The sequence below is a fragment of the Peromyscus californicus genome, unplaced genomic scaffold, assembly GCF_007827085.1.
Source record: "Peromyscus californicus insignis strain IS unplaced genomic scaffold, ASM782708v3 Scaffold_15__1_contigs__length_86483966, whole genome shotgun sequence".
Taxonomy (NCBI): domain Eukaryota; kingdom Metazoa; phylum Chordata; class Mammalia; order Rodentia; family Cricetidae; genus Peromyscus; species Peromyscus californicus.
In genome coordinates, this window is record NW_026294447.1 from 76,608,114 (window position 1) to 77,761,546 (window position 1,153,433).

General features: G+C 40.1%; 7 protein-coding genes, 4 long non-coding RNA genes and 1 pseudogene across 42 annotated transcripts; 7 read left to right on the forward strand and 5 right to left on the reverse strand.

Moving 5' to 3' along the window:
• Nucleotides 1–39,284: 39,284 nt before the first annotated feature.
• On the forward strand, nt 39,285–58,613 carry Plek2 (pleckstrin 2). Its single transcript, XM_052739496.1, has 9 exons — nt 39,285–39,690; nt 45,040–45,204; nt 48,557–48,738; nt 49,933–50,024; nt 50,321–50,508; nt 50,735–50,836; nt 52,146–52,229; nt 54,048–54,126; nt 54,751–58,613. Exons 1-9 carry the CDS (start codon nt 39,649–39,651, stop codon nt 54,876–54,878), a joined length of 1,062 nt encoding a protein of 353 aa, XP_052595456.1. The 5' UTR covers nt 39,285–39,648; the 3' UTR covers nt 54,879–58,613.
• Nucleotides 58,614–58,732: 119 nt separating this feature from the next.
• On the reverse strand, nt 58,733–84,899 carry Eif2s1 (eukaryotic translation initiation factor 2 subunit alpha). Its single transcript, XM_052739497.1, has 8 exons — nt 84,537–84,899; nt 79,705–79,946; nt 71,704–71,783; nt 69,111–69,262; nt 64,092–64,198; nt 62,737–62,834; nt 60,678–60,821; nt 58,733–59,266 (listed from the first exon to the last, which is right to left on the reverse strand). Exons 2-8 carry the CDS (start codon nt 79,943–79,945, stop codon nt 59,141–59,143), a joined length of 948 nt encoding a protein of 315 aa, XP_052595457.1. The 5' UTR covers nt 79,946; nt 84,537–84,899; the 3' UTR covers nt 58,733–59,140.
• Nucleotides 84,900–85,157: 258 nt separating this feature from the next.
• Nucleotides 85,158–100,412, forward strand: Atp6v1d (ATPase H+ transporting V1 subunit D). 2 transcript variants are annotated; one of them, XM_052739498.1, is made up of 9 exons: nt 85,158–85,317; nt 89,692–89,809; nt 93,086–93,165; nt 94,429–94,496; nt 95,018–95,062; nt 96,319–96,422; nt 96,921–96,987; nt 98,279–98,357; nt 99,796–100,412. In XM_052739498.1, exons 1-9 carry the CDS (start codon nt 85,277–85,279, stop codon nt 99,935–99,937), a joined length of 744 nt encoding a protein of 247 aa, XP_052595458.1. In that variant the 5' UTR covers nt 85,158–85,276; the 3' UTR covers nt 99,938–100,412. The 2 variants fall into 2 exon arrangements, with proteins under 2 accessions (XP_052595458.1, XP_052595459.1); XM_052739499.1 differs by lacking the exon at nt 85,158–85,317 and adding an exon at nt 85,680–85,825.
• Nucleotides 100,413–103,328: 2,916 nt separating this feature from the next.
• Nucleotides 103,329–182,721, reverse strand: Pals1 (protein associated with LIN7 1, MAGUK p55 family member). Of its 6 annotated transcripts, none has more exons than XM_052739491.1 (17): nt 182,562–182,721; nt 153,622–153,765; nt 147,939–148,020; nt 144,956–145,480; nt 130,636–130,844; nt 124,689–124,766; nt 124,271–124,417; nt 121,386–121,547; nt 119,783–119,860; nt 117,935–118,118; nt 116,972–117,043; nt 116,415–116,486; nt 114,164–114,331; nt 113,180–113,382; nt 111,539–111,649; nt 106,310–106,482; nt 103,329–104,581 (listed from the first exon to the last, which is right to left on the reverse strand). In XM_052739491.1, exons 4-17 carry the CDS (start codon nt 145,320–145,322, stop codon nt 104,557–104,559), a joined length of 2,049 nt encoding a protein of 682 aa, XP_052595451.1. In that variant the 5' UTR covers nt 145,323–145,480; nt 147,939–148,020; nt 153,622–153,765; nt 182,562–182,721; the 3' UTR covers nt 103,329–104,556. The 6 variants fall into 6 exon arrangements, with proteins under 6 accessions (XP_052595451.1, XP_052595454.1, XP_052595455.1 ...); XM_052739494.1 differs by having other exon boundaries at nt 144,956–145,243; nt 182,562–182,720; XM_052739495.1 differs by lacking the exon at nt 153,622–153,765 and adding an exon at nt 170,960–171,074 and having other exon boundaries at nt 144,956–145,243; nt 182,562–182,720.
• A 510-nt stretch (nt 182,722–183,231) lies between these two features.
• LOC128110570 (uncharacterized) lies at nt 183,232–199,290 on the forward strand. The gene is made up of 3 exons (XR_008218256.1): nt 183,232–183,493; nt 183,822–184,196; nt 198,927–199,290. It is a non-coding gene; the product is annotated as an uncharacterized LOC128110570 (long non-coding RNA).
• A 129-nt stretch (nt 199,291–199,419) lies between these two features.
• Nucleotides 199,420–219,672, reverse strand: Garin2 (golgi associated RAB2 interactor family member 2). Of its 3 annotated transcripts, none has more exons than XM_052738238.1 (6): nt 219,523–219,672; nt 217,587–217,786; nt 215,076–215,622; nt 210,442–210,680; nt 202,383–202,411; nt 199,420–199,519 (listed from the first exon to the last, which is right to left on the reverse strand). In XM_052738238.1, the coding sequence occupies exons 1-6, from the start codon at nt 219,670–219,672 to the stop codon at nt 199,455–199,457; spliced, it is 1,230 nt and encodes a 409-aa protein (XP_052594198.1). In that variant the 3' UTR covers nt 199,420–199,454. The 3 variants fall into 3 exon arrangements, with proteins under 3 accessions (XP_052594198.1, XP_052594197.1, XP_052594199.1); XM_052738237.1 differs by having other exon boundaries at nt 215,067–215,622; XM_052738239.1 differs by lacking the exon at nt 217,587–217,786 and having other exon boundaries at nt 219,523–219,581.
• A 19,192-nt stretch (nt 219,673–238,864) lies between these two features.
• Gphn (gephyrin) lies at nt 238,865–655,193 on the reverse strand. Of its 20 annotated transcripts, XM_052739501.1 has the most exons (27): nt 654,975–655,193; nt 571,779–571,857; nt 531,681–531,738; nt 499,766–499,858; nt 483,618–483,656; nt 462,716–462,810; nt 439,334–439,400; nt 435,195–435,467; nt 433,428–433,535; nt 420,790–420,924; nt 404,808–404,864; nt 393,411–393,452; nt 365,807–365,869; nt 363,502–363,544; nt 336,916–337,053; nt 325,324–325,416; nt 308,862–308,917; nt 301,823–301,942; nt 299,656–299,714; nt 298,681–298,834; nt 286,791–286,912; nt 270,704–270,791; nt 257,480–257,553; nt 252,327–252,391; nt 243,244–243,347; nt 240,868–240,964; nt 238,865–239,854 (listed from the first exon to the last, which is right to left on the reverse strand). In XM_052739501.1, the coding sequence occupies exons 1-27, from the start codon at nt 655,036–655,038 to the stop codon at nt 239,721–239,723; spliced, it is 2,520 nt and encodes an 839-aa protein (XP_052595461.1). In that variant the 5' UTR covers nt 655,039–655,193; the 3' UTR covers nt 238,865–239,720. The 20 variants fall into 20 exon arrangements, with proteins under 20 accessions (XP_052595461.1, XP_052595462.1, XP_052595464.1 ...); XM_052739502.1 differs by lacking the exon at nt 483,618–483,656; XM_052739504.1 differs by lacking the exon at nt 404,808–404,864.
• Nucleotides 527,178–527,857, forward strand: LOC128110594 (ephrin type-A receptor 7-like; annotated as a pseudogene).
• A 13,161-nt stretch (nt 655,194–668,354) lies between the features above and the next one.
• Ccdc196 (coiled-coil domain containing 196) lies at nt 668,355–691,114 on the reverse strand. Its single transcript, XM_052739523.1, has 9 exons — nt 686,185–691,114; nt 684,880–684,976; nt 684,140–684,190; nt 683,338–683,415; nt 683,074–683,157; nt 682,314–682,373; nt 681,806–681,947; nt 675,933–675,988; nt 668,355–675,635 (listed from the first exon to the last, which is right to left on the reverse strand). Exons 1-9 carry the CDS (start codon nt 686,418–686,420, stop codon nt 675,513–675,515), a joined length of 927 nt encoding a protein of 308 aa, XP_052595483.1. The 5' UTR covers nt 686,421–691,114; the 3' UTR covers nt 668,355–675,512.
• On the forward strand, nt 691,111–716,151 carry LOC128111186 (uncharacterized). 2 transcript variants are annotated; one of them, XR_008218515.1, is made up of 4 exons: nt 691,111–699,983; nt 702,037–702,203; nt 708,762–709,005; nt 711,502–716,151. It is a non-coding gene; the product is annotated as an uncharacterized LOC128111186 (long non-coding RNA). The 2 variants fall into 2 exon arrangements; XR_008218516.1 differs by having other exon boundaries at nt 691,111–699,795.
• Nucleotides 716,152–788,426: 72,275 nt separating this feature from the next.
• Nucleotides 788,427–918,270, forward strand: LOC128111187 (uncharacterized). Of its 4 annotated transcripts, XR_008218518.1 has the most exons (11): nt 788,427–788,696; nt 808,623–809,525; nt 812,916–812,990; nt 813,373–813,438; nt 816,193–816,257; nt 856,753–856,866; nt 858,963–859,091; nt 861,563–861,718; nt 867,707–867,866; nt 900,184–900,426; nt 918,026–918,270. It is a non-coding gene; the product is annotated as an uncharacterized LOC128111187 (long non-coding RNA). The 4 variants fall into 4 exon arrangements; XR_008218517.1 differs by lacking the exon at nt 918,026–918,270 and having other exon boundaries at nt 900,184–901,126; XR_008218519.1 differs by lacking the exons at nt 788,427–788,696; nt 918,026–918,270 and adding an exon at nt 806,966–808,258 and having other exon boundaries at nt 900,184–901,126.
• Nucleotides 918,271–954,721: 36,451 nt separating this feature from the next.
• On the forward strand, nt 954,722–959,359 carry LOC128110571 (uncharacterized). Its single transcript, XR_008218257.1, has 2 exons — nt 954,722–957,278; nt 958,447–959,359. It is a non-coding gene; the product is annotated as an uncharacterized LOC128110571 (long non-coding RNA).
• The last annotated feature ends 194,074 nt before the right edge of the window (nt 959,360–1,153,433 follow it).

The following is a 1,153,433-nucleotide window of genomic DNA, read 5'->3' on the forward strand; positions in this document are numbered from 1 at the left end:
ATGGTCTGAGTTCTGTGATTCTAAGAAATATCTGTCAGTTCCTCCAGCCATGTAGATGGGTCTTCTTGTCAGCTAAAGCATCCGGAGGAAGTGGACTGGCAAAGGACAATAAGAACAATCTCAGGGGAGCCAACTGCACCCCATTCCTCTTCCTGTCAAAGTCCAGGGTGATTACAAACAAGGGACAGAGTCTTCTTTGACATGGCACACTCTACATTTACTTCTATTTTAAAATTTTCATTTTCATTTGTGTGTATGTGTGCTACCCTGTTAGAGGGTGTGCCCCAGACCATGCACCTCTCACTGACCGTGACTGTCATTTTGGGGTGTCCTATGGAACCATCCACCATGCCCTTTGTGATCTCTACCTTCAGATGCAGAAACTCAGATGCAGGTGCCCATGGAGGCCAGAAGAGGGCATCGGATCCTCTGCAGCTGGAGTTACAGGGGGTTGTGAACTTCTCAACTTAGATTCTAGAAACTGAAGTCTGATCTCAGGCGGTGGTGGCGCACGCCTTCAATCCCAGCACTTGGGAGGCAGAGGCAGGCGGATCTCTGTGAGTTTGAGGCCAGCCTGGTCTACGCAGTGAGTTCAGGACAGCCAGGGATACACAGAAAGAAACCCTGTCCAAAGAGAGAGAGAGAGAGACAGAGAGACAGAGACAGAGAGAGACAGACAGAGAGAGAGAGAGAGAGAGAGAGAGAGAGAGAGAGAGAGAGAGAGAGAGAGAGAGAGCAAGAACTCTTAACCACTGAGTCATCCATCCCTCCAGCCCTTTGTTTCTATGTCTTAGTTGGAAGAAATAGCTTCATGCTTCAGAGAACCAACAGCCTTATCAACTCTTTGCTACCCACTGGCTGCAGCCTTTGTTATATTTCATCACATGCTATCCACCCCTCTCCCCTGAGGCCATGTTCCTGGTCAAGCGCACATTCATTCTTCCAAGCCCTGCTCAAAAGCTCCTTCCTCTGAGCAAGCATTCCTCTTCCATCCAGAGCTCTGTGAGAAGCACAAGGCGCTGAGTAGTTAAGAGAGCTGCTTGTTTACAGGGCTGTTTCCCTGGTGACGCCCGCACCCAATTGTTTATCTTTACCCCATGATAGGGTAGCTGGCCTATGAGCAGTAAATATTTGAATCCTGGTCTACAGGAGACAGAGATCAGCCTGATTAGACAAAGAAGAGGACAGGACACAGGAAGACTGGAGGGGAGGCAGGCAGTGCCTGGATAGTCACCCTTGTCAGAAAAAGCTATTTCCTTACCCTTTGTTCGGGCCTGCCTGCTTGGCCTCTCTATGATCAGGCCATCCCCGACGGCACACACACATATTTCTATTCATAGACAAAACTCAAAATGATGACTCCAAAATAACTTCTTCAAGGTCATGGAAACACCATCTCCCATCCCCAGAACTAGGAGGTAGACTCTGGCTCAAGGAGAGGGGTATGCTGAAAAATGTTAGCAGGTCCCATTATGACTTGGATCTTAAGGCAGGGGTCTTGGGAATTTGTGTCTTTGTGGCTCCATTTCTTCATAAACAGTATTCATTCATTAAAACAGCATTCATTCATTCATTCATTCATTCATTCATTCATTCATTGTGTGTGCATGTTATGCAGCAGGGGGAGGGACATCGAGGCCACAGCACAGCATCATGTGTAAGTCATTTCTCTTCTTCCACCCTTATGTGGGTGTGGGGAATCAAACTCCTCCATCAGCTGCTCCACGAACTTTACCTGCTAAGCCACCATGCTAGCTCCTACAAAAATATTTTAGGATTTTATTATTTTCATTGTTGTAAAGGCAAACGCTCCAAGTGTTATTCATTCTTATATGTTCATTATTGTCATAAGTCATTCTCCTTTGTTCTCACTTGTGCATGTGTGGCATACACATGTGTGTGCAGGTATAGCACAAGCCTGCCCAGATGCATTGCCTGTGTGTGTATTCATGGAGGCCAGAGGCCACTTTGGGTGTGTTACTCTGTTGCTTGACCCCTTTTGTTTTAGGTTTTGTTTTTGAGACAAGGTCTCTTGCTGAACCTGAACCTTGCTGCGTCTGTGTTGTGGAATATTTAACTAGGCAAAGATGTGTTATATTTATTTGTGTTGCAGACTATGACTTTAACTATGTGAAGATGTGTTACATTTGTTTCTGCTTCCATTGTTAACGATGTAAAGATGTGTTACATTTGTTTCTGCTGCTTTTGTTTGATTATGTAAAGATGTGTTGCTGTTTCACCTTGCCTGCCTAAGGCACCTGATTGGTCTAATAAAGAGCTGAACAGCCAATAGCTGGGCAGGAGAGGGATAGGTGGGGCTGGTGGGCAGAGAGAATAAGTAGAAGAAGAGGGACGAGAAGAAAGGGAAGAAGAAGGGAAGAGAGAATGGAGGAGAAAGAGAGGGGCATGCCTGGGGCCAGAAGTCAGGCAGCTGCCAGCTACCCGTGGAGACAGCAGGAAAGTAAGATATACAGGCAGGAAGGAAGGAAGGAAGGAAGGAAGGAAGGAAGGAAGGAAGGAAGGAAGGAAGGAAGGAAAGGCAAAAAATCCTAAGACAAAATGTAGATAAAGAGAAACAGATTAAGAGAAGACCCAGCATTCATAATTAATAAGTCTCCATGTCATAATTTGGGAGCTGGTTGGTGGTCCCAAAAGAAAAAGCCTGGTACACTTCCGTTAGACTGGCTGGATAGTAGGCCCCCTAAGATCCACCCATCTCTGCTCACCAGGGCTGGGGTTACAGACAGGTGCTGCCACACCCAGCCTTTATGTGGGTCCTGGAGATTGAGTGCAGATCCTTGTGCCTGCACAGCAAACCCTTTACCTATGAAACAGCTCTCAAACCCTGGTTTTAGGTTTGGTTTGGGTTTGGTTTTTTGAGAAAGAGACTCAAATTGTTCAGGCTAGCCTTGAACTCCTAATAGTCTGGCCCCCACCATCCCGATTGTTAACATAAAGGCTTGGGCCACCGCACTGGGTTAATTAGTGCTGATGACTGTATCCAGGCCTTCATGTATGGTAGGCAAGCACTCTGCCAACTGAGCTACACCTCAAGTCATTGTGGGGGGGGGGAGCTTAAATTCCCTGTGCAAGCCAGGCTGGTTGGTCTCAAACCCCTGTCTTGGCTTCTGAGTGCTAGGATTGCAGGTATGCACTACCACACCTAGCTTTCCTTCTAATAGTCGTGTGTGCAAGCACATGTGTGTGCTTGCATGTGAAGGCCAGAGGCTGACATCAGGTATCTTCCTCAATCACCATTCATCATATTTTTTTGAAGAAAAGAATTCTCTGAATTCACTAGACTGGATGATCAGTAAGCCCCGGAGATCGCCTTGTCTCCGCCTCCCCGGGGCTGGGATTCCAGGCATACTCTGCTGTACCTGGCTTTTTTTTTTTTTTTTTTTTTTTTTTTTGAGACAGGCTCTTTCTATGTAGTCCTGGATATGATGGGCTTTACGTGCGTTCTGTGTAAGGGAGGCTGGTCCCTTTGAAGTTGGTACAGGACATAGCCAGACACTAAGTTCTTACCACAAAGGAGATTTATTACCCTGGAGGGGCAAGTGGCAGGGGTGGGGGGGTGCTGCAAAGAAAACAAAGCAAGAAAGGGTGTTTCTGCAGGAGTGGGTTTTTAAGGAGGAAAAGGGGGAGTCTGTGCTTGGGTGAGCTGGTAAGTCCTGATTGGAAGCTAAATAATGAATTTTGATGGTTGGAACTTGATGTTTTGTCTCAGGAATTAGTCAGTGGCCAAATAAGGGAATGGACCTTGGAGGCTAGCTTTAGGAATGTAATCTAATGGCTTTTAGCAAGGCAGAGGGAGTGGGGAGAAGGGCAAGGCCTGCCAGAACCATGTCTGCCGTCTTGGGCCTGCTGGAGCTCTTCCTTCCCACCTTTTGATTATTGGGTCGTTAGGTATTGAGTAAGTGGGCATCATTCTCCCTGGCTGCTTCCTGCTGACACTGGGGCTTCGTTGTTAGGGACCCAAGGAATCTGGAATGTAGGTCAAAGTCAGGAAGAACAGGCTATGCCATTCAATGTCCAGGTTCTGTGGGACCATCATCTAAGGCTAGGAGAATGTAGTCTGTGAGGCTGGACCAGGATGTAGATTCCAAGGAAACAGCTGGGGCTGGTGAGTCGTTGAAGCAGTCTATAGTTGATTTGGAATCTACTAGAACAGATAGAGACAGAGGTAAAGTTAAGGAGCTTAGGGGAAGGTTTTTATCTTTGATGTACATGTGAAGCTTTTAGGCTTATGGTCCTGGTAGTTGGGAAGAGGAGTCCTAAGACCAGGGAAGGAGGGAGAGATCCCAGGGAATGGGGGAGAGGTCCCACCTTCAGGAATAGGCAGGTGGGGAAATAGGCTGGTGGCTGACAAGAGTACTTATCTGGAGGCTGTTTCAGAGTTCTTGAGAGGAGCCAGGGACATTTAGATTGACTATTTATTTAGGTTAATTGGGGAACAGCTGTCGTCTGAAAGCAGGGTCTGGTTGTGTTGAGAAGAATACAATTTGAGAGACTTCTGTTGCATCAGAATAGGCTTTCCTGGGATGTCCAGGTGGGTTCTGAAATTGAGATATCTTAGGAACACAGATGATTGGGGAGGCTCTTGGCAAACAGTGAGAGGGACGGTCTGTAACAGATTTTGGGGTTGGTGTCGAAAGGTTGAGAGAACTTGGCTTTGGTTGTCAAATGAGAGCTTGGATGATCAAGGGGGACAAGTTGTCAGTGGCGGGGGTGGGATATTGGCAACTGAGGTATGGCCAGTGAGAGGGACTGAAGCTAATGGGGTGGGGGCGGAGCGTTGAAAGGAGTCATTAAAAGAGGGATTAGTGAAGTTGGAAAGAGAGTTTGTTGGATGACCTCGACCCAAGTAAGGGTTTAGCCATGAAAGTGTGTGTGTGTACGCGCGTGTGTGCGTGCATGCGTGCGTGCGTGCGTGTGTGTGTGTGTGTGTGTGTGTGTGTGTGTGTGTGTGTGTGTGTCAGAGAGGAGATGGCTTGGGTTTAATTCTGTCTTGTAATTGGGAATGAGGGAGTCACTCCGTGTTTGATGCCTGAGGACACCTGGACAGTTAATGAATTTTGGGGAGACAGTTGGTAGTAGATGTTTGGCAATCACTTGGGCAGGGAATAAGGGACAAAGACAGGAGATGGAGAACAAGGGAGAAGAGAATGGGAACAAGGGAGAGGGGACAGGGATATTTGTTCCAGAGGGACAAAGGACTGCCTCTGGATAGAGAGAAGACAGACGTGACCCATAGGAAAATGGCGGTTTATAAAGGGAAAAGGGAAAGCCCATGTTAGGACGAGTTGGTTTGTTTGGATAGGGCATGTTAACTAGGTGAGCCAAAGGGGGCTCTGATTGCTGGACTTCAACAGCTGGACCTTGGTGGTCAGCCTCATGGGGGAAGTGGCCAAATAAGGGGATGGACCTTGGGGGCTAGCTTTAGGAATGCGATCTAACGGTTTTTAGCAAGGGCCTGGGAAGGAGAGTGGGTGTCATGTTTGCCAAGCTCGGGCCTCCTGGAGCCCTTCATTCTGGGGATAGGGTTTCAGTTCCTTGTGCTGGGACTTCACTAAGTGGCCATCTCTCCAGCCCTTTCCGAGCAATTTTAAAAGAAATTATAATTTAAAATTTAAAAATATTTTTGTAGATCTGCCTATGTTCATCAAAAAAAAAAAAAACAGACTTAACAGGGTGGAGATAACATGTCTCATGTTTATACAGAGGCTGAAAAACCCTGTGATCTGCATTTGGCAAGCTGGTGACCCTAGAGAGTCATTTTCTAAGTTCCAATCAGAGATAAATGTCGCAGGGGAGCCTCCTCATACCTTACCCCTCCTTTCTCTTTTACTTTTCTTTCTTTCTTTTTTTTTCTTTTTTCAGGCTGCTAACAGATTTGATAAGACCTACCCACAATTCACTTTGTCAGTATCCTGGTTCAGATATAATCTCATTCAGAAACACTCTCATAGATACTCAGAATGATGTACTCATTGAATCATCACGGAGCTCTGGACTGTCTGTCCTGAGCCTGTTGGAGAAGTTCTCCCCGGGTGTGTGGGAGTAAAATGGGTATAAGGTCCTTTCTGTGGAGTTACCTCTGTATAAGTGGGACCCACGGAAGACATGACTGAGACACAGTGATCCTCTGGTTCTGCAGTTTGGATGCTGAATGTTCTCCAACAGCTCATGTAGTCAAGGCTGGGTCCCCACGATGGCACTGTAGAGAAGTGGTGGTGCCTGTCTTTGGGACACAAGAGAAGGGACACTCCCCCTTCTTCCTTTTGTCTTTCCTTCAGAATGAGAATCTACTGTGAAACCACACACCCAGGCCCTTTTCTTCTTTTTTGCTTCTTAGCACGAACAATTCCGCATTCTTGCCAGGCTGCATTGACTCAAAGGGGCTCAAAGCCTTGGGAGCCAATAGATCATGGGCTACACTTCGAAACGAAATGAAAACAAAAGGCAAAAAACCTATATTCTCTCTCTCCATTTGTTCCATATGTGTGTGTATGTATGTGTATATGTGTGTGTGTGTGTGTGTGTGTATACATATACATATATAATGTGTTATGCTTGTGTGTGTGTGTGTGTGTGTGCGCGCGCGCATGCTAGCACACAGACATTGAGAAGTCAGAGAACATTTCCACGGGCTTCTCTTCTTCCATGTGAATTCCAGGAATCAAACTCACATCTTCAGACTTGATGTGGAGTATCCTTACCTACCGAACCATCCCATCTGTTTCGTTTTTTGGAGACAACTTCTCAGTCTGTAGCTCTGGCTGATCTGAAACTCATTATGTAGCCCACAGTCGTGGCAATCCTTTCTCACACTCCCTAGTGCCAGGATTACTGGCACGTGCTACCACACCCAGATGAACCTTTTCTTGGTAATAAGTTGACTATCTGTAGTATTCATTATACTAATGGAAAGCTAAGGAAACACATGGGTTCTCAGAGCAGGAACCTGAGTTTAGAAGTTCATTTTAATCTGTAGTGGGTAGAAATGGGAAAGAGAGTGGGGGAGCCTCGGAGGACTGACTTAGTCTGCCCCATGTCACAAATTCTTTGTCCCTTGCTGAGGATCTTACCAAATGTATCTAGAGATAAAATTTACCTGGGAGAGATTTGGAAGAATAGTGCTTTCTCTAAGACAGAACAACACAAACTTGGCTCTAGGTCTTTTAGATTGACCCACAACAGTAAATACAATGGAACATTCCTTTTCAATGGAGTTTTTTTTTTTTTAATTTAAAATTGCTCATCCTAGCCAGAGAGATGGTTCAGTATGTAAAAGCGTTTTCTGCACAAGCCTGGTGACCGGAATCTGACCCCTGAAACCCGTGCCAAAAGCTGGATGTGGGCTGCAGAGGTGGCTCAGAGGTTCAGAGCACTGGCTGCTCTTCCAGAGGACCTGGGTTGGGTTCCCAGCACCCACCCTGCAGCTAAAACCCGTATGTAACTCCAGTCCTAGGGAGGAGATCTGATGGCTTCTTCAGGCTTCTGCAGACACTGCACACACATGGCGCCCATACATACATGTAGGCAAAACACCATACATACAAGAAAAAAAAAGATTTTTTTAAGGGCCGGACGTTGTAACTTGCATCTGTAATCCCAGCACTCCTGTGGTGAGATGGGAGGTGGAGACAGGAGAATTGTCTCCTATGGGCCAGCTAACCTGTAGTACACATCACAGCCCCACACACAAGAAAGCCCTTGCCTTGACAGGGTGGAAGGTGAGAACAGGTCTGAACACACACATAGACTCACTAAGATAAAAGATATAACATTGCCCACCTTGAGGTGGGACTCACCTGTAGTGTCCACGACTCAGAGACTGACACAAGAGAATCACTTGTGTCCAAGAGTTTGGTGCCAGGCCAGGTAAGATAGTGAAGACTTTGTCTCTTAAAAAACATTTTGAAAAGTAATTATTAATTAAAATGTTTCTCTAAGTTTTGCAGTCTACTCCAGATTATATTCAGATTTATTTTCCTCAAATGGAAGCTGATGTTTTCTTTTCATCCTTGTGGCTTCTGTATTCTTGCAATAATGGCCTCTAGCTGGGAAAATGGATTAGGAGCAAGGCCAGCTCCAAGGTTCTTTGTGAGGGGCTAATGGCACCGCAACTAACCGTTAGGAACGATGTCTGCTGTCTTCCTCCGGTTCCGCTGCCTCCTGCCCATCAGCCAGGCAGATGGGTAGGAAAGGAACGCATTTGCTCAGTGTGCCAGACTAAAGGGAAATAGAACCAGGACTGTACCAGGGAAAACCATGGTGCTTCCCCTGACCTAGCACCGTCCCATCTTGGGACAGAATTTCAAAGCCACATTTTAGTGTTATACCCACCTGAGTATTAGAATCACACACTGTGAGCCTAAGATACCTTCTTCTCCAAATCAAGGAGGTTTGATCTTTGAGAAAACACCCAGTTACTCGGCTTCCAACAAGCCTCACCTCCTGTCGCTTATTTTTAGTTCTTGGGGTACGTGCTGATCAGCAACAGAATAAAGAAAATGCAGATGCTTCCCACAATTACTCAGCTAATAAGATACAGCTGAAAGGCTGCCAGGACAGTGTGTTCTGATAATGGTTGCTAGGGAGGGTGCCCCACCCCCCAAGCAGCAGGAGAGATCGGTTGGACCTGGGTCACTTAGACACTCTGTGCAGGTGTATCCTGAGAGACACTGTGAGTCAGAATAAAACGAGGCAAAGACTGACTCCTAGGTTCAGGAGAGGAGTATGCATGCGTGTGTGTGTGTGTGTGTGTGTGTGTGTGTGTGTGTGTGTGTGTGTGTGTGTTACTGCTATGAATAAAGAGGTGGGGAGCCCAGCTATGGAGTCTTGCTGTTTTTCTGTTTTGAGACATGAACTCCCTGTGTAACTAAGGCTGACCTCAGACTCACGATCCTCCTGCCTCATCCTCCCCAGCACTGGGAATACCAGTGTATGTTAACATGTCAGGTTTCTGATTGTAACATTGGATGATTTTTTTTGATGTTGTTGGCTGGTTGGTTGGTTTGAGACAGGGTCTCACTCTGCCACCCCGGCTGTCCCGGAGCTCACTCTGTAGATCAAGCTGGCCTCAGATTCACAGAGGTCTACCTGCCTCCAACTCCCAAGTTTGTTGGAGGTTTTGAACCACATAGGGGAGACTCTGGTCCTGCGTGCCTCTGTTTCTAGGAGACTGATGGGAACCCAGGGCTTTGTTTTGTGTATTTCTGCCAAGAATCTCTCTTTTCAGTTGAAAGTCTTGACTTTTCCCTTTGCTTGAGGCTGTTTGAGTTGGGTTTCAATCACTTGCAAATGAAAGAGGCCCGAAGAAGCTAGGGAGGATTCTAGTCAAAGAGCCTGTGCTGGAAGTCAGGGCCCTAGGTGGGGGTCCCCCTTCTCAATAACCTAGGTTTGGTTCTAGGCTTCTGGATTTGGTAAGTCGTATCTTCTCTCTGGGCTCAGTTTCCCATTTGTAGACAGAGTTTTAAATTTCACTGATCAAAATAAATTATTATAATTTATTATGAATAGCCACAGCACCAACAATTCTCACCCCTAATTTATAAAAGAAAGGGTATCTGTTCTTGGTTGTTCGATTTGTTTTGACACAAGTATCACAACATTGCCTAGGCTGGTCTTGAACCCTTGAAGCTCAAGCTTTCATCTTGCCTCAGCCTCCTGCGTAGCTGAAATTATAGGCACATGTCACTGCACCAGGCAGAGAGAAGCTATTTTAACACCAGAAGTATAAAAGGACAAAATTTCAAAACTGAATAAATTCATATCTAAAAAGGGGTGGCATGCACTTGTAATCCCTGCACTCAGAAGGCTGAGGCAGGAGGATTTTGAGTTTGAGGCTATGTAGTGAGCTCCTGTTTCAAAACACCACTGACGACAGAAGACAGACGTGGTGTCTTGACCCGTGATCACGGCACCTGGGAGGCTGGGGCAAGAAGGACACAAGGTTGAGTCTGGGCTGCACCGTGAGCTCCAGGCCCGTCAGAGCTCCGTAGTAAGATACACTGTGGCCAAACAAACAAGCTTGTAGAGTAAGAGTGTATGCTGCACAAAATGAGGGCCTGAATTCAAGTCTACGGAACCCACATAAAAATCAAGTGGCGTCACTCGTGCCTGTAACCCCAGCCCTGAGGGGGTCTAGAGAAAGAACTGCTGGGCCTGTGCCAGTCTAGCTCCAGGTTCTGTGAGGGACCCCATCTCAAGTGAGGGGTGACAGAGAAAGTCCCTTCTCTGACCTCCACAGACATGCTGGCAGTCAGGTTCACACACACACACACACACACACACACACACACACACACACACACACACACACACACCAAGAAAACCACTAAAAACAAAAAGAAAAGCACCAAACAAATATATTCTAAAAGAAGAAAACCCAATTACATTACATTTCTCTCCTCTGTGCCCAGACAGGAGGAATGTCAACACAGACTGGTCCTGCTCTGATGTCTGATGCTTGGAAACATAAATCTCAAGAATGCCCAGGTCTGGGCTCACACTCCACTGTGGTCCAGTTCATCGTTCAGCTTTGCCTCTTTATCTGAAACTGGCAGCCTGTGAATTATCATTAGTCCTGCCTGGACCCATCCAGTTTGTCCTGGACTTCCCACACCCTGAAGATGCCAGAGAATAAGTCTGGGCTTTGGTTGGGGCAGATAGACCAAGCCTTCTTACCCCAGATCCTGTGGCTTCTAGCCCGCTCTAGGGACTGATGCTTAGCACCTGTCTCTTGTAGTCCTAGGAGTTCAGTGACAGCAGCCAGGCAGTAGTGGCGCACGCCTTTAATCCCAGCACTGGAGAGACAGAGGCAGGTGGATCTCTGTGAGTTCAAGGCCAGCCTGGTCTACAGAGGGAGTTCTGGGACAGCCAGGGCTATACAGAGAAACCCTGTCTCAAACAACAACAAGAGGTCAGTGACATCTCCTGTGTGCCCTGATGATCCTTATAGAGGGCACTTCAGCTCTCAAGCTTGACCTCTCTGGGACCCTCCCAAAGGTCCCACAGAAGTGATTATTATTTCCTAGGGATGTAACTAACCTGTCCAAGGCTACATAGTTGACACCCCAAGTGAGATCTCCCTGGCTCTTAAGCCCTAATCCTCACCCTTGTAAAGAAAGAACGGATTTGTGTCCCGTTTTGCCATTCTGCTGAGGCAGGAGGATTGTGAGTTTGAGGCCATCCTTCTCAGAGAAAGGAAGTCATGAGCTCAAACTGTCCAGGAACCGACCTGCATCCAGCCCCAATTCACCGCTTCCAGGTCATCATCACCCAGCCCTAGCTCATTCTAGAAGCTGACCCACAAGCATTGGAAAGAGAATCTGGGAAAAAGGAGATTACGAATGAATGAGACTAAACATGTGTCTCCTGAACCAAAGCATCCTATCCTGAATCCCAGTGCCAACATGGCTCAAAGAGACCTCTGGTGAGATGCTTGGCAGAGAATTGAGAGCTGGGCTGGGTGGGAGCAGCCTGGATTCAGGGCAGATGGCCCTAAAAGGCAAATCATCTTCTTGGTATTATCTCTCAAAGCTGACTCTGGACTCCTGGGCTCAACCACAGTCTGTTTCCTCAGACTATAAAATCAGGTTTTAGGGGCTGGCTGGAAAGGAGAGTAAGATAACAAATTCCTTGACTTTGAATCGGAAGGAGCCTGAAGACAAGCTAACACTGCCCTCATCCCCATTTCCTTGTAACCCCGTCCCCACTAGCTCTTCTCACTAAAAATAGCAGCGCCCCCATTCCCCCCTCTTCCTCATTCCCTGCCTGTTGGGAAGTCGTCCAGGTAAATTCCTGAGTGTGTCTAGGGTCCCTTTACCTACTCCTCCTCCACCAGCAAATACAAGCCAGTGCTCTCTCCTACAAGCCCTCTTGCCTCCCAAGTCTGTTCCTCATAGCTTCTTCTCAGACCTGAAGCCACATGGACAATTTAAACCCGATCGTATCATTTGCTCAAACCCTCTAATAACGTCTCACTTGACTCAGACAAAAATAAGAATCACACTATGCATGGTGGTACACACTGCAATTCCAGCACTTGGAGGGAGTGGCAGACCGATTGGGCCAGCCTTGGTGACCCTGTCTCAAAAAAAAAAAAAAAAAAAGCCTTACCTTGGTCACCTGCTCTGTACCCTCCAACCATCTCATACCGAGGGCCTCCTTCCTAACTCCCTGAATTGCAACCCCAAAGAACTTGAGGCCCCCGAATAAACCTCTACTCAGGTCACTTCCCCTCTTGGTCCTTCCTGTCACCCAAAATCTGCCCCAGAGGCCTTCCCTGGCCGACTCCTAAAGCCAAATCCCGCTTGCTTCCCATCAAGCACCTGCCTCCGTCTTTCTGAACACCCATGACAATTTGGTGATGTCCCTTCATGACTTTGGTTGCTTGTTGATTTTTTTTTTTGTCTCCTCTGCAATTTGTCATTTCCCTGAGTTGATCTGTTCACAACTGTAGCTCCCCAGCACAATGTCTGGCACACTATGGGCACTCAAGAAATCCTTGGGAATGAAAGACGCAAGTCACCGTAGACCTCTGGGCTGGGGGTCTTCTCTGCATCGCTCCCTTCTGCTCTCTGCCTCCAGAAGGCAGGTCCTTGGAAGGGAGCTGGGAAGATGTCAGATTGGCTGGTTTCTAACCCTGTAAGAAGGGTTGGGGGGGGCGGTGGGAGGGGCGGCGGGGGCGGGGAAGGGTGGCTGAAGGTGGCAGTGGGATAATGCCAGCTTCTGAGAGGAGGCTGGGAACAATGGCAACTCCCAAGTACCCACTCGGGTGCTCCCAAAGCCACTTTGCCTAGCCTGTTCTCCCTCATAGAAAAGGGGCTCCCTTGGATGGGCCATGCAAAGTTGCTAAGACTGTGCACCCAGAGGGAGCAGCTGGGAGGACCACCGGGGAAAGGTGGGAGTCTATATCTCGGACGGGAAACACACTGTTTCAGAAGAAGCCTGTGTATCTACCTCAGGGTCACCGAGCATCAAAAACAGGACTTGGGGCGTATATTTGAGTCAGGCCTGGCTACCACAAGGTCCCTTACTGAATCCCTGGTAGGGAGTAGACACTACTCCCACACGAGGGCGAGCGCCTATCGGTCTGGCTTTCTGGGCATTGGCCCAGCCTTCTTGGGGGAGGCTGACCACCCTTGGCTGGAAAGTAGTAGTGTGTGACACCCCCAGGTCCTGGCAAGAAGCCCCAAGACTCTGGGCAAGAATGGGTCTATAGTTTCCAGGGAGTCTTCTGTGAGCGGCAGAGCTCCGGTGGTACATCTGGGCCCCAGGGATCAGTGTGCAGGAAAGGAAGCCCCCTGGGAGCCAGAGAGGCTCAGAAGAGCATTAGTAACTGGGCTCCGTCTCCCTCCCCTGCAAAAGCAGCCACTTATTCAGGCTGCTAAGTCTTCTCTAATGGTTTGTTTGTTTCCCTGTATACAGTGAAAAAAAAAATGTGTGATCAACAAACTTGGTAAATGGGCACACCCCCGTTCCCCCCACCCCCACCCCCATCCCCCCTTAGTGGTGCCTCCATTGACAAGGCTAAGGTCACAGTGGGGTGATGCTTCTTCAATGCCACCCAGACCGTGAACAGTAATGTGACTATTAGTCACTTGAAGCCTGGGGTCTTGAGATAAAAGGGAAGGGTGGCATCCAAGCAGAGATGGCTAGAATCCCACAGACTCTCTGTAGGTGTTAATTCTTCAAGGGACCCTCCCGGGCTTTTGACAAAAACAAACAAAAAACCTTGTATGATTTCCTGTACCTCAGGCTCAGGGAACAGTGTGGACGAGAGGGGTGGGAAGACTGTAAGAGCCAGAGGGAGTCCGCTGTGACTGTGTCTCCTTGGAGTATCAGAAGCTACAGCCAGGAAGTCTCACCAACGTGACTGCCTAAATGTGAGCTGAGCAGGGAGGGCACCAATAGACACGCCAAATGGACGGGGAAAGACCCTGAGGCCTCAGCCCGACACAGTGGACTACAGGCAGCTACAGAATGCTGTAGAGTGGGAGAAACAGGCTTCCCCAGGGAAGGGCAGGCCAATCGGTTATCTAGTATCCAACAGTATACAGAGTGAGTTTATATTTAGGACTGTGTGTGTGTGTGCGTGCGTGTGTGTGCGTGAGTGTGTGTGCGTGCGTGTGTGTGTGTGTATGTGTGTGTGTGTGTGTATATGTGTGCGTGTGTGTGTGTGTATGTGTGTGTACATATATGCATGTGACAATTACTGAAAGAGGCCATGAATTTCAAAGAGAACAAGGATGGGTATATGGGAGGTTTAGAGGGAGGGAAGGGAAAGGAGAAATGTAATAATAATAATAATAATAATAATAATAATAATAATAATAATAATAAACCCTGGTATGACCATTCTGAAATTTGAGAGGGCTTGTAGAACTAAATGCAACATTGTGACTATGCAGTGACTGTGGCCACTGTATCCTGTTAGGGGCATCTCATAGAGGGGTTGCTGCTGCCCCTGGGTCTGGAATGTTCTCTGCATCCTCACTATCCATCTTTTTATTTCTGTGGAATCCCTTTTCAGTCCTGCAAAGGCTTTTGTGTCTGTGGTTTGCTTGGAGTCCAGTGGCCCTGCAACCTGCACGCAGTAATGGATCGTCTGGGCTGATGATAAAATGAACGTTCCCGGGCTCTCTTTAAAGATTCTTATTGATGAGTCTTGGAGGCTTGAGTCTTTATTCCCAAGAACATCTCAGTGTTTCTGAGCTATCTACCCAGTCCCACCTCTTTTTTTTTTTTTTTGGTTTTTCGAGACAGGGTTTCTCTGGGTAGCTTTGCGCCTTTCCTGGAACTCGCTTTGTAGACCAGGCTGGCCTCGAACTCACAGAGATCCACCTGCCTCTGCCTCCCGAGTGCTGGGATTAAAGGCGTGCGCCACCACCGCCCAGCTAGCCCCACCTCTTTTAACAGGGTTCCAAGGCTGGCCTACAACTCTCCATCCTCCTGCCTCAACTCCTTAGACTCCATGCAAACAGCTAGTTTCTGAATTGTTTGTTTTTAACTTAAGTAATACTGTGATAGGCACTTTGTAGCGATGACTCCCGCCTCTTACGTCACTTTCTTTGGCCATATCTGTGGAAATGAGACTGCAATCAAAGGGTAGAAACGGTGTTTTAGGTTTTGTGATAGTAGCATCCAGGAAATCTGCACTACCAAACATGAAATTGTATCACTTGAATGGATTTTACTTCGTTTTGAGACAGGATCTTTTGCATAGCACAGGCTGGCCTTGAACTCCTGATCCCCCTACCTCCACCTCTTGAGTGTTGGGGTCATGGCCATACACCACTATGCTTGGCTAAAATTGGTTTCTGTTCTGTTTGAGATGGAGTTTCGTGTATCGCAGCCTGCCTTTGAACTCACTATGTAGCCAAGGCTGGCCTTTAACTCCTGATCACCCTGGGGCAGGGTGGGAGTGGGAGGTAGAAGTAGAGGGCTGGTTATTGAGACGATGTTTTACTACACAGACCAGGCTGGTTTTAAACTCACAGAGATCTGCTTCCCAGGTGCTGAGATTAAAAATGTGCTCTGCTAGACTGGCCTTAAATTGATTTTATAACAATGTAAGAGTTGAAGCAGGAGAATGAAGAGTGGGAGGCTAGCCTGGGATGCATAGTGAAGCTCTGTCTCAAAAATAAAGAGTGGGGGAATGGCACAGGGGAGATGGTTCAGGACCCCCCCGTGGCCCACCTGTAATTCCAGTCTCAGAAGTGAGAGGCAGGTTCCCCCAGAACACACTAGCCAGCAAGATTAGTCACACTGGCAGAGAATGAAATGGAGGAATAATTGAAGGTGATTCCCCATATCAACACTGGGCCTCCACATGCAGCACACCTCTCCACACACACACACACACACACACACACACACACACACACACACACACACACGAAAACAAATCACAGACAAGCTATCTAGACTGCAAGTTCAAGGTCTGCAGTGAAGTTCCTCATTGTCCTATTTATGTGTGTGAACTATTCCTTTGGTCCTTATCAAAACGGATCAGGATTCTGGCTTTTTTTTTTTTTTTTAACTTGGGGCAGCTCCTCGGTTATTTTGGGCAGAATGCTTTATTTGCTGCATGTGTTTCTCTCCCATCTGTGGCTTTCGGTTCCCTGTTTGCTTTATTGCATTTGGTGGCACAAAAAGGCTTTTAAGAACAGATTTAGATCCGGCCCTCCTGCTTCTGATGTCTGCTGCAGGGATAGTTAAAATGCTTTCTCCCGGCACAGCTGAACGTCATCTGCATCTCCATTTCTTCCTCTGGCTTCTTAGGGCCCGTTTGGAGTATACTACGATGCGTGATATGGAAAAGGTGGAGCCAAGCCGATGGTGAGTCGTTGCGGATGTCCCACTGTTTGCTGAAGAGCGACACTTTCTTGCGCTGTTGTGTCCAGGCTTATTCGTAGTAAGCCAAGTCCTTAAATAACAAATCTGTCTTAACGGAGTCTCTGTTAGTCCCCTCACTTTTCTTTGTTTTTAAGACAAGGCCTCACTGTGTATCAGTGGCTGGCCTCGAACTCACAAAGATCAATCTGACTCTGCCTCCCAAATGCTGGGATTAAAGGTGTGCGCCACCACACTCGACTGTCTTTTCTTATTTTTGTCCTGGTAAAATATAGTGATTGGGGCTGGAGAGATGGCTCAGAGGTTAAGAGCACTGGCTGCTCTTGCAGAGGTCCTGAGTTCAATTCCCAGCAACCACATGGTGGCTCACAACCATCTATAATGAAATATGGTGCCCTCTTCTGGCCTGCAGATATACATGCAGGCAGAACAGTGTATACATAATAAATAAATAAATAAATATAAAAAAAATATAGTGATTGATTATTTTAAGTTCGTCAGCACATTTCTTTTCCCTCCAAAGGTATTTTTTTGAGCTGGACATGGTAGCACATGCCTGTACTGATAAGGCTGATGAGGGGTGGATTACAAGTTCCTGTCAGGATGGGCTACATTGTGAGGCCCTGTCTCAAACAACAACAAAACCTTAAAAAACAAACAAACAAACAAACAAACAAACAACCTTTCCCTTTCAGACTCCAAACAAATTTTAACATTTATATAATTTATATAATGCATCTCATTTTGCCGTCCCCCCCCCCCCCCAATTTAGTCTTACTATTTGACTTTGCAATTAGAATCAAAGAGGCTGGAGAGATGGCTCACCGGTTAAAAGCAGGTACCACTTTCACAGAGGCGTAGAGTTTGGTTCTCAGTATCCATGCCAGGATGCTCACAACTGCCTGTAACTCTAAGATACAGGGGGATCCCGGGGCTCTGGCCTTCAGGGGCACTTGCACTCATGTGTGCATGCTCACACAGACATACACTCACACACATAATTAAAAATAAAAAATTTTGGCCGGGCCTGGGGGTGGTGGCGCGCGCCTCTAATCCCAGCACTCGAGAGGCAGAGGCAGGTGGATCTCTGTGAGTTCGAGGCCAGCCTGTTCTACAGAGTGAGTTCCAGGACAGCCAAGGCTACACAGAGGAACCCTGTCTTGAAAAAACAAAGAACAACAACAAGAAGATTTTTTAAAAATCAGAATCAAGATGTAGCCCTTAATCAATCAGGTTTTCCTGTACTCTTCCCATTTAATTTTTTCTTTGAATAAATATATTTTACTCCGAAATCAGTTCCTTCCCAGCTGCCTACTTTATTTTCTGAGTTGCTATTTGGAATAAGCCAACTCTCTTCCTTTTTTTTTTCTTTCCCCTAGACCACCCTCATTCTCATGCTTACTAAAATAAGAGCATTTTGACCCAAAAGCCATGTGGCTAAAATGATACATTTCCGCCCTCCTGACCCAGCAAATGTCGTCTCTTGGCACCAGCCAGCAGACGTCTTTGAACTGTTCCCTGGACACAGCTGCCTTTCTCTCTCTTCCCTCCCTGTAAATGGGCAGAATTATCTTTGCCCTGCCTTCCTGGGTTAGGACATTCCTCATTCACAAAAAGACTCGGAACATTCCAGAAGTAGTGTCTCTATTTAACGTATGAAACAGGAAGATACAGTGTACTTAATTGAATGGTGTCTCCTCAACATTCATGCCCACCAGAATATCAGAACGTGACTGATTTCAAAATGGGGCCCTTGCAAGCAGAATCAATGGAAATGAGGTCATACTTGGATGGGGACGGACCCTACATCCCATGACTGTTGTCTTTATAACAGAGAAAACAGAGGCAGAGAGTGGAAGAGATGTGTCCACAAACCAAGACATCTGGACATTGCCAACATCCTCCAGAAGCTGGGAGAGAGACTCGGGACAGGTTCACTTCCAGCTCTGGGGACACCCTGAGTCCTCAAGTGTGAGAATGCACAAGTCTCCCATGTAGAGGGCAGCTGTAGGGCTCCAGTTCACCCTGGACTGCTTCCTGACTTCCTGAGCCTCTTCATTACTGGTCTGTCATCCTTGGATCAGCTGAGACAGGGGAGGGGTGTCTGTGTAAGCCTGCCCCAGCTGAGACAGGGGAGGGGTGTCTGTGTAAGCCTGCCCCAGCTGAGACAGAGGAGGGGTGTCTGTGTAAGCCGGCCTACAGCAGAGCATGAGTAGTCCCCTCAGGAATGCAAACATCAAGGCAGGATGAGATTTCTCCTGTTTCATGACAAATCTGTCCTTGTAGCAGGACTATTTACAGCCCCTTCGGGTTTTAAATACCCAGGGCTCTGTCATCAAGGGACAGAGTGGGTCATAATTCCAAAGTTTCAGACCACCAGGCTTTCAATCTTGGCCCCACCGTTTTTTAGAGGCCTAATTCTGGACAAGTCACTAACCATTTTGAAGCCTCATCTGTAAAGGGAGACAACCATCATTTATACCCAGTGTATCTTAGGGAGTTGATGGTGGGATCCAGTGAGATGATTTACGGAAAAAACACTGTTCGAACTGTGAACCTCTGGGTGGATATTACCAATCACTGGTGGTTGCCCATGAACCAGGAGGGACAGTGTGAAGGTGGGGGACGTATGCATCTCATTCTGTATCCTTCTTGTTTGATGTGTCGGCTCTGGGCCTTTTGATTGTTTAAGAAGTATTTTATTATTTTAATTATGTATATGTATGTACACACGACCTCAGGGGCCCCTGAAGGCATTGAGTCCCCTGGAGCTGGAGTTACAGAGAGTTCTGGGCTACCCAAGTTGGGTGCTAGGAACTGAATTTGGGTCCTTTGAAAGAGCAGTGCCAACTGTAAACTCATGAGCGTTCTCTCCAGTCCCTATTTTCTTATTTTTATTTTTATGAGTGCTGGGGATCAAATTCAGGGCTTCCCATGTGATAGGCATCATGTCCTGCTACTGAATCACATTCCCAGTCCAGCTCTATGCCTTTACTGAAAAAAAATGTATGAAATAAAAATATATTTTAAAGTTTTTTTAAAAATTGTGTGTGTGTGTGTGTGTGTGTGACCAACAAAAGCCAAAAGAGGTTGTCAGATACCCTCGAACTAGAGTCCCAGGTGGTTGTGAGCTGCCTGGTGTGGGTCCACTGGAAGAACAGCAAGTGCTTTTATACACCGAGTCATCTCTCCAGCCCCTGGAAATATTTTAGGGGCTAGGGATTTAACTCAGTTGTTACAGGGCTTGCCTGGAATGCACAAAGGTTTCTCCAGCACAGTATAAACTGCACATGGTGGCACACGCCTGTAATCCTAGCTAGCAGCCAGGAGGTGAAGGCAGGAGGGTCTGACGTCCAAGGGCATCTCAAGTTTGAGGCAGCTTGGGGTACATGAAACCCTGTCTTTAAGAAAATGATTTTTAAAAACATTCAATGAAGAACTGAAGGTAAATAAAACCTTCTGCCCTCGTTCCGAGGGTCCCGGTCACTGAAAGGGAAATCAAGGGCTTACTGCTGGTTGCTGGCGTGTATCGGCTCTCACACAGACGTTAGATACAATCATCGTTGATACTGTTGTGAGTGGAACGTTCTGCCTTGAGTTCAGCGTCAGCCTGGTGGAGTTCCGTGGGTATGAACAAGTTATTTCATCTCTGTGGGTTCTACTTTATCAAAAATGAAATGATGGGTCTTGAGCCTTAACATTTCTTCCAATGTTGTGATCCTGTCACCCCTTTGACTCCAATGAGGCAATTCCACTTGCCATGGAGACCGACATTAAGGTCTTTAGATGATGCCGGGCAGTGGTGGCTCACGCCTTTAATCCCAGCACTCGGGAGGCAGAGGCAGGAGGATTTCTGTGAGTTTGAGGCCAGCCTGGTCTACAGAGTGAGTTCCAGGACAGTCAGAGCTACACAGAGAAGTCTTGTCTTGAAAAACAAAAAACAAACAAATAAAAAGGTCTTTAGATGAGGGCTAGAGAGTTGGCTCAATGGTGAAAAGTAATTGTTGCTCTTGCTGAGGACCTGGGTTCAATTCCTAGCACCCACATTGCAGCTCACAACCCTCTGTAACTCTAGACACTAGGCACATGTGGTGCACATACATACATAAATACATACATACATACATGCATATATGCAGGCAAAACTTACATACATAAAATAATAAGAGAAACATATCTTTTTAAAAAAAGTATCGATTTGTTTTGTCTTAAGATCACTATATGAGGAGCCTGGCTGCCCAAAGGACATAAGATTGCCGGTCCACCTCTCAGGTAGCAGTGGGAAGGGATACAGGAACTCACAAACACAGAATGACAGACACCCAACCTTTAAAGGAGAAGGGGACAGGCCTCAAGCTTGAGCTTGGAAAGACAGGACTCAGCTGAATAAACCAAGTTTCCGTCGCTGACTCGGTCCGCTGGCGGAAGGAGGTTGGAGGGTAGATCAAAATGCAGTTCTCTGAAGAGGCAGTGTGCATGCTGCTTAGAGAAGCCAAGCTGAGGAGCCAGGCGAGTTTGAACTTTGCCCCTGCCGTGTAGTGTCCACGTGACTTTAGTCAAAGTATTTCAGCCTCATTCATGCGACCGTCACAGCAATAGCACCCCCTAGGGGATTTTCTTGAATATTAAATGCGTATAAGTACTAGGCACCAGGCACAGGCTAAAGAGCATGTTTTGGCATGTGGTAAAGGTCCTCCCAAAACAGCGGGGAGGGAACATGGCATAATCAGTGTCTGTGTGTGCATGCATGACTCTGTCTTGACCCTGTAACAGACCGCCCAATTAGAATGTATGCTACCATATAAGGGGGATAAAGGGGCTAAAATGGATAAGGGAACTAACAAAAGGTATAGAAAGCTACGGCCTGCCTGCCGTGCCTGGGGCTCAGCCTTCGGATGTAAATCCACTGAGCCAAAGCCAGCACAAAAAAAATGCTGCTTCCTGGCAGGAAGCTTTTTATCCCGTTCCTCTGTTTGAAAATTCCACAACCGACTATACATTTCAGATTACATATTTTTATTCTTTTTTTCTTTGCATCCTTACACACAGGCACGTGTTTGTGTTTGCACGTGCACGGGCAAATGTGTATGGTATGCATTTGGAGGTCCAAAGTTGATTTCAGAAACCATTCTCGATTTCTCTCCTACCTTACTCAGTGAGGCAGGGTCTCTCAGCCAAACCCAGAGCGAGTTGATATGGATCATCTCTCTCGCCATGTTGCTCTGGAGGTCCCTTGGGTTTGAGGCTGGATTATAGATGGGCCACCTTGCTCAACCAGAATTAGTTATGAGAGTCTGAATTCTGGTCTTCACCCTTAAATGACCAGTGTTTAATCACTGAGCCATCTCCCCAGACCCCCCCCCCCCCCCCCCGGTGTATTATGATCTTAAGGAGCAAGATGCAGCCCTGGGCTTGGCGCATTGAGGACACCTTGTGTATGTGGGTAGATAACGTCTCAAATGTTCTAGAAGCAGTCAGAGGTACCTCGTCTTGGTTGGAGGCCAATAGGACAGCCCTAAGCTCCTATGAACACCTCCTGGGGAGTCAGGGAAACGTGTGAAAGAGACTTCCAGCAATGGGCCCACCACGGGCAGAAAATATGATCCTCTAGCTGCTCTGCAACCCAAACCTGGTTCTCTAGAAACGATGTTTAGACCTCTATTCTTCAGGATCAGATCCCCTCCAGTCTGAGGACACCTGTAAGAGTTAAGTTAGCCACTGGCTCCTTGAAGAAATGCTTTTTTTTTTTTCAGATTAGGCAATATTTTAATAGAACCTGGGGGCTAAGAACTAAAATTGGCTGGCAAAGGTAAATCCTAAAATCAAGTTCTTGTAGGGTCCTGTGCAGCAGATAGGGAGCTGCAGTTGTGTCTTGATTTACTGTGGGAACCCTGGGGAGAAAGGAAGGGGCACAGAACCGAGGTTTGGGCTCCTGCTTGGATCCCCTGAACCTGCTGCAGGAGCATTGTCTATGGTCATGGCATCCTCAGCCCTTTGCAGCCAAGGACCTTATTGGCCAGTGACCATTTCAACTACATGGGGCTTGGCTGCCCCCTAGTGGCCATTCTGAGAAATTTTTTCAAAATTGGCCACAGTGCTTTGTGAGCTTGTTGGGTACCTGCCCTTCCCCTTCGTTCCTCTCCCTTCCCCTAATCTTTTCTTTCCACTTTCTTCTTTCTCCTTTCTCTGACACCTTCCTCTGTTTCATTTCTTTACTACTGTCACTTTTACCATAGTTAATTTTTAGCTCATGGTGTCATAGTAATACATTTTAAGTGTATTATTGGCTATTGTAGGCCAGTCTGGTCTACATAGAAAGTTCCAGGCCAACCAGTGCTATATAACGAGACTCCGGCTCAAAAATATAAATAAATAAATAAATAAATAAATAAATAGATAGATAGATAGATAAACAAATAAATAGATAGATAAGTAGATAAATAAGTAAGTAAATAAATAAATGGGTAAAAAAATAAATGGATAGATAGATAGATAGATAGATAGATAGATAGATAGATAGATAGATAGATAAATTACAAATTGTGGTGGCTCGTGCCTTTGGTCCCAGCACTTGGGAGGCAGAGGCAGGGGGACTTCTGAGTTAGTGGCCAGCCTGGTCTACACAGAGAAATCCTGTCTCAAAAAAACCACCACCACCACCACCAACAAAGGTAGTAGAGGAAATGCAGTAAGGATGTCAATGTATGGAAAAGCCACCACACGGATGAGTGTCAGCAGAGACACTAGGGTTTAGGGGAGAAGAAAGTTCAATCTGAAACTTTGGAAATGAAAAACTCAATGAAGGGCCCGTGAAATGGCTCCGTGAGTAAAGGCAGATGTGTGGGACCTACGTGGTGGAAGGTGAGGACTGAGTCCTGCAAGCTGTCTCCTGACCTTCTGGACCCCACAAGAACAAGTCTGCCATGACTTGCGCCCTCCCCGCCAGAAAAAAAACAACAAATTAATGTGATATCAAAACCAAACTGTAGCCGGGCGATGGTGGCACACGCCTTTAATCCCAGCACTCGGGAGGCAGAGCCAGGCGGATCTCTGTGAGTTCGAGGCCAGCCTGGGCTACCAAGTGAGTTCCAGGAAAAGGCACAAAGCTACACAGAGAAACCCTGTCTCGAAAAAACCAAAAAAAACAAAAACAAAAACAAAAACAAAAAAAAAACCAAACTGACTAACCAAACCAAAGCGACAGTGGAGAATACTCAGGGAGGTGGCTCAGCCTGCCGAGACGGGAATGCACCAAAGTCTGAGGCCAGCTTGTTCTACCTAGTAAAGTTTGGGCCAGCCTGGTCCTACTGTGAGACCCTGTCTTGTGAAAACAATCAATAACAGCAACAAAAACAACAGACAATGCCACCAATAGATTAAATCAAACAGAAGAAAGAATACCAAGGGCAAGGTTGAGGGAATGCTATATTTTAATGTCAATAAAGAAAAAAAAATCACTAACTCAAGCTTGACCACATTTCTTATTTGTTTTGCCTTTTTTTTTTTTTCAAAACAGGGTCTCACTATGTAGCTCTGGCTGTCCTGGAACTCATTAGACCAGGCTGGACTTGAACTCACAGAGATCCACCTGCCTCTGCCTCCCAAATGCTGGAATTAAAGGTGTGCACCACTATGCCCAGATGCTACTACTTCTTCTTCTTCTTCTTCTTCTTCTTCTTCTTCTTCTTCTTCTTCTTCTTCTTCTTCTTCTCTTTCTTCTCCTTCTTCTTCTCTTTCTTCTTCTTGTTCTTGTTCTCTTTTCTTTCTTTCTTTCTTTTTCTTTTTCTTTTTTTTGCTTTTTTCTTTTTCTTTTTTTTTGAGATGGACTCAAGTAGCTCAGATTGGCCTTGAACTCAATGTGTATATGAGGATGACTTTGAATGCTCTGGGAAACTTCCACTGTCAGGGATTTTGGTCACAGTGATAGAAAAGTAACCAGTACATTGCACAGTATTATTATTATTATTATTATTATTATTATTATTATTACTATTACTATTATTATCATCATCATTATTATTACTGTTAGATTGATTTTTAGCTGTGTGCATGCATGTGATGTGGGAGGTATGTGTGCATGAGCGCAGGTGCCTGTGGAGGTCAGGAGACACTGTCAGAGCTCCTGAAGGTGGAGGCGCAGGTGGTTATGAGCCACCAGGTGTGGATGCTGGGAATCAAACTCAGGGCCTCTGTAAGAGAGTCTGAGCTCTCGACCACTGAGCCACCTCTCCAGACTTTGTTTCCACCATCAAGATGGTGACTCATCTGGAGAGATGGCTTTGCAGTTGAGATCACTCGCTGGTTTTGCAGAAAACCTGAGTTCTGTTCCCAGCACCCATATGGCAGTTCACAACCATTAGTAACTCTAGTTCCGGGTGTTCAAAACCCTCTTCTGGCATCCAAAGGCATCAGACATGCATGTGGGCCACAGACATACAAGTAGGCAAACACTCTTTCTTATACATAACATAAGACAGGCAGATCTCTATGAGTTCAAGGCCAGCCTGGTCTACACAGCAAGTTCCACATCGGCCAGACCTGCATAGTGAGACTGTTTCAAATGTTGTTTTTGTTTTTTATTCATTATGTACGTATGTGTATATCTGTATGTGGGTTTGTGTAGGTGAGTGCAGTGCTCATGGAGGCCAGAAGAGGGTGTCAGATACCTGGATCTGAAGTTACAGGTGGATGTGGTTGATGTGGGTGCCAGGAACAGAATTCAGGTCTTCAGCAAGAGTAGTATATGCTCTTAACCACTTAGCCATCTCTCCAGCCACTGGGAACTCTAACAACTAAAATAATAATAATGGCATTAATTTAAAACCTGCATTTTTCCTGCTATCAATTTCCTTATAAGTTACACAGCTATTCCATTCATTCAGAATTCAGGATCTGCCAGCTAACTCACCAAGCACGGGCTCAGAAATCAGGTGAACAAAAGAAAGCCGGGAGAAGCTGTGTTTGGGATTCTTTTACGTGATGGTCCAGATTCACTCAGGCGAGAAAGGCAGGAGAGACCGGGACAAAGTGCATCACACCCACATGTCCAGAGGCAGGAAGAGCAGCATGCCACATCATACAGAGCCTCACAGGAGAGGACCCCCGGTGGTCAGGAAGCCTGGGACATGAGGAAGGAGACTTAGCCCATGGTCTTTAGTGAGTTTTGTATGGGAAAGTTCGGACAGGTAGGGGGAACAGTCTGGGATTGTCCATGAGAGGCTCTAAGATTTAGGGGTGATCCCTAGTTGGCTGGCACCTGGCCCTAGGATGTCTAAGGGATGATTAAGGCACAAGAGTATTGTCTCCTGGGGTGTACAGGCCTGATAGGAGAGAGATGCCCCTGGATTGGTTAGCGTGCATATCAAAGGTATGCTCCTTGCTATTTCTAAGAACTGGCTATCTCCAAACGAGGCAGTCTCTTCCCACGCAGGGCCTCTCGTGCTGGGCAATCATCTACCACTGTGCTACAAGTCTGGTCCTCCAACTAGGTTTTGGCGAGGTAGTTCACCAGTGTGCAGGTGTACATGTGTGTGCATGTGGAGGTCAAAGGCCAACCTCATGTGTTGCTCAGGGGCCATCCACCTTTTTATTAAGACAGGGTCTCTCTGGCCTGGAACTCATCAAGTAGGCTAGGCTGGGATTCCCAAGGATCCACACGCCTCTGTCTCCTCAGGGTTGGAATTACAAGTGTGTTCCACCACAACTGGGTCTTGGGGATCAAACTCAGGCCCTTGTATTTGTAAGCCAAGCACTTTGCTGATGGCTAGCCCCTCCAGCCAGGCTTGGTTCTTAAGGATTTAAAAATATTGCACAGAAAACCATGCACATGACTAGAATGCTTCCCACATCTCCAGTAGATGCCGCCTGTCCTTAGGTTAAGCCCTGTTTTAAAAATCTGGGTTATTTGTTAGGGTCTATCAGATGGTTAACAGTCTGGAATAGCTGCTAGAGGTGGGCACACTGAAAAGCAATGAAATGTAGCAATAAGGGAAGAGATACAAAAACCACTCAAAAACAACCCAGACTGGAACTCCACAAGGCACGAAAGGATGAGTCTATTTCAGAGGTCAGGTGTGAAGGGACACCTCTGCCGCTCCCATGTCATTTCAAGAGCTTCCCAAAGGCTCAGACCATATCTTCAGAAGCCAGCCAGGTGAATCACTCAGTGGTCACAGTGTTATCCCTGTGGGGCCTCCTGGAGGCCATCAGCAAGCCTGGAACGGTTTTCTCTTATCTTTGTGTGTGTGGTATAATGCATGTGTGAATGCACGTATCTGTGTATGCAGAGGCCAGTGTGTGAAAGCACGTACCTGTGTATGCAGAGGCCAGTGTGTGAAAGCACGTACCTGTGTATGCAGAGGCCAGTGTGTGAAAGCACGTACCTGTGTATGCAGAGGCCAGTGTGTGAATGCACGTACCTGTGTATGCAGAGACCAGTGTGTGAAAGCACGTACCTGTGTATGCAGAGGCCAGTGTGTGAATGCACGTACCTGTGTATGCAGAGGCCAGTGTAGGACTTGTGAGGGGTGAGGGGTCCACCTCCGTCACTCTCCACCTTAGTCTCCTGGGACAAGGTCTTCCTGAACCCAGAGCTTGGGGGCCAGGAAGCTCCAGTGATCTCCCTATCTACCTCCCCCAGCACTGGGGATACAGGCATTCATGCCCGGCTTTTTACACAGTTGCTGGGAATTTTCACTCAGGTCCCCAGGTTATACGGTGTTCTGGTTTGATTTTTGTTCCTGTGATAGAACACTGGCCAACAACAACCCGGGGAAGGAAAGGTTTTATTTGATCTTACAGTTCCAGGTCACGGTCTATCACAGAGGGAAGTTGGGCAGGAACTCAGGGCAGAAACTGAAGCACCGGGTGGAAGAATGCTACTTCCTAACCTGCTCCCCATGGCTTGCTCAGCTTGCTTTTTTATATGGTGCCCACGGGTGGCACTGCCAGTAGCGGGCACCCTTAAAAACAGACTCCGTGCCGGGCGGTGGTGGCGCACGCTTTTAATCCCAGCACTTGGGAGGCAGAGGCAGGCGGATCTTTGTGAGTTCAAGGCCAGCCTGGTCTAGATGAGCGAGATCCAGGAAAGGCGCAAAGCTGCACAGAGAAACCCTGTCTCGAAAAACCTAAAAAAAAAAAAAAAACAGACTCCTTTACTAATACACCTTCAAGATGCCATTTTATTTTTTATTTTTTTGTTTGTTTTGGTTTTGTTTGTTTGTTGTTTGTTTTTGTTTTTTCGAGACAGGGTTTCTCTGTGTAGTTTTGGTACCTGTCCTGGATCTCACTCTGTAGACCAGGCTGGCCTCGAACTCACAGAGATCCGCCTGCCTCTGCCTCCCGAGTGCTGGGATTAAAGGCTTGTCCCACCACGCCCGGCCTCAAGATGCCATTTTAATTTCAGGGAAAAATTTATGGTGTGAACTAAGCATGCCTGGAGGCATTCCTGCCTGCTCAACAACTTGATGAAGCTCACACTGGGTTCTTAGAATCCCACGTGCTTTGAAAGGTACCATGCCTTTGTTAGTTTTTTATTTTTGTGGTATTGTTGTTTGTTGTTGGTTTTTTGTTGTTGTTGTTGTTGTTATTATAGGGCTTCAGAATAAAGCCCAGCTTCCTTCTGCCTCAGCCTCTCAAGTGCTGGCGTGACAGGCCAGAGCCACTATACAGCCTTTAGAGCTTGGCTTCCCGAGACTTGAAATTGAAGTAAATTTGAACCAGGAGCATGCATCTTCAATTTATCTCGGGGCCTACAAATGATGCAATTGGTTCAGGATTCAAGGTGTCCTCTTTTATCTTATCTTTAATTGAATTTACGTATTTATGTGGGGGGGCGGTCAGAGGACAACTTGCAGGTCCTGGGGATCCAACTCAGGCAGTCAGGCTGGGTGGCTAGCGCCTATATCAGCTGCTGAGTCTCAGCTGTCTCTCCTCTTTTGGAGGAGGGGAATAACTTGTCAATTGAAGGTGTAGTCCAGCCTGACTTAGGCAGCAAGCCGTAAGTGATGAAGAGCTTGTTAAAAATGCAAAGTGGCTGGGCATGACTGAACACTCCTTTAATCCCAGTACTTGGGAGGCAGAGGCAGAAGTATCTCTGTGAGTTCCAGGCCAGCCTGGTCTACATCTACATTGTGAGTTCCTGGTCAGTCAGGACTATACAGTTAGACCCCCTCCCCCTCCTCCACAAAAAATGCAGAGTCCTTCCTGGGGCTAGAGACATGATTCAACCTCTGCTCTAATGCTCTTTCATAAATAATTTTTTTTAAATGCAAAATCAGAGCAGTAGTGATCACTCAGTGTTTAAGAGCACTTGGCTGATGAAGTCTATGGTCCACGCTGTAGCTGTCTGTTAGGGACTGGAAAGCTTCTTTTGAAGTGGTATCGATGACTGTAGACTCATAGTTGAAAATGAGAGACATTGGAGGCTTCTGGGGCAACCTCTTCCCTCTACACACACACACACACACACACACACACACAAAATAAATAGTCCAGACAGGAAGCCATTGAAAAGAGTCCTGTGATAAAGATGCTGAAGTGTACCTCTTCACAGTTGATGGCTTTTGACAGAGGTGAGGGAGAGCTCTACCATCTTGAAGGGGCTGGCCACTGGGAGCTTGACCATGCTCCAAAAGTATATGAGCAACAGAAATCGGCCTTGTGTGAGAGTCAAAATTATGTTTTAAGTTTTAACTACTGTGCTTAAAAGAGCCATAAGACAAAAGTGCCTCTAACCTGTAAGCCCCTTGCTCAAGGAGAGATACTTCCTGAAGTAGTGGAGGCCTTTGTTTATGTTTTCACTCCCTAAGAACAAGTTTGTTTGACCCAACTGCACCAGATGTGCTTGATCACATGTGGGCGGGAGGTTTACAGGCAGGAAATACATCAGGATATATGCTTGTCCCTGATTGAACCTGATGAATTTGCCTTTATAAGCCTCTGCAAAATGTGACTCATTTTCTAGGAACACCAGAATGGACCCGGCCAGAGTCCATCATCCTGGCCAGTATTTAATTAAAACATGTTTCAAGTTTGGCTTAAAATTGTGGTAGTGGCCTTATTCTCACCTGATGGGACTAACATTTTCTGGAGGTCCCAGCGAGATTCAGACAACCCACCCAAATTCTAAAACTGGATCGTCTTGCTGAAATTCCAGGGCTGAGGGGCTGCCTCAGGAGGCACATGCCTTGAGACATTCCAAGGCTCTCTAAGGCTGCCTCCCATTTATCAGAGTGAACTGCTGTGCTGAGCAAGCATCTATGGAGGCTTTCTGGTGAGACATAGTCTGGTTCTGTTCTATGGGACCCTGATCTGGGATGTGGAGGGGATTGGATGGGACCCCAATATTCTCCTGTCTAGGGCAAATAGTGAGACATCACCTGCCTGCCTGGTTCTGATTGGTTGGAAAATTTTGTCTGTTTTTTGTGTGTGAATGGATCTATGTTTTCTGGTGTGTGAATAAGTTTTTTGTTGCAAACATGGGAACCCAGACTGATATGGGTCAGACTCAGTTGAATGTATGGTGGCCACCACATGTTTTGTTTCTGACTCGTCTTGAGTGTGTGAGTTTTCTGTGTTCTGTGTTTCTTTTTCTTTTCTTTTTTTTAAAAAAGATTTATTTATTATGTACACAGTGTCCTGCCTGCATTCCTGCACACCAGAAGAGGACGCCAGATCTCATTACAGATGGTTGTGAGCCACTGTGTGGTTGCTGGGAGTTGAACTCAGGACCTCTGGAAGAGAAGCCAGGGCTCTTAACCTCTGAGCCATCTCTCCAGCCCGTGTTCTGTATTTCTTAGTTATATTTTTGCTGTCTCTGCTGCCACCAGCCACCAGCTGCCACCACTACCATGGCTGCTTTTATGGTAAGGGGTCAGAATTGATCTCTGAGCTCCTTTTGGTCACTGGATTCAGGCCAGCAGGGATTCGAATATCTTTTGGGTGTGGATAATATTAAAGTTGTTTTATGCTGTTCTACCTTATTGGAAAGCTGGCTCTAGAGTTGAGTTATGGCTCTCCCTTCTCTCAATCAAAGCATATTTAAAAGTTTCCTCTATGTCCTGGGTTAAGGGATCCCCTGGACACTGTGACAGGGAGAAGAGAGCAAAGCAAAACAGCCAAAAAAGTTAAACTTGATTTATGTGAACATTCTGTACCTCAAGACTGATAAGTTTATTGGATATGGTTAAAAAATCTATAAAATCTGTGAAAAAGGTTAATTTAAAGCTCAACACTGGGTTGATAGGTAAAAATTTATGCATAGGTAATCTTAAAGGAACCATGTGGTGTGACTCCATCTGGGGATATAAACAACATGTGGCCTGTCATCACCTGAGCAGCTGTCTTCCATCAGAATGGAAGCAGCCATGTGGCAGCCATCTTTGTTAGGGTTGAAGAAGACAGATGTCATGTAACTTTAGCACCATCTCGATTAAAGGTGGCCAACCAAGAAGGCAACAACAGGTCTTGAAGATACTTTGGATTAGGATGGACTTTTGTATGGTAATTACTGTCCTAAAAACAAGGTTTATACAAGATAGAATTTAAAAACAATTCTTGTTTTATGAGGTATTAAAGCTATACTCCCATGCTTCCGTATACAAGAATGAACCTTGCTCTGGCAGCCAAACTTTGTAAGAGTCACCCAAGCTGGATGGTGGTGGCACACACCTTTATCCCAGTGCTTAGGAGGCAGAGGCAGGTAGATCTCTGTGAGTTCAAGGCCATCCTGGTGTACAGAGCAAGTTCCAGGACATCCAGGGCTGTTACACAGAGAAACTCTGTCTCAAAAAAAAAAGTCACCCAGATGATATTGTTTTTAAAACATGAAGGGGTCATTGAGAACAGCTAAGGTTGGCTGGAATTCCTAAAGAGAGCCCAGGAGAAAGTACCCTAGCAGTTTTGGAGATGCTGGTGCCATATGATAGTCTCCAGAAACACCAGCAGCAATGAGATGGAGCTGGCTGAGACCTAGAAGGCAGGCTGCGTATGCTATCATGGGTGGGGCCAGAGAGGTGACCCAAGCTCCTTGGGAAAATCGAAAAGGATTGTGAATGAATTACAGATATTGAGCACTGAATTGTTTGCACTGTGTGAGTTTGGTCTTACCTTGTCCAGATTATGGCTGTGCCCTGTCTTTTCCCTCTTGAGAGAAAATAGGTACTTTATTTTTTGATGTTGCAGGAACACACAGTTGAGAGATTTTAAACTTTTTTTAAGAGGAAATTTTGGGGCTTTACAGAAAATTTAAATTAACAAATTGGATTTTTTTTAAAGGAACAACTTTTAAAATATTTAAATGTATAAGACTATGGGACATTTTTTTTTTTTTTTTTTTTTTTTTGGTTTTTCGAGACAGGGTTTCTCTGTGTAGCTTTGCGCCTTTCCTGGAACTCACTTGGTAGTCCAGGCTGGCCTCGAACTCACAGAGATCCGCCTGGCTCTGCCTCCCGAGTGCTGGGATTAAAGGCGTGCGCCACCACCATTTTAAGTTCATAAAATGTTTTCTATTATTAATATGTGATCTTAAAACTAACTAACTAGCCGGGCGGTGGTGGGGCACGCCTTTAATCCCAGCACTCGGGAGGCAGAGGCCGGCGGATCTCTGTGAGTTCGAGGCCAGCCTGGGCTACTGAGCGAGTTCCAGGAAAGGCGCAAAGCTACACAGAGAAACCCTGTCTCGAAAAACCAAAAAAAAAAAAAAAAAAAAAAAAAAGAGCAACACATTTTGGCCGGGTGGTGGTGGCGCACGCCTTTAATCCCAGCACTCAGGAGGCAGAGGCAGGCAGATCTCTGTGAGTTCGAGGCCAGCCTGGGCTACAGAGTGAGTTCCAGGAAAGGCGCAAAGCTACACAGAGAAACCCTGTCTCAAAAAAACAAAACAAACAAACAAAAAAACAAAAACACCACAGGAGATTCCCAAATAATCAATAAAAATATCATGTTGGGGGGAAGAAAAGAGCACTTGGCTGCTCTTACAGAGAACGCAGGTTCGGTGGCCAGCAGCCACATCAGAGGGCTCTCAACTATCCATAGGTTCGGTTCTAGGGAATCTGAGGCCCTCTGGCCTCCCTGGGCTCCAGGCATGCATGTGGTACACATACCCACATGCAAGGTACATAAATATAACTCAAAAGTAAATCCATCTTTAAAAAATAACTATTCTGCCTAGCGGCAGTGGCGCACGCCTTTAATCCCAGCACTCACGAGGCAGAGCCAGGCGGATCTCTGTGAGTTCGAGACCAGCCTGGTCTGCAGAGCGAGTTCCAGGACAGGCACCAAAACTACACAGAGAAACCCTGTCTTGAAAAACCAAAAACAAACAAACAAACAAACAAAAACCTCAAAAAACAAACAAAAAAACTATTCTTTAAAAATAAAATAAAGCAAAACCACCGGCTCAGCGGAGTTGACTGTACACTGTACCAAGATCAGATCCCGACAGCCTACAGTCTGTCGTTTGCTTATTCCATTTTTGCATTCACTAGAAACATACCCTTCCTTGCCTTCCATAAGCCTTAACCTTAATTTCTGATCTTCAAATGTGAAGACAGTATTATTACCTTCACTAGAGGATCCTCAGGTTTAAGAACAGAGTGGGCAGGCATCCTGCAGGAATTCAAAGGCACCGACTTGGCTTTTGACATTCCACTACTAGTCAAGGCTGGGACTGCAGAGGCTGGCCAAGCAAGGTTGAGTGGGTGCAACATTTAAGGAGGCGCACACTCTCAGGGCCAGATCCTGTCCCTGCGTGATTCCGAGGCATGCGCCTCCTTAAAATTTGCGTCTGCAACTCCTAATTTGCTTTTCTGCAGGGGAGTTTGGGTTGTCTCAATTATCAAGCCCTGGAGGACTCCAGCCGTCTGCCCTCTGGCTCAGCAGCAACCAGCCCTGGAAGCATCAGACTCGCCCTGGGAATTTCTAGTCGGAGCAACCGGGTTGAAGGGAACACAGAGTGGGCGTGATGGCTGCGCATCAGAGTTCAGCTTCTTAGCTTTGCTGTTGAGCCTGGTTGGGGCTGCCTTCACCGGGCGTTTAATTTCCCCAGCAAACTGCTCCACCTAGCAACAGGCAGCCTCTCCCAAGGGTGGGGCTTGCTGTGCCAGGAGCGCCCTCAGGACACTTACCTGCCAGCCTCAGGGTGCAGGTGGAAGGCCTAGCTGGACTTTCTGGCCGCCCCAAGCCAGTCAGAGCCCCGGGGAAGGGCAGAGACCCTGACCCAGAGGTTCCTTGTAGGGCTTCTCAGCCCACCTCGGGGACTGATCTTCAGCTGGGATTAAAAGGTGGTGGCGCACGCCTTTAATCCCAGCACTCGGGAGGCAGAGCCAGGTGGATCTCTGTGAGTTCGAGTCCCAGGAAAGGCGCAAAGCTACACAGAGAAACCCTGTCTCGAAAAACCAAAAAAAAAAACAAAAAAAACAAAAAAAACAAAAAAAAAAAAAAAGCCTCTTCCTGGGGAGGCCTGGGCTAGTAAGGGAATTTCCAGGTTCCCCGGGGCCAGCTCACCTTCGGGATCGCCTGGATTTAACTTTTTCTCTTCCTTGAATAGTTTCCATCTAGGGTTGTAGGAGAGATTTAGAATGAGGCTTACCTTATCTGGGACTCAGAATCTCCCTGCTAGTTTTCCACAAAGTAGAAAAAAAGCCCGAACCTGCAGGGGTGTGGCTTGGTGAGCGGGCAGAGCCTTTAAGTGAAGAGGAAGCCCCCTTTCTTGGGAGGAGGCAACACTATGTGAGGTGAGGCACTTGGCCCTTGACTCTGACAGCCCAGCCAGGGTCTCTTTTGTGCAGCACACAATCTTCTTGTTCTAAGCGATGGGAGCCGGAGGTCCCGGTAAGAGCCCTACAGTTCGGAGGCCCGCGGAGCAGCTGGGAGCAGAGGCTTGCACAGTGTTGAGCACCGGACACCATATCCACTCCTTTCTGCCCTGCAGTTTCCTAGACATCCCCAGACCACGAATATGTCCCCACCCCCGTCCCTTTACCCCACACAAAATAAACACAAGGAAAACCCAATTTCCAGGAATAACAGTTAGGGAAGGGAGGGAAGGGGGAAAGGGAGGGAAACCGGCATGAGAGGCAAGGAGGGGCCCTTATCACTCTCCAACAGGTCGGGTCCTGCCTGCATACAGGGCTGAGTCATCATCCTGCTCCACCCAAAACCTTATAGTCCATACGTGAATGGCTCTCAGAAGCCTGAGTTCTCTAGAGGGTAGGCAGGGTTGATATCATCCCCCCCCCTCCCGGCAGGAACCGGGGAATCTGGGCTCTGGCCCTTGCAGAAGGCTTGCTGAGCATCTAGACACTAGATGCTAGAGAGATGCAGTTTCCTGAAGAACCAGGGTGGAAGGGGTCAGCTGGGCTGGAGAGAGGAGTGTGGCAATAGCTTTTACGAAGTGACACTTGTTGGGTCCACTCTGATGACAAGGGCAAAGTCTATGAATTGCTCATAGCATGTCCCACTTGGCACTTCTGACATAGTGTGAGTCTGTTAATGAATGAGTGAAATAAAGATGAATATTCGCTGACTTACAGTGGAGTTCTATCTCTATAAACTACTATAAAGTGAAAATATGTTTAACACTGTGGGACGTCACAGCTCAGCAGTCCTGGCCATCCCTCCCCTTCCTGGTGGCTGGGTGACTGAGTGTCCACATTGTGCCTTGTCCACATTAAAAGAGTGTCAGAGAGGTGACGATTCGTACCTGTAACACTTGAGAGACTGAGGCAGGAAAATCTTGAGTTTGAGCCAACCTGGGGTACATAGCATGTCTGAAATTGGTTTGAACCACATAGTGAGATCTTGTCTCAAAAAAAAAAAAGATTACATCATTAGTCTGGGAAGAGAAAAAATTTAAAATAAAAAAATCTATATTCCTATATTGAACTGTTTTTGAACCAATTTCTTTCATCTTTGCCTGTTTGTTTGCTGTTTGTTTGTTTTGCTTTTCAAGACAGGGTTTCTCTGTATAGCCCTGGCTGTCCTTGAGCTCCCTCTGTAGACCAGGCTAGGCTGGTCTTGAACTCAGAGAGCTACCTGCCTCTGTTTTCCAAGTGCGGGGACTAAAGGCACTCCCCAGCACTGCCCAGATTATTTGTCCTTTCTTATTATTTATGTCACTAAGTGACAGTCATCATGTGTTTTGCACCCATGACTGACAAGGGTAAAGTGTGAGCTGCTCACAGCACTTGGTGCTTTGGACTTCTGACATATTCAGAGTGAGTCTCCTGCTATTAATGAACGGATGAATGATGCTGGATGAAAGAATATCAATACTCCCTGATTTACAACGGCCTGCTGCTATTGTTATTGTTATTATTGTAGTGCTGGCGGCCAAACCCAGGGACTGAACTCAACTTATAAGTGCTTTTGGGTGCAACATAGGCTCTAGGATGCCATATGGTTGGTACACCTGTCTGGGACTTCCCTGGCCCAGGCTTCTTCTATTTCTCAGTCACATCCAGGGAGAGTTGCTTTAGGAAGCTGGGGTTCATCCTGACAGATGGCACAGCCTATGCCTCTGGTTCATGAGGAAATCAGCAGTTTCCCCCCCAAAAAAACTGTATTTGATGTTTGATGTGGATGCCATGATGCTGGAGTGGACACCATGATGCTGGTGTGGACACAGAACTGCTGGTGTGGACACTGTGATGCTGGAGTGGACACCATGATGCTGGTGTGGACACAGAACTGCTGGTGTGGACACTGTGATGCTGGAGTGGACACCATGATGCTGGTGTGGACACCATGATGCTGGTGTGGACACAGAACTGCTGGAGTGGACACCATGATGCTGGTGTGGACACAGAACTGCTGGAGTGGACACCATGATGCTGGAGTGGACACCATGATGCTGGTGTGGACACCATGATGCTGGAGTGGACACCATGATGCTGGAGTGGACACCGTGATGCTGGAGTGGACACCATGATGCTGGTGTGGACACCATGATGCTGGAGTGGACACCATGATGCTGGTGTGGACACAGAACTGCTGGTGTGGACACCATAATGCTGGTGTGGACACCATGATGCTGGAGTGGACACCATGATGCTGGTGTGGACACCATGATGCTGGAGTGGACACCATGATGTTGGTGTGGACACCATGATGCTGGTGTGGACACAGAACTGCTGGTGTGGACACAGAACTTCTGTGGGGAGATCACAGGGTACATGTCTGGAAAAGCAGCTTGGTAATGAGTATGGAGGATTTAGCACATGTCTATAATCCCAGCACCCAGGAAGCTGAAGCAGAAGAATCTTTTTTGTTTGTTTGTTTGTTTGTTTTTTGAGACAGGGTTTCTCTGTAGCTTTGGAGCCTGTCCTGGAACTTGCTCTGTAGACCAGGCTGGGCTTGAACTCACAGATATCCACCTGTCTCAGCCTCCCCAGTGCTGGGATTAAAGCCACCAACCTCCAGCTGAAGCAAGAGAATCTTAAGTGCAAGACCAGCCTGGGTTAGACAATGAAACCCTGTCTCTCCTGGCCCCTGCCCCCACCAAAAGTAACATACACATTAAAAAAAAAGAGAGAGAGAGAGAGCTAAACCAACCAATATGGAAATGATTAAATATGTCATGACACAGTCATAATGAATTTGATGTAACTATTGAAGTCATCCTTTTGAATCATTTTAGTGATTTGTTAAGATGCGTGTTGACTATTGGAAGTAAAAAGGTCAGGGTTCAAAGTGTCTACACGGTGCAGCCTTGCTGGAGGAGGCATTGCTATCTTTGAGATTTGGATGGCCTCAGCTCACTCCAGCTCTTCCTTTCTGCTTTGTGCTTGCAATTAAGGACGAGATTGCTCCGCTTCCTTATTCCTTTGGAACTGTAAGCGTAAATAAACTCTTTCTTCTGTAAGTCTTAGTATTTTATCACAGCAATAGAAAAGTTACTAACACAGAGGGCTTCATTGTTTAGCCCAGGCTGGCCTGCAGCTCACTATGTAGATCAGGCTGGCCTCCAACTCATGGAATTCCTGCTTCCACCTCCAGAGTGCTAGAATTATGGTGTACATCACCACACTGGCCTGTAGGAACAGAATTTTTTTTATTTTTTAGACTTATTTATTTTATATGTATCAATATTTTGCCTGCATGTACATATGTGTACCATGTGCATGCCTAGTACCCATGGAAATCAGAAGAGGGCATTGGATCCTCTGGAACTGGAGTCATGGATGGTTGTGAGCCACTGTGTAGGTTCTGGGGACTGTACCTGGGTCATCCACAAGAGCAACAAGTGTTCTTAACAGCTGAGCTGTCTATCTCCTCAGTCCTCAGGAACAGTATTTTAAAGTCCTTTCTGCTTCTGTAGCCTTGATTTCTGATGCGGGCCACTCCTGAGAGAGATGCCCCTGTATCTGCTAAGGGCTAGCCTTGCAACACACCGCTCTGTTGGTTTGGATTCGGGCCCTTCCTTGTCACTATGTGGATGAAGACCTCAGACAAATTATTTTGTTTCTCAGGGTGTGTGTGTGTGTGTGTGTGTGTGTGTGTGTGGTTTATAAAACACAGTATCTGGGTTAGATGATGTCTAGTAGTAGATGGTCATTCTGACAAACTCATTAAGCCAATGTGTTCATTGTGAATAAGACTCTACTGTATGTAAACAAAAGATTCTTATCCAAAGCCAAAGGAATGACTCTCTAATGGTAGAATTCACATCAGGCAGAGTCATCACACACAAATACTGACCTAACAGCTTTCTCTAGCACTAATACCTTGGAGGCATTATCTTACCTTTCCAAACAGAAAGGTGTTCGCCTGGAAGATGAAGACCTGTTCCTGAGTCTGGAGGTTCCTTCCTCGCCCCGCCTCCTCCCCAGTCCAAGCTGTCACTGCTATGGGCTTTCTTCTGTCCCCCTCCGTTCTCCTCCCTGTGGGTGAGCTGGGCTTATGTCATCGTGGTTCCCTGGGAGGCTGGTGGCGCAGTCACCACAGATTGGGGAAGGCAGGGGAGTGACTCATGCTGAAGGTCCAATGAATCAGACAGGGTGAGCCCGGGCAGGGGCTTCCCTCCAAGGAAGTGCAGAGGCCTTCGTTGTGCTGGGGAGAAAGGACCAACCTTGCCCCTTTCAGAGAACTCACTGAGGAACCCGTTTTCCAAACAAAAGGCCCTGTCTAAGCTCCAAGAAGGAGGAGCTGGCAGAAGCTCAGGATCAGACTTCCCCAGCCCTGGGTTTGAGCCCTGCTGGGGTTCCAAAGCAAATGTACTTCAAATGCCCTGAGGCTGTGAGGCCTTCAGTTTCCTGGAAAAAATAATATTTGCCTCCTGGAGTTGGGATATTGCAAATGAAACTAGCACTATTATTGAATACAGAACGGAAACCCTGTTGCCTTTGGATTCAAAACCTAGGAAGCTTTTGCCTGGTAACACAATAGTGTGGTCCCTGCCAGGTCTCCTGGCTGTAACGGTGAGGTGAAGGTCTGTTACAGACCCACAGAGGTACTAGCTGGGCCGAGTCCAACACAGGGACCCTAGGGTGGGTTGGGAGCCAGCTTGAAGGGCACCACAGTTCCCTCTTCTAGTCAGGCAGTCTCTTTCCTCCTAGACACCCCAGGGCCTTTCTCCTGCCTAGCGCGCCCTTCCCTCTTCAGAGTAAAAGAAGGAACATCAGGCATTCTAAGCCGATCATCACTATTTGTAATTTACTTTTGTTTCGGGTGCCAACAGGGAGTAGTAGGACCCTGTTAATGCTCTCAGGATATTTTGTTTTTCATCATAGGCATTAATTTTTACTTGAAAATATTGCATTAAAATATGACTTATACGGATGACTGAGTTATTTTGTACGCTCTTGAAACTCATCCCGGACTACTAAAATTTTTGGTTCTCCGATTTTTTTTTTCTTTCTTCCAGATGAGGATGGTGTGATGTGGAGTGTGTTTTGGGAACAGGACCCCGTAGACTGTACCAGCTGCCTTAAACTTGTTATTCTCCTGCCCTCTTAGCCCAATTCCACCCTATCTACACACTCCCCTGCCTCTGTTTCCTCCGCGCTCAGGGATGGCTCCCAGGTCTAGACACCGGTCCAGGGTCATTTCCTTGGGCGATCACCGCGGGTCGCGCGGGGTGGGGCTGGCAGGGCTGGCAGGCTGGGCACCTCGCGTGGGAAGGTCGGTGTAGAAGTCCCGACCGGGACAGACTTCCTGCCCGCGGGGCCCGAGGCTCTGGCACTGGCTCCGCGCCAGGGGGCGTCCCCGGGCGGGAGCGGCTTCCTGGGCGCGGGCAGCGCAGCCGGCGGATCGCGGGGACAGCTCACCTGGACCGGCGACATGGAGGACGGCGTGCTCAAGGAGGGCTTCCTCGTGAAGAGGGTGAGTGCGCTCCTGCCTCGCGCCCGCGTGGCCGTGGGGACTGCGGGGCGGGCGGTGGCTGGACGCGCGCGGACGAGCCTGGCTCCCGCTGGCCAGCCGGCCTGGTCCGCAAAGTCGGATCCCGCTTGGTTAGTGTGGTTCGGGGCTGGCTCTCGCGTGGACCCCTTAAAACAACTGACCGGGACGACTCAGGACGAGGCCAGGGGCAGGACCCGAGGTTAGCATGCTCAACCCTCGGTTCAGTCCAGTCCATAGCAACACACACACACACACACACACACACACACACACACACCCCAAACGCCTTATTAAAATATCGTAAAAGGTGTGGGGTGCAGGGTGGAGAGAGGATAGTTAAAGGGTACTTTTGGAAAGAAGGAATGACTGCTAACACTCTGTGGCAGAAGGTTAACCATGGTTGGCTGCAATTAAGAGTGTATTCTGAAATAGCTAAGAGGATTTTTGAATGATTCCCACACCAAGAAAACAATAGTAAATGTTTGAGATGATGGATGTGCCGGTTACTCTGATGCGATCGTTGCATACCGTACCTGTTATGATTGACATCACAATGTATGTACCCTATGAATATGCACATTCCCGTGTCAGTTAAAACGTAGTACGATATTGAAACAAAAAGCACCATGGATATGCCGTGTAGTTTGCAAGCTGGGAGGGAAGCAGCACCCCTCCTCGTGTGTGTGCGTGTGCGTGTGCGTGTGCGTGTGCGTGTGTGTGTGTGTGTGTTACCACTTAGCTGTCTGTCTTGTTATATCCTTCATCAGTCCTGCAGGATTGGCACCAGACGGCCTTTGCTATCACTTAGAGATGAGGAGAATGAGCAAGATGGAAGAGCTTGCTTAGAGTATTAGAGGGGACATGAATTCCGTCCTTAGTCCTTCCCCCGCCACCCACGTTGAAGAGTCCAACCCAGGGACTCTGGGACTCCCAGGCTGCCTAGGATCAAGGCCGAAAGTGAATAAAAGAAACTGGAGGGGAAACTTTTAGGGTTCAGTGGTATGACACTGCCTAGCCTGCAGGAAACCTTGGGTTTGATCCCTAACATCTAAAAACAATTTAACATTGATGTCAACACTGAACATTTATATTAGTATAATGGCCTAGCATACAGATACAAATCTGAGGCCGAGCCCCTGGGCTGTTCTGGGCTTACAGCCTTAGGAAGTAGGGTGAGGAAGGGTAGACGCTGTTCTCCTCACTGGCTCACCTGGTCACACCAGCCCCATAGCCCTGAAGGCTCAAGTCCCTTCCATAGTCTGTTTATACTTGGTATTGTTTCGAAGTGTGTGATACAGAAAGACAAGGTGTGCTTTGTTCAAAGCTATAAGCAAGGAAGACAGGAAGCTGATGCCAGATCAGTGGTCAGGCTGGTGTCCGTCTGTCCAGAATTCCATGCTCACTTTTTGTCTTTGTCCTTTAAATGTGAGATGGTTCATCCAGGTCAGAGTGCAAACCTGGGGGTGGGGGGAACTTCTGTCTCCCACTGTACTGCAGCCTGTGAGGTGACTGAGCCGGTGTGATGGGGGGGGTTGGCTGGTGATTGCTAGACAGTGGCAGGGGCCTGTGGAGGAGCGGCGTCACCTCCAGGTCAAATCCTCAGACAGGGTTTGTGGGCCTCTGCCTATTCCTGGGGTTACCTACGTGACTCCCCACTACCACTACGCTGTGGCGATAAGAGGACATGGAGGAGGAGTGCCCTGGTCTTCTGGGAGGCCTGGTTTAGAATCCGGAGAATCGGCACAGGGCAAGGCTGAGGCACCGATGCTCTTTCCAGCCCAATCCTGAGGCAAGTGGAAGTCACACTTGTTCCTGCCCAGTGAGGAAGCTGGCCCAAGACCCCTACTATGGTCACCAGCTGCTTCCACTGCCATGTAAACCCACTTTCCTCTCAAGTGGCTGCAGCAGTCCTGGCGCCCACTGGGGCAGTTACAGCGTCATGGTGGCCCTGGGTGGTTTAGGAGGGTTCACAGCTCTGGGATGGGGAAGGCTCGAGCTGGAAGCGAGATCTTAGACCAGCCATCTCCTCCTGGAAGGCTTAGCTGGAGGCAAGCAGGGGCATGATGGGTTTGGCTCCTAATCCTGCCCAAACAAGAAAGAACCAAACTCAAGGCAAAACACAGGGCCCTTGCCAGGCCTGGCTCTCAGAGGAGAGGAGCAGCTGAGTGGGGGTGGGGGTGGGGGTGGGGTGGAGGAATAGAGCTCTCTGGTGAGGAGAGTTGAAACATGGGTGCTGCTGCCAGCCGTGGATCTTGAGCAACATGTTGGCCTAGAGATACCAACTGCAGGACTCCAGGACTCCATCTCAAGGAAATTCAGTAAAAACCTTATCAATTTTGAGACAGGGTCTTATATAGTCTACTGTAGCCTCAAACTCTCTATGTATTTAAGGATGACCTTGAACTCTTTGATCTGCCTGCCTCCACCTCCCAAGTCCTGGTGTATAGGCATGTGCCATCATGTTCGGTTTATTCAGAGCTGAGGATTCAGTCTGGCTCGGCAAGCCCTCTACCAACTGAACTACATCCCAGCCCAACAAAATATTTTTTATGTTTGAAATATTCTAGAAGCCTGGTGTAGTGGCTCACACTTATATTTCAGCACTTGGGAGACTGAGAGAGGAGGATCCTTAGTTGGAGACTAGCCCAGGCTACATGGAGAGACCCTGTCTCAAATAAACAAATAACACAGTCAATCAACCAGACACTCCTGGAAGCTACCTATACATTTCCTGAGATAAATGATTACTTAAAGCATTGTTATACAGATGTAAAAATGCTTATGGTATTAAGTCTTCTTTCAAGACAGGGTTTCTCTGTGTAGCCCTGGCTGTCCTGGAACTTGCTCTGCAGACCAGGCTGGCCTTGAACTCCCAGAGATCTGCCTGCCTCTGCCTCTGGAGTGCTGGGATTAACAGCTACCACGCCTGGCTGTTTCCTCATCATTAAAGTTAGGGAGTACAGTATCTCCTTAAAGAGTGTCTCCAGCTGTTACATTCTGTGCTTCCTTAGTACAACCCTGAGATGCTGGCCCCCACCTCATGAGGTCCCTCCTGTCCGCTAAAGGAGCTGGCCTCGGCCCCAATCAGTGGCTTACAGACAAGAGGCCTGAAGAGAGAGGCTTCTCCATGCGTGGGGACCAGTGCCAAGGTGGAGGGGTTGGGGCTGGGTTTATTTGGACCTAGACTCACTTTGCCTGTGTGCACTGAGGCTTATCTATAGAGCGGGAACCCTGATGGTTTTCTTCGTGGTCTGAGATTATTCCAGAGGCCTCCTGGTGAGGTTCCCACCGCAGTCTTATGGTTTCATTCACTTGATCCAGCATACTGTGGTCAGAATGATTGTTTCGTTGAGGCAGGGTCTCACTGAGTAGCCTCAAATTTATGATCCTCCTGTCTCAGGTGCAATTACAGATTAATGTCCCACTAAGCCTGACCAGAGTGACTAATGATTGATTGATTTTTAGACAGTCTCTATTCCAGGCTGGCTTTGAACTCACTATGTAGCTGAGGATGGCTTTAAACTTCTGAATCCTCCTTCCTCCACCCCAGCACAGACTTGTGCCACCAGGCCTAGCTTATGTGGTGCTGGGGATTGAACCAAGGACTTTATTTGTGTTAGGCAAGCACTATCCCAGCTGGGTCGCATCCCCAACTCTAGAGTGACCTTTTCAACCTAAGACCCCGAACTTGTTATGCTTCTGCTTAAAATTCCTCATGGCCTGAATGTCAAACTGTGACGTAGAATAGGAGACCTTTACCTACCAGGAACCCATCACTTCCTCATCCCTGCCCAGCCGGACCCAGTGCCCAAGTCATGTAGGGCCATGGAGGTGCTCCCAAAGAGGAAGCAGTGCAATGGTTTTGGTGCTGGGACGAACACCTAAGACCTCACGAGGACTAGGCAAGGGCTCCACCGCCAGGCTACATCCCAAGCCCGACCGTGGTTTCGTGCTCACTCTCGCCTGCCTGCCTGCCTTCCTCATCTGCCCAACCTAAATAGCTCATCAAGATTTTTTGCCTATTTGAATTTAATTTTTTTTTTACCATTATAAAAATAACACATCCTTTCTGGGTAGTATAATACATGCCCACAATCCCAGAACTCAGAATGCTGAGGCTGGAGGATCACAGGTCCAAATCTAGCCTGGGCAAGACCCTGCTGTCCTTCCAAAACAAAACCAGAATGTTTTAGAGAGTACAATGCAATGGTGGAGTGCTTGCATCTCCGAGACGCTGGGTTGATTTCCACCACCACACACCCACAAAAGAATCATTTATGATAATTTTTAGAATTATATTATGAGGAGCTGGGGATATAGTAAGTTCACAGAGTACTCACCTTGCACACGTGATGTCTTGGATTCAGTCCCTAGCTATATACATATGCACACACACTACATTTTCTTTTTAAAATTTTATTTATTTTTGGAGACAGGGACCTGGCTGGCCTGGGATGCTCTAGGTAGACCAGGCTGGTTTTAAACTCACAGAGATCTGCCTGTCTGCTTCAGGAGAGCTGGGATTAAAGCTGTGCACTATCTTGCCTGGGGCAGGAGAATCACAAGTTCCAGGCCAGCCTGGATTACACAGTTAGACCTTGTCTAAGTACATACATACATACATACCCTGTCTAAATACATATATATATATATATATATATATATATATATATATATATACATATATACATACCCTGTCTAAATACATACATACATACCCTGTCTACATACATACATACATAATACCCTGTCTAAATGCATACATACATACATACCTTGTCTAAATGCACACATACATACCCTGTCTACATACATACATATATACTTACATACCCTGTCTAAATGCATACATACAGACATGTATATATGCACACAGACATAGTAAAGGTGGAAAGACTGTATGGAATTAGCAAGTGTTAACAATGGCTGTCTTGTACTAAAAGAAGTACAGGTGAATGATCTTTCTTTATATTTTGCAGTTTCTCTCAAGCTTTTTGAACTGGTTCTGGGATGTATAGCTCAGAGGCAAAACACTTGTCTCTCATGCCAGAGGGCCTGGGTTTGATCATACCACTGGTTGGGGAGATTTATAGACAAGCAAAGGCCAATAGCAAATAAAAGCTCAAGGTCAAAGGCTTTTGCTTCCAACTCAGAAGAGATGAGCGAAGGAGAGCCCGACAAAATCCCTGCTCCCCCCCCCCCCTTCACCGAACATTGTCTCTCAGCCCACGCTGCTCCCCCAAGCCATGGGCTTCCTCTCCGTGGTGCAGTATCCTCCCCTGCATCACCTCACCACCGGGATTTCCTGTCTGTCTGTCTGTCTGTCCATAGGGGCACATTGTCCACAACTGGAAGGCACGATGGTTTATCCTTCGGCAGAACACGCTCCTGTATTACAAGCTGGAAGGTGGCCGGCGAGTGACCCCACCCAAGGGAAGGATCCTTCTGGACGGCTGCACCATCACCTGCCCCTGCCTGGAGTATGAAAACCGGCCGGTACGTGAGCATCCTGAGGCCTGGCCCCCCGAGCTAGCCACCTTGCCCCTTCGTTATCATTGAATGATTTGGGTTCAAATCCTGGCTGTCTCACGAACAGGGCAAATAGTTAAACCTCTTTCAGCTCTCATTCATCATCTGTAAAAATGGGGATAAAATAATTATGTGACAATGTTCCACATGTGGTGGTGCGGGTTGAGAAAGTGACGATCTGTTAAAAACACCCGGAGTTCTAGGAGGCAGGCACTCATTCAAAACAAAACCAGAAACTAAAAATTAACAGGAGCAGAGACTGGAAGGAGACACTGGATGTTAGCAACGGTGGTCTCTGAGAGCAGAGGTATAGGTGAGCTTTTCTTTACTCTTTGCAGTTTCCTTCAAGATCTATGACCATAATTTAGGGGGCATAAAATGTGAGAAAATATGCTGCCTTGGGGTTCAGTATGATGGCTTACAATCCTTGAGGGGTGTATGTTCCAGAAGTGATGGATGGCTTTGACCCTACATCAGAAAAAAAAAAAAAAAGTCAGGGTCCAGGTGTGGTGGCTTAATCCCAGCACTTGGGAGACAGAGAGGCAGGCTCTTGTGAGTTCAAGACCAACCTTGTCTATATAATGAGTTCCAGGGTAGCCAGGGCTGCCGGTGTACCCTTTCTATAAAAAAAAAAAATCAATAAATAAGGAGAGAGGGAGGAAGGGAGGGAGGGAGGGAGGGAGGGAGGGAGAGAGAGAGAGAGAGAGAGAGAGAGAGAGAGAGAGAGAGAGAGAGAGAGAAATTAATGGAGCCAAGAGGTGGCTTAGCTGTTGACAGCATTTACTGCTCTTGTAGAAATTTGGTTCGTAGCCTTCCTATCAGACAGCACATAACTGCTGTAACTCTAGTACCTGTAAGTACAGTTCCAGGGCATCTAGTGCCCTCTGGCCTCTATAGGCACCTACGAGCATGTGGTGCACATAAACACACACACACACACACACACACACACACACACACACACACACACACACACTGGGGGGGCCCGGGGGAAGGAGACAGAGACAGAGAGAGACATCTATTTTTTAAATACAGGGGCTGGGAATGTACTACTCAGTGGTAGACACTTGTCAAGGGTTCTACTCACCAGCAACACATGGTGATGGAAAACATCTGGAGTCCCAGATGCTGCTGTAAATATGAGCTGCAGAGGAGGGCACTGCTGTGGTTGCCTAGGTCAAGTACAGCCTCAGGAATAGAGATCCTGGGGGTGAAGGCCTGCCAATGTGGCCAGAAGGGAACACTCACTGACGGAGTGACCGGAGGTTGTCTGGGACCAGATGGAGGTAATGGGGAGCTACTGAAGGTTCTGAGTGAGAGAAGGGGCTGCTAAAAATCTTTTCAGATGCTGGGCATCATAGTAGCTCACACTTGTAATTCCAACACTCAGGAGGCTGAGGCTGGAAGAGTGTCAGAGCTCAGGAATTTAAGGACAGCCTAGACAACATAGTGAGATGCTATCTCAAACAGGCAACAAAGGAAATAATTCGGCCAAAACTGGGCATGGAGTTGGGTAGTGCACACTTTTAACTCCAGCACTTGGGAGGCAGAGGCAGGAGGATCTCTGTGAGTTCGAGGCCAGCCTGGTCTATAGAGTAAGTTCCAGGATGGCCAGGGCTACACAGAGAAACTTCGTCTTGGAAAACCAAAAATAAATAAAGAAAAACTTTGGATATGGGGTAGAGAAAGTTGACTTTATTTCAGAGACTTATAATACTGGTATATGTAAATGACCTCACTCTCCAAAAGACTGATACAACATCTAGGTACATACAGATAGCTTATGTTTGTTGAATTAATCTCAGACAAAGAAGAAAGATTGACAGATATGTCAGATGGTTCTGAAGAGGAAATCCTGGTGTCTTCAGTGGTACTGTGGGTATCAGTGAATGAAGCCGTGAACTCATAGGTTACATTCTCAGTCTGGTGCCCCTTAGTACTCGTTAGGAAGAATGGGGAGTCTTGTCACTTATATGAGCATTTGTAGTATTTGCTTGGTTATTTTGGGTTGAAAAGGATTGAGAACAACCAACAGGTTCTGTAGGAGCAAGTCATAAAATATGTGTGTGTGTCTGTGTGTGTGTGTGTGTGTGTGTATGTACGCGCTACTGAGTGTGTTTGGGTGTCACTTATCATTTCTAGTCTCTCTTGAAACTCTTTTCATTAAAACGGTGAACTGCAGCTGGACAGTAATGAGTTCAAATCAATCTTCCATGATGCCGGTGAGCGGATGCTAACTTGGTGCAGTGTCTCCCTAATATTCCTTGGGACAGCAAGTCAGCCATGACTTACTTTCATGTTTTCTATTGCTTTAAATGAAAGATATTTATAAATTTATATTTATGTATAAATATAAAGACATATTTATAAGTCGAAAGCAAAACCAGCTGTTTGTGAACATGCTGGTGACCACGGTCAGAATGAACGTGTCTTAGAGAGGCCCCTGGCTGGGATCCCCATCACTGAAGGCGAACACTGCGGAGGCAGTGGGTCTAATCTGCTCATAACATTTAATAGTGCCAACATGTGCCATTCCGCAGTTGGTGTAAGAAAGCCTCCAGGTGTCCAGCTAGAGGATAGAGAAGTGGCCCACGAGACTGGCCACTGTGTCATCGGCGGCTCAGAGCCCTCGCACTCAGAGGTTGTCGGGAGTGCGGTACTTCTCTCTCCGCCCAGTCCTGGAGCAGAACGTTCCATCCTGGGTGGGGGTCTCTGAGAATGCTGACCCAGGGCTGAGCATGCAGCAGAGGGCAAATCTTTGGGGAAGGAGTCGAAACTGTGTCACATGAAGAACGAGTGGATGGCTTGGTGGTGTTTGGACTAGAGACAGGGACGGAGTGGGGCTTTGCTAGCATTCCTGTAGGGGTAGAAGGCAGCGTCATATTCTTACAGGTGGAGAGGCTGCAGCTCAGCGAGGTTCCCGAGGTTGCCTGGCATTCCTAGCTAAGTGGCAGAGCTGAGGTTTGTGTGGCAGCTCCATCTGACTGCAGAGCCTGGGAGATTCCCTCTTCAGAGGGGCTGTGATAGGAAGTGAGGCTGTGCATCTGGAAGGAGGAGTCAGAGCCACAGTGTTGGGAACCACTCTGCATTGTCTGTGCAGAAGGGAAAGGCTGCTTTAGGAGGCCATGAGCTCCTTGTCTCGGGTATATCCAAATCAATCTGTACAGCCCCACCTGCTGAGGGTGAGCAGGGCTGGGCATCAGGCATCCCTGGATACATGGCCCCCGGCATCCTCTCTGGCCCTATCATTCCTGCGGCCAGCATTCCCTTGCCCAGTTCTCCTCTGAGTATTAGTTTGTCTGGTTGTCTCTTCTCACAGCTCCTCATTAAGCTGAAGACCCGAACTTCCACTGAGTACTTCCTGGAGGCCTGTTCTCGAGAGGAGAGGGACTCCTGGGCCTTTGAGATAACGGGAGCTATCCACGCAGGACAGCCGGGGAAGGTCCAGCAACTCCACACACAGAAAAACTCCTTCAAGTTGCCCCCCCACATCAGCCTGCAGTGAGTGCTCCACCTGCCCGCCCCTGACTCTGTCTGGCCTCCCTACGGCCTTGCCTGTCTGTTTAGTGGCGCGGTGTTGGGGGGGGGCACCCTATGGTACAACACAGGTTTGGCTAGTCCACCTTTGTGCTTCAGGGCCAACGGTTTGCTCTATCCTGCTTATGTGGGTTGACTGCCTGGAACTTGCCATGTTCAATGCCTCGCTCCTATGTAACTTTTAGGGCCTCTACCAAGTCATAATACCTCAGTGAACGAAGTAAAGACCACCATTGCATTTTAGGAGGAGTGCTTGGAAGTATGTGACAGGTCTCATTTGCAGTTCAGTGGCAGGTAATGGCTGCCTTATTGATTGAAGGGATTCCTCATTCAACCATCTAAGAAATCATTGAGTACCTCGCAGATATGTACAATTATTATGTGTTAACTTTAAAAAGAAAAGGGAGACATTTATTGAGTGCCTATTGAATATCATGCATTGTGCCTGGTGCTCAGTGGAGGTAAGCGGTAATAAACAAGGTCTCAAGGGCCGTTCACCCCAGGGACATACATAGAGATCTTTCATTGGTGTCAGCAATTGTCACATCAGGCAGAGGGAAGGCCAGTCAGTGGTGTTGGTGATACTGTGCCACAGAGATGTATGAAAGGTGTTTCCATCATGGAAATGCCCCATAGCCTCCCAGGCAGCCGCACTGTTACGGCCATCCTAGATGGGATGCGAGTCTGTTCCTGAACTCATACAGCTCCACACCAGCCTCTGAAGTCCAGTGTGTGCACCGTCAACACAGCTGTTAAGCCAGGGTGAGTGCAGGCAGGAGCAGCCGATAGGGTGGATTCAGAAAGGGGAGCTACAGAGCTGGAGGAGTTCAGACGACGTGGAGCAGATCGTGGTGAGCTGCGAGGGTTCCTGTACACTCTGGGTTTTAAGCGGTCACAATTGTTTAGCTTTATGTCCACAGTAATAGTTGCCCAGTGTGGAAATAGTTGAACATTTAGATGACCAAGAAGAGGAGTGTCTGAAAACCATGGGCATTGGATTTTGATTTATAACAAAAGCCCATTTCCGTGGTGTGTGTCTCATCATCTGTCCCTCGCTTTACATCATGAACTGTCTTCGTGGTTTATCTCACGATTCTTGGGGCCTCCCTGGAGCAGACAGTGTGAGCAGGGGCCCTTCTTTGCCTTCCTTCTGTGCAGTCGAATCGTGGACAAGATGCATGACAGCAGTAGTGGAATCCGGCCGTGTCCCAACATGGAGCAGGGGAGTACCTACAAGAAGACCTTCCTGGGTGAGCCTGTCTGTCCCCTGGCCAGGTTGGAGACCAGGCACATGGTGACTGGAGCTCATCCAATTGCTTAACCAGCTTCTCACGGGGACAGAGCTGTCTCCTAGGAAGTGGGATAGCCTGTGAGGGCCACCTGTGGGTATGGCTACAGCTCTGCGCATTGGATGTGAGCATCAGGCTGCTCTTAGGTCGAACCTGAGGCTTCTCAGGAGGTCAAGGTCAATGAGGTACTGACCAAGCCCCCTGAGTAGGCTAGCTACCCCATGGTCTGACAGGTGCTTGCCCTTGTGCTAACACAGGCTCCTCCTTGGTGGACTGGCTCATCTCCAGCAGCTTCGCAGCCAGCCGTCTGGAGGGAGTGACCCTGGCCTCCATGCTCATGGAAGAGAACTTCCTCAGGCCGGTAGGGGTCCGGAGCATGGGAGCTATTCGCTCTGGGGATCTGGCCGAGCAGTTTCTGGATGACTCCACAGCCCTGTACACTTTTGTAAGTTAGAGGTTGGGCTCTTCTTGCCACTAGGGGAGAGGGAAGGGAGTGGCTAGGGTGGGAGTTGGGAGTCTGGAGCCCTAGGGAAGGCCCAGAGTATGGGGGACAGTTTCATCCCGAGGAGACAAGCGACTTTGGTGTTGAGGAATTCTCTTTGCTTTGCAGCCACCATGGCCTGGGCCTGGGGTTCCTTTGTAAGAAGCCCTTGTCTTTCTCTTTCCACTAGGCTGAAAGCTACAAGAGGAAGGTAAGCCCCAAGGAAGAGGTCAGTCTCAGCACCATGGAGTTAAGTGGCACGGTGGTCAAACAAGGTTACCTATCCAAGCAGGTATGGCTGCCTCGAGCAGGGGGCAATGTATAGTTGTCACACTTGAAGGAGGCAGGAATGAGCCCAGAGGATGCTGGAGTACATTATTAGCAGGATCCACAGAAACAGGACCTCCCCTCCCCAGCCACAAGAGGCAAATCAAAGCCCCACCCATGCTCGTTCTCACATACACGTACCAGACCCCAGAACTGTTTTGAAAACATACGCACACAAGTAACTGTCACATTAAAAAGAAACTTCTATATTATTGCCCGGTTTCATATTCGTCGCCTGCCTGGTGAACATTAGGATCCATCTGCTCTTATTTACCTTAGAGGCAATGGTCTACCTCAAGGGTCTGCTGCTGCTGGGCCTGACAGGGACACTGACTGAGGGAAGAACTGAGGTCCCCACAGGAATGGAAGAGGGGATGAGGGAGACCCTAGATGCTAAGGAAGGTTTATGATCTCGGGTGTACGTTCAGATAAGTTTCTTTCACACTCTGCTGCACACACAGATTAATACCTGACTATTTAGATTTTACCATATACTGTATCATAGACTGTAACTGATCCTGTTTCTGATTTAGAATGTTACATTGGTTTCCTCTGTGTGTACACATAAAATGCACAAATATACATGTAGCTATAGGGTTGTTTTTGGACCAAATTGATCCTTAAAATGTTGGTGACCTCGGGTGCAATGTGACCTGTGAACTGATGATCCAGTTGACATTTGTCCTGTCCTCCTTTAAAATTAATTAAAAATTATACAATATTATTAGAAATATTTTTGTGCAAATGGGTGTTTTGTCTGCGTGTATGTGTATGCAATACCTATAGAGACCAGAAGAGGGAATCTTCTGGAACTGGTGTTACAGATGGTTGTGAGCCACCATGTGGGTGCTGGGAACTGAACCTGTGTCCTCTTCAAGAGCAGCAAATGCTCTTAACCAATGAGCCACCTCTCCAGCCCACTCACCTCTTTGTTGCTGAGCATTGAACTCAGGGTCTTGTGGTTGCTTGGTTAACAACCCTACCACTGAGCCGCAGCCTCCGCCCCTTAGTCCGTTCGTTCCTGAGTGTTGGGGTGAGGTGTCCCCTTTCTGTCGGTGCTGACTCGTAGCTCTCTGTCAACTAATGTGCTGTTTTTGCTGAGGCGCCACTAAGCAGGGATCGTGTCACTGTAATCCTTGAGTTTTCTTGCAAACTGTCCTTAGAATGTAGTCCCATTGGAGCGGCCTAGCTTGTTGGGGTTTTGTGAAATGGATACATGGAAAAGGGCAGGAAATGTAGAGCTGTGACCAACATGAATCCTTTCCTTCCTACAGGGGCATAAGAGGAAAAACTGGAAGGTGCGCCGATTTGTTCTGAGGAAGGACCCAGCTTTCCTGCATTACTATGACCCTTCCAAAGTGAGTGACCCATGCATGACCCTTCCAAAGTGAGTGACCCATGACCCTTCCAATGTGAGTGAACCATGACCCTTCCAAAGTGAGTGACCCATGACCCTTCCAAAGTGAGTGACCCATGACCCTTCCAAAGTGAGTGACCCATGACCCTTCCAAAGTGAGTGACCCATGACCCTTCCAAAGTGAGTGACCCATGACCCTTGGGGCTGTGCTGCTTCCAGAGTCTGAAGCCGAGTGGGCAGCTGCTGGGTGCCCTCTCTCACATCCCCCATGGTTCCTTGCAGGCCGCACTGCTCTGTCGTGTAGTTGTCTGCCCAGGGGAGGGTCTTCTGGGCCCACTTCCTCTGAGAGGGAGGACCTTCATTATGCTGAGAAAAAGCACCTTTTACTTTCCCCAAAGCCTGCTCTGTGGGCAAGGGGAGTGAGGGAGACTCCAACACGGTGCTCCCAGCCTCTTTACCCCTTTTCATCCAACTAGCCTACAAATTCTGTCTCCCCCAACTTCCTGTTTTCACATAAAAAAATTTCTTTTTATTGTATTTAGTTTACACATTACTTTTTGAGCCAAGAGTTGCTGCTCCACGTTTCTGATAAATACCACCTCATACCGAGTCAATATAATTCTAATCAAGAGAAAAATGGCTCTCTAGGTGGGGTGTTCAGCCTTGTCTTTGATATGAATTTCAGTCGGGACCCCTCAGCCTCATGGAGGAACCCCCTCATTCCCTGCAAAGCACAAAGAGGTTTAAGGCCTAGGCAGAGGGCTGAAAGGAGAGCTGATTGGGGGACCAGACCCTTGGGCCTCCAAAAGGCACCCATTGACCTCTCTGTGGGTCCTAGTGGTGTTGCTACCATGGCCAAATCCTTCTTTATTTTATTTTTAAAGACAGCGTATCACATAGCCCTGGCTGGCCTCGAACTCACTATATAGCCAAGGATGAACTTGAAGGCTGGGATTACAGGCATGTGCCGTCATCCCAGATTGAACCCAAAACTCTGTGTAGGCTAAACAAGCATGCTAACAAACTGAGCTGCAGCCCCAGCCACACAAATCCTTTCTAAAACTTGGGAAATATCAACAAATGTATGAGCACATTTTGCATTTAACTCTTTATTTATCTAACCTCAACTACTTTGTGCCCTTGATGAGTCCAGGGCCTTTTGCTATTCATTTGCTCCCACACTTTGCTTTTAACCCTTCTGTTGCTGGGCTAAATCTATCCCAGTACCCAAGACCTGCTTCTCAAGGCCAATTCAGTCCCTGCTTGAGACTGCCTGCTGTAGATTCCTGCAGTGCTGGGCCTCTTCTTACTGGTATCTAAGTCAACACTTCTGCATTGTTACTCAACTGCTTTAGTTTTCCTTTGCTGGAGCCACATTTAGTAGTGATTAACAGAAGGAACCAAGGGCTGAGGCTCCCGGTGTGTGAGGTTGCTCTTTAACCATCCAGATATCATAAAGCCATCCTGTTTCATGCTAAGCACATGATTAGAGACTTACATAACAATGTCCAATGTGCGGGGAAAACCCATCATAACCGTATATTGTTGACAAAGGTTAAGGGAGCCAGTGCAGACTTCTGGTAGAGTGTCAGATGAGACTGTTGTTCAACTCTGCCAGACCTGGTAATTTGGTGACAGTGCTGCTGCTGGCCATGAACCAGGCCCAAACTGCCTCACTGGTACAAGTTACTTGCCCAAGTTCAGCCACATCTATTCAGACAATTTGGAGTGGTTTTAGACATGGTCTGGCGGGTCAGTTACAGAAGAGGATATGTCTTCTTTTTTTGTATGTTCATGGAATCAATCTCTTCCTCCACAGGAAGAGAACAGGCCAGTAGGTGGGTTTTCTCTTCGTGGGTCCCTTGTGTCTGCTCTGGAGGATAATGGTGTTCCTACTGGTAAGGTACAGCTTCAGCTCTGGCCTAAAGATCTCTGGGACCTTCATCTGCATGTCATTAATACCTCTGAGGGGCAAGGTGGGGGGAGCCTGAGCTCTGAGAATCAAGTGGGCCTTTCCTCAATGAGATCATGGTATGATTTTTGAAGTCCATTTTAAAAACAAAGGAAAGCACGATATGGAATGAATGTTCTTGTGTTTTAAGAATACAACTGAATAAGCCTTATTTTTTATATTCTGTTTCTGTGCTGATGGCCCATAAGCTTCCACCTAAGTTATAGCTAAGAGCCACAGTGTTTTCATGTTAATAACATGCTTTTATTTTCTATTTACACTGATTTTACAGTCCCCAGTAGGAAGGTCATATCATTTCTATCTTGTGGATGTAGCAATTGAGGCTCAAAGTCAATTCGAAGCAATTTTTTTTAAAAAAACATAAATGGGATTCTTTGATGTAAATGAAACTGTAGGTCTATGGGTAACACAGAGGCAGGCAAGCAAGCAAGCTGCAAATGTTTGGAATAACCACTGGTAGGCCATATGGTTGTAGGGAGTAGAAATACTCGATGCTCAGCTTCAAGCTGGAAGTTGACACGGATATTCAATACTTTTTTCCCCTTTGTAGGAGTTAAAGGGAATGTCCAAGGAAACCTCTTCAAAGTGATTACGAAGGATGACACACACTATTATATCCAGGCCAGCAGCAAGGCTGAGCGAGCGGAGTGGATTGAAGCTATCAAGAAGCTAACATGACCTAAGGGAACAAACAGGACCAGAGTCCTCATTCATATCAGCTGATACAGATGGGACTTCATGGAGAACTGGAGTACCAGACAGACATTGGGCTTAGGATATGGCTCAGTGGTAGAGGACCTGCCTGAGGCCCTAGTTCAATTCTTGGAAAAGACTTTAACATTATCCATTTTGTACTGCTTTGGAGTGAGACTGCTCAAGATGGTTCCTCAAATGACAATGGTGGCAAGACTTCCTTCCGTCTTCTGATTACCAACCTGAAAAAACTGGAATCGCTGTTAGGTGACAGCATCTTGACTTTTGCTCTTCAAGACAGAAATCTAGGCAGTGGTGGCACAAGCCTTTAATCCCAACACTTGCCAGGCAGAGGCAGGTGGATCTCTGTGAGTTCAAGGCCAGCCTGGCCTGCAGAGTGAGTTCCAGGACAGCCAGGGCTACACAGAGAAACCCTGTCTCGAAAAGCCGCGCACACACACACACACACACACATACACACAGAGAAATCTGGCTTTGGGGACTATAGTAGTATGTATCCCTTTGTTGGAACACTAACCTGGGCTTTGCTATATTGAATACTCTAGTCTCAAGATACTCTCTTAAGCGATTTCAACAACTCACATTTCTGGAATTAATAAAAAACTGACATGTGTTTTATAGTTCTTGTGCAGTTTTATGTCCCCACAGGTTTACTCCCTCTAAGGTCCTATGTATTACAGAAAATTATGGGAAAACCTCAAGTGACCTGTCACTAGGATGACATGTCTCACTTTGAAGTGGGGACGCTGGCAAACTGCTGACTGTTGGCTTTGCAGAGAAAGACAGCAAATAACACAAGTCACACAGGTCACAGACTCGCCTGAAGAAATTTGTCACAGACATTAAAAAAAAAAAAGCATAAATACAGCTTTTCTATACAAAATGGACATTTAGAAAGATGTGGAGCAGGAGCCCTCTAAACAACAAAGATACAAATGGCAAAAGTTAAATCAAGGCATAAGACTGATCTGAAAATGAACATTAACTGAAATAAGTGAACTTCCCCATTTGGAAGGTTAACCTCTAGTGAAAAGTCTGTATCATACAGTGTTTTTATAAACATTTTTATTAAGTTTATACAGTGATCTGGCACAAGTTATGGCTAGCATTCTTGCCAAGGACAATGGCTTGGACTTTGATAAAATACATAACTTACATTTAAGGGGAATGGATATTTCTAAAGTGCCTAAGTAAAAACTTCTCTTAAAATAGATTTCCTCTTAATGTCTGGAATCCCTGACCCTGAATAGCCAGGAATCCCAAGAGCATGTTTTCCCTTTATCCTTACTTTGTAAGAGACTGCCTTTTCAAGCACCAGTTCTTTCCTTTGGCATCTTTCCAGGTTGAATGAACCCAGAATTGCTTTTAGGATATTGACAGGTGCTTATTTGAATTAAGCTGCATTTGGTTTGATAGCTTTCTGCTTCCAAACTGACACAGCCCTACTTCCCAGGCCTACGGGTGAGACAAGGATTCTCAAGGGTTCTGAAACAGGTAATGTCAGCTCCAGACACAGCAGTAAAGCTGGCAAGGTACTACAACTTCTTTCATCCCTACTCACGTTAATTGTTCTTGATGCAGAACAAAAACAAAGACCAAAAAAAAAAAAAAAAAAAAAAAAAAAAAAAGGCTGGTGTATGCAGCTGAATGGTAACTTCTGCTCAGTGGTGCAGAGATTGGCACATCTCCGCAGCTCATTAAGAACTTGAACATCTCCAAAAAACAAACCCAAAACCCTAAAACTTGAACATACTCATGAGAATTGGTGTTTGACTATAAAACTGATATAAAGGCAGTTTCAATGTTTCTTTTTAGTCAGTTTCAACTGACTAATGTAGGAAGCTTCAATATTGCTCATTTTGTTGTATGGATTAATGACTGTATGACTGTAATCAAAGGCAGATGAGGGAAAACAGAACGGTTAGTATTTTTCATGTAAAGGCTTTGGTGGGGAAAAAAATCAAGATATGGTAAGTTGTTCTCTTCGTTGTCCATTCTGTTCAGTCTCCCATGGCTGGGTAAGTATTCCAGGCCTCACATATCTTAGTTCGTTCTTTCCATCATGGTGCTAATGAAGGACTGACCTTTCCCCTGGCTAGGGTCACCATTTTACACAATTGTAGGACGTATCCAAAGAGCCCAGATGGGATCACAATCATCATGGAGCCCAGCTATATTTAATGTTTGGTTTTGAGACAGAGTTTCTCTGTGTAGTCTTCTGTTCTAGACCTTGTTCTATAGAAGACCAGGCTGGTCTAGGGGTACGCTACCATGCCTGGCTTAATTTTTTTTTTTTAAATATAAAAATTTTCAGTAAACAATTGCCAGGAAAAGGGCACTTGCTATATTTGATAATACATTTTTTCTTCTGTGGTTAATGGGGATTGATCCCAGGGTCTTGACATGCTAGGAACACACTAGGCTAACTCAACTATATTCCTAAATCATTAGAGCAGTTGCCCAAACTGGTCTCTAATTTGTAGTATTCCTGTGTCTCTGAAACAGCTGAGATTATAGCTGTCACTGAAGCTTTGATAATATACCTCCATGTGACAGTCTTACTATGCAGTCTTGGATGGCCTGTAACTTGATATATAGACCAGCCAGGCTTTCAACTCAGAGATCTGCCTGAGTTTAATCTCTGCTGGGATTAAAGGTGAACACTACCATACTTGGCCCTAAACTTGTTTCTTGATGCTTTTAGAGCAGAGGTTCTCAACCTGTGGGTTGTGACCCCTTTGAGGGTCAAATGGCTCTTTCATGAGGGTTGTCCAAGACCATCGAAAACCAGAAATATTTTCATTATGATTCATAACAGTAACAAACCTACAGTTATGAAGTAGCAATAAAAATAATGCCAGTAACATGGTAATGCCCACTGGCAAGCACAATTCCTTGGAAATGGGTTACCTGAGGTTAGACCATTAGATTTAAAAAGCTAATAAATAGACTACTATGTTGAACAAAGGGACAAACTTTCATAAGTGGCAAAGTATCTCCCCAACATTAATTTCCAATCCTTTTGAGACACAGGTCTGCAATGGTTGCCCAAGCTGATCAATGATTCTAGGCTCAAGGACTCTTTCCACCTCAGCTTTCCAAGTACTAGAGTCATAAGCACATGCTACCGTACCCAACTCTAGAGCCCTTACTATTTAGTCTAGGCCTAGATTGACTAGGTTTTTAAGTTTGCCTACAGATAATAAATAGTACAAGTATCCTAAGACCAGCATGCCAAACTAAATGATTTCTACATTTGACTACTGTAGCTGTAACTTCATGTGTTACTTGTGAAACTTGTTTTGCACGTCAACCTTTAAAGTTAACTAGTCTGTGAAGGTAAAAATAGGAACATTAAAAAAAGTTTGTGTTAAATCAGATCCTGGTATATATAAAAAGATCTAGGTAGCACCTAGCAGATAAAGAGGAAAATGTCCCCTTCGGTTGGGTGATGCTGTTCAAAGAAACTACATCAAAGCAGCAGCACTTTACAAAAACCCTTAGCATTATGAATTTAAGGTAAGTAGTTTAGTATGTACCAAAGGGAATAGGTGTGATGACTTCTCTCATACAAGTTGTCATTGGTCTCAAACAGGTTAACAGCCACGTAATTCTTTAATTGAATTTCAAGATTGTTCTCTACTCAGGACCAAATTCACTATGGTTAAATTTCCAACTGCTTTACTATACTTTTTTTTTCAGAGTCTTACTGCAAAGGTCACTTATTACTTGCCCTTTTACTTCTCACATAGAAAGATAATCAGGGTCTGAGCATTCAGACTGGCTTTCACTGCTGACAAGAAGGAAGAAGCCTAAAGTTAAATATCCCAGAAATTTATTTGAATTTTCTTGAATACATTTTATATAGAAAGTTTGGACTGTTTATGTTGGGTGCCCCTGGTAAATCTCACGGAGGCACTGAACCATAATAGTGCCAATCCAGAGACATCAAAATGGAAACCGAAAGCCCCATTTTAGGACTGCTCTTTAAGATCTGTCTCCGGTCAAATCAAGCCACTCCCTTAAAAATGCGTGAGGTGTTAGAGCATCTACGTGAAAACAGCTGACATGAGGGAGGGCATTTAGATTCTTGTGTTGAATACTTAAATACTTGGAAATAAAAATATTCAGCTTTGAAGTTTTCAATACTGGAAAACTTTCAAGTCTAGGGTTTACAGCCAGGAAGGCTGCATCATATTCCTTAAATTGGACTGATTTCCACAAGGCTAGTCTTCAGCTTTGGCCTCCATTTCTTCTGCATCATCATCTCCATCTACTTCTGCATTTTCTCTCTCAAGCCGTTCCAGCTGCCTTGCAAGTTCAGTCTCATCTGTATCTGTGACCACTTTGGGCTGTGGAAGAGGCATAATTTCAAAATGAAATAAACAGCAGAGCAGATTGGATTTCAATAGTATCACTCTTAAAGTTTAAAATTTAACTTTATGTCTACTAATTTAGTCATACCCTTGTTGACTTACCAGTGAATAAGTTCTATTAGCTGAAAGTTGAAGTACAAGACAAGATGGTACAAGGAAAGAGTGCACACTCCAGTGGAATAGTACTTTCTGTCATTTTAATAAGCTAAACTGAAAACATGAATTCAGTGATCACAGCAGAGAACTACCATTGTTCTGTTTTTTTTTTTTTTTTTAAAATAGATATTCTGGGCTCAAGATAAATTATTATTCTTCCTCAGAGAAGGATTCATTCTAGACACACAGATAAACAGCATATGGATATTAGGTTCTATTTATATTGAGATGAGGGAAGACAAGATTACTCTGTTTGAGACAGGGCCTCCTTATATACATGAAGCCTCCTCCTGCTTCTGCCTCCCAGTGTTGAAATTAGGTTTGCATCACTATGCCTAGCAAATTTTGCACTGTCTGTTTTTCTCCCTGAGGGGGAAAACCCTAATACCACTGGCTCAAACGTCTGTCCAACTATATGACAGTCTAGTGCTAATAGTTCTTATTACCAACAAAACCCCTTTTAGGAATACTCGGTATCAATGATGACTTTATTATACTTAATACTTTTTTATTTCCAACTATATCTGACTGGGCAGGTAGCCTCAGGATGCTGACAAGGTTGGCTCTGAACTTTAGGCAATCATCCTGGTCTCAGTTTCCCATTATAATCAACTCATCTGATACAACAAGAACGCCTTTACTTATTTATGTGTGTGGGAATGCAGGCCATGGTGTGCTTTTGAAGTTGAGAAGACAACTCTTGGGAGTTAGTTTTCTTCTTCTAACAAATTCTGGTCATCAATCAGGCTTGGCAGCAAGGGCCTTTTACCTGCTGAGCCATTTTGCGGCCCACATGTGACATTTTAAAGAGCACAAAGAGGCTGAAAAGGTAGCTGAGTGGGTGAAGTGCTTTCTGCACAGGTATGAGGACCAATGTTCAAACCCTAGCAGGCACACAAAGGGCGGGACACAGTGCTGTGTATCTGTAACCTAGAGCGAGGAGAGTGAAGACAGGTGGATCCTGAGCTCCAGGTTCAGTGAGTCTCACCGAACAGCACAGAGGATGTCTGACACTGACCTCCGGCCTTCCTATGCGCACCCATGGGTCAGCATATCTGGGCACACACTAAAAAGAAAATTAAATAAATAGGCAGTCATCAGGGAGTGCAAGGCTAGCCTCCACTACACAGTGAGCTAGAGACCAGCCTGGACTACATGGGATCCTGTATCAAGAGCAAAAAACAAAGCAAAAGCATTAAGAACAAAGTGAAAACTAAGCTACCAATCTCACCTTCATCTGCACATTGAACACACCCCTTTTCTCCTCGATCTTCTCTTTGATGACTGCCATAGCCTGATTGAGAACAGAGAGGCCTTCTGTTCTCTCCAGGGTCGTCGTCGTCATCACATACCGGGGTGGAGCTATGAGGTTAATCTAAAGGAGAAAGACAGAAATAAAGCGATGAATATACATACCCAGACATTCACCAATTGTTTTATTCATTTGCTGCATGAAGGAATCATCTCAACTTGCCTCCCACTTTTCTAGATCAGTTTATTAATACAGTCTCTTATTTTTATCTCATTGAGTTGATAAAAAAATACTCTAATGAAAGCAATTTATGGGAGAAAGGATTTATTTTAGCTCATACAATTTAAAGCACAGTCCATCATGGTGGAAAGTCAAGGCAGTGGGAATCTGAAGCAGTTAGTCATGCTATGTCTGAAGCCAGAAGACAGAAATGAATGCATGCACCCAGCTAGCTCTTCAGTTCCCTCTCCATTTATACAGTCATGATACAATTCAGAGAATGGTGTCATCCACAGTGGGTGGGTCAGTGTACCTCAACTGACACAATTAAACCAATCCTGCACAGACATGCCAGACGGATTCTAAATCTGTCAAGCTGTAAACTAACACCAACCATCATATACAGCAACAGACTATTGATACAATGATCTAATCCAGTTCATAGAAATAGTTCATTGCAATACTGAATATGAAGAATTGTAACTATTGAGTGTTATGGGTGACTGTCATCAGAATAATGAGTAATTGGGGTTGGAAAGATGGTTCAGTGGTTAAGTGCACTTGTTACTCTTGCAGAGGGTCCAAGTTTGGTTCTCAGCATCCACACAGCAACTCACAACCATCTGCAACTTCAGTTCTAGAAGATCTGATGCCCTCTTCTGGTCTCTGTGGGCACCAGGCATGGATACAGTACATATATACAGGCAAACACACATAAAATAAAAATAATAAATATTTTTTCCCCCTTTCAAGACAAAGTCTCACACTATGTAGACGAGGCTGGCCTTGAACTCACAGATCTGCTTCCCAAGTACTAGGATTAAAGGTGTGTGCCACCATGCCTGATAATAAATAAATCTTAAACAAAGAAATTCTGAGTAACGACTATCCAGTTAGGCAAACTTCATCAAAGCTGAATGTATGTTGCTGAGGAAATGTTACCCTTCTCAAGGTATAAACAATCTGGGCACTGCAACTCCTTACTGTAAAGAAGACTGAATACTGCTGGTCCACTCACAATAGGAACCCATCCCCCTTCACTGTCATGGTAGTACCAACAAAAGCCATAGTTGCAAACTGACCAGAAACATCACCAAGAGACTCGTCAACTCGGAGAGGGGGAAAAAGGTTTTAAAAATGAGGTAAGACTGACAGATTTTTGCACACCTCCCACCCCCACCCCCGTTTTTTAACTTATGTGTCTGTTGGGGCTGGAGAGATGGCTCAGTGGTTAAGAGTTCTGGCCACTCTTCCAAAGGACCCAGGTTCAATCCCCAGCACCCACACGGCAGTTTACAATTGTCTGTAATTCCAGTTCCAGGGGATCCAACACCCTCACACAGACAACAGGCAAAATCCCAGTTTACATTAAACAAAAAAAAAAACCCAACAACTTTAAATTCTGTGTCCGTGTCTACCATGTGTGTGGTATATGGGTACCTGAGGTGTCAGATCCTCTAGGGCTGGAACTCAACTCAGATCTTTTGCAAGAGCAGTAGCTCTTAACCTCTAAGGTAGTTCTCTAATCCCCATGCTACCTTTTTTTTTTTTTTTTTTTTTTTTTGGTGTTGGAAATTAAACTCTGGGCACTGAATATGCCAGGCTAGCACTTTACCACTGAGAGCTGTAATTTCCTATCCAGTAAGACCAACTAAGAGAGACAGAGAGAGACAGAGAGGGAGAGACAGACAGACAGACAAGACAAGACAAGAAAAAAGAAAGAGATTGGGAATATAACTCAGTGGCCCTGGGTTCAACTGCCAGCACACAAGTCAACTGCAAGGTTCTGATGAGCAGGGTGGGATAAAATGCATCTTACCTTGATGGGCATGGTTTCTGTAGAACAATTCAAACCTGCTCTCAGGGCTTCTTTTACAGCATCAATTCCCTCATAACCATAGCAAGCTACTTCAATATCTAAAATTACAAAAATTCAAAAGCTAGCACCAGTAATGACCATAAGGAAAGATAAAAGAACCAGAGATGTTGAAGTTATACAGGTATAGATACTTATGACATTAACCTCAATTAGAAATATATTTTCACAGCTGAAAATATCTGTCTATGGCTAGGTAAGTGGTCAGACCCCTGTGATCTCAGCTAGGGAAACTGAGGCAGGATCATTTTACAAAAGACAAAGATACTTATCAAACACTGTGACAGCAAAATGTCTAGATCTGTTTGGAAACTGCAACTCATTTGGCCCCGCAATTCTTTTTTACTTTATTACACTTAATTATCGTGTGTGTACAAATGCACACACAGTTGTGTGGAGGTCTGAGAGGATAACATGGGGGAGGGTCTCTCTTTCCACTATGTAGGTCCTGGGTTTCAACTCAGGTTGTTGGGCTTGTTGGCAAGTAGCTTTACTTGCTGAGCCAGCAAATCTTTTAGAACACCTGTATATATGAGTAAGTATACATTTTTGTAATTGTGAAAGTTAATAAAATCGGTATGTTTCCTAAGAGGAAATGTTAACATCTATGCACTTTTATTGGGGGCTAATGCTAGCTAGGGCTTCACAAATGCTAAGAATGTGCTCCACCCTGATTTTTATACCTCTAACCCTTTGACCAGTGGTTCTCAATTTTCCTAACCCTGCAACCCTTTAATATAGTTCCTCATGTTGTTGTGACGCCCAACCACAAAATTTTGTTCCTACTTTATAACTAATTTTGCTACTGTTATGAATCATAAACATCTGATATGCAGGATATCTGATATTCAAACCCTGTGAAAGGATCACTCAACCCGTCAGAGGGGTCGCGACCCACAGAATTACTGCCTTAGACACATGATCTTGTATCTGAACAGGAAGAATATCTGAAAATATTCCAGATGATTGACATAGGGTCAATACAGAGGCATGGAAGGATATCACTGTCCTGTCGAAATATTATAAGTTGTATACCAAGGCGAAATATTAGTTCTTTTTGTTAAAGGGCTAAATTAAGGTTAGTTGAACTTCCAGGACTGTTTTCATTTGTGCCAATACATTTTATGCTTTTGTGGAAGTAATTTCTTGGGCGATGGGTATGAGATTGTTGTTACAAAAGAAAAATATTTAGAAAAATTTGTAGTTGTTGATGTAGCAACACATATTTTGGTAAGTCTTATTACTTAACAGCTTGTTTAGGCACGTACAACAGTTAAAGTCATTTAAAAGCCATTTACCTGCTCGAATTTTGACAGCTTGTGGGGTCAAACGCCTATTGATATTGTTAATGAGTACTTCTCGTTCATTTTCATTCAAATCTAAACTATCCAAGATAGATGGATCTCTGAGGAAAAAAAATAAAACAAGAAATGTCAAGGCAATATTACTAATAACGGTGAAACCAAACACCTGACTACAGAATACTACAAATAACAATAAAGCATGAGTTTCAGCATAGAAGTTGAAATCTTGATTTTGCACACAATTTTAACTATGTGTTCTTTTTCTCTTCCGAAATGTGTAAATTGAGGATGAACAGTGTGTCACAGAACTGCTTTATTAAATGAAGGAATGCAGGTAAAGCACTTAGTATATGACAAACAGAAAACACCCTGATTATCAAAACGAACTTTGGCTAAAATAAGCAATTTAATACCTTTCAATATGAATCTGACATTCTATTGTAATTAAGTATTTTTGTGTTATTAGAACTCTATTTCAAGGACTTAGAATCTAGCTTGGAAAGAACAAGTATTTGGGCAGCAGGACAGGAAGGTATACTGCCAGTTAGTGAGGTTGGGAAGGACTTCATGCAGAAATCAGCATTTCATCTGATCCTCCCAAGTGTCTAAGACCTGGATCATTACATCAGGTAAGGGCTTAGCTAACACTGGTAATAAATGGAAGAGAGAAAGAATAAGAGAGAGCTGGGTGGTGGTGGTGCATGCCTTTAATCCCAGCACTCCTGTCTTGACACCCCCCACTACCACCACCCCATAAGGGTAACTAGAAGAACAGTAGACCCTAACAAGCACAGGCAGAATGTCACAGAAAGTTATAATATGCAAAAAAGGTCTAACATGAGCAAGCAGCCAAACTAATAACATGGGGACTTAATGAAAAGTGATAGAATCTGTATATAGGGGACTTTTCATTTAGCTTGCACAAAGTAACAAGACAAATCGAAAGAGAGTTACATTCTCATACTGAATTCACAGACTGACATTTACAATCAAGAAACACACAAAGCTGTTGACTGACTTCATCAATAAGGAGGGGCATGTAAATGAATTAGGGCAAAAAGAAAAAGAATCTGACATATATACCAAATGATGGTTAAGATGAGGGAAAACAGCAATATCTACTTATACAGTCGCTAAGGGAATATAAACTATAGAACCAATTTGGAGTGTAATTTGGCAAAACCAAACAGATGTAAATATGTTTGTACATATTTATAAATCTAGAAACCTTCAAAGGTAAATATACATTCATTTATTCACAACACTGTTTGAAAAATTGGACAAAAGGAGAAATTAAATCTCTTAATAGAGGAACATAGAGTGCATAGTCCCAAAATGAAATGATACACAGATTATGAGGAAGTAGGTACATCTTCAATATGGAAAAATCTTATTCAACCTTATAAGGCAAAATGTCACTTGAGAGGTAAAACAATGGATTAAAGTTTACATATACAACTTATCCTACTTGTATTTTATGGACTTGCAAAATCTTGTGCTGTGGAATATTAGTTGAAGATGTGTTTCATATGCTGTGGAACATTTGTTTAATAATGCACAGATGTGTTGTACTTATTCTTTTATGCGTATTTGTTTAACTCTGTGAAGCTGTGCTACTTTGCCTCTCTAAAACATCTGATTGTTCTAATAAAGAGCTGAATGGCCAATAGCAAGGCAGGAGAAAGAATAGATGGGGCTGGCAGGCAGAGAGAATAAATAGAAGGAGAAATCTGGAAGGAGGAGACCAAGGAGCGAGGAAGGAGAGAAGGACCCCAGGGGCCAGCCACCCAGCTACACAGCCAGCCCTGGAGTAAGAAACAAAGGTATATAGAAAGGTAAAAGCCCATAGGCAAAAGATAGATGGGATAATTTAAGTGGAGAAAAACTGACTAGAAACAAGCCAAGCTAAGGCTTTGCATTCATAAATAAGAATAAGGGCTGGAAAGATGGCTCAGAGGTTAAGAGCACATGCTGCTTTTCCAGAGGTCCTGAGTTCAATTCCCAGCAACCACATGGCGGCTCACAATCATTTATAATGAGATCTGGTGCCCTCTTCTGGCCTGCATGCATATATGCAGACAGAACATTGTATACATAATAAATAAATCTTTAAAAAAAATAAAAATAAATAAATAAATAAGAATAAGCCTCCATATGATGATTTGGGAGCTGGGTGTCAGGGCCTCCCAAAGAGCAAAGAGCCAAAAGAGTAAAAAAAAATAACAATTATAATCTTTGGACTAGAAATAGTTTGCATTTTTCCAAGATTTTGGAGTATTTATCTATACAAATGAAGTATCTCTGAGAGGAGAGCCCGGTCTAAATGTGAAATTCATTTACAACTGTTTGTACCTCATACAGACACATTAAAGAACATTATTTATAAGCATCTTTAGCGTGTCTGCATTTTAACCATCATTTGTCACAGGTCAGGCATATATGTGGCATAATGTTAGTACGCAAACTTTCAGATTTTGTAATTTTTTTGTGCTTCTAGATTAGAGATGCTCAAAATGTATATTGTAAAACTGTGAAAATAACATACAATTATTAATGTTGCGGAATATTTGTACACTGTGTGAAAATGTGTTGCTGTGATTGGTGTAATAAAAAACTGAAAGGCCAATAGCTGGGCAGGAAAGGATAGGTGCAATTTCTGAGGACAGAAAAGAGGAGGAGGAGAAGGAATCTAGACGCATAGAGAGCCACCAGTGAGACATGGACATACAGAATGAAGGAGAGGTAAAAAGCCACGTAATAGACTGTAGATTAATAGAAACAGGTTAATGTAAGTTATAAGAGCTAATGGGACAAGCCTAAGCTAAAGGGCAAGCTTTCATAATTAATGTGAGGTCTCTGGGTCATCATGTGTAAGCTGGCAGCAGAAGAAAAAGCTGACCACAAACGACTTCAGGATGGCACTTACTACTGATGAGGGAGGAGACTGGATATGGAGAGAGAGGAAAAACATTGTTTCCAGTTACTTCAGAAATCCACTTTTTTGGTTTTTCAAGACAGGGTTTCTCTGTGTAACAACCCTAGCTGTCCTGTAATTCACTTTGTGAACCAGGCTGGCCTTGAACTCAGAGATCCTCCTGGCTCTGTCTCTGAGTGCTGGGATTAAAGCCATGCACCACCACAGTAGGCTAGAAATGTAGTTTCTTAATTAAAAGAAATAAGGTGAAGCACACATGGAAGAGTCAGTATTAATTAAAACTGGACAACTGCTACCTGAGTGATGAAGTGAAAGAACATTGTTAAGAGAAGGCAACTAAAATACAACTAAGACTTAGTGGTAATGGAGAATGCTAGAAAAACAAATGCAAGACGTTAACAAGGCCAGGTGGTAATGGTTTGCCATTAGCATACATACTGACTAGACTGTGGCTGAGTAATTGTGTGGTATATGTTTGTGCCTTGGATTCTATATCCCATATAAAAACCCCCAAAACTATTGACTAAGGAACACAGAGTAGAAGGATAAATAGCACTGAAGAGTGAACAGTATAAGAGCTGGATGGAGACAGTATGCCTGGGCTTAAATACTGGTGACACAAACTTTGGAATGTGTGACCTTGAACAAACTGACATCTGCCTCAGTTTCTTCAATTATAACACAAGGACAAGACCACATACATCATAGGATGCTAGGATTATGGAATTGCAGCTATTATTTTTCTCTTCTCTCTTACAACATCTCACACATACAGAGTCACACCAGGAAATTTGGTATGCTGGGGATTATGACAGGCCTAGTCTTCCTGTCTCATTCAAAGGGCTGGGAAAACCAGCTGTCAGCAGAACAGGGGCTGGGAATGAACAGTGGGGAGAGTTCATGCAGCATTATCATTTATGAAGGAACAGGAGGAAAAGATGTAGAGACAGCAAGCAGGGACAAGTAGATGGTTACTAGAGAGGGCATGATGCTGCCTACAAGAGATTCAAGGGAAAGATGAGAAGTAGTATTTTGACTTAAATGGAGAAAACTAGAATATTTTTAGGATAAAGGCAGAAATTAATAAAGAAAAAGGCTGAAGATCCAAGCAAAGGAGCTTTCAGAGTTAGTAGGCTATAGGGTTGGTCTGAGCTGAAAGGGCATGAAGCCCAGGAGCACAGGAGAAATGTGTTCAAATGGTCTGGAAGAAGATGGGTAGAGAGAAGATCACCAAGAGTCAGTGACTAGGAGGGTTTCTGAGGAAGAACACTGAGAAACTCTAAAACAGCCACCACAAAAACAGGGAGAGGAAATGGCCAAGAGCAGAGATGTGGGGCAGCATGAAGACACAGCTGAGCTGAGACCCTGAACACACAGATACCAAATGACTACTTTTTCTAGCAGTAGTCAGTAATCGACAATTGCAGAGAAGTTGGGAGTTATTAGCTGAAGACTGGATATAAGAGAAGGAGAAACAGAGCAAAAGCTCTACTACTGGCAAGAAAGTTATTGAAATGATATCTCATGAAGATTGCATGTTAGCTGACAAAGTCAGGAAAGGAAAGGCTACAGACACAAAGAAAAACAGGTTTGGAACCAGAGCCTAATATGTAAGAATTTAAGAAGAAATACAGTAGGACCCCAGTGAAAGACCAAAATCTATGAACTACAGTTTTTTAAAGGCAAAGCTAACCTAGTTTAAAAGGTCCATTGTGAGGCCACACAGAAGGTAAGCTAATGGGGCATGCGATGAAGGTCCAAACACTGCACTAAGCAAGAGGCTGTACTGTTTTGGATGAGACGTCCACATTGGTCCTGAAATCATCCAGACAATGACTTGGAAATGGAAATTTACAAGGAAGAAGTATGAGATGAAACCAAGTAAATACGGCATATGGAAACTATACTGGACCAGATAGGATAGGCCCACATCACAGGCCTTCTATATAGAAGTATTTTTAAAGCTAACTTTGACAAGGACCTAATATATGGGTGTTGTATGACTAGATGCTAGGTAATCAACCTGTGTGTTAATACTTAGCAGGTGAGACATAAAGGCAGAATCAAGGTGTTCTTACGAGACTGCATGCTTAAAGGCATCGTAAGCACCATATCCAGGTTTTTTGTACTTGTCATCAAAGACCCAGGCAGTCCTCTGGAACAGGCTTTCCAGTTGCTCATCCTTGGTATATTCTAGTACTTCAGCAACATGGCGAAGAATGCTATAAACCTAGGTACAAAATGAAGAACTCAGTATTTGAAAATTAGAGAGCCAAAGAAGAGGCACTGTTATATTTTAGCAGAAAATGTAATTTTACTCCAATAATTCCTGAACAATAGCATCTCTAACTGTAAGTTCTTTCTCCATAAAGAAATATTCACTACTTCATAATAATTAACTGAAGTGAGTATAACAAGTAGAAATATGACACAACTTAGGGCATTCAAACAAATTAACATCTCTGAATTTGTTTCACTTGCAACAAGGCACTTAGTATCTTTCCTTACTAAGAGAGCTCTTGCATAGATCAAGTATATACAAAACTACACTGTTATAAGGAGAAAACTGTTATGAGAGCATAGAACCAATTGAGATTTTAATATTTCTTTTGCTGTTATCATTTAATAATTATCCTTCCATTTACTTACCCATCAATCTCCCTAAAAAATACAAATTTAGAGAAAAATATCTAAGTTGTTATTTCACGAGCTAGGAAGATGGCTCTGTGAGTGGGTAGAGATGCCTATATCTCATAAAACAACAGCATAAACAAGAGTATGTTAACAGGCTGATAAAATGAAATGAGCAGTTTAGGACCCTTTCTTAGTCAGTTTTGAAGTGAACTATGTTAAGAGGGACGACCAGAGTCCAATCCCCAGAACCCACATGGCAGAAGCAGAGACTTGGTCCCCACAAGTGTCCTCTAACCTCTACATGTGTACCATGGCACACACACACACAAACACTAAAACAAACAAACAAGCAAATGTAATAAAAAAAAAGTTAGCCGGGCGGTGGTGGCGCACGCCTTTAATCCCAGCACTCGGGAGGCAGAACCAGGCGGATCTCTGTGAGTTCGAGGCCAGCCTGGGCTACCAAGTGAGTTCCAGGAAAGGCGCAAAGCTACACAGAGAAACCCTGTCTCGAAAAACCAAAAAAAAAAAAAAAAAAAAAAAAAGTTTATATTTCACTTCAAAACTGACTAAGAAAGGGTCCTAAACTGCTCATTTCATTTTATCAGCCCAGGAACATACTCTTGTTTATGCTTAGCTTCCCATTTGGTAGGACTATAGGTGCACAACACTGTTCCAGGCAAATACTCAATCTGACAGTGTCCTAATGAGACCAGAAACATGCTAATTTCCTAGAGCAGTGCTTTACAAACAGGACCAAGCTAACACCTTTTTTTCTTTCTTTTTTTTTTTTTTGGTTTTTCGAGACAGGGTTTCTCTGTGTAGTTTTGGAGTCTATCCTGGAACTCACTTTGTAGACCAGACTGGCCCCAGAACTCACAGAGATCAGCCTACCTCTGCCTCCTGAGCATTGGGATTAAAGGCGTGCACTATCACTGCACTATCACTGCCTGGCTACACCTTTATTTCTTTGACAATATAAAGAATCAAACACAGGGCCTTCTCCATCCTCTTACCTCTCAACTACAATCCTAGTCTCTCATTTTGAGACACGGTGGTATTACGTAGATCAAGCTGACTACAAACTCCTATGCTGATTTCAAATGTTGGGAATAAAGGCATGTACCACTATACCTGACTTGAAATTCTACATTTCTAATATGTAGTCTCGTAATGCCAAAGGGGTTAGCCCTGAATGACAAGTTTTACTGAAAAGAGGTTTTACCAAAAAAAAAAAAAAAAGCATTTATTTCACATGCTTCAGATGTATAAACACATAAAATGAAAGGAGAGATCTGGATCATGGTCTGATGGACTAGGGATCTTTATTTATTTTACTGGGCATCTTAGTTTCTTTTCTGTTGCGGGGATAAAATCCGCCAACAAAGGCAACATAAGGGAGAGAGGTTTATTTGGCTCCCAACACCAGGGAAGTCAGAGGCAGATGAGAAAACCGGTCACATTCGCAGTCAACAGTAGAGTATGAATCAGTGTATGCACGCAGGCTAGTGCTTAGCTTGCCCTCTCTACTTCGTACAGGCCAGGATCTCCCGCCAGGAAATGGTCCCACTCACAAATAAGACAGATCTTCCCACATGAATTAACCTTAACCAAGACATTCCCTCACAGGTGCACCTGAGGCCTGCTTTTCAGGTGTCAAACTATGATGTTGTATTAACCAAAATTAAAACTTTTTATTCAAACATTGTCTTGGTATTTTATTTTGCGGATAGGAACCCACACAGCAGAAAAGAACAAAGCACTAAAAAAAGCAAAGAAACCAGAAACAATGTCATTAAAAACAGAGATTTAGGGGCTGGAAAGACTGCTTACTTGGCAGGAGCACCACTGGTCTTGTAGAAGACCTAGGTTCAATTCTCAGCACTCACAACTATTTAAAACTCCAGTTCCAGAGTATCTGATACCCTCTTCTGACCTCCTTGAGTACCAGACACAACCATAGTGCATACACATACATGTAGGCAAAACACTCATATACATAAAATAAATAAAGCTTAACAAAGAGAATCAACTCACAGTTTTGGATTTTGTGAATTTGTCTTCACATTTGATTGCTTCCTCTGGAGAAACTCTTCTTTTTGACAAATCAATATATCCTGTATGAAAATATTTTAAAATAAATTTTATTTGTTCAAGTGTAAACATATGATTAGAAACAATTTTATAAGCAAATGTATCTGACTGAGAAGCTTACAATTATCCCCATTAAAACCATATTGATAAAATACTGCTATAAGATGAGAAATTTAGATAAAATTTCAGAAACAAAATTTTTTTTTTTTGGTTTTTCGAGACAGGGTTTCTCTGTGTAGCTTTGCGCCTTTCCTGGATCTCACTCTGTAGACCAGGCTGGCCTCGAACTCACAGAGATCCACCTGGCTCTGCCTCCCGAGTGCTGGGATTAAAGGCGTGCGCCACCACCGCCCAGCTTTATTTTTTAATGTTTTAATCTAAGAAATTGCAGCAAAAAGTTATAAAAATTTACTTTTATGCCTTCTTCTAAAAGTGCTAGTTTCAATTTGATGTAGGTCTATGATTTTAGGTTATTTTTTAAAGGTAGTATTTATGAATCATGCTTCATATTTTTTAGCATATGGCCATCCAATTGTCTCAGGATTATTATTTTTTAAATTATTTATTTTTATTGTACGTGCCTTGGTGTTTTGCTTACATCTATGACTGTATGAGGGTGTCAGATCCCCTGGCGGTAGTTACAGGCAGTTGTAAGCTGCCATATGGGTGCTGGGAATCGAACCCAGGTCCTCTAGAATAACCAGTACTCTTAACTGCAGAGCCATCTCTCCAGTCCCAGCATTATTTTTAAAAAGACAATGTTTCTACCACTCAGTTGCTTTTGTAACCTTGCTGATAACCGAATGCATAAATAAGAGCACATATAATTTTGAATGTTAAAACAGATTGCCTCTCCGTCCTGGGGTTAAAGGTGTGTGCCACCATGCCTGGCTCCATTTGATCCTGCCTTACTACTTTATACACCGTTATATACATAAGTCTTTTCTTTTCCTGACACCCCTAACTCCACTCATTCCTGGTGCTGGAGCTCAAACCCAAAGCATCATATTATAGGCAAGGCCCTTCCATTGAGGTATACGCCCAGACTCTCTCATTTTCTCTTCAATTAAAAACCTAATCATTTTAGGTCTTTAATCTTTTTAACATAAGCAATAACATTTATAAAATCTCCCTGCAGCCTTAATACATGGGTGCTCAATTTAGCAAATGTTTGCTTTCTCCTCTCAAGATACAATGATAATGATTCAAACAAATTTCAATATGATAAGAGAACATATGATTTCAACCCTCTTAAATTTACTCAAAGCTCTATTATGGCCCAACTTATTATTTTAGTGAGTTTGACATGCAATCTGAAACAAATGTATATTCCATTTTTTGTGGGTATAGTGTTCTATAAATTGTTCAACTTTTATAATGCATTCCCCCCCAACCCTTTTCTTTTGGTTTTTCGAGATAGGGTTTCTGTGTGGCCCTGGCTGTCCTGGAACTCACTGAGATCTGGCTGCCTCTGCTTCCCAAGGGCTGGGATTAAAGGTGTGGGGCACCACTGTGCAGCCTGATATAGCTCTTAAATTAACTAGTCAAAAGTTATCTAAACCTCTAACTATAATTATATATTCATCTACTTTAAATTTTTACTTCACATCACTAATATCTATTGGGCACATATATATAGATGACTATTTGTAGTTGTTGTTGGTTTTTTTTTTTTTAAAACTCTTTGGGGGCCTGCCATCCAGCTCCCAAATAAATACAAGAAGACTTACCCTTAAAAAAAAAAAGATTTATTTATTACATATACAAGTGTTCTGCCTGCATATATCCCTGCAGGCCAGAGAGGGCACCAGATCTCATTACAGATGGTTGTGAGCCACCATGTATTTGCCGGGAATTGAACTCAGGACCTCTGGAAGAAGAGCCAATGCTCCTAACCTCTGAGCCATCTCTCCAGCCTTAACTTGGCTTGTTTCTAGTTAGCTTTTCTAACTTAAATAATCCCGCTTTTTTTTAAACTATGGGCTATTCTATATATCTTTCTTTGCTTCTTACTCTGTGGCTGGCTGTGTGGTTGGTTGGCTGGCCCCTGGCATCCTCCTGTCCTTTCCTTGCTCTTCCCCCTTGCTCTTCTCTTCCCTAGATTTCTCCTCCTATTTATTCTCTCCACATGCCAGCCCTGCCTATCCTTTCTTCTGCCTAGCTATTGGCTGTCCAGATCTTTATTAGACCAATCAGGTGTTTTAGGCAGGTAAAGTAACACGTTAACTTTACAGAATTAAACAAATGCAACATAAAAGAATGCAACACATCTTTGCACCATTAAATATTCCACAGCACAGATGAACGTAACGCATCTTCAACTCATATTCCACTGTGTGTCTTAATCATTACAAAATGTCCCTGCTTAATTCTCGCTTACTGTATCTGTTATTAACAGATATTCTAGTGTTACTATGTCAGCATAGCATCTCTCTTACATCTATGATCCATCCACCCATCCATCCATCCATGAGACAGGTCTTACTTAATATACTAGGCTGGATGCACCAACATGCCTGGCTCCATCTGCTTATTTTCAGTAAAGTATGTCTCCTGTAGACAGTATTACTGTTCGGTCTTGCTTTTTAAATCTAGCCTACGAATCTTTGCCTTTTAATTGGAATATGTGTTTGACTTATATTTAGTATAATTATTAATGTTAACAGGATTCAGATCTATACTTCAAAGTATTTGCTTTCCTTTTCTCCAACTTGGTTTTCATTTTTCTCCTGTCTTCTAAGTAAACTTAGTATAGTCAAGAATTTTTTTTTTAGAAGTACTTTTTAATTTTATTTGTATGGGTACTGTGCCTATGTGTGTATGTGCATGTCTGGTGCTCTAAGGCCAGAAGAGGGTGTTGGATCTCCTGGAACTGGAGGTACAGATGGTTGTTAGTCACTATGTGGGTGTTGGGAATTCAATCTAGGTCCTCTAGAAGAGCAGCCAGTGACTGCTAAGCCTTCTCTCCAGCCCCTATCACCAGCTTTTTAAAAACTACAATACAATTACATCATTTTGTCCCATCCCTTTCTTCCCTTTAACCCCTTCCATGTATCCTACCTGTGTGTTCTCTCTCAGATACAGTCTCTTTTTCTTTGTTGTTGCACACATACACATATTTCTAAGTATATAAACACAACCTGTTCAGTCTGTAAAATGTTACTTGTATGTATATGATTCCAGGTCTGACTACCTGGTATTAGATAGCCTTAGAAGAGAACCTACCACCACTACTTTATTAAATTAGCATAATTCTTAACTACATTGTAAGTACATTGTAAGTATTTATACTTATACCCACAGATAAGTGTAGTTCTCATCTATCAATGGCCTTTTGCTGAGTCTTTTTATTTTTAGTGGTTGTTTCAAGAATTACAATATACATCCTGCTTATTGTCAGTAGACCAGACTGGCCCCCAATTCAAGAGATCCACCTACCCCTGCCTCCCAAGTGCTGGGATTATAGGTACGCCACCAACACCCTATTTTTTGTTTGTTTGTTTTTGAGACAGAGTCTGTGTAGTCTGACAGTCTTGGAACTAACTCTGTAGACTAGATTGGCCTCAAACTGAGATCTGCCTACTTCTGCCTCCTGAGAATTAAAGATATGGACCACCATACATGTACCTATGTATTCTTGATGTTCTTCTCATACTTGTGGTCTCAATAACTTGAGTGAGAAAGACTTTCTGAGGGCCAGCCAATTCTTAGAAGAGTTAGCAATGGGTTTGTATTATATAAACTACTCAATCTGGAATCTACATATTTTTACAAAGTATATCAATATTGTACTTACCCTTTATCAAGTCAGAAGGAATTAGATAAATTACTGGCAACCCTTTTATCCCAACTCCTTCCAGGATTATTCAAACTGGCCAGGTAGGTCTGTTAGTCACTGCATGCTGCCAGAATCTAAGAGCATACTGGAAGGTGGGTATGGTAGGTAGCTCATGTCTATAACCTCAGTAGGGAGGCAGGATTATGAATTTGAGGCCAACCTAGGCTAATATAATAAGATGCCGCTTGCTCCCTGCCATCACTACCAAAAACAAAGCCAAATAACTATGCTAGTTTACTCTTGTGGCTCCTTCTGCTGCCTCTCTCAAACTAGGGCTTGCCCAAGTTGCCATGCATATCATGACATGCCTTCCTTTGGGAATCTTAAGAAAAATCTCCTTTGAAGATACTGTTCTTCTCGAGTTATCACTCAGTGACTTTCATAAATTTACATCTTTAATGGTAAAAATAAGACAAGCAACTAAATGCATTGTAAAGAAATTAAGAGAAAGGGGAAAAAGAGCATTTTAAAATTAAATTCATTTGAGGGACCACAAGACTAGTCTAGAGTATTACTATTTCCTTAATGCAGTTCTATCTGGCAATAAATTCCTAGTTTCTCATCACATGAAAACATCTCCATTTTTGACTTTCATTGTTTGGTATTATTTATTACTGGATACACAATTCTAACTTGACTTTTTTTGTTCTTTCCAAGGCCTGACATCTATTAGTGACTTCTGAGTATACCAGAGTACTTTGTATCTCCACCCCTACATACTATGTACTTTTTTTTGTGCGTGTGTCCCCACAATGTCTGGGTGTGCTGATGTGCAGTTTTACTACTATTTATACGATAAAAACCCATGGGTCTTTTCCAGTCTGTAAACTCAGGGTTGGATTTTAAACATTTATTTTGGGTGGGGGGCATCTCACTATAACCTAGGCAGGCAAGGGCCTAACGTTTTTTTTTTTTAAAATACACTTTCCGCCCCTCTCCTTGTCTACTGGTATAGTACTTCTGATACTAGATGGTTGCTGATGTTCTATCTGTATTCTTTTCCCCAATATTTTCAGTCCTTTAGATTGGCTAATTTCAGTGTTTACCAATGTTTTGTCATCTTCAATCTTTTAGCCTATCCAGTGAATTTTTCATTTCTAGAATTTCAGTAAGTAATTTATAAAGACTTCCTAATTTCTTTTTTAAGATTTCCTTTTGTCCATTCTTTAAAAGAGTATTTTCCTAATGTGTTTGGGTAGCTTAACAATCATTTTAAACATTCTTGTTACCGAATTTTAACTTGGATTACCTCTAGATCAGCCCTTAGAAACTACTCCTTGGCCTTGTTTTGTTTTCTTGCCCCCCAAAGGGGTCATGACCCACAGGTTGTTCTATACTCCCGCTCTATTCTTGATCATTATCATCATTTTTTATTTGCTGTGTCTATCTAGGGCTTTCTGTGGTTAAACCAAGTTTTATAGCAGGATCTTAGGTGCTGAACTTGAAGCATCTTCAGTATGCACTTGGGGAAAAGACACAAAGACAGAAAAGTGATCCAGCACAGCTCCTTTCTTCCAAGTGTGGACTTTCAGTTTTGGACAGATTTTGATTTCACCTTGTCATACACAGTTAATTTTTACACATGTCTGGAGTTTACAGCTGTTGGTAAAAGTCTTGTCCAACAGGATCTAACATTCTCATATTAAAAACAGATCTCCTTGGTGGGCATGGCAGTGCACACCTTTAATACTAACCAGCACTCCAGAGACAGAGGCAAGCAGATCCCTGAGTTCGAAACCAGCCTGGTGTACAGAAAAAGTTCCAGGACAGTCAGAGCTACACAGAGAAACCCTGTGTTGGAAAACAAAACAAAACAAAAAATCAAAACATAAAAAGATGTCCTGGGCTGTAGAGATGGCTTAGTGGTTAAGAGTACTAGCTTCTCTTTTAGAGGACCTGGGTTTGATTCCCTGCATACCCATGACTGCTCACAACTGTCTGTAACTCCAGTTCCGGGGTATTCAATGCCCTATTCTGGTGTCTGAGGGCATGGGCAGGCAGGTGGTGCACAGGCATACATGTAGGCAAAACACCCATACACATAAAAAGTAAACAAATAAAAATGAAACAAAACCCTCTACAGGCTCTTTTGTACTTTGCTTTTATCCTTACCTCGGAGTCCTTCCCACATTAGAACAGTCAGATCTCATTCTAAATAAAAATGCCAACATAGTTAACCAATCTACATTTTAATTGCTTGTTTTAAATTAACACAGTGCAAAAAGGTTCTGCCATAGAAATAATTTTACATATATCTATTGTATTTTTCTGAAATATCCTTCTTGATGGCATCTGAAAATACACCTAATTCCTTTGCAGGTGTCTTATGTAATAAAGAATTACAAAACAAGGCAGTATTTGGCTCTGTTTTGGAGCAGCGATGTGAAGACTTAAAGCTGAGAATGTGCTAGCAAACTCAATGGTAGGGGAGATTAAAAAAACAAGTCTAGTCATCAGAGGTATGCAGTTGTTTATTCCTGACAGTAATCAGCTGACCTGAAACTAACACCTAATGAATTACAGTGAGTTTGCTAAAGCCAGTACCTATTTAATAGTACTGTATGATTTACATGGAATCCAAAAAAAAGATGAGTAAAAAAGAAAATGGATATTCATTCAGCACTGTCTGAAAGATTTTGCAGGATCTACAGGTGGGGGGATGACACAAACATTCTAACTGCCAGAGATACTGGAGTTTAGTTGTGTGTATGTATGTATGTATGTATGTATGTATGTATGTATGTATGTATGCATGCACACAGCATAATTCTTTTCCAAAGCTTATACAAAATATTCCTAAAATCGCCTGGAGGAAGTGGCACAAGTCTTTAATCATAGCACTCAGGAGGCAGAGGCAGGCAGATCTCTGTGAATTCAAGACCAGCTTGATTTACAAAGTTGAGTTCCAGGACAGCTAATGCTGTTACTCAGAGAAACCCTGTCTCGAAAAATAAATAAATACAAATTCCTAAAACCCATTCACTTTTATCTCACATCTATGTTTACCCAGTTATCTCACTGCTAGTTTAGTTTTAAATCAAGAAAAAACCATTAGTAGACATTCAAGTCTACTAATAATGAAGGGCTTCCTATCAGGCATTGCAGACAGGTTTTGCCCTTTCTTCCTCTCCCTTGCTAAACCATTAGATTACCTTCCTAAAGCTTGCCCCCAAGGTCTAGTCCCTTATTTGGCCACCAACTCATTCCTAGACAAAGGTCTAGTAATCAAAACTCACTATTTGACTAACCTGTCCAATCAGGACTTAACAACTCATCTTAACACAGATTTGTTCTTTTTCTCCTTAAAAACCTACTCCTGCAAAAACACCCGCTGTCTGCCTTTGCCCTATCCAGAGGTGCAGCCCCTCACCCCTAATAAACCTCTGTGCTGAGAGCTTGCTGTCTGTGTGTTCTGAGCAGACTCCTCCCAAGGGCCTCCCTTACAAATACAGATGAGTTAACTACTACTCTAGGGTTCTTTCTTTTGGATTATAATGACTTAATTACCAAAATTCTTATAAATACTGAAAAATTTCAAGTTATTTGGCCACAAAACTAACTCTGGAATGTACTTATTAAACTACTACTACAGTAAAAGTTTTTTTACTTAGCTAATTGGTACCCTCTAAAGATGTTTTATTTAAAATTTTAGACAAATGAAACTAGGCTTGTGCATATGCAGATGTGGGTATGTTCATGTGATTGCATGTGTGCCTACACATGTATGCTACATGTGAGTCAAGGCTATAGGAGAATCTCGGGAGTGGTTTGATTTTGAGATTGGTCTCTTGATGGCCAGGAACTCAGTAAGTTCAGCTGGCTGGTCACGAATCCCCAGATTTTTCATCAACCCAGGGTTGGGATTACCAGCCTGTGCCTTCAAACCTAGCCTTTTGTTCTGGGACTGAGCTCACCCTCCCCAAGCTTGCATATCAAGCACTTACTTGACTGGTTATCTCCCCAGCCCTTCAACAACTTTGCAAGTAAAAGAATTTTAGTAGTTTAATGACAGTGTATTTTAAAATATATACTTTTAAACAAGTTTTTCAAACAGGGAGCATTGTAGTTTTGCAATTCATATTTCTTAGCTATTTTTTCTCACTTACCCTTTTCTTTGTCCACTCTAATGACAACTACACACTCATTTCTGCCAATGCGGATCAGTTTGTTTATAGAACGGATACGTCTTCTGGACAATTCACTAAGAAGAATCATGCCTTCAATGTTATTGTATTCCAACAAGCTGACGTAAGCTCCCATTTCAGCAATGGATCTTACATTCACCATCACTACATCTTCCACCTCAGGGAATTTGTGTTGATAAAATCTACAACTTAGACCCGGCATTCTGCAATTTAAACAAACAAATACATAAATAAATAAAGTGAATTTTGTAGACTTTGACAATGGAAGAACACAACAAAGGAAAATAGACACTAGTCTCCTCATCTCTTTAAACATCAGAAAATGGACAGATACCCAGGAACCAAATTTTAGTTTTTATTTGCTCCATAGTTTTGCAATGCTTAGATAATCACTTTCAGAGAAACCATAAAAAATAATGACTATCTATAAAGTGCTGTGAGAGCTAAGGATTAAAGGAATATGTCAAGAGTAAAACACTATTTTAATATTACCACTTAAGTAGGACATCGTGGTGCATACCTGTAATTCCAAAGTTCTGGAGGTTGAGCCAGAAGGATCACAAGTTTGAAGATAGCCTGGTCTATACAGCTAGATGCTATCTTAAAGCAAAAAGCAAAGCAAAAACAACCCCCAAACACAGTAAACCAGCACCCATCATTTAAGAACTATCACAGACCAGGAGGCATCACTATAACACGATTTCTAACATTACTTAAGCTACTCTTTCTCCAAGTCAGCTCAGATGGCATCCCCTACCACACAGCATACAAAGGGAAGACTACTCCTTAATCAATATGGTAAATGTTACAACCAGTCCTTTTGTATGCTGCAGACTGAGCTAAGTTCCTATTTACTCAAGTAGCAAATCCTTTCTTACTTGCCTCTCATGAACTGCACCCCTAGTCTATTATCACTGTAGCAAAAACTACAGAATCACAACCTAAAAATTTATTAAGGGGCTGGAGAGATGGCTCAGTGGTTGAGAGCAAATGCAGGTTCGGTTTCTAGCACTCTGCTCACAACCATCTGTAACTACAGTTCAAGGGAATCTGATGTCCTCTTCTGGCCCCTGTGGGCACTTCAAGCACACAACACCCATGGCACACGCCTTTAATCCCAGCACTTGGGACGCAGAGGCAGATGGATCACTGTGAGTTCAAGAACAGCCAAAACTACACAGAGAAACCCTATCTCTGTTTTTAAAACAAGTAATTAGTCCACAGTCATTATAATTTTTAAGTTGTATTAGTCTCCAACAGTTCGAGACACTAGGGTCTTGCCTATGCTAGGGAAGTACTTCACTACCAAGCTCTACCCCAGTTCTTCTATTTTTATTCTGTTAACAAATATGCCTAATCTTGAGAAGAGCTCTATAAATCTCTACAGTTCAAGTGTCTTTTAATCTCCATCCATTAACAATATTCAAAATGATTCCCTTTGATCCACCCAATTTCCAGCACCATCTCTTTAGTGACCCACATGCTGAAATTCCTACCAGTTAGCACTATACTTTAAAAAGGAAGTCCTCAGACTTTAATTGTAGCTGAGGACTTTTATGTTTTCCTACTAATCATAACCTACTTACTGTGTCAGAGCTCAGAAGACAGGTAGCAAATAGCACCTGAAGGCCTAAGGAACTCATTGTGAAATTTTAGTGACTTACTTCCTTGTTAATTGGGACTAATGCATCAACAGAATTAGATACTCAGCCATGTTTAGGGTCACATGCCTTTAATCCCAGCACCCAGAAGGCAGAGGCAGGCAGATTTCTAAGTTTGAGACCAGCTTGGTCTACAGAGTGAGCTTCAGGACAGCCAGGGTTATACAGAGAAACCCTGTCTCAAAAAACCAACCAACCAACCAACCAACCAACTAACCAACCAAACAACCAACCAACCAAGAATGAGACTTTCCACCCAGCATATGGAACAACAAAGTTCTGTCCCGGTAGGGTCTGAAAACTACTACCTGACATGCATATTTCTACTAACAACTGGGAACATGTATGTGGGACTTACACATGCTTATATCAGGTAGGGCTATTATTACATGATCCTAGTTCACTGCCTAGCTCTTTGAGGTTTGAGGTATCACTTTCTCTCTAGTTCTCCCTATTTGTAGATAAGGAAATGGAGGGGCGGGATGAGCAACTTGCTCCTTTATATATTGATATGCAGTGAAAGTCAAGATTTGAGCCTATTAAATTTTGAACCAGTCTGTGCTCTTAAAATCTGGATACGTTATTAAGAAATATCACAACTAGAAACATCTAACATAAACGAAAAGCAATACTGATATACATATTCCGTGTTAGAAACACACCACAACTTAGGCTAAACTATCAGGACAGAACTAACAGTACTGTTTAGCACACAAAAGTAACGTGTGCCAGGCTCATTCTCTTGCAGCTCCACAAAACAGGGATTTAGTAAACAAAAGAAATCCGACACTCAGCTAGAATTACCCATTTGGAAACAGTTGTTTCATTTTTAAACAGTGCTTCTCTTAAGGGTGGGGGTGCAAAAGTTTTCAAATACCTGTATATGGCGAACTTGAGAATTAAACAGACTTTCAATGAATAAATGTGGAACAATTTTAGGAGATTTAATTGCTGCTAATCATATTTATTCAGCAAATTTCCCCCAAATAGTAAAGGTGATGCTTTGACTTAACCTGCTGGTTGAAGAATACAAGCAGCAGGGTAAGAGGACACAGAAGGGAGACACAGCTGCTATGTTAGAAGGCACAAATCTTTTTCCCCCCAGAAGTAAATAATGGAACACTGCTAATGCTACATTACTTACAGTAGAAAGAAAGTAGCCTGAAACTACAAAGGAATTCCTGTCATATTGGCTGACACTTTATGAAATGCTAGTAACTGTTTAAAAACAATTTTTAAAAGCCCATTCTTATTCTGTCAATGAAACAGAAATCAAGCATTTATTCAGTCCTTTCCATAATTTTCAAAGTATTCTGACTTTTTCATTTCACAATTTTGGGTAGTCACTACTAAGTACCAAACAATATGGACACAAAAACCTTCCCTAGGGAATTAAGTACTAGTGGGAAAACAAACTAGGACTGCAAGGCGCTACGAAAAACGCACAGAGAAGGGATTAACAGGAAACCAAGGAACATAAATATTAAAAGACTTCAATAATTCAAGGACAAATACATAAGTACTAAAACCACAGACTTCCTCTGTGTAACAGCCCTCCCTAGGTGTCCTGAAACTCACTTTGTAGACCAGGCTGGCCTCGAACTCACAAAGATCCGCCTGCCGCTGCCTCCTGAGGGCAGGCAAACCCAAGTCTTTTAACACTAAATCTGATGTGTCTTTTATCCACAAAGTCTCAATATATCACAGTATGATAATTCTGATTGATAAGCGTTCTCCCCCCTTCCGCTTTTAGACAGTTTCACTGTGCAGTTCTGGCTGGCCTCTAGCTCCCAGAGCGCCTGCCTCTGCATCCCGAGTGCTGGATTCCAGACGTGTGCACCACGACACCCCTCAAACTCAAGATCCCACTTCTGCCTTTAGAGTACGTAGGATTACAGGCACACACCACCGCACAGGCAGTGATGTTGTTCTGATGTTCAAAAAAAAAAAAAAAAAAAAAAAGCCACTTTTCCAAAGATATTACCCAAATTCGAAGTTAATTTCAAATACCTTCCATTATCAGTACTTTGCCCCTGTCAACAGTAGGTTCGACTTCTAGAACCAGTTAATAATCACATCACCATAGCAGATACAGGAAATAAACCTTCCAAAATAAGGTGTACTGTGTCGGGGAAAGGTCTGTTCTAAACCTTTAACACTACAACTACACCTTCTGAGGATCAGCGCCTGCCATCTGGCGTCATATGCACTGAAAAAAAGTACAAGTTCATGAAAGTAACTGACACTTCTGAGGAACTGTCGAGCTTCCCCCCTCCCACCCCAACTTAAGGAGGAGAAAAAACAAGACTTCTCGGACGCACCCCTTTTTTTTTTTTTCAAGAAACAATGTTTCTTCCGTAAAAAAAATTGAAGCATACTAGATTTCGTGTTTGTGTGTGTGTGTGTGTGTGGGGGGGATTATTAAGGAGCCCCAAGAGTGTGAACACACATTTAACTCTAAAGTTTCCCTAAATGTTAGGCTTTCAGCTTCCATAATTAAAAAGATCCCAGTGCTATTCTCTCAGTAGCTCGAACAGGGCCTAACATCATGAGTTTCAATTGCAGGGATGATTCACTCTACCGAAATGCACAACCAGAGCGAAAACTTAATGCTCTTCAACCTTAATGGTCACATTCTGGACTATCTGGGACCTGCTTTTTTTTAACTTAAACATGGTGGTCTAGCCTACTGGTTCTTTGGCGAAAACTTGGGTCTCCACTGAGTCGGGGGAAAAGTTTTGGCAGTGTCCTGGGGCGGGGGAGGGGGGGAGCCCAAATTCTCAGGCCGGGTAAAAAGCAGAGCGCTCGATCGTGCTGAGCCGGGGTGGGGTGTCGGAGCGTTCTCCAGAGGCCTCCCCACCACAAGGCGTCTTTTCTTTAAGGAGGCTGTAAAACCCCTTCACCGGGTGCCTCCGCCCGTACAACCACGTTTCCGGCTCCCAGGACCAGACCCCGGACTGGCGAGAAGACCTAGGGAGTAAGCGGCCGGCTGTGGCGACGGGGTCCGGACACTTCCCGCGCAAGGACGGGAAAGGGGGGCTGATAGCCCGGGCCTAGCCTCGCTCGACCACTCCTGTCACCGGACATAACTGAAGCGAATTCCCGGGGAAAGCGAGCTGCGGGGCCAGTCACCTGCGCTGTACGTGTCAATCCCGGACTGGGGTCCCACGCCGTGCTCCTTAGTGCCGACGAAGAGACTCTCGGTACACCAGCACCGGACGCCGAACCTCCTCAGCGTGCGCTTCGCTCAACCCAGCGCGCATGCGGACCCACCGCCCACTGCGCAAGCGCCGAGAGAGAAGGCCCTTCGTTACCACTAACCATAGAGTCTTGGTCCTCCCAATGTGAGCGGCGTGAGCCGCAGGACGGCCGGAAAAGTACGTTTCCTTGGTTCTTGGTAGACTGGGCGGAGGGAACTTGGCAAGGTTTAAAGGAAGGGGTAAGATTCTGTTTCTGGCTCCAGAATGGATTACTTTAAGTTTTCGTCAACCAAGAGATGGCGCTGTGACGGATGGTGGGACGCTGAGGAAGAGGAGGGGCGTGATCTTCGGATCCGTCACTCAGACCAGGCTGCGAGCTGCCTCGGCGAGCGGCCGGCGGGCGGCGAGGTGAAGGGATCCGGAATTCCGGGCTCGGCGCGCCTCCACATCCGGGCATTCCTCAAGTCCGGCCCTCTCCTCCCTCTCAAGTCCTCAGGCCTGTAGGAACCGGAAGTGGGGACCGGTATCCCTGTAGCCTCCCTAGCAACGCGAGAGGGTCAGGTGACACCATCAGCTGACTCCGGCGGAGGAAGGCGCCCTGGTAGCCAGTTGTGGAGGTGCAGCAGTCACGATTGCCCTGCCGGGGGCCCGCGCCCAACAGTCACCGTCAGAATGTCGGGCAAAGACCGGATTGAAATCTTCCCTTCGCGAATGTAAGTGAGAGAAATAGGACAAGTGACATCGGGCTCCGGAACCCCTTCCCGGAGCGCATTCCTGCGTACCTTTGGCCACCAGCGAGCTTCCTTGTTTTTGGGGACCGGGGTCTGCCCATGAGTTCAGAGCGAGGCTTCCTTAGGGCCCCCTCACCTCTTCCTTCTGAGCGGACAGACTAGGGGGAAAGTGGTTCCAGTCTCAACGAAAAGGAGTCCGCCTGCTGGCTTTTTTTTGGAGGTCTGATGTCATTATACTCATTTTTTCCTCCCCGCACACCCTCTGAGCTGCACACACAGTTTACATAACTGAGCCGTCGCCATCTCCGCCTCCCAGGCCTCATCAGTGCCGAGGGGGTGAGATGTAGACGTTAAAAGGTGGCTTTGACCCAAGCTCTCAGACGGAAGTTATGTGATGAGAAGCATGTAGACGGCCCCTAAGCCAAAGTGGCCCTACCGCAGCTGTCGGTTTTCATCTTGGATCCCGTCAAATGTCACCTGCTGTGGGAAGGTAGACCTGCGCTTCTGAAGCACTCCTTCAGCCTCGTGATAACCGTACTTTTTTCTACCTCTAGCCGTCACTCATGACGTCGTCACGTGGATATGTTTGGTGGGATCTTTCTCTCCCACCAATCTCTCTATGGGCTGTCTTCTGGATGATGGAGGCATCTTTAAATGCATAGCAGGTCCTCAAAAATGTTCCTTGAACCCTCGCCCTGGGACCGGCTCAGTTGCAGGGTGCCTTTCTGTGTTGGCCTACATCTTTGTCAGGGGAAATGACGTTTGTAAAGGAAAATTTGAAGTTTTCTCAAATATGCATAATAACTTGTGGAGAGTAAAGATTGCTCTTATTTGTGCTCTTTTGCCCCTTAGGAAGGAAACCAGTTTTTACTCTGATATTTAGGTCTTTTCATTGAGGTCCTGTTTTGGGGTGGGTGGAGTATGTGTGTGATGCTGTATTATTTTCCTTAGCCTATCTTTTTTTTTTTTTCTCCTCACAGAACTCGAGGACTCTTTAAATAGTCATATTTAAATCCCCGACTGAATTTCTGTCTCTGCCAGAATGTGTGTAGTTCTGAATGAATGAAAAAGAGTTTTGATTATTTTTTAAAGGACTTTTTAGCTGTCACCTCACTGACCTTGAACTGACAGACTGTACTAACCGTACAGATGGGCAAGCTGTGGAAGAGATGCAGTGCCTGTGAAGTAAATAAAGATCCAGACTTCCCCAGCGCCGTCTCGAACTCAGCATGCTATGACCCCATCCAGACTTCACCGAGACACCAAATTCCAACACGGCTTCTGGAAACAGAAGGCTATGCCCCTAGGATGGCCCCAGTCCTCCCCTCATCCCGATTAAAGTGCCGCTGAGTAGTAGTAACCCAGTGGCAGAGCTCTTGCCTAGCATACACAAGGCCCTGGGCTGAATCCCCCAGCACCTCAAAAGTGAAAATCACCATGCCTGCCCGAAACAAGTGAAACTCAAAGCCGACAGAAGAATTAAGTACTTGTTTTAGCTAACACCTGGTCCTAGACCTCATTTCCACAGAACATTTATTAAAAAGGGTTTGTTTTTTTTACAGTTGGATATATATTTTGTATAACTCATAAATGTGTCAGGGACCTGAGAGAGCCCTTCTTTGAAAGGTCATCAGCCAGAAGGATGGCTTCTCTGTGTCTCTGTATCTGGGAGGCTAGACTCCTAATTTGTTTAATTGTCAGCAAGCAGACGCAGCTGACCCAGCCACAGGTTGGACTCACCATCCCTTAGTGATTTTCATTTTTCTGGCTCTGCTTGGGTCTTACTCATCCTTTTAAAACGCCCAGGCATGTCTGCATGAACCAGAATGGAGCTCACTTTTTTTTTTTTTTTTTTTTTTTGCCTTGCTGTCAGTGGTCTCACTGTTTTTAAATAATGTCTGGCCATATTTAATCACTATTCATAACGCTGATATGTTCTTATTTTCCTTGGAGCATTTAAATTAGGACTAGGAGGTGAAAATGGGCTTCTTTTGGGCTTAGGCAAGAAAAATGATAGGCATGTAAGGGTGAAAACTTACTTGAGAGCACTGGGCCTGCTGGGCGAGAGGAAGTCAGGTGTAGGAAGTACATGTTTTTCCCGCAGCCTGACAGCGGGCTCTTTGTCATACAGTCAGATGTCTCTGATTCAGCAGGAGACACAGTCACTGTTTTAGCTGAAGGTCACACTTCTTGTTGCTTTGCTTTTTGGTAGGGCCGAGCAGCTCTGAAACAGAAAAGAACAAGTCTAACAGCCATGGTCTAGATCACACAGGACTGGTTTTGGTTCCACTTGCATACTCTTGGTGCTGTTGCCCTGTGGAATGTTGCCTTCATTCAGGTATCACCAGAGAAAAGGAAACAAGTTTAGGTGGAAGCAGAGGATGTGGCTCAGCCATATGGTAGAGCACTTGGCCAACATGCACAATGCCCTGACTTTCAGCCACCAGCACCACATATGCCTGAAGCCCAACACTCAAGAAGCAGAGGCAGGGGTTCAAAACCAGCCTGAGATACATAAGACCCTGTCTCAAGGTGGAAAAAAAAAGGAGGGGGGACACAAAAACTAGTTAATAGAACTCAGGTAAATTCTAGGTTCTTATAAATGTTCAGGCAAATCACCCTTTTTTCTTTCTCTTTTTAAAAAAATTCTGTGGCATGGTCTCATGTGTCCCAGGCTAGTCTCTAACTCATCTATCCCAGGCTGGCCTTCAACTTCCAATCTTCTTGCCTCTACCTCCCCAGTGCTGGGATTACAGGTGTTCACCACTCCATCTCCAGCTCTAGTTACTCTCCAGTCTCACTAACTGAAAACCAGAGGTGCAGTCATCCAGAGGGAACTTGAGTTTTAGCTTATCAATCGGTCCATCCATGAGCTCCAAATTGGCAGGAATCTGCAGTGCTAGGAGCAACCTAAATTTTATCCAACTTTCTCTCCCCACTCTGTGTGTGTGTGTGTGTGTGTGTGTGTGTGTGTGTGTGTGTGTGTGTGTGTGTGTGTGTTACATGCGTGTTGCATGCAAGCTTGTGGGTACATGGGCCTGTGGAGGTCCGAACAGGATGTCTAATGTCTTATTCTGTTGCTTTCCTCCACTTTGCCTTGAGAGAGTCTCACTGGAAGTTTGTGGTTTGGGCTAGGCTGACTGATCAGGGAGCTCTCAGCATCTGTCTGTCTCTGTCTACCAGTGTTGGGGTTCCAGGCACATGCAGGCATGCGTGGCTGTCTACCTGGGTACTGGATCCTTATGCTCGAATAGCAAGTGCTCTTACACATTGACTCATCTCCCCAGCCCCTCATCCAATCTTTTGACTCTTAATTCTGGTATTTAGTGTCAACAGTGCAGAATGTTCTGTGTACACATTGGTGTGGGTGGCTCTTGTTTAGCTGGAAACTGAAGCGGCTTCACTGGACTCAACCTCTGGCGAGGCTGCTCTCTGCAGTCCCCCACTGCTAACTACCTGTCAGATGGAGAACTGGTCAGGTGCTGCAACTGAACAGCTTTCAGAGGGAGGCAGTGTGGAATTGGGGTCTGGTGAACCTAGCTTTGAGCCACCTTTTGAGTCTTGGGCAAGTCACGGGAATCAAATCCAGTTCAAATTCCCACCTGCTTGTTCTTCAGTGAGAAGCTGTGGGGAAATTGCTCTACTTTTCTGAGCCCCACTGTCCTAAAGTTAATGTCTAAGGTTTTCTCCATTTGTAGAATTACCTGTTACCTTAACCTCTTAGTGGAAGTTTTTAGTAATCAAAGGATTTGCCCACAGATTCACTAATACATGCTGTTTTGCTGTTGTGTCTGGATTGAGCAGTCTGTTGAGAGATTATATTACCGAAACACTTTTTTTCACTATTTAATTTTGTCATGTGACAACTAAAACAGCAATATCACTTTCCACTATTACTTTACTTTGGTGTTGGAACTTCTGGTGAGGAAAACATGCAGTAAGTTTAGGAGGCTTCATTCAGAGGTTAGCTTGCCACTTACAGGTCTTACATATGCATTTGTTACTGGACACACTTAAAAATTCATTCACAAATGATAATAGGGTCTTGGTTTATGACAGGGAAGCACTTGAATACCACGCAGTAATAGAAGTGTAATGTAATGCATCATTGTGGATAGAGTCTAGAATGTACCATAAAATGTAGCAGTAAAAAAGTAAGCTTATGTTTTTCCCAAGCCTCATGTCCTGAAGAAAGCCATTTCTTGTTTCTGTGAGTCCTTTGTGGATCTGTTCTTTGCACCTGAATGAGCACATTCATTTCTTTGTTCTCGTGAGATGGCATATAAATCTGCTGTGGAGGTATTTTTTGTGTCTTTTAAGTGGTGACAGTACGTGTTTGCATTTTTTTTTTTTTAGGGCTCAGACCATCATGAAGGCTCGATTAAAAGGAGCACAGACTGGTCGCAACCTCTTGAAGAAGAAATCTGATGCCTTAACCCTTCGATTTCGACAGATCCTGAAGAAGATAATAGAGGTAGAGTAAGCTTGCTTGGTGCAGGGTATCTATTTAATGTATGGCTAAGGACAATCAAGTATGACTTCAGCACTTACATTCCCTCCCCCCTCCCCCTTTCTTTCTGGTGGTGGGGATTGAGCATAGAGCCTCACGTGTGCTAAATACACACCTTATTTACCACTGAGGTAAATATCTACTTCCTGATTTTTCTTTAAGTCAATTTTTCTCCTTTCAAAAATAATAATCCTTTATAGTAGGTGTAATAATAGAGAATAGCTGGCACATGTACACAGAGAGATTTAAGTTGCCAAGAATCATTTTAACACCTAAACTCTGTCATAGGTCTGCAGAACCACGGGATCTGATCTGTGCCTTGCCTGCCTCTTTGACCTCATGTGGAGTGCTCTTCCTAATGCCCCCTTCCAGGGCCTTTTCATTCTGTTGTATGACTAAAGTGCTTTTATCTTAGTCCTTTTAAAATTGAGATAGCCCAGGATGGTCTCGAACTCACGGCAGTTCTTCTGCCTCAGTCTCTCAGTGCTGGGATCACAGGCATAAGGCGTAGTATCTGGCTCCCTAGAACTTCTTTTGACTGGCTTCTCTGGTCATTGTGATCTCAGAGAGGCCATTGCTGATCATCCAGTCTGAAGTGGCTACTGTTTTCACTTGGGTCACATCTCCTCCTCACTTTAGTCTTACGCCAGTACAGACAACTGCATGGTGGTTTCTCACCTGATGGTGTCACTCCTACTAGAGAATTGAAATTCCAGGGAGTAAGGACTTGGTCTTTTCGGTACTCTAGTTCCAGTGCCTGAACTAGTGCCAGCACATAGTAGGTTCTGTTCAGTGGTTATCTTGGGCAAATGGTGGGTGACTTACACAGAATAGTGTGTCAACAATACAGATTCATTCTCAAAACTGAAGATTCTTTTGCTAGGTCTCTTCTTGCCTCCAGCAACCCTGTTTCTCATTTCCCTGAGTTAGTTTTAGACACTTTCTAAATATGTATTTGTTTATTGTAGTTTATGTGTGTGTGTCTGCCACACATGTGAGCACATGCCACAGCATGTGTGTGGCGGTCAGAGGACCGCATCAGGAGTTGGTTCTTGCCTTCCATCTTGTTGAGGCAGTGTCTCCTAGTATCTGCTGCTGACCTGTGTACTCCAAACTATATGACCAAATGATTCTTCTGGCCCCGCCAACTGTCTCACGATAGGAGTGCTGGCATCACAGATGTGTGCCACTGTGTTTTTTTTGTTTTTTTTTTTTTTTTTTGAGGCAGAGTCTCACTCTGTAATTCTGGCTGGCCTAGAACTCTTGATGTAAACCAGCCTGACCTTGAATTCAGAGAGATCTGCCTGCTTCTACTTCCCGAGCACTGGAATTAAAGGTGTGCACCGCCATGCCTAGCCCATCTGGCTTTCCCATGGGTTCTGGGGATCAAGACAAGTCATCAGGTGCTTTTTACCCTCTGAGCTGTCTCTCTGACCCGTGTTTGTAAAGAGTATTCCCAGAGTATTATGTGCATACACATGGATTTTTAAAGTAACAGTAGTATTAAATTCTGAAGTGTTTTTGCCTTGCTCCCCACTCCCCTGCTCCATGACACAACACAGCTTTACATATCAGTACATAAATCTGTCTTATTATAATACCTGAATGGTATTCTTTTGAGAATAATGGAATAATGATGTGGCTGTTGTCCAATGTTTAGTCTTTTTTTTTTTTTTTTTTTTTTTTTTGGAGACAGGTTTTCTCTGTGTAGTTTTGGTGCCTATCCTAGAACTAGCTCTGTGGACCAGGCTGGCCTGGAACTCACAGAGGTCCTCCTGCCTCTGCCTCCTGAGTGCTGGTGAATTTCTTCCCTTTTCATTTGAAAAAGGTCATTATACATTCTAGTAAATGTATAAAACACTAAAAATATTTCCTTCATATCTGTAAACTAAAGGACAACTGAGCTCTCTTTTGACTCTCTTAGATTTGGACCTGTGGACTTAAAATTGCTAGGCAAGTGCTCTTCCACTGAACTACGCCCCCTGCTCCTGAATTAAAAAAATAAAGAAAATGATTAAAAATCCTTTTTATTTTGTTCAGTACTAAGTTTAGCCCTCTGTCTCCCCTCACCCTGCTTTTAGACAGGGTGTCACTTACAGGTCAGTTGGAGGCTGGCCTTTACTTCAGCCCTCCTGCTTCCGTCTTCCAGCACTGGGATTCTGTGTGAACCACTGGGCCTGGGACTCCTTGTAGATCTGAATTATATAAGGCTTAGAAAGGCTTAAAAGGGCTAGGGAAATAGTTTTATTTTGTTACTTTATTGCTACTTATTTATTTTGAGAGAGAGTCTTACTTTTTTGCCCAGTTTGCCCCTGAATTCATGGGCTCAAGCAATCCTCTGGACTTGATTAATCTTCTGAATAATTGTGACTACAGGTTCATAACACTACACCTGGCTTGCTGGCTGCCAGCCTGGCTCCAGTTCCAATAAGAGACCCTGTGTCAAGCAAGTAAGATAGAGTCATAGAGCAGAACCACCAATACCCTTCTGCACATACATCTGACGTGTGTGTGTGTGTGTGTGTGTGTGTGAGAGAGAGAGAGAGAGAGAGAGAGAGAGAGAGAGAGAGAGAGAGAGAGAGAGAGAGAGAGAGAGAGAGAGAGAGAGGAGAGAGAGAATAAAAGTCCTGTTGAATATGCATTGATCTCCATTTTAGGGATGGGTGGAGGCATGTTGTAAGATAGGAATTTGTCATTTTGTGAATGGATGGACAGTTGAATGGTCTTTTTATTATAATAAATTCTCACATAGACCTGGGCTTGTTTCTGAGTACTCTGTTCTGATTCTTCTCTGTTCCACACCAGATATGTTTCCTTATTTTAACAGATTTTTAATATTTGTTCAGCTAATTTCCTACCCATATTACCCAGTTTCTCTTTTCTTAAAAAAAAAAAAAATGGCTATTCCCAAGCATTTCAGCTGATTCTGAAGTCTATATGCCAGTGGGGTTTTGAACGCTAAGAGAATTCAGAAGATTAATTTGAGCACATCGACATGGACTTATTCAAGAAGAGTGGAGCCTCACTAGATTCACTTTTCTGTTTGTCAGTGAGTTTATTTTAATTTTCAAGCTCATGGTTTCCTAACATTAACAGGGACTTGACCAAAACTGTTCAAAACTTGAGCTTTGTATTTTCTCATTATTAAATCAGTTTTTGATGCTGATACTTTATATAAAATGCCGACTGTTGAAGGAACCAATTCTGGTATGATGTTGTTGTTGGTTTATGCTTTCTCAGACTAAAATGCTGATGGGTGAAGTGATGAGAGAAGCTGCCTTTTCATTGGCTGAGGCCAAGTTCACAGCAGGGGACTTCAGGTAAGATGACAGGACAGGGTGTTTCCAGTTCATAATTTCCTAACGTTTTCATAAAGAATGTATGAACATTAAAGACAAAGGCTGCAGTTGTTAGGAATACTTCTAACATCCTAACCTTAGCCCCACTGCCTGTTACCCTCCAAATGTGTCTTGTTTATAGTGGCAAGTGCAGAATACTTGCTGTTTTGAAGCCTGTTTTCATTTTACATTGTGTCCTAAACATTTTCCCATTTCACAGGTTTGTCTTCGGAAGAAGTCTTATAACCTATTAACCTTTTCTTCTACTGCCAGATCTTTGAGTTGAATGCTAGATTTTTGAAATCTGAGGGAATGAACTGTGAACATTTCATACATACTTACTTTTGTTTCTAGGATACATTGTTTGAGATTGAAATCCATTCAAAATGGAGAGCTTTTGGCTTTGGTCATGTCATAGCTTAACAAAGCACACAAACTGGCTTGCAAGTGGATTATGCCCATTTAGTTCCTCACGATCCCCTAAGTAACTGTGCAGATAAGCGGGTGTTACTCATACTTTGAAGGAAAGTATTTCTGAGAGTCCATGGCTAGTTAGGGACAGAGGTGGACCTTGTTTTCTGGACTTTCTAGTTTCCTTGTCTAGTGACATGGGCCCCACTTACTGTAGGAGCTTTTCCTGCCAGGAAGGCCTTATGCCCGAGGGCCATAAGGCCAGCTGAGTTGAGCAGCAGGTCTTACTGTCTGCCAGTGCTGGTAGGATAATATAATGGGCTGTTCTTACGTTCCCAGCAGAAGGGGAACATTAGTAGAGTGTATCTTATGTGGTTATGGGGAAATTCTCTTTTTTGGTAACAGATGGTGAGTTGGATGACATCAGAACAATGTTAGGATAAAGACTGGGAAATAGCAGCTTAGCCAGCTGAAGAGCAAACCTAGAAGGAAAGAGTTTTCTTCAGTGTTCTGCTAGGAGTACACCCTCTAAAGTCACATACCCACTTGTGACTGAAACACAGCCGTCCACATACTAACTTGGTTGTCCTATGGCTAGGGATTTAGCTGTTCTTTGTTCTGCACTCTCTGAGGGCCTCTGCTGGCACTAGTGAGTTTTCTGTTGTTGAGTAAAGATGACTACCAATACATAAGGTGACTTAGAGTGACTTTTTACTCCTGGTTTCAATGCTGTTGATTTATTTCTTCAAACAAGAATAAATAAAGCTCTTTTTTCTTCTCTCTTTCCTTCTTCCTTCCTTCCTTTCTTTCTCTCTGTCTCTTTCTTTTCCCCAGCACCACAGTTATCCAAAATGTAAATAAAGCACAGGTGAAGATCCGTGCAAAGAAAGATAATGTAGCAGGTAAGTGACCAGCCCTGAGAGTCCCTGCAGGGGTAAAGGTGACATTTACAGCTAATCAGCTGCACGACAACATCTTAATGTCCCAGTTTCTCTTAAATAAGAACAGCTTGATGGCATGTTAAGACCTTAGCTTGCCTAGTACTCAGGATAATTTGACTTTTGAGTAGAAGCAAACTCTTGAGAAGACAAATTCTTAAATACAGTACTTGAAGCCATTTACAGTTCCAGACGTAATCTCTTGGTTTTTAGTATTTGGTTTAGTATTTGGTACTTAGTGTAGAAAGCAGCACAGCTTCCAGGAGGCAGAGGCTAACTGATCTCAAAGTTCCAGGTCAGCCTGTTCTACAAGTGAAACCTTGTCTTACGAAAGAAAAAAGAAAAAAAAAAGAAAGAAAGAAAAGCTGCCTGGGCTACATAGGCTATTCTAGAAGAGCCAGAATCCATCCAAGGACGGGGAAATAGAAGAAAAACCAAGTCCGGTTTGTTTGGGAATCCACATCTTCATTGTTTTCATTTAACAGGTGTTACCCTACCAGTGTTTGAACATTACCATGAAGGAACTGACAGTAAGTGTGGACATCTTATGATGTATAATTTTAACTGAGAAATACAGTTGGTCGTCATTTGCCATTTAAAAACATGAGACTTTGTCTTTTATTACCAGTTCACTAGTAATAAAACCCAGACTTTGGTGTTGTCTCTTTGGTTAAACTGTATTCACCATGGATTATTTATAATTTCTGGTGTGTGTCTTTTAAAAGTAGAATAAGATCTTATATTCTGTGGTGCATTCTGAATGCTGGATCTTTCTAGACAGTTTTAGCTCACTTCAAGCTTTTTGGAATTGTTCCTTTCCTAATTTGGCAGCATTTGTGAGGATAAGTAACACTGTTTAGTCTTCCTCCAAGTGATGAAGTAGTTAACCTTATCCCATATAAAATTACTTTTTCTTCTGCCTTGCCTGTCTGATTGGTTCATGAACTTGCTCATTGAATTGTGCAGAATGTTAATTGTGGCTCACATAAAGGAATAGTCATCTGTACAGAAAGTTTCCATGTAGTAATGGCATTGACCACTATTAGCTAATTCATCAAGCTTGTGAAGTGGTTCAGTTTGGTGATGTAGCTCTGTGGTAAAGCGTTGTCTAGTGTGTTTAGTTTTGGATTCTATCCCCAACACACACACACACACACACACACACACACACACACACACACACACACACTTCTTACCCAAGTTCTGTTTAGTATTTATAGAACGTTGTCATCTAAGCATACAGCCATTACCATCTCAATCAGACAAGCTGTGGTAACCTGCAAGAGACCCTGAAGATGGGCTTGTTGACCTTCCTCAGAGAGAAGGTAGGGTCATGAGATCCTTAGCTGAGAGTCTAGTCATTCCCTCAGGCATTTCGTTCTAGCTGCACATGGTCTCTGGGGGTGATAGAGAACACTGAAGACTAACTAAAGGGGAGCCTAAACTATGCAGCTAGAGGGAAGTTAACTATGCTAGGAGGAGACTTCCCTGTGAGGCAACTTTTGGGGTCACCACATCCCTATAATATAAGCCCAATAAACTCACAAGTTCACCAGGCTAGACTGAAGTGGAATTGTTAGCTTGGTCTGTCACTGGTGCCCTGTTGGGTGAGCAGACACCTGTTCATGTGGGCCTGGAATGGGTATTTTGTGTTTGGCAGTTGCATTTAATAGGAGTTAAGTGTGTTTGTCTTTCCATGTTTGTTATTATTCTGAATTGTCTTCCTTTTGGGAATTTATGATTATTTGCTCCCTAATTAAAAATGTTGTCTGACTGGCTCTTTCAGGCTATGAACTGACTGGCTTAGCCAGAGGTGGGGAACAGCTGGCTAAGCTAAAGAGGAATTATGCCAAAGCAGTGGAACTACTGGTGGAACTGGCTTCACTGCAGGTGCGTGGCGGCTAGAACTCTCCAGTGTGGCCTCTGATAGTCACTGGGCAATGTCAGGGCTTGTGGTGGAGCACACTCAACTCAGCTGAGCCTGGTGAAACAAGCCTGTGATCTGACCGCTGGAGTGGTGGCTTCTGCTCACCCGCCTCTGCTCTTTGTTAATAAAGTGCAGAGTGTTGTTAATAACCACTTCGTTAATAAAGTGGTGCGCCTGCACTCCGCTAGATGGGAACAGCAGTGGTTGGTACTGGAGCTAATGCACATGAAACATGGTCCGTGTATGTGGCCAGTCACTGCATATCTAGGTTAGGAGTGAATGAATGCTTCTCCATGGAAGCAGCACTCATTCTATAGAAACCTCACGTGAATTCTGTTTTTAAGGCAGGCTGCAAAGTTAGTTGAATGTTTTCTGTAAGTGCAGTCTGAGTCGGGTCAAGAGAACAGGCATGACCGATTATGGAGATGTGCGCTTGTTAATAATTTGTCCTTTTATTTTAGACTTCCTTTGTTACTCTGGATGAAGCCATCAAGATAACCAACAGGCGTGTAAATGCCATTGAACATGGTGAGTCCAAGCTGCTGGGAAGCACTTTGTTCATCCCCCCCCCTACCCCGCCCCGCCCACTTGTTAGGTAGCTGCTAGTACTCAGGCCCAGCATTCCAGGTTGAGAGGTGAGATGTGCCCCTGCCACAATGTAGACAGAAATGTGTCTGGCAGTACGAAAACACGGGTGCATCCTGAGGGAGTTCCAGATCTTGGAATGCTTGTACACTTCTGCTTATTCATGCAGTTAGTAAAGTTCTGTTCCTTACGAGCCTCAGTGCTTTCTTAACTTCTGTCCATTGGGGGATGATAACTGTTGTGTTTTTTTTTTTTTTTTAAACACATTAAATCTTTAAATCTCCCCGTTAGGCTATTCTTGTTTCATTTTGCTACATTTATTTTCTATCTTTTATGCCACTATTTTAAAAATAAACCATGTTAAAATGTTCATGGCTGAAAAACTCAGTTTCCATGAAAGAAATGTTTATTCAGCCTTAGGTAGGAGAGGAGCAAAGAAATCCCTTCAGCTGGTGCCCTGACAGTATTAGCTCATCTGAAACTGTGTATGGCCACATTACTTGGTGGTGCCTTTGTCCAGGCTAGGCAAGTGTTGTACCACTGAGCTACACCATCCCCAGAAACACAGTTCTTGTCTGCTTTCCAGTGTCAGTCTTTGTCTCTGAACTTCCATCAAAACACAATGGGTAAGGTTAATAGTTCTCAACTTCAGGAGGATAAGAACATTCTGTGGAAAGCAGAGCTGAATGACATACAGAATGGTCCCAGCATTCTCTCCTTTCATTTTCAACTATGGTGTTAGCCAGGTGGTGGTGGCACACGCCTTTAATCCCAGCACTCGGGAGGCAGAGGCAGGGGGATCTCTGTGAGTTCGAGGCCAGCCTGGTCTACAGAGTGAGTTCCAGGAAAGGCGCAAAACTACACAGAGAAACCGTCTCGGAAAACAACAACAACAAAAACCCCAAACAAACCATGGTGTTCTAGTGTATTTAAGCTAATATCTGGCTTATTGTGACCTGTTCAGGTAGACTTAGTAGTATTCAGCATTAGATCTGTTTGGGCCCAGTCTTGCTATCTGTATGTAGAAAGGATCCTGGAAGGACACATGCCAAAACAATGACAACGTGATTTTATTTGCCTGGATTACATCTCTTTTTTAATTCTTTTCCAAATTCTCTTCATTAAGTATACATTATTTCTACAATTAGAAAATAATAAGTACTGTACAGCTAAATATTGGTAATTTTTTGAAAGGGCATTTAAGTTCTCACATATGTGTATTTTTAAACTCTAGTTATCATTCCCCGGATTGAACGCACCCTTGCCTATATCATCACAGAGCTGGATGAGAGAGAGCGAGAAGAATTCTATAGGTTTGTTGGTTTTTTTCCCCATACACTAGTCTCAGTTTGCTTAGTGACTAATTTACTTAACATTCTTTTGAATAAGCAGTTTATTTTATTCTGTTAAATAAAAACAAGAAATAAATGTTGGGCATATGGTGCTTATAATCCCAGAACTCAGAAGGCAAGACTATGCTTAAGGCTAGCCTGGGCTATATCAGAATATATACTAAAGACAGTAAGACTGAAAGAAGAAATAACAGTTGTCCCCGTTACCTGCATCTTGGTCTTCCATTTCAGTTTACTGTGGTTAACTGCAGTCCACAAATATTAAATGGAAGGGGAAAGACCTAGTATGTAGTATGTTTTCAGTTGTGTGCTCTTCAAGTAGCGTGAGAGGTGGAGGTGCTGTGCTATCGATGAAGCATCATTTCAGCTAACACACCCACCCTGTACACCCACCACCTGCCATCAGTCCCTTGGTAGCTGTCATGTTACGGTGGCTCTTGTGTTCACAGAGGCTCTGTCTCCTTTAAGGAAAGAGGTGAAAGTTTTTGACTTAAGGAAAAATTTGTTAATCCCTCACTGTACTTAATTTTTAGATTAAACTTTATCGATTTTTCACACTTGCCTTAGTATACAGAGACAGAGCTGAGGCACTAAGGGCTGACTGTGCATGAAGGAGGCATACTATACAACATGGTTTCAGATCTATGGGTCTTATAGAGTCTCCACTGCAGAGTGAGACGACTGTATTCCCAAAGGCTGTGGAGATCGGTGTCATGTTCTGCACATAGATCAAACATGACAGCTCCAAAAATTAATGCCTTTCAGAAAAACTAGAAGATAATTCTTTAAAACAAAAAGAGTGATTGGGTTGGATGTCTCCTATGTAAAACCCAAGATGAGAAATGAATCAAGCTAGCCACTCCATTCAGCGCACATTGAATACGTGCAGGTTGATATAAAATACTTGGGCATTCCCCACTAAAGAATCACACCACTAGAGAATTAGCACAGTATATGGTGAGGAAAAACATGCCCACAGCTTGTTCATGGAGATTAGAGCAGGAGTGGCAAATATTAACCAAAGGGGCCATGCTCTAAGTTTGCAGAAGTAGAGGGTGGGTGAGAGGAGTGTTTAGGAGCATGCGTGAAGCAGCTCAGTGTGATGCAGAATTGTAGTTACCATTCGTGTTCAGGGTTGTAGTGATACAAAAATTTTGAAAACAGAATGCTCAGAATCTGTCCCATTACAGGATGGATTTCAAGTTTTACTTAATGTCGGCTAGGGTGTCTGCAATCAGGTATTAATAGGCTCTTCCCTCCGACATGTTAAGATGGCTTTTAAATGACAGAAAAAGAAAGCCAGACTCTAGTTTTCCTGGGTGTACTGCCTAGTTACAGAACCTGAAGACGTTCACGTTCCTTGGCACTGAAACAGCACTCAGAAGTCTCCTTCCTGCAGGCTAAAGAAAATACAGGAGAAGAAAAAGATTATCAAGGAAAAATTCGAGAAGGAGTTGGAGCAGCGGCGAGCAGCTGGAGAAGTGATGGAACCTGCCAACCTGCTGGCTGAGGAGAAGGACGAGGACCTGCTGTTTGAGTAACAGCCCTTCGCCCCCTTCAGACCCAGCTCCGTTTTAGCTCAGTGTGTAGGTTTGGAATGTGTGGGTATTTATTTTGGCATAACAATTTCCCTGGCTGTAGGATTAAGGATGCCCTGTGAGACCATTTCTCCTGCACCAGAATTCAGCAGCCACTTGTCACAGTTGAATGAGACTGTACAACATGCTCAGCAGCTTACATCATTTCCTCTGTGAGAGTGTCCTACAATCCTATTTAAGTAGTTTCATTGGTACTTGCAAACATTCATGGTCTCAGCCAACTGCTGTGAGCAGCCTTCGTTCCTACTCACTTGCAAACCTTGGCGCTGTTGTCCGAGAGTTCGAAGCCACTGTTGTGTTACTGTGGTCTCCTCAGCTCTACATCTATTTTTGTTTGCACGATAAGTCTGCCTGTAATGGAAGCAGTTCTGCCCATTTCAATGTGACTTATGAACAGAGTAAAATGATTTAAAAAACATGTTGTTTCTTTTTCTTTTTACTAAGAATAGTGGTTATGTCCTTGTTTCAGATCAGTGACCTTATTGCCACTCACAGCTTTTATCCCTATCTCAGTGTGTTACTAGGTTTATTTGAGATAGTTAATGCATTTTGGAGTAAGTAACTGCCAGTGCTAAGCAGGCTTCCTAACACATCTCTCCTAAGAATGATACTAATCCCTACTTTGGACTAACCAGATAACTTTGGATGTTTTAGAAACAATAGCATTTTGCTGTCTTTTATGAAGATGAGATGCCGAAGTGGACAGACCAGGGAGTGCCTTGAGTTTTCAGTACTGTTTGATTTGGCATGACTGTCTGTGATTACTCACACTGTAATGCAACCAGTTTCAGGCATTCTGGGCTTGACTGGGCATGACACAGTTATGGGAGTGACACTAGCATTAATATATTATGATAACTGCTATCACAAGGTAGACTTGTAAAGATGTTAAATGATTATGGAAACATTTAGGACTCTTTGCCAGGCACTTACTGTTTTGTGTGTTTATGTTCTCAAAATAACCAACCATATTAAGGTTTTTTTTTTAAGTGGTACTAGGGAGTGGCCCATGGCCTCATGATAAGCAAGCATTTACATTAAGTCACATCCCCAGTCCAAAAATACATTGTTTTAGCTCATTCCATGGAATAAAAATTGAGACACATTGGCGCTTGAGTAATTGCTTTTAAGTAAAAAGGCTGGAAAGTGATGATGGTGAATCCAGAATTTAACCCAAGTAGTGTAACTTCAGTTATATAAAGAATCATATTTATTATGTGTATAGGTACGTAGAGGTGGAGGACTGTGTACCACAGTTCACACAAGTCAGTTTTCCCTTTGACCATGTGGGTCCCAGGATGGAACTCAGTAATCTTTATCCATTGAACCATCTCACTGACTCTACCTTCAGAGGTTCACACTTAACCTTTTGTCTGTTTTGATGTGTGATGTACATGTTTGTATGTGCATGTGGAGGCCAGAGGACGCCCTTGGGAGCTATTCCTTAAGACCTGCCTTTTTTTTTTTTTTGAGAGCCCTACTGGCTTGGCTCTTGCCCAATAGGCTAGACTAGCAGGCTAGCAAGCCTCGCCTCTGTTCTCCAATGCTGGACTTATAAGTATGCACTACCATGCTGCTTTTTTTCTACTTGGGTTCTTGGCAGGGTATTGAACTTAGATCCTCTTGGCAAACCCTTCAGTAATCTCCCAGTCTCTATCTTTTTTATCCTTGTCTCTTCTATATTTAAAATTCTAAGTATTCAAGAGCAAGATAGCCTGTCTCAGAGGAGCTGATTTGTAGGAAACCAGATGTGGCTTATAGGAGAAAATGTCAGGTTCAGAATCAGTTTAGTAGCCAAGTTCACAGTAGGTGGCATTGAACTGTTCAGCAATCAACTTCCCAGTATCTTGGTGAGGTATAAACTGTACCATTTCAGTTCTGCATATGGAGAAATTGAGCAGCTGATATAGGTCAAATCGCATAGGTGGAAATAAATACGAGTCAAGCGAGACTTATTACAGAGGCATAATCCTTGAGCACTCAGCACTGCTCTTAGTTTGAAAAGCATCACATTTGGTGATTTTATTTTTACAGATTTGGTGATTTTATTTTTAAGGAAATCCATTCACTTGAAAGCATTGGACCAAAGGAATTTAAATTTCTCATGTAGTGTCATTAAAGCTCTGGTACTTACTGGGCTTGCCTCAACTGTCCAGATTGACAGGTGAGTTCCTTTTGAAATAGTGTCTTGTATGTTCCAGGGTGGTCTAGAACTCCTGAGAGCGGGGATTATGGGCATGCATCATCACATTCAGCTAAAACTTCAGATGACTTTATGGCTTCACATTAAAAAGTCAAGATTAAACAGTGGGTAAATGTTGTTGGGTTTCGCTAGGAGTGGGCTGACCCAAGGGGAAAGACCAATAGAAAAGAAAGATGGGAGTACATCAGGTTGTGCTGTGGGATGTTCTGTATGGCAAATGTGTTGCTCTGATTGGTTAGTAAATAAAACACTGATTGGCCAGTAGCCAGGCAGGAGGAAGTATAGGCGGGACAAGGAGGAGAAGAATTCTGGGAAGTAGAAGGCTGGGTCAGAGTCACTGCCAGCCTCCGCCATGACAAGCAGCATGTGAAGATGCCGGTAAGCCACGAGCCATGTGGCAAGGTATAGATTTATGGAAATGGATTAATTTAAGCTATAAGAACAGTTAGCAAGAAGCCTGCCACGGCCATACAGTTTGTAAGCAATATAAGTCTCTGTGTTTACTTGGTTGGGTCTGAGCAGCTGTGGAACTGGCGGGTGACAGATTTGTCCTGACTGTGGGCAAGATAGGAAAACTCTAGCTACAAGGTTGCATATATGTAGTATAACTTTTTATGATTTGTAATCTTTGGGAGGTAAACAGTAGGAGAATGAAGTATGTGCCAACAACTAGAAATTCTCAAATCCCTGGCTGCCCTAGAGTGAATTTGCCTATTATACACCTCTTCTCTCTGAAAAGTTTTGTTTTTGCAGCTGTAAGCTGGCTATTTTCAACAGTTTTAGGTTAAAGGCTAGGTCTGGTAGTGCACGCCTTTAATCTCAGCACTTGGGAGGCAGACACAGGTGGATCTCTGGGTTCGAGGCCAGCCTGGTCTATAGAGGGAGTTCCAGGATAGCCAGGACTCTGTGGAGAGACCCTGTCTCAAAGAACAAAGTTTCTTGTTTGTTCCAACAATAAAGAAATAGACTGACCATCTATGCAATTAAAGGACAACCCACGACAAATGGCACTGTGATTTGTATTCCACTCAGACTCCAGCAGTGTTGCTTCTGACAAACCCTTGGAAGAGGAGTGGTCTGGATGTGTACAAACCTTGGCTAGGACCATAATAAAAGAAAGTATTTAACAGCTTTTATGATTTGAAACATAGTTTTACCTTTTATTTTTACAATACAGTGTGCAGTATGACATCTCAAGATAACGAGTGGAGGACAAGACAGTCCTAAGGGAGGTCAACAACGAATGTCAGAGTGATTACCTTCATGAAGGAGAAATCCCTGGTTAATATTTTACACATTCACAAAAATTACATTCAAATCATTCCTTGTCAATATTTACTCCTTAGGCCACGAGAGAAAGAAAACAATCTGGACCAGTCTAAATACTAATGTCCTATTTGTTCTGACATCGGAAAATTTAAGAAATGTTTTGGTTTCCCAAGGACATGTCATTAGCTGATACTATCTACTTTTGTTTCTGAGACAGGGTCTCATGTGGCTGATGGTAACAGTGAGCTGCTGATCCTTCTGCTTCCACTCCCCCAAGTGCTGGGTTTCTGTAGTGGCTGGGGATCTAGCCAGGGCTTTGTGCATGCTAGGCAAAACTCTATCAACTGAGCTATGTTTCTGCCAACCACAATACAGTTTCCAATCAACCACAGAGGGATGGGAAATCAAATTGGCCTTAATACCGGACAATTATATGTATAACACAGCTTTTGTTTGTTTGTTTGTTTTTGTTAGCATAGCTTAACTTTTCACTCTGTTTAGGGACTATGTTGAGCATTAGTACATTCATAATCACTAGGATTTAGGAAAGTTCAGGACATATACTATCCATCTGTGGATATGAGTAAAGAGAACTACAGGATCTCACTGACCTTGAAAATCACAGTCTAAAGTCTGCATGGTGGCATGGCACGTGCCTAAGGATAGGCTCTGCCGGTGAAGGTCATGTGTTTGAGTCTTGATAGCACATGGCCCCATTGTCCCCAGTGGCACTGACACTACTTAAAACTTTACTCAAATCCAATAATATTTTTTGTCTTTTTCTTTTCTTTCTTTCCTTTTGGAGACAGAGTCTCATGTAGCTCAGGCCAGCCTTGAACTCTAGATCTTCCTGCCGGGGTTACAGGTGTGCACCAAGTCTCTGTCAGTCGGTATGCAGATCACAAAGCTCTACTGACCACTGACTACCCTTTCATTCCCGAGGAGAAAACACAGTGGAAAACTGAAAAGATTTCATCTTTTCAGTGCTGAGTATCAATTGACCTTCAATGCTGACAAGGATGTGGACTTTGCATTTTTCTTGCTGTAAACTGGAAGTGTTCAGATTTGAAACTGTACAGCATTCCTTCCTTCAACCCAAGAATGTTCCTTTATTCCTAAGGAAAATCATTTAAAAAATATTTCTAAATAGACACGCTTGCCAGTCAACTACAAAAGGCATGCAAAAACTGAACATAAAAAGACATCACAAACTCTGATTTGTTCCACTAAGATTATCTAGAAGAGAAATCAGACACGTAAACGGCACTGACAGACATCAACAACTGCTGGTGCTAGGTGACAATTCAGTATCATTCCAGTGTTTAGCTTTGGGAACATGACCTGCTGCAGCTAAATAAAATCAAGACATTCACATTGTCACACATTACACTTTGCTTATAGGCTTAAGAAGACTACAACTTAACTTTCCATGCAGATTTGTAGACACTGCATTTTAAAGCTGTAGCTGTAGAAACAGTACAAAAATCCTATTAGTGTCAACATTTAAGATTTAGCAAGCTGTTGTATACCAGTCACAAGGCAGACCTTGTTAGGACAAAAACTTGTCTATACATGCTTAAATAAACTTTCCTCCAATGTCCTTTTCTAAAATGCTCGATGACTTTTAAGTCTTCCATCTGATCTCAAAGTTAGTTGTCATGGTATTCCCTCAGTGTATATGTGTATAAAATTGTATTCCAATGTTGAAGGCAGCTATTTATTAGTCTATTAAATATTAGTATACAGTACAGCAGATTTCCAGTTTGATACTTACATACATAGCACAGTCATAGGTAAAATTCTGTACTCTGATATAAAAATGCAGAAACTGTCAAATGTATTATATCTTTCCATGGAAATAAAAAACTATTTCCATCACAAGGAAGAAACTTCAATGGTCAACACAGTTTATATGAATTCTTGAATCAGAGAAAGGAATCAAGGCTATCAAATCACCACAATTTACTAAAAGAATTTAGAAAATTCTATCTTTAAAAATGTCAGCATCTTTTGTATACTTTTAACTACACTAGAGGCTGCTGAGTGTGCATTTTCATCCACGAAGTCTGAACTAAAAAGTTGGTTCTTCTCTTTTTATTTTTGGTTTTTTGAGACAGGATTTCTTTGTGTAGCCCTGGCTGTCCTGGAACTCACTCTGTAGACCAGGCTGGCCTTGAAATCAGAGATCCACCTGCCTCTGCCTCCTGAGTGCTGGGATTTAAAAGCATGCCCTGCCATGCCCAGCGAAGTTGGTACTTCTGATGGAATGTTTTTTTAGAATGATAAGACATAAAATAAACTTTAAAAGTCGCTCCAAACTAAAGCGGCATTTTTTTCTTTTTAAGAGAAATATTTCTGATGACTAAATCAGTCGTTTAAGAAAATACTGTTATTCCTAGTGCTCAGAAGCACAGTCCCTTCTCCCAATAATCTCACAAAGTCATTTAAGTTAAGTGTTAAATAATGTTAATATTTGTAACTCTGTGAGACATGGAATATTATGTATATACATACCAGTTTTGTCACTGACATCTGACTGAGAAACAGTCAGGAAGGTGAAAACAAAAGGTTTCACCAGGATAAATCAGAAATGCTCTGAAGAAAGTTTCCATTTTAAATCTCCAAACAAGCCAAGGATCCCTAAAGCCATGCACAGGAAGTAAGAGTGTTGTGTACAAACTGCCTAAGGGACCTTTCTCACTAGTTTAAGAGATCTACAGATGGGTCAGCTGCTTATTCTGCCTCCTTCTACCTTATCTCAGCATTGAAGCCATCTTCCTGTTGGTGGTTTGCCAAATAAAGTTCACCATGATGACACAGACTAGAATAGCTGTTTCCTTCACCTTAGCCAAGTAGATGGCACCCACTGAGGTTCAGTGTCCAGTTTGTTAATGAGCCTAAGCAGTTCCTGATAGGCTTTATCAAGATCTGAATTCACAATCGCAGTGTCAAAGTAGTGGCCATTGTTTTGTTCCATCTCCCTAGTCTTCTCAATGATCTCCCTTAACTCTTCAGGCTGCAAAGAAAAAAAGAAAGACTGTGAGGCCACACAGAATACACAGTGAGTCAGGAGTGTCACTATATGGCTTCCTCTGTCTGTGGCAGACCCCAGAGCTCCTTTCTGACCCTTCTCTTGGATCACCTTGGCATCAGTATCTCCAGAATTGTGTTTGAATCCTGGCGTATAGCACTTTCGTTTTCATTTATTTCCATTTTATCTTTATGTTTGAAGAACATGGGCAATTACTTTGAATTCCCTAAAAACTTTCCATTTTCAAACATTTTAGAGCATAATAACCTTTATCTAAAAGTAAAGTAACATTGGGGGCTGGAGAGATGGCTCAGCAGTTAAAACACTACTTTTTCTTACAGAGGACCCAGGTTCGGTTCCCAACACTCACATGACAGAGTTCACAACCATCGGTAACTCTGACCTCCTAAGGGACTGTAGGCATGTGCTGCAGACATAAATGCAGGTAAAACACCCATACACATAAAAATAAATAAACTTTAAAAAATAATAGTAATAGTAATATCTTGTATAATATGGAGTCAAGCTTTCTGACTAGACTAAGTACCTCTAATACATTCTTCACAAGAGCATTTACTTCTGCTGGGCCTGGTGGCACGCAACTTTAATGCCGGCACTCAGGAGGCAGAGGCAGGGGAGTCTGAAGGCATCTTGGTCTACATAGTTCCAAACCACCCAGGGCTACACAGTGAGACCCTGTTTCGAAGACAACAATAAAAGTGCCTTTAAGTGTGTGGCAAATTTAGGCAGAATTAACATGGGAAAAGAAAAGGATTAATACATTGGGTTATCTTTTGCTAAGAAAATCTTGTATCAGTCCAAGATTTAATAACATACTGGGGGAGGTATTCCACTTACTACACTTTAAAACTCTGTTTTTAATGTACAAAAGATTCCCCCTCCTCTCTTTTGAGACAGGATCTGACTATGTATCCCCAGGCTGGCCTTGAATTCTTGGCCTTCCTACTTCTAGTGTGGGATAACAAGTGTATACCGCCACACTGGGCTCTCCTAAGGGCAGTTTTTTATTTTTTATTTAACTTTCTTCTCCTCCAACTCCGTGCCAAGCTATATGGCTCTGGTTGTCCTGGAATTCCCTATGTGAACCAGGCAGGTATGGAACTCACAGAGATCCGCCTACCTTTGCCTCCAGAGTGCTGGGATTAAAGGTGTGTGCTGCCAAAACTGTGCTTGGCCCTACAAAGGACAGTTTAAGATGCAAAAGAACATCCCACTAGAGTTTGGGAAACAATATAAAACAGGTTATTTTAAAATACTGAGTAAAGAATGATATTTAGTGGAAGTAAGCCAGTGGGAAGGCTATAAGGAAAAATTATCCAGAGCCCTACAACAATCAGGCTCACAGTCAAGAAATGGAAACTACCTAACCACACTTGTCAATCAAGACCAGATGTTGAAGTATCACTGTATTGGGCCTACAATCACTGTACTGGGCCCACAAAATGACTTCCACTCAACTGCAAGAGAAAAACAGAAAAAGCATGGCAACTCTTCCATGGCTATTTGGTTTCTATTTTGAAATGCTGTGATTGGGTACTCAAGATGCTTTGTTTACAACAGACTTATAACCAAACACTATGACATTCTTATAAAACCTGTCTACTCAAAGCTTGAGATTAGTTGTTAACAAACTAAAGCATTACTTCATCTTTTTATCATTTACTACCATATATCTGAATTTCTTATTCAAATTATAACCCATGACTCAGATAAAATGTTCTACCTGAAAATTGTATGAACTGAAAAAAATTAACTGTTCATCAAAACCTGACATCCATCACCTCATCCCATCTCCTCTCAAGCCCCTTCCCCAAACCCAGGACAGGTTCCACAACTGTAAGTACAAGACGTTCCACCAGGGGTTTACATTTGGAACCGAGTAAGCAACACTGTCACTAAGACTTGTGTTTACCCACTAGTTATATCATGTGATAAAGTACTGTAAGACTGGTCTACATAGTTTCAAGTCACCAAGGACTACACAGTGAGACCCTGTCTCCAAGACAACATACATACATACATACATACAAATGTAAGTGGAATAAAAAGGCAACCATATATACCACCCTCCAGTCAGCAAGTACAGAGCAGACACTTACAAGCATGGGTATTAAGAGTGGGTGATAGGCCATAAAATAAAATTCAACACATTTCAAAAGATTGACATCTCTTGGGGTCCATTCTCTGATAATGATGGAACTGTAATTCAGTAATGCATTCTTTAAAAATCACCAAATGGGTAAAAATTAACATATTTCTAAATAACCCATGAGTTAAAGATAAAAATGACAGCAGAAAGTAGAAAATATTCTATCAAAATGATAACAAAAATACATCAAAAGTTATCGGGTACAGCTAACAAGTTGCTTACAAATGCCTCCATTTGAAAAGAGGAAAGGCTTAAAAATGATGTAAGGTTTCATCTTCAGAAGTTAGAGCACGTGTGAATGAAAGTCAAAGTGAAGGGGAACTGACTTCAATAGAAAAGAGAAGACAGACTCTCTCGGGCTTTCTACAGGGTTTTGGTAATTTTGTTCAATTTTGACGGCAGTTTCTAATCAATTACTCAACTTCTACAGAAAAGCCTGATGAGACTGTTTTTCCCCTGCCTTGGGAAAGTTAACAGTTTTCTTGAGATACAATTCATGCACCATACAATTTACCAATTTAAAATATACAATTCCATAGTTTTCAGTATGGTTGTAGAGTTTTGCATTAATACCATAATCAATTTCAGAACAATTTTTTCACCCCCACTTGTGGTTTGAATGAGAAAGGCTCATATTTTTGAATGCTTGGTCTCTGGTTGGTAGAACTATTTAAGGAAGGATTAGGAGGTGTAGCCTTGTTGGAGAAGGTGTGCCATTGGGGCTGGGCTTTGGGGGTTCAAAAGCTCACACTAGGCCTAGTCTCTGTCTGACTCCAATGAAAACTCTCAGCTACTGCTCCAGCACCATGCCTGTCTGCCATGCTCCCCACCCCACTGTATGGTCATAGACTCACCCTCTGAAACTGTAAGTGAGCCCCCAATGAAATGTTTTAAGTTGCCTTGGTCATGGTTTCTCTACACAGCCATAGAACAGTAACTGAGACACCACCTAAAAATATTTATAAGCTTGTAGCCATTAACCTTTTTCGCCCATGCCTTAGCAATTACTAATTTATGTCATGTATCCACAGATTGTCTGTTCGGGACATCTCATATGTATGGAATCATATAACCTGTGGTCTAGTGAGTCTGAGTTTCTTCAATTAGCACAGCATTTTTAAGTTTTCCCCTTGTTGCATTATGCACCAGTACTTCTTTCTTCTGTATTGTCTGCTTTTCAAGACATAACAGTAAAGGTACAGGAATCAAAATAGTATGGAATCAGTCTAAGTGCAGAAGAGAATCCAGAAATAAAAGTGCCAGCACAGTGACTCAGCAGGTAAATGAGCTTACTTACCCAGAACCCAGTTAAAGGCAGGAGAATCAACCCCACAAGGCTGTCCTTGGACCTCTACATGTGTCCTGTGGCACCCACCCATCATGCACATACATACACATACCAAATACCATAGGAAAGACAGAGTTCCCAACAAAGATTGTTGGAACAATTTGATATCCATGTTATTTCAAAAACAAAATAAAACTTCCCTGTCACATCACACTATGATTAATTTAACCAAAACACATAAGCTAAAACTAGGAATATTTAAGAAGAAAACATAGGATAATATCTTTACAATTTTTTAGACATGTCTAAAATTCACCAACTATAAGAAAATGAAAAAGTGAACTTCATTAGAATTAAACATTTCTCTGGCAGGGTATTATGGCACATGGCTATACTCCCAGAACTTGTGAGGCAGAGAAAGACAAGAGGTTTCATATTGTTATGAGCTACATAGCAAGATCCTGTTTTAAAACCAAACCAAACCAAACTTATTTCTCATCACTAAATTATAAAAAAAAAAAAAAAAAAAAGACAGCTGGATGTGGACGTGGGTGTAAGCCTTTAATCCCAACACTCAGGAAGCACAAGTAGATGGGTCTCTATGAGTTCAAGGCCACCTGGTCTACACAGCAAGTTTCAGGCTATTGAAACCCATCTTGAAAACAAAGAAACAAAGGACCAAAACAACAAAAAGTACACAAGATGTGGAGAAAATCACTGAAATGTATATGTGTGTAAGGGGTACCAACACAGCTCGGGGGCAATGTGCTCACTACACCAGCTTGGCAACCTCAGTTCAATTCCTGGGACCCAGGTAAAGGTAGAGGGAGAGGAACAATGCCACAAAGTTGACCTCTGACCTTGACATCCACATCACAGCACACAAGCACCCATTTACACAAATGTACACATACATATACACAGTCAAAAATACTAAATGAATACAAAAAACAACCCAACCTTTGAAAAATGACAAGGCTTGAGGTCTTCACAGAAGAGCATGCTCAAATGCCTACATGAGATTTTCATTACTCATCAGGAAAATGCAGATGAAAACCATATATAACATGGACTCCATCAACACATTCAGCAAATATCTAAAATAATTTAAACCTTTGTTCCCTTTCTGTTCCAGATCATGTTGGAAAATGAAGAGAAGAAAAACCAAAACAAAGCTCGGGTAAAAAAAAGACAATTCTGGAAACCTGAAAATGTGGACTAGCTAAGGAGAAAAGTGGGTGATTGCCAAGGGTTTGCTGAGACCTTTCAACAGGGAGGAAGCAGCAATATGATCCCCTTGGAAATGTCAGACCTTTTGGGAGAGTACACAAGTTTTAAGGAGTTCTGGAGGTTCTCATAGGTCTGGGGTTAGCAGAAGGGATAGGGGAGACAGGAGCAGCCCTCTGATTTGGACAGCTGCCATGGTCCAGCCAGCTGCAGCGGCAGCAGTTTTGGGGCAAGTGATATAGAAAGAATAATCAGCTTCATAGCTGATGCTGATACAGCTTCTCAACTCCAGGAGGTAAGATGAGGGAGGTTCCAGTTGGCGTCAGTGGAATGATACGGCACCGTGACAAGTTTACCTTTGGATTCTTGCCTTCTTTGGCTAGCAATGCCCGAAGTCTTTCTTGTGAAGGGGGTGCAATGAAAATGATATATGGTTTCAAATCCGAATTCCGGAGGGTCTTCAAAGACTGTAGAGAGATTTGGGCTTTAGAAATAACTCCCATCATTGAACTACTTCTCCATAATATACAGTGTTAAGATGTCTATAAATATTTCCAAGCATTTTATCATAAATCCTAACATTCTGAGATAGTATCTTCATTCACTGTAAAAGTATATAAATACAAATTCACATATATTATGTAAGCCTAGTATTCTATATACTGAAATAGAGGTAAAAGACATTGAAGGGATTGCAACTGTATAATAAATCACGTGGATTATAATAACCACATTAAAATTCATTTTTGAGGAATCAGAATCTGGGCAGTTGCCTTTCTAGGTGAAGATATTAAAAAGCAAAACCAGAGAGAAAAACTTCCTATACACAGGCCAAAGAGACCCAAGACAAGGCAGATGGTATGCAGTCAGACACTGGACTCACACTGTTCTATCACTGCATTGCTGTGCACGTCAAGTTGAATACTCTAACAAGCAGTATTATACAGACATGCCCTTTCTTATGTGAAGAAACATTAATATGCTAAACTATTTTAAGTCTTATGGTAATATCTGTTAATCCAAATAAAGAATTCCAAAAGAAATTTCAAAGTTTCCTTAGCCCGGTGGTGGTGGTGGTGCATGCCTTTAATCCCAGCACTCGGGAGGCAGAGCCAGGCGGATCTTTGTGAGTTCGAGGCCACAAAGTTCGAACAAAGTTCGAGGCCTGGTCTACAGAGCGAGATCCAGGACAGGCAACAAAACTATACAGAGAAACCCTGTCTCGGAAAAAAACCAAAAAAAAAAAAAAAAAAAAAAAAAAAAAAAACCCAAAAAGTTTCCTTAAATAAAATGTTTATGATTGAAATAGCACAAACCTAGTGCCTCTGCCCTCTAAAAACCCAAACCCAAAACGAACAAACAAAAAACTAATTACTATCTTAGGAAGCCATTGAAGAGTCAACTTCTGTCTGTGTAAATCTACTTAATGCCTACTGATGCTGTGGCTTGAGTTGGTATCAGCAACAGACTCAGCTACATTAATTAAAGTTCTATGTTAAAGCTGAATCATTTATAAAAAGTAAAACATTTCCATAGCAAACACAATCTTTAAAACCCCAAATTTTGAAGGTAGCATTTAAAATGTAAATCTAAGAAGCATTGGCTGGTAATTTTAAGTGTGGGTTATTCTATCAAATAGGTGAATCTAAGGTCCTCTTACTCAGATAATACTGAGTCTTGACTGGGACATGTGTGGCCTTTAAAACTAAGGTTAACCTTTGAATTTTCTAATTTTTCTCAGATCAGAAAAGGTAGTTTCTAGAGACTTAAAGTATAGTCAGTACCAGAGTTAACTATATTTTTAAGTTTCAAAACTATGCACATGTTGAAAGTGACAGAGATTTAGTGACAAATTTGATTTTAGAAAATGAATGGAAAATTGCACGAGAACTTAAATCATAGTCATTCTTGGACCCAAATATAGTTTTTTTTTTCTAGGTTACTTAATAAAATATGCCCTTCAAGTTTAACACTCTAAAACACAATTCTAGCTTTACCTGTGTTCGAAGACTTAAAAGACAGATTTTGCCAGAGTTGATGACTTGTCGTACAGAATCTATGCTGGTTCCATACAGATTTTTCTCAAATTCACCATGCTCAATGAACTTGCCAGCTGCTATATCTGCCTCAAACGCTTGCCGTGACACAAAGTGGTAGTCTCTACCAGCTACTTCGTGGTCCCGTCTATTCCGAGTTGTATCTAAACAAACACAATTAGATAAAAATCATAAACACAAGGGGCTGGACAGAGGGCAGTTAACAGTATAGTCTGGCCTTTCCGTAAGACCTGAGTTCGGTTCCTAACACTCACATCAGGTGGCCCATAGTTCCAGGGTAAATGGAGCCCTCTTCTGCTCACCACAGGCAAATGCACTAACATGCACACACCCCTTCCCCAACATACATAGAAATAAAATAAATCTTTAATAATATTAATAATATGAGTCAGTGTGGAGAGGAGATAAACCCAGGAAGAATTTTTATTTTATAACACATATTATGAAATAATGAGGAAATGTTAAGGGCCTGTGTGTTTAGCACTGTTCCTATGGAGACATGAACAAAAACAATTTACAGTGTCTTAACAGTTAACCTTAGTTACCTTGATCCATTTTGTTTATACTGTAAAACACCACCAACTCACCTCTTCTTAAAGTTTATTTCAGTAAGAGTAGGTACTATGTAATCTGACATTTCTTTTCAGAAATTAGGCCTAAATCGCTATCTTCAACATCAGTTTAAGAATGAAGAATTGAGTTTCCCATGAAATAGGAAAATGGGCCTAAACTAAAATTTATTTAGAAAATCTCCCAGTGCCATACACTCAGGACAATTTTAATTCCTCAAGACCTACCTTTAATAAAAACTTGCCAACAGGTTAGGTTAAAAAAAACTTCCTCTTTCATTGACAACACTCTTTCACTAAATGTCACTGAGATTCTGAGGAGAGCACAGGAAAATGGGAATGTGTCCAGACTTACGAGGGACTGCAGATGCAAAGCGGTCCTTTTCTTTGTTCATGAGTCTCTGACGCAGCTCATTCTGGCCACAGTTCTGGGGACCAATCAAGATAATAGGTCTTTTCCTATTTGCTGGCTGATGGTAAAGTGACATCTCCTCATACGTTAAGATCTCTTCATTGTCATAATCTTTGGGAAAGAAAGAGAAGAATTTCAGCTATAACTAATACCATGTCATAAAGATATGCTTTCTTACATAGAATAGCTAAGTTTTGTTCGTGCTGTTGTGTGTTTGTTTCTGAGGCAGGAGCTTACTCTGTAGTCCAGGCTAGCTTCAAACTTGTGGTGATCCTCTTGCCTCAACCTCCCAAGTTCTGGGATTACAGGTGTTTAAGCCACCCTGTCTGATTTAAAAGTTACTAGTTTGCAGTGACTACTGTACCAGAGGGGACTGTAGGGATAAGCTTATGGGATATGTGTCATTTTCACAGACTCCTCTTATTAGGGCTCCTTTTAGGATCAGCTATAATGGAGAGCAAGCATGGACAAACATCTGCATACCGTGGCTACCACCAGTATATCTGAGAGTGCTAGAATGCTTTCCTGTAGGTACACAAGTTAAAAATACATTATACTTCTACTACTAACGCTTTAATCCAGAATCATGACTCAAAATACAAACTGTAAGGAGTGGGGTGACATCCTAAAAACCCAAGATACACATGAAGCCAAAGCCATCAAGTCAGAACAAATGCAGGCAATTAGCAGCCAGCATGAGGACGAGGCACCAGGAAGTTCCATGAGGGAGGGAACCTTTTAAGTCTTGCTCATGTCCAGCATAGATTTGGGGCTCAGACTGTTTAAATTCCAACTCAACTGTTTAATTAGCTGTAACAATTTAAACAAACAGAAACTTTAATATCTGAACTTGAATCTCTTAGTCTTCAACCTCAAGAAATTTGCTGTGAGATGAAAGTACATCATTTATTGCTATAGAGCACAGCAGGTACTTCAAGTAACAATGACAACTGCTTCTTTTCTCAGTCACTTTTCTTCTGAGCTTCTTCTAATGTGTACAGTCACGTTGGTGACATTCTGATTTCCAGACTTAGTCTCGTCTACATCTGGGGGCTTCGGTCTAGAAGCTCTAGAGCTGTACTTATCACCTTGAGTCTGTTTTAAGAAATAAAATAAGAGGTGCTGGGATGTGGCTCAACAGTGGAATACTTGCCTCACAGAAAGAGAGATCGGGAGTGGAGGCAGAAAGAAAAGAAAATAAAGAAAACAGGGCTCATCCCCACTTAGATCTGCAATGTACTAGCAAACAAAGATATTAATCAGTTTTAGCCAGTAAGATAAAAAATTTATTGACTCTTCTTAGTTACATAATATACCAAGCATAAAGGATACTTGCTTTAGAAAACAATTATTAAAGCTGATTGAATTTTAGATTCAGTATCATATAGAATATCTAATAATCTACTGTGGTGGTGGTGGTGGTACACACTTTTAATCCCAGCACTGAGCAAGCAAAGGCAGGCATCTCTGTTGAGTTCTAGGCCAGCCTGGTCTACAGAGCAAGTTCCAGAAGAGCCAGGGCTACACAGAGAAACCCTGTCTCAAAACACAAATAAACAAGAATACCTAATAATCCTAAGTTTTTCTTTAGGTGTTTAGTTTATGCTTCATATTCTTGAGAAATAAGCGGTGCAGCTTTTAAAGTAGTGCTTCTGACTTATTCCTTGGTTTTTCTAATGTGGACCAAAGCAGGGCTGAGGAATTTAAATGCAATGAAGACCAATCACAAAGGTAATGAGTCCAGAAAACAAGCAAAGGAGAAAAATCACAGGTGGTGGTGACAGCTGACCTAGATTGTAGGCGCCCCAAGTCAGGGCCATAACTGTCAGTCAGTACAGAAAACTGCTGTCCCTGGGAACAGAAACCCAGTGTTAACTGAGTTCAGCATTTTCAGAGATGTTATGACTTTATAACTTCTAATCTTAGCAATCTGTCAAGATAAAAAAAAAACATTCCTGTGTGCCGGCCTTAGCCAGTAAGCAGTGTGCTCTGTAGAATGAGTTGCTTTTGTGACTTAAGATACCGTAGACAAACTTCCTATTTTACTTCAAACACATTTTTTTTAAAAAGAAAATTGTTAGAGACAAGTAATAGTTTTGTAAAAACTTTAAGGAAAAAAAAAACCTACAGGAAACAATTGAATATTACAAATGTTATAAATACAACTCCTGCTATACCTGAGATTAGAACTTACCATCATTTTTATTGGCGTTATATAAAACCTTTTTCCTCTTCTTTTTGTTCTTCTTTGCACACCACAGTTTTCCTGTTGATTAATTAAAAATAGTTATAAATACAGTATTTATTTCCTTAAACAATAATATTTCAAACTGATCTAAGATTTAACACATACTGTTCACAGAACTATTTTTCATTTGTCATTTTCTATTAATTACACACTGTAGACAGATGTCTAATATTTTCATCTTTTCTTACATCTAAAGATAATGAGTTTTGGCCAGGTGGCAGTGGTGCACGCCTTTAATCCCAGCACTTGGGAGGCACAGCCAGGCGGATCTTTGTGAGTTCGAGGCCAGCCTGGTCTACAGAGAGTGTTCCAGGACAGGCACCAAAAACTACACAGAGAAACCCTGTCTCGGGAGAAAAAAATAAGATAATGAGTTTTGCCTCTAATACTCCTTTAATGCATACTCCTTTCTTTCTTGATAATTCTAGTGTGTATATTCAACATGGTTCCAGATGAAAACCCAAGACTCTTAATTTTATTAATACCAAATGTAAGTCTCTAACCTGATTTCTCTGGCTCCTTATCTTCTTCTATGGTTTGCTTCATGGCTTCCCTTTGCTGCTGAAAGCTTTTCCCTTAATAACACAAAGAGAAAGAACAGTGAAACATTTAAGATAAAAGGATAAAAATATTTTTAATCAAAGAGAAAACATTAGAAGTAATTTTTCATACTGCCTTCCAAACCCTTCTGCCAACACAAGAATAATTCCAGCTAAGATATATAGCCTACAAATGTCCTTTAAAAAAAAAAAAAGGTTTATTTTTAATTATGTGGGGGGAGGGCGCAGGGGAGGTGTGCAACGTGGATACTGGAGACCAAATCTGGGTCCTTTCAAAGAGCAGTATGCACTCTTAATTGGGTGTTGCTGAGTCATCTTTCTGCTCCAAGCCTGCAAATGTTTAAGTTTTGACCCAGCTTATCAATCTAATCATATGTATTATTTATTTATTACATATTATTAAAAGATAAATAATCGACAAATATCAGAAAACCTAATAGTTGAACTTTAAATAAAGTTTCAATGAACATTACTATATATAAAGTACCATGCTGGGACAGATAATGCTTCTGCTCACTGAGGATTATCTCAAATCAGACATATAATTCTAGACATTAACTTTCGAAGTAATATGCAGTAGGCATTCTTCATTTTCTGCTTCTAAGACACCATCAACATACATATTCATTGGCATTTATTATTCATAATTTCTCCTTTTGTTTTCATGTATGTGTGATAATGATTTCATTTCTATCTTTATTACCAATGATACAGACAAGTAGAAAAGATTTTAATGTAAGAGGTTTTCAAGGTGACTAACCTTCATATTCTCAGATCTCTGTCTTCAAGTAAATTAGGGAAGGAGATGGTACAGATTATGATTCTAGGCCTCTGTATAGCTAAATACATGTCCGACCACTGGGCTGTGCCCTCAGTCCTTCAAATGCTTTCAATCTTGTCTCTTACCTGGAACAAGTCCAGCTAGAGGCTGATTGTCTTCATCCCCCTCTCTATAGGCCTGCCACCAATTCGGATCTTCTTGACTGATCACATGAAGTATATCTCCTTTTTGAAAAGACAGACCTAACTCTCGACATGGAACATAAGGGTCATCTGAAGGGTCATAGTCAAAATGAGCTTTTACATGGATCTGAAACATAAAAAGGGTAAAAATAGAGCAAGAATAAATAAAATGGTAAAGCATAATATCTAGAACAAACGTAACATGTGTTACAGCAGTGCAGAGAAATGAACTAAAAGGGCATTTAGTTAAGTAACAATACTTTAGGGTAGGATTGATTCACTTAAGCTCATCTGTTGATACCTCTGTAGACTACAAAGAAATAGAAGACTATTCAAGCTGGGTTATTGTTAACAGCTAACAAAGGGCAAGGTAAGCAGAATAGGAACAATCTGACCTGTGAAAACAGTGGTCCTCAGTAAGGTATGCAGCTTCTAAAGCACCACTATGAGAAAAGGCAGATTAATCTCACCAGGTCCCATGGAAGTGTCCATTTCCCTGGGGCTGTCATGGCTGGCAGGCTTCATGATCGGTAAAACTGCGCCTTAGTGGCTCAGTGTTTCTTTTAAAAGTGCATATAACTAGCACGTTCCACACTGCTAAATTATCTAAATCAGGATGGTCAACTGGGAAAAATATCCTTACCATATTTGACCCAAATCTATGCAATCCATTTATAGAAAATAAAATACAAAGAACTAGTGTTTCTAGAAATGAGGACAATGTTTATGTTGGGCATAAGGTGGACTACAAGGCGAATAGTGGCTAAAGGGGATACAAGGTTGGGATTTTTGATGCAGATGACATTGTGGTTCTTTAATTGGGTGTTATCTGCAAATACAGTAAAGATCCTTTGTCCAATTTGCAAGTGGGGTCTGTTTACCTAAGAGGGTTCCCTAGGGAACCTTCTATTCTTGATATGAAAACAGACATTTGATGTAATCATATGCTACACAACTTATGCGTTTAGTAAATTCAGAGGCAGGCTAACCATCGATAGTGGTAGACTATTTTAACTCTCCTGCACTCAATACTGATGAGGGACTATTCCTGTTCTCTCCCTATTCCCCAATCGCACATCTAAGGAACCACTGATAAATTTCTGTTTCTATGGATTTACCTATTTTTGGATAGTATATAAATGAACCAGTAAAGCCTTTTGACTGGCATAAGTTTTCCAAGTTCATCTTTGTTGTAGCATATACTCACACTTTAGCCCCCTTTTTTTTTTAATCAAATAGTATCTCAGTGTACAAACAAACTACACTATATTTTCTGATATTGCTGGTAGCTATTTTTAAGTTTTTTTTTTTAACTTTTTGGCTCTTACAAATAATACTTGCATGAATATTCATGTGCAAGTTGTTCTATGAATATATGTTTCTAATTATCTTCAATATATACTTAATAGAAATTGTTGGGTTGTACAGTAATCAAGTGTATCATTTAATAGAGCTGAGTTAAACATTTAACATGCAGCAATACACTAAAGTAATGAGTTACATATATTTGTAAAAGTACCTTTCTCCTCAATTTTACTGAGCTAAAGTCAATTATAACTGTAAACATCAATGTCAAGAATAACAAAAATTCTGAGACTGAAGTATGTTGTATATTTTACTTTTAAAAAGTTCAGAGTTTACTACATTTTAAATGTTGATATTTTATACTTATTTTAATAAAATCACCCAATTGCTCTGTTTTTACTTATCACTCTATATTCAGTGAAGTTTCTGATACAGAAAAGTAGACGTCAAGGAACAATAAATAATAAATATTTAAAAGTTACTTACTACAGTTTCTTTAGCAGGAGGAGGCTTGATCTGTTGACTAGGAATCAGAACAAATGTCAAAGTACCATGCATATCAGACTGTAACAGAAAGGTTAAACTACTTTAGAAATCTTTATGAAAATCATTCCACTATCTTATGATTACACTCCCTAAACAGGATGATCCCAGTCCTCCCGGAAAACATTTTCCATTCTCAGATGCTGTCTTTCCCAGATTTAGTCTTTCTGTTCTACTGTTTACTGTATTGGGTTGTACAGCTAGGTTCATAATTACTGCTCAGTACAGAACTAGCTGTTTTCAGACATACCCAGCCTAGACAGCAATCACCACAAATTTTGGTCATAACAAAACAGGGAACAATGCTCAACCTAAGACACTCACCAATGAAATGGGCTACCAGTGACACCCAATGACACTTTGCTCTATCAGAGCAATGGGCTAAGATTTGGTGGAAATGAAGATATGGATATTTTCTAGCTTTTACAATAGATATCAGCAGGCAGTAGACATACTGTAACAACTGATGCTAAATAATTAAGAATATAAACACTGTTTGTCTCTGGGAGTACTGGCTGATGCTTCTAATGCCAGCACTTAGGAAACCATGGGAGGAGAATCACCAAAAAGGTCAGTCTAGGCTACACAGTGAGTTTTACCTCAGCCTAGATTAAGAGTGATACCTTATCTCCAAAGAGAAAAATCATAATTTGTACTTCTGTACAATATGATCAAAAATTCTCAAAAAGACAATTATTCTGAGTGTGGCAGCAAATGACTTTAATCCCAGTACTCAGGAGGCATGGATAGGTGCATTTCTGTGAGTTTGAGGCCAGTCTAGTTTACATAGTGAGTTCCAGGACAGCCAGAATTTCATATGAAATGAATGAATGAATGAATGAATGAATGGGGGAGGGAGGGAGGGAGGAAGAAAGAGAAAGCAAGAAAAAAGAAAAAAAAGAAAGAGAACGAGAAAAAGATGGTTCATCAACTAAGATCACTTGTAGCTCTTGCAGAGAATTTGGGTCTGATTTCCAGTACCCATAGGGTGGCTCACAACCATATGTAACTCTAGTTCCAGGGGATCTAATGCCTTTTCAGAATTTCTCAGGTATCAGGCATGTACATGGAGCCATACATACATGAAAACAAAACACTTATACACATAAAATAAATAAATCTTAAAAAATTGTTTTTATAAAGGTAATTAGAAGTGAGTACCTGATTATACTAGCACTGCCTAATAGATATGTGCTGTGGCCATCTCTCAAAATGACAGCCATTAACTACACAATAAGTCTTGGTCAATTGTAGCTAGTGAGAATGAGAAACTGAATTTTAATTTAATTCACCAGGCATGCACAGGGTGTACAGACACGCATAAAATAAAAACAAGTTTTTAAAAAATAATAAAAGGAAAAATAAAGTTGTTATAATAAAGTGCAAACAAACCCAAACCCAAAAATAAAATAACAGAAATTGACAAATACTGTAAAGTTAGGCTAAAGACTATCTTATACTCAGTGCTCTGAAATAATCCTTTCTAAGTTTAATAACAAGACAGGTTTTCAAAGGAATCGATTATTACTCTACAGTCTGAACGTACCAACAAGTCAAAAACCTCATTGACATCTTTCCCCCGAATTTCAATGCCGTTGATCTCCAGAACTTCATCGCCTTCATGTAGGAGTCCACTCTTCTCTGCGGCTCCTCCTTTCACTATCCGGCTGATGATGACAGAGTCCATTTCATTACGAACTGTAGCACCCTAAAAACACCCAACATCTAATTTAAACATAAAAATGTAATTTTTGTTAAGCACTTCACTTTTAAATTCTATTTATTTAATCTAATAAAACTAGCCTTTAATTTATCTTGAGGATAAATTTACTCACATTCCAACAGTAATAACTGTAATTACACATGAAAGCAAAGCATCCCCCCAAACATTTCCTGCTTCAGAAATACTTTATTCATTAAAATTCTGAAATCACACAGATTTCTGGAGCATATAATAACAGAAAATGTACTCAGTGTTTAAAGACATAAAATGGTAATTGTTTTCTTCTGGATCCTATTCCAACAACTAGAAAACATCTAGGCATAATTAATAAACACAGTGCCTAACTATAAAGAATTTCTTAAAATTCAAAATACAATTATGGGATAAATAGCAATATGGTTAATTATGCAAATGTTAAAAAACAGCTGCAGCCATCTCACATTAAAATGTATTAAATACTAATATCTATTATACAAATTTGAAGAACAGTGAAAAAATATACACTTAAAAGCTAGAAATGTAAGATACAAGATAAAACTTATTTTCTGGGGCTCAGTGGTTAATAGCCCTCGCTGTTCCTTCAAAGGACCTCAGTTTTGTTCCCAGCACCCACACTGGACAGCTCACAAACCCCTGTAACTCCAAAACCAATTCCTTTTCCTGGCATCTTCATGTACCTGCATGTATGTGGTACACATACATACACTCTAGCATATACACATACACACAATAATTTTCTTAAGAATTTACTTTAACATTGTCATAACTTTCCTTTTTATTCTCCTGGAAGGAACTAGTTACATAAACTGCTTATACATTCTTTTTAAAGATTATTTTTATTACTCTATTTGTGTATTTGTGTGTGCACGCTCGTTTGTGCACGCCCCAGAAGTCCTAAATATAACACCAGCAGCACAAACACTGAGCACAACAATTAATAAATGGGACCTCTTGAAACTGAGAAGCTTTCGTAGGGCAAAAGACACGATCAATAAGACAAAAAGACAGCCTACAGAATGGGAAAAGATCTTCACCAACCCCACATCTGACAGAGGGCTGATCGCCAGAATATATAAAGAACTCAAGAAACTAGACATCAAAATACTGAACAATCCAATTAAAAAATGGGCGACAGAGCTAAACAGAGAATTCTCAAAAGAAGAATCACAAATGGCTGAAGGACATTTAAAGACATGCTCAACATCCTTAATCATCAGAGAAATGCAAATCAAAACGACACTGAGATACCACCTTACACCTGTCAGAATGGCTACGATAAAAAACACTAATGACGCCGGGCGGTGGTGGCGCACGCCTTTAATCCCAGCACTCGGGAGGCAGAGCCAGGCGGATCTCTGTGAGTTCGAGGCCAGCCTGGACTACCAAGTGAGTTCCAGGAAAGGCGCAAAGCTACACAGAGAAACCCTGTCTCGAAAAACCAAAAAAAAAAAAAAAAAAAAAAAAAAAAAAAAAAAACCAAAAAAAAAACACTAATGACAGTCTATGCTGGAGAGGATGTGGAGCAAAGGGAACACTCCTCCATTGTTGGTGGGAGTGCAAACGTGTACAACCACTGTGGAAATCAGTATGGCAGTTTCTCAGAAAATTGGGAATCTATCTACCTCAAGACCCAGCCATACCACTCTTGGGCATATACCCAAGGAATGCTCAATAATACCACAAAGATACATGCTCAACTATGTTCATAGCAGCACTATTCGTAATAGCCAGAACCTGGAAACAACATAGATGCCCATCAGCTGAAGAATGGATTAAGAAAATGTGGTACATATACACAATGGGGTACTACTCAGCAGAGAAAAACAATGACAGCATGAAATTTGCAGGCAAATGGATGAAACTAGAAAATATCATCCTGAGTGAGGTAACCCAAACCCAGAAGAACAAACATGGTATGTACTCACTCATAAGTGGATTCTAGACATAAAGCAAAGAATAATCAGACCGCAACCCAGAGAACCAGGAAGGCCATATAGCAGGGGGGACCCTAGGATGACTGAGGCTTATAGTAAGTTTTGGTTTTATTCAATTACTGGGCAAGCCTCAATTAAACATTTCACTATTAGGATAAGAATTTATACTATATCAAGCTGATAATAGAAAAATAAATAAATAAATAAAATATTTTTATTACTCTATTTGCGTGTGTATGTTGTATTTGTGTGTGCACACTCGTTTGTGCACGCCCCAGAAGTCCTCAGTCACTCTTATATTTGGAGACAAGGTCACTAAACCCAGAGCTGACTGATTTGGCTAGGCTGATGGCTAGGTTCCAGAGAAGTCTGCTTGTCTCTGAGAGAGTTGGGATCACAGACACATGCCATCATCTTGGCTCTCCAGGTCCTTATGCTTGGATATGAAGCATGTTCTAATTAAGCCATCTACCTAGCTCCCAAAGATTAGATTTTCTAGCTGTAGTTGTAAAGAGCAAGTTGGAAGAAAATTAGTTATCTCTTCTTGATCCTCGATAGGTATTTTATAAGCTATTATTTTCATTATATCATGAATGAGAAAAGGTAATGAAATTTGTTTTGCAACCAGTAAGGGTTTTGAGCAAGAGCATATTAGAACTCCAATAAATTAACCCACAAAGAGAAAACTCCAGGAACATAACAGGATCTTCAGCTGTGCACCATATGAGACCTTTGTATAGAAAAACATCTCAGATCAGATATGGGAACACTTACCAATGGAATATCACGAGCCTTTTCTATACGAACTATTTTTACAGTTTCTCCTCCATACTGGCCGATACTTTCATAAACTCTCTCATCTGTAATGGGCTCTAGCTGCATTTCCTGCTCAGCAACCTTATCATGGGCCAGTAACAGTGCCTGTTTCAAAGAAACCCACAATATTTTAAGGAAGAACACAACTGTAGTAAGACTTAGTTCTCTCATACACATAGTATTATGACCAAGTCCTTAAGGGCTTAAAATGCAAGATAATCATGCAGGAATTTTTGCCCAGTTTTAAAATAAGCTATTTAAAAACATGATTTGGATAGTTTTACATATGAAAATGTATAACCAACAATAATTACTTTGCAGTGAGGTTACAAACACAAATATTAGAAACATATACAATGTTCTGTGCTTTCTTTACCTGAATATGTGGAGCATTTAACAAAGCAGTTAATTCTTGTCCTTCCTTCTGATGGACTGGCTTTAAGACAGTTTGTACCTAAGAAATTAAAAAAAAATTTCTGATTCATAGGAATTAACAGCAGCATCTATATAATGTAGTACTTTCATTTTTTTTTAAAGATTTATTTATTATGTATACAGCATGTATGACTTCAGGCCAGAAGAGGGCACCAGATCTCATTACAGATGGTTGTGAGCCACCATGTGGTTGCTCAGAATTGAACTCAGGACCTCTGGAAGAGCAGTCAGTGCTCTTAACCTCTGAGCCATCTCTCCAGCCCAGTATTTTCATTTTTAAGTGAGAATCAAAATGGCAAAAAGTACTTATTGTGAAGAAAAACACTAAACAAATATATGAATAAAAAACCCTTTCCCACAGATCTTTCGATTTTGTTATGGGTAAAAAATTACATTTTTGAAAGCATTCTCCAAATATGGTACTTCCATCTACAAATGAGCCATTTCAATTTCCAAAGCTTCTCCCAACATAGCATAAAGTACATTAAGGATGGCATGACAGAATACCTGCTTACCAGTTAGTTACCACGCTACTTTTAGAGATTTTAAAGTCTATGTGTTTTTGAGACAGGGTTTCTCTGTGTAGTTTTGGTGCCTGTCCTGGATCTCGCTCTGTAGACCAGGCTGGCCTTGAACTCACAGAGATCCGCCTGGCTCTGCCTCCCGAGTGCTGGGATTAAAGGGGTGCGCCACCACGGCCTGGCTAAGTCCTATGTTTTAAGAACTACATAAAAAATCTGAGATGTCAATTTAAAGTTATAGACTTATAAGATAAACGTAGTGACGTTGGACAAAGTGTTCTTAAGATAAACTCCCACAGTCATGATACATTTTTGAGGCTCCTGTGTCTTAGGCAGGCTGACCTCCATCATGTGAGGCTCTTCAAAGACTGACTAGATGCTCTCAATCTGTGTCTGCATTTGTGTTCTGTCTTTCCTGACAATGCTGGATGGCTTAATTTCCCATAGGCATTGTCTACTTTCCTGTCCTTTGCAGAGAACCAGCTTCTAATGTAATGATCATCTATTCTTCCTATTAAGAAATTTAATTAGTCTTTCCTATTGCCTTGGTTTCTAGTTACTTGAACTAAAAATTAAGTCCACTTATTTGCAATTCAATCTTTTACCAATGAATACTGAGGTAGGTATGTTTCTCTGTACATTACTTTCTCTCAAAGATTTTATTGTATGTTCTTACTGTTTATGCCTCTTTTTTGCCTTTGTACCTCCAAACCCCACAGCCACTCCAAAATGGTACACTGCAACAACGTGGACTACAAACCAAAATTTTCACTATTAGTGAAATTATAAGAGTAATCAATGATTAGAGCAGGAATTCTATATCCTTTACAGCTATTTAATTAGCAATTCTCCAATTAAACCTATGAGATGATAAGATGAGGACCAATTTTACCACAATAAGCATAGCAAAGCAGTGAGAAGAGCTGGAGAGGTGGCTCCACAGTTGAGAGCGCTGGCTATTCTTGTAAAGGACTGGAGTTTGATTTCCAGCACCCAAAGCAGGCAGGTCACAACCACCTGTAACTCCAGATCAAGGGGATCGGATGCCTTCCTCTGGTCCCTGCAAGCACCCACATATACACGTGTACATACACATACACACACACACACGCCCAAAATACTGTGATAGTGCTGGGTGTGGTGGTGCATGCTTAATTCTCCTCACTCCACAGGCAGGAGGGAGGATTCCTGTGAGTTCCAGGTAGGCCAGGGCTAACCAGTGAAATACTGCCTAACAAACAAAGTCCCAAAAACTACCCTGTCCCCAGTTTTGGTACCTAGAAACTACAAGACAGTGCTTTCCTTTTGAAACTTCATGAAAACTACTACACTAAGTTAACTTAAAATTTATAATCCCTGACCAAAAAACCTTTTGACTGCTGGAGAAAGCAACTCTGGGAGAGAAAGACAGTTTTGAATTCATAATGTATCAAAACTTTATAAAAGCTACAAATCAAGTCAATAATAATATTCTATGTGCAACACTGCTTTCCCCTGTTTCTACTTTTAAGTCAGTTCCTAAACATCTCTGAAATTTTTCTTAAAAAAAAAAAAAAAAAAAAAAAAAAAAAAAAAAAAAAAAAAAAAAAAAACCTAGGCTGGGCAGTAGTGGCACACACCTCTGATCCCAGCATTCAAGAGGCAGAGGCATTCAGATCTCTGTGAGGGAGTTCAAGGCCAGCCTGTTGTACAAAATGAGTTCCAGGACAGTCAGGACTGTTACACAGAGAAACCCTGTCTCGGAAAACTAAAAACAAAAAAACAAAACAAACAAAAACCTAGAACTCTGATAAATACCCCTTCCTCTACCAGCAAGCCCAGATATTATCTTTTCTAGTGTCAGTACACATCATCAGCTGCATTTACAAGGCTAAAGGAATTGAAGGACTATTTTCATATGTTACTGGTCCCTTCCCACCAACCTATAATCAGAAATATTAAAAACTCAAAACTGCAAATCTTTTACAGTGAAAATATCTGACCAAATAGTAAAGACAGAGAAATGGCCAATAACTGTGCAAAAATAGTCAGCAATCATGATGGAAATGCAAATTAAAACAAGACACCACCACACCACATATCTGAGGATCAGTAACCAGAAAGTTGGCAAGATGGTTCAGTGGGTAGGTAAAGACACTTTCCACCAACCTGACAACCCAAGTTCAATTCTCAGAATCCACATGGAGGAAGAGGAAACTGACCCCTCAAGGTTCTGCTCTGAGCTCCACATTCACACTCCACAATAAACAAAACCATGTAAACATAAATTTAAAATGAATCAGTAACAGGAAACAAATCTCTCTCAACAGGTTGAAGTGACTAAACAGTGTGGGATAGCCACACAATGGAATACTACTCAGAAAACATTACGAACTACGGAGGCTGGAACTTGGGTGAGTGGTAATGTGCCTACCATGTGTGAAGTGTTGGGTTCAACTTGATACATGCACAAGAGATGAACCTCAAGATCATACTGAGCAGAGGACCCAGACAACTGTCATGGTTTGATGTGGAATTATCCCACAGGCTCATGCTGTTGAACATGTGATCCTCAAGTGGGGGTGCTGTTTTGTGAGGCAGTGGGCTGCTGATGGTTTCTGTGTGTATGTGTTATGGGTTATAGCCAGCTGTCCTACATTCCTTCTGCCACAATGAGCTACCTCAATGTTTCACCTTCTTAACCAGGATAAGCTATGTCCTCCTGAATCCTGTGAGCCCAAACATATCTATTGAAACTGCTTCTTGTCAGGTACTTAGCACACTGACAAGAAAAATAACTAATGAAGACACAAAAGAATAAATACTGTCTATTTATTTGACATGTTCATAAATGGCAGATTAGTAAAGCAGGAAGCAGATTAGCTATGACAAAGGGGCAAAAGAGTAGAAGGGGTGATTACTGTCTGTTCTGGCCTTGAGTGAGCTCTGTGGATGGTGGATGTTTTTTTTAGTAACTTGCTGGCAGGTGGTAGATTGCACAGGTGTAAACACAGATATTTACACTGAACCAACCACAAAACACCAGTTTTTAATAAATGCAAACTATATCTCAATAAAACTGGACATACACACAGCACCGAGGACACACCAGCACTCTATGTATACAGTTACTCCTCAGTATCACGCAGAATTAGTTACAGGAACTCTTGTTCCATACCCAAATCCATAGTCACTTGAGTTTCTTCTACAAAAAGGCAGAGTATCTGCGTGTAACTAACATACTTTTCCATCCATATACTTTAAATTTTTCCCCTAGTAATAATATTGTGTAGGGAATAACAAGGAAAAAAAAGTCTGTGTTCAGTACAGATTTAAATTCTTGTAGCAAACTAGGCTGAATCTGAGGATGTACAGCCCAATGACACAGAGGGGCAATTATACATCCTTTTTGTTTGTTTTTGTACAGTGCTTTAGGACTGAATTCAGGGCCTCACACATGCTAGGCAAGCACTCAAGCACTGAGCTCTATCCTCAGCCCTGGTGGATAACTCTACACTTACTTTTACCAAAATGAGATCATGCTGTTCAAACTGGATCAGAATATTGGATAACTATTTTGATTTGATTTTCAATTATAAAACAGAAAACGACCACTGTCATCCTCACTGCCTCTTTCTCAGCCACTTACAGGATCGAGTCTAAGAACTTTAGCATTAAGTATCCCCTGATTCTTGCCTTGTTCCCAGCCCTGGCATTACTCATGGCCTTAGGGTCCACCATTAAACCACTGTTGCACACATATGCCACACTGTCTTCCCACAATCCCTGTGCTCAGGCTAACACACACACACACACACATGCACGCACCAGTATTTCAAAATAAAAAAAAAAATCAAATTCTATTTCCTGATATGTTGACTTACACTTTACTCACAGATGTTTTTTGGATAAGCAAAAGTTTATTTCATGAAATTCAAGTTACCAATCTTTTCTTTAAAAAAAGGATAACAACCACAAAATTTGCTTGTTTATTAATGTCTAAGAATTAGGTTATCAAAGATTGAATCTGGATCTTAATATTTTCAATTTTTCGAAGTCTTTATTACTTACCACTTAGTAGTAAATGTTAACTGAGGTTTTGTTCACTTTCTTTACGGCAATGCTAGAGATGGAATCGAGGGCCCTCTACCACTGAGGGCCATCTCCAGCCCTTCAATGATACATATAAAATATTTAATTTTTAATATATTTATTTTCTCTGTGTGTGTGCATATGTGGGTGCATGCATGCGATGGCACACATGTGATCAGAGGTCAAATTGTAGGAGTTGAATCTTTCAACCATGTTTGTTCCAGAGATCAAAGTCAGGATATTAGGCTTGGTGGAACATGTCTTTACCTGCTGAGCCATTTCACCAGCCCTGAACATACATTTCAGTTATTAAAAACCAAAGAGTACTACTACGTTTTGTTGTTGTTTTTTTGGGTTTTTTTTTTTTTAGAAATTGTACTTGCTCCCAGTCCCTTTTCTGTATTTTATGCAGACTCAAAGAAGTACATTTTATTTGATGTTTTCAGAATTATTTTTTGTAAGATTAAAATAACCTGCAATTTTATAATAATGACAGAATGTATACTGTCCCGAAATCAGAGCTTATTCGTAATGCTTTAAAATCTTCAATGTGAAAGATGCTTGGGGACATATTAAACACTGAACATCAACTAGCATTTGAACCTAGAATTTAAAAGCAATATGTTAACAAAAGAAACTTTTTTAAGCAGTAGAACTGGATAATATGGGCTGGAGAGATGGTCAGTGATTAGGGCAGGGGCTCCTCTTCCAGGGAACTTGGGTTTAATTGCCAGTGCCCAGATGGCAGCTAATAACTGCCTGTAACTTTAATCCCAGGGGACCAGACACCTTCTTCTGGCCTCTATGGGCATTTCATTCATGGGGTGCACAGACATACATGCTGGTGAAACATATGAACATATAAAATAAATAAAAATTAATAATCTGCAACATTTGTACTATTTTCATAAGAAAAATCCCCCAATTATCAGTAATGTATCTTCAAGAGTTAAATATTTATAATCCCTGATTATTAGGGATTATTTTATCTGAATTTATAATATATAATGAATGGTTAAATAAAACCATACTGAATGCATTAAAGTTGAAACATTTGCTACCATCTATACTTATTTTATGTATAAAATTAACTCTTCCTGATCAGTATTAACTAGGTTATAAATACTTTCAGAACATAATGCATGCAGCAATTTTTTCTCATTTCCCATTGCAGTATCTTAGCAGGTAACCACTATCAATTACCTCAGACAATAATCACATCAGCCTTGCCAACAGTCTGCTTCACTGTGACTAATCACTACCCTGTGGATGTCAACAAGATGTTTAGACACGTACCTCTTGTACAAGGTCTTGTACATTGGAGATAAGAGGAAATGGAGGACTGGCCTTGTTCATGTGCACTGTGACAGCATTGTGTATCTTGAACGCATTCTGAAAGTCTTTGTTTTGTACAAGTTGTAAAAGCAGTGAAATATCCTCCTGGCTCTGAGAATCAACCAAAGTGTGTTGGATATGTTTAAGTGAAGAAAATAAGTCTTCAACTTCTAGTAGGAAAAGGAAAGTTGTCCCAAAATTAATTGTTTTGGTTTAAATTCAACACATGTTTTAAGATAAAATTCCTTGAACCAGTAAAACTCTGTCTTTAGGGTAAAAATAGTTTGTATAGTTTTAAGTGTCAATCATTGTTATTTTAATAACACTATATAAAACTGTTAAAGTATAAAACATAATAACTTGCATTTTAAGAAAGCATTTTAATTGGAAAGATACATTCTTACTATAAAATAAATGAGGGAATACAATATTAAAGTTGAAAATATCAATAATCTCACTATCTAGAAATATTTCACCTTTTAGCATAACAGTACATTGTAACTGCTTTCCCACATCACTATTTTTAAAAGAACATTACAAGTAATGGGTCCATCATATTTTACATGGCTAAAGAACAACTTATAATAATTACATTAAAGTTCAACATTTAGGATGCTTCCATTTTAACTATCATAAGCAATAAGAAGTACTTCAGTACAAAAAAAATCATTGCTGCATATAAATTTGTCTGAGATTCTGTTAAGATGATTTCTAGAAACCATTACTGGAAAGATGGCTTAGTGGTTAAGAGTACTCATTGGCTGCTCTTCCTGAGGACCCAGGTTTGATCCTCAAGCACCCACATTGCAGCTCCTAACTGTAACTCAAGTTCCAGAGGATCCAACACTATTCAGGCCTTTGAAGACACCAGGTTTGTAGATGTGTACAGACACACACACAGGTAAAATATCCATACATATAAAACAAATAAACGAAAAAAATTTAATTTCCAGAAATAGAACTTTTACTTAAGATTCTCACATTTTAAAAGCCAAACTCAGCCGGGCGGTGGTGGCGCACGCCTTTAATCCCAGCACTCGGGAGGCAGAGGCAGGCGGATCTTTGTGAGTTCAAGGCCAGCCTGGTCTACAGAGGGAGATCCAGGAAAGGCACAAAGCTACACAGAGAAACCCTGTCTCGAAAAACCAAAAAAAAAAAAAAAAAAAAGCCAAACTCAGCCTGTCAGTGGTGGGCCATGCCTTTAATCCCAGCATCTGGGAGGCTGAGACTGTGGGTCTTTGTGAGTTTCAGGACAGTTAGGACTATTACACAGCAAAACCCTGTCTTGAAAATAAACAAACAAACAATCAAACTCATCTCAATGAGTTTTTGCTAATTTATATTATATTAGTAATGTCATTACCATTATTCAATATTATTTGCAAAACTGACTTAATAGGGAGAATGAAGTGTATTCATATTACCAACACCTTAGGGTTTCTACTGCTGTGATAACACCATGATCAACAGCCTTTTGTGGAGGACAGGGTTTATTTCATCTTACACTTCCAGGGAACAGTCTGTCCCTGAGGGAGGTCAGGGCAGGAATGCAAGCAGGGCAGGAACCTGAAGGGAGGGGCTGAGGCAGAGGTCATGGAGGAACACTGCTTCTTGGCCTGCTCCCTGTGCCTTGCTCAGCCTGCTTTCTTTTTTTTTTTTTTTTTTTTTTTTTTTTGGTTTTGTTTTTTGGTTTTTTCGAGACAGGGTTTCTCTGTGTAGCTTTTCACCTTTCCTGGATCTCGCTCTGTAGCCCAGGCTGGCCTCAAACTCACAGAGATCCGCCTGGCTCTGCCTCCTGAGTGCTGGGATTAAAGGCGTGCGCCACCACTGCCCGGCTCTCAGCCTGCTTTCTCACACACTCCAGGACCAACGGCACTGCAGTGGCACCACTCAAAATGGGCTGGGCCCTCCCACATAGATCACCACTTAAGAAAATGTCCCACAGACTTGCCTCCAGGCCAGTCTTATGGGGCCATTTTCTCAATGTGGTTCCCTCCTCTCAGATAACTAGCTTGCACCAGGTTGACAAAACAAAGCAAACTAGCCATCACAAACAACTACTTTTGTTGTCTTCAAAACTAATGAATGTGTGTGTCTCCTAAAAGGTGAAAGTTTCTGGTCTGTGTGTGTGTGTTCTGTGCCTGCTGGTATGCACACACAGCACACTCCTTTTTCCAGTTACAGACCTGACCCAAATGCTTAAGAACCATTAGCAGTTTCTCCCCTGTCCCCCAATAGGGTTTTTTGTGGGAGGGAGAGTATTAAAATGAAAATGCTTTAAAAATTTTTACTTTCAAAATTACTCACAATCTTTGGCATATGTTCCATTCTCTTTTTCTTATTTTTCTAAAATGAAAAGTCCCTTTGTGATTTTGACAAAAACTAAGTTTGTAAATGAATCTGGCAAAAACATATAGTGGACACTGTTACAGTCACATGGGGAAATGCCTTAACTCTTGTTAGTTCTGAAGAGAAATTACCAACTTTCATTCCTTCATTTTGTATGCCACCATTTTAATAGCAGTTAAATTTTAAAAATTTACACTTATTTTTGTGTGTGGGTGTGCGTGTGCAATGCATGTGTGTGGAGGTCAGAGGACAAGTTGCAGGCATCAATTCTTGCCTTCCATTGTGCAGGTTGAACTCTGGCTGTCTGACTTGTGGGAAGTACCTTTACCACTGAGTTAAACTTTAGACAGGCTCTAAAAGCACTTCAGTTGATTCCTGGAGCTTCTTATCTATCCCTCCCAAATCAAAAGAGCCCTAGTGACCCTTGTTTTTTGGTGTGTGTGTGTGTGTGTGTGTGTGTGTGTGTGTGTGTGTGTGTGTGTGTGCCTCTGCATGTGCACACACAAACCCCTCATGAAGTACACAGCACAATGAGAAATTACATGGTTATCAACATTTTAAAATGATTCAAAACTGGGAAAAACTACAATGACCTAGGAAATTGTTCCAGAGCTATGGAAGGAAGACTTGAAGAGAGACAGAGCTTAGGCACAAACTATTGTTATATTTACAAGAGTAGATAAGAATATGGAATTTAAGATTCTACCAAATTCTAAGAGGTGACCATATTAATAACTTTAAAGTAACTTTAGAGCAATACAGGAAAACATTTAATAACTTAAAAGAAAAAATACGAAATCTACAAAGCAGTTAAGATAATTGTCCACAATCTTAAGGGAACTACAGATACTTCCCAAAGTGGAGGGAGTCTTATTAAAAATGTTAATAACTTAACTGTTGAAAGAGGCTCAGGGGGTTTGTCTGGGAAATGAGACAAGTGAGGAGCCTCGGGCCTCACTGGTGACTGAAACCAGTAAGCAACCTACTGCAGAAGGGAACTGCTTCTCAGGGTCTCTGCAACTCCAGGGAGAATGAAATTATTTTAAGACAAAAAGTTGCTGGAAAATCTCTCCTGAACACTAAAGCTACTTAAAAATGACATACTAATAGTATATATATATATATATATATATATACATATATATATATTAGATATATATAATATATATATTAAATTATCTATATTTTCACCTATTTTTCATAATTACTGGCATTACTTCATACCATATAGCTTTTCCAGGTTTTTTTTCAAGGCAGATCTAACCATATAGTGACACTGTTAATTTTTGTAATTGAAATACTAATTATTCATCAGAATAAATCCCTAGGGTAAGCTTACAGAGAGTAGAAACACTTAGGACTTTGATACACATTGCCAAACTGCCTCCCAGATCTGTACCAACTTATACTGCCATAAGCAATGACTGTGAGTTTCTGCTTTCAAACAAACCAAATTAAGGATTGCTGATCTTTATTCTTTGGTGAACGCATTTCTACAAGACATGGCCATTTGCATTTCTTTTTTCCATTAATTTATCCTTAACAGCTGGAATTTCACTGGTTACATTGATATTGCTGCAGTCTTAAGTGGAACATACTGAACTTAATTTCATTGCTATATTGGAGTAATAGCTTTTAGTCCAAAGTATCTACAAAAATAACTGAAGAGGAGAGTGGGAGATGGCTCATAGTAGGAAGCATTGCTGCACAAATTCTGGTCACCAGCATCCACTGCTCATGTCGGCCCTGTGGAGGCAAGGTTCCCGGGGCACTTGGCAGGCTCTGGGTTTAGTCAGTTCTCAATCATCTTGATATGATTTTCAGCCTTATTTTGATCTCCAATGAAAAATTTTAATTTCATTACATTGGAACTTGAAATTGGCTCTGCAGTTAAGAGCTCTGGCTGCTCTTCCAGAGGACTCAGGTTCTATTCCCAGCACCCACATGAAAGTTCACAACCACCTGTAATTGCAGTTCCAGGGGATTTGATGGTCTTCTTCTGGCATGCATGTGGTAAACAAACATACATGTAGGCAAAACATTCATATACATTCACATTTTTTCTATTTACTTTGTGTACGTGTGTGTGCACACGCATGCACGTGCATGCACACATGCATGTAGGTAGCTGTAGGGACAACTTGAAGGAGTTGGTGCTCTCCTTCTACTACATGGGCCCTAGGGATATAATTTAAGGTGATTATCAGGCTCAGCAGCAAGCATCTTTACCCTGCTGGCCTCCTCACCAGCCCCCAAAATTCTTACTTTCAAAGATTAGACTATTTAGTCGTAAATTAAAAAAAAAAAAAAAAGCTTTGTTCTGAACAGCAGACCATATTTAAAGGCCAATATGCTATGTGCTATTTCAGGATAGTTCATTTCTTACCCACTAAAGAAAGCTCCCTCCACTGATGGCTACACTTGTAAATTAAATCTACGTAAGTTCTTCAACAGTAAACAAGGCCAGAGGAAATTCCAAACCATCCTATCTATCAGACAGGACAAACTCAGTCCTGACACACACGCATGCTCTTCTGAAACTACAATGAAGCCGGGGTTAGGCCGTGCTCAGTGGGGAGCTCTGGCAATCAACGCACTTAACATCTACTAGACCAGCTCCGTCTTTAGCACCGTAAAACAAAGCAAAGCAAAACAAAACCCAAGACACAGAGGCAAAAGAGAAACAAGACAGGGACAGCATAAGACTTCCTTCATCCTCACCACACAGACAATGGACAAGGAAAAAGAACCCTGGACAGAGAAAACAGGTGGAAGAACACAGGGCTAGACAGAGACTGGCATGAGGGCGAAGCAGGGAGCGGACAAAGGGCGTCCCGAGGCAGAGAGGTGGGGGACAGTCTACAGTGTGGAGGCAGAGGTAACATGGCAAGTCTGGCTTTGGTAATAAATTCTGGGGGGGGGGGGGGGGGTCACAACTTTCCTATAAAGCATTTCTTCATATCTAGATTAAATTCCTCACTGGTACAGTGTTTAGTTCTTTCTTACTTGATTCGCAGTAGAAATTATTTTAAGTTCCCACTATCACATCTACTATGTCATGTGATTTAAGTGTTGATTACATATGCTAACAGAAATCAAGGATATTGGCTTTGGGATATAATTAAAAACAAAAGCACAGGTCCTTAAATTCACCTCTTGACGTTTTTCCAGTCTTGGCTTGCTCCCAAGAATAGAAAACAGAAAGAAGACTATAAGACAGGCAATGGGATCGGGCATGAGGGCACAACCTTACAGTTGTAGTGCTTAGAGGTGGGAGGCAGAAGCATCAGTTAGAACTCAGCACGGTCTACATAGGGAGTTTCAGACCAGTCTGGGCTTTATAAGGAGACTTTCTCAAAAACTAATGAACTAAAAATAGGTAATAAGAAGCAAGAATCTATTTTCTAGTACCTAAGAATCTGGACAAGCATCTGGGAACACTTTTAAATTTACATTTATTTATATGCATGTCTTCTCTGTGTGGCTATGCACACATCTGTGTTGGTGCTTGTGGAGGCCAAGAGACATCAGGTTCCCCTGGAGCTAGAGCTACAGGCATGTTGGTGCAAGGAACCAAACCTGGGTCCTTAGCAAAAAGAACCGTATGCTCTCTCAACCGAGAATCATCTCTCCAGTCCCCAGACTTTTTTGACTAGAACTGGGAACAGAACTAGGGTAATTGCTAAACTTACCTACAGAAGCTAAAGACCTCCATCTCTAGAGCTGTTTCACAGTACGAGACAGCCGTATTCTGTGAGTTAATCTCACTGTTACTTAGTGCTTCCACTTAGCCATAAGTAGACAATCTAGCAGTTTACCCCAGCATTGAGTCCCAGGGATCAAAGCCAAAGCCTGGCTCACTCTCAGCAGGCACTGCACTGCGCTCACTGGACTGCGCTCACTGCACTGCGGTCACACTCTTACCCTCTTTTCTCTTTGTAAACTCAATAACAGAAAATGTAGATCTTTGAACTTTGATTTTCAGTGGACTAGGTCAGTATGAATTTGTTTCAAATAATCAGAAACTTAAGAAATATCCTGAACAGTAATTACTCATTAAGCTAAATTTAAAAAACCCTAGAGACAGGGTTTTAACACAGTAATAAAACACTGCTTGCCTAGAATGTGCCAGGCTTTGGTTAAGTTACTAACAGTGCAACAAATAAAAACAGTAACAAAAAACTCCAAATATGCCGGGCGGTGGTGGCGCATGCCTTTAGTCCCAGCACTCGGGAGGCAGAGCCAGGCGGATCTCTGTGAGTTCGAGGCCAGCCTGGTCTCCAAAGCGAGTTCCAGGAAAGGCGCAAAGCTACACAGAGAAACCCTGTCTCGAAAAACCAAAAAAAAAAAAAAAAAAAAAAAAAAACTCCAAATACAAGTATACCACTTGCTTACATACAGCCTTCCATTTGGGCCTCAAGAAAACCTTAATACGAAAGGTTTAGAAAAATAAATAACTTGTCCAAAGTCAATAGTAATTAAGTGACAATAAAAATAACTTAAAATCAAGTGTGGGCCTGAGTTTTGTGCACCAAATGCATGCAGGAGTCACTGAAGGTCAGGAGAAGGCATCAGATCCTCTGGAAATGGAGATACAGGTGGTTTTGACACCCCCTCCCCATTGTGGGCCTCTGCAAGTGCAGTAAGTTCTCTTAACTATTGAGCCATCTCTCCTGCCCCTGGAAGCATTTAACATGCCATAAAAGGAAGAAGCAAGTCTTCGCAAGAAAGGAAAAAGTTAAAAACTAGTATTACCTAATAACAGAATCAAATTTTAGGTATGTGTAAAAAAGTTTGAATGATGTAGCACTGAATCACTTTTAGTAAAATTACATTGAAGAACCAAAATTTATAGGAGTATGTACATATCAAATGAATTCCTAAATCTTTAGGGAAGCTCTGATTTTAGCAATCCCACTCAGAAACTTTTCAAATGGTCTCAACACTTCAAACAAAGCTATTTTCAAGTGGTTTATCACTTCATTTGCAGGAAGAAACAAATGTCAATGAAGGTATGGCTAATACAGTTTGTTTAGAAGGACCTGTAGCAGGCTAAGCAGACATCTGATGGTGAAAATAGGCGGGCAGTGGTGGCGCACGCCTTTATCTCAGCAATCGGGAGGCAGAGGCAGGCGAATCTCTGTGAGTTCGAGGCCAGCCTGGTCTACAGAGTGAGTTCCAGGAAAGGCGCAAAGCTACACAGAGAAACCCTGTCTCGAAAAACCAAAAAAAAAAAAAAAACAAACCAAAAAAAAAAAAAACAACCTCACAAGAAAGATAATGTAAAAAAGATTCATTGGCCCTAACATTTTGCTAGCTTTAAAGAAACTTATTTTTAAAAGCTTATTAGAGTAGGACAAAATTGTAGTCTCACGATCAATACAAAAATTGATCAAAAGATAGTTTATATTAGAAATGTGCAGGAGCTGTGTTACTCTGATTTCATTCTTGATTCACCCTTGCTTTCTTCACTTTTTTCTTTTCTTCAACATTAAAATATCTGGTATAAATCAGAAGGTTCGAACCACAAAACTCAAGAGTTTCCTACACAACTGTCCAACAACTCACTGTGTGTGTGTGTGTGTGTGTGTGTGTGTGTGTGTGTGTGTGTGTGTGTGTCCTTTCCTGCTGCCTCTTCAAGGATGCATTAATTACACAGACATGTATGTAACAGAAAGTAGTTTTCTCTAGCTAATTTCCTTTACTCTGCCTACTTGTTCACAACGCTGGCCCCAAATTATATAACTATTAATACAAAACAGAAGCTGAAATACATAACCTAGAAATATCTGAGAATTACTTGATTTTATCTCCTACTGTAATCTACACTTTTTTCAGGATTCGTCTTACAAGATAGTTTGCTCTGATGATGAATGAGAAAAATTTATTTTATTTGTAATAAAGCAAGGTTTTGAATGTATGTCAATTTTAAGGAAATCTTAATAAATTAAAATTCTTACAACTTGTAACAGTATTATTTACTAGATTCTGACTGCTTTGAAAAAAATTCAATTTATCCCTTCTGAGTATTTTCTATATCAACTCCCTTTTTTGAGTCTTTATTATTATACATTACAAATTTACAAATACTTTCATTAAAAATAACCTTTCTGATCACGTTTTAAATTCTTATAGAATATTTTGTCTACTCACAGATAAATGATGTATCGTTTGGAAACTGAAGGTGTCTTCTCAGAGAAATAAACTGGCTGCCCCATCCTTCCCTCACTTAAAACAACACTGCTGTTTCTGGCTGTGAAGGCTGACGCCATCTCCTATCATGTGTGTTTAATTAAAATACTGACAAGTAGACACTTAATTTTTAAGGGAGTATTTCTGTTGTAGTCTGATGTGTTAGCAGATTATTAGCAGAGAAAAAAATTTGGTAAACACTATTACACTTCTTTAGAAATATTTTTCAGTTCTTGCACAAAATGATGAGTTTCATTATGATTTATTAAATCTTCCGAGAAATACATTACTAATACCTGGCACTATATTTCAATTTACTTTAAACAGCCTTAAGTTCAAAGTCCACAATGAAGGTATTAATGAAAACCACAGTGGATTATAAATTGGAAGAAAGAATAGTTCTTTTAAACCTGTAGGAAAGCGAGTTATGGAATCCATGAGCAGGAACAGAGAAAAGCAGGGAATGTTGCTTAGTGGTGAGGGGAGAAAAGAGGAGTCGAAAGCAGAGGAGGAAGAGGATAAAGAGAGGGAGAGGAGGATTGGAAACTCACTAGAAAGGCTGAGACAGGAGGATAACTTGAACCCAAGAAATGTGAGACCAATTTGAGCAATGTAGTGAGAAAAAAGGATATGAAAAATCAAAAAACAAATAATAAAACTAGAAATTATTTTACTTTTTGTGTGAAAACACAACATTACATTTTCCCTAAACTAACCTAGCTTAAGCTATATACATTGTGTAAACTGTCTGATTCTAAGTAGTACACATGGACAAATGCATTAAGATTTTAAACTAATAACAGATCAATCCAGACTACATGAGGGAGAAGGAAAAAGGGAGAGATGGTGAGAAATGAGGGGTAAGCAAGAATAAATTGGGAATGACTCTCAGTGGGAAAAGTATTAAAATTTTTTCATTTAAGTGTACTAAATACATAATTTTCCCACTGTAATTACGTCTGAAGGCATACAGACTTGACTATCTCTGAACACATTGTTGGAATAAATCTGGAACAAACTCTGTCAGATCCTGACCAAGGAACTTCCCCTTCCCTTACAACTTGCTGAAACCCCCACCCCATGTTGAAACTCCAGCCCCTTCTCCCTCACCACCTAACTCAGTCCCCCCATCTGCATCCTGAAAGCTGCATCACAGTAGCTCCTGGTAGGCAGGGCAAGGCAGTTTTGAAAGATAAAATGACCTTGTCTGGACAACAATTCCAGGAGGTAGAGACTGAAAAAGCCCCCTGCAGCTGCACTTAACTTCCCATTCCTAAAACCCCTAAACAAACTCCAAGTACTCCCTTCCCTCTTTGCAGAACACTCCTCCACATATATCGAGGTCTGTCCTTCCCTGGTTCAAACAGTCCTTTCTGCTGAGGTCAAACTGGTCACTTTCTGACTTCTGTCTCTTTAAGCTGCCCCAGAAGTCTAACATACATTATCTATGATTTTTTAAAACAGAAGCATGAACATCTGAAATAGGCGTTCTAAAAAAAATTACCAAAGAAAAGTAAATGAGATAGAATAGAAACTGCTCCATATCTGAAATAAAAAGACTCATGGAAGTACAAATGTAGCATATATATGATGCTTGTGGGCAAATTAGGGTTAGCATGAGCCCTGGCCCGGTGCATGAAGTGCAGGTTAGACAGATATCACGCTCTATCTAAACCACTACTTGCTGCAGTAGCAACTCCAGATCTGGCAAACTCAAATTGGACCCTCCCAGGTATTAGCTTGATATCTTTATCAAGTGTGATGTGACTGAGATTCGACAGTTGCTCCTTTTGTTATTTTGTTTGAGACCACGTCTCATCATGCTGCCCTGGCTGGTCTGGAACTCACAATCTTCTCACATTCGTTCCCCAGTAGCTAGGATTACATGTGTGCACTGGTACTGGCTACTTCCTTCATCTCTGAAACAGAGATAACAGAGATATTCTTAACAGGATTGTTATAGGAACGGTGTTTGCTAAGGTACCTAGGCTGCAGGGTTCAATCGGCATGGGAATGGCAGAATGACGACAATGACCGGGGGGGGGGGGGGGGGGAACATGCCTTGTATCACATCTAAAAACCAGGAACCACAAGAAACAGCACCAGCTCTAAAGAAAGCACAAATTAACGTGCAGGGCAACATTTCTCAAAATGACTTCTACTGGCTTCTAACACAGCTCTGAAAGTGTTGGTGTATGCAGGAACAAAATTCATTGATTAAATATTCTAAGTGTGGGAATACACATCTGCCATCATTCATCAATCTCATTAGATCTACACTGCCAGCTAACATTATAAAGGCTTAAAGAAATTCTTTATGAGAAGGCTTTTAACCTAATATTTTCATGTTTTTTGGACTCTTTTGCATATAAACTGTATCCTAGATCCAGGTTTTCAGTTTTTGTCAAGCAATAGAATTTAGAGATGATAAGTTGATCCCACATGAGCAGTTCCTGTTTGTCTTACTGATAGTCATAAAAAAATAGATTTTAAGATGTAGTTATCATTTTCATTATTATTTAACTTTGCCTTCCAGTAGTTTGATTAAAAAAAATTGAGTTAATAGGAAAGATGAAAATATCAACTCACTTTCCAGCATAAAGCCTGTAGTAATCATTTGTGCTGGTTAGTTTCTGTCCACCTGACCCAAAATTAGACATACTTGGGAAGACGGACTCTCTACTGAGGAACTGCATCTTTTCAGACTGGCCTGTGGGCATGTCAGGGAGTTATTTTCTTGAATACCGACTGATGTGGGAGGGTGCAGACCATTGTGGGCAGTGCCACTCCTAGGCAGGTGGTCCTGGGCTACTGTATAAGAGTAAGCTAAGCAAGTCACATAGATCATGCCAATGAGTAGCTTTCCACCATGCTCCTACCCTAACTTCCCTCAATGAGGAACTCTGATTCTCCCTAAGTCACTTTCAGTCACTGTGTCTATCACAGAACAGGAAGCAAAGGAGACCACGAGCAGTACAGGAGTGCAGTATTTCTGTGACAGACCTGACCATGATGTGTTTGCAAGAACTGTGGCGAGAACTGGAACCTAGGGCTGGTAAAGCCTTTAGTGCTTAGAGCTTAACAGGCTGTTCTGTTAACAGCCTGGAAGAGAAGATGATCAAGGGAAATGCAGACAACGGAAGACCAGGATGCAAAGAGAAGTTTGAGAGTCTCTCACAGATTTTATTAGGGCTTTCCTATGATATTTTCAAATTAAGAATCTCTAGCTTCTGGTTGCTGAGGTTGAAGAATCATCAGTGAATTCTAATAGACCAGCATCACTAAAGTGAAATGTTTGCTTAGGCAGGACAATCGATACTAGTTAGCAGAGGTTGAAAAATAAACTGTGATTAACAAGAGACCAGCAACACTGTGTGTCGATATATTGTGTACCCTAATAAACTTAAATACCACATGAGCATGTCCTTGAGGAGCCAAGGACAGAGCAAGCCACTAGATTAGACCCAGAGGCCAGGCAGTGGTGGCACACACCTTTAATCCCAGTACTGGGAAGCACACACGCCTTTAATCTCAGGAAGTGATGTCTGGGCAGAGAAAGGTATATAAGGCGTGAGGAAACAGAAACTCACTCTCTTGAGGCTGAAGATTTGGTAGAGGTAAGAACTAGTGGCTGGCTGTTCTGCTTCTCTGATCTTTCGGCTTTCACCCTAGTATCTGGCTTTGGGTTTTTATTATAAGACCTCTTAAGATTCGTGTTACAACACTGAGGAGAAATTTTTTAGCAACTATTTCCTCCAGGAGAACACAATGAAGCTGTGGTCCCCGCCAAGGCTGCATCTCAAGATGGCAGATGAAACTGGCAATGTGAAAGTCTCCCACACAGTTTGTGCCGACTGGTTTTTGATAGCAAAAATTTCAGAACTGAAGAGGTCATGAAGACAAGCTGAGGCCTGGCACCTTGTGGCAGGGTGGGAATCCCTGAGAGGACGAGAGGCCACTGGTGAAGATGTAGCCTTCACTGCAGTAGAGACTCCAGAATATTGGGAGATGACAATACCATGGGCTAACCACCAACGATGGTAGTATGGTGGAGTGAAGCCAACTAAGCCTATGACACAAGCTGTGTTTTGCAGACAGCAGAGCTAAGAGGCTGAGCTGCCCAAGCCCTTTGGTACTTAGAAGATCATAATTGAGTCCCAGATATTGGACACTGAGCCATTTACACTACTGGGATTTTGCTTTGATTTGATTATAACTGTTCAATGGTTCTTCCCTTTTGAAATAAGAAAGTATATAACTTGTTTTTTTATTTTTTAAGGCTTATTTTTATTATTTTAATTATGTGTACGAATGTGGGGAGTATGTGTACATGAATGCAAGTGCCCAAACAGGTCAGTGGTATGAGATCCCCCTGGAGCTAGGTTTATAGCAGTTGTGAGCCACCTGAGTGAGTCCTGGGAATTGAAGTCTGGAAGAGCAGTATGTGCTCCTAACAACTGAGCCATCTCTCTAGTCCCGTGTTTTGTTTTTAGAGGAGCACACAGTAAGAGATTTTGGATTTTTAAGAATTTGGGCTTTTAAATTGCAGAATTTTTAAAACACTGTGGAAATTTTAAAAGTTATAGACTGTCTTATACTGTGATATTAATATTAACACGATACATTGGGGACAAGTAAGAAAGGAACAGCTATGGTTTAATAGTGATGTATTTGTATATCATGTTGGCAAAGGGTCAGTTGTGCTGGTTTACATTAATTTGACATAAACCTAGACTTATCTGAGAAGAATCTAAGTTGAGGAATTACCTGTCATATTGGCCTATAGGCATGGCTTGGGTCATTTTCTTGACTAATGGCTGATGTGAGGGGGCAGACTATGGTGGGCAGTACCACTGGTTATATGGCATATTCATAAGAATTGCAATAGTCGCTCCAAATTGAGGGAATGTTTGCTTTAGGAAGGAAGGGGAGGCTCGTGAGCCTCATGAAGTAAACAAAAAGGCACATGTCAGAGAGAACAGGAACTTACAATCTCATTCTTCAGGGCCCCTTCCCAGCAGTGAAAAAGAGAAGTGAACAATTACTGGGGGCAGAGGGGAGACTCTGGCCAACTAAACTGGCTGAAAAAGAAATTCAGACTGTCAAGCTGTCAGCTGCATAGAGAGAGTGAAGTTTGCAGTTTTGGGGAGCTGCTACCCACATTGGTATAGGCTTTCTGGTGCTGAGCTGCTTTTACATTATCCTTGCTCCTTGTAAGTAACCCTTTACCCAAAGTCCAGTTAGTACCCCCAATAAAAAACACATTGGCTCACCAAATTGGACATTGGTGCAACCATTACTTTGGTCAGTCCTGGCTCCTTTTCTGGGATGAATAGACATGTATTACATCTCCCCAGGAAAAGTCTGTGAAACAACAGTCATCCTGGGTAGTTAAAAAAGGCAATTTGAGGAAGCAAGTCACGGGCAAGCTAGGAGGCAGCTTTCCTCTATGGTTCCTGCCCTGACTTCGCTCAATAACCGACTGTAACTGGGACATGCAAGCCAAAGAAATCATCCCTCCCCAGGTTGCTTTCGGTTGTGATGTCTATCCCAGCAACAGCAAGCAAACTAGAACAATATTCAAACCAACGCTTTTGTTCTGAGTACAAAGAACTGATCCTAGCCTTTAATTCAACTTCCATTACTTACATTCTCTTAAAGCTGGCCCTTCTCATACACATTTTGTGATGGTATAAGTAAACCAAAGCAAAACAAAACATGCTGTGCTATTTTTACTTACCTAATATTTTCACAGCATAGTGAGGACTTTCTAAAACAATTCCTTCTTCTGTGTCAAATATAGGGTTATCTATTCCAGTCTTTGGAGGAATTTGAGCTAGTTTCTTCAGTCTCATGGAAGAGTTTAGGTCAAGTTCTTGCTTTTTCCCTTCTTCCTCACGCCTGCGTCTCATATCCTCCTGCTGCTGCCGAATCCTCTCCAGCTGTGCACTTCTTCGCACAGGCATCATCCTGGTGCCCAAATCTCCAGGGCAGTCAACAGCCATCTCTCGGTGCTTCTGATGTTCCTCTGGTGATGCAAGATCAAGATTTTTTATTCCGATGGCTGATTCCTCTGTTACATGCCCATTCATATATGATGTTGTCATGGTTATCTATAAACACCTGTACCACCTTTTAGATATCAATTTTTCCCATAAAGCCAATTCTTTTAATTCTGTAGTATAAAATCCATGTTACTTCAAAGAAAAAAAATAACTTCTCATATCACATAATAACGCTATGAAAATGTATCCATGAGGGAAATCTAAGAGGAAAGATGAAGGGAAAAGTATAAGAATTACAATATAAAAACAAACTTTACATAGCCCATTTCCCATTTCTATACAATACAGAAACTATATACTAAGTTCTTAATGTAGTTTACAATGCAAATTAAGGCCATGAATTCCCTTCATTTTACAGATAATGTTGAGGACATCAAGGTATTTTTTTAAAAAGTTGCCCCTCCAGAATATGAGGGGTAACTATTCAATTTACAAGTTAAGAAAACCAATTTACTGTAAAGTTTAGCAGAGTGAGAAAGTAAAACGGTTTGCTTATTAATTCTGTAGAGAATAGATGCTTTGGATATAAGGAGATATTTCAACAGTCACTTTAAACATCTCAATCTTATGATTAATTAACACACACAGGATTAGTCAACTCTGTGAACTACAGCCATGTAAATGGCTAACTTGAAATACAGAAAGTGTTTTTAGGTAAAATTCATTTTTTAAGTGGGTTTTGTAATAAAGATGATGCTCCAAAACAATAAGGCTTATCAGTGAACCTATCTAAGGACAAAACTACATAGGTTAGAAAAGGACTATGTAGAACATCAGTTTTTATAACTGGTGATATTTTATAAAGAAAATTAAAATTAACTTTGTAAGGACTCATTTAGAGAAAATGGTAGTTTCTGTACCATTAAACCAAAGACATATAGCAAAAGGAGCACATAGACCAGAAAACTGAATTTTCATTTTGGCTCGATTATATTTCCCAGCTTGTTGTTTAGAGACAGTTTCCCTATGAACCTCAGAGGCACTTAGAAAATTTACTCACAGAACTTTTTTTTAGTTTTAAAAAAGATAATGTATACAAGTTACAATATAAATATGTGTGCTATTAGTATTAACTTGATTCTATCTTAAGAGTCCTCCAACATAAATTAAACTAGAAAAAGTTTATTCAATGGTACTAGGTTTTAATCAAGCCACTTAGGCATAAATACACAGGATGTTTATGTGTGCAGACCCACACATTAAATTTAATTAGCTTCTTCTGCCCAGGCTTTAAAAATATTGACAATAATGAGCCTTCTACCTCCTTGAGTTGAGCATCATTTCAGCAAATATGTTTAGAGTACAATGCTGACTGAGTAAAATCCAGGTTTTTAGACAGTATTCCTAATTCCAATCAATCTTCTTTCAAATGTCATTACAGTGAAACAGGGGAAAAAGGCAAACTACTTAATACAAATAAACAGCTATACAGGCTCCAGGAGAACTGCTAAGATCAACAACCAGGAAAACAGATACAAATGACAGGAACTACTAAAATTGTATTTTTATAAGAATGACAGATTATCCTCCATCAAACTTTAAGTCTCTTTATTTATAAGCATGTGACCTATATATAAGCACCATATTTACCATTATGTTGCCTTCTGTTCCATGAAAATTAGAGCTATTTAATTTATATTAGGTGATCTTTAAACTTTGTGTTAATTATAAAAAGGAATAAATTAGAGACAGCTTACTTAATGTTTTCATTATAAGCAAGCAGAAATTTGCGTAGGAGTTACTATAGTGCTATGGTTAATTTTAATTTTAAAAACCTAGGAGTTTACATATTTCCAAAAATGAACTCTTAGTTTTTTAACTTGTAATTATTGGATATTTTAAAATGTATGTATATTCACTACATTGAATCATGAAAGAGAATTATAAATCACACATCTGGATCAGAATTCTCATCATTAGACTATTATTAATCCACTTAACACTCCATTTTAGCTATTTCTCCTAAGTGTCCAGTTTAGTGAGAGAGAAAAAAACTAAATGCTTATTTTCCTCTGGTTCTCCTCATCAGATTCCAAATGTATCAGAGAACAGATTATGTCTTATTTTTACATCTCCAGTACTTAGCATAATACATGTGATAGAGGAAATGTCCAAGAAATACTTGTACAACTAAACTCAGAGTATCGTAAGTTTGAAGAGGGTGCAGACATCTAAAACAGAGTAACAAGAAACAAAGAAAATCTAAGGGTACAGTTCTTTGTGCTGCACTCTGAAGTACAACTATCCATACACAAGCAGGGTTGTGGAGAGAAATGGAAATCACATGACCAAATGATAGAGATGGAGGAAACCAAAACTCAATACCAAGAAACAACCATTTGTGCCAAAGCTGGGGAGCAAAGCAGGTTACTGGGAAACCAGTTTCTTACATAATCGTGAGCTTTCGGTAGAGAGACAGGCAAGACAGAACTCACATGCATGACTATGTTCACTGCCTACCTAGAGTCTAACCCCTCCCTTCCAGTTCATCTTTCCTTCTCTTTTCTAGCATGTAACACCCTTTGACCAGCAGCTGGAAAGTCTCATTTTAAGTGATCAGCATTCCTCTGACATTTTAAGAGGCTGGACTATGTTTCCATAGAAACAGCTTTGTCAGCTAATACAGGACTTAGGCCAAAAATAGTGAAAAGAACTTACATTATGCAAACTGAAAAACCTTGTCTTCTATCCGTTTCTCTACTCTTGCTTTTTCTCCAAAATTCAGGTTAGCTTTCTTATTCTGAAAAACAGAAAAAGGAGATAATTAACTAAGCATGAAAGTATGCAACTAACCAAGTGTTATACAATGTTTTCTGGGCAAGTGAAAAGAAAAGGGTAATTCAGCATGATATTCTTTTTGCAGATAGTTAGGTGTTTTTTTTTTTTTTGCAAAGTTACACACACACATACATATATATATATATAAATAAAAACTATATAATTTTTTTGAACACCACTATCATCCCAGTCACTAAGAGACATCAATTAAAATCAATGTTATTATATATTAGTGTAAACATAACATGCTGATCATGGTGGTAAATGTCTGTAAGGCCAGTGCTTGGGGAGTACTAAGACAAGTGGATTCTTGGAGCTTATTGGCCAGCCAACTCAGCCAAAATAATGAGCTCCAGGTTCAGTGATAGATACTGTTTCAAAAAATAGGGTAAAGAGGGGTTGAGGAGCTTACACATGCACATGTATATGTGCATACCCACACAAACACATATATATACCACACATACACACATACACCAGAAAAAAAAAGCTAGTTATAAAAGCCCATATACTGTACAATTCTATTTATTGTCTAGAACTGGTAAGCCTATAAAGACAGAAGTAAATAGGTTGCTTAGGATTTTGGTGGGAAGGTAGGCAAGAGAATTTTAACTGAGGTCTCGAAAAACCAAAAAAAAAAAAAAAGTTTAGAGTAAAAACCCAATAAAGATCTCAAAGAGGGGCTGGAGAGATGGCTCAGAGGTAAAGAACACTGGCTGCTCTTCCAGAGGTCTTGAGTTCAATTCTCAGGAACCACAAGGTGGCTCACAACCATGTGTAATGAGATCTGGCGCCCTCTTCTGGTGTGCAGACATACATACATTCTGGCAGAACACTATTCAAAATAAATAAATCAATCTTATAAATAAATAAATAAAAACTGACAAAAAAAATCTTAAAGAGGACTAAGAGTAACATATATCTTAAAGCCATAAAAATCTTCAGCCTTTGAGGACAGAAAATAGTAAGATTCTTGACACTCAGCAGGATATCAGTAAGATGATGTCATCTATTTAGAAGATCTATTTATCTTTTTCTGATATGAACTTTCAAGGATTTAGCAGTTTTTACATTACTGAATGAAATTATACATCAAACACATCTGAACTCAAAGACTTAAGTTTACGAGTGCCTTCTCTCCTCCTATGATTGTGGGTCATACAACTGCCTTGTTATAAAAATAAAATAATACAGACCAAGTAGATAGGAAAAATACTGCTACATTTATAATTTATAAAACTCAACCTAAAAATTGGTTAAAGACTTCAATATTAAGATCAGAAACTCAAAGTTACTAGTGTTAAACATGGGTTGGGGGATGGGAGATTATACACTTAGTCACAGTGATTTTTTTTGAGGGACTCATCCAAAGGCACAAGCAACAAAAACAAAAACAAATACTATCCAACTAAAAAGGTTGGTACAGCAAAGGGAACAAATGACAGAAGGCCCCTTCCAATGGAGAGACAACATCTGCACACCATGAATCAAGAAAAGTGAGTATCCAAAATGTATAAGGAGCTTAACTAATCTACACTAAGAAAAATGCAAGAAAAACACAATTAAGGGGCTAGAGAGCCGGTACAATGGGTAAATATGCAAGCATGAGGGACTGATGCAATCCTCAGCACCCACATGAAGGCCAAGCACTGCTTTGCACATCTGTATTCCAGCTTGGGTGGATGGAGGTAGGGCCCAGAGACAGGGGTTCAATGGCCTGCCAGTCTACCTGAAAAGATGAGCTCCAGGTTCAGTGAAAGACCCTTCAAACTAAGTGGGGGAGGGGTAACAAAGACACATACATCAGCTCACACACATGCAAACATGCACATACACATGCATTGTACACAAACATTTTTAATTAAAAAGAGAGACCAAAAAGAGAAAATGAAACACATACACAATACTATTTGGCTTTGAAAAAAAAAAACTTTAGCCATTTTTATAAATATGGTATCAAAGAATATTATGCCAAGTGACAAAAGCTGTGCACAAAGACAAACACTACATGCCCTCACCTAGATGTAAAGGAATAAGACAGACATTTAGGAAGAAGCAAAGAATAGATGGCAGTTAGAGGGGAAAGGGAGAGGGGATGACAACATCTAAGGACACAAAATCTCAGACAGGAGAGCAGGAGAGCAATACCTGAGATACACTAAATAGTACAGTGAATGCAGTGAACAAAGAAGTCTTACACATTCAAAATTGCTAAGATAAAACATTTCAAATGTTTCACAACAGATCCTTTAACTTTGTGATAGTGGATGATCCCAGGACCATTCAAACAAGAGGAGGAGAGGGAACTTTTAAGTATTTGAGGTGATGTCCATATTATTTAGCTTGATCACTCCATTCTGTATTCAATAATCATAATGGCTACTTTGTGTCCCCAAAGCACATGCCATTATAAACTATAAATTTAATAATTTAAAGCAAACAGTAGTGTTTAAAAAATTCATTCTCAGGGAACTGTGTTATCAGAGAACTGAAAGAACATATGGCAGATAAGCAGCAAACAGCAGAGTCCAGCTTCTCAGTGACTTAGGATGGAAACAGCCAGAAAACTGAGGTGGGCAATAGAAGGAATGCTCTGTATGGACTTCAAAGGGGCGCCTGAGGTCCAGGAGTTCAGCAGAGTCTGGTGTTAACTCAACTCTGGAAATAAATCAAGTTAATCTGTTGAGGGTAAACTTAGAGCCAAGGGAACTTGAGTTTGGTGCTACTTGGTATCAGCCACAAGGAAAATCAAGTCATTCCAACCCACTCTGATGCTGACCACTCCCAATGGTGGGCCACACACAGAGAAAAAGGGAATATCCCAGCTTTTGCCTTTTCCAGGGAGCTCACAGTCAAAGAAAACACAGAAAAAAGTGTAGACTGACAGAGGCAGAGAACAGGCACTTGTGCCTGCAAAATCATTTATGCAGAAACAATACATTTTTTGTTAAAACCTGCCTCTCCTCTTTTAGAATTTGCTGGTAGGTACATAAGTTCATAATTTCACTACATGTGTATGTACATATACACATTGTTATATATACATGCACACTTCCTGGACTTTGTTGTTACTTACTTTTTTTAATAGTAAAGTTCTTTTATCCGTTCCTTCTTCCTCCAACACATTTACTATATATGCATATTTATTTTTCAGGGTTTTGCTGTTAATTTTTCTCTTCTTAGTTCTTTTATCCATTCCATCTTTCATTTTCCCCCTACTTTCTAAAATTACAACCTTGTTTCTCCTGCCCTCTCCCTTTTTCACATTTTGAATACTGAACTTTCTCTTGCTTTTCACTTTCCATTTCTTCTGTTAATTGTTGCTTTCCTTTACATCCTTAAAGTTCTCAGTTTTTATTATGACCGCACAATTCCTGCTGTTGTTCGAGCTGTAGATGCTACAGCTGGTTCTTGTTTTTACTTTATTTCTGTGTTCATTGTTATTCGTTACTAGTCCTACTACTTGTTTCCTGGAGATGAGTTCAAGCACAACATTTGCGTACACTATAGAAATGCTGTTGCTGAACTATACCCATAGCTCAGCTAAGAAATAGCAACAAGTTGCTCTGTACACAACTTACGCTTGCTCAAAAGTCAGAGAATACTTTAACTCAAAAGAATAGTGGAGATAAAACCTCCATTTAGGGCTGGGGAGATGGCTTAGTGGGTAAGAAAGAGTACTTGCAGCACAGCACAAGGACCTGACTTCAGATCTTAGACACCTACATAAAAGCTAGGTATGGCTGCGTGTGCTGCAACCCCAGGGAGGGGAAGCATGGAGAGGGTCACTGGGTTCCCTGGGACAGACAAACAACCAAGCTCCAGGTGTAGTGAAAAAGGAATGAAGGTAGAGTGACAGTGAGCAGGACATGTGGTGTTCTCCTCCAGCCTCCACACATGTGCATTGCATACCGCAAACAAAACAAATGCATGGTAGTGACTAGGCTCAAAGCAGGCATAATTAGGACTGCCTGGAGATGGTGTTTTTCACAATTGTTTTATTGTACACACAGTTTTCTACTTTGTTTATACAAACAAAATGATTAAATGTGGAAAACAAAAACTTGTAATATTTTCCTGCCATCATTCCTCAGTGTAAGTATCAAATTAGAATATCCCTGGATTGTATTGTGTTAGTATATCTGATTTTAAAAACTGCTGTTTGGAGCCAGACGGTGGTGGTGCATGCCTTTAATCCCAGCATTCAGGAGGCAGAGCCAGGCGGATCTCTGTGAGTTTGCGGCCAGCCTGGTCTATAGCGCAAGTTCCAGGATAGGCTCCAAAAGCTACACAGAGAAACCCTGTCTGGAAAAACCAAAAATAAATAAATAAATAAATAGATTAAATAAAATAAAAATAAAAAAAAACCCTGCTGTTTGGGATCTGAAAAGATAGATGGCTGTGTGGTTACAAGTACTGGCCGCTCTTGCAGAGGATCCAGGTTCTATTTCCAGCACCCACACCCAGTTCAACGCTAGCCACAGGGAACAGATGTCCTCTCTGACTTCCACAGGCACAGCATGCAAGGAGTGTCCAGAAACACGTGCAGGTGGAACACCCACACAAATAAAATAAAGGTTAAAATACAAACAAAACACAATTTGCTGTATGAATTGCTAACTTAGCGTCAAAAGAAATCGAGTGGTAGCTCAGTTGTTAAGAGCACACACAGAGGACTAAGCTCAGTTCCCAGCACCCACGTCAGGCAGCTCACAACCACCTCTAACTCCAGATCCAATGGATCTGATGCGCTCTCTGGCATTCACAGGCACCAACACACATCATATACAAATAAATAATACAGGAAATCACCTAATTAATTTTGGTTTGAGAATAGGATATAATTTCTATTTGTAAAAAGGCTCTAAATATACTTCTACCACTTTGTACTCTGAGTTTATGTAAAAGTGGCATTTTCAGAATTAGTGATTATAAAGTCAAAATATTGCATGCACATGGTTGCACATCACATACATGCTGGTAAAACATTCACACACATTTTTTTTTTTAAATTTATTTATCTATTTATTATGTGTACAGCATATGTGACTGCAGGCCAGAAGAGGGCACCAGATCTCATTACAGGTGGTTGTGAGCCACCATGTGGTTGCTGGGAATTGAACTCAGGACCTCTGGAAGAGCAGCCAGTGCTCTTAACCTCTGAGCCATCTCTCCAGCCCCCATTCACACACATTTTTAAATCTAAAAAGAATTAAAAATATAAAGCCAAAATATTGGTCAGTTCTGAAAATTGCTAAACATGTCCTACATCCTACAGTATAAATATTCGGCCAAGATTTCATTCTTGGGGCTTGTGAGTCGGCAAGTTTCAGACCAGCCTGGTTAGGAATGCTTACTGTTTCTGCTGGGGACAGGAGTTGGATACCCAGCACCCAAGTTTGGTGGCTCACAACTGCCTGTAACTTAAACTCCAGGGGATCTGATACCTCTGGCCTCCACAGGAATGTGCACTCACAGATATATACCAAGACACTGATACATACACATACATATACACAAAAAGGAAATTTTTTAAAAAAGATTTACTTTTTTTTTTACTTACACTAAAAGTAAGTAATTCAGGGCTGGAGAGATGGCACAGCAGTTAAGAGCACTGGCTGCTCTTCTAGAGGTCCTGAGTTCAATTCCCAGCACCCACATGGTGTCTCACAACCATCTGTGATGAGATCTGGCACCCTCTTCTGGCCTGCAGGCATATATGCAGACAGAACAATGAATACATAACAAAAATCTTTTAAAAAGAAAAAAAAGTAAGTAATTCATCTCCTTTGTCTTTAATAAATGGTAAAATTATATGTATATTCAAGAATTATTTTCTAAATAAACTTCCTAAATAAACTTTTCTAAATAAAAGTTTATGATTTATTGCCAGTAAATGTTTAATTTGTATACCTATCTTATATACTTACATGTTGAGGAATGGCAGTAGGAAAGCATTAAGGTCTTTGTTGTTTTCTACAATTAAACTACTATGTTCCTTCAAGGGCAAAACCTTTTGTATGTACAGTAAGAACACTACAATATATAACAACAGTCTCAAGTCTGAGCTAAGGTGCTTTAGGTGGTGTTCATTAATGTTGTGAGGTATGTTGGCATACAGTATTATATGTTTACATCTAAGACTGCAGTGAAGACACACAATGCAATACAGGCCAGCCCTGCTGGGAACACCTTGAATTTATCATTTGATTTTGAATTAACTGTTGGTCACTGCACTTTCTGAGAGGACCTACTGTTGCCAAATCTTTCATGAACCTTCCCATTCATAACTTCAAATGGGGTTGTAACCCACAGTATTAAGAAGATGGCGAGTAGACTATGTGAAGTTTTAGCCAGAGCAGTAAGGTTAGAGTGAGAGAAAAGGGGTTACAAATAGGAAACGTTAAGTTACCCCATTGGGAAAAGCATGACTCTGCATTTAGAGGACACTAAAAATTATGCCCAAAGACTTTAAGACCTACATAAGTAGGACACAGAAATCAACATAAAAAAATCAACAGTTTTCTTACACATATATAAGGTCTTTGCCAAGAGAGAAATCAGGAAGAGAAACTCATTCATACTAGTATCAGCAGTAAAGTACCTCGGAATAAACTTAAGGACTTAAAAGACCTATACAATGAAATGTATAAAACAATGAAGAAACTGAAGCCACCAGAGATGAAGACATCCCATGTTCATAAATTGGCAGAATTAATGTTTAAATGGTCACCTGCCCCCTCAATAAATAAATAAAAATGTATTTTTAAATGTTACAATAAAAATATTTTATATAATATATGCTAATAAGTTTAAAAATTATTCCCAAATATCAACCCAGCTCTTTCAAAGCAATATTGGATGCCAGTTCTTAAATTTTTAAAAAATTTTGTGTATATGTTTTGTCTCCAGGTATATCTGTGCATCACAGTCACAGAGTATCCATGGAAGCCAGAAGAGGGCATTAGATCCCCTGGAGCGGAAGCTCAGGCAATTGTCAGCTGCCATGTGGGTGCTGGGAATGGAACCCAGGTCCTCTAAAAGAGCAGCTAGCACTCCTAACTGTTGACCATCTCTTCAGCCCTGGATGCCAGTTCTTAATCAGTGGTTATTCTGACTGCCAACACCCACTGCTGTAGGGAAATTTAAAGACACACAGTCACAATTTTGACAGTAAACAGCTACCAGGTGGGCATGGTTGTGCATGCCTTTATTTGCAGTGCTCAGAGACAGAAGCAGACGGGTCTCTGTGAGTTCCAGGCCAGCCTAGGCTACATAGTAAGACTTGGTCTCAAAACAAACAACAGTGCTACTAGCGTCTGCTCCACTGCTCCACTCAGGCCAAATGCTTAATGTGCTCACAACAAAAAAATTACCTAATTCAAAATGTCAATAACGCCAAAGTTGAAAAACTCAAGAGTTAAATGCTGGGATATTAACTAATATTCTCTAATATAAACTCAAAATTGAGGCATTCACACATCAAATAAAATTCAGTAAATTTCTCATACATTAAAAAGTATGTTAACCCAGCACTCAGGAGGCAGAGGCAGGTGGATCTCTGTGAGTTCGAGGCCAGCCTAGTCTACAGAGCAAGTTCCAGGACAGGCTCTAAAGCTGCAGAGAAACCCTGTCTCAAAAAACCAAAAAAGTATGTTAAAATAGCTAAGTTTCCTATTGAAACACTAAGTGGAGCATTTTTAACTTACGGTGTTTCAATGCATTGTTTTTTAAGAACTATAGGTTTTCAAATACCTATAAATGCTGAGACTGGCTGAAAAAAAGATCCTCGAATATTTAATCCATTGTTTTCTAAAATGTTCAAGAAAGGACTTCTATATTTGTTTTTCAGCACAGTGGACTGAACACAGGGCCTCATATATACTAGGCAACTAACTCCTCTACCACTGAGCCCTACTTTGCTTTCTGAAGCTTAGTTCCTCACTTGTCACTTGGGACATTAACAGTACTTGAATTTGTAGTATTATTTAAGGACTAACTGTATTTAAAGTACATGGTACAGTGGTCATCAGAGAGAATGTCAATAAATGTTAGTCATGGCCACTAATTATGCCTGTTTTTAGCTTTTTCCTTCTTTGAGTCTTTTCCTTTCCTTTGAAGACAGTCTTGATATGCAGCCCAGGTTAGTCTCAAACTTACTAAACTCCTGCCTCAGTCTCCTTAGTGTTGAAATTCCACACATGTGCGAACATGCCTAGTTGGACCAATCACTTAATTTATTATTTTTGTTTGGTCTTTCCATCTCGATTATAAGCAACAGATGGGTATAGAGGGCATGAGGCCCTTGTGTTTACAGAGAAGCACTAGGGAAACCAGGAATGTTAAACAACGGTTGTCTCTTCAAAGGAAGAAATATATAACCTGTTTACCACCCAGAAGGCTGGAAATGGATGTGGTTAATAGCCTGGTGACTTGTGCCATCTGCAGGACTAAGCTACATCTGACTCCTCCAAGGCCCTTATGTTTACCCTAGACTCTTCCTCCCTAGACATTTATTTTGAGCATTGTTTCTCAGTCAATAGAACCTACCCTTACAAGAGATGTCACATGTACTTTACAAAGGATACAGAGTGGTTGATAGCCTGGTGACCTCTGAGCTATCTATATGGCCATGCCACACCTGGTTCCCCAGACTTTTGTTTATATCAGTCATTCTCCCTAGACTCTTATTTTTTAAAAAAATTGTTTCTCAGTCAACAGAATCCATATTTATGGAAGAAGTCATATGTACTTTGAAGAGTATCAGTGTAATCTTGTCTTAAGTTTTGTTGTACACACAGATGGAGTTAATTATTAGGAAACTTTTCTCAAAATTGTGTTATGCTTAAATATGCCTAAAATAAACTGCTTGGGGTCAGACTCTAGAAGTTTGAACCAACACTGGCTACTGAGTCATGCTGAGCCAGATTTCCTTCTTGCCTCATACAGATGACACTCTGCTGGCCCTGGTGGTCAGAGACACCACCCTGGCCCCCGCCACCAACACAGAGATGGGGAATGCATACATTTTATTTCTGAAATTGTGTTCCTTATTTAGACCTCAATACACAAGGTAAAGCAGTAATTTTATTCAGCAGTAATTTTAATTTCTCTCTGCTCTATACGTACTCTGCCAATGACTATTACCTTGTAGACCTTTTCTTTTTAAAATCTCTGTCACAGGGCTTCAGAGATGGCTCAGCATTAAGAACACCTGTTGCGAAGACTGGAGAGCTGGCTCAGCAGTTAAGAGCACTGGCTGCTCTTCCAGAGTCCTGAGTCCAATTCCCAGTACCCACATGGTGGCTCACAACCATTTGTAATGGGATCTGATTCCCTCTCCTGGTGCTCATGAAGACAGGTCACTCACATACATAAAATAAATAAATATTAAAAAAAAAAAAAAAAGAACACTGTGGCTCTTCCAGAAGTCCTCCATTTGATTCCCAGCACACACATGCTGCTTCAACCTCCAGTCCAGGGGATTCAATGCCCTCTTCTGACCTCTGTAGGTACCAAGAACACATGTGGTGGTGTATGTACAGGCCAAATATTTAAATTTAAAATAAAATAAATAAATCTAATAAAAATTAAAATGTCATTATTTATATAATTTTGACTAGCAACTTGAATTTTTCTGGGCTTTCTTTTGTCTTTTATTTAAACAAAATAGAGGAAAAACAAATGAACAAAAAAGGAATGAAACTGATCAGTCTTTGTTTTTTTAGGTAGCTTCTCACTGTTTCCCAGGCTGACCTGAACTAATAGGCTCAAGTGATCTCCTTGCCCCTATTCCTCCTTTGTATACAGTTCCATATCCATTATATTATTGTCTTAGTTAGGATTTCTATTGCTGTGATGAAACACCATGATCAAAAAGCAAGTTGGGGAGGAAAGGGTTTATTAGGCTCACACTTCAGCACTGCTGTTCATCACTGAAGGAAGTCAGGATAGGAACTCAAACAGGACAGGATCCTAGAGGCAGGAGCTGATGCAGAGGCCATGGAGTAGTACTGCTTACTGGCTTGCTCCTCGTGGCTTGCTCAGCCCTCCTTCTTACAGAACCCAGGACCAGCAGCCCAGGGATGGCACCATTCACCATGAACTGGGTCCTCCCTCATTGATCACTAAATGAGAAAGTGTCTTACAGCTGGATCTCACTGAGGCATTTCCTCAACTGAGGCTCTTTCCTCTCTGATGACTCTAGCGTGTGCCAAGTCGACACACAAAATTGGTCAGTACAGTTATCTTACAATTCTTGTATGGCAATTCAAATGGAATTCTGATCCTTATTTTATACAAAGCACAAAGCAGTGCAACTATCTAAGTGGAGGGACCTCTCTCTCTCTCTCTCTCTCTCTCTCTCTCTCTCTCTCTCTCTCTCTCTCTCTCTCCCCTCTCCTCCCTCTCCCTCTCCCTCTCTCAAGATTTATTTATGGGCTGGAGAGATGGCTCAGCCGTTAAAGGCTAGGCTCACAACCAAAAATACAAGATTTATTTATTTATTTTACGTGTATTGGTGTTTTGCCTGCATCTGTGTGAAGGTGTCAGATCCCCTGGAACTGGAGTTACAGACAGTTAGTTGTGAGCTGCCACGTGGATGCTGAGAATTGAACCTGGATCCTCTGGACGAACAGCCAGTGCTCCCAGCTGCTGAGCCAACTCTCCAGCCCCTACTCCACATCTCTTACTGCTGCCCAAACCACTTGGACTGAAGGCCAGGGCTGAGTAGATAGCTTCCTCTACCTTCTGTGTGTTTATTAAAATAAAAACAAACAAACAAACAAAAAACAAAGTAAGAGTTTTAGCACACTGTTAATTGTTGGATAAGGCACTATAAGTTATAACAGACTTGTTGTATCTTAAACATTTACATCTTACATTTAGATTACTTAAAATTTTTATTATGGGGGGGGCAGGGTGCATACCACACCCAGTGGAGGTCCTAAAACAACTATGGAGTGCTTCTTTCCATCCTTACATGGGCTCCAGAAAAGCATTCAGACACCAGATTTGTGCAGTGACTACTTCTGAGCTACCTGGCTGGCCCAAAATGTTTTCTAAAGTACATTGCAAGTGCATTTCTTAATTTTAGCTCCACAAATTCCCTAAAAAGTAGGCAAATCACACATCTCCTTCCCAAATATGCAGGCATTAAATAGTTAAATCATATAACTAGAAATAAAGAGAGAGAAACTAAAACCCAAACAGGTAAACATTCCTGTGGATTCACAGTGCTATTTCTGAAATACGGTACCTACCATGCAGACTACATGCTTCTGTGAAAATCACATAATCACACTACTCTGCAGCCTTTAAAATATGGTCAGAGAAAATTAACATGTTACCTTAACTTACTGCTTCATACTTTAGATTTGTTAATGGATCACAATTTTACTCCACTACCCAACTGCAGTAACATTTATTGCTCAATAAAAAGTTCCTAAAAAGTGCACTAATAAAGGTGCAGAGGGGGTCCTGGGGAGAACTGTTAGAAATGTGATTTCTCCCCTACTATCCATGAAAAGTCAAACTAGGCTACCAATATTCCAGTTTCCAAGGATCTTACATTAAAAAAAATTACTCTCTCTCCTATCATCTCCAATTTCAACATGCACTGCCAGGGAGAGCCACTTGTCTTAACCAGACAAACTTCAATAATAGAATATTAACTCACAGCTCTAAAAATACGCTAAAGATGTAACAGACCAGCCTCTGCTCGACAAACTAGCTATCCCCTTGTGGTAAAATTTACGCAGCTTGAAAATCATACCTGTAATATTTCTAAATGTAACTAGTTATATCACTTTTAAGTTCATGACATTTCACACATATACCAGCTCCTCTCTTCCCATGGCACTCTCCACTGTCTCCTGCATGGGTTTTTCTGAGCTCCTTAATTCCACCTCTGTCTTGCTTTTTGTGGATCACTTCTCACAGTGATGCCAGATTAACTTTCCTGAAAGAATCCCTATTACCATGACAGTGCTCCTTTACAAGTTTTTGTTGCCTCTTTCCTTTTTAAAGCTACTGTTTACTGAGGGTTAACTATGCAACATTCACTCACTGGGCTCAGTCCGAGGCATGCATAATCTATTTAAACTTCACAGCAGACTCCTTATTACTGGTGTGCCTTACTTTAGCAAGGTACAAAATTTGTCTGTGTCTTAAGTCTGTTTGATTCCAGGGCACTTTACCAATTATCCTGTAGGACACCTTTGAAGTTCCTTAGCCTGACACTTTGATGACTTCTTTTGACTTGTCCCCACTTTATTTCTTCCTCCCCTAGCTCCCAGATCAAACTAATATTTCCCATGTAATCCTTATAACTTTCCACCTCCACATCACCAACATATTGTTTCTTACACCCACAGAAACAATTACTGCTTAATTTTTCAATCTGTTAAGTTTTCCTCTCCACTGAAAGTCTTATGAGAAATCTTCCCTAAACTCACCTGTTCTCTTCCAAACCTTCCCCTCTAAGGCACTTAATCCATGCCTGTAAGGAGCCATGCATTTTCTACTTCGAAATCAGAATATTTATTGTCACATTAAACCAAGCAGATTTCAAGCTCTGTCATGGAGTTAATGTCTAATTTGTATCTGATGAGCTCATACTATGTGCAATATAATAATCCTCCTTGGGTACATTATGGAGCTTCTTTGAAACTGCTTTCCAGTTTCAATGAACAAGAGTAGAATGTAGTAAAAACCAGAGGAAGGAAAGACTATTCACAAAACTTGTAGAATTTTATGTTGTCCTAATTAAAGAAGATAACAATGTCCTCTATTATGGACCTAATTAATTGTCCTAATTGTTTTGTTTTACTATTATTGTTAATTTCTACTGTCCCTAATTTATGAATTCAACTTTACTATAAGGATGTTTACATATAAGAAAAAAAACTCAGTATTTACAGGGCTTGGTCCTACACTCAACTTCTGCAGGCATCACTGGAGATACTAGCATATATGTTCCATAAGAATAAGGGAGACTATATATACTGTGCTACATACCAATAAGTAATCTTTTGAATGAGTATCTTTGGCTTGAAAGAACTACTTTTATTTGGGAGGAAGATAGTCTTACTATGAATATCCTCATTCATAATTTTACAAATATAAGTAAATCCACGTGGACTGCCAGCAAATGGTAAGATGGCCCTTAAACCTGAAATTCATTTTAAGGACAGACTACCATTTATCAAAATCATGCCTATGAGGTTAAGTTATGACCATTCTTCACTGAATATATATATTTTCCTTTAAAGTAATGAGGAGTGATGCTCAGTACCACAGGAGTAAAAGTAATAAGGAAAAATGGTTATTTTTAATATCTCTCCCGAGGACATTGTTTCCAAGACAAGAACTATATATTCTGGTAGAAGAACACAGAAATATCAGATCAAAAAGCCTTAAGGTCTAAAAATATTAACAAAATCCAGATGTTTCTAAAGTGACAGGAATTAGAGTAACATCCAAGAGACTGTTAAGTATTCATGAGTAACTCTATTCCCCACACTCCTTCTTAAAAGGCAGTCCATTATTTTGACTTGCATTCACATTGGCCTAAAGTAAAAACTACAGCAAACATAAACAGTTTATGCAGAGAATTAAAGTGGAGCTATGGGGACAGTCAACAGTAGCATGCATGACTAGCATACGCAGGTCTCACAGCTCCCAGCAAAGATTATATATACTTTATACAAACAGAGAACACAAACAGGATGCCATGTATGACAATGATAAAAGTTAAAAGCAATCAAACCAATTTTTAATAAAGGGAAAAACAAAATAATATGAACTTTGTTGCTGTTGTTGTTCCAAGACAGTCTCTTTGTAACTCTGGCTGTCCTAAAACTTGCCATGTAAGCCAGGCATGGTGGTGCACGCCTTTAAATCCCAGCACTCGGGAGGCAGAGGCAGGTGGATCTCTGTGAGTTCAAGGCCAGCCTGGTCTACAAAGCGAGTTCCAGGACATCAAGGGATGTTACACAGAGAAAACCTGTCTCCAAAAACCAAAACTTGCTATGTAGAGTAGAGATCTACCTGCTTCTGCCTCCTGAGTGCTGAGATTAAAGGTGTGCACTACCACACCTGGCCATGAACTATTTGTTATTAAAGACTTAATACAAGGCAGCTGTCTGAAACCATGCAAATTTATGCATCCATGCCTACTCTTGTACTTATCCTAGTCAAAATATTACCAATACTGCGAGAATAGCTCAAGCCCCAGAAGGACCTATTAATAGTTGATTTAATGATCAAGTATTTCCTTTTTATATTAGTAATTCTGAACTATATCAAATAATGGTTTCATTATGACATTTTCATACATGTATACAATGTACTTCTACCACCCCCATTCTAATCAAGTCTTTTAAAAAAAGGGCTTTACTTTTATGACTCTTGCCTGCACTATGTATATGTATTGAGTGTCTACCTAGGGCCCATGGAGTCTAGAAGACAGCATCAGATACCCTGGAACTGGAGTTACACGTTTATGAGCCACTGTGTGGTTGCTGAGGCTTGACCTGGGTCCTCTAGGAAAAGGAGCTAGTTCTCGTAACCTCTGAGCCATTTTTTCAGCTCCTATAATCAAGTTTTAAAGCACATTTTCTGTACTATTTACCTTGTCACTACTATGTCCTACCTGCAGGCCATCTAGATGGCTTGGGGGTAAAGTACTTACTGTCAGCCTGACGACCTAACTGGAGTTCCATCCCCAGAACTCACATGGTGGAAGGAGAGAACTCCCACAAGTTGTCCTCTGACCTCCACATGCATGCAATGGCATGTGTGCAGCCCAAAGAGGTTATCAGATACCCAATGGCTAGAGTTATAGACAGCTGTGAGCCACTAAGTAGGTGCTGGCAACCAAACCCAGGTCTTCTGGAAGAGCAGCCAGTGTTCTTAACCAAGAGCCAACAACTTTCCTGTCCCAGTAGTATTTTTAAAGGCTTACTCTCATGGTTATTTTAGGGGGTTTTTGTTTGGTTTTGTTTTTGTTTTTCCTACCCAGATTCACTCTCTTCCATTTACTCCAGGTTCTAGAAGGCTGACTCCATTATCTTATGTTTTCTTGTTCTCCAATATTGCACACCGTTGCCAGTAAGAATTACCTACCAGAAACAAGCCAAGAATGGTTGGGTTCTTTACTTCCCCAGCTTCCTCCTGTGGTCAAACAACGGTTGCACTCCATTCAGGCCACAGTTCTCCAGTAGCCCCCCTACTTCTGCTACAATCGTAGGTAAATCCTCGTAACTAGTTCCTTTGTTCCTTCAGAGCTATAGTCAACAGACTTTCGGCTGTTGCTATGCTTGAGGTGTTTCACCATTCCTTCTTTGTGAACTTGCATTCAATTTTCTTCTATTCCTGGGCTTGATTTTGCAATCCATTGCATGGATACTAATAGAAATCTCTTCTGTGGGTGTACAGCAATCAGAGCCATTATTAACTCTTCAAATCCTCACATCTTTTCCTTCATCTATGCTCCTCTGAGTGTTCTCCAAAAGCTTTCTGAGAAAGGATACCTGGGGATACATTTTATGAGACCTTGACTGACTTGGTACTAAAGTAGATCACATCCTAGAGATTTTTTTTTGCTTCTTTGGCTCCACTATGACTTCACAGCCTCTTCCAAGAACTCCCTGGCATATGCTAGACAAGAGCTCTGTAAGTATTACAGCTTGATGGAAAGGTATCCTGGCAGTCAGGAACAAAGGAATACCACAAAGTCACACCTCAAAACAAACTTCACATTTATTGGGAGGGAAAAAACCAGGAGGGTGGCTTCCTCTACTCAGGTGAGAAACAGAAAGGAATTTAACATAAGGCAGGGTTTATATAGTTTCTTGGGGAGAGGGGCAGAACCTTTCAGGGTGAAGCTTTCCAGAGTGGGGATTGGTGGGATTTCAAGTCCAGAGCTTAGGCTTTTTTACTCATAGGGTTGAGGCAGGGTCTAGTTGATAGGGTAGTAGAGTGTTCTGTGGGTGGAACCTGGCAGCTGGAGGTCCTCAGGGGAGATGCCTGTCCACTCATGTGCTTCCTGAGCCTTCAGGGGTTTACAAAGGGAGTATCTGCCCATGGTAGCTAGAGTTGGCTTGAATAGTCAACAAGCTACACTGTGGTACACTGAACTACATTTTCAGCTTCCAGTGACTTTTGGCTTTTTGTTGTTTGTTCCATGGAAATATTTATAGTGAGAATAACCCTTTTTCCCAACAATGTGAGTAAAAAAGTGATGTAAGTAGAGAGGAGGCACTGGAGATGGGAGAAGGCAGTGGGGGAGGGGATAAACAAGAATACAAACAAAGGAAGTATGGAGTGCATGTATGAAAATGTCATTATGAAACCCATTTCTTTGTCTGCTAACTTAAAAAATAAATTAAGGGGGGCTAGAAGGCTGGTTTTGTAGTTCAGAGTGCTTCGTGCTCTTCCATAGGATCCAAGTTTGGTTACCAGCGCCCCTATCAGGCAATTCCTACAACTACAACTCTAGGGGATACAAGGCCCTTTTCTGGCCTCCATGGGCACCAACATACACATGGCATACACTCACACAAACAGTATACACATAAAGAAAAATAAGAAATCTTTTAAAAATTAGTTTTAAAAAGGTGACATAAATATGTAAAAAGTTTTACTTTCCTATAGTTTCTGTATTGTTGGTATAACTGCCAATAATGTTCAGTGTTGTGAACTATATATCAAAATAGACTATGTATTGGTGATGCTACTTAATATTTTTTGAAGGGAAATTTCTACCAAGAAGTAAAATAACTGATTTATTAATTCATTTAGAAATCATTCCTATATAACATATTTCTTAATAAGAATAGCCACTGTAACATTGTAACTTTAAGAGACAATAATCCACCAATAGGAAATTGAATAAATTATAAAAACAACTATAAATTATAGAAAAATCTATAAAATGGGATACCACCAAATTTTAAGTTATAATTTTATAGCTACTTGTCACAGGCAGACACTAAACACTTGAAATATGACCAGAATAACTGTGGAACAAAATTTTAAATTTAATTTTAATTAATTTAATAATTGATATTATAAAACTTTTAAATATTCAGGAACAATTCGGGTATATTATTCTACTTTTTAAAACTGTGAATTTAGTAAAATTTAAATGCAAGTCAACCACAGTCGTGCCTCACTTAATGAGGGAAATAGGTTCTAATAAGTAAATCATTAGGCAGATTATTGCAATGTAAACACCAGAGAGCAGACACACAACTCATTTTAGGCCAATTCAATGTGGATCATGCTGATGCTGTTGTTAAAAGACCGCACACTGTTTTACTGTAAATGTGTTTTTGTAAATAAAGGAATGCACACTAAAATTATTAAAGTATAGTATAGTTTAGCAATCATTTCCTCATTTATGTGACTACATTGCTATATGCTTTTCTATGGCTGGGACTGTAGTATGTCTGTCTATACCAGCATCACCACAAACACATAGTAAGTTGTACTGTGTTTAGTATCACTAGATGACATCAATTCTTCAGCTCCAATATTAATGTTACAGGACCATTATCTCCTATATGGTCTTCTGCTAACCAAAATATTGTCATATAGTTCATGAGTGCTACTGATGAAAAATTATTAATCTAATTGAGATGCACTATCAGTATAAAATACAAACTGGATTTCAAAGACTTGTTATTTTAAAAGATTTAAACTATCTTTAATATTTTTATATTTAATACATACTGAGATAGTTATAATTTTGGTATACTATATAAGACTACATATTAATTTTCTTTCTGCCTCCCTCCCTGGGCTGACTACTCCTGAGCTACACCTCCAGATCTTTACTTTTGTTTAATTTGGGTATTTTAGCATGAAGCTCTATATGAAGTGATAAGATACAAAGGTGTATGAAAAAAGCAAGTTTCAAAATAGCATTTGTGTACCATCCACTCTTGCAAATACACCAAAATAGCTTATGAAGTTATTAACAAAAACTGGGAGAACATACATAACTTTTTTAGAAGATTTATTTTTATATGAATGAATGTTTTGCCTGAATATGTGTGTGTGTGTGTGTGTGTGTGTGTCTGTGTGTGTCTGTGTATGCCTGGTGCCTAAAAAGGACATCGAACCCCTTGGAACTAGAGTTACAGACAGTTGTAAGTCTGTGTAGGACAATGAATCCCTTGGAACTAGAGTTACAGACAGTTGTAAGTCTGTGTGTGTGTGTGTGTGTGTGTGTGTGTGTGTGTGTATGTGTGTGTGTGTGTGTGTCTGTGTGTCTGTGTATGCCTGATGCCTAAAAAGGACATCGAACCCCTTGGAACTAGAGTTACGGACAGTTGTAAGTCACTGGGTTCTTGGAATTGAATCTCTGTTGCCTTTATAATTTCAAAACTAGTATTACTTTCAAAAACAAGGATAGAGATTTTAAGTTTCAAGGGGGGCCACCAACACTTTAAAATGTATCAGGCTGGGGATGTGGCTTGCTGATAGAGCAATTTCCTACTACGTGTGAGGCTTTGGGTTTGACTCCCTGAACTGGAAGAAAAGGTCAGGTCCGTAACTTCTGACTGCATTCTCTTTTTTTTTTTTTTTTTTTTAATTTTTATTTTGCAATACAATTCAGTTCTACATATCAGCCACGGATTCCCTTGCTCTCCCCCCTCCCGTCCCCCTCACCTTCCCCCCCAACCCCCCCCCCCCCCAATTCCCATCTCCTCCAGGGCAAAGCCTTCCCCACAGACTGAGGTCAACCTGGTAGACTCAGTCCAGGTAGGTCTAGTCCCCTCCTCCCAGGCCGAGCCAAACAATCCTGCATAGGCCCCAGGTTTCAAACAGCCAACTCATGCAATGAGCACAGGACCCGGTCCCACTGCCTGGATGCCTCCCAAACAGATCAAGCCAATCAACTGTCTCACCCATTCGGAGGGCCTGATCCAGTGGGGACCCCTCAGCCATTGGTTCATAGTTCATGTGTTTCCATTCATTTGGCTATTTGTCCCTGTGCTTTATCCAACCTTGGTCTCAACAATTCTCGCTCTTAGAAACCCTCCTCATTCTCGCTAATTGGACTCCCAGAGCTCCACCCAGGGCCTAGTCATGGATCTCTGCATCCAGATCCCTCAGTAGTTGGATGAGGTTTCTAGCACAACAATTAGGGTGTTTGGCCATCCCATCACCAGAGTAGGTCAGTTCGGGCTGTCTCTCGACCATTGCCAGCAGTCTGTTGTGGGGGTATCTTTGTGGATTTCTGTGGGCCTCTCTAGCACTTTGCTTCTTCCTATTCTCATGTGGGCTTCATTTACCATGGTCTCCTATTCCTTGTTCTCCCTCTCTGTTGTTGATCCAGCTGGGATCTCCCGCTCCCCCAAGCTCTCTTTCCCTCGACCCTCGCCTTTCACTACCCCCACTCATGTCCAGGCTGTTCATGTAGATCTCATTCCATTTCTCTGTCATTGGGCGATCCCTGTGTCTTTCTTGGGGTCCTGTTTTCCAGATAGCCTCCCTGGTGATGTGAGTAGCAGACAAGTCATCCTTGTTTCATGTCTAGTATCCTGCTATGAGTGAGTACATACCATGTTTGTCTTTCTGAGTCTGGGTTACCTCACTCAGATGATTTTTTCTAGATCCATCCATTTGTCTACAAACCTCATGATGCATTCTCTTACCATATTAGTAACTCTCAATAACAAAGGACAGGGAAACAGCTCAACAGGTACAAGCACTTGCTATGCAAGCCTGATGACTTGAATTTGATCCTCGAAGTTTGGTGCAAGGAGAGAACCGGTAACTTTGAGGGGTCCTTTGACTTCCACAGGCATGCCACAGTACACACCCACCATACACACAATATACAACAATAATGGATTTTTAAAAATATGACGACAAATAGTCAGAGAATTCTAGTTATTAAACTCACATGGCTATTGCTTTGCCCTGAATGTATTCACTACAGATTCTCTCCACTCCCTCCAATCAATCACTGAGTGATTTATAGCTTCCTAGAGGAAAACATTTCAAAGGTCAATAAATCACTCAGTGTTAGAAGTTGAAATATCTTATAATGCAGTTTTAGAGACCTAAAACGTTATGTAAACATGGGTTAAGGGAAATGATTGATTGGAGGGAGTGGAGAGAATATGGCCAGGGAATGGTGGCGCATGCCTTCAATCCCAGCATTCAGGAGGCAGAGGTAAGCAGATCTCTGTGAGATCGAGGCCAGCCTGGTCTACAAAGCGAGTTCCAGGACAGCTAGGGCTGTTACACAGAGAAATTCTGTCTCGAAAACCAAAAAAGACTTTGATATTGAGTTCACAATCAAAGTTAACATTTAAGCAAATGGTAAAAGTAGGACTAAGTATATAGTGTGTTTCATTCTGAACCGATTTTCACAATATACTTCTTTTTTTTTTTTTTAGATTTTATGTGTATGGATGATTTTCCTGCATGCATGTATGTGGACTACATGTGTGCCTGGTGCCCATGGAGGTCAGGAGGCTTGGGTTCCCTGTAAGTTACAGATAGTTATGAGCCACCACATGAGTCCTGAGAACTGAACCCAGCTACTTTGCAAGAGCAGAAAGTACTCTTCACTACTGAGCCATCTCTCCAGCCCCACCGACACTCAACATCAAATGTATAGGTCTCCTTCTCAGACCCGGAGAAGATTCCTGGAGACCAATTCTTCAGACAGCAACAGAGAATCCTGTCATTCTCATCTACCTCCATCTGCCCGGGTATGCTGCAAATCTCAAGACTGCCTCCACTTCAGACTTAAGTCCTGGGCCTCTTGTACTTGTGACCATGAAGCTATTTATTATCCATGGCTTCCCATGATCCCTTCCCTGTATTCGAGCATTTGTTAGAATGGCTCAGGAACTTAAGAAGGCACTTGGCATACAATTTCTGGTTTACATAAAAGAATACAACTCCAGAGTATCCAAATGGGAGAGATGCCCAGGGCAAAGCCTGGAGGTAAAGGTTTGGTTCCTGTGTCGTCTTCAGGTGCACCACTCTCGTGACTTTGATACACACACCAAACCAGAACGCTATCATCAGAGTTTTTTAATGTAAGCTTTCTTTTCACAGCATGACTGATTTAATCACTGTCCACTGTGACTTCACTGCAACTTAGCTCCTCAGAGGTACAGAGGTAACTTCTAATCATGCCTTGATCTTTTTGGCAACCGGTTCCAACCTGAAGCTATTTAGGGGCCCAGGCAAGAAGTGCCTCATTGCAACAAAAGACACTCTTATCACCAAGGAAATTCCAAGGGATTGGAAAGCTCTGCTTCAGGACAGAGGACAAAGACCAAACACAATTCACATTACGTCATAGCCACATTAAGCACTAAGACACTCAGATAAAAGGTCATTGTATCTACCCAAGTAGAGCTTAATTAGTAATCTGCTCAAGATTCTTCATCTAATTCAAGTATATTTTAAATACTAAAGTTGAAGATGGCTTTCTTCAAAACTATTTTAATCTTACCAAAAAGAAGTAAGTCTTAAGCAGGCTACACTATAAACAAAGAAAAACCAGGGCTTAAAGTTAAAATGAATTCCTATCTTTGATATCATTTACAATGATTTTGGATAAAAATAATTTGAGTCTCAATTTCTTCATTTGCCACAGAGAGAATAATGATAAAAACTTGGAAATGTAGTTGGTAATATTTAAGGAACAGATCAAAGAATACCACTTGAATTAGGAGTTAGGGAAAAGCAAAAGGCAATGTGATTTAGTCACAGTATATATTTATAATACTGTAAAATAATATAAAAGAATAAAGTAAAAAAAAAGACGATTATTTTGGGGGGGGGCTAGAGATGAATCAGTGGTTAAAAGCACTGACTGATCTTTCAGAGGACCTAGGTTTAATTCCCAGCACCCACAGGGTGGCTTACAACCATCTGTCACTATAGTTCCAGGGGATTCAGTACCCTCCTCAGACCTCCAGGACACAGGTGCACAGACATACATGCAGGCAAAACACCACAGACACAAAAAAATTAAAAATAACTTTTTTCAAAAAGATGATTATTTTTATTAAATCTCCAAAAACCTACTAACTTCCCTTCGGCTAACTGTTAAGCATTTATTAATTTCTATTAAGTGAATCATTTTCAAAAATATTTTTTCAAGGCAGTGGTGGCGCACGCCTTTAATCCCAGCACTCAGGAGGCAGAGGCAAGTGGATCTCTGTGAGTCTGAGGCCAGCCTGGTCCACAGAGTGAGATCCAGGACAGCCAGGGCTGTTATATAGAGAAACCTGTCTTGGAAAACAAAAACCAAAAAAAAGTAAAAGTCCACAAATTTGTTATAAAGAAAGAATATATAAAGTCACTGAATACTGTTATAGTGTAACATATTAAAAACATCTGCTAGGGGGCTAGAGAGATGGTTCAGCAGTTAAGAGCACTGGCTGCTCTTCCAGAGGATCCAAGGTTCAATTCCCAGCACCCACGTGGCAGCTCACAACTGTCTGTAACTCCAGTCCCAAGGGATCTGGCACCCTTGCACAGACATATATGCAGGCAAAACACCAATGCACACAAAACAAAAATAAATAAATCTTTTTTAAAAAATTTGCTAATTGCAGGGGTATAGACAGTTCCTGTGGAATCAACAGTAAACCAAGGGAATTTTATTTATTTATTTATTCATTCATTCATATTTGGTGATAGTGGGCCCTTATGAATGCTAGGCACTGAGCCACATCCATAGCCACCTTCTTTCTACAGCCGTTTGAAGATTGAACCTTAAATATTCAGGTTTTGTGTAATTCCTATCAAGATGTACACAAAATACCTATGGAAGTCAACAAACTTATTTCAAAATAAATAGACTAAATCAGCCATAACAATTTTTATACAGAGTAAAGCTGGAAAACTCAGAATACCTATTGTAAGTAGCTCCAGTAGCCAGGACAGTGGAAAGCGAGAGCTCACAGACACGCTCCCACGGCAGTGGAAAGCGAGAGCTCACAGACACGCTCACAGATTATACAATGGTTTCTAGAAGAGACAAGAGGAAATAAATGGAGAAGAAAAAAATCTTTTCAACAAATGGATATAGAATCTCATACTTTACAACAAAATTTCACCGAAAAATGGATTATAAGCCTAAATCTAAAACATAAAACCATGAATCTTGATAAGGAAATACAGGAGAATTTTTTTATGACCTTGGGCTAGGCATAGTACTTAAACTGTAATATCAAAAATCCCTCCACAGCAGAGGTGGGCTGCAGAAGTGTTTCAGAGGTTAGGAACACTTCCTGCCCCTGCAGAAGACCCACATTCAGTTCCCAGCACCCATGCCAGGCAGCTCACAATGCCTGGAACTCCTGCTGCAGGAGATCCAACACTCTCTTCTGCCACAGTTCCAGCTGACTGGCACTGCACACATGTGGGTACACACATCTACACACAATTTAAAAAACAACAACAAAACTTTTTAAATTCCCAAGATCAAACTGGTAAAATGACCAGGCCTAACAAATGGAGTTCACTCTTTGAGGCCAACATGGCAGAGAGAATCAACTCCGAAAAGTTGTCTGTATTCCCCCACTGATTTTTTTTTTTGGGAGGGGGGTCGGAGAGGGTTTGCCTTAAAGGAGATGTGTGCAGGCAAAGTTCAAAGGACAAATCAACCACGCCCTTGTTTTTACAAGGTACAGTAATACTCTGCATAAAGACTTTCTAGTCAAGACAAACTACATTGAGACACTGATCCAAAAGATTATAATGGATCACATTCGTGCTGATGTTGGTGTAAACAAAACCTACTACATATAAAAGTAGAGTAAGTACAATTATGTGAACCATGTATACTTGACAACGACAACCAATTATACTGCTGGACAGTTTCTATTATTCACACTGCACTTTACCCATCATGCAGAATCTACTCAGGTTACTGGGAAGCAGTGTGCTGTGCTGAGATGGCAGCACAGACTGGATCAAGGTGTCATCGAGTGACTGACCTACGCCATCTAATGTGTGTAAGCACATTCTGTGATGTTCATACCATAAAAAAATTAATGATACACCACATTTCTCAGAATATATACCTGTCAGTAAGTGATGCACAAACCATAAAGTTTTACTGGAACATAGTCATGGCTGTTTGAATAACTACCTTTGGACTCTGAACAGCAGAAGTGAATACCTACAACAGGGACAAATGGCCCATGAAGCTTAAAATATTTACAGAAAGTAATCTTCCACTGTCTTAAGAGATCAAAAGACAATCTAAGAGGCCTCAAAGCCTTTATGTTTAGGGTCTTTCAAAGAATTATTAACTGAAAGGAATCGTAAACTTAAAAAAAAAACACAAAAGGCAAATGCTTGAATTCATGTTAAATGTTTGATAAACTCAAATTTTAAAATTTTGTTAAATTAAACAGCTCAATTATTACATTGCTGAAATATTAATCTTCATAATTAAACTATCTTCTCTAGTTTGACAGATGAAAAGCTTCACAACTGAAAATATATTTAATGAGGATGCAGGTTTTTCCATTCACCCTCATTTCGTAAAGGTATTAAGCTCAAAATCAAACCATCTGGAACTTTATATTTCACTTCACTTTTTAATGGACTCACTAGCAAGCAAGCAATTCACTCTGGCCAACCCACAAGTGGATGTGACATCTCAGGCATTTTAGTATACAGAAGTAATGGCTTTGTTTGTTTCTTTAAAGCCCTTAAGCTTTCACGATAAATAAAAACTCCAAATTAAATTGTCTTTTTTCAAAATAAATTCACCAGCTCCACATACATCCCTTGAATCCCAGCAGTCATGAGGCTGAAGTAGGAGGATATAGAGTTTGAGGCTAGCCTGGGCAATATTGTGAGAACCTGTCATCCATTTATATACATATACATATACATATACATATACATATACGTATATATGTGTATATACTAGACATACACACATATAACAAATTATATTATTGTAATGTTTTTACTATTTATATTGCACTTTTAATCATTATTTTAGAGTCTACTTGTACTTAAGCTATATATTCATCATACATGTAAAATTCACTGTCTTAAATGGACAGCTCTACACTTCTCACCAATAGAGAGAATCAAGATTTCCAGACCAATACTTTTCAAATTTTATTTCTCTGCACTGCAGCTACACCAGTCTTTTTTTAGTTCTTCAAATGAGCATTTGGTCCCCCTATGCTTCTAATCTTCCCTCTAGTAAACTGCTTCCTGAGTGTGAGGGTGTCTGGCTTTTTGAAACAAGGTTCACTCTATAGCTCAGGCCGTCCCAGAAATCACTAGTGGCCTCAAAGGCAATTCTCCTACCTCAACCTCCCAAGTGCTGGAATTACCGGCATGAGCCATCACATCTGACTTCAACAGAAGCTTTTCCTCAAACCATCCAGATCAAGTCCATCTACTCTGTATTCATATAAAACTCAGTTCCTTTCCTTCACAGTACATGGGAGCATAATTATAATTTTGTTCTGTCCTGCCTCCTCTTCTGAATAATTTACTGACCTATGGGAAGGGCAGGGAAATCAAGCCAAGCACTGGCTGTTTTCAATCACCAACACCTTTTTGTGTAGGTGAACTCTACCATTTCTCAGTCTCAGGTCTAAGTAATGTTAATGAAGAAACAGAGAGGCAACTTGCACATGGGACTAGGTATGTACTGGTTCTGACTGTGATGTAATCTGGGAGAGAGTACCTCATTTCTACTGCATTTCTCAGAACATATCCCTGTCATTAAGTGATGCATGAACCATAAAGTTTTACTTTAACAGTCATGTTCATTTGGGCAACTACCTTTGCCCTCTAACAAGAGAACTAATACCTATAACAGAGGTTCTTTGGTACCTATGGAAATTCTCAGGTGTGCAAACTGAACTTATTTATCTACCTTAAATTCTTACTTAAATGGCCTCATCCTTTATAGGCAACACAATTTCTTCCAAGGCATTTCTCTAGATTCCAGATCTAAGATATAAATTGTTAGACTTTCTTCTGTTTACGCTGGGATTTTTTTTCCCTAAATGAAAACTTTTACTTTGAAATTCATAAGCACGTGTAAGAAACTATACAGAGCTCCTACTCTTTATTTTTTCAACTATAGTGCAGCATCACATCCAATGCTCATCATCGTGTTGGTTAAGATCCCCGTCTTCATAAAGACCCTTGGCATAGCCCTTTGAGGATCACATCTATTCCCTACCACTCCTGTAGCCCCTGCATCCACTCTGAATTCTGACATTTCAGGTACGTTATGTAAGCGGAACCACAAGAAACTTCTTGAGATCCCCCACTAAGTAGTATCTGGAAGTTCATCCAGGTTATGCCATGTACTGATCTGATTCTTCTCACTGCTGAATAGTATTGTATGGAATGAGTGTACCAGTTTAATTTTTTCCCATTAAGAGATAGGGATTTTATTAGGAATTGAGCTTCTATCAACATCTGTGTAAAAAACAAAAACCACCAACCAAAGCCCCATAGCTCACTTTCTAAAGCCATTTTAACACGTCTAAATAAACCGAGTGTGAAGAATGCTTGATTACACAGTGACACACATACAATTGTCTTTGTTCATGTAGTAATTTTAAGGAAGAGTCCTTCAGTCTGCAACTCCATTTGGTGTCAAGCAATTTTACGTCAGGACTGAGGAGATGGCTTCGTTGATAAAGTACTTGCTGTGCAGGCATGAGAAGAGGACTAGTCCATCCCTGAACCCACAGGAAACCTAGCTGTGTGGCTCTCTTACTTGTAATCCCAGGACTCGGAAGGTAAGAAGATCCTTGGGTTCAGTGGCCAGTCAGCCTAGCTAATCACTGTGCCCCAGGCCACTGAGAGATGCAGTCTCAACAAACAAGGTGGACAGGTACTGCACAACACCAAAGGTTGATCTCTAAAATATACGCATACAAGCATAAGCACACATGTATACACAAAGAAATTTTAACATGCAAAACACACACAGTTGCTAAAAGAATCTTAATTCTCCTAATTTTATACAGTACCCTAATTTACCAAACCTTTAATTTTCTTTCCCTTTCTTTCTTGGCAGCACAAAAACTAAGTTATACCAGCTCCCCCCACCTCCACTCCCCCCCCCCCCCCGCCCTCCCTCAGTTTAAGATTTGTTAATATGCTTTAGTTTAAAAAAGAAACCCAGAATGATTTTTGTTTAAAATAATCCTAGAAGCATACAAGTCGAATTCAACACTGAAAAACTAGTATGAATCATGCTAACAGACTAAGAGGGGAAAAAAATTATGATCATCTCAATAGGTGCAAAAAAGTTATGACAAAATTCAACATCCATTCATGACAAAACAAGTAACTTCAATAACCTGGGAACACAAGAAAACGTTTTGCACTTAGTTCAAAGAATCCATAAAATGGCCTATATTTTAAAGGTGAATAAACAATAAACAAGACAAGGATATCCTCTTTTATCTATCCTATCCCAAACCACTGGGAATCCTAGCCAGTGAAGGCTTAAAAAAGTAGAAAGAAACGAAAAGAAAAACAGAATGTAAAGAAAATAAGAAGCATTCAGACTAAAATGAAAAAAAAAATTCTTTATGCTACAATTGTCTAATAAGAAAATCCCAACATATCAACCCCTACCCTAGAAGAATAGTGAGTCTAGAAAAAAAAATTCAGGGGCTAGAGATGGCTCAGCAGTTAATAGCATTTGCTGCTTTTGCAGAGGAAGCAGGTTCAATTACCAGCACCTACATGTGTGACTCACTGTCCATAACTCCAGTTACAGGGGATCTGCTGTTCTTTCTGACCTTACAAGGCATGCACTTGGTACAAAGACATACATTCAAGCCAAACACTCATACATATAAAATAAAATAAATAAATCTTTAAAAAAAAACTTTATTAAGTTGGAATGCAGAGCATGGCACCAAATACTTATAGTCCCAGCTACCTGGGAGACTGAGGCAGGAGGACCATTTGAACTCAGCATTTCAAGGTCAGGTGGTGGTACAATGATGCATGCCTATAATCCCCAGTATTTAAGAAGCTGAGGCAGGTTTTTTGAGTTCAAAACCACCCTGGACTACATAAAGAGACCGTGTATCAAAACATGTACAAAAACAAAATATAAAGTCAACCTCTACAAATTAGTTGGATTTCCATATATTAATCATAAATTAGAAACTAGTTTTAACTCCCAACTTGCCATCTACAATAGAACAAAAAGACTGAACTACTTAGGTACAGACCTAATAATCTGCAGGATCTATATGTTGAAAACCGTAAAACTCTCATGAACAAAATCAAATACCACAGTAAATGAGGAAAAACGCTGTATTATAAATACTAGACAGAGGCTCGGGATACAGTTTAGACGCTCTATTATAAATACTAGACACAGGTTCATAAATTACTAGACAAAGGGATACAGTTTAGTGGTAGAGCACTTGCCCAGATGCTCAAGACCCCAGTTTCAATCGGTAGCATCACAAAATTAAATATAAATTAAAAAATAACAAGACAGTATCATTAAGATCACAGGTAAACCAAACCCTATCAAAATATCAACATGATGTTTTTGTGGCTATCAATAACCTGGTCCTAGGCGTTACATGGGAAAGAAATGAAAGTAAAATAATCACAGCGAATCTGAAAAAGGATACTTGGAGTATCCACATTACCTTTGCTAAGACGTGTTTATTAAATAATCAAGACAAGGTATTATTAGTAAAAAGACAGACAAATAGATCAATAGAACGTATCAGTGTTGTATTGTTTTTGACAAAAACATGGAGCATTTCAATAAGAAGTCTTTCAAATGTCATGAACTTGTAACAAGACAAAGAAATGGGATGACTTGTATCTTTCACTTCATATTAAAAATTAATGCCCTGGAACACAAATCTAAGTGTGAAATATAAAAATATGTAACTTGTGGGAAAAGTAAAGAAGAATCTCAGTGAGTCTGGGTAAGGCGGACTTCCTCAGCTATACCAACAGCACAGCTCAGCTCCACAAAATAAACAACTGCTCATTTGGGCTTCATCAAAGCTACAATGTCAACACTTGAAAAGACAGTTATTAAGACGAAAAGGTTAACAGGTCAGGAGAAAACCTTCGCAAATTACTTATGTGACTATAAAGAACTATGGAAACTCGGGCTGGGGATGTGGCTCGGCAGTAAGGCACATGCCCAGCACAGGCGAGGCCTTCTGTCTGATTCTCTCAAGACTCAACAATGAGAAAATCTAAGTCTGGCAAGCTGGTGCATGCAATGGTCCCAGCTACTGGAGAGGCTAAGATAGGAAGATCACAACTTCAGGAACAATCTGGACAACAGAGTAAGACAATGTCTAAAAATACATAAATTTAAAAATAAATAAGTATATAAAATGGGCAAAGAATTTAGTTACTTCACAAAGAATACAAATAAGCACATGAAATAATTAGTTATAACCATTAGTTACAAGGGAACTGCAATTTTAAAAATACAATGACATACTATTATATGCCTATTGGAATGGCTAGAATGGAAAAGACTGATTATACCAAGTGCTGGTAAGGATATAAAACTGCAGGAACTCTCACACATGGCTGGCAGGAAAGCAAAGTGGTCCAGCTACTCTGAAGAGACTTTCACAAGTACAAAAGGTTCCCAGGCTGCTGCAACAAAGTACCACAAACACAAAGGCCTTTAAAGCAACACATCCTTACGAATTTTTAATTCTCTAAGTTAGAAGCCTGACACAGGTCTCCTGGGCTAAAATTAAGGTGTTATTAGAGCTGCTTTTTTTCTGCAGGTGCCAAAGGCTAATCCATTTTCTACCTTCTGGAAACCAAGCACATTCCTCTGCTCAGGGTTTCCTTTCTTCCATCTTGAAACACACCAGTTTTTTCATCTAGAAGCTGTCTCTACTGTTTCATCTTTTTTTCTGACTCCATCCTTCCTCTTTCTCCTTTTAAAGACTCATGATAATTAGGCCCACCTGAATAACCTCCATATGCTAATGACAGCTGATTAACAAATTAAACTGACATGTAACCAAATATATTCAGAAGATCTAACCATTAGAATATCTTCAAGGGCCATTATTCTGCCTACTGAAAGCTGTTCTGATTTTGCTGTTGTTTTGTTTCATTTTAAACACAGTTATGCTCACGTTTGCTCATGTGACCCAGGGTTCCCACTTGTAAGTACCCACCCCAGAGAAAGGAAAACAAAAAAACCTATCCACACAGAGTTATGCCAACTTTTAAAAAAATAACTTATGTGTCTGGGTGTTTTGCCTGTATGTATATCTGTGCAACATGTGCATACAGTGCCTGCAGAATCCAGAGGAAGGCATCAGATCCTCCGAAACTAGAATCACAGACAGTTGTGAGCTGCCATGTGGGTGTTGGAAATTGAACCTGGGTCCTCTGGAAGAACAACCAGTGCTCTTAACCACTGAACCATCTCTCTAGCCCATTATGACATTATAATCACAAGAAGTCTGAAAAAAAATGTCCTTCAGCTGGTGAATGGCTGAACAAATTGTGGTACATTCCTACAAGAGAATACCATGTTCAGCAATAAACTGGAAGGAACAGGACATGCTCAGCATGGATGGATTTCAGATCTATCAGGCTAAATAAAGAAAAGCAGAGGCAATGCTTGCTAGAGCACACAGACACTAATACTGGCAAGATAAAGATTGGCCTGGCACTTACACAAAGATGGTGTGCAAATGCATGGAGTAGTCCACACCTTTACACAGACTTCAAGACATGGCCTGTATAAGAAGAAAAAGATCCCTGGGCAGTGGTGGAGCACACCTCTGATCCCAGCACTCCGGAGGCAGAGGCCAGCCTGCTCCTCAAAGAGAGTTCCAGGACAGCCAGAGCTGTTACACAGAGAAACCCTGTCTCAAAACACAAAATAAGAAAACAGAAGGAGGAGGAGGAGGAGAAGGAAGACACTGACCACCACCCCAATAAAACAGTCAAAGGAGGCAAGAACAGAATGGAGGTAGTTAGTGAACTGAAAACCAAGGCTGGCATTGACAAAAGGTCTGAGGGGGATCTCCAGTTCAGACTTAGCTAGGTTTTCTAACAACACTCAACATCTTAAACTACCCCTCCCAAAGACCGAAGACTCCTCATGGCTTTGTGCTACACCATGGGTACAGTGGTTACATGGATCTTTCACAAGAGGATTTAATAAACTGTAAAAACTTCAAATGAATGGCAAAAAAAAGCTAGAGACTGTTATGATTAAAATGAAATGATATCTTAAAAAGAGAAATTATAGGTAGGGAAATCATTAGTTGCCATGGGTTAAGTTTGGGAGAAGGCTGACTTGTAAAAAGGACAGCACATGAAACTGTTCTGACTCTTGGCTATGCCAACATATAAAATTTTAATCTTTTTTTTTAAAGAAAGGAAACTAATACATAATTTCTCATCTAAATGGACAGAAAATTTAAAATCTGACAATGCTAATGGTGGGTAAAGATGAGAAATCACTTCCACTCAGAGACTAAATTGCAGGAATAAAAGTCATTTGCCCTTAAAGTATAATTTGGCTGCAACCAGTCAAAGTTAAAAATGTACATCAACCCATTATCAACAGTTCCCTTTACAGGTGGTATACATTTTGGATAACCACACATTTTTTTCAGAGACACAGAATATTCATTAAGCATTGTTTGAAATATTGAAAAAAAACCTTTAGATTAGGATGTGTTTTAAAAGAGGAAAAAAACAGGCAGAAGTGTGTGTGGGGGGGAACACAATAGCCCTGCTAGCTATTTCTATGATGTGGAGAAAGTAACTCACTAATTTATTTAACAATTAGATAGGTGAGGAGCTGGGTGTGGTGGCACATGCCTGTAATGCCAGCACTTGGGAGTCAAGGCAAGAAGAGAATCAGCTTGGGGCCAGTCTGCGTTATACCAGTAGGGCAGCTTGGGCTACATACAAAGCAAGATCCTGGGGAGGGAAAGGAGCCAGAATGTACAGTAAGGACAGCCTAAAAGATTGATACCAACTGAGAGTGTAACATTTAGTTCAAACTCATTGCCACTCCTTAGCACATTTCTACAAACTTCATTTTCTCGTCCCTGGAAAATGAAAAGTTTGGACTATATACAAAACAGGATTACTTCCAACCTAATGATCCTGTAATTTAGTAAGTGTATAATAAAAAAGTTACATTCTAAAACATGTATATCAAGGTACTACTTTTTCTAAACACTCTGAAATTAGGAAAACAACACAGAAATAAGACACATTAATGTACTGATACATATGTCAGACCAAATTTTTTGGTATCTCTGTGATGAGATTTTTTTTTCCAAAACATTTCCAACATATTGTTGATTGTAGCATACATGAAAATAACACATGAATTTTACCTGTGGAAAAATTACAGATGATAATCTCACAAATTCAACATAAAAGAATAGGCTAAATACTATCATCTTGAATTTTTTTTATAAGTCTGAATGTTGTGACAGTTAAGTATGTGTTAACTTGGGACAAATTTGAGTGTAGATGTTCATGTGAAGGTATTCTGTAGTTGTGACTAACATATATGATCAACTGACTTTAAGGAGATTATTCTCAATTATGTATTTTTTTTTGTAATTTATATGTTTCTACTCTGTGTGCATTAGTGTTTTGCCATTGTTTTTGGGGCCTCTGTAACTGGAGTTATAGACAGTTGTGAGCTGTCCTGTGGGTGCCGGGAATGGAACCCATGTCCTCTGGAAGAGCAGCCAGTGCTCTTAACTGCTGAGCCATCTCTTCAACCACAAGTCTGAGATTTTTAATCAGACCACAATACAGGGGGTTAGAGGGAGGGCTCAGCAGCTAAGAATCCATACTGCTCTGCAGAGGACCCAAGTTATGTTCCCAGCACCAACAATGGGAGGTTCCCAAGAGCCTGTAACTCCAGATCTAGGAGGAGCCAGTGCCTTTGGTGTCCACTGATACACGCACTCACATGTAAACACTACTCCCCAACACATATATAATTTGAAATAAAAAATTTTTTAAAAAATCACAATTCAGAAGAAGATATGGATAGATAAACCACTGTTATACTTTGGATAGCCCTCGGGTGGAATTATATTAAGCCTTCATCTATTTTAACATTCTAAAACAAATTTAGCACTATGAGTCTACCTTTACTTGCCAAATTCAAGGTGATGACTTTTAGTCATTCGTGGCAAAATCAATTTTAAAGATTATGCATCTCCTCATATTTTTGTCTGTTTTACCTACAAAGCTCTTTAAATTTTAATGGTAGCCTGTTATAACAGTTTAGAATAACTTTTAAAACAAGCAATCGTGTCCAAAGGAATCCCATAAAAAACAGTTCATATTCAAGAAAAGAGTATTTAGTAATTTTCATTACCACCAATACTTATACTTCAAAGACACTAACACATCACATAATTTGTCCATGTTGCAAAATTTAACAAGTTATTAATTTCTGGCATAATTTAAAAGGATAATTAGAATACTATCATTAAAGCATGATAGTGCCCTATTAAAACTAGAAGTATCTTTCACCTTGTCCGCTAAATCAAAACTTTAGGATTCTTGGTACAACTGGCTTTCCAAATCTAAATTCTTAAAACTCTAAAGACACAACTCACTACTTGTAAAAAAAAACAAAACAAAACAAACAAGCAAAAAAAAAAAAAAAAAAAAAAAAAAAAAAAAAAAAAACTCCTAGCTACTGCATCCACTTTTAAAGTGTCTTGGAAAACTTTTCGACCGAAACCTAAATTCCACACACATTACTGTGTGTCAGTCAGCTGGACAGAAGGTGAGAGCTACCCTTAGTAAGTTACATAATTTTGCCATAAAGATCGTTCTAAGCGGCTTTCCTTGAAAAGTGACTGACAACCACGTTACAGGCTTCAAAGTTCAACTCGCACCCTCCCTGCAAGTTCTAAGACAGCACGGCGGCGGACACCGGGTTTTCTCCAGCAGCGGTCACAAGGAAGCAGGAACTGTTTATCTCAAGAACGCGACGAGCAGCCCAACACCAGGAGCTGACTCAGGCACAGGGACGCTGGCTGCATTCCGTCTTCCCTGGGAAAGTGTTTCCCCGGCTGGTTCCCCGACCCGGCCCGGGGGTGGGGGGGGGGGAGTCCCGTTCCCCCCCCACCCCGCTTTACCCCCGGGGGACACGCCAACCCCGGGCCTGGCTGCAGCGAAGCGACTCCCTGCCGCGCCCCCCGCAACTCCGCCGGGGTGGCCGGCCCGCGACCGCGCCGAGCTGCGTCCCCGGCCCAGGGAGGGAAGCGACGACCGACCCCGCGCAGGCAGCGTTCCTCCCGGGGACACAAAAGGTTGGGGCTGGCACCACCGAGCCGGGGGGGGGGGCTCAGCCCGCTCGCCGTGCGGCGGGTCGGGGGGGAAGGGGAGGTGACGAGCCCCGCCGCCCCTCCCCCGCCGCGCTCCCGGGGACCTGTTGATTAAGATCGCCCACAGCCCCGCCGCCGCGGGTCCGCCCCTTACCTCCGCGCCCCGGCAGCAGCAGCAGCAGCAGCGGCGGCGGCGGCGGCGGCCGATCCGCTCGCCCTCGTCGCTCCTCCACGCGGCCCCAGCGACAACCCGTCCGGCGGGCCGCCCTCCTCCGAACACCGGAGAAAGACTCCAGAAACTCCGGATCCCACCCACCCGCGCACCCCCCGCCAACCTCGGAGCCCTCAGTCCCCGCCCCCTCCCCACCTCCAGCCTCCTCCGTCGCCGCCGTCGCCAGCCAGCTCCTCCGCGAGACCGCGCGAGACCGCGCACGCGCCCGCCCCCCTTCCCCCGCCCCCCCCCCCCCCGGGGAACCCTTGGCGCAGCCCCGCGCGCCTATCCCAGGCCGTTCCCGGCGCAGCCCCGCCCACGGCTGGAAACGGATCGCCCAATCCTGAGCCCCCGCGGAGACAGAGCCCGCTCATTGGTCCGCTCCGGCCTCCCGCCCCCGCCCCCGCCCCACCTCGGGCGCCCGGCCGCGCGCGCGCGCGCCTCGAACTGCGGAGCGCTCGCCCTAACGGCGGAGTTTCCTCCGCGGCCGGCCGCCTCAGCCCACCTCCTCCTCCTCGCCGGTGTGCGGGCGCCCTGCTGCCCCGAGACAGACCCGGGAGCGGCTAAGGCTCGACGCCCCCCACCCCCCGCCTCTCCCCAGCCCCACCCGCCCTTCTGCGCCCCGGGAGCAGACCTCTCCTGAAGAAAACCAGATTCCCTCTGAAGAGGAGATTCCTCTTGTCCTGTCAGGCACGTCAAAAATGCTCACACTCACTTCAGAAACAACCCGTGACGCCAACACCTGGTTGTTGTGTGAGTCCCACAGAACTGCCTGATTCTGTAGACGACTTGTTTCTGAAAACCAGGAAGGAGGGGTGCCCAGGGCCACAGCTGTTGTCACAGAATTCTCCGGGAGAGGATTGCGAGTTACATAGGTTAGTCTGTACCCAGCGCGAGACTGTGCTGTCAGGACGTGCCCATGCCACTATCTGGAAAGTGCTAGGACAGCGAGGCCGTGAGGAACTGGCTTCGGAGCACACAGAAATGTGTTCTATGCAGAAACCTCTTCTGTTGGGCCAAAATCCATTGCTTCAGCCTCTTGAGTTTTCTTCAGGGGCATAAGGTGTAGACAGCTCTCCCTCGATGCCTTCTTATATGCGAGTTTATTTCCTCCCACCGTGGTTTTTGAGCATCGTTCCCAATATCCTCAGGCCTCCCAATACCCTCCCATCTTTTCACATTCTTACCCTTTTCACCTTGTAGGTTGTGAGTGTCCTCAGGGAACACGAAGTCCTTTGAATTAAGCACACCATCAGTCCAGGTGCTCAACATCTTTTTGGAGCCCTTCCTGGATTATCAACCTCAAATCTTATTTGCATTCTGTTTAAGTATTTAAAGTTGCTTATTAGTGTTTTGTAAGACAGAGCCAAGGACAGAATGCTGTTACCACTAAAGACCTCGTTCCTTCTATCAAACATTCCTCGGTGGACTTTTGAGTACAGTACCGACAACTTCCACATTTATGTAACTGAACCGTCTTCTTAATTCATATTCTTCAAAAAAAAAAAAAGTGAGAATTTGTGGACTACAAGTAAACTGTCTCCAGAATTCCTAGAAACTGTTGGCCATGCACGAAAGGTTAGTGTGTGCTGACATTCTTTCTACATTTTTAAGTACATAAAACACAAAGTAACAAGCTTCTAGTTTCTAAAAACCTATTTTTTTTCCTCTTGGAAATGTTGACAATTTGGCTAGCTTACTCTTGTGGAGGCCACTCTGTGCATTGTAACGTGTTTGATAAAATATTTTCTGTCCATTAGAGATGTCTAGGCACATCCCCCTTTCCAACTGTGATAAAGACATTTACAGACATTGCCAAAGGGTAGGAGGCGAACTTCCTGTTATGGACCACTGATCTAGCTTTTCATACAAAAGGCCTCTACAGTGTTTTTTTTTTTTTTTTACAAAGATGGATATATTTTTATTTTGTGTATATGAGTGTTTACCTGCATTTATGTGTATGCACCACCTGCTTGCCTGGTGCTTGGTAAGGTCAGAAGAGATCTTTGGATTCCCTGACATTCAGGTTACCACTTACCTTTCCAGCCCCCTAGATAGTATCCTTTTTCATGCCTTCCAATAGCCTGGTCCAGGCAGTTTTCCAAAACATCTCCTCCCAAATGAACCCCCCTGCTAGGTACCTTGTCTTGCTTCCCTAGCTGCTCAGTTTCCCCTGGTGTAGGCTCCACTCTGATAAAATGATGGTCACTATTAGTGTGAAAGAGTAGAACAGCCGCTACTCTCAAAATATGGGAGGTTGCTTTATAAAGTACAAGAAAATTGTATTATTTTACCTCGTAAAGGAAGTTTCATTTTTAAAAAGAGAGGACTATGGAAACTATGAAATCTATTCGCTGGTGAATAAAACCTTTTTCAGAGCCCCCACATCACACTAATGACTGGCCTTGTGTGGAAAAAAAAAGGGAGGGGTAGCTGGAAGAGTGTGAAGTATAAAAATCGCAGGCAAAGTGATTGGAGTTCTATGATGTGATGTGGGGACAAACCTTGCTGGGCTTAAATTCCCTCATTTGTTTTTTTTTATTTTTTTTAAATCTTTTTTTTATATAAGATTTATTTATTATATATACAGCATGTATGACTACAGGCCAGAAGAGGGCACCAGATCTAATTAGAGATGGCTGTGAGCCACCATGTGGTTGCTGGGAATTGAACTCAGGACCTCTGGAAGAACAGCCAGTGCTCTTAACCTCTGAGCCATCTCTCCAGCCCAAATTCCCTCATTTGTAATATGATAGTTTTGTTTCCGATTTTATGACTGGTAGCTTCTGCAAGTGGAGTTTAATGGGTAGTGTGGGAGTTAAGACAATGTAACATTCATCCCCAAATGGGATAAACTAGGTCATCAGTCATTTATTTAAACTCCTGTTTGAAGAATTGTCCATCCTTGTCAGAATGCAGTGCAGCTGCTGAGTCGCCCTGGCAAATCTGTAACTAGACATTCTGGACGAATAGAGAAAGCCAAACTAAAATCTAGTGTAAGACAGAGAACAACCATAGTAAATATCCTTCCTCCTTCTTCAACTTGATGTATGCTTATGTTATCTGCCTATGTTAGATTAGTAAACTGCCATGCTATTTTAAATTTGGGGGAACATATTAACATCGTATTTTAGCCTCTTGTAAAAAGTCTAAAATCTAAAACCTCAGATTTCAAGATTCTACAATTTATCATTATCTTTGAAACCCTGAACCATGAACATTATCTCTTATTTTTGTGCTAGTAAAAGAGGAAAGAGGTTTCATAACTGAATTAGTTGCCTAAGGCCCCCTCCCCGCTTTTTTTTTTCTTTCCTACAACAGGCTCTCAATATATAGCCAAGTCTAGCCTTGAACCTGCAATCCTCAGCTAGTATTAGGAAGAAAAAAAAAAAAGCATGTGCCACCATAACTGCTTTTGCTTACTCATTTTTAATTGTATGAACTATATATAACGTAATTTAAAAGCAGAATGCTAAGTAAGACGGAAGTTGTAAAACAACAAATTTGTTTCTAAGCTAAGAATATGAAACAGTTGCTCTCATGTAGAAGGAAAGTTCCACTGTCTGTAGTTAGCATCAATTCATTCAGTTTAGGTCAGTATCGTTCAGTGAATTGTCCTTAAGTATTTCCTCTTTAGTTAAAAGTCTATTGAACACTCCCATGTAATAAGCATTGTGCTTTAGGAACTGCAGCAACTGCTGGTCTCTGTTCTAGAGAGTTCACAGTAAGTGGGAAGACTGACAAGTTACACGCAATACAGTAAGAAAGCGTGGCAAGTGAAATTAAGGGATCAAAGAGAGGGAAGGTTCGTGTCTAGAGGAGCTTTCTTTGCCAACTAACTGGGGGTATGTTGGGGACAGAGAGTAAACTGCAGTCTGAATACCTACAATAATGGGAAAGTAGGTAGGAGTCGAGATTATGATCAAATGTTGCAGAATTTGTTAGGTTGGAGGAATACGCTCAAGAGATCTACTGTACAAAAGAGTGACTATAGTTAATCTTCTATGGTATACCTGGAACAGTAAAATTCAAGGTTCTCACCACAAAAAAATATGCATGTGAGGAAATGTTAATTAGCTCAGTTTACCCATTCTATAAATATATATGTATTTGAAAACATGCTATCCATCACAAATATATGCCGTTTTCCTCAGTTAAATTTAAGATTAAAAACAGACAACGCACGAGTCACTTTCCACCATGTCTTACAGTACCTGAGAAAGAGGAAACGGCTTGTTGGGGCTCACAGTTTCAGGCCATGGCTAACTATTGCCCTGGCTTGTGGGTCCATACTCATGGATTCGGGAACATGTAGTGGAACAAAGCAGCTCACATCATGTAGGACAGGAGGCAGAGCAAGAGAAAGAGAGGACGAGGGCTCTGGAAACAAGGGATGCCCTTCAAAGGCGCATGCCCAGGGACGGACTTCTTCCAGGCCCCACCTCCTATTTAGCCTGCTAGCCTAATGTGTTCAACTGTGCTGTCTGTTCGATGCATTAAGCCGTTGACGAGGTCCACCTCTTTTCAGGGTTGGGATGTGAGAGGGACACTGAGGCAGATTGTTCTTTTGGGGTAAGAGATTTATTAGAAGAGCTATTAACGCTATGGACAGACAGACAACGCCATGGCAGGGTCTCTGAGAAGTCGGGCAGACAGCATAACTGGAGCTCTGAGGAGAGTCCCCCACACACACACGAGGCACAGTGGGAGTCCTTTCTTAGAGGTCTCAGAGGAAGAGGGAGGTTCATAGTACTACTTGCAGTTAGACTGTTTTTTGATTCTCTGGGGGCTGGGAGGGGAGGGATCGTGCATTCCAGGGAGGGAATTAGTGATGGTGAAGAGATAGGGGAAGTGGGGGAGGGCACATTTAGTTAAGGTATACCGGCTTGTCAGTAGCCTTCTGATGTCTGGCAGCCTGAGCATTTAAACTTTCTTGAGGAAGTGGGACTTGAATTAGGACATCTGCTTTTCTCCTGTTATCAGGGCACCTGGGGAGTCTGTTAGGGAGTTGAGGATTCACAGACAGGCTCTAGGTAGGGAGCTTGCCATTTCCTTTACAAGGTGGGTAAGAAAAGAGGCTACTGCAGGTAGGTGTGGCTTGATTAGCTCTTAGTTCTAAACCCAATACCTCCTCTATCCAATCATCCCTTAATTGTGCCCAAGCAGCTAGGGACCAAGACTTTACCATAGGACCCATTGAGGGGGACACATCATATTTAAAACACAACAGACATAAGCCGTTTGTCTAAATTTGAATGACAAGTATACAGAGAATAGAAGTCTGGGTTTATTATAAGAACAAAAATGAGAAATAATCCCAGTATAAGATGTTCAATATTTAGAATATAAGTCATCCGTCACACTTTCTTAGTGGCCCTGTGGCAAGCTGAGGACATTTAGCTAAATAAAGCATGCTCCATGAGAAATTTTATTCCGGAGAGAGGAAGTAGGTAAATTTGGAACTTTGAAATTTTTCTGATGAAGCTATCTATGGTCAAGACTGAGTTTCAAAAAAGCAAGTCAAGTCTGTTCTTAAAAGAGATTTGCAAAATTACATTTTTTTCCTCATCAATTTCCCAATCAAATTTGTTTCATTTGCATGAAAAATATCAGCTACTACTTTAGCTCATGCTAATATGTGAATGTCTATGAATAGGTCTGAGTAATACATGACCCGAGTCTTCTATTCGGAACTCATGTTTGATTAAAATTTAATACCATAACTGTTTCAAACAGTGTTTGTGTCTGGTGTGGTGGTGTGGTCTACACTTCACAGCTGTTTGGGAAGCCAAAGTAAAGGAGATCACTTGAACCCAGAAGTTAACACCTGGGAAAGGCAGAGAGACAAGCAAAACTCCAAACAATGCCCAGCTAGTTGGGGTAAGAGCATTCTTAGTTGGTGTGAGACTCTTGGTCCCATCTCCCCGCAGCAGGAATGTGATAACAGAGTTGGAACAAAAGCAACATGGAAATTAACATGTGAAAGAAGGCAGTTTTCTGGGAAAGACTGAAACCCCTTCCTTAGCCTGACATCTTCTTTGAATAAAGTCTGTGTGAAACAAAGCCCCAAAATACAAGCAGGAGGGAGCAGGGCAACAAAAGACAGCTGGCCAGATGCTTCTTGAACTCTTTCCTCTGCTGCCTAGTCTACTTGGTGCTTGGGGATGCCTTTTGCTTCCTTAGTAAATCTGTTCCACACCTAACTAAAAGGCAGGGCCTTTTCTCAGTCTGCTCCTGGTGGCTACAAAGATTCCACCTAACAGTGCTATGCTTTTCCCTTAAGGGCCAAGAAATTTCTCCTGGAGCTCCCTTTGAGTCAGTTTCTAAATTCTTTTGTTAATGAGACTAAGAATCCCAAAAGGGAACCCCAGTTTCCCTGGTAATAACCAAAACAAAGCCCAGTATTTGTCCATGCTTTGTCGTTGTTTCCAGTCTTAGCTACTTGGTTAAGGTTAGGTACTGGTGCATTTGGATCTTCATCTGGGGTTGATATTTTCTCCTCCATTTCTGTGTTTGTTTGGTTTTAATTATTTTATGACATTTTATGACTGATCATTAAGATCTTCAAGAGGAACTGGATGCCACATTAGCTGAATGCCTTGTTCCCTCACAGACCCCATGCCTAAATCTGTGACAGACGATTTTTAGGTGTCTGGTTTGCCCAGCCAGGTAGTATTTTGTCTTAGCCTTGGCATGCCAGTAATACTTTCTCTTGAACGTGGCTGGGTAGCCACCTCTGCATGTTGACTTCTGAAGGCGGTAGACCTTAAAGCCACAGTGGCAGCATGTATTGCGTCTGATTGCCATGCTTTCCAAACGATGACATCGCCCTTCTTCTTCCTGCTGCTGCTGCCAAGACCAAGGATTCTCAGCACTCTTTAAACACGGTTCTTCTCTTCCTGTCTCGTTGGCACGTCCTTTGTTATCTGTTTTGTCTCCTCCAATGGTAAGTTCTGGGGTGTCCTAGAGTTCTGACATAGAGCAGTTCACTTCTCTCTGAGTTTGAATCGCAGTTACACAACTCACCATCCAAGCAGAAGAAAGTCATTTAATTTCTCTGATATAAAATGAAAGTGAAAAGAATAGGTCTCTTCTATACCGGTAATGAAGATTAAATGAATTTATGTGACTAGTCTTTCTCTGTCCCACCTGCCAGCTCCCAAATAACCACTGGAGACTTCTTTTTATGAAAGCTTGGCCTTAGCTTAGGCTTGTTCCTAACTAGTTCTCATAACTTAAATGAACATGTCTTTTACTCTACGTTCTTTTATATGGCGGTTACCTTTACTCTGTATTGCTCATCCTGTTTCCTCTGCATCCGACTGGCAACTCTGCCTTTCTCCTTCCCCGAGACCTCTCTGTCCCCAGAAGTCCTATCTAACTTCTTCCCACCTCGCTATTGTCCATTCAGCTCTTTATTAAACCCATCACAGCAACACATCTTCACACAGTGTAAAGGAATATTCCACAACAAATTTATATATGTAAAATGCTTAGAGCAGTGCCCAGATACTGTGCATTATTTTTTGGTAGTTGGCTTCCTGTTTCTGTGTTACTGGGGGTCAAAAGACAAGGCTATGTGCGTAGGAAATTGCTCTACCATTGAACTACATCCCTGGCCCTATCATCATGTTGTTATTCAGTCTTGATGATTTTATCTGATCTCATGGCTTCAGATGCTATTTGAACACACTGAACTTGTAAACTTCAAATATGTGTAGTCTACAATACTACCCTAAAGCTGCAGATCGTTTATTCAATTGGCAGCTCAGCATCTTCAGTTGAAATTCTAACAAGCATTGAAAATTTAATGTGAAAATCATTTTTGTTTAGTTTCTATTTGTCCAGGCATTCTTTCACATGTACGTAAAATCCATCATGAGATTCTGTTATATCTACCTTCAGAAGATACTCAGCCCAAGCTAGGAAGACGGCTCAGGGGTAAAGGTGTTTACCACCAAGCTTGACACCCTGAGTTTGATCTCTGGGATACTTCTGGGAGAGGGAGAGAACCAGCTACCACAGAGTAGTCCCCTGACCGCCACACGTTCACTGCCACACATATGCAAGGGCAGCATGCACATGCACAATAAATAAATAAGTAAATACATTTATTTGAAAAAGGTATCTAGGTTCCAATCCTGGTGTTTCCAGTGTCCTCCAAACCACCATCCTTTGCTTGGATTACTACAAGTAGCCTCCTTCCCATCACTATTTCTCTTCTTGGTATAGCTGCCAGAAAGCTAAATAGTGATGAAGTCAAGCCACTGTGCTGCTCAGTTCCCTCTGGGTCAATATCATCTTTCTTTCCCTGACTCCAGCTCTTAACTACCGTTCCCCTTTCTCATTTCACATCAAACACAGCTCTGCTCCTGCTGCTTCTCCTGTTCCAACAGCTTCTGTTTCAAAGCCTTTGCATTTGATGTTTGCTGTGCTTGAAGTCATCTCCCCAAGACTGCTTCACTTCATTTAGGTCTTGTTTCAGATGTTCTCAGTGAGGTCTGTTACACATTGGATAAACAGCATCGTCTTCCGCACTCTATCTCCTAGTACTCCCTTTTTAGTATCCCTGCTACTCTGTTTTTCGTTATACTTATTCACCACCTGATGTACTGTATATTATCTTGTCTCCTCAAACTCGACTAGTAAGCTCTATAAAGACAAAGACTTTATTTTACTCATGATTATCTATTTTTAGATTTCTATACGTCTATTATAGTTCCTGATACATAGATAGTACTTAACAAATATTTACTGGATAGATGTGAATGAATGACGTAGACATGAGTAGGTAGAACAGAGATGATGAGTCAGAGACAAACCAGCTTTGTCATGTGTTTAGCCTGTGATTATCTCATTTCATAAAAAAATTCTACATGAGGGTGAGTGCTTCTGTTTCCTGTTTCTTCCATCCAAGTGGCGGGAGGTAGATAAGGGTAGACAGTGGTTAACTAAAGAAAACTGTTTGTCCTTTCCTACCTCGTTGCTGTGCTCCATGAGTTACTGTACTGTAGTTACTCTAGCGGCTATAATTCCTTATTTAATTGGTATAGCCAAGAATTAGAAACCAAAAAGTCGCTTCCCAAGACAGAACAGATGACGAATTACTTGCACTTAGCTTGAGCTCCAGAGCATCTGCGAGTTTCTGCCAAGCTACACTGTCTTGTTTCTAGTACACAGCAGCTGTAAAGGCTTACAGTGTGGAGTTTCGGTAGCTGTGCTAGTTCTGCTGTCATGAAATGGACGGGGGAAGTCAGGCCAGCTGTGAACTTCTGATGGGAATTCCACACCAGGTACAAGAAGCAAATCTACCCAGACCTTGTTCAAATCTGCCAGTGGACGGACGCTGATAGTAGACTTTACAAACTTCTCACAGGAAATCCTAACTTCCCAGGTGAGGGACTCCAGAAAAATTGCAATAGGTATTGACCCTCACTGGGGTTTTTAAGTGTGTCGGTGGAATGGGAGACCAGAAACATCCAAGTGGTTCCCTGGAGAGCTATTCCCAGAACCACCCAGGGAAAAGGACACCTTTTCCTCTTTCCAGAGTAATCTTTAGAGGAATGTTTCAAAGCATACTGGGGACTTTAAACTCTTTAAATCAAGTAGATGTAAACAGTGTGTAGCTCCTGCTGGGGCTTAACTAAACAAGTACTTGGAGAAAGCTTTTAGGCCTCCTGGCCCCTGGGTAACATTTTAAGCAAACACAGGAAAGCAGACAGTCTCTCAGCCCTTTCATCTCAGGTCAGGGCATCAAGAGTGGAGCACAACTTGGTACCAGCAGTGAAAATGCATTAACTCCCCACTCCTTCTAGACTATATATGTGTGTATGTATGTATGAATACACACAAATATTGATAAAATGCATGGATTTGCTTTACTGAAGACATGGACAGATAGCATTATTTCATAAAGCATCTGAAGTGTCCATATAAAATATAGACAAGTTCTGGCAGTAAAATTAGGGATCAATTTTGTGATTCACTATTGTACACAAATGTAATCTCTCCATTTGTGTGTGTCAGAAACCAGAAGCGAGTTTACTGGGCAGCTCTGGTTTATGGCTTCTCCTGAGGTTATAAATCAGGGTGGCAGCTGAGACAGTAGTCATCTGGAGGTAAACTGAGACTTCAGGGTGTCTTTCAAGATGGCTCACTCTCATGGCCATTTACTATAGGCATCATTTCCTGGTCTCTCTTTGGGTGGTGACAGCTGTCTCACCCCAGAACAAAGGATCCAGGGGAGTGACCAGAACAGAAACCATGGACCTTTTTATGATTTAATCTCCAAAGCCAGGCACTCAATCTCACCCATACTCAAGAGAAAGGGGTAGACTCTGCCCTTGAGGAAACATCAAGTATTTGTGACCATATTTGGGGGTTGTGGTTGGTTGGTCATCTGGCTTGATTTGTTTTGTATTTTTGTACTTGTTAGACATGATTTACCACTAAGCTACACACCCAGTCCTGAGGAATATTATTTTATCTGTGACCTTGAAACATTTTATTGCCCAGAGGACAACCACTGGGATTATATAGATAAAATCAAATACCAGCAGACCATTACCACAATCTACAATTTTGTCCATATTTATGTAAATAACTTATATCATCTGCTTCCATCCCAAGCTCCACCCAACTGTTGACTATAGTCTCCAAGAAAATCCTTACCATTCCTTTCTCATGAGTAGTACAGGAAATGGCACACTCCCATGACAAGATTACTTTACACCCACTGCTAAGCATTTTTGATATGGCACTCTCTTAAAAAGTATCCTAAGTCCAAATAAACATTTAAACCTCAAAATTCAAAACTCATGCCAGGCAGCTGTGGAGCACTCGGGAGGCAGAGCCAGGTGGATCTCTGTGAGTTCGAGGCCAGCCTGGTCTACAGAGTGAGTTCCAGGACAGGCACCAAAACTACATAGGGAAACCTTGTCTTGAAAAACAAAACAAAACAAACAAACAAAAAAAATTGAAAATCTTAGTTGCCTGTGTCTTAGATTTAGTCTCTAGATAGCTTCAGTAGGTTCCTTTGGCCCCAGTTTCCTTTCAGGAATTTTCTGTTGATTTGTTTCCAATCAACTGTTAGCTGTAGAGACTGTTTCCTAAGCTCCACATTTCTGATGATATGTTTAAAGGAATAAGAGTCCCCCAAATAAATCTCTTTCTTGAGACAGACTCTTTATACTGTACAATACATCCCTAGACTCACGTGATCCAAAGCTAGGACTTCACCACTACGCACACCCGTGATGAGGTTTAAAAAATATTTTGATAACATGCATGTGAGGGGTTTGCCTATATGTATGTCTGTGCACCACATGTGTGCCTGGTACCCGCAGAGGTCGTAAGAGGGTATTGGATCCCCCTGAGACTGGATTATGGATAGTTTTGAACCACCATGTGAATGCTGAGAATTGAACGAGCGTTTTCTGAAGGGCAGCAAGTGTTCTTATGTGTTGAGCCATCTCCCTATCCCCTCTGATAATTCTTATCTAATTCACACATAAAAGGAAAAGCAGCAAAAACTCCTTTGATTATAGAGTACATAGCGTTGGTAGCTCTTCACTCGCAGGCTATTGGGGAATGTGTTCCAAGCTGAAACCTCAGACTGGGAATCAACCCCTCCCTGCCATCGTGGGAGCATTTCCCGGAGTGGAGCAGGTAAACAAGCACTCTTTCTGTGTCACAAACCCCTGTGAGATAGCACAGTGAGATAACATTATTAAGAGCAAGAAGGTTTAGGTGTATGTGTACTTTGTTCTTTAAGACTTAGGGCCTCAGGCATGCTAGGCTCTACCACTGATTATATTTGTGTGTGTGTGTGTGTGTGTGTGTGTGTGTGTGTGTGTGTGTGTGTGTGCTTTCAGTCACTGTAACGAAATAAATGAAAACATAAACTTTAGCTCACAGTTTCAGTCTGTGGTTGCTTGAGGCCTGTGGTAGGACAACACGTTGTGATGAGAAAACACGTAAGGAAACGGATCATTTCCTGGTGGCCAGGAAGCAAAGAGAAGAGGAGGGGAATAGAGTCACAGTATCCTCTTGAAGGGCACATCCTATCTCAGTTACTTTTCTATTGCTGTGACAAACACCGTGATATTAGCAAAGAACGTATTTAATTGGGTGTATGGTTCCAGGGGGTTAGAGTCCATGATCATCATGGCGGGGAGCACGGCAGCAGGAAGGCAGGCCTGATGCTGGAGCAGTAGCTGAGAGCTTATGTTTGATCCACATGCAACAGGTGGGAGGCAGAGACAAAGAGCTAACTGGGAATGACTTGGTCTTTTGAAACCCCCAAGTCTGCCTCTAGTGACACACCTCCTCCAACAGGCCACACCTAATCCTTCCCAAACAATTCTACCAACTGGGGACCAAACATTCAAATATATGAGCTCGTGGGACCCATTCTCATTCAAACCACCACAACTCACAATGATCTAATTAATTTCCTTCCACTAAGCCCCACTATCTGAAAGCTAGGTACCTTCTAGTCATGCCAAAACTTGGGGCCAAGTCTTCAATACATGGGTATTTGGGGGCCATTCAAGATCCAAATTATAGAGCTTCATTATTTTAGTATATAATTATATTTTGACTTTAAAAACCAACTTGTCAAGGTATAACTTAAATGATTTTAAAAACATTTTAAAATATTTTTATTGAAAAATATATACATGGAAATAACAGTCACTTCAGTCAAAAGGATATTTCCATGTCTTCCAAAAGTTCCCTGTATATCTTTCCAGTCATTGCCCTCCTAGCCAACTGTGCCTCAGATAGCCACTGACCTAGCTCATAAGTGAGTTGTTTTCCAAATCGTCTTTCAAATCACATTGTGTATTCTTTTACCATCTGACTTCTTTCATTCAACATGTTTCTATGACTGCTGTGTTGAAGCATTTATTACTGGTTTGTTTCTTTTGCTTGCCAAGTGGTATTGCTGTATGGACATACCACAATTTGTTTAACTACTCATCTGTTGATGGGTAATTGGGTTGTTTCCAAGTTTTTTCTGTTATGAATAAACCACTATGATCATTCATGTATAAGCCTTGTTTTGAACTTATGTCTTGTTATGAACATGCTTTTCATTTTTCTTCCGTTATCTGATAAGAACGTCTTAGCTTTGTAAGAATCTTCTGAACTATTTTCTAAGGTGCCTGTACACCCATCTTTTGAAGGACTCTTATTAGTTAGTAATAGCCAATCATAGTTAAGACTGTCTTCCCTGATTTGTCACAGACAATCTATATCAAAGAAATAGTTTATAAAAGAGAAGTCATTTCCCACTTGCAAAGTGTTTATGTGTACTTCAGATGGTAGCACATCCCCAGTGACAGTCTCTTCTTGATTCTGTGGAAATCTTTTTCCTCATGTGGAGGTGGGAAAGAAATTCTTTCCCTCTTTGGAGCAGCAGGTAAAGGGAGACAAATCCCCTGGTTGGTGAGCCAAAAATGGGTAAAGGATTTTTCTCTTAAGGGGTACTGTTAAATGGAAATATACACGAGTGTGAATTACAATTTTCTTTTAGCTTGGCTCTATAGCTCCTCATGTTCAAATGCTATTTCTACCATTTTCTGGGTGTACCTTCAGCAAATATCCTCCAAGCTTCATTTTGTCATCTGTAACCAGGGGAGACCACAGTACTCTATGGATTTCTATGCAGATTAACTGTAGAATGATCAGCAGGTTTCAGAACGTAATGAAGTGTATGAGTGTATGCCTGCATGCATGTATATGTATGTGTACTGCATGCATGCCTGGTGCCCATGGAGGTCAGAATGGTGTCAGGTCCCCCAGAACTGAAGTCATAGATGGTTGTGAGTTGCTGTGTAGGTGCAGGGAACTGAACTCAGGTTCTCTGCAAGAGCAGCAAGTGCTCTGATCTGTGAAGCAATCTGTCCAGCCCCTAGATGAAAACTTTAAAAAAATACAAATCATTCTTCAGACAGGGATTGTCTATAGTTTCCTACTTTTCCTCTTTGGCTTTGGGGTTGTGGGCATTACAGTCAGGGTATTGTGCATGCCAGGATAGGCAAGTACTCTACCACTGACCTCCATGCCCAGCCTGTGGTTTCCTTTAAATGGAGTTTCTTAAAAATCTGGTTGAAGGCTGGGTGGTGGTGGCGCACACCTTTAATCCCAGCACTCAGGAGGCAGAGCCAGGCGGTCTCTGTGAGTTTGAGGCCAGCCTGGTCTACAGGTCGAGCTCCAGGACAGGCACCAAAACTGCAGAGAGAAACCTTGTCTCGAAAAACAAAAACAAACAAACAAAGAAACAAAAACAACAGCAACAAAAAAAACTGGTTGAAAATGACACTCAGTAAATTGTCACTTAGTATCATGTATTGCCAAATTATGAATTCAATGAATCCTATTTAACACCAAGTATTCACTAGAACACAGATATGCAAAGAACACAGTCTTCACCATCAGTGACCCCACAACATCCAAGGCAGGAAACGGAGGGGAGGGCCTAGTGTAACAGTGATGAAGTAAAGCCACAGAGAAGAGCAACTTTTCCTAAGAAGCCTAAACCAAAGACGCCTTAGAAACTGAGTTTATAAACTAAAATCCTTGTAATTTTCATAGCTCCTTAGCTTCTTTTAAAATACATATCCACAAACAGGAAAAAAAATCCACACCTAAAATAGGATTTTAGAAATTAGGTGGCATAGATTTGCATTCTGAGTGGTTAGTAGTAGCCTTTATTTCTGCCACATAAAAGATACTGCTGTTTTCCTCTTGAAGAGATCGCCTTTTTTCTGAGTTGGGCTTTGTTTTTAGTTTAGTAGTTTGTACTGATCTGACAAAAAACACAAAAGTCAGTTTATTTCAAAGGTCTGAAATGCAAAATGTATACTTACATACAAAATGTACTAAGAGGTTTTACTCCTAAGTGAAAGGCTAAAAATTAATACAAAGAAGCGAATAAAAGATAAAATTAGAACTGGAAAGATAACTTAGTTGTTAAGAGCACTTGCTGCTCTTGCATAGGACCTGGGTTCAGTTCCCAGCACCCACATGGTGGCTCATAATTGTATTATACATTAGATAGTACGATCTACTATACCATACTCCAGTTCCAGGGAATCTGATGCCTTCATCCAGCCTCCAAAGGTATGGACATAGTGCACATCCATGCAGGCAAAACACGCATACACATAAAATAAATAGGTCTAAAAATTAATATGAAGATGAAAAGTGAAACTCAGGGCTTGGGATGTAGATCAGCAGTAGAGGACTTTTGAGTAAGGCCCTGGGTTCATCTCCAAGTGCCACTAAAAATAAAAATGGTACTAAAAATAAAAATGATAAAACTATTTATAATGATGCTTTTCTTCATAACGGAAAAAACAGTAAAGATCTATGCACAGACAAGCTGTCTTAGGTACAGGTGCCTGCTGGTAAGCCTGACAACCGAGTCCAGTCCCCAGGACCTGCACAGTATACAGAGAGAATAACCCCATGTAGGGCAGCAGAGGGCAGTTCTCTTCCAGTGCCTCACCAAAGCCCCCTCTGTTCTGCCTCCTGCTGCTGTTGCCCTCTGGCCTATGAGAAGAGTCAAGAGAAGAAGCCACAAGCAACCCCTCCCTCCACTTCCATTCCCCTCTTTATGGGCAACTTCACCTCTTCTGTTGCCACAGTAGAAATAACGAGACGAGTGTTCAGAGTAAGGTATTAAAACTTTCTGAAGGTGCCATGTCTACCGTTTAAAGCTACAGCCTTAGCAGATTGCAGACTCACCTTTCGGTCATCCGACAGGCTTCTCCAGCGACTGTGACTTTTTCTGTTTTACTTGTCTTCTGTGCATTCCCCCTGAGAAAGGGGGAGACAGATGAGGTACCAGGTCGAGGAGATTAGAAGAGGATTTGACAGGAGGAGAGAGAGCCAGGAGGGACAAGGAGCCAGAGGGAGGGAGAGTGGAAGAGATATCATTGGAGGGAAGTAGGAGAGAGGAGGGCCAAAGACGAGAGAGAAGGGCACACAAGGAGAAAACTTAATTGGGTCTCAATTCCAACGATGTCCTAAGCACCTCGCCCAGGGTCTCTGTTCTGTCCACTGGAGCTCACTGGTGGTTCACAAACCTGGTCCCTCGGGGGCCTTCCTCCCTTGTCCTTTTAGTTCCGGTTTCACAAGCAGGGGATGAACGTGGCCGCTTTTAGAGTCTGATTTGTAATATTGAACAGGACAATGAAAACAGAAGCAGGCGGGTGGGAAGGAAACTGAGTATTTCATATATGATTTCCCTCTCATTTCTCAAACCTTTATCTTTGGTCTCTCTTTTTTTTTTCCATCTAGGAAAAATACTGTGGCATCATAGAAAAGTCTGGGCTCTCTACAAAGAAATCAGAAAAGGCTGGGGAGAATGAAGCCTTGAAAGGTAAGAAATGAAAAGTCAAGAAAGGAGAGAGATGGACTCGGGTCCGGAGCGACAGGTCTAGCTTGGGATCTGCCCTGTCATTCCCTGGCCTTGCTTATAGAAACAGTGCATTTGAAAGTGCCACTTTCCATAAAACTTTGTGCAGGAAGAAGAGAATGTAACCCCTTTCCACTGCAGAGGTGTATGGGAGGTGAATCAGATGTCTCTGTCCTCAACTAGCACTTCCTGGGAGCTGGGAGCGTGAGAATCAGACAACTTTGCACCACGATTTATTTTCCTTCTTTGGGCAGCACTATTATTCTGGCCTTACCTAGAAATGAGTATTACAGACACAATTTCGTGCAGCCTGAATTTAATAGCGTGGAGGTTTAGGGTGTGGTAGTCTTTGCTTTCCTGAGGTAAAGAGTATTCACAAGTGGTAAGAATGTGTGGGAGGGAAACACTAGTCAGAGGAGGGTGAAAAGGGGGAAAGAGATGCTCATCAGGGGGAAGACTGAAAAGCTGTACAAGCCTGCGAGAGGATGATGGGAGGACAGGGAGAGGAGAGGAGAAGGGAAGAAAACAAACAGGAAAACAGTTAATGCCACGCTGTGCACTGTGCCGTGCCTGGGATTCAGCAAGCTCCAAGTGGACTTGTGCTACTCCTCTGCGATGACCGTGGCTAGTCCCCAGTGTCCAAGACACCCACCCCACGTTGCCTGCTAGCCTTCCAGAAACGGGCTGTCAGCAGCCCCAAATTGCCAGCCTTTAGAAGAGTAACTGTCAAAATGCCCTCCTCAGCCCAACGACCCAGCCACACACACAGAGACAGGGTAAATGGCGTACTCATGTCACACAGGAAGGACCGTTAGAACCAAAGCCTGGGGCTCTGACTTAACATCAGTGGGCAATTGCCTCTCTTCGGCATCCTCCATATTCTCCCCCAAACTGTCATTCTTGTTCTTTGTCTCTGTTGTTCCTACACATCGATAGAATAATTCTCTGTGTGTGAGCACACACATGTGTGGTGGGTGTACATGTATGTGTGCACCTGTACACGTGTGGAGGCCAGAGGACAACCTTAGGTGTCTCCTCAGGACCCGTCCATCTTGGTTTCTGAGACATGGTTTCTCAGGGCCTGGGGCTTACAGACTCAGCTAAGCTGATCAGTGGCCCTCTAGGGTCCTCTGGTCTCTGCATAGTGCTGGTATTAGTAGTGTGCACTGCTATGCCCGGCTCTTTATGTGGGTTCTGGGGGTTGAACTCACATCCTCACGCTTCAGCCCTTCAGTGCTGACCTACCTATCTCTCCAGACCCCTCAATAAATCATCATTGTCACCGTCATCCCACCATCATTGGTAGTACACACTAACTGTATAGAATATGTAAGGGACTCTTTCTGACTACATATACACATCCTTGTTCGAATTCTGACTGCTTCTTACCTGTTCAAGACCATTTGGCACCCTCCACCTTGACTGACAGAGAGCTTCCTACCTGGCCTCTCTGTACCCAGCATCCTCTAGCTTCTCAGAGATTCAGTCAGTAGAGAACCGTTTTAAAACACAACAACAACTTTACCACTTCTCTGTCATTCAGTGGCTTCTCTTTGGCTAACACACAGTATTATGGCAGGTAACCTGCCTGCTATTTCTATCTAGCCTCTCCTGAGTCTGCCAAAGTGCTTCATATAGAGTACATAAGCATTACATGCTTGTGCAGTTGCAAACAAAATTGAGTTTGTACCAGAAGACGTAGTAGCGGAAATACTAGTCACATGTAAGATGAAGACAACTATATTAGTGCCCTGCATGAACTAGACACATCCATAGATGGCTAACGAATCCCTCGTACATTGCACTACCTCTATCTCTATGTTTAGTGACAGGTTAGTCATGATTATTAGCAGTCGGGCTGCCATTAGATGGAGCTTTGCCTTTAGCAAACAAGACAGTGTTTACTTTTACTGGGTAACTCTGGAGTTTTAGTTTGGCTCCTTTATAAAATATAGTTTGCAGTAGAAGTTGATAGGTAAAAAGTCTACAAACTAAAAGGTGTATCTTGTATTTTCTTTTTTAAAAGATTTATTTTTAATCATGTATATATATGTGTGCATGTCTGTGAAGGTATATACCATTTATGTGTGGGTGCCCATGGAGGCCAGAGGTGTCAGAGCTCCTATAGCTTGAGTCACAGACGGTTGTGAGCTGGCTAACCTGGGAGCTGGGAATCAACTGGGATCCTCTAAGAGAGTAATACACGTTGGTAACTACTGAGTCATCTCTCCAGCCCCTGTCTTGCATTTTCTTTATAGAAGTACATTTCTCTACAGTGTTCTCAGGTTCAACACTGTAGATTGGAATGCGGACCCCACGTTGTGGTGAAGCTCAACTGGTGTTTTGGATACTGATACCAATGAGAATATATAAAGACAAATCTCATTTGTGTAAAACTCTATACTATATTGGGCTGGAGAGGTTGCTCAGTGGTTAGAACACTGGCTGCTCTTTCCAGAGGATCTGGGTTCAGTTCCCAGCACTCACTTGATGGATAGCAACTGTTACTCCAGTTCCAGGGCATCTGATACCCAAATATGCATGCAGACAAAATACTCATACATATAAAATAAAATAAATCTTTTAAAAATGTTCTATCTACCCTATAATCTTCTTTTCCTTTCTTTTCTTTCCCTTTTTTTTTGTAGGACTCTTAAGTATGACCACAAATGTCTTCAGATAGTCTGTTTTTTTTGTATTATTTTTCCTCTCCACTTAAATCAAGTTAAATATTCCTCTGTGTTCTTTCCAGCATATTCTTTTCTGAGTGTGACATAGCTGAGGCTTATTCCAGCTCACGGGTTAGAGTGGTTTAGAGTCAGTAGTCAGCAGAGGGCAAGGCTTCCGTGTTGGCCTATTTGACAACCTCCTTGTCCAGGGTTTGTTGTTAGAAGTTAAAGATTCCTTAAGACATGGGGATGTGTTAAGAAGAAATCCCTGTACCCAGACATTAATGTTACTCCATAGTGAGGGTTAGGCTAAAGACATACATGGGAGAGCAGAGGAGCTGAGTGATTTTTAATTTACCAAAAATGTTCCCCATACAGATCTGCAAGGATGGGAGCTCGTCACCTTACTGCGGTGGGCTGGATTCTATCTGTAGAGCTTTCCTTAGAGTAGTTCATGCCTGATTAGACTCAGGGAACTGGGAGGTCAGAGTGACAGACACACCTGGGAGAATCCGAAGATGGGCTTGGAAGTCTCTCTCCAGGGTGGAGTGTTTAGATTGGGAAGGCATCAGAAAGTCCAGCTAGAACCCTTGTTCTACTGCTCTAAGAACCTGGCTGACTCCTCTACTGAAGAGCACAATAAAACATGTCTTGGAATTTGTTCCTTACCTGAATTGTTTGAATCATTCCTTGTACTCCTGTAAAAATAAACAACACGTTTCAAGGAGTTGCCACCGTGACCACAGATATTTAGAAAAGAATGGCTGGGTCTGAGATCACTAGTCATTTTTCAAATGCTTTGTGAGTAGTAATGCACCTTGCTAGCAAGCCTAGGTGTAGTGATTATGCCAAGGTAAGATTGTGTATTCACAGGTTATTCAACACGTAAAAGCCACAAAAGTCAGATTGTAGGTAATAGCATAAAGTCTGCTGGCATCTCCACCTGCCGCTGCTCAGCCTTCCCCTCCTGGAGTGCAAGAGTCTGTTGATTCCGCTGCCCACGTCATTGTAGAGGTGATTATGACTCATGCGAGGGGTCAGGCAGGTACATTGACTTCAGGGTCTACAGTGGGTCTTTCAGGATCTAAACTTAAAGCAGTAGTTCTCTGGAGTTTGCCAAAAAGGAGTCACATATATTCTGCCAATAGGTCAGATGACTTAGATTGAAGGCTGAGGCTAATGATAAAAACTGTCAAGAGACTGGGCAATACAAAGAGAATGTGCCTTACAAAATAGGTACAAATGAAGGCCAATTATCCCGGTCAAAGCAAAGGGTCACAGCAGCACTGTTCTCTTTGTATGTGAGGAGTGTAAATTTTTCAAGACTTGCTACAGTGGAGAAAAGCCTAGTTCCTTCATCTTTATCCCATATGGATTTAAATCGCTTACTTTGCATTTTAAACAGTAGTGACCAGAGAGGCAAAATACTCAGCAAGGCTGTGTTTGGCTTTTTAACACTTTTGCATCCTAAAGCCAACAATTATAAATTAGAAAGTATCCCTGAAATTAATGGTCTTAGGACAGAAAAATAACATGTAGAATATATTCATCAACCTCACCTTCCTGGCTAAATCTTAAAAATAGCCCTGGAATAAAGGTTAGGTGAATTCCATTCGGTCCTTAAAATATTACATCTTTCTTTCATAATTAACATCTCAGATTAGAGGCTAGCTACTAATTATGTTCCTGGTGCAAACAGGCAGCAAAAATATAAATATTTTTATATTTTTATAAATATTTCTGGTATACCAAAAAATATTCCCCATGCAAATATGTCCCCATGGGACAGAGCTCAAGAGCATTATTTAGAATAGCAATTTAGTTTTGTTTTTATTTCCTTATTTATTTCTTCCCAGTAGTTAGTAGATTAATGGCATAGGAAGCTAATGGGTAAAGCCTTAAAGAATTTAAATTTGCTAAATTATAGTATCCTTGCATCTTAAAATTCCATTACTTAGCTGCTTATGTAGGAATTCATATCATTTCTAATGATCATATAGTGAGGCTAACATAACCTAGCACATGCCGAGTGCTTTTCTTCCTGTTGTCTTTGTAAATTTTATTATTAAAAACAACAGCACAAACAAACCAAGGGGGCTGGTGAGATGTCTTCGAGGGTAAAAGCACTTGCTGCTAAGCCTGAAGACCTGTTTGATCCCCAGACCCACGTGGTGGAGGGAGAGAACCAGCTCCCACGAGTCGTCCTCTGACCGCCACACAGGCAGCCTCACACATTCGTTCCCCATCCTACCCCCACTAGTGAATAAACACAGTGTAAAAATTATTTAAAAATAAAACAAAAAATAATGCTGGGTGTGGTGGTATAGATCCTTGATCCAGAGACAGAGGTAGGTGGATCTTTCTTGAGTTCAGAGCTACATGGTCTACACAGCAAGTTCCAAGTTAGTCAAGTGTCTTAGGGTTTATTTTGCTGTGAAAAGACACTGTGATCACGGCAACTCTTACAAAGAAAATATTTAATTGGGGTGACTCGCTTACAGTTTCAGAGGTTCAGTCGATTATCATGGCAGGGAGCATGGCGGTGTGCAGGCAGACATGGTGCTGGCTACATCTTGACTTGCAGGCAACAGGAAGTCAACTGAGACACTGGGTGGTATCCTGAGCATAGGAAATCCCAAAATCTGTCCCCACGGTGACACACTTCCTCTAACAAGGCCATACCCACTCCCAACAAAGTCACACCTCCTAATAGTACCTCCCCTCCCGTTGAGATTATGGGGCCAATTATATTCAAACCACCACACCAGGATTACATAGTGGGACCCAATCTCAAACCAAACCAAACCAACCAACAAACAAAACTACCAGGACAAAACAGTTGAGGGCTTGGGATGTAGTTCAAGGTAGAGCACTTGCTAACATGTACAAGGCCTTAGGTTCAATCTCCTGAACTGAAGGAAAAAAGCAATTAAGAGCTAATATAGGGACGAGAGAGATGGGTCAGCAGTGTGCATTACTCTTCCTGAGGCCCTGAGGTCGGTGTACAACACTCCAGCTCCAAGGGAGCCAATGCCTTCTGCTAGCCTCCATGGCCGTTGCACTCACATGTGCATAACCCCACACACATACATGCCCAGAATTAACAATGTTTTTTAAAGAGCTAGTCTAATGCTGAGGGAACTTTAGAGCAATTAAATGATTCTTGTGAACGTATAACAAAGGCTACATGCTACATACACTCATCAAAACCTATAAAACTTTATACTATGAAGTATGAACCTTTATGTCATAAAATGTAAACTACAGCCATTTAATAACAACATATCAGCATTGGTACATGGATTATAACATGTCAAGTAAATGAGGAGACTGGGTGTGGAAGGGAAGTGGCAGTGGTTCTAGCTGCTTATTTATTCTATAAATTGAAAGCTGCACCACACAATAAAGCCTGTCAATCAATTGTTCTAGACACGCAACCGTTTTCATGGCAAAAAGGCAGAGAAAAGGGATGCCGATCTAACGGCCTCATGAGGTTAGAATTTAATTTATGGTGTTTGTGGACTATTAGTGGCTGGGAATAATTGTGTCATGAGATGGAGTAAAATAGAAGGGTGTCGTCAGAGTGCCAGGGCCTGACCACTGGTTATTTAGGACAGATCTGCTAAACTGGATGAGTTCATTTCGATCACTGAAGGAAGACACCCAGGGTTTTCTGTTAAGCCCACACTGGTGAATAGCAGTGGGTGCTCTGTTCCCCACCGGCTGGCACTGCTTCTCTCCTGCATCCTGTACCCCTGGCTTCCTTCTCTGTTGCTGACCAATGGTGTCTGTTTCTCTCCCTACTCTTCAGTATCTCTTTCTCCTGGTTATTGTTTGTTTTGTTTTAGGCTTTTCCCCCCTTTTTCCTCCAGCACACCAGGCTTACCAGCCGCCTTTCTGTAGTAAGTCCCAGGCCGAGCTGAGCTACATATTGGGACTTTGTGCTATAAATGAAAACAATTTAAAAGGTTAGGATTGTAGCTTGGTAGCAGAGTGTTTGCTCAGCAAGGAGAGCCTGGTTCAGTCCCCGAGAGTGGTAGACACAATGTGTCAGTGGTCGGGGACACTTATTTGTTCCAGCTGTTTCTCTGCCTCTAATAGGAAGTAGGAAATTTCCTGTGGACGATAATAACCAAAGTGAGCTGTAAGTATGTGTAGCTAGTTCCTAGTCTTGGAGATCCCTACAAGGAGACTTCTGAGTTTGAGTTGACAGTTTTTCCTTTGGGTATAAAATACACACACACACCCCTGTGCCCAAGCTAAACAAACAAATGCAATTGAAAAAAATTAAAAACTCAAATATTTAGTAAAGGTGCTAAGACACCTATACCCCGTATAAATGGAATTGTGAAGTCTTCAAGATGGGAAGCATCCCTCCATGGTCAAGTGCCCTGTTCATATGTGTGAGCCTCTTGGTTCAATCCTCAGCATTCCTTCCCCCAAAATTATCAGTACAAAGTTTAACATTTATAAAGTAGATTCAAACTGCTCTGAGCCCAAAAGAAGCATGGGAAAGCAAAAGTTAATGTTAGTCAAAGCGCTATTCTTTACCAACAAAAATCAGATGGAAGAATAATAAATTATTTTTAACACTGAAATAAGCTAGAAAAAAAAAGAAAATTATATCATTGCCCTAGTTACATAGGGGAGTTCATTTGTTGTTGTTGTTGTTGTTGTTCTTCTTCTTCTTGAAGCAACAAAAGTAATTTTCAGTGACAAAGTGTGATTCATTTGCTTGGTAATATTTACCTGGCCCCGTGTATGCATTAAGAACAAGGGATGAACAGTCAAAATAATCAAGTCCCTGTCATTTGAAGTGCTTTATTCCAGTGGAGGAGGCAGATCATAAACAAACAGGATGCATTGTACCAGCTCAGATGTGCTGTGGTTAAATGTGAGATGGTAGGAGCTACGGACGGAGACCGAGCAGTTATGTGAGGAAGTAGACGAGGAAAAGCGTGGAGGAGCACATTCGGGCAGAGAACTAAATCACCTAGGAAGCTCTGAGCAAACAGAGTTGCAAGCTGCCTAATAATTACAAACATCTGCCAAATAAACCATTTTAAACATACACACGTAATATGCTTATATACATATGAACAAAATGGGGAAAGAAAAATGGATAGTCTTTCTGAGTAACTGATGGAAATTCATAAGATTTCCAATTGAATTATCAAGACAGAAACAGTAATTGACTCCAGAAGACAGACACACACTTGAAAAGTATGCTTTGGGCCTGCAAGATGGCTCAGCCCTATTATTCACTTGCTACCAACCCCAATGACTTACTTCAGTTTGATCCTTGGGACCTACAAGATGGAAGGAGAGAATTTACTCCTACAGTGTCCTCTGACCTCTGTTCATGTGCATACTAACACAGGACAAACAAAGCCATGGAAACAGTTAGAAGAAAAAGTGAGGCAGTCACCAGTTACTCTCCTTGGACGTCTGTCACGCATGTGGTGGGGAGCTTCACTGCAGCCAGGGAATGGACCAGCTGTCCATCCACACAACAGATCATCATCCCTAGACTTGTAGAGATACACATCACAGAAACAGCCCAGAGAGGGAACTCATTTATTGGAACGTAGTGTTTTGTAGTTAAAACCTGCAGGTAGTCCACATGACCATGGACGAAGGGCTAATCAGGAAGCAGTCTGCTTTAGTGCACAGCGGATGTTCACCAGGGAAGTCAGGTGTACAGAGCCGAGCACTTACAAGCTAAAAGAGTAAAGTTCCAAAGACGAAGATACAGTGTGTGTGTGGGGGGTGTTAGTTTACAGCGGGGGGGGGGGGGGGAGCCACAGTTTGAACAGAACTGATGATTAAAGGAATTGATACTTGTTGTAGTTATTGATAGATACTGATTTTCTGTTTCAAAAGATTCCTTTTGTTTATTTTTTAAATTATGTATATGTGGGGGGAAGGGAGAGGGTTTGTGTACATGTGAATGCAGTTACCCTCAGAGTCTAGGAGAAGGCACTGGACAAGGTCTCACTATGTAGCCCTGGCTAGCCTCTATAGACCAGGCTGGCTACGAACTCACAAAGATCTGCATGTGTCTGTTTCCCACATGCAGATATGAAAGGTGTGCACTACTGTGCCTGGCAATTAAAAATGTTATTACACTTTTTATATTTCTTTATTACAGAACTTCTTATAGAGTATACATATATATTAATGGAAACATTCTTAATTTGTTTTCAATTTTAAGTAGAACACATCTAGAATTAACTTTTTAAATTAAGTTTTATTATTATTACTGTGTGTATATATGATGTGTGTGTGAGAGTATAAGATGTATGTATGAGTGTGGGCACACTTGTGCCACAGTGTGTGTGTGTATGTGTGTGTGTGTGTGAGAGAGAGAGAGAGAGAGAGAGAGAGAGAGGACACTTGCATCGTTGCTCTGGGAATCTAACTCAGGCTATCAGGCTTGGACAGCAAGCGCTTTTATTTGCTGAACCATCTCACTGACCCTAGAATTTCCTTATTTTAAAAAAATTATTAAGTGTAGTGGTGTTGCCTGTGGTCCTAACACTTAGGGCTGAGGTAGAAAGATCATAAAGTTCAAGACCAGCATGAGCTACCTTGTGAATTCGAGACCAGCCTGGGCTGTGTAGTAAGACTCAAAACAAAAACAAACGGGCTGTGTTTGAAGTAAGTAGCTTTATCGTGACACTGGGACACTCACTATCACATGGATGTTTTCTGTTACCAAGAATATAAATTTTCCAGTGTGGCCAAAATGTCGTGACCATTCTGCTCTCTGTTTGTGTGGCTAGTACTAAGCTTCCTCAGTTCTATACTAAGCTCGCTACGTTTTGCCTACCAAGACTCTAAGATATTAGAGATTTTAATCTTTATTGTCACAAGCAGGACTAACTCCGGGTGATCTTTATTGTGCTGTTTTTGTCTGGCTTAGAAAAAGCAAACTAGAGTTTTAAGAAATAAAAAATATTTTTTATAATTCTACAAGAAAAATGGCATAAACCAAAGATTATTCAGTTAAATAAAAAAAAAAAACTCACAGAGATTTGCCTGCCTCTGCCTCCTGAGTGCTGGGATTAAAGGTATGTGCCACCCTGTCTGGCTTATTTATTTTAAATTTACATGTATGTGTCAGTACCTGCACATATGTATGTACACCATGTGCATGCTTGGTACCACCAGATGCCAGAAGAGGATGTTGGATCTCCTGTAGCTGGATTTATAGGCAGTTATTTACTGCCCAGTGTGGGTGCTAGGAACCAAACCAGGGTCCTCTGTCAGAGCCCTAAGTGCTCTTAACTGCTGAGCCATCTCTCCAGCTCCTAATGTCTCCAAGTTTTACAGGAAAAAATTTTATAGACTTTCTCAATAACATTTTACTATTCTAGATGTGACACTTTTTTGTTTTGTTTTGATTTTGGAGACTGGCTTCTTTCTTTCTTTTCTTTTTCTTTCTTTCTTTTTTTTTTTTTTTTTTTTGGTTTTTCAAGACAGGGTCTCTCTGTGTAGTTTTGGTGCCTGTCCTAGATCTCATGCTGTAGACCAGGCTGTCCTTGAACTCACAGAAATCTGCCTGGCTCTGCCTCCTGAGTGCTGGGATTAAAGGCATGTGCCACCACCACCTGGCAATGTGACACTTAAGTTTTTAGTTTTCCTCTTTTTCAAAAAGTAGCCATTCTAATAGTTTACTACTTTGTCCTTTTTGAAAAAAAAAACAATGAATCTCTTTAAGACTTCAAATTACTTAATAAATTCTGGTTGATTTCATTCCTAAATTAATTTTTCTTATCCTATGTATGTGTGTACGGTATATATAATTTCTTCCCCCACTCTGTGCTGAAGATCAAACCCAGGGCCTTGTGTGTGCTAAGCAAGCAGTCCACCCCTGAGCTCCCTCATTTGTGTTTTTACTAACATAAGTTGTTTGTTTAAGGTAAGGCTGGTCTGGACCTAATGGGCTGAAGGGACTGTCCTGCCTTAGCCTCCAGAGTAGCTGGGACTACAGGTGTGGGCCTTCCAGCCTAATGTAAGCCTTCGATCTGGGCTCTTTCGAGTGTTGCCCTAGAGTGATGGTATTAACGTGCCCCTTTCTGCCACTGCAACATCCACGGACGTTCAGCTTCAGTCAGCACTGCAGCAGAAGGATTAAAATAATGAAAGTAGTTTTTGCATATTTTTGGAAGTACAGAGACGTGTAAGGGATAGAGGCTCTGTAGAAGACAATGTAGATAAGTATAGAGATAAAAATACCCACAATCAGCCGGGTGGTGGTGGCACACACCTTTAATCCCAGCACTCGGGAGGCAGAGCCAGGCGGATTTCTGTGAGTTCGAGGCCAGCCTGATCTACAGAGTGAGTTCCAGGACAGGCACCAAAACTACACAGAGAAACCCTGTCTCGAAAACCAAAACAACAACAATAAAAATACCCACAATCTTTCTAGATGTCAACACCCCAGCTCTAAAATGTGGGTCCTATGCTTCTCTTTATTTCCTAAAATGCATGCTTTTGGCATTCAGCCAACAGTCAGAATAGCAGCCGAGCAACATAAGAAGCTGGTATGGAAATAAAAATTAGCTAAGGCTGACCCAAATATGGATGTCTGAGAGGTTCCTGTATCATTGTTATCAGACTCTATCTGTCTGAGGATCTTCAGAGACAAATGCCTGAGTTACAGGGAAACCAGCATACATCCATTTACATAGTGCACATCCTAGAATTTCCCCATGCTACTGACCTGGATTCTGTAGCCTTGAGATCTGTGTTTGGAAGATCAGTCATCTTTCCTTCCAAGGTTTTATCACACGTTTCTTTGGATATATTTTCCTCACTTTTTACAGGAGTCAAAGTAGTCTGAAAACATTTCTCGCCTTGGAAAGTGAGTGTTAAGTTTGAGATGGTGACATGTTTGGGGGATTCTCTGAGCTGGTTCTTACTTTTCATGTCTTGTAGACACCCATGCTTCAGGACATTTTCCTAGGGAAATGACAAGCAAGAGCAAATCAGATAACGGAAGGACATCGTGCATAGACAGATTGTTTATGAAGTAGTTTCTAGTCATTTCATTCATACTTACTGAGTACTCATAGGTCTGGGGACAGGGAGTAAGGCATGGTGATGCACTGCTGTGAAGAAGAGCCTGGGCTGCTGTGGAGGCTGGTGTCACGGGAACCATGGTAGGCTCTGCTGCAGCCTAATGCCATTCATTCAGAGTCCATACACTAGTGTCACCTCACACAAGATGGTTAATGTTCAGTCACACACTTATCTTTAAGTTACAGGGTAAGGAAGGTTTTTTTGGAATACCTTGCCATCTACTCTCCAGGCAGGTTGCTCTTAGGAACATCTAATAGGCTATGGGGGCTTGGGGCTCATAATATTAATAATTCAATTTTTTCAAGAACTACAGCCTAATCTAAAGTGCAATTCTCTAAAGCCTCTCCTCTGCTTTTAATGGTTTTCCTATTACATACTACCATCTTCCTGTTACATACCACCTCTCCAGGTCTCTCATATCAGAATGTCTCATGTGGGCCTCAGTGCCATCAGTCAGCACACTCTTAACCCTGTGTCCCTGACCTTCCTCACATCTGCTCTTCTTCCTCCATGGCCACCACTGGTCCATTCTAGTGCTGTTGGCCTAGTGTACATGCCTGCAGTTCAGCACAGGGCAAGCTGAAGCTGGAGGATTGCAAAGTCAAGGACCGTCTGGGCTACTAGAGCAAGACCATATCTCAAAAACAACGAACAAACCAAACGCGACCTAGAGCATTTCCTTGGCAATAGAATCTTAGTTCCTAAAGAGAAACCTTCATTTTTTTTCTTATAATGACAGCAATGTGTATTTATTATAGACTATTTAAGACCAGAAAGGAGAGTCTGGTTAAGAACGCCAATTGCTCTTCTAGAGGACACAGGTTCGATTCCCAGCACCCACATGTGGTTCACAACTGTTTGTAATTCCAATCTCTGGAGATCCAATGCTCTTTTCTGGCCTCTGCAGGCCCTGCACACAGGTGGGGTATAGATATACATACAAGCAAAACATCCATACACATTAAAAAAAAAAATCCTCTGAGGAACGAGGTACAAGTTAGGAAATGTCTCCTTGTGTGGTGGCCCTGTCCAGAAACAATGGTTCCTCCCACACACTTATCTCCATCATACTTCCATTGGGGTCACTTTGAAATGGTCACCTACATTTCCATCTGACATTTTATCTTTTTCTTTCCTTTTCTTTTAATGGCACCGTGGGTTGAATCTCAGGCCACACCCACACTGTACTAGTCCTTCACTACTGCACTGTCTCCCTATCCCTTTTTCTACTTTTAACTTTGAGATAGGGTCTCAGCAAGTTCTCAGACTGGCCTAGAGCTCATTCTGTGGTCCACGCAGGCCTTGGACTCACAAGCTTCTGTTACGGGCTCTGGCCACCAGACCTGGCTAATTATCATCAGAATTTCCTGTCATTAAAAACTGTGAAAAACTATTTGAATATTTCCTATTTTAAAAGTACTTACCTATAGCATAGGAAAAAGAATTCTGAAGAGTAAATAAGGTATAAACTGCACATATTTTCTCAACGTAGAGACAAACTGTTATTCACAATACATGTAATTTCTTTTGTATGTGTGTTCAAGTACATGCCCATGTGTGTGCATGTATGTGCATGTGCTTGTGGAGGCCAGAAGTCCACATGGGCATCTTCGCTCTCTACCTCTCCATCTTATGTTTTGAGACACCATTTCTCAATGGGACTTGAGGCTCATCGACCAGGCTAGACTGCCTCCTCAGTGCTGGGATTTCCAGTGTGTGCCACTATGCCTAGCTTTTTATGCAGGTGCTGGGGATCAAACCCAGGTCCTCAGGCTTGCTGCGCAGGCACTTTACTAAAGGAGCCATCTCCCCAGGCCCTATTTTTCTCTCTTAGTGTGTATGCATCAATGGACTTTCATATCTAAGACATTTTTATATTTTTTAACTTAGTTGTATATAATAAACATCTTTTCAGGCCAAGAGACATTTTTTGAATAATTTTAACTAATTCATCTAATAGAGTGTTGCTATGACTTGACGTACTTTGGGAACCCCTGAACAAGATGACTATGTCACTTGCCCTCTGTACTTTTAAGTTTGCTTGGCTGTTCTTGGCAGGAGTTTCCAGTGGTTCTCAACTTGTAGGTTTTGACCCCTCAGGATCAAACAAACCCTTTCACCAGGGTCACATATCAGATATCCTGCATATCAAATATTAAATAGCAACAAAAGTAATTTCATGGTTGGGAGTCACCACAACATGAGGAACTGTATTAAAGGGTCCAGCATTAGGAATGTTGAGAACCACTGGTTTATGCTGGTATCATGCTTTCATTACTTTGCTATTATAGGCATGGTTTAGATATGGGATGAATAATGTCTTCCTTGTGTGTATAGTGCTATGGGCTGAACTCAAGGCCTTGTGTGCACCAAGCACATATGGTATCACTGATACAGCCCCATCCCATGATTCACATCTTTGGAGCTGGACTCTTCATTCCTGTTAGAGGGTATAAATATATATTTTTATTTCATGTGTGTTAGTGTTTTGCCTGCATGTATGTCTGTTTGAGAGTGTTGGATATCCTGGAACTGAAGTTACAGTTGTGAGCTGTCATGTGGATGCTGGGAATTGAACCTGGATCCTCTGGAAGAGCAGCCAGTGTTCTTAACTACTGAGCCACTTCTCCAGCCCTGGGGATAAATATCTTTAAAGTTCTTGGTTCATAATCATTTCAAGAATGTTTGGCCAGTTCTCACCCATACTGCAGATCTCTCCAAGCCCTCATACCTATACTCCCTACCAGTCACTGTTTTTACTCTGTTCATTGTCAGTTACATGGGTGAAATTAGGGAGGGGGCATCAGGTGGGGAAAGAGATGTTGATCAACTGGTATACCACTGTACACCCGGCAAGGAGAAACATGTCTTACCTGTTTCACAGCACAGTGAGTACAGACACAGATAGACAAGAGTTTTTAACTTTTTCTCCAATTGCTCATGAGTGGTTTTTTGTTTTGTTTTGTTTTTTTTTGCGAAATGTCTGTCCTCAATCATCATTTTTTTTTATACCGTGGATTTAGTGGAGATTTTTCACTAGCTGTCTTCAAACTGATCTCTACAAACCATCATGCTACCAGATTAATATATTTTTTAGATATTTTTTATTTTTATTTGTGTGTGCATGCGTGTGTGTGTGTGTGTGTATGTGTGTGTGTGTGTGTGTGTGTGTGTGTGTGTGTGTGTGTGTGTGTGTGCCTGTGCCATGTGTGGGCAGGTGCCTGTGGAGGCTAAAAGGGGCATCACATCCTCAGGAGGTAGAGTTGTAGGCAGTTGTGAGCTGAGGATGTGTGTTGGGAACTGAACTGGAGTCCTCTGGAAGAGCAGGAAGTGCTCTCTGTTGCTGAGCCATCTAGTCAACCCACTACATTGATATGTAAAATGATTGGGTCCTTAATTCAAAGTTTGCTAAGTCCCCACTTCCTAGTGACTTTCATAGTTCTCTGTGTGTGTGTGTTTTCTTTTTGTACTCTCTGATCTTTTCTAAAGTCAGTAACTTTTTTTTTTTTTTTTGGTTTTTTGAGACAGGGTTTCTCTGTGTAGCTTTGGTGCCTTTCCTGAAACTCGCTCTATAGCCCAGGTTGGCCTCGAACTCACAGAGTGCTGGTATTAAAGGCGTGTGCCACCACTGCCCGGCTGTCAGTAACTTTTTTATTTTCTTATTTCTTCCCTCACATTTTTTTATTGAAGGTTCATCCCATCCTCATATTCAAATAAAATAGCCATTATATTATATTAATACTTTCATTTGAGGTTGTTGTGTAGGTTCAGTAATTTAGCCAGTCAGATATGGAATACCCAGAAGGTTAAGATTCCCAGGTCTTCTGATTCTGACCCTGAAGTTCTTTCTGTCACCCCACTGCTCTTGATACTAGGGTAAGTTTGATATAAGGATGGTCACTACTTTGGGGAATATTTTATGACTTATCCTGGGCTCAGGGGGTGAGTCCTTTGCTAAAGTCATGCCAGTCAGAGTTGGTTCCATACCATTTTCTTTCTTTTTTTTAAGGTTTATTTATTTATTATGTATATAATGTTCTGCCTGCGTGTATGCCTGTAGTCCAGAGGGCACCAGATCTCATTACTGATGGTTGTGAGCAACCATGTGGTTGCTGGGAATTGAACTCAGGACTTCTGGAAGAGCAGCCAGTGCTCTTAACTTCTGAGCCATCTCTCCAGCCCTCTACAGCATTTTCATCAACAGTGTTAACTAAGAACTTGGTTACAGCTCCCATGCTTGGTCACTAAAGAGTGAAAGTCTCCTACAACACATACCTTTTCCTCTTGCTTGGCCTTTATTATGTCATCGTTTTCAAACACTATTGTGACCTCTGAGATGTTTGTGGCCTCTTTGGGTTCTTTGACGTCTTCTGTGACTTCTGTGACTTCTGTGACAATTCTTATATCTGGAACATCTCTGGCCCCATTTTCTGGAATATCAGTGACATCTGTGATATCGGTGACATCTGTATATTCTGAGAAGTCTGTGCTTTCGGTGGTGTTAGCAGAGTATATACGAGTGTGTGAGTGCGCGGCCTGCAGCTCTGCAAAAGCTGTGATGTCCATGATATCCATTGAGCTTGTGATGTCTGTGCTGTTTGTGATTTCCGAGAGGCTTGAGACCTCTGATACTCTGGAAGTTCTGGCTTTCTTCTGATTCAAGAGGGTGATGAGGTCCACCCACTGAGAAAATATAATATCCTGTTTATACACAGGAGCACAGAGCTGTAAATAGTAGGCTCGGCCACTTATCAGCTTTACTTTGAGTCGCATGTTCTTAGCACTGTGCACAGAAAGAGTCACAAACTGCAGAGGGAGAAACCTACAAACAAATGCAAATGTAATGTCATCTGAAGACCTAGTTGGAGACTTATAAAAAGACTTTTCCAGCTTGGAGAATTAGACAGTCAGTGGTCTTGTGTCCCAGATAGGTGTGGGCGGGAGCTCCTGAGAACCATCTCATTTTAATCATGCAACTAAGATTCTGATTTTACTAAATGATCAGAAGGTGCCTTATCATGAGAAACTCCCCATCCTAATTAATCCTGAAAAGTTGAGGCTTAGGGCTGGTGAGATGGCTCACCAGGCAAAGGTACCCACAGCCAAGCTTGATGACCTAAGTTCAATCCTTGGCACTCACATGGTAAAGGACAGAGTGATCCCACAAACTTGTCTTCCGACATTGGACTTATGGATGCATATGCATGCATGCACACATATGCACAAATAAAAAAATAAATGTAATCGAAGTTGAGGTTTAAACATCTAGCAGTTCAAATAAAAATTCCATTGAGATGTCATATTATCCCAGTCAGGATGCTCACTATCATTGAGATGTCATATTATCCCAGTTAGGATGCTCCCTGTCATTGAGATGTCATATTATCCCAGTCAGGATGCTCACTATCATTGAGATGTCATATTATCCCAGTCAGGATGCTCACTATCATGAAGACAAAAAGTGCTGATAAGGACACAGGGAGAAAATGGAAAGTATGATATGCTCTTGGTAGGAGGTAAGTTAGCGTAGCCACTATGGAAATCAGCTAAAACTAGAACTATCACATGATCCAGCAACACTGCTCCTGGTTGTGCACACCCAAAGGAATCCAAGTCATCATGCAATGGGGATACCTGTTTACTATGTCTTTCAGGGCACTGGTCACAACAGGCAAGTTATGGAATCAGACCAGGGACCATGAACAGATAGATAGATAGATAGATAGATAGATAGATAGATAGATAGATAGATAGAGGAAAAAAATATATATCCACAAAATGGAGCTTTATTCATTCATAAAGAATAATGAAATGTTACTTGCAGGAAAATGTCTGAAACCAGAGATCACGTTAAGTGAAATAAGCCAGATTCAGAAAGACAAAAGTAACAGTCTTCTCTCATGAGGAATCTGGATGTTTAAAAAGGTGGGGGGGGGGGAAATAAAGCACTTACTATATAAGCCTGATGGCTTGGTTTTGGACTCTCAGAACTCAGTACAAGCATCTACAATTCTAGCTTGCCCTTACTAGGGAAGGGTAGGTGGAGACAGGAAAATCACTGGAAGCTCCTGGACTAGCTAGTTTGGAGTGCACAGCAGTAAATAAGAGAGACCCTGTCTCTAGCAAGGTCGGAAGTTGATGACTGACACCTGAGGTTGTCCTCTGACCTCCTCATGTATGCCATGACACACATGCACCCATGTGTGCACGCACGCGCGCGCGCGCACACACATGCACACAATTACACAAACACAAAAGACATGAAAGTAAAAGGAGACTGTATGGGGTGAAGAAGAGGCCCAATGGGATGGGGTTGGGGACAAGGGAGGGTAAAGAAGGGTGACTATGGTCAAGGTACTTAATACACAGGTATGAAAATGTCATAACAAAACCCATTATTTTGTACAAAAATATGTAGTGATAAAAGTGCTTAAAAATGAGGCTGAAACTAAGCTATTTGCTCCAGATCATAGACCAAGTTAGTGGCTGAGATGAGGCCAAAATAAATTCTGATGGAAGTGAGACTATTGTGGAGAGGGAGAGCATGCTCTTGAGGCTTCAGTCCTCATTACTTTAGGTTTTTTTTTTTGTTTTTTTGTTTTTACTAATTGTCAGCTGTAATAAACCACTTTTTCTGGATGCTGTTAGAGACACCCCTGCATCATTTGAGAAAGCAATACACCTGAAGTGCCCCTTCGGAGCCCTGGCCACCAGCATTTCCACTTTCAGCTTTGTGGGTATATGGTGTTCTCTGAGAGATTACTGTCCTCCTGTCCTGTGACTCACCTGGTGAGCACCACCTTCTCTGCAGAGGGAGATGTCAGGAGGCTTTTAAAGAGGGGTTCTGATTCTTTTCGAGCCTCTGGTGTCAGATGTGCCAACAGCATCACATTGGGGGTCTTGAGGATGGGATTGGAAGAACAGATGCCTACGGTCACCCAGTTCGCTCCGTTATGCAGATAAATAGATTCACCTCTCCTATTGACCTGAATGCAGAGAACAGGAAAGGAGTTTCTTGATAAAAGGCATGGATCTAGCTAGCACCCTTGCTTGCTAGAGCAGTGTAAGGGAGGTCAGAGGACAAGGAGGGAGTGAGCCATGGTCCCTCCATTCCTTGACTTGTTCATGATTTGGAGATAGCAGAATGAATACCCACAGTCTCTGGTTTGTGGGGTCTCCTAGGGAGAACCAGTGCTCGAGACTGTGGTAACTATTAGTCCTTCAGGATGCTATGGAGCATGCGGCTGAGGGATTGACTTAGAAATGTAGCTGATAGTGTGTTAGCACAGTTAGCAGTTAGTCCAAGTGAGTGAGCGCTCTGGGTGTTAAGATGCTTGCTGTCCCCTTCCTCCTCCTTCCCCCAGTCACTTGAATTTCCAGAGTCAGGAATTTTGGAAGCTTGCTGCCAATGACCAACCAGGAAAAACTGGGCATCTTGGAGAGTATGACTGGAATGACATGGGACTGTGGCTAATATGTAGACCACAAACTTTCTCCTCCCCATGTGGGGCCAGGGCTATGCAATTAGAGTGTACAAGAGATAATATGAAAATGGCACAGGAAGAAAGGTGAAAATAAAAGATTACTAGCAGTAAAATGTAGATGAAAGCCAAAATCATTAAATTACGACATCACATGCTCCAGGGCATCATGTGTTCTTGGACATCACTGAAACATGTTCTGGAGACTTCACTCCTCCCCGTGGTACACTGGGCACAGAGAAGTCACACTAGTCATCCGCTATCAGTCAGAGAACACATTCATGAAGCACGAACTCTCCTTATCTTTGAAGTGGCTGTCACCTTCCTTGTCATACTCTATGGGATCAGCTGAGTGTGTTGGCTCCATGTTCAGCATCAGACACTGTCGTGACATTTCTGTGAGGGACAGGCATGGTTCACACTGCTGAGCCCATGTCTTTGCTGGAACAGTCTAATGTTGAGTGTTGAGAAGAAAGCCAGCACCACCCCCAGGGGCTGTGCAGCTTCATTCAGAAAACACGTGCATTCTTACACGAAAGAAGCTTTTGTCTCTGATACTATCTGACAGTTATGTTTCCCTCTGAGAACCAACAGATAAGATTTATTTTCATCCTTAGCACTTCCCAGGTTGTTGTTGATTGACTTGGGCACTAGGGACTGAACCCAGGGCTTTGTGCATGCTAGGCAAGGGCTCTACCTCGGAGCTCATCTCCAGCCTCAGATGTTTGTCTTTAAAATGCAGGTCTAGGGGCTAAAGAGATCGCTCAGCTGTTAAGAACTTGCCGCTCTTATAGAGAATCTGGGTTCAATTACCAGCATCCACATGGTGGCTCACAACCATAGGCACATCCGTGGTGCACAAATGCATGTAGGCAAGCCACTCATATACATAAAATATACAATTTTAAAAATTAAAATAAAACTCTGAGAAAGAAATTATTTGAATACCTTCCTTTGATAGTATGTTCTAAAAATCATTTTGTGTAACAAGATTATGTTAGCATGATAATTATGGTAGATTTTGGACAGAATTCTTGCCTTCGAGTTTGTTGGGAACATCTGAAGTGAATCTTCCTGTAACGTGAATTTTTCAGGCTATTTAAAGTTACAAAACTGTTCCCCTTAACATCACACTGTCCCCTCATCACATTTAAAAAGTTCTCTTCTCAACCTTTCACTGTCTTTGAGAAAATGAAATACGGGAGTTACTAGAACTAATTGAGAGTGCAAGTGTTATTTACCTGAATAAAATTGCTCTCCAGTATGGGAGGAGATACAAAAGAGCCATACTCTCCTGCATCCAATATATTCTTAAGATGCCCCAGATCAGGAGACTGTGGGAGCCAGAGAGAACCTCGCTCATCCACTGACTTCTTCTTCTTCCTCATCATGCTGACATGAACCATCAGAAAAGTGAGAGAATGGAAAACTAATGAATATACAAAGAAGGTCATAGTTACACTGTCTCTTTATGTTGAGTAAGTTTTTTTTTGTTTTTTTTTGTTTTTTTTTTTTTTTTTTTTCTTCGAGACAGGGTTTCTCTGTGTAGCTTTGCGCCTCTCCTGGAACTCACTTGGTAGCCCAGGCTGGCCTCGAACTCACAGAGATCCGCCTGGCTCTGCCTCCCGAGTGCTGGGATTAAAGGTGTGCGCCACCACCGCCCGGCTTGAGTAAGTTTTTAATCCAAGTCTGTAATATGTTTGACTCCACACAGGCATTATAGGCGCATATACATCAGCAATTTATGCTTTAGGGGGGGACAGACAGTAAGCAAGCAAACAGAAAAGTTGTCTGATAGTACAGGCACCAGTCATAAACAGGGATGGGTGTGTGATTGTCAATCCTTACTAGGGTGGGGAGGAAGGTAAGGAGACTTTTCAACACATGCCTTCTGTCCCAAACCATTATTTTCTACCTTTCCAATTAATTACTCATGGAGGGATCTCATGTCCTTTTGTGAAAGGATATCAAAACTGCATTAAACACCTTATACATGACTGAGCCTTAGCTTTTGTTAGGGAGGAAAATGGGATAGCTATCTAATCAATGACAGTTCACTCCCTGCTACATAACTCAGGCTCTCCTTCTCTGAAGACACTTCAACAGAAAACACTGATTCCATGCCACTGATTTCATCTTTTGTCTATCAAAAATGATTGTAGGAAGGGAAGGAACAGAATCCCAAAATTTGTGTACATATATTCAAGAGATTATTCTTTCTACTTAAACATGTTTTCTGTAAAGAATATATGCAAAAGGCCAAAAGCTAAAAGATACTAACCTTCACTGATCATTAAGGAAATGTCAGTCACAACTACAGTCATTCCTCAGAAACCCCCTTCCTTCAGAGTCTGAGAAGAGTGGTACATCCTAAGCATGCCTCAGTGCACTTCCTGTCAGGGCTGTGCCTCTCATAAGCACACAGCCCTGGGCATGGCAAGCTGTGCAATTCCATTTCTTAGCACAGTTTTCTCTGTCAGGCTTTCTACTGTTAGCAACGCAGTGGCTCCCTTTGTAGTTTCTTAAAATTTGTTCACAGAGAGGATAAAGTCAGTCAAGATGAGCAAGAGAGTGAAGAGATTGAACGACTGAGATAGCCCATCGAAGTTAACTACTGAGATACAGCCCCAGCACAGCAGTCCATAGAAGCCAAACTGTGAAAACAGTGAGGTTCTCAAAAAAGTAGATCCATAAAAGAAAACAAAAGCAAAGACAACCACCATCTTCCCTTAAAATAGAGATGGCGAGAAATAATCATTTAAAAATTAGTGCACCTATGGGGTAAGCAATAAAGATTTTGCATGCGCTATCTCATTTAATTATTTAATTTGGACTACACTCAGAGACCACACAGCTAAGGCTTAGAAAGGGAAAGTAACTTGGCCATCATACACAGTTTGTACCTGATAGACTAGGATTCAGACCCTCATATCTTGACTAGAGGATCACATGGCTGTTGCCCAAGTCACCCCTGTCCTTATGTGCTTGGAAATCGAGGTGTGGGGGCTGGCGAGAGTGAGAGAGCTTAGGTTAATGGGAGGAACGGAGAACAGGAGCACAGATCACAGAAAACGTCATCTCTTTTCCCTCCTGTTCCCTTCTCTTTCTAAACAATTTGGTCCTGATGCATTGGTGGGAGACAGAGAGGTCAGAAAGGAGGTGGGGATGCACCCCGAATAAAGTCCAAGGAAGGCAGAAGAGTTTCCTTTGCTCATGTCACCACCTGTCAGCTCAGGCTCTCATATCACTTCCCGTGTCTCCAATCTGGAGAGGTGGTCAGGGTTGTGGTGAGAGTGGCAAAAGGCATGGCAACCTGAGTTTCCGCCTCAGAACCCACGTGGTCGGAGAGAACCAACTCCTACTAGTTGTCCTCTGCCTTCCACAAACATAAATAAATAGGATAAAAATTTAAACTTTTATCATTGAATCACATGGAATCTCCAGGAGAAAGGAAGAACAGAGCTTGTAGAGAGTAGTAGGTAGAAGAGGAAGTGGAGAGACCTGGTCAAGGAAAGGAAAGTCCAAGAGCAATGTGACTGTGCAACTGTCCATGGTCTCATCTGTAAGGACCATCAAACCTTACCTCAAGGGCAAGCCACAATCCTGTGTTGGAAATGAAGTTTGGAACTTGCTGTGTGATGTTCTGTATGTTAAATGTATTGCTCTGATTGGTTAATAAATAAAACACTGATTGGCCAGGAGCCAGGCAGGAAGTATAGGTGGGACAAGGAGAGAGGAGAATTCTGGGAACAGGAAGGCTGAGTCAGAGAGAAGCTGCCAGCTGCCATGATGAGAAGCAGATGTTAAGATACCAGTAAGCCACGAGCCATGTGGCAACTTATAGACTAATAGAATGGGTTAATTTAATATGTAAGAACTAGGTAACAAGGAGCCTGCTGTGGCCATACAGTTTGTAAGCAATATAATAAGTCTCTGTGTGTTTACTTGGTTGGGTCTAAGCAGCTGCGGATTGGCGGGTGAGAGAGATTTGTCCTGACTGTGGGCCAGGCAGGACTGGAGAAAACTCCAGCTACAGGAACTCACTTCAGTTTGAACTTCTTCCTTTTCATGATGAAGCTTTTGTCAAAGAAACAAATACAGAAAGTAAGATATTATACAGAGGAAGCTAATTTCATTTCTATACCTTCTATTTCATATGTTGAGGTCTAAGCTTTAGAGTCTTTTAACTACGCCAGATGGGTTTTTATGGTTTGGATGTTTCGTGCCCTCAATGGGATCATGTGTTACAGACTTAAAGATTGGACCATGAGAGCTTCAGTGTAATCGACGGTTAATCTGCCAGTGGATTTATAATTTGATGGCATCACTGTGAAGTGGGGGCAACTTTCAGAAGCTGGGCCGACTACATGGAATAGATCCCAGGGGATGTGTTAGGGAGCTGTAGCTTGTCCTGGGGGTCTTCCTCTTTTTCTTTCTTGTTCTCTTTTTCCTTCTCCAACCACCATGAAAGGTGAGCATCTTTGCTCCATTCTGCTACCCTGTCTGGGTGTCATCAGAATGGGCTGTTGGAATCCAGTTGCTGCTGCTGTTCCTCATTCACCTTGGTCACTGCATGTGTAAGCATATGTATTATATGCTTATGTATGTGTGAGAAGGTATGCACATGTAACAGGGTTTCTCACTAAAGGTGGAGCTCATTGATTCAGCTATACCATCTGGCCAGCAAGCGTTAGAATCTTCCTGTCTGGCTCCCTGGCTCTGGGATTACCGGTACATGCCACTGGACCTGGCTTTTTACATGTGCTCTGGGGATCTGAACTCAGGTCTTCATGCTTATGTGTAAAGTACTTTACTTTACTTCCCAGCTTCCTCATCATGGTCTTATGTGATTGGAACCCAAACTAATAATTGGTCTGAAACTGCTTCTATGGCCAAGGAAGCTATAAGGTAAAGGAAGTAATACAGATTATGCTACTTAGATTGTACTTAACTGCTGTAGGCGGTCTTTTCTTTCTTGCCTGCCAGTTTCCAAATAACTGACACAGAGACTCAATATTAATTATACTCAGCCCAAAGCTCAGGCTTATTACTAACTAATTCTTACAACTTAAATTAACCTATTTATATTAACCTATATATTGCCACCTGGCTCATGGCTTTACCTGTCTTCCAGTATGTCTTGCTTCCTCTGCATCTCCTGGCGACTCCTCTGATTCTACCTTTCTTCTTTCCAGCATGCTCTCTGCCCCCAAACCCCTGCCTAGCTATGGGCCAGTCAGCTTTTTATTAACAATGAGAGCAATACATTTTCACTTTGTACAGAAGGATTATTCCACAGAAAACTGCTATTGAAATTTGTTCCTATGGTTACTTGAAGCTTTTTATTTATACCTTCTGTTAAGATTAAGAAAGCCCAATATGAAAGTATCAGAACTTATATCAGAGACTTGGAAGGTCTCAGAATGAGGTGGCTCATCTGTTAAAGATGCCGATGGCCTGAGTTGATTCCTGCGACCCACATGGTGGAAGGAGAGAATTGACACCCACAAGTTACCTTCTGACCCCTACATGCACTCCATGGCAGGTGTGTATGCACACACACACACACACACACACACACACACCCCACATTAAATAAATAAAACATTTTAAATGTGTAGATGATAGCACAGAAGAGCTACACATAGATTCAGGGCAGGAAAATTCAAAGTAAGCATTGGGTTGTATAAGTACCATTTTTCTTCTTTTTTTTAGTGGCTCATAGTACTTTATAATATCTTAGACTTCAGGAAATAAAGCACTCAATTCTTGCTCATTCAGAGCTGGATGACAGAGTACACATCTTTGAAACAAAACCACTCCAAGAAAGTGAAAACATCACTTGTTAGAGGTTATGTCTTATGTTTGCAGATACTTGCTAATCAGTAGATGCCACATTGCCGCTAGGATCAGGAATGTCCCTTCCCAGTGTGGTCACTGTGGCCTCTATGATACCCTTAATGTAAGAACAGAGGCTGTGTAGATGGCTCGATGGGGAAGTGTCCTTGCTATCCAATCCTAGCTGCTGTGTAAAAAGCTGGCCATGCGGTGCATACTTATAACCTCAGTGTTGGAGTCAGAGACAGGAAGATTTCCAGAGCTTGCTGGCTAGCCAGCCTAGCAAGCTTCTGGTTCAGTGAGAAATCCTGCCTTAAATGACAAGGCTGATAGAAATAGAGGAAGACACCTCACTTTCCCTCTAACCTCTGTGTGCATACATACACATAGGCATAGGCACCCATCCACCATGTGCATCACACACACACACACACACACACACACACACACACACACACACACCCCTAAAGTCAAAATGAAAAGTTATTTAAAAACAATCCCACTTGAGGGACGGGTATATCTAGAACTCAGGCCATAGAGAAAGAAGAGAGGAGAGGAGGGGAGGATGGGGAGGCAGCCACGAGTGAGTCTTGCCCTCCTTCATCTTTCTTGAGTCTTCAAACAAAAGGGAGGTCAGCTAAAGAGCAGAAAATGTGCCAGCCTCTTTTATCGTCTTTGATGTGAAGTGTTTTTGTTTTTGTTTTTGTTTTTTTTTTTGGTGTAAGTTTGTGCTGAAATTACTTTGACACTTTTAGGTTAGTTTATTGAACTTTGAGTAGATTTTTAAAATTTTATTTTATTCTAGTTTGTTTTTGTTTTGTTTTGCTTTTTCAAGACAGGGTGTCTCTGTGTAACAATCCTGGCTGTCCTGGATCTCACTCTGTAGATCAGACTGTTCTCGAACTCACAGAGATCTGCCTGCATCTGCCTTTCAAGTGCTGGGATTAAAGGCATGTGCCACTACCACCTGGCTTATTCTTAATTAAAATGTAATTTTAATTTCTTCCTTCTCCTCCCTCTAACCCTTCCCATGTCCCCCCACTCTCTCTCAAATTAGTGTCCTCTTTTTCTTTATTATTGTTACATGAATATGAAATACAAAATATGAATAAATATATAACTGCAACCCGTTCAGTTCATTTAGTGTTGCTTGTATGTATATGTCTAGGGCTGACCACATGGTACTGGATAACCAATTAGGGAGCTCATCTCTGGGGAAGACTATGTCTCCATTTCTCAGCAGTCATTAATTGCCTGTAGCTCTTCGTGTAGGGGTGGGGCTCCATGAGATTTCCCACAACCAGATTGTCATGTCCACTAGTATTGTCATAGTCTAGGTCTTGTTTAGAAAAACAAGATTTCATGGGTGTGGCTTCCCCGTCATTTCCAGAAGACATGATCTCATAGCTGCTAGGACATGGCAGATTTCCTGGTCTTCTGGTTCTTATATTCTTTCTACTCCCTCTTCCATGATGTTCCCTGAACATTAGGTGTAAGGGTTATGTTGTAGATGTATCAGTTGAGGTGGGGATGGGCACCCCATGACCAGTTGTACTCTCCATTTTGACCAGTTGTGGTTTTCTGCACTGGTCTCCATTCTGCTGAAAAAAAGCAACTTCTTGGATGAGTAAGAGCTACACTGATCTGTGGCTGTAAGGATAGGCATTTACAATGCAGTTCAGACTTACACTCACTTGGGAGAGTGGCAGCAGGTTCTTGAAGATCCACAACTTCACTAGCCCCGGGGAATGTGCTATGTTTCCAGTACCAGCCATGAGTTCCTTCCTGTTGATCAGGCCTTAAAGTCCAATTAGACAGCTGTTGATTTCCACCTAGACATTAGTGCCACTATGGCACCTTTAGGGCTAGCTTGCCATGCTGGTCATTGTTGTGGCTCCTAGGCATCACAACTGTGTAATACTATTGATTGTTTTCCTCCCTTGGAAGCTTATATATCTAGCACCTTCTGGCACTATGAAGGCTCGTCCTGGGGAGTGGGGGCTATTGGGTCAGGTCCAGCTCGAATCCTTGGAGTCCTGTATCCAAAAGTGCTTGGTGTGTTCAGCAATAGGGACTCACCTTCAACTTTTGGGAGGCAACCACAGGCAACAGCAATAGTCTATATCATTTTAGGAGAACCTTGGATTCCCCATCAACTGGTAAGGAGGTTATCATACCCAGTACTGGGGTTTTTGTTAGTCCATAGATCTTCTGGGGGTGCATTATCATCATGTATGACATGGCTTCATTTAATACACACACACACACACACACACACACACACACACACACACACTCCACACTTCCTCATGTATTGTAGATATTTTTAGGTAAATATGACTCCCTATGTTATTTTCAAACATCCCTAGTATTTTTAATACATTTAAAAATTTAGATTTCATATATATGAGTGTTTTGCCTACATGTATGCATATGCACCATGTGCATGTCTGATGCCTATAAAAGTCAGAAGAAGGCATTGGATTGATCTGCTGGAACTGGGGTTGTGAGGCACAATGTGAGTCCTGGCAGCTGAACCCAGGTCCTCTGCAAGAACAGTAAGAGCTCTTAACTACCAAGTCTCCAGCTAATATTTTGACTAGTGTTATTGCTAACTGTGATTTGATATTATTTGCAGCCTGGATTCTCCAACCTTTCCAGTATTTCTAATAAGATGATGGAGGATGGTCTGCAAAGGCAACTTTGGCCCCCTCCCCATGTGAAAACTTCAATGGTTCATTAAACCACTAAATTGATTATTTACTAGGCTTACTCACAATACCTGAAGATGTAGCGAGATTTTGGCCTCTAGTTTTACAAACAGGTCATTAATTACACGTATATATTAAAATTTCCCCATAACATTAAGTATTAAAAAGTGGCTAGGCAGGAAGTGTAGGCGGGACAAGGAGGAGAATAAAGCTGGGAAGTGGAAGGCTGAGTCAGAGAGACACTGCCAGCCGCCACGATGCAAACAGCATGTGAAGATGCCGGTAAGCCACGAGCCATGTGGCAAGGTATAGATTAATGGAAATGGATTAATTTAAGCTGTAAGAACAGTTAGCAAGAAGCCTGCCACGACCATATAGCTTGTAACCAATATAAGTCTCTGTGTTTACGTGGTCGGGTCTGAGCGGCTGTGGGACTGACAGGAGATAGAGATTTGTCCTGACTGTGGGCCAGGCAGGAAAACTCTAGCTACAAGTTACCAATCACAGTGTGGAGCTGTTTGGAGCATCATAATCTCTTTTAAGATGTTCCCAACATAATGGTGCCTTATGGTTAAATTGGTCACTAATAAGTTATTTTCTCTTAAAGGGAAGCCGATGGGTTCAGGGTACCACTCATGGGAGTGGTACCCTGACAGCTCAGGCATAGCCCTTTTCAAGGGCTATTGATTTTGGTGGTTCAAAATCATTTTGTTTTGTAGTTGGATGTGGTAGTGCAATCCTAGCAATACTGAGATGGATGCAGAAGGAACATGACCTGGTCAGCCTGGACTACAGGGAGACTTTGCTAAAACAACCAAAACCCTTCAGAGCAGTTCTAGTTTGTGTGGGATTAAATGTTAATGCGGCTTTGTTTTCAAGTTTGATTTTATTTTGTTGTTGTTGTTGAGGTATGGTCTCACTCCACTGCTAATCTCCTGAACTGATTAATGTATATATAATGTAACTCTAATGTATTTATGTTAGTAATGTGTACCTAAAACAGAAGCAGAGGTCATCGTGGTGCTTCATGGATGTGCAGACACATTTGTTCTTCTAGAGTTGTGTCTACTGTGGGGGGTGGTGCACGCCTGTAACCCCAGCACTTGGAAGGTGAGGCAGGAGATTCAGGAATGTAATGTCATTCTCAACCACATAACACGTTTGAGGTCAGTCAGGACTACACAAAACTGTCTCAAAAAACCCTAACTCCAACCAAAACCAAAACACAACATAGTTGTACATTTTCTGAATTATAGTTTATATTTTTCCAACAATTTATGGCTTTTCCTAATGTCCTGAGCATTGCATTAAACAGGCAAGAAAGAGGGCAGTATTGAAGGCCAGGACTTCTGCAGCACTGTGGCATTGTGAAGTCCCTAGCTCCTGTCATTAGCAGATCCTCTGCATGAGTGCTTCTCACCCTTCTTAACGCTGCAACCCTTTAATACAGTTCCTCATGTTGTGGGGACCCCAATCATATAATTATTTTTGTTGCTACTTCTAACTGTAATTTTGCTACTGTTAGGAGTTGTAATGTAAGTATTTTTGGAGATAGAGGATTGGCAGAGGGGTCATGACCCACAGGTTGAGAACCACTGCGCTACAGTCTTTGCTGTTTCTTTTCTGGTGCTTCCCCCCTCACATTTCTGTTTTCCAGTCTTGGTTGACTGGAGATTCCTTCAGAAGCTCGGTTCATCAGGCTGTACTTTTCTACAGAACTGCAGTATAATTTCCAGCTGAAAAGCATTGTTGGAAATGTTTAGTAAGAATGTTTCCATGTTAAATCCAATCACAGGCCAGAAGCCACTGCCAGGCATGTATCTGGGGCGACAGTGTGTCTTGGCATCAGCCAGGATGGAGCTGCTTCAGCTCTGTGGTACAGGGGTTCACTGTCGAGGGTGACCAAGCCCAGAAGGCTAAGGACAGCATGAGCATGGGTGTGTTCATGCTGTGCTGATGCTGTTTTCCTAGGAGTAAATGCAATCAGCTGGAACATTTGGAAATGTGGCAGCGTGGGTGTAAATGGAACAGTGCAGAGTGGGTGTGAGAGGCTTAGGAATCAGTGTGGAAGTGTGTTTTGGTTGGGTTTTCTGACTGCCTAATACAGGAAGATGCACATACATATTTAATGTCTGTGAACACTCTATACTCACCATTTCCAATGTGATCTTTTCCTTCCATTATTCTTCAAACATAGCAAAGTTGAAAGAATTCTATAGACCTGACATGCACATTCTCCTGTGATCTTTTTCTTTTATTGTATTATTTCTTGTATTTAGTTACACAATAGCTTTTAAATTGTAGCCTTTGTCTATCACTCATTAAAACTGCTCTTGATGATACCTGATGGCCTGGGACTCTTGACTGTCCCAATCCAGCCTCCTGGGTAGCTGGGACCAGATGTGTGCATCAGCAAACTCAGCCTCTGTCGTCTTTAACGCCCTACTAGGCGTATTTTTAGGCCATGCCCATCACTGTTTTAGTTTGTGATTTTGTTTGTAGCTCTGAGAAGTTCTGACTGCGGTGGCCTCTTCCTTCTCTGTGGTACTTCCCCCTCAGCTTTTCAGCTTTGAACATCAGACCCTGTATTCTGGATTTCCTCTTCCACTCGAATAATTACAAGTGAATCTTCTAATGAATTTATTCTATTCTCAGTCACCAATGGAAGAAAATTGGAATGGTGATTTAGATACTCATTTTTTTTTTTTTTTTTTCTGGAGCTGAGGACCGAACCCAGGGCCTCGCGCTTGCTAGGCAAGTGCCCAACCCCTTAGATACTCAAATTTAAAAGCAACCCAGAGAGCATGCTTTCATTTCAAATTTAAACTGTCAGTGAGGGTTGTGTGTGTTCAGTGTGTATGCAAGTGCATGTGCAAGTGTATACACACACACGCGCGCGTGCGTGTATGTGTGTGTGTGTGTGTGTGTGTGTGCATGTGTAGGCCAATTTTCAGATGCCATCTACTTTTTTGTGGGACAAAGTCTCTCATTGGCTCAGAACTTGCTAAGAAGGTGAGGCTGCTGGCCAGTGAGCCCCAGGGTTCCACTCATCTCCATCTTCTTAGTACTAGGGTTATAAACAGGCACTGCTGCATCCAGCTTAGTAAGATGTGGGCTCTAGGGATTGAACTCTGCTTCTACTGTATTAACTAAGCTATCTACACAGGCCCGGTGAGATTAATTTTAAGTCAAAGAAGTTCAGTCACCAACTATTAGGTCTCTTAAGGTTTTTTTTTTTTTTAAATGTTCTAGGTAGGGAACAAAAAAAATAAAGCCAGGGGAAGGAGGAAGCTGGGAAGAAAGACCCCCAAGCCTCCCATAGCCAGCATCAATCAGACTATCCATTCCCCTCATCCTCAGGCTCACATCCAGGCTGCTGTAACCAACACACACTTACGGAGAAGCAAGGCTGAAATAGGTCACTGGAGATCTCCTGGGTGTCGAACAGGAGGATTGTTTCCAAATAGCACGTCTCCGCTTCTCTTTTCACATTTCTTTAACAGAAGGTGTTGCTGTGTACTGGACAGCCAACTAAGCATTTGGTGAAAGGCTGCCTGGCATTGTTCTACTACTCCTGCATCACAATGTGCTGACATAGCTCTGAAGTAAGAAGGGAAGGAGCAGCTGAAAGATGAGGATTGGTGCCGGCATTCCTGAGAAGCCCAGACTTGTGGGTGGAAGTTCTGGGGCTTTTTAGAGGTGAAAAGCCATCTTGATGATGGTGGGGCTGGAAAAGATATAATAAAAATGGAAAAGACATCATTTGTCATTCAGTTGATAATGTATCATTCAGTTGCCCTATATTATGGTTTTCAGAAGCCTCAAAGGTATTTGGAGCCTCTGTGAAAAAAAAAGCTTCAAGTTGTGCATGGTGGCTCATACCTGTAATTCCAGTACTTATGAGGCAGAAGCAGGAGGATTGTAAGGAGTTTGAAGTAAGCCTAGGCTACACAGTAATTTTGAAGCCAGCCTGTACTATAGCCTGAGATCCTATCTAAAAAACAAAATAAAACAAAAACAATATAAACCAAACCAAAACCAAACTATTAAACAAACAAACAAAACAAAACAACTCCCATCCACACCAAAGCAAAACCAAGAAACAAGAAACTCCCAAGTGTCAAACAAAGGTAACATTCCTACAGGGCAACAGTGCTGAGGACCAGCTGAGGACCAGCTGAGGACCAGGTGTACAGCCTCACTATATTGCCTTTGCATCTCCATCTGCTGTATTCTGGACACATGCTAAGTGGGCATTCGGTAACTGTTGGGTGAATGGGTAAGTAATATCAATAAACACACACCATCCCCTCTGTCTTGAGAACATGGCAGAGTTGCTTGTCCTTGCCCTCTGTGTTGGGAGGTCCTCTGCATTCCATCATACTTTCATGTGTCTTGGTACCTTCTTTCCTGTTAGTGAGGATGATGAAGCACACAGAGGGATGCTAGCTGAGGACAGGCTAAGAGAGGAGCCACTACCTGGATGAATTAATTTCACTTGGGTCCCTATGTTCTATGTTTGAGATTCAAATGCTTGATTTTGGCAGGGTCCAAAAAGTATTTTGGTTTCTCAGAATAAACATGAAGTGTCTGTGTGATGCTATGATGAGAACCGTAACAGGCCCTGGAGACCAGGTGTGGATGTGTTGGCATCAGGAAGCCTCTCCAGAAGCAGAGGTGAAGACCATGCTCAGTTAGAATGTGTGAGGGCACAGGCTCTGGGAGCAGGGATTGCATCTGACTAGGAGTTTCCAGAAAAGAGCAGACCCTGTGGAGGCCCAAGCAGGTGCCCTGTTATTTTTGCCTTGGATGTTCTGTTGCATTTTTTTTTTTTAATGCTGAGTGCCATTTTCAGATGGATAATTTTTTTTCAGTAGGCTCTTGCTATGGAGTCCAGGTGGGCCTCACACTTGCAGCAGTTTGTTGCCTTGGCCTCCAGAGTGCTAGGATTACATGAATGTGCTACCATGCCTGACTCCGACGGACACATTTCTCCTCCATTCATAGCTCTAGTATGCCATCCATCCCTCACATAGCATGTTTATTTCATGATCACCACTTACCAACGATCCTGTTCAGGAAACATTTTGCATATATCTGATTTCTTCATTGTTGATGGCATTAATTTTGAAGCAGCTGGATGAAATCCTTTGGTATTACTTTAATGATTTTTGAGGTTAAAATATATCAAGATAAAACTGTGGATTAATGGTATGATTTGAATATTTACCTTTAGATATGACAGTTTTAACATGCACAAAGCATATGCACCTGGTCAAAGGAAGATGCGCAACCTGTCGGTTCTCTGCCTTTGCCCTTCATAAGATGGGCCTCTGCATGGGGTCTTCTCAACTGTGTTCTAAGCTTGGAATAGGGAAATTTCTTCCTATGTTCTGATGCTGGCTCCTGGTGAAGCTGTACAATGTTAGTTCTGTTGGTCAGTTTAGTGTTGAGCACCTGCTGCTGAAGGCGCCAACTGAGGCTGGGATACAAGATGAACAGAATCTGCCCTGAAAGAACTTACCATCAAGAGTGGCATGTGAGCCTTCAGGCCCGGGGAAGGGCTTGGACCTGCCTCTACTGACTGTACCAGGCTCTGCTGACTCCCCATGGGAGGCCTTACCTTCTTGTAGGAGGGAATGGAGGGTGGGTGGGTGGGGGAAGGCTGGTAGGAGGAGGGAAGAGGGAATCTGTGATTGGTTTGTAAAATGAAAAATAAAATTTCTTAAGAAATTAAAAAAAAAAGTGGCATGTGAACAGATTGATTCAATGGTGCCTGAAGGACTCTGGGAACATGGGTGAGGGGCACTTTGTTCAGTGTGATGCTTTAGGGATGTTTCCTGGAAGAGGTAATGCCTAAGCTAGAGCTGGCTTATTTCATTTAGCTTTTCCTGTTTTCTTTTTCTGTGGTGCAAGAGAGGCAACCTTGTGCATGGTAGACAAGTGCTCTGCCACTGAGCCACACTTCTAATCCCCACGAGAAATATTGAAAGAGTAATCAGTCTGGACAAAGAGAGAAGGCATCAGATGACTTGGATTTGAGGGAGCAACTGCTTACAAAATAGTCTGGTGTGTCAGAGAAAAAAACTGAAGTTGAGGAAGTGTTGTGGAGGGCTTTGAACGCTCTGGCCCCTGGGACCATCAGCTGTAGAGGTTTTCCTGTAAGGAAGTCTGTATAGGGAGATTTACAGTCTGGTTTGGCCACACCAATAGCAATGTAAAAGAAAGATTTGAGGAGAGCTGTTCCGCAAGCTGAGAACAAGGTGCTGGTGGAGGTAAAGAAAAGGAGGGGGCTAATTTGGGAACTGTGAGTAGAGTCAGAATTTGATGACTCACTGCATGTGTGGGGCTGAGAAAGCAGCAAGATGACTCAAGTTTGGACTCTGCAATTCTGGCTTCAATCCTGACTTTAACTAGGGAACAGAATACGAGGAGAGGACCAGGTATGGGAAACAGATGCACTGTTGGCAATAACCTTTGTCTAATATGATGCCTTGCATTCAGCTGGTGTTTACCTGACAGGCAGTGTCCTCAGGTGCCTTGGTTTTACATGCTGCAGGCAGGAGATGGATTGAGTACTAAGCCCCAAGCTTCGAACTGTGGTGGCAGTCAGCCTCATGTGGTGCTGGCTGTATTTCAGAATGCCCACCCCCCCCCACCCCCGCCCGTCCCTCTTGCATTGAGGGCTTCTTTCCTGAACTTGCATTCCTTTTCTCCTTTCTTGTCTGAAATGCTCCTCCCCCACCTGCTCACGTGGGGCTTATTTTCATGTTTCAGAAATAAGCTCAAATGTCACCTGTTTGGGGAATTGTCTGTCATTAGGTGAATAAGGCCCTGTCAGCTCCACATCTGCTTTGGCTGCTGCCCCCGTGGTGTGATGGAGCTCTCTCCAGCTGTCTTTGTCACAATAGGTGGCATTAGACGAGAAGGAACTTGGGAATTGGGAGGAGGGAGAAGGGACTTGTGTCTGTCCGTGTCGCCATGACAACGCCAACAGACTGTACTATTTGATATTTTATTTATTCTAACTTCTTGCACTCTCTAAATCTGCAGCTATGGGGGGTTCTCTCCCTGGAGTACCGAGCCCCGAAAGAGTCTAAAGTCGGAGTTTCTAGACCTGATCCCTTAAGCTCTCTAGAAGCTACCCCTAGCCCTAGTGTTTGTGGTTGTTTACTCTTGCCATTAGCCCTGATGTCTGCTTCTTTTGTGCCTTCCCAGGTCACCAACATCCAGTTTTTTGCTCTCCTTATGTCTCCTTGTGTATTACCAACTGATTTCTGCCTTTCATCAAAGGTCTGCATCTTGACTGCACAACAGAACCTGATTTAGGACTACACCCACTCTTTTAACCAACCACGGCCTTATCTATACTTTTTTCCTGTCTCAACCTTTGCCTTTGTTACTGGTTATCAGGAAGGTCTCATTAATCCTCAGATCCTTGGTGCCTACCATGGTGCCTGTCATCTTGTATGAACTTAGTTGATGTTTCTTAAATGAACTGGATTATTATAAAAGATTACATACATGAGCCAGGTGTGGTTGGCAAACATTTGTAATCCTAGTGCTCAGAGGCAGAAGCAGGAGGATTACTGCAAGCCTGAGGCTAGCCTGGTTTAATACTAAGTTCCCAACCAGTCAGTGCTACATAGTAAGACTGTGTTTTAAAAACAAATGGACAGAGATGGGCGGTGGTGGCCTCTAATCCCAGCACTCAGGAGACAGAGGCAGGCGGATCTCAGTGAGTTCGAGGTCAGCCTGGTCTACAGAACGAGTTTCAGGACAGGCTCCAAAGCTTGACACAGAAAAACCGTCTTGAAACAACAAAACAAATGGACAAAACAAAAACAAAGAAAAAGGCCAGAATTGAGCAATCCTTTTAATCTTTCAGCTTTAGGCTAATTTATCAGAGGACTCTGTAGCAATGTGATTCTCTCCAGAGTCAAGTACAGGACTTACTGAATGAAAAAGAGAAGTAAAAAGGAAAGGAAAGGACATGACTGCTCTGAGGTATGGAGGAGAAAGATTAGAGAGTGTTGGTAGAGGCAGGGACATCTGGGAGAGTCCAGAGTGGACAGGACCAGGCTTAGTTGTGCCATGCGGGGAGAAGGGGAGGGGAAGGGAGACGGGATAGCAGGGGACTAGGTGCTATAGCCAGGAGGCCCAAAGGTACAACATGTCTGGATTATATAGGGAAGAGTAGCCTAGTCCCCTAGACTGGAGATTTTAGGGTAGGGCAGGGTATGCTAGCCAGGAGGACCCTGTAACAGGTAGGGACTGAGGGATAGCCTGAAGGACCTGTTGGCTAGGTCTGCTTTGATATGTTAAATGGGCACCTCAGACATTTGTCCCAGGTTTGAAACCTAACACTTACTTCTAAGTGTATTAGAATACAGTTATTTTGTTTAGTTCTGGAATGGTCATCAATAGACTAACAGGGCAGTCTGCTTTGATTCTGTGTGGACATGCACCTCTACTTTCTATAACTCAGGGTGATAATGCTTACCTTGGTAATGTTTCTTGAAGATCACGAGTTGGTAACTGGTTAGAGCTGCAAAGTTTGTTTGTTAGCCAAGCATTTTAAAAATGGAAGTCATCCAAAGAATCCACTTGCAACATCACTTAACATTTACTTGGAAAACAATCTGTTTATGTTCTATTTTTCGTTGTGTGATATGGTTTACAAAACCAAAGTACAGAGCCCCCAAGTCTGGTTAACTTCTGTACAGCTATAAGAATCTGAAAGTAGCCGGGCGGTGGTAGCGCACACCTTTAATCCCAGCACTCGGGAGGCAGAGGCAGGAGGATCTCTGTGAGTTCGAGGCCAGCCTGGTCTACAAAGTGAGTTCCAGGAAAGGCGTAAAACTACAAAGAAACCCTGTCTCGAAAAACCAAAAAAAAAAAAAAAAAAAAAAAAAAGAATCTGAAAGTATTGTCTAGTATTTTACTAAAGTTTAGATTACCAAGACAAAGAAAACTTGAATATAATGTATATGTGTAACTCTTAGATAGTTTTGGCAAAATAAATGTGAATAGATTGACACCGACCAATAGATTAAGCAGATTAAAGTAGAACCATTTCATTACTGGACAACTTCCAGACTTCCCTGCAGCCAGTTCAAATGTCTTGTCTTCCTCATTTTCTAACTCTCAAAGAAAAATGGCTTTCTTCTCCAGTTTGATTTGGCTACTAGGGTCCTTAAACTCAGCCTTTCCTTCATTTCCCTCCTCCATTTAGAAATCTGCTACATTTTTTTTTTTTAATTTGTAGTCTTTTTTTTAAAAGATTTATTTATTTATTATGTATACAGTGCTCTGCTTGCAGGAATCCCTGCAGGCCAGAAGAGGGCGCCAGATCTCATTACAGATGGTTGTGAGCCACCATGTGGTTGCTGGGAATTGAACTCAGGACCTCTGGAAGAGCAGCCAGTGCTCTTAACCGCTGAGCCATCTCTCCAGCCTTGCTACATTTTTATTAGCTGTTTTTCTTTACTTCCACAGTGTCATTAGTTTGAAGTAGCATGTCTTCTCACATATAGGTTCCAAAGCATTTATATTCAATTTCTGTTTTTTAATGACTGTTATTTTCAATGTCACTATTGAAATTCTGCTCTTACAGCTCATAAGTGACTGCCTAGTTAATAAGTATTCTCTTTTTTTTTCAATTTCATTCATATTCTTGGGACTTCATTTTTGTTCCTTCTCTCTCCTTGAGATTCTCTGTCTTGGGTTGAGATGTTGTGTTCCTGTCTCTATCTTCTACAAATATTTTTCATTCCAGTCTTCCTCCAATACCCTGAGTCCCTGTCCACTTGGCTTGTTAATTCACCCTCATGGGTCATTTATGTGAATGAGTTCCTAAGTTGTATCCAGCCTGTACGTTTTTGAACTCCTAACCAGAACTTCTAAATGCTCCTCCACAAAATGTATTTTTCTGATTTTCTCATTAGTTGTCTAGTATTTTCTGAGTGAAGACATGGGCTCCTTTCTCCTTTCTCTGGCTTCCTCTCCAGAACTTGTATCAGTTATCAATCCTTCCCACGGTTCTCTCCAGCAGGGAGTTCACCTGTCCCTTTTCCTTATCAGCCCCTGTCCAGCACAGCCTCATCTCATCCAAGCTTGTGTCTTCTACTTCCCTCTAGTTTAACCAGATCTTCTTGTAGCTTCCAGAACATTCATCCTAAATGTGCAGCTCTGATCATACGTCCTTGATCAAGATTCTTTAATAGTTCTATCCCTAGAGTAAATCCAGATGCCTTCACTTGGTATTCAAGAACCTTACATTCTCAGTCTTACCCATGCTACTCCCCTGCTTGCCCCAATCTTTCAGCAACCCATTTCTATAGGACTCAAGCCATGGCTGCAGCTTTGCACCTTGTTCTTTTAGGTGCTAGCTGTGTGACTATGGTCACATTTCTGCCCTGGTTTCTCTATCTGTAATAGGAATCACAGGGGTGTTGTGAAAATAAACAGGAAGTGCTTTGAACAATGCCTGGCATACAATAAGTGCGACTTAATGTCTCGCTGCACCTGCTTACTAAGGCCTACACATGTGGGCCTCCATATGCCCTAAATCCTAAGGACTGGGACTAAGAGGGAGCTCGGGAGCTCTTTAACTAATACGGTATTGAGGTATTTGTCAGTTTCACACTCTGTCATACATTACGAAAGATACAATATAGTTCCATGTCCAGCTTTTGTTTTCTCCCTGGTGGAGTACAGGGGCAGCTACTTCATTTTATTCATTTCTGTGAGTAGTAGTATGGTATATTTTGGACCTCCACACATAGTAGGTGCTTATTTCTTAAATGAATGTAAAGAACTGTGTTTTCATTGGACCTCTATTAACTCTTTTCTTCAGCTGTACATACAGAAGAAAAACAATAGAACATTTCACTTTAACCTCCCAATATCAAATGTCATTAAAAGTACAAGCTTTGCCATTGTGATGTGTTACTTTGTTTCTTAGTATGTTTTACTAAGCATACTCTAGAACATAGTGTCTTCCTATTAACATCATTTGAAAAATACCTTGAAGTTCTTGTTAAAAGAAACATGCTGCAGGGCAGTGGTGGTGCACACCTTTAATCCCAGCACTCAGGAGGCAGAGGCAGGTGGATCTCTGAGTTCGAGGCCAGCCTGGTCTACAGAGTGAGTTCCAGGACAGGCTCCAAAGCTACACAGTGAAACTCTGCCTCGGAACCCCACCCCCACCCCCCGCAAAAAAAAAAAAAAGTAAAAAAAGAAGAAAAAGGAAAAAAAAAACATCCTCGCCAGGCGGTGATGGTGCACGCCTTTAATCCAGCACTTGGAGGCAGAGGCAGGCTGATCTCTGAGTTTGAGACCAGCCTGGTCTATAGAGCAACTTCTAGGCCAGCCAGGGCTACACAGAGAAACCCTGTCTCAAAAAACCAAACCCAACCAAACCAACCAACCAAAAACAAAAAAGGGGAGCCATCCTAGAGAGTGTTTCAAAGGGCACCAAACTGCCACATTTCTATTTTCTTTCAAACATGATTTAAAAATGTCTAATGTCAGCTATGGCGACACACACCCTCAATCCCATCATTTGGGTGGCAGAGGCAGATGAATCTTGTTCCACGACAACCAGGGCTATATAGTGAGACCCTGCCTCAAGAAACAAAACACCAAAATTCTAGGCACTCATCTGAAGTTTTGATTCATAACTTATTTTTTCCCTTCTCTTCAAAGAACTGTACATATCCAGAGTTGGTACGTAAGAGAAGAATATTTTTTCTAAGTACTAAAACATCTTTCCTTTAGCTGTGTGTACTGTTTATCCAGCCATTGCCAGGAAACCTGAGGACGGGCAGTTCTCTTCCTTACTGACAGTATTTTCTTAAACACCACAGCAGGAGACATGTTGCATCAGCCCACAGTTTAACTCTCCCACACTGAGAGAGTTAATTCTCCCACAGGCTATGGTAAGTATTCTTTTACTGAGGCAGAGTTCTGTCAGGGTAGAGTAACAATCTTCCCTTTCTAAATAACAAGGCCAGCACAATACATTTTTAAATAATGATCAAGGATTTTTTTTTTATTCATTAAGTTTTAGTATCATTACAGAAAATGTTATGGTACAGAGTTGTTTAACATTATTTTGTTTTTGCTCTTGATTTCCACTTGAATGCTGGTAACACTAATATCTGTACAAGATCAGTCTTTGATTTTATTTTTGTTCTGTACAATTTTAAATGTGTTGGTTAAAAAGGCTGTCAGCACTTAAGGAAGCATTTTCCCCCCAGTTTGTTTGTTCAAATAAAAGGTATCCAGTTACTGCCTGCGAGTACTGTGCCATGAGGCTGCTAGGGTGAGAACTTCCCTGGGTGCTCGGCAGGGATGGTTCTTGCGGCAGGGCGGGGCCTCCACGCAGTCACTCCTCTTTTGGCACGGTGCACATAAACACGAGATACATGATAAAGAACAAGCCAAAGCTCTCTGTAAAGCAGTTGTGAAGCATACTAAGAAGGGAAATCCAAGTGTTGCCTACACTAGTATAAAGAAGCAGACAGCCTTGATTAAGAGCATAAGTAGTTGTATTTAAAGATGAGGAAAACACAAGTTCTGCAGGCACCTACCGCTGTCTACTAAAAGCTATCGCTATCAGACCTAGCATTGAACACACAAAGCAATTGGCAAGAAAGGAAAATTTTGCTTTGATATAATCAGAATAGAGTTGTCTGTTAAGATTTATTCTTAGGTGTGTTTTTTTCTTTAAAAGGTATTTAAATTCATTTGAAATATAGTTCAAGATGTTGACTATACAGATCAACTTTTATCCAGATCAGAAAAACTAGCTGTGCCGTTGCATATTACAGGATACAGTCAATGATATGTGGACATGCATCAAAGCTTTCTCCTGTTGGTGAACATCATAGCCGTCCAATGACCATGACATCGACCACCTCGCCCTTGTGGAGTTCCACGTACTGCTCTGTCTTTGGAGGTAGCATCAATAATCCATTGGCACTGCGCATGCTCATCAGACGGCTGCTCATCTGATTACCTGGAATGAAATACTCTCATTACTGCAGCACAGGCATCAGGAAGTGCATGTGGAGAGGCCAGCAAATGGAGTGCAGGGCTCCAAGGAGAGAGATGATGAGTCTTCCCAGTACCTTTCCAGGTGAAATGTATGTCCTAGATCCTTCACCTTCTCATCAAAACTTTAAAAACAAGTATTAGATATTTTTTAAAGAATAAAATAGTACCTTATAGCCATTCAAAATGCCACAGAAATTCTCACTTCAGGGTAAATTTGTATTTGTATAAAAATAAATCCTTTTAGAAACTTAAGGATAGCAATAATAGCAGCTACCATTTAGGTGCTTCATGGACATTTTATGAACTCTCTTATTTAACTCTTGCAAGATGCAAAAGGTCTGAGGTACAGTGCCTAGGGTCTTGCTAACTCGGCTGGTGGCCACCGTGCATGCAGAACTCTGTGATGATGAAGGCTCCTGAACTGAGTCACTGGTAGTGGATGTTTGCAGTTGACACAGGGTCTTTTGTGGAGCTGGACCAAAACTTGGGCAAAATATGGCTAGAAAACTTGGGGAAAAGGTTTAAAGTTGAGAGCTTTATACTTCAGAGCTAGAACTCTGAATTATTGACACGACTTTATCCTTAAAATCTACCAGTATCTAGGGCATAATAGGGTCCATAAAGATCATCTTATACATTTGGCTCTCTTCTCACATTTCAGGGTAACACAGCTACTGTGCTCTCCTTTCCTACCCACCAGTCATGTTCAGAGGGCTGCTTGAACTAATAGATCAAAATCTGTAATTCTATTTGTATATTTCAAATATTTATCTAGAAAATATGGCTCAATGAAATAAGGAAACATTGTTTAAGAACAACTTATTTAATCTAACCTTTCAAAAAAAGAAGTACACAACAATTATTCATTTCATTATCGCCAAAGAAAAGACAAGATTGACAGAGTTGTTATTGTGGTTTGTTTTTCAGAATGAGTGCACAGGGACCTCTGTGGGTGTGCAGGTATGAATGACTGACCTGTACTCTGGGCCCAGGGCAGTGGTTCTTGGTGATGCCAAGTCAGTATACACCGGTGGTATTCTGGGCGAGGGTCCAGCTTTACATCACACGACAACTACAGCATAAAGAGGCAAAGAGATTTAACCTGGTCACCTAATCAGTTGTCAGAGCTTCAAAGAAATAGTGAGCCTGGACAGATAATGTCCTTGTCAGTCTACTATTTGTCATTTCTATCTTGTTTTAATGCAGAAGTCCAGAGGTTGACTGCTATGTAAAGAAGAAAGAATGCTAAGAAGCCAGTGTTCATAATGGGGCAAAAGACAGAAGAAAAAAGTAAGGTCTATTGTTATGGGTTATAATGATCCTGGACCTATGAAATGAGAAACTGAAGTAATATCTCAATATTGAAAGGAAAGGAGGTAGATTTAACAAACTAATTCAGTATTCATCCATCCATCAATATCATTGTAGATTTCATATGTGCTAGGCATTATTCACCTACCCACTTAGAGAACTATTTTCAACATACAAGGAAGAGGCTTTTTCATATTGCTTATATTTTTTTTTTGCTGGTAGCATAGCTTCCTATTTCTCCTAAATTATTCTGTGCTTCACTCTTAGTTTCTCTCTGTGAGTGTTCTCCAATTTTAAGGAAGAGTTGGTAGACGTTAAAATGAAATAAATGTAAGAATTCCTAAGAGCTCTGCAGTGTTGGATAAGCCATGTATCTCTTAGAACAACGTGGATTTTTCCTGCTTCCTCAGTTTAGCAAGAGTGAAAAAGTAAATTCTCCATTACTGGGTTGGCTGTGTGAGTCTGTTAGGACTTTGACTTTTTGATCTGACCATAATTCTTTTTCATTCATGCTAGCCTCCCTTCCTGTTCTCCTTTCTCCCTTCCTCTCCCTCCATCTCTCTGTTTCTTCCTTTGCTAACAATTCTAAGAGTATCTCCTTGTGATTACTGAAAGGAAGCTCCATTTGGGGGTAGGGGTGATTTGACACACAGGACACTATGCCTGGCTAGTTGATTTTAAATGATATTTTAGGGAAACAAGATGCTCTTATCTTCTTTCATTCACAAATCCCCAGTAATAAAAGTACCAGTGTTAAGACTGCTGATAGTCTAGATTTTAAAAAATGTTTTTATTTTATGTATATGTGTCCATGTGCACACGCAAGTGCCACAGGGTACAACAGGGGTCAGAGGACAACTTTTAGGAAGTCAGTTTTCTCCCTCCACCATGTGGGTCCCAGGGATTGAACTCAGGTTTCAGGATTGGCAGCAGGTGCCCTTACCTGCTGAGCTATCTTGCCAGTTGTCTTAGATGTTTTTATACTATGTATCCTGAATAATATTTTATTACTATTTCCTCTTCTGTGTTTTATTTTTTTTATTTCATGCACATTCATGTTTTGTCTGTGTGAAGGTATTGGATCCCTTGAAACTGGAGGTACAGGCAGTTATGAGCTGCTATGTGGGTGCTGGGAATCGAACCTGGGTTCTTTGGAAAACAGCCATTGTTCTTAAACAATGAGCCATCTCTCCAGCACCTCTTCTATGTTTTATATTCTTGTGGTCAACTAAGCATAGAACTGTGTCATATGTAAGTTACTTTAAAACTTCTGAAAAGTAATAGCTTGGTTCTATAGGTTACGATGTCAAGAAAGTCATTTGTTAGTAATACAGAAAATGTATAATTGTTGAGTGGTAAGTTAAATCAATAGTGTGGGTAGAGAAAGGACTCTTATTGTAGTATATAGCCCGGCCTGACTAATGCTTCTCCTCCTGAAAGGCCAGTCTTTTAGTCCTTTGATTGCGCTTTTTGAATTTTTTGAAGAGCAACTACATACCAACAAGCAGGTTAACTCCTGTCCTCTCTGAACTTCACTGGGGAGGCGATCTTACCTCTTACTCCACACAGTCGAGTGTGTGGTGCAGGCTGTTTTCTGTTTGCTGGTTCGTTCTTAGGACCCACTAGACATTTGAAGACTTGCTCTCTGGATTCTTTTAAGTACTTTTAAACTTTAAGACACTTTATTTTTTTTTATGTGTATATCTGTATGCCATGTATGTATACTGCCTGAGGAGAAGGCCAGAAGAGGGCATCAGATCCCCTGGGACTGGAGTAACAGACAGTTGTGAGCTGCCATGTGGGTGCTGGGAATTGTACCTAGGTCCTCTGGTAGAGCAGCCAGTACATTTGACGTCTGAGCTGTCTCTCTTTATGTTGGAGGGAAATAAAAGTAAATCTTCCCTTCTACTTTCCATCACAAAGGAAAGAATATTAATACATTTATGAGAAAACAAACATAAAATTCTAGGCATCTATTTTGGGCAGTTAGTAATTGTTATCAAGCTTCCATTTTGGTTTCTGGTCATTAGGAAACATTACCCTGGCTTTGATGATGGTTGGCCGAGGATCCAAGATACCCTGCATCTTTCTCAGTGCAGGTACAACAAAGAGGTTGCAGGTGACCACAGCTGATACAGGATTTCCTGAAAGTCAACCAAATAGTTATTTATATTACACCACATAAAGATTCATCAGATAATTATATCTGTCTATACAGTCAGGTATGATAGAACGTGATATAAGTGACTGACCATTAGTCTACTTATGAACCACTCTGAATCCAACAGAAGGACAGAACAGAGGGGCAGTTAACCACATGCTACAGTGTGTAAGAACTGAACCTTTTGGTCATCCATGAAAATACACAGAGGTTTGATACTCAGCTTTTAGATACCATTTCTGCTTTCCTGAGAGCCTTGTACTGAAAACCATTGCTAACCTTAGTGTGTGTGTGAGTATGTGAGTGTGTGTGTATGTGTGTGTGTGTGTGTGTGTGTGTGTGTGTGTGTTTGTGTGTATGTGTGTATACAGTTGTGGGTGGAGAGGTAGACACTGAACCCTGGGCTGCTTGTGTGTAAGGCACACATACTCTCACACTGAGTACCAACTAACTCAATTTTCATAAGTTTAAAAATTTTAATATATAATTCTTGTTATTTTTAAGCATTTCTACTATAGAAATGATACAAATAAAATATAGATATGAAATTTTATCTTTATACAGACACATCTTTAAATTTAAAATAGAGCACCAAATGACTCAAGCTGTAAAAGACTTGAAGATGAGTAAGATTATGGTGTGAACTGCAACTTCAGCTCCCACTAGGAAGCTCTATGCTCAGTGGATCTGAGGAACAGGGCCTTGGCGATTAAAGCTTAGGGGTGTGGGACTGGGCCCTCACGTAGTAGAGCTGGTGTCCTTGTAGAAAGCGGAAGAGGCAGCACAAGAACGCATGTCAGAGGCAAGGCCGTGGGACTCTGAAGGCAGCTGACTGCAAGCAGAGAGAAGGCACCAGAGACCAGCACTGCTGCCACCTTCCGTTTTGGATTTCTGGGCCTTAGAACTGTGAGGAAATCATTCCCATCTTTAAACTGTCCATCCTGGGGTGCACCTACGGCAGCGGAGCAGCTGGAGCAGACTGTGACGAACATCAAGTTCTTTAAAGTTATCTGGAGAATTTCAGAAATGTAGCTTTCCTCTCCAGGAGAAATCAATCTAGATAGGCTTTGTACTTCAAAGGGAAGGTGGTGGCTATGTTAAAAAAAAAATCACAGCACTACAAAGAAGAGATTCCTATGGTTTATGTGGTACCCTTAACTAACGCTCAAGCTGTACTCAAAGCCGGACAACTTTGACAAGCACCAAATGTTGTTTTGTTTTGATACAGTCTTGCCCTGGGATTTAAGGTAAACTCAGCCTTCCAGGTGCGGGGATTACAGTTGTGCACCACCAACCCTTATGAATCTGACTAAACTCATCCACAAAACTTCATGTTTCTCTTTAGCAAGGAGGCTGTGATTCTTCAGGCCCATTCTAGTTCTAAAATCCTATTTTTATTATACGATTGTATGCGATGATGTGGGTTGGTATTGGCAGTGGGGAACCAGCTGTCTTATTTTAGGTTCCTCCTGTCCTCAAGTGCTGCTAATTCTGTCCTCAAAGTGAGAGACAAGGGCCAAACTATCCAATTACCTGATTAAACCACACCTTCAATTCTCTTGTAGCAGCAGCTAAGAAGAGATTGTTTATCCTCTATCCACATATTTACACTGCACACAGAGTGGGATGGATGGTGACATTTCATGCATGCGTTTGATGTGATGTTCTCCCTCTCACTGCTCTCTCCTCTCCCTCCCTCCCCATTCCTGTTGTTCCCCTTCGTCTTGAAAAACAACTTTCTTCTTCTTTAAAGTCTTTTATTTATTTATTTATTTATTTATTTATTTATTTATTTATTTTGGTTTTTCGAGACAGGGTTTCTCTGTGTAGCTTTGCGCCTTTCCTGGAACTCACTTGGTAGCCCAGACTGGCCTCGAACTCACAGAGATCCACCTGGCTCTGCCTCCCGAGTGCTGGGATTAAAGGCGTGCGCCACCACCGCCCGGCTATTTTTTAAATCTAGATTCTGCACAGAGAAAATATATATTTGTCTCTCAGAATCAGGCTTATTTTACTTATCATAGTGATATGTAACATTATTATTTTCCTAAAAATGAAGTAATTTCATTTTTTGTGTTCAAATCCATTCCACTGTGTATCTATACCACATTTTCTGAATCCATTCACCTGTGGATGGACTTCAAGACTGGGCTCCCATGAATAGTGCTGTTATAGTGAATATGGCTGTGAAGAGATCTCTGTTTCTTTCTTTTTTTTTTTTTTTTTTTTTTTTTTTTTGTTTTTCGAGACAGGGTTTCTCTGTAGTTTTGCGCCTTTCCTGGAACTCACTTTGTAGACCAGGCTGGCCTCGAACTCACAGAGATCTGCCTGGCTCTGCCTCCCGAGTGCTGGGATTAAAGGCGTGCGCCACCACCGCCCAGCGAGATCTCTGTTTCATGCTGATTTAGATTCAGGGCTGTATGGTATTTCCATCTTCTAGTTTTCTCTCTCTCTCAGAACCTCCACTGATTTTCACAGTAGCTGAGCTAACTTATGTACTTGCTTATATTTGTTTATTTCCTTGATGATAGCCATTCTGACTGGGGTGAAAGGGAGTATCAATGCAATTTTAATTTGCATTTTCTGATGGCTAGGGATGCTGAATGTTTTCTTCCATTTATTTTGAGAATTGTCTGTGAAATTCATTCATCCATTTATTGATTTGATTACTCTGGCATTTTTTATTTATTTACATATTTAGGATCTCAATCCCCTGTCAGATGCTACTCTGTTGTGTCTTTTTGCCTTTTAATTTCATATAATCCCATATATCAATTCTTGTTATTAGTTCCTGTGTTACTGGAGTCCTATTTACAAGGTCCTTGCCTATGCCTCTGTCTTGAACTGTTTTCCATAGCAGTTTCAAAGTTCTGGGTCTTCCATTAAGGTTTCCATCTGTTGTGTACTGACCTGGACGGAGACCTAGTTTCATTCTCTATGTAGACACCCAATTTCCAGAACCGTTTGTTAAAGAGGCTCTTTTCCTCCAACATCTGTTTTTGGCACCTTTTGTCAAAATTCAGTTGACTGTCAGGGCTGAAGAGATGGCTCAGTGGTTAAGAGCACATACTTCTCTCCAGAGGACCCAAATTTGGTTCTGAGCGCCCATGACAGACAGTTCACAAGAGCCTGTATGTAATTCCAGCTCTGGGGGTCAGATCTTCTGGTCTCTGCGGGCATCTGCACTCATGTGTTTGTACGCACACACAGACACACTTGCGTATACATAATTAAAAACAATAGAATATTAAAAGAGTCAGTTGGCTGTAGCTCTATGGGTTTACTCTTGCAACCTCTATACTAGTCTACTGGTTTATGTGTCTGGGTTCTTTTGTCTTCTTTTTAATGTATATATAGAGTACATGTGTGTGTGTATGTATGCTCGTATGTTTGTGGGAGCACATATGTGCATTTATGTGTATGTGTGTAGGCCTGAGTTTGAGATCAGGAATCTTCTTTGGTCATTTTCCCACAGGGTTTCTTAATCAAACCCAGAGCTTGTTATATGGCTAGTCTCAATGGCTAGCATGCTCTGAAGATCTTGTCTCTGCCTCTGAGGATAGAATTACAGGCAAGTTGCCACATCTATCTGGCAATTACTAGGCTTTGGGAATCTGAACTCTGGTCTTGATTATGTGGCAAGTGCTTAAATTGCCAAGCCATTTTCCTAGCTTTGTGTATCTGTTTTTGATGCCAGGATGAGGCTGTTTTATTTACTATGGCTTTGTATTATAATTTGAAATCATGTATAATGTGATTATCTCCAGGATTGCTTTGGGTATTGGGGTTTCTATTTCCATTTGAATTTTAGGACTCTCATCCCCACATTCTATGAAGAATGTCATTGAAATTCTGATGAATTTGCATTAAATGTGTCGGTCATTTCAAGTAACATGGGTATTTCCACAATCTGCCAATCAATGAATACCCATGTTACTTGGGGTGTCTTTACATATGGGGTGTCTTTCTACCTTCCAGTGTCTTCATTTTCTTTCTTTGGTGTTCCAAAGTTTTCATTGTGGAGGTCTTTCACTGTTTTAGCTAGGCTTATTCTTAGTTTTTGTTTTATTTTTATCTGTGGAAACAATTGTGAATTTTTTCCCTTCTGATTTCTTTCCCAGCACATTCATTACAATACATAGAAAGTATAGATCTTTGTATCCTACTTTGCTGAATTTACCAGGTCGAAGAGTTTTCAGGTGGAGCCTTTAGGGTCTTTTAAGAATAAGATCATATCATCTGTAAACCAGGGTAATTTGATTTCCTTCTTTCCAATTTGTATCACTTTTCTTTCTTTCTCTTGCCTCTGCTCTGGCTAAAACTTCCAAGTGCTATAATGAGTAAAAGTGGATATCTTGCCTCATTCTGGATTTAAGGATGTAACTTTAGTTTTATCCCTTTTAGCATAATGTTGGCTATAGAACTATCACATGTTGACATTTTCCTTCATATTAGTTTCTTTATGGCTTTTCTCACAGTGGCTGGACCTTTGTTAAAGGCCTTTTCTGTATCTAGTCAGATAGTCACTAGAATGAAAGTTTTCACTCCATTCCTTAGTGGTCCTCCAAATTTCACCAGCATCTGTTTTCATTCACATTTTTATTATTTTGGGTCTTCCTTTTTTCTGGTTAGTTGGCTAAGAGTTTGAAAACTATATTTATATTTTCAAAGTATCAGTTTTTTGTTTTAAAGTTGATTCTTTCTTTGTATTTTTTTAGTCTTGCTTTTGGGTCTGGCTTGTTCTTATCCTAAGGCCTTGAGAAATATCATTAAGATCTTTATTTGAAACCACTTTAAATTAAATATATATTTAATTTAAGCACTTATAATCTATAAATATCCTTCCCAGAGGTGCCCTTGTTGTATTCTAAAGGTCTTTAAAGTTACATTTTCACTGGGTGGTGGTGGTGCATGCCTTTAATCCCAGCACTTGGGAGGAAGAGTCAAGTGGATTTCTGTGAGTTCCAGGACAGCCAGGACTGTTTCACAGAGAAATCATGTCTTAAAAAAACACAGACAAAAAAAAAAAGTTATGTTTTTCAGTTTCACTAGATTTTGAGACTGCATTTCTTCAATAACCCAATTGATCAATTAAGAATATACTATATTCCATTTTCTTGGGTCTGTATAGTTTCTCTTACTATTTATTTCAAGTTTTATTCTATTATGATATGGAAGAATAAATCATTTTAATTTTAAAGTTGGTTAAGACTTGCATTATAACTTAAAATATGAGTTATTTTGGAAAGTATTCCATGGAGCGCTGAGAAGACTGTGTATTCCACCACTGGATTGGACAGTCTGTAGACGTCTGCTACTTCCATTTGCTCTATGGTACAGTTTGCCTTTGAAGTTTCTTTGCTGACTTTTGTCTGAATGACCAGTCTATTGAAGAGAGTTGGGTATTTAAGTCATTACTATTCTATCTAGACCCCTTGTCTCTTTATGCCCAGGACCGTTTGTTTTATGAAACTGTATGCATCAAGCTTTGGTGTTAACAGATTGTTCTCTTTATTCACATGCGCTCATTTCCTTTCTCACTTTGTCTGATTTGGCTTGAAGTCTACTTTATCTCATTAGGCTGTAGGTTCTCTTGTTTGCTTTTGACTTCAATTTGTTTGGTGTTTTATTCTCTATTCTTTCACCTTCAATCTCTGTGTATCTTTTCCATTAAAATGTGATTCTTACAGATAGACAATAAACAATTTATGTGTATGCTGTGTGCTTGTAAGTAGCAGAGGCTGTCATTAAGAGGGCACTGGATCCCGAACAAGGATGTTAGGAACTGAATTCAGGTTCTTTGTGAGAGCAGCAAGAACTCTTAACTGCTGAGACACCTCTCTCGACGAGGACCTTGTTTTTTTTCTTTTTCCTGTTTTTTTTTTTTTTGTTTGTTTGTTTTAAAGACAGGGTTTCTCTGTGTAACAGCCCTAGCTGCCCTGGAACTTGCTTTGTAGACCAGGCTGGTCTCAAACTCAAAGATATTCTCCTTCCTGTGCCTCCTGAGTGCTCGGATTAAAGGTGTGCACCACCATACCTGGCTCTAGGACCTTGTATTTTAGTGTAATCAACTTGTGGACATCTTTTAGTTGGAGAGTTAAAACCATTTATGTTTAGATGGCTGAGGTGAACTTTTAAAAAAACTATAGATAGTTATAAGCAATATTAATAACTTCACCTGACAAGTGAGGTATCCAACAGAACAGCAGACATTCCCCTGACCTTGCTGCAGGGTCTTGTCAAATAGCCTAACCTGTCTTTGAACTTGTGATCATCTGCTTCAGCTTTCCAAGTGCTAGGATTACAAGGCCTGCATCACTACACTCCACACAACAATGGGTTTTTCTTCTTCTTTTTAAATGTGTGTGTGTGTGTGTGTGTGTGTGTGTGTGTGTGTGTGTGTGTGTAAGCTACATGTATTTGTAGGTGCCTTCAGAGGCCAGAAGAGGTCACTGGATCCATACAGAAGGTTGTTAGCTACCCAATGTGGGTGCTGGGAATCAAACCAAGGCATTTGTAAAAGCAGCAGCAAGTGTTCTTAACCACTGAGTCATCTCTCTAGTTTGACAGCAGATTCTCAGTGAGTATTAGTTACTTTTCCCTTACCTCAAAGTACATTACCAAATGATTATAAAATTGCTATACTACTTTAATTTTATAATTAGAAATATTTTTAATTTTTCATTTACTGTGTGTGTGAGCACACATGTGCATGCATGTCCTGTGTGAATGTGGAGGTCAGAGGACGAGTTTCAGGAGCTGGTCCTCTCCTTCAACCAAGTGGTCCCGGGGACTGAAATCAGGTCATCAGTGTTGGCAGCAGACACCTTTATCTGCTGAGCCATCTCACCAGCTACAATGTTTTAAAAATGTATTGTTTCCTAGAAGAAAAATAACTGGAAGGATTAATAATTAGTAAATTATGATTTCTGAGTAGTAGTTATGATAATGGATAACATTTCTTTATTCTTATCTATATTTCTAAGTTTCGATAAAGAAGGTTTATTTTATTTATTTATTTATTTATTTATTTTGAGATAGGGTTTCTCTGTGTAACAGTCCTGGCTGTCCTGGAACTCGCTCTGTAGACCATGCTGGCCTCATACTCACAGAGATCTGCCTGCCTCTGTCTCCTGAGTGCTAGAATTAAAGGCATATGTTACCACTGCCTGGCTCAAAGAAGGTTTAATTTTTAACTTAATTTATTTTTGTTTATTTTATTATGTGTGTATGTGTGTGTGCGCCATAGCACACATGTGAAGGTCACAGGACAGCTTTCTGGAGTTGGTTCTCTCTCTCCACCATGTGTATCCAGGGCACTGAACTCAGGTTATCAGTCTTGGTTGCAGGTACCTTAAGGCATTGAGCCATTTTAAAAAGTTAAAAATGATGATATGTGAAACTATTACTTTGGCTATAACTTGTTAAGATTGGTGAAAATCTTTAAGTACATGGTCTTCAAAAAAGCAGAAATACACTCTAGAAATTGAGAACTCTTGTAAGAGGAACACCTTTGCCATATGTAGGATCAGGATAAATGAGTTGTTGCTGCTGTCTTTGGTTCATTCAGGCTCAATGGAGGGTGTTTCCAATAAAAACAGTGATTTGAAGAGGGCTTTTAATTTTGTAGTTAATGTGAAACATTCATATATATTCAGAAATGGGTTCCCACAATAATGATGTTTGTTCTGGTATCACTGCTAGTCTAGTCTGTATGTTGAACCACATCTATGGAGAAAGCAGTCTCTTTTAGCAGACAAAATGAAGCTAGGAAGAGGAACTCATTTTTCATAAAATAGTTTTCAGAGTATCTGAGGGAATATTAAAGGTCCTAGGTTTAGTCGTATGCCACAGATATTTGAGGTTGCTTTACTTACATTTCGTCTTAATATTTTCTGTATGACACAAGTCTATTTTTATGCTTATGGATAGGGTTTAAAATGTTAAGACTTGAAATTCTTCTGCCTGCTTCTTTTTTATACATAATTCTATTTTGAGATTCACTGAATATAAAAAGCAAATAAATCTCCGAATCCCATGAGATTTGTGAGTCTGAAAGGATAAGTAGTTACTTTTCTGAAGAATTGGTGTTAACAAAATAGGGTCTTGAGCAGAACTATTACAGCATTTTATTTTTTAGGACTAGGTCTTTATAGCCAAGGCTGGCTTTGAACCTGTGGTGATCCTCCTGCATCAGCCTCACTAGAGTTGGAATTACAGGTATAATTAAAGGATAGTTTTAAAAAATAACAAGTAGATACATAAAGTTCTAAACCGATTTAAAAATTTTCAGGATTCATAAAGACTTAAGATGCATGGCTGCAAGTAATAAAAACTGAATTAGTAAGTTCTTAGAAACTGGACCCTTGGTTCTTCTACAGTCTGAACACTCAAGTTTCTGCCTGAGTGGGAGTTAGGTGGTGATGCTGATGTCAAACAGGTGACATGTGAACGCTTGGCTGAGGTGTACCAGGATCAGCAACTCTGTCTCCTTTCCCCAGGCCCTAATCATCCCAAGACCAGAAGCACAGCTGTGCTTGTTTGCATCCAGACAAGCAAGGTCTTGCTATGTAGCCCAGGCTGGCCTGATTTCAAGATCTTCTTGCCTCAGCCACCTGAGTGCTGCAATTAATATGTGTAGTCATACCTGCTACATGTGATCTAGTAGTTTCATGTTTGACAGTGTTTCTAGTTGTGAGATTGAATTAGACTGCCCATTTATATTTAGATATCATCTTAGGCTAAGGACTGTATCCTGGAAGAATGTTCTGGTCTGACGAGGTATTAGTCCTGTTCTATAGGTAAAAAACTAGCCTCAGAGAAGGTAAGTGACTTGCCAATTAGTAAGGCTATTCGCATTATAAATCAAGTGATGTTGATTAGAGACTGGCCATCTGAGAAGCCTAAATTTTTTTTGGTCATTTTTCTAGAAAATGGAGAAAATAATTTTAATGATTCTTACCTGGTAGTGCAAAAATAATTTTTCTTACACCGTCAATATCCAAAGTCGCAAATGTTGTTGGCAAGCTAGAAACAAAAAAGAGTATACTTGTTCGTGATTGCTAAGTAATGGAAGAGGTAGATCTGAGTGCTTTGATTTTCTTGTTGAGTGATTCATTTACCCTATAAAACTCTTTTGTTGACTTGCCTTTAAAACTTTCTACTCTGAAGTCAATTGCTTTAGTACCATGTGTTTCAAGTATTCAAACTTCCCAATTTTCCATACCTTACATTTTTTTCTTATTCTCAGTGACATAGGAACATATTCCAAATTCTGATGTTTTCAAATGTCCCCATCCCTCCACTCAATGATGTTGATAGTGTTTTTGTTGGAGATTTAAAACAGTTCTCTTGTCACAAGACTGATCTTTGTTCAAGATGAATTATCTCTGATCTTATTTTTAAAAATCTACTATTGTATTTTTGTGTATGAGTATTTTGCTGTATGTATGTATATATGTATGTATGTATGTATGTATGTATGCATGTATGTATGTGTGTATGTATGTGCACCACATGCATGCAATGACCGAGGAGGCATTGGATCCTCTGGAACTGAAAATATGGATGGCTGTGAGCCACCATGTGGGTGTTGGCAACTGAACCCAAGTCCCCTGCAAGAGCAGCCAGTGTTTTTAACCACAGAGTTGTCTCTACAGACCCTCTTATCTTTTAGAGATGACAGCAATAACTATTAAAAAACTTCCTACTTATCAAAGATGCTTTTGTACTATAAATAAACAAAACTCCATGGTTATAACAAAGCTAAAGCAATCTTTCTCAAGATTCTGACATCAGCTTTCATGGGAAATGCAAGAAGGGTGCGTGGTATGGAGTAGGCAGTTGAGAATAGCGATATCCCCCCACATTGTCACATAAAATTTTGGTTATTAAATATTAATCAAGCCTGAGTCATGCAAACTTCTCAGGGAACACTAAAACTTCCCAAGAGTAAAAAATTAGTTATTTTAAGCACTAAATGGTTTTATTTTTTGGGTCAATTTTATAGGTTGATCTTAAATTTTTTTTTAGCTTGTTTACTGTGGGAGTCTGTGTGTCACAACTAATGTATGGAGGTCAGAAGACCACTTGTGGGAGTGCATTCTCTCCTTCACCCATATGGGTCCTGGGGATCAAACTTAGGTTATCAGCCTTGGTAGCAAGTGCCTTTATCTCAATGGCTTCTTGGGTTGATGTTTAAAAACAGATCATTCAGTCAGGCACTGGTGGTGCACACCTTTAAGCCCAGCACTCAGGAGGCAGAGGCAGGTAGATCTCTGAGTCTGAGGCCAGCCTGGTCTACAGAGTGAGTTCCAGGACAACCAGGGCTGTTACACAGTGAAACCCTGTCTCAAAAGACCAAAAACCAAAACCAAAACAAAATAAACAAACAAACAAAAAAGACAAAAACCAACAAAAAAGCCCAGCTCATTTGCTCATTACTGTTTTTATAATATAGTAACAGTGCACTCTGGATAAGTTATAGCTACATTATCTGTTATAATACAGTGATGTCAGATTCTGATCATAAGGACACTGGGTTGTTTTATAAAGTGTAATTTCAAGTAGCTATGTTCCTGTGATTCTCACTTCTGTTCTTCCATACATGTAGAGTTCTATCATCAATAACGACAGGATCAATTATTGTTGTTTAAGGGTAACATTTATGTATCACACTCATTATTTCATTTAAGTCTCACAGCAATAGCAAAAGATGACATTTGTTGTAGTATCTGGTAGATGAGAAAAACCGAAACTAAGAGATATTAAAAATTTGGTTCAATCTTACTCAGCTACTAAGATTTTTGTAAAAATAAAGATTTTGAACCAATGTCATTTTAACTTTAAGGTTCATGTTGGAAGAAGTCAGCATGGAATAATCTATAATAGAGTTAGTACTTGGACTTTGGGACCTCTGTTTTTTTGTTTTTTTTTTCCTCCTTACTCCCTGATTCTTTGCTATGTACTAGAACAAGATTAGATTATAGATAGGCAACTCAGCAATGATTATTACTGTTTGACAAAAATAAGATCCCAGAAACATTCTTGAGAACAACTACACTTGCCATAGATGACCCATGGCAGATCTGGGTAATGTTTGGCTAAGTATTTTTTCCTTTATATTTTTAAGATCAATCTCTCTCTCCCTCCCTCCCTCCGTGTGTGTGTGTGTGTGTGTGTGTGTGTGTGTGTGTGTGTGTGTGTGTGTGTTGTATGCACATGGAGGCCAGAGGTTGGCAATGTCTTCTTCTATGCTAGTTGTTGAGGCAGGCTCTCACTAACATGTAGCTCACTGGCTGGCATCCTCCTGCCTCTGATTCCTGTTGACATATGATGTGGTGCTGAGGATCTCAGCTCAGGTCGCCATGCTGTGTGGCAAGCACTTTACTGACTGAGGCATCTCCCCAGTTGCCTGAGCATCTTTGTCTTTGAAACCAAAGACATAATTATATTTGGAAGGTACTGTATGTGGAAAGGGCAAAGCTAACTTACTTGATTTTGTTTCTTTTTGTTCCACCAGCAAGTAGAACAAATTACTTACAAGTTCTTCTTACATTTAGGTAAGTAGAAGATTCTGGCCAGCTAAAGGAAGACCACTTACATTTCCAAGCCACTCTGTTGTAGCAAAGCAGCTCATGGATAATTGTATTTAAAGACAATATCAAGTATAAGGGCACTTTAAATGTTCTTTTACACCCTAAGGAGGTAATTTCTCCAAAGGTATTCACTTAAGATCGTATTTACAACAGAACATTTTATCCTCAGCCATTACTATCACAAGGACCTTGTTGCTGGAAGTGTGTCGGAATCCAACACATACTGGTTATTCCGAAATCAGACTGAACAGAACTGATACTGATTGAGGTCCCAAAGTCAAAGGATTTTAGAGAAGAAGCCTGAGGAACTGAAGCACTCCTGAAGTGGAGAGTGGTAAACAATGAACTAAAGAGTACAAAAATCACCACTACAAGCTGTGTTTAACACTACAGACATCACAAATAATTTTCCACATCTGAAAACAAGTTATATCAGTTTCTTTCCCTCCAAAGGCAAAGATCAAATCTATGTTTGAGATCAGTGAGAAGCACATTGACATGCTTCGGGGATGTCTTCTGTGCTCTAATCAAATCACCACTGTCCAAAGGGACAGGGAAAGCTTAGCATTCAACACTAGCATATGAAAGGCTGGTGTTTACTTGTTTTGTGCCTGTGCATGTGCATGCCAGCCTGCATGTGCAAGTCAGAGGACAGCTGCAGGACTCAATTCTTTCTCTTCCCTTCTGACACATGGATTCTGGTGACTGAACTCTGGTCATCAGGCTTGTTGGCAAGTGCTTTTACCTACTAAGCCAGCTTGCTGGCCCAAAATGTTATTCTTAGTAGAATGATCCAAATCTCACAGTTTCAATAACAAAGGGGGTTTTCCAGCAATACATAGATTGGGGATACATTCAATAGCCATGTACAGAAATATACTGCCAAGAATCCTATAAAATTGAGGAGAACACCATAGGTTTAATCTTTTTTTAAAAAAATTTATTCCATTTTATGTGTATGAGTGTTTTGCTTGCATATATGTCTATTCACCATGTGCATGCCTTTTGTCTGCAGAGGCCAGAAGAAGGTGTTGGATTCTCCTGGAACCAGAGTTACAGATGGTTGTGAGCTGCCATGTAGGTGTTGGGAACCCAAGGTCCTCTGCAAGAACAGCATGTGCCCTTAATGGCTGAACCATTCTTCTATCCCCTTTAGGACTAATCCTAACTTTGTACTAAATGAGGTTAAATTATGAAGGCAAAGCCTAATCCCCTTGGGGATGCTGGGAGAGCAGGCTGATATTTGACTTTGGGGAACTGGGTTCAAAAATGTGCTTTATTTCCCAGTTTACTTACAACAATGTTAAGCTCCCACGCCACCTGGACATATGCCAACACACTCTTCCACACCCTGAAGTGTGAACAAGTACTCAGAGATACTGAGTACTGGGGATCTAAGAGGGCAGCTTTCCTGCTTGAAGACCAAATGTGTTTATTAACACTGATACTGGGCATTCTTTGAGGATTCACAGTCTATAGGACCTTCTCCCATCAGCTCTTTCTTGAGAGTTATTAGCTTTTAGAAAATGTGAAAATCTTCCTGTATGGTTATTTTATTTTCTTCTTGGAAAGGATGGGAAGTAATGTTAAAGACCTTTATGAAGTAGTTATGTGAAGCAATTGAGTCTGGACCTAGGTCTCTACTGGTATCAGATAGAGAAAATATGTTCAGATTACCAAGAAAGAATCGTTCTATCTACTAGACAAGTTCTATCTATATAGGAAAAGTGATCTAATTTTTCCAACAAGTCAATAATGCAAATAAAAAACAAAACCAAAATACCCCGAGATCACCACCACCACCACCACCCCCTCTACCACCACCATCACCCACTTCAACAGACCTCAAATGTAATAACAAAAGGTTAGAGATTTAATCACTAAGTGCAAAAAGAATGGACTTTACTTGAATCCTGAATTAGAAAAATTATTAAAAAGCACTCTTTCTCTTGACATTTAGGATACTTCGATATTGACTAGGATGTTAGCTAATAGGAAAAATTATTTATTTTGTTAGATAAGACTATTATTGTATTTATATAGGCCAGTGTTCTTATTCTTCTGATTTAAGAAAATGACATGATGTCTAGAATTAGCTTTAAAACAATCTAGCTCCACCACCCCACCAAGAGGTTGGGGAACTGATGAAGCAGATATAAATGCATGCTGGTGGTTTGGGTTCATTGTTCTTCTACTTCCCTGTGTATTTGAGAAATTTCATGCTAAACTGTTTTTAAAAAGAATGAAGGTGCAGGAGAAAGAGAGGGAAAGACACTAGACACGGTAATTAAAAAGGAAAAAGTTAGAAAATTGCTTTGCTTTGCTTATACCAAACTCATTGATTCATAAGACGAAATCGACTTCAAACTAAAACTGCACATATGAAAAGGATTCTAGTACTAAAACATTTAATTAAAATGGGTACCCCATAATAAAAAGTGTAAAACAGAGCATTTAAAACTTGATTAGTTAAAGCAATCCAAATAACCTGATATATTAGATAAAATTATTTTCATACCCTGGCTTCATAAAAACCCTGCCAAAATGGATCTGAGCATGAAGATCAATGTCCAGCACCTGCTTGAGATAGTCCTGCAAATACGAAAAACAGTTACTTTATTTTCAAACATTTTACTATTAGATGTCTAACATATTAATGAAAATAAAATTGATTTATGATTGAAATGAATATCGTTGCTATTCTAATGAAGCTGATATGCTTAACTAATCATTTCTCATTCATTCATTTACTCATTTAATAATTATTTTTGGGGTGCTTTTTGTATGTAGAGTATTAATTGAGGTTCAAGGGATATAACCCAAAGAAAAGTGCCATTCCTCCTGCCTCTCTAGAAGGTACATTGTAGAGTCAGAGGTGGTGCCATAATACCTGTAATTCCAGCACTTGAGAGGAGAAGGTAGGAGAATCACTTGGTCAAGGCCAGCCTGGGCTAGACAGTAACACTTAAAAAACACAAAGAAAGCCGGGCGGTGGTGGCGCACGCCTTTAATCCCAGCACTCGGGAGGCAGAGGCAGGTGGATCTCTGTGAGTTCGAGGCCAGCCTGGTCTCCAAAGCGAATTCCAGGAAAGGCGCAAAGCTACACAGAGAAACCCTGTCTCGAAAAAAAAACCAAAAAAAAAAAAAAAAAAAAAAAAACCACAAAGAAAATTATAATCTAGTAGAGGAAGCAAGATAATAACTAGAATAACCATAGTAATATTTTTACTGGATGGGTTTTTGTTACTGAGATAAAATTTTGTGACCAAGAAAGACCATAAATAAAGAAGTCTTAAGAAGTTATGCTTGAGCTGGGTAGTGGTGGCACTCGCCCAGCATTTGGAAGGCAGAGGTAGGTGCATCTCTGTGAGTTTGAGGCCAGTCTGGTCTACAGAGTGAGTTCTAGGACAGGCTCCAAGGCTACACAGAGAAACCTTGTCTCGAAAGACAAACAAAACAAAACAAGTTATGTTTGGTGTGGCAAGATACGCCCATGGTGACAACAGAGGTACTAACCAACCACTTTCTGATTAGATTTAAGCCATGTCTCACTGGAGGAAACACATTCCTGGTACTATAAATCTGGTTAACAACTTATGGTTGGGAGCTTACAGGCCCCATGGTGAACCTACTATTATCATTCTGCTAAGTGAATATAGTATAAAACTGTCCTCTAACTTCATATTACCCACAGATTAGAAGAGTTTCTTTGTGCAGTGAACACTAGTTAACACAGGAACTCAATACTGGTCAAAGTGCACAGAAGGATTGTCAATGCAATGCCCAGCAACAGATGGACCATCTATATCACACCCCCTTCCTAAGGCTCAGGGACCATTGCAGAAGTGGGGGCAGAAAGACTGTAAGAGCCAGAGTTTAGGAAGGACAGAGTGATACAGTGTCTTCTGCACATGACAGGACCAACGTACTCATGAACTCACAGGAGTTGTGGCAGCTTGCATAGGACTTGCGCTCTTAAGATCAAGCCAATCAACAGTCTGTCACAGAGTGGGGGTGGATTCATGATCCCACCCCTAACTGAGAAACTATAGACAACTGATGGTTTCTGGGGGAAGCTGAATGAGCTGAATCCTGGTAGGTCGACCATACTCCATCGATGTCCTACACTCATCCCTGCAAGAGTGAGATCCTTTGAGATGTGTCAGACCAACTCACTTTCTGTCTTCCCCCCCCCTTTTTTTAGGGGGTGGTGTCTTGAGACAGGGTTTCTCTGTGTAGCCCTGGCTGTCCTAAAACTTGCTCTGTAGACCAGGCTGGTCTTGAACTCAGAGATCCACTTCTGCCTTCTGAGTGCTGAGATTACAGGTGTGGGTCACCACCACCCAGTTCCAACTCACTTACTAATAATTCAGCATATTCTTGGTTTTTAGGATAAAACCTTGATTTTTATTAATTAACATATCCAAGAGTCCTGTATCTTCTAACACTCTTTTACACTCCTTTGTCTCCTTAGTCTTCATATCTACATGGTAAACACGGACCAACTAGGCATCTCTCTCCTTTACCTTCATTTTCAAAGGTTTCTGGATTTAAGTTCTCTGTTGGCAGTACATTCTTTCGAACTTTGGAAATGCTATGCTATTTTATTTTTTTCTGGGTTCTATCATTGATGTTTAAATAATTCCTGTTAGTTTTATCTTTACTTTTGAGGTAAAGTGCTCTGGTGATATTGCTCATTATCACTGGTTTAGTAGTTTTGCCAGAATTACCCAGGTGTGGTTTCTTTGTAGTTATCCTACTTTTGATTAGCAGAGCTCCTGGAAATCTCTGGCTTGTTTTTTGACTAGTTTTGAAACACCTCTGTCAAGGCTGGGGAGATGGTTTAGGCAGTGAATTGGCTGCTATGCACACTGGAGGAACTGACTTTGTGTCTTCCAGTACCCACCTAGAAAGCCAGGCTTAGTGGTACATGCTTCTAATTCTAGCTCTGGGGAGGCAGGCAGATCCTTGGAGCTTGCTGGCCAGTCAACCTAGTTAAACTGGTAAGCTCCAGGTTCAGTGAGATACCTTACCTAAAAACAAACCAACAAGAAAGACAGAGTGCAAGCGTGCACACACACAAGCACACACACACTTCTGCAATCTCTCTAAAATATAGTTTATGCTCACCTTCTCTTCTTGAACTTTACTTATAAATGCCAAGACTCTTTATCATATTTATTTCACCCTCTTCCACATTTTCTATTGTTTTCCTAAACTCTTTTATGGACTTCAATTTCTAAAGTTCTCATTTTTGTTATTTTTTCATAAATAGGTAACAGCTTTATAGAGTCATGTGAGACAATATAAGCATCAGTACCACTTGTATGCCTCTTTTATAAAATTTTCTTCTCTTCGATTTTAAGTCATTTTGCTAGAAAGCTCTGGATAATGATATATTCCTCCAGAAAAGATTTCTTTTAGCAACCAGTTGAAGTAAATTAGATTATTCTGCTTATCCAGGGACTGAAATAATTTTATACTGGGTTTTAGTTCCTCTAAAAGCTGATGTTTTGTTCTTGTTTCTAGAGCACTGCCCTCTTCAGGGTTTTAAACTAAAGTCTGAGATATTTTCCAGATACCCTCCTCCAGGGAAAACTTTGAATGCTTTTCTTTCCTTCTTTCCTTCTTTCCTTCCTTCCTTCCTTCCTCCCTTCCTTCCTTCCTTCCTTCCTTCCTTCCTTCCTTCCTTCCTTCCTTCCTTCCCTCCCTCCCTTCTTTTTTGAGACTGGGTCTCACCATGAAGCCCTGGTGGTTATGGAACTTGCTATATAGACCAGGCTCACCTGAAACTCAGAGATGTGCCTGCCTTTGCTTCCCAAGGGCTGGGTTAAAGGTGTGCACCACCATGCCTAACTAAACCTTGGTGTCTTAAGCATTATGAAGAAGTTGCTTTGCTCCATTAGCTTCTCAGTGACTCTTTTATGCTTGGTGTCTGGTCTTTTGTGCCACACTCCTGCTTCAACAACATACTGGGCTATTTGTGATTTTTTTTTTTGAGACAAGGTCCTGTTATCTATTTAGGCAGCCCAGGTTGGCTTTGAATTCAAGATCCTGCCTCAGCCTCCCCAGTGGTGGAATTACAGGCAACTGCTACTATACTTAGCTTCAGCAAACGTTTCCAAATGCTTATTAAGTATCAAGAATTCTGTGGGCTGAGGATATAATGGCCAGACATGGCCTTGAAACAAGGAAACTGTATTATATATTTTTACTAGATGAAAACAATCCTTCACAAGTAGATTAACAAAATAAATGCCATTTGTGGTGTATGCTACAATGGAACAACCAGGTACTGTGCAAGAGACTAGGAAGGTGGGCTAGAGAATTAGGAAAGGCCATTATAGAAGGGGTGGTGAGGTACTAACTAAGCCTTGTAGGACAAGAGGGATTCAGGCACACAAAATGTTGAGGAAAGAGGGAATTATGTCAGTTTGAAAGTAATTTTTCAAGGTTACTAAAAAAGCTAAAAATCTCAACTGATAGTAACTTAACTAGTAAACAATTGTCAGATACTTAGATAATTTCTATGTAAGATGTAATACTAAATCATTGATTGCTAACTATAGTTTTATTTTTAAGAATGTAATTTGCTTATTTTTATATGCTATGGAGAGGTCAAAACTTTATAAGTGATTTCATTTGCCTTGTTTTATAAAAACTATGCCTATACAAAATCTCAAATGTAATCATTTAGTTAATCTTAATGAACTTGTGTGTGTGTGAGTGTGTGTGTGTGTGTGTGTGTGTGTGTGTGTGTGTGTGTGTGTGTGTGTATGTGTGTTGGTAGTCATGCATGTGGATCCCAGAGGGTTGACTTAGGTATCTCCCTCAATTGCTCTCCACCTTTTAAGGTAATTCTTGAGAAAGAGAGAGAGAGAGGGGTGGGAGGAAGGTGGGTGCAAGCACATGTATGTACGTGATATCATGCTACTAGAAGCAAGGATTCTTACATGTTGAACAATCTCACTGGCCCCTTTCCATCTTATTATTAATTTTTTAAATTTTTTTTTGAGACAGGGTTTCTCTGTGTAACAGTCTTGGCTATACTGTAACTCACTCTGTAGACCAGACTGGCCTCGAACTCACAGAGATCCTGCCTCCTGAGTTCTGGGATTAAAGGCATGCACCACCACTGCCTGGCTTCCACCTTAGTTTTTCAGTGGGGTTTATCACTGACCCTGGAGCTCACTGCTGTGGGATCCTCTCCTCCTGTCTCTGCTCCACAGCTCTGGAATTACAGTGTATGCTGTTGCACTTTTACTTATGCTCTGCAGATCTGAATTCAGGTCCTTATGTCTTTGTTACAGGACCTTACTGATTGAGCTTCTCCTACCCACTGCATTTTTGATATTAAGTAATGTTTTCCTACAACACGAAAGTTATTTTCCTGTAATCTTCTTGTTTGGATTTATACTTATTTTGTTTCTGGCTAAAGAAACACAACAAAGAACAAAGATCCCTTACTTATGAGTGAGTGAAACATGTCCCAAACATTTTATTTATAAGCATTTTATTTATTTATATTAAAAAGATTCATTTACTTATATTTTACGTGTATGAATGTCTTGCTTGCATGTATATTTGTGTGCCTGGTGCCAGTGAAGGCCGGAGAGGGCATGGGAGCCTCTGGAATTAGTTACAGACTTTTGTGCGTCCCCATGTCGACAGGTGCTGTGACCCAAACCTGGACCCTCTAGAAGAGCAGCCACTTCTCTAATGCACACACAGAATCCCTCCAGCCCCTGTGCTCATTTTCAAATATTTTTTGTTGTTGGTTTGAAAAATTAGGTAACTTTCTAGCCTTCTAAAATTCAGTCTTAAATTTAAGAGAAAGAAAATTTTAGAATACCTTTACATTTAAAATTATCTCCAAAGTTCCTAGGGGGCCTCTAGAACACCAGTTTGGGTCTCGTATCTTATAAGAGATAGCGGAAACAGTTGGGCTTGTTTGATGTGCTGTTCTTTTAAGAGTTTCATGGGAGGAGCTGCCATGTCTGAGAAGAGATGCTCAGTTGGCCCTAGGTTAGATTCCTACAGGTAAATTGGTATTAACACAAATATATCAGCAACTGTGATAGTCAAGGCTTACACCAATTTGATTGGACTAATAGATGCCTAGGAACTTAGTTAAACATCTCGGGCAGTATCTATGATGTTGTTTCCACAAAGGATTCACTAAGTGAGAAAAATTGTGATTTGAAATTGAATATCATCAGAAAGAATAGAAGGGGAAAGGAGAAGGCTCAATGGTGTGGACACCTCTCTCTGCTTCCTGGCCACCCTGCTGTGAGCTGTTCTGTTCCATCAGGAACCTTTGGACATGATGGACTGAAGCCTCTGAAACAACAGTGTAAAAAAGCCTCTCCCTTACATTGTTTATATCAAGATATCAAGCAATTTATAAAAGTGATAAAAAGTGACCAATACTGTTTGCTTTACAGGAACTCTCTAGAGATTTGATAAATAAACTCTGTAATTTCACCACCAGAGGAAACATTGACCAAGACTTTTCAGGCTGGTCACAAAGTCACAGTTTTCCTGCTTTAGCCTCAAAAAGCTAGGATTAGGAGTATATATCATCACACCTGGCTGATCAAAAACTTTTATGAATTGTCTCCCCAAAAATGATTTCACAGTTCTGACAACTTGCCAGACTACCTTGCAGAAGAGACTGGAACTGAATTAATAATATGTCAGCGATGGGCAGGGCCATACCTTGATCAGGACCCCTTAGTTATGCATTTATCTTGTATTTAAACTTGAACTTCATATAAAGGTCTTGAACATAGATTTGGGGTTGGGAGGTTACTGGACCTGATTATTCTCAGTATGGCCATGTTATGTAAATCTCCTTTTTCTGCTTTTCACCAATGTTTGTTTCTTTATCTAGCCTACTGAAGATAGGTGACCGAACCTTGATTGTTAGGGTTGCCAGGGCCCAGACTCTGACCCTAGCAATTCCACTAACAGCTTTAGGAGATAAGGACAATGATCAGGTCCTGAGGTCCTGGGAATACTTTGGGATACCCTCTTCTTAAAATCTCTTTCCAGGTGAATTAAAGGTATAGTGTAAGCATCTTGACAGAGAGAGTAAAATAAAGAAAACCAGCTTTGTTTTCTTCTAAATAAAATCCTAAGACAGCTGACATCTTTGTTAGTATGAATAGATTAGATTCAGAAGTGTCCATCTTATGCTTACAACATTTGAGTTACAACTGCCAAGACTGTGTGCACTAAGCTTTCGCCTCTCTCGAGGTACTAGAAAAGACAATCCTTAGGTCTCCCCAATGGCATTATTCCACAATTAGCTACTTAGGAACTAAGATAAATTCTTAGTATAAAATAATCCCTGGAAATACATTTAACAATCCTGATTTTAGGGTGTGCTCTTGTGATATCGAGAGCAACTTCATAATGAAAAAATGCTGCAAATCCTATCTTATAGCACTCCCACAGTACAGATTCCAAACTCAGCCTTTGGATTTCACAAACTGTCTGTATAATACGCTTTACCTGGTAGAAAAGGCTTCTGGAAGACTTTGAAGAAGGACTTACAAAACTATTTTGTGTAGCAAGAATGCCTGCCTGCACTATTAACACCTTCCTTCTAGATATAACTTGAAATAATAGTCTTAGATCGAGAGTCTTTTTCTTCTATGGATTATGGAAACTGAAATTCTGTTCTCAAAGAGTGTAAAACTGAAGTTTGTGAATGGAAATTCAGGAGTTTTCTGTTCAGGTTACTGAGTTTGTTCTCAGAGACAACAGAATTCATAGACCAGAGTCAGGTTGCAAGTTTAGGCCATTTTTTAGCTGAAGGGGGCAGGGTTCAAGATCATATATACAATTACATATATCATACATAGTCTAGCTCCTAGAAAATATGAATTTTAAAGCCAAGGCAAGGTAGCTGTATGTATCACTTTTGAGTTGGAAGCAGAAGGCCCAGAAATCCAAGGTCATCCTTAGCTTTGTAGCAAGTACAAGGCTAGCCTGGGCTACATGAAACCTTGCCTGAAAAAGGAGGAAAATGCGAATTTTGATAAAACTGTTATGATGGCACTATTACTATAATTTTTCAAGTCATTACTATGACATATAAGAAAATTTAGGAAGAGGTAGACTGGCAAAACATTTCTAAAGTATTTTTGAGACAAAACAGATTTAATTATTATAGTAAGGAATATTTTGCTTTAATAACATTATTCACTGGGTCCAATAATTGTAAGTTAACATTTCATTAAGACATACAAACTTAGTGATATTACAATTCTTAATCTGAGACTTATATAGGGTTAAGATATACTATGTGCAAAATACTTAGTCATCTAAAATCATACATATGTATATATATATTTTTCATTGCAATTATCACTTATGCGTTGCATAAAGAAGGGCAAAAGGAATGCCCATCCTTTGTTTTTTCTTGTCAGGAGGGGAAGCTGAATTTTGGTTAAATTTAGAAAATATGATGGGCAACATAAACACCACCACCACCAACAACAAAATAACAGGAATTAACAATCACCAGTCACTAATCTCAATATCAATGGACTCATTTCACCAATAAAAAGACACAGGCTAACTGAACAGATAAGAAAACAAGATCCATCCTTCTGTTACATACAAGAAACACACCTCAACTTGAAAGACACATATTAACTCAGAGTAAAGGGTTGGAAAAAGATTTTCCAATCAAATGGACTGAAGAAGCAAGCTGGTGTAGCTATCCTACTAACTAACAAAATAGACTTCAAACCAAAATTAGTCAAAAGAGATGGAGAAGGACATTTAATATTCATCAAAGGAAAAATCCACCAAGATGATGTCTCAATTCTGAACATCTATGCCCCCAAAACAAGGGCACCCATATTTGTAAAAGAAACATTACTAAAGCTTAAATCACATACTGAACTACACACATTAATAGTGGGAGACTTCAATACCCCATTCACTCCAATGGATAGGTCATCCAGACATAAACTAAACAGAGAAATAATGGAGCTAACAGATGTTATGACTCAAATGGACCTAACAGATCTATAGAACTTTTTATCCAAACACCAAAAAATATACCTTCTTCTCTGTACCTCATGGAACCTTTTCCAAAGTTGACCACATACTTGGTCACAAAGCAAGTCCTAACAGATACAAAAAATTGAAATAACTCCCTGCAGGTTATCAGAATTCAGTGGATTAAAGTTGGAGTTCAACAACAACACAAACTATAGAAAGCCTACATCAATTAAATCACCACTGGGTCAAGGAAGAAATAAATTAAAGAATTCTAGAATCCAATGAAAATGAATGCACAGCATACTCAAACTTATGGGACATAATGAAAGTGGTGCTAAGAGGAAAGTTCATAGCACTAAGTGCCTTCATAAAGAATTTGGAGAAATTTCACATTAGTGACTTAACAGCACACCTGAAAGCTCTAGAACAAAAGCAAATGAGGAGTAGATGGCAGGAAATAATCAAATGGAGAGCTGAAATCAATAAAATAGAGACAAAAAGCACAATACAAAGAATGAAACAAAGAGTAGGTTCTTTGAGAAAAATCAACAAGATAGATAAACCAGAGAGAATATCCAAATTCACAAACTCAGAAATGAAAAGGGGGACATAACAACAGACACCGAGGAAATCCAGACAATCACTAGGTCATACTTCAAAAACCTGTACTTCACAAAATTGGAAAATCTAAAAGAAATGGACAAATTTCTTGATAGATACCACATATCAAAATTAAATCAAGATTAGATAAACAATTTAAACAGACTTATAACCCCTAAGAAAATAGAAGCAGTCATTAAAAGTCTACCAACCAAGAAAAGCCCAAGGCCAGATGGTTTCAGTGCAGAATTCTACCAGACTTTCAAAGAAGAGCTAATACCAGTACTCCTCAAATTATTCCACACAATAGAAACAGAAGGAACATTGCCAAATTCTTTTTATAAAGCAACAGTTAACCTGATAACCAGACCACACCAAGATTCAACAAAGAAAGAGAATTACAGACCAATTTCCCTTATGAGCATTGATGCAAAAATACTCAATAAAATGCTGGCAAACCAAATCCAAGAACACATCAAAAAGATCATCCACCATGATCAACTGGGCTTCATCCCAGAAATGCAGGGATGGTTCAACATATGAAAATATGTCAATGTAATCTACCATATAAACAAACAGAAAGAAAAAACACCCCACACGATCATCTCATTAGATGCTGAAAAAGCCTTTGACAATATCCAACACCCCTTCATGATAAAAGTCTTGGAGAGATCAGGGATACAAGGAACATACCTAAATATAATAAAAGCAATATACAGCAAGCTAACAGTCAGAATCAAATTAAATGGAGAGAAATTCAAAGCAATTCCACTAAAATCAGAAACAAGACAAGGCTGTCCACTCTCTCCATATCTGTTCAATATAGTACTTGATGTTCTAGCTAGATCAATAAAATCAATAAGGGAGATCAAGGGAATACAAATTGGAAATGAAGAAGTCAGACTTTCACTATTTGCAGATGAAATGAGAGTATACATAAATGACCCCAAAGATTCTACCACGTAACTCCTACAGCTGATAAACAACTTTTGTAAAGAGGCTCGATATGATTAACTTAAAAAAATCAGTAGCCCCCTATACACAAATGATAAAAACACCGAGAAAGAAATCAGGGAAACAACACTCTTATGATAGTCACAAACAATATAAAATATCTTGGTGTAACTCTAACCAAGCAAGTGACTGTATGGCAAGAACTTCAAGTCTTTGAATAAAGAAATTGGAGAAGATATCAGAAGATGGAAAGATCCCCCATGCTTATGGATTGGTAGGATTAACATAGTAAAATTGGCCATCTTACTGAAAGCAATCTACAAATTCAATACAATCCCCATCAAAATTTCAAAACAATTCTTTATAGATCTTGAAAGAATAATACTCAACTTCATATGGAAAAACAAAAAATCCAGGATAGCTAAAACACTCCTGTACAATAAAAGAACTACCAGAGATATCCTATCTCTGATCTCAAGATCTACTACAGAGCTATGGTAATAAGAACAGCATGGTATTGGCATAAAAACAGACACACTGATCAATGGAATCGAATCAAAGACCCAGACATAAATCCACACACTTATGGATACTTGCTTTTGACAAAGAAGCCAAAACTATATAATGGAGAAAAGAAAACATCTTCAACAAATGGTGCTGGCATGGATGTCAACATGCAGAAGAATGAAAACAGGTCCATATCTATCACCCTGCACTCAAATCCAAGTGGATCAAAGACCTCAACATAAACCCAGCTACACTGCATCTGATAGAAAAAAAGGGGGGAATAGCCTTGAACGCACTGGCACAGGAGACAACTTCCTGAACAGAACCCCAGGAGCATAGACACAGATTGACAATTAATAAATGGGACATCCTGAAACTGAAAAGCTTCCGTAAGGCAAAGCACACCGTCAATAGGACAAAATGGCAGCCTACAGAATGGGAAAAGATCTTCACCAACCCCACATCTGACAGAGGGCTCATCTCTAAAATATATAAAGAACTCAAGAAACTAGACATCAAAAACCAAATAATCCAATTAAAAAATGGGGTAGTGACCTAAACAGAGAATTCTCAACAGAAGAATCTCAAATGGCTGAGAAATACTTAAAGAAATGTTCTATCATCCCTAGCCATCAGGGAAATGCAAATCAAAATGATTCTGAGATATTATCTTACACCTGTCAGAATGTCTAAGATCAAAAACACAAGTGAAAGCTGATGTTGGAGAGGATGTGCAGCAAGGGGAACACTCCTCCACTGCTGGTAGGAGTGCAAACTTGTACAGCCACTTTGGAAATCCGAATGGTGGCTTTTCAGAAAATTGGGAATTGATCTATTTCAAGACCCAGTGATACCACTCTTGGGCATATACCCAAAGGACACTACATCCTACCACAAGAACACTTGCTCAACTATGTTCATAGCAGCTTTATTCATAATAGCCAGAAACTGGAAACAACTTAGATGTCCCTCAACTGAAGAATGGACAATGAAAATGTGGTACATATACACAATATGCTGAGTGCTACACAGCTATTAAAAACAATGACATCAGGAAATCTGAAAGCAAATGGATGAAACTAGAAGAAGTTATCCTCAGTGAGGTAACCCAGATTCAGAAAGACAAATATGGTATGTACTCACTCATAAGTGGATATTAACTGTAAAGTTAAGAATAACCATGCTACAATCCATATACCCAGAAGAGGTTAGGTAACAAGGAGGACCTAAGGTGGGGGGAATGCATGGATCTCCCAGGGAAGGGGAAATGGAGATCTCCAGTTTGAACTGAGGGTGGGTGGGCATGGAAACTTGAGGAATCAGGTTGTGGGGTAGTAGAGGGAGAAAGTGCTAAGAAAGAAGACTAGAAAGGGGAGCTTTAAGGAGTTGGGTAGAAGTCTGATCCAAGGGAAACTTCCACAAGTTTCCTATGGCCAAGTTGAGCTTGAGGAAGCCTGCTAAGGAGAGGGAAGAGGGATTATAGGAGCCAAGGGGTCAGGGACATTGCAGGAAAACTCATAGAAATCGCTAGCTTGGCTCATGGGAATTCACAGTCTCAACAAACAACTAGGGAGCCTGCACAGGACCAACCTAGGCCCTCTGCATATATGTGACAGTTGTGTACCTTGGTCTATATGTGGGACTCCTGGCAATGGGAGCAGGGCTGTCCCTGGTGCTTTGACTGGCTCTTGGGAACCTATTCCTCATGCTGGATTGCCTTGTCTAGCCTGAATACAGGGGGAGGTGCTTGGTCTTATGGCAACTTGATATGCCATGCTTTGCTGAAGACTGTGGGAGGCCTGCCCCTTTCTGAGAGAATATGGAGGAGGAGGGGTGGATTGGGAGGGGGTGGGTAGAAGGGAGGTGGAGGAGAGAGTGGGAAGAGAGGCTGTGGTTGGGATATAAAATAAATCAATAAAAATAAAAGAAACATAGTGGGTGAGATGGTTTCATCTGGGAGGTAATGTTCAAACTGAAGAAAGGTAGCTCTTTATCTTGGGCATAAATGTAACATAAAAAGGAAGTTCTAATGTTGTAAAAGTAAGTGAAAAAAACAAATGTCTCCAAGTAAAGAGCAAAAAGCATTCTACAATTTGTAGGATTTTCTAGGCTGCTCCTGATGTAAGCACCCTGACTTAGGTTTTTTTTTTTTTTTTTTTTTTTTTTAGAAAGACCAACACTTTCTGAAGCCTTCATTCTTTCAGCTTTGTGGGGTTCTGATTATGAATACTAGATGCCTACCTGGTTCTAGTGAGCATTAACTGTCAACTTGACACAGCCTAGAATCACCTGAAAAATGAGTTTCAACTGTCTTGATCAGGTTGATCTGTGGGCATGTCTGTGAGGGACTGTCTTAATTATTAATTGATGCAGCAGGGCCCACCCAAAGAGGGTACTATTCTCTGAATAGGTGGTCCTGAGCTTGCAAGCATGCCAGAAAGCAGCATTCCTTCATGGTTTCTGCTTCAAGCTCCTGTTTGAGTTCCTGCCCCCATTTCCCTGAATGATGGACCTGGAAGTGTAAGCCATTAAATTCTTTCTTTCTCTATGTTGCTTTGGACGAGAGTGTTCTATCACAGAAGCAGAAATCAAATCAAAACACTAAACCATAGTAGTGGACCATAGTAAAATCATTAAACTGACTAAATCTCATGAACCATACCTTTTCTCCCATCGATACACCTCCTGAGGTGATGATGACATCAGCACGGCTGATACCCTCATTCAAGGCATTGAGTAAGTCATCTGGGCTGGAAAAATACAGACAAATATGTTAACACACAAAGGAAATATACAGTGCTAACTGAAAACTAAATACTTTATAAGTCCTCTGAGTTTACATTATTGTATGATAATGAGTTCTGTGTGAAGTGGGAATGAAATGGGTCTCTACAATTAAGAGTGTAAGTATTAATGTGGAAAAAGGACCTTGTAAGATGCTGTTTTTTGGTTTGCCTACAAATATCCCATGTACTGAAATTCACATGTCCCTAGAATTCCTGGGCATGCAAGCTTAGTCACCCCAAAAAATTCTAGTTTGCAGAAGAAATTTCAAGAGATTTTGTCCCAAATTCTTACTACAATTCTTCTTGTTTTAAAGAAAATGCTCAATGGCTACTTTCTACTTGTGGATAGTAGATTAATAAAACTGTTGCATATCAGTCTGGAAATGTCATTTTGTCCAACATCACAGCTGGGCCCACCGCCAGGGTCCTGCCCTTCTCCATCTTCCTGTCTCCCCATCTCTGACTCTATTTGCTGTAGCACACTTCTGGTGACCAAAGATAATGGCTTAATAGATTTGGGTATGATAATAGCTAGAAGATTTATAATTTCATTTATGTTGCATGTTCCGCTGGATGGGTATTATGCCATTTCACAGGAAAAGAACGTGATACTGAGGGAGGGAAAGTTTTGTTAAAGTGAGACAGAACAGTAAGTGGCAGCTTTGGCTGTAACTACGGTTTCTAGAAGCTCATTAAGTGTTTGTTCCACCCCCTTCTAGGGAGAAATGATTGTATGGGTTTTATTTTGATGGGCATATGACATATAATAAAAGGGAGAGTCTCATGAGACTTGTTGTGTAAAAGTCTAAAAAACAGTATGTAAAAGACATAGGTGAAGATTTTTCTGGGAAGACTACCAACAGCTGCAGGTATGGATGTGTTAGTCTATCTATGGGAAGTGAATCAATATGACTCTGAATCCTAAAATCTGATGGAAACTAATTTTTGATTAGATATAGCTTACAGACTTGTTTACAAGCCATGGATTTACTTTCTTTTTAAGGCCTCATTTTAAATTTTAAAACATTTTCATCTTAGATTTAAGAAATGTTATTATTTTCCTATGTTTTATGTACTTCATAGTTTTTTCACCAGACTTTAAAAACTTCTTTTGTGTCTGCTTATGCATCCCTAACTAGTCTTGCACTCTCTATATAGCCTATACTGGCCTTTATCTCCCTACCACCAGTACTGAAATTACAGGCATTACTACCACACCCAGTTGACTTAAATTTTTCATTTTTTTTTTTTTTTGGTTTTTCGAGACAGGGTTTCTCTGTGTAGCTTTGCGCCTTTCCTGGAACTCGCTTTGGAGACCAGGCTGGCCTCGAACTCACAGAGATCCGCCTGGCTCTGCCTCCCGAGTGCTGGGATTAAAGGCGTGCGCCACCACCGCCCGGCTCATTTTTTTTTATTTTTGTGTGTACATGCATGTGCCATGGCCCGCAAATGAAGGTTAGAGAATAACTATGAGTCAGCTGACGTTTTGAAGATACAATTCAGTTTTAACAAAACAAAAACAAAAACAAAACAAAACAAAACTGAGTTTGCTTTTGAAGACTAAGATACTGATATAAATAATAAGAGGCAAATGGGATTAAAATAATAAACATTATAGTAGAAAGAAAAACTCCTGATTTCCTCAGTTTATTAAACACAGAGTAAAACAGATTAAAATTTTCAAGGATTAGACAATGTGGTGGTTTGAAAGAAACTGGCCCCCAAAGGGAATGGCACTATTAGAAGGTGTGGCCTTGTTGGAAGAAGTATGTCACTGTGGAAGCAGGTTTTGAGGTCTCATATATACTCAAGCCACACCCAGTGAGACAGTTCACTTCCTGTTGCCTGCACAAGATGTAGAATTCTTAGCTACCTCTTCAGTACCATGTCTGCCTGCACACCACCATGACCTACCATGATGATAATAGACTGAACCTGTGGATAGCAAGCCACTCAATTAAATGTTTTTCTTTATAAGAGTTGCTGTGGTCATTGTGTCTCTTCACAGAAATAGAAACCCTAAGACAGATAGTAAAATTGCAAAACATAATCTGAACTGATATTTAAGACATAATTCCTATATATAATCAACTGATGCTTGAGAAATAAAATTAATGACAAAAATACTTGTGTTTTTAAAAAAACTATATTTCCACACCCATGAGTTAATTTCAAAATGCTATTATGGAGGCAGGATAGGAGGGGGTACTGAGGTTGACAGACATAGTGAGATATTCAAGGTCCTGTTGTTTTCATTTTTAAGCTATTTTTCTAAGTGACCATAATATTGATATTGTGAAAGACACATTTTTCATAGTATACCTTCAGATGAAAGCTGTCATTATTTATCTCAATATGTAAATACATAAATCTTATTTGAATATGACAAATATTGAAGGGTCAAGTGTGATGGCTTATGCCTGTAATCTCAGCACTTAGGAGGCTGAAGCAGGAGGACTGTGTCAAGTTCTAGGCTACTCTGAGCTAGGGTGAGGTCCTGCTTCATCTTTCACTCCAGTAATTTCCCAAATACTGACGAAGGGAAAAGATCATACTTAAAACATGTGAAATATTTTCTCAACACTGTCACTAGAGGGATTGTTATATTAAGCAGATTGATTTTCCAATTTCCCTTTTTTCAGACATATTTTGTTTTGTTTGTTTTTTAAGACAGGGTTTCTCTGTGTAGCTCCAGTTGTGCTGGTTGCTCTGTAGACCAAGCTGGCCTTGAACTCAGAGATCCACCTGTCTCTGCCTCCTGAGTGCTGGGATTAAAGGTGTGCACCACCACCGCCTGGCCCCAGACACATATTTTAAAAAGACTATCATTTAAATCTTCCTTCATGTAGTGGGTAGCCATTCTAGCTTTGATCTGGAAGTTCCAACCCCCATTGAGGCTTCGGCAACTGTCACGCCTACAAGGCGGGGCCAAGAGAGGACCCTGAAGACCCGAGATCCGGATGGGCCAGCTCTCTCTGTTCCTGGACCCTGGACGGTGGACGTTGACCGAGCAGAGCTCCAGAGAACACCGCTGGACTGCGATACACCTTCCCCAGACCCTGCAACCTACCTATCCCTTCATTTGTAAGTTACGCCACTAATAAACTTTCCTTTTTTTTTTTTTTGGTTTTTCGAGCCAGGGTTTCTCTGTGTAGCTTTGCGCCTTTCCTGGATCCCGGTCTGTAGACCAGGCTTGCCTCGAACTCACAGAGATCCGCCTGCCTCTGCCTCCCGAGTGCTGGGATTAAAGGCGTGCGCCACCACCGCCCGGTTAAACTTTCCTTTTAACTACTGGAGTGGCCTTAATAATTTCACCAATACCTTCATGAATAACTGTAGTTTCAATTAAGCCTGTATGAAAATTACTTACCCTTCAAGAATAATTCTAAGTATTCATTTTGAATTGCTCACTTTCTACCCATTTTCTCTTAAATTACTGAGTACCTATCCACTATTCTTTTAGAGTACCAATGTTACATGAAAACAATCCAAAAGAGTTACTTTACATTCATAAGATTGTGTGTACCAGGTGACATAAATTACAGCCATTAACTGAAGGCTTAGTGCCTTAAGTCTAGAATCCAGTTTTAGATAAAAACTCATTACTTAGACGAACCTAAAGATATAGCTTTTTGTGTATGCATGTGGGTGGGGTGTTCCTCATTCTCTTTATCTGTAAAATGAGGACAATAACCTCAGTCCTTTCCATCACTTACATTCATTCACAATGATCTAAGCACTTGAGGCTAGCTGGAATCCAGTTCAGGCATAAAATGTACCACTTGTAAATTTATCCGTATATCTACTTAAAATATTAAGACTTTCCTATCTCGAAAGGCTGGGGACAACCATCCTTTACAGCTAAATAGTCCAGGAAACACAGAAGTCTTTCAGCACAGAAGACTGGTACAGCTTGCTGTTGGTGCTCTGCCAATTCAAGTGTTCAGGTTTCTGTGCCTGCATCACTTGGAATCCTCTTTCCTACTATCACTCCATGTCTATCAGTTCCAAATTGCTCTAGAAATTTCTTGAGTCCTGAGTGTGAAGAGGACCCTTAGAAAGGCAAAAGAAAATACCAAGAATAGCAATACCAAATGCAATAAGTCACAAAAATAGGTAGCAGATGGATAAGTGCAACACTGAAAACAGTTCCCAGGGAAATAAAAATGCTGGGAGACCAGGCAGTGTTAACGGTAACAACAACAACAACGGTGACAATATGCAAAACACTAATGGATATTCAATTACAGCAATAAAACAGTGTTCTAAAACAACAAACATGGCTGGGAAGTGTAGTTCAGTAGTAGAGCACTTGCCTATTATGTCCAAGGCCCAGCACTGTAAAAAGCAAAATTCCCAAGCCAAACTGAGAAAACCCAATGAGATAACCAGGATTGATGGCATATGCCTATAATCTCACAACTAGGGAGGTTAAATAGGACCACTGGATTTCAAGCCAGCATTGGAAACACACTGAAATCTTCCCACAAGAACACAAACCAAAGACACAAAATCTGTAACTTTTAAAATTTAAAATTTAGAGATGAAGATGAGAATACTCTTTGTTAAAGGCTCAGTTTGTGGCCTAGAAGATGATGTGGTAGAAACAGCTCTAGGCATTGTATAAATGTATACAAAGAAAGAAGGGGCTGGGGATTTAGCTCAGTGGTAGAGTGCTTGCCTAGCAAGTGCAAGGCCCTGGGTTCGGTCCTCAGCTCCAGAAAAAAAAGAAGAAGAAGAAGCACGGAAGAACTAACAAGAAACTCAGAGAACAAGACGCTGACAAAAGGGGAAAAGGAACAGACGGGGGGAAAAAGAGAAAGATTTAAGTTACTTTGAAAATAATGGGCACAGAAATTTAAAAGGCTTACAAAGTCCATTTAGAACTGATGAAAAAACATACGCCTGTGGTGGTATTGTGTTCCCCAAAATATTGTGCACTCTAATAAACTTATCTGGGGTCAGAGACAGAACAGCCACTAGATACAGAGGCTAGAAAATGGTGGCACTCACGCCTTTAATCCTAGCATTCCAGAGGTAGAAATCCCTCTGGATCTCTGTGAGTTCAAGGTCACACTGGAAACGGCCAGGCATGGTGACACACGCCTTTAATCCCAGGGAGTGGGAAAGTAGAAAGCAGAAAGGTATATAAGGTGTGAGGACCAGAAACTAGAGCATTTGGCTGGTTAAGCATTTGGCTGGTTAAGCTTTCAGGCTTCTAGTAGCAGTTCAGCTGAGAGCCATTCGGGTGAGGACACAGATGCTTCCAGTCTGAGGAAACAAGATCAGCTGAGAAGTTGGCCAGGTGAGGTTAGCTGTGGCTTGTTCTGTCTCTCTGATCTTCCACTTCACCCCAATACCTGGCCTCAGGCTTGATTTTATTAATAAGAACTTTTAAGATTCATGCTACATACGCCTAAGCAGGTTCTAGTAAAAATTTGGTAATTTCAATGACAATTTTAAAATCTCACTAGTATTCAGACATAAAGAATTAATTACTAACAAAGGAAAATACTTTGGCCTTAGATCTGTTTTCTATAATACCCTAAAATAGAAAATAAATAAGCATTACTGTATCTCTGAGAAGAAGATATGCAATGCCGGATCCTACACCAAGCCAGATGTCATTGACCAGTTGGGATGAAAAAAAAAAAAAAAAGTGAAAATGCAAATATTCAGATAAGAAACCATAAGTAATATTCTGGGAAAGTAGGGGGTGGGAGGAGGGAGGACAGGGGAATCTGTGGCTGATATGTAAAATTAAATTAATTATAAAATAAAAAAAGAAAAAATATTCTGGAAAAGTGACTGTAAATGAAAAAGCTAATTAGAAGAAGCCAGAATAGAGTTGAGTAGTGACTACATATCCATCTATTCATACACGTTCATGTCTACAAAATACATAGCTAAACTGAAATGGATAATGACTGAATAAACTTGAGAGTTATAATTATTGTTAAATATCAACTTAAGTTATAGAAATTTACTATAAAAGAAAATTTAGTAAATCTATAAAATTCAATGCATTTAATAAAACATCTCTCAGCATTACTTAAAAATTAAGAAGTCGAGGGGAGAATGGGAGAAGTAAGTCTTCTAAGGCTCTCCTCTGATTGGAATAGGTGTGCATGGAGGAAATGAGAGTGTTTGTAGGAGGCATCCAGTGTCTCCTTTTTATATAATAGTGAGTAAAATATATATGACTATGAGGATCACTCTCTGGAAGGAAAACAACAAAGGTACTAAAATGGCATAACTTCCAAAATAGTAAAGGATAAAAGAGAGTAAATGGCATCTGGAACCAGGCAACAATAGAGCCAGGAAAAGACAATAAAGTTGTATAAAAAGTAACAAAAGTTAAGAGGGAAGCAAAAACAAAATCCTAGTAATCATTTATGCAAACTCTCTACTAAAGCAAACAGAATAACATTTCAAGCATATGCAAGATAGAACTTTCAGTCTGAAGCTCAAATTCTATTTTATTGTTAATTATAAGGAAAATGCTTCACGAGATCAAAGACTGAAAACAGCTGGCAGACAATATCTCACAAGACAAATGTAAATAAGCAAAACTGCAGGCAGGTCAATGCTAACATCAAAGTTAAAACAAGAAAGGAGCAGGAGAGGCCTCAAGTTACAGTAAAAGCTGACAGCATATCTAACTAACTGCCCTATCACAAGTTCTTGTTTTATCCAGGCTCAGCGACTGCCCTGCCAAATCTGTGCACATGGTAGGCACTCAACAAACGTGCCAGATTAACCTTGGTTTTAAATCAATCTCTCTATAGTAGCTTTGGGAATAAACAATTATGATATCATAGCAAATAATAGTGTCTGAGAATGAAAGAGAACATACCACTTAATATTTTTAAGATGATAGATGACACTTTCTTTGAGAGGGAAATAAGTAATGTGAAATAGGATTGTGCATTCAAATCTATGGAAGGCCATTATCTCGAAGATGGAAGCAGCTTATTTTAGAAGAAACAGATTTGGCTCAGTGTCATGGAAATAAATCCACACTGTAATAATAATAGCATCTAAAAAGAAAATGTGCAGCCTCATAAGAAAGATTTTTCTTACTAAAATAAGCAAAACAAAACCATGATAACTAGCTGGAAGAGGTTTTCCTTAACATTCTCCATTGAGTAAAAGACTGGACTGGGTTGCATTAGGGGTTCCTTTTAGTTCTAAGATTCTGAGTCAGCCAAGTGTGGTGGCACACGCCTTTAATCCTTGCACTTGGAAGGCAGAGGCAGGTGACTCTCTGAGTTTGAGGCTAGCCTGGTCTACAGAGTGAGTTCCAGGACAGCCAGGGCTGCACAGAGAAAGTCTGTCTCAAAAACAAAACAAAACAAAACAAAACACAAACAAGCAAGCAAACAAAAACAGCCTCCCAACACACACACACACACACACACACACACACACACACACACACACACACACACACACACACACACAGACCATACATTCTGAGTCTATGAGAATATTGAAAATTATATAAACAATGACTATTTTCTCATCTAATATGTACTAGAATGCCCAGGTAGGTATGTGTGTTTGCAAGTGCATGAACACACGAGTGCATGTTGAGTGTGGAGACCTTAAGCTGATGCAGATGTCTCCCTCCATCACTCTCACTCTTCATATGGAGGAAGGGTATCTCAAACCCAGAGCTCACTGGTTGCCTAGTCTATAACTTGCCCTGCAGATAGCCTGATGGGATTACAAGTGGTCACCATACTTGTTCAGCCTTTACCTGGTTTCTAGAGCTAAGACTTGCAGTCTTCATGCTTGTTTGGCAAGCACTTTACCCCTTGAGCCACCTCCCCAGCCTCCTCTTACTTTGGAACACTGGAATCATTCACATATTTGAAATGGTGGTGGTGGTGGTGGGGATCTTTTCATTTACCTAGAGCCATGACAATCATCTTCAACTTTGGAGATGGCAACCAATATCAGCACCACTCTCTTTCAGTTCTAAAACTCTTGTTAAAGAAGCATAAAAATCAGGCTTTCCTTTACTTAGTTCCATCTAAAAAAATGTGCTATTTATGGTCATAAAATATTATGTGGTATTTTCTCTTCCTTTGTCAGACTGCATTATTTGCAGTATAATTGTTTAATTCCAAAGCTACTATGGAGAGATTGATTTCAAAGCATAGGTGGAAAAAAGATGCAAGAGAATATACCAAATACTCAAAATATACCTACCAGTAAATCAATGTGACAGAATTTCTGAAGACTGTATGTACTGAGCTGAAGGCCTCCTCCCTAAGGCCTAGCTTTCATGGTGCCTAAGGCACCATGGAATGGTCCAAAGGAGGGAGGCAACCACCAGACCTACCTAGCTATGACACCTATGAAACACATCAATGACCAACATCGCTTGATAACCCAAGAGGGCAATAATGACACACATACCTTGACTGTAACCAACAGCTCTCTAATTGGACTTGAGACCCATTCAAAAAGAGGGAAACCACGCCTAGTATTAGAAACCTAACTAAGCTGGGTGTGGTGGCGCACGCCTTTAATCCCAGCACTTGGGAGGCAGAGGCAGGCGGATCTCTGTGAGTTCCAGGCCAGCCTGGTCTCCAAAGCGAGTTCCAGGAAAGGCGCAAAGCTACACAGAGAAACCCTGTCTCGAAAAACAACAACAACAACAAAAAAAACCCCAAAAAAACAAAAAAAAAAAAGAAACCTAACTAAATTATTCAGTGCTAGTGAATTCATGGTTATTGGAGGAGAATCTACAATCACTAATTTACTAAACCATTATAATCCCTAACAACAATTTATAAATACTTGTCCTTATCCCCACAGATAAGTGTAGTCTTCACCCCTCATCAAGGAAACTTCTCTTTGCAGTTGATAGAGACCATTACAGAAAACACAATCAATCAAAATGCAGAGTTGTGGAGCCCAGTACCAAAGGATACATCGACACAACACTTCCACACCTATGTCTCAGGGAACATTGTGGAAGAGAGTGTTGAAAAACTGTAAGAGTCCAAACATCAGGGATTTTGCTGTGAGACTGTTTCCTAGTTCTATCAGAAGCTACACCCATCAAGTCTCCCCAGTGTGACTGCCCAAATGTGAGCTGAACAAGGACGACACCAAGGAGCATGCCAGAGTGAATGGAGAAAAGTTCACAAGGCCTCAACCTTAAACAAAGAACTACAGGCAACCGAATAAAACTGGGAGTAGATGTGGTATTCCCCAGAGAAGAGTACAATTGGTTGTCCAGAGCCAAAACGTCAGCCCTGAAAACATATATGCAAGTAACATTATACAGACCAAGCAGGTTAAATTTAGGAATATATGTGCGTATACATATATGCATGCAATAACAGTTAATGATAAAAAAGGCCATGAATTTGAAGGAGAGCAGAGAGGTAGATTGGAGGGTCTGGAGGGAGGAAAAGGAACAAACAAATGCTGTAATTATAATCTCAACCCTCCCCCAACTTCAAAGTGCTCAAAAAGCAAATTAATTTTTATTTAAAAATATTTAAATAACAACATCTGCTAATTAGTGCTAAATTATAATTTTCCTTGGTTATGATAAAAGATAAATTAGATATGAAACTTTAGACTGACAAATATAGGATAGATGATAGAATATTTTCTTTAATTTTGCCAAATACAAATAGACTAGATATTGTAACTGTAATTCTTGCTTGATAACTGTTTTGTTATATGTAATTTTACTATGTTAAAGTTAAAACCTTCCTTTGATTAGACAGAAAAGGGGAAGTACTGTGAGATGTCTTTCTGTATGTTGTGAATATGTGTTGCTCTGATTGGTTGAAAAATAAAGCTGCATTGGCCTATGGCAAGGTGGGAAATCTAAGCAGATATATGGAGAGAAGAAAGGAGAGGAGGGAGAGACGCTAGCTACCACTGAAGGAGAAGCAAGATGCCAGCAGACTGGTAAAGCCACGGAACATGTAGCAAAACATAGATTAATAGAAATGGGTTAATTTAAGATGAAATAGCTAGTTAGCAAGAAGCCTGCCATAGGCCATACAGTTTGTAAATAATATTAAGCTTCTGAGTAATTATTTTATAAGCGGCTGCAGGACTGCAGGCTGGGTAAAACCGTGGAGCCAGGCAGGACTGGAGAAAACTTCCGGCTACAAATTAGGTTTTTAAATTTGTTTTGTTTGTTAAATCAACAGCAAGTTGTATCATTTTAAGATGAATGAAGATGGCAGATTGTGGAAAGTTCTAGGTTTTGTGGGTAAAGAACAAACATAGTTAATAAATACCTAAACAATAAAAACAGTTTGGGGTATTTACTAATTTCTTCAAATAGCAAGGATAACTACAAGCACTTTCTGGGCACTAGTTCATATATGGCATAACATGTTACTGAACCAGTCATGGGAAAAAAAGAAAAGTAGGACATCTGTTTTGTCTGAGCTTGACTGGCTTCATACTCTGGAAGGGAACACAGGATTTGGGACCAATGATGTTAGGAATGAGGATAGAACGCCAAGGGAGAGCCATAGGAAAACATGTATTAGGAGAGTGAACACAGGAAGAAGAGCTTCAAAAGCCAAGAAAACAGAGATTACAAATGGAGGATAAGGTGGGGAAACAGCAGGATACAAAACTGTCATAAAGAGGCCTAACAGCTGTGTGTGTGTGTGTGTGTGTGTGTGTGTGTGTGTGTTTAAAAAAAACATACTATTTCAATAAGGTAATGTCCAAATGAACATTAATCAACACTGATAGCAATGTACTATTCTGTGCTATGCGCCTTTACCATTTCTCCTGATTTCTTTCTTTTTAATTCTATTTTTGAAATCTGAGTTTTAGAGCTGTAATGTTTGGAAGTATTTTTATTATTAGGCTATAATTCCTCAGTACTAAGATATACGTCTCTCTCACTTTTGTATCTTCAATAGCAATATACTTAAAGCTCACAGCGCATTCACTGAATTTATTGCATTATTGCTACTTTCTGTGACCCATGGACCAGTAGCTTTGGGCCAACCATAAGTTTGTTAGTGTTAGGTCCAATGGAAGCTCCACACCCCCAAACACTGGTGCCCATTCCCCTCTACCAAAGGAGCCATTTCCTTCTCACTGTCAGGAGGGATAAATGGCTATCTGCGGTGCCTACTGGCATACCAAAGCATATGCTAGCCTCCAGGCTCCCTCAGTGTCCGAGCTTTTCTCCCTTACCCTAAACTGTTCTAGCTCAGAAGCCCTGCCCTCCAGCTTCTCGTTCTTGTAACTTTGCTATTTCAGCTATGCTCTCTCTCTTCCTCTTCCTCTCCCGCTACTCCCTCCTCTATGACTAAGACCTGTCTGCTGGCCATGTTTAGTCTACTACTTTCTCTTCCTGCTCTGGACTCTTCCAGAAGCCTCTGGCTGTACTCTCCCTCATAGCTACAATAAAAACCTCCTCCTTAGCCATACCTTGGGGCAGTCATGTCCTCACTTTATACAGTTAGAAAGATGAAGTCTTAGCCCACTCCAGCTGATTCATTAAGACCAGGTAGCTTATATCCATATACAACACCTGTTTCCTGGGACTGACTAAACAGTCTCCCTCAGTCATTAGACCATCTGATACACTGCAGTCATTTTATTTTTCTAAAATAATGACTTACTCTATAACTTCTGCTGGTAAAACAAAACAAAACAAAACAAAACTGATTTGGGCAACTCTACCTTGATTGAAAAGCCTTTTAAAACCCAACCTCAAATATTTACCAAATTTATGTGTATTCTTTCTATCCCAATCTTTAGTTCTAATCAGTCTGGCCTATTATTGCAAACTTTATTTCCTATTTGGATTAACATATCATCTTTTCCTATCTAGATCCTACTAATCCTTCAAATTCTTTATAAAACTTGTTCTGACTACGTAAGCTTATAGTTGCTTCAGCTCGTCTGACATATTTTTATCACATCTTCAAAATCATAGCAAAGAGTTGGGTAAAATTAATCTCAAGAAATTTAGATTTCATTTCTGCCTCTGCACTAACTAGCTTTATAATGTCAGATAAATTCCTTAATATCTCTGGGTTTCAAAATTAGACTTTTTAAAGAAGAAAAAAACAAAACAAAACTCCAATGTATTGTATTCTATAAAGTGTGAGAAAAATATGGGAAATGTATTTTAATATAAACTTATTATTCGTAAATGAACATTCAAAAAATAAAGTTAACTCTCAGGTATTTGAAGTATTCCTCTTAAAATTCTCACTAACTCACCATATTTTTTTTAAACAAAAGGTACACAAAACAAAGGCCAACTTTATAGGCTGAAGAAATGGCTCCCCAGTCAAGACACTGGCTGCTCTTGCAGAGGATCCAAGTTTGGTTCCCAGCACCCACATGACAGCTCACAACTGCCTATTATTCCAGTCCTAGGGATCTGATGCCCTCTTTGGCCTCCACAGCAGTAGACATACATGCTGTACAGACATACATGCAGGCTAAACACCCACACAGATATAAAATAAATAAATAAATGGCAAACTTTAGCTCAATTCAATTTAAACAGTTCTAACAACGTACTCTTCTTGTTTATATTGACTGTAAAAATCAAGATAAATAACAAGAACAAGAGCTGGAAAGTATAATTCATACAGAATGTAAAAACCACACTCAAGCCTTTTTAAATGACAAGAATACAAGGATTATTTTCTACCCTTATCCACATAGCTTAGCACGGTTCTGTGCTTGAAAGCATTCCTGAGCTGTTTCTCACCCAGGGTTCCTCCCATGGCAACTTGTTTCCTTGCTGAGATTCTCTTAGAGGCTTCTGTATAACAATATTTGCTTTCATTAGAAAAGGGAATGCATAGCAAAAAGAATAAAGAGGCAACCTACACAGAATATCAGTAGCTGTACAGTAATGCACCTTGTTTCCCTTGCTAAATTCCCAGTGCAGATTTCCATTAGAATAGCAGTAAATTCTTTCCTCCCACATTCCACCTCTGAGTTCTAAACCATTCATTTTGGGCTTAATACAGCACTCTAAGACTGGAAAGGTCTATATTAGCAACACTCACTTAAACAACAACCCTGTTCTCAGTTTTATGAAGATATTGCTACCAAACAGAAGGATATATACTAGAAAGTGGCACATTTCTCTCCATTGCCTGTACAGGTTTCATAGTCTGTTGTTCTGTTTGCTGTTTTCAATGTATGCTGTGAGGTTAAGTTTAAAATCAATACTCCATTACCAAGAGATGTCTATGACACATTTAGTTATCAATACTCCATTACCAAGAGATGTCTATGACACATTTAGTAAGGACTTTACACAAGTAAACATCAGTGTTAGGTCACAGGCCCTCTCGCTGTCCCCCCACTCCCACAGCTCTCCAAGGCAGGCATTCTGCAGTGTCCTTGTCCTCTTCCCTCCTTGCAGCTGGAAACAAACTCAAGTTATAACTTGACTTTCAGTGCCTTGTGACTTCTGGCACGTAGGCTAGGTTACCTTGATATGGAGCTTTATTGTCCCACCCTGAAAATTCTCTTTGTTCTTAGACTCTGAAGGAATGACAGGTCTGTGTTCCTTGAGGGCCCTACCATGGCTGCCTGCATATGGCCTTGATGTTATCTTTCCTAATTGCTCTCCCACTTCAGGATCTCATCAGCCAGGAGCCTGAAAGTCTCCTAACATTCCTTTTTCACAAACCTGCTTTTTAAAAAGTCCTATCTATTAGTACACCAACATAACAGCCTTTTAAAGGTGTTTTGGCTTTTATAGTAAGATAATTTCAGTAATATAATATACCAAGTACCTAAGTACCTTAAAAAGAAAAAAGAAAATTAAAAACCCAAGCCAAAAAACCCAAAGCTGGCTGCTGTGGCCCAGACATTTGGGAAGCTGAGGTAGTATGGGCATACACATACACACACACACACACACACACACACACACACACACACACACGCATATACATACCCCATGAAAAAATATCACCAAACCAAAACAACACCAAAAAGTGCAACAATAAAAGTGAGGATAGGCTGGACGGTGGTGGCACACACCTGTAATTCCAGCACTTGGGAGGCAGAACCCAGCGGATCTCTGTGAGTTCAAGGCCAGCCTGGGCTACAGAGCGAGATCCAGGACAGGCACCAAAACAACACAGAGAGAAACCCTGTCTCAAAAAAACCAAAAAAAATCAAAACCAAACCAAACCAAACCAAACCAAAAAAACAAAAGTGAGGATAGATAGAATTATGGGCCAGAGGAGTACAATTTAGGCCTAAGATGCTTAATAATAATTAAAATGCTCCTTTAACCTTTACACATCTTCAAGAGTCCATTAATGCATTTGATGGCAGGGGCAGCACCACTCTTTAGAGGAAACTAAGACTGAATCTTCTGAGTCTGTCTCCTGGAGTTTTAGGTTTGCTCACTTTATCTTTGTGCTTTTTTGTTTGTTTGTTTTTGTTTGTTTGTTTTTCGAGACAGGGTTTCTCTGTGTAGCTTTGTGCCTTTCTTGGAACTCACTCTGTAGTCCAGGATGGCCTCGAACTCACAGAGATCCGCCTGCCTCTGCCTCCCGAGTGCTGGGATTAAAGGTGTGTGCCACTAATGCCAGATGAACACAAACAGTGAGGATTTTAAAAAGGAATGAAGTTTAAAGACACACACACACACACACACACACACACACACACACACACACACACAACACACACAATTCAGGAAAGAAGAACTTTAAAAAGTTCTCCATATAATGTCGATGTCTAAGGTTTGGACTGTGCCTACCTTTCGTCTAGGATAGGTTAACAGTATACCTACTAGAACATACCTTATAAAATGATAGGACAGAGCCTCTTCAAACACACTCATCTTAAAGAAAGGATCAATGAATAATGAACTTTCTCCAGTAACAAGGTAGTGATAAGGGAGACAGTGATACAGGTGACAGATACATGGTATCCATCACTCTGGTGGGTCTAGTTTTATCTTCTCTAGATTAATGTCTAGTATTATTAAAGCAGTGACACTTCTAGAGAATAGGAATCTGTGCCTTGTGAAAAGGTCTAAGTAGCAGTGTTGCTTACTATTTAGTAGTGGGATGCTCAGAAAACAGAGAGTTTTTTTTAAGATTATTCATTCATTCATTCATTTATTTATTTATTAATTAATTATGTATACAGTGTTCTGCCTGCATGCCAGAAGAGGGCACCAGATCTCATTACAGATAGTTGTGAGCCACCCTGTGGTTGCTGGGAACTGAACTCTGTCCTCTGAAAGAACAGCCAGTGCTCTTAACCACTGAGTCATCTCTCCAGCCTCATTATATATATTTATATCTATCTATCTATCTATCTATCTATCTATCTATCTATCTATCTATCTATCTAGAAGACAAAACACTGGAAACTGAAAGAAACATTTGGAGAATTTACTGAGATCTAAATTGATTTGGTAGGCAGGGGCAATGTGTTCTTAAAGATGGGCAGGGTTAGTTAATGCACCACCTCCTTTGCAACTAAATAGGTGAAGCTGGAAGAAATTTGGGTCACACAAGGACACACAATTAATACACAAGCCCATGGAAAACAAGTGTGCTTAAATGTCAAACAATCAGGTAAGACCAGTTTTGACAGTTTCTCTTAGGTTTCTCACCTCTATTCCCAATGTCTTTCTTGAAATAAAAGTGTGAAAAGCAATGACAACATCACCCTTATTTCTACTTGGTTAAAGCCAATTACATGAAAAAACATATCTCAATTTACCACACCACATCAAAGTAAAATATTTTTCCTTTTATAATACCCATTCTAAGAAAATATTTATTCCTAAAGTTCCTATGTACCTCATATAATCCTTAGGCTATGGAAGAATGTGACCAATGAAAATCATGCTGTTCAACCTGTATCTTTAGCATCAACTCCATCTACTCCAATAATCTAAATATTCATATTTCAGAATAATTACTCTTCAAAGAAAAATATACTTACTTGTCTCCCACAATTCCCAGGTTGATTGTGGGGTAACCATGTTCCTGAATTGTTGCTAGAAGTGTTGACCGATTGCTGTCTCGAATCTTTCCTGGTAAGAGGTCATCTTCAGGATTTAGCAGCTACAAAGCCAAAAAATCACCACTAATTATTTTCTTAGGTAATGTTGCCTATTCTAATGGAAGAAATTAGATGTGAATAAGCTAAGCATTTGGGCATCTATGATGGCATCTGGCATGTAGAAGTTATATGTTCAAACTTTGAATAAATATTTTAAGTAAAGGAGAATGTTAGCTGAACAGTGGGCAAGTTTCATACTAGCTTTGGCTATAATTCGGCAATAATGTCAAGGAGAAACTGGGCTTCCCTGGAAACTGATTATTATAAAACTATCTTTGGTCTGGCAATACTACCTTCCAATTCATCTTAAAATATTTTTTATGTGTATGGGTATTTTGCCTGAATGTATGTCTATGCACCATACATGTTCTTGGTGCCCACTGAGGCCCGAAGAAAGCATTGGATTCCCTGGAACTGGACTTACAGGTGTTTGTGAATTGCTGAATGGGTGCTGGGAGTCAAACCTGAGTCTTAGCCATTGAGCCATCTCTCCAACCCTCTCCCAATTTATCTGACAATGAGAATATCTGAATATTCTCAAGTCTGAAGAGAACAACCATTTGATTATTCTCTTTCAAGCTTTCTGGTATGTTTTCTGAAGTGGAATCAACAGTATTAAAAAAAAAAAACTTCTTTGAAAGGAACAGTTATTTTTTTGCCTGAGACACAAACTTAAACAAGGAACACTTTGCTATACCCATCCCAATTCCACTTCTCTGAGTTAATATCTACCAATGGTGTCTATGAAGAAAACTTACTTTATGTTAAGATGTTTCAGTAAGGAGTCAGCTTATTCAGTACAGTAAAACACCTTTGGATTCAGATTAAATGTAAATTACTCAAATTCTTTACCTTAATTTTCTCATTTATAAATGACTTCATTACAGCCACCCTGTAATGTACTTGTCAGAATTTAAGTAACAGTTTATGCAGATAAATGTGATTTATTATGTTATTGATTATATATCATTAATATCAATATATTACCAATACTATATTATATTACTATATAGTGTTAATAATATTAATGCATTATATTATGTTATTAATGATTCAATAAATGTGACTTTCTCTCCTAATGTAAGAGTGTCTACATTCCCTTTGGTTCTCATATTGTTACTCCTAGGGGGTAGTTCACACCATATTTGTTTACAGTGTGAACACAGACTCTTATGACTGCAAAATACTCAAGAAAAGGAGCCCTTAACCCACTACACACACACTGAAGATTACATGTACGTTACATTTTCAGAGCAGTGCTGATATAGAGAATTATCTGATCACAACCAGCCAAAGTATTGCACTCATAATTCTATAGAGGACATGACCGGCAGCTCTTCAACTCTTGTTAGTCAGACAAGTTGTTTTAAAAAGAAAACTGCACATTTATATTATTATTATTGGTGTTATGGTATTTTTTTGCCCCTGTTATATATATTTCTGAAAACAGTTCTAGAAATAAGAGACTACTTAGAGATAACTAGAGAACCAGTAGTTTGTAAAATTGACATAATGAAATAATGGTTGGTTAAAGGAGGGGGTAGATTTACAGTTCATTTAAAGTATTTTTAAAGAAGCATATAGAATTAAATGGAAATCTAAATATATGAGAATAAACCCACAATTTTCCTCTTTACAACTTAATCCCATTTTCTATTATATTTCCAGCCATGTCAGGAATGGTGCTTAAAACTTATTACAATTAAAATACAAAAGAGGAAAAAAATACAAAGTAAAACAAAATCTATTTTACCATCTCTTTCCTATCTACCACTTAAATTCCCATTTCTTATTTTTGATATCATCAATGGTGCTACTACTAACTTCTTAGCTTTTCAATACTCAGTTTTTTTTTAAAAGATTTATTTATTATGTACACAATATGCCTGTATGCCAGAAGAGGGCACCAGATCTCATTACAGATGGCTGTGAGCCACCATGTGGTTGCTGAGAATTGAACTTAGGATCTCTGGAAGAACAGCCAGTGCTCTTAACCTTTGAGCCATCTCTCCAGCATGATACTCAATTTTTGGATGTTTATTTTTCCCTTTGTAGTCTACTCTCTTACCAAAGACCTCAATGATTAAAACCTTTTTTCCTTTCCTTTCTTTCTTTTTTTGTTTTTTGAGACACAGTCTCATTATGCAGTCCAGCCGGGAACTTGCTATATGGACCAGGCTGGACCTGCCGCTGTCTCTCGAGTGCTGGGATGTGTGCCACCATATCTGGCTCCATTTTATTTCATCTCATTTTCATCAGTCTGCTACCAGCGTCTCCACAATTTCATATCAACAGCCCAAGTCTCCAGTTTTAGGCATTCAGTATATTCTATCTGAGTTTTTGTAAAGCCTTACAAGTGGGTGCCTTGCTAACAAACTTTCCTTCTGAGTAATGAAGCAGAAATATGAACTTGAAATGCTGTACTATTGCCTGTGTAATAGTTAAACTGTACCAAAGCACAGTGTGTAACTCAAACTATTGTAAGTGATAGTTCTGTTTTTTCTTTTTCTTTCTTTCTCTCTCTCTCTCTCTCTCTCTCTCTCTCTCTCTCTCTCTCTCTCTTTCTTAAAGACTTATTCATTTATCTGATATATGTGAGTGCTCCTCTTCATGTTTGCCTTTATGCTGGATGAGGGCATCAGGTCTGACTAGAGATGGTTGGGAGCCACATGTGGTTGCTGGGAACTAAACACAGGTCCTCTGGAAAAACAGCCAACTCTTAAGAGCTGAGCCATCTCTCCAGCCCAATGAAGTGACAGGTTTTTTTTTTTTTTTTTTTTTTTTTTTTTGAGACAGGGTTTCTCTGTGTAGCTTTGCGCCTTTCCTGGATCTCGCTCTGTAGACCAATCAGGCTGGCCTGGAACTCACAAAGATCCACCTGCCTCTGCCTCCCAAGTGCTGGGATTAAAGGTGTGCGCCACCACCGCCTGGGGAAGTGACAGTTTTAATACAAACATTTAGATCTCTGTACTCTGACATAGGATCATGGACACAGTGATTTAATTGTAGCCCCAAGTGGGCTAAAAGGTGAGAAAGATTGTTGCAGCAAGTCACCTGCTTTACAAATTCTTACCAGTCTCTTCTTGTTACTGTCCTCACTAACAGCTTCTTGAGAACCAACCAATAACCAACTCCAGTCCTCAAAATCATGTATGTACACTGTTGCAGCTGCTTCCTTTTGAGATACTGCTGAGATTTTGTAGTACAATAGAAAAGTATGTCATCTCAAAATATGCTATTTTGGTATACAGATGATTTTTGATCTGAAGGCAACTATGAAGCACCAAGTACAAGAGCTCTTTTAAGCCAGGTGTGGTGGTGCATACCTGTATTCCAGTGCTTGGGAGCTGGAGGCAAGATGATTAGGAGTTCAAAGTCATCCTCAGTCACACAGAGATTAGCTATATGAGACCTTGTCATGTAGCTAGCTATGTCAGCCAATAATATAGTTAATACGCCCACCCCCAAATACACACAAATAAATAAATAAGTAAATGCAATACATTAAAAGAAAGGCTTTAGGTCAGAAGTCTTGTCACTGAGGTGGTCTTATTGGTTATGCTGCACTTCTCTCAATTCTTAGTCTCTTTGCTCAGGGGATATAGCGGTTTAAATGTCTCCTCACAGCTTCATAGACATTTGGTCCATAGTTGGTAGTGCTGTCTGGGGCATCATGGAACCTTTTCAGAGGTTCAGTCTTGCTTGAGGAAATAAATCACTGGGGGCCAGCTTTTATAGACAGCCCCACTTCCCATCTTCTTTCTGTTTCCAGTGGGTAGATGGAAATGTGCTGAGCCAGCTTCTTGTTCCTGGGGACTGTTGGCGAGCCTTTCCTGCCATTACAGACTCTAGCCCTCTAGAACTGTATGCTAAAACAAACCCTTTCTTTCTCAAATTCCATTTGGTCACAGTATTTTATCACAGCAATAGAAATGTAACTAGTACAGAGGATTTCTCTGTGAAGATAAGTTCACTTACTTTGAATTATGATATTTATTGGTTGAGTTCCCAAATTTAGTTATTTTCTTTGTCATACAATAAGGTTCTTGGGGCATTTTGGTTATCTGATCAGACGTGTACTTTTCTTTTTCCCTTGGTGCAGAGCTGCTAGGGCATATATTTGATACTAATAGGCATCTTATCTACCAATTGGTTACATTTATGTCTCTAAGATATTTTTTATTAGTCTATAAGTCATGTATTTTATTTGATAACTGGACTGGAGGGAAATTTCTTCTTTATCCATTCTGACTGTTAATTTTTAGGGTCCAATGCTGAGAGTTCAACTTTTATGTTTAGATGATGAATTCATGCATTCACCAAATGATGAATGACCTGTTGATGTAACTCCAGCTTGTTTGGTCTTGTATTTATCTTTATAAAAGGTATTTTTTTTTTATCAAGGACAAATGCAGTACTTGGAGTACTTTTAACATGACTATAGTATTCACACAAAAATACTTTTAAGAACAAAGGGGGAAATACAATTTTAGATATTCAATGATTAGCATTTTTATTGTTATGTAAAGATTCAAAAGGAAATCTTGAAAGGTAAAAGTTCTTTTGTTAAATCCTCATGAAGAGACTCTCTGTCTTAATTTGTCTAAATGACAAATTGACTGAGTTTACCATAAGAGTCCTCCCTCTCTTCTCTTAAATCTTCAGAGATTTAATACTGTGGTCTTAGTGATTTCATCATGTGCCTCAGACTCACTTTCTCAAACACTGCAATGGCTTTGCCTGCATCTAAGGCTTGTGTGTAGGAGGAAGGCTATAACTTTTTGCAGTAGTCAGTAACTATTTTCATCTGCCCTGCAAGCAGCAGCTCTTTTATACACCTTCACTTTTCTTTCACCATTTTCTAGAAAAATTATTACTTGCTCAAACTCTAATTTGATGGTATATGCATACCCTAGAAAATCACATCCAGATCAACAGATTTCTCTACCCCCCGCAACCACACGCACAGAGTCAGATTATAATGGAATTTATTTTTATTGAAATAGCTTTTACTTATTGCTCTGAAAAAAAGGTAAAGTTAAGCTAACTCTCTTAGCTACTTGTTTATAAGATAAGACAAGACAATAAAGAGGAACATTTATAGCTTGTAAGCACAATTTAAGGAGTTTAAAAAATTGGTTTATGGTCTAGGGAGCTAGCTAGTTAGTAAAGTGCCTGAGTTTGGATCCCTAGCACCCATGTTAAACAAACAGACAAACAAACATGTCCCCTCAGCAAAAGCTTATAATCCCAGTGCTGGTTGAGCTCTAGCTTCAGTAAGAGAATAAAACACTTTTCTTTCTTTCTTTCTTTCTTTTTTTTTTTTAGAGGGAGAGAGGAAGGGAAAGGGAGAGAATGAGAAGTTGGGTGGGCAGGAAGGCAGGAGGGATCCAGGAGGAGTTGAGTGTGGGTAAAGAATATAATCAAAATACACTGTACAAGGAAAAAACACTTTCGGCAATATGAATGTGAGTAGCCAGGGCCACAACTTTAATTCCAGCACTTGGAGGGCAGGCAGATCTCTGTGAGTTCAAGGCCAGCCTGGTCTGCATAGTGAGTTCCAGGCCATCTAGAGCTACATAATGAGACCCAGTTTCAAAAACAAAAAACAAAACAAAACACCTAAACCAAAAAACAAATGAAAGAAAAGTATGTATATTTAATTTTGTTTAAAATGGTTAAGATAGTGAATTGTATTTTGAATGTTTCACTACAATAATTTTTTTAAAGTTAAAAAACGACTGAGGATACTGTTAAAAAGTAGTTTCATGGAATAGTGACACCGTTGTCAGGAAAGGCAATTAGGAGGAGGCATGTTTTGGTTAGGAAGGCAAAGATGGTGAATTAGAGGCGACAAAGATGGAAAAATCCAAAGAAAGCTGGAGATAGTGGCTTGATGTATTTATGTGGGGAGATGGTATCATCAAGAGCCCAAATCAGAAGACAAGCATAAAGGCTGGGAAGGGATAAAGATCAGCTGCCTTAAGTATAAAAGTGGCACCCCATCTCCTGGACTCCTACTTTCTAATTTCACGATCTTAAATACTATAGTTATGCTGGTAACTTTCAATGTATATCTTCATCTCAAATCTTTCTTTTACTATCACATTTCTAGTGGACTTTCTAATAGATACCTTAATTGTAGTATGTTCAAAACAGAAGTCCTAATTTCTACTGCCCAGCCTTTCTGAGTTGGGTAAATAGCGATCCTTAGACTTGCTTAGATAAAAACGTAGAGCTCATCTTGATTCCCAATTTTTTGATCTTCTACTTTAAATCACTTATCAAGCTCTGCCAATTTTATTTTCACAATATACTGTGGGTCTGGTATGTCTCACCATCTCCCCACTGCACTTCAGTGAAATTTTCTCAGTACATCTCATAGCCTACCTTTTCTTTGTCTCTCCTACATGCTGCACCGCTTAACAGAATGCAGCTAATGCCTTAAGACTCATTCTATTCACTTATGCGCTCTGCTATTCTCCACTGTTCCCAGTTGGGCATTGAGATTAAAATGGTGTAGGGTCTGTCACCTCTCCATCCTCATTTTCTTTTTACACACCTTCTACTTTTCTTACCGCCACATGGACCTTGCTATTCTTCAGCTATGATAAATATGTACCCTACCTCAGGAACTTCCTTTGGTTGTTCACCTGTCTAGAATAAACCACCCTCACATGGCATGTGCTGTGCATGCCAAATTCCACTTCAGCTGTCAGCCCTAATCACCCTATCTATAACAGAAGACTTTACCAATCAGGTCCAGACAAGAAAATAAAACTCATCTAGGCGTTTCCAGTAAAGGAGGTGGGAGAAGACTTTTAAATACAAGGCATTGCTTATAAATGTGTTGCAAAACTTGGAGGCATAAACAGAGAGAATGGTGTTACTAAAGACCAGTGACTGCAAAAAGCTGCCCTTGTGTTCAGAGCTGCTGGAAAGTGATGGGTCTAGAGTTAGGCTCCTGCTTCTGCTAATGCTTTCACCTCACTTCTACCTTCTACTGCCACGTGAATGCATTCAAACAGCAAAACCTAAGTAGAGGCTTAGAGTGCCTCATGCATGAAATCCCAGCACCCAGGAGACTGAGGCAGGAGGGCTAGAAACTTGAGACCAGTATGAACTACATAGTGAGACTATCTCAAAAACCTAAAAACCTAGCATTTAGACAAGAGCTGGAAAGAGCCTGGAACATTTAGTCTCCAGGCTTTCTCTCTCACTGCAGTAGCAGGGCTGGTGTTGGATAAGTGTCAACAGACAGTAGTCTGTGGCCAATCTATTATTTACCCTCTATTTCTATTGCTATTTGTGCCATTATCACTGTTTGCTTATTGACTACTTCCTAGTTAGAATCTCAACTGTGTATGAATAGGGAATCTGTCTTTCTGACCTATCACAGACCTCCTGTATCGGAACACTGCCTGTCACTAGTAGCATAGTAAGTGGGGAGGGGTTGGGAGTGGTGCACCACAGCAGAGAGAGGAATTTTAAAATTTATTTCAATGTTTTCTTACAGATATATAATGTATGTTGAACATATATTCCTCCCCCTGAAAAAAGACTGTTTATCACTGACATTGTTTAAAATAGCTACTTCATTTTTATTTAATAAAAAGCAAACTGACATTTACTCCATTTTATTACTGTTTTCTAATTTTCTATAGACAGTGCATTCTCTATTTCTGTTCCCATGGATATTTGTTAAAGATCAAATGTCAGCTCGTTACTAAGCAACAATTCTTTTGTTGTTGTTCTTTGTTTTTGAGACAGGGTCTCATGAAGTCCAGGATAGTTTTACTCCTCCCATGAAAAAAGTGATTTCTAGTACCATGTATGTGGACTGGAAGGTACCATATATACCTAGAGGGAAGTCTTAAAAACTTTGGGTTTCCATGTATAGTGACACTTGTACTAGATATTTATAGGCATCTTGGAGGTTCCCCAAGATTATTATTAAAAAAAAATACTGATTCCTACACAGAACAGGAAGTTTCTAGGCCAGGGTGGCTCCTGCAGTTCTTAGTATGAGTCTTATCTTCTTATGCCTGAGCTGTCACTTGCAGAATAAACAGTGTAGCTACAGAAGGTTATGAGGATTGCTAAGAGCATTGTTCTCCTGAGTAAGAAAGCTATCAATGTCTGATGGTGCCCTGTTTGATGCTGTTTCTTGTTCAATATATTTCTAAGAACACTGGTTCAAGCTTATTTTCTAAAAATTACTATTAAATTTAAGAGAGATTCTTACTGGCTGGCCTGGAACTCATTTCACAGGCCAGGCCAGCCCCGAACTTGTGGCAGTCCTCCTGTCTCTTCTTCCCAAGTACTGGGATTAAAGGCATGTGCCACCACATGGCCTGGATGTCCATGGGATTCACACATGCAAGAAAAATCCTCTACCAGTCAGCAATACCCCTCAGCCCTCGAATCCAAGTGTATACACATACACACACACACACACACACACACACACACACACACACACACACGTATATATTTACACAATGTCAGAGGTTAAGAATGTGTATTCTGCATAATGGGCATTAACGGCTTAGATGCAAGATTGTAAAACATCGGTAGTGAACTTCTGCCCTCTGGGGTTCTCCCATTGTGCTGTAAACCTGTATTTAAGACCTCCTCCCTCCTTCAATAAACGGCATTCGGCTTTAAAAAAAAAAGAGGGGAGGGGAAGCTGTGGTCGGGGTGTAAAATAAATGAAAAAATTTAATTAATAAAAAATAAAATTAAAAAAAAAGAATGTATACTTATAATCACATAATAGTACTGCCTAAATTTTAACCTGCATAGTTTACTGAAATAAATATCTAAACTATATATTCTGAGACATAGTTAATAATTCTATTTCCTTAATTTTATTAAGGCTATAGCTTCACACAACATTGGGAAGGTTTTATATAGCTACACAGATATTTTGTGTGACATTCTTAAATTTATTTATTTATTTATTTTATATGTATGGGTGTTTCGCCTGCATGTGTATCTATGAACCATGTGCATATAATACTTGTGGAGGCTAGAAGAGGGCATTGGATCCCCTGGAACTGGAGTTATAACAGTTGTGGGCTACTGTGTGGCTGCTGGGAAATAAACCTGGGTCCTCTGGAAGACGTCTAATGGTGGCAATCTCTCCAGCCCTTTGTACAATATTCCTTAGGTTGCCTAGAGCAACTGTCTTGCTTGTCTCTGTTTGAATGCATCCATATGGTATAACATTAGATTTAAGAAGTGTACACAGAGAAGTGCAAACGTTAATGGTTATGAGAGTCCATCTCACCCCACTCTGAATGGTACCGTGAAGAAAACGAGTGTCAACAACTGCTGTCGAGGAGGGAGGGGAGAAGAGCCCTTCTTCACTGTCCCTGGGATGGAAACTGCTGTCGAGGAGGGAGGGGAGAAGAGCCCTTCTTCACTGTCCCTGGGATGGGGACTGCTGTCGAGGAGGGAGGGGAGAAGAGCCCTTCTTCACTGTCCCTGGGATGGGGACTGGTGAAGCCACCACGGAAATCAGTGTGGAGGTTCTTCAAAACTGACAACAGAAGCGTGGGATTAGCAGAGGACCAAGTCAGCACACCACAGGCATACCTGCACAGCCAGCTGTTGTTGCTGTGCTCTTCATAAAAGCCAAGACATGGAGAGAGCCTCCATGTCCATCAGTGGATAAAGAGAATGTGGTACACAGACAGGATTTTCTTCAGACATAAATATGTTTATGTAGGTGGTAATAAATAAGAGCAAAGGCCAGGAGATTATGAAGAGGCCCATGAGCATGGGAAAAAAGAAGCTTTTAGAGAGAAGGGGGAAGGGAACAAAGTAGAAGGAGGAAGAATGAAAGAATAAAATGAGCACAGTAGGGAAAGCAGGGCTACGGAGTTTTTGGGAGTTGGAACAAGCATGGAGTCAACCAAAATGTAAAATGGATGAAAACAGTGTATGAGAACACATTCCTTGTAAGCTAAATAAAAAATCTGTATGGAAAAAAAGAAATCCTGATATTTGCAGGAAAGTAGATGGGACAGGGAATATTATGTTAAGTAAAAAAAGCCAGGTCCAGAAAGAAAACTACTGAATACTTACCTCATATGTGGAGAACAGATGTATGTTTATGTGCACACACATGTGTGTATGTGGGGGTCATTAAAGCAGAAAGAAGACCACGGGATGGAGGAAAAGACCCTCAGTGGGTTAAGGAAATGAAATACATTTGACACGAGGTCAGAAGGCAGGACTCTCTGGGGAGAGGAGAATGAGCAAAAGGGGGACAAATGACACAGGACAGTACAGTGGTGAGGGGATGAAAGAGAGCAAGGACAAAGGCACACAATGAAAACGCCACAGTGAGACCTAACGTGTCATAGGCTGACCTGAACTAATATTTAAGGGGAGCTTGCACTGAGACTGGACCGAGGATAGCCTTGTTACATTAACAGATAAGTGCAACTTCTTTCAGCATCTTTGAAAATAAATGGAGTTGTTTTTGTAGCTGTTATTGTTTTCTACTATCTAAGGATCTCAAGCCTTCAGAAGAGATATTATGTTTTATTTCTTTCTTTTACCACTGATTTCCTCTGTAAGGCTTGGCACATAGAAAACATGTTGAACTAAAGTACATAGTCATAAAAGTAGCTAAATTTGAATATGGGAGGGAGCAACAGCAACATAGAGAGTATAAAATTAGAAGCAAGAACCATGGTACCAGTTAGACACAGGGTTATTAAAACTATCACCGCCCTATCAAAATGACAAGAACATTTGTTTGAGGTCAGTGATAGTTTTTAGGGATGTTTGGTACATTTGTACCTAGGAAGATCTGGAATGCAGATTTAGCTTCCCATTAGCAGAATTAAAAAAAAAAAATCCAATTCTGTTCTTTTACTTTGAGAGATACACTTTCTAAAGACTTCAATACATTAAAAATAATGCTAATAAAAGGTTACTTTCAGAACAAAGAGTTTTTTTTTAAAAGTCCTATTACTCTTTAATAGTATAGTCCAAAGAAATTGCTAAAAATCTTGGTAGGATTTGATTCTGTAACTGAGTTTCTAGACTATTAATCCTTTCACATTCCCAATGTGACTATAGAGCTCCTGGACATTTTAACAACCTAGGCAAGAGAGCAGTCAGGAAGGTTTTCAAGAGTTCTCAGAAAAAGATTGGTTATCATCTCCTTTCCAAGCGAGGCCTGACTAACATGTAGATCCATTTTGAATAGCATACCACTAGAGATGCTTCATTTGAGACCCAAACAAACCCTCATACCAAATCAAATCAAAAAAAGATTATTAACCCCCTCTGGTGATTAGAATTTACAAAGAACTTTAACAAGAAGACAGGCTAGCCACGGTATCTATTTCATTCCCTTACTTCCTAGGATGGCTGGGCCAGCATTTCATAACAGGAGACACAAATCACGTTTCCATAGACTAAGTACAGTATGCAGTCTACAGCTTGCAGCTAACATTCTTTGTTTTTTATATGAGTGGGGAAAGGACATTGGCTATAATACTTCATTCTAAAAATGGAAGGGGATAATTTCTTAATATGTAGTTTCCAGTTTTACCTTATCTTTTGTACCTGAACTATGCCAAGGCCAACTTATTATTTCTCTGAAATGAAGTCCCATTGTTGAGAACCATAATCTACAATGTTCCATTTAATCTACAATGTTCCATTTATGACAGAAAACATGTCAGGAAGGGTTTTATCTTATAAGCTAGCTCTCCCCTTTATTTTATTTCTCTGATTATTTATTTACCTCATTCCCTGTTGACATGACAGCAACCACTGGAAACTTATTAACTTCCACCTCTGTGACACCCACAGTTGCAAGGAGACCAATCTCTGAAGGGCCCATATGGGTTCCTTTGGCCAAAACGCACTCCCCTCTTTTAATGTCATGGCCGATGGGTCTGAAAGTCAAAGCAGAACCATAAGCATTATGGCTAAGACTAACATTTTCTCAACTCAGAGGAAAACGTTAGTATCAGACAGAGGACACAATCAGGGGAGAAAAGAGTTCAGAAATGAGTCAGGAACTCAATAATAAAGAGATTCTAAAAATTCTGAGTTTCTAAAGTTCTATCACACCATAGAAGACAGAATAGGAATTATATTTATGATTGATAAAAGAACATGTTACATCTTATATTTTTATTTTTATTGTATTATACTTAAAATTACCAATTTCAACTGGGAGAAGCTTAGCTTTTTTACAAAGGGATGCTGGGCAAATTAGTATTGATAGAATTTATGTAAACACTTTCTAGTGTAACAAAAATAATTCAAATAATGCATAATATTTATTGTAGATGAGAAACCTCATCTTTACATGCAAGGAACAGCAAATTATTACATTATTAAGGGTAGTTGAGGAGGGTGTTACTATAAGCTACTTGTATAAATATTCAATCATTATTCCAATTTCTGGGTAATCTAGGGGTTGGGACTGAGTAATTTTGGGTTGGTTAGAGGTAGAGTTAACTGTGGGGAAATGAACTTACAACTTTACTTTTTCTCATGTTGATTTTGATAATTTTATTCATTTTTATTATTTTCATTTAAAAGGCAAGACAGAATGGGATGTAAAATTCAGAAAATTCATTTTGCCTCTTGTTAAAGCTTGAGAAAAAATAGCTACTTGATACAGCTGTGGGTTTATAATAGTCGTGTTCCCCTGAGTTTATGATCATGTAGAAACAGTGGGCTGTATATTATGTATATCTGAACTTACCGGATATCTTGGCCTGGCCGAGCCTGCACCAGAATTCGCACTTCAAGTTCTTCAGTACCCTATAATTAGAGCAGGTCGTATAATTTTAAATAATAGTCTAACAGAATTTCTGTCAACAGGAATGAGCTTCTCAGGTGCTTTAGCAGACAGGCTCAGAATATATACAAATACAGAGGAGCAGAAAACGATTTGCTAACTCTCCAAAAAAAAAAAAGTGTGAACTTTTAAAGAGAGCTCTTGAAAAATTAGGTTTGGTGCCAACAAATACCTAAATACTCTCTCCAATTTTCATTGTTTAAAAATACATCTTAGTTTCAGTGAAGGACTTATAGCATGTCAGTAGATTTCTGTAACCTCATGGTAACCATCAATTTTACACTCATGGGCTATAAGTAACACTGGGATACTGGAATTGTGTCTTGTCATCTCATAGTTGGAGGATGTGTGTGTTCTGGATTTCAATGCTTTGCAGGCTTCACTGATGCTAATACATCTCTGCTTGGACAGTTTTGAGAACAAGCAATGGGATCTTTATACCAAAGGTTGATTTTATACATGAGGCAGGATAAATCTCCAGAACAAGAAAGGTGGTCATCTCTTAGCCTGGCTGTATTTTACTATTTACTTAACCTATAAGAATATATATTATTTTACACCAGGTGGTGGTGGCACAGGCCTTTAATCCCAGCGATTGGGAGGCAGAGGCAGGTGGACCTCTGAGTTAGAGGCCAGCCTGGTCTATAGAGCAAATTCTATGACAGCAAGGGTTACACAGAGAAACCCTATCACACACACACACACACACACACACACACACACACACACACACACAAAAAAGTCAAAAAGAAAAAAAAAGTATATTTTTAAAAATTTCTGCTTCAGAATATGATTCCACAAAATGAGTATAATTACTGTAGTACAATAAAACTGTAGAAAATTATAACTTTCCTAGTTTTTTTCATGACTAATATAGTTTGCTTTAAAAAATTATATGTAGGAGTGCTTCGCCTGCATGTATGTATGTGTACGATGTGTGGGCTCAGACCAGGGTGCTGGATGCCCTGAAACTGGAGTTAGAGACAAGTGGGAACCACCATGTGTTTGCTGGGAACCAAACTTTGGTCCTCTGCAAAAAAAAAAAAAAAAAAAAAAAAAAAAAAAAAAAAAAAAAAGCAGGACTCTTGACCACTATCTCCAGCCTGTACTGCCTATATTTCCGTCAACCTGACCTAAGCTAGGGTGGTCTGGGAAGAGAAAAACCTCAACTGAGAAAACGCCTCCACCTATAGGCAAGCTTGGGAGGCATTTTCTTGATTAATGATTAATGTAGCGGGGCCCAGCTTACTGTGGGTGGGGCTACCCCTGGGCATGTGGAGCAAGCAGGCTGAGCAAGCCATGAGAAGCAAGCCAACACACAATGTTCCTCCATGGCCTCTGGTCCAGTTCCTGTCTCCAGGTTCCTGCTTTGAGTGCTGCCCTGGTACAGAAGGACTGTGACCTGTAAGCTGAAATAAATCCTTTTCTCTGCAAGCTGCTTCTGCATGGCGTTTATCACAGCAATAGTAACATAACCAGGACAAGTCCCACTAGTCTGGTTTTAGTAATTACTATTAGTTTCATTGAGAAAATTTCCTATTCAGATCCTGTATATGTCCTTGAGACAATGCAGAGGGAATTGACAGAAATTCAACATTTCCTGGCTTCTATTTGATGGAACAGAATTTCTCTCAATAGAAAACCAGTGGTAAAAGGGACATTTGGTTCGAGAACTTGGCCAAATGTTCCCTGTTAAAGCCCTTTATATTAAATTCATATCCCAACAACACCTTCACACTTTATCAGAAGTTAGTTTCAATGGCAAGAAGATATGTCAGCTGTTAATATCACTGTTCTTTTATTGTCCAGTAATTTGTTTGCATGTGAAAATTCTCATGTTAAGTACGGTTCAAATTCTACTGTAGTAATAGCATAAAAGTCCCTCCATGTCAGAAGATTTTCATTCTTTAAGGCAGTTTATTTACCGGAGACCTACCAACATATTACAACGTAAGATCCTCAAACCAAAATCACAACATTAACACACCCTAAACCAAAGGTTAATCTTATGAATGCTGAAGAAACTGAGTATGACTTGTAGTACTGCCACAGGAACCTGGGAGTGACATACATCATCTGATTCCCTGATAAGTTCAGTATCTTCCACTTGCACTACTGCATCAGCACCGCAGGGGATTGGAGCACCTGTTGTAACCCGCATCACTTGTCCTGGCATTACTGTCTGAGTTGGCTGGAAGTACAAACAGAAAAGAGAGTTGGTTATGTAGCTACTACACAGGAAAATCTTCAGGGGATATATCATTTGTAAGAAACAAACAATGAAAAGTCTTTTAGGTTTTCTTGTTTTGTTTTTGTTTTTCAAGGCAGGGTTTTCTCTGTGTAGTCCTGGTTGTCCTGGATCTCACTCTGTAGACCAGGACAGCCTCAAACTCACAGAGATTCTCCTGCTTCTGTCTCCTGAGTGCTGGGATTAGAGGCGTTTGCCACCACTGCCCACATGAAAAATATTACAATTTTATCACTTAGGGCCATATCCACAATGCAGCCACTCGTAAACAGCTGCATTCACACCCAAGAGTCTGCACCTTGATTTAAGCTGACTTTATTTGTACTTTAAGGTACTCTTTTGGAGCCCCGTTTTGAAGAACTGCCACTTACATTTGCCACTATTGCTTTTCATTCAAATAATATGAACTGTGTCAAGGTAAACTTATTTCAGAGTCTGTCAGAAAAAATTCTAAGTCATCGGAGATTACAAATGACAAATGTAAAAACCCATCATTTAGGTAATTTGCTGAAGTTCTGTTGTTTGACAAATATGGTACTTCATGAAGTAAAGTTTTTGGTCAAATAAAGGTGGTCAGGAAAGCCATTTTAATTATTTCTCTTGAATAATTTCCTAAAACATAGTATTTCACTTATCAGTTAATAAAAGTCTAATATGTAGACTTAAATCACTTAAAAACACCCCAAACATCCCAGTGTTTGTAATAATCTGTACTAAATATTGTTTTGAAATTTAAAAATAAAATTTTAATGTCTTAAGTTTAAAAATTTTAAAAATTACATCTATTTATTTTACATATGCGAGTCCACCACAACACACGTGTAGAAATAAGAGAACAATTTGTGAAGTTGGTTCCATTGCTTAAATTCTTGTACAGAAGTTGTGTGTAGGGTAGGACTTGCCTGGGAAATCTTCCAGAATGGACAATGCATGTATCTGCCTGAACCATCTGATAGGTTACACAGGCTTCAAGAGAGTCACTTTGTCAGAGGTCATGATTAAGGACAGAACAGAAAAAAGAATGCTTTAAACTACCCCTGTAAGAAAATCCTGAGACAATAGTAAAAAATGTTTAAGAATATTTTAGTTTTATTTATTTCATGTATGTGAGAGTTTTGCCTGTATGTATGTACGTACATACGTATGTATGTTCACCATGAGCAGGCCTAATGCCCCCAAAGGGCAGAAAAGGGCATTTGATGCCCTGGAATTAGAATTACAGTTGGGTATAAGCCTCTCTGTGGGTGCAGGGAACTGAGCCTGGGTATTCTGTAAGAGTAGCAAGTGCTCTTAATTGCTGAGCCATCTCTCTAGTCCCACGTCATGTGCTTCTTAACACACACACACACACACACACACACACACACACACACACACACACACAAAAATGCATATATGAATCTTAGACAATAGTTTAAGGAAAACTATCCCACTGTCAGAAGTATAAAGTACTTGATAAGAAGATCAATAAGTTAAAGTAAGAACATGTTTAAATGTTCTATATAAGACTTTATAGTAAAAAAAACCTTAAAAAGTTTTTCTATACTATTGATTAAAAAATACTACAAAGTAGCTAATAATCTCTGAACTCCTAAATTCACTCTAGGTAAACTATTAAATTTATTATATATTGTAGAATTTAAGTTCTACCAAGAGAAACATCTATTTACTTCTGGCTTGCCTCTGCAGATCACACCATTGTTTTGTAAGCTCTGTTCTGCCCAGAATGCTGACATAGCTCTATAGACTATTATAATCTGGTTCCCATCACTTTGGCCTCTGGATAAGGATTAGCCAGTGGAAAAGGAACACAAGAGATTAGAAGGTAGGAGGGAGGAGGAGCAGGGCTGTCATTCCCTTCCTTCTTGCTGCAGTTTGGTGGTGGTTAGGACATCTTCACTAACCGAAGGCCATGGCTCCTTTGGGGATCCTGCACCAGAGCTATGGATTTCTCCAAGTTGAGGTACTACTGTCTCCTTTTTCTCCTTTCAGCATGGAGGTAGTGATGGAATGTCACTGTAGCTAGTTTCTTGGTTTCTTACATCCTTCTGTGGTTCCTCTTAGTTCTGTCCATGTTTTGGAAACAATCCCACATTTGTCTTTATAACCTCTCCTTTTCCAGATATATTCTCTATTATCTCAAGGCCTAGGAAGTGGTTGGCATACAGTTGTCAGTCTAATAAATATTTCTAGAACAGAAAAGTGAATATGTATTATCTCATTATTACAAGAATTTCATGAAGTATGCATTGCTTATTGGTGTATACCTCCAGTGTTCTCCCTATTATTAGAGAAAGAGATATGTGTGGTAAGATCTAGCACAAGTTACATGCTTTAAACCCTTTTACTCTGCTAATTTCAATAAAAGGCATTCTAGTATTGTTCAGAATTGTTACATATTCACTTAAGTTTATACCAAAATAATACATGGGATTTAAAGTAAAAACTTAGGGCTACTTTCTTCTAAAAGCTCTGTTTTTCAATTGCAGATACCACTTTTAATCTGGGACATCTTTTTTTTTATTAATTCTTTGAGAATTTTGTACAGTATGTTTTGATCATATTCATACTCTTCCCCCATAAGTCTTCCCACATCAAACCTGATTTCACCCTCCCCATCGAATACAGTTTGTGTTATCTGACTACTCAGGCTATGGAGTCTGCCCTGAGTATGGCTGATATATCAGGATCACACCATTGATGAAAACTGACTTTACTCTCCCTCCCCAAGCAGCATTCAGATGCCAACAGCTCTTCAGCTAGGGGTGGGGTTTCACGCCCCCTACCCCACCCTGCTCCATGTTGGGGTTTTGTTTGGCCTGAGCTTGCGCAGGTGATTTTCACGTTGTCATAACTGCTGTGAGTTCTTACGTGCCTTGTGGGGTCTGGAAGAAGATGCTGTTTCCCAGGTCCTCCACTACCTCTGACTCTTATTATCTTTCCACCCTCCTCTGTCTAGATGCCAGAGATGTGAAGAGAGGAGTGTAATACAGGAATTATTGGAGACATATCTTAGTGATCATTTCATAGCATATTTGTTTTTGATAAAAAAAAAAAAGTGTTTTCATGTGAGATACATGTTTCAGTGCCCAAACTATCTTCTGGGCCTGTGGAACACTGATATTTCAAATAGGTCTACAGAGAACTCTTTGCTAAAAAATTTACATTAGAAAGTCAATTCTAATACAAATTTCAGGGCTATTGCTTCTTTTAAAATTTATTATCTTATTCTAGGTATTTTGTTTGCAAAGGCCAGAAGGCAGATAGATATCTTAGAATTGGAGGTACAGACAGTGGAAAACTGCTGTCTGGGTACTGGGAATCAAATCTAGGTCCTCTGGAAGAGCAGGCAGTGCTCTTAACCTCTGAGCCATCTCTCCAGCCTAGGCTACTGAATCTGAAGCTGAGCTGTGTTAACCTCAGTTTATCTGGACTCTATATACTACACCAGTAAACTTACTTTAAGTGCTATTGCCATTGAATCTCTAATTTTCTTTATTATTATTATTGTGTGTGTATGATGTGCCTGTGTGTGAACCAGGTAACAAGTAGATGTCAGAGGACAACTTTCAGGAGTTGGTTCTTTCTTTTGCTGTAAATTCTTGAGATCAAACTCAAGTTTGTCATGCTTGTGTGACAAGTGTTGTTACCAGCTAAGCCCTGGGTGGCCCTCTAATTTTCTCTATTTTTGGCTTAAATCAACCATATATAAATATATATATATACAATATATATATACACATAAATATATACATAAAATATATAAATATAATTTATTTATTTTTTGAGACAAAGTTTGTGTAGTCCTGGATGTCCTGGAACTCACTCTGTAGACCAGGCTGGGCTCAAACTCACACAGATCCACCTGTCTCTTCCTCCCAAGTGCTGGGATTAAAGGGGTGTGCCATCACTGCCTGGCTAACTCAAAATATTTTAATGTGGTTATTAAATAATTTTTAAAATATTTTTTATTTTCGATTTTTTTTTTTTTTGATTTAGGATATTGCTGTATTGTCTAGGCTAACCTCACAATTCTCCTGTACAATCTTGGTGAATGTTGGGACTGTATGTAGTAGTGCCACCAGCCCTGGCAAAAATCTGGCTGTTTTCTAAGATCATAAATTCTAAATGGTAGGAAAAAGATTCTTACCAGCTTACATTATATTAAACCCAATATTAAAGATATTACTGGATATATAAAAACTTATATATCTACTTAGATCAAACAATACAAATGTCATGTGAAGAAATCAATTACAAAGGTACATTCTAGTGATATATGACATATTTCCTTTAGTCTGTAAAGGTGAGCAGGTATTCTTTCTTATTAAATTGAAATTTCCTATGTGCTTCATATGCATATATACAGTAAAAAGTCAAAATCTTGGCTTTTTATTTTTGGAGGTACTGAGTCTTGTTCTTTGGGAATCTAATGACAATATTTTATAATAACATATTTTTTCTCTGAAAGCATCCAATGCTAATTGTAAGGACCAAACTATTAGTGATTTAAGGTTACATATTTTAAAGCACTAAGTGATTTTATAAATCAATGTCCTTGTGTATACAATGGCACCTCAATGCTCAATTGTAACCTGTGAATGAGCAATGCAGTTCTTGCAAGATATCTGAGATTGTTCTAAGTGTATGTTGTAGAATATTATTTTAAGGTGTGTTACTTTCGTTTATGTTGCACTTGTTTAACTCTTGTGAAGTGTGCCTGTCTAAAACACCTGATGGTCTAATAAAGAGCTGAACAGTCAATAGCAAGGCAGGAGAAAGGAGGACAGGCAGGGCTGGCAGGCAGGGAGAATATATAGAAGAAGAAATCTGGGAGGAGAAAAAAAGAAGTAGCCAGAGAAGGAGGAGGACACCACAGGTCAGCCACCCAGCTACACAGGCAGACACAGAGTAAGAGTGAAAGCAAGATTACAGAAATAAGAAAAGGAAAAAGCCCAGAGGCAAGAGGTAGAAGGGCTAATTTAACGTTAAGAAAAGCAGGTTAGAAATGAGTGAAGTGAAGGCCGGGCATTTATAAGTAACGTTAAGCCTCCATGTGTGATTCATCTGGGAGCTGGATGGTGGGCCCCCAAAAGAGAAAAAACAACCAACAACATTATGTATAACACATATTATAGATAAAGAATGATATTCTGAAGAAAAAGCTGCTTCCATGGACTAGTTTGAACTCATCCCATCAAGCCTTCTATGAGAACTTAAAAACTGAAGTTTCACAGTTCTTTTTATGCTCCTAGTTCTCTAGTTTAGTTAGAAGTAACTAACAAATAGGGTGTAAGAAGTTTAGAGACCCTTAATGTGCTATGTTGTGGCTAACATAAACCATCTGTAGTTCTCTGAGTAGTTTATGGAATTTTTGTTGTTGTTGTTCTTTTAAGGCCGGGTTTCAGTATCTACCTATCTACCTACCTACCTACCTACACACCCACCCACCCACCCATCCATCCATCCATCCATCCATCCATCCATCCATCCATCCATCCATCCATCCCTGGCTGACCTGGAATTTACTATGCTGCCCAGGTTGACTTTGACCTTGCAGTGACCCTCTAAGGTGCTGCAAATATAGGCATAATTTTGCCAGGCCAGGCACATCTGGACCTATACCGCTCTCTGCCTAGAGTGTTCCAATATTATCCTCCTAAGTATCTACTGTTGAAATGTTCAGTTCTCTTCTGCACTCTAATATGTTTGACTGACACCATTATTTCAATAACTAATATACTGTATGATATTTAGTTGTTTATGCTGACTCCTTAAGAGAAGAAATTATGTCTTAATGTAAGTTACATGCCAGAATTTAACACCTGCTAATCATGTCAGTGTGCTGGATAAAGGAATGCTGAGTAGACTCAATTAGGGGTCAGACAAGTATTTCTTGTACACTCATTTTGTGGCTTTACTATAAAAATGGATGCTTTTTACACTCATATCTGATATGTGCTAAGTGATCAAATAAAGTAAAAAAAAGTCAAAGGGAGTCACTGGGTAAAGTGTTTAATGTGCAAATGCGAGGACCCGAGTTTGAATTCCCAGAACCCATGAAAAAGCAAGCACAGTAGCATGTACCTGTAACCCCAGTGCTCCATGATGAGATAGGAAGTGAATATAAGAAAATTCCCAGAGGCTCAAAGGCTGAGTATCCTTGCACACACAGCAGTGAGTAACAAAGAAACTGTCTCAAACAAGGTGGGTATTGACATCTGAGGTTGTCTTCTGACTTGACTGTGTACCATAACATCATGTATGTACCCACACTCACACACAAATACACACACACACACACACACACACACACACACACACACAAAGGCCTACCTATTTTTTCCCTAAGTAGTATGTGAAAATAAAATAGCAATAAATAATTTAAAAATGTGTTAGTTTTGGTAAAAACTATTGCCATGTCTTCTTTTCTTTCTTGGTTTATCATGCACTTTTGTAAGTACCTAAAATAGACATGGGTTAAGGTACAAGTAGAGGGATGATGCCAACATTAGCCACCCTGGCTTCTTTACTTAAACATTGATGTACATGCTGTTCTAGCCAGAAAAATCAAAATTTGTAGGAAGAATCACTCAATCATAGGGCTAGAGAATACCTACAAGGTATGCCTGGGAGGATGTAACAAAACTATTTATTATACCACATATCGATAGATGGAGGGTTCTTTAACTAATGTTGGTTTTGTTGTTGTTCACATGGGACCTTTCTTTTATCCCTTTGATAGTCTTCTGACTAATCCTTCTTTAAGACTTCCACAATGCTGATATAGGAAACTTGGAATTGGACGCCCAAAGTCTGTGAAGCAGAAATCTGCAGTGTCTTTCAGGCTTATGAATCTCACCTGTTCACCAGCTTGGGATTCCCCAATGATGAAACGATCTCCTGGACCATCAGCAGCTGTGAGATGGAACAGAGCCAAGAATAAATATCAGCATGGACTTCAAGCAAGGAACAAGAATCTAGTATTGAGATTCTAAGATTTCATTAAAATTGTGTTCAGGAAAGTAGACTGTATTTCTGATTTCCTAAAGTAGACAATGTCCTTTCTACTACTGGTTTATCTTCGGTATCCAACAGATTCCAAGTATCAGCAGAAGTGGATCTATTTGTGCTCTTTCTTGACATCACTGGAGATGGTCTTCATGAGATGCCATCCTTTCCATACTTGTGCTTTCTAACATGATGTTCATTTGGCTTATTCTTTCAAATGGTATAACTTACCCATGTACTTGTAATAATAAGTGCACAGTCACGGATATATGAGCACATCACTTTACATATTCAAACTTCTCCAATTTGTTGTAACAGTTTTGTTTTTTTACTTCTTAACATTTTCTTATTTATTTAAAATAAAATCAGAAAATCAATGGATTAGAAATAATGCTGCTTATGAGCTGGAATAAACAAGCTTTACTGCATCATATTTTCCACTTAGTATTTTCAGTGCTGGAACTAGGGCCTTGCCATGCCAGGCAAGTGCTCTAACACTGAGTTACACTCCCATTTCTGGCTACTTATTTTCATTTTTAGGAATGAAAAGTATTTATTAATTTTTTTTTGAGACAGAATCTCATTGTATGGCTCTATGTGGGTGGGGATGGCTATGCAGATCAGGCTGGGCTTGAGTTTGAGGCAGCTCTCCTCCATCTGCCTTCCACTTACTGGGATTATAGACATGTACCACATGTGCCAGGTAAAATTACTTAAAAAATCTTTTGAGCATATATGTGCATTTGTGTGTGCAAATGCAAGCACATGTGTGGTATAGTGCAAATGTGGATCTCAGAGGACAGACAACCTTTCCTACTCCCTTATTTAAGACAGTGTCTCTGTCATTTTCTGGCTACATATGGTGGATTAACTGGTCCTTGAGCTTCTGTTTCTTCCTTCCATTCCCCTGTAGAAGCTTTAGGATTATGGACACTTATGCTTGATTTCTGAGGATATGAGCTCAGGTTCTCAAGCTTACTTGGCAAGCATGTTTACCTACTGAGCTTTTATCCTTAGCTCTTAAAGCCATTTATCTCAAATTGGAAAAAAAATCCCAGAACTAGGACTTAAACAAAACAAAACAAAATAAACTTTTCAGCTGGGCAGTGGTGGCACATGCCTTTAGTCTCAGCACTTGGGAGGCAGAGGCAGGCAGATCTCTGTGAGTTTGAGGTCAGCCTGGTCTACAGAGTGAGTTCCAAGACAGCCAGGGATACACAGAAACCCTGTCTCAAAAAACCAAAATCAACCAACCAACCAACCAACCAAACAAACAAACAAACAAACAACTTTTCTTGTTTAGTCTCATCCATTCCTTTTCCAGTGCCTGATATATATAGTAAAGTAATGACTGGGGAAAAAAATTCCTAAAGAATAGTATCTTTTCCTGATATATTATTTGGGTTTCAGATCAATACTACTGGCAATGCAAGGCCTATCTAATGAGTTTTAGGATCACTAATGTTATTTCCATGTCATTGATATAGCAAAGGGGGTTGAGGCCTATATATGGAAAAGATAACACATTATATATGAATATTTAATTATATTGGCAATAACAGTGACAACTAAACATCTTCCATTTTAAAGGAGAAATATGGACTCATTTTATTCTTTCCTCCCTTCTCTCCATTTTGCCCATCCCTTTGTAAGAGCAGTACAAGCTGTCCTGTAATTCAGCATGTAGCCCACACAGTTCTTGAACTTGTACTGTTCCTGTCTCCACCTTCAAAGAGTTAGGATTACAATCATGTATTATCATGCTTAGCTGTTTCTTAAGTACAAGGCAGTATTTTTTTCTAAAGGCTTACATAAAATATTGTTTATGAGTCACTTTTTTTTTCACAGTTGACTTTGTTACTTTGATGTAGCGAGGGACAAAAATTAATACTGGATCCCTTTTATTAGTACATGTTGTGTCTTGTCCTTTATAAATATTATCTCAGTGAATAAATTCTTGGAGTTTTATATTTTTTGGAAACCTATCATACTAAATTAGAAAAGTTTTCCTAAAATGCTATTTTTATAATGTCACTTTTATAGGTTCATTTAAAAAAAAAACAAACTTTCAACACCAGGAAATTTTAATGCAAATAGATGGAACTAGAAGAAAAATCATTCTGAGTGAGGTAACCCAGACCAAGAAAGACAGACATGGCATGTACTCACTCTTAACTGGATATTAGCTGTAAAATAAGGATAACCATGCTACAATCCACAGACCCAGAAAGGCTAGGTAACAAGGAGGGTTCATGGGGGGGATACCAAGATCTCCCTCAAAATGGGAAATGGAAGAGATTTTGTGAGTGGACTGAAGGCAGGTGAGGATGGGAACTTGAGGGATCAGGTTGAGGGGTAGACAGAGGGAGAGAGTATTGAAAGAGACTATTGGAAAGCGGGGAGGGGCATTTTGGGGTCAGGTAGAAACCTGGCAGAAGGGAATTTCCAAGGATGACCCCAACTAAGATTCCTAGCAATAGTGGATATGTAGTGTGAACTGGTCATCTCGTGACTAGGCAAGACTTCAAGTGGAGGGAGTGGGAAACCAACCCAGCCACAGAACCTTTGACCTATAATCTGTCCTGCTACAAGATATGCTGGGGTAAGGGTGGCCTAGAGGTGGAGGGAGTGGCCAACCAATGACTGGTATAGCCTAAAACCCATGCCACCCCTGACATTGCCTGGTGCACTAGAACCCACAGGCTGGCTGGCCCAGAGACCTAGGATAGAACCAAACATGATTAGAGGAAAAGTCAATGTAATGATGCCTAACGCTATTCTGCTATACACATAGAGTGGTGCCTAGCCCAATTGTCATCAGAGAGGCTTCATCCAGGTACTAATGGAAACAGATTCAGAGACCCACAGCCAAACCATTAGGTGGAGCTTGGGAAATCCTGCAGAATAGAGAGAGGAAGGATTGTAGGTGCCAGAGTGGTCAAGGACATCACAAGAAAACCTACAGAATCAACTAACCTGGGCTCATAGGGGCTCATAGAGACAGAACTGACAACCAGGGAGCCTGCATGGGACTGACCTAGGCACTCTGCATATATGTTACAGTTGTGTGGCTTGGTCTATTATGGGACTCCTAACAGTGGGAACAAGGGCTGTCTCCAACTCTTTTACTGCTTTTGGGATCTCATTCCTCATACTGGGTCACTTTGCCCAGGCTTAATACATGGGATGTGCCTAGTCTTACTGCAACTTGATATGCCATATTTTGTTGATGCTCATGGGAGACCTCCTCTTACCTAAACAGAATGGAGGAGGAGTGGATTGGGGGGTTGGGAACAGAAGGGGGGTAGGATGGAGGGCCTGGGAGAAGAGGAGGGAGAGGAAACTGCAACCGGGATGTAAAAGTAAATAAAATATAAAAACAATGTGCATACCAAAACACCCCTTTTAAACAATTTAAAACACAGGCAAAACCATTACTTCAAGAAATATCAACATTTTACTAATGTTAATATATCAAACAACTTATTTTTGCATTATTTTAAAGCAAATTACTTTTTATTGAAAAACCGATGAATCAATTATATTTTATAATTCCAGACTGTCAAATGTGAACGAGCTTCTTTTAATTATTTGATTATTTCTCTACTAGAGAAAATAATCATCTGCTTGTTTCCTCTCACAGCAATCAAAATTCCAATTCTCTTTCTTTCCTTTTTCTTTTTGCACAAGAGTGAAAGCATGGTTTGAAGTACTAGAGCAGAGCTGAATCTGAATCATGTTTCTGCCTATTACTAGATTCAGGACTTTCAGCAAAACTATTAAGCCTCTAAGCTTGCTAGTAAAGGTAAAGATAATCATGATATATATATAAATAGTCACCCCTTTAAGTCTTTCAGTAAATTCCTACCAAGTGTCTTCTACTCTCTGTGTCAAATTAAGTGCTGAGGACAGTGTAGAGAGTAAAATGACATTATTTCCATTTTAATGCTGTGCTAGACTGTTTCAAGTTTTTTTCAAACTCTGGATCCAAAATGGCAATGGAACATAATATTACCTTGTAAACATTTTGCTACTGGAAAAGAACAGAAAAACGTTATTTCATAGGTCAAGTGCAGTGGTATGTGACTGCAGTCTCAGTTGCTCCAGAGGCTTAAGTGGTATTGCCATTTGTGTGTCACAATTCAAGACCAGCCTAGGTAACACGGTGAGATACCTCTCTTGAAATCAAATACCCTTCCCCATAAAAGCAGTGGCAGAACATTTGCCTTGTATATTCAAGGTCCTACATTCAAGATCCAGCAGTTCAATAGGTATGCATTCATCATGCATAACTACTGTTTCATAAAACTTGTTTTTCCATCTACCTATACATACATATTCATATGTACTGTATACATTGTATGTGTATATAACATTGGCTTATGATGTATAACTTTCTTAATGTACTTCTTCTCATGCACAAATGTGGCCCAAAAAACCCAGCCATTGATATTAGGAGATGTAAAAATATTGATATTAGGAGAAGATATTAACCAGATAATCACATTAATGAACATATAAGCACAGATTAGAAAAATCTCTTTAAAGATTTTTTTTTGGGTGTGTGTGTGTGTGGGGGCCCGGCTCTAGCTACGTAGCTCAGGCTAGCCTTAAAATACAATTATTCTGCCTCATTCTCTGCCAGGCTTACAGACATGTACCACCACATATGGCTAGAAACATGCTTTTATGAGAGTATATAGTGAAAACTCCTGAGGTACTCAGGAAGGTCAGAAAAGCTTACTCAGACAAAAAGATTTATGATTTGAGTATGAAGGATAAGTAACAACTAAGTAAGTAGAGGGATGTTGTAGTCAGATGTTGTCCTGTGTCTCGCTCAGCCTGTGTTCAGGACAAATCCCTCCCACTCGTGTCCTGAAGCTGCTTAGTCCCAAGTAAACACACAGAGGCTTATATTGTTTACAAACTGGATGGCCTATGGCTCAAGCTTCGTCTAGGTAGCTCTTTTAACTTGACACATTTCTATTAATCTATGAGTTGCCATGTGGCCGTGGCTTACATGTATTTTCACATCTTGCTTCTCCTGGCTGTGCTGGCGTCTCTCTCCCCTTCTGCCTTTCGTCTTCCTGCCTCTCTCTTCAATTTCCCGCTTAGCTATAACCTGACTTGCCATAGGCCAAATGGCTTTATTTATCAACCAATCAGAGCAACACATATTCACAGCGTACAGAAAGACATCCCATAGCAGGGTGTGTGTGTGATTGTTGTGGAATATTTAACTATGCAAAGGTGTTGCATTTGTATAACTATGTAAAGGTGTTGCTGTTATATCTTCCCTGCCTAAGGCACCTGACTGGCCTAATAAAAAGCTGAATGGCCAATAGCAAGGAAGGAGGTATAGGTGGGACTTCCGGGGACCGAGAGAGTAAGTAGGGGGAAGAATTTAGGCTCATGAGAAGGGAAGAAAGAAAAAGAGATGTCAAGGGCCAGTCAGCCAGGAAAGTAGCACACACAGAATGAAAGAAAGGTTAAAAAGCCCTGAGGCAAAACATAGATAAATAGAAACAGGTAAAATTAAGTTAAAAGAGCTAATGAGACAAGCCTAAGTTAAGGACAAGCATTCATAATTAATATTAAGTCTCCATGTCTTTATTTGGGAGCTGATTGGTGGCTTAAAGAAAATTCCAGCTACACGTGATGAAGTGGAAATGCTCCATTATATGTGCAAAGGCCTCTAGCTCATGTGATCATTATATACCTCAAAGTATGTATTCTTCACCTACTTCGGTATAAACTGAAATAACTTAAGTACAACCTCTAAAAATATTTTCAGTTATTAGCTTACTTGTTCCAGAAAAATTTCTAGTGTTTGCCATATAATAGGTAAAAATGTTCAATATGTAAAATATTCAAAGTGTTCAATAACTGAATGTGTGGTTCTTAACAATCTTTTTAGAAAGATAATGTCATGAATGAACAGATAAATATTTTCTAACAGCAAGTTCCATATTTGTTATTCTTTTTATTTTCTTCTGGTCCATGCATACTTTCTTCAAAATCTGAATCAATATTCATATAACGAGAATGTCTAGAAAGATTGCTCTGATTGATTCTGTATAATTTATATTATATCACTCTGTCCTGTAGTGTCTAGTCACTCATTACTGATAATAAACATGTTAAAAGAATAAAGAAATGAATCTGGAGTTCTAATAATACTTAGGAGGGAAGTTTAAAAACTGACTTGTACTTATTAGTGTTATGCCTTGGAAATATCCTAAAATAGTTCCATAAATGTATATATTTGGTTTCTTCAGCTCCTTAGAAGTAGGGGGTCAATTCCTTTATTTATTCTTGTTATTATTCCTCATGTGTATACGTGTGGACACATGTGTTTATGTAAGTGCACATGCACATCTATGCTCTTGTGTGTGGAGGCCTGAGGTAGATTCTGAAGTGTTTCTCAGTTGTTCCCAGAGCTTATCTATAAGGCTGGTCTGGGAATCTAGCTTACTTTGGGGACCTCTGTCTCCACTTTCCAAGTGCTGGAATTATAGATGAGCTGCCATACCATCTAGAAGTTATGTGAGTTCTGGAGGTCTGAACTCTAGTCCTCACACTCACCTGGAAGGTGCTTTAACCATTGAACCATCTCTCTCCAGCCCTATTTCGTTTTGGAGATCCTGTGCTCTTCAATTTTCCTCCTTTTTTTGGCCCTCCCTGTCCATACACTCAAAAGGCCTACCTCATGGTTCTGTATTAACACTCCAAAGAAAAGTCATTGAATAATGAGAGACTGTTAATTGTGGTGATATCTGTGTACCCCAATAAAGTTTATCTGAGGATCATAGAAGTCAGGCTACGGTAGCACACGCCTTTTATCCTAGCATTTGGGAGGCAGAGATCCACCTAGATCTCTGTGAGTTCAAGGCCACACTGGGAACAGAGCCAGGTGTGGTGGTACACACCTTTAATCCCAGCAGTAATCATAAAGGTCTGGAGGTCTGTACAGACAGACAGGAGGTGATGTAGCTGGGTGGAGAGAGGAAGTGAGATTGTGGAACAGAAAGGCATATAGGTGTGGGTATATAGGAAGTAGGTCTCTTTTTGGAGACTGAGGCATCTGTAAGATGAGACTGGCTATGGCTTTTCCTGTTCCTCTGATCTCAGGTTTTTACCCCAATATTTGGCTCCAGGTTTTTTATTAGTAAGACTGTTTAGCAATTTGAGTTACAGTTAATCATCTGGAGTAATTCAAGGCAAGCCTGGTCAGTGTCAGAAAAGCATCTACAGAGTTATTTGATTCTAACCAGCAAGATCTTTTGTTATCTTGCAAAATGCATTAACATGGGAGAACTTGAACTATGTTCTCCATCTTTCTACCTGATAAATAAGTATAATGCCAGTCAAGGAGAGCTCAGTTAACCAATGATGTGGAGAGTTCTTGGTATCAACAGAAGTCAATCTTATTACTTTCCTTACACAGTGTTTCCAAAACCTTCCCATGTATCTAAATGACCTGGAGATCTTGTAAAAATAGATTCTGAAGCAGTGCATCTACAGGACAGTGTCAACAACGCTGGTCTGAGGAATGCTCTTTTTGGGGGACTGTGATGGTAGAGCAAATGAATACAGAAAAATTCAGAGTAAGAGAAAACTTAAGGAATAAAAACTAATGAAATCACAAACAACTTCACTGCACATCCAATGTAAGGCTTACTATTTCTTCTGGAGACAGAAAAAACAATTACCAGTCTATTGAACATGAAGACATTTATTTGAAGATATCCATTAGAAAGATCCGTTAAATGAGCTGTGATTCTTCAAGGAGAATACTATAAACTGGGTAGGAAAGAGAGGAATTAAAGGCATGGTGGCACATGAACACAGTCTGGAAAAAACGAACTACATATGGCATAGTATGCTATTAGAAAAGATGGACAGATTCTAAGGGTTTCTGTAAAGTTTTAGGATATTTTCTAACATATCTGACCTGTCTGCTAATGAGCTGCTGTAACTAATTCATAAAGTTGAGTTTCAGAACCCAGAAGTGCTCTCTCATCCTACTTCTTTTCCTAGCCTTTACTTTACTCCTCCTTTTCCACCCTACCCCCATCACCTGTCTGTTTGTTTTTGGAGACGCAGTATCACTCTGTAGTCAAAGCTGGCCTGTAACTCTCTATAGTCCAGGTTGGCTTTGAGCTCTTCAATCCTCCTGTCTCAGCCTCTCTTGTGCTAGGGATATAGCTAGCATCAACCAATCTGGATCCTCTCTGTTTTCTTAATATTCAGAAAACACTTTTATTTTTGTTATTCTTTTATTTGTGAATTTCTGGTTATGTCATTTGATAAAAAATTGATACCAGCAAATAACTAACTAGTCATTGTGGCATTTATATAGAAAATTTTCATCCTTAAATCATTTGCTGTAAAAGCATCCTTCACTTTATTTCTCTATGGTATATGATTTCTTCTTAAGCCTCTTGAAATACTGTTAGGCATTATTTTATTTTCAATAATAAGAAACTTCATCAAGCCATGTTAGTACAGAATAAACCAAAGCCTGTATAAATAGCACAATTTTCAGAGGTCCTAGGGAATAGCTTTGAGAAGGGAAGGAATAAGACAGAGAGATTCACAATTTGCTTTTCTTAAGAAACTCCACTAAGACTGAAAGCTAGGCACAGTAGTATTTATGTCCACACTAAGATGCAGACAGGACAGAGGGAGGTGAGAGAGACAGCAGGGAGGCTGTGACAGAAGAATTCATATGGCAATTATACTGGGTGATTAGATCACAAATAATTGTTTACAATTTAAAAATCTGCAGCCCTTTCCAATGAATAGCAGGAAGCATAGGGTAAGAATAGTTAAGTAGAAGATAATTTGTATTCTTTTCCAGGTGGTGGTGGGGAAATGTCCATTTATTGTTACCGTTGGGAAAGGAGATATTTAATTCCTTAAATAGAGTGTATTAACTGGCTTTTAGTTTTTTTGTTTTTTCCAAGATAGGGTTTCTCTGTGTAGCCCTGGCTATCCTGGAACTCACTCTAAAGACCAGGCTGGCCTTAAACTCAGAGATGCACCTACTTCTGCCTCCTGAGTGCTGGGATTAAAGGCTTGAGCCACTATGCCTGGCTGTTAACTGTTATTGATTTAACTAAAATTAATTATTCCAATTATGTGTCTGCTCACATGAGTACTAATCTCCGTATCTTATAGTTTTCCTTCTTTATCTAAAGTAGCCTATGGTAGAAAGCTATGATAGGCTATTAATGAGCTGAATAATCAAGTTATGGCCAAAGAAGATGAACACAGATAGAATGGTGATCCAGAAACAGCAGTCACTGAAGTGGCAAAGAGCCAATTCTGAACTAAAATGGCTGTGGATGTTTAATTTGTACACTTTAACCCACTGGATATGGGTTTGATCCATGAGATGTTAACAAGGACCAGGCAGTAAGAGAATGAATAGTTTTATAATGTTCTTTTTCATTTCCTATACTTTTACCTACACCTTTACTAAGTATGCAAGAAAACACTTTAAAAATTCACTTGGTAAACTACTCTGACAAATTATTTCAAAACTATTATATAGGGTTCTCAAAACAATCTTGGCTTGTTCAAAATAGTTCCTTTTTTCTTTTATAACACAATTCCAAAACAAGTTCTAAGGGGATACTGTAAGGATTTGGTCCTTAATTACGTCATCAGCCTTCGACGGCGTCCCAGCCTAAAAAGCGGGTGGGCGCTCCGTCTGCTCTTCTCTCTCACACACACTCTCTCTCTCTCACCCCCCCCCCCCCTTCCAATAAAGCTCTAAAAAGGTAACCATGGATATGAGTCTTTTAATCAGCATGCTCCTCCACCGGCATGGCCGCCCCGGGCGGTGACCAGCCACGAGGAGCAGCGCTGTGGCATAACCAACAGAAATGCTTTCTAGATTAAATTTTTTTTCTAGAAAGTTAAATTGGAGATTCTGAGATATTATTGTTTGTTTGTTTTTTTAACATGTAAGAAGAAATTGTGTAGTACCTCTACATGAAAACCATGAATACATCAAGAGAATGCTTAGCTTGATAAGGAAGAGGAGAGAAATAAAATTTCAAAAACTTATGGATCTGGAGATTTCGTTAACTTTTGAGGTCCAGACTCCTAGTTCCCTTCCCAGAGGCCCAGGAGAGACACTACTAATGAGGGGGTATCCTGCAGGAAAATAATCTAAGTACACTGTGCTCTTACATCCGTCCACTTTATTCCTCTAAGACGAAATTCTATCTACACAGCTTCAGTTCTGTTCTCACATTCAGCTCTTCTCTGTCCCCTTTCTTCCTGTCCTCTCATTGTCCTAGTCCCAACTAAACTCTTTTGCTCTCAACCTCATCTTCATCCTCTAATCCTCCATCCATATCATTCCTTCCTCTCCTACCCTCCTCACCCAATTCAATTCACCTACAATCTGCCAAAACTCTGCCTTGCCACTTCCTAGTCAGGTGGGGCAACTCTGCTGGGAGCTAGGAATTCTGCCTCAATACTTCACTGTACCTGGTATGCAAAGAACCCTTTAGTTCTGAGTCAAATGCTCTGGAATGCCACTTGGCCTGTGAGAGGAAGGTAGGTCTGAGCTTCATTTGCACAAGAAATAAAGCTATGCAACTTGCTGTCCCCCTAGGCAGTGTCTCCAGAAGGGTCTTTACTTTAAGTCAGGAGACAGTTTGCCATTATGGCCTTGGGTGCTCTGGAAGTAGTTCAGATTAATACACTGTTAGGAGTTCTTGGAAGCATACATAGCATACAAGAAAATTATTGCAGGAACCGTCTAATATATATACAAAAGCTAAAATATCACCAAGACTCCTTAAGCCATGGCTTGACCTTTGGAAAAGTCCTTGACCTTCCAAGTAGTAGCTTTTGTCATAGTAGCTGGATTCCATTAACATTTTCCTGTGGCTTGCAGCATGGAGAGAGGGCTCAGTCATTAAAAGCACTGGCTGCTTTCCAGTGGACCAGGATTTGAATTCCAGAACCCATAAGGCTGCTCACAACCCTCTGTAACTCTAGTCCCAGGGAACCCTATGCCCTCTTCAGGTCTTTTCCAGCATGCACATGGTACATAGCAGCCAAAACACCTGTACACATAAAAATAAATAAACTGATTAAAAAATTTAAAAAACATGAAGAATAAAAAAATCGTGTTGACCTTAGTTGTTAGAATGCCACTTTCAGGTTCTTTTCTCTTTTTAAAATCTTTCAAATTCTTTTTCTCCCAAATGTAATTTTAGGTTTATAAAGTTATATATATGCCTATTGTGTATCATTTTTTTGAGGTAGAGTTTTCTCTGTGTAGTCTTGGCTGTTCTGTAACTTGCTCTGTAGACCAAGCTGGCCTGGAAGTCACAGAGATTTGCCTGCCTCTGCCTCCGAGTGCTGGAATTAAAGGTGGCTTTTTAAAAAAATTTATTTATTTTTATTTTATGTGCATTGGTGTTTTGTCTGTACAAAACTGTCCGATTACCTGGAACTAGAGTTACAGACAGTTGTGAGCTGCCATGTGGGTGCTGGGAATTGAACCCAGGTCCTCTAGAAGAACAGCCAATGCTTTTAACCGCTAAGCTATCTCTCTGGCTTTTCTTGTTTTTTTGAAAGCTGTTTATACTCACTCTTCTTACCTTCTGAAAGTTTTTTTTTTGTTGTTGTTTTTTTGAGACAGGGTTTCTCTCTGTAGTTTTGGTGCCTGTCCTGGATCTCGCTCTGTAAACCAGGCTGGCCTCGAACTCACACAGGCTTTGAAAGTTTTTTGACACATGGTCTTGCTATGTAGCTCTGGCTGGTTCCTTCTCTACTATGACACCTAGACTGTCTCTGAACTCATGGTAATCTTCCTGCTGTATCCTCCTGGTGCCAGTGAACCACCAGCTTGTTCTACCTCTTGTTTTCTTAGTCTATATCTTGATTTTTCAACCCACATACCTAAATGTAAGTGTTCTTCGAACTGCTTTGGAGTTTTGTTCCACATGTTTCTGAAGCAAGTTTAGAGATCTAGAACACGCTAGAAACTTCTTTCCACTTAAAGAGTTAGCAGTGCTCATAAGGGCCACTGGTTGTTATTGGAAAGCCTAAGGTAAAAAACAGAGAAGAAACAGGGGAGAATAAAGGGAGGGGAGAGTGACTCAGTAGAAAGGGTTAGGAAGCCACAACACTGGCCTCAAGGGTAAGGGCTAGTGTGGATGTGTGCCTGTGTCTGTTTTTTCTGAACTGCAAAAGTAAGGATATGCAAACTGAAAAATTTAGCATGGTTCTAAGAACATGCCTCTTTGTCTACTGGAGACAGTTCTTGCTTCCATTAGAATGTACTTCAGTCACCCTCCTTTGAGATTAACCACACAATGGCTGCAGTATGTGCTGTATCTTTTTATATATCGTAGAGAACCAGCAACAACAGTTTGCCAGCAGGAATAACATGACTCAGCAGTTGCTAGGTAATTTCTTGGATGTCTTAAACTGTGAGATATCATTTGGGGTTTTTCTTGGTGAAATAACTAAAAAAGCAATCTTAAACAAAAGAATAAATAGGACATACAACTGTGATTTTATGCAAAATATCTTGAACAGATTCTACAGCAGTAGACAGGCTCTTTTATGGCTCATGTGGGCTAGCTAAATTTTTGGCAAGAAAAAAAGCTATGAGCTATAGTTTCTTTTTACTCAGCTGCTCCTGCTTCATGTAAACATCACAGAGAAACATTCTCTCTTGAGAATAGTTCCACTTCAGATAATTTATTTTCTCACTATCTCCTACTTTATACCCAAGAATGTAAAAACACTTTCTTGTTGCTAATATTTCACTCCTATAGTTCTCTGTTTTACTCCACAAATAAAAATCTTCTGTCATTTTATAGTAATTCTAGATGGCTATAAAGAGACCAAAACAGAATTTACCTCTTAGATGGAAATAAGTAATAAGGAGAACCCATGAAGCGATAATAAAGATAAATAATTTTCTGTCTGGACAATATTCATTTTCTTTTTTTTGGTTTTTCGAGACAGGGTTTCTCTGTGTAGCTTTGCGCCTTTCCTGGATCTCGCGCTGTAGACCAGGCTGGCCTCGAACTTACAGAGACCCGCCTGCCTCTGCCTCCAGAGTGCTGGGATTAAAGGCGTGTGCCACCACCGCCCGAATTTTCATAAACAGTACACAAAGATAAACTTGGAAGAAAAATACTGGTACCAAAAATGTTATTTATGCTTTGCCAATTTCAGAGACAGTCTAATCTAGTGAGAAACATTAAAGATAGATATCTTGAGATTCTATTAGTAAAAATTGTAAGAATAACAATTCAGATAAATGGTACCCCACTTTTTCTTTTCTTTCTTTCTTTTTTTTTTTTATATTTTGGGGACAAGGTATTTTCTGTAGCCCACACTGGCTCTGCACTAATGATCCTCCTGCTTCAGCTCCCAAATGCTGGGATTAGAGGCATGCACCGTTGTGCCTAGCTCTGACTGTCATCCTTTGGTCAGAGATGGTCTGGAAAAGTGTGTTTACAACAACAACAAAATAATAACAACAAAAGTAATATTTATCATTAAACATTAAGGAAACAATTTTTAAATGTTCTTTTTTTTGGTATGTTCTGGGTACTTTACTAAGGCTTTCCATAGTCTAATTGATTCTCACAACAATCTCTTAGAGTAATGTCATAGTTTTTGTCATTTCATAGATGAGAAAACAGGATAAAAAACTTTTGCATAATTTACTCAAAGTCATACAGAGGAAGGCAGTCCTGGAACCTAGATCACTTGGACTCTGTTCAAAGCCCATATACACAGCTTTAACCATTTTAAATGATGCCTCTAACATAAGAGATGGCACTGGAACATGGCAGAGATTAATGAATGTATTTAATTACAAGAAAAAGAAATATTATTTTAATGGACAGAAGGACAGAAGAGACAAAAACAAGATAATCCATAATTCATCATTTAAAAAGATTTGAATGGCTGTGTCCATATGTGATTCTATGAGGGAAATATGAACTTTAAATTAGATTTTTTTCATTGTTTAACTATTCATGTAGGCTGTAGTTCTTTGTAAGCACTACTAAACTTGGTATATTTTATTCTTTAAATACGAATGTTAGCTATCCAAATAACAGAATGTAAAGACTGCTAGAAGTATTTTAAAAATAATAATTGTGAGTAATAATATACTCAAAACTAATAGTAATTCTCATACACTTAATACATTCATTTCAAACACAGAAAACTTCTCTACTTCATCTGGATGCATTGTCACACAGGACATTTATTTCTAAATATTTTTCTCATTATGTTATAGTGAAACCCCATATGGAATTTCTGAAATTGTTATTCATCTGTATAGGTCTTGTTTACTTTTAGAAAAATTTAGATAATATTAATGCTGTCTAATGCTGATTTTTCTATTTACTTCATGACTGTCAAAATAGTTTTATAAAATAACTTCACACAAAAAATAATAATTTCAAAATTTCTGAAAATTCCTGGAATACTGGTTTATTGTCCCTTAATCTCAAAAAAACATGTCAGTAAAAGGTAAAAAATTTACATGATCTGAAGACCAAACAGGATGTCTTCATCAAACCCCTCCCCTCAGGGCTCAGGGAGCTATGTAAAAGAGGGGGGCAGAAAGATGGTAAGGGCCAGTGGGGATGGATGTCTCCAGGGAAACAGTATCTTCCAGACACAATGGGGCTGATATACATATAATCTCACAGAGAATGCACAAAACTTACACAAGTTCAAGCTAGATAGGATACTAGCACACAAGGAAGTGAACACAAACTCTCACCCCAAACCAAGAAGGTATTTGCAGTTAATGCCCTTTGTCAAGGGAACATCAGTTTTTCCCAGTGGAGTGCCACTGGGTATGCTAACTATACTACAGGGAAGACCCAATGCCCAGGGTAGTTGGCCAACACACAACAAACTCAATGGCTTTTTTGTGGTGTTTTGTTTCATCATTTTGTGTCTTACTGGTCTTTTGCTTATTTGTTTTGATTTTTATTTTTGTGGAATTTTTTTGGAAAGAGAGAGAAAAAGAATACAAAGTTGGTTGGGTAGGGAGGTGGGGAGGATCTGGGAGGAGTTGGGGGAGCAGAAAAATGATCAAAATTATTGTATGGAAAAATTAAATAAAAAATTTTAAAAAACTGCATTTTTAAACACCCCTGAAAAGCAAGGAAATGTTTTTAGACTAATTTTTATTTGAGTTAATAACCAATAACATAAAAATAATGGTTTGGGTTTTTTTGTTTGTATGTTTGTTTTGAGACAGGGTTTCTCCGTATAACAGCCCTGGCTGTCCTGGAACTCACTTTGTAGATCAGGCTGTCTTGAACTCACAGAGATCCGCCTGCCTCTGCGTCCCAAGTGCTAGGATTAAAGGTGTGCATCACCACTGCCCAGCTAATGTATTCTTTTTTGAAAATTGCTAAGAAAACAGATTTTGAGTATTTTCATTACAAGAAAAATTATGTGAGATAATTCATGTGCTAATTAGCTCAATGGAATCATATCACAGTGTATACCTATTTTAAAATATATCATACATAGAAAAACAAAGTAAAAAGTCAAGAGTTTTTAAGCAATTCAGCTACATTTTTATTTTCGGTTATTAGATCAGATTTTAGGCAAGCAACTGCTATTTAGTATTTGCTTTTAAGTTTTAGACAATTTTAGGCCACTCTGAGGGTGTGAGCTGCTAGTACCATCTGGGGTCTGGAGCTCTGAAATATGGCTTCTTCCAGAGAGAATTAGATGTTTCACTCATGCTTGTATTTCACCAAACTCTTTACTGATGTTTAAGTTTGAAGCAAGAGAAGAGACTTTCACATTTAATCCCTGTGTTTAATCTGTTCATTTTTCCTAAGATCATTTAAATATTTTTGATTAGAAAACACGGAAGAATTCTAGAACTAGGCTATATGCTTTCTGGTAAGAGGCTAAGAGTATAAGCTACAGTAGCAGCATTTTTGTTTTTGTGGTGTCAGAGAACCTAGGTCCTTGTACATGCTAGGTAGTTTTTCTGAGCCATACCCCTAGACAAGTAATGGTGTTTTAAATTTGATCTCTAGGTATGCATTTGTAATAAAGAATTTTCATAGGATTATATAATACTTTGATTGAAGAGCACTAATCAAGATTGTGTCAAAAATATACAGGTACAGATTAGCAAGCTTACTGGTGAGTGAAGTAATTTTGACAATTAATTGGGAATAGATATAATAGTAATCAGGTATGTGGATTGAGACAAAAATGTGGAAAAAATACAGTATGATTCTGAGGACACTTAAGAAAACTAACATATTTACCTCGAACAGCATAGCCATCTTTTACTGATGCTGGGAATGGGGGTAGGTTGTCTTTTGCATATACATCTTGAGCAAGGACTCGCCCCATTCCATCTGAAAGAAAACAAAGAAATGTGACTAATGGAGGCAATGGGTAAGCAATTAGTCATAAGATGGGCACAAGTGCTTCTGCCATATCTTGTAAATGGGCTCAGCCAGACGTTCTGATATCCATCTGAAGGAATAGTAGACAGAAAGAAGAGATGCATCCGAGTGCCTAAAAGATCACCTACGGTCAACTTCTAGTAATGGTTACAGTAATTATCTAAATACAAATTGCTATACAGTCAGAAAAGATGAGTTCAGAAGATACGTCATTAAACTCTCTGGGAACTCAAATATGATATTCTTCAAAAGGAAAGCCAATTTTAAAAATTTTCATATTCACTGACCCAGAAATTTCCATTTTAGTATTGTATCTTAAGAATTAAATTTATCTTCATGTAGATCTTTATCTCAGAGTTGCTTATATTAGTAAATATAGAAAGAAGCCAAAAGATCAATAATATATTTAAATAAACAGTGACATTCTTATATGTGACCAAAGTAATATTTATAAAAGAATATTCATGGGCAAATGAAAAATTCTTAAAAAGATATATTTTAAAACATGCAAAATTGTACATATACTATATAATTTAACATTACCATACAAATATTTATCAATAGAATGATGTACATGAAAATATAAAGGTTATAACTTCAAAATGTTAGTTATATCTTTTAGTCACTTTGTTTTATATATATATATATATATATATATATATATATTTTTTTTTTTTTTTTACAAATAAACATGCCACTCTTACAAGCATAAGCTTTATTTTCTGTCCTGAAAGGAGAAAGGTAAGAAAAGGAAAGGGCTTCCCAATCACTTTACTTGAATTTTAAAGTTTGATTTTGGCTTTATTAACCCAAGTGATTTAATGACAAGAAGTATATCAATAACGCATGGTGTAATTCAAATGGCTTCATGACCAACTCCCTAAAAAATAATAATAATAGTAATAATAATTATCATTATTTTGAGACAGGATTTCTCTGTGCAGCCCTGGCTGTCCTGGAACTTGTTCTATAGACCAGGCTGTCCTTAAACTCAGAGATCTGCCTGCCTCTGTCTCCTGAGTGCTGGGATTAAAGGTGTGCACCTTCATTACCTGGTATGGTGATATTTTAATTGTACTGAAATGTGATTTTATTTGTATGTTAATAAATAAAGTTGCCTGGGGGTCAGAGCTAATAGCAAGCCATAGCAGAAACTGGGTGGTGGTGGTGGTGCACACCTTTAATCCCAGCTCTTGGGAGGCAGAGCTAGGCGATCTCTGTGTGTTCAAGGATACAGTCAGCATGAACACACACGCCTTTAATCTTAATACCAACCATAGAAAACCTGGAGGTCTGTACAGACAGGCAGTGACAAGGAGGTCATGTGGTTGGGTTTACAACCAATGAGAAGGCAGAACAGAAAGTCTATAAAAAGGACAAACAGACAGGAAGTAGCTTTCTTGCTGAGAAGGACAGAAGCGACAGTGAAGGGTAAGGTTTTTAGTTCTTAGCTATTGCTCTGACCTCTTGGGCTTTCATCTTTGCATTGGCTCTGTGTTTCTTATTTAATAAGATGGTTACACCTACAGCCTGGCTCCCTAAATTCTTCAGTGAGAATCTGCCCTTAAAATCAAGACAAGTAACCTACAACCTGGCTCCCTAAATTCTTCAGTGAGAATCTGCCCTTAAAATCAAGACAAGTAACAGGATTTGATGGTCTGAAGCATTCTCATATTTTATAACACCCCACTGTTTCCACTGTGGTTTGACTTCAGCCATGAGGACCTATTGCTTTCCAGATTTAGGACCCAGAAGCACAGAGATTTTTTACTTTTGAACTCTAATCCATAGAGATACTGACTCTACTTTAGAGCACTGAACCTTGAATTTGAAGGGAGAACTTGGTAGATTTTAGCTTCATATATTTCCAGGTTGGATCTCTTCTGGATCTGTACTTTCCAAACAAGGAGAAGTGGTGAGACCATAGGTCTGATTCCTATTCACACATACTTGTTGTCTTTTGGAGGCAGGGGTGGGGGTGGGAAGTCAGGAGGTACAGTGTCTTCCTATGTATGTAGCCCAGGCTGCACTTGAACTCACTTTCCCCTGTTAATCTCTGAATGGCAGGACTATATGCACAAGCCACCAAGCCTTGCTATAATATCAGCTCCTAAATGAACCAGAAGATATAAGGTAGTCATTAATATTGAGCCAGGACTACAATTAACCTCCAGGAGCTGATCTGGCTTAATATAAGCTCTATAACAATTTATATACTAAGAGAATGTCTTTGCTGGAATCTTAAATATTAATTAATAATGGCCAATAATCAAAGTTAGCACAAGGGCTGCATTTTTTTCTGGCAGCTGGCCCTTAGCAGGTTCATTGACATCTAATAAATGTTTATTAACATTTTTAAGTTACTAAGTAGTATCACGTACAAGGTATCATTCAATCCCCCAAAAGCCAGTAATATGACCAGGTCAAAGTACAGAGAATAAGTATCTGTACTCAACCATAAACAGGACATCTATATCACAACTCCTCCCCATAAAGCTCAGGGGATATCATGGAAGAGGAGGAGGAACAAAGAACCAGAGGCTGGAGAGCTTCGGGTAGATTGTTTCCTGAACACAAGAGTGCTGACATAACTGCAGCACTCATGACCTCACAGCAGCTCTAGTTTGCATAGACATGCACAAGATGAAGCCAGTTAACATTCCAGCATGGAATAGGTAGGAGTTCACAAGGCCCTGCCCATAGTCCTGGAAGTCGGGGGCTTAGCACCTATTAGGCTGTCTGAAAGACTATTGACACAGACACCTACAGATCTCACAGTGGCTTAAAATGTCAGTGAATGAATTAACACAATGCTCGAGCAATCTGCTTTCTGGGATATGCTCACTTGTGCTGTAAGAAGACATTAAAAGCCGGCAGGTCAAAACCGAGTAGTCTCTTTAGGTTTTAACAGGAAACTCGTATCTGACTCAGCTTCCCACCTGATAACTGATTAACAAATTCCTTAGCAGCCTGAGTAATAGCATTTTATTTTTTAAACGTTTTAAAGATTCACTTATTTTACTTTATGTGTATGAAAGTTTTGCTTCCATGTACATAGGTTTACCATATGTTATCCCCTGGAACTGGGGATATGGATTGTTGTGAGCCACCACCTGAGGGCTGGGAATCCAAACCTGGTCGGTCCTCTGCAAGAGAACAAGAGCTCTTGGCCACCAGACCTTCTCTCCAGGCCTCTAGTAAGTATTAGTGCTTCAAAATGGGAATGACTGTTCTAAGTCTTCATAGATTAAAATGGCTGAAAAGGGACAAATGCGTGTGCAAAAATCCAAACAATTTCAACCCTGACTGTGAACACAGCACTCAAATGTGTTTTTTAAGGGTAAAAGCTTAATTATCTTGGAGGGAAACTTATTAAGACATGGGGTTTAAAGGGAAGTGAGAAATTTAGTTCTTTAGGGAATGTTATTAAGTTTAGAAAGTAAACAACTTAAAAGCTTTAGGAAGACCTTGGAATTGACCAGATCTACTGCCCCCCCCCCCCCCCCTTCTTTAAGCAGTATATAAGCAGAAGGGCTGCTGAGTCTCTCAGACCAATAGAGTGGCCTGAAAGAGACAGAGACCAACCAAGCTGCCTAGAAGAGACACAAGCCAGTTGGGCTGCTTGGAAGAAGCAGAGACCAACCAAACTTCCTGAAGACATTCTCCAACCTGTAAGCTGCCTCCAAATTGTGCAGTACTCTCCAGGTTCCCAGTTTTGTGAGCTGTCACCCATGCTGGGGTGGGCTTTTGATGATACAGTTATCTTTAAGTCATCTCCGTTCCTGTAAATGACCTCTTACCCATATTCCCATAAGTAACCACAATACAACTTTGGTGGTATCCCTACTTTGGTTTGTCTCTGGTTCCCTATATGGAACGAGGAGATGTTTGCTCACATCTCCCCAGAAACAATGCCATAGAACATCTTCCATAAGGGTATTTAATGTTGAGAATATTTTGAAAGCTTACGAGATTGTTATAGATGTATAAATCTCTATGTTTTGTTTGTTTTCATCACTTCTAATGCAATTGGGACACATACCCCGATTAAAACATTAGCCATGCCAGAGTGTACAAGCTGGGGACTCTTGGGAGTGTGAGAAGATGACCAGGCCAGGTGTGCCTAACAGAGGCTTCTTGTACATTAATAAGCGAACCTTCTAAAGGGAAGATAGCTCTTAGGAACATCTGACCCTTGACTTGGTCCAGTAATAACTTAAATGGAATAACAGATAATCTAAAATTCAAATGCCACCCTCCACTTGGCAGACTCTAATATTAGAAGACCTAGAAAGAAGCCAACCTAAAACTTAGCCTTTCTTTTGCCCCTTATGTTTCCCCCTTTCTTAAATGAGTTTTATTTTACTTTATGTGTATAGCTTTTTTTTGCCTATCTGTATGTCTGTATCCACTTACTTTTTTGGTAACCACTGAGGCCAGAGGAGGGTGTCAGATCTCCTGGCTCTGGAGTTATGGATTCGTGAGCTGCCACATGAGTGCTGGGAATTGAATCTGGGTTCTCTGGAAGTACAATGCTTTTGACTGCTGAATCAATTCGCCAGCCCCTCCCTGCTTTTTGCCCTTTGATGTTTCTTTTCCTTTATCTCTTTATTCCATTAATTTATGTTTCTATGTTTATTCTAGTATATTTTAACTTCTAGACTACATGAATTTTTCTATTTTTATTTATTTTATTTTTGAGATTATAATTACAACATTTTCCCTTCCTTTTCTTCCCCCCAAACTCCCTATATATCCCTCCCCACTCTATTTCAAATTCATAGATAATGATGCACCTTAAGATCTTAGAAGAACAAGAACCATGCAAACATAAAAGCAGTAGTTAGGCAGAAACAGTAGTAATCAGGGAAGAAATTAATTACATAGAGAATAAAGGGACAATACAAGGAAACAATATAACAAACAGTAGATTCTTTGAAAAAGCAAATAAACAAGAGAAAAAGTACAGTCAAACTAATAAAAACAAAGAGAAAGACCCACATCAATAAAATGGGCATAAGAAGAGAACATTTCAACAGATACCAATGAAAACAAAAGGATCACCAGGGAATTCTTCGAAAATCTATATTCTAAAGAGATGCTAAATCAGAAGAAATAGACAAACACCTAGACACATATGACCTGTGAAAATTAAATCAAACCCACATAAACAACTTGAAGAGATCTATGGGAAGGGTGGAGATAGAAGCAGATAGTACTAAAGAATCTTCCCCCAGAGAAACGCTCAGGACAAGATAGATGGAAGGCTGAATCCTATTAGACCTTTAAAGAAGGATCAGCACCAATGGCATTCAAACTATTGAGCAAAATAAAAAGGAAGAAACACTATAAACTCACTCTGGGAGGTCAGTATTACTTTGATACCTATACCAGGTAGGGGTAAAACAAAGAAAAAAAAAAGAAAGAAAGAAAGAAAGAAAGAAAACTATGAGTCAACTTCTCTAATGTATATAGATGCAAAAAATTCTCAATTTGAACAATATTTGTAACTGATTCAACAACACATTGAGAAGACAACCAGGACCAATTTGATTTTGATCCATGGATAAAATTATAGTTTAACATTCCTATATTAATACAGGTAGTACAGCATAAACATACAAAGGTTTGGAAATTACATGATAACCTGAATAGCTGTAACAATCATTCATTCATGATAAAAACCCTGAAGAAATTAGGAACAGAGGAACATACCTCAACATTTTCCTCTAAATTCAGTAATGAGACAAGGGTATTTACTTTCATCGTTTTATTCACTATAGTGCTCGAGTCTAAGCTAGAGTAACTGGTCAAGAAAAGGGAATATCAGGGATACAGAAAGGCAAGTAGGAAGTAAAAACATCTAAATTTTCAGATGATATGACTCTATACTTAAAGATGTTGCAGATTCTGCCAGAAAACTACAAGATCTGATTAACATCTTCAGCAAAGTAGTAAGATACAAAAAAAAATCATAATTAAAAATTGTTTTGTTCCTATACCAATAACCAACTTGTTGACAAAGAAACCAAGAAAAATTGTCTACACTCTAGCATAAAATTCCTAGCAAGAAAACTATCTGAATTGGAAGGGTTCCATAAGGAAAAACTTAAAACAGTGAATATAGAAACTGAAGAAGACATGAGAAGATGGAAAGACCCTCAGCTCAGAGACTAGAAAATGACTGTATTACAGAGTTGATGCAGTCCTCATCTGTATCATAATGTTATTCTTCATGAAAATAGAAAAACAATTCTAAAATCCATATGAGAGTACACACACATACACCTAAACCAACCCCCTAGACAAACAAACAAACAAACAAACCCCCAGTCCCAAACAAAACCAAAACCACTACCACTGCCACTACAACAACAAACCCCCAAATGACAATAGACAAAGCATGTTAGGCAAAAAGAACAGTTCTTCAAATTATACTATGGAACCATAGTTGCAAAACGAATACTGTACTGGTGAAAGACAGATATACAACTGATGGAATAGAACAGAGGACCAAAAAATAAACTTACAAACAGCTATAGCCATCTCCCTCCTCTTTTTACAAAGCTGCCAAAAACATACAGTGGAGAAAAAACAGCCTCCTCACATAAACGGTACTGGGAAAATGGGATATCCATATTTAGAGTAACAAAATTAGATTGTTCTCCCTCACCCTGTTTAAAAATCAATTCAAAATAGATCAAAGACCTTAACAAAAGTCTTGAACCTTCAAAACTGCTAGAAGAAATTAGGGAAAACATTTTGAGATAAAGGTATAGGCAAAGACTTTTAGGTAAGACTCCAAATTTAGAAATAACAGAAAGAATTCACAAATGGGACTGCATAAAATTATTTCTGTGAATGTATGTGTATTAGTGTGAGTAGATGCCACCTGTGTCCAGGTGCCTGGGTAAGCCTGCAGAAGGCACTGGATCCCCTGGAACTGTAGTTACAGGAGGTTGTGAGCGGCCTGATGTGTGTGGTGGGAATTAAACTTGGGTTCTCTGGAAGAACAGCAAGCACTCTTAACTAATGAGTAATCTTTCTTGTGCTGGGGCTGCATAAAATTAAAAATCTGTAAAGGAAAGGAAACATCAGCAGACTGAAGAGATGGTCTATAAAATCGAAGAAAATCTTTGTCAGTTATATAGATGATGAGATCAATGCATAGAACATACAAAGAACTAAAAAATTAAACACCAAAAGAAGTAATTCATCAATAAATAGGCAAGAAAAATGAAGAGAAAATGAAAACTACTCTGACATTCTATCTCACTCCAGTCTGAATGGCCATGATCAGGAAAACAAAGAACAAATGTTGTTAAGAATGAGGGGTGCAAATGTACAGTGATGTAGCAACTATGGAAATCAGCATTAAGGTTCCTTACAATCTAACATGTGATCCAGCTTTGTTACTCCTGGAGGTACACCCAAAGGAATTAAAGTGAGCACATCAGCAGGGATACTTGCACACCAGAGTGTACTGTGGCAACATATGGAACCAGCTTAGATGTTCATTAAGAGACAAACACATAAAGAAAATATGGCATGCAAACAAAATGGAGTTTTATAACGATGTAAAAATAATAAATTGCATCATTTTCAGGAAAAATGATAAAACGCAGTATCAACAGGATAAATGAGCTATTTTTAAATATCCAGACACAGATAGACAAATATTGCATATTTTTTCTTACATGTGGAATCAAGATTAAAAATACAACCACCCTCAATGTATTTATTCTATGAAAAAAAATAGTGACTAACTGAGAGGAGGAAGGGGTTTAAAGATAAGAAAGAGGGCAGAAGTAGACAAGAGGATGCAGTGGTGGGGTGAGACCAATTATCATATGCTTTCTCTTATGCAGACTCTAGACTGAACAGGATATATCTTAAATATATGAAAGCTCAGGGAAACTGGGAACAGGAAGATGAGGCTAGTGGGCAGCGGGCAAAGGATGGTTGATGGGAATCTGAACAAAGTACAATTATATATATTCTGAAACTGTCACAATAGAATCCATTATTCAATAGTCTGATATTTTGAAATGTTTACTGATGCAATTTGTGATAGTCCTGAAATTGTAACATTTAAAAACTGTCATACCTAATGTATGTGAGAGGCTACTGACATGCTGTGCTCACTCACAGCTGAGAAGACAGTCTTGACATATATATTTACTTGGCCAAATGACTATTGGTAGGAACAATGTTAAGATCAAGCACTGTGGAATGTCGTTCTATACACTGTGAATGTGTTGCTCTGATTGATAAATAAAATGCTGATTGGCCAGCGGCCAGGCAGGAAGTATAGGTGGGATAAGCAGACAAGGAGAATTCTGGGAAGAGGAAGGCTGAGTCAGGAGTCACCAGCCAGACACAGAGGAAGCAAGATGATAAGTCATAACTGAGAAAAGGTACCAAGCCACGTGGTTAAACATAGATAAGAATTATGGGTTAATTTAAGTGTAAAAGCTAGTCAGTAATAAGCCTGAGCTAATGGCCATACAGTTTGTAATTAATATAAGCCTCTGTGTGTTTATTTGGGTCTGAGAAGCTGTGGACTGGGCAGGATACAAGAAAACTTCCAACTACAACCAAGGATTGACACCTACCAGAAAAGAGGAATTATGTATAGATTTTAGTCTCTATATCATTTAAATAGCTTTTAAAATGAATTTAACATACTTACAACTGATTATTTATCAGACACTAAAACATTTCATATTTTCAATGATCTCATGGCTATTTTAATACAATTTCTTTTCCACCTCTTCCTTTGAAAGATTAGACAAAATTTTGGTTCATCGTAGATCTTATTTAAGTATTCATATGTATAGGCTTTGAAAGACTGAAGGATTTAGAGTAAAAATATCCTTTGGAAAATACTAGCACAATAATGACTTTATGGTTGATCCTGAAATCATGTATATGGAATAATACAATAAAGTTTCTATGCTTATGAAATAAATCATATAGCTCATTCAAAGTGTTAATAAGTTGTACATTTGTATTTTTCCATCTAAAGATGCTCATTACCTGCATATGGTAAGCCTAAAAGAATGTGAGTCAAAGATATAAGATAAGTGGAAGCTGCTTAAAACCTATTTTTGTCTATGGAGGGTCAAGACAAAGGAGCTAAAACATGGCACCTACTATTTCACTAATTTAAGGTCTTTAACATCATCTGTTATGCCAGCTACCATTATTGAGAGTATTTTAATGCTGGACCAGGAGAACTATTATGCAGCAAAAAAGAATGTAAGTTTTAATACCTTACTCCTATTCCTTTTCTGCTTTTGAGTCTGAGTTTCTGGGCAGAAAAATTAGGATGTTGTATAACTATTCTCTAATGTTCATTGCAGTTTAAATATGCCAGTGTTAAGATTCTATGAATAAAACTCTTAGACAATTATTTCTATGTGTGAGTATGTATGTGTGTCTGGAGACAAGAGGATAACGTTGGGTGGTATTCCTCAGAAGACATCCATCTTGTTTTTTGAGAAAGGGTTGCTCATGAGGACCTGAAGTTCACCAAATAGGGTAAGGTGGAATGGCAAGTGAGCCTCAGGGATCCCAGTGTCTCCATTTCCCCAACACTGGGTTCACAAGCATGTGCTAATATGCTTGGCATTTTACATGAGCGGTGGGAACTGACTACATATCCTCATGCTTGTATAGTAAGTACTTTACTGATGGAACTGTTACTCAAAACCTAAAATTAATTCTTTTGTATTGTTTCTGTCTTCATAAAAATAACTAAGAACTATATTTCATTTAGAAAATATCAAGTACAACTTTTGGGTAGGTGGGGTTTGATCACAGTACTTACTATTTATTAACTACATGTGCTCAGGAGCTTAGTCTGCTGGAAGTCAATGTCAAAAGACAACTTCTCAGGTTATTAGAAACGGAAATTGATTATAAACTTACTACAGTGGGGAACAACGCTGCTATAGTGTTAATACTGAATGTTCCCCAAAGGCCTAGGTCTACCCAGGGTGGCACTGTTAGGAGATGTCATGGACCTTCCAGAGCAGAGGCCTTGCAGGATACTTCGGTCACTGGGGAAGGTATGTTCACGAGGGGATTGTGGCCTCTAACCTCTTCCTTTTCTTTATACTTATTGTCTCCTGGCTCATGAGGGACATCGTTTGTTTTGTCACTAGCTCTTGCCATGATGTGAGGCCTCATTAAAGGCTCCAAGTCACAGGACCACTAGGTCATGAACTAGAATTTCTTAAAGAAAGATAGCTGGGCATGATGGTGCACCTTTAACCCCAGCACTAAGGAGTTCAAGGTCAGCCAGGTCTCCAAAGTGAGTTCCCATTCATCCAGGTACAAACAATGAGACCCTGCTTCAAAAAACCACCTCCACCTCTTCCACCTCCACCACCAATAGCAACAATGACAAAAAACAAAAAAAGACCAGACATTTTTTCTTTATAAGTTAATTATGTATTTTGTTATAGTGACTGAAAGTGACTAAGACAACTACATTTCCATTATTTTCATAAACTTTTCTGAAAATCAAAAAGCTAGGTAGAGCAGAAAACAGATCAAAGTGATTATTATTTAATAACCCAAGGATAAATTAGGTTATTTTGAGCTACAGACACTTCGCATCTTATGCTATATCCTAATAAAACATTGCAAGTTGAAAATATCATTAATGAAAAATGTATTTAAATGGGGACATGGTGGCATATGCTTGTAACCTTATCACCTGGGAGGCTATTGCTGGAGAATCACAGATTGAAAAGGCAGCCTAGGTTACATAGTGAGATGTTACCGAGAGAGAGAGATAGAGATAGATAGATAGATAAATAGAGATGCATTTGAAATCTAATCTAATCTAATCTAATCTAATCTAATCTAATCTAATGTACATCATAGCTCAGCAATATGATAAATGGTTTCTCTTGCTATGTGACTGACTAGGAACTACAGCCTCCTTCTGTACTCAGCTTTATAGGACAATGTCATACCACATATTACTAGTTGCAAACTATAAAAATGGACAATCTAAAATGTAGTTTTCTGGACATGTGGGATACCTTTATAAAGCTGGAAAATTAAGTCAGAAATGGTCTCTATGAATTTTCTACAACACACGGTTACAAGACATTAGTTATTTCTGATTCCTAAGAGAAAAAGCATCAGAAGGACTCAGAATTGTCTTATTTTTCTGATTTAGTAGTGCTGACAGCACCGTCTTTTGGGTAGAATTCTGGTATTTAGAATAAAAAACAGATGGCCTTTTCCTATTTTTATGAACCGAAAGCTATCTAGTATTTTATTCTGGTTATTAAGTCAATCATAGTTGAATAGAAAACAGGGACAGAAAGGAAGATTCAAATGCTGGCAATGGAGAGTAAGCATCTTCCTTTAGGATGCTGTACGAGTCTTTCTTGGAAGACAAAGGCCAATAGACAGATATGACAGTACCTCGGTAGTTGATGATTTCTGTACCAAGCACCGGAGTCATCTCCAGGACTGTAATGAAGGCTTTGTCCATAGATGTCAGAGGAAAAGGAGACATGCGATGTCTTCTAGCCACCTTGGTGATATCTACAGCACTGTGACCTAAACAGGAGACAATTAACTGAGAATAACACACGGGTACATTGATTAATAGGTAAGAATGACTTTAAACACCCAAACTTCCAATCTCGGGGTCCTGGTGAGACAATATTTCTCCTGTTTCTGACACATGATTGTAGAACATTAAATAATATTAGAAATGTGCCAAAACATTGTCAAATTTGCTAATATTGGCTGATCAATGAATGTTGACCATGGGTCAAGTAACTATTCTAGATTAACTGCTAATTCCATGTCAGGGAAGGTTCTGTTACAAGTCTTTACAGCTGAGTAAAGAAGCTTAGACAGGCTTTATATCTTCGCCTAAGTCACACAACCGGTAACAAAAGCACCAGGATATAAACCTTAGGTAGTTTTGGCTTCAGGGTTCATATCTTCAAGTATTGTACTGACCTTTAGATATTTAATGAACTAGTCAGCAAAACAAACTTATTTAAGATTCACTGGAATTGTTCCCTTTCCTGTAAAAAGTCATGGAAGATCACACGCAGCTGTCCACTCTTAGGTAACCTTATTTAGTCCCTCGGCATTCAGATCATACATTCAGGAAAACTGCTGATTTTGTATCTCTGATCTCAACCTCCACCCTCAACTTTACATTTGTATATTACCTAGGAGCTGGTAGATAATGTATTTTTCCAGGCTAGTAATCATCTGACATTACTTGAATATGTAATAGACAACCCAAACCTGAAATTTCTAAAATTAAGCTCTTATTTCTAACCTCTTTTACCACCCACAGGATGTTTTATTTCTCTTGTAATTCTCAACTCAGCCATTCATTTACCAGTTTAGTAACTGGGCCAAACAATGGAGACATCCTTGTCTTGTGTTTTGTCAGAACTCTAACTAAACTACCTTTAGAGTATACCTAGAATCTGACAATTGCTGACTACTTCCACTGCTACTACAGTACCTGGAACATCATTTATGTCCTGGTAAACTGATGGCCTCTTCCCTGTTCTCCTGATTCTTTCCTTGTTCCATTCCGTTTATTTACCACATAGTTAGTTATGTGATCCTAAGTTACAACATATTAATCTATGCTCACAACTCCCAAAGACTTTACATTTTACTTACATTAAAATCTTTGTTAGTGTCTATAAAGCCCAACATACCATCACTCTCTTTATTCTTGTCTTCTAACATTTTTGGTTTACTGTGCCCTAGTTACACTGGTTTCTTTCTTTCAGTGATCATGCCATGTCTCTCTCTTTAGGGCCCTTGTGCTTGCAATTTCTCTCTTGGACCATTTTCCTTCCAATATTACACTGGCACCTAGGCCTCATTTCTTTCAGTTTTTAGTATGTGTCACCTCATCAGAGAAGTTTTTGTGACTATTCTCTCTATAATGATACACGCCATCATTCTTTATTCCCATCCCTACTTTACTTCACACATAATACATAGATATTTATAGCCAAATATCTACCATACATACTTGCTGAGCTCATAGAATGACTCATTTGATGATGGAGACAATTTTGTGTATGTGTGTGTTTTCACGTGTGTGCAGAGTCATACAGGTAGGTGAACATGCATGTTTGTGTGTGCGGAGACTAGTGTCATTCCTTAGCCACTTATCCTGTTCTTTGTTTTAGAGGCAGGATCTTTCATTAGCCTGAGGATCACTAAGTAAGCCAGAGCTGGCTGGCTAGCAAGCTCCAGGGCACTACTGGGCTCAGCTTTTACATGTGGGTTCTAGGCATCAAACTTAAGTCTTTATGTTTGCAAGAAAATCTCTTTATCAACTGAACCATCTCCTGAGCCCCAAAGCAGACTTCTTTTACATCTTTTTTTTTTTTTTTCTGGAGCTGAGGACAGAACCCAGGGCCTTGTGCTTGCTAGAGCGATTAGTCGCTCTACCACTGAGTTAAATCCCCAACCCCCCCTTTTTTTCTCCTAAAGCAGACTTCTTGATCACTGCATCTTACCCTTGGAGTGCCAAAATGTATGGAGAACAAAGGAAAATGGAAAAGAGAAACTACAAGCCCTGCTGCTTGGGTCTCCTAAGTGGACTCACAGTTCCCTTCTTTCGTAGCCAGTTCTTGGCTGGATGAGGTCTGTGATGTAATTCTGGACAACAAGATGTCAGAAGAAATCTCTGGGAGAAGGTATTTTATTACAAATACTAAGATTAAAATAGACTGATCCTTCCAAAACAAGCTTTTGTCCTGTCTTCCATCTGGAACATGGAGGTATTGTAACCATTTTTCAACCATGAGTTTTAACTCTGCTGATAATTTTGAGCTGCTTGATAAACCTTCTATTGCTTGTCTCTGGACTTTCAATATGTGAAATAAATAAACTCTCATTTCTTTAAACTACTTTGTAATGATTATATATGTTCATCCCTCAGAAGACTATAGTTTCTGGTTGTTGTATCTTGCTAAATTTAGTGCATCTGCCACAACCCCAGCAGCTGCTCCAAATATGCTCACTGTATTGACTGAAAGGTACTATCACAAAGATTTCCAACCTATGAGTCAAGAGTCCCTCCTCACACACATAAAATTGCTTATAACATTTACTTTATGGACAATAAAAAAATTACAGAAATTTAAAGCTCGAGATGTTAGAAATTTTTAGTGATAAATTTGAATAATATTTTTTATTCACTATTATAGTTCAAAACTTAAAAGATTATGACTTATCACAGTTAAAATGTAAAATTAATTAATAACCTACTTTCATTGAGGTCTGAGCTTAGTCAATCAAATATTGTAAAATACTTATGGTCATAACCAGTATAAATGGAAAAAACGATAGTGACTTTCTCCTATTCAATCATAGAGATATGCAGATTTCAGCTTTGATCTTTTTGTGATTATATTACATATTATGTATAATCCTATAAAAGCTGTCCTTCTAAAATGTTTAGGTTTTGAGAAACTTATTATTTAGTCGTATAGCATTATTTGTTGAACACTATTTGCAACAATAAAAACATTTTAGACAGCAAATTTGACTATTACTGAAAACACACATCAATCAACACCCATTTATCAAGTGTACTTTACAAACCAGATACTCAAGGAGTTGGGATATGCAAAGTAACATGGACCCAGTCATGAAGAACACCATAGTTCAGCAGAAAGGGAAAGTATACAGTTAAGTGAAAGGGTAGTGAACTGTTAGATGGGTCTTTAACTACAAAGGTTGGTAGTTTCTCTCTCTCTCTCTCTCTCTCTCTCTCTCTCTCTCTCTCTCTCTCTCCCCCCTCCCTCCCTCACCCCCCCCTTGTTAGTTACAGTGTAGGCATCTACTACCCATGAGAAATCCCTCCAACTTCGAAAATACTATCTCTTTTATAACTTCTTTTGGCACTTGCCCTTCTCCATCTTATGCTACGTGTATTTAATATCTGTCTTACGATTGTTAGTGGATTATAAACATGAAAGCATAGCTTATCTTATTAATTTCTATATCCTTTGTCACTTTCAGAATAGTGCATCTATTAAATACTTGAGATGAGAATGAAAGCCAAATGTTTAAACAAAGTTCAAACTTGGCTATAAAGAGAAAAACAGTGCCTTCTGGTGATGTTTTACTTCTCTAAGTATAGAACATTTAAAAAATGGTTCGAGACCCATGGCCTGCAAGCCCTCTTTGTGCCTGAGCCACCTTTTCTGGATAAATGTAATTACCATTTGTCTTAGTTAGGGTTTCTATTGCTGTGATAAAACACCATGACCAAAAGGCAAGTTGGAGAGGCAAGGGTTTATTTGGCTTACACTTCAGCACTGCTGTTCATCACTGAGGGAAGTCAGAACAGGAATTCAAATAGAGCAGGATCCCAAAGGCATGAGCTGATGCAGAAGCCATGGAGGGGAGCTGCTTACTGGCTTGCTTCCCATGACTTGCTCAGTCCACCTTCTTATAGAACTCAGGACCAGCAGCCCAGGGATGGCACCATGCACCATGGGCTGGGTCCTCCCCCATGATCATTAAATGAGAAAATGCCCTACAGCTGGATCTCAAGGAGGCATTTCCTCACCTGAGGCTCCTTCCTCTGATGGCTAATTTGTGTCAAGTTGACACACAAAATCACCCAGTACACCACCACCTGTCAAAGAAGCCTCTCTTTACAGCAAATGGAGACTACCACAGAAAGTGACAACTAGACACAGTGCATCACGGGGAGCACAGACACAACGGATATATCTATAATACAGCTCCTGTATCTATAGCTCAGGGAACATCACAGAAGAGGGGTGGAAAGATTATAAGAGTCAGAATACCAGGAAGTCTGCAGTGAAACAGTTGTTCTAAAATGGTTGCATAAATAAGACTGGAACACTGGCAGTATTAATGGACATATTAATGTGGAAGGGGCAAAATTTCACAGGGGTTCCAACCCAGATTAAAAAAACAAAACAAAACCAGGCAACTAATGTGCTGGGAGAATAATTAACCTCTTCCCAAGAATAAGACTCCCTTATTGGTCACTCCATACAAAGGGGTCTGCCTTGAAACCATATATACACAAAAACCCAAATATGGACTCAGCAGGACGTATTTATATATTTGTGCACCCATACTTGCTTTTAACTAGGGAATCCACTCACAGCCAAGGAAGTACAGCAAAAACCGTGCCAGATGCTGCTGGCTTGATGGCTCACTGTCAAGCTCATGCTCATATAGCTCCCTTATACTGCCCAGACACATGGGCCTAGTGAATGGTCAGTGGGTTGGGACTTCTGATGTCAATTAATAATCAAGCACAGATTACCCACAGGCCAATACAATCCTCAATCTAGGCCCTCCTATCAGGTGTTTTCTATGCTGTGTCAAGTTGACAGAGTTGACTAAGACAAATAGAGGAAATTATTTTCTATAAGCCAATCTACTTTATGGTCCCAAATGAATTCTGATAGCTCCCTTACAAATGAATATTTGTAATTTGGTCTGAAAGAGAATCTCTGAAAAGCTATATTGAATTAACCCCTACTACAGAACAAAACAGACATGAAAAATCTAGTCTTACTAAAGAAATTAAAGTATTCAAGAGAATATTTATTGAACTTATAGTAAAAGTACTTGGTGATATATCATTATCATTGACAATTTGTAGGTTGGCTGGCTAATTCAGCGAAAGGAAACTACAAATTACCTTAGCATATGAGATCTTTTAGTGGGAATCAGGGACAAAACTGGAGGGGAAAGTCTAGACATTCCCCCTACTAGTAGTATCCTGAATTGAGCTAAGAGTGATAGCTTCAATTACCTCCCACCTCATTGATAAAATTCCTCAGCAATGATTGTAATTTTCTGAAATAGGTCTACAGAATTCTATTTATCTGAGGTGGTCACAATTAATGCTATAGTTTTCTCTATACTTTTAGATAGGTAAAATTTAACTGATTTCTTTTATACTTTTAAGTCCTGGCTGGATAGAATATTGACCATGTTAGTTAAGACTGCTCATGGCAAATGCTTAAAATCATGTTGAGATTTTCTATCATTCATGTAACAGTTATACTCACTGAAATGACTGCATAGGTACTTTCACACACAATAATAAATAAATTAATTATCTAAAAAGAATTTTTGCAAAAATGGCAAGAATTCACTCAGGGCAGTCATCATCAAAGACATGGCTAAATACTAAAGGTAATGTCTACAATATAAGAAGGCCTCTAATGGAGCAGAGATAATACAACGAAGGTTTCAGACAACAAAATGTTCACGCAGGTTCTTCTTGATTTAAATCAAAATCTTGGGAGGAAGTCTTGTTATTCATAATAATTAGTAAGAGTTTCCTATGTTGAGGTCTTTGATCCACTTGGACTTAAGTTTTGTGCATGGTAACAGATACGGATCTATTTGTAGTCTTCTACATCTTGACATCCAGTTATGCCAGCACCATTTGTTGAAGATGCTTTCTTTTTTCCACTGTACAGTTTTGGCTTCTTTGTCAAAAATTAGCTGTTCATATGTGTGCAGATTAATGTCAGGGTCTTCATTTCGATTCCATTGGTCCACATGTCAGTTTTTATGCCAGTACCAAGCTGTAAGAAAAATCCCCTAACTCTGATATTGAGATGTATCAGAACTGTGAGTTTGGATCTGAATCATGATTTTGACACAACTGTGTTTTCAGTACAGATTTGACTGGTTCTTGGTTGTGATGACAATCAAGAAACGCAGTCATGAATTATGTGGACTGCAGAAGACACTGGATCAAATATATCATTTTCTTTTTTCTTTCTTTCTTGAGAAAACATTTCCCAAACCACCAGGAGTTCAGCAGGGAGTTCCAAGAGGATCTGGGAAAGCAGAGAAGCCAAGGCCTCCTCTGTAGAGCCCATCTCCACTGTCCACTCACCGTCCTACTCCTGTCAGACAGCCATCCGTGGTGGCCTCACTCTAGGCTCAGGTAAAAATTCCACAGTTTCTAAAGGAATCTGATACATTCTCACAAGCCAAGCTGTCATGCCAGTGGATATGTTTTCATTTGGGTTTTTGTTGTTAATGTTTGAATGTGGAGAAAATGCTACAGGCAATCTGCATACTTCACAGAATAAAAACTTTGTGAGAAATCCCACTTCCAAAAAGTAAATTCATCAGATTCAGTCAACTTCTTGTTTTGAGAAAAAGTATTAAAGTCATAGTTTATAAAAATATATTATACTGTGATATATTTTTGGTTTGAAAGTTTTAGGTATTAGTAAATGGTACCCATTTCATAATCCTATTTCTCATAAATAATAATTATGTAATTATACATAATATATTATATATATACAAGAACTTCAAAAAATTGTTTTTTTCTTTTTCTTTTTGATGGGAGTCACAAGAGAATCTTGCTTGATAGCCCAAGCTAGCCTGACACTTACAGTAGTCCAAGTGAGTCTTTAGCTCCTGATCTTCTTGTCTCTCCCCACAAGTGCTGATCTATAACTACAGACATCGCTCCTGGCTTAAGGTTGTATTCTTTATACTGTTTTCATTCCTGGCTTTAATTTAGATAAATACCCATTGCTATTAAGAAAAAAAAAGAGTTTCCTAATCTACTTAAAGTATAAATTAATACTCTGGGATACACTGAGTCTTAGAAAGAGTCTTGCTTTGTCCTTGTTTATACCACAGCTTTCAGCATCACCTAGTGTTTGGAGTTAGAATCCCCTCTATTTCTATTTCCAGTCTCTTCCTGAAAAGCAGACGACCGAGAACAAGTTTTCTAGGAAATGTAACAAGCGCAGACAATAACATGTACACTCAATTTAAACAGTTAGGGTCTTGGGTATGTTGAAGAATGTGTGGTTCAGAGGTGGCAAGTATTTATTCTTTCAAACAAATTTTTCTAATCAAGAGAAGTTAGCTCCAAAATCCTAGGGAAAGAGTGGCAGAATTCATATACTCAGTATTCCAGGGCATTTAATTAATTAATTTTCCCAGCCTGATTAGTTTTCCCCTCCCTCCCTCCCTCCCTCCTTCCCTCCCTCCTATCCCCCAGTCCCTCCCCTCAAACCCCCCAACCACTCCTCCTCCTTTTCTTCAGTAAAGGGTAGGTCTCCCATGCATATCAGCCAGCCAGGGCATATCAAGTTGCCTTGTAAGACTAGGCACCTCCTCTCCTATCAAGGCTGGATGAGGCAATCTAGTAGGAGGAAAGGGTCCCAAAAGCAGGTAACAGAGTCAGAGACATCCTCTGCTCCCACTGTTAGGAATCCCTCATGAAGACCAAGCTACACAACTGTAGTATATGTGCAGATGGCCTGGGTCAGTCTCATTCAAGGTCTCTGGTTGGCATGGCAGTCCAGTCTCTGTGAGCCTCTATGAGCTCAGGTTAGTTGATTCTGTGGGTTTTCTTGTGGTGTCCCTGGCCCTTCTGGCTCCTAACATCAATGTTGCCGAAAATGTCAGCTCTATAACTTACATCAATGATTCATTATCATTCATAGGATACAGTTTCAATTCTTTACGATAGTACATAAAATTCTTCCTTTCTTCTTTTTTAGCTTCCCACTCATTGCTGCATTGCTTATAAAATTGGCAATATTGTGGATAAGTGAACACATAGTATCATTTTATATTTTCTTGCTGTAGTATGTAATGTTCTGTCTGCCTAGAATAATTTTTTCTCATTATTTTGTTTGTTTCCCTGGGAAATTACTATTCCTCCATCAAAATTTTTTTTTCAGTAAGGAAATATTTAAATAGTGACAAGAACATAGGAAAAAGATCTTAGAGCAAGCCTGCAAGGCTGCTTTTGACTAACCCTGGTACAACTTTATGGCAAAAATAAACAGATTTACTTAATAAAATGAAAATAATTCATGAACTGATAGTAATGTAAATAAAGAAATAATTTAAAAATTCTTCCTTGTAATTCCAACTGATAAAATAAGTCGAATGAGAAAAACCTACATTGGCAATCATTATGTTAATAACTGGTTCAGACAAAAATCATCAACAGATACTAAAACTAGAAGGGAAAAGCTTCAATAAAAACAAGGTATTTATACAGGCTAAAATATATCTCCATAATATCTCTTATTAAATACAAAGCCAAATATTATTTTTTAGTGAAAAAAACCTACTATCTACCACCTTTGCCTAGTGATCCTAAGTAGTATCATTAGTAATGGAATAAATATACACCATGGCCTCACTGACATGATTTGATACATTGAGAAGGACACATCTTATTTGAAGTATTCCTAAAAAACCACATAGCAATAAAGCACTTTGAAATATCAGAAAAATTAAATTTGAAGGTCATTATATCAAATAACTGGCCTATGCTCTTCAAAAATATTAAGGCCATGAAAGACAAAGAAAAACACGAGTAATTGTTCTAGATTAAAGGTGCCTAAGGGGACATGACTGTTAAATGCAATGCATGAATCTGGGTTGAATCCCAGATCAGAACAAAAGAATTATTCTTTTCCCCATTTGCTGTAAAGAACATTATTAGAGAAACTGGCAAAATTTAATTGGAATCAGATTATATAATAGTATTATGGTACTGTTAATTTCTTGATTTTCATAATTGTGCTGGAGTTATGCAAGACAATGTCTTATTTCTTTCCATCAACCTCATTTTACCCCTACTTCAAATGCACACTGAAGTAGGAATTAAAGAGGCATCATGTCTGCATTTTATTCACAAGCAGTTTAGTAAAGTATATGCACACTAACATACACAGATAAATGTGGCAACATTTAACTGTGGCAAAATATCGGTATCTGGGGAGTCTGGATGAAAAGAATGCAGAAATTCTTTATGATATTCTTGTAACATTTTCTTGAGTAGAGCCTCTGTTATGAAGCCAAAAATGTCCACACATTTTCCCTGTACTTAGAGGTACTATAAAACACTCTCTCAGTGTTTTCTTTGCATATTACATTAAGCACGTATCTCCATTTTATATTTATTTATATGTCTCTTTACCTAACTAGATTCTCAGGAAGAAAAATTCTCTTAAAATCAAGATACTGTGCACATAGCATAGTCTAGAGTATACCAACTGACAAAAGATGGCTATATAGATAAATAAACACTACATACAACTTTGAACATTATATATATATATATATTGGTTTTTCGAGACAGGATTTCTCTGTGTAGCTTTGTGCCTTTCCTGGAACTCACTCTGTAGCCCAGGCTGGTCTCGAACTCACAGAGATCTGCCTGTCTCTGCCTCCTGAATGCTGGGATTAAAGCTATGCGCCACCAGCGCCCTGCTAACTTTGAACATTACTGTAGTCATTAAATTTAGTGTTCTTTTTACCAGAATTAGAAAAATTTGATTTTCAAGAGCCAGTGGCACTGGGTATGAAGCTATAGCTGTAATTATAGCACTTGGGATATGTGGCCCAGTCATATCTGAATGGAATGGCAGAAGTCATAAAGCCAGCAAAGCTGGCTGACAAAGACCCAGCAGAGCTGAGCCCCATGATGGCTGCCATGCCACCTTTGGTTTTCATTTCCACTTGTTGCATACTTGAGGGACTTTTAATATTTGTACAATTTGGGGATATAGGATTGATGGAAAATTCCTTATGAATCATTTATGCCTTCTCCTAGGAATGCTGCTTCTAAGCTTCCCCAGGACAGTCCTGAACATACTATGCCCCCCCACTTTTAGGGAGATACCCTTATCTACTTGAAGGTCTTCCTTATGCATTGGAGGTTGTGACAATAAAGAAGTCAGAGGTCTCTTCATGAGGCTATGAGACATTCTTGAAACGCCTGTCCCTGTACTTACACAGGAACAAGATATTCAAAACAAAGTAAACTCAAAAAGGTCAACAAGATTCGGTGGGCTAGAGCAGTTGGCCACAGTTAGGATTACAAGCCTCTTCCCACTGTACACTCAGACAATTACGTGGCATACAACTCTGCCCTACATAGAGACATACTGATGAGCTAAGTATGGAGTGGAAAGATGATGAAAGTATGAGATGTCAGGGCCTCCCTCTCTTAGAAAAGTTAGCTCATGCAGAGCCACTATAATGTCATATTACCAAGGAACAAAAGAATGACAGATTTAGACATATAGACCAATTCCATAAAGATATAATAAATGTAAACACTGATTGTATTATGTCAGAATTTAAATAATAACTGAAGCAGCTTTGGCCTGAGGATTTTTCCTGGGCACTCTGACCACTAAGAGTTAATAATACATTGCTTGAGACATGGCAAAATGCCCAGGATAGTAGAAGATTTTGTTTTGGTCTAATGTCCTTGAACCAACCAAAGCTACCAGCCTGAGCACAGGCTGTTACATACCTCTAGATTATCAAAAATTGGATTATGGGGTTAATGAATAAGAATGATAACTCTGTTTATTAATGATGTCAAAACTTGAGGGAAAATGATTGGAAATGATAACTCTGTTCTGTCATAGTTTATTAATGATGACTAAAAGATGAGTAGAAGGAAGTGAAACACATGTCCAAAACCAAAAATGATATGATCTATGTTTTATAACATCATGAGTGTATCTCTGCTTACTAAATTCTATATAAATAAAGAAATACTCTGGCTGCTAGACAGTCAGGCTGCAAGATTCTCCCTACCATCATGGCCTGGCTCACTTCCTTCCCCAGCCGACTCCTTACATCCTCTGCAGGACCCATCCAGCGCCGGGAATGGCTCCCAGAAGATATGTATCTGGCCAGTCTGGGCTACATACTATATCTAATTTTGTCTTAAAAACCAACCAACCAACAACTATCCAACCAACCAACCAACAGAACAACAAAACAAAATACCAAAAAGCTAGCAAACATTTGTTAACAATAGGCTCAGAACTAGGTTTCTGCTCCTCTTTTATCTTCCTACCTGATTATGATTTTGATAATACATATGCCATTTTGATGTTAATCCATTAACATATTTTATAGTTATACCTTGTGCTTTTGTTTAATTTTTTTCCAAAATAAAAGTACTTTAAAAAAAGTTTTTGTGTACCAGTGTTTTGCCAGTCTGAATCTCTGTGTACCATGTGTGCACCTTGTACCTGCAGAGGCCAGAAGATGTCAGATCTCCTGGAACTAGAGTTAGAGATGGTTTTGAGCTGCCATGTGAGTGCTGAGAGCTGAACCCAGGTCCTCTGGAAAGTAGCTAGTGCTCTTGACCACTTAGCCATCTCCACAACCCCCAAATTACAAGTGCTATTAACTCTATCATTAAAGTATGACAATATTCAATATCAGCCAATATATTAACCTGAGCCCACTGTTGTATTTCTATATATTTTCAGATTCCTATTTCTGTATGCCTTCATGCTGCAGTCTACTGTCATTTTATTTCAACTTGAAGTACTTTCTTTAGCATTTCATATAAGCAAGATCTAGTGGTGATGACTTCCCTTGCTTTTGTTTATCTGGGAAAGTCTTTATTTCTCTTTCATTTTTGAAGGACAGTTTACAGGATAAAATATTCTTGGCTGAAAGATTTTGTTTTTTCTGTCACGTTTAAAATAATGTCTGAGCAAGTTCTGGTCTGTAAAGATCTCCTAATGTAGCTAATGACATTCTTATGGGAGCTCCTTTGAATGTGCTGAATTTTTGTTGATGTTTCTTTTTAGGTTTTGTGTTATGCTTGGCTTGTGACAATTTGAAAACAGCATGTCTTGATATGTGCCTCTTTGGATTTATCCTAGCTGTAGCCCTTTGAGCTTAGTGTATTCGAATGTACATTTCTTTACTTAGGTTTGGGATATTTTTGTCAAGATTTCTTCCAACGAATTCTGTCTCCTCCTCCCCTCTTTTCTTTGGTGTCTTTGTTTCTCTCTATTTTTTCCCTTCTTCTCTTTCCTCCTCTCTTTTCTCCAGACACATATTTAGATTGGTGGCATACCATAAAGTCCTTTGAATTTCTTCACTTCTTGTTTTCTGAACTCCAGAATTTCAATGATCTAAATATCTTTGTGTTTATTAGTTTGCTTGATCAAATCTGCTGCTGAGCCTTTAGAAAAAAATTTTGATTCAGTTGCTATATTTTTCAGCTCTAAAACTTGTTTTTATATGGTTTAAATCTCTATTGATACTCTAATTTTGTTCATGTACTATCTTTTAAATTTCAAATTGTTATCTTTTCTCTTTCAGATCAATCATCAAGCGTCTAAAAATAATTATTTTGGCCTTGGTCTATAGAGCTAGTTCCAGGACAGCTAGGGCTGTTACACAGAGAAACCCTGTTTCAAAAAACCAACCAACCAAAAAAAAATATTTTGGATTCCCTGTCACATAATCATATTCTTAGTTGGTTTCTGATTTTTTTGTCCTTTGATTGAGTCACCATATTGAGTTTCCATACTGCTTGTTATGCTCTGTGAGCCTTCCTCTTCTCCCCTACATTGAGTTTTATGCATTTGAGAAAATAGTCACACTTTCCACTCTTTACAGACTGGCTTTGTATGGGGAAATATCTTTTCCAATCAGCCTGGCCAGAGATTCCAGAAGGTAGGCTTCTAAAACCTGTTTTTGGGGATGTGTCTTTTCTGGGCCTTTGCATGCAATTTCCCAATCAAGAGCATTTATAGGTTTCTTTTCCTTTTCTTTCTTCTTCTTTTTTTTTTGTAGCTTGTAATTTGTTGATTTCTCTGATAATTACCTGCAAAACTGCAGGCTCTCTGATGCTGTAATGAGCCGCAGGATCTCCTCAGTATCCCTCATGCACCCCAAGTCCACCAGCTACCTGCCAGTACTACAATCAGGTAAGACAGAAAACAGTGCTTTGGGAACCCTTCCACAAAGTTTGAATACTAAATTCTCCATTCTTCTCCTCTTCTGAAGAAGCAGCCAAGAGTTAGGTTCCTCTTTCTGACTACTGTAAAAGGTGTTGGCATTGTGTGTGTGGCATGCTAGGCTTTCTAGTGGCCCAGTAAGCTTCCTCTATCCACCCTTGTTTACTGCACTCCCAGCCACCAAAATCCTGCTGGTTTTGTTAGTATAATGAGACAGAAAACATTCTTTGCGTATTCATCTGAAATGAGGAACACTGAATCCATGTTTTACTCTTTCCCAGCAAGGAGAAGCCACGCATCAGGTATTCTCTCCTGATCATGTTGAGCTGTGTCAGCTTGAGAGGAAAGGGTGTCAAGTAAAATGGACCAATTCTTACTTATTTCAATGCAGATGTCTTCAGCTTTGTACTTACATGGGATAATGAAATTTTCTTAACCTGTTTCCTGGAGTTCTCATAAAAGTCTGTATAATACTGTAAGGATAGTGTCTTTGTTGGACAGATGAGGATGGAATTTCCTATTCTATAATTTAGTAACGATGTCTTTTTTTCTATACCAACTACAATTTTGATAATGAAGAAAGTAAAAAGATTGTTACTCAAAGTAACGAGTGATAAAATAAAAAATGTGGTAATCTAAGAAAAGGAGCAGTGTGATTAAAATGAAATTAAAAACAAACATTGCTTAGGATATTAATGTTTGGTTTCACAAATAAGTAAAAATATTTGTGAACTTGATAGATGAGGTATATAAGGATATATTAAAGAACACTCATCAAGGAAAGTTGATTTATTTTGGAGATTAGGTGAGAAAATCGAGGACAGTGCTTAAATAGTACCTTAATAAATGCACTTAGCTGCTAATTACATTTAGTGATGCATAGGAAGACTGTGTTAGTGATGACAAGCATTTGTATAATCCAGTGAATGCCAATCAAGAACATAAGGGATTATATTGCTGTAGGAGAGAATTAAAATTTTTTTCTATTAAAAAAAAAAAAAAGAAGAAAACCAGGTGTGGTGTCCACTTTTACACCTTTAGTCCCAGTACTTAGGAGGCAGAGGTAGGCTAATCCCTGAGTTTGAGGCCAGCCTTGTTTATAGAGTAAGTTCCAGGATAGCCAGGGCTACACAGAGAAACCCTGTCTGGAAAAACAAAACAAAAATCCTAAAAATAAAAGCTATCTGAAGGTAGCACATTATTTAAAAGATTATTTAAAAGCCCTCTTTCCCATAACACAGGACAACAGCAGGATATCCAAGAGGAGTCCCAGTGAAGGACCAGCATTGATAGCATAGCAGAAACCAGAGGCCTTGAACCAGACCAGTGACTCTTTGCAATGAACACTTGCAAGTAAAGATATACGGACAAAAGGGTTTACTGTGTGACTCATTGTGTCACACTACAGCTTCCAAGATGAGATTAATTTTTTTCTTTTTTGTAAAAAATCTTTTTCTCCTAAATTTTATTTTATTTTGTTTTGGGGGAAGGAAGGTTGCAAGGGTAGAGGGTGGATGTGAAGAGTTGGGGAACTGAATGGGATCAAGATGGATGACGGGAAAGACACAAAGAATAAGTAAAAAGGAAGTTTAAAAACCCTTGTTTCCTGGGAATAATAAAAAAGAGAAAATTTCATTCTTTTTTTAATCAAGGTACAATAATATTACCTAAGAAACCTAATCTAGTTAGGGATAGGTGAACAGAAAAAGGCCAACATTGAAACATGAAATAAAGTACTTAAGAAAAATAGTGCTTGTTAACAAACATTGATTTAGGCATTGTTTCGTTTTCTTCTGCTGCTTCCATACTGGTTTCTTATTACATATTTTGTTGCCCTCATCTGTTCTGCCCACCCAAGGCCATTCCTCCATTAATTTGCTCACTCAAGTGTTCAGACCATTTATGGAGAAAGTCACTTCAGTACCACACTGTAACTAGGGTGGCACAACAGAAGGGAAGAGAGGACACGGCAGCAACGCACAGAAGGAACATTTTGCTCATGTTTGGGAGGTCACAGAAAGCCTTCGACAAGATAAGTAAGAGAGGGGAGATTACAATTTGGCAAAGAGGGAACCATCTGAAAATTGAAAGTTGGGTATGTCTGGTGACCAAATCAAGATAGAATGCTAGAGGTAAATTTAGAGGTAACTAGAAGCCTGTTTGTAAGCAATTTGAAGTTTAGCCTTTACTGCAAAATACTACAGGAATATGACAGGCATCGACACTTATAAAAAAGATAAAAATGATGACTGTAGGAAAAGGGATAAAAAATAAAGATTTTTGGTTTGGACAACTAGGTAGTTAAAACACCATTCCTATGATATCAGAAGAGCAAGTCGAGATTATGCATTTTGTTTTTGTCATGTTAAGTGAGCTATTTGTGGAATATCCAAGAAGAGATTTATAATAGGCAGCTAGAAATAGGAATATGAATTTTAGAAAAAAGATGTGGGTTGGGAGTTATAGATTTGGTTTATGTCAAAGCTTTGTGAAGAATGATCTTGCTATGTAGAATGCAGATTGAACAAGTCTAACAGGGAACTCAATATATAAAATGAATGCCCCCACCACTCCTAAAAGGACAAATCTTCAAAGGACTACAGTGAAAAAACACCCCAAAATCTTAAAGGAGTATTAGGAAAAAGAAATGCCAAGGTACGTAACTGTTCCAAGGAGGGAGTAGGTAAAAGATGCCCAACCTTGACCTGCTTTCACTTTCTCAGACCCTAACAGTAGTCCTTCTTGCAGCCATTTTCTTTTAAAATATTTTTTGATGTTTGTGTGTTTGTGCACGTGTGCGCGTGTGCACACAGAAACACAATTGCGGAATTGCTTATGTATGGAGATTAGAGGACAATTGTGGGAATGAGTTTCCTCCTCTCCAAACTCCTGTTTGGCTTGAGGGCAGGTGTTTTTTTATCTGGGAATTGTTCAAATCCTTCCTTAAGAATGAAGTCTGTGACTTGTAATATTTTAAATGCTAAGGTAATTTAATGTTGCAGGTGTATCACATAGATAATATTCAACAAACTAAATGGCAGTAGAGGTTTTCTAAGTATATTTAAATTTGATAACATAAAAATGCTGAAAAAAACAAAACCTTGACAGTTATATGTAGGTACTAAAAATAGGTGAAGGAGGAGAAAAAAGATAAATGAAATAATAGAAACATTTCAGCATATTTCAGTTCTGAAACACGTGACTATCTCCCCCTCCTCTCCAGACAGGGTTTCTCTGCATAGTCCTGGCTGCCTTGGAACTCACTTTGTAGCCCAGGCTGTCCTGGAACTCAGAGTGTCCTGTCTCTGCCTCCTGAGTGGTGGAATTAAAAGCCTATGCCACCACTGCCCGGCCACTTGACTATTTTTTATGTCTAAGGCAAAACAAAAAGAAGAATCAAAGAAACACTACCACCAAAGTAACACAGTAGTATTCTAGTAATCAACTGCCAAAATGTAAACATATGAATTGTTTGAAAAAATAATTAAATTGATAGTTTGGAGGAAGTTTAGCGAGCTAAAGGATAATGCATATAGACAATGAAATCAGAAAAACAATACATAAGCAAACTGAGAAGTGTAACAAGGAAATAAAAATCATAGAAAAAACTATGCATGAATTCTGGAACTGAAAAGATATAAAGGGTATAAAAATTTAATGAAGAGAATCAATAAGCAGATTTGATCGAACAGAGGAATCTTTGCACTACTGATCCCACTACACATTGTTTATATGTATTTGAGTGTCATATCATACCTCGTTGATTTGTATAATTATTATGAATAAAATAAAAGCATGTTAATAAAAAATGTAGTTTTTAGTTAGTTAATTAATTTTGATGTTTTATGGTGGTGCTGGGCTCAAACTCAGGACTGTATACTTTGCTACTGAGCAATATCTTCAAACTTCAAAAATAATTTCTGAACTTTAAGACAGGTCATTTGAAAACATCAAAGTCTATACACCTCAATACATTTAAACTGTTACTTCCAAATCCTTTTGTTGGTGTCAGCTTGGGCAGAGTACTAGGACAGAGCTCCATCTCAGAAAGCCAAATACACTATGATACCCTGTTGCTGGCTGTGTGATGACCTACTGTTGGACCCTTGTCAGGAGAATTAAGTAGAGAGACATCTGGTAGGAATCCATGAAATTTAAGGTAGATATCATACTAGATTTCTATATATATTTCTATATAATCATGGTGTTTTCGTAAAAGTATGTTGGACACATTTGTGTGATCCAAAGCAAATGACTCCATGTTAGGAAATGGAACTTCCCTCGGAACTTAGCTGCTGAAGCCCACTACATCATGAAAATATAAAAATATCTGAGATGTATAGGGAAGCTCATGTTAAGATCAAACAGAAGATAGACTAGAAGACTATTTTTAAGATGGCAAGACTACCCATAGCAATAGGTGAATTTACACCTTCACTGTTAAAACACCTCAGCTTTTCTTCCTCACCAGTAATGAAGTAATACTCAAATTCACATGGAATGGCAAGGGCCTCAATAGGTAATATATATTATTTAAAATAAGTATTTATGTTTACATTAAATATCTTTAAATAAAAATATATTTACCTGCACATCCATCAACATGCAAGCACCCATATATATCACCAATTTTTTCTTGCAACTTATTACAAAGTGACAGAATCAAAACAGTGTAGTACTAGCATAAGGATAGATATACCACCCATTAGGTATATGCTAAAAATAATTGAAACAAATATCTTTTCACATTATCATTATTTTAAAATGTATATCAATTGATCAATAAACAAACAAAATATAGTATAAAGTGGAATATAACAATGAATATAATATATATTTATATGTTAGCTATAACATTGATGAAGTTTAAATGAAGATAAATAAAGTCCAGACTTGACTCAGAATGAAAAAAGAAACCCACATTCTCTTTCACATAGAGATTCTAGCTTCTATTTTTTATATATGTATAAGTATGAGTGCGTAGAAGCCAGGAAAGTAAGAAAAGGCCCATGAGAGAAGAAAAGTCTTTTGGGAGTGAAGGATAGTAAAACACAGGTGATATGAAAATGGAGAATGCTAGGGAAGGAAAGGTTTAAGTGGGGATGGAGACATGGAACTGGGGAGAGGAGTAGGTGTGAAGAGCATCAACCATAGCCAAGAATGTATGATAAAGCTATAAAACACCCTTGTAGGCTAACTAAAAAATGCAATAAAAATGAGTTTAACAGAAGTACTGTATGTGGGTGTTTACTGTTCCCAGAAGACAGAGGCTATTAAGTAAAAATCCCAGTGCCAGGGTTGGACTACCACTTTAATGAGTTGTTGGTCAAGGAGGTCCTTCAGGCCTTCAAAACAACGTTGGCACTGCTCTTAATTGCTCTCTAGAACTGGATGGTAAGATCCTATTGCTGAAGACATCATAGGATTTGCTTATTAGACATGGAGAAATCAGGCTAGAACTGAGCTGGCTGTTTTGTCTCTGCTTACTAGCTTTCATACTGCCCAAAGATGCTATGAAGGCTACATGGGAGAGGAAAGTAAATCAACACTCTTATTCAGTTGTGCAACCTTCATACTACTGCTAATATGGAAGACAAAATATACCCACTTGTGCTATAGTGGCATGACTGTTAAGAAGGGCAACCAACTCTTTCTGATCAGATTTGAGGCCTGTTTCACAGAAGAAAATTCATGCCTGTTACTGTAAGCCTGGTTAAAAGCCCATGGTCTTGAGTTCATAGTTTTTAATGGGGAAGCTACCACTCTTGTTTTGCTAAGTGGATATGTGAGTCTATTGATTGCCTTCTAAATATTTATGTTTATCCTCAAAGATTAGTGCTGCTGTCAGTTTTGATCAGAGAGGCTTCCTTTTGCAGTAGTAGGTGTCAGTTACTGCATAGACTCTTTGCTGGTCAAAGTGCCAAGAATAAGTTACTGGTGAATGCTAAGGCCTAAATGGAGTATTTGTATTATTCCTTCAATGGCTGAAGGAAAATCTCAGAATACATGCTGCAAAGAACATAAAATCTGGAAACATGTGTAGAACACTATATTCTGAGCATGGTATGGCTCAGAACCCATAGTAGAAGTGATTATTTATACAAGAGCTGCACAAGATTGGCCCCATTAACACTCTGTTACAGGGTAGGGGTGAGGGACTCATAAAGCCCTACACCTCTTTGAAGATCTATGGGAAGTTAATGGTTGCTGTAGCTGAATCTTAAAAGTTCTTATTAATAAAATAAAACCTGAGCCAGGTATTAGGATGAGCACTGGAAGATCAGAGAGACACAACATGCCACAGCTAACCTCACCTGGCCAACTTCTCAGCTGATCTTGTTTCCTCAGACTGGATGCTTCTGTGTCCTCATCCCAATGGCTCTCAGCTGAACTGCTGCTCGAAAGCCTGAATGCTTAACCAGTCAAAAGCTTAACCAGCCAAATGCTTCTAGTTCCTGGTCCTTATATACCTTTCTGCTTTCTACCATCACTCCCTGGGATTAAAGGCTTGCTTTTTGGTATTAAAGGTGTGAGTCACCATGCTTGGCTGTATCCTTGAACAGATAGATTTCTGCCTCTGGAATGCTAGGATTAAAGGTGTGTGCTACCACTGCCTATCCTCTATGTTTAATATTGTGGCTGTCCTGTTCTCTGACCCCAGACTCATGCATGCACGAGTACTCCTACCCACTCATCCACTATCTCAAAGCTCTCTGCTGCACTCATAGAGTACAAAGTTTCTGTATCACTGTTATAAAATATATAACAAATGCAATCTGAAGGGAGATTTATGCCAGATCCTGGTTTACGAAGCTATAGTCTATCATGGTAGAGAAGGCATTGTGGCTGAGGAGTCATCCATGGCAATGGGGACTTGCAGCATAGTTTGTTACATCGTGATGGATCAGGAAACAGAGAGCTAGCGCTAGAAGCAGCCTTAGCTATAGCCCTTCTAGCTCTTCCCACATCTAGGCCCCTTTGCTACATGTTTCACAAACTGCCTGCATCCAAATACTAAGCTGATATATATTCAAATAGATCAGTCCATGAGGTCATTTCAGCCTCAAGCCATAACAATTTCTAAAGAGAAGTTATGATTTTGTCTTAAGTAACATCTATTGCCTATGATATGATTTATTTCAGGGAAGGAAATCTCTCATTACTAGCAGACTTTTAAAAAGTTTTAAAGCTTTTTCATGGTAGTAACTAAGAGATAATTAAGATGATTCCTGGTTTTAGTAGTTATTGCAGACAGTAGGGTCACAGATTTCTGATACTGCCATACTTCCACATGACTTAGATAGTTCTTGTATAACAGGGCAAGACAGTACAAAGGTTCCTCCATCTCGTTTTCTTGCTGAGGCCATTTCAGGTTTACCTAAAATTTGATCTTGATGGAGAATTTCATGAAAAACTACCCAACTCTATTCTAGGAACCAAAGGTCAGGATGTCTTAGCCAATTTATCTTAGCTTCTGTCAAACTGCCTGTTTGTACAGAGCCCTCTCCAGTTAAGGCTCATCTTAGCATCTGTTAAAACTGCTCACTTCTAGGAATCCCCTGTGCAGTTGCCTAGCCATTTGCCTGGGAATGGTTTCTGCCTTTAAAGATCCCATGTTTTGGACACTCAGGGATACATCTAGCTCCCCAAACACTTGGGTGTGGTCCCAGCCAGTTAGAATAAAGACTTTTAATTGACTGTAAATGAGTAGTAATCTCTGGTGGGCTATCAGGAACACTTGTAAATTAAATCTCTTTCCTGGTTACCAAAAACAAACATGGCTATGAATTAAAATTCAGTAAATTTTTATTCTGGGCCCATCTAATTATCACAAATTGCCACCCCTAGAATATGATCCTTTCCTTGGCAGTGGTGGCACATACCTTTAATTCCAGCACTCCCGGGAGGCAGAGGCAGGTGAATCTCAAGGTCAACCTGGTCTACAAAACAAGTTCCAGGACAATTAGGGCTGTTACACAGAGAAACCATGTCTTGAAAAACAAAAAAGAAAGGAATATGATCCTTTGTCTGAGGCAAAATCTATCCAGATAGCAAATGTTACTGAGTACATTAGAGTTTGTCAGTAAGATAAGCCATTTAATTTAATTTAATAAATGCACTGACATTATGCTTTTGGATTATTCCGTGATTTTGGAATGCTTTAGAAATAAGTTTTTTTGAACTCACACATGCAAAAAAACTTATGCAATTAAGAATAGCATTTTAAGTGCACTGGTGCTTCCTAAAGAAGTGGATATTACAAAGGGAGCCAAACAAAAGAAGGTACTAAGGATGCGAAAGGAAACATCAGATAGGTAGCACTCACTAAAATTAGAGCCTTATATCCCAACAGACTAAATATTTGGTTCAAGAGCAGTTCAAACCTGCTATCACAGAATGTCTATGATTAGCTCCAGAGACAGGAAAGATAACCCAGGAGAAATATGGATTAATTAATTTGTAATGTTGGCTATTTAATAGTAGTAAACAACCTTAAATGGATGTTGCAAAATTTTTACAAGAATTATTCATCACCATGGCTTTGATTTTTATGTTTGTGTCTTCTGTACAATTCACACTGAAATTTAATTACCAATGTAACAGTATTAACCAGGTGGGGGGTATTTTTGGAGGTAAATAAGCAATGAGGTATTCATGCTCAAGAAACCTAGGATCAGTGCTACCCATATGAGGTGAGTACTGCCACATGAGGTAACAGTGAAAGCAGTGTGTTCACAATGGTATGTTGGAAGCAGAGGCCAGGCACTCATTAGACACCAAATTTGCCTATAACTTGATCTTGGATTTTCCCATTTCCTAAAATGTAATAAATACAATTTTTCTTTTTGTAAATTATCCAGTCTTTGGTTGTTGGATTTTTAGGGAGGGAGGTGAGAGGAGGTTAGGTTTGAGAGAGGCTGAGATAAATTTTCCTTCAGGTGGGAGTTTTTATCAGCGAGTTATTAACACCTAAGACAAGATCGCACAGTGAGGTGGGCTTCTCAGGTAAGAGGTTTCCGTGTGTCAGACAGATTGAGATGTCTTAACAGTTTCTGAGAGAGAGGGGAAGTCCCATACCACAAGACAGCAGGCTTAGGTTGTATATGAATGGGGTAGAGAGTGACCAGGGGAGGGTGAGGGTTTAGCCCTTTGTGACTCTGTCACACCAGGCTGCTTGTTAGCTCTTTTAGCAATACATGAAGGGGAGAGTGAGACTTCAGTGTGCTTGTGTGTGTGTGTGTGCCTGTGACCTAATAGGTATTTTATTATAGCAGAACAAATGGATTAGGAAAGCTGCTGTGTCAGTTTTTTTCAAGCTTGACACAAGGTGGAATCATCTGGGAAGAGGGAACCTCACTGAGAAAATGCCATCAGATTGGGCTGTAGGAAAGTCTACAGGGACATTTTCTTGATTAATGACTGATTAGGGGTATACAAGAAGGATTAGTCACCCTGACTAAGGGAAACTCAGAAGAGTCACAAAAGAATCCTAACAAATGGTAGATGGTTTATGACACATGGTAGGTTGTTTATGTATGGAGAAAGATGTAAAAGGAACAGAGCAGTATTTAGTATTGAGAGAGTGAGTAACCATTAATAGCTTCTATATAGCTGCACTGTGGTACTACATGGTGAATAAGATGATGAGGGAGATAAGAACTGTTTAAATAAGGAATGGGAATATATTGTAGCTAAGTTCAGAGAAACAGGCCATAAAGATGGCCCAGTGGGTAAAGCACTTGCTGCCAAGACTGATGACCTGAGTTTGATCCTTGGGATTGACATGATGGAACAAGGGAACCAAATCCCGAGAGTTGTCTTCTGACTGCCACACCTGTGCCATGGTATTTATGTTCACACACATGTGTAGTGGGTAGCCATTCTAGCTTTGATCTGGAAGTTCCAACCCCCAGGCGCCTCCCTTGGCCCCGCCTTGTAGGCGTGACAGTTGCCGAAGTCTCAATGGGGGTTGGAACTTCCAGATCAAAGCTGGAATGGCTACCCACTACACACATGCACGTATGCATGCACGCACACACACACACACACACACACACACACACACTCACACACACCTCTCATAATGAAAAATTGAGTCTGGAGAAAGAACGGAGTGCTGAATTTTGGGTGAGGTCATGGGTATGAACTCGAGTTATCAGCATGGTATTATGAAGAAAGAACATAAGCTTACAGAAATTACAAAACTATGAAGTTATGATGTTGCATGGGCGCCATCTGGACCTGAAGAGGCACAAGTCCCATCTATATGAGTATTTTATCCAAAGAAAACAATAAAGAACACTTGGGCTACCATGATGTCTGTCTAGACTGATTATGAGCACAAATATAGTAAGACAGTAACTGAAATGTAACACTAAATTCTGTGGTAGATAGAAAACAAAGTTAAGGGAATTTGTTCTAAAAAAGTAACTGGTTTTTTTTTTGTTGTTGTTTGTTTCTAATCACCATAATTACTCCCAGTGGCCTATAATTTCAGGACTAGAAATTAGTGGAAATTATGCACTATAGATCATAAAATGTAATTTTAAAGTTCATTTGTCTATCTTGCTTTATTTTAGTGAACACTCAACTATCGTGTCTGACCCACAGGTTTCTCAAACTCAGGTCTTAGTGTTTATAAGATTTTACACCTCATTACTTAAAAGGCTCTCTCTGAGTCACAGATTGTGGAAAGTTGTGAAGGTTATGAAATCTACACATGTCTGTTTACATTTTAATATTTTTATTTACAATTTTTTTGTTTTTCTTTTTTAATTATATTTTTCATTTTATGTGTACATTTGTCTGTGTGAATGTGTCAGATCCCATGGAACTAGAATTACAGAGAATTGTGAGTTGCCGTGTGGGTGCTGGGACCACTGGAAGAGCAACCAGTGTTCTTCTGAGCCATCTCTCCAGCCGCTTGTTTAAATTTATTAATTAATTCATTTTGCAGTGCTGGAGATCGAACCTGGGGCTTCATGATCACTAGAGAAGCATTCTACCACTGAGCTACAATCCAGCTCTGCATTTATTTTTTATAGCATTATCTAAAGATCATGATCAAACAAATCCTCAAGGGTTTTGAGCGAAGTTAACAGACTCATAACACAGAAACAGGGAATATTTATATAAAATAAACACACACACATATACATACACACACTAACATATTTGATATTCTCAAATATGCCCCCTCCATTTTTTTTTCAAATTCTATACTCTGAGTTGATTTTGAACTCTCCATTCTGCTGCCTCAGCTTCCCTAGTGCTAGCATTACTGGTGAACAATTATGGCTTTGTGTAAGGCGGTGGGGATATATGTGTGTGCAGAGGCCATTGGTAGACATTGGGTGTCTTGCTTTATCACTCTCTCTAGCTTATTCCCTTGAGACAGGTTCTTTTTTTGAACCTGGAGTTTGTCTTCCCCTCACCTTTTGGCTAGCCTGCGTGGGTGCTTATGCAAGCTCCAGCAATCCTCTAGTCTCCATTTCCGACAGTGCTAAGTACAGCTGTGCACATGGTTATGACGTGCTCCCCCTCCCCCACTGAACTGTCTCTCCAGCCCCCCAGGTATGCTTTGGTTGTTAAATAACACTGACATTCTACTAGAGTATAAACCATCTCATTTACTAAAACTCCCATTAGTGTGGGTGTCTAGTAGACCTATTTAATTCTGGTCAACCTGTATATCTACTGAAAACCATTAGGAAGAAGATTGCGTGATGTCATTAAATTATTAAGAGACAGAAAAATAACACAACAATTAGCATTTATACAGCATTTTTCTCCGGGAGATTCCAACGTTTTTTGTTTTTTTCCTCCGGAGACATGTATTTTCTTTTTAATAGCCCTGGTTGTCCTGGAACTTACTTTGTAGACCAGGCTGGCCTAGAACTAACAAAGATCCACCTGCCTCTGCCTCCCAAGTGCTGGGATTAAAGTTGTGCACCATCATGCCTGGCTTGGATCCCAAAGCTTTAATGGGAAATATTTCAATAGGATTTCACTTTAAAGATACTAGTATAAAAAAAAAAAAAACAACTATTCACAGTTTCATTTTTTTTTTTTTTTTTTTTGGGTTTTTCAACACAGGGTTTCTCTGTGTAGCTTTGCGCCTTTCCTGGAACTCACTTGGTAGCCCAGGCTGGCCTTGAACTCACAGAGATCCGCCTGGCTCTGCCTCCCGAGTGCTGGGACTAAAGGCGTGCGCCACCACCGCCCGGCCTCTATTCTTGATCATTATCATCATTTTTTATTTGCTGTGTCTATCTAGGGCTTTCTGTGGTTAAACCAAGTTTTTTTTTTTTTTTTTTTTTTTTGGTTTTTCGAGACAGGGTTTCTCTGTGTAGCTTTGCGCCTTTCCTGGAACTCGCTTTGGAGACCAGGCTGGCCTCGAACTCACAGAGATCCGCCTGGCTCTGCCTCCCGAGTGCTGGGATTAAAGGCGTGCGCCACCACCGCCCAGCCCACAGTTTCATTTTTATCAAACAAGAAAATGAATATACAAAGTTCAGTGGCTTCCAAGTTAGTATTGTAGTGCTCAAACCAAATGAAAGCATTAAGGATTTTTTATTCATGGATCAGGGAACAATGTTCTATAACATTTTGCTTGTGAAGGTAAAATCTTTTGAAATTTTTTATTTACAAAATTATTGTTTATTACCTACACCTCACCCCTCTTTTGAGACATGGTCTCATGATGCAGCACAGACTGGTCCAAAACTTAGGATCTTCCTGCTTTATCTTTAATTGCTGGGACTACCATCAATCATGCCCAGCTTCCTTCTCCTCCTTTCTCTCTACTTCTCCATTTCCTGCTTTCATGGATTTATATTAGAGTTATTTTCATGTAATCTGTCATTAAATCATTATATTAGAGTTATTTTCATGTAATCTGTCATTAATTCACCTTTGGCAATGAGACCATAAAAAGGGGCAGGCTTCGCACCCTAAGGTCGTAGAGGAGCTCACTTTTACCCTAAGTCGAATGCATCAAATTCCATTCAGTTTGCAAAAATAATTAGATTCAGGGAAACATTTATTTATATTGATATTAAGAAAAATTTCAGATGGTAGATTTTGTAAACTTCATTCTTGATATAAACTTTTATTATTGCTCATCTTCATTTTTGTCATCAAAATGCCATTCCTAGCTCTCTATTCTGCTGAGCCACAATGTATATAGTTTGGTAGCCTACCTGAAACGGTGACTACTTACTGGCTCTGAGAATGTTCTCCTTGCTGCTGCACCTGGACTGGACCTGCAGAAAGAGCACACACTCAGTAATTTAGGGCTTATAACACGGACTGCCAGATAAGTATGCTTAATGGGCAAGCTCCTGAGGTTTAGGAGAAAAGGTTTTATTTATCTTGACTCACAACATGTTAGTAAAAGTCTATTACATTTTTCAGATATATTTAATTCACTTTTACTTAAAAAAAGAATGAGTTCCAGAAAAATATTTCAGGTACAATATTATAAATTGGACAAAGATAATACCCAAAGCAATTTATGTGTATTTGAGATCAGTCCAGGTGGCCCTCCATATCTGTGGTTTTCATATCTGCAGATTCAACACACTGTGGATCAGAAAAGAAAAGGAAAAAAAAAAGGAGGAGGAGAAGAAAACCAACAACACAAAACACCAGCACTATCACCTATATATGTACTGCACATGTGATCTTTAGTTCCTTGTCATTATTCTTTATGGAATACAATATAGCAATTATTTACATAGCATTCATATTGCATTAGATTATAAAATAGAGGTGAGGGTTGCAGATATGGCTCAATGGTAGAGCGCTTGCCTATTAAGCTAGAGACAATATAAAGTAAAGTATATGATTGGATGTACTGAGGCCGAATATAAGCAATATATGCCATTTTATTACTTGAGACTTGAATATCGTTGGGATTTGGTATCTATGGAGGTCTTGAAATGAACTTGTTACAGATATTGAAGGATGACTATATATGGAAAAAATTCAATACTGTATATTCATTTGTGAATATTAATCCTTACTCTAAAGGTATTTTGTGTATGTCTTGACTAGAATAATAATGAAACCCAAGTAAAATTAAAATTCTATTGTAGTGATTTTTATTATATATACGATAACAAGGAGAAAAAAGTTCTCATCTATAACATTTACCTTTGATGGTAGTAACTTTTGTAATGCTGATTATACTAATGTTTTATAATACTGGCTATGAAAGATGTTTCTACTGGAAATGAGTTAAATTTGACCCCTTTATTAACCAGTTTTAAGTATGCATATAATTTGTCAACTAGGGGCTCTTTATGCTTTATTGAAAAATTTAGGTTAAAGAGGCATATTTCTTTTGAAGTTTGCCAAATGGCTGTATTCAATGGTCATGCTGAATGGTAGTTATTAATTTCAGATATAACTTCATTCAAGGTCCACACCTCTTCCTCCCACTCCACAGCAGCTTGCCCCAAATGGATATATACACAACAAAGAACTTTCTGTAGCTTAACACAGTCTAATAATATATGAAACAGTTTATGAAAGGAATGTTGTAACTTAGGGTAGGTTATGGCTGTCCTTCCCTGAAAAAATAAACTGTTAATGTTAAAAGAAATAATAATAAAAATGCCATGAGCAGACAAGGGCAAACAAACAGCAAAAACCAAAGCAAATAAATCTAAACACACACACACACACACACACACACACACACACACACACAGAGCAAAACAAACAATTACAAATGTTAGTTATTCTCTTTTTGCCCAGATTGCTTAAGTAGTTTTAGGTATACTATAATGACTTTAACCCAGAATAAAACATTCTTTTATTCTTTTATTTACAAGTCTTATTGAAGAACAATTCTGGACCAAATGAGAAAGAAATTAGTGACTTAAATAAAATAAGACATGGAAGAAAACATGAGAACAAAGAAAAGAAAAAGCAGAGAGAGAGAGAGAGAGAGAGAGAGAGAGAGAGAGAGAGAGAGAGAGAGAGAGAGAGAGAGACAGAGACAGAGACAGAGACAGAGACACTGAGGAATTAAATCTGGAGGATAAAAAAGAAAGCATGGGCTTACAAAGGGAGACAATGTATAAATGAAGAATGTTCTACTATTTCTTATTGAAAATTCATATTCAAGAAGATAAGTGTAACTAATGAACTTTTTGCAAAATAAATAAGCAATTTGCATACCATGAAATGAAAACAAGTGTAACTCTACCACTACAGTCTTAACGGAGAAAAGAAACACACACCAACAGACAAATTAATAGACAAGCTTAATAAAGAGAGATACTACATTTGAAAAAGTGACTCAAAGAACACAAGAGAACGCTAAAAGCATGGGAAGAAATCTGGGAGAAAGAAGGAAAAGAAAGAGGAAATGTTCAAAGACAAAACAGCTCAAAGAAGTCAAATGGAAGTCAAGAAAGTCTTCAACAAGATGTGAAACAAGATGTGAAGGAGCCAAACCCATCGCGCAAAGCTATGTTTGCGAGTGGAAAGTAGCTCCTTGGGTCAGTAATAGTTACTCTTAAGTCGTAGCCTCTATTCCTCCAGAGTTCATCTTTAAGCCCTTCCAATCTAGAGTGGAGCTAGTGTATGGATAGAAACAAGAAATTTACAATGAACAGTGCAGTTCAGATGAGTAGTTCAAATCGTCTCATAAAATGTTCCAACAAATTTACACAGTGTCTATTATATACATTTGATCATGTATATATATAATGGGAATGGTAGTAAAGCACTCCCGGGTATTTTCTAACAAACCAAAAGCAAACAAAAATATCCTTCCTGCTTCTCAAAATGGCTTAAAGCTTACCAACACCCCCAGAATTGTTTATAATACGGATAAAGAAACCCACATTGGTTTTTTATACCTCAGTTTGGAACCACATATTTCAAAACAGATCTAGAGGAGACATTTGGAGAACGAAAATAATTCAGTTCTCTCAAATAGGACCCTTTATCAAGGTGTGCAAATTGCCAAAAGTAGTGTAATTAATGTTTCCCATTTATGTTACATTGGCTGTTGAACCAGATTTGAGAGAAATAATTTTAAAACCAGTGCTTAATAAGACTTTATTTAGTGATTTTGAATGTGTATAACTGGGGAAAGTAATTTTAAAACTTTACTGTTAGTGTATGTATGGAAAGATTCTATGCTACATAATGTCATATTTATAGTATTTATTTTTTATAAAATCTTAAATAAAGGCATTTATATAACAATATAATGGAATTTAATTTTAAAGATAAGTTAAGAGTATCAAATTTTATTTCATTTTATTTTGTTACTTGTTTAAACAACAGGGAAAAAAGAGGATGTGAAAAATTAATCTGAGATTATGGCATTACATTAAATTTCTAAGGGAAGAAAATGAAAGGTTAAATGAAAGCTATACTATTAGAGTCCTCATTATTTTATTCTGTTGTACCATGTTATTTTATTGCAATTAACAGCTGACTGATTTTACAGCATAGACAACTGATTCTCCCTTCCACAGGAATCAAAACAATGTAAGAACAGTGTATTTAATTAAAGTAAATGGAGGAAATGAAAAAAAATGAGACTTAACAGAAATACAGGTATTCACTTACTAATCAAGATATGAGACATTAAAAATTTATTTAGACATGGGTTTATATGTGAAATAGAATTTTTGCTTAAGATCACATTGCTTATTAATAAAAAGATGTAAAACAGAAACAAAAGAAGGACAACACATAATAAATGGTAAGGAGCAAAAAAAATGTCTTTTAAAAAAGCTGAGAAAATTTTAACAAGCAGCCACAATCTTTAGAGACAGATAAATTACTTACCTTATGCTTAGGTCATAACAAGAATAGCACAGTGTTTAAAGTCATCTCTTCATTATAGAAGGTACAATTGAAAGCCATAGGTTATAATAACATGAAATGCTACACAGAAATGAAGACTCTTCCAGTCCAACATGAAAAGCTAACTCTTTTGGGAGAAAATTTTAACTTACATTTAATGTAACATGAACAACTGAAGGTGTAAATGTCAAAACATATCAATAACATACAAATCTCACACCAATAAGGCAGAAACAGAAACAGCTCAATCACTCAGGACACAGAAGTTAAATAGGATTATAATTTGTGATACATAAGGGAAGGCACATCACTCTAATGGTGAAAGATGCATGCATAATCTATAACTACTCATTTATGTCCCCAGCCCCCAGCCCACTCATACATACAAAAAGGGTCCACTAACAATACAGGGAAAGAATGTAGTGCCAAGCTGTTATGAAGGAAGCAGTACACACGGAAGCACAGCAGTGGTCATGTGATTTGAGAGGTGTTCTTCCCCTAAAGCATCCCATCACCATGCTCATTTTAAAGAAGCCACAAAAAGATTCCCTTTCAATGCTGCAGTAGCTACGAGCCCCCAGCTTGAAGCTAGAGTGTGGAATTTTGATCACCGTTCCCTGCGATGTCAGGGGCTCTCCAATGGAAGCCAGATGTGGACAGCTAGTTAGTGAGAATATAAGTAAATGCAAACAACAAACAGCTCTTTCCTTCTGCATTTCATAGAAGGGAGGACTGAAACAAATCAAACCACACCCATGCCAAGTATAGGTTCTTAAATAACAATATTAGGATTCAAAATATTAAAATAAGGATATTTGATTGTAGGTGAACACTAATCCATTCTCACAAAACTACTGTTTTTCTTCTCACTAGGCTCATTCCTGTTCTTTCTCTTAGAAATGCTACAAAACATAGTTCACATGGAAAAAATTCTGAGCAGTTGGTCAGATGGGGTCAAAATCAAGAAGGCAATAAATCATCTTCTCTGATGAACATCAAGAAAATCATCTAAAATTTTAACTGGACAGTAATCACACTTTAAATTCAAAATTAAGATTCTGCATATCTGCTTAATTATATAATCTGATAAGTTATCTGGTTTGAAAAGAAACAATTTAAATTTTTATATTGTTTAAAAACAAAAAGTTTATTCACATAGAAACTAAATTTCCTATGGATTTTACTCTCAATAAATATTACTTCAAATATGGGTTATTCTTGTCAGTAGTAGGGTCTCATCAACTCATCAGAGGAAAAAAAAACCCCAAACCCCTCTGTTTTTCTATTATTAATGGTATTACTTCATCTGGTTTTTTTTTATGAGTGTGACATGAATTTTTAATTCATGGATGACTTTTCAATTTAGTTAGCAGATCTGTGACTGTTCAAAGATCAGGTACCATATTTTGTCATCTTATTCTTAACAGGTGAGAATAGTTTGACTTTTCCTTCAGCATGGCTTTAGCATTTTAGGTGGTGGGTTCTCCCATAATCTTAGTTTTCTCATGGGAAATATAAAGGTTTATTGTGGGGCTCAAAGGAAATGAAGAATGCATTACTAATTTGAAGCTATAGAGGGAAATGACTATCAGTAGTTGTTATGGTAGTGGATTCACTGACCGTTACAACATACTCTCTCACTATACACCCTTTTCCATCACACTTTCCTCACTAGCTCAGAATGGAAGCAAGTACGGGAGGAGGGGGAGGAAGCAAACAAATAAAACCCCCAACAAACACATGCTGTTTTAAGATTTCCAGTAGGGACTGGCCAGAACTTTTCAGAAGTGTCATGGCCATATGGCCACTTGTAAAAATGAGGCCATAGAATCAGGGCTGAAATAGTCTGAACTAGTTCTAGGAAATGCTTTGTATTTTGGTCTTTTAGACATCAGACAAGCTTCTGATCCAAACTCTCTTCATTCTTTAAGATTCAGCTTGGATTATATCAGTTATGAAAAATATTTTCCAAGTTCTTTAATCACAAATAATATTTTCTTCCTTTAAGTTTCTAATAATGCTGAGATACAATTTACCTAACAGTAATTACCAAATTCAGCAATTTAAAATATATAGCTTGATGATTTTTAATAAATTTACATGACTGTACTGTCATTAGCATAATCTAGACTTAGGTTTTCCTAAACTCTTGAAGTATCTCCTGATTCTTTATCAAGGATTTAACATAGTTCTTCATATTTAAATTACTGATAGGAATTCTCAAATAGAGTATATTCTTGGAGAAGCAGGATTATGACTATTTTTTTTAATATTTTCTACAACGTAAAATACAGTGTTTTGAACAAAGTAAAAACTTGCAAAATCTGAATGTTTAGTTTGTAGTAATCATTGTTCTTTTCAAATTCAGCAGACCAGAATTTTATTTTTATTAAGTACCATCACATTCATATGTGTAGTAGGTAAAACTATTTTATCAGTTTATAAGGCACTTTCACTCTTTTGGCCAGATGGAATTAATAGCAATGATATGAAAAACAAGTAGATTCTAGCTACCCCATGGAATGGTTTCAAGAATTTATAAAACTCATTACTATTGAGGTTAATCAAATAATGACATGTATGTGCAGTGCAATAACGGTTCTCTATACTGGGGGTGTCAGTCAGATTAAGTAAATTTCTTATTTTCTAAGAGAATAGGATGTTCTATTATTTCAAATGGTCACTAGAAGAGCAGAAATATATAGTTCTGACATGTGACAGTACTTTTAAACCCTAATTATTAAACTTATTAAGATTATTAAGAGTAATGTCTCTCTGAAAGTATGAACTTCTTTGAGAACCATTTACTCATAAAAATAACCTTTAAGATAAAGAGGAAATGGCCTCATTTGTAGTGACTCAGATTGTGTGCCTCTTTAGCTTACCCAGAAACAAAAGGAAAGTTTTGGTTTAAATAGCATTAAGTCAACAACTTTACAATATAAGATTCATAAGTCCTGTTGCCTTCTCAGTTCTTTCATAAACAGAGTATTGATCAAAAATGTGTTTTATCTTCTATGGTGGCATTCATCTATTACTTTATTGGAGTAAGTCTGGACGTAAGAATCTGGCTTACCTGAGACTACTGATGATTTGTGTTTAATTAGACTTGTGGAACTCTAAAACAGATTCAACTGAAGAATACAAACCATTTGGTCTGCTTAGGACTGGGAGGCAGCATAATAACGAGAAACATTATTTGAAGCTGAGTGGTTTCCTTTTCTTAGCTCTTTGACATTAGACATTTATCATTTGGAGCTTTTAATTTCCTCACATAAAAAATGAGGAAAATTAATTAGAATAACGTATGTAAACATGGAAAGAGAAGCACAACTCTGTTACTGTTCTGATACAGATTTTCAGTTTATAGGCTGTATGTAGGCAGACTCTGAAAAACATGAGAATTAAAAATATCCAACAGTTCATGCCATCACCCAAGTGACAAGAGATTGTAAGTTTTATTTTTTTAAATTAAAGCTTCATAAAAAGGTTGAATGAAAGTCTGAGATTAGTTGTGCAAGGATTAATCTAGTTCTGTGTTGGATGTCTTTAGTCAACTTATCTCCTCTCTATGGTCTTAATTTATTTATCTATAAAATTAAGATGTTTCTGGAGGTTTAAGTGAAGTCAATGTGATTTTTGAAGAACTCTAAAACATCTTACAAAGTCAGGGGTCCATTCCTCGGAATAAAGAAATAAAATTACATATCTTTCTGTTTATCAACCTGTATCTACTGTTTCCTTTCATTATGAGCTCAGGCAGCAAACCACAAAAATATTAAAATAAACTCATACTTCATGATGTGTCATCGTAAAATACCATTGATGTTCAACATCATTTCAAGTCATGGAAGTTACTAAACCTGGTCCTACAACTTGTTATTTAATAAATTTAAAAAGGCATTATTATATCACATTTAAAAATATTTTAAGATTTTCATTGATTTGTTCTTCTTGGCTATTTTAAATACAAAAAATATTTTCTGCAATGAAATCTGTATGCTTTGACAGAGTAGCAAGGGAAATGGTGGCAGAAGCAAGGCAAAAAAAATCACTAGAATAGATAATTTTTAAGCCTTTTTTATTTGTATGATTTTGTGGCTCTAAGAAAATTTCCCACTATCATTACCTTTAAAAATTTTATTTATGTATATATGTGTGTTTGTGGTGTGTATAGTCAATATGTGCTGTGCCCACAAAAGCTTGAAGAGGTGTTGGATGCCCTAGAGTGGAGTTGTAGTTGGTTGTGAGCCACTGGATATAGGTGCTGCGAACCAAACTCAGGTCCTCTAGAAGAACACCAAGTGCTCTTAACTTCTGAGTCAACTTTCCAGTCCCCATTCTTTGCTCCTTGTCAGATACTATATAAAAGGAGTACTTAAAAAAAAATGTATACACACAACACACACACACACACACACACACACACACACACACACACACACACACTCACACACACACACAATTGGTCATTGAATTAACCAATTGTCCATTTAACATTACTAACAAGAAATAAAAGAGAAAGTGGTTAATTTAAGAAGTTATAAAAAAACCCCTCAAAATTAAGAATTTCTGCTTCACATTTTTCCTTCTAGTTTAAGTGATGAATTAAATGGTATACTCATTTAACACTCATCACACTTAAAAGTTATCTAATCCCAGGTGAATTCTCTCTCTCTCTCTCACACACACACAAACGCAAACATGTGTGTGCACATGCACAGACTCACTTGCATCCATAACTAAGTCCTTGAAGTCTAACTCATTTGTTGATTATAGATGAAAAGAAGAATACTATCTATCAGCAATGTATAACATGAGTTTCTGTAGGCACAGAGTAATTTTTATATGTATAAATGTTTATAACTGCTTTTCAGGGAACAATCTGTAAATTTCCCAATTTAATACCAATTTTTTATTGTCTTAAATTCCATTGAACTTGCTTAAGTCCCAGGTTAAATGAAGAGTGTTTTTTCAGGATCGACTTCTAAATGAGGCTGGACATTCTGCTGGCTCCACAGACGGTGAAGTGAATTATAATCACTACAGAAAGCCAAAGCTGATTTATATTTGTTTATAAATAATCTGAGTTCTTTCTCTGTTATTAAAAAGACATGAAGGTACTATAGCACATACAGAGCATCCTTAAGAAGAAAAACCACATGAGAAAAAGTCCATGACTCAAGGAAATATGTATTTCATTAATGGAATATTTTAAAGTCTTTCCTAGACCACAGCTTTCATTCTAAACTCAAGTCATTCTCAATGACTTACAGAAATTGCAAATCTCAGATTGGTCTTTCCTTGCTATCAACACTTTTGATCTGTTGTTCTGAGAAATGTATTTCATTTTAATCTTGATGTATGTGTGCATATGTGTGCTCATGGAGGTCTGAGGAAAACCTAAAGTGTTGTTCTCTGTCTTCCATTTTGTTTGAGACAGGGCCTCTTGTTGTCTGCTGTTATATATGCTAGGCTAGCTGGCCTGAAAGCATCAGAGATTTTTCTGTCTCTGCCTTCCATCTTGCTGTAGGAGAGACTTGTGTTTGGCTTTACACAGGTTTTAGGGATCTGTTTTCAGATCCTCAAAGTTCTCCCGCAAGTATTTATCCACTCATTTATCTCCCAAGCTTTATTCTTAGAATTTTAATGTTGATCACAGTATAAAAAATACTAATTATAGCTGGGCAGCAGTGGTGCACGCCTTTAATCCCAGCACTTGGGAGGCGGATCTCTGTGAGTTTGAGGCCCTCCTGGTCTACAGAGCAAGATCCAGGACACGCACCAAAACTACACTGAGAAACCCTGTCTCAAAAAACCACCACCACCACCACCAATAAAAAACCAAAAAAAAAAAAAAAACCCCAAAAAACTAATTAGATCATGTATTATGGTACCAATGAAAATTTTTGACTAGTAAGGATTTCTGAGTATTTATGACATTGTAGCTCAATATTCAGTTAATAATTGTTTTGTAGAGTAACTTGTCTTTATTCTAGTGGTTAGAAGAAGGTATTACTATTGGTTTGAGGTTACATGATAAAAGTAGTGACAGAACTCAACCCTCTTGACTTTAAACTCAATAATCTATACACTAGTAGTTGAACCTTTCTCTAACTTAACAGGGGCAATCATTGCATTTCTAATCAGATCTCCTTGAGTTTCCACTGCCTTGGTTATTCTTAAAATATTTTACTTATTTATGGTGTCTGTGTCTCCCATATGTGCCCGTGAGTATTGGTTTTCTCCTTCCATCATGCAGGATCTGAGGAGTGAACTGGAGTCAGAAAATGCTTTAAGCTACTGAGCCACCTTGACAGTTTTGCCTTTTTTTCCTGGTTATTTTTCTTAACAATGAGAACTACAGAAAACAGGAGTGTTACAGAGGAATGGAAAAAAAACAAATCCTAAATAGCAGTTAAAGAATAGCACTATGGGGTCAAATTGATTGCATTTGAATTTTGGCTTTATCAGTTACACAATTAACACCATATACGTTACAATCTCTCTAGGTTTTTTGTTTTGTAATCTATAAAATGATTAGTAATAATAAGATCCATTTATACTCACAGGATACTTATAAAGAAAATGATAAATATATGTAAAACCCTTAGTTAGAAAAGCTGTTTCAAAATGGACACTATGTTGAGTGTTGGGCATCATTTTGTTGTTAACTACTGTTCGGATGCTATTCTGAGTGGATAATAAAAAAATGTAGATTAATTCTTTTGGTATTTTGACAGCTCTTGAAAGATCAAGTAAGGTTAATTAAAGCAAGTTTTGAGAAAGAAGTATTAAGAATTACTAATTTTAAAAAATGGATTTTAAAGAGACATAATCAGTAAGGTAAAAAAATCTCAATAATTGAACATAAAATCATGATTCATTTTCTGGCATCTCTGGAAGAAAGATATACATGTCTTCATTAAATATGAATTTATAGATACTCAGTTTCTGTTTAGATTTGATATACTTAGTTTTCATTTTTAAGTATTACTTATTTGTTTGCAAAATTAAGTGATATACCATGAAAGCACATAGCTAAATTGCTTACCTTTCTAAACCAATGGCTGCTAGATTTCAGTATTAGAAAAAAATGTAGCTTTTATTTCTCAAAATGCTTGACTAGCACTTAACAGGCACATGGAAAATGTACAAAATACAAAACAATGTCTACACCATATTTGTAAAGCAGCGATGATCTAGAAAATATGCAGGTGCTTCCTTTGTCAACTAGACAAGAGCCACGCTTTCTGAAGTCTTGTAGCACAGTGAGGGTGGTTCACTCTGCACTGTTAATCAAAACGTCTGAGACCATACAGAGTGAAAAGTAACCAATAGCATGGTGTTATTATAAAAAGTCCGATTTACATTATAACACGTCATTTTCAGTTTCTCCAAATGCACAAGCTAGGGTGTCTGGGCTAACTCAAACAGAATCAAATGGAGAAACCAACTGTTGTTCAAACTGCACCTCTACTGTACGGAGAAAACTGTGTCTAAAGTTAATTTTTCAAAAAAGGGTAAATCATGACTCATAAACATAAAATGAACATGTATCTAAGATTTTATCTAAAGTATTAATGTGAGAACCAGTAAGATTTTCAAACTGGTTCGAAAGAGAATTACACATACATATGCATGTAATTGCACAATGGTGCACACATAGAGAGGCACCACGAGGAATGTTAGTACTAAATTTACAGACAGATCAATAATAAAGCAAAATTTACATGTGGACACAATTTCCATTTCTGTAAGTTAGGATTTTTTGTACTCCTTGTCTACCAAAACTTAGTGTTGTGTAATAGTTGAGAAAAGGAAAGGAGAAGTACCACAGATGGTGCTCTAGATAGGACAGCCAGTATTCTTGTTGTCTGCTTTTGAACTCTGTCATAATTTTATCTGATATTTTTAAGGCTTGGGAACATTTATATTTATTACTGAATTCTAGTTGGAGAATGTCTCTTCCTGTATACCTTTGTTTTCTAAGACTGCATGCAGTTCCTTTTCTAGTTGCTTTAAATGGATGCATTTTTACTTTTTGGTAATATTAAAATGGTTTCTAATGTTTGCAAATGGAATGAATTTATAAAAATACATTAAAATTTTAATTTAAAATAAAATTTTAAAGACTTACTATATAACACTATTGGTATGTATGTGATGCTGGGGATTGAACTTTGGAACTTGTGCACGCTAAGCGGTCAGTCCCCTCAAACCACAACACACTTATTTTTTTATTTTTTAAATTACTTCTTTTATTTTTGAGAATATAATGACATCATGTCCCTCTTCCTTTTCCTCCCTCCAAATTCTTCCAGATACCTGTCCTTGCTCTTTTCCCTCATGACTGCTTCTTTTATTAAGTGTTGTTAAATACATTCCCTCATGACTGCTTCTTTTATTAAGTGTTGTTAAATACATGTATGTAAGCAAATATGTATACATACTAAACACACTCCTAAATCCACAATTACAACCTGCTTAGTCTGTACAGTGTAACTTGTACGTATATTTTCAAGGGTCGACCATTTGGTATTGGAGAACAAATTGGTGAGCTCTTCCCACCAAAGAAATAGGAAGACTATTTCTCCCACCCTCATCATTCCTTTTGTAGTTTTCTTTTGTATTCAAGTCCTCTGAAAACTCACTTTGAATAATTAACCTCAGCTTAATAAGATTCAGCCAAGGGAAAGTAAGAATGAAAATAATATTTCCTATGGGAAATACAAATGTTTGGCATAATCCAGACATTACACTTTTGAGTGAAGCTTCACTTTAGACACCGTATGTTAGAAAAGGAAAACTAAATGATCACAAGTAAGAAAAGGGACATTCCTTTGTCTACAGTATTGTTAAATATAGGTTTGTATGTAGTTTGAGCTGGTTCAGTACACTTCCATTCATTATCTTGCAAAATTGGCAATTATTTCATCTACACTGCTGGTTCTCCTCTCATGCTTGTGAAGAGTTCACATTTATAACTCATTCTCAGGATAAGCAAGATTAGATTACTTTAGATGTGAATGAATTTCAAATTTCAAATTAGTGTACACCATAGGTCCAAAGAAATATGCTTATCTGATCAGCCAAAGATCTATGTAATAACTTTTAAAGCATTAGTTCACATGGATAATACATTATTCATTTATTCAACAATATTTTTTGGTAGGGAGTAAAACATGACTAAGACCCACAAAGACCTTGCTATGTTGGAACTTACATTCTACTAAAAGAAGGGAGATAAGAGCACTTTAGACGATACAGGCTTATATATTTGAATGCTTGGTCACCAGGGAGTGGCACTATTAGGGTATGGCCTTTTTGGAGTAGGTGTGGCCTTGTTGGAGGAAGTGTGCCACTGGGGGTGAGCTTTGGAGTTTCAGAATCCCAAGCTAAGCCCCCAGAGTCTCTCTCTCTCTTCCTGCTACCTGCCAGCGTGAATGTAGAACTCTCAGCTACTTCTCCAGCACCATGTCTGTTTGTGTGCCACCATGCTTCTCCGCATGATGATAATGGACTAAACCTTTGAAACTGTAAGCCACCCCAATTAAATGGTTTTCTTTATAAGACATTGTGGTCATGGTGTCTCTTCACAGCAATAGAACACTAAGACAGTGGACAAGGATGACTTCTGAGTAAGCATCACTTCAGAGATGCAGTCAGATGAACATCTAGGGGAAGAACTAACAAGGCAGAGGGAACTGCTAGTGTCACGTAAGGATCAAGCAGTGTCTTGAATTACCATCTCATGAAGATTATTTTGAGAGCTAAACAAATTGAGGCAGAACAGTTGGTAGTATACCTGACATTTAGTAAAGGATAAATATTTATTGCTTTGATGGTAATAACTGGGATAATGATGGTAATAACTATAATATAGTATACCAACTAACAAAGTTGAGGCACTAGAATTATACTTCTCAATTCATTCTGGCCTAGAACTGTTTACAACTCCTTCCAAGCCAAGTAAGACTTGTAATTGGTCAGAAAGGCCAAAGATTGGTAACAGGAAGAAGCACGGGTGATAAGACTTAAACGTTTCAGCAACATGAGATTAACCATGTCTTTTGGAAAATATTTGGTATTTCAGAAAGATCGAAGAAGAAATTTCCAATAAAAAGAATATAAGGGCAGATGTTAAGCTCAGTTATAGAGCCTAGCATCCAAAAGGCTATGAGTTCTACCCTAGTATTGAAGAAATCTGGATGATTAGCATATGGGTTGTTTGTCATTATCTGTTCTTACTATGTATTTGAAATATTTCATTAAAATGGGAACAGAAAAGGTAAAGGGCCAATGAAAGGGCATTTAAATAGACTACCACTACCGAAAAACCTTTTAGCTTATATTTTTCTAACAAAATTTGGTACAATCTAAACATCTTTATATAGTCTTTATTCTACAAACAAACACAATGCCATGTATTTAGCTCATAGCTATAAAGATCCCTGTTCAGTGGTAGCAATAACTGAATAAATAATCTCAGATTATCTTAGTCTGTCCATGTATCTTGAACTTTTGAAACATAGATTTAAATTGAAAGATTGGTGAGGTTTTGGAAAACTTAAAATAATCAAGGATATAGAAATAACTGTAAGCTTCTACTCTTCAATGTATTTTGTTTGCTTCATCAAACACTGGGGAAGCTGAGAGTTATATGGCTCAATTACTGTACTTACCTTGATTTTTCTTTAAAATATTTTTGGTAAAAATTAAGAAAAGCTTGGTAATTCACAGTCTAGAAAAATGATTCAGAAATGTAAAAATTAGCCCTCCAATTCCAAATTATTTCCTTGTTTTCCATATTTTTAAAAATAAAATTAATGTGAAAGGGCAAATTAAAAGGTAAGATTGTTTTTCCTTCTCTACCTGGAAAAAAAGAACTTTGGTTTATTTTCTAGTAAAAAATGCATATATGAGGTAAGAGGAATGCTCACTAGAGCTCTAAAGGATGCTAATCATTTGACCATAAAAACAAAACTCCAATAAATGTTTACAATATGGAGGGCAATTATGAGGTTTATTAACTACCTTGGAACTATCATGGGTACAGAGACATATGTTTGATGTATTTTAAGTTGGATGATTTTGCTGTGAAATATTATAGTAATGCAACTAAAATCAGCCTTAATTTGATTCAAATAACTTCCACCAAATATGTCAGACAGTGGACAATGATAATTGACCCAACATTTCCTTAAAGAACTACTGTAGGTCTCACTATCATCTTCTTTTCTCTTTCCTACTCTTCAACACAAATACATTATTTGAGGGAATGGCTATTCTCACAAAGAAGTAGTACCAGGGGCAAACTTGGCAGCAACTAACTTTAGATTATTTGTACTGCTTTTATTTCAAAATTTCCTTTTTTCTCAACACTGTAGAAACTCATAATCTGCAGTTCAATACAGAGTTAAAGGGGCTGGATTACAATAGTGTTCTTTTCTTTCAGTTCATGTGTACACAGACGTGTCTTCCAAGAGCCATACTTTAGTCATGTATACTTCTCAGCAAGAATCCTTAAACATGACAGCTCAAAAAAAAAAAAATGGACTTAACTGTTGTTAAGTTGTCCAAGAGAGAAAAAATACTAGCAAGCTGACTTTGTATGACCCTAGGCAATACTAAATGCAGAACAGCATGGAAAATATCAAAAATAGTCCTTTCTTTTCTTATCCTGAGGGAGACTAAGAGATAGAATGAAGAAAATTATTAATATTATTGAAAACTATTGCTAAAAAAGTTACTATGACTCTGGATTCCATTCAGTGTTTCATGGAGTGTCAGTCTCTGAATGCCCTTAAGGTCTTTTAAAATGCACCCCTGCTCCAGAGGTTATTGCTTCTGCTTTTAAACTGTGTAATGGGAGTTAGAACAAGAGAACTACTCAAGTACTGAAGCAGTAAAGGGAGCAAAAGCTACAGCTAGTTTCCTTCCTTCAATATTTCCATCCTATATCCTTCTTTTTTCTCTTTACAACACTTTTCCTTTCCCTCCTTTTTCATTCTTTTCCCCTTGAAATGCAAAACACCTGATGCCAGCATACATAGTATTTTCTCTCTCCTCCAAATTATATGTGTGTATGTGTATCAACTATAATTCAAATCCAACTTTTTATTCATTATACTAATTTCATATAACTCTTGCTATGCTAAATAACTTTTTGCTTTCTCTAATTATTGTTACTGCAGTTTAAAAGATAGATTCGTAAATGATTCTTCAAAGAATGTATTGACCAATTCATAGTTACTTATATGCCATTAGAAAGTAATGACAGTCTGGTTTATCAAATTAGCTAGGCTGAGAAGTCAGTACAATGAAAAAAGCACATCCATGAATTACTCTGGCATCACATACACGTAACTATGTTATATTTTTTAAAAGTTAATGCTTCAGACATCATATACTTTTATGCTTATTTCTCCCATAGTTTGTTTCTAATGATAGATTACTAAGTAGAAAAACCTCTCATCTTTCTATTATTCATTATTAAAGTGAAAATAAAAATTGAAAATCTTTCCTCAAATAGATAAGAGCAAATCTTCAATAACAGGTATAGTATACTTAGGAATATTAAGACTATAGTATTTAAGATTAATCCACAGAAGTGAAAGGCACAGTTGTAAAAGACAGTAAGCATTTGTTAGGTTAACAAAAGTGGCTAAGGAAAGATTCAGTGTGGTTAAAATGGACCCCAAAGAACTCAAAATATGTACTTAGATTCAAATGTATGGACTTTACAAAAAGACAAAATTCATTTTCAAAAACTGTATTTCCTATGTATATGTGAATAATTCTAACCTATGACGACTCCCCTCCCCTTTCTTTTAGGGTCTCTTATAAAACTTAAATTAATTAAATAGTAATTAAGCAAAATTGAAGAAAGATTATAAAGGGTAAAGAGTTGCATTTTCAATAAGTTTTGTTTAAAAGAGTAATAGCATACTTAGCCTTTATCTCTTTTCAAAGTTGTCTATATTTGGAAAATTAATTAAATAAGCCTTATTAAGAACTTTAGAAAAATAGATACTATCTTGCTGTGGAATAATCCTTCTGTACTCTGTGTGAATATATGTTGCTATGTTTGGTTTAATAAACAAGCTGACTGGCCAATAGCTAAACAGGATAAAGTCGGATGGGAGAGCCAAAATGAGAATGAGGGGATGTGGAAGGGTGAAGTCAGGAGAGATGCCAGCCAGCTGCCAAGGAAGCAGGAGGTACAGAAAATGAGGTAACAAGCCATGAGCCATGTGGTAAAGCATAGATAAGAAAAATGTGTTAATTTAAATGTAAGAGTTAGGTAGTAACAAGCCTAAGCTATTGGCTGAGCATTTACAATTAATATAAGCCTCAGAGTGGTTATTTGGGACCAGGCAGTCTGGACAGGAAACTTGTGCCTATACTATCTAGATACTACACTATACAGTTACTGTACTATACTAAATAGAAATATGTGCCCTAAAGAAGTATTGTGAAATTTTAAGAGTTATATAGTAGGCTGAAAACTTTAATATTCTCCAGGAAAATCTGTAATTAGCAAATGCTTTTTGGGGCATTTTGATGAATTTTAAAATACATTCCTCATAACTATTTTGTCAACACAAGATCCACAAATGGTGAATTTTTTTAAGACATTAAAGCGTATATATTTATTTTATTTTTAATTATGTATATCTGTGTGAGAGTATGTGCATGTCTAGTGCAGGTGCCTAGTTGTCAGAGGCATTGGATCCCTTGGAGCTGAAGTTACTGGTGTTTGGAGGTTGCTTAATACAGGTGCTGGGAACCAAACTCAGGTCCTCTGAAAGAGCAGCAGCAAGCACTGTTAACTACTGAGCCATCTCACCACCACTGAGTTTTAATGTTTTTAATTCTAACTTAAAATAGCTTTAAATTTTAGATTATGGTTTTTAAAATGACAATAATTTACAAAATTCTTAAGTGGCATTCTGTATTTGATTTTTTTTTTTTTTTAAGACAGGGTTTCTCTGTGTAGCCCTGAGTGTCCTGGAACTCACTCTGTAGACCAGGCTGGTCTCGAACTCAGAGATCCACCTGCTTCTGCCTCCAAGTGCTAGGACTAAAGGTGTGCGCCACCACACCTGGCTCCATATTTAATTTTCCTAACATTCTCTATATATTTAATGGACAATATCTACATTGTAGGAAATATAATTAACAAATACTTCTGATTTATCAGTAGCCATAGCACAATTCAAAGCAGAAACCAAGAAAAAGTCACAATCAATTTAAAATTTAACATTCATTTATGCCATCAAAATCAATTAGACTTTTAAGCTCCAAACTTTTTTTTTTTTTGGTTAGAGCTTAAATAAATAATATACCAAACTTTGACACTTTGACATGCTAAGTGCTCATAATTAAATGAAATTGGAATACTTTAGATGCTGCCTTAGAATCAAGGTTTTTCTAATCATCTCATTTGCCATCCTGAGTGTGGAGCAGAGCTTTGACTCTGCAATTCCATAGCAGACTGAAAAGTGGTTTTCCAAAACATGTAAACATTTTGGACTGCCTCCCCCCCAAAACCTCAGTAACTCTGGAGAGAAATAACTCATACAAAGGAAGATTAAAAGTTCTCCAGCTACTTATACCAAGTATACCACTGAAGAGTAACATCACAGATACTCTGTATAAAACAACCTTTATTATTAGTGTGCAGTTCCTAGTCTCACCTTTCCAAATTGTTGCTACTTTCCCTAAGGGCCCAGAGAACCTTGTCAAAGACTTGTTACTTAGGTGCTAGTGAAGACATTCCACTTTCCTAAATTATTTGCTATTGTCTAAAATTATCTGTAGTATCCTTCTCTGTCACCCCATATGAAAAATGGGTACATTTCAGACATTGGCTGTCTTCCATACTTGTATGCTCCTGTGCATGTTAATAAATTTATATGCCCTTTCTCCGGTTAATCTTTCTGTTTTCAGTTTGTTTAAGGCCACTTAAAGAATTTCTTGGGTCAAGGGAAGAATTTCCTTTACCACCATATTTTAATCTACATCTGGCCATCTGATGAATTTTTTTTTTGTAGGAAGTAAAGTCTGCTCAGATGAAAATCATGATCCAACTCTTTTGAAAGTGTATCATCATGTTTTAACAATATTAAAAATCCTGCTCACCATTTGAATAATAAACTGGCTTTTGCATGAATCCCTTCTACTTCAGTAATTTCATGAGAACAACACATCAGCATAACTTACAAGTCAGTTCATTTCAATTGCAGAGATGAATAAATGGGGCAAAGACAAAGGCAGTGATGGAGGATATGTTCGACCACATGATCACAGGGCTGGCAAATCAGTACTCCTTTAAGTTGGTCATGTATTTGTTTTACTTTTCTCAACTGTCTCCAAGGCTTAAACAAGATACTAAGTATTTAATAAGTAGCACTTGATAAAAGAATACAAAAGGATTCAGAAAAATAAGTATGTACTATGAAGAAACATCAAGAAGTATTATAGAGGGCAGCTATGCTCACCACTATACCACCAATTAGAAAATGCCACACTATAGAGTTAATTAACTGTAGGCATAAACTCAATCCAGCTGGTATTTCATCTAACAAAAATTAGTTTGTGTTACGATGGTAGAAATTCTCATTTCATGTTTTGCTTCCTTCTCTCTTTACCTTCCACCACAATGAATATTATAAGGAAGAGAGCTGCCAGAGAACAAAACTATCCATCCTATAACCATTTAAACCGTGAGCAGGCTCGATTATACTAGAAGTTAAAACACATTTCCCCCCAAAATAGTGTTTCAAATAGCAGACAGGTTCCTGCATCAATCCATATGTCCATTTAACCCTAGATTCAGGTAAACTATGGTACATTTCAACTTTCTAAGAGTTATATAAACTTAAGAAAATGAAAACAGTATATATTATTTATACAAAATAATGTTTCAATGACAATACCAGTTGACAAGCAATTGTGGATGGGGAAAACTCTTACAAGGCTGCACCCATAGATCTTGAGCTACAGGCAATTAATGATTGCTGAGAAAGGGAGAATCAACCTTCCATGGGATGTGTCCCTTTATTGATTATCCAATACCAAGGGGTCAGTCTTAAAACATACACATATAAGCAACACTAAATGTACTCAGCATGTTATTTTTATATACATAAATATATATGTATGTATACATGTAACAATGAAAATTAAAGAGAAAAAAGAGGACATTTAGTTGGTTGTAGGTGGTGTGGTGTGAGGTGAATCTGGGAAGAGCAAATATGATCAAAATATTGTAAGAAATTATCAAAGAATCAATAAAAATATTGCATGAAAGCTTAAAAACAAGAGTTTTCTCCTTTAATATAATATACTTTAATCATAACTGCCCTCTTCATCAAGGATTATACAAACTGTTGAAAAGCAGCTTAGAATCTGGTACCATTTTAAAAGTCATCTTCAAGAGAAACTTCATGAGTCTTGCCCTATTTATAGTGACTCCCCATAAAGTCTCACATATAATGGTATTCAAAGCAATATAATAATGATAATAAATAGTACTATTCATATTAGTTACTGTTTGGAAGAAGTATGTATAAATAAATAACCTAAACACTATACCTGAGAGTAATTTTCGGGAAAAAGATAACAGAGAAAAACCAAACAGTTAAGATAGCTAAATGGCAGAATGAAAAGAAAGCCATGGGTTGTAAATAGATGCTCATATATTCTTACTTCACTTACTTTACAACGATTGGAAAAAAGAAGCAAGGGACGGTACAAGTACTGACAATGCTATGTCAGGTCAAGTTGAGAAAGACGTTCATAACACTGGTCTTTCAAATAAACCGAGGGCAAGGGAGAGGAAGAAAGAGAGGGAAGTGGGGACAGAGACAGAAGAGAGAGTTAGAGCGAGAGAGTGAGAGAGCAGGAGAGGGAGAGAGAAAGAGAGAGAGAGAAAGTGCGAGAGCACCCTGTAGCCCAGACTGGCGTCCAATTTGCTATCTAGACAAGAACGATCTTATACTTCTGATCTTCCCCTACCATTTCATGAAGCACAGGTACCTCACCACCACACCTTGTTTATGTGTTAGGACTGAAGTACTCAAGGCTTTATGCATGACAGGCAAACAATCTACTGACTGAGCTGTATCACCAGACTACTATTTAATTTTCCAGTCAGATTCTATTTACTATATATAAAAATTCCAGTTATTGTATATAAAACCCACTTCATTGTGTGACAAATTATCAGGCAACAAATCTGAATGAATTCCTTTGAGCTAAAAGTAACTTTAACTTTGTGCCTTTACTATAAATAGATAAGAATAGTTAATTGATTAAATCCGAATATTAGTTAATACAGAGAAGTATTAAACTATTCAGTTTTTAAAAAGATTGATTTACTTTTAAAAATTATGTCTAAGTCACACATCTGTGTGAGGATATATGCATGCGAGAGCAGGCAGAGGTTGGATGTTCAAGATCCCCTGGAGGTGGACTGGTAGAAGTAGTATACACTCTTAAGTCTCCAGCCACAAGCTCTTATAATTTTTACCATATAAAAAAAGTCCTGTCATTAAAATTTTACAGGGATAATAGGAATATTGTTTTACATCATGTGAAATAATAAGAACAGTAGCCGCAGAGCAGTCAACACAACAGAGCTAGTAAGGGCTGGGGTTTCAAGGCCCAGGTTAGGGTGCAAACTGAGCTCCAAACGAAAACTTAGCTCTGCATGTGTGCCTGAAGGCTGGAGGTAGATAGCAGGTCTCTTTCTCAATCCTTCCTCACTGAACCTGGAGCTCACTGCTTCTGCTAGGCTGACTGGTAAAGTAGCCTCAGGGAGGCCTCTGTCTCTGCTTGCATTGTGATAACAACAGACATGCCACACCAGAGCCTGCCTTTCACACAGGCCAGGGACACAAACTCAGGTACTTATGCTTGTGAGGCAAGCATTTTACTGGCTAAGCTCTTGTTCTAGCCCCAATTAACACTTTTAAAAACTAGGATGAATTAGTTTTCAGCAAGTTTACTTCAAAACTATGAGAAAAATTAATAACTGCCAAAGTATGAACATTTTTATAATATGGTAAGCAGCTAATTAAAAGGTTTTCTTCACACCCACACAAAAAATAGATGCAAAGTTTTAAAGCCCTGAAATAAAAACATACGCTCTCTCTCACATGCTCAAATCTTAAATACATGTGAGTTTAGGTTATTTTGACCTTAGCTCACTGAAGAAAAAGTCAATAAGGATAATTCCCAAAGAAAAAAGGGATGACTTTAAACAATAAATGCTGTTAATAACGGACCTGCTTAATATTTTTCTGTATCTTCTCAATTATGGAAGAGAAAAGTATTCAGCCACCTGGTCCCCAGCTAGCAAGTTCGTGGAACCTTTAAGAGACCGGGCTTAACTGGGGAAAAGGGTCTTGAAACATATAGAAGGCCCTTCTTTTGGTCTAGTTTCTGCTTGTGATCAACCCAGACATTAGCAAGTTGCTGACACAGCTGCAGATTGTTTCTACAGTTACACCTTCTTTATTACGACATACTGTATTGCCTCAAATGGTCAACCCTGAAATCCTACTTTCCTGAAGTTATTGTAGACAGGTATTTTATCATAGCAATGAGAAAAGTAACTAATACACCTAAGTTAGAAGGAAATGCTGTGAAAATAAAAAAGTGACTAGGAAAAAGTAATAATTTTACTTCCTGAAGTTAAAATCTAGGTTGTACATTTTATTGTACCCAAATGCACACCTTGTATGAAATAAATAAACAAAAATATGTTACTACAAATCAAAAAGATACTTTTGTGGATTCTAAAAAAATTGTACTAGAAGTAATAGTAAGCCCATGCTGCCAGTAAATCTATAGGTACAGATCAAGAAAATATGACCATGAGTTGCTCAGCATATTTAAAATTCTGGAACTTACAGAAGTTGTACAAACATGCACTGGCATTATTTCCTGATAGAGAACATAATGAGTTTAGTAAGAGAGGAGAAATGAAAGACAAAATGCTGACCTGTGGTTATAAAGAAATAGAACACAATGATGGCCATTCCACTGAGGAGTAAAAAATTTCTGATGTCAATTCTTTTAATAATTGCATGGAACAACTTAAAAAACAGCAAGTAGAAATGCATATCTTAACTAAATCTCCTTCTCACCTAAACTGCTTGCCAGCTAGTGCTGGTGTGTGTAAGGGTGGGAAGACCAATTCTACAATTTCTAAGATTCCCTTCCCACAACATCCAAAAGAATTATGGTTGAAAAGATACAAATAATCATATGCTATTATTTCAGGTCCGTCCCCTGCTCCCGCAATGGGCATGCTAGCCATCTAGATTACCATATGCTATAGGGAATTAAAAATGAATGTAAATCTTTGGGATATTTGACACTAACAGGCAATAGGGTATTTGGGACTGTTTAAACTCATGATACAGACATAATCTGTTTATTAAGGTCTTACTGTATGCTGGATGAAGAAAGGGAACAACCCAAAATAAGTTAAGTCAATGCCTTTACTTAACCTAGTTATATAACTTGATAGTGGAATGCATGGCATTACAAATAAAGTTAGGGAATAAGTCACATTCATTCAAACCACATCTCCTGTTTTTCCTAAAATGATCTGAAATTTAGAAACAGGTGCAGCAGAAAAGGAGCCAGCCCTGATCTCTAGCAGCTCAGAACACAATAAAGTGAAGTGAGCACACAGAAGTGCTATGATGAAAGTAGTATAATCAGCTAGGGATATGTAAAAAAATGGCTAGAATAGGGAACATCATCAGGAAAGGCTTCCGAGAGGTGGAATGTTTGAATAGGCTTTTTTGGTAGGGGATGGGGGAAGCAGGAGGGGTATTGCTTAGAGTAACAGAAATACTTAGTTTTGGATACTAAAAGTCCAAAATGAAGCTATTGGCCCATGATTCATTTTTAAAGCTATAGGAGAATTTAGTATATTCCTATGAGCACATTTTAAAGGATGCAAAGTAGGTCAACAGATGTTAGGGACCCTAGCAACTGGGAAATTTTTAGATATGGTTGAAGGTAAGTTTAGTCTATGAACAGGAGTGATAAAAGGAAAGGCTGATCAGGTGGGTAGAGGGCAATTTCTAGAGGTCATGGAAACTATTGGCCGATTTTAAATAGAGGAATGGTATAGTCACATCAACATTTAACATGTTAACTATAGCCAACAAGGTGAAGATGGATTTTTTGTAGAATAGACAAAGATAGGAAGGGAGCTAACTTGGGAGACTAATCTACCAATACAGACAAGAAACCCAAATATGTCATTGAAGGTAGTTCTAAAGAATGAGGTACAGGTTCCGGGGGGGTGAGGGGGCGGGGAAAGAGACAAAATCTGTTGGATTTTGATTAGTCATATTGGAGAAAAATAACTCTCAAGTTTTTACTCTGAATTATTGGGTAGTGCCACATATTGCTACAGTGGACACATGTGAAGACAGTCTAGCAGATCAAGATGATCACCAACAGGAAAAAAAAATAGAGAAAAAGCCCGATTTGTAGAAGAAAAAGTAATATAGGGCAAGACTATAAGCACAAGAGAAATTCCCTTGAGTGGCTGTCAAACAGAAGTTGTTAGATGAGGCTTTCTGGAAGAAGATGAACCTGAGCTATAAAGTGGAGGAGGGCATTTCTGGCAGACAAGTACTATAAATTATACAAAAAAGCCAAGAAGTAAGGAACATAGACATAAGAAGGTTTACCTTCATTGGAGTACTAACAGGGAGTAAACAGCTGACTGTTCTGGTTTGCCCAGGACTGAAGGATTCTTCTAAAATATTCAGTATTAAAATTGGATAGTCCAATATCCTATTCAAATGGAGAAGAGTTGGTACTAGAGAATATTAGAAAAATAAATTAGGCAAAGTATGGGTTTGAAAAGAGGAGCAGAGACACTTATCTCTGATAGTATCACTCTCCCTCATAGGTTAAAGACAGCTTCAACCATTCTTAGAACCTTCCAGTTGCTAGGGTTACTAAGATCTGTGAATTGCATCTGACCCTTTCTCTAATATCAATTTATATTACCTAACTAAATTATAGGCCCTTAAAACCTTGCTCCTAAGAAGAGATAGAATCTCCTCCAGAATTATTTGGAAGGTAACAGGTAGGCTTTGTAGATATTTTCGTCAAAGAACTGAGGGTAGTTATAGAAGGGTCCAGATTAGCTGGCATGAGAAAAAAGGGGATATGCCTAGGGAAACTAATGATTTGCTTTGATAACTCAAACCTATTATGATTAGGGCTTAGGTTAGGCCATTTATTTTAGAGAAGAAAAAGAAATGTGTGTTTACTTAACATTTACTAGGTTTAGGTACTATAGCAGATTTTACATGAATTAAAATTCTCCCTGAAACACCGAAGAGTTGATATAGTTGTTGATGCACATCTTTATTTCTCAAATATTCTTTAGTGTTTATGACATGTTGAGTATATTACTTGTCTCACCATGAATTGAAATTTCCCCCGCAAAAGGCACTTCCTCTTTACCTTTGTCTATTGGTTATTTGATGTACATACTTTTCTTATTTTGATGAAAACAATTAATAAATATCAATTTACTTCCAAAAATTCAAAAGGGAGTTAAACATCTCTTTAAAGTATTTATGTTCAGAGTAAGAAAAGAGAAAGAAAACACTGACTTATCCAGCTGATTGCTAATTCCTTTGGTTACTTTTAAGTTGTTGAATGATTACAGATTTCCTTCATTCAATTTGATAAACCAATGTGAGTGTTTAAAGCCAAAGTACTTTTGCTCATTTTATGTATGTTTTAAGAATATGAATTAAAATGATGGAAAAAATTAAAAGTGAGGCAAGACCAAAAAAACTTTTATAGTATCATGTCTAGTACTTTCAAAAGATATTGTTAGATACTATTAACAGATTCCTTCACAGCATATCATACTATCTCCAGTTTCATTACTACTGGGGAAAAATGTCATAAAAATAATACACCTAAGAATTAAAAGAGCCGAATACCATAGACTACTGTACTAAAACACATGGGTAAATAAAAATCAATTATAAGATTTTTCTTCTAAAAATATCTTATTTATTGTAGTTGTGTGTGTGTGTATACCCCCATGTACGCGCGCGTGCGCGCGCATACACACGTGCATGGTTGTCAGTAAGAGGATGACTTTTAGGTTATAAGGTTTGTACAGTAAATATTTTCACATACTGAGTCATTTCACCAGACCCAATTAAAAAGATATTCCATGTGAGATTTTTATAGAGTAGAAAAATCTGGGGCTGTCCAATTACAGTATATGATCTTTACTTTATGGCTACAGTTCTCTTTACTTTAGAGACAGTTTTTGATTTTGTGGTGTTTACAAAATGGTTCTTTAAAATTTTTCTACAGGAAATGCTATAGTATTTAAAGAATGGTCTTTTGCACCTTCTACAAAAAATTACTATTTGTATGTAATTTAACTGATACTTGTTTGCAAAAGCTTCTAAACGTTATTCAGTCAAGATTTGTTTTGCAATAACTGGTTTTCTGGGACATGTGTTAGAATTCAAAGGACAACTGTCAAGTTACGATTTAAGTAGCTGAAAGTTCTTAAACATTAAAAAGGCATATCATTAAATTTCAGTCTTTGTCTACTCAACAAGAAAGAAATAACCGAGCTTCAAAGTTTCCAACAAACTAAATCAACTTTGCTATGGACAAATCTGGCACATTAAAGAGGGTTTTAAAGAGTTCAATTGGACTATAAAAGCATAATAAGTTGAATGTTTATCTTTATTTTATTTTTAGATACTGTGTGTTATTATGATACAACTTCATTATATTCTTTTTTTGAGACAGCATCTTATTGTGCAGCTCTGGTTGTCTCAGAACTCATTATGCAGACTAGGTTGGCCTTGAACTCACAGAGATCCACTTCCCTTTGACTTCTGAATTCCGGTATTAAAGGTGTGAACTACCACATCTGGTATATTACTGTTTCTTAAATAGATCATAATGAATACCATTTCTACCAGGAAATAGTGCTTATTTGGCTCTTGTTTAAAATAAGAAAATTCTGAAGCAATATTTAAAAAAAATTATTATTTTATGAGTGTGTGTGTGTGTGTGTGTGTGTGTGTGTGTGTGTGTGTGTGTTTGTGTGTGTGTGTGAAGAGTGTGCCAGATTTCTTGGAGCTGGAAGTGCAGGTGGTCTAAATGGTCCAATATGGGTGCTTAGAATAAAACTCGTGTCCTCTGAAAGAGTACTCTTAATTGTTGAACCATCTCTCCAGCTCTGAAGCAATCTTTAAAAAAGTAAAAACAACAAAAACAATGCTGAAAATTTTGAGTATCAGAAATTTGGAAGTGAGTTCTTCCTTTCTGGGATATATTTTATTTATTTAATGTAAACAAAAGGGCCATGGAGTCATATTTGTAGAGCAGCTTCAGCCATCTGAGGTTATGGATTAATTTGTTCTTTACAACTCAGGGATAGGTTCATTTGAGCAACATTTAATATTTTAATCTTATGAATGGCATACAAGATAGTGATATACAACTGGTAAAGCCAATGTGCCTTATTAGGAGTTAGAAACTATTTCTTCAGAAATAGAGGTAAAGTGAAGATGATCTCATTGTGGGGGAATATTGAGCGATGGAAAGTCTGGCTACTTACACAGTTCTGCTCTAAAATAATCATTACTGTTTACAGTAGTCCTAAAAGAGGCTTCCATTTAAAAACTGATACATGAGAGCATTCCTTAAAAGTTTAATTAAGGTTTATGAAACAGCTACCAACGTTAGATTAAAGAAAACAATTATAGAAAGTATTTTTTGTGTAGGTGATTATCATGAATATTAGATCCCTATTTGTTCTTAAATTATTGGAATGAATATAAACACAACCTAGAGAGACCACAGAAGGATGGCAGAGAAGACTAGAGAAACCCTATCACAAATGACAAGTGAGAAACACACTTTGACCGTTAAGGAGAATCCACATGTCACAATGAAAGAAAAACAAACCCACATGGAGTCTGATTTCCTGTAAGAGCTGAACGTCATGGAGCAAAGACCACTGCATACACAAGTCTCCAGAGCCAGTTCTACATTCAAACCAGAGAGCCCTCCTGCACATATGCTGTCACAGAGAACGTTAAACCCTGATGGATGTTGTAGGCTGTGATTGGAGATGATGCCAATGGTAGCCTTCTTATACCCTCTCATGAGAAATGGAGAAGTGCCTAGATGAAGTGGCAGAAAGAAATGTGCTATATATTTGTTATACCGGGAATCATATGCCTGTGGTGTTAAGAAAAGGGCCTATAGAAACATGTAATGATGGGATGATATACACCTATGTTTTCAAAAAGTCCTTGTTGATAGCATAAATAGTTAATTTGTTTTTTAGTAATTACTTTTCCATAATGATTTTTCAAAGAGGAAAGTAATTTTTTTCATCTTCATGGAAGTAAATAACCAAGATCCTTAATAAGTACATCATTTCTAAGCTAACTTTGTGGGCCTAAATCTTCCATAGATATTGGCATGAATGTTTACTTATAAAAAGTATTTTATATAGCTTGAAGATCTTGATTAAAACTCCCTCAGCTTTTGGTGAAACCTCACTTATGATGATGATAGTGGCACAATACAAGGCCACAATATGTTTATGCTAAAGCTGTCACCATTATGCTTCAAGCATTATTTGCTCATTAAAACACCAAAATGACAAAGAAAAGTCAAATGAAGAATAAAGATGGCCTTGTAGTTCAGTTGTTCTGTAATCTTTCTTATTGGGAATTTCAAAGCTTTGCATTATTTTCATGGCACTTGTCCTGAGATCTTAATGAGTTATCTAAATTCTCTTTGTTGTATTCCAGTATGTTTTTAATATAACCAGGTTTGCAAATAACAGACAAAAATGATCTCTCTACAAAGTCAGTTATAAGAGAAAAAAGTCATTGACAGTCCTAAGTTAGGAATAAAAATTAAACTGGCTGGCTATACTTTATTGACCCAATAAATTAAACATTATTAGGATATGGATTTAGTCACATTATATTTTTTGAAACTTTCTCAAATTTGAAATCTAAAGATGCTAATTTGTTTTTCTGTACAAACAAATTGTTATTTTTAGATAGTGCCATTTTTTTAAAGGAATGGTATTATGTATAATATTCTTGTGATCAGAATTATATTGACAATACTGGTCTGCAAATAGTTATAGCAACTATATAAAGTAAATATGTGTAAATATGCTATAAAAACTGATACTTTAAATTTCACATGCTATTAATGTCCTTTTCTTTAGAGTCACATATTTTTTTCTTTACATCTGCTCAACCTTGTTCCCACTTTGGAATCCAGACTTAGCCCATTATATAATTAAGGCATGTCAATAATATTTTGGAAGTTTACTTTACAGAAATTAGAAAATCCAGTATGCTGTTGTTTAATACAACAGGTAGGGGAAATGAAACCCTAAGAAGACAAGAATATAAGTCTATTTTATATTATATATTTATTAAAAGAGCATGATTCTCATAATTAATATAATATAATTCTGTATGATAAGAACCTTAAGAAAAACACAAGTAACATAGAAACTATGTAATCCTATTTTTCTTTTTGTTTTCAAGACAGGGTTTTCTGTGTAGTTCTGGCTGTCCTGTAACTCATTTGAATTGAAGCCGAGCCTGGCCTTGAACTCAAAGACCCACCTGCCTCCAACTCTGAATGCTGGGATTAAAGGTACCCACCACCTGGCTAAGTATTTTTCTTTTTTTTAAAGATTTTAAAGAGGGAACAAATCTTTCATTTTAAATATACATAAATGAAATTTTTCTCAAACTTTCCCCCTATAATAGTCATTTCCGGAAGGTTTCCTATGTGTCTGGATAATGAGACGGGATCCTCACTAACTCAATTAAAATCTTCAGTATCAGTAACAAACACATCTATGTTCAAAGTAGAATCTTTTAATTTAGACAATATAAGCTTAAAAATAAATTACATTGTTCAGAGAAATTATTATGGAATAAGGTATTAATAATTAACAATCAAGTTGGCTATTTATGTGTTAGCTATTTCAGTGTGATACATGAGTACCGGAAGCCAAGTTATTTTGATAAGAGCGTAGTATAGAAATTTCCCCTAAAACTGGTAACTTTTCCCCTCTGATACCCTCATCCCTTTCAGCCAAGGGCAAAGTGCAAGGCAAAATAAATTAAGGCAAAAAAAAAAAAAAAAAAAAAAAGGGTGAGTGCGAGCATGTTATTGACCATGTAAAAAGACACGTGCAAAATATACCTCAGATACACTATAGGTAGATGAGCACGACGGAAGCCGAGCCTGGTTTTGCAGTGGAGAAAAGAAAACACTGTTAAAGAGGAAATGATAGAACAGTAAGGGTCTCAGAAAGTTTCCATGGCTTCATCACCAACAAATTTGCCATATGAATAGTAAAACCTGACAAGGGGACACAGCTTAAGACTCAAGTTATTTGAAAGAGAACCTCATGATTAAGAAACAAAGAAACCTCAAAATCCACCCCTCAGTTTGCTAAAGTACAAATATAGAGATGATACCCCTATTCAGACAGGTTGTGGTATGAACTTGCTGAGAAGATGCTCAATTAAGGGAGAAAGCAGAATACCAAACATTTTTCCTAAGGTGCCCCACTGATCTTAATTGGGTTGTATATCTACTGTACATCTTTATATTGTTCTATAAAAAGGGCAGGAAAGCCAGTTTAAGTAACCTGATATTCTTTCTTCTTATGCAATTTTCAGTATTAACGAACAACCCCCTTTTCTCTTAATACATGTCAGCAACACCATAAAAATATTATTTATATATATGGCCTTTCTCCACATTTATTTTTTATTTAAAATCATTGTTTTTACTCAAGGATTCCTCTGTGTGTGTGTTTTCCTCTCTCTCCCTATGTTTGGAGATAGAGTCTGGCTATCTGGTTCCAGCTGGGCTGGAACTGCCTATGCAGCCCAGGCTGGCTTCTACATGTAGTCCTTCTTCTTCAGCCATGCTATTTGAGGTGTGTGCCACCAACTACAGCTCACCAACGTTTTCAAATAGCTGTTATTACTGTTTCTTCTCCTGAAAACTGTGTTTCACCTGCACGCTTTCCCTGATCCAGCCCTGTCCCTGGCTATCACTGAGCTCCAGTGATCCTCCTGCTTCAGGCTCCAGAGTGGCCAGCACTGCAGCCCTATTATCACTCCAGGCTGACCTTTATAACTTTGAATTGGTGATGCTCTGGCTTGCTCTCAATTTCTTGGTTGTGATGCTAACATGCTAAATTTTGTTGCCTCGTCTTACACTAATTTTCACTATGCCATGTGAGCTGAAACAGCTACCAATGCATTTTCTAGTCACAAGTTCTGTGTGAAGTTTCAGAATACAAAGTAGAGAGTAGGGAACTGGAAAGGATGACAAAGAGGACAAATCAGAACCAACCTTATCAGATCTGCTACTTAACATATTTCTAGCACCTACAACAGCAGAACACAGTATGCGTTCATTATTTATTGAATTAAGAATATAAGAACTCTTTCCATCTATCATTAAAAAAAACTAAAGTAAATTTTTGAAACTTTTAAGTCCAGATCTTACTGATTTGGGATAAAACTACCAGTGTCATTGATGCTTTGAGGTAGTTTCTAAAATATGGTTAACTTTGTATATTAAGAAATGAAACATCTTTTCAACTTTGAGCACTAAATTCTCCTTAGCAAAATGATAGTTCTAAGAAAATCTTGCTTTGCATACTTATTTATTCTATTTAAAACAGTTTGAGAATCTTGCCTCTTTTTCACCCAGTTCCTATTTGCTGTTACAAGGAAAAATTATTTATCAAGCAGAGGTATCATTAGTATCTTATTTTTGGATTAAAGTCAATTTTTTTCCCCCAAGATGGGGTTTCTCTGTGTAGCCCTGTCTGTCCTGCAACTCAGAGATCTGCCTGCCTCTGCTTCCTGAGTGCTGTGATTAGAGGTGTGTGCCCCACTGCCTGGCTTAAAGTAAGTTTTGAGAGAGGCAAATCCATGATGAACTTTAAATATCTTAAAGATATGATACTTTTGTTTCAAATGTTTTAGACATTATAATATTTAAAGTTTTTATCTTTTGATTTAAAGCATGGGATAAATTAGAGCTTTCTTATTTTCATTACAAATGAAATTTCAGGAATAAGTTTTTCACATCAAAAAAATTCTAATAAACGTGAAAACTGGAAATTTTTGGATAGTATCCCTAAGACTAAATTACTGTCATCATTATTAAAGACTTGCCATATTTATGATAGATCATCTACCAAGATGTCATATACAATAGATAGGATTTTACTATAATTTATGTAAATGTCCACTAATCAAACAGGAGACACAGGCAGCTCAAACAATGTTTTATATATGAGGACTGACACTAATAATGTGCCTGAAGAAAGTAACTCTATATAAACAAATTGTCTGATTAGAAAGATCTATTGATTGCTCACTCATCTAAGGACTGATGCAGACATTTTTTTATATTACTAAGAGCTACATATTAAAGTATGATGTATTGCTTGATCATGTCTATCTATCTCATTTGATTTAAATTTCCTTTGAAAGACATGAAATTTTAGGTGAGTACAGTCAACTCAATAAATCTAAAAGTTGATCTTGTTATCTTTACTAAGATATAATGAGGCAATAAACATAAAATGTTTACAACAAAACACTCTAAAATATTTTTTAAAAGTTTAGAAGAATGAACTTTAGAGTTGCATCCCAAATTCTTTTTTTTTTGTTTGTTTGTTTTTTGTTTTTCAAGACAGGATTTCTCTGTATAGCTTTGCGCCTTTCCTGGAACTTGCTTTGTAGCCCCGGCTGGCCTCGAACTCACAGATATCCGCCTGGCTCTGCCTCCCGAGTGCTGGGATTAAAGGCGTGTGCCACCACATTCCAAATTCTTTTTTTTTTTTTTTTTTTGGTTTTTCGAGACAGGGTTTCTCTGTGTAGCTTTGCGCCACCACCGCCCGGCTCCAAATTCTTATAAGGTGCACCCTCAAAACAAATTTATAATCAATACTTCGTATGAGAGTATCCATATTTGAAGGCTTAACAGTAATTCTGTGGGCTTATCTGTGTGCATGTGTGTGAGTATGTTAGAAATATGTGAAGAGAGTAATTAAATAATGTAAAATTAAGAATAAAAACATAATGATAGATCATATAAGGTTATACTGTTTTCTTAAATGATTTTTTTATTATTTTTAATTATGTATATGTGCTCATGTGTGGGTGTGTGCACATGAGTACAGGTATCTATGAAGGCCAGAGGCATCTCATTCCCAGGAAATGTAGTTAAAGGCAATTGTTAGAAACCCAGTGTGAGTGCTGGGAATTAATGTAGGTCCTCTCTGAGAGCAATACTTAAATTAATCTTAACCTCTGGGCCATCTTTCCAGCCCCTTCTTTTAATTTTTTTTTTTTTTGGTTTTGTCTAAAATTTTTTATTTGGTTACAAATCTTTTTTTTTTGGTTTTTCAAGACAGGGTTTCTCTGTATAGCTTTGTGCTTTTCCTGGAACTCACTCTGTAGCCCAGGCTGGCCTTGAACTCAGAGATCCGCTTGCCTCTGCCTCCCCAGTGCTGGGATTAAAGGCATGCATCACCACCGTCCGGCTTGGTTACAAATCTTTTAATGTGTTTCCATGCATATGATCTGAAATCATTCTTTCAAAAATTAAACAGCTCTTCTTTTCTCAACTCTAAGGTAAAAGCATTACATTACAGATATACTGTGTTTATGCAATCTTGATACACTAGCCAGTTACAGGAGGACTCAGCAGAGTTTGGATGGAAAATGTCCAAGAGCAAACATTTTAGTTCTTTTGAGCCACATAATCTGCACTTCAACCACTTAAAGCACTGTTGTAGCTCGATGATTGAAGACCATATTCAGATGAATAGCCATTTCAATAAGTACTTATTTTAGAACATATTTACTCACATAATTTTCACATGAAATGTTAGTCTATCCCCCACATTTAAAAATAAAATCCGTAGTATGTGGTCCTATAAAAAAGTAGAATTTGACCCACAGAATGTAGTTTGCTAGGCTGTGAGTCACAGAACTCAATGAATATAGAAGTACAAAATCTCCCAATGATAATAGATACTAGTTTATAAAAACCATAATAAAGTAATTCAGAACTAAGGCTGGAATGGAAATACCACAGTAAAAGACCTCAAGAAAATACAGAAATCCAATTCATCACTTATATTGGCTCATTTAATACCAGCTCTATTTTAGAATGCAAGACATTAGATTACTAAACATTCAAACATCACTATCTAAAAAGTTTACTTCTTTATGATTTAATTCTGGTTCACTTTTAGCAACATCCTTGTGCCTTGACTGAATTTTTTCACTTTAAATATCATTCCTTTACTTACATCACCATGGTAAGCAATTACTGTGAATTATTATACTCCTTTTATTTTTATTATCTTTATCTTAGTTTAATTTATATTCTAATAATCTTTATGAGTCATATTCCCTGTTACTGTTTTCTAAAACCTTTAAAAATGAACAAATCTAGTTGAACATTAATTTATCATGATCCTATATAGAATATATACTATACAAAAACACAATTCTGGATGATGAATATTTTTATTCCTTTTCTTGCTTTTTCATATTTTTATTCCATAACCACGTGTCTAATATTCTAACTTCTTTCATATTCTTCTTGTTCTGATTGCTCTTCAACAAAGTAAGTTCACTGTAAATTTAGCTTGATTTATATTACACATACAAAGCATAGCTTTTGGTTATTTTATCTGGTTTTTCTATTTGTAAAACTGTCTGGCTGGGTCGTGGTAGCATACATCTTTGTCTCAGTACTCAGGAGGCAGAGGCAGGCAGATTTCTGTGAGTTCGAGGCTACTCTGGTCTATAGAGTGAGTTCTAGGACAGCTAGAGCTATACAGAAAAACCCTGTCTAAGAAAAACCAAAGCTGGGCGGGCGGTGGTGGCACACGCCTTTAATCCCAGTACTCAGGAGGCAGAGCCAGGTGGATCTCCATGAGTTCGAGGACAGACTGGGCTACCAAGCGAGTTCCAGGAAAGGCGCAAAGCTACAAAGAGAAACCCTGTCTCGAAAAACAAACAAACAAAAACAAAAAAACAACAACAAAAAAGAAAAACCAAAACCAAACCAAAACAAAAACCACACTGTCCGTAGTGACGTTCAATCTTGGATTCCTTTTAATATTGTCTATACTAGGTTCATGCATTGATATAGATATATAGGATATAGAGATGATAGGATAAAAGGGTAGATTAATGAACCTACTTTTAAAGAGCAACAACTTGTTTAAAGTATTTTACATTGGTATAGATTTTAGTTTATGTTTAAAATGTTTTACATTGGTATAGATTTTAGTTTATTGATGCAAGTTTAAACTTAATTTTGTTATACTGTATATATATATTTCTATTCTTGTTTGAGGTATTATGTTTATGTAACTCATTTAGATTGTAGTGGATAATTAAAAATACAGATTAATAATTAGTCATCTATGATAATCATACTCGTAGCCATGTTAGTTAAGTCTTCTAGGTATACATAGATATATTTCAGATAGATAGGTAATCTTCAAATACTTCAAAGACCTATAGAATATGGCATTTAAAATATTTTAAAAATTTAGACTTTCTGGACATTGAGACATGTCTGCTCCTGGCAGCACCAATTTACTTCAGAGAGGAGGATGGGCATCGAAGACACTCCATATGGAGTTTATCTTCACCTTGGCAAAAATAGTCATTTGGGCAAGAAACTGTTCTTGCTTGAACTGCTTGATCAACTGGACATGCAGGAACCATAGGAAGGTGACCACTGAACTTTGCTTGACAAAATGGTCCTTCAGGTTCCTGCTTTGCAGAGGAAACTGCCAGACCTTCTACAGGACACAGAGAAAAACGACTGAGAGACTTGAGGCCTGTGGGCTAAAGACAGATGCCCCAACTTTACAAGAGAACTTTGGATGACTGTCCAGGCTGTCAGCTGTCTCTGTCTACCCTGCAAGACTCCCGAAAGTTGCTTGCATCTTTCTCCTGTTTCTCAGGTAATATTATATCCTTCTGAGGTCTTTGATGTAGTTGAAGACTAGATAGTTACAATTTCCTTAGTTATGATAAAAGATAAGTTAGATATAAAACCTTAAACTCACAAATATAAGCTAGATAGGATATCTTCTTTAATATTGTAACTGTAATTCTTGCTTGATAATTGTTTTGTTATATGTAATTTTACTATGTTAAAGTTAAAACCTTCCTTTTTGAAAAAGTAGAAAAGGTGAAGTGCTATGGATATCGCTCTATATAAATAAAACACTGATTGGCGAGTGGCCAGGCAGGAAATATAGGCAGGACAAGGAGAGAGGAGAATTCTGGGAAGTGGAAGGCTGAGTGGGAAAGACCTGCCAGTCACCACCATGACAAGCAAGATGTAAGGTACCGGTAAGCCACGAGCCACGTGGCAACTTACAGATTAATAGAAATGTGTTAATTCAAGATAAAAAAGTAGATAACAAGAAGCCTGCCATGGCCATAATACAGTTTATAAGTAATATAAGCATCTGAGTGATTATTTTATACATGGGTTGTGGGACTGCGAGGCTTGGTGGGACCTGGAGAGAAGCTCTCCAGCTACAATGCGTTGATTAAATGGGAAATTTTTTTTTCTTCATGTGGTTGTATTTTATGGTCATTATTCTCAATATATCATAAATCTAAGGATATGTAGCATATTTTGCAATGATTTAATTAGAAAAGCTTTGGTTACATATTAGTAATAGTTGTCCTATTACAATTGTGAAGATCCCATGTTAGGGTTTGTAATGTTACTGCTTTGTTCAATGCACTAACAATTCATTCTGCCTCTCTAAGGAAGGGCCAACATAATGGTGGATGAAGAACAGACATTCACCTAAGAGATAAATAAAATTCAGGACCACTCACAAAATTCCAGGCTTCATATGGGGATCTACCCTTTGTGTAAAATAAAATATTGTATGTGTCATGACAATTGGAGTATCAATGATTTAATTATATCCATAAACTATACCTCTGACATATATGTCACTAACTTTTCAGCTACTCAATAAATATATAACTGGAAACAAAGATCTTTAATTTTTCAACTTACTGAAATATTCCTCATGTGTTTCAATGAATTAAAAGCTTTCAGTGAATTAAACCATATTCTTATGAACACTTGCAATAAATTTTCATAAAATGGAATGGTCTTTGTTTGCCAATTTATTTCAGTTTAGACCCAAAATCTGTTTAACTGTGTCTGATGCTGACATTTTTTTCCCCCCCGAGACAGGGTTTATTAGTGTTGTTTCGGTGCCTGTCCTGGATCTTGCTCTGTAGACCAGGCTGGCCTCCAACTCACAGAGATCCACCTGGCTCTGCCTCCTAAATTCTGGGATTAAAGGCATGTACAACACGGCCCTTCTGATGCTGACATATTGGTTTTGCTTTAAGCAACAATTTTTTATTTGCAAAGCATATTTTATGATGTGCATAGACAATAGGTATTGAAGGGGAGGTAGAGAACAGAATACTCAGCTAAAGATTTTGTCTGCATGTTTTATTCATTGAATTAAATTCACTAGCAAAGACAATATTTGCTTTTTAATAGTTTTTTAAGAGGCTAATGATTTATTCATCAGGCAACTGCAATTTAATAGTTCTTTATCTTTAAAAAAATTATCTGGTAGTTTATAAGATCTTTCAAATAATATAGCCTATATTTAACAAAATAGGTAATCAAGACAATGTGTTTTTAAGTAAAATCAACAAGAAATGAAGCTAGTAAGATTAATTATTATGTAGCAGTGTAATGTTGAAAATAGAAAGTAACAACTGACATAAGATAAAACAATTTGGAAAGTACCAAATTTTTAATTTAATCCAATTCTTTTAATTACCTCCTTAGCATATAGACTTTAGCAAATTTCAACTTTCTAGTGTTAGTTTGGTTGAAAAAAATATTTCTCAAGATTGATATGGAAAGAATATGACACCATATATATTACTTATCAATACATTTATTATTATTTTATTAACAATATATAGTAGTATATTTCTTATGGTTTTCTATAATAGTATTCAGTGATGTTCAGATTGGTTTGGTCATAAAATTTATATTGACATTTTTATATGAGTGACAGTATTTTGGATTCTAGGAGTGACTGTAGAAGATTTTTCTAACTGTAATAATATACATAGAAAAGAAGGTCTTGCTCAAAGAAAGAAGTAGAACAATGAGACATTCTATTAATTTCTTTCTGTTTAGTTTTCAAGAGTTAGCGACTGATCTTAGTAAAATTCTTTTTAATAATCATAAATGTAATATACATACATATAATATATAGAATACTATTAAAAATAAGCCGAGATAAAAGACAATTAACTTTTACTCTGTTTTCATGATGAAATAAATATAGCAGTATGAATCAAATGAAAGGCAACAATTTCAGGAGAAATAAATCCAGGAGCTAGATTCCTAGAAACTGTTTTAGAAGCCCTAGCAATGGGAGGTAAGCATAAGTTATTTAGAATAATAATTTAATTTTATTGTCATATTTATATATTTGTTTTGGAAATGATTACCTATTGAAAAGATACACTTAGAGGAAAAGCTAAATATTCTAAAACGTTGAACTATGTTTTAAAATTAGTTGCTAGTTACTGTCTATATGATGCACATATGATGTGTGGCTCTACGTTGGTGTTCTCTTTCAAAAGATGTCTTGTATATATGGGCCTGTACTTAAGCATTTAGAAGATGTTACATGAAACCATTCTTGGTAAAGCTGCTTGCTGCTAAATTTCTTTCTAATCAAAATATGACATAATTATTCCAAAGGTATCTAAGTTTAGAGAAGTCTATTAACTCTGACTCTGAACATGTGTATCTACCGGTCAGACTACCTATGACCATTTAACATTCATAATTGTCCTTGCAAACTAAAATTGAATCACATGTCTTTACTCTGGTCAATAATTTATAATCTTGCTAACACATTCAATAATAGGCAAAATACAGTCAACTGGATAAGTGATAACAGATGTCACACGAAGAGTTCTTTAGAAAATTATATCATCATGTTTGTACTGATTTTGAAAAGTTCTTCATTTATATCAGGGTCAAAGTGTTATTAAATCAACTATAATGTTAGTTGTGTGGCTTACTGGTCCAATTTAATCTTTATTTTATAGACTTGAGCATGAAGCCACAGCTAAAAAAGAAAAAGGGGTAAGAGACAGGAAGCAGGAAAGTTGGAGATGAGAGGACAAACCAGTCAGATTTTGGAATACCCATCAGCACAAAGTTTCAGGGGAAACAACAAGTAAATTCATACAGCTCCTCTGAGAGAGCACCCGGTCACATTGATGTCTATGTGATCGCTCAGCTCCTCCAGCTTTTGATGGAGCTACATGCAAATGTCAGAACAGTAACTGAAAAGGTAACTTGTTTTGTCTTCATTTTTCCTTTTAAAAATAAGATCGTAGCATTATACATTTCTCACTGCCTTTGGCAAACATTTCAAAATACCACAGATTTTTCTATAACATAAGAATATAACAGTTTCAATAAACTTGCAACTAGGAAGCCAACATTTTATTTTGTTCAAACACATATTTTCCACCATGTAAATATTACAACTATTTTTATAATGTCCTGGAGATTCATTCTAAGATTTTTCTACTTGATAGATACATAGCATAAATATATTTAAAGACCAGAGAATTTGCCTTTTCCCCAAGCACAGTGTTCAAGCTAAGGCTGCATCCATATTGAAACAGGCTGACTGAACTATAAAATGAGTGTTTTATTCTTAAGCATGTATCAAAACTTTTAAAGATACATACAATATAACTTTAAGTTCTATATATATCTCAGAACTGAACTTCTGTTACACACATTCATTCATACATGCAAATTAATTTATATCAGGTACTACAGTTATAGATGCCATTTTTAAGTTCAGTTCACTATCAGTTACTTTTAGAACTTTATATTGTATTGTATCTTCTTAGCTGAGTCTGTGTCCTAATCAACAGTGTAAACTACAACAGACTTACTGTCTCTTTAAGACAAAGGTAAAGTATGATATAGTGAAGAAGTCTACATTTTATTGACTGAATAATTTCTGAAACAGGCAAACATCACCATGTCCCATCCTTTACAGAAGTAACTTTTTGTTTTTGTTTTTGTTTTTTTTGAGACAGGGTTTCTCTGTGTAGCTTTGCGCCTTTCCTGGAACTCACTTGGTAGCCCAGGCTGGCCTCGAACTCACAGAGATCCACCCGGCTCTGCCTCCCGAGTGCTGGGATTAAAGGTGTGCGCCACCACCGCCCGGCTCTACAGAAGTAACTTTTAAATGTAAAAGCTATCTATCTACTATGAGGCAATGTTAAGGAACAGAGAGGATGGCTTTTCTTATAAAGAACACAGACATACAAACACAGGTTCATCCATGTGCATTCATGTTTGCACATACTCACAAACAACAAAAAGATAAAACTCAGAAGGCAGAAGAATCAAAGGGGAGGAAAGAGTACAGAAATTTGACTTTTTAAAAACTGTTAAATGGAAATAAATTGGAGCTATGGAAAAATTTGGAATGACTGAGTTAATTAGGCTTTAATATAGTTAGTGAATTTTATGACATCTCAGTGTACTGAATTATCTGGCATTTTGACTACTTTAATAGTTGTTACTGCTGTGAGGATATTTGGGATTGAGATATAAAACAATGGTTAACTTTAATTGTGCCTATTTTTATAGTTAACATTTTTCTAACTTGTATTTATGTGGCATCATTAAAAGTAGTCAGTGATAAATTTTTTTTTAGATTTCAATGGGGATTAAATAAATGATAAGAGTACCAAGTGCCCAATATGTATCGACCAGGTGACATTTAGCCATTAACAAATAGGATCAGAAACCTTAATTGTATATTAGAAGATTATGTACAAAGTGGGCAAATATTTAGATATATACGTTTTTGTCTAATGTTACATCAACTTTTAAATGTTAAAAAAAGCAAAAGCACTAAGAGTGCTTTAACACTAAATGCAGTATATGGGTCCATTATACTGGCATCATACAGCTTTTCTTCCTAGTTCTTAACATGATGCATATTCAACATATGTTATTAACTCATGATAAGTTTTATTCTGGAATGAATTAAGCTGGTAATGACACTAAAATAAAATTTAATGTTTTTTATAAGATAGGTTAAAAGGGAAGGTGACATTCTGAAAAATGTATTAATTCTCTGTTTAAGAAGAATTTTAACACATAACTGGTGACATCAGTCAGAGGAACGGTTTACTCTAGAGCCCCAAATCGCAGGCACATGTAATGAGGCAGTTGCCCTTTCTTGTTTGTGGTGCCTTTCAAAGCTAGTTATTTGGCAGCTTGCCTTCAGCTGGTTGCTCTATATGTAGCTGAAAACGAAACAAAAAATAATATGACCCAACAGCCAATAAAAATATTAAAATAAAAAATGGGATGGTGAAAAATGGAAAAAGCCCGCTTCCTCCCTCCACCCTCCAAAAAGGAAGTGTAGGCTATAGACAAAATCTTGCCAAAAAATGTTAGAAACATATTTACTTTGAGGGATCCAACTCTACTAGCAACTCCTTTGCTTTCATCCGGCCGTCTAATTTGCTACAATGAGGGAAGATGGGTAAAAAAGACAGAATAAAGAAAAAGTGAACTTAAATTTTTTTCTACACATTAGTAAGCAGTACATGCAATTCATTAATTGACTTAGGCTCCTATTATAAGATCAAGGAGTTAACTAACCCAGATGCTATATGACATGCTCTGCAAATAGATCTCTAGAATTCAGTTTTCTGGTACGGCACTATTCCTGAGAGGAGGAAATTGGCACTTACTTTTGGTTATCTTGGGGACTTCTGATGAAGCAGTATCTGGAGTAGTGTTACATTTGCATTTAGCTTACAAAAAACAAAGAATTACAAATATACCTATGCACGTTTTCTCTTTCAGGGTTTAAAAGTCTATTCTATTGTAATATCAGAAAACATCAATGGTATGACAAGAAACATGAGTGTTCTTTAAGCAGAGAGATCAATCCCAACAAGCATCATTCTTACTGGTGACAGTGAGATTCCTCTGCTTGCCAATTCAAGCACAGAGGTTGTTCAGCTGTCATTATGATTCCCAATTAAACAATTATGCTGCCAATCAGAAAATTTTAATGCCAGACCAATGCTAGATATAATAATTCCTTCAAAGCCTTTTCTTATTTCATCTGAATTTTTCTTTCAGATAAAATAGGGGAAATAAAGCCTGGTGTGGTGGTGTGTACATATAATCCTAGTCCTACTGAGGTAGGGGTAAGCGGGACAATCTCAAATTCAAAGTTATACTGAGTTACAAGGGATACACACACTCTCCCTCCCTCCCCCTCTATTTTCTCATACACACACTCACTCTCTCCTTGTAAGCAAGATTCAGACCAAGGGATTTTACACTCAATGCTGTACTTCACTTGGAGGTTGTCTTACTTCTAATCAGCATGGGTCAAGTTAACTGTGAGGCTCATCCCCGTGTGGGCAGATAGCATGAGGTGCATGATGACAAACCTCTGGTGTTAACGTCCTCAGGAAAATAATATACCTAATTATATTACAAGTTTTATTCCCTGGAAGCAGGGTCGAGATTCCTGTTAAGGTGTCTCAGAATACCATATATAGGTTACTGGGAAATACTGAGAAGATGAAATTCCTATTTTGAAAAACAAAAACGAACAAACACCTCCCCCAAACCAAAAACAAACTGATAAGCTTATTTATACACAAGAATTATATAAACATTTGAAATGAAAAGATGTAACAAGTTATTCAGCATGAGCTGTTTTGGCAAAAAGATAATAATTAATTTTGACTTTTCTTTGTGAATGAGAATTGGCAAATTTAGAAATAACTGAACAGACCGAACAATGAGAATGACTTCAGTTCAAAACATCTACACATTCTCTTCTTTACATTCTTTTACCTCAAAGAACATCTTACACCAAAGGCTGTTTTCCATGTCAAATGGAAATGAACAGTCCCTGGATTATAAAGATATTCTTTGTAGTTTCCTATAAAAATACAGTGATTACAATTTTCTGCATTCTTTTTTTCTGTAAAAATATTAAAATTACATTAAGTCAGACAACAAACACATTAAGTGTTTTCTTCAAGGTTCCAGTAGATCTTGATTATTGTTAGTTAATAGTTTAAGGTTATAGTCCCTTAATTGGCCTGAAAATACAGAGGGTTGAAAAATAGTGCTTATAAAAGGATGGATATGTGTATGTCTATATATTTTTCCATTTATGATGATTGTTTATTTGAGACAGAATCTTGCCGTGTAGCCCAGTATGGGCTGGAACCTGCTATATAGCCTAGTCTAGTTTTCAACTTAGAAATTCTCCCACCTCAACCTCCTGAATGCTAGGATTATAGTTATGTGACATGACATCTGGCTTTATGGAACAAATTTTACCTTCTACTATATTTATAGATCATATAAATGCTTTCTAAATTGTTTCATTACAAATTCAAGTGTGAGAACAGAAACTTAGTAGTCTGCATGTCCAGCCTCATCTGATATTGGAAGCTAAGCAGGGAATAGGGGAGATTTAGATAGATTACAGAGATGATATATAATTTTTTGTTTGTATTTATTTTTTCCTTTATTTTTAAGATTATACTATAATTACAACATTTCTCTCTTCCCCTACTTCCTCAAGACCATCCCATATAACCTTCCTTGCTCTCTTTCAAATTCATGGCCTTTTCCCCCATTAATAAACAGAGACTTTGGAAAGGAAGTTATCAATGCTTGATATCAATTTCATGATCATAGTCTTTGAAGTTACTATGGTAAAAGGCCATTAGAAAATTAACACAGTTCTCAAAGAAGTGCTTGCAATTTGTTTCATGTGAGTATTTTTTTGTGACTCTAGAAACAGAAATAATATGATCGAAACAATTCAAATAGGGAAAAGTAAACTGCGTTTGCATGCATATTTGTGTGTGCATGGGAGTATGTGAATGCCATAGGACAACTACAGGTGCTGTTCCCCAGGTGCCATACATTTTTTTGTTTTGAGACAGTCTTCCATTGCCCTGAAAATCACCAGGTAGAGTAGTCTGGCTGCCCAGCAAGTCCAAGAGACCTACATGTCAATGTCATCCCAGTAATGTGATTTCAAGTGTATACAACAAAGCCTTGACTTGTTTCTGTTTTTAAACTTGAGATCTGGGGATCAAACTCAGGTCCTCATGCTTGCAAGAGAAACGCTTTTCTGAGTGAGTGGGCTCTTCAGCATGAAATCAATAAATGTTCTAATTTATTCTAGTCAAATTTTAATAGTCAATTACAAAAGATCAGTATGAAAGAAATTTGTTAATTAGTTCAAATATTCATTTTTTAATGAGAAACAGAAATCACAGCACAGTAGCATCAGGAATTTACTTTTCATCATAACAGTAAGGGTCTCACCTTGTTAGCTACTTTTATTCTATTTTTCTATGAAGCCAATTCTTCTTGAGAGAGGTTAAACTGTACAATGTTTATAGAGGTTGACTAAACATTATGCTTGGAAACAGAAGTACTTAAAAGTCTGGAGATTTTTAGAGTATTGAACGTCTGCACACACAATTGGTTAAATATCTCTCATCTTGAAATTCAAAATGCTCTGAAATCTGAAAATTATGCTATGTCAATCACATAAAGTACTCTTGATTATTTTTTTAGTATTTTAGACTTCCATTTTTTGGGTTATAGCTGTTCAATGTGGCCCCTCTGATAATTTTTTTTTTTTGGTAAATTACTAGGAATGAGATGATTAGTTAAATGAAAACTTTTGGGTTCTTTCTCTTTTCCCCACTGACCTTTTCTGTACATGTTATACAGACACTACATTTTATATTCTCGTGGCACTGCTATTATAGTATACCAATGACAACAATTTAAAACAGTAATAAACCTGATGGCAATATTTGTGTTGTTTCAAGTTTTTAGAAGATTTCTAGTAAGGATATGCTTTTTGTTCATGTGTCTTTACTACATGAATTTGTTTTTTGAAATGCCTCGTCTTGATTTTCAATCACCTTATTTTCTTTTGCATGATTAGAAGGGCTCTAGCAAACTATTAAACAGATTTGTTGTGAAAATTTTACTTTCAAATCAGTGGCATTATTGCTGTATCTACAGCTTATAATGTGGTGATTAATACAGGACGTGCACTAAAATTTTCACTGACTGAATTTCTCAATCTGTGTCTTCTCTTCAATAAAAATAGAATGAATAGTTGATAATTCTGAAATTTGGGTCAGAAAATATCTAATTTTAGAATATCTATATCATTTTGTAATATGAAGTTCTAAGAATGGTTTCATTGAGATATAATATATTAAAATCACAAGTGGGATTCAGACTGAATTGCAATATTAATATTTCACAGGCCATTTTTAATTCTAAGTTTTCTGACAATATGCATGTGCCACAATGTCTAATTTTATGGAACCATTTTTTACAGTATTTATACATCAAAGGAATGTTTTTAAAACACATTAGGAGTCAAAGATATTTTCTGAAGTTAAAATTTTTCATTTGCAATTTTACTATTTATTCTATAATTCATTTCCCTATCTTCCAGTTTGCACAAAATTCTAGAGGGTCCAAGAGAATTAAAATTCCATTAAACAGCTACAAACTTAGCCTAAATGAAAAAGATCTTAAGTGATGTAAATATATTTTCAGTTGGTAATCTCAAATTTTATTATTAGTATAGAGTACAAAGTTTAAGTAAATAAACCTAAGTTTCACTATATTAATTGGAAATTAAGAAGAACTAAACGAGTATTAACATATATTCAGTTGGAATAAGAACTAGGCCAAAGGAATGTGATCAACGGATGAGCAGGACCTGAAAAGGCAATCCCATTTAAAATCTGCATGTTTCAGATATAGAAACTGAACTCTATTAGTTCTTAGAGAGTTATAAAGTTGCATGCTAGGACTTTTTTCAATATTTGGTGTCTTAGTGCAATAATTTTACATATTCAATATTATCTTTTCAAAAACTTTGAGCCCATAATTTTTAAATGTTGTCTACGACTCAGTAAAATGCAAATGCTAAATAAACAGCTTTTCTACTATTTCGTTAAACTGAATTCATAAAGATGTAATGAACTGTCCTGGGTATCAATGTGAATTATTAGGATCATGTTTAAAGGTTATGCATATATTTTCAATAAACCTAGAACTAACTCAAGCTCCTAAATTAGATTAAGAGAAATCTACAAAACAACTTTAAGGAGATCACCCAGAACTTTTTTTTATATAATCAGAAAATAAAAAACAAATAAAATATCAAAAGTAGAGACTGGTAAAAATATATTAATTAAAATATGAACTAATAATAAAAATTATACAAAATATGTATCATAAAGTGTTTATGACAGAAAAATGTTTTCACATTACTAAGTGAAGTACATGTTATAGTTTAGTAATAACAGTCAACATATTTCAAACACTGTTCTAAGGATTTTATAATCAGTTTTAAAGTTCATTCTTAAAACAACCTTATGAGGCAAATATCATTAGAGATTCATTTTATATATTATAAAGGTTGCAGAGAATAAGTAATTTCTGAAGGCTATACACATGACTAAGGATAACTAACTGTGCTAGAGTCCAATTGTGTTACACGCTGGAAAAAAATCTGGCACTATGATACCAGGAAAGGTGCTGTGAGGTCAAGACCTCACCTATTAAAGGCTCCACTGCATAAAAGTACAAACTCCTTTAGATAGTCTTCATTTCAAAGTGACATGCAAGAGTTGATATTGGCCACTTGTCATGTGTCAGATTTCAGAAACTGTGCTATTAATACCTATACATTATGATAAGATATCTGAATGTACAGGAAGAAAACTTATAGAATGACGCATAGCAAGCTTTTACAATTTCCTTCCTACGTTCCTTCCTTTGTACCTCCCTTCCTTCCTTTCTCCCCCCCTTTCTTATTTTTAGACAAGGTCTCACTATGTAGCCTTGACTCTTTCGATGTATACCAGTCTGTCCTTGAACTCAGAGATCCATCTGCCTCTGCCTGTGAATTCTGGGATCAAAGACACTCCCAGCAACAGTATTTTTCTTATAAAGGAAATTTTATAAGAATGATTTCTGTATCAATGTTCTATTTTCTTTTTTAAGGTTTTCATTTTTCTTTATTAAGAAATTTTCTACTCACTCTACTAATGTCCTATTTTCGAAAGTGAACTTGCATATTTCTTTGTTTATTTGCTTGTTTACAGAGACAGTCTTACCATGTGGGCCAGGAACTAGGTAGCTGTACTGGAATTCATTATATAGTTCAGGCTGGTCTCAGCTCAGGATACTCATGTATTTGTCTCCCAAATATTGGGAATTTGGGTATAAGCCACAATAACTGTCATACCTTCCTTCTTTAAAGTAAAAAAAAGGGGACAATGACATTTAGAGTTTGTCTAACTATAAAACTGTCAATTTTATGCCCAGTGATTTCTACTTTTTAAAAAATATATCTTCACAGATGTCAAATTTGATTGGAAACCTCCTGTTTCAGGGTGGTGAGTTACGAAGCAGTCCTTGAGGGCCAGAGCTCAGCCCTGTTTCTGGCCCAAGTTCTTTGTTTTCAGATCCACCATGCTGTAGGTATTCACTACCATGGATGGCTTCCCAGCTACCATGCTTTGCCCATCATGATGGATTGCATTCCTTTATACTATGAGTCAGAATAAACCCTCTGTCAGTTAAATGGCTTTTATCAGGTGTTTGGTAATGGGGATGTGAGGTCACTGCTGTGAAAGATGTGGCCATGTCGTTTGTATGACTTTGGAACCATTGCAGGAGGTAGTATGGTGGGAGTGCTTGGAACTGTGGGATAGAGAACTCTTGAATGCTATAAGAAAACTCAACAGGCCATTCTGGTGGATGAGAGGGAGACCAGAATGCTGACAGAAATATGGACAGAGAAACGAGGCTCATGAAGTATCAAAGGGAAACAAGGATTCTATGGGAAATTTTGCTAGAGTCCATTTAATCTGGTACTATAATAACAGCAAAGGTACCCTGCCTTCAAAACCCAACCCATCAAAGGCTCCAGGGTGTAAATGTGCAAACTCCTTTAAAAATTCATTTTAGAGGACAGTCCTTGAGAAGATGGAGCATCCAGAGTACTGTGATTAAATGGGATCATATGGGAAATGTTTTCTCAGGTTCAGCTATGAAGGGTCTCTGAAGCCACTGCTGCTGAGGTAAGAGGCGGTTGGCTAATGCCACCTTTCATATTTTCAGCAGAACTTGGCATCATCAATTTAGTGTTGGCTTTGCAGAGATGAAGAATGTATGAGTTATGGTGTTCTAAAATGCTGTTTCAACATTACTAAAACAGGCTGACGAGAGCTGGTAATGTATAGCACAGTTTAATCCCTACATAGAGGCCATTACATTGTTAGCTGGCATATCAAAACATGCCTAATTCTACTGGGTAATGTCTAACTTAATAGAAAGAAAATAAATCTCTGGTACTGCTATCAAACCAGAGTAAAAACCAAAAACAAATCAAAGCAAAGAACAACAAAAAAAACTTCACAAAAATAAAACAAAACATAAAGAACCCCACCTATGTCTTTATAAAGATGGAAAGGCTAGACAATAAGTAACCAGAAAATAAACTAACTACAAATATATACAGAGAGGGGGCTGGAGAGCCTGCCTCAGTGGTTAAGAGCACTTGTTGCTTTTCCAGAGGACCTGGGTTCGGTACCCAGCAGTCATGTGGTGGCTCCTAAATGTCTACGATTCCAGTTCCAGGGAATCTGATATACTCTTCTGACCTCTGTGGGCACCAGGTACACATATGGTGTACATACATAGATGCAGGCAAAATATGCACATATATAAATTAAAAATAAGTCTTAAAATATCTATAGACATCAGGCATTTAATCTGATTTACTGAAATAGCCTGGAGTGTTGAAAGAATGTCAGCTGAACAGTGACATACAGCTGTGCTAGTCCAGCAGTATCAGTATGATTTATTTTAGGATATAGTGAAATTTTTATTTTTTTTTGAAATTTCTAATGTTTTCCTTTTGCTCTTCCCCCCCCTCTTCCTTTCCTCATTCTGATTCTTTTCAATTTGTAGTGCTAGGGAGTGAACCTGTAGTGAAAACTGAGCTATATACTTCTCAGTCATGGAATCTTTCGAGCTATGAATGTTCCAAACTAATTTTGAAAAGAAGCCATCTCCAGTAAAACCATAATATTATTTACCTACTGTTAGGTTACTAATTAAAAGAGGGTTTGGTGAACGCCGCCAATTAGTTTTCAGGATATCTTGGGAAGCACTGGTTTTTACCCAATTGCAGAAGTAGCATCATACTAAAAGTAAAAGTGCTATTTTTTGAAAATTATCATTTTGGGCCTTTTATCTTTAAAAGTCGTTATGAAGTCTGCTCTCATTTTGAATTATTTATACAGAAGAAAGTACTTATAGTCATTTGCAAAAAAAAAGAGAATAATCTCTTTGGCTGAGAATACCACTGTAATATTTATTGTCTCTATGAAAAATATGGAAGGAATAATATTCAACATACATCATTTCAACCCAGAATATTTTCTAGAAGCATGCCAGTTTAGCTGTTTGATTATACCATTGTTACTACTAGTTTGGATCCAAGGAGATTTCCTGAAATACTTTTACTAGTTTTCAAGGCCAATTTTACTAACTATTAAAGCATTATTTGCCTCCCCCTACATTGACATTTGCATTGATGGCACAAAAGCAATGGCACAAAAAAGCATAAGCCTAGCAAATAACTCTAAATAGGACAGTCATTGAATATTATTTACTGAGATGGACTGTGGTGGTATTTTACTTGTACTGAAATGTGATTTTAATTGTATGCTAATAAATAAAGTTGCCTGGGGGTCAGAGCTATTAGAGCCATAGTAAGTGCGTGGCGGCGGTGGCGCACGCCTTTAAGGACCTGGAGGGCGGTACATACAGGCAGTGACAAGGCAGTCACGTGTTTGGGTTTACAACCAATGAGAAGGCAGAACAGCTAGACTATATAAAGACATACACACAGGAAGTAGGTCTTTTTCGGAGAGTTCTCTTGACTGAAGAGGATCGCTGAAGCAGGAAGGGTGAGGCTCTTAGCTCTGACCTCTTGGCTTTCTTCTCTGAATCGGCTCTGTGTTTCTTATTTAATAAGACGGTTGGTTACATCTACAATGGACAGCTTTTTTAAAAGTTAGTTTCATTTAATATTGTCCTCAATGAAACAGTTAATATTAATTTAACTAAACAAATAAAGTCTTCATTCTTGATTTTGATAAAATGGTAGGTATGATTGAAATACTTTCATTATATAGCAAAGGATGGTGTTGTCTCAAAGCAAAAACAAAAAAAAAAATCCCAAACAAAAAAACAAAACAAGAACCCAACTAGCTATTTTTCACAGAGACCATAATTCTTAACTAGAAAGAATCAAGAGGCATTTGACAAACTAAGATTATTCAGATTTAGAAATTTAAGATACTTTATTTTACAAATGAACAGTAAACCCATTTATCCAAAGAAAGTAGAAACATTTGCTGCCTGGCCTCTTTTTGTGGCAAATACTAGCTCTAAAACAGAATTTAGAACTTTAGAAAACGTATTCCTGCAACTCTGAGCTAGAGATCTTCAAATGCTTCTAAGAGTTTTAGGATGAGTTGAGTGATCATATTAACAAATCATAAAACAAACATGATTTCTTGATAATGATGAACTATATCAACATTTGGAAGAATATATACTCAAATGACCAATGCATGTGTTCCTAAATTATTCTTAGGAAAAAGAGAGATTCAAATTGCAAGACACACAAATGTATCAGAAGATGGAATGGTAACAAACAGGGTTTTAGATTTTTATATTTCAAGAATCCTCTAAAAAAAAAAACCATATAGAAAAAAGATTACATGGTGTAAATTTTATCATTATATATGAAACACTTATACACTACCATGTATGTATCTATATACTACATAATTATAATATATATTTTAGAAATGAGCTCTATTAAAAATCAAAGTGTTTACTGATTTTTGTTTTATTAGCATATTTTTTAGAAACTTCTAATATCACATATATAGCAACCAGAGAAGGGTAGCAATTCTTTCGGCTTTAAATCCATCAAGTAAAATTTCTACCCTTTAAACAAAACCATAAACTTTTGGTGTGATATTTAAAAAAATCCACAATTATCTGATACACTAATATTGCACTTCTTTTTCTAACTATACAGCTGTGTGAATTGGATTTGCTCCTTCACAGTCTTCAACTAAATTAGTATCACAACAGACTGAATACACTGTAGGAATTCATGTCTTCTATTTGGTCAGTCATCAATAGTAATTTAAAAAATGTAAGCAATGCAAAACATTTCACTATGTATAAAACATATTTTTGATTCTGATTTCATAAAAATGAGATTTATGTTAACATGTGAAAGCTTATTTTGATTTTACAGTCATTAAGCAAAAATTACAAAAAAGATCTCAGTTTTAACTTCTAGGACAGTAAATATTGCTAGTCACAAACCACATTAACAGAATTTATTTGGAATCTTCATTAATTTTTAAAAATAGTTTGAGATCAATAAGACTGCATTTGAGCAGTCACATGAGAATATTGTGTTTAATACCTCCCAAGTGGGTAGAAAACTATGAACCTAAAAACTGTTTAAAAAATGTTTAGATGACATTTTAAAAATCTAATTAATTCAGTGGTTTTTAGTCTTTGTGCTGTTTGTTGATTCTACATGTAGACTCCCAAATTTCTTTGTCATTAAAAGCCAAACAAATATCAATACAGTAATGTTGCAATAATTTCAGACAAAAATCACATAAAACTGATGTCTAGGAGAATTTTCTCATTGTTTAGGCTCTTAAAAATAATAGAACATAATTTTTTTGGCATCAGTCAGTGTTGATTTAGACTATGGTGACAGCAAGTAAGATCAAACAGACTTCTGATACTTAGATTTTGTTAGGTGAGTAGCTACATAACATAATCAACTGTTATTCAAAGAAAAATGGTGACAATATGAAAGAATTTATAAAAAAATAACATTACCAGGGAAAAAATCTCATAGGGAATAAAATATGGTATCAGTTCAATAATTTTCATAGGTTAACAAAATCACACTGCCTCTCAGACTCATATAATGAAGACCCTGAGTAATACAAATTCTTTTATTTATATTTTTAGAGTGTGTGTATGTATGTGGTATGTATTCCAACTGTGTGTAGTGCATGCATGTTGATGTCAGATGTCTTTGATGGATTTTCAACTTATATGGAGATAGGAATGCTCACTTGAACCCAGAGCTCACTGATTCAGCTGGACTAGTCTGTCAGCTACTCCGGAGATCCCCTGTGTCTGTTTCCTGTATGCTGGGGTTGGAGGTGGGCTGCCATACCCTCTAGGTTTTTATGTGGATGCTAGGAATCAGAACTTTGGTCTTAATTAATGCAAGGAAAGCACTTTACCCAGTGAGCCATCTCCCTATACTGACTAACATAAATTATTTTGTTCAAATAACAGAAAACTAAAAGAAATCCTAATTCTGCACTTTGTTTGAATGTAAGATTAGATACTAATACATTAATGTAATATGGCTTTCATGAAAAGATTTCAATTACATTTATTTAAACAAGTGCATAAATTTTACTCAGCTAGATATTAAATGTTTACATTTTATTTTTAAGCATAACAAAACAATTTCCTGGTAACTTCATGTACAAATTCTTTTTCCTACTACCAATCATAAAATTATCTTCTAATTTTTATGGCACAAGGGAATAGATGACTATAATCTATATTACCTTGTAAACATGTTAAAATTCAGATGCTTAGAAAAGGAAAAGATAACAAAATCAGTCCTTAAAAAATATTCTCTTGTGAACATGTTGAATTTTTGGATTTTCCCCATCTTTTAGTCTTGGTCATTATTTTCTATTTCGTACTTTTTCTTTTTCCTCTTTTGGTTTCTACATATTTTGTTGTTCATCATAACTGTAAATGATCACTGAGATAAACTGTAAATCATGTTCATTAAAGAAGAGGACTTCTCTGTTACAGACTTATTCTTTTAGCAAACCATTTTTAGAAGAGCATTATCATGGTAGAACTTGAATGCATTATACATTGCATGCATTTCTTTAGAATTAATTTACCATTTCATTTCTTTGACTTACGCACTATTTTATTTAGGGGCAATAAGAGACAAAAACCCCAATTTGTTCCTAAAATTTTCTGCATTGCCACAAAGCAAAAGGAGTAGCATTCATTCCAGTAAGAATTCATTATAAGAAAATGTCAATACAAAAGAAAATATTGTCCTGATGAAAATAAAATAATAAATTATTCCACCAAATAAATATTTGCTGTAGAGAATTTCATTCAATGAACAATTGTTATATTTTAATATTTGACTGTCATCATTGGATTAGGAAGAGTGAACAACAACTATAACAAAACCAAAACAGCATATTTTACACAGAGAATGTGTTCTTATAGGTGGAAGAATCCTAAAGAATCAAACTCAATCAAAGATAAAGTATGTCACACACACACACACACACACACACACACACACTGTTAAATGTTTGATACTGCCCTTACCTAGAGAAATGAGTGCTCATATGTAAATGGACAGAAAGAGTTTCATCTTAAATCTTAAATATTATTCAGTATTAAAACTTACAGAAACAAAACCCCATAGAATAAAATTATTAGGTTTGATGCATTGCCATTTTTATTTTTATTTTTATTTAATGTTTTGAGATGGTATTGCTATACAGCTTAGGATGGCTTGAACTCAAAATCCTCCTGACATACCCTCTTTAGTATGGATTACAGATGTGTGCTACCACCGCTTTTTTGTTTATCCGGTGCTGGGGGTGGACCTCAAAGTCTTGAGTATCTTAGGCAAATCTTCTACTATTGAGCTATATCCCAAATCTTTCATTTAAGTTTTCACAATCACTTGAATATAGCTGTGAGAATTTTCTAAATATTTTGAACTGTTGATGAATCATAACATTTAATTATACTTTACTATAATTTATAGTAGCCAGTTTTGTTTTTAAAGGTGGTAAGTGCTGTCTACTGGCTCATTATTCCTTTCTGACAACCAGGCACAGCCAGCCAAACAGACACAAAACTCAGAAAATATTAAGCATCTTGCTCAATGTAGTGAGGCTTTTAAGGAGAGAAGTAAGCATTGGAATCACATTCACTACCAGGGTCAAGTGCTCTTTCTAAAGCTGATCATTCAAGATTGTAGGTATTTCTGATACAAAGAAACATCATTTGCACATTATTTCTGTATATGACACATTTCATGCTTAATCTGAAACACAGAAAGGTGATTTCTATAGAGTTGACTATTATCCACTAAATTATAAATCACAACCAGAAGGCAGTAAACACAGGAATGGCAAATTTAAAATGTACTTTCAGTTCTACACAGAATAGCACTCCTTGCATACTTCACAAATACCTCCTATTGAACACATTAAAATCAAAATGTAGTATCTTTCCTTAGAGAAAACCTTGAAAATTAGTTATTTTTCTTTTGTATGCTAATACAGTTAATATTACCATTAGAAATTTGAGAATCACTCTTTTTTCATCTTCTTTTCTCTCCTAGATTTTTATGATGCAGAATTAAAATAAATACTTCATTCAGAACAGAGTTAAGTGCTAAAATCTAGCATCGTCTTGAAATTTAACTCAGGGGAAAATAGAATGGGCATAGGGAAGCCATGCTTAAACATCAACACATTTGAAATCAGATGCTGAACACTGAATTATGGAAACTCATGATATATTGAGAATATTTGCAGAGAGTTGCTGATGGTGTCAAATGCTGTAAAAATGATCATTATTAATGAATATGACTTTTAAAATAAATGCCTATGCAAGAAAAACTTAATTTTTGGCTTTCATTCATTCATTCTTCACATGGCTCTTGAGCTAGTCTTTAGGGAGATCTTATAATCTTTACTCTTTTTAAATAATAATATTCAAAATGGTAAATATTAATATATTAATATTTTAATCTCACATACGAATTTTATTTAAAAAATTAGACAAGGGCAAAATTTTATTTTCTAGTTTTGTTCCTTCCTTCCTTTCTTTCTTCCTTCCTTCCTTCCTTCTTTCTTTCCTTCCTTCTTGTTTTTTTGAGACGTGTTCTCACTTTTTATCCTAGGCTGTTCTGGAACTTACTATATAGCCCACACTAGCTTCAAACTATGATCCTCCTGTCTTAGCTCTTGAGTGCTGAAATTACAGGCAAAAGATAATAGGCCAAGCTAATAACTGTAACTTTAATGCATATATTCTAGGATTGGGAAAATTTTATAAAAATATCTTTTTCTGCTGTGCAGCGGTGGCGCATGTCTTTAATCCCAGCACTTGAGAGGCAGAGCCAGGAGGATCTCTGTGAGTTTGAGGCCAATCTGGTCTACAGAGTGAGATCCAGGACAGGCACCAAAGCTACATAGATATCCTGTCTCGAAATAAACATAAAAACATAAAAAAAAAAATATCTTTTCCTGGATTCAAAAGACAGTGCTTTATTATAATTTATAATGAGCTTGAACATGCAAATACCAAGTAATAACAGTATCAAAAGAAGCCATTTGCTCCATGAATAAGCACATTAATTTCATAAATGTTAAAACATTTTCATTTGGGAATTTTATTTTGGTGAATTAGAAGTATAAGTGATTCTTGAAATTATATCTGCTATCCTCTTTGAAATGTAAAAAAGATGTTTTGAGGCTTAAGAACAATTTCATGTAATTATATTGAGCTTAAAATATTATTCAAATATATTTATGGTATAGCACATTTATAATACTGGAAAAATATACTGTGGCTTTAGCAGTTTTGTATTTTTAGCTGTCAGGTCTTACTATATGGTAGATTATAACATCTTTTTTTTTTTTTTCCAGACAGGGTTTCTCTGTGTAACATTCCTGGCTGTTCTGGAACTCACTTTGTAGACCAGGCTGGCCTTGAACTCACAGAGATCCACTTGCCTCTGCCTTCCAAGTGCTGGTATTAAAGGCATGCACAACCAGCACCCAGCTAGATTAAAAAAATCTTACAGTGAACCTAAATTTTAGTTTTAAATATTTTCTGGACTTTACAAAAAGTCTAGTTTCTACACTCAGAATTTAATGTAGTCCAAATCATACATTAATTTACTTAGTTAATATAATAAAATGGATAAGATTTTTCTGTGCACTTTAGGTCTTTAGAACTTCATGTTTTCATTTAGTTTAAAATGTGACTGGTACCCAAGGAGCACTAACATACATTTTATGTCTAGAATGTTTTCAAAGTTTTTCTTCTTTGAAGATTTACAACCTCAATTTTTAAATAACATTGTTACTTATTTTGACACCTATCTAAATACAATGATATACAAATGTAATAGTAGCAACATGAAGATTTCCCTAACAGTGTTCAATCATCTGTCATAAAATGTAAAACAAGACGCACCATAACATCAATAATTTTGAGATAATTTCTAGTCAATGAAATTATAACTCACAAAACTAATAGAAAAGTTGCAGTTGAGGGAGAAAGCTATATTTGCTTTTAAATCTCATGACAGAAAAAAAGGCCAGTTTGAAAAACTGTCAGATTCTTAGGGCAAATTTAGAATACAGCTTGATATCTAACACAATGTCTTATTAAATAAGAAAGTAATCTTTTGATAACAATATTAGTTTCTTCACAAACAAAACTTGAAAGAACAAGTGAGTGATTTTTCAAGAGAGGAGATATTCCAGAAGGTAGGCATGATAGTACTTAAGCTTGCTCATTACTTTATCTTACACACAACATATGAGGCGGGAAACAGCGTCTAGTCTCTCCTCCACCACAAATCAGGGACAAATTATAAAAAATAGAAACTAAGAAACTCCTACCCTCTCCCAAAGGTTGGCATTAAAACTTTCTTTCTAACAAATTTAGTTTTGTTTCCAAATAATAGGCAGCAACATTCCAAGTCGAGTCTGTTTGAAAAATTTTTTGGAATGGTATTAGAGCAGGTAGGTATCCAAGCCTGAAGTTTAAAAGAAAAAAAAAAAAATCCCATTTGTCATAGTATTTTGTTAATATTGCTGATTATTGGCCAAAAATACATTCATCCTCAGAATAATTTTACACCCACAATGATAAGTTTCCTAAAAAGTAATTGGTCTACCACAAAGAAACCTAAGTTATAGAAAGTGGTATCTTTACCTGTGACGTAGAAGCAGGCATATTGTATGAACTGTCTACTCTCCTAATAAGATAATCTATTAAACAATGGGTGGTAGCTATCATATATTCCATCCATTTTTACCAGCATTTTGCATGCACTCCAACCTTGACAAGCAGGGGAACATTTGATAGTTTTCTCAGAATTCATAGTAGAGAAACATAAGCTGCAAGGGCCTGCACTTACTTTTGGTGTGGGACAAGAAGCTGTAGAGAGGCGCGATGTAGCCTGAGCACGGGGCGATTCTGAAGGAGTAGTGCTGAGGGAGGCTGTGTCTCGTGGGAGCACCTGAACACCACGAGAAATGATGGAATCTGGAATCTAAACAAGCATGACTATAGTTTAACATTAGGAAAAGGCCACAGCATATAAAATAAGTACTCACATCTTTTTAGTGTTTGATTTTTTTTGTCATTCTTTGCTCTTAAGCTCTTATACAGTTGGTGTTACTTATTATATATAAGCACATGTAATATTTGATTCAGACATTTTTTAGATTTACAATTTTTTCTAACAAACAATATATTATGAAATACTTTAGTGACAAGCAGTCCAGCACTGTGGTGAGGAGGAAATATATGTTATTCAATAACTGACTTTGCCATTTAATACCTTGAATTCCTGGCTAGATACTCCTAGATTTTTAAATTTCATTTTCTAACATTTCATCCTCTTTATTTCTAACTGACCTTTATGGACATCATCAACTAGCTATTTTGTGCTCCTTGACTTCCAATTGGGTTCTTCCATATGTCAGGGCCTGGCATGAGACCAAGAATTAGAGGAGAATAAGGTTTGGTATTTATTCCCCTCACTTTATCAGAGGTTATATGTGTCTCTCAACTACCATAGTTCTGTCTGAGTATATATAGCTCTTTCTCTGTATAGCAATAGAGTTCCTGGAATTCTCAGGATCCCTTTCGTCAAAATTCAGCTAGGAACAGTGTTTTTTGCTTATTAATCCCACAGAAACTCACATTGCCTTCCTGCTTTCTCTAAATTCAGTCTAAATATGTTTGCCCTTTTTAAAAATCTCAATTACTTATTTAGTGTGCTATCTCACTTCTGCTAGGACCCTGATGAATATATCATTTCTGGCAACATTTTCTTTATCTGAAAAAAATGAGGACAATTATAGCCTCTGGCTTCTTGGAGTATTTTGATGGTTAAGCAAGATAATGTACTTAAGTTACAGTTTATAATAATAAACTGTAGCAGTTTGAAATAGTAAATATTTAATAAATGTTGGCTATTAGGTTATATCTTTGAATATGATGAAGATTGATATGACTGAATACCACTATTCTAAAAAATAAACAAAATGAAAAAATGTAGATAATTTTAAATGTAAATATTTATGTTATCAAATTTATTACTTTAGACTATGAATAATTTATTTATTTTGTGCTAGAGTGTTAGAGACAGATTACCAGTTTAAGAATGGGATCTTGAGGCTATAAATATCTAGAAACACTTTCTACCTGGGATCTTGAGAACACCAGGTTCTGAGTCAAGTGGGCAATATTCACTATCCTTCCCATCCTTCATTATGCCCTTCCTCTCACCATCCCTCAATTCCCTGGGCACTCCTGCCTCTTAGCAGGGACCCAGCTTAACTCTTTCCTATGGGCCCTCTCAACTCTCCCTTTTAGCCTATCCCTACTCTTTTGTGTCAGCTGCTGACATCTAGAAACACTCTCTCACAGGGACATAAGGTGGCAACATCAGGCTCGGGAATCAGATAGGCAAGTCTTACTATCCTTCCTGTCTTCCGTTATGATCTCTCCATCTTAATCCTGTAGCAGCATGCTTGCAGGTGCCCTTCCTCCCACCTCAACACCATCCAAGACTCCACCTCTTGGTATACATCCTGAATCTACCTAGTCCTTCCATCCCTGTCTCTCCAGACACATCCTTTGTCTTACTGCAACCTACTTTCAGGAGCATCTCCTCTCTACCTCCAACTCCCTGGAGAATCTGGCCTCTTCGTGTGGACAGGAACCTCTTATCTCTTTCCCAAAGTCCCTCTCAGCCTTTTCTCTTAGCATATATCTATTCCCCTGCCACCCAATAACTTGCAGAAGCACTCTATACCAGGGACCACACAGACAACACACATGTATAAGATCCTGAGAGAACAACACCAAACAAAGAATAAAACACTCACACAATAAAGACAAAAGCAGATATTAGCATCTAGAAACACCCCAATCATCATAACTTATATTCCTAGACATCAGTGCAAAAGTACACTGAACACACAAGACAATGTGCTTTGATCAGAAACCAGTAATCTTACTATAGTAGGCCCTGAGATATTCAATATAACTGAAGCATAAGACAATGATTTCAAATTAAGAGATAAATAAATCCTTTAAAGAAGTCTGTGAAAAGAAACAGTGGAATGAAATAATAAAACCAGTTTATGAAAGCAGAAATAGAATCACTAATGAAAACCTAAACTGAAATAATAGGATAAGAAAAATGTATGAAGTCAAACAAAAACTTCAGACATAAACCTGACTAACAGAATTGAAGACATAAAAGACAAGGTAGAAGAAATGAAATATGTCAAAGAAAACATTAAATGTAAAAAAAAATTCAGGCACTAAACATCCAGGAAATCTGGGACACCATGAAAACACCAAATCTAAGAATAATAGAAATAACAGGGTGGTGGCGGCACACATCTATAATCCCAGCTCTCAGGAGGCAGAGGCAGGCTGATCTTTGTGAATTCAAGGACAGCCTGGTCTACAGATCAAGTTGCAGGACAACCTTGGCTAGTTACATAGAGAAACCCTGTCTAAAGAAATTAAAAAAAAAGAGTATATATGTATTTAAAAAAATAATAGAAATAGAGCAAGAAGAAACCCAGGTTAAAGGCACAGAAAGTATTTTCAACAAAAATCATAGAAGAAAACTTTCTTAACCTAAAGAAGGCAGTGCCTATTAAGGTACAAGAAGGACACAGAACACCAAATAAACAGGACCAGAAAAGAAATTCCCCATGACTAATAAAGGCAGATGCAATAGAATAGGATCTGATTTCTTAATGGAGAATCTGAAAACTAGAAGGGCCTGGATAGATGTTCTTTAAACTGGATGAGAGATCACAGATGCCAGCCCAGAGTACTATACTTAACAAAACTATCAATAACAATAGACAAAGACACTCTACAATAAAATCCAAATTGAGCAATATCTATCTACCAATCCAGCTCTACAGAATGTGCTAGAAAACTTCAAGCTGAAAATGTTAACCACACCCAAGAAAACACAAGGAATAAATAATCCAGGCCAGTAAATCAAAAGAGGGAGGGGGGGCCCATACCATAATAACAAAATACAGGACTCAAGAAACACTGCCCATTGCTAATTCTCATCATCAATGGTCTCAATTCCATAATAAAAAGACACAGACTAATAGACTGGATGTGAAACTGGATTTATTCCTCTTCTGCATCCGAGAAACACACCTTAACATCAAGGATAAAAATCACCTCAAAGCAAAAGAATGGAAAAACATATTCCAAGCAAACGGACCCAAGAAACAAGCAGGTGTAGCCACTTTGACAGCTGACAAAAGACTTGAAACCAAAACTAATTAAGATAGGAGTGGACACCACAAACTCATAAAAGGGAAAAAAATCAACAAAAGGATATTGCAATTCTAAACATCTCTGCACCAAATCAAGGGCACCAAGTTCACAAAAAAAAAACTATTACAGCTAAAATCACACATCGACCCTCATAAAATGATAGTTGGTGACTTATACCTCACTTTTGCCAGAGACAGGTCACCAAGACAAAAACATAAAAGACAAATGCCAGAGTTAAATAACCTCATAAATCAAATGAAAATAGCAGATACTTACAGAAAATTTCACACAACCATGAATGAGCTTCTCAGCAGCTCATGGAACTGTCTCTAAAATTGACTACATACTTGGACACAATGCAAGTCTCAACAGATAATACAAAATTAAAATAACATCTTTTATCCTATTTGACCACAATGGACTAAAGCTACAGACTACCAACAATAGAAAGTATACGTTTTCATGGAAAATAAACAACTCAGTACAGAATAAAAAAATAGGTCAAAACAAAAATAAAAAGGAAACTTCTCAGTTTCAGGAGGTCCCATTTATTAATTGTTGCTCTCAGTGTCTATGCTACTGGTGTTATATTTAAGAGGTGGACTCCTGTGCTAATGCATTCTAGGCTACTTCCTACTTTCTCTTCTATCAGGTTCAGTGTGGCTGGATTTATGTTGAAGTCTTTGATCCACTTGAATTTGATTTTTGTGCATGGTAATAGATATAGATCTATTTGCAATCTTCTACATATTAACATCCAGTTATACCAGCACCATTTGTTTTAGATGCTTTCTTTTTTCCATTGTACAGTTTTGGCTTCTTTGTCAAAAATCAGGTATTCATAGGAGTGTGGATTAATGTCTTCAATTCGATTTCACTGATCCACATGTCGGTTTTTATGCCAATACTGTCTTTATATACAAGCTGTCTTTATTACTACAGCTCTATAGTAGAGCTTGATGTCAGGGATGGTGATGCCTCTAGAATTTGCTTTATTGTACAGGATTGTTTTAGCTATCCTGGGTTTTTTTGTTTTTCCATATAAAGTTGAGTATTTTTCTTTCCAGGTCTGTGAAGAATTGTGTTGGGATTTTGATGGGGATTGCAACAAATCTGTAGATTGCTTTTGGTAAGATTGCTATTTTTACTATGTTAATCCTACCTACCCATGAGCAAGGGAGATCTTTCCATTTTTTGATATCTTCTTCAATTTCTTTCTTCAAAGACTTAAAGTTCTTGTCTTAGAGGTCTTTCACTTGCTTAGTTTGAGTTACCCCAAGGTATTTTATATTTGTGGCTATTTTAAAGGGTTATGTTTCTCTGATTTCTTTCTTGGCCCATTTTCAAAGTAACAGCCTATAGAATGGGAAAAAAATCTTCACCACCCCACATCTGACAGAGGGCTAATCTCCAAAATATATAAAATATACTCAAGAAAATGGAGAGCAAAATACCAAACAATCAAATTAAAAAATGGGCTACAGATCTAAACAGAGAATTCTCAACAGAAGAATCTCAAATGGCTCAAAGACATTTAAGGAATTGCTCAACATCCTTAGTCATCAGGGAATTGCAAATCAAAACAACTCTGAGATACCATCTTACACCTGTCAGAATGGCTAAGATCAAAAACATTGATGATAACTTATGTTGGAGAGGATGTGGAACAAGGGGAACACTCCTCCACTGTTGGTAGGAGTGGAAATTTGCACAGCCACTTTGGAAACAATATGGCAACTTCACAGAATATTGGGAATCAATCTACCTCAAGACCCAATGATACCATTCTTGGGCATATATCCAAGTGATGCTCAATCATACCATAAGGACACTTGTTCAACTATGTTCACAGCAGCATTATTTGTAATAGCCAGAACCTGGAAGCAACTTAGATGTCCTTCAACTGAAGAATGGATAGAAAATATGGTACATATTCACAATGGAGTCACTCAGTTGTAAAAAAACAATGACATCATGAATTTTGTAGGCAAATGGATGGAACCAGAAAATATCATCCTGAGTGAGGTAACCCAGACTCAGAAATACAAGTATGGTATGTACTCACTCATAAGTAGATACTGGATGTAAAGCAAAGGATAACCAGACTATAACCCACAGCTCCAGAGAAGCTAGGAAATAAAGAGGACCCTAAGAGGGACATACAGATCACCTTGGGAAGAGGAAATAGAGGAGATCTCCATGAATAAACTGAGGATAGGGGGTTATTAGAGGGGAAGGAATGAGGGATGAGAACATGAGGGAATGGAATAATTGAGCTGGGGAGGGACGGAGTGGGAGAGCAATGAGAGAGAGATAGAGGGAAACACTGTGGGGTAAGGGAGAAACCTGGTGATAGAGAAATTCCCAGGAATCTACAAGACGAACCCAGATTAATTAGAGTACTAGCAATTGTGGTGAGGGTGCCTGAACTGGCCTATCCTGGTAAGCAGATTGGTGAATAGCCTAACTGTCATCATAGAGGCTTCAGCCAGTAACTGATGGAAGCAGATGCAGAGATCCACAACCAAGCACCAGGCCGAGCTCCGGCAATCCAGTCGAAAAGAGAGAAGAGGAATTATATTAGCAAGGGGGTCGAGATCATAATGGGGAAATCTACAGAAACAACTGAACCAAGCTCATATGAACTCACGAACATTAGATCTACAGATGTGGAACCTGCATGGTACCGGACTAGACCCTCTGCATACAGGAGAGAGATGCTGGGTCTGTTTGAGGGGCCCCTGGCAGTGTGATCAGGATCTATCCCCAGTGCATGACCTGGCTTTCTGGATCCCATTAACTATGGTCCGACACTTTGCTCACCCTTGATGCAGAGGGGAGGGGCTTGGTCCTGCCTCAACTGAATGTACCAAGCTTAGCTTTCCCCCAATGGGAGAACTAACCCTTTTGGAGGAGGGGATGAGGGGTGGGTCGGGGAGGGGGGAGATGAAGAGGATCAGGAGGAGGGATGAGAGGGGAATCTGTGGTTGATATGTAAAATGAATAAAAAAATTAAAAAATGAAAAGGAAATTAAAAACTTTTAAAATTAAATAAAAATGAAAACACAACATGCCCAAACCTATGGTAAACAATGAAGGCAGTCCTAAGAAGCAAATTCAGATCATTAAATGCTACATAAAAACCTGGGGAGATCTCATATTAGCAACTTAGCAGCATACCTGAGAACTCTAATATAAAAAGGATAAATAACACTGAGAAAGAGTAGATGGCAAAAAATAATTAAACTCTGGGCTAACAAACAAACAATACAAAGAATCAATGAAAGGAAAAGTTGGTTCTTTGAGAAAATCAATACAATGATAAACCCTTAGCTAAATTAACTAAACGATGAAGAGAGCATCTTCAACAGATGGTGCTGGTCAACCTGGACGGCTGCACGTAGAGGAATGCAAATAGATCTACATTTATCACTCTGAACAATAGTCAACTATGACTAGATCAAGGACCTCAACAGAAGACAGAATGAATACACTGAACCCGATAGAAGAGAAAATGGGAAATAGCCTTGGGTACCTTGGCACAGGAAAACACTTTCTGAAGAGAACACTGATAGCAGAGGCACTAAGATCAACAATTAATAAATGTGACCTCATGAAACTGAAAAGCTCCTGCATGACAAGGGACACCATAATTCAGAGAAAGTGGAAGGCCACAGAATGGGAAAAGATTTTTACCAACTACATATCCAAAAGAGGGCTAATATCTGCTAATATTTAAAATACATAAAAAACTAAAATATGCTGGGTGGTGGTGGTGCATGCCTTTAATCCCAGCACTGGGGAGGCAGAGGCAGGCGGATCTCAGTGAGTTTGAGGCCTACAAAGAGAATTCCAAGACAGTCCGGACACAGAGAAACTTTGTCTGGAAAATCAAACAAACAAACAAAACTAAAATAAACTGAACATCAAGAAAACAAATAACCCAATTCAAAGTGGGGTACAGATTAAACAGAGTATTCTCTAAAAGAGGAACTACATTTAAAAGAAATACTCAACATCTTAAGTCATTAGGAAAATGAAAATCAAAACTACTTTAAGATTTCATCTTATATTTGTCAGAATAGCTAAGATCAGTAAGACAAATGGCAGTTCATGTGTCATGATGTGGAGTAACGAGAACATTCACCCATTGCTGGTGGAGTGCACAGATGTACAGCCACTATGGAAATCACTGTGGCAGCAACTAGGGACCAATTTAACTCAAGACATAGAAGACTTCTGCAAAGTAATTTAAAGATCTCCCATGTTAATGGATTGATGGAACTGATTTTAAAGTGGTTATATTACAAAAGCAAACATAAGTGAAATCTCCATCAAAATTCTTATAATACTCTTCCTGGAGACTGAAAAAAAATCAGAAGTTTAGATGGAAACACAAAAGACTCAGAACAGTTAAAGCAATCCTGAACAAAACTAGCAATGGTAAAAGCATCAGAATACTTGATTCATTATTATAGAGCCATAGTCATGAAACAGTATGGTACCCTCTCAAAAACAGAACATAGACCAAAGGAAGAGCAAAAGCCACCTGATTCGCCACAGCGGTGGCAAAAACACACTGAAGAAAGGGAATTCTCTTAAACAAGTGGTGGTCATATAGCAGGGTGCCCACATACATGAGGTGAAGCTGGATTTCTGTTTCACCTTGTACAAAAACCAAAACAAAATGTAGTAGAGATCGTAAGATTAGAACTAAAATTGTGAAATTACTAGGAAAAAACCAATTTAAGATATAAACATAGAAAATGACTTTCTGAATAGGACAACTCAGGAAATAAGAGCAAGATTTAGCAAGTGGGATTGCATCAAATAAAAAGTTTCTTCATAGAACTGAAGACAATTATCAGTATGAAAAGAAAGGTTATAGAATGGAAGAACAATTTTGCCAGCTACTTACCTGGCAATGGATTCATGTACAGAACAAAAAAGACAAAACATTAAAAGAACAAATAAAAAGTACAGTTAAGATGAATACTTTTCAAATAAAAAGTACAGATGGCCAATCAATACACGAAGATTTATTTGCTCAATACCTTTACTCATCAGACACATGAAAGCCACAACTAAATGAGATTTTATTCCACTACAGTCAGAACAAGATCAGAGAGAAAATAAACAGAAACTACAAATGCTATTAAGAATGAAAGAGCCCAGGTGGCAGTGGTGCACACCTTTAGTCCCAGCACTCGGGAGGCAGAGCCAGGTGGATCTCTGCGAGTTCGAGGCCAGGCTGGTCTACAGAGCAACATCCAGGACAGGCACCAAAACTACACAGAGAAACCCTGTCTCGAAAAACCAAAAACAAACAAACAAACAAACAGAACCTTTACACACTGCTCATGGGAATATATATTAGTCCATATTAGCATGTAAGTGTCTCAAAAATTAAAAAGAGAACTACCATCTGATAAAGCTATATAACTCTGGCTTGCTACCTAAAAGAATCAGAAAATATCTATACTGTAAACACTCATGTTTCCATGTTTATCATGGCAGTGTCCACAGAAGCCACTTTCTGGGTGCCCATCAACAGCTGTATAGATAAATTTAAATGAGGTTCATACATACATATACAACATATACAGTCAAGTTTTAAGACACAGAGCCCTTATGTCATTTGCAAGAAAATGGATGAAACTGCAGATTAGTGTATTGAGTGATTTGAGTAAGACTGAAAAAAAAAAGTCAACGAGCATTACATTTTTTCTCATTTGTAGAATTTAAGACATATATGTAAAAGGTAGACCCAAAGGGGTATGGAAAGCATAAGGAATAGCAGAGAGTGGGATAAGAGAGGTAGGCAGAGTGACTATTATCAAAGCACATCATGTGTATTCATGAAAATCTCTAAACCTAAGAGTTTCTACAGGTACCATATACTAAAAGCAAAACAAAATGAAACACAAAAAAACATACTTTTTGCCTAACTCCTTTTCACTTTTTATCCCAGTTTCCAACAGGAAACCCTTCCTTTTTAATCTACACTCCTCTATCTAAATTCTATGAAAATTATTCCCCCATAACACCAGTGTCCTCGATAGCCTTTATATGCATTCATTTTCTGTCCTGATCAATGTATTTATTTTTGTGCATATGTACCATAAGACTCATAAGGAGAGCACAGAAACATCATCATTGTTTTGAACTTCTCTAGAAGATTTAATTTGCATTAGTGAGATGAAATTTTCTCATATATCTCAAGGAAAATTTCCTTCTTTGTCCTAAGATCATAGTTTGTCCTTATAAATTTGACTATCAAACTTATCAGTTATTTTTTCAATATATAACACAAGTTGTCATCTCGGAGTTAAACATAGCAGAGTGCAATTTATTTTCTTCTTGTTCCTTCTCTAGTTCATATTCCTTACACTCTATCCTCTTGAATCAGGTTTCTCACCCAAGTGTGAAACTTCAGAAAATCCTACTCGATATACTCTGGCCAATTAAAGGAATAATTTTAATCTCATCCTCATGTTAATGAGATGTATACATTACCATATATTGATGAAAATTACTTTTGGATTATAGACAACAGTATATTCACCTTTATTTCAATCAGTTTTAAGAAAAAATAACTTATCTAGTAAAATTGAGAGATATCTACAGTTTAAAAGAGTTGACGGAGTGGTAAACAATGTGGTGAGAACCTGATATCTATATTTTTTATAATTTCTTTTTTATAATTCATGTCATTATGGCAGGACTTGTTTTCAGAGTCCCAAGATGGTACTTCTTGGGATGTGTATTTCTTTTCTGGTTTTTCGAAACAGGGTTTCTTTCTGTAGCTTTGGAGCCTGTCCTGCAAGTCACTGTGTAGACCAGGCTGGTCCTGAACTCACAGAGATCTGCTTGCCTCTACCTCCTGAGTGCTGGGATTAAAGGCATGCGCCACCACTGCCTGGCTGGTATGTGTATTTCTTCATTCATACTCATATTTAAACAGAATTTGTTCCCCAGTACTTCAAAATAAGTTGGAGCTGAGAAACACGAGCTGTGATGGGCTTGGATTCTGTGTTACCTGAAGTAATAGCTGTGGTTAGATGAAATTAAAACGGTGACTGTATTAAGCTAACCTGCTCAAACTATGTGATGGGGATATATGTAGTGCAGTATTAGGAAGAGCGAATGGGAAACGCCTGCTGGGCAGGCAGCCAAAAAATTTGGCAATAAGTAGTAAATTGATCACTGGTAACTGCTGAAAAGTCAGTGCATTCATTGATCAAGTTTCTCTTTTTGATGTTAAGAACAACAAAATTACTTGGGAAAGTAAAGTAGTAATAATAACTGCAACTCTACCTAGGTTACAAATTATTTATGGCATGGAATAATCGATTTGTATTAAGAAACACCAAGAACATTAAAGGTGTTTTATTGACTGTGACCTCTTTTTTCTTTTTCTCATTCTTTCCTATGGAGGCACAGTACAAAGAATAAGGCATTAGATGCTTTGATAAATGACTCATCATTTAGTAAAGGAATAAAAACTAAGTCTAACTGAAAAATAAATATTTGCTAAAATGTCAAAATGACTAATACTGCTACTACTTACAAAGGAATATTAAATTCCAGTCAATAAATAAGTTCCTGAGTTCTACCATGAAGAGATTCACTTATAGCATTTTGGAGCTATTTTCAAATTAGTTAGTTCTTCTAGAAAATTAAGTCACGGGGGGGGGGGGGGCTGGAGGAAGGAAGGGGGGATCTTTGATTGGTGTGTAAAATGAATGAAAAAATTTTCTTAATTAAAAAAAAGATTAGGTCACAATAACTCATGTCTATCATATGTGATAATTACCTTCTTTCATATGTACCTGAAATGATGGAAGCAGATATGTAAATCCTTGTGACAAATGAAAATAAATATTACCTAAATAATTCTAAAGAGATTTTATTATCTTTTAAAGATTTATTTCTTTTTATCATTTTTCACTTTATGTATATGTTTGTATCTGTTTGTAGATGTGTGCACCTAAGTTCAAGGACCCACAGGAGCCAGAAGACTGGGATCTACCTGGAGCTGGAGTTAAAGGCTGTTGTGAGCTACTTAACATTGGTGTCGGGAATCAAACCCAGGTTCTCTGGAAGGGCAGTACATGCCCTTAACCACTAATCCATTTGAGGGCTCCAGCCCTCAAATTTTTGAGAATCTAATCTGATATATTTAGAATACAGTGACCAATAATCTTGGTTATAAATGCAGAATCTTGCAATGACTTTTATTTTAAAAGGTCAGAATGTTTTCTATAATGGTTATAATAGCACTATAAAATGTAATTACCAAAAGAAAGGCTTCAAATTTGGCACCGCTCAAAGACACTCACTAATATTTAAACTAACCACAATTTAAATTTACTATGTGTCGTTTGACTAACTCAATTTTATTTTCAACCAGTTATGTATTATGGAATTTAAGTGTTAAATTATACATTTGATAGTGTTATCTTCCAAAAGGTTATTATATACATATGTAATTCCTAAGTAAATAAAGTCAAATTTCATCTGATGAATTAGTTTTATTTTTCTTTTTCTGTTTCCTTTTATTTCATATGCACAGAATGGATTGAAATGGATTTTTTTAATCTTATATCCATGGTCTAAATTATTGCTATTAAATGATTTATATTTAAGAATTTTAATTTTAAGTCTAACTTTCTTTGCTTTTCCTGAGTAAAAAAAGTAGTATGTATACTTAGGCAGCTGTTTCTAAAGATTAATGATCATTAAAGTCACAGACTGAGCTCTCAATGGTTGCCATGAGAACACAGAGAAGGAAAACAAAAAGAGATTCAAGTTCATGAAAATAAAAAGCCATTGCAAATTAAATATTAGTTTGATTAAGATTTCTAGGTGTTAAGACACAATGTAATCCTCCTAAATGCTACCTTAATTAAGCTAGGCAATTTATTTACAGGTATTCAATAAAACTGCAAAACAAACAAACAAAGAAAACCCAGACTTCTTGAGCTGAATTTCTTAAAAGTCAAGTGATGAAAGTTCACTGTTAAAAATGACAGACTTTTAATGACTATGGAGAAATTTAGGCACCAAAGATAAAAATTAATTCCTTGATGTGGTATGCTCAATAACCTTGAAGATCTTTCACAATAAAATAACTCATCTTCCATATGTTATAGCCCACCTCCAAATAAAGGAAGTATGATATATATTTGCAAAATCATTATTCAAAACTCATTGTCTTACCCGTTTATCTGCACTGCCTGTTGCATGATGGGAATAACTGATGATACCAGGGATGGGCTGTCCATGATGTGCCATGAAAACAGCAGGACTGGTGTAGAATGGATGCTTCTAATGTATAACATATAACAATTATGAATACTGTGAGAGCAAAGCATGAAATTACATAAGCAAAATGACTAAAAGAAAAAAAACGATCACAAATGGAACAATGAAATGTCAAATTTTTCTAAATTCAAAGTGACAAAATCATCTTTGACTTTATATGTTGTATTTTCCTTTACAACCAAAATTGATGCTGTAAAGGAACAACAATTAATTGTAATTAAAAGGAATAACCCTTTTAATTAAGGATAAAAAAGAATGAACACACAATGATTTAAAAAATGAACCTATTTTATTAACTGGTTCTACTAAAAAATTCAACTTAGTACTTAATAGTATGGTTAGGATTTAATGGATTATTGAATGGTCTACAGACAGAATCTGGTAGTGTTCAATGAAGGATTATTTAATGGACTTGAGAAGGACTTCTAGTGATTCTAATCTGTTTATTTTCAATAAGGAATTCAGAACTAAGCCATATGAAAAGTCTTCACAGACTTGAAAACTGCTATTGGCTGCATTTATTAATATATCTATAAAGTAGTATCAAGAAAATATGTAAGGCTGAAAATGATGATTTGATTAAATATTTTCAGACCTTGATTTTTATCAAAGTTTCCACAGCACTATAACTTCTGATTATTGTTCAGAACTACTGAAATTCAGTATTTCCCTAAATGCTAGCAAAATAGAACAAAGTAATCATTCTCTTACACTGTTTTTTTAATCAAAGAACAAATACTTTTTAAAAATTAAAAGAGAGATTTTTTTCCTATGTTCATAGCCAAAATGTGATCTACAATTTATTTCATATAGCAATTAAATTTTAAACCTGCATAATATCAAACAATGAAAGATTATCATTACTAAAAGTGATGTGCTACTTCCTAAAGATATTAAAATAGAGCAGATGGGTTTTAGTAGGCATAAATAATGACATAAATCATGTTCACTATGATGAAAATATGACAGTAAGATGACCAAATTTACTCAAACACCTCACAGTACTCCATTTCTAGGTCCATCTGAAGAAAATTTGTAAACTCTGGTGTTACCTTAATATTTAAATTATTTATTAAATTAAAAGGAAAATATATTAATTTCTTCTCTATACCACTAAGATAAATTGTGTTTGACAATAATTGAGTAAATATTCAGTTGGGGAAAATTCAAAACCCTCTTATACACTTGTCTTTAAAAAAATTTTTTTTTTGTGGTACTACTTAGGGGTTCCCTATACCTTCACACCAGGCAAAATTTTAAAATTACTCTTTCCCAACTAATTTCAAGAGTCATCTGAGGTCTTTTAACTTTTCTGTTTCTTTAAAAATCTGTGGAGTTTGGATGTTCCAAATATATAATCATTGTACATTTAATAAAATGGCAACTTTAAAGAGTTGTTAAATATCATATTATTTATTACTATAGTGTATATAGGTAATTGGCACATCATTAGTGCCTTAGAGCACAAACTGACTTCAATGCTTACAAAAAATCTGTACCAGGACAGAGAACACAATGACAAAAGTTAATGGATATTCAAGTTCCATTTTTAGGATGCTCTCAAGAAGTATTAAACTTATGGAAGGATGAAATGGAAAGAGGGGTGAAATGAGTAATTTCCCCATGGGTGTTTCAGAACTTGGTCTCTCTCAGCAGACTTACCTTTGCAGCAATAGCTGCTGCAGTTATATGTGATGAGGAACTATCTTCTGTTGAAGCTACACCACTGTCTTTCTTTTCCTCTTCCTCTTCTTCACACTGAACCCCTTTGTCTTCTGTCTGTTTATGGGGGCTAGTTGTAGGAGGTGGAGAAAGAGGAGGTGGTGGGGAAGGTAAATCTTCAAGTTCATCATGCACCTCCTTTACTTTTACAATGGCATCACGTAAAAGGTCAATGGCATGAGGTAGAGCTGGCAGTATGAACTGAAAGCATTCCTGCCCACAAAGACAAAAAACAATAAAAATTAGGCTTTTTAGGAGACATATAAAATGGTGGCAGTCAAATTGATTCTACTTTTGGATTTGTATTTCCATCCATCTCAAGAATGAGTCAGTCATATTTGACATACCTTTTAATGTGAAATATGAACAATCACAGCATATGGTATTTTCCATATGTTAGAGGTTATGGTCCTTAGAAGAATCCTTAGATGAATGTACACTAAGCTTTTAAAGTACAATTTTGATACAACTTTGGATTTATTTATGCTTTATATAGAAAGGATACAAAAGGCAGGAGAGTTTTCAAAATGTTTGCTAGTGCAAGACTTGGATCTAACAAACCACATTAAGGACCAGATTTTTTTGTTGTTGTTGTTCAGATTGGAAATTCTATTACCATAAAGCGTACAAGTATAGTCATCACAAAACCACTGTGCAGTTAAGTAAAAACAGAAATAAAATTGTAAAAAGTTGTGAATAGAAGTCAATATAGTATTTTCTTCATGCATCATTATTATCTATAACGCATCCCATAAGAATACAGAGCTACTTATGTCTGAGGAAAAGATGGAAGTCTTTCTCTTTCACATTAAAGCAACACTTTAATAAAGTCTAAGAGGTGAAGAAATACCTTAAAAAAATTTAGGAGCATTAAAGGCATACTTTGAAGAATACCTAATCTTTTGATTCTCTTTATAGGGCTCAATTGCTCACTGTTTAAACAGTATATTAAAAAATATAATCTTGACTAAACACAGGTTTGATATTTTCCTTCAGCTTCTAGGAGGCTATATTCAGACATTAGAATGTCATGCCTGATAAAAATGTCTTATTTGCTGGGATCTTTGACTACCAGATACCCTGAAAACTATGAATCCAAAGGCTCAAGCTGGTATTCCTCATTGGCAATGCTCTGCATGTATATTGTCATGTGTTTAGGACAGGATGGTAACATGTGCATGGTCCTAAGGAAGAAAAGACAATGAAAGCTCTATGTTTCATAGGTAACTCTTACATTCTGCCCTATGCACTTTCCCCTTCCTCATTTTAATCCATATCACCTTCCTGTGTAAATAATAACTATAACACCTTTCAGTGAGTTCCGTGAATCCTAGTGTATTAGTATGTAGTTTTAGGAATTACTTCAAGTTGAAGTTGTCACTAAGGAAGCTCATCCTTTGGAATGTTCCAACTTTGCAGGTGGCTGAAGAAGATGACAACAAATAATTCATGCTTGAACTACATGATGGTCCTAAGGCCTGTGAATTGTCAGTACAACCTATACTGCTATGCTGTATCTCAGCTATACTTACATATTTACTTTCCTAATTCAGGAGCAGTGTTCAATGTCATATGGTTACATGTGCAGGAAAAAAAGTTATGAAAAACTGATCTACTGAAGACACAGACGCATGGGGCATATTGAAGTTATTCCTAGGATTTCAGGGTGTGCATTAAAGTAAAATATGTCAATGTCCACCCAAAGAACTTCTTCCTAGGATTAGAAAATTGAGTGGAATCATACACATTTGGATGCTTAAATTGGTTACATGAGTCCAAGAGGTAAGTGAACACTAGATAGCTACAGAAAAGCAAGATAGGCCAAGTTAAGATATATTCATCTTGCACCCTTTGAGGCATGAAGTGTCAACAATAACTGTCCAATCTGTCAACAAGTAAGTCAGAAACGATAGAAAGCCATGGGAAATATTCTGAAGAGGGAAAGTTCAACATATAACTGTCAAATTAAAATTGATGCTGGTAACTCCTGAGGATACAAATAGGTTTTAGGATTTTCATCTTTGGAGAATGACATGGGTGCTTCAAACTTTTGTCTTCACATGGAGGGAAAAAGGTATGAAGCGCTCTTAAATGCCTTCATGAGTGTCTCATCACATTCAATATAGGAAGGCAGATGAGTAAGGAAGATTCCTACTAGTTGAGTTCACTTTTGAAGGAAAGGGGCACTTACACAAAGACACTCATAACTAAATGCTTTTCCTTACAAATGTACCCTTTCCCCCATGACACCCAAACTTTTTTTGTTTCTAATCTGACACAGTGGCCACAGCAATAATACAACTGTGGGTGCCACAATAGGGGACACTTTCTAAGCAAGAAGATGTTAAATATTATCTTTAAATTTTTTTTGTCAGAATTCCTGATGTTTGCTTTTGCCCTTACCACATCTGGATAAGTTAGATTTGACAATGAATGATACTATATTGCCTAAGTGGAGAGATAATCCACCAGCTCTTTATCTGTGTAACCATATCATATTAACAGGAATAGACTGAGTGGGAGGTGTTATGAGGCACCTAACCTATGGCCTGCAAACCCTATGTGGTTGAGGATACCTACATGATATCTACATATATAGCTAAACACAAAGCCAAAACAACCTGAAAACTTTTTTTAAGTGATTGTGTGGTTCTTGTACGTGAATTTTGTAGATGACAATGTCCTGTTGCAAAATACCTATACTACTAATGGTAATGTGAATCAGCATAGTGGTTGAACTTTATACCTCTTCAAAGATGTAAGAGACTCAAGACAAGATAGGTAATGCTTCATAAGACAAGTATAATGAAGGCCTGACTTTATTTTAATCCACTATCTTTGGACTTCATACTTTTTCAGTTGTACTATTTCTATATTTAGATATGTTGTAATTTTGGCATTGTTATTACTATAGTAGTACTGATTATTCTTGGTCAAATATATTTGGAAAGTGAATTAAGGTCTCCTTAAAGTGTAATACCAACATAAAATGATTGGCCAGCAAATGACTGGAAATTGTTTAGCTAATCTCTGTTATATAGCATTGCATGAATATTAAGATTAAGATGGAAAATTAGTAAATTACAATAGTAAATTACAATTAAAATATGAAAATATATATAGTGTCTTTAAAGAGTAGATTACTTGTTTCTCTAAGTCTAACCATATTTCATGTTGCTGCTTGCAAATCAGGCATATTCTCATTGATAATATTGCTGTGTTAAGTGATATAATAAGTGTTAAAATATAATTTTTTTAGGAATGTTAATTGTTTGGTAAAAAGCCTTAGCCAAAGGCCCGAACATACCATACCATATGTAGTACAGAATTATCACACAGAAAGAGTCTAGCCTTGCCAAAAGCCTTAGCCAAAGGTCAGAACATACCATACCATATGTAGTACAGAATTAATTATCTCACAGAAAGAGTCTAGTCTTGCCTTTAGCTACTAGAAGGGGAACTTTTAGGATATCAGACTGCCATGACTGAGAGTGTTCTTATTTGTCAAAGGCCTTGGGCAATCAGATCTCCTAACAATGTAAACTACAATGCAGGTTTGGACATACTTTGGTATTGCTTTGCCTCTGAAAGATATTGGAGGCTAAAGGGATAAGGACTAAAATTCAGCCATGTGGACAGTATATGATGAGCTAGAATGAATAAACAAACAGAAACATGATAAACATAACAGATCAAATTAGATTATTTGATTGTTGATATTCCATGTAGAATATCACAATGGCAAGAGAGTAACAAATTCCTGAGTACACAGTTTGAGGGCAACAGAAGCTCTGCATTTGGTATTTTAACTGGACTCCAATGCACTTCTCTTGACTCAATTTAATCTGTATTCTTTCCTTCCATAAACAATAACTGTAAGCCTATAAAGTGTTAGTGAGTTCTCTGATTCATCATAATGAATTACAGAATTTGAGGGTGCTTATTGGGAATCTCTTGAACTCCTGAATAGTGTCAGCAGCGAGCAGCTTTGTGCTATGTTCAGATTGTGGGTTGTCTGCTCTTACAGTTGGTTGGTTATAAGTCCATTCATTAAACCATATGATGTAAAGAATGCTTACCTGAGATCCTTTCTTGCTACCAGGTAGGTTAATTATCAGAGTTTTTCCCCTTATTCCACACACTGGTCTGAAAAGAAAGAGAAAGTGGATTGAATAATGAATTGCAACAAATATTCAACAAAGGCCAATCATACTGTTTTATATGAGAACATCTATTATAGGAGTAAAATGTTACAGTAAGAAATTATCAATTATTATACAAATAGAACATTCTGACTGATGTTTTTATAATAGTGGTTAGTACAGTGAATTTAAAAGATGGACTGAACATTGAATCAGAATAAACTAGCTATTTTAAAGTAATCTGACACTATAAAAATACCTTTTTGTTTAATTTTAGCTTTTCAAATTGTAACGGTTCAAAGATACAGTGCATTAATATATGTAATGTCATAATAGTGATGTTCAAAAGTCTAAATTAGAAAGCATTCAAGAGTTGAGTGAGGTTTAGATTTGTTCTTTAACTTTTCAACAAGTGTAGAAAGTAAACAGGGAATTTTACAAATGAATTGCTGTGGGGGGAAAAGGCAAGAGAGCTTAGCCATAAACAGAAACATTGTTAGTTACAGGTATTTTAATATAAAAAGGTCTTTGAGAGATTCTCATCAATTTCTTTTTTTTAAATTTTATTTTTGATATTACAATTTAATTATGTACTTCTCCCTTCCCTTCCTTCCTTCTTGCCCTTCCCCCAGTTCCTTCTCCCAACTCCTTTTTAAATTCATGGTCCCTGTTTCACTGGACAACTTAATTCCATGTTTAAATCAGCTGGCTAGAAACAAAACAAAAGGAGAAGGCACTAGAAAATTGAGTCAAGAACGGAAGGCCTGAGTGTAGTGATATATTGTGTACCCTAATAAACTTGCTTGCGGATTGGAGGGTAGAGCCAGTCACTAGATTAGACATAGAGGTCAGGCAGTGGTGGCACACACCCTTAATCCTATCACTCGGGATCCAGAGATCCATCTGGATCTCCATGAGTTCAAGGCCACACTGGAAACAGAGCCAGGCAGTGGTGGCACACACCTTTAATCCCAGTACTGGGAAGCACACATGCCTTTAATCCCAGGAAGTGACGTCTGGGCAGAGAAAGGTATATAAGGCACGAGGAAACAGGAACTCACATTATTTAGACTGAGGATTTCATAGAGGTAAGAACTAGTGGCTGGCTGTTTGGCTTTTTTGATCTTTCAGCTTTCACCCTGATAGCTGGCTCTGGTTTTCTTTCTTTCTCTCTTTCTCTCTTTCTTTCTTTCTTTCTTTCTTTCTTTCTTTCTTTCTTTCTTTCTTTCTTTCTTTCTTTCTTTCTTTTTTCTTTCTTTCTTTCTTTCTTCCTTCCTTCCTTCCTTCCTTCCTTCCTTTCTTTCTTTTATTATTAAAAGACCATCTAAGATTCAAACAACACCTGAGTTCTTTTTCTTTTAAAAGTTTTCTTTAAAATTGTTCTTTGACAATTTCATACATGTATGGAGTATATTTTAATTATTATAAGAATTAGAATTATGCTATCTCACTAACTGGTTGGAATTTTATGTGGTTACATTTTATTTTTATCTTTGAAAAATAAATTATGCTATTTTAAAACATTTATAAGTCAGATTTTTTGTAATGTAATTCTATTTTACAAATGTTCTTATGATGGAGCTTATTCTATGACAATGATTTTTAAAAAATAATCTATAATTGTCATATATTTTATTTTCCTTGTCTTACAATCTGAATGGGAAAATTTATTAGCATTTACTTAAAGCCTTGCATGTATTTGAAAATGTCTACTAGTCATCCTTTCTCTATTTCATTTTGGAATTCATTATTTTATTAAAAACTGTATTTCCTAAACTTTGCATTAGTTCTTTGGGATTTCTTACAATGTACATTGATCATAATACTTCCCAACACTTCCAAAATCCATTTCCCCACCTAACTTTGTATTCTTTTAAAAACAAACCAAAACAAAACTCTTCAAGGACATATTTTTGGATGTATGATCTTCCAATGGAGCATATACAACTTACTAGGGGATAAATTCTTGAGAGAAAAAAAAGAAATCCTTCCTTAAGTCGCTACTACTGCTGGTGAGGTGACAAAGACCTTTCTTTAGTCCCAGCAGTGGGAGGCAGAGGCACAGTAGTATCTCTAAGTTCAAGGTGGGCCTGGCCTCAAAAGCATAAAATAAAGCATTACATCTCTAAGTGAGGGTATGAGTAAAAATGTTATAGGAGAAACAGACTTGAGTAGTTTTTAATGAAGGAAATATTCAACAGATGAAAAGGGTTTGGGAAAGAATGAAGGAAAGAGTAGTTTAGGTGTTTATGTGGGAAATATGAAGCAACACAGGAAAATGTTAGTTTGATACATCAGTAGTTTTCAATGTGTGGTCTCTGGACCAGCATTATACATGTTATTTGGGTACTTAGAAATGCAAATCTCTCAACTCTCTCTTCCCTCTTCCTCTCTGCTGCTGCTGCTGATTTACTCTGTAAGAAATGATGGGGATTGGATCCAGTAATTTGGATGTTTATAAGAGTGCTAGTTGATTTGGAGGCTTGGAAAAGTTTGAGAACAGCTATAATAGTTTGTGTTTGAATTTTTATACTATTTATTCTCCGTGCAACTCTGTATTAATTACTGAAACTCTCTAATAAGTTTTCAAAATTAATTTATTAACAGGAGTAACATAATTTTTGAATTATAATACATCAAGTACTAGTTGAAAAAACAGGAACCAAATAAGTACTTGGCCCATCTTCTTTCAAAAGGTACATTGGGCTTAGATATTGGAAGTCACACAATCACTATACAGGACTAGAATACATTCCTAAGGCATTGGGGACCAATGATGGAGTCTGCTCAGTATTACCAAGCACTACTATTTCAAGAACAATATTTAAAAATGAACTTAAAGTAGGTTTATAATAGTAAGGAAAGAAAGACCATATAATAGAATATATTAGACAAAAACTGATTTGATATTTTTTGTTCACTTTCTGATGTTTATTTCCCAGCATCTAATAAGTATCATTTATTTTCCCTTTATATTTATTTCCTTTTATATTCAACTTCAATTTTTATCATAATTTCACTTTCTTAAATTTCACAGAAGGTGATTTATAGGGGGATTTTTTTATTATTAAAGTTATGACAATTAGATTGAGCTGACAAGTAAGTAACACCTAACAGTTATTTATTTTTTGTTTCTTGACATGTACTTTACTCACATTCTCTTTGTGTCTTTCTTTTCTTCTGTCTCTCTGTCTCTGTCTGTGTGTGTGCGCGCATGCAAGTGTACTTGTGTACAGAGATCAGAGGACAATCTCAAGTGTCATTTCTCAAATAACTTCCACATTTTGCTGGACAGGGTAAGTAGGCTAAGCTGGCAGGCCAGCAAGCTTCAGGGACTGCCTGTCTCCACTCCCCACATTATTTCTGTCATTACAAGTTTTTGCCACCATACTCATCTTACGTACATATTTTCTGAGGATCTGAAGTCAAGACCTGATGCTTTCCAGGAAATGCTTTACTGACTGGACTATCTCCCTACCCTTTACTTAATTTTCATATCATACCAACAACAGCCCTATGGGATAGTTTATTAGCATAATTTCTACTTTACAGATGAGACAACAGAGTTTTGTGGTTACTTAACCAAAGAAAAGTAAAACACAGCTGGGAATTACTAAACTTCCACCCTAACCCCAACTCCAGGATTTTCTGCATGTAAGGCAAAAATATCTACCATTAAGCTATATCCCAACTCCACAGCTGAGATTTACACTTTTAAAAACTGGAAATGAAAGAATATAAGGTGTAATGACAATATTGGTTTGTGGGAAATCAATTCTTCTAGAAAACTTCTCATATGTATGTGTGGTATACAAGCCTATGTACCTGTGTGTTTATATGAGTGTGGGTACATGCATGTACAGGTGTATGTGGAGGCCCAAAGTTAAAGTCATGTCACTTCCTTTATTGTTTTCCATTTTAATTACTGAGGCAGGGTCTCTTGTTGATAGTTTCATAAACTATATGCTTCTAACACACATACATGTATGGATATGATTAAATACACACACACACACACACATATATTCATCTCTTCATACCATGTACAAAAAGACATGCCAGTGTGTGTGAGCACACGTAGGATTATAGCAAAAGTGTATTTCTTACTACTATGTACATCTTAAAAGTTTGCAATCTGATCATTAGGTGTTATATAGCATTGCCTTCTGACTATGACAGCCACAATTCCTCATCAGATCAGCTATGACTACTTGTAAGAAACCTTCAGGATTGGGCCTATTGACTATTTTGATGTTCTCTAAGAGGAGGAGGGGGTGGAAAGGGTCATTAGATCTTTATCTGATCTCAGTCACTGTCCCTATATCTCTTAGCTATTTGTATATAATACTGATCTAACTGTAAGCGGCCTTGGGGTCTTGGGAGGTGCTAGAGTATACAGAACGTGGAAGGTTAGCTGAAAGGGGACTCCAATTATGCCACTACAGGGAAGTCATTATGCACTGGTTCTAAGACTATTGATCTTTATCAAATTTAGGTATGTGTATTCACAAAGCTGTTTATCTTTTTCAAAGTTTATACAAAGCGTTTTGCTTTTTACAATGTTGAGTAGAAGTAGTTACAATAGGACTTTTATTTCTAACAAAAGAATATTAGTAACACGTAATTGTTAACTACATTTGCACTATTAAAGAAAGATTCTAATCCTTGTTTGCTCAGAACCACTGAACATAAATGTGTATGGAATTTTATTAAATGCTTTTCTGGTAATTAGCTGTGAGATTGTCTCTAGTAATATCAGAAGCTACCCCTGTAAAGTCTCAGCAATATGTGAGCAGAACATGGATGAAACTAATGACATGCCAAATTGCAGGAGAAAAAGACCATGAGGCCCCAAGCGTACACAAAGAACTACAGACAACTAAGTAAAGCTGTGAGTGGGAGAGGCGGCTCTCTCCAGGTAAGAGCAAACCAATTGGCTGTCCAGTGCCAAATGGCCAGCCCTGCAAACATATATACAAGTAAACCATATGGACCCAATGGGTTATATTTGGGAATACACACATACACACACACAGAAAAAAAATATTCATGCAATAATAACTGATAAAAAATAAAGGCAAGCTGGTATGGAGTGGTATATGGGAGAGTTTGAAGGGAGAAAACGAAAGGAAGAAATGTAACTAAAATACAATTTCAAAAATAAAAAAAAGTGCTTTTCTGAATCAGTTGAGATAATTTAGGTTCCCCCTTCATTTAATCTATTAATATGGTGATTCAGGTTAATAAGTCACCCAATGATCATCTTTGTTTCATTTAAATCCATTTGGTCTTTCTACATGTTTTCTTTTTTTATGTTAGTACTTTATAAAGTTGCTATATCTATTATACAACAGATATTGGTCTATATTTTTACTTTGTTTCTACTGTCTTTTTATAATTTTGGCAAGATTTTCTTAGGCTCATAATGTGACTTAGGAAACACTTAGCTCATTTACTTTGTTGTTGCTTTTTAAGTTGAATATTATATGATAAGAGAATTGAACTTAAGTTTTTCTTTATCAAATTTCCTTTTTTAGATTTAAAGAAAACACTACATAGACATTCTCTATATCTGCACCAATTTCCACTATCTTTAATGTCTCATATCAGAATCTTACATTTATAGCAATAATAAACAAGTGTCATAGTTTACTCATATTTCCTTGTTATTTTACTTACAAATTTTTACTGTTTCAGGATCCCATTAGATTATCAAATAACTTTTTGATTTCATATCTATAATGCTTCTCTTGGCAGTGACAGTTTCCTAGACTTCCCTCAGGTTTTTTTTTTTTAATCTTGATAGTTGTGAATATCTGGACAGATTTGTGTAGTGAGTTTCTGGTATTTTCTCAAGGTATAACTACTCTTAGAATTTTGAGGAAAAGCCATAGAAATGCTACTTCTATTGCATCATATGAAAAGTATGTGCTCTCTATATAATTTATGTATGTTCACATTATCTTCACTGCCTAGCTTAAGCACCTGTAGCTTACCCCCACAGTAAGATATTCTACTCCTCTGTTCCCCCAGTACTTTTTAGAGGGAGCCAGTGTAAGCAGCTGATGACTAACTGAGGAGTAGGGAATTCTGTCCTCTTCTTTTTAAAGGTAGAAAATCCACGTAAGTAATTTGGAGGTTTTAATGGAGATTTGTCCCTTGTCCTCTACTCATTATTTAGTTCAAACATTTATTTACATCACTGTGGACTCAAAGGAGATCTATGTTATATTTTGCATAATAATAAAGTATTACTGATTTTATTATTTACTTTTTTTCATCTTTGACTTTTAGGAGACAAGTCAGTTGGCTTCAAGGGTCTTCTTGGTCTATATACAAATCTGTTATTTTGTTACTTATCAAACAAAAGTGTGTATATGTAGCTGCTTTCACCTTTTTCACAGGATCCACTCATATTTAGTTATTTAAAGAAGGCTGCATAACACCCCACACCCCTGCCTAGTCCCACTGTCTCATCCTGTGTGCCAGGGAAACTCTAGGCTTCTGCCAGGATCAGCCCTGCTTGCAACCAATCATGGGTCCTCTCACCTTCACCACCCCACTTCATATCCTTGACTGGAGTTTTCCTTCTAGGGGAAGATACGTCCGAGTGTTTAAATTTGACTTTATCATGGACTATCTTGTTTTCTCCATCTGTGCTGATTAAAGTTTTGCTGGGTTATAGTAGTCTTGGTCTCTTTGAGTCTGCAGGACATCTCTCCAGGCCCTTCTAGCGTTTAGAGTCTCCATTGAGAAGTCAGTCAGTAGTCTTTATATGTCACTTGGACTGTTTCCCTTGAAGATTTTAATATTCTTTCTTCGTTCTGTATGTTTAGTGTTTTGATTATTGTGTGGTGAGTGGACTTTCTTTTCTGGTCTGATATATTTGGTGTTTTGCATGCTTTTTGTATCTTTATAGGCATCTCCTTCTTTAGGTTGTGAAAATTTTCTTGTATAATTTTGTGGAAAATGTTTCCTGTGCCTTTGAGCTGGGATTCTTCTCTTTCTATTCCTATTATTCTTATGTTTGGTCTTTTCACAGTGTCCCAGATTTGCTGGATGTTTTGTCAGGAATTTTTTGGATTTAACATTTTCTTTGACCAATGTATCTATTTCTTCTATTGTACCTTCAACACCTGAGATTCTCCTTCAACCTGGCTATTGTCACCACCAAAGCCTACTACAGCAAGTCTGGAATATTCCAACACAAAATATCCATCCAACAAAGACAAACCCAGATGCCTAGATGCCAGCTCTATATGTTACAAACTCAGAACTAACAAAGGAAGGCTACAAGTGGCCCAGATCTCAATGCAAGAATACCAACAATATGAAACACAGTAAAAGAAAAAGAAAAAAATAACCCAACTGAGTAAAGAGGAAGCTCACAGAATTTTTGCTAGCTATATACTGATAGGGTTTAATCTTCAGAATATGCAAAGAATGAAAAAACAAAAAGTAAAAAACAAACAAAATAAATGACCCATTCAACAAATGGGCCTGTGACCTATATAGAGAATTTTCAAAAGAAGAAAAACATGGCTGTAGCAGGAATCTTAACAGGTCTTATTAATAAAAACAAACCCGAAGCCAGGTATTGGGGTGAATGCTGGAAGATCAGAGAAGCAGAACAAACTGTGCAATTCCTCAGCTGATCCTGTTTCCTCAGACTGGAGGCCTCTGTGTCCTCATCCAAATGGGTCTCAGCTGAACTGCTTCTCGAAAGCCTGAAAGCTTAACCAGCTCTAGTTCCTCATCCTTACACCTTAAATACCTTTCTGCCTCCTGCCATTACTTCCTAGGATTAAAGGCATGGGTCACCATGCTTGGCTGTTTCCAGTGTGGCCTTGAACTCACAGAGATCCAGGCGGATCTCTGCCTCTGGAATGCTAGGATTAAAGGCGTGTGCTACCACTGCCTAACCTCTATGTTTAATATTGTGGCTGTTCTGTTTTCTGACCCCAGATAAGTATATTAGAGTGCACAATATTTTGGGGAACACAATACCACCACACATGGCTAAGAAATATCTCGAAATGTGTTTATCATCCCTAGCAATTATTGGAGGCTCCTGGCTCCAAATCTTCAGATGTAAGTACATAGGCTGTAGTAACCACAGAAACCAGTAAAGTAAAACAGGACTATTACCAGGATAGGGGGAGTGGGGTACTAAAAAGAGGGGAATATCAAGGTAAAAGTGATCTGATCAGAGAAAGCAGAAAACAGGGGCTTCTTGGGGGTGGGGGGAGGAAGGCAAATACAGTAGGTAGGATGAGGGTAGAAATAGGATACAAGTGATCTGAGAGGGAAATGGGAAAAGGGGGACGCTCCCTAGGGAAGAGGTTGGAAGATAAATATAGGAGAAGAGAGGTGGGCAAAATCACAATAAGGATGTCTGAAAAAAGTCACAAGAAGCCAGGCAGTGGTGGTGCACGCCTTTAATCCCAGCACTCGGGAGGCAGAGGCAGGCAGATCTCTGTGAGTTCGAGGCCAGCCTGGACTATAGAGTGAGTTCCAGGAAAGGTGCCAAGCTACACAGAGAAACCCTGTCTTGAAAAACCAAAAAAAAAACAAACAAACAAAAAAAAAAAAGCCACAAGAATCTTATTACTACTTATTAAAAAAAAAAACTATAATGCACATAATTCAATTCAGTATACAGACACAGACAACTCCCCCCCCCCAGTTTTGGTTTTTGTTTGTTTTGTTGTTCAAGACAGGGTTTCTCTGTGTAGCCCTATCGTGGAACTCACTCTGTAGACCAGGCTGGCCTTGAACTCAGAGATCTACTTGCCTCTGCCTCTCAAGTTCTGGGATTAAAGGCATGCACCACCACCACCTGGTCACACACATAGTTTTAATGAACTTTTCTCAACTAGGCTGATGGTGTTTCCTCCAAGAGTCAAAACTACCAACAAAAACCTCAATCCCAGACAGGAGAAGCCCTTTTTTGAGTTGGTTTGGGCTAAGAGACTTCCCCAAGCATACAGCCTACTGATGCTGCCCTTGGTTTCCCCGTAGTAAGTTCCTATTATTCAATATACCATGCACTTCAGAAATAAGGCCCAGAGACCCCTGAGCTGGAACTGAGTTGAATCCTCCCAACCTCCGCAACTGAGGACTAGCTTTCATGATACCAGAGGCACCATGTAAGCTTACAAATGAGAAAGGCAATCTTAACCAGTCCTACCCAGCTATGACTCCTATGAACCACACCAATAACCATAATGACATAATAACCTCATGGGTGCAATAGCGGCACACATACCCTTGGGGTAACCAACAAACAGCTTTCTAGATATATTTAAAACCAGCTCAACAAAAGGGAGACTAGGCCTGTTATCAGAAACCGGGCTCTAGCCTCAGTGCTAGTGAAATCATGTCACTGGAAGAGAATTTACAACCAATAATTTACTAAACAATTTCTAACAAAAATCTATAAATATTTGTCCTTATTTACATAGATAATGGTAGTCCTCACCCTTCATCAAGGAAACTTCTTTTTGAAACAGATGGAGACCATTACAGAAAACCACAATCAATCAAAACCCAGCATTGTGGAGCCCAGTCCCAAAGGATGCATCTATACTACACTCCCACAACTAAGGCTCAGGGAACAGTGTCGAAGAGGGTGTGGAAAAACTGTTATGACCTGAGGACCAGGAAATTTTCTGTGAGAGTGTAGCTCCTTGTAATATCAAAAGGTATACCCATAAAGTCTCACCAACATAACAATCCAAATGTGAGCTTACCTATGATGATACTAATGAGCATGCCATGTTGGACTGGAAAAAAAGCCATGAAGCCTCAACCTTACAAATAACTGACTACAGGCAACTGAATAAAGCCAGAGTGGGACAAGTAGTCTTCCCCAGGGAAGAGCACACTAGTTGACTGTCCAGTGCAAAACGGTCATCCCTGAAACTTCACATACGAGCAGCCTTATATGTATTAGTATTTAGGAATTTATATGTATATACAAATATATATGTGTGCAGTAACAATTAGTGAAAAAAGAGGCCATAAATTTGAAGGTATGCAGGGAAGGGTATATGTGAGGGTTTGGAGAGAGGAAAGGAGGAAGATAAAACTATAATAAATTACAACTTTTTTAAGTTAGGACACTTTCCCTCCTTCTCTTCTATTTGGTTTTCATTAATTGGAAAAAGCATTTAGATAGAACCTGCATTCCTTTCTTAGCTCTGTTAATTTGTGTATCTGGTAATCTGTGTATATTAAAATTCTTTGTGATGTAAAGTTAAGAGTTTTGACACATATCTAATGTCATATTTTTACCTCTAATAGTATTGAGGCAGGGTAGAAAGACAGAGAAATTGTAGACATAAGAAGAAAGAGAGGAACCTGTCAATTTAGACACTGATTAAAGTCCCACTAGCTGAGAATCAAGAATCACTGCACAATAACCATCTATTTTAAAGGCTGATATAGAGTTAATATTCCTTTCACAAATACTTTATGTTAGAATATTAATAACCATGGCATAAGGCCTGAATGTATATGAGTTTTGCTTAGGCCTCATTTCTATCCTCAGACATTACATAAGAACCCCAAACCACATATAGTAGAGATATCCTACATCCCTTGTGGGTTAGTTGTCTACTTTTTTCTTATAATCCCACCAGGTGCCCTTTCAGAGCCACCCAGTAATAAGGCAGTAACTTCAAACCCCACCAAAATTTTATATACAACTATTATAAAAACAACCACCTGTGCTGTTCCCATGAGAAGGCCATACCCATCCTCGGGTATATCTTAAATTCTTCTGACTACATTTCTTATACTCCTTACACTTATGCCTATAATAAAATAGCCATAGTAAAATTCCAATCCAACTTCATCAACTGGCTAGTCTTGAAACTATTTTCAGTGCTAAAACCATGATTCCTGGTTTGGCCAGAGGTTTCTAAGCCTCTGGGCTTCCTTAGGCTGCTGAAAGTGGCAGTGGGAGGTAGGTTTTCTTGGCGTGTAATCCCAAATGGTGGCAGAATCATAAAACATCCCTTTTCTAAATGTCAGCTCTGAATAATCCATTCATCTATTTCCCTCTTCCACTAGACCCCTAGAAAACATTGATCATTTTATTATTCTTAGAGTTTTACCAATTCCAGCATTTACAAAATTAAAACTGAATGTATGTATATATCCTTTTCAAACTGGCAGCTTTCAACTAGCAGTATGCTTTTAAGCATCCCCCATCTTATTGTGACTTGACTGCTCATTTTTTATTTCTGAGTAATATTCTAATATATGGATGCCCCATGGTTAGCTTATCTTCAGGTACTGAAGTATGTTTTAGTTGATTTTAGGTTTAAACTATTATTAATAAAACTGTTATAAGCATCAATACGTAGATTATACAAGAACAGGTTTTGAAATTGATGGGTAAATACCCAAGGATTTCCTGGTATAATTCAGATAAATGACATCTTTGTGTATGAAATACAATTAGAAAGTAAAACAAAAGGATATATAATTCAGCAACATGATCACTTAACTGAAACATGAGGATATTGACGGAACACTCTACTGTGCAGAATAACATACATTCTAATCCAAGAAATATGGTGCAGTCACCAAGAAAGATCCTACATTGGACCACAATGATTTTGAAAGACTTGTGTGTTCTCTTTTACTATGGTGAAATCAACTTATAAGTTAAAAGAAGAAAGACATAGGAAAATTCCTATATACTTGGAAAGCTAAATGACAAATTTAAGAATAACCCAGAAATCAAAGAATAAGGAAAGAAAAACATGCAAACAAATGAAAACACAAAAACAAAATAACAGACTAATGGATGTTTTTCATGCTTACATTAGAAATCTCTCAAATAAATATAAACTTCCACTTCAAGAATACAAATGGAGAACAAAGCAAGTCCAAAACAAGAAGGAAGGAAATAGTAAATATAAAAATCAAAATAAAATCCAGTAAGTTTTAAAACATAAAAATAATAGAGAAAACTTAAAAACAAATCTGTTTCTTTAAAACCATCAAATTGAAAAAGTTTAAGTAAGACTGAAAAACATAGAAACTACCAATATCAAGAGTGTACACAGAGGCCGGCGTGATGGCTCAGAGGGTAACAAACATGAGGACCTGAGTCCAAAGCCCAACAACCTACAACAACAACAAAGTCTGGCATGGGGGCATGCCCTTGTGTAATCCCACAGTTAGGGAGACTGAGACAGACAGACAGAACTTTGGGGCTTGCTAGCTAGCCACCCAGTCTTGCCTCCTTGACATGTTCCAGGCCAGTGACAGATCATGCCTCCTAAAAAAAGATAAACAATGCCTGAGGATTGACAATCAGGTTATCATCTGGCTTTCACATTCACATGCACACATGAACATGAACACACACTCACACAAATCAGGATATTAGTAATGATCTTTAAGACAAAATAAAGAGGAGGGGATTGGACCTACCTGGACTGAGTCTACCAGGTTGATCTCAGTCTGTGGGGAAGGCTTTGCCCTGGAGGAGATGGGAATGAGGGGGGCGGGAGGGGGGAGAACAAGGGAATCTGTGGCTGATATGTAGAACTGAATTGTATTGCAAAATAAAAAAAAAATAAAAAAAAAAGATAAACAATGCCTGAGGATTGACAATCAGGTTATCATCTGGCTTTCGCATTCACATGCACACATGAACATGAACACACACTCATACAAATCAGGATATTAGTAATGATCTTTAAGACAAAATAAAGAATATTCCATATGCATAAATTAGACAACTCAGATGAATTGGACAAATTTCTGTAAAGTACAAAATGTAATGACAAGAAACAAAGATATACATTGCAAAAAGTTTCAAGAAAGTATATGTCCTGGCTAGTTTATTTTCAACTTGCAGAAGTTAGGTTATTTGGGAAGAGGACTATCCACTGAGAAAATGCCTCCAGGCAAATCTATGTTGCATTTTCTTAGTGACTGATGTAGGAGGGCCAAGCCCATTGTGGGTAGTGTAACCCCTGGGCAGGTGGTCCTGGGTTCTATAAGAAAGCAGGCTGAGCAAGTTATTCAGAGCAACCCAATAAGCTGCACTCCTCTATGGCCTCCATATCAGTTTCTGCCTTGAGTTTCTGTTCTGATTTCCTTCAGCAATGAAGTCTGACCTGAGAGTTGTAAGGCATAATAAACCCTTTGCTTCCTACTTGCTTTTGTTCATGGTATTTTATCATAGCAATAGAAACCCTAACTAAGATAGTATGGTTCTATGACGGTTAAAAACATAAGGGGGATGGAGAGACAGATAACTCAGTGGTTAAGAGCACTTACTACTCTTTTGGACAACCCAAACTCAGTTCCCAGCACCCATGTCAAGTTTAAAAAATTTAGCATATAGTTTTCATAAAGTCATGCAAGTGATTGAAATGGCAAGAATATCTCACAATTCAGTTTAGAAAGTAGCATTAACTTGACATTAAAAACAGATAAAGACCACAAAAATAAAAACCATATATAAGTATTTTTATGAATACAGATCTACCAATCTTTATTGTATGTAATTTGATCATATTTTCCCCATTATCCTCCCCTTCCAACTGAACTCCTGCTTCTTACCAAGTCATCTATTCTACTTTCAGGTCTTTTTCTGGAGGAGAGAGAAGGAAGGCTGCTTCCTAAAGTTTTTAGTCTGTCACAGAATGATGCTATCTGGACATTTTCAGTAACATATACCGTTGTTTCTTGTAAACATTTCTGGATTTAATTAATTGCTATCATAAGCATGTACAGGGATGTTATTTACTTAAGTAGAGGAAACTTTTGAATGGCCGCACCACTAAGAACTATGACTCTCCCTCTCCCAGCAACCATTAATTGCTTCTAACCCCTCAGGCAGTGGTGGGAACTCATGAAACCGTTCCCATCCATGATGGAACTATAACCCTTTTCTGCATGCCACAGGTCTGGTGTGCTTTAAAATTTTTTATTTTAAAATTTTTCTTATTTATTTTTAAATTTCCCTTAGAACTTTCTAATTTTTGTAGTTTGCTATTGGGTTGAATATTCTACTGATAGGCATTAGATCTAGTTGGTCTGCTGTGTTTTCAATTTCTATGTTTCTTTGTTATATTTGTCTGGTTGTTCTTTCCATTATTGAATGTGCAGTATCAATTCCTGACTAGTTTTGCAGAAATATCCCTTCAAGTTTTTCAGTTTTTATTAATTTATTTGGATGGTCAATTATTAACTGCATAATAAAATTTTGATTTGGTTTTCTTAGATTTTATTTTTAATTATGCATCCATGGAGGCAAGGAGAGGGTGTCAGATCTCCTGGAGCTGGAGTTACAAGCAGTTGTAAGCTAGCTGGCATTGGCACTGAGAACTAAATTCAGGTACTCTGAAGGAGCAGCAGTTGTTCTTAACCACAGAGTCATCTTTCCAGCTTCCTAAAGTTTTTAGTCTGTCACAGAATGATGCTATCTGGACATTTTCAGTAACATATACCGTTGTTTCTTGTAAACATTTCTGGATTTATGTATATGTATTTTTATGTGTGCTCAGGTACATTGTGTGTGTGTGTGTGTGTGTGTGTGTGTGTGTGTGTGTGTGTGTGTGTGTGTGTGTGTATAAGCATGCAAGCATGGAAATAGGTATGTGTGCATGCTGGGAATCAAACTAAGGGCCATGTGCCTTCTAGGGGTCCTCCTATTGAGCTACGCCTACAGTTAATTGACCCTTCCCATTCTTTCACTTTCAATTTATTCTTGGCTCTCCATCTAAAGTGAGTCTTACAGAGACAGCAAATAGATGAACTAGCTTTTAAAAATCTATTTTGCCATTTTACTGGGGGAATTTAATTTCATTATACTTTAAGAGTAAAGGAAGGTCATGTATCACTTTAAGAGTTTACCATATCCTTTATCCTTAAAAAATAAAAACAAACAAACAAACAAAAAGCAACCTGTCAGTATTATTGTCTTCTTTAGTATTTAAAATTCCTTCTTAACCTCTTTTCTGTATGTCCTACAGCCAATTTCTATGTAGTTACTATGGGAATTCTATTCAATATCCTAAAGATATAATGTGTTTATATAACCTTACTTTCAATAGCATGCAGAGATTCTGGCCCAATCTTCAGTTATGGGTTTCATAAATTACATCTTAATAAACTACATGCCCCAATAGGATTAATATTTTATTAATATCTAAGAAGTTGTTGTACACAATCCTTATCCTTGCTCTCCATAGGTAAGTTGTTTTTCTAGTTTTTTCCCCGATTTCAGAAGTTTTTCAGCTTTGATGTTTTTTAGTGTGTGTGTTGGGGTGGATTGGGAAGGGTGAGCCTAGATGACTGGTTCAGAATGGCTTGCAGTGACTCTCCAGCAATTTATCAGTTCCACTTCCTGCTTTCTTAGCCTTTTGACTTTAAGAAAAGGCTATTTCACTGAAAAGTCCAGTGTGGTGGTTCACACCTATAATCCCAGCACTTGGAAGACAGAAGAAGCAGGAGGACCAGGAGTTCAAGGCTAACCTAGGTTATATGCTACCTTGTGTCAAAAAAAAAAAAACCAAAAAACAAAAAACAAAACAAAACCTTACTGAGGTCATCAGCTTTCAGTGTCTTCCTCTTCTTTTACTTAGGACACTTAGATTACAATGCATTTAGTGTAAGGTTCTCAGGACTTAGCCTATTGGGAATTTACTGAACTTGTTGAATTTGCAGATTCATGTTTTATCAACTTAACATCCATCTCTACTTCCATCTCCCTTTTCCCTCTAGAACTCACATGACATCTGCTGGATGCTGTTCCATAGGTACTCACCTCCTGGTCTGTTTTTGTTTCTGTCCCTCAGAATTACCCAGGTCAATAATATTGTTTATGTCTGCTCAAAACTACTTCTGAATCTCTAAACTTAAATTTTTAGCTCAGAAATGGTACTTTCCAATTTCATAGTTTATTCTTGGCTGCAAAAACATTTTCTCTGTTGTACTGACACTTTCCTTTTGGTCACATATTGCTTTCTTTTGATCACATTTTGTAAATATTTTTCAGTAGTTCTTTGGTTGTCTTCAGTTTGTTTAAAAAAGCCTTTTCTAGTAAGTTCACCATTTGGTCTTTATCATAAATATTTTGTCAACTGCTTATTTAATTTGAATGAGCCATATTTTTATCTTCATTGTCTTACGCTTGTTTACCAAAAACTGAAGACCTAAATGTTACAATGTGTTAATTTTAGAAAAAAGAGTATCCTTTCCTCCAAGATTGCTATTTAAAAAACATAGGCAGTTTCTATGTTGAAGAACAGTCTAAGGTGTAAGCAAGGCTTGTTCAGGTCTTCTCTGAGCTTGCATTTTCCTCTGGATTTACATGGTGATTTCACAAACAAGGCATGTATATGTATGGTTGCTTTTGAAAACTCCAATACTAAAACAACTGACTCCCAAAGGGGCAATAAAAGAAAAACATTAAGGAAAACATAGGCACTGTGTTTATAAATCTCTTGAAGGCATAACAGCCAATGTGAGCTGTGACATAGGAAGTCAATGTTTGCACTTATACTTCTACTATCTAAAGCAGTAATCACAAGAAGCATATAGAAGCCCAAATATTTGGAGGCTTATGTCCTTATTGCCTACTTCTACAACTTTTTCTATGACGCAGTTGACCAAAAGTAGCCGTAACTTTTATCAGTTAAAACTTACCCTGATACTGCAAACTTTTGAAAAGGCTTATCAATTACAAAGTTACATCAGAGTCTGCTACCTTTTGTTTCCTCTATACTGCTTTTTATAAGCTAAGTATATCTAGTTTCAATAAAGAGAAAACTAAAGCTCTTCAAGATGGTAGTATTATTAATGTAAATTAATTAAAATGACACATGCTACTTTAATATTACAAAAGTAATACTAATTCAACATGATTCATTGATATAAAAATGCAAGTTTAGTTCATTTTATTCCTTTGGCATTTTATTTGTTTTCTGTTTTTTGAGACAGTGTTTTTCTGTGTAGCCCTGGCTGTCCTGGACCTCTGTAGACCATGCTGGTCTTGAACTCACAAGGATCAGCATGCCTCTGCCTCCTGAGTGCTGGGATTAAAGGTGTATGCCCTCAAAAAAAAAAACAAAAACAAAAACAAAACAAAACAAACAAACAAAAACAAGTCCCAACTGTTAAGAAAAGAGTCAGCCATTTTTCTGATTAGTGGAAAAGGAAAAGGATTCCCTACTGTTCGAAAAGTTGAGGTGGGAAGAATATCTTCTCCTTAAATCTTTTGCTCCTTTGTCCCAAGGGTGTTATAGTTGTAAAGAAATACATAAAAGCAAAGAGAATTAACTATGGTGATTTTATTTTGTACTAAAATGTTATTTGTATGTTAATAAATAAAGTTGCCCAGGGGTCAGAGCTATTAGCAAGCCATAGGAAAGCCGGGCAGTGGTGGCGTATGCTTGTAATCCCAGCACTTGGTAGGCAGAGCTGGGTAAGTCTCTGTGTGTTCAGGGATACAGCCAGTATTGGATACACATGCCTTTAATCTCAATACCAACCATAGAAGACATGGAGGTCTATACAGACAGGCAGTGACGAGGCGGTCATGTGGTTGGGTTTACAACCAATGAGAAGGCAGAACGAAAGTCTTTATAAAGACTTTAACACAGGAAGTAACTCTCTTTCAGAGAGGTAGGACCACCGCAGGAGGAAGGGTAAGGTTTTAGCTCTTAGCTCTGACCTCTTGGCTTTCTGCTTTGCATTGGTTCTGTATTTCTTATTTAATAAGACGGTTGGTTACATCTACAATTAACACTATATAAGAAATACACTTTTCTTTCACATAGGTTTAAGTGGGAATGAGGGTCCCTGGAAATTGGAGAGTGTGGAAAAACTCCTGGAGCACAGACAACAGGAAAGTGTGTAATGTTTAATAATATGTATGAACTAGAAAAAATTCTGGGCTCAACTGTGAGCTGTGAATATATGCATATATATTCACACATATATACAGGGCTCAAAGAAGTATATGATAGACTTTTAAAATGTAAGTATGATGTATACATTCACATACACAAATACCTCTGCTCGAAAATTATGCTAATTCATGAAGACTTCTGTTTTGGCAGAATTTGACAGTATTAAGTCTTAGTCACTTTACCATTGCAGTTATAATACATCATGAGCAGGCAAATTATAGAAGAAAGGGTTTATTTGGATTAATGGTTCCAGAAAAATAGCATCTATCACCATCACGGTATGAAAGTATGGCACCAGGCAGGTATGACAATTGGAGCAAGACCTCACCTGCCATCTGAACCCTCCTACTCCCTTGGTTTGAGTTAAGAACCCAAAGACCCAAGGCATTGACAGGCCCTCAGGGTCCTACCCCATGTGATTGCCCCTACAAGGGCAGACACCCATTTCTCAGGCACAGACCACACCAGTCAGAACAGGAAAGAGTTCCACCTTCCCTTGGAACACCCCCCACATTCCCTTAGTTCAGACATGAAAGACCCATGCTGCTGACAGCGCTACCCCCCACCTGCATCCATTGCCATGCCACGCCCCCTACACAGAGGTTGGGGAGGGGGTTACTCACTGCTCAAGTACAGGCCTCACCAGTCAGAAGAACAGAGATTCCCTTTCTGAACCAAAGGCCACACTAGCTATCAGAAGTCCAGCTCCCAATTTTGACCAAGACTCCCAGCTGGACCAGAGGTCATGCAGGCTGCCGGAAATACAAACCACAAAGACCATAACACCAAAGAGGAAACAGAACAAGGGACAAAAAACACCCATCCAACAAAAACAAACTCAGAAATTGGCTACTAGACCCACATTCATTCCTAAACCAGAGGCCTAGATGACAGTGTAAGAACACAATCAGCAACAATCAGGGCAATACGGCACCACCAGCTCTCATACTACAGCAAGCACTGAATATTCCAACACAGCTGAAGCACAAGAAAATGACCTTAAAACCAACTTTGTCAAGATGATAGAGGTGCTTAAAGAGGAAATGAAAAAACCCCTAAAAGAAATCCAGGAAAGGGTTGGTTCAGTGGTTGAGAGTACTGGCTGTTCTTTCAGAGGACTCACAGGGCAGCTCATAGCTGTCTTTAGCTCAGTCCAAGGGATCCCACACCCTCACACAGAAATAGAGGCAGGTAAAACACCAATTCACATAAAAAGTTGAGAGAGAGAGAGAGAGAGAGAGAGAGAGAGAGAGAGAGAGAGAGAGAGAGAGAGAGAGAAAAAGAGAGAGACAGAGACAGAGAGACAGAGAGAGAGAGACAGAGAGAGAGACAGAGAGAGGAGAGAGAGGAGACAGAGAGGAGAGAGGAGAGAGGAGAGAGAGAGAGAGAGAGAGAGAGAGAGAGAGAGAGAGAGAGAGAGAGAGAGAGAGGAGAGAGGAGAGAGATATATAGATATATCCAGGAAAACACAAACAATGGGAGGAAATGAATAAATTCCTTAAAGAAAACCAAGAAAAAAACAAACAAATAGGTGAAAGAAATGAATAAAATTATTCAAGACCTGAAAATGGAAATAGAAGCAATAAAGAAAACACAAACCAAGGGAATTCTGGAAAGTGAACAGGAACTAAAGACCCATGCATCACCAACAGAATACAAGAGATGGAAGAGAGAATCTCAGGTGTAGACCATAGGATAAATTCCAGTAGTCCATCCACAGTCCCATACTTCCTCCAACAAGGAACGTTTTATAAACTTCCCCAGACAGTGCCATCTGAGAATCAAGTATTCATTACCCAAGAATAAGGAGGACATTTTATTCAAACTACCACAGTACAGCAAAGACATTTGGATCAATACTCAAAGAGGTTGGTTGTTAAAACTAAAAAACATTATCCAGAGATTTAAACTGGGATAAATATTTTACTTAGAATATAATATTCAAAATGCCTAGGATACTATCCAAAATTATTCAGCATTGATAGAACCTGAAAAATGCGTTCATTCTTTATGGGGAAAAAAAATCCATTGGCACCAACCCCAAGGTGAGCCTTATATTAGAACCGTCAGAAATTTTTTTTTTTACGTATCTAATACAACCATCCTCAAATAACATTAATAAATAGTAAAAAAAATAGTTAAAACAGAAACCATGAAAATATTTAAGTGGAAACTTTAGAATTGAAAGAAAAATGGCTTATGTGAAATAATAACATCACTGAATAAGTTCAAAGGCAGAATGGAACTGAAAGAGGGGTAACATCCATTAATATAAAGCTGTGTCACAAACATTCTGAGAAATAGATCAAGAATAGATCCCAAGGAACCTTGGAATATTAATTCATTATTAATAGATTAAATTTTCATGTCAAGAGTCATATGGTAAAGAGACTGAAACTGGTACAAGGAAAACAACCCCCAAAATAATTATGGTGATATTTTATTTGTATTAAAATGTTATTTGTATGTTAATAAATAAAGTTGCCCGGGGGTCAGAGCTATTAGCAAGCCATAGGAAAGCAGGGCAGTGGTGGCGTACGCTTGTAATTCCAGCACTTGGTAGGCAGAGCTGGGTAAATCTCTGTGTGTTCAGGGATACAGCCATTATTGGATACACATGCCTTTAATCTTAATACCAATCATGGAAAACCTGGAGGCCTATACAGACAGGCCGTGAGGAGGCGGTCATGTGGTTGGGTTTACAACCAATGAGAAGGCAGGACAGGAACTCTATATAAAGACTTTAACACAGGGGTAGCTCTGGTTCGGAGAGGTAGGACAACCGCAGGAGGAAGGGTAAGGTTTTAGCTCTTAGCTCTGACCTCTTGGCTTTCTTCTTTGCATTGGTTCTGTGTTTCTTATTTAATAAGAAGGTTGGATACATCGACAAATTTTCATGTCAAGAGTCATATGATAAAGAGACTGAAACTGGTACAAGGAAAACAACCCCCAAAATAATGGCTAACACATTCACAAATCTGACTAGCTTAAGTCTGGAGGTTCAAGAATCTCAGTGAACCTAAAAGAAAAATGTTAAAAAAAAATACATTCAGGCACAGCATATCAAATTGTGAAAGATAAAAATAAAGAAAAAAAACCCTTTAAAGTAAGCAGAGAAAAGTAGCCATTACATATAAGGGACAAGTAACACTAAATAGTTTTAAAAAATATAGGCACTTACTACTGCAGAAGTTAGCCTATAATGGGGCAACAGTGCCACTACTAGACAAGAGACTAACATATAGAAATTTAAATCCCAGGAATGGGCTACTTTTTTTTGAGTTGTTGGCCAATAGGTCCCAAAGACTCCCAAGTATCACAGACAATTGCCAATGCTCACAGTTACCTCCAGAACTTAATTAGTAGGACCTACTGTTGAAGATATCACATGCTTGAGTCAAAGAACATGATGAAATCAAGCTGGCACAGATCTGGAAGCTTCAGTCGTACTAAATAGCTTTTATAGTGCTAGATGGTGCTATGCAAGCTACTGGAGGAGAAAAGTAACCATCGATCTTCTTGAGCTGTGACCCATACGAGCTAAAATAACGCCTAGCCTGGCAAAACCCTACCCACTTGTGCAACAGTGGTATGAATGTCATGGTAATAACTAACCACTTACTGATAGGATTTAAGGCCTGATTAAAAAGACAAAACCCATACCTGGCATCATTATTGGGCCAGGAACCTATGGTAAGATAGATAATATAATGCTAGGAGAGAAACTACTTGAATAATTTGTTAAGTAGACATAGCATTAAACCAACTCCAAATGATATATCATTATATCCACAGATTAAGGAATCTCTCAAACTTCATCAGAGAATGTCTATTTACAATAGATGATGATCAACACAGACCTACAACTAGCCAAAAAGCAGAGAACAAGAAATGGAAGAATGTTCAGCTTGCTCAGGGATCATTGACAAAGACAGAATGGAGAGAATGTACAAGCCAGAGGCAGTGGATAATGACAAGGAAACAGTTCTTCTGGACACAGCAGGGCATCTTACACATATGAACTCATGGTGGTAAGACAGCATGCAGAAGACCTGTGCAAATCTGAGCCAAACCAAATTCAAATGTGGAAAGAGGAGCTAGACACCCCTAGTTGAAGAGCGATTGGCAATTCTTAGCTGTTGGGAGGCAAATACTTGCTTTTTTCTAAGAATGTAGCCCCTGATATCTAGCATGTTCCAGTGGTAGGCCACACACCTAAGACTATTTATGCAGTATACATTGGCCTTGAAGAGGGTGAAAAAAAAGGACCCAATGTTGGGTGGGAAGGGGTACGGACATGGGAAGAGTTGGTGGAAAGGAGAATACGATCAAAGCATGAATAAAATTCTCAAAGAACTAATTATATATATGATCTCTTATATTATTTAATTTCCTTTTCACTTATTAAACATTATAATAATGTACATATATGACAGTAAAGAGAATAGAATAATTGTTGATTCACTCATAACTATATCGCCAATGACTGTCATCAACGAAATATAAACTTAATCCAAGTAATAAGAAAGCCAATTGAATAATATTTATATATTAATTAAATAGATACCTTATTAGCTTTTATATTCATATTCACACAGGATATAAGTGGCTATGCCGATTATCAAGTTATGAACTTACAAAGATGTGTATTTTTTGCTACAATGAGATTAAATGTCTATTATTCTAAGTTCATTAAAAGAGATCCTGACTAAATTAAGGTTTATTTTAAGTGATGTATACTATTTTCATTTATAGGATTATAATCTAAGATTTGCTAAAATACTAAGAAACCACCAGATCAAATATAGATGCCACCATCTATGCCAACAAAAATGTAGTTTTAAATACACTAATTTAATATAATAACACACTGATTTAATAGAATAATTTAATACACTAAATAACTTAGAAATTATCTATTTTTATGACTATACATAAATATGCCTCTTTGTAAATCAAATCAAAGTTCCTACATATGAGAATGAGTGATTTTAAAAATTTCACTAGATCATTGCATTAAACTAACAGCTAGCTACAATTAATGAATACCAATTGGTGATTATAAACAATCACAAAAGAATAACTTTACATTTGTATGAACTCAACTCTTATGCATTAGGACTGATGGCTTTCAGCAGTGATAAAACAGTCTCTAGAAGTTTAGTATAAACAAAACCAAAACCAAAACCAAAAAGAAAAAAAAAGAGGACTGGTCGAGATTTAGCTACAGTGGGTAGGTAGTAAGGCTCTCAACTCTGGATAGAAAGGGATGAACTTAAGTTTTGGGACTAAACTCTCTTAGATTTACTGTTCTAGGTTACTGATTTGTAGTCAGGAGTTCACTTTCTTTGCAATTTGTGGGTGGCTTTCTTACCTAGAGAGCATGCCCAGAGGTGTAACATTAAGTGATCCCATCAGCATGGCCAGGGCCATCCCTGGTGCTTCCCGTTCTATTACTTCTTTTGTGGCCTGTAATTAAAGATTAAATAGCAGACTGAGTGAATTAGCCAAAAAAGAAGAAAGGCAGAGTAGTATATTTCACTTCAAGATAAACCGTATTTTGTAGTTCCTCAATCATTTAGATTTTTAAAGTTAGCCAGCTCAGTTTTTCAGGATCACTAAACATAAGCTAATGATCAGGAAAATCTGGAGAATGTTACCAGTCCCATCTTATTCTTTTCCTCACAGTTTCAAAGTATTTGATAGAAAACTCAACTTGTCTGATAACTGAATTCGAAAAAAGGAAAACGCAGATTGCTGTGACAATTCAAAAGATTTCAGAGGTGTAAGAAAGCTGGGCATCATCTTTGGTGGCTCTTATGGTTTTTGTTTTGTGGTATTGAGGATGGAAGCCAAGGCCCTGTGCATGCTAGGTAAGAGCTCCAGTATGAACTGTGGCACTGCACTACATTCACAGCTTGCCTATTGTTACTGAAAGAAAAATGATCTCCAAAATTATTACTTCTAGTTCTATGATTTTATAATGTGGTTAAAGAGACAAAAAAAATATCAACTTCCCCATAAATTAGCTAAAGAAAAATTTTACATTTTCTATTTTCAGTACAAATTAGCCATTGGATTTTTTTTTTAAAGAATAAGGTGATAGCATTTATTATACTAAGAGTTATGATCCAACATTCTTAAGATGAAGGGTAGTTAAACCATGAGTAAGTTAATGAAGGAGATAGGAAAATCACATTTTCTAACAGTCAGAATACAAGCATACCTTAGAGATATTCCAGGTTTGTTTTCAGACCACTATTAAGCCAATAAAACAATAAAGCACATCGTATGAACTCTTTTGTTTCTGAGTGCATATAAAAGTTTTTTACATTATCTTGTAGTGTACTAAGCATATGGAATCATTATATATAAAAAAGTTACAATAATGAAATACAGTGTTGCAAAAGTATGCTAGTGATCATCTGAATCTTCATGCAGTCAAAACTGCATTCCAAGTGGATGCTCTAGCTTTGAGCTTGCTGGCTCTTGACTGATCAACAGACATAAAAATAATGAAAAGCTTTGACTATTGGGAGAATTATCAAATGCAACACAGAGATATGAGGTAAACATATATTGGAAAAATGGCATTAACATTCTTGCTTTGCACAGGGTTGCCTAAAACCTTTAATCTGTAAGACACTGGTATTTGTGAAGGACCATACACTGAAATTACAAAATATAAACTATGATCGCACATGTATTTAATGGAAAGGTAAATTTTAGGCTAAAATTAGGAACAAAACACATGACTTAAAACCTTTCTAGCAATGTTTCCATAAATGAAGGAAGTTACAATAAATAGACGCGACCAAGAAGTAAAATTTGTAAGAGTATTTCATTATGAGGAAAAGTAAGCAAAATATAAACATTGATAGGATACAGAAACAGGCTGTGCCTACTACAGTTCTGCAGCAGCGAGTGATAGCTATAAGGAAGGTCGCATCTCTGGCTCGTTGTTTTCCTCTCCGCAAAAGTTGAAGACTTGACAAAACAGTTAAAGCAAATCAAGTATGTATCAGACACAAATTGATAGGATATATATATATATATATATATATATATATGTGTGTGTGTGTGTGTGTGTGTGTGTGTGTGTGTGTGTGTGTGTGTGTGTGTGTGTGTATATATGTAAAACTTGTCCCTAATATGCATATAAAATACAGGATTCCCAGAACTGATAAATCTCCTGGTCCACTGCACCCAGGATAGCGTAATGTTTAACAACAATTGCTTCTTAATGAACTCTGCGTTAATCAAAGGGCACCACAGGCAGTAGAAAGAAAATCTTAACTTCAGAAGTTTTTAAATGAGTTGCTATTATTTAAGTTCAAAGCTGAAAACTGATGAGCTGTCAACTTCACTCGTCATCATCTGAAGCCAACCTATCCAATATAAGTTTGAGGCCTCATGATATGAGATACTATTTCAGTCATAAACTGCTGTGTTAAAGTTTGAAAATTCTCAGGAGACTAAAAATCTAAAGTCCTAACTAACAATCAAGCAAAGGGAAGCTGAGCATAATATAAAAAGATCTCTTTAGAAGAATTAATACTTCATTACCCACTTTAAAAAGTCATCATATAAGTAGTGCTTGACATTAATGGACTTGAATACAGTTCTCCCAAAGATTCATATGTTAGTAGCTTAGACCTCAGTGTGGCAATGCTATCCTAAGGGAACGAATTACATAAAGAGTGAGCTTCTGTGTGATCTCTTCTATACACAACCATTTCCCTTTCTGCCTCTCTGCTGTTGTGAGGCACCTAAGGGACCCTTCCTGGAGGTCAACAAATAGAATCCCTCTATTCTGGACTTTCAGTTTCCAAAACTGAATAAACTTATTTTTCTTTTAAAAATTCAATCTCCATGCCTGGCGGTGGTGGCGCACGCCTTTAATCCCAGCACTCAGGAGGCAGAGGCAGGTGGATCTCTGTGAGTTCGAGGCCAGCCTGGTCTACAAAGCAAGTTCCAGGAAAGGCGCAAAGCTACACAAAGAAACCCTGTCTCGAAAAATCAAAAAAAAAGTAAAAAAAAAAAAAAAAAAGTAAAAAAAAAAAAAATCAATCTCCAGTATTTTCTTCTAGCAACAGAAAACATAAGGAGACACACCTAAATATATAATAAAAAATAAATAAAGATTATGTACCCCAAGAAGAATAGCACATTTTAAGGACAAATAGAGAAATACCAACAGATGCCAAGAGGGCATATTTTATCTAAAATAGAGAGACCAAAATATAATACTTATCTACTTGAGAAACATTGCTTATTAGGAGTCTAAGATGTGTTTGGGAGTATTCAAAGGATGTAATGATTCAGTGATGAATTAAATAAACTTAGTGTAAAAGCTGTGACCTAGCGTTAACAAAATAAGTAAAAATGGCATGCAAGAGATCAAGTTCGTCAAGTTTTCTAGATTCTCTAGAATATATCATGAATTTTGCCAGTACACTGGATTCCACCTGAAATATCTCACTTCAGTTTCCAGAAAATTATTTTACTAGAAATTGCTTTTGTGGTCCACTATTGGACATAAACAAATCTCTCAGTGAAATTTCTGTTTATATGGATGGAGTATCTGAGGTATGTTCACATTATAATGTGATTTTCTTTAAGAGTTCCTGCAGGAGAAACTTCTGATCTTAAATAAGATTGGATATTCTTCTGCATTGTTAGTTTGCTTTTAAATTATTATGGTATGAATCATGGTGAGTTGGTGGGAGGCTGGGAGCAGACTATAGGATTCTTATAGATCAAAACATGATAATGTGTTTCCAGTAGGACATTCTTAAATCACCAACATAATCTTTCTTACATCTGTAACTAATGCATGTTTTCCATATAACATTATAATCTATTTTGGGTTATTTTCTCTTTTTAAAATGACTGGTATGGCAAAGGTGTCACTATCTGTGAAGTTAAACAATGATACTACAAAGATACTGTTCAAGAGAGAGGGTTTGGATTTATTGCATCACACAGTACAGTGGGTAACACCTAGCATATGCTCAAAAATATTAGTGGAATGCAGAAGTAAATACATGTACTATCTAGATTTGAGAAGAATATATTTAAGCTTTCTGAGCTTCAGTGTATTTAAGAATAAAACATACCTAGATCTCTTAGGGTGATGAAGAGAATGAGAAGGTATAAATAGATTACCTAATATACAACAGGTACTCAAGAAGTTAATTGATTTCTGTTTCTATTTTCCAGTTCAATTTACAACCTTATAGTTTTGATTGTATCAGATAGATTAATAGAGATAATAAGAAAACATACAGACTTATAACTAGTAGTTTAGAAGCAGAAATGAAAATAGATAACAATTTATAACAATAACCCAAATGTAAGAGCATTAGTTAGCGAAGACAGGAAAGAATGTTGAAATACTCAGAGAGCAAATCTTCAGAGAGCAAAAAGCCAAGTAAGGTATGGACTGGAAAGACAAACAGTAGGGTAAGAGCTGAGTGCAAAGTTCTATAGCTGTAAATGGAAAAGTACAACAAAAAGGCACAAAGTAGAAGAATAAAACCTAACAGAATAAAACAAGACAAAGTACTATAAGGCATTAGAAAAACCAAACAGAAGAGTGGTTGTAAGCAAACACCTTTGTCACTTTCAATCACATGCATTAGTAAAACACAGGTAAGAACCATCTGCACCTGCTAATGCGTACACATAAACCATTATCAGTGCTAAAAAGATATCATTAAAACATAATTATTTTACATAATTATATTATGGTACTATTTCAGACTTTGGTAATCATATGCTCTCAATCTGATTAGTATATTTTTTTCCTTGAAAGAAATATAGTAGGAATTAGGATTTTGATTTCAGATAATGTTTGAGGAACTAGGTGGTTGCAAAATAATGAGGTTTAGGTAACATGTACCTACTTTATTTGAATAAAGCATTTAAATTTAATTTGCAAATATATTATATATTCTTGTTTGAATTGTTGTGGACAAGGTTTTCTTATGTAGCTCAGGCTAGCTTGGAACACACTATGTGGTCTAAGCAGGCCTTAAAATCCAATCCTCTGCCCCAGCTTTTGAAATGCTGGGTTGCAGGCATGCAGCATCATGTTCGGCCTCTAAATATATTCTTAACAACGGAATTTTAAATGCCCATGAAAAACTGACCATTTCCTTTATTCTTTGTACGTTGGTGGTACAGTGGAGAGTATAGTTGCCTTCCTTTACTCCTTGAGAACATTAAAGTCAAAAAGACATTTCTAAGAGTGCTAATTTTTATAAGCTGAGAAATTGTCACAACAATTGAAAATTCTTGAAGAAATTCATACTCACTTTTAAACTTCACTGGAAATTATCATAGAACGTTACTGATAAAAAGATAAGACTTTTAATACTAATAATACATAATAATGAAATTCAAGTATGTGCAAATGTGACTCCATGAAAAAATCTTCTAGTGTAGTGCTTTTACTTGTTTATGTAGACACACTTTAATTAAGAATCTGAAAGAATTTTATTTGTTTTCACATGCTTGTTACTTGACTAGGTAGATTTAATACAATTTCCTGCTAACAATTACTACAAAGCCATGTGGTGAGTAAATAACCATAAACAACAAAAAAAACATGAAATAATGGCTGCTGATCACTTTGTTATGTCATCAAGATGAGATATGGTTAAAGCAACAGTTCTTTAACTTTAATGTACATCAGAATCTTTCAAAAACTTTGCTGTATTATAGATTTCTTGGGTCGCACTCTCAAATACTTCAATTCATAATGTCTGGATAGGGCATCAGAATTGATGTTTCAAACAATTTTCAGGTGATCCCATCATACTTATAGGGTATACTTGAAAATCACTGTTGATGAAAGGAATGTATGACACCCTGATTTTCATAGAGCACTTCATATTCAATTTTATACATAATATCAATGTGAGAATCCTTCATCAGAATTAAATATAGACCTAGCGAGGGGATAAATTGAGTAAAAATAAGTAGTTTAATAATAAATTCAGGTATATTTTCCTGATGCCTCCACACTGAGGCAAACATACTATTTGAATTCCTACACTTTTAAAATTGGTCATAATAAATGGCCAGTTCTGTGGCTGCCCCCCATAAGTATCTGGTGGTATACTAAAGATTAGACTTAGCAATATGATTTGTCTCAAGTAAAACTGGGGTGATATTGTTTGTATCTTCTCTTTTTGCTGTATTTTTCAAGCATTCAGATACTAAATACACTGATATGGTAAGATTTGATGAAAGAGAACAGAAGCTAATATTAACAACAAAATCTGCAAATGAATGTTTATAATGAATTAGAGTAGATTCAACGTTTTTGTTAAAATAATCTGCTGTTATTTCTTGAATGACAGGAGAAAAGAACAGTTTTTAGCAGGTGACCCTTCTCTATCCCTAGAGGTTGAGATCTATATAAGTGTCATTCAGTCCCAGTTATGCAGTCTCAAGGGGGCAGGGTAAGTATTTTAAGGAAGTGTTCTTAAAGAGCCATCACCCAACCCCACTACAAATAACTAGGAAGTGCAAAACTGTGTAACTGTTGGTGTGTGTAGCTTGATAGGCATGCAGAGCATCTTCGTGCGGTTTCAGAGGATGTGACTTTGGTTCCCAGGACTCATGTATGCAGCTTACAACCATCTGCAACTTCTATTCCAGGAGATACCCCACCACCTCTCTTATAGCTGCCATTGGCACCTGTTCACATGTGGTATGTGTGCACACATGAATGAATGCACACAAATAAATAAAAATAAAAAAATAAATCTACAAGATTTCAGGAGATCTAATATACAAAGTTGTGGGTTCTTTTTTAAATAAAATAATATTGTATTGCACGCTTAAACTTTGTTAGCAGAGTAGTTTTCAAATGTAAAGAGCACATCTACAAAGACAATTCTGTGACATAACAGGTATGTTATTGTGGTGACTTTTTTTGTTGTTGTTGCTATAATCCATCCAATCTATTTACCCACTTACTCATCCACAATCCTGTTAAAGGCACATACGCAGCATTGTTGCCTAAACAAGACCTGAACAAAGGATGACACCAATGGACATGCTAACATGGAAGGCAGAAAGCTCATAAGGCCTCAATCCTGGCCAAAGAACTATAGGTAACTAGGGAATGCTAAGAACTGAAGAAATGGTCTTTCCCAGGGACAAGCCCCTCAACTGGTAATTCAACCAAATGGTTAGTTATCTCTGAAGTAATATACATACAGGTAACATTATATGGACTGAACAGGTTGTAATTATGTATTTTTAGATACACACATACATATAATTAATATATATAGATATGTAGATAAATAGGTAGATAGATAGACATAGATATCAACAATTAAAGAAAAAGAGGCTACAAATTTGGGGAAAGGCCAGGGGAAGGGTAGAAGGGAAGAAAGGGAAGGAGGAAAGTGATGTAATTATTATTTCAAAAAGTTAAAAAGGAATATATATATATAGTGAGAGAGAGAGAGAGACAGACAGACAGACAGATATGAGGCAGAGTAAGAGGGAGAACAACTCTTAAAAAGGAGGAACTCCTGAAATAGTGCCCAGATGAGTTTTAATTAAACTATTAAGACAGAGTCTCACAGCCCAGGCTGGCTTATAACATACATGTAGCCCAAGCTTTGATTTGTGGCGATCTTCCTTTCTCAACCTCCTTAGTACTAAAATTACAGGCATGTGTCATTACAGCTGGGTTCGAATTGTACATTTTGTAATTTTGTAGAACCTTCTGTTGTTTTAAATTTGGGAGTAAAAAAAAAATGAGAACAGTATTTCCTAAAAACAAAGAAAATGCAGCACTTCCATTGTCTTTAGAAAAGCTTTACTAAACTAAAATTCAAATACTTAGGTGAGGGAAAAATATACATACACATACTAGGAGGCTATGATATATTAGAGCTTGAGTTAAATATTTTATGCTCTCTACAAATTTTCTCACAAAACAACTGATTTAATTCTATCACTGGCATTCCATAGATCAACTGTAAGCTTATAAATCCATAATATAAAAATTCATTGTTATTTACACACTATATAAATAGCAGCTTTTGTTCTTATATCTTCTAAAACTTGTCTGTCAGAGGGCAATGATATTTGCTTCCTTTCGTAGCAAATGCACATCATGTACCAACACTATAAAGCATTTTGTTATAACTAAAATAATGTTATATTTACAATGTTGGTATGGTACTATCATAAATCATCCAAACATACTGCAAAAGATTTTCATCTTTTCATTCTAGTGAAGAGCTAAACATGAATTCTATTATTTAGTCTAAGAATTCATTAATAAAGAAATATTAAAATCAGAAGTTTTAACTTATGGTAATTCTCCTTTTAAAAATACAGGCATTCTCTATTTAAATAGTTAACATTGTCAATTTACATAATATAGGAGACATGATTTATTAATTTCATTTTTAAAAAGTAAATAAAGAGACATACTAATATATTGTTTGACTAGTCCAAAGGCAGAAAGTAAACCAATAGAAAAATCTAAATGGGACTTCAGGTCTTTTGCCTACAATTAATCTAATGTTTATATGCTTCAAATTGAAAAGGCTGATCCCTGTGCAGATATAGGAAGAACCTCTGTACTCTACTTAAATGTGATAGAAAACAGAAAGGGGACAGAACACACAAACATATAGTATTACCTATAACAGAAAGTTCAGTACACATTTGTACTAACTCATAAACCTAAACCTCCCGGAGGATGATGTTGCAGATAGTAGATACAGCAATTTTTTAAAAACAAAGTTTTATCAAAACCCTTGTAAAATTGAAAAGTATAAACACATTGGGTTTTTGAATAAGAAAATGGCTAGAGAATTTTAACACACGAACAAAAATCTTCAACGTTTAGTAAAGATTTATACAGAACTAGCTGTTTTGGAGACAGTAGTTGCTAGAAACATAGTCTTGAGCATTACTGAAAAAACAAGACCGATTGGGAAAAGACCAACAAGAATAAGGAAAGAGTATGAAAATATGAGTAAAGACAGAACTACTAACAGTATTCCCTAGATGGCAGATTTGATCTGGATAGAAAACAGTACGTAATACCTCAGCAAGTATGAAAATATTGAAACATGTAATCCATGATTATTTGTGACAAACAGTTCAATCTGATAAACCAAGCAAGTTACATCACTTCTTAATTTGCTCTAATTATGCACTAAAAAAATACAGTTTTAAAAAAACACATATGTTTTCTTTTCTTTTTTTGGTCAGGATGATGATAAGACTCAAGAGATACTAAGCAGAGCAACAGAAGAGGAAGCATCCCCTGGGCTCAATCAGTCATTGCTCTGCTGTACATACTAGAAATTATGTATTCAATAAGACAGACGAAGGGCCAGGGAGATGGCTCAACGGATAAAGGTATTTGCCACCAAGCCTGACAACTCAAGTTTAAGCTCTGATACCCACATGCCCGAAGGAGGGAACCAACTCTTCTAATTTATTCTTTAATTCGTATGTATATGTATACATGCATACATACACAAACACACACACACACAAATAAGTAAATGTAACTAATAATTAAAATAAAAACAAGAACCCAGGGCTAAAAAGATGGCTCAGCAGTGAAGAGCACTGACTGCTCTTTCAGAGGTCCTAAGTTCAATCCCCAGCAATCACATGGTGGCACACAAGCATTTCTAGTGGGATCTGATAACTTCTGGCATAAAGCTGATAGAGCACCCATACATAAATAAGTAAATCTTAAAAAACAAAATGAAAAATCCAAAAATCTTTTCCCTTTATTTGGTTGGATCAGAAATATCTTAACAAGGTAGGTAAAATTATAAAATGTAAAGATAAAATCTAAAAATAAAAACTTTGTAAAAAAAAAATTTAAGTGTTTATTCAGTGGTTTTCAACCTGTGGGTAGTGACCCCTTTGGGGTCAACTGACTCTTTCATAGTGGTCGCCTAAGACCATCAGAAAACACAGATATTTACATTACAATTCATAACAGCAGCAAAATTATAGTTATGAAGTAGCAACAGAAATAATCTTATGCTTGGGGGTCACCACAACATGAGGAACTGTATTAAAGGGTCCCAGTGTTAGGAAGATTGAGAAGCACTGGTTTATATAAATGAATTGAAAAGCTTATAGAAAAACTTAATCTTCTATAATGAGATTTTTTCCAAAGAAATTAAAATTTTTATGAGTGCTGTGTTTTAATGGGATTTTGGATTGACATATCAGAATCAGGGTCTTGTAATTAAACCTGTAATTATCCAGACTCTTCCAGGGCATCCAGACTTTGGTGCTTAGAATAAAGCGGCATGTTATTTTCTCATTTTTTTTTTTTTAAATGGGGAATCACTAGACAGTCTAGATTAGCTCTGAACTAGTGGTCCTGCCTCAGTCAAGATTTCAGACATTGTTCACTAGGTCCAGTATGAGCCCGTTCTTGGACAAAACAGATTACAACTCACTTGCCCAGATCTTTGTCATAAGAAACATTCTATGCACTGTAGGATGTTCAGTCAATGCCAGGAGTAATTTTCAACTGTGAAAAAAAGTGTCACCAGATACATATTCTCTGGAAACAAAAATTATCGCAGTTTGAGAAGTATTTACACACACACACACACACACACACACACACACACACACACACACATTTCACTATAGAAAATGTACAAGCTCTGTGTTAATTTACTTACCAAAAGATTTTGAGCTTTGATACGATTTGTATTTTTTAAGTGACTATCAAATAGGTTCTCTTGAAGACTGGAAGGGAACATAGTATTTATATGGCAGAAAAAGTATACAGAATACTTTCAATGTCTAGATAGTCAAATACAATTTACATTAACTGTATGCTGATTTTTTTGGAACTTCTGTTAAAAATATGAGTTTCCAGGAAAATAATTATTTAAATAAGTTAAGTATTTGTTATTTAAAATAATGATTGCAAATGGTGTCTATGTATGCTTAATGCCCTAATTATAAGGTGTTTTCCAGTTTACATCTATAGTATATCATAAATTCTAAATGACTGAAGTTCAAGAATTTTCTATCTATACACTAGTTAGCAGTGAATATTCCAAAACAAAAGGATATCTAAAATAAACTTAAATATCTCAGCAATGTCTAAGATTGGACCTACAAAGTACAAAAATAGCTTATTAGAAAAACAACATTTTGCCAGGCGGTGGTAGCACATGCCTTTAGTCCCAGCACTAGGGAGGCAGACAAAAGTGGATCTCTTTGAATTCAAAGCCAGCCTGGACTACAGAGCAAGTTCAAAGACAGCCAGGGCTACACAGAGAAATCCTGTCTTGAAAACAAAACAAAAAAAACAAACCCAAATCAAAACCAAAACAAACAACAAAAATAAATTTTAAAAAATGAACAGCATTTTGTTAACTTTATGTCTTAGATTCTAGGAGTGTTTCTGAGTTGGACCATTGTTCTAAAAGTATTAAATGCTAAGCAATGGAGTTTTTAATGAATCTTAATGGATCAATTTATATTTATGTAACAAAATGATAGGTAAAACATAAACCTGATCAAGTCAAGATTATTTCTTCAACTAATGTTCTTTCAACTAAGTTATTTCAGCTATAAAATTATTTATTGGCAGGCAATTTCCTAATCACCTTACTGTGGTTAGAACAAAATACAGATCCAAGAAAAACAGAAAAACAAACACCCCTAGGCAGTTTAAAATAAGAAATAAAGCTAGACAAACACAAGAAAACTTTCATCACACTATTAATCAATAATACACAATAAAATACGTAATTTTGTGAAGGTGTTTGTGTACATGTAGGCAAGTGGGGATGTTTATGTATGTGGGGGTCAGAGGACAATCTTAGCTGTTGTTTCTCAGACACTGTCCACTGCTGTGGGATGTTCTGTATGGCAAATGTGTTGCTCTGATTGGTTGGTAAATAAAACACTGATTGGCCAGTAGTCAGGCAGGAGGAAGTATAGGAGGGACAAGGAGGAGAATAAAGCTGGGAGGTGGAAGGCTGAGTCAGAGACACTGCCAGCTGCCACCAGGATAAGCAGCATGTGAAGATGCCGGTAAGCCACGAGCCACGTGGCAAGGTATAGATTTATAGAAATGGATTAATTTAAGCTGTAAGAACAGTTAGCAAGAAGCCTGCCATGGCCATACAGTTTGTAACCAATATAAGTCTCTGTGTTTACTTGGTCGGGTCTGAGCAGCTGTGGGACTGGCAGGTGAGAGAGATTTGTCCTGACTGTGGGCCAGGCAGGAAAACTCTAGCTACAGTCCACCTTTTTATTTTTCTAAATACATGGTCTGTCACTGTTAGGTCTCAGGCAGTGTATATGTCCAGAAATGACTGTCTTGGCTCAGCTCAAGCTAGACTAAAGACTAAAGACTATCTGGTGGTTAGATAAAAGCCAGCATTCCTCAAGAACTCCATCAGCCAAAAAGAGTCATTTCCCCTGCCTCTGGCATAAGAAACATGGCTCTTCATTGACAAACACTCCTGGTTGCAAAGCCCATGCTGGCCTCTAGGCTCCTACTGTTCCTATTCATATGTACTTGTTATACATTTCAAAGACTGCTCTAGCATCCTGGCTCTTCTCACCACTCCCTCCCCCCCACTTCTCTTCCACTATGCTTATCCCCAGGCTGTTCCAGATTCCTCTCTCTATAAAGGCAGGTTTTTCCCTGCCCCAGCTACTCCCCCATCTGTTGCAGACAGTCCTGGCCCCTTCTATCTGCTTCTTTTTCTCTTCCAGATGTCTCTGGAAGAGTCTCTTATCCACAATATGGAAAGGCTATTTCAGTGGTTTCTTTACAGCACCCCTTTCTTAAACTGACGAGCCAAGGATTAGCAAATAGACTAGGCTAGCTGGATAGTATGCCTCAGGATTTGCTTGCCCTACTTTTTCAACACAGGAATTAAAACACATGTGACCATGGGCACAGGGCTGTGCTTTTGCTTGTTTCTTGATGGATTTGGGGTTGAGCTCAGTCCTTATGCTTATAAAGCAAGTACTTGACCAAGAGCTATCTCTCTAGCCCTATTAAATATGAAACTTAACCTAATAATTAGTAAACTTACAAAACAAAAATGGACATGAAATTTGTGATAGGCAATCATATATTTGGAGACATTGTTTTTTCATTTTTTGTTTTCTGAGACAGGGTTTCTCTATGAAATAGCCTTGGCTGTCCTGGAACTCACTCTGTAGAGCAGGCTGGCCTTGAACTCACAGAGATCCACCTGTGTGCACCATTACCACCCGGCTAAGCCATTACTCTTTGAAGACTATTTTGCAAGACATTATAAGACTTCATAATTTTGAGTCAGTCATTTCACTAATTAAAAAAAATGATTTTAGTTCATTACTATTGGAGGGGGTAAGGTTGAGGAGGGTATGCAATTATAACGCACATATGAAGGTCAGAGAATACTTTGGGAGTCTCTAAATGTTGGAACAATTTACAATTGAATCACATTTAATACCTATCTCACAATACAAGAACTGTGTAATGTGTAATATGCTGTGCCCCTTGAATGGAAAAAAAAGAGAGAGAAATAAAAGGAAGACATGACTGCTCCTAAGGGGTTGAAGTATTATTATAGACATAAGGGAGAATACAGACAGAGGTAGACAGAAACAGAAACATCCGGGAGAGTCCAGAGTGACCATGCCCAGCCAACTGAACCGGGCTATGTGAGGATAGGGAAGAGGGGAGAGCGGACAACCTGGAATGGCAGCCAAGAGACCAAAAGGCCCACATAACCAAAATGACTGGGTTATATACAGATCAGAGAAGCTAGGGGAAAGGAAGGACCAGCCCAGTCCCTGGGCTAAGAGATTAGGGTGGGCATGCCAGCCAAGAGGCCCTGTAACAGGTAGGGACTAAGGGAGAGTGGCTTGCCAGGGTCTGCTTTGAAATGTTAATAGGCACCTCACTTAGCCTTCTCTTCTGGGTTTGAGATCAAATATCCCTAATATCCTGACAATAACAAAGAAATAAAGAAATTTAACAACAGACTTGTTCATAAAATAGGAGTTTCCTCCAGGTGGTCAGTCACCTTTTTAATTTTGTAGTTAACTAACTTTTTTGAGAATCAGGATATCTAAATGCCTTTCATCTATCTCCTAAAATGTTTTATACACATGAAAATTTCTTTTAGTTTCTTAAAATCTTTTAAAGAAGACTGCTACCTCTGACATGTAAGTATTTGTATATGCAATACAGCATTACAGCTATTAACCAACCACAGAAAATCTGATTCCTGAGCATTTGAATTATCAGCTCTCAGGAGTGTTGGATCTAGCTGATATGAACAGAAAATAATCTTAATTTCTTTATAAGTATACAATATTACATTATATCAAAAAGCATTCTAGAGAGGGGTGGGGGATTCATTGTCATCATGTAGCCACTGGCAAACTCACCAAGCTCCAATGGAAAGTTCAAAACCCATGGTCACACAAATGGCACTGGTTAAATGTAGTAGATCACAAAGCAAAACAAAGACAAGAATGTGAGAAAGGGATCTAAACTGAGAAGAGGGGTTGACAGGGGAGGGAGGGCTTTAAGGAAGGTGGTGAGAATATTAGAATGCATTATATACTCCGTGAAATTATCAGCACAAATTTAATTACTAAACAGAATTCTAGAGCAAAATAAATTTTGGTGTTACCTTGCATTTATAAATAACCAGATACCTAAGTAGTAAACTTGTATCAATTTCAAGCCTGCTAAATAGCTGCTAAATACAAATACAGTAGTTTTGTGCCAATTCTTCAATTTGATGAAATTTACTATCTTTAAAAAAATTATTATGCCATTTATTTGTGTGTGACTGTATGTGTGGGGCACACATGGCATCCATGAGGAGTTTAAAGGACAACTTTTGGGAGTTGATTCTCTCCTTCCATCATGTCATTCCCTAGGACCCTGGGATCTCAGTCTTGGTGGCGAGTATCTTTCTCTGCTGAGGAATCGTACTGTCCTGATTTACTATCTTTTAATGGTCTCTTTATTAGCAATCTATATTTTTTTTTTTGCCAGTTTTTATAGAACTACTACAATATACAATAGTAGGGGGGAAAAGGACCAAGATATCAGGAGATGTAGGAATTGTTTACTAGTGCTTGTTACTGTTAACTGCTATATACTGAAAAATAAGGGTCAATCTTGTGCTATTAAATGTTCACAGAAGGAAGGCTATATTGTAATTACACTGTTTGCAAGATCCTGAATATGATGGAGTACTATTTGGTAGAGAAATGGGAAGGAAGAAAAATTAGATAATGACTAGTTTGTCAGACAGTAGTTAATCACAAAGAATATTCCAACTTTAAAGACATTTAGAGGGTTATTTTTAAATGAAATATAAAAGGATTTGATACTTTATAAGGATGAGATTTAGCATAGCTTGACTATCACACAAAGGAAACATACAACTGTGCTTTCAGTTTCTTTGAAATTAAAATAGGAATTCAAAGATCACAAGAAAACAGGATATTCATTACAAATAACATTGTTAGTATTTTATCTTAGATCTCTACATTATCTATATAATCGTTCTGTGTCGTCTCTGCTTTAAAGTGATTTTCAGGCCGGGCGGTGGTGGCACACGCCTTTAATCCCAGCACTCGGGAGGCAGAGGCAGGCGGATCTCTGTGAGTTCGAGAACAGCCTGGGCTACAAAGTGAGTTCCAGGAAAGGCACAAAGCTACACAGAGAAACCCTGTCTCGAAAAACCTAAAAAAAAAAAAAAAATAAAAAAAATAAAAAAAAAATAAAGTGATTTTCAGAGTGAATACAAGAATAATTTTTTAAACTAATTTATTATTTCCAAAAATGGATATAATTTCTATTTTACTGTTTTTCTTGACAAGGAAACTCTAATCTCTTCATACCTATATAACTACAATAAAAATATTAGTAGGACAAATAGGAAGATGAAAAAATGGGTTATTCAAAATTACCCTACTAGATTTTTAAAAGAATCAGAACTCAAGTTTGAGTCTACATTAATATGAAGAGGAGAAATAGATTCCAAGTTCAGATGACTAGTTTATTAAATACATAGTAAAAGCTAATGGATATGTCTAAACTTTTTTATGTCAGGAATTCAAGTTTTATATGGTAAGAGAAAGTCTTGAAAAGTGTCACCAGCTAATAATAGAGATTTCTCTTACTGTGTTTGCAATCTGTCACTAAATTTAGTAGGCTTTAAAATTAAAAAGACTTCTGCCAGGTGGTGATGGTGAATGCCTTTAACCCCAGCACTAGGGAGACAGAGGCAGGTGGATCTCTGTGAGTTCGAGGCAATTCTGGTCTACAAAGCTAGTTAGTTCCCAGGACAGCCAGAGCTGTTACACAGAAAAACCCTGTCTTGAAAAAAGAAAAGAAACTTTAAAATTAAAGAGACTTCCAAAGTATCTTTATTTGCAGATGATATGATAATATGTAAATGACCCTAAAAATTCTACCTTGAAACTCCTACAGTTGATAAACACTTCAAGTAAACTGGCAGGATATAAAATTAATATGTAGGGCATATTTTTATTTTTTAACTTTACAGGTACTTTGAGTAAATGTTATGACTTCTGGTTTAGTGTTTTTATAAGATTCCTATATATGTGAACTTAGATATCTCTGTGTCCATATGTGTTTCTCCTACTTTTCTTTGGTCTTGTTCATCTGTTTGCTTGTTTTGTCCTATCCTGAGTTTTGTTTTTGTTTTATCTCATCTAATTTTATTTTAGTATTATTCCTCAGATATCTGTTTGTTTTCTAAGGAGAGATAAAAAGGATATGGATCCAGACAGAGGGGAGGTGGGCAGGAACTGTGAGGAGATGGAAGATGGGAAACAGAATATAGTGTATGAAAAAAATCTATATTCATTAAAAGAATTAAAGAGACTTCAAATAGAATACAAATTGTTGTTACCATCTGAGGGCTGGTATGAGATTTAACTAAAAAGGACGTTCTTTTGAAATGTATGTGTACATAGTATATGAAAACATGGACACATATATATGTGGATAGGCTTACCTATATGAGCATGTACGGAGGCCTGGGAAAACTTTGCATATCTTCTATCACTGTTCACTCTAATTTTTGAGACAAGGTCTCTTACTGAACCTGGAGTGTTCCTTTTAGGCCGGGCTGGCTAGCCTGCAAGCTGCAGTAATCAACATGCTTCTGGCCCGTCATCACTGGGGCTATAGTAAAACAGCATTTATCATATCAAGCTTTTATGCAGGTGTTGATGATTCAAACTCATGTTCTTTACCTATTTGAGCCATCTCCTCAGCCCAGAAAGCATTTTTCTTTCTGAATCAGCAAGGTTTGGAGAAGTGAAGTCATTACTTTACATGTAAAGTTCTGACTTTGAAAATTTCTCTTCAAAAATCAAAATTGGAAGAAAAAATTCAAAATATGGTAGATGATATTAAAAATGCATTTTGTTGTTAAATTTTATTCTTCTCCTCGAATCTGTTTTCTATGTTAGTCTAGTGACGATACTTAGTTGATAAAGGGTAGATAAACAAAATTCAATCCAACAAAGGCTAAATAGGAGTGAAACATACTATCTTGTGCATTTAAAGTATTTTTTATCCTTATCTATTATTATTTTAAATATTCCAGTTCTAAAACTTTGAAGACAAAGACTATCTCTAACTTAATTTTGTAGGTCTTGGCACTGTGGTATAGAATTAGATTTAGCACCAACAGAATCAACACACATAAGGACTCACAGAATCCACACACATAAGAACTCACAAAGACTGAGGCAACATGCACAGGGTCTGCACAGGTCTGCACTAGAAGAGGTCCTAGACCTGAAAGGAGAAGTGGACACATGTCCCCATCTATAACAAAGAATCAATCTCCAACTGATACCCACTTGCAAATGAAAATTTACTCCAAGGGAATTTCAGTAAAGAAACATACTATTCTTAAGGTCAACCTGCACACCCAGCAGTTGGTGGTCAACAGAAAACAAACTCAATGGGATCACTGGAAGCTCCTTGTCTCATAATGACACATGGGTCTCTGCATCTATATGTTTCTTGTACCTTTTCTTGAATTCCTTTCCTTCTGTTTGTTTTGTCCTATTCCAAATGTGTTAGTTTTGTTCTACCTTATTATTCCTTAGAAGCATGTTTGTTTTTGAATAAGAGACAGAAAGGGGACAGACCCAGATGGAAGAGAGGTTGGGAGAAACTGAAGGAAGCAGAGGGAGGGGAAACTGTAGTCAGGAATATATTATATTTGAAAATAAATATTTTCAATAAAAGAAAAAGAATTAGATTTAGCTCACACCGTGATGTACTTACACAAAATGTTGAAATCCATAGCTCTAGAATCTGTTTTAGGAAAGTCTTTGTAAGTACATTTGGTGTCCAGGATGAAAGACCATTGAATTGAAATGATGGTTCCTCTAAATACAACTGTGTTTCCTCATCTTAGTCACCTTCATTGAAACCTTGCCCTTCAAATACCTCCCTTCTCTTAAATGGCCACTTACATTATTTGGTTTGAAATACATCATTCTCTTGTTTTTTTTGTTTTTGTTTTGTTTTTTTTAAAAAAACCTTTTAAATCTTCTTTGGAATTATTTTTGTTTTATCTAAAGCATTCAAGACCTGTGTAACTTCATTCTTTCACAGACAGACTATAGAACCTTTAAAATCTTATAACTTGGTCTTTTGTAGCTTGTCCAAAAGTTCATTTTTTCTTCTTTTAATACTACAGTGTCTTGAACTTATCTATTTTTCATGCTTATTAGGCATGTTTCCCTGAACTCTTTGCTATTAATTTCTCCCTACACATACGTCTGTTGGTAGAGCCAAAGGCCGTGGGAAAAGTCTTTTCACACCAGTATTCACAGAAGCACTATTGCTAATAGTCAGAAGGCAGAAACAACCCAAGTGATTACTTAACAGCTGAACTGATAAAGTGTGGCATATACAAAGGATGGAAAAGAGGAATGGACTTCTGATACGTGCTACCTCGTGGAAGCTTAAGAACATTATGTTGAGAAAAATAAGGCAGAAGACAAAAAATATGTGTTTCCATTAAGATGAAGTACTGAGAATAGGCAAATTGATAAAACAGAAAATAAAATATGCCAGGGCCTAGAGATGGAATATTGGGAACTTTTGTTTAAAAAAAATACATATATATATGGTATATATTATTCTTATTTTGGATGATTCTGAGCCAGGGTCTCATTGTGTAGCTCTCTCTTGGCCTGGCCTAGAACTCAACAGGTAGACCAGACTGGCCTCAAATTCACAGATATCTGCCTCTGTCTCCCAAAAGCTAGGATTAAAAACATGCACCAGAAATCTAGGAAATTATTTGGGCATTTCTAAAGTGACTTTTTTCTTCATATTAATTTTCTTTATTAAGATAGAAATCTTAAAAATATCTTGTCAATACTTTTTCCCACAGTCTCTAAAGTTATCACTTTCTTTTTAAGGTTTTTCCCTATCATATTTGCTTTAATAAAATAAAATAGAATATGGATACTTTTCATTTTTCACATTTTAAACATAATGATACTGTGAGTATAAAGGACATTTAAAATATACATATACACATGGGCATGCACTTGTAAACACCCCACTTTATATCTCTTTGTAGACTTTCAAACTCTACAAAATTCTTCTCTGCTTCTCATATTTGGCTTTTCATGTCAACGTAAGACTACAAACTTCACAGTACAAAATAATTTTAGATGCCAAGCACTCTGTAAACAACTGAAAATGTAAATTTCAAAACTCTACCCACACACAAGAAAAGAAGTTATAAAGGAGGGAAAGATGGATATATCAAAAGAATCTCTAAATCACTATACTATGTAGGTTATGGGGAGGCTAAGAAATTATATTCTCTAAGGAAAAAGTGGAGCAGAGCTGAAAGCTACTCTAATCTAAACTACAAAGAGATAGAAAATAATTAAATTTAATATTTTTAAAGTTTCAAAAAATTCTGGTCTTACTTAAAAGATAAAATTAAACAAATTGTTTTGATGAAAGCTTTGAGAAATTAGGTAAAATAAGCTAAGAAATAAATTTAGAACATGAAAAATTATTGAAAGATCCCATACATAAGAAAACAATGTGTATAACATGTGATGTTGAAAGATAACTGGGGCAAAGGTGATGCATGTTTTAAAATGTCCTTAAAAAAAGAGAAGAATGATGACTTGTATTAAAAAGCAAAAATTACATGTGGTAGTTGAGTTTTGAATCAGTTTATGAGTAAACTAAACTGGGCTGTTAAATAACAAAGCATTTTCCTATTTTTTAAGACATGTTTGGACAATACATAGGCAAAATTTTCCTTGGAAGTAACATCTGATCAGTTTTAGAGATAACAGGGAACAATGCTAGTGATTCATTAGATGCAGAGAAATATAAAAGAGGCAGTATGAGCAAACCAGCAAGTCACAAATTCACTGAAGATGAAAGCCATGACTCAAATAAAATAACGGTGCAGCCAATGGAAGCAAATAGGAAGATGAGGCAATAGTCAGGCAATCTAGTCAGCAGTCCAATCCAGTGGCACAAGGCATTTGGAGTAGGAGTACTAAATAATCTGTACCTACTTACAATATTATAAGCATATTGGAGAGGGCAAAATCAGGCAGGCAGATGGAGAACTTAATAGTTCAGAGTATAGAGGAGTGGTGAGGGGCAGATAGACAATGCTGGGCAGTCTAAAATGCTAAAATAGCAGATGGATATGGAGGTACCAGGCCATTTGCTGATGGGCAAAGCACCAATGAGTGAAGAACACAAATTGTTCAGCAGATAAAATTAGGCAAAAAGTAGAGAAAATCCAACGGCAATCAAGCAGGAAGACAGGACAGTAGAGAAGCAATGGCAGATCATCAGAAGCAGTAGAGTAAGGTAATGACAAGCTGTCAGCGGGGGAACAAAACACCATTCAGGAAAGGATGAGACCGAGGAGTGAAAACAGTCCCTGAATTGGGTGTCTTCCATCTAGGAAATAATTCATAAACTGCGTATGAGAATCCACAAGAGAATAGCACACAAATGGAAACAGCAGATGGATCTGAACTCTACTGCCCAGGGATACAGAATGACCCTAGAACATAGATACATAACAATCCACAAGGAAATTAAATAGATGGGAAAAATGGGTCCAAGCATTTTTTTATGATGGTAAAATAAACCAAAACACTAAAAAGTATTAATCTGGCAATGATTGGCTGGGATTGAAGTCTTCGCTTACCCCTTTCTGGAGCCCACAAAATGGGAATGGTGGGAATTTCTGCAGCAGAAAAACAGAAGAGAAAAGGGATTTCTGATTCCCAGTTTGAGGAAAGCAGGTCAAATTTAGGGCTCTGTGAACTGGTTCAGGGAAAGAAGAACCAGCCTGAACCTTCTCTTCCTCAGAATCCAACCACTTCTGAGGTCTGAGAAAGGTTTAGGAAGCCCTCACCCCATCATTCCCCACAACCTCCCCTTTCACACTTACCTCCAGTGCAAACAGTTTCCAGCAAGGAGGTACTTGGGAAAAATTCACATCAAGGTAAAATTTGAGGATGGTCAACTAATAGTATTTTCTGTTCAGGTCAAGGTTCTGATTCAGTGGGATTCCTTCCATTCTTTATAAGTGAGCAGAGGGGATAATTTCTAGAAACTACCTACCTTGTAAAAAGTGGATTAGGAAAAAAACATCAGGGGCAGTAATACCAATAAATGCACATTAATTCTAGCTAACACCTTGGTTATCTCATCAACTGTCATGGATTTTAATTTATATCAATGATTGAAAAATTCTGCAGACATCTGCTTTGAGTTCCAAAGCAGTTCACATTTCTGTGACTGAAGTAAAACCCCTAATTTAATTCCCTAGATCTACCTTTCTTTCAATGTTCTTCATTTCACTAAACGGAATTTAACAATTCATTCCTCAAACCATGAAAGCCAAATACTGTGTCTTTTACTTGACTTCTCTTACTCTTATTCCAAATGTTACCTCTTTCAAAGTATATTGACAAGCTAAGCATGGTGGCTGATGCCTTTAATTCTACCACTTGAGAGGCTAAGGCAGGAGAATCATATGTTTATGGACAGCCAGGGCTACACAATAAAATCCTGGCCTCAAAACTAACTCCTCCCTTTTCCTCTTATCCTCTCTCCTCCTTTCCTACCCTCTCTTCTCCAATCCTCTGATTTCCATTCTTCTCCCCTTCGTCTTTTGATCTACGCCACTCTCATTTTTCCACCTACACTATGAATTGCCTCCCAACTGGTTTCCTGTTAAAATAGAAGCCAGTCACCCTATACCTCTATTCTCTTACACTAAAGAGGCATCATCATTTTACATGATTCATTCCTCTTTCGTCCTTTAGGTCATTGCTAGAATGTCATCTTCCTTAATGAATGGCCTATTTTAATTACAATGTTTTTTTTTTTTTCTGCCTAGACTATCAATCATCCTTCCTGGGTTTATTTTGATCCAGAGAACTTATCTCTAATATTGCACACTATCTATTTTCTTAGGTTTATGCTTCATCTTTAAGAGTCTCTATATATGAACTTTAAATAACCTTATTTAAACTTTTGTATCTTTATGATGAATTTCATGGAGAATACTCACAAACTTAAACTTATTTAAACTTATTTATGCTGTATGCATGATGGGTAGTGTGTGCACACCACCTGAGCTGCAGGATAAAATGGAAGTCAAGACAACGTGCTGGAGCCAGCTCTCTCCTTCCAGCACTGAGGTTTAAACAAAAGTCTTCAGGCTTGGTGTTGAGTACATTTTCCCTCTGAGCTACTTCATCAGCCCATCATAGAGAACTTCTGCTCTGTATTCTCAACATCTTGACCAGCACATGAATATATAATATATATTAAACACTCAAGTGGAAAAGCATAAATTTCTTGGGATTCTTTTTCTTTGGTTGTTCAAGACAGGGTGTCTCTGTATAACAGCCCTGGCTGTCCTGGAATTTACAGAGATCTGCCTGTCTCTGCCTCCCATGTGCTAGAATTAAAGGTGTGCATCATTACTGCCCAGCAGGATCTTTTTCTTAATCTCAGAGTCTCAGAGTATTCTAAAAGCTCACACATATTTTGAGCTTGTAGATTAGCAGTTAAAGATACTAGTACCAACTAGGATAGGAGAGCTCTAACATATAGTTAGTAAATTACAGCCTATAAACAGGACTCTGCCTATTGTCTGTTTTCTCATATTACTGGCAATCTGAGAACCATCTTTATATTTTAAAATGATTCAAACAAACCAATAAAATAGCCTTTCGGGTCAAGTAAAAATTATATATGGAAGTTCAACTTTAGTGTTTGCAATAATTATATAAAACTTAGCCAGCCTCAATCAATCACTTGTAAACCTCTTTTGATTAGCTGTTCTCAAACTGTTTATTTCTTGTGCCATCTTGGGTATATTTAATCTCCTTTTCTGACCCAAGTTTTCATTTCAGTAGTCTCTGTAAAGTTACCTTAGTGGTCACAAATTCCCTAAACTTGATTATATTATGTAATATGTTTCTCCTTTGCTTATGACTGGTAACTATTCTTGGTACAGCAGTTTGGGCTGGCATCTATGATCTTTCAGAATTTTTAGAACATCAGTTCTAATAGGTCTGCCTTTATATGTAACTTGACCTTACTCTGCTGCAGCTTTCAATATCCTTTTTTTGTTCTGTATATTTAGTATTTTGATTATTATGTGACATGGGGTTTTCTTTTCTGGGCTGGTTATTTGGTGTTCTGCAAACTCTTGTACCTGAATAAATATCTCTTTCCTTAGATTTTGGAACTTTCAATCATTTATAATACCTATGGCTGTTTTTTTTTTTGCTTCAGGGATGCCAGAACTGGGTAGTTATGACGTAAACTATATAGTTTCTGTAATCAATTTGCCATCTATATCTTAAAAAGTAAGTTCGATATCCAAAGCTATTTTATATTTATAAGACAAGGAAAATAACATAACCTGAGTAAAGCTAGAACAAATTGTTAATGCTATCAGTGATGCACCTCTGAGGAAAGGGGGCTTTATACTAGGATTTGCTTTGACTATTATTATATGAAAGCAATCTCTCAGTCTTCTATATATTACTTATTTCTGACAGTGAAATTCATCTTCCACAAAGAATCCCACCTGAAGGATGTACAGTATCAGTAAGCTTTAAAAATAGCGAAAGACAGTAAATGAAAAAAAGTAAATAGGACCTATAAACAGTTTCATATGTGTCATATAATTAACCAAACTTCTAACTATACTATTTAAGAATAATGTGTACGATATGAATCTCTTTTAAACCTCACCAGTGGAGTTATTATTAAATGATCCCATTGTAAAAAGGATACCTGTAAAATGGAGTTCTGTATAGCAAGCAAGAAATACATTACAGTAAGGAAATAAGTATAGTCTAATATATATAAATAATAAATATAAATAGTATAAGGAAATAACACAAAAGCAATGATACAACTCTTTATTTATTTATTTATCTATTTTGATTTTTTTCGAGACAGGGTCTCTCTGTGTAGTTTTGGTGCCTATCCTGGATCCTGCTCTGTAGACCAGGCTGGCCTTGAACTCACAGAGATCTGCCTGGCTCTGCCTCTCAAGTGCTGGGATTAAAGGCATGCACCATCACCGCCCGGCAGAATGATACATTTTAATAATACTAAAAACTAACAACTGTTGTTGTATAATTTACAATTTTTGGAACCTATTTCACCTGAGTTCAAATACCTAAACTTCATGCCAAATTATTCTACTCTTTGTTAAAACTCCGTATAGAATCACTTCTTAAATATCTTTTTCTCCATGAAGTCTCATCCTGAGGATTATTACATGAAAAAATACTATGATATTTGCTGCAAACTGATTGAAAGATGTGAAGAATATAAAGGGTAGATAACAAAATTGTCTCAGTGACATCCATCACTACAATGTCTTCATTCTTTAAAGATTATTTTTTATGTAAAGTAGACCTCTTAGAATCATTAAATGCTTCTTCTGTATTTTTGTTTTTATATTTAGTCAGTCTTTCCCTGTGAAGTTAAACAGATAACAGTAACCTTCCACAAAATTTATTGCTCTCTTCTAAGCATCCTTTGAAGGAATCTATATCCCTTCCAACAATTCTTTCCTGTGTGCTATTAATAATATTTGAAATTGAAAATTCCAGAATATTAAATAATTCTTCATTTTATAAAGATTTACTTTACTTTTAGTTACGTGTATGTATGTATGTATGTATGTATGTATGTATGTATGTATGTGCACAAGAGTGCATGTGCCCACAGAGGCCAGTGGAGTTGGAGTCACAGGCACTTGTGACTAGCCCAATATGGAAAGAGCTAAACATGGGTCCTTTGCAAGAGCAACATGATCTTAACCCTGAGCCATTTCTCCAGCTCTCTCCTTCATATTTAATAGCAGCTATGCTTTTGCTATGTTCTAGTATAAGGAAATAACACTAACAAAATTACTAGAATAATCCAAAATAATTTTGTCTCTGAATCCATTTTCATTAATTCCTATCAGGTCTCTATCATGTAAGAACATAAAATCACAAATATGCTGTCATTTTAAAAAAGTGATACTATTTTGAGTTCATGGTAATATATGTGTATATATATATATTTGTTGAAACACTAGTAAATTTTGTGTAAGAAGTAATATCATATTTTATAGATGATATCTAATATAGAGATTAATTTATATTATTGATTTCAGTCTGTAGTGAAGTAAGGAATATTATCAATTCTTCATACTAAGACTATTTCTCTAGCCAAATCTGTGCTTAGTGTTAATATCAATAAAAGGTTTATTGCTATTTTGTTTTCAATTATATTAACATGTATCTTGTGAGACTATTCTGTTATTCTAGCCTCTGTTCATTTATAACAATCCATGTGCAAGTGTTTACTGGAAAGTAATTTCATCCATTTGTATACTCTAATAGTCAAGATAAAATAAGGATTTGGCAGGTTCACTCTGTTGTTTCCTTTGCCTCTTCTACAACTACACTGTTGTGTTTAGCCTGCTTAGCCTTTATTTTCCCTCCACAGGGAAATCTTTTCAATATTTAACCAACCAATATTTGCTTAGGTTTTAAGCTAAAGCTCTGCTGATAGTGCAGATAATATTAAAAGAAAAGTAGGTATAGTTGTACATGTCTGCAGTCCCAGATACTTGGGAGGCTAAAGCAGGAAGATTGATTTAGCTCAAGACTCCTAAGCCAGCATGGACAACACAGTGAGGCAAATACTACTTTGGGAGCTAGCTGTGGTTTGGATATGGTTTCTTCTCCTAAGAGTTCATATGTTAGAGGCTTTTCATTAGTGGGGTCATACAGAGCGATGATATGAAACTTTTAAAAAGTGGAACCTAGTAGGTGGGATACTTAGATTATGGATGTAGGTGCCTTCAAAAGGGATTTAAAAAGCCCTTGTATGTCCTTTTGAGTTCTCCCAAGATTGTGTTGTTTGATAAGTCTAAATTGCTTCCTGCCTGGTAATCATTACATTCCTGCTATGATTCCATCCATTATTAGATCCACATTAGAGGCCAAACCAATAAAGCTGCCCAACCTTTACTCTCAGTCTTTTACACTGTGGGCTAAATAAATAGTCATTTAATAAGTTACACAAACTCAGGCGTTCATTTTCTATATTAACAAAATATGAATGAAAATGGCTTATTTGTATTAGCTTACATGATTATTCTATGAGTTAAACACTCAGAGTTCATCTTCAACATAACAAAACTAGGTACAAAAAGTATATTTTGCATAAACTGTATAAAGTCACATACTAGTAAAAAGTGGCTCGAAGACTTAAACCCAGAGAAAGCCTGTTTTCTCCACATTGCTTTATAAATAGCTACATGGGCAACACTACAATTCTAGTAAGAACTCCAATTAGAAAGCAAGCATACCATAATTTGTATGATCTCTCTTCCCCATGAGGGAATTATGAAAGCTCAGAATACAATCTCCCATAGAAAAGGTATGCCATTAAAACATATATTTAAGAAAACTTAAGATATTATTCTATTTGTGGATTGTTTGCATATAAAATGTTTCAGATTGCCTTATTTTCAAAATTCTGATGTAAGAGGCAATGTATATTTTTGTTTTAAATTATATGTATTAACCAGTATATTTTGATCATGTTCATTCCCAACTTGTTCCCTTAAATCCTCCCAGATCCACTCCCACCTCTACCTCCCATCCCTCCCAACGCTGTCTCTTTCTTTATTAAATTCAATAACCTAGCAAATCCAGTCTGTGCTGTCTATATACTTCTAGGTGTTACCCATTCACTAGAACATCATGGCCAATTTATCATGGTCCACATCCTTAAAGAAAACTAGTTGTCTTCTCTCAGAAGCCATCAACTGTCCATATTTCCTTAATTCAGGGTTGGGGCTCATGAACACCTCCCTAAACCATGCAATAATGTTAATAAGCTTGCTCTTGTATAGGACTTGTGAAGAGAACCACACCTGTTGTGAATTCATAGGTGCAGTGTTCTTGTCATTTTCAGAAAACACTGTCTAGAAGTAATGTATTTCTCCATCTTTAATGTTGCTAAGTGGAATAGAAGCCTTTCATTTTGATGTTTTTAAATGGAAACTCACCTTTAATTAATGTATTTAAGTGATTCTATACCTTTAAATGTATAGAATCAAAGGTAAATTCTATGCCTTTAATTTTCCCACTGGCTTTATTTTCCAACTGAGCTTTTCTTTTTGATGTATAGGCAGAGGAAAGAGCATCAATACAGAGAAAATTTGTGGCTGGAGGGAAAGATAATGAAAGGTAGTATAAAGTAGGAAGACTTAGAGGGAGAAAATGTAGTATTCCTCAACCTATGCCATTATACAAAATTAATTTTTTCTTAAGCATAGCCAAGAGCAGGAGAAGGATTAGTAGGTAGGTCATAATGTGGCCAATTTATCTTAATATGATTGGGCTTTCAATCAACTAGGATTGTTCCAGCAATGAACATTTAGGAAGAAATGCTGATTGAGATGTTCAAGCAAAAGGTAGGGAATGATAAAATGAATACATTCAGCCTTTAAATCCGAAGGCCATTAGTTTCCTAAACTCTGATACTGTGATTTCTTCATAATTACAAACAATAATTTTAAAGAAAATGGTACATATAGAAGACTGAGAAAAATCAGTATTTATTGATTGTCTTGATTCTGAAAAGTACTGACTGAAATTCACAAACAAATCAACAAAGTTGAAATGCACTTCTCAGCAGCTTAAATTTTGTACACAAATAATTGTAATGACTGGCAGACTAAATCAGGACTCTTCTTCCCTTCCCTCCTTTGTCCTTCTGTCTCTCTATCCTGCCCTGCCCCCCTATGTCGGAACTCATGCCTAGGCCTTCATTCACGATAGCCAAGCATTCTACTTCTGATTTATGATCACACACATGTGCCCCCCCTTTAAAAATGAGGGTATAAAAATCTGCCTCCAAAATAAATAATTAGACTTGTTTGTTGATGTCTTTGAGAAATGTGAAATTAGACAGGGTCCATGTTATGTGTATACGTGTGGTACTTACATGTGCATGTGTGCACAGAGTTAAATATGTGCTGTTTGCCCCAACTGCTCTCCACCTTATTTTATAAGATAAGGCCTCTTGCTGAATCTTGACCTTGGTGATTCAGAAAGACTATCTAGTGGGCCAGCACACTCTAGATATCCTCCTGTTTGTGCCTGAACAGACAAGGATTACAAGTGTGTGCCATCATGCATACTCGTTATGGGGTTTTGGAAATCTGAACTCAGACTGTCATGCTTTATAAAGCAAGAACTTTACCAACTAGGCCATTTCTCCATCTCCAAGGGTACATTTTAAGTTCTGATGGCATGATTTTAATGTCTTATTTGGTCATAGTGCATTTATAAGTTGTTGTTTCTAAGGAATCTCTCAATTATGATGATTACTTTTTCTTATTTCTACATTGTGCTACTGTAAGCATTCTAAAACACACATAAGTCTAGATTATCCATCCTTGTACATAATGGTATGTCCTCTGCTCTAATCCAAAAGATTTTAAATTTGGGTTCATAGACAGTCCTCATAAATTTAACTTCTTCCTTACTCTAAACAGTAAGTAAAACCTTCCTCTCTCGATGTTTGAAACCAAGTGCTCTTCTATCACTTTAAATTATTAAATACTCAACTGTTTCATAAAAGACAACAACAACAAAAAACCAAAACATTTTTTTGGCTTGAAATGGTAGCGTATTTCTGGTGTTATATTTCGATCATTATGATCTCTCATGTGACCATATACTTTAGCAATATATATATATAGCACTAAGCTCAGTAATGTTCAAGGTGCTTCATAAATATTTGTTAAGTTTAATAAAGATGAGGAGTGTAGACGTGTAGACGCTCATAAATACGTTTGAGTTCTAAAATAGATGCTGTTTTTCAAAATTAATTAGAAACTCTACCAATAAAGAGGGCTACTACTGTTTATGCCAATGTAAGAGTTATATATCAAAACATCATATTGTATGCAATACTCATACATAATTTTTGTACTTGTTTGTATGAGTATATATACTATGTATGTTCATGTATATGGGTGCACTAGCCCATGAAGGCACATGTGGAGGTCAAAGGTCGGCATCAGGTATCTTCCTCTATTGTTCTCCACCTCATTTTTCGAGACAGGCTCTCAATGAACATGGAGCTACTCATTTATGCTAGACTGCCTGGTTAGTGAGCTCCTAAGATCTGCCCTTCTACACCACTGCCAATCCCAAACCTAGGCTTTGGTACATGCTGTTGTATCTATCTTTTACAAGAGTGCTAGGGATCCAAACTCAGGTCCTCATGCTTATGTTTTGATTTTTATATAACAGTCAATGATAAATTTAATTTAGATGGTAGCTATTGATAAAAAGCTATCTTTTCACAAACCTAGAAACTTAAACTAATAATACAATTAAAGACAAGAAAAAATAAGTGAAGCTACAATAAATAAATAGCTCTGTAAACTTTAGAGGCAGGTTATTAGAAGCTAGTTAAACTGGGTACACAAATAATTCTCACATCATGTAGATTATTTTTGTTTTTCTGTCTGATGCCTTAATATAATAGTAGGAAAATGTCAACTGACATCCTTATTTTGTAGACATACTCAACAGAGTCTATTATTGACTATTTTCATTATTTACTGTTATGAACAACAACTTTGAGAGAAAGACATTAGTGAAGTCAGTTCAAACGAAAATTTATGCTTAAATAGCTTTTAACTGGCCTTAAATTTCATACAAACTAATAGAGCCAGTGCTCAAATCCAGGTATTTCTGACAACAATATACAAGTTTTGATACTCATTCTATTGTTTCTTCACATGCTTAGTCAAAAATACAGCATGAGATCATAGTTCCTAAGTCTAGAGCCACTACATGAAAAGTACAGGATAGCTCCTTAAAACGAACTCAAATGTAGCTAGCAAATCTGAACACAGAGATCTTCATATCAGTTTGAAATATTTCAAGCAAAAAGTTTTGAGTATTTTGCTTTGTAGGTAATTTTATATTGTCACATGATTCTACTTACAAAGAACAGATTTGAGATATTCACAACCTTAATTAATTATGGTTGCTTTTAATTTTACTATGTTTAACTGCTATTTCTTTTTTTTTTAAACTAACAACAGAGAACTATAAAAGACTATTCATAGCATGTATATTTTTTATTGTGTGCCTGTGTGTGCATGGGGGGGGAGGGGGCTCAATGGTCATAACATATGTTCCAGTTAAATATTCCAAAGTATCAATACATAATACATGCAGTGAAATAATTAATGGCTTCTATAGAAAACTGATAGGCAGCTAAAAGTAAATGAATAATTCAAATGATTTATGTTAGAAATAAAATTTTCTTTATAAGACAAATAAAGATGTTAGCTTCCCTATGCTTCTGAAATAAAGAGAGTGTTTAAAATGGTGGATGTTAATTTTTAGGTGAAACTGTTAAATGTAAATTCTTACTTTCAATAGAATAAAAAATTGAGACTCATTAAAAGGTAATTAGTAACTAACATCAATTTTATCTTCATTACAATAACTCACTGTATTCTTGTTTTCTAAGAATTATGAGAAAGAAAATTAATGGTTGGGTAAAAAATATCTAGTTTATATTATACACAATTAAAATTCTTAAAAATATGAACGTCAAGAAGTTGAGACAAAACAAATGTTTATATAATAAATAACACTAATTTTTGTTTTACAAAATGGGTATTTCATGGAAAAGATTCCTAACTACCTAGGTTGAACTATGGGTAGAAAAGCTTAGATAATAATCTGTTCCAGAAAAATCTAAAGTTTGTTGTACACATGTTTTCTGAAACTCACATTACTTTGCCCTAAACCCTTGAGTTTCCTTTGTATGAGGTCTGAATATTCTTCCTCATTCAACATCAGCTATCTTGACAGGGACTTCTTTATTGTCATGATAAACTGTTGGTCAAAAGAATACATTCCGCCATACACAAATGTAAAGTCCATTTGTATCTCAAATACTACTTTAAAAAAGGTGAATGTTAGATTTAGTTTATAGCTACTCAAAATTATACTTTCCTGAAAGCTTAGCAATTTTCCTTTCTTAAGATTACTTCATAATGATTAATAAACTGTTGTCAAGAGACTACAAAAAAATTATTATTTAAGAGTAAGATTTCATGTAACAATAAGTCTATTTCATCAATATTTAAAATTTCAAAATCTTATTATTTAGAATAAAAGACATGTTTTTCTTTATAGAAATACACACATTTCAAAAGGGCAGAAAAAAAATCTTTGTTACTTCTAAAATGAAAAGATATAAAAGGAAACCTAAAAGATTCCAGTTACTATACAATATAGCTGAAAGTCAGAAAATTTTAAAGCTGAGTAAGATGGCATATGTCATCTAGCAGGCCAGGGGCTGGCAAGTTTGTGTAAGAGATCCGATTGCAAAATTTCACTCAGGCTTCACAGACTATACAGTTTCAGTTACTACTCAATTCATCCATTGTGATCATAGATGGCATATAAATGATATGTGTTCCAAATACATTTTAGTTGCAGATAATGAAATTTAAATTCCAAATTACAAGCATATGTCAAATAATATCTTTAAAAATTTTTTAGTCATGTGAGGATGTAATTACCTTTCATACTTAACAGGATACGCAAAGATGTGTCAGGCAGGATTTGGCCTATGTCAGATTCTGAGTCCCATGACTGATAATCAACTTTCTGAATACAGACATTATGTCTTACTAATTTTTTAGCTCTGGAACACAGCATGCCATTGGATATAAAGAATATAAAAAATACAAAGCTTGAAAAATATAGAAGTATCTAAAACATAGGTGTAACATAGATAATTATGATCAAAGTAATAAATCAGGGTATAAATCTTAATTCTATTGTAGCCTAGCCTCAAAAAGTTCTGAAAGATGATTTTTACTTTGTGAATAGTAAGCAGCTTAATATTTTCTAACTTAGTAAAATATTATCAAATACTTTAATAATTATATAGATACTCTATATGCTCCTTAACCTTTTAATCTGGCCTAGAAATAAAAAAAATCTATAATTAAACTTTTAATTTCTAAGAATAACGTAAGATTCTTTTTGGACAAAATTGATTAAGCAATAAGTGAACATAAAGAGCTAACAGATAGCAATGATTTCTTGTGTTCATAAAATTTTATAATTCTTAGCATTTTATAGTACAAATTAATTATCCAACCATCAAGTCAAAGAAATGCAATACATTTGAAAATATAAAAATTTTATATTAAAATACAGCTAGAAAGTTAAAGACTGTGATTATATAGGTTTTGATAGCATCCTACATTTAAGATGAACGCAGGAGGTATGTAACTATCAAATGAACCATATTCTATGATACAAGGCTAAAAAAAAAAAGTAGAAACAAATCCACAGTTTAGGGAAAATAAATGCGGATAGTCTTAAGGCTGTAACATGAAACAACTTTATGGACTTTTCTATTTCCATTCTCCTTTTTGAACAGAATTAGAAAGAAATCTAAGCTTATTAAAATTGATTTCATTTACAATTCAATCCAATTGGCAATAAGTTTGGTTTGCTTTATTTCCTTTATTGTGTTTATCATTTTCATTCTATATGTGTTTTCCCTAATAGCACAAACATCTGATCCATAATTGTTCTTTAGGTTTGTTTATCAAACTAACTGATAATTAATAACTATAAAATAGTAGTTTCATAAGAGAGGAACTGTGCATTATTTTGTAATTGTCAAATGAGTAATTGGATCAGTTAAGCTCTAAAACTATTTTAAAAATTTGTTACTTGCAATTGTATATAGATAAATGTGCCTAGCAACACTCTCTACTCTGTTGGGTACAAGTATACGAGACATTCAATATATAAACAAAAAGTTATATACTTTAAGGACAAAATTAAAATTTTAATTTCTATTGTACATGTTGCTATAGTTTAAATAGTATAGGAATTGTATCTACTTAAGGGTAGAAAGGAAATTAAAAATTGTTTTGGAGGCCCCAATCTTTTTTAAAAAGTTTATTTATTAAAACCTTTTAACAGTTTTCTCACAGATATGCATATCAGATATACCCTTATATCTGATATATAAATGTATATCATATATATGTAAAATATAAAGTGATATAAACAGTAAAGGTCAAGTATTAGTAATCAAATAAATCACTGCTTGAAAAAAAGATGCTGTGTACACACATATGTAGACTGTAAGCTTAATGCTTTATCTTGGTAGTTACAACATACATAAAGATTACAAACACATCTCTGTGTTGTTTTTTTTTTTGTTTGTTTTTGGTTTTTTGGCTTTTCGAGACAGGGTTTCTCTGTGTAGCTTTGGTGCCTGTCCTGGATCTCGCTTTGTAGACCAGGCTGGCCTCGAACTCACAGAGATCTGCTAGGCTCTGCCCACCCCCTTACCCCCCGTGCTAGGATAAAAGGCATGTGCCACCCAAGCCTGGCTATCTCTGTGTTTTTTAAGTAATTAAATAATATTTAAGAATAAAATGCGGTTCAATTTCTGACAAAGTCATAGTGAGAGTCTTATCAATAAATAGTATTAAAAAGAGAAAATAAAAATAAAATACAAAAAATTAGAATACCATACATTTCAGAAGATGAGAAAGGATCAAATATGATGCTTAGTAGATAAAAATCACACAATTTCTCAAGATTTTAAAGATTTCATGGCTAGATTCTGAATTAGTTATTAAGATCATATTTGTTTATTTGATAGTTACTTTTACAAAACCCTCCCCAACAACTTGGTATTTACATAGCAAATAAAAAAGTTCTTTTAACCATTTTAAGCAAACTCATACAAAACGTTAGGAGTGGATTTCACCAATGCTCACAGCTTAAGTTTTAAATATGTATAAATATATGAAAGTGAGTATGAATATAGTTCATCCACCCAGAAAAGAGTATCACGGGGGAGAGATGTCAAGGAAAAGGGATGAACAGGATGACAGACAACAACTGAATGCATGGGACACGAACTGCAAAGGGGATAATAGAGGCAGAAGGGTGGGGGCAGACAAGAGATGGGGGGCAAAGTAAATGAGAATAAACCAAAACAAAGTATTACAAAAATTCCATAATGAAACTGTCACCTCTTAGGTTAATTTTTTTAAAAATTCAATGAAAACTGGGAATGGAGAGATGTCTTAGTGGTTGGTCCCAACACCCACATCATGTATCTCACAATCACCTGTAATTCCAGATTCAGGAGATCGACACCCTCTTCTGAATTCTGTGAGCACCTGCACGTGTGTGTGTGTGTGTGTGTGTGTGTGTGTGTGTGTGTGTGTGTGTGTGTGTGTATTCATATGTGTATATATGCATCTAAGTATATATATATATATATGCACACACACATATATAAATATATAGCCCCACATATCTATACTAATAAATAATAAAAACAATCTTTAAAAATTAATGTTCACAGAAAATGGATAATTCCATTTCCCTCATTTTAAGAAAATTAAATAAGAGAGTGGTTAAATGACTAATCCCTGGTTCTAGATGTAGAATTCCCCAAACTCCTGATATCCCCTGAATAATAGGACTGAGTACCTTTTGCTATCCATTAAAAGTCTCTAACTCACAAAAAGGATCTCCATGACCTCCAGATAGTGCTGGTCGTCAAAAACACTGAGTTACTAGAATGTTGAAACTTTCAGTCTCACTCATTGATGGGGTGGAGTTTGAGTGCTACAAGGGCCATTGCCCAAAACTTGATGAATGCATTTGGGTGTTTTAATTGTATTGCATCTGAACAAAGCGTGGGGTTTCTGTTAGTAGTCTCTCCTATATACTGAATTATGCCTCTCTTCAATAAAGCTGCTTCTGAGTTGTATATCTTTAACAAGTAAGTTTGTGTGCCATTCTAGCTAACAATCTTTTGGCAGAAAAAGAGTGTGTGAATCCACAGACTTTTTAGAAAAAATAAGACAAAGTATACATAATCTTCAAGATTTATTGATGACATCAGCTGTGAAGACAGTCTTGTGGTATGGAGCTTTAAACTTGGGACAATAAACAACTCCAAGTCAAAATCAAATTTAATTGAGATGAAAGGCAACTGGTGTATAACAAATTGAAGAACTAATTAGTGTGAGAAAAAACTTCCCCACATGTATCATTAATGTACATGAATATAGCCCACCTATGGTTGGTTACCTTGTTGGTCAGTGGAAGAGAAAGAATTAATGGATAATGAGATTACAGGAAACAAGATACTACTTCCTTATAATTAAAAGGAAATATAAACTATTTCCTTACAATTAAAAATAACACCATTATTTGCTTATGAATGAATTTTATGGTAATATTTTTGTTTTTTCTGATGTAAAAATAAATAGAAATGTGAACATAACAAATCATCATACTAAAACTATAGGCTCATTATACAAACTTAACGTCACTTAAATAATAGCCAAATTATTAAAATTAATACCTTCATATAGGTAGTTTCCTTACAGATAAAAGAACATAAAATATAACCACAACTTTGCAAAGACAGTTTCGCTGCCAATTGTATTTTTTCCAGTTAATCTCATATTATAAAAATGGTCAAATGACTACCTCATGTTAGGTGTCAAGTTAGGACAGAGAAACTAAATAGATTCATGAGGATGATCATTTGACTTACACAGCTGAAGTTAACACTATCATAAAACAACTCTTCAGAATATTTTAAATGAAAATAAATTTTATTTATAATCCCAATTATAATAATAGAAAAAAGGATACTAAAATAGGAGAATAGTCAATAAAAATTTTAGGATTGTTTTAGAAAATTTTATATTCAAAAAGCATACAGTAGTTCTCAGAATTTAGAAGTATAGTCTATGGATTAAAAACATTTATGCCACATAAGGACTTGTTGGAAAAACAAACTGTGGAGATCTAGTGCAGTATTACTCAAGTACAAACTGTAGGGGAGGGTCCAGCAATCTGTATGTATGCACGCATTCCTGTGTACTCTAATGCTGACCAAATTTAAAAATGAATAAAGACAACAATTATTTAATAAATGAAGAGAAGAAAAAACCCTGCTAATAATAGGTAGTAGATACAATAGTATACTGGTTTGGAAACAGAAGAACATAGTTAATATTAAGTTGAAATGGAGCCAGAAACATTTATTTGAAGGGTAAAGGGAACCAAGTCATAATGGTAATATAAGTTTCCACTACTCTACAGTAATAATTTGTGGCTTTTTAAAAAAGAAATTAAAGACCCTTTCCCTGTATTCATGTTTTATTCTTTCCCTAATTTTTCTGCCTGTGTTGAAGATGCTCCTATGCCATAAACCATTGGCATTTGTTATGCTGCTTAGATTATTAAATTCTGCATTTAAATGTTCACATTTAAAATATGGAAAATATCATGCCTTTTCATCAATTTAGTGTAAATTTAGTATAAATATATAGTAATTATTTACTGCACTTTGAGATAAATGACAAAGGTATTTCAAAAAAAGAGAAACCAGATCCAATTTTGAATTGCAATGGTAAAAATTTGCTATAACCTTCTGAAGTGTAGTTGCCACCAAGCAAATGAAGGACTAATTTCTAGAACAGTTCAAAGTTCTTTATATTCAACAATTTCAAGGGTAAATTCAAATAAAGTCAAGAAATACTTTAAAAAAAATTCTACAATCAAATATTTGTATTGTCATATCCATGAGTAATAGTTTTGCCTATAAAAGTCATAGAAAAAAATTGAAAATAGGAAATGGTAAAAAAATAACATAACTAGTATATTCCTTGAATTTGAGAAAGGCACTCTATCTCACCTCTGGAGTGACATCTCGCGGTGCAAACCCTGTTCCTCCAGTTGTTAGTATCAAATTAAGTTCCTTCTCATCACACCAGTCTATCAGAGTTTCCTAAAAGAAAACACACACACAGAAGAACTTACTTGCTTGCTCAAAAATCTAAGTAATCATCTCACAGACAGCATGGAAACTAGATTCTTTCCACATTGAATAAAGACTTTTTTAAGGACAATACCTGGAAAGTTTAACACTTGATCAAAATACAATTCAACTTGGGATATTCATTCTCTCGATTACAGAAAATGAGGACACAAGCACCAAACCTAAGAAAGTGTCTTACACAAGAAATGGCATATCTAAACGTCTTTTCAACATTACAAAATATTTTCCAGTTTAAAGAAGTTGAGAACTATATGTTAATCACAAAATCTTATTACCTGACAACATCACCCTAGTACCTAAATATTCATACCTTAATTATAAATCCAAATACCTTTTTCTATGATGGATTCAAAATGAGGAAAAATGTTCATAGGCTCATGAACTAGAAGTAAAAGAACTAGAGTTCAAACTACACTTGCTAGAATCTCAATTATGTTTATATTTTGCCCATTAATGAATAAATATTTTTTGTCAAGTTGAAGTAAGGAAAGTTTTGCACTTTTCAATATTAGTTTTACAGGAATTTCTTAAAAGAAAGCTTAAATAATACTTGGGTCCCACTTGTAGACTACGGTTTGTGTTAGAATAAACCCAGGGTAGAAAAAAAAATCCTAAATAATAAAAGAACTGTTGGATGTATTTACCATCCCTGACCTCAAATTATACTACAGAGCTATAGTGATAAAAACAGCATGGTATTGGCACAATAACAGACATATTGACCAAAGGAACTGAGTTGAATACCCAGACATGAAACCACAAACCTATGGACAACTTATTTTTGATAAGGAAGCCAGAAATGCACCCTTGAAAAAATGACAGCATATTCAATAAATGATGCTGGTCAAACTGGATGGCTGCTTGTAGAAGAATGCAAATCCATTCATATTTACACTCTGCAGAAAATTCAAATCCAAATGGATCAAAAACATCAATATAAAACCAGATACATGAACATGGTAGAAGAGAAAGTGGGAAAAGTCTTGAACTCACTTGTACAGGAAAGGACATTCTGAACAGAACACCATTAGCACAGGCACTCAGATCAACAATTAATAAATGGGGCCTCACAAAACTGAGAAGCTTCTGCATGGCAAAGGACACCATCATTCAGACAAAGCAGTAGACTACAGAATGCAGAAAAGATTTTTTTTTTTTTTTTACAAATTATACATCTAATAGAGGATGAAGATCAATAAAATGAATGACAGCTCATGCTGGTAAGAATGTGGAGTAAGAGAAACACTTATCCACTGTTGGTGGGAGTGGAAAGTTGTACAGTCACTATGGAAATCAGTGAGGTGGTTCCTCAGGAAAATCAAAATTGATCTACCTCAAGATCCAGCTATATACTCTTAGGCATATACTCAAAGGATGCTTCATGTTATCACAGAGACACTTGGCCAACCCTGTTCATTTCTGCTCTATTCATAATAGCCAGAAAATGGGAACAACCTAGATGTTCCTCGACAGATGAAAGGATAGAGAAAAATCTGGTACATTTATACAATGGAATATCAGTCCTTAAAAATTAAAATCATAAAATTTGCAGGTAAATTGATCAGACCAGAAACAAAAACAAAAAACAAAAAACAAAAAAACATCCTGAGTGATGTGACCCAGACCCAGAAAGACAAATAAGGTAAATATTTGCTTATAATGCATGTGGATATTAGCTGTTAAATCAATGATAACTAAGTCATAATCAGTTGAACCAAAGGTTAGGTTAAAAATAAGGGACTGGGGGACGGACAGATCTCTGTAGGAAACAGAATAGATAGTTATGGATGGACAGTGTATATGTGTGTGGCAGGGTGGGTTGAAATGAGAGGATCAAGTGGGGAGGGCAAGGGAAGAGGGGGATGAGGGAGGAAATACAGGGAATAAGAAAAAATTGAGGGCAATTGAGTGGAAGTATGGAAACCCAATACAGTAGAAGCTTCCTAAAATCTATACATATATGAGGGCAATCTAAACAAAATGGCCAAATAACGGGAGATAGAGTCCTAAGTAAACATCTCTTTTCACCAAATGAAGCTTCCAGTATTGGAAATGGGTTACATTTCCCTGAGTTGTTGGCTAAAGGGGTGCCATGGGAACCCCAAAAAGAAACCAGGCTGTTGGCAAAGCTATAGGTTATTCTCCACCAACTGACAGTGAGGCACTATTGCCGAAGACAACACCTACAGAACTCATTGAATACAGAGGAGTCAAGCTGGTGCCTTCCTAAAGCCTTCACCGCTATTGACTAGTGTTGATACTACTTGAAGGTACTGTACATGTTACCAAAGGAAAAAGGTAGTACCAACCTACTCAAAAAGTCTTCGATCTATGATGACCTACCTGCAAGATGTGCTTGCTAGTGCATAGTGGCACCAAAGTAGTGGGAATAATGAACTAATATCTGATTGGATTTAAGGCCCAGCCCATGAGAAGGAACCCATCCCATACACTAATCAGGTGGCCAAGAACCTAAGACCAGATAGCCCAGTGACTTAGAGGAAAACCAAATACTACTGTTCTGCTAAAGGAATGTAGTAATAAAAAGACTCCAAATGACAGTCTGCTATACTCACAAATCAGTGCCTTGCTCTGCCATCATCAGAAACACTTCTTCCTGCAGTAGAAGGGAACAAATACAGGGACAGACCCACACAGCCAGAAAATATGCAGAGCGTAAGAGACCTCAGATACTCAGCCCTAAATGGCATGTCCCCATCAAATCATTCCTCTCAGAGCTTAGGGAACCCCGTGGAAGAGAAGGGGGTGCAAAGAATGTAAGAGCTAGAGGGGACTGAGGACACAAAGGAAACAAGACCTAAACAGAGCAGGGCAAATGCACATATAAACTCATATAGGCTGAGGCAGTCTGCACATGGCCTTCAGGGCCTTGCACTAAATAGGGTCCCAGAACTGAAAGGGAGAACTGGACACATGCTCCCATTCCTAAAACAAAACCTATCTCCATGTGATAACAGCTCCAAATGAAAATTTCATTTCCTCCAAGGGAGTCTCATGGGGGAAACAAACTACTTTTAAAGGTAGACCAATATCTCAGCAGTAGATGGCCACTAGAAAACAAACTCAATGTAATTTTTGAATGTTCCTTGTTCCATAATGTCATGTCAGGGCTTCTTCTTTTTCTTTTATTTAATCTCATCTCCCTCCACACAGGTCCTTTGCATACAGATAATAGTTTCTGGTTTTGTGTTTTATGAAATTCCTAAAAGTATAAATTAATGGGTCTCAGCATCGATATTTGTTTCTTGTACCTTTTCTTGGTCACTTTTCCTTCTTTTTTTTTTTTTAATTCCGATTTTTTGTTTTTGTTTCATCTTATATTTTATTTTTTAATTTTATAATTAATTTAATTTTATATATCAGCCACGGATTCCCCTGTCCTCCCTCCTCCCACCTTGCTCCCCCTCCCTCCCCACAATCCACCCCCCATTCCCACCTTCTCCAGGGCAAGGACTCCCCTGAGGATTCAGCTCAGCCTGGTAGATTCAGTCAAGGTAGGTCCAGTCCTCTCCTCCCTTCACCCAGGCTGAGCAAAGTGTCCCAGCATAGGCCCCAGGCTCCAAAAAGCCAGCTCATGAACTAAGGATGGGTCCCAGTCCCACTGCCTGGGGGCCTCCCAAACAGTTCAAGCTAATCGACTGTCTCACTTATCCAGGGGGCCTGATCCAGTTCCACGGGGCCTCCTCAGCTATTGGTTCATAGTTCATGTGTTTCCACTAGTTTAGCTATTTGTTCCTGTGCTTTTTCCAATCATGGTCTCAACAATTCTCGCTCGCTCATACAATCCCTCCTCTCTCTCACTGATTGGGCTCCTGGAGCTCCACCTGGGGCCTGGCCATGGATCTCTGCATCCAATTCCATCAGTCATTGGATGAGAGTTTTATCACGACAGTTAGGGTGTTCGGCCATCTGATCACCAGAGTAGGTCAGTTCGGACTTTCTCTCGACCATTGCCAGTAGTCTATTGTGGAGGTATCTTTGTGTATTTTTGGAGATCTCTCTAGCACTTTGCTTCTTCCTATTCCCATGGGGTCTTCATTTATCATGGTATCTCTTTCCTTGTTCTCCCTCTCTGTTCTTGATCCAGCTGGGATCTCCCGCTCCCCTAAGCTCTCTTTTCCCCAACTCTTGCCCTTCATTACCTCCCCTCATGACCAGTTTGCTCATGTAGATCTCATCCATTTCTCTGTCATTGGGCAATTCCTGTGTCTTTCTTAGGGTCCTCTTTACTAGGTAGCCTCCCTGGAGTTGTGAGTAGCAGTCTAGTCATCTTTTGCTTTACATCTAGTATCCACCTATGAGTGAGTACATACCATGTTTGTCTTTCTGAGTCTGGATTACCTCACTTACGATGATTTTTTCTAGATCCATCCATTTGCCTGCAAACCTCATGATGTCATTGTTTTTCTCTGCTGAGTAGTATTCCATTGTGTATATGTATGACATTTTATTTATCCATTCTTCAGTTGAAGGGCATCTAGGTTGTTTCCAGGTTCTGGCTATTACAAACAATGCTACTATGAACATAGCTGAGCATGTGCCCTTGTGGTATGATTGATTTTATTTTATTATTATCCTTGAGATGCCTGTTTGTTTTCAAAGATGGACAGAAAAGGGGGTGGATCCTGGCAGGAAGGGAGATAAGGCAGAACTGGGAGGAGTGGAGGGAGGTGAAATCATTATAAGATATATTGTATGAAAAAAAAATCTGTTTTTCACAAAAGAAAACATAATTTAAAAAATTTAAAAGGAACATTCTAGGCTCCAAGTAGCCATGCAGTTATTGACTCATTAGCTCATTTATTTAAAAAGAATTGTTTCATGGAATACATTTATTCAGCCTCATCACTAAATGACAAGAGAGCAAATACTTAAATAAAACAGTCTTTGTCTCACATGTTCATTCAAAATAGAAGACCTGTGAGTATGTTGTTTTCTAGAACTCCTATCAGAAGTATCATTGGAATACTGGTATCACTATCATCTGGGAGCTTTTTGGGAATAAAGAATCTCTCTGTTCCTTTCAAAGTTCTATGAACCAGTACTTTTAGAGATTCCTTAAAGTATTGTATATGTATACTTAATCATATGAAGTATGCCTTTCTAACTATATATCACTATAGATTTTCTGAGTTATTTTCTATCATGCTTAAAAATTATCTTAAGTAGTCATTTATCTTAGCAATTTATCATATTTAACTTAGTAATTTGTGGCATCTTAATTAGAAAGCAATTTATCCTACTGTGTTTGTTTTTGCACCTGTAAAATCTCTTTCATGCTTAAACAGGCCTTAGTATTTGCTTGTCTCAACTTCTTAATCTTTATTCTTGAAATGACTTAAAATTAAGCTCAACATTAAGGCCTGGATGTTGTTCAATTATTTTTTTCTGATATTCATATAATAAACTGAAACTTGAGATAAGAAAGGGAAGTGAAAAGGAAATGTAATAATGCTAATAATGCTATTTTTCATAGATAGATTTAAGCAATCTAATATTTGGTTTAAAAATATTAACATATAGTAAGTCATAATACATACTTTTAAATATTAATTAACCATACTAAAATAAAAACATATTAATGAAATCTATTAGTGGCTTACCAGTTTATTAATTTAGAAGGATCTTTATTTACCATATATGATCTCTGCAAAAGTAAAAACCTTCAAAGCCAGGTATGATGTAGTGGTACATGCTTACAATACTCAGTACTCAGGAAGCAAACAATGGTGGATTACAAATTTGAAACTAGAGTTGGAGACAGCAAGTTCAAGGACAGCTTGGGCTATATATTTGTGACCATGGAGAAGGGGGAAAAGGAAGAGAGATACTAAAAAGAACCCACACGTTCACTTCTGCTTTAGTACAAATGTAAGTGTTGAAGGAGTTCCCTAGATAGAGCCATTATATAAAACTGAGAGAACTGCTTATTATTTTTAGTATGTATTTGCTATACAAAATGAATTTCATTACATTATAGCACATATACCACACTTGGATCATTCACCCTCCATTATCTTATCTTCCCTCCCACTGGTAATGTTCCACTTCTCATGCGCTCTCTTCTACTTATATTTTTAAAATATAGGTTCTGGATATAAAACAAAATCTACATTTGTCTTTCTGAATCTGGCTTGCTATATTACTATGATGTTCATCAGTTCCATCCACTGGGAAACTCAAATATTATCCGTACAAAACAAAGACTTAAAAAATTTTAAGTATGCCCAAAGAGCTAAAATTAACCATAGGCAAAGGACTAAAGAAGATCAGGAAAAACCCGTCTGCATAAAATAAGTATATCTAAAAAAGAAAAATAGAAGTTATGAGAAAAAAAAAAGATAGTCCCTTCTTTTTTCTTCTCATTCCATTATATTTCAGTAGTTTTACTCTCAGAACTATTTTGTCACTCAATATGAAAAATAGATCAATTTACAACTAATACAGCAGAAACTGGAAGCAGTTAATGCATAAAAAGAATGCAATAATGCTAACTCAGAAATAACTGTACCTGTATTCTATTGATGCATTTATGTATACCAAAAACCTAGTGATAAAAACAAAGCAGCAGCAACAACAACAAAACACCAGTGATCTATTATTTCTCACAAATTCATTTCTTTCTGGCTTAGTCTGGTATGTTTGGTTTTGGCCTTGGAGTTGGAGGGTTCACATCTGTGACTGAAATAATACTGGTTTAACTAAAGCAGAAGAATCACTTAGTCTTAGCTAAATGTCAGAGGGTTTGGTGCAAATCACTAAGCTTTTATCTCCATGTGGTTTCTGACAATCCTTTGTCTAGCCTGTATTTCCTTACATTATAGTACAGGGTTTTGGAAAAAAAAAAACAAACAAACTGATATCTAGCCATCAGAACTCACATTTCATGAGTTTCTGCCACATTCTACTAGATAAAGGAAGATAGAAGGGTAAGACTGTGAAAATCAAGTTTACCTCTTAATTGGAGTAGTTATTAAGAGTTTATGGTTATTTAAGCTACCATACCATATATATTTTGTACCAAATATATATGTTGAGTGAAAAATTTGTTTCTGAACTTTTTGAATATGAAGAGGAAAGAAGAGTTAAACTACTCACCATCAAAAGAATTAAGTATGAACACTAATTTGTTGCTTAAAATTTACTTACTTTTAAAAACAATATCTATAAATTATAAAGAAATGAAACAATGCAAAATAATGAAAAGGAGACAGAGAAAAGACCATGAGGCCTCAATCCTACAAAAAGGCAACCCTAAACTTCAAGCAACTAAGGAGTGATGAGAGTGGGAGAAATGGTCTTTTCCAAGGGAGAAAACACTAAATGGTTATCCAATACCAAATGGTCAGCCATGAAAACTTATACATGAGTGATAGTATACTGACTGAGCAGGTTATATTTAGGTATATGAATACTTAAATATACATATACATATAAATATACATATATATGTATATCAATGGAATAAGAGTTAATGAAAAAATAGGCCATAAATTTGAAAGAGAGCAAGGAGAGGTATATGGTTGGTTTGGAGGGAGGAAAGGGAGGGGGAGAAATGATATCATTATATTATAATCTCAAAAATAAAATAAAATGGGCTGGAGAGATGGCTTAGAGGTTAAGAGCACTGCCAGCTCTTCCAGAGGTCCTGAGTTCAATTCTCAGCAATCACATGGTGGCTCACAACCATCTTTAATGATATCTGGTGCCCTCTTCTGGTGTGCAGACTTACATTCAGGCAGAACACTGTACATAATAAGTAAATTAAATATAAATAAATAAAATAAAAAACTCTCCCCTCGTTATTTATGCCTAAGTAATTAATCACTGTTTGATAGTTTTTCTCTTTCAATAGTCTTTTATTTTACTCAAAATGCCTTTATGTTTTGGTTCGATAATTCCTATCATTTATTTATCTATTTACTCAATTTGTGTGGGTGTTTTATCCACATATATGCCTTTAGTAAAATGTTTTTTCTTTGTTGTAGTGGTACAGTTTCAAATACTAATAGTTTTCGGTGTCATTTGCTTTACGACACTGAAAAATTGAAAACCACAAACAGCCAATAGACAATAACTGGAAACTAATCAGTATTAGAGTGACAGTATCTTTACAATTAGTGTGACAATGTTGTATTCTATTTAAACCAGGATCTTGATCTCTATTCTGGGTTACTAGTGGAACAGGAAGGTTAATTGTTACAGGTTGTACTATTTTTCTTACATATACTCAGAAAAAAGTTCTCATGTTTATTTAGCATCAATTATATCATACCACTACTCCTATTATCAAAGTCCTATATTGATTTTCAAGTCAATCAAACATTAAAAATTAAAATAGTCTATATTTTTAATTGTTTATATTTCCCTGGGTAGTGTTTCTTTAGTAATATTTCCTACATTTTCTCAAAATTTTACCAGTTAAATTATTTCCTGTAGCTTAGGACATTAACTTTTTTAAAAAGTTTCTTATTAAGTATACTTACCAGTATATTTAGAAAAATTAGTTTACTATTCTTCAAGTTCAACAAGTAACTTACTTTAGTAACAATTGCCTGTTCTTACAGCCAGAATTAACATCTCTTCTATACTACCAGAACAGGGATCTTAGGTTTCTTCATTATCATATATTCTGTTATAAAATAATTTATAGTAATTCATTGGTTTCTCATCAAATCAGAAGCTCTGCAAGAAAAGAAACACCCAGTAGGCTATTTCATGTCTCAGAAAGAGAGAAGAAAACTACTAACTGCAAGTCATACAGATTGAGAGGACCCAGACACCTCCTGTTCTGGGACAAGGGAAGTCAAAATGAAATTGACTATTAGCTTTTCGGGCTTTTCATGTTTCCATTTTCCACACTGAGGCCAAGTTTTTAACCACACTATAGGCATCATTATGGAACTTATTATGCTCCACATAGTGAAATTTCATCTAAAAAACTTGACAGGAGAATCACAAAGACGACACTTAGGAGCTCTGCATCAAGAACTGTAATCAAAGAGCAAAGAGTAAAGCAAACCATTTCCCTAGCATCTTATATATAAGGACTTTAGAGTGCTATGCCAGGAACCCGGGCATAGTATTGGTTCCTCTCTGTGTGTGTCTCACCTCTCCTAATTGTGTATTTGTATGTATCCTACAATACGACAGTATCATAATTATTGTCTCATTTGCTTTACTACATTTCTACCTCCCAGCAAGATACTTAGCACAAAGTAGTCATAGACTTCAAAGAGTTGTAACAAAGCCTAGATTAATACTTATTGAAAAATTAAATATATACATCATGAAGAAGACATTAATTTCAACAGTTGGTCTCTAAATCAGAATTGGAAGAGACTCTGAAGAAGCCTTTTCTATCAGTTGGAAAATAAAGTTAAAACTTAAAAATGATGCTGGGGCAACAGGAAAAAAGGCTAAAATTATGTCTTTAATATGCTTAACAGCAAAGTAATACACAAATGAACAAAAGTTTAAATGAAAAAAAGGTGAAAATGGTATGAAAACAAAAATGTTAATATAATGTTTAAATAGTAGTTGGTAATTGTTTCTGCTCTTGGAATAGCACACCCTTCTAAATTTACTGCTTAGTGTATTGTAAAAATGATCAATGTTACTAATTTCCTTTTATAATAGGCATTACTTGCAAAAATACTTAGAATTGATTAAAAATAGCACCTCTGCCTAATATCACTGTAACTGGCCTAAGCATATACATTTCACAGGAAAGAATTGGATTGTTAGTGAAGACAGTTAATAGAACACAGATGATAGAACTCTTAGACTAGCTATTACAGTATTATTATATTAAGTAATATACTGTATCAATAAGAAATTTGCTAAGATAAAATACTTTACTGAGGTTTTTCTCTAACATTCAAAGGTGATCTTCCAGACTTAAGTATTCTGAGCATTTTCTTTTAAAATACTTAATTTAAAAATGGTGTTACTTGATAAAATACATGTTATATTTTAAAAATGGTGGGAAGGATTCACACCATACAACAGGGCCCATGTGGAAGGTTTATTAAGGGGAAGGGACATAAGGGGCAGAAAAGGGGGCAGAGATTGGTCCTTGGGGACAAGAGTGAAGGAAGAGAAAGAAAAGAGATAGGTGGTGGGTAAGGCCCGCCTTTTATAAGGAAACGTAGTGAATGTGCACAGGGGGTGCTCTTAATGGCTGCAGCTGAGGATATATCCTGTCAGGACTCTAGGGTAGACCAGTACAGATGCCTAAACACTAACAATACAATTTCCTCTTCATCTTGGTAATTGAACTCTTTCAGAATCATTTTTTGAACCATTAAATATTTACCTACTAACTGTAACTGAAAGTGAAAGAGCTAACTCATTAACATCAGGAATGTTGCTCAGCAACGACACTTTTAAGAGAGTAAAAACAGGAAGGATAATGGAAATATGTATTGCAGTATATGTATCATAGGACTTATATCCAGGGCATGCTAGGTACACTTGCTAATAAATGAGGACAAGACAGATAAAGTAATGTTTACAGAGAGGACTAACAGGTATATATGGTGATATTTTGCTTGTACTCTAGCAAATAAAATTTGCCTGAAGATCAGAGGACAGAGCCAGCCACTAGATTAAACAGGCTAGGCAGTGGTGGCACACACCTTTAATCCTAGCACTGGGAAGCAGAAGCAGAGATCATCTGGATCTCTGTGAGTTCAAGGCCACCCTAGATTGAATGAGATTAATCCTGTCTAAAAGAGAAACAGAGCCAGGCAGTAGTGGCACCCCTTTAATCCCAGCATTTGAGATCTCATGCCTTTGCTCCCAGTATTTGGGAAGCACACAGGCTATTAATCCCAGCACTAGGAAGGCTGAGACAGGAAGTGATATGACTGGGTGGAGAAAGGCATATAAGATGGTTGGAGACAGGAATTCAAGCCCTTCAGGCTGAGAACTCAGGGGCATTCAGTTAGGGGACTCATGGAGGCAAGATCTTCCACTTTTGGCTGAAGAGTTGGTGAGGTGAGAAGTGGCTGCACCTTGTTTTCTTATCTTTCAGCATTTACCCCAATATCTCGCTCTGGGTTTTTATTATAAGACCAATTAGGATTCGTGTTACAGGTATATAACAAATAGGGATATAAAGCTGGGAAGTGGAAGGCTGAGTCAGAGAGACACTGCCAGCCGCCATGATGAGAAACAGCATGTGAAGATGCCGGTAAGCCACAAGCCATGTGGCAAGGTATAGATAAATGGAAATGGATTAATTTAAGCTGTAAGAACAGTTAGCAAGAAGCCTGCCACGGCCATACAGTTTGAAACCAATATAAGTCTCTGTGTTTACTTGGTCCAGTTTGAGCGGCTTGGGACTGGCGGGTGAGAGAGATTTGTCCTGACTGTGGGCCAGGCAGAAAAACTCGAGCAACAAATGGCACCCAACGTGGTGGCAAGAGTTTCCACCTAAAACCTGAAAAAAAAGATTCTAAAACGGAGCTAAAAACAGCTTCCTAATTGTCTCTCTCAAATGAGCGGCAGCTGCCGGTTTGAGCTACTGGCGGGTTGCTGGCGTGCGCGCTCGACCTGCAGTATGGCGGGAATGAGGCCTCTGCAAGTGGCACATTAAGCTACATTGTGGATTTAGCCTTTGCTAGTACAAAACAAAAAAAGAGGTTTCTGGGCTACACGCTGCTTGGATAAAAGCATAGACCCATGATAGCTCCCAGAGCTGGCGGTAAATGTAGCCATGTTGGGAAGCTGAGGTGGGCGGAGCCAGCAGCCACAGCTGCAGAAGTTTAAAGCAATAGATTCACAATAAGACAGATTCAGATGTAATAGTTTACAATGTGTGTAAAATATACGTAGGCTTGAAAGAGACAAAAAAGGTGATATATACAGTTATAGAAACAAATACATAGTTTAAAAAAATAAAGTCTTTAAAGAGACAGTGAAATTAATATTAAAAAATAAGCCACGTGAAGATGAATATTACACAGAGAATCTGGATTGTGTTGTCTTTGGGATTTTTAACTGCAGAAAAACATTTGATTGTAAAAGCTGTTGAGTTATGCCAAAATGTATATTTTAAAGGTACCTTCACTTCAAAATTTAGATATAAGGATATGTTACTTTGGAAAAGAGTCTCTGCTTTTGTTCCCACAGAAAGCCAGAGGCTATGGATTTGTTCCAGATTAAGATACATCAGGTTTGACCAGCCAAGACCCCCTGAAAGGTCTCCGATGACACCATGGCCCAGATGATCCAACATCCAGAATGTTTTCAAGGCAACTGGCTCAAACGATACAGCCTCACGGACTACTCCATGATCCTAAAATTTTCTTTGTGTCCCCATAAGATACAGCGCCCCCCTCCAGCAGGAAGTAGTAAGAGAAGCTACTCCCAAATTCCCAAGTTATATGTAATTTTACTTTAAGGTTAAAACCTTCCTTTTTGAAAAAAAAATGGGGGAAGTGCTGTGGGATGTTCTGTATGGCAAATGTGTTGCTCTGATTGGTCAATAAATAAAACACTGATTGGCCATTGGCTAGGCAGGAAGTATAGGCGGGACAAGGAGGAGAATAAAGCTGGGAAGTGGAAGGCTGAGTCAGAGAGACACTGCCAGCCACCATGATGAGAAACAGCATGTGAAGATGCCGGTAAGCCACAAGCCACGTGGCAAGGTATAGGTGAATGGAAATGGATTAATTTAAGCTGTAAGAACAGTTAGCAAGAAGCCTGCCACAGCCATACAGTTTGTAACCAATATAAGTCTCTGTGTTTACTTGGTTGGGTCTGAGCAGCTGTGGGACTGGCAGGTGAGAGAGATTTGTCCTGACTGTGGGCCAGGCAGGAAAACTCTAGCTACAGGGATATGCAAATGGCCAAGAAGAATATATACAATGTTACTCAACAGGCTTACTCACTACTGTTATAATGTAAAGCAAACTAAAATTCTCAGAAAAGGTTTAAGAGAATGCAAATTGCTCTATTCACCTGGGAAAATTCAGGTTCTAGTAAGTAAAATTCATTTGTGTGGAATATTCCTTTACATTGTATGAATATATGCCACTGTGACTGGTTTAATAAACAAGCTGACTGGCCAATAGCTGAATAGGATAAAGTTAGGTGGGAAAGCCAAAGTGAGAATGATGGGAAGAAGAAAGGCAGAATCAGAGGAGTCACAAGCAGACTCAGAGAGAAGCAAGATAGGCACGTCATACTGAGAAAAGGTACCAAGCCACGTCGCGAAGCATAGATAAGAAATATGGGTTAATTTAAAATGTCAGCGTTAGCTGGTATCAAGCCTGAGCTATTGGCTGAGCATTTGTAATTAATATAAGCCTCAGTGTGTTTATTTGGGAGCATCTGTTGGTAAAGGAAAATTCTGCTGACACATTTGCATATTCTCTAATTTAGTATTTCTGGGTCTTATTTATTCTGTTCACTAGGCGCAAATCTAATGGGAATGTACATACGTACATCAATAGACATGTAAGACTACTTATTGTTAGATTATTCACATTAGCATATAGTTCAAAACAACTTAAGTGTTTTCCAACAATAGAATGGATAATCAAATTGTTCTATACTAATGAAAAGATAGCACTCATTCGGTGGATATAAAGCCCAAAAGGATAAAGATAATTCATGGTGTTGACCTGAGAACAGTAAATCCTTTTGGATGAGGTAAGGAGTAGTAACTAGTAATGGGGTACAGAAAGCTTTCACTCATGCTGATAATGATCTATTTCTTTTATTATTGTGATTTATTTTTCTTTTCATACATGCTCAGTATATTGTCCCTCAATTCCCAATCTCCTTTCTTACCTTCCCCCTTCTTGTAAATATCCAGGAGTGCATAGCTAGGTCATATGAAAGTTTTATCTTCATTTTTTTATAAAACCCCACACTAACTTAAGTGGCTGCTTTAGTTTACATCTCCATTCCCACCAACAATTCATAGACATTTCCATTTGTTCATATCCTTGCTAGAATTTGTTACTGTTTTCTTGCAAGGTTTATTTAAAAAAAATTAGGAGTGTGTATGCATGCATACATATGCATACACACTTGTACATGTGTAGAGCATACCTATGTTATGGTGCCTGTCAATGAACAACTTTCAGGACATAGTTCTCTTGTTGTACCAGGTTGAGGCTTTTGCAGAGTATTGCAGTCAGCCAGCTACGTTCTGGTCAATTCTCCTGAGTGTTGAGTGCTGAGAATACAAATTTGCACCACCACATCAGGCTTTTTAAAGTCAAGCTTCATTAGAAAGTATCTTTCCCTTCTGAGCCATCCCACTGGCCCCATTACTTAGCTTAATAACTGCCATTCTGATGGTTATTTGCCTTGATTTCTATCTTAGCATGTTTGTTCTTGGTATGTAGGAAGGCTACCATGCTAATTTTGTAATCTTATTCTACTAATCATGTTTATCAGTACTAAGAGTTTTCTGGTGGAGTCTTATGAACTCATATACATAATAATACCATCTGCAAATGAAGATACTTGCACTTTTTTTCCTTTCCTATTTATATCCCTTTATTTCACTGACATTTTTCCTCCTTCTAATACAAATTTGTTGAATCCTGTTGTTGAACCTTCTATTCCAGTTATACTTTCAACTTCAGTAGTGAATTTGATTTTTCAAATTAAAAATATCTTTTAAAATGATATCCTCTAGGAGATCAAGCACATAATTATTTAAAAACTCTCTTGTCCAATGGCCCTCACGCTTGGACATTAATCTTCTCCATTTAGACATTTGAGTTTGAGACCATGGAACTTGTAACTTAAAGCAGCAACCACTGGTTTTCAAACATTTGGCCTTAGCGTGGGAGTTATGTCATCAGCTCTATTGTTCTTAGACTTTTGGCCTTAGATTGATGGATTTATTTATCTGTCTTTCACTATCTAGTTTGCAGATTGTATGTCATGTGATGAACTTCATTATCATGAGTCCCTTCTCAAAAGAAATCTCCTTTTATGTACCTGTGTATCTCCTATTGCTTCTGTGTCTCTTGAGAATTCAGACTCACATACCATTTGATGGGATGTGATCATAAGAGGTTGATTTTTCAACACTATTTCCTATTGGTTTCTTCTGAATGTATTTAGATAGGCTGCCACAGGCAATTTCATTTTCCTACTTTTCCCCCTGTGTTTGTGCCACATTCTTCCACTCATCAATGTATAACACTTTTTGTTGAAGACTACATAGTTCATATAATACACTGAAGCAAATATGGATATTGATTCTACTTCCCCATCTCCAAGGCTTTTTGTGGTTGTTCCTTGTTTGCTTATTGAATTCACTAGGCAAATTTAGTAAAGTTTACTTCTACTTATGATAAAGTTTCTGATATCTAACTTGTTGAAGGGTGTGGGGGTCAGCTGAGGGATGTACACAGGTCAACATGGGAAGATTGGTAGAGTTGCCTTTATTTCTTGTCTTTGTACAACCTCTCTAACCCTCACCTGTCAACAGGTTTTTGTTCTGACTCCATGGGGATTCTTTTTAGTCACTTCTACTTCAGGTTCTTTCTGGTAAGCTGGCTGGTTTAATTTCTTGTTCTTAATAAAGTGAAAATCAACATCCTCTTGTTTGATTACCACCCAAACCACCATTGTTTCAGAGAGTATGCTTAGACTTGATTTTCCCCACATGCAAGATATCAGTTCCTTGTAAAGGCCTTTGGAGCAAGCTGTAGTTATGGACTGGATTCTCTGTCTGGACAAAGACCTCTTTCTTCTGTCCAAAATACTAAGTAGGGACAGTAGTTCTTAGTCTTCTGGGCTAATCTTTAGTATCTTCATGCTCTTGTCCTGTGAAAAAGCTGTTTTAGGTGTGATTGGGGCCACAGAATTCTAGCATTACTGTATCTAAACCAGGGCTCTAATCCTATGAGTGAGGGATATAGAGAGGAAAGGAAACTTTCTTTTATTATCACACTGATCAGATATTTAGCCTCCACAAGATGGAGTTGAAGATACAAGAAACGATGGAAGAATGTCTTAGAGAAATAAATAACCTTTAAATGGAGAGAAATTCCCATACTCTAGGTCACACTTCCCAGAGAAAAGTGTCCATTAGATTGAATCAGGGTGAATGAAGGATTAAGCTGTAGTTTAAGTGTTACAGAGTCTGTTTTACTTTATATATAGTTTCTTTACATGAATATATTTATTATTTTGCAATAAACTCTTAAAGCAATAAGTATATACTTGAAATAATTCTTTTTAAATAATTTATATCAATTATGATTGCGTTGTTGAGGAATGAATAGTTTGAGAGTTCCACATGTTGCATTTGCTTAAAAAATTTACTAATAATTCATTTTTAAATTATCTTATACTTCTATTATATTAAAATAAAAATAGAATATAAGTTAGAGAAAAAAATCTGTGCATATACATAAAATATTGAGAGATATATGCCATTTATTGTGGGAAGCAATAATTGACGACTAAAAACATCTATAAAAGAAATTGCAAAGAACTATGAGAAAAATTAAATAGCTTTACTAACAGACAAATGACATTTCTAAATGTAAACTTATTGACATAAAGATTTTTGTTTCTCAAATTGTATATAAATTTAAAGTATGGTTATATAAATTTCAGGTTAAGTATTAAAAATAATTTTAGGTAGTTGCAAATATTCAGGTAATTATAAAAAATAGAGATACCACATATACACCTTTCACCTAGTATAAATAATTTGTATAACTCTAATAGATAATTACAAGCAAAAGTAAATAATGATATACTCTTCCAACCTTATTTAGACCACACTGATTTTTATATAAATTTGTGTTTACTTCTATATTAGATTGGTGTAATCACAACCACAGTCAAGATATGTAAGAGTTACATAAAAAATATTTGTCATGCTATTTTAAAAATGGTTTTAAAAACAATTATGTGTTTGTGTTATATGTATAAGGATGCAGAAGAGGCCACTGAGTTCCATGGAGCTGGAGGTAAAAATGGTTGCAAGAAGTGCAATGTGGGTGTTGGGAAACAAACACGGGTCTTCTGCAAGACCAATTCATGCTCTTAACCACTTATCCATCTCTCCAGGCATTTGTGCTATACATTTACATACACAGCAACCTTTGTTCCTATTTCTATCTCCAAGACTAGACTTTGGTCATTTTAAGGATTTCAAACATAATCTTTGAAAGCAGGCTCTTCCGCACCACCCATTCAGCTTGATCTTAAAATCAATTCATCTGTAGTTCATTATTTCTACTTTGGATATGTCAATATTATTTCAAAATATGAATATAAAAACCCTTTGTTTAGTTATTCACCTACTAAAGAGCATTACTTTCCTGTTTTGAGTTTTTGCAAAGAAAGCCACTGGAATAATCACATACAATTTATGTATGAGATAGGGTTTCATTCCTTGGGATGAATGCTAAATAGATAATGCAACGTGATAGGTCAGAGCATAATGACTTTTTAAGGAAATGATCCATCATTTAAAGAGTAGCTCCACAATTCTATATTCTAACAATGTCTGGGTTTCTGGTTTATCTACATCCCCTCCAGTAGGAAGTGCTATCATTTTATGACATTCATTTCCCAAGTGTGTAATGAAATTGCATTGTTATTTTGATTTGTATTCACTTAACAGCTAATGAAATTCAATAACTTTTCATGTGTTTGTCATTATGTCTATTGTCTTAAATAAAATCTCTCTCTATGTCTTTTGACCATTTTCTAAATATTTTGTTAATTCAGAGTTTAAGAGTTTCTTTATTCTGATTAAAACCCTTTACTAACATGTGGTTACAAATAATTTCTTTATAGGTGCATCCTATCTTTGTACTGTCTCACAGGTTCTTTGTAGAAAAGAATTTAATTGTGGATGCTTTTCAATAAAGAAGAATTTCAATGTGTGGATACTTTGGTTGCTGAGTCCAAGAACATTCCATTTAGACCTAGGTGTTAATGGTCTGGATGATACTTTTTATAGTTTTATTTTTAACTCAATTGTATATTTTGAGTTCATTTTGTTGTAAAGTTTAAAGTTAGAGTAAAGGTTGTGTTTTACATTGCTGGCTATGGTTATCCAATGATGCCTTCTCTTTTTAATTTTTAAGAATTTTTTAAAAATTATTATACAAAGTGTTAGGTTTCATCATAGTATTTTTAAACATTGTTTTTGTTGATTCTCTCTAAATATGCTATCCTATCCCTCTGACCCCTTGTATCCTACCTCCAGTAGCTTCATTTCCATTTTGATGTCCTATGTATCCTATTGCCCCCTCTCACTACCTCCACACCTTTTTTTTTTCCTTCTCATGGTTCTCTAATTTCATGCAAGCATCACTTATTATTAAAAACACATTTAAAAATTTTATTTTTATTAGTGTTCATACATGTGTGTGTCTGTGTGTGTGTGTGTGACATGTGCCTATGGAGGCCAGAAGAGGTCAATGAACCCCTGGAACTACAGTTACAGGTTGTAGTAGGCCAACCGACATTGGGGCTGGGAACTGAACTCAGGTCCTCTGCAAGAGCATCAAGCATTCAGAAGTGCTAAGTCATTTCTCCAAGCTCAAAACACTTGGCTGAATTTGATGCATCAAAAATTAAGATCATAGTTATTAGTTTTAGCTTATAGATCAAAAGTGTAGTTTTAATAGTTTTGGTCTAGTATACATCAAATAAATCTCAGTTTGTCCTGTGTATTACAAATGAAGCTCATTAAAAATGAACTGAACATAGTGTAAGTTTCTTCATGGATTCTCTATTCTGCTCGTTGATCTACATGTCTAGTTTTTTTTAACTTTATAATTTTGAATACTGTACTTACTGTTTATATAATTAAGTAAAGTTAGTCAGTTCAGTTAATTTTTCCCAAAGGTTCTATCCCTTTACATATAATTTTACAACAAATTCATATAATTTTAAAAACTTATTAAAAATTCAAAAGGAAATATGTGAAAATTATAGGTTAAAATTTTTGGAAAATTAACATTACTATGTTGAATCTTTCCATCTCTGGATGTGGTATATGTTTCCCATTTTTTATATGTATTTATTTTTATTTTATGTGACTGAGTGTTTTGCATGTATGACTGTGTACGATGTGCTTTATTGTTGTGCACAGAGGCCAGAAGAGACATCAGATTCTCTGCAACTGAAGCTACAGATTATAGATGATAAAATCACCACATGAAAGCTGGGAACTGAATCTGGGTCCTCTGCAAGAACCATATGTGCTGTTAATGACTGAGTCATCTCTCCTGCCCCTATTATCTCTCCATTTCTTTAAATATGTTATGTATTTAGCATTTTGTGGTTTTCAGCATATGTGTAATCTTTTTGTTTGTTTTCAAGACATAGTCTCTCTGTACAGCCTTGGCTGGTCTAGAACTTGCTTCTGTAGACCAGGCTGGCCCCCCCCCCCCCCCGCCCCGCCCGAGTGCTGGGATTAAAGGCATGCAATCTTAAGTAAATATCAAGGCATTTTATTTTCTCTGGAGAAATTGTATGTTGTGCTGCTCTAAATATCAGATTTCAACATTTGTTGTTGGAAGTAAATGAAAGATAATTTCTTTTTTCCTCTGGTGTTGTATTTCACAAATGAACTAAAATTACTTCTTAGTACACTTTTATGTATACACAGTCGAGTAATATGCAAACAGGGATTGCTTTTCTTCTTAATTTGCAATATGTCAGGCTTTTAACTCTTCTTGCCTTACCATGCTATTTAGAGTTTCCAGTACTGAACCGAATAAAGACAGTAAGAGAATAAAGGCTTCTTTTACTCCTAACCATAGGGTAAAAATATTCATCCTTTCACTATCAAATGTTACCTTCGAGTTTTGTGGTTTGTCTTCTTCCTCTTTTTCTCTCTGTACTCTCTTAATAGGAAAAGAAATTCATCTTTATTCCTACTTTGCAGAGAGTTCTCATCATGAAAGGGTTTGGGATTACATCAAATACCCTTTCTTCAAAAATTCTGTGAATAAATTTTGTCAGTTTTAGGCTTGCTTATATGGCAGATTATACAGTTATTTTCTAAAGCTAGTTTAGCATATTTCAAATCTTAACTGGTCAAGATGTATAAATATTTTCATACATTGTTAGCTTTCATTAATAATCTTTTAATAACAAATTTAAGTTAATGAGAGATAGGAGTGGTCTGCTACTTTCTTTGTTTTAACTTTGTTTCTGTGGCTTATGTATCAGGAATATACCAGTTTCATAAAATGGAATGAGAAATATTTTCTCTTGCTATCTCTCTGATATGATTTGAGGGTGTTTCAAATGGGTTCATATGCTGGAGGCTTGCTCTTCAGTATGGTGATTTGGAGATGGTGATGTGAACATAAAAGATGTAGGGTACTGGGGATAATCATTAGGTAATACAATGTGCTGGCCATAAAAGGGATTAAAATAGTTCTACGGGGATTAGAATGGTCATGGGCACTAGAAAAAAAAATCTACTATTATTATTCTGTTAAATGAACATAGCAATAAAATGACCCCTGATGTCACACTGCTAAACCAATAGGTCAGTGTATTACTCAACCCTCACCAGAGAAGCTTCTTCTTGCAGTAGATGGTGATTAACACAGAGACCTACAACTTGATATTATGCAGAGAATGAGAGACTCTGAAGCATTCAAGCCTAAATGGGATGTCTTTACTAAATTCCTCCACTCAAGGCTCAGGGATTTATGAGGAAGAAGAGGTGGAAAGATTTTAAGAGCTAGAGAGTGATGACTCCAAGGTAACAGGGAAAAACTCATCAACTCAAAAAGACAATGATAGCACACACAATACCTATAAAAGTTCACACCAGACAAAATCTCATCACAGGAAGGGATAAATGAACAAAGTTCCACCCATAACCAGGAAACTATTTCTAATTGATACCTGCTAGGAAAGAAAAAAAAAAAGTTTTCTCCAAAGGAGTGTTACTGGTTATATCAACCACATTCCAGGGTAGGTCCCATGCCCAGGTGGTATTGACCAACACAAACAGACTCCATGGTTGTATGTTTGTGTTCACATTCACTTTTTGCTTTGTTATTTTTTATTTTATTGGTTTTTATTTTTTGTTGAGGAGAGTGAAGGTAGGGAGATAGTATATAAAGTTGGGTACACAGGGAGGTGGGGAGGATCTCAGAAGAATATGATCAAAATATATATTATGAAAAAAATTGTGCTCAGTAAAAAAATCTGTATATGATTGTTTATAAAAGTAGTTATTAGGGGATAGTGAATTATTTTTCATGAAAGTAAGTTATAAGAACACATTCATGGGCTGGAGAGATAGCTCAGAGGTTAAAAGCACTGGCATCTCTTCCAGAGGTCCTGAGTTCAATTCCCAGCAACCACATGGTGGCTCACAATCATCTGTAATGAGATTTGGTGCCCTCTTCTGGCATACAGGCATACATGCAGGCAGAACACTGTGTACATAATAAATATATAAATTGTAAAAAAAAAAAAGAATCCAAACCTTGAATTGTCCTTTGGCTTCTTATTGACATAAGATTGCTTCCTCATAAGAGACTCAAGCAATAGCATGAACCATCAATTATGGCATCTTCAAGAAACTCAGACTAATATAGGTGTAATATTTTCCAACCTACGAACTGCCAGTTTATTGGTTTTTTTTAAATATATAATGTGGCTTACATCAAGTATTTCATTATAGTAGTAAAGACAAAATGATACATTCCCTAATTATGAGGGAAGAGATAAAAATTAATGACGATTACCCTAATACTTCTGTTAAAGTGTCTAATACAATGATCTGGGGATAAAGATTTCTTTTTTTGTTTGTTTGTTTTGGTTTAAGATTTCTGAAGACAGTTTCTTTCTATGAAGCACAAGTCAGGTTAGATCTTAACTATGTCGCACAGGCTGGTCTCAAGTTAATGATTTTTCTGAATTTGCTTTATGAACACTGCATTTTAGATGTGCTATCATGCTCAACTTTTTCGTCAATAATTTTATTTCTTCAGCACCCAAGGAGTACAAACTATCACCTTCATAGTTCTCTATTTGTGAATTTAAAAGAATAAGATTCTGTATGGTGATATTTTATTTGTATTAAAATGTTATTTGTATGTTAATAAATAAAGTTGCCCGGGGTTCAGAGCTATTAGCAAGCCATAGGAAAGCTGGGCGGTGTCGGCGTATGCTTGTAATCCCAGCACTTGGTAGGCAGAGCTAGGTAAGTCTCTGTGTGTTCAGGGATACAGCCAGCATTGGATATACACGCCTTTAATCTCAATACCAACCATAGAAGACCTGGATGTCTGTACAGACAGGCAGTGACAAGGCAGTCATGTGGTTGGGTTTACAAACCAATGAGAAGGCAGAACAGAAAGTCTATATAAAGACTTTAACACAGGAAGTAGCTCTCTTTCGGAGAGGTAGGACCATTGCAGGAGGAAGGGTAAGGTTTTTGCTCTTAGCTCTGACCTCTTGGCTTTCTTCTTTGCATTGGATCTGTGTTTTTATTTAGTAAGACGGTTGGCTGCATCTACAATTCTGTTTCGCTAATCCTTATTTTATTCTTGAGAATGGTAATTGTGCCTTTTCTGTCTATCTTTGCCATCAATGCTAGCAAGATTTTTAAGAAACAAGCATTTATTTCATGGCTACTTCTCTACTGTTTTCAGTTTTTAACTCATTACTCCCTTCTGCTTTCTTTGTTTGTCTTTTTGAGACAGGGTTTCTCTGTGTAGCTTTGGAGTCCTTCCTGGAACTCACTCTGTAGACCAGGCTAGTCTCGAACTCACAGAGATCCTCCTGCTTCTGCCTCCGGAGTGCTGGGATTAAAGGCGTGCACCACCACTGCCCCACTTCTTTGAATGTATTTTGTTCACTATTTTTATGGTTTCCAGAGAGGAACTTGGGCTACTGATGAGAACTTATTTTTTAAGAAAGATTTTTTTTTTAAGTGCATGAGTGCTTTGCCTGCATTATGTACGTGGATCACGTGTTTACCTGGTGCCTGAGGAAGCTAAAAGAAGTTGCAGATCTACTAGAGTTCTATGTATAGAGTTATATATATGGAGCTAGAAATATATATGGTTGTTGACTACCATGTGAGTGCTTTGAACCAAATCCAGGTCTTTGCAAGAGTGGTACATTCTATGAACTGTTGTGACATCTCTCCAGCCTATTTCTTCTTTTTTCATGTAAGCATTTAGGATTATAGATCGTCCTCACAAAGCTAGGTGAGTGAGTGGCACAGGCCAGACATCCCAGCTACTAGAATGGCTGAGTCAGGAGGATCTCCAGTATAAAGCTACCCTTGATAACTTAGTGAGACTTTGTCTCAAACAAAAATATTCTTACCCATGGCAAATACATACCAGCATAGATAAAACAAAACTCATAAGTTGTCCTCTCAGTCCTTTTTATTTACCTTACAGATTTCATAACTTATAATTGTATTTTCATTTTTATTTTGCTGTTATGATTATCTAAAATTTCCTTTGAGTTATACACTTACATCTATGAATTATTTAAAACAGTGTCTTGTAATTCCCACATGTTGACATCTTTCTTCATTTTTGTTATTAGTTCTATGTTGATTCTATTAGGATCTAAGGACATACACTGTATATTTTTTAATGTTGATTGTGATTTGTCTTGTGACACTAGGTATGGTCTTGTAAAATGATTGTGAATGCTTAAAAAGAAAGGGTATTGTTTAATTTTACTTCAATAATTTATGTCCATTTTTGATGCATATAATTTTTCAACTCCAATGTTTTTCTACTAGGTTAAGCCTTCTACATAACAGAATGTCAATTTTGACTTCAGTAATTTCTTTGAAGTCAATTTGGGCAGATGTCCACGTATTCATTCTGGCTTGCCTTCCCTTAAATGAATGTTTATATAGTATATGTTTTTTCCAACCTTTCAGTTTATACCTATATAATTGTTTTTAAAATGATTTTCTTCATTAATGAAATCATTAAGAAAATGTTCATTGTGTCACACTACTTCTAATTGTGGCCATATATGGATTACTCTTTATATGAGGTAATTGTTTTTATCTTAAAGTTTAAAATTGATGTTGTGTTATTAACTTTCTGTTTAAATACTGTTTCTTCATTGCCTTACTATTGTTCACTTAAGCCTTTATCAGATTTCCATCTCTATTTGTAATACTTTGAATATGTTATCTTGTACATTTTTCTTAGTGGGTTCTCTGGATACTGCTACATACAAATGCAATTTTCAGTGTACCATGTTATTAACAATGTACCATTTTGAGTGACATGTAGAAAACTTACTTCTATTTAGGTAATTTTGTATTTCTATGTTTTAAATACAAATGCACTAAATATTTATTCTACTTATAAGGTATATCAAATCATATGACCTTCCATTTGTTTCAGCCTTCATATACGGTTTTAAAAGATTCATGAGTCTACTTTACCCACTCAACAGTTTTTTCCTTCTTGAAGTTTTAAGCCTTTTGTTGTTATTTCCTTTTCTCTGGAGAATATATGTAGATATTCTCTCAAAGAAAGCTATATAATAAAAGAATTTTAATTTTCTTTTATTTAAATATATCTATATTCCCTATTCATTCCTACAGCATATTTAGACATATGGAATTTGTGATTGAAAGCTCTTCTTTGCAGTATCTGAAAAATATGCCACTTCCTTCCTTTATACATTTTTTTTCCTGAACCATGGGGATATTTAGTCCATATCTGTGTATAGCATTTACTTACAAATGTATTAAACAGCATTATGAATTTCTGAAAATGAACAAATATGAATAAACAGGCATGAAATCAAACGTGAGAAATGTTTTTGATATATGAACTATACATACTTTTTCATTTATGGGCTTAGAAAATGCTGTCTAGATTTTATTTGTTTGCTCTTCAATTCAAACTAATATTTTAAATACACAATTTGAAAGCAAAACAACAATCCATCAGAACACAAGTCATTCCTAGGTACAAAGTAAATATACACACTTTAGACCTCAGTTTAGAAAATATCACTCAGGATCTTAGAGCCCGTTGCTTCTGAAGCAGTTGATAACAGTAAAGAGAAGGCAATGCATCTCTTTCATCAGAAGCAGGAAATCAGGAAGCTGAAAAGAAAGACACAAAAAAACTGACAAAGAATGGGCAAGTGAGAAGTAATAAGCAAACAGGCTGTGTTCATAAAAACATCTTCAGGCACAGAGCAGTGGCTTTCCTGTTTGCTAGCAAGCCAGGAGAAAAGGCACTAGGTAAAAATAAAGGCACAGTAAGAAACAAGGAATGGGAAGAACTGCCATCAGAATCTGTGAAATAGAGGTCACGGAAAAAGGCAGGGACACTTCAAGGATGAGCAGGTCATACTTGACAACTAGGATCACAGAGGTAATTGTGCAAACTATGTTTGTTTTTAGGGTCAAATACTAAAACATGGGACATCGAAGAAAAATGTAAGGGTGTTTAAGGTAGAGTGAGACCAGTACCAGGCAGAGGGGAGCAGGGGGGTTTCAACATTGATAAATATGCCCTGAAAATTAGAGATGACCATGGTTAAGATGAAAGAATTTAAATGCCAGCCTGAAAATGGGGGATTTTAGTTGGCAATTAGGAACATGAAACTTCTAAATAATATCTAGTGCCATTTGAAGAACTGGAATTAAAAAAAAAAAGCAAAACCAAAAAAAGATGAAAAAGCAGATAGAATATAGAATGCTTAAGAAAATAGAAACACTTTGAAATAGTTATTAATCCAAAAAAAGTTGTCATTTATATCATCTTTCAAAAATATTCTGAAAGTCATTTATGATGGCTTTATAACTGATAAAATGGTCCTCCATAATTACTCAGACACTCTGGGAATCTTCAAGACAGAGAAACCTGATTAAAGAGTAGCCTACCACTCTCTGTAACAGTAGATACTACCATGCTCACCATGATTCTGTTTCTTTACATTAAAAATGTGTATGAGCAAGCAAGACTCCTCAGTGGGTAAGGATACTTGCCATCAACCCTGCTAGTCTGAGTTCAATCTCTGAGCCCATATGGTAGAAGAGGAGAACTGACTCTGGCAAGTTGTCCTCTGATCTCCACACGTGCATTGTGGCATACATATACACACACAAAATAAACAAATATATATTGTATATGCCCATCATGTACATGCAGGAAATAAATCACTTATATATTACTGAAGCAACTTGTTATTATTTCAATTACATTTTTTTACTCTTCAAACTATTAGGTTGAATGATTTAGTGACTGTGGGAGCCCACAACTGACTCAGTTTCCCAGTTTGAATCTGAAGTCTATTCTGAGTCAATAGAGTTCAAGCTTGTTTGTTCCAAGGCTGTGAAAAAGTTCTGATTAGCCCACAGAGTCCCCTTGAAGGGCTGTGAGAAAGTCCTGATTAGCCCACAAGAAGGAACACACTATCTAGCTAGATGCAGGCTGCCGATGCCAGCCACAGGTACATTGAGATAGAAAATGAAACTGCCCGTTCCTTGACTCAAGGCAGGATAGATAGTGGTTGAATGCCTGCGCTGTGCATTGCTCTACCTCTGTCCTTCAAAACCGTATATAAGCTGGCTGTGAAATAAACTCGGGGCTGTCCGGCATTGACCGGCAGACCTCTCGACTCTTTTCTGTCTTCTTCATTGTCTCTTAAATCCGCATGCCTCTACCCAGCTACCCACCTGACTGTCGGCAGGCCTTACAAGTGACATCTCCCTATGTTATAAAAATAGTACATGTAAAATGCAGATTACTAACTAAAAATTAAGTAAATAAAATCTATGAGCTGTTCTTTCATATACTTTGGATATCTGCCCTTTTGTACTATTTAAAATATATGCTCGATTTGCAAAAGTTGTATGTTTTACAAAGAAGACAACATAATTTTAAATGCCATATTCTTTTTTTTTTTTGGTTTTTCGAGACAGGTTTTCTCTGTGTAGCTTTGCGCCTTTCCTGGATCTCGCTCTGTAGACCAGGCTGGCTTTGAACTCACAAAGATCCGCCTGCCTCTGCCTCCCGAGTGCTGGGATTAAAGGCGCTTAAATGCCATATTCTAAAAATATAATTCAAGCAGAAAACACAGTGTGAACAAACAGGAGAGGGAGAGAAATCAAAGAGTTAACAGCAGTCCTAGAACCCAGAAGGGGATTAATGCAAGGAGCACAATAATAAACCACAATAACCCACTTTGGAGCAAACAGCATCTTAAAAGCTGCAAACCAACTGCAGAAAAAAAAAAAAATCAAATGTGCTCACGCACCATGGTTCTTCAAGCTTGGTACCCTTTGTGAATTATTTTGTGCTACATCTGGCTATTGTAGCACAACAGAAGCGTAGCTGGAAAAGAAGTACCCCTACTGGACTATAAGGCACAACAAACAGAATCAAAAGGTATTCCCTCTCCAGCCAATTGGAGGGAAGAAATTAGTGGTTTGAATGAGAACTACAGTCTGATAAGAACATGCCAGGTGTGCCAAGTCAGGAAACCCAACTAAAACAACTGGCTGTGGACTAAGCGGATTTCAAGGTAAAGTACAAATGTTTCATAGAATGGAAATTCACTCTGAGTAATTGTAATTGTCTTCTCAGAGTACTGAGAACTTGCAAGGAAACCTTTACCTTGTACTGTTATGAAACAGACTATCACAACGGCAGAAATAGATGAGAAAACTTCTATGTAAAAATGAACACCAGTGCTGAAGATTAAAGTTTTACACAAGGTGATCTTGGTAAAAGAAAAAGGAAGCTGAACACTAAGGTTAGAGAGATTGAACCTTTGTCCAAAAAGGGATTCTATCTTGCCTTTCTGGATACAGACGATTGGACAGCTTTAGTTTCTGTCAAAGTACACAAGAAGGGCTGCTCCATTATTAAGAACTTAGCTCTTTTTCCAGATTCAGTGACTGGCCCCTTTTCCATTTGTAATGTTTTATATCTGTAGCTTTCAGGTTCATACTTTCTATTTGGATTTTTTTGTAATTTTTTCACTTTCACAAGATAATCCCATTTGTTGTGAACAGGATTCATATACATGTACTGGAGCATTTTTAGGATAGTTTAAATTTTCTTTAAAAATTTTTCTTTTATTATTTATTAAAAATATTGCTGTATAGTTTTCCCACTTTCTCTCTTCCCTCTAACCCCTTACATGTTTCCCCTGCTTCCTCTCAAATTTATAGGTTTTTAAATTGTCAAGTATGTATATATAAATGAATAAATATGTAAGTACAACTTGCTGAATGTATGAAGTAATGCTTGTATGTATATGCTTTTGGGGCTGAGCACTTGGTACCAGACAATCATTTACGGTGCTCATCCCTGCGGAAGATCAATTCTCTCAATAGGTGTTAGTTATCTATAGCTCTTCATTTAGGAGTGGGGTTCAGTGAGATTCTCCCCATCCACATTGGCATGTTGACTTGTAACATTGTTCAAGTTTTATTTAGGCAGAGATACTGTTGAGATTCCATGAGTGCTTTTCCTGTCATATCTAGCAGACACAATCTTAAAATTCTTAATAGATAATCTCAGCATTTGATTCATTTTTCAATCTATGGTCTGATGACTATTTCTCCCCCCCTTTTCTGTTTAATTAAAAAGGAAGGTTTTAACTTTAACATAGTAAAACTACACATAACAAAACAGTTATCAAGCAAGAATTACAGTTACAATATTTAGTCTATTTATATTTGGCAAATTCAAAGAAAATATTCTATTCATCCTATATTTGAGTCTAAGGTTTCACATCTAACTTATCCTTTATCATAACTAAGAAAAATTATAACTATCTAGTCTTCAACTACATCAAAGACTTCAGACGGATATAATATTACTAAGTAAATAAGAAGTTCATTGTAAGGGCCTTTCAAAAATCTAGAATGACAGAGACAGCTGCCTGCCTGGACAGTCACCCAAAGTTCTTCTGCAATGTTGGGGCATCCATCTTCAGCCCATAGGCCTAGTTGATGACTATTTCTTGGTTCTTAGTATGAAAAGAGATCATACACTCAGCATTTGAGAGTTCATGAGAATACTGTATATTAGTAAATACCTCCAATGTTATGAATGGAACAGCTTGAGGACCACATGGAGATATGTGTTCAATATCTTGCTAGGTACACCAATATCACTCTGGCAAAAGAGAACCACTGATTCATACTGGCAAGTAGAGGTTCACTTCCTTGTTGGACCCAAAAAGTCTTGCCTGGTAAAAGTGGGTGTCACCTTATTTCACTGTTGATCTTAAATAGGGGCAGATGCTGAGACAAAGAATAGGGAAAGAAAACGGGTAAGTGACACTGCATGGTGTCTTCAGCCTTGCTGATATGGCAAAGGAGTGATGACCTGACCTTTAAACTAGGTAAGATAACAATGACTAGCTTCACCTTGCACTGCCTTGTTCAGACATAGTATCTCTGGATGGGTATCTTGGATGGGATGGCTGTGGACAGAAATGGAGGGATGAAGATGGAAGATGAGATCTCTACTTGGCTCTGCTAACCTCTTTAAAGGTTAACTGACTTTTTTGATTGATGTTTAGTGAAAATTAAGTGAAGAGTGCTGAACTGTTTTTCATATTCTTAGGCAACTCTGATCATTTTCTCCCAGATAGACAAAAGGTTTATGTGCGAGAATCCATATAAGCCTTTTGTCTGTGTCTGTTAGTGATTCCAGGTTGAAGGCTTCTTTAACACCCTGTCCAGAACATACTGAAGATTGGAATATATGGAAGATAAGGCAAAACAGGGAATTAATGGCTATGTCACTTCTTAAATCCTTTTGTACTTTGATCATTTGCTCTTCTCTTTCCAATTTTTTGAGGTTTTTCTATTTTTCCATATTTTCTACCAATCTTTAGATTCCTGCTAAAAGGAAGACTTTGGAGGACTGAGGTTACTTCATTTTTGCTGGTTTTAGAAGTGTTTTCAGCAACAATATTTTTGAAAACTGACAAATTTATTGTAATATTGTCTGAAGCAATTAACTCATAAGCAATATATGAACTAAATAATGGTTTTTGATGTTTAAACATTATGAATATATTACACCTGACAAAATTGAGTTAGGTTTCATTAATTGACATCATTTTAAGACTAAAAATATGCAAATAAATATGTGTATTTATTTATACATGGTACATTATAATTAGCATATCAAACTTAAGCTACATCATATACTTTTGATAATTTCAGATTACTTGACACTCAGCTGGGCGGTGGTCGTGCATGACTTTAATCCTAGCACCAAGGAGGCAGAGGCAGGTGGATCTCTGTGAATTCAAGGTCAGCCCTGGCATATAGAAGAAAGTTCCAGTTTCTTACACAGAGAAAGGAAAGCAGTTATCAAAAAAACGAAACAAAACAACAACAACAAAAAGTTTTAAGAGTAATTCCACCAACACATTTGAAAACATTTTTATGCCTCAATGCTCAACTCCATTCAGTTACATGTTATATGCTTTAAGGAACATCCTAATACAACTCATAATTCTAAAATCAGACAAAACAAAATAAAACCTTCACAAAAATTTAAAACCCCTTACAAGAAGAGTCAACTTTTCTGTAAATTAGTTAAATACAAATCTATTGCTTCTAGAGCATATCTGCTCTAGGATATGTCTTTAGCCTATTGCCTAATAGAACTTTACACGTTGATTCTATTTACTAGCATGATCTCAACTAACTGCTGTATGATTACAAATCCTAATGTCAATCATAGGATTCTTCTCTCTGCTTGATCTAGGCAGACTTATCTGATGAATCCTAATATTCTTGAAATTCTTTTTTTCTTTTGACTTTTTGAGATAGGGTTTCTCTGTGTTAATAGTCCTGGCTGTCCTGGAACTCACTTTGAAGACCAGGATGGTCTAAAACTCACAGAGATCCTCCTGCTTCTGCCTCCCGGGTTCTGGGATTAAAGGCCTGCAACCATTACACACAGTTAAATTTGTCTTGTTTTTTCCTTGAGAGACTCAGATCTCGTTATATAGTCTGGTTGCTTAGAATCTGATGAATAGACCATGCTGGTCCCAAACTTGTGATGATCCTTTTGACTCTTGATTGCCAACTGCTGAGATTACAGGCTTGTCTCGATCACCATATCTGTTTTATGTGGTGCTAGAGATTGGATTCAGAGCTTTGTGCATGCTAAGCAAGCACTCTCCAAACCGAGCTACATCCCGGCCCCTCTTTTTCTTTTTAATGCTAGAACAAATGTAAAGGATTATTTCCTGCAGAGAGCATACAGTATGAGAGGTGACATATTGAAACCAATAGTTTCTCACATAATAATGAGTTTAAATTACTTAAAATTAATAAGCAAAATTAAAGAGTAATTACAAATTTTTCAACTTATTGAAGTTGATATTGAAAAATTCAACCAAATTAAGCATTATAGATTGAGATTTTTATATATCAGCTACAAGACTGGTGAAGACTTACAGGGAGAGAAATATTAAAACGATAATCCATTATATATACTAATGCTTACACAAACTATGTCTTATATTTTCAATAAATCACATGGGAAGGTTTTTTAAAATATATTTTACTTAACTTTTTCCCCAGAACTGTATTGAAACAGTAGATAAAATCTGATGGTGATTCTGTAATATGCATGTATTTTTAACTTGAGTAGAGTAACTAGGAGTTTAATAATATCTTAACATACCAATAGATTCAATGACATTTAAGAGGTAACAATTTTCCCCTCTGCTCCTAAAGAAAATGCTAGGCCTCGGTAGGTGTGAAAATTTCATACTATACCTTGATTTCTTCTATTTCATCTGGTACTATCTTGTATGCTGATATAGTCCCACCCAACCTGAAATTAGGAGAAGAAAATATTCTTAAAATCAACAACAGTGTAAAAACATATGAATGATATATGCCATTAGTATTAGAGTGCCACCAGAAATCTCCCAAGACCTACCTCCGTAGCCAAGGGGAAAAACATTTTTGTTGCCTTTTCCCATTTCTTAGTTTAGAAGAGACAGGCAACAAATGACTACCCAAAGAGGAAACATTACATTGGATTTTTATTCTGAATTAAACTTCCATTATTGATGGTTTTAATAATGCTGAAGCTGTCACATTTATTGCTGGATTCTGTCACAACATATATCAAGAACCAAGAGCAAACCTGTTTTTATTTGCTTAATTAAGAAACTTGATTTCTTGAAATAGTGTTTCTGAAAATTGAACACAAAGTGAAGTTAACATATCCTGCTCTAAGCACATTTCCTAGTTTCCCAATAATCATCATATTATACTTGTGTGGTGTAATTGTCACAACTAATAAATCAATATTGATTTTGCTTAACTTTTTTAAAAACAGAGAGTCTAAGAGACGAATGCGCCCAGCACTATCAAAGAGAAAGAGAAAACTAATTGTGAGTTACAGTTTTAGCCCTAATATTTAAATTTAAATAATTTCAAAACAGAAAGCTTTAAAGACATTATCATTATAAAAATAGTTTTTACAGTTTTTTTCTTTTTAACAATTCTTTATACTTAAAGCAGTTAATTAAAATTAACACATGCAACAATTGTTACATAAATGGGATAGAGTACAGAAACAGTTCTAATTTGTTATAAAAAATTCAAAGATGCTATGGTGAAAATGGTTGATAAGGGAAAAAAAATACAAAGTTACAATGCTATGATCAACCTAAATCCTATTTATAGAAACAATTCATTTTTCTCATGATTACTGTTAAAAAGCACCTTAGATACCTCAATCTGCTCCTATAAAGATGGAGGAAGGTAACTTTCCAGTTAAGTATTAATCTAACTTCAAACAAAGGGAATGGTTTTGACCATTAAGAAGGTGAGGCAAGCCAGATATGACATGGCTGTTACAGTTTGGTCTACAGAGTAAGTTCCAGGACACTCAGGACTATTACACAGAGAAACCCTATCTCAAAAAACCAAAAATACCAAAAAAACAAACACACACACACACAAAAAAACGAACAAAACAAACAAAAAAAGAAAGAAAGGAGAATGGAAATAGAGTGCAAATAAATGCTGGAGGAAAATATTCAGTAAATAGATAGAAGCAATTCAGAAAACGCAAGGAAACAACTAAGTAATAAACAACTTATTGGGGGAGGAGGAGTTTAAGAATAAACTTATTTCAAACTATCCTTATTTTCCACCTACTTTCTGAATACAACGGAAAATAGTGGTTTTGACCTCTGAACTAACTTCTGAAATGGTATTTCCATCTCCATGGCATCATTAAACACAGATACATTCTAAATACCCTTAGTTTTAAAATGTTATTAGTATCAGTTTCTTTACCAGGCCTTAGGTCACAAAATGACTTACTCCAGATTTTATTACTTAAATTGTCCATCTTACTGATGAAGAAAGAATAAATGCTGAAATAAGTATATAAAAAGTATTATACATTGATAGTCATACCGATAATAAATAATACCTTCAATATTACAAGTAGTACAGAAGCCTTCCTTATCCAGAGTACATAGGACTACAAGTGTGGTGATATTGTGTTCCCCAAAATATTGTACACCCTAATAAATTTATCTGGGGTCAGAGAAGAGAACAGCCACTAGATACAGAGGCCAGAAAATGGTGGGACTCACACCTTTAATCCTAGCATTCCATCTGGACCTCTGTGAGTTCAAAGTCACACTGGAAACAGCCAGGCATTGTGACTCACGCCTTTAATCCCAGAAGTGATGGCAGAAAGCAGAAAGGTATATAAGGTGTGAGGACCAGGAACTAGGTCGGTTAAGCTTAGGCTTTTGAGCAGCAGTTAAGCTGAGAGACATCCAGTCTGAGGAAACAGGATCAGCTGAGGAATTGGCGAGGTGAGGCTGTGGCTTGTTCTGCTCCTCTGATCTTCCAGCATTCACCCCAATACCTAGCTTCAGGTTTAATTTTATTAATAAGACCTGTTAAAATTCATACTACATACAAGTATTTTATATCTCCTATTTTTGGATTTTGTAATATTCCATATACATAACTTAGAGATGGGACCCAATTCTAAATAACCATTAATACTAAAAGTACTTTTATGTATTTATGATGATGTGTGTCACCATGGACCAAGGGACATAAAGTAGTCAAAAGACAACTTGCCAGGGTCAGTTTTATCCTTCTACTATGCAGGTTCCAAGGTGAAACTTGGATTGTTGGGCTTGGTGGTAGATACCTTTACCTGCTGTGTCATCTAACTGGCCCTGTGTTTTATGCACACACCTCCTGGGTAATTTTTTAACATATCTTTGTTGTGCCTGCAAGAAGTCATGTAGAACTTTCACTTAAGGCATCTTGTTGATGTTCAAAAGATTTCAGATTGTATAGCATATCAGGTCTCAGGATTTCAGATTAGAGATGCTCAACTTGTATTCATTTAATATATGCAAATCATTGTATCAGAGATTAAATTCATTTTATCATTTAATTCTTAGAATTGACAGGAGCTATTATGAAAAGTGTGAAAAATTTCACAACCTTTTACTGGAGCATTAACTCCATATAAAATAATGGGCTTCATCATGACATTGTCATATATATATATATATTAGGTTTCATTGTGAAATTGTCATCCATTAAAATTACTATACTTAGCTGAGCCACTAGCTAATGTGCCTCCATTCCCTGGATTCACTTCCTATTTGCAAAAACCCCTTCTATTTTCATGCCTTATTGCTTTATTCTGTATGGCAGCAAACATACAAGACTTGTCTTGTAAAGTATTGGCTTGTTTTTTCAAACATGATCTCCAGTTTAACCCACTTTTTTTCAAATGACATAATTCTGTTGTTCTTTATGGATGAACAATATTCCATTATTTGTACATTTTCTATTCATTTATCTACCAAATGTCATCTACACAAGTTCAATAATTTAACTGCTGTGAATAGTGCAGCAACAAATGTGTTATCTCCATCATACGTTGACAATGATTCCCTTGGGTACATAACCAGTGTCTTAGGGTTTCTATTCCTGTGAAGAGACATCATGGCCATGGCAACTCTTATAAAGAAAAACATTTAATTGGGGATGTTTATCATCATGGCAAAAACATGGTGGTGTGCAGGCACACATGGTACTGGAGAAGGAGCTGAGAGTCCTACATCTTGATCTGCAGGTAACAGAAAGTGAACTGAACCAGGCATACCTTGAGCAGAGAAGACCTCAAAGCCCATCCCCACAGTGACACACTTTCTCCAACAAGGCCACTTACATCAACAAGGCTGCACCTCCTAACAGTACCACTCACTAAAAGCTTATGGGGGCCAATTACATTTATACTACCATACCCAGTTTAAACCAGTTAAATCACATGGCTTCACTAGTACACAATCTATCCATGCTATTGAAGTGCTCCGTTTCCTGCACCTTTTCTAACTGTGGTTTCTTTTTTGAGAGTTTCGTAAATGTAATTTGAACATATTCATCGCTACCTCTCCCCAACTTTTCTGATAGGCACCCTTTCCACACCTCACTCCCGTCCCAACAATTCTGAGTTTTTTTCTCTCTACCTTCCCTCCTATCAAGATCTTAGTGATTGCCACTCTAACCAGGTCAATATGAAACACCAAGATACTTTTGTTTGGTTTTTGGTTTTCTAGAGAAAGGGTCTCACATTGGCCTTGAATTTTTGTCAATCTTCCTGTGTCAGATGAGATTACAAATTTGAGCCACCAAAGTCTGATTCTCCTTCTAGTTTTGGTTTGCATTTCTTTGATGACAAGATACTGAACATTTTTTAATGTATTTATTCACATTTGTACTCTTCTTTTGAGACTACAGTCTTCTGTTCATTTGCCCATGTATTGACTGGAGGATTTGTTCTTTTGTTGTTTGATTTTTTTTTATGTTCATTATTTATTTATTTATTTATTTTTATTTTGCAATACAATTCAGTTTTACATATCAGCCATGGATTCCCTTGTTCTCCCCACTCCCGCCCCCCTCACCTTCCCCCCAGCCCGCCCCCCATTCCCATCTCCTCCAGGGCAAAGCCTTCCCCACAGACTGAGATCAACCTGGTAGACTCAGTCCAGGTAGGTCCAGTCCCCTCCTCCCAGGCCGAGCCAAGCGATCCTGCATAGGCCCCAGGTTTCAAACAGCCAACTCATGCAATGAGCACAGGACCCGGTCCCACTGCCTGGATGCCTCCCAAACAGATCAAGCCAATCAACTGTCTCACCACTCAGAGGGCCTGATCCAGTTGGTGACCCCTCAGCCGTTGGTTCATAGTTCATGTGTTTCCATTCGTTTGGCTATTTGTCCCTGTGCTTTATCCAACCTTGGTCTCAACAATTCTCGCTCATATAAACCCTCCTCATTCTCGCTAATTGGACTCCCAGAGATCCACCCAGGGCCTCGTCATGGATCTCTGCATCCAGATCCCTCAGTAGTTGGATGGGGTTTCTAGCACGACCATTAGGGTGTTTGGCCATCCCATCACCAGAGTAGGTCAGTTCGGGCTGTCTCTCGACCATTTCCAGCAGTCTGTTGTGGGGGTATCTTTGTGGACTTCTGTGGGCCTCTCTAGCACTTTGCTTCTTCCTATTTTCATGTGGTCTTCATTTACCATGGTCTCCTATTCCTTGTTCTCCCTCTCTGTTGTTGATACAGCTGGGATCTCCCGCTCCCCCAAGCTCTCTTTCCCTCGACCCTCGCCCTTCACTACCCCCACTCATGTCCAGGCTGTTCATGTAGATCTCATTCCATTTCTCTGTCATTGGGCGATCCCCGTGTCTTTCTTGGGGTCCTGTTTTCCAGGTAGCCTCCCTGGTGATGTGAGTAGCAGTCTAGTCATCCTTGTTCCACATCTACTATCCTCCTATGAGTGAGTACATACCATGTTTGTCTTTCTGAGTCTGGGTTACCTCACTCAGGATGATTTTTTCTAGAACCATCCATTTGTCTGCAAACCTCATGATGTCATTGTTTTTCTCTGCTGAGTAGTATTCTATTGTGTATATGTACCACATTTTGTTTATCCATTCTTCAGTTGAAGGGCATCTAGGTTGTTTCCATGTTCTGGCTATTACAAACAATGCTGATATGAACATAACTGAACAAGTGCTCTTATGGTGTGGTTGAGCATTCCTTGGGTATATGCCCAAGAGTGGTATAGCTAGATCTTAGGGGAGATGGATTCCCAATTTTCTAAGAAAGCACCATATTGATTTCCAAAGTGGTTGTACAAGCTTGCATTACCACCAGCAGTGGAGGAGAGTTCCCCTAGCTCCACATCCTCTCCCGCATAAGGTGTCTTCTTGTTGTTTGATTTTTGAGTTCATTATATACTTTGAAGAATAATCCCCAGTTAGATGACAAGTTGACAATATTTTCTCCCATTCTGGAGGATGTTTCTTACTCTGGCTATTCTCTCCTATACTGTGTAGAAGCTTGGTGACTTGATTTGATACCATATGGAATAAAAATTTGTCAAAGGGCTCATAACTATATTAACATCTGGAATTAAAAATTTAGTTCCAAAAACTATTGAAGGGATCATAAAATTCATATGGAAACTTAAAAGGTACAGAACAGTCAAACAATCCTGAAAAAATATTTGGGAGTTGTACTTTGTTTCTTCTAAAACTAGAGTAATCAAGACAATGTGATCCTGTTATTTCCCCTCACCCTGTCTCAAATATAGTTCCAATTTCCATGAATTTACCTATTTCACTGAGCAGAATGTGTTCAAGGTTCATATAGTATAGTAGTATGGAGCAGAACTTTATTTTGCTTTTATGGCTGAATTTTATTGCATTCATGTCTAAATCACACTTGTTTATTCTTCTGAAAATAATGACTAAATGATATTATAAAGAACAGGTGAATTCAAGTTTCTATTTAAGTCATTCTTTCCAAATGTTTTGGGAAGATTGCTTGGCTAGCATTGTTTGATCATTCTATGATGAGAGGCAGGTCAATCCAAGGGTTTTCCTGAGACCCTGATGTATGAAAAAGGAATGTAGTTTATGTCTAAAACCAGGAACATGCTTGGCAAAGCCAGTAATAGCTTGGTCAGGGTCAGGGAGGGAACCCCTACAACACATACAAAGACCTAATATATGGAAAAAAGAACATATGCCTGGAAAGGCAAGAAATGACTTGTGGCCAGGGCACTGGGAGAATCTGAGACTTCAGATCCTGAGAGGTCCAATCTTTCCCCTAAAGGGCCATGGCTATCAGTCCCAAGACGACTCAGTCTGTGATGCCCTTACGATAACCTATGTTCTATGTAACTTTGCTTGATTAGCTTCCTGCTGGATTTCATCCCACTGTATGATAGCTTTCTGCTGATTGTGTCTCATTTCCCCCTAAAAACTATGTATTACAGATGCTGTACTTCATAAACTCGCTTGGTATAAGCCATCAGCTTGTGAAGAACTCTTCATTCCAAACTATGCTGTCTTGTTTATTATTTTCTCATCTCTGGTCTACCCTTTTAGCAACCTATTACTGAAGAGCTGGGTTTAATTAAAACAATTTTACAATAAGATGAGATACAACTTTTTTCATACAGAACCAAAGAGGTTATTATATGGCCTAAAAATTATATAAATCATTTTTAATTTTATATAAATCATTCAAGATTATAATCTGGCTCATATTTAAACCTAAAAGAATCAAAAGTTTGATTCTGGTTATAACTCAAGGTGGATATGAAATATAAAATTATAAACTTTAAAAAAAAAAGCTGACAGTCATCAGCTCTAAAGGTTAATTTTGAACAATGTCACTCTACTTTACATCCGGCTCCTCTGTCAACAGCCAGGGGTTAACTTTTAACCCCCTTACCCCTTATAGTCAATAACTGCTTGGACCAAAGTTAACTTTTAATAGTTGTTTCTATGTGACTCCTAGCATGCATCCCATGCCTGATGCTTTTCCCCTTTACTATAAAAAGGGGGCCAGAACCTGCCTCCATTGCCATAGCCTCAGAAATCCCGAACACTGGCTGTAGTCTCAGATAGCTGATAAGGTTTTGTACCCCTTGGTGATTTTTTATTTTTTTTCTTTGTATTTTTCTGGAATAAAGTTTGCTTCTTATAGTGATATACTGTGTACCCTAAAAAACTTACCTGGAGATTGGAGGCCAGAGCTAGCCACTAAATTAGACATAGAGGTAGGCAGTGATGGCACACACCTTTAATCCTATCACTTGGGAGGCAGAGATCAGTCTGGATCTCTGTGAGTTCAAGGCCACACCAGGCTACATGAGAGAAACAGATCCAGGAAGTGGTGGAACACATCTTTAATCCTAGCACTTGAGATCTCATGCTTTTGCTTAGGAAGCACACACAACTTTAATCCCAGGAAGTGATGTCTGGGCACAGAAAGGTATATAAGGTGTGAGGAAACAGGAACTCACTCTCTTGAGGTCAAGGATTTTGTAGAGGTAAGAACATCGCTGGCTTGTTCTGTTTCTCTGCTTTCACCCCAATATCTGGCTCTGGGTTTTATTTTATTATTATTTTTTTTTATTAATAAGACCTTTTAAGATTGGTGTTACAATTGGCGCCCAACGTTTGTGGCAGGAATTCATGAAAAAGCCGCTTGCCTGTGGTTTTGCAGTCCCCAGCTCAGGCCCGACCTGTATGCAGCCAATTGTGGTGGTGCATGCTGAAGGAGGCGGAGGCAGGAGAATCCTGAGTTCGAGGCTAATCCGGGAGGCTTGCTGAGGAGGAGCTGTGGCCAGGGCTGGGATGGGCCACAAATGGTGTTGGCAGGACCATGGAGGTGATGGCGGCTGCTCCAAGTTACTGGCTGCTTCTAATCGTATTGGTGGCAGAAGAGATGCTGCTACCAGGGACCATTGCTTGTTTAGAGAACAATTGCCAGGACCATTATGTTATAAGAAAGCATTGGCAAAGGTCAGTTTGGAGAAGTTTGGCAAGGCAAGTGGTGGGGAGAAGTTGCTGTGAAGATATTCTCTTCTAGGGAAGAACGTTTATGGTTCTAAGAAGCAGAGACTTATCAGACTGTACTGTTACACCATGAAAACATCCTAGGATTTATAGCAGCAGACAAAAAAGACAATGGCACATAGACTCAGCTGTGGCTGGTGTCAGATTACCATTAGCATGGATCCCTTTTAGATTACTTGAATAGATAACACTGTTACAGTGAAAGGGATGATCAAACTCGTTCTGTCCACGGGGAGCAGTAGTGACCATCTTCACATGGAGATTGTTGGTACCCAAGGAAAGCCAGTTATTGCTCACAGAGATTTGAAATCAAAGAATAACTTGTTGAAAAAGACTGGAACCTATTGTATTGCAAACTTGGAACTGGCTGTGAGACATGATTCTGCCACAGATACAATTGATATTGCTCCAAACCACAGAGTAGGCACTAAAAATTTTCTGCAGTGAACCACGACCACATCTAACAGTGACTCGGAAGTCTCTAAAAAGATGATGGGGCCCCACAATAGTGATTCCATCAGGACAATGACAATACCACTAAGCTGTCAAGCACCACCCAAAGATCAGCTTTGGTATGTTTTCATGGTCAAATAGATATATATTTTAGATAGACAGATCATCTTCAAACACTTCAGAGATCTACAGAATATAGCATTTAAGATGTTTCAATAACAGATTTTTTTCTTTTTTATGATAATGAGACATGCCTGCTCTTGTCATTACCAATCTACTTCAAAGAAAATGATGAGCATTGAAGAAACTCCATATGGAATTTACTTTCATTGTGGCAAAAGTTAGCCAGTGAGCAAGAAAATGTCCTTACATCAACTTTGTCTTACATCTTGTCTTTGTCTCTTATTCCCTACCCTTTGTCTCTCTGGGGCAAATCTCCTTTGTGCTGAGAACTTGGTCTTGGAATGTCTTGTGCCCACACAGGTCCCTTCAAAAACAAACAACTGCAGGAAAGTGGTAAGAAAAAGGAATCCACATCTAAAAACAATTAAGGGACATAACAGAGGCTGGGGGATTAGCTCAGTCATGTCACAACTGCCTAGCAACTTCAAGGCTCTGAGTTTAGACAATAACAATTAAAAAAAATAGAGGAAGAATTTCAGGTGTGGGAGGAAAACAGTAATAGGTCAGATATAAACAATGTCTAACAAAGCAATAATAAAACCATGGGCTCAGGAAATGGGTCAGGTGGTACAGTGATTACCTAGCAACTATAAAGCCATAAGTTTAATCTGTAGGCAGGAAGCCCTGGGTTTGATCCCTAGACCCAATGAATATACTTGGATAAAGCACAGATATACTTCCAATATTCATGAATTCATCTTAAGTTAGAATTCAAGACTGGTCTGGGATACATGCTCTTCAGGAAGACAAAACAAAACAGGGAAGTTTGGGAAATTTTGAATATTTATTGGACATCTAATGATATTAAGAAAATATGAGAACAGCAAAATGGCTTAGCAGATAAAGGTCTTTTGTGAAAGTCTAGAAATTGATTTCTATCTTCAGAACCCTTATGAAGATAAAAGGACAGAACTGACTCCACAAAATTGTCAACTTTGACCTCTACAGAACACCATGGTAAGCACATACACATGCATTATGTGTACACACAAAAACACACACACACACACACACACACACACACACACACACACACACACACACACACACTTATAGGACGAGAGAATGTCTGGTGGGACAGAAACTTTTGCCTACATACAACATAAATAAATATAAAATGCTAATTTTAAGTATACAATGCTAATGTATACTTGTCTAGAAAACAAAGGTGACTCCAACTTTTACACTGAAATGTCTGTGAATAAAATTGCATGGTGGTACATGTGTGCTAGAAAATAATCTGGAGGCATATTTGAAAAGCATGAGAACTGCCCAAGAATTATGAATTGTTAAAGCTGTGAATCTGACACAGGGACTTAATACTATTATCTCTTTTATATATGTTTGAAGTTTTGTATTAGTTTTAAATGGTAAAAATATTTAGGTACAGAGAATAGGACTTCCTGTGTTAACAGGTGAATCCCTTCAGAATTGGAACATTCTGTTGTTTCTTTACTTAAATCCAATGGATATACATGCCTTAAACATTGTTTTAAAAAAAGTCAGTTTGGCTGGGCGGTGGTGGCGCACGCCTTTAATCCCAGCACTCGGGAGGCAGAGCCAGGCGGATCTCTGTGAGTTCGAGGCCAGCCTGGACTACCAAGTGAGTTCCAGGAAAGGTGCAAAGCTACACAGAGAAACCCTGCCTTGAAAAACCAAAAAAAAAAAAAAAAGTCAGTTTGGTCACAATCTCATACTGGGAGAGAAATTTTGTGGCCTAGTAACAATTACAGGGATAACAGATTATTTCATAGCCTTAATCTTGGAGTTAAATACTTATTCATGCTGAATAGCTCAGCAAAATCAATAATAAAAACTGACTTCCTGTTGGTTTAACAAACAACTATCTTGTTTATCCAGTTAGCTATGATATGAAAAATTAGACCAAAACTGAATTTGTCTTAAAACATTTTTCTACAAAATTGATACATTTGTATCTGATAGCTATTTATTCCACCTTAAAATTCAGAAGCTTAAAACAAATATAACATTATTTATCTTAAATTTGTGGACTGGTTGAAAAAAACCTGCTCTCTGCTGGACTTGTTAGACCCAAAATTAATCTGTAAGTCCCAAGGACCAGGTAGCTTCCTGGGATTCTGGGAGTTGTAGTTCTTGAAAAAATAACACCCACCCAAGGACCAAGCAATTTACTGGGATTCTGGGAAGTATAGTTCTTGGAAAATAACAACAAAGCCTCACAGGAAAGTACTGTGGCCTACGGGTTTTGCCCATATAAGCCTAGAGGCCACACAACTGGAATGTTTCCAGGTTATGGTCCTGACCAAATTCCATCTTGGTTAGTAATTAAAATTTTAATAAAAGCTTGCTTAAATTTGGCCAAAATCATGGAACTGGTTTTTCTGGTGAATTTCAGGATTAACAGACTGAATTGGATTCACTCAAATACCAAGCTAATTAGAGTATTGCTATACACAGATGGGGCTCTACTAGAACCTCTTCCAGGTGTTTTTCAACCTACTCCTAAGGCTAATGAACTGACAAAATGCATTCTGTTTGTAAGATAGATCTGTAAGACAGATAATAGATGCTTGTTCTATTAGTAAAATCAGTTTAGGTAACCAAATCCAAAGTCAAAAGACAAGGAAAAGCATTTTAACAAGAGGCTCTTGAAAATGTATATCAAAGCACTTTAATGGGAATGATTGAACATAGAGAACTAAAATAGAATCTATCAAAAGTTTTAATTATTTGAAAAAAAATTCCTGTTGGTATATCTTCTATTGGTTTATCAAGTTTTGATGCTACCAATTTTCATTTTCATATCCTTTCCTTTTTTTAAAAAAAAACTACTTCTGCTTCATTTAAAGGATTCTTACCTAGATTAATATATTAGTTTCCCTCCTCTATTAGTTTAAACTCTTTCTAGCCATTATTCATCTTGTTATCAGAGTAAAATTCCAAAATTAGGATATTTTGCTAGTTCTCTTTTTAATCATATTGATAGTGACCCATTAACTTTACAAATACACAGATTCATCTCAATTTCTAGCAAAATTAAATTATTCTCAGAAAACAAATAACTTGAGTGTGTTCATACACTTAGGAAATGGTAAGAAGTGATTTACACGTAGATCTTGGTTTGCTCCAAAATAGGCTCTTAACATTTATTCAGCATTGTCTTTCACTATATGGGCAAGACAGAACTTAACATTTAGTGAATTAAAAGGGCATTTGGCACTGGATTGGAAAATATTGGGCAATAAAGGACAGGTCCATCATTCATGATAAATGTTGAATAAATGGTAAAATAATGATAATGATCAAAAATTTTACTATTCATATGACATATTAGAATCCAGAATACTTTTCATCATGTAAAATCTGAAAATTCCCACTCCTGTTTAAAGAGTCATGCCAACTGTTTTCTCTTTCAGCAAACCTCCTGGCCATAGAAATCCTCAGGCGTACTTAGGTACTCTTCTATATCTCACTGCACTTTATACATACCTGTTTTCCCACACAGTGAATTTTGGTTATTTATATACTATTAATGAAGGTATATAAAACAATTGATAGAGGTATAAAGTCTGAGTTTTCATCTGCAGTTATACATTACCAAGATAAAATATCATAAAATGAGCTCTCACTCAATAACAAATCCTAGCTTTGCAGGACTATAGTCACCTCAAATCACAGTAATTGTAATTAGCCCTAAGTAACCATGGTTAATTTTTACTGCATGCCTTCCAAACAAATCATAACTAGACAAAACCATTAAAATTTACTTAGGTTTTTATAAAGAGGGCCTGGCCACAAGGATGCATCTGCCAGATATATTCTAGTCTCAAGGAAGTTATTTTATACTAACTAATAAATGAATAGTTTCCTTTTATGCAAATTGCAGGGATCCCACTGATGCTGCTGATATGTGGTACCAACCTTGTCTAAGTATATAATAAATTGCACTTTGTATGATCCTAGATCTGCTGTCTCTCCTTGTATCTTAGGGCACCTTGGAGAAGATCATAATCTTGAACTAGCTTGGTTTCAAACACTGAACAAACCAAATTTAGACTATTACTTGATAAGGATGTAACTAACACAAATAAAGTCCATAATCTGACATGTTCCCTTTGGAAAAAATTAAAGGTTCATAATGGAAGAAATTAAGAAGCAGTTGAGTAATTTAAAACAAAAGAAAAGCGAAAAATTAAAAACAATGCAAATGAGGAGGTGATACCCTTTTTGTGTGTGTGTAGTTTTTTTTGAGATGGGGTTTCTCTGTGTAGTTTTGGAGCCTGTCCTGGATCTCACTCTGTAGCCCAGGCTGGCCTCGAACTCACAGAGATTTGCCTGGCTCTGCCTCCCGAGTGCTGGGATTAAAGGTGTGTGCCACCACCACCCGGCAGGAGATGATACTTAAGAGCACAAGTTTCTGAAACTCCTCAAGGAAAGATGGGCCATTCATGGGATGTTGACTCATTAGATTTGTATATACAGCATACTTTTTAAGATAATGCAGTTAAATCATGATGACACTTAAAAGAATGAGAAATTTTCTCTTTCAGTTACGGCTTGACGGTACAAAGATGTGATGGTGCTTGGTAATTTGCAGCCTCAAACTATTTAATCTGAAGAAGGAGGATAAATAAGAACAAAGTATAATGACATAAATATCATTACAAAGTCCAATATTTTGGATGCTAACTTAAAAATTACTTTTAAAATTATAATTAATGCTAAATAGGAATAATGCTTTAAAAACTAGAATACACAATTGCCTCCATTAGATGGGGAATCCACTGAACCTTGGTGCAAATCCACCTTTGCTATTTCCTATGGACCCTCTCAGCCCTTCCTTCAAGCCTACCCTATTTCTTTGTGTTATCTTATAATACCCAGAAACAAGATCTCTCTGAGACCCCCAGTGACCAAACCATCTGGACCTCAGGCAATCATTCATACTATGCTTTCTGCCCTCCATTATGTTATTTTCATTCTTACCTTCAGCAGCTTGCAGGGACCCTCTTCCCACCCCAAGTCAGTAACCTTACTATACACAACAAACCTAGCAAGAATCCAGAGATACAAAATCTTTCACTGTGGCCTCAAAACAAACAAATAAGCAAACATACAAACAATTTTTAAATATGTTCATTTACACAATGAAATACTACTAAAAATGAAATTATGAAATGTGTAGATAAATAGATGAAGCTAGAAAAAAATCATTTTGAATGAGGCAGTTAAGATTCTAAAAGACAAATATTTTATGTTCATATATGTGTTAGCTATTAAGCCTTAGATAGGAGTGCTACAATCTATATAACTACAGAGGTTAGGTATAGAGTAAGGGACTAAGCAGGAGGGGAGACCTCTCAAGGAAAATAGAATATGTACTTATGGAAAGTCATGAAAGAGATTGGCATGGCAGGATTAAAGGAAGAAGAGGATGGATGAGATGGGTAAGGGAGGCAATCCAGGTGGCAAAAGCTAACAATAAGAGCCACTAAAGGGTCATATGGAAACCTACTACTACAGAAGCTTCTTAAAATATATACACATATGAAAGAAATTTAAACAGAGTCACTAAATAATATGGGAGACAATGCCCCAAGTTGCCACCAAGTAAAACTTCCAGTGCCAATAATGGATTACATCTAGTTGAGTTTGGGCAAAGGTAAAGATACCCCCCCAAATCTCAAACTTTTGCTAAGTCTATTGCCTACTATCCACAAACTGATAGTAAGGACCTATGACTGAAGATAACTCTCATATATCTCACTGCACATGGAAAAGTTGAGCAGGTGCCTAACTAGAGCCATGCCCACTAGTGTTCCTGGTATGGGTTCTTTCTCTGCACACTACCAGAAAAGAAAGTAACTACCAACCCCGCTACAAATACTGTAATCTAAAGAGAGAGAAAGAAAGGACATGGATTTGGGTGAGTACAGAAGTAGGGAGGTTCAGGAAGGAGTTGGTGGAGGAAAAATAATCAGAATATATTTTTTATAATCACTACATTTTATAATAAAAATTATTTAAAAACTGTAAAACACAGTAATATGGACTTATCACTTTTAAAAGTTCTGTAGACTTCAGATAATGTTTCACAACTGTGTACACATTGTTGAATAAACTCCTTCAAAACTGTTTAATAAGTTTAATGATGTCAACGTACATCTTCTCTAATCTAGGTCAACAAACTGAAAATATCCAGGTTTTATGCTTCATAAAATTTCCACTAAGTTTTATCATTCATTTCCTTTAAAAATATATAGAATCTACAAGGTCTATAAATTAGCTTTTTAAAAACATCTGGTAGTCTAGGGACTGGAGGGCTGTCTCAGTGGTTAAGAGTACTGCTGCTCTTCCAGAGGACCCAGGTTCAATTCACAGCACCCACATGGCAGCTCACAACTGTCTGTAACTCCTGTTCTAGGGTATCTAATACCCTCATACAGACATATATGCAGGCGAAACACAAATGTTGTGTGATATTTTGTGTTCTGACAAATAAAGCTTGTTTGGAGTCAGAGGGTGGAGCTAGCCACTAGTTAACCATACAGGTCTGGAGGTCTGTACAGAGAGAAGACAGTAAGTGATAAGGTGGAGTGGAGAGAGGATCTAGGGCCCTTTTGGACAGAGGAGTGGAAGAGGTAGGAAGCTGCTCGTGGTTCTCTGATCTTTCAGATTCTTACCCCAATATTTGAATCCTGATTTTTTATTGAAAAGATTAATTAGATTTATGCATCATCTGGCATCCAACTTTTGGGGCACGAATTAATGAAATAGCTGCTTTCCTGTGGCTTTGCAGCCACTGGCACCTGCTGGAGCTGCATGCAGGGACTGCACCCTGAAGAGTCACTACACTGCTGGCTGGCTTTCCCTTTCTTCCCCAAGTCTTCTGAGAAAGTCAGAGGTTTTCCTGTTGCAGCTTCTCTACAGCAGTCTCCACAAACCCCAAACTCGACAGGCACTTGGGTTCTAAAAAGGCACTTGGGCATCAAACACCTCCAGAGTTAGCCCCTAACAACCAGCCAGCTTTGCCTTCAGGCAGCTCTCTGCTTTCGGTACCCACAGGTAACATGGCGGCTTTTGTATGTTCCTCCATGTCTGCCTTTCAGACTGCTGTCTCTTTGGCTCCTTTTCTTGATAGGTTGTGGGCTTTCCTGACCCTCTCCTCAGGCTGCTAACATGCGATCAGGGGCAGCTGTCCTAAGCCAGGCTGTGTTCTCCACCCAGATGTGCTACGCAGAGAAAGCCAGCCTAACACTTCATTGTCATCCTCAGCAGAATTGGTGAGACAAGTTAGAATTCTTAAAGGAGGGAATTAGTTAGATAGAGATAGAGAATTAAAAAATGAGAAACACTACTTGGATGGAAGGAATTAGTTCTATGATTACACAATGCATGGTTGTAACTGTTTTGGGGGTTTTTGCTTTGTTTTTGAGACAAAGTTTGTCTGTGTAGCTTTAGAGCCTATCCTAGAACTCATTCTGTAGACCAGGCTGGCCTTGAACTCAGAGATCCACCTGCCTCTGACTTCCAAGAGCTGGGATTAAAGGCTTGTGACAACACTCTCTGGCTAATGGATGGTTTTAAAACAGAACACTTAAATGAGAGGATAATTAACTTAGATGGGATTTACATAATGTCAATTATAAACATTATCAGTTTGATAATTCTTGTTTTATCCCTAAAAGAGATGGATGATATGAATGCCAAGATACAAGCCTTAGAAAAAGTCACTACAGAAAATATTGCTGTTTTGACTAATAAGTTACAAGCCTTAGGAAAAAGTACTAAAACAGAGAATAGAGATATTCAGACAAAAATAGAGGAATTTAAAGAAGAACCAACCTCACCATTATATGATAAAATTAGAGAACAGCCCAAGGTTATCAAACAACCAATCTTAATTTATCCAGTCACCTTAGGGGAACAACTGACAAATGACAGGTATCCCCAAGGCTATGTAAGAGCTGACTGGACTCCTGTGGAAATGTTAGATTTGAAGAAACTTAAGGAAGCAAAAGTCTCATATGGTATGCATTCACCTTTTGTGAAGCAGATGTTGAATTCATGGTCAACTAGTAACAGAATTGTCCTACAAGACTGAAAAGACTTGGTTACAGCAGTATTGGAACCTGGTCCTCAATTACAGTGGAGGACCTAGTGGAAAGATGAGGCTAGGATCACTCAACAACAAAATAGGCTAGAGGTATTGAAATTTCCCAAGACTAACTTCTTGGAAGAGGGCAATTATGCTGATGTGCAAAGACAGTCTATATATGATGACCACATCCTGGTTCTCTGTCATGCAGCAGCTTGTTCTAATGCTTGGGACAGAACTGAAGAAGTCAGAAAGAGAACTGAGTCATTTACTAAAGTTATATAGGGCCCAAAAGAAACCTTCACTGACTTATTTTTTTATAAAGATTGACTTCAGGTGTAAATAGAATGACATCGAATTCTAAAGCTGGATAAATAATAATTGAATCTTTGGCTTTTGAAAATGCTAATACACAATGCAAAGGGGTAATTAGGCCTTTAAAGGCAAGACTGGCACCCATAGAGGAAAGGATCAAGATACAGTCAATATTGAATCTCATAACCATGATGATGTTTGGATAGGAGAGGTGATTTCCAGAGGCTTGAAGAAAAATCAAAATGTTAGGTGTTTTAATTGTGGCAAACAAGGTCATCTAAAAAGAGATTGTAGGCAGGGCGTTCCTAGAAACAATATTTTTTTCTAGGAATAATCTAAATAGAAGACCTCCATCTTCTGGAGTATGCAGAAGATGTGGCAAAGGCCAACATAGGACCTTGATTAGAAGAGGTGATAGTTCATCAAACAGCATAACCATTCAATCTAAACTAACATGTAAGACTAACAAATGCTTTTCATTTGATCAGATATAACTTGCCAAAAGGGAAACTTCCCAAAGTTAGGGTTGGGGAAGGGTTTTGTTTTTGTCTTTCTAGGAGAATGAAGGTTCCAATTAAGGAATCTGAAGACCACTGGACAAATGAGATATCTGAAGAAAAAGGACAAATATAGAGAAAATGTTCTAAGAAAAAGAGTAAATTGGCCTATTAGCATATCACATTTCCAACAGGATAAAATTTCATAAATCTTCCCAAATGTTTGTTTTTGCTGTTCTCCACAGGTACATAATGCAAATGGTCTTTTTTGTGGTCCCAGTTCAATTAAAAATTAAAGCTGGCTTTGGAGTTGGGGTGTGGTTCTCTCCTCCTCTAAACCTAAGTAAGCATGCTTGTTAAAAGGAAAATCCAAAATCTCCTGTCTCATGTCAGAAGAGTCACCTGATAAGGGACAGAAGAAAAACCAAAACTAAGGGACTATTCTATTGGCATTAATTTCATTATCCTTTGGTTTTATTTTGACTCTTTAAAACTTTTCAATATCTCAAAATCTATAAAATTAACACATATATATTAAACCTTTTGTCATAATATTAATAATGGTCATATAGAGTACTAATTCTAAAAAAAAAAAAAAAAAGTTTCATCTAGCTTCCTGTACATGATTTCTGGTTTGAGTCTCTATCAGATAACTAGGAATTAAGTTTTCATACTCTGAGGTACATAACAAATTATGGTTCTTTAAACTCTTAGAGATCTGCTGCATATGACACTTAAAATATTTAAACTTTCTACAGTGAACCATGACCATGCTTAACAGAAACTCTTAAAGTCTCCAAAAGGAGGATGGGGCCCCACAATGATGATTCAACTGGGACTATGGTAATGCCACTAATCTGACAAATGCCACCCAAAGATCAGCTTTGGACTACAAACTCCTCAGTACAATTTCAAGGTATAGCTAAGATGGTCCAGCCTCACAGAATACTCTAGCCAGGACTAAAGCCCTGAACTTTCCCATTACACAGACTGGACAACAAATGATACAGCTAGCACTCCCAGGACTTGACAATTATCCCAATTTTTCAGGGTCCCCTAAAGATGCCATCACCCCCAGACATCAGGAAGTAATTTTAAGAATACGACACCCACATTCCCAAGAGGTGAGTGGGCAGTTTTTGGTTGTTCAGTGGATTATAGATATTTGTCATCATTTGGGGGGGGGGGTTGGTTACAAGTTGTAATTGATAATGGTCGGGAAGAAAGCTGAATGAAGATTAGATTCAGGGATCTCATTGTGAAAAGAAAAAGGGGGGATATGGGAATGATAGGATAAAAGGGTAGATTATTGAATCAACTTTTAACCAAAAAAGCAACTACTAGTCTTAAATATTTTACATTGGTACAGATTTTTATATACTGGTACAAATTTGAGGTTATTTTTGTTATACTGTATATATGTTTCTACTCTTGTTTAAGATATTTTGATATTGATACAAATTTAAGGTTATTTTGGTTAGAACATGCTATACATGTTTCTACTCTTGTTCAAGGTATTGTACATATACAGCTCAATTAACAATGTAATGTAAATTTCTAGTCCTTGAAAGTTATTATTACAAACTATTGAGGAAAATAAAGAAATGCAGGTTAGTAGTTAGTCACCAATTACAATCAAACTTGTAGCCATGTTAGGTGTGTTTTCAAGGCCAAACAGATATATTTTAGATAAGTGGTCTTCAAACACTTCAGAGATCTACAGACTATGGCATTTAAGGTGTTTTAATAACATAAGGGTTTTTTGTTTGTTTGTTTGTTTGAATGACAATGAGACATGTCTGCTCCTGGCAACACTAATCTACTTCAGAAAAGATGATGGGCACCAAAGAAACTCCATATGGAGTTTACTTTCTTTGTGGACAGTTAGCCACTAAGCAAGAAACTGCCCTTATTTCGACTGCTGATAGTATGCTGTCCAAACTGGATAAGCAGGAAACAAAAGAAAGTGACTGCCCAGCTTTGCCAAGACAAGGTGGGAGAGTCCTTCAAAAATCCTGCTTCACTGAAAAGTCTGTGAGATATTCTAGGCCTGTAGGCTGAAGATAGATACCCCAATGTTACAGAGGAACCTTTGGTGACTGTTCAGGCAGACAGCTGTTTCTGTCATTTCTTAGTTTTTGAAGTTGTCTGCTCTGCACTTCCTGTTTACTCAGGTAATATTATATCCTTTTCAGGTCTCTGATGGAGCTGAAGACTAGAAAGTTATAATTATAGTTTTCCTTGTTAACAAATTCAGAAAAGAAACTCACAAAAGAGGTGTAAAGTGCATAAGGTTGAGAGACATAAAATGATAAATTTGGATTGGTAATACAAGTTAGGACAGAAAGTGAATTAGGTGTAACACTTTGGACTCACCAAGATAGGATAAGTAATGGAGTATTTTCTCTGAATTTGTGAAATGCTATGAATGAGACATTGTTAATGTAATATTGGCTGTATATATTTGTATATATTTATTGTATATAGTTTTTTTTTCTATGTTAGTTAAAATATTTGCTTTTTATTTAGACAAAAAGGAGGGAATGTTGTATGACATTTTGTGTTCTGACAAATAAAGTTTGTTTGGAGTCAGAGGGCAGAGCTAGCCACTAGTTAACCATACAGGTCTGGAGGTCTGTACAGAGAGAAGATAGTAAGTGATAAAGTGGAGCAGAGAGAGGATCTAGTGCCCTTTTGAACAGAGGAATGGAAGAGGTAGGAAGCTAATAGCAGCTGCTCCCACTTCTCTGATCTTTCAGACTTTTATTCCAATATTTGACTCCTGATTTTTTATTGACAAGATTAACTAGATTTACACATCACATCAATGTATATGAAATCAAAATAAGTAAGTTATTAAAAAAAATCTGACAGCCAACTCCAAAATCAGAGCACAGAAAGTTCTACCTGTGTGTTGGGGGCAGGCTCTAGCTGTTGTAGCACAAGTAAGACTTGACTTGTGATCCCTGTGATCCTGTCTCTCCATTCCTCACCACTATTGATATTACAGGTATGCACCACCATACCTGGCAGTGATATCTGAGATAATAATTTTAAATGATTAATACATGCTAGTAATATGATCTCTTTAAAGTCCAAAGAATTGACATATACTTTCTTTTACCAACAAACACTAAGTAAACAGTTTTCCTTTATTCTCACTGGGCATTTGAATGAACTCATTCAGATAGAGTAATTCATCTAAAAAGAGTTTAAAACTCTTGTTTTTAAATGAACCTAATATAATGTTTCATAAATAAGAATCTGTATCGTTCTATTTTTGCTCAGAGGAAGAAACATGCTGTTAAAAAAAAAATCAAGACTCAGCTATGCTAAGATTTTCAAGTATTTCCATTTTTCAGATTTCAGCCTAGAATTCTTATGGTTACTTAGCTGAGCAGATGGCTCAGAAGGATAAATATTTGTAGTTTAACATTTTAAATAAAGACTATATCCTTTATAGTAGACTTACTTTATGGGAAAAAGTCATCTGTGACAACAAACTGTTCTTATGTAACTATTTTGGGAACAGAAGTCTGTTTTAGTATAACACACTAAAATGAAACAGAAAAAGATATGTTTGAATTAACAGTACTTTACTTTCTAATTTGAATTTGAATTCTGGGTTACTCTTTGGGATATTTAAAAAAGGATTTTAAAAACCTAACAATTACTCTCCTATCATCACTATTAATTTATGATTTGCTACTGTCTTATAATAATCGGTCTCATGTTTTATTGAAATTTCACCTTTTAAATGTTTCCTAGAATATCAGTTGTCACTTGGAAGTGGTCTGAAGAGCTAGAGTTCTAACTGCACTTTAGGCAAATAACAGCCAATCCATCAAAGACTTCTTTGATAGTTACTGTTGTCATCTGACAGAATCTAGAATCATCAGGGGATGGGCCAAGGGATATATCTGAGAGACAACCTTGATTATGTTCATATGTAAACTAATGTGGGAAGATTCATCTTTACTGTAGGTGGGGCCACTCATTGTGTAAGGAATCCTGGATTATACAAAATGGAAAAAGGATGAAACAAAGAACACTGCACGCACTCATTGCTCTTTTCTTGCTGCCTTGACTTTTCCACCATGATGCACACTGTACCTTGAACTATAAGTTAAAATAAAACCAACCAACCTACCTACTTTTCTTCCTTCCTTAAATTGTTTTTGTCAGGGTATTTTTATCACAGCAAGAAGAAAGTAATTAAGACAACTTTTCTGGTTTATAACTTGCTTCTGACTCTATTCCACATAAATTCCTGTCAAAATTTTACAGAGAAACAAATGAATTATTGTTTTGCACACAAAGATATCTGATTAACAGTCCTATTTGTAAACTGCATCTAGATTGTGTGTGTGTGTGTGTGTGTGTGTGTGTGTGTGTGTGTGTGTGTGTGTGGTGTGCATGCACATACACACACACAGAGGCGGGTGTTGTTTTTGAGAAAAACTGCAGATGACCTTGAACATCTGATCCTCCTGTCTCCACTCTCAGTGCTGGTATTAAGGGCATCATGCCCAGTTTATGGTGTTATTGGAATTAAACCTTGTACATCTTGGATGCTATACCAACTGAACTATATTCCCAGCTCGTTTTTGGTTTATTAATGCCTTCATTATACTCACTTCAAACTCCGTAAAACTCAACTAGGTTTGGCTGTAATTTTCTTAGTATAAATAGAACTCTTATGGGTGTGCTGCTGAAGATCAGGTCTTCATAAAATATCACAAGATGATTGAAATTATCTTTGAAAAATATTTTAATGTCTTATGAGAAGTTTCCCAACTTTACTATCTCAAAGTATTTCACAGTACCCCTAAATCTAGAGGTGCTACAGGTAGTTCTCTAAGTAAGTTTTATATTCTAATAAGTAAGCAGCTGCTTGATGAAAGAATCAACACTTTATTTCAAAGAAGAATTATTATTTTAATTTATTCCTAGCCATAATTATAACAAGATGGATACACCTTTTGGGACACATACAGATCTAAAAGTTTAGAATCACATTGGACACCACCACTACTCTTGTTTCCTATTCCACACTGATTTTCTTACATTACTTGCTTTTTTTATTTGTATCAGCTAACTATGGAAAACCCAGCTTCATGAAGATATGGTGTCATCATATGGTGCATCATATGGTGCAATCCAATGTCAAAACAATTAACTTGAGCCAGGACTTTGTTCGACACTTGTGATGATTTTCCTCATACACTACACTGTGCTGCCCATGGAAATATTTTATGGATGTGATAGGTTGGATACAGTGTGTGGGAAATGTGGTTCTTAATCATGGTTTCTTGTAGAAAACTGCTAAAATTAGCTTTATAACGAGTTTCATTCAATTTCTACTCCATTTCATTTCATTCATGGAACACATTGACACAATAGGTTGAAAACTTTTACTATTCTTTAATTCAGACTACTTGAATAATATAATGCTAAATGTACTCAGTAAACACTGAGTAGCTGGAGTATATTAACAATAACTTTAGATATTAACAAGTATATTAATTCTTACCTTTTATATTATCTACAAAAAAATGAAAGAATTTTTTTCATTTATAATCTAAAATGTTGACATATTTAGAACTATGGATTGTAATTTTTTGAAAATATCAATTATAAATATATTTCATTATTTGATGTGCTTGCAATCCTGCAGTAACAGCTCAGAAAACTGGGAAAATGTTCATATCAAACATAAATTTACTAGTATGTAAGTATCGAGTATTTTTTTATTTGAAAAAAATGAATTAACAACTTTCATAGCACTTAGGAAAATAAAAACTAAACAACAATGAATAATACTATATTAAGGCCAACAACAAAGTTGTAGTGGGAATCCGCTCCACCCATGACCTTGGGCTATCTGGCCTGATAGAGGCATTGCTTCTTATCTGCCTACAGGACCTCTTAAAAGGAAGGAGGAAGGGGGTCACGCTGTCTTTGGTGGTGAAGACCAGATCAGGAGGTGTGAAGCAGTGTGTGATTGGTCCCCAGCTTTCCAAGGACTCTGCAAATGGATTTACCTTATCCTGTATCAGTGAATCTGTTTTCCCATAGACCTCCTTAATAAACTGATATATATACACCATTGAGGCTCTTGTTATATAGAGATAGGCCATTACACAGGAAGTATAATTACAGAAGACCTATTGGAATAGGTGGATAAATATCCATAAACTCAGTCTTATGAAAAGGTTCCGAGAAAAAAATATTCCAGGTATAGGGAGGCAAAATTGAATAAATAAATAATAATAAAAATGATGGAATAGAGTTTAGCTTGTTATTCAGTAAAAGAAATCCAATGTAGCATGTGTAAACAGAATGAAAGAAAAATGGTAATAATATGGCAGAGAAGGCCACAAACCATGGTCTAACTAGTCTATCTTTAATAAATTAGAAAGTCAGTAAACGATTTCAAAGGAAATGTCATGGTTTGATTTCCTGTTAATAAAAGGTTTCTCTGGCTGTGCTGTATGCAGACTAGAATAGCAGATGACAAGAGAAGAAAGAAATGTTTAGAAGTCCTGTAATAAACTACAGGGATAGTCATTCGAATCAAGGGGGTAGTAGATGACATAATATAGGCAAGCTCAATATAATTTTGAAGATGCAATTTTAGATTGAGTAGTTATGATGATAGTAAAGGAAAGAGACCAAGAAAACTAAGAATATTTTGTAGGTTTGAATTTGAGTTTTTGAGAATATTGTTATTCCATTTTTTAAAATTGGGTAAGCTATAGAGAAAGAGATCTAGGAAATAACCAGGAATGAAGAAATTACTGTTGTTAAACAATAAAAAGAAATTGAAAGCTGAAACTGTCTACTTGAAAATATTTTAATATATACCTTTACATATTTTTTAAAAGTATACTCATGGTTTACAAAGATGTTGCTATACTACTTTTGGTACATACATGTTCTAAACTATGTTATGTACATGAGAATTAATTGATTTCAGTATTAATGAAAAGTTAATTTTAATGCACTCATCTCAGTCTAAAATTATATAGAAATCAGCATTATTACTTGATTAATATGTGCTTTTCCCATTAGTGCCTATGTTTTAAGAGATGAGGAATCGTCTTATTCTCTGATCACTGAAGTGCTAAGTTAAGGATTCTATTGCTGTGATAAAATACCATTGCCAGAAAAATTTAAGAAAGAAAAGGTTGACACTTCATCTTACAACTCTCAGATCACACTCCATCACTGACAGAAGTCAAGGCAGGAACTCAAGGTAGGAACCTGAAGACAGGAACTGAAACAGTGTCCATGGAGGTATGCTTTTTACTGGCTTGCTCCTCGTGGCTTGCTCAGCCTGCTTTCTTATACCATCCAGGTCCAGCTATCCAGGAATGGAACCATCTCCACAATGATCTGGGCCTTTTCACAACAATTATCAATCAAGAAAATGCCCTGCAGAAATGACTACAAGCCAATCGGCATTTCCTCCATTAAAATTCCCTCTTCCTGCCTTAATACAAGGAGAGGTGCTTAGTCTTACTACAACTTGATATACCATGTTTTGTTGATACCCATCGGAGGCCTGCCCCTTTCTGAACAGAACTGGGGAAGGAGTAAATGGGGGGGGCAGGAGGGAGGAAATGAGAGGAGACCGGGAGGAGAAATTGCAGTCAGGATGTAAAATAAATAACTTTAATAATAATTTTAAAATTTCCCTCTTCTCAGATATGTTTAGGCTTGTATCAAGTTGACAAATATCAAACAGCAGAGTAAATAAGTAAATGAATAAAAATCAGTAACATGATAGAGAGACTAACATAACAATTCTTAAATCAGCAAAATTTAGTATTTATAAAAATCATATATTTTATTGTATTTATATAAATAAGTATTAATTCTCTTATTACCTGAAAATAGCTCTTAAACTTGGGGAAAAAATAGTAATTCTACTAAGGAATACATCAATTGTCTAAATGCAAACCATTTATTAACTATATTGCTATTAAACATTCAATATATATAAGAAAATATGCAGGGTGCTCAAAATTAACTCAGTAAATATTCCTTTTAAGGAGCCTACAATGAATGGAGAAGTACTTTACTGGATACATATGAATAAGTACTATTTATACAGTTCAGCTTAAAGACATTTCTTAACACAGAACAAAGGGCTTTAAAATTAATTTCTTAAAATATTTATGGTAATTTTAACACTGTTTTCTTCATTTGTTTAAATTTTATAGCCTTTCATTTCTTCCAAATAAACACTGGCACATTAACTTTTTTGTCTACTGACATATCACTCTACCCCATTTTATTTAGTAGATGTATAATGATAGAAAAGCATACATATTAATAACTAAGTTTGCATGAAGGTACACAAATAATTTAAGAGAATTTATTGTTGTAAAAATGAATCAGATGCTTCAGAAAAAAGACACATCTTTAATTTTTGTTCATTCTTCCTTCCTTCCTTTCTTTTTTCACGTCTTTCTTTCTTTCTTTTTTTTTTCTCCCAATACTGGGTCTCACTTTGGAGCACATGCTAGTGACTACATGTGTGACCCACCAAACCTTGCTTGATAGATTCTTTTCTGTAATTCACAGAGAGCATCAGTCACTGGTTGTGGTTAAAAAGACTCATTTCTGACCTCTTCTGTCTTATGATAAAAGCAACAGCATGTATGTGACTAATGTAAATGAGATGCTAATTGTAAACGGAGACTGAAAAGCATATGTGTTACTACATGCTCAACACTTACTTTAAATGAGCCTAGTTTAGAAGTTAAGAGAGAAAAACGAAGCATCTAATGCAGATTGGAAGTTTCAGTTCTCTGTAAGAAATTGTGTGTTGTGTTACCTTTAATTGCATTCAGGAACTCTGTAGTTCCGTTTTGTTTTTAAAACACTAAAAAATCAAATCCTACACGTCCCCTTATCCAAGGAAATCTTACACTAAGCTATATTCCTTGGTATCTGTGCAAAATTCTTAAGTTTTATATTATCCATTGACAAGAAAGTATATACATGATGGCTACACGTTTTTCTGGTGTGTGTGTGTGTGTGTGTGTGTGTGTGTGTGTGTGTGTGTGTGTGTGTGTTTTCTGAGACAGGGTTCCTCTGTGTAACAGCCATGGCTATTGGAACTCACTTTGTAAACTTGAACTTACTGAAATCCACCTGCCTCTGCCTCCTCAATGCTGGAATTAAGGGCATGTGCCATCACCGCCCTACCTCTTTTTATCACTTTAACTTGATACAGCAAAAAAAAAAAAATTATTTTTAAAATGAAGTACTACAGAGTTCAGTAAAATCTGTCTTTTGTTTTTGTTTTTGTTTTTCAAGACAGGGTTTCTCTGTGTAGTTTTTGCTTCCTGTCCTGGATCTTGCTCTGTAGACCAGGCTAGCCTCGAACTCACAGAGATCCACCTGCCTCTGCCTCTGAGTACTGGGATTAAAGGCGTGTGCCACTGCTGCCTGGCAAAATTTGTCATTTTTACATACAATGAATTTGAATTAACTTGTGTTCAAGTTCTGAAAATATCATTATTCCTCTTCTATCAGTTTTCTCTGAAAACAACAATCAGGTATCAGTTACGAATTAAGATCCTTTTATCTTTTGCCAAAATCACACATAAAACTATGGTTAAAGAAAACAGCTTATAATTTTCAACTTTTATAACAAATGTGAAGCACATTCTAAGTAAGACAAAGACTATATTATAATCGAGGTGTAATAACACTGAAGCTGTGTGTGTTTTATATGTGTGTGTGTGTGTGTGTGTGTGTGTGTATAACATTCCTGCCTTTCTATATACCACAGTAATACATGTATTTTAAATGCTATTGATATAAATTCTAAAATAAAATAAATTTTGTTTTTTATAGAAGACCTTATATCAGAACTTCTGACCAAGTGGACTAAAGACATTTATTTTTCAGACTGTCTAAAACAACTGAAAGGGTCCAAAGGAAAAAAAAAATAAAAGTTTGCTACTCAAGTTTACTAATTAAAAAAAGGGGATTTCAAGGGTGGCAAAGATGGCTCAGTGGTTAAGAGAACTTGCTGCTTTTCCAGAGGACTGCAGTACCACAGGGTGGCTCACAACCAAGTATAATTCCAGTACCCAGAGATCGGATGACCTCTGACTTCTGTGGGCACTGCATTCACATGATGTACATACAAATATGAGGGCAAAAATTCATACATATAAACTAAATAAATACAGGAAAGTTTTTTAAAAAGTGATCTCAGAGACTGGGAATGAAGAGGTGAAAAACAACAACTACTCTATTTTAAACTCTTCACAGACTGTCAGAGGGCACAGGGGAAGGCCAGCTAGAGCATCATTGACTTCTTTGAGAAAACCAAATAAAAGGAAACCACATTTAAGTGTTATTCTAAATCCTATGACAAATTCCTCAAAACTCCCCTACTAAGACACCTCACTGGGCCATTGATTTTATCAGGAGTACGTAAAGCACATCTTGGTGATTAGTAGATAATAAGCTTTGGTCAAGGAAGCCCCAAGCAGAAAGCTGAGGAGATTTCATTGCCATATTCATTCAGTCTAGGGGGGAAATAAGAACAAAATTTACAGTGTTTCCCAATACTTTTTAAAACTAGGATTTCTGATTGCATATAAGAATGGTAATTCGCCGGGCGGTGGTGGCGCACGCCTTTAATCCCAGCACTCGGGAGGCAGAGGCAGGCGGATCTCTGTGAGTTCGAGGCCAGCCTGGGCTACCAAGTGAGTTCCAGAAAAGGCGCAAAGCTACTCAGAGAAACCCTGTCTCGAAAAACCAAAAAAAAAAAAAAGAATGGTAATTCTGTTGCTTCTACTTAACAACCTATTAATTCTTAATACCCAGATGATTAATAACATTTATCTTATGTATTTTATGTTCTTTAGTGTATATAATGTTTGATCAACAATGAATGTAAATTTAATTCAGTTAAAACTCAAGGTTTCATTTGAAATTAACATATAAAAAAATAAAAAATTTACACATTGCACTTATAAGTCTTTGAAACTGCCATCCAAACAACACAAAATCTCTCTACTGAAGTATGTTTCTAACCCTTAGAAAATCCTGAAAATATAGATAGTGTTGCGGGCACAAGGTTCTTGTGCTCACAGATAAGCACTAGGGAAACCAGGAAAGTTAAATATGCAGGATTGTCTCTTGACGTAAGATGTACACCCATTTTCCACCTGGAAAGCTGGAAATGGATGTAGTTAGTAGCCTGGTGATCTGTACTACCTGTAGGGCCAGGCCACACCTGAATCCCCTATACTAATATGTTTGTTCATCCCAGACTCTTCCTCCCTAGACTTTTATCTTGAGCACTGTCTCTCAGTCAATAAAACCTATCCTTACAGGAGATGTCACTTGTACTTTACAACAGCCTAGGTAACCTCCGTGCTAACTTTAGACCAGGCCACTCCTTACTCCCATAGACCTTTATGTTTATCTCAGTCATTCTCCCTGGCCCTTCCTAATGTTGTGACCCTTTAAAACAGTTCCTCATGCTGTGGTGACCCCCAACTATATTTTCATTGTTACTCTATAACTGTAATTTTGTTGTTATGAATCATAATGAAAATATTTTTAGAGGTTTGTCAAAGAGGTCATGACTCACAGGTTGAGACTCACTTTCCTAGACCCTTATTTTGAGCATTGTTTCTGTTATGGAAGGCGCCATATGTACTTTGTAAAGAGTTTCAATGTAAACATATCTTAAGCTTCATTTTATACACGGGATTGAGCTAATTATCATCAGAAAACTGTTTTCCAAAACTGTGCTGTGTTTGAGTATAGCTAAAATAAACTGCCTGGTGTCAGACTCTAGAAGTTTGAACCAACACCAGCTATTGAGTTGTGTTTAACTGGATTTCCTTCTTGCCTCATGCAGATTGACACTACTGGCCATGACATCTGCAGGGACTCCCACGGGCTAGTAACAAACTCAATAATTCAATACCTTTTCCATGTAATTGAGCATAACAGTAAAACCACCATGCATTTTCTTGACAATTTCATGGGATCAATACTTAATTTTTTTTCTGTAAACTTTAACTTAACCTTATGGCTTTTTTCCCCTTTCTTAAATTACAAACTTTCATATTTAGAATTAAGTAGTTAATGGTTTACTTGTGGGATATACAAATTGCCAGCATCTAATCTTGTACTTTGAATTCATAATACAGTAATGTAGCACAGGAACTTTAACACTCGAATATGGCAGTAGCTGATGCAGTAAATGAAATGATTAATTGGTAAGGCAAAACACATTGCTTAGATAAACTGGACAAAGGGATAATTCCTGTCATCAATCAGATAAGTAGGATTTCTTTATGCTCATCATAAGGACAGACAATTTTAAATGAACAAACTGTTTACTGCAGTAATTTTCAGAACAAGTTTGACTACAAGGAAGCAAAAGTGGACAAAGAGGAATTGCAGATAAGAGTACTATATAGAATATTTTTATTACCCAAGAAAGAGCCCACATTTTCTTTCTAGTAATTTCCTTCCCCTAAATAACTACTAACAGGTTGCTGAAATCATAAATTAGGTTATATAGCCTTCCTGCCCTCCATTCACATCTTTCCAGGCTTACACTAAGTCTTGTACCAGGCTGCTTGCAGTGACCCCTCCTCAGATCCCACCTCCATTTTCTGGGAGCTCCACCTCTTGAATGACACCAATATTCCTCAAACAATTCTGCAAAATACAAACTAAGGGACATTTCTTAATTCTTTTTACAAAGTCATTATTATTCTAGTACCAAAACTTCACAAAGATCCAACAACAAAAATGATTCCTTTTAAACATAGATTCAAAATTTCCCCCCAAAAAGATTACCCACCATGATCAAGTTGGGTTCATTCCAGAGATACTTGGATAGTTCAACATGTTTAATCAATAAATGCAACCCACCACATAAACAGACTGAAAGACAAAAAACCCTTGATCATCTCATTGGATGGAAAAAAGACACTGACAAAATCCAATATCCCTTCATGAGAAAAGTTTCAGAGAGCCTAGGGATACGAGGGGCATGCCTCTACATAATAAAGGCAATTTTCAACAAGCCCACAGCCAACATCAACCTAAATGTAGAGAAAATCAAAGCATTTCCACTAAAATCAGGAACAAGACAAGGATGTCCAATATCTCCATACTTAATATAGTACTTGAAGTTCTAGCTAGAGCATTAAGACAACTGAATGAGGTCAAGGGGATACAAATAGGAAGGAAGAAGTCAAAGTATCTGTATTTACAGATGGTATGATTTTATACATAAGAGACCCTAAAAAAATCCACTAAGAAACTTCTACAACTGATTAACACTTCAGGAAAAGAAGCAGAATATAAAATTAACACTCAAAAACCAGCAGCCTTCTGACAGACAAATGACAAACAGACTGTAAAGGAAACAGAACCTTTCACAATAGCCTCAAAAAAAAAATCTATCATGGGGTAATTGTAGCCACCCAAGTGAAAGACCTGTATAATAATTTTTTATCACACTGAAGAAAACACCAGAAGATAGAAAGAGCTCCCATGTTTATGAATCAGTATAATACTTTGAAAATGGCCATCCAACCAAAAACATTCTACAGATTCAACACAATCCCCATCAAAATCCCAACATAATTCTTCACAAAAATTAAAAACACAATTTTCAGCTTCATATGGAAACAAAAAAAAAAACCTCTGAATAGCTAAAATAATCCTGAATAGTAAAAGAACTACTGGAGGTAGTTCTCCATCTCTAATCTCAAATTAAACTACAGAGCTATAGTAATAAAAACAACATGGCATTGTCAGAAAAGCAGACATGTTGGTAAATGAAATCTAATTGAAGACCCAGGCATAAGTCCACAAACCTATGGACAACTGATTTTTGGGAAAGAAACACACACTGGAAAAAAGACAGCATCTTCAACAAATGGTGCTTGTCAAACAGAACAGCTGCATGCAGAAGAATAAAATAGATCCATCTTTATCACCCTGCACAAAAACTGACCTCCAAACAGATCAAAGACCTCAAAATAAAATCAGATACATTGAACCTGATAGAAGCGAAAGTGAGGAATAACCTTAAATACACTGGCACAGGAAAAGACTTTCTGAACAAAACATCAATAGAACAGGCACTGAGAACAACAATCAACAAATGGGAACTCATGAGACTGAGAAGCTTCTATAAAGCAAAGGACACCATCATTTGGACAAAGCAGCAGCACACAAAATGATAGAAGATCCTTAATAATTATACATCCAAGAGAGGGCTACTATCCAAAATATATAAAGAACTCAAAAAACTAGATATCAAGAAAACAAATAATCCAATTAAAAGTGGATTACAGATCTAAACAGAATTCTTAACAGAGGAAGTTTAAATGGCCGAGAAACTTTTAAAGAAATGTTCAACATTCTTAGCCATCAGGAAAATGCAAATCAAAATTACTTTGAGATTTTATCTTAAACCTGTCAGAATGGCTAAGATCAATAAAACAACTCATGACAGCTCATGCTGGCATGAATGTGAAGCAAGGGAAACACTCATCCACTGCTGGTAGGAGTACAAACTCGTACAGTCACCACAGAAATCATTGTGGGGGTTCCTCAGAAAGATGGGAATCAATCTACCTCAAGATTCACTCTTGGGCATATACCCAAAGAATGCTTCATTACACAAGTACACTTGCTCAACCATGTTCACTGCTGCTCTATTCATAATAGTCAGAAGCTGGAAACAGCCTAGATGTCAAGCAACTGATAAGAATGGATAATGAAAATGTGATATATTTACAGAGCAGAATATTAATAAGCTATTATGAAAAATATAAAATTTGCAGGTAAATGGAATCATTTGGAGTAAGGTAACACAGAACTCCCTACAAAACCAAATATTGTATGTTTTCTCTATCATGTGGATATTAGCTTCGGAGCCTATGATGATAGGCATGCTACAATCTGTGTATCTGCTGAGGTTAAATACCTAGTAAGGGACTATTGGGAGAGGAGGTTCTCACAAGGACTGTAAAATAGAATATATTGTTATGGGCAGACAAAGCAGAACCTTGAATAGGCACACTAAAAAGGGAGGGGGCGGGAGAGAATGGTAAAGGAGGGAATATGGAGAGGGACAACTAATACTAAAGACCATTTGAAACTCACTACTGTAAAAACTTCCTAAAATACATACATATATAAAAGGAATCCAAATAGAGTCACCAAATAATACAGAAGATAATGTCACAACAAGATATTTTATGTCACCAAGTAAAACTTCCAGTACCAGGAATGGGCTACATTTTATTGAATCATTGGACAAAGGGGGTCTCATGGAAACTCCAAACACCACAGACTATTGCCAAGGCTATCAGTCAATCTCCACAACTTGATGGTAAGGCCAACTGCAAAAGACAACAATTATATACGTTATTAAACACAGAGAAGTTGAGCTGATGCCTAAATAGAAGTGTTACCCCTGTTGACTAGAGTTCATGGTATTAGAAGATACTCTGCATACTACTGGAGGAGAAAGGTAATCCTCACTATCTCCCAGCTACAAACCCTGTGGCCTACAACAGTGACCTGCCTGAAAGATACACTGGTGATTAGTAGCATAAATGTTATGGGAGTAACTAACCACTTTCTGATTGGATTAAGGCCCAGTCCCTGAGCTGGAGGAACCCATACCTGACACTGATGAGATTCATACTCACAAGACCCAGAGACTAGGAAGATCATAGGTCTAGGAGAAAACCTAATACTATTATTCTACTAAAGGAATATAGCAATAAAATGATCTAATGACATACCATATACCCATAGTTCAGTGCCTTGCTCAGCCATCATCTGAGAAGCTTCTTCTTGCAGTGGATGAGAATTGACACAAAGACCCACATCTGATAATGTCCAGAGAATGAGACACTCCTGAACTCGGTCCTAAATGGGATATCATCATCAAACCCCTCCCATGAGTGCTCAGGGAGTAATGCAGAAGAGAAGGTGGAAAGACTGTAAAGGCCAGAGGTGATGGATGACTCCAGAGAAATGGTCTTCTGGACACAACAGGACTGACATGCACTAAAACTCACAGAAACTGCAGCAGCTTGCACAAGACATGAACAGATTCAAGCCCAGATGGGGTCCTTGTACTGAGATGGTGATATGGACATGGGAACCCACCCCTAACCAAGAAGCTATCGGCATTTGATACCCACCAGCAAAGGAAAAATCAGTTTTCTCCAATGGTGTGTCTGCTGAAAATATCAACATTTCAAGACAGACCTCATGCCCAGGAGTAGCTGGCCAACACAATAGTACTTTTGTGGATGTTTTCTATCACTTTGTTTTGTTAGGATTTTTTTTGTCTTATTGGCCTTTTGCTCATTTGGTTTTCATTGAGCTTTCGTGGGTCGAACACTAGAGCATTTCTTAGGATTTTGTTTCTTGCTCTTTTTTTGAAAGAGAAAAATAACAATGTTGGATAGAGAGGTAGGGAAGAACTGGGAGGACTTGAGGCAAGGAAAAAATGATCAAAATACACTGTATGAAAAAACTTTTAATTAAAATGGATTATATATTAGCATTCCACAATTCATCCAGATTTAGGGGGCTTTTGAGTGAGACTGTAAATCTGTGAGCTCTATCAGTGTATGAGTAGGTGTTGGCATCAAGGAAATGAAAGATTCCTGATCAGTTTGTATGGTGATATTTTATCTGTGTCCTCCAATAAAGTTTATCTGAGGATCAGAGGAAAAAGCTAGCCACGTTCTTACCATTTGGAGATCCTATGCCAAAGAGATCTACTTCCTGTATACCCACGCCTATATGCCTTTCTGTTCTGCATCTCATTTCCTCTCTCTGTCCAGCTTTATCACTTTCTCTTCCTGCGCAGCTGTCACTTCCTGTCAGTCTGTCTGTACAGACCTCTAGACCTGTATGGTTAACTAGTGTTGGAATTCAAGGCTTGTGCCACCACGCTTGGCTCTGTTCCCAGTGTGGCCTTGAACTCTCAGAGATCCAGACTGATCTCTGCCTCCCGAGTGATAGGATTAAAGGCATGTACTACCACTGCTTGACTTCTATGTTTAAAATGGTGGCTGGCTTTTTCCTCTGATCCTCAGATAAACTTTATTAGGGTGCACAATATTTTAGAGGACACATTACATCACCACATTTCCCCTTTTTAGTCTAAAATAAAAAATTGTAACTAATATAGGAAAAACTATATACAATAAACTTTATTGGGGGACACAGATAAAATATCACCACAGTTTTATATTTTTGGGGTGTGTATGCATGTTTGCAATGTATATGAGTGTATGTTGCAGGTGGGTTGGATGCATGTGCGTAGATGCCAGAGGCTGATGTTGATGTATTCAAGACAGCTCTCTATTTTATTTACTGAGGCAGGGTTTATTGATGAACCCAACATCTATTAATTTGGTTAGGTTAGCCAGTGAGCCTGCCCCAGGATTCCCTGTCTCTTCAAGCAGTGGGATTACAGCATGGCTACAATCCCACCTCTTTTTTAATGCAGGTGCTGGAGATCCTAACTCTGGTCTTCATGTTTGAGTAGCCAGTTTTTTCCCCCACTGATCCCTCTCCTCTGTCAGGGCCTAAGACAAAGCCCTATACTTGCTTTTGTGCCCTGATCATGGGTAATTGAAGTTTTGTTCTACAGTCTACCTCTGAAGCTTGGGGGAGGGGGTAAGGACTACAATCAGCCATCAGCTCACTCACAGATCAAGTAGCTTAGTCCACAAGTATTTGCCTGTCAATAAAATTCATGGGTCTTTGCTAAACAGCAGGTTTCAATGTAACAAGGCCTTGATTGAATTGTGTTTCAAGTCTAAGATCTGAACTTAATTTTCTCCGCCCCCTCCCCCATGCAGAAGACTTATCTCTCCTTGTTGGACTGTTTATTGTTGGGGAAAGAAGTGACAGAGGCAACTCACTCACTCTTGCTATCTTCAGTCTCTTTGAATTGTTACACTAAAACTAAGCACGATGCTCTCTCACCTGATGTCCTTAGCTCCTGTGAATTTTGTTAAATTCGTAAACAGGTGCTACTTGTCCTGTCTGTGAAGAGATGGTTGCAGGAGGAGCTTACTAAACCACTTTCTTGTTTCACATCCCTATTTGCTAATTGTTTCACCTATTTACATGATTTATGCTAAAAACCTAAGATATTATACATCTTTGATGGTATGTTTCTTGTTCACAGAGGAGGTATGTCTGCTAAACCTAGTTACTAAAGAATTTAAGCATCACCTAATGCTTTTGGGCTGAATTCTAAAAGAATACCTAATGAAAAGTTAGCTATTTAATCTCAGGAATGGAGAGGGGAAAAAAGATGTCTTTTAAAAAAGCCCAATTATGTTTTGGGGTTTGTAACTTTAGCATACTGTGGCACCAACTGTGGAATGTCATATTAGACTATATCATTACAATATACACACTATAGATCAGCATGTTATCCATCAAGCAGGGGGAAAAGTAAGTGACACTGATGAGATCTTACAGTTAGAGGTGTTACTTATAAGAAAGCTCTAAAAGGTTTTTTAGAATTAGCAAAATCATGGTAGCAAAGTGAAAACTCAGTGATATTTAATGCTGCTGCTAGAAAAAAATCAAGATTAATACTAAATTAAATTTGTCTACAGTGAAAACAAAAACTCTCCTATTTTATATAATAAAGACTTCAAAGATGCTCTAAAATTGAAATTTTATAAATAATCCATTAAAGATGTTAACTACATTTTAACCTTTATGAAAATGTCCAGCTTTATAGGAAATAACCACTTCAGAAGCCACTGTTTACATTCTGTTGACTGGAATTTTTAAGAAATTCATTTCACCATAGCAACCTCTCTTAACACCAGCAGATAAGCACAGTCTATATTTAGAAATGATTGCTTTCCAGACAGCAATCCTGTCTTTCCTTCGTATTTAATGTCATGATCCAAGGGACCAAAATATCATTAATCAGTGAAGCTACCGTGTGATGACAAGTATACTGGGGGAATAAGGCAGTGCTCTAGAAATACCAAAAGAACAAACTTTCCACCCCAACTAGTAAAAGTTGTGAACATATAAGCAAATACCATTTTTCATGTTTAAGAAATGTATATACAGATACAACTATATTGGCTAACTTTTGTTCTTAAACATAAACTTTTCATTACTAATCACTTGTGATTTATATATCAAAGTATACATCCATTAATAGGATGTTGTTTCTTGATCACTAATGATCTACAACATCAAATATATTTCTATTAGCATGATGTTGCTTGGTTTTTAATCATCCCAAGCTGGTATCTATATTTGAATTATAATCTTTACAAGTATAAATCTTTTTATGTGAGGAATATAAGGAGCATTATACAAAACAAGGAAAAATGAATTTATTAAAATGCATGGTTACAAAATTACTATGACTTTATTTGTATTTTAATCTTGGTAATGACAATAAAGAGAATTTATGAGTTAGCTAAGATGGTCTTATACTGTGTTTTGAGTATCACAGTTATAGTAGTCAAAAATAGTAGACACTTTAAACACAATTTCTAGCAGAATCATTTTAAAGTCAATACTGAAGACAAGACGTGAAGAATTAGTGAACTTTAATTCAAATATCAGGAAACTCCTCAAGCTGTTGGATAATTACTGCATACTAAGAAGGATAGTAACTATCAAACACAAAATCATAAGTGTTGGCAAAGATGGAAGCTAAGCTGCTTTTGGTTTTTAATCTTGTCTCTGTGTGGGGTGACATCCATATTGGGGAGACTAGCATATATTGCTAGTGAAAATGTAAAATAATACAGCTGCTCTAGAAACAGTATTGTGTCTTCAAAAGTTAAAACAGAATACAATGTAATCCAGCAATTCCACTCCTGGGGATATATCTAACTGAGGTAATTCTCCCATCATTTGAGCAATTCTTTCTTAGTGTTAAACAACAAATATCTGGTAGAGTAAGTAATGAGTTTTTGAAAATACTTGGAAATTAAATGAACCTCACCACAAATGCCACACCCAACACTCAAACAACAGCAGAGTGAATAGTACCAACACTTTTCTATAGGTCTTTTGAGTCTTAAACAGCTTTTAACATTTGTAATTGAGTCTAATTTCAAATAATCTAGCTAGATAGAAATAAGCAATAAGAAATCTACAACATGGGGCTGAAGAGACGGCTCAGCAGTTAAGAGCACTGGCAGCTCTAAAACACGGTGGCTCACAACCATCTGTAACTTCAGTACCATTGCATATGACACCCTTTTCTGACCTCTGCAGGTACTGTACACACATGGTGCACAGACATACACGCAGGCAAAACCTCATAAGCTAGAAACAAACAAACAAGTAAATGTTTTTGAGGATTTATAAAAAAATTCAAAACACAAATGTGGTGACTTTTTGTCTCACCAATAGCACACACTTAAAACTGTTTTGAAAGTAAACAGAATTAAGCTCTATAAAGAATGCAGCTGGCTGGGCAGTGGTGGTACACACCTTTAATCCCAGTACTCGGGAGACAGAGGCAGGCGAATCTCTGTTATTATGAGGTCAGCCTGATCTACAGAGTGAATTCCAGGACAGCCAGGACTGTTACATATCTTGTCTCAAACAAAACAAAACAAAACAAAACAAAAAAGAATGCAACTGACTATAACTTTAATACTTATATCATAGCCATCTCTTGGGAAGAAACAGTTTAATTTTTGTAACTTAAACAACATGCATTACTCTACTTAAAGAGAAAAAAGCTTAAATTATATCATGAGAAGAATAATTTCTTATATGATTGAAAATTATGTACATACAGATTTGTTATTAATACAGATATAACTTAAGACTTTTCGCTACATTGAGATACAAAACAAAGAAGGTCTTATAATATAACTGAAATTGCCATACTATACACATGCAGAGGATACAACCTTTTAATTTTTATCAGAAATAGAAAATAAGCTATTAAAGGGTTATTTATTTCAAAATTTAGTATGCATACAAATTGGCAACTCAAACAGCCACATTAGCCAGTTAAAATGAGCTGTCAAAGTCTACTTGGTTTTGTACTTAACATGTACAAGATAGAGATAGACAAAAATCACCCAGGGGAAAAAAAAAGATTATTATATCTCCCCTCATCTCAATTTTGACACAAGTCAAATTTGGCTTCCATTATTACAAGTTAGTAAAAAGACAAAATTATCCTACACGATTTGTGACTTTTTCATATTTCTTTTCTACTATGGCAATCCTCCTTGATCACGTTCAAATAATAGCTTATCCAGTTCATTGCATTCCACTAATTTGTTAATAGTGAAATGGATGTAAAATTGTGGGACACATATTATATATGTCTTGATAATCTATCACATAGATTTATAGTATGAAATAGTCTCTGGGGTCTGCCTTTTTGAACTTATTTTTCAATAAATATAAAATTTAAAAACTTGAGGAAACTATTAAATAGTAATAATATACTAGAATATATGCTTATAAGGAATGGAATTGACCTGAGGAGCAAACAACAAAAGAAACAATTTAAAGAACAAGGAGGAATATGGTAGCACATGCTAGTGATCCATGACACTGGGGGGCAGAGGCAGGAGGATCACGACTTATAGGCCAGCCAAGGCTGAGTTCTAAGCCAGGCTGGGCTGAGACGATGTCTCAACAAACAAAAAAATAAAAAATACTGAAAGCTACAAAACTCCAAACTTTCTAAGGTGTGCAGTTTTCTGATATGGAACATTAAATATGGTCTAATACAGTTAAGTATATGTAGTTATTACAAATGCTTTATATTTCTAATTTTAAGAGTAATTATTGCAAATAAGATTTTTCAAAGAAACTTAAAATTGATGTAAGCAAATTTATTCTCATCTCCCCAAACAAATCAATTAGAAAGTAATTTGTCAGGTGGTGGCGGCGCACACCTTTAATCCCAGCAGTCGGGAGGCAGAGCCAGGTGGATCTCTGTGAGTTCGAGGCCAGCCTGGTCTACAGTGAGTTCCAGGACAGGCACCAAAGCTACACAGAGAAACCCTGTCTCAAACAAAACAAAATAACAACAAAAAACAAAAACAAAAACAAAAAAGAAGCCCCCCCCAAAAGAAAGTAATTCCTTTGACCACTATCTACTGCCACACTGCTGTCACCAGCTACTAGTGCTAATGAAGTCAATCTTTCATGGTAACAACCACCTCTTCTAATGGTTTTCCCTTTTATAAAAAGAAACTTCTGTCAGACTTAACTAAATGTAACAAATTCTCAGAAAAAAAGTTTAAAATTAACTGTTAAAACTATTTTTAAGTTAATGTAAAAATAAAGTTTTAAATTATACTTAGTGATAAAAACAAATACTCACAATGAAGGATCTTGGACAAGATCTTTAAGATTTATCCCACTGCGGTCTTCTGCAAGATTTCTGAAGCAGCTATCACTCACTAAACAAGAAAAAGGGGAAGAAAAGAAAATTAATTTTTGTTTATATTTCACTATAGTTCGTAGTGCCCAAAAGTAATTTTTAAATGAAATTTATCCTTTCTATTTCTTTTCTAAATATCAGCATTGCCGTTTTTCCCCCCCTGGTAAATTGAGGAAAAAATGTTAATGGTTAACAACAAAGCCAACATTTCAATGACAAGTGGCTAATTAAAACACACTAACCTTATATAAATGCAATATATAAAGCAATTAAAATGTGGAAATTTTCTTTTTACTTCTAGAAGATTAATTTAGTAATACATAGCGGCAAGTTCCTGATCCCACACACCCAAAATAAAAGAGATAAACAGCAGAGATCAAATAAAAGTATAAACTAAAGTAGTGGAATGGTAATAGCTTCTTAGATAATTTCAGTGTGCTGACTGTTTTGATTTCTGGGAATATTTGCCATTAGACTAAGGATCAAAAGAGATTATTTGGGAAAAAGAAAATCACCACAGCTCTTGGTATTTGCAAGCCAGCAGGACAGACAAGAAGCCAGTCCAGTTCAAAACAGCAGAGTTTTGGAGGACAAATGGCTCCTCTCTCATATTAATTTAGAATTAAAGAAAAAGAAATTTTATATCCATGTTTACTGTTCCACCCCATGGGAAATACTTGTAAACAATAAGTTACAGGTATGAGATAGAGCACAAAGTATAAACAATGATCAAGATAAAAAAGAATACAAAACACTACAGATAATACAGAGTTTAAAAAATTTAAGAAAACTAACATGAGGCAAAGAAAAATCCTTAACAGTAGCCTAAAAAGGAAATGTAAACAAAGAATTAAAATCTACCAAAGAAAATTAAATAATTTTAGAAATTATATGTATAATATGAAATTAAGAAACGGGCAGGTTTCATATCCAACTCCATATAGCAAAATCTAAGATTACTGAACTTAAAAAAATCAGCTGACAAATGTCTGAAATAAAAAAGAACAGAACATAAGTTATATAGGAATCAACAGTGATACAAATAAACAGGAGAGAATGGAAGAGAAAACAATACTTTAAAGAAGAATTAAACTTCTGAAGCTAGGCTGCAGTGGCGCACACCTTTAATCCCAGCACTCGGGAGTCAGAGACAGGCAGATCTTTGTGAGTTCGAGGACAGTCTGGTCTACAGATCGAGATCCAGGACAGGCACCAAAACTACACAGAGAAACCCTGTCTGGAAAAACCAAAACCAAACAAACAAAAAATGATCTAAGAAATATAGAAGTGAGAGTTAGTAGAAATATGGTCAGAGAGGTTTTCAGTTTAGTTATTTGGGGAACTTAAATAATAACAATAATTATTATTGTTATTGGTTTTTCAAGACAAAGTTTTTCCCCTGGAAGTCTGGTATCTAGGTGATAATAGAAGACTGATACAGTGAGAGAGTAAGCAGTCAGAGATTTAACGTGTATCACACAGAAAAACTTTGTCCTCGAACTAGGGGAAAATCACATCTTTAGAGCAAAGCCAGATAATAATGAAAACATTCCATTTTAATTTAGTTGCTCAGCACAAGATAAATTTAACCAAATGAGCATTTTATTAGAAGAAGGTATATCAAAGGCAATTATAGGGGATCTTACAATAAAACTATAAACAAATAGGAAAAATATCAATAATTAGGAGCACATTACCTCTAGAGAAAAACAGAAAAAGACTGCACAAAGAACTTGAGCTTCTTTTTAAAAAATTTAGCTATCAAAATCTTAGCAAATGCACAAATGACAGTTATCACATAGTTAATACTTTAATTCCAATGTACTAAGTCTCAGTCAAACTTCAGTGCAATGCTGTTGAGGACATAACTACTTTGGAGAATAATGTTACAAAGCTAGTAAAATGGAGAATAAAAGTTTGTTCACCAACAACTGTATACATAAATACATATCCCAAGGAAATTTTTCACATAGGCATAACTTTTTGAAGAATCGTTTATAATAGTGCAAAATTAGGACTACCAATATTATAATTAATTAATTATTCTTTTTTTTTTTTTGTTTTTCGAGACAGGGTTTCTTTCTGTGTAGTTTTGCGCCTTTCCTGGATCTCGCTCTGTAGACCAGGCTGGCCTCAAATTCACAGAGATACACCTGCCTCTGCCTCCTGAGTGCTGGAATTAAAGGCGTGTGCCACCACCGCCTGGCCTTAATTATTCTGAAGGCAGGCTGTAGTGGCATATGAAATTCTAGTACCCAAGAGAAAGAAGCAGGAAGGAGGAGGACTGGAACTCAAGGCCATCTGATGTTATATATACAACAAGTATCAGGCCAGCCTAAGGTATATAGTAAAACCTATATTTAAAAAAAAAAAATCAAACAAATAAATACTAATGCAATTAAATATCTGTTGGGAGTTTAAATGAAGAATTAGACCTATCAATGTGGATGAGTCACATAAATAATGTTGATAGAAACAGGCTTTTGTACAAAATAATTCAAACACATAATATATATCTTACTTCTTTTCTTTTTTAAGAAGCTACAATATAATTACATCATTTACCTCCATTCCATCCCCTTTTCTTCCTCCAATTCCTTCCATGTCCCTTTTTCCTCAGCTGCCTTTCAAATCCCTGGCCTCTTTTTCTTTAACCGTTACTGTTACATAAATATAAATGCATAAATATATAAATACAACCTGATGAGTCCATTTAGTGTTTAAATTTAAAAGGCAAAGTAAGACTACATTTATTATAAATTAAAGTACAAAAGTATAATAAATAAGAATGAAAAAGAAAAACACCAACTTTGGAAGAAAGGATAGTATGATGAATGATATTCTAATTTCATTTCTGCTATGATGAAATATTCTAACAAAAAGCAACTTAAGGGCAAAAGGGTTTGTTTTAGTTTACAGTTCCAGGTTACAGTCCATCACAGCAGCGAGTCAAAGGGGCAAGACCTTGAAATAACTAGTTATACTCACATCTACAGTAAAAGGCAAAGAGACTGGATGTATGTGTCACTTGTGCTCAGTTCAGTTTCTCCACTCTTACAGAGTTCAATACCCCTTGATTGGGAATGGTGCCACTCACAGTGGACTGGGTCTTCTTCCATCCGTTAACTTCAGACAATCTGTAGCAGATGTGCCCACAGGCCAAACCAATGTAGGCAAACTATAGACAATCCCTCACATTGTCATTCATTTCCCAAGAGATTCTAGGTTGTGTAAAGTTGACAAAGTTAACTGGTAAAGGTAAGTATTTATAATATTCTATTTATTTTGTTCAGTGGGGGTTCCCTGAGTATTCATTAGAATAAAACACATTTAAGGTAAGATTAATATGCTCCCTATTCCTATAAAGAAGATTCTATGTAAAATACAGATCATACTGACTTCAACATTGACATATGGGTATTTCTAATAAAGCATAGCTCTGGTTTTCAAAAATTAAAATCTAACTGGTAACTACACTGTTTCCTTAATTTGTGAGATTCCAATTTTTTAACCTACACTGTAAGTTATTAATCTTCCAAAACACTAATATCTCTAATATACAAGTCAAATTTAATTACAAGTACATCAAATTGAACTGCCTATCACTAAGCCCACATATTAACACAAAATTTGAAATTTAGCCTTGGGATATGACTTTTTAAAAAAAAGCAAATACATGCTTTCATTTTCATTAACTACCTATAACCAAAAAATAAACTATTAAGTAGTATTATTATATACATTTTTTTAAAAACTCAACAGATTCATGACACCCAATTAATACATGTTTCCTTACTGTTTTTCTTCTTTGGCTATTCAAGACAGGGTTTCTCTATGTAGCCCTGGCTGCTCTGGAACTTACTCTGTAGACCAGGCTGGCCTCGAACTCAGAACTCAGATATCCCCGTCTCTGCCTCTTGAGTGCTGGAACTAAAGGCGTGCACCACCACTGCCTAGCTCCCGTTTTTCTTCAAAAATAACGTATCTTCAAAATACTGGGTTACCTTCTTTGTAATACTTTATCTCAAATGTATATACCATTAGCACTTCTGTTGAACTTTTGTTCTTCAATGCAAACTTTTATTATAATGATAATCATAGCAATATAAGTTTGATTAGTAACTAGATTCTAGTCAGTCTCATCAGAAGACAATCTCTAGGCATCAATATGGTTAGCTTAGAACTTCTTAGTAGCAGGTCCTACATCTTCATAGCTGCAGCCTTGTACAAGGTTGTGTTTGTAAATCTGCTATTCTCACTTTAGTAAGGTTATTATCCATAGTCCTAATTAAAAGAGAATATAATATACTGAAATCCTTGGGGATATTGTCTAAGGCAGGAGTTGACAAACATTTTCTTCTGAAAAGGACAGACATATTAGTGCATATTCTTCCATCCCTCCCAACCTGACACCTTTTAAAAATATATTTTTAATTGAAACAGAATTACATTATTTTCCCCTTAACCCATACTAAACACTCCCTCTTTAACCCCTCCAATGTCTCCATCCTACTCTCAAGTTGATAGTCTCTTTTTCTGATTATTACTGTTAGATATATAGAAATTATATATAATACACACAGAATATATAAATACAACCTTCTGAGTCTGTTTTTGTTCTCTGTGTTTGTGTGTGGGGGGGGGTGGGGGGGGTAGTTTCAGGGCTGACCACTCTATATTGGACTTTTTTAAAAATAAAAATATCAAACTAAAAGAACAAAATCAAGCTTCAGACAGATTGGCACAAAGGCTGTCAGCCAACTCCTGGTAAAGAAGACAGCTTCCAATTCAGCAAACTGTGCTGATCACCCTTAACCAGCTGGTCCTTCAGACTTGTCCTTGCATCTAGTATATGGGTGCCACCCAGTGGACACCATCAGTTTTTCACTTAATCTGAATCATTCATGAAACGTGTTTAAACACTTATGGTGAGCTCTATATATTACATAGAATCAGTCCAAGGGTTTTATTCACAAATTTAAATGAGTAGCAAACATTAAAATCCATCAGTTGAATCTGGATTTTACCCACACCAAAACATTAATCAAACTACCTCACATGCATAGTCAACAATGACAGTAATAACCATAAAATGGCTGCAAGGTTGGGGAACAACAAATAGCATAATGTATAGAGATGGTGTCAATACCAAGAGCAGTGGCTTTTTTCTCTCCCTTTGCTGTTTGCTCCGGATTGGTTACAAGGCCCACAATTGTTCCTCTTTATGTAGTTTCTGACATTTGGAAAGCACACCAGCTCAGGGGACCCACTGAAGTGTTTCCCCTCAGATTTAAGAAATAAGAGGCACACACCTTTAATCCCAGCACTTAGGAGGCAGAATTAGGCAGATCTCTGTGAGTGCCTGGCCAGCCTACATAGTAAGTTCCAGGACAGCCAGGGCTACATAATGAGACCCTCAAAAAAAAAAAAAAAAAAAGGTAAATAAAAGTAAGTAAATAAAATAAAAAAGACTTCAGCACTTTAGTCAGTTCCTCTAGCCCAGCTTTCCCTCCATAAGTGGAATCAGAAAAATGATAGTGACAGTAACTGAATTTATTTCACATCAGAAAAGTTCAAGTTTCTTCTCTCCTTTACGTTTCAATCTGTCCTTTTCTTATTCCACTCTATTCATGCACTCTGACTTTAACTGCATCTAGGGGAATAAAACACATGGGGAACTTAGGAATTTATTAGAAAGGTATAACCATCAAAATAATGCTGTACTTTATAAATTAATTAGGGGGAAAGGAAAATAGAAAACAGAAATAGATCCTCACATACAAAAATTTGTTTTAAGACAATGGTATAAAAGCAATTAAGTAGAAAAGAAATACAGGTCTTCATCATATAGTTTTGGAAAATTAAGCAAGCAGAAAAGAAAAAATGATTTTAATACAAGCCTCAATCTATATGCAAAACAACCCTTAAAATGCATCATAGACCTAAAACTTATAAATGTTCAACTTCTATAAATATACATATCAGAAAATCTTTGAGATTTTTATTTAAGAACTTGGGAATTTCTTAGAATGTACATAATACAATCTTTTGAGGAAAAAATGATGAGAATATAACTGCCCCCCCCCACCAAGTGCTAGGATCAAAGGCATGCGCCACCACTGCCCAGCTGAGACTATAACTTTTTATACTGAAATAGTCACAGATGCACAGAAAGTTTAAAAAAAACAAAAAAACAACTATAGAATTCACTCTGTTTTCACCAGTGGTGAGATATTATTTATCATAATATTAAAGCTAGGAAAAATTGACATTTAATATTTGTACACTATTCTTAGCTAGCATACAAATCTTCCTCAGTTTTCCCCAATATTTTTCATGTCTATATGTGTTGATTTAGTCAGAGGAATGCAATTTTACATCATGTTTAACCACTACCAAGATACTCAACAGTTTCAAATTATAAAACAACCCCAAGCTAAAAATAATCCCCTCATTATTACTTCTCTGTATTCACACCTTCCACCTGTACTATTCCAGTCCCCATGGCAATTACTTATTTGATTTCATTCTTACAGGTTTTTTTTTTTTTTTTAGGGATATACTAATGGAGTTGCATGCTATCTAACTTCTTTTTTTTTTTTTTAAGATATATTTTTTTAAAGATTTATTTATTATGTATACAGTGTTCTGCCTGCACATATCCCTGCAGGCCAGAAGAGGGCACCAGATCTCATTTCAGATGGTTGTGAGCCACCATGTGGTTGCTGGGAATTGAACTCAGGACCTTTGGAAGAACAAGCAGTGCTCTTAACCTCTGAGCCATCTCTCCAGCCCCGCTATCTAACTTCTTGAAGCTAATTTTCCTTATTGTATGTCTACCCTGTCCTTTATATCTGTTATTGTAAAGGTACAATAGTTTCCAAACAAGGGAAGTGGGTAGGTTAACTGAAGATCTTCACCTCTCCCTCAACCATTTCAAAACCAATCACCCAGTCTCATCCCAAGCTCTATAGCAAACCACCAGTTGCAACTCCTTCAATCCAACTCCAGTGAATAACACAGATTTTCCCCTCCAAACATCCCTCCCCCCATTCATGGCTTTATCCTAGGCATCAAACCCAGCAAGCACTCCTTGGAAAACCACAGGCCACCCCTGTCAGAGAAACAGGTAGACAGACCTTCACTCCTCCCTCCATTCCTTCATGTCCAATCCTCCAGTTTCCCCAGATCTGTGGCAGATCACCTGCTGCAGCCTCTCCATACTCTCTACTCCATTCTCAGGGGACTAAGTAGATCCTAGTGGAACACCCTGCTTTCAGCTCTGCTTTCAGCTCCTATGTAGTCTATCCCCATACCTATGTGTCAGTTCCCAATACCTAGAAACACATTTTATATGATACTGCCAGTGACCACACCCATTAGGATTCCAGAAAAGAATCCTACCAGGCAACAGACAGTCACCATACACTCCTAAGAATCAGAGAGGGAAATAGAAACTAAGAAACAAAACACCCATCCAACAAAGACAAAACCAGATATCAATACCTAGAATTACAATCTTCCCAAATCTAAATGCCTCGATGCCAGCATAAAAACACAATCAACAACAGCCAGACAATATGCCTCCACTAGAGCCCAGCAACTCTATCACAGCAGGTCCTGAATATTCCAACATAGCTGAAGCACAAGAAAAAGACCTTAAATAAATCTCTTAAAGAAAGCTATGAAAACACAAACAAACAGTGGAAGGAAATGAATAAAACAGTACAAGAAATGAAAATGGAATGAGAATCAATAAAGAAAACACAAACAGAGGGAAATCTGGAAATGAAAAAATTTAGAAACTCAATTTGTTGGTGTTAGCAAGCCTCACCAACAATACAAGAGATAAAAAAGAGATTCTCAGGCACTGAAGACATTATTGCAGAATTGCTTAACTGTAAAGATGTGTTGCATTTGTTTATGTTTCTGAATATTTGTTTAACTATATAAAGATGTGCTGCATTTGTTTGATTATGTAAAGATGTTTTGCTGTTTTACCTTGCCTGCCTAAGGCACCTGATTGGTCTAATCAAAAGCTGAATGGCCAATAATGACGGAGGAGGTATAGATAGGACTTCTGGGCAGGGAGACTAAGTAGGAAGAGAAATTTAAGCTCAGGGGAAGAAAGAAAAGAGACACCAGGGAGATCCCAGGAGGTCAGCAGAGCAAATACAGAGGAAGCAGGAAAGTAGGACATGGTAAAAAGCACTAAAGCAAAATGTAGATGAATAGAAACGGGTTAAATTAAGTGAAAAGAGCTAGTGGGACAAGCCTAAGCTAAGGCCAAGCATTCATAATTCATAATAAGTCTTCAGGTCTTTATTTGGGAGCTGGTTGGCAGTCCCCCAAAGAATTCCAACTCCAAGACATTAAAAAAAAAAGTGGATACTGTGGTCAAAGAAAAACTTAAATCTTAAGTATTCCAAGCACAAAACATCCAGAAAATCCAGGACACCGTGAAATGACCAAATCTAAGAATAACAGAAATAGAGGAAGAAGAAACTCAACTCAAAGGCACAGAAAATATTTAGAACAAAATCATAGAAGAAAATTTCCCTAACCTAAAGAAGGAAATACCTATCAAGGTACAAGATGCATACAGAACACCAGAGATGGGACCAGTAAAGAAAGTCTCCTAGGCACAAAATAAATAAAATTAGCTAAAGGTACAGAACACAGAAAGTGTATTAAAAGCTGCAAAGCAAAAGGCCAAGTAACATATAAAGGCAGTCCTATTAGAATAATACCTGATTTATCAATGGAAAAGCCTAAAGGGCATGGACAGATGTTCTACAGACTTGAAGAGACCACAGATGCTCAGTATATTATACCCAGCAAAACAATCAATAACCATAGATGGAGAATAAGGCATTCCATGATAAAACTAAATTTAAGCAATATTTATCTACAAATCCAGCCCTAGGGAAGGTGATAGGAGGTAAACTTTGACGTAAAAAGGTTAACTACACTTAAGAAAACAGAAGAAATAGCAACTAAAAGGAGGGAAAACACACATACACTATCACCACCACCAACAACAACAAAATAACAGAAATCAACAAACACTGTTCACTGATATCTCTTAGCATTAATGGTCTCAATTCCTCAGGAAAAAAAAAAGATAGACTAACAAAAAGGATGCAAAAGCAGGATTCATCTTTCTGCTGCATCCAAGAAACACATCTTAACATCAAGGATAGATAATCACTCTGCAGTAAAATAGTGGGAAAAAATGGACCCGAGAAGTAAGCTGGTGTAGCCATTTTAAAATATGACAAAATAGACTTCAAACCAAAACTAATTTGAAGAGATAGGGAAGGAAACAACATCCTCATCAACGGAAAATCACCAAGAAGAGGTTGCAATTCTTAACACCTATGCACCAAACATAATGGCACCCAAGTTTGTAAAAGAAACTACGACAGCTTAAATCACATATTGACCCTTAAACACTGATAGTGACAGACTTCAATACCTTACTCTCACTATAGACAGGTGAGCCAGACAAAAACTAAGCAGAGAAATGCTGGAACTAACAGACAAAAACCAAATGAACCAAACAGATATTTACAGAACATTTCATCCTAACATATAGAATTTAACTTCTCAGCACATAATAAAACTCTCTGCAAAATTGACCATATACTTGTATACTTGTACACAAAGTAAGTCTCAACAGATATAAGAAAACTGAAATAGCACACTTCATCTTATTGAACCATCACAGATTAAACCTGGATATTAACAACAGAAACAACAGAAAGATTACAAACTCATAGAAATTGAACAATTTACTACTGAATGAAAAATACATCAAGATATGAATTAAGAATAAAATTAAAGGCTTTCTGGAATTGAATGAAAATGAATACTCAACATACCAAAATTTATGGAACACAATGAAGGTGGTTCTAAGAGGCAAGTTCATAGCAATGTGCCTACAAAAAAAAAAAAAAAAATGGAGAGATCACACTAATAATTTAACAGCGCACCAGAAAGCTCTGGAATAAAAAGAAGAAATCACACCTCAAAGGTGTAGATAGCAAAACAAATATAATCAGACTCAGGGATGTAAGCAATAAAGCAGAAACAAAAACAAACAGCCAGGCAGTGATTTTAATTGTCTTTGATCCCAGCACTTGGGAGGCAGATCCAGGTGGATCTCTGTGAGTTTGAGGCCAGCCTGGTCTACAAAGTGAGTTCCAGGAAAGCTAGGGCCACACAGAGAAACTCTATCTTGAAAAAACAACAACCAAAAAAAAAAAAGAAAGAAAGAAACAAAAACAAACAATACAAAGAATCAACAAAACAAAGAGTTGGTTCTTTGAAAAAAAAAATCAAACCTTTATCCAAATTAACTAAAAGGCAGAGAGAGAGAGAATATCCAAATCAACAAAATTAGAAACAAAAAAGGGATGTAACAACAAACACCAAAGAAACCCAGAGAATCGAAAGGACATAGTTTATAAACCTGTACTCCACTAAATTGGAAAATCTAAAAGAAAAGAATAATTTTCTCTCAAATATGACTTAACAAAGTTGAATCAAGATCAGATAAGCAATTTAAACAGAATTATAACCTCTAATGAAAAAGAAGTAAAATTAGTCTCCCAACCAAAAAAGCCCAGGGCCAGATGGTTTTAGCTCAGAATTCTACCACACTTTCAAAGAAGAGTTAATGCCAATACTCCTCAAAGTATTCCACAAAAAGAAACAGAAGGAACAGTGTCCAATTCATTTTGAGGCCACAGTTACCCACATTTCCAAACCACACAGAGATCCAATAAAGAAAGATAGAGACAAATTTCCCATATGAACATAAATGCAAAAATTCTCAATAAAGTATTTGAAAACCTAATCCAAGATGTCAAAGATGATCTGCCACAATCAAGTAAGCTGCATCCCAGAGATGCTGGAACAGTTCAACATACATAAATTGAATAATGAAATCCACAATATAAACAGACTGAAAGACAAAAACTGCATGATCATCTCCTTAGATGCCGAAAAGGCCTTTGACAAAAATCCAACACCCCTTCATGATAAAAGTCCTAGAAAAATCAGGTATACAAGGGCAATTTATAATAATCCCATAGGCAGTATCAACTTAAAAGGAAAGAACCTCAAAGCAATTCCACAAAAATCAGGAACAAGACAAGGTTGTCCACTCTCTCCATACTTATTCAATATAGTACTCAAAGTCTTAGCTAGAGCAGTAAGACAACTGCAGGAGATCAACGGGATACAAATAGAAAGGGAAGAAGTCAAAGTATCTTTATTTACACATGATAAAATTCCAACAGGAAACTGATATACCTGATTGTTAAAGAATTCTTTTATTGTTTATTAAAGTGTAAAATCCATGCACAAATATTAAAGAATAAATCGGGAACCTCAACAGAGTTGCAAGCCACCACATACACCCACTGCTGCTTGCTCCTCGCTCCAAAACGCTTCTTTCAATTGGCTAATGGACTGGTGACAGAACTCCTGTAATAACTGACAAACATTTTTAGCAAAGTAGCTTGATACAAAATTAACTCACAAAAATCAGTAGCCTTCCTATATACAAATGACAAATGGCTGAGAAAGAAATTAGGGAAACAACTGTAGCTCGAGTTTTCCTGCCTTGCCCACAGTCAGGACAAATCTCTCTCACCTGCCAGTCCCACAGCTGCTCAGACCCGACCAAGAAAACACAGAGACTTATATTGGTTACAAACTGTATGGCCGTGGCAGGCTTCTTGCTAACTGTTCTTACAGCTTAAATTAATCCATTTCTATAAATCTATACCTTGCCACATGGCTTGTGGCTTACTGGCATCTTCACATGCTGTTTGTCATCGTGTCGGCTGGCAGTGTCTCTCTGACTCAGTCTTCCACTTCCCAGCTTTATTCTCCTCCTGATCCACCTATACTTCCTCCTGGCCACTGGCCAATCAGTGATTTATTTATTGACCAATCAGCAACACACTTGACATACAGACCATCCCACAGCAAACAACAGCTTTCACAATAGCCTCAAATAATACAAAATATCTTGGGGTAACTCTAACCAAGCAAATGAAAGATTTGTATGATAAAAATTTTATGGAGTTGAAGAAAGAAACTAAAGGAGATATCAGAAGATGGAAAGATCTCCCATGCTCATGGATCATAGGATTAAAAATGGCCATCCTAACAAAGGCAATCCAAAGATTCAGTGCAATCCCCATCAAAATCCCAATTATTCACAGATCTTAAAAGACAATTTTCAGTTTTTTGAACACACACACACACACACACACACACACACACACACACACACACACACACTAGCTAAAACAATTCTGAATAATAAAAGAATTGCTGGAGGTAGCGCCAATCCCAATTTCAAGTTGTAATACAAAGGTATAGTAATAAAAACAGCATGGTATTGGCACAAAACCAGACACACTGATCAATGGAACTGAACTGAAGAACCAGATATAAATCCACACACTTATAGACACCTGATTTTTTTTGTAAATAAGCCAGAAATACACACTGAGAAAAAAGACAGCATAAAGTGCTGGTCAAACAGGACAGCTATATGTAGAAAAATCCAAACAGATCCATACTTATCACCCTGCACTAAACTCAACTCCAAATAAATCAAAGACATCAACATAAAACCAGATAAACTGATAGATGAGAAAGTGGGAAACAGTCTTGATCTTATTAGCACAGGGAAAAAACTTTCTGAACAGAACACTGTTAGCACAGGCACTGAAATCAACAATTAATAAATGGGAGGGACCTCACGAAACCGAAAAGCTTTTGCATGGCAAAGGACACCATCATTAGGACAAAGCAAAAGCATACAAAATGGGAAAAGATTTTTACTAACAAAACATCAAATAGAAGGCTAATACTGAAAATATATGGAGAACTCAAAAAAAATAGGTATCAAGAAAGCAAATGTTTTCTCTGTCTCATATCTACAATAAAAAAATCTTCCCCTTAACTATGAAGAAAACCCACAAATAACACATTTAAAAAACAAGGTATAAGATCTAAATAGAAAATTCTCAAAAGGAAACATAAATGGATGAGAAACACTGAAAAAAAATGTTCAACATCCTTAGCCATCAGGGAAATACAAGTGGGTCTGTTTCTTGTGCCTTCTCTTGAGCTCTTTTCCTTCTGTTTGTTTTGTCCAATTTCAGTGTTAGTTTTTGTTTTATCTTATTATATTTTATTTTATTATTATCCCTTAGAAGACTTTTTTTTTAAAAGAGAGACAGAAAAGGATGGGTCTGGATAGGAGGGGAGCTGTAAAGGAACTGGGAGGAGTACAGGGAAGGGAAACCATAATCAGGATATATTACTTGAGAAAAAATCCATTTTCAATAAAATTAAAAATTAAAAATTGAAAGTTAAAAAATAAAGGTACAACAATAAAAAATAATGGTATAGCTATCAAAAATATGTATAAATGTTATAATATAAGAAACAAATTCAATCTCTGCTTTCTAGTTATAGACAACTATAAAAATTCTTTTTCTCAAATATTTATTTTTATTCATGTATATTTGCAGGTATTTGTATACACATGAGACTGCAGTTGACTGCAAGGTCAGAAGAGGGCATTGGGTCTCCTGGAGCTGGAGTTACAGCATATTGCCCCTTTGTAGATATTTTGCCATATTGTGGTTCTTGTGTTGCTGCTGGGTAGGACTGTTACTTGCTTCCCTCCTATGGAAACTTGCATAACATTTCCTTGTACTTTGGAAGCTAGACCAGAGGGAGGAGGTTTTCAGATTAGAACCAGTTCAAATAATCTAAATCCTGTGTCCTACGTGTGCCATATTTTCATCAATAGGGGCTTACCTTCAACCTTGGGCATGTAAGGAAGAGCAAGATGTATAAAGATTTGGATGAGAATGGTCCCTCATAGGCCCATATAGTTGAATGCTTGTACCACAATTGGTAGAGCTTTTGGAAAGGATTAGGAGGTGTGGTCTTATTGGAGGAAGTGTGTCCTGCGTCTGTCTGGTTCTTCTTGGTCTCTTTAACAGAATGCCTTAGTAGGAAGTAGACAGTTGTTGAATAAAAACACCTGCCTCATTCAGAAACTTACTTGTCACTAAGCCTAAAAAGACCACAATGCCCTTCTTTTATCAGCCCAAGCGTCAGCACCAAGTTTTATGGTCATTTTTCTTCCCAAGATTAAGTTTTCTGTATCTGGTGGCACACATCTGCAAACCAGTGTTCTAGTTTGCTTTCTGTTTTTGTGATGAAACATTGACCAACACCAAATTAGAGAAGAAACAGTTAATTTCAGTTTACAGCTTGCAGTCCATCATTGAGGGAAACCAAGAAAGCAGAGTCCACGAAAGAACAGTGCCTACTGGCTGGCTCTCCATGGCTTGCTCAACTACCTTTCTTGTATAACTCTGGCCCAACAACTCATGCATGGAAGATCTACAGTGGGCTGGGCCCTCCTTCATCAATGTCAATCAAGAAACTGTCCCCTCAGACATGCTCACAAACCAATCTGATGGAAGCAACTCCTCAATTGAGAGCTCCTCTTCCAAGGTATGTTTAGGTTTTTTGTCAAAAACTAAATAGTACATCCATGCACTACAAAGGAGACGTCAGGAAGAGCCTAAGTTCAGGGCCAGCAGCTGGGCTACAGAATAAATTCTGGACCATCCTCAACTGCAGGTTGAGATCTTGCTCAAAATAAAACAAGAGTACATAGTTTGTGTTCATTCTCCACTTCTATATGTTCACTCCTAAAGGTAAAATAGTCTAAATTTAGTGGTAAATTTTATGAGACTAGATATGTAAAGTTGACCATACATAAACAAACTAAAAATATTTTCCTCAGGAACTATTAACATTAGTGATGAAACTATGTTCAAATTTTTAGAAGTAAAATAATATAAACCTTAAAAATAAAACTTCAGATTTGAGAACATACAAGATTATCTAATTATAACTGTAACTCATTAAAACACAGTAATGGAGCTACTACAGAACCTTTAGGAGGTGGAACCTAGTAGGATATTATCAAGATGTGCTTTCAAAGGAAGTTTTCTTGAAACCTATTAGCTTTTCATGATGGCTGTTAAAAACAAAACAAATCTCTTCACCTACCTACCTTCAGATGTGTTTGATACTTGTTCTACATATAATCACTTGCTTGTGGACTGCTTTCTTATGTGATCTAGCCCAAAGGGAACCCTCACTGAGCCTTCACTATGCTGTTGGGACTTTCAGGATCCTAAATTGTAAGCTGAACAAAAGTCTTGGCACAAAAAAATATTTTTTTTTTAATTAATTAAGTAAAATAAAAAAATGAAGGGAAAAGAAGTGCCCAGCAGTGGTGGCACATGCCTTTAATCCCAGCACTGGGGAGTTCGAGGCCAGCCTGGTCTACAGAGTGAGTTCCAGGACAGCCAGGGCTGTTACACAGAGAAACTGTGTTTCAAAAAACCAAACAAGAGAGAGGGAGGGAGAGAGAGGATGGGGAAAAGAGAGAGGAAGAGAGAGAAGGGGGGAGAAAATAAAAAATGTGCACACACATACACAAAGCATGGAATCTGTTTTGTGTAGGCCAACAACTCCTGGGCACGGGTTCTGCCCCAAAGTGTGGTTGACATACCCAGTACCAGATACTTCATTGGAGAAAACAGATTTCCCCTTTCCCATCAGGTATCAGTTGGAAATAAGTTTCCTGGGGGAGGTACTTTTTGTACACTTTCCCTTTTCAGTGCTGGGATTTTTCTGTAGTTTGAACCTGTGCAGGTCTTGTATGTGCTATCACAGGAGTTCATATGTGTTTAGTCCTATTGTGTTAGACACACACTATTTCCTTGAGTTTAATCTACCACCTCTGGCTCTTAAATTTTTTTTACCACCTCTTCTGGTAGATCTGTGGGCCTTAGGGGATGGGATGGGACATTTAGAGCTGAGTGCTCCGAAGTCTCTCACTCACTGTATAATATCTACTTGTGGGTCTCTGTGTTAATAACCATCTATCTCAAGAAGAAGCTTCTCTGATGAGGGTTGAACCATGCACTGTCTTATGAGTAGTATGTTATTAGGAGTCATTGTATTGCTATGTTCTGTTAACGGACTAATAGCAGTAGGTTTCCTGATAGGGCTCATGACTTATCAGGTAACAGGTTTTTGGAGCTTTAGCAGTGTCAGGTATGGTTCCATCTCATGGAATGGGTCTGAAATAAAACCAAAATGTGGCTGGTTACTCCTGTAACAGTTATGCCACTATTTGCAGCAGTGTATCTTGCAAGTAGGTCATAGGTTGCAGGGTTTTTGCTGGGTGATACTGATGACTAAGTAGTAATGTAGAGTACCTTCTAGCACCATGAACACTAATCAGTAGAAATAAAGCTTCTAGTTGGGCACCAGCTCAATTTTTCCATGTATGGTGAAATAAGTAAGTGGTATCTTCAGCAACAGGGTCATACCATCAGGTTATGGAGAGTAACCAACAGCCTTGGCAATAGCCTGTGATGAGGAAGAGGGTCTATGGGACCCCTTTGGCCAACCCATTCCTGGAACTGAGGTTTCATTTGGTGGCCGAAGATGTCTAGTTGGGGTATTGTCTCCTCCATTAAATGGTGACTCCATTTAAATTCCTTCCTTATGTTTATATTTTAGGAAGCTTCTAAAGTAGTAGGTTTCCATATGGTTTTTCAGATGGCCTTTAGTGTTAGTTGTTCCTCCCCATATTTCCTGCTTTACCATGTCATTGCACCCCTCCTCCCCATTTAATTCACCAATTAAGAAAAAAGTATCTCTACATTATTGTTCAACATCCCTAGTATATTTTGTTTTAGGTGTCATAATTCACATTTTTATATATTTTAATATTTATTACTTTTAATATTGTATTTATTACTTTTAATACTATGATCTTTTAATTTTTCATACTAAACATGAATAATTTATGAACCACAATTACATTAAAGTATTGAATCTGATAGTGTACTTAATTTCAGCAGTGAGTTTAATACTTTCATATATTTTCATGTTACTAATTATTAAGTTTTTCTTTTAGCTTGAAAAACTATTATTATTTTATATGGCACTCTGGTTGTGGTGAGCACAATTAGCATTATTTGTCTAGGAAAGACTTTATCATTTACTTCTGAAGGACCACTTGTTAGGTATAATATTCTTATTGAATACTTTTCCTTCTGTACATTAAATTTATCATTCCATTGACTGCAGCCCCATCAGGTTTCTGCTGTGACATCCAGTGACAGCCTCACTGAAACCCTTTTATATCTGACATGTTTCTTTTCCTTTTCTCAATTCAAGATCTCTATATTTGATTCTTGACAACTGGATTATAATGGCTTGGTGTAGGCTGTTTAGATTGAGCATGATTAGAGATCTTTGACCTTTATCTGCATATTTCATTTTTCCCCCAATTTGGAAACTTTGTAAAACTTACTAACTAATATAAAGGGAAAGTTACATAGGAATAATGAAAAAACAATACTGCCTCTTTATCATGTAAGTTTAAAAACAAACAAACAACAAAGGAGCTTAGGTCTAGAACTTGCCTGTTCACAAATATGATTTCTTCCAAATAAAAGAATGATTTATATCAGACAACTGAAATAAAGTGATAAATCTAGCAAAATAAGTGTTGATATAGTAACATATTGATAAAGTGAAAAAATGGGAAAAAGTGTGTTAAAACCTAAGTCTTCTGATTAAAACATCAAACTAGGAATAGAAGAGACTTTGACAGAGCAAGAAATGATACTTACAAAAAAGAAAAACCCTGTTAAGGGGCTAGGGAGATGGCTTATGGATTAAAGTGCCTGCCAAAACCATGGGGACCTAAATTCAATTCCTAGCACATGTAAAAAGAACCAAGTGCTGAGAAGGTAGGGAGTGGATAGAGAGTGGCTGGAGTACTGGCCAGCTAGTCTCACTACAGGTTCAGTGAGAGATCCTTCTCAAAAAAATAAAGTGCAGAGCAATTCAAGTAAACCCTCAATGTCGACCTCTATCTAGACTTCACACCCACTCCCATACATAGGAACATGCATTTGGACACACATGCACAAATGCATCCCTATAGAATGTACTCATGTTTCAGCTTGCCTCAATGCCTGCTATAATGTAAAACTAGGGTACATCTCATATCACATACAATCCTATGCCCATGCTATTCCATGCTAGAATAAAATTTCTGTCCCCACAAAGTCTCCAGACCTACCCTGATGACAGAAACTCATCGTGTCAGTAAACTGGATTTCTATTCTGGCCAACATCATCTATGTGTGGTTGCTGTGGTCAAAAACCATTAGGTATACAATTGCAGCTGGCAGCGCCTAGAAGCATGGGCCTTGTTCCTTCCACTGTGCTTCTGTGCTGTACTAGCTTTAGTAGCTGTTACCTCCAGGTATAATCCAACATTGTTGTATGCATGTGAGAAGAAAAGGCAGGTGCACAGTAAGATGATACATGCCTGAGATGGTCGGAGCTGTGTACAACAGGGCACAATCCAAGTGTGTTTGACTACAAGCAGGTGATTGTAGACAATGCCCTGAGCCTTCTACAGTCCCAAATGGAAGCTTGCAATACAGATTATCTTTGAAGACATGTGTCCAGTTAATTATTAACAATACCTCAACTGTGGATTTAGGGCATACTTGGGCTTGGGTCTCCTAGTGCTGAAACTATGATACTACATCAGACATGGGTTTACAGCAAACCTGGACTTGGTGCACCATCTAGTGGTAAAATAACAGAAATGATTATTGGGTCAGAGAAAATAAACATCCTGCTCATTAGAATTTCTGGAAACTCACATTATCAAAACTGGTATAAATATCAAAATTAGTGCACAGATAACAATGTACAACAGCAAGCATTAAGAACAGTGACAGAACAGATCACCTTATTTAACAGACAAAATAAGGCACTGGAAACTGACCATAAAATAATCAATATACACAAATTCTTGCACACAGTCACATACACACGCACACACTCAACATCATTAACTACTGGAGAAAAGTAGATTAAAACCACAATTAAAAACATTACTTCACACCGGTAAGAATGCCTATTATCAAAAGGATGGAAGTTAAGTGTTGCCGAGGATGTGGTGAAAGGCAAGCCTTTCACATTACTGGTAGTAAATTGATTTAGTACAACCAACTATGGGAAATACTATAGAGATTCCTCAAAACATTAAAATAGAACCACAATATGATCAAAGTAACCCCAATATTATGCATATATCCAAGGAAATAAAATATGTGCATTGAGTATTTACATCTGTATTGAACATTTATATTCTTATTTGCACTCCATTAGTCACAACAGACTAGGTCAAAGATTAACACTGCTTTCAGCAAATGAAATAAAGAAAATGTGACACATTAACATTTATATATGCATATAAATGTATGTACATATGCATGTCCACTATATATCAAATGGAATACTATTAGGCCTTATAAAGTTAGAAACTCCTATTACTTATGGCATGACGGATGCCTAAAGGATACTAAGTGAAATGAATCAGGTATAGAAAGAAAAATGCTTCCACATACTTGTGGAATCTAGGAAAGTTGAACTAGAAGTAGAGAACAAAGTGTTTATGTCAGGCTGGAGGGTGGAGACAGAGGCAATGCACATCACAGGGAAAGATTCAGTTAGGATGAGTAAGTTTTTTACTTTATATGGCATAATGACACTAGCTTATAAGAATGCACTGTAAACTTCAGAACTGCTAAGAAAGTAGATGTTAAATATTTTTCCAAAAGACAAAATAAGTACATGAGGAACTATATTAATATATTGATTTAATTATTTCACAGTATACATATATATTGAAACACTACATATACACCATAGCTATATAAAATTTTTATTTGTGAAAAAAACCCAACATATTTAAACTGGAAGTGAGAATTTAACTCATCATAAGTTTCCCATTTCTCTGTAAACTGTAAATGATTTCAAAGTCTTAATTTGTTTCCAAAATTGAGAATCACATAATGAATGTTATGATTTGAATAAAGTCCCCCCTACATAATCTCATTTGTTTGATTGCCAGCTGTGGTATCAATCATTGAGAGGTGACTGGATCATTATGGTTCTCATTGTACGAATCCCCTTACAGATTAAATTAATTTAATGGCATTGGGGGGGGGGTAAACTTTCTGGTCCCAGTTGGAGGAATTAAGTCGCTGGGGGTATATTCTGGGAAGTTCTATCATGTCTGAGCCCTCTCTTTATTTGTCTGTTTCTTGGCTGCAATGAGGTAAACTATATTGTTCTAATTTACCAGAGATCCATGGCAATGGAGCAAGCTGATCATGAACTGAAAACTGAAACTGCAAGCCAAAATACGCCCCCAATTGTTTCTTACAGATATTTGTCACAGCAACAAAAGGGTTAACAATTGGGACAAGTGAAAGATATCTGTCACTTAAGACTTGCTGAAGAGAGAAATCATGTCTGCTACTAGAAACCTAGCCAACTATCCAGAGCTAGTGAAATCATGGATCTTGAAGGAGAATGTAGAACCACGGAACTGTGGGAACCACAAGGCCTCTCAACCCCACACAAAGAACTGTAGGTAACTAAGAAATGCTGAGAGCAGAATAGTCTTCCCTAGGGAAGAGCACACCAATTGGTTGTCCAATACCAAAATAGCCCTGAAAAGACACATACAAGTAACATTACACAGAATATATGCATGTGACAATTAATGAAAGGAGGCCATGAATTTGAAAGAGAGCAAGGATGAATAATATAACAGGAAGATTTGGAGGGAAAAAAGAGAAGGAGGAAATGATATATTATAATCTCAAAATGTACAGGAAGTAATTTTTGAAAAAAAAGACATGAAGTTGGGAAGGAAACATTTGAGGGGGCACAGAGGAGTTGGAGGAGGGAAATGGGGCCAGATATGATGTGTACATGTATGTCACTGTGTACATGTATGAAATTATCAAGAATATAAAAGATCATAAAGAAAGTACAGGACAAAAACAAAGTGCTTAGTTTTGAGGGCTCAATTTTGGTGAATGAATTAATGTTGTTATCACAGAAGTGGGTTTGTAGAGTAATTGTTCGGGCCCCATCTGGCTCTCTCTTACCCTTGGGATTACTTTAGTCACATTATGATAAAGCAAGAAGGCTATCACCAGATGCTAGCCCCTCAATCTTAGGACTTCATACATTCAAAAGTATGAAGCAATAAATTTCTGTTTATTATTACTGTGATATTCTATTCCAATACGACAAAATGGACTGAAATAATCCTCCAGTGCTATGCCAGCACCTGAGGATTCTAAGTTCAGGCCTAGGCCCTAGATCTAGGCTCCAACTCCAACTCTAACCCCATAGTACTGGACTTTAAGACCACTCCAGTGAACTCAATTATCAGGCTCATCCCAGTGTATCCTGGTAACATACTAGTTCTGAAGACTCAAGATTTAGTACTAGGTCTCTAGAATTGAAGCTAACATCTTTGCTAATTTGACAGGGAATTGATACCCAGAATATTTTTTTAAATCATCTAATCAATAAGTGGCAGATGACTTTGTTTTCAAAACAAGTACAAATGGCTAATAATTATACAAAAAACATGGTCACTACCCTTAGCTAGCAGGGAAATTTGAATCTAAATTATATTGAGAGTCTATCTCACCCCTGTCAAAATGGCTATAATCAATAAAATAAACAACCAAATTGCGGAGACTGTAGAATGAGAGGGAACCCTAACACAGACTTCATTGGTTAATGTAGTCACTATGGAAATCACTGTGAAAGTTCCTCAAAAACTAAAACTGTCATATAATAAAGCTGTATCACTTCCAGGTACATGCCCAAAGAAATTTAAATCATCTTATCATATATACCTGCATATCCACGATGTTGTGACACAATTCATAATAGTCAATGATATTGAATCAGTCTAGATGTCCATTAGTAGAAGCGTGGATAAGAAAAGTATGGCACATATACACAATGGAGTTTTATTTAGTTATAAGAGAATGAAATTATGTCATTTGCAGGGAAATTGATGGAATAAGAGATCATGTTAAAAGAGATGAACCAGACTCAAGACAAGTATCACATGCCTTCTCACATGAAATATCAAGATTATCTAGATTTTTTTTAATACACACACACACACACACACACACACACACACACACACACACGACATGAAATTTATCTTTCCCTCTTTCTTCTTTCCTGCAATGATATGAATGTTAAAAGAGAAATATCTGACAACCAAGAACACTATACCTGACATGGCTTTCTTTTAAATTTGCAGGAAAGATAAGCACGCTCTAAGACATAGCCAGTTTGAGGCCTATTTCAGCTACATAAAAATTCCAGAAAGAAAAGTAAAGTTGAAGAAATGAAAAGGGGGAAAAAAAGAAGAAGGAAAGGTAAACTAATTAGAGAAAAGAAGAGGGAAAATTATCAATCTATACACATCTAACATAGAACACTTAAACATATAAACAAATATTATCAGAACTGAAAGGATAAAAAGGTAACTATGCAATAATAGCAGGAGACATAAATGCTCTGTTTTCAGCAATACAAAGATCATTGGGTCAGAAAATCAATAAGAATTATCAAACTTCAGTAGCACTATAAACCTTAAAAACCTGATATACATACAGAGTTTGTTCTCAACCTAAAAGAGTTCCACTTAGAACTTTTCAACTTTACAACTGTAAAAGCTTAACACATTTATTAGAAACTACACCTCAAATTTTATATTTATAACTTTTTCCAGGCTAGTAATGATAGTCAACACTCTCAAAGTGCTAGGCAGCAGCAAAAAGCCATAGTTCCCAATCAGTGACATAATCATGAGAGCAAACAGCCAATACTTTGATGCTCAGTAAAAAAGGTGTGTTAGATCTGTTTTTGAGTAATGATAATTTCAACTTACAACATGTATATTGGGATATAGCCCTGTAGTTAAGTCAAAATGTACTTACCACAAAACACTTCACCTACAGCAGCAGAATACATACTCTTTTTAAGTATCAAACATTCTCCAGCATAGATATTACACTAGCTCATAAAACAAGTCTTAATAATTTCAAGAAAATTCTATCAAGAATCTTATCCAATAACAGTATAAAACTAGAAATCAATTACAGAACAAATGTGGGGAAATGTGCAGAGATATATGGTAATTTGTAGTCAGAAAGTTTCTCCGGTCCTGCCAGGCCCCCGCAGTCCCATGGCCTACTTACAAAATAATCACTTTGAAGCTTATATTAATTATAACTGCTTGGCCATCAGCTCAGGCTTATTACTGACTAGCTCTTATACTTAATTTAACCCATAATTCTTATCTATGTCTAGCCACGTGGCTTGGTACCTTTTCTCAGTTCTGCCTTATCATCTTGCTTCCTCTGTGTCTGGCTGGCAACTCCTGGCAACTCCTGACTCCGTCCTTCCTCTTTCTAGAATTCTCGTCTGCTTTCCCACCTATACTTCCTGCCTAGCTACTGACCAATCAGCCAATCAGAGCAACATATTTACAGCATACAGAATGACATCCCACAGCACTTCCCCTTTTCTGTCTAATCAAAAAGGAAGGTTTTAATTTTAACATAGTAAAATTACATATAACAAAACAGTTATCAAGCAAGAATTAGTTATAATATCTAGTCTATTTGTATTTGGCAAAATTAAAGAAAATATTCTATCTATCCTATATTAGTGTGTCTAAAGTTTCATATCTAATTTATCTTTTATCATAACCAAGGAAAATTATAACTATCTAGTCTTCAACTACATCAAAGAACCCAGAAGGATATAATGTTATCTAAGTAAACAGGAAGAGCATTGTAAGCAACTTCCAAAAATCTAGAATGACAGAGACAGCTGGCTACCTAATGTTGTGGTAGTCCAAGATGGGAAGCCAGAGACAGCCCACCACCCAATGGGAGAGAAAAAGCCAAAGACACTCCAGCCACATGCTCTGGCCTGAGCTGTGCAACTGGGCCTGAGCCAGGGGCCCAGTAAGCCCACAAGTAGCTTTTTAATGAATTCTTGCTATGTTGGAGCACCAATTGTAGATGGGTCTTATTAAATAAAAAAAAAACTCAGAGCCAGATAAAGGGGTGAAAACCTGAGAGAGATCAGAGGAACATGCTAACCTCACCTCACCAACTCCACAGCTTCCAAAGACGAGACTTCCTGTCTACTCACACCTATATGTCTTGCTGTTCTGCAATCTGATTTGCTCTCTCTGTCCAGCTTCATCATTTCCTCTTGCTGCCCAGCTCTGTCACTTCCTGTCTGTACAGACCTCCAGACCTCCATGGTTAACTAGTGTTGGAATTTAAGGCATGTGCCACCACCCCTGGCTCTGTTCCCAGTGTGGCCTTGAACTCACACAGATCCAGACAGATCCCTGCTTGCCAAGTGATAGGATTAAAGGCATATGCTACCATTGCTTGACTTCTATATAGTGGCAGGCTTTTTCCTCTGATCTCCAGGGAAATTTTATTGGGAGACACAATACATCACCACAGTAATTAAAAGGCATATTTCTAAACAAGGATCAAAGAAAAATTAAAAAGAAAGTGAAGCAGTTTAAGAAGGACAGACCAAGGGCCAGAGAGATGGCTCTATAGGTAAAGGCAATTGTCACTAAACCTGACAACCTGAGTTCAATCCCCGGGGCCCATGGTAGAAGGGCTCTTCCCACAAGCTGTGGTGGTGCACACATATCATATCACACACACACATACACACATACACACACACACACACACACACACACACTCATACACTCACACACACTCACGTGGAGAGAGAAAGTCTCTGAGAGAGAGAGAGACAGAGAGAGAAAGAGAGAGAGAGAGAGAGAGAGAGAGAGAGAGAGAGAATGTAACAAAAAAGGGCAGAACAATGCACAACAAAGGTTGTATATAAAAAGGTCACAGCTAACAACCTCAATAGCAGAAAGTTAAAAGCCTTACTTTGATTGTCAAAAACAAGCAATGGATGCATACTCTAATCATTTTTATACAATACAACACTGGAAGACATTGTAAAAGCAACTAAGAAAGAAAAAGAATCTTAGTCAGACAGCAAGAAGAAACTGTGGTGCTGGAGGGCAGCTCAGTCAGTAAAGCGCTTGCTATGAATCTCAGTTCAGATCCCCCAGCAACCACATAAAAAGTTAGGTATGATGGCTGACCTCTGCAACTCCAGTGCCAGGGGGTGTGGAGACAGTTAGATCCCTGATGCTCATTGGCCAGCCAGCATAGCTAAATCAATAACGTCTAAGGGAGGTGAGAAACCCTGTATCAAAATGTAAGGTGAAAAGCAATGAAGAAAGTCTCCCAATATCGACCTCATACATATAACAATTCCCCAAACACATACATACATATAGCCACATGTACATATAACATACAAAAAAAAAAACACAGAGAAGTTAAACTGTCTCTACAGATGACAAGATCTTACATATTTAAGACTCAACCAGAAATTGTTAGAACTTATCAACAAATTCAGTACAGTTTCAGGATGCAAAATCAGCATACAAATATCAGTAGACTTTTATACACTAACAATGATGTCTGAAAAGAAATGAAAAACAAGCTCATTTACAATAACTACATAAAATTAATAAAAATTCAGGACCAAGGAGTTGAAACATTAATACACAGAAATGTATAAAAGCAAATGTAAGAAGATAGAAATAGAAACACACCGCATGAACTGAATTAATTAATATTGTTAAAATCATTATACTACTTAAAGTGATCCACAAAGTCAACGATTCATACAAAAAGAATGACAATCACAAAATTCAAACAGAACTCTTAGCTTTCTGTTGCTGTAATAAAAAATCATGACCAAAAGCAACTTGGAGAGGGAAGGATTTATTTTGCTTACACTTCCACATCATAGTCCATCATCAAAAAAAGTTTGGGCAGGAACCTGGAGGTAGAAAATAAAGCAGAAGCCCTGAAGGGGCGCTGCTTACTGGTTTGCTCCTCATGACTTGCTCAGCAAATTTTTTATATAACTCAGAACCACCTGCTTAAATGTGGCACCACCTACACTGGGCTGTGTCCTCTCACACCAATCATTAATCAAGAAAATGTTTCATAGGCTTGCCTACACGCCAATCTGGTGGAGGCATTCTCAATTGAGGTTTCTGTTGCACAAATCCTAATTGGTCTTAACAAAAACCTGGAGCCAGATATTGGGGTAAATGCTGAAAGATCAGAGAGACAAAGGAACAAGCCACAGCCACTTCTCTCACCTCGCCAACTCCACAAATACTCTGACTGAATGTCTTTGAGTCCTCAGCTGAGGGGGCTCTAGTTCCTGTCTCCTCATGCCTTATATACCTTTCTCCACCCAGCCATTTCACTTCCTATCTCAGCCTTCCTAGTGCTGGGATTAATGGTGTGTGTGCTTCCCAAATACTAGAGTTAAAGGTATCTGCCACCACTGACTGGCTCTGTTTCTCTCCTAGACTGGATCAATCTCATGTAGCCCAGTGTGGCCTTGAACTCACAGAGATCCAGACGGATTTCTGCCTCACGAATGCTAGGATTAAAGGTGTGTGCCACCACTGCCTGACCTGTATGTATAACTCCGGCTCTGACCTCTTATCTTCAGGCAAGCTTTATTTATTAGATTACAAATATCACCACATTTCCCCTTTTTTGTCTAAAATAATAAAAGGTTATAAATAATATAAGAAAAATTATATACAATAAGTATAATAACTATATACAATATATACAGTCAAGAATTACATTAACAATATCCAGTCCATTAACATTTGACGAATTCAGAAAAAATACTCCATTATTTATCCTATTTTGATGAGTCCCAATTGTTGTACCTAATTCACTTTCTAGCCTAACTTGTAGTACCAACTGAAAACTATCTTTTGATGTCTTCCAAACTTATACACTTTACACCTCTTTAGTGAGTTTCTTTTCTGAATTTGTTAACAAGGAAAACTATAACTATCTAGTCTTCAACTTCCTCAGACACCCAAGAAGGAAATAATATTAGCTAAGGAAGTGCAGACAAGGCGACTTCCAAAAACATTCGACTGAAGACTCAGGGGCATTCAGTCAGAGGATTCATGGAGTTGGTGAGGTGAGAAATGGCTGTGGCTTGTACCTTTGTCTCTCTGATCTTTCAGCATTTACCCCAATATCTAGCTCCAAGTTTTTATTCTAAGACCATTTAGGATCCATGCAACAGGTTTCCTCTTTCCAAATGACTCTAGCTTGTGTCAAGCTGACAACACTTGCCAGCCTAGCTAGGACCAAACAAGATCCCAAATAACCAAAGTTACCTTAAATGAAAGTTGGAGGCATCACATTACTTGAATTAAAAATCCACTACATATCTATAGTAATCAAAACAGCAAGGTATTAATATAAAAACAGAAACACAGACCAATGAAACCTAATAGCCGAAAATAAATATACACATTTTTAGACAATTGAATTTCAACTAAAGTGTCAGTAACATTTGATAAAGAAAGGACAATACTCTCAAAAGTGCTACTGGGAAAACAGGATTTACAAGTGCAGAAAAATGAAATGGCTCATATCATATATAAAACTGATTTAAAAATAATTTAACACTTAAATGTAAGGTTGAAAACTACAAAATCCATTAAGACAAAGCCCAATGAAACAACTCAACAACACTTATTTTATCAGTGACTTTCTGAATATGACCCTTTCCCCCAAAGCAAAAAGCAACAAAATTAAGAACAGACAAAAGAATAACATCAAACTAAAAAGCATCTGCAAAGTACCTGCAGAATGGGAGCAAATCTTTGAAAAACCATACATGGGAGAAGCATTTAGTCCAAAGTCTATAAACTATTGATACAACTGAAGAGCAAGAAAACAAAATACCTGATTTTAAAACTGAGCAAAAGTACCTGAAGAGGCAATTCTTAAAAGAAGGTAAGATATTTACATTGGGAAGATGAATCAGCAGTTATGGAGTGCTCACTGCAAAACCATGTGGAGCAGAGTTTGGATCCTAACACTCACTGAACAAGCTGGGCATCCTGCACACACCTGTATCTCTAGCTCTAAGGAGTTGAAGATAGGAGGATTGCCAGGGCTTGCTAGCTTCCAGCTAGGCTGAGAAAATGTAATCCCCAGGTATAGGGAGAGACTGTGCCTCAAAGGAGTAATAATGTGATAGAAGAGTACACTCAATTCCCTCTTCTGATCTCTGCATGTACATTAAGGCACACATACACTCACACACAGACAGACACACACACACACTCTTTACCAAGAAGAGGAAGAGGCAAAAGAGGAAGAGAAATCCAAGTAGTCAATAGGTCATGAAAAAAAAAATTCAAAACCACTGACCGCCAGGGTTTGGAAATTTTTGTGTATTTTTTTTTCCTTAAAGTACAATGGGGATGGGAGAAGATAGCTCTTAGGAGGGTAAAAAAACATCTGCTGCACAAGCATAAGAACCTGTGTTTATATTTAGCACTCATTTAAAAAGCTGGGCAAGACTGCAAACACACCCAAAGTTGTGAAAAATAGGGGCAGAAAATCTCTGAGGCTTGTTAGTTGCCAGCCTAGCTGTTTTCAGCCAGATACCCTGCCTCAAAGAAATAAAGTGGAGAGAGAGAACAGTATAGCTGGCATTCTCCCCTGGCCTCTGTGTATACACACGTAAATGCACATGCACCACACATACAGAAATAAAGTTTAAAGTGAAGGTACATGATCTGTTAAATAAGAAACATTGCCATTAGACTGATTATGGTAAAAAAGATATAAGATAATAAAAATGGACAAAGTTTTGGAGAAATAGGAACCACTTCACACTACTAGTGCGGATGATATTAGCATAACCACTACTAAAAACACTATGGAGTTTTCTTAAAATTTTAAAAATGGAACTACCACATGATCCAGGAATCCCACTTTAAGTATATAATCATTGTCTGTAAAATCAATATGTTAAAGAGATAGCTTTCACACCCATGTTCATTTTTATGATATTGTAACACGTGAACTGGACAATGAAATTTGGTAAATGTCAACAATAGAGTATTATTCAACCTTTTATAAAAACAAAACAAAACAAAAACAAAAAGAAATTCTGTCTGATGACAATACAAATAAATTATAGGATGATGAGAACTGTGAAATAAACCAAGCACAGAGAAAAACACAATTTCACAGATCTCATATGTGCGTGTGTTTATAAGAGAGAGTGTGTATGTGTGTAGAATACTGCTTCCCTAGCCCAGAGATGGGTATAGGACATAGGAGATGGTGACCAAAAATATCAAACCTGCATTAGGAAAGAAAAATAAACTCAAGTGACCTTATTTATCATAGTAATTGGAGTTAATAACAATATATTAATATAACAATATTCAAAATTTGCTAAGAAATTTTTCACTGCAACCAAAGCACGTTGATTACCTCAATATAGTTAATATGTAGTGCATCTATATTCCAAAACATTATTTTGTATACTATAAGATAACTTATTTTTTCAACTTCAAAATTTATAAAAAACATAGTGGGAAGTATATAAGGATGAAGGCAGACTGTTAAATGGAAAGACTAGGCAAAAAAAATCTACTATATTTCAATTTAACATCACATTGATAGCAACGTTTTCCTTTTCAATTGTATATAACCAATACCACAGGACACTGAAAGGTTTATTGGTCATGGGACAATAGATCTGGTTATTTCTTGAGAAAAAAACAACTTTTCATTGGTAAAAGTTTTTTTTTCTTTTATTGAAAATGGATTTTTTCATTCACTGTATTCTAATTACGATTTTCCCTCCCTAAATCTTTAACTATTAACAGAAGTATTTATACTATCAGAGTAACAAAGTTTTAAACTAGAAGCACTAAAATAAATTCAATACTATTTTATGTGCTCAACATGGTATGAATTTTGTTATAGTATACAATATATTTTATTTATATATTTTATTTGGCAAGTTTATTTTTGGAAATACATTTTTAAATGTTCTATTATTACTATTAGTGTTACTATGAGTATTAGTATTTTATATGTGTGAGTGTTTTACCTGTATATTTGTCTGCCTACCACATGTGTATCTGGTGTCTGAGGAAGCCAAAACAGGGCATTGGATCCCTTAGTACTGGAGTTACAGACAGTTATGAGCAGCCATGTGAGTGCTAAGAATTAAACTCAGGTCCTCTGTAAGAGTAGCCAGTACTCTTAACTGTTAAGCCATCTTTCCAGCTGCAGAAACATATTTTATACTATCTTTTTATTTTATTTCTGTGTGTATTTAAAGGTGTACTTTTGTGTGCCTGAGTGTATGTATGTATACAATATAACACAGTCCTTAGAACATCAGAAGAGAATGTGAAATCCTCTGGAAATAGAGAGATGGGTGGATGTGAGCCATCAGGTGGCTACTGGAACCTAACCTGGGTCTTCTGTAAGAGCAGTAAGAGCTCTTAATCTCTAAACCATCTTTCTAGCCCTAAGCTACATTTTTTTAGGGCAAATGGTGAAATATATGTTTGTAAATTTGCTATGCTCTAAAGTATTAATGATGGAATATCAGCACAATTTCAACAACCTATTTATTCTCACTAAGTTGAAAAGACAAGAATTCAATCAGAATTTCTTGACTCAGGAAACAGAAACTATGGTTCACAAACAGAGAATATGAAAGTAGGAAAACATTGAATGATAACAGATAAAGTGATATACATTATAAGTAATGCAAGCAAGCTTTGGATAGAAATCAATTTGTTTAATGTACTAGAAAGAGAATATATTTAAAGCTGAAATTCAATTGCTATTTCCAATGAAGGAAATTTTTAGAATCAAAACACCTGCTTACTTACATTATTTCATTTCTTTTGAAATCAAATAAAGAGCAATTAAATTTAAATATAAGTGATAAAAATAACTGAATAAATATATTTCTCTCTATTCTCTGGAAATAATATGTGATATATCATGCTGGTGACTCAGTAGATGGCACTGTTCCCATAAAATCAAAATGGTTTGAATAATCTGGCTTGAAATGCTGTAATGGGAAATGGGGCGTGTGTAGGATGAACCAAAAACACTAATGTGCTTTTAACTAAAAATATAAAACAATATTCTAAATATTTATATTAACACTCTAAGTCTATGATATCTTAAATATGATGAATAATTCTGTTATAGGACATTTATTTTCTTTCTAGTTGTAACTTCACTGAAATTCTATAATTTTTTGGGAAATATCAATTAATAATCTATATCTCTAAAGAAAGAAAAATTGGCTATAACCTGCTGTGATATGTTTTTCTGTGCTGTTCCCATTAGTTAGTGAATAAAGCTGCATTGGCCTATGGCAGGGTAGGATGGAGCCAGGTGGGAAAATCCAAGAGAGACAGTGAGAGGAGAAAGGAGAATGGGGGGGAGACGCCAAACCGCTGTCCAAGGAGAAGCATGTAATGGATGCAGGTAAAGCCACTGAACATGTGGTGATACTTAGATAAATAGAAATTAGTTGATTTAAGATGAAAGAGCTAGCTAGCAAGAAGCCTGCCATAGGTCATACAATTGGTAATTAATATAAGACTCTGAGTGAGGGTTGGGGATTTAGCTCAGTGGCAGAGCGCTTGCCTAGCAAGCGCAAGGCCCTGGGTTCGGTCCTCAGCTCTGGAAAAAAAAAAAAAAAAAACTCTGAGTGATTATTTTATGAGCAGCTATGGGATCGTGGGGCCGAGTGGGACTAGAGAAACTAATTACATATGAAATAATACTATTCCTTGTTTCTTTTTAAGAGTGCTTTATTTAAAACAGGAAAGTTTTAGTGGTTTTCAAAATAGTAACCAAGATACTCTCATTCAATTTTTAACTTAATGCTTATTTATTTAGTAGCAGTAGTTGCCGTTGTGTGGTGTGGTGTGGTGTGGTGTGGTGTGGTGTGTGTGTGTGTGTGTGTGTGTGTGTGTGTGTGTGTGTGTGTGTGTAACATGCACATGTATTCCTGTGTGTAGGTCTGGGCATATGTGACATGGAACATGAATGGAGGGCAGAGGGCAACTCCACAGTCTGTCCTCTCCTTCCACCATATGTGTGTTCCAGGGGGCCAGGCTTCTGTGGTAAGTTATTAGGCCTCTCATTCATTTTTGAATGTGTAGTTATAAAGACGCTTCTTAAACATCACTTGTATCTTTTTACTCACTGGCATAGCTACCTAACTTTGTCTTCTCCTTTTAAAAATAATTTTTTCTCACATAATATATCCTGATATGGTTTTCCCCTCCCTTTACTTCTCCCAGCTTCTCCCCAGATCCCCTCCCATCAGGATCTTCTCCCTTTCTGTCTCATTAAAAAATAAACAGGCTTCTAAAAGATAATAATAAAATATAATTAGATAAAAGAAAACTAACAGAGTGGAATAGGATAAAACAAACAGACACAAGGAAAAGAGCACAAGAAAAGTCACAACAAACAGATACAGACAGTGATCCACTTGTTCACATTCTCAATATTCACAAAAAGCACTAAACTGGAAGCCATAATACATACAGGACCTGTAGGGTAAAAATATTACACACACACACACACACACACACACACACACACACACACACTCAAATATATATTTATAAAATAATACACAGAAAATGCATATGTATATATTAAAATTATATGTATATAATAATAAAATTTTAAAAACAAGACAAACTTTAAAAAAAGAAAAAGAAAAAGCCATGAGATACCATTCTGTGACAAGGAACCTCCAAAGATGCCACTGAGTTTGTTTTCTGTTGGCCGTCTATGCTGGGCATGCAGCCTACCCTCTCTCTACCATCTGACTACCCTAACTTGAGTTCCCTAGCAGCAGAAGTAAATTTTATACTTTTTTCTTTATCTTATAACACATTTTATAGATTCCACCATGCATATGTGTACTTAATAATGCCTCAAAAATATCTACTTAACAATGGCACAAAGTAAAGTCAATCATTAACCACAGCAAAGCATATTCAACAGCTGCTTACTAAGTGGGGTTGAAACATCAATAAATGAAAGCAACAAAAGGAATACCAATAAAACCTATAACCCAGATAGTAATTTAATTTGCCAATTTTTTATCCATGCTCTTAAGTTGGAAGATTATTATGGCATAAAGGAAGCAATTAATGTAATTTAAATTGAGTTGTATGGCCATAAACAATCTAAGCAATTTTTCATTCATTCATTCAAAGTATTCATTGACAATTTACAATGTATTACATGGCTCCATGGTTATAAATAATAAAAAAAAGTTAAGGTGTTTTAAGGAAATCAAGATATTCCCTACATTTAGCAGCTCACATCCCACCAGATTCATTTTCTTTTTAGAAGTTCAAACAGAATGGTCAGACACTTGAAGATTTCGGATGAAAGCGATTGGGTATTAAATAGCTTATTTACTCATCTTGGCATTAGTATTTGTCCAGATCAATCACTGATATTTGAGATCTCAGTGCTACACTACCATCCAAAGTCCCTTAATATGACTGAAAAAAGATCAACTCAAGGCTCTAATGTGGCTCTAGAGCAGTGGTTCTCAACCTTCCTAAAACTGCAACCCTTTAATACAGTTCCTTATGTTGTAGTGACCCCCAACCATAAAATTATTTTTGTTACAACTTCCAAACTGTAATTTTGCTACTGTCATGAGCCATAATGTAAACATCTGATATGCAGGATATCTGATATGCGAGCCTGTGAAAGGATCGCTCAACCCCTAAAGGAGTGGGTCGTGACTACAGGTTGGAAACTACGGCTCGAGTCTCAGCTTATTCTAATCCTGTATGATCAAGATTCCAGAAGTGGGTTTTGTACTGACATTTGCTCATTTTTTTGCCAGTCCTGTATCTGAGAACCCTAGAAATCGGTTACATGGCAGAATTCTGCTGCAAGATGATACTCATATTTTTGTGATGATATACTTACATAAAATTTTCTGATAAGTCCTGTCCATCTGTTGAGGCTAGGTCCATCTGAAAATTCAGTGTCAACAAAACTATTTTAAAGACAACCTAGCTTGCAGCATCTTCAACAACCCTCCTGCATTCAGTTTAATCATCAAAGTCCACACCTATATATATAAACTGATGATATAACAAAAAAAATAGATCTTAAAATGAATAGCAAAAAGACAATGTATATTCCAAAGAACCTATAGTACAAAAGAAGCTAAGCTCAAGCTTCTGTACAAGCACTACCCTAAGTTGTCCTGTCCTCTGCTTCACTCTGGAGAATACTGAAGAGGTCTATGAACACTCTTACAGCATCTAAGATTCATTACCTCTTCAGTTTCCAGTCGGTAGAAGTGATTAAAGAACAAATGAAGAGGTTAGGCTATGGGTTAATAGACTCCCAGTAAGTTAACATAGCATGCAAATAATACAACCAAGACAAGGAAAAACGAAGTGATTCAGAAAGGGAAAAAAACTTTCCCAAATATTTCCTATGTATCAGAGACACAACCAATATGTATTTCCTTAGTATTTTCACTCTTTCATAAAAGAGTAGTTACCTTTCAAGTCACCATGAACACTTTTTATTAAATTTGTAACTGAAGATCTGAGTCTCTTTTGTGACTACTGATTTGATTAAAAAGGAATAGCTCTTCAATGAAAGCTATTAAATTCTTGAATGATTATAGTGAATCAATAGAATATTTCTATAAAAATTTTAAAGTGGGTTATTAGCCACTCAAATGTCAAAGCCACATTAAAGTTTTTTAAAGAAAGAAGATGAACTAACTAAAGTCCTAGTAATGTGCAAAGTAAAGGGAGGAGGGTAGGGGAATAAAATCACCAAAATGTAAGAACTTAGTAGGTAGAGTTATTATCACCTCTACTGAAAGTAAAAGAACTTAAAGAATCTTTAGAATTGATAAATTGATATTACAAAACTATGTTTTTAAAATAAATATTAAAAAGAAAAATTTCTTTTTGTTTCTATTTTGCTCTTATATTGTTCTCATTTTTCTAAAATCTTGAAGAAAATAAAATCAGAAATCATCTTTTAGTTTCACATCTTCAATATATCTTTACCTATCTTAAATATTACTTAGGTTAAATACAAAATTGGTATCTGCTAGTATAGTATAGTATAGTATCACATACACTACATATTTTTATTACTGACTTTTATTTTAAAGTATTTTATTATAAGAAATTAGAACAGTAATAACCTTGATTAGGATAGTAATAGGATAGCAATAATCATTAACATTTTGTACCATTCTCTGTTCATTATTAATTGATTTAATGCTAACAGTTATTTAAGGTTAAGAAGCTTATAATCAAATTATACATATATAAGTATATATTAAATATATATAATTAAAATGTTTAGTTATTTACTCCAAAAATCAGATTCTGCTGAGAAAGACTTAGAATAGATAGCCTCTAAAAGCCTTTCTGAGTCCTTATGTTTTACGACTACACTTTATTTCAAATCCTTACTTGGTATTAGTACTAAAAAAGAGTATATTAAAGTTAAGTGTATACTACTTTCTTACAAAGAAATATTCACTTTGTAGTATTTAATGAAAGTATATTTACTTTTGACCAAGAGTGAATTTGAAGCAATGGGTAGAAAAATTAGAAACTAACACAAAATCTCTCTAATTTTCTATTTAAAAAAACAAAATAAGATTCTTAATCTCCTAGTCAAACACTTAAAAAGATCAAAACTTAACTCTATATAACTAAATATCAAGCATTAGAGGAAAGAACATGGCACTGTGTCTAAAGTAAAGCAACCTTTACATTATATTTTTGAAATATAAGTCATTTCTTAACTATAATGCTTTTAACTTACCATATTACTTAACAGTTCAACTCAGTGCTCTGTCCTCTTAGACTACATAATTTTAGACTGTTTATCTTACCCAGAAATTACGTAATTTTAATTTTGTGTTTGAGAAAGCATTTCCTCATTTATAATCATTTTTCATTAACAAAAGAAAACAGCTTAAGACTTTGAACAAAATTATTCTCTAAAATATTTTAAAACATTCTAACTCTATGTCATCTAAGAAATAGTACTTATGCCTTATTTCATCCTTGGTCAAAAGATATTTATTCATTTCCTATAGCCTCTGAATTACTATAAAAATTAATTTATTCACTTTAAAAGTTCCAAAACTTTAAATATATTTTAAACAATATAAATTTATACCTTTATACTTTCATTTTTCATACATATTACATATAAATTACTAAATTTATCTTCAAAATACCTTCTCTAGTAGGTTTATCATCTCAGTTTTGCTGACAAGAAAAACCAAGACTAAAAGACAATATGTGTTCTTCTAAAGGCATTTAAATTCTGAAGTTAAATGCAGGTAAAGTGTATAGATGCTTTCCTCAATATATATACTCAGCAATTTCCAATTAGATGTATTACATCACTATAATAAAGAATAAGATTCCCATGTTCAAAATACACCATAGTGTAATAATTTGTATTCTTATAAAAACCTAATGTGCTAACAATTCATAACCTAGACAAACTTTTTTTAATTCATGTAGTCTTTCCTACAATTTGAATTACATATTGTTCCTGATGGGAAATTAATAACTTTTTCAAATTCCTGTTTAAATATCTGTTTCTAGACTTGTGGATGGAAAGATTGAGTGTCATTGCCATCAATAGATAAATTCATTGATAAGTTCATAGCTGAGTAGGTTATTGGAGGTAGAACATGCTTGGAGAAAGTGTGTCAATGGGAATGATGTAACATTTTTTCCCCCTTTTAAACACCACCTCTTTTTGGCAAAATGGCTTTTCTCTTTTCTCCCCTACCACCATCTCTTCCCACCTTTAAATTGTTGCTTATTCGTAATATGCCTTTGAAAGGGGAACCTTGTTCCTGGCCCCTTCCTCTCTGTTCTCTCTGCTTTCTGGTTGTCATAAAGTGAGTAGCTTTATTCTACCATGTGCTCCCAACCATGATTATACCTAACTCGAATATAAATGTAATGAAACCAGCCAACCATGGACTAAAACCTCTGGTGTCATAAGCCAAAATAAAGTTTGCTTCCTTTAAGTTTATTTCTTTGAGTATATTGTCATAGTAATAGAAAGTTGACTAATAACACCTACTTTCACAAGTAGGATGAAGTTATCAAATATCACCATTTCGACCACAGAAAAAGTAATATGAAGGATCAGAACACTTCTTGCTTTTACTGGAGTAATAATTTACTAGTATATATGGATGGATAGATACAAATTAGAAGCAGAACACTCCTCTTTGTCTAATTTACACTTATTATCTAACAGCTAATTCTGAGTGCAAATACACTTTATGGCAATTGGTTATTTCCATTCTTAAATGAATATATTTAAATAATACATTCACATTTTGCATTCTACTGAATAGGCAGAAATGGGCACAAAACAATTCTGATAGTCTCTGTGTCCTGGTGTACAAAAATTGTCTTGTGATCAAAAGATTCAAAGTACATCAAATCTAATCCAAAGAAACTTTGCTCCTGTTTCTTTAAAAGTGGCATTCCCTAAAACAAATGTTTAATATTGGTTCATAGAACAGAGGAGTTAAAAGTTCAAAAACTAACTTAGTAGTTGAAATAAACTTGGAATAAAATTACTAATTAACTAATAGTTAAGCACAACATCCATAACAAATGCCCTAGAGGTTTTGCAAGTTGAACTTCTGGTAGGTAAGTTGATTGATTTGGCATTTTCATTTTATATTGAAAAAATAAGATAGAATAAATAAATTAACTCAAAGCGTAAGCTTCTGTTCTTCCCTAGTTCAGTTCCATTTTCTATTTATCTTAATTACATATTAAAATACTTGCCCATTTCCACAGTCATCTATGCCAGCTTTTATAATAACCTATTCCAGGCACCTGCGCACATGCTTCAAAGTCTCCAGTCATGTGCATGTACGTGCATTATGTTTGTGTGTGCATGTGTATGCATGGGGGTGTGCATATGGAACCCAGAGGCAAGTGGATCTCTGTGAGTTCAAGGCCAGACTGATCTACACAGCAAGTTCTAGAGCAGTCAAGGCTACATAGTAAGACCCTGTCTTTAAGAATTATAAGCCAGGCGGTGGTGGCACAAGCCTTTAATCCCAGCATTCAAAAGGCAGAGGCAAGTGAGTTCGAGGCCAGCCTGGTCTACAGAGTGAGTTACAGGACAGCCAGGACTAAATACCTGTCTCAATAAGCAAAAGGAGAGAACAAATCACCAAAAAGAAGATAACCTTATAAGGGAAGCACTTTAGAATCTGCAAAAGGGGCTAAGGTTTTGGTGAATTCTAAGGTGCACATATACAAGTTATAATTTTGTAAGGTCAGCATCCCTAGGTTAGGAAAAGCTCTAAAGTGATATTTTATAAATCATAAACTGTTATATGACATAGATAGAAGTCTGATCAGCCAGAGCAAGAACAGAGAAAATACTAAAAATATATTAAAATGAGGTTCTAGAAAGGCTACATGTGTAGAGCTCCAGTTAGTCAAGTGTCTTCCTTACCTGCCTTCTATTTTTGTAGTATGTGTGTGTGTGTGTGTATATGTGTGTGTGCAAGTGAGTTTACAAGTGAGTTAAGTACACATAGAGAGGTGCACACACACCTGAAGATACTACTGTTGAGTGTGACCCTTGATCTATTTCCACCTTATATACTGAGGCAAGGTGTTTTGCTAAACCTGGAACTCACCATTTATAGTTAGCCTAGCTAGCCATCTTGCTCCAGGGATTCTTCGTTTCCGCCTCCTGTAGCTAGCATTATGGGTGGGCCTCCACCCAGTTTTTATGTGGGTGCTACAGAGTCAAATTCCTTATGACTACACAGCAAGCACTTTACCTGCTAAGCCACATATCCAGCTCTTCCACCTTTTTCTTGAGATCGGGTATTTTAATAAATCTGAAGCTCACCAATTCAACTATAATGGCTGGCCAGTAAGCCTCAGGGATCCTCTTCTCTCCATCTCTCCAGAATGGGACTAAAGGTACTTACTAGTTTTTTGGATTGGTTTGTTTTGATTTTAAGTGGTAGCTAGGGATCAAACTCTGGTCCTCCTGCTTGCATGATAAGCATCCGCAAGATTACTATAGTTTAAAGAGAGAACTATAACTAGTAAAAATAAGGAAAAAAAACTGACAAAAACAGAAGGGCACAAACAAGGATTTTAAGTCAGATATTATAAATATGCTTTAAAATGTAATAAATAAAGAAGGAATAACATCATAGAAATGAAAGCATTTTTAAGATAAAGGACTTTCTCTGTTTAGGACTGAATACATAAAAGAATTGGAAAGAGCATCACTCCCAGCAATATGACAAGAAAATTGTAAAATTCAAATTTATTAGTTATTCTCAGCCCAATAAAGAAGTGAAGTGGAGCAACTAACCTGAAACATATAGAACAACATGCAAAAAGCAGAAGTAGAGCTTTTCCTAACCTAGGGATAGATGCCACTGAAGCCTATAAAAACTACCAAAAAAATAAAGTAGGAATTTTTAACATACTGCTAAAAGTTATTAAAGAGTGTAAAACCCTAGGGGCGGCACACACAGGGAGCTGTATATTTTTACCCTTTCTTCTGGAACCCTACTAGGAATACAATGAATATAGGAGGGGAAATGAGTGAATTTTTCATTGTTAACTAGAAGAAAAGAAGAGAACCCAGGCTGGGCGGTGGTGGCGCACGCCTTTAATCCCAGCACTTGGGAGGCAGAGGCAGGCGGATCTTTGTGAGTTCGAGGCCAGCCTGGTCTACAGAGCGAGATCCAGGAAAGGCGCAAAGCTACACAGAGAAACTCTGTCTCGAAAAACCAAAAAAAAAAAAAAAAAAAAGAAGAAGAAGAAGAAGAAGAGAACCCAGAACTGAACAGTCACCTAGGACTATCTAGTCTTCCCCCTCTATCAAACAAAAGTCTTACAAATCATGTGTAAGGATACTGGTATAATTCCATTCAAACTAAATGATGCACTCTATTCAGAACTGTTTATTTCACCTAAGTAACAACATCCCTAATCTTTAAGAGAAATGGCACCAAAACCATGGCCTGATGAGAACTCACTGAAGCCAGGAGGGGAAAAGAGGTAGCTCTATTTCCAGAGAAAAACAGAAACATAGGATAGCCCCAGCACTACAACTGGAAGAAAAACAGGAACCCTTGTCAAGACTTATAAAATTGACTCTTAATGGTAACAGTGTAAGGAGAGGAACATACACATACTAACTGTTATAATTTGGATCTGAAATGTCCCCCAAAGACTTGTTTCCAAGCTTTTAAGCTACTGAGCAGTGGTAGAGCTTAGAGGGTAAAGTCTAATATAAAGAAGTTAGGAGTTAGATCCTTGGAGTTTTGCTATTGAAAGGTGTGCTGGCTAATCTTCATTATCAACTTGATTGGCTTACAAAACATCCAGGACATTAGAGACACTAATCAAAGGATCTGTGAGGGTTCTTCCAAAGAGAAATTACTTGTTATTAACTGTTTTTTATTATCTACAGTGGCTGCCCTTTAAGCAATGGCTTCTGCAGCAAGGGCAGCAGCCTGAGGGGATTCTGTTTCCTAAGGGACTGACTCTCTTTCAAAACTACTAAGGAAAGCTTTATCTAAATCTAAAGAACTCACAATTCAAGGTTTGAGGTGGAATTCTGCTCACTCAGAGAAGCTGAATAGCAAGAAGCTAAACTTCTCCCTTTGCTGCAAAAAACCCAGGGTCCTTCTCTCAGCACCTACTTTAAAACCCTTTACAGTGTTCTGCCTGCAGGCCAGAAGAGAAAACCAGATCTCATTATAGACAGTTGTGAGCTGCCATGTGGGTGCTGGGAATTGAACTCCAGTCCTCTGGAAGAGCAGCCAGTACTCTTAACTGCTGAGGCATCTCTCCAGCCCTAGTTCTCTCTTCGGGTGTGCAGGCAGAACACTGTATACATAATAAATAAATAAGCCCTTAAAAAAAAAAAAGGAATTTGTTTGCCAGGACCTGGGAGATGGTTCAGTGGGTGAAAGGACCTGCCTCCAAGGCTGAGGACATGAGCTCAGTCCTAGGATCCAAAAAGTTGGAGGAGAGTCCTGAAAGTTGTCCTTTCACCTCTACTCTGTGTGACACACACACACACACACACACACACACACACACACACACACACACACACACACACTAATATATTAAAAACAAAAACAAACAAACAAACAAACAACCCTTGCTACATGTGGTTCCTCCCTACCACTTCCTGTGAGCTACTTGCTGACTCAGCCTCCTGGTCCCAGGTTAATTTATTTAATTAAACATATCTTTGAATTGCTAACAAAATCAGTAGGAAAAAAATGCAACACACTTTAAAATAATATTCCTCAACACTTACTGACTGTGTAACACCCACTCAGAAAAAATAGGCAGCATTATCTTATCGAATCTCCAAACTAAATAAAAGTGGAAAAACGGAGCAAGTTAGCTGGGTTCTCTCTCTGCTTCTTGATGCACTCAGATGTGAGCAAGTTCCTCCTTCTACAGCCTCGAAGTCGTACCTCCTCTGCTATGACAGACTGAACCTCCTTAAACCATTAAGCTGTCTTCCCTTGGTTGCTTTAGCCAGTTATCCTATTATAGTAACAAGAAAACTAATACAAAGAGGATAGTGGGACACCAGCCCCTTCCTCTTACTGCTTCCTGGAATCACCATGATGCATTCCTGTCACGATACACAAACGCCACTGCAGATCCAGAGAAACAGAGCCTAGTGAACATGAACCTCTGAAATCATGAGTCAAATAAGTCTTTCCCTTTTCGAGACTAATTTAGCATTTCAGCTTATTAATAGAAAGCTAACACACTACCAAACCACACATGTATGCACATTCATACTATGTCTACCACACGCTAGACTAGAATAATTTAATTCATTGACTTCATTATGCAGTATAGTCAACACAAGTATTGTTAACAAGATTCCATTTAATTCAGGTTATATAAAAAGTGCATTTATATATAGTCAAGTACTACACAGTGAGGTTTTATCCTATGATGGACCACATGTATGACAGTGGTCCTGTAAGACTACGATGGAGCTGAAATCTTTCTATTGCCTACTGCCATCATAGCTGTTGGAATCTCATAATGAGAAACAAGTTACCAATGTGGTTGTGATGATGACATAAATGAATAAACCTATGATATTACCAGTCATATAAAAGTATCTCACATACAATTATATATAGTACCATAATACTTGATAACAAAAGACTGTTACCAATTAATACATATCTTACATAAACTTTAATTTTGGCACATACTCCTTCTAGATATTTTTTAAGTTTACTATAAAACACTATTGCATGTTACATCAGAAACAGCCTCATGTATCTCATACTTAACTCTTCTTGTGAAGCATCAAAAAGCCATATCAGTGATTGGCTATAACAAGAAATCCACGAGTCTGTTTAAAAGGCAAAAGAAAACTCACTGTACCGAACAGAACTGACATAGGTTCTGGAACACTGTGCTGGCCGCCTGAATCAGTCTCGCATCCAAGTTCCAAGAGGGAGTGAAGAGAGAGATACCTGCGTGCATCTCAGGTCTTAAGGGTCGCCCAGAGGCCAAACCCCAGGGGGCATGTACTTCAAGGTCATAACCTAGTAGAGCAGTGCCTGCTGCATCTCTGGGGCGGTGCCTCAAGGTCATAGACAGAGCAGCTACCCGCTACATCTCCCCTTTTGTCTAAATAAGAAAGTTTTAGAAGTGGATGGGGTTTCACAGACAAACTAGAAATTCAATTCTGCTATTTATAAAGTCAAGAAATTCAAGTCAGTAAGAATTTTCAAGGTAATACAGCTAAGTAATGGTAGTATCAGGGATGAAACCCACATTTTCAATTGAAACATACAATAATCAAATTTATGAGTCTATTAATTTTTTTCAAAAAAAATTAGAAGCAAAAACAAAACTTGTACTAAGTTCTATTTTCTGACAGTAAATTAATACTATTTTTGTCCTTCTAACTTAGGTCTTTCCACAACAACAAAATTAATGTTCAAAGGCAGTCTCAGACAATAAATTCACACTATCTATCCCCTAATAGCAGAAATTCCTTGCCCAACTTTGAACATTATAAACTCTTTAAGCAACATGTACTAGCAGTCATTTTCACCACAATCACAACAATCATCTGGATATAGACACAAACTATTTTCATAAAATAAAAACAGTTTAAAAAGTAATCGGCAAATTACATAAGCTTAACAAAATATTTCTATTAGCATAAAAAATACATCAGCAAAGGCCCATGAATGACTGGCAACTTAGTAAATCATACCATACAAACAACACATTCAAAACTGACAGTAGGAAAGCATATTCACACATGTAAACATACACAGTCATATAAATATACATTTACACATACTATCTGCTATGGTTTGCATATATAATGTCTCACAAATCATACAGAATTATCTGTTTTACAGAATTATCCCAGTGTGTCCAAGTGATACACTCATTCAAGATTATCTGGTTACCAATTGTCAGGGACAAGGATAGAATCTCTAGTTAGTGGAAAAATACAGACCCCCATAAGACAGGGAACTAGATCATCTTACAGTCAGGTTGCCTAGCAACAGGACATTGAGGCAGAGCCCTTGACCCTTTCACCCTGTAAACATCCTATACAAACATCCTGTTAGCTTGCCCTACCTTTATGCAGATGACAGCTTCTTGCTCCCCCCACCCTGCAGGAACTATATAAACCCTCTTGGAGAAAAAGTTGCACCTTGATCAGAATCTAGACTTGGTGTATTTCCTTGTATCTCCTGTCTCTATCACTCCGTCCTTAGGGTGGTCGAGAACCTGTTGAAGCCCTGCAGGCGGGGCAACCAATACGGAACAAACAGCTAAAGTTATTTAATTTCCAAAGGTCAAACAAAGCATCAAATTTCATTAGTTACTTTCTGTTAAGTAATAGCTTTAAATATATGAGTAGAACACCTAAATTAAACAACACAATAAGAAATGGCCTGACCAAAACATATATCCTCCATCAGTTTAGCAGATTAATTTTGTCAAGATACCAAATTTATTGGCCCACTGAGGCCACGGATAATGTTACACACCTGTCATCTAGGCATTGAGGATGCTAAGAGAGGCGGAACACAAGTAGACGCCCAACCTGGGCTACACAGTAAGACTCTGTAAGAGGACTCTTGGCCCACAACTGTATCATTTGTCAGTTAGTTATACACTCCAATGAATGGAAAAAAATCAAAAAAGTATACAACTCTTAGCCGCAGAGTAACAGCACAAAACAAATGGACAACCCACTTACAATAAAATTAACTAAATAATTTTCATTATGGAAAACTGCATTTATTAAATGGATGTGATTGTTGGTATAGTACACACAGCCTCCTTGTGATAACTAATTACAATTCTTTTCTTAATAAAAACAGTCTGACACATACACATATCCTCCCATTTTATGCATTACTTGCTCAACACAGAAACAAAGTAGACATATTTTATTTCTACATAAGTTGAGAAAAATAAACATGTATATATCTATCAAGAAATAATATTTTTAATAAACTGGTAAAAAGTCCACATTTACAATCATATTAGCATTTGAAATCAATTAATAGTTATTACTCTAGATTTAACTATAGCACATGAAAATTTTAACAAGGTACAATTTATCTAGGGCAATGATTCACAACCTTCCTAATGCTGTGACCTTTTAATATAATTCCTCATGTTGTGGAGACCCCAACCATAAAATTATTTTCATTGATACTTCATAACTGCAATTTTGCTACTTTTATGAATTATAATGTAAATATCTGTGTTTTCCGATGGTCTCAGGCCACCCTGTGAAAGGGTCATTTGACCCACAGGTTGAAAAACGACTGTTATAGGGAATTAAAAGCACAAAGGATTAGACAACAGTGAATACACTTCAAATTTAGAATGTGGTAGTTTTTTTGTTTTGTTTTGTTTTTAGAAAATGGAGGGCAGTAAGGAAAGCAGGAAAGATAAACTGCTACAGACCGAATCAAAATTTTGGTTTGTTTACAAAGGGAACTTCTATAATTAAAACAAACAAGAAAACCTATCTCTAAACTCTTTGCTTTCTATCAACTAGTTTTAGAATTTAGGAAAGTCACATAAATGCAAATCTGAAGCTCTGGACTTAAATAAAAGGAATGATGGGCTAGAGATGGCCCAGCAGTTAAGAGTATATACTGTTTTTCAAGAGAACTCAAGATAAATTCCCAGCATCTACATCAGGTGGCTCATAACTATCTATAACTCTAGGTGGCTCATAACTATCTATAACTCTAGGTGGCTCATAACTATCTATAACTCTAGCTCCAGAAGGTCTAGAAACTCTAGCCTCTTCAGGCGCCTGAATTCATATGCACACACAAACATATATAATTACAAGTCATATGCACACACAAACATATATAATTACAAGTCATATGTACACACAAACATATATAATTACAAGTAATAAAAATAATAGCAGTAACCACCATCTATTTTTATTTTATGTATTTGAATATTTGCCTGGAAGTATGTATGCGTGCCACGTGTGTGCCTAGTGTTCAGGGAGGTTGGAGAGGATATCAGGTCTCCTAGAACTGGAGTTACAGACCGATGTGAACCACCATGTCCAAGTCCTCTGGAAATGTAGCAAGTGCTCTTAAGAGCTGATCCATCTCTCTATTTCTTACAATCTATCTTTTAAATGTATGTTTTAGTTATTTTCAATAACAAAGAAAATGAGATAATTTATTCAGTTTTGCCAAAAAAAGCTAAATTTATTGAATTTACAAAACTTTTTAATTTAGTAACTTTACCTTCCAACTTAATTTTTAAGTTCAAATATTTATTATATAACAATGATATGTGATAATGTTGGGTGTAATTATATAAGTACTTAAAACAAAAATTGGCACTTCTTTGTCCATTTAAAACTTTTTAATGATACTCCATGAAATCCTAAAATCTAAGAGCTCCTAGAGTAGATGCTAAGGACATTAACATTTTTCAAACCCAATGAAAAGTTTAAATTTTCCCTATAACCTAAAAAACATACATACCAATTTTCCAAAACTATAAAGATGAATAGAAACTTCAGATATCATTAGGAAGAATACATATCCGGGCCCTCTAGAACCTTCAAATGGAACATGCAATTAATGTTTTCAACAAGTACTTACTGTGCACTTGTCAGAAGAGCAAAGCAAAACATTACTATAAAAACTTGCTATGACCTCTTTTATCAGAAGAAAAGATTTGTCCATATGAAAAGCCACACTAAAGGTGACTAGCATTTAAGGGAAGAAGAAAAACGAATGTCCAGTGAATAGAAATGAAAGCAATCAGAATGACAAAAATTAAGTTGGAAAAAAATCAGTATCTAACCATGTTGTCTAAGTTTTAGGAGCAGAAATCTTTTCTACAAGAAGAGAGAGTGAGGAGTCAGACAACATGCCTAATACTGAACGCAAATTATTGTAAGGGTTTACTAGAATCAAGAAAGACTTTAGAGTTGGAATAGCAAATGAAACTACAGCAAGCACTTCAGTGACTACCTTAGGCTCCCTTACATTTTCTTTAGGTAAGGTATTTGTCCTAAGTTACATTATATCTGAATGACAACTTGAATGTTAAAAAACAAAAACAAAAGGCATACTCCTAGATGATAACTTTAGAGACCTAAGCAAAAGAAGAGGCCAGGTATGGTAGAAATAAGCTTATAACATCAGGAAATAGGAAGATGAGGCAGAGGGGTTACAAGTTTGAAGCCATCAACCAATCTAGCTACATAGCAAGTTCCAAGACAACCAGGAATATACAGCAAGATATTGTCTTAATAAATAAACAAGCAAACAAACAAAAGGGGATAGAAGCATTAAAATGAAATCCAGTGTTCGGGAAAATGTAGAAATAATTCTTCATTCTTACCTATCGAACAGAAACATAACTATGTAAATTCATTATGTAGCAAACCCTACATATATAATATAAGGTAGAAGAAATCCAAAGTTATTTCATATCAAAATATGACACCCTAACATGCTGTCTGGGTTTTGTTTGTTTTATTGGTTTCTTGCATTTTTTTCACTTCTATTTCATTAATTTCAGTCCTAATTTTGTTTGTGTCTTCCTATCTACATTTTGATTAAAAATTCTTTCATACGGTATATTATGATCACATTTTCCTTCTCCCAGCTCCTCCCAGATTTGATCCTCCCTACTTCTCTAATCACCCAACTTTATGTTCTCTCTTTACAAATGCACACACACATGCACACACGCACACACGCACACGAGCGCATGAACACACACATCAAAACAAAAAGACCAATATGACAAAAAAAAATGCACACACTCACACACAAAACAATAAAAATTAGGTTCATTTTGTTTTGGCCAACTGAGCATGAGGTCTGTCCTTCAGTGTGGTTGTTAGACCCAGTTGACACTCCCTTGGGAAAAAAAACTGATTTTCCCTTTGCCAGCAGGTATCAATTGCAAATAACTTCTTAGTTAGGGGTAGGACCCCATGTTTACTTCTTCTTAGTGCAAGAACCCCATGGGGCTTGAAACTGTGCAGGACTGTTATGGAATGTTACTTTAACTATGCAAAGAAGTGTTACATTTGTTTCTGCTGCAGAATATTATTTTAACTGTGTAAAGGTGTGTTACATTGTTTCTGCTGCTTTTATTTAGTTATGTAAAGATGTGTTGCTGTTTCACCTTTCCTGCCTAAGGCACCTGATTGAGCTAATAAAAAGCTGAATGTCAACAGCTAGGCAGAGAAAGGATAGATGGTGCTGGCAGACAGAGAGAATAAATAGGAGGAGAAATTTAGGCTGGGGGGGGGGGGGGACAAGAGAAGAGCCGGGCGGTGGTAGCGCACGCCTTTAATCCCAGCACTCAGGAGGCAGAGGCAGGCAGATCTCTGTGAGTTTGAGGCCAGCCTGGTCTACAGAGTGAGTTCAAAGGAGTGAGTACAAAGGAGCCAAAACTTCACAGAGAAACCCTATCTCAAAAAACAGAGAGAGAGACAGAGACAGAGACAGAGAATGAATATGAGAGAGAAAGAGAAGGAAATGCCCAAGGCCAGCCAGCTAGGCAGCCACCAGCCAGCTAGATGGAGTAAGTCATACAGAAGGAAAGGTAAAAAGCCCTGAGGCAAAATGTAGATGAAAAGAAACAAGATAATTTAAGTTATAAGAGCTAGCAAGAAACAAGCATAAGGCCTAGAATTCATAACTAATGAATTCCGTGTTATGATTTGGGAGCTGGTTGGTGGCCCAAAAGAAAGCCTGGTTTACAGGTCTTACTCATTCTGCCACAGTCCCTATGAGTTCATATGCACATCAGTCCTGTTGTGTCTGAAAACACTGTTTCCTTGAAGTCATCCATCACCTCTGGCTCTTCACAATATTTCTGCCTCCTCTTCTGCCTGAATAGCTCCCTGAGCAGTGAGAGGAAGGTTTTACAAAGACATCCCTTTTAGAAATCCAGAGTCTCTGATTATCTGCACATCCATCTGTGGGTCTCTGCATTACTTTCCATCTATTGCAAGAAGCTCTGCTGTGAGCTAAGCAAAGCACTGAGCTATGTATTGGTATAGGAGTATGTCAATGGGAGTCTTTTTATTATGATATTCCATTAGCAGAATAATAGTAGGTTTTCCCCTAGGCCAATGACCTATTTAGTCTCAGGTTCCTGGCTACTTTAGCAGTCAGGTATGGGTTCTATCTCATGAAATGGGCCTTAAATCCAGTCAAAAAGTGACTGTTACTCCCATACCAATTGTGCCACAATTTCACCAGTATGCTTTACATGTAAGTCACTGTTGAAGGGTATAGGGTTAGTAGTTGGGTAACAATGATGATTACCTTTCTCCTCCAGTAGCATGCAGAGTACCTTTCAGCACATGAACGCTAGTTTGTTTGGGAGAAGCTTCTAGTTAGGCACCAGCTTGACAATGGTTCAATGAAATAGTAAGTGTTGTCTTTAGCAACAGGGTCTTACTATCAAGTTGTGAAGAGCAACCAATAGCATGCTGGCTATTTTACTCAACCGTGCTTACCAGCAAACTTGAGGAGAGGCTTTATTGTGTTATTCCCTTTAGTTGCTTAAAGACAGACCGCCTACAAAGCATAACAACTATCTTTGATCTATTCTTCAATATTTTACAATCTAAACTCTTACCAACAGAAGAACGAGGGTGTAACAAACAAAAAAGTGTTGGTCTCCCAGGTCCATTCATTCTTTCAAAGAAAATCATTTATGAATTTGTGCACAGAAGTTTCCTGAAAATGGCAGACTGACAGAGCTGAATGTAAAGAGCTGGAATGTCATAGTGCAGATCAAGAGCCAAAATTGTCTTTGGCTATCTTTCATCTTCTTAATAGCTATTTATCACCCATTCTTTATCTGACCTAAAATCCTTCTGTCAGGTACAACCTTTGGAATGTATTCTTAGCAGACCACTAGCTTCTACAACCAAAAGCTAAGAATGTCATCAGATAGCAGAATTTTCCCTGCTTTGCTATAACTACTTACCTGATGTCCTCATCAATGTATTTGGTAAATAAATTCATTTATGACTTTATTTTGTTATGTCTATGAAAAGTTTATACAACCACATTCATGCTTTCACAATATATTGTATTATTCAGGGTTAAAATCTATGTTCCTAGGCCATGAGAACTTATATTGGCTCAGAATAAACTATTTCCTATTCCCTTTGGTTCAAGAGATATATTTTGTACCTATAAACTTCAGTCTGTCCTTTTAAGCCAATCATTTATTCCTAAAAATCACCTACTACCTTCCAAAATTCCCTTCATTTTCTCACTTCCCTGTTTCCTATTTAGAATATGTAACTATGTGAACCTCACTAGATTATTGATTACCCTCAAGCATAAATAAATTTGCACATCTTCCTCCTAAATAATCATTGCCACCTCATTCCAGCACTTTCATCAATTAAACTTATCTTAATATATATTATATAGAAGCCACAGTAGTGTTACACCCCTTATTATTCTTTAAAATCATTTATCTAGCATTTAAAAAACTGTCTAATATCTTATAACTAAAATAGTATTCCTTAAAGAGAGCTATAGGTTTAAAACCTATATAATAGCTTCTTCATAGATTATATATTTATATCAATAATATCCCTTGAAGAAAACAAATGAACTTTAAATGCAAACATTTTAAACAAAGCTGTAAATTTCCTAATCCCCAGATATCTGCGAATGTTATTTTATATGTGGAGTTCAGAATATACCACCTTAATATATACCACTCTAATATCAGAATTATTTGAGCTTAAGGCAAACTGATGGGGAAAAATGGGGACTATGCACAGATATAATCTCCCCACCTTCCCCCTCTCTACTAGGAAGAGCAAGAGATAAATCATTTTTAATTACCAGAAACAACTCTAAGCTCTTAGCAACCCAAAGCAGACAATACCAAAACAATCTACACAAGTTGTGATGGTTAATTTTCACTGTTGGCTGACTGGATTTAGAATCACCCAGACAGGGCTGTGTGTGTGTGTGTGTGTGTGTGTGTGTGTGTGTGTGTGTGTGTGTGTGTGTGTGTGTGTGTGTCTGAGAGGATGTTTCGAGAAAGACTTAGCTGAGGAGGGAAGGTTAATCCAGAATATGAGCAGCACTATCCCACGAGATAAAGTCAGTTGAGTGTCATTATTCATTTATCTTTCTCTCCTTCCCAGCTGCAGAGGAAATGTAACCAGACACCTCAGACTCCTACTTCCATGATGCTCTACTGCATTCTCTACATTTAAGCCAAAAATAAATCTTATATCTTCAAGCTGCTTGTCAGGTACTTTGTCACAGCAATGAGACAAGTAACTAATAGACAACCCTTACTAACTAGTCTTTATTTTCTGTGGACTTCAATTACACAGTTTCCTTCCCAAAATTTGCACACGCGCGCGCGCGCGCACACACACACACACACCCCACATACACAGTTATATAAACTTTTCATAGGCAGAACAAAATAAGGTCATAAATGAGTTTATTTACCAAATAAACACACACACTCTTTCTCTCTCTCTCTCTCTCTCTCTCTCTCTCTCTCTCTCTCTCTCTCTCTCTCGCTCTCTCTCTCTCTCTCTGAAAACAACTCAGTTGTATGAAATATTAGCATACACATTTTAAGAGAATAAAACTGAAGTCATCAAGCTCATTTCTAAAGTTTTTTCAAATATTAAAAATCTGTAATTCCTGGCTATATAATTACTAGCATAAAAGCAAAACACAGGCAAATTATCTACTGAACTGGTACTCAATGAAAGTCTAGAGGGACCCACAGTTCTATTTCTTGCATTGCTTGTTCTATAGAACCTAGCCTTAGTCTTATTACTCTGTTCAATCTCTGCCTTGATTGCACATTAACTGTAACTCTTTAGTTTTTATTTTAAAAAACCCAAAGATGTTTTGAAAAATAAAAAGGCCCAAAATGCAAAATTTTAGGTAAGTAGTCAAATATTTTAATGTATATTAAATTATATCACCTCATAATCAAGATGCAATGAAATGAAAGCATTTTTATAAAATCAAAACATAGAAGTTAAAGAACTAATACATCACTACTTTAGCTGAGAAATTAACAAAATATAAACTACAAAACAGAGCCAAATGGAATTTCAGTACAATATTTGAACTTAAAACTAGTAAGGGCTTTAACAATACATTGGAAATGGTAGAAGATAGTGAAGCTGAAGACTACCCAACATCAAAATTTTCCAAAAAAGGGAAAAAAAACTAAAGAAAAATGAACAAAATTCAAGGGATCTGTGAAACAATTTTAGAAAATCTAAAACATGAAATTATGATCCTAGAGGAGAAAAGAGTGAAACAAAGCTGAAGAAATATTTGAACAATAGTGGCCGAAAGGTTCATTCTCAAATATAAAGAAAAATAGTCTTTTAAGGTTAGCCAACCCCAAGCAGGATGAACATAAAGATAACCACATGTAAGTACATCTAAGTGTTGAGAGCAGGGTGCAGAAACTGCATAGACAGTTTGGAGTAAAAACGACCCCAAAGAAAAGTCGTCAGCTTCTTTCTTTCTTGGCTAAAGTCAGAAATGTCCTTGGGATATATCAAAAGTGTCTGAGGGCTCTAATCTGATCTAGTCTCTAAATGACTTTACAGTTACCTCTTCAGAGCCCGAAACCATGCTGGGGCAGGGCAGGACTTGGGGGATGGACATGTCAAAGTAGCAATAAAGGCATATTATGGAAAAAATACTTCTGATCAAAAGAATAGAATTGCTGGCCTGGGTAGAGACCTAACATTCCAGTTGGGCCAAGTCAATGCCTAGTCAGAGGACCATCCCTAGGAAGGCAGACTCACCTTAAACCATGCTAAACAGATAGGCAGTTTCCTTTCCTTCAATGAGATACTGTATTTTTCCTTCCAGAATCTTCCGGCCCACAAACCCAGCACAATCCCTACAAACCACTATGGCATTTGGCTGTGTCTGACCAAATCAGAAAGTCAGAAGGGTACAACTTTCTCCCTCTCTCCCTTTTGAGATAGGTCTTACTAAAGTACTTTAGTAACTTTAGTAAGGCTGGTCTAGAAGTCACTACACAGACCAGGCTGGACTAGAGCTCACAGAGATCTGCCTGACTCTGCTGCCCAAGTACCTTTTCTGATGCTTTGGGCTTTCTTACTCTTTCTCTAAAGCTTTCCTTCCCACCCTATGGCTGCTTGTCTGCCATGTGTCCAACTTTCATGATAGCTTAAACAGCATGTTATTTCTCTTCTTCTCCCCTGCAGGCAGCTGCTGAGATTATCATCTTGTTTTCCCTGGGCGTTTTTGTCTGAAAGTCTTATTAAAATTGACCGAGCTTCCATTTGAGTCCATTCTTGAATTCTTCTTTTACTACTGAGACTAAGAACCCCAAGAGGAGACACCAATTTCTCTGATATCCATAGTCAAACTAATAAATACCAAAAATAAAAATAAAATTTTCTAAGTAGCCAAACAATGTAGGAAATGGTGCTGGGGTAGAGGAGATACATCAAGTACAAAAGAAACAAGGCTAAACAGAACAGTATCTTTAAAGTACTATGGAAAAAGTCTCAACTTAGAATTCTACATTCATTAACATCAACCTTTAAAAATTGGAGTAAAATTAAAAACATTTTCAGCAAAACCAAAGCCAACAAGACTAGTAATAACATAAGAACAGAAACACAGTGGATAAAAGAGAACAGAAAAAAATCCACATACTTACAGACAAATGGTTATCAGCAAGGGCGCCAAGAACAAACACTGGGAGAAAGGACACCCACATACAAAAGTCAAATAGAGAACAGCCATGATGGCTCAGAGGGAAAGACACTTACAGCCAAGCCTGAGCACCTGAGTTCAATGCCCAGGACCCACATGATAGACTGACTCCTACAAACTGTCCTCTGATCCCAACATGTGCAACTGTAGAACACATGTGCCCCCCTCAACAAAGCCACAAAATAAATGTAAACACTGTACATTTTCACATGCAGAAGCTTAAAAAGTTGATCTCATAAAAGTAGAAAAGAGAGTATCATTTGCCAGAGACTGGGAAGAGTAAGAATAACTTCTAATGTTCTATAGCACATTAAGGTAACTCTGACTAATAACATTGAATTGTATATTTCAAATAGCATTTTTGAGAGATTTTGAATATTCCCAGCATAAAAAACTGCTAAGATGATTGAATGACAGATTTACAAATTATTCTGACCTGATCATGACACATTGTATAAATGTACCAATGTGCCCTGTAAATTTGTACAATTCATGAGTCATTTAATTTTTTAAACAATTGAAAAACAGAATGCATGCCTATAGATAGATCAGTACTATTCAAAAAAACAATGCTAAAGGATGCCCCTAACCACCCCCCCAAAAAAAATCATATCAAATGATTTCAGGAAGAAATAAACAGCATCAAAAACGGTAAATAAATTGGTGAATAGGACAAAATCTTTCTCATCCTCTTGAAAATCAGATGTTTAAAGCAAAATATAACAACACTATAAGGCAGGGTTTATAAACATGAATATATTTAAAAGATTAAAATCACAAAGGGGAAAATATTTTTTTAAAAAATGAATAAAAATCACCAAGGAAGTAAATGAAATGGAGTTCTGTTGTTCTAAGGTCATACAATGGAAATTAAAAACAGGATGTAGGACAGGCCAGACAAAAAATGAGATGGAGACAAAGTGATGAACAAAGTTTCAGGGGTGAAATCTGAGGGTAACTCACTGATGAAATTAAATGTTTTTATCTCACTATGGTGGCTAAGTGGAGAGAAACAAAGATTAAATGGTTTTCCAAACATTCTTGGGGAGTAAACAGATGTGAAAAATAAAAGATAAGATGTCTAAAACTGCCTTCAAATTTTCTGGACTATAGATCTAGTACTTTCCAGTAGTCACACTGGAAATCATGAAGCAACTGAATTTTAAAGAGTGAAGCTAAGCTCTATTTGAGGCCCGCAGAAGTATTTAGAGCAGTGATTCTCACCCTGTGAGTCGTGAGCCCTTCTGGGGGAGTCAAATGACCTTTTTACAGGGATTGCCTAAGACCATCAGAAAACATAGATATCAACATTATGATTCACAACAGTAGCAAAATTACAGTTATGAAGTAGCAATGAAAATAATTTTACGGTTGGAGATCACCACACCATGAGGAACTATGTTAAAGTGTCACAGCATTAGGAAGGCTGTAAGCCACTGATTTAGAGGCTCATCAACAGGAAAGAAAGCATGAACTGGAATCTTGAGTATCTGAAGGGCAATAACTCTATCTCAAGATTAGATACAGAAGGTGGAAACAGTAAAGTGGCCATTAAAGTAGCAAGGGTAGGAAAAGTTATCTAAAAAATGCTATCTAGAATAAGATAGAATAAGGACTAGGGACAAAGGTGCAATAAAGTAGACAGTTAAGATAATACAGAGGAAGAAAAACACCTTTAAAAAATTGGTAGGCGGGGTTGGGGATTTAGCTCAGTGGTAGAGCGCTTGCCTAGCAAGCGCAAGGCCCTGGGTTTGGTCCTCAGCTCTGGAAAAAAAAAAATAAAAAAGTTGGTAGGCATAAAAATAGAAATATAGAGTTTACAATTTGTTAAGTGGACAAATACTTTGCTTAGAGCCAAACTTTAAGTAGGAAATTAGTAATTTGGTTTGGTACATATTAAATGTATTGGTTATACTTAAATGGCTACATACAGTCAGTATAGCTACCTTTGTTTATACCTGTATAATTTAGAGAAGGAGCCTTATATAGATATACAATTTAAGAGTTGTCAGCACTCAGTTATTAAGAACCATGATGAAGGAAGTGAATATACAGAGAGAAAAGGACCAAAGGTGCTTTTAAGAGACTGAAGAGGAAAATTGATAGAGGAAAGCAAAATGTTGAAGTATTATGTTTTAGAAACCAAATGAAGAAGCTGTTGGGGGAAGGGATGTTGAACAGCATCAAGTGTTATTGCTAAGTCAAAGGAAAATATGAATATTGAGAAATCCATGAGAGATTTAGGAATATGAAATTCCCTGGTGACCTTATCAAGGGTATTTTCAATGAGGAGATAACAAAAGTCTATTTGTACTGAACTTAAGAGAAAACAGGAAACAAGCAAAAGGAGACTGAGAATATAGACAGTTCTTCCAAGGTGTTTGCTACAACTGGGAAGCAAAACCATCACCTGGTAAAGAAAGAGGGATCAAATAAATGAGGTTGAAGAGAGAAATAACAATATGTTTATCTTTTTTTTTCTGGTTTTTTAATCAAGGTTTCTCTGTGCAGCCCTGGCTGTCCTGGAACTCACTCTGTAGACCAGGATGGCCTCAAACTCACAGAGATCCTCCTACCTCTGCCTCCCAAGTGCTGGGATTAAAGGTGTGTGTCTTCTTATGGCAGTGATATGTAATACTGAGAAAGTATCACCTAAGAATGAGACTAGAAATTGTTGAGGCCAAGTTCTTAGGTAGGAATAAGGAAAGAGAATCAAATAGATAAATATATGGAAAAGTAGAAAGTAAAGCAAGCTGTATAGCTAAAGATGCTGGTAGGTGGGTAAATTTGATAAGAGGAACCTGTGCAAATTGGGTTTTGTGTCAATTTCTCAGTAAGGTAGGGAGTAAAATTCTCAGCAAAGCAAAAGATTGGAGATGAAATGTTAGAGGATGAAAAAACATGAAATATCACATAAGAAAATAGAAGATCTAGGAAAATATTAGCTGATTGACAGAGTAATAAAGATTCACCTTATACTGTGACCATGAATTTAAGGAAAACTAAACAGTATGATTTAGTATTTTTTTTCTAGATACACAGGGCTACATAAGTACTGTAAGTTGAAAGGAAGACTGCATACTGAACTGAAAGAAGACTGGTTAAAGCAGTAGTTTTCCCAAACGAGTGTGAACAATTAAAAGTAATACAAGAAAACACAAGCTATCTGCATGAGAGTTAACAGTGTATTTCACAGACAAAGAAGCACCATAAACTGTAAGTTGGCTATAAGAGAAAGTGATGACTCAAGAGACTGGGGCACAATTAAAAGATGGTAGTGTCAATTAGTTAATTATTATCTCTATTCAAAACAACACTTACAACATCTAGAGGATAAAACACTTGCCATGCCAGCCTAAGGGCCAGAATTCCAATCTTCTGTACCCACATAAGAGCTAGGCAAGTGTGGTGGTCAGCTTGTAATAATAACATCAAGATGTAGGGAAACTGGCTAACTAGACTAGCCAGATCTAGAGAACTCAGTTCAGCAAGAGATTCTGTCTCAGTAAATAAAGTGGAAAGAGATGGAGGAAGATACTCAACATGCACCTCTGGCCTCTATACTCACCACGCGCACACACACACACACACACACACACACACACACACACACACACACACAAATAAATTGCCCAAACCCAGATTCTGAGTGATACAAATGAAACAGAATCCAAATCCAGATGTGCCTCATTCAAGCCCTTCTGTGTATAACATCACCAAGCTGCCTTATAAATTTGATTTTCATTTCATATGTCAACTTTCAAACTCTCATATGATACTGTCTTGTCTTATCCTAATATGTACAGAATTATGTACATTTTACCTTACAAATGAGGCTCCTTCTTGAAACTTTGATCCTATAATAACTTCTGAAGAGAAAAAGATTTCTGCATATTATTGATAGCTGAATCCTCTTAGTGGGCATTTTCATTCTATCAGTAAGTCTGGTTAACCCATTTTAATGGCTAACCATTAAAAATATATTAAGTAAAAATAATTGAGTTGGTAAACTTTATTATAATTTGTAAATATTCAATCCCCCTTCCTTCAGAAGGATAATAATTTCCACCAGTTCTTAAGTTAACTTAGAGTATTTCTGTACAAGTAAACATCTTTGCCCTATTGACTTTGGCCCTGCCTACTGACTTGCTTTGGCCAGTAACATAAAAACAAATATCCAAACAGAAGTTTTAAGAGCCACTGCGTAAGTCTGCCAATTTTCTTCTTTTCCTCCTCTGTTACAAGAACAGCATGGCCCAAATAGGAGTTGTTCTCCAGCCTGGATCTCAGAATTAGAAGATACGTGGAGCAATAGAAGAGCCGATGCCAACTTTCCGTTAGCATGTAGCAAGAAGAGAATAAGCTATTGTTGCAAGCTGTTGAAATATTGAGGTCATTTGTTATACAGCAAAATTGGGCAAAAGTTAATACAATATGTATTACTTCATAATCAGAAAAATAGATTTCACTGCTTTAATCTTTAAGAATAGTAATTACAAACACCTTGACAGCAACTATGAAAAAATGAGTTTCTTTCACATTTTTAAGACAATCAGAATCCTTATAAAGTAACATACAATAGATGGACTAAGAGTTCTAGAGAAACAAGAGCCTTTTTCTAGGTAACAATAAGCCACCATTTTCTTTTCTAGGAGAATTAGAAGATTCTAGGATAGACTGAGTATTAAGGTTGACTGGGGCAGATGGACTCTACTGGTGAAAAGAGAAAGCAATGAAACAGCTTTTTAGCACAGTAGTCCAAATGTAAGGCTAAGAGAAATGTTTTCTGAATCCTAAGTAATGCTGGAGGGTGCAAGACTGTTTCCAGATTGAAAGACAAGGCAGAGAGATGTCTCCCTTAGTATCCTATTTCTTAGGAGGGAAAAAAAAGTCTTGCTAGAAAAATAGGACCTAGCTATAAACAGGTGGCTCTTAAACATTTGCCTGAATATAAGACAGTTTGAGCAAGAGATCAAAGGGTTTATCTCAAAATTTCCAAAGAGCAGAAAGGAAATGCTTACCATCTTTCTGGACTGTAGAGAAGAAATATGGCAGGTTTTCAATCAAAAGACCTAGTAGGCCGGGCGGTGGTGGCGCACGCCTTTAATCCCAGCACTCGGGAGGCAGAGCCAGGCGGATCGCTGTGAGTTCGAGGCCAGCCTGGACTACCAAGTGAGTTCCAGGAAAGGCGCAAAGCTACACAGAGAAACCCTGTCTCGAAAAACCAAAAAAAAAAAAAAAAAGACCTAGTAGAGACAATGAAAGCAACCAGAGATAGACTAATGCTGGCTTAAACTGCAATCGAATGACCCTAATAAAATCTAGCACAATTACTAACTACCCTGAAGGGGCAATGTTTCTTTCACCCATCTGAACAGTTGAAAGGTGGTTCACCTTAGTAAAAATATCATTGTCAGCTCAATCATATAGTTCAATTATAGATAATGTTTAGTATAAAATTAAAAATTACAACATACGTGAAGAAACAAGTGTGACCTAAAATCAAAACCAAAAGCAGAAAACACAGTAACGTCAGAAATTACATAGAATTTGGGGTAGAGGTTTAAATTAGCAAATATTAACATGCCAATAAAAATAGAAAAAGTAGATAAAATTTATGAAAGGATAGAGGTAGTTAAAAAAGGAGAAACTGATTTTAAAAGAATTAGAGACTTTCAAGAATTGAAAATAAAAATGCTAAAACTAAACTTGCTAATATGGTGGCTGACACCTTAACTTAACTGCAGAACTTGGGAGGCTAAAACAGGAAGATCAGAAGCTCAAGGTCTGTGTGGGCTACATGATGAGTTTGATGCAATCCTGAGCTAGGTGAATACCTGCACTGATTAATATTAAATGTTTGATATACTTATATTAGGCTAGCACAACATAAGACAAAATTAGTAAGTTTAAAGAAGAGAATGTATCCAACTGAATCACAAATAGAAAAGAATAGAAAGAAGAAACAGAGACATATGTGATAGTCAAACATCTAACATTATTGACTGAATAGAGAAACTGAAATAAAAGTAAAATTTAAAGATACAAAAAAATTGAAAGTCTATGGAAAACACCAAACCAGCAAATACCCAAAGAGAGTAAGTCCAAAGAAAATCAGGCTTAAGCACCACATAGTCAACCCATTATAAACTCAAAACAAAACAAAAAAATCTAAAAAGCAGTCAAAATTTATATACTTCTTTAAAGGATCAACAATAGATCTAGTGACTAATTTGTCAAAAGAAACTATGGCAGTGAGAAGTAGGAATTAAATATTTGACATGCTGACAGAATTAAAATTGCCAACCCAGAATTGTATACCAGGTTTTTTCCTTCAAAAAGAAAATAAAGTATTTTCAAACACACACAAACTGAGAATATTTGCCTCGAGCACACTGACACTCCCAGAAAAATAAATTAAATTAACTTTATAGGGCTAAAAAAAAAATCCCAGATGACAAAAACTGTTTTAAAAAATGAATGAAGAACACTATAATGGTCATAAGTATGTGGTTAACATAAAAAATACTGATGGTTTTGCCAAAAAAAAACTTTTACGATTAATATCCACATTGTTTCTGGCATTACAAGAACACTAGGTAGATGACAGACAGACAGACAGACAGAAATATATATATATATATATATAATATATATATATATTATATATATATATATATTTAAAAAGTGTGGCTGGAGAGATGGCTCATTGGTTAAAAGTACTTCCTAATCTTAAAGAGGACAAAAGTTCACTTCCTAGCACCCACATCAGATGGTTATCAATGACCTGTAACTCCATCTATGTACCGTCTTCTAGCCTCCATGGGAATCTGAATGCACATACCCACACACAAGTATAAAAATGGCAGGAGGTAATAAATGAAGTTTAAGTGTCTTGGTTTAAGATGCACTAACAAATCAAGACTGTTTATTAAAATACATAGGATTCTTAAACATTTTACCTGTAGAAGAATATAAATTGAAAAACTAATGTAGAAAATGAAACTTAGAACCTGAAAATTAAAAAAAAAAAAAACAGGAAAAAAGGAATTTTTTAAGGACAAATGGGACAAAAATAAACAGTGAGTTAACAGATTATACCTAGCTATATCAGTAATTACATTAAATGTAAATAGAATAAACATTGCAAATAAAACACAAAGGTTTTTTTGTTTTTTTTGTTTGTTTGTTTTTTGTTTTTGAGACACTACACAGAGACAGGGTTTCTCTGTGTAGTTTTTTGGAGCCTGTCCTGGAACTCACTTTGTAGACCAACCAGGCTGGCTTCAAACTCTTAGAGATCCGCCTGGCTCTGCCTCCCGAATACTGGGATTAAAGGCGTGCGCCACCACCACTCGGCCATAAAGATTTTTAAAACTAAATAATGTGAGTAAAACCCAACTGTATATTTCCAGGAGATACACCTTATATACAAAATACAGATCAGCTGAAATAAAAGGAAGGAAAAAGTATAGCATGGAAATATTGATGAAAAGATATAGTTTGTATTAATAGAAAGACTTCAAAACAAGAAGTAGTACTAGAAATAAAGGTCATTTCACAATGACAGGAAGATAATTTCAACTGTAAGTTACAATAATTTTGTCTATGTACATCTAATCAGTTTCAAAATACATAGTTTTAAGAAAAAAAACAGATAAATCTACAATCATAGATAACGATTTTAACAATCATTTAATAATTTGAGTAACATAAGTAAGCAATCAAATTTATTGATACAGACCACTAACATCAACAAATGCAGAATAAACAATATTTTTATGTATACATGTAATGTATCAATCTTTTTTAAAAAAACAATAAAAATGAGAAAAAGATTTTCCAATTTTCTTTAGAGGGCCAACAAACCCTGATTCCAAAATCTGATTTTAAAAAACTACAAGAAAGAAGAACAGATGTAAAAAACTAAGCAAAATGTCAACAAATTTAACTCAAATAAGTCTTTTCTTGGAAATATAAAATTGGTCCAGCATTGAAAATCAATCATCATAATTCAGCACATTACAGACTTAAGAACAAAAACGATGTAGCTTATCATGATAGAAGTAGAAAAAAAATCATTTGATAAAATTTAACAGCCATTCATGATTTTGAAAATTCTCGGAATAGCAGAAACAGGTAAGAATTCCTTTAAACTGATAAAGAACACTGGCAAAAACCTGTAGCTAACATCATAATTTTAATGGTTTATTCATAATAAAGATGTTGAACTTTGTTCTCCGGGGCTCAAAAATAAGACTATCATTATTTCTATTAAACACTGTTCTGAAAGTCTTGAAATACAAATAATTATAAATACTGAAAAAGAACACATTGGTCATTTCCAGATAGTTCTCATATGCACAGAAAATATTAAAGAATCTCTAAACTATTTACTATTAAAAGTAGGCAAATTGGCCAGGCGGTGGTGGCGCACGCCTTTAATCCCAGCACTCGGGAGGCAGAGCCAGGCGGATCTCTGTGAGTTCGAGGCCAGCCTGGGCTACCAAGTGAGTTCCAGGAAAGGCGCAAAGATACACAGAGAAACCCTGTCTTGAAAAACCAAAAAAAAAAAAAAAAAAAAAAAAAAAAGTAGGCAAATTGGGGACCAGCAAGATGGCTCAGTAATTAAAGATAAGATTAGTGACCTGAAACTGATCCTCGGAACCCACTTAAAAGTGGAAGAAGAGAAGCAACTCCACGTCGTTGGCCTCTGATCCCCACATGTGGCATGTGCACCCATAGGCACACATATCATGCATACACAAGTGCATGTGCAGGTGGGGTGTATTACCCCCCCCCACACACACACACAGTGTATAGGTCCAAAGACGGGCAAATAAACAAATGAAAAAGAATATATTCTCTAGAAAGAATAGATAAGAGATGCACCTGATTTATATCAAGGTATGCTACATAATCTAGGAGAGAAAGAACAACTTTGTTTGTTTAAAATAAGAAAATGGTGCTAGATGAACTAAATACCCACATTTAAAAAAAATATCTGAGGTCAGCCAGGTGGTGGTGGCGCACACCTTTAACCCCAGCATTCCGGAGACAGAGGCAGGTGGATCTCTGTGAGTTCGAGGCCAGCCTGGGCTACAGAGTAAGTTCCAGGAAAGGCTCCAAAGCTACACAGAGAAACCTTGTCTCAAAATAAAAACAACAACAAAAATACCCTATAAATTAATGTCAAAGAAATCTCTACTTACCTCACTCATACAAATTAATATGAAAACAGAGCTTTAAAGTAAAGGAAACATTTTCTAGAAGTAAACTTTGAAAAGTGTTGGCAAAATTTTCTTTTTTTTAAATTAATTTTGTGTATGGGTGTTTTGTCTGCATATATGTCTGTATACCTACCACATGTGAGCCTGGTGCCCTCAGAGACTAGAAGGTGGCATCAGATTCCCTGGGACTGGAATTACAGACAGTTGTAAATCACTATGTGGGTGCTGGGATTGAACCTAAGTCCTCTGTAAGAGCAACCAGTGCTCATAACCTCTGAGCCATTTCTCCAGCTCCAGGATTTCTTAGAGTGTCAGTTACAGACTTGAATTCAGAATATACAACAAATTCCAATAAACCCAAGACAAAGCCCAAATCTAAGCTATAACAAAAATCCATTATAGTAAAAGTACTCACTATCATTATCCTCCTGAGAATGAATGTGAAAAGCCACTGCACGTCAACTAGAATAGCTAAAAATATAAATAAAAGCACTCAAACTTTGATTCTCCTATATTCAAATCAAATTCTCCTACACTGATGATAGGGATGTAATACTGTACAACCATTTTGGAAAACAACTACTCAGTCATTTTACTCCTAGAAATAAAACAATCTGTTCATCAATGACATATACAAAAGTTCTCAGAGCAGCTTTATTTATAATAGTGAAATTAGGAATAAATTCAAGTATCTATCGGTAGAATAATAACCCATACATCCACTAGAATACTACACAGCATTAAAAAGACTGCACTCCAATACCACATGTGAACATGATAGACATACTACTAAATGAAAGAAGTCATTAATTTATATGAAATTCAAGGAACAATAAAACTAAAGCAGGGCAAGGCAGCTCATGCCTGTAATCCCATCATTCAGGAAACTAAGACAGGAGAATCACAAGTTTAAGGTCGTCCTGGGCTACATAATGTGTTCTAGACAAGCTTCAGGTACAAAGTGAGAAAGGAAAGGGGAAGGGTGAAAAGAAGGCTGGGAGGGAGCAAAGCAGACGGAAAGGAAAGGAGAAGAGAAAGTAGAGAAGCAAGAACTGACCCACTGTTGTGATACCTAATCTACTTGCAGGACCAACACTATTCCTTTCACAAAACAGTCAGGATTCAATCCTCTCACACTAGGACCCAACTTTTAGAAGTCTCACCACTTTTCAATGTTACCACTAGTGACCAAATTTACAGCACATTAACCTTTGAGAGATGAGCAATACCTAAATATAACAAGATGTGTAACATTAATTACTCACTTTAGCTGCATCTTAGTTTCTTTACCCACAAGATTGGATCAGTATATATAAAATCCTCAAAGTACTTTCTTAGTTCAAAACTCTGTCTCCAAAAAGAACTGTCTAATTAAAAACTTGATTCTCAAATTTCAAACTACTATATAGTCACCTAAGGCTTAAATGTAGCAAAACTGCATTACCTCTTATAATACTAATTTGAGAAAGTTAAAATCACGTAACTGCCTGCTGCTATTTATCCCTAGTTCCTTAAATCTATATTTAAGTTCATCTACTTTAGCCTAGACGCTCTGGTGCCACCCCTTCAGCAGCCATGAAATCTGACAACTAGATTATCTTTTCCTTTCTTTTCTAAGGATGAGTTATTCATTCTTCCAGGCCTTGCTCAAACATTACCTTCTTCAAAATGTCATACCTCCTACAGCCATTCAGTCAAACTTAATTGTTCCTTCCTCTGCACCCACAGCATGTTGCTTGTACTCCTGTTATAGCTCTTATTTCATTCTGTATTTACAGTACTTGCTCTCATGTAAGCTCTTTCCAAAGGAAGAATATACTCAGCCAGCTAGATCAGCCAAAACAACCCTAGAAATCAATGGGCAACAGCATCCTAAGATCACCTTCCAATCTGATTGTATGTTAATAGCAGTAAAGTGAGATTCTAGAGACTGACAGTGTCCTAACTCAAAACAGAGAGCAAATCAATGTTCAAAATAATAAGCCAAACACAGTCCTTCAGACAGTTGAATAAAAAAGCAAATTAGGTCTGTAATGGAGAAATTACTTATTAAATTATTTTATGTTAATAAATACATGACTAGAGAGGATGCAAGTAGACTATTTAGGGGCCACACATCCAGTAATCATCTTGTTACTAACTTACTCAGCAATTTGTCCTTGTGGTTGGTACAATATAATCCTGCAATGATTGACCTAGGAGAATCAGAATTTTTCCTCAAAACCTTTAGAAGCACACTGAAATAAAGTCAGTCCTCTGAATAGCTCAAATAATAAGGCATAAGTAATTAGACAAGTGTTAATGGCACTGTTCTTTCCAATGTGAAAAGGACAGCTCTATGGTGACAGAAAATGAAGCTTACAGATTATAGCAAAGATGGACCTTCAACCCTAAGTCTAATACTTCTAGGGTTTCATTCTCTATTTGCATTTTGTGATAAAGAAACCTAATTTTAAATAAATGTTCTCTTTTACTAAAGGTAGTCAATTAGAATTGTTATTTGCAATAAAAGCAATCATGTAGAGACTTAATTTGATGCCCTCATTAATTAGCCATGTGCCCTATAGGTATTCACATGCCTGTACAATCTCTTCCTACAATGATTATGGATTGAGCCTACGTGTATTTTGACCAACAAAATAATGGAAGTAAAGCCATGCCAATTTCAGGCCTTCTTGGAAATCAGCTATCACACCATGAAACTAATGAATCAACAGCCATGTAGAAACCCATATGTAGGAGAGCTAAACCAAGAGTCCCAGTCAGACCTCCAAGTGACCATACCTACATCAGAACACTAACCAACAGCACTTGTAGTAAAAGCACAAGTTAATTTACAGAAATAGAAAAGAACTATTAAATTGAAATTTTAAATAACAAAGTTTTGTAGAATTTTGAAATGTAAATTACAACTAATATAGTTCAATTTTCCTAATATATACTATAACTTAAGAGAGGAAAATGGAGCCGGGCGGTGGTGGCGCACGCCTTTAATCCCAGCACTCGGGAGGCAGAGCCAGGCGGATCGCTGTGAGTTCGAGGCCAGCCTGGACTACCAAGTGAGTTCCAGGACAGGCGCAAAGCTACACAGAGAAACCCTGTCTCGAAAAACCAAAAAAAAAAAGAGAGAAAAAAAAAAAGAAAAAAAAAAAAGAAAGAAAAAGAGAGGAAAATGGAAAACTATAGCCACGAAGCTAATGCTGGCCTGCCAAATGTTTTTTATAAATGAAATTTTACTGGAGGACAATCACACTCACTGGCTTATATCTTGTCTATGTCTGCTTTCACTCTACAAGGGCAAGTTAAGTATCTGTGACAGAAATGTTATAGCCCACAAAGCCTAAAAACTCTACTATCTAGCATTTTTCAGGAAAAAAAAAAACTGGCAAATTCTATCATTCAGTATTTGGCAAATGTTTTAATACAAAACTTACTTAAGTGCCAGACATAATGATGCATGCCTGCAATTCTTGCATTGGGTAGGCTAAAACAAGAGGATTTTAGTTAGAGGTCAAGCCTGGGCCATGAAACAAGAACCTGTCTCAAACAAAACAAAGAAAACAAAAACAAAAATCTTACAATGTATACCAATTGTAGGGGGCTGGGTAACAACTCAGACTGAAGTTCTTGCCTTGCAAGAGAAATCTGAGATTGAAATATATATACATTTGGATCCAGGAAAAAAATTGCCAGGTGTGATGACACATACTTATAATCCCAGGGGAAGCAGAGACAGGATTCCTGGGCTCCCTGGCCAGCCAGTCAAACCTATGTGTCGCAAAGAAAAAGTGAATGGCACCTGAAGAACACACTGAGGTTGTCTCCTGACCTTCACATACACACACACACACACACTATATATATATATACACACACACATACACACACCAACTTTACAATCAACTTCTCAAACTTAAGCTTTATAAGTATTTAGTACTTTACAACTGAGTTGGAGTATTTGCTAACAAATGTAACTGGAGTTAGAGTAATACATTACTCATGGTCAGAAAAATAATAGAATGATAAAATTGAATATACTGCTATTTAACTGCTTAAAAGTTTGTATTATATAAGTGGGGAATCTCCATTATTCATCTATGAGTCTATCATATATTATACATGACCCACTTTCAAGTGGCAGTAAAAATCAGAGCGATGAATGTTTTATGATGATGCATAATTGACAGTTTTAAATTAATATATCACAAATCTATTTGCAAAAGAAAATTGGTAAATCCAAGTCCCATATTAACCTCTGTTAATGATCACCAAACTTTTCTACAAAAGTATCTTTGGCAATGTTCTAAATTTTATTCTCTTTTGAACCTGACATATTATGAAAAGATCTCTTATCTTTTATAGGTATTATTTTTTCTTATGGTAAGTCATTTTTTATTCAACTTCAAACAAGTACAGTTCAAGATATAGCTTCTTATTCATGGAATTTATTATTTTCAACCACCAATTAAAAAATACTCTGCTATAAATCAAAAGTCATCAACATAGTTTTATTTTGCTATTACTTTCCCACTCTGTACTAACATACCATTGATATTAAATGTAAAACTTTTAAAACACTTTCTTGCCTCTCATTCTTAGTCCTCCATAACTAAAATATTCAAATACTCACATATGCAGGCAGCTTTCTTCACAAGCCTTAATCAGTTTTAGTGAACATCACAAAGAATTCTTCATACATTACTTTAAGTCTAGTCTACATATCAAAAAATCCCCATGTTTCCATGGTGATTATAATTACTTCCAAGTCGACCATCATATCCATATAATATAACAGAAGCAACAACGGTCAGTTTCCAGGCTTTGCTTTATTAGACTTCCTGTGAAAAGGGTATGATGTCTCACATTTAATCCCAGTACTCAGGAAGCTGACATAAGAAAATTGCTGTGAGTTTGTAGCCAGTCTGGGCTACACAGTGAATTTTGGGTCAACCTAGACTACAAAGTAAGATCGAATCTCAAAAACAAATAAATAAACAAAAATTAAAACTAAAATAAGAAAATATCCAGCTAACATTTTTATAAGAAAGACTTTAGAATGAGAGGTGGGACTCGAGAGTTTGTTCAGTGATTAAGAACACTCGTTGCTCTTACAAAGGACCTGTGTTCAATTCCCAGGACCCACATGGTGGCTCACAACTATCTGTAGCTCCAGTCTTAGGGGATCTAACATCTTCTTCTGACCTCTGCAGCACCAGGCTTGCATATGGCACACACACATACATGTGGGCAAAACATTAACGTACACAAAATAATAAATCTAAAAAAATTTTTAATGAGAGGTGATGTTTGGAAAAATATATTTTAAATGTAAATCCAAGGTAAATACTTTTCACAGTAGAGATTATTATGGAAAACCTCCATTTCTACAGCAAAAAATATTAAAAAAAACAAATCTAGAGTTGTTATACAGGCTTCCAAAAGATCATTTGCAGGGAAAAGATAATTCTTCCTAAAAAGGCATTGAACAGAATCGTAGTGTACCTTGAAAAATTATTGTTTTCAAATGTTTGGGATACACTAGACTAAATAAAAATTAAGAGAATCTATAAGTATTCATCACTCACATCTTCAATATGTTAATATGCTTTACCATGCTATGAATCTCCAAAAAGATGGATACACTATGCAGCATATTCCAAATTTATTTGATTTTTATACCATATTCATCATAGTATCTCTCAGGTTTTTGAAGAACAACTTATAGGAAACAGACTGGAAAGTAATATTTATAGAGAAAAAAAGACCAAAGATCTATAGCATATTGTAAACTCAAAATAAAGCAACATAAAGGGGCTGATTTAAAAATCTTACTTACATGTATACTACTTTTCTATGATGTCCATAGATAAACCACTCTTACCCTGAGTATGAAAAAGTGGAAGTCAATCATTGTGAGTGCTACTGATACATAAATAAAACACTCTTTATATCAGAGGGCTTTAGATTCATTACTAAAGTATCATACCCTAACTTAACTGAGCATGTTCACAGAAAAAAGAGAAAATGGGGCAAATATAATAAACTGGTTTTAGTGAAGAAGAAAAAGAAGAAGAGGAGGAGGAGGAGAAGCAGCAGCAGCAAGAACTCAGGGAACCTCTAGTTAAAGAGCTGTTCAGCATACATTTACCTTTGAGAAGTAAAAATACCTTCTGAAAACTTCCATTGTAGTGTATGGCCTGTATACATTTGCCCCCTCAAATTCATATGCTGAAATGTAACCCCCAAAGCGACATAGTTAAGAAGTGAAATCTTTGGTAAGTATAGGATCTCTGTACACCAGAATGGTACTAGTGACCCTCCAAGAGTTATGGGAAATCACAGAATGGCATACATATAAGATACTACTCATACAGAACAAGTCTTCATCAGACACCACATCTACCTACCAACTTACATATTGGTGGTCAATTTCCCATACTCCAGAACTATTCAAAATTAGTTCCCATTGCTTAAAAATTATCCAGTCTAATGTATACTGTTAATACAGCCTGAGCAGAATGCCACACCTCTCCATGTGGTAAAGCCACATGCTTAATATCTGTCAAGGATACACATATGACACAGACCTGGAGCCAACCAAGGTCCTCAACTCTAGCAACCACAGACCCCAAAATGGACATAAGCCAATGAAGGAGTGTCCCAGTATTACTGTAAAAACATCGTAAGAAAATTTTCCTTTGGACTCTCTGGTTAGGAAGATGAAAACTTGAAATTGCCCATTACTATAACTTCTCAAACTGCACCTCTCTTGCCAATTTTGAATGTAAGAAAGATAACCTGTAACATACTCAAAAATAGAACATGAAATGAAAAATAAGCTCCCATGATTACAGTAATTCAAAGATCACTTGATTTGAGTTCTTAAAGTCAGCACCTATTCTAAGCTCTGTGGTTATTTAAATTGTGTTCCCCTTCACCAAAGGTAACTTTAAGTTCAGTACTTTTCATTAGCAATTAAACAACATCCTAATCTACCAATAAAATTCAAGAAAGATACCTTAAAAGAACTTATAAATATTTAAAAGCTAACAATCAATAAAGGTGAGACTATTTATTAATATGACCTGTTTAGAAGGCAAGTTGGTAATACTATCAAAAGTTTAAAATTATTAATTCTTAAGCTAAAATTTCTACTTAATTTTATATTATAAAAAACTGAAATCATGCAACAATAAATATATAATAGAACATCTATATTTATCACAGTGAAAGATTTTTAAAGGAACCTCAATGATCACCAGTTGAGTACTGATTAAATAAAGCATAGCCTATGATACGATACCATAGAGCCATTAAAAAGAAAGCTGTATGTGAACATCTTTAAAGACCTACATGAAATCATCTGTATAGGCCAAGAGGGAATATAATATAGTTGGCAAGCACTCACAGTCTCGTGATAAGACTATATATGATTCAACTTGCAGTTTGGTTTCTTATCACAGTAACTTATACAAGTCAGTTTAACCACTCTCATTACATTTGCCTTGGCTGTAAAGGAGTGATAGTACTAAATAGTAGGCTCCGTAACAGGCTCTAGAAAGTATTTTATGTTTGGTAAGCTCCCATTGAAGTTAACTACTATTATTTTCACTAATAGTAAAGATGACCAAACATGCTATAAAAGAGGAAGGAGGAAAGGGAGGTACAGAGTAAGGATCACAAATCCAAATGTTTATCAGGCTCAAGAGATATAAATAGGCTAAAAGAGAAATAAAGGAAACTGGAGAATGCATGCCCTATCTCAAAGAGACAGTCAATCTAAAAACTCTGTCATAAGGGGAAAAAAGAGTTTTATGTGCAATATATACTTTTTTAGTTTTGAAAACTAATACTTTCTCTTAAAATACTGTTGTATAAGTCTATTGCAAGTAGGGAAGCTCCTCAACTCTTGTCATGCTCTTAGTTTAAAACAACCTATTACAGTATCTTTATGTATAAAAATGTAATAATAGCATGATAAAATGTGAATTTTTATATGTAGGTGTTAACTATGCCATTTGTGCACTGATATGTAAGCTTTCATGTGCTATACTGATTGCATGTATACAAATTCAAATACATAAAGAATAGACAGAAAAAATAGCACTAGAGAGACTGTAGGAGTAAGGCCGTGATGTTTAATTTCATAATTTATCATGCTATTATTACATTTTTATACATAAAGATACTGTAATAGGTTGTTTTAAACTAAGAGCATGACAAGAGTTGAGGAGCTTCCTACTTGCAATTTAATTAATTCAAATATAACTTGCACAATGTGGTATTAATTTATGAACGCACAGTTTTTAAAGTTTGCATTAGAACAAAAATATTCAGCACCAACTTTTAAGTAGATGGAGAAGGGGCTCATACCATTGAAATGTTTCATCTGTTTGATACTTAAAAAATAGTATTTTTTGTATTCAAGTTCTTATTTCCAAGACATTCAATTATTCTTACCTGAATAGATTATAAAAATCATTTAAATGACTTTTTTCTTAACATTAACAAAAAAAGATGGGTAAGTTTTAAAGTTTAATTTCTACTAAGCACTCAGATTGAATTAATTTTCTATTAGCAAGTTTTTATGTTTTTCTTCACATTTCTATATCAGGCTGATACTGAAAATAACTAATCATAGTCCTGAAATCTTCAAGTATAAAGAAAACCACTTAATATAGTGATATTCATCTTCTGATTCTCTAAACTCAAAGGTAAAATGTTTGTTTTTTAGACCTTCACATCAAGTCTAACTAAATGTAATTTCATATATAATTCTTAGCAAGGAATTTTAATACTTCCCAAGGATATAATAGGTTAGGATCTAAGAAGGGAAGATCATGTATGTAAAAGTCATAACTGAAAAGTTAATATATTATAGATTCATACTATTACAGTCCATAATAACAAATATTCAGAATAGATTAAATTTATGCCGGGCGGTGGTGGCGCACGCCTTTAATCCCAGCACTTGGGAGGCAGAGCCAGGCAAATCTCTGTGAGTTCGAGGCCACCCTGGGCTACCAAGTGAGTTCCAGGACAGGCGCAAAGCTACACAGAGAAACCCTGTCTCGAAAAACCAAAAAAAAAAAAAAAAAAAAAAAAAAAAGATTCTGATTTGCCAGGCTGTGGGTGGTGGCGATCGCCTTTAATCCCAGCACTCGGGAGGTAGAGTCAGGCGGATCTCTGTGAGTTCGAGGCCAGCCTGGTCTCCAAAGCGAGTTCCAGGAAAGGCGCAAAACTACACAGGGAAACCCTGTCTCGAAAAACCAAAAAAATAAAAAATAAAATAAAATAAAATAAAATTATAAAGAATATAGTCACACCTGTGCTTGAATCTTGATATTGCCACTAGTATAATTCTAAGTTACTTAACCTCTCTACTCTTCAGGTAGTATGAAAGAAATAAGATGGTACCTTTAAAGTTGTAAAGATTAAATAACATATCCAAAGCACTTAATATAAACAGAACATGTAAGTGCCCAATAAATACGTTTTAAACCTTATTCAGCAAAAACTCATGCTCAAGCTTTTATCCTAGCAGGAAAGGTTTGATGGTTTCTAGTCTCTGTGGGAACATGACAGATACAAACACATACATATACATGAAAAATAATTTTTTAAAAAATACCTTGAAAATCTGAAACTATAGGTAAAAATTTAAAATTCTGTTAGTTTGAAAGTTAATTTTCGCAGCAAAACAACACTGACATGCATCACAAGTTATGCCTCTTCTGTCACTTATTAAAGACATTTGAGCTAAATTGCTAAATGTGAAAGAAGATCAAGCTCTGGAGTTATAGTTAAGTCATTCACATAAAAAGTAAAATATAGCAGCACTGTATTCCCTATAAGGCAATGTAAATAAACCATAAATGTTCTCAATCAGTGTTGGAATATAAACTCCAAGGGCAAAAGACTGTTTCTTAGTTACTACCATATTCCTTACTTAACAGAGGGCCTGATATTTTAGTAATTCTTGAATAAATCATTTCATATGTTTCTCATACTAATCCTACACAGTAAGTATAATTACATATATTTAAACCCAAGGACATGAAAGTAAAAATCTGGCTCAAATGTTAGAGGTGGTTGTGAGCCACCTGACATGGGTACTGGGAACCAAACTCAGGCCCTCTCTCTGTAAGAGTATCAAGTACCCCTAACTTTTGAATCATCTCTTCAGCCCCTTCAAATTTTCAGGTTTTATGAAGACATCAAATTCCATTCGTCTAAAATAATCATCATGCAAAGTATGGTCATCAATTAAAGCACTACCTGAAAATCTGATACAAAGCACAGCACTATATTGTATCTTGATTACAAGAAATACAGAACTTTTAAAAACTGGACTCCACCTATCTGCACTGTCAGTCTAGTAACAGTCAAGTTCTGCTTCATCTAAATGTTGCTGGGTGGCTGCTTTCTAAGGTAGTGGATACATTTCACAGCATCTACTTTTTAAATTTTAATTACTTTCTATTCAATTATTTTATTAGTAGGTAATAAAACAACAAGGCCCAAAAGAAACGACAAAAGTGTTTTAAAACTTAGTTTAAAACTTAGTTTTAATAATAATAAGATGTGTACACACAAACTGCTAGAAAACTACTACAAAAACAACATAAAATGAAAAGGGAAGGAATTAGATATACAAACTAGATATTTTACATGCATTATCTCCACTCTTAAAAGTTTATAATGACGAGACCATGGGAAATGAAGACCACATGAGAATAGGAAGAAGCAAAGTGCTAGAGAGGCCCACAGAAATCCACAAAGATACCCCCACAACAGACTGCTGGCAATGGTCGAGAGACAGCCCGAACTGACCTACTCTGGTGATGGGATGGCCAAACACCCTAATTGTCGTGCTAGAAACCCCATCCAATGACTGAGGGATCTGGATGCAGAGATCCATGGTTAGGCCCCGGGTGGAGCTCCGGGAGTCCAATTAGCGAGAATAAGGAGGGTTTATATGAGCGAGAATTGTTGAGACCAAGGTTGGATAAAGCACAGGGACAAATAGCCAAATGAATGGAAACACATGAACTATGAACCAATGGCTGAGGGGTCCCCACTGGATCAGGCCCTCTGAATGGGTGAGACAGTTGATTGGCTTGATCTGTTTGGGAGGCATCCAGGCAGTGGGACCAGGTCCTGTGCTCATTACATGAGTTGGCTGTTTGAAACCTGGGGCCTATGCAGGATCGCTTGGCTCGGCCTGGGAGGAGGGGACTGAACCTACCTGGACTGAGTCTACCAGGTTGATCTCAGTCTGCAGGGGAGGCTTTGCCCTGGAGGAGGTGGGAATGGGGGGGTGGGCTGGGGAGAAGGTGAGGGGGGCGGGAGGGGGGAGAACAAGGGAATCCATGGCTGATATGTAGAACTGAATTGTATTGCAAAATAAAAATAAAAATTAAAAATTAAAAAAAAAGACAGAAAAAAAATTGGAAAAAAAAGTTTATAATGAAGAAAAAATGTATTACCAGCATAATTCTTGAGAAGGAAACAAATTCAGAGAGGTTAAATAACTTCCCAAAATAAAGGGTATATGCATTAGTGGGCATTTCTAATGTTGCTATAAAACACAATGACCAAGAAAACTTACAAAAGGAAGCATTTAACTGGGCTTATGGTTTCAGGGAATTAGAGTCCATGATGACATGCTGTGGGATATTTGTGCACTGTGTGAAGATGTGTTGCTGTGATTGGTGTAATAAAAAGCTGAATGGCCAATAGCTAGGCAGGAAAGTATAGGTGGGACTTCCAAGCAGAGTGAGAACTCTGGGAAGAAGAAAGGTGGAGTCGCCAACCAGACACAGAGGAAGCAGGATGGGCAGTATGGAGATGAGGTGATGAGCAATGTGGAAGAACAGAGATTTAAAAATATGGGTTAATTTAAGTTGTAAGAACTAGCTAGGAATAAGCCTAACTAAGATCCAGCTTCTGTAATTAATAATAAGTCTGCGTGTCATTATTTGTGGGTTGGTGGTCCCAACGAAAAGGTCCAACTATAATGGCAGAACAAGACAAGACAGCAGGAACAGATGAGAGAGTTCACATCTTGTTCCATAAGCAGAGGCAAAAAGGATACACTGGGAATTGGCCCAAGTCTTTTGAAACTTCAAAGCCTGGACCAGGTAACATACCTCCTTCAGTGAGGTCATAAACCTTAATCCTTCTCAAACAGCTTCTACCACTGGGGACCAAGTATCCAAACATAGGAGTCTGTAGGGCCAGTCTCATTCAAACCACCACAGTATGAATCCAAGTTTGTCTGGCTCCAATGTCTTTTCTCTTTATTAGAAAGTTACACCAGGAAGCCTCTCAAATGCATATGATTGCAGGACACAGACATTTATGAGACTGTTTCCCCATAGAAAAACAAGAAACACATAACTAAAGAGGATAATTTCTAAGAAAGATTTTATTAAAGAAATGAGGTTTAAGCTGAGTCTAAAGCTAAGTATAAGATGAAAACTACTATTAATGCCACAAAAATTTCTTGTCTTTTAGTTTAGACATTTTAATCTAAACTTTTCTTTAGTTCATCACTACAGAAAAATCTCATACATTTTTAACCTGTCTTTTCTTACTTTCTTGCATTTTTATGTATAATCTATCTTCCCTCCATAATCTAATTGTAAGGACAGGAAAAATTAAATCTAATATCCTATATTTCTCTAAAGGACAGAAATATCATCTTGAGAGCCTCCGTGATCTTTCAGAATAATCTTCCATCACAGTGGTGAGAAACACTAAGAGAAAGAATTTAATGTGTTTAGGAGTATAAAACTTAGCCAGGCAAAGGGGAAAATATGAGTCTTCCAACATTTTACAACACAACGCTCTTTAATTTTTTTTATAGTATCCTCATAGCAGAAAAGAACTTAAAAAAAAAATCTCAGAATTGGAGTTAGAAAAGATTGCTCAGCAGCTAAAAACACTTGCTGCTCTTTCAGAGGACCCAAGGTTCAGTTTCCAGCACCCATATCAGATACAGGTTCAACTGCCTGTAACTTCAGCTCCAAAGGATCAAAAGGCCTCTTCTTCCCTCCCTGAGCAACTGAATATATATAGTGCACACACAGACAAGCAGGCACAAGCACACACATACACAAAATAAAAATAAAAATATTATTTTAAAATACAGACTAGGAATATAATGTGTTCACTTTAAATTTCTTTGAATTTTCTGATTTTATTTTAAAAGGGCATGCACATTCCATATTCTACACCTGATTTACTTACGCTTATCTTAATAGTAATTTAATTTACAAATACTCAAGTAAAACTGATAATGCAAAAATAGTTTGTTCCCCCAGCTTAGACGCTTTAAGAGTCAGATTATTCCTTGATGCAATGTCATGTACCCAAAAATACAAATGATGGTAATCTCCTCTTCTAACTCCTTTTTCAGAGTAGAAATTTTCTTAAGTACAACGGAGTTAATCCCTCTCTTTCAGAACATATAAATATTGGTAAGCTATTGTGAAAGTTATTGGAGTTAAATTATGAAAATTTCAAGAAGTTCTATTTAATCAATTAAACACAAATTAGTGTATTAATTTGTTAAACAACCTGGATAGAATCTCTACTTCATTTTAAACATTTACTTTTTGAGATCACTCAAAAATTGCTTTAATAAGCATACATCTAAGCAGATAAAGTAATCTTTTCTTCTTCCTTGGTATTTTCCTCTCTGCCCAGATCCAAAGGAAGAAAACTTTTGTGGACTGCACTGCTTTCTTTTTCCAAGATTTCTTTTTTAACACCTCAAATTCCAAATATACTTCATTGTTCTTCAATCCTATTTACAGAAGCAAAGTATATATTTTATCTACTTAACTGACATCCAAAAAAGTACCCTGTTCAACTTATTTCACAATCTATCACCAGTAAGAATAAAAATAGACTCTTATTCATCACTTCTTCCCTGGTAGCGTACTGTTGATTCTCCACTACCTACTCTGAGGTCAAGTAGTCAATTTTAAAATTTATTTTCATTTTATATGTATGAGTGTTTTGCCTGCATGGACATATGTGTACTACATGCATGCTTGGTGCTCAAGGAAGACAGAATTTCAGACAGTGTAAGCTTCCATATGGTTTCTGGGTACCAAACCCAAGTCCTCTACAAGAATAGCCAGGACTCTTAACCAATGAGCTATCTCTCCAGCCCCTATATGTGTTTTTAATATAGTTAAAACTTACTATGTACTAACTAATAGCTTATAAAGTCTTTGGCCAGTAATGTTAGTATTAAATAAGTTGATTAGAAGTTAAATTGGAGCCGGGTGGTGGTAGCACACACCTTTGATCACAGAACTCAGAAGGCAGAGGCAGGTGATCTCTGAGTTTGAGCCCAGCCTGGTCTACAGAGGGAGTACCAGGACAGCCAGGGCTACACAGATAAACCCTGTCTCTATAGAAAGAGAGAGAGAGAGACAGAGGCAGAGACAGAGAGACAGACAGACAGACAGAGAGACAGAGAGAGACAGAGAGAAAGAGGGAGGGAAGGAGGGAAGGGAGGGAGGAAAAGATAGAGAGGAAGAAAGAAGTAGTTTAACTGGAAGCTGGGATGAGATGTTATTGGTAGAGTGCTTGGCTAGTCTGCACAAAGCCCTGGGTTTAATCGTAGTACCAGATAAAATTGGACTTAGTAACACATGCCTATAATTCCGTCACTGGGGAGGCTGAAGCAGGAGGATCAGAAGTTCAAATTGATCTTTGGTTAGGTAATACAAGGCCAACAGCTTTTTCCTACTTTGAAGAAATTACTAATTTTCTCTAATATATTGCTTACATCCATGAATTCACGAACAACACAGTTGAGATGTACATTTCTTTTAAACCTAACTCTACCCCCACAAAAAGTAACATTGCCAGAATACAAGATTCCTTAGGTAGAATTCAGGTTTTATTTTCAAGTGACTTGCCTATTTAATAACATTATTCTTAAAATAAAAATGTATTTATATATTATTAACAGTAAAGGGCTTTCAGGAAATAATACAGCTGGAAATGCAACTCAGTAGTAGTGCTTGCCCCGAATGCAAAAGGCCTCTGAGTTCAATCTCCAGAACGATAAAAATGAAAAAGAAAAAGAAAAAGTAAAGAATATTTTATGACTTAGAAAAATAAATGTTTGGATAACTCCAGAGTTGAAGAGTAGCATCTCCTTGGGTGAAAATTTAGTGTTTTGATATTCTGAACAACTATTTCTGAATGGCTGAAATGCTAAATGGTCATGTAACTATAATATCTTTGTGTTCTAGCATTTAATTCCTACTGTACTCTTATTTTGTTCAAATATCTTTTAGTGATTTCAACTCTACAACTTAATATAGAAGTATATAATTATTAGGACAAAAAATGCCTTTTCCTAGCCAAGTGTGGTGATACACATCTATAATCGTAACATTCAATGAAGAGGCAAGAGATCTCAAGTTCAAGACCAACCTAGATCATACAACAAGGTTCCATCATTAAAAAGTAAAAATTTTAAAAAGCCCTTTACAAAAAAAGGTTCATCTTTTCCTAACATGTACTACACTTAGTGAAAATTAAGGTAATAAATTATTATCTTTAAGTACCTTGGTCACCAAACATTATCAGTGTTACCTACTAAAATACTGAATCCACACTGGAGCATAATCTCCATGACTCTCCATTGTTGCATGCATGCATTTACCTACTAAGACACTGAATCCACACTGGAGCATAATCTCCATGACTCTCCATTGTTGCATGCATGCATTTACCTACTAAGACAATGAATCCACACTGGAGCATAATCTCCATGACTCTCCATTGTTGCATGCATGCATTTACCTGCTAAGACACTGAATCCACACTGGAGCATAATCTCCATGACTCTCCATTGTTGCATGCATGCACTTACCTACTAAGACACTGAATCCACACTGGAGCATAATCTCTATGACTCTCCATTGTTGCATGCATGCATTATTTCTCTGGCAATATTGTTATAGAGATTTTAAAGTAATAAAACTACTTACTACCTTGATGAACAGTTTCTTTCCAAATAGGAAAAAGGAGGTGAAACATGACACATACAAAATATATTGTCTGCTATGTAGTTGCTAAGACTGACTCCAAGTATCAATACTACTAAGCTGTTAAAAAGATTCTACAACAGCCGGGCGGTGGTGGCGCACGCCTTTAATCCCAGCACTCGGGAGGCAGAGCCAGGCGGATCTCTGTGAGTTCGAGGCCAGCCTGGGCTACCAAGTGAGTCCCAGGAAAGGCGTAAAGCTACACAGAGAAACCCTGTCTCGAAAAACCAAAAAAAAAAAAAAAAAAAAGATTCTACAACTGCCCTACATCTGTTCTCTAGTTTTGTGGTAGAAGCTATTTGTTCACCTGTCTTACATTAATCATTATCAAATTATCACTAGTCTCTGTTATAAATAGTAACACAATTAGAGAACATTAGAAAAAGAAACATTAAATACTAGACTTGGGTCACCAAGACTATATAATTTTCCTTCCCTACAAATCTACACCAGATAATGACAAGTAATATATTTATTCTTAGAGGTACATAATCTTCAACATAAAATGTTTCAATATAGGGTTGGAGAGGACTCAGTGCTAAAGTTGCTTCTGCCAAGCCTGGCAGCTGAGTTTGTACCCCAAGACTCACGTGGTAGAAGAGAACTGACTTTTGAAAGTTGCCCTCTGACCTTCACAATGCTCCATCCATTACACCACACACACACACACACACACACACACACACACACACACACAAAATAATTTAAGATGTACAATCTAGTTATTTTCTTGATGAAATAACAGTATAACTGAAATAACAGTATTACTTGAATCCCATATGATTCAAGATAGTCATGCAAAAAAGAATGCCATTGTTAAACATTTCCTTTTCTTTTATAATTCCAAGAAAGTTAATTCATATGATAAGCTGCACAGACTGTACAATATTTGATAAATCCATAACTAAAATGAAGATCAGAAAAAATCCAGGGAATGGAGAGTTTCAGAGAACAAATACCGTCATTCAATTGGCAACAACAATGTCATAAAGAAGGCAATTAAAAACTTTAGAAGTGACAACACAGTATTATTCAGACACACTGCAAAATGTTTATAGAGGTAGACCACATTCCACATTTCCCACTACCTTTGTAAACAGATTTAGATAAAACACTTAAAATTACCATTGTGAATTTGCAAAGAGACTTTTTCTCCCCTACTCCAGCCTTGAAATTGAGATCCTTCTTTTCCTCAGCCTGCCTACTGCTGAGGTTATGGACATACACCATCATGTTCATCACCAAGGCATTTTCATAAAACATTCCTTCTACCTTTAAGAAAGTCACAAACTGCCCAGTGGTGGTAGAGCACACCTTTAATCTTTGCACTCCAAAGGTAGAGGCAAGCAGGTCTCTTAGTTCGAGGCCATCCTGGTCTACAGAGTGAGTTCCAGGATGGCCAGGGCTACACAGAGAAATCCTGTCTCAAACTGTTCCCCACCCCTCAAAAGAAAAGAAAACCACAACTAGCTGGATGTGATGGCACACCTGTAATCCAGCAATTGGGATAAGAAACAAAGCAGGACAAAGAGTTTATGGCTAGCTTGGGCTACATAGCCTTGTCTAAAGAAGAAGAAGAAGAAAAAGAGTCAGAAATTAGAACTTGCAAGAATCACAGTTTCAAGTTTAGCCTTTCAATTTACTCTAAAACTCAGGAAAGAATCATTCATAGTAAAATTGTTCTAAAATCCACGAACTCGAATGACATAGCTTTACTTTTGGAGGATTGTTTTTCCCAATGTTCAAGATCACAAGAAATGTCAACCCATAGAATTAAGCTGTTTGTAATAATATCAACTATTCACAGATTGGTGGCTAGTGCTATTTCTACTGATTTTTCTCCATGCTTTTAGGTTCTATCATAGCAAGTAATACTGTATTTATATCAGTAATTCTTCAAGAAAAATCCCTAGTTATTTCTGATTCAAATATCCATTTTATCATCAAATCTTACTGTCCCGTTACCCCTTCATCTAAAGCTGCAGCTTCTTTTCATTCTTCAGCTACACCCTTATGGCTGGCCTTAGACTTTTCCTCCCAGACAACTGTACTCCATTCTCATGAGCTGGCTCCTCTAAATTGTCTTTAACACCACTGCCAACCTTATCTTCTCTCCTTGACATTATGCCACCTACCTCTTCCACCTGGGCTTTTCAAGGCCTTTATGCTGCATTTTTATTCCGCTCGAGAGCCTCATCTTCAATCACATATTTATTTATAAGGTTGCTGCCACTGACTTTCAACTCCCCTTTAAAATGCCAGTTTCTTCTTGACCCTATTAAATGCACTAAATTTTTCCTTCAGGTAATCATATTTTCTGCTAATCAATTTGAACACAGAATCCCTTTAGCATTTATAGGCACTGTATTTAGACAACTTTTATACAATAATGATGCACCCTTTCAACTGTTCACTTATCAATGTTATTCCTATCAGAGCGTAGTTAGACAAGGGTTGTATCTTTCAAAGCACTCTGCACAACACCTATGCACCATCACTTGACTAAATTAAGTTAATTAAATAAAAATACAGGGTAAGAATCAATAAACAAAACATGCTCTTTAAAAATAAACCCTACAGCTTAACTTTTAAACATCCAGGGACTTTCAATTTCCACAGACAGCGAACATATTTTGGTTTCTATAAAATTTCACTTTCAGTCGACTTAATTTTCAAAGCATGGCCAACATTAACAGTTGACAGTTGATAAAAGGTATGCACTTTTACATCACACTGTCAGATTCTTTTAAAGTCCACAAGATCAACTCTAAGAATTGTGAGCTACAACTGAGTTTTCATACAAGGAAACAGTTGCAGCAGGAAAAGATGGACTTTATCTGCATATTCTGATGTGAGGGGGATGTCCTTCTCTGCAACTGATTTAGATTAGTTTCTTTACTCCAGAGGCTTTGACTCAGGAAAATTCAATAAACTGCTCTTAACATCTGCAAAGATATCAAGGAAAGGATATCCAGCTACTAAAAAGGGGAAACCGGAGCAGTGGGTATCCTCTTTTCATAAAAGTCAGCAGCTAAATTAAGCACTGTAGTCGGTATCTGCTGGCAGAATCAAAGATTTGTTTCTACCCAATAATAAAAGCAAGTTTCATTCCATTTAGTTCCTTCCCGAGCATCATCTCAACCTGTCAGAATTCGACAAGAAGAAAAAAATTTAAATGAAGTAGGAAAGACGCTAGGATTCCCATCTACATTGCTTCTTTTTCCGAAATCACACCACTAAGTCTTGGATTTCCTTTACTCCAAACTAAGCCTCAGCCTCCAAATATAATTCTTTAACCCCCGCTTCTCCATTCAATTACACTTAAACCATGCCAACCACAGAACCACAGCCGAAACCCCTCCAAATAGGCTTGCTGTTCATCTTAGAAGTCATGCCCTGCAGCAACTGCCTATCTCCAAACTCAGGGATATCTCCCAAACACAACGCAATGGAATCAGACATGCAAAGCACACACGACTTCTGCGAGGGAGGGAAACGCGACCCGAGAAAAGTGCGCTCTTCACCACCAGTCTCAGGACCATCTACCGGGGCGTGGGGATTACGAGGCAAGGGTCCCAAAAGGGAGGGGGAGAAGAGAGCCCGACTACTCGGGGAATCCTTCCTTCTTCAGAAAAAAGGGCTGGATTTCCCGGCCACGGGAAGCAGCCGGTCCTCGCTAAGGAAAAGAGGCAGAGAGAAGCGAGAGGGCCCTGGGCTAGGAAAAGCAGAAGGCAGGCACTTTCCGGGGTCCCGGACTATAGAGCCTATCACCTGGCTCCCGGGGAGGAGGTGAGCAGTGTCCCACCGGCTGCCGAGGGGACACCCTGCCTGCGAAGGGGCAGCAGAGGCGGAGCAGAGTTTCCCCTGCCGAACCCGGGAGTCGTGTCGGGCAGGTGCCCCGGGGCCGCTGTGTGGGGGGTGGGGGGGAGGGGAGCAAAGGGGGTGGAGATGGGATTCCCCCCTCTCGGGGAGAGCTTTAGTGGAGGAGGCGCCCGGCCAAGCCCGAGCAGCGTGCTTCAGACTGCGGAGCCGGGATCCCGCCGCCCGCACCGGCAGCGCGGAGCCCCGCAGCGCCCGCCGCACCGGCCCCTCGGTCCCCCGGGGGCCGGAGACTTTGGCGGCCAGGGCTCTGGGGGGCCTGACACCCCTGGGGCCTGCCCCAGCTCCCCCGGGAACCCCCGACTCCCCAGCAGCTCTCCGCGGTTGTAAAATACACCCCCCCCCGCGCACGCACACACACACACACACACACACACACACACACACACACCCCGGTTCCCCCTCCTCAGCCTGCCCTCTTCCCCGAGGGCCGCAGGGGAAGCACCACCCCGGGCGAGAAACCTCCGGCAAGTGGAGGACAGTGGCCGTGGCGGGGCCCCCCCGGACCTCCTCCTCCCCGCCCGGTTTACCTGTGAGGACTCCGACACGGATTTGATGGTCGTGGTTGGTGAGGATCATTCCCTCGGTCGCCATGTTTCCCAGCGCAGTCACCGCACTGACAGGAGCCGGGAGAAGCCGGAGCCCGGAGCGCGCGGGCCGGGAGCGCGCTTGCCTCGGAGAGCGCGAGAGCGGGGAGCGCGAGGCGAGCGGGAAGGAGGGGGCCGAGCGCCCGGTGGCCTGCGTGGGGCGGGGGGGGTGGGGGGAGGGGGGAGCGGGCGGGCGGGGAGGGAGGGGAGAGGCTGGAGCGGGAGGGGGGGGGCCGCTGAGGGAGTGGGGGGGAGGGGGGAGGAGGAGGCCGCGCCAGGAACGCGCGGGTCCGCGGAGGGGGGCGGAGTCGGGCCGCGCGACCCCGAGTCCGGAGGGGCAGCGGCGAGCCCCGGGGGGGTGGGAGAAGCGGCGGCCCGGCTTGCCTGCTTGCCTGCCCTGCCTGAGCGACAGCACACGCGGAGGCGGCGGCGGCGGCGGCGTTGAGGGCCAGGCCGGCGAGACCCCCGAAGCTCTGCGGAGCGAGACCCGAGACGCCTGGATGAGCAAGAGACTTGAGGGGGGAAAAGGGAGCACACGCTCCGGAGGTGGCGGGGGCGGGCTCGGTCGGGGACAGGGGCGGAGCTACACCCCGAGGCGTGCAACTCGTGGAGAGTGAAGGGAGGAGTGCGGAGAGGCTCGGCTCGGCTCGGCTCGGCGGCGGAGTGCCGCCGGGAGCGGGAAGCCGGCGGCCCAGCCTGAGTGGGGGGCCGGGGAGACGCTCCGGGGCGCGCGAGGAGCGCGGGATTGGCCGGGCGGACGCGGTGCGGGGACGCGCGAGGCACGGAGGCGGCAGGCCTCGGCGGGCCCCAGACAGAAGCAATCCCCCGCCGAGCCTGCCGCCTTCGTCAGTTCTCCGCCCGCCTCAGGCCGGCTCTCCCCGCCGCCGTGGAGCCTCTCTTGGACTCGGCGCGGTAGCCGCGAGCTGGGCTCGGCTCCTTTGAAGGCGCGGGTGAACCTGGAGGTGGCTCGGGAAGCGGCACGGGTGGCAGGACCGTGGCCACTGGGACGAGTGTCTTCTCCCCGGGGCCGGGGACGGGTTACCCTGGGCCGCCTCAGCGGTGACCCGCAGTCAGCTCGCTCGGACAGGATTCCGGTCTCCCTTCGCTTTAGCCCCCGAGACCGCCTGCCAGACCACGCACGCCGAGGAGGAAAGCCTCGGCTGCGTCTGCCGCAGGGGCACGTGGAGTGGAGCTAGTGGCTTTCTCTCTCTCTCTCTCCGCCGTCCCCTGCTTCTGGCCCTAAGCATCCCAGCCACGACCTATGCTTTGGGGTGGACTGCAGCCATCTGTTTAGAGTGAGGGCGGGCGTCACACACTTTGAACCACGATCAGTTGCCATGGCATTCAAGTTTCATTTCAGGATTTGTGGACTATGAAATTACCATGAAAACGTGGTCATTTAGTCCAGTGTCCACTTCATAAACTATTATTAATCACCTCTAACTATCTTATGTAGGTTTGCCCTTTAATGACTTTAAGTGTGTTTATGGTTTCTCATTTGCTCACTATAGGAATTTTTTAAAAACTGTCAAAAATGTTTTAATAATCCACACTCAAACACAAAATCTCAGAGTTGGTTTGATGGTTATATGGGGTTTCTGGTGTTCCCGCTTGGAACATAATATTACTCATCTGTTCACTGAAGATCCACATTGTGTCTTTAAATAATAGAGTACAAAAGAGATGATGGATGGAATTGAGGAAGGATAAAATAATGAAGTTTTTGGAGATATGTATAGCTAGTATTTCTGACAGTGGATTAAATTTTTAAGCCAGATCATGAACTCAACCTCCCATAATTGTTACCAAAGACCCTGGCAGCAAAAGAAGTTCTAACTGGTTTCAAAATGAATCATCCAAACCAAAGATGAAATAAAGTAGTTGGTTACATCATAAGCTTTCAAGCCTATTTTATTCTCTGTGGTACATGCAAATTCTATATGACTCGAAAAGTTTAATATTTGGAAATAACTTCTAAACTTGCCCGCTGACGGATTCCTTCAAACTTTAAAGAAGGTAATAGAATAAATGAGCACCCCCTCCAACTTAGAATATATTCGTTTTTCATGGGAAAGTTAGCTAGCACTTTCGCAAGTCAACAACAGAACCAAGGGACTTTCTGCGTCCATGGAAGTTGTAATGGTGAATTACATTAATTACATTTCTGTGCTCTGGCTTGAACTCAGGGCCTCACACACACTAAGTAGACACTCTACCACTGAACTATGTCTCTAATGTAAGTCATTAAAGTGTGTCCGAGTATGGTGAATATGAAGGAAATCTTCAGATACATGGATTGTTATATTTTATTAAATATTAGTACTAAAATTATGAAAAGTAATGAAATTAGGTAATTGTAGTAGATGCTTGTCTTCCAGTTATTTTGTTCAATATGTATATTTCTCTCCCAAATTCCATAAGCTTTAACAGTTGGAATTTATGCAGGAAAAACTTTACTGTCCCCAGTTCCCACAATTTTGCTTTCTGTGGTTTCAATTCTCCCCATATCTAGGGTCCAAAAATATTAAATAAAAATTCCTCAAGTTAGAGAGTATATATGATCATATCTCGTTGTATACATGTATGATATTCTGGATAAAGAAAATTAAAGAAACAAAATGCCTAAAGGTACATCATTCAAAAGTTTAAAATGCACGCCATACCTAGTGTAACGCAATCACATGTAATTCCATTTGGTCCTGCCTGTACTGTGAATCATCCCCCTGTCCAACCTACCTAAGCAACGCATCCCTCAGTCACTGAGTATTCATCTTGGTCATCAGAGCAGCTGTCCCAGTACCAAGTGCTTAGTGGTAATTCAGATATGCCAAAGAGAAGCTGTAAAGTGTCCAGTAGTGAAAAGGCGAAAGCTGAGGTTACTAAGGTGTGCAGTAAAAACTCATAAGGAAAATCGATGTAGGATTTGATACTGTGAGATTTCAGGTATGCATTGGGAGATGAGAAGTGGAGTTGCTATATTATAGTCTATAGACTTTCACTACTGTTACAGTATAGAAGCATCCCAAAATTCATTCTAAAATGAAGTATCAAGGTAACTTTTCTGGATGGTAGAAGAAAAGTAGCAGTTTCAAATATTAACAGTTTGTCTCAGGAAACTCATATGACCAGGGAAAAGTTGAATTTGAGAAACAAAAAAGTTGAATGTGTTTGTAAGGAATTGAGTTGGCCCTTTTACTGTGAGTATATAGATTTAATATTTAAAAATGAGTTTGTCATCTAAGACAACATAGAAGGTAAATATATAGAGTTTCATTATGAAGGTGAAAAATTGTATTTATCAATAGGAGCCAAATTTGAAGGGTTGTTTCTAGTAGTAGTATATTTACACTTTACTAACTCCTACTTTTCCTGTAATTTATCAAAATTTCAATATAAGTAAGGCAAAATTTTACTGGGCTTTACTGGAGTCAGAAAATACTCAGCCCTAGATACTATCAAAAATTACTTTGAGACTGTATTATACTTCCTCTAAGGCTTTGTTCACTCTTGTCTTTTCTGACTGGCTAATGCCCAGAACTAAAACTGACTCAATTAAAAATGTGTGCAAGCGCCCTTTCAAAAAATTTGATACCACTAAATTGTGTACTTTACAATGGATAAAATGGTGGAAATTGTATGTATTTTACTACAATGAGAAAGTTAGGTACAAAGTGAAGCTTTGATTTTAGCCCGTATTTTTACAAAGAAAGTTAAATCATCAAGATGAACTTCAGATTGGCTAACTTAGGCATTGCATCGCTATCCTAGGATTACCATAACAAAGTACCATAAACTATGGTCTGAAATAGCAAATTTATATCTCACAGTTCTGGAGGCTAGAAATCTAAAATCAAGTTGTTAGAGCTATGCATCCTCTGATAACTCCAGGGAGAGACATTTCTTTGCCTCTTTTAGTTAGCTACTCACCCAGAAGATGGGGATCAACCAACTACATCTTTACCAAGTGGGCTGAGGTTGAAGGAGAATGGACCTGGGTAAAGCTAATTCCTTGATAACTTATCAGTTAGGTGGACTCTTCTTCCAGACCTTCTAAATTAGCTACTTTCCTCATTGCAGAAACAAAATAACAGACAAAGGCAACTTTCGGAAGTGTTTATTTGGGCTCATGGTTTGAGAGTAGCAGTCCATCATGGTAAGGAAGTAATAGTGTCAAGAGCTTGTGGCAGCAGGTTACATTGTGTCTTCAGTCAGGAAACACAGGTGGTACTCAGCTAACTTTCTGCTTTTTCAGTCCAGGACCCTAACCCAGCAAGTTACAATGGGTCATCTCAACAGCTCTACTCTTCGTGTTTTAAGGAACACCATAGTTTCTCCAGTAATAGATCTACTAGTTTTCTTTCCTACTAATACTGAGTTCCCTTCTCTTTATATGTCCACCAGCACTTACTACCTTTTGTCTTTTTGATAACTGCCAGTCTATTTGAGTGAGCTATATCTTATTATGGTTTTAATTTTCATTTATCTGCCTTATTATATATTTGTTGCCCATTTTCAGATCTTTTGAATATCTAATCAAGTCTTTTCCATGTTTCTAACTGCATTACTTGGGTCTTGCTATTGAATTGGGTTCCTTATTTATTCTGGATGGTTAATCTCTTGTCAGATGTACAGTCTTCACATATTTCTCCTGTTCTATAATTTTTTTCTTCCTCTATTATTCAAAAGTCCTTGCCTAGTATACTGTTGCAGAACGTTTCCTCTATCCTTTCTCCTGTAGTAGTTACATAGTTCAGCCTCCTTTTCTTTTAATGGTTTTTTTTCAAATGCTCATAGTTTCATCAGTTTTTCATTACATTGTGTGTGTGTGTGTTTGCATTTGCATATGCATGCATACCACAGTAGAGAGATCAGAGGACAACGTAAAGGAGTTGTGTTCCTTTCACTACATAGGTCCCAGGGATCAAACTCAGATCCTTAGGTTTGGCAGCAGACCTTCTACCCACTAAGCCATCACCAGCCCCCACATCAATTATTGAAGAGAATGTTCCTTCCCCCAGCTTACGTCCTTAACAGGGTTATCAACAATGAGGCGGCTGTAGATGTAGAGATTTGTTTCTAGGCTCTCTGTTCTGCTCTGCTAGTCTCTGTGGCTATTTTTATGTCAGGATCATGCTGTTTTGGTTACTATAGATTTGTAGTATTTTGAAGTCGTATAGTGTAACACCTTCAATGTTATTCTTTTGGAGCTTTGGTAATTTGGGGTCTTTTATGACTCCAAATTTTAGGTTTTTGTTTATGTCAAAAATAAATATCATTGATTATTTGATACCAGTTGCATTTAATCCTCTCTTCAGGTAATAGGGATATTTTAACAATATTTTAATTCTTCCAACCATAAACAAGGGCTATCTTCTCATCTATTTGAATTATTTTTAGTTTCTATCATTAGATCAATATTTTATACTTGTTAGTGTAAAAATCTTCATCTCCTTCGTTATATTTATTCCTGTTTTTGTAGCTATTTATAACTGGTATTTTCTTTTAAACATTTTAAAATTTTTATTTGTATGTGTGTGGGCCTATTTATTAATATGTGTACCCAATTGTATGATGTCCTTGCAGGCCAGAAACAGAAATTATAAGTCATTGTGAATTATCTGATGTGGGTTCTGGAAACCAAATCCGGTCTTCTACAAGAGCAGCAAGTAGTTCTCTTAACCACAGAGCCATCTTTCCAGTCCCACAATTGTTTTCTTAATGTCCTTTATAGAGAGTTCATTTTTAGTATATAGAAACCCTATATTGTGTACTTTCAAATGGACAAAATATTGAAAATTGTATATATTTAACAACAAAAAAGGTGGAGACAACTATTATATATCATATATTCTATGTATATACTATATGTCAGAGATAAAATCTTTGCCTATAATAAGCAAATATCTGGGTTTGGGCACCAACACTGGAAAAGTAAATAAAATTTTTAAAAGAATAATGAAACTTGATTTTTGTGTGTTGATTTGTATCCTGCGACTTCACTGAATTAGTTCTAATAGATTTGGGGGGTTGCATCTTCAGAGTTTTCTGTGTGTAAGATCATGCCATTTGCTAACAAGGAAAGTTAGACTGCCTTCTTTCCAGCTTGAGTTTTCTTTAGTTCTTTCTCTTGACTAATTGCTCCAGCTAGAACTTTCAGTATTACAGTGAACAGATGTAATGGAGAAGAGCATCCATAGCTTATTCCAGATCCTTACAAAGCTTTCTATTTTATTCTTCAGTTAGTGTGATGGTACCTGTGGGTTTAACATACTTTGACTCTTATTATCTTGAAATGCGTGTCTTCGACATTTTATTTTATTTTATTTTATTTAGAATTTTTATCATGAAGAGTTGTTGAATTTTGTCAACTACTTTTCCTACCTCTAGTTCCTGTCTTGTATTACTATAATGTATATTACTGTTTTATATAGATTAAACTATCTTTGCATCAATGAGATGAGTATCACTTGGTTACAGTGAGGATATTTTTAAAGGACTGTGTCATTCAGTTTGCTACTGATGAGAATTTTTTCAAATATTTTCATCCAGGTTATTGACCTGTACTGTTTTTGTCTTGCTGTTGTGTGTCTTTGTTGGGCTTTGGTATCAGGGGAATGCTGGTCTCATAGGTCCATTTCCCTGATTTTCAATTTTCTTGAGTAGTTTGAGAAGTATTCATCATTTTTAAATCATTGTAGAATTCATCCATGAAGCCATCAGGTCCTAAGACTACTTTTTTTTTTCAGATATTTTATCTTGGCATGTTGTACATATATAGAAATCTATCATTTATTCAAATTAGCCAATCTGAGCACCCAACTCATCTTTTGTGGCATTGGTTGTCATGTCTACCTTTAAATCTGATTTTGACTCTTCTTGTTTTTTCACTTAGTTTTTATCCTTTCAAACGACAGCTATTTTCTTCATTAATATTTTGTGTGTTTTAAGAAGTTTATTATCTGTTGTATTTTTAACTAATTACTTTCTAGTTCTTTCAATTCAATACTTGTTTGCATAATTGTGATTTTTTTCCTTTTCTGATGTAGGTATTTATTGGCATAAATGTCTCTCTTAGAGTTGTTTTTGTTATGTACCATAGGTTTGGGTGTATGGCATTTCTACTCCATTCATTCCCAGATTTTTTTAAAATTAATTTCTCTTGTTCCTTGACGCACTAGCTGTTCAGTAATGCAGTGTTTAATTTCCATGTATTTGTAATTTCTGAAGTTCCTTCTGTTGTTTTCTATATACACCATTGTCGTCAGAAAAGATACTTGAGATGATTTTGTATCTAAAATATGTTAAGGCTTTTTTGTAGACTAACATATGACCTAATCGGAAGACTTACACTGAGGGAAAAATGTGTTCACTATAGCCTCAGGGTGGGATGTTTTAAACACCTCTTAGGTCCATTTGGTTTAGAGTGTAGTGTAAAGACAAAGTTTATTTTCTGTCTGAATGATCCACCCTTTCCTGTGAGTGGAGTGTTGAAACTGTTACTGGAGTGCAGTGTCTCTTCTTTAGACGTAATAATTGCTGTATGGATGTGTTCCAGTGTTAGTTGTGTAGCCATCCTTCATTGATCTTTTCATTATTATACAATGATTGTCTTTTATTATGATCTTTTACTTAAAGCCTGCTATATCTGATATAAATACACTATTCATGCCTTTGTTTTCATTTTCATTTACATGGAATATATTTTTCTTTACTTTTCAGTCTTTGTGTCCTTATAGGTAAAGTCAGTTTCTTGTAGGCAGCATATTGTTGGATCCTATGGTTTTTATACATTCGTTTATCTATTTCATAGCTTTAGATTTTTTTATTTACGTGTGTATATGTGTGTGTGTGTGTGTGTACATGCAGAGGTTTGGGGGTTCATATACATGCCACAGCATGTGTGTAGAGGTCAGAGGACAAGTTTTGAGAGTCCTTTACCATGAGATCAAACTCAGGTCCCCAGTCTGGCTTGCATGGCAAGAGCTTTTACCCTCTGAGCCATCTCACTGGACCTCTTGATCTTTAAATTGGAGAATTTATTCTATTTACATTCAAAATTGTCATTGACACATAAGTATTTACTACTTGCTGTGTTATAATTGTTGTAGGTCCTTTGCTCCTTTTATTATTTGCTGTTGTTTATTATTTGTTGCTATTATTATTTGCTGTTGTTAGTTTTCCATCGTGGTAAGCTCTGATTTTTCACTTTCTCAATCCTGTATATTCTGTAATTTATTTACTTTGTGGCTACTCTGTCAGTTCAACCTTTTGACATTTTGATATGTCATCTAAAAATGTATTGGGCTGCATTCCTATTTATAGCCTAGGAGCTGCAAATTAGAAACCTAGACCTAAAACTCATTTAAAATGTAATAATTGAGTCAGGTGGATCTCTGTGAGTTCGAGGCCAGCCTGGGCTACCAAGTGAGTTCCAGGAAAGGCGCAAAGCTACACAGAGAAACCCTGTCTCGAAAAACCAAAAAAAAAAAAAAATGTAATAATTGTGGGTGGAGAGAAGGCTCAACAGTTAAGAGCACTTGTTCTTGCAAATGACCTGGATTCAATTCCCAGAACCCATATGACTGCTCACAGCTGTGTGTAACTCCAGTTTCAGGGGATTGGGTGCCCTCTTCTGACCTCCACAGGCACCAAACACATACATGGCATATAGACATATGTGTGCACAAAATACTCATACACATAAATAAACCTATTAAAAAGTAATAGTTGTATAGCTAGGCATGGTGGCACACACCTTTATTCCAAGCACTCAGGAGGCAGGTGGATCTCTGTGAATTTGAGGCCAGCCTGGTATACATAGTGAGTTCCAGGACACCCTGGGCTATGTAGAGAGATCCTGTCTTAAACAAACAACAAAATCATCAATCAATCAATTAATCAATAAAATAGTTGGGAGCCTAAAAAGACAGCTCTGGTTAAAAATAATGGTTGCTCATCCAAAGGACCCAGTTTCAGTTCCCAGAATCTACATGGTGACTCTGTAACTCCACTCTTAGGAAATCCAACTCCCTGTGCTGGCCTTTGTGGGCACCAGGCACACACATGGTACAAGTGCTCTTAACCACTGAGTCATCTCTCCACCCCCTCTTATCTTTTTAAAATGACACTCAGCAATATCCATTAAAAAAAAAAAAAAAAACTCCTGCTTTTCAGAGATGCACTTGTTCTTGCAGAGGATCCAGGTTCAGTTCCCAGCATCCTCATGGTGGTTCACAACCATCTGTAACTCCAGTTCCGGGAGGTCTAATGCCCTCATCTGACTTTCTCAGGTACCAGGCACATACATGATATACATATATACATGCTGGCAAACACTTGTATACATAAATTGTTTTAAAAAGACAAATACTTAGATGCCACACACACAGTTTATAATTTTATGGCCTTAATCTAGATTTATATACGTTGTATTCCTTAATGACTTGATAGATACAATTGCCAGTGATAACTTTCACTTTTAAACTTACTACTGGGTATTTCAAAGATTATATTCCACTCCCAGTATCATGTGTTACTTTGAATTTGATTATGAGTTTATATCCATTACTGAAATTTGTACTTTTAGATGTTTTTATGTTAATAAAAATATTTCTGTTTCTTGTTGAAGCACCTCCAATTTTTTTTTAAATGCTAGGCTAGTAGCTTAGCTTTTGCTGGTTTGAGATAATACTCATTAGAAAAAGAAAAAACTAAGATGACTTTTCAGGACATAAAATTCTTGGCTGGCTTTATTTTTTTTTTTCCTTCAACACTTGGAATATGTAATTCTGTTCTCTTATAGCCTGCAAGGTTTAATCTGAGAAGCCTGCTGAGACTCTCATGATGATTTCCTTATATGTAACTTTATATTTTACTCTTCTTTCAGAATTCTCCCTTTAGCTTTTGAAATTTTTGTTGTAATGTGCGTCAGAAAATAGTTTTTGGTTAAATCTATATAGAGTCTTTTGAGCTTCAAGGATATGGATGTTCTTCCATTCCCTATGACCTGGGAATCTCTCAGCTCCTATTTATTAAAGAAGTCTTCTGTGTCTTTGTGAATTTCCATAACATAAAGATTGGTCCGCTTAATTATATCCCTGAAATCCTAGAGACTTTATTCACTCTTTTTCATCCATCGTTTTAGATTATTTCAAAAGACCTGTCTGACCTATCTTAACATTTAGAAATTTTTGTTTGGTTTGCTCACAATCATCTCAATTACATGTATATTAAATTCATTGAGTTCTTTAGTTCTAATATTTCTACTTGGTTCTAGTCTATAATGCCTCTGTGTTACATTTGTTATTCAGGTAAGAATTGTTTTTCTGATTTCATTAACCTGTCTATCTGTATTCTCTTGTATCCCTCAGAGTTTCCTTATGGTCATTATTTTGAATTCACTCTCAGACAGTTCATACATTTTTCATTTCTTTGGAATCATTTGTTAGAAGAACAACTGTTACGGTTTTTTTGTGGGGGTGGTGTCATGTTTTCTTGCTTTTCAACTTTCTTGTACCCAAGTGTTATTATATATCTAGTAGTATGTCCACCTCCTCCAGTTTTGTAGAGGTTTTCGTAGGTGAAGACAATACATCTGTCGATATGTTTTAGTGCTGGGAGCCTGGCTCCAGACAGGTTTGATGATCCCCACTAGCCATTACCTTTTAGATCTATAACTCTACTGTTGGAAGCATAAGCCGTCTTGCAAGCTACAAAGTTTTCTAACTAGGCACACCCACAGGTAGAACAGTGTGCCCAGTTGGCAGCATTTGCAGTTACAGCATCATGCAGGGTGAGAGAGAGTTTTGTCTCTAATGGTTAATATTTACATCTGGTAGGGTCTGGATTCTCACAATCAACTCACCAGCTGAAGCTGGATCAATCCATTCTACTTTCTGTACAACTTCATCTCCTCTGGGGAGATACCAGGTTTTTCCTTTTATCCTATAGGCAACATAACTTGAAAACTTATTCTTAATAGTTGGCACTGTTTCTCCCTTGTTCTTAAGTTCTTGGGGTATTGGCACAGTTATTAGAAATGAGAGAACTGTGGGTTTCTATGATTCTACTTCATTCCCTGTCTCTAGACTGTTTCCATTAACTCCTGATATCATCTATTTATTAGCATTTCTCCAAGACACTTGTGATTAAAATCATGCTTTCCAGAACAGTTATGCAAGTACCTAATATTAAACTTCATGACCTACTGTGACTCAAGCCAGCAGTATGGCTAGGACAGTGAAAGCAAGGAGAGCAGGTAGCGCACATGCTCCAAGGGCCATGCCAGAATTATGCAGCGAACTGCCCATGGCTCTTTGCCAAGTGGATCCAGGTCTCCAGGGCTTTGCCACAGGAGAGCCATTCATGCAATTCTCAGACCTTGTTCTCCAAAGCAGTCACATGGCTCCCACCATTTTAAGATGGCTGGTAGGTAGGGTGTTCAGGCTTTGGTTCAAAGTATGTGCAGTAATGTAGTCTATGTGCAGCCTCTTTCAGCTATGTTGAACATGGTTGGTGAAAATGCTTTAGTGGTCTGAGCTATGGAAATGTGTCACACCGGTCTGCCAGCTCTGGGTGAGGTTTCCCTGGAACTGGTGAACTAGACTGTTAGGTATGCCCATTTTGTGTGTGGCCATTCTGGACTCAGTTCCTCAGAAACTGCCAAGGACTAGTTTCTTTTGGACACAGTGCAATGTGAACCAGTGCTAGAGCCCTGCACCTAGGCTTCAACAGGCCATGGTTGGTGGAGTGCCTCCTCAACGGTTTGTTCTAGGGGGTAGGGATCTATAGATGAGCTCTTTCTGTGGGAATGGTATTTTACCATGTGTGAAGTTTAATTTGGTATAATGGAAGGTAGACAGTAGCTACTAGCTGTCAGAAAAATGTGCTAAACTGATGCATCCAGTGTCAAGATGGTGGGTTCAGAAGCAAAAGTATGGTGTCAGTGGTAGACGACAACATAGATTCCTCCTTGGATAATGTATAAGTTCCAGACACCTCTCTAAATAGGGCCCAAGGCCTGTCAAAACTACAAGATTCTCCATCAGTATAGACTATAGGTGTCTACGTTATTAATGGGTACCACTATGGGCTTCCTAGATACCTCTTGTTTGTATAGGAAGTCTCTCTTCTTTCTGAGTTATCTCTACAGAGAATACAATATGGCAGAGAAAGGATATTGTAGTGGGTAGCTGTTCCAGCTTTGACCTGGAAGTACACTACCCCCATTGAGGCTCCTTTACTTGTAAGTTACCCCACAAAATAAACCTCCCTTTACGTGGAGTTGCCTTAATACTACAACCAATAGGATATTTTCATTCTATTTTATAGGGTCATCCTTAGCCTTCTTGTTCCATTGTGTACCTGCCACTTACCTGCTAAAATTCAGTATTTTCCCTTGCATATTCTATCCCCCAAATAGTTGTTTGTGTTTTGGTCTTCTTTTGGTGGGGAGCACAGGCATTAGGAACCTGTAGTTAGCCATCTTGCTGATGTCCCAGTTGTTATTTCTAATTGATTTCTTAAAAGGGTTTTGTCTATAATGCCTTCACTTATTGAGGATTCAATCTATATATGTCAAAAAAAAAAACCAAAAAAACCCCACAGTTCCAAGTGTGAAAATGTTCATGGGTTATGTTCAAGCTAACTTTCTTCAATTCAAAAGCATCATACTTTCCTTACATCATTCATTGGTTTCCTAACAAATAACTTAGCTTAACATCTAACTTTATAGAAAGAAATATTTCTCTATAAAAGTCATGCCTCAAAAGAAGTAGACCAGTGCTTAAGAGCACTGGCTGCTCTTCCAGAGGACCCAGGTTCAATTCCAGTACCCACATGGCATCTCACAACATCTATAATTCCTCTGCCTCCCAAGTGCTGGGATTAAAGGCATTCGCCATGTCCACCCAGCAAGAAAAAGTTTTAAAAGGGAGCATAGGTAAATTTGTAAAAGAAGAAAAGAAGATGGATATTCCAGTTGTCCTAAAAAAAATTTATTTTACCAAGTATAATGGCTACTCTTACTGTCATTTTGATTGGATCAAGAAATACCTAGGAGGGTCTGGAGAAATGGCTCAGAGGTTAAGAGCACTGGCTGCTCTTCCAAAGGTCCTGAGTTCAATTCTCAGCATCCACATGGTGGCTCATAACCATCTGTAATGAGATCTGGTGCCCTTTTCTGGCCTGCAGGAATACATGCAGTCAGAACACTGTATACATAATAAATAAATAAATAAATAAATAAATAAATAAATAAATAAATAAATAAATAAATAAATAATAAATAAATAAATAAATAAATAAATATTCTCAAAAAAAGAAAGAAAGAAAGAAATACTTAGAAGATTAGTAAAACACACCTCCGGGTGAGGCCCAGCTTTTACTAAGGGAGGAAAGGCCCACCCTAAACGTGAGCTACACTATCTCAGTCTCGTAGGCGGAGCCCTGGATAGGACAAACCGGTAAAAGGGAGAAAAGCAGCTGGCAGTCATTCTGTTTCCAGGCCGTCATGAAGTGAGCAGCTCTGCCCCACCCCACCTTCCCACAAAAAAAAAAAGTCAATTAAAAATCATATTTGTGTCTGCCTGCATATCTCCCTGATGTGGAATTGATTGGTTGTAGGGTAAGTCTTCCTTTCAAACCAGAACCTTGTTTCCTTTCCATTCCCTAATGTTTGACAACCAGTACAGAACAGAGGAAGCAATAGGGACTTGGAATTGGAAGCAATTCAGGCCCCTCCTAAGGTGCCAGAGAGGCTACTAGATGTTTGCTTGGGATGCAACAGATTACACAAGTCTCTGCCTTTGAAATGAGACGTCTAAAGTGGCTATAATTTACTTAATACTAAAGGTGGACTTTCTGTCTAGATAAGAGTGAAAATTAAATGTTATACACTGCCACCTTCCCTCTGATAATTGTAGTTCTGTACCGAAGTTATCAAGCTGGTGTTGGCCTTGCTTCATTTAGGAAAGTGGGGTAAACATTGCAAGTCCATTTGTGATCATTGCAAAAGGCAATTTGGGGGGTGAAATGTTAGTAAATATCCTCTGTAAAGTTAGGAAGTTGAGACACTACAAATGAGGTACTACATGAGTCGTATCTCCTAAAGAGATGGTTCATAAATGTATTGCTGATAGGACAAGGTTTTCCTCAGCTGGCCTTGACATTAAAAAAAAAAGTCTCTTGGGGCTGGAGAGATAACTCAGCACTTAAGAACACTCCTGAAATCTTGAGTTTGGTTCCAGCACCCACATCAGGCGGCTCACAAACACCTGTAGCTCCATTTCCAGGGTATCCAACACCCTCTTCTAACCTCTGTGGGCACACATGTGGCATACACACATAAATAAAAATTTTAGAAGTATTTTTAAACTAAGTACAGTCAAGGATATTAGGAGATTTTTATCAAAGAAACATTGTAATATGAGTACTAATAAAACTAATATTTCAAACATAAATACTCCCCTGCTCACCAATTCAGTTCCCCATAATTTGAATAAGCAATAAGAGTACCTTAAGTATAAGCATACTCTAACTCAATTGGAAGATATACCTCTCTGTGAATTTTTTATTTTCTTTTGAGGGGTATATCCAGGCGGGCCTCAAACTCACTGTGTGGGTGAGGATGACCTTGAACTTCTGATCCTCCTGCCTCCACTTCCCTGATTGCTGGAATTATAGATGTGTATCCTGTCTGTAATTTAAATTGATATTTGGTTTATCATTTAATCTCAAGAGTTTTAGTAGCTTGAATGAGTTGCTCATCTTTTGAATAAGTTAACCAAACAAATTTATTTGTGCCCATAAAGCTGAGAACCTTGTCCTTAATTCATCAAAGTGTTGACACTGTTTGGTAAGCAGCCAGTCCATCTAGGAGATGATTTTGTGTTGTCATAGGGGAAAGTCAAAGGCCAATATGAAATCTTTTTTTTTTTAATGAAGTATGATAAAGGGCTAAAAAATCTCAGTTTGTGTTTTGAAGAAAATGAAAATTTTGAATCACTTGAAGGAAAGTTGACATGTCTGAGTGATAATGAACTTATAATTTCAATACACTGGGGATAATGAGACAGGGTCTCAATATGTAGCCAAGGTTAACTTTGAACTCATGACACCCTTGCTTCTGTCTCCTGAAGTAGTTCTGTGTTTACAGGTATGTATCACTATGCCCAGCATAACAGGACTTATTTCTAATAAAAATGAAAACCTCTGCTAGCAAGCAAAACAGATTATTTCAGACCTTAATTAACAGTAGGCATTCATATACTAATCTCAATTCATTATAGTGGTAAAAATAATTTTTTGAAATAAAGAGTACTGTTTTAATAGTGTTAAGATTAGGAGTCCAAGGCCCTTAGGTTAAATGAAAAGTTCAGGGTAGTCACTAGTAGTTAGATTTTATATTATTGTCTTTTGTTCTCATTGCTCTATCTAATGTAATTGGTTCCGAAAATCTCAGGTCTGCCAGAGTCTCTCAGGGTCTTAGTTAAGAGGTGGTTTTCTTGAAACAGAATGTGGATTATATACTCAGCTAACACAGTTGGCAGAAAATGAAACTAATCATCTTAGGGCTTTGGAGACTTGTTTTTACAGTCAGAGGGGAAAAGATGAGAATTAGGCTGGAGTATGAGCTGGCAGTAATGATATCTACACTCTGGTAACCAGCTCTGGCTTGAATTAACTATAGGTCTTTGGATACCCTTTCAAAGTACATGAAGTTTAGTTTCTCCTTTTGTAAAGTGAAGGAACTTTATACTTAAAATACTAACATCCTATGAACTCACAGAACTTTGCCAATTGAAAAGCACATTTGAAAACTCTCCCAGGGTTCAGTGAGATGGCTTAGCACTTGCTCCCAAGCCTGACATCTGGAGTTTGGTCCCCAAGACGCATATGGTGGGAGGAGAGAACTAGAACTGACCGCCTCAGCACACCACACATCCAACATTGTTTTTAAGAAGGTCTACCTTCCTCCCATCTTCAGGCTCTTTCCTTTACCCCAGTAATTGTTTCCTGGCTGTGCAGAAGCTTTTTAATTTGGTTGAATCCCACGTGTCAATTTGTGCTATTTTGTCCTGAGTTACTGAAAACCCGTTCCGAAAACCATTGTCTGTATTTATATCTGGAGGTGTTTTTCCATATGATTTCTTCTAGCGTGTTGCTCTTTCATGAAAGGCTTTGACACACTTGGATTTTTATACAGAGAATACAGAGGAAGGGTCTAGTTTCAGTATTCTCCATGTGGATATCTGGTCTGCCCAGCCCTGTTTGTGAAGGTGGTGTCTTCTGTCTAGTATGTGCTTTGAGAATCTTGGTCAAGCGTCGGTGGCTGCAGCTCGTTGGGTTCACTTCTGGGTCCTCTGCTCTGTTCGCTTGGACTCTCTGACGGTTCCCATGACTGTACAGTGTTGGTTTGGTTGCTATGGCTTCCTAAACCAGACGCCATGTTCCTTCCAGCGCCGCTCCTTTTGCTCAGAATTGCTTTGGCCATTCAGAGTCCTTTTGTGCTTCTACTTGAATTTCCTGATTCTTTTTCTCTAGTTCTATGAAGAATCTCGCTGGAATTTTGATGGGATTGCTATGACATCAATATTCAGAATATATAAAGAACTTGAAAAGTTAAGCACAAAAACATAAATTTAAAAAACTGTTTTCAATATAAGGAAAAATAATTCAATTAGTACATGAGCAAATGAATTATAAAAATTATCAAAAGAAGTACAAGTAGACAATAAATACATGGTGGGGGAAACACCTAAATCCCTTGACTATAAAGGAAATCAAATTAAAACCACACTGAGATTCCAGCTCAGCCCAGTTAGAGTGACTGTTATCAAGAAAAAAAATGCTTCTAAGAATGCAAGGGGGGCGCGGGCGGTGGTGGCGCACGCCTTTAATCCCAGCACTCGGGAGGCAGAGCCAGGCGGATCTCTGTGAGTTCGAGGCCAGCCTGGGCTACCAAGTGAGTTCCAGGAGAGGTGCAAAGCTACACAGAGAAACCCTGTCTCGAAAAACCAAAAAAAAAAAAAGAATGCAAGGGGGAAGCAGCACCCTTGTATACTGTTGGTGGGGAGGTAAATACGTCCGCCACCATGGAAACAACGTGGGAATTCCAGACAAAACTAAGTGTAAAGTCAAGTAAGATGGCTCAGCAAGGAAAAGCAGTTGTCACGTGTTTGGCAACCAGAATTCCATCCCTGGAACCCACCTACAGGTGGGAGGAGAGACCCCTGTCCCACTAAAGTTTTCCTTTGACCTTCACACATGTGCCATGGCCCACATGCCCTCCCCTCACATATCATGCATACACACACAAAACAATAACTTTTTTAAAACCAAGAATAAGGCTACCACATGACCCTGCTGCATACTACACCTTAGCATATGCGGAGGACTCAATCAGCACACAGTAGAAATACCTGCACATTCTTGTCTATTGCAACACTATTTATAATAGCTAAATTATAAAATCAGCCTAGAGGCCCATTAATGGATAAACGGGTAAAGAAAATGTGTATATATGTGGGGAATCAGTCAACCATAAAAAATTAAATTGTTATTTGCAAGAAAGTAGATATGGAACAATAGATATAGACCACTTTTAAGTGAAATAAGCCACTCTAAAGGACAAGATTTTTGTGTTGAGGGAGCTAATATGGCCAAAGTATTTTGTATAGATGTATAACCATGTCATGATAAAACCCATCACTTTGTGCAAATAATATGTACTAATATTGTAAAATTTTATCTTTAAAATTAATTTTAACATGTTTTAATTGACATAGAATTACATCAGTTTTCTGCCTCCCTTTCCTCACTCTAGCCCCTTCAAGTACCTGCCTTCCAACAACCTCCATGTCTCCCCCATTCTCAAAGCGGATGGTGTCTTTTTCTTTGATTATTATTGTTAAATACATATATGTGTGTGTATGTATGTATATGCACAAATATAAATATAGAACTTGCTGAGTCTGGTTTTTTTTGTTGTTTGTGTATTCATTGGACAACCAATGGGGTGCTCATCCCTGAGAGGGACTAATTGTCCTTCTGTCAGCAGTCATTAGTTACCTATGACATCGGATGGTTCATAATCACATGTAGCTCCAACTCCATGGGACTCTAATGCCTCTGTCCTCTGCAGACACCAGCGCCAGCACTGGTGTACATACTGCCCCCCAATGCAAGATACATATTTAAAGTAATAAAAATCATTTTTAAAACATAAAATGCATTTTAAGAACTTAACTTTCCCCTTGGAGGAAAAAAATTATTAATTAATTGGCTTACTTTGCCCATTACCAGAGAAGTACAATTATTTTTTATTACTTTTGTTTAGTTATAATTAAAATTCCTGAGAGAACAACTTGAAGGAAAAAGAGTTAATCTAGCTCCCTGTTTCAGAGGGTTCAGTCCGTGGTCATTTGGCCCCATGCACTTGGGAAAGACATCATGACAAAAGAAGTATACAGAATTTCTTTGACTTAATAGCAGACAAAAGTCAGAGAGAGGAACCTTTAAAGGCACATACCATAGGGCCTACTACATACAGCTAGACCCATATTCACCAAAGTTTTCACATCTCCCCAAATAGCGCTACCAGCTGTAGGTTAAGCATTTGACACATGAACTTTGGGAGTCATATCATATTTAAGCTATAAAAAAAAATCCTTGTATGATATCATTTACTAAACTTACGTTAAAGCCTATGTTAAAGGCACTGTGTAAGCTGATTAAAATGAAAAGATGAACAAGACATAGTTCTGTGTCTTGAAGAGTTCATCATCTGATGAGAGAGAGATCTGAGTAGATGAACAAAATTGCGACATAGTTCATTAAGTGCTATGATATAAGTAAGAGTTGAGAACAAAAATTCTCAAACCTAGCCGGGTGGTGGTGGCACATGTCTTTAATCCCAGCACTCAGGAAGCAGAGGCCAACAGATCTCTTGAGTTCAAGGCCAGCTGGTCTACATATCAAGTTCCAGGAGAGCCAAGGCTACATAGTGAGACCCTGTCTCAAGAACAAAAACAAAACTCAAACCTGAATGAACATTAGAATTTTCTGAGGCTCTTACTAAAAATTACGAATGTTTTTGTCTTAGCTCTCAAAGATCTTGATTTAAATCACCTGGGGAGTGACCTTGTGATAATGCTATTTTTCAGAGTCTACAAGGAGATCCCAGTACACAGTAAGGATTAAAAATCACTGGGAGAGAAAAAGATACTAAACTTAGTTCTTAAGAAAAATGGAGGCCAGTCATAGGGGCGGACATCTTTAATCCCAGCACTTAGGGGGCTGAGGCAGATAGATCTCTGGTCTACATATCGAGTTCGAGGAGAGCCAGGGGTACATAGCGAGACCCTGTCTCCAATAAGTAAATAAATGAAATAAATAGAAAAGAAAAGAAAAAAAGGAGAGATGGCTCTGTACGTAAACCCTTGTTGTACACACATGGGGCCCAAGGTTCCCAGAACCCATGTAAAGCCAGATGTGGTAGTGTGTACCTCTATTCCCAGCACTCCCACAGCAGAGTGGGAAGTGGAGACAGGAGAATTACCCAGAGGCTAATTCTCACACCAGTTAGCCTTGTCTCTGCATCAGTGATGAATAACAGAGCCTGTCTCAAACAAGGGGGAAGGGTGACCTCTGACCTCTGCATGTACACCACAGCACATGTGCACACTCACACAGAGATTAAAGAGAAAGGGGAAGTTGTCAAGACAAGGAGAAAAGAGTTTTTTCAGCTTTGTACCTAGAACCCATGATGCACCGGGGGAACTGGAAATAGTTCTGTAAAGCTTACTCTAAGACTGTGAGGAAAAGGGAAACTGAAAGATGAGACTGGAGAGCTAAGCAGGAGACGGCTCAACTATTGTCTGTGAAGGATTTGGACTTCATAATAAAAGGGGTGTGGAGTGACCTGATCTCATTTCTCTTTTAGAAAAAATAGTTTCTGTGGTATTGTGAGAGATGGATTAGAGAGCCTGGAAGCAGGAAAGCCAGTTAATAGACTGTGGTAACTCAGGCAGAAAAGGAGGCCTAAACTAAAAACATAATGCTGGAGAGTACGAGATATTCAAGGACTAGAAAGTAAGGACTAGCTAACAAGCAATATGATGTGAGAGAGTAAGAGCCATGTAGGGAATGTAGTTCTCTTTATTTTTTTACCTGAAGCTTACTTATCAACAGTGAATTAAATACTTCAGAGGTAGAAAATAACTTTCTGTGAACTTAACAATAACCAATGTGATTTGAATCCAGTCATTTCATCCCAAATTTACCAGTGTAATTAGAGGCAATTTACAATCCCTAAATGACTGAAGTCCCAACATGCTTAGGGCCAAATGTGCAACGTTTCTCCCCCCAGATTGGTGGTAGACTGGGAAATGGAACTAAAATCAAGGTTTGAGAGATTTTAATGAACAGAAATGGCTGTACCTAGTCTTTAACTCTGTCCAAAGCAAATGGAGTGAAAGCCTTCTAATCCTTCAGAACTTCATCTGGCATTGACCTCAGAAAAAAGAGCCTCTCTCCAACATCATCAGACTGACTTTCTGTAGTTCCTTCTTGCTCTTCTGTGTAGTTCTTTGATCTTGGGATTGTCTTTAAAATAGAAGGAGAAAAACAAGAGGGGAAACATTCAAATGAGTGCTTTGCAAATATAAAAAATAATAAATTAGAATGCATTTTAAATGCATTACAGGGCTGGGTTGTTGCTTATGATCGCGCTCTTGGCTGCCATGCACAAGGCCATGGACTGGATCCTGAGCATGGCAAAAGTAGATCAATAAATGTACAAACAAAGAAATGTACTGCAAAAATCTATACCCATTATCCAAGCCTTTTAAAATTAGAGGGTTTTTTGTTTTTGTTTTTAATAAAGGAAAGCTGTTCTCTCACCATATTGGGCTCAATTCTGTTGGTTGTTGCTTTCTCTGTAGTTGTACCCATTTTACCTGGTGGAAGACATTGGAAAATGAGGGCTATTAACATTCATTATGGCATTGCTTAATTGTACAACTATGGGACAAATAGTAACATTGATATGAATTTTCAAGTAATTCTAGAAAATAACAGAATATTTCAAAGTTGGGGTGGTAGGTCTTTTTTTTCTACTGAAAGCTTATGTTCTATAGTGGGAAAACTTGTTTGAGAATTACATGTAAATAAAAACCTTGAGAGTCTTCAGAAATGAAGCCCTAACATTTAAAAGAAGTGGGATGATAAACCAAGTCTCTCTCTCTCTCTCTCTCTCTCTCTCTCTCTCTCTCTATATATATATATATATATATATATATATATATATATACACACACACACACATACATATACACACCCACTGTGATAAGCTAGACATATACTACACAAGAATAGTCATGTAGTAAAGAACAAAACACCAAGGTGAGGTTCAGAAAGAGAAAGCAGCAGCAGCAGGGCGGATGACAGATGCAGGCTGAAATGGGAGGCAAGAAAGGGAGAATTGTAGGGTGCTTCCTAGTCAGCATGTCTAGGGTAGGTCTAAATGAGAGGAACTCTGTTAAATTTGAATTTCAGTGTACGCCAGTAATTTTTAGTACACGTTCCATGCAAAACTTGAGACACTGATAATAATTATCCATTGCTTAGCTGAAATTCAAATCTGTCTCTTAAAAAACAAAAAATGAAAACATGCTGCACCTCTCCTGAGCACTTGATGTGAACAGGTTGAGCCATTGTCACCCATGAAAACTGTCTTAATCAGGGTGCAGTGTACTTTTTAAATTTTTTACTAATTTCATATTTAGAAAAAAAGCTGACTTTATTCTTCCTGTCTAGACTTCTGTAAGATTTTATGGAAAACAGAAGAAATTACGAATCAGTTTCATCTCCTTTTAATACCACAAATACAGCTTTAATGTTTCGAGGGTTCAGGTTGCCTCGAAGCTTATAGACTAGTTAAGAGCAATACTCTTTGTGAAAGCTCTAGATTTGAGCCAGTTGTGGTTTGTGTCTCTGCCTCCTGAAATGTGAGCCATCAGGATGAGGAATGAATGAAGGGAAGTAAAGGTGAGAGGAAGACCTTGCTTTCAGAACAGAGGGTTAGTGAGTAAGTAAGTTTTCAGTCATATTCATTTTCCACTTCAGTGGGCTTCCATGTCAATTTACAAATGTAGCACCATCTCTCCATCCAGACTTCAGGTCCTTCTCCTAAGGAGAACCTTCCATCTCTGCTCAGAAGGCTCACAGAAATGCTGAGAAGAGCCTGGGATGTGGGAGACGAAAAGTAAGACTGTCAAAATCAAATAGCTTATCACAGATACGTTATCGCTGAAGACAAGCCCTTAATTCTCTAAACACCAGCAGGTGTGATGGGAGATTCATCTGAACTTAGAGGTTGCTTAGTGCCTGTGTTTTCTAAGATAAGTGAGTAGCAAAGGCTACAAACTGCAGTTTTGACATAGTACATGCCAGGGAGTGAGGGGTGACACAAACCCTGAGCCAAATTATAAGAAGCAAACTCCTTCACTTGTGACCTGTCTCTGGGGGCTAAAGAAAGGAAAGACTATCCCTGAGTGAAAACAACAGAAACATTTTCTTGTAGAAGATCAGATGACGCCCAGAGCTAAGACTCTGGTGATGCTGAGTCCCAGGCTTCAGGGAATTTCTCAAATAGGAATTGCTTGAACTGTAACAAAGACTCTAGTATTTACCAACAAAATAGAAGGCACCATTAACTCAGCCAGACTGCCCACTGAACAGGGAAGGAGGGATTCTTGGCTAAGACCATTGGAGCAAAACTTCCTTCTACTTGGAAATATCTGAAAAGGAAAGACCTGTGTTTGCCTGATTAGCCTAGGAGGTATGTTCAAAATGACACGCCACCCTTCCTCTATGACAAGTTTAAGCAATTCAGTTCTTTTGAAACTAGAAGAACCAGAATGCCATCCAAAAGGGCTATTAAGTACTTAACCTTCAAATAGTCCTTGTGTAATAGCCCAGCCCCTTTTTACTTCATTGCCCTAATTGCCTGATTTATTTGTGGCAGGGAGAAAAAGTCTTAGACCAGAACTATGGGGGAAGTAGGCAATTGCTTTTGTTTTTTGTTTCTTTGTTTGGAATGGGGTGAAGGATATAGTTCAGGGAGGGGAATAATAACAGTTAAGAGTTGTACAACAGAACCCCAATTTTAATGTTTAATCAAGGCTGCCAGTAATACATCTTGGTGCCACACAGCATGACACAAAACATCAATAGGTTCTTTTCTTCGTTTTTCATTTGGTATATAAATGTGGCACATTTTGTCCTAAGGGTAATAGAAAACCAGTCTCCTACAGCATTTCACGTTTCCTGAATTACCATTTGTTATGGACTTGGCATAGATGTGGTTGGTGCCACCTACCGGACTAAATATATAATTACAGGCCTCCCAACCTATTTGTAAACATTCTCTGAAAACAGCCTTAGGGACTATGATTCTTCATTGGGAGGATGATACTATAAATAGCTAAGTTTGGATTCCCATCACAGTTTTTAGGACTGGAAGAGGCATAATAAATCAAACTTTCACACTGCCATTGTATCATTCAGTCCAGAACCCCAGCTTTAACTAGGAACACAGAAGCCTGACTTTTCTGAGTTTGCTTGTTCCATATTTCAGATCTTACAGTGTCATTATAAGGGTTACACAAAGTGGCAAGTTTTAAATGTGCCCTGTTACACGTGATGGTTGTAAATATTAGATACAGAAAAATTGAAATCAAATAACTTTCCCATGTCATGTAAGGGCTACAACACATGCATCTATCTGACCCTAGAGCCATGGCTTTTCCCATTAAATTAAAACTTCTCAGAGTTTGGTAGTGAAATAATTTTAGGTGACACCTGTAATAAATTTAAGAGGTGTTGTAACATGTCTTTAGATCCTGTAAATCACAGTGGGGAAAAATTGTTTTTTTGAAACAAACTCTCCACCCAGGCAGACCTGGCCCTCTAGTGCCTTATTCCTCCACCTCCTACCTGCTGGAATCATAAACAGTTGCTTCTGCACCCAGCTCAGTTTTTTTTTTTTCCAATGCTTTGGACTTGAGAGCACCAAGGAGAAAGTTTAAAGTTGGGCCTGGTTTCTTTAAAATGATCAGTCTTGTTAATCTTACTTTCCAATAATGATGAAACAGGCCCCAGGCTTGACCATCTTTCCTGGATAATTTTTTTTTGTTTTGTTATTAGTAAGTTTACTTGTGAAAGCTATATTGTTTTGTCGTTTAGTAATTCGAATTTTGTGCCGGAGCATGGTAGCTCCTGCCTGTAACACTGGCTCTTAGGAGGCTGAAGTAGAGGGATCACTGCAGGTCTGAGGTCAGCATGGGCTACATAGAGAGATCATGTTTTGTCTTGTTTATTTGAACTTTCTTTTTCAAGAAATGCATGTATGAAAATGAAATCAACTTGAGTGGCAAAAATGAGTAAATAAGCAACAGTCTAAAGAAGTTGAAAAACAGTAATACTACCACATTACTTTCCTATTGTTGATAATAGTGTGTTTATTTTAACAATTCTCCCATTGTCTTAGTTTGTTTTCTGTTGTGAGAAAAAAACATTCTAACCAAAAGCAACTTGAGAAAGAAAGGGTTTGTTTGGCTTACAAGTCCAAACCACCGTCTATCATGAAGGGAAGTCAGGGCAAGAGTGCAAAGCAGGAATTAGATTCGGGAATTAAAGCAGAGACCATGGAGGAATGTTACTTACTGGCTTGCTCAAGCCACTTTCTGATACAACCTAAGACTACCTGCCCAGGGGTAGCACTATCCACAGAGGACTGGGCCTTCCCAGATCAGATATTAATCAAGAAAATGCCCCAAAAGTCAATCTGATGGAGACATTTTTCTCAGTTGAAGTTTCCTTCTCCCAGATGACCTTATCTTGTGCCAAGTTAACAAAAAAAAAAAAAAAAAAAACAAACAAACAAACAAAAAACACTAACCAGCACATCCACCATAAGAACTAGCACTTCTGGGTTTTTTTTTTATAATAAAAAAATAGAGTTTATAAATAAGTCAATATAACCCAAATCTATGACTGTTAGATTTCAGATCCATTTTGGCTCAAATAAACCAAAGGATTTTGAATATGTGTGGGCACATAGTCTCTGCTTAGTGAATACAGTCAGTAAACCATGGGATCGATGGATGGCTCCTGCCGATGCCTATGGTAATATGTAGTGGCTGAGCACTACAGAAACCTATCACTTCATTTGCTAGAAGTGAAAGAGAAGGTGTGGATCTATGGACTGCCCCAGTTCAAACTGATTGAGTGTGCTGTGAGTATGTACAGGGGAGTCTCCTGAGGCACTCAGGATGAATGGTATCACTAATGGGGGACTGACTTAAATCTGGAATTTAAAAACTGTCTCCTTACTCTGTGGACCCCTTGAGATGGTCTTTGGCTAATTTTCAATGACACAAAACCACAGCTGTCTGTTTTCCTCATACTACTTCTTTGTCTTTTTAAATTTCTATATTAATGACTTACTGCCTCCAGGCTCTTTCCAACTTCCTGCTGTCCACTTCTTCTCAAAATATAAGTAGAATGAAAAATATGTGTGGAACTCTGCCTGGGGACATGTAGTCCATCCAGTTTTCTAGATTTTCCAAATTTTACCTATTGAAGAAGATAGAGTGCTGTGTACCTGGACCAAATCATGCTAAGTTGCTGCATTCTATTAAAAAAATTTCACAATAATGACTTCTTACCATATTGTATCAAGGAACAGATAAGACACAGTCTAGGAACTTTCGATTCTGGATTCATTTTGGAACTATTATTGAGGATATTGACTACTGACCTTTCTGTAGTGAAGTCTTGTTTCCTCTATGAAGGCCTGCAGGAGAAACCACTCTCATGTCTCAGTACCATGAAAGTCTGTATTTGTCCTGATCAACTGTTTTGTTGTTACTTCATGAACACTGACAATCCGTGTTTGCTGGTGAATTCAGAACCAAATTTATAACCTACCTCCACTAACTAAATATCATTTCTATCGTACATTATCATGTTTTGACAAAACCTATCTTCCCCCTCACCTATTTATTTAATCATATGTGTTGTGTGGGATTTTTATAAGACATTCAAGTCCTTAATGGACTAAGACTGAGAAGAAATTAGATACATGTGTACCGATACCGGTAAAGCATTGCTACTCTTGGGACAAGATTTCTCGTGGCATGTCTCTTCTTAAAAATAAGACTTCAGATTAATAGATCCTTGGAAATGTAAGAATCCTTTCCCTACACATCATAACCATTATTTTACTTTTTATGAAATACTATGATTTCCTATGATACTGGAACGTCTTTAGGGGAAATCACTGATATTTCCAGAAATACATCTGAATTAGTGAATTCAGAGCCCTTGCCAACTATCTCCTACGCCTTCAGCTCTTAAGTAACAGTCTATTCAATATGACTTATGAGACCAGTTCTAGTTCTAGGGGTAGGGGGTAAAGGTGAAAAGAAACTAAATATTTTTGAATGTCAACTCTTATCATCTACATATACTAAGGATATGGTATATTTATGCTTACAAAGGAAAACTTAATGTCTTCCACAAAGAATCCTTATCTTAATACAATCATTACTGAATACTATTATTAATGATGATAATGAAAAAATGTATCTACACCACATTTAACTTACACTGTGTGCCAGGGCACTGTGATGCTTACTGTTAATAATGGGACCTTCAGTGTAATAGACAAAACAAAACCTCCAACTATGTACCTCTGATACTCTACCCACCTTGAGGCCTCAGAAGATTCAAAGCTTCTTGCATTGGCTCAAAATTATGCTGTAGGTACAGTGATAATTTTAGGTCATTGGCCTTCTGGTAGTTCCTCAAGGCTTCAATTCTCAGCTCAATCACTTTGCCATGGAAGCCATTCTGAAAGAAAACATTTTTTCAAAACATTCTCAATACTGACTTTTCTAAATTTACTATTACCTGTGTTTCTTTATACAGATGTTAAAAAAATAAAGCCCTCATGTTTTGTCTTTTAGAGTTAGGAAGATAATATATGTTATTTTTCCCCAATTTCAAATAGTACAAAATCAAAAACATGAAAAGAAGTATTTATTCCAAATTATGCAAGGTAAATCCAGAGATAGGTGACTTCAGCTCTCTCCCACAATCCAGTTCTTTTAACAGGCGATGGAGGATGTGAGAATTGGCCTTAACAATATGAAGTTAAAAGCTTTTACATTGTATAAATAAATGGATCCCATGTTCAACTTTGGAAAACCTTAGTACCTGAAGGATGTTGGGATGTTCCTCATATTTGACCCATTCAATTTTCCTCTGTTGCTTTTCCTGGTGGAAGAAAGACCTTCTGGGTGACAAAGTAAATTGAGATAAAGATCAGTTTTCTCAATATCCTGCAACAGCCTTATAGCAAAATTATAGTATCATAGATTCCCTGTTAGGCTGGTTTTTATTTCACAGTCTTCTTGATTTGACCTCCCCATATAGTGCATTCTCTAAAAACTAAGAGATGAATGAACAGTTCATTTTCTGTGAATGATTTGTTTGGGGGAAGATGAGATGCAAATGTAGTATCTCTAAATAAATTTCCACGATAAGCCGGGCGGTGGTGGCGCACGCCTTTAATCCCAGCACTCGGGAGGCAGAGCCAGGCGGATCTCTGTGAGTTTGAGGCCAGCCTGGGCTACCAAGTGAGTTCCAGGAGAGGCGCAAAGCTACACAGAGAAACCCTGTCTCGAAAAACCAAAAAAAAAAAAAAAAAAAAAATTTCCACAATAAATTAACAAGTGCTCTGTGTGTATGGAATTGTCATTGTTGGGATGGATTTTCTCATTTTAAGATAGCTAACATGATTTTGCAGAAACCTGTGGTGCAGGGCTAACATAAATATAGTATCCCAAAGATACTACATTGCTTATAAAATTTGCATCAATTTAGGAGCACAGCACACCTTAAGCAGATAATTGATTTATAATTGATTTATAATCAGTTACAAAAGTCACTCTGCTCCGAGAGGTTGTGCTCCTACCCTTCTTATCTCCTCCACATTCTCTGCATCTGATGTCTCTGGCTCACTCTTGGCCTTCCTAAATGATACGGGGGATTCCAGAGCCTAAGAGAGAGAACACAAGAGCTAAAGGGATAGATGATTCCAGATGGGAAAATGCAGTTTCGTGGCAGACTAGAAATCAAATATACCCTAAAAGTCCTGATCCCCAAATTAACCCTGATTATTAAAGGGTGGTTTCCAACTGTCTGTCATCAACTTCTGTGACATTCTGAGTCCACTCACCTTTCCATCTTTCAAGTCTGCTTTGGGCTTTGTTGGGACTGCTTTCTGTTGATCCTGGGGCTCTTCTGACTCAACTGTCTGTGGAGAGACATTGCGGCAAAGCTTTAAGTTAGTGGTAATTGTGAAGTCAAGGCTTTTGGTTCCTGCCCGTCAGCAACTTCTCAGGGCTCAAAATGGAAATCATATACCTACCACAGGGGATTCAAAATGGTTCCTTAATGTTCCTTATAATAATAATAACAACTATTAAGTGAACCCACATAATATACCACTGACCGCTGAGTTTCTCACCTCATTACTTACTTTCACTACCACATTACAGTCCTTGTTTGATCTTCCCAACTCTGGGGACTGTTTTTGTTTCCATTTTATCATTGATGAAATGGAGACTTTGAAAGGCTAAGCCACCTGTTAATTGTTGTATAGCTGGGGAAGTACATGGAGCTAGAGTTAAAACCGAATTGTTCTGACTCTGAAGCCTCTGTTCTTAGCCATTGTGAACAATTTGAAATGTGAAAATGTTTTAATAAAATATATATGTCACAGTTAAGAAAGGAAGAGAAGAGGGGGGGAGGATTTTTAAGAGGGGAGGCTGGAAAGGTGGGTACAGACCAATTAAGTCACAGGAGGGTGGCCTGTCAAGGGTTTTCATCGGGTGACTGAAACACTTCCAGTGTTTTTTAAAGATCACTTTGTTATGCAAATGGAGCGGGACTGGAGGAAGAGACCTGAAACACTGAGGATGAGGGGCTCTTTGCATTATCTGTAGGACAATACTTTTGAGAGATCCTTAGAGGCACACCTTGTTCCATAGCATCTCCATTTCCTTCCGGAGCATCTTGTTTTTCTTTTCCTATTAGAAGAAGAAGAACCAAACAAACAGATGTGTTTGTCCGACAGTTAAATCAAGTTAGAAAAAAAACAGCTGTCTAACTAATGGTAGGAAGGGGATTTGTGGACACAATAAACCACAAAGGAAGATAATAAATGGACCTAGCATTTCGTACAGAAACATAAAAGATGATTTTTGATGATGATGATGATGATGATGATGATGATGATGATGGTGATGGTTAAAAAGTTATTTCAAGAAATAACTTTTTTTGGTGGTTGTGAGATGTATCAGAAATAAATTCTTAACATTTAAGGTGCTTGTATATGACAGTCCCTTGAGGATTTAGAGCATTAACTTCTAATTTTTAAAGATCCTTTACATATTGACTTCAAAAAGATCTGAGACTTTCAAAACAAATTTTTTTCTTTTAATTTGATAGGTATTTCTAATCCTTAAAAGTTAATATGCTTATATCCATTAACCATTAAATGAAACTTTTTTTTAGGTCAAAAAAAGTAGAATCTTTCTAGCTAACCCCTGCTCTTTCCAAGATCCAGCCTGATTTCCTTAGTATCACCTTGGATTTCCTAGATCAAAGAGATACACATTGTTGAAGCATCAGAGGCTAGAGATGAGCATCTGTTATTTCTGTATGTGTCAACAGCGGTTCAAGAAGCCATGCCCTGTATCTACTAACAACATCTCACCAGGTTCTGTTTCATCTCCTCTGCTTCCTTAATAAGCTCCATGACTGAAGATTCATCACATCCTTTCCCTGCCATGATTTGCCTCATGATCTGCAGACTAGAAGAAAAGAGAGAAATCATAAAGTTTACATGCCCTTTAAAACATAAAGTTAATATCTGCAATCAGTCAGGAAGTAGTCTTCATGGAGGTTCATTGGGGGCTCAAATCCCAGGAATTAGAGAAGTCTTGAACATTGAAAGTCTCTGTCACTAGCATGATTCCATTCCTAATTAACATTAGGTCTAGGTATGTGATCAGTAGTGAATTCTGTGCTCTTTAATATCAAAACAAAGGTCTCTAACAACCACTGAAAGTACTTTCCACTCTGAAAAGAATGTTTTAGTGTATGACTTGAGTGAAGGAGTGTTTTGGCCTCTGTATAGAAGAAATTGGAAACCATGACATCTTTCAAATTAGTTTCAGAACTATTCCCTGTCTCACAGATAGGATAGATCCACTTCCTTCTACCAGCTCGGATTCAGTATCAAGTCTGACTATTAGAAGGATACTGTTTAAAGGCAATCATTAATTTATATTTTTGTTGTCTTTTTTTCTCTCTGGACCTGAGTAGAATGCCCTGTGTAACATGCTCTCTTGCCCCAAGAGAAATCTATATTGCTGGTTTGCTAACAGCTGATGTTTGACCACCTCTTGCTGGTTTTTGTTCTCCTGAAGTCTGAGTTCCTTATGGGCTTGGGATAAGGGTATAGAGAGAAGACAGATCAACTGAAGTGGCATTTTCTATGACCAAAAAGGAAACAGAGACTTAGTAGTTCCTAAGAACAATGACTGTTCTAACAAAGATTTCAATTCTCAGATGCCTAGGAATGTCTCCCCAACCCAGAGAGTTCCCAGGCTCAGAAAGAATCATCACTCTTCTGCTTAGTATAGAAGAGCAAGTGTTTCTCCTAAAATAATTCTACCAACATAAATAAGCAAAAATATATCAGTGATCAGCATAACAATGATGGACTTATATGATTAAAGGTATTTACCTGTTTCTTGGGTGGGCATAGGAAGAGTAACTGTAGCTTCATAAGATGAAGAAAATCATACTTATTTTAAAAAATAAAGGATTCCTATGTACCCTGCTTTTTGTAGTGATAATTCTTTTATATTCTACTAGAAATGAAAGACACATTTTAGAGAAAAAAACAAACAAATCAGTGATTTGTTTATTTTTAACTATTTTATTTTATTACTAATCTATGGTGGTTGCTTTCTCCAGCCTTTCTCTCTTTAGGATACTGAGTAGGGAGCCATACCTTCTTTGTTTTTCCTCCAAGTTAGCCATTAGCTTCTGGAGTAAGAGAGTGTTCTTATCTTCTAGAGGTTTTAGCATCTCTAGAAGTTCCTGCTTCCTTAACTTTAAGTCTTCATTCAATTCTTTCAAGTAGTTGTCATCCATTCTAGGATTCCTGTGGGAAGAGATACAATAATCTGTCTTTAGCTTGGGTAAGTAAAGACCCTTTCCCCCTCCTAGGTAGCTGCCATTTGACATCAAAGACTCACTTTTTTGAGGACAAGCAAGGTTCTGAAGAGTTTGTACCACTTGTCATCTTGAAGGGAAATTCTTGAAAATATGTGCCTTCTTTTCCCGACCAGTTAAGACATCATTTTGTGCTGCTGTTCTTGAAGCTCCTGTTGCATTGGACTGATTTGAGCTACAGCTTGAGGTCACAATGGCACCAAGACCACAAAATAAGCAGAGCTGTGAGTAGCATCAGTAGCTGCTTGATGACTGAAAATACTGAACTACAAGATTATTTCTTGTCTTAGGTTTAGGCAAATTCCCCAAGTGTTATTTGGAAATCTTTGAATGAATAGGATTGAATCACAGCCATCGTACCTGCATTATAAAACACTGTTGGATTAGAAAATAGTGACTTATCAAAAAGAAGTCGTCAACACCATGGTAACGAACCTCTGTGGAAAGCCTGCTGCTCAAAATGCTGGATTCTGTGAGTGAGGAAAAAATAAAAAGACAACAGCACTTATTTCGAGGAGTTTGGCGAAGGAAAAGATACTTCCAACCAACATTTAAAAATGGACAGAGGTTAAACTGGCCCACACTATGAGTGTAATGGAGTAATAGATGAACCATTGTCATTCCCCCCCCCAATCTTTAAAACTCCATTATGTCAGCTGAATGTGGTGAGTCACATCTATAATCCCAGCACTAGAGAGGAAGAGGCAAAAAGGATTGGAAGTTCAAGGCAGCCTTGGGCTATGTAGCAAGACTGTCCTTCAAAACTAGCCCAAGCCAATGCAAAACAAAACTTTGATCTAATGTCAAGGGGAAGGAATATTGGGCATATAGGGAGAGGATATAGTTTGGAAAGATCCACACTGTCAGGGGTCTTCCCCAGTCAGATTGTGTTCTGGAAGGCTATACTTCCTGGACTCACCTCCACAGATTGACTCTGACTCTGTTATTCAACTTGCATTAGAATCACATATCTTTTGATTCTTAAGATCGACTTTCTTATCTATGTTTTTTAGGAAGTAGAAGATCGTCCAAAGGATTATACATTTTTAAATGTGCCCTTTGAAAAAAGTTTCATGGATTCATTTTTAGGCAATATCAGATGTGACTTAAGACAGGCCATTTCAAATACCAACTGACCACTTCCAGCCTTTTTCTATGAGTTTTCTCCAAAGTAATTTAAGTCCTTTATCATTAGGGAAATTTGAAAGGCAAACTATTGCATTGAAAAAAATTACAAGAACTTAGTTTGGGTCTCAGTTTCACTGTGAGCAGTGGGCTGCCTGTGAGCAAGTTTCCAAACTCTCTGAGCCTGATGAGGTTTCCATTTTTATAAAAGAATGAAATATTGACCTGATCAACTTGTGAGCTTGAAATATATAACATGCCTGGCTCATGTCACATGTTCATTCACAGTTAGTGAGATTTTCTTCAGTTTGGGTTTGCTTAATGCCCCAATTAAGTGACCAGATTTTTTTTTTAAAGCTGATATGTGTGAAGCTTAATCACAAGAGCCTTTCACTTTCAAGATCTCTTCCAAAGTCTCTGAACCCTTTTCTGAATTGAAAACTTCCAACCATTTTTGGAAATAGAGACTTCTCTCAAATTATATATGATCAGAGTCCCACAAAATATAGATCTGCCCTAGGTTAGATAGGATACAAGCCTTCCCTACTTACCTCTACATCAAAGCTTCTTTTAAGACAATTTTTACAAATACTTTTGCTAAAGTTTTCACGTGTCACTTGAAGGTTGTGTATGACAGAAATATGATATTAAATTAGAAAAGCCACAGCATGTTAATTCATGTTGGTTGTCCTAGGACTAGCCACAAAAAATTCAATTGAATGAAGGTGAGTAAAATGTTCACTGTTAAAAAGAGGTGGTGGGTGGACTAGTTATTATTAATAGCATCTTAGACTACATATGTGGCAGGTGGTAGCAAATAGTAAAGGACAAAAATGGCATTGCTCACTGAAGCATAGCCTCTTTAAATTTCATGTTGTGACATTTGGCAGGCAGAACTATGATAGAATATTAAAACATTTAATGGGCAGGCTGCATCCCAACTCACCTTCCTCTCTGCCCTTGCTTGTGAATGATTCCAAGAGGAAGAACACTTGCTATTCTGATGTAGTTTTTTCTACAGCCAATCAGCAATGTTTATTTCCTAACATTCTGATGTCCATGTCTTCAACCTGGAGTATGAATTTCAAGGAGTATCTTTGCCTTGTAATGATGTGTGTGGATATTACAGTGAAAAGCTTTTCACAAGAAGCAATCCTCCAAACCAGAAGCCAAGTAGTATTGACGGGGAGTTAGTTGATGTTCTGTATCAGAATCTACTACAGGAAGAAAGGAGGGTGACATTTTAGATGATCATTAAAGGTGGAGGAACTTGAAGTAATTTTTCTTGAAGTAGAAAACTAGGTCATCTGCTGATTGGAAATGTTTGTTGAGAAACCCCTGGAAGAGTGATGCCATGAGATTTGGAATTGCACCTGAGCAGTGGGAAAAGAAAGCCATCCAGGCAAAAGTACAAAATACCGCTTTATAGTGCTAAAGGTCAAATTGACTTTGGAAGCTGAAGATCTGTCGTGCTATGAATCAGTAGTTATACACTTTCTCCTATCAGTAACTGGCAAACTGAAAGCTACAATTGAGAAAAACATGGTGGATTCTTGCCTGGAACCTGGCAGAACCAATAAGCAGAAATTCAAGGAAGAAGGGTTTGAGAATGTTGGTGAGAGTGTCCATCAAAAGGTTTGCCTAAGGCTGGGCAGTGGTGGTGCACATCTTTAATCCCAGCACTCAGGAGGCAGAGCCAGGTGGATCTCTGTGTGAGTTCAAGGCCAGCCTGGGCTACAGAGCAAGTTCCAGGACAGGCTCCAAAGCTTCACAGAGAAACCCTGTCTCGAAAAACAAAAACAAAAAACAAAAAACAAAAGTTTGCCTAAGTCTTTGGGGTGTTCAAGATACAAAAAATGATAACGAGAGAGAACAAACAAGAAAGGAGTTGAGATTGAAGAGTGAGGGGTAGAAGAATAGAGGTTTGGGTCAGTGGATGTCCATCTTATGAAATAACTTGTGGAGATTCATCACCAGTTAGATAATCATAGTAACAGTCATAATGTCTTCTGCAGTAACTTTGTATCTTTTGCTTCCTTTCACTGCATAATCACTGAAATTCATGTGATATCTCGAAATAGGCCTTACAACAGGTTATTCACAATGACCTCATCCAATGTTAGAGCGTTTGGTTTTAGTATCTGTTAAGAAAAAGCGTGACTGCTCTATAATTAGAGAACTCTGAACCATTTTAGTGTTAGTTTTGCCAGCGGAAAGTCAAATTAGTCTAATTAAGTCAGGTCTCCAAAAGTAGAGGCAATTATTTTCATATTAATGCCAGAGATTAGGGGGAAAGGAAGAGGGAGAGAGGAAGAGTGGGAGGGAATTACATTTCTATGTTGTTTGTTATAATCATTTTGTTGACTCCTTCCCCTTAACTCTTTTTTTTTTTAAATAATTTATTGGGGTTTTTGTTTTGTTTTGAGACAGGGTCTCATTGTGTAGTCTTGGCTGGCCTGGAGCTCAATAAGTAGACCTTGACTGACCTTGAACTCACAGAGAACCACCTATATCAGCCTCCCAACTGCTGGAATTAAATGCACCACCACACTCTCATTTTTATTTTTAACTGTATGTGTATGTGTGAGTATATGCACATGAGTGTGATACCCGAAGAGGCCAGAAGAGGGCATTGGATCCCTTGGAGCTAGAGTTACAGGTGGTGATAAGCTGCCTGACTTGGATGTTGGGATCTGAACTTGGGTTTTCTGAAAGAACAGTTTGCACTCTTAACCACTAAGCTAGCTCTTCAGTTCCCCCAACCCCTTGCTTAGCTTTTTTTATAGTTGTCCCAACCTAGTCTGTACCTACATTTAAAAAGAATACAACCACTTGAGGCAGTTGAGATAAATTTCTGTTACTCTTGAGAGTTTTCGGTTGTTTTTTTTAAAGTAATACTTTGTCTTAACATTTCCAGATTCTTGGTATAATGGTCTTTAAACAGCTGTATGAATTTCACAAAGACTTTTCAAGAAAAGTATAAGCAAGGTCTGGGAAATGGCTCCACATGATGAACTGAGTTCAAATCCCAGAACCCATGCAAACATGGCCATGTGTATACCTGTAACCCCAACACTGTAAGATGTGGAGACAAGAGGATTGATGGTGCTTGCTGGTTTCCAGACATTTCCAGGTTCATTGAGAGATCCTGTCTGAAGGGAATAAGGCAAAGAATAATAGAGCAGGACACTAGACACCTTCCCCTGACCTCCAGTGCACAGATGCGTACACTCACAACCCCCCTTCCTGCAACACACACAAAAGAAGAAAGAAAAACAGAGAAGAAAAGGATATTTTTTAGAGAATCTTTTTCTGGACCCTCAGTTTCCACAAGAATTCCCCACTAATATGGATGCGCCTGAGAGTGCTTCTTAGTCTCGTTCCCACCTCCCTTTCCAAGTGTATTTTGCTCACTTAAAGAATGGAATGCATTGTAACCATCTTGAATCTTATTTCAGTGACTTGTTTTGAGAGTGTATAAATTTTTTTAGTTTTTTTATTTAAAAAAATTTTATTCATTTCACATACCAACAACAGATCCCACTCTCATCCCTCCTCTCACTCTCCCCACCCCCACAAAACCCCCCTCCACCCACCCCTCCTCCAAAAGAGTAAGTTCTCCCATGGGGGGACAGCAAAGCCTGGTATATTCAGGACCAAGCCCCTTCCCCCTGCCTCAAGGTGAGCAAGGTGTCCGACCATAAGTAATGGGCTCCAGAAAGCCAGCTCATGCACCAGGGATAGATTCTGGTCACACTGCCAGGGGCCCCTCAAACAGACCAAGCTACACAACTGTCTCTGGTATGCAGAGGGCCTAGTCTGAGAGTGTATAAATTCTTAAAGGCATTCAAAACTTACAATTCAAAATGTTGGCGTTGAGGCTAATAGGAGTAAAGGACCATTAGTGACCAGGAAGTCTGGTTCCACTTCTCTGCTTTCAGCAAATAGAAGGGCTATCTAATTTGAATTACCAGCTTAGGTTTATTAGAGTTAAATCTTGATAATGAATTACTATTTGAATTATGGCTTATAATTCAGAAGGAGTTTCAAACATTTGAAAGACACAGCTATAATAAATACCTTATCCCCACTTACTTATTTATATAAACAAGGTTTTTTTCCCCCCAGTGAGGGTTACATTAATAAAAACAATATGAATGGAATTGATTCTGAAAGGCTGTCTCATTCAAGGAGTAAGTATGAACTCATGGACCAACCAGGGGAGGTGGGGGATGCTGTCGTATTTAATAGAATTGCTTAGAAATAGAATTTACTTAGAAACTGTTTTTGAAACAGACAGAACTTTTGTCACAAACATGCTGTGTCACAAACAGACAAATCGACTTGTGTCTTTCTACAGTGTCAGAACTGATTGAATAATAATAAATTCACAGGCACCTTCCGTTTCCTTGGCTGAAGTTTGCCAAGTAGTCTCGGTTTCCCTCAGTAGTTAGTCAAGGAATACACAATCCTTTGATTCCAGTCTTGACTTTCAATGTCAACTCTCAGATCACACATTGCATGTTGCCCAGAAAATGCACTTCTCTGTATCTGGAAATGTAAGCCAAAGGATGGCTGCAAAAGGGCCAGAGAGGAGGCCTTCCTGTAAAGAGGAGCAGGTTGATACAGATGGGGAGAGACTCACTACCGATGGTTAAATAAGTCAACAAGCCCTGTTAAAGGGCTGATCGCTCGGCCAGAGTTGAGCAGCCTGAGGATCCAGCAGAGCTACCTAAGAGTGGGACCGTGGAGACCATAGGGTCACTGTACAAACCTGGATCCAGACAGATAAATGGGGCAAGTAGGCTGTATCAGCCGTGAGGACTGAGCTGAAGCCTCTGGAACAGTTGGGAGTCCTCTGCCTGTTGGTCCCTCAATGCACACATCACATTGGGTTGGTGGAGACTCACCCTCTTTATGGGTCCAGGTGAGTGTGTTATACCCTTTTCTCAGTCTGATATGCTTGAGACTAAAAATGGAGTACAATGCCGCTTGTAACATGGGAGCTACTGGGGCGAGCTTGAGAAACCACTGTACGGAGTATTTTAGAGCTGGAAACAGTCTGATTTTGACAGTTTTTGACTGCTGGATGAGAGTATTTTATTTAGGTGTTGTCAGATATGAGTGTAGAAGATTCATTAAATATAAGTGATTATGAGAGAGATTTATTTGTCTGTGAGTTTGAGACAACCCTGGTCTACGTAGTTCTAGGCCAACCAGAACTACATAGTAAGACCCTGTCTCAAAAAAAGAAAAGACAGATCTATTTGAAAATAATCAGTGTTGTAACATTCCAGAAATTGTATTTTTGTACCTATTTAAAATTAGAGTGGAAACATGTAGTATTTATTTTGTTATCAGTGTATGGTTGGGGTAATATGCCACAGAGTGTATGTGGAGGTCAGAGAACAACTTCGTGGAATCAGTTCTCCCCACCCACCCTTAGGGGTGTTCCAGGAATTGATCTCAGTTGTCAGGTTTTGGTGGCAAAAGCTTTTTCTTATAGAGACATCTTGCCAGCCCTAAAATCAAACATTTTAGGTGTCAACTTAAAAACACGTGACAAGGTACCTACTACCTACTTTCCCCCCAAATTTTCTGTAGTACATAAGCAAAACGTCTTGGAGACCACTGCTCTAGGGCAGAAGTCCTCTGTCTCTGATGGGATTTAAGAATACCCTGGGGGAACTTGTGAAAGCAGCGCGTTTTCAGGCTCAGGCCCCAGAGATTTTCACTGTTGACTGTGTGGCTCTAACAAATGTTCCCTGGTGATTCTGACATGAATCCTGTGGACCTATCTTCAGGAAAAACTGCCTCAAATTTTCTTCTTCAATCACAATGAATCAGCAGAAAAGCAACATGACTTCAGTAAGCCCCCCCCCCCCCCCATAGACGGCCACGCATCACACCTTTCTTTCTGAATAAGTGAAGGAATGTTTTTGTTGGGTGGGGAAAACTGGACAGATTAGTGGGCCACATTTGTTTTTATTTCCTTCTGTTTCAGTAGGGAGCTCAGAGGCAACTTTGAATATTTCAGCCCTAACTCCTGCTTAGGACCTAATTTCTTGGTCTTGATTTTTTTTAATTAGTTTCTTAAATTAGTTTTTTCATATTTTTATAAACCACCTGATCCTTTGTAAGTAAGTATAGAGAAAAATAAGTTTACCTCTGTGTATATTTTTAAATATGTGGATACATAGATTAGACCAAAAGTTTCTTTTGTTTGGTTTTGTTTTGTTTTGTTTTTTTGTTGTTGTTGGTGGTGTGGTGGTGGTAGTGGTGTTGGTTTACTCATATGTGCCTATAAAGAAACCTTGCTTCTAGAAGGCTGGACTGATGAACTTCAGTATAATATTTTGGGGCACCCCACTGAAAGGCATATTGGGATTTCAGGAACACAGTCAGGATGAGGGAAGTAAGAGATCAAATGCATTCAGAAGAAATGGAAGTTAAGTGCCCAGACTTCAGCCCCATCAAGGAACTGTACAACTGTAGTAAGTAGCAAGTGGAAAAAGAAAGTGGAATCTCTCAAGATGGAGTAGTTGAGTCAGTCAGAAGAGTTTATAGGTACACAGAATTCACCTGAAAGAAAATCTAGAGGATTCTTAAAAGGATGGTAACTAAGATAGTTACACTTAAAATCTTTTAAGAACCCTTGACAACAATTTTTTTTTGTAAAAGATAAAGGCTAGAAAGGAACTCAAGAACCATTTATTTGTCCTACAGTTTTTATTATTTATTCTTTGACAATTTCATCCATGTATATAATGTGTTCTGATTACTCTCTTCCCCCACATCTTGCATTTGTTTTTTAAGAATAGACTTGCCTAGCTTTAAGTTTATACAGAAAAATGAGACAAAAAAAATTGTTCTTAGGATTTGTCAGGTTTAGATCGGGGTCCTGCAAAGGATGGGAGTCTCCTTTTGTTAATACGAGAAGGATGCTCCTCATAGTCAGTAGGGCACTTTAGGAGCAAGGCTTGGCAAGGGAAAGGGGTGAAGACTCTCACTTGCTCTTCAATGAGAATGTCCTTATAAGTGAAACAGCTCCATACCCACATACAGGTTAAACACGTTATATGTGAGAAGGTAGGATGTGAGGTAACACTGTAAGACAGCAGAGGCCTTGTCTACAGTGTGCTATGAGGATGGAGCTTCAGTTCCACTGAAAATACGACTCAGTCCTGTTGATACTTACTCATTTTCAAGAGAAGATAGAAGTCTAGATGTTTTGTGTGACCTCCTGACTTTTTGTTTTGTTTTGTTCTTGGTTTTTTTTTTTTTTTAAACAGGGTTTAAACAAGGCTCTATATAGCCTTGACTGTCCTGGAACTCTGTAAACCAGGCTGGCCTCAAACTCAGAGATCCACCTGACTCTGCCTCCCCAAGTGCTGGGATTGAAGGTGTGGGCCACTGGTGGGAGCCATGTGACTTCTTTGGGGAACAAGGCCTGAGAAGAGCACAAACGGCTCTCCTTGTGGCAAAGTCCTGGAGACCCTGCTCCACTTGGCAAAGACCTATGGACAGTTTGCTGTATGATTCTGGGCATGACCCCAGGAGCATGTGTGCTACCTGATCTTCTTGTTTGCACCATGCTAGTCATACTGCCAGCCTGAATGAATCACAGTAGGTCATGAAGTTTAATATTATGTATTTGCATAACTGTTCTGGAAAGAATGAGTTTAATCACAAGTGTCTTTGAGAATTGTTATTAAATAGATGGTATCAAGAGTTAATGGGAACAGTCTAGGAACAAGGAATGAAGTAGAATCATAGAAACTCACAGTTTCCTCATTTCTAGTAACTGTGCCAATACCCCCCAAGAAGTTAAGGGAGAAGAACATGAGAGCAAGGGATAAACAATGCCAGCTATTAAGAGTAAGTTTCCAAGTTATATTGCTTATAGGATAAAAGGAAAAAACCTGGTATATCCCCAGAGGAGATAAAGTAGTACAGAATGTAGAATGAATTGATCCAGCTTTGGCTGGTGATTTCATTGTGAGAACCCAGACGCTACTAGATGTAAATATTAACCACAAGAGACAAAACTCTCTCTCACCCTGCATGACACTGAAACTGCAAATGCTGCCAACTGGGCACACTGTTCTACCTGTGGGTATGCCTAGTTGGAAAACTTCCTTTCTTAGCTTGCAAGACGGCTTATGCTTCCAACAGTAGAGTTATAGATCTAAAAGGTAATGGCTAGTGGTGGGAGAGCTGGGGGACAGAAAACGAAAGAGGCAAGGAACAAACTGGTAATTATCGTAACCATTTTTAGAAACTTGAAGCAAAGCTGATTGTAAAACAGTTCATGCAAACCACTGAAACTGCATAACTAAAAACAGCCCAGGCTATCCAGGGCTACTTATTTGAACAACAGGTGGTCACAATTTCATTATGGTGCCAGCTTCACACATCCATCCCAGGTCATTGAACCCGTCTGGAGCAAGGCTTCCAGCAGGCCACTACCGCCCAGCAGATGTCTGACTTTTAAGTGCTGTATGAACCAACTGTTTCTTTGAGGGCTACATTTGACTTGTAGCCTGCATATTTGGGAAAGTCAATTCAATGACATTAGGTTTTATTTTTCCTGTACCAAGATTTTCTTTTTGCACTGAAATCATTTTCAAAAGAAGCATTTACATGTAGATAGGAATACCGACTTGCTATCATTTCTCAGTTTGATAGATTTAGACTCAATGTGTCAAGTGAATGGTAGGTAACCCTTCCAAACCAAACCCAACCAAACTCAAAGCAACATATACTTTAGATACCTGTATTAGCCACTTTTCATTCTTGTGATCAGAATACATGCCAGGATGATTCAAAGGAGGGAAAGTTGAATTTGGCTCCTGGTTTCACAGAGTTTTCAGCCTATCATGGAAAGGGAGATCATTGCAGAATGGATCAGCTCATAGAGGTGAGTGGCAGTGGTTCACAGGGCAGCAAACAGAAGACAGAGAAAGTGATCTCCTTTTTCCACCCAGACTCCACTATTGAAAAGCTCCACAGTTTTCAAAATAGTGCCCAAGCTGGGGAGTAAGTGCCATAAGCCCATGGGGGGCATTGCAGATTCAAAGCATAGTAGTATCCATTGTTAGGCATTACAAGGAGACCTCAGACTAAGCATGCATTAGATAAAATGTAACATTTGTCAAGTCTTAAAGATATATAACAGATCTCAAATTCAGCAATCTAGTCACATTACATGAATGAAATGACATGTAGGTTCAATAGTTGAAACAGAGCAAAGAATTCTCTAAATTTGCTTTAGCTGTGTCTTCGTGTTCATATGCCACTTCAACAGAAATGATTGGATAGTCTAGAGGTTTTTGCTACTAGTTTTATTTTTAATTTAGTAATAACCATCTGTAATTTTCTAAAAAAAATAGATAATTATGTGCCTCTATATTGCTTCAACATCAAATGCTAAAAGAAAGCTGACATTTGTCATAGTAAGACTTTCTTCTATATTATCAGCATTTTCCTGGAGGTTTTCATTTGTATTTTCAAATAAATAATTAAGGCACTATAAATAATAATTAGGAATATACATAGAAGCAATGTCAGAGCAGAGCTTTTATTTTTAACAACTTTATAGTTCTGATGACAAATTCAAGAATCTTCTGGGTGTATACACTGCTTTTTTACACACATGCACATGCATACACCAATTATTCAATCTTGTTTAAGACACTAACTCATACTTGCTTTACAATTTAGTTTAGGTGTACTATAGCAACCTTTAAATATTATTTTAAAAGCTATCAAAACATTATTTATTAATTACAAAACATTTTAAGTAAATGAAATTTTACTGCATGGGTAAGTATATTATAAACCTAATCTATAAACTAAGCAGCTTTTACTAATAAATAAACTAAAGCACATTTCATAGTAGCATATCATGATAATAAAAGATCTGAATTAGAATAGAAACTCTAAATTTTGTAATTCATTAAGAACTATTTACTCCTGTGTCCAAATGGTCACAAAGCTTGATTTAAGGGGTTTATGTTAATTAAAATTTCTTTGGAAATTATAATATAGATAAACATTTAAAAATATGTCTGTCCTGCCTGTACTTAAGAGCACTTGTTCTTGCAGAGAACCCAGATTGGAGTCCCAGCACCTACATAATAGTTTATAATTGTCTATCATTCCAGTCCCAGGGGATCTGATGCCCTCTTCTGGCCTCCACAAGCACTAGCCACACACATGGTGCTCAGACATGCATGCAGATAAAATGCTCACACACATAATAAAATAAAAAAGTCTGCCCTAGAAACAGAGGCATTTTAAAAGATTAAGCATGTTAATAGCTATGCTGAGAAGTTTCCCCTGAACCCTTTCTTGGGTATGAGATCCTAAGAGACAGATGTGCTCTTTTCTCTTGTTCACTGCACAGACTCACTGGTCAACAAATCAAATTGGAGTGGAGAGTTTGAAAGCATCAGCATTTTTTTCAGCTGAAAACTTTTCACGTGTCATGTATAACAGTCATTAATGCACAGCCTTGCTACTTCATTTCACTTTCTTACTGTCTAGTCCAGAGTTAGACTTACAGCTGGTTTGAGTTCAGGCTCTCTTTTCCAGTGGTGAAGAGGTCTAAGGATGTATGTCTGATTCCATGCTGGCTAATGAAACACAAAGGGAAGACCGTTGGTGTTCCTGGGCAAGAGTGTTTCTCTCTAATAAAAAGAGAAGGAAAAAATAAAGAAAAAAAGGAAAGAAACCTAAAGAGAACATACATTTACTCTCTACTTTCTTTCCTACTTTGGATACTGTCCCAGAAAGACAGAAAACATGGAGCTACAGTAGCCATTTGGAAACAATGAGATAGAAAGCCAAAAGAATCACAAAGAAACCAAACACCTTGAGATGAAGGAGCTTTGAGATTCTGAAACAACCTTTGAACCACTAGGTCCAGACTTCTTATGACATAACTAGATGCTATTGTTTAATTAATGGCTAGTTGAATTTCTTTTTACTTGTAGTTAAATGTATTCTACCTGTAATACCATATAATTGCATGGCTCGCATTGTGCCAGAGATGGCTCATACTGACTTGTAAAATAATTACACCCCCCCACAATTCCATATCCAGGGACTTCAAGTTGGTAACTTTGGGCTTTACGTGATCTATGTTGGAAGTTGTTATGTTATGGAACTGGCCTAAAAGTACAAATTTTTGTTTGGTTTTGTTTCCTCAGAGAACAGGTTGTTAATCGTTTATCAGCACCATATATGACTGTTTTTAAAATCACATCTGTGAGGGGCTAGAGAGATGGCTCAATGATTATGGACACTAGCTGCTCTCCCAGTGGCTCTGGGTTAAGTTCCCAGCACCCACACAGCAGCTTACCATGGTCTGTAACTCCAGGAATCCAAAGCCATCTTCTGACCTCAGCAGACACTGCATGCACATGGGTCATTATTTTGTGTGCACAAGTGTATGGGTGTGTATGTGCTGTTGCACACGTGGAGATCAGAGGACAACTTGTAGGAGTTGGTTCTCTCCCTTCTACCATGAGAGTCCTGGCAAGGAAACTCAGGTCATCAGGCCGACAGTCAGTGCCTCTATCTGCTGGGCCATCTTACCAGTCCCCTATCATCCTTTAAAGTGATTTTTAAATTAAAAAAAATTTTTTTGAAAATTTCATACATGACTATTCTGCATTTACAAATAACAAATGGGTAATGAGTATGTCAAAACATTTTAAGTTACAGTATTTTAGAAATGAAAGAGACTAGTAAATTTAAGGGAAGCAAAATAAAGTCTCAAATTATTTTAAAATGAACCCAATATTATGTGTAACTAATTAATAGCAGAGTCAAGTTTACAATTTGACTCTTATTTTCAAAAACTTTTTGTGGTGGATTAGAATCCAGAGCCTCACATATGTTAGGCAAGCAGCCTATATTTAGCTATTCTATTAGCCATTACAATTTGATTCTTTATTCCCATTTTAGTGAACGTACCAGTGTACTACAGAGCACTATATAATTTATATAACAGTGATAATAACAATAATTCATTGCTTGCCATATCTAGCCTCAAATTCAAATAGTAAGTTGGGGATGCATGATTTTCTATAAATGTATCAGCTTAGGTTTCATAATGCATATAATCTGTGTTTAATTAGATATTCCAAAATTTGGTCTATTCAGCAAAGATGCAGCCCTTGAAGAAGGCTGACATATGGGAAGTGTGAACGTGAGATCACAAGCTGCCAACAACCTTTAATCATCATTATTCACAGTAAGTCCTGATGAGTAACCAGATGATCAGAATGAGCTTTGACTGCCCAAGTGCATCAAGAATCCTCTCACAGAGGGAATGAGCTGCCCACAGTCCTTCTCCAACGGCCAAAGAATTGTCAGCCCAAGTCTGAGATCTTCTACTCAAGTAAAAATCACTGGACAGTCTTGAAAGATAGAAATTGCACTGTGAGTTGAAATGCATTCTTTAAAGAATAGTGACTGAACCCCTGAGACAATATAAGGCTGACAACTCAAGTCTGAAACAGTTGGACACATGTGCCAGCAAAGATCAGATACTGAAAATACTCAAAATTTGTCAAAACTTCCCAGTGCTGGTGAAAGTTAAGACTGGAACATTTCTGGAAAGTAATTAGGTGATATACTACATATCAAAAAACTTAAAAATAAATGTGTTGCAAAATTTTGATATGTTAACTGTGGGAGAATACGAATAAAATAATTTACTATGTTTCTATTTGAGGAGACAGTTCAATTTGCAAAATGTAAAGAAATGTTTATGGGGAGATTTTATGGCAGTTAAAAGTGCTTGTTGCACAAGCATGAGGTTCTGAGTTCAGTTCTCCAACACCTACATAAAAAGGGTATGGCCATGTGTACACACACACACACACACACACACACACACACACACACACACACCAAAAAAGCAAGTTTTCTTTTAAAATTATTTATTTTGCATATATGTGGTATTTGTTGTTTGTAGTGTGTACATGTTCATGTGGATGTGTATATCAGTACATTCAGGGGCACATGGATGTGGAGGTCGGAGATCTCCTCAGTTGCTCTCCACCTTACTTGTCCAGACAGGGTCTGTCACTCTATCCTGCACTCAATGATGCCAGGACTGCTGGCTAGAGAGCTCCAGGGACCTGCTTCTCTCAGCCTTCCCAGTGCTGGGGTTATAGGCAGGCACCACTCAGCATGCCTTTTTCATGTGAGTGATGGAGATACAAACTCAGGTCGTCTTGCTTGCCTGGCAGGCAGGCACTTTACTAATTGACCCATATTACCAGCCCACTGAGTATTCATGTTAGAAATTGTAATCTTGGTGACTAATTTTACAGAAGTTTGATAGCTGTAAAGATTAATGAGCATTAATTATAGATTTGTGAAAATTGGAAACAACTTAAAAGTCTAGGAACTGTGAGATAAATGAATTAATTTTGATGTATCCAGGCAATGACATTTAATGGAGCCATTAGAATAATATTTTAGGGATGTTTGAGAAAATGCTAAAAATACAATGTCAAGTAAAAAATAATATGAGATGTTAGACTCCATTTGTGTATGTTTTTGGAAGTCTGAAAAGTGCATTAAAATCAAGATTTTTTTTAAAGTAAGTATGTCATTCCTCCATTTTTTTTCTGAAAATATCAAGTTTCTCTAATGAGTATGTGTAAATCTTTAAAATAAAAAAAATGTTCTTATAAAATCAAATCATGCTAATTGTATAAGTAGAAAGTACAGTGAGTAAGCTTTTCAAACATGCTACTAAAGGGAACCCCATGATCACTAAATGAGCATTTATGGCTTGTATAATGGCAGAATGGGCCACAAGTTCAGTATTGTGAAATTGTTTTTAAAATGAAGTATCTTAAAATTGAAAAGAAAAAAGTGTAGTGTAAAAGAAAGAAAATATGGAAACACATATTTATAAAGATAATATGAAATTAAAAACAAAACTCTTCAAGTCAAGTCACTTGGAAAACATTCTGATGACAAAGGACAACTGTCTCAATTAGCATTAAAATCGAAAACTATGTTCCCTCTTCACATCCCCATGAAACAAAGTGGACTGACTGACATGGACTGACTCTGTGGGTATCATAGAGGTGGGGGAAGAAGAGAGACCTGGATGGTTGTGGGATAATGTTTTGCAGGTGTTAGGAATTGAGAAGGGGCTGGAGAGATGGCTCAGCTGTTTAGAGTGCTTGCGCATATCATGAAGATGGGAGTTTGGATCCCATCATCCACGGAACAAGAAGAGTATCCTACAAAATGTTTAGGACTCTATCTCCAAGAGATCTGATGCCCTCTTCTGGCCTCCATGTCACACACACACACACACACACACACACACACACACACACACACGTCTTGTAAAAAATCAAATAGGTTAAAAAAGAGTGTTTCAGGAATAGCTGCTGTTCTGGAGACGGTTCTGGGAAAAGGACTGAAACATTAATGTTCTGTATTCAGAGTGCATTCTTCTTTTTAGAGTTGCTACCAAGAATCCAAAAGAATGAAGAATGAAGAGAGTACTAATGATTACTTTGTGACTCCCCAGCTGTGGGTCTTTGAATATGAGAATGGGCGAAGTGAGGCTTAACCCAAATTATCTGAGTTACAGCACGATCCCCACACTTAATACCTTGGTTGCCCCAGGTAGGTAGTTATGCAGCTTTGGAAATCTGGACACTGTTTTCACATGACCTTAAAAATCCTAGTCTAGACTAGTGGCTGTCAGTGTTTTTCTCTCTCTGACTGACTACCTGGGACAGATGACATTCTATGCATATACCCATGGTGTATGTAGTATTGAGATATCTCTTAATTTTTTCTCATCAAGCTAAGAAATTAATACTAGTGAATGTAGTGTTTGTTATAAAGAAACCTTCACTGCACTTCAGTCTGCTTTAGAAAATGGTGACTCATTCATAAATTTCGGCTCTTTAACAGGCTCATCTTTGGGCAGGACAACTAAGGCAATTTCCCTGAAGCTCAGACTAAGGGGCAGGACTGTGTAGGTGTTATACCTTATTCTTTCTGTCTAAATGTAATTAAAACCACTTTCAAGATTTCTGTCTATAATGATATCCAAGGCAGCTGACAGTGCAGTCTCCTTTCAAGCAGGATTATCTTGGGCAGGCAAGGGCTGAGGGGCCCGAGGCCCACAGTTGTCTGGGTATGGTCTTGTACTTTTTTCCAGATCAAATTACAAATAATATCACTTGCAAGAAGGCTATATTTTCATTTAAAATTGGCTCCTTTGCTTTGAAATTACAGTCAGATGAAAGAACGATGCTTGGTAATCCTTATTCATTTATCAATAAATTATTTAAGCATTCACAATAGATAGGCTCTGTGCTAGCTCTGGGAATTTAGCAGCACCGAAGGGAGGCCTACAAGACTGACCTCTGTACTAGAGAAGAGAACAGCGGTAGAGCATTTGTCTAGCATGGGTGAGGCCTTCGGGTCCAACCTGATCTCTGCAAAAAACAAATACAAAAACAGAAACAAAACCTTTCAAAGAAATCACAACAGCGAAGACTGATCTCTACTTTCCTTCCAGTGGGTGGAGACAGCTATTAGACAAGAAGCAAAACTGAAATATTGTTGTCGGATTTGTTCACTCATTTCATTCATTCATTTATGTAGGTGGTTTTCCTGTCCCGCAGCTGCTCTTAATTAAACACACTGAGGCTTATATTAATTATAAATGCTCAATCAATAGTTCAGGCTTGTTACTAGCTAGCTCTTACATTTTAAGTTAACCCATATTCCTTATTTACACTGCCATGTGGCGGTACCTTTATTAGCATGGCACGTTCATTCCCTGCTCCCTCTGTGTCTGGGTGGCTATTCTACTGGCTCCACCCTTCTTCCCAGAATTCTCAGTCTGGCTGTCCCACCTATACTTCCTGCCTGGCTGCCAGCCAGTCAGTTCTTTATTAACCAATGAGAGTAATATGTATTCATAGTGTACATAAGGATTATTCCACAGCACATTTACTTACCTAACGTGTACTGAAAACAACTAATATGTCCCAAGTGTTCTAAATGTCTTCCCATGAATTATCCCTTTAAATTTAACCCTGAGTAAAAGTATATTCTGATTGTTGTTGTTTTTTTCTTTTACAAATCCATAAGTAGTGTAATTCACTGTCACAATCAAAAGTCAGGAAGGAATCAACATATCCAATATAGGAAACTTACTGTATTAATTATAAGAATTCATTATAAAATGACAAGTTAAATAGCTAGTGTAAGGACTTCTGTGTACTGATATGGAACACTACCTAAGAGAAAGTGGTGTTGTTTTTTTTTTTTAATTTTCTACACTTTATTATAAAAAACAGAAACAGCCGGGCGGTGGTGGCACACGCCTTTAATCCCAGCACTCGGGAGGCAGAGCCAGGCGGATCTCTGTGAGTTCGAGGCCAGCCTGGTGAGTTCCAAGAAAAGGCGCAAAGCTACACAGAGAAACCCTGTCTCAAAAAAAAAAAAAAACCAGAAACAGAAACTTGCAAGCAGGGCATGGTGATGCAGACCTGTGATTGGAGCACGTCTAGGAGCACATCCAAGTAGGAGGCGAGGTAGACCGACCTTTGTGAGTCAAGGTCAGCCTGGTCGACAGAGCAAGTTGAGGACAGCCAAGGCTACACAGACACTGTCTCAAAAACAACCCTAAAAGAAAAGAAAATAAGCCCTTGCAAATAATTAAAAATGCCACACACCAAAAATAACTAGATTCCAAGATTTTACAACTCAATGAACTCTACAGTTAAAACAGGCGTGGAGTGCCACATTCAGTTTTATAGTTTCAACACTGAATATATTTTATGCACATATCTATCACCCAAACCAAAAAGCTCACGACAGAATCATAGCCAGAAAAACAATTAGCTTTATTTCTTCTCTCATAACTTGTATCCACTGCCTGCATGCAGTCCTTCCTCGTCATTTTAATCTTAGCCCTTCTTGTTCTCTTTTCTTCATATTATACTATACCCATACATATATTTACTTAGCTATATACATATATTATTGGCTAGATTTCATATATAAGGGAGAACATGCAATTTCTTTTCTATCTTTGATTGTATTACCTCACTTACATTCTAAATGTATCCATTTTTTTGCAAAATTATCTTCATTTTTTTGTATATAAAGCAGCATTCTTTCTATGAGCAGCACTCCATTATATATACTGCATTTTCATTATCCGTCTGTTGATGGACAACTCAGTTGATTCCAATTCTCTGCAGTTGGCAAAGCAGCAATAAGTGTGGGGGTGCAAATATCTCTATAGTAGGTTATGTCATTCTCTGGGTACATACCCAAGGACTCTATGAGAATTAAGTTTCAGTACAGCAAAGGAAACAGTCATCAGAACACACAGATAGCCCACAAAATGAGAGAAAGTCTTTATCAGCTACACTTCAGACTAGGGGCTGGTATTCAGAATTTACCGAGAAATGCAGAAATTAAATACCAAGGAAATAAAACTGCCAACCAATAAATGGGCAAATGGAATGGAAGAAATGGTTTTTAAAAGAAGAAATACAAATGGCTAATAACCATTTGAAAAGATGTTCAGTATCCCTAGCATCAATACATCTGACAACAAATGTTGGAGAGGGTGTGGAGAGAAAGGAACTCATTCACTGTTAGTGGGGGGTGAAAATTAATACAGCCATTGTGGGACTCAGTTTGGTGATCTCTCAAAAGTTAAAACCAGAACTACCATATGACCCAGAGAAAGTGTCCGTATTAGAAGGACAAACTTTAAAACGGCATTTAAAATCAGAGCTTTGTGCCTTTACATGTTTGTATTTTAAAAGTGCATAAGCTATATAAATAATTCAACTGATTGCTTCAGGAGAGCAACCTGGTGAATTAGAATGGGGAGCAGCACATAGTTTTGTTGATATAGCCATCCTTTTGTAAATCAAAATGTTAACCACATCCATTAATTATTTTGAATTGAAATTCTCATTAATACTTTTTTCATAAAAGGTTTAGCCTTCTAGGAGCTTGCTCAAATACAAGGAAATTTAACTTCTATGTTCTCAATTTAGGAACAAAGGCAGGTAAGCCTCATGTTAAAGAAAAACATATTTAGTTTTATGCTTATAGATAAGTGCAGAGATCAGGAGGAAGGGCAGGTGGAACCCTGAGTTGGAGCTGAGGAGCCCAAGGTGAAGGAGAAGATTTAGGAAAGATGTTAATGTCTCTTTTCTTTGTATGCTTAAGTACAATTAATATTTGTTCAAATCATACAGGATTGTCTGGAAGTGTTAGAAATGAGAGTGCAAAGCAGGTTATCTGAACAAGGTAAAATTTGTTTCTGGGGTTTATAATATGGTTTGATCATCGTGGCTGGATGAAGAAGCAAGAGAAAATGTGGTCCGGAATATCAATTACTCAGTTCCTTCACATCACCAGTTGGAAGACACATCCCCCAAGTCTGCTGATTTGGAAAATCCTTACTTTTGCAAGGACTGAATTCCCTTGCTTGCTATTTATCAGCATTCTGCTGACAAGTATTGTTCCTTCTCTGTCCTAAGATCCCCTCCTCACCTTTTTTTTTCTTCCTTATTAAACTATCTATTCTTTAAAAAACAAAAAACAGCTCAGTAACCCAACTATTTAAAAATACCTTTTTATCTCATTTGTCATTTATTAATGGGCTCATTTTCTCTCCAGTGTTTCCTGCACTTCAGACATATGAGAGGAAAGTTTAGGTCCCTGGGGCTGTTATTACATCACCAATTCTTTTCACTGGCTTAAAAAAAAAAATCAGACTCAAGCTTCAGTAATTCTGTATACCACCATCTCCAGTCCTGCTTCTTAAGTATTTTTCCCTCCCAAATTTAGAGCTCTGAATGATCCCTAGTAACTCCAGCCAGATGTATGTTTGTTTTGAGGAAATTATTAAATGAATTATAATTTTCACTGATTGTTTCATGGCTATTTGAGCATAATCTGTTCCTTTGTCAAGCTCACAATTCCTTGTATATGAGAGCATTAGAGTACACAAAGAAGCAGCTTGTTTTGTGAGAATTTCATACTTTCCTCTAATTTTTGACTTGCTATTGGTTTCTTTTCTAAAATAGGCTTATTTGGAACTTTTTTTTAAAAAATAAATCCTGACTTCTAAGTGTTCCTCCTGCTCACATTCAATTCTAAGGGCCATCTTAATGTTCCCTCTTTGCTTTTCAGTATTCACTAGGTACCAGTGAAGAGCAGGCAGAAGAAAAAAGGGGGAAACGCTTTGCTATCAGGAGGATAGTAGAAAGAACATGAGGTGCAGAGTCAGGAGTCCCTTGTTAAGCTTTCTGCCTCACATTTTATTATTATTAGGGTTTTTTTTTTAATTCAAGCTTTTCCTATCCTTCCTTTCCCATCTAGAATCAATCATCTCCTCTCTTTCCTTATCTAATATTGAGAAAATGGATAAGAAATTTTGCAAAGCACTATGAATGCCTGTGAAAAGGGCATTATGGAAATGCCCAGTATTATTATGCTGGAGTTTTGCCATTATTCTGTAAGCAAAAAGATGCAGTTCAGAAGAATATCAATCAGCTCCCTTCACCCGAGAGTCCAAAGAGGCACAGCTAGCAAGTACTTGGAGTATTATGTAGTAAGTTCACTGAAGGTATCTAAGCCGTTAGATTCATGCCTTTTTGTGTGATGACTGTCATTATTATCACACTGGCCCTTTGGGGAGAGTCATAGCATTGGAGGACAGTGAGGGTGGGATATCCTGCCATCAATTATTGTACTGTGATGAAGGAAAAGACAACAGAAAAGTGAGTTCTGCCCACGGTCCAATGGTCTAAATAATTTAAACACGAGAGGAAGAGAAATGGCACAATGATGTATAATGCACAGGAAGTTTATCTAAATCTTGACACTGTGTGTATGTAAGACATAAGGGTACAAACTGACTCCAGAGACACTGGGAAGTATAAGTTAATACTAGGCATTTTTACATTTAAGGGGATTCACATCCCATCTCGGGCAATTTAGGAGCACAGAAAAGTCCAGTCTCAAAATACCTCTTTCTTCCTCAGTGCCACCTTGTAAAATAGCCACCATGAGACCACTCCCTTGAATTGTATTTGCAGCCAACAGTTCTATTAGGAACCTGCATGAAACTGTGAGCTCCTGCATAAATTCTAGGTGTTTGTCTTTAATGCAGCTGGCAGCTGGCTAGAAAGTATGCAGAGAATTGATCCTCAAACTTTTGTAGAGAAGATGACTTGGATGAGATGTTGAAGAAAGAGCAAGGGTCACACATCCAGAGAACCCTGTGCCGTTAGCTTAAGTATGTGAAATGAACTAGACACATTTCAATAGGTGCTCAGTTGCTTTTGTTCCTGGGTAAGAGTCATATCTACCTCATTACTTATTACAAACCCAATGACATGGCCAAATAAAACATGCTAAATGCCCTGCAGAAATCTTTAACCATTGTGAGACCCTTGACTTAAGTAGATGGAGGGATAGTGAGGTAACACAGTTTTGAAAGAGTCATAGAGGGAAGAGGTGACCTGCATGCTACTTAAGAGAACCCTATTACGTTCTTCTCCACATCCCTCTGTCAAATGCCAGTTTACTATTGCGAGGCGTGAGCTTAGTTACTCTTCAAGAATAACTGTTTCAGCTGCTGTTCCATTGCACATCAGAAGCCATCGGCCCACTGCCTATTCAGCTGCCTTCGAAGAAAAGGGCACTGTACCTTTTCCAAATTGCGAAGGCCACTTCAGGGATGGTGCCATATTGTCCTGGCCTCAGAAGATGCCTTTTGATAAAGCCATAACCACACTCGTTTTGGCAAGAATCAGTAGTCCTTTGTTTCATGTCCTGTCTGTCCATTTTGTCAGCAGTTGATTCAAGGATACTTTGTTGTCCAGTGGCTAACTTTTGCCACAATGAAAGTTAACTCCATATGCAGTTTCTTCAATGCCCATATTTTCTCTGAAGTAGATTGGTACTGCCAGGAGCCGACATGTCTCATAATCATAACAAAAAAGAAAAATTTTCTAAGTTATTAAAACATTTTAAATGCCATATTCTGTAGATCTCTGAAGGGTTTGAAGATGACCTGTCTAAAATATATCTGCTCAATTTTTAAAACATATCTAATATGACTACAACTTCTATTGTAATGTCTAACTACTAACTTTCATTTCTTTTTTTTTTTTTTTGATGAAGCCATATATACACAGCCAAGAATGGACAGCTGAATTAAAAAATCAACAACAATTTCCAGAATTTAAAATCCTGAATCATGACATGACACTAGTGGAATTCAGGTGTTTCTGGTACATGGACTGCTCTCACCCAATGTGAGGTTGAACTGTCGACCTTGTGTACATCCTACTTCACAAATGAGTCTGTCAGATATGCTAAGCCTATAGGCTGAAGATGATGCCCCAACACTGTGGAGAAACCTCAGGTGACTGTCCAGGCAGCTGGCTGTTTCTGTCAACTCACAAATTTTTTGGAAGTTGCTTGCATGCACTTTCTGTTTTTATTTTTGTTAGCTAATATTATTTCCTTCTTGGGTCTCTGAGGGAGTTGAAGATTAGTTAGTTATAGTCGAAGGTTAGTTAGTTATAGTTGAAGATTAATTAGGATAGAAAGTGAATTAGATACATTTTGGACTTAACAAAATAGGATAGATAATGAAATTATTTTCTCTGAATTTGTCAAATACAAATGGACTAGACATTGTTTAGACATTTATTACTTGTATATATTGTATATAGTCATTGTACTTTTGTATATAGTTTTTCTTTTGTTAGTTATAACCTTTTTCTTTTTTTTCCTTTTTATTAAAATAGAAAAGGGGAAAAAAAAAAAAAAAGAGAACCCTATTACTATTGATTGATTTACCACAGAGCTTGGCAGTTTTTCAGTGGGGGTGTAAGAAATGACCTCTATTCTTTTGAAAAGATAGAAACTAGTTGAGCAAGATCTGGCAGTCTAGTGTGAGCAGAGGGCATCTTGATGGTGTAAGAGTTAAAAAAAATAATGCCTATAAGTATTTCACTATTTATGCTAACATATTCTTTAAAATGCGGGTGTCAATCAGAAAAAAATTTAAAACATCACCTTGGATAACCTAGCTGAGATTAACCCCAAAGGGAATAGAACATTCTATGGGGGAACAAGAGGGGAAAAGTTTAGAACACGAGGCTTGGGTAGAAGTCAAAACCGTAGGTGGGTGTGAGTGCTCTGGCAGGCTGATGGCAGATGATGAAGCCTGCAGGTAGAGGGGGTGGGTATTGCAGGAGAGGGAGGAGGCAGGCTTTGCCTACTGTGCAGTTTTGCCTAGGGCAGCTAATTGCTTGTGCCCAGAAAATTGCCTCTGGAAGCCTTGGGCAATATGCAGTAGGTTTGCCCTGAAGCCTACTTTATCAGGTTAAGTTGAAATTTGGTGGGAGAATAGAAGGAAAGGGGAGCTAAAAGAATTCCTGAGCTGAAGAAAGAAGGAAAAAAGGGAGAGAAACACACAAAGGTCACCGACTGTCTCAGCAACATATCTCTAATGATGAGAGGTGATTTTGAGCTCTCGGGGATCTGAGGTCTTGTTTTATTTACTTATTTCCAATATAAAGTGATTTTAAATTACCTCCTACTACTCACCAATCTCCAAATAAAATTTTCTAAGGTTATCCCTCCCCCAGCAAATCAAATAGCTTGACCAAGATATATAGCTAGAGAAAGATAAAGACAGGCTGAGAATTAAGGTCTGAGCTCCCCGCCCTGTTTCAGCAATGTATTAAGCCAGAGGAGGGGGAGTAACAGTGTAAGACGACGAAAACAGGGTGAAACTTGGGAGGGGGTATTAAAGGGGAAGGTAGAAAAGGTCACCTGAGCATCCCTGAGCATCACTTTCCCTTAGGATTGACTCTGGTGTAAGAACTATACATAAAGTAAGGGAAGGCCTCTAACACTAATAGAATCTCTGTTATGTGTTCATATCTTGTATATTTTATTTATTGTAATTACATTAATTTTATATCAACTGTAAGGCAGCTGCCTACCCTGCTCAAGGCCCTGGGTTCAGTCTTCCAGCCCAATTTATCACCATCATAAACAAATCCTGAGATTAACAAACTTGCTTATGGTTGCTCAGGTGGTAAATCAGAATTTTAATCCAGGAAGACCTAACTAGGCCACACTGCTTCTTTTCCAAAGGTATTGATTAAATGTCTACTATATGCAAGGTACTATGCTAGGTACTTTAAGGGTACCTTAAAGTACCCTTCATGATGTAAATAAGGAAGCCTTGATTATCTTGTTCTTGGAGTATATAATGTAAAGAAGGAAATGTCCTTAATTAATTAACTGGCCAACTTAGCTTTCTATTTAATGTTCTAATATGATAAAGAAGCAAGTGAGCTCAGCCACAACCATATAAATTGGAAGATAGTGTTCATAAAATCTTTTTTCAAAAATTAAGTGACATGCCACACATGGCTAAGGCCCATTTTATTAATCCTTTATAGTTTTGTGTGGCATATAGAGCAATGCTCCCAAACTGTCCTAAGTTATTTATGGGTTCAGCAAAAATAAAACACAAACCTAGTATTAGCAACATTTTCTTCAAAAGAGTATGAAAGTATATGCAGGAAAAACATTCCAGCACATTTCTTCTATTATTATTATTTTAAAATCTGTCTTTATTAAGTGGTAGGCAACTCTCTGGAAGGATAAATGACTAGCAATCAATTTGTTAGCTTACTTGAATCTTCAATGTGTGTATACTAGTCCATGATCTTTAGCCTCCATTGTGCATATTTTTGATATAGACTAAACTTTGATTATATTTAGCAACAGTGATGCTTTCTTTGACACCATTTTTATTGCCCACTTTAATTTAAATGTGTATTATATTTCGTGAGCTCATGCTGATATTTCATTGCCACATTATAATGTATTTCAGGATCAAACATGTTGGGAAATACTCATCTGGAACTTGCTGCCATGCCCTGACTTCCAGTTTCTTAAAGGATATGCTGATCTGGATTGTGTTTTCTATGGTTTGAACTTTTGAGGCACCCTTAGACAGTGCCAGTCATCTACAATGCTAAGTGCACATATGCTTAATATTTTCCTTGCATGCTTAATGATAAATATACAGTCAGAATGGTTAAAAAGGCAACTCTATGTCTATTTTACTACATTAATATGTGGGGGTACATAAGAAGAACATGAACTTATAAATTGCAAAAGTTGTGGTGTCATAATTGTACACAAAATAATAAATAATATTTTATCAGTACAAGAAAAAAATAACCAGGAGATAAATGTTTCCTAAAATCTAAAAAGGAAACATAATAATGAGGATATTTATATATGACTAAGTAAAAAGCCAGAACATAGTTTTTGACTTGTTCACTGGCATCTTCTCAACACTTAACATAATATATGATGCACAGTCTGTAGTCAAGAAATATTTTTGAATGGGTGGTAAGATTCTTTCCACTCTGGGCTTTTTTCTTAGTTGTCTGTTGGACCTGTTTGTTTCCTCTGGTGAATCACGTAGCATAATCTTAGAACATAAGGGAATTAAGCTAGTGCAATATAAAACTCTTGGTTAATAGCAGATGAAAATTAGGTCAGCTGTGGCATGTAACAGACATATCTAGGCCTTTAAAAGTTATAAACATTTAAAAAATAATTTATATACTTCCATTTCCCTACAGGGGTGACTCATGAAATTGCTAATTTTTATACATTAAAAATATATGGCTTCATAAGGTTAGATCTTAGCATATAAATTCTTAGCTAGTGCTGACCTCCAGTTTCAAGTGATGGAAACATTGAAACTCGGAGAAAATGTGCTTCGGTGTTCATTAAGAGGGCTCTTCTTTGCTTCTAAATGCCAGAGAACTAAAGTGATCTAAGAAATCAGAACAAATATTACAGCACCTTCATTAAAACACAGGAAGCTGACACATTTACTACTGGCTTTTATGGTTAATCACAAATCTCCCACCAGAGACTGTGGAATGACCATCTGAATATATTGTAAGAAGACTTAATGGCCTTAAATACTGATTACCTTAACACACAGCGGTCTCTTCCATTTCTGACATTGAAACGGCACTCCCAATTACTGTGGTTAAAAATATAATAATAAAATAGATCTATAATTTGTTTAAAATGTATCACTTACTACTTGAATAATTTTAAATGCCTAGATGACTATAATCACTTGAATGGTCCAAGAGCCATCTCAGTGACCATGGACAAAGTCCAACATAGAAAGTGAGACTCGGCTTCTGTAACCAGTCCCATCTTTAGCTGCTTATGATGCAGCCACAAAAGTGACCTCAGGGCCAGGGAAAACCAAAACAAACAAAATAACCTTCAAAGCTGAAAGCTTATAGGGGAGAACCAGAGAATTACAGACTGTTAGAACTTCTCTAGTGTTCTCCTGAGGAACAGAGCTGATAGGAAGAATAGAATTAAAGGGGGATTTATTAGCTTGGCTTACAGGATATAGTCTGGCTAGTCCAACCATGAAGTAGCTAGACTCACACCTGAGAGACCAAGAATCTGCAAGTTTCTCAGTCCATGAGGCTGGATGTCTTGGCAGTCTCAATCTGGTGCTGAAGACTGGAATTTTCTTAGAAGCTGCTGGCCTTCAGCCTAAATTGGAAGACCAGAGAATCTGGTCCTGCTATGGCTGAAGAAATGCAACAGTGCTAGCAACAGACCAGATAGGCTTGCCAGTGAGAGTGAAGAAGTCAAATGCTTGTCTTTTAGTTGATTCTGGATCCAGTCAAGTTGAGATCCAAGATTTAGCCACCATACTACTCTACTCGCTTATTAGTAGTGTTCCCACTTCTTTTTTTCCCCCCAATCTCTGCTTATCAGGGGAGGATTGAAGCTGAGATTACAGAGCAGTTGTGGGGGTATTGTGTTCCCCAAAATATTGTGCACCCTAATAAACTTATTTGGGGTCAGAGAACAGAACAGCCACTAGGTACAGAGGCTAGAAAATGGTGGTACTCACGCCTTTAATCCTAGCATTCCAGAGGCAGAAATCCGCCTGGATCTCTGTGAGTTCAAGGCCACATTGGAAACAGCCAGGCATGGTGACTCATGCCTTTAATCCCAGAAAGTGATGGCAGAAGCAGAAAGGTATATAAGGCGTGAGGACCAGGAACTAGGCTGGTTAAGCTTTTAGGCTTTGAGCAGCACAGTTCAGCTGAGAATCGTTCTGGATGAGGACTGAGAGGCTTCCAGTCTGAGGAAACAGGACCAGCTGAGGAACTGGTGAGGTGAGGTGGCTGTGGCTTGTTCTGCTTCTCTGATCTTCCAGCATTCACCCCAATACCTAGCTTCAGGTTTGTTTTTATTAATAAGTACCTTTAAGATTCATGCTATAGGCAATAGTTATTTACATCTTCTAGTGTGACCGTCCCAGTCATACCAGAGGGTCAAGTGATAATGTTGACATAGCCTGTGCTTATATATATATATACACACACACACACTGATGTGGTTTGACTAAGAATGCCCCCTCCTTCATAGGTTCATATATTTGAATGCTTAGGGAGTGGCATTATTTGAGAGGATTAGGAGGTATGGCCTTGTTGGAGGAAGTGTGTCACTGGGGATGGGGCTTTGAGGTTTCAGAAGCCCCAGCCAGGCCCAGTGGCTTTTCTGTCTTCCTGCTGCCTGTGGATCTGGTTGTAGAATGCTCAACTACTTCTCCAGCACCATGTCTGCCTGCATGCTGCCATGCTGTCTGCTTTGATGACGATGGACTAAACTTCTGAAATTGTAAGCAAGCCCCAATTAAATGCTTCCCTTTATAAGAGTTGCCATGGTTACAGTGTCTCTTCAATAGAACATAGAACAATAGAACATTGACTAAGATATACATGAAAAAATAATATCAATGGCACATCTTACACCGGAGCCTAATTTTTAAAATAAAAAAGAACTTCCTTTCTCAACACTATTTTTATAGAACTTTTTTTTTTTTTAAGTTTCCCAAAATTGTACTATATGTGTGATATTTGGCCAACCATTCTTCTATTGCTGGGCACCAAGTTTTTCTTTATTCATTCATTCAGTGTTATTAGTAACATAATCACAGCTAAATCTGATAAAAAATCTATAATACTTCCTTTAGAATGGAAGTTGCTGCTTGACATTGGTGTCATTGAATGATTTCTTGGAGGAAACACATGGATCTCAAGAGCAGAGACACTAACGTAATTAGTAGGAGAGAATAGACTGTAGGGAGCAGCGGATAAGCCCTGAGTGAATGTGTATTGTTAACATGGACATAGCCATGTCAAGGACCCAAGGCCTCAGACCAATTCAAGTGGCAAAGCCTTGCTGTGGTCTGAGTGCAAATGCTGACAGTATATGTAGTAGCTATCAGTTCTGGAATGACTGCATCCTGAGACTGCTACCCTGCAGAGACCGCCTACCTGCCTCTTTGTTAAACTGTATACCAAAAACCCACCTCTTCAATTCAGCTGTATAATGTAAACACACTGAGGTTCCAGATTACTGTTGCATCCCATCAGAAAGTACACATTCCATCCAGTTCAGCTTTGCTGTATGGGTGTCTGTTTGTCCTTTCCTCATTCTCTCTTCACCCCAGTTAGGTCAATCTCCAAAGCTGTGCAGAACTCAGCAACAGACATTTCAAACTGAGACAGCTTCTGAACACAGTCTAACTTAAAGCAGTATAGATGCATGGACCATAAATTTTCCACTTTGTCCTTAGGTAATTATTTCTAAGACCAAGAAAAAAGACAGTATAAGAAAAATCTGGGGCCTGGAAAGGTGACTCAGTGGTTAAGAGCACTGGTTTCTTTTCCAGAGGACCCAGATTCAATTCCCAGGACCCACATGACAGCTCACAACCATCTATAACTCCAGTTCCAGAGAACCTGACACCCTCACACAGACATACATGCAGGCAAAACACCAATGCAAATGAAGTTAAAATTAATTAATTTAAAAAAGAAAAGATAAAGATATTAAAAAAAAAAAGAAACTTTCGGGAATCCACAAGGATCACCTCAGCTAAGACTCCTAGCAATACTGGAGAGGGTGCCTGAACTGGCTTTCTCCTGTAATTAGATTGGTGACTGCTCTAATTGTCATCAGAGAGCCTTCATCCAGTAACTGATGGAAGCAGATGCAGAGATCCACAGCCAAGCACTGGGCTGTGCTCTGGGAGTCAAGTTGAAGAGAGGGAGGAGGGATTATATGAGCAAGGGGGGTTCAAGATCATGATGGGGAAACCCACAGAGACAGCTGATCCAGGTTGGGGAAGCTCACGGACTCTCCACCAACAGCTAGGGAGCCTGCATGGGACTGACCTAAGCCCTCTGCATGTGGGTAACAGTTGTGTGACTTGGTCTGTTTGTGGCCCCTAGCAGTGGGACCAAGATCTGTCCCTGGCACATGAACTGGCTTTTTGGAACCTATTCCCTATGGTGGGATGTCTTTTTCAGTCTTGATACATGGGGAAGGAGCTTGGTCCCGCCTCAACTTGTTATGCCATGCTTTGTTGACTCCCATGGGAGGCCTTACCCTTTCTGAGGAGTGGATGGGAGGTGGGAGTAGAAAGATGGTGGAGGGAGGGAATGGGATGAGAGGAGGGAGGGGAAACTGTGGTTGGCATGTAAAATAAATAAACATTTTTTAATAAAAAGAAAAATCTGAAAATGGGTAACACTTTCTGCATATTTATTTCATGAAAGGTAGTAATCTAAGCATCTTCTATGTATGATCTCAATTTAATCCTACCATAACTGCAACAAGTAATGGAGATAAGAAAAACTAAACAAGTTTCCCAAGGCCCCACAGGTAGTATATGGAAGAGCTCAGAGCTTTTCCTGCTTTTAACACATATACATTGCTGCCTTGCATCCAGCAACTGCACTGTTTAAGCTGACATTCCAGGAATATAACAGAATAAATGCTTATGGAGCACAGGGTATCTTTCTAAAAATCTTATTTTTGAAGAGTTTTAATTCTCTGCCAATGCCTCATTTCCTTTTGCTAGTGGAAATGGTGGCTCTAACCTTAAGAATTTTACTATTTGCCATTACTTATGTAATCTTATAAATAGATCTATGTCAATTATAAGATACAGTATTAGATACATTTGTGTAGCTCTGATTAAAACTTGGCAGAATGATTTATTTTGGCCCAAAGTTTAGAGGGTTATGTTCGTGATCATTTGATTCTGTTCTTACACTGGAAAGCATGACATGGAATATGTAAAAGAAGAACTGTTTACTTCACGACAGATACAAAGGGAAGGTGAGGAGGGAGGGAGAGACAGATAGACAGACAGACTGGCTGACTGACTGGTAAGAGAATGGATGTGCCAGAGACAAACTATGGCACAGAACTTACTTCTGGCTAGGTCTCACTTCCCAAAATTTCTGGAACCTCCCCAAATAGTACAGCCATCCAGGCCCAAGTTTTTAACACATAAACATAAGGAGTATTTTATAATCAAACCATAATATTCTGCTCCTGGCTCCCAAAGGCTCATTTTCATCCCGTAACACAAAATGAACTTAGTCCATCTCCAAGCATATCCAAAGTCTTAACAACCTCCCTCAAAAACCCAAGTTCAAAGTCTAAGACTCAGGTTAACTCTTAGCTGTGGGATGTAATGATAAAAAAAAAATTATATACCTACATTACTCAATTTCACAGAGTAAATATTCCCATTCAAAAAGAGTAGAGTGGGAAGAAGGAAGGATCAGATAAAAGCAAGTCCGAAATTCAGTAAGACATGTCCAGTAGCTAGGGCATGTGTTGGCATGATGTGTGTGCTTCAATGCCTTGAACTCCTCCACCCCACGGCCTTGCCATTTGCAGCCCAGGTGGCATCTTTTCAGGCCTGCCTCTGCTACTTTCAGTTCTCACCAGCAGACGTTCCTGGCCCTGGCACCTCTAACATCCCTATAACTTAACTTCACCCTCACCTCTCTTTGAAATCTTGGCGTAGTCTTCATGACCCCGCAAGTCTTGCATCCTGCCTGCCTGTTAAAAAAATCAACACTACATGGAGAGGTCAAGGTCTGTCACCAGCTTGAGCAGTAGCCAGCCACACTCACTCACCCAAGACTACATCTGTAGTGGTCTCTGACTGAGCTTGGGGAAATACTTCCTTAGGCGGTACTGTGTGTTTAGAGCACCCTGGAGCTGTCTTTTCAAAGCAGTCTTTCAAGTGAGTTAACACCTTTAAACTCTTGATCCCACAATGAGTTGATCTATTGTCAACTTCTCTTTTGTCCCAGTGCATAGTTTCAAAAATTATCCTTTCTTTCTTTCTTTTCTCTTTCTTTCTTTCTTTCTTTCTTTCTTTCTTTCTTTCTTTCTTTCTTTCTTTCTTTCTTTCTTTCTTTCTTTCTTTCTTTTTTCTTTCTAATGGCATTAGTTTATTTAATGGTCTCATCCTCTTGGCCCATAACTTTCAACTCACTCATTATTTCTGGTGACATCGTTCAGTTTTCAACTGTTTCTGCTCTCTTTAATACCCTCCCCCACAATTCTCACTATAAACTTGACTAAAAGTAGCCATAATTACTCTGCTAAAGGAACATCACAGTAAAATGACTCCTAATGTCCTATTCCTTTACCCATAGACTAGAGCATTGTTCAGCCCTCATCGGAGAAACCTCTTCTTGCAATAGAAAATAACCAACACAACTGGGTAACTGCAGAGAGTAAGAGACTTTGGAGCACTCAGTCCTAAATAGGATGTCTTTCTTAAGTCCTGCCCCTTAAGGTTCAGCATCTATGCAGAGAAGGAAGCAGAAAGATCGTAAGAACCAAGGTGATGGATGGCTCCAAGGAAACACCATCTTCTAGACACAACAGGACTGAAGCACATATGAACTCACAGAAACTGTAACGGCACACACAAGACCTGCACAGCTTCAAACTAGACACAATCCCACCACTGGAAATGGGAGGTGGACACAAAGTCCCACTCCTAATCCAGAAGCTGTTTGCAGTTGATACCTTCAGGGGGAAAAGGAAATCCATTTTCTATGGTGGAATGTCACTAGGCATATCAACCACACTGCCAGGGAAGGACCCCACACCCAGTAGTTGGCCAACACCAAACAGACTCCATGAGTTTCTTGTGTGCTTTTTTTTGTTGTTGTTGTTGTTTGGTATTTTTATGTCTTACTTTTTTTTTTCAATTTGTTTATTTATTTATTTTTATGTATTTGCTTTTGAGAGAGAAAGAACATGAAGTTGTGTGGGGTACGGAGGCAGGGAAAGAATATGATAAGGATACATTGTATATAAATTTTAATAAAAAATAAAATTTTAAAAGAAAAGAAAGACCTGTACCTGAATCCTATGCCATATTTAAATTTACTCAAATTAATTAGTCCATTACTTTAAAATTCAGCCTTACTGAAAGGCTAAGGACCCAGGCAAAATGTAAGTTATTTGCTAGAGTATAATATAATTCATGATAGTCCATTTCACAACAGAGCTTTCGTTTCCTCCTGGAACCTTCATTTTCCCCCAGAACCTAACTGCATTTCCCTCAGCCTCTGATCATAAGAGTATCGACCACAATTGTGCATTAAGTTCTGCTTACAGCATTATAGAGTTTCTGAAGCCTGCATTTTCAAGTGTTTCCAAATTCCTCCTGCAACCTGTCCCAAATGCTTTGATAGTCAAACCACAACCACGTGGTCAGGAACAGTCACAACAGTGACCTCCCTTCTCTGACACCAATTTTGTGTGATTTTTTTTTTAATCTCTATGACCAAAATAGCTTATATCATAAATTGAAGAAAGATTCGTTTTGGCTTCTGGTTTCAGAGATTTTAGTCCATAATCCTTGGCTCTGTTAATTCTGGGTCAATGGTGAGGCAGGTTATTATAGTATTGAAGGCACATGGCAGAAGCTACTCACCTAATGACAGACAGGAAGCAGAGATGGAGGGAGGGATGCAGGGGGTGGGGACAAGATAGCCTCAAGGACCCACAACCAATGATCTTTCTTTCAGCCAAGTCCCATCTCCTGTTTCCAGGACCTCCCCAAACAGTGCAAACAGTTCATAATAAAGCGGTCAACACCTGAGCCTGTAGGAGGCATTGATACTCAAACCAAAACATGTACTAGGTTGTAGTGGGTGGTTTTGTGTGTCAACTTGACACAAGCTGTAGAGTCGTCATTGGAAGGAGCCTCAGCTGAGGAAATGCCTCCATGAGATCCATATTCTCATTTAGTGATCAATGGGGAAGGACCCAGTCCCTTGTGGGTGGTGCCATCCTGGGCTGGTGGTCCTGGGTTCTAGAAGAAGGTAGGCTGAGCAAGCCATGGGAGGCATGACAGTAAGCAGCACCCCTCCATGCCTCTATATGAGCTCCCACTTCCCGGATCCTTCCCTGTTTGAGTTCCTGTCCTGACTTCCTTCAGCGATGAACAGCAATGCTGAAGTGTGAGCCTAATAAACCCTTTCCTCCCCAACTTGCTTTTTGGTCATGGTGTTTTGACACAGCAATAGAAACCCTGACTAAGACACATGTCAACTGTTATTACTGCTTAGTTACGAAAATCTGACGGTGAAAGTAAACAATTCATTTGATTATTCTTAATCAGGATGTTGACAAATTAGCATTGTATAAATGCGTTATGTCCTGATGAACCTGGAAGGCGATCAAGGACACACAGACACAATAGGGAAGGTTGTGGTAACTGTACTTTCTAGGGGGAAATGTTGGACAGGTTGTTTGGGGGTTTGTCTGGTGTGTTGTTTTGTTTTGTTTTCTTTTTTTTGTTTGTTTTTTGTTTTTCAGAGATTCGCCTGCCCCTGCCTCCCAAGTGCTGGGATTAAAGGCATGTATCCCCACTGCCCAGTTTTGGACAGGTTTTGATTTTCACATAGCTTATTAAAATGTTTGTAATAAATAAGTACCTGGCTGTGCCCAAGTAAACATATTCTTCATAATTCATGCACTTTTAAACTGTTTGTTTCCTTATACGGATGAAGATACACATTGATATTGAAAGCATTCTTTAAATATGCTTGACTAAATGAGGGTTGTGCAGAAATCACATGGAACATTTTTTGCCACTATTACTACTGTTTCCCCACCCCTTCAAATATATTAGCTTCTTTAAAAATTTATTTGAATTTGATTTCACTTTTATGTGTATGGATGTTTTTGCCTGAATGTCTGCAGGTTCACCATGTACATGCCTTGAGCCCATGGAGGCCAGGAAAGGGCATCAGGTCCCATAGAACGGAGCTTAGAGAAAGTTGTGAGCAACCATGTGGGTGTTGGGAACTGAATCTGGGTCCACTGCACTGATCAGCAAGTCTCCATAGCCACTGAGTCATTTCTTCAGCCCCTCCTTTTAAATTTTAATGACCATTACAGCATGGTGATTAAATGCATTGTTCTGTAGCCAGACTACCCAGGTTCCAATTCCCCCTCTGCTATTTACAAGCTGTATGACCTGAGCAGCTTCTCTGAATTTTAGTTCCTTCTGCTATTATTATTTCCCTAACGCTTGGCCCCCTTTTATCCAGAATGGCTTTTTAAAAGTATGATATTAATCATTCCCTTACTTCTAACCCACTAGTGGCATCTTATGACACATAGAATAAAAGCCAAACTTCTTAATCTGGCTTTCAAAGTCTTACACATGGGTTTCAATTTCTCCCAAATTCAAATCTACCTGGACCTTAGAATATAACCCTATTTGGAAATAAGATTTTACAAACATAACTATAATGAGGCATATCAGATTAAGATATATCCTAAATCAAATGACAGGTGTCCTTTATAAAAGGAGCAAAAGATGTTGGGTATGGTGGCACATACATACAATCCTAGCATTTGGAAGGTGGAGGCAGGGGCTTCAGAAGTTCATCCTTATCCTTAGCTCCACAGTGGGTTTGAGAACATCCTGGGGTACACATGACCCTATCTCAAAACAAAAGCAAACAAACCCCAAAGAACAAAAACCACAACAGAACTTACACAAAAGTTCTCTAGATAAACACGTTGCTCAGAAAGGCTCTGAAGAGTTAAAACATCAAGTATCACCCAGAGAAGTTTCAGTGAGTGACAGATAAAGACTATCATTTAAGAACCGTCATGTAATTGCAGAGAAGAGATGCCACAGTGAAAGAGAGAAGGAGAGGACCCACGGAGACAAGGGGAAAATATAGAAAATGAGGCCATGTGAAGTCGGAAGCGATGCTCGGAGCATGGCGGTCACATGACAAGGAATCATGCTTCCAAGAGTGGCCACAAGCTTGAAGAGTCTAGAACGTCAAATCTTTGGGGACAGTGGGCCTTGCTGACACTTTATCCCCAGACCTCCAGCTTCCACAACGACAAAAGACTGTGTCCATGTCTGAAGCCGGCAAATGTGCGGGCGCTTTCTGCAGCTGGTCTAGTGGCATGTGCATCCCCATTTGTCTCCCTTTGTTCTTCGTCCCCTAGGAACCCCGCGTTCTCTTGTCGTTGATATTAGAACATGAAGCTCGTTCACAGTTTTGGGCTGTTTACGACCTGTTCCCTATACTTGAGTGGCTTATTGCTGCCCCTTTGCAGGAATTCATTGTCGCTCAGATCTCAGTGAGTTAAGCCACTCTTACAGAGACCTTTCCTTCTAAAGCAGGCTTCCGTGTCTATCACATCACCCTGTTTTAATTCTCCCTTTACAATCTGATTTTTCTTATTTATTTATTTATTTATTTATTTATTTATTTATTTATTTATTTATTTATTTATTTATTTATTTATTTATTTTTTGGTTTTTCGAGACAGGGTTTCTCTGCGTAGCTTTGCGCCTTTCCTGGAACTCACTTGGTAGCCCAGGCTGGCCTCGAACTCACAGAGATCCGCCTGGCTCTGCCTCCCGAGTGCTGGGATTAAAGGCGTGCACCACCACCACCCGGCTTTCTTATTCATTTATATTTTTAGATTGTATCGCTAATTCCTTAAAATACACGCACGTGCGCGCGCACACACGTTCACACACATAGATATAGATGTATCACGTGTTTGTGTGTTCACTAGAGCCACGTTGTAATGTTTAGTGTGGTAGACACTAGCTACATGAGGTTGTTTAAATATAAATTTAAACTAATTAAAATTTAAAATACAGGTTTCCAACTCTAACAGCCAGTACTTAGTAGCTACCCCAATCGACAGCGTAGGGATAGACTATTCCCATCATTGAAGGAGATTCATTATATAATGCTGCTATAGACTATAAACACAAAAAGGGACTCTGTAGCCTTAGCACTATGAATTTGTCTGCTACTTAATATATGTCAAATAAATATTTTTGAATAAAGAATGAAAAAGCTTTCAAGAAAAATGGTAGTGAACTTGATGTGAACGAATTCTCCTCACGGTCAACAGCCATCACTGCTACATGAAACCAAACATGGTTCCAGGGAGAGGGTTCTCTTACCCTGAACGATGGCTTCTTTGGCTTATAAATAAAAACTTCAGTAGAGATCCATTGAGGAGTGGGAAGAGACCAGGTGGGGGTGCAAAGCAGCCTTTGCTTGGGGTGTCTAGAGCGACAGTGTTATTAATCTCATATCTTTAGTTATAATTTCTCTGTGCTTTGATTAATGTGGGTGTAAAATGTGTCTGATGTAGCAGCATGTGCCTGAGACATTCTGAGGCAAAAGAAATAAAAAGGCAATTTTAATTAAAAAAAAATAGGCCAAAAAGGAATGAGATCACTTATTAAAATATCGTTTTACTGCATTAAAAGAAAAATCATAGAAATATATCTTTGCCATACATGCACAGTAAACATAGCCAATACAATTAAAAGATCATTAAAGCTTCGTTCTTATGCTCCCTATTCTGTTTTTAAATCATCGCTATGAGGTTAAGAGCAGAGCTTGTGAGTGCCTTTACCATATTTAGCAGATGAAGACAGTGGTTCTGGTTTCTTTCCTCCATCTCATTCTAATTAATTAATTATTATGTATTTATGGAGGTCAGAGGTCAACTTCCACTGTTATTCCTCAGGAGCCCACTCTTTAGGCTAGGCTGGCTGGCCAGTGAGTACCAGGGATCTGCCTGTCTCTGCCAACCTGGTGCTGGAATTACAAGTGTATGCTACCCAAAATGGCAAATGGCTTTTTATTTCTTTTGAGAGTTTTCAAATCATTTCACAATTTTACACACACACACACACACACACACACACTGACCTTTGATCATATCTCCATTATCTTTTTCTCCCTTTCCTTTCAAACCTCTTCTTTCCAACAAGTGCCCCTCCTACCTTCCTCTCTCTCTCTCTCTCTCTCTCTCTCTCTCTCTGTGTGTGTGTGTGTGTGTGTGTGTGTGTGTGTGTGTGTGTGTGTGTGTGTGTCCCACTGCATTTAATTAGAGTTGCTTGCGTGCATGGGTATATGGGGGGTCATACACTTGATCCAGTGACTGCTACACTGAAGACCATAACTCCCCCTCCTCCAGCTACTATTACCTGCCTATAACTCCTTGGGGGAGTGACGGGGCGTCATGAATTCCCTCTTCCAGGATGGAATGTTGATGGGCCCAGGGCAGGTCATGTACAGATTACTAATGCTGCTGTCAGTTCCCGCTTATAACAACTATTGTCATGTCCAGGAAACAACTTTCACCACACTTCTTTCCATCCTCCTATATTCTTTCTGCAGTGTTCCCTGAACCTTGGAAGGAGAGCGACAGATGTCCCACTTAGGACTGAGGAGTCAAGAGTCACATAGTCTCAGCACCTTGACCAACCATGAGTGTCTGCATTAACTGTTGGCCTGCTGCCGAAGAAGCTTCTCTGACCCAGAATGAGAGTAACACTAATCCATGAGTATAGACGTAAATCTTTAGAAGGAAGATTGGCATTGGGTTCATTTAGCAAAACAACAGTAGCCGATTCCCCTCTTGGGCCTATGACTTCACACATGGACTTTGGACCAGGTTTACGGTACTAGGGATGGATTCCTCCTCTTTGAAGCAGGCCTTAAATCCACCCAGAAAGCAGTTGGCTATTCACAGACAGTTATGCCACTATAGTGCCCATGGGGACATCATGCCTGGCAGGTCAGTATTGTAGCTCACAGAGTTCATAGCTGGGTAAGGTTGTTGGTGACTTTTCTCCCCCAGAAGCCTGCATACCACCTTCTAACACTGACAGCAAACTGCAGGGAGGAAGTCATTAGCTCAGCTCCAGCTTATTCTCTAGGTCCTGCAACCAAGGTATGTGTTATCTTCAGAACAATAGGCCTTATCTCGTGATTCCAGTGGGCAATCAAAAGCAATGACAAAATTTGGGGAGGGGGGTGTCTCTGGGTCTTCCCTGACTGAGATATCATAGGGAAGTATTCTATCTCAGGCACTGGAATTCATACTCAGCTTTTAACATGAGTGATAGGGTGCTAACTCAGGTCCTCACATTGTAGGAAGTACTTGATACTGATTAATCTATCTCTCCAGCCCCCATTCCTCTCTCTCTATAAAATTCCTCTGTGTATATAAAAACCCAAGCAATGAAGTTCATTGATTAACCAGTAGAGAATTAATTATTCTTGGCTACCTAACAGAAAATTATTACTTCAAGATCACCTTGATCAAAAAACTAGGGGCCAACAAGTAATCCAAAGGTCAGTTCTAAATGGGTGAAGTTAAAGAATACTTAATAAGAATTACCCATTTCCTATCATAAAATCGGTCACAGAATGTGGTTAGGATACTGTAAAAATGCAGTCAAGATAATGTGGTCTGAAATGGGCTGGCCCATACCCTGTTGTATTACTATAGTGTTTGCAAATAAAAGTACTTATGGCCTTAGTAACATTACTTATGTTTCTATATGTGATTGAAATAAAAGAAAATACAAGAAACTAGAGTAGGAATTCTTTGCTGTAAAAATAGAAAAGGTGTGTGTAGGGGGCGGGGTGAATTTTGGAAATCAAGGAAGTAGAACATTAAAAAGATTGGTCCACACTCTCAATGATCTTCCCCTGTTGTACTCGTTTCTTGAAACCCCCAGAGACCACCAAGGAGCCAGTTTCCGATGCAAGCACATAAGGGTCCTTTTATTCAGGTTCAACCTGGGCCACCACACAGCAGATGAAAGGAAATGTAGAGGTAGCCACAAGCCCAGGTATAGAGGTTTTTATAGGGAAAAGCCACAAGCTGGGAATTGGCAATTTGGGATTGGGTAGAAGGAATATGGGGTGAGGATTTTTTGAAACCATTGAGTTAGACTTTTGGTGGGGAATCACAACCCACTGAACAGGATTATCTGGACTGCTCAGCAGGATTATCTAGATATTTTCAAGGGCCATAAACCGCAGACAGGATGTCTGCAGGAGGATACTGCTCTGTATTCCTGAGGTCCTTCCTGGAACTGAGTACAGCAGGTAGGTCTGAGATGGTAGCCCTTTCCCTAAGATAGAGCCTATAAAGTTAAGTCTAGACCTTCACACTCCTCTACCTCTCTAATACAGTAACACATCTCACCTTTTCTATGTTGTGGGAAGTAGCCAGAAGCCCATTCCTGATTGATAAAGCTACTGTTAAATGTTGGTAAGGCTTTCCATCCACTGAGTTTCCGATGAGAGGCAAGAAACATGAGGGTTGTACCACAAAGATTCATGGGATCTTAAGGGATTTTCTTTTGGTCAACATGACTTAGTTTAGATCTACCAATGTAGGGAAGAAGGGAGTCCTTGGCCATGAGCAAAGGTGATAATTAAAGAAACATCCTGGTTGGGAATTCTTCGGTGCAGTCCATTTCCAGAAAGTATATCTGCTCCATTACAGTCATTTCTTCTGAGAAATCCCATTTTATTTGGCTTTGTGCATTTCTCTCCCTTAACTAGGAGACCGTGAAGAACTTTCTTCTCTCCTCTGCATATTGAAGGGGGGGCCTGGTTCTGCTAACAGGGGAGTTAGAAGGCAGGATTTAGAGACGGGGAAATGGAGGGGGGAGAAAAGATAGAGGTTTCCCTGTGGGTGCTGTCTGATGGTCTCCCAGGATTCCAGAGGCAGCGGCAAAACTGAGCTCAGGTTTTGGTGTGACCCCATGTCTTTCCTCCTGGACGTGACAGTAGGTTGAGTTCCGAGCAGAGCCTGCAGCCTTAGAGATCTCATTCTTCCTCTGCCTTTGTTCTTCCTATTTGCATCTCCCTTCAACTTTCTTTAGCAGATGGATAGAGCGGCAAGTTTCAGCCGCAGCTCTCATCTTCCTGTCTTTGACCTTGAGCTTATCCCAGGGAAAGCTCTAAGTACCCACAGGACTCCTGGCCCTGCTTCATCTCTGCCGGAGGGTGTTCACTGTGCCTGGAAACTGAAGGAAGGAGAAGGATTAATGGTATTGCTTTGCTGACTCGGATTTAACTCAACCTTGAACCAAAACACAGGTAGGAAGATGTGAGGAACCAAAGGCTGGGCAAATGAACAACAGCTTTGCTTTTTAAAAATATCTTTTTTCTGGACAAATAGGATTAGCAATTTATATTGAATAACCCATCTGTCGCCACAAGTTCAACAAATCAAAGAAGAGATCGAAAAATCTCTAAGTGCTATATTATTCTATGATGAGAGCAATAGCTGTGATGTGGATGTTGCAGAAATTGGAAGTGTTACATCAGAAGAGTCAATATGCTGATGGTCCAGTTTCTGCACCCTGAGAGCTAGTCATTTTGCCATTATTAGAACTGTTATCTTTTAAACCCCCTTTATCACAAAGGTTTCCTACTCTGGGTATCTCAGACTCTCCCTATTTCAAGGATTTTCCAGCTTCTTACATACTTTCTCCTAAACTGACGTTCTGGCAGAGTTTTTACTGGGCTTCTCAAGTCCACCACTAGCTTCCCACCATCTGTCTTTAAGGCAGCAGGTCCAGGAAAAGCATCTGCCCATGAATGCACTGCACGGTGATCACCTGTGATGTTCATTGGCTTCTTTAGGCGTCATCCCGGCCTCCATCCTGTGCTAACTCTTCAGCTTCACTTTTTTCACAGTAGCTCAACACCCAGGCCAAGTCTCCTAACTTGAGTGTTGCAGAATTAATATTTCTCCACTCTAATCTTAAGTAGCCCTTAGAAGACTGCAGTTCAGCTTTTGATGACATACATTTGCTCACTATTAAATAGTGTGCATAACAGGTGAAATTCCCTGACAGCCAATAAAGCCTGTGCCTGGAGTATAGTAACTACCCAGTGAGTATTCATCCATTCCTTCTTTCTGAATACTGATTTTTTTCCCAAAAGAAAAAAAAAGAAAGAAGAAAGGAAAGGAAGGAAGTGAGGAAAGAAAGAGAGAGAAAGAGAGAAAGAAAGAAAAGAGAAAGAAAGAGAAAAAGAAAGAAAGAAAAGAAGGTGACAGGCAACTAATTGAAGAAAGTGATTACTTTGTTTCCTCTTCTATTTGCCTCCAGCAGGGCCTGGCACCGGGAGAGCACTCAGTAGATAATCAATAAGTACTTATTGACTAACTGATTGACTAATGTGTTTTGCATTTAGACTCTAAGTAAAGACGTCCTTGGGGTTACTCTCATTTTTCTGCAAATGATTTCGACCCGACTTCTAATTCATGGGAGAAAAATCACCAAATCTTTTGCAGATGGAGAGGATGAACTACAAAAGAAGGATTAAAGCACTCTCAAGGTCAAGCAGGGATTAGCTAAAGACACAAATGGAATTAAAAACCAAACATCCTGACTGCCGGACCATTGCGTTTAGTCATTGAAGTGTCATTCTTCTTCTGACATAGATAGCTTTGTCCCCACCAGGAAGTCAGAGCATGTTGCTATATGTCCAGGAGTCCACTACTCCCCCCTCTCTCAACTTCTGTTTCTTCTGTTTCTGACAGGGTCACGCTATATAGCTGAGGCTGGCTTTGAACTCTTTTATCTTCCTTCCCTGGTCACCAAGTGCTTGTTTTATTTGATTTTTAGTTGACTCTTACATGTCAAAACCACAATTATCTATCTTATTTTCTATCAGGGTGGCTGGTTTTTTTTTGTTGTTTCCTAGTATATATTTTTTAAGATCCAGAACTGTACCCTAGGTGTCTCTACATAGGTTTTGGTGTCTAGCATAGTAATTGCCATAACATAGATGCTTAATGGATATTCCTTGAATGGATGAGTATTATCAGATACAAATGATCTTTTCATTAGCTCTGGTTGCCCACTATGATGCCGAGGATCAAACCCAGCCTTTTACATATACTAAGCATGTGCTTTACTACTGAACTATACTTGGAGCTCTAGGTATTTCTAGAGCACTGATCAGTTAACATGCCTACGTCCTCTGTATGGTGTTAAGGGGAGTAAAGTATCTAAACTGCCTGATTTAATTCACAAGCAACTTATTCTTTATTTATCGTGTGTGTGTGTGTGTGTGTGTGTGTGTGTGTGTGTGTGTGTGTGTGTGTGTGTGTGTTGGGGGAGAGGGGTCTGCCATGGCTTATGTGGAGGTCAGAGGACAACTCGTGAGAGTTGGTTTTCTCCTTCCACTCTGTGGGTTCTGGGGATTGAACTCAGGCTGCCAAACTTGGTGGCAAGTGCTCCTGCCTCCTGAGCAACCTCGCTGGCTCACAGCAACTTATTCTGAATGTCAAGTCATAGCTCTTTTGCCTAGTTACTGTCCCTTGGAGATTAAATAAGAAACTGAAGCAATTATAGCATTATCCTTGGTTTGATTCCGAAACTCTAAGTTAAACTAGGCTTTAATTTCCATAGGTGAGAGCGTAACACATATTGAAAGAAAGAAAATAACTTCTCCCAACTGAAATAAGAGCTAATTTAAGGAGACAGAATTATTGGCCCCAAGTTAGCAAAGAAGTGTTTTAAACCTGACTCATTTGTGCCTTATGGATTTCATAACTGATGATTAGCTTCTCCTAATCAGTTGAACATCCGTTTATGGGACAAATTGATTAGCTTCTTGCATAATTAACAGAACATTAAGTACCATCACTTTGAGTTGAAAAAATTGTTTTGATTAACAGCAGATATGCACAGTTTAACATTAAGGCACTAAATGGCATTTTCCTCTATTGTTATTCATCTGTTTTTTTTTTAATCTTCCAGATGTTAAAGGGGGTATTTGTATCCATCTCAGTGGCCAATGTTTGCAATTACCAAAATACTTAATTTTGGAGGTTGGGGAGGCTGGCACTAAATTTAATATACCTTTCCCCACAGAGAATGAGAGCGTAATAGAATGTGTGAATAATAATCAGTAGTATTATGTGATCAAACTCTCAATGTATGGTAACTCTTTGCTTAGGTAAGTGGTAAGCAACCTACTTCTGAAATATGGGACAAGGAAACTGATTAAATATTGAGCTTTTACAAATAGATTTTTTAAGACAATTGATAAGGAATTAGAGGAGAATTGACAAGAATGTCAAAATGAGAGAATGGTTATAAGCATCAAGAGCTGTATCATATAAAAGATTTATGAACAGAGAGAAATTGCAGAGCTGAAAAACGTGTAGATATAAAGAGTAGTAGCAAACAAGACATTAGAGAAAATGAAAGATGCAAAAGCCTCTTCCTGCTGAAGCCAGGCCCAAGGAGATATTCAAATAGAGAAGAACAACTGAGCAATTGATCTTACAGTCCATGGGGGTGGAAGGGTGGGATCAACAACACTGTTTAAAGGTGTGCAATGTCAGTAGTCCATAGAAAATTGCATAAACTACACAAATGCATAATTAAACCTAAACACTCAGAATGTTAGGTAGCACTGCCCTGAGCCAGATGGTATTGGATTCTGACTACAACTTGGGCACCAAGGACCTAATTAGTCTTTGCAAAGTGTGCAGGTGTCAGTCAGTTTGGAGTTTGTGCTGAGCAGGACAGGTTAATGGAGCCACTGGAATATTTGAAATTGATGAGGCCTGAGGCAACTTTCAACAAACTATCTGCAGAAGTTTAGAAACTTAGCGAATGTGAAAGGAATATAGTTTAGGACTATTTCGGAAAGTCTGCACTCTATGTTCATCATCTTAATTCTTCATATAAAATCACGAGGCCCCATAAGGATTTGACTCACAGAGGACCGCTGGGGAGGCAACAATCAATAGATATTGACTTAGGATTTTAAAATGACCACGTCATTGGAATATCATTACATACTGCCATTCACTAAGTAAGGTAGGTGTGTGTGTCAAAGCAAGTATCATCTGCCTGATAGTAGAGACTACGTAATTCCTGGACCAGTCAAATAGCTTGAGCTCCACTAGACTCACGGTTCAAATGTTAGTGTTCATAGCAACGTCTGGCTATCAAGTCAAAAATATAGACTCCCTTTATGGTCTTCAGAGATTCTGATTTTGAAAGCTCACTGGCATTCTGATTCTTAGTGGCAAGGGAGTTGACACTATGCCCCCAAATACAGAAAAGGCCATCTTTTGAAAAATAATAAACTAGCCAAGGATTCCTTGAGAATAAGACCAATTATTACTTATTTTTAAATAATTGCTTTAGCACCTTCAGGTGGTAATGTTTAGAGACAGTGAGCATTGATTACTTTTGAATGACTAAATACACGGGGAATAACTATGTCACGTGATTACTCCTGACTCTGTCTTATTCTCAATAATATCAAATTATTTCCAGGTTCTGTATGTTTGCCTAGGAATTCTAGTTCTTCTTGCCTAGCCTATACACAAGGCCCTAACATTGATTCCCACTCATGTATGTACGCGCGCACACACACGCGCGCACACACACACACACACACACACACACACACAGGATGGGGACAGGGGTGAATGGGGCAGAGAGTCTTAAATTTTTTCTTTCTTTTTTTTGTTTTTGAGACAGGGTTTCTTTGTGTAGCCCTGGGTATCCTGGAACTCACTCTGTAGACCAGGCTAGCCTCGAACTCAGAGATCTACCTGGCTCTGCCTCCTGAATGCTGGGACTAAAGGTATGCATCACCACTGTAGTTGGGTATGTGCGCGTCAGTCATTTAACACCTACAAATTATCTGTCCAACTCATTCTGTGCACTAGGGTCTCCTCTAAATACCCGAAATGAAACAATGAAATAGGTAAAGATGTGTCCCTCATGGGGTTTCCATTCTAAAAATATGCATGCATCATCCTTCTAAGTTTGAGATTTTAAATTATTTTCAGGGAATATAATTGCTTCTTACAAGTTTCTTTGCAAAAAAAACCCCGAGTTTGAATTAAGTGAAAAAATCATTTTGGAAACTTTCAAAGCTCACTGAGGAGAAGAGAGATTGGCTTAAACCACCAGGGAGTTTTATTTTTTTGCACATAAATATTTATGTGTGTAAAGGGGTGTGTGGTTAATTATAAGCGACGGGAGGAGAATGACAGATGCTCAGATCCTCTGTCCCCATGGAGAGACAGACCTTGCTTGTTGGAGTGTAGTGGCACATCGTGTGGTCTGTGTACTGAATCCCTGATTTCAATATTGCAGCAGCTGGAGTGTAAAGTATCTCAGCAAATACTACAGAAGGAGGAATGCGTGTGCCCTGAATGCAAAGGAAGAATGAGCTAAGCTTGCACCATCACCCTGAGCAAGGCTGCGCAGGCCTCTTTACGCACCTCAGCTTCTGAGGGAAGTTAGAGAAGAGTGACGGGGCGGTCCAGGAAATCAGTAGGATGAGTAGGGAGACCTGATTTCCTTAAATCCTGAATTTCTACAGGAGGGCTAAGGGAGGGAAGAGGGAGAGGCGGAACTGGGAGGTGGAAAATAGAGAGAGAAGGAGAAAGGGGCACTAGAAAGAGGGAGAGAAGGAGAGAGGAAGGGAGAGAGAGAGAGAGAGAGAGAGAGAGAGAGAGAGAGAGAGAGAGAGAGAGAGAGAGAGAGAGAGATTGAGATTGATTCTCTTATTCTGCCAGGGAAGCCTACTTAGAGAATTCATTTCCATAATGGAGTCACTAAACCAAACAGGTACAGTCCCTGCTGGAGTGCTCACAGGGAAAATGAAGAAAAACCAGTCTTCCTTAGCCCCCTCATTTTATTGTCTCCATTTTGATCTGAAGTTCAAAGCCTTCATTAAAATTTCCTTAAGTAAATACTACCTACAGGGCTTTCCTGGTTTACACAGATGCTCCCCCATAGGGTTTTTTTTTAATCACCATTTTCTCTGTTTTGTAGCTTAGGATTCTGAGGCACAGAGTTCAAATGATACCACACAAAAATCACCCACTTAGAATGTTGCAGAACAAAAATGAGATTCAGATTCCCTGCTTGTAAAATCTGTCACCCCAGCATGCTGACCCTTCTCACACTTCCCTTCTTAGTTGATGTTGTTGTCTCTCTTTTCCCTTAATAATTACAAAGTCAGAAATGACAGAAAAGCTGGGGGAGTGAGGCTAGGGGGGGTGGAAGGCAAAGACAATGGTTAATGATGATGGGTAGGACATTCCTACTTACAGACATAATGTTGAAAGGAGTAGGGAAAACATTAAAAGAAGCTTTAGAAGAACTACAAACCCAAACAGTAAATGAACAGACACATTTTGTCCACAGAACAAGAAATTAGCCAAGAAATGCTACCTAGTCTAGGATTCTACCATCTCTACTCAAGGTTTCCCATCATCTGGTGAACTTCTTGGAGAGACAGTTATGGCTAAAAGTAGCCTTGAAAGTTATGGGATACTGCAAGAAGAGCCACCTCAATCTCCGCCAGAAGACCCCTGCAATGGTCATCAGAAAGTATGCCCCAAGACCCCTTAACATTCTAATTTCTCCTAAGACTGTGTCACAGTCAACCATCCATGTTGACACCAGAAGGTTCTGCAATGCTCATGTGGAAACAGCAGGGGACAGTTGGCTGGATTCCATTCGGCTTCGTGCTTCATCAACCAGATGGTTGGCTGTATCAAAGCCAGTAACGCTGATGTCAGAGACGAGAGAACACAGCTGGAATTTCAGGTTCAAGGAGGGAGGAAGGGAACCTGTAATGCTTTTGGGGAGGAAATTACCTTTGGACTAGAAGACAGAGTCAACTAGAACTGTTGGAGAGTTTTTAATGTTAAGTCAGAGCAACACAATTGCGTGATTGTGTTTTGGGCTACAGCAGGCTATGAATCCTCTTTTTCTCACACCTGCTAGCAGGCTCATTGGTGCCAGTTAGCGAGCTACTGTGTGCTGAATCTGGAGACTCAGCATTGACATCTTACATTCCCACCAACTCCTGGCTACTACTCTATCTCTTTGTTTTCTGCTGCCGTTTGATGACTAGCTTAAACCCCAAACATTTAAGGATGGGAAATAATTTAGAAGATAAACTTCCAGAAACCTGGTAATGATCTTATTTTTACAAATATATAAGTATAAATTTTGTACTTTGGCTAGGATGTGAGGTATTACATTCCTTTTTGTGGGGGCGGTTCAGGCTTATTCATGCTATGGCTAAAAGGAATCCTAATTACAAGCATATAGGACAAGGGAGCAGGTATGAATCTGGTACCCTACCAGGCTTGGAGAGTGTCAAATGCTTAAGAATGGGCCTCGGGTTTTTATTTTATCTTACTTGTTGCTAAAAATGCTCATTATCTAAGCCTACTTGGTCTGTTTACATATGAGTAGTCTAATGCATCAAATTTAGCGATAGCTTTAATGACGATGAGAGCTGTAATTATATATTACCACTCTACTTGAGGGGTCTTAACAACCCTGGGCTCCTGCACAGGAGTAGGATTCACGTCAGTCACATCAGAACTACAGCCCTCCAAATCCCTCCCATCTTCCACTTTTCTCCTTTTCAGAGTTCAGGCCATGAAGCCCTTGCTTTCCAAGCACCAGTTCCTTACCAAGAAAAGATCCGAGGATGAGGTTGGTGCAAGTGGAAGGGGTGTTTGCCTTCAGGATCTCTTCTGAAAAAAAAAAAGAACCAAGCTACTTCAATGATTTCCATGAGGGCGGCTGATCATAGGGACATGCTTATTCTTGGAAGAGTGGTTAGGGGGAAGAAAATGTCCCTTTCCTTCCTTATATTCACCTACAGCAGCAAGAACAAAGTAAAATTAATATCTCAATGAATCATCTGCCACAGTGAAGTAGGTGACTTGTAGGTTATTGAGGTTCAGTGAAGACATGTGGGCTATGCACACTCTATCTGTGATTGAATCAAGTTTGGGGATGAAGGACCAGAGAATGATTGAGCAATGATTTGCAGATGCGTTCTTGATCCAGGAAGATTCAGGCAATACTTTACTGGGATAATAAATGTGACGTTTGGTGTCAGAAGAGTAACACATCTAGGGCTATTCAGACAGGAGCAATAAATAGCATTGCTGTTGCCAAGAGTTCCTGCATCTAAGTGTGCATAAAATGCTTAAGCAGTAATCCCTCTGCGATGCTGCAGAAAGGACTCTCCCACAGCTACTGCAGCAAAGGGGGGGTGCCATGGATTTTTAACCCCCAGGAATTAACCTATGTAAATGACTTCTGGGTAGTAGGGAAGGGTTTTTTTTTTCTTTTCAAAAAAAAAAAAAAGCTCTCAGTCCAGAAGTAGCTCTTTTCTTGCCAGCATTCTGGGTGATTTATACAAGTGTTCCCACTGAAGAGTGCAGAGAGAGGAAATTTTGCAGCAGAATGTGATTGTGGAACTGGAGGCAAGAGATGGCCCCTGAAAATTTAAAAAGTACACAGAAGCAGAGTGAAAAAGATGAGCTGGACCAAGACAAAGGCTTGTGTTTAAGCTATAACAATGTACTGATGACATGGAGTTAACAGTGGACACCCCAGCTACATGGTCCTATGATTGCCCTTTGCTTATAAATAGAAAAAAAAAAGTATGCTTGTTATACTTGTCATATATTTCAATAACCGGGTCTTAAATATTAACAGTTTTGCTAAGTGCCTCTGGTAACTTCAAGCATATTTACATTTTTTTTCCCCTTCAAAGTATCTATACCTCCACTGGGTCCCTCTCTCACTGACTCTGGGCTAGGTCACATGACTCATGCTGAAGGAAAAAGCAACTGTGAGACAAGAAGACTTGAAAGATGATTGCTAGGGCAGTTGTTATGTTGCTGTTCTTAGAACCTTCCACACTCATGTGGAGAAGCCCAGGCTACCCTGGAGGGGCCTGAGAGTCATGCAGCCCACCCACTCCTACCATGGGAGCCCACCGTGAGCTGAACTCCAGAAGGAGAATGAGCCAGCTGTTCAGTCACTGACTGCAGATGTGTGAGTGAGCAGCACTGAGATGAGTGGAAGAATATTCCAGAACAGCCCCGCTAAAATGTGACCTACCAAATTGCATGCTGGGAAAAAAATGTTTTCTCCTTCTGTGCCACTAACTTTTGGAATATTCTGTTTTGAAGGTTGGTTATTCAGCAGTCGATGATAGATGTATTTCTTTACACTGTGGGTTGTTTAATCCTCCTAACCATTTTATACACTGCCATTACTCTCATTTTATAGATAAGAAAGCAGAGGAGGAGAAGGGATGAGAACGTGAATCAGACTCACACAACTTGTATGATGTAGGAACAAGATTGGGGCAGTCTTATTCTAGCATTTGTCCACTTAATTGTTACCTATGATCAAACACTACTTTTTAGGTCTTAGTTAGGCAATGCAACACTTGACTTCAAAACATGGCTCAATTATTATTTTTTTTTAAAAACACCACATTATTATGCAAGATCATTATGTAAGTATGAATTTGCATATAAAAGTGTATATTTAGTCCATACAACTTGATGAGTTTAGAGCTCAGTCTACATCTGTGAAACCATCCCCACAATCTGTGATAGAAACAAAAGCATAACCTTCAACACGTTCCTCCTGCCCTCTTCATTTATTGTTGCTATTATTACTATCACTGTTATTCAGTGATGAGAACACTCAACACAATCCTGTTAACTGAGTTTTAACATTCAGTGCAATATTGCTAGCTACAGGAGCAATGCTAGACCAGAGCACTGTGCTAGACCACAGCTCTCTGGTACTTGCTTATCTCTTTTACTGCAACCTTGTAGCCTTTTACTCACATCTCCTCATTTATTCCTCCCTTTTGCTATTCCTCTTTCAGCTTCTCTGAGTTCAACTCTTTTAGATTTTTTTTCATGTAAGTCATATCATATAGTATTTGTTCTTTTGCATCTGGATTATTTCATTAGTATAATGTCTTCCTGGTCCATCCATGTTGTTTCAATGGCAAGATTTCCTTTTTTAAGGGTAAATAATATTCTATGGTGTGTATACCATTTTCTTCACGTGTGTATGTGTATATAGGTACACATGTGTGGCAGGTGCACATGCACATGTGTGCATATGTGTGCAGAAGGCAGAAGACAACTTTGGGTGCTGTTACTCAGGTGCTGTCCACCTTTATTTTTGAGACAATATCTTTACCCAACGTGGAACTTTCCAGGTAGGCTGGGGTGACTGTCCAGTGAGTCTCAGAGATCTGCTTGACTTGGCTTTCCCAGTGCTGGGATTACAGAAGTGTCCCTCCCTGGGTTCTGGAACTTGAAGTCAGGTCTTACTGACAGCCATCCCACCAGCACCCCCTATACCTCTTTTGCCATCTTCAATTAGCCCCTTTACTTGTCTTAGTGTCTTGTACTAAAGGAGCCCCCTAGGGAGCATCCGGCCACAGAGAGGCAACAAGGAGCACACTTGCTCATCCTTCTCAAACACCGTGAAAACTAAACAACACAGTTGGAATGGTGAGCTTGGGGCACTGAACAATGACCCGGGGCCATGATCCCTGAGATGGGAGAAGTAGGTAAGAAAAACCCTGTAGTTGTAAGACGTTGCTCCCTAGGGAGGCAAAAGTGAAGGGAACAGGAGTCCTATGTGAGACTAACACTGTGGTGAGCTGGAGAGATGCAGCTGTCGGGGACTTCAGGAAGACCAAGCTTCCTAGAATGTTCAGTGTACAATAAATACAGGAGCATGGGTGAGAGAGGGAGAGGAGGAAGAAGGGGGTATGAATGGCATCAGTTTGCCGCAAAGACAGCCTTTGAATCTACAGTTGAACAGTCGTTTGATTACCTGCTCATGCAAGTGAAGATATGGGAGAAAAACTGGAAAGAAGTACCCAGTCTGAGTAGGCCTAGGAACAGTCTGAGCAGTAGAGCACCTAACACCAAAGACCTAAAGTAGAATCTGCACAAAGGCAAAGCCTTGATAATGACACCAAATCAACCCTAGATTAAAGATTACTTGAAATTCTTAATAGTAAACCTTAAAAACAAAACTTGAATCGATGAAACTGATTCCAGTAACCTAAGTGTCTCCTGGAACAAAACTTAACAATAACTAAAGGCAAATAGTAAAGCTGGTACTCCACACAGAAAATATTAAATGTTCTACACCCAGCAAAGTCACCAACCATCCCTCAAATCAGAAAAATGTGCCCTGTAATCAAGAGAAAAGGCCATAGACATCCAGAAACAGTAGGGATGATGGAATTACCTGACAATTAAAATTTTACTTGGAGGTGACCGAGAAGTGACAAATAGCAGTAAAAATGATGAGGTGAAGGAAATGGGTGAAAAAAGACCCTAGCTGAGTGTGGCACAAGTTGGAAACCCTAACTCTCGGGGGGCTGAGGCAAGAGGACTGTGAGGCTAGTCGCGTCTACATAATGAGATGTTGGGGCCAATAAATAAAGACCCTAATTGAACTTACGCAGATTTACAAAATAAAAGTTGTCAGGATTTAAAAACCGATTAAATAGATAAGATAGCAAGTGGATAGACATAAAAGCCAATCACATCAATGCTCCCATTAAATATAAATCACTTAAATTATACAACTGAAAGGAAAAGATTGGCAGACTAGATGAAATAGTTCTATTCCTGTTCTTTTTATAAGTATACCATTTTAATTCTAAAGATAGATCATTTAAAACAAAAACAGAGGTACCAGCAAGATGGCTCAGTGGGTACCAAGCCTAACCTTAGTTTGGTCCCAGAAGTCACCTGGTGAAGGGAGAGAACTGACCCCACCAAATTGTCCTCTGGCTTTCACAGTGTGCCACTGTACACACAGACAGATGAACACAAATATAATTAACATTCCTAAAAGATAATTGACTATACTTGCAATAAAGTTAGAAGTTTAAATTTAAAATACTCTTCTTAATAGAATCAAAAATGATGTAACTTTTAGGACTATATTTAGCAAAACATATAATATATATACCCAAAACTACAAAACACTGTTTCTGAAAAGTAAAGAAAGTCTGAATATAGAAATATGATGATCATCCATAAGACAACATTTTCAAGATGTCAAAAGCAAAACAAAATCCTGACATAAACTGAGAAATTAATTCTGTAATTTGTGTACAAACATGAACGATCTGCAGTAAACAAAACACTTGCAGAGAAGAACAAAGTCAGTGGACAGACGATCTGATTTTAACTTACCGAGAGGCTAAAGCCATCAATATGGTATGATTTGGGGACAATGTAGTCAGAGAAGAACAGAGGGTCTAAAACTAGACCTTCATTCACATGGTCAACCAATCCTTGATGATTTCCAAGGCAATTCGGTTGAGAAATGTATTTTTCAGCAAATGTACTATGAAAAATTGAAAGATATATGAGAAAAGAACCCCTCGGTTACAATTTAGTGCAGGATCATTCCTTGAATGGACAGTGGTTTGGGAAGCTTTATGGAATGATGCCTGGAGATGATGCTTTATGCCATATTTCACTTTGGAGGTGCAATTTGAGTGCCTTAAGTTCCAAAGTGCCTTGTATTTGGGATGCTCAGGGTTGTTAAATACGCAGTGTGTTTATACACTCTGAGTTCAAGCTGAAGAGTTGCTCTGCTGACACAGCTCACCTCACCCACTCATATCTGCAGTACTGGAAGTAAAGAACACAGACGAGATCTCCAACTGTGTTTTGGAAATGTTTAACCTTTGACAAGAAACCCATGCACAGGGAAAGAAGGTAGCTTGAAGTCACAAAAAAATTCATTTATGTGGTATATTCTGGATTTCTATTACTACATTAGTCATAAACTTCAAATATTTGAGAAATGATTTTTGGTATGTTTTTTTATTTTGGTAAAAATACATATTACATAAACTTTACCAATTTAACTTTTTAAGGTGTATGATCCAGTGGCATTACTATGGTCTGAAATGTACACCCTGCCTGAGCTCACATCTTTCATCTCTTGGCCCTCAGCTGCTGGCATGTTTTTGATGAGTGTGGAACCGTTGGGATATGAGGCCTAGCTGGAAGATGTGGATAATAGGAGTGACCTTTCAAAGGTATAGCCTGGGTCCGTGACTGATCCCATCTCTGCTTCTTGATTGGTCAAGATGTGAGACACTGTCTGCTCAGGCTCCTGCTGCAGTGAGCAGCGCCAGTTAGCCCCCATGCCTTCCCTGCCAGGGTGGATTGTACCTCTAGAAACCATGAGCCAAGTTAACTCTCTTCCTTATGTGTCTGTTTGGTATTTTGTCGCAGTGACAAGGACGAAGCTAATGTAGGCATTAATTAAGAATGCGCAGTATCATGCAGCCATCACCACTATTTCCAAAATGTTTTTCTTATCTCAGAAAAGAAACTCCATAGCCAGTAAACATTGACTCCCATCCCCTTTCCATAGGCCCTCGATCGACTCCAGCCTATTTGTCTGAATTTGTTTTAGACATTTCATGTAAACGGGATCATACATTTGTCCTTTTGGGTCTAACTTGTTGCATTTGTCCTAGTGCCTTTCAGGTTCATCTACCTTGCATCATGAGCCAGATTTCCTTTTCTTTTTGTAATCAAATACTATTCTGTTGTGAGTATGTGAAATACTTTGTTTATCCACTCGTCTTCTGATGGATACTTGAGTTCCCACCTTTTGCTTACAGTGAGTAGTGCTGCAGGGAACATATCTAAGTACTTGGTTCAGTCTTTACTGGCCACTCTTTTGAGTATATACCTGACAGTGAAAACTGTTGGGTAATCTGACTGGCAGGGTTATTTTTCAACTATAATGGATGACTATTATAAAAGAATTAAGATGCAGAGGTAGAAGCTTGAAGAACGAAATGTCTGCCTTATAACAAGCTGCTCTTTTTAGCCTTGCTCTGTGTTTCCTATTGCGTCCTTTAATACTTAAATACACAGTGCAACTGAAGGTGGTTGTCTTTATAATCCTCTTTATCTGCTCAGAGGTGGAATGACAACCTTTCTAACTTTCAAAAGAGACAAAAAAAACTGCAAGTAAGGCTTCAGAATGGGGCAAACACCTCCTGGTTGGCCTAAAGATCCCCAGTGTTTGCACGAAAGTCCTATATCCAGGGAAACCTCTCATTTCCAGGGAAACAGACCCTGCTTTAGGGTTATCCCGTAACTCCAGTTTTGTTACTGCTGTTGGTGCTGATCATGGTAACTAGGAAATTATGCTGGAGCCTCAGTTTTCTCATTTGCAAAATGGGCATCATGTTTTCTATAAGCACTGCATAAACACTTTGGGGGAGAATAGTGTCTAGAGAGTTGTTTTTTGAAGATAAAGGCATTAATGTAATATGTACTGACAACAGTTGTTAGAGGGGTATATTGTAGAAGCCCACATGTATCTAAATCTTGTTTTTGCCAATAATTTTAATTGAGTGATTTATTTTATTATATATAAAAATATTTTATAAATGTATTATTTAGCTATCAAAATTTACTTTTAAATTACATTTACTTGGCACACACACAAATGTGTGTGTGTGTGTGTGTGTGTGTGTGTGTGTGTGTGTGTACATGCATGAAGCACTGGCATGTGTGGAGGTCAGAGACCAACTTGTGAGAACTGGTTTTCTCCTTCTACCATGTAGGTTCTAGGGATTGATCTCAGGTCTGTAGACTTGGCAACAAGCACCTTTACCTACTGGACCTTCTCAATGGCCCCCAATAGGTTTTTAAATAAAACCTTTCCTGTAAGGATTTTATTATTAGGCAGTCTTACTGATTTAATTTTGGCTCTTTTTTCTTTCCCATCTTCCCCTTTGGGAAGTCAAATGGCTAGAACCTAGATTCAGGAAGAGCTGCAAGGCAGAAACACACTTCTTAAGAACCTCATCAGTTATATGTGGAAGGTTGCCTTAGGCAAGGCACTGCACCAAGCTTTCTGTAGGAAAAGAACTGATGACAGATAAATCTCAGGATTTCCAGATATGATGCAAGATTATAACGTTTCCATGCCACTGTCTGGGAAATACACAGCCTGTGCAGATTGTATACAACACCAGCAGGCTCTGTAGCCTGCATATATGACCTATAGTCCAGTGCATGTGAACCAGGTAAGAACCATTAATAGTTTCCCAAACATTTAGATCAAGTTTGTAGGCACACAAACTATACAAGCCCTTCAGCTTTGAGAAATCTGATTTATGGTTGAAGGTGAGAGTGTTTGTACATTTTCAGGGAATCATGGTACTATTGTTGGGCTAAATCATGGAATATTTAAAAACAGTGACTTGAAGAAGCATCTTCTATAAGATGTTTAATATCTTCAGGAAATAGTACCATTAAGTAAATACTTAAGGTCCCAACCTCCTATGTCTTACATCATTTTTTTTCTTACCTCGTCAACAAGTGTCAGTATTAGCTGTCAATACAGGCTTAGCCTCAGATAATATATGAGTGAAACAAGCAAGGTTCTACACTCACTCAATGACACAGCAGGCAATCAGTGGAGCGGAGAAGTTTTCCAAAGAGATAGAAATCCAAGTTTTCAAAAGTTCCCCCAAATGGTGGCACACAGCAGTGGAAAGACAGCAGCTGGCGGTCGAGTCTGAAATATTTTCCAGCTTTTCTTCCCGTTCCTCTCCCTCAGCTTCCTACTCTCTCTTAGAGACTCTGATGATAATAGCTAGTTCTTGTTAAGTGTCCACTAAAAGCCAGAAACATTATCACTTTTAATCCTCACGCATCTCAAGGTGGGTCCTTTCCTTGCTATTAGCAGGGAAGGGAACTTGTATTCTGACTAGCCTTCTACCTTACCCAGAATGCCCTGGAAAAGGTTACTAAAATTTTTTAATACAGAACTGTTTTCCTTTACAATACAGCCTTGATGTTTTACTTTAAGCAAAGTTCTCTGCAGAAATTTAAATATGAAGCTAGATAATAAGAGCCCACTATTCAACATTATAAACTAATGCTTACTTTACAAATGCATTTTTTTTGTTTTGTTTTGTTTTGTTTTTCGAGACAGGGTTTCTCTGTGTAGCTTTGCGCCTTTCCTGGAACTCGCTTTGGAGACCAGGCTGGCCTCGAACTCACAGAGATCCGCCTGGCTCTGCCTCCCAGTGCTGGGATTAAAGGCGTGCGCCACCACCGCCCGGCTACAAATGCATTTTTTTAAACGAGGATTCCTTTAAATTATATTCTACTGGCACATTTTGTTTATGGGCCATCACTTACTTGATGAAGAGGTTGGGGAAACACTGTCAAAGAAGAACCAATCAAGACTGGAAATAAAGAGAGAATTTCTAAAATAGTAAAGTAAATCACCGAGAAAGCACAACTAAACTGAATCTCTTCTTTTCATAAATATATGCATCTTAGCAGTGGTTTCATTTGGGCTGGGAAGATATTCTGCCTGTGTATTTAGGAGATGGATTTTAGAAGCCGTGCATTGAAAAGAACCCTGTCAGATGGCATTAAGAGAGTCACTGAGCTGAACTGAAAGCTGCAGACAGGATTCCTATTTGAGAAATGGGCAAACCAGGTAAACAGTTTATCTCAGCGCTGTGACTTATGTTGCACAAACCTAATCGGAATGCTGCAACAGTTATTTTTAGTCTCCTGGGACTGCCCTCCATTTTAATTATTTCTGTTTCAGATATCATACATAGAATGCTTAAGTACTACTCAAGGGGCCCGCTGATTAGAACCATAGAAAGTGATTTAGCATTCTAGAACAAGAAGAGGGCTTAGTGGAGACAGAGTCCATAACAAGCATATTTTGAGTAAACAAAAATTAGCTTTCTTGAAGAGGTCTCTCCAGAATCAGAAAGCAACCAGAAGAGATGAAAACGATGTGAAGGGGAATTGAAAAATAAGCGTCGGCTTTAATAGGCTCCTGTGATTAGATGACAAGATATTTGCATGATTAAGCAGTACCCAGCACGGTGATGTTACACTGACTCAGGGAAGCACTGCTTCCTAACTACTGCATTTGAGATCATTTCCCAGCTTTTCTTCCCCAGCTTCATCAGCCCTTTATTTTGCATTGTGGCACTGCTTTCCAAACCTAAGCATTTGATTTTGCCGTCAGATTTATCTCAAGTACATCTCCTTATTATGTTTTCTTTTCTCCTTCTCCCCCCCCCCCCCCCCTAGTTTTCACATTTTGGTTGCTCTGCTTCTACAAGGCATTGCAGGTTCTTTCGCAACAATAACAGCAGCATTCTCCATTTGTGGGCTTAATTTTTTACAAGAGAGTATATGAAATGCTCCATATGATTTACTGTTTTATAGTCTCCAGATAACCTAATGAGAAAACTGAGCATTAGACAGGTTATCCATAAGTCCTGAGATCACGGGATTCCATTTGGTAGGGGAGGAGGAGCTCTCCATTGGCCGTCAGGCTCTGGTGTTAGCAACTTGGCAGTGACTATTGAACCCTTTATCTTACGTATACCCTTCAATTTCTGATTAGAAGTCAAACAGCATTGGGATGTAGGTAGACAGCTATTATTTTAAATATCAAAGTTAGGTCGTGAAAGAGAACTAGTCAGGGATTCAATGACTCGTCAAGGGGATGGAATTCTAGGATAGCATCAGCCTCCTTTGGGTTAGGCACGGCAAGGGGTAGGCAGCAAGCCTGATGAGGTCGTTGTTCTCATGGCGAGGGTCCTGATTCAGAGGGGTTCAGAATTAGAGCCCTTGGTTTCTCCCCTGTCCCACAATGGTTTGTCTTTCCACCACTGACCTGTGTTCCAGTGGAACGGTCTTACCCCGGTTTGCATGAGGTACACCGGGACAATCCTGGGAAGCCTGCTGTCCATAGTGGTAAACTGAGGTTTCTACAACAAAAGGAAAGCAAAGCACCAAAACAAACAACTCCTTATGTTAAATAGGATTTTAATTCTCCTTTACAAAATAAAACAAGTGACACAATAGTTTGGCGTATTTTTTGACAGCACCCTCATTTGATTTGATGAGCTGTGGGCTCCTAGTTGAGTTGTGTCCAAAAGAGGCCAGACAGATGGAAGGATTTTACAAAGGGGGGGAAAAATCCTGGTTAGCATGAGCCTAGAATTCCTAATTTGCTGTTAATTTTTTTTCTCTTAAAAAGCAATAAATAGGTCTTAACAGATGGGCTGGCACTTGAATTAAAAGCGTCGTTGGGGAGTTACGAGTAACGAGTGCCTTACACAGTTGCAGAGTTCAAGTACATGGGAATCATGGCCCGCCTCAAATGTGGAGTCTACGGACTTGAGCTCTCTGAGGAACACATATTGACTCTAAGCTAAAAACCAGTCCATCAGCTGAGACCTTCCCGAGGACTTTTCCTAGTTTGCTTCTCTGTTGCTGTGAAGAAACATGATCAGAGCAGCAGAGGAAGTCTGGGGGTTATTTGGCTTTTGCAGGTGGGTGGGTATTTGGCTTTCAGGTCCATCAAAGGGAAGCCAGGGCAGGAGCTCAAGGCAGGAATCCGGAAGCAGGAACTGAAGCAGAGAATACGGTTTTTTTCTTGCTTGCTTCTCCTGGCTTGCTCAACTGCCTTTCTTACAGAGCCATTGCACAACAGGCTGGACCCTCCCACATCAATCAGAAATCAGGAAAATCCCCCACAGACATGCCCATGGGCCAGTCTGATGAAGGCGATCCCACAATTGAGGTTCCTTCTTCTTATCTCTAGTTTATATCAAGTTGACAAAAATTAATTATGACACTAGCTTTTTAAACTAAGAGTTGTGACCTATTAACTGAACCTGAAATCAATGTCAATGGATGTGAACAGAATTTTTTTTAAAAAAGTGGTAGGGGAGAAAAAGGAGACCTTCATCTCCAGGGGGACAAGAGTCTGCCAGGTATTCTGGCCTCTGATTTCTGCAGGACCAGGGATCAGTGGTCCTTCACCCACAAGTGGTTATGGAAACAAGAACATGAACTTTTGCAGTATATCATATGAAGTAAGAGTAAATGCCATTTCATGATGCTGTGTTTCTGTTATACACTAAAAACTGGGTCATGATATAAATCTTCCTATATGTTGCCGCTAATATGTCTGTCTGTCTATCTATCTATCTATCTATCTATCTATCTATCTATCTATCTATCTATCTCATCTCTATATATCTAAAGATTCTAGTCAATCAGATGATTAATGCAGCTATATTCCCTAACTCCATTCATGAATAACCACACTTCATTGCATAGCATTAACACTTGAGTTGTGCTTGTAAATATGCCAGTATAATCAAGGAAACTCTCGTTAGCTTGAACAGGGTTGGCTGGGGTAGTCTGTGAAAATAGTGTAGTTGCCAGATGTCCCTGGCTAGGATGCCTGGGGCAGACTTAAAAGCCTGCGTTTGTTGGCATGAAGCAAGCATCCAGAGAGCAGGTGAACAATTGCTTTTATTTTGCAAACCCAACTCAAAGAGATACTATTTTCAGATCTAAAAGAACAGCAGAATTAGAAATACGTTAAGAAGTAAGGAATCTAGAAGCTAAGCATGGTGAAGAACCAAAAAGTAATAGCTTGTTTCCTTGTAAATAATTCTTAAGGAAAATAAGAACAGGGACTTGAGAGCTGGTCAGCGTTCAAAGTGTTTTCTATTTTTCCAGAGGACCCGAGTTGGTTTGGTTCCCAGCATCCACATCAGGTGACTCACAGTAGCCTGCAACTCCAGTTCCAGGGAACATAATCCCATCTTTTGACCTTTGATGACACCTGCACTCATGTACACATACCCACACACAGACACATAATAAAAAATAAATCTTAAGATGATAATAGCAGTCTAATATTTATTATAGTTACTATAGCATACTATTGTGTTAAGTATTCTATGTGAATTATAACAATATTAGGAGGTAGGCACTGCAAATACATGCTCAGAGATGTGAGAAAATGTGTAGAAAAAATATATATAATTAGTGGTGAAAACAGAATTTAAATTTAGAGCCAGTGAAGCTTAGATCCTTCCTGGTTCTATGTACAGCTCTACAACTTTGGCTATTTTGAATTACCATAGCCCTTGTTTGAGCTTAAAAGTATTGCCTTAAAAAAAAAAAAAGTATTGCCTCTTACCCGGACAAACGAGGACTTAGCTGTATGAGTTATTCTCAGCCTCCCTCCCCCTCTTGCCTCTCTACATCTAGTCCATTAGCACTCTGCCCAAAACACAGGATACCCCACATCCATCCATCCACTTTCTCCAAGTTGCTGCTTTTCACTCCAACTGAAGCCACTCTTGGGTTTCATTTAGGCTGCAGAGTGCTCTTCCAGCTACTGTTGGTGCTGCCCCACCATTTCGTCTCTGTGCCACAGCTAAAGGAACTTTTAGAAACATAAATAAATAAATAAACAACCATCATGCTTCTACCCCCAAACCCTGTGCTTGTTTTCCTTTAAGCCTAGAATAAAAACAAACCTCTCATCATTCAGACCGCATAGGCTTTCTGTAGCGCTCTTATCTGTAGCACTTAGTGCTCCCCCCCTCTGCTTTCGATCCTTCCTTCTTCCCTCCCTCCCTTTCCTTCTTCTGTAAGGCTATCTTACCAGGTAGGCCTGGAATTGCTATGCAGCCCAGGTTGTTTTGGAATTTGCATTCTTCCAGTCTCCAGGTCTAGAGTGCTGGGATTATAGGTCTGTGCCACCACACTTAGCTTTGAACATTTCTTACTTGTTAGTTTATGATTTGCTTTCTCTAAGCACGAACTCTTGTGTTGCCCTTGCCTGTATCCTTGCATTTAGAACAAGACCAGCTTGATAATAGTATGTACTAAAAATACCTGTGAGCACATGAATGAATTTGCTTCAGAAATTTTCAAAGGTCTACATTCTCCTCCCCCAACCCACAATTTTTATTTTGAATTGGCAACCATATATACTTATGGGGTACAATGTTATGATTTAATATACTACAGAATGATTAGGTGACACTAATTAACATACTTTTTTCTTTAATTATTTTGAGATATGCAGTCTATTATTATTATCGTCCATAATTACCATGCCGTACACTAGATTTTGAAAACATATTCTTCCCATCTAAATGAAATTTTGTGTTCTTTGGTCAGCATTTCTCACCCCCAAGCCCAGCTTCTGGTAACCTGCATTCTACTACCTACTGTACACTCGATCTCCACAGATGCCACATGTGTGTGAGGTCATGCAGTATTTGTCTTCTTGTGCCTGGTTACTTCACGAAGATTAATGAGTTCTAGGTTCTTCCAGGTGGTCACAAATGACATACTTTCCTTCATTAAGGATGGACATTTGTTGATGGGCACTTAGGTCCATTCCGTATTTTTCCAAAGGTTCCCATCTTGGGGGCGTCAGTCTAGGAGCAGAGTGAAGCTAGGATGTTCCCTTTATCCTGTCAGCGGGATGTAGCGTCTCAAGCTACCCATTCAAAGTTCTTTATGTGTGACTTCATTCTTTCACTTGGCTCTCCTTTCCCACCAAACCTTCTGCCAAGATCCAGACAGACTTGAAAATGCACTTAATGTGGCATCGAACGCAAGTCCTGTGACTTCCACAAATCTTGACTTTTATATCTGCAAAGAGAGCAATCAGTGAGACTTGCAGGATGTTCTAAGACCTATATTAGGAAGTAGATATGAATAACAAATATTTGGTTGCACATGATGGTGCATACCTGAAGTTCCAGAGGTCAGGAGGCTGAGACAGGAGGATCACGGTGAGTTCGAGGCCAGCCTGGAGTTTGGAATAAGAACTGGTTTTTGGAAGCACTTTTTGTTTATACTAAGTTTGAGGGGGAAGACTTACATCCTCCAAATTGCCGCTTAGAGATGAGGTCACCACCCTCACCACCATCTTCACTTCTTATCACCTCCCAGTTTCTTTCTAAGGTGGGGCACCCCATTTCAGCCCCTTTACTATTTGAGTTCTAATCCGAGGCCTAAGAATGCAACCTGATGAACGGATGTGAATGGGGTGGAGAGTTTTACAAATAATTCTGTCTACTTATTTATTTTGTATGTATGTGTATAGGCATGCACACATGCCACAGCATGCATGTGGAGGTCAGAGGACAACTTGCACAAGTCAGCTCTCTATTTCTACCATGCGGGTCTCGAGGATCCAACTTGGGGTTGGAAGACTTGGTAGCAGATGCCTCTACTTACTGAGCCATCTTGTCTACCTCCAGAGATATTTTTTCTAATATGTTTCCTTCTTATTCTTGAGGGAGATTCTATGGGTGCCTTTCTTCAATATACTTGTGCTTTTCAGTACCACATCTCAGCCCCGCCCCCCCGCCCCCCCCGCCCCCCCCCCCCCCTGCTCCCCATGCTGTGTAAACCAATGCTTTCTTGGACTTGTCAATGTTCGGCCCGTTACCACTCTCTTGCCTAGAGGTAGAAGGGAAGGGGCAGCTCCTCCTTTGCTTCCTCTTCACTGTCCTCATAGGACTGAAGTAGTTCTGAAATCATCTTAGGATCCCACCTAAGCAGTTTTCTTTTCCTTTAAATTTCTAACTGGGTGATGTGACCGCCAACTTTCACCAATTCAGACTCACGAGTCCAGAGTCTGCCTTCATGCTGTAAATGGGAAAGCACTCATATTTTCACTGGCTGGCTTTGCACTTTTGTTGCTAATAAACCACCTTAGTTTGTTGTGATTTTATTTTTAATAAACTTAATTTCCCCATTCTTTCTTCCCATCTCATCATGACCAGCTGGACTACTGTAAGGATCGCTAAGTGACTTTCCTACCTTTAATCTCATACCCCTCCAATCTAACTTGCTGTTATTGTTATTATCTCATCCCCTTAAGACCATCTCCAGGCTTTCACAGTGACAATTAGGCAGTCTGGGAAACAAATTAAAGCCAGAGCCCATGGAGTTGGTGAGGCATGACTCCTACCTTTCTTATCCACCTCAAGGGAGCTACTCTAAGTGTGCCAACTGTGGACCTAATAAGAGAGTAGTGCCCCAGCAGAGCAATTCCAGGTCTGATTGTGTACTAAATTGCTGCTTAACCTGGACAGCCACATCATGTCTCTGAGCCTTAGTGGGATGGTCTGATAAAATGACAGCAGGAACAGTCAAATTTTCTTCTGAATTTACTATGTGCCAAAAAATGTTTTGAGGCTTTGCATGAATCTGCTTGTTTGTCTATGGCCTTTGAGGCAAATACCACTAGTGTCTACATTTTCTAGATGAGACATAGATTAAAAAAAAAAATAAGGTCCAAAGGAACACAGCTAAGAAATACTAAGACAGATTCAAACTCGGGCTCCAAAGTCTGCACTTAGATGCTGTGAAAAGGAGTTGATTTTGGTGAGCTTCTGCAGTCCCTCTAGCTTTGAAAGCATGTTAAGTTCATGTTCCAGAGAAGGCTGGTGGTCCCCACAATGAACACAAGGCAAAGGAACAGAGCTGTGTCAAGGTGTGACAATGCGGCCAGTTCAGTTCATCCTCAGGCAGAGAGCACGGTCTAAATATAGAACCCGCCTTACCATTGGATGTCTGACTAAAGTGGGTTAGTTGCCGGGTGAGGTGCTCAAGGCAGAGCAGGCAGAAAGGTGTGCCAGCTGCGCAGTAGCACCGCATAACAATGTAGGGCAAGATGCCTCCCCGAGCTCTGCCTCCCCGAGCTCTGCCTCCTTGCATCCCAGCTTGCTCTGCATGCCCTTTTGCAGGCTTACATAACGCTGATTAAAGTAGATTACTCTATGGATCAATCTGCCTCTTAGAGAAACAAGGGCGTTCTGCCAAACCCTTTCCCACCAGGATGACAATTTCACGCCTTTAGGTAGAGTGTTCTTTGCTTGTTTTCAGTTTTCAGGAAACCCTGGCCTGTGTCTGATCCACGCATGACTGGGCTGTCTTTGGACATGCACGCCTTCTAGCAATATGAAGACTTCCATTTCTGACTTGCTCCTTAGAAGATGTTTCCAGACCCTTTAGATACTGTCAGGAGTTGAATTGTGTCCCTTTCTGCCTTCCTCTCCTCAAGAGGCCCAAGGCCTAACCCTAATACCTGTAAAAAGTGACTTTCTTTGGGATGGGGCTTCTTTGTAGAATGTAATCAAACTATGACAGTGCCATACTAGATTTGGGTTTGCTTTTGCCCAACAACTGATGTCCTTATAAAAAGCAGTTCAGATTCAAACGCTGACAGATCGGTTGGATGCCATATAGTGTTGTGGGTGGAGTTTGGAGTGATATAAGTTAAGGATTGTCAAGGATCGAGAGCACACCCCAGGAGCTAGAAAGAGGCACAGCAAAATTTCCTCCCCCACCCCAGAAGCTTCAAAGGAAGCATGGCCCTGCTGACACCTTGATTTCAGACTTCTAGCCCACACCTATGCAGGAAGTGATGATGTAGAAGTTAAGCGAAGATGCTATTTCAAGAATGCTTCAAAACTTATTACGCAGACAAGAGAAGGACACTTGCTAAAACAATAAACTCCGTTCACATATTGCTGACTGGCGGAGTCAGGCAAGAACTGAGTTGCTATCCTTCAGTATAGCAATTTTGGGGTGATTAATAAGTAACCTTGATGAGAGCAGTTGAGGCGTAGGTGGGACAAAATCGTGATTATAGTGGATTCAAAGGAAAATGTTAGCAGGCGAAGTGGAAATTCAGTACAAACTCTTTGGAGGAATTTTTTTTTTTTCCTGCAAAGGGGGCAGAAAAATAGCTGCAGGGTGATTTGTTGTCAAGGAGAGAGGGTTTGTTTATTTGTTTACTTATTAAAGAGGGAAATAACTGAACCATGTTAATGGTAACAACCTCTGCAAAGAAGAAAATGATATAGGGGACAGATGAGAGACTTGCCGTGGCAATGTCCTTGAGTAGCTCTTGAGAGGAGAGCCAGTGAACAGGGGAGGGGCTGATCCTTAAAAAGAAGCCTTGAGTGGATTCCCTGTCACAAGAAGGAAGGCAGGATGTATAGGTACAGACACAGCTAGGTTGTTTGTTATACAAGTGAGAGCTCATGGGATTTTTCTCTGATTGCTATTTTTTTTTTCTATTTTCCCAGCAGTGTGGGAAGCAAGGTCATCAGCTAAGAGTGAGGAGGGGGAAGAGGTGGGACATGCATCCTGGGGAGTGAGAGTGAGTAGACTAAAGAAACGTAGCAGAAGCGTTTCCAGTTAGCAGCCTGGTACAAAAATGTAAAAGATTATTTGATGCGTAGAAAATAAAAGCCGGGGATTTCCTAAGTCGTTGGCAGCCCATCAGTGGGCTGTGCTACAGGATTTGTGATCCAAAGAATTCTGACCTCAGGGAGTTTAAAATCAAGTGTAAGCAACAAATAATAAACACACGGAAGGTTTGAATAATAATTTAAGACAATAGAAAAGATATATGTGACAGGAATGCATATAGAACTGCTGAATATGTTTAAAGAGTTCAGAGGAAAGAGGAAGGTGATCTCGAAGCGATATGATGGTTGAGCCTGGTAGAAAAGATAAATTCAGAGAGGGACAAGTGAGGATAAAGGAAATAATAGGAACAAAGTCCAAAGCCTGGAGGGAGAGAGACACAAATTTATCATCACCAAGTAGGGTTGCCTGATAAAATATAGGACATCTCGTTCAATTTGAATTTCAGATAAATAACAAGTAAACCTTTGTATAAAAAATACTGGGTGCGTACTTATCTGAAATCAACTTTAACTGGCATCGGCAGCACAAAAGTTTTCAAGGGAAAATGAAAAGGATGCTCCCTTCACCCATGGGATTGGAGAATTGGAAGGATGAAAAACCTATTCAGTGGTGGAAGACGTTTCATAAGGCCATAGAAATGAGACCTTGTCCCCAAGATGCCATTGGTGACACTCGACACAGCAATGAAGGTGGAAGATGAAGCAATAGATACAGACTACTGCGCAGAGAAGTTTGGCAGTAACAAAAGGAACCACATGGCCCCCAGGCCCTGTTCCCACAGCTGCTGCCACACTGTGTGTACTTGGACAGTAGGTGAACAATGAAGATCCCATCTTTGAGCTACTCTGTAAAGGCCAGAGACTAGCTAATCTATGAGGAATCAGCACTGCTAGCTTGGAAATCGGCTACCCCTTGGTGAGGAAAAAGATAAGCAAAGGAGACACTTAATTGCAGATGAAATAAGAAAGGAGGAAAAAGAGGAGGAGAGATGTCCTAGTGTGGTCAAAGGTGCATTTTTTACATGAACTACAGCAGCAGGGGATATGAGTACAAATGGGGATGGGACTAAACCCATCAACATCCCACCATGGATGATGCAGGGACTCATGAGGCCCCACCCATCCCTAAGGAGCTATAGGCTGTTAATGGTCACTGTGGGAGGGGGAGTCATATTCCTTAGTGGTATGCCACCGGCAAGTTACCCTTGATCTAGTAAATAAGCCCCACCCAGGCCCATGCAGGCACCCCTAATTAAACACAATGGGACACACGCACCAAAGGATATGGAAGCTTATGGAGAATCTGTTGATAAGAAGGGGTTGAGTGGGGAGAGGAGAGCAGGGAGGATAATGAAGAGGGGAAATGATTTATATACGTTAAACATGGGCACAAATTTGAGAATTTTTTTTAAAGCATATTGTTCAATAGTAAGCTCTCCGATTGGAATCAGACTATGACTCTCAGACTATAAATCATTAAAGTGAAAACATTCCTTTGTCCAAGGAGGCCTGGCCTGTATTATGTTTATTTCCTTGAGAATGAGTAGATGAAAATGTCGAAGAGCTTCTGGGAGAATCAAGTAACCACTGTGACGGAAGACAATGGCGGAAATTTCTCTCCTTGGCCACTAGAGTCTGGCTGGTGACTGAGGATGGTAAGTCCAAGGGCTATAAACTACCAGTGGGCAGAAATGTTAGAATGACAGCAGCATGTGTAACCAGTGAGTCTACAGCAATGTTTCCTCCTTAGGGGCCTCAGTGTTCTATGGTATCAGTACAGAATATTTACTGTGGAAATGTCTGCCCTCAGGAAGAAAAGGTAACAGCTCTTGGAAGGGATGTTTTTAAAATGAGGGTTAACGGAGTGAACTTAAACAATAACTGCTAATGGAGTAGGGTCAGGGACAGTGCAGTACTCACAGATCTTAAAAATATTGTCGTCTATCTTTCTCCCTGAACAGAGTATTCATCTTGCCAGTTCCTCTAGCTAATTAGATTGTTAACTCTGTCTATTTATAGCAACAAACACTTCACTGGCATGTAGAAAATGCTGATTATTAATCAGGGTCCTCCACTGACTCAGGGTGGAATGAAATGTGATTATTCAAATTAGATTTAGGCTAAGGTCTAATGACCTCACAGATATCATCCTGATTTTCTAAGTACTCATCTTTGAAAGATGCGGAGATTTTGGTCTCCTGGAGCCTTGGGGTGAACAGTGATGCTGAATTTAGTTATCCTCCCCCACTATGCACCTTGTCCTTAAAAGGATTGTACTCTCTTCTATACAAGTACCTGTGCACCTGCCAGCTCATGACTTAAAATCAGCACCGCCAAGTAAATCATTATACAAAGTAGTTATGGATGTAGAATTTTAATAGCAAATCAATGGAAGTTAATTTTCCCAGATGCTATTATGGAGGGTGTTCACCAGATCTGTCCCTACCATATATCATACTACTTTATGCTTTGGGAGAAAAGCTAGGCTCATATGTGGGTGATTTTAACAAAAGACAGACATTGTAATGACCCAATCTTCTCTTCTAGATTTGGCCAGCATCCTGCCCAACATTTAACCATTTAGCCTGGCAGTTGAAAATAAGGTCAGGGTAGGTAGGGCAGAGGAAGAAAACTTAAGAGGAATTTTCTGAAATAAGGCTTTCCTCAACTGTTGATGGAGGTGTCCGTTCAGGCCAGCAGCTGCTGTCCCCTCTATACCTAAAACCCCCTTGGGCTGAACATGTTACTTTAAGCTCGTGCCGTGCTTGGGCCTCAGGAATTCTCAAGTGTAGGTATGCCGCTGACCAAGTGAAGTGGGATTACTACTTTCCTCCTCCCTCTCCAGCCGTCTCTATTTGAGACAGGGTCTTCTGTGTAGCCCAGGTGGGAACTTTGCCTCCTCTGTGCCAGCTTTCTCAGTGCCGGGATTGTAGTCATGTACTACCTGTTTTGACCTTTCTTTTCTTCCTTAAGCAGTTTCAGATATTTCATTATTTTTTCATCTTCTTTAGAGATTCTGAAAAACCTAGACATGCTTTCAACTTCCTGGTTGTGTGCTGGCTAATGGTGTTGTTTGTTTATTTTGTGAACTTGACACACAGCAGGGGCAAATTGGAAGAGGGACCCTCAGATGAGAAAATGCTTCCATCAGATTGGTCTGTAGACAAGCCTGTGGGAAATTTTGTTGATTAATTATTGATATGGGATGACCCAGCTCCTTGTGGGTGGTGCTACCACCAGGGAGGTGGCCCTGAGTTATATAGGAAAGTAGGCAGAGTAAGCCAGTAGGCGGCATTCCTCTATGGACTCTGTTTCAGTTCCTGCTTTCAGGTTCCTGCCTTGAGTTCCTGCCCTGACTTCCCTTCGTGATGGGCTGTAAGCAATAAGGCAAATAAACCTCCCCCGCCCAGGTGTGTTTGATCGTGGGCTTTATCACAGCAACAGAAAGCAAATTAGGGCAGGTGGCATGGGGGAGGGGGAACACATGCTGTAATTATTGCTATTTACCTGATGTGTATCTTAGGAATTGTTTAGTTCTAAGTAATAGAAATCACCCCCAGCAACCATAAACAGGTGTGGGGTCTCCAGAATATGCAGCTGGGACTTGCAGAGATCTGCACAAAGATGCTCCAAGCTCCCCTGTGAGCTGTCTTGGCTGCTCTCGTGATTATCTGCCTCGTCTTGGCAGACTAACTCTGTCTGATTCACTTGCTCATCCTAGGTGCCTTTAAATGGTACTCCCAGTCTTTGAGTTTGAAGATGCTCATATTCTGGATCCCATAGGTACCTGACTTAATTCTTCTGATGTTTTAAGAGGTCGGGGGAGATGGTTCTGTGGATCAGAGCACTGGCTGTGAAAGCAAGGGGTGCACCCATGTAAAAGCAGGGTAGGGTCTTGCATACTTGTAAGTCCCCCATCATTAGGAGAGAGACGGGTCGTTGTGAGGAGTTCACGGGCTATCCAGGCTAGAAGGAATGATGGGCCTCAGGTTCAGTGAGAGGCCCAGTCTCAGAAAGTAAGATGGAGAGCGACAGGGATGACACCAGACATCTGCCTCTGGCTTCTGCATGTACATATACATGGACACACACTCCTGCACACAATATGTGCATATACCATTACACACACACACACACACACACACACACACACACACACACACACACCCCTGTATACAGCATAAACATGTTTTACATAAAGTTCACCATTTTAAAATGTATAATTCTGTGGGTTTAATATATTTACTGTGTTACCCAGCCATCACCACTAATTTCAGAATATTTTCATCACCCTAAAAGAATTCTCAGCTAGTCAAAATTATCCCTTGTTCTCATTCCCTGTACAACCACTAATCTGATTTCTGTCTTTATAGTTTTTCCTTTTTTTTTTGTCTTTTTTTTCAAGATGGGGTTTCCCTGTGTAGTTTTGGTGCCTGTCCTGGATCTCACTCTGCAGACCAGGCTGGCCTCTTTATGGTTTTTCTCATTCTGGACATTTGACACAAACAGCATACAATTATATGTTCATTTATGCCTTTTATGCCTTGCCTGTTTCATTTGGAATAATGCTTTCAAGATCTGTTTATATTGTAGCATAAAGCAAGACTCCATTATTTTTTATGACTAAATAATATTTCATTTATGGATATATTGCATTTTGTGTATTCACCAGCTAAAGGATATATCTGAGCTATTTTTACTTTTTGGTGGCCATGAACGTTTTTTAAAGAATTTTAAGTATTTCAAGTTCTTCATTGACAAAGAAAAATTGCACATCTGTACAGTATGATTGGTGTGTGCATGTTTCAGATAAAATTTGGCTATGCATGGCCAAGGCTGGAAGCCTCCACCTCAAGAGGACTAGCATTACAGGTGTATCCTATTATACCAGCCAATGTGATGTTTTCATATGTGTCTATATTATGGAATGATTAAATCAAGCTAATTATCATATCTACTACCTCACATATTTTATCATCTCTGTAATGAGGACATTTAAAATCTACTCTCTTGGCAGGTTTCAAGTGCCTTTTTTCATTGTTAATTACAGCCAGTTGTCATGTTGTGCAGTAGATCCTTAGAACTTCTTTCTGTTTAACTGATACTCATCCACTTTGCCCAGGGTCTCCCCATCACTATCCCCACCTCTCTCCCAAGTACCTGCCAATCACTATTCTGTTATGCTTCTCTGGATTCACAGAAGCTTTTCCATATAAGTAGGAGCACATGATATTTGTATTGCTGTACCTAGGTTATTCTGTAATGCCTTTGGGTTCATCCATGTTTGTGAAAACAGCAGTATTTATTTTCTGTTCCTGAAAGTATTAATATGTTACATTAATACATGTACCACATTTAAAAATTCCATCCATCTGCTGATGGACCCTTAGGTTGTTCCCATGTCTTGGGATAATGCTACAGTGAGCCCAGGAGTTGAGACATTGATTTGGAATGCTGATTTCAGTTCCTCTTGGTGTATACTGTGTTATATGGTAACTCAATTTTCCGTTTTTTTTTTTTTTTTTTGAGAAACTTCTATAATATCTTCCAATTTGGGTGTATTGCTTTCATCACCAACAGTGTGGGAGCATTTTCTTTTCTCCACGTCCTCAACAATGCTTATCTTTCATCTTTTTAATAAAGTTCATCTAACAAGTGTGGGGCAAGTCCACAAAGGTTTTTTTTTTTTTTTTGCATTTCTCTAATGATCAGACTTTTTCCCCTACATAAATATTGGTTACCTGTATGTCCCCTTTGAGAACTATCCATTCAAGTCCTCCATCCATTTCTTCAGGTGAAATATCACTTAAATTGATTTGCATATGTGGAACTACCCTTCAAATTCAGAGATAAATTCCATCGGATCGTGTGAACGGTTATCTTTTAGTCACTTCATTCTATCCAGCTCACCAATAAAAACATTGCACAGCTGTTTAAGCCACTCAAGCCTTTGCCCGGTCTAAATCTCTGTACATACCAGTGAACTTCTGTAGAGCCAGAATGGCCATTGTGAAACAAGGGAGCTTCCCTTATGGCTTGATACTTTCACTAGTGCTTAAACTTTTATTCACTACCTAACACACACACACATACACACACACACACACACACACACACACACACACACACACACACACAGGGAGAGAGAGAGAGAGAGAGAGAGAGAGAGAGAGAGAGAGAGAGAGAGAGAGAGAGAGAGAGAATAACAGATTGAGTTGAAACTAGAAAGGGTTAATGTTATATGCGCTTTCATGATCCATGTGCCATTTTGCCTGCATGCCTTTCTTTGTCATCACCTGACATTATTCTTGGTCTCCTTTATACATTTTATACTATTCCTACACTTACAGCTATTTACATAGATGCATATATACATTTTAGGCTAGGAATCACATATAAAGAAGAATATGGGATTTTTTTCATTCTGAATTTAGATCAACTTGATTAATATTATACTTTCTAAGCTCAACCATTTGCTTCAAATTTCATGATTTTATTTTTTTACAGCAAAATAATATTTCATTTTGTACATGTACCACATTTTCATTATTTATTCTTCTGCTGATGGGCATCTAGGTTGGTTACATTTCCTTGCTATTGTAAATAGAGTGGCAATATATATGGATATGCAAATATCTCTGTGGTAGTATATGGAATTCTTTGGGTCTATGCCTAGGAGTGGAATAGCTGGATCATAATGAATTATCATTTTGATATAATGTGGAATTCAACTTGCTAGTATTTTATTGAGGGGTTTTATGTCTATGTTCAGCAAAGATATTCTCCTACAAAATTCTTTCCTTGTAGTGTTTCTGTTAGGCTGTTCTATCCAGATATGAAGTGTTTTGGTAGGAGCTTACATTTTCGGTTCTCTTGAAAACATACATAATAAGGAAATTTCAAGGTTATATGATGATTCACTATTCAAAATTTTGAGGAACCACTATATTCTTTTTCACCGTGACTGCCTTTTACCCCCCCCAACACTCCTACTAAATTTTGCAATGATGCTCACTAGTTCTTAATGATTTTTAAATTAATTTTATTATTTATATGTCTGTGACTGGGTGTGTGTGTACATGGGTTCAGTGCCTATGGATGCCAGAGGCATCCCTCTCTTGCAGCCAGAGTTAAAGGCATTTGTAAACCACATGAATTTAGTGTTAGGAATTGAACTCAGGTCCTCTACAAGAGCAGCACTTGCTCTTAACCACTGAGCTGTTTCTCCAACAGACCTCTCCTAGCTTTTAAGTCAAAATTTCTAGGGAATAGAATCTGATTGCACCATTACAATCACAGTGGTGGGTTCCATTTGGGTAAGAGAGGTATCCTGTTCAATCTAGCTTCAGATAGGGGTGGATAGTGAGACATGTAAGAAAAACCCAAGGTGTAACAGTTCTCAGAGAAGGGTGATCTAGGCATTCGCTATTTCCACCTTCTAGGCTAACTTCCCTCTTTCCCTAGCATATCAGCTTATATGGAATAGTTATGAATATAGAAATGGTCAGTTGGTGACAGTGTTTTTTTTTTTTCCAAGACAGAGTTTTATGTAGTCCTAGCTGTCCTGGAACTCACTCTGTAGACCAGGCTGGCCCTGAACTCACAGAGATCTGCCTGCCCCTACCTCCTGAGTGCTGGGACTAAAGGCATGCACCACCACCACCTGGCAACAGTGTATTATTTTAAAACAGAACTCACTCTTGAACTTTTCTTTAAGACAAGGTAGAAGACTCTCTAGAGACTAATAAAGTAACATGCTCAGTATGGATAGATATTTCTTACATCAAATCTGTGAGGCAAATGAAAATTCCAACCCAATTTGGAGCTCATAACTGACTGTGAGATCATAAAGCGAGCTGGTGATCATCCTGGAATTAGCATTTGGAAGCTGAACACTTCTGACTGAATTCTCAGGCCACTTGTTGGATAAAACCTTAATTACTGTCCTTGGTTATTTTTGGATCCAAATCCCCATTCTTTATTCACCTCTTTGCGGAATTTGTATACCAAACCACACATACACTTTCTAAAATGAGTAGCTTTAAAAACAAAACAAAACATTCCGGAATGCAGTCAAACCCATCTGTTTTCTTTTCTACATTAACTTATTTGTTGCACTAAAGCCCCCAACAGTCCTCAAAGAGATGCAGTTATAGGAAAAAAAACTGATGATAAAGGAGATATTTTAGGGTCGTTGAGATTTATTCACCGTATATGCAAAGTTTGGTATGTATGTAAAGTATGCAGTAGCCTGTGATCACCTGGGCATAAAGCATTGCTCACATTTGAGAGGCTAATCATGAAGTCTGCACATGAGGGGAATAGTAAGCAAAGGATTCCCACTACAAGGGCTAACCATCAGGAACTTAAGATATTGAGGTGGAAATGAGGCTGGCTGCACAGCATTTTAACTGTGCATTTCTCTGGAGCTTGCCTCCTAGTATTAAGACTCTCAAAAATTATTGATTTGAATCCAAATGTAGAAAAGGATTTATTAACATTTACCTCATTTTCTGTGAAAGTCATGATAAATATACATCAATAAACCTGAACCCGTGTGTGTGTGTGTGTGTGTGTGTGTGTGTGTGTGTGTGTGTGTGTGAGAGAGAGAGAGAGAGAGAGAGAGAGAGAGAGAGAGAGAGAGAGAGAGAGAGAGAGAGAGACTAAGTAATAGATGCAGAGATCTGAGTATGGATATGTTAATGAAGAATAATAAACTGTAGCTAATTATTATTTACTTCATATTGCTTTTGATAAATTTGATTTAGTCTACATTAGGACATTAATTTACAACCATGTGAGGTTAGGAAGCCGAATCCTCATGGCACAGCAGGTCAAATGTTAAGTGAGTCTGCTTCCCAGATTATGGATTGTGGACCATGTTGCTTCTTCCTCACTTCCATTTCAAGAGAGACTCCAGACACAGCAGGTGACACTGATGGATGGTCCTTACCTGGCTCTTTATTGAAACCTCACATTGTACACAGGAAAGGTAAGATAGTTGATGTCTCAGTCAGGAGCAGACAGCTAACAGGTCAATAGGAACTCAACCTGAAATTGCTGTCACAGCAGCTTGTTAGAGCTTTTGGCTTTGATGTACAGCTACACCACTTTGTAATTCAGCAAGCGTGATGCTTAGGGACTATTCCATTAGGTGCAGCTGTAACCAGAAGTCAGATCCAAGCCCAGCTCCTGCTGGAGCTATGACCTTAGAAAGATTTCTCAATGCTGCTAAGATTATTTCTTCATTTGTTAGAACAGTAGTGTGGGTGTGGGACTTTCCTAACCCTGGTTGACCAGAAAGTCCTTTAAGAAAGAAAAGAAAAGGTGTTTTCAATAGAATAAAGCTGGACAGATTAGAATTCTCTTGGGGGCATTTTTCTCTGTGGGATGGGAAAAATGGGAGATGAGGACTAACATAGATCAGAAGCAGGTGTTACATAGTTTGATTTGCTTGCTGTCACTGAGGCTGGTGTTATTTTTCTCCTTTTGTGGATGAGTTAACAAGCTCAAAGATGAGTTACTGTTGGTTGGTACTCGGTAGAGACAAGGCTTGAAGAACTATGACTGGAAGTAATTTCCACCCCCGATGTCCAGCCTACTCTATTTTTTTTTCTACAAGAATAGCCCATCTCCTGTCCCATACTACTGTGCTTCTTGTGGAATGCTGGCCAAAAGAAACCTTTAGCTTTGCAGAGCCATGAGGATTCAAAGAGTTAGTCAGTGCTAGTGCCTGGTCAGGTGTGGGCAAAGAAACAGTGCCTCGTCCATGCTGCTGACTCCACAGTGCTCCCTAAGTTCAAGCTGTGCCTGGAGGCTTCCCTTCTCCCTTCCCCGGGAAGAATGAGAAAATGTCATGGCATATTATCTTTCCATTTTTACTGACATTCAAACATTATTGGAAAACACCCTTAAATATCTTCCAAGCCATGCTTCTGAACAAGTTCTCTGAGGGAAAGATTCCTCCTCAGTGAAGGGCAAGAATGCATCCTGAATTTATGCTTGGTGACAGATGACCCGGGGCGGGGCGTTCTGACATCATCGGTCATTTTATCTGCATTTTCTTTATAGCTGAAAGGCTCAGTGCCATTATTTTCTTCTAGTGCCCATTATCAATTGCACTTAATATACAGCAGTTAATGAGATGTTAATAAAGTCTGTGAAATAATATTATTTTACTTTAAGAGGGTGATTTGAATCCACACACTTCAATCTCCTTCCTTCCACTCAACTCATTAGAAATGTTCAAGGACATATTAAACATATTTCTGAATAACTTGAGAACAGAAAATGATGCCAGTGTCAGGCCAGAAACTGGAAGAGCTTTGTAGAAAACACAGTTAAAATAAAACTAGACTTAGGGGTCTTACCACATATATTGTAACAAGAAAATAACACGATTTTTTCTTAATTTGTATTTAGAGTTTGTGTGCATGTGTGTGTGAGTTGAATTGTGTCGAAAGATATATTTAAATCTTTTCTCCCAGTATCTGTGCATGTAGCCTTACTTGGGATTAAGATCTTTGTATATTCAGTCACACTGAAGTCTGGATGAGGGGGGACTCTCAACCAGTGATAGGTGCCTGTGGTAATGCAATATTCTGATAATATCTCATACAATGTAAGAGACTGTAACTTTTGCTGGACCTTATAGCCAAAGTTAATAACATACCTAAGGTCACTTGAGACTTAAGACTGCCAGTCTACTGTGTACTCAAATCTGCCTTTAAGAAAACTTCCTTGGATTTCCCATGTAATCAACTTTTACAACCCAAGCTAAGACATGCTGTGACCTTAAGTTATGTATCTCCCATGCCACTGACCCAGAGGAATGCATGTGTATCTTTTATCAAAAGCAGAAAATACAGTCGTTGAAAGTGTAGAAACTGATGACATGACCACTCCAAAGTGTGGTTGAGAGGAAGTTTTTTCATGTAGATCTGAGGGAGAGAACAGCCAGAGGCATCTGGAGGAGCCCAGGGCAGAGAGAGAAAGTAGTAGACTGAACATGACCGGCAGATTGGCGAGAGGAGACAGAGAAGAGGTGAGGTCAGCATGCGCCTTGATATGCTAACAGGCACCACAGACAGCCATTTGTCTCCTGATCCTTTGGACCTGCCAGAAATCTGCCACACAGGTTAAAAGCAATCACTTATGGATATTGGTTGGTAAACAGTGATGTTTGTGGTTGGAGTCACCTGGGATCAGTTGGAGCCAGTGACTCCATCCCTTGTAAGACTGTTAAAGATTTCGGTCAAGTATCCCAGTCCTTCCCCATGTGCTTGCTATGTTGTTCAAAAGATACTAAGTGAAGTCTTTTGTTAGAGACAGACAGACACAGTCATACCGCCCACAAACAGACACACATGGGGATAGACACACACAGATACAAGGCCAAACAGATTCACCAAAGAGTCTTCAGGGAGGCCCAGATTCAGACTCTTACAACAGACAGACAGGATGGAAGACACAGGGAACAAGTTGTGAATTCAAATCTGAACATGTTCTTGGTTAAATGGCTCTAAAGGGCAGTGCTTTATTTCTTTCCTTAATGCGACAAATGCATTATTGGTAACTTAGACTTAATCACTGATGTGTTATAATTCACATAGGTGCTCTTATGAGAAATAGAAAATTTAGAGATTAATATAGCTATAAGCCAAGGCATGCCAAGAACTCTTGGCAGCTACCAGGAGGTTAGTAGGGCAAGGAAAGATTTTTGCTTGGTGTCATCAAGGGAGTATGATGCACAGAATCCTTCATTATGGACTGCCAGCCCCTGGAGCTTTGATTCTCAACCTGTGGGTCATGACCCCCTTGGGGGTTGAGCAACCCTTTCACCAGGGTCACATATCAGATATCCTGCACACCAGATATTTACATTATGATTCACAACAGTAGCAAAACCACAGTTAGGAAGTAGCAACGAAAACAATTTTATGGTTGGGGGTCCCCACACCATGAGGAACTGTATTAATGGGTCACATCATGAGAAACATTGAGAACCACTGGGCTAGAGCCAGGAGAAATTATCACTTAAAATCACGGGGTTGTGGCAATTTGTGACGACAACTCTAGGAAACAAAGACAAGTTTGATTGGAAAAGTCAGGAAGTGAGTTCAGGGAAGTCTTGACCCACCCGCAGTTAGCAGAGCCCCAGATAATTCCCCAAGCTCGTGTGGTGTGGGACAAATCTGAACCCTGTAAATGGCCAAAGGAAGTTGGCTCTGGACTGCACATGGAGCAGCTGGGTATGACCTGCAATGTCAAGTGAAATGGAGCCATTATCACAGCGGGTTCCCGCTGAGCCCGAAGAGAGGGCTGGCGCAGGAAATTGTAGCACATGCAGGAAAGCCCAGGAGTTCACTTCATTGCATAAGTTTTCTCCTGACTTCAGGGTACAAACTAAACTGACAATGTTGTAAAAATAAAACTATAAAAACATGAAACATTTCCTCTCTCCTTTGTCTGAAGCTAAACAGTTTAACTGGGAAGACTCATATAATTCTGTTAAGCCATATCTTAAATCCTGAGACAGGAAAAATGTAGACATTAACTCATTAAAACGCACATTTTTTTTTTCCGAGACAGGGTTTCTCTGTAGTTGTGCGCCTTTCCTGGAACTCACTTTGTAGGCAGGCCTCAAACTCACAGAGATCCTCCTGCCTCTGCCTCCCGAGTGCTGGGATTAAAGGCGTGCGCCACCACCGCCCGGATAAAACGCACATTTTATTGGGTACTTCCTATGTGCTAGGGATCAGGCCCAGGATAAAGCTTTTATTCAGGGGTAATGGTGAGTTCAATTTTCCTGTTTGAGAATATTCAGCTTGGGATATATAATAGGTTCTAGGCCAATATAGCAAAACCCTGTCTTTAAAACCAAACCGAATCAAACAACAACAAATTTTATTTAAAATGTTATAAGAGTCCATTCCCTGAGGACTCTGCCTCTTGGGGGAGACCCAGCTTAGCTCTTTCCCTCAGACACTCTCAGCTTTCCCTTCTAGTCATCTCCATTCCTTCATGTCAGCCACCCACACCCAGAAACACTTTCTACCAGGGACTCACTGGACTGGGACTCAGGTAGGTGATTTTCCCCTCAGTCCTCCGTTATAAATCTCTGTATTCCCATTTACAGTCTCGTAGCCTCATGCTTGCAGGTGCCTCTCCTCACACTCAAAATTCCACTCACTGGAGACTCTACCCTTGGAACGAAACCCAGGGTCCCCCTGGTGCTTTCATCCTTGTCCCTCCAGACACATTTATTATTTGTCCTACAGCAGCCTAATTTCAGGAACCGTCTCCTCCCGTCATACCTTCATTCCCCGAGGACCCTGACTCTCAGTGTGTACTAGATTCTTACAGTTTTTGGCATAGCCTCTCTCAGCCTCTTCACCTATATGCCTCTATTCCTCTCTACCACTTACCAATAAGCACTCTACCAGGGACCACAGGCCAACACACACATGTGTAAGATCCTGATAGAGCAACAGCAACCAAAGAATAGAATGCCCACCCAACAAGACCAGATATCAAAACCTAGAAACACCTCAGTCATCGTAACTCGAGAGGCCTGGACTCCAATGTTAAAACACAAACGTGAACAGCCAAGACAAATTGCCTCTGCTAGAACTCAGTAACCTCTTTACAGTGGGCCCTGAGAAATGTAATACTTCTGACATACAAGACAAGGATTTCAAAATGGCAATTATGAATATGATCAAGGACCTGCAAGGTCTGCAACCTGATGTCGTGGAGACATTTTTCTTGATTGAGGCTTCCTCCTCTCTAATGACTCTAGCTTGTGTCAAGTTGACATAAAAGTAGCCAATACAAATACAAACACCAAATAGACAAGACCAGAAAATAAACACATATAATAACAAAAAAACCTAAACATACAGAATAAAGAAAGGATATTAAAAGTTGTAAGGGAGCCGGGCGGTGGTGGCGCACGCCTTTAATCCCAGCACTCGGGAGGCAGAGCCAGGCGGATCTCTGTGAGTTCGAGGCCAGCCTGGTCTACAGAGCGAGATCCAGGAAAGGCGCAAAGCTACACAGAGAAACCCTGTCTCAAAAAAACCAAAAAAAAAGAAAAAAAAAAGTTGTAAGGGAAAAAAATCAAATAACATCTATAAAGGCAGACCCATCAGAGTAACACCCCACTTCTCACTGGAGACTCTGAAAGCCAGAAAGGACTGGATGGATGTTATTTCATCCATTCCAGATGCAATCCCAGACTACTATACCTAGCAAAACCATCCATCACAGTAAGTGGAGAAAGGAAAACATTTTACAATAAAACCAAATGTAAGCAGTATTATATGCCAATCCAGCTTTATAGAAGACACTAGAATGAAAACTTCAGTCTGGATAGATTAAACACACCCAAGAAGACACAAAGAATAAACTCCAGATCAATAAATCAAAAGAGGAGGAAAATAAAAACACACCACCACAACAAAATAACAGGAATCAATAAACACTGCTCATTGATAACTCTAAATATCAATGGTCTCAACTTCCTAACAAAAAGACACAAGCTAACAGATTAGATTAGAAAACCAGATCTATCTTTCTACTGCATCCAAGAAACACACCTTAATATCAAGGATCGACATCACTTCAGAGTAAAAGGTATTCCAAGCAAATGGAGCCAAGAAGCAAGCAGGTGTAGCTATTTTAATGTCTGACAAAATAAACTTCAAACCGAAACTAATCAGAAGAGAGAGAGAGAAGTACACCACTTACTCATCAAAGGAAAAATCCACCAAGAGGATTTTGCAATTCTAAATATCCATGCACCAAATACAAGGGCACCCAAGTTAGTCAGAGAACACTACTACAGCTAAAATTGCATATTGACCCTCACACAGTGATAGTGAGTGATACAACAGCTCACTACTAAATGAAAAATGGGTCAATAGAAATTAAAATTGTTTAGAAATGAATGAAAATGAAAACACAACATACACAAACCTGTGAGACAATGAAGGCAGTTTTTTTTTTTTTTTGTTTTTTTTTTTGGTTTTTCGAGACAGGGTTTCTCTGTGTAGCTTTTGCGCCTTTCCTGGAACTCACTTGGTAGTCCAGGCTGGCCTCGAACTCACAGAGATCCGCCTGGCTCTGCCTCCCGAGTGCTGGGATTAAAGGCGTGCGCCACCACCGCCCGGCCAATGAAGGCAGTTTTAAGCGGCAAGTTCATAGCACTAAATGACTACATTTAAAAAAAAACTGGAGAGATCACATATTAGCACTTTAATGGCACATCTGAAAGCTGTAGAACAACAAGAAATAATACTCAAAAGGAATAGACAGATAGATTGCCAAAGGCCTTTACTGCATCTACTGAGACTATCATGTAGTTTTAATCTTTCAGCCTGTTTATGTGGTAGATTGCATTTATCAATATAGATATTTTGAACCATCCCTGCATCTCTGTGATGAAACCCACTTAATCATGGTGGACAATCTTTTTGATGTGTTCTTGGATTCAGTTTGCTAGTATTTTATTGAAATTTTTTACCCAAAGGATGGATTCATTGATATGTACAACCTACCAAAGTTAAATTAAGATTAGGTAAGTGATTTGGACAGACTCATGACCCCCAAGTGGAATAGAAGCAGAAGTAAAATTCTCCCAACCAAAAAAGTCCAGGGTCCTATGAATTCAGTGCAGAAATCTGCCAGATTTCAAAGAAGAATTAATGCCAATACTCCTCAAATGATTCCACAAGTTAGAAAATGAAGGGACATTTCTGATTCTTTTTACAAGTCCACCTAAACCACACAAAGATGGTACAAAGAAAGAAAATTACAGATTACTATTCTGTTATGAACAAAATATTAGCAAACCAAATCCAAGAACACATGAAAAAGATTATCCACCATGATCAAGTGAGCTTCATCACAGATATGCAGGCATAGTTCAAAATATGTATATCCATAAATGCAACCTACCACATAAACAGACTGAAAGACAAAAACCACAGGATCATCTCAGTAGATACAGTAAAGGTCATCCCTTCACGATTAAGGTCCTAAAGAGATCGGGGATACATACTTCAACATAATAAAGGCAATTTACAGCAAGCCCATGGCTAACATCATCCTAAATGGAGATAAACTCAAAGAATTTCCACTAAAATCAGGAATAAGACAAGGATACCTACTCTTTCCATACTTATTCCATATGGTACTTACCTAGGTAAAGCAATACGTTAACTGATACAAAGGGGATACAAAAAGGAAAGGAAGAAGTCAAAGTATCTACTTGCAAGTGATACAGTTTTATCCATAAATGACCCTAAAAACTGCAGCTGGAAACTTCGACAACTGATAAACACTTTTAGCAAAGTAGCAGGATACAAAATTAACACACAAAAATCAGACTGAGAAAAAAAATCATGGAAACAATAGCTTTCATAGTACCCTTAAAATAATATCTTGGGGTAACTCTAACCAAGCAAATAAAAGACTTGTACAATAAAAACATTAAAACATCAAATAAAGGGTTTGGGGATTTAGCTCAGTGGTAAAGTACTTACCTAGCAATCGCAAGGCCCTGGGTTCAGTCCTCAGCTTCGGAAAAAAAAAAAAAAAATCAAAGAAAGAAATCAAAGAAAACATCTGAAGATGGAAAGATTTCCCATGCTCATGGATCAGTAGAATTAATATAGTAAAAATGACCATCTTACCAAAAGCAATCTATAGATTTAATACAATCCCCATCAAAATTCCAAACCAATTCTTATCAGAAATTAAAGACACTATTTTCAGCTTCAGATGTATTGTTGTTTGTTTTAACTCTTTTGAGGGGCCCACCACTCAGCTTCCAAATAAATCACTCATGAAGGCTTATTCTTTATTATAAATGCCTGGCCTTAGCTTGGCTTGTTTCTTGCCAGATTTCCTTAACTTTAAATAATCCCAGCTACCTTTTGCCTCTGGAATTTTCCTATTACCTTACTTCTGTAAATCTTTCTCTTACTCTGTGGCTTGCCCCATGTTTCCTCCTCCTTCTCTCACTCCTTTTTCTCTGGCTACTTCTTTTTTCTCCTCTCAGATTTCTCCTTCTATATATTCTCTCTGCCTGCCAGCCCCGCCTATCCTTTCTCCTGCCTTGCTATTGGCCATTCAGTTCTTTATTAGACCATCAAGTGTTCTAGACAGGCACAGTAATGCAACTTCACAGAGCTAAACAAATGCAACATAAACAAAAGTAACACACCTTAAAATAATATTCTACAACACAGATGGAAACAAAAAACTCAGGATAGCTAAAAAAACAAACCTGAATAATAAAGGAAGTGCTGGAGGTGTTACCATCCAAGAATTCAAGTTGTACTATAGAGTTATAGTAACAAAACAGCATGGTGTTGTCATAAAAACAGACATCTTGGCAAATGGAATTGAAGACCCAGACATAAATCCACACACTTTTGGACACCTGATTTTTGACAAAGAAGCCAAAAATACATGCTGGGAAAAAAGACAGCAGCTTTAACAAATGGTACTGGTTAAACTGGATGACTGTATATAGAAGAATGCAAATATATCTATGTTAACCACCCTGCACAAAACTCATCTCCAAATGGATCAAGTGCCTACACAGAAGGCCAGATACCCTGAATCTGCTAGAAGGGCAAGTGGGGAATAACTGAATATATTGGTACCGAAAAAGTGTCCTCTAGAGAGGACACTGATAGCACAGGCACTAAGATCAAAAGTTAGTAAGTGGGACCTCATGAAACTGAAGGCTTCTGTATAGCAAAGGACACCATCATCTGGACCAGTGGTTCTCAACATGTGGGTCTTGACCCCCTTGGGGCATCAAATGACCCTTTCACAAGGGTCTCACATCAGATATCCTGCATATCAAATATTTACATTATGATTCATAACAATAGCAAAATTACAGTTATGAAGAAGCAACAAAAATAATTTCATGTTTGAAGGTTACCACAACATGAGGAACTGTATTAAAAGGTCACACCATTAGGAAGATTGAGAACCACTGATTTGGACAAAGTGGCAGGCTACAGAATGGGCAAAGGTCTTTACCAAGTACACACCTCATGGAGGGTTAGTGCCTAAAGTATATAAAGAACCCCCCCCCCCAAAAAAAAAAACCCTGGACATTATGAAAACAAATAGCCCAATTAAAAATGGGATACAGAAGTAAGCCGAGAGTCCTCAAAAGATGAAACACAAATGGCTGAGAAACACTTAAAGGACTGTTCAACATCCTTAGTCGTCAGGGAAATGCAAATCAAAACTACTTTGAGATTTTATCTTACAAAGTCAGAATGTCCAAGATCAGTAAAACAAATGACAGCTCATGCTGGGGAGGACTTGGGGAAAAAGGGACACTTATTGCTGGTGGGAGTGCAGACACGAAGGGATAGCATGGAAATCGGTGTGGCAGTTCCTCAGGAAGCTGGGAATATCTACCTCAAGATCTCTATACCATTCCTGGGCGTATACCTGAAGCACTTTACTTCCTACTCTAGAAATACTTACTCATCCATGTTCATTGCTGCTCTGTTCATAATGGCCAGAAACTAGAAATAGCCTCGGTGTCTATCAGCTGATTGTATGGACAATGAAAATGTGATGCATTTACATAATGAAATATTATTCAATCTGTTTAAAAAATCCAGAATTATGAAATGTGCAAGTAAATGAACGGTGGTGGAAAAAAAATCAACCTAAGGTAACCCAGACCTCAAAAGACAAGTAGTGAATGTTTTCTCTTATATGTGGATGTTAGCATTTCAGCCTTCAATAGGTGTACTACAATCTATGTGCCACAGAGGTCAGATATGGAGTAAGGGACTTGGGGGAGGGGATGATCTCCTAAGAAAAGGGAAATAGAATGTATTGTTTTGAAGTGACAGGGAAGACTGAATGGGATGACTAAATGGAGAGGGGGAAGGAAGAGGGGGGAAGGGAAGGAATATGGGCAGGGACTACTAACATTAAGGGCCAACTGAGAGGCCATATGGAAAATTGCCACTGTAGAAGCTTCCTAAAATACATGCATATATGAAAGAAATCTAAATGGCATCACCCAAAAACAGGGGAGCTCATACTCTAACTAGACATCTTATGCCACCAAGTAAAACCTCCAGTGCCAAAAACAACCTTTACACATTTCATCAAATATGTGGAATTCAGTCTGGTACCTAACTAGAGCTTCCACTCCTACTGACTAGCATTGATAGTACTGGAAGGTACTCGACATGCTACTACCAGAGGGGAAAGGTAGACATCAAGCCAGCTAAAAACCCTGTGTCTACCATGGTGCATCTACCTACAAGATAAGCTGGCGCAACAGTGGCGCAAACATTGTGGGAGTAACCAACCGCTTTCCGACCGAATTTAAGGCCCATTCCATGAAATCAAATCCATGCCTGGCACTGCTCGGGTAGCCGTGAACCTGAGACTCAAAAGGCCATAGACCTAGGGGAAACCAAAGTACTATTGTTCTGTTGAAGGAACATGGCAATAAAATGTCTCCTAATATATTCAACTCTACCCATAGATCAGCCATCATTGGAAAAGCTCCTTGCCGTAGATTTGGAAACTAACACAGAGTCCCACAGATGGACAATATGCAGAGAGTGAGAGATTTTGGAACACTCTGTCCTAAATGGGATGTCTTCACCAAACCCTCCCTTCAGAGCTGAGGGAACTATGCAGAAGAGGGGGCAGAAAAGTTGTCAGAGCCAGAGGGGATGGATAACTCCAAGGAAAGTGTCTTCCAGGCACAACAGGACTGACCGACATATGAACTCACAGAGACTGGGACAGCATGGACAGGGCCTGCACAGGTCCAAGCCAGATGAGGTCCCAGAACTGAGAGGGGGGAGTGGGCACAGGCCCCCACCCCTGATCAAGAAGCTATTTGCACTTAACACCTGCTTGCAAAGGAAAAATTAGTTTTCTCCAATGGAATGTCACTGGGTATATAAGCCACACTTCAGGGCAGGGTTCATGCCCTGGATTAGATGACCAGAACAAAATGAACTCAACTATATTTTTGTAGACTTTGTGTTTCAAATTACATTGTTTGGGCATTTTTTTTGTTTTATTGTTCTTTTGTTTGTATATTTTAATTTCCATTGTGTGTGTGTGTGTGTGTGTGTGTGTGTGTGTGTGTGTGTGTGTGTATTAGTGTCTTGGCATTTTTATTTGGTTGGTTGTTTTTTCGTTTTTGTGTTTTTTAAAGAGGGATAGAAAGAAAGGGTGTGGAATTGTGACAGAGGGGAGGTAGGGAGAATCTGGGAAAAGTTGGGTGAGGGGAAAAGTTTGATCAGAATATACTGTATGAAAATTTTTTTATAAAAAATAATTTTAATAAAAGGTACAATGATAAATCAAAAGAGATGACTCAGTGGTTTAAAGTACTTGTTGCTCTTGTAGATGACCTGTGTTCAGTTCCCTACACCCACATGGTGGCTCACAAACACCAATAACTCTATTGCCAGGGGATCCAATACCTTCTTCTGACCTCTGTGGGCACCAAGCATTCACATGGTGTGCATACATGCAGGTAAAATACTCGTACACCTAAAATAAAAGAAATAAAAGCTACAAGCTTAGAAGGATTGCTAAATAGGGAAGAATCACTAAGCCTGGGAAATATTTCAATAAATATTTGAATAATTAAAAAAGGAAGCCAGAGGTTATAACTTCTGATATGAACTTACTCAAAGAACATAAAAAGAGATGGGAGATTTACCAATTCTTTTTAATACTTCAATACAAGATTAGGGAGGACATTCAATTTATGAAAATAGAACACTCTGAGGGTGGGAAATATTGCCATAAGAACAAAAATAGAATCCTTAAATTAAAATTTTAAATAAAGGCTGCAAAGAGAAAATTGAATCCTGAAGTAAATTGAATTGGTGAATTAGAGGATGAGGTTGAAAAATTGTCCCAGAACACAGAAAAATATATGCCAACATGAACATACGTGTGTGAAACAAAGACACATAGAGAATAGATCCAGCAGATCGACACCAGTTTAATAAAAGCTCCAAAAGGGGAGAACAGCCACAGAGAAGGTAACAATAATAATAATAATAAAAATAACAGGGGAAAAAGTCCTAAGCTTCAAAAGCTCTGATACCTACTAGCTATCAAGTAAAATTAGGGTAGACTCCCACACTGAGCTCCGTGTGCTTTTCTTTCTGCACTCAGGCAAAGCCAAAAAGTAAACAAAACATTATCTAGAAAGGGGAGCATGTAAGTGTTTCAGCTCACTGCCTTTTTACCACATGAAGTGCTAGAAGATAAAGAGAATAAAAAGAAAAAAAATGAGAGGAAAAAATGTCACTCAAGAATTTATTTGGGACGTGGAGATGTAGCTCAGTTGGTAGGATACTAGCCTAGCATGCAAGAAGGCCTGGAGCTCAGTACCCAGCGCTACACTGAAATTCTGGCACTTGGGGTAGAAGCTAGAGGCTCTGAGCTTGAGAGTCATCATTGGCTACCTGGTGAATTTGAAGCCAGCCTGGGATACAGGAGGTATCTATCCTCAGAAACTCAAGAACTCATGAGATTTTCCTCTTCCAGGGAAAAATTCCTTGTAGAAGTCTGATAACAGTCAAGAAGTAAAACAAAACAAAACAAAACAATCGATCAGGCCGGGCGGTGGTGGCGCACGCCTTTAATCCCAGCACTCGGGAGGCAGAGCCAGGCGGATCTCTGTGAGTTCGAGGCCAGCCTGGGCTACCAAGTGAGTTCCAGGAAAGGCGCAAAGCTACACAGAGAAACCCTGTCTCGAAAAACCAAAAAAAAAAAAAAAAAAAAAAAAAAACAATCGATCAGTCAGACAAATTGGAAGAGGCCAGCGCACTACAGAAGATTTTCAAAGGATGAACTCATAACAGTATTACTGTTAAAACAATTCCTACTAACATGGTAAGTATTATAAAACTCAGCAGATGTTTGGCTACCATGAATGAACCCTATATATCAGCAATAAAAGTCTCCTCTAAGAAATGAAACCAAGATATACTTTAGAGACAATTTGAAGAAAAGCTAGATGGCAGAAGTGAAAATAGAAAGAGAAGAAAAAAAGATTTCAACCTAATTGGTAACCAGAAAATAAAAATTAAAGATATGCCAATTTGCAATCTATCAATCTTGAGTGTTGAAGATCAGTATGTGTGACATTACCAAGGTATTGGTGGCTAAGGAAACAGAAACTCAGTTTATTGGTAGGACTTTAAATTAGTATTAATACTATGAGGAATCCAGCAATAATGAACCAAGTCGAGGACTTCTACTTTTGCATACCCAAAAGGTGTTTGCACCCGTACCCTAGCATTGATTGCAATAGCAAAAAGTTAGAAGCAACCTATGTGTTCATCAAAAGACAAACACTGGTGAAGCATACAATTGAATGATATATATGTTACAATTAGTGACTTATATTTGTGATTCAAGCTTAGTCAGAGGTCAGCAGATTCTGGGGTGGTATGTACACCATGCATCCATGTACAGTTTACTGGCTTTCAAAGCCATCCAGGCATTTATATGAACTGCGTGGATCTATATAAGCAGCTAATAACTATGGTGGTATTGTGTTCCCCAAAATATTGTGCACCCTAATAAACTTATTTGGGGTCAGAGAACAGAACAACCACTAGATACAGAGGCTAGAAAATGGTGGCACTCACACCTTTAATCCTAGCCTTCTGGAGTCATGGATCTCTGTGAGTTCAAGGCCACACTGGAAATAGCCAGGCATGGTGACTCATGCCTTTAATCCCAAGAAGTGAGCCTTTAATCCCAGGAAGTGATGTCAGAAAACAGAAAGGTATATAAGGCGTGAGGACCAGGAACTAGAGCTGGTTAAGCTTTTGGGCTGGTTAAGCTTTTAGGCTTTTGAGCAACAGTTCAGCTGGGATTCATTCTGGATGAGGACTGAGGAGGCTTCCAGTCTGAGGAAACAGGATCAGCTGAGGAATTGATGAGGTGAGGTGGCTGTGGCTTGTCCTGCTTCTCTGATCTTCCAGCATTCACCCCATCACCCTGGCATCAGATTTGTTTTTATTAATAAGTCCTCCTAAGAATTCATGCTACAAATAACAATGAGAAATGAGAGTTAAAAAGAGATATACTGAATTTGTAGTAGCCATTGCTTCAGGGAGGATGGGCTGGGGAGCTTTGGGAATGTGTATTGTAACATGGCACTTCATCCTCATAACATTTTGCCCCCCTTTATTAAAATCTAAATCACACAGAAGGCTAACATTCATTAATTCTGAAGAGTGGGCATCTGGGTGTTTATTTTGTCACCGTATTTTATTTAAAACCTTTCATACATACCCCAAAGTGGAATAAATATCTAACCTTATGTTCTTATAGCAAAGGTTCTCCTGGAAGACTGACTGATGGGTTTCTGGAGGGAAGGCAGGAAGTCCATAAAACTTCTGAAATGCTATTTGCAACTGGCTGTACCTGTGCTTTGTTTGGGGCGTGGATACAACTCTATCTCTTTAAAAAGTACTTAGCAGCGGTTTTGATTTGCTCAGTAGCTGAAAGGTACTATTGGTATTTAGTGGTTGGGTCCAGAGATTCTGAACACACTGAAAAGTGCACTCCCACCTCCACACAATAAAGAGTTGACCAACTCCAAATGCAAGCTATGAATTGTGTTCTATATTGAATAATGTAAAAACTCATGAGTTGTTGTTTAAACACATAGACATGTTCTTTTCTTTACGTAACAGGAAGTCGGGGAGCGACTGGCACTGGCTCAGTGTCTCAAGACTGTCAGGATCCTGTTCACCATGTTCCTGATTGCCTTTCCCTTGGTCTCATAATGGATGCTGAAGTTTCAAGGCATCAATTCTAGTGTCCAAAAAAATCAAATAAGGACTGCAAGAGGAAAGAATAATTCTGTGTTTCCAGAAGACTTTTCTGGAAGCTCCCAGTAGACTTTCACTCAGGTGTTAACGCACCACAAAGCCTTCCTTGCCCATTGCAAGAATTTAGTTTGAGGCTTTGTAATCTTGATACTAGAAGAAAGTGAAGGGTTTGGAATGAGCATTGAGTAAATCAACTCTTATTGCTTGCTGCAAAAGTGAATAGGTTAAATTTTTATAGGAAAAAAAAACTTTTAAAAAGCAGATGTATCAAGGTTCACACAGGAAAACACCACTTTGTATTGAAATCAAAGGAAATTTTGATGTAGGAGATTGATTACGTGTGCCAGATGACTAGAGAAACTAACTGGAACGTAGGGAGGCAGCCTGGATACTGTAGCCTCTTTAAGAGTCCATCTTGCTGGAAAGACAAAGGGAGGAAGTAGTTATTAGGGTCACTTGGAAGCAGCTGGAACCAGGACAGAGCGAGCATCGGGAGCTGGAGCCAAGGAGGAACTGCAGCAGAGATTGGGGGCGGGCAGGGAGAGAAGGCTGGCGTCTCCTTTTCTTCATGCGTTTCTGCCACAGCTAAGCTCACCTGGAAGCTGGCTGGTTCAGTCTGAAAGGGCCCCTCTCGGATGTAGAACTGACGAGAGGGGACAAGGAATTGGCAGGAGGGAGAACAGGCCCAAGGGCACGGTGACCAGGTCAAAAACAAAGCCTGTTTCCATGCTGCAACAGGGAAGGCATGGACAACGAGAGTGGACTATGAGCAACCAAGTTAGTACCGGGCGATGACGTAGAACTCAAGGCGGAGAGCATTAAACAAGATGAAAGATTTTCACTTGCCTCCTCCTGCCCTCCCTCCCTCCCTCCCTCCCTCCTCCCCTCCCCCTCCCTCCTTTCCTACTCTTTCTTCCTCTCTTCTTTTCTTATAGCTAACAGGTGCAGTGCACAATGGAGAATTCAATTTTTTTTTTTTTTTTTTAGCTATAAAGAGAAATTCAGTATCAACAGAGGTGACTTGGATCCCTTTGCTAGATCAAGCCAGCAAGAGTAAATAAGGACATGCAGCAATAGTTCACATTAAGACATACGACAGCAGCCAAACCTAGAGTCAGAGTTAAGCACAGCTGTGAGTGCCGCTGCTAGTCCACAAGAAAAATGAAAGTAGATGGAGTCTATTACGGCTTCCACTCAAGAGGACATAAAAAGCCAATATAACTTTAGGAAAGCAAAAGAGAAGAATCAATAAAAATAAAAACAGAAATCAATATGTTTAAAAGAAGAGGGGAACTGATAAATGTACCAAGGTCCCACTTCAAAAAGATCAATAAAAGACAAAAACTACAGGAAAATCTCAAAATGAAAAATAGAAAGAGTCAAAGACTGGCAAGATGGCTCAGTGGATAAAAGCACTTGGTGTCAGGCCCGCTGGCCTGAGTGTGATCCCCGAACCTCCACAGTGCAAGGAGAGAAGCAGCTCTTGTAAGTTATTTTTTAGCTTCCACACATGTACTATAGCACAGATGCATATAAACACCACCTACACACACACACACACACACACACACACACACACACACACACACACACAGAGACATACCCACACACACACACACACACACACACACACACACACACACACAGAGACATACCCACACTGACACACACACAGACACACACACACACTGACACACACACACACACAAACACACACACAGACACAGACACATTGACACACACACACTGACACACACACACACACACACACACACACACACACACACACACACTGATAACAGCTTTGAAAATGAAGCCGGAGATAGTTTGAAAAATTGAGGGAAAAACCCCCTAAATATATTAAGTAAATGCCAGCTAAGAGACAGCTAAAGGCACTTTGTGGCCAAGCCTGACAACTCGAGTTCGATCCCTGGACTCCCATGGCAGGCAGGAGAAAATCGGCTCTTGCACATTTTGCTCTGACTTACACACTCATGCTGTGGCATTTGAGCTCACCCCATAAAGAAAATTCCAAAAATTTCTTTTACAAAAGAACTAAATAATAATATGGTCACAGATATTATATCAAATCTATAGTAAGAGCCATGTTATGTGGGACTTAAATCACTTGAAAATATCCATTATGAGGATGATTTTTTTTTGTAGTGAAATAGAAAAATTATAAAATTGGAAGAGGGCTTATTACAATTCATGAGGTCTGGAAATTACACTGTGTCATGGAATCAATATTAATAACATATGAATCATTTCTCCTATATGGCATACATCTCATCTATCAGTAAATTTAATTTACCAATCTCTTTTCCCTATTATAATCTATACTTCCTGAGGGCAAGGACCTTCCACAACTCCAATATATAGCTAAAGACATACCCTGGGTGCTCAAGGGATGGATATTGAAAAAAGACCCCTCCCTCTTTCTGCACTTCCTCCCATCTTTCCTTTCTTTCTTCAACATTCTCTCATAGAATAGTCAGAAGCAAGATCCATTCAGCTTAGAACGGAGAGCACCCTATTGCCCTTCTTTATGTCCCATCTGTGGACAGATACTGTATTCCTGTGAAGGACACATGAGTGGCAGGCTCCAGTGTAGTGCCCACAGAGGGATCTTCTGCAAGCCATGCTGCTTATCAAGAGCTGCCCCAAGCTGGTGACTCACAGAATGGCCCAGCAGGCTCTGGCTGTTGCTAGGAAACCGTGGTTCCCATGTGGAACTCTGCACCACACTTGCAGGTTGTCCCTGATAACTTAGAGGAAATGAAGAGCTGTCAGAAAAGGTAGAGGAAAACCAAAAGCTAGAATGCAGACTGTAATGGGGTACCTCTACGGGGACTTGAGACAGAGGTGGTGAAGATACGCTGGCGTCATCGACAAAAGCCACTTCTGTGCGTACCACGTCCGGTGTAAAAATCAGCGAGAACCGGACCTAGAAGACGCGCATTTGTAGAGTCTTGGAACTTTGATCATGGAAGGCTTTGGGAAGTGACATAAAGTTCTCACGCTCTAGACCCCAGTCCACACTCTGATCTGGATCATTTTGGCTTCCTAGCCAATTGACTTTTGCAAGTTGATGTCTGCCATGGTCCCCAGCACACAATTGGCCCGTTGCAATTCAGTGTGGGCCAGGTACACAGAGGAAGCAGCGCAAGGAAACAGCCATGGGTTTCATGGGTTTCAGACTTGACTTGTATCAAAAGTAGACGGAGGGTTTCTTAAATGCACACTGGAGCACTTTACCCTCAGAATTTCTGATTCATGGGGTGTGGGCGGGGAGTGAAAGTGTATATTCCTAATTAGGTTTCCAGGTAACTGGCTACTGCTGCCCAGTGGCCACACTTTCGGAGTCTGCCTAGACTATTAAGACTTAAAGGAATTGGCAGGTCACATAACTGGTAAAGAACCAGGTCCAAGGGATGGTAGTGGTAGTGGGCTCAGACCCAGGCTCCCTGAATTGAATACCAGCACCTTTTCCACTACAAAATGCTCTCCAAGCAATGCCTCTTTAAAAATCCTCCAAGACACTCCAGATGGCTGCCAACAGGGGTGGTCCTACCCAGCGAATGCCAAGTTGCTAAATCCAACCCTGATAGCGACAGCTTAGAAAATGAAGCCAGAGACAGTTTGCAAAAGCCTTTGTGTTCTTCCCAGCATCGTCTCTCATATTTCTAAATACTGTAGATGGAACAGGAAGCGTGTTGAGGATGAGCAGACACAGTGAAGCAGGGATCTGCCACATTTCCAAAGAGGCATGCCTCCAATTCTGTGCTGCAAGCCAGGACTGCTGGCAGGAAGCCCCATCTGCTTTGGACTCAAACCATGAAGCAGTCCCCTCTTGTCCGCCCCCTGACTTCCAGCCTCATGTGTGCTGAGATGGCCTCAGAGATATATTTAAAATGTAAAATATACACATGCCTACCACTTTTGCTAAAATATGGGCTTCATTACCATTCCAGGTCATTGTAAGCTTCAGGTCACAGCTCTTCTTATTCAAAAACTGGGCGTGACAGTACATGCCAATAATTCTAGTACTTGGGAAACTGGGGCAGGAGGATGGAGAGTTCAAGACCACTCTGGGCTACATAGTGATTTATAGGCTAGTCTAGATTACATAGTCAAGCTCCAGGCCAGCCTGGCTTACAGAATGAGACCTTATCTCAAAACAAAACAAAATTTCAGCCAAAAGTCAGTCAAACAGCATTTATTCACAAAGTGTGGCTAAAAGAGAAATGAGGGTACATATCGAGTTGTCCTGGGCTCAACTAGTCTCCTCTTTGACCCTGTCAAGACTGTCCAAGGGTCACTCTTCCCTGCCCTCCTTGATGAAATTACTCTTTATTTACCTCTGGCAATCTTAGCTAAGCTATGAGATGAGAGATCTGAGGGCTTGTTTGCCACAAGCCTTTAAGTTTTAATAAAAAGATGTTTGAAGATTAAAGAAACCTCTGATGCTTGAGAAAAAATTCTAATGAGGAAGTGTGGGTGTGATGGGGGTGGGGAAAGAATCACCGGCGTCTAGGATCTTTCTTGGGAGTCTCTGTGTCGAACCTCCCAGGTGGCCATACTTTGTCTCCTGCTCAAGCAAAAGCTCGCCCTGTGCCCAGTTCACACTGAAAGCCTGGGGTTTTACAAACCTTCTGTACCTACAATAGTCTCTTCTCACAAGAGCTCTGTGTCCACTAGGTGGCGTTCAGATAGAGCTGGTGGACCAGTTTGTACTCTATAGCTTAACGTTGCCGAGGACAATGAACTGGGACTGGGGAGGGTCTCCTTCCTCTCAGGGTTTCAAATTTGTTTATATACTTGAAGAATGCTCTCTCTCTCTCTCTCTCTCTCTCTCTCTCTCTCTCTCTCTCTCTCTCTCTCTGTGTGTGTGTGTGTGTGTGTGTGTGTGTGTGTGTGTGTGTGTGACTGCTGTTGACTCAGTGCAGCAATATGTGACATTTCACTTGTGTATGCCACTTTGAAGTTCCCAGTGTGCTTCACATTATCCTCTTTAAGCTCATTTCTTGGATTTGTAGAAATTTTCATTTCCATTCATTTATGGCATAACAGAGGTTTAAATATATCAGCTAGAAAGTAGCTAAGTTAGAATTGGAAAGTAAGTCTTGATTTTGGATTTCAAGAACATATGTCATCAAAACCAGTAAACCAGGGAGGTAGCATAGAGGAGATAGAAGCTGGCTGATTGGGTGGGCAGAGAGGCCTTTGGAGGACCAACTGGACCTGGAAACTCAGTCTGGCCAGACTATGAAAGTATGAGAAGGGGAATACCACGATGGCAGCCCTCCCTCTGGTGATGTCAGTGGATGTAGTGATCTTTGTACTTCGTATCCAGCGCTCTTGGTGGCACAGGGTAGCCAGTGACTTCCAGGAAGGCAATAAATTTAGCCACTGTGGGGTTGGACTGAGCGAGAGGAAAAGATGGTTATTTCAATACAGCAGAGGATTTTCCTGGGAACCTTTTAGATTCTACTCATGCAGTCAAGACAACTCTGGAGAAAGTGTGAGGTGGCTTTCAAGCTACATTCCTGCTGAGAATGCAAAAAGGACTGTGGGCACAGGGAAGGGTTTGTGCAGAGCAAGATCTCCCAGGAAATATCTGTATGCCATCTACTCATGCAGTGTTCAATATAAGTGTTATATGGTTGTGTATTTCATTAATATTGTCTTGTCCTAGCATGCCTGTCCTATATTTCAGATGTTGCCAGGGATGCTAAGAAAAGGGCTTATGTTAACCAACAACATTCTGTGCATTTAGTTACTCAAGAAATTATAAAGCCCTATTAATTTTGACCAAAGAGGTTAATAGGAAGGGATTTTAGGAGTATGGGTTACCAGGCACAGGATACTAGATAGGAAGGAGGTTAATCTACGGGGAAGAATAAGACCTCTTGTCCTACCAAAGTGAAGAATCTGGAAAGAGTAAAAGGCAAGGTTAGGACAGGTAGCTTGAGACTGGTCTATAGGGTCTGGTGTGCTATGATGCCTTAGTTGTGGGCATCTGGGCACCATTAAAGGCTTTTTTTTTTTCATTCCAGGAAGATTATTCTAGAATGTTTATGATAGTTTAGAGAAACGAGTGGGGAAAAAGTCATAAAGTACTGAAAGGATTTTTTGTTCAAAATTAAAAACCACATTTATTATTACTATAAGTGTGTGTTTGCATGATGTGTGTGTAATGGTGGGGACACGTGTGCCACAGCATGCATGTGGTCATCAGAGGACAGCTGTTGAGAGTGAGCGTTCTCCTTCCACGATGGGATCTTAAGACGAAATGTAGGTTGCTAGGCCTGGATACCAAGCCCCTCTACCCACTGGGCCATATTGCTGGCCCAACGTCTTCCTTTCAAAATGTGTGTGTGCGCGCGTGCGTACGCGCATGCATGCATGTGCGTGTGCGTGTGCGTGAGAGTGAGAGAGAGAGCACAGTGGGTGCACATAGAAATCAGAGGACGCCCTTGGATGTTGGTCCTAAGCTGTCTTCTATCTTTTGTTTGGACAGGGTTTCTTGTGGCCTAGCACTTTGCCAGGTAGGCCTGGCTAGCTTGCCCTCAAGCTTCCAGATATCCAACTGTCTCTGCCTCCTGTATGGCTGTCCTTGGCATTATAGGCATGCACCAGTGCATATGACTTTCTATGTGGGTTCTGAGGACCTGAACTCAGGTCTTCGTAGCTGTGAGCCATCTCCCCAGCCCTAGAATGATTTAGAATGCTTTTTATATGATGTATAGAGAGATGACCTTGTGTGGAAATAGTTAGAAAGGACAGATATGGAAGATCCCGACAGGAAACCCTTTGCCGTGCAAGTGAAAAACTCTTATCTTTTCCGAACATATTGTTCCCACCGGTCCTGTGGATACAAAGCGAGTTCTCCCACCCTCCTTCTATCCGCACATTCTTGCTGCTTGTTTTTGCACTGTGGTCTCCTGTTGTCTTAGCAGAGCCATAGAGCCCTGCTCATTAAAACGGTGCAGCACATTAGAAGTGTCATTCATTGTAAGTAACTGATTTTATAGCGTTTCAAACCTGCCAAGTTGACAAATTAGGCACTGTACTACTTTCTACAATCTGGAGTCTCAGATTTAGGGAATTTTAAAAATAAGCAAATCCTGTGGCAAATGGCAGCACCTGCTGGCAAATATGGTATCACACGCTAGCACTGTGGTGTAGATGATGCAATGGCCCAGAGAAAGATGAACAAAGAGAAGACAACTGCAGGGGCTGGGAGGCTTAGGAGAGGACCCTGAAGGTGTTGGAGAAATCAATGTATTCTGGGGAACAATGCCAAGAAAATCCTGAACTTGGGCAAATCATTTCATGGAGGTTTTAAAGAGCTGATAGATGTCTATTACTGAACTTGGTGTTTTTGCACAATATAAACATGAAATAATATCAGGCAGGGGTGTCTGACCTCATGAGTTATTTAGGATGATGCACCATAAAGATCTCCATGTAACACAGTTCTTTTTGGGTAACATTATAATCAGTCTTTCAAGTCTGATAACCCTCCCAGAAACCTTCATTGGCAATAATTTTTAATTTAATGTGTGTGAAAATGACTGTTTTAAATTTTTCCATGAGAAAATCCATTTTAAATAACTTACTGGGAGTTGGTGTGAGGAGAAGGTCGCAGGTTCGCTCTACAGTCTTGCATCCTATGCAGTCAAGTTTCCAGCTTATGATCTTATGATTTAAGAAAGACGGCAAAGTCTTTATAAGATCTAGTCATAGATTAAAAAAATTCTCTCTCTCTGTCTCAGTCTGTCTGTCTCTCTATCTCTCTATCTCTCTCTCTGACTCTGTCTCTCTGTCTCTGTGTCTCTCTCTGTCTCTGTCTCTCTCTGTGTGTACACATGCAGTCCCATGTATGAGTAGGGCTGTATAGGTGCACAGTGGCGCATTTATGGAGCTCAGAAGACAATTTCAAGTGTTTATTCTTACATTCCATCTAGCTTGAGACAGTTTCTTACTGTTTCGGAGCTACTTATACCAACCTACTGGCCCGAGAACTTGGGGTTCGCTTGTAGAGACCTCCCATCTTGCTATAGGAGTACTGAGATTACAGATACATGCTACTGTGCCCCACTTTATGTGGGTTCTAGGGATCTGAACTCGGGTCCTCACACTCACACAACAAGTGCTTGTACCCGTGGAAACTTCTCTCCAAGCCCCTATTCACAGATTTGTAGAAAGACTCTTGTACATGAAACCTCCAAAATGTATTTGTTTTTATTTCATCGTTTTTCTTTCCCAGGAAAGATTTAAGACATGGTTAGCAAACCATGAACAGCTAACATTCACAGTACTTTATACTAGCCATGGGAAGCATGAAATGAGACATGAGATAAGAGCGAGTACTCTTACGGGTATGGGGAGGAGTAGGTATAAATAGTTAATAATGCAAGATGGTCAGAAATGTAACGTGTTAAGGATCAGAGTTTCTGGTGCAGACTGGATCAAAATCCTGGCTCTGTAGTCTTCCAGCTTGGTAACCTTGGGAAAATGACATAAAAAAAAAAAATCTCTGTGTTTGATCTTTAAAAGAGGAATAATAATAGCACCTGCCTCATCGGTGGCTGTGGGTTTAAAAATAAGTTAAAATACGAAAGCAGTATATAGAGCCTGACATAGAGTAAGTACTATATGTGTCAGCTACTATTATTATAGCAGGTGGTAAATGAGTAGCATTGCTCACAGCTCTGCAGACGCCGCTATAAATTCTCTCTGGAAATAGTGACATAAATGAACTTTCTTTCCTTTCCTCTTTCTGCTGGAGGTTGAACCCGGGGCGTTGTGCATGTTGAGCCACACTTTAGAAACACTATTTAGAGTAAAGGACACAGGTGGACAAATTGGGAGTGCTCCTGGGAAGTTGTTGGTATTTATATAAACAGTTGTTGGGTTTTTTTTTTCCATTTCATCAGAGAAGAGAACAGCCTGAAGAAGAATTCAGAGGTAGAAATACGTGAAGGTGCTTCCGGGGACAGGGAGAAAGGCTAGTCTGGTGTGGGTGGTGTGATGGTTAATTTGGGTTGTCAACTTGATGAGGCTTAAAATCGCTGTGAAAACAAACCTCTGGCCATATTTGTGAAGTTTCTAGATTAGGTTGACTGCAGGAGGAAGACCCACCCTGAATGTAGGCGATGCCATTCCATCACTGGGCTCCTGGCCACATAAGAAGGAGATGGTCTGGACATCAATGTCCATTGCTCTTTCCTTCCTATCCGGATGCAAAGGCCAGCTGCCTCAAGCATCTGCCTCCATGACCTTCCTGCCACGATGGACTAGAAGTCCTCAAAATATGAACCAAAACAAAACTTTCCTCCCTTGAATTGCTTCTCATCAAGATTTCGACCTGGCCGTAGTGTAAAGAAACGGTTGAAAGTGGCCTCAGTGTCACCGTATTAGGATGTGGCTGAACACCAAGACAAGTGAAAGGATTTTCCTACCAGGCTGAGGAGGCAAACTGTTACTATAAAGACTTGGGAACCACAGCTAGACTTGGAGGGGATAATGCGGTACGTAGGGAAAATAAATCTGTGTGCAGAGTGCAAGTCCAGAACACTGGCTAGGGGGGTCAGTCAGGACAAGAACTGCGCTGAGGGTCTAAACACAAAGGGAAGGGCAGATGGAAGAACAGCTCGATAAAAGACCCGGTGGTATTGAATGCCAAGGCCAAGGGGAGGAGCAGAAAGAGCCTACAGCTTGAAGGGAGAGATGTCGGGATAATGGAGATTATCAAGGAAATGAATCAGGATGTGTCTGGGGATGCCGCAGATGCTAAGTTGTATTTGCCACAGGCTAAGATTAAGATGATGGAAAACACCATACTCAATGTCTGGGGCAGTTTCCATCAAGGAGCCCAGACAGATGTCTTCAGCATTTCTATGTAGAGGTGCTACTTGGTTAAAGGGTAGTGCTCTAGTCAACAATCCCAGTAATTTTATCATTTTTTCATTTTTTTTTTCAGTATGTGTAATGTCATTACAGGTCTGGTGTCAGAGTCTGAGTCTGCATAGCATTTATCCAAGCTCCTCGAAAGCTCTACATCAATGTGCAGTTTTCTTCATTATTAACACCAGGGCTGGCCCATCCATCCTGGCTAATCCACAATGAGCCCATTTGTGCTGACTTTCTGCCTCAGGACCGCAATGTCTCACCTCCCAATTTAGCATTAATATTAACGATGACTGCTAGAGCCAGAAAATCAGATCAGCCTGAAGAGACATGGATCTGCTCTCCAAAAAGTTGCCCAAATGCAAAGTTTACCCCAAATGCAAAAAGGCTATTTTTGTCCTTCAGATGAAGTCTCATACATGGTAAGAACCACTTTCTTCAAGTCTAAATCTGACACCATTAAAGATGGTTTTTGCAACCTCATTTAGAGCTTCATTGAGCTGTAAGCAGCTGGGTAGTGGTGCCAGAGACTTCCCAGGACACTGGGCTGAAACGGTCGCTTCACTGTTTCACTTCTGAGTTGGAGGCCATTTAGACCTCTGTAAAAGGAACAGCCGTAGCCGCAAGGGCAATGAAATTGAACAAGGCCAGATTTGCCCTAACATTGAATTAAGGCTGTATGTTCTGAGATCTAGGAATAGTAACATCAGGACACATAAAACAAGATGGGTGCGTTGTGAAAGGCATTATTTGTTTTCCCGTTTCGAGGCCTGAGTGGCCAGATGCAGGGAGGGGTAGGAAGTAAAGTAGAAATAAATATTCAAATCTGTGGCTTGGCCCTGCTGCCAGATTGTGTTTAAATGCATTTCTGTATGTTCTGGGTCCTTACCTATTTATTTTTAATTCATGGCATTTTACATGGGTTCGAGATTATCTCCAGGTTATGGAATTTCTCCAGTGTACAATCTGTTCGCTCTGCCATTTATAAGTCAGCAATGCCCCCAGTGGCAGTGAGCACAAATAGCTTTGAGTCATGCTTTCCATTTTTATAACTTTTCTTGTTTTATGGCCTAATTTTAGGCCTGACTTATTTTTTTCCTGTCTAAGTGCTATATTAATAAAAATTCACAATGCCTCGACTGTATTCATCGGATGACTGTTTCATAATCGTAGTAGGCAGGAAGGAGCTCAGGAGAAAGCTGTTCTACAGCTTCAGGGATACAGTTGTGCCAGAGTGTGGTGAGCATCGGGAGGGCAAACTCAGGCCCTAAGCCTGTGTGACCGCGCACACTTCTAAGTTACCTGCTAAGTGATGGTGTACGACCTTCACAGAATGGAAAGGTGGCATTTCAAAAGTCCCTACCAGAATGTTCACAGACCCCCCAGAAATTCATTGTTGAAGAAATAATAACTCCTGAAGGGCAAATCTCAGAAGGCAAGGATAAAGACAGCAGAATTTCTCACGTGTCATGTGGATGACAAGACAGCCTTTACATTTCTGGCGACATATCATGGCATTGTTGCATTCTTCTCTTTCTCTACACATGTTTCAGTGGTGAGATTTGTCTTGAAGGGGGACTTGAGCCAGGTGGCGATGGCGCACGCCTTTAATCCCAGCACTTGGGAGGCAGAGCCAGGCGGATCTTTGTGAGTTCGAGGCTAGCCTGGTCTATAGAGCGAGATCCAGGACAGGCACCAAAACTACACGGAGAAACCCTGTCTTGAAAAACCAAACAAAACAAAAAAATAAATAAATAAATAAAAAAAAAAAAAGAAAGAAAGAAAGGGAACTTGAAACTCTTCGAAAATGTTGTGAGAACTTTCTAAGCCTGAGTCTGAAGGCTTTGTTCTCAGCTTTTAATAATACAAGTCAAGAGCAAGTCTGTGCAGTATACCTCAACCTCCTTCCAATGACGAACAAGCAAACAAAAAGACCAAATGTAAAGTCAGATACTTAAAAGCGAAGCCTGAACTACTGCCTCCCAAGGGCCCATGGTTTCATGGTCTTCCCACTTTTTAAGATTCCTGCTGCACATTGTGAATATTAGCATCTCTCACCATGGTGAAGACAGACAGTGGGGGCCTAGGGAGATGGTTTATCAGGGGAAGGTCCTCGCCACTAAGCCCAATGACCTGAGTCCAATCCCTAGGGCCCAAATGGTAGAAGAAGCGAACTGACTCCACAAGTTGTCTTTTGACCACTGTACGCCCCTGCAAATAAACCACACACCTTAGTGCCTTTGCGCATGCCGCCCCACCCCGACACACACAATAAGTACATATATCTTTTTAAAAAAAGAAAGACGGTGGACCAAATTTTGTTTTAGGCTTAATTAATTTTCTTCATGAAGCAGTGAAGTAGCAATCCTGGGAAAGGAGTAAGTTTCCTGCTGAGACGACCAGAAGATCATTTCCCTTTCCTATCAACTACCTGGAACTCGAGCAATCAGGGAAGGCAGGCAGGCAGGCTCAGAATTAACGAGCAAACTCGTCAACAAGCCAATCAGGTAGAAAAGAGAGCCCACAGGCTCCTTTCAACCAAATGTTCTCTAAATGTAATGTTGTCCACGGAAATTGAGCAGGTGTCTCCTAGAGAAAGAGGATTTCAATGGCTTCAAAGCCTGCAGGGGCACTCAACATGTTATAAATTGAACCTTCAGCCCCCATCAGTTTTTAAAGTCTTGGCATAGTGTTCCTCACTTTGAACACTAATTTTCAGTTCCTATTGCCTCCCAAAGAGAGAAGGTTGCCATCCCATAATATTTAAACAGACACTAAAAGCTCCGTGAGTAGGGGATGGCCTTGAGTTTTTATCAGAAATCACCTCCCTCGAAATTACTGTTTTCTAACCGCAACCCCAGGTTCCTGGAAAGGGCTCGGAGGCTGTGTCTAGCCACCTTGCAACTGTTCTCCAGTCCGGCAGTGGGGAGCTCCTGAAGATGGCAGCAGCACTTTAAATTTCGCCCGCCTCTGCAGGGTGAGCACGCTTCACGCAAGCAGACACCAGAGGATGCCGGCAGGCTCCGGCCTCGATTCCCACGCGGCAGCAGGTTTCAACTTTGCTTCTTTGAGCTTTGCGCAGCATAGCATATGGAGAGAAGGACTTAGAGGTGCAGGGGGGCGGGGGGGAAACGTGTGTAGGATCCTCTCTTTATCAAAGGAAGAGGAGCGTTTTGAAACCTTCCAACATCAGCAGTCCCACACACCCTTCCCAGCATGCCGTCCCTCCATGAGTAGGAAGCTGAAGAAACACACAGAGATCGTAGGTCTGTGCTGATTTTTCAAATGCTATTGCCCTCCACTGGCTAGTTACCCTATTAGATGAAGAAGGAACAAAGGATTCCTTCTGCTTAGTTTTGTTGCCAGAAATACCCATTAAGGAACAGTAATGCTTGATCTGTAATTGCAGGAAACAATAAAAGGCAGTGCCTGTACGGAAGAGGTCTCCATGACTATAAATGAACCTTTCACTTTTGATTTGAAAAGCTATATTCTTCACGTGCTTTTCTACGTGGAGTTGAAAGCCTAAAACATATTTTCTAGGCTGATTATTACATTTACATTCATAATTATGTTTAACTCAATTAGGTATTTAAAGTGTAAAGGCAATACACATCTATATAAAAATAAAATAATGCACATATGCATATGTATTTAATAAATTTCCTCTCCTGGATCCTATTTCCTCAGGTCATTGTTAAATATGGTAAAATAAAAATTACCAAGAAGGGAGGAGGTATACTTTACACATTATTGCAACTTTCTCTAGATCAATAGGTACCAGTTACACTCAGGTAATACCTGATGGACATGATGGACATTTTTTTTTTTTTTTTTTTGGTTTTTTGAGAGGGTTTCTCTCTGTAGCTTCGGCATCTTTCCTGGAACTCACTCTGTAGCCCAGGCTGGCCTCGAACTCACAGAAATCTGCCTGGCTCTGCCTCCTGAGTGCTGGGACTAAAGGCATGCACCACCACTGCCCGGCTGACATTTTGTTTCTAATTTCCATTTTTGGCATCACTACAGATCCTCTGTGATTTCATTTAAAGTTCTATACTGGTTCTCTTTTTCCTGTAGATCAGAGTTCCCAAGATGGAATGTTCCACATAGGCACAGGCACAGAGGTTTTGTGTAACGCAATTTAGAGAACACCATGGGTTGTTTTCTAGTGTTACAACGTGCATGACTGTTCATCTGCTCACATCCTTCCAGAAATTCATGTTACCAGCATTCACCAGTGTTTAAGGGTTTTCTGTTTGTTTGTTTTTGTCTTTGGACAAAAATGATATCTTGTTTGAATTTTTATTTTCCTTGCAAGGTTGCCTGGATTGGTCTCTGAGCACATGCACTCAAGCCCAACTGTTTGACTGTACAGCTTATTAGCTATGTGATCTTAATAAGTTAATATAGCTTTTCTGTGACTCAGCCTCATCATTACCATTGAAAATGGGAAAATGATAGTACCTTCCTCCTAGGGTTATTATTGGGATTGATTGCGCTTCTATTTATGGAGACTTAGAATGGAGCAAGGTGCTTAGAGCAGCGCCTGCCCCATAAGAAGCACCTTAGTGCTTCTTAGTTAGTGTTAACTAAATGAATGTTTAGAGTAATGCGGAATGCCTCTGTATCAGTTACTTCTCTTATTTCGTGACAAAATCACTGATAAAAATCAACTTAAGAGGGGAAAGGTTCCCTTTGGCTCACAGTTCAAGGGATACAATCTGTTACCGGGGAGGGGGGAAGGGGGGAGGCATAGCAGTAGGACTAGGAGACTGCTGGTTACATTGCATCTGTAGTCAGGAAGCAGAAAGGGAATGAGAAATAGGCTCCGACTACAAAACCTCAAGGCCAACCTCCAGTGACGCATTTCCTTCAGCATGGCTCACCTCCTAAAGGCTCCTTAACCTCCCCAACAGCACCACCCGCTGAGGACTACGTGTTCAAATACATGAGCTGATGGAGGACATTTCACATTGAAATGACAATAGCATTTCCATACGGTTATGAAATATTTGCATTTCTTTTTGCTAAACATAAATATCAAAATGTTAACTTTTCGTGTAAAAAAGCAGGACAATTTTTATTTTCATTGGGAAGCACTGCAGCCCCACCGAGTACCCACCTTCCTTCTCTGATAACCCTCATGGCTTGTAAACGCCAGGTGTGTGAGCTTTGCCAAAACATCGGAATGGGAAGGGGGTTAATTGCCATGCATGGTTGAAAAGCAGTCTTTTGGTATCTTGGGTTCCAGGGCAGTTTAGCCACCTCTGTTGAGATTACTAACCACACACCTCTCTTCCCCACGGGTTATTTTTCACTTGGATTTGTCCTCGACAGGCATTCTGGTATTATTTATCAGACACATAAATCTGCAAACATCCAGCATCAGGCTCCCTTAAATGTCAAGACAGCTGTTCTTGTCTTCTTCTCAGCTTCTATTAGCGACATGCCTTTTGATGCTGATTCTCCCCCACATCTGCTGTACAATGAAGGATAGGTGATCAGATTATTTTTTATCTGTTTCAGTTAAATTTTAAAATGTGACTAGTTATATTCCATTTCAGAAATATGGATGGAGAGACAGATTGTGTGTGTGTGTGTGTGTGTGTGTGTGTGTGTGTGTGTGTGTGTGTGTGTGTTGGGAGAGGGAGAGGAGAAAGAATGGGAGAGGAAATGGAAGAGGTGGAAGGAAGGTGGGGTGTCTTATTTTGTTTCCCTGTTGCTGTGATGAAATATTCTGACAAAAGAAACTTAAGGGAGAAAGAGTTTTATTCTGGCTCATAATAAAAGTTCAAAAGTGTTGAGGATACGGGGTCCTTGTGCACACAGATAAGCACTAGGAAAACCAGGAAAGTTAAATATACATGCTGTCTCTTAAAAGGCAAGAATGTGTACTTGTTTTCCACCCAGAATGCTGGGAATGGAGGTGGTTTGTGACCTGATAATTCTTTGCTACATGTAGGGCCAGTTTTCACCCCAAATCCCCCCGACAATTATATTTGTTTATACCAGACTTCCCTCTTGATCTTGAGTGTTACTTTTCCATCAATAAAACTCATCCATATGAGAAATGTTACTTGTATTTTACAATATCCTAAGTGTCACCTTAGGGCCAGGCCAATCCGGACTCCCACATGCTATCATGTTTACCTCAGCCATTCTACCTAGACCCTTATCTTAAACATTGTTTCTGAGTCAACGGAACCATCATTTGGAAGAGGCCATATGTACTCTGTAAAGAGTTTCAGCGTGAACATGTTTTAAGCTCTGTTGTACACTCAGGACTGAGTTGTCATCAGGAAACTTTTTTCCCCTCAAAATTATGCTGTGTTTGAGTATGGCTGAAATACACTTCCTGGTATCAGACTCTAGACATTTGAACCAAAACTAGCTACTGAGTCATGTTGAACTGGATTTCCTTCTTGCCTCACACAGATCGTTACCTTGCCAGCCCTGGTTGTCACAGGTGACCCCCAGACAAAAGTACAGTCCACCATGGTGGGGAAGTCATGGCACCAGGAGCCTGAAACAGCTGGTCACCTTGCATCCAGTCAGAAACAGAGACTAATGGATACATGCTATTGCTCAGTTCCCTTTCTCCATTTACACAGTCCAGGATCCCACCCAGGGAATGGTGCCACCCACAGTGGATGAGTCTTCTCACCTCAAGGCAGTCAAGATAATTCTGCCCAGGCATTCCCAAAGATCCATCTCTCAGGTGATTTTAGATTCTTCCACGTTGACAATGAATACTAACCATCACAGAACATAAGATTTTCTGAACTGCACTCAGGTACAGCTATGTACTACTCTTAGGCGGGACTAAGACTAATTTTTTTGACTCCTAGAAATAATAGCAAGCAATGAGAATGCTTATGGAATGTGCACCCTTTGTCCTGTCAATTGTAAACTTTCTGATTTCCTGGCAACGACTCCAACTTTTCCATTCCATCCTTCTTAGTATCCAGATGCCTACAGTGCTTCTCTCTCACCTCCAATTTCTTAATCCCTTTATATTTGCACTGATCTTTGCTGCCTGTCATGTCTCTGCTTCCCTCTTTAGCAGACTGCCTTAGTCCAACTGGGCTGTTAAAACAAAATACTCTGCCATTACCATCTGCATACAAGCAGGTTGCAACGTACCATCTTTCAAAGAAATTCAATACTGGTGTTGATCATAAGCTTTATAAACACATCCATAAGGGGAAATGGTATGCGAACAGGTATAAAAGACAAAATTGGCCCCTTTCCTGTAGGAAAGTATAAAACATTTAAAATGTTCAAAGCCCAAATTGGTGACACAGTAAACAGACATTCTGTAAAATAACAAAACAGACTGGTAATTGATATATTTAAAGCTGGATAGACTAACACATGGAGAAACAGAGGACGTCCCCCAGGATTCTGTGGAAGAATTAATAAAATGAACATTGGCCTGCTACTAACTTCTCCAAAGTTTAAATTATTTAGCTTTTGTGCAGATAATATTAAAATTGACATCAGGGATAGTGTGGCTTAGAATTTTCAACTCCCAAGAAAGTGTCAAAAAGATAGTGTATAGATCATTATTTGTCAAAGTAATTAAACCATTAATAAAGCATGCACTTGGCTTCAGGATGCTGAACTCTCCTGTGTCTTCGACTTCCTGAGCTGTGTTCTCAGCACGGATGGGATCTGCTGCTGGGAGGGTACAGGGACAGGTACATTGCACTGAGTGGTTCTCGTCAGCCCAGGTCATGTTGATGTTTCTCATCTGAAGCTGCTGGAGCACACGTCCATGACTCACAGACCTGTCTGGCTGTCAGCCCTGCTGCTGATTACCTCTTGGACTTTGAGTTGTGTGCAGCCACCCCTCCACGTAGGTTTTATTCTCTCTTTCTGCCACTGTATACTCCGAGGACAGGCCTACCATCTAGTGCTGTGTTTCTGAGACCCAAGTCACCTGAGCAGAACAGACATGTGTAATGCCATTTTCATGCTGTGTGTTTCTTTCAAGAAACAAGGTCCTTGGCTGCTAAAAGGGCAGAAGCCATTGCTTAAGTTAAAGGGAGTAGCATTCTCATGCTCAGACATATAGCTCACCAGATGCCTTCATGGCAGCGAATATTATCTGTACTTTCCATGCCAGGACTATGGTGCTTTCTGGAGAACATATCTTAGTTTTCATTGTACTTTGGAGACTTTGCTCTGAGAGCCACTGTGGCTCCCCCATTCTTACCTGGCTGCTGTATTCGTATAGCAACAGAGAACTAGCTTCTTGGTGCTGAGTTCCAGCTACTCCAGGGACAGGATGCTATTTTAGTCATTTAACTGATAATCACTATCTCAAGAAAAAGAACAAAAAAAGAATCTCACCTCCTCTGACCCCAAAACACCCTCCATCTACTGTTCCATGTGCATAGTTCCAACCTAGTAGCCCTGAAAGAATTGCATCTCTACTTTACCCCCCAGTTTCTTTCCTAAACCTACCCTTTCTGATTTTCCTTTCCTGTGCAATTACCCACCAGACAATGATGCCACCATCATCACTGTTCTAATTGCTGTGGTCATCTTTGTGGCTGTTTCTCTTTGTTGCCACACATGTAGTACATTAGCAAACTCCCAAGACAGCATCTTTTCCATAGTCACAATTGTTTCTTTTGACACCTCGACAGGTCCCTTACTTATCCGAGCTGTCACCATCCCTCATTTGGACTCATTAACTTCTGAGTTGTTCTTCATGCTTCTGCCATCAGTCCTATCCCCGATACACGCTCCATAGAAAAATCCTTTAAAAATATAGATCAGCATCTGTCATGCCTTTGCACAAATGCCTAGAATCTCTTCTCACTCTAAGCAAATGCAAAATTCATAGATGCTCACTGTTGCCTGTGGAGTTCCACACCATCTGGCCCTCTGTTACTTCCTTAATCTCAGGACCACCATAGTCCCCTTCTCCCACTGCTACAAGCCCAGTGGCTTCTTGGTTCTCCCTAGAATGCATCAAACTTTCTCCAGTCTCCTAGATTTTGCTTGGGACATGCTATTCCTCCACATCTAAATGGCTTGTGCTCCAACTAAAATGCTATGTCATGGGAAAGGCCCACAAACCATGCTCTATAACATGGCAGCCTAGCCCACCTCCATCCTGCTTCGCTCCCAAGCCTGCTTTAATTTTCTTTATACTACTAAGCACCACTTGACACATTTATTTATTTCTTGTTTTTAACCCTCCCCCAATAGAATGAAAGTTCCATGGGAACAGGGCCATTCCACTTCTGCATACAGGGACAGTGCCTGCAATCATAATGAACTGAAATTGGACCCAGGCAGCCTGGCTCCTGAGTCCACCACTCCTTTACTATTCTGCACAGCCTTCCCCATGTCTCAGGAGTGGCTGGCTGATGACAGTCAGTTGCTTAGTCACTGACTTGAGTTAGATAACACAAGCCAGAGCACACGTGAAGGAAATACATCCTTGAAGACGACAGTGGCATGGGTTTCACCAAAGAAAGAAGGGCTTCCAGATAGGGTCAAGGTGTCCTTTGTGCCACTTTTGGTTGGCTTGGGTTTTCCGGGTGGTTACTCATAGAACAGCATGAAGTAGAGAGCTATTTGCAGCTTGTTGTCTAGTCCCCGCCAGGCTTGAGGTACGTGAGTTGGTCCTCATTTTTATGATTGCTGCTGAATTTCAGATAAGACATCTTTAATGAGTTACCATCTGAGTCAAAATGTTCACATTTTGTACCTGGCTGAAATCACCACAGGCTATTGGATGTTCTGATTTTGAAAAGGAAGCAGATGTTTACGGTGTCCTTTGCTTGAGAAAAGAACAAGTTAGTCCCAGGTCATTTCCAATTAGACTTCACAGCATTCTGAATCTTCCTGCAAATAGATAAACTTTGTGGTCAGTGTATTTCTAGTCAGAAACAGACATCCAGACAAGGCAACCAGCCATATGGTTTCTCTAATGTTTCCAAAACTGATTTAGGATTAGTTAAGGTTTACTATGTCAATGTCATTGGAAATCAAGGACTGCAAGTGAAGCTTGATGCTCTTCTGAGTAGATAGCAAAGGTTTCACCATTACTACCTTCATCATTCACATCAACAAACCTTTTTTTGTATGGTGTGTTACAGCTGATGAATCTTGACACCTGATTCTAAGTTTGCATTTTTTTTTTTTTTTTGGTTTTTCAAGACAGGGTTTCTCTGTGTAGCTTTGCGCCTCGCCTGGAACTCACTTGGTAGCCCAGGCTGGCCTCGAACTCACAGAGATCCGCCTGGCTCTGCCTCCGGAGTGCTGGGATTAAAGGCGTGCGCCACCACCGCCCGGCTTAAGTTTGCATTTTTTAAAATTCTTTTTCTGTTTTTTTTTAATTAAAGGCTAAGACTAAGTTATTATAAGCTGGATTTTTTCCTTTGTCTGTTTTAAAACAGCATGATGGTTTTGAATCTTTCACTCACCTAGAATAACTAAGCAGTTCAAAATATGAAGTCAGTTGAGTTGGACAATCAAGACATGGGTATGGCCTTTGAATATTAAGACTATAAACAGCAAAAGCAGGCTTTCTAAGGCCAAGATATAAGCATTTCAAATGTGTGCTTTCCTTATATTAATGTTATTGTGAATCTCAACATTCATCTTAGAAGTACTTAGATGAATACAGTAATGAATAAGGAGAAAGGTATCAAGAACTGAGTGAGAAAGTTCCTCCAGATTTGGTCTGAAATTTTCCTGCTAGATAGGATCTGACTGATTCCCAAGAGTCTTGGCAACAGGATGGTGAGCTATTTTATTTTCAATTCTTGATTAAAAGGTGTAGTCCTCATATAATGTTTCTTGATTTGAGATGCTGAGTAAATGATTTTAACCTCTCTGTGTCTCATTTGCAAACTGACAGCCTTTGGTCCAATCTCTCAAGGAAGGTTACTTCCAAAACCAGCTGATAGCAATGCTTATAAAGTGCAGTGCTATGTAAATGTCAAAAACCAATGACCATGGAGAGGAGGAGGAGAGGGAAGCTGACTTCTCTGCCTAGCAATGCTGTGTGCAGTTTGACCTCCAGGAAAGTTGTCTTGTTTGTGAGTGTCTGAGCATTTGCACATACATTGAAACTCTCATAGACTATAAACTTCATCATTTCTCAAGTCAGGTTTTGTTTTTATCTCAATATCTTCAAGCATTTATAGCTGTCAAGTCAATAATGTTCAAATTTGTAAGATGAAGGCATCACCCCCCTTCTTCATCTGGGTTTAGATACATAGATAGATGGAAACATGGAGTTTTCCTTGTCATTAACCAACTTTAAAGGCAACTTCAGTGTAATAGGCTGTAGCTGAGTGCTCCCAGCCCAGCCAGTCTCTCTCTGCTTGAGCGCAGGCAAGAGTAATTCGCTCTCAGCAGGAAGCAGAAAGGGCATGTACTATTTTCCTAAGAAATCAAAGTAAAAGCCACATCTTATAGTCAGTGACATCCCCTCCCCACCCCTCGTGGCACTTTCATAGCAAGTCTGTTGAGGACATTTCTCAACTGTTGTGCTCAAGTGTGTGGATTCAGCCCCTGGAGGGATCACTCCTGGAACAGTCTTTCTGCTGTGACTGTCCTGCCTATAAGATCTCATCCTAATTTTGCATTCAAGTGTTACTTCCTGGAAAAAGGTCTCAAACCAATTAGGAAGCATAAAGCTAATTGTAGCCAAGTCCCAAATATTATAAGAAATGAGGATCCAGTTTCTTAATGAAAAGATATCACTAGAGAGAACTCAGTTCTCCTTTGAGAACCTAATTGGACTGTATGATTTTTGGTTCTTTCAAATTCTGCTACATTTGATTTCATTCTATGCAAACCACTGGGAAACAGAACTGCAGAAAGACATCCTATTTCTGAAATGTTTTCGTAAGTAAGAGAAGATTACTCTGGCAAGGACTTGGCAATGTTTGGCAATGTCCTTATTGCAAAATAGATCTGGGCTCATAACCTTGAGTCTACAGAAGTCATTATTTGTTGTCATACTAAGTTCTGTTTGAGACAAACGTTTATTATTCCTTTCTGCCTGGCTCTCGGCCTTGGAGAGCGTGCGAACAAAGATTTTTAATTGCATGCACCTTAATTGCAATGCCGACCCTTCTCTGACTGTGTACTTGGCCCCGTGTGCTCTTTTTTCTAAAGACAACCCTACATGGCTTTGTCCCTGCCATGTTTCTGTCATCCATGAAAACACTCCTGGGTGTTCATCTGCCATTCCAAAGCAGGTAAAACAAAGTCAAGTTCTTCTTCTACTACTCTACTTGGAGCACCTAGTACCCACAAGGCAGTCTTTATATAAACCTCACTACTTCCCTACAGCTCTGTAGGAGAAAGCACTCTACAAGAAAATGTGTAAAATGACTGGCGTGCGCTCACTCCTGAAGCCTTCCTGTTTTTCCTTTCATTTATAGCTCCATGGTTTGTCACTTGTGAATGTGAGTGGAGATCAGATCTAATTATACATTGTGTAATATCATTGCTAGCATTCAGTGTGTTGCCTTTTATAAGGAGTAAGAAGAGTGAACCTATTTTTGGCACTAGTTGGAGACTTGTGATGAAAGAAAACGGAAGAAGGAGGCAAGATTTTTCTTGAGTCTTAGAAGGAAGGCCCTGAGTACTCGGGGACCCCAGTTTTCCTCTCATTCACCCCCCCCCATTCCTCCTTTGTGTATTACTTGGCTTACTCCAACAAGCAGGGGGAAATTCTGTTTCCATCTGTGTGGATTCTCCTGGGTGTGGACAGAGGACATGGCTTCTAGCAGCTTTGATGAGCAGTCCTTTAATGAGTTCTTTGATCTTTTTCAATTATTAGGGCTTTGTTTCCAGCCACCCCAAAATATGCATACTCGGCAGAAGCAGCCTTTAGACTTAATGTCTCTTCCACCCAGGGAAACCATCGACCATGCCCTTTCACCTCTACCATCAAATCCAGATTCCGTCTCTGGCCTGAGCTTGATGAGCTGATATTAGGACTCTGAACTTGCTTACTCTTTGATTTATTTAGTTTAGTTCAGTTATAACTCAGAGGGGGCAGCAGCTGCTTAAGTTTTGCTGAAGTTGGCTGAAACAAAATACAAATTCAGTAACTCTTTAGAGGCCTGTGGTGCTCGGAGAGTGTGAAGGGCAGGGGTGGGCAGGATTTCTCACAAAACCGTGCTCTTCTTGCTGCCCACTTCTTTGTTTCTCCAGCATTGGCCATCACTGTGCTTCTAGGACAAGGACTGCCAGGCTGCGGCTGAGGTGGCCGAAAAGAGACATGGTCGACTGCGAGGCACGGAAAGAAACGCTTATTTCAAAGTTCACCAAGGAAAAGCCCTAATGGCATGAAACTGCATCTGAGTTCAATTGAAAAGGAAAATTTAAAAGAAGTACAGATTGGAAGTATCAAGTAGAGTTATAAACTTTTTACTTGAAATGATCTCTTTTGAACATCTTACTCATGCTGCTAAGTAATGGGACACAATAACGGAGGCGTTTCTGTGGTGGGATAAGAAACAAACTGCACACCGTCAGAGAATCTTTTAGACACTACATTGACAACGGAGTTTTGATAGAGATGGTAGAAGAATGATAGCATTTAAGCAGCCCAGAGCCCTTGACAACTATCTAACTGATACAGAGAATCCACACAAAGGTCCGGAGAGGAGGGATTGCTATGAAAAGGGTTGGCCCAGAGAATATTCCGGAAGAGATAATAAAAGCTATCAGATGCCCATGTGGGTATTTCTACATAGACCATCTCTTGGGATTCCTGAAAGGGAGGCCTGGTTATCTCCATCTTACGGATTGTGCAACAGACCATCCGAGAAGAAAAGCGATTTTTCCCCCAAGGCTTTCTTGTTCATCAGTGGTAGAGGTGAGATTTGTACCAGTCAATCAAATCCTTTCCTCTGTGCCTCCCTGCCTTCACTCGGGCTGGTCCAGGAAGATGGATGCAATTTATCTCCAAAGTAGGGCAGCTTGGGAAGAGCTCTGAACCTGGCGGAGGGCCATGGCTGAGGAGAGGGGGGCTGACTAACACTCTGCAGCCCACCCCGCAGTAATGTCTGGGAAGAGGGGGCCGATATAGACATGATTATCCAGCCGACATTCATAAGCCCAAGCCTCCTGACACCAAATTAAATGCTCTTTTCACTACACTTTAGCAATAAAATATTTTATTCCACAGTTGGAATAAAAGATAATAGGTCTTAAAATGTGAAAGCATAACACATTGTGAATCAGTTTGTTAATGTGTGAGAGGACTGTGAGAGAGGAAAGCTTAAAGGCCAAGTCCTTGAGGTGCAGTGGGGGAAACTGAGCACAATCACATTCATTCCTCTGTTTCTTCTCAGGGCGCATGCTCTCTCACCTCCCACCAGTCTGCACATATGTGCATGTGTGCATTGGTACGTGATTGAACCTTCTGGAGATAGTTCTTGCCCTTTTCTCCAGAGTCAAAGCTAGTTGTTTTAGCTTTCTCTATCTTATCATTAGCAACATTATTTTCCATTTTCCAAACTCCTGAACAGTCTCTCCTCCTTACATCTCTCCCCTCCAGGCTTGTTAGCCAGCTTGTGGATGGGCCCCTAACCACAAGCAGACTCTTCATGATGATTCTCGATAAGGTGATGTTCATCACCCTGTTGAATGGGTCTACTATTTCAGCTGTGTCTGATTCAAGAGTTTCTCCCATTCCTGAGCACTGGTTGACTTCCATGGATTCTCTTCCATCTCTGAACAACCTGCAGCTCCCAGGAGGTTCCCAGATGCAGCTCTTACAAAGGTCTAATGTTTCCTTCTTAATCCTCCTATACTTGGTCTGGGATGCTGCCATTGGCCTGGCCCAGTCATTCCCTTCTGCTGGTAACAACAACTTCTCCCATAGTGCAATGCATCTCCCTGAGAGACTTCCACCTGAAGGGCCATGGCCTCTCCTACTGCTCACATGTGCCAGGCTAATCAGTTCCTCTCACTGGGAATAGACATTTTATACAGATTGACCCCAGGATGGAAAGTGGTTGGGGGAATGACCTTCAGCGGCTGTTCATTAGTCTTGCTTTGGAGATCGCTTGAGCTGACCTTGTTTCCGAATGCTTTAAGCAGAAAAATCTCATTTTTTTTCTTCAACTCTGATGAAATGCCCTCAATCCTTCCTAAAGTTTCTGTGTTATTGCTTAAATGAACAATAGGCAGTTTTGATTGTAAAGAGACCTTAATTGATATGAAGCCTTATTTGAAACTGTAGCCGTCTGAGGACCAAGCAGTATTCACTGAGATGACAAAGTACTTCCTGTTTGGGGGTTTAAGGCTGCTCAGGGGGTGCTGAGATGAAATTTATTCCCTTGTGATCACTGGATCCCGGACTTGCAACTTTTCCTATGTTCCAGTTGCCCATCTTTGGACGTTCCATGTCCAGGTCACCCTCCTGAGGCAGCCTCTGTTCTGCCATGGACTTTGGCACTAAAGCTTTGTTTTCCATCTCTGCTCGTTACTCTGTGAATCCCGCAGAGTGTCTAGGCAGGGTTTCTGGTCTCCTTCTCCAGGGATCTGCCATTTTTAGAAATTCTTTCCTTCCTGGTCCCTAGCCCTCAGTAAGTAGCACAGTGACAAAGGAAAGAGTTTGGAATTGGGGCACATGCTTGAGTGTCTATGGTTTATATGCAAGTGTATGGTACATACTTGAGTGAGTGTCTATGGTTTATATGCAAGTGTATGGTACATACTTGAGTGAGTGTCTATGGTTTATATGCAAGTATATGGTACATACTTGAGTGAGTGTCTATGGTTTATATGCAAGTGTATGGTACATACTTGAGTGAGTGTCTATGGTTTATATGCAAGTGTATGGTACATACTTGAGTGAGTGTCTATGGTTTATATGCAAGTGTATGGTACATACTTGAGTGAGTGTCTATGGTTTATATGCAAGTGTATGGTACATACTTGAGTGAGTGTCTGTGGTTTATATGCAAGTGTATGGTACATACTTGAGTGAGTGTCTATGGTTTATATGCAAGTGTATGGTACATACTTGAGTGAGTGTCTGTGGTTTATATGCAAGTGTATGGTACATACTTGAGTGAGTGTCTATGGTTTATATGCAAGTGTATGGTACATACTTGAGTGAGTGTCTATGGTTTATATGCAAGTGTATGGTACATACTTGAGTGAGTGTTTGTGGTTGGTTTTGGACTGATCGTTAAGTCTCTCTGAGCTAGCTTCAGTCAGAAATAAATGCTACTCACAGCTTCAAGACTTCAGGCTGTTGTCCATGTACTGATAACTGGTATGTACTGAAAATAAAGGTTTTGGATAAAGTATATGAATAACACTACAAACCACTAGCCTCTTGGAAAAAGGATGCTGCAAGAACTCTAGAGGTGGTAGGTTTACCAATACCAACTTGCACACAGACTCAGAAGTTCATTCACTTGACCCTTGGGCCGAGCTAATTAGTCACAAAAGCGTATTTGAAACTCATCCCTGCCGATTCTCAACACAGTACCCCGAGAAGACTCATCATTAGAGTTGTTCTGAAAGCTGCGTTGGCATGATTTTTGACTTGGTGAGTTTAGTCCTGCCATTGAAGAGATTCTACTAGCTGTGATGGGATGCTAGTGAAGATTTGCATGCAGGGGAGGAGGGAGCTTTTCTCATCATAAAGAGTAATATGGGGCCCTGTTTGGTTCAGTTTATCAAATCAGAAAAACACAGCTGTCTGTAGCTCAGGGTTTGAGACCCTCTGTTGTATGGGTACTCCATGGGCTGATGGAGGTTAAAAAAAAAAACCCCTAACTCCTCTTCTTTAGGATGAAGCTGAAAAGTGAATTATAACACTTGTAAGGCAGCTTAAAGTCTCTGATTTTTCAGGCCTTCTGACTGTGGCCAGCAGAAGGATATAGGTATATAGGAATACCCTCTATAGTTAGTCTGTGTCTGAGCAGGGAGTGGGCACAGGTATAGGTGATCTGCTCATTCTGGCCCTGCACTCTTGATTTCGCCAAAAGGTACATATAGTCTTAAAGGGCCCGTCAGCTCCTTTCCCCTTACCAGTCTGGGCAGGCTTCCCAGGCAGGGAAAGGACTGCTGAGTTACATCAGACATAAATGAATCAATACAAAACAATTCCTTCACAAAAGCAAACCTAATTAGTCACACTGCTGCTGGAAATCAACGACTTCCCTATCCTAGCCGGCTAGCGTATTCCAATTCCCTCACACAACTCATTCTGACTTCTGTTAATGAAAAACACATGTCTACTTTGTTATTATCAAGTTTCTAAGCCTTGCCAAGTTCGTTTTCCAAAGCACCACCAGCAATGGAAACTTTATGATGGTCTTAGAAGGGTTTCTGGGGTTTGGAGACCAGGCGTTGCTCTGTGTTAAGAGAGAGAATTCACAGAAGGTTATGACGCGATCGGAGGTAGAGCTTGGCTTGTCTTCGTTGCAGAAGGGAGATGCAGAACTGGACGATGGGAGCAAGGGTGTGACTCATGAAAATGCTGAGAAGTGCGGCAACCAACTGCACTCTAGCCAGAACATGAAGTTCCCATATGCCTTTCCTTCTGTGTTGTGTCACTGCAGGACACCAAGTGACACGTGTTGAGCGAGTTGTTAGCAGAGTATCTATGATAGATGTTTCTACAGAGAGCTGAGTGCATGGGTTTACAGTCAAGCTGCCCAGGTTCAAATCTTGTTCCACCACTCACAAGATCCAGGACTAACCCTAGATAGGCATGTGCATGCTTGTGTGCGTGCATGCTTGTGTGTGCATGTGTGTGTGCACATGTTCATGTGTCTGTAAATACATATGTAATATGTACCTAAACATGGGAACACGTGGCCATCAATTTTGGGTACCTTCCTCAATAGCTCTCCACCTTGTTTTTGAGTCAGGGACTCTCACTAGAGCTAGACTTTGCTGATTTTCCAAGCTGTCCGACCATCACGCTCTAGAGAGTTCCCTGTCTCCGGTCCCCAGAGCTGGGATTACAGTCATGCATCACTGCACCTGGCTTTTTACATCAGTGCTGAGGACACAAACTCAAGTCCTCAGACTTGCATGGGAGGCACTTTATTGACTGAGGCGTCTCTCCCACCCCTACTTTACTTCTTCAACCTTCCATTATCTTACCTGCAAAACTGCAGTTAGTTCTGAATCTCCTGGGATCTAGAATGTCACCATTATTTTATGTACAACTAAGGCAGAAAAATTGCTGACAATTAAAATGATAACCCATTGATTGTGAAACTAATCAATGTTAGAGATGTTAAAATGTAAAAAAAAACAACATTGGGGTTGAGAGAACAGCACTCTGATGGTGCTAACATGAAGAGTGAGTGAGGTAATTCATACACATGCCCACCATTCTGCCTGCCACTTGGTAACATGCTAATAGATGATTACTACTGTTTCTACTGGCAGAAGGTGGTGATTTGGGTAATTTCAGCAAATCGTTTAACCCTCTGTGGTTTATTTTCTTCATCTTTAAAATGAATGGGTAACCATATGGTCCTGCCATCCAGAATTAGGAAGAAAAACTAATTAAAGAACATTTTTAGGTTCTTAGCCATTCTAAATGGGAAACACTATCAACTGCTTCTGTTATTCAGCTCCCGTGTCTGGGAACTGAGAAAGAACACATTCTGTGTGTTCCTTTTTATCTTGAAGCATTTGTCTTTTTATTGTAATTATTGGAAAATATTTTAATTTTTGCTTTATCCTCAATACAACTGATACTTTTCATTAATTGTTTGTTTAAAATTTTATCCTTTTTTTTTTTGAGACAAGATTTCTCTGTGTAGCTTTGTAGCCTTTCTTGGGACTCACTCTGTAGCCCAGGCTGGTCTCGAACTCACAGAGATCCACCTGCCTCTGCCTCCTGAGTGCTGGGATTAAAGGCGTGCACCACACACTGCCCGGCTTAAAATTTTGTCTTAATATAATACTCTCCTTGTTGGGTAAACCTGAAGAAATAATAGTTGGTTGCAATGCTTTTCAGATGCGTGAATGACTTCAAATTTTAAGTGACTGATGCAGTTAATTTCTGTTGTATCAGTGGAGTGATAAAGAAAAATAGGTTTCAGGTTATTGTAAATAATCATTAAGTGTGAGGGAGCAGGATGTGGTGCCCCCTGCCCCTGCAATCCTAGCACTTGGGATGCAGAGGCAGGAGTTCAAGCCCATCTTGAACTGTATTAGTAAGTAAATTTGGACCACATGAGACCTTATCTCAAAAAATCCTCAACATCAACAATTATGTGCATGCATGTGTGTCCATGTAAGAGATCCATTTAAAACAAGTCCCAGACATTGATTGGTTACATAGAACCCCATGTCAGATGCCACTTTGAATGGCAAAACCATTAGAGTAAGAGAGATTGATTTTATTATAACTTTCAGTTATTGAGTCTTTAGTAAGAAATTGGTTATAGAGATGCCAAGAGATTTAATATCAAAGTTTTGCCTTCCAAAAATGCATATTCCAACAAGAAATAACAACACATTGTTTACTTATAAAGGTGACATTGGGAATACTTAGCAAGCAGAGCCAGTTCTATCTGGCTAAGCAAAGGAAGGCTTTAAAGGTTGTGTTTTTAAAGCTGAGAGGCCGGGAAAATATATTGCCTGCAAAGAGAACCATGCTTGCAAAATTGCCTGGTGTTTCATGAAGAACCATTGTCTGTGTGTGTGTGATGGGATGGGGTCTGGAACACACTGCTTATTTGTTTATCATCCTCACTGTTGTTTTAATTATTAAATTGTAAGTTATTTGTGGCAGGAGTAGCTGCTTTTCTATGTCAGTGACTTTGTTTAGTCCCAGTGAGGCAGTTCTGAATTCAGTGATGGTCACATTTGGCACACCCCACAAGCCAGCGAAGCCATGGACCGCAGCTAACCTCTGAAATGGCTTCCCTGTATTAAATGGGATATATTTCTCCCCCAGATTCTGTGTGGGAGGCTTACACATTTGGTTTGGTAATGAGTTTGCTTTTTGAGCCAAAGAAGAGGAGAGAATAAAGGAAGAGAGAAGGCGTGAGAGGCAATCATAGAAGCTTGGAGGCTCTGAACCTGCAAAATGAAAAAGGAACCTTCATTTCTGCAGAAACAAGAGAGAAACAACTAACAATCTCAGGGCTCATTATGATTTAACTTTGAGATAGCACAAAATGACAGTAATGTGACTGCGGAAGCCTGTTTGAGCCATCAGCAGGACAAAGGAGTAGAAATGGAGTGTATTCGAAGCAGCACAAAGATACCCTCCTCCTCCTCCTCCTCCTCCTCTGTTGCAGGCTGTGCATGCATTAGTGCACGAACGCACCACTAAACGCTACTCACTTTTGCTAAAGTGGCCATTTCCTTGTCTGTGGCAAGTGACTGAAAAATCTTTGTTGTGTATTTCCTTGAACAAAATTCTTGGAACCTCTTAAAGACACCGGCTTTCTGTAAAAGAATGCAAACTGATGCTGGTGGGGACATCAGTCAGGGAATGGCGGGGGTGGGGGGCATGATGAGCTGAAAGGGCACACTACCTTGCAAGGCTCACAGAGATAAGTATGAGCTCATTCAGGTTTTTCCCCTATGAAGACAGTGTTTCCTTTTGTTCCGGGGTGTTGTAGACAAATGAAACCTAGGAGAATCTGCATGTCTCGTTTTCATCACTACAAGTCTGTTATTACTAAGATGATCGCTATTGCCATCTTTCAGTTTCCCCTTTAAGAAGTAAAAATTATCCTAAGCATCACATTGTGAGACCAAAGTCTGAATGAAAGTGCCAGACATTGGCGCCTGTCTATATTATCTCAGAAGTTGGGAATATTATAGTTTGATCTTGGTTATCAGAAGACATTAGTGTCCAAGATCATTTCACTCAACTCTTTGAATATACGGTATCTTGAGAAAGGAATTCTCAAGGCATCGGTGGTTCTGGAATTTTTAAAATTTTAAACCAACTAAATCAGCTCCCTAAAAAGCCCTTCAAAGTGACATCTAGAGTCAAGTGCAGAGTTGCGAAACAGAGCCACAATCTACAAATGCCACATGGTTAAGGCAGGCAGACTTGAATGCAAATGAAGCAGGAAGCCCTAGAGGACACTCAGGACAAAGAAGTAGCTCTTTTCATTTTTTCCAGACTCATGACCCCAAGCACTTCTGTCCTTCGGTATTGTGAAGGCGCGCGTGGCGTGTGTGTGTGTGTGTGTGTGTGTGTGTGTGTGTGTGTGTGTGTGTGGTCACCATTGTCTTCTTCAATTGTTTTCCATCTCAAATTGAACTAGTGTTCACAATTTGGCTATATTTTCTGGCCGGTGAACTCTGGGTTCCATGTGTCTCTGCCTCCCAGTGTGGAGGTTACAGGTACACATGACCATGATGCATTTTTTTTCTTCACATGGGTGCTGGGGACCCTGGTGTTTAGGCTTGTGCATCAGGTACTTTACCAACATGTAATCTCTGTTCTATGGCTGTGAAGAGACACTATGACAAAGGCAACTCTTATTTTTTTAAAAAAAGCATTTCGTTGGGGACTTGCTTACAGTTTCAGAGACTTAGTCCATTATCATCACGGCAGGGAGCATGGTGGCATAGTGCTGGAGAAGTAGCTGAGAGCTACATCCTGATCTGCAGGCAAAGAGAAAGACAGAGAGAAATGGGCCTAGCATGGCCTTTTGAAACCTCAAAGCCCACCCTAGTGACACACTTCCTCCAACAAGGCCACACCTACTCCAACAAGGGCACACTTCCTAATCCTTCTAATCCCATCAAAGAGCGCCACTCCCCGGTGACCAAGCATTCAAATATATGAGCCTATGGGGACCATTCTTATTCAAACCACCACACCAACTGAACCATCTCCTCTGCCCCAGTATCATGACTCCACATGTATCATAAGGTGAAAGATAGTCTGAATCAGATGACCAGGGGTCAGTGACCCTCTGTGCTTCCTTATGATCCCGAGCAAATTAGTTTAAATCCTTATGGGCTGAAATTTCTTTACTTGCAAAATGAGCATGCTAGAAAAGATATTTCTTATTATTTTTCCAGCTCTACAGTGTATGATTCAGAGTAAATGCAAATTAACACTGTGTGAGCAAGATGATCTGTTCACTTAATCAGCAGCACTAAGAGCATTCTCAGAGCTAAGCCCTGTAATGGGGCTGTGGATGTAAAAGAGGAACACTTGATGCTGTTTTCAAGAGGCTAGCAAGGGCAAAGCAAGCCTGGCCAATCAGCAATGGCAAGGCCCTGTGCTTAGTGTGGGTGGACTTGAGACACGAGGGTCCAGAAAGGGGCGGGGCTAGCTCAGGGCTTGGGCAAAGCAGCATGGCAGGTTGTAGTGGTGGTATTTGCAACAGATCCTCAAAGACTAGCAGAAGATCATTTAAGAAAGAAGGGTCAAGCTATTAGGGGAATAGCATGATAGAGACTCAAGGATGGAAGTGTATGCCTTGTGCTTGATGTTAGGTCTATCAATAGTGGACAGTGAGGTTTGTTTAAGACTTGGTTGTGATGATCCTAGAATGTTATGCTAAAGGTTTTGACTTTATCAGAAAGGCACCAGGGAATCACGAAGAATGAATGAAGTGATCAACTTTCTTCTAGAAAGTTCCTCCAGGTAGCACTGGTAAGTCTGACAAGAGGGAGGGTAGAAGGGAGAGGAAGCTCTTGGGAGACTTGCTTGGGTGGGCCATGGGAGAAATGATAAAGAGGATGTGCTGGCTAGTTTTATGTCAACTTGACACAAGCTGAAATCATCTGAGAGGAGAGAACAGCAATTAAGAAAATGTGTATATAAGATTGGGCTTTAGGCAAGCTGGTAGGGCATTTTCTTAATTAGTGTTAGGTAGAAAAGAGCCCAGCACATTGTGGATGGTGCCATACCTCAGATGGTGGTCCTGAGTTCTATAAGAAGGCGACTAAGCAAACCATGAGGAACAAGCCAGTAAGCAGCACTTCTCCATGCCCATTATATCATCTCCTGCCTCCAGGTTCCTGCCCGGGTTGAGTTCCTGTCCTGACTTCCTTCAAGATGAACAGTGATGAGGAATCATAAGCCAAATGAACCCTTTCCTCCCCAAGTTGCTTTGGTCATGGTGTTCTGTGACAGATATAGAAACTTGAAGACAGAAATTGGTACCAGGATCGTGGGGGTAATGCTGTGACAGACATGACCATGTTGTTTGGGGGAGGATGGTAGAAGAACTTTGGAACTTTGGGGAAGAAAAGTCATTCGGTGTTAAGAGCTCAGTGACCTGTCTGTAGGAGCCTGGAAAATAAGAATGTTGAGAGCAGTGCAGACGGTGGAGGCCTGACTTGGGAAGTATCAGAGAGAAGCAAAGACTCTACTGGGCCATTTGTATGAAGCCTCTGAGGCATCTGGTCATCTGGGGCTGAAGAGTCAGCTGTGATTAACAAGAGAGCAGAAACACTAAAGTAAAACATTTGCTTTGTTGGGACAATGGATGCTGGGGCCGGAGAATCAGCTGTGATTAAGAAGAGACCAGCATCATTGAAGTGAAGTCTTCTGGGATGAGTTTCCTCAGGGTCAGCACCTAGAAATGGCCAAGATTGTACCTCCTACTGGCAGCTGAACTTGGTAGTGTGAGAATCACCCAGGTGGTACTGGTTTTGAAGGCAAGAAGGGACCATGGAGAGCAACTGAGGCTTGGCACTGTGTAGCAGGGCTAGAGTCCCCGAAGAGAGCCCCCGAGAGGCTAGTGGTGAAAGTGCAGCCCAGTTGTAGCGGGAGATCCCAGCATTTTGGAGATGCCAGCACCATGGGATGACCACCAAGAACGGCAGCAGGCCTGAGCCTGGGAGACAAGCTGTGGCGCTGTAGAGGACAGAGCCAGAGATGTGACCCCGAGCCCTTTGGAAGAGTCCAGAAGATCGTGAGTAGATCTCAGCTATTATGCATTGAGTTATTTACTGTTGGAGTTGGTTTCTGCTTTGCTTTGATTGTGACTGTGCCCTGGTTCTTCTGTCTTGAAGTAAGAAAGTATTTAACTTATTATTTTTATTTTATAAGAGCCTACAGTTGCGAGACATTATATTTGGAAAGACTATGGATTTTTAAAAGAGTTTGGATCTTTTGAAAAGACTACATTTTTAAGTATTTTAATTTTTAAAGGATATGAGACCTTTTAAGTTTATAAAATGTTTTATGTTGTGATGTCTTTGTTAATGTGTGATCTTGAGGATGAACAAGAAAGCAAAGGTAGTGGCTCAACAGTGATGTGCTTTTGTGCCAAGCTGACAAGGGGCCAGTTGTGCTGGCTAGTTTTATGTCAACTTGTCACAAGCTTAAGTCATCTGAGAGGAAGGAACGTCAATTTAAAACATGCCTCCATAATACCGGGTGGTAGGCAAGTCTGAAAGGTATTTTCTTAATTAGTGGAAGAGCCCAGCCCACGGTGGGTGCAGTCATCCCCGGGCTGGTGGTCCTGGGTTCTATAAGAAAGAAGGCTGAGCAAGCCATGGGGAGCAAGCCAGTAAGCAGCACCCCTCCATGGCCTCTGCTTCAGCTCCTGCCTCCAGGTTCCTTCCCTGTTTGAGTTCCTGTCCTGACTTCCTTCAGTGATGAGGAATCATGAGGGAAATGAGCCTTTTCCTCCCCAAGCTGCTTTGGTCATGGTGTTCCGTCACAGCAGTAGTCACCCTGCCTAGGACAGAGGGTTATCTGAGAATGTGGCAAAGGAAGTCAGGGAGAGATGACACTCTCGAGAGAGGGCTTGTGGACTGAATCCATACTGTCTATTTATGTTCACTTGTCTATCATCCAACAAACCTATTCAGTGTCCTCTATCCATAAGGCAGTGTGAGCTTGGTCCTACATGATGAGAACAACAACATTGCTGCAATACTGAGGGTGTGTGTGTGTGTGTGTGTATACAGAGAAGAATAAGTGAAATAGTTCTATTTTGGGTGGGCTTCCTGGAGAAGGTGGGAACTGACTCTGATTTCCAAGGAAGAAAATGAGAAATCTGTAGAAAGAGGTGGAATAACACTGCTATGCTTGGCCATAAGAAGGACGAGATGACCACCGGGTGTGCTTGGCTAGCAGAGAATCTTCAATCAATGCTGAAGAAGATGGAGAGAAGCCAGGTGTGGTGGTGGTGGTGGCGGCACACACACCTTTAATCCCAGCACTTGGGAGACAGAGCCAGGCAGATCTCTGGAGTTCGAGGCCAGTCTGGTCTACAGAGTGAGATCCAGGACAGGCTCCAAAGCTACACAGAGAAACTTTGTCTTGAAAACAAAACAAAACAAAACAACAAAAGAAACAGACAAACAAAACATAGAGAGAAAGGAGAGTGGAAATGCTGAAGGAAAACCTTTAAATTTTTTGTGCTTAGCCATAGGATGTTGTGGTGGGTTTCCAACAGAGAAGACTTATGTAGTATAATAGAAATGGGCTGAATTAATGCTTGACGATCCAGGTCATGACGCTGTCTAGTGTGACAGTTACTTAACTTCTCCAGGGCTGAGATTTGTGCGTTTCGGATGTGAACAAAATGAGTGTTGAGATGGGAGCCCAGCCAAGACTGAACTACAATAGTCCATTTACAAAATGCATGTAAGGTGCATTTTCCACTGGCCAGATGTTATATAGAATGTACCAGTCATGAAGCAAGCATGCCATAGGAAGCAGGAGACAGAGGGATAAGTGGCAGGAAAATGGAATTAGCAGCCTGCTGGGCACCCGGAGGCAGAGACATCGTCCAGGAATGGTGAGGTACCTGCTTCTGCTGTTTACTCGCCCACTGCACCCCACTTCAAGCTCTTAATGAGGCCTGGCTCATGCTATATTTGACTTAAGAACCAAAAACTGGCAACTTATGGAAGTGATTTTCTAGCCAAAGCTTGGATGGGATACATATGTTCTTGCACAACAATGCAGGTTCCAGGGATGAAAAGATTTGGCTTGGGCAGCATCATGATGCTTGGTTCCTCTAGGCCCCGGGGTGCAGGACAGCTTCCTCTTTTCTGCTCTGGTAGAAGCCCTGCTGCTTATGGAATCTCTGGCCTAAAAAACCAGGGCTACAACCTTAGAGGCAGAATGGGTGAGCATTCTCTCTGTTCACTTGAAACTACCTGAGTGTGTCCTCAGCCTTTGCCCTCAGTGGATTATAGCTTTATAGGAACACATACATCTAAACAAATAGCTATTGGGGAAAGAATACTCTCTCTGTTGTACAAAGGAACATAAGAACAAAACAAAAGTAATTTGGCAAATAATTATATATATACGGGCACCAGAACCCCAAATGGGCTAGTGAAGACATTTGGCCAAAATGGCCACTGGCTTTGATCCCAGACATAGGTAGTGATTTTGTCTCATCCCCTAAATGGGAGCTCAACTTCATAGTCTGTCACACCTGACTAATCAGAGGGGAGGGGAAGGGGGCAGGTTCGGGAAATATGGGCCCTTGTGGGGCTAACTACCTTTGAGAGAAAAGAAGCAAACCTGTTTCTCACCTAGGTTATAGCTCAACAAATGGTCTTCAGTTCTACAGGTGGCAGGGTGGTGCTGGGGACAAACTCTACAACCCACTGCTAGCTTGGCTGAGTCTTAATTTAGGGTCCTAAGCACTGAGGGTGTTTCTGTTCGCTTCTACACTATCGCACCGAGTCCTTCCCGGGTGGAGACGCACTAGCTCCCCATAGCAAATGTTCTCTTGGGAACCGAGCAAGGGCTTGAGTCCCAAAGACTAAGCTTCTCTTTTCCCTTCCAAAGTCAGCCTGGACTCCCTTTTGCGCCGCACTGCCTCTCCATCTGCCAGCTGCCTCTCCATCCTTCCTGTGCCAGCCCAGGGAGCTGACTGGTGCAGGCTCTCAGCTTTGCTCGGAGGCCACACACACACACACACACACACACACACACACACACACACACACACAGGCTAAGCTAGATTGCTAGATTCCGGGGAATCATGAGGTGGGACCCAGAGGTCCCTGCACTTACTCTCTTCAACAGAGACACTGTAAACTTGTCATCTAGGTCTGGAAATTAATAAGAAAAAAATCACCTTTTTTGGATGCAACTTGCTCATGAAGTAAAAAGAGACAACCTTTCCTTCTGCTCAAAAGTCCAGGGTGAGGATGAAAGACTATTTGGGAAAACATTTTGTTGTTGTTGTTTTTCAAAATATAGACTGACTAACTACAGCACACTCTTTGTTTGCTCCTCCTATGGCTCCTTCCAGCTTCCAGTGTTGATGAGCAGATTTTAGTTTCTTCAGCTGTCTTTGAATGTGCTCCTTAATGTTTTTCAATTTCAGTCAATCTGCAGATGGGCAGTCGGGTTTCGGATTCTTCCTGAGGGACACCTGAAGTCAGCATGTACTCCTAAGCAGGTATCAGAAGCCAGATTTTTATTTCTTTTCTAAGAGAGGGAAATGAAGCCTGGATAGAAAGGTTGTCTGGCAACCAGATAAAGGAAGAAATTTCTTTCAGGCTTTCCAAGAAGACAGAATGGAAGTCTTGAAATATAAATTACTTTTTAATGGTGTCTTGAAAAGGGAGTTATTCTTCTCTATCTGACTCTTTTCCCTACTTCCTGAATGTGGCCTATGTAAGCAATTAAACCATTGTGAATCTTTAAATGAACAAAAGGAGAGATATTTTAAGGGATAGAAGGAAGCTGAGAGATGCCCTGTTTTATCCATCCATTTTCTGAAGCAGGGAATTAGGATTTAGAATATATAAAAGATTTATTCTTGATTTCTATCTTTTTAGGACTGAGCCAAGGCCAAATCCAGGGTTCCTACCTCCTTGCCCAGGGCCCTCATCACCACGACAGAGGTAAGGTAGGAGCACAAGTGACTCTACTCAGACAGAGAACAGTGTTTGAAGCCTACTACTAAGCCTTAGTGTCTAACCTGGTGGGAAAAGTGACTGAATTCATTCAAGACCCCAGGCCCTGGGTGGGGGTGGGGCATTAACAACTGGACTGAAATCATTAGCCACACTGACATGTTCACCTTGGAGGAAAAACATCTGTTGTTTCGAATTTGATTTGTTTCTGTTTCATGCGGAAGGGCCTATGGGTTAGCTTCTGTCCTTCTAGTTCAGAATTATTCTACTTACTCTGACTTTTCTGCTGTGGCTTTGGTCTCCTCTGGGACTTCACCCAGTGGCAAGCCTGTTGGCAATCCTGGAGAGCCAGGTTACGTAGTATAAGGATTCCTTCTTGTCAAGTTCATGTTTGTGAACTTCCTACAACTGTGTAGGTTAACTTGATATTATACAATTCAATCCCCCGAGGAGATGCATAGGCCAAACACTTGTTTCTCATGATCTCATTGTGAAACCCTTTTCCTTTTCTAGTCTGTATCTTTCTCCAGTGTGTTAATCAGGGTTCTCAAAAGGAAAGAACCTGTTGAAATGTATATGGGGACTTTTTAGAGACTGTGTTCTGGGTAGTCCAACAATGGCTGCTCATGACAGTAAGGCTGATAATCTGATAGCATTCAGTCAGTGAGAATGAATGTCTAAGGAGTCCCAACCTGGTGCTGAAGTCCTGGAAGACTCCTGGAGTTCTTCATTGTATGTGGGAACCCTGAAGATGTTATTCTAATACAGGTAAAGGGATGCCTCCGCAGCAGGTAGATGAACTTGCCAATGAGAGTGAGGGTGAGCAGGCCAAATGCTTCCATGTCTTTTTACGTGGACTGTCACTAGAAGGTTTGGCCCACATTGAGGCTGGGTCTTTCCTGCCTCAAATAATGTGATCAAGAAAATACTTCACAGAGTGCCCAGCAGCCTGGGTTTTAGTTGATTCTGAATATCGATTAGTTGACATCAGGAAACCAAGATGGGCCATCACACATACAGATGAGTTTTGGGTAAGCCTAGGGTTTATAACGAGTAGGGTGGGCCTGGCTCTTCTAGGTACCTTTGGCTTTCTGTCTTGACTGTGCGACACAGCACACAATGCTCTGTCTTTTGTAGTACAAGGCTCACTCTGTGATCCCTTGCTCTTCTGCCCCCCAAGGCTCTTTCTAATGGACTTGCTGGGAAGTGGGTCTTGCTTTTGTAGCCGTGAGGCAAGAGAGCACTAGGAACTACTTAGACTACTTACACAGCTTCAAGGTAAGTGGGACAGTAGATGCTAGGCTGAGGGGATTGAGTTACAAGGGTCCACAAGTGGTAGATTCTAGACACAGCACCATCAAGTCCTACAGCTGCAAGGAGCTGATGGTTATCTGTGTCAGTGGAGATGGTATGGGCGTTTGGCCACAGCACAGGATCAGTTGGAAGACAGAGACATGGCTGAAATGCATGATTGCTCATGGGGACCTTGCAGTGCAGATTAGGAGAGAAGAAAGGAGGAAAGAGACTATTCAGTTCTGAGAGGCAAAGCCATGCAGTTTTAAGTCAACTTGACACAAGCTAGAGTCCTTTGGGAAGAGGAGACTTCAATTGTGAAAAACCCTCCACCAGATTAGCTTGCTAGAAACCCTGTGAGGTTTTTTATTTTTTATTGACGATTAATAGGGGAGAGCTAAGCCCACTGGGGGTGGTGCTACCCCTGGGCAGGTGGTTCTGGGTGGTGTAACAAAGCAGGCTGAGCAAACCATGAAGATCAAGCCAGTAAGCCATGTTCTTCTTGCTTCTGCTTCATTTCCTGCTTTGGGGTTCTGCCTTGCCCTCCCTCAGCGATAGTGTGATCGGAGAGTTGTCAGATGAAATGAACCCTTTCCTCCCCAAGCTGCTGTGGTGATGGTGTAGAAGCCCTAAGACACATAGGCAATTCTCTTTCCTGTGCTACAAATCAGATGAATCCCCTTTCTAGAACAGCAAGTGTTGGGAAGTGAGAACTAATCCTTACTAGATGTTTGCAAGTGGAATAGGACTGTGTGATTCCTGTCACCTGATGCTGCCAGTTTGTCCCTGGAATGGCCATCTGATCTTTCATGCACTCAATGCTGCAACAGTCCTCTTGGAAATGAAGGGAAGTGGACCTCTTACTGTCCCATCATCAAAGTAGCACATTTAGTAATGGCTATTGTCTAAAGTGCCAATTAATCATAGCATGTGCCCTCTGGACCAGAACCAATTAAATCCAGACACAAAATCCAAAGGGACTCAGTGTCGCTACTTTATTCCAACCTTGGGAGAATTCAGTGTGTATTTCAGGGCATTGGGAGTAGGGGACAATTGTAGATATGCTCTTTTGAATTGAACCAATAGCTCCACCACAGGGAGGGTCACTAGATTCCACAGGGGCAAAGTAGACTTAAACACAGAGGTTCTCAACCCTCCCTAATGCTGTGACCCTTTAATACAGTTCCTCATGTTGTGGGGACCCCCAACCATAAAGTTATTTTGTTGCTACTTCATAACTATAATTTTGCTTTTGTTATGAATCATAATGTAAATATCAGAAATGCAGGGTATCTGATATGTGACCCTGCAGGGATTGAGAACCTCTGCTTTAACAGCATACAAAAATCTGTAATGTGGAGAAAACCACTTGAAGCTGTCCACACTTGCTGCCCCAAGGGAGCCAGAGAGAGCCAGTCACATGCTCAGAACAGTTTTGTACATTGGCAGATGGTACCGAATGGAGGTGCAGAAGATGGAGAGAAGACTTCCTCATGATGCTCTCTACTACATACGTATGTTTCTCAGTAAACCTTCTTGTGTCTCTCCCTGTCAACAGAGTCCTCTTTTAACACCTGTCTCTGAGACTGTTGGCTGTGTTTTTGTGTGTTTCTTCCCATCTCACCTTGTGTCTTAGTTACCTTTCCATTGCTGTGAAGAGTCACCATGACCAAGGAAACTTATAAAAGGAAGAGTTTATTGAGGGCTTGCTTACAGTTTCAGAAGGTTAGAGTTCATGACTGCCATGGTGAGGAGCATGGCAGTGAGCAGGCAGATATGGAGCTGGAGCTGAAAGCATACATCTTGATCTTCAAATAAGAAGTAGAGAGATATAACTGGGACTAGTAAGGTCTTTAAAAACCTCAAAGATGGCCGGGCGGTGGTGGCACACGCCTTTAATCCCAGCACTCGGGAGGCAGAGCCAGGCGGATCTCTGTGAGTTCGAGGCCAGCCTGGACTACCAAGTGAGTTCCAGGAAAGGCGCAAAGCTACACAGAGAAACCCTGTCTCGAAAAAAAAAAAAAAAACCTCAAAGATGACCTTCAGTGACACATCTCCTCCAGCAAGGCCACGCCTCCCAATCCTTCCCAGACAGTTTTATCAACAGAGACTAAGTCTTCAACTATATGGCCTATGTGGGTCAGTCTCATTCAAACCAATGCACCCAGTACTGAATCCACAGAAGGTTTCTTAGCAAATCCATGCTCAAACTTTAGTTCACACCTTAGTGAAACAGAAACAATCTGACTCAGTGGGGTGTGGCACTCCCTGAGACAAGGGTTTTTGTGTGCACATAGTTCATTGGAGAAGCCATGCCAGGGCACACCAGCAGGGAAGGGAAAGAGAGACCTAGAAAGGACTGTAGCCCATAAAGGGTGTTACCAGTGAGTCACCATGGGGGGACTGGAGAGCTTATGCCTCTGAAGGACTCCATGAGCAGTCTAAAAAGACTGTTAAAAGTTATTCCAGTTGGAGTGAGGGAACTTAGGTATCTCTTCCCCATTTTCTATCATGTCACACTATTTCTGCTTGATGGAGTCTGACGTAATCTAGCAGTTGATGTGATCATCATGTGTCCCCGGGAGCTTTTCCTCTGCTTTCTGTTGCTTTGACAGAGGAAATGTTCTAAGCTCTTCCCTGGTAGGTTATGCTATGGCAGGCTGCAAAGTTTCAGACCTCCAAACAGCTGTGCCCCTCTGGCGTGGAAGAAGACACTAGACACGGCCTGGCAGTGGCAGGTCTTACAGTCCCTTGGAAACTCCACCAAGCCCACCCTGCTGCTGAGTTGCTGATGTCATCTCAAGTGTTGAGAGAACCCCAGGTTCTGAGAAGTCTTCCCCTGAGTGTGAGATGAACCTTGCCAACCCTTCTACTCGACTGTTTGTACTGCTGCTGGGTGACTGGGCAGACAACTGGACCCGGCGACTAGAGACCCTTGAAGCCATTCCGTGGTCCTTCCCATGTAAATAGGGAAGTGGAATGGGTAAGTGATGTGTCCCAGGAAGGCTTCACTGCAAAGCAGATCTGTCAACTGAGCCCCTAACTTCTACCCTACCCCCACTCTCAGCATCTATGATCTGCTCAGGCACTGCTTGCTCCTTTGGTTGCCACAGACTCTGATGCTTTTGCAGCAAAGGACCCAGAACCTGGCATCTTACCTTGTTGCCTCTTCTCTTTGGAGTTTGGTGGCAAGATTTATCTCAGTCCCCTGGTTGGCTTTAGCTGTCGACTTCACACAACCTAGAGTCACCTGAGGAGAGGGCCTCTGTAGCACGAATCTTAAACAGTCTTATTAATAAAAAAAAAAAAAAAAAACTCGGTGCCAGGTATTGGGGTGAATGCTGGAAGATCAGAGAAGCAGAACAAGCCACAGCTACCTTGCCTTGCCAGTTCCTCAGCTGATCCTGTTTCCTCAGACTGGAAGCTTCTGAGTCCTCATCCAGAATGAATCTCAGCTGAACTGCTGCTCAAAAGCCTAAAAGAGACAATTTATAACTTCTGTGAAAATTAGAGACAAAATAAAAAGCCATGTTCTGGTTGATGATTTACACATCTCTTTTCATTTATATTCAATTCTTAAAAGTTTTAAATTTCTTTTTTATATTTTTTTATTGTTTAAAATTGTTTAAAACAATTCTAAATTTAAATATATTTTGATCATATTTTCCCCTCCCCCAAATCCTTCCATATCCTCTCCCCCTCCCTACCCAAACAACTTTTTCTTTCTCAAAAAACAAACAAAACCCCAATATTACAACAAACCCCCTAAAACCAAGAAAATAAAATAAAACTACTTCCAAAAAGAAAAACAAACAAACAAAACAAAATAAAAACAAACAAAAACCAAACTGTAACTAAATAAAAGCACATACATACAAATGTGGAGACTACTATATGTTGGTCAACTAACTACTCCTGAACATGAGGCTTGTCCTAGACTGGTTGATAGACCCAGTGTCCTCCACTGGAGAAAGTTGATTTTCCCTCTCCCAGTAGATATAAGTCACAATTCAGTTGCTTACCTTTACCCTAGTGACTAGGTTTTCATTCATTAATTTTTAAAAAAAAAAATATAACAAAATATAATAAGCCAAGACAAAAAACCATCACTTTGGGGTTAGATGGGACAAACCAACAGAAAATGGGGTGTCTCCATTAAATCCCTCGCTGCAGAGCTCAGGGAACCCCTCAGAAGAAGAGGCAGAAAGAGTGTAAGAACCAGGGGGAAAGGAGGCCCCCGAGAAGACAAGGTCCTCTAAATCAACATGATCAAAGCTCCTATGAACTCACAGAGACTGAAGCAGCATGCACAGGGCCTGCACAGGTCTGTACCAGGTCCTCTGTGTATGTGTTATGGCTCCAGATGAGTGTTTTTATGGGATTCCTGAGTGAATGAGTGAGTGAGTCTCTGATTCTTGTGCCTTCTCTTGGGCTCTTTTCCTTCTGTTGGTTTAAGCATTTTTAAATGTACACTATTTCTTCTTATGCCCTCCTCTCTCTCTCTCTCTCTCTCTCTCTCTCTCTCTCTCTCTCTCTCTCTCTCTCTCTCTCTCTGTATGCATGCACACCCACATGGAGCCAGAGATCAATGTTGAGTGTCTTCCTTAATTGCTCTTCTACTTTATTTATTGAGACAGAGTCTCCCTGAATGCACAGTTTGCTAATTAGGCTAGACTGGCTGGCCAGCAAACCCCCAGGATCCTGCCACCCCCTCCATAGTACCTGGCTTTAATATGGGTGCTGGGAATCTAACTCATGTCCTCACACTTTGTAGCAAGCACTTTTCTGACGGAACCATATCCCCAGCCCCTAATTTTCCTATTTATGGATGCGAGTGAAATTGTATTGCGGGTACACTTTACACTATGTGTAATTTAGGTGTGCAAAAGCAGGACGTTGTTTCTCTTTCAACTTCACATTTGTTATGGATTAAAATTTTCTGTCCCCCCTCCCTCCCCCGCAAATATACGTTGGAATTCTAAACCCCATATCACAGAATATGGTCTTATTTGAAGAGCATCCTTACAGAAATAAACAAGATAAAATGAGGTCACTAGGGTGAGCCCCGATCCAGTATGATTAATAAAAGGGGGGAGTTCAGATACGGCCATACACACAGGGAGAGCATGAGCCTAGACAGAGGTTGGAGTAAAGTCTCTATAGGCCAATAATGCAAAGGAATGCCACTGAACCACTAGGAGCTAGACAGAGAGCATGAAAGTCTCTCTTTTCTGCCACTAGAAACCAACCTTCCTGGTGCCTTTATCCCCAGGTCTTGGCCTCCAGCACTCTGAGATGGTAACGTTTAAGTTGTACAATGAGAACAGCAGCCCCGGTAAAGCAACACTCAGTTGTTTTTCCTTTTCATTCATGGAGATAAACTTGACCTCATCAGTCCAAAGCCTTTAGTTGAACTCCGTCTTTTTAAAAGATAAACACTCAGCCCACTCAGGATTCCCTTTCCCTCTCTCCCCTCTCCAGGCTGTGTCCCCAGGCACACGCACCTGTTTACCCTGAGCTCTGCTGCTCTGTCCCTGTTAGCTGGGTTAACTCCACGGACTCAGTCTATAGTGCTGGTGTCCATTCCATACACCTTCCCTGTCAGCTTCCTGAATTAGATTATTTTACCTCAGTTTCCCATGAGGCATTTCCTGGTCTGATGGTGCATTCTGTCCTGACTGATGAGGGATAGGGTAAGGTGAGGCAAGAGTGAGAAATACTTTCAGATGTCTAGAGTCTGCCTCAGGGACCATAAACTGCCAGAGCAGGATAGAGAGTTTCCAGGACAAATCTCTGTCATCTGGTGCTTGTTCTACTCCTGCTTTTCTCTGCTGATGTGTTAAGAACTGTCTGTGAGGCCAAAGTAGGTAAACTGAGGCATCACTGTACCAACTGAACTGGACCTTCTGACCACCCATTAGCAGAAAGATGATTCAACAATTGAAAAGACTGTCATACCATGGAATAGTGTGCACTTGCTAAAAAATGATCTATCTTTACCTCATCACCACTGAAAGATTTCCAAAGCATATTAAATTCTACAACATGAGTGCTTTTATTATGGGTTGGATCTTAAACACGTGGAAAAGGCGCATATGCAAATGGCTTGGTTACCAGCCTGTTGCACTATTGGGGAGTGGTGGGACCTTCAGATGGTAGAGTCTCGTGGAAGGAAGCTAGGTTATCTGAGGTGGGTCACTGAAGGGGGTGCTAGGACCACGACTCCCATCACATCTGTCTTTTTACATCCAGTCACCATGAGGTATAAAGCTTTAACCACTATATTTGGTCTACCATAGACCAATGACCATGACCTGAAACCTCTGAAACTGAGTCAAAGAGACCTTCCTCCTTTTAAATTGATCGTCTCAGGTGTTTTGTTATAGTAAGGGAAAGCTAACATAGCCTCAGCTTATTTTATAAGCCCTCCCTCCCTCCCTCCCTCCCTCCCTCCCTCCCTCCCTCTCTCTCCCATCCCCCTTCTCTGTCTGTCTCTGTCTCTGTCTCTGTTTCTCTCTCTCTCTCTCTCTCTCTCTCTCTCTCTCTCTCTCTCTCTCTCTCTCTGTGTGTGTGTGTGTGTGTGTGTGTGTGTATGCAGAGACCACGGGAAGTCCTGGATATTAACAGTGCCATCCACAGAGGACAGGTGGTTTAGGTAACCGAGACAGACAGGTGGATGAAAGCGGGCATTTGCTTTCACCTAAACTCTTTTGGGGCTACTGTCTACAATAGTGATAGGCTTGTATTAACTGATATGACAGTCTAACAAATGAAAAACATAAACCAGACCTCACCCGATGGCATGCAGCCTGCTGTCTGGCATGTGTGTCTTCTGCCCCAGTGCCTCTGAAAGAGTCTCTTCCAACTGTATTTCATCTGAACAGGACTCGGCATGCTTGAAGACTTTCTCTGGATTCTCCTCTTTTCCTGAAGAAATATTATTAGCCCCAAACTTTAATGACTAAATAAAAGACCAGAAAGCACAGCTCTCAACTGCCCTCCAGACCAAAAGGCCTGTGCTGTCACAGAGGCCTCTGGCAATCCAAAAGGAATGGAGTGGAATCAAGTAACAAGGGAGATCAATATCTTATTCATGCTAAACCTGCCCTGACACCCTCCATTATGTGATTCATGGCACGCAGAATCGATCCGTTTCTCTGCTGGTAGAACACGGGGGCTCTAAAATTTTCATTTATCTCTATTAATTTTTAGGATGAGAATTTTCACTTTACAGAGCTATTTTCTCTGTGTGTATCACCGGTGGATTAGTAGAGCCTCAGAGCCCCGTGTGTCAGAGTGTCACTTCTGCATACTAAATAAACAATCTTGAAGGAATGGTCCTGGGTCAGGACAAGGATAATAATGGTCATTAATAACCATCGCTCATTACATGGTTCTTTCCCTGAGCTCTTCTGACCTTACCCGTTCATAAATGCTTTTTAATGTACCATGCACAGACCTGTCCCTGCGTCCCCTCCCAGGCAGACTCACACTTGGAAGGAGGTTAATTGCTGCTGTCTTCATGAGCCCTGACCTGTGTAGACGTTCCCGGATCACCGCTTCCACCTCTGGGGTAGAGGCTAATGGTCACCCAGCAGGCCTGCTTGGGACAGGGAGAAGTGGAACCTAATTACTGGCTTGTGGTTGGCCCCGGGAGTGAGTCTTTATGAACAGGACCAGCCAAGTCTTCTCCCAGTCTGCGTGCTAACCGCCTTCACAGGCTATTGTTATTTTGAAAACCCTAAGGAAATTATACCTTAATTGTGACTTTAAAATGCTCCCCATTAACTCTCTCTACTCCCTTATCTGATTCTCATTGCTCTGAAACCTACTTGGTCCAGATGCAATCAAACTACTTCCCTCTTTCATCCAAGAGAACTCAAGATTATGCTGTTTTAAGTAGCCACCCAGTGTGAGTCCCTGTCTGTCCCCCTCCTTGGTGGTTCCCTCTCCCCCGACAGATTCTCCACACACAGAAGCATGCTATTCTTTTCCTAAGCATTTTGGAGCAGATTTTCTGCTTCCTTCTTTTGGAAGATAGGATCAGACACCTTGAGACACAGATGATTCCTGCATCCTTTTTTTCTTGAATTAGTGACTAAGTCATCGCAAGAAAGAACAAGCAGGGTCAGTGGTGAAAATTATAAATATGGTTGAAACTTGAAGCAGCCGATGTGACTTTACCCCTCTGTTTTGCGTGTGTTCCTCCAAGGTCCATCAACTGTTTGTTTTGCCAGCGGGTAAGTTATTAATCCTCTGGAACCCCTAGGAACCAGCAGTGCTCTGGTTGTGAACGCTTAAGTGCCTGTTCTGCTCATATATGCATCCTCTCTATCTTGACTCTTTCAGGCAGACATTTTTTTTCTCCTGAGAGGGGAGGAACTAAAATTTAAAAGTGCCTTATCTGACAAATGATCAGGAAATTATTCTTCTTAAAGAAAATGAATGCCAAAACAAATCAGCTCCCTAAAGTGACATGAAATCTCCTCGAGCTGCATCTGGGAATATTAATAAATGAAGAGATGCCTCTGCCTGCAATCAGCTCATCACCTTGGTCTGCCCCCTCCCCTCAAAAAAACACAAAAAACAAACAAACAAACAAAAAAACCCAACAACCTGCAGGTAGCAAAAATCTGGAGCTTTGGGACTCTGTTAGAGGTTAAAGCCTGCCATCTTGCGGCGACTTTCTTGAATTACACCAGCATTTTGTGACATTCTTGAATTAGCTTTAACTGGCATTTATTTCCTGAAGCATCTGAATTTGAGGCATGCTTATTCTTTGAGAGATACCAAGAACTCGGCAACTGAGAAACAATCACCAAGGTATCTATGCCATATTGCCCTAAGGTTGCGAATGAGACCGTGGGTACTGGGATGGTGCTCTATTGCAGCAACCGCTCTAGAACTTCTGACTGTGAAAAATGGGACCAAATGGAATGGGAGTGGCTACAGCCTCCTCCAATTCTAAACACATGGGTACTTTCCTGAAGAGCCCCTTTGATGGGCAGAAAAACTTCAGGCTTATTAGCCAAACCACCTTTTCAGGCTTCTGGAAGGATCACAGCAGGAGGTGTAGTGAGGCACCCAACTCCTAAGGCAGATACACCCATTGGATGCTTGGAAATGAGAACTCATGATACCTGCTTCTGGTTGGGAAGTTTTCTGGAAAACTTGGAATGACATGAAAGCATCTTCAAGCAATGCCCTATGCCTTATGCTGTTGACGGTCGAGGAACATCTGGAGAGATGCCTTCTTAAGTAGTACTGGTCCAAGTGTGATGGCTTTCCCACATGCGGCTCCTCCCTCAGCATGTTCTAGAGTTGGGAAATAAAGGGGAAAGTGATGATTGTTCTGTGCTCAGTTTACCTGGATGTCAAAGTGAGGAAGGTGGGGAGGAGAAGAAGAGGAGGGATTAGGCTTCCTGGAACAGCTTTCAGAAGAGAAGCTTGAGAGGGCTGAGGAGTAATTCACACATTTTTCAGAGGCAGCTGCAGATTTCACTTTTCATCTGTAAGCTACATGGGTGGAGTGGGGCAGCCTCTGAAGATGCTAGCATAGCAGATATGTGTGCTTCATCAGAAGGGGCACGCTGACATTCAGTTTGAGTTCTCTTTCTTTTCTTCGTGGCATCTGCTTTATGGTCTAGTTGGGAGCAGAAATCACCTTGAAGGGAAATGTTCTCAGTCCTTTAAAGAATGCTTGAGTAGCTCCCCTGGTTATGTAAATGTCAGCTGAGTAGGCCTCCTGGTCCCCAGAGAAGGACATAACAGGACACACTGTACTTTGAGTTGGTGAGGAAAGGTTAGCTCTCATCTGGGGGGAGGAATGGGTGGTGCGGAGCCATGGGGAGGGCTGTGTGTTGAACATAATTGCTTGGTCAAGAGTGATGAACATTAATTTAATTCCCCAATTTCTTGGCCTGCTTCACTGGCTGCTTTTGGATCATCCACTTTGTAAGAAGAGATCTTATTGTTAGACCAGCCTGTGTCTCAGGCTGTGCTAATAGTCTTCCCCTAAGGACTTGGTGTTGCTAAAGTGTACTTTTCCAAACAGTAAAAGCAGACTCTTACACTAATAGAAAAAAGGCATGTCAAAGAGGTTATGTGACTTATTAACTCAGGAAGAGGCCCGCAAGACTTGGAAAATGCAGGACAAAGGAAAGTCTGAAGGCTACATATAGGTACTCAGGAATCTGTAGTGAATTTGCTAATGGATGCAGGATAGTTACCTTCCCAAGGAACAATAAAAGATAGTACCTGGGATCATGATTTCTATCAATTATTTCTATGGGAACAAAACTTATTCACAGTGCTTGTCTCAGTTACTTTTCTATTGATGTGAAGAGACACCATAACCAAGACGACTTATCAAAGGAAATGTTTAATGGGGTTCACAGTTCCAGAGGGTTAGAGTCCATGATAATCACTGTGGGGAGCAGGGTGGCAGGCAAGCAGGCATGACACTGGAGCAGGACCTAAGAGCTTACATCCTGGTCTGAAAGTTGGTGGTAGAAAGAGCTAACTTGGAATGGCATGGGCTTTTGAAACCTCAAAGCCCACCCCACAGTGACACACTTCCTCCAACAAAGCCACCCTCATAATCCTTCTCAAACAGTTCCACCAACTGGGGACCAAGTGTTCAAATATATGAGCCTATGGGGTTCACTCTCATTCAACCCACCACAGTGCTATATGGACAACAGTCATTTCTACCATCTTTCTACAGATGTATTTCTACACCTGGAAGTGTACAAAACAGCCTCACTGATATGAAGACAATGGATAGAACACAGCTGTACAAATCAGAAAAGTTCTGAAAGGTCCTCTAGATGGTGGCTAGCACTCCCAGTAATCCCTCTAATCAAAGATTGGTTTTGATTGTTTCAGTGTTGAAGATTGAATTTATACATGCTAGATGTCTCAACCATTGTTCTATTACTGTGAAGAAACACCATGACCAAGGCAACTCTTTTAAAAGAAAGAATTTAGTTGGAGGCTTGCTTACAGTTTCAGAGGCTCAGTCCATTATCACCAGGACAGGAAGCATGGAGGCAATCATGATGCCGGAGCAGGAGCTGAGAACTACATCTTCATTCATAGGCAGACAGAGGCTTGGGCTTTTGAAACCTCAAAGCCCACCCCCAGTGACAAACTTCTTCTAACAAGGCTATACCTCCTAATCCTTCTAATCCTTTCAGTAGTGCCACTCCCTGGTTGCTAAGCATTCAATGAGCCTATGGGGCGGGGCATTCTTATTCAAACTACCACATTCCACTCCCTTGTACCTGTAGGCTTGTAGCCATATCATAATGCAAAAATGCTTTCAGTCCAAAAGTCCCCATAGTCTATCACAGTCTCAACACCGTTTAAAAGTCCAAAGTTTAAAATCCCTTCTGAGACTCAAGTCAATCTCCTAACTTGTAGCTCCCTATAAAATCAAAATCAAAAAACAGATCACATACTTCCAACATACAATGGTAAGATATGGTAATATATGGAATGTTATATTACTGTTCCAAAAGGGAGGAGAGGGAGTATAGTGAGGAAATACTGGACCAAAGCGAGACTCAACAGGGAAAACTCCAAATTCTGCATCTCTATGTCTGATGTCAAAGCACTCTTCAGATCTCCAGCTCCTCTCAGGTTTGTTGGCTGGAGCACACTTCTCTCTCTTGGGCTGGTTCTACACCCGGTCTGCAGCTCTGCTTGGCAGGCATTCTGTGATTGGCATCTCTAACACCTTTCAGTCTCCCACACAACCCAGGCTTTTCACAGCTTCATGCAATGGCCTCTTCTGGGCCTCCATGCATGGACACACACATGGCCTCAGAGGCTTTCCTTAGCCACAGAGGGAAATCCCACAAACCATTTTTTTTTTTTTTTAAATTCTTGACTCTGAAGTTAGAACCACCCAGCTGAAGCTCCAAATTCTGCTGCTTGATAGGGCTGGAACTTGGCCTCCTTCCATTACATTGCGTTAGCTTTCTGTTTTTGATGGTTCCCTTGACCACTTAAGCTTTTCTTTACTTTTCACAAGTTGGAAGCTTAGCCGGATGGGGTCTTGCCCTGAGGTCACTGCTTCCTGTATTCCATTTAGCATCAGGCTTTTAAAAAAAAGCATTTTATCTCCTTGAACACTGGACTGACTTGGCTCCAACACTGTATCTCCTGGTGTTCCTTTTCTCATCAAACTGTATAGCTTGTATTTCTCCTTGCTTAGCTTGATCCTTTTTGTGATAGATCTGCATAAGAGTGACTGCTGATAACCACATAGCACAGTCAATACTAGGCAGTCTTGAAATCTCCTCTGTCAACACCATCAATCCAAAACTCTTCAATTTAGACTAGGCAGATTTTTTTAGGACAAGGGCAGAATGCAGCCACATTCTTTGCCAGAAATGCACAAGCATGATCTCTAGGCCTCTTACTAATATCCTTCTTCTTAGTAACTTCTTGAGAGCCCCCATTGTTCAAATCACTCTCATCACTGTCTTCCATGCGTCTCCTACGATGGTCCAGTAAGCTCCTGCTTAAAGAGTTCAACCATTTTCCTAGTCCAAAGTCCCAAAGTCTTCCATATTTCTCCAACAAACAGCATAGTCAGGCCTGTGGCAGCAATAACCCACTCCCTGGTACCAACTTCCATGTTAGTCACTATTCTATTCCTGTGAAGAGATACAATGACCAAGGTAACGCTCATAAAAGAAATGATTTAATTGTGAACTTGCTTATAGTTTTAGAGGATTAGTTCATTATCACCACAGTAGGAAGCCATGGGGGCACTCATGACACTAAAGCAGTAGCTGAGAGCTACATGCATGCAGAGAGAGAGAGAGAGAGAGAGAGAGAGAGAGAGAGAGAGAGAGAGAGAGAGAGAGACTAGGCTTAGCATGGGTTATTGAAACCTCAAAGCCCACCTCTAGTGACACACTTCCTCCAACAAGATCACACCTCTTAAGCCTTCTAATCTTTTCAAATAGTGCCACTCCCTGGCTACTAAGCATTCAAATGTATGAGCCTATAGGGGCCACTCTTATTCAAACCACCATGCTAGGCAAGTATATATAGCTCTACCACTGAGAGCTATATATAGCTCATATATATATATATATATATATATTCTACATCTCTTGTTTCCTGGTAGCCCACCCTTCTACAAGTTGATAAGAGCTTTCTGGGCCAGCCCTGAGTTTTCTAAACCTCCCAGTATACTTCCTGGGCAGTCTCATCTAAGCCATATCTTGAACTAACTCCAATGGCTGATTCTTAGTTTTTATCTTCCAATTCTCTCAGCACCAAGTCCATGCATGAACTTGATGACTTTTCTTAGATGGTTTTGAGGCTAGAAAGAGGGTCATTTGCTTTAGGTCTTTTAGCTTATTAAAAGAGTGGAGATTTGAACTCAGCATTATCCAACTTTAGAACTGGGGCCAAAAGCTTGTAATGTTAACAGGAGACAGTTCCAGAGATGCCCCAAAGGAAGGGCCAAACCAATGAGGCAGGCCTCTCTTATGGTGGAGGGTTGGGTATGGCAGGCCTCTCCTATGGTGAAGGGTTGGGTGTGGCAGGCCTCTCCTATGGTGAAGGGTTGGGTGTGGCAGGCCTCTCCTATGGTGAAGGGTTGGGTGTGGCAGGCCTCTCCTATGGTGAAGGGTTGGGTGTGGCAGGCCTCTCCTATGGAGGAGGGCTGGAATCTTGTATTAGTCAGGGTACTCTAGAGTAAGATAACTTACAGAATAAATCTCTCTATATATATTATATATTAGAATGACTTACAGGTTGTGGTCTAGCAATTCCAAGAATGGCTACCTATGAAGAGAAGGTCCATGAATCTGATAGTTGCTCAGTCCATGAGGTTGGATGTTTCAGCTCATCTTCAGTATATGATGGAATTCCCAAGCAATAGGCTGTACTGAAGTGAAGGGATGGATTTGCTAGAGAAGGCAAGAACAAGCAGGTAGAGTGTAGTTTCCTTCTCCCATGTTCTTACATAGGATTCCAGCAGCAGGTGTGGTCCATGTTGGGGTGGGTCTTCCCACCTCAAAGATCTGGACAAAAGGTGTGCCTTCTGATCTCAAAGATCCAGATTAGAGGAGGATCTTCCCACTTCAGATGATTAAGCCAAAGTCCCCCACAGGCATGACCAGCCACTTTTTGAGTTTTAGTTAATTCCACTTGTAGTCAACTTGACAACCAAGAATAGCCACTGCAGACATTCTGGGGAATTACCATGTTTTTGCTCCCTGATAGTAAACCTCTTTCGACTGTTATCCTTTAGAAACTGGGGAAATTTTTAGGTTCTGCTCTTGATCTAGAACCTTCTACACATGGAGTGAGGGTTCCCACCTGGGCTTGGGTGGCCATGGAACAAATCTTGGGATGATCTCTTATGGCTTTCCACAGTTGCTGCTTCTGTCCCACTGACTTTGGTGTCTGTGGTTCTCACTGGCTAATGTAGTCAGATGTTTTCCTGTGTCCTGCCCAGCCTGTGTTCAGGACAAATCTCTCCCACTCGTGTCCTGAAGCTGCTTAGTCCCAAGTAAACACACAGAGGCATATATTATTTACAAACTGGATGGCCTATGGCTCAAGCTTCTTGCTAGCTAGCTCTTATAACTTGACCCATTTCTATTAATCTATAGGTTGCCATGTGGCCGTGGCTTACCTATACTTTCATATCTTGCTTCTCCTGGCTGTGCTGGCATCTCTTTCCCCTCTGCCTTTCTTCTTCATGTTTCTCTCTTCAATTTCCCACTTAGCTATAACTTGACTTGCCATAGGCCAAATGGCTTTATTTATCAACCAATCAGAGCAACACATATTCACAGTGTACAGAAAGATATCTCACAGCAGTCTAAGGCATCTGCCCTATGACCGTTTAACCCCCTGCCCTGTGTACCTGCCTCCTTTCAGAAAGAGGAACATCTCAAGTCCCAGCAGCTCTTGACTGTCCTCCCAAGTTTAGCACCAAATACTTCTTCCTGTGTGGCCTTTTTCTTTTCTTTCTGATTTTCCAGCTTGAACCTAGAGACCGTTCAGTCAGTGAGCAGATGAAAACAAGTGCCAGAAAGGTGAGGACAGCCAGTAATCACAACCCCAGCTCAATGGCAAGATCAGTTTCTGTTTGGAGGAAAGTTTTGGGGAAATATTCTCCCACAGAAGAGGCCCTGCTGCCAGAAACTCTTACCGTTTGTCCGTTCTTCATTCCATTTTCTGGCCATGGAACCACCATTTATGTAGTCCTTGTGTGAGCAAAGAGCATCTCGGTGGGGACCTATTTACTTTACTGGGAGGGCAAGTGGAGTTCAGGTTGTTTGGCCTGCACATTGACAGGGGCACCAGGGAAAATGCATTCTCTTAAGTCTGGAGTTCCCTCCATTGTAAATGTTGACACACTGGATAATAAATCTTAGGGAAAGGAGACTAGCAAGTGAGGGAGTAAAGGTATAGAATTAGAAGAATGGATTAGACTAGAGAGTGGAATTAGGATCAAATTAGACTAGATTACAATTCCTCTCCTTCCTATTTGCTTGAGGTACCAACTATACCACAGTAATGTGGTCTGCAGATTGCAGCTGAGTGAAATTCTGCAGACTTGCATCTGTATGCATTGAATTGGCAGCCATGTGTTGTTGCACGAATCCTAATGGTCTTGTAATAAAAATCCAGAGCTAGATATCAGGGTAAATGATGAAAGATCAGAGAGACAAAGGACCAAGCCACAGTTACTTCTCACTTTGCCAATTCCATGAATCCTCTGACTGAATGCCCCTGAGTCCTCAGCCAAAAAGGCTCGAGTTTCCGTCTCACCATGCCTTACATTCCTTTCTCCACCTAGCCATATCACTTCTTGTCTCAACCTTCCTAGTGCTGGGATTAACGGCATGTGTGCTTTCCAAAGGCATGAAATCTCAAATGCTGGGATTAAAGGTGCGTGTCACCACTGCCTGGCTCTATTTATTTTAGACTAGATTTATCTTCTGTAGTCTAGGGTGGCCTTGAACTCACAGAGATCCACATGGATCGCTGCCTCCTGAGTGCTAGGATTAAAGGTGTGTGTCACCACTGCCTGACCTCTATGGCTGATTCTGTGGCTGGCTCTGTCCTCTGATCTTCAGGCAAGCTTTATTAGAGTACAACAAATTATCACCACAATGTGTCCTGCAGCTTCCTTGGCTCAACTGCAAGTCCATTGTAGGTCCTGAAGGCTGGTAGGGGAGCGGGTAGGTCACAGCTGCCTTTACCCAGGGAATCATTCTTCCCTGGCCTCACAGCCTGCCCAGAGCTACACCCCTGTGCCCTTCCCCAGGGAAGTGATAACCCTGGTTATACATTCAGATTGCTATTTCTGAGCACATCCCTAGCTTTAGAAGATTGAAGAATTTTCAGCAACTGGGCAACCAGGGGATTCTACACACATCTCCTTGAACTCCTGCCAGTCTGAAAGAAAAAGGGAGGGAAATCTCTGCAAATAGAGCAGCTTTTAGAAGTTTCTCTCCCTTTATCTTCAACCAGAACTGCCTAAAACCATTCTCTAGCTTCGATGCCATTGCTGTTTGGTGTGGTACTTCAAATATGAGAATGCCTCAGCAACTGCCTGTAGTTCTCTTGAATTAAAAAATGATAGCGCTCTTTTGTTAGGGCCTCTCTAGGAATGTGGTGAATTTATTTCCTGCGGGTTTTCTTTTGCCTTCTCTAGGCTGACCTTCCTCTGCGTGTATTTGGTGAGAAAGAACCTTTAAAATAATTGAGTAGAGAAAATTTGAAAGATGGCTCAGCAGTTAAGAGCACTGGCTGCTCTTGCAGAGGACCCAGGTTCAGTTCCCAGAACCCACATGGTAGCTCATAACCATCTGTAACTCTAGTTCCAGGGGACCTGACATCCTTTTCTGATCTCTGTGGGCACCAGGCATATACATGGTACACATACATACATACATGCAAAACATTCATACATATAAAACAAAAATAAAGGTTTTAAAATTAAAAACTAAAATGTTAAGTGGAGATATAGTTCACATATAAAGCTTATGTTTTTCAATGTTCGTTAAGTGATTTTTAGTATAGTCTCAAAGTTATGCAGTCACCACTATGACCTAATTCCAGAGCATTTTTGCCACCCCTAAAATAAACTCTGCAACCATTAGCAGTCATTCCTATTCCTGTTTTTCCCAACTACCATCCTACTTTCTGTCTCTCTACGTTTGCCTCCTCTAGATTTTTATGTAAGTGAACCAATAACACTGTGAGACACTTTGTGTCTGGCTTCTCTCACTTAACATAATGTTCTCAAGGTTCCATGCCTGTATCAGCATATAACTCCTTCAGTGATGAACAGTATTTCATTGTGTATATCAACTACCCTTTATTTAACCATTCATTACTTGATGGTCATTTTGGCTATTAGAAAAGTATTGCTATGAACATTCGGGCACACACTTTATATGGACATATGTTTTCAATTCTCTTGGATATTTACCTGGAAGTCTTTGTGGGTTGTATGGAAACCCTTTATTTAACATCTTCATGAATTGCCAGCTTATTTTTAAAAAAACAATTGATCTCAACAATTCTCGCTCCTATAAACCCTCCTCATACTTGCTAATTGGACTCCCAGAGATCCACCCGGGGCCAAGCCATGGATCTCTGCATCCAGATCCCTCAGTAGTTGGATGAGGTTTCTAGCACGACAATTAGGGTGTTTGGCCATCCCATCACCAGAGTAGGTCAGTTCGGGCTGTATATCGACCATTGCCAGCAGTCTGTTGTGGGGGTTTCTTTGTGGATTTCTGTGGGCCTCTCTAGCACTTTGCTTCTTCCTATTCTCATGTGGTCTTCATTTACCATGGTCTCCTATTCCTTGTTCTCCCTCTCTGTTGTTGATCCAAGCTCCCCCAAGCTCTCTTTCCCTCGACCCTCACCCTTCACTACCCCCCATCATGTCCAGGCTGTTCATGTAGATCTCTTCCATTTCTCTGTCATTGGGGGATCCATGTGTCTTTCTTGGGGTCCTGTTTTCCAGGTAGCCTCCCTGGTGATGTGAGTAGCGGTCCAGCCATCCTTGTTCCACATCTAGTATCCTCCTATGAGTGAGTACATACCATGTTTGTCTTTCTGAGTCTGGGTTACCTCACTCAGGATGATTTTTTCTAGATCCATCCATTTGTCTGCAAACCTCACGATGTCATTGTTTTTCTCTGCTGAGTAGTATTCCATTGTGTATATGTACCACATTTTGTTTATCCATAAAGCACAGGGACAACTAGCCAAACGAATGGAAACACATGAACTATGAACCAATGGCTGAGGGGTCACCAACTGGATCAGGCCCTCTGAATGGGTGAGACAGTTGATTGGCTTTATCTGTTTGGGAGGCATCTAGGCAGTGGGACTGGGTCCTGTGCTCATTGCATGAGTTGGCTGTTTGAAACCTGGGGCCTATGCAGGGTCGCTTGGCTCGGCCTGGGAGGAGGGGACTGGACCTACCTGGACTGAATCTACCAAGTTGATCTCAGTCCGCGGGGAGGCTTTGCCCTGGAGGAGGTGGGAATGTGGGGCAGGAGGGGGGAGAACAAGGGAATCCGTGGCTGATATGTAGAACTGAATTGTATTGCAAAATAAAAATAAAAAATTAAAAAAAAACAATTGAACTATTTTACACTTCCATCAGCAATGTATGTCGATTCCAATTTCCCTACAATCTCTCCAGCACTTGTTATTGTCCATATATTTTTATTAGAACCGTGTTGGTAGATGTGAATATATAGCTGTTTTCCTGGATCTATAGGCTCTGCATTTGCAGTCAACCAACTGTGGATCAAAGAATGTGGTCTAAAGACTCAGACCCAAGGACTGCTGTGTACTGGGCAAACACCATGACACTAAATCACACACACCCCCATTAAAAATGCACCTGTGGGTTGGGGATATGCCTCAGTGATAGAATGCTTGCCTAACACGTACACAGCTCCATGTCTAATCCTCTTCACTGAACACACACACACACACACACACACACACACACACACACACACACTCCTCCTCTATCCCAGGAATTATATTTAGAGGCTGGTTTTCTATTTTGTGGTTCTATTGGTGTGGCCAGTTCAGACACAGGAGTGGAACCATGTGGCCTTTGTCCTGCTATGATGGGCTTACTTTGCTTTAATAACATCTTTAATATTCATCTGTATTAAACCATGTGGCAGGACTTCCTTCTCATAGCTGAGTGAATATTCATCATTCCTTCTTCTCTTTCCTATTGTGGGGTCCTGGGATTTGAATTCAGGTCCTTGTGTGCTGTGGATATCATTCTGTATAAATAAAACACTGATTGGCCGGTGGCCAGGCAGGAAGTATAGGTGGGACAAGGAGAGAGGAGAATTCTGGGAAGTGGAAGGCTGAGTCAGAGACACTGCCAGCCTCCGCCATGACAAGCAGCATGTGAAGATGCCGGTAAGCCACAAGCCACATGGCAAGGTATAGATTTATAGAAATGGATTAATTTAAGATATAAGAACAGTTAGCAAGAAGCCTGGCACAGCCATACAGTTTGTAACCAATATAAGTCTCTGTGTTTACTTGGTTGGGTCTGAGCGGCTGTGGGACTGGCAGGTGAGAGAGATTTGTCCTGACTGTGGGCCAGGCAGGAAAACTCTAGCTACACTTGTGCTCACAAGCATGGGTTTTAACAACTGAACTATCTCCCCAGCTGTAGGTTTTTGCTTTTGATTTCTTCTTTGATCTACTAGTTATTCAAGTATCTGTGCTTTAGTTTACACACATTCGTCATTTTCCCAGATTCCTTTCAGTCCTTAAATTCTAGTTTCATTTCTTTGTGCTTGGGAAATACACGTGGTATGATTTCAATCTTCTTAGGTTTAGGACTTATTTTGTGGTCTGACATGATCTGTTCTGGGCAGCTTTCTGTGTACCTGAGAAGAATGCCCACTTTGTTTTTGGTGGAAGGAAAGTGTGTATCTGCTTATTGGGTAGGTATGTAATATTGCTTAGTTTACTTATTAATCTTCTGTCTGAATGTTCCATGTATTTTTGAGAGTGGGGTATTGGATCATTTTTTGGAAGTCTATTTCATTCAGTTCTGCCAATATTTTGCAGTTTGATTCATATATATGTGGATTCTCTGATGTTTGGTGCACATATATTCATATTTGCTATATGTTCCTGAGGATGGATCTTTATATAATTTTATAAAATTTTTTGTAGTTTTTTTACTTAAAGTCTATTTTGTCTGATACAAGTCTGGCCACCCCTATTCCTTATTGGTTATCATTTGCATGAAATCTCTTTTTCCATATTTTTACTTTCAGGTTATGTTTGTTTTAAAATCTATAGTGAATAGGCCAGTAAGATGGCTCAGCAGGTAAAGGTGATTGCCACTGAGACTGGTGACCTGTGTTTGACCTCTTTGACCCATATGGAGGATGGCTAGCTATCATATTTTTGGTTGGTGCTTTGAATAGACTACCAAACTCCATTCTGGCTCTGGTTACTTCTCAGATCTTTACCCGAATTTCATTAGCATGTAAATTTGAGTGTTAAACCTTTGCGGGACACTTTTAAGTGGTGGTAATAATCAGTTTCTGGATAGACATTCATTTTTAAAACTTGACTAAGTTTCCTTGTTTCTTCATATGTGTTGTCGTGCTGTGTTTGGATCTGCACATTAGAAAAAAAAAAACCCGCTCCCTCCAATAGTTGTTACAGAGTGGCTTTGTACAGGGGGAGACCCTTACCTATAACTTTGGTTTGAGATAACTGAGGCTTCTAAATCCTTGTGGAAGGAACATAACTCCTTTGCATTTATATGTATAATTTCTCAAGTGAATCCAGCTGGGGTTTTTTTTGAGAAGTTTGTAATCTCCTGCTCTCTCTGGTATCTCTCTGTAGCACTGTGTATTCATTCTCTGGTTCCAAAATAACATGCCACCCCATTCTTTGTCCTCAAGAGCTGCCAGATATTCAATGCATCCAATCAGTGTCCTTATTCACGCACGACAGACTCTCGACCTTTGAGAAGTGCTCTGAGAGTTTAGAGTGCAGGATACGTGTTCTGCTCTTCTTGTCTCCTGAAGGGAAGGATCTGTGCTTTTCCATCACTCTGAGCCATGATGGCCACAGCAAACGGTCCTGCTTCTTTCTCTTTCTCAGTTGCCCCCAAGGCATCTGATCCACTCAGTCCATGAGTGCTCTGTCTAGGAACAGATACAAATACGTGTTCCTCATAGCTCTCCAAAACTCTGGCCTCCTCCTGGATTCATACTGTTCTTTTCTTCCTCTTGGGGCAGAAATTGCCAGCGAGAGCACTGTATGGGTTTTGAGATTAGGGGTAGAGCCGATTCAGGTCAGGGAAGCATCTTTTCATTTCAGGGCAGCTGCCCTCTGCTTGGGGCTCACTTGGGGACTGAAACTCCTTCAGTGGATTCTGAAATTCCCATAAATGTATTTGGGTTTACACGCAATGCATAATTTTCATTGTACACATCTCATATTTCTATTGAATTTCTTCCTAAGTGTCTTAGTCACTTTGATGCTTGGAGATGATATATTTTCTTAATTTCAATTTTGGATCGTTTATTGCTTGCACATATAAATATAATCTTTTGTATATTGAACTTATATTTTATAACTATGGAACTTGCTTATTAATTCTAATCATTTTATTGTACACTCCTTATGATTTTTATATATGAGATGATATTATCAGTGAATAGAAATTGTTTTAATTCTTTCCCAGTCTTGACAGTGTCTTTTATTAGGGAATTGTTTTTATAGCTAGTCTTCTCCCACTAGCCTTATCCTTGTCAACTCTTGTTCCCGTTGCTACTTCTGATTCCTTCAGAACTTCTGTTCTTCCTCAGGATTACACAGCACAGCCAACAGTTAAACTTATAAACTTATTCACATCACAGACTTCATGATCCCTGACCACCCCACAGCAGGGAATGCCTTCCCAGTCTGTTTCTTTTCCTCATGCACCAATACCTGGACAACCTCCTGGACTTCAACTCTCTGCCCATGGTGGTGTTACGGACTGACCTGTGTTCTCCCCCAAATTCTTAGATGAAAGCCTTAACCTCCAGTGTGGCTATATTCAGAGACTGAACTTGTAGGAGTTGATTAAGGCTAAGTCAGGTCCTAAGAGTGGAATTCTAAATTTTATGAATAGGAAAAAGGAGAGGAATTTCTTTCTCTACAGGAGCACGTGCCCAGTAAACAAGCAAACAAATTTAGAAAATGAGAACACAATGAGAAGGCCGTTGTGTACAAGCCAGAAAGAGGAGCCACCTGGAGCCTAGCCCTGCTGGCCCGGGTCTTGCACTTTCTAGCTTCCAGAAGCATGAGCAAGCACATTTCTGTCGTCTGAATGGCCGGATCTGTGGTATTGTTAAGGCCGACCTGAGGTAATTAATCCAGTTATGCTCACACCCCTTCCACCTTCAATCACTCCAAGCCCTTCATTTCTTTCTTTAGAATGCCCTCAGCATTTTCTTCACTTTATTATGTGGAACAGTCCAACTCCCACGATCTCATGTACTCATATCTATGTATGTTCAAACAGCAGTTAATTTTTTTTTAAGATCCAAAAATTAAGCCTAAATAAAATTAGACTAGTGTAGTTTTGGATGGGTTTTTCACCTTTCCCCTAAAAATTTGTAGCTGCCGTCAGTTTGGTAAAAGATAATATGCCTCAATCCCATTACCAGCCCTCCCCCCCCGCCCCCATAGCACAGCTAAACAAACCCCTTGCATTTTTAGGAGACTTTTCTCTGATAAGCGTTTTTATCTGGGAAACCTGAACATCTTCAGGCCTTAAACTAGGTGCTCATACGCCATCCCCCCGACAACGCAAAGCAGACAGATGCCAGAGAGCGACTGTGAGTCTGCAGAACCCAGCAAGCCTTCCACAAGCCATGTGCGTGGGATTCGGGGGTGACCGATGTAGGAGCAGTGTCTGTTCTGAGGCCACAGGAAGTAAAAATGAAAGCCAATACTGAAAAAGTTCAGGGTTTAGATTTGTGGTTGCAGATGTAGCTCGTAGGCTAGAGCGCTTGCCGGGTATGTGAAAAGATATGGGTTTGTTCCCAGCACTCACGTAGATGTATAGCTGCATAGGCACACAGGTGTACACAGAGGCACAGATACACACACAAACATGCCCCCACTAGACTGAGGGTGGCCAAACCCCTAGCTCTGCTTCCTCTTTTCTCCTCCTCCTCCTCCTTATCCTCCTCCTCCTCCCCCTCCTCCTCCTCCTCTTCCTTATCCTCCTCCCCTTCCTCCTCCTTCTGTTTTTCAAGTTTCCCTGTGTAGCCTAGGCTGCCTTGAAACTTGCTCTGTAGACCAGGCTGTCCTCAAACTCAGAGATCTCCCTGTCTCTGCCTCCAGAGTGCTGGAATTAAAGGTGTGGGAGATTAAAGCTCTGCTTCTTGATAATGGCTTACTTGGATTTTATGACTAAGCCTTTGCTATAGTCCTATCCTTAATTCATACCCCATTCACTTTCTATATCTACACAATAGAGAATAAATTCAGCTGTGACGCTGTTGAGAATTCTTGTCATGTCACAATAGAAGTGTCTGTTAAAGAAAACACCGTTTGCACCACAGTGCCTTTATACGGGGGGCAGACTCCTTTTTAGGCTAGAAGTTTCTGTGTGGGGAAGGGTCTGTGCCTTTTAAAAATCTATTTCTGTGGTTTTTAAAACTGGACTTGGTACATAACACACATCTTTATAAAATATTTGTTACGTGAAGAGATGAATGCACTTTTTTAGACCCAATTAGGGAGTGACTCCTCAGGCTACAGTACAAAAAAATTTATTACAGAGTGTTTTGTGAGTTTCTCTGGGTGAAATCTTTCTCAAAGTCACTTGGGAGAATGTGCATGAAATATTGCCACGAGTTAAATTTCAGCAGCTAAAAAAAATATGCTTTGTTTGTTTGTTTATTTTTCACTCAGAATTTTGTTATATGTCTTAGGTCAACTTTGGATTCATAATCCTCTTGCCTTAGTCTCCTCAGTACTGAATTACTGCCACATCCAACTAAGACACTATAATTCAGAAACAATAATGCAGAGAGAAGGAAAGAAAAAATTATTAAGTAAGGTAAGAATTGGCTGGGTGCGGTGATGTCATACATCTATAATTCCAGGAGGTTGAGGCTGGAGGATCACTGCAACTTTGAGACGAGTCTGGTTTACATAGGGAATTCCAGGCCAGCCTGGGCTACATAGGGAGACACTGTGTCTGCAAAACAAAGCAAAGGAAACAAGAAAAATAAAATAAATGCCATTATTTGTGGAGAAGAGGAGTTTCTAATGAGTTAAATTAATAAAGAAATAAATGAGACAAAAGTTAAACACAAATGTTTCTGGGGGTCAGGGTGTGGGCCGGGTGTTCCAGGTGCTTATTTCAGAGGTTGAAATAAGGCTCACACAGATTTGTCAAATAGCAAAGGAGCTTCATTTGGAATGGAGCGGCAGCACAGATTAGAGAGGGACCTCCTGTCAAGGCTGGTAGTGGGCCACCTGAGTGAGGGTACCCAAGAGCCGCAGATTACAGCCCGGAGTCTTTTTATGGTGTCTAAAGATCAGAGGGCTGCTAGTAAGAAGCATCATTTGGGTGGTTCTCTATTTTGATTGAGAGTTAAGCTGCTAAACTATCCCGAATGCTTGCCTCCTGTAGAGAGGCTACAAAAGTCATTGGCAAACTTTTTCTCAAATGGTCAGACACCGAATATTTTAGGTTTTGTTGGAGCCATTTGACTTTCTAATAAAGGCGGGGAGAGCTGTCATAGATAATAAATGAACAAGTGGGTCTGGCTGTGTTCTGATAAAACTTTATTTATAAAACCAGGATGTAGTAGGATTATCCTGTGTGCCAATGCTGTTCTAGAACAATCTAGGGGACGATTAAAGATTGAAGCTGCGATATACCAGAATGTCTTTCTCCTGTGATCCGTGAAGCTTGACATCATTGCTTCAGTTTTAACATGGCAAGTTTAGAGATGAGAGAACAAAAAAGACTAGTAATGTTGTACTTCTAGGATAAGAAAAGACACTTCAATTGAATCGAAACTTTTTATATATACAGTAGAGAGGGCAGAAAATCTAAAGACTCCTTAGATAACTCTTGTTCTCAGAAGAATGGACTTCGATATCTATGTGAAAGAGGAGACATACAATCTGAGAGTTCACAGAATTTCACAACGGAGACACACCCTGCAAACATTGCATCCTGTCTGTCCCCTCAGCCCCTCTGGTGTCCTTCTTTAGACTACAGAGAAGCCTTAGTCTGCCCCCAAGAGATGAGATGCACTGAAATGAATATCACTCCTTGGAAGCCTAGAAATGCAGTCCGTTGTTCTTTAGAGAATATGTGACCTTTTATCTGACCTGGAAATCACCATCTTGTTCCTTAGAAAAAATTTCTGTCTATATGACTCCCCACTGGGGAAGAATGGAGAAAAAGGAACAGACTTTTAGTCTGATTTGTTTTTGGTTGCTGTGATAAAACATTCTGACCAAAAGCAACTTAGAGGAGGAAAAGGTTCATTTCATCTTACATTTTCAGATCACATCCATCATTGAGGGCATCAAGACTGGCGCTCAGGCAGGAACTGAAGAAGAAACCAGGAAGGAATTTCATTTACTGGCTCACTCTTTTGGGTTGTACTCAACCAACTTTCTTATACAACCCAGGACCACCTGCCAGGAAGTGTCACAGCCCACAGAGGGACGAACCCTTTTGTAACAATCAGTAATCAAGAAAATGCCCCACACATACTCACAGGCCAGTCGGATGGAGGCAACCCTTCACTTGAGTTTCCCCCTTCCCAGGTGACTCTAGGTTGTGTCAACTTGACAATAAAAACTAGCTAGCATAACTACTCCTTGCCAACTTCACAAACACAAACACATCACTATAAGTCGTAACTTTCCATTCTTTGTATGTGCCCAAGATTTCATGTTAATATCATAATAGGAAATACAATACAACTTTTAAAGCCCCCCAGTCTTTAAAAATCCCACTGCTTTGAAATTTCAATGTATCTTTAAAATATCCAGTTTTTTAACCTTGGGCTCCTGTAAAACAGAAAACTCAACAAACAAGCAAGCAAGCAACACCAAAACCAACCAACCAAACAAAAACTTAAATACATTCTTATTCCAAAAGGGAAGAAGTAGGGTACAGGAACAATCAAATTAAAGCAGTCCAAAATTCAGGAGTGGAAACCAAATCCTGGTAGCTCAGTGTCTAACACTCACGATCTTTTGGGATTGAAAGGACTTTGGGTGACCCTCTGTCTCCAGCTCTGCTGTCTGTAGCACACATAGCTTGTCTCTCAGGCTTGGGCCAGCTCCACTCTAGACCTACCACTGTCTTGGGCAGATGTTTCACGGTCCTGGCATCTCCAGTATTCTGAGTCTCCACTTCAACATTCACTAGTGGCCTCTGCTGGTCTGATCCTGCTACATTGGTGGCATGCCTCAGTTTCTTTCCTTGACCCCCTGAATCTTGCAAATTTTATGCTCCCAACAGCAGTATTACTTGCGAAACTCTTACAAATTACTGAGTTCAGCTGCCACCTTTAGATGCCTTGGTGTACCTTAGACCACAGCCTTTGTGGGCTGACCCTGACAAAACACTTCCTAGAAGACTTTGTGTCGATTGTGTTCATCTCTTGCTAATCACAGCTGATTCTTCAGCCTCAAATGACCAGCAACCATACTCTTAATCTAAAATATTTCATAAATGACCTGAGAGAGTCTTTGCTTACCTCTGGCAGTTCACAAACCATGGCTCAATTGTCTGCATGGCTATCTGCATAACTACCCATCAAACTCTGAATGCTCAATGGTTTCTCCAGGCCAAAGTTCCAGCAATTTCACAACTTAGCAGAGCGGCAGTCTTCCTTCCTTACAACTGCGTTCTATGGAATGGTCCTATGGACCTTCATAGGAAGTAGCAGAGAATAATTAGTTTTAGCCCTAATGAGTCAGTTCTGGTACGTTAATTTCCTAACCATAGGAGCCTTCAGTGTGATTGTTAAGTTGGGTGAGTCACTGAAGAAATATACCTTCAGACTGTTGTATAATTATCTCAGGAATTATACAGGCAATAAATGCATGATTGTTTTCTTTATGAAGACATTAAAGCAGAGATGTATAATTGGCACTTTAACGATCTACTGACAGCAAATTAGATATTAATGTGATTACAAAATGATAATTACTTTTGGCAAATAATTGGCATCACCTTTCAGTAGCCCCTTCCCATGATGTTGTTGTTGCCTGTGAGGAGGTGAATCAAATGGAGGCTGGAGGGAAGCTGTGGGAAAGAGTGAGTTAATTACCCAAACAAGCGGTTGATCTTTATGATCTCATCCAGTGAGTCTTTGGGGTTTAATAACAGTGCTAATAGACTATCTATCTTTTCCTGCATGATGCACAAATGATGTATAAACTTTTGTAATGTAATTGCCCCCCTTAAATCACTTCATTTTTGATAGCTGGTAGCTGCTCAGGAGATGAGATTGCTCTTCATAATCTCCCTTAGTTTAAGAAGGAAATCTTGCCTCAAAAGAAAGGTAGAGACAGAGAAGCAGTGTCTATACAGCCGCTGTATATCCAGTCAGGCATGCTCAACCATGCTTATATGCACAATCAACTTCATTAGTTTTTATTGTATTATTTCTTGATGTGCATACATCTATGTGTCTCTGTGTGGGCGTGTGCACATGTATGCCAGTGCCCATGGAGGTCAGAAGAGGACGTGAGATCCCCTGGAAGTAGAGCTGCAGGTGGTTGTGAGGGTCCTGCTGTGGGTGCTAGGAACCAAACTCCAGTGCTCAAAAGAGCAGCAAGCACTCTTGAACAGTGGGTCTTGGCTGCAGTCCCCCACAAATCAGCCCCCCACAATTAACTTTTAACCTCACATCTGTGTTTATGAAAACCATTTAAGAAGGCGGCTCCACACATAAATTTACAACTTTTTTTTTTTTCTTTTTTTATTAATTTATTTTGCAATACAATTCAGTTCTACATATCAGCCACGGATTCCCTTGTTCTCCCCACCCCCGTCCCCCTCACCTTCCCCCCAACCCCCCCCCCCCCCATTCCCATCTCCTCCAGGGCAAAGCCTTCCCCACAGACTGAGGTCAACCTGGTAGACTCAGTCCAGGTAGGTCTAGCCCCCTCCTCCCAGGCCGAGCCAAACAATCCTGCATAGGCCCCAGGTTTCAAACAGCCAACTCATGCAATGAGCACAAGATCTGGTCCCACTGCCTGGGTGCCTCCCAAACAGATCAAGTCAATCAACTGTCTCATCCATTCAGAGGGCCTGATCCAGTGGGGACCCCTCAGCCATTGGTTCATAGTTCATGTGTTTCCATTCATTTGGCTATTTGTCCCTGTGCTTTATCCAACCTTGGTCTCAACAATTCTCGCTCATATAAACCCTCCTCATTCTCGATAATTGGACTCCCAGAGATCCACCCGGGACCTAGTCATGGATTTCTGCATCCAGATCCCTCAGTAGTTGGATGAGGTTTCTAGCACAACAATTAGGGTGTTTGGCCATCCCATCACCAGAGTAGGTCAGTTCGGGCGGTCTCTCGACCACTGCCAGCAGTCTGTTGTGTGGGTATCTTTGTGGATTTCTGTGGGCCTCTCTAGCACTTTGCTTCTTCCTATTCTCATGTGGTCTTTATTTACCATGGTCTCCTATTCCTTGTTCTCCCTCTCTGTTGTTGATCCAGCTGGGATCTCCCGCTCCCCCAAGCTCTCTTTCCCTCAACCCTCGCCTTTCATTACCCCCACTCATGTCCAGGCTGTTCATGTAGATCTCCTTCCATTTCTCTGTCATTGGGTGATCCCTGTGTCTTTCTTGGGGTCCTGTTTTCCAGGTAGCCTCCCTGGTGATGTGAGTAGCAGACAAGTCATCCTTGTTTCATGTCTAGCAAGAATATATAAGGAATTCAAGAAATTAGACATCAAAATGCCCAACAGTCCAATTAAGAAATGGGCTATAGAACTAAACAGAGAATTCTCAACAGAGGAAACTCAAATGGCCGAAAGACATTTAAGGAACTGCTCAACATCCCTAATCATCAGGGAAATGCAAATCAAAACAACTCTGAGATACCACCTTACGCCTGTCAGAATGGCTAAGATCAAAAACACTGAAGACACCTTATGCTGGAGAGGATGTGGAGCTAGGGGAACTCTCCTCCACTGCTGGTGGGAATGCAAGCTTGTACAACCACTTTGGAAATCAATATGGCGCTTTCTTAGAAAATTGGGAATCAATCTCCCCCAAGATCCAGCTATACCACTCTTGGGCATATACCCAAGAAATGCTCAACCACACCATAAGAGCACTTGTTCAGTTATGTTCATATCAGCATTGTTTGTAATAGCCAGAACATGGAAACAACCCAGATGCCCTTCAACTGAAGAATGGATAAACAAAATGTGGTACATATACACAATGGAATACTACTCAGCAGAGAAAAACAATGGCATCATGAGGTTTGCAGACAAATGGATGGATCTAGAAAAAATCATCCTGAGTGAGGTAACCCAGACTCAGAAAGACAAACATGGTATGTACTCACTCATAGCAGGATACTAGACATAAATTTACAACTTTTTAAGGAAAAAGATTTCGGGTGATTCCCCATACTGAACTCAGGGCTTTGCACACACTTCACACAAATTCCTGAGACTCAACCAAAAAAATTAATGTAGCCTTTCGATATTTGATGAAGCATTTGAGCTGTTTTCTATAGGTTAAAAATGCTGATAAAAATCGATACTCTTACACTGTTTTGATTAAGTAGTCATACTTATCGATAGGTAAACTGTTGAGATTGGTGACTGAGACAGTGCACCATCAGCCAAATAGCTTACCCTCACCCTATCTGCTGTTCTATATCCTGTCTGTATTGAATTGTACCACACGCCTCCTGCTTGCTCCTGAAACTGAATAATAAGATTAAGCACCCCCCAGTAATGAGAGCAGACACTGTATTGACGGATTCCCGATTGCTCAGCTCTGCTTTTGAGTCTCCTTTCGTATGCAATGCGGTCTCTAAACAGACCTTTCTGAATTTTAATGTCTAGGACCAGACGCTTTATTGTGAGATAATGGAAAACACGGGCAGAGTGAGACCCCAGGTTGAGGCAACTTCACAGGAACCACAAATCATGTACTTGAAACAAACAAACAATAAACCTGTTTGGTGCCAGCGAGATGGTTCAGAAGTGACCGTTGGGTACAACCAGGGTCATTTACATCTGGAAATCTGGCTGCCGGTTCTCAGAGTTAGTGCTTAGCAGTTCTTTGTGTTTCTAAGTTCTTGGTTATAGGCTGAATATTTGACTCCAAAGATACATGCAACATGCATTCCCTTACTCATTTGTGCTTTCAATAATTACTTATTGAATATCTATGAGTTTAGATACTGTTACCTCCTGGGCCTATGGAAGTTGGCAAAGCAGACATAGTCTCCACCTTTGTGTGGAATAATAAGAAAAAAATAGTCCCATATTGCTCTTTTGGGAAGCAAACCCATTCAGAAGAAGTCTTTTAGTTTTTCTCTTCTCTGTCCCCCTTTGCCCACTCCTCCTTTCCACATTTTCCCGCAGGGTTCCAAAAGTTATTTTCATTGTGATTCAGGGCTGATAACATTTGGTTTATTAGATGATGCTGTTTGGAGAATATGCGATATAGTCCTGGGGACCAGCCATACATCTGTCGAGCTCATTTCTTTTTGATGGTTTTTAGTTGTCTGGATGTATTAAAAGTCCCTGACAAGGGCTGTTAATGTTCAAGAAGACACTTTACCTGTTCATTCTTCTCTTTTCTTTGTTGTGTGTGCACACACGTGTGTGGGGGAGGGTGCACTCGCCTGTGCGTGTGCATGGAGGCCAAAGTTCCACTCTGGATATTTTTTTCTATTGCTTTCACGGTACCTGGAGCTCGCAGTTTGGGTGAGCTTGGCGGGCCAGCAACCTCTGGGATCTGCTCTCTGTCCTCATAGCTCTGGAGTTTCAGGTTGGGCTGCAGTACCTGGCTGTCATCGCGAGTGCCAGAGATCTAAACGTGGATCCTCACTTCTGCACAGCAGACACTTTACCCTCTGATCCATCTCCTTGGTTCTTTCATTCATTTTTTTCATTAAGGAAGATTCCAGGGAATGACTTCAGTGAGTACTGTGGGCCAGATGGTTTCTATAGATACTGTACCATGTCTCATGGGTACTTTTGAGATGCCACTTACTCTCTTTTGGTAGGTGAAGAAACTGAGGCCGAGCAAGAGTTTGCTTCTTGTCTAGAGTTTCACAATGACATATGACAAAGCTGGGATTTGCACTTAAGACTACAAAAGGACAAAGCCTTTTCGCCCTCTTCCTTTCTTACTGTGTCTAGAGTCCTTAGGTGCCCTTTCTAATGACTGTTACTATCTGTAACTCATCTGGGCTCCCCTTGCCTTCTTTAAGTAGGGATGCAGACCGTGAATACTCCTCACCTACAAGGCAGGCTTTCACTACCCTTTTGTTTGTTATTTTTATGTTAGTTTAGTACTAAAAATACTAATATTCTAATACTCTCACATTGACCTAGTTCCAGTCATAGTACAAAAGTTAGCCACATCTTTCAACCAATTAAAAAAAAAAAAAAAAAAAAAAAAAAAAAAGGCCGGGCGGTGGTGGCGCACGCCTTTAATCCCAGCACTCGGGAGGCAGAGCCAGGCGGATCTCTGTGAGTTCGAGGCCAGCCTGGGCTACCAAGTGAGTTCCAGGAAAGGCGCAAAGCTACACAGAGAAACCCTGTCTCGAAAAACCAAAAAAAAAAAAAAAAAAAAGGACATTTTATTTCTTCCTTTTTTCCTCGACTAATAAGGGAGATAACCTGGTCATTAAAGTATATTAAGAACATGAAGTCTCTATAGATTCTATTTTCACATAGGATTAATAGATAGTCTTTGCATACAGAGAAAACAAGATGTGAAGGCAATGCCAAATTAATTTTGATTCACCCTGTAGCTGACGATTAGTTGCAAGAGTAATAAAGGCCACATTTCTAGGCTCATCACACAAAGCCAATCTTGTAACAGAGCGATTGCTCTGGTTGTACTGGTGGCATTGAAATCACCATGGCTTGGCATTTCTTAGAAGGTGGTTACAGGGCACTTGTAAATAAATATCACTGGCTACACATTATATTTTAGGAACCTTATTTGCTTACCACGAAAATGGAGGTTTTTGCTTGACTTTGAAGTCTGCTCAGCAAGAAAACTGCATTTCTAACCGAACAAAAGCTTTTAACTCTTAATAACTCTTGCCTTTGGTCGCTTTTAGGCCTCTTTGCAATAACTTCCCATAAGCCCCACATATAGCAAACCCTAGTGTCAGTAGATAGGGTTTGGTTTTTTTTTTTGTTTTTTTTTTTTTTTTTAGTTAGAATTAATTGCAAGGATTTAAGGGAGACAGCATGCATTTACTAGGTTCCCAAAATCTGGGGAGCTCAAGGTTATATGAATGCAACTGCTTATGGTCCTGATTACTAGCAATGGTGGTTTAAAGTCTGCATGCATATTGGACATGATGGCCCATTCCCATAATGCCAGCACTTGACTTGGAAGGTAGAGGCAGGAGGATCAGGAGTTTAAGGACAGGCTGGTTTGGGCTACATGAGACTCTTAAGGAAAGAAAAAAAAAAAAAGAATGCTGGAAGAAATCTACTAGAAAAGCTGTACCTGCTCTTAGATCAGTGGCATATCCGAAGTATTCATTTATTGACTCACTCTATTTCAGTAATAATTTATTGACTATTTGCTGTACATTCTTTTAGGAGAGAGAAAGGAACTAGATTGATCATGACCTTATTTGTTCTTAGAAACTTTTATAGAATTTATGGGAAATCTGTCTGGACCAGAAAGTGTGCTTTAAGGGAAGGTTCTTAAACACTGAGTTATTTTTAAATTTAATTTTTTTCTTTCATGTATTATCTTAGTTAGGATTTCTATTGCTGTGAAGAGACACCATGACCATGACAGCTCTTATAAAGGAAAACATTTAACTGGGCCTGGCTTACAGTTTCAGAGGTTTAGTCCATTATCATTATGGTGGTATGCAGGCAGATACGGTGCTGGAGAAAAAAACTGAGAGTTCTACATCTTGATCTGAAGGCAGTAGGAGACTGTGTTACTGGGTGTGACTTGAGCATATATGAGACTTCAAAGCCCACCTCTACAGTGACACCCTTCCTCCAACAAGGCCACACCTCCTAATAGTGCCACTCCCTATGGGCCAAACATTCAAACACATGAGTCTATGGGGGCCATACCTATTCAAACCACCACATGTATGGCTATGCTTTATGCATCTAGGTTTTATAGTATCTTATCTTTCAATGTTTATGAGATCTCTAGTGATGATCTTTTTTCATTCCTGACATTGTTTATATCTTTTCCTGAAGGAGTTTATCACCATTGTTTTTTTTAAATAAACCAACTGTTCTTTCAATGGTGTCCTCTATTATATACCTATTTTTTAAAATTAATATATACTTCTATCAATAGTATATACTTGGGCTCAGTGTTCTGTCTATTTTTTAATTTCTTATTGTACAACAGTTTCTTCCGAGGTTGCAACATTCCATCCTGCAGGGAAACTCTTTAAGCAGGGAGGTAAGCAACTCAAAATAGCTTCAGGAAGTCCCTGAAACTGACCAGCTTCACTAGGCACCTATCTCTCAGATAAGTCAAGCTGCAAAGAAGACTCAGAGACCAGACCAGCTGCCTGGAAGAAGCAGGAACCAGTTGAGCTGCTGGAAAGAGGTTTAGACCAGCTGAGTCACTTGGAGAGGACACTCTCCAACCTGGTGAGCTGCCTGCATGCTGTGTGGTGTGCTCTAGGTTCCCAACTTTGTGAGCTGTCACCTGTGCTGGGGTGGGCTTTGGTGATGCAGCTGTCTGTGAGACATTTCTGCTTTTGTAAATACTCTCTCACTCATATTCTCATAAGTAACCCCAATTAAACTCATTAGTTCATCAAACTGGACTTTGGTGGCATCCATACTTTGGTCTGTCTTGGGCGCCCTATCTGGGGTGAGTAGATGTGTGTGTTGTGTCTTCCTAGAAAAAGTTTTGTCATACATTTCTCAAAATGGTTACTTAGCCAACTGATTTTTAAGTCTTTCTTCATATTTATTGTGTATTTAGGATTAGACATTTCAGTATATTTGCATATACACTTACATTATATATATATATGTTATATATGTGTATATATATTTAATGACATAACTTCTTGACTTACTGATATTTATATGATCAATTCATAATATTAAAACATAAGGATTGCATTTTTCTATTTATCCAACTTACTACCACTGGGATGAAAAGAATCTACTCTGGTATGATTCTGATCTTTTAAAAAATTTTTGAAAATTCCTTCACAGATTCAAATATTACAGCTTTTGTAAATGTTCTGAGTCTTCTTAAAAAGAATATGTAGTCTGCAGTCATTAAGTGTAATGTCTCATATATATATATATATATATATATATATATATATATATATATATATATCATGGAAATCTTTTAATTATTTTTTTTTACATCTTTGTCCCTACTGACATTTTTTTTTTGAGTGCTGGGATTAAAGGCATGAGCCACTATGATGGCGGCCGTTACTCACTTCTGTGACTATCTGTTCTAGCTATGAGACAGGTATATTGAAGTTTCTTATTATAGTTGTGGATTTGAATATTTTAGGGGTTTTGTTTACACAGTCTCACTATGTAGCCCTATATGGCCTGGAGCTTGCTATGTAGACTAGACTGGCCTCAAACTTGTGGTGCTTCCCCATCTGCCTCCTGAGCGCTGGAATTACAGGGGTGCCACCATGTCCAGCTCTCAGTTCTGTCTCTTTTGCTCTGTATGTTTAGAAGCAATTTGGCATCGTTCTAAACTTAGCACAGAATCTGCTATTGATATTTTTATTGTTAGGTTCCTCAAGTCTAGTAATGTTCTTTTTTTTTTAAAGTCTTATTTATGCATTAGTCATATAGCTAATGTAGCCTGTTTGGGTTAGTATTTTCATCTCTTTACTACCTGTATAAATATATATATATTTTTATAGGTATGTATTTAAACACCCAGTGCAAAAATCTACTTTTAACCACAACTATCATGTTTGTTTACATAGAAAGAAACTGTTGATATATGTGGGCCTTCATCTACCATCTTACTATTTTCCATTTGTCTCACATAGTCTTTGTTCTTTTGAAAATCTCTTCTTTCTTTGCCTTTGGATTATTTTCTATGATCCCAAGTTCAACATTATCTTCCTGTTCTTCTATTATTTATCCTAAGGATTAGATTATGTATCCTGAAGTATCAAAGTCTAATATGTATTAGTATTTTCCCCTCATACTCAGTAAAGCGAAGCTCAGAATAGCATCCCTCAAAGTGTGATTCGTAGAACGAGCAGCTGTTCTACTCACTGTTTCCAGTTAATGATTTCAGAAGCTTGAAACAGAATTGAAATCAACTACATCACCAGGCATGCTGTTTATTTCAGCTGACATTTTCGCAAATCATACCGTGTGTGTGTGTGTGTGTGTGTGTGTGTGTGTGTGTGTGTGTGTGTGTGTGTTCAGCTCAAGATTTTATATATGCTAAGCATAGACTCTGCAATTGAGCTACACCCTCAGCCCAAATGATAACTTTCTAAATTAAGGATGTAGTGTATGGAATTAAATTTTGGAGCAAGCTTCTTATTTTGCTGTGGAGTGGTGTTTTGAGTAGCACCGCCTTAGAACACTGTGACCTGACTTAAACTAACGTCTAAAATCAGATGTGCTCCTCTGTCATACCCCATGATTCTGTTTTAAACCACAGAAGACATTATTGCTGTGTCTTTACACATTTAGTATATTGTATATTTACCTACATATAACCTTGTGTTGCTCATTCCTGTTTGTATCCCTAGGTTTTCATATGGACCATTTTCTTTCTGCTTAGAAATATTCTCAGGAGCTGAGGGGATGGCTCAACAGTAGCAGAACTTAGCATGCAAGAATGAGGACCTACATTTGGATCCCAGTGTCCCTATAAAAAAGCCTGGCATGGCTGCACGTATCTGTGACCCCAGCATTGGAATGGGGAGTGGGCAGAGGTAGGTAGGTCCTGGGAGCTTGCTGACCAGTCAGCTTAGCCCCAACAGTGAGCTTTAGGTTCAGTAAGAGACCTTATCTCAAGAGAATAGGGCAGAGAGCTCTAGAGGAAGACAGGTGTTCTCTAGACATGTGGCTTCTGCATGTGAATGCACAGGTGCAGAGTGCACACTCGTGGACCTGTTCACACACACCACATGCACGCACCCATCCCAAACACTTTTTTAGTACCTTTCCTTAATGTAAGATTTCTTGACAAACGGTATTCATCTGGAAACATTTATTTCCTGTAGCTTTAAAGGATAATTCCACTGAGTTTGCATTTTCTCTCAATACTTTTAAGAAAACAATCTGCTGTATTTTGGCTTCTTTGGTTTGTAAGCTGTGTGTATCTTAACTGTGCCTGGGAGAGAAGTCCTCTTCCAACTGTTATAAATGTCTCCTCTTGCTTTTCAGATGTCTTTACAATGATCTGCCTCTCATATTTTTCTTTCTTATATTGTACTTGGGGTTCAGTGGACTCATTAAGTCAGTTTCTAAGATATTTGGCTAACCTCTGACCTTTCTAAATTCTCATGCTTTGAGACAGTGACTTTCATAAATAATAGGTCATTTCACCAGGCTTTGTCTATCTCTCATGCTCTGTTCTGAATTTTTATTCTTTTTCTCTGGGCTTCAGTTTAGTTACAACAGTATTTAGAGTTTTGGCTTCTAATTCACTAATTTCTTCTTCTTTCCCTTTCAGTTTGCTATGAAAGCTCTTTACTCAGATCTTAATTTTGGATATAACACCTTCATCCCTATTTCGTTTGATTCTTTTTAAGCTTTTTAGATTTCACCAAAATTCTTATTTTTTTCATTTTTATTCCCTTGATCATATTTAATTAAAATCTGCTATGCAGATCCTATACATGTCTATTTGTATTGTTTGTTATTTCCCTTAGATTTTGATCATTACTTTCTGTGTCTTAAAAGTCTAGTTATTTTAGAGTGTGTTTTAGACACTATATATGAAAAATTGTAGTGAAGACTTAAGGCCTCAGATACTTTCACCTCTCCTTATGGGAAGAATGTATTTGATTCTGGAAACTGCTAGGGGATACTTAATTCCTCATGACCCCACTTTAGTCAGGAGTTGAGAAGATTTGAACTTCAATCTCTGTATGAAGATGTCCTTTTTCCTTTCACCTTTCTTTGAGGATGTAGAACCTCAGGGTCTGTGGCAGTTGGTTTCATCTTTCCATTTAACTGGGCCACTGTAGCTAAACATTATATTGTGCCAATATTAGTTTAAATGTTACTATGTGCCTTCCTGGAGTTTGTTTATCTTTAGGTGAGAGTAACATTCAAGTCAATAAATTGTAAGTAAAGCAGATTGCCTTTAGTCAGGAATTGGAAAAAAGGTGTCACTGATGTGCTACACATAGTGTCTCCCTGCTTTCTAGGAAAGAGCTCTTTAATAGATGCTTCCCTGCGCGATCATGCACTTATGGTGAATTTGGAACACACTGGGTCAGAGAAAAGACTGAGGTCTCCAGATTGCCTTTAGATAATCGATTCTTCTCTAGATTTATATCTTGCTGATTTTCCCTGAAGATTCTGGCTTTGCCCATCAAATTCGTGTGTGTGTGTGTGTGTGTGTGTGTGTGTGTGTGTGTGTGTGTGTGTGTGTCCTATTGATTATTTTCCTCTGAAGAACCCTAACATAAGACCCCAAAACACAACAGGATTTACAGGGGCCCCTTTTCTTAGCAGGCTCAAAACTCTAACTTCTGTTGCCCTGAAAGTTCATTGAAAACTCTGCTCAGTTTCTTGGCCTCTTGGCCATATCTATATAAATTGGAAATTTATTTTCCCTAGAGGAAAAATGACCCCAGGCACCAGGCTCATATTCATTTCCTTCTCTTTTGGGGTTTTGGTTCTCATACTGATTCCCTGCCATGCTAGTTTCTGGTGCTGTCAAGTAGATTTTGAGCTATTTTCTTAGCTTTCTGAGTTGTTCTCCATGAGATACTTGATCTGGCTTATCTACTCTGTCATTTCCAGAGTGCTTTCCTGTGACGAATGTCTGTCCTTCTTGAAGAAAATCTAGGCAGGAAATCAAAAGAAGAACTCAGGTTTGCTTTTAATAACTTCATACCTAAGGTGAGACAGCAGGAAAGAGGTGGGATACATTAGTAGAAAACTCAGAAAACAAATCTCAGCAGGGGGGACCTGGCATTATCTAGTATATATCTAGTATATAGATAACATTTAAAGTGATAGAAATTAATGAGATAGCTTAAAGAGAAAGTCTAAACAAAGGTGTGTGTGTGTGTGTGTGTGTGTGTGTGTGTGTGTGTGTGTGTGTGTGCATTAGGACCCCATTGCAGGAGAGCACATTAGTTAGAGGAGGAAGTTTGAGTGACATGTTGGAGGTGTTTACCAGGTGAGAATATGGAATCATACGAGCAAAGAAAAAAGAGCATTTAAAGGAGTAGAGGCTGGTCACAGTGATTGATGTGAGGACAAGTGTTACAAAATGGGCTTAAAAAGTTTCTGAGTAGTGAAGTCTCATGAATGTACCAAGGCACTTGATAAATGGCCATACTTCGCAGCTGAGTGGGTGGACAGCCACAGCAAGAGTGATTCAGGGATGTGGGAGGCCTGCCCAGCAGCAATCACCTCGGTGCCTTTCAGTCTCTAATCTGATAATGAGTTCCATGCCACGTCCACCTGAAAGACGCATTTGAAACCTTTGCTCTGTCCTTTTGGCAAACGATTTGGGTAATGCCTGTCAAGAGCATAGAAAGATAGCGCTGTCCCTACTTTGTCCCAATCTTCTCAGCTCTTTGGGGGAAGGAAACGTGTACTTCTTCAAACTTGCACGCAGCTGCAATCTGGAGGTGAGCTTTCATTGTCCACCCACGCAGAACTCAGTTGGATTCCTCACCACAGGCAGGAGGCAGTGGGAACGCACATTTCTCATCCTAAATTGAAGGCTCTTCCATGACAAGCTTTTACTGTTTCGAAATTTCAGTGCAGTTTTTAAAAAATAGGTTTTGGTCCAGAGGAATGTTAAAGCTAAAGCAAAACCCAATGTTTCTACTTGACAATGTTTCAGGAAAGTCCAGGGTCAGGGACTGAAAAGAGGAGTCAGGAATAGGCTGCACACATGGACTCTTCATTTCCGAGGAAGGGTTAAAGAGTGCTTGCCTCCCTGTGGGAGCGTGTTTGTGTGTTTAGGGTGAGTTTGACAACGGGGACATGCTTGCAGCCGTTTCAACAATGGTGAAAAGAGGCAAATGGGTAGAAAGAAAAGCAGTGAGCCCCAAACCCATTTCCCTGTGGGTAAGCCTGGAGTGAAATAGGTCCTTCTCCAAGCCTATAGACTTGGAACCGTGTGTAAAATGAATTTACTTACTTCTTTAATTTATCCGGTTCCTACCTGATGAGGCAAGAAGAGCCCATGAGTTAGGCATAAATTATAACAAACTGGTTCGTTTAAAGAGAACGCTTTAGAATATATACCATTCTGCTACTTTGGGGAAAGCTATTTGGACATAGTTTAAGGCACCATTAAATACGATCTTTAATCAGTGCAATCTCAGCCAAGCTGTCTAACACTGCTTATTTGGCGACTCTTGATGGTTATTAAAAAGGCTCTATTTATATATGGTAATACCTTCATGAAGGAGATTAAATAATTTGTTGAGTTATTGGAGAGAGAGTACAATCCTGAAATATGTTCGTTCTGGGTGTTGAGTCATTTAATCTCTCTGATTTTGATCCTTAAATTAAAATTAGGAGCAACAGAAGGCTTGTCCTGCCTGCACCACGGCATCATGAAGAAAATCAAGCAGGAGAATGCATGGAAGGCTCTTCTAGATCAATGTAGGACTTGGCTTATTACACTGTATTTAAAACTTTTCTGGAAGCCATGACAAAAGCTTTACCTCTGGTCAATCACCAGTGTGGGGAAGGCTCTCTGTACATTAGAACAATGTCCAGAACCCAGAACTACTCAGAACTAGTGCAGACTCTGAGAAATTCTCAGAAGACTAGTATAAGTTCCAAGGAAAATAACTGTGGGCTCCAAATGCGAAGGTTTTAAGAGTAGCCATTTTGACATTATAGAAAGAAAAATACATTTCCTTTGGCCGGTGATGGCTTATAGTAGACAATTCTGCCCACACCAAATCTATGTAGGGAAGAGAGAGGGGTTCAGAGAAGGAAAAGTAAAGAGGAGGGATGAAAAGAGGAGGTGGGGAATGGGAAGAAGGAGGAAGAGGAAGAGTAAAGATGAAAAGGAAGAAGAAGAGATTGTTGAAAAATGAGAACACAAAGGAACACTAGAAAGTACTAATGTGTCAGACCCCCACCCCCCACCCCACCCCCGGTCAGTAGAGTAAAGGTTCTCTGTTTCGAAGAGTTTGGAGATATTTTGGTCCACAGATGGTGCTGTGCCCTGGGCACCAGACCCCCAAAGAGACCACCATAGACACGAACTCATGGAAATGCAAAAGTAAGGTTTATTTCAATTCAAGCTGTGGCAGGGACCTCTGTTGAGCACCCCAACATAGCAGAGGCTAGAGGAGGTGCCCGCCCCTCTGCAAGCTCAGTTTTTAAAGGCAAAAACCACAAGGTTACATCATTTAGGGGTGCGAGTACGGGTACAATTCTGATTGGCTCAAGTTTTAGGGGCTTTTCAGAATTTCTGTGTTATCTGACTTTGTAGTTTTAACCGGTTGTTTGTTAAACTTTATAGACTACCTCCAGCATTGGGGCGTTCTGTGGTTAATCAATTCCTACCAGATAGTCCTTCAAACATCTTGACTTTGTACTTTGACCATCTCTGGCATTGGGGCATTCAATGGTTAATCACTTGCTACCAGATAGTCCTTCAAACATCCTGACTTTGTCCTTTGACCTATGTCAGCAGCTCTGAGAATTTTGAAACTCAGGCCTGTTTCAAGCTGGGGTGAGGGGCTTGCTTGAAATGGGGGTGCTTTGGTTCTTTAATGGTAAGTTTCCCATTTGGCGCTGACACAGATCATGTTCCTCAGTCACTGCTGTCTTCCTGCTCAGTTGCGATATCAGCTCCTCAAGACAAAGAGCCATCTCAAAGCTGAAATGTGAAGAAGCTAACCTCAAGGCCATGAGACACAGTGTGTGAGAGACACCACACTTCAGTCGTTTATCAGCTACTCCTGCTTGATGAGGTGATCAGGGCCGGCAGGTCAGGCACAGGGCTTTGAGGAATCTACCTAGAAGGTTCTAAGTGCCTGCTGTAAGGCGATTAGAATCGGCACACACACAACGGCTCTTATTCATCCGCCCTATTATGGTCCAAATCTAAAATGTTCTCCTTGCCAACCATGGTTCATTTTGAGTACATGTTTCCCTGCTGCTGTTACTATTTTGGGAGGCTCTGGGATCTTTAGGAGGTGGAACCTAGCTGGAAGAAGTAGGTAACCAGGGGGAGGCCTTTCAAAGCCACATACAAACTGTACCTTGGTTCTGGCCTGCCTGTTTCCTGGTACACCACTGTGTGAAATCTCTTGTACTTGCCCCTGCTAGTACAGACAGAGAGTCTCTGCCCTCCCTTCTCTCCTATGATGGACTGAAACCCTTCTGAAACGGAGGCAGAATTAATCTTTCCTCATGTAAATTATTTTTTCTGGGTATTCTGGTCACAGCAATGCAAAGGGAATGAGTACACTCCCCGAACCACAGTCAGAAAACTATCCTACAGGGACGTAAATACTATCGAGTTCATGCTATGAGCCAGCACTGAAATTCACATCCTTTTTCCAGGTGGAAACTCAAGACCTTATCGGCTTGGAGCTACTTTACCAGAGTTTCATTCCTGAGAATGTTGGGTAAAGCTGTTGGAGATTAAATCAGCAGATATTGGCTCAGGACTTCAAGGTGAGGACATTACTTTCTTGAGGCTGCTACAAACACTGAGTGGTCTTAGCAGCAGTTTAGTGGTAATGCCTCACAGTATGGAAGGCTGGAAACCTAACATAAAGGTGTTGACAGGGCTTTTTCCCTCAGAAGGCAGAGAATCTGTTTTGTGCCTACCCTCTAGTATCTGGTGGCTTGCTGGCATTTAAAAAAAAAAAACACCACTTCCTAGCTTGCAAAGCACTCATCACTCTAAGTTCATGTGGTATTTTCCCTTTGTGCATGTATGTATGTCACTTTGCGTTTCCTCTTTTCTGACGGACACTATTGCCTTGGATTAGGACCCGTTTTAATGATGCCATGTTAACTTGATCATATCATCTTCAAAGACTTATTTTCAAATAAAGTCATAGTCTGCAATACTAAGGGTTATGACTTCAACATAATTTAACTTATAGGGAAATTCAGTTTTTCTCAAGTGTCTGGGCTCTGGCTTTGGAGCTATAATCTCATAATTTTCTTAATGACATTACATCTAGCACTGGAGTTGACCTCTCAGGACATTTCCAGTAATAGACCATGCATATGAATTCTATATTTATTGTGTGAAATATGTCTTACTGTGGTTTAGAGACTGGGGAGTGGCCAGCAAGAGGCAATGCCCTGTTTCAGAGAATGAGTCTTGTGAAACTGAGAGTGAGATTGTGCCATGCTCTTACTACAGGAATGGATCCAGGCCACTCCAGGCTGATCAATTGGCAGATGCCCTAGGATGAGGTTTTTCTACAGACCATGTGGCTGTAGGCATCAGGAAATGCCAGGAAACAGCCATGTTCTCTACCTCTGGGCAGAGCGCAAAAGCATGTGAGGTGGACAGAGCTCTTTCACAATTGCCAAGAACTCTGCTTCCCATGGGAGGAAAATCAGTTAAATTTGTCTTTGGTGCTCTCCACTTTTTCTTCACAGTTCCTCTGTGCTATTGTGGTACAGTCCTTTCCAATTCCCTCAAACACCTGGGACTGAGCTCTGTCCTTCTTCTTGTGAAAGAAATTCTGTTCTTTTCTTTTTGTTTTGTTTTTCAAGACAGGGTTTCTCTGTGTAGCCTTGGTTGTCCTGAAACTCACTCTGTAGACCAGGCTGGCCTGGAACTCAGAGATCCGCCTGCCTCTGCCTCCCGAGTGCTGGGATTAAGGGTGTGCACCACCACTGCCTGGTGAAAGTAATTCTTAATGAAAGATCTAAAATATATAGATTCACATTTAGGTCAAGATGGCTGCTATGTGTTTAGAGTGGCTTCTGTCTTTAATGTAGCACAGATGATTAACAAGGCCTTTTATTGGAGGAGCAAAGTTCTAAGGCTGTAAGATGGGTCCTTCGGGTCCTTCAGACATCTCTTTTATTAACTAATCAGCCCCTAAATTAAAATTAATTCATCCTCTACAATTGTCAGTGATCCAGAGATGTGCTGATCACGTTAGCAGTTTTTCTTTAGTTCTAGGAAGAGGTAAGATAAAAAGTTATGAGTATATAATCTGAACTTGTCTGCAGTGCCCAGCCCACCTGCCTTTGTGCTGTTCGGCTGCATCTGTCTAGGATCTGACAGGACAGGACTTGCTATATGGTCATTATTCAACCCCTTTTCTTAGTTGGCTTGGAGATATAAACACCAATTCTGTTTATTCTTGGGTGTTTCCTTTCCGCCATGATCTCCATGACCATGCCCAGTAATGCTGAACCACTGTAAGAGAAGGGTTCCCTTCTTTTAAGAGTGAAATCCCCATTTCCTCTTGATGGCCCTCTGTCTCCCTCAGCCTTTTGACTAAATCAAAGAGGAGGGGAGTACAGAGCTTGACACAGGTTAGGAGCCTGGTAGAGTTGCTGAAGATGGCCCTGGCTGAACTTTTTGTGGATGTCTCAACTCTCATCTGTCCATCATGGTTCAGAGACATAGCTGATAGCCCCGAAGGTGGTTATCAGCTACCAGGAGATCTCCATGGCAGAGAGCTGACCCATCATCCCATACTTCACAGTATCTTCAGGGGAACAGGCAGGACTATATGAGAGACTCATCACTAAACCAGAAAATCCTGGCTTGGTTTTCTCTTTTCCTCTGGCAGTTAACCTCACATCTGGACAGACCACATTGGCAAGTGTTGGATATGGGCAACAGGACCAGCAGATAATAAATAATGCAATGAAAAAAATACATCCCAGTAAGCCCAAGTGATGTGAATGGAGAGTTCTTTGTAAGTATCACATGTTTACAGACACTTAGTACTTTATATTATCATCACAGAGGCTAATTTATTCTGGTTTAAAAATTATTTTATGTGGAAAGTATGGTTGGGGAGCTAGGAGTTCTTGGGAGACCAATCCAAGAATCACATCTAGCTAGCTTCTCCTGGATAAACCATTTTTAACTTGATTTTCAGTTCATTGACTTTCTTTGGCCTTACCAGCAGGTGTCATTACATGGGTTGAGAACTCTCACAGAGAACGGAAAGATGAAGACTCAATTCTTTGAAAATAAGTTTTATGTTCTCAGTAGACACCCTAAGGCATTAAATTCTCATTTGGTTAGGTGAATTCTTTCAGGGCCATGCTGAAATTTGTTAATGGCTTGTTGCCTGCCCACCCACACTCTTTCATTTGGTGTATAATGATGCTTAATTAATTTTTGAATTAGAAATGTAAATACACCAACCCTTCCCAACATCATAACCTCTCGTTCTAAAAACATGTCTAAAAATGCAGTCTCTCAAGTCAGGGAAATGGCTCACTTGGTAAAGTGCTTGCTACAACATGAAGACCCGAGGTTAGTCTCCAGCACCACACAGGAGCAAGGCAGGGATTCCTGAGGATCAGTGAGCTCCAGATTCAGCGAAACTCTGCCTCAAAAAATATGGAGAGTGATTGAAGAAGACACTCAATATGACTTCTGTCCTCCACATACATGGGAACAAATGAACGCATGCACCCCCACCCCCACCCCAAGTACCTTCCTATTATTAACACATTTTCCAGATTCTGTCCATTAAAGGCAGCCAAAGCCAATAATTTCTCATATGCATGTTCAGTCATCTACTAAGATTAAATAGTAAGTCAGTCACCCATCCATCATCTGTTTATATCCATACCAACCCACCATCTATCTATTATTATATCTATCATTAACCTAATTCTTTGTAATGGCTATACAACATTTATTTTATGAATATTTCATGACTTAGGGCGCTGTTGATATTTGCATGTTTTGCCTGAAGTGATTTCTGAGATGCGTGTGGGAGAGGATGCAACAATTCTGGATTTTATTTTGATACTAGGGCATAACCTTCTAGATTGTGGGGACAACAATGGGGCTATTGCAAAAGCTGGGTGGGAAGAGGAGAGAACTGTCGCCAGAGAACAGGTGTCTCATGGGAAACTGGGTGACATATTGCTACAGGACATGATTTCATTCTTTTCTCTACTTTCTTAGGAAATTCTAAGCAAAACAGACACCATTGACAAATGCATTAGATGCTTACTTACTATTCAGCAGAAATTATTGTATATTTTCTATATATACTGGTTTAGGGTGACAGCAGTGGACAGAACAATGCCCTTGCTATAATGCCACTTGCATTCATGGGAGGGGATAGAGTTAAAATCTAGGGCACAAATAACTTTTCTGAAGACAACTAAATCAGGGCACGGGGCTTGGGAGAAATGGAGGCTGTTTTAGTCGCTTTCTGGAGAGGGGAACAGATGATGATGCCTCATTGCTAGGTGGGTTCCGCGTGAGCACTGGGGCCACCTGCCAGTCCCTGCCAGTCCCTCATGTACTCCTATTCACATTTACACACTGGGAAGCCCCACTGCTCTCCCCATAGCCAAGAATAAAGGCCTATCTTCTTCCCAGGCATTTGCTGGAACTCCTTGGGAGAGGATAAAGATATGAACATAGATACAACCTGAATAAGGGGAAGGTTGCCTTAGGGAAAATGTGAATATTCTACCAGTAGATTAATTCAGCACCCCTGAATTACCATAGGGTTTCTCATCATTCACTGTTTAGCAGGGGGCAGGGAAAATTATTCATTATTAAACATGAGCTGAAATGAAAACGCCACACTTTGTAAAACATGCAAGGTTACCTACTATGGTAACTGCTTGTGGAGTTTTAATGTGTCTGCAGCATGGCTAATTAATTTGCTCTGAGCTTCACTGGAATTCTTATTTGAAATGATTGTCTTGGTAACTGAAATGCATCATAGAGAGCAGGAACATTAGAAATGCCATTTAGGGGCTGCTGTAACAATCTGAGCCCTTTCCAGGGCTTCCCCAGCCTGCAGCAGTCAGTACTACCCTCGCCCCCGTCTAGTTATACCAGCATTGTAGGGTGGGCACTGTTTGCTAGAGGTTGCACAGCTTTGACTACAGTATGGTGTTGTGGGTTAGCTTATGTGATCTCAAGTCAGACCTGTATAGGATCTCACATTAACTAGCAGCCACTTACTCTGTGACCTCAGGCATTTAATGGCATTGTTCCCTTCCCTGTAAACTTTGAATGATTTTAGTACCAGAAATACTGCAAAAGGTAGGTACAGCAGGTGCACTTTCAAAGTTCATGTCACTAAGTGAATCCTCTGCTTTCTTCTCTGTCCTCCCCACTTCTTCTCTTCATTTTAAATCACCATTATCAACACTCCTCTTTCTCCTTTGTGCTTGTTTTTAGGCATGCAATTTGTGTGTTGAGATTTGAAATACTGTGTCCAAACTGGGCAAAGAATAAAGGACAATATTGACATAACCATCTTCTAAGGCCTCAAAGAAGCAAGAAGCTGGGTGACCTGAGCCCTAGTTGGGGCTTTGCTGTGGCCATTTGACTAGAGTAAGCCCTTTCACTGGCCTCCACTCTCCTCCTTGGTAGGACAGAGAGGAAGAAATCAGTATCTCTCAGGTTCCATCCCATTCTCAAAGAAGTAGAGTCTAAATAAATGACGACAGTTAGATAAATTAGGGTGTGTTTGTCAGAGAATAGGAAAGAAATGATTAACAGTTCCTTAATCAAGTTGGATAGACTTGGAAAAATTAAAGAAATCTTAGCAAATGGTATCTAGCATTATCTATGAAAGATTTTGCAACCAAGCTGGAGTAGTTTGTCTTTGTATCTTCTAAATTGAGCTCATTTACTAATACACTTATGTGTATATAGTGCCCTTAACAACACTGGGACATTTTCCAAGGTCAAAGTGGTATCTTGTAAATCTTTGTATCTCCTGGATTAATAGCTTGCTATTTTGCTAAATGAGTATCTGTCAATGTAAGTGAAAAATAAGAAAACAATACAGGGTCCTGGGTAATCATCGTATTATCCACTACTATACCACCTCTATGTCTTTGGTCTACCAGCAACTTATAAATTAGTACATTGTTCAGACTTCTATTTTAGTCTAATGGTTTGCATATATAATTCCTTGGAAGCTCTTAATGTATCACAATTGTTATTAAATAACAATTAACCTTGTGAACAAAGGAGAAGTCACAAGCATTATTTATTACTTTGCCAGTTTCAATAAAGATCTACTGTGCTAATAGTTTTTCATGGAGACAGCTGCCATCAGTTAAATAAAAACATCATTAAGTGGCAACTGTAAGTATCAATAGCGGGAGAAGCTACTGGTTTTCTGCTTGTTGAGAGGCATTAACTGGTTTATGAGTGTCCATTCTGATAGCTTTCTGTTGTATGGTGGTATTTTATGGCTGTCTGTTAAACACATCCACACCCACAAATGTTTATTGAATCTTACTGTTGAAGGGCATGTTAACAACCTTTTACCAAGTGTTTCTCAAATTGTGGCCAAAGATCTCTTAGGAGTTTCTGTGAGTTTTTAAAGGGACTTTCTAAACGTTGGAAAGTCTGTGACAGAGGAGAATTTTCTGCATGAAACAGTAGGACCTTTTGACTTAATTTTTGACTTAGCTCTCTTAATTCAGAGTTCATTTTGGTACAGTCTTTGTAAGGTGGCATGCCACAGCTGTACAAATCAATCTTATAAAGTCATAACACCCAGGTACGTATCAGCAATAATATGTAATGGCTACTGTTTATTTTATAAAACCTTTTTCATACCATATATTAGGATCAAGTTTTTCCCTCCTTACCGCTTCCCAGATCGGTTTTGGGGAGCAACCAGTAGTTTTGGCAATAGTCTGAGATGTTTAGGGGTGTTCATGAGCGCCTGTGGTCAATGATTCAACTAGATGTAACCAATTCCTAGAACTGGATATTTCACTTGGTGGTGAATATATCTCATTGGGACACTGTCTTCTCTATTATTTGGTGACTTCTTTTAAGTTCTTTCATATATGCAGATATTTTAGGCAACTTCTCCAGTTCTGCAGTTTCCAATGGTCCTTCAAATGGCCCTTGGTGTTAGTTGTCCCTCCCTGTAATCTCTTCCTTCCTCCTCCCCATTTAATATTCCCATTCCAGTATTCCCCTTATGTCTTCATAACTGTATATATCGATTACTGTTCCTTGGGAGATCTTCCCCTCCTCCCTCCTCCCTTACTCCATATCTAACGTCTATGATTACACAGATTGTAGTTCACCTATCAAAGGTTTAAAAACTAACATTCACATATAAAAGAAAACATACAATATTTGTCCTTGTGGGTCTGGATTATCTCACTAGGGATGATTTTTTTTCTAGCTCCATTCATTTTAACTGTGCATTTCATAATTCCATTTTGAAACAGCTGAATAATATTCCATCATGTAAATGTACAACACTTTCATTATCCATTCATCAGTTGATAAACATTTAGCTATTTCCAATTTCTGGCTGTTATGAATAGAGCAGTAATGAATATGAATGAGTAAGTATCTCTATACTAGGATGTAGAATCCTTTCGGTATAGATCTAAGAGTGGTAGAGCTGGTCTTGAGGTAGAGCTATTCCCAGCTTTCTGAGGAACCATCACACTGATTTCCATGGTGCCCATACAAGTTTTCACTCCCACCATCAATAAGTGTTCCCCTTCCCCCAAATACTTGTCAGCATGAGCTGTCATTGGTTTTATTGATCTTGGCCATTATGACTAGTATACAATAAAATCTCAAAATAGTTTTATTTTGCATTTCCCTGGTGACGAAGGATGTTGAATACTTCTTAAAGTGTTTCTTAGCCATTTATGATACATCTTTTGAGAACTCTCTGCTTACTTCTGTACCCCATTTTTAATTGGGTTATGTGTTTTCTTGATGCCCAGATTTTGTTCTTGCTCTTTATATATTCTAGACACTAACCCTCTATCAGTATTACTGATTTTCTTAAAGAATCAACTCGCAGTTTCATTGATTCCTTGTATTTTGTTTGTTTGTTTTTATTTAATTGATGTCAGCTCTGAGTTGATTACTTCTTGATGTCTACTCTTTTTGGATGTCATTTCTTCTTGTTATCCTAGAGCTTTCAAGTGTGCCACTAGGTTGCTAATGTGAGATACCCCCAATTTTTTTCATGTAGGTACTTAGTGCTATGAACTTGTCTCTTAGAACTTCCTTCATTGTGTCCTGTAGTTGTTGTTACTGTTTTTTTTTTTTTTTAACTCTTCTGCTCTTTGGGGAGCCCAACACCCAGCTCCCAAAAAAATCACACAGTATCTTATTCTTACTTATGAATAGCTGACCTTAGCTTGGCTTATTTCTAGCCAGCTTTTCTTAAATTATCCAATCTATCTTTTGCCTCTGGGATTTTACCTTTCTACATACCTTTCTTTACTTCTTACTCTGTGGCTTGCTATGTAGCAGGGTGTCTGCCCCCTGGTGTCCTCTCTCCTTCTCTTTTTCTCACTTGTTCTTTGATCTTTTCTTCCCAGATTTCTCTTTCTATTTATTCTCTCTGCCGGGCAGCCCCGCCTATCCTTTCTCCCGCCTAGCTATTGGCCATTCAGCTCTTTATTAGACCAATCAGGTGTTTTAGACAGGCAAAGTAACACAGCTTCACAGATTTAAACAAATGCAACATAACAGAATGCAACACATCTTTGCATCATTAAACAAGTGTTCCACAGCATAAAAGAATATAACATGTTTTTAACTAATATTCCACATCAGTGTCCCATAGATTTAGGTATGTTGTATTTTATTTTCATTCAATTCTGAACAGTTTTCAATTTCCGACTTAATTTCTGTGCTGATCTAGTCTTCATTCAGTAGTGATTTGCTCAGTGTCCATGAGTTTGTATATTTTCTGTTGTTGTTGATATACAGCTTTAATATATGGCAGATAGGATGCAGGGTAATTTTTTTCAATTTCCTTAAATCTGTTGAGCTTGCTTTGTGTCCAAATATGTGGTCAATTTTGGAGAAATTTTCATCTGCTGCTGAGGAGAAAGTATTTTTTTCTTTTGTGTTTGGGTGAATGTTGTATAAATAGCTGCTAGGTCCATTTGTTTTATGATGTTATTTAACTCCAACATTTCTCTGTTTAGTTTTTGTTTGGATGATCTGTTGATTGATGAGACTCAGGTATTGAAGTCACTCACTGTAACTGTAGGAGGGTCAATGTGTGATTTTAGCTGTAGTAATTTTTTTTTATGAACTTGGGTACCCAGGTTTTGGTGCATAAATGTTTATAATTTTAAAATCCTCTTGGTGGATTTTTCTATGATTTGCTTTGGCTTGAAGTCTATTTTTTCAGATATTAAAATAACTATACTTGCTTCTTGGGTCCATTTGCTTGGCATACCCTTTTCTGTCTTTTTATCCTGAGGTGATCTTTATCTTTGATGATGAGGTGTTTCTTGGTTGCAGCAGAAAGATGGATCATATCTGTTAGTCTGGGTTTTTTTTGGGGGGGGGTGAGAGAGAGGTGTAGTTGAAACTATTAAATTGAAAGTTAGCAATACACAGTGTGTTTTGATTCCTGTTATGTAGATATTATGGTTTGCTTTTCCCCCTTCTTTTGATTTACTATTCTGGAATTACTTATTCCTTGTGTTTTCTTTAGACTGACGTTTTTGTCTAGTGTCTTCTATAGAGCTGGATTAGTAAGTAGATGTTGTTTAAATTTGATTTTAAATGCTTTTCTTTCTTTATCTGCTGTGATTGATAGTTTTGCTGGGTATGGTAGTCTGGGCTGGCATTTGTAGTCTCTTAAGAGTTTGCACACCATCTGTTTAGGTCCTTCTGGCTTTCAGAGTCTCCATTGAGAAGTCAGGTATTATTCTAGTGGACCTGCCTTTATATGTTACTTGGTCTTTTCCTCTTGCAGCTTTAAATATCCGTTCTTTATTCTATAGATTTAGTAATTACTATGAATTTCTTTTCTGGTTCTGTCTATTTGGTGTTTTGTATGCTCCTTGTACCTTGATAGGTACTTTCTTCTTTAGGTTGGGAAAATTTTCTATGATTTTGTTAAAAATATTTTCTGTGGCTTTGATCTGGGTATTTTCTCCTCCCTCTATTCCTATTACTCATAGATTTGGTCTTCCCTTAGTGTCCTAGAGTTTGTGACTGGAGTTTTTTAGTATTAACATTTTCTTTCACTGAGGCATCCATTTCTTCTATCTTGTCAAAACTTGATAGTCTTTCTCTCTTCTGGCTTGTACCCTGTGAATCTTACCTCTGAGGTTTTTGACTTCCTAAATTTTTCATTTTCAGATTTATTTCAATTTGTGTGTTCTTTAGTAATTTTATTTCTACTTTCATGTCGCTTGAGCTGTTTTCATGATTTCATTCTGCTGTTTCTTTGTGGTTTTGTGTGGTCTTCATTAAGGGATTCATGCATACTCTCTAAGGTCCTTCAACATCTTCATGATTGCTATTTTGAAGTCCTTGTCTTGTGCTTCAGCTATATTTCAATTTTCAGGGCCTACTGCAGTAAGAACTACTGGCTTCTGGTGGAGGCATATTGTCTTGGTGATTCATTTTTGTGTTTTGTGTAGGCATTTGGAATTAGGATGATTGAAGTGATTTTAGGTGTTGTCTTTGTTGGGTGAGCTTTCCATTCCTTAGTTTCTGTTGTCCCCTCTGGATCTTAGAAAAGTGTTACGGCTGTGCTTCCCTGGTGGAGAGTGCCTTTGCAGGTTGGTGAGCAGCAGAAAATAGAGAGAAAAGGCTGAGAGGGGCTGAGGGAAAGAGCTCAAGGTATCTTGTTCACATCCAGAGATGAGGTCCCCAGGGAGATAGAGGTGTGGTAGAAGGAGGGGCTCCTGAAATTATGCTGCAGTTGGACAAAAAAATACTTCTGGAAAGACCCTGATAAAAGCTAGGGAAATGTGGTTCTGTACCAAGTGTGGAGTCTCTAGTGAATGAAGTTGAAGCGGGAGGAAGGATGCTTCTAATGAGGCTGATACAGGTCTGAGGGCGAGACTGGAGAAACAGCCATGGGCAACAGGAAGGATAGTGTCAATTTTCTACCCGAGTCCCAGCCAGCTGTGGCCACCAGGGGTCCCAGGTAGAAGGCATTTCTAGGTATCAGCACTGACACAAAGGAATAGGGGTGGGCTAGAAGGCATGGCTGAGGGAGTTCTCAGGATCCTCACTAAGAGGTGGAATCTATAATAGCAACCCTTGATCTTTACTCATTTCAACCCCTGCCCCTGGTCTAGTGATTTTCATTTCCTATTTTATTCACTTACCGTATTGTTGGAATTTTATGCATATTTATTACTTTTACATTTAAAAGTTAAAGCTATTTCTTAGACGTCTGACTAAGCTGGTATATGTTCTTAGGAGCATTTGACTTATCTCCGTAACCCAGCATTATGTCGGAGTGCTATGACTTGAAAACATGTATTACCAAAAAGTTCTAAAGAGAAATGCTTAGAAATGCAATTCTCAATTTCCTGTGCATTCTTCTTCTCAAATAAGAAAGTAACTTCAACTCTGATGGATGAAGAGAGAATTTGAGAGTGACCAAGGCATAGAATTCCTGAGCTTCACTCTGCATCTGAGACTCATCTCACAATCACTGCATCCTTCAATTGACTTCAAATCTTCACCCTGGAATGATGTTGCTGTCAAGTACGGGGTGAGTTTATTTATCTTAATGTTACTTGGTATATAAGTCTCTTGTAGGTGCTGCAGCAGGCACATAACTTGCAAACCAGAAACTTATTCTTTAATGCTTTTGGAGGCACTAACACAACTCCAAGGCCTCACCAGGGTTTTGAACTCCCTCCGTGGCTATAGAAGGAGATCTTCCCTTTCCTCATCCAACTTCTGGTGGCTTGTGGTTAATTTCTCCTTCTGTGTTCACACAGCCTTTTCCTCTGTGTCTTCTCATTTTGAGAAGTCACCTGGATTTAGTGCCCACTCAAGTAACACAGGATCAGTAACCCAGCTCAGCATTGCAAAAAAACCCAGTTAATTGTAGTGCCAAAGTTTTTCAAAGAAGGTAACTTTTAGTAACAGGTGAAGTCATAGGTTCTGGGGACTAAGAAACAGGGATTCCTGTCAGAGTTTAGGCTAATTCTACCTACTATATTTGGTAATTAAACAAAAATTCATAAATTTAAAACAGGTGACAGTTGAATGGATTGCCCTTTTCCTGTGTTGAAATGCCCCTTCCTTGGCACTGGAGGGCAGGGCCATACTCCTGGTTTGGCTTTTTCCATTGAGGTTTGGTTAGGATGAAGCTTCCACAGCTAGACTTAAATTTGGAAACTTCCACTTCTTATCAAATAACTTCATTTTTCTTTCATTTTTTTTTTTGTGTGTGTTTTTCAAGACAGAGTTTCTCTTTGTAGCCCTAGCTGTCTTAGAACTTGCTCTTTAGACCAGGCTGGCCTTGAACACATAGAGATCCACCTGCCTCTGCCTCCTAAATGCTGGCATTAAAGGTGTGTGCCAGCCTTCCCTGGCAACTTCACTTTTCTGTAAGGAAAGAGAGACCTATATATTAAGAAGAATTTTTGTTTTTTTGGGGGGGGGAGTCTTGATATGTAGCTCAGGATGGACTTGAACTCAGAATCTTCCTCCTTCTCCTCCAAGTTTAGGGATTATAGGCGTGAACCACCACTCCTACTTTAAGAACATAACTTTTTGAGTTTTAAGGGGTGCACATGTCATCTCTTTTACACCTGTAGTTCTGGGGCCAAAGGTACACCTTCTTTCTTTAGTTTTTTTTTTTTAAACTCATAAAGAGATGGTGATAATGTGTGGTACTAACATGGTAGAATTGTTATGAATATAAAATGCTCTGAAATAGATATAAACTTCTATTTGTGATGTTGCATTTTTCACCATATATTTTAAATTGCCTCTGAAATGTGTTTATGCCTCTACATTAAACGTGAACAGGAAAAACAAGTGATTATTAACCCTAAGCTGGAAAATACCCGCTCTCCCATGATCACCTCCAGCTACCTAGGGAGCTATTGAGAACACACACAGATTACAATTTAAAGGCTTAGAAAAGGAATTAAAAGGTAGCTATTGAATAATAGGGCTTGTTTATAGCAGAGTTGGCTTTCTCACAAGCTTACTGGGGCCAGATACTTAATATAAACAAATAAATCGGCGTAAGAAAAAGAAAAATAGGAACAGAAACACAATGGAGAATGGGAATTGATACAATAATAAGAAATCAATGACAGGGAACAACAAGATTGTAGGGAACTGGGGACAGCGGAGCAGTGTTTGGTTCGGTCGGAGGGGAACTGGGGACAGGGGAGCAGTGTTTGGTTTGGTCGGAGGGGAACTGGGCTCTTTAGTTGGTTAGCTGATGGTTGCTACAAAGATGAAAGACCTTCGTGATAAGTCAACCAAGGGACTTATAAAGTGTTTCTTTCTATCATGATTGTGGTGGTTTGAATGGAAATGGCCCCCATAGGCTCATAGGGGGTGGCGTTATTTGAAAGGATTAGGAAGTGTGACTTGTTGAAGTGTGGCCTGTTGGAGGAAGTGTGTCACCGCAAGGGGTGGGCTTTAAGATTTCAGAAGCTCAAGCCAGGCCTAGTGGCTCTCTTTCTCTTCCTGCTGCACTCGGATCCTGATGTAGAACCTCTCCAGCATCCTGCATGCTGCCCTGCTGCCTGCCATGATGAGAAAGGGTCAAACCTCTGAAACTGTATACCATCTACAATCAAATGGTGTCTCTTCACAGCAATAGAACACTAAGACATTTATATAGTTAGGCTAGGCTGTGCTACATAACAAACAAATCCTAGTCTTATGAAAGCTTAATCTTCTCTCCTTGGAAGGGCTTGTGAATCCCCAGGTAGCTTCCCTCCATGCCTAGACTCAGGCATCCAGGGTCCACCCTCTCAACACTGGGTCTTTATGTTCTTGGTAACCAGTGACTATGATTCCATTAAATCCTCCAGGTAAAGATACCTGCGAGATTTAAACCCAACACCACAGAATGTGACTTTATTTAAAGATAGGGTCTTTAGAGATATTGATAGAGTTTAAACACAATCATATATAATTATATTAGTCAATTTTCTGTTGCCAATAACAAGCTATCATAGACTAGGTAAGCTGTAAAGAAAAGAAAGAAATGCATTTTACCTACTCTTCTGGAAATCCAAGCTAAAGAGTCACATCACCAGAGTCCCTAGGTGGTGCAGATGACACACAGAAGAAGACAGAGACATGGCCTGTGAACATGTGTTTTCTGGTCTTTCCTCATCATGTTAGAAAGCTACAAGGAGTTCAATTACACAGCCAAACTCTGAGGACCTTATCTAACCCTAGACCATGCCCAAAGGCCCCAACTCTTAACAGCATAATCAGACAATTTTCTTCCCTCAGCATCCCTCGATGAATATTAAATTCCAGTACAGGAAACTTGAGGAGTTTACTGAAACCATGTCCAACTAGAGCAGGACTCTAATTCAATATGGCTGCCCTCTTTACAAGAAGGCAGCATTTTAGATGCAGAGACACACAGAAAGACTGCTATATAAAGAGTGGAAGTATATTGCCATGGCCAATGTGCTCCTAGAAGCCAGGACAGAGTCTTGGAGCAGATCTGTCCCTTGTGATTATAGAGGGAACATGGTCCTTTGTCCAAAATCACTGTACTCATGCATTTCTCACCTGTGAGATAGCAAGTTTCTATTATTTAAGCCATTCAGATTAAGTTACTTGGTTAGAGCAGCCCTAGGAAACTAAACACCAAGAAACAGAAAGACTGGGTAGTCACACGTGGGAGCTTTCCCCTGCCTGCTGCAGCCTCAAGGAAACATTTCTACTCATGGTTTGTTGGCCAGAAGTAGTCACATGGCCCCACCTTCCACTAAAGGGCTGGGCGGTATGCCCAGAAGAGGAAGACTTGAAGTCTGCCAGCATTCAGAGCATCCACTCTGCTCCTTATTTTAGAAACTAGCTATTAAATCAGTTTAAAAAATGTTTTCTATTCTCTGCTCCAAGAAGACAACTGAGCAAGTCCACAATGAGTGAGCTAAACTCCTTCTGTCTGGATTTCACCAGCGCATCACATCCTGGGATTCTCTCCTGAAGGCAAACGCAGGTGTTGTGTCTCCATTTATGGTTTATAGTTAGATGTATGTTCTAAGCTAGAGGAAAGGGATAAATATGATTGGGGCATGGTATTGAGTAGAGGTCTCTGCTTGAGGAAAGGAAACCACCAAAACTCCTGCCAGAGTCCGGGTCTTATTCTATAGTCCAGATTGTTCTGGAACTCACCAGTAGCTCTGGCTGTCTTCAAATCCATGGTAATCCTCCTGCCTCAGCTACTCTGGAACTGAAATTTCAAGCAGGAATCACTGCACCTGGCTATTCTGCTCCTGGAAACCAGACCAGTTTGACTTAGTTTGCCTGAATTATTGGTGAAGTAGGCCTTTGGATATATCCTTGGGAAACCACCTACCATGTATACATTATTCCTGAAAACATACAGTCTTAATTTCAAACAATAAGCCTGGAAAATAATTTTCACAAACAATTGCATTGTGAACTTAGTGCTTTCTCTCTCTCTCTCTCTCTCTCTCTCTCTCTCTCTCTCTCTCTCTGTGTGTGTGTGTGTGTGTGTGTGTGTGTGTGTGTGTGTGTGTGTACACATGTATGCCTGTGCCCATGAACATATTTACAACCTTGATTTATCCTCAACCTAGCAACAATATTTTAAAATTATTTGTATGCAATATATACTTTATTCATATGCATATAATTTAAAAATAATATATCCAGATTCTTTCAACTGAATCTGTCTTAGAGGATATATCATAATAACACAGCTATGGATTATGCTCAAAATTATTCTTGAGGAACATGCTTGGTTGGTTTCACTCAGCCAAGGTTTTTCTTTTTAATTTTTGAGTATTTTTAAAAGTAAGGAAAAGAAATGAGACAAATTGTACTTTTCATGTGCTGTGGCACAAACTAGAAAAATATAATTGGGCTTCAGGCCAAATTCTGAAGGCAATTGGGACTGCTTATGTCAATTGGGCATACTTTATTCCTCAGCTTCTGTTGACAGAAAGAAAAATTGGTAGTGATCTGCTCCTCCATGCTGAAGAGGCAGAGAGAATATCTGAGCTCCAGAGAACAGCAGATGGGTGCATGTTGCAGTTACTGATTTGTCATTTGTGGGGAGTAGGGAATCCTCCAGTTTGGAGGAGGCCTCGTGTATCGGTTGCCTTGGGCCATCTGTTCCATGGCTGAAGGCAGCGCCATACGCTCAGTAAATGTTTGTGGGATGAATAATGAATCTTTCCTAGAGAGCTTCCATACAAGTGTATCTGCCTTTCCTTTATCCCTGACTGTCACATGGTCCATGCTCAGGTGTCCCGAGGAAGATGCACACTGTACAGGGTAAGACACTGCCATCCTCAGGTGTCCCCAGGAAGATGCACACTATGCAGCATAAGACACTGCCATCCTCAGGTGTCCCGAGGAAGATGCACACTGTGCAGGGTAAGGCACTGTCATCCTCAGGTGTCCCCAGGAAGATGCACACTCCGCAGGATAGGACACTGCCATCCTCAGGTGTCCCCAGGAAGATGCACACTGTGCAGGATAGGACACTGCCATCCTCAGGTGTCCCCAGGAAGATGCACACTGTGCAGGATAGGACACTGCTGCCATCCTCAGGTGTCCCGAGGAAGATGCACACTGTGCAGGATAGGACACTGCCATCCTCAGGTGTCCCCAGGAAGATACACACTCTGCAGGATAGGACACTGCCATCCTCAGGTGTCCCCAAGAAGATGCACACTGTGCAGGGTAAGGCACTGCCATCCTCAGGTGTCCCCAGGAAGATGCACACTGTGCAGGGTAAAACACTGCCCCTGCTTGCTTTATTTGACAAGTGTTTGTTGAACTATTAGGTGCTGGAGACTATATCTAGATAACAATAGCCTGACCCAGAAAAATAATGTGTTTGCCCCCCAAAACTAGAAGATATATGAATAGGAAAAAGCCATCTGGGAAACTGGAAGATGCCTCAAAGATTTCAGCCTCAGACCTTTGCGGACAGGGGAGGGAGAAGCCTCATCATCCATTGCCTTTTAACTTCTGTACGGCATAAGCTTTTCCCATGGGATAGATGATGTGCCCGGCATTTAAGTAGTAAGGATTCCTGATGCTTTGGGACCCCTAGGCCACCACTTTCCTACCCTCTATTAGATTTCAGTCTACCTCCTGACTGGCATGTACCTCTCAGCATAAGGATGTGCTTCTGTCTTCCACATGAACAAAACCACATCTTTGCTCATCCGTCTCACCATACCCTTTCTCATATCCTTCCCCATCAACTCAATCATGAGGATTTTAGTTTCCTCTGTCTCTTGTCCCCTCTTGTCACACAGTGCCATCACAGAGTCAGTCTTTTTTGTGCTACACCTGTTCCCATAGAGGTCACTTGGTCTTTAACCCATTTTAAAATGGACATTACTAATGCTTTGTTGACATTTGACCCTGCTGACCAGGGTCCCTTCCCTGTCTCTCATGACCTCACACATTCTTGAGTTTTCAATTTGCTTTTAGGTTCTTTTCTCAAGTGCTTTCCTGCTAATTCTTATTCTGTCCACTTTTTAAAATGGCTTTTTTCGAGGCTTGGATTTGGGCCACCTCTTCTCTTCTTCACTCGAGTGCGTTTCCTAGGGTGACCGCATCTGTGTCTATGTCCTTAGCTAACTCCGTCCATGCTGATAGCTCTCTTACTTGCATTTCCAGCCTAGGTTTTAAACTACATCCCTAGGCCTGCTTTTTATTTCTCACATACTTCCCCTTTTCCTCATCCCTATGTCCATTCAGTTGTTGCAAGTCCGCGAGTGATTTGCCTGGACTGTGGCAGCATCCTCCTCTCGTGCTCTCTTACCAGCAGGCTTGCCCATTGTTAAACTTAATTGTCCTCTTCTCCTAAATTCATATTTGGAAGTCCTCATGCCCAGGGAAGCTCTGTCTAGAGATAGACCCTTATAGGTGCTAACTAAAGCTAAGTGACGTCACAAGGGTGGGGCTCTCACCCAATATGACTAATGCTCTTATAAGAAGTAGAAGAGTTGCCAGGAAGCTGTGTACACAGAAGGAAGACCATGTGGCCGTGTGAAGAGACAGAGAGGAGGCAGCCATCTGTACTCCAAGGGGAGTAGCCTTATTTCCTATTACCTCTTTGATCTTGGACATGAAGCCCCAGAACTGTGAGGAATAAGTTTCTCTTGTTTAAGCTACTCAGTGCTTGGCTATTTTGTTATAGTAGTATTAGCAGGCCAGTGCAGATTTGATTGTGTCACTGTCCCACTTAAACGTCTTCATATAGAAGACTCCCCAACTCCCACTTCTTGCCTTTCTCCTCTGTTCATTATGCTGGCCTTGCTAAATTACAGGATTACAAGTTCCTTCTGAGCCATTACAAATGGCCTTTCCTTTACTGGATTGTTCTCCTTGGTCAGACAACCCACTTTCTGATAACATCCATTTGAACTACAGTTAACATTTCTCCACAAAGGCTTAAAAAAAAAAAAAAAAACCAACAGCATGAGTCTTCCCTCCTCAACCTCCTGGGTACTGTTGCAGAGTTCTTCTGGATCCCAGGCCCAGGCTTGAAGAAGAGGACTGAGGCCTCATTTATCTTCCTATGTAAGTTTTGCATCCCACCCACATATTGATTAAAACATGGGCATTCAAGGTTGATTTTAGATGAATAAACAAGATTAAACACTGTTCTCAAGGATGGAAAATAAAATTTGGCAAATCATTGTATTACCACAAGGTGGAGGGAAGAGTCGGGGAGAAGGTTCTGGTTGAGCCCACCTTGTCTTATGCTTGAACAGACCCACACATACCACGGGCCTAAGAACAAGACAGTCATTCCCACCATTGTTGTAATCACAACAGCAGTTTTCATGAACTGCACCTATACTCTACATCTGAAGTCTGCTGTAGATCATATGTAAAACATTTTGTTTAATGTCCACAGCTACTGCATGGAGACTAGTTATTATTTTTACTGCTTTAAAGATGAAGAAATAGTGCCTTGGAGAAGTTACTTACTTGGACTTTACCTGATCAGGCTAGAAATCAAACTTAGCTACCAGTCTACTTGTTCAGTTTTCTATCTGGTCTGGCTGTAGCTATATGAATATTTTGGCCATGAGCAGAAGTGACTTGAATTAATTCTAGGCTAAGGCCTACATCTCTATCATATCTTTTCTTGAGACAAACCCTGAAATCTCATCATGAGATGCCAGAGCCTTGATCAGTCTGGGTCCCTGAATGACTAAGGAGCAGAGCCCCTGCTAGCCTACAATTAAGATGTTGTGTAGGTGAGTGGTGAAATCTTGTAGTGTTACAGAGATTGGGATTTGGGGTTGTTATCACTGCTGCGAGTTCAGATCTATCTGGACTATGTAGCCCCCCTGCTTTCCCTTCGACAGAGTAGCTGTGGGGTCCCTGGCAGCAAAGGGGAGACTGCTATGGTTCAGACATTTCCCCTAAAATTTCATGTGATGGAAACTCCATCTACAAATCCATGGTTTTAGTATTTGGATGAGAAACTGTGGGAAGTAATTTGGACTAAATGAAGTCATAAGGGCAGGGCCTCAAGATGGGATTAGTGGCTTTATTAGAAGAGAAACCAGAGTTACATGCTTCTATGCCCTTATCATGAGATACAGCATAGTAACAATTTCTACACTAGATGTAGCCCTTTATCTTGGACAAACAAATCCCTTTATTTATAAGTCACCCATTCTTAGATATCCTATTATAGTAAAGCAAAATAAGTTAAGAAATTTAGAACTTCTCAGGAAGCCAAATAATCCCTATCAATATAGAAGAAGAATGGCAGATCCAATTGCTGAACCCGGTTTTATTGGGTTACTAAGTATATAGTAAGGATGCTTCATTTCATTGAAGGCTTTAAATACTTAAATTGGAGAGACAAGAGGGGTGAACCTGTAATCAACAAAAATATATACAAATGCATGCAGCATTATTTGAATGCATTGTGGAGATGTTTACACCTGAATAACGTTAATCAGTGATGAGAGTGTAGACCTTGAGCTGTCATTTCCAAATCTTGTAAGGTTTATCAACCCCTGCACTAAGAGCATTTTGGGCTGGATAGATCTCTGTGATTTGGGTTATCATGTGCATTTTCGAATAGCTCAGATGTTGATAGCACTCCTGGATTCTGTTTCTTAGCTGCAAGTAGCATCACCATTTCATTCTCGTGCAAAACCCAAAATATCTTCAGATGTTATTCTCAGTTTCCTGGGGATAATATCGCCCCACTTCCCCGGTCTGCTGAATGAAACCATGATGATGGTTTCTGGTTTATATTTCTGCTAGAAGCTAGACAAGTTTCATTTTCTAAAAATGGTAAGTGCTTTCCTAACAGGCTTAAAGAGCTTCAGGAATATCATGCTACAAATGTCTCCTACAAACACATTTCTGGAGAATACGACTGGAGATTTCATGCTGTTAGATAAAGTCTGAGAGACTTTTTCTTTCCTTCCAATGACCATCATCCTTGGGAGGCAGTTACACATTATCAAAGAAAAGATCTGGACATAAATTTGAACAAAGAAGAGAACAAAGTGTCAAGATGCTTGCTGTAAAAAAAAAAAAAAAAAGCAGCAGAGACCAAGAGTCAGAAGTAACAACAGGAAGAAACAGGGACTTGAGACTAGTGTTGCTGAGGCTAGCCCAGGAAGAAAGCCTGAGTGTTTTCCTGAGGAGGAAAGGGGGGTGAGAGAGGATTTCAGGATGCATGAGGTAAATGATGCAGAGCTGAGTCAGAGGCAAGCTTGGAGGGACTAAACACCAGGCTGTCAAGGAGTGGATTAAGGCCATCCTCAGGGGTCTGGCATGTGTCCAAGTACCCACTGATGCAGCTGCGACCTCCTTTTGTGGTCTCATCTCACTGCCTTCCCCCTCACATTTGGGGCTCAGCTCTCTTGGCCATCTTCCTGTTACTGGAATTCTCTGTGGTTCTTGCTGCTTTTCCACGTGCTGGTCCACCTGCCGGGAGCCAGGGCCCCCAATCCTGCTCCAGTTTCTCTCTCAGTGCCTCTGCCTGGTTAACTGTGGCTCATGCTTCAGAACTCAGCTCAATCCGTTACTTCCTCTGGGGTGCTTCACGGCGTCCTGCCCCTCACGGCGCATTTCCCAATGCATATTTGGATATTGTTTGTGGGATTGTTTTATTGCTGACATCTTACCTCCCTCCAAATTTATAGCTCTAATGATGGCAGAAAGTACATCAGTTGTTCTTATCATGGTCTCCAATGGACTAATACTTCAGAGATGAAATGTAATGTGCAGGCAGTAGATATTTTGATTGAATTCATTCGGGTCTAGGTTGTCCCCCTTCCTAATTGTTCTTAGGTAAAGTCAAGATTCAGAATAATGGGGGAAATGGTAGGAGGAACAACAAATTAAAGATTTACAAGAAAGGGAACAAGCTCATCTAGGTATTTGTTTCTTTGTTATTCAAAAAGACTTGTTCTATTTGGTCCAATTATAGCTCATGTTTTTAAAAAAAAATGCCATTCCTGGCTTCAATACATGTCAGTGATTAGGTTGTAGGACTGTTTGTGCCATTCCTAATGTTTGGTTGCATTTTGAGTTGAATGGTTTGGGGCAATAGTTCCTTGGTCATAGGAGCTCAAGAAATCTGAACCTTTGTTGGGCAGAAAAGAGTTTCTGCTTCCAGGTTTCTCTTCCAGACTTGAAACAATGGTCTAGAAACAATCCCAGGACTCTGTAGATAGAGATTGCTGGGTGTCCTGAACATTTTACTCTATAGTAACCTTGAAAGGTATGTGATCTTTGGCTTGAAAAAATGTGGACAGGCCATGTTTAGGTTAGCTGGTGCGTTTACTATTTCCTCCTGTCTGTGATGAAACACCTGGGAGAGGCTCCTCAAGGGGAGATGTTCTCATTTCACTTACTGTCTCAGAGGGTGGGGAAGAATTGTGGTGAGGCCCCACGGTGGGCATATCACTGCCAGACAAGGAAGCAGGAAACAGAATCGTGAGTAGGGCCATTCCGTAAGAAGCACCCTCCCACCAGCTGGGCCCCATGGCCCCATTTCCCAAAGGCTCTACAACCTCTCAGAACAGGGAGCATTGTGGAAGAGGAGGTGAAAAGATTTTAAGAGTCAGAGGACCATGGAGTTGGCTGTGAGATTGTGTCCCCTAGTGTTGGCACAAGTGACCCTCATAAAGTCTCACCGACATGGTGCTCTACACATGAACGAGGGTTGTAAATGTATTATCGACCCGGGAGGTGAATGGACTTGAGAAAAGAAAGCCAAGTCCAAGCAAATATTGCTTCTGGCTCACCCTCTCTGGTGCTATTACAGGTGGAAAACTGGAGACTCTTTGCTGGAACTTCCCTCTCTGTCCAATGGACAATGTGCCCTTGTGGGATAGTAGGGCAATGTTTTAAAAGGCCGAGTTTAGAAAAAGAAAGAAACAGTATCCCATTTTTTAATGGAAATTTTAGCTTCTGAAAGTTTTGCAATTTTTCTTTTACACTGGAAAGAGGAAATCAGTAAAATCATGGGTCCACTTTGGTCTTCATTTCTTCTGATTGCCAGACTCTATTGACGTACTCTCTTCATCTCCCAAGACTCTAGTTGAATTGTGACCTTCTAAAATTTTCAAATCTTCCTTAAAACTGTCCAGTAGAGCTACAGGTTGCTCTCGTACACTGTGTGTTCAGCACCTTCACCTTCAGACAGTGTTGTAACCACAGACAGACCCTGTAATTCCTGATCCCATTAACTCTTCATCTAATGAAAACTTAAGTAGGGCAAGTTATGTGGTTTCTTCCAAATAAATCACCCTTTCTTGCCCCTGGGGCTAGAAGAGCCCTTTTCCATCCCTACTTGGAATGGCCCCTGAAAAGTTAATAGGATTCAAGACTGAAGTGCGTGAGCAGATGATTTAGTTCCAAAGAACTAAAAGTCCCATTGTCCTCGGTAATGGTGAGCTTGGTTTTCAGACTCAGGAGCCACACATATGGAGGGCAAGTGGAATGCTGAGGTGGATTAAACCCGTATTATGTAAGGATTGGTGAGTCGATGGGCTGAAACAAGAAGGAACTAGAGCAAGAAATGGGAGAGGTGGTGATGCTGTGTTTAATCCCAGTGAAGAAGTTACCTTTTAGAATGCAGATATGGAACTAGAAGAAGAGGAATCCCATGGGGCAGGAGAGCTAGCTCTGTGGTTAAGAGCATGGACTGCTCTTGCACTGGACTTGAGTATGAACCGGTATCCAGCTGTCACTACCTCCTTAACTCCAGCTCCTGCATAGGCCTCTTGCCTCCGTGAGCACCTGCACACACACACAACACACACACACACACACACACACACACACACACACACACACACACACACACCCTCTCCTGATACACACAATGAAAATGAAAACAAACCTTTAGAAATCACCCATTACACATTTAGTATTATGCCTAGGGCATTTCACTCTAATGATTGTAACAGCCCAGCTAGAGGCACCTTTGTTTCCATTTAAGGGGTGAAAAAAACCGTAAGGCTCAGAGATGTTAAGAATCAAACTCAAGGTTAGGCAATTTGTAAAGGCCGGAGCCAGAATTCAGATGTAGTTCTTCTTACTCTAAGGACACGTCCTTAAAGAGAGCACAGTGTGACTGAGGAAGGAAGAGGCGGTAGTGGTGTAGCTTCTGTGACGGGGAGACGGGGCCTGTTTTATGCATGGCGGTGTCTTTACACTCCACACTTCATAGGTGAGAAGCTGATTTTCCTCTTATTTCCATACATTAGTGAGGTGAAAGGCATCCCACTTATCTCAGTTTCCAGAGCCAATGCCATGGCATGGGTTCAGTGGAAATTTTCTCCCTCATGTTCCAATCTATTGCTGATGTGACAAGGACAGAGTTGTCAGAGCCGCTCCTAATTAAACAGTCCAGGGCTTCATTAGGAAGATGTGGCTGGATCCAAGACTTTACCAGGCAAGTGTTGACATCACACTTGACAGTAATTGGTCCTTTGGCTGGCAGCCTCATCCAACATGGGAACTGGACACTGAGGAGAGGGGAGGGGCCCCAGGCTTTCTGAACACTATGAGGGCAGACTCAGAGTCCATCTCTGTTAGCTAGGAAAGCAATTCTTGTAGATAGAAGCTAGGGGCTAGGTCAAGAGGGTGACCTTGGCTTTCTCTGCTTCAGTGAATCAGTGGACTTCTAGACCCAGGGCATTTTTTTCCCCTGTGACTTGAATGCTTTGAGTACATGCATGCTTATACATACACACACACACACACACACACACACACACACACACACACACACACACACACACATAGACACATACACAAACACACACACACAGACACACATACACAAACACACACACACACACACACACACACACACACACACACACACACACACACACACACACACACACATGTGAATGCAGAGGAGTGGAACATAGCAGAATTTCCCCTTTCAAGTTGTGATCAATATTCAAGAGATCAGGGTACCTTAGGCGACTTCCTGTTTGAAAATGGATTTTCATTCCTGTACATTAATACTAACACAAACAAAAGAGATCTTCAGAACAGATTAAGAAATCTCCTAAACGTGAGTATTTGGGTCTATCATTGATTTACTTTATATTTTGCTTCCTGAGCTCCTGGGTGAAGAACACTAGTGTTTTCCTAACAAAAGTATGTTTGGCAGGCTTTACTGTCGAGTTGACTGGCTTCTCCTGGAAGACATACCTCTGAGCATGTCTGTGAGCAAATTCTCAAATAACTTGAACTCGAGGGGAGAACCCACACTGAATGTAAACAGTTACGTGGGCTGAGGCCTCAGACTGAGTAAAAAGAAGGGGCAAAGGTGGGCAGCAGCGTTCTTTCTCTCCTGTGCTTCCTGTGGGTAGACACAGTGTGACCTGCCACCGTGTGATGCTGGACTCAGGCCTTCCTGCCATGCCGGATTGCATCCCCTCTCAAACTGTGAGCCAGAATAAATATGTCCTCTCTCTCTTCAGCTGTTTCTAGACAGGTCACAGCAATGAGAAAAAAAAATTAGTTATACCAATACTAGTGATAGAGGGGATGGGGGAGAGAGGGAGAGGATGTTACTACAAAATCTTACCATTGGTGAGAAGCAAAAAACAAAAAAAACCAAAAAAAAACCCTTTCAATTCTTTAGAGCATAAATTAAGTATTTTCTGCCATGCGGCTATGTTTCTGTATGTTCTATATGTTCATCATCATATGCTCGCTCTATAAAAACCCTAGGTAATTCAACAGCAACCGAGTAGTGGCTGCTCTTACCTCAGCTGTCACACAATCTGACCCTGGCAGGAACACCAGGGTAAGCGTGCGCCTCTGTCACCTTCCCTGTGGCCCTGAGGCAAGTTCACCAAGACACCTACAAAAGACTGGAATGGGCCTTCTCCTGAGAACTTCACTGTGAGCATTTGGAAGATTCTAGAAATGCTGCCATAGTTCCTTTACAGGAGGCTTTTGACTGTTTACCTGTAGCCTAGTGCTGTGGGATGGTCTGTATGTCAAATGTGTTGCTGATTGGTCAATGAATAAATCACTGATTGGTCAGTGGCCAGGCAGGAAGTATAGGTGGGACTAACAGAGAGGAGAATTGAGAGAACAGGAAGCTGGGTGGGGGAGACACTGCCAGCCGCCTTCAGGACAAGGAAGATGTAAAGTACCGGTAAGCCATGAGCCACGTGACAAAGTAAAGATTAATAAAAATGGGCTAAATATAAGAGTAAGAGCTAGACAATGACAGGCCTGAGCTAATGGCCAAACAGTTTAAATAATGTAAGAGTCTGTGTGTTTATTTTATAAGTGGGCTCTGGGACTGGCGGGACTTGGTGGCGGGAGCTGGAGAGAAATTCTCCAGCTACAGCCTAGTTACTGAAAATCTTTCTTAATAGATCAGCCTGTATATCTTTCATTCATCTTTCTTTCCCAACCCCTAAGGAATTCCATCAAAAGAGAAGATGTATGTGTGTGTGTGTGTGTGTGTGTGGGGGTGTAACCATCATCAGTAAAATCTGGAATCACAAGCAGTGGTAAACTTGAATTGTATGATGTCCTTTCTTCTGTGGACTTTGTAAGCTGATAATATTTCTAAGGAGGATGTTGTCAGTTTCCCTAAATCTAGTCTGGCTTGCTTGACTTCTGGAATACAGTATGTCTTGTTTCCCTAATCTGTTCTAGTAGTTTGACCCAGTCCCCTAGGCTGCTTTTTCCTAGCAAGGCTTTTCCCAGGCACATCAAGCTTTGCCATAGTTCTGAACACTCTCCAGTGGGTTGTGCTGAGGTCCTTCTTGGCCTGGTCAATGTCCTCTTCCCTCGGGAGCTGCCTCAGGGTACGCTCCTCTGCTTTGGACTTGCTGTCTGAGCAAGTGAACATGAGTGGAGAGCTTTCTCTGTTTCCTGGCCTGAGAGAAGCATAGTAGGTGAGCTGGCTGGGAAAGAAAAAAAAAATGCCTCCCTCAGCCAACTTCTTGACATTTTGACAACCTCTGTCAACTAATCACCAGGGAATTCTGCCCCACAACCTTGCTTCATTCTCAAGCAATGCCAACTTCATTTTGTTTTTGTTTTATTTGAGACAGGATTTCTCTGTATTAACAGCCCTGGCTGGCCTCAAACTCACAGAGTTCTGCTTGCCTATGTCTCCTGAGTGCAGAGATTAAAGGTGCACATCACCACAACTAGGCCAACTTTTTGTGCCTCAGGTTAAAATGTCTGTAGCTTCCAGAGTAGTGGTTCTCGACCTTCCTAATGCTGCCCCCCCTTTAATACAGTTCCTCATGGTGTGGTGACCCCCAACCATAGCAGTATTCTCTATGCCACTTCATAACTGTAATTTTGCTACTGTTATGAATTGTAATGTAAATATCTGTGTTTTCTGATGACCTTAGGTGACCTTTGTGAAAAAGTTGTTGAACCCCTAGAGGGGTCGTGACCCATAGGTTGAGAATCACCTGCTATAGATTGGGCTGTTTGGTCTTTGCTTTCAGGAGGAGCATTGGCTTTGGTTCTCAGAAGCACTGAGTCCTTCCTTGGCCTCGCTGGGGTCACTGGTCAGCAGACAAGCTGCAGGGAGCTTCTTTGAGCATCAACACACATACAAAAGAGCAGTTATGAGTGAGGATTTCTAGCTTAGGGGAGGGAAAAGAAACTACTCCCTGTTTTTAAATACATTTTTTTTTAAATACATTTCATTTGAATACAATGAAATACATGTTTTTAAATACATTTCATTTGAATACAATGAAATGGTACTTGAAATTCCTTTTCCTCAGTCAAAAGTTGTTTTCAAAGCTTTGAAAAATATTTCTTACCAGACATTAAGTGTGCTCTTTGTGTTTCTTTTATGACACCGAAAAGATCTTACTAAGTCCTTGTGTTATACTAGGACTGTGCACAGCATCTTACAAGCAGTGTTTTATTTGGGGCTCTCAAAACTTTTTGAAGCAAGTAAATTATGATCAATCCCACAAAACAAATAAGAAAGAAGACTCTTAAGAAGATCAAGGAAAAGGCAAATAGTTAAGTGTTACGGGAAATAGTCAAAAGATATAATCTTTGTCTTACAAATTAGAAATATGAGGAGGGATCTTAGAGGTCGCTGTAATACCATCTTATTTTGTAGAATAAAGTCTTCAAGGGTCCAATCACTTACTTAAGGACCTACAGTAACTAGAAGCAGAGCTTGGATGAGAACTCTATCTTTCTACAGTGCCACAATATGCTGCTTCCCTTCAGGACGTTAGAATATTGTTAGGGGTACCATCGCCACCCTCCAACCCCCGAGCACTGTGCCTGTGGAAGTGTGTGTGTTCCCACAGTGTGAATAAGGGCTGCAGCATGCCATAGATGCTAAGAGAAGACAGCAGTGTTTCAAGAAAGCCTGGTGGGGAAAGGGACCTTAGCTGACCTCTGATGAGGATGAAAGAGCTGAACCTATTGTAGTAGTTAGGTTGCTATTGCTGTAGTAAAGACTATGACAAAACAACAAACAAACAAACAAAAAACAACAACTTGGAGAGGAAAAGGTTTATTTGGTTTACATGTTTTGATCATAGTTCATCGTTGATGGAAGCCAAGGCAGGACTCAAGCAGGGCAGGGCCCTGCAGGCAGGAACTGAAGCAGAGGCCGCGGAGGAATGCTGCTTAGTGGCTTGCTTGCCCTGCCTCACTCAGTTCACATTTTATATATCCCCAGACCACCTGCCTAGGTATTTCACTGACCATAGCAACCTGGGACCTTCCATATCAATAACTGATCAAGAAAATCCTCTGTGGATTTGCCTATAGGCCAATATGAGGGAGGCATTTTTTAAAATTGAGGCTCCCTCTTCCCAAAGACCCTGGCTATGTCAAGCTGACAAAAAAAAAATCTAACCAATATACCTGTACAGGGAGAAGAGACTGGGCATCCTGAGAAGGCATTGCGTTCCAGGGACTCGGGTGAAGGGGTAATGGGAAACAGAAGATTGTTCTGAGCTTTGCATACCAAATATATGAGGGAAAGGAGGGGCCAGAAGAAGCAGTTAGTGGAAATAATCTAGATGTAAAATAATGAAATCCTGTACAAAACTGAGGGCCAAATAGGACAGGGAAATTTTCATGTGGTGGACTTAGGGCGTTTGAGGGTCCGAATCAACCTTTGGGTGAATGTGCAGAAGGTTGAGGAGTCTTTGGGAAGCAGGAATGATGGGGTTCAACTCCAGGGTCAGAGCAAGGAGCAAAGGCTACAGGGCTCCAGTGCAGCTGGTTTGTGCACTATTGATTTTCCTGAGCAGACCATTTTCACCCCATTGATTTTCTCAGCTGATCGGGCTGTGTTTTCTTGTTGGCTAGAGGTCGCATTGTTCCTTTTAGATTCATTTTTGGACTCTTGCTACTTCCTCTCATTAGCGTGTACTGCTCCAACCATGACTGCCAACTATTGACCAAGTGTGACATTTCCACCTGATAGTTCTATCGTTTGGTGACAAGTTGAGGGTGGCACCAAGAAGTTGAACTTACAAAAGAATTCAGCCTTCGCTCAGCCAGCTGGAAAGAGGTGTCACTGGTGCTGCCATCGTGAAATTGGGATCACAGAAAACTACACTGTCTATGAAAGCTAGATGCTTGGGTGGACTAGAAGAGGTAGACGAGAAAGCGATGAGTTCTCTGCTCACACTGCCCCGATTACAGCTGAGCCAAGACTGCGGAGGAGAGCCACAAGATACCCTTGAGAAAGTTCCTTTATTATCCCCTGGCTTGGTTTCTTTTCCTTCTCTATAAAGTCAGAAGTTCGTGTTGATGCCTAATGAGTTCATAGACAAAAGTCAGAAGTGAAGCCCCAGGGTTTGAGTCTCAGCTGGATTCTTGGCATATCCCTCATCACATCACATTTATAAAGTAAGGACGCTGATGTTTGCTGAATCTACCTCCCTTGGTTGAGATAATGCACCCGGAGTGCCTGACACACTTTAAAAAACTTAGTTCCAGCCCATCAACTCAGGACCAGGACTGCCCTGAGCATAATCCCACTCTTTTCCAGCAATTTAAGGGAATCAGGGACTAGAGGGAACAAGCCTGGGCACTGTCATGAAATCTCACAGGGGACAAACATACAAACACTGTCCTCATGACAACAGCCATGAAATAGGTAAGGTTGAAGCAAAAGTCTGGGCTGGCCACAGAAACCCTGCATTTCCTTGTTTTATTTGTAAAGCTCATTGCTAAATGCTAAGGAAAATAAATTGATTTCCATCTTTACTGATGTGTTAAAATTGTTGTAACACCTCATATTACCAAATGGATTTACTGTATAAATTGGAACATAATTGGTACTTCAGGCAGGTCACAAATCTACTTCGGCAGGAGCACATCACTCACAGGACATTGATTATACGAATTAGTTAATTCTAGGCAAACATCACATTCTCTGATGCCTGGCGCATACCCCTTGGAATCTTCCATGCGTTACCGCTGTAGACTGAGAAGTTATATATCCATCAGGTCACTTGATTCTCTGCAGGCCTGATTTAGAAGGTACTTAGACTAGTGTATCCACCAAGAAGAGATAGATTTCATTTATTAAACCTGCCAGGCAGGAGTCTAAATGATGGGACTTAGTAATATTGTACTAATCTGTTGCTTTTATTCACTTCTGCCTGTCTCACTAGTGTAAATTTTCTCAGGGAGCAATGTCCCCTAATTCATTCAATTTGACTTTCCTCGTGACAGACAAGGGAAAGGCGCATCCTCATGGGAACTAGCACGATTTAAACATATCTGGGCCATGGCTGATGTCAATGCTCCACCTAAATCCCCTTCAGTACCTTTGTAGCGGTGTCGGGGGGTATGTATGGGGGACAGCAATCTGGGCTTAGATGTGTTTAGGCTTCCAACAGCGGCACCGGCGGCTTTTTTTTTTTTTTTTTTGAGTAAGTGCCTTCAGGCTACCTCCTTCAGGCTACTGGAACTTGCTTTACCACACAGAGAGGCAGCTGCGTCTAAGCATTAATGTTTCCCGAGGTGGTCCTTAACCAGTGACTGATGGGCTCAGGACTGTGAAAGTCCTGTTTGTTCCCTTCATGTGGTCTAACTCACGCTCCAGAATTCTCCCGAGGAGCCAGTTAAAGCCACCTCTGTGAATCTGTGTGGTTTCTGCCTTTTCAAAGCTTGTTTTCCCCATGCCCTTAGTGGAGCCCCCTGAGGGCACCTCCTAAATAAATCATGTGTGTGTGTGACTCCTTGCTCCGGGTTGGCTTCTGGAAGAAGTGGTTTGAAGCATTCTGAATGCTGGGTATAGACTGTGCTCTTCAAGTCTCATCTTATTTAATCACCGTGATAAACTCTGTAGATTAAGGTCGTGTCCACTTTCTCATTTAATTTTTATAACAAACCCTGTGAGTTAGTATTCCTATCACCCTCATTTTATATTTTAGGATCTATAACTTAGATTAAAAGACTTGACTACTGTTTATCTATCGCTACATTAAAAACCACCACAAGACTCAGAGGCTTAAAACGATATTTATTTTTCTCATCTATCTGCAATTTGGGCAAAGGTTGGTAGGATCAGCCCTGCCTGGTACATGAAATGCCTGGTACACTTTTAAAACTTAATTCCAGCCCTGGTTAGTTAGTTGGAGCAACTGCCCCAAGAATGGATGACCTGCCACCACTGTGGCTCCTCACATCACTGACAAGAGGGTTTGGCTTGGCTCCTTGGGTTCTATGTGGAATGGCTCGGGCTTCCTTACAGTATGGCGGCTGGAATGCCAGAGTAGGCATCTTAAGGAAACAGGAAGAAGATGAGTCTCTGGAAACACAGCTTTGGAAACTCGCAGAAAGCTCTACTTCTGCGGCCTTCTGTTGACCAAACAACTACAGAATCCAGAAGCTAGATCTATTTTCAATTTTTAAAAATATTTATTTATGTTTTTGCATATGCGTTAGGGGGAGGGGCATATCTGTGTATATAGAGGCCAGAGGACAACATTAGGGACCCAGTTCTTTCCTTCCACTGTGTGTGTCCCTGGGGGACTGAACTCAGTGTGCTAGTCTACCTTCCACTGTCATAACAAATGTGGGAAGTGCATCAGCTTCCCGGGGGTGGGGTGGGGTGGGGTAGTCTATTTTGGCTTATGACGTCATGGTCTCTGTCCATGGTCACATGGTTGCATTACATTTGGCCCTATGCAATGACCTAAGTTTGTTTGGCTAGACCCCACCTCCTAAAGGTTCTACCGTCTCCCAGTAGCACCATGTTGTTTAGCAATCATAATAGCTACTTTTTAGTATTGTTGAAAATATTATAAAAATGCACACTAAAGTCTTGGTATATTACAGATGCTCATATATAGTCCCTATTTTAAATAGTCAAGAATAGAGGGTGTAATTATTTCAGGAATCAAATGAGTGGAGCAAAACTGAAGTTGCGTGTCTATGTTAAAAGAAACTAAGTGGTGGACCAGGTCTTTGGGGGAACATCAAATATATAACACTCATTGACCAACAGCTTTCCATTTTCTCTCCTCTGAGTCTCCAGCAAACCATTTTATACCTTGTTCCTGTGAGCTCCATTTTTCTTGCTGCCTCTTTTCATAGTGCAATCATGTGCTGTTTGTCTGTCTCTGTTGGACCCATTCCACTTAGCCCAATATCTTCTAGAATTACCCATGTTGTTACAACTATCACAGTTTCCTTTTTTATGGCTGTAAAATATTCCTTTGCACAAACACACTCTTTTTTTTTTTTTCTATTCACCCATCATAGGTGTGTACGTTATTTCTAGATCTTGGTTACTGTGAACAATGCTGTGATGAATAAATAACTCTTTAAGATCTCGACTTCAATACTTTTGGAAACATTCACAGAAGCAGGGGGAGAGATGTTTGTAAACTACCATACTGTGCAACGCTAGTTAGAAGTAAAGATGGGATTCAAACCCAGACCTACCCAAGTCCTTAGCCAATCCTTTGGCTTCTAAGTTTACTTGGTGTTCATCACTCCTTCCTTCTACCTATATGCTTAGCTCTTCTCTGTCATAACGTCCTGTCCTTCATTGAACATAAGTTCGAATCATCTGACGCCTTTTAAGACGGATAGTCTACCCTGGTGTGCAGAATCCAATAAGCTGCATCTCATCAGTGGTTGGAACAGCGGATAAACAAAATTTTAATTGGAAATTGTAACTCAATTTGGGATGTTAAAAGGGTTTTAATGGTAGAGATTCACTTTTCAAATTTGTATTAAGTAATCAATAAGCAGAAATAGGTTGGCTGTGGCTAGGTAGCAGACAAGGATGTGTGAATAGAATATGTTTGGGTTCTGGACAGAGACCAAGCTTGAAACTTGGAGCTGGCTGACACCAGAGTTCAAACAAGTGAGTGTGTGGAGGAAAAAAGCCACAGGGTGTGGAGTGAGCCCAGGGTAGACAGCTAGGAGCTGGCAGCCACTTATGGGAAGAAATCAAGAAACTTGAACATCGTTACACTTGGGGTTCAGAATAGTACATACAGGAGCCTGGCCCACAGCTTCAGGTACAATGTAGGTACTGCTAACATCAAAGGAAAAGTAGGTAAAATTAGGACACAAGGCCAGAGAGAAACAAGAGTCTGAGTTACCTTGAGACCTGATACTAGCCTATCAAGCTCTTTCTCTTCCTCTCTCTCTCTCCCCTCCTTCCACCTTCCCTTCCACCTTCCCTCCCTTCTTTCTTCCTCCTTCCTTCCTTGGACTCTAGCCCAGGTTGACCTCAAACTCCCTGTGTAGCCAAGGACGACCTTGAATTTCTGATCTTCCTGCTCTTGCATCCTGAGTCCTTAGATTATAGACAGGGACCACAATACTCAGTTTATACAGTCCTGGTGTTCAAACCAGGAGGTGTGTATGGTAGCAAGTACTTCCCAACTGAATTACATTCCCAGCACCAAGCACTTAGCTTTAAGAGTTTCTGAACTCACCAGGCCCAGAAAAGCACTAGACTACAGGGTGGGCTGCACAGGTGAGTACAGAGGGCTCACCTAGGTCAGATTCATATGGGAAGGACAGTAAGAGAAGAAGGCATGGAAAAGTCATTATTTCAGGGGCCCTGGGAAGAACTGCTTGGTGGATACCCAGAGGCTATGACAGAACTTGGGCTTCATTCATTTAAAATTTTATCTTTCTTTTTTTGTATATGAGTGTTTGGCTTGCATATATGTCTGTATGCCATGTCCATGCCTAGTACCCACAGAGGCCAGAAGAGTGAGTCAGACCCTTTGGGACTGGAGTTACCGATGGTTATGAGCTACAATATGGGTTCTGGGAATTGAACATGGGTCTTCTGCAAGCGCAACAAGTAGTCTTAACTACAGAGCCATCTACACAAGTCCCAAGAACTTGGTTTAAATAAAAATAAATTTGATTTTAAAAATCAGCCCCATAGCTTTTGCTGTATAATCTTAGGAATTACATTTGAAAGCTTTTATCTTTGGTTTATCAGTTGTCAAAATGAGGATGATAAAAATCTATTTTGCTACATTGAAAATATTATCTATAATGCATACTAAAATCTTAGTGCGCTGCAAGCAGTTGTACACTGCCTTCTGAATAGTCAAGGATAGAGGATGTAATTTCCCGGGAAGTAGAAGTTGGCTATCTATGTGAAAAGGAGATGAGCTGAATCTTGAACCTAAGAAGAGGTTTCGGGGTTCCTTATCTGTAGTAGACTAGTTCCTGCCCTGTGGTCAATGGGATCTGTTTACTATGACCCATATGCCTTTGTGTGGATGAATGATTTAAGACACACATCAGGGCAACACCAGGGATAGAGTCATTGAGTTTTCAAGCTGAATGTCGATATAGTACTGACATGGATAACTGAGGCCTGAGAAGGAAAAAAGACTTACTTGAATTCACCCACCTAGTCAGAGGGAGGAGAGGACATGGAACCTGGCCACTAACTCTCAGTCTCTTGTAGTATATATCTAATATATACTACAATACCACTGTTGAAGCTATTTCAAGTTTCAATAATAATAGTACCAGATATAACTGTTACTATTAATATTTACTGGACTGTGCTTTATGTTTATATGTCATGAAATTCTCACCACTCTATGAGATACAAACCATGATTATTTCCATTTAAAGGTGAGGAAGCTGAGGAACCTTGCCCAATATCATGGATCTAGCATCTGACTTCATATCCCTTGCCCTTGACCCTGAGGCCACCCTCCTTCCTGCCTGTGCTTGTCTGTCGCTGGGAAGGCAATGACTACAGAGAACAGCCAATAACTAGTGGGTGGCCAGTCACAACATAGTGGCCTTCTCCTTCTCTTTTGACATTGTTTCCGAGTCCTGTCTGGCTCGAGAGTTCACCCTCTGTCACTCTTTAAAAACTCGTGGCCATCTTCTGTTGCTGCTTGTTTGAGGGACCCATTCACATTATAGTTTAGGACCTTCAGATCGTGTCTCACTACAATCTCGTGCAATATTACATGGTTCTTTTTATTTTGCATAGGGTTGTTATAGCTAAAGATTTTCGCTGTCAGTCCAGAGCTTAGCAATATCTCCCAATAAAGAGGAGAGTTGAGTGACATCTGAGAAACAGAGAGCCATCAGTTCAAGCTTTTCCTCAGGGGGCTCTATGTTCAGGGACATCATCGTGAAGTAGCTCTGTCGTGAACAGATGGAGTGACTTCCTGAACAGGTAAAGAGACTGATCCAGATAGAAAAATGGACTCTGTGATGGTAACAGCATGGCCAGAGAGCAATATGACATGGATGAAAACTAGATACTGAATTGCCCAGAGCTGCTTGTAGCTGCAGGGAATCATGTAAACCGTTTGGGCCAATAAGATGTATGAGTCAAGTTTGAAAGTAAGGGTTGTCAGTTAAAAAAAAATGGAAGCAAGGGAAAAGGAACAGGGTTTGCTTTCTCTCCTTTCCTTTGTGTGTGGCTGTCATCTTGTGTCCATAAGGGGGACAGTGTGGACATGAAAAGCCAGCATTCTGAGACTCATGGAACAGAAATAGAGAAGGGACAGGTCCCTAATGACATTTTTAGCAGCTAAAACAACACCGGTAATAGCCTGAACCTCTTGCTACATGGGACAAATCAAACCCTTGTTTGCTGAAGAGCAAAACAGAAAGAGTATTTTGACATTTTCTCCTCCCTCCCTCCCTCCCTCCCTCCCTCCTTCCTTTCTTTCCTTCCCTCCTTGCGTTTTGTAGGTTTTTTGAGACAGAATCTTAAACTGTAGCCCAGGCTGGCCTAGAATTCGCTATGTAACCTAGGCTAGTCACACATTCTTGGCAATGGTCCTGTCTCAATGCCCCTAGTGCTGGAGTTATAAATGTGAGCCACCACATCTGGCTTGATATTTCTTAATAAGTCAAGGAATTTCTCATAAACAGCCAAGTTTGGGAAAGAACGAATAGTTAAAAGGATAACCAGAAGCTGAAAACTGACTTAAAAGGCCGTGATTCGCCAGGGGTGATCTGAGGGATGCGCCTTGCTGGGGAGCTGGGTTTCATATTGAACTTGCTTCTTTGTTGTTTGGTTGAGTTTTTTCTTTTTAATTTATTATGTGCGTGTGTGTACAGATGACACTGGGCATGTGTGGAGGCCGAGATAATTTGGGTGAATTTCTCCTACCTTGATGTGGATGCTGGGAATTGAATGCGCATCCCCAGGCTTTCTGTTCTGAACCATCTTGCCTGCTCCTGCTTTGTTTTTTTCAGACAATACTGAGGTTGGCTTCAAATTCACTGGGTAGCTAAGGAGAACCTTGAACTCCTGACCCTTCTGCCTCCACTTCCAAAAGGTTGGGATTCAGGGTATGTACGACCATGCCCAGGCTTGAACTTACCTTTGTTTCTGCAATTCCAAATTGGAAGGTTCAAAGAAGCCATTGCTGTTCTTCTAGGGACTGGTAAAAACAAAATAAAACAACAACAAAAAAACAAAACAAAACAAAACACACACACACACACACACACACACACACACACACACACACACACACAAACCAAAAAAAAAAAAAACAACAGAAAAAAAATGGGCTTGGTGAGCACTAGCCCCGGATTTTCTGCAGCGCACAGCTTCAGATCCACTGCTTTGCTGGGAGACTGCTCCCAGCTTATTTTTCAGAAACCGTCTTAGATCTCTCATAGCACACACCAGCCAACATGAGAATGTGCCCTTTGTGCCTCTGCAACTTTCTACAAGGTAAGGCCTTAGCAGACCCATGTCTAATCTGCACCCAGAACCCCAGAGATTAGCATAATGCCTGGCACACACGTGGCACTTGAGTCAGGAGGTGACAGAGAGCAGACGGCATCCCCAATTCTCTGTCTATGACTTTACAAAGACGGGAGTAGGGTCGGGGAAGTATCACTTACTCATTCATTTGTTCAACCACTCACCTACCTTCTCACTGCTTATTCCCTGCTGTGGACCAAATGCCAAACCCTGCGTTAAGGACCGAGGAAACAAGAGCAATGGGACACCAGGGTCCGGATATGGCAGTGGCACTAGGTGTTAATCTTAGTTATCATCTTGATTGGATTGAGAGATACCCAGAAAGTTAGTATAAGGACTCCTATGGGGTGTCTGTGATGGCTTCCGGAGATGATTAGATCATCAGGGTGCTAATGTCACAAGTAGATTCAGAAGATGCTGGCGGTGCTGAGCGGTGGTAAAAGTTTAGAGGCGGGGCCTCCCGTGGAGGAAGGAGACCACCAAGGGTGCTGTCTTTGAGGGATATAGTTTTCCCTAGTCCTTTCCATATTGCATTTCTCTGCTTCCTGGCTGCCACGATGTGAACTTCTCTGCCATCTCCTTCCTACTGGGATGAAATTAGATCCTTCCTCCCTTTAATTTGTTCACTCAAGTATTTTGGTCATGAATGTACACAAGTAACTAATACATCTATGGCAATGTTTGGTCAAGAGCACCTTCTCTGTGCTCCTTTGCCCACACTTTGTTCCTGCAAAGTGCCTAGTGGAAGTATCATGTGGAGAAGAGAGAGATGCAAATCAAGTGTCCTTGTTGGCTGAGACAGGGAAGTTGGCTGGACCATGGAGAAGATCTCTTCTTGTTTTACCGAGTGTCTGAAGTCAAAGGCTTCACACCTCTAACTCCAGCCCTGACTATTGTACATAGTTGTGTTGACTTCAGCAAAAACTGCTTCCTCCTTTGTTCTCTATATCGCTGGGTTTAGACCATTTCCTGTGTGTAGGTTGTCCTTTCTGTCCTGAGGAATTTTGGTGCTATGTCTAGGCTTTGTTTCTTCTCCAACCAAAGGCATCTGTGGGAAGAATAGAAGATAATCTATATTTACAGTGCAATTTTTGAAGGGATAACAAGACTTTCTGATCCTGGGTATCAAAGCCTCCTTCATCTGGTAGCTCATACCTGAAAGTCCTTCCTTGGTGTGGCTTTGTTAGGAAGACAATGTCGGGGGCTAGAGATAGTGAAGGTACTTGTTGTTCTTGAGGAGCACCCAGCTTCAACTCCCGGCACCCACATGGCATCTCACAACCATCTGTAACTCCAGTTCCAGGGGATCTTCTGATGTCCATGGGCTCCAGGCACACATGTGGTACACATACATACATGCAGGCAGAACACTCATACATGGAAACTATACAGACAACTCCAGAGAAGAGAAGGAGGTGCTGAGAGGTAGCCAGGGAATGCTAACAGCAAGGGGGAGTGCCTAATGCTAAAGCAGTTTTGCCTGGAGCTAGCTTTCCCTTTGCCCTGACTGAGAATCTAGTCCATGGCCCTTCACCTCAAAGGAGTTCAGCCTTTACCTCCCTCTCCCTCTCCCCCTTTCTTCTCTTCATTTTTGACGTTCAACGATTTTAATACAGGCACGGGTCTTTGAAACTGCCAAACTCCCGTGGACTACTCATTTGTAGTCATCGCCTTCTAAACCCAGCTTCTGGGATCCACCCATCTGTTCTCCATCACTGTAACTTTGTCTTTGCAAAAATGACATACAAGTGAATTATACAAAGTGTAACCTTTTGAGATTGGCTTCTTTCGCTCAGCATAATGCCACCGAGATTCATCCAAATTGATGAGCAGTCAACCATCTGCTTTTGTTCTCTCATGTATTGGCTCTGCACTCACTCAACAACACAGTGCCTGCCATCTAGAGACTGGATCATTGTATTGTCTGATGTTCAACTCTTATTAACACTCGGTATGGTAGTCAGGCTCATCTGTTCACAAGGAATACTCATTTGAATTTGCCCTAGGAGGAAATGGAAGTCCATTGTTGGGATCTGGGGGCTCTCCTTGGAACCCAACAAAGGCGGCTCAACATAGCCAGGCCTGGAAGTGGGAAGTGGGTTTGCATCCAAGGCAGCTTTGGAGAGGCTTGCTCTCTCAGACTCACGCAGTTTCTCTCCCTGTGGCCATGCACTCCATTTGCAATCTTCTGGTTACAAATAATCCAGCACATGGTGTATCGTTGCCCAAACCAAGTGCTTGACAGTGGTCCTTACTTGTAGCTCAAGCTTTAAATGTAAATTCCTGAGGAGCAATCTGATTGGCTCTGCTCATCTTTCAAAGACATCACAGGCCTCTGGTCCTTTGATCTGTCCTACCTTCTTCTCACTGTCTGGTCCAGCATAGATGGGATCATGTGGCCTCATAGAGTAGATTCCTTAGGTGGGGGTAGGAAATTTGCAGGGTGAAGCAAGAAATGGTTCTCAGCTCTAATATTTTTTTTGTTAAGAAAATGTTCTTTATGAAAGATTTCAGATGGTGTGTTCATTTCTTCACACACTATATCCTTTGATCAAAAGGGATAGTAAGAAAGGTGTATTTGAGCCAGCTTGCTAGGCCTTAAGCATACTGTTTTCACAGAGCTGTGTTTTGCTTTGTCACCTCACTGGTTTTTAGTGAGAAAAGTGATATGAAAGAGCCCTATTGCAACGATGACATCATTTTCTGTTGTTGGGGATGTTGTCCGTCTAATTCAAAGCTCCATGTGAGAAATTTGTTTTCAGCATAAACTTAAGGGCATATTTCTTCCTCAAAGGAACTGCCCGTTTCCTGTCTCATGAACAAAGAAGACTGTACAACATATTCAGTCTCTTTCTGTGTTGGTGTCCAGAAAATCCAGGTCCTATAAACCAAGGCTTAGCTTTAGCAGGTCCCAGCCTGTTATCACCTGCACATCTGTGTTTGTATTGGTTAGGGTTTCTGCTGTGGTGATTAAGTACCATGACCAAACTCGGGGAAGAAAGGGTTGATTTTGCTTACTCTACCTTATCACAGTTCATAAGCCAAGGTAGTCAAGGCAGGAACTCAAACAGATCAGGAACCTGGAGGCACGAGCTGATGCAGAGGCCATAGATGAGTGCTGCTTATTACCTTGCTCCTGCGACTTGCTCAGCCTACTTTCTTATAGCATCCAAGACCACCATCCCCCAGGTGGCACCACCCACATGGACTGGGCTGGGCCCTCTCACATTAGTCACTGATTAAGAAAATGCCCTACAAGCTTGCTACAGCCAGATGTTATAGAGGCATTTTCTCAACTGGGATTCCTTCCTCTCAGATGACTCAAGCTTGTGTCAAATTGACTTAAAACTTGCCAGCACAGTATTCTTGGCTTTGCTTGACATATTCCCATCCTTCTTGATCTTTGGCTCTGTGTACATTTGTTCCTTATAGCTCACTCATATTTTAAAGAGTGAGCACAGCTGCAGAAGGGCAAGCAAAGAAAACTAACCATGCTAGGGAGAACACTGGACTAGAGTCTCAGTCCTGGATCCAGGCTGTCGTCTTGATGTGTCCCAGGACAACTCTTCCAATGGCAAGCGTCCACTGAACTAACAACAGCAACAACAGCCATCATATACTTCAAGGTGGAGAAGATCTATGCTATCATGAAATATATAGTGAGGATTACAGCAAGAGTCTCAGGATTTACCTGAGGCAGATATTAGTGAAGTTGGTTAGCTAAGACTTGTAGCTAGAGTTTTCCTGCCTGGCCCACAGTCAGGACAAATCTCTCTCACCTGCCAGTCCCACAGCTGCTCAGACCCAACCAAGTAAACACAAAGACTTATATTGGTTACAAACTGTATGGCCGTGGCAGGCTTCTTGCTAACTGTTCTTATAGCTTAAATTAATCCATTTCCATTAATCTATACCTTGCCACATGGCTCATGGCTTACCGGCATCTTCACATGCTGTTTCTCATCGTGGCAGCTGGCAGTGTCTCTCTGACTCAGCCTTCCACTTCCCAGCTTTATTCTCCTCCTTGTCCCGCCTATACTTCCTGCCTAGCCAATGGCCAATCAGTGTTTTATTTATTGACTAATTAGCAACACATTTGCCATACAGAACATCCCACAGCAAAGACTCACTAAGCATCATCTTCCTCTAAAGATAATAATGCTCCTGGGCTGTCCTAAAGATTAAAGAAGGTAATATATCCAACACCTAAAACAATCTTTGACACTAAGTATTCAAACATATTGACATTGTTTCCTACTCTGTCCAAACGTGCTCTGCCACTGACTTCTGCTGTTGTTGTTGGATAACGGTACTGGCTGGCACATGATGTCAACGTCGATTCTTTTTTGCCCTGAACAAAGTATATTTTTATGCTTTGGTTCTTTTATTTGCAAGTGCTTAACTTATTTAACTATGTCCAAAACAGGAATCGTGACTAACTTCTTTGCCTAGTTGTAAACATAGAAAGATAATAATTCACGGGCCAGAGAGATGGCTCCGTGGTTAAGGGCACTGACTGCTCTTTCTCAGTACTCACATGGCAGCTCACAACTTCATGCAGCTCCATTTCCAAGGGATATGATGCCATCTTCTTGTCTCCATAGGCACTGCATGCACACAATGCATAGACAGACATGTGAGCAAATCACTCATACACATAAAATAATAAATCGAAAAAGTAAGATAACAATTTGGATCTTGGTATTTTAACTGAGTAGTGTGGTTCTTACCTAATACCTATTTGCAGGGGAAGAGGACTGTGACTGAGTAACTCTGGAGTCATTGCTGCTGACTTCACCTATAGACCTAGGTGAACAGACACATTGATACTCCTTTGATAGGAATTGCTCCTTGTCCTATGGGCAGCTGGAAGCCATTCAGCCTTGGCTATGTCTTTATAGTCTTTACTATAATCTGTCATGGGGCACGTAAGTATTTAGCCACTGAGAATGCCCCTAAGCACCAGTGGCCGAGAACAGGTCAAGAGCAGGTCAGCTGTTTTATAAAGCCACCAGGGGCTGGTTAAGCAGTAGTAGGTGACAAGGCATCATTTCCAGGCTGATCTGAAATGGACGGACACTGTGATCCTCTGTGCACAGACCTCAGTGCGGGAAGCCAATTAGAACATGAGTGTCTGTTCCCATATCACCTCGACGTGCCGCCCCTTGAAGGGGACACCAGTTTCTCCACCGAGAGAACAAGAGAGAATATTTATGCAGAGCTCATGAGGTTGCCCATGCACTTTCTGCCTCTTTAATGGACCGGGGCTGCTCACAAGAATGTTTTCTCATTACTATTAATTTCCTAAACATTATTCCAAACCAAGCTGTCCTGAGACCAAGAAAGAATTAGGGTGCTACATCTCAAGTTTCCAACCAGATGGCTTAGACTTAAAGCCCCAGTCAAGTATTTGTTTCTTTACCAGCCTTCGTCTCACACCCTGAACAACAGAGAAACTGAGAGCACACGGATTGCATTTTCTATCAATTAACAGCTTCAAACTTGGAAAGTCAGAAGTTTTGAACTCAAGAGTATCAAGGAAGGAACAACCACTGGAAACCTGCCTGAAGGAAACTCCAGAATCATAGAACTCGGTCTGGCCCCTTGCAGCTCTATCTTTCCTGTATAAACTTGAACTTAGAGGGACAACCTTGCTTTGGTGAGACTGCTTTCGAGCAACAGGCTAGAAGCCCGAGTCCCCAGTTTCCTCTCCAAACATCATTCCTCATATGATTTTATACAGTTTCTCTTGGGTAACCAGCCACACTTCCTCAAAATAAGACTTGCATCCCCACCCTTATTTGAAGTCTCAGGATAGATATTTATATTAATTTATATTATATTTATTTAAATTTATAATATATTCATATTATATTATGTAATATTATATTTATATTAATTATATTTATATTAATTATCTTCCCTACAAGGAGAGATGTGAGAAGCAAAGATGTAAGTAATTGTCCTGTTCCTCCCAGACAACGACACCACTGTCCAGAATCTGGGGCTGTCTGCAGCTTTCCAGCTAGATTTTCAACTTTGTGCTTTCCATTTCAGGGAACCAGATGTTGCAGGTTTAACATGCCCTGCAGTTCCACCCGACACCTTGAGACTTTCCCTCCCTTCACATCCCCCTTCTGTGACAGCCACCAGAAGTCTCCCTAAAGAGACTGAATACGGAGAAAGTGCCACAGGGAAGGAGGGGATCAAAATTCCTGGCTTAAGGAAACAGCTGAAAAAATGGAGAGACAAAGGCCACACCACAATCAAAACAATAAAACCAGCAAACATCTGGAGACTACAGTAAAATTCTGCTGTAAAATTCTGTGCGGGCCTATAATTTAAAATCTAGGTTTCAATCATGTTGGATCATGTCACCTAGTAAGAAATATATTTTATATTATTCCTCAGTAAACAGACTCACTTTAAAACAGTGTTTCCCCTTTACTGCATGGGATAAATGCTGATCTCTGCCCACCCCCCCATTTTATCCAATTCCACTTTAACCCACCTTATCTTGATCTATTCAAACCTTTACAGCTGCATTTCATTTAAAAGGGGAAGAGGTGGCTAACCATTAAATTACTTTCATAACCCACTAATAGATCGTAAGTGGTCATTTAAACAATGGTAGTTTGTGAAAATTCATGGATACAGGCTTCTGGATTCATAGACACTCAGAATTGTAGATCATCCTCTTGGAACATCATTTTCCATGTGAAAGCACCGAGCCCCACAGAGCTTATGATTCATCCTCACCCTACAGCTGGCTGTCAGCAGGGCCTGCATTCATCCTGGACTTGTGGTATGAGGCTAAGAGCCCGGATGGGATTCATCGACATGTTTTGCTTGGAAATCCATAACCTTAAGTGTGTCTCTTAAACCATCTGACCCCAGTTTTCTGTAAAATGGACTATTATGAGGATCAGTTAAATGCAACATAGGTGAGTCCGTTGTCCAAGGTAAAGAATAACTCTTGTCTCTCTCTGTTGGCCTCTCTCTAATGACCAGTGTTTCAGAAACCCCTCCTGCCTTTGGGGCAGGAAGGAACAGACTTATTGACCTTATTTTCTTCCTCACTCAGAGATGCCCCCAATGCCCTGTTCTTACCTTCTTTTCCTGATTTCTGGTTTGTTTCTTTATTTAGCACATCACTTCCTGCCGTTCTCAAAAGGCCTTTATCAATGTGTCCTGATTTGGGAGTCAAGATCAAGACTTCATCAGAAATAAACACTCAAACGTGCCTGTAACAGATCCACAACACTCCAGAGACTGAAGTCTCTCTGTGTGGGAAACAGAAGAGAGCAGATTAAGCAAATGGAAATTTATTGAAGATGTTCCACCTGGGTCTTAAGAGGCTGAAGACTTCCACAAACATCAGGAGGCATCAGTAAGAAGGTCTCATCTTCAGTTGGTTCTCCCCTAGGAGAACCATGTTTCCTAGGAGGTCCAGATGCCAAAGATTTCCTTTACTCTTGTGAGACAGGGTCCAACGTGGTCCATTCTGGCCTTAAATTTGTTATGTAGTAGAGACCAGTCTTGTGCTCCCTCCCATGCACAGAGACAACAGGCATGAACCACCACACACTGTGTGACATTTTTCTGATTGGATTGTAAGAACATGTGAAAGAGAACCCATTCTTTTATGTGGAATCCAAGGGACCATCTTGTGCATAGGTGGATTTGCCCAGAGGGAAGTTCATTTGGCATCAACTTTCTTTAGAGGTTTTGCTTAAATATTCACTTTCCTGGATGAGAGTTGTTCTTTGGTGCCTCAGGAGGAAAGGGTATGTTGTAGGCTCTCCTGGCATCTCCCAACCCTCAGCATGTTTCTAGAATGACAGCTGCCCTTGATTGCAGTCTTTTGGTCTCCTGTAACCATTGCTTACCTTGGAAGGGGTTCAAGGCACTGGTGTCCATTTCTCCAACGACCTTCATATGTTTTAGAACCAAAGTGGAAAAATTACCTGGGAAATACTGAAGTAAATCCATATGGTTATCTTCCCTTTCATATTTGAAAGATAGATTTGAAAGGGGAAGGCTCATTTTGTTCTTTTTTTTCTCCTATCAACATAAATTCTGCTCAAATATCTGGTTCAGTTTCCTTAGTAATTTATGCATTCTCAGCTCAGTGATTTTTCTGCAGAACCAGCCTTTTATGAGAAACTAGGATTTTCCTGGGGAGAAAATTGCTTTCTCTGTCACTGCACTCTATATTTAGTACATAACCACCTGTGTGACATGACCTGAGTTCCCACATCTAAAATGAGGAAGCTGTACCTGGAGAGGATATCCTTTTGTGGTGGTTAAGCGCATAGCTCTGGGAGTCAGTCTGCCTGGGCTTGATTCCTACTTTTCCACTTACTAATGGCACGACCTTGGGAAAATTACTTAATCCATCTATGTTTCAAGGCTTTTTTCTTTATTATAAATTAATGATAATAATAGTATCTATATCATGACAATTATATAAGCTAAGGCAATGTCCAATTTCAGAAACTATTATATGAGATTTAGTGTTTTTCTCATTGAAGTGACCAGTATGGTCTCCTATAGTTTTAATAGTGGATGATAAGATTATAATAACATTTACATTAGAATAACTATTTATTGCTTATAAGACTTTTCTCCACGTATCATCCTACAGATGAGAAAGCTGAGAGCCAAAAGGGTAGGTAAGGGGAGCTGGAGAGTGTTTAAGCACGTGAGTGTAGTGCCCACAGAGGCCAGAAGAGGGTGTCAGGTTCCCCTGGAGCTGGAGTTAGAAGCCTCCAGTTGTGGTTGCTAGGAACCACACTTGTTCTCTGCAATAACAGTACACACTCTTAAGCACCGAGTCATCGTTCAGCACAGATGGATTCGTTTTTAAGGAGAGCTGCTGAATGTGGAGTTGGGTCTTCTCACCACCAATTTCTGTCATAATGACACAATTTCTCACATAATGACACTATTTAGTTAAGTGTTGATACTTCCCTCTTAAATGGTCCTCTTACTGAACTCTCTCATTATATTTAAATAATGCCACTATTCTTCAAAGCACCGAATGCCACCAAAGAGCGTCCACAATGGCCCCCGCCCCTTTCTGTTTATTGGTTGCTAGTCAGGTAGCAGTTGCTGCACTAACATCAAACACACAATCTCAGTGGCTCAACACAAGTGAGGTCTAACACAGAGTACATCAGTGTTCTCAGCTGGGCAGCCACTGTGGGACGTAGGCATCTTCTTCTCTTGGGACCCTAAAATTCTTTTTTTCTGGATTGAGTTGTAATAAGGAAAACATTTAATTGGGGGTGGCATGCTTACAGTTCCAGAGGTTCAGCCCATTACCATCCTGGTGGGGAGCATGACGGTATGTGGGCTAACATGGTACTGGAGAAGGAGCTGAGAGTCCTACATCTTGTAGGCAACAGGAAGTGGGCTGAGACACTAGGCAGTATCCTGAGTATAGGAAACCTCAAAGTCTGCCTCTGCAGTGACACACTTCCTCCAACAAGACCATACTCACTCCAACAAAGCCACACCTCCTAATAGTGCCACTCCCTATGAGGTTATGGGGGCCAATTACATTCAAACTACCACACTGATTATTTAGCCACATTAATTCAGCAACATATATACCTTCTTCTCTCATTTCAATAGCAAATGTTAGTTGTGCAGGCCTGGCCCATATGGGTCTGAGGAAGCCTGGGATAGATCAACTCCAACTGGACAGTCACTTCCTGACAACCCTTTAGAAGTCATGAATTTTTGGTGATCAGTTTATCGTTTCTGCCATATTCATCCACCACTGCATCCAATCACTGCCAAGCTGTATTTGTTTTGTTTCTAAAATCTCCTTCGTACTCTGATTCTGTTCCCACAGCTATCACCATGGTCCAGTACACAGTACTGCTGGTCACACAGTAGTACCTCATCACAGCTATGTAAGCAATGCCTCTGCTTGTATTCCTTGTACTTTTCCATCTCTCTGACATGCCACAGCCAGATTAATCATCCCAAAGTATTCTTTTAAAATGCTATTTTTCAATGGCTCCATTCAGCCACAGTTCAGTAACAATGGCTGGGTTCCTGGCCATGTCAAACACAGTGCTACATATGGAGAGGGCTTGGTTCCTGTATTTAGGTTGCTTTTAGGTAGATGGAATTAACATACGTTCAGTGAGCTGGGGAGCCTGACACAAGCAGTAAGCAATGGGGAGAAGAAGAGCTGTGAACCTCGCTTGTTTACAGGAGGGAGATGCCGATCACTCAGAGATGGGGAAACAATCCCAGCTAAGGAAAAATGAATCTCAAAGACTTTGGGAAGTGGTGATGACAGTGTACTTAGTGCTGAATTTTCAGAGAGGTACAGAGATATGTCTCAGAAAATTGTCATTATTTTCTCCATGTCTGCTTTAAAAAAAAAATTAATGTAATTAGTAGAAGCTTGATTCTCAGTTTTATAGCAGATGTGAATTTTCAGCCCAAGCTAATATATTTGAGGTAGCAAATTATTCTCAAGGTTTTCTAAATGACTTTCTGACCTTGAGGTTAGAACTAAAAATGGCAAATAAGATACTGGCCTGTGCATGAATATTTCTTTCTGTATTTGATTGTCTTTTGAAAACATAGAAGTCAAGGAACTTCCAATTATATTTCAGTTCAACAGTGGTCATAAAATACATGACTTTTGACATTTAAGGTTAATTTTTTTAATTATTAACTTAGTTATTAGCAATGGTTATTAATAAGACTTCTTAGGCTGGAGAGATAATTTGGTGGTTAAGAACACTTGTTTCTTTTCCGTAGGACCCAGGTTTGATTCCCAGGACTCGCATGATGGCTCACAACTATCTGTAACTCCAGTTTCAGGGGATCCATTGCCCTCTTTGGGCTTACCAGGCATACAGGCAGTGTGAATACACACCTATAGGTAAAATACCCAGACACTTAAAACTTCCAAAACAAGTTTTTAACAAAGTGAACTTGACACTAGACAGCATGACTAAGCCAGCATGGAGGTTTTGTTTAATACATTTTAAAAAGACAATAGAAAATGGTAGACCCTGAATTCTTCTGAACTTTCAGTTGGAAATAAGTTAAAGACATCTACCTTTCTCCTTGTCTCCCTGCTTCCCCACCCTGTACCATGCTTCCTACTTCTGAAGTAATCGCCTTAGGGAACAGAATCAGTGTGAGGCAGGCTGTGCCTGATGGACATGAGTTTGGGAATTCAGTGTAAGTATTTAAGCCCCAGGTAGTAACTGGAAATACTAATCTGACAGTATGAAGCGATGCCTGAGGTCTGATTCTTCTCCCCTGCAGCCCACAAAATAAAAAGCAATAAGATGTGCTAAACTGAAAATATGGTGTAGATGGAATGATAGAAATCGTGGCAAGGAGGAAGATCCTGCATTGTAGATGTTGTCTACTGTTGCGGTTGGAGGTGGGAGACTGTGGGTAGCTTCCTATTCCTGATCAGTGAGTTTGTTTTCCTTTCTAAGTGTTCTGAGCTAAAGAACAAGCACTTGAGTTTGAGTCATGCAGTGGACTTAGTCAACACAAGACCCTTGGAAATATAAAACACAATTCAGCATGTGTATGTGTATAATATGATGGTGTATGCATATAATTCCAGCCTTTGGGAGGCTTAGGCAGGCATAGCTAAACACAGGGCCAGCCTGGGCTACATAGTGAGACCTTGTCTCAATAACAAGCAGACAGGTAGGCAGGCAGACCAGGAAACAAGAAGGGGCATGGCCTCATGCACAGTAAGCTGTAGAGGAGTCTCTTGGGTGACAAGAAGGCTTTAGGAGAAGAAGTCTTGAATACCCCTTTGGGTCAAGACTCCTGACTTGCCATTTATTGTCACTGCTAATTGAACTCCAGCATCAGAGTCTGAGCTCTAATCCCATTTCTGCCATTTAGTTTGGAGAGTTGAACAAGGTAGTGTGTGTGTCTTTCTGTGCCTAAGATGCCTCAGCTGTAAAGTGGTGATCTATCAACACGTCAGCTATTGAAACCTCAAGAAGCAGGACTTTCTGTAATAAAGACATCACCACATGCCAAGTGTTCTTAGTGACTCAGAAAAGGGAAAGCATTTATACAGTTGTTCTTATACCAAAATTAGAAGAACAAAGTATGATTCCAAACTTTTTATGAGGCCAGCATCACTCAGCTACAAAAGCCAGAAGGACAATACAGAAAAAGAAGGAGGAGGAGGAGGAGGAGGAGGAGGAGGAGGAGGAGCAGAGGAGGAGAGGAGGAGAGGAGGAGAGGAGGAGGAGGAGGAGAGGAGAAGAAGAAGAAGAAGAAGAAGAAGAAGAAGAAGAAGAAGAAGAAGAAGAAGAAGAAGAAGAAGAAGAAGAAGAAGACTGAAGGGCAGCATCCCTGAGGAGCATGCAGAAATCTTTAGCAAAACATTAGAAAATGAAATTCAATAGCACATCATAAAGATAATATACCTTTGAGTATATTATCTGAGTGTGATTTATCCCTGGAATGAAAGGATAATTCAACATATGCAAATCAATTGACATGATACACCACATTAACAAAATGAGGGATGAAAATCATTCAATTGTTTCAATAGATGCAGAAATTCAAAACTCTTTCAAGATAAAACTCCTTTTTCCCCCTTTTTTAATTAAATTTTTTTTCATTTATTTTACATACCAACCACAGTTTCCCTTCCCTCCTCTCTTCCTGTTCCCTCCTCCCACCTCCAGTCTATCCCCTCATCCACGCCTCCTCTGTTCAGAAATGGGCAGACCTCCCATGGGAATCAACAAAACATGCCATGTCATGACAAAACTCTTAGCAAGTTAAATACTGAAGATATCTCAACCTAATAAAAGGCTGTGTGAGGAGTCCATTGATAACATCATGTTCAATTGTTATGCTCATTCAATTCTGAGACCCGGAATAAAGCTAGAGGCCACTCGTTATGGTTCTGTTCAGCACAGTACCAGAACTGGCCAGAGTGAGAAGGTAAGAAAGATAAACAAAAGGCGTCCAAATCAGAAAGGCAAAATAAACATGTTTTGTAGATAACACAACTTTCTTTGTAGAAAACCTTTGCGACCACACAAAAATGTTAGAAGTGATAAATGAATTCCACAAAGCTGCAGGATATAAAAGTCAGGTAAACATATTTATTGTAAAAACAAATTACCCAGGAAGGACATTTTAAAAAATCTTACATAAACATAAAAAATAATAAAAATGTTACAGAACTAAAGAGATAGAAGATGTATATGCTGAAAACTATGAAACAATGAAAACAGACACACATGAACGAATAATATTTATTGTTATGAGTTGGGAGGATTAACATTGTTCGAATGTCCCCACTGCCCAGACTGAGCTAGATGTTCAATGCAATCTCTATCAAAGTCCAAAATATTCTCATAAGAATTTCATATGGAACCTGAAGAGTCCGGGTAGCTAAATAATTGTTAAGAAGAAGAAAAGGACTAGTGGTGTAATACTTCCTGATTTCAAAACATACTACAAAAGTACACAATCAAAACAGTATGAGATTGGCATAAAAAGTGGTACACAGACTACTGGAACAGACTTGAGAGATCAGCAATAAACTCAGCATAGCCAACTAATCTTCATTAAAGTTTTGTGGAATGATAAATAGTATTATAAAAACTGTATATCCAGATGCAAAAGGATGATTTTAAGCCTTTATCTTGTACTGCACAGAAGGGGAAAACCAACCAAACAAACAAATGAACCTAAGATCTGAAACCATGAAACTCTTAGACGACACCGAGGGAAAGCTTCCTGCTGGGCTCTTAGCAATGATTTCTTAGAGACGGCATCAGAGGAACAGGGGGCATACACAAAAGTAGAAAATAGGAACTATGTGAGACTAAAAGTCTGTAAAACAAAGAGACAACAGTGGAGTAAAGGGCAGCTGCCTTCAGAATGTGAGGAAAGAGCTGCAGCCATGCATCTAATAGTGGGCGAATGATAGAAGGAACTCACACAGTTCAGTGTGTGTGTGGGGGGGGGGAGCCCATAACTGAAATAAAACAAAAAACAAAATAACTGCAGTAGGTTTAGAGAGACACTCTTCAAAGAAGATATATGCAAATGGACAGAAAGTGTATGAAAAGGTGTTTCACATCACTGCTCAAAAGGTAAATGTAGCCGGGCGGTGGTGGCACACGTCTTTAATCCCAGCACTCGGGAGGCAGAGCCAGGCGGATCTCTGTGAGTTCGAGGCCAGCCTGGGCTACCAAGTGAGTTCCAGGAGAGGCGCAAAGCTACACAGAGAAACCCTGTCTTGAAAAACCAAAAAAAAAAAAAAAAAAAAGGTAAATGTAACCCAAACCGTGATGTGATACCACTCACACTTGTAGGGTAGTCGTTATTAAACACAAAACAAAAAACCCACTGAAACAGAAGTTAGCAAGTGCCAGCAAAGATGCGTAGAAAGCCTTGACCACTTTTACTGAGGAACATAAAATGGTGTGGTTGTGATGGAGGACAACATGGAGGCTCTTCCAAATGTTGAAAAGAGAGCTAGCACAGGGTCCAGAAATCCCTAAGGACGTGTCTGTGTTCACATGGCCATTTCAACACCGCTCACAACAGCTAAGGGACCAAGACAATATATTCATCAGTAGGTGCTGGATAAAGAAAATCTGAGTTACACGTACAATGGAACATCATTCAGCATGAAGGAGAAGGAACTCTTACCATTTTGACCATATGGATGGATCTGGGGGATGTTATGCTAAGTAAAATAAGCCAGATAAAGAAGAATGAATACTACATGATACCATTTATAGGATGAATTTTAAATGGTCAAACTTACTGAAGCAGAGAGTGCAGTGCTTGCCAGGGACGCTGGGGAGCACGAAGATGGAGGCGTTAGTCATGGAGTACAAAGATTTGATTATGCACGATGAATAAGTCCTATGCAGTGGACAGCATTGTGTCTATGTAATGTTGTAATGCATACCAGAATATGCTAAGAGGTCAGTTGTCAAGTATTCTTATTACCAAAACAATAAAAACAAGGGAGGAATTTCAGAAGAGATGAGACAGGTTTATTACAGAGCATGGCATTGGTGGTTTCACACGTATCTACTCATATCTATTTTTATCAAACTTATACATTAAATATGTATAGATTTTTTAATGTAAATCATAATTCAACAATGTGTGTGTGTTAATGTAAATCATACTTCAACAATGTGTGTGTGTGTGTGTGTGTGTGTGTGTGTGTGTGTGTGTGTGTGTACACAAAGAGGGGATTGGTTTGGGGTAAGATGAAGGCTGCTTTACTTCAAGGTGGGTTTTGCAAGGTGAGGAGGTTGGGTGTGAGTAGATTGGGACAATCACTGTGGAATGGTAGGTCCTGTGAGGCAAGGGTATTTTGTTTGAGCGATGGTCTAAGTGTATTAACTCAGGCAGACCTCAAGCTTGCAGTTTGCTTGGCTCAGCTTCCCGGGGGGGGTGGGGATCCTGGGTGTGGGTCACCATGCCTGGACAAGGCAAGGGTCTAGAAGTTAACTGTTTTACTTTTGCAGTCCTGTGTTCCAGGATTAAGTATTTCCAGGAACAAGCTGAACAATTTTTGGAATATATGCTTGGCCCTAATAGTATTTTCAGGGATATGGAAGTATATTCTGTGGTGATATTGTGTTCCCCAATATATTGTGCACCCTAATAAATTTTTCTGGGGTCAGAGAACAGAACAACCACTAGATATAGAGGCCAGAAAATGGTGGCACTCACACCCATTCCACACTCTGGAATCCTAGCATTCCAGAGGCAGAGTTCCTTCTGGATCTCTGTGAGTTCAAAGCCACACTAGAAACAGCTAAGCATAGTAACAAAGAGCCTCTAACAGAAGGCACACAGTGAATGTCAGTTGATATTAACTAGCATTGTCTAATTGCTATATTTCTCATTGTTATTTTTTGAATATGAGATATTCCTCCAGGTTTATAAACTGAACATGGTCCCTAGCAGGTGGCACTATTTTGAGAGGTTCTGGAAACCATAGGAGGTGGGACCTAGTGGGAGGAAGCAGGACATTGGAAGGGTGGGTTCTTAGGAACATCTTGACCCAGGCTTCTTCCCTAACCCCTCTCTCTCTGCTTCTTGCCTACCATGAGATGAAGAAACTCTTCTGTCAAATGCTACTGCAGCCATGATGTTCTGCTCAAGCAGATGGGGCCAAGTAATCAGGACTGAACCCCCTAAAACTGTGAGCCAAACTACCTGTTTTTCCCTTGTTGTTTATATCAATTATTTTGACTGCAGAAGGGTTAAACAAACATATCCATGTTTCCTGGAGTCAAAGGAAACCCCACTCTGGTGTCTCAGTATCTTTGTATACACGATTCCTTAATTATAGGATGACTTCTCTCTATGACATCTCAGAGAAATCCCATCTCTCTTTATGATCCTTTGATGTGTATTCCTCTGGCTTGTCTTACATGGTCACTCATACTAGGAAGAGATTCCTGTCTTTTAAACTATAAATCTGTTTGGAGCTCTCAATTTTGATACTATGTTTCATTTTTTAAAACCTATGATAGTTGTTAGATATTGCTTTCATTTCATTTATTGCTCTGCTAAAATACCCTGAAAAAGTACTTTAGGAGAGAGAGGGTTTGTTTTAGCTTATAAGCTAAAATTATAATTCTAGGTTATAGCTCGTCATTGTAGGGAAGTCACAGCAGCTGGAGCTGAGTGAGCTAATCACATCACATCCATAGTCAAAAGCAAAGAGAAACAATTTCATACATATTAACTTGCTTGCTTGTTCTCTACTCACTTTCTTTACTCTTTCACAGTTCAGGAGCCCTGCCTAGGGAATGATGCCACCTACGCTGGGCAGGGTCTTCCAACATCAGTTAACATACTTGAGATAGTCCTCCACAGCCCATGCCAATGTGGACAATCCTTCATTAAGACTCTCTTCCCAAATGATTCTAGATTGTGTCCAGCTGACAATTAAAGCCAGCCATCACAGATAGCATTTATCCTTTTAGGTTTTTAAGATCATGCATTTCTATGTCTATACCTCTTCCCAGCTGCTCAGCCCAGAGCCCCGCCCATGCCTGTAGTGATTTTCTAAATGTTTGCTGATTTAATCGATGCTATCAATTATTACCACCTATAAAACTCAAGCCCCTAACAAGACTGCACCTTGGGACAAAGCCTGGGCCATTTTGTACACAATAATTAATCTAATGCTTTGAGCTGTTTAGAAATGTGACTGGATGATTCCAACCAAGGATTTATGTTCAGATGTCAACATGAATGGGGATATATGTGTGTGGAAATAGCAATTAGGGCATGAAACTTTCTATAGAAAGCTGTGGTAAGAAAATCAATAGATCTAATTGTTAAAGTCATAAATTTGATCCAAAGAGCCAATTTCAAACATAAATCATTAGATATAATTTATGGCTCAAGACCTAACAAGAAGGACAAGTTCATAAAATTACCCCATGGCCATTACTTGGGAGGTGACCACATTTATCACTGTTTCCGCTCCTAGGGTCTAACGGTTTCCATCTTATTTTTTGAGGTTAAGCTTGGAAATAAAGGCCTAATATTTTAAGTTGGAAACTAATTAGTTAATTTAATATTTATTAAAGTTCTATACATAGTTTATTAAATATTTTAATGAAAAACATGTCATATTATTTTATAACAACAGCTACCATATTACAGATGTGTTGCTGTATTATACATTATTAACTAAAGCAACTGTTACAATAGCCTTATGAAGCAAGGTTTGTTTTTTTTTAAATCTTAATCTTTATTTTCTCTGGAAGGAAACTGAGGTTCAGGGGTGAAGAAACTTGTTCAGTATCTCTTACTTAAGTTTGCTTCATTGTGAAGCCACATTTTTAAACACAGGAATAACTGAATACACACACACACACACACACACACACACACACACACACACACACAGAAAGAGGGAGAGAGAGAGAGAGAGAGAGAGAGAGAGAGAGAGAGAGAGAGGGAGATTTACTACAGAAAGCTTATTGGAAGTGATCAAGGCAGATATTGTTCAAAAAGTAGCATGCAAATGTCAAAAGTATACTAATTTTTTTCTAAGAAATTTACACAAGTTTAATTATATACATATATAAACTCAACTAATTAAAATATGATGAAAAGATATATATTCCTATTAAGTTTTAGCAAAGTTACCTAATAGTTTTACACACTCTCATAGTGAGGTTATGGTTACAACAGATACATACTACATCTATAAATAATTGCAGAGGTAATAGCCCAAATAATAAAAAGACATCAAAAACTCCAAGCTTATCACACTATTGACTTACCTCAATTAATAAGCAGAAAATGAGCGTGGGGCTTTTATACCCTTCAACTGGCCATGGAATTCACTGCGTTTTTTCTTTCCTATTAAGAAACCAAGCATAGCAAACATGTTTATATGGTAACATATGAACATATGAATATGTATAATATATGGTAACATATGAACATGGCCAAGGATGACAAAACTAACCACTGACTTTACATTTAATCATTTAAAAATTGTTCTGTATTATTTTTATTAGTGTGAATAAGTCTTTTGTGCACAATGTGTGTTGTGGGTACACATGCTACAGTATGCATGTGGAGGTCAGAGGACGATTGTTGTGGGGTCAACTCTCTTTTACAACTTTTACATGAGTTCTGGGATGAAATTCTGGTCATTAGGCTTGTGGGACAAGCACCCACTGAGCCATCTTGATGGTGTAATGTTGAAGTTCTTCATACAATAGTGTCTGTCTTTGCAGACAGTTCCTCCCTTCCTGGAATTGTGAAATGGAGCCTTTCTTCTCCTCATTTGTGTTTCCCTTCCTCAGGAGAGGGCTGGCACTGTAAAAGCATTGTGCTTTGAGTGAGGGCATTTCTGGTTTTCCCTGTCTGTAGTCGGAAATTTTCTCTGGTCCTGCCAAGCTCCCGCAGTCCTGCGGCCCACTTATAAAATAATCACTCAGAAGCTTATATTAATTATAACTACTCAGCCATTAGCTTAGGCTTATTACTAACCAGCTCTTACACTTAAATTAACACATAATTCTTACCTATGTTTAGCCACATGGCTTGGTATCTTTTCTCAGTTCTGCCTTGTCATCTTGCCTCATCTGTGTCTGGCTGGCAACTCCTCACTCTGCCCTCCTCTTTCTGTCTCTCTCTTGGATTTCTTGCCTGGCTATATCCTGACTCACCATAGGCCAGAGCATCTTCTTTATTAACCAATCATAGCAACACATATTCACAGGGTACAGAAAGACATCCCACAGCAACCTGTCTTTTACATTTTTAACAGGGGTGGAGAAGCACCTGGTTCTGGACAGAATGGCTACTGCCTTCCAGGACATATCACTCACAGTCCGCTTCTGTTTTCAAGTCTTCAGTAAGTCAGTGGGATTGTCTGAATACATTCCTTGCTGGCCATGTGTGTGCACCATTTCCTCCTGAAAGTGCAAGCAGTGTCCAAACTATCCATGCTGTTGATTAGATCTTTGATCTAACGCCCACATTCTCCAGGTTGCTCATTTCATAGAATTTTAGAGCAGGGCAAGAGCTTTGAGACTGTCTGGTTTCCAGTTTATTCATTGGCTTGGAAACCCAGGCAGATCCAATGATGCCCCAGTCATGGCCCTTGTCCAGCAGCATCTATTCCCTTTGGAGATTCATTAGAATTGTACTTGTTCGAGTCCAACTCTACACCTATAGAATCTGAAATCCTGGCTGTGGGATCTAGAAGCCTGTGTTTCAAGGATGTTGGATTATGCTATAGAATGAGACATTAGGTTGAGCCATTTATCCAGGACCATGTAGTTGCTGGCCAGACGTGATCCTGGGCTTTTGGATACCCAATTCTGAACCTTTTGTGCTTGATCATTGCTCATCAGTCTTGCTTGAGTTTGCAATTACCATGCTTTTCCCTTCCTGGCAACCTTCGGAGGCTGGATTTATGCATTTCATTTTAATGAGGTCCAGTCTAGCTCCTTTTTCTCCCTCTCAACTTGCTGAGAGATTTTGAGTTCAGGGGCTATTACCTAATTATATTAATTTCGTGTCTGGAGATTTTAACAACAATTTCTTCGTGTTGAAGTGTTAATTTGACCACAAATCCTTGCCCTATGCAGAGGCACAGTTAGTTCTCTGTGCTCAGAGATTTTTCTTTGCTTTTTAAGCAAAATGTTCAGCAGCTAAGCAGATGCTTTTCCTCTTGCTCTTTTAGGGAGATGAGAAAGGCTGATGCCCTTTCATACACAATTTTCTTTTTCTAGTGACAGTTTTCATCCTTTCCTGACAAAAACCACACATCAGGATTATCCCTTTCAAGTTCCTTCTTAAAACCCCAGCTTTGGTGCCACTTATTGGTGCCCCTTGTTCAAAGAACAGGTTCCCCAGAAACTTCTGAGGCTCATCTTTTGCCTCAGAGGACCCCAGGCAAGACAGAAAGCCCTGTCTGATCATTCTTGCCTGTTTTTCAGTGATAGACCCTGTGCAGCTAGACTTCCAAGGGGCCGCCATCTTTTAAGCTCCCTTTCCACTTGTGTTTCCTGTGGGCTTCCATCCTCTGGTTAGGTGGTTGGTGTGGTCAGGAGGTCCTGGTAGGGGGACTGTGGGGTTCATAGCTTTTCTTCCAAGAAAGAAGTTTCAGTAGGGGCTCACATTTTAAAGCTCAACTATTCTGGGCTTATTTTAAGGTTCAAATGGGTCCATGAAATTCAGAAGGTCTTGAGAATTGATTCCTTACTTCCTTGTTTTCCACTTCTTCTCAGGGGAATTCTTTCTTTCAGAGCTTTTTCTGGGGTGCCTGGGACAGTCTACACTCAATATGAAGGGTTCTCAGGAGGCTTCAGGGTCCTGGGGCTGAACTCTAGAATAGAATAGACTCCAGTGAGGCCACTGACCAACATTCAAGCCCATTCTGATTGGACCCAAAGAGCTTGGAGTTGACCTGGTTACCCAGTGGCTCTGCAGGATAATGATGGCTCTGAGACCAAAACCCCACGTATTGTGGGCGGTGGGGGGGGGGGGGGTAGCAGGGGCAGGTGAAACCTTCAAGGAGTTTCTCATTTTCTCCGTGATGTTTGCTATTTAAGGTTAAATTTTCAACACTGAAAATGGTAAATGTTAATGTTCATATGATAACTCAGAGCTTGGGCTTAAAGGAATTCATCTTTGTCTGGTAATTATAGTTACATATAAAGTTACTGATCAAGTTGTTGAGGCCCTATTGATATATAAAGAACGGCAAAGATGACAATGACACTAAGTACAATTTTGGAGCATATGCATGTTATAGGTTTCCTGGGTAAGCACATTATGGGCATTGCCACCAATATGCTACCCTTCCATAAAACAGCTCTCCTTAGTCTTCAAAGGACAGACAGACTGAGATTCAGCAATTACTTATGATAAGCACTTACTAAGGAAGAAATTTACTCTCTCTCTCTCTCTCTCTCTCTCTCTCTCTCTCTCTCTCTCTCTCGTGCAGATTGGATGTAGAGGTAAAGTATATTGGCTCTGAAGTCAAACTTCCATGTTCAGATTCTGACTTATGCAGTAGACCTGTTTCTGCCTAGCCTAACATGTCCATTGGCCATCACGAAGCAGATTTGCTGCCAAGGTCTACAGAATGCCTTAGTCTGCAGACATTGTAGCTACAAAAAGAAAGCAACAAGCACAGTTAAAGGTAGATCTGTGGTAATGGTAGTGGGCTTGTTAACATCCCCTGTTAGGGGCAGGAAGAGAGTCGTGAGATCCTCATCTAAGATTCCAGTCATCATTAGGAACACGAAAGTCCTCATGCCCACAGATCTCCAGGGAAACCAGGAATATTAAGCACTCAGGATTGTCTTGTCAATGGAAAAGATGTAAAACATGTTCTTCCATCTAGAAATCTGGGAATTGGAGGTGATTAATAGCCTGGTGATCTGTGTTATCTATTGGGCCAGGCTATATAAAGCTCCTACAACCAGGACAAGAGGTGGCTAGTAAACTAAATGATCCTTACTTTACCTGTATATCTAGAGGCTCTCCCAAGTTCCCACAACCAGGACCAGAGGTGGCTAATAGTCAAAGTGACCTTCACACTATTGGTATGACCAAGCCAGGTCTGATCCTTCCTTAGGCCCTTAAGCTAATACAGGTAGGCTGTCTCCAGAACCTATCTTCTTGGAAGAAATGACATTTAACCTGAGTTGAGTTTTGATGTAATTACACTTCTTTGTGTACCAGGGATTGTATTCTCCCAGGAAACTTTTTAAAACACGGGATTATATTGTGTTTAAATGCATCAGACTCCCTGAAGCTTGATCCAGGTCGAGGAAGTCAATCTGAAGTTTTCTGAGTTTTCATTCTCACCTCTTAGCAGTTCACTTCCCTGCCTGCCGTGACACCTGCAGGGACCCCTCAAGTCACCACTCTTTGTCCTTCTGGTGCCTATGGACTTAAGGCATGCTTGGATATGCAGGAGGCAGAAGGTTGACTGGAGGTGGGGGCTCCAGCAGTGCAGATCTCAGGGGTTGGCATTCAGAAGCAGTCACTCACGCTCCTGTAAGGAACCATAAGAAACTCATTAGTTCACTAAGCCGGACTTGGATGGAATCCTTTCTTTGGCTGGCCAATGCCCTCTCTGCAGTGAATGATGTTTCTTTATGACTCCCCAGGAAATGTAATGCAATACCCAGTTATCTCCTTGTACCCCAGTTTCTGTAAAGTAGGCATCATAATGTTATCTGCTTCCCAAGGCTAGTACAAGGATTTAAAGTCCTTATACATTAAGTGCTTAAAATAGTAACTGCCATAAAATAACCCATTATATGAGTGTTAGCTATTAAGAAAATGCAAGGCTGAAAAAAAGATTATTTCACATTATTTGCCAAATGCACTAATCCTTTACAGCAGCTTTCCAAATGCCTAATTCTTATTTTCTACATTTTGGAGGACGTGTAAAACAATTCAGTACTCAGTAAGAGAGTCCAGAAGGATATGTAATTCCTAGAACAAATAAACCATTTGTCATTTCTCTGCCACTCTCCCACCACCTTCAGAGTGCTCTCTGGGCACCTTGCATCTTTGTAACTCTGTGGCTGCAAATCACAAGGCAGCCAGGGCTGAATCCCATTTACAGTACAAAGAAATGGGCAGGGAGAAATGGGCTTAATTAGTAAGTGATGTTCAAGGTAAAGCCTTTACAAAAGAGCTAACTGTGCTGTGTTAAAGGGAAGAAATGCGATGAAAGCCGCCATTACCAGGCAGCGGGATGATGCATAGGTTTCCTTGGCCTCCGCGTGCCATATCACATTTGCTTAGATGTCCCAACCCGACTCCAATTTCAGGGGTAGTTCAAAGCTGAGGTTTCCCAGGAAGCAAACCACAGAGCTATGGGAGAGCCTTGAAGCTGATGCCATCAGATGTATAACCACTCTGGCCAATTAACAGGCCAGCTTGGGGAAGATGAAGGTGAAGAAAACAGGGACTTGGCTCCTGGAGCTAGAGGTGAAAAACAGACATGGAGATAGCTAATTACACATGCAGTGAGAGATTTCAAAGCCTGGGCCTGGGGAGAAAACATCTCAGAGATGAATTTGGCTGGTGAGATAGGAACAACTAAGCCAGCATTGGCAGCTCAGGGATGGGAGGGGGCCAGGTGAGCAGGGGAAAGGGGGAGAGAGCGCGCATGAGCAATTCAGCCTGAGCTCTACCATCAGCATGGTCACTTGCCAGTCTGGTGATGCAGATATATGTATCTATAGCTGTAAGACTGAGGACTTTAAGATCTTGGCTATTATTCTTAATAACCTCTGCATATGGGTTCAATCCTAGCCAAGGTTCATGAAGAGACAGAAAGTCTCCAAGAAGTTGTTAAAGGAGACTTGTTGGAAGTATGACTCATTTATATGAATTAAATGTTATCTTGGCTTCTCTGTAGCTCATGTATCCTGTTAAGCTGACAGTGGTCGTCTTAGAATTTGTAGACATTACAGGAAAAAATTCAAACCACAATCAGTTATTGCTTTCTTTATGATCGTTACTAAGGTTTACATTGTTGATTCTAGAATTCTCTATCTATAGAGTTTAGAGAGACATTTGACCGCAGTCAATGACTAGACTCTATTTTGAGCATCCTAGGATTAGAACAATGTATGATTATAGAAGGCTGAATGATATTTGAGACAGTATGTAAACTCAGGACTCCTGACTGTTCACTCATTTAACGAACATTTTAGGAGGCCTGACTATGCTCTAAGGACATATGAGGGACAAACGGCAGGGACTGGAGAGATGGCATTGACCAACATGGCCCCTGCTATGATAGCATTGAATCTGTACATGTGTTTGTAATAGTACATACTAAATTTCATGACAGACACGTAGAAAGTGTAGTAGACTATTGGTACTTGTCTATTTGTTTTCCACAGTTCTCAGCCCATTGCTTTTAATATGATGTGTGATTAATTCTCACTAATGCTATGTGAGGGCAAGAGAAGGGTCTGCATGCTTGCTCAGGTCTTGCCTTGGCCTGGGAGACCACATATGCTAGAGATGATAGCTATGACACTGAGAGGAGCTGCCTACTCTCTTTTAGACGAGATATGAGAAATAAACTTTAAATGTCAATGTCATGGAAGACAAAGACAGACTGTGGCAATGCTCCAGACTAAAGGAGACTAAAGAGACATGATGACTAAATGAAATATTTCCTCTATACTGGATCCTGCATGGGGAAATGCTATAGACATAGTTGGATCAGCCGATGGAATAGGACTATGGATGTCAAGTTAGATTTCAAGAGTATTACATGAATGTTAAACTGTGGTGTAGTGGGTTTCTGTTTTACCTATGACTTTGAAGTACAGCCCCTTGGGATGTAGCAGATAACTGTTCTACCTATAACCTTGAAGTACCTGCCTCTGGGGCATGGCCTCAGGGCTACCCTTAAGAACTTAGACCACTTACACTGCTCTCTTCTCTCCCAGTAGGCTTGGATGGTGGGGACTGAGTCAGGTGGCAGAACAGAGTGCAACAGTACTTCAGCCTTCCAGGACCCTGTGACGATTCTCCTATTCTGTTTTAGTGAGTTTTCTTTCCTAATAAATTCCTTTTACCCTTTAAGCAGACTCCTGTGGATTTCTCACATTACTGTGGCATAGATGTGTACTATAGTTAGTGGAAGGCCCGCCTAGTCTTAGCATGTATCCACCGAAGTGTTTAATGGCAAAGGACTATAATTCATGTTGTTTCCCCTCAAATACCAGAGTAAATGGGGTAAATGTTAACAGTAAGAAAATTTTTATAAAGGAGGTATATGGGAGCTTTCCATTCTATTTCTAGTTTTGCAGCTTTTTCTAAGTTTGAAATTATTTCCAAATTAAATGTCAAACAATAAAATGTTGTAGTGCAAAGTCATCACAATTTAGGGGTGTATTGTTGCTGTAATATAGCCCATGCTGTTTCAGTTAGCAGAGAGTGAATTAGGACTACATTGTAGGGTAAACAAGCTTCACTTAATGAGACAGAAAAGGGGTGCTAGAAGAAAATGTTTTGAAAAAGGTAGAAACTATCCAAGCAGAGGAACTGGAATTGGACAGTGCATTAACATCCAAGATGGCTGGAATGTAGAGTTTGAGGGAAGAAGAAAAATGGACAGAGCCAGGTCCTGAGATGCTGTGCGAACCCTTTGGAGTTCATATGAAAGACAGAAAGCCAGGAAAAGATTTAAGCAAGAATGAGACAGTCAGTGGATGAGAAGATGGCTCAGAGATTAAGAGCACTGGCTGCTCTTCCAGAGGATCCAGGCTCTTTCCCCAGCACCCACATGGCAGCTCACAACCACCTGTAACTCCGGTCACTGATGACTTGACACCCTTTTCTGGTCACTGTGGGTATCAAAAACACACATGGTACACAGACATACATGCAGACAAAACACCTCTTTGCAATGAATAAATAAATAAATTGACAAGGATAAGATGGTTAAATTCATATTTTAGAAAGATTATTCCAGTGATAGAATGGATTAGAAGAGAAGATGACACCTATAATAAGAAAGAGTCAATGGGATAATGGCCATAGGCGTTGGGGAGTTTGAGAGCTACTTAGAAGAATGCAATCTTTTGGCCTGAGTAACTGCAGAATGACAAATGCTAGCCGTGAACTCCTGGATTCAAGATGGAGAAACAGGAGACGGTGCCACTAGTTCCTGAACTGAGAAGTAACCCAGGAAGAAGGTCAGATTCGCAGAGTGGAAATAATGGTGCCAGTGTGGACATTTCTGCTGGGGAATTCCCAGGGAGAAATGTTCAGGGCACAGGTGGGTAAATGATCCAGGGGCTGATGAAAGAGTCTAAGGCTTCAGAGAAGTGGGAGAGCTCTCAAGCCCCTGTACAGGAGGGGAGAGGCTGATAGCATGAAGAGGATCCTGAGCAGAAGCCGAGGAGACACCAAGAACGTGGATGAGTAGAGGATCTGGAAATGAACCTGGGCTTCAGCAGTTTATAGCTGTTGCTGCTCTTGGGAGACAGTTGCTCTCTGTCTTACCTCACAGTGTAGTAAAGCACTGCTAACTGATAGCCAGAAGACTGCATGGATTATGATTTAGACACGTCAGAACAGCATATGTTCTCATCCACAGGGGCTTTCTGCATTGTTTAGGGATGTCTAAAATTCCTAGGTAGGATGTTGACATCCCCTTTACACATGGGAGTCAAGAAGTTTTAAATGTTTTACTAATTGTTTTGCAGAGATTTGGCTGACAATCTGGGAACAGGGTGTGAAGATTTTGGCCTTTAGATGTAGTATAATTTCTACATTAATTATTTAGAGGTCATGACATACTACATATGCCTACTGTCTTAGTCATTGTTCTATTGCTGTGAAGAGACACTGTGACAACAGCAACTCTTATAAAGGAAACCATTTAATTGAGGTTTGCTTACAGCTTCAGAGGTTTAATCCCTTATCATCAGGGCAGCAAGCATGATAGCATGCAGGCAGACACGGTCCTGGATAAGCAGCTGAGAGTTCTACATCTAGATCTGTAGGCATCAGGAAGAGAGAGACACTGGGCTGTAGCATGAATCTTAAAGGTACTTATTAATAAAAATCAAACCTCAGGCCAGTTATTGGGGTGAATACTGGAAGATCAGAGAAGCAGAACAAGCCACAGCTACCTCACCTTGCCAGTTGCTCAGCTGATCCTGTTTCCTCAGACTGGAAGCCTTTGAGTGCTTATCCAAATGAATCTCAGCTGAACTGCTTCTCGAAAGCCTGAATGCTTAACCAGCTAAAAGCTTCTAGTTTCTGGTCCTCAGGCCTTATATACCTTTCTGCTTTCTGCCAACACTCCCTGGGATTAAAGGCTCACTTTCTGGGCTTAAAGGTGTGAGTCACCATGCTTGGCTGTATCCTAGAACACACAGAGATCCAGGTAGATCTCTGCCTCTGGAATGCTAGGATTAAAGGCATGTGCTACCATTGTCTATTCTCTATGTTTAATATTGTGGCTGTTCTGCTCTCTGACCCCAGATAAGTTTATTAGCGTGCACAATATTTCAGGGAACACAATACCACCACACTGGGCCTGGCTTGGGCTTTTGAAAACCTCAAACCCCACCTCCAGTGACACATTCCTCCAGAAAGGCAACACTTCCTAATCCCTCTAATCCTTTCAAATAGTGCCATTCCCTAGTGACCAAGCATTCAAATCTATGAGCCGATGGAAGCCATTCTCATTCAAAGCACCATACCTATTAATATTATTTTCTGTGTTCTCAGCTTATTCTTAAATTTAATCACCCAGTGCTCTCAATCATGTATTTTTCTGGAAAGCTACATATAAACACAAATTTTCAGTCAATTAACCACCTTTCAACTCTTGCCCATGTTATACAGCCTTGTTCAGGTAGCCTTAGAAGTACTGTTCATTCTTCTACTCAAAGCTGGGGTAAAATTCTAACATTATGCCAATAGGATCAATTTCCCATGGTTTTCACCCTGAGCTGTGAGTACCATGAGGCCAGGACTGAGTCTAACATGTTCGTCTAGGAATCTTCAGCACTGTAAGCAGGGCTCACAGAACACACTCAACCTCCAGGTTTGTTAAAGGATGCTCCTGAAGACTAGCTTGTTCATTTGCTTCCTCTGTGGATCATCACTGGCTGGTTCACAGCTCCACGTTTATCCCCTTTCTCTTCTTATGCCATTGTTAGCTTTCAGAGTTACCCATTGACTACAAACCCATCTTCTCTGTCAGTTTCTCCTTTTTATACTCCCAATGTTCCATGTGGCATTTGGATTTCTAACATAGACTAATTTGGCATTGTCAGCAGTTTATTGGGTCTTATCTTGTAGGACCCAAGAGGCTAGTCATCTTTTATAAACCAGCACATGGCAGGTACCTAATGGATGGTGACGATGACGATGGTGGTGATAATGATGATGATGATGATGATGATGATGATGATGATGATGATGATATGGCAGTTGTACAGGCACCTTCTGTTAGTGCCCATCCTGTGAGGATTGCTGTCCTGCCTTCATTTGAATCACTGTCTTTGTTATCATGTCTGAAATATGGTGTGTATGTCATGAAGAGGAGTATCCAGGTAAGGCAGCAGGTCTAAGGGGCTAAGAATATGTGTTGAGTGGCTGGAAAGTAATGCTTCATGAGAAGTAAGATAGAGGAATAGGAAAAAAGCAGTGGGGGGAAGAATGGGGGCCAAGAATTTGGAAGGTTTGAGTCTCTGGGAATGATGATTTTATGTTAAGTCATGCTGTGCTTGAAATCACCACTGGTAAATACGGTCATTTTTCTGAGGAGAAAACTGGAGCCCAGAGAGGTTAAGTAACTTCCCAAGGTTACTTACTTGGCAAAAGGTAGCGATAAGACTAAATTCAAGGTCTGAGCCAGGTAGAGTGGCCTGCAGCTGTAATTCTAGCACTTGGGAGGCTGAGGAAGGAACATTGAGAGTTGGAGGCCATTCTAGGCTACATACTGAGGTCCAGGCCAGCCTGGGCTACATAGCTGGGTTTATCTCAAAATAAAATAAAATAACCCAAAGTTTTAGGGCCATAACCCACCCCCCCAACACTTCTCCCAAGATCTAGCACTTCTGAATAGCTTGATTACACTGGGAAAATATTTGACCCTGCCATGAGAAGTCAGAAATACCAGAGCATAATGCCCATGTGACCCCTGAGGGGTTAAAGGCAAACTGACTGAACATTTGCCTGAGGTAGACAGGTTTGCTAACTGCACAGCTACACAGCTGCTCATTGAACAGCAGCTTCCAGAATGTTCTTGCTTCCTCGGGAACATTTAGTGTGGCTCTGGGTGAATTGCTGAAGTTACAGCAGTTGGTACTTGGTATGCATTTTCTCTGAAATTAAAAATAATTACTATTGTCTTGCCTGAAGCAAAGCTATCCCCCTCCCTCACCCTCCTTCTTTGAGATTTTAAAGGTTTTTGTTTTTTTTTTGACAAAGTCTCCTCTCTTCAGACCACTGTCTGCTGGAATTCCAAGTTTCATGAGCTTCTGCCCTGGCTCCAGCAGGATTTTTGAGGACTTTTTAATTTTCTTATGAGTCCCTTTAAGCAGTAGACCACCCTTTCAACAATTAAAGCCCCTCCCCGCCAGCCACTAACAACCTACCCTTCCCCTCCCCCCACCACCACTCCATTCTAGTTCTAGCACTTTTGGTGAACATTTCTATCAGATAAATTAGAAACCCAAATCTCTGTGGGTGGCCAGGCAAAACTTATTAGTCATCTAACCCTCCCAGACAACATCACTCTAATACAAATATTTGTGCTCTGTCACTGGCAGTCATGTGAGCGCTGCCAGATAGTGACAGATTTTAAGACAGTCACATTAAGTATTAATCAGGCTTGAAAGATGCAGCCACGCAGAGGCATACTAACGAGTAGGCATTTCCTGCCTGGTTTCTGCACCAGTGGCATCCTGTGCCAGGGTGTTATTGCAACTCTCCATTTCCTTCATCAAACATCACTTTCAGCATGCCTAAAAATCTCAAATGGCATTGGCTGGCTGGCTGATCCTAAAATGATAACATAGTTCTACTGGGCTGCGTCCTGGTCTCCAGGCTCTGTGACTGCATGCACATTCCATGTTCTAGCTCCATTCTCATGGTTGGCTGTATACAAGTTCTAAACACTCGGTATGGGAATCAGTGAGAACTACAGGGGAATCAGTCCACGCAGAAGGCGGCATGGGTCAGGTGCTCAGGGTGGGCCTGGTGAAGTGGGTAAATAGTGCAAGAGAGGGAACTGTGTAATGGTTCGGAGCGTGGGGTTAGCCATGTCTGCCTGGCTGGGGTTGGAGAACAAGGGGAGCCTAGCAAGGATAATAAGTTGTACCATTGTTCCAGTGAAGTCATCCTTTGGCCCCTCAAGACCAAGTATCTGGGATGGCAAAACTGTTGGCTCTGTACTCTGGGGAGGCAGTTCCAGAACAAAGGGGATCGGCTAAGTGTGTTCAGATGGGCAGTCTGACTGCTGAGGCCCAGGGTGACAGCCTCAGCGGGACTCAGAGAACCCAAAGAGGAGAAATCAAAGCTCTAGTCCCACCGCAGATTCTCCATGAAATGTCCAGTCCGTTCCCACGGCGGGGTGAGCCCAAGGCTCAGAGCTGCTCAGCATTCCTGGGTAGTTATGTTAGAGAAGAAACAGACAAGTGTTACTAGAAGGAGAGGTGGGCGGGCTGCTCAGTCAGTGCCACAGGCCCTGCTGGTATCACCTCTAAGCTCAGTGGCTTAAGGCACATGCATTTTTGTTCTGAGATACTCAGACACAGAAACTAAGTCACACCTGACCCAAGCTCACGTGATATATAAGAGGGAAAAAAAAAATCCCAGTTTCTTATTTAAAATGGGAAAATATAATTCCTGGGATAGAGGAGGAGTGTGTGTGTGTGTGTGTGTGTGTGTGTGTGTGTGTGTGTGTGTGTGTACGCACTTACACCATGTACACATGAAACATGTGTCTGTGTGGCTATTGAGATGGCTAGTTGGTACTTTCTGTCTTCATCACTGAATCCACACGTTATAACTTTAAGAAGTGTTTACTATCCACAGGCTTCCAAAAGGGTGTGAAACAGGCAACTTAGAAACTACACTTTCTAAAAAAGCATTGACTCCTCACTTGGGCCCACATGGTAGCTCAAAGAAGTGTGAAAGCCTGGCACCTCTACCTCTGTTTTGTGTTTGTGTCCTTTACTTTGGGTGACTGCTTACTTCCACTGGTCAGCATGGTGACCTTCAAGGGGTCAGGAGCTGCCTGGCCCATCTCATCTCCCTCCAAAGTGAAGTCACAGAGCTAAGTCATTGTCCTAAACCCTTGCATTCCAGGAAGGTCAAAACCTCATGAGACAGACTCCCCTCTCAGGAAGGTAATTATACATGGTAGCAAGACTACAGATCTGATCATCTTGCAGGAGCCAGATTGATCCCTGCAAGTGATGAAAGCCGAAAAGAACTCTTCGGATCACCTTGCCAGCCACAACTGAGACAATGGTTAAGCAGGTCACACCTTGATCATGTCTACTTGACCATGCATACCCCTTGACTCTTGCTCCAACTCTTCCTCTACTTAAATCTAAAGCTCATGTCAATGCCCTGAAGATGGGCATGGGGTGGCTGTACCCCTTTATCTGCTGCTCTTCTCAGAGTGGCCACCTCGATAAAAACCTCCTTTCTCTTCTTTGAACCATTACTTGTCTTCTTAACTGCAGAGTGGGGACTCTTGGAGGACTGCTGAAGTCCAGGCTCTCGCCCTGACAACCCCAGTTACAGACACGCCATCTTCCGGATGGTGCGGTCGACACATCAGCAAATTCTAGTTGCTTGGTCTGTATTTTTTAGACTCCTTGGAGACCAGTTCCTTTCACCCTATCTTCATAAGTCTTTCTGTACATTTAATTAGTTTTCAAGTCATTTCTTAGAGGTTAAAGCTACGCCCAGTTAGGATTTTCTTAGTGGGAAGGGAAGCCACTGAAGCCATTGTGTGATACGCTAGGCAGAGAAAGTTGAAGAGAATGATCTCTTGGCAACTCTTCTGTCAAGTATCTGACCTACTTAAGCTCCCAATATTCTCTTCTTCCTTTATTATCGGGAAAAGTCATAGAGACACAGAATTATGGGAGCTGGAAGAGAACTTAGAAAAGATCTGAGCTCTCTGGGGTGTGATTTCACCCTGTAAATACAGCTTACCTGATCCTCTGCCTTGGCGAGAGAGAGAGAATGAGGGGAAGGATTTGACTCTCTCTCCCAGCCTGCGAAAAGCAGACATTTATTGGGCGGGGGGGGGGGGGGGGGGGGGCGGGGGGGGCTGTTAAGGTCAAAGTTGAGAGAAATAAGTTTCTCTTTAGTAGTCTTTGCTGCTTCAGATTCCTCATTCTGCTCTTGCCTCCCAACTCCCACCCCAACCCATGATCCATCTGGAGTTCCTCACCCCACCTTCACACCCCACGGCCACTGCCTGGCCCCCACTGCCCCCTTTTCTTGCAGTGTTTCCTTTGCCTTTAGTGTCTTGTTCTCAGGCCCTTGTTCAGGACCCCACTGTTCTATCCAAGAATGGAGGGCCCACCCCACTTGTCTCTGTTTGCCTGCGCAGGCAACCAAGAGTCCCTCTTAAGAGTCAATGAATATCTATTAACAAATTAAAATGTGGGGTTATAAGTAGAGCCTTGGAGCTATGTGCCAAGTTTTGGAGCTCTTTATTCAGCTTTGGGGCTCTGTGCCCAGCTCCGAGTTCTGTGGCTAGGTGTTTCTCTTCTCGAATCTTCTCTAGGAATAAAGCACTTCAAAGTTAAAGAAGGAGCCAAACTTCTATCATCCCACCAAATCCCCGAGTGAGGCACCCCGATTTCAGAGACTGAAAGTTATTCCTAAGCCTCTTTCGGCTTTGGAGGTTTAGCCCTTTTTGTCTTACAACTAAATAGTCTAAATGGAGTCCCTGTCAATCAATGGGATGGACACTGACAGTTGCCAATAGCCTCTTTGCAGGTACTGAAAGCTGGTTCCACCTCAGAGCTGTGGGAGGAGTATGTTTTCCAGGATTCATGAAACTTGTTTAAGGTTCAGCTCCCTAGGCTTTGTCTGTTAGCATAGCGGAAGCAGTTCCTGACTCCTTTCTATCTCCTGCTAAAAATGTCTGAAAGCTCATTTTCCCCAAGTTACTTACTGTTCATTATTTGAACGTTAATCTCATATTGGTTTCTCTTTCACAGCCTGACTAACAGCATGCTTCAAATCTCTCTCCAGGGCACCAAACACCCAGAGTTAGTGAAGGGCCAATAGTTTGAAACATTCTCTGGATTTTAGATACTGTGTTGCCCAGGACCACAGACAGGCAAGATGCAGATTCAGTTTCTACCAGGCCTGAAACACATTTGTTTCCTTCAGCTGCACTGCCCCCCTTTTCTGGAGCTCTACCCCCACCATTGGAGGCCCTCTGCCCAGACACACAGGCTGTCAATGCCTAGAAGTTTCTGATTGTAAGTTCAGCCTTAGCCAATGACTGAAGGTATAGCATATGCGCGGCCAGCTCCTCTCTCCGGGATAAGGACAAATGCAGGCATAATTTATACTCAGAATGTCTCTCTGGGATTCTGAAGGGCTGACTCCAGGTTTTGTCTGAAATGACATTTCCACTGGATTTCTCTTGCTTCTCCAGTCTGCATTCTCCAATTGCGTATCCAATTCTCTTCAATACATTTCTTGAATCTACCCAGGGCCTTGTGTGTGCTGAACCTTGGGAGCACCTCTTAGTAAATTCCTCGTCCACGAATCCTTGTCTCAGGCTCTGATTCTACGGAACTGGACCCTAGACGATATTATCTTATCGAATTCTCGCAGCTACCTTCTGAAAATTAAATTAAAATATACTGATTTCATTATTCTCATTTATAGATGAGGGAACTTAGATGCTCGGGACCATTATTGCTTAGGAAGAAAGTTGCAGAGTTGAGCTTTTGTTGTTGTGGAGGCAGGGCCTTACTGTGTAGCCCAGGCTGCTCGCCAAATCAGGGCATGCCCAACCGTCGTTGGGATTTAGATCAAGAATTTCACATTCCAAATCATGACTTCGGTTAATTTATCATTTCTGTGGGAGCTCCTTTCATCTCATGTGAAGGATGCTTGTTTAGCCAATGAATATTTTGAAAATATCTACTTTTTATCGTGTATTGTAGGCAAAATATTATATAAAACACTAATTTATCTACTTTGTATCACACAGTGGGGACAAGATGGTAATTAAAATACTCTAATGAATCAATTTGTAAGTATATAGTTACAGACTCTCCTTTGGCAAGAAGGCCTTCAGTAGGTTGCTCATGACCTGGTGGATGTTCACATACTGATGTGCTTATGGGGAGTACTAATTGGACTCAGGGCTATTAATAAGACAAAAACCCAAAAGGGAACATGAAGTCAGGCGATAAGGTAGAGGTGCTAGGGGGAGCCAAAGGGAGGTAGTGGCAGGTAAGATCGATATACACTGTATAAACGATGTTGAAAGCTATAAGGTACTGCTGTACCCGCTGCATACTGGGCAGTGTGAGGTACAAAGGATGTATTAAGAAAAAATTTTGATTTGAGAGGTGACAGATTTTCATAAAAAAAACAAAAACAAAATGAAATGAAAACAAATTCACTTGCTCCTGTGTGCTGGAAGTGCAGAGGAAAGAAATTAAGTTTAATTTCCCATTTTCTAGTGAGATAAGTTTAATTTTGGGAGCTTCATGTGGCTTTGACTTGTATTTGTGTTGCTTGCTCTTACTAGCTGTCAACAACATGTGGGAACTCTATCTACACGCAGCTCGCTGCTCCCTTGCACGCACCCCAAGACCTTGGCAAGCCTCCTTGGTGCCAATCAGCAGCCTGTCGTAATGGAAAGTGGTGGCATCCGTGGCTTTCCATCGCAGAGTCCCTCATTAAAATCCGTGCTTGGCAGAGCAGCTGGTCCCAGATCACAGATTCTGGCTTGCAGTGGAGCACTGAGAGGATGGAGAAAATGAATGTATGCGGCTTGTTAATGACACCCTCAGAAGGTGAGATTCCCGTCTAGATATTTCTAGAGAAATTTGGGCCGTTTATCGCACACAGAGACATCTATTCACATATACATAGGCTCTTATATTCTTTCTCTATAGGAATGTTGCTAATTAGCAAAAACCTCAAAGTTGTTTTTTTTTTCCTAGTCGTTAACTATGTTAGTCAGGGTTTTCATTCCTGTGACCATACATCTGGGAGAAATAGTTTCTTAAAAGGAAGCATTTCTTTGGGCTTGTAGTCTCAAAGATTTCTGACCATAGTCAGCTAGTTCCGTTGTTATAGGGTAGAGATGAGGCAGGATACTGCAATGGTGGGAGCCAGATAGAACAAAGTTGCTCACCTCATGGCAGCCAAAAAGCAGAAAGGCATAACAGAGTCTATGACTCAGATGTATCCTTCAAATACACGTCCTTGGGGACTCACTTCTTCCCACAGGGTCCTACCTTCTACGGTCCCACCATCTCCTGACAGTCTGTCAGACTGGAATCCACCAATGGATTAAACCAGTAAGTAAGTAAGAGCCCCCATGGAGCTGCGCTCTCTCTGGAGATACCTTCATACCTGCACTTTACCCATCAGTAGTAACCATCACAATAAAAAAAGAAAGAGGCGCTCGAATCAGCGCTGTGATTGAATAAACCCAGTTTGTGAGACAGAAGAAAGTTCAGAATCATGAAGATTGTCTCCTGCTTACAAACAGAATACCTGGAATTGAGTTATTATCAGAGAAACCAACAACAGTGACGGCACTTGTAGTCCTAGGCCGACATCTGGTGTCTCACCATTGCCACAGTGGTCCACTTTGATTTACTCCTCCTTCCCATGATCCTCTCCCTGGACTGCAAACTTGGCAATTTTATTCCGTATTGGTTGATCATTAAAGAGAAGAGCTGGTGCTGGAACGGCTGAACCAATCAGAGGTTCCAGGATGTCAACCATGAACAGCCCACATCCCCAAGTGCACTCAAACACCAATCTGTCTGTTTTCAGGCATCTGAGGCTGGAATGGGGAACCCCCAAAGCAGCATCCTGGGTCTCGGTTCTCCAAGTGTGCACTTTAATGAACTTCTGGCAGAATTCTCTTTCTAGGCAACAGGAATGTCCACCCATGCTCAGAACCTCTAAAACTGGGCCTGAAATATTTTACTTAAAAGACGCCAGGTGATGCATGCTCATTTGAAAACAACGTGGCCTAACCAAATTCTAAGAATACTGTTGATACTGGCTTAAGAGTTTTTGAATTCCTCCTATGATCTGGGGTGGTCGCTATGCAAGTATAAGTCAAAGTCTATGTCTTCAAGCAGTTTATACTAAAATTATGAAGACCTACCTCAGCTAACTAGTTGATGCTTGCTCCGGAGAAAAAGGTTGGTACCTAGAAACAATTTTGTGGGCTGGTGGAGTTGGAGATGATTTAAAGAGGAGATGAAATGGCTTAGAGACCTGACCTGAGAGATCATAACAAATACAGGCATCCGAAGAAATGGTTGCCTTGGAGATGGGTCCTTTGTTTTGCCAATGCTCCTGTTCAAAAAGGTGGGGCCTCATCCCTTAAATGTTTATCTTCATTTCCTCTCTGGTCCAGGGCCACAGCCTCTCACTGTTGGTCTACAGGACAGTGCACAGTCTCAGATGGTAGTCCGCCGCTCACTCGGTGCATAAAAAAACAGCTGTAGTTTTAAAGAGAGGTCAAATTAGGACATATGACCAGAAAGAGAGTGCTGAGTAGGGGCCGGGGGAGAGGAGGAGTCAGGGACCAGGAGAGGGCCTTTTGCTCTATTCCTCTGAACTCTGCCACTGATGTTATCTTTGTCTTTGGGTGGACTCGTCATGGCAGGGCACGGGAGTAGAGGCGACGGCTCTTAGCAGAAGTTAGTTTTAGACAGTATATCTGTCCAGGCAAACTTAGGACCCCATTTCATCTTGATATGTTTGGCAACTAGCTGGATAGGACCAGAACTGAAGCTTTTACACCTATTTAGCACCTGGTTAAGCATCACTTGGCACCTGCCAAATGGGTCTCTACCATTGAGGGGGAATTTGCACTGATTACTGTACTAATTAAGCAGAAGTCATTGCTACTCACAATCATTAGGCTAAATCGGTTTCTGGGGAAAAGTGTTGATAAGCAGCTGCCCAATTGAAGTGGATTTGAAGGCGCCCCACGCACACTGCTCACACACCAGCGGTTGCTCTCCGGCTGTCAGCCAACACAACCTGGATTCTTATGACCGGGGATAATTGACAATCTCAAATCTAGGTGACATGGGCTAGGGAGTCTTAAAAGGTGAAGTGCGGAAGCTTCATTGCAGTAAGTGACACTAAGTACCAGGCGTAACGGGCACATCCAGCGGTGAGTAGATACTTCACGATGCTTTGACCTATAATTACTTTCCCTTTTATTTCATTTGCCTGCCCTGGTTCTCTTCCCCACCCTGTGGCCTTCAGCAGTGGCCTTTGGCATTACCCTTTAGGTGGCTGAGAACAGTCCATAAATTCGATACGCGAACACGGTGAGGTAGAGTGTCTGAATCTTGATACTGAGGGCTTATATGAATGTGACATTTGATGGAGGTAGGGTGTTTGTGTATGTGGTAGAGAGGGTGTTAGCCTGTATATTCTTAACATTGGGAACTCCTGTCAGCTTCTGCAGACTTTCCCATGGGCCATAGATTTTCTTAAGAGACCAAGACTATGGGCAAAAATTCTCTTAAGAGACCAAGAGTACCTCAGATAACATCAGAAGCCATGCCTGAAGCAAGAGTCAGGGATAATCATCCTCTGAAGACCTGTTTCCTATCTTTTTTGTAGCTTGGGTAATGGCTTTATAGAATATTGTGTTGAAGAAATGCTGACTTGGGGAGTATTGCTAAAAAAAAAGCAGAGGAAGTAGAACCTGGTCTGTATCTATTGGGTGCAATATTTACTAGTTTGAGATAAGCCTCAGACATTGTGTTGGCCACTTCTAAGATGCTCGAGTGCACCCTGAGGTCAGTAAATTTTCCTGATATGCATATCAGGTGCATTTCTATCTACTAGATTTCCCTGGAACCCTGAGGGAGGTGATTTCTCTTGGGGGAGGAGGTAGATCATTCATATTACTAAAAACTGTGATGATGTTTTAGGGCAATTGTATCTCACTTTCTGGAAGGTTGGAGAAAAAGAATTCAATTTGAAGCCAATAGAAAATTTCAAACTTGGGTGCAATCCCATATAGCAAATGCCACTATAATGAAAATCTCTACATCCCAGTGGTTCCCAGTGGCCTATTTGTATCAGGCAGTATTCAATGAGGGAAAACTTTGCCCTAAATAAAAATGTGAATAATTCCCTGAAGTATTCTAATGGGAAACTGTTGGCCAAACTCTTGAGGGGACAGAACAGAGAGAAATGAAAAGACGTTTCCTTGCAGAGAAGGTTCTGCAAGAGGCTAAAATGGGGCTATAGTTACTTGAGAGTTTGGCAGGGGAGAGAACACCACATAGGGAGGTGACCACAAGGACACAGACCGTCACAGAAATGTTCATAAACCTTGGTGCTTTGTGAAAGGGGAGGAGCCCCACTCATCTCATTTTTCAAACTCAAGGATGATTTAGAAAAGCTTAAGAATCTGAGACATGCAAGTAGCAGATATCTGAAGGCCATTTATATACTATTATGCTATGGACTCCCATGCATTCAGCTTGGTGTGTGGCAGGAGTATATTCATAACTATTGTGTGTGTAGCATAAGTGTGGACGCAGAGGTGTCCTCCAAATAGTAACTGCTACACCAAAGTTACACGCTGTGCTAATTGTGTCAATAACTTTAATAGCTGCGTCTCCTGGAAGGTGATGGGATAGGAGGCAGATGAAGATAATGCTGTCTCCTGGAAGGTTGGGATAGGGGGCAGATGGAGATAATGCTGTCTCCTGGAAGGTCGGGATAGGGGGGCAGATGGAGATAATGCTGTCTCCTGGAAGGTCGGGATAGGGGGGCAAATGGAGATGATGCTGTCTCCTGGAAGATGATGGGATAGGAGGCAGATGGAGATGATGCTGTCTCCTGGAAGATGATGGGATAGGAGGCAGATGGGAGATGATGCTGTCTCCTGGAAGGTCGGGATAGGAGGCAGATGGAGATGATGCTGACAGTGGGAGAGAGGAGGAAGAGTGAGGGGGGAAGCTCGTCTGTAGACTCTGCTGCTGCCTGACTTGAAAAGTCCTTCGACATTTTGAGGACTCTCTTATTGGGAATCTAGTCTTGCTAGAGCCCTGTGTCTGATCCAAGGAGCAACCTGTCTCTGAAGGGCTTCTCTTTCCCTCTGGCATAAATCCCATTTTGCACCTTCACTGCGTGGTCCCTTTGGTCCTTGGGAGCTGGGCTTCTTTTTGAAGCGAGGTTGATGTTTTCCAGACCCATGGATCAGAAGAGAGAGACAACACCCCCTGCCATGATGGATCAATAATAAAACATTTTCCTTGGAACAGACAGGCATGGCCTATAGCAGAGGGGATGAGAAGAAGGTGGAGAACGTCAATCGATCTTCTTTGTGTTGACTAAAAGCCTCTTCTGCCTGGCTCTCGACAGGGATTTGGGGACATAGCTGACTGGATCTGATGCTTCCCCCCGCCCCCCACATCTGGAGGTTTTCTAGAGAGGCTGGTCTGCCTGGGTCAGGCTGGTCTCTTGCCTGTTGTCAGGGAAAATAGAGATAGGGTCAAGGAGGGGTGGAAGGTTCTCTTGGGCTCCTGGATGAAGCCGCAATGAGAGATTTCCCTGGAGGGGACAACCAGGCCAGTGGAGTGGTTTGTTGACAAGCACAGAAAAATCACACAACAGAGCTATGGGCACAGAGGCTGGAGCGCCTGCAGCGTCTGTCCACACTCCAGTTTAATCATCTATTTCTTTTTGAAAGCAACTCAGAGAGCCCACCTGGGGCCCTTGGGCGATGCCCTCCCTGCCGCCTGCTGGGCAAAGCTTCTTCGTGGGGCAGGTGATGCTGCCTTGTTACCCCAGGAGGATGGTGTAAAGTAACTACAGAAGGCATTGGATTATTTGACTGCTGAAATGCAGCCTTCCTGCAGATGGAAGCTGGCAGCTCTTGTTCCAATACAATTGATTGCCTGCAGCTGATCTACTCAAGTTGGAGAAAAACTCTACAATCATTGGCTACCTAAAGAAGCAGAGAGGTGGCTCAGACGGGCAAACTCTAGAAGGGACTGAGCCAGGTCTGGGCTGAGCCGTTAGGTCTATGGCTCAAATGAGGGGTCCTTCTTGCTGAGATTGGCCCCTGTCTATGCAGCCCTGTGGTTCAGTTCTTAGCCTAGGAACCCAACAGTTCTGGTTTTGCATTTCTCTTCCTCATTTTTAGCTGCTTGCACTTGATTAGGTACTTAACCTCTTCTCATTCATTTATGTATTAAAAAAATCAAAAACCTTGATTCCCCACCACCACCCCTGTTCATATAATCCCTCTTCCCTTTCTTCGACTGGACTCCCAGAGCTCGGCCTGGTGCTTGGCTGTGGATCTCTGTATCTGCTTCCATCAGTTACTGGATGAAGGCTCTATGATGACAGTTAGGATATTCACCCATCTGATTACTGGGGTAGACCAGTTCAGGTACCCTCTCCACTATTGCTGGTAGTCTAAGCTGGGTCATCCTTGTGGATTCCTGGGAATTTCCCTCGTACCAGGTTTCTTCCTAACCCTATAATGTCTCCCTCTATCAAGAAATCTTTTTCATTGCTCTCCCACTCCATCCCTCTCCCAGCTCAACCTTCCTATTTCCTCATGCTCTCATTCCCTATCCCCTCCCCTTTATTGCCTTCCCTTGCCCCCGTAGGCAAATCTATAGAGAAAACTGAACCAAGCTTGTAGGAACGCACTAACTTTAGACCAACAGCTGTGGAGACTGTATGGGACTAGGCCCTCTGCATATAGGAGACAGTTGTGTATCTTGATCTGTGTGAGGGGCCCCTGGCAGTGGGATCAGGATCTATCCCTGGTACATGAGCTGGCTTTTTTGGAGCCCATTACCTACGGTGGAAGGCCTTGCTCAGCCTTGATGCAGGGGAGAGGGACTTGGTCCTGCCTCAAACTTAATGTACCTGGCTTTGCTGACTCCTCATGGGAGCCCTTACCCTTTTGGAGGAAGGGATGAGGGGGTCTGGAGGGAAGGCTGCAGGGGAGCAGGAGGAGGGATGAGAGGGGGATCTGTGGTTGGTATGTAAAATGAATAAAAATATTTCTTAAATTGAAAAGAAGTAGCTGGGAAATTGCTTCATCATTACAATACATGAGAGGTATGTCTGGCTCCATTTAAATCCTTGATGTGCGAAAAGAGCCAGATACAGATGGGGGGAAGCTGCCAGCTTTCCTGTCTAGCCATCTAACTGGGAGAGAAACTTGGACTCAGGGTTGCTCCTGATGCTTTGTGCAAAACGCTGTTTTGTCTTCCCTCAGAGGGAGCGTGCAAGCCGGCAGACACTCTGCCTGGTAGAACAGTGCAGCAGCTGTCACCTGAGAGAGGCCCGCAGGAACACAAGGGCACCCTCTTTTCCCATGACTCTGCGACCTGCTCTGTTGCAGGGCTGGACTTCCTCTGTGGCTGCCTCAGCATCAGCTTCCTCTCAGCCAACAGCAATAAAGGTCAGTGCTGGCCATTGTAAGGGCAGCTCTTTAAGCCTCTCCTCACCCATGCCTGCCTTTGTAGGGCATCTGTTTGCCGAGGCATTTGCTTGTTGGCACTGGTTGCTGTTTACTTTCCTGTGCAGCCTGGTCCTGAGGAGCCAGGTGCATTCCAAAACTGTAGTTATTGGGTCTTACAAAAAATGTTTTCATCAATTATTGATCATTGTGTGGTGGGGGTCTTATTGATTTTATTGCCTGTTGATGCTGTTAGTGTGTAAGTATCCTTTATGATGCTGTCACAACAGTGAACTCAACTAAGGATGTATCTTTCTCTTCCTTCTCCCGAAACCCCCTGGACATGCTAAGAAATAAAATGCCATGAAGTCATAGGAGGAAGGAAACATGCTAAACTATGCAAAAGGTCAATGTGTTTTGGAGGATGGAAAGCAGACGAGACAGTGTGCTGACCCAAGGGGCAAAGCTAGAACGTCACTGCCCACAGAGAAAATGATAACAGTCGAGCTGATAGCCCCTGTGGCTCAGGAGATGAGATTGACGTGTCTGCTCAGGCCAGGACTTTGTTAGTACCTCCTTCATCCCTGTAGAACTCATCACTGCCCCCTGCCGTCTATTAGAAATTGACCCTGGAGATGGTTCCCAGTTTCATTTCTGTTGCTATGAGAACACACCCCACTAAAAAGCAACTTCGGGAAGCAAACGTTTATTTTAGCTCACAATTCCAGGTAACAGCTAATAGTAGCAGGGATGTCAAGGTGGTAGGAACTCTAAACGACTGATCACATCACATTCAAAGTTAAGAACAGAGAGAAATGACTGCATGCATACTTAGTACTGAGCTCATGTTTCACACTCATGTAGTCCAGGAATCAAATCCCAGTGAACAGTGCTGCCCAAAGTAGGCTGGGTCCCCCCACATCAGTTATCAGAATAAAGACAATCCCATACAGACATGCACACCAGCTAACCCAATCTAGATAATCCTTTATTGAGAGTCTCTTCCAGCGTGGTTCTAGACCATGCAAGTTGACAATTGAAACTAGACATCACAAGAGGCTAGGCTCAGAGCATAATAGGGGACATCATATACCAGAGATATTAGCAGTAACACATAAACTGAATATGGGGATTCTAAGTGTAGGGCACTGCGTGGGTTGGTGCTGACTTCTTCTCCAGGGAGACTGAATAACGTGCACGCACGCACACACGCACGCACATGGCCTAATATGTGAGGACTCCCTTGAACATTAGACTAATAGGCCATGCCTAGGCATTCAGAGCTTCTCGTATTTAAGAATTATCTGACATTAACTTGTCTGTATTCTACCCAAACTGAAAACTATCTTTCCTTGTGGTAACCAAACTCTCTCTCTCTCTCCCACACAAGCCAAGCTGCTTAGAATCTGCCCTGTTCATACCTAGTTCTAGGGGACAGCCAGAGATGAGAGGGAATTTATTTACAGAATACAGAGACCCACTTTTCTGGTCCACTCCTTTGTGGGAAAGGTACCCGGCCTTCTCATTTTTGCCCAGTACTCTGAAAATCTGAGCCTAAAAGCTCAAAGCAGAGAACTTTGAGTCTCTGCTTGCTGCAGAGAGGGACTTGTTTTCAAGCTAGAAGGGGGGCGGGGATGAGACAGGAATTTCAAATGCCAGCTCTTGCCTGGCCTCCAGATATCTAAGGCAGTTAGTATTACCTTCAGGAGGCTATTCATGTATTTGTTATCCATTTATTTATTATATTGTTTTTTATTCAGGATTATAACAGAGGGGAGCTGGTTTGACAGGCACTGATGAGAACTGGTTTTTCTTGGGGGCGGGCAGTCATTACATTTGGTAGCTTTGGTTCTTCCCTTACTTTTCTCCATCTTCTAAATGTAAACGAACAGCTGGGGTTTGGCAGAAGTTTGCAGAGCCTCCAATACAGGAGACAGAGAAATAATGCAAAACATAAAAACGGGAAAGGTTAGGGGCATATGTGCTCAAATAAAACAGGGGTACTACAAGGTTGAGGTAGTGTGCAAAATTCAGCTCTTTACAAGAATATCCGTAAAAAGAAAGCATGTATTCAGTTCCAAAACGAAAGCAAGCTACCATTTTCAAGAGAGAGGGGGAGATGGAGAGAAAGAGGAGAGAGAGAGAGAGAGAGAGAGAGAGAGAGAGAGAGAGAGAGAGAGAGAGAGAGAGAGAGAGAGAGAGAGAGAGAGAGAGAGAGAGAGAGAGAGAGAGAGAGAGAGAGAGAGAGAGAGACTTAGAGAACAGAGGACGTCTGAGAAATTTTAAAACATGCTTACAAAACTCAATTTTCAATTCCATTTTTCTTCTATTATTCAATAATGGAAGAAATCTACTTTAAGTAAAACAAAAATAAAGAAAGGAAAGACAATTTGAGAGAGCCAACATCTGATTAAAAAAAAAAAGCTAGGAAGAGAAAATAGAGAAGCAGAAGCAGGAAAGGATATTACAAAGAAATAACCCAAGGCAGGATCCCCAAACTGAACACCTTGGGCGTTTAGACACAAACAACCCCAAAATCAGAAACTCGGATCTCACAAGGCTCCTCAAAAGACATATTACAAATTCCAAATTCATAGGAAGTTATAAAAAAGAAACTGCTTGAAGGAACATTCCATTTCTCTGTAGCTTTATATTAGCTTGGGGAGAAAATCATGCATATGAATGGATACTGAATTTTTTCATTGATTAGTTTGGGATTTGGAGCTAGAGTTCCTGAAACACAAGGATGCGTGTAAGTTGCTTATTTTCTGATAACGTAAAAACCCAAAACCTACTATACTTCTGGGCAGACAAAAATATACCCAGCATGGTGTTAATGCAGAAATAAGTCTGTTAGCAGAACTCACAAAAGAACAGTTCTTTGTGGCTTCTTCCCTTAAGAGGCGCAGTTAAAAACCAAAGGAGAAGAATGAAAAAACAGGCTTTATACCAAAGATGACAATTCCTCAGATGCAAAAACCACAAAATTAGAAATTTATTCAAAATATTATGTTTTATTGTGTGTGATTTTTTTAAACTTGAGTGTGACTTTTTATATGGCAATGCCATTCTGCAATGGTAAAATATTGGATGAGCCTGATGTACAGTCTAAGTCAGGGGTTGGTAAACTACCCTTGGGCCTTTTTGGAAATAAAGTTTTATTGGAACACAATCATGCTCATTTGTTTCTGTGTTGTCCGTGGCTGCTTTGCTATAACTTTACAGCTGAAGAGTCCGGACAGATATTACAGGCTTCACAGTGATTATCTGACCCATTATAGAAACTGTTGACTATCTTTTATATGAGTGACAAGATCCCTCCATTGACCAACACCATGAATATAAGAAGTTCCTGACAAATACCATTCCTGTGGCATTTCTGAACATCAGGAATAAAGAGAAAATCACGAGATTTCAGAGAGAAAAGAAAGTCGCACAAGAAAATATCAGACATCAGAATGGGGTTGCCTTCTCAAAAACAATGGCGGGGGACTATATCAAAGTACAGTGAAGCCTTCAAGATTCTGCACAGAATTTAAATTTCCATCTAGGATTTAAATACAGTATGAGAGTAGAATATGGGTATTCTCAAAGGCTGTGTCTAAAAGTCTGTAGTTACTCTTCTGCCGAGGATATGTGTCGGCTAAGAAGGGAGAAAAATCGAAGAAGGAGAAGAAGGAGGAGGAGGAGGAGGAAGAGAAGGAGAAGAAGAAGAAGAAGAAAAGAAGAAAAGAAGAAGAAGAAGAAAAGAAGAGAAGAAGAAAAGAAGAAGAAGAAGAAGAAGAAGAAGAAGAAGAAGAAGAAGAAGAAGAAGAAGAAGAAGAAGAAGAAGAAGAAGAAGAAGAAGAAGTCATGGAGGCCTGTGTGCAGGAGAGCCAGGGGGAGCACCTTAAGTGTAGCCTGACTGTGGGCCCAGGGAGCAGCGGGTCCAGGCTGGACCAGGGCCAGCAAGCAGGAGTAAGGGTTAGCTGGGAGCTAGTACATGGAACTAATGCTTGTCTATGCTGGATTGAGTATTTGGGAGACTTGACATAGGTTATACAGTAAGCCAAGCAAATCACAACAATTGCCATTATTTTTGGGAAAACTATTATGAGAAAGAAATATAGTTAAACTACTGACTTAACATTGAGTGACATTTGCATATTCTTCCAGATGGCTGAAGTGCATGCTGGGGCTTTTAGAAGGTACCTCTTGCTCCCTTCTTCCCCCTGAGCCCTGGGGAGGCAGGAACTTGAGCCACCAGCCTCTGGCCATTCTGCAAGTCTAGTATCTTCTGATACATTATGTAAAATTTCCCTTTATGGAGTCATTTGGCATGGGTTTATGGACTCTGATACTGAAGTCAATTAATAATATTTCTAAAATTGATGATTTGAGAAATAGCAGTATATATATATCCTGTAGAAATGTGAAAGTACAGACCAGGAAAAAAAACATAATTTAACAATAATACAAGTTAAAGTGTGTCTCTGAGGAGAGGAGGTAGGGTCGGGGTAGGGTGGGAGAAAAAAAATTCCGACATATTCTCAACTTCTAGTCACTGGCTTGTCTACTCCCACAGAAAAAGACTATGAGCAGGATAGAGACTCAGACTGGGTGTGGAATCTTCCTCCGCTTCAGGAAGAAGGAAATAGGACTGTTCACACACCTGGCTGAGAGCGAAGGGCTCAGAAGAATCTCAGCCTCGGAGGAGGAGGGGATGGACCAGGCTCTTTGTGTCATATACCTTTATCTTAAAGGGAAAGGTTTCTGTGTTGACTCCTGGCCACTCATCTGGTTATAAGTACAGTAGACACCCCCACAAACATGGCCCAGACCAAGAAGGACAGAAATGGCTGCCTCTGTCTCGTGTCCCTCCTCACAATGGGCTGTGGCAGAGCTACATCCTAGACCATCCTGGTTACAGCTACCAAAGAGGACACTGGACAGAATTAAAGCTTCACTTCAGAGACCAGAGACATCCCCCAGAGGTAGGCATTCCTACCTACAGTCTGGAACTTGTTTCATCTCTCAGAATCCCACCTCTCCCAGTGTAGACACCATTTATCTACAATCTTTTAAACAAATGTCTCTGGATTTCTCTTTCCATCTTTTTCCTCTTCCTTTTCTTCTCTAGCTTCAGACCTTTGGTGTTTTCCTATTATCTGATGTTAAAACAGATTCTAGGCAGTTCCAAATTGAGGCTACTGTGATGGGTCTATTTCTAGGCAGCCAATAATAAAACTCCAAAGGATGATGTCATTGGAATGAACTCCACATCTTTGTTTTAATAGGGTGCAACGTGTGTGGGGAATCGGAGATGTAAAGACAAATGTGCACATAACAGTTGTTCTATAATCATCTCATTCAATACCTTCCCTACATCACTTCCCAACTCCTCTTTGTCAACAACGAAGAACCGTTTAAGCACAGTGAGCAAAGTTCTTGTGGCAATAGCTAGCTTGGACCATGTGTAGAAATGTAGTGTGCCCTCTGTACGGTGAGAAGAGGCAGGGAAGGCACAGCTCTTGGGACAGGGTTCTGGCCAGTGACGGGGACTGGAGATTCTACTCATGGAAATATTTGAGGTAGAATGAAACAAAATTCCTAGGTTTGGGGTTTTGCCTGCGATCTGTTAAGGGGTCCTTTGAAGCTCTGAAAGGAATTTTGTACTTTTAAGGCTTCCATCCATTCTTGGCGTAACCAAAGAGTCAGGCAAATGGGAAGAGGGTAGCAGTTGTTTTGGTTAAGAGACAAGTTCGTGGCATTTTTGGTTTGGGGATAGTTTGAAAGAGAAAGATGATTAAAGCAGACCATGGGAGACCAGTTCCCACGATCAGCTCAGGATAATAAAAGGAATGCCTCAGAGTTGCCAGGGATAGGAAACTTTTTTATCTGAGGGTATTTAGGAATGCATTTTAATCTATCTATGACTGGTGAAATAAGGAAACTCACATGCTTTTTGATGATAGCTTTCTCTTTTGCTTCATCTTAAGAATGGTCTCTGACTCTTCTGTCTCCACACAGCTATAAATCTCCACACCGCTGCGTACAGCTATATATCTTTACATACGTACATCTTCCACATGGCTACACATCTTTCTTTTACATACATTTCTCTTCTGCATCACTTTTCTGTACGTCTTCCTTGCCTCTACACGGTTATAAAGTTTAGCCACAGCTAAACACCTCATTTACACAGCTCTCTCACCGAACAACACTTTCCACAGTTCCTAGGGTTACGCGGGCGTTATCCCTACACCTAGGCACAGCTCCTCTACCTAGCAGCAGATCTTTCACACACTCTCTCTCACACTCACTCACACACATGTACTTCTACATTATTTACTCACTGTTTACTCACTCACTTTTTCACCCACTCACTCCCTCACACTTCTCTCGTGCTTCTTCTTCATTACTCAATGTGTACACACACACACACACACACACACACACACACACACACACACACACACACACACTTCACTCACATTCTGCCACAGCTCTCACATAGCTCTGCACAGTGGTCTCTCTCCACGTCCCTGTTGCTGCTCTCCCTCAGGGGCAAACTCTGGACAATTCTAAGTTACATTTCCAGGGCCCTACCCATTCTCACAACACAAGAGAAGTTACGTAGTTTCTCTTTGGCTAGTAACGTCACATTGACCCATGCACGTAGCTCTAAGTTGGTGAGGGGTCCCAGACAGTAAACAATTGGCGGAACCTTGAGCAGTCAGGGTACGTGCAGAAAGAGAGCTACTTCAGGGAGCTGTATCTCAGTGTAAACAGTCTGGCCTTGATTTAGCAACAAACGACACCTGGGAATTAGTCTTTGTGTATATTCTGTAGGGGTCTCTTAGTCTGTTTTGAATTTGTTCTGACGTCTAAAATTAGCTGTCTTTGAGACTGAAAATACTGTTACTTTCCTGTGTCAGTAAAGAAGAATATTCTGGTAATATTTCTGTTCATCAGAATTGTACGATTTAAACAGAAATCATAACCTGACCATCCACAACTACAAGTATGCCCAAAGATGTAAAACACACCACCAAAGGGCTGTGGAAAGAACCCCACAGCCGTTCTCATTAAGGAGGCGTAGCAGTGGCACCCAAGAAAGTTACGGACAGAAAACAACCAGTCATTTATAGTCAACAACCCCACAGCTTTGCCAAGTGGGGTCCCCCAGAAGGGAATCATGTGTCTGATGGGTCGATGTGTCAAACACTAGTTGTCACCTGCTGTATACTCCCACGGCCCTCTGCAGATGATGATCAACAGATTGTTCTGCCTCTGTCGCTCTCAGTCTATCTGCATTGGAATCAAGACCAGAAATGGCTAGAACTCCAGGAAGACAGGAGAGTGGAGAAGCACAGTGGGACACCAGAGCCTGGAACGGAGTGGTTGGGGATGGCATCTCCATGACAGAATAGTCAAAGGCTCGGTGCTGGAGGAGTCTGGCCCTGAACAATGCTGCTGCCCCTTCTGACACCGATAAAGGCTGGATGCTTCACACACTAATCTTGAGTTAGAGGTGTTCAGGGGTTAGCAGAGAAAGGGGCCGGTGTCCATGCTTGGTGATGAGAATCAAGAGAAGGAAAATGGCCTGATGGTGACCAGCCATCGGGGCCGAAAGCGAGCCAAGGGCTAAAAGTGAGCCAGGGGCTGTTGCTAAATATGGAAGCAGCCTTCTCCTGAGTGCTCAGAAACATTGGAACCCCCTGCTGTTCTTTCATTGATTTAGCAAATATTTGTGGTGTGACTTCTAAGTGCCAGGCAGTGTCTGGTCCCCAGAGATGCTGCAGGAAGGTGGAATGGCCACTCCCAAATATGAAGGACTGCTGGGGTAAAGAAGTTAAGAAGCGAGGCAGATCTTTGCCTCCTGTCTGTTTTTGTTTAACAGAACAGAGTTTTTTCCACAGATGAAAGTTCTTCTATTCTCTCTCTTCCTCTTAAAGTGGTAAATCTCTCTCGGAACCCTTACCAGCTCAGAAACGGCACCAGAGGAGTCCTTCCCATGTGCCTGCCTTCGGTTTGAGACTGCTTTCAGTCTATTTTGTCATGTCTCTAAAATTTGTTGTTATGCTTTACAAGTCAGATTATTTCTTTTTAATTCAAGTTTATTTGTTATTGGCGTGTGGATATTGAACTAAGGTCCTGGGCTCCTGTGAGAAGACTTCACCCTGGAAGCTGGAATTACAGCCTTGAGTTTGCATGGGGTGTGCTAATAAACTTGCTTTCTTTTCTTTTTTTAATCTCCTTGGTTGCAAGAGTCTGCCCTAACTAGAGACTTGGGAGGTTTGAAAAAGAAAACAAAAGCAAAAACAGAATGGTTTTATTTTCTCCTCTTCACAGAAGAGTGAATCAAAATCTTTGCATTCGTTTTCTTTTTCTCAAATTGATTCATCACTTGTGTTTTTAAAAGATCCCCTTTTGGGCCGGGCGGTGGTGGCGCACGCCTTTAATCCCAGCACTCGGGAGGCAGAGCCAGGCGGATCTCTGTGAGTTCGAGGCCAGCCTGGGCTACCAAGTGAGTCCCAGGAAAGGCGCAAAGCTACACAGAGAAACCCTGTCTCAAAAAAACCAAAAAAAAAACAAAAAAAAAACAAAAAAAAAGATCCCCTTTTGAGGCTAAAGAGATGGCTCAGTAGTTAAGAGCATGTCCTGCTCTTCCAGAGGACCTAGGTTGGCCCCCAGCACCACAGCAGGTGACTCAACACAGCTTGTAACTCCAGCCCCAGAGGATTCAACTTTTCCTGACTTCCACAGGCACTGCACACACAGACACAAAGCCCCACCCATAACTAAAAATAAGATTTTTTTTAAAAGGATTCCCTTTCTTCTCATCAATTCCTTGGTCTTCAGGTCACCAGCCCTCAAAGATGAGGTCATGTCAGGCAGATAAACTTCTGGTGACCTCATCAAGGATGCTTGTTTATTGGGTAGCATGTGTCAGGTACCTTCTCAAGCTCCTTTTTATATCTAATTTAATATGGTAATGTAGCAGAAGAAAATATTTCTCATTAACCTTCAAAACTTCTTAGTTGGAATAGATCCTGTGACAAAAGACAGATTCACAAGAGAAAGAAAAACAAAAGGTTTTACTATAGACATTTTTGATGGGTACATGGGAAGCACCCAGTAAATGAGCAGTCCCCAGAACAGTGGCTTTCAGTTCTAGAGAGTACAGTGTCTTCAAAAAGATCAGCAATTTTGAGAGAAGAGATAGGACAGAAGGACGTGACAGCTGGTGGGAAGCAAATAAATGTCAGATGAAGACCAGATAGAAAACTGTATTTGTGTAGATTCCCCCAGTGCCAACTCTGGGCCTGTAAGAGTCTAGAGTTGCATTTGTTCAGAAAAAGGGTCAGGGTAACTACTGTCTTTGTAAATCCGTGTTCTGCTTCTAGAAGAATAGAGGGCAGGGAGCACTCTGTATCTACAGGTGCTTGTCTTCAGCTCTTCCATTCCCTACAGCAGCATCCCTGTTGAACTCTACAGCCGTGCACTGGACCATTTTGCAACCATGTAGCTGTAAGAATCTTAAAACCTTGGCCTATTCCCCTCCCCCAATTTTGATATTTCTTACTCCGCTGACAAAGGATTGTTTCAGGGCCCATTCCTTTAGGCATAAGGGCTCTGTTAGGATTCTCCAGAGGAACAGAACCTATAGAGTGAATATTTATAAAGAGGGGATATCTTAGATCGACTTCCGGGCTAGAAGCTGTATAGTCTACGGTATCTGTTTTCACAAGAGAGAGGCTAAAAACCTGATAGATGCTCAGTACATGGGACTGGACACCCAGCCATCCTCACCTGCTGCTGAAGGTCTGGAGGACTCCTGGTGAATGGCTAGACTTGAGTCCATATTGGAAGGCCAAAGAAGTTGGGGTCAGATGTCAGTGAAGGACGGCGGCAGCAGCAGTCGTGGCAGCAACAGAGTAGGTGCACTCACCAGCAAGGGACCAAGGCAAGCAGGCAAAGAGTGAGTTTTGTCTCAGATTTCGTTATGTCTGGGCTGCAGACAAAAGGCACCTTACATCTTGGGAGAATCTTTCCACCTCAGTCAGTCCTTCTAGGAAACCCCTTTACAGAGCTACCCAGAGGGATGTCTTTGAGTTGAATCTAGACCCAATCAAGCTGACAACCAAGATAAAGAATCATGATTACAATGTTATTTTTTTTAAAGTCCTTTCTCCCAGGGCAGTTTTCTTTTTTCACCGTCTTTTAGATAAAATATGTATGCCCACGTTTAGATAGCTTCTTGATAAAATAGTCTATCTCAAGTTTGATATACCCTTTCAAATGCTGACCTCGAGTTTACTCAAGTCTCTAGAAAATCCTTTCTGGGCTGATACTAACCTTTAACATGCCAATACACAAGAGCGTACATCTTCAAATACTGACAGTGGGATTCGATTTCCCACAGAGCCTCCTGAAGATTAGACAGGGGTGATATGGGATATGACATGCTTTAATAGTCTCGTGAAAAATGTCCCTGTGCTTATTAGAATGTAACTTGGGTCCTCTCCAGGGACAATTACAAAGAAATCCCTGGGAGAAAGAAAAATGCTAATTTCTTATTCCAATTACCAGTGTGCTCTTTAATCCAAATGAAATGCCCCAGTGTGCTGATGCTTTATGAGACTCATCAAAAGACATGCCCCAGCCCTTAAGGGACGTCCATCAAGAAAAAATATGACACATGCTGTGGCTATGGAGGGCCACACAGATAATACAAAGAGAAGGGGGACACTTGGACTCCTTTTCCTACAGCAGAGACTCAAAGCCTGCATCCTGATTAACCTTCCTTCTCCTTTATGAGTTACTAACTGTGAACAGAGGAACAGAATGGATGGAGTAAGTGTGTTCCTGTCCTTGGAGGGTGCATAAGCTCACCCAGAAATCAAATCAACTTTTAGTGTTTACAAGGTGAGTAAAGGTCATATAGGGTCAAGATTTTGTTGGAACCAATTTCCTCTTCCACTCAAGTATCTCACAGATTTGTAAAGAAACTCAGCCAAGCCCTTTCCAATAACTGTCTCTGCTCACTCTCTGAGGAGGGGAGAGATGAACAGGAAGAAAGTGATGTATGGTAAATCTAGGTAGTACCTGCTCAGTCGGAGTCTCCTATCATGAGTTGTTTCATCTGCTATGACTTTTCTGTGGTGGTGACTTCAGCTCTCACCTAAGTACCAGGAATGTGGTATAGGACACAGCCCACAAATATGATGCTTTGGTATAATGGATAATTAAAGTGGGAAATTTGAGAAGCAGCAAAGTAGTAGATGTAGGAAGGTCTCCATAAATTCCACCGGAGAGGGACTGTGAGGACTCACAGGAGATGCTCTCTCCATACCAATTGAAAAGAACTCTTATCTCCAAAGACAGACAGATGCCAAGAAGAATCTGGACAGACAGGCCCTTCTATGCTTCCTGAAGCTTCTATCCTCTGCTCACATTCCCTTGTCCAATCTCATTTTTCTATGACTTCTACCATCTGTCAAAACCAGGATGAGTGCATTCAGGTTTAAATCTGTCTGCATGCATTTCTCTGTTAATTTGTCTCGTGTTTCTGAGTAAGTGTCTAGAAAAATAGGAGAAAAAGAATGTATGTATTTCATTCCCTGTGGTTTCTGGTGACCAGAAAGAGACTGTAAAAGTCTGGATGTTGTATTTACCCCAGAAACTGTAGAGAAGTCTGAGACAATTGACACTGAGCCCTTCCTATGTCACTTTCCCTGTAGTGTAGGGTAAGAGGGGCAAGGGAACATCCCTCTTTCCCCTTGTCATGGTTAGGTTAGTAGAAGAAATGTTTGTTCTTCGTTCTTTGCATCATGACTCCGAAAATCTGGTTTCTGTTGCTCATTAGTTGTTGAAGAAAAAGGCTGTTTTCCCTACCCCCTTCCCTTGCATCAGCTTACTTAAATATAGCCATGCTAAGTATGTGAATCAGTTAAGATAATGTATTTTTAATCAGGCTGCAGGTAGAGAAAACCTCTATTAAAGGAAACATTTTAAAGGGGTGAAATATGACTTTCAAACAAATATAGATTGAACATGTGTGAAAGATTTTATTTAACTTATTGAAGAGGGAACCAGTGAGATATTATAATCAATGCAAAGGACAATCCAGAGAGCAGAGACACATATAGGTAATTAGGAATACGAAAATGAATTTGCTTAGTAGAGCAGAGCTGTGGGGGCTCTGTCACATCTCTGCCAGACAGAATTCATTTGCATGTTTATGGACAAGAGCAGATTTGCATTAGTAGTAGTTACATATTATTTGCAGAACTGTAAAATAGCTCAACCCCACTGACAGGCATAGAAACAGCATGGAGTGAAAGAACATGAAAGAGTATTCTTGATAATAAGATGACTAGTCCTTTTAGTTTTGAAAACTATTTCACTTAACCTACAGTAATTTAAGCCAATCACTTATTTTTCTCATCTATAGAGAATTCTAGAGACAGGTAGGATGACACTAAGACTTATAAAAAGATCTATCTCTCCATTGACCTATTTATAGTCTATCATCTATCTATCTTATCTATCATCTATGTACTCTTTATCTTATCTATCATCTGCCTATCTAGTATCTATCTCTCCATCTACTCATCATCTATTCATCTATCTATCATCTATCTATCTATCTATCTATCTATCTATCTATCTATCTATCTATCTATCTATTTATCTACCTATCGTCTTCCTCCTAACTTCCTTGTACACAGCTTCTCAACCCTTGTAATTTCCAACAAGCATCTTTTTGTATGTCAATCAGAGACTGAAGGCTAGCGCTCCTGGGCAGCTCCAGAATGGGGCTTATTGGTAAGGAAACCAAATATGGGCTTAGAGAAAAAGAACTTTCCTTAGGATCACCCACCTCTGACCTCTGACTCCTGGGGAAAAGAGCTAAAGTGTGACTTGACCAATAATGTCCAATGATTTAATCAATCATGCCCACATCATACAACTTCCCTACAACTCACTGAAGACAAGGTTTAGAGCAGTGGTTCTCAACCTGTGTGTCATGACCTCTTTAGGGAAGGCAAATGACCCTTCCACAGGGGTCCTCTAAGACCATCACAGGGGTCCCCTAAGACCAACACAGATATTTACATTACAATTCACAATGGTAGCAAAATTACAATTATGAAGTAGCAAAGAAAATAATTTTATGGTTGGGGGTCACCACAACATGAGGAACTGTATAAAGAGTCGCAGCATTAGGAAGACCAAGAACCTCTGGTTTAGAGTTTCTGGACCACTGAGTACATGCAGATGCCTGAAGGATAGCATGTCTGGGAGGTTATGGAAGCTATGCCCTACTTCATGTGTGTATCTTACACTGTGTGTCCCTCCATTAGTTGTTCTTCTGCATCCTTTGTGATAATCTCATGTAATAAATAGGAAAACATAAGTAGAGTTTTCTCTACTTTGAGTTGCTCTAGCATTTGACTCATAAAGAAAGGGAACCCCGACCTATAGCCAGTCAGTCATATGGCCAGTATGGGTTACAACTGGAGCTTGTGGTTGGCACCAGAAGTAGGGGGACATTTTATGGGACTGAGTCCTTAACCTGTGGGATCTGTAGATAATGTCAGAGTTGGAAGAAATTGTAGTGTTACTCTGCCCAACTCCATCTGCTTACCACTTGAAAGTCAATACCCAAGAGAAAAGAATCCGAAGAAAGTCAGGTTTACTCAAGAGCCAGCACCCTGAAAAGATGGGTGTCAGTTAAAGATCCCAGCTACACAAGGTTTTTAGAAGGAAGTAAAAGAGGTGTGGGGATAGTAGGACAATAGACAAGAAGGCTACACTTTGAGCAGGGTCCTCCTTATCCAAAGTGTGTATCTTTTTCCCTTTGGTCAGAACATTGCTATTGACCTGACCCTCCTGGGACTAACCTACACAATTCTTTAGACAAATACGTTATTTATCTGCAAATTATCTGGTTTAAGCATCACCTTACATATTCTGATAAAACTTGAACAGCTAGTCTAGGTTCTATAATCCTAAAGAAAATGATTTATACTCATCCACATCCTTATTATTTAGGTGCAAACGTTCTTCAGAATCAGAACTAACTGCAAAGGGCAGTTCACAAAGGGGGAGCCAGTGTATCAGGGGGTGTCCAGTCATATCCACAGGGAACCTGGTATTAGCAGTGTTGAAACCCACATAAAAGTGGAAGGAAAAACTGATTCCAAGAAAGGTAGCACAGCCCACCCCACTTCTACAATAGTAAATAAAAAAAGTTTGACATATTCTCATGTGACATGCACTCTCAGTTACAGTAAACATAATAAGAATATTTTGGATGGTGGTGGTGGTGGTGATGTGTGTGTGTGTGTGTGTGTGTGTGTGTGTGTGTGTGTGTGTGTGTATGTGAGATGCATATCTCTCCCTTCCCCCACTTATAATAATAGTAAATAAAATAAAGAATTTTGGTGGTGGTGTTGGGGGTAGCCTTCCCAGGAGTCTGAGTCATGTGCTACTTCTAGCTGCAAGAGAGTGGGGATGCTGTAGATGTTTGTCTTCTGCAGCAGCAGAAAGCAAGGTGAAGTGGGAGATAGACTGAGTCCGTTGTGTTTTAAGCAGCCCATCTATAGCTACCACAGTATAGCTAACCCTTGAAGACAGGGTACTTAACAAGAGTTTCTATTGTGGAATATTAGTATACCGTGTGAAGATGTATTGCTGTGAGTGGGGTAATAAAAAGCCGAATGGTCAATAGCTAGCCAGAAGGTAGAGGCGGACTTCTGGGCATAGAGAAAGGAAGAAGAGGAGGGAGGAATCTAGGGACACAGAAGATGCCAGGAGACACAGCAAAAGAAACAGGAGGTGCAAGATGGAAGAGAGATAATGCCACATGATAGAATGTAGATTAATATAAATGGATTAATTTAAGTTATAAGAGCTTGTTAGGAACAAGCCTAAGCTATAGGCCAAGCTTTCATAATTAATAAGAAGTCTTCATGCCATTGTTTGGGAGCAGGCTGGCAGGACAGAGAAAGACTTGCTCCAAGTGTCTTTGTAATCTAGAGACTTTTAACACTTGCAAGACACTTAGATTAGGTATATATATGTAACTAATTACATGCATAATGATCAGATTACAAAATACTAAATTTAAAAATAAATTCAGTTGCTTCTGGGGGGATTAGGAGCCAAAGCTCAGGGTTCTGAAATTTGCTTAGGTATGCAGAGTTGTTTAGGTTCAAAAAGTTGAGTTGACATGTGGAGCAATTTTTTCCCTCCCTTCTTCTCTCCCTCCCTCCTCGTCTCTCTCTCTCTCTTTCTGTCTTGGAGCAGGGGAGTGAAGATTGAATATGGAACCTGACAGCTGGAGGCATTAGTGAATGTAGATGGGATTTTACTCTGATGGAATATGTGAAGTGTTTGATCTAGGAGAGTTATTCTCTTGTGTTTTTTCTCTTAGATTTTCCATTCCTTTTGATAGGGAGGCAGGCTAAGACATGTAAGCTGTGTTCCTAGGTGGTGCTTAGAGAAGCCTTACCTGCTGCCTGGAGTAGCTCCCTCCTCCCTTACATCTAGAAACAGAAGAACTCAATCCCATTTTCACATGCCACTGTAACCTTCTGTTTTTACATCTCTGCCCCACAATTTCTCGTGTCTGCTCTCTCTAAGTGTGTCAGAGTTCAAGGAACTCCTCCCTGAGAACTGCTTTCAGAGAGGGCTAGTCTACTGTCCAGGACAGTGTCTCAAGTGACACTTGGGAAGTTATTATGATACCACTTACTGAGTCATTTTATAAGGGCATCTAGAAGCAGTCCTGCATGTTTTGTACCAATCCATCTGCCTGAACTCAGGGAAGTGCTAAGATGTTTTCAACCATGGGTGGTTAGAAGTTGCTGATGCAGTTTTCTCCTGTAAGGTTACACTGGGAATATCAGCCACTCCAGGGCAGACCTCATGTTCAGGAGTAGTTGACCATCATACAATGGACTCCACAATTTTTTTTTTTTTTTTTTTTTTTTGTGTGTGTGTGTGTGTGTGTGTGTGTACGAATGCAAGTGCTTTTATTTGGTTAAAGTTAGGTGTTTTATTTTTTCTTTTGGGGAGTGGTTTTATTTTGTTTTCTTGGTTCTGGGGAGTTTTATTGTTGCACTGGTGTGGTAGTTTGAACTTAATCTCAGGGAGTGGCACTATTAGGAGGTGTGGCTGTGTTGGAGTAGGTGTGGCCTTCCTGCAGGAAGTGTGTCACCATGGGGGTGGGCTTTGAGGCATCATATATGCTCAAGCCACACCCAGTGACACAGACCACTTCCTGTTGCCTGCAAGATATAGAACTCTCACCTACCTCTCCAGCACCATGTCTGCCTGTACATTGCCATGTCCCACCATGATGATAATGGACTAAACCTCTGAACTGTAAGCCATTCTTAAGTAAATGTTTTCCTTTATAAGAGTTGCTGTGGTCATGGTATCTCTTCATAGCAATAGAAACCCTAACTAAGACAATTGGGTTTTTATAGGGAGGGGGAGAAGATCTGGAAGGACTTTGGGGAAGGGAAGAATATGATCAAAATATATTAAATTTAAAAATTATTTTAAATAATAAAAAACATAATATCACTAATGTTGTTGTTGATGATGATGATAATAATAATAATAGTAATGAAGTTGCTGGTGCAAAAACACAGCTCTTCCCTCAAAAGAGATATGAGATAGCTTTTTCTGGTGGATGCAGTTTCAGAGTTCCCCAAATACTGTTTTCCAAGGTGCTAACAGTTTCATTTCATTTTAGAGTAACAGAACAGAGAAAGTCATAAATTAATGTTGCATGGATTCTAAATGGTCTTATAATGAAAAAACCTGGAGCTAGATATTGGAGTAAATGCTGAAAGATCAGAGAGAAAAAGGAACAAACCACAGCTACTTCTTACCTTGCCAACTCCACAAATCTTCTGATTGTCTCTGAGTCCTCAGCCGAAAGGGGTCCAGCTGGAAAGGGATTCAGCTGAAAAGCCTTTAGATCCTGTCTCCTCATGCCTTATATAGCTTTCTCCGCCCAGCCATATTACTTCCTTCCTAGTTCTGGGATTAAAGGCATGTGTGCTTCCTAAGTACTTGGATTAAAGGTGTTTGCCACCACTGTCTGGCTCTGTTTCTCTCCTAGAATCAATCTCCTGTAGTCCAGGGTAGCTTTGGACTCACAGAGATCCAGATGGATCTCTGCCTGCTGAGTGCTAGGATTAAAGGCGTGTGCCACCACAACCGGTGGCACACGCCTTTAATCCCAGCAGGAGGCTGAGGCAGGCGGATCTCTGTGAGTTCGAGGCCAGCCTGGTCTACAAAGTGAGTTCCAGGAAAGGCGCAAAGCTACACAGAGAAACCCTGTCTCAGAAAAACCAAAAAAAAAAAAAAAAAAAAAAAAAGGTGTGTGCCACCACTGCCTGGCATCTATGTTGAATCTAGTGGCTCCTTCTGTTCTTGGATCTTCAGGTAAATTTTATTACGGTACTACAAAAATATCACGACGAATTAAGGTTCTTTAAAATGACACTAGTGTGGTCTGGGGCAACGGCTCAGTTGGTAAAGTGCTCACATCGTGAAGCGAGGGGCTGAGCTTGAACCCCAGAACACGTGTGAAGAAGCCGGGCATAGCAGTGTACGGACACTCTAATCCTAGACTTAGGAAGGCAGAGACAGGCAGGTCCCTGGGACTTCCGGCTGGCTGGCCTTGGTGACTTCCAGGCCAGTGAGACACTCTGTCTTAAAAAGTTAAAAGACAGATGGCCCTAGAAGAATGAGACCCAAGATTATCTTTTGACCGCTATATGTACACAAACACGTATGCTTACACGCCTGTGCACAAACATGCACACACAGACACACACAGACACACACAGACACAGACACAGACACACACACACACACACACACACACACACACACACACACACACACACAAAACCAGGTGTCAGTGAGGAACTCTGTTACAGGCTGCAGGTGCTGCCTGATGACTTCCTTAACTTTGGGGTAGTTGGAAGCCAGGGATCTATTTGTTCATTGCAGAAGGATTTTACTTTGGTCGTCACAGGCTATGGAGTCAAACAAATGGCTATCATGGGGCCCGAAGAAGGCCGCAGGTAATGTGTCTCCTAACTTGTGGCATCTCAACTCTTCCCAGTCACAGAAATACTTTATTTCAGCCAATCAGCTTTGTAGAGTATTTAACACAGACGTGGATTTTTAAGTGGGAATTTCAACTCCCAGTGACTACATCCTTGTAGTCTGGACAGCATCCTTGTCTGGTGTGACTCATGGTGTTGTTACAGGGGTGGATCTGAGTCTGGAGAGCAGCCACTCAACTTCCCAGGTTCTTATGCCTCGTTGTTTAATTATATTTTTTGAGATTATATCATAATTAAGATGTCCCTTCCCTTTTGTCCATTAGGCCCCTCCATACACCTCTTCCCACTCTCCTTCAAACTCACGGCTTCTTTCTCTCACTAAATGTTATTTCATAGATATATGAATTTGGATATACATCTGTATTACTAAAAATAACTGGTTCAGTCCATAGAATGTTAGTTACTTCTATGTCTGTTTTCAGGGCTGACCACTGGGCACTGGACAGTTTGTGCTTTTCCCTGGGGAAGACCATCTCTTTCCACTCCCAGCATTCCTCAGTTGCCTATGGTTCCTTACATAGGGTTGAGGCCTTGTGGACTTTTTCCATCGAGTTTGGCATGGTCAGTTGGTGTTGTCCTTGTTCAGCTCACATTTGGGCAGTCATGCTGGTGAGACTTAATGAGCGTAGCTTCTGATGTTATAGGAGATACAATCTCACAGTGAACTCCCCAATCCTCTGGCTCTTACAAACTTTCTGCCCCCTCTTCCTTAATGTTCCCCGAGCCTTACGTGTGAGAGTATTGTGTAAGTGTATCCATTAGGACTAGACTCCACAACTCTGCGTGCTGACTGGTTGCAGTTTTCTGTCTATTGCAAAGAGAAGTTTCCTTGATGAGGGGTGAGGACTACACTTATCTGTGGGGATAAGGACAGATGTTTAGATTATTTATTGTCAGGGAGTATGCTGGTTTAGTAAATGAGTGGTTATGATTTCCTCCAATAACTATGATATTACCAGCCCTGAGTAGTTAGTTAGCTGGGTTTCCAGCACCAGGCACAGTATCCCTCTTGAGTACAAGCAAAATGAGACAGATAGGCAGACAGACTCCATCTCAACAGGTTGAGACTACTTTATTGGAATAGCAAGGGGTCCCAAACTTTTAACAGGATGAAGGTTTAATGCATTTACAGATCCCAGGGGACGTGTGTGTGTGTGATGTGTGTGTATACACACACATCACACACACACACACACACACACACACACACACACACACACACGCTTATATAAGGTAGCTACCAGGAAGGTACAGCTGTTCTTTTGTGTTTGGGCTGGGTTATTTTTCATACTGGGGAATTTTCCTTCTGCAGGTGGAGCGGAACAGTCTGGGGCCAAGCAATTTTTCATGGCTAGGGACTGTCGCCCAGTGTAGCCTGACTCAATTCCTCTTGGCCGGAGCTATTACCCAGCACTGAAAGGTCTTAAGTTCAATTAGAGAATTGTTGGTTACCAAGATAAGTGTGCCATTACTGTACCAGGAGGGTTACCATGCCATGCTGATCTGTTGATGTGGCTCCTGGTGTCATAAGGAATTGCACACAGACACATAGGCAGTTATGGGAAAGGGGATAATTAGCTAAAGGAGAATGACAGAGGAACTTAGAGGTATGCCAGACTTTGCCTGTGACCCAACCATAGGCTTTAAGAGGGCAAAAGGGAAGGACAGAGACTATGTGATTTTTTTTTTTTTTTTTTTGTGGGTCACTTATATAGTAAGCCTCTCTCAATTTCCTAAAGTGTATTTTTTTCTAAGCATGCTCCAGCAGTTGAAAGAAGTCCCGGCAGGCTGAGGGCTGCCACATGCTAATATACCAAATATGCTAAGCCCTGGAATCTCTTCCTCCGCCCAGCCCTCTTCTCAGGTCTCAATGATGCTGACCATCTTGCCCATGGAGCGGCTGGCATCTTCTTCCTTAATGGATCCTCTTCCTGCTGTGTGAGTCACGTAAGCTCCCCGCACTAGGTTTTCTGCTTTCTTGTGTCCCACTCTTTTTATGCAGTGGCTTCCTCTTCTTTCATCTGTCTGAAAGGAAACAAAAACATTCGCAACTCTTCCTTCTTGTCTTTTATGGTTTGTCTCTGTGACCAAAGACAGAGAAGACCAAAGAGAACTCACGTGCATGTCTCATACATGTAGGTGAAACCTGGAGCTCTGAAGCTCGAAGGGGTGGTTGAAACTTGGGTTTGAATTTCAACAAAGGAGAAGGAGCTTTGGGGTTGCTGGGGAGGGGAGCCAAGCTAGGGAAGGGAACCAGGAAGAGAACAGACAGTAAGTTTTGCTTTGCACAATTTTTCACATTACTAAGAGTCTCCAGGGATTGAGAGAGGGTTACCCTTAGGAGGAGAGATTTCTTTTATAAATGTAGATTTCCCTTAGGAGTTTTTCTGGTATCTGCTGTTTCTCAAAATCATCAGCTTTAGAGGAAGCTTGTGTCCATTACACACCCCGAGGCTGTCTATCCTGGTCTTCTAGGTCCCCAGTGCCTTTCCGTTCCTTTAATCCCCCTCCTGTGTAGTCTCTCCTCTTCTTGTTTGCCGTGAGGGGGGCTCTGTGGCCTCTCCTAAGGAAATCAGGAGTCAGTCTGTACACCAAACAAACTCCCTGTTTCTGGGAATTTCTGCTTTTTAGAAGCAAAACTGGGTAGCTCTCTTTTACTTCAAAACGTCCAAAGTCACAGCTGGTGACAGAGCCTGCAGGGAGCAGCTGCCTCAGTTCAAAGACTGTATGCTGATCAGCACCCTGGAGAGACCAGAGAAAATAGACCTCAGGGCTCTTAACCCTCCACATGGGGGTGATATTTCCCATTGTCCGTTTAAATTTTGATGAACAGCAGAGAGTGGCCGAACACTTGGCTCGCTGAAGAATGACAGCGCCAGTGTAAAATTGATAGAGAAGGTGCTGTTTTTGTTAACTGAGTTTTAGGACAAAAGCCCTCCCTCTTGGAGTCCCAACGGACTAGGCTTGGCGGCTCATCCCAACTGGCCAATTACATGAGCTGTGAGGAGTAGAGAAAGGAGATTTAAGGTCGATATGAGGGTCCAGTGGGTACCCACTGGGTGTTCCAAGTCCTTGTGTCCCAGAACAAGGGATTAGTGAAAAAAAAAAAATTCAGGACATTTATATCCTGGTGTTTTGGACATTTACATTCCAATATGCCGGCTTGTCCCGGCAAACTTCCCTGTGCATTCTCTATTACCAGCCTCTGTGGGTGAAGGTTTCTAATCTTTCTGCAAATTAGTTGTTTTCATATGCTCTTTCAGCCTAATTTTTCTCTTTACTCTCCTTCCATAAGGTACCACTGATGGGAAGAAGAACCACTAAAGGGGCTAGAGTCCCAAGTCCCTCTGCGAGGTACTGAAGTGAGCTGTAGGTTTAAGTAGAGAAAGAACTGAGGTGGAGTCTGAGATGGGTGCATATTAGGTAACCTTGATCAAAGGGCGGTCTAGCTGATCATTACTTCAGTTCTGGATCTGCAAAGTGGTCTGAGGCAATCGTTATCATGGTCATGGAGTGAGAGGGGGCCATCTGTTCCATAGGTGATTGCTTCTGCTCTGGCATGCAGCCTGGCCCTTGGGGCTCACTGCCCTTATTTGGGGGCAGTGGTCTGCTCTGTGAGGCTTTGCTCTTTCTGGAACTCAAAGTTGCTGGAGGTTTAGAACTGTGACTCTTATTTTTATGTCTTCAGCCTTGAAGGAGGAATGAGATGGTCTAAGCATTACTGGTGTTGAGACTCTTTGAGTGATTAGCATACCTACAGCAGAGTCATGTAGGGGACTCATGGAAAAAGAGACAGATACAAGATGGAGGCAGAGATGCCAGGCTTTGCCCCGGTATGTTTAGTTACATTGTAGGCTCAAGTGAAGGGTCAGTGCATTTCTACAAAAGCCATTTCTAAGTTGTTATGCCTGACAGAGTCTTCTACCACCACAGCCGTGAACAGTCTTGGCCAAAACGAATGAAGAGTAAATGACTCCTCAGTAAGGATAGGAAATCCCAGTCTTGTTGTGGGACATGTAACTATGTAAAGATGTGCTACATTTGTTTCTGCTGTGGAATATTACTTTAACTATGTAAAGGTTAAAGTGTTACATTTGTTTCTGCTACCTTTGTTTAATGGTACAAGGATGTGTTACATTTGTGTAGTGGGTAGCCATTCCAGCTTTGATCTGGAAGTTCCAACCCCCATTGAGACTTCGGCAACTGTCACGCCTACAAGGCGGGGCGAAGGGAGGCGCCGGGGGACCCGAGATCTGGATCGGCAGGCGCTCTCTCTGTTGCGGGACCCTGGACTGGAGAGGTGAACCGAGCAGAGCTCCAGAGAACACCGCTGGACTGTGATACACCTTCCCCAGACTCCGCGACCTTCCTATTCCTTAATTTGTAAGTTACGCCATTAAATAAATCTCCTTTTAACTACGTGGAGTGGCCTTAATAATTTCACCAATACATTTGTTTTTGCTGCATTTGTTTAATTATGAAAAAATGTATTGCTGTTTCACCTTGCCTGCCTAAGGGATCTGATTGGTCTAATAAAAAACTGAACGGCCAATAACCAGGCAGAGAAAGGATAGGTGGGGCTGGCAGACAAAGAGAATAAATAGGAGGAGAAATCTGGGCTCAAAAAAATGAGAGGGAAAAGGAAAGAAGAGAATGGGAAGGAAGAGAGGGTCAGGCCCAGGGCAGAAGCCAGGCAGCCACCAGCCAGACTCATGTCTCCATAGACAGCAGGAAAGTAAGATATACACAAAGAATGAAAGGTAAAAAGCCCTGAGACAAAATGTGGATATAAAGAAACAGATTAAAATGAGAGCTAAGCTAAGGCTGAGCATTCAAAAGTAACAGTAAGTCTTTGTACCATGATTTGGGAGCTGGTTGGTAGCCCCAAAGAAAAAGCCTGGTACACTGTCTGTCAATATAGGCAGAGCCCTGATCCCAGATGAAAAGATTTGGTTCTAGTCTCAGCCTTGGCTCTAATCAGAGCCACATTGTGGGTTTGATTTTCTACCACCTCTCTCTGAACTCAACCATTTTCATTTTCATATTTAGGATGATTATATAATGTCCTAAAGGTTTTTCTTCTCAGCAACTCATACCAACTGTTAACTGAAGTTCCCAGAAAGAAGCTGGGCTTACCCTGAACCTTCTACAAATAACTAAATAGAAAGTCAATGATTGTGGAGAGTTGCAATGTTGTAGGTCTAGAGCCAAATTATATAGGACTGTCTTAGCCTCTTTAGTTATTGCTCATCTCTATGTATGACCTAGCATCCTGGTGACTACTGGGTAAATCCTTTGGAGTATACAAACAGACTTGGTAGTTAAGAACGCCATTGGGTAGCATCTGAGGCCTATAACATGAATTTGTTTGCTTTCCTATGACCTACCTGAGGTACACACCAATTTATTTGAAGAGTGTTTTGATTCACCACATTCTTTTTAATCTTGTTATTATTAAAATGTCATGTAACTGCTAGCATGTTGGAATACAGAATATAGACCAACCTAAATCCCTGTTCCTGAGCTGTGTATTTTATATCGACACCAACAGAACCCAACTGAGGCCCAAGGATAGCCTTTGAAAACTGGCGCTCACAAGATCCATTTGGCGGGACGGGCATTGAGCAGCAGTACTTGAGAGCTGGCCTCATCAAAGGTTCTTATTATTAAGTCGGACTAGAACATCCTTTCTCACAAGTCCTTGGAGTAATGGATTCAAAGAGCTTAAACAACTTCAGAAACAGAGACTTCAAAGGATGAAAGACAGCACTGGGGCTTTGTCTCCTGTCTTTTTATCTACCACCCCCAAATTAAAAGCCAGAAGCTTGACTCGGCTAGCAGACACGCGGCTGAAACAAAGATCACAGACCATCAAGGGTAAATGCCTCCACACTGTAGGCCAGTTGATGGAAAGGTCAAGATTATGGACTTGTTAGAGAAGAGAATGGATGGGAAATATGTCTTTAAATTACAGGGTAAGTGAAGAGTTGGTCTTCTTTGACCCAAGTAGTGTTTCAATTTCTGATAAAACTAGCAGTAACAATGTAACTATGGTGTAAGCTTTATTGAGTGCTGCTGGCTAGTGCAGTACTTCCTGCTTTGTGTATTTGACCTTCACAACCACTCTGTGGAGTGTCTTGTGTTATTTACCCATGTTGTCAAGGTGAGTGCATTAGTGTCACCGTTTGTGTGCCTACCAGCAGGTGGAATCTGTAGCCATGTGGTCGCGGGAGTGTTGTGCTGCTTTGTGGGGTTATTTTGTGCCTTGTCCATCTCCGGAGATGGCACTTTGCATGTTGTATTTTGCTTTGGTGTTTGTAATACATGCCAAGTAGCCACAGCCTCATTCAACACTGCCTTTATCATTTTACTGTAGAAGACCAAATAGGTCACTCCAAATATGCCATTTTGGCCCAAGGATTATTTTGAGCAAAGGCAATCGAGAAGAAACAGATACAAAATCAGCCCTCTACCGTCTCTCATTCACAAGGGTAAAAGCATCCCTCCTCCTCTTTCTACCAGAAAAGCCTGACTATGGGAGACAGCTCTTGATCTTCATCAGCCTCAAGTGGCAGCTGAGGACTGGTCTATGACTGGTCTTCACTTCCTCATCCTTACAGTTTACTGCCTGCTGAGAATCAACATCCTTTCCCTTTGTCTTCTCAAAAATCTTAACTCTAAATCACCCTCTTTGAGAAGTACCCATTCCCTGGGAATCTTTCAAGTATACATGGAATATGAATATTAATAAATTCTGTTTGTTTATCTTGTTACCACGGACCATCAGAGCTAAGAGCTACGAAAGACAGAGATAAATGGCTTTCCCTCCACTGTACTCTATAACCTCTAGTAAGCACTTTTCAACTGTCTTTTCTAGAATCTTGGCTGATAAGCTTTGGGTCTGAAATACCTCTCCCCACTTCCCACCTAAACTCTAATGGGTTGAAGGTGATCTCCAACGTATCCATGTTTAGAGGTGGGGCTTTGGGGAAGTGATTGGGTCATGAGGCTCTGACATAATCAATGATTTTATCCATTGATGAGTTAAAATGGAATGGACTCTTGGGAGGCCGTGGGAACTCTAGAGGTGGGTAGCACCTATTTGGAGAAGTATGTCCCCAGGGAAAACCCTCGTAGGAGACACATCTTGTCCCTGGTTTTTTCTCTCTGTCTTTGCCTCCTGGCTGCAGGGAAGCAGGCACCCTCTCCCACACACACACCTGATGCTGTGATTTCTGCTTTGCCCCAGGTCCAAAGCAAGGAAACCATGTGCCCAAACAGGCCCTTCCTTCTTTCATCTGTTTCTCTTAGGCATCTTGTCATAGCAGTAGAAATGAAGCTAAAGGCACTGGGCTGCATGGAAATGTTCTGGGGTTTGCTCAGGCTCATCTTTCAAGCAGAGAAAGCATGTCAGGGCTTTGGCAGGGACCCTGTCTTCCTGCAACCTTCACTTTAAGGTTTATGAATAACCTTTTATTTTATTTTATTTATTTATTTGTTGTCTTTTGAGACAGAGTTTCTCTGTGTAGCTTTGGAGCCCATCCTGTATCTCACTCTGTAGACCAGGCTGGCCTCAAACTCACAGAGATCCACCTGCCTCTGCCTCCCGAGTGCTGGGATTAAAGACCTTTTTTTAAAAAATTGAATTCAAGTCTCCCCCCTCCTCTTCTGTCTCCAAATTATATCTTCATCTTTATTTCTAATGTAATTAGAATCTGTTCCAGAAAGCTAAATCTGCAAGTGTTTCTGGCTGTTTTAGCAGAAAATTCATTGTATTTTTAAAAACTATAACCCAAATGGGAAACAGCCTGAAGATGGGATTTCATCACAGTTCCCATCCAACCTACATCTCTAATCCCACCGATCTATTTGTCCACTAACACTCTGATTATATCAGGAGGCGCTGGAGCGGGCAGGACCAAACTAGTGTAATTGGCTGGGTGTGACTTGGGTGTGGCTTGCTTGGGTTAGTCCTCCCTGAAAACATTGTGCTTGATTTGTAGATGAAAGAAAAGCATGGTCTTCTCACATTTGTTCTTGGGTTGTGTTTGGACTCCAAGTGTGCAAGTTGATGTGGTGTGTTCTGTAGACCAGGAGTTTCAAACTGGAAAGTCCAGAAGGAACAACTGGGTGATACAACCAGCTGAAGGACACCGGGAATGAGTGAGGGGTGCAGAGGGCAGGCTCCCTCCCAGTTCACTGTCTCTTGACACTGGATGTTCAACAAAACACCTGCTACAATTTTTAAAAGGATCCAGAAATTTACACGAAATTTCTCTAATCTTGAATATCAGTCACTAGTTTCAAAAAGCATTAGCCTCCTCCATCAGATTCTCCCACTGCATGACATTGCCCGAGTCCAAAGTAGTGGAGTCAGCCAAGCACAGACTGAAATCTCCAATGCCAGACACCATAGAAACCTTTCCTCCTTTAACTTATTTTCCTTGGGTCTTTTGTTACGGTCATAGAAAATTAAGACACCAAAGTTGTGTGAAAATGTATTAAGGATTGGCAAGGGTCACTCTTCAAGTAGTTTTCTAGCCATTGAGTTCCTATGCTGTAATCCATGTGTGTTAGAAGCCAGAAGGGAAAGAGTTGAGCTGTGGGCTCAGCAAATTTCCTGCCAAGGAGAACTGGCAGGTTTTCAGCCATAATCCCCAAAGATCAAACAAAACGTAGAATTGGCACTTTAGGCCTTCCTTTTTGCAACTCCTGTTCTGGAATTTTATTGTGTGAAGGTCAGACCAGGACTGGAATAAACAAGAGGAAGGCATTAGACCTTCTGAGACTTTAGAGGACATTGGGTGATGTCCTGGCAGGTCTGACTTCCATCACAATGAACTGTGATGCCTGTGGCATCTGTGGTGAAGGTGAGGTGGGGTTCCTGCTCCATAGCGACCTTGGGTTTTCTTCTAGTTCCATTGGCTCTATGCTTCTATGCCACCAAGAAAAATACTATGGGAGTTAAACGAAGAAACAGGTTCCATCTACTCATGAGTCAGGCTCATCAAACAGCTCCTTAAGGTATCTTTAAAAGGAAGGTTTTTAAAAAGCAGCTGCTCAGGCTTCTAAGAGGAAAATAACCTGAGCAAGAGAAAGGACTCAATGGTCCTAATGTTATGGTGTGGAAAAACTGAGACACAACAAAGAGGGAGAATTTAGAGAGAAAAAAGCTTGGGCAGGAAAAAGGCAGGAATCTTGGAGGAAGGAGTAGTGAAGTAAGTTGTAGAGAGGGATAGGAATGTCAAGTTCAGGCAACCCTAGTTGATAGATTGGATATTGGTTGTTCTCAGTTTACTTAATAACGCTAGTGTGGCTTCTTAGGGCTTTACAAGTACTTGTCCAATGAATTCTCATATCATTGCCACAAGGCAGCTGCAAACAGTGATACTAACTATATTCATTATTTTTAAAATTTATTTTCAAGCTCATCATCATCATCATCAACATCATCAGTGTGTGTGTGTGTGTGTGTGTGTGTGTGTGTGTGTGTGTGTGTGTGTAGCGGTCAGAGGAAAACTTTTTTTTTGAGTAGATTCTTTCCTTCCACTGTGGGATCCAGGAAAGAACTCATGATCAGGCAAGTGTCTTTAATCATTAAACCATCTACCAAGCCCTAATTATACTCATTATTATAGTACTTTTGTAGATGACAAAACTGACAGTTTTATTGTCTAAACATTTGTGAGGATCTCACAACGGTGGAACAGAACATAATGACCTCTGGCTAGAGGGACGGCAGAATGCTGGTACAACTCGAATTGAGAGAAAGCTGCCTTGATAGACACACAGGTCACCACACAAGGGGAGGCTAACAGCAAGCAGGATGAGACAGGCTGGGTTTTTCAGGCTTCTTTCGGGTTGGATATTCTGATGATTCTGGAAGCTCAAAAAGGAAGGGACCACATTCTTAAATGTTTGATATCTGTCAGTCGAGCATGCAATGTAAGCCAGCTGTGTTAGAACCCAGTAAGAAAAATAGTTAGCAAACTGCTCCTAAAGGAGACTGAGATATTTTTAGTCATAATTCCCGAACCAGTCAAGGAAGCTCTTATGAAATGCTGCCTTGAGACACAGAAAGATCTGGGAATACAAGGATCACTCACTGGTAAGTGGCAGAGACAGAATTCAGCCTTAGATGGTCTAATTCTAGATTCCACAGCAGCAAAGAAGGAACAAGACCAGGTTAGAGAGGCACTTGGACTTCCTCTGGTCAAATGAAACATTGTGAGAGAGGAACACAGATGGGTGACAAGGACAAAGTTGTAAGAGAAGGCTGTGTGAGTTGAAGAAAGAAACTTGGTTGCAAAGAAGCCGTCACTGTTGCCTCGCTGTCTGCTATTTTTATGTCCACACAACTGTTTTGTTTTGTAACTTTGTTTTGTGGCCCCTTCTTCCACTAAAACATGTATGGTTTGTCCTGCTACATTGGAAAAATGCCACATCAATGTAGATGCAATTTTTTTTTTCAGACGAAGGAAAGGGACTTTTACAAATAAGTCAGTATCTAATGTTTAAACTTCCTGTTTAAGAAACCTGAGCAGCCTGCAAGCAGGTGAGAGATCTGCCTCCAGACTGCAACACCACCTCTGCCACCCACGGGCCTCTGTCTCTCCCAGACCCACTCTGCTACCCAATCACACATACCTATACATCCTCCCGGTGGCCAGCCCTCCTCCACAACCCCAGCCGACTGCATAGGCACAGGTGCAAACCACACCAGTTGGAAAAACAGGTGAGTAACTGGCCTCCCAGCTTGACTGCCTCAAAGTCCAGACCCTAAACCCCAAGGCACATCCCATGTCCCTCTCCGTCCCATCCCAGGACCAGCAAGGCAGCTGGGCCCTGCCCCCAACTCTGGTGGAATTCCACTGCTCTGGTGCAGTTCCCATCAGCCTGTAAGTAGGTGAGAGACCTACCTCCAGACTGCACCACTACCCCTGCTGCCTTCTGGACTCTGTCCCTTCAAGAGCCACTCTGCTGCCCAGCCCTACGCACCTGAACATCCTCTCCATGGCTAGCCATCCCCTGCAACCCCAGCAGACTACATAGGCACAGGTGCAAACCACACCAGTGGGACGAACAGGCACAGAGACAACACACACCAGTGGGAAGAACAGATGAGTAAATGCCAGTGTAAGAATACATTCAATAACCAAAAAAAAAGCACAATGGCACCACCAGAACCCAGTGATCCTACAGCAACAAGACCTGAATATTCCAATGCAGATGAAACACAAGAAAACGACCTTAAAAATAACTTTATGAAGATGATAGAGGCCCTTAAAGAGGAAATGAAAAATTCCCTTAAAGAAATTGAGGGAAAGACAAACAAAAAATTGGAAGAAATCAATAAATCCCTTAAAGAAGGTCAAGAAAGCCAAGAAAAAACAATCAAACAGGTGAAGGAAATGATTCAAGACTTGAAAATTGAAATAAAAACAATAAAGAAAATGCAAACTGAGGGAATTCTGGAAATGGAAAATCTAGGGAAGCAAAAGGGAATTACAGATGCAAGCATCATCAACAGAATATAAGAAATGGAACAGAATCTCAGGTGTTGAAGATATAATAAAGGAAATAGATTCATCAGTCAAAGAAAATATTAAATCCAATAAATTCCTAACACAAATCATCCAGGAAATCTGGAACATCATGAAAAGACCAAACTTAAGAATAATAGGGATAGAAGGAGAAGAATCCCAGCTCACAGAAAACATATTCAACAAAATCATAGAAGAAAACATTCTCAACCTAAAGAAGGACGTACCTATAATGGTACAAGAAGCTTACAGAACACCAAATAGGCTGAACCAAAAAAAAAGTCATACAGAATAAAAAAAAAAGATTATTAAGAGCTGCAAAGGAAAAAGGTCAAGTAACATATAAAGGCAGACCTCTCGGAATTACACCTGACTTCTCAATGGAGACTTTAAAAGACAAAAGGTCCTGGACAGACATTTTACAGACACTAAGGGACCACGGATGCCATCCCAGACTACTATACTCAGCAAAACTTTCAGTCACTAGAGACGGAGAAAACAAGATATTTCATAACAAAACCAGATTTAAACAATACTTATCTAGAAATCCAGCCCTACTGAAAGTGCTAGAAGGAAAACTCCAACCCAAGGAAGCTAGCTACATCCACAAAAACATAGGCAATAGATAATCTAATACCAGCAAAACCTGAAGAAAGGAAACACACACTACCACCACCACTACCAAAAACAAAAAATAATAGGAATTAACAATCACTTGTCGTTAACATCTCTTAATTTGCCAATAAAAAGAAAACACAATTTGCCAATAAAAAGACACAGGCTAACAGAATGGATAAGAAAACAGGATCCATTCTTCTGCTGTATACAAGAAACACCCCTCAACTTCAAAGACAGACTTTACCTCGGAGTAAAGGGTTGGGAAAAAATTTTCCAATTAAATGAACCTAAGAAGCAAGCTGGTGTAGCTATCCTAATATCTAACAAAATAGACTTCAAACTAAAATTAATCAAAAGATTTGAAGAAGGACATTTCATATTCATCGAAGGAAAAATCCATTAAGATGAAGTCTCGATTCTGACCATCTATGCCCCCCAAACAAGGGCACCCACATTTGTAAAAGAAACATTTCTAAAGCTTAAACCACACATCAAGTCTACACATTAATAGTAGGAGACTTCAACATCCCATTCTCACCAATGAACAGGTCTGCCAGACAGAAACTTAAAAGAGAAACATGGGAACTAGCAGATGTTATGACTCAAATGGACTTACACTTCACCTAAACAGAAAAGAATACACCTTCTTCTCAGCACCTCATGGAACCTTCTTTAAAATTGATGACATCCTCAATCATAAAGCAAATCTCAACAGATACAACCCCCTGTATTTCATTGGATCACCATGGGTTAAAGTTAGAGTTCAACAGCAACACAAACTACAGAAAGCCTACAAACTCATGGAAACTGAACAACTCTCAACTGAATCACCATTGGGTGAAGGAAGAAATTAAAGACTTCCTATAATTCAATGAAAATGAATCCACAACATACCAAAACTTATAGGACACTATGAAAGCAGTGCTAAGAAGAAAGTTCATAGCACTAAGTGCTTACATAAAGAATTTGGAAAAATCCCACACTAGCGACTCAACAACTTAACAGCACACCTGAAAGCTCTAGAACAAAAAGAAGCAAACTCATCCAGGAGGAATAGGTGCCAGGAAATAATCAAATTGAGGGCTGAGATCAATGAAATAGAAACAAAGAGAACAATACAAAGAATCAATGAAACAAAGAGTTGGTTCTTTGAGAAAATCAACAAGATAGACAAACCCTTATCCAAACTAACCAAAAAGCAGAGAGAGAATATCCAAATTAACAAAATCAGAAATGAAAAGGGGGATATAATGTAGTTGGAATTTTCTTCAGTCTTGCCTGGCCCACGGTCAGGACAAATCTCTCTCACCAGCCAGTCCCACAGCCGCTTAGACCCAACCAAGTAAGCACACAGTGACTTATATTGCTTACAAACTGTATGGCCACAGCAGGCTTCTTGTTATCTAGTTCTTATATCTTAAATTAACCCATATCTATTAGTCTATAAGTTGCCATGTGGCTCATGGCTTACCGGTACCTTACATCTCACTTTTTGTGGTGGCGGCTGGCAGCGTCTCTCTCTCTCAGCCTTTTGTTCTCAGAATTCTCTTGTTTGCTTGTCCCACCTATACTTTCTGCCTGCCTACTGGCCAATCAGCACTTTATTTACACAGAGCGATATCCACAGCACTTCCCCTTTTCTTTCTTTTTTTTTCAAAAAGGAAGATTTTAACTTTCACATAGTAAAATTACATATAACAAAACAATTATCAAGCAAGAATTACAGTTACAATATCTAGTCTATTTATAATATCTAGTCTATTTGTATTTGGCAAAATTAAAGAAGATATCCTATCTAGCTTATATTTGTGAGTCTAAGATTTTATATCTAACTTGTCTTTTATCATAACTAAAGAAAATTATAACTATCTAGTCTTCAACTACATCAAAGACCTCAGAAGGATATAATATTACCTGAGAAGTGGGAGAAGGACGCAAGCAACTTTTGGGAGTCTTGCAAGAGTAGACAGAGACAGCTGGCAGCCTGGACAGTCACCTAATGTTCCTTTGTAAAGTTGGGGCATCTGTCTTCAGCCCACAGGCCTAGAATCTCTCAGCCACTTCCCTCTGTGTCCTGTAGAATGTCTGGCAGTTTCCTCTACGAAGCAGGAACTTGAAGGACTATTTTGCCAAGCAAAGTTCAGTGGTCACCCTCCCATGGGTCTTGCATGTCCAGTTGATACATTTTTCAAGCAGCCGAGGCAAGAACAGGTTCTTACCCAAATGGCTATTTTTGTCAAGAAGAAGATAAACTCCATATAGTTTACTCTCTGAAGTAAATTGGTGCTGCCAGGAGCAGACATGTCTCATTGTCCAGAAAGTCTAAATTTCTTCATGCCTTCTATACCTTTCTCTGCCCAGACATCACTTCCTGGGATTAGAGGTGTGTATGCTTCCCAGTACTGGGATTAAAGGTGTGTGCCACCACCGCCTGGCTCTGTTTCCAGTGTGGTCTTGAACTCACAGAAATCCAGACGGGATCTCTGCCTCCTGAGTGATAGGATTAAGGGTGTGTGTCACCACTACCTGACCTCTATGTCTAATCTAGTGGTTGGCTCTGTCCTCTGATTCTCAGGCAAGTTTATTAGAGTACACAATATATCACCACATGATTTTTGACAAAGAAGCCAAAATTATACAATGGAAAAAAAGTATCTTCAACAAGTGGAATAACTGGATGTTCACATGTAGAAGAATGCAAATAGATCCATATCTATTGCCCTGAACAAAACTCAAGTCCAAATGGATCAAAGACCTCAACATAAATCCAGTTACAATGAACCTGATAGAAGAGAAAGTGGCAAGTATCCTTGAATGCATTGGCACAGGAGACTAATTCCTGAATATAACATCAGTAACATGGACGCTGAGATTGACAATAAATGGGATCTTCTGAAACTGAAAAGCTTCTGTAAGACAAAGGACACTGTCAATAAGACAAAACAGTAGCCTATAGAATGGGAAGATATTCACCAATCCCACATCTGACAGAGGGCTGATCTCCAAAACAAATAAAGAACTCAAGAAACTAAACATCAAAATACCAAATAATCCAATTTCAAAATGGGGTACAGATCTAAACAGAGAATTCTCAACAGAAGAATCTCAAATGGCCATGATATACAAAGAATTGCTCAACATTCTTAGCTATCAGGGAAATGCAAATCAAAATGACCCTGTGATACCACATTACACCTGTCAATTGTAGGAGCAGGGGGGATCAAGATCATGATGAGGAAGCCCATAGGGACAACTGACCTGAGCTAATAGGAGCTCATGGACTCTGGACCTACAACCAGGGAGCCTGCATGGGACCCACCTATGCCCTCTGTATGTGGGTGACAGTTGTGTAGCTTTGTCTGTTTGTGTCGTCACTAGCAGTACGACCAGGATCTGTTCCTGGCGCATCAGCTGGCTTTTTGGAACTTATTCCCAATGCAGAGATGCCTCGCCCAGCCTTGATGCAGGGGGAGGAGCTTGGTTCTGCCTCAATGTGATATGACCTGCTTTGTTGACTCCCATAGGAGGCCTGCTCCTTTCTGAAGGAAAGAAGAATGGATGGGGGGAGAGATGGGAGGTGGGGGGCAGGAACTGGAAGAGAGAAGGGAGGGGAAACTGTGGTTGGTATGTAATATAAATGAAAAAAGGAAAAAAAAAAGGAACCTGAGCACATATCTCTGGGTAAAGTCCAATTATTTGTAAGATTTAACCTCACCTCCCAACCCTCCTCCTGGCTCTTCCCCTCACTATTTTTGAACTCAAATTGAGTCATCAAACGGATGATTATAAATGCCTCTTTTATTCTTTCAACTTCTGCTAAATTCACATATTCATGTTGATCAAGTATTCAATGCTAAAAAATCAATCACCCATTGGCTTTGGCTTTGTCCTAAAATAATTAGCTAAGAGCTGTGGGGTGTGGGGAGGGGGACAGACGCTGAGATGGGGAAGCATACTGCTCTGCTGCAGAAGTGGATTTTCTGCCTCCTATTCGCTCCTCATCCTTCCATGCTGGTTAAGCATTTAGAAGCTGAGTCTCTTGATTCTGGAGGCTGATTGCTTTAACAAGTGCCAGGGGTCGATTGCTGGAGACTCACCTGCTTGGTGTTCTGCTTCTGAGAGAAACTAGCGCAAAGAAACCCACTCAAGCCCCCCCCCCCCCTGCTCCGCGAACACTTGTGGGGTGTGCCCTAATCACTCCCCAGGATGTTCGTTACTCAAGAAGCTAATTTCTGGTCTTTGCCAACCGGGAGGGTATCAGTTTAGACAAATACAAAGTTTGAGGCCTCTCAAAGACACACTGGGGTCCTGTTTTCTCCATCCAGGGCTGAGTGGGATTGGCTCCATGCTGAGCCCTGAACAGCATGATAGGCTTTCCTTTGTTCAGGAACTCTCCAGTAATGTTAACTCCAAAGATTTGCTGAGGGTGTTCCAGCTCCCCAAGCCTTTTACTTACATTGTGTTAATTGAACCCCATGCATCTTTCTCGGCAGACCCCGCCCACACCGCGCCCCCCCCCCCCCCCACACCTGCCTTCAGACTTCAGCTGGAGTATTTTTACATCCTCCTGATGCCTTGCAGAGTGTGATGGTAAGCATTCCTTGGACCTGAGTCGATTCCAGGCTCACGGGGGTCTATACCAGTTGTTTGTGTCACAGTTTGACTCATCAGACCATTTAACTCAAAGGTAAAGCAGCATTGATGAAATTAGTTAGATTTGAAAAGTGAGCACTTAACAGGGCCACTTGCCTTATTTAGTTTCTTTTCAATAAAGACATTAAGTAAAATTTTTTTTTTTAGTTTATGCATTTTTATGTTGTTGAGTACTATATTTACATCATTTCCACCTCTCTTTCCCCCTTTGACTCCTCTTGTGTATCACTCATCAAATTTATAACCTCTTCTTCTACAATCATCGTTTTACACACACACACACACACACACACACACACACACACATTTAAAAAAAAAACAAACTTCCTGAGTCTGATTGCCCAGATGTACACATATTTAGGGCTGACCACTTGGGATAAACTAACCTATACGTTTGTGTATCTTCCTTTAAAGGTTAATTTATATGCATGAAAAGGCTACAGTTAAACCTATGTTCAAGCTTACACCTGAACTCAAGCACCTGAATTCAAATCCTCAGCAGCACCCATATAACAGGCCAGGTGCATGAATGCAATCTGAGTCACTCCCTCAACCACCTGTGTGTGACAGGGGGAGGACATCTAGCACTTGCCTCTGTTTAAACTGAGGACTGAAATGTGCATCACAGAAGAAAACGAAAGCCAGGGTTTTTGTGTGATCACTGCCTGATCGGAACTTCACTACTTAGATGCTGGTGATTTCCCAGAGCTGGAGCAGCCACCGAGCGGAAGACGGATGTCCTCCTGGTATGAGGGAAATCAAACGTGGGCTTATCTGTCCTCTTACGATGCGGTAGATGGTTTTGTTTTGTTTTAGTATGTGTCGATACTGATGCACCAGGAAGGAACCTTCCTGGTTTCAGAAAGATCTGGACCTGGTGGTAATAGATGCTGGGACAATGGCTAGGAACAAAGTAGCTTTCCCAGTTAATAGTCTAATAAATTGATTTTTGCAACTAAAAGATGGTTCAATAATTATCCAGAGGAGCACATGGGTGATCTCTTGATATAATAGCATTTTCTGCCTTTTATTCTTTTTCTATTATTATTATTAATTATTATTATCACTTTGTGATTCTGGGGGTCAAATCCAGAGCAGTGTGCATGCTAGGCAAGCACTCAACCACTGAATTACATCCCTAACCCTATCCTTTTTAATAAAAGCTGTTTTTTTGTACTTTAAAATGAATATGTATTTTTCTAAAAATTGGAAAATGTAGAAAACTATTAAGAAAAATCTCTTTAATTCTCCACCTATATACATTTGGACATAATTCTTTCTAATCTTTTGGATTGTATGTTTTAGTGTTACTGTGATCATTTGTCATTCAAAATGATCCCTACCCTATTTTTTTTGAGGGAGGAGGTAAATACCTGACTTAAAGACATAAAAATAAAGCAAGTTCTTTGTATAAAACATGGAAATACAGAAAATGTTAGAAGATTCAGACCTTAGAAATATGGCAGACTAGGTATTCACAAACCCCTTATAACTCAGTAGTGCATTTGAAATATTAGATAAAAGAGATATGTTTCTTTAATGTACAGGTAAACTAAAGGAAATTAAGGAATATGTCTGAGGTGAAATTACAGAAAGTCTTAAGGCTGGAGAGACATGTTCTGGGCTGCTGTTTGAACTGGCAATATCTGCTGATCCCTGTATGAACTCTATATGTGTTTAAAAGACCAATAAGAATAAGAAAGGGGATTAAATGGATAGAAAGTCAAAGAACAGTTCTCCTCAGTAAGTGTGAAGTTCCTAGCAAGGCAGTGTGCTGAAGATGGGGTAACACTAAATAAAAGACCTGCTGTACTGATGGACCATGTTGGAAACAAAGGACAAAAAGTACCTAAGAATTCCTAAACTGTAAATTTATGCAGATGTTCCTAACTTATGATGGCTCGCTCCACTTTTGAGTTTCACCTTTAGCATGACATTGAGCGACATGCACTCTGCAGTTTTATTTTTCCAGGGCTAACAATCTACTATAGATCCCTCTCCAGTGCCTCCGTGCTGCTTCAGTGAGTGAGCCCCAGTTCTCCGTCAGCCACAAGATCATGAAGACAAACAATTGCTTCTCTGAAGTGTGTGTGCATGTTGCAGGAATTCTAAAATGGTCTTATAATAAAAACCCGGAGCCAGATATTGGGGTAAATGCTGAAAGATCAGAGAGACAAAGGAACAAGCCACTAGAGAAATTTTCACCACTACCGAATCCTTGGACTGAATGGAAGGCGAGATCCTATCTCCACAAATCATCTGACTGAAAGTCCCTGAGTCCTCAGTCGGAAAGAGGTTCCTCAGCCGGAAAGAGATTCCTCAGCCGAAAAGGCTCTTAGTCCTCAGCCGAAAGGGCCTGATTCCTGTCTCCTCCAGCTTTATTATATTCCTTTCTCTGCCCAGCCATATGACTTCCTGTCTCAACCTTCCTAGTGCTGGGATTAAAGGCATGTAACTCCCAAGTACTGGGATTAAAGGTGTATGATCCCAAGTGCTGAAATTAAAGGTGTGTGCCACCACTGCCTGGCTGTTTCTCTTTTAAACTGGATTAATCTTGAGTAGTCCAGGGTGGCTTTGAACTCACAGAGATCCAGATGGATCTCTGCCTCCCAAGTGCTAGGATTAAAGGTGTGTGCCACCACTGCCTGACCTCCATGGCTAACTCTGTGGCTGACTCTATCCCCTAATCTTCAGGCAAGTTTTACTAGAGTACAACAAAATATCACCGTGTGTGTGTATGTGTGTGTGTGTGTGTGTGTGTGTGTGTGTGTGTGTGTGTGTGTGTGTTACAATGGGTTTGAGAGATGTAAAATCATGAGTTAAAGAATATTGGTACTTGAAAAGGTTTGGGCTTGATATATGCTCTTATTTGGCCTACAAAATGCAAGTAGAAACTTTAATGTCATCTTGGATGGGTTGTATCTTCAGGTATGTGGCGGGAACAGTTTCGGTTTTGTCTGAAACAGGGTCTCACTATATAGTTCTGGCTGGCCTGGAATTTACTTTATAGGCCAGACTTGTCTTGAACTCAAAGATCTGCCTGCCTCTGACACCTAATGTTGTAAAGGCATGGACCATCATGCCCAACACTTTTGGTTGGATTTTTGAGCAAGTCTCATGTAGCCAAAGTGGCTGTGGAATTGCTAAACATGCCTCCAACCTTCAAAGATTTTAATGGATGAAACTTCAGAAGAAATAGAGAAAGCCAAATCAAAGATTTTTAAACACATATCTCTTAAGAATTGACAGATCAAGGAGACAAAAAATATAGTATTTTTTAACAATAAAATAACAAGTTTACTTTAGTGGTCAATAGGAAACCACAAGGATAAAGGGGTATTTCTGTGAATTTATCATGAGAATATATAAGGCCCAAGCCTAAGCAATCAAGCAAGACTACAAATGTTGAAGGCTTACTATTATTATGAATACTCTATGAATTTAATGTTAACAAATTAAAAATAAAAAACTGAAAAGATGACCTAAAAAAACTCATATGTTTGTAAACTTTTTGTTTGTTTGTTTTGAGACAATGTTTCTCTGTGTAGCCCTAGCTGTCCTGGAACTCACACTGCAGACCAGCCTGACCTTGAACTCAGAGTTCTGCCTGCCTCTGCCTTCTGAGTGCTGGGAGTAAAGGCTTGTGCCACCATGCCCTCCACATGTTTGTAAATTTTATTATTCATAAATAATTCATGTGTCAGAAATGATGCATATTAAACATATGCATTAAATAAAATACATAGCAACTGAATAGACACATTTTTATTAAATATTGATGTGCATCAACATATGTACATTTGTATACATGGAACAGACTTGGAAAACTGACTTCCTAAGCATACTTGGGAATAATTTATATTCAGGATAAGAGAAATAATGGAAAGGTTGTCTACCAAATTCATGGAGCTGCACTCTCAACAGTGAAGTCAGTTTGGCTATTTGTCTTTGTATTCAAATCTTGAAAACAGAGTCCACACTTAGACTACCCACAGTATTATCAGCACTAGTTATTATTCTAAGGCTTCTTGTTCTGAAATTATTGGAAAATTGAGATAAGCTATAGACTGTAGCAGCCTGTGTTTGTATAACTGTTAGCAATATATAGATTACAAGCATTCCACACAGGATTCTTCTATGTTTGGAACTGAATGAAGAATCATCATAAAACGTGTGGTGTTTATTGATATTCAGAGGGGAAATTAATAGTCTTAAATGTATGTGACACTTTTAGAAAATGTGTACCCTGTTGTGTTCAAATTAAAGAAGTTGTGAACACAGGTGAACATTCACATTACGAAGTTTAAGAAGAGAATAGGCTTCCGAAGACATAAAAGAAAGAAAAGACTCAGTAAAAGAGAAAAAAACAACAACATTAAGCAACCAGAAACAAAAAATTACAGTAGAGGGATTAATAAAGCTAAAAAGTTCTTCAAAAAGCCCCGAGGCGTTCACAGATCTCTGGTGTGACGAGTTAAGACAAAGGTAGAAGCGACAAATAACATTAAGAATGAAACAGGACAAAACTGCCTCAGACATTTTGAAATTACATCAAGAGAGCAGTGATGTGCTTGTCTAATTATTCGTTGTCAATAAAAAAAAAATTGAGAGTCACATACTGAGGTAAGAACCTGAATGATCAGAGAAACGGTGGAGAAGCGACCAGTCCCCTCCTATCTCTTCTGCTCCATCATCCAAAAGGGATAAGATCCTCTCTAAGCCCTGCCTTACTGCTTCCTGCCTCTCTATCTGTCCTCAGTCCTCCAAAATCTCTGTGGTTAATTTTGGTCAGCTAGTGGCTAGCTCTGCCCTCTGATTCAAAGCGAGCTTTGTTGCCAGAATGCCATCAAAATATCACACAACAGAGCAGGGTCACAATAGCATTGAAAATAAAGCACCCAGAAAGGCTCACATTTCTCTAGAACTTAAACTGTGCCATGCAAAATAAAAGAGAGAGAAAATGTCTGTCTTGCTAGTTCTGTTCCTAGTACCTGTTATATATCAGGGTGAACATGGCAGTTAGGATGTGTTCCCCATGGTGCATGCATTGGAAACTTACTCTCATGGCTTCATTATTGAGAAGTGGGACCTTTCAGAGATTATTGGGACATGGGGATAAAAGGGATGAAAGCTGTTATAATGGGGGGTGGTAGTTATTATGAGAATCCGCTTCCCATAAAAGAATGTGTTTTCTCTCTTTCCTCCCTCCCTTCCTCCCTCCCTCCCCTCCCTCCTTCCCTTCCCTGCCTCCTACTTTCTGCCATGGGTTGACACAGCACAAAGAAAGGCACTCAACAGATATGGGGCTCTGGTCTTGGACTTTCTAGCATCCAGAATTATAAGAAATCAATCTCCTTTCATACGAAATTACCTAGTCTCAGGCAATCCAGTATAGCAACACACAATAGACTGATACAATCACATAAATTAAAACACACCAATTGTGAATATTTTAGTGTATTTATTTTAAAATACAGTTCATTTATTTATAAAATTTTAAACTTTAATAATGAAATACCTTCTGAGATACTCATAAAAATGCTAAAAAAAAAAGTTCCCTGATAAGCAGCATCTACTTTGTCATCCCTTAATGCTTAAAAAGTAAAATTGTGTGGATTTTCGAGCAGCTAATCTTATCTAAATTCTCTGACAATGAAATAAAGAAGACACTCTTCCTACAGTTGTGATTTTCTGGAGGACAAAAGGAGAGATTTCTCTGGCAATTCTTCCAGGCCAGGATCCTCGCTACATGAATTTGATATTATCAGCAAAAGCTAGAATAACATTATTATCTGATGATGTTGCTAATCAAAATTAATAATTGCTGGCAAGGGTTTAAGACACCAATTTCCTGGCACACTGAAAGGTGTAGAAATGAAGAAGAGAGTGTGTGAGATGCCAAAAGGTGAGATTTCTGACCACAGACTTCATAAGAAAAACCACTACAACTCTAGAATCTAAATGGAATGGGATGACCCACAAGTTCTTTGCTATATTAGAAAAAAATCCTCTTTCGATGAAATAATTTTTCAAAAACACTTTTCAAGGATACATGAAATATACAGATATACATATATACATACACAAATAAAACATGCACATACAGATACACATACACTCATACATACATATGCACACATACATACATACACATATACATACACATCACACATGTACACATATACATACACATGCATAGATACACATATACATACATATATATGCATACACACATACACATCACACACATATACATATATAGATGCACATATACATACAGATGTGTACATACCTACATATACACACATATACATACATTCACATACATGCACACACACAAACATACATACACATATATATATACACATATACACAAAAATACATGCACAATACACATACACACACACACATATATATAATACACGTATACATATACATATACATGCTTGCATATGTAGGAAAGGTTTTTGTTGCTTTCTCAAGTAGAAATTCTCCAAGGCTCTGCTGTGGAATGTCGTTCTATATCCTGTGAATGTGTGTTGCTCTGATTGGTTGATAAATAAAACGCTGATTGGCCAATAGCCAGGCAGGAAGGATAGGTGGGATAAGCAGACAAGGAGAATTCTGGGAAGAGGAAGGCTGAGTCAGGAGTTGCCAGCCAGACACAGAGGAAGCAAGACGTGAAGACAGAACTGAGAAAAGGTACCAAGCCATGTGGCTAAACATAGATAAGAATTATGGGTTAAATTAAGTGTAAGAACTAGTCAATAATAAGCCTGAGCTAATGGCTGAGCAGTTATAAATAATATAAGCTTCTGAGTGATTATTTTATAAGCAGCAGAGGGACCCGCATAGCTGGGCAGGACACAGAAAAACTTTCAACTAAAAGGCTCCTTGTCCTCATTGTTCCACACTAGTATTAAGTAATTTTCTTAGGTATGTATGCCGATATATAAAGGTACAGAGAAAATTGTGAAAGAATACATACCAAATTTTCAGCATATCTCTGTTAGTGAAGAGGGTGTTTTACATGTGTCTGTTATTGGGTGGGATGTTTCCAAATACCACATTAAACATGAACATATAGTTAAGTACAAACATACATTATTTTAATTGTAAAATAAAAAGTGTGAAGTATGGCCAATTAAATGTAAGCTGTAAATAATCTCTTGAGTTGTAGCATTTTTTTTTCTCGAGGATGCTGTAGGTAATATTTTGTTGAGTCACCTTAATTTGGTAAGTTTTTCAACCATTTTTGAATACCAGTTATGTCTTATTGCCTAGGAGACTGAATGATGGACAGATAGATCCCATGGTGCTTGGGGCAGACTGGAAGAGAGCGACACTGACCAAACATTCATACAAATAAAAACAAGAGGACAAAAACCGCAAACAAAGCAAGTACGGTTAGCCATTTGAATACCCTCACCGCCTGCTGACTGCTGCCATATGACCCTTGGGCAACCTCGCCCCGGAGGCCTGTGGGCTTCCCACACTCCAGAACTGTGAGCCAAACACACTTCCACTGCTCATGGCTCACCTCAACTGTGATGGCGTGTTCCAGCAGTGCTTCTCAACCTTCCTAGTGCAATACCCCTTTAACACAGTTCCTCACGCCGTGGGGACCCCCAGCCATAAAATGATTTCATTGCTACTTCATAACTGTGATTTTGCTGTTGTTATGAGTTGTAATGCAAACACCCGTGTTTCCTGGTGGTCTTAGGTGACCCCTATGAAAGGATCATTCAGCCCCAAAGGGGTCACTATTCACAGACTGAGAACCACTGTGTTACGGCAACACAGAACAGACCAACACACCTGCAAAGAAAATTTTCTGGTTTGAAAAATTAAAATTAAGAAAGAAAAATTATTTTTTACCGAATATTTTTTTTTCTGAATCAAGCTGCAGGGCAGTGATGGTAGGAAGCTGTTGCTGTTGTTGTTAGCCTAGTTGTTAGAACAAGAGAAATAAAGTAGGAAACAACAGCTTTCTCAGGTCAGCTCTCTGTAGTTAGTAAAAATGCCTCCTGTGTTTCGACACTGTTTTTTCTGGTCAGTGTTCACTGGAAGCTGTAGGTTTGAGTATCTTAGGTGAGCTTTGGGAGGGTTTGCACAGGATGCCAGCCAAGATGCTGCTTCAATTGGAAAGCCCATCTCTTTTATGCAAGAAAGAATGTATTACCTAGTACAGAATTTGGACTCCTGGCTGTGGAAGAGCCTGACCCCCTGAAGCCCAACATGCCAACAGCCCAGTATGCAGGAGGAGGCGGGGCGGATAGGTGGTTTTAGGGTAATAGAAACCCTTGGCAGCACCAGGGGTTGCAGGGAAGTTGAATGGGCACCCAGTCTCATACTGTGATGTAGACTGGGCGGGGCAAGTGGGTTGATGAGAGCTGACATTCAGCCCAAGCTCTGGGCTCAAGCCTTGGCTCCCGTCAGGGACATTTGTGGCGCTTGGTTCCCCAGGGGAAATGAGTTTTAAGAATCCGCACAAAGGAAACTTCATGAACTTCTACAGATTGTGAGAGAGAGCACTGTTGCGTGTAACGTGTACCTACGCGCATGTATCCGGTTATGAGTATTTATATGTGTGTATTATTAAGCTATGGCTGATGAATCCGGATGAGGGTGAGTTCACACAGCTGCGGTTACCTTCCGAAGGGTGTGTGGGGAAGGTTGGATTTACTTACGCTGCCTTAGCTGGGCAGAGCTACCTACAGCTGAATGCTACTCCTAACCACATGCTTTCTGCTCATTTCTACCTCCTTGCTTGCCTATATGTGTCTTTATTCTCTTCTTCCTGCTGCCCTTCTGCCGCTGTGCTGGTGCAGAGCAGGCGCTGTATAAACTCGGGATTATAATTGGCTAAAGACCAAGGTCAAGGGGTGTTTAGGGAATTTCTTTTGTTTAAAAAACTGTCTTTATCTTGGAAGATGACAACATGAGGGAGTGCGGAGGGTGTTTCTCTTCTGTCATTGCTGTTTTGATTCCACACATGTAACCCTGGGTTCTCAGCATTCCTTAAATGCACGAACTGTGTCTTTAGAGTTTGCTGTGCTAGGACAGGAATAGTTTAAGGAGAAATGAGTTCCCTCTTCCGGTGAAGTGCCTCTCAGGAAATGAAACTGAAAAGGGACCTGGGAAAGGTGTCGGGGCTATGGCAGCTATGCTTACCCAGGTTTATTTCTGGAGGCTCCAAAACGAAGTGCCCAATCCTGGCATAGGACAGGACCTTTCCTGGAACCAATAACTGCAGAGAGCTCACTTCAACCACTCTGTGTTGTCTACCAAGCAACAGTGAGCTCTTGTTTATATGTGAGTTGTTGTGGCCACGGTGTGAGACCCCCCCTCCCCAAGCAAGACCACCACAGAGCCAATATCCGATGCAAAACACACAGGGGTTTATTGATAGCAAGCAAGCCCGGGCTTGGTCTGTGTCCAACACTTGACACAGCAGATGGAGGAGGATGGCCCTGAGCTCTCAGGGTGAGGGGTTTTTAAAGGGAAAAACCGCAAACAGGGTGGTACAAGGCTTGGTGTCATATGATTGGGTGAGGGTATGTGACCTTTGAATTTACTGGTTGGGGGTTACAGTTATCATTTTGGGGCAGGCCTGGACAAGTCCAAGGTTTTGTCCTTGAGCTGCATTGGGGACTGACCGGCCTTGCACGTAGCTCTAAGATGGTGAGGGTCCCAGACAGTAAACAACTGGCTGAACCTTGAGCAGTCAGAGTAGGTGAAGAAAGGGAGCTACTGCAAGAACTATGTATTTTGTTCACGGCCCTCCCAGAAACTGCTTGCTTATGTCTTAGGAAACTGAAATTGAGGCCTGATCTCTGAGAGAAGACTGACAGCCTGTTATGGCATCTGCTTGGTCCTTTCAGAGTGTGGTGATATTTTATTTGTGCTCAATAAATATAGCTTGCATGGAGATCAGAGGAAAAAGCCAGCCACTATGTTAAACATAGAGGTCAGGCTGTGGTAGCACACACCCTTAATCCTAGCATTTGGGTGGCAGAAATTCATACGAATCTTTGTGAGTTCAAGGCCACAGTGGGAACAGAGCCAGGCATGGTGGCGCATGCCTTTAATTCCCAGCACTAGTTAACCATAGAGGCCTGGAGGTCTATACAGACAGACAGGAAGTGATAGAGCTGGGCGGAAAGAAGAAGTGACGTAGTTGAGTGGAGAGAGGAAGTAAGACGGCAGGGCACAGAAAGATACATAGGCGTGAGTATACAGGAAGTAGCTCTCTCTTGGGCTGAGGATTTCCTAGGACAAGAACTTGTGGCTGTGACTTGTTCTGTTCCTCAGATCTCTCAGCTTTCACCCCAGTATCTGGCACTAGGTTTTTTATTAATAAGACCATTTAGCAATTCGTCTTACATGTGAGTGCCAGATTCTTTGGTTGAATACTGTTAATTTGCTTTTGCCTGCTTTGATAAACATCATGACCAAAGTCAGGTAGGCACTCGAGTTACTGAGTCTGGGCATCCAGGGAAGGTGACTCGGCTGGGCGTATTGGAGGATGGTGGTTGCTTTACAGACCAAGTCGATCAAACTGCAGCTCAGCTGCTCTCTTGAGTTCTTATTAGGTCTTGGGTACAGGAGAGCTGGCTTCATTCGGTGAAGAAGGACCTAAATCCCTGTGTGTTCCTGACTTGTCTTTTAGACTAAGGACTATCATGATCAGGAGACAGCCAACAGGGAGCATGGCATTGGCAGGTTCCTTCTGTGCACCGTGGGCGAGGACCCACTTCTCTGAGAGCTGTGGCAAGAGATCTGGAGATGGTGGAGGGGACTGCCTGTGACTGCCACTCCTGCCCAGTACCATCCCGATTATCACCAGGAATGCTCTCTCTTAGGAGGCTGGAGAACCCACCATGAAAGGACTTTTAAGACACAGGATGTGGGCTCTGGACATGAACAAATTATGACAGGAGTTGACACTTCATGTCTCAATTAGAGCCTTACTCTTCTCCGGACTCCAGCTATTCCAGCTGCTAGGAGAGTTGTCATTAGCTAGGGGCTGACAGGGCCCCTGGAACTGAGCTTATTAAGAATAAATGAACCTTGGATTCAGACCCCTTAGGGGTTTGGTTTTCCAAAGCCAGAAACAAATGAAATCTCAGCTGCCAGGCTTTGCATTGTTATACTGTCTGTCTTATATTGGTCTGCAGAGAATCTATTTATGCATTTCTAAGTTGTTTCTTTCTTCCTTCTTTATTTTTAAAGAAGGGCTCCAATTTTAAACAATCCTCAGTTACCCCTTTAAAAGAGAAAGGTGGAAGTATATTGGTTCCCTGAGCCTTGGTCCTGGCTGCTGACTTGACTGTGCCCACAGCTTTCTGTTCCAGTTCACATTTGTTGAATCCAAAGCAATGATAGACTGGGAAGTGGTTTCTGGTTTTTCCCACTGCCTCATCAGCAAAATCGAAGGCTGAATTCCAATTGCTGGGGCGTTATTGCCGTTGAAGATGGAGTCAGAAAAGAACACACCTGGGTCCTTATCCTAGGTGAAGTCTGCAGAGCTGGAAGATGGAATAATTGACCTTTGGCAGCTAACTAGGGACAATTTCATCTGGAGATAATTGTGAAGAAATGAAATTTGAACTCCCTTGAGGCTGATTTTTGTGAATAACTACACTTCAGAGAGTGTGCATCAGGGTTCACTACCTCCTAGTCAGGTGTAGTCTAAGAGGAAAAAAAAAAGCCAAGAGTGACTGGGGACTGGGGAGATTTCTCAGTTGGCAAAGTGTTTGCGACACTGAGTTCAAGGTCCCAGCAGCACATAAAAGGATGGGTGTGGCCGTTGAGTGTTACAATCCCAGCACAGGGAAAGTGGTGACAAAGGAGAATCCTGGAGGATTGCTGGCCAGATATCCTAGCCGAGTGGGTCAGCTTCAGGCTCAGTGAGAGACCCCACTTCAACAAATAAGATGGAAACCAATTGAGGAAGACACTTGATGGTCATCTCTGACCTCCAAGCACATGTATTGTGTGCGTGTACCTACATATACATAGGCACATACATAAAACACACACACACACACACACACACACACACACACACACACACACACACACGCACACACGCACATGCACACCCAAGCACACACGCACGATTACACGTATGCACACATGCACGCACACAAAGAGCCACTGCTGGATGTGGGCAGAGAGGGTTGATTGCTGTATGGCTGGACAGTTCACTCACCAGTGTCTTTGTGCATCTTTCCACTTTGTTGGAAATGCCCTAGCCAAGCAGCATCATAACTGAGCCTGAGGAGAGGGTACCACAGATGCTGTGGAACCTGTGGTGAGCTTTATCCTTTGTGCAGTGCTGTGGGCACAGGAGGCCAGCAAACATTTCTCTGCATTGGAGTCTTTGTTGAATCCTCCGATAATTGTACTGTGATCACATATTCATACACATTCCCACTGCTAGAATGGATGTTTACATCCGAAAAGATACCCATTACAGCAGGACAGCATTTCCCCTGGGAGTGTGTGCCCACATGCCCACAGTTCTTTCTGTGTGTGCCCTTGCACAAGATGGTAATTTACCAAGAGAGTGTAATTATGCCATTGAAAAGTGTTTAAATTGGATCATCAGGGAAATGCTGTTGAGCCTCTCAAAATAGGCCAGGTGTGAGCATAAAGTAATGAGAATGATATTTACATTTTTATATAGAGGTACAAAATGAAAACAAGGATTCTGAACTCTTGACTTCCCTCCCTCCAAAGCTTAACAGCGTAATTGAAGGCACAGCCCTAGGTACTTATTGCTACAGAGTTTTTCTCCTTTTTTGATTTATAAACCTTCTTCAAGGGACTCTATTTTTTTTAAAATATGGTTGATGCATAGTAATTATTCATATTTCTGAGTTCAGTATGAGGTTTGGTACATGAGCACATGTGTTAATGACCAAATAAGGCTAATGAGCAGACCCTATCTTAAATATGCATCAGTTATTTGTGATAAAATTTTCAAAAACCTCTCTTCTTTCTACTGTGAGATGTACTGTACCTTACTGATGGTTCTAGTAGCCTTACTATGTAAAAGAATGTCTCCATTTAACCTCTTACCTGTAAATGTTCATCGGCTCTCCCTCCCTTCCCCAGGATGTGGTAACCATTCTTTTACTCTGTATTTTCTATGAAACAATGATTTTGGAACTCATGTGTGAGTGAGGTTGTCTGCTCCTGGTTTTTGTGCACTTGGCTTATTTTTCGTACCATAATGGTTTCCAATTCTAACAATGTTGCTGCAAATACAGTATTTCATTACTTTCATGGCTGGATAGCATTCCACTGTGTATATGTATGTTTTATTTATCTGTCCTTTGGTGGATTCTCAGGTTGATTTTTATATCTTGACTGTTGTCAGTAGCGTTAAAAACAAATACAGAAGAGCAGCTATCACTTCAGCATATTGATTGTGCATACCCCAGCAGCGGGGCAGCTGGATTATGAGTTAGTTTTATTTTTAATTTCTGAGAGACTCTCATACTGTTTTTCATAATGGTTTGAACTTGCATGTCTACCAATAGTGCATAAATGATTTTTCTTCTGTATATCCTCACCAATGCGTCCCTTTCAGTTTTTTGATTGTCTTCAGCTTAACTAGGGGGAGGGATTACCTTGTCATGGTTTAGTGTTTCTCCGATGCTTAGCTGTATTGCATGCTTTTTAAATATCTGTTGCACATTTGTGTAGCTTTTTTGGAGACTTGTCTGTTCAGGTCCTCTGCATGCTTGTAAAAGTTTAAATGTTTGGGGTTGAGTGTCTGCGTGTTTGGGATATTAAATTCTTATCAGATGTGTTATGGTTGGAATGTGAAGTATTTACCAAAAAGGCTCACGTGTTGAGGCTTGTCCCCACGCTGGTGCCATTGTTGGAAACTGATTGGCTTCTGAGTGTGCTAACTTCACCATGGGTAAGCTCACAGTTGAGTGGACTGTTAGGGTCTCGTTGGAAGAAGTAGGTCAATAGAGGTGCACTTTCGAAGGATGTACCTTGTCCCAAACCATTCTTCTGTCTCTCACTTTACTTCCTGGCTACCAGGAGGTGAACAACCTCTTCATCCACACAATCACGCCACCATAGTCTTCTTCCTGGCCTCAGGCCCAAGTAACGTGGGTGTTGAATCGTTATCTGGAGTCTCTGAAATTGAACAAAAAGCAAGCCTTTCACCTTTCAGCTGCTTTTCTTAGTTCAGGAATTCCCCCATCCTGCAGATTATCTCTGTGTTCTGCTGTTTGCTTTGTTGTGCAGAGAACTTTAGTTTAGGAAATCCCATTTGTCTGTATTTGTTTTTTTTTTTTTTTTACCTGTGCTTTTTGAGGTTTTATATAAAAACAAATCCTGGCCTAGACCAATGTCACAGTGCTGCTTCCGTATATTTTGTTTTAGTGGTTTCATCATTTGAGCCTTACACTTAAATCCTTCATCTGCTTCATGTTAGTTCTTTTTTGTAAAGAAAGACATGGGTCTAATTTCATTCTTTTGCATGTGGGTGTCTAATTTCCCCAACACTGCTGACTGAAGAAGCTGTTGTTTCTTGCTTTGATCACTAGAAAAGAAAGTCTCTTCTGACCTGCGCTTTGGCGGTGAATAGAGAGGGAGTTTCCTTCTTGGGTCCTCTCAGTGTGCATATTTTCCCCTTCAGAATCATCCTGGTTACTGAGCTGAAATGTAGGTACACAAGCCCAGCTCATCGTACCAGTTTGTAGTCTTCGTTGTCATACTTCCTAAATATTTCCCCAGAAAAGAGTCAATCAGGTCATCAACTTCTATTACTTTCCAAGACCTATTATCTCAGGGCTGGAGAGCTGACCCACCAGTTAAGAGGGCTTCCTCTTACAAAGGACCAGAGTTTAGTATTCAGCACCCATGTCACATGGCCCACAACCACCTGGAACTTCAGCTCTAGAGGTTCCATTGCCCTCTTCTGGCCTCTGTGGGCACCCGTACTCAAGTGCACAAACCCTCACATAGGCACACATACATATGCATATATTAAACAGTTAAAAAATCTTACTCATTTTTGAAATAATGCTCCCTTCCTTCCATCCCACCCCTGGTTTCCACACAGGCAGTTAGAATGGAGCCACAAACTCTTCTAAGTTTCTTGGTGGACGCTTCAGGACTGTGGAGTTAACCTGGACTTTTACAGCATCAACGTTTCTGTCATGTGCACATACATTTCAAAAACTGCTTTTTCTCTTCAAACTTGTCACCTTAGGACTCCAGGAGCTTAGTCCAACAATGATCACATTGTTCAAAATGCCCACGCATCTCTTCTGAAATTGTCTCCCAAAGCTGGTTGACAAACCATGTAGGAAACAATCTTTCTGATTGCACATCATTCAGCAGCACACAGCCTCCCCTGGCTTTTGTTTCGTTTTTATGTTTTTTGATTTTTTTTTCCCTAGATCAGTGTTGCACAGCTAGGTCATCTACATTTAATTTTTGTCTTTAAAACATTCCTCAAAATCAAACCCATCTTCAAAGGATGAATATATTTACCAGCCACCACTAGAGCAGTGCTAGAGAAAAATGCCATAGGCTCTGAAAGTGATCCCTCAAATAAAGCTCCATGAATTTTTAATGGAAGGAGCATTTGACTGGTATAGAAAGTCCCAAGGAGACTTCATCAGAATGAATAACACTTGTCCAGAGGTGCCACTTCTAATATGCTGCTTAAGAAGAGTCCCACTGGACTGGGAAATTGGGATGAGTTAGTTTTCAAAGACTATCTCCCTGAGTGTGGGATAGGAGATAAATGGGTCCCATCCCTGCTCGGTGGCCCTGGCTTTCTGATTCTTCATATTTAAAATGAAAGGTTTAGATTAGATGATCTCCAAGGACATTTTTTGAGCTTTGATATACTATGATTCACTCATCAAACATTTATTGGGCAACTACTGTGTTACACACTGTTTTAGAAAAAGTGATGCCGAAATTCCTGTTCTCAAAGGCTAACTGGGCATGTCAGTGACATGTGATGTTTATATCATCAGTATCACCATGGGCTGTACTCTCATATATTATACAACACAATCATGCCATTGCTATGTAAACTGCTATCTGCCCACTAAATATTTTTCCTTTCTTGCTCAAAAGTTAGCTTTCTTTATCCTAGACTCCTTTGCCATCAATTAGGTGTGGTGATATTGTGTTCCCCAAAATATTGTGCACCCTAATAAACTTATCTGGGGTCAGAGAACAGAACAGCCACTAGATACAGAGACCAGAAAATGGTGGCACACATGCCTTTAATCTTAGCATTCCAGAGGCAGAGATCTGCCTGGATCTCTGTGAGTTCAAGGCCACACTGGAAGCAGCCAGGCATGGTAACAAGAGCCTTTAATCCCAGGAAGTGATGGCAGAAAGCAGAAAGGTATATAAGTCATGAGGACCAGGAACTAGAGCTGGTTAAGCTTTGAGGCTTTTAGCAGCAGTTCAGCTGAGATCCATTTGGATGAGAACTCAGAGGCTTCCAGTCTGAGGAAACAGGATTAGCTGAGGAACTGGCGAGGTGAGGTTAGCTGTGGCTTGTTCTGCTTCTCTGATCTTCCAGCATTCACCCCAATACCTAGCCCTGGGTTTGTTTTTATTAATAAGACCTTTTAAGATTCGTGCTACAATTAGGTATTGTCAGATGGCTTGAATCTGCTTGGCCAGATATGAACAGAAGCATTCCTGTCACTTCTGATTTGGAAACCCTGTCCTATATAAACTTTGTCCCATTCCTTCCAACTGGCTGCAAAGAGAAAACAGGACTGGAGTAATATACAGCCCCAAGAGAGGAAGAACCTGGAATGGCTGTGTAGAATGTTGGTGTCCACTGTGCATCCTGTCAAGCTGCATTGTGACATAAGGGAGAAACAGCACATAGTCTGTTAGTCCCCTCCAGTTTGGGGATTCCTTGTCACAATGATTAGATGGCTCTGCTCAGTTTATTTACCTTATTAAACAAGATGCCTCAGGCCTCCAGGTAGCAGTACGAGATGTAGGTAGCCAGTGTGTGGTCCAAATGGGCAACACTCTGAATGAACCCTAGGAGGAGAGGAAGTCAGTGTCCAACTACAAGGACAAAGAAGAATGCTTTGTGGGGGATAGAGACAGATTGCTGAGGAGCAGACAACTGTGTGACTCCACAGGATATCTGCTTTTTATTTTTTTTTTAAATTTCATCGTGGTAGGGGGCATATAATCCACCACTTTTAGAAAATATAGGCTACTAATGAGCAAACAGTCCTTTTCTCCAGCATGTACAGGGCAATATAGATTCTTTTGAGACTGTTGGTCAAAAGGGAAGTCTGAATAACTGGTCCGAAGATTATCTGAAATGACTGCTCTAAGACGTAATTGCCTCTTGTCCTGAAGGTTCAGAATCTGATTCGGAGCTGACTAGTGGTTTAAAATGCCATTATTTGTTAGGAGTTAAGACTTAGTCAATAGTTGTAAAGATAGAATCTAAACCGATGCCCAAATTCATTTGGAAACCAATTTTTGGTACTTTTAGCTCATCTGTAAGGAGGATGGCATTAACTCAAATTAGTGCCATGGTAGATGGAACAGTACTACTATCCCACGTCCTGTGTTAATCTCTGAAATGTACAAGTCTGCTTGCTACTTTAAATGATAGCAGGGATTTTACAGATGTGATCAAGTTAATATCTCGGTACGAGAAGACTGTCCTATATTATATGGAGGAGCCCAACTTAATCACAAGGAACCTAATAGAGTGAGGTAGACATGTGACAGTCGGTAAGGAGAGGCAATACCAGAAACAGATGAGGGTGAGGAAGGGCCGTGTACCAAGAATGTGGTCAGGTCTTTAAGTAGCCAGAAAAATACTTCCCTGGTGTAATTTTTTTAAAAAAATGTTACTGAAAATTGAAAAAAAAAAAAAAGCTTGTTTCAGTAAACAATACTGGTACGATTATATATCCACATGGAAAAGATGAATATTTGTCTCTAATGTATTTATATGTCAAAGAGTCCAGACAGATTGTAGTTCTTGATATGAAAGGTACAGCAAGGTCTTTAGAACACACACAGGAAAACATTTTCATGACCTTGAAGCAGATAAGTGTTTGTCAAAAGCGTTAACTGTAAAGAAGAATGGTAACCGGAGAAGAGGAAAGGGAGACCTCTGTTCATTGTAAGGTTTCGAGAAGAGTGAGAAAGTAGCTATAGAATGGGAAAATGTTTCTGTAGTTCTTGTATCTAAAATATAGGAGGCGGGGCTTGGGGGGCTCAGTGGCAGAACATTTGCTGTATGTGCAGAAGACACTGTTCCATCTTTAGCAGCCCAGAGAGCAAACAAAATAAAACATAGGACAAATTCTTATAAAACGGTAAGACAAAGACAGAAAATCAAATAAAAAAACAGGGAAATTTTGAATGGAAAATTTGTAAAACATATTTCCAAATTTCTAATAACTATACAAAATACACTTAAATTACCCACAGTGTTTATTTTTTTATAGAAACACTTTGACATCATGGACTTGTTATCCCGAGAGGTACTGTATTGCTAGACAATTTTTTCTCTGAGTGTATCTTTTATTGCAAACCAACCAATCTGGAGCTTACCCCTCAACCTCCTTTTCAAATAGTTTTTATTTGTATTACATTTTTACACATGGGGTCGTGGCTTTCTGGAGTCAGTGATCTTCTTCCACCATGAGGGTCCAGGGATTAAACTCAGGTCTTCAGGCTTAGTGGCAAATGCCTTTACATAATGAACTATTTCATCCCAGTCCCAAATCTCCTTTATCTGTTTCTCACATTCTAGACCACCACTCCCCTTCCTCAATCGTCCTCTGGATAGGTTATCAGACAAGTAGGAACAGTTCCTGCACTCCATTAACCGCTGATATTTCCATATACCACTGCTGTTGTTTATATACCTCGAAAATTTCCATAGATTACTCATATTGTCCATACATCATTTTATTACCCATAGACCACGGGCACTCTACAGACTACTATTATTCTGTATGGACCACTGATATTACCCACAGGCCACAGATATTACCAATATACTACTAATATTACCCACAGACCACTGATAATTTGTTTTGAGACAGGGTCTCTTTATGTAGCCCTGGCTGTTCTGAAACTCACTATAAAGACCAGGTTGGCCTCGAACTCACAGAGACTGACAAGCCTCTGCCTCCTGAGTGCTAGGATTAAAAGTGTGAGCCAATAAGTCCAGCTCTGACAACTTATACTATCCACAGACCGCTGATACCTGTACACTATTGATCTTATTGGATCTAGCCAATCATAAACCTGCTTGTCTTGTCTTCCTAGTTCCTTACCATGACAACCAGAGTAAAATCTCTGCTCAAGTCTTCCATTTGCTCCCAGTCTCTCCACAACCTCAGTGCTTTTCTTGCTGTCCACAAGCATGAAATGCTGTGTTATTTCTAGAGGAGGACCATGTGCATAATCACTACACTTGTGTATCTTTTGATACCCGATTAAAACAAACTCAAGGTTCTCTTAAAACACAGTTTAATCCATTAGAAATCCACAAGCAACAACAAACCACATGCACAAATCAATCCCACAAAGCACCCACCAGAGTGGAGTGGAAAAGACTGAGAATGATAAGTATTCGTAAGAGTGTGGGACAATGACAACTTCCACATTCTTTCTGTCTTGCTGGTGGATGTGCAAACTGACCAAATGACTTTAGAAGATGGTTTGGCAACACCTGTTAAAGTTGAAGATTTACACACCCTATGTTCTATAACTTCCACTCTGGAAATAGACTCAACAGAAGTGTAGAGATTGTGCATCAAAATATACAAGTGAGAGCAGTGAATGTCATAGCAGCATTATAATGTCCCCAAATCAGAAACATCCCTGATGTTCATATAGAATAGAGTGAATAGTTATCTGATGGCGTGTAAGTATGCTAGAATACCACTGAGCCATGAAAATGAAAGATCTTCAATTCTGATGATGACTCATAAACATACTGTTGAGCAAAGGAAACCATACACAAAAGGGTATATGACATATGAATCCATTTATATGAAGCTCAAAAATATAAAAAAACTAGTCCATGATATTTAGTTGGAGTAATAGCTTAACATTGGACTGGAGGCTCATGACTAGGAGAGCCATAAGAAAGAGGACAATTTTTATCTCAATAATGTGTTTCCTGGTGTCAGTGATGGTCACCCAAATGACCTTTGGTGAAAAGCCAGAACTGAACACTGTAAGATTTGTGTACCTATTGTATGAACACTACACTTCCAACAAAAATGCTGGAAACGTCGATGAGAATTCTTGTGTACAGAGGAACCACTACAGGGATATATATATATATATAAGTTGTGTTATAAATGCTTAAAATAATTTATGACTCATTCTGGCAGGGGAGCGCATTGCTGGAACACCTGCACTGTTGCCTCAGGAGCTCAGTTTTATTTTATGAGCCTGCTTTTATCAACTGTTGATGACTGGTCATGAAGCTGTTTGATTATTACTGGAATTGGAGGAAACTGGGTTTGGGAGGCTCCCCTTGGAGAGCTGGTGGTTCATCTGGAGTTGTGTTTCACTCTATGCCCTGGGCCAGGTGCCACTTACTGCTGAATTTAGTCTTGTGGAGTCTGTTTACCTAACACTCAGGACAGGGATAATAATAGTGATTGCACCAATGAGTTGTTGTGAGAATCAATGGAACAATTTGTGTGAAGGACTCAGCACAGCCCCTGGCACTCAGTAAGTACTCAGTGAATATTTATCATAGCCATTTTCTTACTTGGTGTCAAGATGTATAATCTAGTTTTATCTGTGGTGTGTGGTGAGGGGAGGGAGGGATGTTAGAAAGAGGAGTTTGTACACAGTTTAACTCCCATCTACACTCAGGTTAGTCCATGTGTGATCATTATTCTTGGTTGTCACCTTGAATGTCTGGAATTAACCCAAACCCCAGCTTCTAGGTACACCTGTGAGGGATTTTTCTTGAGTAAATCATTTGAGGTGGGGGACCCACCTCAAATCTGGACCACACCTTCTTGTGGTAGCCTATATAAAGGGCATAGAAGAAGGAAACACTTGCTCTTTGCCTGTTTGCCCTCAATCTCTCTGGCAAATTCTCTCCCTGGCATGAGACACTTCTTTGGTATTCAGGCACATACCAAAGATCATCTGAGACATCCAGCCTCATGGACTGAACAATTATTGGATTCTTGGACTTTGGCTTCGGAGATGGCCATTGCTGGAATAGTAAGACCACAGCCTGTAAGCCACTCTAATAAATCCCATTTATATATAGATTTTATCTATCTATCTATCTATCTATCTATCTATCTATCTATCTATCTATCTATGTCTATATATATTACCAGTTTTTATTTTCTAATCTGAGGAGTCATGGGCACCAAAACCAGACAGTTCAAGGCCAATGCTGACTAAACGGTCAAAATAGCATGACTGGGGATCAGAAGTATAGAGCTGTATTTATCTGCTCGTCTGAAAAATAGATAGATCCTCAAAAGATAATTATGAAGTTAAAGAAAATTTCTGAGACCTAAAATCAGAGCCGTACTAAAGTATTCATGTGGGGATACTCGCTGTTTGTATGTACAATAAAAGATCAAATACATGTATTTATAAAGTGTAAAAATCTGCCCTTAAAGCCAGATGGGCTTCTGGGTTACCCAGAAACTGCAAATAACAGTCCCCCAAGCATTTAGCTTGTCAGTCTAAATGCCTCTGCTAACTGGCTCTCCAGCTGGCCTCTCATACTTCACCACGCTACCCCAGAGATTCACCAACAGCAGCCTCAGAAGCCAGAAGTCATTAACAGGATGGCCGGAGGCCAGCTGTTTGTTTCCTGTAACTCACTGAAGACTCGTGGAAATCACCATGTGAAATCTCCAACACATGAAACTCCCCACTCCACTTCTGCAGCCAAGACCTGGGACATAGACTGAGGAGGGAGACAGGATTACTGAAGTTTTACGTTGAGGTCTGCTAAGCTGGCCATCCCTGCCTTTAATTCTCTCTTCATACCTTACACGTTAACAGGAGACAAATATTAAAGTTCAAGAAAAAATAAAAAGGGTCGACAGAACTGGACTGTGCGGTGGCTTCCCTAGCGAGGGATGGATTTCTCTAACTCTCCAAGCAACCCCACAAGACTTGTTTATGTGAGGAAGAAGTGGCTTTCTCATCGGCATCTGGAAACCTGTATTTAAAAAGCATGGCTTTAGGTTTTTTTAAACTGATAAACAGCAGTTGAACATCCAGATCAAGGAAGACCTGAGAATCTCTTGCTCCCTGTCTCCTCCTGCTTGATACATTTTGATTCCTTCAGGCTGATTTTATGTAAAACTAGAAAAGAAGCAAAAATTGGCTTCTTGAGAAGGGCGGCTTCTTGGGGCACACAGGGGTTTAACATGAGACAGACCAAGCCATGTGACTTCATCAAATCAATGTAAGCAAGAACTCAGACAGACTAACAGGTGTCTTCAAGGCTCTTTCCCAGCCTAGCCCTCCTGCCCTCCAGAGGAGCCCGGCCACACCCCTCTTCCACCCCCACCAGTGTGCAAGGCACTTAATTTTGAGATGCTCTGCCAAGTTCCTACTTAACCAAAAACCCTTGGAGACCCCTAGCCCTGCAATTTGGGGCCTATATAAACCCCACTTTCCCCTATGTTCAATGCTATTTTTTCAAACCCTGCTTTAGGGAGATAGCCCCATCTGAGAGAAAATAAAACCGCTTGACTTGACTGAAGAATTCGGGTAATGGTCTTTACACTCGGTTGGTGTATTAACAGTTGCTGCCATCTTTCCGTTCTACACCAGGGTGACACATTCCCATAGAATTCATCCCCTAAGCTTACAGATAGTTATCTGGGATCCCACTGCCCTGTTTTTTGAATGCTGGTATGATTAGGTCATGTCCCTTCTCATGCTATTTGGTGGCCTGTATGGCTTTCAGGATAAATACCAAGATCTGTTTCCTTGTAAATACAAGCTCACCTTGCCTCACACTGTCCCCTTGGAGGTGTCGTCCTTCGTGTCTTTTTGTTTGTTTGTTTTTCAAGGCAGAGTTTCTCTGTGTAGCTTTGGAGCCTTTCCTGGATCTCACTCTGTAGACCAGGCTGGCCTCGAACTCACAGAGATCCGCCTGCCTCTGCCTCCCAAGTGCTGGGATTAAAGGCCTGCGCCACCACCGCCCGGCGTTCCTCGTGTCTTTTTACCTTAACCTTTTACCTTGAAGTTGTTTTAAACTTACAGAAGCATTGCAAAAGTAATACAGAGATTTCTTATATATCGTAACCGGCATTTCTCAAACAGTAGATTTTATATTTATTTAGTCACTCACTTTTTCTGAACTCTCCGAAATTATTATAAATAAACCCACACGAAGATTTCAGTGTATTCTAACCTTGCTTTGGTCCTTCTTGAAATTATCTTTCAAAATTTTCCTAATGTTCCATAATTTAGTCTTTCACAGCAAAAAGAAAAAAAAAACACTCACCCAAGGCTGCAGACTCTGTATAGACTCCCTGTCCCTTTCATCTCTTTAATTTGCAACAACTTACCCATCTTCATCTCCTAAGCCTTGAAGTCTTCCAAGAGTCTTGGCTAGTTACTCTGCAGGATGTCTCTCAGCAGGGGTTTGCCTGATAATCCTCATGCTTAGACACCGGTTATACATTTTGTGTTTTATTAACACATAATATCAGGAGATGCATGACAGCCACTGATCCCATTCCTGCCAGTGCGATGCCTGCTTTGCTTACATAATTGAACACGTCTTGCCAGATTCCTCCGCTACAGAGTTACTGATTTTTCCCTTGTAATAAGTATCTCATGCATATGGGGGCGGTTCTCTGAGACTATGTAATGAACTTATGTCTTTCAGTATTGGAATCCACCATTAATTCTTTGGAAATTATTATTATAGTAGTTTCCAAATGATGATTCTTTCATAAACTTAAAAAATCTCATATCTTCTTCTGCCTCAGGACCTTTGCACATGTTGTATCTTTTGAAATACTTGGACTAATTCCTCCCTTCTTCTCAGCTACTTAATTTTCATTCTTTAGATCTCAGACTGAATCTTCTCTTCTTAGGTATGTCTTCCTTCCCCTTTACACTGTTCTGGGCAGGGTTCCTCTTTACACATTTTGTGGCATCATACAGTACTTGCCATTCTGTACTTGTTTATGTTATTATTTAGTGTCTGCCTCCTTCAGTAAGCACTAAGTGCAGTGAGTGTTTTTCATGCATGGTGTATTTCCAATGCCTACCTAACGCGAACCCTGGTATACTACAGCTGTTCATTACATATAATTGATTGAAGGAATGGATGAGTGATCTCAATGGAATTTTTGTGAGGATTAAACTAAATGAGATGCACAAAAACTTCCTAAGATGGAGTACAATCTTAACAAATATTAGTGACTTCCGTATCTGCCTGCCCCTGCCTTTAACTAGGATTTCTACAGTAGGTAAAGGTTTATACTGAGCACAGCTTTGTCCCTGGAAGTGACCTATACCTTAAAGACTGATTTCTGTTTGAACTTTAGTAGCACTTCTATGTAAACAAATCCCCAAATAACTCCAACTCCAACAAAAACTTATACTCCTTTGTTTATCGGTAGCGTGTGTTGAGATGAGCTTCTGTTACCTGGTTTTAGAGATTAAACCCCTCTCTTCCACTCTCTTTCAAAATGACCACCAGTTATTAATGAGAGTTCTGCAAAAACTGACTCCTACACAAAGACCTTGCCTCTGGTCTCCTAACTCAACCCTTTATCATAGCTTTCTGTGGCTCATGATTCTCGAGAGAGGGCCACTCTGCAGGGTGCAGCCATCTTCTGCAGACGACTTCCACTGATGTCCCCTTGATGCCCTGGGTGCTGTTACCCAGACATCTCAAGATAAAGTGAAGGCTTCCCGCTCAAGACGCCAGCATGGGGCTCATTCACAGGCTCCCCCATCTTGAGACCCAGAGGAAGCGTCAGGAGAAAGATGAAAAGGAATAAGCTGATGATTGCACCATATACCCTGAGGAGAGAGTTTGGCAGGGGAAACGAACACAAAATCTCAAGAAATTCCCAGAAGAAGGCAAATTCAAACTTGTTGAATGAGCAAAACAGGAGGAACCAGAGTGGGGCCTGCAGGGGAGCAGGGAGCTGAACTTTCCTGGGAGAGTTAAAAGATTCTGGCTTCTGGCTCCATGGGTCTAGCAGGGGGTAGCAGCTGGGAGCTGGGAAGACCTGCTTCAACAGGAGCTCCAGAGGTCAGCCCCTGCCCCAATCCCCTTGGCCTCCACTTCCAGAACAATTAGCAGCCTGGGTTTGCTCCTAGTCCAGAATCCAAGCCCAAATCCAAACCAAGCAACAAGATGGCATAGGTGCTTCCCAAACGAAAGGGATTGATGCCAGGAGAGCAGTGCTTTCTCGGTGAGTATTGCTGCCCCAGAGGACAGTGTGTTTTCTTCTAGAGTTAGAGTGTGCCTCATCGACCTCCCTAAACAGTAAGTCATCAGACATACCCCATCCAGACACACACAACCCACAATCCTGTAGGAAGAGCAATATGTTTCTCTGGAGGAAGCAGAGATATTTGAGGACGCAGAAGACGAGCTTAAAAGCTTGTCAGCTACAGAAGAGAGAAGAGAATGACACAATAAAGGAATTGTCACAGACTTATCTGTTGCAATAAAAAGATTCTGCTAAAAATTTAAAAATCAATCACAAATACAAAATCAAGGCAATTTTACAAAATAGAGAGAAATGATAAATTTAAAAATAGCAGAAGATCGATGTATGACTCAACCCACAACCAATAGGAGAGCTAGACTATACGATGTGTGTGTGTGTGTGTGTGTGTGTGTGTGTGTGTGTGTGTGTGTGTGTGTGTGTGTAAAATTTCCAAGAGTCAATGAAAGTCACAGATCTTCAGTTTGATGGCGTTGGTCAAATACTAAACCTTAAGAAAGGGAAGAAAAGATTTATCCTGAAGAATAATTTCATCAGATTTTGAGGCACTAAAATAAACAGGAGAAACTAAGATTTTCAATAGTGAAACAGACTAGCCAATCAAGCAGCCTGCATTATATCTAACAAAGTCAGCAGGCATCAGCGTTGCTGGATGCTGGAGACTATGGAGCATGGTTGTAAAGTTCTAAGGGAAATTATGTTGACCTGGATTTCGATTGACCTAGAATTCTGTGTCCCACCAAACTGTCAATCACGTGGGAGAATAAAATATATTTTTAGACCTAAAGGGACTCGGAATACTTGCCCGATAGAAGAAGAAAATAATTTTAGCCAAATGGGGAAGAAGAAAGCTATGAACAAGGGAACAGTGGGTCTGAGGTAGTGAGTGGTGAAGGAAGGCTCCAGTGTGGTAGGGTACGTCCTGCCTGGAGAAGAGCTGCTCCACATGGAAAGAGAAGGAGGGAGTTGAGGTCACCTCTGAGCCAAAATGGAGATTCCATGAAATTTTATCAGTAAGAGGCAGAAGTATATCAGAGATAATTTTGCAGTATATTAATTTTTCTTTCAACCAACAAAACAGAACACCAAAGGCTGGAGAGGTGGCTTGGCAATCAAGAACACTGGCTGCTCTTGCAGAGGTCCTGCGTTGAGTTCCCAGCACCCACATGGTGGTTCACAACTCTCTGTAACCCCAGTTCCAGGGCATCCAGTGCTCTCCTCTGGCCTCTGTGGGGGTACCAGACATATCCATGTTTCGCACACATATGTGTTTCACAAGCTAACACTCATACACATGAAAGTAAAGAAAGCTTTAAAAAAAAATTTATTGAAGATAGATTCTTCTCTCATACAACACATCCTGACCACACTTTGCCCTCCCTCCACTCCTCCCAGATTCCCTCAACCTCTCCTCTCCCCCACATCCACTCCCCTTCTGTTTCCTCTTCAGATAAGAGCAGGCCTCCAAGAGGACAGCCAATGGGACAAAACAAGACACAATGATAAGACAAGGCAAAAGCCCTCATCTCGAGGCTGGACAAGCCAGTGCAGTAGGAGAAAAAGTCCAAAGAGCTGGCAAAAGAGTCAGAGACACACCCGCTCCCATAGTTGGGAGTCCCCTAAAGACACCAAGCTCACAGTCATAACATAGACACAGAGGACCTGCTGTAGACCCATGCAGGCCTCATGCTTGCCACTTCAGTCTCCGGGAGCCCCTGTGAGCCCTGCTTAGCTGATTCAGTGGCCCACATTCTCCTGATGTCCTCCACCCCCTGTGACTCCTACGGTCTGTCTGCCCCTCTTCCATGGGGTTTCCTGATCCATCCGAACTCTGAGTGGAGGGACCCGATGGAGACCTCCAATCTAGACTCTCTTTCCACATAATGTCTGGCTGTGGGTCTCTGCACCTACTCCCATCTGCTGGCAGAGAAAGCCTCTCTGATGATGACTGGACAAGGCCTTGATCTATGAGCATAGCAGAATATCATTAGGAATCATTTCATTGATTTTTTTTTCCTATTGTGTTTGATTCTACCCTAGGTCTCTGGGCAATGAAGTTTCTGGTTCCTGGCTACTCAGGCAGGCTAGGGCATAGGGTCTCTCTCTCATGGCATGGGTCTCAAGTTAAACCAAACGTTGGTTGGCCACTCCCTTAAGTTCTGTAGCAGCACATCTTTCAGGCAGGACAAATTGTAGGTTGAAGGTTTTATGGCTGGGTTGGTGTCCAGGTTTCCCTTTCTGAGGCTTACAGGGTACCTTCTCATGCCAAAGAAATTAGAACATAGGGGTGAAGACTCCTCGCAGGCACCAGCTCGACCTACATTCAATGTACATTCAATAATCTATGTGAATGTTGTCCTCAGCAATGGAGCCCTGCTGGCAGTTTTCAGAGAATAGGCTTCTGTCCTAGCATCAGCCTGGGTTGTTGAGGGATCTCCACAGAAAGCCCTCCACCACCAACTCAACCGAATGTAACCCATTTCCACCCATGAAAGCCTTGCCTTGTTACAAAAGATGGCCAGTTCAAACTCCATATCTTCCAAGGATCACCCTCATAGATTCCAGGAAGTTTCCACTGCACTATGTTCCACACTGCCCCAGCAAAATGCCCCCCTCCTCACTTCCAGCTATGTCATCCCAAACTCTCTCCCTTCATCTCCCATCTGATCCCCCCCCTCTCCCATTCCCACCTGCCCCCCCTGGTCCACCAACAAAATCTATTCTGTTTCTTCTTTTTATGGAGAGCCATGTCTTTACCTAACCTCTCTGGTCTGTGGATTGTAGCTTGATTATCATTTACTTATCAGCTAATATCCACTTATAAGCAAATACACACCATGTTTGTCTTTCTGGGTCTGGGCTATCTCACTCGACGATTTCTTTTCTAGTTTCATCAATTTGCCTGCAAATTTCATGACATCATTTTTTTTAACAGACGAGTAATACTCCATTGTGTAAATGTATCATGTTTTTTAAATCCACTCTGGGGTTGATGAACATCTAGGTTGTTTCCTGGCTATTATGAGTAAAGCTACTATGAGCATAGTTGAGCAAGTGGCCTCGTGGTAGGACAGAGTGTCCTTTGGGTATATGCCCAGAGTGGTATAGCTGAGTCTTGAGGTAGATCAATTCCCAGTTTTCTGAGGAACCGTCAAACTGATTTCCATAGTGGCTGTACAAGTTTGCACTCCCACCAGCAATGGAGGAATGTTCCCCTTGCTTCACATCCTCTCCAGCCTGAGCTTACTTGTGTTATTGATCTTTGCCATTCTGACAGGTATAAAATGGAATGTCAAAGTAGTTTTGATTTGCATTTCTCCAATGGCTAAGATGTTGGACATTTAAATGTTTCTCAGCTATTTGAGATTTCTATGTTTAGCTCTGTACCCCATTTTAAAATTGGATTTTTTGGTTTTTTGATATCTAGTTTATTGAGTCCTTTATATATTTTGGATATTATACCTTTATTGGATATAGAGTTAGTAAAAAAAAAAACTTTTCTCATTCTGTAGGCTGCCTTTTTGTCTGATTGATGGTGTCCTTTGCCTTCTCAGTTTCATGAGGTCCCATTTATTAATAGCTGATCTTAGTGCCTGCACTATTGGTGTTCTGTCCACAAAGTCGTCTCCTGTGCCAATGTGTTCAAGACTGTTCCCCACTTGCTCTTCTATCAAGTTCAGTGTATGTGGTTTTATGTCGAGGCCTTTGATCCACTTGGACTTGAGTTTTGTGCAGGGTGATAAATATGGATCTATTTGCGTTCTTCTACACGCAGACTTCCAGCACCATTTGTTGAAGATGCTTTAGTTGAAAATCTCTTGGAAAGCCAAACATAATGAAGTCATAGCTGACGTGACTGCAGCAGTGTTGGGGTACAAAGATGCAGAAGCTACCTGAACTTGACCTTGATAATGTCCTCCAAATATCCTACCCAAGGGTCATGTCATTTTACCTTCAGAGAAGGGAAAGTCATCTGTGATACCATTCAGGTCTTCAATGAACAGTATCCATTAGCAGTTCTAATTCAAAAGCCACTTGGGTTTAACTTATAATGTGTCAAAGGCTTAAGGTTGTAGATGATAAGCATCATCATCCTCAGCTCTGCAGAGTACAGAAGTATGAAGACAAGAGGCAGCTAAGGACAGTGAGACCCCAAACTTCCGGTGGGCGATGGGAGTCAGAGACAATCACTAAGTGATGATGAAACAAAAATAGCAGCTTATGTCTATTATTTAAAACTGCTCTGACAGCTGAGGTACTGTGAATAGCTGGGTGTTATTATTTATTCCTGATGGGAAACAGAAGGTGCTGGAAGAAGACTGCTGTCATTTATTCAGCTCATCACTGAGCAATAAATAATCATGCTCATTTCTAAGAATATTGACTAGGGAATAGTTTTAAATTAATGAGCACAGACATAGCATGCCTTTCAATTATTGAACATTTACTCTAAAGGGGACAGGCCTTCCAGGGCACTGACTTAATGCTTTCGGTGCTTGAGGCCCAAACAGAGTGAAGGGTACAAATATTTCAGGTTTCCAACTGCCCTGATTATCTTTGGTAATCATCAAACTGCTGGAGAAACATCCTGTTAAAAGCCAAAGAGGGTCAATTTCCAGACACACCACTGAGCACAAGTGTGCTCACTCTGTTGGCCAGTTTGATTACAGCAGCCTCCTCTGCCTAACTCAAGTGCTATTTGCTGGGGCGATGGGCTGGAGGCAGCAGTCCCCCTCCAAAGGCACAGGAAGCCACAGAGGCATTGGCTAGGCCTCTGCTGAGAAAGACAGTTTTCAGCCCAACCATCTCCTGATGCTGCTTGCTGGGGCACATGTCCTGTACAAAGCACATGATGCGTCCCTGACCCATGCTTGAGCTCTGCATTCTGACCCCCAAAACAGTGAGACTAAACAGGTTAACAACAGTGTCCTTTTCGGGCAAGTTTTCTTCTGAACCATCCTAGAAACGTGAGCCCATTGTTAAAAAGGAAAGAGATGTTTCTCTTTGGGGAGAATCGCTGTACTTTTTGGTGTACCCTGAGAAAACCGTCAGTCCCACCGTCCTTAGAGAGAGGCCTCCATCTTAGTTTCTTTTCCTGTTGCTTGGATAAAACATTCTGAAATAAGTAACATAAGAGAGAAAGAGTTCATTCTGGCTCACGGTCCATCATGGCTAGAAGTGGAAGTCACCGAAGCCAGAGCTTCAGGGAGCTGGTCATGGAGCATCCACAGTGAAGAAACAGGGCAACGGATGCCTCCTGGTGTCAGTTCACTTTCTCCATCTTAGACTGCCCAGGATCCCTGTCACTTAGTCAAGGTAGGCCTTCCCACATCAATTAATGCAATCAAAATGATCTCTCACAGGCATACTCAGAGGCCCATCTCCCAAGGAATTATAGATTCTGTCAAGTTGATGATTGACACCAGCCATCCCATCCTCTACCCTCCTGCCATGTATCTAAGTCCTCTTTGCTGGTTCAAGATGTCTCCCACACTGAAGTGGAAGTGGGATGAAATAACTATCGTTCCCTTCCATCTTAAAACAGGGAGAAAGCTTTTATAAAAGTGTTTTCCATATATGATACACACATGTACATGCACACACACATAACACACACACACATGCACACACACACAACACACACACATGCACACAAACATATATGGTATAAGATAATTGACAACTCATTTATGCCTACCTAACTACTCCAAATAGATAGGCTGTGGTCTCAAAAGATTGCTCTGATCTCAGCCCCTTACTGAAGTATTCCCTTGCACTGGTTTTAATGACGGAAGTAATGGCTAAAGTCTGTATGATGGGAAATTCCTTATTTTAAGGCAATCAGACATAGAGGAGATCAATGTATACAGCACCAATCTCTGGGCTGATCAGTGTTGGGGGGCCTGTGATGTCACATGGCATCAATACTTTGTCATACAAGTGTACTATGAAACTTTCTTGGAAATCTTAATTGGAATTAAAGGAGAAGATAGATAGATCAGTTTGCAGGAAGAACAGAAACAGAATAGCACACAGGGTAGATAGAACAGTTAGTGTGGCGTGGAAAAGCCCCCTAAGGACTAAAAGCACAGTAGTACAGTGAGCTCTCTTCTCTAGGCACCCCCTCTTGTGTCTGGCCCTTAATGGGGACATTGTCTAGGGAAAGAATGGTGGCCCAAGATTTTTCTTTTCTTCTAGGCAAATTGGGAGATATTTGAGTTTTTAGCAGGGAGAGCCTTCCTCTGGAAAATTAATATGGATGATTGGAAGTTGAACAGAAAGTCCTTCATATGTGGGAACCTGATGACTATAGTTTGGATCTTTAGACACACACACACACGTGAGTGAGGTCTGTGCACACATGTGTGCTCATGTGGACTAAGGATGCCTCTATATAATTGCTTTATAAAAGTGTTTTCCATATATGATACTCACACACATGCACATGTACACACACATGCACACACACACCACACACACACATGCACACAAACATATATGGTGTAAGATAATTGACAACTCCTTTATGCCTACCTAACTACTCCAAATATAAGCTCTTCTTTTCCCAGAATTGGGCGATTAAATGGCTGGAGCACACACAGTGCACAAAGCAGGTTGTTAAGTATACATAAGCTGGTTGAATTTCTGGCGTTTCCCTTGGTTGAATCCCAAAGCAAAGAAGAGCCATGTGGATTAGCCTCACATAAAATAAATCCTGTAAAGCGAGTCAACGAACTGCAGACTCAGACTCGTTAGCTGTAGGGAGACCCCAGATAAGGCCTCATCTCTTCAATGATCTGGTAACAGGAAAAGTGAAAACCTACAAATGTTCCTTTGATGTCTCCGCCACTCAGTGGCTGCCCACTTCACGTCTGGCTGGACCTCTGCACAAGGCACAGAGTAACCCTGGTCTCTGGGTTGCATGTTCCTTCCAGCTACTCTCTTTTCCACATCTTCCTCTGACCTGGAGTGAAGGATGGTCCTCCCTCCCCTCTTCTGGGTTTCTCTGTCTTGAAATTCTAGACCTGCCCTCTCATCAGAAAATGTCAGTTCATGAGTTTCTGGAGTCTTTAAACTACATGTGTAGGGTTGACGCATTTTCAAAACCCCTGCCTGCCATGGGGGGGCTGTTGTTCTACTCAATAAACTTTGTTTGCTGCCTCTGTTCTGTGTATATGTATATGTGTATGTGTATGTATAGGATGTGTATATATGTATATGATATATGTGTGTATGTATATGATGTGTATATATGTATATGATGTATGTGTGTATGTATATGATGTATGTGTGTATGTATGTGATGTGTGTGTATATGTATATGATGTATGTGTGTATGTACATGGTGTATGTGTATATGTATATGATGTATGTGTGTATGTATGTGATGTGTGTGTATATGTATATGATATATGTGTGTATGTATGTGATGTGTGTGTATATGTATATGATGTATGTGTGTATGTACATGGTGTATGTGTATATGTATATGATCTATGTGTGTATGTATATGATGTATGTGTGTACGTATATGATATATGTGTGTATGTATGTGATGTATGTGTATATGTATATGATGCATGTATATAAATGATGTACGTGTATATGTATATGATGTATGTGTGTATGTATGTGATGTATGTATGTATGTATATGATGTATGTGTATATGTATATGTTGTATGTATGTAAATGATGTATATGTGTATGTATATGATATACGTGTATATGTATATGATGTATGTGTGTATGTATATGATACGTGTATGTATATGATGTATATGTGTATTATATGATATATGTGTATATGTATATGATGTATGTGTGTACATATATACATATATTTAGTGGACTTTGGGGAAGATGGGGGAAGACAGAGCAGAATTATCCTTCCTTCACCCAACACTTCTAGTTCAGGGTACCCAGGACTTCCACACATAATATATCACCTGATCACACAGATCACCTGATCACACAGATAAGCCCCACACAGGACAGTTGTGTTCTCATCTCACAAATGTGAAAACTGGGGCTCGGGGAGGTGGAGGGACTTAACGCAGGGATGTAGAGAAAGCTGAAATTGGAAACCAGTCCTCTGTCCACTTCCAGTTCCTTCTCCATGGAACTAGTCCAGAGACGTGATAAATGAGCACCTGTCTATCCCTATGGAAACAGAGAGAAAAGTACCAACCACATTCATTGCCTTCAGCATCCACACGGCTCAGTTGGGGACCATGCCTGTCTTTGTGTGGCCCTCTACTATGATGAACGGAATCTCAATCCTTGACCAGATGCCTGTAGCCTATAAAGAAGCCAGAGGCAGGCCTGCGCTCCCTTTAAGAGTCAGAGAAAAAATGAGAACCCTTTTGTCTTTGCTCAAAACCTTTAAATCAACAGACCCCTGGGCGGGGTTAAAAATCTCTTTAGGTCTTAAAGAAAACTGGCTTATTTTCTACTAGCTGTGGCTCTTTTCCATCTCTTCGCTATATTCTCTGACTCTAAGCATGCTTCTACAGCTTATTCACCCCTGGATAACACAGGAGATACGGAAGTAGTTTGAGACTCACATTGTTGCATATAGACACTCCCCTTTCTTCCCAGTTTCCAGCAATTTTGATTTAAATGGGGGAGAAGGGATTGGGCTGTGAACAGGTGGTAAGGGCAGGAGAGGGAGGTGGTGGGTGGAACACAGCATCCCTTCCTTGTCCAGTTCTTTGAACTGGGCTCGAGATTCCCAAAAATGGATAAAACTACCTGTGTGGATCAGACTGGGGTGGAGCTCTGAGTCTTACAGGGAGTTCCTGGTAATAGAAAGTCCTCAACAGGGCATTGAGCTACTCTCCCAACTGCGCTGGATGCTGCTCCCAGCATGTGGCAGGACAGGCTAGAAGGCCTTCCAGCCCTTGGCCCAGAAAGGGCATCATGTCATGAACACAGGCAGCAGTGGCTATGGGGGAGCAGGGTTGCAGTTACAGGTAGGTAGGGACAAGAGTTAAACATTCTCAGCTCAAGTACCCCACCATAAAGCATTACTACTGATCATTAAGTGTCACCCTGCATGGAAACCTAGAAGTCGTTGTCACATGGTCCAGGTGATATTTGGAACATGAGTGCTACAGATGTGATTTACTTATTTATTTTACTTATTTATTGCTGTGCTGGGGCTCACAACATTCATTTCTAATGGGACCTCTACATAAAAACAAAGGATCTCTGAGCTCTGGGGTATGTGTTCTTTCTGCCCCTTGGGTTTCTCTTTCGACTGTCATCTAGAATAAAAGACAGCCATCCTGTTTTTCTCTATTGTCTGCACCAGTGATCTTGAAACTGTAGACCTGCCCCTCTCATTGGAAGACATTGGCTTGTGAGTTCCAAAGGGAGCCCCCCGCCACTAAGCTGTACTCCACCAACAGCCTGTCATACTGCATGGGCTCTTTGGGTACCACTTTATACTATAGAAGTAGATAAAAATAATTGGGTAGGAAGTCTTGTCTCTATCAGAATTTTCTTTCTAGCTTTACCTATCCTTTCTGAGACCCTCAAGCCTGCTCTTCTAGGTTGTTTCTTGCATCTGCTGTTTACAAAGCAACAAATACTAGTTCTGAGTTTTCACAGCAGGTTTGTCTTGTTCCTGTCGTCTCTGCTGTTCTAAGCAAGCATCACACCGTACTCCTCATCATCTCTCTGAAATCTTCTCAGAGCCTTGACCTCCAGCTCTGACCATCCTGGTGGATGACCCAAGGCAAGATCATCACTCGGAGATGCTTTCTGCCTTCCTTTCGCTCGGCCACACGGAGACACCGATGAGGTGATGACAGGACCTCCATCTGTGTTTCCCTTCGTGTTCCTGGTGGTCACTACTGTTTCTACAGGATACGTGCTGACTCTCCTGATGCCTCCCCCCACCTATGGGCTCGATGGGCATCCACTCTGACCCCTCTTCCGTGCCCTGGATTCCCATGCTCCTGAGACTGTTGCTGTGTTTTACTCTAGAAGGAATTCTCGTTCTCTGCTAGGTGGTCCCTTCAACACCGAGCACATACGGCTATAGTGCCCAGCGTAAACAAATGACCCTCTCTTAACCCCAATTTTTGTTTTGTTATAGCCTCTATTCTCTGCTTTTCTTTGCAATACAACTACTGAAGAGAGAAATCTATACCCTCTGTCCTCACTTCTCTTTCATTTCCTCTGGAGATCACCCAAACAGGCTTTTATCTTCCCACCCTAGCCTTCTGTAGATCACCAGAGACCCAATGTTAAGTCTTAGCCCCTCATCTCACTTGACCTTCTAACACCTCTTGACACTTTCCTCACTCCCTGCCTGTTGTAGCCCTTTCTTCCTTGGCCTTAGAGACGCTGCTCTTCTAGGTTTTTGGTTTTTTGTTTTTTAGATGTCTTTACCTAGGTCCTGCCTCTTCCAGATCTCTAAATACCACTGGCTTCAGAGCACGTCCTGCTTATGTTCACTCTGTAGGAAATCTACAGTCTTACATGTTAAGTAATACAGTGATACTCTCAGTCCCTAGGAGCTACAGACTTGTACACACAAATGCCTACTTATTATCTCCATCTCACGTTCTCCTTCATCTTGTGTCTAATCCATAAGCAAATCCTTTTAGTTTATCATTTTTAGAATATGGAATTCAAAGACTAGGCATGGTGGCGCATGCCTTTAATACCAGCACTGAGGAGGCAGGCAGATCTCTGTGAGTTTGGGGCCAGCCTGGTCTACATAGCAAGTTCCAGGACAACTAAGACTACATGGAAATGGAAAGATCCTCCCCTTCTACACACACACACACACGTACACACACACACACACACACACACACACACACACACACACACACACACATACACACACACCAGAAAAAAAGAAAGAAAAAGTCTGATTCTGTTTAGTTAATTCAAAGCAAGTAATAGCTGAGACATGACATTTTAAAATTATGTTTATATGACAAAAAAAGATAAATAAAAAAGAAGCAGTTGCAGTACAAACCAAGACGTTTTCCTTGTTGTGGTGGGAAGCGGGGGACACAGCCACCAAGGGATTTATTCACTTTGTGGCACTTCTTGGGAACATTACACACATAACACCACAGGGTTTTGATTTCTCTGCTTTTCTATACACCGGACAAGCAGAAAAAAGAAAGAACTAACATGGGAATGCTGCTGGGAGTCTGGAGTTCCAGGCTGGTTTGAATTTTAGTCTGTATTTTGGTGAGCTGTTGAAGTGCCATTTGTTAGGAAGAGGTCACCCTTTAGCATATCATTGGGGGGACTAAGTAAAAGCGGTGTGTTCCCATAACTACAGTTTTCACTTTGGAGTATTTATATATTTTTTAAAGACAAGGTCCCACTCCATAGCCAGACTGACATGGAACTCATTACATAGTCTAGTGTGGCCTTGAGTTCCCAAGTGCTAAGATAGCCAGTGTGTGCTACCATGTCCAGCTTTAAGTACTTTCAAAAATTATCTTTACTAGGTCAAACAGGCATAATTTTTAATTTTCAGTACCCTAAAAACATAAAATAGGTCATAGGAATGTTCTATGCCGATGGTCAATCCTTACAATTTTATTGACTTAGTAGTTACTCATTTGAGAGGATTTACCTCAATTTACTCAACTATTCTTGTGTTATTACTTTAAACTCATTTGAAATTTCATTATTATTTATGCTATATTATTCATAATATATGAAATTCATAATACGAAATTCACATCATTATTTATGTTACACCTCATAAACATCGTTTCCCCACTGAATGTTCACCTCAGAATACAGTCTCAGAAATATTATTTTAAGGTCAAAGATTATGAATATTTTAATGAATATTGATACTGCTGAATTACTTCCCAGGGGAACTTTCAAAATAGTTCATATTGCCAAGTCGTACAAGACGGTAGTTTAGTCATTCAGCAAATATTTAATGTGTGCCTATTACACACCAGCACCGTCTCTGCTGCCGGAAAGTGTAAAACAGTGAGGAAGACAAAGAAGCAAGAGCCAGCCACAATTGATGGGTCTCGAAGGTTCCCCAGGAGACCAGGTCCACACAGCTGACCAGCTGTGAAATGTGCTGGGGCTGTGTTTTAGTAGGCAGAAACATCTGCCAATGGCCTCTGGATAGTGGTTCATACAGACAGTGATATTTCAGAAAGATCCATTTGCCCATCAGTTATCAAAGAGGTGTTAAAAACTGAGGTCTCTGTGACCTACATGAGACCGAGCCCCTCCACATTCCATCATAGATAGGAGGAGCTGGTGAGACCCCACCCTACTGTCTTAGTTAGGGTTTCAGTTGCTGTGAAGAGACAGCATGACCATGACAATTCTTATAAAGGACAACATTTAATTGAGGCTGGCTTACAGTTCAGAGGTTTAGTCCATCATCATCATGGCAGCAGGCAGGCAGACATGATGCTGGAGAAGGAGCTAAGAGTTCTACATCTTGATCTGAAGGCAGCAGAAGGAGACTGTGTGCTACACTGAGCGTAGCTTGAGCATAGGAAACCTGAAGGCCCACCCCCATGGTGACGCACTTCCTCCAACAAGGCCACACCTCTAAATGGTGACATTTCCTATGGGGGGGGGCGGCATTTTCTTTCAAACTACCACACCTAAATAAGGAGGTATTGACAGGTAATGGCTGCTGGGGGAGGAAGTGTCATTTTCTTCAGTAATATTGTCACCGGGGACTTGTCCTTGTTCAAGTAAATAAACTCCCACCTAGGTTCACACCAACACCTCTGAGTCAACTCAGTGAGTCATTTGCAAAAATAGAAAAGGAACTTGGGAAGATCAAGGGGTCTAGAGGGGGTCGGAGTGGGATAACCACAGATAACAGAGGGGTGAATGTGATCAGAATATATTGCATATAGGTATGAAATTGTCAAAGAGTAATTTAAATTGTTTGAAAGTGAGGGTTCCTAAAATAAAGAACTAGAAGAAAGAGCATGAGAGAGAGAGGAAGAGAGAGAGAGAGAGAGAGAGAGAGAGAGAGAGAGAGAGAGAGAGAGAGAGAGAGAGAACTGTAACACCATTTAACAAGTTAGGAGAAAATATGTAATCTACAAAAAAAGTCATAGGATGTAAAATCAGACCATTAGGGTTGACAATTCCACACTGCAGATGGCTGATAGACTTTGGAGTCTAATTGTGACACCCGCCAGCCCTAGTCTATGCCATATACAACCTGATGGTTAGATAATCATGTGGCCCAATTAGTATAGCTATGGGACACTTAATGTCTACATTCCCAATTTTCTGTCTACTTAGAAATATGCCCTAAAAGCTACTTGAAGGTAGCCTTTTGCATCCTGTGTATGTAGTGATTTTCCCAGGCTGCTGCTGGCGTTGCACCATAATAGATTCTGACTGTCTGGGACATTTGCTCTTACAATACCATCACAATTTACTGCTGCCAATGAGTACAAGTGGTGTCAAAATGCTCCCCCACAGCTTTTACCAGCTCTCTTCATAAAGCAAGGAGGTCATAAATCAGGCAGATGTTAAGCATCCATCTCCAGCTGCATCTGAAGCTGCATCTCTTGCTTGGGCCTAAAGTCTCCAGGCTGGCACTGATTTGAGGGTGGGGCTGGATTGAGCTGGTCTTGCTGCCACGGCATATGGGCTAGCAGTAACCGAGAATTACAGACTTGGGGTCCTGAAACCCCACAAAACTAATGAACTGTAATGTTTTAACAGAGGTGAGGGAACAGAAGCAGCATAATTTAGGGAAATTGCTTGTTTTTAGTAAGGCTTTAAGCCACCGTGTGGTCTGCTTTTTCGTATGTGAGTGGGTGTTGAGGTCGGCATGGAGCAGCCGCTGCCCCGGCTCTGCTCTGCGGGGTGGTTTGTGCCATTGCTAAGAGCCTTCAATCTGGTGAAATGAGGTTGTTGAATATTCAGGAGATGTTGGTTTGACTTAAATAATTCAATGTCTTGTAAAACCAGGGGCAAGTCCAGAGAGATCAAAGTCTACTTAAGGGAAACTTCACTGTCCAGATTTCCCTCTGTTTCTCTTGGCTGTCCATTAGTTTCTTGCTATCTTCATATTGTTTATGATTTCTCCATTCTTTTAAGAGGGTTTTTTTTGCCCCCTTTGTAATCTATAAACCCCACACTTACTTTTTCATGTGGCGGCTCTTAGAGCACTAGGAACTTACCATTTCCTAAGACTGTCTTGGTAATTTCTGTGCAGATACTTCTACAAGATTATCTCCATCTTTTACCAGAGACAGAAAAATGCAGGCTGGTTATTAAAGATTATCCATAGTCACAAATTGGCAGTGGCTTTGTTTGGTATCAGAATGTAAATCTAACAAACTCTACCAGCCATCTAAAATGTAACGGAATAATGCAAGCCCAGCTTTTCTCCCTCAACAGTTTCGCTACATGCGTGTTTGCTTAGGTCTAATGGCACACAGCACTTTGTTACAGGATCTGTCCCAAGAGTGAGGAGTGCTGGACCTCAAACTGAGGCTCTGACAGACCTAGAGGTCCAGGTGCCATTTTGCAGAGAGTAAACGAATCCCCTTTGCTGCAGGCGGCAGGCTCTGAGCAGCTTTGCCGCTGAGTCTGGGTCCCATCCTGGAGCTGAGAAACATTACTAACCATGTCCCCGTCTGGCAGATAAATCTTGCTGTCATCGTGCCTGTCACCGGCTGCGTCGCACATGCCCTCAGCTGTCCTCTGAAGAAGGATTGCCTCTCTAGACGACGGATAGGGCTGAATCACTCCTGCATACATCACCCAGGCAAATCAGACCGAGCTAGGAATGAACGCACACCCTGAGGAGTGATCTCTCCAGATGAAGTGTGTCATATGTTGAGGCTGCTCCGGTGCCCGCCATGGCAGCCTCACTAATAGAGGCCTGGTGGCTCAGTGTTGAGAGCCTGCCTGTAGCAAGGAAAGATGGCTTTTATCTTTTTCGAGTAACTTTTAAAAGCCCCTGAACTTGGAGGAAATAGTAAAATAAAAGTTCACAGACCATCTCGATCAGATTCAACGACTATTAATGTTTGCTTCAGTTACTCCTAAAAACCCACTTCAGGAGTCATGTGTGAGATATGAGCTTATAGATCTCCCAGAACAAGGAATAAACAAGGTCAATCTCAACCCCCAACCCCCGCCCCGTTTTCTCAGCAAACAGACACCTATTTTTGTTGAGTGCCTACTACATGTCGAATGCTGCTGGGCAAAGGCACTAAAATGTACAAAAAGAACAAGATGGGACAGAATATAAGAAAGCACATCAGCTCTTTAGTGCTCAGTCAATTGTCTTGAGCTACATTGAGAATAATGAAACTATAAGTGTTTGAATACTGTCAAGATTAGACCGTGTTCTTTTAAGAGTCTCTCAATCTCCTTGTGTGAGATGGAATTAAAAATAACAGGTGCACTAAATGTTTCATACTCAGCAGTGCCCTGCTACCAAGGCCCTGAGTGTAGGCCTAGAATCACCTTGTCCTGCTGGAATTTACCGAACGGAGCCATGAGCTTCCGGTTTTGTTAGTCTTAGCTAGGCCAGTAGGACAGACTGGGCTTTTGCCTCTCCCTAATGATACCCAGAGGCTGGCAGCTCTGTGAGCTGCCTGTTTGCTGGAGTTGTTCTGATTTTTAACTAAATGCAAATCTGTAGAGTCCCTCCTGCCTCATTCCAGAAAACGATGAATAAAGCTTCTGACATTGTTGTTTCTAGAATTCTAGAGTAAAAACCGATACTATTCAAAGTTCTCTTATGACAATAGATTGCTTTAATATAAACTCAAGACCCTCTAAGTTTAGATTGACTGTTGACTCCAGGGGTTTTGATCAATAGCAGCAAAACCTTTTCCATTCGACATGCTCAGAATTTTGGTGTATGCATGTGCATTTGTGCATGAGCACACGTGCTCCTGTGTGAGGGTATGTGCATGCAGGTGTCCCTCAGTATCAATGCCCGCCTGAGTTAGGAGAATCACATTCCTGGTTCTGTGTGAGAAGGGTACATAAGCAACATAAAACAGCCTTCATTTTGTTTGAAATAAGAATAATGTCAATTGCTCTCAGGACTGTACTTTTCTTTTTCCTCTCAAAATTAAAACTATTTTTTTTTTTATTTAATGAAATATTGCTAGTGGAGGCCAATTTGACACAGTGAGGGAGATGTCATACTGAGTAAAGGTATGCAGCCTGGTTTAAAACCAACCCCTGACCCCTTTTAAAGAACAATAAAACATATTTTACAAAACAAAAATAGCGGTAAGTACACCAAAATTATAAATAGACTTGGGATTCAATGTGGGGAACAATGGTGTGTGTGTGTGTGTGTGTGTGTGTGTGTGTGTGTGGTACATGATAATAAACCCAGCCATGGACAGACACAGCAGGTGCCCTCAGGCAGAGGTTGGGAGCCTGTGGTGGCGAATGAGGAAAAAGCCCAGGTAGAGGCAGAGAGGTATAGACACTCTGGAAAGTTCCTAGCACTCAAGATAGGCACCATGGCTGGAGTCAGACAGGGGATGTGTTAGAAAGCACCGTGTATGCCTTTGAGCTTTATCCTGTACACAGTGGGAAGCCTGTGAAGACATTTAAGCAAAAGGTGGTGGATGGTGAGGCCGGGAGACTATTTAGTAGTGTTGGTCTAGGAAAGAGATGGTACAGTCCTGTCCTGAGGACAAAGGAAGAGAAACTTTAGGCGATAAGATGAGTGGTATTCGTGGTTTACTAGATCTTTGATTGGGACAGGAACCAGAGGTACTCGAGGAAGAAGGAGGAATGGGGGCAGATTCTACGGGTTCTGGACTGGGATAAGAGGTCATGGCTGATTTCACAAAGAATTCAGAAGACAGAGCAAACACTAAGTGCTGTGTGTGAGACTCATCACTGAGTACTTGGTCTCAAATAACCAGGGTGAATTGCCCTGTCTTCCCATGGCCACTAGGTTTCAGCTTTGCAGGGAGGGCCTCGGGAACTTGATGGGCATGTACTATTTATTTAACCAAACTACAGTAATTACTGTGGATACCAATGATGCTCACTAGAGCTGGGGCCCCAGTGATCCAATCTCAAAACAGGATTACCAAAAAAAAAAAAAAAAAAAAAAATCCATCAACTGAAAAGAAATTACCAAACAACCTTTTTTTTTTTTTTTTACTATTCTTGGTTGGTTTAAAAAAGAATCGTAGTCTCGAGAAACATTTCTCTTTTTATAACTCTTTCCTCTCCCATTCATTTCTCTCATGTGTTATAAATACCCGCCTGCCGCTCTTAGCTACCCGCACACCATGCTCATCCTTCTTCCAGACCATGTTCTCACCCCTCTTGTCCTTCTGTCCTTTGCCTTTTCTCTAGATTCTGGCTGCAGAAGGCCAGGGGGCAAGAGCAGGCAGAGACTGATCAGACCGACAAAGCCAGATCCCTCGTTAGCAAGCAGGGAGAGCGAACAGGCTGGAACTATCCAATTATGATCTTGATTTCATTACACCGAGACGAATAAGCCATCTGTGATGATGGACACTTTGGTCCCCAGTGATGTGTATATCATAACCGTTTTATGTTTATTTTTGTTGTAGGCAACTTTCATCTTGTGGATGGTGGTGCCAACATTGGAACGAGCCAGGAAAGCTTGCTTCCTGGAAGAGGGGTTGAGGGCAGCTTGTGTTAGGGGAGCCGCCTCTGCCAAAAAAGCTGGGACTGTCTGTGCTTTGCATTCACACTCCAGGCTGATCTTGGCTGGCATTTTGGGGAGGTGTTTGGGGGTCGGCTCTCCCAAGGGTAGGAGAGTAAGCAAGCAGCTGGAAAGCAGCCCGCTGTCGCTGTCTCCTGGGCTCTCCTTGTTGTTAGCAGCCTGGGCCTGTTAGGTGTTCACACCTAGCCAGCCCTTTCATCCTTCCCCATGTCCAGCTTTGTCTAGTCCCGATTTTGCCTCATCTGTGACTGAGCTGTCTGCTCTAGTTGCTCCAGGGCCTTACAGGGATCCTTTCCCACCCTCCATTATTTAGAGAATGCTTTATTAGTTTCTGTAATCAGACTCACATAGATAAGATTTCACACACTTAGTACAGTTCATTACCTCTGTACAAATGGACGAATTTAAGTTTTACATCCCTAGACCAATATGGCTGTTAATTTCTGTATAATGCCAACCCAGCATGATAAGCTGAGATATTTTTTCCAGTTGACAGCACAGCTGAAGCTCCTAAAAATTCAATATAACCATATATGTATATGTGTGTGTGTGTGTGTGTGTGTGTGTGTGTGTGTGTGTGTGCAGGTATGTATTTGTACACACACACACACACACACACACACACACACACACACACACAATAGCATTATGTTATGCATCAAGAGCAGCAACAGCCTTTTCAGGTTCTGTACCTTCCAAGGATCTTAACAGCATATGCTGTTTACTTCTCCACCCTCTAAGCCCATTGTGTCTAATCCTGCACTAGGACTGACCCTCCTTCCCTAGAACCTTCTGCGTTCTGCTTCTGGTGTCACTGTGCAGGACCAGAGAACACGTAGCCATAGGTGACAAGACAATCGAGGACGTGCTAAGAGGAAGGACCAAGTAGACCAAGCTGGTCTGAAGAGAAGGTATCAGTGGGACCGTATAGAGTAGAGGATTTTAACCTTGGTGGCGCAGCCAACTTCTTAAGGAGATTTAAAATGGAGAATAAGACAAAACAAAATGCTTGGGCCCCAGATTGGCTAAACGGAAACTATTGCAATTGGAACCTGGGAAGAGCAGCCGTCAAGGTGATCCCCAGGGTTCCTTTCCACAATTGTAGATGGCCTTAGTGACTTGTTTCTGATGGATAGAATAAGACGGTAGTGACACCGTATGATTGAAAACGAGGTCATAAAAGAGAGTGGCTTTGCTTTGGGAAGAGCCAAATGTCGTACCGTAGCCCAGCAGAGAGGCCCACATGGTGAAGATTCTGATTATTCCAGTATAAGTGTGAGGTCTCAAGTGACTGCAGTACAGGAGACATTTGATAACTGCAGCATGAGAAGCTCTGAGTCACAATATCTAGCTTAGACTACTACCAATTATCCCATCCATGGGGCCCAAAGAGGTAATAAATGTGTGTTTCTTAAGCCACTAAGCCTTGGAGTGAGTTGTTACACAGAAGTAGATAGCTAATACATGAATCAAGCATTTCTGTTTTGCTCAGGTGACCCTCAAATGTAGCCAGAAGTTGAGAGCTGTTGGTATTGAGACTGGAATGAGAGAAGTCTGGGAACTGTGTGAGGAGAAAATCCCATGGGTACCTATGCCTGACCATTATGACAGCTCTTGCTGATATCATGGGACCCTCCGGGGGTCCTGGAGTACAGCCCCATGTCACAAAGAAACAAAGGCTTAGCAAAGTCAAGTCACCCCACTTGGGAAGACTTCAGACCTCACCTCATGCAGAAGCCTGTTTCCTCTGCCTCCTCTTTCAGAGCCTTCTGGATCCCAGGAGCAAGAACTTGGCCTGCAGAGAACACTGTGCATCCTGCACTCCTGCAAAGCCAGGAGCTGTAATTCGCCTGCATGGCAATTTGTATCTGGATGTGCCTTCTGCTCCAGCGGCTGCTAAGTACTTGCCAGAAGGAGTGCTGATTACATGCTCACCAGGGATGTTATGCGCATCAACATCTAGCACTCCATAAACTTTGTGGGAGAGGCCTGAGGCGAGAGTGGTTGGGGAGAGAAGCAGCCATGTCAGGCTGCATAATCCTCTCAGTATGACACAGGAGGCCTCTCCCTTTGACCCCTGGAGAAGACTTAGTATCTCCTGTCCAGAGCCCCAACCCATCTGGCCACTGTATGCCACCATTATGATGACTAAACTCAAAGCCTTTTCTGCTTTCCCCACAGTGCTCCAAAGTGGTCTAGGGTGTGCTGGGCTCCAGGTCACTACATACATGGTGTCTAGATACCTGTCTCTAAATGCAGGGATTAGTAGATATGGAGAAAGTGTAATTGTGTGTAATAACTCCTTCATTTGGAACTTTCCAAGAGAGTTGGCTTGTTTAAGGTAGGGTCTCCGCATGTAGCACAGGCTGGCCTTGAACTTGAGGCAGTCCTTCCACCTTTGCTCCAAAGTGCTAAGATTTCAAGTGTGTGCCTCTGTGCTTACCACTCCCTCCAACACGCACCATCATCAGGATCGCAGGTGTCTGTAGCTGGAGGTAAAGTACTTGCCTAGCATATGCAAGACCTTGGGTTTGATCCCCAGCACTGAAGATAAAAAAAAGCAAACAATTAAAAATGAAATATTATCACCCGGGCTGCATAGTGTTCATCAGGCCTCTGCTCCAAAATCATTCTTAAAAGAAACGCATTATCATAATTGAATAATCTTTAATTACTGATTCCAAAATGAAAAACAGCAAAACAAAACCCAAACCCAGCTCTTAATTTATGTTTCATGAGGATTACTTAAAGTTAATATCTCGTGGAAATAGTTCAGTAAATTTAATTACTCCGCAGTGGTGTCCCATAAATCCGGAAGCAAGTAGCTAAGTCAATTAGTTGTTCCAGTCCAGCTCACGATGGCGTCACCTTCTCTGTCGGATCTGTAGTGACCCCAAGCTGTTTTGTCTTAGCGCTCAAGCCCGAGGAGCTATTTTGAAAGGTAGTGGTAGCCAGAGGCAGTTCCTCCGATGACCATCCATCACTCTAGGATGGAGAGTAATGAAGCATAGTACACCCAAGTCACCCAGGGCAGGGACTCGAAAGAAGTGGAAATCAATGAGGTGAGAATAATATGCCCAGGAGGTCAAGACTGTGTTCATTCTCGGCTTCCACTTGGTCTCTGCCCCTCAAGTCTGTGTACCGTGTTAAAGTGTTTGTGATAATGCTAATGGTATGCCATGTGCAAAGGACGAATGTTAACATAGAAAAGCATAAAGAACAAAATTCAAATAGCCTGTAATTCCATAACATGTAGATAACTACTTCACAGTATTTTAGTATTTTCTGGTTTTTCATGGTAAATACACACATTTTAATAATCCGCTTTTTTTTTGGTTGTTGTTTTGTCTGAAATGAGGTCTTCCTGTGTCACCTAGGCTGCCCCTGGACTCCTGGTCCTTCTGCCTTGGCCTCAGCGCTGGGATTACAGTTATGTATACCACCATCTGGGTTCATTTTTAAAGTATTTTTTAATATTAAGGATTGAACCCAGGCCTTGAGCTTGCTAGGAAAGCACTCTACTATGGAGCCTGTATCTCCATCAGGCTCTCTTGCGCATTTTGTCTTGAGGCAGGGTCTCACTGAGTTTCTCAGGCTAGCCTTGAAATCACCCAGTCTAGGCCGACTTTGAACTTGAGTTCTTTTTCTTCTTCTTTTTTTTTTTTTCAGCCCCCAACTAGCTAGAACTACAGACAGTACTTTGTTTACGGTGTAGCCACAAGTTCATTAATTAGTTTTTCTATCATTGGACACACAGGTGTTTTTTTTGTTGTTGTTACTGTTAAATGCAATCTACAGATTTTGTTCTACATATATCTTTATCTTCCCCACTGATAATTTTCTTAAGGCAGATTTTAAGAAGTGGACTCTCTGAGTTAAGAACTGTATGTTTTAAGTTCCTTTACGGAGGCTGTAAAATCTCCAAGTTTCCAGGCACAGGCCTTGCCTTGTTTGGTGGAGAGGATTGCACACTTCACAGAAATGCCTAGCTGCAAGCTTGGACTGGGATTCACCTCCACTCTGCATTTCCCTGGCTGGGCTTTCTCCCTACAAATGAAACATCCCAGAAAGAGGTGGGAATTCTTTCGACTTTGCCACAAAGCTTTACCCGTCTGCCCCACCCTACTATGCACCATTTTACTCACGCGCATGCGCCCAGGTTAGAGGGTTGGATCTACGTATCCGAGAGGGACTCATCTTTCCATCTTGCTTGCCTAGATACATGTCCTTTATCTATCAGAGTACACAGGTACTATCAACGCTAGCTGGCTTCATTTTTAAAAACGGACAAAGTGATAAGCAAACATTGGTCTTTCATTCAGATTAACAGTGGGGTCTCTTTCAGTGACTTGGATTGCCCCAAGTTTCCCTTCCAACGGCTTCCACCACTGTTTTGTCTCTTTTCACCAAAAGGCCTTCCAGTCGCTTCTCTGCACTGCCAGGGTCTCCAGGTTGGTCTGTCAGTACTGTCTGCCGGATGTTAGCAACGCGTCTTTCTCAGCCACCCCCGTCCAAGCCCATCACCCACTTGGGCAGAGCCAATTATTCTGCAAAGCAACCCAGCTTGTGCTTCTGGTCCTGTCTAATGTCCAGGATCTAATTTTGATAGTAATAATTTTTTAAGGAAGGTCACTCAAAATATATAACCTTTAGATTCTGTAAAACGTTGAATTGTCCCTTCCTGGGAGTTGCCCCTTTCAATACCTCCCAGTCCTAAATTCTACTGGGTCTCCAGTAGAACAAATGGGGGTCTTTGAAGTTACAGATACAAGAAATGGATTTTTAAAAAATATTTTCTTCATACTAGTCAGACGTTTTAGTACCTACTTTATATGTCCTTCATTTTTTAACCTCAAAATTAATGTGTCCACCCAAATTATGAATAGAAGCATGTATATAATTTAAAAACATTCATTTATAACTTTGGGCTCCTTTGTTCCCTGACTGCCAGCTCAAGTCTAGCAATCTTGAGTCTCACATTCCTATCCATCCGCATCATCCCTCTTGCCAGGATCCCCAATCGCTCTCTGGTTAACAAAGTCATCAATGCCTGCTGATTACATTCCTGCTGACTTTGAGCCTCTGGGCAACCACAGATACCCCCGGGGTTACTTAAATACATGCACACCGCTAGAATGATTTTTTTTTTTTTTGTGAGACATCTGTTCACATTTCAGTGGTGCTAAAGGCTCTAACTCTGCTTTGTAACTGTAAACAGGGATGTTGAATCTAAAGGTATTTTAATCAAATTGTCTAGTGTTACATCCCATCTCCAGTTTGGATAAATTTCTGATGGTCCCATTTGCAAAACGAAGTTAACATCAATGCTTACTCTACTGAGTTTCCTGAAAATGTAGTAACAATACATACTACATATTTAGAGCTAGACACTGGACTTTTAACTTATGTAGCAATCTCAATAATTATACAATGGTTTTGAAAGAAAAAATAGAATTGCCAACTTAAGACGAGGTCCATTTTATTGTGTCTGATGCTAAGAACAGTACCTGGCACTTAGTAGATGCTCAGTAAAGTCGGTGCTTAGCTGAGTGGAAGAATGAAGTGCATCACTTCAGAACTTACTGCCTTTGAGTTCAAGGGCCCCAAAGAAATTGAAGTTTGGCTCAAGAGACAGAAGTAGCAGATGGCGGATGCAGCGGTTTATGATTTAATCAGGGATTATGAAAACGTTCAAGTAGAGAGAAATCAATAACTAAGGATTTGCTTCAGGGAACTTGGCTGTTTCCACCAGACCCAGGAACAACTACTGATCTGTAGTCCACAGTGTCAAGTGAACTGGCACAGTCATGTGCTGAAGCAGCTAGTCAGGGAAGGCAGAAGGAAGGAGGATGAGGGAGTAATTGTCCAGAAGGATACTTCTGAGAGCTATCAGCAGTGGAGGACCTGTCTGGAACAGGGTTCTGAACCTTGACCCCCAGGCTCTGGTGAATGGGAGATAGGAACCCCCATAAAAATATATCCAAGATCAGGAGGGTTATCTAACTGTGGGCAAATCTGTATTATTCTGAGGATCTCAGTATATTGGACAATTCTCAAAATCTTCCAAGATCCAGAAAAGACTGAGAATGAGGAAGCTTGAGGGAGATGGTGGAGGAGTCCGAGCGACAACTGAGATTTGGAAAAGGAAGCGACGGTGTTCAGTGTGAGCCTCCCCGCCCCTGAGGCAGAAAGAAGAGACCGCACTGTGCTCTCCCCGGTGTTGCGCTGTGGGCGCTCAGCAAACGCCAGCAAATCTTTTCTTCTTGGATCGTCAACTCGATGGTCGCCTTTGCTTGGGCTCTGCCCGGGGCAGGAGGTGAGCCCTGAGGACACACACAGGTGAAGCCCAGACTATCCCGACTGGAGGAAAGGAGTGGCCAGTGTCCCTGCTTATCCCTCCTTTCCTCCTTTAAAGGATTTCATCACAGGAGAGTGGGGAGGGAGAGTTCCTGAGCCAAGACGCAGGATTTGAGGAAGAGGTCGTCAAGGCTCCTATCTTGGATGTGAGAATCATAACTCTCCAAACTCTCCCCTAACTATCAGGAGAAACTGAAGTGACCCTGGCTTTACTGCTTGGTTCTGATGGCGATGAAATGGTCACTTTAGGGCCAGCAGACCGCATCCAGCTTTAAAAAGCTATAAACTGGGTGTCATTACAGAACATGCTCCGATTGGTCCTGTCTTACCTGTATATAGGGTCCTTTACATCTGCCAGGCTCAGGCTATTTTTCCGTATTGTCCTAAAATCTCTGAGGGTTGTTCATGGAGTAGTTAGACCAGCGTCCAGCTGTTGGCTAAGGGTGTCTGGATTGCATGACCTGTCACCTTCTACCATGTGAAGGCTTCCCTTGAAATTGAAAAGTGAACAAATATTCTCTTGATTTATTTATTTTTTATCAAAGGTTTTGCTATTCTGGGTTTCACTATGTAGGTAACACTAACTTTAAATTCAAAATCTCCAGGGTTCTGAGATTACAGATATGCGCCACTATGCCTGGTCCTTTCTTGGGTAGGAGAGCTTTGAAAAATTCTTTGGAATACGTGACTTTTTTTCATTAACACTTTCTCAAAGCTACTCACTATTACTTGTTTGTGTTGAGCTGGGGATTGAACATAGGGCGGCTCAAATGCTAGGCAAGTGGTCTGCCACTGATCTACACACTCCAACCCAAAAGTTGTTTTTAAAGATGAAACTATCAGGTGTGAATAAGTGCCCATAGACCATGAGGGCCACACTGATTCCCAGATTCTTGGTCTTACTGACCTTCCCCTCCCCCTCCCAGAAAACATTGTTTCAGTAGGAAACTCTGTATTATGTGACATGTTTGCTAAAGTCTTGCCTCTCAATAAGGAGCAATATTCCAATTACTCTGGCGATATTGACATCTCTATTTTTTATTTAATTTTTTACATCATGAGGACGAAGATGGAGGAAAAGGAGTATTTTATTGAGCACTACACAGATCATTATGCAGCCAAAGCTTAACTTTATCATTATTAGTTTTTACCCACTTTTATTGAGAATCTCAACATGCAAGTGTGTTTTGATGAAGTTCACCCCTCGTTCCCTCTTCTCCAATTCCCCGCCCCTTATCACAATTGCTCCCAATTTCATGTGCTCTTCTTCTTCTTCTTCTTCTTCTTTTAACCCACTGTGTCCAGTTGGAGCAGCCAGGGTGTACGTGGATGTAGGGTCATCTATTGGATCATTGGTCGTCTCTCAGCGGCCCCATCCCCGAGGAAAACCGGCTCAGCCGCCATCAGCTGCCGTAGCTCCTCAGCTAGGGTGGGACTTTGTGACCACCTCTGCACTCCACTCGAGGGTTTTGTCTGCTTGTTTGGGCCTAGGTCTTGTGCATGCTGTCACAACTGCTGTGAGTTCATCCGTTATCCGCTGCCTCTGACTTTTACAATCATTCTGCCCCTTATTCTGCTACCCTCCTTTTTGAGCTTGCACTATCCTTCTGTGTTTTCCCAACATCCCCAGAAAAGTTTGTCAAGTAGTAAAAGGTCATTTAATGTCTCAACAACCTAATTTAACTTCTGTGATTAGAATCGCTCTGTCCGTGAGACTAATCCAGTGTCTTAGTCTCTACTCAGAAAGGTGCTGTCTCCTCATTTATGCTGTAAGGCCAGGAACTGGCAGCTGCCTGCCTTTGAGGTCCTGCTCTTCTGTCTGCTCATCCTTTCAGCAGATCCCAAAGTGCCCTTTCCTGTCCTACAGAGGCTAAAAGGGCAGAGAACGGGCAGCAGAGGACAGGAAAGGGGATTGCTCTTGCTTGCCTTAGCTGTGGTTTGTAGACACACTCACTTGCAGACCTCACACATGCACCTCTTGAGCTATGGGGCTGGCTTCCACTCCTTAAGCTGCGGTGGCTCATGTGCTATGGTGGATCTGGATTCTGCCTGCATATCTGCACATAAAAGCTTTTGTGCTTCTATCAATTCTTAGTTCTAAGTTCAGGGACTTCAAACTTGTAGCTGGAAATTGGCCATAGTGGGAATATTTATGCCTAGGAAATTGGTTTGTGCATATATATGTATATAGTAAATTGTATTTATGACATAACGTGTGTGTATGTGTGTGTGTGTGTGTGTGTGTGTGTATGTGTGTGTGCGCGCGCGTGTGTGTGTGTGCGTGTGCTCAAGTTTTCTTTTGCTCTAGAGAGTTGTGCCTTAACATTTATCAGCATACTGCTGGGTCCACTCTGTCCCAGGATCAGCTCATGCTTGCTCTTGTATAGTTTTAGATAGATTTTAACCAACTGTATTCCATCTTTTCCTCCTGTGCCTGCAGAAATCCTTTGTCCTAATAGACGTGGAGATAGGTACAGGAGGTGGCCAGCGGTTTTTCCAAAGAATCACCTCATGGTAACCCCTCTTCACTTTTTTCCTCTTCCTTTTCATAGCCTTTTTATCTCACTGGCTAAGTGGCAAGAACTGTATCAATTGATCGCTTCCCTTTAAAACTCTTCATCTAAAGCTGTCTCACGCATATTTTAGTATTTTATGTGTCTGAGCGGAATTTAATGCTTCCTCTTCCTCTATTTGTCACTCTGTGCTGAGTTATTACCCTAGGGCTTCTAAAGTGCCTGGAAAGCAAGCATGGTCCCATGTCACAAATACTTAGCATTTGTGACAGACAATTGTGTAGCTGCTGACCTCCTGTGGAAAAATTTAATTTTTTGTTTTTGAATTTTTTTTTAGTTTGTACTTTTGACCTTATTTAATTTTATCTAACAGGAGACTGGGTAAGGAGTTATTTAAAGAAACATGAACTTTCCAGTGGCTACACCACTGAAAAAAATTTCTGCCCTGATGTGAGACAGAAGGAAACCAATAATTGAGAAACCATTGTCATCTAGACTCCATGTCTTTCTATGCTTTTCCTCGCCTTTGAAGAATCCCTTCTCTATCCAGTATAAATCCAAAACTTTCCATCTTGATATTAAAAATGTTCAAGTTTTCCACAGTAAAAAAATGTCTTTTCCAATAACAATTTCTGAAGTCTCCAAAAGTACAATGGGGCCCCACAACAATGACCAGTCTAATATACTCTATAGGGTAATATCTCACTGCCTGACATCAATGTCTCTTTAACTCTAGAATAGTTGTGGTCCCGATTCAGTTATAAATCAAGCTGGCTTTGGAGTTGGTTGTGGGATCCAGGAGGGGTGGGGTGCGGACCAATGTGGTTCTCTGGAGAACTCTGCCTTGATCCGCAACACTAGCATCCAGCATCCAAGACCACTAGGTAGCCAAGAAAGCCAGTGTGTATGCATCCCACGTTTTAAGGGACCCCCCCCCACTTGGCCACACCTGGTGAGAGGACAGGTACCTAGCAGTTACCTGCTGCCTACTAGGGGTGATGCTTCAACGGTAAAGCACAGACAACCAATCCTACACCACCCCCATAACCATTTATTGCCTCTAGATCCTCAGGGATGGTTGGAACCCCCAGTTCCTCTGCCCTCCATGACAGAATATTGGTGGGTCCAATTTTCTGCAGGTCTTGCTAGGCCATCACAGCTGCTGAAGTTCAAGAGTGAAATAGCCATGCCATGCAATGCCCAAAGACAGCATCCCACACACTCTTTCCCTTCCTCCATCTCCTGTATCCTTTCTGTTCCCTCTCCATCCACGGTCATTAATCTATGGAGAGAATGATATAGCCATAGTGATACCCATTTAGACCTGAACATTCAACAGTTTCTTATCCTCAGCATTTTGACTAGTTATGAGACTACACAGTAACTGCTTCCTACTGCAAAAGAGGCTTCTTGGACAGGAACGGATAGTAGCCCTAATCTAAAATTTTACACGTCTTCACAACAAGCCTCGGTGGGTCTCTCAGGCTCAGGAGGTCCCTCAGCCCTGTGGGTGCCGGTGGCTGCTGCCATCTTCTTCCAATCAGCTAGTGGTTTCTTATTGGAACAAATATTTACAACAATTCAAAAGGTTGTGTAGGCCAGAGGTAATTTATATGGACATGCCTTGAGATATTCAGACTGGCAGAGTTGTGATATGAGAATGAAGGGGAGCTCTAATTCAAAATAGAGGCCACTGCATGTCAGATTGAGAGCCCCAGAATTCAGGCTGGGCAGGCTTCCCAGCAGGTCACAATTAAGATTCCCCCATCAGGGGACAAGAGAGGAATGGGAGAGCAGGATTGCCTTGTCTTGTAGCCCTTGACCACGGCACCACAGAAAATGTTGCTGGCTAATGTCACACCAACCTGAGGGTTTTGTTGTATTTACTCATGATTGTGTCTCTTGCTTTTAAAATGTTGGTGTCTATTTGACTGCGTCAACCTTATCCTTCAACTTCTACTAGTCTGCCCAGTTGAAAGTTGACCACTTCAGTAGATCCCAAGTTTCATGAGAATGTCTTTCCACCAAGCTCTGGAAAAAAATTTCTTTCTATAGGAGAATTTTCAGAGTAATTGTTCTCAACAGGAGAGTCTTGGCTTAAACCACCTTAACCAGTTCATCATAAACTAGTGAGGGAATTCTTATAGTGTAGGCTGTGGATTTTCTCTAATCCTGAGTAAGGAGAGTGGACATTTGTGTTTCAGTGTATGGCTATGAGGGAGTATGTGTTTGGGGTAGTTAAGGTAGGTCTAGTCACTAGTTTGAAGTTCTAAGCAATGGACCAAGGCTGAGTAATATCTCAGAACCATCACCATCAAAATTATTGTGCAACACTTTGAGGTCCCTGTAGATAGAGTTTGAGTAAAAAATGGCTTTGGTCTTGGAAGTGGCCTTCCGAGAGGCTAACCTGTCAAGTCCAGTGCTTGAGGGGCCTATGTGAGAGGTGAGAAATCTTTATAGCCCAGAGCAGAGACAGCAGTGAGGCAGTTTTGCTGAAGTATGTAGGCTTAATGGTCTCTATATTGTCATCCTGAGTTATGAGGCTTTCCCAAGGCTGATGGCAAGGCAAAGCCTGGTGGTGGAAGAGGAACTCAAAGTGGAGAAATACAATACTCCAAAGGTAAATCAGAGGGCCCACCCTGGCCATGAGAGGGCTGGGCTTGGCCTGAGAAGGCCTGTTTCCCCTGGAACACACAGGAGTTTTGCAAGAGCAACCATTAAACCACCAAGAAAAAGAAGGAAATAGAAGAAAATGGCCAAAGGATGACTTGCAGGTTGGTGGGTGAATGAATTTTTTTTAGATGCAAATGTGGAACGATAAACATGATACAATAACAGTAGCCACTCCTCTCCACATTTATGATTTGGAAATGCAACGCTTTCCTATTCTTTTTTTGAGGAGGGGGGAGCAGAAAATAGCATGACTATTCTTAGATAAATAAAAAAAAATCAAACAGATTGCATGTCTTGGAAAGGTTTTTGTGGTTGCTGGTATTTAGATTAAAACTTTAAATTATTTATTTTATATGTATGAGTGTTTGCCGTAACGTATGTATACGTGTTACATCATGCCTGGTACCGGAGGAGGTCAGACAAGGGCTTTGGAATTACGGGTGGTTGTGAGCCACCACTTGGGTGCTAGGAACTGTATCCTCCATAAGAGCAACCAGTGCCCTTAAATGCTGAGCTGTCTTCTCTCCAGCCCCAGTTAGTTTTTAAAAGAGAACATTTGTCTTTATGTGCCTGGAGGAAACTTAGGGAACACACCGTAGTCAGATGGTTCTAGAATCCTGATTCACCTGAGGTGGTCAGACCACAGTTGATGACTGACTCCACAGATACCAATAAGAACCTGGAGGTGGAGTCAAAAAGACCTGATTTTGCTTAAAGGCCATTCTTGTCACTGGTCTCTGATGCCTGAACCTGTCGTCCTGATTCCTTTATGGGTCTCTCATTAACTCTCTTCTCTTTTCCATTGGAGATGGGGAAAAAAAATCTATTCCATGTTACAGTTCTTTTTTTTTCTGCTGTATTTTTAATCTTGCAGTACAGAGTCCATACATAGATTCTCAATATCTGGATGTCTAGGTTCCAGATTTTCTGGTCCACTGGCCATCTGGTATTAAATCAAGGACATTTACTATGAACATAAACACAAGCTTACTTTCCTTGTGCCAATATTTTGGAAATACTAAGAGAGTAAAATGACCCAATTTCAAATGTTACCTTGGTCTTTAGTTACAAATATTTCTCAAGTACTTATACAACTAATCTGTGAAAAATATGAAAACCCATGAGGCTCAACTCTATTCTTGAGTAGCTTAAACTTTAGAAATATAAAATAAGAACATGAAAAATAAACATGACTATTGGCACACGAAACACCTACTATGTGCCAAATGATTTGTCGATATTGTTTAAATCTTCAAAATTGTTCTATGTAATTAAGACTTCCTGCATTTAATAGGCAAGGACACCAAGTCTTAAGTAGGTAAGGAACCCTCCAAAATCCACTTGGCACCAGTATCTGTCTCACAAATCAGATCTCTTTCTTCTAATGCCCCATCTTGACATGATCTAAGCAAGGGTGAAAATGCACCATATTGATGCTTAGTAGAAAACGACAAGACATTCTGAAGATGGAGCGTGTTCTGTGGTGTGAGATAGTTAGGGAAGATGCTGAGCAGAGGTGAACTGATTTGATACAAGGTCCTGAAATGAGCAGGCTTGCTCGGGAAGAGAGGAGAAATCAGCCCACTTGTGGGTTAAGTCACAGCATCCTCCAGTGAACTTGAGGTGTGCCGTGAAAGAGGCAGTTTTGTCTTAGCACAGCTCACAATGAGAGGCTGAGGACTTTCTGCAAAGAAGAAAGAGTGGTAGCTCATTTCCAGGGTCTGGCTACTTCTCAACACACACATCTGCTCTTGGACTACTTGCTTCCCAGTGGGCTGGGAAAAGAAATTCAGAGGATGTCACATTGTCAGCCCAGCTCTTGCTAATGCAAGTCTTGAGAATTGCCTTAGATGTTGAAAAGCTAGTGGTCTTCGGAGTTTTGGGGGGTTTGTAGTTTGTAGGCCTTGGGTCTGTGTGTGTGCATTTGATCTAGTCAAAGCTCTTAATTACACACTAATATTTTGGCTCTTAAAATTGCTGTTTCCCACTCAAGGACTTGAACTTCGGAGTCTCCAGGTTGTGAGTTTAACAGTTTGGATTACCTCAGAATTCCAAATTACTCTCACCTTCATCGTCACCTCAAGAAGTAAGTAATAGTATCATCCTGGTTTCATAAATGCTGAGACACACATTAAAAGGTGCAGAAGGCTAGAGACATAGCTTAGTTGGCAGGTGTTTGCCTTGTGTATTCCCAGAATTGACAACAAATAAACAACCTGACCTTGGAGCGAGATGATGTTCATCTGCAATCCCAGAACTCAAGAAGGGATCAGGAGTTCAAGGTCAACCTGGGTTACAAGGTGAACTGAAGATCAGCCTGGGCTCTGAGACTCTGTTTAAAAAAAAATGTAGCAGAGGTCTGTAAGATTCTTTTTCCTTTCCAGGTTGAGACAAGCACCTGGCACTCAAGCTCTTCAAGCTGTCCCCAATCATAGGCCGTGTAGTCTAGAGTCACCTTTCTCCGCAGACCATGTCCCTGTAGAGAGTCTTCTATGACCTTCTCCCGTCCTTGATTTGAGAAACAGCAAAAGCTGAACCTGTGACATTGGGCCCTTCTGTTTCATGAATCTTCTGCCCTTTTAGAAGTGGTCAGCAGTGTGCAAATCTCAAAGAGTGCACCTGATCCCCCACCCCCAGCCCCCACCCTGTGCCTGTCAGAACCACAGGGAATAAATCCCCTTTCCGCCCAGCAATAATCAGCTCACACCTTGGAGCGTGAAATTTGATTAGCCCTTTTATCTCAGCTGCATCGGCTGGACCGTTATTATGAGTCATAAAAGGTGCTAAGCCCCTGTGTGGTCCACTCTTTTGTCAGTGTGACCCTAGTGTAGGACTGAGTGACCTCCAGGGAACAACGGGCACACAGGGCTGGCTGCCTACATGTGAGAAGCTTGGCTCTTTTCCTGTTATTTTATATACACAGACCAAGGCAATGTTTCCAGAGAAGGAAACTCGTTTATCAAGGCAATTGGAGGGCCATGAAGATAGGCTTTCACACCCTCAGTAGATTGTTTAGATGGAGGAGGGAGGGGATACAGTATATGCAAAAGGATGTGCCTTGTGATTGCAGTGCAAACTTTGTCCCTGATTATAAAAGAAGAGTCCCATCTAAGCTGTAAAATGAGGCGAGGGGCCGCTTCTGAAATAGTAGCCTATGTGATTTCCCAAAATGATTTGCAAATAAGAAGAGTCTAGGGAGCAGTTTAAAGCACATCTCCCAAGGCACATACCATTTATGTTTGAATCCATTTTTCTGGATTCAGCTACAGAATCTGTACTGATCATGTGATCAATGTGTGAACTGCACTGGTATGTCTTTATCTGAACGTCCCATCGATCCTACCTATCAGGACTTGGGTGCCCTGGTTTAACTAAAGATGCTCTTTCGATGAACAGGGAGCTCCTCAAACTTGAGTAAGAGGGGGTATTTTAAGGGTTGCAAAATACATTAAAATCAGGAGAGATTCCTCTGGTAACATCTGGAGACAAAGACTTGAAGTTGAAATTGAGACTGAGGACAGAGGGTGTCCTCTTGTTCTTTAAAGGCCATGGGTCCCTACTTGGCCACTCTGTGCATCTCACCCTCTGCCTGTGCATGACCTAACCTGTTCCAATTAAGTGTCCACCACAATGACTGGTTTTGGTGCTTTGTGATCCAAATTCTAGAGTGGCAGACCGTCATTTGCTTGCTCGTGGTCTTGTTCTTTTCCCCCAAGTCCCGAGTTCATTCAGTGAAACTAACTAAAGTCAAGGATGTCAGGTCCTTTAAGCATCTACATTTCTTTCTTCCAAGTCTTCAAAGATTTTCTTCAGTAATGTATGGAAAGTACATCGTCAACATGTTCCTTACACCCCAAAAGACTGCCCGGGTATTTTAGTAACAGACCAAATTCTGTATGGACCAGCTGCAATTCTGTTGGTATTTCCCAAATGTGCTCTTCCTGAGGCCTGATTCAAGGAATATGAAGACTGAGCAAGTCTTTTTGTTGATGGGCCGTTCATTGATTCATTAGTCTTTATTGGCACAGATTATTTATCAGCTACCTTGGAACCCTTAGGTTTAGGTGCTTAGAATATTTTTTGCGGGCAAAAGAAACGAGGATAATGTTTTTCAGTGGCTTGTATTTTAGGGGAGAGGTTGCAAGAAGATTGACCATAAGCAGTCAACAATAAAAACAATAAATGATAAAAAAAATAAATAAAAGAATTGTTCACTGTGCTAGAACATGGTTGGTTCTTTTAGGGAAAAATATACTAGGGCAGAGGATGCTGAGCATGACAGGGAGGTGGATTACAATGTTAAGTAGAGTGGCAGCATGGTTTTTCCAAGAGGTGGTGTCTGAGCGGAGACTGACGGAGATGAGCAAGCTCTCTAACCTGTGCAAAGCCCTAACTTCGAGGAAGCTGTTGGCACTGGAATGAGTGAGGAAGATAGCAGAAGCTTTAGAGACAGCTCCCAGGGCTGTCGCCATTGGAGACTTCAGCCACCATCTGGAGTGAGGCCGTCGTAGGAGTCGAAAGAGTCGTGACCAGGATCAAGCAGAAGTATGAAAGGATCTGAACAACTTTTGTAATTTTTGTGTACTCTGAACTTTACATTATTGTAATTTGAAACAAAAGAAACAGAATGGGGGAAAAAATCACCACTACCAAGAAAAGTTCTCATGTTCCTATCACCCAATTTTCCAATTGCTTCATTAATCTTTTATAAATATGCATCCCATCTGTTTCCCTTCTTTCCTGAACTATAGATAGAATACAATTTGATTGGTAAACATTTTGGGTGCATGTTTTTCGACTGAGGGGTTTATCAAACAGGCAGATTTGTGGTTGTTTTCATATGCGTTCACCCTGGGACCATCATCCAGATTAAGATGTAAGCTACCACCTCTACCCGACATTGACAGCCTGTCATTTCCCAGTCTATAACCTTACACCACTCTCCAAAGTCACCGCTATTCTGGCATTGCACATCACTGATTAACTTTGTCTGTTCTTCAGTTTCTTCAAAAAGGATTAGTACATGGACTTCTGTGTCTGACTACTTCGGCTCATCATTTGTCTGCATGATTTATTGGTGTGGTTGTGTGGTAGTAATCTCATTTTATTGTCTTTTAGTATTGTATCACACAGCTACACCACCATTTCTCCTGACTATAGTTGAACTGTTTCTACCATGGATATCCCTTGTCTTTTGGTAGACATCACACTCGTTCCTCTAGGCCCTAGAGTCTAAAATGAACTCAGGAGTTTTCATCTGAGTGCATGATGGAGTTGAGGAGAGGTACACATGGCTCAGTATGTATTGACAGCATGCTTGCACCGGTTTTACCCACTCCTGTAATGCAGGAGAATTCCAATAGCTCCATGTTATCATAAACACATAATATCATCATTTTTAGGTCTTTAGCCATTTTGATGCGTATGAGAAGGTGTGCGTTCTAGTGAGTAATGTTACTGAGTGCTTTATCATAGGTTTACTGGCCATTTGAGTTAAAAAAATTTTGTATGAACCACCTATTTAAGTATTTTCTCTTATTTAAAATCATTTGTTGATCTGTTTTCTTAATGTTCTGAATTAGTTCTTTAAGTATTTTTGCTGCTACATCTTTGTCAAATATTTGTGTTGTGGATATTTCTTATAGTTATAGCTTATTTATTACCTTTTAAAACAATATATTTTTAAAGTTTTATTGTGTTATACTTATTTATTGTGTGTGTGTGTGAGAGAGAGAGAGAGAGAGAGAGAGAGAGAGAGATTGTGTGTGTGTGTGTGTGTGTGTGTGTGTGTGTGTGTGTGTGTGTGCGCGTGCGCGTGCGCGCGCACACGCTCTCGAGGAAGTCAGAGGCTGACTTTTGGGAATTGGTTCTTTCCTTCCACCATGTGGATTCCAGGAATCAAACCCTGCTCATCAGGCTTGGCAGCAAGCACACTTACTCACTGAGCCATCTTGCCTTCCTTGCTGGAGTGGAAGCCATTCTTCATCCCTGAATTTTGTGTTTTCTCTCCCTCCCTCCCCCTTCCCTCCACACGTGTGTAGGGGCTGTTCTGGCCTCTCAGTTCTGTCTTACTCATCTCTTTGTCTGAGGGTGTACCCACATCATATCACCTTAACTGCTGGAGCTACACATTAAGTCTTGAAATTTGGTAGCACGAAGTCCTCCAACTTGGCTGTTCTTCAATGCTGTTTTGATTATGCAAGATTCTTTACATATTTACAAATTTTAGAACCACTTTGTCAATTGTCATAAAACAATTATTTCTTTGATTTTGAGTAGGAATGAATTGAACCTATAGATCAATTTAGCAAAAATTAATATTTAGTGTTGAATCTTCTATCAATGTACATATTTCTCCATTTATTTGGGTCTTTAATCTCTTCCAGCAATTTACAGATTTTCATGTAGAAGACATCCCATTCTTAGATTTTATTAGGTTTTTTTATTTTATTCTATTGTAATCAGAACTTTTTCATTTAACTTGAATTTTTTGAGATGGGGGTCTCAAATAGCCCAGGTTGACCTTGAACTCATTGTGTAGGCAAAGATGACCTTGAACTTCTGATCCTGCTGGCCCACACACCCTGTGGTGATGACAGGCGTAAGCCACCAGGCCCAGATTCTGATGTACTGGAGCTTTCTGCATGATAAGCCCTCTAGCAACTAATTTGCACTAGTCGCTCTTTAATTTCAAATTTTTGTAAGCATGTAGAAATAAAAAAACAACTTTTTATATTCATGTGGTACCCAGAAACCTTGTTCAATCCACCTGTTCTAATAGTTTGTAGGTTCTTTGGGGAGAATTCAACATATATTATTACATAGTTTGTGAGTAAAAGTGCCTTAAATATTTCTTCCTAATCTTTAAACTTTCTGTTTTTGTTTTTTCATCTTGTTGAACCTCTATTACAACATTCAAAGGAAGCATGATAGTGAGTGTGCTTATTTAGCTCCTGACATAAGCTAGGGAGAAAGACTCCAGCAGCTCACAGTTTAGGATCATGTTATATGCCATGTCTATTTCTTCACTTTTGCAAATAACCTGTGTTTTTCAAATGTAGTTTTTAATCTCCTTCTTTTTTTGAAATTTTACTGGAAGGATTTTTAAATTTTAGCCAAGTATTGGTTTTGACTTTTATCAGATAGATGTTTATCATCTATTGAGATTGTGTAGTTTTTAATCTTTAGTCTGTTAATATGATGAATTACATTAACGAAATTTCAGATATTAAATCATTTTGTCATGTTTTTAAAAGGGCTGCTCTGGGAAATAAATTAGGGAAGTTACAGACAGAGAAAGAGAGAGAGAGATGTTGGCAGGTTACCATATCTATCAGAGAGAGAGAGAGAGAGAGAGAGAGAGAGACAGTTACGACCCGTGTGAAGGTAGTAAAATGAGCAGACAAATTATGGTTATATTTTGAAACACAGCATTTCCAGACATATGGTGTGTAGGGAATGTGAGAAAAACACTGGAGTCAATATGAATTCAAAGTTTTTTGACTTGGGCAACTGTAAAGATAAAGTTGTCATCAACTGAGCTAGGCACAGAGGCCCTTGAAACATCTGGGGACCAGGAAGCAGGTTTTGGACATGTTGTTAGATGACAGGATGTAGATGTATGTAGTAGGCAGTGGACAGCTGAGTCTACAGCTAGAGAGGGAGGTCTGGACCTCTGGACCACAGAAGCAGTATTGGATGAAATCATCAAGGGAAAGAGACAGATAGAAAGGGGCTGTGCAGTCAAGAACAAAGGACGTTAAGAAGAGGAGACAGAGAGCAGGCTAGCCTCAAAGCCAGTGGAGGGCTAGAGTGGAAGGGGAAGGTACAGCCAGTCTCATCAAATGCTGCTGGTCGATGAAGTTAGGTCAAACCTAAAATTTAACCATTGGTCTTAGGAACAGAGTTAATGATCAAAAGCAATAAGAGCAATTTTGGGAGAAGAACTCAATTTGAAGTGGTTAAAAGTCAAAGGGGTGGAGATTGACTATTGCCCAAAGTATTTTCAAGGAGTTTGATAGAAAATGGCCCCAGAGCAAGAGAGAGAGAGGGAAGTACAAATGATATTGTGTACTTAAAAGATGAGAGAAATAATGCTTTCACGCTCACAGTAATGATCCAAGAGGAAAGGAGAAGCCAATGATTAAGAAGAAAGAGAATTGCTGGTGTGGACACACAGGCAAGTCAAAGAACTGGAACTGGGTGTCAGGTGGACTTGGTTCTAGAAAGGAAAAGGAAAGGAACAAGCTGTGAGCAGAGAGGTCAATGCCTTAGGGCTGGAAGTCTTCGTGGGGGGAGAGCTAAGCACCTACGTACTCCAGATGACCCCGGCTTTGGATTGGGCTCAGCATGGCTCAAGAGCCTTGTTCTGGGTGGTGAATCATCTCTCAACAGCCATTATTGCTTCTTGCAAGCTTGCTTTCTCTCACTGGGCTCCCTGCTCCTCATCAAACCAGAGCATGACAGAGATGGGATGGAGAGCCCAAGAAGACATTTGTCTCCAGACACTGGGGTATGTAGGCACTAGCAACTCACTAACGAGAGTAACAGCAGGGTGGAGACAGAAACAGGGAGGAAGGACCCAAGCACACTGGGATGACCTTGGGTACACTATGCCCTTGTTCTCCAACTACACCAGACGCTATCATCTGCTAACTCCACCAGCAAGTTGTTTATAAATGAACTCCAGGATTGGACACCTCCATCTTAGTGACTTCTCAGATGTCATGTAAATGAGGGCTAAAAATAGATATAGAACTTGGCCTTCTTAAATCCCCCCAGTTCCTATGGAATCAATACATATAAGATCCAAATAAGGACTGCTTCTTTTTTTTTTTTTTTTTTTTTTTTGCCGAATGCTGTTTATTGAAGGAGGGAGGATGTCTTAAAAACAGGTTGACAGCACAATGGGAGAACCCCAGAGGGCAGAAATTCACTACTGAAGTTTTACAATCTTGCATCTAAACTGTTAAGGCCCATTATGCAGGATACACAGACAAGGATCTTTCCTTAAGCATTCAGGAGGGTGGAACCCAGCAGTGAATTAGCATAGGGAGGATATCAAGGTCAAGGTCAGCAAGCAAGGCAACAGTTAACCAAAACGGGGGCCAGGGACCTACAGGTCCCCCTTTTACTAGAAAATGAGCTTCTGACTTAGGTTGCATGGGACATCAGCAGGTCACCTTACCTGTCATGGAGATGACTGCCCAGGCCACACAGGCGCTCTGTCTTAGGTTGGTGAGCACCCCCCAGGCATTACCCATCTCTTCTGTTGGTCTTTTCTGTGTTGAACACACAGATTGCAAGCCCAGCGCCACTTTGAGATCTTTGGCAACAGTTAACTCTGCAGCTCACACACGATTGATCCTGTAGGACTGCTTTACTAAGTGTGAGGTAGTTATAAGGATCTTTGACAAGGACGTCTAGACCACTTACATCACCCTCTTTTCAGGACACTGCTGTTGTGGACACTGCCAATGGTTGCCCATAAAAGCTTTTTCCCCATGGGTATTATAACTGATCAGCCCATATTTGCATAGGCTCACTGCATTTCCTTTACTCGTGTTAATTAAATTAAAGATGTGATGGCCAAGTTGTGCTGGCCAAGGCATCCAGGAGTTTAGAAATGATTTAACTCATCAAATTTTGGAATTTTCAATTAATAACCCAGATGAAAGTGTTTTGTTGGACAGAAATTGATGAGGCTTGTAAAACTCACCCTGGGAGGGGTTCAGTGCTCCTTAACACCCCACGCACATGCTCCGAATGAACCATGAATCTAATCTGTCAATGGAATGCAATTGATTTTCTCTAAGTGAACTTGTCAATCTACCTTTTTCTGGATCCCAAGGATATTAACATAGTGTAACATAAATTACAGGGCTGCAATGCTACAACGTTTCTCGGGGATGACCATGAGCAAGGTTCATATTGATCTGGCCGTGTGCACTGTTTGTTTTCCACTCCATGGTACCTGCCTGCTTCCGCTGTTTGGTGTTCACCCCTCAATTATTCAGATACTATGCATTCTTGGTGACCTTGGGGGCTGAGGAAAATCCGGACTTCAACTGTCCACAGACCATAGCACTCATCATTATTGTATGGTCAGGACCCTGCTATGTACTACTGAGTCCAGAGCTGGGTCCTACTGGTTCAACCTAGAAATCTCACCATGGAACAGCTACAGGCCACTATGTATGACAGCCATTTCTTGGCAATTCCCTGAATGAAGGATTCAGACAGGAGATCGGTGCATCTTCCTCTCCTGTCACATCCCCGAAAAGATGGACTGAGATGTGCCTGTAGCTTACTACTGTCTTCCTATCACTTCCAAATACATCTTCATTTGCATGTATGACAGCCAATGGTTGTGGAGGGAAACCAAATTCCAGTTTTTCCACTCTCCCTGTGACATTGGGACCATTTTGTTCTTTATGAGCTTCATTGTCCTCATCGGTAATAATATGTTCTTCACAGTCTTAAATGAAACTGGGCAGAGGGAGTTGGCAGACGGCCGTTCAGGCTAAATAAATGTCCGTGTCCTTTTCGCTGAGAAATTGCAATCACACAAGATAATACTCCTAAATGGGATCTTACAGCTCAATTCTACCTCTCTCGGATACTGTGAACATGCAGGGCTCTTTTGTCTCATACTGGCCGGGGCAATGATGAAGCACAGAGCACTTCTGCCTGGCCATAAAGGCTGACCCTGATCCATCCCTGTCTCTGTGGTGTATGACTTGGTGCTTCACATAGAAGATCCTTAGTGAGTATTTGTGGGATGAGTAAATTCAGAATCACCCAGATTTGAAAGCTCAGACTCTCTGATGTTGCAGTGTTTTAATCTGAACTCACTTGTCCATATATAATCCAGTAGAAAAATGGTCTCTGGGTGTTTAAAACAATACTTTACATGGGAATAATTGTTAGAATGGGTTCATACAGAAACAGTACCTGCCATAATCCTGAGAGACTGTCCACAACACCTCAGTTCTGTAACATGGAAAGGCAGCTTGGGCAAGGACAAAAGGCAGGACCAAGGTTTTCTGTACAGAGCAGTGAAATTGGACCTGGGCCCAGGCCTCTTGGATCCTCCAAGTTCTGTTATATTTTTCTTGTATGTTGCTGTGAGTGGCCATTGAGTGTTTTTCTTGAAATCTTGAAAGACCAGTGGTTCTCCCCTGGGTTGGTCTTATCCACTAGTGGGCATTTAACAGCACACAGAGGTAATTTTGACTGCACAGTCATAGGGTAAAATGTTCATGGCATCTAGTGGGTAGAGGTCGGCGATGCTTCTCTACCCTGTAAACACCTGATGAGTGCACAGAACAGGGTCCCACAGCAAGCAATCAACAAGCCAAAATGTTCACGGTGGGGAGGAGGTGTAGCTGGAGAGTTGACTCCGTAGTGAAGAACATTTGCTGCTCTTGCAGAGGACTTGGGTTCAGTTCCCAGCACCCAGATGGTGGCTTGCAACCATTCATAACTCCAGTGCCAGGGGCTCTCTTCTGGCCTCTGTGGTTACCAGACATACATGTGGTGCACATAAAACACTCAGACACTCTCTCTCTCTCTCTCTCTCTCTCTCTCTCTCTCTCTCTCTCTCTCACACACACACACACACACACACACACACACACACACACACACACACACTAAAAATACATTTTCAAAATATTCAGAATGCCGAAGCTGAGACACACGGCCACGGAGCAAATGAGTGAGAAGTGCTCAGTCTGTTTCTGGCATATAGTGAAATTATCGGCGATCCATTGTTTTATTTATTTTTTTTAAGAGATAACTATAGTCATGTACAAGTTACACTGAAAATGTGGGTGAAGAAGACCTGAGACTGTGCAGGGGAATCTGTGGAGATGTTTTCTGAGGAGGCAGCATGTGACTAAGACGGAAAGAAAAGTGGGTTGTGAGGGGACTGGCGGGTTGAAGGCGTCTCCAGAAAAGGAGACAGTAGATATAAGAGTGATGAGGCTGGGAAGGCTTATGTGTTTGGGGAAGTAGACATGGTTTCCAGCTTCCTCTGTCTGATGAAAGACAGGCTGGAGAGAACACAGGGCAGGTAAGTAGGGGCAGATCACATGCTCTGATCAGGAACTTAGGGCATGCAAAGCACTGGATTGTTCTGGTTAGAAGTGAGACACAGTGCAATTTTCTGGCTGTCCTGGTGGCAGTGAGAGGAGAGACAATATAGGGAGGGAGGGAGGAAGCAGAGAACTCTGTGAGGAAGGCACAGGAACGGCAAAGGCAAGGAGAGAGACAGTCAACAAAGAGCGTTTAGGAGGCACACGTAGGATAGACCCGCGCCCGGCCTCACGAGAGAGAAGGGGTCCCGGATGACTCCCAGTGGTAAAGTAGAAAGAAGCAGATGATGCTGTCCTAAGACGGGACAACACAGGAAGACGCAGGCTTTACAAGGAATGCTACCTGAAGACAATAGTAAGGTGACATCTCGTGACACAGATGTGTGTCAATCATAGACCAAGGCACACTTGCTTAGAGAGGTGGAGGAAAACGTGAGATGGCCCAGCTTCAGGAAGATTCACATTTTGGGGACAACCAGGGAGAAGCTGGTGAAAAGAAATAACAGAAGACACTAGCCAGTGGGTGAGGAAATGAGGTCAAAGGTCACCATTCAAAGGCCAGAAAGTGGTCCCCAGTGTCACCACAAGGAGGTCAATTACTAGGAGGCCCAACAGGTTCTCATTAGGGTTGTTGGTGGACGGTGTTGATAACCTTGGTGACAGTGTTTTAGGTGACGGGACCAGTAGCCAGCCTGTGATTAGTGACAAGTTCCAGCAAAGACATGCTAAAATCTAAGGAGGAATTCTTTTTTGGAATGATCTTGTTTCAAAGAGATCTGTAAATGCAAGGCAACCAACAGGGAAGCTTCTGAAACAGCTCACAAGAGGAACGGAACAGGTAGGGAACGCCCGGTAGACAGCTTCAAAAGTGAACCTGTATTACATCCAGAAAACGAACAGTCTTATGAACAATTTTATAAAGGAAAGGAATATACTAGAAGTTGTTTACATATTCATGAGCTCTAACCACAAGAGTGCCCTATTATAGGACTTACAATATCTAAGAACTTACTTGGATATTAGGTTTCCTCAGAATATAGTTCATGTCTTTTTTTATATAAAACTTTCAATAAATGTATTTTTCAGTAGGGCTGTAGTTTATGGACACTTGGCATCAAAATCTCCATATTTCAAACCAGAAACCCTCCTAGCATCAGATCCTCACACACATCATCCGCTGTTTTGAGATTCATAGATTCACATAAATTTGCTTCCTTTAGTGTGGGAGAGTAGGCTCATATTTCGCATGGCACATTCAGAATTCTCCTCAATCCTCAATCCCCATAAAAGTCCCATAGGTAGTTCTCTCTTTAGACCCAGGGCATGTGTTAATTTTTCTTGGAGGGAAGCAGCTGAAATTGCTTTTTAAAAAATGCAGTAGGAACGTGGAATGCAACTCAGTGGTAGATAACATGCTTTCCGTGTGCAAGGCTCTGGGTTTAATCCCTAGCACCCCACACCAAAGCAATAGCCGAGTATCAGGGAGATGAGTAAAGAAGCCTCATTCTTGGAGGCTCCTTCAGTGAGCTTGGTTCAACCGTGTGATTCTGAAATCAGTACCGTCATCCATTCCACACCGAGGCATCCCCACGAAGAAGGGCTGGTTTTACATTACCCTTGAGGAATGACGGGGGGGGGGGGGGGGGGGGGGGGGGGGGGGTTGTGAAGGCGCAAAAACCACCCAAGGGAAGGGATCAGCCCGGGATCTGGGATGCAAAACAATGAACTGAAGGACAGAAATGTGAAACATAGCATTTAGGAAGGAAGGCTTTTGAAGAGAAGTGATGGGAGGTAAGAGTAGAAAGGGGGATTAAAATCGGAGTTTTGAAAAACAAATTAGGGTTTGGGAATTGAGGGAACCAGAACTGTACAGTTGTATTAGTAGGAAGGAAAAGAGTTTGTTGTTGCTGCTCTTTTGTTTAGTTTTTTATTTGTTTATTTTTAACTTTCTTTTGTATTCTTTGTGTCTTTCACATCATACATCTCGATCCCATTCATTTCCCCATCTCTTCATTATCTGCCCTCTGCCCTTGAAACAACCCCCCCCAATAAAATAAAAATTAAAAGAAAAAAAGCAAAAAGAAAAAAAAGAGACAGGGGGATCTCGTCATGGAAGCTGTAGTGTAACCCAGTGAGTCACGCAGTAAACCCTTTTATCCATATGTCTTTACTGCAAGTGTTCACTGCAGAGTCACTGGTCTGGGTCGAGGCCTCCGGTTTCTGCTACACTATCGATGCTGGGCCCTCACTGGGACTCCTCTTGGTTATCCTGTTGTTGCCCTGTGTCTTGGAGATCCTGCAGCTTTGGGTCTGTAGGACCAGCCCCTTTCACGTGCTCCAGCAGACCACACATGGGGTGGATGTTGGGGTGGGCCAATACATAACTCTGGTTCTGGGCCTGGGTAGTTGCAGGGTTGGTCAGCCTGCCAGCTCTTGCCTGTCCTCACCACCAGAGTGAGCTCTCCTGCATTGTCCTGGCTAGTTCACCCCTTGTAGAGATGAGCCAGGGGCAGGGCCTGTTCTCCTGTTTTCCCGCCCTCAAGGTAGGCTCTCCCGCACCTGGACCATCAAGGCCAGCTCTATTGTGTTGTCCAGGTGAGGTGTAGGGACCACTTTGCCACACCACACCATACATTTGCTCACCGTAATAGTGCCTGTTTGCTCAGCGCCACAAGGTGCTGGGTGGGCCATGTTTTCTCCTTGGAGCCTAGGGCGTACCGCCCCAGGCTTGTGTGGGAGTCTTCTTGTCCTGCTCAGTACGTCATGGCACTAGACAAGACCATGCTTCCTCGTCCCAAAGAGATCATGTTAGTGCCTAACCACCAGGAGCCTCTGGCACTGGTTGGTGCAGAGCTGCTGCTGGAGTCCTTTTGCCAGCTGGAAACCCCGGGCTGCATTTGGTTGAGCCCTGCTGCCCCGGCCATCGTTTGTTTTGATTTTTAAAACAAAGCAACCATTTTTGCTTTTCTCAGTCAGGTTCTAAAATCTGATCTCCCACAGCTTGAAGCAGAAACTGAACTTAGAGCCCAGAAGGACAAGCTAAATTCCAGTTAAAGGGACCTGGGAAAAGAAGGAAGCCAGGGCGTGACTGTGGTTGATTATGGAAGATAGACGCGAGGAGCTGAGGTTGTAGGGAAATGGAGCCGTGCTGAGGTTCATGAGTCAAGCATGTCCTTAGACCTGTTGGGGTGGCATTGCTAGCCTGTTCACCCTGATGTTGATGGACCTCTCTTCCACATACCCTGGGCATCCTGGAGAAAATGGATCTTCTTGCTGGCATTCTTTACCTCTGTCTTGGACATGGTTCCCTGCTAGGAAACAAAGTTTTCTCTGGGTGGGACCCAGCAGGTAAAGGACTTGCCAGGATGACCTGAGTTTGACCTTTGGGAACTACGTAAAAGGGGAAGAGAATTGACTCCACAAAGTTGTCCCTCACCTCCACACATGCCTGTCTCACACACACTCATGCACAGAGACATTCGAATAGCAAATAAACATTCCTCTGCATGTGACAGGTCTGTCTGAGCACATCGTGGGTCTCTCCTCATTCTACATGCAATCTGAATACAGATAACATCTCCACCTTTATAAGGCCAGGAAAACTTGTTACCTGGAAGTTGAGGAAAATGAGGTTTGGAGTAGGCGTTATTGTTTCATCTGCCTGGTACCCGCCAAACTCCTAAACTCACCATGCTGGAGCCTGATCCCCTGTGTCCCCTCCCACATCTCTGTCTTTTATGCTTGACTTACTTGGAGCTGTATATTGATCACATCAATTTAAGGACAAGTTGTGGGTGTTACTTGCTTTTCTTCACATTTACAATTGTCCTGAACCAAGTCAGCCAGCGGAGTCTTTGGAGGTGAGACCTTCCCCGGTGTCAGCGTAAGTTTGGTCTAGGTAGTGTCTTTATTTTTCAGCATCTAGCAATGTCATGTTTCCAGGCCGTGAAGTCATGCATCCCCTAAAGAAATCAGAAAATAGTTGTCTGTGCAGCTGGAAAGAGGGCGCAGTGACTAGGAACACATGTTGTTCTTGCAGAGGACTCGGGTTGGTGTCCCAGCACCACATGGTGGTTCACAACCATCCATAACTTCAGTTCCAGGGGATCTGACACACTCTTCCAAACCCCTGTGGGTACCAGGCACACACGTGTGTACATACACATATGTAAGCAAAACATTCATGTGTATAAGAAAAAATAAATCTAAACAACAACAAAACTTGTTTGTGACGTACAGAATGGTGTTGAGATCAGGTCTAGCCTTACAGGTTTTGCCAAGTATTTTTGAGAAACAGATGACATTTTGGTAATGAAAGTCATTAAATACTAAAGAGAAAAGTGGTTCTGAGAAAAGTCATTATTGCTAAGAGTACCATTAAGATGTTTCACTATATAGTAAACAAGATGCAGCTTCACATCCTGTCAATTTATATTTCAGACTCTCTCTCTCTCTCTCTCTCTCTCTCTCTCTCTCTCTCTCTCTCTGTGTGTGTGTGTGTGTGTGTGTGTGTGTTAGCTTTAGTAACAAAGAGTTCTCAAAGTGTTCTAGGAACATACTAGATGGTCAAACGTACTGCTGTTCAGATCCAAGTAGACCAGCTGTGAATACATTAGAGCAAATGGGAAGAGAGAACCAGAAAAGGGTCCCTGAAATGAGACCATCTGAATTACTCTTGTCACTCAATGACAGTGACTCTGGGGGCACAAAGGTGTAGCATTAGGGGTGACAACATATTGGGGTCTTCGGTATCGGCAGTGTAGTTTGGTGCCTGGAGATGGATGTTTAGCAGCAGTGGAAAGAATAGTGGGCTGGGAAAGAGCAAGACAGGACCCAAGGGGCAGTTCTTCCTTGCATTGCTCAGACCTAATAATGTACCCAGGAGGTCAAACTCATCACTGCGGGCTCAACGTCTTCACCAACCTTCGCTGTGGAACCATAGCCTGGAAAGGCCCTGTACCCTCGGAGAGGAAGGCTCAGCTCAGCTCAGATGTTGATGGCTTTGACACCCTGGGGTGCTTGCTGCAGTGAGGGTGATGTGACTTCTGCAATGGAGGAGTAGATAGTGTCTCCTGATGGAGGACAGGGGTTCAGGCCACAGGCTGTGACATGATGCACTCCAAGTTCTGCCCTCCAGCTTTTGCAGAAATCAAAGACCAAGAGCACATGTTGGCTGGATAGTGAGCGTCTGGGATGGGGCCAGCCTGGAGGACAGCCCCTTCTCCAAGGTTCTTGGCTAATTTGCAGTGTTGAGGCAGAGTTCATTCTGCCCATTTTATAGATGAGAAAGCCAAGTCACAGGAAGGTTAACTTCTTCACGATGACCCAAGGGACAGTTTTATATTCCAGGACTCTTGTCTTCTCTTCACACTGGCCTACTTCAGTGTGTATCAATGTGTCTATCACATAGAAAGCCTCAAATAATGCCACCAACAGAATGGTTATCACATTGAGTGGTTGTGAGGAACCACGCTGAGTCTGATTTAAGGGTAAGGCAAGTGTGGCTGGCACTTTTTAGTAGAGAAACAGATTCTCTTGTGTGTGGACTTCCTGGGTCTCTCTGCCCTTCTTCCCTTTCTTTCTGAGATTCCCAGGAGGAAAAGGAGATTTTTTTTTTTCTCGAACTTCTTGGAGAAGTTTGAAGCCCTGGTGAAGCTGACTGTTTCTGAAGCTACTGGTTTTGTGATCCCCCTGAGGATTTGTGTCAGAGAGAATTGGCTCCAGGCAGGGGTGGGAAGGAGGTGTCTCATCATCAGACTCCCAGAGAGAAGCCAAATTCGGAGAGGGGAGTCAAGTGGAGTATGTTCTCTTCGGTCTCATTGATCTTCCTTTCCATCAAGGCATCTCCTGCAAGCTTCACTTAAAGATATAGAATTATAGGAATTAGATATGCTACCCTCTCTACAGCAATGGCAGGATCATTTGTCAATGAAAAAAATTCAATTGTAAAGTTTCCAGAACACTCTTTCTGCTTGACTTGTTTCTGAGATCTTTTTAATTGGACTTGAGTTTCTCATTTGGTTTTGTTGGACAAAGTCATTAACCCCGTGTCCCACTGGTTGAGAGAAGAAGCGAAAAGCAGTTCAGACTGTCAGATAATCCTGAGCGGGGAAGCCTACACCCATTCTCTCCTAGTTTCCTCAGAACTGCTAGAAGAGGATGATGGGGTCCGCTGCCATTCCAACTGGAAGTTCTCAGGGAAGTGCTGCCTCTAAACAAGAAACTAGGGGCTGGGAAGTATCTCAGTTGGCAAAGTGCTTGCTGAGTTTGGTCCCCAAGCACCCGCTTTAAAAAAAGGCGGGGCATTGTGGCACGTGCTTGTAATCACAGTGCCGGGAAGGTGGAGACAAGCAGATGCCCGAGGCTCACTAGCTAACCAGCCTGCCTGTCCTGTTGGTGAGTCTCACTTGCTACTGAGAGGTACTATCCAACTCAAGACAATGTCATGGGCACTGGGGAATGTGCTCTTCTGGTAACAAAGATGCAGATGGAGTATTGGGTCTCCTTTCTAGTTGACTCCATTATTGAACTGCAGATCTGGAGAAGCCAATGTGTGGGTGTTGAAAATGCTTTCTTGTTGATAACAGGAGAGAGAATGACTCAAGTGTGTCCTGAGGACCAGACTGGGTTCACTTGGGATGGCAGGACACGCACACTTCTTATCCTTATTCCTCAGCCCTTCCTAATCTCTACTTCATCTTTATTCCTTAATTTCTTCCTTGCTTAATCCTGCTCTGAATCATGTCTGCAGAATGCAGGATGGATGGAGATGATCAAAACGAGGGCAGTATTAGTATCAGCGGGAAAGCGACACGCCTCTCCAGTCCCCCCTCACACAGTAATCCATGGCAGACTTGCTTTCCATGGATTACTCTCATGTCTTCCTACCTTGGTGCTTTGCCTAACCCTGTCTTGAACCCAAGCCAGTGGACTGAAATTGACCTTTTATTTGAGAACAAGCCCTGATTTAGCTTCTTGTCACAATCTCCTATATGCCTGGGAGCCAAGGCCACAAAGAAGCTTCCCCTCAGCCAGAATCTCCTCCAAGAGTCTCTTTACAAGAGACAAAAACATCCCATAGTGTGAGTGCATCAGAGGAGCCTTCCTAGGAGGAGCTGCGCCAGGGTCCAGACCTTGCACCATTCTTCTAGAGCTGAAGGGATCTTCCCAGCTAGCAGCTGGTGCTTCCCTGCTCAGGCAGCCAGCCACCCCCTTGCTCTGTGGCCTCACACTGAGCTTGTTACCCTGGAGCCTCACCTCAAACATTGATGTCAGAGATGGAGCAGCGTAGAGGATGCAGCTCCAAAGGAAGTCAAGAGTGTGTGCCTTCTGAATGACCCTTTAACCCCCAAAACTTCACCAAGCTCAGCAAGACCATCACTGCTGGGAAAGCAACTGATAGAAATAAGCTACCCACAGTAGCCATACTGTTATGTTTGGGGAGAAATATAAGTAATGTGATTTTTTTTTGGTTGTCTCTCAAGGATGATACAATTGCTTTTATGGCATTTTGAGATTTTTTTTTTTACTAGATTTGACCAAATCTATATATTTTTCTTATTTAATATATTTATAAAATATGTTTTTATTGAGTACTTAATGTCACACATTGTGCGAAACATCTTGTACAGTGATCATGTAACTGTCTGGATAATAAACCATGATCATTACCATTTTACACACATGGAAACAAAGGCACAGGGAAGTTTGCCCACGGTGACATCTAATAAGCAGTAAAGTTAAGATCTGAACAGATAGTCTAGCTCCATAGCTCATGTTCATAGCTATGAGAATTTCTTTTTCTTTCTTTTTCTTTTTTTCTGGTTTTTCGAGACAGGGTTTCTCTGTGTAGCTTTGCGCCTTTCCTGGAACTCACTTGATAGCCCAGGCTGGCCTCGAACTCACAGAGATCCACCTGGCTCTGCCTCCCGAGTGCTGGGATTAAAGGTGTGTGCCACCACCGCCCCGCTAGCTATGAGAATTTCTAAGACAGAGAATTCATCCCAAACAGCAATGGTCACACCTTGCATCACAAAGAAACAATATGGATTAAGTAGTGGCTGATGAACATTTTAAGAAAAAGCCCAGACGAAGACAGTTTCCTTCATGACAGATGTGTGTGAACCGTGTTACAGGAGCTGAGGTTTGGCAATGGGATTTGATTCTCTGTTGACTGGCTCATTTGATTTGTTTCATTACTGCGGCCCAGGAACAACTGATCAGGCACTTTCCATGTATCAGGCACTATGTAAAAGAATAATGGAAGTACAAAGAAGGCAAAAACGTGTTCCTGTCTGCCTGGCAGGTTGAATTTTATTAGAAAAAAAAAAAAAAGCTTTAAGCTAGTTTAATAACAGAGGATTCCAGAAGTAATCTCCTAGTTGACTGAACAAGTCACTTCGAGAACTAGCCCAAAGAGCTTTTCGCTTGAAGAGTGAAAGGGGGGTGCTGGGGCGGTGTCACAGAAGCCAAACACTTGCCTTGCAAGCAAGAGGACGCAAGATCTGGTCCCAGAACCCATGTCAAACAAACAAACAAACAAACAAGCAAGCAAGCTGCCTGTGATGGCACATGGCTGCAATCCCAGTGCTAGAGAGGCAGAGACAAGAGGGCCCCTGGGGCTCACTGGCCAGCCAGCTTATTGCGCTGGCTGGTTTTCAGCCAATGAGAGACTTTGTTTCAAAAAACAAGGTAGACAACACCCGGGAAACAAAAGCTGAGGTTGTCCTCTGGATTCTGCAGGTATGTGTAAGAGCATCGTGAACACATACATAAGAACAGGCACACACACACACACACACACACACACACACACACACACACACACACACAAGCTCGCGCGCGCACGCGCGCACGCGCGAGGAAATAAAAGACACTGAATCTCAGAGTAAACTGACACTTAAGAAGAAGAATGGTTTTGGACAGCTCATGTATTTGGCAGAGAGCTGGATAGCAGGACAATAAAAGGTACCAAGTTCCGTTGAAGAGCTTTCAAAATCCGTCTCTTGTGTTGATGGCATTGGTCGCCACACCAGGATAAGTCCTTGTGAGAAATCTCAGGGAAGACTCCTGGAATACTTAGAAGAGAAAACCAGAAAAAGATCTTGAACTGTTTAAACAGTTTGATTTAATTAAAATAGAGTGGACTTCCGAACACATGGACACTTACATGGGAGAAATTGTTGACTTGGGCTAACATTAGTTCCATGTGGGGAAATCAAAATAATCCCAAGTGGATACTGGCCCACTTGGAAGAATTTTATCTGAACCAAGGAGGGAGTAGTTTCTCCGCAATGGGAATCTAACTTAAAAATTCATGATTGGTGAGTCTGAATTTGCTTAGGTCACAAAAGTCTCTCAAATTTGGAACACAGAATAAGACAAAAGCTAATGTCACCCCTGTTGTCTGATAGATTGGGTGCTGCTCTCTGTCAGGCCACAGAGCAATCAGAGTGGCAGGAGTCACTGGGGATAGAGAGAAAAGTTTAAACCAGCTGGGTAGACTATAGAAGGATCTCTCTTCCTTTCAATGATGCAGATAGAAAGAACAGGGATCATGAGATACTGATGGTAGATTCTCTTGGGGTAGAGGTGACTTTAGTGGGTGCTTACATCATACTGAGAGGAAAAGTTGGAGCTGTCCATCTGAAGACAGCTCACAATCCCGTACACTTCTCATGGCACTGGGAGCTGCTGTGGTTGGCCCCAACTATTTCCATTCAGAACAGATGGATGTGGCTGTATCCTTTAAAGTGAAAGCCTGCTTCTTCAGGCCCCTAAGGAGGACATCCAAAGAGTGTGAGAAACAATTAGAAAGGTGAGAAAAAGTATGTGTGACATCTCAGATGGTAAACGGTGGGGCCCTGTTTCTCTCTTCCCTGGCACTGTGTCTGGTAGCTTCTGTGTTCTAGTTGGCTTCCTCCGTAGCACCCAATGCATAACTTGGTCCTCATGGGCTCTGGAGTAAAATTCCAGCCTTTATGGAAAGGAAGACTTCTGTTGCTAGCAGCGAGTCCCTGGGTTTGACTAACCTGAGGACTGCTGATGTGACTTCAAGAGGTAGTTTGGTATTCCCAGGGAAGGGAAAAGGAAAGCCAATATAAACACTGATTTCTTAGGTCAATAGCCTCCTCTGGTGATCCTTGTCTTAGTCACATTTTTTTTTCTGCTGTTGTCTCCCTTCTTTGTTGGATTTATTTGAGAGAGAAGTCCACATGGCTTCCTTTGCAGAAGTCTGGTGTCAAGGGGGCCTGGGACAGCCTCCTGCTGGTGTCCTACAGTCAGGGCCTAAAAGGAAAGCATGCCAAGACAGGCTACACTTCAAGCTGGACAGTCTCTCCTCTGTCTGGGGTACCTCATTTTAGCAGTGGTGTGGAGTTTGGTTGCGAGGCTTAGGAAAGAAACTACCTAACCTGCATCCACCACAGACCACCAGCTGAGGACTGGGGTAGGCCAAATGCCTAGTGTCATTGTGAATGTTGGACATTTTGTGACTTGGGACACACAGGTACTGGGTTGAGAGAGTACACATTGGAGACCAGATGGTGTTAATGTTTATCCAATCATTCTAACTATGCCTAAAAGAAGGACATTGATGTTTATTCAGTCATTTTGACTGCGCCTAGAAGAAGGGCCACTCCGGGGCTTCCAGCCTGGAGCCTTCTGCCTGGAGGGGGTGGGCTCTTCTTCCAACTTACACAAAGGTACTCACTGCAAAGCTCCCCTGCAAAGTTCATTCCAAGGACAGGAGCATATGTGCCTTTCTGGGGTGTTCATTACGCAGTATGTTCAGAATCATACTGTCTCCCTTTCCTCTCTATGTGCAATGCGGATTCGAAGCAGCTCCCTCCCCATGGGAAGGTGTGGACCTGGAGAAACCAGTCTTGGAAGTGATGAGACAGTAGTCTCAGGAGAAATCTAGGTCAATGAGAGAGAAGGCAATTCTGAAGGAAGTGGGGGGTGCCTTCTTCTTTAGACCTCACCTGTGTCGGGAGAAACATTACATCATCTTTACCTTCTACAGTGACTGTCGGGAACCAGAGGATATCCATTTCTAGAGTCCCACATTACAGAGAAAAGCTTTCCATTTCGGAGGTCTCTGTTAAACGCCTTTGAGTGGAAACAGAAGAGGAGGACTGTTACTTCAAGAGAGGGAGGGCAGTGAGCTGGTGCCCACGGACCTTACCTTTACAAAAACATCCTTCCTTCAGCCGTCCCAAGACAAACGACAGGCAGATGCTCAAATCTCTGCCCCGGTTTCCGACACTATCCAAGAAGCGATGTCATTGAGGAAAAGCTCTGGGAAACTAATTTGAGCATCATCTGGTTATAATTTAACATTATCTTGAGCAGGAAGATGGCAAGGTTTTGTTGAAAGCGCCTTTTGGATTGATGTGTGTCTCTTCCCTTTCTGAACGTTTCTGTCACCGTCTTTGATAAAAAGGATGTTATTGAGTCAGGGCTTGGCAAAGAGGAATGGTCTACTCCTCAGCCAAAAATTCTCTCATAGGGAGAACGAGGTGTTTTAGAACACCATTTCAGATGCTCTCAGTCTTCTTTCATCTCTGGTGCTCATTAAACTTGCTCTCTTTCATGTGCTACACCGGGTGTTTTAGTGGGCTCTTTAATCTGAGCTGTGGCCCATGGTAAGCCTGTCCCCCACCTCCGCCCACTGTGGTCCTGTCCCCTTCTCTGCTCTCCTTTGACGTTCTGAAGATGATAGTATCTACATATTGGATTTCCTGGACCAACCCCTCACTTGTTCAAAACCTTTTCTTCCATGATTTCACTGTCTTACTGTTTTGGTGATTAGTTTTTAAAGTATTTTTAATTACGTGTGTGTGTCTGCATGGAGGAATGTACATGTGAGTGCAGGTGTCCATGGTGCCAGAGGCATTATATCCCCAGGAGGTGGAGTTACAGGTGATTGAGAGTCACCCAATGGGGGTACTGGGGACTGAACTCAGGTCCCACACAAGAACAATACGTATTTGTAACCACTGAGCATCTTTCCATCCCCTTCTCAGTAATTTTGTTTTGTTTTGTTTTTTTCGAGACAGGGTTTCTCTGTGTAGCTTTGCACCTTTCCCGGAACTCGCTTTGTAGACCAGGCTGGCCTCGAACTCACAGAGATCCGCCTGCCTCTGCCTCCCGAGTGCTGGGATTAAAGGGGTGTGCAACCACTGCCCGGCAAATTTTTTAAAATTTAAGACAAAGGTTTACAGGAAAATAGATATAAGCAAAAGAACTTTCTGGAAACCATTTGAAAACAACTGTAAACATGATTAATTGTGATATCTAAATGCTTTAGTGTATATTTCCTACAAATGAGTACCTTTGCCCATAAAACACTAGAAAACCACAAAAATCAGAAGATTAACACTGCTATATCACTACCATCTAATTGTTAGACTTGTCAAGTTTTTCCACTTTCCTTAATAAACTCGTCTTTGGGGGGGTGGGGTGAGGGAATCCAGTTCCTATTGCTGTGTTATGGTCCTTACTTCTCTCCGGTCTCCTTCAATCTGGTCTTTCCTTTAAGACCTTGAGAATTTTGAAGAGTGAAGTTATTAGTTAGCTACTTTGTAGATTTCTCTCTCTGATGTCTTTTCAATTAGCTTCAGACCGTGCATCTTTCAAAGTAGGAATATCATAGGAGAGCTGCCATGGGCTTTGTATCGTTTCCCACTGTGTGTACAGGACCTCTTTTTATTTCTTCTCTTACTGACGATCTCTTTGATCATTTGGCTGTGCAAGTATCTTCCTCCCCGGCTCAGAGTCCCCTTCACCATTGCTGTCTTGGGGGCCACTCCCATGTACTGCAGCCCTCCAGCAGGGGGCATCCTTACAGGGCCGACCCCATCCCCTTAAGCTCCAGTTACTGCTCTGAGCCACCAAGGAACCCTCCTCTAAGCTTTTCTTAGCCACAAATCTAATGGCTTCCAGAACAAATTGTCCAGGGGAAGAAAAAGAAGAAATTCTCTTGCTGCTTCCTAAAGTCTTTCCTCTTTTTGACCTTCCCACACTTCTGCCAAGCTTCACAAACTATGTATTGTATTTCCCACCTTCAAGACCCCTTTATTATTCTCTTCTTGTTTTAAATGACATTCTGATTTTGTTTAGTGGGGTTTGTTTCTTATCTGCTGTGGAGTTTGCTTTTCTCTCTTCCCTGCACTGGTTTTCTGGTCTTCTATAGTATTTTTGACAGTTCTAAGTTGTTTTGGGTTTGTGTGTGTGTGTGTGTGTGTGTGTGTGTGTGTGTGTGTTTTGCTATTTTGCTTGATCTAGTATAATCTGTGTTTTTCCTGTGGGAGACTCCCTCAGTTATTCATTGCTGGCGGGCTGTCTATTCATAGTTAAGAATGAGCCAATAAAAAGCCAAATATAGACACTGTTGTACGGATAAGGCTTTTCAGCCAATTGGCCCCAACATGAGACACCCTACCCACCCTGTATGCCCCCCCTGGTTCCCTAGTATCAGAAGACATTCTACACTCAAGCTTCCCTGACCATGAGGAAAAGTCGCTACTCACAAGCCTGTGGTAGCTTGGTCAGGTTATAAACCTACTTCTGCATCCTCTGTATGTAAAGGGCGTTTCTACCTGCATGGGCCTGAGAAGGCTAAGGAGCTGAGCTGTTGTATTTGGCTTCTTCATTTCTCTCTCTTTTACATCTATTTGAGGAAATGTCAATTTTAATCAAATATTTGAATCTCTGTTTCTTTTAATAAGCATAGAATGTATATGTGTGTCTCGTGCATATATATTTATCTTCTGGTTCTGCCTGCAGGGAGGATCTAGAATCAGAGACACTGTGGTAGCTAAGTGTACATCTGGAGTCACAGCTAGGTTTTAAATACCGTTCCCCAGCAAGAAACATAAAAACGGTTCCTTGCAGGAACAGATCATTCAAGGCTATGGTTTTAAAAACTTTCACTGTGATCCTGGAATACATTATGGTACCAGAAAGTAAGAGAGTGATCAAGAAATTAGGGATATGTGCCCAAAAGGAGGAACTTGCTTTAAAAAGCTTTTGCTGGTGAAACCTAGAGTCAAATTAATCAACAAAATAATGAAATAGAATATATTCCATAAAATAAGGTATCTATCCAAGAGTCCAAACTAATATAAATAAAAAAAGGACTCTCACTATAGAATCTTCATTAAAAATGTGTAATAAGTAATGGAGAAAACAAACCATCATTTGGTAATTACCCTAGTAGTAACTGTGATAAAACCAGAAGCATCAACGGATGACTGCAATTCATGGCCCCAAATCTGCCAGGGAACATAGTATTTTGCTTCCTATAATAGATGTTCATTGCAGATGCAGCCTTAGAGTGCAAAAGTCTGGCAGGCATCCCCTTCCTTAAGCGACCAAAGTTAGCTTCAGTGGTGCTGAGATGTGTGGACAGGTATGCTTCCCGACACAATGCAATGAAAAGGAACGGCCTCCCGTGTAATTAGTCGATACTCTTTTAAAGTATCAGAGTCATCCAATACAAAACAATAATGAAAATCTGTCCTAAAGTGGAGGCTAAGAGGATATGACAGATAAATGCAGTGTGTGAGCCTGGATTAGTCCTGAATCAGGGAAGGAAAATCAGCGGCCTGACTAAGGACTCTAAATTAATAGTTTGATGGCAATGCTAATTTATTGGTTTGGTGCATTTGGGCAATCTAGATGAAGGACATAAGGTAAACATATAATTTATATAATTTTTGTGTAGAGATGTATGCAATTTGCAACCTTGTTTGGGTAAGTCAAATTATTTCAAAATGAAAGTCAAACTTTGAAAAAAGCAATTGAGTCAGGGCTGTGATTTTCTGCTAAGGATTGGAAAGGCACTGAAATGTCATTTTAGGTATGTTTTTTTGTTGGTGTTCTTTTTCTCCTAAGAAGAACCCATCAGTCTTCTGGGAGAGCGTGGTGGAAGGCCTTGGAGTTTCTTTACTCAGTATTTAGACTTGGATACAATGCTCCACCTTTTATTAAAATGCAGGTCTCTAAGCCTGAAAAATTGGACTCAGTTTTCCCAGAGAATAAGGGAACTGTTCCTGTTCCTGTAATGGGTAGAGGAAGGCTGGTCCTCTGATGCATAGGGTTGGAGAAAGGATGAATGAGCAGCCAATGCTCATGATGAAGCCACTGCCTAGCAGGCTGTTTCGGGCCCCACTCCCTGCCCTGGTCTTTAGAGTTACCTGCTGCCTCCAAACCCAAAGACTTTCAGAGACCCCATGGCACAAAGCAACTCAATTCTCATTAGCCGTGCCTCTCCAGGATGCTGGGTTTTGACTTTCTCAGCTAAGTCATCTGTCCCCCATGGACTTTCCTTCATCCTGCTTACCATCGTCTCCTCTCTTTGTTCATATACTTTCATTTTAGATTCCTTTGGCTGGAAGTGGGCACAACTGCCTACTTTTAATTTCCAAACTTTATTATAAGTCCTCAAAATACTCCGGATCATTTCTCGGAGTGGACCCATGTGATCCTCATATAAAATAGACTGACTCTGACAATAGCTTTCAGAATTTCTGAAGTGTATATGAAGACTAGGTACCTCCTTCAGACCCTTCAAACCCCAAGACCCTGGTTCTCTGAAAGATCCTTTGTGTGATTTAGAACAATGTAGGCTTCATTTCTGTAAACAGTACCCATAAAATATTCATTCGGCCCTAGATCTCTAGGTGTGTTGTACAGGTTCTTTTTTTTTTTTCCCCACGGGAGTTTGGCACACACTCCTTTGACTGAGGACAGAGATTCAGCCAGGAAGGCAGGGCAAGGAGAAGTTGAAGAGAGATGATAATATGGCTAAGACTATGCACATCAGAGCTAACCCATCTGTGTTCAAATCCCCCCTCAGGCATTCACTCTTGGCATAGACTTAATTCTGAATTCCGAACGCCACAGTGGCAGACTCAATCCATTTTGCATGAGGATCAGATAGCCCCGCTGGAGAAATGATCCCAAATATTTTGAGAGCTTGTAGTAAAGCCTGGAAATTAAAAGCATGCGTTTGTGTTCACTTACTGCCTTGAAGTTACTCACCTACTAAATGAATATAGTAATATCCCATTGTTTCATTGTGGAAATTAAACAATCTAATATATAAAGAACCGCAAATGGTCTAACTTTTATTACTATAGCCTAATAAAATGTTTTACTTACTGGTTCTTCCACGGATGGCAGAAACAAATAGTGTGAGCAAAATGTCTTGTGTGCATTCAGAAAGATGAGCTATGGTAATCTTGCCCTTTAGAACTGAGCTGTAAAGCGTGCACATAAAACTGCGCCCCTCCAAATGCTTTCATTCGGTTTGGGTGTTTGAGCCATTTGAGCTGCTACAGTGGCAAATCCCCCTCTGAGCTTCCCCCTGTGATAATGTTGCCTTAGCAAACCATAGGCCTGGCGGGTGAGGCTCCTATCTGAAGGTCTGTGACTGTTCTTTGGAGTCTGCACAGCAAATAATCCCTGCTGGGTTCCTTCGGATGTGAAAAATCCAGGCCCATCTTTGGCATCAGTGTGGATGTCTTGCTCAAGGCCGTCCTCATATTCCAGATGGGGAGCAGTGCCTGCAGGAAGCTGCAATATGTCTGGCCTGGGCAGCTGCCGCAAAGTGCGACTATTGAATAGATATCTAGAAATGTTGTGGAGTGCTTAGGGGCGCTCTCCGCAAACCCCTCCCTGCTCTTCCTCCTTCCCTCCCTCTTCCTGTTTTACTTCCTTCTTAGGCAGTCCACTGAAGGAGGCATTCATTCAGCCCTCCAGCCTGAAGCGGTAGCTGGTGCCTATCAAGGGTCTTCTGGATCACACAGAGGCCAAGGCTTTGTAGCCCCCGCCCCCTCCCGCCCCCCCCCCCCATTCCTGGATTTCAGTAGTTCCCTCCAGGGATGTTATAAAGACCCATCTCCATGTTGCCAAGGAAGTTGGTTACAATAAGAGAGAGCAGCTGTTGCCTCCAGGACTAGTGTTTTAGAAACTCGTAACAGCGAGCGCCTTGATTTTAATATTCTTTTATAGAGGGTCTTGGAGAAGACATATACAGCTGCGAATGTTTTCAAATGTATCAGGGTGTGTGTTCACCCAGGAATGCTGCAGAAACCAAGGAGGGTGCTAAGTATAACTGGAAGCCTTGCAATTGTTTCAGAGAGCAAAGAGATGTTGCCTTAGGAGGGAGATATGTCCAAATAGCTTATTTTAAGAGCATATTTGGGGCAATAAGATTATTTTTATGCATGTACAAATCTTGTGTAGTACATGTTCTTCCCTTCAGCCCATGCATAAAACCTAAAGCAGAGACTCACCCTGTGCGCGCAGACGCCTATCCAAAAGCACCCCTTGTATTGTTGTTTCGGTTATAGCTGACATTTTCGCAAGGCTGCTTTCAAGCCATAGACACCTTGGTTACAAATGGACTTGTAAGTCCCTCCGTGCAGCTTGAGTGAGGATCTGAGCTCAGGCTTTGAGCTTTGCAGCCTTGCCATGGTCCCTCTACATAGAGGAGACTGCTGGGTAAGGGCCACCAAATAGGTCACTGCATTGAAGGAGAAGCCAAGCTGGATATAGTGGTTCATGATTGTAATGACAGTATTTAAGGAACCACAGCAGGAGGATTGCAGAGAGTTCCAGTCTAGCCCAGACTACAGAGTGAGGCTCTACCTAAAAAGACTAATAAAATTTAGAAATAAAGACATCAAAAGAGAACAAAAACCCAACCCTGTTATTGAAAAACCAGGCAAATGAATCCATTGCCTTGACCATAGTCTCCAAAAGACCAAGAAGCACTTTGAGTTAAATAGATGGAACTTGTACAATTTAACATGCAATGTGTGATTTTAAAACCAGGATTCAAGCTGGGCAGCGGTGGCGCATGTATTTACTCCCAGTGCTCGGGAGGCAGAGCCAAGAGGATCTCTGTGAGTTCGAGGCCAGCCTGGTCTACAAAGCGAGCTCTAGGACAGGCACCAAAACTACACAGAGAAACCCTATTTCAAAAAAACAAACAAACAAAACAAAACAAAAAACAGAATCCAGCCAGGATTACTGTGAGGAAACCCTTCAATGCTCAGCTGACTGGCCAAGATGGCTTCCTGGGGTGACTCCTCATGGGATCGTATTTGTCTGCAGGACAGCAGGAGGCTCCTTGCTCCAAGGCATGGAGGGACATTATCCAGACTCATAAAACACTGCTTTATAAACACATTTACAAAGGACTTCTGTAGTGGGAGCTCCAGCTTTGCAACAGTCAGATTCTCGGGCCCACCTCTTTGGATTCCTTCACTTCCGGTCTCCCCTGGAGACCTTGAGGTCCTTTGGTGAACTTACAGTCAAAGTGAGGATGGTCTAGTCTTCTGGAAATACTGTGAGAGGCCAGAAGAATTGTTTCAGTTCTACTGAAAAGGACTCTCCTGCTTAGATACTTTTAAAACCCTGGCTGGGGCCTCTCTGTTTCTTCTCGGGCTCCATGCAGAGCAGCAGTCCTCAGCCTGTGGACCACAACCCCTTTGGGAGATCAAATGACCCTTCCCCAGGAATCACCTAAGACCATCAGAAAACACAGCTATTTACATTATGATTCACAACAGTCACAAACATACAGTTATGAAATAGCAATGAAAATCATTTTATGGTTGGGGGTCACCACACCATGAGGAACGGTATTAAAGGGTCACAGCATTAGGAAGGTTGAGAACCACTGTTCTAGAGCCTTAGGTTCACATTTGACATTAGCGTGCTGTGATTTCCAGAACTGTAGTTTATCTCATTAAGCTACAGTCCATTTGAAATGAGTAGTTTCTGTGGAAATACAGAAGAACTCCGGGGTGGTGGACAGGCTCCTGGAGGCTCCAGTTTGCTGTGGTGGGTCGCTTAGAGCCGATGGACAACCCAGGATGGGAGCGTATTGATTTTTGTCATTTCTACTTTTCAAAGATGTCATTCTCTGACCTTGTTTCCAAATTCTAGTGCTAAATTTAGGGACTTCAGACTATCGAGAAGAATTTTTTTTTTCTTGTAGTGTATTTCCTAGGTCAAGGGTGAAACAGCTTGTTATAATTCTACTTAAGAGAGCTGTATGCATCCAAGATCAATAAGAAGATGATATAAAACAGTTCCGTGCCTTGGCCCTGTCAGCCTGATTCACTGGAACGCAGTTTCTCAAGCTTTGTCTCTTGTTGGGCATGATGGTATGTGCCTTTAATCCCAGCCCCGAGGAAGCTGAAAGATCAACATGAGTTCGAGACCAGCCTGTGCTACACAGTGTTCCTCCGTGCTCCCTCTAATCAGGATTGTGTCTACCTCTGATATTTTTAGGAAAATCTTTCTTTGATCTGGAGAAAATCCAAGAACACTGACCTTAAACCCTATGTGAGAATATGATGCAGGATGTTGAAAAATCTTTAAGGAAAAGTTTTATTTTCAAAGCTTTTTACTGCTTCTGTGTATTGCTAAAGGTTAAAGGAAAAAAAATCATGTTGGTTCTTTGGTGACTTTAAGAAAGGTGGGGGCGGGGGAGGGGTATGGGAGGCTGAGGAGCTGGCTCAATGAGGAAAAGTGCTTGCTGTATAACCATAAATAACTGTGTGTGTCTGTGACCCCAATCCCGGGAGGAAGGGACTTGGAGAGTCTGGGAGCCGGCTGACCAGCCAGTTTAGCCAACAGTGAACTTCCGGTTTGGTGAGCGACCCCTATCTAAAGGCAAGAAGGTGGAGAGAATCTGATCCGGTGTTTGACCACTCTGTGGCCTCTGTCTGGAGACTCAGTGACCTTTATGCAAAGCCCCCTTGAGTGTGATCGAGTACTCAGATGTTAAGCACCGAGATGGACGAAGACCTGATAAACAACACCGTAAGAAGTAGTTGACTGCGCAGTCTCAGAAAAGGTGGGTTGAGACATGGGCAACAGTGAGAGCCCAGGAAAGAGAAGCACATTTCTTCAATTCCCTGAGTTGGGGCTGTGTCTGTCTCTAATATTTTTAGGAAAGTCTGTCTTTGTCCTGGAGAAAACCCAAGAACACCGACTCTAAACCCTATGTAAGAATATGATGTAGACTATTGGAAAGACTTCAAGGAAAAGCTTTATTTTCAAAGCTTTTACTGCTTCTGGGTATTGTTAAGGGTTAGAAGAAAAAAAATCCCTTCGATTCTTTTGCTTTGGTGATTTAAGAAACAAAAACAACTTTAGACTGGGGATGTATCTTGGTACATGCTCTTAGTCTGTATGAGGCTGGAATGGATCCCAGCACCATAAAATGAAAAGTGTTGTTTTCAACGACTGTGGGTCAGGTAAAACCACCACTGCTTGGGCTTCTCTTGGTGGTGACAGTTTGTAAATGTGTCTCTGTTTTTGGTGCCTTTGGCATTTTTGCCCCACTCTGGATAGGAGCATCCTCTGCTGGTTTGGGTCTGACATTGTAGGATTAGACAGGGGTATGGATTTTGTAGACGATCAGAGTCTACGTCTTATTTCCTTGCATCATAGCCACATCACACAGCACCGTGATTTATGGTCTGATTTAAGACTGAGCTGGTCTTGTCAGTTTTCTGCTGTGGGGAGCTCCTCTTTCCTCTTCCTTCTTCTTTATTCCCAGGTTGCATTCTCTGGAAAGAAGCCACGAAGTGCAGCTACACTTAAGGAAGGAGGCATTGTGCTCCTTGAGAGCAGAGAATGCAAGTAAATTATTTAGGATGCATCTGTGTGGGTGATTTATATCTCTCCTCTCTCCTGAACATATTAATTTGCTCATTCATTTTTATCACTATGGACTCATGAGTATATTTGTATTCTAATCCGGGACAACTTTCTTTTATTTTTTGAATTTTTTAGTGTTGGTCTTTGATTGTGTTCATTGGTTTCTAGGTTTCTTGGACATCCTCCCATCGAGGTGAATTTTTAAAATGTTTTCAAAAGTATTTTTCATTAATTCTTTTACAATTTAATACATGCATTTTTATCATATTCACTCCAACTCTTTTCTCTAACTCTTCTCAGACTCACTCCCACCCCCATGCCACTCCAATTTCATGTCATTTTTTTATGGTTCACTAACTCTAATTCATGCTGCCCATATGTACTCCTGGGTATGGAACCACATATTGGAATGTGATTAGCACCCTCTCTTCTGATGTTCCCCAAGCCTTGGATGGAAGGAATGTGGTATAAATGTCCTGTCACTGAGCACTCTACTCACAGCAGATTTTTAAAAATTACAGTCATATGCTAACTAATGACATTCTAGTTAACAATGGGTAGCATCTATTATGGTGGTCTATAAGTCTATAATGGAGCTGAAAATTACTGTCTCATGATTGTACTGTGGACATTGTAATAAAACAAAATACATTGCCCATATAAGGATGGTATCTGAGCAAAATTACAACAGCCAAATAAAAGTACAAAATATGTATAATATATAATATTTGATAATGATAATAAATGACTGTTATTAGGTTTCCTATTTACTACATCATACTTTTAAATCATTATTTAAACACACTCTTTCAACTCACAATACTTATTTACTGTACAACAATATGCCATGGTATGCTGACAACAGCTTTGAACTCTTGAGGTGTTTACCACATCTCTTAACTGCATTAAAAGGTCATTTTAAGTGATTGGCCCATAACAATTAGGCCTATGTAAGTACATTCTATAATGTCTACATGATGACAAATTCCCTAATGACACACTCTACAAATGTCATTCAGTAGCATATGACTGTATTTCCTTACTTTCTAGCATCGCAAGATTTCCTACCCTGTCTTACAATCAGTCATTTCTCCAAGGAGTCTGGCTTCCTTTCGCTGGAGAAAGGCACTAGAAATAAAGGTGTGGGCCTTGTACAGTATTGGTTCATCCATTTTATGGTGCACACTGTACTATAGCATACATATATCATAATGTATTTATGCATTCTTCTGTTGATGGACACCTGAGCTGTTTGCAATTGGAATTATTACAAATGCTGATACTGTGACTATTCCTATGTACATATTCCTACACATGTATTTCCTGTGGAGTGTATATGTAGGAATAGAATACTGCCTAATACATTCTGCATGTAATGAGTTTAAGAAAATATTTCCCAGGCTTGCGAGAGAGATGCCTCAATGCTTAAAAGCACATATTGCTCTTGCAGAGGATGAGAGTTCAGTTCCCAGCACCCATGTTGGCAGCTCAGAATCACCTATAAGGGGAACCAGAGCTCCAGGGCATCTGACATTCTCATCTGGCATTTGTGGGCATTGCATTCACATACTCAGGCCCCTCCCACACAGATACAAATAATTAAAAATATTTTTTAAAAAAAGAAGGTATTTCCCAATAGACAAAAGAAAGAGAAGAGAAACATCATAACAGTTTTGGTGATAAGGCCACTCCTCATTATGTGAATATCATTTCTTCCAGGCCCTCTCAGCTGACAGAGCACATTTATGTGTCTATATCAATCTGTGAGTATACAGGGACCTATAAATATTTCAATATGGAGCCATCTGCATCTATATAAGCTAAACAGGAGTTCATACTGATGGATCCAACTCTAACCTGATAGCATATGGCTCATCATAGCCTCCTCCCATTGCTTATCTGTAAATTCCCACTCCAACAGGGAGAAATCTGGCTCTGCAGAAAATTTATATGCAGATAAGCCAGTGCTAACATTTTGATATAAATTTTTCAGACATTTCTGCCTTTGTCTCTGTCTATGTTCTTGCCTTTCTGCCAATATTTTTCTAAACTTATGTATATATGATTATGCATACATATATCTATATCTATGTATATATTTCTTTCTTTTCACATAAATGATATGTAGTCTCCCTGCTTTGTAGCATACATTCTCTCCCATAAAACTGTAGGCCAAAGCATCTTTTTATGTTAGTCAATTCTGATGTGCATCTAGGTTTTGAAACGTGTATTCTATAACTAGAGCTATTCTCTTAGTAATGAGTGTTTTCGTTGATCCCACAGTTGATACTCTTACAAAGAATGCCACAATGCAAAATCCTCTGCCCATGATCTCCGTGGGAAACATCCCTAGAAATAGGATTTATCATGTGGAGAGGAGAGTCTTAAATTTTTTCAGAGCACACTCAGGAATTTAATATTTCATTTAGTTAGGACTTCAGAGTTAAATAAAATCTGATGGTTTATTTGGAGGTGTGCTGAGTGGGGGGTGGAGTGGTTCTGTCTTTGTACCCTGTAGGGAGGGCTGTCAGGGGAGCTCTGATCTGTTTTAGCCTCAACCATGGGGCTGATACCTTCACCCCTACTGGCTTCCTCCTTAGGTATCACCATCAGCTCGCAGGATCTCCCCAGAGTCAAGGTCCATGTGGTTGTACCTCATTACTCTATGGCTCGATCTGACCTTGTTCAGGGACAACCATTCTAGTCTCCTGCAACCAAGTATTTTCTCCCCAAAGCTCCTCCCCTATGGATTTCTAGGTCAATCCAATCCTGACCTAATTGACCACCGAATGCTCTGCACACAGCAACCTCTGCTTTACCTCCAGCACACCATTAACACATTTCCTGAAGGACCTGGAATGGGTGAGCCAATTTGCAGATCCAGACAGAAGAGTGGAAATTAGATTAGATCTTCACTCACAGCTCAAGGGGAGAAGCCAGGGCAGGGCCTGCTGGGAAGTGGAGGCAGGGGTTTTGTGTTTTCACCCTGTTTATACTGATTTCACTAATCTCTCCCTGAGTCTTAGCTATGAAAGTAAGACACCTTCTTAATTCAAGGCCATGAAGCTACAATAAAGCAGCCAAGCCGCTGGCCCTGGGCCTGGGACCCTCTGAAATGCATATATGGGGGTGAGGGGTACTTACTCATCTCCTGCATTTGTTCTATGGGCGAGAGAAGGTAGGAGACCATTTGGCATATGGGAGATATTCAATAAATAGCAACAGTCTTAAATAACTAATATTTATCAAGTCTTTCTTCTGCCTTGACACTTTTACAAGTGTTTTAAATATGCTAATTCATTGTATTCTCAGTAGTACTGTGAACTCAGTACAAGGAACAAAAGGCAAAGCGACTGGGCCAGGGTAATAAGGAGAAAGGTCGAGATTTAACCTGTTTCTGGAGCTTGAACTGCATGCCAAACTCCATCCCACTCTGCCCCACTCTCTCACTTCATTCTTCCTCATCCACTCTATTCACTCCCCCTACTCCACTCACTTCCTCCACACCACTCATTCAACCCCACTATTCCATTCACACAATTCCACTCGTTCCTCTTACCCCATCCCTCTCCACTCTGTCCACTTCCTCTTACCCCATCCCTCTCCACTCACTCTGTCCACTTCCTCTTACTCCATCCCTCTCCATGCACTCTGTCCACTTCCTCTTACTCCATCCCTCTCCATGCACTCTGTCCACTTCCTCTTACATCATCCCTCTCCATGCACTCTGTCCACTTCCTCTTACATCATCCCTCTCCACGCACTCTGTCCACTTCCTCTTACGTCATCCCTCTCCACGCACTCTGTCCACTTCCTCTTACTCCATCCCTCTCCACTCACTCTGTCCACTTCCTCTTACTCCATGCTGCCCTCCGAAAGCCACTCTGCCCCACTAGTCTTCCTCCACTTTCTCCACCCTTTGGCATTTCACACTGTATCACTCCATCCCACTGCGCTGGGACTCCCGAGGTAGATTCTCCCACAGTGCTGGATGCCTTTGACACTCATAGCAGACACTGCTGATGTCTTCCCAGTACCGGGCCTTCCCTTCCTCTTTAATAATTCAATCCACTATTTTTCAAGGTGGTAATATGTTCATTAAAAAAATAAAACTTCCCTCAGCCAGGATGAGCACGTGACACTGTTCTGGCCTGTGAGAGGTAGCCAAAGGGACAGCCCCAGCTGACATCCACATCTCTGCACCACTCCCACCTCCTGCCGGATTGTGGTTATGCTGCCTGGAGGTGTCGGGCCCTTCTTGTGAACCAGAAGATGAAAGCCCACGTGTTTGGAACCCCACCCAGTCCTGTGCTGCTGACATCGGAACCTTACAGAGAAGAGAAGTTGATTCATTCTGAGTCTGTTTTCTGACATCTACAGCCAGTAGCAGTTGTCACTGAAAGACGGTCTCACCTGTCCTTGAAGGTTCCTCAGTGAGGTGTGTGTGTGTGTGTGTGTGTGTGTGTGTGTGTGTGTGTGTCTGTGTGTGTGTGTGTCTGTGTGTATCGTTGCTTCATTAACCCCCAAGCCTCACTCTATTTTCACATTCACATTTCTCATTTTCTCCCTCACTGAATCTGGATAGGTAGGGATGTAACCCATTACCAAGAAGAAGCAAAGGAAGAAGAGGAAAGGCGGGGAGAAGGAAGGAAGGGGCGGGGTGTGGGGGGGAATAAATAGCTAAGAGCTGGTCATGAGCATGCACAGTCCAGAGCATAGCACAAAATGACTTGTGGTTTTCCATCACCTACTCAGCTGGATTCCCCGGCCTCCTCTCTGCTCCCTTTCTAGCCTTTTCTTTCTCCAATCTCCAGTGTTGTCTTGTTGATTCTCCCTGTGGCCAAAGCCAAAGAGACTCTCTGTTTTTATTCTTTCCTCCAAGGGTGCAGGAAGGAATCCCCAAAACTGTCGGTGTGAACATAAGCTCAGTACCTTCTGACATTCGCTAAAAGGATGGTAGTAAAGGCATGTGGGAGTCAAACCACACGGTTCACATCCCACTCTATCAGTAGCCACCAGCTGTGCAGCCTTGGAAAAGTGAGTCTGGCAGGGCCAAACCTTGATCATCCCTAAGAAGAAGCCAGCACTATGACACATAGTTTTGTGAGTTTCTATATAAAATGTTCAGGAGAGCGATTCTTGGCTGGAGGAAATTTCTTCCCCACCTCCTCTCCCCGGAAGACATTTGTCACTGTCTGGGGACAGTTTGGGTCACCACATGTAGAGGGCGTGGCTCTGTCTTCTGCGTAGCGGCTAGACGTCAGGGACGCTTAAACGCAACACCCTCACAAAGAATGACCCCCTTTGAGTCTCCGTCAAAGTCAAGGAGCTCTGACTTCAAATAATGCCCTGCTCGTGATGGTGCTATAGAATTAGTGTAACCTTGATGTTGTGCTAAAGATTCCCTTTTGGCTCTGACAGGAGAGAAGTAAATAAAAATTAGAGGAGTAGTGCCATGTTTGTGAGGGAAACCCTGATGGAAACCTTGAAGAGGATTCCAGGTATTCAAGACATGACTTCAGCATGACCAGCCAGCGCCTGGTGCTCAGTAAATGAGAGCCTTGGGACCTTTTCCTCCTTTATTGCTGGTCACGGGAAGAGTTGTCAATCTTCTGTGAGGTGGGCTTACTTTGTCTTTTCCTAAAGACTTTTGATTTCAGGGTATGAGATGTGGGAAGATGTGTGTGGGAGGGAGGGGGAGGCTGAGTATTGAGTTAAGAGGCTAAGGGATGTCCTGGTAGCCAGGGAAAGTGACCTGCTCTGCCTTGAGTGGGTTCCTAGGGTAGGTACCAGGGAGCTGGTTGCTAAGGTGAAATGGGAAAACGCCATCATCCTGAGGTTGTTTGCAGAAAGAGTTGGCAATGTGCTTCTGTGAAGGGCCACATAATAGAAAACTAAAGCTTTTGGCACCAAGAATAAAGTTTCAAGACATAATGAACATAATTATGTAATAAGAGAGAAAGAAAATTCCATAAAAATCTTCATCATAAAAATTAATACTTTATGAAATCTAAATTTGAATTGTGTATAATTTTCACAAATCACAAACTGTTCTGCTTCTTTTGATTTTTACAGACTTTCAGAAATGTGAACTCCATTCTCAAGTTTTAGATCGTTTCCAAACAGGTGGAAAGCTGGATCTGCCCACGGGCTGTAGCTGGCTGCCCTGTGGCATCATCCAGTGGCCTGATGGCTCTGTAATATTTTCCACAGCTGCTGCTCCGTTTTAGCAGCCCAGACCTCCTTCCGCATCCCACCCCTGCACACCAACTCCCACCTCAGGGTAGGAGAGGTCCAGTTCACTCACTTAGACATTTTCTCTTGGACATTCAATTCCTAATGTCCAGACCTTTCCTGTAGGCTCTGTGGAAAGTCGTCTCATTAGGTGACAACAGATTTTAAAATCTAAATGGGAAACCGGGCTGCTCACTGATGCCCAGCACTGTGCAGGTTCCTTGCAGGGCGGGGACTCTGTGCAGCTCAGGCTCACAGGCTCCTTTATGAACATCTTCCAGATCTAACAGGTGAGCATGCTGGCCTATGACATCGTTATTCTCCCTCACAAACTCAGTGAGGAGAAACGGTGAATCCAACTCTCAGGGGCAAGTAGGAGAAGCAGGGCACGAGTCATGTTCCTACTCACCAGAGATTGGCTGTTGATTTTTCTCATCAGGAGCCAGCGGGACTAGAGATTGCCCTGGGTAGGGCAGAGGAAGCATCAGAGAGTAGGAGGGCTGGGTGCCAGGCAGGCTAGTTGTGCCCAGCCTGGAGTTATATGACTTCCAAGAGACAGGTGGAATCAACCACTACAGCACAGCCTCAGAGCACAAGGCTGAGGGGCCAGAGGCTGGCCAAGAACACACAAGAATAAGGCAGGGTCTGGGCAGGCCCCAGAGGCAAGCATGGGAGCCTTTGCATTCTGCTCTGTCTGCTAGTTGGGACTCATCGCCTGTCATTCCCCTTCCTCAAATACCAACAATAGAAAAAGAACACCTGGCTTAGGCCTCCCTGTGTGGTACCTCCTCTTCCTGTACCCTCCCATCCCAACACATGCTGTTTGCACAGACTGAAATCTGAACCCTCTACATCATCTCTAAATAAATAAATAAAGCATTCTTCAGGTCCAAGCTCAATGCTAATACCCTCTAACATGCCCCCCCTTCAGGCCTTTGCCCTGTAGCACCAGGACGGCATCATCTTCCTTTCCTCATGGCTGAATGGTGAGCAAGGCCAGGTCAGGCATGGTGGTCTCAGGCAGTGTCTAACACTCTAGGAGTTGAAAGCTGCCTTGCTGTACGGTCCGGCTTATTGGGGAACTGGAAAAGAACTCTGTGTCCAAGTCTGAGGTCTCAGCAAGATTTCTAAAGCAACTGGCACCTCAAAAATGAAGGAGTAGAGATGAGGTTCCTCAAAAAAAAAAAAAGCTAAATAAACATCCGATACAGTGACTTATTTCTGCCTTATCCATGTGCTCAAGAGAAAGGAAAACATGTTCACACAAAAGCTTGCCCCTAAATGTTCAGAGCTGCAAAGTGAAACCAGTGCACATGTCCATTAACGGATGACAGATAAACACATGCCCTACATCCTCACACAGGGTGCTAATCAACCTTGAAAAATAAGGGATGACTGCCTCATGCTATAATACAGATGAGCCTTGGAAACATTAAGTGGAGAAAGCTGGGCACAAAAGGTCTGATCTTTTATGAGTCCATCTATATGAAGAAATAGCCAGAATAGGAAAGTAGGTAGAAATAGGCAGTGGCTGGAATCTGGGATCTGGAAGAGGAGGGGAGTGGGGAGTGTCTCTCTAATGGCACAAGATTTCCTTTTGGTATAGCAAGTGGTGATAATCGCACAATATCATGAATGCACTAAAATGCACTCAGCTAAACACTTCTGAACCTGCAAATTTCATTTTATATGATTATTACCTCAATAATAATAAATTTTCAAAACTGAAAGTGAGATCAGCTTTCAGCTTCCTCTGCATAAGAGCCTGGTGAAGAAAGATGCTTCCGATGCCCTCATTCCCTGGCTCTCACAGCTCCTGAAGCCTGGTGGCCCGAGTCCAGGTCGGACCTCTCTCCAGAGGAGGGCAGAATGCAGTACTGGCTGCTCTCCAGTCCTGGAGCAAGCAGTAACTTCTGTCCTGTGACACCACAGCGACAGACAGGTACATTTTTACGGTCCATTTGTTAGGCTGATGGATTTCACTGTTGGCCTTCAGTTTGTCCCCTTGATTTGGAGGCCTGGGACTTACCTGGGCAGATGCTGCAGGACCCTGAGGAGAAGCATCACTCTTCATTCACGTCACCAAGTCGCCTACTCCCTAGCTGTTTGTGGGTTCCCTTTACAGCCTGGCACAGGGCTCTGAGGCTCACACATTCCAAGGCCATTGCTTTAAGTTTTTATACCAGGTACTGTCCTAGGCTCTAAGGATCCAAGGTTGGACAAGACACAGTCTGTAGTCTCCAGAAACCACTGGGGAAGGCGGGGGAAAAGTGCACAGTGGCAACACTAGAGTGATGAGAGGCAGTTGGTAGCAGGGCTAAGGGGAGACACAGGAGCTGGGTCTGAAGGGACTGGAGCTCATCAGAAGACAAAGCAAAGAGGTCTTTGAAAGCCAAGGGTATGGGAAATGGCCTGGAACTCCGGAGAAGGTTCTAAGAATGGGTCAGAATAGGAATGGTAGTAGATAACCAGACACCCTTGGATAACCAAGCAGGGACAAAATGCGGAATGCTTTCGCCACCAGCCTGAGTTTGGAAACTCTCTTGATAGTGGAGAGAAAATAGTTAAAGGTTGTAAGCAGGGGTGGGGGTGTATCAGAGGTTTGAGAAAGATGTGAGGAAAATCGAGTCTGGGTGAGAGGTGGAGAGGGCCAGGGAATACTAAGACAGTCCGTGTAAGAGACAGTGATGAGAACCGGGCGAGGGTCCTGGGTGGTGGGAGCGGAGGGCGTAGAGTCAGAACCAACTGGGAGAGGATGCTGAGCGGCTGAGCATGTCCGAGTGGGGTGGAGAGGCCGATGAGGAGGAGGGAGCCGACCGCCACTTCCTACTCGGGTGTGGATCGTTCTGTGAGAAGAGGATCGGATCTGGATGGAATAAGATAAGCTGAGTTGGGGGCAGGGTGAGATAGGAACCGGAATCAAGTCCAAGGAGAAGGGGAACGCAGACCACCAGGGCTTGGAGCTGAGCTGAGTGTGGAAGTCTACACATGCGAGCATATCCCATTTCTCACCAGGACGTCAGCTTTGGGAGCCATGACCTGGAAGCTGCTGGTGCCTGCCCCTGTCAAGGTTATTCTGGTTTAAGCTCTCTCTCTCCCTGTTGGCATGCGATTTCATGCTTTTCAGCTCTCCCTTTAAATGGAAATGAAGAAAATGATCTTCGTCCTCCAGTGGGGATTGAGAATTTTTCCCCTCTCAGCCCTGACACCTGCTGCAGTTTCACTCGCTATTAAAGGTCTGTGTGACCGGGTGGCGTGCCTCCGGCGGTGCTAAATGGGTACGGGAGGGCCTAGAGAAATGTCAGGAGACAGGTGTTTAAAAGTGACACCCAGCAGCGGGGAGCAAGTAGAAGCATGTCCAACCTGCGCTTTGGGTGCCTGTGCGGTGTCACCTCTGCTTCGGGCTCTGTGGCTCTCATAGTCACCCTCCTCCCAAGCCGGCTCACCGACTGCTCTCCCCAGATTGCTTCTAGGAGGGCTGGCTTGGCAGGGTCCCTCCCTCGGGGATGCTGCCCTCCTCTCGCCTGCTTAAAAACTCCCCACCTGCGCCAGTCTCCTGTATTGCTGTAGCAAATTGCTACACATGTAGATCGACACGACGCAGTGTTGAGGGCAGAAACGTGACACGGGTTTCGCTAGGCTAAAATCCAGGGTCCGGGAGGATGTGTCCCTCTTGAAGGCGCTGGATGAGGAATGTCTGGTTTTTTGGTTTTGCTTTTGTTTTTTTTTTTGTTTTTTGTTTTTTTTTTTTTTCCTTTTTCAAAGACAGAAGTTGCCCTCTTCCTTGTCTCTGGGCCCCTTCTCATCATCTAGCCAGCACCAGCGGGTCAAGGCGTTTTCACCTAGCATTGCTCTGGCCTCCATCGGCTGTTTGGAAGGGCCCTCGTTTCTTCATCTGTTTTGCGTTATAGTAGCAGCAAATCTTGTGGCCGGGTGATTTACAATGACCATGAATTTGTTTGGCTTGTGTCTTTGCAGGCTGGGAAGTACAAGGTCAGGGAGCCACCTCCGATGAAGGCCTTCTGGCTGTACCACAGCCGGGTTGAAGGCATCAATCACATGACAAGAAGCTGTGCTAGTGTGATACTCCATGAGGAGGTCAAATTCGCTTTTGAAACAAACCCACGCCCCTGATGAACCCAGTCCCTGGATGTCAGCATTAATCCATGCAGGAGGACAGAGCCCTCAGGATCTACTCTACTGCAAAGATCCCAGGGGTGGGGGTGGGGTTAACGTTTAACACGTGAGAGTGTGGGATGGAGCACATCGAGACCACAACATGATATGACCACATCGGGCCCATTTGAGACCCCTGGCTCATTTCTCTAGTTCGGGATCAGCTACTTAGCTGTTTTGGTTTGGTTGGCCATATACCATGTTTGCAGGGCCTGGGAATTGTGATATGTGTGCCTCAAGGTATATCACACATTCTCTTCATTCTGTCTATCATGCTACCTTTCAAGGCTTATCTTCTTCCGAGACTCTTCCTGTAAAATCTGCAACTGTCAGACTCAACGGCAATTGCTCTGCTTAAACCACAGCATGGCGCCTATACTCTCCCAGGTCTCCGCTTTGACTGATTTTGGTTTGGGTCTTAACAGTTCTCCAAAGGCCCATATATTAAAGGCCTGGTCACCAGCCTGTGGTGCTATTGGGAGATGACGAAACCATACTAAGGTAGACCTCAGTGAATGGAAGCTAGTTCATTGTAGGCATGCCTTTACAGGGAGACAGGGGGACTGTAGACCCTTCCTCTGTCATGAGGGCAATAGACTTCCACTAGACTCTCCTGCCATGAGGTACTTACTATACAGCCATAGCCCCAAAGCGACAGAGCCAAGTGACCGTGGACTGGGTCCCCGAAACCGTGTGCTGTAGTAAGCCTCCCCACTCCTGTGGTTTTGTCTCCAGTGTTTTGTGCCCCTGGTGGGAAGCTGATGGCTACATTTGGTTCCAGGCTCTATGGAAGGCCTCCTGAGACTAGGACCAAGGTTCTGCACATTCTGGGTTTCCCTACCCCCTAACAGATCACCTTACTCAGAGGATAAGGTATTGTGAAGACATGAGGAATGGTCAGTTGCCTATCACCCTCACTCCATTCTAGAAACCCAGAAGTATTGAGCTGATGGTAAAAAAAAAAAAATCATCATCATCATCGTCATCGTCATCATCATCATCATCATAATTGTATGTCTATCTAAAATACCCAAAAAACAATTTCCAAAATGTAATTTACAAATATGGCAAAACATCCAGGTAAATAGTAAATACCATGGTAAGATATGAAGTGATCAGAACTGTGGTGGCCAATATAGGAACCACTAGGCATGTGTATCTATTCACATTTAGGTTTAAATAAATTAAAATTAATTTGTTATTAAGTGTTCAGTTGCTCACTGTAACTGCATTTCAATTACTTAGAGCTATGTGTGATAGGCAATTACCATCCATATTGGACAATGTGGACACATCACACATTTCCTGGAAGTCTTCTGCGTAGTGCTGGCTTAGACCTAAGGGAAACTCTGCAGCCTATGCGTGAACTGGAATGTTCAGGTTGGAAGAATCAGAAATAGAACAGGACACATGGAAGGTTGTAACTTCCTTTAACTCTTTGATGGAGCATCATTCATAATAGCTACTAAGTTTTTTGGCTGTATAGCCAGTAGGTAAAATCTAAGAAGTATTTTCTTTTAGATGAAATTAGCTACTTCTGGAGCTAGCTTGCTGTCTTAGGGCTTCTATTGCTTTGAAGAGACACCATGACCATGGCGAATCTTACAAAGGAAAACATTTAATTGGGGCTGGCTTACAGTTTAGAGGTTCAGTCCATTATCATGGTGGGACATGGTGGCATGCAGGCAGACGTGGCACTGGAGAAGGAGCTGAGAGGTTTACATCTTGATATGCAGGCAACAGGAAGTGAACTGAGATACTGGGTATGTCTTGAGCATATACGAGACCTCAAAGCCCACCCTTACAGTTACATGTTGTCAGAAGGTTTTTTTGTGTCCCAGCCAGCCGGTGGTCAGGACAAATCTCTCCCACTCACGTCCCCCAAGTAAACACACACAAGTTGCTTGGCCATTAGCTCAGGCTTATTACTGACTAGCTCTTACACTTAAATTAACCCATAATTCTTATCTATGTTTAGCCACATGGCTTGGTACCTTTTCTCAGTTCTGCCTTGTCATTTTGCTTCCTCTATGTCTGGCTGGTGTCTCCTGATTCAGACTACCTTTTCCCAGAATTCTCCTCATCTGCTTATCCCACCTATACTTCCTGCCTGGCTACTGGCCAACCAGCATTTTATTTATCAACCAATCAGAGCAACACACATTCACAGCATACAGAATGACATTCCACAGCAGTGACACACTTCCTCCAACCAGGCCACACCCACTCCAACAAAGCTACACCTCCTAATAATGCCTCTCCCTTTGGGGAGGCCATTTTCTTTCAAGCCACCACATTTACCATGCTGACTGCATTCAAATGCAGATTATATCATTCCTTTGTATGTCTCTGGGTTGTTTAATTGACAAACACTCTGTGTGTGTGTGTGTGTGTGTGTGTGTATACATTGTGGGGTAGCTAGATCAAGCTATTTGTGTCTGCATTTCTCCACATATTTATCTCTGTGTGTGGTAACAGTACTCAATACTCTCAATTAATTTTAAAGATACACTATATTGTTCTCAATCTCCATGGTGCACAGCAGGGCTCTTGAAGTGACACTTTCTAAGTGAAATTATGTGTCCTTTGTGACCCACATTTGAACATTCCATAATATAAACAATGTAGTTAAAGCCTTGAGTAAGTTAGAACTTTAATATACTGTATTAGTACTTAATGTATTATTAATTATGTATTCTTTAATATGCTGTAAGCTTTAGGTGCCATGACGAAGTCCCAGACTGGTGTCTTGCATAGCATGCTTTTATTTTCTAACAATTCCCTGGGCTGGAAGTCTGAGATGAAAATCCTATTTTCTTGACTCATAGATGGCCACTTCCTGTTTCCTCACATGGCTTTTCCATTGTGAGGAGTGTCGGTGACTCATCTTTTTATAAAGATATCAACCCTGCAGTCTTAATTGACTCATCTTTTTATAAAGATATCAACCCTGCAGTCTTAATGGATCAGCACCCCACCCTCATTTAACTCCTTCTAGCCATTGTCTCTAAATATAATCTCTTCAGAGATTAGGCTTCTTATATGAGTTTGGTAAGGTGGCGGGGGTTGGGAGGGTGGGTGTGGTTCAGTTCACACTGAGTACTTTGAGATGCTGTTGTGTCTGTGGCTAATATTGGTTGAATAAATGGAGAGATGGAATGAACTTGGAAAAGGCTATATAAACTGGGATGTGGCCATGTTGGTAAATAGTATTGGATCTGGGGAAAGATCATTACTTCACAGAGTCCTGCTGTAAGAGTGGGGTTGAGACTGCTCCAGTGTCTGAGGAAGAAAGCAGTGATGCATACCGTCTGACCTAAAAACAGAAGACGTGATCTGAAGATGTAACATTTGGAGCTGCTCATGTCGGTTCATATTTTAAGGGAGATGCTTACAATTGTACTAATACTGGCTAATACTTATTGAGCGATTGACCCGTTCGCTAGCAACATGCTAAGCAATCCTCGTGCGTTTTCTCGTTGAAGTCTTAGAATTGCCCAGAGGTGATAGTGTTCTTATACCCATCTTATAAGTGGCAAAGTGCTTTTTGAGGCCTACAGTGGCTTATCAGTTTGTCAGAGGCGACATAGTTAGTGAACTGTAAAGTCAAACTTCAAGGTTGGTTTGTGAGTGACAGTCTGTGCCCTTTATCCCATTCTGTGCTGTCTCTCTTGGGAGGGATGTTCCTAGGAAGGTCATTGAAGGGCAGCTCCCCGCCCCCCACTGCCACCACCAGCCTGCTGACCCAACCCTACCCTACCTAGCTCCAGACACAAATCCCTGGAGAGAGGCTTCCATCCGCAAGGCAAATCATGAAGAGAAAGCCATGGGCTAAGTAAGGACAGGGGCTTCTGTGCAACCCCATGTCTGGCTCCCATGAGCCTTGGCTTTTTCTGGTTCCACTTAGGTGCAGCATCAGGCAGAGCCCTCTTCCAGTCCCAGCAAGTTTGCCAATTTGTTATCGTGCAAACAAATCCTGCCTAGTGGTATCGTTGCTGTAATGGGAAAGAAGTTCATCCATTTCCAATTCTGCAGTGTGGGCAGACTTTTAAAGGCTCTGTTTCCATTCACATATTAATTTCCTTCCTGCCACAGCTCCAAATAGCTTCTGTTCCTAAACATGAGCCATTTTGCTCGGGCTGGGGGGAAATGGAGTAATATTTCGCTTGTGCATCCTTCCAAATGAGACAAGGATAAAAGGACTCACTCTTGTCCCCTCTCCAGACAATACCTGAAGGAAGCTAGACAAGATAAACATCTAAATCCCTCTCAATAACACTTTCTAAAGCTCAGGAGAGCTGATAAGAATGGTTTCTCTCTCTCTCTCTCTCTCTCTCTCTCTCTCTCTCTCTCTCTCTCTGTGTGTGTGTGTGTGTGTGTGTGTGTGTGTGTGTGTGTGTGTTGTGTTGTGTTGTGTACACACAACAGAGTTGTGAGATCTCAGGAATACGATCTGCATGTTTCCTTTCTCTCTGGGAACACCACAGGTCAAAGAAGAACCTAGTTCAAGATACCATGTCCTTTGGGTGCTCTTAAGGCTGAACAGGAACACATTTTCAAAATCTTTTCCCCAGTTCCCTCAAAGAGCCCAAGCTGAACCCTTGCCAGTTGGCCACCCTACACCACAAGGCTTTGGCTGGCATTCTGTCCCCCTAATCCAAACGGTGCTATGGTATTATCTCATGTTTGACAAATGGAGACAGTGTGTCTTCTTGGCCTCAGTGGGTAGACTCTGTCAGAGTTAAACTGTTGGCCAAGGGATAAAATCCCTGAATGGACCTTGTCCTTCTGCAGCCTCTGTCCTCCATCCCCTGTGTCCGCTGCTCTGTTCCGGTCTCACTCTCCTCTGAGAGTAAGAATGAGGACTTCCAACCCAGGAGAGGAGCTATAAATGTCCTTCTCTGCCCTGACACATGGCTTGCTAAAACCCTAACGTTTTAATCTTTTTTGAAGATGGCTTTTCCTGATTTCCTCTCCCTTCCCATTCCGGAAGCTAGAGGCTTTCAGTGACTATTATCTGAGAGACGCTGCATTTGTGTACACAGCCAGCAGCTAGGACGCACTTAGTATCTGCAGAATGTTTTTTGTGCTCTCTCGGGCTTGCTCCATGACGCTCCTTAAAATCCACTGTGTGATCTTCATACTTCAGGTCCCATTTGCTTTCAGGCTCCTGGGTCTTCAGACCCATGTGTCACCTCCCAGGCTGTGAATTATTCATAGACACTTGTATTTTCGAGTTTAAAAAAAGTTAATTCATTTTTAATGGGGGTGGGACTGAAAGACAGACAGACAATCGTAGCTCTGATTTGTAAGCCCAATGCCCTGTCCACTCACATGTTATCCCAGAAACATCACTGGAAAAACTTCCTACAGCTAAAGGACCCACCTCTTCTCCAAAGGGGACTCGGAGTCCCACTGGGGTCACATTGTAGTCTCTGAGGTTAGTCGTATTTTCTCTGCCTGGTAAGAATGGGTCATCAGTGAGATCAGGCTGCATGGGTGGGAGGCATTTCACGTTGCAGTGGGACAGTTGCAGATGTACAGCATGAGAGAGCATTAGAGACATGCCTTCTTATTGGATTCTAGTCTTTGCTATTCTCAGTTGCTTTGGGTCCCAAAACGTGTCTTTTCAGCATTTGGAGTTCCCTTGCGGCACTGTTGTGTTGGAGCTGGAACAGCACCTGGTCCTGTGGTCGATTTCTCCTCCAAAAGGATCAGCTACCATTTTGATTAAGAGTGACATGCCATTCGTAAATGGCCGAGAAATCAGAAAAGCTCCTAATAGTTAACAAGTTACAAGACTACAAAAATGTTCACAACTATGTAATATAGTTCAAGCGGCTTAATGGGAAAACTGGTTAGGAAAAGCCCAGGCCACGTATCAGCCAACTGTCTTTGGGCAAGCTAATTAGTATCTCTAACCCTAAATGACCCTGTACAGACAGAAGGAGGGAAAAGAGAGAGAGGGGAGAACTTTTAATGAGATACTGCGTTTAGTACCAGTCACCTTAAATAAGGGCTTGTGAACCAAGTCTTACAAATAAGGCATCGAACTGGAAATGATTAGTAATCTGAGATGATGTGTAGCTAGATGTGCAGGGTGGTTGGTACTGAATGAAGCCATTTCTATGACAACCACAATGTCATCTCCTGAGCCAGCACCCCTGACAAATCCTCTCAGGCATTATTTTGCTTTGTTAGCTCCACAATTCCCTGGCCATTATGGGTGCATTAATAGGAAAAACCAAGAGTTTTTCTTTTAAGGTTAAAAGCAGCTTTTAGTAATTTCAATTAATCCATGAACCTCTTTTTTTTTTCTTTTGGTTTTTCAAGACAGGGTTTCTCTATATAACAGCCATGGCTGTCCTGGATCTCGCTCTGTAGACCAGGCTGGCCTCCAGCTCACAAAGATCCACCTGCCTCTACCTCCTTAGTGTTGGGATTAAAGGTGTGCGCCACCACTGCCTGGCCCATGAGCCTCTTTTAAAAAAAAAAAATTATAGGTAAGATGGACATCCCATCATCTCCATTCTCATCCCTATTCCAGAGGTAACTCTCACTATCAGTTAGATGAGCTTTATGCATTTTACAATACATTAAACATGTATACTACTACTACTACTACTGCTACTACTACACACACACACACATACACACATATATGTAGAAAAGGGTACTGTATTATATGGTTGGGTTTTTATATTATATATATGTTATATATATATAATATATATATACATATATGTTATCATGGAATGTGTCATTCCATAGCTTGATTTTACTCAATAGTAGGTTTTGAAGATCTTTCCCTGTCAGTACATGTAATGCATTAAAAAACCAAACCAAACCAAAAAGAACCCCTACCATCAATGGGTCTGGGAGCACTGCTCAGCGGTCCAGTGATGGCGTGGCAGGCATAGGGCTGGCCCCTGGCTTAACACTGAACACTGCAATAAGGAAACAAATTTATTTTTTTTCGATGAGCCAATGTATTTAGCCAACTCCGTTTGGGTGGTCATTTAAGCCATTTCCCGATTTAGTAGCGACTGTCAAATTAGTCTGCAAAGTTTGTAATCCTGCCACCAGAATATGGAAATAAGTTGGTTTGGATTTTGTAGATGTTTTCTAGTGTTTGGATGTTCATTTTCCTGCTTAATAGTCACACTAAGTACTTTTGCTGGTATTTATGGACCATTTGTGCTTCCTTGTCTGTGAACTGGCATCTTCTATCTTTACAATATTTTCCTATTGGACCCGTTTTTTTTTTTTCATTTTTTAATCGTTGGAGGCTCTTTATATATTCTAGATACTGATCCTTTATTGAGAGCATTTTCCCCTTTTGCCTTTTAACTTTGTCTATGGTGTTTTCAGTCAACTATGGTGTTGACGTAGTCCCATTTATTAGTCTTCTATGCACTTGGGATTTTTGCACATTGTTTAGAAATCTCTTTTATGCCAAATCGTGAAAAAACGAGTCTTCCTAAATCCTATCGTTTCCTTTTGCATCTAGATTGTTAATGATAGAGGCTCTAGGTAAAAAGGGCGCTTTCACGTTGGGGGGCGTCTCAACAACCGAGCTGGGACTGCCACCTTGACCGCTCAGAAGCCCAGCCCTCCAGAAGCATGCGCGATCCCAGCAGTGTCCAGCAGAGGGCAGTATCTGAGCAGGTCTGCCTGTCTCCATTAGGGCCAGGAAAGAGTTCCGTGCCTCACCAAAGGGAACATTTTTAACTGTTCAGAAATTAGTAAATTCCAGTGAGAGAGACTGTAGCTGAGCCAGGAAAAGGACCAGGAGCAAAGTCTGTTTCTCTGTGTACTCCACAGTGGGAAGCAAACCGGGCCAAGGGGAAAGTGTCCTGGCAGCCTCTGTGTTTTCACAGCATCCGAGAGGGCGCAGATCAAAGCAGGCCAGCATCACAGAGGGTTTTCTCCAAGGGAAGCTTCCACGACTGCTTAAGTCTGGTCCACACTCCTGAGATGAAAGCTCCAGTTTTACAGAGGAAATGCTATTTACTGGACAAACAACAGGCGGGATGGAGACATATCACCCCCAAACTCAGTCTGATTTCATCAATAATTCAGCATCTTGTCTCCTTTTGTTTGAGGGGTGGGGTAAAAAGAGACCAGCGGCTAGAAGCACAGCTGACTTCAGAGGAGGAAGCCTTCTAGCCTCACCGGCATACATACTGAGCTAACAGCTCTGGTTTCTGTTGGTTTGTTTAATATTGTTGATGGGGGCTCAGCTAAATCATGAAACCAGAGGGGCACTAGCAGTGGAAGCCCTGACCTGCATAAACATACTGAACCACATGGATGCGCGACTCTGATCACCTTCGTGATCACAGGTGGATTTCCCCTGCTTGCCACTCCGAAATTTCGAACCTTCCTTTGTGCCTAGCGGCGTGTGTGTGGATCCAGGCAGTGGGCGTGAGTACTCACAGGGCTTCTGGCTTGCTGGCTCTGGTTCTGGTTTTCGTTGGGCCAACACTGAGACTTGGTGAGAGAGAGTGTGGTTGCCCTGAAGACTCAGGGAAGCGCTCAGTAATAGGAATAACTAGGCACACAGTCCTTTCCTTTCCTCCATTTACGCCTGGAAGTGTTGTGGAAGGTTTTCAGATAGGCTGGGGGTTCCATAACCCCTTTTGGCTTCCATTAACACTGCTTAGAAACAGCCCCTTCATTAATTTACCCTCACCCATTTCTTCTGAGAACGCTCTTTGATCTTTGCCCAAACCTTAACTAATACAGAAATCGAGATCCATCTTAATTCCTCCTGCTTAAAACAGGTCAAGTGTACAGTCAATGTTGACTGTGGGTTTGGACTCCCTCTTCGACACAAACAATGTGTAAGTCTGGTAGTGGGCTGAGATCTTCATGCCTTTCCAAGCTACCGATCAAGACGGTGTAAATCTCTGCCTTTAAAAACCCTGCTGGAGCCAGGCGGATCGCTGTGAGTTCGAGGCCAGCCTGGGCTACCAAGTGAGTTCCAGGAAAAGCGCAAAGCTACACAGAGAAACCCTGTCTCGAAAAACCAAAACCAAAACAAAAAAAAACAAAAAAAAAAAAAAAAAAAAAAAAAAAAAAACCCTGCTGGAGAGACGAGGTCTACCTGGGTTGGTAGAGCTTGGGACTAGCGTGATTGATCCTTGGTACTGCTCTCTATTCCACTCCACCTCCACCTCATGCCCTAAAACAAAACAAACACAAAAAACCCAACAACAACAACAACAAAAACCCTGCTATCTAGATACATTCTCTGCAATTCTCTGGTGTTGATTTCTCAGAGTCCCTTCCCCAGGCTCACAGAAATGTCTCATTTGCTGTAAATATTCTCCAATTCAGTCATAAACTTTGAAAGCAAGGACCTGGCAGATGAAAGGATCACAGGACCCAATTTGGAGCCCCATGATAGTTTGACTGATTCATTAAGGGCTGGTTGTAGATAGTTGCCAGAGACGTAAATTGCATTTATATGCTACCCTCCCCTTCAGGGAGGGGATTGCTGTCTTGTAAGCTAAACAGGCAATAAACTGCCACTCTAAGTAGGTAAAGCCATTTAGTTTCTGTCTCTCCAGCAGACCAACATGACTAAGTAAGCTGGTCTCCCGGCCCCTTCTCACCTTCCACCTGCCGCTGCAAAGGCAAAACCCAGAAACAGTGAGAAAGAGAGAGAGACCCTGATCGATGCACTGGGTAACCCCAGTAGCGGAGAGCTGTTAGATGCCTGCTTTAATTAAACCCGAGGTTGGGTTGTGTTCTGTTTTATTTCCTTGTGGTACTGGAGGTTAAACTCAGAACCAGAGCATGCTGCCACTGGGCTATATCCGTGGCTCTTTTCAAATTTTATTTGGAGACAGGGTCTCACTATGCAGCCTAAGCTGGCCTCAACCTTGAACCCTCCCTGCCTCAGTCTGTCTGCTGGCTGAGATTACAGCCTCGTGCCACTGTGCCCAACTACTCAATCTTGCTCCCATAGACTGTCCTAGATTCTGTCACCTGTCCTTCTTGGGTGGTCCTCTTATTCGAATGGACTCTGCCTGTTGCCTGGGCCCCTACCCTCCTTGTTTTCAGCCCTTATGTACTGACCTGAGAGATGTTATGGCCGCTTCCCTTCTTGTCTCTTCATCATCTACAGTCTAGGATTGTTCAAATCTCTGGATCTGCATTCTGTTCCCCACCTCTGCCCAGAACTTTGCTTCGAGTCCCTTGAGCCATCACAACGGCTTCACTATGCTGTTCAGGGGCATGAGCATTGATGGTAGCACCCCAGAGTAAAGACATTGATGTTCTTGATCTGAAAAGAAGGATACTCGGTATTGATGAGAGCAGGCAGTGACAGGCAGGGGTTCTGCAATTTTGGATACCTTACTCCTCTGTGTAGACCTCTCCCTAATCTAGTTCTCTTGTGCCGGTGGTGTGTACACCTTCACTTCCAACCCGACCTTTGACCTGGAAGAACCCCTCTTCCAGGCTCTCTGTCCTGTTAATTCTCGGGACAATAGACTGGGAAGTCTGGCCTCTGTTCCTAGCCATACCTCCAGCTAGATGCAGCCGCAGAGCTTGGACGCTAGCAGTCTCCCGGGACTTCTTTTCTCTCTGTTAATTATTGGCGATGCAAATGAAGCATTAAATTACAGGGAGGAAGAGATTTTGTTCAGAAGCTTGAGTTTTAAGAACCATTCTATAGGAAATCAAATGGAAAAGAGAGATCCAAGCACGTGGGCATTCCTTCCATTCCCTCAAGTGCTGGCCAAGACTGCAGCTCAGGAGCTGTGTCTAAGGCAGGGAAGCCAGGGCCTGGGAAGGTTAATGGTCTATCTGGGACTTTCCCAACCCTCCCAGAACATAGATCACCTACAGGGATTCTTCAGCACAAGTGTCTGACCTACCTCCAGTTTCTTGTCCCTAGCAAGTTCCCAGGTCTCTGGGAACCACCTTTGAGACCCTCGGAGCTATGCTACACTCCCTCTGGCTCAGAGCCCCTCAATCTTTAATGCATCTTTTCTCCCCTGGAGATCTGGTTAGATTGTATGAGTACGGGTTCTGATACAGTGTGTTGGAAGGGAGCTGGAGACACACATTTTCAAGCAGCTCCCGGGTGATGGAGAATTGCAATGGAGGCATCGAAACCTGAACACTGGGCAGCAAGGTGGCCGGTCAGCCACTGTGTGTGGAGATTTGCTTCCCTCTGGCCTCCTCACGTCTTTTCTTTCTGCCCTCCCAGGGTGTCAGATACTCTGGAAAATCTCTAAAAAAAAGGTGAGCACCAGGGAATGTTACTCAAATACACATGTTCCAGAGTCTTACTCCCTGCCCAGTGGGAATCTGGTGTCTGCATGCTGGCCCAAAGTATTTTCTTCTGTTTTGTCCTATTTTTCTTCTTGAGACAGGGTCTCACATAGCCCAGGCTGGCCCCAAACTTGCTATATAGAGCATAACCTTGAACTTGTGATTCTCCTGCCTCCACCTCCCAAATGCTGGGATTATAGACATGTGTTACCATGCCCGATTTATGTGGTGCTGGGCATCAAACCTAGAGCTTCCTGTGTACTAGGCAGGAACCTTGGCATTTAAACTACATCCCTAGCTCCCAGCAGAGGCTTTCCTCTGAGCTAAGCAGGAAACTAGGCTTTCCTTTATTCCCCCTTGCCGGGGAGTCCCTGACCCAGGATGCTGACTAGCGTGAAACAGAAAGTTCAGAGATGGTTTAAAGGCTTTACTGGGACAATCACGGGGATGGAAAGTGTCTCCACTGGATGTCCAGCTTCAAGGAGGCTGGATTCTGTGGGAAAAAAAAAAAAAAGCAAAGCTCCCTGCTTTATCAAAGAGCTGCTGGGCTGTAGCGTATGGTGTAAGAGAATAAGGTCTGAGAATTCTAAGCCTCGGGCGAAAGTGTGTGGACAGTTGGCCGCCACATTGCAACTGTGGGAGTCTAATGAATGACATCTAAAAGAGTTAGTTATAGTAGAATCAGAATTCCCGTGAAAAGGAAGTTGGCATCTTTACAGGCTAGAAAATAAAATTGAAGTTTTGACCACTGAGCTTTCTTGTGTCCCATCTGGCTTGGTTCTTAGCTCCCAGAGGTAGGGGAGCTGTGGGTCAGGTGTGTGGAAGAAGGTTCTATACAAGACTGGTTGGCAAATGAGGGACATGAGTTCATGGGAATTTTCCAGAAGGAGAGAAATGTGGACTAGCTAAATTCTTAAATGCGAGACTTCCAGAGCCTGTGTGATTTTGCTTACTTCATTTATTAAATTGGCAACTACTGCTGTTTAGGGATCTCTGTGGAAAATGTTGGCCAATGTCCGCCAGCCTACATGGTCAACCATAGCGCATAAATCAATGTTATTATTTTAACAAAGCAGAACGGTTGTCTAGTGTTTGTTGGACTGTGTCAACTTCAGTGACGCACCTGAGAGTGAAATGTCACACCCTTGGGTGATATGTTGCATTTATCTGACCCTTTGTCTGTTGGAAAGTCTCTAGGATTTTAATTATTCTTTGACAAATGGGATATGGATCTCATCGGAAAGCTGAGTACAGGTGGAGCCCAGGGAAGGCCACCCGAGAAGGACTCATCTTGGCTGACCAGACAAGGAGCCTGTGAGCTTGGCTGGAAAAGAACAAGACTCATGTCTCCCTCCCAATCTGTTCCTCAGTCTAATGCATCTCATTTATTGTTAATGCTGTTTCTGCTGGCTCATTTGCAAATAGCCTGAATAAAACATCAGTGCGGAATGGGGGGGGGGGGGGTGAGGGGGCTCGCTGTCTTCCATCGCTGCTTCTGCTACATTCCTGCCCTCCTTTCCTTTCCTCTGGTCCCTTCATTACTCTGATTAACAATCTTTATCTAATTGGCTTGTCGTGAAACAGCTAGATAGGACTCCGGGGCTCTCGCTGGGATGGTGAGGAAGCAGCTCCAGTAGGCCTAGCCCTGGTTTTTGTGCTTTTGTTTTTATGGAGAGACGGGGGAAAGCAAGCACTGAATTTGCCTGTGGCCTTGGGGGAGAGGCATGAGCGTAGATGGCTGCTCGGATAGGCCTCCATCTACAGGAGGATGGTACAGAAGGTGAGTCCAAAGCAAACCATTCCGTTCGAGTGAAGTCCTGGGTGATGTAAGCTGGCTGGGAAGCAAACCTATGCGTCATCCTAAATAAAGCAGGTTAGAAAAGGGGCCTTAGTCGGTGAAGTGCTCAAGCATGAGGAAGTGCTCTGTACACACACAAGCGTGAGAACATGAGTTCAATCCCCAGCAACCACATAAAAATCGGGCCTTGGCAGCAGGCACTTATGATCACAGCACAGAGGAAACAGAGAAAGGAGGACCCCTGGGGCTCACTGGCCACCCCACCTAGCTCATCAATAAGCCCCAGGTTCCCTTGAGAGACCCTGTCTCAAAAAACAAGATGGACAGCTCCTGAGAAAAAACTACTGAGGTTACCTTTGGCCTCTACACGTGTACACACACACACACACACACACACACACACACACACACACACACACACGCCGCTCGCAGGCAGCTGCACACACTACACACAAAATTAAAATAAGGAAAAGCACAGGTGTAAACTCATGTGATGAGCATTGTCTCTCAATCCACATGTATAACTAAACAGGGGGGAGGTGGGAGGAGGGGGAGTGTTCCACCTACATTCCCGCTTGTCAGTTTTCTGTTTGAAGAACCTAGGCTCATTTAACTCGGGAAGTTTCCTAAAGTCTGGATTTTGCTAATTGCATATTTAAAGAACAGTTCAAAGGCCAGGTGGAGTAGAGCACATCTTTAATCCTAGCACTTCTGAGGCAAAGGCAGATGGATCTCTATGAGTTGGAGACCAGCCTGGTCTACATAGTGAATTCCAGGACAGCCAAGGCTACATAGCGAAACCCCGTCTCAAGTAAATAAATAATAAACAAACAAACAAACAAATAAGACCAGTTCAATATGTTCCTTGGAGCTCTGTACTTCCTGAAGATTGGTAGCTAGGTCCACAAGCTTTATTGGGCTTAAACCTGATCCCTTTGGCAAGCTTGTCAGTGGGGTGGTGTTTTTCATCAGGGAGGCGAATCTTGCCTGCGTGTCTCCCCTTTGGTGATGTTAGCAGATGATGACGTTCCATGCCACGTCCATTAATTCCCTGAGGGTGTCGCGAAATGGTGACACTCTGTTTCAGTCATTTCCTTTTATTAGTGGGAACCCCTTCCATAAAGAGCTGTTCTCGTTCAGCCTAGGATTCTGTTACCAGGTGCTGCAGCCCACAACAGGAAGGTGGTGCAAACAGTTTCACCAGCTTTCAAAACGATGAATATGCGCCCTTCATCCTCCAAAAGTGGTCGGGTGCTTTCCCCACCAAATATCGCTGGGAACCTGAGGGTTTATTTATTTTTTCTACTTCTTGTATTTTATATTGTAATTGCAAATGTTATCTATACTTGAATGGATTTTTTCTTCTGGCTGCTGTTGGGGTTACATCTGGAGCTCCACACACACTAGACATACGCTCTACCACTAAGCTCTAGCCCCACCCACTTTTTACTTTATATTTTCAGAGAGAGTCTCGCTAAATCACCTCGGCTGGTTGGTCTTCAACTCACTCTGTGATCCAGATAGGACTTAAACTTTCAATTCTCCTTCCTCAGCTTCCTAGGATTGCAGGCATGTACTACCAAGCCCAGCTTGGATGGATTTAAAGTATTTAAATGCAGATATACAATGTTGTGCGGGGAGTTGAGGACTCCCTGAGTGTGTGAAGTCCCGAGTGAATGTGTGTTGTTGACATAGGTATGGACATATCAGGCACCTCAGAGCCTCAGACCTATGGAGAGATGGAAAAACCTTCCTCCTGGGGTGAGGTTCAGGGGCATGGCAATCTTCTCTCAGGGGACCGAGTCTAAGTGTTGACAGTGTGTGAAGAAAATGTCCACCACAGCTTTCTCTCTCCTGGGATATCTACAGCTTGAAGGCTGCTCCCCTTCATAGACTGCTCGCACAAGATCTGTTAAAACTGTCTCCTTGATCTAGCTGTTTATCAGAAAACTTCCTTTCATGTAGTAACATCCCTCCTTATGCAGCTGGATGCAATTTCTGTTCAATTTCTGGGGTGCTGCAAATTCTTCAACAGAAAGCCCCGACTACCTGATCCCAGGGTTCTGTGTATTCATCTGTATAGGTCTTTCCTTCATTCCCTCGTCCCAACAGGTTCAAGTTCTTGGAGCCATGAAGGGACACAGCGATGTTGATCCCATTTTTAGTATGGGGAGGGTCTTCAACTAGCTCTGCATCCTTGTCATATGATCGCAGAAATCTGTGGTAGATTCCCTACTACCTGGAATAGCAAGGCATTCCAGGCTTATCTCCTACCCAGACCTGAAAGTAGCCATGAGGCCCTCACGCCCATTGCTGGGCTCTTTCAGGGACTCCATCTACTGCTATTGATGCTTGTTGTTGCTGGGCTATGAGCTTAGTTACTGCTTTCTTTTGGACACAGCTAAGGAGGCGGAAGGAAAAAGACCTGTACAAAGCCTGTTTTGTTATAGTGTGGGTTTTCAAAGTTCCAATTTGTTTAAACACAATTGTTGTATTAGGGAGTGAGTGGAGCATCGCACAACGTTTCCATTTGGCGATATATACAGGATTCTATATAGGAGAAATACAGGATACATGCAGAAACCTGGACCCAGCCAAAGCAAGCCACGTAAGAATGTATAAAATATCAGGGGAACAAAAACAGTAATAATTTTCTTCCAAAGCCAAAGAGAAGGCTCAGACCACTTACAAAGCCTTCCACAGAAATGACCAAATCCTGCAGAAATAGCATCTTTTAAACTGCCAGGTGACTAGTTTGGTGACTTTAAATTTCCAGAGTTTACTGGCAGGTGAGATTTGAAGTACGGAGGCAACAGCAGCAGAAGTTCGCTGAGGGGAAAGCCTGGACAGTAAATCAGACATGCAGTCGTGATGAAACTGGTTATCTGTCGCAACGCATGCCTCCAAAAGACTGCATCTTTCACGATGTGACCCAGGATTGAAGACCAAATGATCACATGACTCTGGTGTTTAGTGTGGATGCCCAACAGAAGATAATGAACAACACTGACCCAATTTCTTGAGGAGGTGTGTCATCCATCCAATTTGTTGAGGGTCTACTCAAATGTAGCGAAAGCATTATGGGGACAGGGTCAATGCTATTTCTCCTCTTGCATTCAACCACTCACCTTCTGTTGCCCTTGACTACCAGCGCTGCCTGCATCCAGGCCTTCAGACTCCAAGATTTACACCAATGTACGCGCCTTTTACAACCACTACCGTACTTCCGCACTACTGCAGGTTGGCTGGTTGGCGTTGCAGCTGTGAACACGGGCCATAGGACAGAAAGAATAGGGTTGCATGGATTACAAGTCCATGATCTTGATCTCTCAAGGTTTCTGAAACCAACTGACTTCACAGGCCTAAACTGGTGGTAGCATCATAATACATTTACATCCTGAAGTTGTGTATCTACAAATGGCTTTCAGCCCTGACCTTGCCCAGCCCTCCCAAGACAAAACCAAAACCAATTAACACGCCCAATACGTGGGACAGAAATATACCCATCTTATAAATGAACTTGGAAAATAATCTGGAAAATCTCAGAAAGGGTCGGCAGAGAGCCTCCTCGGAGAGTTAACAGATTTTATTTTATGTGCAGCCTGTTGTTAAAGGGATAAAAAGAGTCAAATAGGAAAACTCAGCCCTCAGGAAGAGGGAGAGACACTAAACGGAAGGAGGCAGCTCCTGTCTGTCGGCAGTGAATCCTCCAGAGAAGATGGCCCATTCATTTTGTCTGTTTTTTTTTTTCAGTAGTCAGGACCTTCAAAACTCCGGTAAGCAAATATATTCACCGATTCATTAGTACGTTACAGTTTAGAGCAACCAGAACCTCAGTGATGAGAACTTCAAGATGACTCCTTGCTGCATGTCTAGATTAGAGGCTCCAGTCTTGGAGGAGTGAAAGGACCCTCTGGGCAAGCTTGTCCAACCTTCTGGGTCATTGCTGTAAATCAGCATCTGAATGCACAGGTTTCACGAACTTCTCATTTTATAGATGAGCCAGATGAAGCCAAGTGCAGGGAGATTGTCCATCAAATTACACAGGGGTGTTCCAGAAAGTCTACTAGTAAGAAAAGCATTAGAGCTTGGAGATGGCTCAGTAGCCAGGGTACATACTGTGCAGGGATGAGAACCTGAGTCCAGATCTCCAAATAAAGCAGGATGCAGTGCTTGACATGTGCCTGTAATCTGTGCTGAGAAGTGGATACAAGAAGTCCTCAGGGGCTCTTAACCAATCGGCAAGGCAGGTTCAATGAGAGACCCTGTCTCAAAAAATAAAGTGGAGTTCAAAAGAGGAAGATGTCTGACTTCAACCTGCACACATGGACACATGGTCCCTCACACACACTTACATGCACACACACAAACCATACACAAACACTCACACATTATACACATGTACACATGTACATATGGTCCCTTACACACACTTGCATGCACATACATACACCACACACACACACACACTACACACATATGCACATAGACACATGAGCCCTCAAACACACTTGCACCTCCCCCACACACACCCCACCCCACCCCCCACAGGCAGAAAAGAAATGAAAAAATATGAATCGGGTTGCACAGAGCAGAGCTTGCATGTGGCTACTTTTGCATAAATGGCCTGCTGTGGTCTCTCTGAAGAAGCAGTCTTGTAAACAGACGCAAATGAACAAGTAAACCCTGTGTCTTAATTACCTAGAGAACACAATGAGGAATGATTTTAAGCTAGGAGGGCTGCCATAACACTGTAAGAAAAGTCAATATGTTGCTTAATACATGAATTAATTAGTATTTAAATAATAGAAACAACTATCAATTATAAAGCATCACCACAAATCACTTGCTGTGCTAACAGCTCCTTTTGCCGTTATTAGTAACTCCAGCCACCATCTTCCTTTGGATGAAAAGTCAGGGAAGTTTACAATTCGAAGCCCGGTTCCCATTAACAGCGTAAAAGGGGTGCCCAGAGCCCCTTTCTCTTCTATTGCCTCTTTGGAACCAGCTGCTCTCGGCCTCTGCTCTGTGCTGTCAGAGACACGTGAGAGAATCAATCACTTCTCATTTGCCCATTATGGGTAGAACTAGCCTTAATATTAAAATCAAACACCCAAGAAAATGCCTGAGGCGACATTTCTGTTTCTCCGCATGGCTTGCTCCAGTGAAATTATTCTGCCTCTACACCCAGCTTGGTGATGGCGGGAGGTAGGTCTTGCGGGTAATGCATGACAGGGGTGAGTGAAGTTAGGAACCCTGGGCCCATGGTTTAGTTTCTAGTCTTTGGTGATCTCAATACGGGATTTGGGACAAATCATTTAATCGACTTGAGACATTTTAGAAGGAAATACACGTGGGCGGCAGTGGCGCTTACTCCCCTAAATAGGGGAGATGATAGAAGAAACATTTTTGCTCTTTTTTTTTTTCATATAAAATTAAGTTGTCTGCTAATTCTTGGACCGATTATAAACAGAGCCCACGAACAGAGGTGCAAACCCCAGGTGGGCCTCACCCTTGTCCTCTCGAAAAGCCTCATATGTACACGGTTACACTTGCTTTGGATCTTCCCGCCCAGTTCCCCCAGCATTCCTCTGTGTGTCCTCTTTTTGAAAACGAAAGAAATGGAAATCTAAAGGGTTAAAGGTTGCTGAGGCAGGAAGTGATACGGCCAGTGTACCGATGCCGCAGATTCTGTTTTAAAGATTTATTTTATTATTTTTAATTATGCGATGACTATGTGGTAGGTCTGTGTGTGGGTATGTGCATGTGAGAGCGTGTGCCTTCAGAAGCCAGAGGTGTCTGATCCCCTGGAGCTGGAGTCACAGGCAGTTGTGAGAGCTGCCAGCTGTGCATGCTGGGAATTGAACTCAGGACCTCCCAGAGGGCAGTGTGTGCTCTTGACTGGCGAATCACCTCTTCAACTCCCAGCTCGGAGAACATTGTTAAACTACCAAATGTACCCTAGGCCTCTGCATCCATTTTTGTCTTTTAATCCGGGCCTAACTCTCATCTCTCCAGCAGACCTGTGCAGATTCTGTCTGCGGGACCTGGGATCTGAGGACCCGAAAGAATGGGGCGGACTACAGTCTAATGTTGTCGACAACCTTACTTCAGTTTCAGTGGACTTTTATACACAAATGTAACAAAGAAAACAAAAAGAAACAAAACAACAAAAAGATGATCCAAGGAAGGTTGTTTGAGTTCAGAAAAACATGTAAATAAATGCCACTCAGCACATACTAAATATTAACGGAGCAGCCCTTTTCCAGAACTTTCTTAGGATAGACCAATTTAAACACAATGCCTGGCACATGCTATAGATTATATCTGGGAAAGCATGAAAGCCAGGCAGAAAAGGCCGTATCCAGATTCAGAGTACACTGACCAGACTGAGTTCTATAGCTGTGTTCTGACATCCAACAAGAATAAATATGTCTTACAAGTTGAATGTAAGTGTTTGTCACCGGAGGCAAGAAATCACGTCTGAGAACAATCCAGGGAACAAAATGCACCTGAGGTAAAGGCCCTCCGCCTTTTTCTCTGAAGCCTGTCTCACAGTCCCCCGAGGCACTGTTCACCATGGTCATTCCTTTAACCGAGTTCCAACACCAAACAAGCTGGGGCTTTCCACAGAAGCCAGCCCAGACTCCACCTCCCAGGAAGCCTTCCACAGTGCTCACAGAGTGCTCACAGAAGCCCAGGCTCACTCTGTTCTCGGTGACCCCCCAGGACTGGAATCTTTTGGAAAACAGAGACAATTCATTTATTGAGTCCCTAATCCTTCCCAGGTCTACCATTCTTAGAAAAATATTTGTGTAACGAACAAGTCTCTCTCTCATACACAAACCGTTGGTGAACAGTGTTCCCCAAGCAAACCAGACATTACCATCCCTAACAGAACAGCTGTGACTACTCCCAAGAGACCTTCAATATTGAGCTTATAGATATTCCCTCATGGAAGAAATGGGAACGATCATCATACCCTCATCTGAGATCTCAGCCGTTCCTGCCTCCACCTCTCTGCTGCCCATATGCACTTCTGCCCCAGCGACGGGTGCTCTCATGGTCTCAGCAGGTCCTTGAGTATAGAAAGGATGAAAGGTTAACCTGAAGGATGATTTCGTCTGTGCATCTATAGGAAAATTGTTATTTATGTTCATTAAGTAATGCCTCCTCCATGCTCCATAAGGAAGTCCAATCAGCACTCTGGATCACCAAGATGGACTTTGGTGGAATCACACACTTTGGTCTGTCCTTGACACCCTCTCTAGGGTGAGTGGATACTTGTTCATATCTCCCTAGGAAAAGTTCACATGGTACACACTCACAAAGGGCGATCCACGAAGGCTCTCCTCTCCAAAGTCCTAGAATGCATTTCCTGAATTCTTGGACCTGTGACCTCATCCCCCTGACTGAGGGCTCCGCCTGTACGGGAATGGCAGAGGGTGGAAGTTCCTGTCTGACTCTCCTGGGTTCACCTCTGACGTGGCATGGGGTTTCTGTTGTTTTTCTCATCATTGTCTTCTGTACCTTCTCCCCTGGGACACTTGGTATCTTTCTCTAGCCCTTCCTTCTAGGAGACGAGTGGAAGCTACAGTCCATGAGAACACAGATACCTTTGACTCCACTACGCTGCATGGTGAGCTGTAATAAATGCTGTAAGGTGGAACAGGAATGAATGTATGAACTATCTGAGCTGCAATTTCTTGATTTCAAAGCAATCCAATCGTGGGGAAATGTCAGTTCCAATTGAGGAGGGAAACAAACTTGGAGTCAATGGCATTCCTCAACTTGAGCAGCCCCTGGGGTGACAAAGGTGGCAGTTCTTTGAGAGCTCTGCAAAGTCCTGTGCTGTGCTTGGTGGCCGTATGTGTCTGTGTTCACGCTGTAGCAAGCCTCGCATGCCAGAGCTCACCTTTCTACCTGTCATCCGGTGTGCTCCCTGCCCAGTTGGGGAGGGGTGCCACAGCTGATCTGCAGAATCCAGACTCCACAACCCACCGTTCTGTTGAAAACAGGAGCCGCAGGCATCCCAGTGGCAGAGTCAGGCTGGATGGAGCAGAGGCCACCTGGGCATTCAGAAAGTTCACTCAGACCAATAAGAAATGAGTCAGAACTACAGTTCCCCAGGTCCCTGGCAGATGCTGCTTCTCATGGAATCATCAGGGGGGCTAGACTCAGCAAAGCGGCCAGGATGATGTGGATTTGCTGTAGAAAAAGCAAAAGTCTATTCTAAGCCTCTGCTTCCCAGAGGGGTCAGGACAGGAAAGTGTCCAAAGATGCCCTAGATTTTGCTTTTATTCAATTTTAGACATCTTGGTACACATCAGTGTCTGAGCTTATGCCTAAGGCTTTACTGACTTGTCTATGGTGGGGATTGTTTTCACCTTCTTGGGCAGGGATCCTTCTCTTTTCCTTTATTGGACTGTAAATTCTTGGTGGCTCCCTGTAAATTCTTTACCTCCCTCTTTCTGAGCTGCCTGCAGAACGGAGCACACTTCACCTTCCAGCACACTTGGCTCCTAGGCACTATGTTCCCTCGGCCTCCATCCTTCTGTCAACAGCTATTTTGACCTTGAATGCTGGCCCCCTTAGCCGCCTCTCACATATTTCTGGCTCCACACTGTCTTCCTGCATATCTCTATCCAAATCTACTGCTTCAGGGTCTACCTGTGTGTCCATGCATGACTCAGAGTGTGCCTACTTTTCCTAGCCCATGTCTACTGGACATCTCTATTTGGTTGTCTTGGAGGCCTCGTACGTTTTCTTCTCCCTGTGTTCCCCATCTCAATGAGTAGGTACCCAAGAAAGACTCCCCTAGACATCCTTAACATTAGCAAGCTTCTGTGCCATGATACTTCGGATTATCTTCTGGGCCTCTGTCAATCACAGCGGTTCCTACTCTTTCTCTTTTTCTAGTGTGGGTGTCTCTTCAGTTAGCTATGGCCACAATAATGCTACATGTTGCAGAACTCAGTATCACAGCGGCGTACAAACAAAAGCATCTCGTTCTCCCTTATGGTTTGTGGGAGCAGCTGGGCCGGCTCTGCTTCAGGCTGCACAGCTGGGGTGGCTCTGTTCCATTTGTTTCCCATCTTCCTACTGGGCCCAGCATGTTGGCTGAGGCATGTTGTTCTCGTGGCAAATGCAGAGGTACAAGGAACAAATAGGAAGTCTCAAAAGCTCTTAAGCTGGGCTTCAGGTGGCACCAAAGTCACTTCTACACACTCAACCAATGACCAAATCAAGCAATGAGGCCTGGCCCCAAGTCAAGAGGTAGAGAAGCACAGTTGGCCAACAAAGGGGCCATGATAAGAGTATGGCTGCAAGGAACACTGAGACCAATAGTGTAATCCAACACTGGCCCTGATTCCCACCATCAGATGGGTTATGTTGCTCTCCACTGTCCCTGGGACAGAGTGTAGACCCACCATCTGACCTGTCCTTTCACACAAACAGGCATGTGCTACTCCTGCTCTACTGAAATATATTTGCTTTCACAATTTGCCTGAATTTTTCTTTTCTTCTGGATTTAACAAAGCTGGAACACTTACTCCCTCTTCCCCTGGCTAGTTCCCATGCTGCCATTGTCTACATCCTTCCATTCTCCATCAGGTCTCTCTTTAATAGTGCTTCTTCCCCCAAATTCTTCTTGACCCCAAGGCAAAGCTAGTTGCCCTCCTATCATGAGAAATATCTCCCTATTCCTAGCTCTCCCCTGCAGGTACTCTTAACCATCCATCTTGTACTTATCCAAGGAGAATAACAGTGTCTTGTTTCTGGTGCTGAGTTACTGTGCCAGGGTCATCCCCTATAAATAATTTGTAATGGATCGGTGAAGGATGTCACACGGGACCATGACTATCAAGTTTACTGCCTTTGCCTTTCTCTTTTCTACAGAAAATGATATAAACTTGGGGTGATTGTATATGTTAGGAAAGGAAATCTCTAAGCTCTGGTCTAGTATGGGCTGAGTCCTTATTATGAGAGTTTTCTGATTTTCTTTTTAAAGAGCTACCTATGCAGTGATAAGTTATCACACTCTACCACCTATCCTGGCCCATTATGCTTCTACCTGAGCTTCCAGTTTTTGGTGGTTCCCTCTGGTGGGCAGCACCCAGGTCTGTGTAAACCAGGAGTGCCTGGTTTTGCAAGTCATAAAGCCAGCTTACTGTATTGACTTACCAATGCTGTTGTAACAAATGATCACAGATGAAGTTGCCTAAACAATACAAATTCAGTCTCTAATGACTCTGGAAGTTAGAGGTCTGAAATGACACTTGAAAAGCTGTCTGGTCTCACTGAGGAGATACACATCTCAAGTTTGGACATTAACTTTGCCTCCTAAGTGGAACTCTATCTGTTCATGCATTAGCCCATTTTAAAATAACTGTGAGAGCCGGAGAGATAGCCAGGTTGGTCAAGGGCCTGAGTGGCAATCCTCACCACTCACTAACTAATAAGCCAGGAATGTGATAAAACTCAGAGGAGAAAGGGTCCTCTTCTTTGTGACTTTCTTTGGGGAATGTTTGGCAAGAATATAATTCTTAGAACTATGACATCCATTTTACCGAGAGCTAGTGGAGAGGTAAAAAGAGTTGCAGTCTTTGCCCCTCCTGAGTTGCCACCCCAATGCTCAGACCACCTGCCTGTGAGCTTTTGTTATAGAAAATGATTAAATGTCTTGTTACATGAGCCTCTGTTATATGGCTACTCTGTTATTTGTAGCCGAAATAATTCCCGGTACAAATAGCTTTGAAATTTACCTCTCAATACCCCAAATTTCTCATTAACAAAATATCAGAAATCATATCACTGCAATCTGTTATTTACCATAGTCTCAGGGCCTGAGATGTTTCCACAGCTGGTCTTCATTGATTGTCATGGCTGGCACACTGGAAAGTAGGACTCAATGGCGTGAGGACCGCCATTTGTTTTTAATCGGTGTTCTAATCCTTCCTCCCTACTACACTCCCTGACTCCTTAGAGGAATCAGCAGATGGAACTAAATCTCAACACCTGCTTTTTGAGATATGTCCTGGGAAAAATCTACTTACAGTGTGGGAGGGAAAATAATACCATGCATGTCAGAGTTCTGTTCCCTAAAAACTGTCACTATTTTACTTTTCATGGCAAAAGAGGCTTTGCTATGTGGGTGATTAAAGGTCCTGAGGATGAGTGATTATCCTGAAATATCTGGGTGGGTCTAACATAGTCACAAGATCCTTAAAAGTGGAAGGGATGGGGCTGGAGAGAGGACTCAGCAGTTAAGTGTGTATACTGCTCTTGCAAAGGGCCTGAGTTCAGTTCCCAGGACATGGTTGGCTCACAATCACCTGATCCAACATTACTGTCTTCATTGGGCACTCACACACACATGCACACACACTCACAAGTACATACACACACACTCAAAAATAATATATATGTATATATGTGTGTGTATATATATATATATATATATATATATATATATATATATATATATATATATATATATTTTAAGTGGGCAAGGATAAGTGTCTCTGGAAGAATGGTTAATGGTGGGGTGTGGTCAGCTTTGAAGAGGGAGGAAGCAGATCCTAGGGAGGATTGCAGGCAGCCTCTGGAAAATGGAAAGGATGAGAGAAGAGACATGTTGATGGATCGGGGGGAACAGGGCATGGGAAAAGCTGGTGTCTTTTAGAAGGTTTTGGCTGTTTTGATCTGATATTTTAAGTTTTCTTTGCAAGCTTTCTATGGCATCTATAGGTGCCAATTTACTGCAAATAAACTAGTATAGACCAAGACTTGGGTCTCCATGTTTCCAGCCCCCTGCTTCCCTCGGGAATGAATTACAGGGCAGGCAAGTCAACACCACGCTATCACTTGCAGCTGTATCACTTCCAGACTAAGTCCTTTGCTGTAACCTCTAGAGCTTTGGAAATTAGAATCATTACCTAGACGGGGAGCTGGCAACAGAAATCAAATGAGAGACTGCAGCAGGCTAATGAAGGCCAGTGATCTGGCAATTTAACGAAAGGGAAGACTCCTGGTAGGTAGAGGAAGGCATCACTTCATAATGCTTGGCGGTAGAGCCCCGTCTACACTGTGCTCTACTGAGAAAGCGAAGTTTAACTATGTGCTTGCATATATGCCTGCGTGCATGTTTATGTGTGTATATGCACGTGAGTGGATGTGTGTCTGCTCATCTATCTGTCTATCCACCCATGCATTCATTCAAGTGGCAGGGGTGAGGAAAGGAATAATATTTAGATGCTTTGGCTAGCACAAGGCAAAGTGCTGTCCTTCTATGACCACATTAAGTGACTTTCCCCCTAACTCTCAGTCCAGGATCAGTTACTGACATTAGTAAAGTGTCCGGAGACGACCTCTAGAGGCAAATGGTGGCGTGCACTTTGGAGCATCCGAGCAAAGTGTCCACATTCAAATTGAGTGACAAAGTTGGACATAAAGCAAAACAGAACAAAATTATGTACATGTTAAGACTTTGCTACTTACACAAATTATGTAATACTAATTCACTTAAAATCGTTTCTTAAAAAATATGTGCCAGAAACTATTTCTCTGAATAGAACTACTTTTTCTCAGTCTTAGACATTTGAAGAAACATAGGTTGTTTCTGAATTCTAAGTTTTGTGACAGTGTGACAATGTAATCAGTCCATCCCCCTGGACCTATGCTAATGAGCATTTTAATTAAGGAACTCAATGAGCTCCAGTACTGGGCTCTTTGTTTATGTGGATCCCCATTTATGCTGTGAGGACCCCAAATCCCTATCTGCTGGATTTTCATTTACCCAAGAAATCCTAATAAATGCAAGGATGAGAGGCCAGGAGATCAGGCTCAGGAGGACAAGGAAGCCCACAGCTGTCAGTACGCTGCTAATCACCTGGGAATCAGGGACCAATTCCTCATGGGGGGCAATTCCAAGAGACTCTTGTGGGCTCAGAACGGGGGGGGGGGGGGGGGGGGGGCACTGACTCAGAGGAGACAACCAAGCTTGATTGTCCAAGCTCCTCCAGTTTGGATGGCAGCTTTTGCGGGTCCACTTTCATGAACACTCGGCTCCTGCTTTTATTGCCACTACGCTAATAGATTTTATTTTTATATCTTTTTGTCCTGGCACATAATTCTTTATGTCCACAGATCAATATTGGGGCAAATTTCTTTGCCGAGTAATGATCCTTGTAGTCATAACAGAAGGGAACATTTCCAAAGGTTTCCACAGCCCAAAAAGAATGGCTGCAGATTTCATGTGGTTCTATAATTGTGTTGTCCAAATGTCCCGCCAAATGTATTAGGCATTTTCAGGTCTTTGTGACTGAGTACAAACTCCCTAGTGACTAAGGACAGAAAACCATCGGTTGCATCTTCAAAATGGACGACTTCTCAGAGGCTATTTGATCCAATGTGCACGCTGAGGAGACTGACGCCAGCCTGCTGACAGCTCCCACCCACTCGAAATCTTCTAGGTCATGGTCATTGATTTCACAAACTGCAAGCTGAAGTCCTACCGAACCACATGCTTGAGCTTTTTTTTTTTTTTTTTTTGAGAGTTTATATTGCTTTTTGAGAAGGGCTGATGGCACAAGAAAATTTGTCTCACATAACACAGAAAACAGAAACACTGAGACAGGAGCTTAGGTCTCCCTACAATCCAGGACTAGTTCCCACACAACCAGGTAGACTGTAAGAAGGGGCTGTGGCCCAGTGGGGCTTTCTCTCCATGTCTTTCCGGGACATTTGCCTTTTTGCGGCCCTTTGATACTTCCTTACTACAGACAGGAGTCTTGCTCCTCTGAGCGATAGATCCGGACCACTGGTTCATGTGTGGGAGACTCACTCCCTCATTCTCCCTCAGCATCACTGGAAGGAGACTTTAGTTGTTTGTCCCACTGGAAAGGAGTCCGTGCTTTCTCCTTTCGATAATCGGAAGGAATTGGTCAGTCATCCCGCAATGTGAACTAAACACCAACTCACCTCATGGTATGAGATACTGGCAGAGTACTTAACAAAATAGAGAAGTTTCTCCTCCTCTCCCTCTAAATTCTTAGAGGGAAGCAGCTGTTAGCCTAAAACACGACAAATAAATATATAACATCACTTAGGATAAGTGCGGTAATGGGGACTGGGTTGTTAAGAACGACATGTGGGGAGTGCTGGGTTAAGTCTCAGGTCCAGGAAACAGTGAGCACAAAGGTCCCGAGGGAAGAAAGGACAAACAGCCCAGGACATATGGCTTGTAGCTATACGTTAACAGCCTTTATCCTTAAAGGCAGATTGAATTATATAGTTAACAACCTGGCAGTAGGCCTTTTGGAAACTACTGACATGACAAATTCTATATGACCAGAGAGACATTCTGTATCGGCTGTTCAGTCTTGGCTTTGGCGAAGGAGGAGGGGGAGGTGACAGGACCCTGAAAGTTCCGTGGTCCAGCTCTGGGCTGGCCCGTGGCACTGTAGGATATATATGTGGCTGCCAAGCAGCCCATCAGTTTTTCTCACTCATCTCCTCTCTCTTTTCCTTCTTGAATGTGGAGTGATGTATCTCTAAATAAAAAACATCCATTACACAGTCTATGTGTGTGAACGTCTTTTACTAGTTTGGGACATGTGAGGAATGGTACCAAGGTAAGGGTTAGGAAAACAAAGTGATCTAGTTCCTTCACTTTGGCCCTTCCCTCTTACTTCACCGCAGAGTCTCATACAGGTTCCTGAAGAAGAGACCACTGTGGACCAGTTCCATGGCTGATGTACTGTGCCTGTGGGTTGGTAGCTTCCCGGCCTTCCCAGATTGCTGTGTCTGCTCATCTGCTTACTATGGCTGCTTTTCCACTGGACAGGTGGCCCACAAAACCTACAAGCTCCAAATGGGTGGTTTCAAGACAAGTTTGTCAACTTCTGAGCCATTATATATGAATTATTATGTGATGAATAGAACTGTACATCACAGTGAAGCCCATCAATTTATATGATTAATGAGCTCACACACACACACACACACACACACACACACACACACACACACACGCCCCAGCCGAGTCAAGGTTTCTGTGTTGTTCAGGCTGGCCTCGAACTTGCAGTCCTCTCACCTTAGTGTTGGGATTACCAGTGTGCAACACCATACCCAACAAAGTAAATTTTTATAATAATAAACAATAAATGATATAATGTGACTAATTTCACCTTAACAAACTTAGAACAAAGATAAAGCAAAAGCTTAAGACTGAGGATTTTCTTTTCATTGGATTAAAAAAAATACTTAATACTTATATGTCATATTTTTAAAAGAAGGAAGAAAGGAAAAATAGAAATGGCATTGAGTTAACCTGGTCTGATTTTCTTCTTTTCCAAATAAGTACATCAAGCTCAGAGAGGTCACATGAACTGAAAGTCAATGAGCGAGTTCCCTGACTGCCCTGTGGATGCCTTCTCTCTCCCCCCATGGGTCTCACTACATCTGGTTACTGGAATTCTTGGCTCGAACTATCACGTGAGACGTTCCTATAGCATGCCAGGTTTCATTTAGGAGGTACAGGAGTCAACACTGACACACCTGCCCTTCAGGAGGTCAGAGTCACCTGGATCTCTAAAGCCGAGGGTCCTTTTACTCTGTAACAGTTCCAGGGAGGCCGAGGGTACGAATTCAGGGCTCGCACGCCTGTGACGAGGTGTGGCAGGGCGCAGTGTGGCTGGCAGGTGCGAGCCATCGTCAGCTTGCTCTGCTGCTCCGCAGCCTTCATGCACAGGTTGCAGACTCAGATGAGGGCTTCCCAGACGGAGACGGTGGGTTTGAGCTAACACGTTTAAGTGCGCTGATCACAAGCCATCTGAGTGCAGTCAGCTGAGCCATCCTGGGGCTCGTACTCAGCTGTGCCACTCAATCTTATCTTTGCTGTCAGCAACGTGACTGCAGGTAGAAGTGCTTAATCTACAGCCTCCAAGTCCCTCCCGTTTCCTCACGGGACCAGGAAGGATTGGACTAACTCCCAAATAGACCTGGCCAATTTGCATGAGGTTAGGTCACTTGTCAGAGCCTCTGCTTGGGCTGACTAGATGCTCTGTTCTTTGCAGAGCAAGTTGCAAGAAGGAATCTAGTGGACTGATTCCTTCCTGGGCCATCGGATCAAAAGGCTCACATGCCCCATTCTGGAGCTTGTAACTCACAGTCATTAGTTCTGTCCCCTACCCCTTCTCTTCCTCCCCTCTCCAAGGGAGACTATGGTCTGAATATTCGTCTCTACCACTAAACAGAACCTGTCATTTTAAGTCCCCAGATGCTCTGTGGCCCTTTTAGCTCACTGCTCTTCCTGTCAGGTAAATTAGCACAGAGCTCCCAGATGCTGGACCCCAAGTAGCCATCCTGCCCTGCACTAACTCATTTCCATAAAGGTCAAAGCATGTACTAAGTGTGACAGCATATCAGTCTACAGCCTCATTCTCCTCGGGGCTGCGCTTTTTCTACTGTAACCACACATCCACTTCTAAAACTATGCAGAAGTCTCTAGAAACCATTTCTTCCCTATGGGAGCCCTAATTACTCAGGGTCAGAGACTCTGAGCTTGCTTTACCCAGCAGGGCTGCATAGTGAGATGATTTGGCCATGGGCATGTTTACCAGATTTGGAAGGATCTACACTTGGCTGTATGATGTCTTTGATCTTGCAAGGGGGAAGGAGAGGGTGTCTTTTACCTCTCCCCTTGGCATATTATAAAAAGCCCTTTTGAATAAGGCTCTAGGAGGCTGGATATTGACCCAGGACCCTCCCAAAGCTATTCTGTGTCTCTTTCTATCTTTCTACCTAATGTTTCCTCATTCCTCTCTCCACCTAAGAACACTCTGAAAGATGGAAACAGGTCAGAGCTGGACTCCCGCAGACTCGCACACTTCCCCACCTTGAAGCCTGCATGTGAAGAGAACTTGACTCTTCCAAAGCCCCAGTGACTAAACCACAGCCTCATGGCCTCACATCTCAAGTGTGGTTGGAGCACTTGGTGTCATTTTAGGCTTCCCCAGACATTTGGGCCAACAACAGAGTTCTAGACCGAGCACCCAGAGGAAGTCATCCCCACTTCATATACTCACCTACCCTCTACAAGATTCTCAAGTCCCCAGTACCTCCTCCCCCATCCTTGCTCTTCACAGATGATCTTATTTCTAATACTTGAGAAAATTGAAGCAATCAGACATCTTCCACAGTTTCTCGATACCACATCTACCTCCCACCAGCACCCATACCCTCTGCCTCTGAGGATATTAGCTTCGATGAATATCCATTCTCTTTTGTCTCTTCCAAGGACACTCTTTCAGCAGTTTATCTTTCTCTCTCCTACATCATCAATTTTCTCTCAACTGAGTCATTCCCATGAGTATACAAGCAAGAAGTTATTTATCTCATCTAAAAAAATTTAAAGTAAAAAAATCCAAAAGTCTTTAAGAAAGGGAAAAAAGGCACTCTGCTTTCCCTCACTGTTTCCACTTCTTCCTTTGCTTCTGTTTGCATCAAAACAGAGATGTAGGCACTGGCTGCCTCCAACTTACACCCTCCGGTCTCACCTAAATCCTCTAATGTCACACTTCTTGTCAAAATTACCAATGAAACCGGGTATGGTAGTGCACACCTTGAGGCAGAGACAAGAGGATTGTAAGTTCCAGACCAGCCTGAGCTACACAGCAAAATCCTGTCAAAAACAAAACCAAATAAACAAAAACAACACACACACAAAGATCTTTTAGCATCCTGTGACACAACTGACCCTTCATCATTCTCAGTATCCCTTCACTAGGCTTCCAAGTACGTGTTAACCCAGCACTCTCCTGGTTTGCTTCCTATCCCAGTAACACTTCTCCATCCTCTTCATTCATCCTCTTCTCTGCAAACTGCTCCTATTGGGATATCCTGGGGTTCAGCCTGAGTCTCATTGTCTGACTTCAATGATCTGATCTCACGTGTCATCTGTTTTAGTCAGAGTTACTTTTCTTATTGCTGTAGCTCAGGATCTGACCAAAAACAATTTAAGGAAGGAAGAGCTTGGTTTGGCTCACAGTCTGAAAGAGCATTCAGACAGGGTGGGAAAGGCATGGAGGCAGGAGGTGGACACAGCTTGGCACACTTTTACCACAGTCAGGATGCAAAGAGAGATCAATACTGATGCTAAGCCATTGTTCTCCTTTTGAATCTGTGTCTCCAGTCCACAGTGTGGTTCCAATCACTTCAGGTGGGTCTTCCTTCCTCTGGAAACATCCTTACAGATACCCAGAGGTGCGTCTCCTAGGTGATTCTAGATTCTGTCAAGTTGGCAGTGAAGACCAACCATCATGTAAGAGTCTTATTGTGTAGCCCATGCTGACCTTGAACTTGAAATCCTCCTGACTCAGCCTCCCAGGTGTGAGTGTTAGGATTTCAGGTATATATTGCCACATCTGGCCAACTGAGTAATTCTTAAATAATGTGAATTTCTTTCCTGTAGTTCCAGAAACTCTAAGCTGCAGGATTGAGGTGTCTGCAGACCAAGTGGCTGACAAATGCTGATCTCTACTTCAGAGCTGTGTCCTTGTCTGTCCCCGGAATAGGGGGAGGCAGCTTCCTTCATCCTCTTTTCCGAAGACACCAATTCCAGCTTCCTACACAATTTTGAGAGGATGTCAGCATTCAGACCACAAAGCAAGATCTAACTGCACCTAATACTTGTCCTAAACTGTCTGTTTTCACCACCAGCAGCTCCGCTCTCCTCAGGAAAAAGAGACTACATCTTTCTAGTTCTTCAAGTCCCAAGCTTTCAAGACACTGTACACCTGTCCTTCAAGTCCCCTATCAAATCTTTTAACAGGTGCTATGGGTTCTACCTTCAAAAACACTCAGAACCAACCCTTTCCATCTCCCCACTACCATGCCTAAGATCATCTCTCACAAGGGTCTTTAGAACAGCCTTCCTACTGGTACCCTATCCTACTTCTGCATTTTTTTCTCATACAAAGGTAACTGACATCAGGTTTGCTCAATAGCATAGGATAGAGACCAATGGTAGCTGTGGAAGGCTGAAAAATAGTCCCAGGAAAGATATCCATGATCTAGGAACCTGTCTTGACTTTCATGTCTTTGTGGAGATAATTAAGAATCTTGATGTGAGAAATTCTGTCTCAGATTCTGTGGGTGGACCCTAAGTGTGATCACAGGTATCCACATAAAAGGAGGGTGGACAACCACTTACTTATCAGACTAAGAAGAGGAGACAATGTGACCATGGAGGCAGAAACTGGCGTGGCTCAGCCACACAAACCAAGGAATATCCCAAGCTACCAGTCTCTGAAAACACAGGAACAGACCCTTTCTCGGAGGCTCTCCAGTGTTAGCCCTATTCACACCTTAATGTCAGCCCAGTAAAACTGACTTTAGCCTACAGCTGGGAGAGAATACATTGTGCTGCATTGAACCACCAAATTTGTGGTAGTTTGTTACAGCAGCCACAGGAGACTTACACTTTCCTCACAATCAGATCATTCAGAGTCTATCAACCCAACATGACCCAGCCCTGTTAAGTCTCTGACTCCATCCCTTCTCCACCCCCTCCCCCATTCTAGGCACCTTGTCCTTGTCCTATTTCTGCTTCTACACAAACCTTGACCCTACCTTCTGTCACCGCCTTTAATCTAGTTGGTCCCTCCCTCATGTCCCTGGTCCTTGCGGGGATGAGGTCTCCCCTGACCACACCGATACCCCAGCCTGCTTTACCCTTTGCCACATTCCTGGTCCTCTGTATCCTGATCCATTCATCACCTCTAAATGCAACATGATTCACCCTTTATTATATTATTTTCGTGGATTGTTATCCTCTGCCCAATCAGAAGATTCTCAAGGGCAGAACTGTTCTGTATTGTTTCCCAGTTACTAGACTAGACCTGACTCAAGCAAGCATTCAGTAAATATGTGTGGAAAGCCTGATAGTTCCTAGGGTAATGATGTAAATTAAGGTCACTTCCCCATCCCCATCCTCTGACCCCTGGTCTCACACTCACTGTACTGGAAAAGCAAGTAATATAGATATGGCAGAAGGAATTAGAATCTAAAACGTATGTTTTATAATTTCTCTTTAAATATCTTGTGTCCCATTCTTTTTTCTCTTTTTTTAAAACTTATGTAGTCGAGGCTAGCCTTGAACTCCTGAACCTCATGCCTCCACCTCCCAAGTGCTGGTATTACAAGCATATGCCACCACTCCTGACTTTCTTCTCTTCCATTTTTGCATGGGGACAGGGAACAGCTTGGATCAATGGACTCACTTAAGGTTATTTTCTTTCCTCCCTTCCCTGGCCTGGGGCCTTGCCTAGCTGGGTGAACGTGGTACTGTGGATCAGGGGTCTGGCAAGGAGGGGCCTTGTTGTTGTTTGTTTTTGGTCTTTTGGGGGGACACCCAGTTCCCAAATAAATTAACATGGAAGCTTATTCTTAATTATAAATGCTCAGCCTTAGCTTGGCTTGTTTCTAGCCAGCTTTTCTTAAATTGTCTCTGTCTTTCTTTTGCCTCTGGGCTTTTACCTTTCTCTATTTCTGTATACCTTTTCTTTCCTTCTTACTCTGTGTCTGGCTGTGTAGCTGTGTAGCTGAGTGGCTGGGTGGCTGGGTGGCTGGGTGGCTGGACCCTGAAGTCCCCCTCTCCTCTCACTCCTTCTTCCTTCCAGATTTCTCCTTCTATATATTCTCTCTGCCTGCCAGCCCCACCTAGCCTTTCTCCTGCTTCACTATTGACCATTCAGCTCTTTATTAGACCATCAGGTATTTTAGACAGGCACAGTAACACAGCTTCACAGAGTCAAACAAATGCAACATAAACAAAAGTAACACGCCTTAAAATAATATTCCACAACAGGGCCTAGCCAAAGCACTTACCTGTCTTTTCTTTTGGAAAACAGATTTACTCTCCAGAGATTGCAGTTTGTGTTGGCTTGGTGAAGAATATCTTCTTACTTCAGTTAAGAGACCAAAACCAAATCTGACACCTGAGCCACATGCAGGCTGCCTTGGCACAGCTGCCTGAGCCGCAGAGAGATTTGAAAATGTTTAAGAAGCAGCATCAGGTCCCGGGCTCTGAGAGGTTTGAGAGACTCAAGACTATCTGCCCTCTGGAGAAAAAGTCCAAGGCACAGATAGACAGGCAGGCGAATGCAGAGGGTGATGTGGGATAGCGTGAGGGGGAGGAGATCAGGAGGACGGTCTTTCTAAGGCACCGAGCTGGAACTGAGCAGAAGGATGAGGCAAGGAGCCATGCAGAAATCTGGAGAAGCAGATTTCTAAGGGCAAGAAACAGAAATTCCGGGTTTGAGACAGCGATGAGTTTGGCCTAGAGGTGGTTACGTAGGGGAGTCTAAAGAAGGGGGTGTGGCCAGAGCTGCTGCTGGGGGACAACCAGATCAAACAGGACCTTCCGGCCAGCCGACCGATTCCCAAGCTGCCTCCACCCATCCCTGCACTTCCCTATGGTCTATAGAGTGAAGCACTCCCTGTTCTGTGGAAGCTGCCAGGAAGATTGGCCCAACTGTTGCCTCTCCTTCAAGTCCCCAAACCCTCTGGGGTTTATTTTGTCCACCTTTGTGTTTAGCTGGGGATAGGGCAGAATGGAGTCCTCCCTTAGAGACACAAATCATAACTGATTGTCTGACCAGGAAAGCTCGGGAACTACTTAGGGAAAGGGAAGGTCAAGTAGAGGGCACCCTATCCAGAAAGCCCTTCCGGGTTGTCTTTTATGATCGATCAAGTTTTTTACAGCTCTGTCAAGTTGTAGAATTCTAGTTCTCAGTCAAGGGACTCTTACCCACAGAAATCCAAACCCTGCTTAGGAGAAGAAAGTTGATAATTGCCCAGAATTGTCAAGCACTTTTATGTTTATATATACATGCGCATATATAGCAGTATTCTTATGATCTGTATACATGCATTTAAAAACCTTCCTTTGACCTAGTCGTAATATCGTATTGATTTTCCCATTATTAAGCACAACCGTACATTTTCTGTTGGTGTGGGAGTCGAGATTTTCCCTTTTATGAGAAATTTCCTTTGGCAGCTTTGCTGAACGCCCTCCTTATTCCTCCCCCACGCCCTCTTCTGCTTGTCCCCTTGTTCTGAACAAGCATGAAGCCTGGAGGGAAGGCGGGAGCAGATGGCGTCCTCTGCTGTGTGTGCAGGGAAACCAGCGGAAGCTCAGGGAAATGGAGTCACCCCTGGTTTCCTGGCTCCAGTTCTGGAGACATACACAGGGCAGGGAGTGCTGCCCGGGACACTTGGAAAATACATGGAGGAGAGGGGTCTGTTCCCAGGGATGTATACATCCCTCAGTGAGCAATTCCATTCTCCAACAGGAAGGCCATTCACATGCCAGGAGCAGCCAGGAGAGAAAACACTGAACAACTTCAGTCTAAAGAATACTGCTCTCAGGTACCTCAGTGACTAATGCCTCCAAGAATCCTTCTGGGACCCAGACAAACATCCCATTCGTTCACCAAATCACCAAACCATGATAGGTTTCATGCTCTTATGCCTAACACCCGTACCCCAGACGTCCAACCAAGGAAAATAAACAAATAAATAGGTAAATAACGGTTTATAGCCTTCAGTAAAAACTTCTCTATTGAAAAGCTTTTCTACTGAGATTGGCATTAGGTGTATGTTGTTTTAAGCTCCAACTTCCCCCAGTAAGATTTATATTCTTGTTTTGCTTAAGATTCAGATTTTAATGTGGTAATAAAAGCATGTGAGATGGTCTCATTGCTCGGGATCCTATTTCGTTAATTATAAGGCCCCATGCTGCAAATCACTGCGCTGAGTTTCTCAGACACAGAAAGGGCTGCTGTTGCCTCTCCCTTCCCCTATATGGAGAGCCGTGTTGGAGGGATGGAGCTGGGGCAGAGGTGGTAGGAAAGAGAGAGCAGAGTCAAGGTAACTCCATGTGCTTTGCGACCTGCAGTTCATGCCCCAGCCCAGGAGGCATGGGTGAGTGGAAAGGGTCCAGATTCTGGAGTCAGACCTTGAACTCTTATCCCTGCCATTTACCAGCTCTGTGAGCCTGCTCTTGGGTATATTATTTAATAACCCTGTAATTCTAATCTCCCCCATATTGATAATGGTGCTCTTTCAACCTCCTGGGCTTGTTTTGATAATTAAATTAGGTAATAGATTTAAAGAAGTGGACAGACACGCACACAGTACCAAATATGTGCTGGGTCTTTCCCAGACAGAGGCCGGCAATCTTGAGAAACATCCAGCACAATACACCCAACTTGCCAGCAGTCAACTGAGCTACAGGCAAGTAGTCAGAAGACTGGGAGCGGACACAGGCACAGAGGAGGGGCTGCAGGCTTAGCAAGAGTCTAAGTGAGTCACAGTAAGACCCAGGTGGAGGGGGCCCAGCTGAAGCCAGAGAGACTCGAGCACAGTTCTAAGGCAAGTCCAGAGGTGCAGAGACCACAGTGAGAAGTATCGGCTTCATCACCTGAAAAGAAAAGCCCAGTGGATGAGGTTGAGGACTGCCAGATGGAAATGAGCCAAATAAAACTCTCTGCAGCGCCATACAGTGTAAAGCAGTGGGTATCCACCCGAGGGTTGTGACCCCACAGGGGTCTTATATCAGATACTTACATTACAATTCATAACAGTAGCAAAACTACAACAATGAAGAAACAGTGAAATAATTTCATGGTTGGGGTCACCACCACGTGAGGAACTGTATTAAAAGGTTGCAGCATTAAGAAGGTTGAGAACCACTGGAATAGAACATGACCTGTCTTTAAAGAGATCTTGGGTTTTGCGTTGTTCTCCAGCTCCTATTCTGGTGGGTAGTGCTAGAGGCAGGGCAGATCCAACAATCCAAGGAGGTAACTATTGTACGTTCATGACTTAAAAATCAGCTCAAGGGAGCATTCCAACAATTATTTGGAAACCCTCGAGGGCTTTATGCTTGGTGTAAACTCTATTAAACAATTGATAGTGGCTGCCTGGAACATTGCCTTGTGAGATATTTTGAAGGTCACATTGGAGAAGAATGCTGTGATTGATTACTCATGTCTGCCAAGGGCTTGGGAATGATGAGTGAAGACACAGTTGCTATCTTTTTAGTCTGAGGCCGTCCAGGCAGTTCCTTCCAGCTAATAGGCATCTGGGGCATGCCTATAAGTTGCTGGTTGAGTTTATTCATTGATGTATTCCTTCATTGAGAAACCCCGACATACCTTGTATCCACAGCGCTGCTGCACTGGAGGAAGTAAGGCTGTGCTGTGGGAAGATATTCTAAGGACCCAGAGCCCCCTTCCAGACTCAAGCATGCTTTGTACATCATTTAGGTTCAACATCAACGAGCAATCCTATAAAGAAGAAACTATCAGCCAAGCTGTTGTAGGCAAGGAAACTGAATTTCATCTGAATTTTGGAAGCAGTGAGTAAAACAATTCCTGCTATCATTTCTTCAAGTGTAGACTTTTGGATCTTTTACTGAAGGCACTGAAAAGAAGGGGACCAAGCTGGTGGGACATCATCTTCCTGCTGTGTCATTTAAGAGCAACCTTCCTGACACATTGGCCTTCCCTCAGCCAAGCTCTGGCATTACCTAACCTAGGGGAATGCTTCTGCAGTGAATTGGCCCATATTTTACGTCCCTACAAAATAGCTATTTAAATATCCCTCGAGTCTGCACTTTCTGAATCATTAAAGGCTTCAGGGTGCATCAATTACACTAATTTGGGAAAGTGATCAAATTCATGCAAGGTTGTTATTTTTAAAGAAAAGACATTTCAGCATATTGATGGGGAATTGGTGTCCGGAGTACATAGATTTCCAGTTATGTCCTGTCATGGCAAGAGTCCATCGGTTTCCTTTAAAAGATGGAGAACACATTATGCCCGGTATTAACAAAGATCAATTTCAGTAAAGGAAGCCATTCAACACAAGGGAATTGAGCTGAGCTGGGAATAAATGACGTAATGCTTGAAGCGATAAGGGATAAGTCATACGGGACTCCAAGTTCTTGTGTAAATGATGATTAAATGGAATTTTTGTCCTGGCTTTTCTACAAGAGGTGATTTTTTTTCTTTACAGTAAAGTTTAATATATCTATTTCGACATTGCCAGTGAAGTATGCAGTTCATAATTAGCCGTCTTAAGGATTTCAGATTTCTTTGGTCCTAACGTGAAGGGAGGGTCTTATCTTTCCTGCCGACCGTTCCTACTCTTCAAACCCCAGTGACAGCCCTTTATAAGAATTTAGCTTCCGCTGTTATCTTTCAAGGAAACTGCATTCTAAACTTCAATGCGTCGAATAGTTACAAAGACACTTCGAGGATAATATGGGAGATGTTGGAAATAGAATCAAGATAAGCTTGCTGCTGAGATGTGAGACGCAATGAAAAAAAAAAAAAAGAAAAAGAAAAATGTGATGAAGCCGAGCAGCTCGGCCCAGGGTTTCTTCTGTCAGGGTCTCTGAGGAAGAGTCAAATGAAACCAGACTTTTTTTGTTTCTCTTGAATGAATTTCTTTGGGTTCCACAAAAGCTATTGTGGTATTTGAGTAGATTTATATTAATGTTTAGAATTGGGAGAAGCCTAGGGTCTCTCAACAAATCAAACCAGCGTCCAGGGCAGCGGCCTGACTTGCTGAAGCCCAGAAGCCCACTCTTCTTCCATCTGCCTTGTCTATATTGCTCAGTAGCTAATTTAGAAAACTTTAATTTTTTTAAAGGAACATTATTCCAATTCTCTCAGTTTTGATTTTGAGGATAGTATTGATTTGATTTGATTTGATTGCTTTTGTTAAGAGAAAAACCGACATGACAAGTCGATGCCCAAAAGTGTTGACTTAATGTGGAGTCAGGCTGCACTCCAGAGCCCATGCTTGCCGGGAATGGCACAACAAGGATACAGAACACTCACAGAGCAATGTAGAGGCCAGACAAGTGAAAGAGAATGCCCACGCATAAAAGTTAGTTTGAGATAATGGCTCTTTCTTTACTGGCAAGCTCTCTAGCCAGAGAGCTGGGAGGCAAAGCGAGGGTTGCATTCCCTGAATGTTGGACTTGGTGACCGCTCCAGCTTAAGGACCATCATCGAGGAATCAGGATCGAAACCGGAGAAAAGAACTGGGAACTCACCTTTATTTGAGTTTTCATCCATAACATTTTTTCCATACTATAACTAGTTTAGACAAGTACTTTTAAGGACTATTTGGGACCTAGGAGCCTCAACCTCAGAAAGAAATATACTCCTTTACTTTTTTAAACACAGACAGAGCTGCCATCTTGCCACCTAGAATAAGAATTCTGAGGTGAAGGTGGGGAGAGGCAGTTGGGGGAAGAGATCAAATGAGAACAAAGTATAATGATATACATGAATGAAGGTGCAACAGGGAAACCCATTACTTTGTATGCTAGCCTAAAAATTAATTGACAAATGTATTTCAGACTCAATCGTGTAAAAGAAATCTCCATGAATTAAAACAAAACAAAACAAAAACAGTAATTCTGAGTTGAAGCTGCCTGAAGCTTTCTTCTTTGTGAGCTGCTTTCAACACGGAGGTCAGGAAGGGCAGGCCCTGCCTGATGGAGCTCAGAGCCAGGTTCTAAGCACAGAACTTTGTCCCCCAGCTCCACACTGGGGGATGAAGTCAGACTTCAGCATGGAAAAGCAGAGGGCAGGAGTCCAGCAGCCCAGCCCAGCCCAGCCCAGCCCAGCCCAGCCTGTAGTAGAATGTTATTTTAAGGTATGTTATTTTTGCTTATGTTGCATTTGTTTAACTCTGTGAAGCTGTGTTACTGTGCCTGTCTAAAACACCTGATGGTCTAATAAAGAACTGGTCAATAGCAAGGCAGGAGAAAAGGTGGGGCTGGCAGGCAGAGAGTACATATAGAAGGAGAAAACTGGGAGGAGGAGCTAGCTAGGAGCCAGAAAAGGAGGAGGACTTCAGTGGTCAGTCACCCAGCTACACAGCCAGCCACAGAGTAAGAGTAAGATTTATAGAAGTAAGAGAACGGGAAAAGCCCAGAGGCAAAAGGTAGATGGAATAAGTTAACGAAAGTTGGCCAAAAAAAAAAAAAAAATAGCCAAACTAAGGCCTGGCATTCATAATTAAGAATAAGCCTCTGTGTATGATTTATTTGGGAGCTGGGTGGTGGGCCCCCACAAAAGAGCAAAAAACAACCAACAACAGTTTGGTGCCCAGTGTGGGACTCAAATATCCATCTAGAGCCTGAGAAAATTTTAAAAGAAAAAAAATGTACAGCTCCTTTAAGAGTTTCATTTCTACAGATCAATGAGCCCCTCAGTAGCTAGTATGTTAAGTAGAAATAAAAAAACTAAATAAAAATGCATTGGCATTCTAGAGCTCTAGGAAGGTTGATTGCAATTCCTGGTCAGATAAATCTCAGACCAACCAGCTGCAAATTTAACGCTTAATTTTCAGGACCCGAGAAGTAGGCGAAGCCAGCTGAGTATTGCGTAGGGGGGATCCAAGGGTACCTTAGCAGTTTAAAAGGTTGCTCATGCAGTCAAAAAAGGCTAAAAGATACACAGTAAAAGAGATCCAGATGGAAAAACCTCTAAACAGGTTTCAGTGTGTTTGCCAATACATGTAGGCTTAAGAAAGAAAAAAAGGGGGGGGGGGGGAGTATGGACAATCAATAATAGAAAGAAATAGTTTAAAAATAATAAAGTCTTTAAAGAGAAAAGTACAATAAAAAAAATAAGCCACATAGAGGTGGGAAATACACAGAGAGTTTGGATCCTGTATGTTGTGTTGATTTTGAATTTTTTGAATGGTGATAAGAAACAACAGCTGCTAAGAGACCTGGAATTGAAAGAAATGCTGTTGAAATAAATCAGCCTACATACTTTAGGAACGCCTTAACTTTTAAAAAGTCAAAAAATGTATTTGTCAAATGAAAATCAAAAATGCTTTGGAGTTTTGTTCCCACAGGAGATGAGAGGCTGTGGATTCCTTCAGGGTTAATATGGATCAGGTTTGATCAGACGAGACCTCCTGAAACTTGACAGATGATATCTATCAGCAAAGGTTACTGATGGTCTTCCCAGGATCTGGTCATTATCTCAATATTTTCTCTCTGGGACCATAAAGATACTTCATCCACAGACAACAGGAAGCAGTATGGAGAAAACTATGCCCACATTCCCAAAAGTTAGGGGGTATAAGTGGGTTTTGGTTATTTGATGGGTTATGGATGTTTGCTATCATTTAGGGGAATACAGAATATTGATGCAAATTTAAAATTATTTTTGTTACACTGTATATATGTTTCTACTCTTATTTAAAGGATTTTATGTATATTGATAAAAATTTAAGGTTATTTTTATACAAAATATTGTTATGTTTCTATTCTTGCTTAAGGTTATTGTACCTATATTAGTTTATTTAAAAATATAAGATGAAATTCTAAGTTTTGAAAGCTGCTATTATTGACAGGATAACCAGGAAACATAGGTTAATGGTTAGTCATTTATAATAATCGAATTTATAGATATGTTAGGTATGTTTTCCAATCATATAGAGATATATTCTAGATAGACAGACAGTCTTCAAACCTTCCAAAGACCTACAGAATGTGGCATTTAAAATGCTTTGTTAACTTATGGTTTTTCATGACAATGAGACACATCTGCTCCTGGAATCACCAATTTACTTCAGAGAAGATGATGAGCATTGAAGAAACTCCTTATGGAGTTTGCTTTCATTGTGGCAACGTTAGCCACTGGGCAAAGAAACTGTTCTTGCCTTTGACTGCTGACAATGTGCTGTGCAGACTGGATATGCAGGACACAGAGAAAAATGACTGTTAAACTTTGCCAAAACAAGGCAGGACAGTCCTTCAAAATTCCTGCTTCACAAAAGAGTCTGCCAGATATTCTGCAGGACACAGAGGAAAACGACTTGACAAACTTTGCCAAAATAAGACAGGACAGTCCAGAATTTCTGCTTCATAAAAAAGTTTGCTAGATACTCTAGGCCTGTAGGTTAAAGATGGATGCCCCAACAATGCAGAGGAACTTTGGGTGACTGTCCAGGCAGCAAAATGTCTCTGTTGTTAGATAATATTACATCCTTCTGGGTCTTTGATGGAGTTGAAGACTAGATAGTTATAGTTACATTTTTTCTTAGTATGATAGAAAGTAAATTAGGTATAAAATTTTAGACTCACTAAGATAATACATTGTTTTCTCTGAATATGCTAACTACAAATGGACTAAATACTATAAATGTAACCCTTATTTCATAAATGTTATTGTATATAGTCTTACTATGTTTAAATTAAAACCTTTATTTTTATTTAGACAGAAAAGGGGGAATGTAGTAGAATATTATTTGAAGGTGTGTTATTTTTGATTATGTTACACTTGTTTAACTCTGTGAAGCTGTGTTACTTTGCCTGCCTAAAACACCTGATGGTCTAATAAAGAACTGGCCAATATCAAGGCAGGAGAAAGGATAGGTGGGGCTGGCAGGCAGAGAAGCTATATAGGAGAAAACTGGGAGGAGAGAGCTGAGATCTAGGAGCCAGAGAAGGAGGAGGACATCAGGGGCCAGCCACCCAGCTACACAGCAAGCCACAGAGTAAAAACAAGATTTACAGAAGAAAGAGAACCAGAAAAGCCCAGAAGTAAAAGGTAGATGGAATAAGTTAAGGAAGGCTGGCAAAAAAAAGAAGCCAAGCTAAGGCCGGGCATTCATAATTAAGAATAAGCCTCCGTGTATGATTTATTTGGGAGCTAGGTGGCGGGGCCCCCACAAAAGAACAAAAAACAACCAACAACACAGCCCCTTCCTCTCTCCATCTGCTCTGTCCTCAGCTGCCCCATACCTGAAGCTGCCTTCTCTCTTTTTGGCCTGCTTTAACTTTGGAATCTCTTCTCCTGGCTATTTCCTGTTATTCCCACATAGCCTGAAACACCATTCTTCCATATCTCCGATTCTGAGGGGTCTCCCTGGATGTACACCGGTGCACAATGTGTGCACATGTTCAGAAGAGGCCGTCAGATCCTCTGGAACTGGAGTTACAGGTGGTTGTAAGCCTCCATGTGAGTGCTGGGAACTGAACGCAGGTCCTCCGCACAAGCAAGGAGTGCACCAACCACTGAGCAATCTGTCCAGTCCCCACTGTTGTATTCTTCATAGTTACTCATTCCAACGACACCCTTCCCAATGCTCTCCTCTGCCTTCTGAGCTGACCTCCCACTGGCATCACGCACTGGCCATCCGGAGTCTCCATGGATCCAAGTATCTACTGCCTTGGGACTTGTGGATGAGGGATGCCTGTGAAAATCACAGTGTGGACCTAACAAGTTACAGATGCCAGCCACTTGACCCTCAATATTTCCTTTCTGGTCTCACATAACCCACTCGAACCTTCAGAGCTCTCCCCATGCCCTCTAACCTCCTTTCTGATCCCTGAGATGGAGATTAGTAGGGATTGGGATGATAATTTCATGAACTCAGAATGTCTTTAATTGGGAGACTAGAGATCAGTTCAAACAAGAGTATGAGTCAGAGAGATGATCCTGCAGCCATTGGCAGCCATAGCAGGAGATGCTCACTGAGTAGCCTGGGTGGCACTGCTCAATGCAGGAGTTCCTGAGGTGGAGGCAGAGGATCTCCCTTAGATACCCTTCCACAGGAAAGCAGCAAGACATCATTGGATTTCTAGTTTTTTTTGTTGTTGCTGTTGTTTCAAATCTCAACTAAAAACATTCAGTTTCATCTCTACTTGAAACATACATTGTCCAAATCACAGATAAATTTACTCTGGGAGGCAATTTCTGATACAGAGTGAAAGAAAAGTTGCTATATAATAGAGTTGTTTTTTTTTTTTTGAGTTAGGCTAGAGGAGCCTTTCTTTGAAAATTTGTAACTCAAATAGACTTCTCGCCCAATTATTTCCCCCTCAGTTTCCATCACCCAGTTTCTCAGCAGGTGTAGAATTCTAGCCTGAAGAAAGGTTCTTGGTCAGGGAGCCTGCTGAACAGTGGAGTTGTGAAGAACAGCTGTTTGTGTCTAGCTTCTTTGCCTTATCTCTCTTTTATTCAGCTTGATGTGTGTGTGTGTGTGTGTGTGTGTGTGTGTGTGTGTGTGTGTGTGTGTGTGTTATTTAGAAGATTTAAGTGGAATGGAAGAAGGGAAGAAGAGTCCCAAGAGAAAAGAGTATCCCATTATTTTCCTTCTTTTGCTCCTAAGACTTTGATGTCTTTGGACCTTCCTCTTTGAAGGAAGATAATCAATAGTAAAGGTTTTTGTTTTTGGATGCAGTTCTTAAGAATCAATTCCTTATCATGAAAGTCAGTAGATCTGTATACAAGCAGACCCCAAAGACCCCACAGCCAACGAGACAGGGTTCATCCAAAGTGCAGCTATGGAGTCGTCTGTCTTAAAAGTTGGATAAACTCAGTAGGGGAATAGACATTGAACAAGCCAGTGGGCAGATGGACCACCAAAGCCTAGAGCTACTGGCCAATGGGAAAGCTGTGGCCAGGGCCTCTCCTCAGACACAGTTACTGAGTCATTCAAATACTTAAATTGAAAACAGAAAAAGGACAGAAGGGATAATTCTTTAAATGTGTTCCTATTCTTGAAAGGGCCAGAATGTTGACTTTTAAAAGCCTGACTAATTATTCTGAAGTAAAAGTTACTAAATTTTGGTTTGTTAATAGCAGTTTGGTCATTGGATTATTTATGATAACCCCCCTCACCTGCTCCTGAAAGGGAATCCAGGGACTAAGGCGTGGCGGGCCTGGGTGGAGCCAAGGGAAAGCGCTTTCATTCAGTCACTGCAAGCATCTCTCTTCTCTGTCTTGTGCTTTACGTCTGTCTTCCTGTTTCTTCATGTACCACCCTCCCTCCCCTACTTCCTTCATCCTTTCCTTTCACAGACTCTTGAGTTCGAGCGCAGAAACTACTAACTATGCGAAGCCCTCACTACCCCTGGCCCAGCCCCATTAGATCTGCGTCCATGGAGTCAGGGTCACTCAGCCCCTACCAGGAAGACGGTACTGAAGCAAAGACCCCTGGTTCCTGGGTTTGCTTCTCCAACTCCCATCTCCTATTTTCTGACCTATGATGGCACATTTCCCATTGGCACAAACCAGCCATCAGCCAGAGAGCATGGGAGGTCTGGTGATTGTAAGAATGATAAGTGGCACTGGTTATGCACTGGTTACCACGTGGAAAGGTCATGGCCATGACAAAACCCAGTGTCAGTATCAGAGCTGTATTAGGAGGAAGGAGGGGGAGAAAGAAGAACCAGGCCTGGGGGAGACCCACGTGTAGAGAGCAGGGAGAGAGAAAGATGGTGGGGGGAAGAGGGAACGGGTGTAGAGAGACCCACGTGCAGAGAGCAGGGAGAGAGAGAAAGATGGTGGGGGAAAGAGGGAACGGAACAGAGAGAGAGGGTGGGGTCCGAGTCACGGCTCTTTGGGCACAGGTGGTCTTACAGAGCTATGCCCCACATGCGCAGATTGCGTGACCACGCCACCGGTAGGTAATCACCAGTGCACACTGATGACGTAAGACGCAAGACCCCTTGTCTAGCTCCTGAACTGCACACGTGCAGTCATGCAGCTGGAGCACAGGAGAATCCCAACAGATACTGGGTTTTGTCGTGGCCATGACCTTTCCGAGTGGTAGCCAGTGCCGCTTATCATTCTAACAGTGATGCCATCTCTCGGAGGCTGCTTGGGGGAGATATGATAGTTTAATGGAGCTTAGAGAATGGATGGAAGCAGTGGTGGGGGAAGGGACAAATACAGACTCAGCTAACCCCACCTATGACCATCTAAGACTAGTTAGTGGGACAAAAGGCAGCTGTCTTAGTCCTTTTACGTCAGCCCTGCCCTCACCTCCAAATGACCCTGTTGGTTCCTTTCTTGATGACGTGTAGAGAGCAAGACCCAGGGTCACACCGGAGACTTTCGTTTTCCTCACTCTCTTCTCCTTTGTGGGTGGTCTGTCATCTAGAGCAGTCTACCGATGCCTTACCTCTCATGCTTGTCCAACTGGCAGCTGTATCTCTTGCCTCCTCCTACTTTCTCCTCATGCGAAATGCTAAAAAGGAGTAGTAAGTTCCATGGGTTATCTATCTTCCAAGTGAACCATGGCAGAGGTCTACCTACTCAGACTGTGACAGGGCAAGACAGTGCAGAGCTTCCTCCATCTTGGATTCTTGCTGAGGCCGTTTTATTTAACTAGAATTTGATCTCCTTGGTAGAGAATCCTATGGAAAATTCTCGAACTCTGAGAACTCTATCCTAAGAACCCGAGGTCAGGCTGTCCTAGCTAACTTCACTTCTGTCAAACTGACTGTGTGGAACCCCCTCCAGTCGACCTTACCTTAGCTTTGTTAAATTGCCTGCTTGTGTGGAGCCCCCTTGCAAATGCCGACCAAGATGCCAGAATGTGTTTTTTACCTTCAAAAACCCTGTGTTCTGGACACTCAGGGCCATACCCAGGTAGGTTTTCACTTTTTACTGTGTCTGAGTGGTCATCTCTGGTGGGTTACCTGTAACAAGGTGGCATCCATATTTGGGACATTCCTCTTCCACACGTCTGCCTGTCATTCAATGCAGGAGACACTCTTACTATGATGCTGATGAAGCTGATCTTCAGCATCTCCTGCCTTATTTACATAGGCCCTAACAATAGCTCAGAAATTCCACTTTCATTGCTTTTTATTGTTTTCTTATGGAGGGCCCTCAAAATTGAGTGACCTACAAAAATCACAATCTCTCTCTCTCTCTCTCTCTCTCTCTCTCTCTCTCTCTCTCTCTCTCTCTCTCTCTCTCACAGTGACATCTTTCCTGCCTGTGAGTGGCTGGGAGTGTTTACAATAATCCAAAGCAGAGTTCAATGATATGATAGATCTATTGGCTAAGATTCCTCAGTAGTTAATGGACCAAATACAAGAACAATTGCAAGGTGTTACCACATCCTAGTAAAGCCGTGACACCGAGCACAATGGGTGACAGCTATGACAAAGACAGCTTCGGAGTCTGGCCAGTCACAAAGCTCTGGTGCTCGGCAGTTTAATAGACCTCGCGTGTGACGCCGTGAGATAGTCATCCCAGCTTCTGGCCGACCAACGTGCACACCTGTTTTTGTGAGGGTCGTGGTATACAAAGTCCCGGGCAGGCCTGCCCTGTTGGCCCTTCCTTCATGGAACTTGCCAGGCTGTGGACAAGGAAACAAAACCATTGCACCTGGATGTACTTAGAGACGCCAGCCTCGGGACAGCCCTGGATGTGTCTCTTGAGCTGGGTCACAAAGATGAAGTGATGGTTCATTAATCCCAGCCCTAAGTCCCACTGCCAAGGCCTGGATTGGTCCTAGCCGGCCAGGTTTCCTCTTGTCCATAGAGAACCTTCTGTGTCTCATGCCATTAGCTTCAAGAACAAACGCTTTCATCAAAATCTTCCTCCAGAGCCGGGCGGTGGTGGCGCACGCCTTTAATCCCAGCACTCGGGAGGCAGAGCCAGGCGGATCTCTGTGAGTTCGAGGCCAGCCTGGGCTACCAAGTGAGTTCCAGGAAAAGGCGCAAAGCTACACAGAGAAACCCTGTCTCGAAAAACCAAAAAAAAAAAAAAAAAAATCTTCCTCCAGAGAAAAGCAAGCCAAAAAGACCCAGCCTGGACGAGAAGCTACTATATGCATGCACTGGGGGGGTCAAGGAAACACTACTTACCTTTTAAAAGATTTGCCTACATTTTAGAATCTACCAGGCCCTTGTTTAGGGATGAGAGGAGAAAAGAGGAAGGAAGAGATGGCCAGCGTAGAGGAGACAAGAAAGATGAAAGGAAACACCCACAAAAGAGATTAAGGACAAAGGCTCCTATGGGTTTGATCCCAGCTACTTCCAGGGCTGTATGGTCTAGGACAAGAAACTAACCCTCCCAAGGCCGTATTTTCCAGTCTGTAGAATGGGAATAACATAGTGCCTATTTACTAGGGCTGCTGTGGGGATTGGATAAACTGAAGTGTGACACCCCTTGAGCCTCCCCTGGCTCACAAGGAGAATTTAGCAGATGTGAACCAATGTTATTCCCTATCTTCCTGGGTCGCCTCTCAGGCTGTTTTTGTGTGAAAAAGGACTGGAAAGCTGAGCCTTGAAGCCATGGGACCCGGTTGCTTGACTTCCCGTCCATGTCTGCGGAATGGGGATGCTGACAACTTCCCCTTCATCAGGTATACTCTAGGAAACAAAGGAGGCTGGCTCCGTACCCGAACTTTCATTCTCTGTGAAGGACAATGGAATGGCTATAGTATTTGAAAATTATGAATTTTTACCCAGATGCCTTGGGTTTGCCTGTATGCTTGCTCACGTTGGTACTAACTTCCTCCATTCTGAGATAAAGGTTTGCCTTTATGGATGGTCAAGACGCTGAAGGAAAGTCAATCCAACCTCCAGAGCCCACAGGATGCTACAAAGATTCGGTCCCAGAACATTCACTGCGGGGCTGGTGCTCCTGTCTAGGAAGGGGTGCTGAGGACTCCCCAGAGCTCTGGCTTCATCACACCGGTCCCCCAGAGCCATGAGGAAGGGAAGAAAGAGTGACTGTTCCAGGCCTGGAGGACAGGCCCACTCTGGCACACAGTCTGCCTGCTCCTTTCCAGCTGGCGGATCTGCTTAATGAACTGCGCAGGAGCCCCAGTGAATGGGGCTTTGTGATGGGCAGGGTTCTGGGCACTTCATTTTAATTACGTCTCCTGGTGTTTCCTCGTTGCTTTTCTTTCACTTTACCTGACAGCGCCATTAGTGGCTCCCAAATACCAAGCGGTAACAAGTAAATTGAACTACTGTAAACGGGGGTGAATTATCAGGCTGGTTGGAAAACAAAGGACATTAATCTCTTTCTTGTGTCAACTGAGCAGGCCCTGCCTCCTTGGGAGCCCCGGGGAGGAGAGGTCCTATCTGAGAGTCACTTGTGTATGAATACAGTCTAATTTTTCACAGCAAGGGAAGGCAGCCCATTCTCAAAGTGCAGAGAACTCCTCCATAGCTCCTCCGTGCAGCTTCCACAGTGAGGTAGGAAAAGGGAGGGCCAGTACACCTACCCTGTCCAGGGAAACTGAGAACGGAGAATTAGCAATTGAGAGGAGCTGAGAGGGGCGAAGAAAAAAGACTATGGAGAAATTCCATCTGGTATGTCTCATGGCCAGGGTCCCACCTGAGACCTATTCTCTGGGAAGAAGGAGGGATCCCTGGAGAGAATATTTAGGAAGTTCTGGGGGCAGCAAACTCACCCAACATTTCTTAGAAAGATACTTTTTCATTCTCTTTCTCCAAAACAGGTTTTCACAGATACACCAGGCTTCAGGGCTTTCTCTTGGCCCTTTGGGGACAGTGTCCCTCTTGCTGCTGCTGGCTGCCACCAGAGCTGCTGAGGAGGTAACTTCAGTCCATTCCTGTGGCTATGACTGGAGTTTCCCTCTGGCTGCTTTTGAGATCCTCTCTTTGCCTTTGGTATTAAAGATGTTTCGATACAGTGTGGCAAAGCATGGTTTCCTTTTACTATCCTGCTTGGAATTTGTTGCACTTGCAAATCCAGAAGATTCTCAGCACACCTTTTTCTGGTGGGTGATTGCTCCTTGCTGTTCTCTGTGTTGCCTCTCTCTGGGACCTTGTTTAGAACTGTATCTGGTTTCTCTTTTTCAAAAGACTTTATCTGTGGGAACCCCAGGAGAACGGGGGTGAAGCCTATTCCTGAAGAGAAGGTTTATGTGGGCCTCTGCTTTCAAAACTCAGCTGCTCTGATGAACTGTTCACTAATATCAGTTGTTTTGTTTGGGGGTACATATAAGCAGTGTGAGCTCAAGTCCCAAACTTCCACAGACTCAGGCCTTAGCCACAAACCTTTGTCCCCCTTGTTTGGGTCTTTTGTGAAGCAGTTCCCGTAGTCTGTCCTTTCACTGTGAGTGGAGCGTGTAGAGAGTCCTATAATTCCAACTCCTTGTTTGTGGGACCCAGTGCCTGCACCTACTCGCCCCAACATGGCCATGAAAACCCAAGCAAGGCTCTAGAAAGGAGAGCAGTTGCTGGTTTCCATGGCCATGTTATTTTCCGAGCCCCTCTGTACTGTCTCAGGTTTATGATTTGTTGTTGTTGTTGTTTGTTTTTTGTTTTTTGTTTTGTGAGACAGGGTTTCTCTGTGTAGTTTTGGTGCCTGTCCTAGATCTTGCTCTGTAGACCAGGCTGGCCTCGAACTCACAGAGATCCGCCTGCTCTGCCTCCCAAGTGCTATGATTAAAGGCGTGCGCCACCACCGCCGGGCTTAGGTTTGTGAATTTTTAAGAACATTTTATTCAGTCTTTACAAGTTGTTCTTTCTTGTTTGTTTTGGGAAGGAAGGAGTTTTCGAGAAATAAGAAGCCCAAGCAAATCTCCTCTCCCAACCGTTTTGCAGCTTCTCACTCGCCAGATTCTCCCCTCTGCTTAGTATGCCTACACAAGTCCCCAAAGCTGTCGCTCTTCTCGCCTGCAACCTACCTCCAGAACAGTGAGCCTAACAGGCAGCGCCCGGTCTCAAGCAAAGAAATTCCTGTGGTGGGATGTCTGTCTCCTATCACTTAAGCTGCTGTTTTTATATATGCTTCATGTGTATGTTGTTCATACAGCAGGACATGCTTACAATGTGTCTGTAGCCTATTAAAAGCCATATATATACATACATGCATATATACACATATGTGTTTATATAAATTTTTATATAAATATATGTATAAAATATATGACATTTATATATATATGGAGGCATTGAGTAACCAAGAGTCTTGGGACTCCACTGCCTTGTAAAACCATTAGATGCACATTGTCCATGTTCTCCTGACTTTTTTTTTTTTTACAGCTGGAAAGAGAATATGCAGAACAGTGTACATATTAAACTCTATATTTCTTCCGATGAAAACCAAAGGTCTGGCAGGGTTATGAAAGCAGGGTCTGCACCTCGGGGTGGAGGTGGGCTGGTAATGTTCTTGGCCGGCCAGAGGTTAGCAGGCTGGCTGACCCTCCACCGCAGCCTTTCTCCGAGGCTCATCTCGGCTTTTCTGCTGAAGCCCGCACCTGCTCACCTCAGCATTTCTGTCCGCTGCGTAATACGCTTTTCCACTCTTTTTGATTCACCCTATTGACACCGCCATAGCGTGGTTTCTTTATTTAAGGAAAAACAATACAACTGCCATGAAAAACATATCAGAACCTGCAAAAACACCTGGCAGCTCAGGGCCTCCCATGACCATTGGAGCGTCCTGGGGCTATCTGACCTCTGGGGATCTTGCCTGGGTTTCTAATCAGCTCTGTCTGTGGCCATCTTTCTCTCTCTGTCTGTCTAGGTTGTGTGTTCAAACTTCTGAGAACACATTTCATTTTGGTGCTGAGCACAATGACCAGGGATCAAGAGAGCCAGCTGCCTGAGGCTGGAGAGATGGCTCAGTGCTTAAGAGAATTTACTGCTCTTGCGGAGGACTTGGATTCAGTTCACAGCACCTAAATGAAAGCTGACATCCTCTTTAATTCCAGTTTCAGGGGATCTGAGGCCCTCTGGCCCATGTGGGCGCTTGCACACATGTGGTGCATATAAACGCATGCAGGCATGTGGGCACACATACATATACATAAATAAAAATTTGGGAACAGATTGAAAGCTGATCGACTTCATGAACACACAAGAAGTCTACAAATAGAATTCAGAGCTTTCGTCCCCATTTTGAAACAGAATTCCAGCTTTGTTGCTCTTTCTTTATTATAACTAAGGAACTTCAATTCCAACACTGGAAAGTACGACCCCAAGGGGAGGTTAGAAAAAATGTTCGGGCCGGGCGGTGGTGGCGCACGCCTTTAATCCCAGCACTCGGGAGGCAGAGCCAGGCGTATCTCTGTGAGTTCGAGGCCAGCCTGGACTACCAAGTGAGTTCCAGGAAAGGCGCAAAGCTACACAGAGAAACCCTGTCTCGAAAAGAAAAAAAAAAAAAAAAAAAAAAGAAAAAATGTTCGGTCTATGACTGTTTTCTATTTGGTATCTTAGAAGATAGTGAATAGAAGTCCTAGGATAAAGTGTGTGTGTGTGTGTGTGTGTGTGTGTGTGTGTGTGTGTGTGTGTGTGTGTGTGTAAGCTGCTACAGCCCTGGTGACAGCAACAACAGATTTCACAGTGACAGGGTTTTACACAGAGAACCGTGATGCCCCAGTTTACCATTTCTGAGGACACATGATACTCACAAACAAGACACTTCTTGCTACCGTTCTGTGTGCACTGTGGCTCCCATCACCCAAAAGCACGAAGGGCACCCCTGTCATACCTGAGCACTCACACAGACGTGCAAAGCTGGAGGCACAGTCATTTGTTCCCTAAATCCTTCAGCACTCTGAGCCCATTAGTGCGAACAGACACAGGGCCTGACTGGCGTGTGCCAATGGGCATTGTTACCTCCCGTTCAGTCAAGTGGGACATGCCGCATCTCCAAATAGGCTGTTTTCTGAGGTAACAGCCTTCCCTGTTTATATTTCCTCCTTGAGGGGGATATTTTTTTAAAAGCCTATTTCACAGAATCAATTTTAGTGGGCCCTCTAAAGTGGGAGGTGATCTGGAGGTAGCTCAGTCTGCTTTAACAATAACTTTGGCTTATTGAAGAGAGCATTAGCGTATCACGCCCCCATATGGAGGTTATTAGAGACGGGGAACTTGAGACACTTATGGCTCTGATATAGCTAGTAAAAAGAATTGAGGACATTTTTATAGGACCTAAAGATGGCGCCAATAAAAGAAGTACAAAATCCATTTGTACATGATAGGCCAGAAGAAGAAATCTTTGAGGAACTTAAAAGATTCTAGCTTGGTAGTATACAAGGTAGAGAAAAATTTGATTTTTTTTTTGATACTCAGTTAACTATTTACAGAGAACTTATTAGTTCCCGAATGTGGTGGCTCCTGATGGTATATAATGACTAACATCCTGGTGTAATGACGTCATCCCTGCCTGTAGGAATTACAACCCAGAAGATAGGCCAGGACCAAGGCCACTGGGTGTAAGGGGAAGGAGAAGCACAGGGGTAAGCAGAGGGTTCTGGAGGACCCAGGAATGTGTCTTCTCCGCACTGTCAGCCTGAGACTCGGATACGGTCGTTTCAGGCTGGAGCTGGAGGTGCAAAAGATTCAATGAGAGAGAAAAACAGTCTCTTTGAGCAACTTTCAAGAAGTTCTTTATGTTTCCACTAACTCAGAGAAGGGACCGTCAGGAAGGGAAGCCGAAGACATAAGCTAGGGTCGTGATCACAAATAGCCTTCCATGATTCCAGGCAACAGAAAGCCACGAAAAGCTTCCAAGTAGGAGACTGATGCAATCATATTTCCATTTTCAAAGACAGTATCCTGATTAGTTGTTTTTCTGTTTGTTTGTTTGTTTTTAATTGTTTGTCAACCTGACACAAGATAGAGTCATTTGAGAAGAGGGAATCTTAATTGAAAAAAATTCCTTCATAAGATTGGCCTGTAGGCAAGTCTTTGGGAGTATCCTCTTGATTAATGATTGATGTGAGAGAGCCTAGTTCATAAGGGTATAAGGGATGCCACCCCTAGGCAGTGTTTCTGGATGGTATAGAAAGCAGGTTGAGCTAGCCATGAGAAGCAAGCCAGTAAGCAGCACTCCTCCATGGTCTCTGCATCAGCTCCTGCCTCCAGGTTCCTGCCTTGAGTTCCTTCCTGCTCTGACTTCCCTCAGTGATGGACAGTGATATGGAATATAAGATGAAATAAACCCTTTCCTCTCCAGGTTGCTTTTGGCCATGGTCTTTTATCCCAGCAATAAAACCCTAACTAAGGCAGATGGCATTAGCTATAATATGAGAAATGTGGTGGAGTTAGGAGAGGTGTGGACAGGAAACAAGTTGGGACTCCCATCAAATAACTATCAAGGCAATGATCACAGTAGCCTGGACTCAGTCAACTGATGTGGAATCGACAGATGTGGACAGACCACCAAAGATATTTTAGGAAGAGAATATTCACAAGACCTGGAAATGGGTTGGAATAGGAAAGAAAGCAAGAGAGAAGCTAAAAAGACTCTGGCTTAAGCCATAGGAAGGAGATGCAGCTGTTCAGTGAGATGGTGACCCAAGAAGGAAGAGCCATCTGGAAGAAGCCAATGGTGACTTATGTTTTGGACCTCTCATGTTTGCTGATGGGATATCCAATGGACTCCAGATGTCTGGAGTCCAGGAGAGGGGGCAGGTGAGACTTACAGACCTGGGGGTCTTTGCCCTATTCTTGGGAACAAGGTGATAAAGTAGGGATGAAATTACTTCAGGCACGGGAAAAGAGAATACTCCAGGGAAACCAGCCAATACCTAAGAGAGCAAATGAAGATGCTCAGGAGCAGTGTGAGGATCAGCAGAGGATGCCCAGGAACAGTGTGAGCATCAGCAGAGGAGACCCGGGAGGGGACCATGTCAGAGGAATGGGAAAGAAACTTTGGAAATGAATGGATTGTCAAAATATAGATGCCTGCAAAGATAGTATTATGAAGAAAAAGAAAAGAAAAGGAACTAGGGATTTTATTCATTATGTTCAGCAACTCAAAAACCACAATTAGCCCAGAAAGAACAGTTCCAGTGGTGTGACAGAGGCAGAGACAAAGCTGTCTCCAGTCCTATAGTCAATGGGAGGTAAAAAGTGGAATTTGAGAGTAGGAAAATCTCTTTCAAGGAGAGAGTGAGACCAGGTGTTAGAAGGAAAAGGACACTCACTAGTCGAGGGTGATCGTTTAGGCGCTGAGAGCTCGAAGTGGAGCTGATTCAAACGCTGGTGAGAATCAGGCAGTAGAGAAGGAGAGGTCCATGAGATGGGAGGCAGATGAGGTGATGGGTGGTGCATGGGGGTGGGGCAGAGAATGTGTGACTAGAGATGCTTGTCTGAGTGGGAATCTAGTTAACAACTACAAAGCGCCAAGTGCCTGCACCCGTAAATGTTCATGGCCTTGATTCTTGAATCAATCCGAGCTCAGTGATGTAGCTTCCCTGATTTGGGCTAGATTTACCTATCCAAAACTGGTCACCTTAGACAGCAGCCAGAGGGAAATGCTACAGGAAGAATGAGTTTTCTTTGGGAATAGCAGAGCTTTGCAATGGGGATGTGAACACTACAGTCAATGGTGAGTGCATTTCAGGAGGCCGAGGCAATGAGAAGGTTCAGTAAGGAGGATATCATTGGTCAAAGGCAGTTTAGAACAGAGGTCTTCACAGAAGCATTTCTGTGTAAGGTGCAGCCTTGATGTGGGGTTGGGTGCCAGCAGAGTGTTCCTTGCATAATCCTTACTATCAGGTACACCTTCCTAAGACCCCCTTCTTTGTAACCTCTAGGCTTTATCTATCAGTTAAGGCTGACAAAAGTGACTCCATTTTGATTCTGACAACATTGAGAGGTTCCCAACAGTAAGCCGAATTGGGTAAACCAATCTACTTTACAAGACTTCAGCCTAGGACCAGAGCTTGCCCTTCTGGGGAGGGTTACTCAGTTTCAGAAGAGCAAGCTCCTCTAGTCCAGTGCCCAAGTCTATTGCAGTGTCCTCTCCTTTCATGACTGCTAATCTCCCGAGGGCTGAAGCATGTGCTATGACTGAGCCCAGTGTCTGGTCACCCCACCCACACAGCACACTTTAGTGCCTGAGAACACAAGTTCAAGGCAAGATGAAGGCTTTTTTTTTAAAACACAAAATAAGAGAAATACAGTTTGGCATTTGGTCCAACACAAGAAGCAAAAGCAGTCTGCAAGGATCAGAGGCAAAAGACGAATCATGGACTGGGCTGTGGCCTCTGTTCTGTTCAAGCTGGCTGCTATGGCATTATCTATGTCTGGAAGGCTTCAGTTCATAATCAAAGTGGTGAAGATGAGGACACTTTGTGGTAGGGCCAGCAGTGCTGTGTAAAACTCAGTGACAGAAAGGCCGGCTTTACCAGTTTGATAGAAAGGGAGAGAGGCCTCTGCCACATCCTCAGAGGATCGTCTCCTCCAGGGCAAAAGAAAAAAGAAAACCTCCCAGATGTGTTTTAGAGGGCTGTAAGTTTAATTTAGAGTTTGTGTGTGTGTGTGTGTGTGTGTGTGTGTGTGTGTGTGTGTTTGTGTGTGTGTGTGTGTGTGTGTATGTGTGTGTGTGTGTGTGTGTGTGTGTGCGTGTGTGTGTGCGTGTGTGTTTGTGTGTGTGTGTGTGTGTATGTGTGTGTGTGTGTGTGTGTGTGTGTGTGTGTGTATAGGGGAAATAAGAATGTCTATACCAGTGAACTGTGGGTTTTATTCATATCACACCCAGAAGGGCATGACATGAGCTCCAGTATCAGAGAAGTCAGGATCTCCAGGGCTCAAGCAAAGGGACAATACAAAGGGGGCTGAGAAGTGATTCTGTGGGAGTGCATGCTCCCTCTACCTGCTTCAAACACCCCTAAAATGATCATCACGCATCTCTGGACTCCTCTCTGTTGTCAGGCAGAATTGTTCTATTGCCGTATCCCTCTGCTTCAGGAAGAGGGTGAAAGCAGATCGCTGTGAGTTCAGAAGTGCCCTGTGTCCTGTGATGCATGCCCCAGCAGAGGCATTGGTTTCCATCAGTGTCCAATTTCCAATAAGCTGTAAGAAAGTGGATGGCAAGTCAGACAAAGGGGAAAAGGTGGAAATGAAGATGATTATTCAAAGTACATATTTATATCAACTATGGCTAGCTATCATTAATATGCATGTCAAGCCTAATGTTACATTTACATGCACAGCAAGGCAATGTAACCAGGAGGTTGCCCAGCTAAATCTTAAGAACCAGAGGGTAAATGCAGGTGGGTGTGGTGGTCCACCTATTCCCAGCACTGGGGAGACAGAGACAGAAGGTCTCTTGGAGCAAGCAGGCTAGCCAGACTAGCTAAGTCAGTGAGGCTTGGCTTCAAGTGAGACACTTTGCTTTGATATGTAAGTTGAGAACGGTTGAGAATGACATCCAACTTCAACCTTAGGTACACATGTAAGCACACATACACAGATACCATATACACACAACACATGGAAAAAATTAAAACAAAGACACATGCCTTCATTTAACTCGTCAATATTCTAAGTTTTATGAGTCCAGATCCAGTATTTTTTAAAATGTCTCCCCTCAAAAAAATAATAACAAAAAAAAATACTTTAGAGTTAGTATGGGTATGCATGTCCATGCATTGGTGCAGGCACATTCCAGAGAACGTGTGCATGTTTGGACAGATAAAGTGTGTGTGTATGTGTGTGTGTGTATAAAAGGGAAGTGAGGGCTTTGTCTATATGTCTAGAAGGTTTCTCTGTTCTTCCTCATGGGGTAAAAATGGTTGAAATCAGATGTGGAAAATATTATGATTGTAACTAAAATGCATTCATTTGTCACCAGATAATATTAACAGATGGACAGAAAACACTAGCTAAGGTTAGCAGAAATTTGGATGGAACAATACACGGAACGGGGGGTTGGCCAGACTCAACAGAAAGTACAAATGTTCAGAGTCAGAGGTATTGCTCAGTTCTGTTCACAATGAACTGTAGAAAGAACTGATTCTGTATCACTCAGAAAAGAGGAGCCAAAGAAGATATACCCTGCATAGAAAGTGACTTTTTATAAAAACCAAGTGTTACCACTGATGAAGCAAGTAGTTTGATTTGAAGGAAAATAGAATCTGAATTCAGGCTATCGTTGTCCCATGTGTGGAATTCATTATCTTCATTTTTTCTTAACAAGCTGCAGAAGCCAGATTTCCTGTGGTGAACTCTCAAACCTGAATGTATGCATGACTCACCTGGGGATCTTGTTAAAAATATACACACAGTAGGGCTGGCCCATTCCTATAATCTGTATTTCTGTACATTTCCAAGTGAGACCCAATGTTTCTGGTCAATGAACCATACCTTGAGGAGTGACAGCATAAAGAAATATATAGAACAGGAGCTGAAGAGATGATTCAGCTGAAGAGATGGTTCAGCTGTTAAGGGTACTGACTGCTTTTCTGGAGGACCAGGGTTTGATTCCCAAAACCAACATGGAGGCTCACATTGTGGTGATATATTGTGTACCCTAATAAAATTTACCTAAAGATCAGAGAACATAACAAGACACTACATTAAACAGGCAGTGGTGGCACTCACCTTTAATCCCAGCACTCGGGAGGCAGAGATCTTTCTGGATCTCTGAGAGTTCAAAGCCACCTGGATTTCATGAGATTGACTCAGTCTAGGAGAGAAACAGAGCCAGGAAGTGGTGGCACACACCTTTAATCCCAATACTTGGGAGTCACACGCCTTTAATCCCAGCACTTGAGATCTCATGCCTTTGCTTGGGAAGCACACACACCTTTAATCCCAGCACTAAGAAGGAAGTGATATGGCTGGGCAGAAAAATTTATATAAGGCAGGAGGAGACAGGAACTAAAGCTTTTCAGCTGGAGAGTTTTCGGCTGAGGACTCAGAGGCATTCAGTCAGAAGATTCATGGAGTTGGCAAGGTGAGATGTGGCAGTGGCTTATTCCTTTGTCTCTCAGATCTTTCAACATTTACTCCAATATCTGGCTCTGGGTTTTTTTTATTATTATTATAAAACCATTTAGTGCTGGGCAGTTGTGGTGCATGCCTTTAATCCTAGCACTTGGGAGACAGAGGCAGAGGCAGGTGGATCTCTGTGAGTTCAAGGCCAGCCTGCTCTACAAAGCTAGTTCCAGGACAGCCAGGAATGTTTCACAGAGAAACCCTGTCTCAAAAAGCCAAAAACAAAAACAAAAAACAAACAAACAAAAACAAAAAACAAAAAAGACCGTTTAGCAATTTGAGTTACACACAACTATCCATATCTTCAGTTCTAGAGGATCCATTTTCCTCTTCTGTCCTCTTTGGACATTACATGTCCACGGTACACAAACATACATGAAGGTGGAAGTTTCTCTCCCGCCAAATACCCAGCAGCTGCTTCCCAAATAATTTACTTGGAGGCTTAATTTTACTTATAAATGCTCAGCTAGTAGCTCAGGCTTATTACTAACTAGCTCTTACACTTAAATTAACCGATAATACTTATCTATGTTTAGCTACCTGACTTGGTACCTTTTCTCAGTATGGCATTCTCATCTTGCTTCCTCTGAGTCTGGTGGGCAACTCCTGACTCCGCCCTTCCTCTCCCAGCATTCTCAGTTTGGCTTTCCTACCTAACTGCCTAACTTCCTGCCCAGCTACCAGCCTGTTAGTTTTTTGTTAACCAATGAGAGCAACATTGGTTATATATAGGGTATATATAGGGTATATATAGGGTATATATAGGGTATATATAGGGTATATATAGGGTGTGTGTATATATATATATATATATAGGGTAGGCTAATTTTTGGAAAATCAGCTCATCTAGAATCTGGTAAATAAGCTTTGGTTGTTAAGGATGGATCATGTAAATCAGTGGTTCGCTACCTGTGGTTCTCAACCCCTTTAGGGGGTTGCATATCAGATATCTTGCATACCAGGTATCTTGCACATCAGATATTTACATTATGATTCATGACAGTAGCAAAATTGCAGTTATGACATAGCAATGAAATAATTTTATGGTTGGGGGTCACCAAAACATAAGGAACTGTATTAAAAGGTTACAGCGTTAGGAAAGTTGAGAACCACTGATGTAAATCACACATACCACAAAAGGTAGGTTGCCTCTCTGTGGTAACCTCCTTAAGAATTGTCATGTGAAGCTGGGGTATGGCTCAGCAGCACAACCCTTGCCAGCAAGCATGCTCAAGGCCTTGGGCTCAGATCCCAAACACTGAAAACCAAAATCACTGTACTGTCATATGAGAAAATGTGACAACTTTTACAAAAAAAGTTTACACACACACACACACACACACACACACACACACACACACACACACACACACTACTTTCTGAGTTCTTCCCTGTTCGATAGTAACACATAGTTGTTATCAGAATTCCATCAGCGGGAAACAAGAATACATAATCCACTCTCTAAGATCAAAGTGGGAACCGCACAAGGCACGAGAAATTAACTGTGCTACAGCGAGAACAGTTTGAAAACAGACACTCATCCCCATCTCATTGTTGAACTGACACCGTGTCACCTGGTAAGACTTCTGGAGCTTCACTCCAAGAAACTTAGACACTGAATTTTCCTTTACATATCCTTTATTAATTTTTAGAGTGTAAGATAAAGGATTTTGTTGTAACATTTTCGTACATGTACATCATTGTGCTCAGCGCATGTTCACGCCCCCACCACCTTCTCTTCTCCTCCTTCTTCTCTCCATAGTCCTATCTTTCCCACTTGTGGTCTCCTTCACATGTATTTATTTAATTTAGATTCCACATCTACAGGAAACTATGTGACCTTTGTCTCCTCTGAGTCTGGATTATTTCACTCAACCTGTTAATGTCCAGCTCCACCCGTTTCCCTAGAAACTGAATTTTCTGACATAATAATCATTCACATGATACATTTTGAACATGTTTGCTAAAAATACAGAAAACACAGCAACTTCTCTTTCATTCATTAAGAAGTTGGACTGGTGTCTGATTGGAAATACTAGCTGATTTCCATAAAATCCGTTGATAAATGAGATTGGATAATATAAAAAATATTTTCAAAAAGGATCAAATAACAGAGATCAGATTTAGTAAGAGTGGACAGCAATGTATCTTACGCATGGATCTATGAAAACAAACCAGACTGTGAAGTAAATCACCCAAGTTTAAAAAGATATGTAGTCATTTGCATTGTTCTTCCTAGAAATATCAATAACGTACACAAGATTTTAGTGAAAACTAAAATTTCATCACTAAAAAAATAGAAAGCATTATGATTCTTAATCTCATCCATTTCTAATTTATATTTTTTGTCCACCTTCATGTATATAAAACAGAACAATGGTTTATTTAAATATCTTATATAAATAAATACATATACAGTTTAAGGAGTTGTGAGTTTTGCTGTTTTATTTTGTTTTTATGGGTTTTTTTTGAGGCAGGGTTTCTCTGTGTAGCTTTGGCTGTCCTGGAACTCTGGAGACCATGCCAGTGAAAGCAGAGATCTACCTGCCTCTGCCTCAGGAGTGCTGGGATTAAAAGTATACGGCACCATGCCTGGTGAGAGCTGTTTAATTTTTTCCTTTTTTCTTTTTATTTATTCTTCTCTCAAGCAATATTTCCTGGCCTCACCCTCCCCTCCCCCAATTTCTCCCAGCCCCCTACCTCCTCTCTCCCCCAGATCCACTTCTCCTTCATTTCCCCCCAGAAAAGAGCAGGCCTCCCAGGGATAGCAACTGAACACAGCATAAAAAGGTGCACTGAGACTAAGCACAAACCAGGCAATCCAGCAGGAGGAAAAGGGTCCCAAGAGCAGGCAAAAAAGCCAGAGAAAGCCATACTCCCACTGTCAGGAGCCCCACAAAAACCTCAAGCTAAGCAACCATAACCTATATGCAGAGGACCTAGATCAGAACCATGCAGTCTCCACGCTGCTTCAGTCTCGGTGAGCCCCTATGAGCCCTGCTTAGTTGATTCTGTGGGATGTGTTTTCCAGGTGTCCTGGACCCATCTGACCCTTACAATTGCTCCTCCCCATCTTCTGCAGGCTTCCTCAGCTCCACTTAATGCTTGGCTGTGGGTCTCTGCATCTGCTCCCTTCAGTTACTAGAGGAAGCCTCTCAGATGACTGGGCCCGCACTGATCCATGAGTATAGCAGAACATCAGTAGGAATCATTTCCTTGAGTTTTTGTTTTGTTTTTGGTTTTTTGTTTTGTTTGTTTTTTTTGTTTCCAGTCATACTTGGTTCCACCCCAGGTCTCCTGGTCATCCAGCCTCTGGTTCCTGGCCATCCAAGTTGTGCTAAACATGGACTCCCTCCCACGGTATGGGCCTAAGCCAGATCAGTCGTTGGTTGGCCAACCCCACAAGCTCTGAGCCACCATTGCCCCAGCACATCTCACAGGCAGAGCAGGTCGTAGGACTAAGGTTTTTGGCTGGGTTGGTTTCCCAGTCCCACCACTGAGAGTCTAGCCTGGTTACAGCAGATTAGCATTTGGGGTTCCATATCCTCCATTACTAGTAGACCTCACTAGGGTTACGCTCACAGGTTCCAGGAACTTTCTATGAGTTGTTTATTTTTTAATAGGTTGTACAATCCAATAAGGCCTAATGTGAATTAACACATTTATAGGCTATAAACTCTGAATGGTCATTTTCATTCATTCAATGAATATTCATAATACACAAATATAGTTTTAATGAGTACTCCTTGCATGTATATTCTAAAATACATTTAACCTAACGATGATTGGATTTTGTTAGCAATAATATGCAAACACTGTGAGTTGTCCATGTCCACAGAAAGAAAAGTCACCCCTTGGGCTAGATGTGGTGTCTATGCTGTGGCATGCCATGCATTTGGATGGTCCCTGATCAGCAACCTTTCTGAGTCAGGGAGGAGGGGATCCTGGTAGCCTCGCCTCACTATGGAGTCACAGCTGGACCTCTGCTGATGGTCCTTTGGAAGTGGTGCATACAGAGCTGTTGTGCATGACAGCTCAAATGCCCAGTCAGGTGCTTGGCAGGTTACCACCTTTTGTGTTGAAGGCCTCTAATTCTTTCTCTTGGAAAAGAGTTTCTGGGGAAACTCTTATCACGAAAACAGTTTTTATAAATTGCCTCTTGTCAAACCATTGCTATTGGCTCTGATAAGCGAAGTTCTATTATACGTAATCAGTACTTTAAAGAACTTCCCGTGGGAAAACAGAGCGGCGGTATTTGACTGTTGCTTAAAGAGAAGTCGAAATTACTTTCTTTGTTAGAAAGAAGCGGGACAGAACCGCGCTTTCAGGATAATGGAATAGGAATTCCTTTCTCTCTCTGTAATTGTGTTGTAGGGAAGAGAAGTCGAAGAGCTGGTGCCGAGAAGAGGATGTTGAGGCAGTTGGGGAAACCACGTCATCAGCAGGCTCTAAAGGAGGGCAGGGCTCGAAGCCAAGAGCAGTTGTTCCAGGCTTTGTTTGAGTCTAGCCTGAAGGTCTGGTTCATCATGTTAGCCCTGAAGTTGGGGAACTCAAGGGGAATCCATAATCCATAATCATAAATGAGGAATATTTAAAAATTATAATCATTAATAACAAATATGAACAATTTTTTCTGCTCATCTTTTCGAATTGACACATTTTAAGATATATTACCCTATTCATAATTATAAAACTGTTTGCATAGACTCTGGCAAATGTCTTTCTTTCCACAGTTCTGGGATTCATCCCAGGGCCTCAGGTATGCTATTCAAATACTGCCCCAATGTGACTAATCTCTATCCCAAAAGACATAACTTGAATCTCAGGGAAGGTACTCTTCTAATACAGTACACACAATCAATGCAGCATCCCCTGTCACTTGGTGGTGATACTTAATAACAGCAGGAAAAGAACCTACAGGTTTTTTTTATATGAATCTATTGATTTATTTTTGTCTGTTCACTTTTGTCCTGTTTCATAAAGTGATAGGGATTTTAAAAATTCAAAGTTACTTAATTTAGCAAATCACTATCGAGCATCAACTTGGTGCCAGGCACTATTCTAGGGAGGGGGTAGGGATGTGAATGGGATCACCAGTGTCCTGGTTAGTTTTTGTCAACTTGACACAACCTTGAGTCACTTGAGAAGAAGGAAGTTCAACTGAAGAATTACCTTGATCACATTGGCCTTTAGCAATGTCTGTCAACGATTGTCTTGACTGATGATGGATGTGGGTGGGCGCTGCAGGATCCCTAGGTGGTGGGTGTGAGCTGTATAAGGAGATAACTGAGCTTCAGCCAGAGAGTGAGCCAGGAAACCACCTTCCTCACTGGTTTCTGCATCATTTCCTGCCTTGACTTACCTCAATGATGGATTGTGTCCTGGAAACGTAAGCTGAAATGAACCTTTCCTCCCCAAGTTGCTATTGGTTGTGGTATTTATCGCCACAGCAAAAAGCAGACTAGAGCAATCAGTGGCCGCGGTGCTCAAAATCAGGGTGAGGAGGCAATAATAAAAGACTTACCTGATATCGCTAAGTGTCACACGAAAATCAGGACAAGGTGGCGTGGAGTGACTAGAAGAAGCATTCAGGAATGTCTCTTTCAGAAGTTGGCATTTGTACTAGGAGAGAAAATGGAATTCTGTCTCACAGGGAACTGAGAAAAGAGCATTCCATGCAGAGGGAGCAGCAAATACAAAATCCTAAAGTGAGAGCAACCTTTTACAGCAAGCTAAGGAAACCCGGGTAACATTAATTCAGGGAGCGAAGCGGGTGCTACAATATGCAGGGGCTATTTTTTAACTTTATTTTTAATATGCAAATTTATTTTTAATAAATGATTAATTTAAACTTTATTCTAAGTGCAATGGAAAACTGTGAGAAATAAAAACAAACAAACCAAGAAGCATAATAAATTTGCAGTTCTCCATTAGCCATGAGGATTTTTTTTCTCATCTCTGCAATCTATGCTAATCTTAGAACTTGCCTTGACCTTAGAACATGGCAGAAAGGATGTTTTAGTTCCAAAGACTCATCCGCAAGGGTCACTGTAGTATCCACCTTTCTTACTGGGGCACTTCTATCATCAAGTAAGAAATCCCAGAGTGGATTATTAATGGACAGCGACTGTATGGGCAAGCACAGAACTCTGCAATGTGTAAAGTGGGGGAACTGGGCTGTGTTGTACTGCATGGACAGCCTCGGGACTACAGCCACATGTGTGAACACAGGCAAGACCAGTGGAAGAACTGTCTGTTACCACCAGTAGCAATGACCTGCAGAATTATAATGGCTTTAAGACATTACATTTTGGGGGGCTTTGTTGCATAGCAATAGGTCCCTGAAACAGAAACCACAGGGGAATTTTAATCTTAGAAGTGATATGATATAATTTACATTTTAGATCACTTTGGCAGGCTGAACTCTGGACAACGTTGGAAACCCACAGTGGCAAGAAATATCAGAACTTAAAACAGAGCACTTTTCTGAATGAGCTATATTGTCCAGGGACTAGAAAGAGTGTTCTCTATCCACAGTGAGTTAGTTCACCATAAGAGAAGACACATTCCACGGCAAGTGGTGTCTCAACAGCAAAGACGAAGAGAGAACATTTAACCCTTCTGAGTAGACAAGTTTCCGAAAGCCTGGGAAAGCCTCGCTTCATTTGCTGGAATTCCCTCTGCACACTAAAGGCATTCGCAGCGGCTGATACTCTAAAAGAGTACAGTGCAAATATGAAGGAGCGGCCGCTGGTCTCTGACTCCAGCTGTAATGGAGCCATGGTTACTGATCCTACCTGTCTGCCATATACACATAACACTTGATACAGTATGGCTCAGATACATTAAAGGAGACCTACCAGAAGAGAGAATTACAGGGTCTATAATTTGAAAAACAATATTGTTAAAATGTCAATCTTCCTCCAACAGAACTCTGCATTCTATGTAATGCCAATCAAAATCCCACAAAATAATTTTTTTTGTAGAAATTGATAGGTTCATTCCAAAATGCATATGGAAAAACACTCAAGATATAACAGTAATCTTCAAAAATAACGAATAAGTTGGAGAATTTTGTACATTTGGATTTCAGGATACAGTTATAGCAGTAATCCAATTATGTGGTTTTGTACAAGGATAAGTAAATACATCATTGGAATGCAACAAGAGGAAGGGAATAGTGTGCATAGGCAATTGTCTTTAACAAAGATGTCAAAGTTATTCAATCAGAAAAAGACTTTAACGAGCAATGCTCTAACAACTGAACTTTCATAAAGGATGATACATCTGAACCTCTCCTTCACATTAGATGCCAAAAATACATTTCAAATGAATCATAAACCGAAGTAGAAAACCTCAAGAGAAAGTGTTCTTGACCTGAGAAAAGCATATATTTAGGCACAGAAAATAATAGCCATAAAAATGGACATAAGTGAATTTGCTTATATAAGATACCATTTTTAAATGAAAAAGCAAGGCACGGGTTGGGATAAAAAAGTCACAGGTTTCTTGATAAAAACTTAAATTCAGAATATATAAAGAATGCCTGCAACTCAACAATTTTTTAAAAATCACTTTTTCTTAAAATGGGGGTGGTGTTGATTGCAAATAGACATTTCACAAAGGCAAATATCCCAGAGCTGTAGCCTGAAGGTTTCTCTGGTCCTGCCCATAGCAACATGAGAACTATTCAACATCCTTAGCTATCAAGATAGCAATGAAGCGGGGCGGTGGTGGCGCACGCCTTTAATCCCAGCACTCGGGAGGCAGAGCCAGGCGGATCTCTGTGAGTTCGAGGCCAGCCTGGTCTCCAAAGCGAGTTCCAGGAAAGGCGCAAAGCTACACAGAGAAACCCTGTCTCGAAAAACCAAAAAAAAAAAAAAAAAAAAAAAAAAAAAAAAAAAAATAGCAATGAAAACCTCAAGAGGATTTTACTCCTCACTAAGCAGAGTGGCTAAAATTAAGAAGTCCGAGTAAATGATGGCAAAGATACAGAAGAAGACTTAAATATTTTTGGTGTGGATTTGACAGATTTCAGCCACTTCAGAAATCTACTGGGCAGTTTCCAATTGAGCCTATCCTGTGGGGGAAGTCCCTCTGCAATTTCTTTCTTCTAGATATTTGTCTAAGAGAAATTAAAACATATATCCACAAAAAGACTTAGACAAAAATTTTCATAGCAGCCCCCAAGAGTTCAAAGTGGTATGATTCTGAGTGTTTATCGGTAGCAGAACGGATAGATGAGACACTGAAGAATATTCTTAGAATAATATATTCTCCCATACCGGGGTACTAGCCGCTAATCCACCAACAGCATGGGTAAATCTCAGAGGCATTATGCTGAGGAGAAACAGCCAAACACAGAGAGTATATATGAAGTCCTGAAGTGAGCCAAGTGTCTAAGGTGTTGTACACCAGAACGGCATCGATGGATGTTAGAAGGATAAAGGGGAGATTGACAGGGAGGGACTTTGCTATGTAATGGGCATTTCCTCTAGCTTGGTAGAGTATGGAATACATGGTCGTATTTACTTATCAAACTGTACATATTTCAATTAAACAAACTTTCAGAAAAAAAAATGATCAATGATTCTGTGTCAGAATTTAAGACGACTGATAGATATAGTGATCATGATGTGGTACTGTCTGTGGAACCCCTAGATTGAGACTTCAAGGAACAGAATTCTAACTGTGTTGCTTCATTGCTACTCAGTTGACTCTTGGTAAACTCTTTAGACAAACCACCTGTGCTATCCTAAAATGGGGAGGTTTGTCATATGTCCTGTCTACCTCTCAAGGCAGGTTAAATAAAATAGTGTGCTGAATTCCTTGAGCACATTTTCTTAGTTTAGTGTAGTTAGTGATTTATAAGGGGTTTTATCAGTTTTAGATCAAGATCCAGGGTTACCAGACCCAAGGCCACCCATCTACTGCCCTAATACAAACAGCTCATGTTGTTTAGTCTGGCCCAGGTTCTATACTAATCTCCTTCCACCTTCAAAGAACCCTTTGAAATAGGTGTTATGATCATCTTTTCTTTTTTGTTTTTTTTTTTGTTTTGTTTTGTTTTGTTTTTTGAGACAGTATTTCTCTGTATAGCCCTGGCTGTCCTGGAACTCGTTCTGTAGACCAGTCTGGCCTCCAACTCACAGAGATCTACCTGCCTCTGGCTCCAGAGTGCTGGTATTAAAGGCATGCACCACCACTGCCCAGCATGATCACTTTCTCACTTTCATTTGTAGTTCAGGAGAATTGGGTTGGTGTTTTTTTTTCCATTTTTTTTTTTTTTTTTTTGGTTTGGGTGTAGCACACCTGTATAGGAAGAGTTCTTCTGTCCCAGCAGTCATTTCCCAAATAATCACTCAGAAGCTTAATATAAATTATAAATGCTCTGCTGATAGCTCAGGCTTATTACTAACTAGCTCTTACAACTTAAATTAACCCATTTCTATTAATCTATGTATTTTGACATGGCTCATAGCTTTACCTGTCCTGCAGCATGTCTTCCCTGTCTCTCCTGGTGATGCCTCTGACTCCACCCTTCTTCCTCCCAGCATTCTCAGTTTGGCTATCTCATCTATACTTCCTGCCTGGCTACCAGCCAATCACCTCTTTATTATCCAATGAGAGTAATACATATTCACAATGTACAGAAGGATTATTCTACAGCACCCCTGTTCCAATTCAGCATCAAATTCAGGGGCTTAGCAGTGCCAGGCAAATAATCTGCCATGGGACATATCTCCCAAACCCAAAGTGCATTTCAGTGAGGTGAGTTAATAGTCAGAAGTCATCCAGCCAGGAAGTGACTAACAGTGATTTGTACCTATTTCTGCTAATCCACTTCCTCCATCCCCCTATTCTCCCGAGAGATGGGAAAAGCCACAAGGGAGGTCAGAGGAAACTGGAGAGTTGACAGGGAGAGGAGCATTTCTGGCAAGCAAGGGCCCTGGTGGCAGGAAGGAGTATGTTAGAGAGAAAAGGGCTTCTGGTGCTGGATCTTAAGGGAGACTGAGTTCCTGTGCTCCAGCCTGTGTCTGCAGAGCTCTGATCAGGTGGGAACCTAGCTAGGCTGTGGGGCTTCTTGGGAGCCCAGGAACTAATGGATTTGAATAGTTTTAGACTTCAGAACAGAACCTTCTTAGAAACACTTACCCACCTATAAAACTCACATGGGTCTGACTTAGACCAGCTTTAGTCAGGGTAGAGAGATGGAGACTCTGGACTTAAGCTTTTGGGACCGAGCAATGTTTTTTTTGTTTTTGTTTTTGTTTTTTTTTACCCCTTGATACTTAGAGTTGCCTTCTCTCTTTAGATAGTTTATCCTTAGGTACCAGTGGCAAACTCCCTAAGGCATACATCTTTTCCCTGGTTGATAGCGACAGTCTGTAGAAGTCTAGGTTCTAAAGAGCTGACCACGTGGTGCTGCTGGGTATTAGAGAAGAACTTGCATACCCAGATGAAACGCCATCCTAATTAGTCTTAACAATAAGAACCCAGAGTCAGATATGGAAGGTGAAAGCCGAAAGATCAGAGAAGCAGAGAAACAACCGCTAGGAAACTCCATACCTCTATGAATCCTCAGACTGAATTGGGGGTGGGGCGTGGGAGGGATCCTGTCTCCACCAGCCTTATGTTCCTGTCTCCATCTCCCTAGTGCTGAGATTAAAGGCATGAGCCTCCCAAGTGCTGAAATCAAAGGCATGAGATTCCAAGTGCTGGGATCAAGGTGTGAGCCACCACCACCCAACTCTGTTTCTCTTTTAGACTGGTTCAATCTCCTGTAGCCCAGGGTGGCCTTGAACTCCTGATCTTCCTGCTTCCACCTCCCAAGTGCTGGGATTAAAGGTGTGTGCCGTGACTGCCTGGCCTCTAAGGGTTAACTAGTGACTAGCTCCACCCTCTGATCTCCAGCTTTATTTGTCAGAACACAAACAAAATACCATACAACACCCAGATACATGGTGAAGCCCAAATTCTTCCTTGTTTGTTTGAAAGTGGTCATGAGATGCCCATGGCCTCCCTGGATAACACCTCTGAGAATGAGGGTAAGACCTCCAACTACTCCCATCTGTCCAGATAAAGATCCCACTTCCCGTCACACAGCGCAGTGAAGGTAATGTGAGGCTACTGAATTGCCTGTAAACAGTGAAGGCAGGGCTTGCCCTCTGCTTCCAAGAGCCTATTCATGTCTTCTTTGGAGCAGCATGAGAAACTTGCAAATCCTAGGTCCTTGTTCCTTCAAAAATCCCTCCTAAGACAGCCCGGATTTCATTTTAAGCGGCATCTGCAACCCCAAAAGAGGACAGCTGCTGAAAGGCAATTCTTGGCATCGCTAACATTACAGCTGCTCCCCAGCCCAGCCCAGAGGCATCTCTCACCTGCCACCCGGACTATACAGTCTGTGCTTGGGCAGGAACATGCCCATCGTTTGTCGCCTCTACCCCTGCTCCTATGCTCCTTTCCCAGCTGTGTCTGCAATGACCTTCTCTTTTCTTCCTATGTGGAAACTACGAGGAGCAGTCCTCACTCAGGCCTGGCTCTGGGACCTCTAGGTTTTAGATCATCTTTTTCCTCTCTCTAATCGTGTCTGTCCTGTCTGGACCTGGTTCCCCTTGAGTGGGTTCCAGCCTCCTCTTGGCAACTAACTGGTTATGTTTAGGTTTTTGCTATGAATAAGCACACTCTCCAAGCAGCAGGTCTCCTCCTCTGGGGTGGGCCCACTTTGTCTTCCTGAGAGTCCCTGGTTCGTGTGGGGAAAGGGTTGTCTCAATCACCAGGATGTAAGAGAATCGGGGTAAAGGGAGTGGGAAGTGATTCCGAATGAAAGCAAAAGGCAGACCGATTAGATAAGGGAACGTGAGGAGAGAAACATAAGGAGATTCTAAGCATCCACTGTACCAACTAGAGAGCCAGTGGTCAAGTATAGAAGCCTAGTGGGGACATTCTCATTCAAACCACCTCACTGCCTGTGCCAAACAGTTTTAAACCCTTCTTGTATCTTTTATTTCTTTAGCTGTCTGATTGTGATATAACATAGACCAACCATTTACACTTAATTAAATATCCACTATGCATCTAAGGTAGTCCTTGTCCCTAAGAGCAGATTTCAAGGAGAAACAGCACATTATATTAAAAAGAAAATCATGACGCGGGAGAGAAGAGAGTTTGTGTGGACTGCTCTGGGAGCTCAGCACCAACCCAAGGGGCAAAAGGGAAGACTGACATTAGCACTGAGTCTATGAGGCGTGTAGCAAGTTAAGAAAATGTGGGGGAAAAGTAAGCGAGTAACTGGTGTGAGGGGAGCAGGGGGGAGCGCAGTGAGGAGAATGTGGATGTGCATGTGGCTGGAGTCCATCAGAACTGGGGGACGCAGTGAGGAGGTGGACGTGTGTATGGCTGGAGTCCATCAGAACTGGAGGATGCAGAGTGAGGAGAATGTGGATGAGTGTGTGACTGGAGTCCATCAGAACTGGGGGACGCAGTGAGGAGAAGGTGGACATGTGTGTGGCTGGAGTCCATCAGAACTGGGGGATGCAGTGAGGAGAATGTGGATGAGTGTGTGGCCGGAGTCCATCAGAACTGGGGGACGCAGTGAGGAGAAGGTGGACATGTGTGTGGCCGGAGTCCATCAGAACTGGGGGACGCAGTGGGGAGAAGGTGGACATGTGTGTGGCCGGAGTCCATCAGAACTGGGGGACGCAGTGAGGAGAATGTGGATGAGTGTGTGGCCGGAGTCCATCAGAACTGGGGGACGCAGTGAGGAGAAGGTGGACATGTGTGTGGCCGGAGTCCATCAGAACTGGGGGACGCAGTGGGGAGAAGGTGGACATGTGTGTGGCCGGAGTCCATCAGAACTGGGGAACGCAGTGGGGAGAAGGTGGACATGTGTGTGGCCAGAGTCCATCAGAACTGGGGGACCACTGGAAAGGGGAAGGGAGTGGCAAGCACATGAGTCCAAATGGGGAAGGCCAACGTGTATCACTTTGAAATGTTAGATGATCTTCAGGGATGGGATGGAATGTCCACGGTGAGAGGACAGTGGATAACCTGAGTCATAGACATCTGCAACTGTGTGGCTTGGAGGACTCAGAAGTTTAAGGCAGGGGACAATGTGCACTAGCATTTTATGGAGGCAATTTCTCATTCTAAACTAAGACAGAGTCGGGGCATCTGGGCTGGAGAGAATCCACCCTTAAGATTCCATCATGAGGAATGCTGGAGAGATGACCCAGGATTAGAAGCACTGGCTGCTCTTCCAGAGGACATGGGATATTGTAAGTTCACCTTCAATCATAAGAAATCAGCTCGGGGGTTCCTGCATTACAATGTATTCCAATTTTGATGGATGACTTTCCAAATTCCATTCCCACTTCTTTTTTTTAAAAAAAGATTTATTTATTCATGTATATGAGTGCCCTGTCTTCATGCACACCAGGAGGAATCTGATCCCATTACAAATGGTTGTGAGCCACCATGTGGTTGCTGGGAACTGAACTCAGGACCTCTGGAAGAGCATCAAGTGCTCTAAACCACTGAGCCATCTCTCCATCCACTCCATTCCCACTTCTATCCCATTTTCCCTCTAGCTTCTAGACAAGAGCAACCTGAAGAATAGGCAAATGTGAATGACCTTCATCTCTAAAAATTCCAATCACCCAGTGTCTGGGGACACAGATGTCATAAAGTTTTACAAGCTTCCCAAAGCATCATTGTCCCCAAGATGAAACGTCAACATGGCTCATGAATGTGTGCTGATCAGTAACGATAGTGTCCTGCCACTTGGTAGGCATTCCTCAGCCAAGCAAACAGCTAATGCCAGCTCCTGACCTCAAATAATGAATTTAATCCTATCAATGACTTAATATAATACTTTTGAAATATTACTGGGTGATCTTTCTCCCATCTCCTGTCACGGAAGGGACTCTACCCGATCCTGCATTTGGGCAGCCGAGCACTCAATATGGCAAGAGATAGAATGGGTAGGAAGCAAGGAAGGAGGAGAAACATTATGGCAACAATAGCAACCAGGGACTATTTCAGGCTTTCAAGTTTTAAAAAACTAGGCTTTAGGAAATAAGGTAAGGACCATGTCTCAGATGACAATTATGCCAATAAAGTTCCCTAAGCTTGAAGGTGGCATGCAAGAAAGTGTGTGAGTAGATTCTGAATACCTATTTATTAGTAGGTTTCTAAGAAAGGGAGAAAATCAATTTGAGATCTTGTTAAAGAATTTTCCCATTTCATCTCCTGTCCTCAACAAACGTGGCCCCTCCTTCGTCTCTCCAATCTGGGATCAGTTTATTCCCACAACACTTAAGGCTCAGCACTCCTGCCAGACAAGCAAAATGGATGTTTAGAACAGAAGGTCCAATAGAAGGAGGAGGCAGAAGCCCATGCCTCAGACGTCTGTTCTTCTCGCCCTTTCTTTCCTCATAACCAGTCACCCCTACCGTCCACAGGGCTCGCCCATCATTGCTTACCCACATGGGTATTACTGCCTCTACCCTCAGGTGTTCTTGCAGGTACCCTGGCCAAAAATGACCCAGGCCTCTTCCTGTAAGTGGCCTACTGTGAAGATGCCGGTAAGCCACGAGCCATGTGGCAAGGCATAGATTTATAGAAATGGATTAATTTAAGCTGTAAGAACAGTTAGCAAGAAGCCTGCCACGGCCATACAGTTTGTAACCAATACAAGTCTCTGTGTTTACTTGGTCGGGTCTGAGAGGCTGTGGGACTGGCAGGTGAGAGAGATTTGTCCTGACTGTGGGCCAGGCAGGAAAACTCAAGCTACAAATGGCGTCCAACGTGGTGGCAAGAGTTTCCACCTAAAACCTGAAAAAAAAGATTCTAAAACGGAGCTAAAAACAGCTTCCTAATTGTCTCTCTCAAATGAGCGGCAGCTGCCGGTTTGAGCTACTGGCGGGATGCTGGCGTGTGCGCTCGACCTGCCACCATATGGCGGGAATGAGGCCTCTGCAAGTGGCACATTAGGCTACATTGTGGATTTAGCCTTTGCTAGTACAAAACAAAAGAGGTTTTTGGGCTACACGCTGCTTGGATAAAAGCATAGACCCACAATAGCTCCCAGAGCTGGCAGTAAGCATACTGCCGCCATGTTGGGAAGCTGAGGTGGGCGGAGCCAGCAGCCACAGCTGCTGCAGCTTAAAGCAATAGATTCACAATAAGACAGATTCAGATGTAATAGTTTAAAATGTGTGTAAAATATACGTAGGCTTAAAAGAGACAAAAAAAGGTGATATATACAGTATAGAAACAAATACATGGTTTTAAAAAATAAAGTCTTTAAAGAGACAGTAAAATTAATATAAAAAATAAGCCACGTAGAGATGACTATTACACAGAGAGTCTGGATTGTGTTGTCTTTGGGATTCTTAACTACAGAGAGATATTTGATTGTAAAGGAAGCTGAGTTAAACCAGTATGTATATTTTAAAGATACTTTGACTTCAAAATTTGGATGTAAGGATATGTTGCTTTGGAAAGGAGACTCTGCTTTTGTTCCCACAGAAAGCCAGAGGCTATGGATTTATTGCAGATTAAGATATATCAGGTTTGACCAGCCAAGACCCCCTGAAAGGTCTCCGATGACACCATGGCCCAGATGATCCAACATCCAGAATGGTTTGAAGGCAACTGGTTCAGACGATACAGCCTCATGGACTATTCCATAATCCTAAAATTTTCTTTGTGTCCCTATAAGACACAGCGCCCCCCTCCAGCAGGAAGTAGTAAGAGAAGCTACGCCCAAATTCCCAAATTATATGTAATTTTACTTTGTTAAGGTTAAAACCTTCCTTTTTGAAAAAAAAAAGGGGGGAAGTGCTGTGGGATGTTCTGTATGGCAAATGTGTTGCTAATTAGTCAATAAATAAAACACTGATTGGCCATTGGCTAGGCAGGAAGTGTAGGCGGGGCAAAGAGGAGAATAAAGCTGGGAAGTAGAAGGCTGAGTCAGAGAGACACTGCCAGCTGCCATCAGGACAAGGAAGATGTGAAGATGCCGGTAAGCCACGAGCCATGTGGCAAGGCATAGATTTATAGAAATGGATTAATTTAAGCTGTAAGAACAGTTAGCAAGAAGCCTGCCACGGCCATACAGTTTGTAACCAATACAAGTCTCTGTGTTTACTTGGTCGGGTCTGAGAGGCTGTGGGACTGGCAGGTGAGAGAGATTTGTCCTGACTGTGGGCCAGGCAGGAAAACTCAAGCTACAGCCTACTGGACCAACTATGCTGGGATGGACTCGTGAGTTCCTTGTCCCTGAAGGGGCTTCTGGAATATTGGAAGTGCCGTAAGTTTTCAGTGCTGGCAAGTTGAGTTCCTAACCAACTTGTTCCTAAGCAACACCACCCCAGACCTAGACTTCCTGACTATTCCCCAATTAGCAACTTCTCACTCTTGATCTATGAGAAGGTAGAACTGCTAGAGGTGAGGTGCACTGGCACCAACACGTCTCTGGCAGATGGAAAGTTGAGGGAGATCTGTTCTTTCCTTTCTTTCCTTGAAGCGAATAATGGGTCAGGTGGACTACCAGGACTTTACAGTTAAGAGATAAATTCGTGAACTCGTACAAGGTCTGAAACTGGATTTCGACGCCAGCTCCAGTCTTTATCAACTCACTAATTTACATCCCAGCCTCCATTCCCACTAGCATAAAATGAGAACAGTTAACACTGTATTCAAGAGGGTAGTGAGGACAACGCCCCTGGTGTGTTCACTGCTACAGCTGATGTCTTGCCTGGTTTTAAGAAGTTGGTGGTAGAGCATATTTCAACCCACACATCATCCCACCCTCTCCTGCAAAGATGTGTCGTTTCTTTACATTGCCCAGTTTTCCCCATGGTACTCATAGAACCCTGGAAGTATCTTTGTGGTGGTCCAGTTTACCCTTCTGTAAAATGAGAAACAGCAAATTTCTTAATAAAGAAAAATGAAAGAAAAAAATGAGGAATAGCCAAGAATAACATACAGTAGCCAGTGGGGTTTGATCCTTTACCCGGCAGCTTTGCCCAAATGGAAACTAACCAGACTCTGGAAGAACAACCACAGTTGATGTTCAAGGTCCCGTCATCATGTGGTTGCCAACTACATGTCCCTGCCTTTGGTTAGTTCCATGGTTTTGAAAGCAGAGATTAATTCAAATCTTAGCTCTACTAATTAGGCATTGTGTGGTCTTGGACAAGATCAACTTTTTTGAAGTTCAGTCTCTTGTACTTAGATGACAGAGTATAGGAAGATGAAGGGTCATGCTCTCATCTCCTAGCAGCTCTTTAGAAACTGGAGCTATTACTTCTCTATACTTCAGGCTCTTCCAACCTTGTTGGGGGTGATGCTAATGGCCGGCAACACAATCACACAATTGTAAATAAGCTTGCTTCCCTAATCACTGAACCAGCAAGTTGATGCAGCTAAGAGAAAGCCAGCAGACAGCTGTGCCTCTCAGCCCTGGCTACACATTAGAATCACAGAGGGAGCTCTTCAAACTCCAGTGCCCTCCCCACACCCCGGACCAATTAAGCCAAAGCTCTGAAGGAGGGGCTCTGTGTCCAGCATCAGAATTTGTAATGCTTCCCCGGCGATACCGATGTGCCCTCAAGGTTGGAAAACTCTGGACTGCGTCTCCAACATTAATGTGCATATTTAACACCTAGGAGACTTATTAAAATGCAGAGCCTGATAGAGAAGGCCTGGGATGGGGCCCAGATTCTGAATTTCTAATGAGCTTCTAGGTGATGTAAGGACTAGAGAAGACTTGCTCTCCTCATCAAGATGAAACAACCAAGAGCCTGGTATTTGGGGAATGAACAGAAAAATTATAAAATGAAGCCTTGAGCTCCACGAGCCAAGTGGCCTGGGGACCGTTTTAAAAAAGAGGCGAGTAGCCTTGAGCTTATGAGAAACCTCTAGGAATATCACTATTCTTTAACAATGCCCAGAGTAATGGTCAAAATTATGACCCCAAGTCTCTGAGGAAATTATACTTTCACAGTGTAGTAGATTTTTCTTAGTCATTTGGGTTGCTCCAAGAAAGTACTACAGAGTGGCTTCTTAACACCAAGAATTTATTTATTGTGGTTCTGGAAGCTGAAGTCTGAGGTAAGAGCACAGCGGAGTCAGGCTCCACAGGGACCTTCTAGTTCTCAGGGGGTTGACTTCCCATTTTCTGTCCTCACAATGAAACAGGATGACAATGTTTTCTAAACTTCCTTTTGTAAGGACACTAATCCTGTTTAGGAAGTGGCTCCTTCCACGATCTAATTATCTCCCAAACGCTTCACCTCCTAATACACTCACTTTAAGGGTCAAATTTTCCTTATGCATACATAAGCATTCAGTCCATTGTAGCACTAAACATTTTGGGGACTTATGAGAAAACTCATCTCCAGTTAAGAAAGAAGTTATAGGCAACTCTTTCTATAAGAAAAAAAAATCTGTTAATGACAATTACTATGCTTCCTAATCATTCATCACTCTAAGACACGTGATTCTTCAACCTCCAAACCTGACAAGACAGTGTGATTGTTTCCCATCAATCATTCTCCCCTTCATAAAAGCCTCACTGAACCTTTTAGTTCATTGACACTGGAAATGGCACTGGTTTTTGTTTTGTTTTGTTTTTTGACCAATAGCTTGAGCAGGTGCAACATGCCACATTTCATTTCTAAGCAGAAGGCTTGAGGGCTGTCACGTGACTCTTTTGTGGTTCTTTTCCTCTGACTCAAGGAAGAGCGAATTCTTCATCCTGGCCCTGCAAATGAAGGAGGCGTGAGCAGAGTTGACATTGACATGCATTACTTCAACCTGGTTGTCACCTTGATTGGCTGGAGAAGGTCCGAGAAGCAAAGCACATACATACACCTTGAGTGTGTCTGTAGTGCTGTTTTCCAGAGAGGATTAACAACGGTTGGAAGAGCAGTCCTCTGTGTGGACAGCACTATTGCCCGGAGGGATGCTGAGAGAAAAAGACCTCCAAAGCTGGGCATGGCGGCACACACCTTTAATCCCAGCACTCCAGAGGCAGAGGCAGGTGGATCTCAGAGAGTTTGAGGCCAGCCTGGTCTACAGAGTGAGTTCCACAAGGACCAGAGCTACAGAGTGAGACCCTGCCTCAAAAAACAAAAACAGAAAAAGAGAAGAGCATCCAGCACAGACATGTTCTTCCCCTTCCCTCCCTGTCCGTCCATCCCCACCCCCACTCCCTCCGGATACCACCATTTCCATGAGGTGCACTGCGCTGCCATGATGGTCAGAAATCACTGAAACCATGTGCAGTAAATGCCCCTCCCTTACGCCACTTTCGTCCCCACAGCGGAAAGTCTCACACACTTGTGAGAAGTGAGAAAGAAGCGCCGGTCGCCACGGCGTAGCCTGGTGAAAATTGGCCGACACCGAAGCAATGGAATGAAGATTGCCGAGCTGAGGAAGACGTCCGTCAGCTTTTGCTCCGTGGCTGATGGCACGGCACGGATGTCACCAGCCTTAAAAGTGGATCGACCCTAAGAGTTCTGTCTGTCCAAGGTGAAGAGAGTGAGTCAGGACCCCCCCCCCCACACCCCCCCCCACCTCACCCCCACCCCCACCCCCCCCCCCACCCCCGGTTAAGAGTTGGGGACACTGCTTATGGAAAACGTTCTCTTTGAAACGAAGTGGGAGGGGCAGAGCAGGACAACATGAAGAAGCGTGAAGGTAGGTGTGAAGGCAATTATTGAATTATCCTCAGAGATGTGAGATCTGAAGCCTAAATTTAGAGTTAAAGCAGAGGAGGCCAAAGGGGTATGAGAACGGCTGAGGTCTTTGATGAGCTGACACACTTGTTTCCTTGGACACCACGATTTTGAGGTGCTTCTTCTCTGGTCTCCATGGAGAAGGCTCTTGAAGTCACTCCAGTTCTTTCTCGTTAGTTCCTGTCTACTTTAGCGACCTCCTTTAGTCCCTGAGGAACACAGGTTCACAACTGAGCAGATCCCGAGGTGCTGATTTCATTACTTCCTTGTTGCTTCTCTAGTTCCATTCTTGATGAAGTTGATGGGCATAGCTTAAGGGTGTAATTTTCTAGGAAGGGAAAACAAGGTGTCCCAGGACCTAATCCAGCTCACTCAAACTCTGCCCCTGGTACCAAGCAAAAGCCCATTGTGCCATGATGTACCACTGTTTACGTTGCCTGTGATCCCATCTCCCTTGGAGAGTTCACTCGTGAGAAGTAATTATTGGAGACCGGTTTCAAGTATTCCTGGGTCCTCTGGCCAAGTCTGTCTGTAACAAACACCATTTCAACACTGAATCTCTCTGTGATTTCTAAGACTTCCTGTCTCATGCTGGCTGTCTCCGTAACTATCAATTGATAGAGATATTTTCAGCCCCAGTGAAATCTTGAATAACGAACCGCACTTGGATCTTTTTAAGCACTCTAATTATGCCGATGGAGGGATTATTCTCTCAAACGTCCTCATCAGTTTATCAGCTTCCAAATGGGAACAAAAGATCCAAAAACATCTGAACGCAGCTCAGCTATTCTGGACAGGAAAATGGTGGAAGCAAAGCGCAGAAAGTAGGGGTAACAGGGAAAGGTCAAGGGTGAAGAAAAGTCAAAGTCTCAAACAAGAAAGACAGACAATGAACCCATGACTTCGGAGACTTTTTCTACTTTGTAAATCTCATCTGGTGCAGCAGCCACTTCTGGCTTGGTGAGGAGAATGCTTCTTTTTGTCACAAACTGAGTCCTAGAAAGCTATTTCCTTTCTTTTCTCTGCATGCAAAATCCATTACAAAGCTTGAGGCCAACTCTCTACTCTAGAGAAAAAGGAAGTTATTTACAAAGAAGGCAGAAAGATGTCTCCACACACACACAAAACAGAAGGCCAATTAAAGCTCTCAATGGGGGAGAGTTTTGTGAGCTTGTTTCTGTCAGAAAGAGAAAAGCTTGGCGATCAACCAGCTTCCTTTAGATGAGAAACCAGACTTGAGTTACAGGATGGAAGGATTGGAGAGCCCATGGGAATTTAGCAGCCCGTGACTCTTCTCTGATATCAGCTCCCAGGCCTCAGTCATGAGGGTGCCAGACAATGGTCCCATGGGAGCAGGCTTCTCCCCATACCAGCGAAGGTCTTTGATGATTCAACACAATCATGAGAGGTCACAGCCTCAATCTGTCTCCATTTATTGAGCTGCTTGCCTAGGCCTTTTCATTTCTCCTTTGATCTGTTTCTTTTTCTTTTTTCTTTTTCCTGCCTCCCTGAATTACTTCCTCTTAGTCACTGCCACTTTAATATTAACAAGGAGGGCTGTCCTCCAATTTAACACCTATCTCCAAAGTGAGGTCAGTACACAGAGTGCCTTGTAGATGCCCCAGCAAGAGTGGCAGGACCCAGCTGTGCTAGAGGGCTGGAAAGGGAGGAGAATAATACCAGAGTTGAGCTCGGAAGGAGAAGAACACCAGAATGCCCTAGGTGCTGGGGAGCAGTGGATGCTGGGATAGAAGGCTGGACCGCCGTCTCATACCAGGGGAGCAGTCACTGTTATGACAGAGAGCCGGCAGTGAAGAATCAACTTGATTCTGATGTTGGTTGATGGCTGTCAAGCCACTCTTCCCCATTCTCCCACAGGCCTGCATCGTGTCTGCATTTGGACATGCTGCTAATAAAGTCTGGGTGCTGTCTCCTTCGGTGAGGAGAGTAGGTTCAGGGGGAAGAGAAGGCCAGGCTTGCTGGGAATGCTCATGCTGGCCCCACCCCTGATCCACAAGAGAAACACTAAAGCCAGTCTCCTTTCATGATTCTCATAAGCCATTTCAGACCTGCACTGCCCTCCCTCAGAGACTTAAATTTTATAACCCAAACTTTTTAAAATTCTAGGTGTTAGTGATATCATCAGATCAACATCTGAACCAATATGTATTTATTTAGAGTGTGTGTGTGTGTGTGTGTGTGTGTGTGTGTGTGTGTGTGTGTGTTTGCATGTGTACGTCAGAGGACAGCACGAAGGAGTCAGTTCTCCTCTTCAATCGTATGGGTTCCAGAAACCAAACTGAAGTCAAGTTAGGTACTTGATGACGAATACCTACTGGGTCATCTTGCTGGCCCCTGACCCAAATTTGGTAGGCATGCACTCACTTCCGCTGGTAACTAAGGAAGAACAGACATGGAATTACCAGTGTACTTACATCATCCAAGGTGATGTCTGTAGGAGGTTTTCTTTGGGGCCACCAACTAGCTCCCAAATTATAACATGGAGACTCATTATGAATGGTTGACCTTAGCTTATGCTTGTCCCACTAGCTCTTATAACTTATTTTAACCTATTTCTCTTCGTCTACATTTTGCCTCAGGGCTTTCTACCTTTCTTTCATTCTGTATGTCCTACTCCGTGTCTTGGGGTCTGGTAGCTGCTTGACTGGCTAGCCCCAGGGCTTTCCCTGTTTTCCTCCCTCATTCTCTCTCCCATTCTCCCCTGATCCTAGATTCCTCCTCCTAGATTCTCTCTGTCCACCAGCTCCACCTATCTCTTTACTGCCTAACTATTGACCGTTCAGCTTTTTATCAAACCAATCAGGTGCCTTAGGCAGGCAAGCAACACATCTTTACATTGTTAAACAAATGTAGCATAAACAAATGTAACACATCTTTACACAGTTAAAGTAGTATTCCACAACAGACATCTAGATAGTAATAGAGTAAGGCAGAAGCACACTTGGGAAAAAGCTGGACCATGTTGACAAAGGAAAAGCAAGGTTAGAGACTGCTGTAGCTTATGGTTGATGAAGATGGAATCTGTGTGATATTTTTACCCTGAGCTTATTATTCAGAGAATTTCATTTAGATGCTCCCTGTGGTAGTTTGAATAAAAACGGCCCCCATTCTCAGGAATCCACAAGGATGACCCCACCTTGGCATGCTGGCAGTGGTCTAGAGGGTACCTGGACTGGTCTACTCTGGTGACCAGTCTAGTGAATACCCTAACTGTCATCATAGAGCCTTTGTCCAGTGACTGATGGAGGCAGATGCAGAGATCCACGGCCAGGCGTCAGGCTGAGCTCCAGGAATCCAATGGAAGAGAGAGAGGGGGATTCTGCAGGTGGGGGACGTCGAGATCATGATGGGAAGATGTGCAGAGATGACCAGTCACACTACAGCCCATGAACTGTAGACTAGTGGCTGTGGAGCCCCCATGGGACTGGACTAGGCCCTCTGGATACGGAAGACGGTTGTTTGGCTCAAACTGTTTGGAAGGCACCCAGGCAGGGGGATCGGGATCCATTCCTGGTGCATGGGCAGGCTTTTGGGAGCCCAGTGCCTGTGGTGTAATGCCGTGTACAGCCTTGGTGCAATGGGGAGGGGCTTGGACCTGTCTAGGCTCAGTGTGCCGAACTCTGCTGACTCCCCATGGGAAACTTTGATTTGGGGGATGTGGGGATGTGGGGTGATTTGGGAAGGAGGGCTGGAGGGTAGGAAGAGGGAGGAGGGGGGATTTGTGGGTAGTATGAAGAGTGAGTAGAAAATTTCTTAATAAAGAAAAATGGAAAAAAAAGAAAAAAGAAAATGGCCCCCATAAGCTCATAGGGAGTAGCATTATTTGAAAGGATTAGGATATGTGGCCTTGTTAGAGTGGGTGTGGCCTTCTTGGAGGAAGTTTGTCACTGGGAGTGGGCTTTGAGGCGTCAAGTGTCAAGCAAGGCCCAGTGGCTCACTCTCTCTTCCTGCTGCCTGCAGATCTGGATGTAGAACTCTCAGCTCCTTCTCCAGCACCATGTCTGCCTGTGTGCCTCCATGCTTTCCCGCCATGATGATAATGAGCTGAACCTCTGAATCTGTAAGCCAGCCCCAATGGAAAGTTTTCCTTTATAAGAGTTGCTGTGGTCATGATGTCTCTTCACAGCAACAGAATCCCTAACTAAGACACTCCCACAAAGTTGGATTCTACAGAACTCATCTACTATCATATTTAAGCCGTGAGCTAGGAGCTTTGGCCATAGCCCTAGGGCTCTAGTTATGAACCATTGCTTACTTCCCCTATTCTGACCACCCCAGCTCAGAGTCTCCAGTTTCCACCTGCCTCTCTCTCTGCCTCCCATTTTTATTTTTTGTGCTCACAATTTAATGACCTGCCTTGGACATGATAGTCTGACTTGAATTGGTATTTCTTCTCACTTCACCTAGAATTTGATATGTATTTTTGCTACTGTACATCAGGGCTCTAATTAAATAATAATTCCATAAACACACACATCAAAGGTAATTGTATATGAATTAGATAGATAGAGGGCTAATCAGAATAGACAACTCCCAATATATCTTCATAACCCAGACTTCTTGTGATAGAAAGGTGGGGGAGGATTATTTCTTGTTTTTATTTTGTTGTTTGGTTTTTGTTTTGTTGTTTGTTTGTTTGTTGTTTTTCAAAAAACAAAAGAATACTTGGCCCACTAGTGTGCCTGTTTGACAGTTAAGAATTTCTTGTTAGCTGAGAAGTGAGTTTGAGACTATGAGATTTTATGTATATCATAAACCAGTACAAAACAAGAGGGAGAGAAGCAGAATTTCCAGGTCAAGCTTTACCACTCTCTCTGTCTTCCTTTTTCTAGGTCTCAGTTTCCTTATCTCTAAGTTGGTGAGTTTAGATCAGTCTCCAGGGTTCTTCCAACATTAAATTTTTAGTGAATCTCCTAGATGGGGTACCTAAGCTGTGTTGCAGTAACAAACTGTGAGTTTCAATGGTTTAAGGCTTAAAGTTTATTTCCCACTCATAAAAACCACTGTTGTGGATTCTCTTCTACATTCAGACTGACAGAGACCTCCCTCGTTTTATAGCTATTCCTTTTAGAAGAAGGGCCTCAAGGTCTTTGCAGCAAGCAGAAGAGAGATTTAAGGATCAAGCACTCATTTGTAAATGCTCTGTCCCAAATGTGACATGCATTACTCCCAGTCACAGCCTCTTGACAGTTAGTACTGTCTAACAGTACAAGGGGTGTGTAATGAAGAAGAATATATGGACACTCAGGACCCTAGACCAAGGTCATATGCTCACACCATGTCTGGCCTTCTTAGAATAACACGGAGATTGTCCAGTGACCACAAACACTGCCTCCAAGAAGAAGCTGCCATCTTCCAGGAATGATTAACAAGCATACTAGAAAGTGAATGGCTCCAGGCAAATCATCACTAGGAAAAACCACCTGAACACAAGGTCTAATCATGCTGGGAAAGTACAGGGCATCTGTTTGGAATTTAACCAGAGGTGGGGTGCAGAAAGAGCCTTCTACATGAAGCTAACAACCGTATAGTAACTGAAAATGTGCCTTGAGTCTTGTAGTCTACTTTTGAACCATGCACCGGGAGAGAGTACATGAAAGCAAGTTGCTGAAGGAGTTCTTTTCTATTCAACAAGACATATCCAGGTTCAAACTAACCATAAACAAGACATGGAAGATCTTTGAGTCCAAAAATGTGTTCCCTGGTTAGATGATGGTTGGCTCACTCCAACTCAGCAACCAAGGCGTAATTCCCCTACAGTCCGTGCCAACCTGAAGAATATTGACTGTCTTCCACAGATCCTGTGCAGCCTTAATGAATTTGGGGGATGGAGGTCCCACTTGCAGAATGATTTTATTTACAGGGGAAGGGAAAGAGGGTTGGAACTGAGTCACATGGGGCCCTGCCACATTGCATCATAGTATTGACAGGGCAAGGCAAGGCAAAGGTTCCTCCATCTTTTTTTCTTGCTGAGGTCATTTCAGGTTTTACTAGAATTTGATCTCCTTGCTGGAGAATCTCATAGAAAATTACCAAACTCTAGTCTAGGAGTCCATGATCAAGGTGCTGTAGCTGACTTACCCCAGCTTCTGTTAAACTGGCTGTTTATGTGGACTCCCTCCAGCTAACCACTTATCTCAGCTTCTGTTAAATTGCTTGCTTACATGAAGGCCCCCTGCAGCTGCTGAGCAAGATGCCAGAATGTGGTGCTCTAGACAACAGGGTCTACACCTAGGCCCCTGAATATCTGTGTATAGTCCCAGCCAGTTGGAACGAATACTTTCAATTGGCTATAAACTGTGTCTGAGAGTCCTCTCTGGTGGGCTCCCTGTAACAATAGAAAATGCAGGAGTCTTCCTTCCAAGCCTTGGCGTATATTCATTCCACTGGCTGCTAATTTTGTAGTAAGAGTAAATTTGATTTCTCGAGGCATTAAAGGGTCCAGGAGATGTGAGGAGGAAAGGAAGAAAAATGGAGCGACCTTTCAGGTTGCAGTTCAGTTTTTCTTTAAGCTTGGACTTCAGCCATCTCTTCACTTTCCAGAACACCCACTAGAGAATGTTTTCAAAGGGTAAGCTCCCTTTTGCTTTACTGAATCCCCATCTTGAAAAACAAGTCTCCCTGGGTAACACGCAGTTTGTCTAGATAGCATCCCATGTAGTTTTTCTCAGAGAGGACACTTGCAAAGCAAGAGAAAATCCCAAGTGTGGGACCATTGAGTACGATTTGCCAAGACTGTGGGCTCCTAGGCTCTCCTCTTCCCATCCAACCCCTGCCCTGTCCCTATTCATACTCTTTGGGAGATCTTCCACCAATTAAAGCACGCCTAAAATGGAAAAGGCCAGCTGGAGGTTAGGCCCTGTTCACTCAACTCACAAGGTGGGTTTGTCTGAAAGCAGTTAAGTATGCTAGGAGGTCATTCATTCATTCTGAAAGAGTCAAGAACAGCTAGCTACGTTCTCAAAACAAAACAAAACAAACAAACAAACAAAACTCCTTGGTGATCAGAGGGTGCTCTGGGTTCATTTTAGAATTACTGGTTTGAAAAAAAAAAAAGAATTACTGGTTTGATTTTATTTCCCAGCTAGTCTTGAACTCACATTGGTCTGATAATATAACTAAGAATCTTTCCCTGAACAGTGATGTGTCTGACAGGAGACCTAGTGTTTTAATTCTTTATTTGACTTATTCCTCAGAACAAGTTAAGACTTCCTAAATAGAAGAGACTGGCCAGGTGGTGGTGGTGGTGGCGGCAGCACATGTCTTTAATCCCAGCACTCGGGAGGCAGAGGCAGGTGGATCTCTGTGAGTTCAAGGCCAGCCTGAGCTACAGAGTGAGTTCCAGGAAAGGCACAAAGCCACACAGAGAAACCCTGTCTCGAAAAACCG

Coding starts and splice junctions, on each gene's coding strand:
- Plek2 (XM_052739496.1), top strand. CDS start 39,649: ATGGAGGACGGCGTGCTCAAGGAGGGCTTCCTCGTGAAGAGG. Junction 45,205..48,556: donor TGGAGTATGAAAACCGGCCG/GTACGTGAGCAT, acceptor CTCTTCTCACAG/CTCCTCATTAAGCTGAAGAC. Junction 54,127..54,750: donor GGATAATGGTGTTCCTACTG/GTAAGGTACAGC, acceptor TCCCCTTTGTAG/GAGTTAAAGGGAATGTCCAA.
- Eif2s1 (XM_052739497.1), bottom strand. CDS start 79,945: ATGCCGGGTCTAAGTTGTAGATTTTATCAACACAAATTCCCTGAGGTG. Junction 62,835..64,091: donor AGCTGTCAAAATTCGAGCAG/GTAAATGGCTTT, acceptor TTGTAATTTTAG/ATATTGAAGTAGCTTGCTAT. Junction 59,267..60,677: donor TGTTCAATGTGCAGATGAAG/GTGAGATTGGTA, acceptor CCTCTTCCACAG/CCCAAAGTGGTCACAGATAC.
- Atp6v1d (XM_052739498.1), top strand. CDS start 85,277: ATGTCGGGCAAAGACCGGATTGAAATCTTCCCTTCGCGAAT. Junction 95,063..96,318: donor TTACCATGAAGGAACTGACA/GTAAGTGTGGAC, acceptor TGGCTCTTTCAG/GCTATGAACTGACTGGCTTA. Junction 96,988..98,278: donor TGTAAATGCCATTGAACATG/GTGAGTCCAAGC, acceptor TTTAAACTCTAG/TTATCATTCCCCGGATTGAA.
- Pals1 (XM_052739490.1), bottom strand. CDS start 145,322: ATGACAACATCATATATGAATGGGCATGTAACAGAGGAATCAGCCATC. Junction 116,487..116,971: donor TAAGGAGCCAGAGAAATCAG/GTTAGAGACTTA, acceptor ATTAATCAACAG/GAAAACTGTGGTGTGCAAAG. Junction 106,483..111,538: donor AAGAAGGCAAGAATCCAAAG/GTAAACTTGTCA, acceptor TTTTCTTTGCAG/CCTGAAGAGTTAAGGGAGAT.
- Garin2 (XM_052738237.1), bottom strand. CDS start 219,672: ATGATGAGGAAGAAGAAGAAGTCAGTGGATGAGCGAGGTTCTCTCTGG. Junction 210,681..215,066: donor AAGAGGAAAAGGTATGTGTT/GTAGGAGACTTT, acceptor TCATTTCCCTAG/GAAAATGTCCTGAAGCATGG. Junction 202,412..210,441: donor CTCAAGGCTACAGAATCCAG/GTCAGTAGCATG, acceptor TTATTTTTACAG/GAGTACAAGGAATGATTCAA.
- Gphn (XM_052739501.1), bottom strand. CDS start 655,038: ATGGCGACCGAGGGAATGATCCTCACCAACCACGACCATCAAATCCGT. Junction 301,943..308,861: donor AATCCCAAGCTGGTGAACAG/GTGAGATTCATA, acceptor TTGTACTTCCAG/CCAACTCAGACAGTAATGCC. Junction 240,965..243,243: donor CAACCATCATCAAAGCCAGG/GTAATGTTTCCT, acceptor TTTATGCTGTAG/TTGTCGTGTGATGTAAAGCT.
- Ccdc196 (XM_052739523.1), bottom strand. CDS start 686,420: ATGTCAAATGGCAGCTACCTAGGAGGGGGAAAGGGTCTTTACTTACCC. Junction 684,191..684,879: donor AGGAGATGAAACAGAACCTG/GTGAGATGTTGT, acceptor TTCTTCTAATAG/GAAAAGAAAAACAAGATGCT. Junction 683,158..683,337: donor CAGACTTGAAAGATGGAAAG/GTGAGTGGACTC, acceptor TCTCTCTCTTAG/GCTCTGGAATCCCCCGTATC.